At 45.2% G+C, this 1,036,704-nt stretch overlaps 9 protein-coding genes, 1 non-coding gene and 1 pseudogene across 27 annotated transcripts; 3 read left to right on the top strand and 8 right to left on the bottom strand.

The window, feature by feature from the left end:
• Nucleotides 1-103,881: 103,881 nt before the first annotated feature.
• Nucleotides 103,882-104,567, bottom strand: LOC148109751 (small ribosomal subunit protein eS27-like pseudogene; annotated as a pseudogene).
• Nucleotides 104,568-256,894: 152,327 nt separating this feature from the next.
• On the bottom strand, nt 256,895-267,413 carry TEX36 (testis expressed 36). The gene is made up of 4 exons (XM_045809354.1): nt 267,363-267,413; nt 262,432-262,563; nt 261,594-261,674; nt 256,895-257,191 (listed from the first exon to the last, which is right to left on the bottom strand). Exons 1-4 carry the CDS (start codon nt 267,411-267,413, stop codon nt 256,895-256,897), a joined length of 561 nt encoding a protein of 186 aa, XP_045665310.1.
• A 31,293-nt stretch (nt 267,414-298,706) lies between these two features.
• On the top strand, nt 298,707-340,749 carry EDRF1 (erythroid differentiation regulatory factor 1). Of its 3 annotated transcripts, none has more exons than XM_045809537.2 (25): nt 298,707-298,940; nt 299,989-300,197; nt 302,495-302,561; nt 303,228-303,353; nt 304,529-304,653; nt 304,894-305,050; nt 308,088-308,189; nt 308,463-308,584; nt 309,295-309,406; nt 312,210-312,357; nt 312,434-312,542; nt 312,837-312,948; nt 314,419-314,679; nt 317,275-317,346; nt 317,632-317,782; nt 319,813-320,001; nt 320,347-320,547; nt 322,164-322,382; nt 324,179-324,402; nt 326,630-326,788; nt 326,958-327,107; nt 328,327-328,480; nt 330,327-330,442; nt 331,301-331,452; nt 339,911-340,749. In XM_045809537.2, the coding sequence occupies exons 1-25, from the start codon at nt 298,833-298,835 to the stop codon at nt 340,062-340,064; spliced, it is 3,699 nt and encodes a 1,232-aa protein (XP_045665493.1). In that variant the 5' UTR covers nt 298,707-298,832; the 3' UTR covers nt 340,065-340,749. The 3 variants fall into 3 exon arrangements, with proteins under 3 accessions (XP_045665493.1, XP_045665494.1, XP_045665492.1); XM_045809536.2 differs by having other exon boundaries at nt 298,713-298,940; nt 339,908-340,745; XM_045809538.2 differs by lacking the exon at nt 308,088-308,189 and having other exon boundaries at nt 339,908-340,745.
• A 543-nt stretch (nt 340,750-341,292) lies between these two features.
• MMP21 (matrix metallopeptidase 21) lies at nt 341,293-351,055 on the bottom strand. Its single transcript, XM_045809546.2, has 7 exons — nt 349,567-351,055; nt 348,525-349,056; nt 347,530-347,669; nt 347,132-347,273; nt 345,842-346,099; nt 343,099-343,271; nt 341,293-342,847 (listed from the first exon to the last, which is right to left on the bottom strand). Exons 1-7 carry the CDS (start codon nt 349,726-349,728, stop codon nt 342,548-342,550), a joined length of 1,707 nt encoding a protein of 568 aa, XP_045665502.2. The 5' UTR covers nt 349,729-351,055; the 3' UTR covers nt 341,293-342,547.
• Nucleotides 351,056-354,953: 3,898 nt separating this feature from the next.
• On the bottom strand, nt 354,954-391,393 carry UROS (uroporphyrinogen III synthase). Of its 4 annotated transcripts, none has more exons than XM_045809532.2 (10): nt 391,277-391,393; nt 379,816-379,904; nt 379,545-379,628; nt 377,620-377,716; nt 375,637-375,711; nt 368,268-368,342; nt 363,112-363,192; nt 362,666-362,751; nt 361,591-361,689; nt 354,954-357,619 (listed from the first exon to the last, which is right to left on the bottom strand). In XM_045809532.2, the coding sequence occupies exons 2-10, from the start codon at nt 379,876-379,878 to the stop codon at nt 357,485-357,487; spliced, it is 795 nt and encodes a 264-aa protein (XP_045665488.1). In that variant the 5' UTR covers nt 379,879-379,904; nt 391,277-391,393; the 3' UTR covers nt 354,954-357,484. The 4 variants fall into 4 exon arrangements, with proteins under 4 accessions (XP_045665488.1, XP_045665486.1, XP_045665487.1 ...); XM_045809530.2 differs by lacking the exon at nt 391,277-391,393 and adding an exon at nt 390,898-391,159; XM_045809531.2 differs by lacking the exon at nt 391,277-391,393 and adding an exon at nt 386,212-386,521.
• TRNAK-UUU (transfer RNA lysine (anticodon UUU)) lies at nt 386,558-386,630 on the bottom strand. The gene has a single exon. It is a non-coding gene; the product is annotated as a tRNA-Lys (tRNA).
• Nucleotides 391,394-391,420: 27 nt separating the features above from the next.
• Nucleotides 391,421-412,527, top strand: BCCIP (BRCA2 and CDKN1A interacting protein). Of its 4 annotated transcripts, none has more exons than XR_015724695.1 (9): nt 391,421-391,613; nt 396,485-396,559; nt 397,222-397,302; nt 401,830-401,919; nt 403,018-403,205; nt 405,341-405,515; nt 406,953-407,182; nt 407,430-407,737; nt 407,858-412,527. XR_015724695.1 is itself a non-coding variant. In XM_045809528.2 (7 exons), exons 1-7 carry the CDS (start codon nt 391,449-391,451, stop codon nt 407,121-407,123), a joined length of 945 nt encoding a protein of 314 aa, XP_045665484.2. In that variant the 5' UTR covers nt 391,421-391,448; the 3' UTR covers nt 407,124-407,341. The 4 variants fall into 4 exon arrangements, 1 of the variants encoding a protein (XP_045665484.2); XR_015724694.1 differs by having other exon boundaries at nt 407,430-408,041; nt 408,562-412,527; XR_006781805.2 differs by having other exon boundaries at nt 407,430-412,527.
• On the bottom strand, nt 407,189-462,300 carry DHX32 (DEAH-box helicase 32 (putative)). Of its 2 annotated transcripts, none has more exons than XM_045809517.2 (12): nt 462,238-462,300; nt 443,282-443,807; nt 432,778-432,971; nt 427,576-427,948; nt 422,335-422,580; nt 420,842-420,941; nt 420,596-420,754; nt 411,602-411,793; nt 410,815-410,964; nt 409,940-410,127; nt 408,852-409,033; nt 407,189-407,720 (listed from the first exon to the last, which is right to left on the bottom strand). In XM_045809517.2, exons 2-12 carry the CDS (start codon nt 443,561-443,563, stop codon nt 407,549-407,551), a joined length of 2,238 nt encoding a protein of 745 aa, XP_045665473.1. In that variant the 5' UTR covers nt 443,564-443,807; nt 462,238-462,300; the 3' UTR covers nt 407,189-407,548. The 2 variants fall into 2 exon arrangements, with proteins under 2 accessions (XP_045665473.1, XP_045665472.1); XM_045809516.2 differs by lacking the exon at nt 462,238-462,300 and adding an exon at nt 456,708-457,038.
• On the top strand, nt 457,141-569,906 carry FANK1 (fibronectin type III and ankyrin repeat domains 1). Of its 9 annotated transcripts, none has more exons than XM_087862575.1 (15): nt 457,141-457,190; nt 504,953-505,183; nt 536,463-536,640; nt 542,373-542,497; nt 549,247-549,328; nt 550,302-550,376; nt 551,184-551,249; nt 556,783-556,948; nt 559,884-560,027; nt 560,549-560,626; nt 560,782-560,826; nt 560,922-561,970; nt 562,300-564,638; nt 567,294-567,426; nt 569,185-569,906. In XM_087862575.1, the coding sequence occupies exons 2-12, from the start codon at nt 505,153-505,155 to the stop codon at nt 560,973-560,975; spliced, it is 1,044 nt and encodes a 347-aa protein (XP_087718701.1). In that variant the 5' UTR covers nt 457,141-457,190; nt 504,953-505,152; the 3' UTR covers nt 560,976-561,970; nt 562,300-564,638; nt 567,294-567,426; nt 569,185-569,906. The 9 variants fall into 9 exon arrangements, with proteins under 9 accessions (XP_087718701.1, XP_087718700.1, XP_045665480.2 ...); XM_087862574.1 differs by having other exon boundaries at nt 567,291-567,426; XM_045809524.2 differs by lacking the exons at nt 567,294-567,426; nt 569,185-569,906 and having other exon boundaries at nt 560,922-561,725; nt 561,897-561,970; nt 562,300-566,662.
• On the bottom strand, nt 567,441-901,307 carry ADAM12 (ADAM metallopeptidase domain 12). The gene is made up of 23 exons (XM_045809515.2): nt 900,726-901,307; nt 860,451-860,587; nt 814,546-814,619; nt 699,484-699,562; nt 682,963-683,039; nt 660,923-661,109; nt 653,273-653,338; nt 652,125-652,196; nt 647,579-647,748; nt 645,111-645,195; nt 640,036-640,184; nt 622,031-622,208; nt 617,130-617,219; nt 615,465-615,660; nt 600,177-600,285; nt 599,871-600,069; nt 597,696-597,773; nt 594,893-595,001; nt 591,444-591,579; nt 590,734-590,842; nt 588,852-589,031; nt 570,617-570,747; nt 567,441-568,673 (listed from the first exon to the last, which is right to left on the bottom strand). The coding sequence occupies exons 1-23, from the start codon at nt 900,811-900,813 to the stop codon at nt 568,613-568,615; spliced, it is 2,760 nt and encodes a 919-aa protein (XP_045665471.2). The 5' UTR covers nt 900,814-901,307; the 3' UTR covers nt 567,441-568,612.
• Nucleotides 901,308-933,840: 32,533 nt separating this feature from the next.
• C6H10orf90 (chromosome 6 C10orf90 homolog) lies at nt 933,841-995,909 on the bottom strand. Its single transcript, XM_087862573.1, has 6 exons — nt 994,646-995,909; nt 953,275-953,444; nt 951,077-951,254; nt 937,975-938,038; nt 934,823-934,922; nt 933,841-934,733 (listed from the first exon to the last, which is right to left on the bottom strand). The coding sequence occupies exons 1-6, from the start codon at nt 995,745-995,747 to the stop codon at nt 934,695-934,697; spliced, it is 1,653 nt and encodes a 550-aa protein (XP_087718699.1). The 5' UTR covers nt 995,748-995,909; the 3' UTR covers nt 933,841-934,694.
• Between the last annotated feature and the right edge of the window lie 40,795 nt (nt 995,910-1,036,704).

Raw genomic sequence — 1,036,704 nt, 5'->3', positions numbered from 1 at the left:
ATATCTTTTCATACATTTATAGGCTTTGTCTTTTTCCTCCTCTAAATTTATAGGCTTATGTCTTTTTAGGTTGTTTGTTTTTGTTGTGTTGATTTGTAGGAACAAGACAAGGATGTCCACTAATGCCACTACATTCAATACTGTCCTGGAGGTCCTTGTCAAAGAATAATAAAGGCATGAAAAATAAATTAAAGACATTAGGATTGGAAAGAAATATGACTATTATTATTTTCAGACGACATTACTGAGTACATAGAAAACTCCAAATAATCTGATAATCTAAAAATTTTTGTACTTACAGGAGACCTTGGCAAGGTGGTTGGATGTGGAACCAATAGACAAAGGCCAGTGACATTCCTATATGCCATCTATAAACAGTGAGAAAATGTAATATTAAGAATTCATTATTTATAACAGCCAAACAACATTACACAATAGCTACAATTAACCCTATAAAGAGATATGCAAGGCAAAAACTTAAAAATTTAAAATTCTTTAATATGTCACATTCAGAAGACCTAGATAAATTGAGAGAAATTTTATGTTCATGGATAGGATTTCAGTTCTCTCCTGCCACTCCCCCACTTGATCTATAGAGTAAGCACAATTCTATTCTGTGGAGTTTGACAATTTAATTCTAGAATGTACATGGAGTAGGAGGGCCAGGAGTACTTAGTAACTGTTAGGACAGTTGCCCCGTCAGACCTAAGTCTTATTTTAAACATTTAATAATGAAGATAGTAGAATCAGTGCTCGGATAGGCAAGTTGTGAGTGGAACCGAGCAGAGAGAGCAGGAAGAAATCCCTGTGTGTGTGGAACTGTGAAATATAACACACGTGTCGTGATCTGCGGAGAGATGGAGAACTCAGTAAAGGAAGCCGGAAAACTGATTCTCCATATGGAAAACCGACTTGGGTCCCTATCAACTCCAAGTGGATTAAAGTCTTAATTGTCAAAAGTGACACTTTAAAATAGAGCTGAATATCATTCTCATCTTGAGCCAGGATGGAATTTTTCAAAAAAACTCAAACAAGTGAAGCACAACAGGGAAAAATGCTAATTCTGACTAGATGAAAATGAAAGGCTTCCTCCTCCTCCTCTTCCTATTCGTCTTCTTCTTTAATCAAAAACCATTGAAAAAAGAACAACCATTTTTGAAAAAGTGAAATGGAAAGCCACAAGCTGGAAGATAACTGTAGTAGGGATAAGTGACAAAGGATGAGCATCAGGAAAATATGAAAAATCCCCTAGAAGTCTTTAAAAAAAGATAATCAACCTAATAGAAACGTGTTATTTTTATATTAGTAAAACTGTACTATATGCAATAAAAATGTACATTCCAAAGACATCACAAAATTAAAAGAGAAAATGAAGAGAGAAGTTGTTTTATCCATAAACACACGTTTTCTCTCCACTTAGGTCTTCTTTAATGTCTCTCAATAAAAGCCCTTGTAATTTATGTTTAGATTTTGTTTATTTCTAATAGATTTCCCTTAAAAAATATAAAGTAAAAAGACACCAAGTGTTAAAATAATTAATATATAGTTCTCACTACCCAGTAAGAAAAATGCCCAACATGACAGAAAAATAGGCTAAGGATAAGAAATTGATGAAAGAAAAGTACAAATGGAGAATAAACATAAAAATGTTTTGCTTTACTAGCCATCAAATAAATGAAAATAAAGATAACAATCAAATTCCATGTCTTCCTTTTCCAAAGATCATAAGAATGAGTGAGATAGTCATTCTCATCTACTGAAGTTGGATGTGTAGACTGATTCCACATTTCTGGGAAGGAATTTGTTGGCATGTTTCAAGAGCCTTTAAGATGTTCATTTTTTTGACCCAGTAATTCAACTTTTAAAATCTATGCTAAAAACAATGAGAGACACAAAGTTGATAAATAACAATGTTTATCATTATTTATAGTAGCACAAGACTAGAAGAAAAAATAAAATACAAAAGGCAAAAAAAGGGGGGGCTGTATCCATTGGATGGACTATTCTAGAGACTAAAATTCTTTTCATGCCCAAAAGAGCTCATAATTAAGGTCATTTAAATAAAATAACCATGTGATACCAGTTTTTACCTATGATATTAAGAAAATTAGTAATGCTAAGTGATGGGAAAGATAATGCAAAAGTCATTATCACACACTTTGGGTGTGCATTTTAATTGGCATAGTTTTTTTGGAGGGAAATCTGGCAGCACTAATAAAAATGTTAAATGCATATGCCCAGCAATTTTACTTTTGAAAGTTTCCTGATAGATATATCTGTTTAAGAGTAGAAAGACTTTTGTAAAACAACTTCATCACATTGTAATTTGAAATACCCCACATGTCTATTCATAGATGACTAGTTAAATTACAGTAGAGTCATATGATGAAATACAACATCAGTCTCTCTCACAAAATGAGATAGAACATATGTGCTGAGATGAAAAGATACCAAAAGCATTCAATTAAGGAAAAAGCGTATGTCTTAGTGTGGGTTTTCCTGGAAGCAGAGCCTGAGACAAGGGTGTGGTGCAGGTAGTTTCTTTGGGAAGATCCCAGAAAGAAGGAGTGAGGAGGCAGAGAGAGTGAGTCAGGGAAGAGGAAACAGCAAAATCATCATATAATGGGGGAATCAAGAGCTTGATCCACTTGGAACCTCCTGAGAAGAGTATCAAAGGGCTCCAGAAGTGTCCCATGATTGTAAGACAGGACACAGAGTGTCTGGACAGAAGACAAAAAGGTGGACAGTATGTAAGAGAGGATGTGGTGCCTACACAGACCTGCCTGCCCCACTTGGGGCTGAAATCAGGGGTGGTCCAGGGATATGACCTGCATTACCAGAGGAGTCCACTATAGACTGATTCAATTTGGTTAAAAAATAGTTTACGTATATACATAGAGATATGCACAAGAAGCCCTCTTCACTGTGATAAGATTAACTGATGCCCTCCAAGCCCTTGATGAAACATGGTCCACACTTGTGTAGAAAGCACGAACTAGCAGGTTACTTCCTAGAGCAGTGGTTCTCAAATGTTGGGGAGTGTCAGAATCACTTAGAGGGCTTGTTAAGACATAGAAGTTTCTAATTCACTAGGTCTGGGTTGGGCTGGAGAATTTGCATTTTTCACACGTTCTCAGGGATGCTGATGTTGCTGGCCTAGAGATCACTTGCTCAGAACATCTATGCATTTCCCCCACCAGCTGGATTGTGTGATTACCCAGAGTCCAACGTGTTTGGTTCCCAAAACTGTTTACGTCAGTTGTCCTTGCTATTGTAACTGGGTAATCTAATTAAATGTTGAATGAACTGATGAAATGTGAGGGGGGCAAGGACAAGGACGTGTATCTATAAAATATGTAGTTGAGGGCTATTGAAAAGACACGATATAGATGAGTCATTGAAAAATTGCTATAGAATCAGGAGTGATCAAGGTAGTGGTAAAAAAATCACAAAAACTGAAAATTGAAGAGCCACAATAAGCTAGAAAATTATTTTAAAGGATTATTTGCAAACGTCCAAGTTCTTGCTCCATTATAAGGTATCTCAAAACAAAAATGTATGCCAGTGTGTTAATAGTATAAAAAATTAATATATAAACAACACATTTGAAATACACTTGAATACTTTACACTGAAAGAAGCGGTCTTGCACCTACATTAGAATATTGTCAAATCTGTATAGATTTATTTGTTTTAATTTAAATATAAAATTTATAGTACTTATGATTTTTGTTTTCTGACTTTCTGCTTGAACTATTTTGATCAATGACTGGTCCTGATCCAATTGAAGGAGAGACCTTCTTCTTCTTCTTTTTTTCTTTTCTTTTTTTTTTTTTTAAGATTTATTTCTTTATTTTAGAGAGAGAGAGACAGAGAACTTGAATGAGTGGAGGGGGTTGTGGGAGAGGGAAGAGAATCTCAAGCAGACTTCTTGCTGAGTGTGGAGCCTCACGCAGGGTTCAGTGCAGGGCTCGATCCCAGGACCCTGAGATCCTGACCTGCGCCAAAATCAAGAGTCAGATGCTTAACTGACTGAGCCACCCAGGCGCCCCTGAAGAAGAGAAATTCTATTGTCTCCACTGTTGAATCTTTCTGTCTTAAAGCAGTTTTTTCCCCCCAGGCATAAAGCTAGAAACTAGGAATTCTGATGAGGATCCCCTCAATGCCCCAAATAGTATTTTGTTATTAAAGAATGTCAATTTCACATTTAAATTGTACAAAATTGTACATTTTATTTTTATTTTTTTTTAAAGATTTTATTTATTTATTTGACAGAGATAGAGACAGCCAGCGAGAGGGGGAACACAAGCAGGGGGAGTGGGAGAGGAAGAAGCAGGCTCATAGCAGAGGAGCCTGATGTGGGGCTCGATCCCAGAACGCCAGGATCACGCCCTGAGCCGAAGGCAAACACTTAATGACTGAGCCACCCAGGCACCCCAAAATTGTACATTTTATACATTGATGCCAATCTCTTTGAGTCATGACCCTGCCCCCAAGTGCACACAGAATAAAATCTAAATCCTTGGTGTGGCATTCAGGCATCTCTCTGCCTTGATCAACAACCTCTGTCACTCCCTGTCACTTCTCACTTCTTCCCTTTGTATACCTTGAACCACACATAAATTATCATTTTTTGCAACTTGTGCCTTTTTAATGAGCTCTTGCCTTTGTTCATCTGTCTAGAGAACTCCTATTTATCCTTCAAAGGCGAGCCCAAATGTCCCACCTCTGGGAAGCCTTCTACAATTCCCTCCTTTATTCCAAAAGCGTTTTGTGTATAGTCTTTGATAGTACTTGTCAGATTGCTTTGAATTTTTTTGCTTTGGTTTCAGTGGAACCTGTGGAATCTTAGCTTTCAATGTCTAGAACATTTATAATCTTTTACCATATTTTATTTTATCACTTTACCTGAGCTTTGTTCCAGTCCTGACACTCAGTAGGAGCTCAGTAACATTGCTGGAAAATATGAGTGAATAAATGAATGAATGAATGAATGGACACTCAGGACCTCTTACATGTTTATGCTTCCTGCTCAACCACCTGTAGACATAAAAACTCACTGGAATTTAAATGACAACTTAAGTATAATACATATTGTCTTGAATTACTCACATCACTCACTTAATGCTTAGCAATTTCTTCTTGTATTCATAAATAAAACCCATCCCTGTTCTAAAAACTGTTTTAAAAACACAGCAGTGACACCCAAATTGCTGAACAGATAAATAGCTTTAGTGCATATGATAGCTTCAAATTTTACAATTCATCAGGGAAAATTCCCATCTGGGAGAACGTGGTGTTCCTCGATGTCATCAGCTGTAAAATGGGGGCAATAATAGAATGACATCTCAGGGTTATGGGCAGTAATTAGAGAGATAATTTATGTAAGGTATCTGAACACAGCGAGGAACCAAGAAATTAACCGATTACATTTAACTGTGGATTTAACTGACCACATTTTTGTTGAATTGAGTTTGCATAGCTGTAGAGACCAGAGCTAACCGTTTGCATATCTTAATGCAGGGCTCCCACACTGAGGAATTTACCCAGTAAAGCTCACATAGATCTATCAAATGACACGACAAGAATGTTGATAGCATTTGTCCTCATAATGGTCCCAAACTGGAAACAATGTGAATGTCAGCATGAGAATGGGTAAATGCATCATGTTACATTCACACAACCATACCCACAGCAACAAGAACAAAGAACTACACGTTTGAATCTCATAGGCACAATGCAAGAGAAAGAAGTCAGAGGCGAAAGAGTAAATGTGTTAAAGTGATACGCGCTTTAACAACAAGCAGACCAACCTGTGGTGACAGAAATCCTGAGCCATAACCCTTGGTGGGTGGGGGAGACCCTGGGAGGAAGTACAGAGGGACTCTGGGGTGCTGTGAAATCCTAGATCTCCAGGGGCTGGTTATCTGGGTGTGTTCACTTCGTGAGGCTTCCTAAAGCTATTTATGACCTGTGTGCCTTTCTGTATGGGTGCCATACTTCAATAAAGAGCTTACTTAAAAAGAGTAAAGGCGAAACTGGCTGGGTGACTGGAAGGAAGGACTTGACAAACACAATGACTAGGAATTCCCAGGGTTTGAATAGTGGCAGAGAGGCAGGGAAGCAGCTAAGAGAATGTCTCGGGAAGAGATCCTCAAGTCTCTCTGTGTGTGGATGAAAACCAAAATCTCTGACAATAATGACTTGTTTTCTTTTCTAGATGATGCAGCAAAAATGCTTGTCACCTGATAAGACAGGAGAGTAGCCATCCAGAGAAGTAAACATATGACCTAAACTCTACACCGTACATCAGGATAAATTCTAAATGAGTCAAAGATTTATATGCAGAACAGGAAACCATAAATTCACCAGAAGAAAAATGGGAGAATTCCGCTTTAACTTTGGAGTGGAGAAGCTCTTTCTACCAGTGACACAAAAGCAAGAACATACGGATAAATTTGACTACCCAATTATAAAAGCCTCCCATACAGCCAAACAACCACAATCACATCATACAGCACACGAATGCGAAGAAAAATCCTACGTGGCAAAGCCAAAGCACAAACGAAAACTGAGCAGATAAACTGTAGCTCACATGGGTCACATTGTAACAAAGGACTAAGGACTGACCTTCTGAATATGTAAAGAGCTCCTAGAAATTGATAAGACTAGAACCTAAAATAGGCAAATGATACAAACAGTTTACAATAAAGGAAATACGAGTTCCTCTTAAACCCATGAAAAGGTGCTTAGCTTCCCTCATAATTAGAACGATGCAAATAGAAATGGAGCCTCTATTTTTCATTTATTAGATTGGAAGAACAACACGTTTCAAAATATTCTGTTGGTGAAGGTGTGGGGGAAAAAGGTGTATGTATGTATGCATGGCTGCCAGGTGTGTGGATTGGTGCAAACTTCTGGAGGCTGTTTGGCAATATCTATCAAAATTTATCCCTGCGACCCTGAAGTTCAGTTCTGGGAACTTGTTTCTATGTGTTCAAGCCCACAGGCCAGTATGGTGTATGTGTCAGGTTATTCTTTGCAGCACTGTCATCGGGAGAGACTGGAGACAATCCAAGTCCATCGACAGATGGCTGGTTAAACGGATGATACGTCCACACAATCTCTATTTAGGTAAAGAAAGATCTCCAAGATACACCGTCGGGTGGAAAAAAGCGAGGGAGAACGGTATATATAGTATGCTACTTTTTACATAAAGGTGTGCGTGGTGGGTGGGGTCAGTAGAAGAATCTATATTAGTACTTGCTTGGTTTGTGTAAAGAAACCTGGAGGAATACGTTAAGAATCTCAAAACAGAGGTAACCTGTGTAGAGAGCTGGGGGGTGATGGCAAATTGAGTGGGGAGCAGACTTTTCCCTGATTACCTCTTCATATAAAGGATGTTTGATCTTTGTGAGCACGTTAGCCATTCAAACGATTTAAAACAAATGATCACATGTCAGCCTGCACTGGTAGAGTTTTGGGTAGAGTGCCCTGCCTCCTTCTTAAGCTGGTGACTTGGCAAAGTAAGACGAGAGAGAGAATTTGTGAATTTGTGGTCTTTCGTGGCTTTATTTTTTTAATTAATAAAAGAGTAAATACAAGCCACGTACTACTTCAGAATCATATTTTTCCAATGGCTTTTAGGGATTGTCTAAGTAAAAGGATTTAAATGTGTTGCCCACATTTTGAGATTCATCTTAAAGAACAGTGTTTTGGAAGCCTACCACAGGGCAAAGAGGCCCAACCATGGGAAATGTGTTCGAATTGCTCACTTGTAGCCTCCCAGGCAGAGACAAAGGTGAGTAAAGAGAGGGGGCTAGCTGCAGGGTTTGGTGAGAAATTGAGCACACTCCAGTTTTACTCGACTACCTGAATATTTTAAACAGAAGTAGCTTTTGGGTAAACAGTAATTCCGGACAAGTATCAGTGCTTTCTGGTTTTATTGGGTGCAGTTGGACAGAGAAGTGACTCAAAACCCACTGCCCATCCCTGCCTAAAACGCACAGACCCCATCTTAAGGGCAAGGCGTGTGCTGTAATTATCCAGGCAACGACTTCCTGAGTGAAGAGCGGGATGAAATAATTCTTTGTGTTTCTGGCGTTTGGGTGCAGCCAGCAGAGTAGGAAGGAAATTAGCATGCGCGGCGCATGTGGCCGCCGGACCCGCTTAGTGAGTGGCTCTCCATTAATTAAAGCGAACGTGAGGTGAAGTCGTTCTGTGCAAGTTACAGACTTTGAGAAATTGTCTCAATAAAGGAGAACTTCATTTGGCCCTAGGTAAAAGCCAATCAATAAATTAGTTGGCTGAGGCCAGAGACGTGAAGGGAGAAAGAATAAGGGTCAGGACAGCGATCTGTGTAAAAACAGGATGGCAGCAGGAGTCAAGGAGGTGGGGAGGGGGGCAAAGCAATTGACGAAGGGTAACAAAATAAAATGAAATGAAAAGCTGCTCCAACCCCAGCGTGCCATTTCCCCGTGATGTATACACTCGCTGATGCTTCGTTAGCGGTGGTTAGCCTTGGGAGCAGCGGAGAGGGCGCAAAGGAGGGGGCGGGCCGTGGCCACCCCCCCCCCAAGTCATCTATTTTCCCCCTGGGGGTGGTCTCCATTAGGGTAGAGGGGCGATCCATCAGAAGCCAGCGGCTCGGAGACGTCCCGGGCCCGGTAATCCCGCAGTGAGCGGCTGCGAGCCCCGCTGCGGAGAGCAGGCCGCGCGGTGCCCTCCAGCCCCGGCCGGTGCAGGTGCGGCGGCCGGGGCCCCGTTGGCCTTGCGGGCCTCGCGCACCTTGAGTCATGGCGACAGAAGTCTTCCCGTCGGCGTTTCTGCCGCACCTCCCCGGCTACACTACTGTTATTTAGCATCGGTCCGCCATCCATAAAGCACTTCATTGCCGTTTGTTTGTTATTTCTGACTCTCCTGAGGTTCGCTGTTCTCATTCCCAGTCTGGAGGGGAGAGGGAGAGGGAAGGAGGATGGGAGGGAGGGAGGGAGACGGGGGGGGGGGGCGGGGAGAAAGAGAGCGAGAAAAAGAGGGAGAGAGAGAGAGGAAACCCTGCTCCAGGCTGCTACCTGCACCCCACCCCCCCACCGGCCCCCCGCACAGGTGGGAAGCCTGGCTCCCCTCCCCAAGGGCCCTGCCCCCCTCAGCGGCAGCACCTGTCCGGTGAGGGCGGCAGGGCTGGAAATACGGGGTCTCACATCTGGCCCTCTCTCCCCACTGTTCCGTTTTATGACCGTGGGCAAATCTTTCAGTGTCTTTTGTGTGTCCTGAGCTATAAAATGGACAAATTATGGTGGCCCCTCCCCTCTCCCCCCCTCCGCGAAGTCCTGCCGGATCTTTTGTGTTTCCCTACTGTAATAAATCTGAGAGACCAAATATGATGATCAGGAAGAAAATTCACGGAGTTCTGAGGAAGGGCACGTTTCTACACTCTCCTGCTCCCCGGCGTCCTTGCTGGAAAGGCCGTCCTCTGGGGAGGAGTCCCCAAACCCTCTCCCCCTCCACTTCCTGACTTCATTTCACTTCTGTGCCTCCTCTGTTCGAAGCCCTCCCACGGCCCCCACCTCCCGGGAGTCAAAGTGGCTCCCCGGAGTGGCCTCCCGGGATTGGCCCCCTCCCCGACTCTTACCTCCAGGCCTCCCCCCTCCTCCTGCCCCGCTCGCTTGGCTCCAGCCACTCCAGCCTTGCGGCTCCCCCTGCACACCTTGCATCGCCTCTGCCTCTTCTCTGCACTGGCTGGTTCACAAAGCCCCGAGGCTGGTCCCTAACCTCCGGGTCTCCGCTCTGGTGACACCTGCTCAGGGAGGGCTTCCCTGACCATCCTTGGCACCCCCGCCTTATTTTCCTCAAAGCCCTTGCCACCAGCTGACATGTTTGGCACCCTCCCTGTGCATTTGCTCGTGTCCACCTCCCCAGACCCGAACCTCTCCAGGGCAGAGATTTTGCTGCTTTGTTCCCTTCTCTACGTTCAGTAGTTTCACTGGTGTCTGACTCGTGGTAGGCAATAAACATTTACTGAATAAGTGAATATAGCTCTACTGTAGCAATTAATAGTGATAATACCAAACATTTGCATTACAATTTGCAAAGCACTCTGAATGCAAAGCAAGACAGTATTCATGTATTTTCATATCTTGAAGGCACGTTTGTTGGTCACAAACTTGGACGTGCAAAGAGGATCACTTTATGTATACTGGGAGTGAACTTGTTTCTAAACGCCTAATTCGTGGAGGGTGGAAGAGTTCCTCCTGTCCAAAGGAGGCAACTCTACATTTTCACCCTCTCCCCTCTCCCTGGACAGGCTCTAGGGCACCAGCCTCTGCTGTGCTGGGTCCTCTCTGGCTGGCCTCGCTGGAGAACTGGCAGGCTCTGACATGCCTCTTCCCGACCCCGTTTTTCTGGGGTGCTCGTCTTGGGAAGGGCCCACATCCTCCTGCCCTGCCAGGCTGGGGAGCCCACAGGCAGCCTTGCCCTGGAGCCCCACCCGGGGAACAAGCAGAGTACAGGTCCTCTTGCACTCCACTCAGGTGCGAGGGGAGTTTTCAGTTTCTAAAGCCCTGAGGAATCATGGGTTCCTCCTTCTGCCCAGGGTGGTGCGATTGTTGTGCTTTGAGACTCTTTCCTCTCAGAGTACCCATGGGGAACAATTTTGTGTCATCTAATGATGAGTCTCCCGACCCATCCAGGGAATCTCAGATCTCACCCAGGGCACTGGGTGAGAACAGGACCGTCACCAGTGTTTAGACCCCAGCCCTCTCCCCCAGTTTGCTTAGCCTGTCCCAAGCCACCCAGGGTGCAGGAGAACCATTCTGCTGGCCCACATCCTTCTCTCTATTGTGGTTCACACCCCAGTCCACCAGATTTCGGGGTTTTGTTTTTGTTTTTAAAGATTTATTTATTTATTTTAGAGAGAAAAAGCACCAGTGGGGAGGGGCAGAGGGAGAGGGAGAGAATCTCAAAGTAGACTCCCAACTCAGGGCTTGATCTCATGACCCTGAGATCATGACCTGAGCCTGAATCATAAGCCCCACAATTAACTGACTGAGCCTCCCATGTGCCCCTACCAGATTTCAGTTTTGATGGGCCAGTCATGTTTTTAGAAATCCCCAGAGCCATGTCTCTCTCCAGCACCTGCTTGCAAACCAAAGGCAAGGATGGAGGTCAAACAATGGCAGGCATGGACTTTCAACAGTCTGTGTTGAAACTCAAATGGAAAACACAGGAATGACTCACAGGGAAAATATGCTGAAGAGTATCTCAAAATATTGTCTGCATGCAAATGCATTGCCAATTTATAGTTCACCAAACGTTTTCACCTATGTAAGTGATATAGTCCTGTTGTAGAGACAAAACAGAGGCTTCCCTGGGAATAAGGGCACTTCCATCCTGAAATCCAGGCTTTTGGTTCTAAAACTTTTTTTTTTTTTCCCTACGTTAACTTTGCCTCTCCAGGCTCTAACTGGTGGTATTTGATGACTTGTCACATTAGCCTAGAGACCATATCTGATCAAATCCCATGTCCCACACTTGAGACCTGACATGTGTCGGTTGAGAATTTCTACTCTCCAAAGGCAGCTATCCTTGAGGAGCTTATTGTAGGAATCCCTTCCCTTTATCTCTTTGTCTATTTCCCCTTTTCTGGTGTTTGCTCCTCTTTTCTATGTCTGTAGTGTTATCTTGCTAGATCATTTGTTTGGTATATTTCCTTGCCCAATGTCAGACTAACAGGTGACTTTTTTAAAAAAATGAATCTTTTAAAAATATTTCATTTATTTATTTGAGAGAGAGAGAGAGAGAGAGAGAATGAGCAGGGGGAGGAGCAGAGGTAAAGGGAGAAGCAGACTCTCCAATAAGCAGGGAGCCCAACGTGGGGCTCAATCCCAGGACCTGGAGATCATGACCTGAAACGAAGGCAGATGCTTAACCAACTGAGTCACCCAGGAGCCCCTAACAGGTGCTTTATAATACTTTCAAGTAACAGTTGGAAACAACCAAACGTTCAACAACTAGGAATGTTTTTGTTCAGTGAAATATTATCTAGGCCCTAGAAATGAAATTAATAGACATACAGGGAAAATTTTAAAAATTATCTATATGTTAAAAAAATAAATAAAAATGGTCCGACACCATGCTTACACCTATGTAAAAATGAATCCATGTTGATAAGAACTAGAAGGAAATATGTGAAAAAAAAACAACAACTTTGGTGTTATGGTGATTACGTCAGTTAAGGTGAAGCAGGTAGTTATAAAAGAGAAACTCTGAAATCTCAGTGGTTTCATGAACTAGAAGTGAATTTTTGCTCACAAGTCCAATGCAGGTATTCAGGGATCCACGGTCCTTCTAGCTCACAGTGATTCCCTCCTCTAGGGCTTTGGAATCCTCTGCATTCAGTGATGGATAAAGAGCCATGTTTTCACCTACTAGCCTGGAGGTGAGTCTATTTCCATTCACAATTGTTTGGCCTGAGGGAGTCACATGGCCCCATCTGGATGCAAGGAGGGCTGGGAAATGTAGTCCCAGTTGGGCTGCTGCTTCCTAATCACAAGTGCACACTATGGAAGGGAGCATAATACTTTAGTATACCTAAGTACTTTAGTACTTTAAATACTTTAATACTTTAGTAGTCATTTGTGTCTGTCCCAGTGATATTTTTTTTCTTTAAAGTTTTCTTTAGTTTCATTAGGTGTGTATTTTTAAATAAATATAGGTAATTAAAAGACTTCTGTATGTTCTTTTATTTCAGAACAGTGAAACAAGGACACATAAACTCAGAAAACCAAGATGACCTGGGAGTAGGAATGGGTAAGTGAAGCAGAAAGCATAAATCAAAGTCACATCTTCGTGCATGTCAGTGTTCCCTCTCATTTCCAAACTTTTGTTCAATTATTACCTGTTATGGACTGAACTGTATCCTCCCCAAATTCATCTGTTGAAGCTACAACTCCCAATGTGACTGTATTTGGAGATAGGGACTTTAAAAAATAATTGAGGTTAAATGAGGTCTTAAGAGTGGGTCCTTGATCCAAAAGAACTGGTGTTCTTAAAAGAAGAGGAAGAGACACCAGGAGTGTGTGTGTACAAAGGAAAGGCCGTGTGAGGACACAGGAAGCTGGCTGGGTGCAAGCCAGAAAGAGAGTCCTCGGAGAAACCTAGCTGCTGATACCTTGATCTTGGACTTCTAGCCTCCAGGAAAGTGAGAAAGTAAATTTGTGTTGTTTAAGCCACTGAGGCTGTGACATTTTGTTATGGCAGCCTGACCAGGCTAACACACGACCACCCCCCACCAATTCACAGCAAGACTGCTTGTCCCTTAAAGCTCAGGTAGGATGGTGCTTCTTCTGGAAAGCCTGCCTCTACCCCAAGCTTCATTGAATGTCTCTCCCTTGGACTTTCCCAGCATCCTGGTGTTACTCTACCCACATTGTTCATGAAACCCAACTATAATACCATCTCCTGATTTAGAGTGTAAGCCCCACAACAGGAGGGACTCTATCATGTATCTCCAGGTACCCAGCACAGTGTCTGGCACACAGTGAGCACTCATGAGGTGATAGATAATGGTTGGGGCCAATAATACACAAACAAAAGATTTAAAAGAAAAATCTGGGAAATCAGCTGTCCACAGGGAGCTTTGGAAATCTCTGATATATCTTAGGAATCTGGAAGGCTATGTATGTATTTAGGGATGTACACAATGTCCAGGGCTACGCATATGCTAGGAAAGACCCGAGAAGGCTCTAAGCTCTCAACTTTAAAGAACTTTGAGACTCTGCACAAGCAGGAAGTGAGGCTTAGACAGAGTTGTAAACCACCTGGCTTAGTGTTGAAGGAGTGCTCAACATGCACACAGAGGCCCTCATCAAACACTGGCAGATTTATTGGTTCCAGGCATTTAAGAAAATCTCTGTCCTGTGATTAGCTGACCACTAAACTAACCGTGCAGACTTTAGTCACACAACAAAGAATAAGACTTTACAGAATTGGTTCAGAAAAATCAATAAAAAGCCAACAGCAACCATAATAAACAGCAACCACAACAAAACCTGGGGAGGGGGGAGAATCTGACTTCTAGAGTTGGCCACATTATATTATTTTAAATGTCTAGTTTTCAGAGACAAACAAAGAAACAAAAACACAAGGCTTACAGATAAAAAAGAAAGTGTGGTCCAAATACAGGGGGACAAAAGTCAATAGAAATTATCTCCAAGAAAGCCCAGACATTGGATTCACTAGACAAAGACTTTAAATTATTTATTTAAAATATGTTAAAAAGCTATAAAAGAAAGGGGGGTCATGTATAAAGAACTAAATGAAAGTGCATGGATGATGTCTTGCCAAATAGAGAATATCAGGCAGGACAGAAATTATGAGGAAGAACCAAATAGAAGTTTTGAATTTGAAAAGTACAATAATTGAAATGAAAAATATACTAGAGGGGCTCAATTACAGATTTGAGTAGGCAGAGGGAAGAATCAGAAAATCTGAAGATAGGTCAACTGAGCTCTTCCAATCTGAGGACAGATAGATAAATAAATAAATAAATAAATAAATAAATAAATAAATAAAAGCAGAGATCTGTAGGACTCCATGCAACATACCAACATATGCATACTGAAAATCCCAGAAGGAAAGCAGAGAAAAAGGGGCAGAAAGAATATTTGAAGAAATCATGGCCAAAAACTTCCCAAATTTGATGAAAAACATTAATCTACACATTCATGAAGCTCAATGAATTTCAGATGGGAAACACTCAGGGAGTCACAGCTAACTACATCATAATCAAACAATTGAAAGCCAAAAACAGAGAAAGAATCTTAAAAGCAGCAAAAAGAAGCAACTCATCACATACAGAGGATCTTCAATAAGATTAACACCTGAGCTCTCATTAGAAACCATGAGGACAATGGGGTGACATAGTCAAATTGCCAAAGAAAAAGACTACCAAAGGGGTGCTTGGATGGCTTAGTCAGATGAGCATCTGACTCTTGGTTTCAGCTCAGGTTGTGATCTCGGGGTCATGATCTCAGGGTCAATGGGATGGAACTCTACATCTGGCTCTGTGCTGGGCATGGAGCCTGCTTGGGATTCTTTTTCTCCCTCTCCCTCTGCCCCTCCCTCCACCTGCATGCTCTCTCTCTCTCAAAAAAAAAAAAAAAAGAAAAGAAAAGAGAGAAAAACTATGTTTTAAAAAATAGACTATGAAGCAAAAATTAAATCTAGCAAGTTATCCTTTGAAATGATAGAGAAATTAAAATATTCCCAGAAAAACAAAAACTAGTCATTTTGTTTCCAACAGACCTGCCCCACAAGAAATACTGAAAGGAGTCCTCAAGTCTGAAATGAAAAGACTCTAGGCAGCAACTTGAATCCATATGAAGAAATAAAGAATACTGGCAAAGGTAACTATAAAAGAGAGTATTAATGTACTTTTAAGTCTTCTTTTCTCCTATCTGATATAAAAGACAACTGCATAAACAATAGTTATAAATGTGTGTTAATTGACATACAATGTATAAAAATGTCATTTGTGTACTAATAACAACACAAAAAATGGGGGAGAGAATGGAACTATATAAGAGCATAGGTTTTGTATATTATTGAAATTAAATTGGTATTAATCCAAATTGTTGTGATTTAAGTTGTAAACTAAGATGTTAATTATGATTCCTAGGGCAAGCAGTAAGAAAAGAACTACATTTTAAAAAATGCATAAGTAGTATGTAAATGGTATGTGAGAAAATATTAAACATACAAAAGGTGATAATGGAGGAATAGAGAAACAAAAGAGACGGAAGACATAGGTAAGGCAAATAGAAAAATGGCAGACATAAATCCTATCCTATCAGCAATTACATTAAATGTAAATAGATTAAAGCTCCAATTAAAAGGCAGATATTGGTAAAATGGATTAAAAAAGATTTCACTGCACGCTGTCTATAAGAGACATGTTTTAGGTTTAAAGACAAAAATAGGTTGAAAATCAAGGGATGGAAAAAGATATACCATGACAACAATAATCAAAAAAGAGCTGGAGTGGCTATACTAATATCAGAAAAAAATACTTTATGTCCCAAATTGTTACTAGAGACAAAGAAGGACATTTTATAATGATAAAAATTCAAGAAATCAAGAGGATATAACAGCAATAAACATTTATGGACCTAATATAGAGTTCCAAAATGCACGAAGCCAAAACTAACAGAGTTGAAGAGAGAAATAGACAATTCAACAATGATAGTTGGTGACTTCAATGCCTCACTTTCAATAACAGAGACAACCAGGCAGAAGATAACCAAGGAAAGAGAAGACTTGAACAGTGCTGTAAACCAAGTCAACCTAACAGACATCTACAGGACTTCCCACCCGGCAGCAGAACACACATTCCTCTCAAGTACAAAATGGAATAGTCCCCAAGATAGACCATGTGTAAGTCATAAAACAAGACTTGATAAATTTACAAGGCTCGAAATCATACAAAAATGGGATGAAATCGGAAATCAGTAACAGAAGAAAATTTGGGAAATTTTCACATATGTGGAAATTATACAACACACTCCAGATAACCAATGGATCAAGCCAGAAATCACAGGCAAAATCAGAAAAATCCTTTGAATGACTGAAAACAAAAACACAACATACCAAAACCGATGGCACACAGCAACAATAGTGCTTGGGTGGCACAAAATACCCATATTAGAGAAGAAAAAAATATCCTGAATCAATAACCTAAACTTCCCCCTTCAGAAACTATAAAAAGAAGAGGGGCGCCTGGGTGGCTCAGTTGTTAAGCATCTGACTTCAGCTCAGGGTGTGATCCTGAGCCCCGCATCAGGCTCCCTGCTCTGCTAGGAGCCTGCTTCTTCCTCTCCCACTCCCCCTGCTTGTGTTCCCTCTCTCCCTGGCTATCTCTCTCTCTGTCAAATAAATAAATACAATCTTAAAAAAAAAAAAAAAGAAACTATAAAAAGAAGAGCAAACTAAATCCAAAGCTAGAAGAAAGGAAATAATAAAGATTGGAGATGACATGTAGAAAAACAATTGAGAAGAGCAACGAAGACCAAAAACATAAAGAAATGGAAAAATCTTAGACTGTCCAAATTAAAAAAAAAAAAGACTCAAATTACTGAAAACAGGCTTGAAAGAGGAGACATTACCACTAGCAAAAAGGACAATATGGTGGTAGTACTATGAATAATTAATTGCACACCAAAAAGTCAGATAACCTAGGTGAAGTGGGCAAATTCCCATAAGGACAGAAATTACCAAAACTAACTTAAAAAGAAATAGAAAATCTGAATATAAGGAGATTGAATTAGTAATAAAAAACTTACACGAAGAAAAGCCCAGAACCAGGTAGCTTCACTGGTAATTTCCACCAAATCTTAAGGAAGAATTATCACTGGTTCTTTGCTAAATCTTCCAAACATAGAAGAGTGGAGAGCACTTCCTAAATCGTTCTGGACGCCAGTATTAACCTGATATCAAAACCGGACAGACATCACAAGAAAACTATAAACCAATATCCCCTATGAATATAGGTACAAAAATTTCCAACAAAATACCAGTAAACTGAATCCAGCCACATATGAAAAAGCTTATACACCATCACCAGGTAGGATTTAGCCTAGGAATGAATGCAAGGTTGGTTCAACACCTGAAAAATCAATCCATATAATGCACCATATTAATGGAATAAAGGACAAATCCCACGTGCTCATCTCAATAGACACGGAGAGACTGTGTGTCCAAATTCTGTCTCTTTCACTCACCGACTTTGTTGTCTTAAGCAAAGATGTTTGACATCTCTGAGCCTTAGTTTCCTCGGTGGTAAAGGATTAAATGAGTTACTAGAGCTAGTGTAATCAATATATGCTAGTAATTCTTAGTGGAGAACTCGAGAAATTCCGATGCAGTAGAGTAGGGCTCAGGTATGTGTATGTGCATCTACTAACAAGTTTTCATTGAAAGCAAAATATATGTGTTAATCTAAAGAAGTTGCATTGACATACATGATAAAAAGCTTCGCCCCAGTGGTGAACAGTTTCAACATTTTCTGTGGCATGTACATTTTCCCATGGTCCCCTTGGATGCGTGCCACGGGGTGCCACTGGGGTGTCACTGGGTGCCTACCTTGAGACTCACTGAATGTGTGAACCCTGTTGGCACATAGCAGGCGTTCAATGAATTTCATTTCCTCCTCTCTTCTCCTGAGACATTTCTTGTGCCTCTGGTATGATTTTTGTGGAGCTCATTCTTATTCAGTGTTACGAACTCTATGCTTTGTGTTCTGAACTAGCTCACGATTTCATTTGGCCAGGTCAGGTGTATGGCACTTGGGTAGGTTTGTTTTTGAAAAATACGTTGTTGAGAACATATTAGAATTGGTGAGCCAAATGAAATAAGTATGTATGCTTTTATTTTAATTCGTAAACTCTTTAGGGAATGTTATAAGGTAGTAATAGTGCACTAGATACAGAAAATACACTATTATTTCCTCCCTCGTAATGCTTACTTTCCCGCAGTGGCCGTGCCTGGGCGCTGCAGACTGCGGTCACAACTACCAGCATTGCACCGAGAGCAAATAGGACATACCGAAGCAACTGTTGAATTCACTGAATGGTAGTGAAATATGGGCTCGCTGTTATTGATGAGAGAACAAAGAAAAACACAGAACCTGTTTAAGACATGAAAGATGTTAGTGTCAGGATGAGCAATGAGTTCGTACCTATACCAAATGTGCAAAGCAGGTTTTTGGAGACAAAAACAAAAGGTTATTTTGAAGGCAATCAATTTTGTTTAATTTTAACATGGCCACATTTGTGCCAAGCGATTAACATTTTCTCGTTAGCTTAGCTACTGTGATATGGCTAAAATATTTGGCAAAATGTGGATTTTAGAAGTCAGGTGTTGTGCCAACCTTGCTAAATGATCTAGATAGAATTTTTAAACCACCCAACCACTTTGTGATGATTTAAATGGGCCCTAATAGCTTTTCGTCAAAAGAAAGATATTTTTCTTGGTGGAAAGAAAGATATTTAAAGTACCGAAGATAATGTTGAATATTAGAAGAAAAGGAACACATTTGAGGTGTTTGAAAGGTAGAGATATTGGGTATTAAAGAAAAATCACTCCCTGGAGGAATCTGCCGCTGCTGTTTTTACAAGGCCAAGAGCTACGGAGAGGTCCTGGTGTGCTGCTCTCCCCCTGCCCGCTCCGGGGGGTTGCAGTGAGAATGAAGGGTCTGTACTGCTCACGTTGAAATTCATTTTTATTTTGACTTTGCCTTTTCATGTCAATTAGAGACTTTTTGTTAAAATGATTACATAATTTTCACAGAACTATGTTATTGCAGACTGGAGGATATAAAGCCTCTTAAATGTGACTAATGTACTCACAAATTCCTGCCCAGAGCACCATTTCTCAAGGGGGCCTTCCGCATAGCATCTTTTTAGAGTGCAGCAGAGAGAGATGTAAATGCCCAAGAGATCCGAGCAAGGCTTTTGGCTGAGATGGGGGATAAGCTCCTTGTTCAAAGAGCCGACAGAGGTTGCCGGCAACTAGAGCGTTGTCCTTTGCCTTGGACTCGTCTCCACGCTCCCTTCCTGTCTTGTGATAAGGTTACACTGAATGGGGCTGGCATCCTTCAAGGTTACTGTTCCAGAAAATATTTGCAAATAATTTGATGTGCTGTCAGCTAGCAGGCTGCAGTGAATTCTTACAATTCAACATACTAATGTAGTTTTTCATGCCTTAAGCTATAAATAAGTTGGATATGCAAAAGTTTCTATAATGTTTATTTAATAACAATATTTAAAAAATAAATCTTGATTATTCCATCGCACGCCAGTGGAAATCTTCCACTCTGATGGTTGTCTGTGACCTCAGGCAGTTTCTTCTTGCCTTTGTCTCATTTGATATCACTGAAGAAACACGCTTGTTTTTCTTTCAGGCTTTTGGAAGTAGCACTCTGTCACCTCTGCCTACATGCTCCTCATCCAAGTCTCTGCTTGTTAAATGACTGAACTCAATTCAAGTCGAACAACCCCAGCGGGATGGCACCTCCGTGGGTGTGGGGCCCTGGGCTGGGGCCACGGGAAGATGAAGCAGGTGTTCCCAGACCCGCAGTCCCTGACTCATAAGACCAATCGTACCACAAAATGAGTGCCCTCGCCTTTAAGAGAACAAAGAAGGAATTACTGACCAGTTCCCGGAGAAGTGGCCCTGTGTGGGACCTGCAAAGAGGTATTTAAGATGCCACCAGGTGGAGGGGCAGAAGGCAGTTTGCGGGCAGGGCGAGCAGCCTGTACAGACAGGGAGGTGGAAAGAGTGTGGCTCATTAAGGCAAGGCAAATCGTAGCGGCAACTTTTCTACTGGTAAGTTTCTGGAATGAGGTCATTTAAACTATAGATCTGCCGAGGGCATCGGCATGGCCCTGGGCATGCCTGGCAGGAGGCCTCCAGGAACTTCTTGGAGCTGGGTGCAAGCCAAGAGCACCGGGGCGGGTGTTAGAAGTAACTGAATCCCCTGTACTGACAGGGATCTGTCCCTTCTGAGGTCCAGGCTCTGTGTCCTTCCTCTGGGATTGCTTTCACTGATCCCAAAGGAGCATGGTGTCTGACAATGAAAGGACACAAAATGGATGATTGTGCTTAAACCACACACCCATGCTGAGTTTGCCCCACACTTTCAACAAGGTTGGAGCGGGACCCTGGAGAGGGGGCTGGAGGGAGGAAATAGCATTTTGGCTTCACGTGGTCCCCGGGGATGTCCTCAGAACCCAGGCTGGTCCTGCCTTTGGGGAATGTAGCCATGTGCACAGTGGTGGCCAGTGTGCAGGGGACGGCTGGGAAAGAAGAGGTCAGCATCCATCCCATTGAGGGTAGGAGGTATGGCTTCTACGGTCACTCTGTATAGTTTTTTAAAAACGACTTAATTGAAATATACTCCACGCACCACACAATTCGCCCATTTAAAATGTACAATTTGGTAGGTTTATATTCACAGAGTTGTGTATCTACCACCACAATCAATTTTAAAGATTTCTTTTAAAACCCCACCTACCTTACCTGTTCCCCATCCCCCATTCCTCTCTCCTTCCACCCGTACCCACCCCCAGGCCCCCACTCATCTGCTTTCTGTCTCCATAGATTTGCCGCTCTGGACATTTCGTATGAGTGGAATCATATAATATGTGGTCTTGCCTGCTGGCTTCTTTCACTCAGCATGTCTTCCTGGTTCATCCGTGTTGAAACTAGACCATAAGCTCCTTAAGCAGCCAGCACACAGTAGGTGTTAAAATATATGTTGGATGAAGCAGTGCGCAGGTGGGAGTAGTGGTGGGGCGGCCATGACCCTGGTCTGCCACCCGAACACCTGGGTGCCTTCCTCCCAGCTTGGCCCCACCTGCCTACCTTTATTTCCACCAGGAATGTGGGCTCTGGTTCATGGAGACTTGGGCCACTCTGAAACTGTCAATGAGTTTTGGAGATCGTAATGTGTTATCTAAATTTAGGGAAATATTATGAACAGGGCAGTTAAAGAACACAATATAGGTTTAGTCTCCGGGGCAGAGCTAGCTTAGCAATGGCCAATCACTTAGCGGCACGGATAACAATTTTATGAAGACGTTTTCCCCCTCTTTCCTCCCCTAAAATAAAATATGCAGGTAAGGGTTAAGCCAGGCTTGAAAATATTTTTGTTGCTTTTCAAGCATATACAATTTTGGGGAAAAGAATTTACTCATTGTAGTTATACTCTACTGAGCAGAAATATATCTACAACTATGATGTCTTTTTATATTTTAAATAAGTAGACTGGCTTTTTTTTTCTCAAGCAAAGTCATAATTGTATTTATTTTAAATTTATATCCTGTCTGCTTCAAAAAGGAATTTGAGGCAGCCAGGAAAATCATAAGCTATAAAACGAGCAAGCTCCATTTTATACTAATAAAATAAAAGTTAGGATCTCATCAGTGAAACAACTTCTCTTTGTGCTGTACTGTGTGCAAATATTTGGATTACTAAAGTGAATTTATGAAGCAATTACTTTTAATGCTATAAGAGGAAATTAAGTACTCATTGATTCTTGATTTATAAGCTAGAGCTAAAGATCATGAAAAAGCAAATATAACTTAATTAAATGTCCCTTGGCTTTGCTACTATTGAGGTCTTCACTCATAAAGTTAGTAAAACAAACCATTCCTAGAACATAAATGTATATTGGTTCTTCCAGTTGGGAAGGCAAATAATTTACTGGTTAAATATATTCAGCAAAGTTAACCCAAGTGAGAGATTTTCCCAGTGTCCTCTGGGGCTTGAAGAGATAAAAGCTATTGTAGTTTTAGGGAAACCATTGTCCTGGGAATGATAGGCACTAACTTGCTGTAAAAAGGAGTAAACAAAAGGGCATCTCATTTTTTTTTCCTATTAGAAAATATATTTTAATATGTTCCAAAATAGACTATAGATCTGTGAAAGAAATAGAGCTTTATAGTCTATTCATTGGCTATATACTTGTGGTTATTCATTGCTGACAGTGAACGCATTAACCTGGGATAATTTAATTGAATCTTCTAGTAATGTTGCTATTTTTCTACTCTGAAGTGTAAATGATTTTTAAAAATTGGGTTCTAAAATGTAACACTTCAAGTGATGTATACAGCAAATCAAGGAGCCAGTGCAGGTCCCCTTTTGTGCTCCATGAGTTATTGATTAGAAAAGAAAGAATAAAGAAAGGAAAAATAAAAGAAAGAAAAAACACAGCAGCAAAAGGGTGGGAAATGGACATTAGACCCATCGGACAAGGAGTGTTGGGAACCTCCACCTGCATCTCTTTTCCCTGCAATTGTTGGTCCTTCGCAGAGATGAGTGGGGTCAGGGTTTGGGTCTCCTCTCTGGTTGAGTAATGGGAGGATTTATTCAAATAAGCCATAAGTGAGCATGCCCAGCCAGAGTTTCAAAGTTTCTCGTGGCTAATGTAGGTTTTGACAAATTCTCTTCTTCATCACTAGTATGGATTAGAATCTCGCCTTCAAGGGCATATCATGCTGGTTTGAGGAGGATGTAGTAAGAGAATCAGCTTTTAGATTTTAACCAGGGAGTGTTAAGATAACCATCATGAAAAACAGAATATGCTCACTTCAAGAGGATGAAATCACCATCAGTGGGATCTGGACTTCATGGACATTTTTTAGGAAGTACTGATGGGCTAGCAGACTTTCTCTTGGGTTGGCCTTGTGCTAGGCAAACATTTTTATCTAGTGGTTGCTTTGGCATTTAGGGGCATTCTGTGGTGATGGAGATGTTTTCCTCCTGTTTTCCTCCCTGTGACTGAGTCCACGACCTTGGCCTCACTGGCAATATGTTCTAATCACAGGTACTAACTGGCCCCGATTTGCAAACTGGGTAGACTAAGAGTACGCAAAGAATATAAGTGAAGAGACATATTAGTTTGCTAGGACCACCATAACAAGTACCACGGACTAGGGGCCTACACCACAGACGTTTATTCTCTTACAGCTCTGGGGTCTGGGAGTTTGAGATCAAGGTGTCTGCAGACTTGGTGTCTTCCGAGGCCTCTGTCCTTAGATTGCAGATGGTTCTTTTCTCCCTGTGTCTTCATGTGGTCCTCCTCGGTGTGTCTGTGTCTTAATTTCTTGTTCTTGTAGAACACCAGTCATGATGGCTTAGGCACTATCTAACTATCTACTGAGGTAGGTTAGTTTTCCTCTTGAAAGCAGAGAGCATTTGATGAATAGGATAACCTTGAACTTTGATTTTCATAACTCCTTGGGAATGGAAGGCAAATCTCAAGATCTATACAAGGATGGAGTCTAAAGGAGAACCCCTACTGGTACTCTAAAGCAGTAGTTCTTTCCTAACTGGGGGTGATTTGGCCTACGAGGCTACATGGGGCAATCTCTGGTGACATTTTTGATTGTCATGACTAGAGAGGTCTATTGGCATTTTCTGGATCAAGGCCAGTGATACTGCTAAACTCCCTACAATGGACAGGACAACCCCCCACAACAGAGAATTATCTGGTCCCAAATGTCAATAGTGATGAGGCTGAGAAACCCTGCTCTAACAGGTTACATCATTAGTATAAGAGTGAACTAGAAAATAAACCATTTTTCTCCCATTCCACAAAATGCAAGTAAAATTATGTTTCTAAAACATGGTGCCGGAGAAGGTGTGCCTCCATGAGAGTCTGTAAGCACAAGATTTACATCTCAAATTTATTCTGAAGCTATTTTATCTCAAGCAAATTTAAAGGGGTTCCAGGCTGATTGTCCTCCTAGGTGCTTGGCAGAAGCAAATTACCTCTCTGGGCAAATCCACCTTCAACTTGGGCCTCAACTAACCCATACCTATAAACTTCCAAGAAATACACACATGGTAAAAACCACAAGAAAATAAGCGAGAGTGAAAGCCAGCAGAGAGGAGGATCAGATTACCAAATAAATCAGTTGTTGAAATTAACACATAGAGAATATACAAAAAAGAAAGCTAAATGTTTAAAGAAATAAAATGAGTACATGAAACAACGATTAAAGAATAAGAGACTATACATAAAGACTGAGCAGATTTGAAAAATAAACAAACAGAATTTTAAAGATGAAAACCGGAATGATTACTATTGAAAACTCCATGGAAGGCAATTAGGCACAGCTGACGAGAGTCAGTAAACTAAAAGGCAGGTGCAAAAACGTTCCCAGGGAAGCACAGAGAGATTAACACATGGACAAGTAGAAGGAGTGACAAAAAGATGTGCTGGATGGAATGAGACAGTCCAGCATAAGTCTGGCTGGAGTTTCTGAAAGAGAATAGAGAGAATATGGCACACAATCACTGTCTAAAGAGATCATTGTCGGTCATTCCCTCAATGCATGAAAGATTCCCATATACAGAGTGAGAAAACCCAGGGAAGTCCAAGTGAGATGGACAAAGAAGAAGAAATCCTGCACATAGACTCATCATAGTGAAACTGAAGACCACCAGGAACAGAGACAAGCTTAAAAAATATCTGGAGGGAATTCAGTTACCTTCAAATGAATGGCCATCAGACTGACCACTGATTTCTCAGTAGAAACAACAGAAGCCCAAGCAGAATAGAATGCTATCGTCATCACCCTAAGAGAAAATAATTATCAACCTAGAGTAATGTACCCAATAAAATATCTTTCTAGAAAACTGAGAGACTTTGCTATCTGTAGACCTCTAAGCACAGGAAATTCTAAAAGAGGGACGTTAGGCAGAAGGAGTGAGATCAGGATGGAAGGTCTGAGATGTGAGAAGGAACAAAGAGTGAAGGAAGTATGCACCCAAACACACATGGGCTGAAGAAAACAATAACAGCAATTCTCTTGGTTGAAAAAAAAGAAAAAAGAACTCTTATAAAATAGCACGAATGTCTGGAGGGGGTGCTCAGAATTAAAGTGTTCTAAGGCCCTGTATTGTTTCAGAGGAAAGTAAAGATAGTCATTAGTTATACATTTTGGAAAATTCAATGCGTGTGTGAAAATCCCTGGGGTAGCTATTAAAATACTGAAAATGAGACACATAATTTCTAAACTAATAGAGGAAAAAGGGAAGGACCCATGTACAAAAGTTTGAAACCAAAACTAAAATAAATATCTTTTAGGGATACAAACATATAATAAACTACAAAGAAAAATAAGAGTGATACACACTGAAGTCAGGATCATGGTCACTTGGCAGCGGGTGGGGGGGCAGGGGGGACGGTGGTGGAAGGAATCAAAAGATGAGGGAGGGACACACAGGGCACTGACTTCAAAGGCAATTGACAATTTTTTCCTTACACTGGGTGATGTGTCCATAATCATTGACTTGTTATTATTTATACCTAAAATTTAATTCATAGTCTTTTGTGTCTAGTCAAAATTTGATTATAAAAACAACAGATTTTCAAAAGAAAAGGATAAAAAAACCTCCCATTAAACACTTTCCGTTTTCCGTAACACTCATAACACTCTTAGAGTCAGAGAGATTTCTGTAAGGGGCTCATCGCCCTCTCCTTCTAAAGCTTCTGGGGGCGGACACAATGCTTCTCAATCCTCACATCTCTGTTGGCACCTCACTTAGCATGGTGGACAGAGAAGGTTTTCAACACACGCTGTCGTGTTTAACCGAGTTTGTATAAAAGAAGCTATAACCCTCCGTAAGATGACTGTACTTAGAAATTAAAGGAACACTCTCCATTATTCGTCAAATAACTTAAATAAACATGGTGTTTCAGGGCAAAGGTTAAAATAGTGCCTTTCATCTTTTCAGGGTGCTGTCTTGATTTGGGTTCTCCTGGAAGAAGCTTCTGAGATAAGGACTCAAGGTAGTTTATTTGTAGGGGGATCCCAGGAGCTGGGACAGGTAAGGCAAGCAAGCCAAAAAAGGATGAATTATGGAGCCAGTCACTGGGGTGGGCTCCATCCGTCTGGGGCCTCCAGCAGGAAGTCAACCCAACCGCACGCTGAGGCAGCTGGGTATCTGTCACCACTTCACTGGCAGTAGGTGACACTGCCTCCCAGGCAATCCCTCTTCAAATGGCTGGCTTGTCCTGTGTCCCCAGCTGGAGAAAAAGCCCATGGGCAGAGCTGCACTGTGTGTGGTAAGGAAGCCTTCTTTGGCTCGTGGAGGCGAAAACTGGGGGACATGGGCAGGATACCTACGCGTGTGCAGGAGCCCTGGCAGCCTTCTGGGTAGAACGCTGAGATTCGTGAGCTCAGCCGGGAGGGTGGCACTTAGCCTTGAGGAAACAAGCTAGAGAAAGGAGATTTGAGATAGCAAAATGGGTTGAAAATAAAGGAGCAACCACACTGAGTGCCATGGACCCAGTGGCAGAAAGTGGGCAGATGTGCAGGAAATCCCTGGACGATGACAGCTATGACAGTAATTGGGGCTTCTCTGAACTTGGAGGTGCAGAATTAAGGGCACCACAAGCACAAGCATTCCACAGATGGCAAGGCTAAAAAGATCACCAGCCAGTGCTGAAGTTATCGTGAGAAAGGTTAATTTTTCCATGTAGAGCAGATGTAGAAAGGGGTAGTTTAGACATATCACTCATAAGGGTGAATCAATGATGCAGTTTCATTTCTAAAGGATGTAAATAGATAAACATATGGAAACATACTATATAGGATAGGCAGGGATAGGGCAAACTGAATGAGAAAAACAGATTACAGTATGAATATCAACTAAAGAAAAATTCAAGGAAAAGAGGCATTGAGTAAGACAATTGCTATGAAGGTAGTGAATGAGCATTTGTTGATTGCTTTTCCAGAACCGATTCCCACAATATTGTCCTGATTTCCCTTGAGGGGAAATCCCCTTGAGGGCTTTATCCTTCTTCCATTATTAGCCATGTGTCTTGAACTGGGGATCACCCACTTTCAGCTTTGGGATGGGACTGCAAAAGAACATAGTCCAAAAGACAAGATAGAAAGGGAAGAGAAACCAAGATCTTGGTGGCGTCAAATAGGGCTGCTGGATCAAACCTCACTTAAAGCTTATTTCGTTAGTTACAGGAACCAGTACATTCCATTTATTATCCAAGCAAGTTTCAGTTGGGGTTTCTATCATTTGCAATGTAAGGAGCTTTTACTACCACAAAGGGTATAGTACATAATCAAGATAAAATTGTCACAATCTTTATTAACTAAATAAAATCTATCACTGAAATATATAAAGAAAAAAACCTCAAGAAACGCAGGAGAAAAAAAATAGAAATAAAATTTTAATGGAAGACTTTAAAACTCCTCTGTAGGGATCAAATAGGAAACAAAAGTGAACATGTAGAAATGTGAATAACGTAATTCAACAAGGCAGATCTAATCGATGTATTAACTTTATGCAGCTTACCTTTTCAAGTGCCAGTGGTACATTTCCACATTTCCACAGTTGAACCACAACAAAAACTGAATGTGTTCCCTAAGGAAAAAAAAGTACTGCGGTCTCTGCCAAAATTCTGGGAGTAACAACAAAGGTAGAAAAGAAACAAACTCAAAAAGCTTCCAGACCAAACAATCTCCCTTTTAACCCATTTTTTAAATCAAAAAGGAAATAAAACCTCTAACTATATATAGAATACCTAGGAAATACTGAAAATAAAAATACAATTTTAAAGTCAATCAGAGAAAGACAATTATCATATGATCTCACTGATATGTGGAATTTGAGAAACAAGGCAGAGGATCAGAGGGGAAGAGGGGAAAAAAAATGAAACAAGATGAAACCAGAGAGGGAGACAAATCATAAGAGACTCTTAATTGTAGGAAATAAACTGAGGGTTGCTGGAGGGAAGGGGGGCAGGGGATAGGGTAACTGGGTGATGGACATTGGGGAGGGTATGCGTTGTAATGAGCACTGGGTGTTATATATAAGACTGATGAATCATGGACCTGTACCCCTGAAACAAATAATACATTATATGTTAATTAATTGAATTTAAATTAAAAAATATTGAAAAAATATAATTTTAAAAACTTCAAGATATAGCTGACATTGGACTCTATTGGCATTTTCTATGAAGCACTTCATTAAATAAAAAGGAAAAATATGTAACTCAAATATCCAATTCAGATAATAAAAAAGAATCTACTTTCTGCTCCATTTTGCTGTGAACCTAAAATTACTCTAAAAATTAAGATCTGTTTTAAAAGAGAGTTCACTGGGGCACCTGGATGGCTCAGTTGGTTAAACATCCCACTCTTGATTTCAGCTCAGGTTATGATCTCAGGGTTGGACCACAGAGCCCTGAGTTGGGCTCTGCACTGGGCATGGAGCCTGCTTAAGATTCTCTCCCTCTCCCTCTGCCTGCCTCAATCAATCAATCAACCAATCAAAGAGAATTCACAAATTTTAAGAAGATAGAAGTAAAAACAGACAAAATTACATATTAATAAATCAGAAAATGATATAACTGAGAAATACAAGTGAGAATTCTTTGGGAAGTTGGGGGATAATTAATGCCTTGTATTAGTTTACTAACTAGCTTAGTGAAGATCTGGGAGAGAAAGCCCAAATACACAAAACTCGGATTCACACAGGAAAACTAAGCACAGATGTTGATAAAATTCGAAGGATGCTAAGACAGTACTTTGCTCGATTCTATACTAATCAACTTAAACACAAGGATGGGGTAGATAATTTTCAAGGACAATAAGATCATAATCAACTGAAAGGTAACTAGAAAATTTAAGTGGGCTAATAACCAAGGAACGGGCTGGAGGAAGTTAAGAAGTCAGTGTATAAAGGTTTTACTCTGAGGGTTTCATGGCCAGTTCATTCAAACCTTCAAGGAACAGAAAATTCCTACGCTTTGTTAGCTCTTGGAGAGCACAGACAAATAAGTAAAGCCTCTAAAATCTTGTTTGAATGCCAGAATTTATAAAATAGAGCATGCACCAAACCAACGAACGTACTGACAGACAAAGAGCAGGACAACCTCACTCAAAACCCAGGTAAAAATTAGAATCCTCTACTGAAATATAGAGTCATGGGATATTAAAGGAATTAGACCAAGAGGTATACCAAGACTGGCAGGAGTTATTAGAAGAGAAAAGATGATTTAATAGTAAGAAATCTAATATATTCCATTATATATTATCAATAGATATAAAAAATTTATTGAATAAGCTTCAAACACCTACTTATTTTTATTTATTTATTTTAAGATTTTAAAGTAATCTCTACACCCAATGTGGGGCTCGAACTTACAACCTTGAGATCGAGAGTCACATGCTCTACTGACTGAGCCAGTCAGGTGCCCCAGAATATCTACTCCTTATTTTTAGAAAGCCCATGATAGGGGTGCCTGGGTGGCTCAGTCGTTAAGTGTCTGCCTTCGGCTCAGGGTGTGATCCCTGAGTTCTGGGATCGAGCCCCATGTCAGGCTCTTCCACTGGAAGCCTGCTTCTTCCTCTCCCACTCCCCCTGCTTGTGTTCCCTCTCTCGCTGGCTGTCTCTCTCTGTCAAATAAATAAATAAAATCTTAAAAAAAAAAAAAAGCCCATGATAAAACAGAAATAAACAGATACTTCCTAGGTATAATTTTATGTGTACGTATGGTATGTGTGTAAATTACGTTACACAAAACAATAGCCAGTTTCTGCTTAATAATAAAACACTAGCAAAATGCCCGTTAAAGTCAATAAAAGACAAGAGTGCTGGTTATTATTACTACTATCACAATCTGAGAGTTACCACCAGATTTCCCTGCTACAGGTTTTAACAATTTGTTCTCCCATCAACTGAATATGAAAGAACCTGTTACCATACACTTTTGCCTAAACTATGTCTTATCACTCATTTCAATCTCTGCCAACTTGATACAGAAAAATGATATTTATCTTTGTTTCTTTAAGCGTTAGTGAGCTGAATTTTTACACGTTTCAACACCATGTGTACTTTTGTGAGTAATGAATTCAAGTCCTGTACCCACCCAAGTGTGATATCGTTGTATTTGCAAATTAACGATGTTTACCCTTTGCCATGTATCTTGCAAATATTTTCTCAGCTTCTAGTGTGTCTTTAATCTTGATGGTATCTTTTGACATGAAGACATTTAAATGTTTTCATATAATAAAATATTCGATCTTATCTCTAAAGTTTTCTGGCCTGGGTGCTTCTATTGGGGAAGTTTCTATTGCAAAAGCGTAACAATCTTCCCCACTGTTTTATTCTAACAGTTTTAGAGTGACAGTTACAATTTTACATTGAACCCTTTGATCCAATTTATTTAGTTGTAGGGACCAAGGTGGGGATACAAATGGTACGTTTTTCCGTATCCACAACCGCTTATTAAATAATCCATTTTTCACTCATTGATTGCAGGCATCGTCCCTAAATGCTATTTCTTCTCTAAGCTCGAGTTTGCTTGTGTGCACTCTATTCTATTTCGCTTGTCTGACTGTTGCTGGGCCAGGACACACACTGTTACAGAAACCAGCATTATCGGTTCTGGTATTTGCCAGGGCAAGCACTCCATGAAGATTCTTCTCTTTCAGGATTTTTCTTGTTCTCACAAGTTAGTTCTTCCAGAGAAGCTCCAGAGTTTTTTGTCAAGTTCCAAAGCCATCTCATTAAAACAACCGTGTAAAGGTGAATTAAGGGACGCCAATTTCCCGCGTCTCCTCCCGGAGCGCTCTAAGGGTCGCACGCTGTTGTGGTCCTCTGTGCGGCCAGGACCTAAACTGACCTCACCACTATCTGTGCGGGACAAGCAAAGCTCGGCCATGGGCCTTGCTGCCACGCATCCTGACGGATGGCTCACAACGTGCTTTTAGCATATTACATCACACTCTTCGGCTTTGGGACGATTATTCGTAATAAATGAAAGGATCACATCCTCTCATGAAGAATAGACAGCAATGGTAGATCAATTTCTTAAAAAGATTTTCTCTTTATTACTGTCAAGGGGTTAGATCTAGGATAGTGTAGCATACAGATAATAAAGGTGAAATACAGGATACTTTGCAGATAACTACTATCCACTTTCTTTTTTCTGACAGTTATAGAAGGAAAAGAAAACCACAGATGTCTGATAAGACCCAGAGACGTCCTTTCATTATGTGTCTTAAGAGATAGGAGCAAGGGAGAGTAGAGTAGAGTGAGACATCAGAAAAAATTAGGAGGGGAGAGAAAAAAACAGAACAGTCCTGTATTATATGGGTGGTTTCTGATTACTGCACATCTGCGGACAATATTCGAGATTTATTTCCTCTCTCTGGGGATTCCTTTGCCGGGCTAAAGTTGGCGCCGGCAGCTCTGCAGAGATTCTGCGGAAGGGTCCCTTGGCAGATTCAATTCCACGGTTTTGTCTTCATTCATAATCCATACTTTATACATCTCTGCAAATAACCACTGGAATTTAAACTAGAAAGCGACAAAATGGTCCTGGCTGTGGGTCTCAACAAAATCAGAACATTTGACTCTTTTGAAGTCATCCCTGATCACTGTCCCTTTAACACTAGGCTAATCTTCTCCCATTGAAATGGTTCTTCCTCGCTTTTAGGATTACCAACAGTGAAGAATGAAAACAAAGACATCTAATGAATCATCGAACTTTACATCGGAAACCGGGGATGTACTGTATGGTGATTAACATAATATAATAAAAAAACATTAAAAAAAAAAAAGAAAAAAGAAAACAAAGGCATCACAGGACAATTTCTCAAAATAAGTCTCTAGGCTGGCAATGTCCCCATGAAAATAGGAAGAAAATCACCAGAAACATTTAAAAGAGAAAGAAGAAGGAAAACAATCAAACTGCTCGCCATTCCTTCTCCACACCGGCCCAGGCTTGAGAACACAGTAAATGTCCCTTTATGAGTGACCACAAGTCACCACGAGCAGCTTCCAGTTTTTAACAGAATTTATTTTGAGGTATGACCCATACATAGGTCGCTGTTAGCACGATCCCAGATCCCAGAGTAGTCCAAAGATGTTCGTTCACCCACGTGAGCAGGAGAACCCACACACAGCCTTCACTATTGGGGTCAGTGAGACACAGGTATGCCATGCTTAGGTACCGAAGGCGGGGTTCAAACTGGTCAGTCTGGAGATCTGGGAATTATCTAGATACACTTTAAGTTCAGGGAAAAATTTGTTCTTTTTCTGTATTTGTTTATAAGGGATCAATATGCTATCTGAAAGAAAGAGAAATGAGAATACAGATTACAAAGAAATTATGAAACAGAGCCCATGGAAATAAATATATGTAAATGTAACCAAGTAAATAGAAGAAGGAAAACAGGGGTCCATAATCACGCGATCCTAATACTATTATTTTTAGCATTTTAATTCTTTCCCTTCTGATCTTTTATCCTATGTGTATGTGTATGTAAACACTTTCTTTTTTAAAAATGGTCATATTCTTATTGTGATAAAATGTGTATCTTGGTTTTTTTTTAAATTAAGCATGATATCGTAAGCATTGGCAAAGTTCCTACACAATCTTAATAATCTATTTAGTGGATTTACCATCATTGATTTTTCCCTTCCGACTACGAACGCACGTGGTGTCTGAATGTTACGTGTGTGTATGTATAGGGTGCTTTTATCCTTTCTGCTTTCCCTTTTTTCTCCCTCGCTCCTGCTTTTTCATCTTTATTTCCTTTTACCCCAAATCTCCATTATTATTCTCCTCCCCGCCATCGGGAACAATTCTAATTCAATGAGTTTGTTTTCGTTTGTCAGGGTTTTTCCAGAATGAACACTGCTGCTGGTGAGTGTGCATTTGTATTTTACATAAATGATATTTGGTTACGTATCTCATTCTGTTTCTCACTTTCTTCACTGAGCACTAAGATGAAGATACATCTCCGTTGCTGAAGGTCTGTGTCCTTGCTTCCTTCTGCAGTAAACATTCCAGGAGGAGCAACCACCACATGCCTCGTAAACAGCCACCCCACCCCCCACCCCTCGCCCCATTGCTGCTGATAACTCTGTGCTTGCATATGTTCTTTTTGGGAACATATTTGTATGTGTCCCTTTTTAGATCTGCTGGGAAATTTCTTGGGGATGCATATCCAGGGTGAGATTGCCGGATCATAGGGCCCAAAATACTTGCTTTGACTAAAAAGAGCCAAAATTGTTCTCAGAATGGCTGTAACTTTTTACATTTTTACCGGTGGTTCATAAAAATTTCACATCTCTGCGTCCCTTCCAACACTTGGAGTCATCCCACTTCCTAATTTTTGCCAGTCTTATAGATGTGAAGTGTATCTCTTCACTGGTTTAATTGTCACTCTCTGATTACTAACACATTTGAGTGCTTTTTAATTTGCCCGCTAGCTTTTTGGGATTCCTTTTCTGTAAGTTGCTTGTTCCTATCTTCCCCCCATTTTTCTATTGGGGCTGTGCTTTTCTTTTGGTTTGTGGGACTTCCTTGACTATTCCAGGTTTATCTCTTGTGTATTCTCTATTTGTTGGACTTTGTCTACTTGCTCATCAATTACTGAGAGTGGAATGTTAAAATCATTAACTATGTTTTTTATCCCCAACTTCTCCCTCTAGCTAATTATTTTCTAATGTGTTTATATGCTCTGTGATTGGGTGCAAACACATTTAGAATTTTTGTCTTTCTGATTAGTGGACCCTTTTATTACTAAAAATCTCCCTCTTTATCTCTTGTAGTTCTCCTTGCCTTTAATCCTATGACTGATATTAATAGAGCCACTGCAGTTTTCCTATAATTTATACCCATAGTAAAGATTATGGTTTATTGTTTCTATCCTTTTACTTTTATCGTACCGATGCCTCTATAGCCTTTATATTTTAAGGGAAACTTTTGTGAAGAGGAAATGGGTCTTGCTGTTGTTTTTGTTTTTCAAATCCAGTGGAATTAGGCTGAGAAGGGTCAATTCAGAATAAAGAATTCATTACACCGTGATGGGTCCAGGAAACTAGCAGGAAAGTGGGAATTGTTTTAGTAACCAAGACGGTGTTGGGTTAATTTGGAAGGAAGAACATTTTAAATTTAATTATCCAGGTGGCTTGAATTTACTAAGGTTTTTCTTGACCTCCAGCATCATGTTTTCTTGACAGTCCTGATTCAAGAATATATTACAGGAGGGAGGAAGGCACTTAATTTTAACCTCTCAGGGAAAGAAACAACAAGCAAAAAATCAAACCAGAAATTTTTGATTGTTTCTCTTTAGAACTCTGCCCATTACTGAAGATGTGCTCACGGGATAATTAAGTACCCTAGTGATAATCAGGGGCGTTAAGACGCTGGAACAGAAAGAAGAGATTTCATTATTTTCCAATAACCTGTAGTCTTTAGGCTGTGATGCTCCTAAGATCAATATTTTTATCTCTGTGAGGGCAGTGTACATTCATTTTGTTACACATCCAGCATTTCCAAAGAGGCCATTGTTTCATGCGAATGGAGTCAGCCCAGTGCTCTGTTGTTATAATGAATTCTCCTCCAAGATGCATAAAGTACTTGGAAAATTGCAAACTCCTGGTTTAACCAGCATGATTTCCAGCAGTTTTAATGAATGTTTTTTTAAAGAAAAAAAAATCACCCTGACAACTAACAGTTGTGTTTATCATCTCTGCCACAAAATAGTAAAGATCTGACTGTTCTTCAGGTAATCAATTTCCGGGAATTGCTAATAACAGACTTAGTATGTTTCCCAGGCTCCGCAACTCAACAGTTGTAAGTAAGCTGTAATTTGCATTAAAAATAGTCATCTCATGACACAAATCCTGAGATCATACTAACAGCCAACTTTCATGCAAGAGATACGGTTTGTTATACACACCACATGGGCTGTCCTATAAGACACCTAACTGCACAATTAAGGTTTATCACAGAATTCTTATATATTAACCATTTTACTTTAACCTCCAAGTTTCATTTTTTAGCTCTCAAAATAACGTGGAAATAAGGTTTTAAAAATTCACGGTTGTGACACAGTGGCAGACTGACCTTTTTGAAAGAATTTGCTTAATGATTAGAAGACTACTAATTTAAAATTCAGGCTTTAAGAAACGTATTGGATCATAAGTTGAAATGCTGTTTACAAAACTTTCCCTGACTCATGTTAAGGTTTTGTAGACGAAATAGGTTCTCTGCTGTGCTGCCTTTGAAATCTGAAAGAGGAAAATGTAGTTGTGAGGGTGGCTGTCTTCTAACTGCATTTTTGCAATGCCTCTGACTTTTTTTCACTCTGTTCCATGAGTCTGAACAACGAAAAGGCTACCTTAATGTGACACTTGCTAGGACAATGGCTGAGGTCCCTCTTGGTGGCTGAAAATCTAGATCTTGAATCTTGATGGAGAAAGATGTCATTCCATAAATATGTAAGATGTCCTTAAGCCAAGAGATCTATCATTTTGGCCCTATTTGTCAGAGCTGAGGAGCCACGCCATTCTCCTGAGACTCGGGGGGGGGGGGGTCCCAGCAGGGGCCCCCTTCTGGAAAGAAGACTTTCACAGGAAGCTGGCCTGAGGACTGTTCACTTCCTGGTTATGTTGCCAAAAGGACATCCAGCAAAAATGGAAGACAAAGGACCATTATTTAAACTATACAAAGAGAAAACCCCAGCAATCAATATGGGCTACAACCCTAATCATTTTGATGGGTTAGGCCAAGAAATTCGGGTAGAAGATGGATGTAGGTAAGTGTTTAGTTTAGGAGCAAACCACACTCTTTTATCTACCATGTGTCATGCCACCTTTCGCTATTAGATATGATTACAAACTGGAAGTCAGACCCGGAAATTTGGGCTTTGAATAATTTCTCCCTTAGTCTTACGTGATGCCTGACTCCCAAACATTTAAGCACATTGAGGTAACAGGTAGGAAGCGTGTAGCCGACGTTTTTAAAGCCCGCCTTCTATGAAAATGAATGCACATGATACCAAGTAACTACAGTTTATGGTTCTCTGGGAAAACAGGAGGAATCAAACTATTCATGAAGTCAGATTTTGGATGATTATCAATGGCCTGGAGGAGACCAACTGACAGGTAAAAATGCTTTCCGTCAGCACCAAGTTAACTGTAGTGATGCGGGAGCCTCACCACGACACATGAGAGACAGTTTTATTCTTATCTTGCAGATGGGGAAACAGAGCCTCTGAGAAAATAAATGACTAGCCCAGGGTCACAGGGGTGGCTGTGTTCAGGGCCCAGCTGGCCAGGTTCCCTGTTACCCACCCAGCACTCCTGCATCCACACAAAGCCGACTCCCATTTTCTGACCCAGTAGGCTGAACCATAATCTCATTAAAACAGAATGGCTAGAGCCACATCCCAGCCTTCCCAATTAGTGGCCTAATGCTGTGTCTTCACACACAGGTGGGTTGGAAGTTTCAGAAGCGAGTTCTTTACTGCTGGTCCCAGAGGAACCAGGGGGGGGACTGAAGGGGAGCAGCAGCCTTTGCAAGGGGAGGTGGTGCTGTCCCCTAGGGGGAGGGGCCGTGCTTGACTTTCCACTTTGGGGGAGCAAGTGGCCTTCCCTGAGATTTTGCTCAGGGTCTAAGAATAGAAACTCCTTCAGAGCCCTTACACTGGGGGACAGATCATCTCTAACGGAAAACAGATGGTTTTAAGAAACCACATTTTGCCCGTGGCCCCACCGAAAAAGTGTGAGGGTGCCAGCCAGCTCCAGAGAGTGCTGCAGAGGAAAATCTCGCACGAGGAGCTGCATCAGGCCGGCCGCCAGCTGTGTGGAACTCATCTCCTGCCAGGGTTTGTTCGGCTGCAGCGATGCCCGCTCCATATTTATGCTCCCCACTCACCTTTCTGACCTTGGAAATGCATGGGAACCTTTTCCTCAGCCACCGTGCAGAGAGTCTCAGCAGTCAGGTTCATTCCCCGCAAGGAGAGAGGGCTGGCCATTCACACTTTTTGCTGGAAGGCCTTGTGGCAAATCAAATCCCCTCCCTGTCCGGGATGTGAGGCCTGGTAGGCCGGCCACAGAGTGCAAGCAAACGCCCCTGTGGGCTGCCTTCTGTGCCTTCCAAACAGCTGGAGGCAACCTGACGGGCAAGCAAGCAGGGCATGCGGCGAGCGGCTCACACAGAAACCAAACCAGTCGGGGCCTGGTGGACAGACTCAGAGGCAGTGCCATGTTGTGCCTTTTATAGGCCGGCCTGGGCCCGACCCCACCCAAGGCAGGACACTGTGCGCATGGAGGTGGGACTTGCAGTAGGAGGACAGATCTTAGTGGGTTATGGTGGCTTCCAGGACGGGGTGGTGGTCACCGCCAGGGTGTGGCCTCAGGCACGCCGCAGGTGGGACGAGTGTCGCCGGCGGCCCAATGAGCCAGCGCCAAGGCTGCTGCACACAGCACTTGCTCTGACTGCGCTTCCCTTCTGGATGCCACCTGAGGCTCACACGGTGCGCTGGGTAATCTTTCGTGTCGATGGAGTGGGCTGCGGGGGGCCTAGACTGAACATGATTTCTGGGTGTGTCTGTGAGGGTGTTTCCAGACGAGACTAGCATTTGAATAACCAGTGGACTCCATGGAAGAGATTGCCCTCCAATCCACTGAGGGCCTGAAGAGAACAAAAAGAAAGAGGAAAGGGAATTTGCCCCTTTTGCTTTCTGCCTCACTGATGGAACTGGGAGATCCATCTTCTCCTGCCCTTGGACCAGGATGGACACCATAGGCTTCTCTGGTTGTCAGGCCTTCAGACTCAGATGGAGTTCCACCATGGGTTTCCCGGTCTCCAGCTTGCAGATGGCGCACTGTGGCACTCCCCAGCCGCCATAACCTTGTAAGCCAACTCCTCATCATCAATATCTTCCTACCTACCTACCTATCTACTTATCATCCATCCGCCTATCTCCTGTTGGTTCTGTTTCTCTGGAGAACCATGACAGCACAGAAGGAGACTGCTGGAGCAGCACCTGTTCTAGAGTCAGGGCTCAGACCTGGGTCAAAGACACACAAAGCCAGCGCTCTTCTGACGGCCATGCTGCCCGAGAGCCGGTAAGATGGCGGTACTCACAGCAGGACGGTGTCCACATCTGCTCATGGGGTCCTAGAGAGGTGGCTGAGCCTCATGGGCAGAGGTACCGGGATGATTTTGGTGGCACAGGTCTAAGCAGTTGTTGCTGATGGAGTCATCCAGTGACAAAGTTATTGTGTTTCCAGTCCCCTTTGAACCATTCTGGGTCCAGCCAGGAACAAAGTCCCACTGGGCGTTCGTCTTAACACCTTTCAGACGCCAGCCCAGGCTCAGAGCCTTCTGCGGACAACAGCTTTAAGCCAGCAGTTAATAATATTGTTTTGTGTTTACTGCATTTGTTTTTCTAGTTGTTTTTTCCCCATTTGTGAAAGGGGAGACTTACTTTCCATTTTCAGAAGTGACACGAAATTTTAAAATTGATGTATTGTTTCATGAAAGGTGATCAGTTTAAAGAAAACAAATGAGAGGACAACTGGTGTACAAATTTCACAAAGTTTGGAAAGCATTAGCTCATGACCTAGGACGCAGTCTTGGCTTTGAACCTGGCTCTGCCATTCCCTAATCACGTAACCCTGTGCGGATCACTTAATTATTGCCAATTCAATGAGATAATAGGAAGGGGAATTCTCCTTCAGGTGTAGAATAAAATCAATTATTACTTATTGTGATGCTATTGAATTGTTATGTTAAAAAGTATCACATCCCAGTCCTGCCAGTAGTTGTCATTTGTTGCTATGACCACCGTGGGGGGACAGGGGTGCGCAGAGAGCCACAGTGCCCTGACACAGTAGGGTTGCCCAGTGAGGAGTTTGGATGCCCAGGAACAGGAATTGCACACTATTCATCTGATGAATGGCTTCCTAATAGTGTCACAAGGACAACAAGATATTTGTCAGCTGTGCCAGGGACACAAGCTCCTGGTCACCCAGGGAAGGGGTCGGGGGCGGGGGGTGCCCTGCCAACACAGGATTCAGAGAGGAGCTTCAGGGAGCCCCAGAGCTGGGAACCCATCTTTGTGTTACAGATGGAGGCATTCCCGCCAACAGCACTCCCTGCAGCAAAGAGGCCAGCCCTTCACTGAGGGTGACCAGGAGGCACATCCCCCTGATGCTTGGATCCCCTTCCTGAGATGGCATAGGGGGTGCTGCTGCAGGGTTCCTGATGACCCCTTATCCTGAGGGAGGCTTCCAAGAGGAAGGTCAGTGGGGTATTGGGCGGCTCCTCCCACCGTCTCGGGCCATGGCTGATACTAGTTTTCTCACTGCTTTGTTTTGCATTGTTGTTGTTGTTTTTTAAACAAGTTTATTGAGGCCGAACTGGCATATAATAAACAATACGTATTTAAAGGGTGTAGTCTGATGAGTTTTGGCTTGCGTAAGCACCCATGAGTCACCCTCCACAGACAAGACAACAAACACATTTATCTTCCCCGAAGTTTCCTGTGCCCCTTAGTAAGCTGTCCCTGAGGCTTCTGCATCCCCATCCGCAGACATATCTGCTTTATGTCATTAGAGATGAGTATGTACAGACTCATCCACGATTTATTCTTTCTCTTTTTTGCCTTGCTTCTGTTAGAATAATCATTTTGGGATCCACATGTGTTGTTGTATGTATCAATACTTCATTCTGTTCCATTGCAGAGCCCCTCATATGGATATCCAGCAACTCGATTATACGTTCACCTGGTGGTGGCCATTTGTATTTTTTCCCCAGCTCTTGACTATTATGAATAAGGCTGCTACGGATGTTTGAGCACAGTCTTTGTATGAGCAATGCCTTCATTTCTTTTGAGTAAATACCTGGGAACGGACTGGTTGGTCCTACAGCAGGTCTATGTTTAGCTTTTTAAGAGAATGCCAAAGTGTTTTCAAAAGTAGTTGTAACACTCTATATTCCAACTAACAGCATAGAAGGATTCATTCCAGTTCCCCCAAATTCTTGCCAGCACTTGGTGTGGTCAGCGCTTTTCTTTCAGTCACTGTGGTAGATGTGTAATCATATCACATCGCAGTTTTAATTTGTCTCTCCCTATTTGAGTAATGCCGCACGATTTTTCACGTGCTTATTTGTCATCTGTATATCTTCTTTGATAAAGTGTCTGTTCAAATATTTTTCCCATATTTAAATTGTATTGTCTTATTATTAAGTTAAAAAAGTTCTTTATATATTCTAGATACAAGTCCTTTATCAGATAAACTTTTACAAATATTTTGTCCGAGTCTGTGGCTTGCCTTTTGTATTCAGAACAGAAACTTTTAAAGGGCAAAAGTTTTAAATTTCAATGAAGTCAATATACTGACTTTTTTGGTGTAGTTTGTGCTTTTTTTTTCTTTTTGTTACATTTAAGAAATTTTTGACAAATCCTCATCATTAGGATTTTCACCTATGTTTTCTCTAAAATTTTAAAGATTTTATTCCCCACATTAAGATATGTGATCTATTTCATGTTAGATGTGAGATAAGGGTTGGGGTTTTTTTTTTGTTTGTTTTGTGTTTTGGGTTTTTTTTTTTGTTTTGTTTTTGTTTTTTTTTTGCATTTGGAAAGCCAATTGTTCTGGCACCATTATGCTTTTCTCATTAAATTACCTTAGCCCTTTTATTGAAAAGCAAATGATATATGCTTTAATACATATATTTGATACATGCTTTGATCTATACGTGGGTTGATTTCTGGACTCTTTTGTGTTCCATTCATCTCTACGTGGCAATACCACACTCTCCTGATGGCTACAGCTTTTGTAAATTGAGTCTTTCAATCTATATGCTCCAACTTTGTTCTCCTTCTCCAAGTTGTTTTGCATATTCTAGGTCCTTTGCATTTCGATGTACATTTTATTTTATTTTTATTTTTATTTTTTTTTTTTAAAGAGTTTTTATTTATTTATTTGACAGAGATAGAGACAGCCAGCGAGAGAGGGAACACAAGCAGGGGGAGTGGGAGAGGAAGAAGCAGGCCCATAGTGGAGGAGCCTGATGTGGGGCTCGATCCCAGAACACCGGGATCACGCCCTGAGCCGAAGGCAGACGCTTTAACCGCTGTGCCACCCAGGCGCCCCTCGATGTACATTTTAAAGTCAGTTTTCTAGTTACAACTTGCCTTTCTGCATGACGATGATTCTAGGCATTTTTGCTTTACTTGGGCCCCTGGGAAAGGTGGTGAGTGCAGCCCCTCAGTGTATGACAACAATCAGGGAAAGATGTCCTGTGTGCCTTCCTCTCTCTCTCTCTCTCTCTCCTTCCTGGTACCCCTACCCCTAAATTGCTTAATTATTCAAGGAATACTCTGGCAATTAAAATTCTTATTATATAGTCATGGTCTATGTCAAACATGTCTTCATGGTTGACTCTCTTCCTCTCATCTGGATGCCAGCAATTAGGATTCGCAGTGCAGATAAAGATGGTGGAACACTTATTTTAATAGGCTGGAAGACTTCCTGGCATGTTTTGAGTAAATCGTGCTATAGTCGTGCGGAACTGGATTAATGTCTGTTTTATAAATAGGGTCCAAATGGTATCACTTTGCAAAGTGTAGCAGCCAGAGTCACCAGGTTACATCTCTGCCTGCTGTGTTAGGGAGCATTCTTGTGCTTACTGTCTTATTTTTAACTCGGAAGTGGAGGGGATGGACATTATGGGATGGGGTGCAAGAGAGCTTCGGACAGCAGCCCAGAGTGAGCAAACATAGGATCCAAGCACATGGGCCCTACAGGACACAGGGCTGGGGTAACGATGGGAGAGCTGAAAGCACAGAACTTAACTGCCAGAGGACGGCCCTGCAAGTCGATGGCATGTGAGAGGGGGCAGCTGGGTGCCTCCTTGTCCTCACCCTTGTCCCAGCCCTGCAAGACAGCGGACCGGGGAATGCTTTGACGACTCCTTGCCATCAAGTCTTCAGCCATCAAGGACTCATTTTCAACCTGGGCTCATGCATTTCCTACATTCTTTTACATTTATTAGAAAAATGATCTTGGCCTCCCTGTGCTCCTCCAACTTCCCAAACCAAACCAAAACAATAAAATGCCTCACTTCCTGAATTGAGTTCACAGGGTGGGTTTTAATTAATTTAATTTTTCATAAATCAAACCTTTCCCTTTGAGAGGGGGATTCTTACTTTGTGTCAGGCCCTGGGCCATAATGGGAAAGGGGGGTGGGTGGCCACTGACCTCCAGGAGGGCATGGCCTCAGGCAGAGAGGGATTAACCCATAAATCATTAAAGGCAAATGGGAGTTGGGAGGGCTGCAAGGGAGGGACAGGTGCCTCCTTGGGCTGCTCTGGGCAGGGAGGGACCACTCCACTTTCAGCAAGAGCCTCAGGGAAGAGGAGGCATTTGAGCTGAGCCTGAAAAGTAGCACCCATCAGTTTTATCCATCTATTAATGGTAAACAATGACGACACCACCATATCACAGGTAGGGAGCACTTTATAAGAGCCAGGCATCCGATGAATCTGGAATGTCTCCTCTAATACCCAAAACAATTCTGTATTAATATAGGTACATATAATTATTATGTTATATATAATTAGGATTATATTATACATATTCTAATTATAATATGTGTAATGTATTCCATATGCATATCACCCCCCTTTCTCAGATAAGAAAACTAAGGCTAAGGGAGAGGCTAAGTCACTCGGCCGAGGTCTTGCAACTCATAAATGTAAGAGCCAAGGTTTGAACCCAGGCTCTCATGCCAGAGCCCAAACATTGGCAGAGAAAAATCTTTCTTTACATTAAATGGACGCGCGTTAAATGCCGAGGGAAACTATTCTGGCTCTTTTTATCTGGAATGTTTCAATATTTAAGCCTCCAGGTGCTGAAAAGGCGCAGCTCAGCACATCCTCTCCATCGTCAAGTGCACGGCCACCGACGAGTGAGAGATTCTGGGCACCACAGGCTGCAGTGGGGACCACGCGCGCCGCCCCGGTGACCCTTTGTGCATTCGTGGGGCTAAATAAGACTTTACTGGCTACAATAACATCCGTCAGTTATCTGTGCTGTAGTGTAAACAATGAAATTCTTATTATGTACTCAGAATCCACAAAGCCATTTCCATGGAAACTCTGTTTTCATGTCATATCTTTAATGAATAGGTAATGAAAAAAATGCTGCATTTACAACTTCATTACTAGTTTAAAAAAGAAAAAGAAAAGCACACACTTGCAAACACACACACCCAGCCATAAATTTGAATTACAGTCACTGTCATGTCTTAGAGTGTGGGGAACATCAGAGTTTTCAAGGCTGTCATGTTGGATTGAATGAATGGAAAAAGGACAAAAAATTTTTTGTATTGCCAAAAAATACTACCTCCCGGGCCAAAAACTTGGAGTGTGAGCCTCACTCTTGATCTCATTATGATTTTAATAATTTTGGCACCAAATAAATCCCCAGGCCTACCTCAGAAACAAGGGTGTCTGGGAATGGAGAAGAAAAACCCAACACGTGCTCCTTGTTTCCTGAAGGGGCCCCAGCTGACGTGACTCTGTTTTTGAGACGATAGGTATCTGATTTGCTGTTAGGATTGCTTTAACGTAGCATAAAAGATTGTCTAATCACGGCATCTAGTCACCAGTGGGAAGGAATCCATTCCTGCGACATCAGTGCAAGTATCTTACAAAGGACATTTATGAGAATTATTAACAAAGAACTAGGTCATCTCCATCCTGATGGTATGATCGAGACATGGGAGCAGGTATGAAGGGATGGCAGTGCAGGCACAACATGATAGGGAAGACGAAGAGGTTGTGGGGCTGTCTCCATATACATAACCACCCACCACCTTCTGGAATGTTCTCCTGCGGACAAGTGGACCAGTGCTTCCCTGCTGCTGCCCCCACCCCTCTTCGCTCCATGCCATGAATGGAATGTGCAGACGAGGTACAAAATCTCAGTGACAGTTCGATCAGCACACAAAAAAATATTTAAAACCTGATGCCCACTCCATCAATCCATCCTGTCTCCCCATCCTTGTGCAGATCAAGTGTCTGACTGGGTAGGAGATGTTGTACGCTTCCCTGCATGGTCATGAATTATCATGCCACTGAGCAGGGACATCCAGTTAATTCATGGGACAGCAGGTCCTTGTTCACCAGACCCCATCACGTGGGGTTTGTGATAATCTCAACAATAACTGGGCTGAGGCTCACCTTTGTCCATTCCTGGAGACAGTATGCTAAGAAAGCTCACAGGGAAAGAAAGATAGCAGGGAAGATATGTAGATCACTTCCAAGTGATGCCCATTTGTCTATAAAATGTAACTTACCTATTCATTAAAATTCTTTCCCTAAGAGCTTTGGACAGGTGATAATTTTTGTCAGTGTATCTCTAAGTACATGAAAATAATAAGGCTGCATTTCTTTAATAATACTCTGTGGATGAGAGGCTTCATGCTATCATGGAGATGGTCTAAGCTCCCTTATGAACTGGCTGTGTAGCCTCAGGAAAAGCACTTCCCTGGGCCTTGGCTTCTTCATGTATACGTTGAATGGGTGGGACAAGACGATCTCTGAGTGCCTTCCAGTTTTATTATTTTATGAATTCATGTGCTTTTCACCAAATCCAGGCCGACCCCCTGCCTCCATTAGGCTGACGCCTGGAGTCGCCTGTCTGATGGTCTGATGCCAACACTGCCTTTGGAAGCATCCGTGGGGCTCCTGACTTGGCACAGGTCCCTGTTTGTTGTTTCTGTCCACAGTGACACTGCAGGTCTTCATCCACACGATCCCCTGGTCAAACCTCAGCTTTGGCTTCCCTGGGGGACATTGGTCTGTCTTTGCGGACCCTTCCCGTTGTCTCTTGTGGGCTACGTTGCCAGTAGCTTACAGGAGCCCACCTTTAACATAGCCTTCAAATCCAGACACAGCACAACCAGCCATTGCTGTGCCGTGTGGTGACAAACCCAGAGATATACCTGAACGTTTAGATCTTCTGAGTTTGGGGTCCATCTGTGTGATCCTGGGCAAACCAGTCTGAGCTTCCGTCTGCAAGTGAGAACACTAATACTACCCCCTGAAAACCATTTGGGGGGGGGGTCTGAGGATCCCCCAAGATAATGAGGTGAGATTGATTTGTAAACTGTAATATGCAATACAAAAGCATCATAGGACAACCAGACTAGGCTCCGCCTCCCTCTAAGAACGCCCCAGGCTTCCCAGCTCCTTCCCCTCGATAGGAACTAGTGTAGCCTACTTATGCTATTGGGAACAAAGAAGGAGATGCTGATGATTCAGGAGACAGAGGATAAGCAAGTCCCCGAGAAGATGTTCACATTGGATCAGGACATGCAAGACGAATTAGGCAGGGATGGCTGGGCTGGTGGCACTGGTCATGGGAAGATGAGGATGACACAGGAGAGCTCTCGTGTGTGTGTGTGTGTGTGTGTGTGTGTGTGTGTGTGTGTGTGTGAGTGATTTTAGTATAGAGAACTTATGAAGTAGGGTCATGGTGGGTGCCCATTAGGATTCATGGCTGTGAGTTCTGAAGTCCCCCCACCCCCAGCACAAAAGTGAGCTTCTCTCTGGCAACATCCAGCTGCTCATGTGAGCATGGGGAAGTAATCCAGATGTGATATCACATTTCTAAAATGCCCAAACTAAGAAGATGGTGAGGAGATGCACTGAAATGTTCACGGTGGGTGTCTTTTGATGGAGATACTACGGTTGGTATTTTTTTTCCTCCTTTCAATTTTATATATCTTCTAAATTTCCTATATGGAGCTTTAATAATGGTGGAAAATATAATTATAGTTTTTAAAAGAAAAAAACATGGAAGCAAAGGTGAGGGTAATCACAGCTCCCTATATGTTGGATATTTCCATCTACCAGGCTTTCTCTGTGACATTCCAGCAAAGCATTCAAATTGGCTGCACAGTCTTTCCAATTAGCTTTTTAAAAATCAGATTTTATTTTGGGTAATTTGAGATTTCAAGAAAATTTGCAAAGGTAGTACAGAGAATTTCCATATACTATTCATCGGGATTCCATAAATTGACAATATCTTACATAGGCATGTTAAATTTGTTAGAATTAAGAAATTATCACTGGTGCCTTACTATAAACCAAGTCACAGACCGTGATTGAGTTTTTCCAGTTTTTCCATGAACATCCTTTTTTTTTCCTTCCAGGATCTAGTCTGAGATACCACATTGCATTTATCCAATGAGCTCAAAAGATTCCTTGGCCAACGTGCAAAAATTGTTAATTTCATTGACCTCGTAGGGTCACTGGGAGAATTAACTGAAATTATCTGTAGGAAAAAGCTTTGTAAGCTGAAAAATGCTGCACTGTGTTGGATGACGCTGCTGCTGCAAACTTCACACGGGGACGGCCCCAGGAGATGAAATGGAAGGGAAATGATCACAGAAACTTGCATTTGTGTACCATCTTTACTCCTTGCTTGAAAGTCTCCTCTGTATATTGTTTACTGTATATGTTGAGCTCTGTGTTAAGTGCAGATGTTAGTTTCCTAGGGGCTGCCGTAACAAAGTGCCACAAATTGGGTGGCTGAAAACAACAGAAATTTAATGTCTCGCAGTTCCGGAGGAGGGAGGTTCGAAAATGAAGTGTCAGCGGGGTTGAATCCTAGTCAGAGGCTCTCAGAGAGAATCTGTTCCAAGCCTCTCTCCCAGCTTCCAGTGGTTGTCACCATCCTTGGTGTTCCCTGGACTGTAGACACATCTCTCCAATCTCTGTCTCTGTCATCATGGGTCTTCTCCCTGTGCATGTGTGTGTGTCTGTGTCTGTGTGTCCAAACTTCCCATTTCTCATAAGGACACCGAGCCTTGGAATAAAGTGCTCTATAATCTGGTATGACCTCATCGTAACTCAATTATGTCTCCAAAGACCCTATTTCCAAACAAAATCACGTTCATAGTTTCTGGGGGAGCCTGAATTCTAGGGGGACACTCATCAACCTAGTATAGAGCTTGAATTCATTAGCTCATTTCATATGACTTAGCAACTTTACAAGGCAGATATTTTTATTAAATCTCAACTTACAGACAGAAAAACAGAGACTTAGAAATAACTTGCCCTACCTAAATCCATGGCTTAAGTGGCTGTGCACAAACACTGGTCTTAAGCTCCATACTCTTTACTACCTTGTGTTTCTCAGTAGAGTTCAAGGTCATCTTCTTGGGATGCTTCTAAGTCCTAAGAATAATATTAAAAATGTTGTTCATTTATCCTGACAATACTCTTCTAGAAATCCACGTTAGCATGTTATGGAGCCTTGCCATGTGACCCAGTGGGTCCCCAGCACGCACCCTTGCAGCTGTGGCTGGGACGGTATTTGGGTCAGGCTGGCCACAAGCACAGAGGACTGTGGATACGGACAACTCAGCTCGCCAAGCCAAGCCCAGAAGACATCACAGCGTGCCGAACGGACAGGATTCCTGCGAGTTGAACTGAGGCTCCTGTGGCAGGGAGGTGAGGATGGCGTCATCATGAGACACTGGGAGTAGGATTCGCAGAACAATCCAGACCCCGTAGGGGAGCAGCCGGGAGGAGAGCCACACTGCAGAGATTTAGTTCTGGCACAACATCATCTGCCACATTAAATCCATGCTTTTAATTGGACTTTTATAGGTTTTATGGTTTTGTTTGTATTTAATCTTTAAATTTGTTTTGGTTTTTATAGATGTATAAAAGCTATAAACATAAGGAGATTATATCTAATTTATGTTTGCACATATTTGAGTAATGTTATAATAAAAAGAATTAAGGTCAACTTGAGGAATTCATGAGATTTTTCTCTAGTTGGAGAAAAAACACCCTTTGCTCTCTCTTGCCCGCTGGCCTCTCTCTCGCTGTGGTGGGCAGAGGAGGGGAGCTGGAGGGTGTGCTCTCACTCTGCGTTAGCAGGGAGGAAACGTGGTCCTGGGAAAAGCAGGTGACTTCCCAAGTGCTGTCACACAGATGGTTCAGGGGAGAGCTGAGAAGACCCACAACCACTCAGGACTCCAACCTGTATAGGGCAGCAAACTCACTCCAAACCAGTCGAAAACTTACAGGGGATTTAGTATATGTTACTAAATCAATCAGGGGCAACACATAGTTTAGGCTGGTTTTGATTCAGATATGTGTCCAGGACTTGGGTTCTCTCTTCTTCTTAGCCGCCCCCCCCCATGACTTCTCAGGTTAGCGCTTCCCTGAAGGTCCCCAGATAGCCACAGGCAGCTCCCAGGACTTGGATGCTTCTCCCTCCAAGCCCAGCAGGGACACAATCGCCCAGAGGAAACCCCCACACATACTGTTGGCTCCAACCGGGCCACATTCCCATCTTCACAGCAGCCCTGGAGCCAGTGAGAGAGGGAGCCCGTTGGTTTACATCTAGGTCACGTCCTTGCCCAAGAGCTAGTAGTACAGCCGCCCCAGCAGGAGCACACGGGCTGGCAGGCCCTGGGATCAAGCCCCACGTCGGGCTCCCTACTCGGTGGGGAGCCAGCTTCTCCCTCTCCTCCCCTGCTCGTGCTCTCTGTCGCTATCTCTGTCTCTCTCTCTCAAATAAATAAACAAAATCTTAAAAAAAAAAGATGAAATGGATGACCAACACAAACATGACCGATCCCAACAATACCACCTTTCTTGCTATGTGTCCCCACGCAGTTTCTTAACCTCTCAGTAACGCGGGTCCTCAGCTGTCAAGTGGGGATCACGATAGCATCTACATCACAGTGTTTGGGGTTTTGTTTTGTTTGGTTTGGTAAAAAGTAAATCAGATAATACATATAAATGGACCAGCTCAGTATCTGGGACACGGAAGTTCTCACCAAAAGTTAGCTGTTATTCATAGCAGTTTTTAATTTGCTAGCAAAACACAGAGGTAAATAACGAGAATGATGTCTGGGGTGGGAGCGGGCGGGGTCTGCTCCTGGGCTTGACCAGGTGAAGAACCCGTAGCTTGCTTAGGATGAATATCCCTGGCTCATCCCTTAGTGGCAAAATCTCTTAAAAATGGGATTGGTAGCAAGGTTTCCTTAAGGGTGGAAAAGTTCAGGTTCATGGATGTCCAGTATCCACAAAGCAATGTGTGCCCCTGTGTGCATGTGTGCAGAACGTGTGTGTGAGTATATGGACGCAGGTGTCCATGTGTGTGGGAAGTGAGTGTGTATGTGTGTGTGTGTGTGTGTGTGTGTGTGTGCCTAGAGGGATTTGGAATAGTGAGTTGAGCTCCTCAGACTGAGTTAGGTTTTGGAACCATGCAGGTGAGAGGACATGAAAAGTCAGGGTGGTCTGTGGGGACAAAGGCCTTTGAGCCCTGGAAACTGCCCAAGGCCACGGCGGTATTTAAGCCCCAATCCTGGCCTTCCTAACTCCAGCGAGGCTGTGCTCTTGCTGCTGCTGATTTTGGTGCAAGAACCCGGAGGAGCCCAGGTGTAAAACTGTCCCTTAAATCAAAGCACACGGAGGGACCGTGAAAGTTCTGGCAGCCTGTGGTGGAAACCCGAGGATGAAAAGGCAAGGGACAGGCAGGCATTCCTGTATTTTCTCTGAAACTCCAGCAGGACCCAGCTGTGCCACGTGGGGAATGAGGCCAACGGGAAAGGCTGAAAAACCTCAGAAAACAAAACAAAACAAAAACAAAAAACAAACCTCCTCAAAACAAAAACAAACAACAGAAGCCTGTTGGTGCCTGTGGAGCGGCCCTGCCTCTCACCAAGTTCTGGATCCTTGGAACTCATACCAGGGCTGTGTGTGTGTGTGTGTGTGTGTGTGTGTGTGTGTGTGTGTGGATAGAGAGAGAGAGAGAGAGAGAAAGAGAGAGACCTCTTTGGCTGCCCAGCCAGTGGCTTTCCTCTCCCTCCTGTCTGGTATCATAACAACAAACAGCCCCTCCAGTGGGCGCCAGGCTGCATCGGGTGATGTGCCAATGGGGCAATATTTCTTAGGCAGGGACAGAGAACGTACTCAACCTCGTCTGTCTGCGAAGAGGAACAAATCCCGTCAATGTTCCGTCTGAGTTTGTTCCAGTGGATCAGAAATCCACCAAGGTGATTTCGATGTCCTAAACTTTCTTTCAAAAGTTTTGGTTTTCTAGATAGGGTTCTAATTCAAGCCGGTGTTGAAAATTTAATTAGAAACAGTGAAAAGGAAATACAGGGAGTAAATCAGGGAGCGTGCTGCTCACGGGACTATGTTGTTTTTCTTTTAAAATGGCAGGGGTTTCTCCCTGGTAGGCGGTTTGAGGATTTGCAGCATGAAGGATTGAGAATCAGTTTAAAAGATGAAACCGCAGAAAAAGAGATGGGTATCGATGCCTTCACAGGCCTGGCTGACGCACAGCCAGGATGAAAATAGAAGGATGTCATAAGTAAAGTGCTCCGGAATGTATGTGCAGGGAGGTTCATCACTGGGTATTCATAGCGCTGAAAACGGGGAGGCAATTTAACTTTCTAAATCAGGGGAATGGTTAAAGCACGTTACTTTCACAGTCTGGATTTTACTGTAGTTGTTAAAAATCCTATTTGAAAAATACTTAATGATAAGCAAACACCTGTGACTCAGCACCCAGTTTTAAAAAGGAGGGTTTAAAACTCTATGCTTTGTATGATGACAATATCCAGAATGTGTTAAAATGTAGACAAAAGACTAGAAGGAAATCTTCAGATATGATCAGAATGACAGGGAAGGTTATGTATTTGTGGCTCGGGGGTGAGACTGGTAGTGTATTTTACTTTCTTCTTTAGATTTTCTTTACTTTACATTTTGCAAGTGGGCGTCATCAGCCCATAGATGTCCAGAGATTAATGCGGTCACTTAGGACAAGACAACAGGAGGGCACATGTGGACCCCAGGGGCCTGAATGTTTAAGAAGCAAATAAAAAGTATAAGAGGGAATGAGCTAGAGGAGAACAATGAGAGAGACAGGTGCAGAAGCAGAAGGGCATGGTGCTCACACATGTGCACACATATGTATCCCACATATACGTATATATCACATACATCACGTGATACAAATATTTTATATATATATATATATATCTGCATTACAACTGGAGTGGGGGTGCTACCAGCATCGAGGTATCTAGAGGTTACTGCTAATCATCTTACAACACCCAGGACAGGGTTACTCAGCCCCCAGTCAGTAGTGCGGAGGCTGAGTAATGCTGGCTACGTCCTGGCTCAAAGTGTCCTCATCTCCTCTGCCTCCCAAGCAAGAACCTTCTTTTCCTTCTGAACCTCTCACACCTACATCATCCAAGTGAGTTTCCAGCACCCACCACCCTCTTCACTCCTTTGCCTCAGCTGAGGGCTTCCTCAGGTCTCCTGCTGCTGACCATTTTCCACTCCTGACCACAGACCATGCTATGGTCAGAGCTGTCTCGCTGCAATACAGATCTGATCATTTTGCTCCTCCCGATTTCAACCCCTGCGGCTTCAGGATGTCATTTCTGATAACATCACACCATGTGCTCTGGAACGACGAGCCTATATCACACTGGACGTACAAAGGACCTTATGACTCTGTTTCCACGCATGCCATCTCTTGGGCCTAGAACATCCTTCTCCCCCCGCCCACCCTTTACCTGATAAGTTCTAATTAATCTTAAAGGTACAGTTCAGATGTCACTTCCTCATGCAGCCTTCCTCACCTGACCCAGGAGGAGTCAGTTGGTCCCTCCTCCTGGCTGTCACGGCCCTTGTTCCCCTCTCTGTTCTAGACATAAACAAGACTGTCCATCTTCTTGGGCAGCCTGGACACTGGAAGCTCCTGAAAGCCAAAACCAACTTCAAAAGGCTCAAAAATCCAACAGCGGTGTTCAGCACTTAACAGACAAGTAAAGAAGGCTTGTTGAAGAAGTGCATGGCTAGGTGTGCCCCGGGGACTGATTCAGGGTACGGGTGTATCTACACACTTCCTTCTGCAGACCCAGAGCGTCCAGGTAAAAGCGGATAATCCAGAGGTGCACACATGCATTTGGGTGACTGCACATACAATGATGCTGAGTCTCGAAAACACAGGTGAGGCCAGCAAATTCTTTGGGCTGAGGACTCCTTCCCTCTTCACACTGTTTTTCTTCTTCTAAAAAACATTTTATTTTTAACTTGAAAAATGCATAAAAGGGTACATTGGAAAGAAAAATCATCACAATCTCACACTTGATATGGGAAGTAAAAAGTGACTATTTTTGCCTTTTCAGTCCCTCTGATTTCACCCCAAGAGATAACCACTGATAATAGTTTAGAGCATATCCTTCTAGTTATTTTTCTGAGACGATATGACTGTGTAGACATGTACACTTTTTAAAAACAAAATGTGATTATGCTATATATATTGTTCTGCAAATAGCTTTTCTCCCTTAAAAATATATCATTTCAGGGCGTCTGGATGGCTCAGTTAAGTGACTGACTCGGTTTTAACTCAGGTCATGATTTCAGGATCTTAAGATCCAGCCCCACATCAGGCTCCATGCAGAGCATGGAGTCTGCTTGAGATTCTCTCTCCCTCTCCCTCTGCCACACCCCATGCTGGCACTCCCTCTTTCTCTAAGTAAAATACATAAAATCTTTTTAAAAAATGTATATATATATATATATATATATATATATATATATATATATATATATATATATATATATATATCACTTCCCCAGGTGGTATATGTGCTACAGTTCTTCTTCATTCTTTTTCTTTTTTTAAAAAGATTATTTATTTCTTTATGAGACAGAGAGAGAAAGAGCATGCTCTTGAGTGGGGGGAGAGGCAGAGGGAGAGGGAGAGAGAAATCCTCAAGCAGACCCCCTGCTGAGTGTGGAGCCTGATGTGGGATGTGGGGCACCATCCTTGGACCCTGAGATTGTAACATGAGTCAAAATCAAGAGTCGGATGCTTAACCAATTGACCCACCCAGATGCCCCATCATTCTTTTTCCCAGTTCCATAACATTTCCATCATCTGGATGTACTGTTCTGCTCTTGCAATACTACAAACTTTTGCAATGTAAAATAACATATTCATGACTAATGCTAATAAATTATTTTGAAGGAACTGCACCCCCAATAAAGAACCACGGGCCTAAACTCTTAACTAAGTAAAGAAACGAAGTCAAACTGCATTGTCACTTGCAAAAAAATGCCTTGCAACTGAAAATAAAGCCTTGTCCCCTCCCCCACCCCCGCCCTGGACTTTTGTTTAAGCCTGTGTGGAGATCATGATGATGTTTTTCCACTCATCAACTAAGTTTACCAAAGCTTGGAATAAGAAATGCTCTTCCTCAGAGAGTCTGTTAAAGAGGAGGTCAGCCGCATGCACCCCAGTCCTCTCTTCCAGCCTCCTTTCACTCATTCTCGGCTTAAAAACTAAGTGTAATTCTGTCTTCAATGCACTATAGAAAAGGTCACTCCAATGCATTTGAAAAGATTTGGTGGGTGGCCTTCTGCATTGTTTGGGAATTTTTGAGTTAGGAGTTCCTGGCATAGGCAAATACTACCAGTAAATTACCAAACAAGCAAAAAGTGCTCAGAATCATTTACCTCCAGGTATATTTGTTTATAAACAGTTAAAATCAGTAGAACTATTGAACGCGACAATAAAGTTTGGTGGGATAAAGAAGTCCTTGCTTCCTATAAAAAATAACAAAAGCTCAGTGTACCACAGCAATATGTTTTTCTTAACACAATTCCTAGAATTTTATTGTTTATGATAAGAATATACTACTCTCAGTTCATTTATGAAGTCAGCTAACCAGTGGCCATGAGAAAAATAGTAGCATACACAATTTCAAGACTGAATTGTGTTTGTTGATGATATGTGGGTGTTACTGAATATCAGAGACCAAAAACATACAGTTGAGCTAGGAAATATCAGTGGAATTTGGATTTCATGGTTGAGCCTAAAGGATCTTTCACAGCAGTCTCTTCCTCCTGCCTTGGTGATCTCCTTAAACTACGCGAAAATTTAAGCAACATGCATTTGATGAGGAGTAGTCTGAAAAATGAAGTGATTAGAAGTTAGACTCTCCATCAGAAAGAAGACTGTGTGGGTCACCCCGGGTGGCTCAGTCGGTTGAGCGTCTGTCTTTGGCTTGGGTCATGATTGCATCAGGCTCTCGTTCAGGGGGGAGCCTGCTTCTCCTTCTCCCTCTGCCTGCTGCTGTGCCTACTTGTGATCTCTCTCTCTCTGTGTCAAATCAAATAAATAAATAAAATCTTAAAAAAAAAAAAAAAAAGAAAGAAGACTGTGCAGGGACAGGTTGTCTTTAAGACATCATGTGATGAATTGAGATCTTTCCTGATCCCAAGAGTGTACCTATTTATTTAGAGTTTACTTAGAACTAGAAGGATTCCTGGGGGTCACCTGGTCCTATTCCAATGCCTGGCTTTACAAATGGAAAATGTGGGGGCCAGGGTGGTAGACTGAGCAAGTTGCTTGGTGGCTCAGAGATAGAAATGAGGCTTGATGTGAGTTCTCCTGAGGCAGGTTCATCAGAGTGCAGAATCTGAACTTGGCAGAGAAAGTGGAAGTGTAGGGGACCACAAAGAGGAAGAGTTCTAAAATCTGAGTACACACTAGGCCTAAGTCCTTGGCTGAAATATGCGAGATGTTCTTCTAACACTTGAGTGCAAGGGCGCTAGGCACTGCTGTACCTCGTGCGTGCTGTCACTCATTTACTAGCTCACCTTGTGGATGGGGTGGGAAGCAGCCCAATCTGCAGCTCTGTCAGCTCCTGTCAGGTCCCTCCAGCTTCTCTAACTCCTGGTCCAAGCTTATCGTGAGATGCAGAAGCAGCAAACAGGCATAAACTGACCAATGAGCTCCCATAATTACACAGTCAGATCTCTTAGATAAATTGCATATTATCATTCCTAGTGGTTCTTATGGTTGTTTTTTAAATCACACCCTGACTGATACACCATTCAAAAGGAGGGAATAAGAAAGCTGGAATGACTATATTAATGTTAGATGAAATAAACTGTAAGTCAAAGAGAATCACTAGAGACCAGGACGGATAATTCATTATGGCAACAGGGTTATTACTACAGGATGAAACAACAATTATAAATGTGGGCTCATATCATAACAGAGTTATGAAATACACAAAACAAAATGGCAGAACTAAAAGGAGAAATGAACTACTCCACAATTATAGTTGGAGATTTCCGTACTCCCATTTAAGTATCAATAAAAAAAAAACCCCAAAACAGTAAAGATATGAAAGACTTCACTAATACTATTAACCAACTGGATCTAGTTGACATTTATTCCATCTAATATGAGTGGAATGTACATTTTTTTTCAAGGACACATGGAACACTTACTAAGATAAACCATACATTCGGCCATAAAACGTCTCAATAAAGATTATTAAAGATTGAAACAGTACATATTATGTTTTGTTTTGTATTACGTATCACAACAGAATTAAATTAGCAATCAACAGGAGAATGATCTCTGGAATATCTCCCAAATATTTAGAAATTAAACAAACACTTCCAAATAACCTACGGGTCTAGGAAACAATTTCAAGAGAAATGAGAAAATATTTTCAACAGAGTAAAAATGAAAACACAACTTTTAAAATTAGTGAGATGCAGTTAAGTCAGTGCTTAAAGGAAAATAAACACCTTTAAATGCTTATGTTAGAAAAGCAAAATGTTCTCAAATCAGTAATCTAAATTTCCACTTTTAAAAAGCTAGAAACAGATGAGCAAATTAAACCCAAAGTGAGTAGAAAGTGGGAAATAATGAAGAGTGGAAATCGAAACTGAAAACAAAAAACAAGACAAAAAAATTAAAACCAAAAGTTTGTTTTTTGAAAATATCAATAAATTTAATAAGCTTCTACCTAGACTGATCAAGAAAGGAGAAGACAAAATGTACTGATACCATGGTGAGTGAGACAAGAGGCATCACTAAAGATTCTATAGGTTTTAAGAAAACAATAAGGAATTATTATGAACGACTTTACCCCAATGAATGTGACAACTTAGATGAAATGTACAAATTCCTTGAAAGACAGATTACCAAAATGAACTCAAGAAGAAATCAAAACATGAACAAAAAAATTAAATTCTTGATTGAAATCAGTCCTGCAAATAAGATTCTAGACATTCATGACTTTACTGGTAAAGTCTACCAAAGATTTAAGGAAGAAATAATACCAATCCTACAGAAAGTCTTTCTACAAATACAGGAAGATGGAACACTTCCAAGTTATTTTATGAGGGCAGAATTACCCCGATATCAATGCCAGACTAAAACATCAGAGGAAAGAAAGAACATATGAGCCAATATCAGGAATGAACATATAAGCAAAAATCCTTAATTTGTTAAGAAAACGAAACGTTGGTTTATTATTAGAAAATTAGTCACTATGAATCATGGTATTCATGGAATAAGAAGACCATATGACCATCTCAATTGAGGCAGAAAAAGCATTTGATAAAATTTGATTCCTGAAAACTCTGAAACCAGCAAGATAATAAAACTTCCCCAAACCGATAAAGAGAATTTAGGAAAAACCTACAGCTAATATCATACTTAATGATAAAATAGTGAACACCTCCCTCTGAGATCAGGAGTGGTCAAAGGATGTCCATTCTTACTATTTCCATTCAAAATTATCCTGGAAATCCAAGCAAGTGCAGTCAGGTATACACACGTGTGTGCGTGCGTGCAGACACCCCCCCACACACAAGTATACAGATTGGAAAGGAAAAAGTAAAACCATTTTAACACTCAGAATACATGATTGTGTATATAGAAAATGATTCCTAAGGAATCTCCAAAAAGATCCCAGGACTAATCAGTGATTTTAGTAAGATCCCAAAATAAAAGGTCAGTATAAGAGTCAATGACATTTGTATTTACTAGCAATGAACAATTAGAAAATGAAATTTTAAAATATCATTTGCAGTAGTATAAAAATTATAAAGTATTTAGGGATAAATTAAATCAAACATGTGCAAGACCTGTACATTACAAAATACTGATGAGATAAATCTACAAACACAAAGAAAAGGCAAGATATAATATGTGCATGGATTGGAAGATTTAATATTGTGAGGAAGTCAGTGTTCCCCAAATTGATCAATAAGCTCAACAAAATTTTGATCAAACTCCTAGCAGGTTCTTTTTTGTAGAAACTGACAAGCTGATTCCCAAGTCTATATGGAAATTCAAAGGACCTAGAATAGCCAAAATGATAATTAATAAAAATTGGAGGATAAACACTACCTGATCTCTTTAGTATAAGGTCGTAGTAATCAAGACAGTATGGTATTGGCATAAGGGTAGACAGACAGACCAAGACTCTTATTTATATGGTTAATTGTTTTTGCATAAAGGGAACAAGGTAATTCAATGTGAACTTTTGTTCCTTTCAATACCTGGTGTTGGAACAACTGGATTGTCCTATAGAAAAAACTAACCTCAGCCCTTCTCTCTTACCATATATAAAAATTAATGTAAAATAGGCCATAGACTTAACTGGCCTTAAAACTATAAAACTTCTGTAAGTTAACATTAGAGGAAAAACTTTGTGAACTTTGGTAGAAAAAAAAAGATTTCTTAAAAAGGAAAAAGGAAAACCAAATGAAAGAAAGAAACCCTTCTGCTCTTCATCAAAATTAAGAAAATGGAAAGGTAAGCCACGGCCTGGGAAGACATATTTGTAAAACATATATCTGTCAAGGGTGTGGTGTTCAGAATACATGAAGAACTCTTCCAACTCAATAAATAAAAAAATAAAAAGACAAACCAATTTACTTTAAAAGAGAGCAAAAGATCTGAACAGACATGTCACCAAAGGAGACTTTCAGGTGGCCAACAGGCAAATGGAAAGATGCTCAGGGAAGCAAGTGAAAACCAAAACGAGATACCACTTATCAACCATTTGAATGGCTAAACAACACCTGACCATACCAAGGATTAGAAAGGACACAGAGCAAAGGGGACTTTCGTGTATCACTGGCAAAAGTAGAAAACGGTGTAGCCACTTTGGAAAACAGGCAGTTTCACTGAGGTTGAACATAGACTTGACAAATTATTCTAACACCTCTTCTGGATATCTACTCAAGAGAAATGACATATGTCTACACAATGACCTGTAGGTGAATGTTTGCAGCAGCATTATTCATGATAGCCCCAAACTAGAAACAACCCAAATGTCCATCATATAGTTAAATACATTGTGGTTTATTCATTCGATGGAGTATTACTCCGGATGAAAAGGAAGCAGCTGCTGATATACAAAACAACACGGACAAATCTCAAACACACGCTAAACAAAAGAAGCCAGACGCAGAAGACTACAGGCTGCACGGTCCTAGGGGGATGGGCTGCAGCAGAGCCCAGGGAACGTCTGGAGGGATGAAATGTTCTGTGTCGTGATGGTGGTGGAGTTTATGTGACTGTGTACATTTGCCCAAACTCATCCAACTGTGCATTTTACATGAGTGAATTTTCCTGTATGTAAGTCATACTCCCTAAATGTGTCCAGAAAAAGCAAGAATAACTTCTGTACCAATAGAAACTTTAAGCAAGATATTTGCAAAAACTGACATGCTCTCCTCCCTTGTACATACACAGTCTATCACTTGGGAAGTGATCAGCTGATTCTTGCTTAAGATGAGAGACACTCGTCAGAGTTGATTAATCCTGATGTTCTGTGGGGTCTCAGGGGGCTTTTATTGCAGACCGCCCACAGCCCTGTGCAGCCGTGGTGGCTCTCTTTTCCCTCTCTCCTCCGATTGCTGCAAACCTCTGAGACCTTGGCTTAGAATGAGTTGTACACCTGCATCCCTTCCCTCTTGTCTAGAATACCTGCAGGCAGGACCAACCAATGAGACTATTTTCTTTTAGCAGCTTACCAAGGGGCATTTGAACTTCCCCAGTACTTGATTTCACTGCCAAGTCCTCTTTGTCTGCTCAAATCCCTAATGCTTCCATTTCCACTTACTCCTTTTCTTTTCTTCCCTGAAAGGCAACGAAGCACAGCTCATAACCATCTTCTGTAAAATAACCTTTCATACCCTTGAGGAGAATCATTCAATCATACTCCATCCTTGCACACTGAGACAAGTGTTCCTAATGGTCTGTGCCTCTCGTGTTCCCTGTATCTCCCCAGAGAAGGGCCTCCTGGGCCTCTGGTTGAGAGCACGCTGGGAGAAAAGGCACTGTCTTCCAGGAGCCTAGGATCTTGTGCTCCAGGAAGTAGGGAGTAGGTTCTGCTACTCATTCATTGTGTGACTTTGCAGCAAGTGACCTCTCTGAGGTTCAGTCTCCTCATCTGATTATTGGCTGTCATAATATCTATGAAAAGCGCCAACCAAGAGCAGATGGTCACTGATTCACCCCCCTTCACCCTCGCTCTCCAATCCAGAAACCTGTTAACTTCCCTTGTCCCTTGGAAAGTACTATGACTGAGCTCTACTTATCTAGGTGATTAAGATATTGCTTAGACACTGTATTTTTGAAAATTAATGAAGCATGGTAATAATACCTAGTATTGATATAGTCTTTTATTCTGTTATCTTAATTATGCTTTATGAAGCTACTATAAAACTGTTTAGTAAGATTACTGTGAATTAATTAATATTTATTATACTCTTGGAAGCAAAGTAGAGCCTTTACATTAATCAGGTACAGGGGATGAAAGAACATTCTTCCTGAATTTGCGGGTTCCGGTGCCATGGATGCTGTTGATCTGCAGCTAAATTAACCCTCCACTTTCAGCCAGCACTGCTGAAATCTGCAGGGACCCCCTGTAGGAGAGCTGGCGTGAACTAAGAACTGAGAAGAAAGAAGTCATTGAGGACTCTAGCCCATTGCAAAGGACAGGGCTCCAGAGAATGCCTGTACAAGGACCAGAGCTGTCCTTTTTCTTTTTTGTCCCCTTACTTGGCTTTCCTTTTTGTCACCAACTGTCTGATTGGTGGTCTGTCATCAGCATATACCTGTTCTTTCAGGGGAAGGGATTGGAGGGGGCCTCAGAGGCAGGGAGGGAGGGAAAGAGGGCAAGCACTGGGCCAAATGCAGCTCCTGACTTATTGAACAAACTCTGATTTTACACTGCAGCCATATTTCGTTTGCCTGGTTGCGTTTTTTTTTAACATGTGGGCTGGTGGTTTCCCCAATTTGGTGACTTAATAAGTGACTAGAAATATTTGGTGTCAGTACATGCTTTAGTTCCTAGATGCCTTGGATAAAGCATGAACATGCTTTACATACAGCCTCCTTCCTGCTTATTATCATCACAGATTTTCTGTTCAAGTTTATTTCCGCATTGGTTCACATTTAATTGTCTAATGGAATATCTTGACCAATTGAGAGAAAGAGAGATTGGTTTTCCTACAACTGAAAGTTTACCCTGGGCCCAGAATAGACACGTGTGGGTGTGTGTGTGTACTCATGGGCACACGTAAATCATAGAGAAATATTTACATAGAACCATATGTACAAACCATATTTGTAGGATTTGTTTAGGTGTTGGAATTTACCTACAGCATGGCATTGGGAAAGGCATACAACATTTAGTAGAACAGTCCCAAAAGCAAATCCCGGATCTAGCACCTCACTGGCTGTGAGGCATCGGGTAGTGAATGTGGGCGCTCGCTGCCTCAGTTTCCCCACCTTTAAAGCGAGGACAATAACACAACAATAATAATCGCAGCCGTCCCACCAAAATTTCTTATTATATTTTCCAGGCACACAAACCAGGCATTTGAAAGTGTTTTGTAAACTGTGAAATTCTGCCCGAGGCTAGTTATTGCTTCTAGATTTTAGGGGATTTGGATATCCAGATTCTCAGACTGACATTGAATTTGGTACAACCTGAATACAAAATTTCTCTAATGATTTAAAAAAAACCAGACATCCCATACTTTTCCATGGGTTTCCACCTCATACCCATTAGAATGGCTACTATAAAACTAAAAAAAAACAACAACAAAAACCATCCTAGAAAACTACAAGAATTGGTGAGAATGTGGGCAAATCAGAACCCTTGTGCATCGGCTGGCAGGAATATAAAATGGTGCAGCCACTAGAGAAAACAGTATAGGGGTTTAAAAAAAATTGAACATAGCATTACCATAGGATCCCGCGATTCCAATTCTGGGTATTTACTCAAAGGAATTGAAAGCAAGGACTTGAACAGATATTTGTAAACCAAGGATCTTAGCAGCAGTATTCACAATGGCAGAAATGTGGAAACAACCCGTGTCCATCGGTGAGTCAATGGGTAAACAAAATGTTACCTGTCCATGTGATGGAATATTATTCAGCCTTAGGAAGGAAAGAAATTCTGACACCAGCTACAATGTGAAAGAAACTTGAGGATATTTTGCTAAGTGAAATAAGGAGACGCAAAAGGACAAAGATTGTGATTTCACTTTTTCATCAAGACGGATAGTAGACAGAGGCCACCAGGAATCGGGGAAGAGGAATACAGGGTGATTTAGTGGGTACAGAGTTTCGGCTGGGGAGAATGCAAAGGTTCTGGAAATGGATAATGTACCACAATGTGAATGTACTTAGTGCCACTGAACTGTACGATTAAAATTGGTTAAAAAGGTTTATTTTGCATTATGAGTATTTTATCACAGTAGAAAGAAATTTCCATGCTTCCCCCCCACCCCCATCTACCACTTTGATTTAACTAGTAGTCTTTTAGATATCAAATTTCAGTTACCCAGCTTAAGCTGGTTGACAAAGAACTTCCTGGAGCGTGACCTTGGCTTCTAACCCCATCCCCCAGGAAGGTGTGAAATGCTTTCGCTCAGCTGTGGTAGCTCTTCTTTTAAAGCATAACCATGGTTTCAAGTTTGCTGATATACGTATATACACCCCATTACTTAGTGTTTTCTGTACCTATTGCACACCTTTTTTAAAGGGGTTCATTTTGTTTTTGCGTTGGTGGGTTTGGTTTTGTTGGGGCGGTGGCAACTTTTGTTTTGTTTTGTTTTGTGTGTCCCCCAAGCTTCGCTTCCTCGCACAGCCTGAGCCCACACTTTGCACTTCTTGTCATGCCTTCGCGTCGTTCCCTGTACTGACTTGTACTGACTGCCGGCGCCTCTCAGCTCATTTATCATGCATCAGTGAAAACGCAACCCTTCACCTGCACCTTCAGTGCAGACAACCTCAGACCTGTCTGTTTTCCTTCCAAGGCACTTCTAACTTTGAACTCAGCGGCCGTCCCATGTCTGGGTTTTTTACCCTCCTCTCCTCTCCCACGACGGAAGGCTCTGTCTGCCGCAATCGAGACCTCTTCCGTGATATTCCACCAATAGATCCCTATCTGCCTTCGGTGACAGCATTTTCTCATTCCTGGGGACACTTCCCTCCATTTCTGCATTTGGCAAGGACTCAGTGCTCTCCTAACGCCGCTCACTCAGGGGGGGCACCTGCTACCTGTGTTCAGAGCCTCTCGGCTCCTTCCCTTGCCAAGATGTATCTCAGCCTTGCATTCCACCTGTTTCTCTAGGTCATTGTCATCTCCCCTTTTGGTGCTGACCCTTTGCATAAAATTTCTAAATAGGAAATTGGAAATTTGAGAATGTTTTCTATGTTCTTCTTTTGCAAATGACTTGGTAGCATGCAGACCATCTGACTCCAAAGAAAATCTCTGAATTTTATGATGGTTTTACTCCATTGTGGGCTAAATTCACCGTCTTTTCAACACCTTGGCATTTAATCATGGTAGCCTTACTGTCCCGTGAGATGAACTCAGTCTCCGCCTTACCTTATTGGCCCTAGTCTCCAGCAGGCTTCATGGGACAGAGGGTTTGAACGTGGCCCTGGGCAGGTGATAGCTCAGCACAGCAGTTCAAAACGTGGCTGCGAGCCAGATGTGGGAGTTTGGACCCTACATCCACTACTTGCTGGGTATTTGTTAGCTCTGTGAACTCGGGCAGGTAACTCAAATTTGTGAGCCTCTGTTTCCTTGTCTGTACCATGAAAGGTCTTTACAGTATCTCACTTGCTGTAGGAATTGATGAGCTCTCATGTGTGAGTGCTTGGTACCATGGCCCCTACCACAGCTGGCGATCATTCGATGTCTGGACTGCACGTTCCCTCTCGGGGCAGGACCTTGCCTCCCCCACTGAATCCCTGGGCCTGCACCCCACCTGGCTGGCACAAAGCCAAGCACGGATGGAGGCAGGTAGGAGGATTAAGACAAGTGAAGCTCTATGGCTCCATGCTCGCCCAGAAGACCCCAGCATGAGCGCCTAGAGCCTTCTCTAATGGCACCCTTCTTCCGGGTCGGCCGGGCCTCTCACGCCTGTGCCCACAGTGGAAACACACACGTTCTTCCCTTCCAGCCTCCTCCCTTCAGTTCTGGCATGCTCCTCATCTTCAGAGATCCTCACCTTTCTTCCACACTTGGATGGCCTCATCCTTTTCTACAGTTTCATCCAGCGAAAGCTTGCCTCGTCCTGCCCAATCCCCACTCCAGGCCAGGCTCCCCTGTGGCTTACCTCTTTTTTCGCCTTTCCTTCGTCCCTCCCCAAGAAAGGAAATCTGTGGTCTGCCTTTTCTTTTCTTTCTTCTTTTCTTCCTTCCTCCCTCTCTTCCTCCCTTCCTACCTTCCTTCCTTCTTCTTTCTCTCCTTCTTTCTTTCTCTCCCTGCCTTCCTTCTTTCCTTCCTTCCTTCCTTCTTTCCTTTTTTTTTTTTTTTAAAGTAGTGCTTGCCTTTGCTTGCATTGTTTGAGAATCACGTCAGCCTTTATAATGAAAGTCCTGTGCCTTGCACTATTGTAATCTGATTTTAATAACACAGGGGCTTCCGGTCTTGGAGGAAAGCCTTTCCCACTTTAACGTGTCTCAGCCACCACCCTTCCTATTAAAGTCAGAGCAGAGCACAGGCTCTGGTGCTGGGCAGCCTAGGTTTGAATCCAGCTCTCCTACTCTCCAGCTGTGTAACCTTGGGCAAGTTACCTAGCCTGTCTGTGTCTCGTCTGTACAGCAGGGGTCATAACAGCTTCTACATCTCATGGAGTCGTTGCGAGCATTGAACGAGATAATGCCTGTAAAATGCTTCACGTGTGGAGTGTCGTAATGTTCCCAGTATTTTTATTAGACTCCTATCACTGGTAGCCAGTCTTTCCATGTTTTCTCATTTCTGCTTTTCTCTCAGGCCGAGTCACCCAGAAACTGCAAGGAGAAGTTGGGCTGGGCGGAGCTCACTTCCAGTTCCTGCCCTGGTCTGCACCCACGTTCCTCTTGCCACTCTGCCTGTTTGCTCCCTCGGGCGCTCCTACCGGTGCCAGAAGCACTGGGTGGAGGAGAGTCTGAAGACGCTTCTCTGGGCATCGCTGGTAGGTGAAGCAACTGGTCTTAAACCTGTACTTCCTGCTTTTGGGCCTCCAACAATGATCACCTTCAGTCACCTGACAAACCCTGGGAGCCAACCACAGGGCCAGGTGACACAGAGATGCTTCCCAGAACCCTGGGAGAATGGGGTGGTGACAAATACATAGAGCCCCAAAAATCCCTCAAGAGGGACAGCACCTGGGGCAGGTGTGTGCCCGCTGGGCCGGGTGAGGTGGGGGTGGAGGCAGCAGAGGCCCTGAGGAAGTGGTGCGAGGGCCACACTTGGAATGAGGGGGTGCAGGTAAGGGCATTCCAGGCAGAGGGGACAACGTCGACTAAGGAATAGAGGCAAAAATGATCTGATGCAAGGGAAGCCTGGAACCAGATGGAGTTGACTGTTACTGGATGTGAAGGCGAGAATGTGTGGCTCAACAGAAGTAGATCAGAACACTGGCTCAAGGGTTGATAAACTCCCCCTGAGAGTATAGCTCAATCCTCAGCCACAGGCTGGCTCCCTACGCCATCCCCCTCCCAAGTAAACTTACTTCCCCAAACTGCTGGCCTCTTCCTCAGGGGCAGAGCCTGCCTAGGCATCAACCACACAGGTGAGCAGAATTGGTTTGAGTAGGAGACAGAACCAGAGGGGGACTCTCTCCGCTCCCCAGTCCCCCTCTCTGCTTCCCCACTGCCCACTGCCCAGAAGTGACTGCTGTTGGGGAACTTGTAGAGGGGAGAAGTGGGCCCCTAAAATGATGTGACCCACCAAAACCTGCTGGGCTCCGCTCTATCCTCCCCGGGTGCAAAGGGAGCCCAGGGTTTTCCCCTCTGTACAAACTCTTTCTACAGCGGGAATCTCTGACTGCTCCTGCCAACCCCGAATCTTGGCTGCCAAGGCCCGCTGTGTCTCAGGTGTAGGTATGCATGTGTAGTGCTCCCGGGACTCACTTATGAGTCAGAACTCTGTAAAGAAAGCCAAAGGATGCACTGAAATATCTTGAAGGCACCTAAGACTCACGATCCTTCTCTATAACCAGGTGTTCTCTCAGTGTTGCCTTTTATAGCAAATGTTGTGCCAGCCAAGCACGTGGGAGTCACTCTTAACATTTCCTGCCCCCCCACCTCCACTACCAAGCCCCGCCCATCTTACCTCCTAAATGTCTTCAGTTCATGTGCATCTTCCCCTCTTCCTACCACCCTCCAAGTCCCAGCCACCACTACGTCTTTCCTGGACTCCTAAGAAAGCTCCTAACCGGGCCATCCACCTCTCATCTTGAACTCTGCCAATCCATAACCCAGCCCAAGGCCAGGGTGATTGTTTTCCAACAAGAAATCTGGTCATGTCTCCAGCACTCATTCCCTTCTCCGGCTTCTGTCTGCTCCCAGGACAAAGACTCAAGTTCTCACCGCGACCAATCGTGTTTTGTGATGCCAGTCTCCTGGTTCCACCCGCCCCCGTACTGTCTTCCTCTGTCCCCCCCCCCACTCCGCCCCCAGTCCTCCCGGGCCTTTGCACATCTTTTACTGGGAGATTCTGCACCTCCATGTTCACCCCAGTTCATCCTTCAGAACTGCGCTATCCCAGCATTTCCGCAGGGAAGCCCCCCCTCGCACTCACAGTGGCCTTGGGTACCTGGTTGGTCACATGTTCTCAGGGCCCACTGTCCCTGTTGAGCCCGTACCATGCTGTGTCACACCTTGGTCTCTGCAACTGTTGCCATCATTCTGTCTCTGCCACCAGCTCAGAGTTTCCCTGAGGAATGTTTTCGCTCACTCTGGTCCCTCCAGGGTCTAGGACAATAGTAGAAACACAATATAAATTAATGAATTCCTCATTATTAATTTAGAGGCCATCAAGCAAAGACCCACCAGTGGACTCCTTAAGTGTGGAATTTAATGCCAAATTCCTATGTAATTTTAAACAGTTCTTTTACTAAAACTTGGGGAGAAACACCATAATGAGAGCCACACTGGGGGTACGTTTTACATACATGTGCACATGGGGAGATGTAAAATGACATTTTCTGCCCCAATTCCCAGACTATTAATATTAACCCAAGGTTAAAACTAAAAGCCCCTTCTTCCATGAGTGGCACTGAACTAGGAGGCAGTGCGTGAGGGTGTGGTGTCCCCTCAGAGGCCTCTGAGCTTCTTGTGACTTTGGAAGACGAGAAGAAAACTTCTCAAAGCAGGCAAGAGTGAAACAGAAATGTGTTTGCAGCAACTGCTCTGACAAATTCATCTGCAGTTCTAAGACGGTGAGGTACAGACACGGAATCGGTCGTATCTATCATTAAGGTGTTAACGAGAAAACATCATACACGTATCACCTGAAAGCTGCAATGGAAAGCGTCACTGTATCAGTGGAAGAGGCGAGAAATGGAGTAATCAACATCAACAAAATCTATTGTCCCCAGGTTGCAAAATTGAGGGATTATTTCTACTGCAAGTCAGAATGAAACCTGTTTACATTTGTCAGCAAAATGATCACATTTTACACCATTAACATTTGGCAAGACAGAGCACCCTCCATTAGCTAATCTGCAGATGCCCCAACCACGGATTCAGGAAAACAAAGAGCAGCACGATGCTGACTCGTCCCCACTGAGCCAAAACGATGAGCTAATGCTGCATCTGGATTACAACTCAGGTAAGACAGCGGCACGGTGGGGAAATGGAATGGTTCATTAAAACAATTCAGGATCTGGTGACTGCTGGGAAAAATGTCACCAGGATGCATTAAATGTCAGGAGGAACTCAGGCGGGGACCACTGGCACATTAAGATATGCATGGGGTAGCCATAAAAGACTCAGGACATAGCAGTAAATAAAATAAACACCTCTTATTAACTTACATCTCAAGGATGGTGAGCGGGCGCCATGTATTGGGCTCCAATGTCCTCTTCTGAGCACCCAGTGCTGAATGCTGGGTCCTGGGACCCCTCCTTATTTCCCAGCCTGGCTTTTTCTTGGGGATGGCCACTCAAAATGTCTTTGAGTTTCAGTCCATCTTGGTGGAATCTAGCAGATGGCTTTCCCAGCTGTCCTTCTAGACTCAAAATTCACCAGATGTCTGGGAACTAAGGTCTGGTTCACAGGTACCACCTACCCCTTGGCTGTTGGATAGTCTCTCCAGGGAGAGAAGCCCTCATAAGATGTTACAAAACAAAACTTGTGGCATGAGGCTGGATGTAGCCGAACAGTGAACAGTGAAACCCCACACGTAGAGGGTGTTCCCAATGACTTGGGGGAAATTATCCAATAGATCCATGAATGGTACCAAGACTGAATGCTAGCCATCAGTCCCCTAGTCTTCCTGGATAAATGGATTTCTTGAGCCTTATAAATATGAATCTAAGAAAATATTTTGAAATATAAACACCATAAGACTTATTAAGAGAGAACCATACTTCGGAATTGGTGCTGACACATAGTGGGTGCTCAAGACTTTATTGAATGAATGAATGAATGAATCTTGACTCCAAGAACAGACATGTTACCATGGAGTCAAGTAAAGCATTCCATCTTAATACTCAAACTGTCCTTCTTTGCAGAAATATGACAAAAGCCAATCCACACGAAGCAAATAGATGCAGGGCTCTGGGGGCAGAGCTGTCGCAAGCATTTGTTTTGTGCATGAAGATTAGTAGTTGTGGACACTGAGATTCGTCGGTGTAATGACTCTTCGTCAACAAACACCGCCATTTCATATGCACCAGTGGAACAGTTTCCAATTGCCATGACTGGGCCAAAATCCAGTTGGAGTCTTCTAGCCCAGAAGACTACTCTAACGTACTTTCCCAGTGTGGCCCCTAGTACTAGGGATAAAACGCCAGATTGACCTGAGCTCCAGCCAGTGGCAACACTAATTTTCTATTTGTACGGCACTTTGAAAAAGCACTTCTATCCTCTATTTTGTTTCCACACAAAGTATCTCTGGGAGGAGAGTGGGACAGACCTTGTCCTCTCTTGTGAAGATGGAAATCCAATACTCTAGGAAGTTCCACAGCTTGGCCTGGGAGGCCTTGGGGGGCACGGGGGAGGTGGGCAGAAGACCCCACTCTTCCTCTTGGCTCTGGCTGAACCTAGCAGGAGACCCAGTTCCCAGCTGGAACTGTCCCACCAGGACACCAAATTCTTCCCACTTTTGACCACTTGTCCAAATATTCTCTCTGCCTAGAAAATCAGCCTTCTCCCCACCCCATCCCCATATTCTGCAGATAGAGAACATCACATCTCAGCTTAAGCAAACTTTTCAGAGAGGGACCCCATTCAAATTTGTCCTACTCTTCCTGTTCTTCTCAAGCCTTAGAGAACTTTGCAATGACATATTTATCTCTGTGTATGTTTATTAAGGTCAGCCTACCTCAGTAGCCCTGAGCTGCATGTGGGACAGAGACCCTTTCTGGTCTGTTCCCTGCTATAACCTACTTTGTTGTCGGCATCATATGCACTGTGTCTGTTATTAAGTTCCATTTCTGGGCCCCAAACCCAGCCTTCTGTACTCCTCCTTCAGAGACGGGGGCTGAGTCTCTGCAAACATAAATCTCCTCTGCCAGCTGCTCCCAGTAGGGTGCGGAGAGGCAGCCTGGGCAGGCGGCAGGACCAGGGAGGAGGGATTTGCTACTTTCTTTTTGCTGGCTCTTCCTGCCAGAGTTTCCCTAGCAGTTTTCAGGGTTTTTTTCTTTCCATCTGCTCACTGTGATCCCCGTAAGCCCTCGCTCCCCAACTCAGAGGCATAGGTCCCAGCTCTTCAGGGTATCCCTGCCAAGGGCATAGGTCATATAATATCTAATATGTTGTATAGTATATAGTGTATATCATATGGTATATATTATATAATATTATATATAATTATGTATTATATAATAGTAAATGTAAACATATATAATATACAATATATAGTATGTACCATATGATGTACACTATATTATACATATATATGCTACATATATAATAATCTCAATGTTCCTCCAGTCCTGGCTGGGAGGTGGCTGCTTTTAACAGCTTCTGTTTATGTTCCCCTTTCGCTTCCGTTCTCCAGTGCTGGTTCGGACAGTTTCTCATACTAAATTCTCTCTGTTAAAATTACTGATGTCGCTTCTGTTTACTTGACTGGGTCCCTGCTGAGACAACTGCCCTAGTCATCATCATCACAGTTAGCATTTACTGAGTGTTTACGACCCACCAAACACTGTTCATAGACTTTTACATGGATCCACAGAGCTCTCCGATACCGTGAGGCGCACAGAAGTTTCCTAGAAACTTACAAACAGAAATGGAAAGACAGAGAGATGCAGTAAGTTGCCCAAGATTTCACAGCCAGTGAGAAGCTGAGCCAGCGTGCTTCTGGAGGAATGAATAAAGGATGAATGGCCCAGCCAAGGACTGCAGCCCTCCGTGTGGGCGAATGTCAGGGCACACCACTGTGCCGTGTTTGTCCTTGGGGCCACTTCCCCCGGCTCTCAGAGGCCTTTCCGTTTGCTTTGGTCTCCAGTCTGAATGTTTCCGGGCAGCGGATGTTCAGCTCATTCTTCGAGAGTGGCCTGAGCTGGACAAGGACACCGCCTTCCCTAAAGCTTATCTCACTCCCTGTCTTCGCCTGCCCTGGTCGTCAAACCCCATGGGAAGCAGTGAGCACCAGCAGGCAGTAGAAGTGTTGCCAGGACGACCCTGGCTGCTACCTGCAGGGGTGTGGGTGCCCATCAGGTAAGCCCCTATGCTGCCCTGCCTTCTGTCTCAAAGCACCCTAAAGGGCCACCGGAGAAGGCAGAGTGCTTCCTGAGGACATGCTTTGGGGAATGAAGCTTCAGAGCGTCAGAGGATGCCTAACACGGAGAGGAGTTTCCCTTCTGGCGTGGTGGTTGTTATCAGCTTCCTTGCTGCACTCCGGCGGAGGGTGCTCGGAAATAGAAGAGGCTTTCTTCCACTCTGCAGGATAATTACTTCAATTTCCCTCACTCACATGGATGTTTAATTTTATAACATTGCTATTGGGCCCAGAAAAAATCCCCCCAGAGCCCATTATTAACATCCTGAAAATGGAAAGCATAATCTCAGAACAAATAGCTAAAATAATACTGTGCCAGGGTTTTATTTTTGCCTTGTGAAGAGGGAACTCTAAGCAGTTGTTCTCTCTCTTTTTTTCTTCGGGAGTTTGGTGTGCTAGAACAAAGTGCTTTAGAAACAAAGGAAACTGAACTGAAGGGGGCAGAAGGGGGTTGGCAGTGGAGACTGCATTTCCTTCTAGCCTTTGGGTCATTATCACACCCTTCAGAGAGGGAACCCAGCCCCCTGCACCTTGCCTACGTGCTCCCGTGTGGTGGTTGGGACTGTGGATCGTCCCCCATCCCTTTTGCCTCTTGCATCTGCAAGCTCAGAACTTGGCAACTCAGCCATCCCTGCAAATAATCAACTTGTTTAGTTCACGGCACTCCCAGCCACCACCAGGCTGAGCACTTCACCCACATTAGAGAATTTTCTGGACCTTTGGGCTGGCCCATGGTTTGGGATCCATTTCTTGACACCCAGACTGAGAATTTGGATCAGCCTTACCCCAGGGCCAGAGGCAGCCCAGTTTACACACCACCCTAAAGACAATGACAGTGACTTTCCTGTCACCAGAGTCCTCTGGCTCTCTGTACTGAATGGGTACCAACGGGCTTCACACGCATTGCTTCGTGGGTCACCACGGATTTGCTGTTGGGCTTCCCGGGCCTTAGTTTGCCCTAGGAGCACGTGGGTGCTCGGCGTCCTGTCCTGCAGCCTTAGCCCCTCCATGCAGGACCCAGGGGCTTGACGCATCACTGCTCTGCTGCAACCCCGGCTGGGCAGTCATCTCAAAGTAATGCATTTATCAATTTACTGGTACAGGAAGCTCTCACTCCGAGACTTATTCAGAAACACGTCTTAAAACCATCATCCAGATATGTCATTTAAATTTTAAATAAATGCACTAAACAACGCAATGTGAGCAAGGCCATGATGTGGTGAGCTTAGGAGTTGTGCGGGGATCTTCTAAGGATGTAGAAGGCTGGGTGCAGAAGACTTTCCTTGGGAGTGGAGGCCAAGAGAAAGAGTTGGGCTGACCGTGTCACAGGACTAATGCAGATTCCCGTCATGATGGTGTCTTCCGTGCCATATACTAATATGTTAGATGCCGAGTTAAAAAGTCCCCTCCAGAGAAACCCCCCTCCCTCCCCGCCAGCTGCCCCCTCCTCCCGCTCTCCCCTCCCCAAAGCCTCTTCCACGCACGCTTCAAGCTTTATTTCATCCACTTAATGCACTCTGCTCTGTGCTCAGGTACTTAAAATCTCCCATTACTATCACTCTGGCTCTTTTACGGCTTTTTTTATTTGCTCTATCATTTCACAGTCCAGTTGTTCTTTTCGGTCAGGTGGACTATAAAATACTCCGATAACAAGTTCACACTAGGAGCCGACGCCGGGCTCCATCCATAATGACCGCAGACTCTTCTATGACTAGTGTGTCCCAAATCAGCTCCTTCAAAAAGCTGCATGTTCCCCTCCTACCCAAAGAACGCGTTGGTTTTCCACACTCTTCTGTGAGCTGCTCTGAGGATATCTCCTTTCACGTGAACAATTTTTCTTTTCAATAACCAGGCCTTTTTCACCCTTGCATTTTAATTACCTCTCTTTCTCTAAAGGTATTCGAATCTATTGCTGGGCATTTAATATTTTTCTCTCCACACTGGCATTTGTAAATATGAAATCAAATCAGTGGTGTAGCTCGCTCTGTGGAATGTCTTCATTAGCATGCTACCTTTGTACCTTGACAGGCTCCGTACACAGGTGGGGAGGGACGGTGGCCAAGAGCATCGCCCCTGGGGTCCAATGGCCTGTGGCTCCACCTCACATCATCTGTTGGGTGACACGGAGCCTCTTTGAGCCTGTTTCCCATTCCATCTGTCAAATGGGAATAATAATAGCTCCTCCTGCCAGGATTATCCTGACGATAGAAAGAGATGGCCCGTGTAAGCCCCTTGTACGCGTAGGTATTACTACCATGGGTCAGATTGAAGTGTTTCTCTCCCCCGGAGGCACATCTCATAGAACAGTCCTCGCTGATCCTCTTCTTGCCTCCATCTCAACCAGCAGTGGCCCAGCAAAACCCACCATTGCTGCTGCCTGGTCCAAGGCCAAACCTGCACCAGCCAAATGCGGCTGGTCCTTGATGGTCATCCTCCACACGAGGAAGCGTGGGCATTCACTCACTAATTCAGACCCCACATGACTTTTAGGCACGTGTCTCTTCATTTCATTAATCCAAATTTGCCGGAAGTTTATTTTCTAAAAAATCTCCGTGGTTCATAATATTAGTAGAAATCTGGGATCAACTAGACCAAATTTCAGAGTATTATTATTGCTATCTTTCTTTAACAATTTTTTAATTAAAGGAGCACCTGGGTGGCTCAGTCGGTTGGGCGTCTGCCTTCAGCTCAGGTCATAATCTCAGGGTCCTGGGATCAAGCCCCGCTTCGGGCTCCTAGGGAGTCTGCTTCTCCCGCTCCCTCTGCCCCTCCCTTCCCACTTATGTTCTCTCTCACTCGCTCTGCTCTCTCTCAAATAAATAAATAACCTTAAAAAAAATTATATACTAACTGTACACCAGGCTAAAGGCGAAGGTGAAGGGCAAGTACTCTTTACTTGTAAAACCTTGAAAGGTGGGTGTTATTTTCACCCATTCTACAGATAAGGAAATACTGAGGCCCAGAGAGACTGAAAGTCCTTGCAAGGTCACGAAGCTGGAAAGCAAGCAGCAAGATGGGATGCAGGCTTAAGCTTGCCTACAGCCTACTACCTCCTGAATCTGCCATGCAGGAGAGTTCTGCATCTCTCTCCAGCCCCGATCCCTCCTGGTTTCACTTGGGCTGGTCCCTCACTTCCCACAGCTGCCTGGAGTCCTGAGACCATGGGTCAGTATGTGCCAGAGGATCCGAGCAGAGCGTTAGAGAGACTGGAACACCAGCTCTGGGTATGAGGGGTGGAGTATTTATTATCTGCAATCATTCTTCACATCGAACTCCTGCCACACTGATTATCAGCTGGAACGTAATATGACTCTATCTAATGACAGCAGTACATTCATATCACATAAATCTCATTTTGCATAAAATTTGGGAAATCTTCCCTCTCAACTCATCCAACTAAAAATAATAACCTAAAAGGGAAATGATTCTCTCTTCCATCTTATTTTTCTCCCAGATATATAGTGTCCTTTCCTGACTAGAAAGCACCTTGAAAATAAATAATGAATGAATTTATCAGTAGGACGTGAAATCTACTTATTATCTCAGATAAGTATATTTACTTATAATGGACCCCCATCCATCTCCAAAAATTGTTTGAGGTGACTTACGGTAACAAATATACAGATGCCAAGATCATATGACAAGTAAAAAGAAATGTAAAGACTGTTGATGTGGAGAGGAACATATGATATTCAGCCAGGTGAGAGACCCCCCAAAGTTTGAGGTCTGGTGGTGATGAATCATTACGGCATTGATCATTACACCTGCCATTTGCTAGCACATACTCTGTCCCAGTTGTTTTATATATGCTGTTTCACTGAAGCCCTCCAACCAGCTTGTAGCCTAGTGCCTCAACTTCCAAATGCTCTGACTGTGGGATTGGCTCACACAAGCTTCAGAAAATCCTCTGCACGCCCTGTCCCACATCCCAGAAACTCTCCCTTTCTAGACTCTACTTCTTGGACCACTTGTTCCTTCCTCTGCCTGTTCCTTGAGGCTAACCCATCCCCTGGGATCCCTTGTTTATCTTCTGCCCACTCCTCTGGCCTTGCCATTTTGGGGTCTGCCATACTTCCTGTTCTGGCCTGGTCCATGAAGCTACCATTGCCTCCTTTGGCCACAGAGCAGATCTGTCAAGCACTTCCCATCCTTCTTCTGAGCTATCCTAATTCTCAGCACCGAGACCACCCTCCCATTGGCCCCCATCACCCCAAATAGGCCTTGGTCTAGTCCTTAACCCACCAGCCAGCCATAGTCTACTCTTATGGACTCCATGTGTCTCCCCCAAGCCCTCAATTCATATGTTGAAATACTAACCCCCTATGGGATGGTATTAGGAGGAGGGGCCTTTGGGAGGTGATTAGGTCAGGAGAGTAAAGCCCTCATGAATGGGATTAGTGCCCTTGCAAAAGAGACCCCAGAGAGATCTCTCACCCTCTCAGCCATGTGAAGATACAATGAGAAAATGGCAGCCTGAAAGTTGGAAGAGGGTCTCACCGGAACCCAACTGTGCTAGCACCCTGATCTTGGACTTCAGCCTCCAGAACTGCGAGAAATAAATTTCTGGTTTTGTCTTTGTTTTTCTCAGAGATTTGTTTATTTTATTTGAGAGGGAGAGAGAGCATAGGCGTACACAAACAAGTGGGGGGTAGGGGGCAGAGGGAGAGGGCGAGAGAGAATCTCAAGCAGATTCCCTGCTGAGCGCAGAGCCTGATGCAGGGCTCGATCCCACGACCCTGAGATCACGACCTGAGCCGAAACCAAGAGTCAGACGCTTAACCGACTGAGCCACACAGACACCCCAGACTTCTGTTGTTTATAAACCACTCAGTCTATGGTGTTCTATTACAGCAGCTCCCGCTGACATACCGGCCAACCCTCCTGCTTTCCACGAGGCCACCAGCTCTCCACCGTTGCCCCTGGGGGACTTGCTTATTGGGGAGATAAGGGAGCACAGATCGAAAAACTGAATGACTCACCAAGTGATGGAAATGCATAGATGACGGGCAGAAGCCATGGGCTCTGCCTGGGAGGTCACAGGCCAAGATCACACTCCTGAACCCAAACCCAAGTCTGCCAGTCTCTAAGGTTTGGGCTCTTTTCTCTGCACCCTGGCCCCCTCGGCATGCTGTGACCTCATGGGCTGCAGACAGACCCATGCAGCTCCAGGTGTGTTGCACGGGTCCCCATCTATCCAGGATCCCACGGGGATGATGCCTCCTAAAGCCACGCAGAGTGGCAGCGCCATCCTCCCTTTGCCACCTCCACGCTTCATAAAGGCTCCCTGGCAGCAGAAGTCTAACCCCTGCCATTCCAGAAGGCTGGGCATGCCCCAGTGCCCTAATTCCTACGCAAGGACCTATCCGCTGAGGCAAAGCCAGCTGGTCCTCTGCGGAAGGCCGCAGGGCTCAGAACAGAACCAACCATGGCTCTCTACAAGTTTCAGAGCTGTCTCTGCCGCGGAAAGTGATGGGATATTCCCTGAGAGTCACACTTGGCTTCCTTATAATGCCCATTCAATACATTGTTTTGATGGAAACATCACAAATCCATTTTGTGAAAGCCAATGATATTTGCACCCAAGAATTCAATAATAGGACATGAAACTCAGGGAAAGAAATAATCAAATTGTCCATCCAGAGTGGAGTTAAAATTGTCATAAACATTGATCCTTCGTTGCAGGGAACAGAAATAATAAACAGTTCCTGAAATTGCATAGCTGCAGAGATTTCATTCTCTAATTGTCAAAAAGCATTAAACATCAGCTATTTATTTTGCAGCAGCAGAAGCGAAAACAGACCTCAGTGCATCCCTTCACCAGAGGTTGTCCCTAATTGTCATGCATAGATTGCAACAGAGGTTACTGAGAAAAATTGTTTGCATTTATTAATCAAAAGGAGTCAAAGGCACACAAGATATCATCAAGGCTCCCTTGTGCTGGGGGGAGGCTGACAACTAACATTCCTGATGAAGTGTTTGCAGAGTGTTTGCAAGCTGTTCAGAGCCTTTTTTCTTTGCAGGTGCAAACCTTTCCATCGGAAACATCAAAGAAACAATTGAAAATTAAACATAGTAAACATCTTGAAACAGGTTTCAATCTTCCATTTTTTAAGACAATGGGAGAGGTATAATTAATTTCAAAGCAATATTTGTGTTCTTTCGATATTCATTTGTGCACATTAGCATTTCATTAGTTGCCTATGAAGCCCTGTTGCTCCTCTCTCCTCTCTTTTGCCCCTTTTGTTTTTTAAAAATAAGGAAGTTGAACTACTTGAGATGTCTTTTGCTCCCAAGCATCCATGCATAGATAATTATCTTGCTCGGCTGTTTGATCAGTAGAATAAGTCAGAACTGCTCACGTAAAGTCGGCAGTAGGAAAATAGATTAAGGGAAAAAGAATTCCTTTCTGGTAGTGGTGAGAACTTCAGAAGCAAACACAGCCTCCCTGAATTTTGCTACTGAATAATGTATTTTAATATACTCATCGTAGGTCCCTTTTAATATGTTGGTTTTCTTTAATTGCTCTCCCCGCCTCCACTCCATTTGGTTTTAAACTCATCTGCACGCAAGATAAATGAAATGAAAATACAGCCAGCACATATTATTTTGTTTGAGCTAAATGTTGGAAGTGTGTTTTTTTATATTTTGTTTTTAACCAGTATCTGGCTTTTGGACATTATATTCAACCAGTGATATTTCCTGCATCATCTGAGTTACATACTAATAACCTTTTCCCTTAAGGTCTATTAATTTTATACATCCTGGACAGGAGATCGACGGTCTCAAACAGTATGCAAGGTCACTCACATTAATAAAAATATAACCCTTTATTGTGCTCCATAAAATGGCACAATGTAACATGAGTTCTGTATTGGTACTTTTTAGTAAATAATAATGCTGAAGATTTTGATTGAAAATATTTATTGAATTACTCACTTTGTCCATTATTCAAGTATAATATGTATAATTATTTTATTTGTGTTTAAAATCCTTAATTTATGTGGCTCCAGCTGGTGGGGAATGGAATATTTGCTAGAGAAATTTCAGTAGGGACTCCTCCCTCCAAATGGGCCTTAACCTGGGGGGTTGCCTTCAGCCCCCACATCGTGGGACAGCTGTATTTGATGCTTGTTCTGTACACATCAGGTGCAACAGGACAGGTGTGGCCTGCCACTTCCACAAGTATTTATGAAATGTTCTCATGAATGCCACTCCCCTTTCTCTGCTATAGCACCCCCTTCCAAAAGTAAGTCTGGATGAGCGATAATTTATTTTAAAATCGCCACTGACCTTACAGAGTGTTTTCAAAAAGCTGTAACTGGAAATCCATAAATATTTTGAGTGACTTGAAAGCAACAATACAGAACTGCTCCTGTGTCCCCCCAGCTCAGCACTGAAATGGCAGGAGGAACCGACACAGCAAAATAAAAAGTGTCACCCAACTGAGAACCGTCCAGACAGCCCATAGATGGCCTGGACCAATAGTTGCAGCCTTGGAGACACACGGCCATGCGTATGTGGTTCCTTGGCTTCCTCTCTCGGATGTGGGGATGTGCTACTGTCTCTCCGATCACTGGATCTCAGTTACAGACGCCCTAACGACCACCAGCGGAGTTAGTGAGCAGCCCAGCGGACTTGCGGCTTAACTTCATACCCCAAGGGAAAGAGAAGAAAGGCTCAGCTAGCGACTAATCCACCTCTCCTTGCTTTAAATCTGGTTCGTTTCTTTTGGTTGAGAAAGCAGCCAAATCTGAGGGAGAATAAGCCATGGTGTTTTGGTCGTTAAGCCAGTATGAGAAGTTTCAGGCTTCTCCACCTCACTGAGACAGGCAATGACTTTGAGCCTTTTTCTTTTTGAAAACTAGCAACAGGGTTTGCATTTTCCCAAGAATGGTAGGAAAATGCCCTCCAATTCCTTTGTTGCTTCTGCTCTCCCTGGTGTGATCTTTTAACGAGAGCCCCCATGTTGTTCAAACAGCACAAGGAAAGCAGAGAAAATCAGCCATGGAACCGAAAAATCATTTTTTAAAAAAGCTTACTTTATCACTTTATTATAATGTCTGACCACGAGCAAGGTAACTTCTCAGATAAGGGAAAGCCAGGGTCCTAGAAAATCACAGGAAGACCTAAAAGAAAAATCTTCAAAAGAGTAATTTTTCATGCCTGGAGGGCTCCCTTCAGGTGTGTGTCACCCGCGTGTCACCTGCCTGACTGCTCAGGTCCTCCTCATGCTAACTCCGCGGGCTCCTCGGACTCGGGGCTGCTTACATCTTCACCCGATGTCATGTTGAAACATCTGACGAGGTCACTTGGAAGAGCACTGGTTTCTGTGCCAGCCTCTCTCAAGCAAGCAGTTGTTAAAGAACATGCTTAGTTCCCCAATAACTGGCCTGTTCAGGATGTCCTGGAGGCTGCATGCGGATGCTGGAGACAGTAAGCAGGAGGGGAGCGGCTGGAAGGGCATCTACATCCCGCGAGGCTCCCCAGACAATACGGTGCGCAGCCTCCCCGTGCCCCGTGATGAAGGTTAAGTCGCGGGTGGCTCCGTTTATGTGCTAGGTCAATCATTTCAATGACTTCTTTTCAGACTTCTTTCAGAGAGGAGAGAAGTTGTTCTGCTCAGATGTAGAGTTAAAGTGTCTTCGGTGAAAAATCCTGTGTTTTTCTTTTGAGAGCCTAAGGCTCCATTCAGACCAAAACATACAAATTCCATTTTCCATGGAGCATGGTGATTTGAACCGTGAAGAAAAGTCAAAGTGTGGAGCTTCCAAAAATGTCATATGCCTACTGAGACTTGAGAATGATTACATTCTGGAGAGATTAAAAATTCTATTCAAGTCAACTAAAAAAACACAGGATTACTCCCTTTTCATGGTTCTAAGATGATTTCCCATGTGACCAAAGGGGAAAATGTTCATCCATTCATTTTGTAGCAAATAGTTACTGAGTACCTACTGTGTGACAAGTCCCGTGCTAATTTCTAGATGTAAAGATGAAAATACATGGTCCATCTTTTCTTCTTTTTTTAAAGATTTTATTTATTTACTTGAGGTAGGGAGAGGGAAGGAGATTCTCCCTTTCCCTCTGCCCCTCCCCCTACTTGTGTGCGCACGTGCCCTCTCTGTCTCATTCACTCGCTCTCCTTCTCTAGCTCACATAAATAAATAAAATCTTAAAAAAAAAAAAAAAAAAGAATGTGAAGCTCGGCCCTGCGGATGGGCAGACTAAGATGTTCCCAGTGAAATACAAGCCATGTTTCTAACATTGTGACAATACTGCATTAATGATTTTTCTATCCATGGCCATATTTGAGTCCAGAAAAGACTTCTGTGTGATGATTCTAAGGGGGTGCTGCTCTCTTGCTAATGACAGGCCACCCCACTTTAGTCTTCCCACCTCTAAACAAGGATTAATAAGATACCAGTTGCTGAACTGCCCCCCATCTTGACCGTATCCAACTGGAGTTGGCTCCCTTTTCCCCAACCCCTCCTTTGACCATCCAGCGTGAACTCACCTCCTCCTGTTGAGATCATCCCAAAGTTCCTTGGGGATACATCCTCCCTTGCTGCATCAAGCTAAGTACACCGAGACCTAATGTTGCTGACTACAGATGTATCCTTGGTGATCTAGGGCTGCTGGTTCCCACACACTGGGTAGATGAATGCTGAGGAGCAGGACAGCGTGCGGGGCTTGGGGGGTAGCCAGTCTTGGTCCCATTCTATTATTTACCAGCTGGAGAGCTTTTGGAGAGTTATTTGATCTCTTTAAATTTCAGCCTCCTCATCCATAAAATGGGGATAATAGTACCTTCCACCTGGGGTTGTTAATGAGGAAAAAATGCTATAACACGTTTACAGAGTTCTGCACAAGGTTCGCAGCAAGGATGCTATGCTTGAGAAGTGGGACATCATGCTGGAAGCTCCTTCATACCTATTGTGGCTCTGAAATAAGGCTGTACACAACAAACAAAATTGGGGATTTTTCCAAGGGTTAATTTAGAGACTGTATGAACGGAATTTTCTGGGAGTCTAGGCAGCCTTCACCCCAAAAGACTTACCCTTTAAGACTGATACAAAAAAGAAAGGTGCATAACAGACAGAATGAGGGGTGTTCTTGTCAAGCATGGGACACAAACAGCTAAACCTTAAAGCCATGTCTTTTTTTTTTTAATGGTTGAATTCCTGAGTGATCAATTACTACTGCCTAGAAAAACCCTTCCAGATGGTACTATGTGCCTTCAAGTAAGTGGCTGTACTAATAAAAAGTTACATCCACTTTAATGCATGTGGCATGGAACAATTTATGAGAGCTCAGCTGGAGCTGACACAGGCTCAAATTCTCCACCCCCTGCTCCCCCACACCCAACCCAGAAGTCTGTGCCACTTGGGAGACTCAAGATCATTGGGTTCTACAGAATGAACTGCATTGGGCTCCCTGGATTTGGCAGGTTTCTCAGCCCATAAAAAGCTGGTATGTTCAGAAGGAGCCTGTCTCACTAATGGGAATAGTGCCCCCTCATAAGAGGGACTCCTGAGAGCCCCCTTGCCCCTTCTGCCACAGGAGGACACAGCAAAATGTCATTGATGATCCTGGGAATAAATTCTCACTAGTGAATCTGTGGGTGCCTTGATCTTGCTTGGACTTTCCAGTCTCAACAACTGTGAAAAATAAATGCCCATTGTTTATAAGCCCCCCAGTCTGTGGTACTGTGTTACAGCACAGTCTCTTCCAAAATCGAGAGCCAACAGAGGTGGTTTTATTTGTTTTTATTTATTTATTTTTATTTTTTTAAAGATTTATTTATTCCGGAGAGAGAGAGGGAGGAGGGGCAGAGGGAGAGAGAATCTTAAGCAGACTCCCTGCTGAGTGTGGAGCCCAATGTGGGGCTCAATCCCACAACCCCAAGATCAAAACCTGAGCCAAAACCAAGAGTCAGACGCTCAACTGGCTGAGCCACCCAGGTGCCCCCCGAGGTTGTTTTAAAAACAAGCTGGCATCCCATCCCTGTTTTATCCCGTATTAAGTCATAATTAAAATGCCCAGTGACATTATCCACTGAAACTCATCCACAAGGGTATCGCCTCCTTCAATAGCAACCAACCTCTTCCAGACTTTTTGCTGCACATTACCATGATGGGGAGGACGTGTTTGAGCTACTAAATATTGGAGTCCCAACTATCAAATACCATTTCAACCGAGCTCTAATGCATATGACACAGCTTTTCTGAAGTGAAGTCCTGGGCTCAAAAAGACAAGGTATAAACATCAGCGATGGAGGCAGAGAGAGAAAATGCTGGAAGATTCCTGTTGGCTAAATTCCATGGAGACTGTTTTGCAAAAGGTGCTATTGCTTCCAGATTCCCATTTATTCCTTCAGGATATATTTTTGGAATGAAATTTATGATTGCTTTTATCATGAAATAAGTCACTCATTATTAAAATTTGAAATATACAGTAAAATAGAAAACAAAGGGAAAACAGTCACATAATTACAGTTTTGAGGGTTTCCCCCACTTCCTTTTCTCGTTTTTCCTCCACAATTTATATTTTATTGTGTGTGCAGGTTTGCATTTTCAATTAACATCACAGGATATGATTTTATTCTCATTACTCTGTATTTTTCATAAATATCATTTTTTTTTTTTTACATTTCCAAACACACCTTTAAGTGGTTGCTCCATAGTTTATATGACCATTCCCCTATTGCTTTAGGCTTAGGTTGTTGACCTTTTTTTTCCCATTAAACTTACACAGCAACTTGCTTGTGCATCGAGGAGTTTTATACATATATTTTAAGTTATTTGCGCGATTCAAGTATGAGGTATAGGGTTACTGGGTTTAAAAGGGGGTGGGGGGCGCCTGGGTGGCAGAGCGGTTAAGCGTCTGCCTTCGGCTCAGGGCGTGATCCCAGCGATCTGGGATCGAGCCCCACATCAGGCTCTTCCGCTATGAGCCTGCTTCTTCCTCTCCCACTCCCCCTGCTTGTGTTCCCTCTCTCGCTGGCTGTCTCTATCTCTGTCGAATAAATAAATAAAATCTTTAAAAATAAATAAATAAAAGGGGGTGAGATTTCAGGGCTCTTGAGACTTACGGTGCATTCGCAGGAGGTGTAGCTCATGAATCCCGAACCATAGGTAGTCGAGGCAGCCAGAAGCACTTTGTCATATCGACCACCTGATGGGGTCCACCGTTCGCTGGGTCCCTCCACAGAGAGCCCTGTGCTCAACGCTGTGGGAGGAAGAGAATTGATGGCACACTTCCTGACCTCCGGCAGCACGTCGTCTACCAGCGGGGGGTCGCCGGTGGAGACTTTGTGCCTCATCTGCCTTCCCGCCCGCCCATTCTTTCCTCTGGGGCTGGTTCTCTCATGCTGCTGCCTGCCCAGCCCCACCACTTCCTGATCCGTTCTCTGTCCTTCTTTGACTGCTCTGTGGCCCAAGGGTCTGACCTCTGGGAACTGCGCTGCCTGGGGTCCCTGCCCTCTGATTTGGGGTTGGGTCCATGGACAGCATGGACAGATTAGAGAGTAGCAGAGGGAGGAGAGGTCACACCCGCCCCCCTCAGCCCCTTCACAGTTCTGGTGGCTTCTGTCCTTGCCACTGCTATTGGAGGTCCCGCTTCCAAGCTCTTGCTGGCCCAGAAAGCAGCCTTCCCCCCACCTTCACCCCGCCAGCTCCAGGGGTGGGAATGGTTTTCTGCAGCAGCTAGTCCATGGGTGCTTCACCACGAACCGTCTCTGCAAAGAGGACCTTCGCGAAGCTCTCCTCCAGGTGAATCCTCTGACTTTTTCTTCTGTTTCCTTGGGGTGGATACACCTCCTCACCCACTCAGAGTCATGGGACATTCCAATACCCACCTGCCCGGCCAGTCACAGATCCCGGTGACACCAAGCTCTCTGCTCACCCCAGGCCAGCAGCCAAGCTGCTGAAATGGAGTGAGTTCTACCCTCAGTATCAGCACATTAACACTGCATGATGATCCTTCTCAACGTCCTCAGCACGGCTCCTTTCCTCATATCAAAATAACCATTCCGTACCTTTCCTCTTCCCGCAAGCCCCTCAGCACCCCTCCCCATTCACCATCAGCATTCGCTGGTCACTATCTGCCTACTGTGTGTCTCTGGCTTCAGCCACCAACACTCTCCCTCGTGTTGACCATATGCTGGCTCCACCAATGTTCCCTCTGTTCCCTAAATGTACAAAGCTCTTGACTGGCTCCTGCCCTGAGAAGAGAGACGCCCTCCTGCATCCATCAGCCCAAGCTCCCACCTCCTTGCCCTGGTCGCTACACTCTGAGCCTCCCCTCTTACACTATGAAAGCAGTGTCCTTGCTTCTGTGCAAAGCAATGCCCCACCTTGTGTCCTGCCTTCCAGCCCCTGGTGCCTGGTCACACAATCCCCTGACTTCTGCAGCACCAGTCTCTCTCTGCACAGGCTCATCTCCGTGAGCATGGAAGTGGCTCGAACACCTGCCATGGTAAACACCGCCGCCCGAACCCCAACCCCCGGCTCTGCAGAGCCCCTGCTCTGCTCCCATCACATTCAAGCTCCTTGGACATATCGGTGTGTGTCTTCACTTCCTCCCATCCCATCCTCTTCCCAGCCATCTCCCCACCTGGGCTCTTGCCCCAGCATCCCCCTAAACTGCTCTCCTTAGAGTCATCAACAACCCTCCAAGCTGCCCCACACTATGGTCTTCCTCTGTCCTCACTTCCTTTAACCTGTTAGCAGTGTCCGAGTTAACCACTCCCTCCTTGAAAGTGTCTTTCTTCTGCTCTTGGCTTCCAGTTTGCCTCACTCACTGATAGCTTTCTTCCCAGTTTCTGCCGCTGGTCCCTCCTCCTCCACTGGAGTCTAAATGAGTGTGGAGGCCGATCTCAGCAAGCTGCGACTTTACCTTTATCTGTGTCCCCCTTTTACTAGTTTTGTCCAGTCCCATGGCTTTCAATGCTACTGGGGGGCTGATTAGACACCGGGTTTCTGGGTCCAGTTTCCGCCTTTCCCTTGGCTCATGCATCAAGCTGCTTACCCAGCATCTCCAGGCACCTTAAACTTCAGGCTGCCAAACAAAACTTGATTTTGCACCTGCCCTTCCTCAACCCAACCAATCACGTGCTGGTGAGGAGACATGTGAGCTCTTCTCCAGCCTTTCTCACTGCAGAGAATTGCTCCACCATCCACCACTGGCTCAGATTGAAGCCCCTTCACTCATTCTTGATTCCTCTTTTGTCTACCGCTACCACACAGACAGCTCCGCCTCCAAACTACTTCCTCAATCCATGCACATCGCTCCATCTCCCTGCTCTCACCTCACCCGAGATATCTTTATTTCCCACTTACATTGAGACAATTAGCCTCCTAGCCAGTCCCCCACCCCAACATATATCCACTATGACCGAGGCTCAGGGCATCTTTGAAAAACCTTCCTGTGTCATTGCCATGTGTTAAACTCTACACCAAACTAAGTCCCTGTGCACTGGGAATAAAATTCATACCTGTAGTCTGGTCTGCAAGACCCGAACTGTGCTGCCAACAACTGCCCCTGCTCCTGTAACCAGCTACCCACAATCTCCCCCTTGCTGCCCATCTTCTAGCACCATACCCGTCTTTCTTCTCTTCCTCAAGCATTAAGCTTCTTGCTGTCTCAGGGTGCCTGCACCTGTATATCCCTCTGCTGGGAATGTGCAGCCCCCAGAGCATCTCAGGGCTGGCTCCTTCCTGCTTTTCAGGTGACAGATCAGAGGTCACCTGTTCCCCGAGGTCCTCCCTGACCAACTCACCTGCTCCTGCCTCTGTTCTTCCTCCTGGTGCATTTTCTGTATGGCACTTATCATCTGACCTGACTTCATTAATTTGTTTGTTGCCTCACCTGCCCTCTCCTGCCCCACAAAACCATATGCTTCAGAGAGTGGAAATCTGTTTTGTTTATTCACAACTAGGTTTCCCACCCAGAACAGAGCATGGCAGATAGTATGTGCTCAAAACTATGTGTTCAATAACACAGGAATTCAGCAGCAATGTAAGTAACAGTAACCATAACTGAAATAACTAGAGCATGTGGAAGGTAAAATCCATGCTCTGTGTCCTGGACAGGAACTCAGATATCTTTCAGCTCTGAGCCAGTTGTCTTATACAAGGCTCTCAGTGAGTCTGGGAAGTAGAGTTTGTTATCCCTATATTACAGATGAGGAAACTGAGGCTCACAGAGCTTGAGTGACTTGCTCAGGGCCATCCAGGGAATAGGAGGGGCAGCACTGGCCTGGGCAATACTGCTGGGCTGTGGCCCATGTCCAGTTCTGACCTGGGATGCCTGTGACCTCACAACTATTAGGTGTCTATTGCCTCATGATAATTAATTTTATTGGACAAGTTGGCTGGGCCACAGTGCCCAGATATTTGGTCAAACATTATTCTGGGTGTTTTGGTGAATGTGTTTTTCAGATGAGATTGGTATGTAAATCAGAAGACTTTGAATAAAGCAGATTGTTCTCCATCATGTAGTGGGCCTCATTCCATCAGCTAAAGGCCTTAATAGAACAAAGACTGACCTGCCCTGACCAAGAAGGGATTCTCCCAGTAGACTGACTGCCTTTGGACTCGATCTGTAAGTCCTCCCCGAGTCTCCAGCTTGCTGGCCTACCCCATCTGAATGGAAATAGGATTCGAACTACTGGTTTCTAGGACTTCAAAGCCTGCATTCTTTCCACTGGGCCACAGCGCTTCCTAGACAAAAAGGAAGAAAAGGGCACATGAGCAAGAGAGATATAAACAAGTGTAGAGGTTCAAACAAAGATGAATCTGTCCTGCAGTGGTGGAAGTGATCGGGCACCAGGCTCCATCCTTCTGTGGGCCCAATATGCTGGTCAAGTTCCTCATGAGACTTTCTGGGCCCACTGAGAGCTGATGGTGTTGATTTCTGGCAGGGTTGCAAGTGGGTAAAAAAATCTTGCTAAAACCTGAATGTTTTAAAACTGAATTACGAGTTGATGACATCTGACATCCTAATGTCCTGTGATTTCCCAGCACAACCTGTGAAGTCTCCATCTGAGGACACTAACATTCAGATAAAACCTGATCCTGAGTCAGGCAACAAGGGGCTTTGAAGAGGTTGTTGTCACTCGGATTCCCACATGGTGTCTGTGAAGATATGGCCCAGAGGCACTTTGTTGAGAAGTTTGGAGTACTTAATCCAAATAGTAACTCAAGCCCTTAATGTGCTATTATGTCCAAAAATGCTTTTAAATTGCCATGTTTTTAATAGAAAGATGAAAACAGAGATATTTTATTAAATATTTATCTCATTAATAAACACGAGATAATCACTGCTTTTTATTTTGAATTAACTTTCCCATTTGGGTTCAATGCACATTTCATAGACATATTCTTTTCTCTTGATGTGAGGGAACTTAATTACAAAAGCACAATTGGACTTCTACTCTGTATGAAAATGAAGCAAACGAAATTGCTTTTTCCCCCACAAAGGTTGTTGCTATGAAGAAACACAATTGAATATGACAGTTCTCTGCTACCCAGGAATTGTTTTTGGATGAAGTTTGGGGATTATGTGCAATTATACAACAGTAAATTTTCCATGACCATTCATGTTCAAGGACTTATTTTAAAAATAAAATGAAAGCCTAAGTACAGAATAAAAAGAACCATGATAACAAGTGTTCTTTATACCTCTGTTACAGTGGTAAACAGATAAATGTTATATTTGTGTATCAGAAATCGGTATGGCAAAAAATGTGCAGCAGGGAGCAGTCTGTCAGAAAACCAGATCAGCAAGGCATGGTGTTTTTTTATCCCTCTTTCTCCATGCTCCAAATATCTGCTCTTCCTCCTTGCTACGTAGTTCCTTCTTCCTCCTTCTCTGGTGAGATAAGACAAAGTGAAAGGTGAGTGAGCATGGCATCTGGCAACTTGGCACTGCGTGGCACCTGTGGATGGATGGATGTGGCTGGCTCCTGGCTTGCTCCCCCAGTTCCCAGAAGATAAGTCTGCAGTTGGCTTCTCCCAGCAAGAACTGTGGCCCAGGAACATTGCCTAAAGTCTTGAGGGTTGTGCGCAGCACAATGGCGGCCGGTGGGTGGAGGTGAGGTGGACAAAACTCACATGGACAGCAGTAAGATCAGAGCCTTTGGGGTTGTCTGTTGTGGTGGTACATCCTATCCCCCGAACCAACCCCTCAGAGGCAGGGCTTTATCCAACCCTTCTGGCTGGCCTCTGGGACCTGGCCTTGTGGCTCCTTCTCTCCAATGACCCCAAATGTACTAGGGATCCTTTATAGCACCCAGCACTCGAGCTCTTCGCACCCTGGTTGAACTCTGTTTCCGCAACTCCTGAGCCAAGGTGCTCTTACCTCCACTGCTTTGGTTGGCTCAGGGATCTCTGACGAGTCTTCTGACTCAGTTTCCCTACTTAGTGATAGTGGGCTATCCTCCTCCACAGCCCAGTCCCTCATTCTAGGGTGGAACCCCAGCCCACTGTCTCATCTAGCTCTTGCTAAACTCTTTCCATGGGGGCTGAATCCTACCCTAATCCTACCCTGGAGCTCATTGTCAGATCTTCTGAACAATGACTACTCTGCTTGCTGGACTTCTGGTTTATCTCTGGATCCCATCATCCTGGCGAGATACACAAAGATTCCAAAATCCGGGATAAGCAGGAATGGTTGCCCTCTCAGACACACTCTTTGGGGTTGCCTGGCTATTCTCTTTATGTGTCCCCCCAAGCTCCTTCCCCCCAGTGGTGATTGGGCTCCTTTTTTTTTTTAATGTTTTTTTATTATATTATGTTAGTCACCATACAGTACATCCCTGGTTTTTTATATAAAGTTTGATGATTCATTAGTTGCGTATAACACCCAGTGCACCAAGCAATACGTGCCCTCCCCACCACCCATCACCAGCCTATCCCATTCCCCCACCCCCCTCCCCTCTGAAGCCCTCAGTTTGTTTCTCAGAGTCCATAGTCTCTCATGCTTCATTCCCCCTTCTGACTACCCCCCCCTTTCTTTATCCCTTTCTTCTCCTACCGATCTTCCTACTTATGTTTCATAGATGAAAGAATTCATATGATAATTGTCTTTCTCTGCTTGACTTATTTCACTTAGCATTATCTCCTCCAGTGCCGTCCATGTTGCAGCAAATGTTGAGAAATCGTTCTTTTTGATAGCTGAGTAATATTCCATTGTATATATGGACCAAAACTTCTTAATCCAGTCATCTGTTGAAGGGCATCTCAGCTCCTTCCACGATTTAGCTATTGTGGACAAAGCTGCTATGAACTTTGGGCCCCTTTGACCTGGGTTCTGTCTCCCTCTGGGAAGTAAGCAGGTCTCCAGCCAATCCTGTATGCTGCTCCATCTCTGACAAGTGTCCCTTGAGAAATATTTCAGGAAATAATTTTATCTGATCACTACAGGCAATGATCAAAGAAAACTAATTCCACTGTGTTTGTTACAACAACATCAGTGAAAGAAGTCACGAATATAGTCTCAGAAGGAGCATAAAGTATGCAATAAAGGCCAATACATAATTAATGAATATCATGTCTCTAACATAGTGTTCTGCAAAACTAAGCACACAATGTGTAATTATTCCTCACATCATCATAAAATAGGGAGTGGGCAGACGCTGGTTATTTCTTATAAATAAGGAAACAAGAGAAAAACCAAACAATTTTCCCAAAGGAAGCCCAACAGAAATTAGAAATGAAACCCAATAATCTTGAAACCCAGTTGTGATGCACTTAACATGTCAATATGAATCTCCATCTCAAATTTCCAGTGATCTGAGGCAGTCACTTGGTGTATCTGTATTGTGGCATCCGCTGTTGAGAATCCCCATGTAGCCACAAGTTCCAACCAGTTTGGGAGTCACACAAGAAAACCAGTCCATTTACCTACAAATGGCCACATGGTACAGTGGGTAAGAGCATGCAGTCTGTGTCATGTTGCTTCTGTGCCAATCCCACTTCTACTACTTAGACAGCTCTTTGGTAAGATTAATTAAATCAGTACATAGATAGACAGAGAGTTGATGATGTTTTGATTAATATATGTGCTTGGCATATGGTAAGCACAATATAAGCAGTAGCTCTTATTACTACAATATATTCACATTTCATTTTGACCCCAAATTGGGATGAGTTACCAATCTTGATGACCCTTGTTATTCATCACAATTGATTTGAAAGATCTCTGCTTTAAAAAAGAAAAAAAACAAAAGACCGAAATATATCCCCTGAGTTAGGTAAGTTGAATATATCCAACAGAATAATTCTACAAGTTCTAGAGGCATTAATAGAATCTTCTGAAAGGGCCACAGATTCAAATGTCTCCAGGCAGGTGGCATGAAAATGAGACATAACCAGGTGTAAGACAATAGGAAAAACTTTAAGGAATATTGGCTAAACAAAACATCCTTCAGATGAGGCTCATGATGAATTAGTTTTAATGTATTTATTTGTACCTTTTTGGTATCTTTATCAAATCACTGCCATCTCTCACACTCATAAAAGAAAGGTTTAGATATATATGTATGTGTGTGTGTGTGCGTATGTGTGTGCATATAATTACATTGTATATGCAGACCTTCTTTCATCTGTTTATTTTAAAGGAGCCTATATTTATGGAACCAGTCTCCTTTGGTTTGGATGATTCTAATTATTCCACAACTCCTCAGCCTGCAATTGGTGAAATGTATTTGCACCTATTTATGTAAATCTAATTTGTGTTCTTGGGAATTTGGGTTCTCTTTTCTTTGTTAGAATGAAAATTCCTCCAGTGTAAAAACCATATTTCTACTGAGCCTAATAATCAGACATATCTATTAAGTGCCTAATTGTATCCAATGCTGAGCTAGGCAAATACAAAGAGATTTCAGAGCTCAGCCTTGCCTCTTATTCTCATGGTTTCAGAGGTGGCTCACACTCACGGAAATGGTCTCTAGAGCCGTGATGACCTCTATGGAAAATTTGCTGAGGGGTTATACCATGTCAGATCTCTTCTGAGTGCTTTATTATTTCTTTTAATCCTTCAACAACCCTCTAAGGCCATTCCTATTATAATCCCCATTTTATAGATCAGGAGAGCTGATATATAACTGATATATCTGATATATAACTGATATATAACTGATATAGACTGAGCAGAAGAGATTAAGTACTTTACTAGGTAACATAGCAGGTGAGTGCAGACTTAGGAGAAGTCTACTCTAATCCCCAGTCTGCCTTCTCCACAGCCCACATGTGCACCGCAGACCTTCAGAGTAGGTAGCACCCCTGGAATACTTGTAGACCTCCTTGCCCCTCCAACACAAGTACTTGCTAGAATATGGAATTTGGCACACATCGAATAATCATACAAAGGCAGGGTGACTGGGTGTAGGTATCTACTCTTACTGCTGCATCCAAGCCCTAGGCAGCAGGAAAAACAAATTTTAATTTTGACATCATCACATGGGGAGAAAAAGAAATGTTAGTGGTTTCCGGGTAAAAGGAAGGACAGGGGATAGGATTCATAGAGAAATGAGAGTGCAGGAGATCACGGCACAGGAAGACCCCTCTCAGAACCTACAGATCAAATAGGCAAAAACAGAAGTGAGGCCATGGAATAGTGGAATAGCACAATTTACAAACTTGATCTAACTATATAGAATTTTTTTAAAAGATTTTATTTATTTATTTGACAGAGAGAGAGAGACAGCCAGCAAGAGAGGGAACACAAGCAGGGGGAGTGGGAGAGGAAGAAGCAGGCTCCCAGCGGAGCATGGAGCCTGATGCGGGGCTTGATCCCAGGACCCTGGGATCATGCCCTGAGCCGAAGGCAGACAGTTAACGACTGAGCCACCCAGGCGCCCCTACTATATAGAATTTTTTAAACAAAAATAGAGAATAAATATTTTCTTCAAGCATCCATAAAGCAGTCACAAAAACTAAATATGAATTCTGCTGAAATTAAATCTCAACTGTCCCCAAAGCAGGAATCTTAGAAGTCAACTTTGCTACCCGTACTGCATTAAATCTGAAACTAGTACTTGAGGATAGAAAAGAAAAAAATAAAATAAAATCTATACCTTTGGATATGAGGGTAAAAAAAGTTTTTAATTTGCTCCATATTATTTATAAATATTATTTCCAAATGGATCACAAGTGCCATGTATGTAAGTAATAGCAAAGACGCAGTGAGGGCAGTTTTCCCAGGGGTGTGGTGTGGATGGAGATGATGGTGGGTTGAGAGTGATCTAGAAACACAACCAACAGACCTCAGGAATGGATTTGACTGCCCTCATCCAACCCCGGTCCCTTACTGCCTGGGCTCCAGCCTTGCTCAGCCTGAGCAAGACCCTGTCTGACTTGTTCTGCACTGGATCCCAGGGCCAACCAAAGACCCAGACCCAAGACCCAAGTGATTCATATAGCTTTTGTGAAAAATTTTACTGAAGTCTCTCCGCACAGCACATAATCCCACACAGAGGGGACATTTAGTTATAACCCTCCCCCGTATCTCCAGCAAATACCATGCCCAGCCAAGCCCTGGGGTAAAAAGACCACCTTATATTTATATACATTTTGCAACTGACCAAACTCTTGTGTGTAAATTATCTAGTTTTGATCCTAAAACAAGATTACTATTCCCATTTTTCAGATGCTGAAACTGAAGCCCAGCTTACCCAAGGTCATGGCTGGCAAGTGGCAGAGCTAAGATTTGGACTCAGTCTGAATGAAAATTGAAGAGCCCATGAAAATAAGTAAACAAGCTAATATTTATTGATTTATGGAGTCCCTACTTTGTGCTAAGCATGGTGCTGGTGCTTTAAAAAATTATTACCTTATTCTGTCCTCACAAGGACTTTGTCAGGTATTTATAATCTACATCCATTATCTATACCAATGAGGAAATCAGAGAGAAATCTGCCAAGGTCACAAGTAGAGGAGTCAGAATTTGAACCCAGGTCATGGGTCCAAGGCTCATGCTCTTTTCCAAATGTACACTGCCCCTCATCGGACCCCTTGGTTTCAACTTAACCATCATCAGGGCATTGACAAATAAACCTTTCAATGCAATTTAATTCTGATCAAGGAGGATGCTGCTTTTGTAATACGAAAGTGATGCTTTATGAAACTAACTAAGCTTAGGAATGGTTTGAGAAAGTGAAATGCTATTGATTACTTAATAGTTACTGCATAAATCACCTTGGACACAAATCGTCTATTACTCTCTAAAGGGCAGGAACCCAATATCTGGAAAAAGCTGGACAAATGTAGCACAATGCAGAGTAGAATCTAGTTGGAAAGACCCACAATAAAGGTTTATAAATATTTCATAGGCTCACTAGTTATTTGTCCTATAGTTTTAGTTTTCATAACCATCATAATTAGTTATTTTCAAGAGAATATCTGGAAGGGAACCTTAAATTCTGATAGGTAACTACAGCAATATTATAAAAGCACAAATCATCTGGATTAATTTTATGTGAACTGTAGTCTAAAAGATATCAATTTATTGATTTAAGAAATAGGGTTGAAGACAGAAGCAATTCTTGGATACCTTCATAGAGCAAAATGAATAGCTCTAATTACTGAGTGTGACACCCACTTTGTGTTTGCTACAAATTGTAGAGCCATAAATTTTAAAGCTACTTAGTGTTCCATATTCTTTAAGTGGTCTGAAATTGGGATCAATGTCCAGCCACACAAGAAAATTGTCCTGAAAGAATAAACTATACATTCCCATTTTTCAGAGGGAAATGAAAATATTGGGGCATTTATGTTAGGACATATAACAGGTTGGTAACTGGACTAATTTATTCATTCTTTTACTCATGCACAAGTTCAAGGAACAATTTGGGATAGCTGCTAGGTGCCTGTAGGTTAATAGTTTGGGGGAAGGAGATAAGGTACAGGTAAGCTGGAGGGAGTATACTTCCTTGATCAGTATCCTTTTAAAAGAGCTTTGTTGAGATATAATTGACATACAGTAAGCTGTACAAAGGGTACAGTTTGATGCATTTTGACATGTATATACACCTATGAAATCTTCATCACAATTAAGATAATGAACATATCTATCACCCCCAAAACTGTCCTCAGGCCTCTTTGTAATCCCTTTCTCCCACCCTTCTCCGTACTCCACACCCCCCCGCCCCGATGCCCCGGGCCACCACTGATCTGCTTCTGTCACTATAGATTAGTGTGCATTTTGTAGAATTTCATATAATTGAAATCAGGCAGCATGTTCTCTTTTTCTCTCTTTCTTTCTTTTTTTTTTTTGGTTTGGTTCTTCAACTCGGTATCATTATTTTAAGATTCATCCATTTTGTTACATGTACCAGTCATTTATTCCTTTTATTTCTGAGTAGCACCTATGGTGAGGATATACCACAACCTACTTTTTCTCTTCACTTGCTGATAGATACTTAACATTGTTTTCAGCTTGGGTCTATTACAAATAAAGCTGTGCACATTTGTGTATAAGTCTTTGTGTAGCTTTAAGCTTTCACTTCTCTGGAATAAATACATAGCGGTGCAACGGCTGAGTCCTATGGTAGATGTATGTTTACCTTTGTAAGACACTGCTGAGATGTTTTCCAAACTGGTTGTACCACATCACACCCCCCCCCCCCACCCAGTCCCTTCAGCGGTGAGAGTTCCAGGTGCTCCTCATTCTCTCCAACACTCCTTGATGGTCAGTCTTCTTCATTTTAGCCATATGTGATTTGCAAATATTGTTTCCAATTCTGTAGTTCATCTTCCCATTCTCTTATTCTTGTCTTTTGAAGAGCAGAAAAACACATACGGTAAGATCTTGGTTTTTGTTTGTTTGTTTGTTTTAATCCAGTCAAGTGTCCACCTTTTAATTTGGAGCATATGTTCCTTTGACATTTCATGTAATTATTGATGTGGTTAGATTTACACCTACCGTTTTGCTCTTTGTTTTCTGTATGTCTCATAGTTTTTTGGTTCTTCTGATCCTTCTTTACTGCATTCTTTTGCAGTAAATAGATATTTCCTAGTATGCCATATTAATTCCTTTGTTGGTTTTTTAACTGTTTTGAGCTATTTTCTTGGTGGTTGCTCTAAGGATTACTATCTACATCTTAATTTATCATAATGTATTTTAGATTAATACCAACTTAATTTCATGAAAATGTAGACATTTTTCTCCAGTATGGCACCATTCCCTCCTCCCTTCTTTGAGCTGTGGTTGGCATATCTACATGTGTTATAGACTCAACAGTACAGTTTTGTAAGCTTTGCTTTTTTACAATCTTATTTTTTTTAAAGAAGTTAAGAGAAGAAAGAAGAAAATTGTATGTGTAGAGTCTTTTATATTAATCTACACATTTATCATGTCTGTACTCTTCATTTCTTCATATGGGTTGGAGTTACCATTTGGGGTCATTTCTTTGCTCCAATACACCTGCCTTCCCTACCCTCTCTGTTGTGCTATTATTGTCATGTATGTCATATATTTATATGTGATAAGCTCAATAATATGGTTTTATAATTATTGTTTATGCAACTGTCTTTTAAGCCAATTACCAGAAGAAAGCATATATTTCTACTTTTATAATTACCTACCTAATAACCTTACTGGTATGCTTTATTCTTTTATGTGGATTTGAGTTATAGCAAGTTGTCATTCCTTTTCATCCTAAAGAACTTCCTTTAGTATTTCTTAAGCATAGATTTTTTGGCAATCTACCCCGAATGAAGTCAGCCTCTTGGCCACTGCCTGGGAGAAGCATGGCACCATGGAGCTGTGGGCAGGGAAGGAAGGCAGCAGCCCTTGGCTAAAATTCCACAAGCTCCCATGGTTCCTTCCCAGTTCAGTAGTTTTTCTGAATGACCATTTCTCAATCTGTTGTCTGCCTTTGGTCAATTTCTAGAGTCCCAGAATGATTCTTTTTGACTGTTTTGTCTAGTTTTGTATTGTTTTTTAGGGAGAGGATTTGCCAAGACCCCATTCATAATTTAAAACTACTGTCTTGGGGGCGCCTGGGTGGCTCAGTTGGTCAAGCATCGGACTCCTGATTTCACTTCAGCTCATGACCTCAGGGTCATAAGATGGAGCCCTGTGTTGGGCTCCACACTCAGCAGGGAGTCTGTCTGAGATCCTCTTTTCCCCTCTGTCCCTCCCTGCCATGCATGCCTGTTGGCACTCTCTCAAATAAATAAATAAATCTTAAAAAAAAAAAAAGTATCATCCTGATGGTCTTGTTGCTGTTCCATCAGTTTTTGGTTCTCTTTTTCCTCTTTTATGCCTTCTTTGGATGAATTGTGTTTTAAAATTCTATTTTATCTACTTTGTTGGTTTATTAGCTATTATTCTTTACTTTATTATTTTACAATTTACTTTAAGGTTTATATCATACACACTTAACCCACAGTCTACTTTCAGGTGGTATTATATTGCATCACATATGTCATAGGAACCTTACAAGACTATACTATCCCTTCACTCTTCCTGGCCTTTATGCTAATGCTCTCATACATTTCACTTCTGCAAATATTATAAGCCCCATAAAACTTTCTATGTTTTTGTTTAAATAGTTGATTACCTTTTAAAGAGATTAAAATAATATTAAAAAATAAATCCTTTCTCTTCAGCTATTAGTTAATATTTCTGGTGCTCTTTGTTTCTTTGTGTAAACCCATATTTCCATCTTGTATCATTTTCCTCCTGCCTGAAAGATTTCTTTTAATATTTCTTATTGTTCAGGTCTACAGCTGATGGCTTGTTTTAGCTTTTGTATGCACATGTATGTGTTGCCTTTATTCTGAAAGATGTTTTTGCTGGGTAAAGAATTCTAGGTTGATAACGTTTTTTTCTTTTTTCTTTTTTCAGTACTTTAAAAGTAATGCTTCACTGTCTCATAGCTTGCACAATTTCCACCAAGAAATCTGCTGTCATCTGTATATTTGTTATTCCGTATGTGATAGGTCTTTTTCCCTATCTATTTCTTATTAAAATTTTCTCTTATCACTTGTTTTTAAGTGATTTGATGATGATGTGCATTGGTGTACTTTTGTTTCTTTAGCTTGTATTTGTTGAGCTTTTTCTATCTATGGACTACAGTTTTCATCAATTTGGAAAGATTCTGGTTATTTTTCCTTTCTTGTTCTTTCTTGTCCTTTAGAGACTCCAGTTGGGTAACTAGGCCACTTGAAGCTGCCCCACAGCTCACTGATGCTCTATTCATTTTCTGGTCTTTTTTTTTTTTCCTCTGCATTCTTTATTTTGGATAATTTCTACTGCTATATCTTCAAGTTTGCTATTCTCTTCTTTTGAAATGCCTGATCTGCCATTAACCTCATCCACTTTTTCTTTTTTTTAATTTTATTTTTATTTTTTATTATATTATGTTAGTCACCATACAGTACATCCCTGGTTTTTGATGTAAAGTTCCATGATTCATTAGTTGCATATAACACCCAGTGCACCATGCAATATGTGCCCTCCTTACTACCCATCACCAGCCTATCCCATTCCCCCACCCCCTCCCCTCTGAAGCCCTCAGTTTGTTTCTCAGAGTTCATAGTCTCTCATGCTTCATTCCCCCTTCTGATTACCCCCCCCCCTTTCCACTTGATTTCTAAACCTTGGTAGTTTTCAATCCGAGGAGTTTGACTTATGTCCTTTTTTATATCCTGCCCCCCATTTCTCTAACATAGTCAACTTTTTCCTAGCTTCTTGATATAGAGTATAGAATATAGTTACAGTAATTGTTTTAATGTCCTTGTCTACTAATTGTATTATTGCTGTCATTTCTTCATCAGTTTCAATTGATTGCTTTTTCTTTTCATTATAAGTTGTATTTTTCTGCTGCTTTGCATGGCTGGTAATTATTTGTTATTAATTCCTAAAAATATTCTTGAGCTTTGCTCTGGGATTCAGTTATTTGGAAACCATTTGATCTTTTTGGGTCTTGCTTTTAAGCTTTGTTAAGTGGAACCAGAAATGTGCTTAGTTTAAGGTTAATAGAGGCAAGAGCCTTCATAGCACTCTAATACTTCATGAATTATGAGGTTTTCCAGTCTAGCTACTACAAATAACCACTATTCTCTGCCCTCCATCAATTTAGGTACTATTCTCTCTAATCCTTTTGGGTGACTCTTCCCCTTGCCTTGAGTAGTTTCCTCACATGGAATACTAATCAGTACTCAATTGAATATTTAAGGGAAACCCTCGGCAGATCTCCAGAGCTCTCTCCTCCACAGTGTTCCTCCTTGTTGTCTCTCAGCTGCCCTGGTGTTCCAGGACTCTCTGCTCTACCTCCTCAACACAGGGAGTCCACTCAGCTCTGTCTGCATTTCCCCTTCCTGACCTATGGCCTGGGAACTTTTCTAGGCAGAAAGCTGGAGCAATTACAGGACACATCTCATTAGTCCCCCATCTCTCAGGAATCTCTTTCTTTTGTTGCTTGATGTGAAATGTTTTAAGAGCCATTGTTTCATATAGTTTGTCTTGCTCTTTAGTTGTTTCTGGGGCAATCTGTAAAAATCTGGTGTAAATCTGTAAAAACTGTTTCTTCATCCTGGCCAAAGCAGAAGTCTAATCAATATTCTTTTGAAGGGGCTTTTATTACAACCTTTTATTCAACATCTACTATGTACAAGGCACTACGTCTACTATTTGCATGGTTCCCTAGGGTTTTGTTTGTTCTTGAGATGTGGCATTAGGGAGGGGAAAGGAGGTAGAATGCACAAGTGGCAAGACATGATCATCCCCATCAAGGAACTCACAGTCTGTTTGGGGAAACAAGATACAGTCATAGGCCAGAGTTAAGGTAACTAACACTGCAAAGAAGAAGATTAAGGATCCAGAAACATTTATTCAACAAACATATATTAGAGCCTATTCTAGTTGCTGAGAGGTGAAGTGATGAACCAGACATTCTCCCTCCCTTCATGAAGCTTGCATTTTAGTGGGGAAACAAACTAAGGGGGAAACAAACTAACAAACTAACAAAATAAGCAGATAAGTCAATAACTATAATCTTAGAAAGTAATAAGAGCAACAAAGGAAGATTAAACAGGGTAAGGGACGGAGAATGGATGGGGTCTATTTGAAAAGCAGAAGCCTCTCTGAATCAAGGCCATTGGAGGGGAGACCTGAACTCAGTGAAGCAAGTAGTAAGAACAAGTGACCAATACATTTCAGAGGAGGTTTTCCTTCCAACTAGGGTGCTCAGTGAGGGCTCATGAAGGTTACATCTGAATTTCCACAAGATTTTCATAAAGAATGATCCATTGGTGGTGAGAGCACTGATAAGAACGGGTAAGGCATTTTGGTAGGACAGGGAATACAGATGCTTGCCTGGAGGCAAGTATTTGGCAAGGAGTAAATGAAATAAGTAGGAGAGAATCTTAGCACCCAACAGCAGAAGGCCTGAGCAGACATGCTAGGGATTTTGGTTGGCTTTGCTGGAGTTGTGCAAGAGGTGAAGCCATCCAAGCTTTGAGATGACCGCTCAAGTCCCCATGAGTATGGGAGGAATTAGAGCATGTCGCAAGAATGGAAGAACAGCAGGCTGCCTAGCAGTGGCAGTGAGGGACGGTGTGTCGGACCTAGAGTGGGGCCGGAGGAAGCATCAGCAGTGCTTGGACATTTGGTGGAATGTTGGGCAGCCAGAAGGTTAGGGGTCAACGATGCCGCCAGGGTTAAAATTCATTGTAAAGGCTTAAACTTAGGGACTACAGAGTAAGATGGTAATAGAGACTTTCCGCAACGACTCAACTTAAAAATAGGACTGTTGATTTTAAACTAGTTTTTTGTGGTGCCTTTTTTAAATCCACTGATAGGAGGGCAGTGATGCCAATGGGCTCTCCTGTTGTAACAGACTTGATTTTCAGGTGAGTAGTTCAAATCCGACATCTTTGAAAGTCTTTTCTCTGCCAACTATAGGTGTTCCATTAAAAAAGAAAGATCACCATTTTCAGAAAATCTTTCCAGTTTTCCCATCAGGACAAAGGTTTCTGAAAAGACAGAGGCGAGCTTCTTTAGATATCACATAAAGCAAACTACGCTCGAGGGACAACTGCAAATGAACTAAGGTAAGCTGCAGCCAAATGAAATGCGACAAACAACTGTCATATTCCAAACGGTCAATCAAAAGCTGGAACAGCATGAATGTAACAGAAGTCCATTATGATGAAAATAATGATCTCAGGACAAGGGATACTTAATGATTTGCAAATTTAAGTACAAGATAAATATTCATCCATGTCCAACTGGTAACTTTCAAGTTCTAACCATTTTGTATGGCTGACAGTATTACCTGCAACAGTGGGGGCACTTTTAAAGTGAAAGGGGAAACAAATAATTCATCTTCATTTTAATTTCAGTACAATTGCAGAATACCGTGGTATACTAGAAATGTGAATGATACACTGAGGGGTATCTTTTTTACATTCCAGAGTATCTCACTGTTTGGGCAGAATGGTTCTCTTACTGGAATTGTTCACAAAGCAACCTATTATATGGTGAGAGGTACCCTCCGGGCACCATTGAAATTAATATGAAAGGAACAATCAAGAATGCCAAGTGCAGTGCATAAAACGCAGGTAGGTGGTGGAAGACAGATAAGCAGCCACGAGGTTTAAGTTGCAGAATCGGGAGCTGCAGAAAGATGTGTTATACAATTTACATTACAACCAGTCACTATTTTAGAATGGGTAATGAAAAGCTCATATAGTTAAGTATTGAGTCTATAAAAAAAAAAGAAGGAAAAAAAAACCTACAAAAAGCTTTGCAGCACAAGGGAACTAAATGATGGGTAAATAGACAAAGAAGATAATCAGAGAGCTGGAGGAGAAAGCCAGACTTGCTTTCACGAAATTCCTCTGGTTTTGGCAACTTTACCTGCACATCACACGTAGCGCTCTCTCTCCAGTTGGATCATTTTAAAAGAGAGATTCTCAACCTTGGAACTAGTGACATTTGGGGCCAGAGCATTCTTTGTTGTGGTGTCGTCCTCTGTCTGCCTCATACAATGTTTAGCAGCATCCCCGACCTCTACACCTCCCCAGTCCCCCACCATAGCACCTGTTCTCTCAGCTGTGACAACCAAAAATGTCCCCAGACATTGCCAAAGTCCCTGCGGGGGAGAGGATCTGCCCCCATTTGAGAAAGCAACAATATAAACTACTCCAGTGAATTACTTCTGCTTCGAATCATATGCACTTCATCCTTTAAAGAGCATTCACTTATAATAAAATGCTAATTTTGGTTAAAAAAAATCCACACACCAAATTAATCTGGAGTGCAACCTAACAGTAGTGTAAAATAACTAATTTACGTGAGTTCTGGAAAATCTCTTTGCTGACTTCTCATTCTACCTTCAAACAACTGGGAAAAGTGTTTAGTCTCCTGTCCATTCATGTGGTGAGCAATACTTGGTCACAGTAAAACCACAGATGGTTACCCTCCTAATATTTAGCAGCAAAATAGTAGTTCAACACTTTCCCTACTTGATGAGATGTAAAAAGAAAGGCAGGTCTGTTCTGTAAATGAGGGAGAGACACTGAAGCAGCAGGAATGGTGTCATGGTCACCAGGATCTCGGAGGTGTGGAGAGGCCATTTTGATTCTTCTGTAACAAGATAACTCTTTATAATTGCATACTGGCTACAAGGTTATTGCTGTAAATTAAACTCGTGTTCACTATGTCTTTTCCTAATCTAGAAACAGGGCTAGATGATTAATTCCACGAGGGCAGAGACAATATCGTGTGCGCATTGCTCACCACTGTATCCATAACACCTAGCCCAATGCCTGACCTACTACAGGCACCCAACGGATGTTTGTTGAATGAATAAACAAACAAACGAAGACAGAAATGCTAACTTTCAAGCAAATGGATTAGGCTGTCAGTTCCTTATTCTTTTATTTCTGTGCCACAGCCAACTCTGCAGTTGGCAGCTGGCGCACAGTAGGTGGTCAACAAACGTCTATGGAACTCGTGAATGGGAGGTCTCTGCCTGTGTCTCTTGGGCAGCAAAGCCCATCTGACCGAGGCCCAGGCAGGTGTGCTGCCTGAACCTGTTGGTCATGCTCATCCATTCAGCTGTTTCCAAGTATACCACAAGGGCATATTCCACCATGAAGACCCAAATTAAGACATCTTGTGTGGAAAGATTTCAATACATGCTCCGCAAAGGGACACCGTCACCCTCTTTGATGGGTGAGAAGGTATATTTGGTCCCTCAGCATCCGGATGCTACTACCAGAGAATGTCTAAGGTGCCACAAAGCCACCCATATGCAGGATTTGACATTATTGGCCATGCTGCAGCCTAGGCAAAGGCTTCGGAATGTACTGCGCAAATTAAATCATCACAGGCATCAAGGAGTTTATCCTTATCTTAAACGGCATTATCTCTCATTTTGAAACTTTAACAACTCATCTAAAATGAAAAATCAAAAGTGTGCCAAAAGCAGAGCTGCTGGAAGAATAATGATGTGGCTCTTGGGGAAGGCACCGAGACTCTCTCTCTAAGAACAGAGGGCCCAGCAAGTAGCGCACTGGAATACGCGGGAGGCTGGTGGGATGACAGTGCCCAGAAGCTACTGTGAACGGTAATGACAGGCAATAAAATACCCCTTTAAAAATCCAGAAAAGATAAAGACAGTAGATTGTAGCAGTGCTTCAATAACCAACTGTTAGTAGATTAGCATAGGCACGGCGAGAAAACACAACTAAAAATTATTCAATCATACCAAATGCTTGCAGGGAAACTAGGCCAAGAAAGCAATCAAAATCAAATAGAAGCAAGGTGTGTTTATATAATTCAGTAGTTCAAAAACATTGAGAAACGCATTGCAAAGATATTTCAAGGGTTTCTATCTCCAGTTTAAGAGAAAAATAATTAATGAAACCTTCGTTAACGTGAAGAACGAAGAACACAGTTCTCTCTTCCCTCCCCACCCCCTCACCAGGGTTACTAGGAGACGCCATATTCCGTGTGAGAACTCCAGGACGCAGTCATAAAATACAACACACATTTATGCAATTTGCATTAAGTTTGGTTCTACAACATATGTGGCAGACCTCTTGAATTAACTGCATTCAATGTTTTCAGTTAGAGAAAGAAGATTCATGACTCATAGACGCCATAAATGAAATACGGCATACAGGTAGTAATTACTCAAATTGCATTCTTGAGTCTTTGAAGATAAATTAGCCAACAATGAGAAATTGATAGCTAATGCTGCAATTAGCTACAGGTACAACAGAATGACCTATATAACTTCCCATTTTTAAAAAATCTAAAATTTACACAGGTTAATAGCATAAAAGATTCTTCGTTGTTACTCGTGGCAGAAATGCAGTTCTATAAATGCACCAGTGTGGCCTCCTGATGCTAATTGCTTTAAGAATACAGAGGTAGCATTACTCATGTTAATTCTTTGAATAAGAAAGGCTCCGATTAAACTAACATTCACTGAGCACTACTGTGTCCTAGGCACTCAAATGAGATCTCATTTAATCTTCCCATTGGTCCCATGTGGTTAGATATGCTCTCATTTCACAAACGAGGGAATGGGGACAGGGGTGATGCTGATGTGGCCTTCCGAAGGCCACATGTATTGCCCTTCCTTCCCCTCACCTCAGTGGGCTAGGGTTGGGTGTGAGAGATGCCTGAAGCCAACTTTACCTTTTAAAATGTTTATTATTGTTGTTGTTGACTTCATTCTCTTTTCCAGTTTCATTAGTTTGCCCCTACTGTCCCTTCTCTGTTTCAGGATCCCATCTGGGATGCCAAATTACATTAGCCTTCAGGTCTCCTTAGACCTCTCTGGGCTGTGACACTTTCTCAGACTCCCCTTGTTTCTATTGGCCTTGGTAGTGTTGAGGAATACTTGTCAGGTATTTTGTAGTATGTCCCTCGTTTTTGGTCTGACCCTTTTCCTACGGTCGGACTGGGGTAATGGGCTTTGGGAGGAAGACCGCAGAGGTAGGTAAAGCACCATTCTCATAGTGTGGTATTAAGGGTACGTGATTTATCAATGACAAGCTTGTGAACATCCTTCATCAGAGACCAACAAGAACACACCTGTAGTTAAACGAGTTGTGTCCATCACCCCCTGTGGTGAGGGAGAACACACACCATGGGGAGCTGTGGGTGTGTCCACAGGAGGGTGTTGGAAACAACCTATGATAGGCTTTGGGCTTTGGCTGGTTGATTTGGAGGTGGGTCTAAGGAATTGGGGGTTTCCTTTAGATTGCTGTTGGAAATCGGGGCAGTTTTATGATTGGTATTTCAATAAATCTTATCTAGAGGAAGAGGAGCCTAGTACAAGTCCCCCCTACCCACTCCTTCCAGTAATCAAATTCTATTGAACTGATACCAAATAGATCACAGATGTATACCGTACAAAATAAAACATAATCACATGATCTGGTTATATTAACTAGAATTACGGAATGGATATGCCTCTCGGTGGCAAAACTCCCAGTCCAGGAAGGTGTGTGATGGCCAGTGCTGCTTCCCTCTAAGAGCACCTTCCCGGTTGAGCTGCGCTCGTCGCCCCGTAAGTCTGCACAGCACTGTTGAAACCCTACACAAAGCACCTCTTCTGCCCGAGCATGACTGCAAACCATGCTGATCCGGCAGCAACCCGGACACCTCACCTCCATAAAATCAGACTTTGGATCTTGAACCAGCTATTTCTTTTTATGGTCTTTCTTTTCCTCTTCCCAAGATGGACACAGTAAATCTCTAGCCAGAGGCATGTTGATCCTTATCGATATTTATCTAGCTACACATGGACAGATGTAGGTGGGCAGGTGAGGCTGGCAGGTGAGGGGGAAAGCTATCCTGGGAAAGACGGGCCGTCATTCCTTGGGGCTCAGAGGGGGAGTGTTTGCTATTCTGTCGGTGGCATAGTGACCTCGGTTCTGTCTGCACTTAGACAAAAGTATAAAGTGGCCTTGCTCTGTCTCATTTTATCATGGTCTCCGGAGAGCTTGGGTTGGATTTTCAGTGAGAGGGCAGCTCATCAGAGACTAACACGGTCTAGCTGTAAGAACCAGACCAGCCTCTGAATGTCAGGGCCATTTTCCTTCTCAGTGCTCACCGTGGTCACCCGTGCTGCCAAGTCCCTCCACCATGTGGTAACTTTCCAGCTCGTTCCATACTGTCCTCCTGGAAGGAAGTCACCAGGTGTGGCCGACGTGCTCGGGGTGGCGGTTCTGCTCCACCAACCTGAGCAGTTGTCTGTGAATGTTTACATCTTTTTCTTTTTCCACTTAGGCTGCTCCAAGTCAGGTTTTGAGGAACCCTGAACAGTTCTGACGAGTGTTCTCAGGCCTCCGGGTCCTTCTTGCTTTTAGGACTGCGGGGCTGAGTTCAGGTCCTCTTATTATTGAAACCTTTACATTGAGTCACCAGGGAGATCTCTTTGAAGATGGATTAAGGAAGATGGTATGTCTAGAGTGATTAACCAGGCTCTAGGTTTTTCCAGGTATCCTGTTGGTGATGGAAGCGGGGGTGGGCTCATGTATCAAATAAGAAATGTGCTTCTGGGAGCCTGGACTGTCCACCATGGTCCAGATAAGAACCTACTCTGAAAATTCAACCTGAACAGAAAATCAAGTGCTATGTGATGTGTCTGTCTAGAAACAATGAAGATCCACACTGTGGGGAGCAGAGTTCCTAACAAATGAATGAAGCCTCATTCTGGCCCTGAGCTGGGATGATCTAAAGAAAAGAGGTTGCTCTTTAAAAAAAAGACCAGGAGCTTTTGTTCTGCGCTAGAAAAGATAGAGTTCTTTTCCTTCAGCAGCCGGCTTCTATTCACTGCCAGCTTTTTTCTCCTGTAGAGGAAAATCAATAAAGACAATAAATAAATGGCAATCCCATTGAGGGCTGCTTACTAAGTGATTAAATGTTTCAAACCCCAAATACTTGCATGCTTCAGGGATACAAATCTGAATGAACATATGTAAATGGAATTAATGCTCAAATAATTTTCTAGTTACTTAGCACAAATGTGCAATTATTAATACTGCCATAATTTATGTTTGAATATTTATCCCCATTTTCCTAAGCATAAAACCTTTAATCTACTTTTCTGACATAATTTGAAAATAGATATGGGAATCTTTTTAATCATCTTATGCTTTTTGCAGAGAAAGGAAGACAGAAACAAACAAACAAAAAAAGCCTCAGGTAAGGTGGAATAATTTCTGATGTCTCCACTCCCCCTACCAGAAAGGGAAGCAAGTGGTCCTCCCAAATCTGTGAAAAATTTGGTATGGGGATATCAGTTTTAATTTTACTCCTTGATGCAAGGACCCTGACCATGCAAAGAAGGGTTTTTACCTCAACTTTAGAATTACCACCCAAGAGTTTTTAAAACTTTGATGCAGGACAGAAAAGCCTCCCTGCCCAACTTCTTCACCTACATTTGTCTCCTGCCATCCACACTGGGAGGGGAAAAAAAGCAGATGCTGAGGAAAGAGCCTCTTATATCTGCACCTTTTTTATAAGAAGGAAGACTAGGGTCTGAATTCCAGTTCAACCACTCCCTGGCTAGGTGATCTTGGAGAAGGAAGTTCTCTTTGAACCACATTGTCTCACCATCTGTTAAAGAAGGAGGGAGGGGTGGGAGGAGAGGGTGAAGATGGAAAGACTGAAGAGGGGAAGGCGGGGAGGAGGGCAGTCTCTAAAACTTCCTTCCAAACTTGAGTCTACAGCTCTGAAATTCCAGATTCATCCATCCTTGTGTTATGCCTTCTACTTCTCTTATGTCCTGCCAGCCTCATCTCTCCCACCTCCTGGTGGCATGATGACCACGGTCTTACTATCCAGGAAGGTCCAACAAGTGGGCAGAGTTTTCACTGTCTACAAACCTCCAAAGTCCCAGGCACCTAGGGTTTGGAGGACTGACTTGGGTTTGAATGTCAATGACATAAATGTATTTCTAGTTTAATGAAAATGAGAGCATTCAATATCAGGGAATACTGTTGACACTGATTTTAATAACAGGAAATGGAGGACGAAGTAAGAAAAGTAAAACTATAAAAAGTTGGTTTGGTTATAAAAACTAAATAATACAGTCATTTATGTGAATCCCTCATTTATATCTCATTACTACACAGAATCCTGTTATTCCTGAAATATATGGTAAATTAAATTGTATAAATTTTTAAAATATGTATTTATTATTTATTTTGAATTAAGTATTTCAATCACTTTGTTCAAAACACAAAAATTTCCAAGTGTGTACAATGGAAAGTCTTTCTCAGGCATCCAGTTCTCCACCCGAGGGGCAAACAATGTTCCTAGTTTCCTTTGTATCCTAGTTTAGAAAAGTAAACACATAGGGGTGCCTGAGTGTCACGGTCAGTTAAGCGTCTGACTCTTGGTTTTGGCTCAGGTCGTGGTCTTGGGGTTGTGGCTCCCCATCCCCTACACACCTGCTCATGTTCTCTTTCTCTCTCTCACTTAAATAAATAAATAAATAAATAAATAAATAAAGTAAATATATAGATTAAATATACAGATTATTCTTCTTCCCTTTTTATACAAATGATGACTCACCATAACTTGTATAGATTTCATATAATTAAGAAAAGATCATCAGTATTATGCTCAGCGAAATAAGTCAATCAGAGAAAGACAATTATCATATGATCTCACTGATATGTGGAATTTAAGGAACAAGGCAGAGGATCATAGGGGAAGAGAGAAAAAAATCAAACAAGACTAAACCAGAGAGGGAGATAAACCGTAAGAGACTCTTAATCTCAGGAAACAAACTGAGGGTTGCTGGAGGGGAGGGGGGTAGGGAGATGGGGTAGCTGGGTGATGGACATTGGGGAGGGTATGTGTTGGGGTGAGTACTGTGTGTTGTGTAAGACTGATGAATCACAGACCTGTACTCGTGAAACAAATAATACATTATATGTCAATAATAAAAATAAATAATTAATTAAAAAAAACAAAAGATCATCAGGTCACATAAGCTCAGCCCTCATAATTGTCTGCTCATTAACATAAAAAAAGGTGGGCATGTCTTGATTGTCACTGACTGTATTTGTTTATGTATATAATAAACACACGCACAGAGCTTACAACATGCCAAGCATTGTCCTAAACTCTTTATTAACTCACATGATGCTCATCTATCCTGGGATCTTTTAAAAGAATCCTAAAAGAAGACTCAGTTTATTTAATCAGTAGTTCTGAAGGGAGTTGTACCACCACCCCCCCAGGGGGAATTTTTGAAATTTTCAGTGGTAATTTTTGGTTGTTATAGTGACTGGTGGGCATCATTGGCAACTATTTGGTTAACACCCTGTAATGAATGAGACAGTCCTCCATGACAAAGCATCATCCTGCCTTCAGTATAACTTTGAAATGTCCCATTGCACATTATCATTCAATCCTAGAGCCTAACTCTCTTCACCATAAAAGCACAAAATACTTTTGCATGGTTTCCATGTACATTGAAATTTCCAGAAATGCAACAATGATGTAAATTGAGGGAAGACTGCATTTTGTTTCACTGGGCATTTTACCATGATTTCTTCACTATTTCAGAAAATCATATTGTTGACAGTAATTCCTCCTGTGGGATTTGAGTCTTCAATGCAACACACCTGTATCAGAGCAGACCATGCCCTTGAGAGTTCATCAGTCTACATCACCAAGAGGCTCAGACTCTCAACTATTTCTAACTATGAGAATCAAGAGACCTAGAGATGGATGTTAGGATGTCCTTTTAAACACCTGTGAAACTCTTTCAACTTGACAGACCACAATCAATACTAAAAATGAGAATCACCCGAGAACTCCAGAATCTGCGTGGCTGTTACCTTGCTTGTCTATCCTGACTTGTATCACCCCTAGGCAAGTGGGAGCCTGGGACTTGGTACAAGCAGATCTTCTGAAGTGTGTGTGTGTTGGGGCGGTGGCGGGGGTGGGGGGGACTACTTGAGTTTGTATCTTAGGCAAGAGCTGGCCCAGGAAAAAAGAAAGGCCCAAACAACCAAAGCAGGTGGGGTGGCAGAGAGGGAACAGAGACTGTGGAATCAGGAAGCAGAACCTGAAAGATTCTCAGAGAAGGTGAGGGCAGTGGGACCTTTGTGATAACCTGAGGGGAGCCAGGGAAGGAGAGGGAGCTACAAGGGCCCTGGGGTGATTTCCTTCCTAGAACCAGCCTGGAATATCAAACAACCACAAGGAATGTACACAAGGAATGCAGCCCCTCTAACTAGCTAATGCCAAGGTAAAAAACTTAAAGACTTTACAATCTGGTTTTGTAGATGCGATGGTGACTTTGTTATCTTCCTCCATGCCACGATACTGCTGCTTGAATTTGAGGAAGAAACAGAGATAAAGAAAATAAACATTTAGCATAAACAGACTCAGACAACATGTTTATTGATTCTTTAGGGATTTAAATATAGGGCAGGCCATTTAGCCAGTACTGGGTGTACACTTTTAATAGATGTAACCTAAAAACACTTAGTATAAGACTGAAGATGTGGTCAGCTTCCCTGTTTCGTGTTAGGTGGGAGGACTGGAAGAGGAGAGCACCTGTGAATGGGGAAGGATCATGAGCACAAGCATTTTAAGGAGCAACTTTGGAGTAGCTTATTATGCAGTTAGTATTTTGCTTGATGAATGTAAAAAAATAATCATGAAATTTAACTTTTGGTAAACTGTGCACACCACTGGGGTCAACAGTCAGTGTTTGCTTTTAAGACAACTGGAAACTCTTTTCAACTAAACAGGTTATACAATCCCCCATCCAACCTTCCATCTTCCCTTATTTCTTAGTTTCTCCATTTCTGTCTATCATAACATCACCTTGCCTACACCTGATTTGGTGCCAAGTTCCAAAACACCTTCCTTTGAGTCTATTCTATTTGTTTCTTCGTTGATGTCCTCACTGCTATGTTTCTAATGTAGAGCTTTGTTGCTCTTTTTCCTTTTTTGTCTTCCATCTGAACATTGTTGACATTTTTTTGGGGGGGAGGGTGGGCAAAGGGAGAGAATCTCTATTTGTCAGAGAGAGAGAGAGAGAAACTGAGCAAGGAGTGGCAGTGGCAGGTAGAAGGAGAAGCAGGCTCCCCGCTGAGCAAGGAGCCCTATGTAGGACTCTATCACAGGATCCTGGGATCATGACCTGAGCCAAAGGCAGACGTTTAACCAACTGAGCCACCCAGGTGTCCCAGGAGAAGGAGAATCTTAAGCAGGGTCCACACCCAGTGAGGCTTGATCTCACAACCCTGAGACCATGACCTGAGCCAAAAGTAAGTTGGATGCTTAACCAACTGAGCCACCCAGATGCCCCAGAACATTGTTGACATATTACTCTTCCCCAAACAGTGTTCATCAGTCGTTCTTCCAATCAAATATTTCCCCTTATCTATCAAGGTGAGACTTTCTGCTTCTTTTCAACTTCTTCTAAAATCCATTCTTACATGTTTTCTCACATTCACTTCAACCCTTTACTCCCCCATTGATCCATTACTAAGTCCTACTGATGCTGCCACTGAGATCTCTTTTGAATCCACCCACTTTCCTCCATTCCCTCTGTTATCACTCTTGTCCAACCCTCACCTGCGTCTGCGTCCCAACAAGTCCCATCATTCCTCAATGTCCCTCTCCAGTCCATCCTCAATGTTCAGTAGGAGGGAATTTTTTAAAATGTACATGAGGGGCTTCCGGTTAAGATGGCGGAGGAGTAGGAGACACCTTTTTCAGCCAGTCTCCTGAGTCGAGCTGGATAGGTACCAGACCAGCCTAAACAACCACGGAACCAGCCTGAGACGCAGGGAGATGCATCTGGATCTTTACAAATGAACATCTCCAGCGCTGAGTATTGAGGTACGAAGCGGGGAGCCATGAAACCACGCACAGATATTGGAAGATAAACGGAAGGGGGAGGGAGCCGCCGAGTTCGGGCGCCGGGAAGCGGTAGCCACTTGCACGGGGGAGCGGGCGGGGCTCGCGGACGGCACCCGCAAAACAGCAGACTGAGACCGTGAGCCGGGTGCGCGCGCCACCAGGCATCTCGAGGAACACCGGAATCCCGGTGAGCTCACTGGATCCAGACTGAGACCGGGAGCTTCCGGAGTGCGCGGGGAGGCTGGCGGCGTTAGAAACACAAAGGACAGAGACGCGCCGGCCCTGGAAGTGAGGGCTGGGACGCCGGGTGTGGGGCGCACATCCCGGGACGCTGCAGGGTTGAGCAACACCAACAGTAACAGAGTTAAAGTGGCCAGAACATTAGTAGAGAACGGGCCGCAATCCCTCTGTTCTGTGACAGAGGCTGAAATTCGGCCGCTGCTGCTCTGACTCTCAGAAGAGGCACAGCAAACCGCCAGGGAAAGCCGCCAGAGAACAAAAGCCTGGAAATACCGGCTCAGAGAGTGCCCATCCCCATCCCCCCTCGCAGGCGACACGGAGACTCTACCCAAAGAGGGTTGCCTGAGCATCGGCGCGGCAGGCCCCTCCCCCAGAAGGCAGGCTGAAAAATCAAGAAGCCCACAACCCGGGCACCTCGGTGGCGCAGTCATTGAGCGCATGTCTCCGGCTTAGGGCGTGATCCTGGCGTTCCGGAAAGGAGTCCCTCATCGGGCTCCTTCGCTGGGAGCCTGCTTCTTCCTCTCCCACTCCCCTGCTTCTGTTCCCTCTCTCGCTGGTTGGCTGTCACATAAATAAATAAATAAAATCTTTAAAGAAGAAGCCCACATCTCTAAGATCCCTATAAAACAAGGGGCACGGCCTGAGACCCAGTCAATAATGTGGGCTCTGGACAACCCCGCAACCTCTCCTCATCAGAATGACAAGAAGGAGAAGCCTCCCCCCAGCAAAGAAAAGACAGTGAGTCTGTGGCCTCTGCCACAGAAATAATGGATATGGATGTAACCAAAGTATCAGAAATGGAATTCAGAGTAACGATGGTCAAAATGATGAGTAGAATTGAAAAAACTATTAACGAAAAGGTTACTGAGAATATAGAATCCCTAAGGACAGAAATGAGAGCGAATCTGACAGAAATTAAAAATTCTATGAGCCAAATGCAGGCAAAACTAGAGGCTCTGACGGCCAGGGTCACAGAAGCAGAGGAACGGGTTAGTGAATTGGAGGATGGGTTAATAGAGGAAAAAACGAAAATAGAAGCTGCTCTTAAAAAAATCCAAGCCCACGAATGTAGGTTACAGGAGATTACTGACTCAATGAAACGATCCAATGTTAGAATCATCGGCATCCCCGAGGGGGTGGAGAAAAACAGAGGTCTAGAAGAGATATTTGAACAAATTGTAGCTGAAAACTTCCCTAATCTAGCGAGGGAAACAAACATTCGTGTCCAAGAGGCAGAGAGGACCCCTCCCAAGCTCAACCACGACAAACCTACGCCACGTCACGTCATAGTGCAATTCGCAAATATTAGATCCAAGGATACAGTATTGAAAGCGGCCAGGGCAAAGAAATTTCTCACGTACCAAGGCAAAGGCATCAGAGTTTGACCTGTCTACACAGACCTGGAATGAGAGAAAGGGTTGGGGGAGCATATTTAAAGCTCGTTCAGAGAAAAACATGCAGCCAAGGATCCTTTATCCAGCAAGGCTGTCATTCAGAATTGATGGAGAAATAAAGACATTTCAGAATCGCCAGTCACTAACCAATTTCGTAACCACAAAACCAGCCCTACAGGAGATATTACGGGGGGTTCTATAAAAGTAAAAAGGCCCCAAGAGTGATACAGAACAGAAAGTCACAGCCAATACAAACAAAGACTTTACTGGCAACATGGCATCATTAAAATCATATCTCTCAGTAATCAGTCTTAATGTAAATGGTTTAAACCATCCCATAAAACGCCACAGGGTTGCAGATTGGATAAAAAGAAACGACCCATCCATTTGCTGTCTACAAGAGACTCATTTCGAACCCAAAGATGCATTCAGACTGAGAGTAAGGGGATGGAGTACCATCTTTCACGCAAATGGACCTCAAAAGAAAGCTGGGGTAGCAATTCTCATATCAGATAAATTGGATTTTATGCTACAGACTATAGTTAGAGATGCAGAAGGGCACTATATTATTCTTAAAGGAAGTATTCAACAAGTGGATATGACAATTATAAATATATATGCCCCCAACAGGGGAGCAGCAAGATACACAAGCCAACTCTTAACCAGAATAAAGAGACATATAGATAAAAATACATTAATAGTAGGGGACCTCAACACTCCACTATCAGAAATAGACAGAACACCCTGGCAAAAACTAAGCAAAGAATCAAAGGCTTTGAATGCCATACTTGATGAGTTGGACCTCATAGATATATATAGAACACTACACCCCAGAACCAAAGAATACTCATTCTATTCTAATGCCCATGGAACATTCTCAAGAATAGACCATGTTCTGGGACACAAAACAGGTCTCAACCGATACCAAAAGATTGAAATTATCCCCTGCATATTCTCAGACCACAACGCTCTGAAATTGGAACTCAACCACAAGGAAAAATTTGGAAGAAACTCAAACACTTGGAGACTAAGAACCATCCTGCTCAGGAATGACTCGATAAACCAGGAAATCAAAAATCAAATTAAACAATTTATGGAGACCAATGAGAATGAAAATACAACAGTCCAAAACCTATGGGATACTGCAAAGGCAGTCCTAAGGGGAAAATACATAGCCATCCAAGCCTCACTCAAAAGAATAGAAAAATCTAAAATGCAGTTTTTATATTCTCACCTCAAGAAGCTGGAACAGCAATAGAGGGACAGGCCTAATCCACGCACGAGGAAGCAGTTGACCAAAATTAGAGCTGAAATCAATCAAGCAGAAACCAGAAGTACAGTAGAGCAGATCAACAGGACTAGAAGCTGGTTCTTTGAGAGAATCAATAAAATTGACAGACCACTGGCAAGACTTATCCAAAAGAAAAGAGAAAGGACTCAGATTATTAAAATTATGAATGAAAAAGGAGAGGTCACGACGAACAACATTGAAATTGGAAGAATTATTAGAAATTTTTATCAACAGCTATATGCCAATAAACTAAGCAATCTGGAAGAGATGGAATCCTTCCTGGAAACCTATAAACTACCAAGATTGAAACCGGAAGAAATTGATTCCTTAAACAGGCCAATTAATTATGAAGAAATTGAGTCAGTGATAAACAACCTTCCAAATAACAAAACTCCAGGCCCAGACGGTTTTCCTGGGGAATTCTACCAAACATTCAAAGAAGAAATAATACCTATTCTCCTAAAGCTATTTCAAAAAATAGAAACAGAAGGAAAGCTACCAAACTCATTCTATGAGGCCAATATTACCTTGATCCCCAAACCAGGCAAAGACCCCCTCAAAAAGGAGAATTACAGACCGATCTCCCTAATGAATATGGACGCCAAAATCCTCAACAAGATACTTGCTAATAGAATCCAACAGTACATTAAAAGGATTATCCATCACGGTCAAGTGGGATTCATACCTGGGATGCAAGCGTGGTTCAATATTCGCAAATCAATCAGTGTGATACATCATATCAACAAGAAAAGACTCAGGAACCATATGATCCTCTCAATCAATGCCGAAAAAGCATTTGACAAAATATAGCATCCTTTCCTGATTAAAACCCTTCAGAGTGTAGGAATAGAAGGTACATTTCTCAATCTCATAAAAGCCATCTATGAAAAGCCTACTGCAAATATTATTCTCAATGGGGAAAAGCTGGAAGCCTTTCCCTTAAGATCAGGAACGCAACAAGGATGCCCACTCTCGCCACTATTATTCAACATAGTACTAGAAGCCCTTGCAACACCAATCAGACAACAAAAAGGGATAAAAGGTATCCAAATCGGCAAAGAAGAAGTCAAACTGTCTCTCTTCGCAGATGACATGATACTCTATATGGAAAACCCAAAAGAATCCACGCCCAAACTATTAGAAGTTATAGAGCAATTCAGTAACGTGGCGGGATACGAAATCAATGCTCAGAAATCAGTTGCATTTCTATACACGAATAACGAGACCGAAGAAAGAGAAATTAGGGAATCCATCCCATTTACAATAGCACCAAAAACCATACGTTACCTTGGAATTAACTTAACCAGAGACGTAAAGGACCTATATTCTAGAAACTATAAATCACTCTTGAAAGACATTGAGGAAGACATAAAAAGATGGAAAGATATTCCATGCTCATGGATCTGAAGAATTAACATAGTTAAAATGTCCATGCTACCCAGAGCAATCTACACTTTCAATGCTATCCTGATCAAAATACCGAGGACATTTTTCAAAGAGCTGGAACAAATAGTCCTTAAATTTGTATGGAAACAGAAAAGACCCCGAATCTCCAAGGAACTGTTGAAAAGGAAAAACAAAGCTGGGGGCATCACAATGCCGGATTTCGAGCTGTACTACAAAGCTGTGATCACAAAGACAGCATGGTACTGGCACAAAAACAGACACACAGACCAATGGAACAGAATAGAGAGCCCAGAAATGGACCCTCGGCTCTTTGGGCAACTAATATTTGACAAAGCAGGAAAAAACATCCGGTGGGAAAAAGACAGTCTCTTCAATAAATGGTGCTGGGAAAATTGGACAGCTACATGCAAAAGAATGAAATTTGACCACTATCTCACACCATACACAAAAATAAACTCCAAATGGATGAAAGACCTCAATGTGAGACAGGAATCCATCAAAATCCTAGAGGAGAACATAGGCAGCAACCTCTACGACATTGGCCAAAGCAACCTTTTTCATGACACATCCCCAAAGGCAAGAGAAACAAAAGATAAAATGAATTTATGGGACTTCATCAAGATTAAAAGTTTCTGCACAGCCAAGGAAACAGTCAGAAAAACTAAGAGGCAGCCCACGGAATGGGAGAATATATTTGCAAATGACACTACAGATAAAGGACTGGTATCCAAGATCTACAAAGAACTTCTCAAACTCAATACACGAGAAACAAATAAACAAATCAAAAAAATGGGCAGAAGATATGAACAGACACTTTTCCAATGAAGACATACAAATGGCTAACAGACACATGAAAAAATGTTCAAAATCATTAGCCATCAAGGAAATTCAAATCAAAACCACATGAGATACCACCTTACGCCAGTTAGAATGGCAAAAATAGACAAGGCAAGAAACAACAATTGTTGGAGAGGATGTGGAGAAAGGGGATCCCTCCTACATTGTTGGTGGGAATGCAAGTTGGTACAGCCACTCTGGAAAACAGTGTGGAGGTCCCTTAAAAAGTTAAAAATTGAGCTACCCTATGATCCAGCCATTGCACTACTGGGTATTTACCCCAAAGATACAGACGTAGTAAAGAGAAGGGCCATATGCACCCCAATGTTCATAGCAGCAATGTCCACAATAGCTAAATCGTGGAAGGAGCTGAGATGCCCTTCAACAGATGACCGGATTAAGAAGTTGTGGTTCATATATACGATGGAATATTACTCAGCTATCAGAAAGAACGAGTTCTCAACATTTGCTACAACATGGACGGCACTGGAGGAGATAATGCTAAGTGAAATAAGTCAAGCAGAGAAAGACAACTATCATATGATTTCTCTCATCTATGGAACATAAGAACTAGGCTGATCGGTAGGGGAAGAAAGGGATAAAGAAAGGGGGGGTAATCAGAAGGGGGAATGAAACATGAGAGACTATGGACTATGAGAAACAAACTGAGGGCCTCAGAGGGGAGGGGGGTGGGGGAATGGGATAGGCTGGTGATGGGTAGTAAGGAGGGCACGTATTGCATGGTGCACTGGGTGTTATACACAACTAATGAATCATCGAGCCTTACATCGGAAACCGGGGATGTACTGTATGGTGACTAACATAATATAATAAAAAATAAAAAAATAAAAAAATAAAAAAATATATAATGTACATGAGATCACATCCCCTTGCTTAAAACTAGTGACTGTTTTTTTTATCGGACTTAAAAACAAAACAAAATGTAACTCCTTAACATGAACTATACCGCCCTGCACCATCTGTTTCCTGCTTACTTTTCAAGCCCCAAATTGTGCTACTCTGTCCCTCACTCACCATTTTCCGGTTATATAAGCAACCATCGCTCTAGCCGTATGTTCTGTTCATGTCCCAAGCTTTCTTCCACCTGAGCCTTTACCAGGCTATTTCACCTAAGCCCCTACCTTTCACCCAGAGAATGCCTTCTTATCCTATAGGTCTCAGCTTACATGATAGCATTGTTAGAAATAAACATTCTCAAGGAAATTAACTAAAACAGGATCTTCATGAAACTCAAGATCATCAGTGCTATGATAGAACACAAGAATAATATGAAAAGAGAGCTGGGAAAATAAGAAATTGTGGGCAAAATAAATCTGAATGCAGAATGAGTCAATCCATTACAAACAAGGAGAAGAAAATTTGGCTTTGTGGAAAACTGAGCCAGAAACATGGAGAAGAAATTTGAGAAAGTCAAACAAAATACAGAAAGAAACAAGATTAAAAAGATAAGAGGCATGATGATAGATATGGAGGGCAGACAGCAGAGATCGGTATTCAAATAACCAATGTCCCAAAACAGAAAACATATCAAAAGGAGTGGAAAAATACATTCAAAAGATAATAGAAAAAAATTTTTTTGATGTGAAAAAAAGAAAAAAACAACACATCTGCCTGTATTAGGGTCTCAGAGAAACAGCCAATATGTCCCATGATCTGCTGTCTGCAAGCTGGAGAACCAGGAAAGCTGGTAATAGAGTTCAGTCAGCATCCAAAGCCTTGAGAATCAGGGCACCAAGGGTGTTAAGTCCCAGTCTCAGTCTGAAGGCCCCTAAACCAAGAGCACTGATGTCCAAAGGCAGGAGAAAGTGGATGTCCCAGATCAAGCAAAGAGCGAATTTGCCCATCTTCCACATTTTTGTTCTCTTGAGTTCCTCAACGGATTGAGTGATGCCCACTGGCATTGGTAAGGGCAATCTTCTTTACCCAGTCAACCTACTTAAATGCTAATCACATCCAGAAAAACCTCACATACAAACCCAGACATAATGTTTTACCAGCTATCTGGGCATCCTTAGCTCAGAAGAGCTGACACATAAAAGTAACCATCACATTTCCCATCAAACAGGCTCACCAAATTCATCAAATGAAAAATGATCAAAACAGGAAGATGTATCTTGGCAAATTTATTGAACTTTAGAAATAAAGATCACTGCACACAGCTAAGAAGATAGGACAAGTCTCTTCGAATGGGAAAAATTAAAAGACATTCGCAAGTATGCAAGGACTAAATGGACATATTGCTCTTACATGTGAATCAGAAAAGTCTTAATGAAGCAATCTAAGGAGCTCAGAAAGGATAGAAAACATGAAAGCCATTGTTCTAAAGGATTAGAGATGAACACTGAATCCACGTAAAGGTAAAGAACAATGGTGGTTATGTTATTCAAAATAGAATGTAAATTTATATGCAAACATTTTAAAATTTTTAATGAAAAAATTAAAAAATTCAACAAAACTTGTTATTACAGAGAATGTAAATGTTTTGTGCAAAAATAAAAACATAATGATAATAGATAAGGATATTGAGATATATATATATATCTCAATTAAATATACCAGAATATACCAATTAGAATTAGGAAGAAAAAGAGTGAAGAAAGAAAAAGAAATGTAAGGGTTCTAATTTCCTCGTAATGTTTAATTTTGTAAATTGATAAATGGAGAAAGATATAAGAATATTGTTTGAAGTTGTAAAGGTAGACATTAGTTGGAAATTAAAAGAGTCTGTGTATCTTCCATTTGCCTCCCTGGACAATAAAAAATCAAAACCAAACCAAAACATATAGTGAAAGAAAGAATATAAAATCAAGAAAACAAAAATACCCATAAATTACTACATAAAATTACAAAGTTGAAATGAAATACAGCTACTACAAAAATCAGTGCAAATGGGATGAAAAACTAAAGTCACCTATTTGCTCTTAGGGACAAATTTTGAAAGTAAAAGAATGGCCCACGACACATCAGGCAGCCACAAATAAAAAGAAAGCAGCGTTTGCAATATGAATATTAGACACAGTTCAATTCAGAGGGGAAGGCATTATAATGCTAAGGTATAAAATTCATAATGAAAATGTATGTTTCATTCACCTTTATACACCAAAAAATATAACATCAAAACTGATAAAAAGTAAAAGTTGCAGGAAGTAAAAGGATAAAGTATTGGAAACCCAATAGTAAGAGGAGACTTTAACACACTTCTCTTAGTCACTAATGACTTCTATAGACTAACAGTAAGTAATAAGCAAACAGACAAAAAAAAATCCCGCTAGATCTGATAAATATAAATAGCAGTTTCTTTTCAAGTGCCCATATATTTTGCAAAAATTGGATAACAAATAAAACCTGTCGATTCTAAGAAACTATAAATGGTGCAGGTTTTCTGACAATCTAATAAAACTAAAATTAAATAGCAAAGAAGAAAAAATAAAAATAAAAAATCCTCACTAGTAGTAAATGCACAAACACCTCCTAAACTACTCTTAAGCCAAGAAAGAAATTGAAACCATAAGCCTAGAGTAGCTACAAATGATAACAAAAATACAAATTGAATCCTAAAGCTGTACTTAGATAAACATCAGTTTTAAATTCTTTCACAGTTATCATTAAAGAATGAAAGAAATGAATTCAACATCCAAATCAAGTACTTAGATAAATAACACTAAAGTAAACATACACAAAAAAAGAAGTTAATAAAGATAAATGCAGATATAAATGAATTAGCATATAAAACTGGCAGAACTGATCCATAAAATCAAGAGCTGGCTAAGGGGAAAGCAATAAAGACTCAGAGTAAAATAAACTACTTGCTCGACTAATCAAGTAAAAAGTGAGAAAGCACAAAAAACACAAAATTAGAAACAAGAATAGAAAAAAAACCTAGACACAAAGGGAGTTAAAAGAATTCAAAACAGTATTTTGTACGACTCTAGCTAATACATTTGAAAACCTGGCTGAAAAGTTGATTATTACATCTGTGTTCGCCAGCTTCCAGCCTCCCCTGTGGAAAGGGTATCCATTGGGGGGCTATTGGGAAAGTGCATTTCAGCTCAAGAACAAACATGGGTGCACCAGCTCTTCCTGAACTCCTAAAGGGGCTGCAGTCTCCTTGCAGCCATGAGGGAAAAGCTGAGACTCGCAGACACAAGCCAGGGCTGAACTGCAGAATGAACTAACACCCTCTCCCTCCAGCCTTCCTGATACTGGAGAAAAACGAATGTTTTATATAAATCTTTATCATTAAAGTTTTCTGTTATTTGCAACAAAATGTATTTCTGACTATGCATATACTTTGTTACTATGACAAAGAAAGCACCTTACATTCATTTAAAAAACAGGAACAAAGCAAGGATGCCACTGTTTCTACTCTCATTTATCATGATGCTGGAAGTGTTAGCCAATACAAATAGACAAGAGAACCAAATAAGAAATATAAATAGTAAAAAGAAGAAGGCAGGTTATCATGATTTTAGATGCTATGACTGATAGAGTACCCAAATGAATGAACTAAAAACCATTATTAAAAATATAACTTAATGAGGTGTCTGGTTACAAAATTAATATGCCAAAATAAATGGGCTTTACTATATAAATATAATGACTAATTAGAGAATATAATGGAAGAAAAAATCCCATTTATAACAGCAAAAAATTGATAAAATAACTAGGAACATATTTGGAAAAATGGGACTTAAAACTAAAAATCTACTTATTCTTCAAAGGTAATGACTAATATTATAATGTTAGTTTTTTCTCTATGAATTATAAACTCAATACAATCTTAACAAAAGAAAGCTGATGAGGCAATATTAAAGTAAACCAAATGAAAATCATGAGAAAAATACTAAATGGAACAAAGAGAGATACTTGATCTTGATAAAGAACCAATTTACTAGGACGATAAAATAGTTATAAATTTTAATGTTTTGAATTGTGTAGTATAAAAATTCTTAGAAAAATCAGAACAATATTAGAAAAAAGAAAATAATGGTGAGACAATTTAGCACAATTCTCTCAGAAATGGACAGATAAATGAAGACATGAGGATTTGAAAACATTAATGAACAATCCTGATTTAGTAAGTATATGCAGAAATGTATGTCCAATGAATGAAAAATACTCATTCTATTCAAAACTGCTTAGCATTTCAAAATGTTTACATATTTATATATATGTTTTTATATATTATGGTATATGTTTATAAGAAATCTCAGTCCCTAAAAGTAGGAATCATAAATGCCAGTTCCTTTGATTATAATTCAATTAAACTAGAAAATTAATAATTCTAAAACCTTGGGCATTTACAGATTCTCTTCTAGACAACACATATCAAAAAGAAAATAAAAATTATAGAATATTTAAAAGCTGATAAAAATTGAGGCACTACAACTCAAAGTTATTGAGATGTGGTCAAAATAAGATTTAAAAAATGTATGGCCTTACTTGTGTTTATTGGAAAAAAATGAAGACTAAAAATTAAATAATTAAGCATTCAATTCAAGAAGTTTAGAGAAGGAATAATAGCCTAAAAGGAAAAGCTGATTTATTCATATCTCAACTCCAGAATAAAAGCAGAAATTATTGCAATAGAGAGCAAAATGGTAAACCTGATCAGCATAATCAATAGTGGCTTCTTTTAAAATAGCTGATAAAATAGACAAATCTCTGGTAATTCTAACCAAGAAAAAAATGGAGAAAACATACATAAAAATATTAGAAAAGACATATGAGGTATCATCAAAGTCATGGGAAAAATTTAATAAGAGAAGACTTCCATACCATCTCTCTTCTACGAAGATGTTTCAATAAATCTTATAAATTACGTTAAGAGTAGTGTAACTCCTGCCAGGCAGAGGAGGATATTGTGGTGGCTGTCATTGCCCACGTGTGGCAGAACTTAGCTTTGCTTGGAAGCTCAGTCTGCATTCCATTTTCACCTCAATAAAGTCATTTCCACTGGTAGAAAAACCAAGCATTTGAATTTCCCACTTAAATTTAGACCCTATAGGTATGCATAAAACATTTCAAAACTGATCACATTAACATGAAACACTGAGGGTGTAGGGCCCTGCGTTCAGGACCAGCTCCTAAGTCTAAGGAAGCCAACGGCCTCCCTCCTCCACCCCACCACAGGGACTGGAAGAGGCATGCCAGGAGCAGGAAAAAGGACCCCACCTTCATTTATTTCCTGGAAGAGCCCCCTGAATAGTTGGAAAGTTCCTACTATGAAAATAACATTCTCAACATAGCCAAGGGCAGATACCAAATTAAAAGAAAACTGGAAGAGAAACAACACTCCAGTAGCAACAAACATGCAAAGTGCCCAGATTTTGGTTTCTAATTCCATTCTCCAATGAAAGGAACCAGAGCTTCTTGGAAAAATGGCTGATTCCAGGACTGGGACAGAAAATATAAAAGATGAGTCAGGAGCATCTGGTAGGGCCAAAAAGTAAGACACTGCTAAAAAATATATATATATTTAAAGCCCCCAAGAATGAGGATGTGTCAAAGAGACAGGAGCCAACTGAAAGAACTCCCAAAGACTGAAGACAGAGCAATATGAGCAATAAAATTCAAAAAGTAGTATTGGATTGGGGTGCCTGGCTGGCTCAGTCAGTAGAGCGTGCAACTCTTGATCTTGGGGTCGTGAGTTTGAGCCCCATGTTGGGTGTAGGGATTACTTTTAAAACATTTAAAAAAACATAGTATTGAATTATAACCCAAAGAGTAAGATATACCCATGAGTCTATATGATATAAGTAAATAATTGAATAGATTAATAAATGGAGGAGAAGAGACAAATCTCCTTGTAGAAATATTCCAAATAATTTATGTAGAAACTCTGTCTTCAGGGAGGGGGAGCATAACTTCCACTCCTTAGGTATGGAGACTTCCTTCCAAAATGCACAGCATGGAAAGTAGGGGGTAGCTTTACAGGGGGAATACTTGAGAAGGACTACCTCAGCCATGTGACCAAGGACAACATCCACAATCAGACATCATGTGGATAGTATGTACTCCTAATCTGTGGGATGAACAGGGCACTTCATCTCTATGATCGTCCTGACAATAACCTGTAACTCCAGTCCTATTGTGAAAAGACATCAGACAAATTTCAGTACAGGGGCATCCTACAAAATGCCTGACCAGTACTCCTCAAAATTGTTGAGATCATCAAAAACAAAGTCTGGAAAACTGCCACAGCCAAGAGGAGCCTAAGAGGACATAATGACTAAATGTCATGTGGTATCCTGGATATAATCCTGGAACAGAGAAAGGACATTAGGTAAAAACCAAAGGAATCTAAATAAACTATGATCTTTACTAATAACGTATCAGTGTTGGCTCATTAATTATCACAAAAGTACCATACTAATGTAAGATGTTAATAATAGGGGAAACTGGGTGCCTGGTACATGGAAACTATCAATTTTTCTGAAAATCTAAAACTGGAGCAAAACAGAAAGTCTATTAAAAAGAAAAAAATGGGTAATTGGTGGAGCTAGGGTATGGACAAAGCAGCCTGACTCTACAGCCCATACTGTTAATAAGAAAATAATTTTCTAGGGGCGCCTGGGTGGCACAGCGGTTGAGCATCTGCCTTCGGCTCAGGGCGTGATTCCGGCGTTATGGGATCGAGCCCCACATCAGGCTCTTCCGCTGGGAGCCTGCTTCTTCCTCTCCCACTCCCCCTGCTTGTGTTCCCTCTCTCGCTGGCTGTCTCTATCTCTATCGAATAAATAAATAAAATCTTTAAAAAAAAGAAAATAATTTTCTAGAAAAATTAAAATTATGAAAAGTTTTCTTAAGAAAGAGAATAGAAAACTAAATACAATAAGCCTAGATAAATGCAACAGGTTGCAAAATTGCATACCTCCACCTCCTCATTCCCCCTGAGCCCCAAAAGGCAGCAAGCCTAGATGGTTTCATAAACAAGTTTTTCCGAAGGAACCAACAACTCCTGTAACATTTTTTGCTGTTACAGAGAATTAAAAACAAACAAAAAACTGAAAAACTGAAAGTTTCCCAACTCATTCTATAGAACTACTATAATTCTGACACCAAACAGGACAAAAAATAATAATAATATTCACACACATGCACACATACACACACACACCCCCAATAAACCAATGCTATTTGTGAATACACATTTAAATTTGATGTAATAACAAATTTTATGCTGGAGAAAGTCAGGGTAGCCAGAGTGAGTCACCAGAGGCCAGGGAGCCACACTGTCTATCTACTAGTACAGAGCTAGTTCAATATTTAACAGCTTTCCTGGTATGTTCTGGGTGACTGTGCGCCCCAGGACAAGCCCACTGATGCTTTTTATCCGAGCATTCCTGTGTTTTCAATTCAGTAAATAAATAGATCAGGATCTGGAAGGACACAGACCACACTGCTTACAAGGGTGAAAGAACTGAAACCAGAGCCATGGTTGGTTTTAAAAAAGGGGAGATTTTACTCAATTATCTCTTATTATTTAAAAAAAATTTTTTTTTGGTTAAAATAAGGCATGCATTCAATCCAATCCAATCAAAATCCCAATGAAAAAATTTTGAAGTGATAATATGATATGATGATATGATTAAATGAGTGTAAAACTCATCTGTGGAAATAAGCATGTGCAAATGGAAAAGCACGAGGTTGGGGAGTACAAAACTTGCCCTAAACTGATAGTAAAATACGTTATAAATCTCCGTGTTTTAATAAGTGTCCTACTGAATCAGGAATAGATGGAAATGTCAACAGATTATAGTGCCCAGAAATGAACTTAAGTATATGTAAATTTAATGTATGATAAAAGTGGCATTTTAAATCAATGGGGAAATGATAGAGGGGGTACTGGGATGTCTGGCTGTTTGGAAAACATACAGTTAAATCTCTATCACATAGTTTACCCTGAAATAGACTATAGGTGCATCAAAGATTTAAATGCAAAAATCTAAAACCATGGAAGTACTAGAACAGGACATGAGTGACCTGTATAATCTCGGCAAGGGAAATCTCTGATAGAGGCAACTAGAAACCACATAAAAGCACACCATTACGCTCCCTAAGGATACTTTTGCACAATAAGGGATACTGTAGGTAAAATCAAGATAAAAGATAAGCTAGGGAAAATGTCTGTCACACGTATAGGATGAAAATTCATATCCTTTGTAGAAAAATAAGAAAATTAAAAAAATCCCAAGACGCACTGGAAAAAGGAAGCAATAAAAAGAGGAAGGAGTCCTTATTTAGTGTCACATAGCAATTCTTCCTCACACAAATTGTGCACCCTCTTTAGCCGAGATGTTCCACTCCTAGGATTCAGTTCTCTAGACTCACTCACAAAAACTGGAGCATTGTTTGCAATAAGAAAAGAAATCTAAAAAAATCCAATGTATACTAATAGAGTATTGAGTAAATGGATTCGGTGTATCTATATAATGGAATACTCTGCAACCATCAAAAATGAAAAGGTAAATCTGTATGTACTGACATGGAAGTTTCTAGAATAATTATTTGAGTAGAAAAAAGTTGCACAGCAAAGTAGTCACATTTTTGTAAAATAACTAGAATATGTATAATTGCATAATTATAGAAAAGGATCTTGTAAGAATGTACAACAATCTGTTAAAAGGATGATTGCTAAGAAATGGGAAAAAAGTGAAGTATAGACATCTCTATTCTCTTTCTTATGTTCATGTATAGTTTGTATGTTTTTAAGTTTGCATCATATAACCACTAAAAATAGGAATTAAAATTCAGAAATAATTTAAAAATTGTTAAGGTTCTTGTCTCACTTTTATATTCTGTATTTATTAGCAAAATGAAAAATTCTAGAACAACAAAAAAGGCAACCAACTTGATTGATAAGCCAGCTAAATGAGTTAAGCATCATAAGCAACCTCAGATTTTCAGCCAGAGTGCTAGTTCATTCATAAAGAACATTCAAAAATGGGAATAAGTGAAAAGCCTCACAGAAAACCATCACAATCTCTCCTACCAACTTCTCTAGTCCTTCACTCTCCTAGCAGCCTGATGGTGGCATTGGCCAGGGACAATGAGTGGTGAATAAGTAGCTTTGGATAGGAAGTTGCCATTCCAATGGGAAACTTGGCAGGAGCACTGAACAAATAGAAACTTTGTGAAGTGAAGAAAGCCCACCCGCTGTGTGGAACACTGGAGGCAACTGTGGTGTAGTGAAGGAATACTCAATTTGAGAGTTCTGAAATTTGGGTTGGGTATTTCCATCCATCGAGACTGAGTTAGAAAATTAGTGCACTTCTTTGAGCCTCATTTCAGTGGGATTGAATGATGAAAAATGGGATTAATGATACCTATCCCATAGGACTGTGGTGAAAGATCAAAATTTTTTAAAAGATTTATTTATCTATTAGAAAGAGAGAGGGTGAGAGCATGGGGGGGGAAGGGCTGAGGGAGAGGGAAACTTAAGCAGACTCCACGCTGAGTGGGGAGCCCGACATGGGGCTCAGCCTGGGCTGGATCTCACTACCTTGAGATCACAACCCTGAGATCATGACCTGGAAATGAAGAGTTGGGCGCTTAAGGGACAGCACTGCCCAGGGGTCCCTGAAAGATCAAATTTAAACATGTGTATAGAGGGGCACCTGGCTCAGTCAGTAAAGCATATGAACTTGGGGTCATGGATTCAAGCCCCGTATTGGGTGCAGAAGTTCCTTAAAAAATAAACAAAATAAACATATATATGGAACACTCAGTAAACAGTAAGACTGTGAATGTGTAAATTGTTACTATACTACTTGTGGAATGTGTTAGCCAGTAGAAAGCAGTGGAACCATAACTCTCAGCTCATGAATTCAATGCACATGACAGGGCTAGGGTTGCTGGATAAAATACAGGATGCCTAGTTAAATGTGAATTTCAGATAAGGAATGAAAATTTTTTTACCATATGTCTCATGATAACTGAGCACAAGTTAACATTTCATTTTGACTATTATCTATTGTTCTCTCATATCAAATAAATTAGGTGCATCTCCCCAACTATTTTGAAAGCTCTGTGGGAATACAGATCATATCATATATTTATCTTGGATAACAGGTATGATTACCTATTATCCAGGTATGCTCCAGGATGCTCAAACACTGTCATGCTTGTAACAGATACTAATAAATGATGATGAGAGCAAGGATTTGGTTTGGAGGTCATTAGTCCCTCTAATGCCTTCAGGGCTTGAATAAAGTTGCTAATATCTACACGGTCCTCTTGTCTGGCTGCCCTGGGAACCTAGAAGCAGCTAGGGCTCAGGAACTTAGATACTGGTCCATTTCTAGAAGTTAAGAAAAGAAGGTTCCAGAAACCTAGATGACACTAATGGAGCTAAGCTCATTGCCATTTGCTCTCATACCATATAACTCAGGTGCCTGAGTCACCCACACTTGACTTAAAACCTTAAATTCCTCCTATACTTTGCTTGAATGTTGTTACATGGTTATGATTCACTAAGAGATAAACAGAAGTCTTTAGAGTCTATTTGATTTCTTAAAAAAGAAAGACATTTTGCACTTTTAAACTTGGAAACTAACTCAGGTTTTGCTGGGTTTTAGGCTACCAGATTTTGAAAAGAAGACAGCATTTCTAAAACACTGGTCTCTGTCATTCTTTCTTACTTGGCTCATTCTTGCTAAACTTTTCAATGAGGTTTTGGATCTGCCACAAACATCCCTGAGTTAAAATAACATATTAAATCAGTGCTTGGTTAGAAGAAGGGAGAAAAACTAAAGAATGTAAGAGTCACTCTACCCATAGACAAGATGATAATCTACATGCACTATGCATAATGTGTGGTGTTTTTTTTTTTTTTTTGAGGGAAGATACAGAACTTTCTCAGAACTCTTTGATGAAATATACATTTGAATTACACAAAAAAAGAAAATGTGACAAGGAAATACTTTGCATACTGAGTTGTGACCATGGTTATGTAGGAGAGTACACCATTTCCAATTAAACAAAGAAATAGGCAGTAGAAAACACTTTTTTTTTTAAACCATGAAGTCTCTTTGAAAGAAAAGTAGAATTTGCACTCTACCTTATTCATTAAAGTTAGAAACTGCCATCCCTTTAATGAGCAGCCTGAGGGTGGAGAAAGTGTCTTGAATAGCTATATTCCAAGGAGTACTTGGCATCATCACTGAAACATAATGTGGGACTGCAATTGTGTGGGGGTTTTTCCCCAGTGAATAGGAAGTGATCAAAGATAACACTGCCTGAGAAAGAATTAAAATAGTGTAACATTGCATCAAGTTATAGCCAACGCCAATCATTATATGGATGAATGAACAAGATCCTTTAAATAATGGTATAGACGTGCTGTGGCATTCAAAATATAATGACCAACTTCAGTGGGGTTCAAATAAAAATGCAAAAGCATGTGCCCACTCATCTGGCCAGAACAGTGAAGTATAAGCACGTCGTCTCTTTAAATAGATCTGTAAGCCACATCCTTCATTTACATCATCTATAAAACACTGGACTATAGGAAGTAAATTAATTCCAAAAGGCTGCCTTAGGAATTTTATCTTAGCAATGGGAAATGCTATCTACTAGGATACTACAAAAATTAGAGGCACGATAAAAAAATAAAGTAAAAAGGACTTCTATAATTACAATGTGATCACCTTTCCCTCCGTGAAAGGACAGGAAAGGAAAGGCACAATACAGGAATTGAAGTCATCATTGTGTAGATGAGAGTTCCTGGCATATAATGCTAGACAGAGCTATTTACTGGAAAAGTGTTGGTTTATTTACATGCTAAACAGCACCACCTTCTAGCTTCAGCGGACTGACAAATAACAGCACAGCAAGGGAGAGAAAGAAAAGGCAATCTTCCTTATTCCAGAGAGAATCAGAACAAGACAGACAGGGGTTGTCACAAATCCAAACATCTTGACCCCATCATTATAAAATGGAGAGCCCAGCCTCTCCAAACATCTCCAAAGAGATAATCTTTGCTTTTTCGGTAACAAGAATCTTAGCAAGGAAACTTGACTCTGCATCCAGAAGAAGGGATGAGGGACAAGGGAAAAATAATCAATATTTGCCTTAATCTAGGAAATCTCCATAGCACAACTCTTTCAAAAGATGGGAAAAATAAAATTTAATCTTTGTCGGAGGACTCATAAACAAGGCCAAATGCATCCTTGTGCACTGGATAAAAACAAAGGTGAAAAATATCTGATTTGATGAACAAAGACTGGCCGATGAATGGAGTGAATCATTTTAATACAGTAAACAGGAGATCTGAATAAAAAGATCAAAGGAAGCCAGAGAGCGTAATGCACCCACAATTGCAAGTGCTCCCCAGGGAGTGACAAGAATAAAATTGGAAGATTTTGCTCAGAGAGATACTGCCACTGATTCTAATCTAGTTGTCTATGCTAATCAAGGCACAGCCTTTGAGCTTTCTCTAAAAGTTTTCAGTTCTTTGATTTAGAAAATAATGCTTGCACTTGCAGTTGGTATATATAAATTCTGACAGATACTAAGAGGGGAAATGAGGGCACTGAGTGGAGAAACAAATAAAATATATGCGATATTGTTCTAGTCATGCCCATTCCTCGCTGTGCAAGCTTTGGCAAATCATTTTATCCCTGGGCAACCACTTCTAGATTTTATGTGCTTACCTTATCCTAAATATTTGTATTTTACAATAAAAAATGCTACCTTCCCCTCCCCCCACCCTGCCCCATCTCTCGTTCTCTTTTTTAACCAATAAGACCGGGTCGAGTGAAAATTCACATAAGAAACAGTATTGACAGGATATCCCTATTTTTCTTTCCTCATTTGACATTTAGTTCACTGAGTGGGATGAAGTGTATCAGGAAGTTATCTGTGTACCTTCCACATATATTACTTCAAACTTTATTAACGAGACTACAGTTGGTTAAACGGAGTTGAAAAATAAATGTCTGCAGGATTCTGTTTGATTTTTAGTTTAGGTGGCCCAAGAAATGATGACAAACACACAGCGAAGCAACGCTTGAGAAGCTGGTGATGAAAATGGCGGGAAAAGGGGCGCCTGGGTGGCTTCGTCGTTAACCGTCTGCCCTCCCCTCAGGGCGTGATCCCCGAGTCCTAGGATCGAGCCCCACATCAGGCTCCTCCGCTGTGAGCCTGCTTCTTCCTCTCCCACTCCCCCTGCTTGTGTTCCCTCTCTCGCTGGCTGTCTCTCTCTCTGTCAAATAAATAAATAAAATCTAAAAAAAAAGAAAAAAGAAAAAAAGAAAAGAAAAAAAAAAGAAAATGGCGGGAAAAGAGGGGGGTCATTAGCAGCCTAGAAATTGGCCACATTTCCTTCACAGAACGAAGTGTGTCCGTGTGTTCGGTGAGGCCTTCACAGTGGTGAGTGCTCACCAAGGCCTGGATGTGCGCCACTGCCAGACGGTCATTACCCAGCAGCCGGAGGCCACCCGCCATTGCCTGGAAGGCTTTGCCCCCTGGCAGCCACTGACCCGTCCGGTTACCGGGCACCATTACGAGGAGATCGTTGCCCGCCGCCGTTATCCGGCAGCCATTTTGTGTTTCTCCTCAGCGACGCAGTTGGCCGCAGCAGCTTCGGTGCCCACGTCGCACGCCCGCGACAGGAGCGGGCGGCGGAGTTTCCCTCCCCCGCCCAGGAGTGCTCCGCAGCTTAAGGCCCCGCCACGCGCCACGGGCTCACCCCCCCCCACCCCCACTGTTTGGCTAGTCAGCCCCCGGGACTTCGGGGACAGAGGCTGGAGCTGAGCAAAGCCTGCCCACCTGGACTCTTGGGCAAGGCGCCTCAGGACATTCCAGAACCTTCTGAAATTCTACAGAGATTGGGAGGCCGTTTTCTTTACGACAGCACCTCTCGCTCTCGGGTTGGAAGACTTCTTTCCGACGCCGATTTGCGTAACATAAATTGCCTGAGTGGATTAGCTAGAAGCTTCTGCTTCGCGCAAACAGCTGTGGCCTCAGCCTGCCCACCCCTGGCCCCCGCGGCGCTGTGTCTCGCCTACCGGTAGATGCCAGAGGAACCGCGTCTAGGCTGCGCTCCGTGGAGGAGAGGACTCGGGCTTCAGCGGCAGTGGGGCTCGCCCTGCACCCCAGCCCCGGGCTCTATCACTGTGGTGTCGGAGGCGTCTGCCTGGCGGAGCTGGGAGCCGAGGAGCGCCCCGGAGCAGCGGGAGACGAGCCCCCGCAGCAACTGCAGAGGGCGGGGAGGAACGTTCCGGGGGTTAGAACCATGGCGGGCGGCGTGAGAGCGATCTGTTCTGTGACCGGCACTGTGGCTGTTTTCTCCCCGGCTGTGTGGCCTGGGAAACGTGGAAGGCTGAAGCTGCTGTGGCACCGCAGAACGTGGCCGTTTGACAGACAGCGCCGGCAGCGAGACTGCGGGCTCCGGGAGTCACTTCCTATCAGGCGCCTGCTGTGGAAGTGTGCGTGGAGAACGGGTGACTTCGGTTTCAGCACCCGGACACGACTCCAGGGCAGCACGCATTCCCAGCCCCGGCGAAGGAGGTCGCACAGTGCGCAGGGGCACGAAGACTTCCGTGAAGCAAGCAACAGAAAGTGGATTTGTTCCTATTAATGCAATTTCAGACTTCGTGCCAGAGCGCAATACAAATCATAGCCTTGGAACTACGTCCTAGAATGACATAAAAAGAGAAAAGGCTTTGGGCAGAGTATGGCAGATCCATTCTTGGAAACAAAATTTCATCTTGGAAGCTTAAAGTTCCAGGCTTTAAACATTCAAGTTACAAGCTTATCACAATATTTCCAGCACTAACTGATAATGCAAGTAAAGTGATGACTTTATTATTTCACCCTTGAAGAAAATACTTTGCATCATTTGTACACCTTGGTTGGGTAAGGTCGATTTTTCGTGTTTTGTTTTTTACATTTTTTGGAAGGTATTTAACAACAAAAAAAGATTATTTTAGAGCGAGGGAGAGACTGCGCGCCGGCATTGCAGGAGTGGGGGAGGGGCAGAGAAAGAGGGATAGGGAGAGAATCTCCAGCAGACTCCTCGCTGAGCACGGAGCCAGTTTAGGGGGCTCCAACTCATCACCCTGAGATGCCCCTAGAAGGCATTTTGGATGAAAAAGAAAATCAGGAGAACTCCATAAGCTCCAACCCTCAAGAAGTCTAGTCTGCAGGCTGCAATGATAAAACAGCAGGCCTGACAATCTTATTTCAGCGTTGTGTACGTCACATTCTTAACCCTATGTTCCCTAAAGGTGGTGATCTTCAAGTAGGAGTGACAAAACGGGGAGGGGCAATGTTGGAATTTTTAGGGTAAACCCTGGAGTGGTGTGGTAAAGAAAGACTATTCTACAGATTATTTTCATGATACAAATGAAAGAAGTTAAAACTTGACAAAATCTTTGGCTGGTGGGGGATATGCAAGGTTTAAAGAGGGGAAGTTAATTAAAGTAAGCTAATTTAAATTTAAAAAGATTGGGAAACTTTCTTAATATTGCTGGTCCAGAGAATTTATCTGTTGAGGCGCCTGGGTGGCTCAGTCAGTTAATCGACCAACTCTCGAAGTTCAGGTCATGATCTCCTGATTGTGGGATAGAACACCCCCCCACCCCCACCTGGTGCTGGGCTAGGAGTCAGCTGATGCTCTCTCTCTGAAGTAAATAAATAAATCTTCAAAAAAAAAAAAAAGAATTTATCAGAAGGGACTTAGGTAGAGACTATAGTCACATGAAAGCATAAAATACGGTATAAACTGATGGAAACTCCTAGCTGAATGATAGCTGAATTAAAAGTCAATCAACATTGCATTAGGAGACTTCAGCTTTAGGCGATGAATGATAGACTGTAGATTTACAAAACTGAGGAACTAAGATCATGAAATTCACCTTTCATTTCTATTTTTAGACCCAAATAAACTTAGATTTAAATTCGAAAGCAGATGAGTATTCAGATCCTTAATACTGTGATTTTATTCTGAATAATTGCCTTTTATTTTCAGTGCCTGTTGTGTCTTTACCTCATGTCACAATTTAATCCCTCTTTAAACTTAATTTAATGCCCAATTTAATCTCAATATGACAACTAATAATTAAGAGAACTCGTGTTGTGTAGCTTACTGTTTGGTTGTGTTGGTCATGTATATGTGTCGTGTACAATATTGTTTCGTACCATGCAATTTAATGAACAGTACACTTGATATGTTTATTAAGGAAGAACAAAAAACCAAGCTACCGTCTTTTGAGAGTTAAAACATAGTTTTCATGGTGATGGTGTGAATAGTAAAAGATTTTATATGCTACAGAGGCCTACTTTTAGAATTTGTACATTACATGTACAAATGTACAAACCTACAGATTATGTGTATCTTACATGTACAGATCTGGACAGTATATGTACAAATCTGAAATAATCATTTTGTAAGTATAGTATTATGTGGATTAATAATTTGTATTAGTGGTTTTCATCCTTTTTCCTTTTTCTCATGGGATCTTTCAAAGGAATTCTTGGAAGCCCAGTTTGCAAAACAGACACAGGTAGCTCTGCTCTGATCGAAGTGTTTGTGGGGGCTGGAGATAGGGATGAAGGGCCTAAAGGCAGCCTTTTAGGTTCACTCTCAGTGGCCCCCAAGCCCTTTCATGGAGCCTCCAGAATTTCTGGAACACAGTTTGGAAATTGTTGTCCTATGTAACGCCCTACCTTTGTGGTGGGATTTTATACGTGCGATAGTATTTCATTCCCACAATATTCAATGTTTTTTCGTTTTACAGATGAGAAAACAGGGACTCAAGTCAATTCATTTTCCCACTATCACTTCATTATTGAATGATTAGATTTAGGACTTGAGCTCAAATCTTCAAGTTTTTCCCATTAATTCATACTGTCTATAACAATAGAAAATATGCTCAGGATGTTTTCTAACATCCAAGTAGGATGAGGTAGAATTTATGTAAAGCATGAGAGTTTCTTAATGTTGTCCTTCTACAGCAGAAGTGAGTGACGATAGTCTTATGGATCACAGTCCTATGGCTCACCCAAGTCACCGATTATGGGAGCCTGGGATATGTGTGTAATCCTCACCTGTAAACCTGGCCCTTTCTTCCCTGCTTGAGAAAGCATATTGGAGTACAGGGCACAGGGTGATGTTATTATCGGAGTCAATTTTTGTTTATGAACAAGAGGAACAGTTTATTCCCTGCCTTTGGCAACTACCAGTCTGTTCTCTGTATCCATGGGTTCAGGTTTGTTTTGTTTAAAATTCCATATATAAGTGAGATCATACAGTATTTGTCTTTCTCTGTCTGATTTATTTCACTTAGCATAATTCCCTCAAGGTCCATCCATATTGCTTCAAATGGCAGGATTTCCTTCTTTTTTATGGCTGAGTAGTATTCCATTGTATATATGCATTTTCTTTATCCATTCACCCAAAGATAGACACTTAGGTTGTTTCCCTGTCTTAGCTATTGTAAATAATGCTGCAGTGAACATGGGGGTGCATATATCTTTTCCAGTTAGTATTTTCATTTCCTGTGAATAAATACCTAGAAGTGGAATTGCTGTATCATATGATAGATCAATTTTTTAAAACTTTTTGAGGAAACTCCACACTGTTTTCCATAGTGGCTTTACCAATTTACATTCCCATCAACAGTGCATGAGGGTTCCATTTTCTCCACATCTTCAACAATGCTTATTTCCTTTTTTTTTTTTTTTTTTTGATAATAGTTATTCTAACAGATGGGAGGTGATATCTCATTGTGATTTTGATTTACATTTCCCTGATAGTTGTGGCTCCTTCTTACTCCACCTTGGGATGCTCTTAGGTCCTCAGAAGGAAAGAAATGTAGAACTCAGAAAGCTCATGGGTGAACATCTGACCAGTATTGAACGTACTGGCCACGTGCGAGATTTAAGTGCTGCATCACAGATGGGTGTTGAATGTTACAATTCTGATTGTTACACTAAACACTTCCCATCTTATGCCCAGGCAGTTCATTTTTCTTTCCTAATTTTCCATTTTTTCATTGGCCCTTATTGAGTCTATTCTCCCACTAAGGTAACTTTGGATTTCAGTATTATAGTCAAGATGCTGATCACTAATTGCACTTCTTTAGACATACTATCTCTCAACTAGAAGATGAAAGACAATTGTTTCACTGATAATTAAAGTACTGAAGTTTGTGAACTGTTCTTGTTCATAAATAAAAATCGACTCAGATAATAACAGGATAAGGCTTCTCAGACCCCTTGATATGTTCATATATATTATAAAGCTGAGAGCACAAGAAAACCAGAAGCATTTTACAAACAGCTAAATAAAGAACTTTTTCCCTGCCCTTTCATACCTCCCAAAGCACTGGAATTCTGGAAAATGCCGATGAACAGCAATGTTCTTAAGCAAGTCAGAAAATTGGCAGTTACTTCCTAATTAAGAAAAAAGCTCAATATGTCTGTAACCAAGCATAGTAATTTCACACTAATCTTCCCCTACCCCACATCACAAGGAACTAGGGTTCTATGGAACACCCTAGTCCTTTGGGTGAGGCTGTTCTAGCCCAGCTGTTTTCACTTACCCAGCATGATTTACAAATACCCACCTTACTTTCTTTGTTTAATTGACTTTCTCCACTTGGAAGGTCTTGCACTAAGCACCTGTGAGACACAAAGTCGAGATCTGGTGGCAGGCAAGGAAGAAGGAACTGAAAGATCTGCCCTCCACAAGTTTCCAGATCAGCATGTAACCTCTGACCTGAAGCCCTGCCAGGGTTTCCCTGCACTGACTCTTCTGAACCTGTGGCTGTTATATTTACACCTCTCTTATAACTCTTACCATATTTTCCTTTGTATAATAATTATTTTAAATTTAATATATATTAATGTATTAATAGATATCAGTATCTGTTGAGTTTTCTTATTAATTAGGGGGTATCTGCCAATTACTGACTTGCTTAAGAACATTGATGTACATCTGCATTCTCTAGAACTCCAGTATTTTGTGAGGCATGAAGAGGTAGGGGAAAATTCTTTATTTAACTATTTGGAAGATGCTTCTGATTCCCTTGTGCTCAGAGCTTTACAGTGTACATGAACATATCAAGGGGTTTGAGAAGTCTTGTCTTAAAGACAACTGTATACCTTTTTAAAACTTCAATGGATGTTAAGTATTAAATATTACCAGGCACTGTGTTAAATGCTATTCAGGGCAAGGAAGGGAGTCTTGCCTTCAGAGCAATTAGCATCCGAGGTAAAAATTTAGATATTAGAAAAGTTAGAAAGGTAGTTAATTGATTTATTTTTTGACAAATAAACACGAATAATTGACAAAAGTTCATATATTTAAATATGTATACATTTTGAAATGACCACCATAATCAAGTTAATTAATATCTATCACATCACATAGATGTGATAATTTGCATGTCATCCTCGTGCAGGGGCCGTGCTAAATAGTCTCTGTCTCAGTCCAGATACAGAGTATCTGTACATGTGCTGCTGAAGGGACACTAGTCATTGATTGTTAGCACAAGTCTTAAATCCCCTGATTTATGAAGAAATGTGAAAATTTTCCACTAGTTGTAGACATTTAAGTACACACCCTCTAATGCTGTTTCTTCCTTTGCCATGCCCTCCCAGTCTTCAGTCTCATAGAGGAAATGAAAGACTCTGAATTTAGCTTCAAAGTCATGTTTCTTTGTACATAGAAGTGTGACCATGTCTAAGGTGCCCTGAACCTATTTTTAAACTAAACGACTGGAAGGAGAGGTAGGAAATTTAATATTAATGTATTTTTTTCTTTTAAATCTTTTAGGGTTACCCTTTATTTCTTAATTGTTTTCTTCTTCCATATTTGTTTTTCCACTTACAGCTAAATAACAAAATGAAATGAAAGTGGAACTATTAAAAAGAAAATAATTAACAATTAGGTATTTAGAATACTTAGAATTTTGCTTTATAAAAATATTGTTAAAGCTATTACTCATGTTGAAGTTTTAGCATTCATTAATGTATGTATTTTGTGCAAAATCAGCAAATTCCACATTCCCAGTTTGGCTGTTATACACACAAATTAATGAATGTACTTTAATGAATTTGATTAATATGCAGCAGTTTAAGATCCATTTTGTATTATTAGCCCATGAAATGTTCCTCATTGAATGCTGCTGAATCAGAATGCTGTATTTGCCTGGGAAGGCTGTCTCTCTCTCTCACACACACAGAGACGCTCTTCACAAATAATGTAAAGCTAAGATTTTCATAATTATCATAATTCACTCATTAAGATATTAGCAAACTGTCACAACCACAAAAGATTCTCTGTGCATGGAATTTTCCATCTTTTGCCTGCATCCAAGATATACATGCAGTGCCAGTGCCAGAGAATGTTAAATGGAAACCCTACTTCTGCATTTTATTAGCAAATTTTGCAAACTACAAACAGCTTGAGTGTTGTATAAATTTATAGTTGTACTTGCACATTTGTGACGGTGGTTTTCGGCGTGCAAGTTTTATCTAAGAGCTTTTACTTGGAACTGCACAGAGCAATTCCAAAACCTCAAAACTAAAGGAAAATAAAATTGAAGTGCCTTTACAATTGTGTGATTTATACATTAAAGTATTTATTTTAAAACAAGATTAAAAATACTGCACTCCTAGAAACATTCTCTCCTGGTAGAAGCCACTCAGATGGAAAATTTCATCTATTTCAAACTGATTTTTTGCCTGAATGACTCTCACATATTTTCCTAAAACCTAGTCATGTCAAACGATTTATTCTACCTTAATAATACTGTGCAAGTAGCCAGGAAGATTCAGTGTTGAAGTGGTAGAAGGCAGTTGGCCAATTAGGTGCTCAACTATATTTTGATTTTCTATGCTTAGACATACTTATTCTTTTCTTACCTTCTGATCCCCTACTCAGCAGTACTTCTAGATGAGAATTTCTGCATATTTCTGTCCTAGGAATACTTAGCCAAATTTGAGATATAGAATGCATTTTGGATCAAAATCCCAAATAAGGATAAGGCAGTGAAATCCATTTTCCCACTTTAGGAGGTAATAGACAGAGCTCAGTATGGCATACAAAGGGCACATGTATTTTCAATGTCCTTCCCAAGGCACCCCTTCATCCCCTTCACAGTACAGTACCATCTGTGCCATCACAATGGCCCTAGTGATAAAGATGCATTTTATTAAAGATGACTGGTCTACAACAGAGCTACCGGGTTGCAATATGAAAGTCATTTTTCAATGAAATAATTGCTGCTTTTTCTTCAGACTTTTCTCTCTTTATTAAAAAATTATTTTTTTGCTTCAACTATTATTGTCATTGACTCACCATCTTCTGGCAACATATATTATTTTCGAAAAATTGATTTTAAAGAAAATAGCATCCAAAATTTTCTTAACAGAAGCAATTGCTAGGCCAGAAAGTTAATGGGAATCTCTTCTCTGGATGAGTTCATATCATGATCTTGAAATAAAAAGATACAGGATGTGGTATACGTCTTAATTTATGATCACAAGAAGTGTGTGAGAAAGCTACAAAAGTAAATCCAGACTTTGAAATTTGGAATTTGCTTTGGAAAAAGATGACAATGGTAGCAATGATTGGAACGTTTTCTCTAGGGGTAGCTCTCAGCTATCTTGATTCTACTCAACAAATGAAAGAAACTGCCATTATTTTTCTGAATAGCGGGATTGAAAAAAAGAAAACCAACATTCTGGACTAGGTTCTTATCTTGATCCACGCACACTCATGAAGAATTCTTCGAGTGAAGGAATATGAAACTTTCCATGACAGCACTGGCCAATCCACAGAGAAAGAGGGACTTGGCCCAGTAAGCACTCCCCAAATGACCACGTAATTCATTTTCTGATGACAGAAAATTGAAAATGCATAAGTCTTGAGCTTTTCCCTTTACAACGCCCCATTTGGAATAAAGAAGTCATCAGAAAAATGGATTCTTTCTTGCTAACCTGACACATATCATCCAGGGACTAGAAAGAGATAATTTGTCAATACTGTCAGCCAAATGCTGCTGTAGCCCCCATCTATTACCTAAGGTCTATTTTCATTTTACCCAATTCCACGAAGTTTGTTTTATTAAAATGAAAAATGGGATTATGGTGCTCCCTAGAAAGTCATTTTGTCTTCTTCCAGCTGTTCAGTGACATACTTTTAACTTTGTAAAGTCACTTGTTTATAATTTAAACTAAAGTTAGTTACTGCACACCTTGTTTACCTGTACCTAGTAGCGAATTTGTAGTGATGGGAGAAAGATCACTGAGTGTTACTAAGTCTTGTGAAGAAAACACAATTAATACCATCCTGTCTCCAATTTTGGGAGAAGTATATTGTGCATATAACAGGGTTCTGTTGTAAATAATAGGAGGCATTTTCACTCTTTTAGGCAAAAAGGGTGTTTTACAGGGAATTCAGAACTTAAACATTCATTAGAAGGTTGACAAGAGCAGGCTCTCCACTGACCTCCAGGAACGACTACCAGGACAATTTTGCAGACCCTGGCTTCCAAGGCCACTGAATCTGGCAGCTGCTGCAGCAACTGCCACCCCCAGGATCACTGTAGATCTTGGACTTTAGCTGCTTTATAGGCATCAGGAGGCCACCACTGCAGTTGTTGGGTCCAGGAAGTTGCCACCGAGGCTGCAGTCTGCTGGGGAGAAATTGTAGCCCAACCTCTTCAAGGCCATACTGTGCCTGCTGACTCCACAGTGTGTCTTCTGCCTCACCGCTTCTCTCTCCCCTGAACTCAGCTCCATGTACAGGTCTTACAAGCCTGCATCTGATTGGCCAGACCTAAATGGCTTCTTGAGCTGCATGGAAGCCCAGGAAATGAAGGTTTTGTTTTAATTTTCTAGTCTTTTCGATCCAGGAAAGAATGCTAATAGGAGCTTAGAACAGAGTTGAGTATAGTTTACCAAATCTACTCCAATACCCGTAGACTCATTTTCTACTACTGGTTAGCCATGCATAAAGTCCTTCATAGTTTCCTATCTTTAAAAAACTGGTGTTACTCCTTCTTTTATCTTTTTGGAGATCTTACATTAGTTTTCTTAAAGTCATTTCAGATTGTTCTGTTACTTCCATTTGTCAGGAGTAATTAGGTCCTGATGTGGTAAGCAGAATAATGTCCTCCTGCAAAGATGTTTATGTCCTAATGCTTGGAAACTGTGAGTATGTTACATTACAGTAGAAGAAGAATTAAAGTTGCAGATAGAATTAAGATTGTTCATCAACTAACTTTAAAACAGATTATCCTGTATTATGCAGGTAGATAACAAGGGTCCTTATTATTACCCTGATGTAATAACAAGGGTCCTTAAATGTGAAAGGGGTAGGTGGAAGAAGAGTTCAGAGTGTTGCAGTGTGAGAAAGACTCACCCCACTGTTGCTGACTTTAAAGATGGAGAGGAGCCATGAGCCAAGGAATACAGGCAGCCTCTAGAAGCTGGAAGGGGCAAGGTAGTGGATTCTCCCCAGAAAAGAATCAGCCCTGTTAGCACCTAGATTTTAGCCCACTGAGAGCCAGTTCAGACTTCTGAACCACAAAACTGAAACAATAAGTTGGCATTTTAAACCACTAAGTTTGGGGAAATTTGTTAAAGCAGCAATAAGAAACTAATACAGCTGATAGTTAAGATTGCTAGTTAAGATTTCACTTTTACTCTTTTCTCATGAGCTTTGACATTTTGGCTTTGGGTTCATCTTGAGTGGGGTTTTCCCCTACTCTTTATTATTTCCTCATTTTGTCAACCTGTTTGTGGACACAGGGAAGCTCCCTGGGACCCCAGATTGTAACCTGGTAATTCCATGTCCAGTCCCACAGTGATATTTGTGCTGTCCCAGGGTTAGCCAAGGGGACTAGCGGGCAGCTTGGTCCAAGTGTTGCCACAGTAAGGGAACAGCAATTGGAACTCTTTCTGGCTCGTTTCACATGTTAGAAAGCATGATTAGCCCTAGATTGTAAGCAGGAAGTAAAGCACTGGTCCCCAGCTGGGCCCAGTATGCTCCTGTGCAGGCTATCCCACAGGAGTCAGATCTTTACCCCCACGTCTGCTTTATTGTTAAAGCTTTGTAGGCCTCTGGCTCATGACACACTTTCCTCTTTGTAGTTCTGTTTCTGGTCCATCAGGATGTTTAGCTCATTTTTTAAGCATAGCCATAGTTTTCAATTTATAATATATATTTAATATGTAATGTAATTTGTAAAATACATATGAAATGCTGGCTGCATATTTTGTCATTGCTGTGCTTAGAGCAGAGGGGAGAAGTTCCAAGCACTACTTTGACCACAGGACTGCAATATGTAGGATGTATGATTTTTTTTTTTTAAGATTTATCTGTTCATTTTAGAGAGAGACAGAGAGGGAACGAGCCAGGGGTGGGTGGTGAGGGGCAGAGGGAGAGAGAGAATCTAAAGCAGGCACCCCGCTGAGCGCAGAGGCTGACTCAGGGCTCCATCCCAGGACCCTGAGATCATGACCTGAGCCAAAATCAAGAGCTGGACACCCAGCTGACTGAGACAACTAGGCACCCAGATATAGGATTAACATTTCACAGAACACCATGTCCCAGGTTTTCACCATGTTTTAGTTGAAAAGAAAATATAGTGAGTGGTTAGATTTTTCTATTTCTATCAGTGATTTGCTTTCTGCATTCCCAGGGATGTCACTTTCTTCAACAAATAATACCCTTTGGCAAAGGCTTAGCTGGTTGAAAATTATAAGAGAAAGTTTCATTGTATTGCACTTTAAAGTGGTTGTTCCAGAAATTCATCTTAAAACTTGCTATTTCAGGAAGCTGGCTCAGCTCCTCCACTTTCTCTGGAGTCCATCAATTCCATAAATTGGCTAGGCGTTACTCGAGTATGATTGTTAGGGTCAGGAGGGGGAGGAACAGAACACCAGGTGTTACATTACAAAAGGTGGCATGAGTCCCTGGTTTAGTCATGTACTTTAAGAGTGTGGAAAATAGCTGTTCACAGTTAACACCAGAAGTGCTCATTAAACTGATTTTCTGTTGGGAATGATTCCCCCAAAATGTCTCAGGCTATCAAGTAGCTAAAATTCTATCAGGATTATGATACCCACTGAGTTACAAGTTATAAGAAATGATACTTGAAATAAAGGCTTTGCAGGCAAATTAAAATAGTAATAATTTCAGTTAATGTAATGATATCTTTTTTTAAATCCCTTAATATCATTCAGCCAAAATTACATATTTGGGAAAAAATGAGCTACTAAAGAAGATTTCCTAATTGTATGTAATATGCCTGAAGGCATATTGCGGATGTAATTCAGATGCCTGGACACAGAGGATGATGGCTCTGATGATGATATTATGCAATAGAACTACATTTTAGTCACAAACAGTCATAATGTAAAATTATTTCCCAGAGAAAGGAAGCCGGGAATATGTTACAGCTTCCACAGTAAGCTCTGTAATCCTGGCTACACTCTGGAGATCATATTTTTACGTGTGCAGGCTTCTCTGTAAACCCTCGAACCTTGCAGATCAAATTTTGACATCTAGCATCCCAGTATTTTGCAAGTGATAGTGCTTATTTTCCTGAAACTCAATTGTGAATCTCTTACCTTCTTTGTTTAGTTTACGCCAATGTGGTATTCCCTCAACCAATTCATTTTGGTTTGCCCTTGCCTCATCTGTAGGCTAACAAAGCTCCAAAGCTGTTTCTTGAGGTGAAAAGAGAATTACTTAAACCAAGCATGAATCCTTTTAACTATTTACAACTAGAAGTAGCTGGCTTAAGAAGGGTTTTTTTAAAATTTTACATTGTTGAGATACAAGTTATTGTCAAACAATTTATCCGTTAAAGCCTTTACCCTTACTGTAGTTCAATGGCCACAATATCGTGCATAGAATTTCATATCGGTGCACATGTGATCTTGACAAATGACTAAAAATCAAACTGTGTTCTGATTTGTGGTCTAACTCAGGTGAGTAAATTTGGAATTTCTATTTTTTAACACTCAGGCGGGTTTCACAAACCATACTGGCAAAGGCTCATAAAAAGTAGGTCTCATGGTGGTCTCTGCACCCCTCAACTCCCCAAATCCCATGGTTTCTTTTCTTGCCCTTCAGGGGTCAGATACCATCACTTCTGACACGCTGATTTTAGTCTTCCTGAGATGAAGGCTCAAAACCCATCTGCGCCACGCTGTTGTGAGCTCTGCTTTCTCACCACCCTTAGAGCTCATAATGGTGCCTTCTCCTTCAACAAGGTGATTCCTTTTCCATCCTTGCATGTTTCCTTTATGCTGGGCTGAATGCATTCCTCCACTGGGGCATGGATGGGACAATGGATTCCTCCATTAGTCCTGGCTGACTTCTGGGATAGCCAAAGCTCCAAACAGCCTTCTTGGCCAGTGAGTCTGGGCTCAACAGTTCAGTCTCCCTACTAGGCCTACGGTCAGTTTACGCCTGTCTCCCAGCTTTCCTTATGCCAGCTTCATGATGGTTTTTCAGTTGGATCTCAGCACTATCAAAGGACGCCTGTGGGCTTTAGCCTATCACTTGGCCAGGGTTGTCACTGGCTTGGGCTTAATATATCCAAGGGAAAGCCCAAGAATGGGAGAGCAAGAAGGGACAAGCAGTTGTTTTTCTGGCCCTGGTCAAAATTCTCTTCAACTGATTCCAGGCACTCAGCATTCAGGATCAGCTCAGGCTCAAGTCTTTTCAGAAGACAAAGGAAAATGAAGACCCATTCTTAACTTCAAGGCAGGTTTTGTAAGAAAACCTTCACCTACTGCAATGGGGCTGGGCAAGTTGCCTTCAGAACAAAAAAGGGAGGTGCCTGGGTGGCTCAGTCAGTTGAACAACTGCGTGGCAGACTCTTGATTTCGGCTCAGGTTGTGATCTCAAGGTCGTGGGATCAAGCCCCACATCAGGCTCCACACTCAGTGCAGAGTCTGCTTATCCCTCTCCCTCCCTCTCTGCCCCTCCCCTTCTGCCGCTCTCCCTGTTCCTGTGTATGCATACATGCGTGCTCTCTCTCTCAAATAAATTTTTAAAATTTTTTTAAAAGGTCCCCTGTTTTTGTTTGTTTCCTAGAAGAACCCACTGAATAATGGGACCATCCCAGTTAAGAGGAGGACATAGCTGGCACTAACTAATATAACCAACATCAGATACTGTGTGAAAACCAAGCTTTGGTTTTTCAGGTGATCATATAATACTTGAGTAAGGTCCAGAATTAGGCTAAACTGGGTTGGTACAAAGTACACGTGACCTCTTATCATTTCATGGTAACAGAGAGCTGCCTTCCTGTTTTTACCCTTTGCGTGAAATAAAGATGGTGGGTAATCCTTTCTCCCTTCATGAGAGAACGGGTCTATGTAGACATTTATTTATTCAGGTTAACTTTTTGTTTGTTGACCTGTACGTCTGTAGACGTCCATCTGCAATGGGGAAGGAGAAGGAGAGACATTCATGTCATGGAAGGACCTTTGAACTAGGACTCTGAATATCTAGGATTTGATTTGTCACTCATGAGCCAGTACTCCTTAGTTCTCAGTTGCTTTCTCTGCAACGAGAATTGACAGTAAAAAAGCTATGAGGGCTCCCCAGTTTTGTTAAGGTGGCAGATCAGAAAAGGGATGTGAAAATTCTAAGAAAAGAAGTTTACTAACATGCTTAAGAAATACCAAGTGAGCAGCAAACTATGTGCCAGACACAGCCAGTCTCTGCAGATTAGGAATGAAGATGACACCCATCCTGCCTCATGGAGACCAACACTTTCAGCCACTGAGAGGGAAAGTCACAGCCTCCAGAGATTGAAAATCATGATAAGTATTATCTTCAGTTAGGGACTTTAATTCAGTCTCCATGTTGCTGCAGGGTAGCTCACGTCCAAGTCATGATGCATATGCTGCTTTTCCTCCACCTCTACCTAATTTTTTTCCTTTTATCTTCTTCCAGCAAAACTGAAGTAGTGCTTGGGGAAGCCGGGGGCAGGTGGTACTAGGAAGTATGTCAGGGAGGCTTATTGCAGCAGGGACATCTTAGTTGAGACATGAAGTTTGAATTGGATTTGATGAGGCCAAAAGGGGGGAAGTGATGGAGGAAGAAGCCAAGGCTGAGAGAAAGAGCATGTGCAAAAGCCCAGGGATGAGCAAAAACAGTGGACAGAGAGATGAGAGTAATTTGGGGTGATTGTAATATAGAATCCAAAGGATGGAGGGAAAAGAAATAAAAAGGATGAACATTTCAAATATTGGGATGACAGGTATGTGGAAGAGGTTAGGTTTGCTTTGTGCAGCTAGCTAGCTCCAGGGGCACAACTAGAATCCAGGGGGAAAATTCCAGAGAAAAGGACATTGACTAAAAATTAAACTATAGTAACGGCCTCCACTTAGTCCTTCCAGTATTCCAGGCACCGTGGTAGGGATTTTATATCCATTATCTCACTGGTAGCTTCAAAACAACCCTGTGAGGTAAATGTCATGAGAAAACAGACTCGGAGAAGTTACATTAACTAGCTCAGGGTCACACAATGAGGACAAAGTTACATTAACTAGCTCAGGGTCACACAATGAGGACAAAGTTACATTAACTAGCTCAGGGTCACACAATGAGGACAAAGTTCCAAAATTGCCACTCTTGGTCACCACCATCAAACTGCTTTCTTATGAGGATTATGTTGTCACAGAACGAATGTATGGCTCTGAAAGTTTCCTGTCGCTGCTGGGATATTGTAGAGGATCCAGGCATCAAGAGAACCAGTAACCTTCTGAGGATCTTCCCATTGTGAGATCCAGGGATTCAATGACATGTCAACAGTTGGATTCATAAAACAACCCTGAAAGACAGCCAGCTTCTGCATTTGGGGCAGCTTTATGTCGTGTGTAATGGGCCCTCCTGGGGTACCTTTAAGGGGGGCATTCTCAGGCTTCATCACTGCAGAGAACACCGAAAGGGAGACAGAGTGAAATGGACCGAATTAGGGCAGCTCAGCCCTCCAATAAAGACATGCATCTTTCACAAACATCTGCTTTAGCTAATGCTGGCCTTGGGCAGTATTAAATTATGTATTCAGCTCTTAAACTATCACAGATTCATGTTTCAAGAACATAACCATGAGAAAATATTGCACCACTAGCAGAAACAAAACAGCTCTGCTCATTTTGCATTAAATTTTTTTTTTGGTGAATTTCTATAATAATTCTTCATTTTCTTTCAAATTAAAGGGCATTGTGGGAGACCAAATAGGTTAGAATGCATAGGAATTTTTTTTCTGTTATTGACTTATTGAAAAAAAGAATAAAAAATTGCCTCTTTTGCTCACCATTCAGTGAAGGGTATCCAAATAGCAAACAACAATAAATTACACAGTGAATTTGGGCATGTTAGAGGTAGAGAGACCTTAGAAAGCATTCCAAAGGTGTTTTCTAGAACTGCTGCTTCTTTATAATGAAGTGCTTCTCTAAGGTCAGAAATCATGATCTTCTTGAAATACACCCTGGGTAGGCCAGCTCCCACCCGTGTCCCAGCATTTTCTTAAAACTGAAATAGCCATGGACTACCACAGTATGAGGATTTTACCTGTGACTTTTTAAGAGAGAGAGAGAGAGAGAGATGTTGGGAGAAGGGAGGAGGGCTCTCTAGTGTCCTCAACCCTGACATATTTAGTGGCCGATAGTCAGAAAACAGTATATGGAGTTTATCAAAATGTGTGCTTCTCAGAAATGCTAATAAAATAAAACATTAAGAGTCTTCAACAAAGGTGTCCTTTGTGGTGGCAACCCAGGATCCTCGCACCCTGGTGGAAGACAAGTTCCACAGTGACAATGAGTGCAGGTGACCCTCTCAGGCAAAACTCTGAAATTGATTCTCCTCCCTCTATAGCTGAGGCAGAGCATTTCATTCCTTCCCCCTTTCCCCTCTGAACACATACTGATGCTCATAACTTCCAAGTACTTGCTCATTAAAACCCTGCGTTCTGGATTCTTTCTGGTTCTTTCCCTTCTTTCACGAAGGAAAAGAACCCCTCTTTCCTATGTATCAACAACATGTGCAGAGCATATACTCTTAAAATGTTGTGATAAGCCAAATTTTTATAAATTATATTCAAAGGCCTTACTTTTGCAACAATCATTTCTTCCTTTACTCCTTCCATAAATATTTAAATAAATTTTTAAATCATTCTTGTTTAAAGAAAGATACACCAACAGCCTTATATAAAAGAATTTTTCTGGCAACTTGAAAATGTAGCAAATACAATAAAAAGAGAGTAAAGATTTTGCAATAAGTACCCTGTGAGTAACGGAATATCTCAGCTGGAATAATCATGTCAAGGAGCAGGCAATTGGGCAGGTGATTTTTCTTAAATAGAATTCAATCCACTAATGCCAGCCATGGTCCAAATGAGGCAACTACTGTGGGTCAAGGTGGGGAAGACGAAGTTGTACAAAGACAGTTAGAGCTGCAGTAAACTAAAAACATCTCTGCTCATTTCCTCTCTGGTCTAAAGCACGCAGGAGAGGCATTGATCTTTGCCAGCCAGTCTTAAACACTGTCTGTAAGAGGAAGATGAATTAAACTCAGTAGAAGCATGATTGCTCTCTGGCTGCTGGAGAGGCAGGGAGGATTTGGGGTGGGGATGCCAGGGCTGACCGTATCTGCAGGTGGGCTGGTGGAGTGACGCAGGCCTGTGCCCAGAGGCCATCAGAGGTCGGGACTTCCAGACCTGACCCCAGGCAGGCCCAGCAGAGAGTGCTTCAGCATAGCGGTCCAACTGGCCGGGCCTTCCAGACACCTTAATAACTCTGTACCAGGGATTGAGTGGCCAAAGGAGGAGACGTAGAAACCAATTTGAGGTTCTCTTTGACAATGACTTTTCTCTCTAAGGTTTCAACTAGTCTAAGTGACTGTCGTTGTATGGCAGCAATTAAGTCCAGTTGTCCAGTCTCACGAGCATGTCTGTCAAACACTGTCTTCATCCAAGTCAACACAAAATTTGAGATCTATAGGATGTTTTGCCAACGATTTGTTTCCTTTTTTCTCCAACCCCATTTTTCAGTTTGCATATTTCTGTATGTGTGTTAAGACGAAAGACGTCTGTCAAAAATGTTTCATTGAGTATGGTTTTTGTGTTTGTCTTTCGTGGATAGGAAAATATTTTATTTTCTTTACTGTTTGTCTTCCTTCATCTGGCAAAGACTAAGCCGTCCCGCTGACCCCCAGTGATTTAGAACAGAGAGGAAATTAATATTAGGGTTTTGTTTAACAGCGGCACTACATCTGCCATTAGACAACTTTTACTTCCTCTCCGAGTAGCAGAGAAACTGTCTTTCCTCAACCAAAATGTCAAATGAACAGAGGCCTTAAATAAGAACACGAATTTGACCTTTACCAGATGTCTTTATTCTTTAACATTTTTCAAAGATACACACTTGGAAAAGTTAAGACTTACTGATACCTAGCACGGATGCTTTATTGTCTGTTGTTTCCAAGATGCCAGAGGCTTTCTTATGTGAACAAAATTACTATTTCCGTCATAATGGAGCACAATTATTTATTCACCTAGCAGAGCAGAGGAAATCATTTTTAAACTAAAAACACAAAATGGGTTGTCTCTACCACAAACTTCCCACAAAGGCAGGAATCTTACTTCGTAAGTAGAACCAGACCCTTACTCCATTCTCTGCCCTGCAGAAAAATTACATGGCTTTTAGGTTTAATGGCCTTTTAGGCTTGTCGCCAAAAGAAGTTCCAAAAAAACTTCTCTGGTCCCAATTTGCCCTCTCAGCCCAGTTCTTTGTAAGCAGGGAGCAGAGTCACTGGAGAGCGTCCAAAGCCGGCTCTGCGAAATGGAAGCCAGAGAACCACTCCACACAATTGGGAGGAGAGACAGGGCGCCCATGACCACAGTGAGTCAGACTGCAACAGAGCAGGTTCAGGATGGTGGGCAGCCTAAGCGACAGAGCCCCTCGTTGGTGCGTGTGTTACTGACGTTGTACAGGTTAGCACATTGGGCCAGGTAGGGCTGGAGGAGCGCCTCCGTCAGTGAGCCCGAGGCCCTCCTCTCTCGTCATTCTATTGCTTCTCATCCTGTTTCTGTCTTCCGTAAACAAATGTGGCTTTTTTTTTTCCTCATTAAAGATTTGGGCTTTTATCTGAACATTGCACATCCCAGTCCTAAGTCCAGATTGTGAAGCAGAGAACACTTCTCTAACTTTTCACGGGCATCTTCAAGCTAAAGGGATTTCAGGAGAATCAAAGAATATCCTTGCCTGCCTAGGCATTCTCCTTTCCATTAGCTCAGGCTCCTCACTCTTAAGATATGAAGGATGCGAATCAGTTGCCCATGCGATAACTCCATTGTACATAGGGTTTCCTCTCCAGAACACTGGATTCTCTCCTTCATTCATTCAACAACTGTTTATGTGCTACTGACGCACAGCAGGAGATCAGGGGCTGAATTCCATGCAGTACCTGACTTCCAAGAGCTTAGAGTTACCTAGAGAGATCAGAAGATGGCACAAAGCGCAGAGGTCGTCATCACAATTTGTTCAAATTGGTGAAGGTCACACGGAACGCACCAGAAGGGCAGCAGTTCGTCAGAAGAGGGAAGGGTTGCTTCTGGCTCTGGTGATCAGAGATGTCTTCAAGGAGCAACCCGCACCCAAGCAGATCTTGAAGGCCCTTCGAGTTGAGATATGCAGAGGCTGAGGGCAGGCATCCCAACTTGAGCTGAGAAAGCATGAAGAATCATTTTCTCTTACTTCCTCTAGTCAGGTCGGTTCCTAAGGGAGCTGGAAAACGCTTCAGCATGGCTGGTGGCTGTGCTCCAGGCACTTGCTTCCCCTCACAGCAAGCCAGGTTAAAAAAAATTGACAGCTGACACAAATAGGCAAAAATAAAACAAAAAATTTAAATGATCTGGATTTGAGGAACTTAAAAAAAAATTGTTAAACAAAGAGGGAAATGCCCTGTAGTATCAGTACATAATTTGGCTGGATTCTCAATCACACCTAGATGAACTCTGGGCCCCACCTTGGAGTTGCTAGAATGTTCTGTATATCTGAGAGATCTCAGACACATCAGGAAGACTAGAGCTCCTCCCGGGAAGCCTCTGGAGATGGAGTTTGTGTGACTGTTATCAAAATAAAAGATGATTCCTGAGAAACAGAAACCTGCAAAGACTGTGACAAACTTACACCTCATATGAACAAATCCAAACCTGTGACTGGAATGTTCTCACAGTTATTTAAGTTCCCAGAGTGTGGCAAGTTTTTCTCCTAACCATATCATTATTGTTGAAATGTAAGGAAAAGCAAACTGAGAAATGACATCCTTCTGAATAAGTGTTGGAGAGCCAAAAATGTAGTAGTCCAAGCACAGGCATTTCCAAACCTTTCAAATAGAAGACAACACACTTAAATCATTTTTATTGCAGGCATAAAATAAAAATTAGTATAAAATGTTAAATGTTTATGAGCATGACTCTGCTTTTAACAATTTCTAATTTAGATGGGATGATCTGGCAATCAAAATTGTCTCATAAATACTCTCCTAGATACATTAAGTTCACTCAGTTTCTCCTTCAGGCATTTAATGGCAAAAGACCATAGTATCTTTAGCCACATTTGAAATATTAGATCTATAGTCAAGCAAACTCTTCCATAGAGGCCTTTCCTACACTGTTCCCTAATCTCTGAATGGCACACAGTAAGACAGCAGGCAGAGTGGCGGGGGGCAGAGAGTACGGTTCCATTTCATGGCACAGATGACAGCTACACCCTGGAATTTCTGTCTTGAGCTGAACTTAAGAAAGGATGGCTTGGGGAAAGTCAGGATTTACAACGGAGAGGGTTTTAAAGGTTGCAAAGGCCCTTAGTGCAGGCTTCCCAGTGCACGGAAGCAGCCGATTCCTCATATTTACGTTGTATCTGTAGCTGGGTGACAGCTATGCCATGGACCATGGTCCAAATGAGGCAACTGCTGTGGGTCAAGGTGGGGAAGACAAAGTTGTACAAAGACCGTTAGAGCTGCAGTAAACTAAAAACACCTCTGCTCATTTGCAGATGCAGCAGGGGAATGGACTGTCTCCCACAGGCCAGAGTAGGAGGCTCCACTAGATATGCCCCCGGCCCCTTTCTGAGATTCTGAGCCCCCAGAAAGTCCATTCAGACTACAGTATCTTACTAGGGCAGTATGCACTGGTAAAGAGGTTGATGGAAATGCAGTGCAAGAGCTGGTCAGTGGGCTTGAGTGATGTAGGCGTCTGTCATGGAATAGGTGGGGCTGCAGTGGCCCAGATCAGGAGTTTGCACCTGACTGGTGTGATTACGGTGTCCATGCTTTGGGGAAGGTAGCTGTCCAGTGCAGGATTTTGGGGTGGGGAAAGAAGGGCAGCTTCATGGTGGGGAGATTGGGGGAAAGGTAAGGAGACTGATGAAGAAAGTCAGAGCCTGTGTGAATGAGGAGGGTATTGACATTGGACTCTGATTAAATAAATACTTGAGTTAAGGATAATGGGAGCTAGGTTCCTCATTGTCTAAGAAGGGAGCTACAATTATGGAATAGAAAAAGCTAAACCCCTGTGAGTACTAGTGTGAACACATGGGTTTTTTTTATATATATATTATATATATGTACATGGTTTTATATATATTATATATTGTATATATATATACACATACACATACACACACACACACACACACACATATATATGGGCCTGGAAACATGGACACCTCAATTGCATTAAGCACATGTAGCACACAGATACTGCTTCCTAAATACCATTCTTTACTAAAAGAAATCAGGGATCCTTGGAGAAATGTCTGATTCTATGGCTGGCACAGAGAAAGAACAAAATTTGAAATTTCTTTTTGTGCCCCAAAGTAAGAAAGTGCTTGAAGAATGAGGAGGACATGACAAAGGGACATAGGAACCAGAGTGAAGGGGCTCTTACTGGCCAAATCGGGTACAATTTGAGTGTTAAACTACGTAATTTTAGTAGTGAATTATAACCCATTGAATAAAATAAGAAACCATGAAGGCCACACTGATATAAGTGAATGAGTACATTGAAAATATGATGAGGACTAGGATGTTTACATAGTCTCAAAATATCTCCCCACAAAATGCTTATTAATTACAAATAGAAAAAGAGAGCTGAAACAGTGGAGAAGCCTGGCAGATTCCACCTTAAACAAAATAAGTAATATCAGTAAGGAGACAAATTGAGATTGTATGCCACCTGATAGCATCCCAAAGAAGAACACAACATCATGTCTGTGGTATTCCTGCCCCAGTTACATAGCGTGAATCTAATCCCAAGGAGAGAACAAACCCTGATAGGAGGGAAATTTCACAAAATAACTGGCCTGTAATCTTTGAAGTGTCGAGGTTGCGATCATCAGGAAAGACCAAAGAGTTTAAAGAGACACGACAACTAAGATCAACATGTGATTCTGAACTGGATCCTTCTGTTACAAAAACATTACTGGGACAATTAGAAAACCTTGAACACCGATGGAGGGTCAGGTAGTACTAGTATATCAATGTTAATTTCCTCATTTTTTGGTTGAATTTTATTTATGCTGGAGAACATCCTTGTTTGTAGGAAAACAAAATACATACTAAATATTTGGGAATGTTGGGGCATCATGTAGGCAACTTTCTCTGAAATGGTTCATAAAAACTTCTTTGTACCATAGTAGTAATTTTTCCATAGTTTGAGTTTGTTTTTTTAAAGCAGTTAATTACTTCTCTCTTCAGTGAACATTGACTCTCACAATGAAATCGGCCATGGTTAGCCTTGTCAGGATTTGCACAATCCAACATTCTCGAATACACATGTTCGGGAAAAAAATGAGTTAGGAAACATTAGGAATAATTGACCATACCAATTCAATTTCTTATTACTACAAACAGATACTTGTTTTTGTGTTTGTTTGTTTGTTTGTTTGTTTGTTTGGTGTTTTTGGTGGGCAGCAAAGCAAAGTTTGTTGAGTGATAGTACAAATCTCCCAAAGGTGAAGGGGCCCCTAGAGGGTTGCCACTAGAGTTTCTAGGTCTAGGAGTTTTAGGGGCTTGTTGGCTCTGTTTTAATCTGATTAACCCTCCGTGCGCCTGTCACCCAATCAGGTTTTTGTCATCTACCTATCACGTGGGAAAGGGTGAAGGGCTCCTTCCAGGGAAGTATAAAATCCTTTATTTTTATTTTTTTAATTCAATTAATTAACATATAATGTATTATTAGTTTCAGAGGTAGAGGTCAGTGATTCATCAGTCTTTTATGATACCCAATTCTCATTACATCACATGCCCTCCTTAATGCCCATCATGCAGTTACCCCATCCCCCACCCCCTCCCCTCCAGCAACTCTCAGTTTATTTCCTGTGATTAAGAGTCTCTTATGGTTTGTCTCCCTCTCTGATTATGTCTTGTTTTATTTTTTCCTTTCTTTCCCTATGATCCCATTTTGTTTCTTAAATTCCACATATGAAGTGAGATCATATAATTGTCTTTCTCTGATTGACTTATTTCGCTTAGCATAATACCCTCTAGTTCCATCCACATCATTGCAAATGGCAAGATTTCATTTTTTTGATGGCTGAGTAGTATTCCATATATATATACCACATCTTCTTTATCCATTCATCTGTCAATAGACATCTGGGCTCTTTCCATAGTTTGGCTATTGTGGACATTGCTGCTATAAATATTGGGGTGCAGGTGCCCCTTCAGATCATGACATTTGTATCCTGGGATAAATACCTAGTAGTGCAATTGCTGGGTCATAGGGTAGCTCTATTTTCAACTTTTTGAGGAACCTCCATACTGTTTTCCAGAGTGGCTGCACCAGCTTGCATTCCTAACACCAGTGTAAAAGGGTTCCCCTTTCTCCGAATCCTCCCCAACACCTGTCATTTCCTGACTTGTTAATTTTAGCTATTCTGACTAGCATGAGGTGGTATCCAATTGTGGTTTTGATTTGTATTTTCCTGTTGCTGAGTGATGTCGAGCATTTTTTCATATGTCTGTTGACCTTTGTATATCTTCTTTGGAGAAAAGTCTGTTCATGTCTTCTGCCCATTTCTTGATTGGATTATTTGTTCTTTGGGTGTTGAGTTTGATAAGTTCTTTATAGATTTTGGATACTAGCCCTTTATCTGATAAGATATTTGCAAATATTTTCTCACATTCTGTCGGTTGTCTTTTGATTTTGTCAACTGTTTCCTTGCTGTGCAGAAGCTTTTTATCTTGATGAAGTCCCAATAGTTCATTTTTGCCTTTGTTTCCCTTAACTTTGGAGATGTGTATAGTAGGAAGTTGCTGCAACCGAGGTCACAGAGGTTGCTGCCTGTGTTCTCCTCTAGGATTTTGGTGGATTCCTATCTCACATTTAGGTCTTTCATCCATTTTGAGTCTATTTTTGTGTATGGTATAAGGAAATGGTCCAGTGTCATTCTTCTGCATGTGGCTGTCCAATTTTCCCAACATCATTTGTTGAAGATAGCTCCTTTTGTCTTTTTTCCATTGGATATTCTTTCCTGCTTTGTCAGAGATTAGTTGACCATAGAGTTGAGGGTCCATTTCTGGGTTCTCTATTCTGTGCCATTGATCTATGTGTCTGTTTTTGTGCTAGTACCATACTGTCTTGATGATTACAGCTTTGTAGTAGACCTTGAACTCCAGACTTGTGATGGCACCAGCTTTGGTTTTCTTTTTCAACATTCTTTTGCTTTCTGAATACAGATCCTTTGCCTCTTTGGTTAGGTTTATTCCTAGGTATCTTATGGTTTTTGGTGCATGGTAAATGGGATTGACTACTTAATTTCTCTTTCTTCTGTCTCATTGTTAGTGTATAGAAATGCAACTGATTTCTGTGCATTGGTTTTATATCCTGCCACTTTGCTGAATTCCTGTATGAGTTCTAGCAATTTTGTGGTGGAATCTTTTGGGTTTTCCACATAGAGTCATGTCATCTGTGAAGAGTGAGAATTTGATTTCTTCTTTGCCAAATCAGATGCCTTTTATTTCTTTTTGTTGTCTGATTGCTGAGGCTTGGATTCTAATACTATGTTGAACAACAGTGGTGATGGTGGACATCCCTGCTGTGTACCTGACCTTAGGGGAAAAGCTCTCAGTTTTTCCCCATTGAAAATGTTGTTTGCTGTGGGCTTTTAGTATATGGCTTTTATGATATTGAGGTATATTCCCTCTATCCCTACACTGTAAGAGTTTTAATTAAGAAAGGATGCTGTACATTGTCAAATGCTTTTTCTCCATCAATTGAGAGAATCATATGGTTCTTGTCATTTCTTTTGTTAATGTGATGTATCACATTGATTGATTTGTGGATGTTGAACCACCCTTGCAGTCCAGGAATAAATCCCACTTAGTCATTGTGAATAAGCCTTTTAAGGTACTGTTGGATACTACTGGCTATTATCTTGGTGAGAATTTTGGCATCCATGTTCATCAGGGATACTGGTCTGTAATTCTTTTTGGTGGGGTCTTTGCCTGGTTTTGGGATCAAGTTAATGCTGGCTGATAGAAAGAGTTTGGAAGTTTTCCTTCCATTTTCTATTTTTTGAAACAGCTTCAGAAGAATAGGTATTAAATCTTCCTTAAATGTTTGGTGGAATTCCCCTGGGAAGCCATCGGGCCCTGGACTCTTGTTTGTTGGCAGATTTTTGATTGCTGCTTCAATTTCCTTGCTGGTTATGGGTCTGTTCAGGTTTTCTATTCCTTCTGTTTCAGTTTTGGTAGTTTATACATCTGTAGGAATGCATTCATTTCTTCCAGATTGCCTAATTTGTTGGTATATAGTTGTTCATAATATGTTCTTATAATTGTTTGTATTTCTTCAGTGTTGGTTGTGATCTCTCCTCTTTCATTCATGAGTTTATTTATTTGGATCCTTTCTCTTTTCTTTTTGATAAGTCTGACCGGGGGTTATCAATCTTATTAATTCTTTCAAAGGATCAGCTCCTAGTTTTGTTGATCTGTTCTACTGTTCTTTTGGTTTCTATTTCATTGATTTCTGCTCTTATCTTTATTAATTATCTTCTCCTGCTGGGTTTAGGTTTTATTTGCTATTCTTTCTCCAGCTCTTTTAGGTGTAAGGTTAGGTTGTGTATTTGAGACCTTTCTTGTTTCTTGAGAAAGGCTTGTATTACTATATACGTCCCTCTTAGGACCACCTTTGCTGCATCCCAAAGATTTTGAACAGTTGTGTTTTCATTTTCATTTGTTTCCATGAATTTTTAAAATTCTTCTTTAATTTCCTCTTTGACCCATTCATTCTTCAGTAGGATGCTTTTTAGCCTCCATGTATTTGAGTTCTTTCCAGATTTCCTCTTGTGATTGAGTTCCAGTTTCAAAGCATTGTGGTTCAAAAATATGCAGGGAATGATTGCAGTCTTATGGTACTGGTTGAGACCTGATTTGTGACTCGTATGTGATCTATTCTGGAGAATGTTCCATGTGCACTGGAGAAGAATGTATATTCTGTTGTTTTAGGATGGAATGCTCTGAATATATCTGTGAAGTCCATCTGGTCCAGCGTGTCATTCAAAGCCCTTGTTTCCTTATTGATCTTCTGCTTAGATGATCTGTCCACTGCAATGAGTGGGGTGTTTAAATCCCTACTATTATTGTATTATTATCAATGTATTTTTTCAATTGTGTTATTAATTGGTTTATATAATTGGCTGTTCCCATGTTAGGGGCATAAATATTTACAATTGTTAGATCTTCTTGTTGGATAGACCCTTTAATTATGATATAGTGTCCTTCCTTATCTCTTATTACAGTCTTTGGTTTAAAATCTAATTTGTCTGATATAAGGATTGCCACCCCAGCTTTCTTTTGATGTCTATTAGTATGATAAATGGTTTTCCATCCCTTCATTTTCAATCTGGAGGTGTCTTTGGGTCTAAAATGAGTCTCTTGTAGACAGCATATTGATGGGTCTTGCTTTTTTATCCAATCTGATGCCCTGTGTCTTTTGATTGGGGCATTTAGCCTGTTTACATTCAGAGTAACTATTGAAAGATATGGATTTAGTGCCATTGTATTACTTGTAAAGTCACTTTTCTGTATATTGTGTCTGTTCCTTTCTGGTCTATGTTACTTTTGGGCTCTCTTCACTTAAAGGAGTCCTTTTAATATTTCTTGCTATGATCACAAATTCTTTTACTTTCTGTTTATCCTGGAAACTTTTTATCTCTCCTTCTATATTGAATGACAGCCTACCTGGATTAAGTATTCTTGGCCCCATATTTTTTCTCATTTAGCACCCTGAATATATCATGCCAATCCTTTCTGGCCTGCCAGGTCTCTGTGGATAGGTCTGCTACCAGTCTAATGTCTCTACCCTTGTAGGTTATGGACCTCTTTGTCCCATGCTGCTTTCAGGATTTTCTCTTTGTCTCTGAGGTTTGCAAGTTTCACTATTATATGTTCAGGTGTTGGCCTATTTTTGTTGATTTTGAGGGCCATTCTCTGTGCCTCCTGGATTTGAATGCCTGTTTGCTTCCCCAGATTAAGGAAGTTCTTCACTATAATTTGCTCCAGTATACCTTCTGCCCCTCTCTCTCTTTCTTCTTCTTCTGGGATCCCAATTATTCTATATTGTTTCACTTTATGGTATCACTTATCTCTCGAATTGTCCCCTTGTGATCCAGTGGTTATTTATCTCTCTTTTTCTCAGCTTCTTTATTCTCCATCATTTTGTCTTCTATATCACTAATTCTCTCTTCTGCTCCATTTATCCTAGCAGTTAGAGCCTCCATTTTTTACTGCATCTCAATAATAGCCTTTTTGATTTTGACTTGATTAGATTTTAGTTGTTTTATTTCTCCAGAAAGGGATTCTCTAGTATCTTCAATGCTTTTTCAAGCCCAGCTTGTATCTTTATAACCATTATTCTGAACTCTAGTTCTGACATCTTACTTATATCCATACTGATTAGGTCCCTGGCAGTCAGCTCTGCCTCTTGTTCTCTTTTTTGAGGTGAGTTTTTCCATCTTGTCATTCTTGCAGAAAGTGGTCGCTTTTCAGGGCACCTGGATAGCTCAGTTGGTTAAGTGTCTGTGTTTAGCTCAGGTCATGATCCTGGGGTCCTGGGATCAAGCCCTGTGTCAGGCTCCCTGTTAGCAGAGAATTTGTTTCTCCCTCTCCCTCTGGCCCTCCCCCCAACTCCTGCTTTCTCTCTCTCTCTCAAATAAATAAATAAAATCTTAAAAAAAAAATAGAAGAAAGTAGTCGCTTTTCTATTTGTAGAGTTGCAGCTATTCTTTTCTTAGATCTCTGATTGAGTTCTCAGGTGTTCAGAATGATTTGATAGTTATCTAGCTGAATTCCTGGGACCAGAAGAGACTAAGGTCTCCTACTCTTTCACCATCTTGGACTATCTGCCCTTGATTTTCTTTATTAATTTTATATTCTTTCTATTTATTAGGGATCACTATATTGCAGAAGTTTTCAAGCTAGCAATCACATCCAAATGAATGTGTCATATGTCACTGAATATAATTCTTTAGCAGATGTATCAACATGATCTTTTTTGAAAAATGATATACTAATGATGCGAATTATTTAATTACACCATTATGAATGGGCCTATCATCTTGATTTATAGAACTTGTAGTATAAATTCTCCTGGCTCATGGAACTTGTGTACATGAGCCTTGGAGCCTGGTATGCCCAACGAGTAAAAACTTTTTGGCAAGTAGATTTGCTAGCCATTTACTATCTTCTGTTTTTTTTTTTTTTTTAAGATGTATTTATTTATTTATTTGAGAGACAGAGAGAGAAAATGAGTGGTTGAGGGGCAGAGGGAGCAGAGGGTGTCCTTGCCTTACAAAATAACAGGTCTGCAATCTAAAAACAGATTTAGATTTAGATTTGCAATCTAAAAACAGATTGAGATTTAGATTCTCAAAACAGGTCTGCTCCCCGCTGAGCAGAGTCTGATACAGAGCTCAATCCCCGGACCCCGAGATCATGACCTGAGCTGAAGTCAGACGCTTAACTGACTGAGCCACCTAGGCACCCTGGTATTTACTATCTTCTTTTTGATCCAAACTATCATTTCTCTTAAAACTATGTTATAGCTTTTATCCTCAAGAAAATCTTTGAGTCACTGAGTCACCACCACCCCTCCTCCACCACCCTGGAATTTTTTCCACACTCCTCTTGTGTTATATAATCATTGTTCTACTCTATAATAAAGTAAACAGTGTAGTTGTATGGATAATTAATGATATAATATCTCTCAAGTGAGACAATTGCTCTTATTTCTTTGGTACGTTTGCATTATTCCTTAGTGCATTGTATGTACTCATTTTATGTTGTTAACAAACTTAATATTTTAATACTAATAATTTCATTTTATTAATATTTTTAAATATACATACAAAGGATCATATTATACACATATTTCTGTATCTTCCTTTTAAAACTCAACAAAACCTCATGGAAATCCATCCAAAACAACTGGTATAACTTTAATTCATTTTAAAGTGCTGCATAATATTTCATAATGTGGATGTGCCATAATCTATTCATTCTACTGATGGGCTTAGTTTAATTTCCTTTTTCGTACAAATAATGCACACATAAATATCATCTTTGTATGTCCTATATCTTTCTGCTGTTATTTCTGTGGATTAGATCCCTAGGAATGGGAGCATAGCATCTTAGAAAAGGCTATGACAACTTACAGTGTATGCCTACCCTTTTATGCTCATTCCTAACAATACTAAGAATTAATATTGAGGTTTTTTTAAACTTGTTTCTAGGTCAGGGGGGATGATTCACTTGCTCATCTAACAAACATTTATTGAGCACCTTTTATATACCAGACACTGTTGCTGGCAGTTGTATACAGCTGTGAACAGAGAAGTCAAGTCCCTGTGCTCCTGGAGCTTCCATTCTAGGGAGGTAAATGGACAGCAAATACATGGAGAGTCAGAGGGGACCTGGAGAGAGTGGGACAAGGCTGACAGAGGCAGTGAAGCAGGCAGTGCAATTGGGACAGGGTGCTCAGGAAAGACATCTCAGAGGTGGCATTGGAGCAGAGGCTTGAAGAAGTATGGAATTGGGTCACAGGAGGAGGGGACAGCCAGTGAAGGCCCTAAGGCTGGTGCATGTTTGGCATGGCTTTCGGGAGGAACAGCAAGGTGCCAGTGCGGCTGGCGGGGATCTCCGCCTCTACACCTCAGAGCTCCAGGTAAGCCATCTGCAGAGGTAGTGCCACTGAGACTCACTGGGGGTGGCACCACTGGGTGTCGTGCACATTGCTGGCCGCTGTACATAGCAGGAGCATGCTGAGAACACACTGGAAGCAAGAAAAAAGATCCCTTTCTGCCCCAGTTTCCCTCCAGTGCCTCTATTGGCAAAACTGGCACCTAATTACATTACAAATAGTTTTACAATAGTTTTTGTAATATTTTACATTATAAATAGCTTTACAAATTTTTTTCCAAAATTCTTCATTACAAATATTTTTTTCCAAATTTATCATTTGTCTATTGACTTTGTGCAGATCCCAATTTAAGTGTTTAAAAACTGTATCTAGTCATATATGTCTCTCTCTCTTTTTTAATCTATAACTTCTAGGTTTCCAGTGGTGGTTAAGAGGGCCTTTTCAGCCCCCAGATGGTGTGTGTACAGCCCTAGATTTTCTCGAGATTTTTAGAGTTCTATTTTTTTTTGGTATTTATATCTTCAGTCCGTGTAGATTATATTTTTTAGTGTGATATAAATAAGGATCCAATTATATTTTCTTTCAGATAGTCCTTGTACTGACACCATTGATTAAATAATCTTTGTCCCACTGAAATGAAACTTTTTCATTTATTATACTTTTGTATTTACTGGGATCTGATTTTAGATTCTCAATTCAGTTTCACTGATCCATTTGTCTCTTCCTGAATCCACAATGACTTGATTGCAGACCTGTTATTTTGTAAGGCAAGAACACCCATTGCTGTGTTTCATAAGTTTCTTAGTTATCCTGAGTGGACTTATTCTTCCATATAAGTTTCAATATCATTCCATCCAATTTGGAAAAGCTCTTCGAGATTTTAATCAGAATTAAATTACTTTACACATTCATTTGGGAGAACTGACTTTTTTATGATATGTCTTCCAGTGCAAGAAGAATATTTGTTCAGAGCTGGTTTTAGACATTTAATTAGGGTCTTTGGTTTTCTTCTTTTACTGACTATACTTTTTGGTTAAAAGCATTTCTAAGTGTTTGTGGCTTTTGTTGCCATTGTGAATAGCAGTTTTTACTTCTAGGTGTTTGTGTCAATGTCCCAGCAGGAGACACATGACATACTCAAATGGGGTACGGATAAGAATTTTAAAAGAAAGTATTTGTAAAGGTGTGGACATGAGTAAGGGAAATCTACAATGGTGGAGAAGCACACCAGGGCAAACCCAGGGGGACAGCAATTGTTGGCAGGGAGCACTTTACAGCCTTGGAGGGAGAGCTGCAGCAGCAGGAAAGAACAGCTGGAAAGGAGCCTCTGGTGGGGGAGGCAGCCGTGGTCCATCCTCCGTCCAGCAGAAAGGGAGACGTCCTGTCTCTCCCGCCTCCTGCCAGTGCTGCCCAGTGGCTGAGCCCAGCTGGAAGCCAGAGGGCAGAGAGGGGCGAGAAGGGAGGATCAGGAAGGCAAACAGAGTCTGTCCAGCACCATGTTCAAATTTAGAACAGAGGAAAGCTTTTGAATTTTTGGGTCTTTGTCCTGTATTAGACCACTTTACTTATTATTTTATTAATTCTAGTAACTTAAAAAATCGAATCCCTTTGGGTTTTCTGGCTGTACTATGATACCATTCTTTAAAACAGGCGATTCTCTTCCTTTCCAATGTTTTTCTCCACCATTTCATCTTCCTGTTGTATTAGTTTTTGAGGATTGCCATGGCAAAGCATAAATCCACAGGCTTAAGCGGCAGAAATGTATTATTGTCCCATGGTTCTGGGAGCTAGAAGTCCAAGATCAACGAAGCTTCAGGGCTGGCTCTTCCTGTATATGAAGGGAGGATCTGTTCTGTGTCTTTCCCCCCCCCCCGCTTCTGGGGGTTTGCCGGCCATCTTTGGTGCATTCCTTGACTAATAGGCGAATCACCCCAATTCCTGCCTTCATCTTCACAGGGCATCCTCCCTATGTGTTCCCCCTTTTATAAAGACATCTGTCATATTGGTTTGGGGCCCACCCTAATGATCTCATTTTAACTTGATCATCTGCAAAGACCCTATTCCTCTTACAGGATATATTTCCTGTTGATTTTTGGTAAATAATCTATTAAATAGCATAGTCAAAAATAGTTTAATAAGCAAATAACATAGTTATCAAATTATTAAGTTAAATCATTTTCTCTTTTTCCGTTTGATAAAAATTTTCATTAGGATTAAGATTACCAGTACATTTCTATCAATGGTCTTTGTAGCATCTGTTGATTTGATCAAGTAACTTTGATCTTTTAATTTATTGATGTAATGGATCATGTTGATAATTGTAGAATTATTGGATCTCTCTTGCCTTCCTGTAAAAAGCTCATTTTGATAAAAATTTATTATTCGTTTGATATATTGATGGGTTCTATTTGCTAATATTTATTTAGAATGTTTACATTGATTTTTGTAAGTTAAATCAGACTATAGTTGCTTTTTGGCAACTCTTTTTCAAGTTTTGGTATTAAATTTAATTGGGAAGATTTCTTTCTTTATCTCTGGCCTAAAATAGTTTACATGATTGGAATTATTTATCCGATCTTTAAAAGTTAAATAAATTTCAGCTGTGAACCCACCTTGTTCTGTATGTTTCTTAATGACACAGCTTTAAGTAGCTTTACAGTTTCTTCTATGGTAATTGGTCGGTTCAAGGTTTACACTTTTTATTGGGTCAATCTACATAATTTAGAGTTAATTTGGGTTTTTTCCTCTTACATGTTCAAAGTGTTTGCCATAGTATTACATGTGATAGTCCCTCATGTTTTTTCTAAGTTCTCTTTTATCTGCCATTCTGTCTCTTTTCTCATTCTTAATCCTGCATATTTTTGCCCTCACTTTCCTTTCCTTTATCAAACTTGAAAGGAATTTATCTTTGTAAGTGTTATTTCCGAAGAAAGAGCTTTTGGATTAATTTATCCTTCTGTCTTTGTTGCTATGGTTTTCTATTTCATTAATTTTGTCTTTTAAATGAATAAATGCCCACTTTCCGTCTTTTTATTTATTTTATAGTTCCTTTCTAATTTCTGGTTTCTTTATTTTTAATATTTTGTCTTTCAAAAAATTTTATTTTTTTCCTTATTTTCATGTTTAATGACTACTTAAATCTATAGATGTTGTAAAGCTTTTAGGTGTGCACCCTAGGTTTTTAGAATAAAATGTTCTCATTTTTTTCTTTCTTTTAAAAAAAATTTTATTTATTTATTTGAGAGAGAGAGAGAGAGCATGAACGGGGCAGAGGGGGGCAGAGGAAGAGGGAGAGATAGAATCCCAAGCAGACTCCCCACTGAGCGCAGAACCTGACACCGGGCTCAATCTCACAATCCCGAGATCATGACCTGAGCCAAAATCAAGGGTTGGACACTTAACTGACTGAGCCACCCAGGCACCCCCCCCTTTTATTATTTTCTAAGTGGTTTGCTACTTCCCTTCAATTTTCTTTGTGTGTGTGTTCATGGTTTAGTTATTTTCTTCCATTTTTTTTATTGAGGTAAAATTGGTATGTAACATTATATAAGTTTCAGGTGTACAACATGATAATTTGACATCTGTGTGCACTACAAAGTGATCCCCCCCAAATGTCTAGTTACCATCCATCACCATACTGTTGACCCCTTTCACCCATTTTGACCAACTCTCAACCCCCTTCCCCTTTGGTAACCATCAATCTGCTCTCTGTATCTATGAGTTTGTTTTGTTTGTTAGTTTGTTTTTAGGTTCCACATACGAGTGAAATCACATAGCTTTTTCCATCTGACTTATTTCACTTGAGTGATACCTTCCGGGTCCATCCATGTTGTCACAAATGGCAAGATTTCATTCTTCCTTATGGCTAAGTAGTATTCCATTGTGTATATGTACCACATCCTCTCTATCCATGCATCTATCGATGGACATTTAGGTTCCATCCATATCTTGGGTATTGTAAATGCTGTAGTGAACATGGGGGTGCATGTATCTGTTCAAATTAGTGTTTTTGTATTCTTTGGGTAAATACTCAGAAGTGGAATCACTAGATCATATGGTAGATCTATTCTCAATGTTTTGAAGAATATTCATACTGTCTTCCGCAGTGGCTGTACCAGTTCGCATTCCCATCAGTAGTGCACAAAGGTTCCTTTTCTCCACATCTTCTCCAGTACTTTTTATTTCTTATCTTTTTGATACTAGCCATTTTGACAGGTGTGAGGTGATATCTCATTGTGGTTTTGATTTGCATTTCCCTGATAATTAGTAATTTTGAACATCTTTTCCAGCGCCTGTTGGCCATCTGCATATCTTCTTTGGTAAAAATGTCTATTCAGATATTCTGCTCATTGTTAAATTGGGTTTGTTTTTTATTGTGGAGTTGTATGAGTTCTTTATATATTTTGGTATTAACCTCTTATCAGATATATGGTTTGCAAGTATTTTCTCCCATTCAGTAGATGCCTTTTCATTTTGATGATAGTTTCCTTTGCTGGGCAAAAGCTTTTTAGTTTGATGTAGTCCCACTTGTTTATTTTTGCTTTTGTTTCCCTTGCCACTTGGTTCAGATCCGCAAATACATTACTGAGACTAATGTCAAAGAGCTAACTGCCTATGTTTTCTTATAGGAATTTTATGATTTTAGGTCTTACATTCAAGTATGTAATCCATTCTGAGTTAATCTTAGTGTACGGTGTAAGATAGTGGCCTGGTTTCATTCTTTTGCATTGTGGCTTCCCTTTAATTTTTTATTTGACCTAATGTTTAACTAGGACTGTGATTCTTAACTCACAAGATTTTTGGTCAGTGTTTAAATTTTTTTTTAATTTTGATATAAAAATATGGCCTTTACATATCTATTCTTTTATCCTTCTTTGCCCATGCTTATTTGTTTGTTTGTTTATTTATTTATTTATTTAGTGTCTAATTGGCTTTTTTTTTTTTTTGTAGTTTCAGGAGTAGAATTTAGTGATTCATCAGTTGCATAGAACACCCAGTGCTCATTACATCAAGTGCCCATAGCCCAATTACCCCATCCCTCTCCACTTCAGTAACCCTATTTCCTATAGTTAAGAGTCTCTTAAGGTTTGTCTCCCTCTCTGTTTTTATCTTATTTTATTTTTCTTTCCCTTCCCCTATGTTGATCCTGTTTTGTTTCTTAAATTCCACATAAGAGTGTAATTATATAGTATTTGTCTTTCTCTGACTGACTTATTTTGCTTGGCGTAATACCCTCTAGTTCCATGAACGTCGTTGCAAATAGCAAGATTTCATTCTTTTGAAAGGCTGAGTAATATTCCATTGTGTGTGTGTGTGTGTGTGTGTGTGTGTATACATACCATATCTTCTTTATGTATTCATCTGTTGATGGATATCTGGGCTCTTTCCATAGTTTGGCCATTGTGGACATTGTTGCTACAAACAGTGAGGTGCGTGTGCCCCTTCAAATCACTATCTTGTATCCTTTGGGTAAATACCTAGGAGTGCAATTTCTAGGTTGTAGGGTAGTTCTAGTTTTAACTTTTTGAGGAACCTCCATACTGTTTTCCAGAGTAGGCTACACCAGTTTGCATTCCCACCTACAACGTAAGAGGGGTTCCCCTTTCTCTGCATTCTTGCCAACAACTGTTGTTTCCTGAGTTGTGCATTTTAGACATTCTGACCAATATGAGGTGGTACCTCATTATGGCTTTGATTTGTATTCCCTGATGCCAAATGATGTTGAGCATTTTTTTCTTGTGTCTGTTCTGTGTCCATGCTTACTTTTGATTTTTCATTATTGTTTCCTCTTTCTCCTTTAAAAAATTTTCTTGTTTAGTCAAGTTGCTATTCATTTTATTTTCCCCTATCTAATGTAGAATTTTAACTGACCATTTCTCTTCAATAAATGCTTATTGGACTTTACCAAGAACTCTAACACAGAAACATATTTCTAAGTTTTTAATTTTCAGTCAAGATACTAAGTATTTCCCCCACCAGGATGCACTGTTTTCTTTTTTCCTCTACCTTCCCAATAATGTCAAACCATTTTCAAGATGTTCTTGGTTATCCTTGAAATTTTATTTTGGTAAATTTCAGCATTAATTTATTAAATTTTAGAAAAATTAACAAACTCAGAACTAAAAAGGAAATCGAGATTGTGATAGAAACTGCATTAAGTAGTTTTGAGGAGTAGTGGCATTTTTAAACATCAACTTTCCTGATCTGAAAACATGATCTGTCTCTATTAGTTAGGATATAATATCCTTCAGAAAAGCGTTGTCAATTTTTTATACCGAAGTTATGCACATGTCAAATTCATTTTCCAAATTTTGTACTTTTCATTGCTATTGTGAATGGGATCTCTGTTTCCATTATATTTTCTAGCTGATTATAATTATAATAAAGGAGACCAATTGAATTTTATATATTCATCTTGTATCTATTTAGAAAATCACCAGTATACTTAATGTTAAAGTTGATTATAATAGTTATTTGTTTGGTTCTTTGGATTTTCTAGATAAACAACCATATAACCTATTAATACTGATGATTTCCAATACTTGTTTCTTTAATTTACCTTTTCTTGTTCTATTGTACTAGCTAGAGGTCCCACAAAGTGTAGAATAATGGTTCTTAGAGAAGACATCCTTGTCTTAATCCTAACTTTAGCCCAAATATCTTTATTTAAACATCTTTAAATATTAATGTTTATATTCTAATATATATTCTATATCATTTTTAAAGTTTTGTTTTATAGCTATTTCCTAAGAGTTCGTTTTATTTAAACCCAGAATAAATCTGAAATTTTGTAGGATGACTTAATGTCTCCTGAGATGATCAAAAGACTTTCTCTTAATCTTTCAATGTAACAATTTACACTAATAGATTTCTTAAAAGTGAATGGCCTTTGCATTCCTAATCATTTTATATCCTGTTGTAATTTATTTGCTAATATTTTCTTTCCGTTTTGCATTTTTTTTTCATGAGCTACTGAACTTTAGTTTTCCTATCTTCAGCTGCCCTTGTCTGATCTTGATATCAGGAATATGTTAGTCACTTAAAATGGGTCTGAAAGACACACCAAATGTGTTTTTGCAAACAAATATGAATTACATCTTAATTCTATTGAAAAATGTCAGTCATCTAACCAGCTCTTGAAAAGAAAGGATTCCGGGGCGCCTGGGTGGCACAGTCGTTAAGCGTCTGCCTTCGGCTCAGGGCGTGATCCCGGCGTTCTGGGATCGAGCCCCACATCAGGCTCCTCCGCTAAGAGCCTGCTTCTTCCTCTCCTGCTCCCCCTGCTTGTGTTCGTTCTCTCACTGGCTGTCTCTCTCTGTTAAATAAATAAATAAAAATCTTTAAAAAAAAAAAAAAGAAAGAAAGGATTCCATAATCCAACAGGTCTGAGAATCATATCCCTCTGTTAGAGATTCACAGTATACCAGGTACAAAGGCTTTGGAAATTCCTGCTGGGAAGAAGCTTATTTCTTCAACCCAGGCTTTCCAAACAAATTTGAGCACAGACATTTCGTTCTTTTAAGCTTACCTATTAAAACATCCTACACGATATCTTTAAAGAGATATCAGTTTTGGAAATGCTGCTGTAAGCACAAAGCTGTTTCTTGCAAATTATTTATAACAGCAAAGATTAGAGAACAACCTAAACAAGAGGGGGGATGTTTAGGTAAATTATGGGAGAATGGAACATCATGCAGTCAGAAACTGCTGTGCGCAAAGATTTTATAAAGGCATGGAAATGCATTATTTTAATGTTAAGTGAAAAATCAGGATAAAAATATACTATGTCATCACACATACGTTAACACCAAACAAAGAAATGAAAACAAAGAAAATGATTAGGAGTAAATGAAACAAGATTCAAATAGTCATCTTGGATGGTCGGGGTTTTGTTTTTTTTTCCCTATGTTTCTATAAACATGGATTGCTTCCATATTTAGGGAAAATGGCAATATCAAAGTAATAGAAACTCCCAATTTCTTCCATAGAAGTGGAAGTTTGTTGGCAGAGGGAAGAATGTCTAGGAGAAGGCGGTGGGTGCCAGGGCCTCTGTGTAATATTCTTTACCTCCTTCCTGCCCGTGGAAGGGCTTTCTTGGTGTGGCCCTGTCCCTAGTGTGGATTTAAGTGTAAGCAGCCTCTTGTATATGCCAACACCAGGTTCTAACTTAGCAAAAAAGGCTGCGGCTGCATGTTTTCCACCTCCCTCTCCATCCTACTCCTTTTCCATCCCATCCTTGTAGTAACTATATATGACTGTCTTTCCCTTTGGGTCTTAGGCTTCTCCAAGGAGGACAGTGTCTGATAGACCTGAGTTCTCTCTGGCATTAGCACAGGGCTTTAGGCATGACACATGCCAACAAATGTTTTTTCATATTCTAAAATAATGTAAGTGGTGTCATTTTCTTACATACCCCCAAATCAGTCCTGCTCAGCCTGAAAGAGTGGAGAAGGAAGCAGAAGAATTCTATAGCTCCAGGAAGAACACGTGCTAGACGAATAGTTAACTTTGTACGCTGAGGCCACTCCCAATTCTCTCCCTCCAAATTTGTTTATTCGTAGATTTTGGACTCCCTCATTCAAAGTAGGGATTTTCTATTTTGCATAATGTAATTTTAATTGATTACATATGACCGTTACCCAATTTCAGAGTAACGATAAAATTCTGTATATTGGACAATCACCTAGTAAGGACATCTTTTTTTCATTACAGAGATAGAGAATTGGGGTAACTAGTGAGAGCTCCAACTCTTGACATATTAATGGTATTCTGATTCTAATTAATTACATGACAGTTTACATAATTCTTGACCTCTTCTAACACAGAATATTTTGCTATGCAATTTTTGAAGCCTAAAGATATAGAATCTCCTTTAAAGACTGAATACACACGCGCGCGCGCACACACACACACACGCAAAGTCAAGAGCATATTTTTCAAGGAGGAATGGAGCAGTCTTTTTCCTACTTTCAGAAATCATGTACAATCCAGAATCTATTTGGACACTACCTCACTCTATATTATTTTTAAATTCTCTGTCAGATAAAATAAAGCCTAGCTTCCCTGACATTTTAACATAGCTTTGACAATGACTTGTTAATACCAAGAGCGACACGATCCTAATAGTTTTCCTGGACTGAGCGCCTTCGCTGAGCCAGACACCAGGTGACTGTCACTCGCTTCATCCTCAGAATCCCCCTGGCTGATGGGTTCTGCAACTGCAGGTGCACAAGCTGAGGCTCAGGGCAGCGAAGTCACTGCGTAGGATGGCCCAGCTAATAAATATGCAAAAAGAACAAAAACAAAAAAAACAGGGTTTCAAGCACAGGTCTCACTCCCTCCAAAGGCAAACCATTTATTTGTAACAGCTTCATGGGAAAACTGGAAGTACCATATGAAATAGACAGTACTCATACAATATGACAATCATAGAGGGAAAACGCCCAATTGGCTAACCCCTAAGCAGCACTTAATATGCACCAGGCACTGTTCTAAGCACTTGCCAGGTATGAATTCATTGCATTCTCAGTTTGACCCCAGAAGGTAGGCACCATTATTATCTTCAGTTTAGAAGCGAAACAGGAGCCCTGATATGTGAGACAACTTGCCCAAGGCCGTGCCCCTGGCAGTAGCAGGCAGAGCTTGGACCCCAAGGAGTCAGCTCTAGATGTGAGGAAGAAGCCACTACTCTGTGCTACATGAGAACAACAGAAGCCCTTGGGACTCTCCTCTCGGCTGTTGGTCATCTCCATTAAAACTGATGAATTCAACACTTGCTCTACTGTCCTCAGCTTGAAGAGATTTTTGGATTATCTTTGGGAATCAGCAAGATGTGTTTGTTCTGGGTCAGGCAAGCTATCCCAGACTCCTTTCGACAGAACATGTATCTTCAAGCAGCCTTGGGGGAAAACAGCCATGGGAATAATCCGGCTATTGCCTCAGTGTCTGTTAAATCCGCATGTCACTGTCGTATAAATTGGGCTTTGGACAGACTTCTTGGTTTTATCAAACATCTATATCCTGGTGTGTGTAAAGGGAACATCCTTTAGGTTTTCCAGAATCCAGCAAATAATAAGGTGGTGGGGAGGAGAAAGTTCTGGAGTTCACATCTCACACTGCCTTTGAACCACATTAGTGACACCGTGAAGCCTTATTTTCCCAAGAGATTATCATCATCAGAAGAGTGTCTCAAGTTAACATTTTCCAAGAGCTTCCCATCCTCTTCATATTTACTATTTTGGCTTCAAATTACCTCAGTCAATAAAATTACCATTGTTGGTTCGCACCTTTCAGAAAATTTGCGTGCGTTAAACACTTTGGCAATATTTATTTATTCTGCCATCTGTCTCACTATCTACACATTCTCAACAGTCTGGCCTCGAAAGGGCCCAGAATCACCTGAGCATCGTAAAATTAGTCCATGGCTGTCAGAGTAACGCATGGAGAACACAGCTGCTGTCCTGCTGCCTGATTTAATGAGGTTCCGAAAGTATGTGGACAAGGATGCTTTCCCTTGGTTACCATGGAAACAGGACGGGCTCTCAGAGCAGGTGTCAGCAGCATCGAAATCAAGATGAATCAGCTGATGGTTCGTCATCTGCAGGAGGCGTTGACCAAGCCCCCATGGCTCTAGTTTGTGCATAATGGCGCCCTCCTGCTCCCTCCTTCAGACGAACTCCAGAATAGAGACCCAAACTCCACCCAGACTTTATTTCAAACATATTGTGTCACCATATAAGCTTTGTGAGTCGAAAAGGACTTACACTTTGAGAATTTCAAAATTAGAAATCCCAAGACTACTTCTGTTCTTTCAGATCCTAATTAATTGGTGATTCGTTGTTGTATTTGAAAAATAACAACAATAACACACGATCCATCCCTGAACCTCCCCTTCTATCCAATCAGCTTGAGTTTATTTGATTTTATTCAAAGTCAAACTCATTTCCATCTCAGGAGGAAACTTTTTGTTTTAATGAACAGAAGAGGATAGCCAGTGCTTCTGGCTAAACTCACCATTTCTAGGGTCTGAGGCTTTTTACACAAAGCTGGTTTTCCTCCTAAGTTATGTCGTCACAAGTGAAGCAGTGTAATTCATAAACTTTAGTGTTAGCTCCATGAGTCACTTCTCAGAGGCCACATCACTTATAAAACCATTCTTTACAATTCATTCTGTGAGTATGGAGTCTTTTCAGGTGAAAAGCTAGGAATGGAGAAGGGGGTTAGCTGAAACTCCTGGAGCACCATTCCTTAGGAAGTTCCAATTTGGCACAGAAACTTACAGCAGAAAACCTTTGGTAAATACAGATACCTCCTCTCCGAGTTGTGCAAAGAGAAGGAATCTTTAACTTCGTGGCTTCACCTTCCCAGGAGTTTTCTCCATCTTTGGACAGGGTCAAATAGAATTCATTAGTCAATTAGCTCAGAGAAAATAAGGCAGCGTATGTGCTATTTCATGTAGAAAAAGAGCAAAGTGTTCCATTTTTCTGCTTTTTCGGCTGAACTGACAGATATTCTTTGTTCTCTAGGAATGTGATGATTTAGGCCAAAATTCTGCTTCCTGAATAATTTAGATAATTGCCTCCACCCCACACTTTGCTGGAGTCGGAGAGATTTGACTTCAAAAAGCAGGTGATCAAATTAAAATCATGTTTTGACGGACCTTACTTTGAGCTCTTTTTGAGAGGAAAAGATGGATATTTACTGCTTAATTAAATGTTTCTGTGTGTTTTGAAAACATAAATGAACCATACAAATACTGAATGTTATTAGTCTAATGTTAAGTGGTGAGCAATGAAAAAGCTCTTTTGAAACGGAGCTTGGTATCCTAGACTTTGTTCCGTAAGAATCATCCAATCAGACGTTTTTGTCAAGCAGATGTTAGAGTTTCGACGTTGGAGGAGACAAAGCTTTCATCCTGGCCCTCAGGAGCTGTTGTACTAAGTGAGGCTTGTTCCTTGGCTCTGTAGCTGTCAGTCTGTGTCCCGTCACTCCGCATCAGTGTCCTGTGCTGTGAGTCTGAGGGTTAGGCCTAACTAAACATTTCCTCGGGTGCTGTTGACATCGGAGCACCCAGCACACACACATGGCAAGGGCTCCCCGAGATGAGAAATTAAATAAAAGAGTTCATTTAAAGCAGTGGGACTGCTATCTGGACTGGCCTCCCGTAGTAGAATGAGAGCTCCATTTTGGCGTCATGACGTGATTGCTTACTCACTTTGTGGACATTTTCTCCAGCCCTTGGCTACTGCTACTAACACAGACCCGCGGTCCGAGCACATGAGTGGTTTGCCTGACACGATCCACGATTTGGCCTGAGCCATCTGCATGCCTTGTCTGAGTGACCTGCTTGTGGGTTTGCTGCCTGGGGGTCCATGTGTGCGCCTGCAGCTCAGAGCAGAACACGAGACAAAGGGGTGAAGCAGAGGGAGCCGTCCGTCCCTCATGCCCACTGGCACAGGCCCGACCCTGGATGGACCCCACTGCGTGCCATGTCCCCGCCTGGCCCTCAGCTGCTCCCAGACAGGTTGGGGCCTGTACCCCGTGGGCCTCAACACTGCCCTTTCCAGCTCCTACTGAAGACCATTTTGAATCTCTGCGCCTCATCAAAAGTCTGCCCAGCTCTCCCACAGCGGCCCCTCTTCTCAGCAGATGACCTTGCTCCCCAGTTCACAGAGAAAACAGAGGCCCTCAGGCAGGACCATGACCAACCCTGTAAACCAACCTGACCTCCCCCATCCTCTCCTTATTTCTCGTTTTAATGAGTATGTTGACCACAGATAATGGTTATGTAGCGCTTACCATGGAGTCTGTACCCGGTGATCCTTTACTTAATCCTCCTAACACCCCTGTGATGTAGGCACTAGTCTCATCCCCATTTTAGAGATGAAGAAGCTGAGGTACAGAGAGGCTAACACACTTGCCCGGGGCCACTCACGTAGTCTGTGTCAGAGCCGGGATGTGACCACTATTTAGCCATTGTGCTAAGATGGAGATCAGCTACTTATCTCCAGCCAGTTCCTCAGCAGTCTCAGGGTCCTATCCCATCCCACCTTCTGAGGGATTCACTCTAACAACCCTCCTTCCCTCCGCCCCACCCCCAGAACATCAGCCTCTCCCTTCTTATTGGCCCTTTCCCAGCAACAAGGAAATACACCCAAGTTCCCCACCCATCTACCCATCTTCAAAAAGTCCTGGGTCCCTCTTCTGTTTGTTACCTTCTGTCTTCTCCCTCTCCCCCTTGCTCTTCCTCCCACCTCTCCCTCCTTCCCACTCCCCCTTCATTCTTTCTCTCACTCTTTCCTATTCTTGAGTTCAAAACCAAGCTTCATGCAAAAGCCACCATCACACATGGGCTCCATTTCCTCAACTTCCACTTACTCAGCCCATGGTGAGCTGGCTTCTGTCCCCATCACCCCATAGAAATGTCCCTCAGCTTGCCAGTGACCTCCATTGGGTCGCTTCAGTCATTGTCTTGGCACACAATTGACTTTAAAGAAATGTTTGTGTAAAATGTGTAAACAAACAAATGAATATCTAAAATCGTCTAAGAAAAACTCAGCTTATTTCTCCCCCACTCTGTTCCTCATCCCTCTAATAGCTTACCTCTGGAAATCCCCCAAATCAGCACCCCCCACACATCGCAGTTCCTCAGCCTAAGGTCCCAGGACACCTGTGTGGAAATCTCAAGCCCACCCCCTACCCCCACTCCACCTGCTAAGTAAGATTCTCCAGGTGGGGTCTGGTATCTGCAGTGTCAACAGCTACTGGAGTTGAAAGCCGGATACATGGCTTAGTGTTTGTGACTCAGGGTTCTCCTTATAAACAGATTTAAAACTATAAAAAGGGATTATGCCTTTGAAAACATTCACAGATACGAAGGAAAACTAAGTGTTCTCTTTGGCATTCAGTAATGCTTGTGGAATTTCACGGATCCTTGCTGTTTGCTTACAGCACTGACCCTTCCCACGAAGGCTGGATTAAAGGTTGCCATGGCGGAACAAGAGAAGGGGCAGTTGGGGCGCATACGTGCGCTCTGCTCAGCTTACATGGGAAGCTGGCATCTTGTAGACTCATGATCTGTGTCCTCTGCTTCCACTTTTTGGGACAAGAAAATCTTATTTAGAAGGCAGAATTGCTTCTCAGACAAATGCAGATGAGGGAATACTTTCCCCCTTATGTGAAAATGCTCGGTGATTTTCATTCCATGTAATTAATGACTCTAATACTTCCTGCTTGTATGTTGGATTGCTGCTCACACACCACTTCCTGTACTTTATTTAGCATAGTTTACTCTAACAATTGAGAGCTGGGCAGGGCATTCTAGGCATCATTCCTCCCACAGATTCCTACTCTGTGCCCGACCCCAGTCTGGGTACCATGGGAACACAGAAGAGGGTCTGACTTGGAGGCCTCTCTCTTCCCATAGCTTGCAGGCGGATGGAAGAGATACGCCATAGGCACACTATCTAATACAACCTAGAAGGTACCAGTGGCCTTGAGACTCGATTGTAAACGCCCTGAAGGCAAGAACTTGCTCTTTTGTATCAAGCACAGGGTCTAGCAAGAGCCAACATTCACTTAACGTGGGTAAAGGAATAAGCATCAAGTGCTTTGGAAATTAGGAGTTGGGTTGGAATTGGAGGGTGGATCACTTCCTGCTTGGGGTGGGTCAGTGGATTGGGGCTTCCTGGACAAGGAGATGTTGGGACAAGCAGCTTCTACCCATCTGTAGAACTTCACAAGATGTCTTTGTTCAGACCTTCACAGATTAAGCGTAAATTTATGGAAAAGATGTTAGAATGTCAACCTGCATAGCTTACCGCTTGTATTTGGGTGAAAGATGTATTTTACCCAAGTGCCCACTTGCATTCGGTGTTGTCTAACTTAGACTTAGTTTCAAAGACTTTGCTCCTGTTTTATTTTAGTGTTTGCTTGTTTTCGCTCTGTTTTCTCATAAGAAAAAAGCAATGCCATCTCATAAACAACCTGAAAAGTAGAGACAAGTTTGAAGAATTAGGGGGAAATCACCCATGATCCCATGACCTAAAGGCAACCATGGTTATTATTTTTGGCATATTTCTTTACTTCATTTATATATGAATGTGTTTTTTAACATTGATAAGCACTATTAAAAACACGAATTAGATTACTTTCCACTGTCAATAAAACTCTTCAACAGCTTTCTAAAACACTCTGGAATGAGACACTGTTGCTCATGCTATAACTTAAATTTTTGTCATGTTCCACATGTGGCTTATTCCAATTTTACATTAATATAAATAAAGCTGAAATGAAATCTTTATAAAGTGGGGCCCACGTTTTGGGTTACTTGCTTAGAATAGGCTCCTCAAAAGGAAATTACGGAATCCGTGGAAGCAAACATTTGAAGGATCCTAATTAGATATGTATTACCAGATTGCTGTCCACGCTCCTTTTCACCAGCTCTTCTAGTGACGGACTGCTGCAGAACAAACTCTCCCCAAAGTGAGCAGCTTGAAATTACAGGCTTTTCATTATTTCGCATAATTTTGTGGGTCAGGAATTCAGGCAGGACTCAGCCGGCTGGTTCTTTTGCCCCGAGCGGCACTGACTGGGGTTTCTTGAAGGGGTTCGGCTGGCAGCTGGTCTGGTCTGGAGGGTCCAGGATGGCTTATCCTCATGTCCCGCCCCCTGGCTCCATCAGATCCCTCCCCTCTCCAGGTGGTCTCGGGACCTCTTCACATGGTCTCTCCAGCAGGCTAATCAGACTTCTTACAAGGTGGTTCAGGGTGCACAAGCGAGCCAGGGTTCCCAGAGGAAGGAAGTGGAAGCTGCCAGTCTTTGAACGCACAATGTCACTTCCACCACATTTCTGTTGTCAAAGCAGTCACAGAGCCCACCCAGCCTCCAGGGAGGGGACCAAGGCATTATGTCCCAGCAGAAGGAATGTCAAACAGTAGCCATTTCTTTTTTTTTTTTTTTATCTTTTTTTTTTTAAAGATTTTATTTATTTATTCGACAGAGATAGAGACAGCCAGTGAGAGAGGGAACACAAGCAGGGGGAGTGGGAGAGGAAGAAGCAGGCTCATAGCAGAGGAGCCTGATGTGGGGCTCGATCTCACAACACAGGGATCACGCCCTGAGCCGAAGGCAGACGCCTAACCACTGTGCCACCCAGGCGCCCCAACAGTAGCCATTTCTAATTTGCCATAAGAGCATCAAGTATTGTAAGAAATATTTATTTGCTTGCCAATACGAAAGAATGGTGTTGCTTTCCTTATAATTTATTCATTCCAGTCCTCAAATTTTTCATATAATTATTGTCCCTTGAATTTTCCCACCTGTGAATTGTTTGTTCCTGCTCTTGGGGCTCTGCTAGCTCTACCACTTACAGCCTCTGGGTGGTGGGTTGGCTAGGTAAGCTCTCCAAGCCTCTACTTCTTCGTCTGCAGACTGGGGGTGGTAATGTTATCCTCCTGAGCACCTGACAAACACTCAATACACAGTAGTGGCTATTGCTAATCGTATCATTTGTTCAGAGCCTTGTCATAACACTCAGGTGCCAGATTGAGGACGTGCAGATGGAAAGACGCGGGGTTGCTGGGGGCACCAAGTGACTTCAGACAGAGGCAAAGCCAGGCATCCTCTGCGTTCTGCACGATGCCAGTGTATATCCCCAGTTCCCTGGCACCTCTGCCCAAGGGCAGGGAGCTGACGGCTTGTGAGTGGGCACAGTGCCATGCTACGAGACGGGAATGAGAACAGGCAGCCAGGGGAACATGTATGTGTCCTGCCGTGTTTGTTAAACAAACCATTCCCAGCCGGGGAGCACTAAAACAGCTGTCAATCCTGGTCTTACAAATCCTGCTAATAGGAGACATGCAATCATCAATCCAGTTCTGGGAAGAATTACCTTTCAAACTTTTTTTTTTTTTAAAGAAACAGTATAGTACACCCAGCAAATACAGAGAAGTTGATTTATGTCTCATCCATCAAACTGAAATAAATGTTATTCCATGGAAACGAGACCAGCACTTTGAGATTGAAGGTAGTAAATTCATTTGCTGAGCACTGACTGAGGGGTACTCACATTTGTCACTTCCCCCTCTTGTCTGAAGGTGACACTCAGCCCCCAGCCACTAGCGGCACCAGGTTTTCAGTGGCTTTTCCTCTCTGTTGGTGATGATGGGTTGTGTCCTGCCAGGCTCACACTCCCTTCCTGATCTGAGCCCAGTAGGGCCTGGCCACAGCTGGTAGCCTCTCGGGTGACATTCTGGACTGCGAGTAGGTCAAACCACGGCCTTGCCAGGCCTAGGCACGTCAGGAAGTTTTAGGTGGGTGATGGGCCCAGATGGAAGACAGGCAGGTGTGGGGTGCAGCAGGGAGGGGGAGGTGGGTGATGACGACTCAGAAGGCAAGGGCTCCCCCATCACCTACCAATCATGTAGCGTAGGCTTCCTGAGTCTCAGTGTTCACATCTGTTAAATGGGGATGCAAATGCCTGCCTTGCCTACTTCCCAAGAATGTGAAACCACATAAAACAAAAACCTTACTACCACACAAGATGTAAGCCTAACTAAAGCAACCATTTACATTCTTTCTGTATTGTTCTTTAAAAGGACCTTCACATCTACTGTAGATTTCATTCTCTAACAGCTTTGGAAGGGTTTAATAAATATTGTTTTTCCATTTTGTAGAGTAGAAAACTAAGGTTGTGCTTGACTTGCCAGGTCATAGAGTAGAACCCAGGTCTCCCACCTTCCACGATTCCCACCAGACCACATGGTCTTCAGGTGGGACAAGTATACTGGATATGTTTCCAGGGCCCTGTTTTTATGCACCAGTGGGTCAGTTCCAGCCGGGCTGCAGTGAGCTGGGACTGGTTGCTTAACTGGAGAAGCTCATAGACTCCCATCCTTCATCTTTCTCAGTCCACGGAATGCTGGATGGGGAGGACTGGGTCATTCGGAGGGACTCTGTCTGGCAGCAGGACATAAATCTTGGAAAGGCAAATGCCCTGCTGCAAAGAGGCCAGACTTGTCATTCAGGTAGAACTGGGTTTTCATCTCTCTACTTACTGGCTGAGTAAGTTACTCCATCTCTCTGTGTCTCGGTTGCCTCAAAAATGGGGGATGGTAAATCATGCTGTGTGTGGCTGGCAGGAGTTAAATAAATCATGTTCGGTGCACAAAGTGTCAGGCCTAGTGCCTGGCACCAAGTAGGGGGACATGTTTTCTTCCTTCTTTCCTTATCGTCTCTCTTATCGTTCACCTTTTTCTTCTTTCCCTAGGGGTCTTGGAAATATCTCAGAGATGAACCAGACATACTTGACCTTGGAGATTTCTTGGGCACGTCATGTTCTGCAGATATGCTAAGGTAATGCTAACGGGCACAGAGCTCGGAAGGAGCCAACCTAGTCTCTGAGGGTGGAGACAAAGCAAGGGGAGGTGGTCGTTTATATAGTGCAACCCATTGCATTCGAGCATTCCTTGGTACTTGGTACACAGCTCCTCACATGCTGGGGAGTAAAGTAACCGCAGAAACCCTGGAAGCTCCCCCCGAATTTTTCCAGGATAACCATGTAGGACCTGAGTACATCCCGAGGACTGGATTACAGATTCCAGTCTCCTTAGTAGAATGTCAGAGGAAACACAAATTATAATATCTAGAAACATTTCTGAAAACTCCTTTTCCTTCTTTCTTTTCTTCTCCAGTTCTTATGCAATTCCTGTAGGGACTCTCAAACTGGAGACATTTCACTCTCAAAATTCTGCTTCCGAGCAGCACAGAGGCTGCCCCTCCCCTGTGGCTTTTAAGTCCTTTCCTTCTGTTTATCCCCTTCCTCTCTTCCCCCTCCAGCCCCATGTCCCTCTAGTCATTTTCCTAGGTCCATATCTCAAAAGCCTGGCAGCGTGTTGGGAAAGGAAGCTATCTCCTTCAAGGACAGAGGAAGAAGAGAGGATGAATCCGAGAGATGGGTGTGGGGGGCGCAGGGGACAGGGTGGGGGCATCATGCATGAGTACCTCATTCCCACTGCACATGCCTGTGGACCAGTGAAGGGCCCTAGCCGTGCTGGTGGGGAAAGCCATGATGACGGAGTGCAGACAAGACAAGGAGTGCGAGCTGATGTCCCCTGGTCTTTCCTAGTGTGACGCATATAGGAATGGCATGCAAGGGTCCTGCTGAATGGTTTCTATCTCCCTGCTTCTCCCCACTCCAATCTCGCCATCAGGATCCTCCCCCGCTACTGGCCTCTCGGTAGCATCTGTCCTGAACCCAGAGGCTCCCTGGCTCCGTTGGGTCTTTGCTGCTCCTTCTCATGCCCTCTGGGGTGTCACAAGCACCCCACCCCTGTCCCATGCTATTTCCTCTGAGTACAACACCATTCCCTCCCCTGTCTTCATCCAGCCATGGCTGACTTGGCTCAGCACCGGCTTCTCTGGAAAGACTTTTTGACCACCCTCTTCCACCCCAGCCCTGCGTGGTCTTGGGGGGAGAGAGCCCCTTCTTTGTAATGACTCTCATTCAGCAGATGCCTGTTGGCTGCCTCCTGTGTGTTGGCCACGTGTGGGCACCAGGGACACAAAGACAAACAAGACACGGTCTTGGTCTTAGGAAGCTTACAGTCCCCTTCCCAGGAACAGTGTAGTTGGGGACACAGGACAGTGCCTGGAGTTCTCTTCTCCAGGGCCATTACACTCCGTTGTCTTTGTCTACTTGCCTGTGCCCCCCACTGTGCACCCTGGAGTCCTGGGAAGAGTCCTAACCGTGTTTGTATCTCCCCCGAGCAGAGGTTCTAGCACATACAGTCCTGTGTCCTCTGTGACCACACAAGCGAGTGGGTGGGTGAACGCAGGGACGCGCCATGACGGTTTGGTGTAGGTCTGTGAGGCGCCACAGCACGAGGTGCTACCTTCACACTGACTGTCGCAGTAAGAGGTTGCTGATGATCCCTTTGGGCAGATGTGTTGATGAAATGATTTGTAAGTTGGAGTTCCCTGAGCAAACACTGTGGCAGAAAAACAAAAGGCAGAGAAAGTTCTTCCTGAAGATCAGAGCATGTCCTCAGCTCTGTGAGGCAAACAGGTGGCGATTATGAATGAGAAGGTAGTCACGGAAGCCTCAGGGCTGAGCAGAGAGAGATCAGAGCAGACTTTCCTTCCTTGTCTTGAGTTTATTTCTAGAAAGCATCACTTTAAAAAACATCATTACAAGCTATATTCGTGGACGCCATGGCCACGATATTTGAGTAGCCTCAAATAGCACTAGCACCTCACTCCCTATTGTCTCCGGTTTTTAGGAGTGAAAGCATTTTCTCCAGAAAAATGAAGGCTAATGTTAGAAGTGCTTGGGGAATCACACCACTTAACTAATTTCTTAAGTGTTTCCAGCAACACAGCCTCAGTGGAAACTTTGGAGGGAAAGAGGGAGCCTTTCAAAGCCTTTATAAAAGGCAGCAGCACCCCCTCTGACACCGGGTGGAAGGGGGGACCACAAATAAAAGAGCGTCTCAAAACTCAAAAGGAGGAAAGGATCGCCGGAGGGCGTGAGGGGGGCAGAGAACACATGAAAAAAGACATTATTCCCACTTTGCTGATTATAGAGCTCCACCAAATCCTCCCACGCCAGAAAGAACAAAGTACTCATTTCTAGCAACCCCAGAACAGAAGAAGGGGATATTGGCAGAATCCCTTCATATTAAGGAGCAATTAAGGTATTAGGAGATTTCAGAGAAGTTCCAACAGAACAGAGCCGTTCGTACATTACAAACCACCTCTGAGTCCTTGACGAACTCCCGAGATACCGTGCTGCTCTGTTCCTTGTTATTTTTCTGGCTGTTACGTCCACCCATTCACTCAACAAATATTTGTCAGGTGACTTCAGTGCACAGGTCATGGAAAATGATTTTAAGGACGCGCTGACATCCTATGGAAAAAGGATTCGGATCTGGAGTTAGAAAAGCCTAGATTCAAGTCACCACTGCGCCACGCACGTGCTTTGTCACACGCCTTTCAAGCACCCGGTCTCAGGTTTCCCACCTGGAAAGTGATCTCTGATGATGCTTCACAGGGTAGGCAAAGGGCTCCGTAAAAGATAAAGTCCTTCAAAGGTAACTTGTCATTCTTTTTGTAACGTTCCCGGACAGGACGCGGCAACACATTCCCTGGTTTGCCCGGAAAGGTCCCAGGTGACACTTGTTGGCCCTGCCCCACTGCCCTGTTCCAGGTGCCCCCCTTTGGCAGACAAATGACAGGATCCCCTCCTGGGAGCATCACCTGTGCAGGAGCAAGCGCGAGAAGAGCACCAGAGCTCCAAACTGATTGTTCCATCGCAGTGCGATTCCATCCCTTGCTGGCTATTGGCAGAAGCTCCTTCCTGCCTGGCCATCCCTGCTCTCTGTGAAGGCGCAGCCAACTCAGGTGTGAACATCAGATGCGTTCACAGAAATCAGTACGCTGCTGCACATTTGCAACAGAGGGCTCTCAAAAAAAGAGAAAAATGTCGTTTATGGCACACCCGTCATGAATGCAAACTCCGGGTGTGAGGAACTGGTTTCCTGCACACAGGCCTTCTTTAGTTCGTAAACTGAAATATGATATTTCAAGGCCACAGTGCTGCTGACCTCTACAATAAGCACAAAGCACCAGCTGAGGCTGGTAACAGCGAAAACCCAGGAGATCTTGGCCTTCCCACGTGGAGTTAGACTGCAGAGTGGTGGCCGAGTGGGAGACCCTCCCGAGGGTTGGACCTTAGACTTCAACTCTCAATGCTCACGTCCTTGGCCATGTTCCTCAGTTTCACCCTGCTGCTGTTTCCTGACTGCAGCACCTACCTCCGCATGCCGTCTGGAGGAGGCAAGCTGGAGCAGGCAGAATGGTTAACACAGCCCCTGCCGCAGGGCACCTTGTCCATCAGCTGCTGGAGGGCTTCTCCTCAATTCTGCTGCTCCCCACAGACAGCTCTGCAGGGGTCAACAAGCATCTTCATGATCAACAAGTACATGGCAGGAGTAAGGGGCCAGCCCCTGCTCATACCTTCTCTCCCTTGGTCTTGTTTCCAGATCCTCTTGAGAATTGTCCAGAACACAGACTCTCAAATGTGGTCAGTGAGTTTGCATCCTGCCTGTGTGAGTTAGCCATTGCCACAATAACGCGGTGCCACAAACCACACTAAACCTCAGTGGCTTAAGACAGCAATGATTTATTCTCTCCAACGTGAAGGTCAGCTGGTGTCAACAAGTCCAGGCTGGGGCTCTGCTTCAGACAGCTCTGGTTGGGGGGATTCTGGAGGTAGTTTTGTGAGGACTCATCTCTCATCCTCCTCCTGCAACCAGGGGCCTGCCCAGAGGATGCCCTTCTCCTGGCAAGGGCAGGGGCCCCAGAGAGCCATGGGGAGCCCTCCGGGTCTCTCAATGTCTAGGCTCAAAACCCAGTCACTGCCACTTCTGCCCACGTATCCCCACCCAAAGCAAGTCACATGGCCAAGCCCAAAGTCAGTGCTCCCCCAGAAAGGCCATGGCAAGATGTGATGGGAGAGATGATAAAGAACTGGGGCAAATTCACAACATCTCCTCTTTTGCAGAAAAGGATGGAACAAACAAATTCTGAGTACCTCTTTTGGACTAGGACATGTCAGCTTCAAGAAACCCTCTGAACCCATTTTGCAGATGAAGAGACTGAGGGCTAAGATTGAACCATCAGCTTTTGCTGTATAACAAAGCACTCCCAAATAGCATTTGTATCTGAACGCCACCATTTATGTAGGTCACAACGCTGCCTGTCAGCAAATTGGGCTGGGCTAGTCGGACTCGCTCAGCTGAACTCAGCTGAGACCACTACGCATCGGTGGTCAGCTGGCAGGTCGGCTGGCGCTCGCAGGGTTTGAAATGGCTTCACCCACCTGTGTGGTGGTTGGCTGGCCATCAGCTGGGTGACAGGGATCCCGGGGCCGTGTGTCTGTCCTCACCCAGCAGCCTAGCCTAGGTTTGTTTATATCTGGATATCCTGCATCCAAGGGCAGCAGGAGAGAAGGCCCCAATGTGCAGGCACGTTTTCTGCCTTTGCTGCCTTGTTTGCTAATGTCCCAGGAGCCAAAGAAAGACAGAAGGCCAACCCAGAGCCAGCGAGGGAGGGGATGATCCAAAGGGGTAGAGAGAGCAAGTAAAATCAATGAAGGCCGTTCTGGCCATCTACCACAAGTACCTGGCTCGGGGCACACACTGACCACATGCAGACTTCCTTTTTGGAGACTTTGGGCTGACAGGCATGTGGTAAGCATAGCCTGCAAGTCATCTGTATCCCTGATGTGTTCCAGACACGCAGATCACTTCCCACAATGGCCATGTAAACTTCCTGTCCTCACTGGACTTTCTACTCATACCCATCTCAAAGCCTCATGTCTCAGGCAGTAAATAAAAATTAACAAATAAATGTATTTCATGACCTTTGGAAATCTTAGGGACCTTTGGGATCACCATTGAGGTGTATCTCTTAGTAGCAAAATTTACCTTCAGAAAAAGAAATCTTGCCTATGTGATTCTGGAGATTAGTTCCCCAAAAGCATTGTTATAAACGGTAGTGGGGGATTCTGTGGGTCTCTGCCCTCGTGCCCACAACAGGGCCCCCACCTGTCGGGCTATTTGCTGGGCCTGGTTTCTGAAGAAGTGCCTGGGTTTGCTAAGCGTGCCTAGGTCTTAGCATCTGAGCTTTTACTATGCAAATAGGCTCAAATGCTTCACCCATTTCGCATCATTTATCTGGAAAAGGGCAAAATCATTTTCCAAATTGGAGCAGACACGGAGGGGGGAAATGTGTTCGGTGTTATTGCAATTAGTCACGCTTTGGAATATCCTGAGGAAAGTCTACTCTTGAGTTATTATTGACATAGTGAAGTGGAGGAGGTTAAAAAGAAGTCTGCAGGCACCATTAATTAACCTCTCCATTATTTTTATTTCCCCGTGCATTTTTCTGACGGATAGGAGACCCCGGGGTCAAACCCTGCTAGAGCCGAGGGCATCCCGGCACTCACAAAGCCCACGCCTCCTGCTTTCCAGAGCCAGGAGGAATGGCTGGCAAATTCCACAATTGCAGCAGGCTCTCGGGTGGGCGCAGATCCTGGTCTCACATTGTTTGTGGCATGGTCCTCCTCCTCCCTGTTCTACCAGTCCTCCAGAGGTTGCTCACATGCTACTTCTCCAGAAAGCCTTCCTCAGATGGACTTCTCCTTCTGTAACTCTCAGCCCTGTCTTGGTGCCTCCCTTTCAGAGTCTGCTCTGGGGAATCTGAATTGAGACACTCCATGGCACCCTGTGTCTTATTTTGTTTGCTAACTGGGTGCTTTGGAGCTGAACTTACCATGATAGTTATTTTTTTAAAACCATGATGGCTAAAACTGAAGTTACAGATTTTAAGTTGCTCGCAGTTTCCTCCTTAGCTAGAGATGGAGGCAAACCTTGTCCCTGGGACGACTGCATGTCTGTTCATTCGGGATTGGGAAGAACATTTCAATGTTCTTGTAGTCATGCAGAGTAGAGCCCCAAACCTGTTCTGGGATGGAGAGGTTGAGGCCACAACACAATCAAACACTGTGTGCTGATGTTCAAGGCTCTCTCTCCAAGGCAAGGGGTTCTGTCTTGTCCAGGAAACCAGACAGGGAGGAGGGGTTTCTTTCCCCCTCTGGGCTGAGAGGAAGCATGGCTTTGAATTGGCTCTGGCTAGAGGGATGTGATGAAAGCTGTCCCCTGACTCCTGGGAGGAGTTGGCTGGTCCTGTCGAGGTGGCCATCTGGGATGGACATCTAGGAAGAGAGAGAGCCAGAAGGGGACCCTTTGAAGGTCATGGGCAGTGGACTCTAGGAGATGTGTATTCTGGAATCTGTTTTAAAAGTTTCCTCATTTGGGGGAGCCTGGATGGCTCAGTCAGGTGGGCGTCCGACTCTTGGTTTTGGCTCAGGTCATGATCTCAGGGTTGTAGGATCAAGCCTGTGTCATCGGGCTCCCTGCCCAGCATGGAGTCTGCTTGAGATTCCTTCCCCTTTCTTCTCCCTCCCCATCTCGTCCCACCTTGCACATGAGCTCACATGCTCTCTTTCGCTCAAAATCAATCAATCAATCAATCAATCAAACAAAAAAGTGTCCTCATTTCCACTGCAGCCCCTGATGTTATCCCGAAGCCTCCATGGCCACATAGATATAAAGGAAGGGCCTGTGTCCACACTTGGCATGTAGCAGATGAGTTCCAGCAGCCCAGACAACAAGAGTGACATAAGGGAGGGGGACTCGAGATGATAAACCACAATTCAGTCAGATTCGTGGGAAGAAAGCATTCTTGAGAGATCCAGAAACACTTGGAGTGGGGAAGGGGTTCTGAGGAAAACAGAGCTTGCTGGCTGAGTATTGAAGGGCAGAGGCTCTGGGGGAGCTGTGTCTATGGACTCTGGCTGATGGGCTGTCTCCCCACTCCCCTCTTGGGAGGAAGGAGTTAGTGGATTCCCTCAAGCCGAGAGCACACTGGTGTGCACCCAAGGGCCGGTGATTCCCGGCCCATAGTGTGTGGTAGGCAGAATTCTAAGAGGACTCCCACCCTCCTGTGACCCCTTCCCCTGTATGTGGTGAGCTGTCACTCCTGTAGTCACGGTACATGAGGTGGCAGAGGGATTTTGCAGCTGTAACTAATGTAACTAATCAGTTGACCATAAGATAGGGCTATGACCCAGGGAGGCCTAACATAATCGAGACTTTTCCTTGGCTGGAGGCAGAAAGAGAAATCAGAGAAATTTGCAGCAGAAAAAGGATTCAGTGCATCATTGTTGACTTTGAAGGTGGAGCAGACCATGTGCAAAGCCTGGAGAGTGGCCTATAGGAGCCGAGAGTGACTCTGGCCAATAGTCAACAAGGGCATGGGGACCTCAGTCCTACCACCACAGGAACTGAATGCTGCCAACAGCCTGAACGAGCAGACCCTTCCCCAGGGCCTCCAGAGAAGAGCCCAGCCAGTTGACTCCTTGATTTCAGTCTTGTGAGACCCTAAAGCAAGGCCAGCCAAGCCCGGTGGACTTCTACCGATGGAACTGTGGGAGAATGGCTGTTGTTTGAAGTCACTACGTTTGTGTTCCTTTGTTACAGAGCAATAGGAGACCGATACCGTCTTCTTTGAAAGCTCTTTGCAGATTTTGAAGGACTATGAACTGTGGATCAGTTCCTTCTTGTTCTTCTTATCAGCTGCACAACCCCTGAGCCTCAGTTTCCTGATCTATAACACAATGGATATAACGCCTAAGTTTCGGGGCCGTCTCATTCACTGGAGTCTGGGTAGGTGGCTGCTCTTGGGAGACTCCTCAGTCATTCTGCACCTCAGCTGTCTCCTTGTAAAAAGGGCCTCATTAATACTTATCTTATCGTTGTTCTAAAGACTGTATCAGACCAGACAGTGGATGCAGGGCATGACATCAACGTCTCCTGTTTACACCACCAGCCTGAGCACAAAGCACACACATCACACACCCAAAAACAGGCCATGAAGGGTGATTTCCTGCAAGCCTATCATCAAACCCTGTCATTTCTGAGTAACACGGGCACCTCTAATTAAGAAATCTATTGAATGTTTAAGAAAAATTGCCTAGATGTTATATTGTCCTTTTAAGGAGCCAAATATCTCGATGCAACATTTTATTTGCATCAGAAAACAACAAACAAAACAAAAACAAGATCCCATGAAAGTTCCCCAGAAGAGATTTTGCCAGAAGTTGTCAAATCGGAAAGTATGTTGCCATCCATCTTTTCCTTCAGATCCCCTCCCGTGTTGTCCCACCGGCAAAGCTCCTGATTGAGATAGAGGAGGCCAGTAAACGGGGAGACGGAGCCCACACATCCAGCATGAAGAAGTCACGTGGCCGGCTGAGGCGGCTGCTCCGGATGTAATTGTCTCCCACACACATGGCGCCCCATCGGAGAGCCAGTGATTCATGGGGGCCCTGATCACAGGCCCCACGTTATCTAATAGATTTCTGAAGTTTTCCACCAAGCATTTTATTTTAAGTGACAGTTATTTCTATTAATGGGTGGGCCCTGTCAGTTTCCTGACCCCGGTCGGGAAGGATATTCTTCTGTTCCAATGGCAGTCATCATTTCTGTGAAGTGATGCGTGTAAAGGAGGCAGCCAGTGCAGGGCACCTCACACGGGGCTGTCACTCAAGTTGACATCTCCATGTCGGAGCATTTTCTCAAAGTTTTCTCCATGTGACCTGCAAGTTAAAGATCAGGGGGCTCCCTTCATCCAAGCCATCCAGGTGCCAATCATCCTTACCTAAAAATGAAAGTTACAAACAAGCCGGGCTACTATTTATACTCTCCTGCCTGGCCCATCTTCTCCCTGTCAATCTCGCCCTCTCATTACGGATACAGGCGCTCTTCTCCCGCGCCTCAGCACACATTAGCCGCTCCCGCTCCCCCACTATTTGTCTTCCCTCACCTTCTGTGATGTTTTATAAAATAATCATGTCCGCCTGGCCTTCGTGCTTTTTCCACCTAATGGGAGAAGGGGACATTTTTCCTCTCCTTTGCTTTTCTTCGCCTTCTCTTCCCTCCCTCCTATCCTTCCTCTTTTCTTCCCCCTTTCCTACCCCTGGGTCCTCTTCCTCTTCCTTTTATGTTGCCCCTCCTTTATCCCCTCCGTCCCTAATGTCTTCCCACGAGGAAGTTAAGCTCTGACTCTGCCCTGCTTAGCTCCCTTCCCTTGGACCTGCTGCTGCCTGCCCGCACACCCCGCCCCAGGCCCCTTCCCAGCCACCAGCCTGAACCCCAGTCCAGTCCCACCCTGATGTCCTTCCTCCGGTCCCCACCGAGCCACCATTTCTAACCTCCTCCCTGCCCTGATAAGGAGGTGCCTCTCCCTGCCATCAGCCCCTCCTCTCCACGTGGGACCTTTGCTTCCCCTCGGCCTCCACCAAGGATCTTTCTTAGCTCCCCCTGACAGAAGCACTACTCTGAGTAAAGGCCTTGTTCATTCATTCAACAACTTCTCATCGGGCACCTTCTACCTATCAGGCTCTGTAGAATTAGGGATCCTGTGGTTACTGAGACAGTCACAGACCCAGCTTGCAAGACACTTGAAGCCCCACAGGGAAACGCGCACCTAGCCAATGTCTACCAAACGTCATCATCACCATGGCCACACATGGTACAAAAGAAGTCTGTCAGCGATCAACACACGTCCTGTGTTTTAGCTTCCCGGTAAGGACCCCAGGCACCAATGGGCACTCGCTGCTGCTGCTCCTGGAAAAACACACTGCTTTTGAGAACGTCAGGCAGGCGGACCCCTCCTCACAGACATGGCCCTCCAGTCTTCTTGCACTCTTTAGGAACTGGGATAGGGAAAACCACTGGGTTGTGGTCCTTCCCCAAGGGAGGGGGCTTGGGCCTGTGTACTGGCACATCTAAGTGTTTCAAGCGGCCTTAAGTGTGTTCTCAAGTGTTTTGCTCTCAAATGAAGCACGAGTGCATTTTCTCAGCCTTCCCTTCCACACGGGACCGCTGCCTCCTCCCAACACTTGCTCCATTTGCATCCACACGGGGCGAAGCTCAACTGTGAGCTTGAAAACGCAAGTGTGTGTACTGAGCTGTGAGAGCCCAAAGATGCCTGTATTACGACAGAATGCAGAAAAACAGCATGAGTCTTAAAAGGCACTAAAATAGTGAACGAAGAGAAAAAATTCATTAATAACATCCTCGGCCTCCATTTTCCCTTGTTTCATGTGGGATAGCTGTAGCACAGAGAGGGGTCCAAACCATCGCACACATCGTTTGCCCCAAAAATGTCCATCCACTTTCCCTGATATATGCCATTTAGAAATCCCAATTGTGGGGGCTCCTAGGGGGCGCAGTCTGTTGAGTGTCCGACTCTTGATCTCAGGGTTGTGAGATCAAGCCCCGCATTGGGCTCCACACTGGGTGTGGAGCCTGCTTGATATTCTCTCTCTCCTTCTGCACCTCCCTCCCACCCCTGCTCATGATGCATGTCCCCCTCTCTCTCTCACTCAAAAACAAAAAAACAAAAAAAACACGTAGATTTTGTGAACCCAGCACGAGCATGAACAAGTGTGGGAAACTATACAGAAATCCTCAGGATTCATGGGGATGGGCTCTAGAGGCCCCCACTGGCAGGGGGATCTGCACAGATCTCAACCTTGGAACAGGGAGGGACAAGGTGGGGAGGGCAAACACAGGGGGTCACCTGATTCTGCTTTCTGCTTCACTGTTTGATTGTCACATGAAAGGAAGGGAATGGGGGGTAAACTGAGGAACTTGGCTGAACTGAAGAGACTGGGCCCCGCTGTGGGGAACTGAGGTTTGCTCTTTGCAGACCAGCCTGGATGCCTTCTACACAGGCACTGGCAGGCGAGGAGTCGTGACAACCTCGTGAACCTTTCCACGAGATTCTCCTCGTCATCATTTCAGAAGGTTCACGTCTGCTCAGAACGGAACTGAGTCACACGCTGCTAACCTGACGAGGTGTCATTGCGAGACTGAAAACTTCACCCGGAGGACTGGCGTGAGGATAGGAAGAGTTAAAAACAAAACAAGACAAAAAACTACTTTAACTTTTCAACTAAAACAACAACTAAAAATCAGACAATTAAGCAAGGAAACCACGCACAAATGTCACACACAGAGGAGATCATAGGAAACTTCGATCTCTGATAGAGATCAAGAGGGACAACTCAGATGTTTATGGCATCTGCTGACAAATGGCTGTAGTGGGGAAAAAACACCTGGTAACTTGATTTCTCAATATGCTGCAGAGATCAAAGGCTAGCCTCAGAAGTGAAATCCACAAGAAATGGCACACCCTTTATTTTTATTATTATTTTGGGGGGTAACTTGTATTTTGGACCCATAACTCAAGGTTTGGAGACTTACGAGCCAGTGTCAGGAGAGGTCAGTCAGCTGGCTCAATGGCGAGGGATATATTGCCCTTGGAACTTGTTCTCCTACCTTCTCAGCCCACCCCCTCCCTAATGAAGAAGGTGGTTCAAGACCTCTGTAAATTATATGGCAGAATCCTCTGATGTCCCAGAACACTGCTTTTTCCAAGCTGGATACTATGTGACTCTGTGTGCATGTGTCACACATATTCCATCATTATTACTTTCTGGCACTTTATCCTCTCATAATATATCCACATCCCCCAGACTTTTCTCCCTCCAACTTGCTCTTCAACATCATCTTTACCACCTTTGAAGTCTGGTCTTCCTTGTGTTGCCTGGGGTGATATCTGTATCCACAATGCTGAAAACTATCCCCGATCTGTCCAAATGCGTGGGTATCTGACAGCAGGTAAATAAAACATCCGGCTGTGTGACTCCTTCCATTTTCATCTGGAACTTTGGCATGATGCAGAGATCGCTTGAATGAAGGCTAGCCTGTTCTTTGAATTCTCCGCATTTGCTTATCATTATATTGTTAGTTATTGTTATTTTTGTATAATTTCCCAATTCATATAGGTAGCCATCCACAGGCATAATAATGTGGTTAATATTTTACACAAACAATTATCCTTCAGATGTAAGTTAGTAAATGGATTACGAATGAATCCAAGAATATTTTGGCAAATATCCCTGGGAAGCTGCGTTGGGACTAAAGCCATGGTAACAAAGCAGCGCATTCTGTCTGAGGGATCGATGGTGTGTTTGAGAAGCTTAATAAAACATTAAGAGTGTTGATACTGCTGATTCCAAGAAGGTAGGCAGAGAAGTTTAATCAGGTATCAGGCAGGTAACTAGACAATGTAAATAAAACAGATAAGAAATACATGTCCTATAATCAGTATTATTTGTATCTCTCCAGTAGAGAATTACACACATCAGAATAATGCCCAGATTATTGTCGTGTGTTAGAGGAACCTGAGAAGCCAAAACGTGCCACCTCCTGTCGCTTAGTTCCTAGCAGACGTGGTCCAGGGTCTGACGGGCAGCTCTGAGCAATCTTCTCCCTCTTGGATGCCGGAAGTGACCTGTGTGCAAAATGGTGTGTCCACCCAAACTCATACATCCTAAGTCCCTCTGGATGTTTTAGAAATCCAGATGCCCAGTGGGTCTTCCTCAGTGTGACTTGTGCTAAAAGAGCTGTGTTCTTTTCTTAGTTATTTTATATTACGGGAAATTTCAAGCATTGACTAAAATGGAGCAGCATGATGAATCCCAGTGTACCCATCAACTTCAATGATTGGCAACCTTTCACCAATCTTACAGCTGATTTTTTCTATTGTGGCAAAAAAAAAAAAAAAACCCACATAACATAAAATTTACCATCTTTACTCTTTAGAAAGGTGCAGTTCAGTGGTAAATATATTCACATTGTCGTAGAACAGATTTCCCGAACTTTTTCATCTTGTAAATCTGAAGCCCTATATCCACTGAACAATTTCCCTTTCCCCTGGAAACCACCATTCTATTTTTTGTCTTTGAATCTTACTACTTTATATTTTTTTAAGATTTTATTTATTTATTTGACAGAGAGAGAGAGAGCACAAGCAGGGGGCTCAACAGAGGGAAAGGGAGAAGCAGGCTCCTCATTGAGCAGGAAGCCCAACTCGGGGCTCAATCCCAGGACCTTGGGATCATGACCTGAGCCAAAGGCTTAACCGACTGAGCCACCTAGGCGCCCCTGAATTTTACTACTCTGTGTACCTCATGTTAGTGGAATCAATCATACAGTATTTGTCCTTCTGTGACTAGCTTATTTCATTTAGCGTAACGGTCCTCAAGGCTTAGCCCATGCTGTAGCATGTCACAGGATTTCCATCCCCTTTAAGCCTGAGTGATATTCCATTGTGTGGATGGACCACGTTTTATCCATTCATCAGTGAACACTTGTGTTGCTTCCACCTTTTGGCAATTGTGAAGGGTGCTGCTATGAACATGGGTGCCCAAATACCTGGGTGCCCAAGATCCTGATTTCAATTCTTTTGGATATATCCCCAGAAGTGGGATTGCTGGATCACGTGGCAGTTCTGTTTTTTAACTTTTTTGTGGAATTTCCCCAGCAGGTCCATCATGTTTACCATCACGCCAACAGTGTGCAAGGGTTCTAATATCTTTACATCCCCACCAACACTTGTTATTTTGTTCTTTGGGGTTTTTGATAGTGGCCATACTGATGGGTGTGGGGTGATATCCCACTGTGGTTTTGATTCACATTTCCCTGATGATGAGTGACATTGAGCTGCTTCTCATGTGCCTCTTAGCCGTTTGTACGTCATCTTGGGAGAAGTGTCTAGTCAGGTCCTGTGCCCATTTTTTAATTGAGTTGTTTGATTTGTTGTTGTTGCTGAGTTGTGATTTCTTCTTAAGTAGAGACATAAAGAAGGTTTCACGTTTTGTTTTTAATCATAAAAACTGTAGAAGAAAAAGTGACTAAATTACAAAAATGAAGATCTGGGTAACTGTACAGAGGTGGTTTCCAATACAAGTCAGATAGTGTTAGTAGGTTACTTTGAACTCTCCACACGGCTAATGTGAGTCATCATTCAGCCATCAAACACTTACTGGCACCCTTCTGAGCCAGCTTTCCTAAATATGAGATATGAGTGTGTAAAAGGCCTGACCTCTTCTTCCAAAGAGCTCACAACAACTTGGAGAAAGGCAGATTTTTGTCTGATTTGTTTTAACAGCTTTGCTGAGATATACCTCATATACCATATAATGTATCCATTTAAAGCATAAAATTCAATGGGGGTTTGTATATTAATTTTTGAGATTATGGTAAGAGCTATGTAACATGAAATTTGCTAATTTAACTATTTTTTAAGAGATTTTATTTATTTATTTGAGAGAGAGAGCACATTAGAGAAAGAGCACGAGCAGGGTGAGGGGCAGAGGGTGAAGCAGACTCCCGGCTGAGGCTGAGACTCGATCCTGGGACTCCAGGATCATGACCTGAGCCGAAGGCAGACACTCAACCAACTGAGCCACCCAGGCCCCCTTATTTAACCATTTTTAAGTGCACATTGGGGCCTTGTGTAATGCAGTCCACAGACTGGCCAGCAATCTTCCAAGTGATCAGGTTTCTTCCATTACCTCAGGCTGGACAGTCAAGTGCTTTCCTTGAGTTGCTCATGAGAGATGGCAAATACATTAGCCCTTATTTCTGCCCAAAGTGTTCCCTTCAGTTAAAGGACAAATATTAGAGAGAAGCCTGTGGGGCATCTAAACACAGCCTTCCTCTGCTTAGCCCCTTATCACCAATCCGTGGTATGAAGGTTTCTTAAGTAAATAATTATTCGATTTTTTTTTGCCAGAATATTCATTCATATGGTTCAAACACTAAAAAAATCCCAAAATGATATTAATTTCCCATCTCTCCCAACAGGGGATCAGGATTACTAGATTTTTGTTTGTGTTTTTGTTTTTTTCCTCCGTCTAGAGACTTCAAAGCACTTACAGGCTAATACAAATATACCTTCTCCCCCTACCTTAACCATAGATGGTAGCATATACATTGTTCTGAACCTTGTATTTTTCACTTAACAACATATTTGGAGAGATCTTGTTTTTTTTTTTTTTAAGATTTTATTTATTTATTTGACAGAGATAGAGACAGCCAGAGAGAGAGGGAACACAAGCAGGGGGAGTGGGAGAGGAAGAAGCAGGCTCATAGCAGAGGAGCCTGATGTGGGGCTCGATCCCGTAACGCCGGGATCACGCCCTGAGCCGAAGGCAGACGCTCAACCGCTGTGCCACCCAGGCGCCCCTTGGAGAGATCTTGTGATGACTTTTTGAGCCTCACAAATACTAAGAGATCAAGACTTCTAATGGGAGTAATTTTGGCAAATATTTGGTTATTACTTGATGACTAGTGGGTGAGTCATCTACAATCAGCACCTACCAGAGCACACCAAAGTTCACAGCCTGAATTACCTGGCTCATCTGGGTGGCAGGAGACCCCATCTCTACCTGAATCATCCAGGCAACTGTGGTTGATTAGAGTGGGTCTAAAAATGGCCCTCCCATTTCCCATCAGGGACATACACTGTTTGTCATATTTTGATCCCAACCTATTTTAAAAATCAGCATAGCTGGGCGGTGGCTTGAATTGATTGACTGACACTTCAAATGGGAGGCAATGGCTCAGAAAGATGAGAAATGGCTATGGGGGAGCCATTTTATAGTCCCCCCGCGGAACACTCTGAAGTGTAAATGGAGAGGCACCTAAAAGGTAAAACCCGTTCACCACAACTCGAGGTTTGGCAGACCTTGAATCAGAGACCAGCTCCTCCAAGCAAAACAGCACCATTAATCAAAAGGGAAAGAGGGCCCCTTGCAAGAGCCATATGTGTTGTGGGAAACTGGACTCAACTTGAAAATTCACGTTGTCACCACGGGCGCGCTCTTCCTGAGCAGAGCTCTTGCTTATCAGCCAGAGAGCTCAGGACATACCATGAAGGTGGATGGAATGAATTGCATCAGAGGAAACAATGGGGTTAGAGAGGGGTTACTGAGTAATAAAAGGGATTAACCTTAAATAATCTCAGTTGATGAAATTTCCCTCTTGACTTTGTGGAGGGAAATAAAACAAGGTGAGAAAATGGGAAGATTTCATTCTGGCTAGAATATTGCATCTCTAGGCCTCTGTGGTAACGTTCACCATCACCCCATCAGATTATCCTCCTCTTACTAAATTATCCAGGCATCTTTCCTTCCCCCCTTCATTCATTCACTGCAAGCCCTTTGAAATAGGTACTTCCAAAAGGATCCAACTCCTTAGTTCTGATGGAACTGGCAGGCCTCATACAGGTGTGCGTGCCCCAGCCCCGCGTGGACTCCGTTCCCCAGTCTCTCTCCGTCTCTGGTGAAAGAGGACTGTTGCCTCGTTCTGCAGTCCTGCCCGCCCTTCCCTCCCTTCTTCTGGCATCTTCAAGAATTCACAGAATTTTAATATCTTCCCCAGATGTCCCATGGTGGTGCCAATACAATGTTTTAAAAATAATCTGTATTTTGTTTCATTAATTCCATCCACAGATTTATGACTTCACATTTCATCATTAGCACAAACTTGTGGGCTTTGAACCAGAGAAAGCTAGTTGAATCACTGGAAATGGTCTGTTGCAACATTTATCCTTCAACCCTGAGGGAGAGAAGCTGGTTGTGAGGTCTGGTGCCCACCCACCCCGAGGGACCATTCCTGCCACCTGCCCCACAGTCAGGGCCCCGGCTGGAGGGAGAACACTGGGGTTTGGGAGCGCATTGTTTTGGAGAAGGATAACGTGGCAGGAGGTTGCTATTTAATAACTAGCTGCCTTCTGAGCGGGAGAGTTAATCACTACCATTAAGTAGTGATCACTCCAGGTGAGGAGATGAGAGCAGCTTCACATTTCGAAAGTTTGGAAGTCAAAAAGCAAATGGCTGATGCAGTCAGAGCTTGATGAGAAAGCTGCTCTCGGTTCCAACTGTGTGCAAGCTCCGGGGCTGGGGCTGTGCTTTCGGGTTGTGGGTTTTTTGTGAGGTTTTTTTGTAATGGAAATTAAGATAAAACAACTTGATGCTGGCGCCTGGCCCTTTCTGGTTTTACCTATCATCATGTTTGAAAGTTTTTACAAGGAGCCCCGTATAATTTTTGTAATTAGAAAAAGCAATTGACGTTCTTTAAAACAAAAGAAAACAATGGGCTTTTTCACGCTCCTTTGTTGCCTTGCTCCGTCTTCCATGGATGGCAGTGGCGGCCCAGGGTTCAAGGCTGTTTTTACCCAGTCGTGGTAAACAGCAGCAGATTTTCGCTTTTGCTTTCTGACTCTGGGAAATGAGATCCACAAAGACCGTTTCCAAGGAAGACACCACGATGGAAAACAACAAAGATGGAGAGGAAAAGGGTCATCGTTTCTGTCCTGCCCGGTATGTCTTCTGCTTGTCCTTCAGCTCCCCAGAGCCACTCCCAGCCACTGTGCCTGGATCAGCTCGGACATGGGAATCAGGAGCCCCAAGTGTGACTCGGTTAAGGAAGCGTGAGTTCAGCCGCCACTGGTTCTGGGACCTGCCGCCAGACCTTGCCTGCAGTTTAAATCCCCCGGGGAGCTTTACAAACCTCTGAGCTCAGAGTCCACCCCCAAGGACTCAAAGGTGAGGGCTCTGGGTACAGGTAGATGATGCTGTTGTGCAGGCAGTCAAGAACCTTCCCTCTCCTCTCAGCTCCGCCTCCTGCTTCGGTCAAAGCCCTCCTGAGGCAAGTGTGGTCCATGGAGCAGAGCATCGGCAGCATCTGGGAGCTCAGGAGAAATGCAGAATCTCATGCCCCAACCCAGAGCTTCTAACTCAGATCCTGCATTTTAACCAGACCCCCAGATGTGTCGTGGACGTGTTAAACTGTAAGGAGCACCAACCTCGGCCTCAGTCAGGACCTCTTGCCCGGACTCCTCCTCGGTCGCCCAGGGGGCTTCTTTTCTCTATTCTCTCACATTTCGAGGCCATCTCCACACTGTTAAAGGGGTTCAGAATAAGATGCTGTAAAATCATCTTGAGCTGAAGGCATTTGTGTTCCTGAAATCTCTTATCTGCCTGAAAGCGGAGCCTCCCAAAAGAACTCAGTGGGCATACATCCCTCCCTGGCCCGCCTCTAATCTTCTCGGACCCCAATAGACTTTGGCACCCGACTATCACATCTCCCATCTGTCCCCTTAAGGGGCCATTTCTCTTTCCAAGACATCATTGGCTTTTCCATCAGTGCCCTCTCTCGCGTCTTCTGAGAAGGTATTTGTTCTCCCAGAAGTGCCCCTCCGCCCTCCCCATCCCCTATTAGATGGGACAGAAGCCCTGGATTCTAACCACCTCCTGACTCACAATCTTCACGAACTCCTGTGCACATGTGTCATTTAATCTGGTTTCCTCTCCTACTAGTCTGTCTTTTGTCAGTTTAATTTGCAGGTCCCCAGCACTGCTCCAAGAAGGCAGAGGAGAGGTTTCCCTCCCCCCATATGACCACCTGATCACATCAGGCTGATGCCTACAGGATGAAGTACCAACTCCTTCGTGGGCTACAAGGCCACTGGAAACTAGGCTTCAGACCTCTCCAGGGAGGCTGTGTGTCCCTGGCTCCCTGGAACCCTGTCCTCCAGCAGTGTCGACACCCAGACATTACAGCCCTCTGTCAATCTGCGTGTGCACAGACTATATCTTCTAAATGGTCTTTCTCCCTCTTCTCTCCCTGGTGATCTCTCGCTCTTCAAGAGCAGCTCCACTGGTGCCCCGTCCACACTCCTTTCCAGTTTTCTTCCCCCCAAGGGCTCTCAGTGCCTCCAGTCGGTGACTCCAGCACCTGGCATAAAACCTGCAACATGGGGGAGTAAACTACATTTGTAAACTTGTACATTTACTCAAATGTAGTTTAGTTTGGGGGTACCCAGCTGGCTTAGCAGGTAGAGCGTGAGACTCTTGATTTGGGGGTGGTAGGTTCAATTCCCACAGTAGGTATAGAGATTACTTAGAAATAAAATCTTTAAAAAAAAAAAGTAGTTTAGTTTGGATCAATGGATAGAAGGCCCTAGTTCTGGGTTCCGGACTTCTGAGGGTTCTGCCTGTCACAAACACACACAGCGATGTTTCAGAGAACACATGGGTACCGCTGTCCTGGGGAGATCTGACAGGTGATGCTGTAGAGCACCTCTCCAGCCCCAAACATCCACTCAGGTGAGACCAACTCAGGCCCCAGGCAAACACTTCTGTACGGCTCTTGCCCTATGTCCTCGAAACAAAATGTACCTGAGCCCAAAATGCCATGAAGGCTTGTGGGTTGTGCCTCTGGATGTCAGAAATAGACACAGCTTCAAAATAGGGGAGGATCTGAGCAGCAGAAGTGCTTAGGTAAGATAAATGACTAATTAATTCCCTTGTCAAATCCATCCTCCCAGATAGGATGAGCACAAGAGATTCTTGCATAGTGAAGCATTCTTTGTGATACTGAGAGTCCGTTTTCTTGCTTCTCTTTGTATTCCACTTTGCAGCCCAGATCTACAAAGAAACACTTAGCAGTAGTTAAATAATTCATATTGCTCTCAAATTTGCATATGTGTGGATCTAGATATGACAGGCATGAAGCATGGTACCAACTCCTGTGGTTGCAATTCGATGCACTCTGAACACTAGAACAGAAAGTAATCCTATTTTTGTAAACTACTTAATGGGATTAGCTAGACTTTCAAAATTACAGAGAAATTCATCTCTTAAAAAATGGTTTTACTTTTTATACCCATTAATGATATTTCCTATTTTTCCTTTTAAAATTTCATGGATATTAATATTTTAAAAGAAAGTAACTTTGAAAACCATGAAAAATAATGTTGATTTTTTGGGGGTCACATTTGCTTTCTTTTTTTTTTTGATATAAAAATATTGAAATTGTATTTACTTTAGACACAACTACATTCTATTTCAAATCTTTAAATCACTGAGAGGAAATATAAGGCAAGATCATAATGGGAATAAAAAATAGACTGTAGAGCTCAGAAAATAAGAAAAAATGAAAAGAAAAAAGAAATAGAATACCTTCAAATAAGTGATCTGCATAAATTTTTTAAAGCTAGAAACAAAGTGAGACATCTCTGTCAGGCACGACCCACATAAAATTTGCTAGTAAGACATTAGAAATTCTATATTTAATAAAGTTTTAATTACTGATCAAAACAATGAAAATGAGGGAGAAAATTATTCTAATCAAATTCACAACTTCAAGAGGTCAAAGGAAATCCCTGGGACCTCATATTCCCCACTACATGAAGATTTAATTACTGATCAAAGCAATGAGAATGAAAAAGAGGATTGTTCATAACAAATTCACAACTCAGAAGCAGCAAGTGCAACTCTGGCCTGTCGTTGGAAGATGAAGAAAAATCCATTCATGAAATTAGCAAATTGGATGAGAAAGAGAAATCTTTGGAGCTTCACTCATTTATTGTTGGACGATCCTAAAAATGGCGTCAAAAGTTCTTTGACAGCATGGGAATGTTTCTAGCAAAACGCAATCCGATTCAAATTAGCGAGTCCAATTTTTCATTGGGTGAGCATGAGCATGGCAAAAAACTAAGTATTTCACTTCATACCAACATTCTTTCAGATGGGGAAAACCTTTAAAAACAGGTTTTTGTATTTCAAACTGAAAGACAAAGTATTTTGTTACATGTGTTATGTAATTCACAACCGACTTCCAAGATCAGCTTTGGCCAAAGATGTTATTTGTAGCCAGAAACGTTTGAATTCTTTGTCAAAATAACACAAAATGTCATTTACACACGTAGGAAAAAAGTACACATATGCAACTACTAAAAATTTAAGAATGGGGTGAATAAAGAGCAAACCACTAACAGTATTCAACAATGACAAGTAAATGCCAGCATACAACACTATTGTGATGTTCTGAAATGATATATTCTGGGCTCAATATTTATCCAAGAGTTATGGTGCTTTTTTACAGTACCGAAACCCTAATAGTTACAGAAAGCAATAAAAATGTTCTGTGTTTAATAGAAATAATCCCAATTTTTAGGCTAGGATGGTCAAAAATGTAAGATGGATAAAAGTCATAAAACAATCACTATACAAGATGGAATAATTCAAAATGAGATGATTAATTCAGTAGGTAAGAAAGTGATAGAATCAATCCTACATACAATAAAGCCATAAGTAAACATTACTCAATGTAACTAGATGGTATCGCTGACGAAAGTCATGTTGAACAACAAACATTGGTTATATGTATTGCTGAAGAAGAAAACAAGAACGTATTGCATTGTTTTTATACCTAGTAGTTTTTTATTCAAGAGCTGGAAAAATAACTTTCAGTTTGTGGCATTGATTTAAAACCTTGTTGAGGGGCGCCTGGCTGGCTCAGCTGGTAGAGCGTGAGACCCTTGATCTCAGGGTCATGAGTTCAAGCCCCACAATGGGTGTAGAGATTACGTCTAAAAATGTTAAAAGCTTGTTGAGAATAAATCTAAGAAAATGGAATCAAACATAGTAAACAAAAAGTGTATGACCCAAAATTCTTTGGCCAGAAAGTCAGAAACATCCCATGTATAGCTCATAATTTGCCTTTGTTACTAGGACACATGGTCTCAAGTTAGCTAGTGGTGAATTCTTCAGAATAATTAAGGAAGTGTATAAAGGGTGTTTTCTAGATCTGCCCAAAAAGGGAACCGCTTGATCAAACATATATCAAATCTGACCTACAACCTCTCTAAGACTTAAAATGGAAATGCCAAGTAGATGCCACTCAAGCAATTAGATTTAACTTAACCAAGATAAGAGAAGAATTAATCAAAAGAACCGAAGATCCACCAAAAAAGTGAATGGATGGAAAATGAAATCAATTTTGGATTTGCATTATCCATTGTTGTCGAGTATATATTGTTGCTTGCTCTTAATAATATTATCAGAAGCTTGCAAAAGAAAAAAATAATTTAAGTGTAGATACTTCATTTTTTTAAAACGTTTTATTTATTCACTTGAGAGAGAGCAATACAGAGAGAGAGCAAAAGCCCATGGGGAGACAGGGGAGAGGAGGCAGAGGAAGAGGGAGAAGCAGACTCACTGCTGAGCCAGGAGCCCAATCCCAGGACCCTGAGATCATGACCTGAGCCGAAGGCAGACGTTTAACTGACTGAGCCACATAGGTGCCCCACTACTTCCTTTTTTAATTATTAAAAAGTATTTTTGAGGGGTGCCTGGGTAGCTCAGTTGGTTAAGCATTTGCCTTTGGCTCGGGTCATGATCCCAGGGTCCTGGGATCCAGCCGCGCATAAGGCTCCCCGCTCAGCAAGGGGCCAGCTTCTCCCTCTCCCTCTGCCTGCTGCTCCCCCTGCTTGTGCTCACTCTCTGTCTGTCAAATAAATAAATGAAATCTTTAGAAGAAGTGTTTTTGGAAATTTTAAAGAAAATGAGTCTTCTTCATCAAAGGAAAATACATGCAAAATATGTGGCATTCCATTAAAATGTAAAGAAATTAGAACAAAGGAATGGAACTGATTGGAGAACTATGAAGATCTATATAAAAATAATTCCCAAATTAGTTCCTAGAGCAAGTATTTTCTGGTCATTATGGATCAAGAAATACTCTCAGTTAAGATGTGAAAAAAATGATTATTTTACTGTTATTTTCAGTTCTCTTTGTAATATCCCTGCACTGAAAAATTTGAAAGAAGAAATTAAGAAATATTAACTTACTCTACACATTGCTTTAAGAGATGATAAAATTGCTAAGTAAGTGAAAGTGATTTATGTGATAAAATTATTTTATAATATTTTCTAAAATAATTTATTGTATGTGATTCCATTATAATATGTGAGCATTATATGTAAAATCACAGTCAATTTTGGAATCTAAGTTTTGCTTGAAGAAATATATTGATGACTTCAGTAGTTATTCATAGAGCAAAGTTTCTTTAATGTGAAATTAATAGAAACTAGGAATTCTGATTACTCAAAAAATGTCTAATTTTACATTATTCCATAGGATATAAAGTATGTGAAAAAATCTTTATTATAACACTATAATGAGTGATTTTGATGAAATTTAAGTAAGAAATATAAATTTTATGGAATAAGTATATAATTTATGAATTATGGATTTCACTCATCCATTACTGACCCATCAGTAAAATATGTATATACAAACACAATAATAATTAAATTTGGCCATCTTTGATATTTTGGCCAACTTGCTGTCATGTAAAAACTGTACTCAAACATATTTTTAATACATTATAATATTTATCTTAATGTGTTAATATTTAACACACATCTACATTTTTAACATATTTAAACATTTTTAACTTGTTCTTATGAAGAAGGTATAGGTCTCAAGTGACAAGGATGGGACGTATTTTATTCAAGAGCTTGTGAGATTGGCGTTATTTGGTTTTTTTGTTTTAAAGATTTTATTTTAGGGGCGCCTGGGTGACTCAGTTGTTAAGCGTCTGCCTTCAGCTAAGGGTGTGATCCCGGAGTTCTGGGATCCAGCCCCACATCAGGCTCCTCCGCTGGAAGCCTGCTTCTTCCTCTCCTCTCCTCTCCCACTCCCCCTGCTTGTGTTCCCTCTCTCTCTGGCTGTCTCTATCTCTGCCAAATAAATAAAAAATCTTTAAAAAAAATAAAGATTTTATTTTATTTTTATTTTACGTATTAATTTGAGAGAGAGTGAGCGAGAGAAAGAGCACGCACGGATGGAGGGAGAAGCAGAGGAGAGGGACAGGCAGACTCCATGCTGAGCGTGTATCCCGAGTCAGCGCTCCATCTCACGACCCCGAGATCACCACCTGAACCAAAATCAAGAGTCAGATGCTTAACTGACTGAGCCACGCAGGCTCCCCTCACCTTGACTGTTTTTAACTCAGCTGCCCATGAGATAGAAAATGGGGTGGGAGAACAATTTAGCATTGGCCTCCCGAAGACCCCAGGGGCCCAAGCTGCCAGTGGAGTGCTCAGTACCTGCCCCTGACCCTGCAGCTGACCTCCCGTGCCCTGATGCTCCCACGCAGCCAGCCCCTCTGCTCCCAGATGCCCTGTTCCTGCATGCTGGGGTTGGAAGATGGCCCACTTGTGCCATCTGGGGGGACTGCCTCTCCCCCCAGCTTCCCTTCAGTAATCCGAGGGCCCCGCGAGTACCCACAGAACTGAGATGTGTGCTTGGAGCACCATAACCGATAGCATCCACTGGCTGCAGTGGGAAAGGAGGGCTCCCCACAAGATTCTCAAGGTGGAGTTTGCAGCCAGCTTGCAGCTGTGACTTAATGTCTTTTTTTTTTTTTTTTTTTTTTTGTGGAGAGAGTAGGTGAAAGAGAGCACAGGGGAGTAGGCAGAGGGAGAGGGAGAAGCAGGCTCCCCACTGAGCAGGGAGCCTGACACGGGCTGATCTCTCTTCTTCTGTATGAATTTCTTACTGCTTGTTACTGCTTGTTGCAACAAATGACCACAAACTTAGTGCCCCAAACAACACAGGTGTATTATCTTACAGTTCTGGGGTGGAGAAGTCCCAGAGCTAAAGTCAAGGTGTTAGAGGCTCTTCAGTGAATCCATTTTCTTGCCTTTTCAGGCTTCTGGAAGTTGCCTGCATTCCTTGTTTTGCGCCCCCTCCCATCTTCAAAGCCAGCAATGGCATGTTGTGTCTTCCTCACATTGTGTCACTCTGACTCTCTGGCCTGCCTTTCTCTTCCACTTGCAAGGACCAGGGGAAGGACGTGGTATGACCTGGCTGAGTCCTATGCCCATTCCTGAGCTGGGGTCGGGGAATGGGGTAGCATTACTGACTCTATTCAGGTCATATATGTCTCCATCCCTTCAAATCAGAGGGTTGGGATGCAATGATGGGCAGCCCACAGCAGAGAAACAGGGCTGAAGCAGAGGAAGAAGTTTTCCAGTTTCTTCTGAATGGACAGAACAAGAAATATCCACTACAAATATTCATTATTTTAAATCATGGAAAATGTTAAAAATTCAGAGCAAAAACATCACCCATCATCCTGTCATCCCCAATCAACTGTAGTTAACACTGTGGAATATTTCCTCCAAGTCCTTTTTTTCTGGGCACATGTACATGTTGAATATAGTCCTACCATAGCGTATAGACAATTTTGCATCCTGCTCTTTTTATTTGAAGTTATAACAGAAGGATTTTCTCATGTTATTTCCTTTGACTCCGTGCCCTGCACAAATCCACTTCCTTTCCCACTCCAGCTCTTTGGCAGAAGAATTTGTAGGCTGTACAAGTAACTGGAAGGAGTGCGGGCTGTTTTGATTTAGGGGAATTTGAGCAAAGAGAGGAGAAAGAGGGATGAAAGACACAAACCTCTGTGACCCTTACAGAGCTGCTGAGATGAACAGATGACACATTATATGTGAAATGCTTATATCAGTTATAGTCCTTTATCACCAAATGCAATTTCCCCCCAATTTTTTAAGTAATCAGATTCGTGGGACAGTCCCAGTGCCAGTGGAGGGTTATGCTCTCCTGCTACAGAGTCCTGCAGGGAAGGGGGTGCTTTCCCAGAGAATCCATACAGTTATTGTGAGTTGTGGGCGGTAACAGGGTTTTTTGCAAACCATGTCCAGGTGAGGATGGGATGCTATTCTGAGAGGTGCTGATAATATGTGCATCCAAATCCACGGGCTCTGAAGCTGCTTAATTGAAATTCACATCCAAACTGAATTCTGGTTTAGCTCAACTTGACTACTACGGATGGTGAAAATAAATCCCTGGGTCACACAAGGATAGTGATGAAGTAGAGCTTGTTTGCTGGCACAGAAATGACATTTCAACTGGAATTAAATTGTCTTCATGTAACCAAACCAAATTTTATGTCATTCTCTGACTCAGATTTTTTTCCCCTGACAATAACACAGACAGAACCCAGGTACTGTCAGTGGCTCAGAAAACTCAGTTTGCCACACACAGCCAAGATTGGCTATGGGCCTACTTGGCAGCCAATGGGCTCAGCTTCCTTGAGCAGAACTGAGGGAAGGAGGGGTGCCATGTCCTCCATCTCCTCCCATTCTTCATCCTGTTTATCCTCTCCATCAACATGAAGTGCCTGTTCTACCTCTGGAGTCTCCTCTGCTACTACCTGCAGCTAGACCACACTCAGCTCTTACCTGCACTCCTGCAGGTTAGCCTCACAAAAGCAAGGAGGATCTTCCAATGACTGAAACCTCAAGCATCATGCCCCTGCTCACAGCTTCCTGTTGCAATGAATCAAAATTCCCACTCTTCACCATGGCCCATGGCCCTACAAATAGAATCCCTTTTTGATCCACCCCCTCTCTCCCTTTGCCCACACACTGCACCCTGGCCACTCAGGCCTCAGGTCTCCCAACACTGCAAATTGGTTCCTGCCTCTACCTGAGCTGCTTCTCCCCAGCTCATCACACCAAGGGCTCCCAACCATGCAACTCTTGACCCAAAGTCAAGATCTTGCTCAGTGAGATTTCCCGGTACTTTCCTCTTTATTGTATTTCTAACACATTCACTCTTGGAAGGATCTTCTTTTTTCATTCATGCATGCTTATCTTCTATCTCCCCAAAGCCAAGTAAACTCCTTCAAAGCAGGAATGTTGTTGATCTTAGTCAACACTACTTAGTAAGCACCTTCCGGGTACTTAATAAATATTAGTTGAATGAAAGAATGAATGAACATCCAATTCTGAAAAGACATGTTTTCTATTAGGCATTGATAATGATACGTTGGTGTGTTAGTTTCACACCAGTCAACGTCCCCCTGGTTTTTACCACTAGCTTCCTACATATTGCACTTGTCTTTGAGCAATGAAAGAATTCCCTTAACATTCATTAAGGTCAGGCAAGTGAAAGTCTTATTTCTAGTAAGGGAGAGCAAAAGCATGAATCTAAAATGTCAATTGCCCTAAGGTGTGAAAAATATTTTAAAATTCTCCATTTGCTCTTTGGTGGTAGTATTCTTTGTCAAAACCTTTTCTCTATATTATATTCATGCCTGATGAATGGAAGAAGAGAGTTTTCCTTGAACACCATAAAACACACCCAGCTAGATGGAGCTCAGGGATCCTAAGTGCCTTCCTAACTCACAGTGCCTGGTAAATTGGAAGTAAAAGCAGAGAGGGAGGAGGAAAGAAATCATTAACATATAGAGCTAGAAGATTGATAGGGAGGGAGAAGTGGGAAATTTTAAATTTAGAATCCAACAGCCTTCTGAGAGGGAAAGATCAAGACCCCAAATCCTCCTTGCCCAGGTTCAAATTGTCTGAAGCCCACCAGCTGTTTGGGTTGGTCCTGGCCAACGTCTGATGAACAAAGCCCCCTACCACTCCTTGAAGCCTTATACCCTCTCTTCTGGGAACAGACCCCATCCCTCTGATCAAGGGTGGAGAAATGACCCATTCTGGGCCAATCATAGTCCTTCAGCACCTAGACTACTGTTATTGGTCCAGGGATGTCACATGATCCAACCAGGCCAATCAGAGTCCTTCCCTGGAACTTTGTTGGCTGGAAGAGTCCTCCATGATCTAAATGGACATCAGCCTGGAGGGGATTGAGATCCAGTTCCCTGAAGAAAACCCCCTTGCTGTCAGAAAGAGCAAAACAACCAGCAGAGGCAAACAGAGGAGATACAGAGTCCCCGGGAAGCCTGGGCCCCGAGTGGAAAGCATTGGGGCCCACACTGTGGCACAAGGTCCACCTAGGTTCTCCAGCGGTGGCAGCTGGGATCTGCTTCCAGCCTCAAGTCCCAACAGCTTGCTTTTTCTCTACCTGTACTTTCTCCAGCTGGCACAACCCAAAACACAGGGAAGCTTGCCTAAACCTAAAAATCTTTTTGCCTAAACCTGTAGGATTGAATGGGGCTTCTGGCATGCACAGAGAGTCCTGGAACAGAACAGGAGGGCGCCCCATTGGTGCACATTTCACAGAGAAGAAAGCTAAAGCTCTAGGAGGAGAGGTGGCTGCCAGCTCCCCACAGCTGAGGTGTATCTCTAGAAAGAGAAAAACTTTTGCGTATCCCAGGGTGTGGCCAAGTCTCACGTGCGCCTAAGTAACTTCGTGTTCAGTTCTCCCACTCAGCTGGGTGCAGACTCAAGGATTGGCATTGGTGACCAAATGCAGTAGATTTTACTATTTGTGTGAACCTGATTATTGAACTAGTCACTTGAAAGTTAAGTTGAAGAAGTGACTCAGCTGCATACACACCTGTGGGCACAAATCCATTTGTTAATTTAGACAATCAACAGATAAACCCGAGGAATTTGCTTGGATTAAGAGCCCAAAGTCTTCTTGAGATGTCATTTTTCAGTGCTTATTTCACTTTGGGTTGCTAGGAGATAAATTGGTTTAAAAAAAAAAAAAAGCAATTTGCATACAGACCAGGAAAGCATTTTAATAATGTCAATATATAGCCAAGTGGACTAAAGTGCTAAAGTGACTATTTTTCACTGGATAATTAAGCCTCCAAATTTAAATGTTATAAAAGAAATAGACTTGTATTCCGTGGAGGTCTATTCCACTTAAGTAGCTAATTATTTCTCAAGAACAACACTGAGTCATGTTAGACATCTTCTTGCTGATCTAATAATATTAAGCTACTCAGAGATGTCTCCTCTCCTATCACATAATCAGGAATGGAAAGTGGGTAGGGTTTTAATTGCAGAATTGCGAGAAATCCATTTTTTAATCACTAGCACAAATCTGACAATCTGTCCGGCAGCCAGGAACTAAATTAAAGAAGTTTTCTTTCCCTGATACGTATGCTATAAATCTCAGTAATTCAAACCGATGGAGAGGAAGAGCCGATCTATTTTGGAAAATATATATATATCTCCACTGTAGGACTCACTTAATACTTTTTAAATTTGCCTTTCAAGTCCCATTAGAACCTTGAGTCCCGCACAAAATGATCGATATGAGAGTTACTCATGATAACTGTCTCAAAATAGGTACACAGACTAGAAGAAACTTGGAAAACGTTTTTGAAATGCTGTTTGTCAATGTCTACAAGGAGATTCTGATCATTCCCTCCATCCCTGTCTACTAGCCTCTTCACCCTGTCGCTTCACCACTTCTCCCAGCCAGAGGAGGGGTCTGTTCCCCCACCCTTGAATCTGGGCAGGCCTTGTGACTTAGCTTTGAGCAATAGATTGGGGTGTAAGTGACATTGGGTGAGCATAGAGCGTGGGCCTTAAGAGACCTCGCAGCTTCTAGATCTATGCTCTTGGAAAGCCGCTGTCACGTAATAAAGCCCCAGCTGGCACCCTGCAGATGAAAGACCGCTTGGAGGGAGAGGCCCAGCAGATGGTCAACACCAACGGCCAGACATGGTAGGCTCCTGTGGACCAAACAGGAACAGGAAAGGCACCAGAAGGACTCGGGCAAGACTAGCAGAACTACCCAGCCGAGCCCAGCCCAAACTGCTGACCCACAGAATTTTCAACAAATAGCTGTTTGAACCCACTAAGTTTGGGGGTCATTTTTAATGCAGCAATAGATAACTGGTACAAAATTTTTTTAAATGAATGTAGAAAATTCAGAAATAAAAGTCCAAAAAAAAAAAAAAAAAGGAAAGAAAGAAAGAAAGAAAGAAAGAAAGAAAGAAAGAAAGAAAGAAAAACATCCCCATAATCTTACCTCCAACGTTAACTACCATCAATATGTTGGTATTTTTCTTCCAAATGTTTTCTTGTATGTTTGTTTTCTACAAGAATGGAAGCATATTGTTTTATAAATGTTTTTTTATGCATCCAATGTGAATGTTTTTGTGTGTCATAAAATAGTCTTTGTTTAGTGTTCTCTTGGGTGATGGTCAGTCAAGTACGGTCACAAGAGGCGACACAGGAGAGGCTCAGGAAAGCCAAGTTTATTATACTACCAGGTCCTAGAAACAGGAGGCACAGCATGCCATGTGGGGTCACGTGGGGAAGCAGCAGGACGGTCAGGAGGCAAGAGGGGCCAAAGCCAAGGGAGAACTTAGACCATAGCTTTTCTTGGAGCTTCCTTGGGAAAGGGAAGACAGGACAGGACAAGCAGCTTAGATTGGCTGGTTTGAATTATTTTGTCAGGCTCTGGGCTCCAGGGGTGGCCTCCGGTTGTCTGTACCTAGCCCTGGGATAATTAGAGCAGAGGAGTATTGCCTCCTGGGGTCTGCAGAACAGAAAGAGGAGGTAAGGCTCTGGACTACTTAGTTTGCATGCGAAGAGTATACTCCAGCTGAGCCATTTGCTACTCTAAGAATTTGCTAGCCCTGGGAGGGCCAGTCTCTCTCCCCGGCCAGAAAGGTTCTTAAGATGTCAAAACCTATCATAATATAGAAAAGATGAAAAATATATATAAACAATAGAGACTTCAACCTCATTTTAAATAATGGCTTAGTATATAATGTCTTCACACGAGTCTTCTAGAAAAGACTGCCTTAGGCAAGAATTGAAGGGCTGAGACTTTATTTGGGAGGTGCAGGCCCAGGGCCTAGAGAGTAAGGAAAAGAAAGAAAAAATACAAGGAAAAACACAAAGCAATGCTCTGTGATGAGTCACCAAGCCAGCAGTGATTTCAGGACAAGCTCCAGAGACACACAGCGGGTCATTCAACAGACGTGTCCCCTTGGCATCGGGAGCTTCCCCCAGAAGGGATGCAAGGGGGAACCTTATCACCACATAGTTCCCCAAGAGGAGAAGCAAGATGTGGTGTATCCGCCCAATTTCTTGTAGGTCGAGGGTCACCCCCATTGGGAGCTAACTCTCCCACACTCACAGTGGTGCTGTGTAGTGCTTTGGTGTTCACTCGGGAAGCCCTGCCTCGTGGGACTTCGTCTAAGTTGGGGAATAGAGGGTGCCTGTGTAGGGGGGTTGTGAAGCCCAGAAGACAGATGAGCAGGCTGTCTAGGGACTCTGAAAAGGCACAGACTTTGTGTCCAATGCATGTGTGTCTAGCATAATTTATTTAACCCGTGTTTCACTCCCAACATTATACATACTGTCCATTTCCAGTGTACTACTTTACAAGCTGGGTTGTGCCAAACATTCTTGCCAGTCAACCCTTGTTTTCATCTGGGACCATTTCCTTGGTATAAACCCCTAGAAGTGAAACTGGTGGGTCAAAGGTTATGTACAATGTCGAGGATTTTGACCAATATTGTCACCAGATAGCTACCGTTATGTATCCTGTAGTTTCGGGTCCTGTGCATTTATTGTTAAAGATTTATTTTGTGTTCGTGACTGTCATGAAGAGGATCTTATTCCAATATGTCCTCCACCTCGTTAATGAGTACGATGGTTCATCAAAAAGATTTTTATTTTTGTATTATCATCTTTTGATTTAATTTTGAAATGTTGCTACATTCACGTGGCTCAAACTTTTAAAGTTGTAAAAAGTCTCTCACGGAGATCCTCACCCCCTAGAAAGACATTGTCAGTGTCTCATCCAGGCATTTGGAGGCATTTCATACAGGTGCAAACAAACACGTGGGTATCCTCCTTGTTATGTTGTAACAATGCTCTGTGCCTTGCTTTTATTCATGTCACATGTAACTTGGAGATTACCCCATGTTAGTGACTAAAGCAAAGTACCCTCCTCCTTTTTGACTAGGTTCTCCATCAGAGTATGGATACCATAACGTATTTAACCAATCCCCTGGTGATTGGCACTGAAAATGTTGCTAATCTTTTGCTATTTCCAAAAAATACAGCAGTAAAAAACTTTGTAAACATAGCATTTCGCCCACATGTGCGTTTATCTGTAGGATCAATTCCAAATATAGGATGGATTGATAGGTCGAAGGGTCTAGACATCTGGAATATTTCTAGATAGGGTAGCTTGCTCTCCATAAAGGCTGTACCAGTCTACATCCCAACAGGAAGAACAAGAGAGTCCCTTGCCCCCATCGCAGGGTGGTTTTAAACTTCTCAGTCTTTGCCAGTCTGATAGGTGAAGAGCAAAGTCTGATTACCAATAAGGCTCAAACTCTTTCCAAATGTTTAAGAGCTGTTTATATTTCCTTTTCTGAGAACTACCCATCTCTGTTCTTTACCTATTTCCATTAGATTGTGTGTTGTATGTTTAAGAATAGCAGGCTTACTGGATTCTCTTTCGAGTTCCAACAGTCAGCCAGTTGACTCTTGGTAAGAAGGTATACTACTGAGGTGCCTGGGTGGCTCAGTTGGTTAGGCATCTGTCTTTGGCTCAGGTCATGATCCCAGCGTCCTGGGATCTAGTCCCACATCAGGCTTCCTGCTCAGCGGGGAGCCTGCTTCTCTCTGCCTGTGGCTCCCCCTGTTTATGCTCTCTCTCTCTCTCTGACAAATAAAATCTTTTAAAAAATTAAAAAATAAAAATAAAGGATTTTGGCATCTCTTACATATATTCATATGAGAAGTTATTGTCTGGTTTTCTTTCTGATAATGTCTTCGTAAAGGCTGGGTATCACAATCTGTTAGGTGGTTCTTGATGAAGCTTCAGCAACTAGCATCATTTTGCTTTTTCAAATCCACGTAAGTAACCTCTCTTTTCTCACAACTACCACTCTGTCCACAGAACGTTGGCAGAGAATCCACTTACTGGCATCACATGACCTCGGGGAGTTCCCCCATATCTCTCTGTCCCATTCTCCTTTTTTATTTAAAAAGGGGAAGGGTTAATAATAATGCTATCTCGTGGTGGCAGCATTTTGTAAGGATTAAATGAAATCATGTTTGTAAGAGGCTTTAGCCCAATGTCACAGAGTAAGGGCTCCGAATGTACCAGATATGACGCCTTTCTTGATAAACAGCCTCATGTGACAGATGTCCACGTCCGTAACGTACTTGCTCAGAAAGTGTGTGCTGAACGCTCAAATAAGATGTTTGCATGTCCATGGGAAACAAAGGCCGTGTGTGATGCCAGCTACTATCCGAGCGATATTGTCTGATGAAGAAATGATTCACGCCGTGCTCATCTTTTGAGCAATGTGGTTTACAGGAAGACACTGTGATGAAGACTCTGGCACAGCACAGAGATTCAACAGACAGAAATATTAGCAATCAGGAGGTGCACTGCACAGGCGCTCAAAAAGTTGTCCTAGTGCATAGTTTCACGGTGTCTCTGCAGTTTTGTTCACATTAGTGATTTCAATGCCATTACCCTCCCATCCCCCCACAGCCCAGAGGGAGGCAGTCTCAGCAGTGTGGACCAGGTCAGGGATGAAGTCTGAGCATCCTCTCTGTCACTTCTCTGTGTAGACTCTGGCAAGTGAGTGTCTTCTCTTTGTCTGTGTTTTTACATGTAAACCACTAATGATGATGCTAGAAACCGCCTCACTTGGAAGTGTGAGAACTTAGAAATGAGTTACTGCAGGTGAAACATTTGGAATTGTGCCTGCCCCACCCCCACCCCCAGGGCCACACTCGAGGAGAGTGTGGTGTCATTCGCGTCACCTTTATTACTGCACGCCACATTCTCAACAGGAACCAAGTCAGGTGGTGGGTGATGGAAGTCTGAGAAAGTGTATACAGTTGGCTTTCATCAGCGGTCCCAGTCCCCAAATCCCCCACAACCTTGCCATTTAGCTCTACCTGTGGTGACTAGGAGGCAGCAGGACCTGGGAGCGAGAGGCCCCACGCTACACAGAATTATCGAGAAGACCTCTCCTCCAAGAGGCAGTCAGTGGCTGGCAGGGGGCCCTTGCTCTGTGAGCAGACACAGGCTGGGAAACCTCACTGATAGAACCCCTGTGTCATCCAAGGTTTTCCCCCGCCACACTCCCAGTTACTCAAGTCAACAGAACATCAGTATTCCGGTTGCAAAGCAAATCTGAGTCTTAACGTTAAAAGTGTAATTAGAATAGTCATGCGTGTACACAGAGCTGCCACGTTAGTGTGGAAAACTCCTCCAACTCAGAGGATCAATGAGCAGATGTCTTCACCATGGTCTGGTCACTCAGCTCTGGTCAGCTTCCTTTTGTTTAAACTGACCTCTCTGTGCGAGCGCGCACCTCTTGATCTCAGAGTCGTGAGTTCAAGCCCCACCCTGGGTTGAGAGCTTAAACTACAGATAAATAAATAAATAAACAAACGGACCTCCCCGCCATCAGGAGAACCATTAGTGCCCGGGGAGGACGGACCTTTGCCCATCACGGCTCCCAAGCTCTCACTTCTGAGCAGGGCCCCAGGCTCAGCAGTTTTTTCATGAAGTGACCGCAGCAAGCGAGTGTCCTTCACGATAGAGCTCTACATGTTGAATGAGCGTATTGTCTCCCTCTTGTTTGCAAACATGCACACAGTGAGATCTTGATTATTTCAGTGCTTGGAAAAACAAAATTGTCTTCCAGCCTGTTTGAGCGCTGGGTGATTTTTCTGGCTCTTGGAGAAATGCCCAACCTTTTTGGAAGAGCATATCTTGTGCATCCTAAACCCTCCCACGGGGAGGAAACCCGGATCGAGGAGGCAGGCCTGAGAAGCGTGAAGCCGGAGGCAGCAGGTGGAGACCTTTCCCACGAAGACGCATTTGCACGAGGCCCCTCCGCCCACGGCCACTCTCCACCAGTGGGCTCTGCCCCCCACCTGACAGCTCTCCCCTAACTCCATGCTCACAAATGCAACAGGAGTCTTTCTTTGCTTCTGCAAAATGTAGTTACCCAAACGTTAGGTAGGCTTTGATTCCAGAGGAAAGAAATTGTCCCAGCCTTCTGACAAGTTCCCAGACTCTCGAAAAGTTGACGGAGTCTGCAGACCCAGGCTTCTCATTGTAACTCAGCCATTTGCTGTGTGACTTTATGACATAAGATTAACTTCTCTGGCCTTCAGTCTCACGAGGGTAATAAGACCTGCGCTTGCCTCACCAAACTGTCAGGAGACTCAAACACACGGATACATTAGAAAATTCTTAGAAGGTACAAAGCATTGCACAGATGTAAGTTATAACCCTTAATCTATCATGTGAGGTTCGCTCCCATCATGGAACAGATGATGAAACAGAAAATAAAATTTAGAAAATGAGCAGATGTACAAGAGGACAAATGCTGTAGAATTCCACTCACATGAGGTACCCAGAGTGGGCAAATTCACAGACGGAGGTAGAATAGAGTCACCTGGGGGTGACAGGAGGGGGGAATGGGAAGTTAGTGTTTGATGGGGACAGGGTGTCTGGGAAGATGGAAGGGTTCTAGGGATGGATGGTGGGGACGGTTGCCTAACAATGTGAATGTACTTAATGCCACTGAACTGTACACTTAAAAATGGTTAAAACGGTTCATTTTATGTTATATATGTTTTCCAATAATACAAAAAAAACCCAACAAAAATAAAAGCAGATGATTTAGGAAGATACAGGATTATTTACAACAAGGGCTTTAACAGATCATCAGAAAGAGTTGTGTCCATGTGTTTGGTATGTTTTCTTTCAATGGCCAGACTCTATGAGAAGCCAGACCTCATCAGAAGGTATTTACTCTTTTGCCTTTTGAGTGGCACTATCCGTGTCCACTGATGACCACCCCAGGTATTATGTCCTTACCAAGAGCAGCCTGGTTATTGGACTGGTCCTGGAGCCAGAGCAACCTCTCCTTCCTTGTACAGACATGGACAGACACCGCCAATGTTGGCTCGCTCTCCCCCTTTACCTTGTGTCCAGGGCTGGCTATGTCCTCTGCACCGAAGAGGCTCCCTTCCTTAGATTGGTTGTAATCAAAGCAGGGACTGCACAAACTTCCTACGTTTGGATGACCATATAATTTATCCTCCAAAACGTGATGCTTTCAAGAAAAGGGGACCATAGACCAAAGTAAGGACAGTCCCAGGAAAGCCAGGGCATAGGATCTCACTGTATCTTTTCCGCCCCAATGAGGCTGCTCCAACAGATAAAGTCCTGGCCATTTCTTTCCCCTCACTGTCACACTGTCCTCTCTAAGGAGGGGGAGAAAACAGCATCCAGGGAGAGAAGGGAGTCATTCAGATGCAGCTCTTAGATAAACACCCTGGAGCAGAAACAACTCTTGCGAGTGGGAATGTTCTGTGGCCGATGAGGTGGAGTGTGTCTCTTCTCCTGGGAAGGGGAGGAGGAAGATGGGCACATGGGGTGAGGCCAGCAAAAAAGGCAGAAGGATGCCTGCTTGGTGGTTAGAGCACTGCAAACCCATGTGGAACGTTGGGTGACATTCCCAGAGGCATACGGTACCCGTGCATGAGGGGTGTTTGGGGAAATCAGTAAAGATGTGGGCCTTGCACACTGCAACATAAATAAACCTCAGAAACATGGTGACAGGACACCTGACTGGCTCAGATGGTTAAGCGTCTACCTTCAGCTCAGGTCATGATCACAGGGTTCTGGGATCGAGCCCCAGGTCGGGATCCCAGCTCAGCAGGGCGTCTGCTTCTCCCTCTCCCTCTGCCTCTCCCCTGCTTGTGTGCTCTCTGTCTCTCTCTCTCTTTCAAATGAATAAAATAAAATCTTAAAAAACAAAACAAAACCCACGGTGCTAAGTGCAAGAAGCCACATACAAAGGCCTCATACTGCGTGATTTCATTTATGTGAAATACCTGGAGGACGGAAATCCATAGAGTGGATTGTAAACACAGTTCAGGGTTTGCCAGGGCATCGGGGAGGGGGATGGGTGTGTGACTGGTTGATGGGTACTGGCTTTTAGTTTGGGGCGATAGAAGTAACTTGGGGCTAGAAAGATGTGATGGTTGACCACGGGATGTACTAAGCGACACAGAGCTGCTCACTTATTAAAATCATTCATTTTATGTTACGTGAATGTCACCTGAATTTTTTTTTTTTAACTGTGGTCTTCCTGGTGGGTCTGATACAGGCACGTGGCAGCAGAGGAGCACAGGATAGAGGCAGGCCCGGCTCCGGGAGCCAAGAGCCACACACAATCAGATTTCCAGGGGGCAGGAGGCCCCAGCAGCCAGCTGGGTTACCCGGGCGGGAGGGGGTGGTCACCTCCCTCGCTGTGGTCCACAGGAACTTAATTTTCCACTTCCAGTTTCCAGCGTCTGGTAGCCAACTGTCTTCTCAAATGAGTAGAGCTATAGACTGTTTGCTGATACCCATTTCAACCAGAAGAGAGTGAAAGGAAAGGTACAGAAAAAAGAGGTCCCAGCTAAGTGAGGACAAAAAGAAAGCAGAATCAGGAAAATGAATACCAGAGAAAATTGAATTCACGGTGAAAATCATTGAAGGAGGTGACAGGGGTATTTGATATTGATGAAAAGTTTAAGCTAAAGCTTGCATACACTTGACACCATCGCTTCAAAAGCTGTAAGGCATTGAACAGATCAGATGGGGGGCGCCTGGGTGGTTCAGACAGTTGAGCACGGGACTCTTGATCTCAGCTCAGGTTTTGATCTCAGGGTCATGAGTGCAAGGCCCATCTTGGGCTCCACGCTGGGTGGATAAATAAATACATAAATACATAAATAGATTGGATGGGGTTGATAAGCCCACATACCCGTGGTTTAACACACCTCTCCCTGAAATTGATCAAATAGACCAAAAATCAAATAACCCCCAAACCCACATTTTTAGAAATTTTAAAGCACAATCCAAACCAAAATATAAAAATCTGTATGTTTTGCTAAATCATTACTTAGAGGGAAAGTCAGAATCTTAAGTGTATACATTGGAAAAAGAAAGATTAAAAATTGATAAACTGACTTAACAAGTTAGCAGCACAATTACAAAGAAATGATAGAGTCAGCAAGAAATGTACAGCATAAAAGAATAGAGAGAATCCACAAAACCAACATTATTTTCCAAGAGACTAGTTTAAATAGACAAATGTCTGGCAAGGTTGAGTGAAGAAGGGATAGAAGGAGAAAAAGAGAAAGAAGGCACAGGCAAACAGCTAGGCATGCAAAAGGGAATACAGTTATAGTTGCAATTCAAAATTTTAAAAATCAGCCGAATAATTTGATGTAAACTTTACACTACAATTTTTGAAAACTTAAGTAAAAATAAGTAATCTCAAAATATGTGTTGCACTATTGTGAATTTAGAAAAAAACACAAAATCAGAATAGATCTATTAAATAAATTGAATCAGTCAAAAATCTCACACAAAAGGCTGATCTAACATGCTGACAGGTGCGTTCAAATAATAAGTAGATTGTCTTTCACTTACATAAATCATTCCCCCTGCAAAAAAATATGTATATTAGTAAATAGAGGCAAAGTTCCCCAAACTCATCTTATGAAGCTAGCCAGCATCATGTCAATATGAAAATCAGACAAGAACACCTAGAAAAAGAGAAGTATTGGCCAAGCTTCTGCAGTAGCCTCCCAGCTAATCTCACTGCTGCTATTCTTGCCCTGTTAGAGTTCATTCTACTTACAGCCTAGAGTGATCTATTTAAAGTATAAGTCAGATTATGCGAGCACCTACCACTCTGGCTCTGGCCACCACTCTGCCTTGTTCTCTGCCTCACCCCTTTGCTGTTCTTCAAGCACACCAAATACTCCTGCCTCAGGGCCTTTGCACTGTCTGTTCTTTCTGCAGAGAACACTCTTCTCCCCACATTCACATGGCTCTCTCCCCACCTTCATTCAGCCTCTGTCCAGAGTGGTTTCCTTGACCCTGATTGTTTTTCTGCACTGTGATAGCATTGCCTAGTGCTGTGGACTATACTGTGTCTCCCTGTCCCCCAAATTCCTTTTGAAGTCTTAACCCCAATGTCATGGTATTTGGAGATGAGGCCTTTGGAAGGTCATTAGGTTTAGATGAGCTTATGAGAGTGAAGCCCTCATGATGGGAGCAGTCCCCTTGTAAGACCCTAGGGAGCTTTGTAAGAAGAGATACCACAGAGCTTGCTCTCTCTCTCCCTCCCTCCCTCCCTCTGCCATGTGAGGACACAATGAGAAGACAGCTCTCTGCAATCCAGGAAGAGAACTTTCACCAGAAATCAAATCTGCCTTGATTTGGGACTTCCCAGTCCACAGAATGTTGAGGAAGAAAATGTGCATGGTTGAGGCCCCCCAGTCTGTGGTATTTTGTCTGGCCGCCTGAGCTAAGCTACCTGCTAGAGTAAATACTTCTTTATCATTGTCTTCCCCTTGGGGATGTAAGCTCCGCAAGGCAAAGCCTTTGTCCATCATAATTTCTCCTATTACTTTCCCCAGGTATAAAGAATAGTACCTGGGACGCCTGGGTGGCTCAGTTGGTTAAGCATCTGCCTTCTGCTCAGGTCACTGTCCCATCAGTGACATCCTGCCCGATCCCAAACACCTCCTGAGGCTTTGGACCACCTGCAGATGTGATTCCAGCCTCTCCTCCAGCAGGACACGCGCATTTCCTGCCCCTCCCACGTATGGTTGTTTGCCGTGTCCTCGAACCCAACTTTGACGATCCTACTGCCCGTGATAATCTAACAATGACAGTAATAATGAGCATTGGCTGAGGTCACAGTCCAGGTCAGGCCCTGCCCCTCTGTTATTTGTAAGCTCACGACAACACTGGAGTGTGGGAACAGTGGAGGAAACCAGGTCATGTGGGCTAAGCTCGTGCCCCGGTCACCTGGCGGACGCCCAGCCCGGGGCTCTTTCCACCTTCACCCCTGACCTAGAGGAAGTGGCTCCTTGAGAAAGCCCAGGCTTCGGGGATCTGGCAAAGCCACTTCCCCCCAAACCAACAGAGCCCAGTGTTGAGCATCTGTCACTGAATTGGCCTAATCTTTGTGCTGAGCAAAATGAATCCAGAAAGTGCATTCCTGCCCTTCTGCAGGCCTCTTTTAACCCCATATTTCACAAGTCAGCAGATTTTATGATTTTTGACTTGGAGGTTTTTAGAGACCCAGCAGATTGATTATAGGAAATCAAATCCTTTCAGAGAGAAGCCCAGCTCTGTTTCATCATTGGCCAGGCTCAGAATTATTTCAGCAATAACTTACTTCACCTGAATTAAATCACACCTTTTCTGTAAGAAAAGAATGACTAAAACTGAGTGGTCTTGAAACTTCCCTACCATTGTTGGAGCCCCTCGTCCAAAATTATATCCTTGGTCCTAATGACAAACCCATTCACAATAAATGTGAAGCTAAAGGTGAACTCGATCAGGTCAGCCATGGTTCCATATATGGGGAACTCCCTGCAGAGTCTTACCTTGCTAAACCAGGACCCTGCTCCCCTTCCTACACACTCTCCCTTTGCTGCTCCCCCAAATCACTCACTAAACCATTGAAAGGTATACTCATCTTGGATAGTTCTTCTTAAACAATTGGACAAAGGGGCCCCTGGCTGGCCCGGTCAGAAGAGCATGTGACTTTCGATTTCGGGGTCCTGAGTTCAAGCCCCACCTTAGGTGTAGAGATTACTTAAATTAAAAAATAATAATAATAATAAAAGGAAAAAACATTCTTTCATTATAAAATGCAAGCACAGTAAGGAACATTTGGTGAATGGAGAAAGAAAAAAAAGAAACACCCATAATCCCAGCAAACTGAAACAACTAATAGTTTATGGTGGACGTGTGGTCCTTGAGGCGTGAAGACTAAAGTACCTCTTGGTGTGTCACTGTGGGGAATCACAGGCAGAGCTTCAGGATGTCTGAGGACCACGACACAGGGACGGCCCCTGCGCCTTCCCTCAGAGGGACAGCCTTCTACTGTGTGTGTGCGCGCGCGCACGTGCATGCGTGAGAGCATGTGTGTTCTCCTCTCTGCATTGCCTGTGTTCCTTCTCATCCCTGTTCATTTTCAGTTTTGACCTTGTTTCCGCATTTTCTTCTAGGACAAGTTCTTCAAGAGATGCCTCTTTTGTTACATGTACTCTCAAGTCCCACACACTCAAGAGGACACGGAGAGACAGCAAATGGACAGTGGCCCTCTGCTCGGGGAAGACGGCCCAGCTGCGCACCAAGGTTCCTGCTCCCGGGGCCACGCCCCTCGCCGAAATTGGTAACGTGCCACTGCTTCAAGCTACTTGCTAGACAATGCTGCAATAAAATCTCCTCCACTTTGGAGCCCAATATTTCAGGATGGGGGCCGGTCAGAGGCTCCCAAAGTGTCAACAGGTCCTAGTTGTGATGTTTCATAAGTGATGAAAGATCTGGGGCACCTGGGTGGCTCAGTCAGTTAAGCGTCTGCCTTCCACTGGGGTCATGATCTCGGGGTCCTGGGATGGAGTCCCAGTCGGGCTCTCTGCTCAGCGGGGAGTCTGCTTCTCCCTCTCACTCTCCCTCTGTGCTCTCTCTCTCTCTCCCCATAAATAAATAAAATCTTTTAAAAAAAAAAGTGATAAAAGATCTGAGCCTCAGTTTCCCCATCTGTAAATCTGGGAGGTCTTTAAGGATCCCTCAGGGGGGCTTTCCCTGCTCCCTGGCCACTGCAGCCCTCCTGTAAGGGTGCTGTGATGGAGAGACCTCTCCCCCCATCCCTGGCTCCGCCCTGTCCTGAACTCCAGGACCGGTGCTGACCTGAAGCAGAAGGGACCTATAAAGTTTCAGCTCCTTGTCTGGGATTTGTCCTGTAATCCAGTCCTGACATCCCTAGCCCAGTTCAGGAAACCAGGCGTGGGTCCAATTTATTTAGGCAGCAAACACAAATGAGCCGCCACTCAGAGCTGGGCCCTGCGCCAGAGTGCACAGAGGAGTGGTACTCACCCTACCCCTGCGGCCCCCGGGGATGCACAGAACAGCACAACACAGTCCTCAGGCCTGTGCCCACCAGTGCCCAGCCCCGCGAGCACATCTGTCTGGGTCCCTGACCTTGAGCCTAGACCTGTCCTGCACCTGTGCACCTAGTATCCACCCCCATCACTCTGACCCTTGACCGTGCCCCTCTTCCTCAGATCTTCGAGTTCTACCCTGAGCTGGGTCTGGGGACACCCAGCCAGGACTTCTAAGAATTCACTCCTCCCAGCCTCCTTGACTCTGGGCTGCCCCCCCTCCTGAGCCCCAACACTCCAGGGGTAAGCATCCTGAGCACCCCGCAGGCTACAGGGCAGGGCCACGCTGGGAACACACCCACACTTTGGAGCATCTGCTTGGACCCTCTTCTCTGAGCTTTCCCTCCCACCCATGGGGACAGTGCCCCCAGCAGCCACCGTGTCCTGCCCCTTCTGCCATAACTGACTGGCCTAAGGGGGGGAACATGTGACCCAGGTCAGGAGTGCCAGGAAAATGCTGGACGCCCAGCTAAGTTTGAATTTCAGGTAAACAGTGGATCATCCTTTAGTATAAGTGTCACCATGAAATATTTAGGTGTCCTTTATTTCTATTTGCTACATCTGGCCACCTTACCCAAAGTAGACCAATCAAATTCTGTTGCAGGACTTTGAACCCGCAGCTCAGCAAGACTATGAGGTAATAACTTGGGGTGAAGTGGGGCAGCTAGATCCCACCAGGTAAGGAGAGGAGAGAGGAATTTGATCTGCAGAGCAAAGGAGGCTGACGGGGATAAGAGGCAGCCACTTTCCTCTGTGTCACGTTCTGGACTTTTCCTAGGAACTAGCCCCATCCCTGGCCTTGGTGCCCTAAGATGCCCTGATATCCTCACCATTGATTCCCCTCTTCAGGCGAGGGTCTAGCCCAGCATGTCTAAGGTGGAATCCTTCCCTGGCAACCCGAGCAGACTAGCAGACTAGCAGGTGTGAATGATGTTTTGTTTGCTTCCTTCCGCCCCAAACATCAAGATGGTCCCTAACCCCACCATAGTCCCCTCAGTGTCCCAGGCATCACGGCAAACTCCTCTCTCCCCTCACCCCCCTGCATCCAAATCCCATCAACTCCATGTTGTCTCCACACCAATGGCACCGCCCTGCTTCTACCCACCAGCACTGGGTGACTACAATGGCTTCCTAACTATTTTTCTCCAGTATTACCCATGCTCCAGCCAAAGCAATTGCCCTAAACATAAATCTGACTTGTCCCCCAGCCCCACTTCAAATCTGTCAGTGGTTTGCCCTCTAGTGGCTTAGGGGTCCCTCCATGATCTGGCTTCAGCTGAGCTGTCTAGCATCGCCTCTTCCCTTGCCGCCTACCCACCCTACTCCCGGCTTTGGCCGCGATCATGGGCCTTCATGAGGGCCTTACACCCGCTGCTCTTCCCACTCCTCTTCCCCTGGCCCCACCTTCCACCTTTGAGACTCTGCCGGGCGGGGGGGGGGGGGTAGCAGCCTGTCCTGCCTCCCTCCCCCCACTTTCTAGCAGGTGTGATAAGTGCTTCTCTTGCATCATGCTTACCTGGCTCTGGTCCCTGGACCCACAGTAGCACCTGAGAGCATGTTAGAAATGTCAATTCTCAAGTCCCCTCTGGACTGGCCGATCGGAAGCTCTGGGGGTGGCGCCCAGCAGTCAGGGCTGTAACTAGCCCTCCAGGTGGTCTGATGCTCAGCTAATGTTTGAGAACCACTGCTGTATTGTAACTGTATATTTATTTGTTTGAAATAAATAGCCTGACAGCCTTGAGAGGATTACAAAGACCACAGCATCTTCACCAGCTAATAATGGAACTGGCACATAATAGACTCTTGGTCAATGTCTGTGGGTGGAGGGAAAGGGAGGCCAGGAAAGAAACTGGAAGAAAGGGAGGGAAAAGAGGGGAGGCAGAGAGGAAAGCAGGCGGGCTGCCGCAATCCTCCTCACAGCACATTTTGTCTTTCTGACCCTCCAAGGGCTTCTAGACACAGCCACCACGTTTTGGCATTTCCCTGGCTCTCCCCTCTGCTCACTATAAGTTTGGGCACAGAGACGGTGGAGGACATGGGCACTATGCACCTGTCATTGCTGGTCCCAGAGGGTCAGCAGGACGCAGCCACCACCAGGGGGCCAAGGAGAGAGCAGGTGACAGGCTTTCTGAAGTGTCAACACCTTTCAGCATGTGGGAAGGAGGTGGGAAGCGAGAGTAGAATGGATATGAAGGCAGCACTGGTCTGTTATTTTCTAGGTGGGTTTCATACCACTTGCCCACCCAGTGGACGCTTCCCACTCCCAGGCTTGCCAAGGGCAGGGCATCCTCCCCTCCCTATCCTGGGCCACTGTTGACTGGCCCACAGGGAAGCAGTTGGTCTAAGGGGAGTATGTCCACAGGCTCTTCGGTCACTTGGACCTGTGTCGTCTGCTTGATAAGGTGAACTGGGTCAATGCAACTCCTTTCTCAAGAAGTCGACGTGAGAAACTAGGAGGGCAGTTGCTGTGGGAATCAATGTCGAGTATGTGTAGAGGAGCCAGGGGTGTGTGTGATGGACCATGTGTGGCCGATGATGGAGTGCAGACTGGGAACCCGAGGGAGGAAAGCACGAGATCTGGGCAGATGCAGAAAGAGATAGAGAGATGTTTCGGGCAAGATGGCATGGTTGTCCCACCATCGTCCCCACTCTCGTGAGAACTGCTCTACCTGGCAGCCCGGATCCCTGAGCCATCCCTGTTGTACTTACAGAGGACATTACTTAGGTTATTATGGCTGAGTTTCTATTTCGATCTGTATGATTTCGATCGGAGAAAAGGCAGCACTCCGATGTAAGCCATATTCCACAATTCTGTTTCTAAATGTAACCCCATCGAAAGACCTGAAAATCTTGCAGCATCATCTCATTGGCATTTCAAGGGTCCATTTGACACACCGTCTATGGAAAAGTAAGATTGGATTTTGTACGTGTGAGAAGCTGAACACCACGGCCTGTTTCTGTTTGGTCTGACCTCAAACTGCACTAAGAGCAGGAGACTAACTGATGACCTCAGCCAGCAAGAGCAATTGTTACAGAACGCAATATATATGCCGAGTCTAAGAGCAATTCGGTTTTAGCTTTCTCGTTTGGCCAGAGGAGTCGGCACAGGTAAGTGTTGATCCAGTTTGGCTGTCTGGTTGAAACAGAAGAGTTGGGAAAGTTAAACATATTTGTGAAATCTAAGCATACTTTTTGTCTATTAGTGCCACATTCTAATATTTGGGGTTTGATTTTTTAGTTAAGAATAGTAACTAACATTTATCGTGTGCTTACAATGGGTAAGAAAGTTTTAACCAATAATCATATTTAATCTTCATAGTAACCTACGAGACAAGTATATTGTTTTAGAAACTATAGTTATTATATGGGGACCTCCCAGGAACCTGCCCACAGTGCGAAGCCAGCAAGTGGCAACACCAGGTCTCCATCTGGGAGGCTCTCTCCCAGCCTTTCAGCCACACCACCCGGGGAAGGTGAGCTAAGGAAACGGATGATTGCTTGTTTGTTGGAGGTCCAGACAGGGAAGATAATTCAGGAATTTGTAATTGCTCATCCCTGCTGGGGGATATTAGCTAGACATTAGCCTTGACACATGCGTCATGACACTTGTGTCCGGCTGACTTATTACCTATGCACGATGGTGCTCACCAGCTTGCCGGCTTGGTTTAGAAGATGCTAGAAAAAGATGGTCCTCACTGCATCTAGGTGCTCCCACTGCCTGAGGCTTAACCAGGAATCCCGTGTTCTTCCTCCCCACTCCCCACGCCCCCCTCCCTGCCACATTGCTAGCCTGCTCTCCCTGGCCTCAATTCTACATTGTCCTGCCCCTACTCATGAGGTTCCCTCCTATCCGCTCTTCAGGAATCAGCCTGAGTCAGCCGCTGGTGAGGCCCCCATCTCTGGAAGTCCCTCTACCGGGAATTCGAGTGTCCTCCTGTGTGCTCCCCAGCAAGGCCTTACGTGGCTCTGACTCCCATTTGAATCATTCTTTCACTCCTCAAACGCGCTCTGAGTGCTTGCTCTCCCCTGGCCTGCGGATACTCCACGGAGGGACAGAGAAGAGGAGGAGGAGAGGCCCGCCCACCCGCGGAGAGATGGGGGCACAAGGCTGCCACGTTCATCCCCGGACTCCCTCCAACCCAGTTTTTTCATTCTGGTTTATATTCCCAGGCTACATAGAATTTCATTCCTTCTTTAAAAATTCACATGTGTATTCTTTCCAAGGAATACCTGTTAAAAATAGACCACTCGTATGCGGTGCCAATGAGCCCCTAGCACCCAGTGGGCTAAGTAAGGCGGAACGGAGTTTCCAGGCCTGGAGCCCCACCGCCCGACCCCGCTCAGCCCGGGGCAGCTGTGAGCGGCTCTCGTGGCCAAATGCGGCCAACCAGAGGCAGAAAGGGACCTGGGACTTCTCAACCGCAAGGACCACCAAAGGGGTAAGGCCTAGTGGGGTTCTGTTCTAAGGGTTCCACTCCTCCAACTAAGACGACTTAAAGTCCCACCCTCCCCACCGCACCCCCTCTTAGAAACTGCAGAAGAGATGGTTTCTTGGATTTCTCCAACGTCCAAGGATCCGACGCCCCCATCCCCCAAGCCAGATGCCAGGTGGGGGCGGGGTAGCACACAGGAGAGCCATTGGTCCCCTCACACCCGCGTCTCCCCATCTCCCGCCCACCCTCCCTCCTGTCTACCCCACCCGGCCCCACCCCGCCCATCCCCACGCCCTGCTACTCTGCTCTCCCCTTCTCCCCCACCTCTCTGTCCCTGAGCTCGCCCTTGCCCCCCCATTCCACTCTCCCCATCCCGTTCCATTCCCCCTCAGCTCCCCTCCTTCGTTCCTGACTCCGCTGAGTCCGCCAGTCCTGCCCCCGTACTCCCCCCTGGCTCCGGCCTCCGTTTCCCCCAGTCGTCCTCGCACCCCCAGCCCCGCGAGCCCCTCTGCCTCGCAGGGTTTTTCTCCTTTAGGACGGCCCCCAAACACGTTAACACTCAAACTGCAGACTGCACAAACAGGGCTGTGCGGTCGTTCTTGACTCTACAATGTGGGCACGGGGTTCACAGCCCGACTGGGGACCCGCTAAGCCGCAGCCGGAGCTCAGCAGCTGCGGAGGCGGCTTCCGAAGCGGGGGCGCAGGGCCACCTGCTCGGACCTCCGCTCACAGCGGGGGCGGCGCGGGCCTCTGAGCCCCGGGGCAGGCCTCCGTCTCCTCCTTCCCCTTGAAAGGACACAGTATCCACGGCTCCCCACCACATCCTAGCGTTGAAAACCACAATTCCCTCCCTCCGCCCAGCCTGGGAGACCACCCGAGAGCAGGAACCTGCGTGAAGAGTGGACGGAAAAGGGGGCGCTCCTGGGGCGCTGGGGGCGCAGGGCGCGCAGCGTGGTGAGAACTGGGGCCCGGGTGGGAAGCGCTGCGCCTGGCCGGCGTCTGGTGGCGCACCGAAAGCGCCTGGGGACCAGGGTGGTGCAGTTGGTAAGTGGGGCGGGAACCCGGGCGAGGCGGTGGATGTGGGCGGGCCAGGTCCTCGCCCAGGCCAGGCTGTGTTCCTTCCCCTCCCCTGCTCACCTCTCACTGTATTTTCTCCCAGACAGACTGGACATTCTGAGGTGGGACCAGGTCTTCCCAGCTCATCTCAGCAGCCAGCAGAAGGCAGTGACGTGTGAATGTTTAATACATTTTTTGTTGAATGAGAGAACAAACAGGTGAATGGAGGAATAAATGAAAGAAATTCTCTGGGTCCAAGAGGAGTCTATGTTTACATCCTAGTTACAAAAAAATCTCTCCATCTCTCTCCTTATCTATCAAAACCAACTTTGTGCCTTAAAAAAAAAAAGTATTCAGTTCATTCATCTACCAACCTTTTATTTAGCACCTACTGTACAGTTTTTGTACTAGGGAGTTTATTGGCCCTGAGGGAAGTTTCTATCTGAGACTATTCTTAGACTCCATCAGTGCGCTAAGACTCAATTTCCAGAATCCCAACAGTCCTCTAACTAGGAGTAAGAAAGAGACAGTCCTTCTAACTGACCGTACTTATAGGATTTTTTCCCCCTGTAATGAAATGTATTCAATGATGAGATGTCAACAGATTCCTGAGTTTTCAAACATCTCTCTGAAAATCCAAACCCTGGGCCACATCTCCCTGTCTGTCCAAACAGGTAATTATACTTTGTGTATTAAAGTCTTATATCTCTGACCTATCCAGTGCACAAAAAACAGTTTAACCTTTAAACCAAGTCATGTACACCATTTTACTCCTAGAAAGAGGAATTTATGTTATTCCGTCAAATCAGTATCAACCTGACCTTTAAACGCATCAGTGTTTCTTGGGAAAATATTATGGCTGGGATGCCTACCGAGGTAAACACTATTAGCTGCTCCTACCCAGCGCTGAGCCATGCTGCATGGAGGCCTATCAGAATAAGAGGGTGGAAGGCAGCAGGGCCCAGAGCTCTTCTGACAGACTCCACAGGATATGAAGAACAATGTAAATGCACCAGAATTGGCAGATATATTTCTATATTACTGTTCCAGAGATAACAGCTAAGGTGAATCATTTCCCACCACCTACCATTCCAAATTATTTCAAATTCTGAAGGGACCCTATTTATTTCATTGGTAGCTAGCAATTTACTTAGCTGAAGATCATTATATTTATGTGTCTGTGAAATCCTCACAATAATTACACATTTGCGCTGTCTCAGATGTGCTGTATGTAGTCTCATTAGTCATATACTTGGAAGAATATTATCACATTTTTGTAGCAACCTTCGCAACATACATATAAAGCGCCCAACTGGATGTGAACTTTGATTCTCCTGGTTTTCTTACACATCAGATTTATCAAACAGCAGGGCCGCCTGCATTCACATGCAAATGCTAACAGAATGCTGGGAAATTGTCTTAATTTCTCTTTTCTTTCCACCGCTTCTGCGTGGCAGCCCTGGAATATATTGTCTTGGGCAGCAGGGAGAACAAACCTAGCTGAGATCTAAAATTGCTTTAGAAGCTTACCAAAAAGTTCCATAATGGGAAATATTTATAAGGCAGTATGCTTCTTTCCCAATCACAAAGTCATTGATGGGAAAGTACAAGCAGGGCATTTGAAATTTCCAGTGTTCAAGCAAATGTCCCCAGGTTGAATTCTCCGGACAGCATACGTGAACCTAGTCAGTTTACCTGAAAGGTCTATTTCGTCGTTTTAAAGTCACAGATTATTAGAGGGAACAGACCAGCCGGTGGTCTTGTCTGTTTCTGCCTTCCACACGTTTATTTCAGAAGGGGCCACTATTATCATAAACAAGGTGATTCTCAGAACATGTCTAGCCTTGATAGCAAATAACCGTGATAGAAGAACGTTTTCTCCCCCCTGAGCAATAGATTCCAAGAAAACACGCATCTCATGTGCCAGAGACCATGACAGGACCACTGAGCTCAGGAAGGGACACGGGGGCTGGAGACGGAGAAGGGGGATTGTCTTACGGCTCGTACCATGGTTTACTAGAGCATATAATTTTGGGGGATCATTGCATTTACATGTGAACTCCCCTCTAGATGGGGAACTCCATGAGCACGTGCACCGTGCCTCCTTAGTTCACCTTCACATCCTTCAGCACCCAGCGCAGTGCCTGGCACACAGGTGCTCGATAAATGTTTGTTAGGCATTGAGATATGACTGAGGGAATTATCGGGACCAGCTCTGTGCCTGTCGCCTTTGGACGCAGTACTGTAACTCTACAGGCCCTCAAAGAGCTTCTCGTCTAATGGAAAACAGATGTTTAGCACCAGCTCCCAAGAAAGGAGATTCTCAGAGCAGAGAAAATAGATCTGAATGCGTACAGGATAGAGAAAGGAGAAAGTGGTTCTGATTAGTGATTGTGTGCCACAAATACCCCTCAAGTTTGGTTGCTTGAGAGGGAGCTTTGCTGGGTGATGGAAATATTCTGTATCTCGGCTGTGATGGTAGCTTCATGACTATACATTTGTCAAAGCTCAGCAAACTATACACCTAAAAAGGGTAGATTTTACCTACTCTAAGTTATCCTTTAATAAGCTGCCTTTAAAAACTGAAAATAAGGGGCGCCTGGGTGGTGCAGTCAGTTGAGCACGGAACTCTTGGCTTCTGCTTGGGTCTCCCAGTTGCATGATCGAGCCCTGTGTCAGGCTCCGTGCTGAGCATGGAGTCTGCTTGAGGTTCTCTCTCCTTCTCCCTGTTCCCCTCTCTCTCCATCTCTCTTTCTCTAAAACAAATAAATAAAAATCTTAAAAAAAAAAAAAACTAAAAACTAAACCCAAAACCTTAGAGACTGGCAACAATAATCATTAGTCCCACAGACGCCGTGGAGTGGGAACTGGGATTGGACACAGCAGGAAGTCTAGGTGTCAGCTGGGAGGACCCCAGGCTGGACAGGACCAAGCATCTGGCACCTGGACTCTGGGCTGGGGTAACTAGAAGGCCACAGTGCCCCCTGGAGCACCACCATCTCAGCCTCTCCATTCCGTATATCCTTGTTGAGTGCCTACTGTGTGCCAGACTCCATTGTGGACTCTATGGATAGAGCCGTAAGCACAATAGACCAATATCCTTGTCCTGTTGGAGATGACAGTTCAAAGATGGACGGAAGACAGTACATTAATACAGTATGTTAGAGGGAAAAAACTTTCAGCAAGATGAGGGGGACGGGGCAGTGGGGGAGGGAATCATCTTTGTGAATGGCGCCACCTGGAGTTGTGATATTTATTTTTGCCGATGTGGTGGTGTAAAATGGTGTTGGTTTTGATTGCATTTTCCCGGCTATGGGTGAGCTGAGCATCTCTTCACCTGTGTGGCAGACTGCCAGCAGGTCACCAAACACGATTCCTCTTTTCCTCAGGTACGGTTAGACTACATCTCCCAGCCTCCTGTGCACTTGGCCACAGCCTGGGATGGAATTCCAACTGATAGAATGTGAGCTGGAGTGTCTTCACCATCTCCATGCCTGGCCCATAAAAACCTTTTTTTTTTTTTTTTTCCTTTCCAGCTGCCCAGTTCCTCGGGCAACTTTGGAAGTCCCATGTTGAAGATGGTAGAGCCTCCAGCAGCCTGGAACCCTGGAGGGCTGTGAGGACCAGAGCTTTGCCCCTTCCTCTCCCCAGCCTGGTCTATATGAACAAGAGATAAAGCTTCTGCTGTGGGTCTGTATTTACGGTAGCCAGCCTGTCCTCGCTCATATGCGGTCATTGTTCATTCGATTTCTCTCTTCTGAGGATGACCTGCTCAGACCCTTTGCCAAACTTTGTAAGGGGTTGTTTATTCTTTTTTTTACTTACCTGTAGGAGTCCTTTATACCCTTGCTATTCAAAGTGTAGTCTGTGGGCCAGCAGAATAAATTTCACCTGGGACTTCGTTAGAAATGCAGAGTCTCTGGCCCCACCCAGACCTGCTGTATCGGAACAAGCATTTTAAAAGGATCTCCCTGGTGATTGTCATGCGCATGAAAGTCTAAGAAGTGCTCCTCCCATGCTCTGCAGTAATAATTCTTCGTCTTTCATGTGCGTTGAACTCATTTTCTCTGGTCAGTACCCATCTTTCCATTTATTTTGGTTCTGTCTTCTCAAGTATAGATTTTTTTTTAATTTTTAAAGATTTTATTTATTTATTGAGAAAGAGAGTGAGAGATCATGAGCAGGGGGGAGGGGTAGAGGGAGAAGCAGACTCCCCCCTGAGCCAGGAGCCCAACGCAGGACTCGATCCCAGGACCACAGGATCATGACCTGATCCAAAGGCAGACCCTGAACCGACTGAGCCACCCAGGTGCCCAGAATTTTTTTAAAAATTTTCACATTGTAGTATTTGCTAAAATCTCATTTCTTGCTTGACCCCTTTGTCTCCTAAGAAATTCTCCTCTGCCTGAGGGCATACAGATATCTCTCTGTATTTTCCTCTTAAAGTTTTAGAGTTTTCCTTTTCACACATTGTTCTTCTGCTTGGAGCGTATGCTTGTCTGTGATGTCCCATAAGGCTCTCATCTTAGTTTTGTGTGTGGGTAACAATTATCCCAGCGCCATCCGCTGAATTAATCATCCATTCCATACGGATCTGTCATGCTGCCCCAGTCACAGGCTGTAAATCAAGTTTGCATACACACGTGGTTCATGTCTCTGGTCTCCCCATTCACATTTTTCTTTTGGGTAACCAGCTTTTCCCCCCGCTTAACCGTACATTTCAAACAATTTGTCTGCATCATGAGATTCTTTGACAATGAATTTGAATGGCCGCCTCGTATTCTGCCGTATTTCATTCTGTTCGTGCCCTTGTTTTGGTTTTACTCTGTTGTAAATAACAGTGGGGTGAATATCCTTCACACAATCTTTGCACGCACGCATGTTGATTTAAGATAAATTCTCTGAACGAAATTACCAAGTAGGCACATTTTTAAAGCACTTGATAAATATTGCCAAATTGCCCTCTAGAGACATTGTACCAATTTATATTCCCACCTGTTTCCTGCTGCCTTCCTTAATATTTTAATACCTCAGCATTTCAATCCCTGCCAATATCATAAGCAAAATACTAGATATGCTATTGTGGTAGCTCACATGCCTTTGATGACAACTGAAGACCTACATTTTGTTATATGTTTATTGGCCTTTTGTATTTATTTTAACATGTCTGAGCCCATTTGTGTAGGTGTCCTTTTCTTATTGATTGATAAAGCTCTTTATATATGAAAAATGTCGACTCTTATATGTACATCGCATTTTTTTGGGCAATTTGTATTTTACCTTTTATTTTTGCTTACCATGTTTTTTTCAGTGTGCAGAAGCTTTAAATGTTGACATGGTAGGATCTAGCAATGTTTTCCTTTAGCATTATACTAAAAAAAAATTAAGTCCTATCCCCAAATGATTGCATATGGGGTTGGTTTGGTTTTTTGTTTTTCTTTTTTTTTTTTAGTTCTTTCAGATTTTGTTTTTTACGTTTTACTGTTTAATTCACTTGTTAGTTACACTCAACCCTCAGGTGGCAACTGACTTCTCCAGCCAGGTAAAATCCCCCTATTATACACTTACAGAGCACCAGGTACCTTCCTTCCCTCTGAGTACTATTCACAATGGTAATGTTTTACGGGCGTATGAGTCTGTGACTGATGTCTGTGTCCTGCTGTAGCATGCAAGCCCCATGAAGGTAGGAGTCACTTTTCCATCTTTTTATTCCCAGCACCTGTCAAAATGCCAGGCACCTGCATCTACTCATGTGTTACCCCCTCTGGCTTTGTTTAGAGTGCCTGAGGATTTCTGTGTCTGTCAGCCACACTTACTTGTGTCTATTTAGCTCAGCTAATAGGCACATGCAATTACATGCATATATACACACACATATATGTGTACATAATTTTATAACTATACAATTGGATCCTAGTCTGCCTTTTTTTTATTTTGCAGCCCTCGAGGGGCTGCCTGGGCTCATCTGACCATGGCATTCTCTTCTTTCCTGTGGTAGATCACTTGGTAATCCCCTAGGCTTTATAAACAGGCAAACATACTATCTAAAAATAATTTAGTCTGTCTTGTTTCTACCAGTCATAATTCACATCTTTGATTTGTTTATTGCATTGGCTAAAAACTTCCAGAACATGCAGTTCTTTCATATCAAGGGGGGGGGGAGAAAACTGTGTAAAACCAAAATAGAAGAAGATTGTACTTAGGTTGTAATTTTTTTCAATTATAAATTTCAAAGGATACCCAGATGGTCTCCTGATGTGCACACAAAGAAAATTTTCACCATTCTCATATCAGTGCTAAAAGCAGCCAGGATGCACAGTGTCTCCAAGCACCCACCCCCCGCCCCCGCAGTCTGCTCCACTGCAGTGAGTCCAGTGTTCCAGGGGGAAACGAGGGTCATGTCCCCTCCAGCAGCAGGGTGCAGTGTCCAGGTGTACCACCTGGGCATCAGGAAAGCTAGGACACACTCCCAGCTCTGCCTTGGGCTGGCGTCTGGTCTTGGACAAGCCACTCTCCCTCTATGGTTCTCATTTCCCCACTTCCCAATCGAGGTACCTGCCCCTCAGGTCTGCAGCCTAGGACTCCAGGCTTCTGCAGAAATGGTCCTTCAGGCCATGTGGGTCCTGCCACTTCCCAGACCTTGATCTCTGAGCAAGGCGATACCTGCCAGAGCAGAAGCAAGCCAAGTGATGATTTAAATAAGCTCTGACTTGAAAGCCTGCTACAGTGAAGGTATTAAGGAGATAAACCTTGGAGAATATCCTATATCTGCTGAGCTGAGCCTACATAGATCATGGAGAGAATAAACCCTAAAGCACTGACAACTGGTCACAGGAGCAGAGTGCCCGGGATGAGTGATGCCAGGGACAGCCAATGTTAGCAGGAAGCACTACCAGCAAGTCCAGAGGAGGCAGAGACAAGGGCTCAGATTCTTCCCAGCCATGCAAGACCCCTCTCCAGAGAGCCTCCCCTGTTCCCATCTCATCAAACCCCACACCAGCGTTCCCCAAGCATCATGACAGACATGTCCACCGCCTGGCGACCGCTCCTTGAGAATAGGGACCGTGCCTTGTCATTTTTGCCTTCCCCAAGCACTTTTCAGATGCTCAGATAGTGACAACGTTATTACTTTTTTCAAGTCACATTTTGTTTCGAGTTACAAAATATCAAATGCTTGTTTTAGAATATTTAGAAGATAAAGAAAGGTACAGGAAAATCCATGATAATCACCTCATCCATAAACCAGATTACATTTTGATGTATTTCCTCTCTGTTCTGAGGTTGGTTTGTTTTTCACAAAACCTGTCTTATTGTATGCATAACCTATATGCATATATCATTGTAAAAATTTGTTACATCATTAAATATTTTTCTAAAATATGATTTTTTCAGTAGCTATATAATTTTTCATCTTGTACCTGAGCATTCTTCATTGGCCACATATTTAGCTTTGGTCTTTGAGCTATTATTAATAACCCTGTGATGAGTATCTTTGCCTGAGTATCTTGTCCATTCCTTAGGATATATTCTTAGATGGGGGATTATTGGATCAAAAGATAGGAATTTTTATAGGGCTGTTCAAAGGTACTACTCCATTTCCTTCCAGAAATGTGCTGGTTCTGTCTGAAATTGTCCATCTTGACAAATCCTTGACAGCGTTGGGTATTTAAATTATAATAATAAATATCTTTGCTCATTTCATAGTGAGAAATGGAAACTCATTGTTGCTTTAATGGGCTTTTCTTTGATTACTAGTGAAGCTGAAAATTTTCTCATTTGGTTACTGTCCATTTGTAATTTATCTTTTGTGGATTTTCTATTCATTCCTTCTTCCCTCTCTCTCCCTCAGATATTCAGTCAAACTGTGCTGAGGCATCTGCTGGCCAGACCCTGCCAGGGGCCATGGTGGGCGTGGTCAGGAAGACACAGTCAAGGACTCAGCATCCCTGGTGTGACACACACCCCAGCAGACGACCACTGGACAGCCAGAGACAACTGCTGTGAGGAGGTGACCACACGTAATTTCTCTGAATTGTGGTAAAATACACGTAACATAAAATGTGCCATTTTAAGTGTACAGTTAAGTATTGTTAAGTATACTTACACTGTTGTGCAGCCAATCTCCAGAACTTTTCATTTTGCAAAACTGAAACTTCATACCCATTAAACAACTCCTCGGCCCCCTCCCCCAGCCCTTGACAACCACCATTCCACCTTCCGGCCCTGTGATTTTGACTACTCCGGGGACTTTATACGAGTGGAATCATACAGTATTGTCCTTTTGTGGTTGGTTTATTTCACTTAGCCTAATGTCCCCGAGGTTCATTCATGTAATAGCATGTGACAGGATTTCCTTCCTTTCAAAGCTAAATACTATTCCAACGTGTGTATGTGGATCGATCTATCTATCTATATTGTCTTTGTCAATCCACTGATGAGCACTGGGGCTGCTTCCACCGTTCGACTATTGCAAAGAATGCTGCTATGAACTGGGTGTGCAAATACCTCCCTGAGACTCTGTTGTAATTCTTTAGGGTAGATCCCCGGAAGTGGGATTGCTGGATCATAAAGTAATTCTATTTTTAGTTTTTCGAGGAACTGCCATGCTGTTCTGTGTAGCAATTGCACCATTTTGCATCCCCATTAACAGGGCACAAGGGCTCCAATTTCTTCACAACCTTGCCAACTTTTGTTACTTTCTGTTTTGTTTTGTTTTTTTAATAGTAGTCATCTTGACGGTGGGGGGTGGTATCTTCCCGTGGTTTTGATTTGCATTCCCTGATGATGAGTGATGAGCCTCTTTTCACGTGCTTGTGGGCTCTTTGCGTATCTTCGCATGGACAGGTTTTGACCCTGAGTTTGCCTCTTTGCATGGAGCACAGCAATATTGGGAGGCATTCGTCTGTCCGCATTAGTTCATTCCTTTTAGTGATATCTTTAATAGGAAGCTGACTTTGAAATCTTCCCAATGACTAGCCAATTTCTAAATGAGAGAAAAAGCCGGTGACTGTCCTGATCAACCAAATCCCCACACTCCTGACACGTGAAGGTGGGAGGCCCTATAAGGACGGACAGGTGGGTCTGAAGCGGCTTTGTAAGTACAAGAGAAGGATTCTAAGTCCCCCTCTTCACAGCCTCACCGTGAATGTTATATCAGCAAATATGTACCCAAGAAGTTAATAACAGATTAAAGAAAAGACTGGAGGTCAACTATTTTGAACGGCTATCTATGCAGTTTGAATTTACAAATAATCAGGTTCCTCTTCACTTTGGCTCTGGAGACAGGGCCCAGGGACATGTCGACGGTGGCTGTCCTATCCTCCTCGGAGTGGACACGTCAGCATCGGCTGGACTAACACATGTGTGGGCAGGCTGCGAGGTTTTCTAAGGCGTTGGTTTTTCCCCCGTGGTACCATCAGTTTCTGAGTCTCAGCTTCCAGGACTGTCTGCAGCAACTTGTTTGCCTCTGAGATGGACAAACTCTGTGGCCCTGGACCGCCTCTCCCGGTGCGAACGGTTGCAGGCTTCCGTCTAAAGTCACAGTACACGAGCGTTCGCAGACACAAAACACATTCTGACTGTGGAGTCTTCTCATCTCTTCCCAGGATTCTCTGCTGCGCTCTATCATCCTAAGAACCTCCCGAACCAGAGGAAAAGGATGTGGGAATGGAGCCAGGCGCCCATGTGCATACTGGCAGGACTATTTCCCCTGGAGCTGGGGGCGGAGCAGGGGGCAGTGCTGGGGGCGGGCAGTGACCAGACAAGAAAGTGACAAACCTAAAAGCAGGTCACAGCAAGTCCTGCAGTCCTGCGACTGTTTGGGATGGGAACTGAACCAAAGGATCTGGTTCTCAACACTGCGCTGAGGAAAGGGAAGAGGTGGGGTGAGACCTTACTGGTCAGCTGGAGCCAGGCCGAGGGTGCCACACAGGCCCTGACGTGCCCCAGCTCGCTGCCCACCTTGTTAGTGGGGCTAATCTTAGTTGAAAGTTTTAAAGGGTTGGAGTAGGGAATGAACCTCTGCAGGAAGGCCAGATATCCAGGAGATGTGCAGTCCTGCGGTTAAAAAAAAAAAAAAGGAAACAAAAGAGGCAAGAAAGCGTAGCGGACTTCCTATGAATTTAATGGAGCAGCACCCAGGGAACTCGGGCAAACAGGGTTTTGTGAGACGCGGCTCGGGTGCAGAGGATGCTGGGGAGAGCCTCTGTCCCTTCGACAAGCACAGCCATCTAAGAGCGAGCCACCTCTTTGCATAAGAAGATAAGGAGAACAGCACAAAGGTAAGAGAACAAATGCCAAAAGGCGAGAGCCTCAAGCATAGGGCCCATGACCACGAGGAGGCCAGGGTGACCTGGCCCGTGCTGCAAAACAAGCACAAGCAAAATGAGGTTTCCAGGACACACGCCAAAGTGATAGTCATCTCTCCAAATCTGGCAGGGGAGCACCTTTTCCAGAAAGTTCATGCTGATCCTTGCCCTGTGCACCCAGCTCAGCCATTGACTTAGCTCTTCTGTATGCGACAGCCTCCCACCAGATTGGGGCCCCTCACCAGTGTGGCCTGACCCCCTTGTCCCAGATGCAGTACCTGGGGGAGCAAGGGCTCCCCGAGGGCGTGGTGAGAGGAACCGAAAATGGTTTAGACCCACCTCCCCAGAAAAGTGTTTAAAACTTCTTTCGAGTGACTTGGAAGCTAATAATGAGCTAACATGGAGAATAGAGAGGTGTCCACACTTAAACTGAAAATCGGGTTTGGTCCAGAGATAATTTTGACGTTCTGGCTCAGTTCATAGTTTAGTTTTAAAATATTTGTTTCCATCTGGGGGTTGGCAGAATTGTGTGTAGTAAAACCCCACTGATGTTTTCCCTTCTAAAAGGAGAAATAGGAGGCAGACTGGAAGGTTAACCATGACACATTTGTTACACACATTTAAAATAATTTGAACAGCATTATTGAGATGTAATTTACATAATATATATAGAAAAGTCTTTGTGTCACAACAGCACAACTCAGTGTAACCCCACACCCAGAACAAGAGACAGAACATTGCCAGCACCCCAGAGGCTCTGACCCGGACTTTTGAAGGGCTTGGCACCTGGCCTAGTCCAAGAGCCAGTTTGGTGGCAGACTCTAGTGTATACACTAGGCTGTGTTTACTTAACCATAGCCCGTCTTCCTATGGGTGAAGGATTTGCCACGCCCAGCCTCCTTGGCTCTGAACATGCTCCCTTGGGTCATGGATTCCATAAGAGCCGGTATAGTGGACACTGTGGTGTGCTGCCCAGACCCCACTAGCACACACCTTCACCCAAGATCACACCCCTTCCTGGGGCAACCCACACCCAACATCTGATCAGGGCAGGCGATAAAGGCCCAGCTGTCATCGCCCAAGTCAGGGCCCGTCTAAAGGACCGTCTTAGCTCAGGGCTCCCCATGGGAACAGCCAAAATTATCATCAGGCCACCAGCATGGCAGCCGTCTTCCCCTGGCCAGTCCCACATCCTCCCATGCTTCCAGTCAGGGCCTGGAGGCTCTCTCGCGTGAGCATCCCATGCTCTGCACTCCACTTGAGTCTGCTTCCTGGGCACCCGGCCTGCAGCCATGGGCTCCCCTAGCCTTCCAGTCTTCATTTCCAGTGGCGGCCCTGAGTGCCATTTCTGTCGTGAGCAAGGCCCCTGGTGCTGGAGAATACACAGAAAAGGGTCATTAACAGGCTTCACTCTTCACACGCCGCGTTGCTGATTACAGAACTCTTCCATGCGCACTATCTCCATGCTTTCTGCTCATTCGTTCATTCACTCAGCCGGCCAATCAGTGAAGTGCCTGCCCCACGGGAGTGACCATACAGTGAAGAGTCAGGCCTTCCCCTTCCCTCCGAGAGCTCACAGTCCAGTGCAGAAAGCAGATGTCACAGCAGAATTCTCCAGATGCGAGGGCCACGACAGTACAAGCCCCAAAGCGGGGAGAAGAGTGGCGGTGGGGGGAGGGGAGGCCTCCAGGGAGGCAAGGCTGTCTGCCCCTGGGGTCCCTGCAGCTACTGAGCAACCTCAGTGAGACCACAGAGTGCGAGAGGAGACACTCAGCCAGGCTCCAACAGCCACATAGGCCGCGCGCCCACCCAGGCTCTCTGAGGTTCCCATGGACTTTACCCCAGGGTGGCTGGGAGTCGGAGAGGCCCAGTGGGCTCTGGCTTCCCCCAGTGCTAACTCCCAGAGCCTTTCACCTCACACTCACACCACTCGCTGGGGCCCAGGCAGCTGAGCGGGGAAAGAAGAAGAGGGGAGAGTGTAGGGAAGGAGGGAGTTTGGAGGCAATGAGTGGTGGGTGGTAGGATTCCAACAAAAGAAGAGCACGATCTTGGCAAGTTGCCCCAGGTCCCACTTCAAGCACTGGATTAACTGAAATCCTTCTTTGCTACTTTCCAAAGTCAACAGGATTTGTTGAGTTTTTATCTCCAGCAGGGGAAGAGCCTTAAGAGAACGAGACAAAAAAAAGCAAAAAAACAAAAAAACACATGTAAAGTGAGATGTTTTCACTGATCTGAATTTGGGGCATATTGACAATTGAAAAAGATTTAAATGCTTAATTGTGGGGTCAGACACACTCCTTTAGAACATTACTGCTTAGAACAACGAACATGAGATTATGCTTTTCAGTGTTACAAAGATGAAAATATATCTTGCCTATTTATCAAATTAATCACCCTAAAATCTAAAGACAAATGGGATTCCTAGGGCAGTATTCAGCCAGTAATTTAATACCTAAGTTCTTCTGATCAATAAACCATTGGCCTGTTAGAATATTTAAGTCATGCTTAAAGTCATTCAGAAAAAAAAAAAATCTATCAATTTAAGTTCTTTGAAAGCATGTCTTTAATTTAAAATGTCATTTTTAATTTATGCATTGCATTTTACGTAATTATTAAGCAACACCAAAAAATGTTCATAAAACTATTGAAGGGGCATCTAGCTGGCTCAGTCGGCAGAGCATGTGACTCTCAATCTCAGGGTTGTGAGTTCAAGCCCCACGCTGGGTGTAGAGATTACCTAAAAATAAAATCTTAAAAAAAATTTTTTTTAGATGTTTAAAATATCTTTGGATCAGAAATGTCATCATTTATGTGTCTGCCTGTCCCTGCCACATGAGGACCCAAGAAGATGAGGAAGGGAACTTTCACTAGGACCCAACCATGCTGACTTCCCAGCCTCCGCAACTGTGGGAAATGCAAGTTTAAGACATGCCAGTAAATTCGGTTAGAGCAGACGGAACTAAGACAGATACCACGTGATAAGACACAGCCCTTGTCCTCGGTGAGCACACAGTAGAGTGTGGAACCGACCAGTGAGGAGAGCTTCATGGGGCAGAGGCCCACGGCCCTCCAGAGCCCAGAGGAGAGCCCCAGCCTCCCCGGCCGTGGGATCAGGGAAGTGCCAGGTGTGACTCCTGCACTGGTAAAGCCACAGAGAGTCTTCAAAGATTCTCCAACAGAGAGGTTAAGAGATTTGCCCAGTGACTTTCAAACTACAGTCACAATTTACTGCTTGTCCAAACGTAGCACACTTACGATCATGCATTAAAAGTAATGCAAGTGATTGGTGCCTTAAAAAAAACCCTCATCATAAAATATATTTGAGGCCATGTAGTGATACGAAACATTTGGCGTGTTGAAGGGGAAAAAATTCAAGTGTGCCGTTGTAGAATTCTCCCCTATAAAAACATCTGACTCTGTGTGCTTGGCTGGGAGGAAGCACAGTTTGAAAGAACTCAGTGTGGAACCCGGCCACCCCGCCTGAGCGCCCCCCCACCCAGCTTAATGCAAACAGCGCATGCTCTGCCGTAAAAGATTTCCACCTCAGCACCTCGCACCCAGAAACACAGCTAAAGCCCCCACGACAGCTCATTAGTGATTGCGGCCTCCAATGTGGGCTTGTGGCAATTGTGCAAATCTTCCTCCAGCAAACCTTCAGAGGGGAGGGCAGAAGGCACCCTGCTTGAGAAGCTGCCGCCCTTGTAATAGGCCATCTCCACTAACACGGGGCAGGAAAACGGGCTGGAAAGCTTCCTTCATGGGAACTTTTCCCCGGTGATAATACCTGCATCTTCAGTGCCGTACAGAAGCATGGAAAGGAGCATTCATTCCGGAGGAAGCTTCTGGAAGATCTTAGGGAGATCATGCGTTGTACACAGCTAGTAAGGGAGACATCATGCTGTTCAGGCATCTTTGTTTTCAAAGTCATTTTTAAAGGTTGTCCTAGGACAAAAAGCAGGGCAGTAAAAAGTCATCCTAGCTAGCTGTCTGCCGAGGGTCTGCTGTCTCGGGCTGCAGGTGCACGTGCCCAGATGCGCATGATCACAGGAGCCGTGGTCCACTGTCTCCTTCAGCCCTCACAGCGTCTCCGGAGAGAAGCAGCAGTGTGGGCCCATCTCACAGATGGGAAAGCCAAGGTTCAGAGGAGCTGCTGAGCTGTCCCACGTCACACGACATACACGTTCCAACTGGCAGCTGCTGAGCCCCATGCCCCCACCCGGTGGCTCTGGATTGGGGCCCGGCACACTGACTGCCAGGGGCCCTCCATCAGCCTTTGATGACTCAGCACCGTGGGCTCCGGACAGACCCCGGAACCGCACGGAAGGGACAGGCGCTGCCCAGAGACAGGGAGCTCGTCACCCGGGGAGGGTGAGAAGCACTCCAGGCACCGGGCTACCTGGAGTTTAGACGAAACGTTTTGAGAAGATAATTTGTAATCAGAAAAACCCCAGGGTCTGAGAAGCCTGCTTCCTCATCTTTCTTGGAGAAATTGAGATGATTTTAAATTACCCGACAAATTAGTTCATTTTAATGTCAGAATGCATGGAGAGGGGAAGGGTTTCTAAGGTGAAAGACGAATAAGTGTAATTGCTTCTTTTTTCAAGATCACAATATTACTTTGTTCATTATGAAATAATGAAGCATTATTTAATCCCATTATGAAATAAATGAGATTGAGTAAATAGCACATCTGCATTCATGCAGTGATATAAAGTCAGGAAATGTTTATCCCACTGACATTTAAAAATAGCAGCTCAATTTTTCTTAGTAATGAAATTGTAGGTGTTTTCATTACAAAAATATATTTTATAAGAAATACAAATATGGCATTGTTAAATTAACTGTTAGGGACCCTCTCTGGCTCAAGGCCTTCCTGGATGGTTGGGCTTTGAAATGTGGATTCATTTCTTTGAAATGAAGCCGATCTATGGGCAGTGATCAGTGTCAAACAAAATCATCAGTGAAATGCGGAAGAAAAAAAAGTCACTATGAGTGAGGAAGGTTAAGTCCGAGAAGCCCTATTTCAGTAGGTCCACCTGCCCTCTTGTGGTCTTCATCTGTATGTTGCCTACCGGGCACTTGGAAGACGATCCTGTTTTCATTTCCTTTGGCTATCTCCATCCGGCTATTTTACTTGATTAAAACAGTCATAATTCTGCAAGCAGAATCAAAATGACACATACCCAACTAAAAAAAAGAAAAAGGCTTTTAGAGATAGGGTATCCTAACCAATATCCTACGTGGCTGTGTGTATCCCTCGCCACAGAGCCCTGTCCCCAAATTTTTCCGATTCTTTTCCAGCCAGCATGTGCTAGAGACCCCTCTGCTAGGGACTGGAACCCTCAAGGTGCACTCACATTTGGTGATAGCCATATTGGAGTAGAAGCCATTTTACTATTTCTCTTGCTCCAGCTACTAGGACTGCACCCTAAGTGACCCCAAAACATAACGATGCGAAACCGCCATTCTGTGCGTCAGGAATTCGGGCAGGGGATGGTTTGTCTGGGACTTCACGTGGAAGATTTACAGGCTCTGGGCTGGAAACATTTGAAGGCCCGTTCGTTCTCTGGGGGATGAGGCTGGCTAGAGGCTGGGGACCTCAGTTTCTCTTGTACATGGGTCCACACGAAGGCCAGTGCGGGCTTCTTCAGAGTGCGGCAGCTATGTTCCCGGGAGAGGGAATGAGAGGCAGAAGCTCTGTCTGTTTTCATGACCCAGCCTTAGCACTCAGATACGCTCAGCTCCACCATACCCTGTTGATCACAAGGGGCAGCCCTGATCCAGTGTATTAAGAAACCGAATCAGGGGATGAGCACAAGGAGGTATAGATCATCGGGTCCATCCTGAAGACGGGCTGCGTGTATTTTCATAATGAAACTATACTGTCTTCTATTTCTATTTTTCGGTGAGGTATGACTGCTTCACCTTCTGCACTTGGCCCTAGCGTGCTCTCCATCTGACTGCAGGCCAGTGTGGAGGACTGAAGCCCCCTCTCCTTCCTGCTTGAGTGTCTCTGGAAGAATGATCGAGGAAGATGTCCCAAATAGAGTGAATCGTCCCAGGGAAAAGGCGAAATCTTTGAGGGTCTAGCTCTGGAAGGAAAAAGGGAGGGCAGAGGAGGGATGCTAGCATGGATGGGTGGAGGTGGTCAGCCTTGGGCGGGTGGGGGGAATGCAGACTTCTCTCTTCTCTTTGGAGAAGTCTCCCATCTACCCCCACCTCCACCTGCATGTTAAGAGATTCCATCAAGGACATCTGGGAGAAATGAGAATGACTAATAAACATTAAAGAAAAAAACACCTCAATTTCACTAGTAACCCTGGAAACAGACATTGAAGCCACATTCAGATACCCTGAAGGGATTTTTTTAGGTAGGAAGGGTGGGGTCAGAATGCTTTCTCAATAAGTGGAACCTCATTTAATCTGAAAAATGTACTGCTACCTATAATTATCTGAGTGTAACTCAAGTCTTAGTTCAGATCTTCCATTTTTAAAAAATATAAGTGTTTTTGGTTCTGAAAAAATAGCCTCTTATTCAGGAATACCAAAGACTGGTTTCGGATCACTGCCCACAAAGCTATCTCAGGGGACAGATTTGCAACCAGAAGCTGTCAAGGTGTGCCAGTCGACTGTAGGACAGAGAATTCACAATTGATCTGGAACATTCTGCATTGTGGTCAGAAAGGAGACCGCCAACGACAAGGCTGGAGAGTATAAGGATCCTGAAAACATGACACGGGGCCTGGGCCTCAAACAACAGGTGAACAGGATCCAGGATGTCCTCTACAGGGTGTGTGGGAGAGCCTTCTAGATAGAGGGAACAGCATGAGCCAAAGGCCAGTGGTGTCAGCCACAGCCATATGCTTGGGAGATGACAGGTACCGGTGTTCTGGTTGGTGGTATGTGGAAGTTGGCACCAGAGTAGTTAACGACCATGACAGGGAGGCTGAACTCAATCAACTGATGTGAGTCTCCAGTATCTTTCAGCAAGGGCATCGGCATTTGGGTAAATTCTGGAAAAATCACTCTGCACACGGTAGCCATCGAGGAGCAAGAGGATATGCCAAAAGATAATGGCAGGAAGCTGAGTCAGGGGTGATTGCAGCAGTGGAAGTGGGAACAGAAAGAAGGAAATTATAAGAGAGACCTTTCTATGGCAGAATGGCAGGATGCAGGGGTGAGAGGCAGGGAGGCATTGGGGTGGACACCCAGGCTTTGGCCTTGGTGACGGGATAGATGGTGGTGTCTTTCACTGAACGCGGAACATGAGGAGGGGGAAGAGTCAGTCGAGAGACCTTGAGCTTACAGCTGGACTTGCCCAGGGTACGTGCTTCTGAGACCACCAGCGCCCAACTCCGGCTCTGCCTAGGAGCACACGTCTTGTTAACTCTTTCCTCCTCCCCGCAGCAACAGGCACTGCAAGAGGGACATGACTCTCTCTCGTGTTGCATCTCTGGGGCCTAGAATGGGACCTCAGGAAGATTCCACAAGTTTTGCTGAATACATGGTTCTGTACATAAGTGATTGGCCAACAAAATGCGTGCAAGAGAGAGGAGAGGGAAGAGGACAGGAGGGGAAAGGGTCCGGGGCACCTTGAGGCCCGCCATCTGAGAAATGGTTGAAAAGCTCATGCAGGTGGTGGGAAAGAGCAGGCGGGAGGGGCAAGAGAACCAGTCCAGCTGGACCGTCCCCAGCTCTCCCGTCAACAGACACAGCGACAGGCGGCAATGAGCCCCTCAGACAAGGTCCCTGGATGAAAAGCTCGTGCTGACCCTGTGGGCTGGAATGGGTCAGAACTGGTTTTGTCCATTTCCATGCAGTATCTCCTCTCTGTAGACAGTCCACAGGAATCATCCAACTGGTGCCCCCCCCCGCCGCCATTTTCTTCTTAGACATGGAATCACACACTCACTTCGTGTCTCATCTTTCTATATCATATTTACGGAAGGGAAGTTTCCTAAGTATCATTAATTACTTTGAAAAATTCAGTAAGTGAAAGACCTAATGAGGGATTACTTTTTATTAATGGTGGTAACTGGGACATCTGTTTAGGAGTCAACAGCCCTCCAGATGAAAGCTGAGATACGGAGGCCTATGGCACTTGATTGAATTTCATATTTATGTCTACAAATCCAATTTATTGTATTATATATTTGCCTATGACATACTGATATAAATTAAAATTTATCTAAATAATACTCAGAAAACTCTAAATAAATGGCAGTGTTCAAAACATGAAAAACAAAAACGTTTGCTTGACTTGGAAGCCTCACATGATGGTCTTGTTCTGAGTAACAGCATCTGGTAAACAATTAATTGTTTTGCTGACCCATTAAATTTTTTGTGGTCAGACTCGTATAGCAACAGAAAATTTAGACAACAGGGAAACCGATCTCCCCGAATCCTGCCCCTATCACAGCGGTCAGATCGCGATTGTAGGGCTCCGTTCTTAGCCCTAAGCAGATAGTTTTTTAGTTGTAAACACAGTGTGCTTTGTATCCTGTTTTTTTTCACTTAACGTTATCTGATTCTTTTTTATGAGCAATGAAATTTGATACGAGGTGGCTGCTCACACGGGTTTTTGAGAGACCATTGTTGGAAGGATTGGTGAGCATTTTCTAAGCCCCATCGACTTCAGGGAATCAGGAAATTAAACTTTTTATTTATTGGTCTTTGACTTTCCCATAAATGGACACAGTTCCACCTTGTTTGGCTGCATTGTAAAAGCAGATACTGGCTGAACAAAGGCAAGCCGGTGAGTAATGAGGCATTAGGTGGAGGCAAGACCATGCTTTATGGGGCCATTAGTACTCACGCAGCGGCCTTTAAGCTTCGAGTCTGCTCCTTGGACATTCGTTACCATTAGTTCCTTTGATTTCAAAAATCTGGGGGCTTGGGGGGGAGGGGTGTCCAAATGTTTAAAAACGATAAACTGGCCTTTTGTACAGTCTTTTAAGGGAAAGGATAAAGGGTGTTTGTTACACACGTGCTTTTTAAAAAACACGTTCTCTGAATCTGAGTTGTTTGGACACTTACAGTATAGACGGTGCGGTCAACCCTGCAGAGCCCGCAGAAGCCGGCTCCCTGCTTTTGCACCCAGCGGCGGAAGGGGGGCGCCCCCCCCCTTGCCTCCGCAAGGTTCGTGACATCCCTGAAAGGCTCTGTTCTTATCCCACATTCCTCGGCCAGCCCACCGGGCTCGTGAGTCTTGACCAGTGCTCTGGGGGAAAAGGGGTTTTTGCTGCGTGCTCTTTTCCTGGTGAAATGCACTTCCTCATATATTTAGTTCAGAGCAAAAATTATTTATCTTCTTTACCTGTGATCACAGCTATGAAATAAATAGCTAAAGGGAATCCATCGTCAGAGGGGAAGAGTTGGCGGGTTCTTTTCTACAAACATGGCCTCCGGAAGACATTGTCGTCTTTGTAGAGCCATCTGTACTCACCTGCCGTAGCTTTGTAAAGCAGAATGAACGTTGCGGCTTCTAGCACAGAACAAGCCCATTTTGTTAAGAATCGTAAGTCTTAAAAGTAAAAAACCCTCTAGTTTTAGTGGTTGGCTATCTGGAAACACTCCCTCGTTGATTAGCGCCGTATTGTCAGTGAGGGCCAGCTAGTAAACTCAGCGCTGAGCCAAGGTCAAGGTCAAAGGGATGAATGTGAGCCTGTCTTCAAGGTGCTTGCCAGCTGGGAGGGGAAGCTGATACTTCACATAACAGTGGTCTCAGGGCTGTGTGGGAGCTCAGAGGAGAAAGAAGAAATGTTACTTCCCTCTGGGGGCCAGGGTGGAATGGCCAGGTCATCGCTTCATAAGGCAGGGGTCAAGGCCACATCAGACCCACTGCCAACCCAATATATTTTGTTCTCTAAGAGCTAATGCAATCTACTGTTGTTGCAGGAGAATTATGACTAGGGACCCAATTTGGTGAAGAGTTCATGTCTCCCCAGAGCCCCTAGAAAGGAATGCAGCCCTGCCCACACCTGGATTTCTGTCCACTGAAACCCATTTTGACTCGGACCCCCAAAACTGTAATAAATGTTTTAAACAAACAAACAAAAATCCTCCTGCTGACCCTCTTCCTCCATCAAGCTAGCAAGCACCCCATCTCCTCCCTGTGTATCTAATCCTCGTCCTGAGCTGAACCCCAGCGCCTAGATACCTGCTAGAGGTTTCCTCTGCCTCCCCAGGCACGCTGCCTCCACTGCCATCACCTCTCCCCCACCCAGTGCCTCCACCATCTCCCCGCACAGCCGGCTCTATGTGAACGGGACAAGCACCGAGACGTCCTGTCCCAACCATAAGATGGGAAAGCAGACCTCATTCCAGCTGCTGAATAAGCCCACAATCCCTTACCATTATCCTACTCTTAATTTTACCTATCATTAGGCTTTCAGTAAGTAAATAAACAAAACCAAAATAACTGCTTATATCCATAAGTAATCAAAATGTATTTAGTGCTTTAGCAAATAGTTTGTTTTTCTAATTTTCCTTTAATTAGCAGGGAAAGAATTGAAATCAATTTCTCATCCAGCCGATAAAAAATTAGACTCAGCTTCTGCCCCTACGCAAATCCCAGTTCTAATGTACACAAGAAACACAAATTCGTAATTGTGCCTTAATATCATATGTATCCAATATTAAGCACATTTCTATGACATTTATCTTATCTCCCTGATCACAGCTTAATAAAATTATAGTTATGACCTTTCAAAGTATTATTGCCTGATCCACACTTAATCGGCATTCTTCGCTTGAAATCGTGAGTCTTGCCAGGGGGCTGCTGCATTCCACCAACCAAGAGAGTTTAGACTTTGCGTACTAGGCGGAAGGGTGAGTCGGTCCTTGCTCCCCCTCTTTCCCCAATGCCCAAAGCAGGGGCTTGGGAAACAGTCGTTGAATGATGAGTAAACATGAGGTGTCGGGCATGTTTTCCATGTATTCACACCGGTACACGTGAGGATGTGGCTACGCGAAGCCCAAAGGGAAGGAGGCAGTTGGGGGGAGAGTGGGGGACAGGCTGTATTAGGAATGAGCTAGAAATCAGCCCAGATTGAGTTGGCAAACGTATCTGCTTTAATCAGAGCTGTCCTGATCAGCTGAAGGCACTGAGCTCTTCAACGACTGCGTGCACACAGAGCCAAATCCTTCCTTTCAAAGATGCCGAATGTGACAGATGTCAGGCACGGGTTTGGTGAGGCTTTGGTGCCTGTCTGTTCTCGGAGGAACAATCCGATTTCTCCCATGGGATGATGTTGAGACTTGGCCGTCCTCTTCTGGGCCGGCGGTGGTGTCTGTGAAGGAGGATTGCACATGCCACTCGCGGCTGATGGGAATCACGGAAGCTTAGACCAAAGTGATAAACAGCAGGAGATGACTTAGGACAGTTTTGGGATTTCTCTTTCGGGCCGAAGGAATAGCAGTGTGTTCTTGGGCAGGGAATGCCAGATGCTACCGTGGTCACTTATAATCCCGTGAACAACGATATGACCCCGGGTGATGAGTGCACATGTTCTGTCTGCTGGGAACTCATGTCGTCCCCTACAAACGATGTGGCCAGACCGGCACCCAGGTGGAGCTGAAATAATGCTTCTTGGACCTGACCTCCTGACACTGGCTCCTATTTGGGCAGGGGGAGGGAAAGACGGGAAGAAAATGGGATGTGTGCTCTGGTGCCTGTATTGCCCAATTTGGAAACTTGCAGATCTGTTCGATTTCGACTGGGTGGGAGAATACAGCATTTGATGTGATTTTGGTTAGCCTGTGCAGAAATCACACGCTACGCCTAACAAATTCAACAATTTCATAGAGCCGTAGTCAAGCGTGTGAGTTACGATTTTATTCATTCCATTTATTCAGTGAGTCAGGCTCTGACAGGGGGTTGATTTGTTGTTTAATATTTGGGGGGGTTATTTTGGTATATTCTTAACATGTTTACTTAAATACTGCGTGTTAAATGAGATGTTTTCATTTGTTTTGATAGGTACTTATAAAGGCAACGTACAGCATTTCACACTTACACAGCGCTGAGTCCTCAACACGGCACCAGGACTCGAGAGTGACTACCCAGCGTGTTTGGGAAGTGCCAGCCTCACTTTACCCAGAGAAAAGCAGGGCTTGAGCAGTGCTGCCAAGCCCCCAGACCCAGAGCCCAGCTGAAGGGGCTCTTCCCCAATCTTGGTCTCCCACTATCACACTAGGACCAAAGATTGCGGGCAGCAGCGAAGAGCCCAGAGGAGGAAATTGATTCTTCTTGCTTGTTTTATGGTTCTTAGGGTGTTACCATAACAGCATGGATTCTTCCCTGAACTCAGCAGAACATATGGGAAACCTATACTTAGCTTGTCATTTCAAGCCCTTCCTCCCCCACACCCAGCTCTCCCCCCCAGAAGTCCTCAATATGGTACCAATTCTGTAGGTTAAAAAAAAAATGTTCAATTGGATGAAGGGTCCTTTGGTCTTGACCCATGGGACAGCAGCGATGTGTCCTGAACTTTGATTGGAGTTGCAGTCGACCACTAACGCGCCGAGCGGACATCGTCCCCGGAATGGCTATCCTATCGGCCGCGGCAGGAGCAGCACAGCCACCGCATCTGAATCCGGTGCAGAGCCACCAGAAGAGAGATGGCTTCGGCCAAAGACAGCTACAGAATGTGAAAAACAAAGAGACGGCACAAGGCGATCTAAAATAGTCATAAATGTCAAAACAGACCCAATGAGAATGTGCTCCTCTGCCTAAAAATAGGGGGTGTTTCAGAGTTGGCTTCATATAGGCAATCATCACTCTGCTCTTTTAACTCGCGTATTGAAGGGTCTTAGATCTGCATTTTTATAAATGAGAAACCCAATAGCTATGCACATGCTTACAACATGCACAGGAACTGAAGCCCCCTGGAATACTTCTAGAATGGATACCAGGCAGCGTCTCTCCAAAAGAATATTACTAAGCCATCAGCTGTTCTTTTAGTGTGGAAGTCATTTCTAGGATGGCACAAGTCCAAGTCTCATTCATTAAAACAGAAGAAATCTATAAACACCTGCACGTAATTGATTAGTAAGTTGGGGTTTCTTTAACTGGCTATTTATTCCTCTGTTCAAAACAGCACACTAAAACAAAGAGCCAACAATGGCAAGTCACTGACGTTGTGCCAAGTTATTAGAGACTTTTATTTTTGTAAAGTGGGTTATTGTATTTGGGGAGTCAACCTAAGTCCCTCAGGGCTCCCCTTCCATTCAAGGGCCGAGGTCCTTTTGTTCTTGGTCCACTGGACCAAGAAAAACGGTGAGGTGTGAGGTCGTTGGACATTGGTGTTTACTTTTTACGTAGAAAACAATTAAAGAGAGAAGGCTGGATTTAAGGGCAAGTTATCTAATTTGTGTTTGTGTCTATGGTAAACATACCCCTCACTCTTTAATCCCAAAGAGCAGAGGCTGAGCTTCCCCCATCACCTCGTCCCTCTTCACATAATTGCAGATTTAGTTCTGCACGCCTTTTTGGTAATTTTGTGAATTTCATCCCTAGGATGTTGAATTTTGAGTCATTGCTGTCGGAGATTGTTGGTGTTTGGGCAAAGATAGGTGAGACGAGGCAGAGGTGAGGCAAGTGAGAGTTTGGCCCGAGGCAGGGTGCGGTGGGAGGGTGTGGGGGAGGTGGGGTGGAGTGGGGGGCCCTGGGAACAGACAGGGAAATGGGAGGGAATACACCTCGGGAGACCCGCATTCCTGTAAGTCAGAGAGTCAGAGACTGCTTTGCAAAGAGCTCATCACATAACCTTGTGGGTGGGGGCAGGGACCTGAGAGTCATGCCCAGGGCAATCCCCAAAAGATTTCCAAGCATTCAAGTACTTGGAATGTCTGGATGAGGCAGGGGTGCCAAGAAGCAGGACTGGACACCAGAAGCAGCTCAGATGTCATCGAATCTGCTATAAGGCACTCTATTAAAACAAGCCAAAACCAAAACAAAGCATCTCTTTGAAACTGGGAACAGGAAGGAGCCTTCACACAGTCTCCCTCAGAAAAGGAAAGGTAAATAGAAACCTCCCTGAGGACTGATTTAACGTGTATAAAATGTCACTGGGTAGTCTCTCCATTTTAGTGTGTCATTTTTAGAAACTTAATGTTAGTGACTATGAAAACAGTTTGTAAAGGCTGTGATAGGGATTAATAGGACTCTACTGTCTCCTTGCAATCTTTCTCCTAGGATCTGAAGGTCCTCAACAGGGAATTCTCCCTAAGGGGGTGCTGAGGATGAACCCAGTCCCCCGAGATGGGCAGTAATGACTATACCCTCAAAACCAACACAAAGGGTTGGGAATATTTGGTTGACCAAACATTGTGTGCTCTTCAAGGTAAGAAACTGTTATTCACGCAACTGCCCAGATGTGAACGTGATTTAATATCACTCCCATTATTGTGTTATGTTATCAGAAAAAGGGGCTTGTCTAGGTGTAATTGTGGACCCAAGTCAATTGACCTTAAGATACGGAGTTGTCCTTCTGCCACATGAGCCCTCACCAAACACTAAATCTGTCCCGCCATGACCTTGGACGCCCCAGCCCTTCAGAACTGTGAGAAATAAAGGTCTGTTGTTAACAAGCAAATAAACAAACAAAAAAAGATATGGATATTAAACTGGGTGGGTCTGGGGCGCCTGGGTGGCTCAGTTGGTTAAGCGTCTGCCTTCAGCTCAGGTCATGAACCCAGGGTTCTGGGTCCTGGGATCGAGCCCCATGTTGGGCTCTCTGCTCTGTGGGGAGACTGTTTCTCCCTCTCCCTCTGTCTACTGCTCTCCCTGCTTGTGCTCTCTCTCTCCCCATCTAAATAAATAAAATCTTAAAAAAACAAATAAACTGGGTAGGTCTGATCTAATTGTGTGCTCCCATTAAAAACAACAAACAAACAGACTTTTCCTAATGAGAAAGATCACAAAATGTAAGAGAGAGTTAAACTCCATTGCTGGCTTTGAAGCTGGTTGAAGTGATACAGCGAGTTAAGCAGCAACTTCCAGGAGCTAAGAATGGCCCGTGGCTAAGAGCCAACGGGGAAACAGGCATCTAGGTCCTACAAGCACAAGGAACTGAGATCTGCCACAACCACACGTGTGCCCAAACCATGAGCTAATAGATGGGTGTTTTAAGCCTCTACGTTTATGGCAATTTGCTACAAGCAACAGAAAATGAACACACTGTTGTATTGTAACTATGCCAGAGAGTATCATTAGGGGAAACTGGGTGAAAGGGACACAGAACCTTTCTGTACTTTTTTTTTTTTTACAATTTTTTACAAATCTATAGTTCTTTCAAACTAATTTTTTTAAAGAATTTACTTATTCATTTGAGAGAGAGACAGAGAGAGCACAAGCAGGGGGAGCGGCAGGCAGAGGGAGAAGCTGACTCCCCGCTGAGCTGGCAGCCCGACGACGTGGGCGCTCTATCCCAGGACCTGGAGATCATGACCTGAGCCTAAGGCAGACGCTTAACCCTCTGAGCCACCCAGGGGCACCCAAGATAAATTTTTTTTAAAAGACTGATTACACATCCTTTTCAAATACCCGTAGAACATTTGCAATTATTGACCATGTGTTAAGCCACAATATTTTTTAAATTTTCAGTAAGCAGAAATTATAGATTTTAATCACTGACCACAATGCAAAAATTAGTCAATTAATAAGATATAGATGATGAAAACTAACAAAAGAATAAATTAAAAAATATACTTCTTAATAATTCTTGGATTAAAAAAGAAAATTAGAAGCTACTTTAATATGGATATTCTTTCCAGCTTTGTCAAAGCTTAACTGACCATATAGTTGTGGGTTCTTTTCCGGGTTTTCTATTCTGTTCCATTGATCTATGCGTCTGAGAGGGAAACCGAGAAACAGACTCTTTTTTTTTTTAAGATTTTATTTATTTATTTGAGAGAGAGAGAGAGAGATTACGAGCAGTGGAGAGGGGCAGAGGGAGAAGCAGACTCCCCATTGAACAGGGAGCCCGGGACCCTGGGATCATGACCTGAGCTGAAGGCAGACACTTAACTGACCGAGCCACCCAGGCGCCCCAAGAAACAGACTCTTAACTGTGGCGAACATACTGATGGTTACCAGGGGAGAGGTTGGGTGGGGGGACGGGTGAAATAGGTGATGGGGATTAAGGAGTGCACTTGTGATGAGCACCGGGTAATGTATGGAAGTGTTGAATCACTATATTATATGCCTGCAACTAATATTACACTACATGTGCACTAACTGGAATTTAAATAAAAACTTTTAAAAAAGAAAAAAAAAGTAAAAATTGATAAAAATAAAATGAACAGTATGTGGAGAAGCATGATGTATCTACAGAGTGGCCTTTGAAAGAAACAGCCTTACTACATTCACAAGAAAACAGGAAAGGATGCAAATAATTGAGTTATGTTTTCACCTTGAGAAGCCATAAAGAAATAAAAATAAACCCAAGAACATAATACATAAACATGAAAGCGTAAATTAGTAAGATCAAAAGCAAACAACAGCAACAAAAATGTAGATTTGGTAAGGAGAACAAAGACATGTGAACAACATTTAACACGTCAAAGGACAGGACGTAACTTTAAAGATTAAAGGAATAACTAAATGAAATACCCCGAATTCAAAAATCGATATAAAACAGATGATTTCCTCTACAAATAATAGTGACCAAAGTTAGATGGGGTGCCTGGTTGGCTCGGTAGGAAGAGTGTGCCACTCTTGATCTTGGGGTTGTGAGTTCAAGACCCATGGTGGGTGTAGAGATTACTAAAAAAATATAAATAAATTAATAAACGCCAAAAAAAAGTGACCAAAATTAGAGAAAAAGAAAAAAAGAAATAGAAAATAAAGACTAATTTTCATAAAACACATTGAGAAGATGTTCAAAGATCCGTACCTGAAAACTGCACCAGGCCCAGGAGATTTCATAAAAAATTCTATAGCTATTTGCAACTTATAACATGCCGTGTCAGAACACCGTAGAAATAGATTTTAGAGGAGCTCCTGGGTGGCTCAGTTGGTTGAGCCTTAGACTCGGTTTTGGCTCAGGTCATGGTCGCCCGCTCATGAGATCAGGCCCTGTGCATTGGGCTCCGCACTCAGCTCGAAGTCTGCTTGTCCCTCTCCCACCCCCTTGGCTCTTCCCCTTCCTCCTGTGCGCGCCCAGCACACACGCTTTCTCTCTCTCTCAAATAAATAAATAAGTAAAATATTTTTAAAAAATAGATTTTAGAGGGGCCTGGGTGGCACAGTTGGTTGACCATGCAACTCTTGGTTTCAGCTCAGGTGGTGATCTCAAGGTCATGAGATCAAGCCCCACATCTGGCTCCATGCTCGGCACGGAGTCTGCTGAAGACTCTCTCTCCCTCTCCCTCTGCCCCTTCCCCCTGTGCACTCTCTCTCTAAATAAATGAATGAATCTTTTAAAACAATTCATTTTGAAGTCCCTTAAAATTTTACATATCAAATCAAGAGAATAATACATCAAAAGACTAATATCAAAGGAATAGTACACCATATCATACCCAACTAAAGTTGGTCCCTAAGAATGTGAGTCTGGATCAACATTAGGCAATCCATTAATATATTTTACTACCTTGACAGATTAATATAGAAAATTTATATGATCATCCCAATAAGTGCCGAAACATCACGTACTAAAACGTCACCCCATATATTGACAATAAGAACTACAACAAATCTTAGATTTCATAATTCACACTAAGGGGGTCCTAAGCAAGGCATGAAGTCCAGAAGCCATAAACAGAAGATTCATACATTTTACCACATGAAAGTACACACAGAACTAAAAATATGGTGTATACCACACCTAAGACGTTAATGATAGGGGAAACTGGGGGGGGGGGGTGGTGATGAGTGGGGAGAGAGTGGATATATGGAAACTGGGTACTTCCCATTCAGTTTTCCTATAAACCTAAAACTGCTCTAAGAAATAAAGTCTATTAATTTAAAAAATCTATATGGTCACCAAGAGGGAATAACCAACATTTGATACAAAAGCCTTAATATCTTAATATATCAAGAAATCGTGCAAATAATTGAAGAGTAAGACAAATGAATCAATAGAAGAATTAGTGAAAGATACAGATAAACAGTTCACAGCAAGAGAAACACAAATGGCTTTTCAATAGCAACACGCACAATGAAAGAGATGCAAATTGAAACACACTACCATTTCTTAGCTAACAAATTGGTAAATACCCCAAAATTTGTTAATGCATGAGGGTGGGGAAAGAGAAGCACTCAGATCTCATATCTTGTTGGCGAAGTTGTAAGCTGGGGACAGCCCCTTTCAGAAAATTTGATCTTAAAATTTTTTAAATTTAATATAAACTAAAATTGAAATCCACATAGTCTTTGGTTGCACTAGTTTATTTTTATGAGTTTTACCATATAGAAATTGCTTGTAAACGGATGCAAATATTTATCTATAAAGGTGTTTATAGAAGGAAAAGACAGAAAACTGCATAAATGGCCATTAGAAGATTCCAGGACCATGGCACGTCCATGTAATGAAATACCAGGCAACCGTGTTTCCAAAAAAGAAGATTTAAAAGTACTGATAAGGAACAACTTCGAAACTTCAAAGATAACATTCATAAGTGTAGCAGCAGAAAAGCAACAGTAGAATGGTGTCTACCATTGGTGTTTGTGAAACGGGGGGTGTGTAAGAGAGAGAATGAAAGTATACAGACAACCTGGAAAAAGATGCATATAAAAAGTGTCAGTCAGTAGGGCTGGTGCTGGAGGAAAAAAGTGGGGCCTGCAGTCAGGGATATTAGGGAAACCATTTTTCACTGTTTAATCTCCTTTTCTTTTTCCCATGTGCACATGTTACATGGACTTCACAATATAACTTAGGGGGAGAAAAACAAGAAACAAAGAATAAGAGATCATTCTTAACTGGATGAAGATCACCTGTCTAAAACCCACAGCAATACTCAGACTTCAGAGCCACACATTAGAAGCAGCCCCGTTACGTTCAGAAATAAGGATATGCACCATCTGTGCCAATAATTCAAACTGTACCTGATGCAATAAAAGGAGGGTGATGTATGAATGTGAAAAATGATACAAACGATCATTTTCTCAAATGATGCAATCGTCTGCATAGAAAATCCAAAAAATCCACTGAAAAATCATTAGAACTTTATTTTTATTTTTTCGGAATATTTATTATTACAAGTTTAGCCAGATGTCAAATACTAGATTCACATACAGAAATCAATAGCTTTTTTACACGTCGGTCAAAATCAACCTAAAAGTGTAACTTAAAAAAAATTCAAAAGAGCCACGGAAATTCAAAATATGCAGGAATAAACATAAAAAAGAAACATGTTAGAACTACGTGAAGAAAACTATAAAACTTTACTGAAGTACATAAAACAATATTTGAATAAATGGTGAGATTCACTGTAGCATAAGGATATCAATTCTCCTATAAACTATTTTCTAAATTTGGGGAAACTTCTATCAAATTACTAGTGGATATACTTGACAAGCTTATTCTAAAATTCATCTTTAGGAAAAATATCCAAATACAAACAAGCAAGTGTTGACATTGAGTGCTGGTGACACTGGTGAGTTTATAGGAGTGCTGGTGACACTGGTGAGTTTATAGGAGTGCTGGTGACACTGGTGAGTTTATAGGAGTGCTGGTGACACTGGTAAGTTTATAGGAGCGGGATACAAAGGACCGTTGAGTAGGAAAAGGCACTCAAGTTCGCCAATAATCAGAGAAAGGTAAAATAAGAAAACAAGTAACAGAGGCGCCTGGGTGGCACAGCGGTTAAGCGTCTGCCTTCGGCTCAGGGCGTGATCCCGGCGCTATGGGATCGAGCCCCACATCAGGCTCCTCCGCTATGAGCCTGCTTCTTCCTCTCCCACTCCCCCTGCTTGTGTTCCCTCTCTCGCTGGCTGTCTCTATCTCTGTCAAATAAATAAATAAAATCTTTAAAAAAAAAAAAAAAAGAAAACAAGTAACATTTTTTGTCTTTACATATCCTTAAATATCTAAAAGATAATTTGAGGGGCCCCCGGATGGCTCAGTCAGTTAAGCATCCAACTCTTGATTTCAGCTCAGGTCATGATCTCAGGGTTGTGAGATCGAACCCTGCAGAGAGAGAGAGAGAACCTTAAGCAGGCTCCATGCTCAGCTTAAGATTCTCTCTCTCTCTCTCTCTCTGTCCCTCCCCACTCTCTCTAAACAAATAAACAAATAAATAAAATAAAATAAAATAAAATAAAATAAAATAAAATAAAATAAAATATAATTTGAGGGGGAGAAACTGAAATGTACAGATACCGTTGGTAGGAGTTTAACTGGCCCAGTCTCTAAGGTAATTCGGGAGTATTTATTAAAACCTGAACTGTGCATATCATCCCATCTAGCACTAAGAGGATAACTTTTCAGATTTGACTCCAGAGGCGCATATAAACATGCACCCAAAGAGGTCGAGCAAAATGTTCGTGTAGCACCAGGTCTGAGAAGCAAAAAGTCGAAGCAATTCAAATGCTCACTAATAAGGTAATTTGTAAAAACGTGGTGCATCCGTTTTAGGGAATACAGTGCAGCAGCTGAAAAAGCAAACCAGTCTATTCATACTGACATCGTAAGAACTCCCAAGATACATTGTTAGATATCAAAAGAAAGTTATAGAGCACCGTGCTGTATAACAGTTTATGTTCAAAATGCATATGGAGTTATACATATGTATGCGATTACAAGTGCACAGAATAAAAACAAACGTTAACTTACTTCTGGGGACAGGACAGGGATTAGAGACGTGATGAAATCAAGGGGAACTCCTGCTACCTCTGAATTGTTTGAACTTTCAGAATGAAAATGCAATCATATATCAATTACATAATTTTTTAAACTTCCCCCAAAGGTAGTGTGGCAATTTTAAAGTTCATTTAAATACATTTTCATTTAAAGCACTTTCGTTTAAAGTGTGTATATCTTCACATATCTTTATTTTATAAGGACTGGAATGTTTTCAACCTTATTAAAAAACAGAAATATTTTAAATGTGGGGGTGGTAACAAACTGTAGCTTTTCTAGTTTCTCAATATAAAGACTTTAATCTCTGTGTTATCACTGCAAGAATACTTCACCTCAGCACTAAGGCATATACAATGTCTAATCTCTAATTTAAACAAATCCTATGTCAACTAGTAGGGCTGAACCAGAAAACGTGTACTTTTAGAATATTCAGTGCAATACCAATATTACAAAACTCATCAATAACCTTCTGGAAGGATTAGGGCTCCAGTGAAGAACCAACCTTTTTGTCAATAGCAAACCTTACTTTTGGATTCTTTTTCAAAAACTCTGTATAGCTTCTCTGAGGAATAAATTTAAAAGAGTTCCATATCTCATTATAACGTCTTGGGAAGCGTCTGAAAATTGGGACCACCACAACTTCTTGATAGACATATGATATTTGGTTATTTGAAAAGCCATCAAGACAAGATGGAACATAGTCACACGCCCAGAGATTGAAATTTCTTGAAACATGTTGCCTTTTCTCTGGGGAGATCTTCCTACGTCCCAGGCCCTGTGGAAGAATTATAAGATTAGGAGAAAAATATTCAAGGTCACAGAGTTCTGAGGTCTTTAGTAAAACCAGCTACATGACATCCTACATCTTAATGCACAATATGGCAACCACTACAAGAGGTATCCTTTACTGACTTGCTAAAGGCTGTACATCAACACTCCGAGTATGCCGGTGGCATTTTGTTATTATTCTTGTGGTCTTCCACTTCCATCAACAGGACTGGTCTTCTAGAGACATAGAAGGTAGAACTAGAGAAACCACAGCTGGAAACAGCCTATTAGCCAGCCTGGACTCCCAGGCACCCTGGGCAGGTTCTTTGCACCTACGTGGCACCTCAGTGAATCTGCCACTGGCTGCATCCCAGCATTCAATGGGATAGACCGTTCTCCTTCTAAGAAGTCCACAGAGGCTAGATTCTTTCCTGTGAAGGAAGCAACACCTTTGGGGATCTGCCCACAGGCTTCCTCATTAACTCTCAGGACTTCACACATGAAGAATTTTGTGCTTTTGATCTGATCATAATTAGAAGACAACACTATGCTTAGACAAAAGACTAGGAGAAAAGACTACGAGATGTTAGATTACACAGACTTTACATTACAGATCGTCCTGGACGCACAATGGACTGACATCTGACAATTCCAGGGTAAGTTGAAAAAAATCGCAAGTGAGGGACTGTCTGTAGCAAAGTGACTTTGTCTTTTCATAAGAACCAGTATCATTCAGAGTGGCAGCAGGTGGCACATTCCAGTTAGAGTAATTTGAAGAGAGTTTAGTAAAGGTACTCTTTGTGGGGAACCCCGTGGGGACAGTGCAGAGGCTCCAAGTCTAAGGGGCTTGAGGAAGAATGTAGTCCCACAGATCAGCCCCTGGTGCCAAGGCAGAGAGAAAGAGGGAGACTGGCCCTGGAGGCACAAAAGGAACATGCTGCCCAAGCACCTTTCTAAAAATGTACTTGTAGATACTCCAGAAAAAAATAAAAAACCAGGTAAAAGGAAAAGACAAAATGAATAGGGAAAGAGCTACGAGGAAAGGAACAAGCAAAGCTTATAATTAAGTCTACTTACTTGCTGATAATGTGACTATGAAATATATTGAAACTTCAAGTAAGAATCCACAAAAAGAAAAGAAGGGAGGGGAGAGAGAAAGAGAGAGAGGGAAGGAGGGAGGGAGGGAGAGGGAAGAAGGGAGAGAGCGAAATCTGGAACTGAAATCCTAGCATTTCAACTTGACTGCTTTGAACCCCAGGAGGTGCCACTTAACGTTATCCAATGAAAATGGCATCTTCATGACTTGGGAAAGCATATCCTGGCCCCCAGCACAAGAACACTTAGAGAGGAAAGTGAGGGAGGTCAGTACACTGCAGGCTTGCCTTATTCTTAGGAGAAAAGCTATAGATATTAAATTGTATAGTCATAGAGTAATAGAGTGCCAATGTATTTCCTAAATATTTATATTTAAGGGTAACCACTAGTAGACAAGAGAAGTCAGAGCGAGCAAACAAATTCAAACTAGCAAAGTCAGGAGAGGGAGGGGAAAAAAGGAAACAATATGGGAGCATGGTAAATAGGAAACAAAAGGAGGTAACAGAAATAAAACCCAAAACACAAATTATCATAACAATGTGAATGGGTGAAATTCTTATACAAAGAAACAATGACTCTCGGATTTTTTTAAAACCATGCTCTATTTTATTTATGATTAAAAAAAAGAAAACCAACACAAAATGACTAAAAAGTATAAAGACAAAGGAATAAACCATAATAACAGTAATGAGTGTTATCAGAAAGAAAATAAGTGGCAAAGCTGATATTGCAATCTAAAATTCATGGCTAAAGAACACTAAAGTATGTAAAGAGAAATACTTTATTTTGATAAATAATAAAAGCCACCAAGAAAATAAAACACTCATGAATTTTTATGCAGAAAGATATAGCATTAAACTATATAAGGCAAAAAGAATTTAGAAACTCAAGAATAATCTTAGAAGGGGAAGTTGACAGATAAAGACAAAAACTAAGAAAACAATATGAAGTATTTGAATAACATAATTAAGAGCTTAATTAATAAAATAAAGAACTTTGTAATCAACAGATGGGGAATATCTGTTCTTTTTAAACACCCATGAAATACTTGTTAAAATTAATCATGTATAAGATAACAGAGATAATCTTTATTATTCAAAATCCATATTTTATAAAAATATAACCCATTGAACTAGATATTAGCGATGAAAGATAATCTCGAAAAATTCTAACCATGTAGAAAATTCAAAACATTCTTCTAAACTATTTTTACAATCAAAAATTAAATCATAGACTATTTGAAAGCAAATAACAGTGAAACTTCAGTTAGAAAAACCATTGGGATGTAGCCAAAGCAATAATCCGAGGAATATTCATAGTTTTGATAAGTTAATTAACAAAACCACTTGCAAGTATATGAACTAAACATGCAACCAAAAAAGATTATCTTTATTTTAGGAGTTGTTACACCAATAAATTTGAAAAGAAATAGATAAATTTTAGGTAAACACATATCAGCAAAATCTACACGAGAAGAAATCAATTGAATAGATTAATAATCAATGGGGAAATTAAAAGGGTAAAACAGTAAAAAAAAAAAAAAACTTAAAAAAAAATTTTTTAATCCAAATAATTCTATAGGCAGATTCTATCTAAACCTAACCTCATTAAACTGAAAGTTCACACCTTATGTAAACTATTCCTAAATGTAGAGAAAGTTGGAAATTTTCCAGTGTTTTCTATGAGACTAACGTAGCTCTGGCAAAATATTTGTGGTACAATCCTGTGTATCGCATTAACAAGATACACACTTATACGTGTATGTTTGCATGTGAATTGCAAAGACTCTCCAATCTTACCCACCACACCATTATTTGTGAGGCATCAAGGTGGCTTTGTGAGGAGGAAAAGAAAGAGTGTAATTTTTTTTTTAATTTTATTTAATTCTGTACTGTTTGAAAGTTGTAAAGGACATATGTTACTTTGATAATTTAGTAAAACGATTTTAAGCATTCCATGTAGAGAGGCAGGCAGAGTGGGTATTCTAGATCTGTATTCAACACTCTGCTAAAGGGGCAAACCAGAATTTTTATTTATTTATTTTTATTTTTTATTTTATTTATTTTTATGATGATGATGATGATGATGTTAGTCACCATACAGTACATTCTTAGTTTTTGATGTAGAGTTCCATGATTCATTGTTTGCGGATAACACCCAGTGCTCCATGCAATACGTGCCCTCCTTACGACCCATCACCGGCCGAGCCCAATCCCCCACCCCCTCCCCTCTGAAGCCCTCAGTTTGTTTCCCAGAGTCCATAGTCTCTCATGCAAACCAGAATTTTTAGGTTAAACGACTTCAATTTAGCTTAGCTGTGGTAGCCTAGAGGAAAGAGTAACTTTGGGCAAGTTGTTTAGCTTCCCTGTTATCAGGTTCCCCATCTCTAAACTGGGGACAGTAAGAGTAATTAGCCAGCAGTGTTGTCATGAGAATTAAATGAGTATGAGATGCTGGCATATGGCAAATGCTTAATAAATGGTGGGCGACACGTACGGCATCATCGTCGTCACCATGGACGTTCAGATTTGGTAAGGATTCTCAGAGATCGCCCTACCTCAGATATATTAACCCTGCCCTGTCCAGTTTGATAACCCCCGGCCACATGCACACTTCAAATGTGGGTCTTGCAAATGGAGGGGTACCACTCAGGATTTTAAAGACCTAGTTTAGGGAATGTAAACTATCTCAGAAATAATGTTTATATTGATGACATGTTGAATCGATAAACTGGGAAGCTTTCGAGTTAAACAAAATGTATTATTAAAAATTAATTTCACTCTTTTTACCTCTCATGGCTACTAGAAATTTAAAATTACGTACGCAGCTCACTACATTTCCATGGCACAGTGCTGTGTTAACCGCCACGAACAAGGGCTATCAGACTCTACTTTCTCCACTCAGGGCAACTCACCGCCTCTGGGGAAAGACAGCTCCAGTGACTGGGAAGTCCTTTGAATTATGTAAGCCCCCTTCCTCCGACCTCTCCTTGTGGGGTGTGGTTCTGCCCACCAGAAACACATAGGCAACCCCTCCTTCCCATTCTAGATCTTCACAAGAAATCTCATGAACGAGACAGTTTAGGAGAAGGAAGGCACTTTGAGAAGCAGGAAGTGCACACAAACATAGGCAGAATGACTATGCCCGCTGGTGCAGAAAGTTCCATGGAACTTTGAGAGGTTCATGCATTTTTTTTAACCTGTTATGAGGCATTCATTTTGACCTGGTTCCAGCTTTGAGGAAAGACCTCTCCCTTCACCGTGCCTCCCAGGGCCGTTCCCAGTTTGACTAGTAATGTGGAGAGAAATACTCACAGAGTCCAGATAGCATCCAGAGCTCTGAAAGCTGTGCCGATTGTCGTGCACGGAGAAGGGGAAGCTGTTATTTACTGCTTGCTGGAAAAGATCGAGGAAGGAGATGAAAAGACACACATCAGAAGCCCAACGTGCTTTCAGCACCGACATACTGTAGCATGGACGGAACACAGAGGAGGCAAAGGGGCCCCTAACTAAGAATGAAACCCATTGCCGGAAAGGAGCAAACTGCACAGGACAGCGAGGTTGTGGCCGTGCACCCCAACTCGAGGTTTTAAAACTCGACCTTACTGGGGACCTTGCAGAAAATCCTAAGAATTCTCTCTCAAAACACCTTCTTTGGAGGCAAAGAAGGAAAAGTGCATAGGTTCATGGAATTGAAAGCTGGTAAGGACTTTTGAGGCCATCAAGACCAAACTTCTTCTGACCAATAAGGATCCTGGCAGACCAGAGCCGTGGCCCAAATATGATCCTGAGTTAGCGAAGGGCGAGGTCCACACCTCCTTCTCCTTCAGCCCACTTCCTGCCCCTGCAGTTGCTCACGACTCGGAGGCAGAATGTGCCTGCAAATGATCTGGGAGCTCTGACCAAAGGTGCTGTTCCTTGTCCACAGATGAGCCTACCTTGATTGTCTGGACCACGAGCTAATTCCTTCTAGAGAGCAGGGGTGTCACAGTGACCAGGACATGCAGTGGGACGCTACCAGTATTTACGGAGCCAGGGATGACAAAAGAGCAGCTCCTCCCAAAGAAGAAGGGGCTGGCCAGAAATGCCAGGGGGGCTGCCTCCCGTGGAGAGCCACAGGGACGGGTGCCCCGGGCTGGCGCTCTGGACTCACCTTCTCCCGAGCTTTGTAGATCGGCGGTAGCTTCCCCTCCACTTGCCAAGACGAATGTGGACGGTGGGGCTCCTTTAACATGGCACTTGTGCTGGATTCTGGTGTCTTCTGTGTTAGTCCAATCTGAGGAAACTGGGAAACCAGCACACGCGTGATTAAAACCAGACCAACTGTATCTCAAAGCCAAGGATCGGGGCTTCCTCCGTAATGTGATTAAAACGCCATTTGGGTGCTTCTGGTGTGCGATGGAAATGGCATCAGTTTTATAATTTTCAAGTATTCTTTCCAAGACAAAAAACATTGTAATGGCCCCAGGCCACCCCTGCCAGCTGTTTCCAGTTACCGGGGCCACCCCCACTGCACCCGTGCCTGGAAAAGCCTGGAAACACTTCCGCCCTGGTAAGGGGGTGTGCCTGTGCTCTGAGGGGAGAGAAGTGGGTTGAGATCTTCCTTCCGGTCAGGGGGCTCCCCACAGGGTGGTTAAGGATCCTGCCCGTGTTCACAGGAGGGAGCCAGCCCCCTGCAGGAGGGAGAAGGCTCGAAAACACAGCTGAGTCTCCACCAAGACGGTAGAATGGGAGGGGGCAGAGAAAATCCATGAGGAAAAACTGGGGGATAGGACACAAAGCATAATAATAAAGATTATTTGGGGAGGCTGTTGGTATCTCCCCATGAACAGCGGGGAAGGAACTAGGCCTGGGCAGAGGGAAAGGTCCCAAGAAGGGCCTCAGCCACCCCACAGAGAGCTCTGGGCCTGGGAGGACTTCTCAGAACTGTACTGAGTGAGGTGAGGGGCCGGGGCCTTGTGCTCCCTCGTGGATCGGTCACCGGGTGTGGGTTGCTCTAGGAAGAGGGGGTGACCTCGCAGACGCCGGAGCACGGAGGCCTTCCGACTGGGGAAGAACCGTAATTCACGGGTTGGGTCACAGACCATAGATTCAAAAGTTCTGAATCCAGGCCTGGCTTTCTCTCTTGAGGTGAGCCTGGTGCAAGACACTGAACATTGCTAAGCCCCAATCTCTTTATCTGTAAAATGGGAATAATAATACTTATTCGACAGGGTCGATGTGATTCAAAGGGAAAATGCAAACACCGGGAGTGCTCTCTACCAGCTGGCAGGTTCCAGTTTTGCTCACAGCTGTCCCCTCCGCGATCCCCAAACCCACTGCCACTGCTCAGGCCACTGCTCCTTCCTTTCTGCTGGATTACAAGGAATTTGGCCCACGCTGTTTGCTCCCTCGTCCCTTCTCACGTCACCGGGTAACTGTGAACTCAGGTAGCTTCTGTCCACTTCCTGCACGGAGTCTGTTCAGTATGTTACTGTTTATGTAAAAAAGTGGGGAGGTTACATCCTACGTGTTGTACGCCTGGTGGGGTGTCCTCCGCGGCAGTGAGAATGGGCTAGGTGACACATGGCCACGTGCCATCATTTAAACACAGTGCCGAGCGGAAAGGAGAAAACCAGAATGAGATCTATACCCAAGGCCATTTCTGTATATAAAGGATCCACGCACACAAGACAATACCTGACTTGCAGAACACATCCGAATGAAAGAACTCCCAGTAAGCACTTGTGAATGACTGCAGGAATGGCGGTCAGGGCAGTGAAACCACCACAAGCCAGTGCCCGGCCAGTACCCCAGCCAGCACCCGCCCAGAACCCCAACCAGCACCCACCCAGGACCCCAACCAGCACCTGCCTGGGACCTCAACCAGCGCCTGCCTGGGACCCCAACCAGCGCCTGGCCAGTGCCCCAGCCAGTGCCGGGCCAGCACCCCAACCAGCACCCGGCCAGCACCCAACCAGCCAGGAGCCTGCAGCCCAGGCAGCACCCCAACCATCGTTTCAACTAGCCCCTAGGCTCTCCGGGGGACCTGGAGGAGGAGGGAGGGAGAAGGGAGCCAGGAAGGAGGAAGACCTTCTTCTCACCATCATGTTCCACTGTTTAATGTTTCTTAACTAAGTGCATCCATTACATTTTCTTTTTTTCCACAACAAAAATAATTTTATTTGTTTCTGATTACAGTTGTAATACATACTCATGGTTTTGAAAAATTCAAACATAAAAACAGAAGAAAGTCAAATTCCCCTGAACTCATTGGTGACCCTCTTTTTCATACAGCCCTGTGGGAATGTACACCCATGTATGTGTGTATATATATATGGTTAATTTTGCATACATAGGGTCATATTATGCATGTGGTTTCTAAACATCAAGTATGCCTATTTATTTAAGAGGAACTTTTGATTACTTTCTCCCTCCCCTTTTGTCACCCCAGATGACAATATTCACGGCTGAGTGCTCACACGCAAACACGTAGCCTGCGGAAGGGGCTTCGATTGCTTTACAAAAACTGGACCGCAGGATGCATACTGCTCTCTTTGCTTTCCCACGTAACAAGGTACTCTAGACATTTTCCCGAGCCAAACTATATATTTCCAACTCATTCTGTTATATCTTTTAATGTCCTAAAACAATTCTTTTTCCAAAGTAAATATAAAAAAGTACAAAGAGCCTCCAGATCTATAACCTTTCCTTTCTCCCTTCCTCCAGTCTGGCTGTGCCAACACTCCCATCCGGGCAGATACGAAAAGTCAGGCGGGGGTGGGAGTCATTCTAGCGTCGGGAATGATCCCTCTCCCCAGCTAAATGACAACTGACTTGAGTTCATTGGTATGCTGGAAGTCTAAGGACTAAATCACTAGGGGAAAAAAAAAGTCTCTAGCATTTTAATTTCACTCTTTTAAAATATATATTTAATGGTGATAACATGATAGCTGTGAAATAAACCCTTCTGTTGGATATTGTAACCATGAAATATAGCTTTTTAACTAGTTGGCGGTGAAATTTTTGCTGCATTCAATCACACAATGACTGCAATATTAAACAGGAGGGTGAAAGTGTATGGAAAAAGCCTGTCCTCCCCGGCAACAGCCAGATTACAACCAGCAAGGTCAACTGCAAAATGACTGTCACCTTTAATGTGGCAATTACTGTCCTCCCCAATGGGCTGCTGCTGACTCAAAGCCAACGATTTCTTTCATTTTCCCAACTGGTCTGCAAGTTACTTCGGGAAACTTCATGATCAGCATTATTCTTCTTAAGCTCTGAGGTGCTGGCAGCAGAAGGGACCCACCCCAAATGCTCAAGTCAGACTTTGGGAGGTAATGCCTCTCCACCTGAGCCCGGCCCCCCGGCACTGTCCTGGGATCACAATAGGAAAGGAAATGCTCTTTCCTCCTTTCTCCCATGGAACAGAACCCTGACTTTGTTTGAGGTGGCCATGTGGCTGCTTAAAAATATACCTCCCCAAACTCCCTGGCAGTGAAATTGGCCATGTGACCCAAAGAGATCAAAGCCGAAATCTGCAGGGCGGGGCTCCCAGGATAGCTTTGTTTTCCCCCATGAAAAGGGACTGAATTAGCCAACAGATGTCTTCTTTTTGTCCTTTGACTTCCCCCTCATTTACCCGCCTGAGTTGAACGGCTCCATACCGAGGATGACACAACAGAGGACGAAAAAGGACCTGATGAGCTCCGAGAGCATCTGTCCCAGCCCTGAACCGCCTCCTTCCAAATTTATTGTTGCTTGGGAAATACAAACCCTTATTTGGTTCACTGTAGTCAGCTTTTTATGATACTTGGTCAAACACAATCGTCGTTGATCTTGTAGGTGATAGAAAGAGGGGAAGCTACTTAATCTGAGAAACTTGCATTTTTCTCTTCAAGACTGACTTATGTTATGTAGTTCATCCTATTTCCCATTTTACTTTGGCTGCCAGGAATCTCAGAGTCAAATCCGATGATATTATATAAATAGCAGTCGTGTAAGCCATATGGCTGGTGTATGTTACATATCTTCCCCGTCTCAGCCTTTTATTCTTAAATATATTCAAACTGATTCTGAATCTTTATTTTTTTATGCTTTCCTGCTTTATTGTGAATATTTTCCATACATTACTGTAAATCTTTGAGGAATGAACAGGGTATATAAGAAAAAATGTAGATGTATAATATTAATATACAGAATAGTTAACAAGTACGGAGTGGGTACTCTGTTTGCATGCATCATACTAAGCTCTCTGGATGGTCTCATTGATCTGCACAATAGCCCCATAACCTTGGTACGCTATGCTCCCATTTAACAGACAAAGAAACTATGATTTCAGAGTAAGCTGCTAAGCCAAGATCACATCCAGAGGGTAAAGTTAGTTTGTTTGGTTTTTTTTAAGATTTTATTTATTTTTTCTGAGAGAGACAGAGAAAAAGAGACTGCACAAGCAGAGGGAGGGGCAGAGGGAGAGGGAGAGAGAGAAATTCCAGCAGACTCTGCACTGAGCATGGAGCCTGACTCGGGGATCGATCTCACCACCCCTGAGCCAAAACCAAGAGCCAGACACTTAACCAACTGAGCCACCCAGGAACCCCATAAAGTTAGTTTTTAAAAGCCTTCGGACTGAAATGTTCCAAGGTGTTTTCTATTTTTCCTTTTCTTTTTAAACAAACAAAAAGTGTTAACTCTTCCATGTAATACTGGTCTGATACAATCAGTAAATAAAAAGACAAAGATCCCAGCCCCCATGGAGTTTATATTCTAGGAGGGGAGAGAAACAGCATACATAACATAGTCGATTATAGAGTATGCTGCAAGGTAGACGTTATAAAAAAAGAAAAAGAGCACACAGCAATGACTGCCTCATGAGCACTCACAAGAGCTCTGAGTGTTTTACACACACGATTTGTTTCATTTAATCCTCCCAAGGGCGCTATGAGAGTCCCATTTCACAGGTGAAGGAACTGAGGTTAGGTAAGTGATTTGTCAAAAGAGATGCCACGGGAAGTGGCAGCAGTGGGATCTAGAGTCAGTTCTGTGACCTTGACCACACCCATGTGGCCTAAGAAAGGCCAGAGAAGCCACCGTCTTTCTCACCCATCTTCCGTCCTTGTCCAAAGCTGGGTTGAAGCGTCTCCCTTTGGCCATTTTCTGCAGGAAGCTGAAGGTGGCTGAGGTTGGCTCAATAACCTCCCCACTGCCTCGGAAACTCTGTGCATCTGCAAGACACTCCTCCTCCTTGCTCCTGACCATCAGCCTCTACCAGGAGGGAAGGTGCAGGGGGACCCACCGTTGCCATAGCATCAGAGCCGCCATCACAATGGGGGAGGACTGTGGGTCTTCTAAGCCCTCAGAGGGTTCCTGAGCAGGGTCCTTGCACCTGCTCTTCCCCAAGGTGCGATGTGGAGAGCCAGCGGGTCCCAGCTGAGGAACCCCTTTAACAGGTCAGACAAGTGGGGACAAGACAGCCTGGAGATAATGGAAAAATTTTGTACCCTCTAAATCCTTGAACTGGTGACATTTGAGTTGCATGTCCCCATGGTAACCATCTGTCCCAACTTTTAGTTTTCAGAGAAGTGAATTGAATCCGGGCAGGAGATGACCTTCTCGTCCTCGGTGGGATTGTGACACTCAGGCCCCAGGGCTTCCTCCGTGTCCCAACTCAGACTCTCTGTCCTGACGGCACCTGCTGCTGGCTCACCTTACTGCACGCCACTGAGGCCACAAGAAGCAACAATCGTGAGCAATCATGAGATGCCAGGTGCTGTGCTGAGCCAAAAACTTTCATGTGTTTTTATCTTATTTATGCTCCACGACAACCTTTAGTATTTACAAATGAGGAAACAAGGGTCACGCAGCCAATGGAGCTGGCGCTGGGTCATGGGACGGCTCCAGAGCTCACGAGCCTTCCCGAGGGCCCGCTGGCCTCCCCGGGGTGCACAGCCTGCTCCCGAGAGCTGGCCTTTCTCTCCGAGCCTGGATACCCAAATTTACCTCTTCCACTCAGCAATGTGATTTCTGCTTCTCTTGCTTTCTCGTTTTTTAAATGCTCTATCTTGACAATCCTCTTGGCTATTCTATGAAATAATAAGAGTAAATATCTATAGGAGAATCTGTCCAGCGTCATCTCATCTCCTAATCACCAAACCGGGCATTCACACAAGACTTTCCGTGTCGGTGACATGGGACCTCTCCCTCTGGCCAGCGCTGGTGGTCCAGAGAGGTGGGCTCCTGGTTGTGAGGCCTGGGGGGGGCACAGTTCTCTCATGGCCACGAGGCCAGAGTTCTGCAGTAGGGGTGGAGGGCAGCGTCCTCCTGTGCAGGGGAGCGGCTGTACCAGCTCCAGACAGACAGCCCTGCTGTGCGGGGAGAACGCAGGCTGCCGGGGTTTCTGCTACCGGCCCACCGTCCCTCAGGTGAGGTTCCCAACACTTCTCACCACTCTGCCAGCTGTCCTCCTCGTGGCCCCAAGGCAGCATCTGTGCTCCAGGCAGCAGGGTGGAGAAAGGGCGCATCCCAGAGTGGGGGACCGGACCTGTCCTGGCTCCTGGGTTCATGGCAAGCTCTCCTTGCTGGCTCGGCTGCTTCTTTCTAAGGATGGTTTCCACCTGCTGCCGTGCCACACTTCGTCCTGTGAGCCACACCTTGGTCCCGCAGTCACATCTCAGTCTAAGAGAGGCTCCAAAATAGGCTTGGTCCTGGTGGGGTCTTCTCCCGGCTAAGGTTCCATCACCATGAAAGAGACAGAGCAAACATCAAGAACAACCAGAAGCCTCCACCGCCCTGATGGGTGTGGAACGCCCTCTTATCTGTAGTCTGAATTGCCCTGACTTCTAGCAAGCTCGAGCAGAAGGCGATGAGCTGACTACTTCTCAGCATTGTGGTGATAAAGGAAGTAGACCCCAACAAAGCACTTTGTAAACTGTAAGGTACTTTGCAAAATAAGGAAGGCCACGTGTGAAAAGCACGTCAGTGTTGACTAAGTACTTTCCTAGTCACTATTCATTGTTGCCTATGACTTTCACCACACCCCCAAGAGATGTGCTGGTTATTTGCCTGCCGTATGCCTCCCCCGCGCCAAATGATTCCCCACCCAACCCCACCCCATTCTATGCCCAGCCCGGTTTGTAGGGGTGTTTGCCAATTTCCATGGTATAAGTACTTCTACTGTGGTTTTTAAGTTAACACCACTGAACATGGAATTGGGAAAACACGAACACACAGGCTCTAGGCTCCCGCTGGGTCAAAGGATTGCTCTCCCGGGCTCCCTCCCTTCCAGGCCACACTTTGGAAGGAGCTGTGTTGTTCCATCTACAGCCACCACTCCGGTCAGTCTGGCGGCCCCTCTCCCACAGCGGCCGCTCTTGCTGTCAGCAGCGACCTCACCCCACCCCTTTGGCCTGGGGGTGGGCAAGGCTTTTGGCTCTCACCGGTCTTTGTCAGCCCCTGAATCTTGGCCCCGTCTCTAGAAGGAGATCCTTGTTAGACTGTCTTTTGTCTTGGAGTGGGCCATCTGGTTCCTGCGGGGACACAGACGGGGGCCTACACAGGCATTCGCAATGACCTCCACTTACAGAAGAGGAGACTGAGTCTCAGACAAGTGGAGGGACTCCCTGCAGTCACACAGCTAATATGTGGCAGAGCCTGAACTAGACCCCGAATGTCCTGAGGCCAAGTTCAATGCCAGCATGTGCTCACTCAGCTGCTCTTCCCCGACTCCGCCAAATTATGAAGCAGTGACTTCGAGGAGGATTGCTTTAATTCCCTTTCTTTAATTTGCATAAAACAAGGCCCATCTAAATGCCTACCCTTCTGGCCACAGTCCCTCTCTCTGGTGACCTCTGGGGGTCAAGGCCAAACTATTGACAGCACGTGCTGCCTGTGGCCCAGGGCAGGGGAAGCCAAGCCAGGCAGCACTGCGCACAGGATGGAGGAAAAGGGGAGACACTAGTGCAGAATGTGCTCCTCCCACACCCCGAAACTGAAAGGAAAGCAAGAAGGACAGGGGGTCAAAGACTTCGAGTTTAAAAGCCTAGAACCAGGGCCATTTCCAGCCCTGTGTTTCACGTGCATTCACTTTGTCTCCACCAATGGAGCAGAAAATTTTTTAGAACTGAAATCTCATTTTTAAATATACTTTGCATCTCCTCCGAGTCTTCTGTCATCCGTTCTGTTAAACAAGGACTATGATCGCTGGTTAAGGTGTGTTTCAATTTTTCCCCTTTGAACGATTGCTTAAAATTCTAACAAATTTGTCCAAGGAAATCAAAACTGAATAAAGAACACCTGCCAGGAAAAATAAAATTCCATTTTTCTTCAGCTAGGATTTCTCAGTCAGAGATTGGGGGAGGGCTGCTCCTTGTCGGTGGTGGTATTATTATTTGTAGAGATTAGAATTACCGGGCTGAACTTTGTGACCCTCCCCAGTTTGTACACAAGTCCTGGAGCGTTCAGGGCGCCCAAATCACGGGGGCTGAGGTCAGTGGAGGTCCACACTCCATCCTGGCCTGTGCTCTGCCCGTGCTGGGTCCCTGCTTGGAACGCAGTGGCCAAGACAGCATGTTAGACACGGTCCATGCAGGTGTTCGTGAGCGTGTGACACTGTTTATTCCCTCAGTCAACAAAGATTTACCAGACATCCACTATATGCCCGTCCTGTTTTCAAATCGCACCAAGGCAATCACCAAAATCAGTCTTTGGAAATAGGAAATCACGAATTTACCCATTTGTCCAAGGATTAGTACCCCCGGTTACTGATTAACCAACAACTATTGTTAGTGAATTGTCCACATTTACAGCAAATTGCTTTGCCCAATGGTTGTTTTTTTTTTTTTAACTTAACAGTTGTTGTGTACTTTGACTTTTAGATCTTGCACATCTGAAGCGTTAAGGAGTTTGGGAAAGGTAGATGTGTCTCTCTCCCATGCATTTCTAGCACAGTATGCCATTCCCTGTTAATTAATGACGTGCTATCTTTTGCGGGAGAGAAAGTGGTGGGATTATGGGCGCTCTGCAAGCATGCTTTCACACACACGTGTCTGTCCGTGCCCACCTGTGACGCCCCCACAAATGCTCAGACCTGCACACACACACGTGCTTCCAGTTGTCATTCCGCCAAACGAATGTTTCATCTTCGTGTTGACGTCCACAAACCCTGGACAACTTAACTTCCATCTGCGTGTAAAATGTTGAACACTGAGAAATTCTCAGGCATCTGAATTATAAAACATATTTTCGTTGCACCCCACAAGGTAAACTATCTGGGTTCTTTCTGCAAATAGCAACCGAATCAAGGTGACTCGACTGCACTTTTTATTATGATTCATGATTCGCGTATGGTACTAATGGAAATTTTAATGGACGCGCAACACATTGGCACGCCATCTTGAAAGCTCTCTGGCATCTGTAACGGAAGCACTTTTTTTGTCGCACCCTATGTGCAAACTATCTGGAAAATGAACTGCATCTCTCTCCCTTCTGCTCAAGAAAACAATTCAGTGGATCCAGACAAGTAAGACTCATTGAAAGACAAAAAGGGTAACTTAAACCAACTGGGAAGTTGACTGAATTGAAAGGCAGACGCGAACTCACTGTAACATTTACAAAAACTCTTGACTCTGCCAACGCGCCTGATACCCCAAATTCAAATCATGGCCGTGACTGAACTTTCGGTAACCTTGCTGAAACGTGAATCGCCATAAACCTTTCCAATTGCTTCCAGAGGAGCTTTGGGGTCATGGATAATTTGGAGAGTTGGTCCCTCGGAGAAGGGCTACCGTCTGGCAAATTGTGCTGGAGACGGGGAAGGACGCAGGGAATCCCGCGCTGTCCTCATGCAGCCGACCCCCCTCTAGACAGAGACATTGCCCCCCAAACAGCTGGTCGTAAGTGAGAGAGGCAGGGGTGCCCCAGAACCGCACGACACAGGGACCTGAATGAATGTGAAAGGCCCGCAGGACGGTGCGGCAGACGTGAAGAGACACCCGAGGGCACCGGGCCAGGGAAGAGGGCCGCGCGTGCCGGGCAGATGGACGCAGCTTGGCTCGCTCCAGAAACGGAAGGGAAGCCCGGGTGGCCTCGGTGCCCGTGGGACGGCGCCGGAGCAGAGGTTGGAGGGAGGAGCAGAGGGCTCCTCGGGGCGTCCAGGCAGTTCCCGAGCTGCGCACGAGCACCTGCCCTCCCTGACCTTGACCCGACCGCCAAGGGCGGCAGGAGGCAGAGACCCACGGAACAGGTGGCGACCACCAAAAAAGCCTCTTGAGCACTTTGGCTCTTTTAAGAAAAGCACCTTAGAAATCAGACGCACCCGAAACGCAGCAGATGCGTGGAGCTTATTCTTCCTCCAAAAGCTGAGAAAGACAAGCAGGAACACGGAGTGCGGCGCCCGTGTCTCCACTCGTCGGGATTTTGTGCCTGTTTCCACTTGTGCGTGTGCGTGTTTGCAAAGGTCGACGTGGAGACGCGGCGCTTTGTTTTCGCCCCCTGGAAAGACAGCTGCTCTCGTCCTCTTGCCGCTTGAATGGGGGAGCCCTCCGAAAACACAGAAGACAAGACAGCAGTAATTACAAGTGTGCTTCAAAACGCAGAGCACTAAAATGGAAAATGCCAGCCTCCAGAATCGTGGAGCGAAACGGCAAAATAAATATCTATTTTTCAGCTGAAGAGAAAATGAGCAGTGTCTCGGAATGCGACGGAAAGTTCATCTCTACCCCAGCCGGCGGGGAAAGCAGTGGAGGCAGGGTCCCCAAACGAAGAAGAGATCTGTGAGCCTTTTAAAATCCCCTTTATCCTCTTATTTTGGACTATAAAATATAATGGAGATTTCATCAACTTGGCAGGAAATTGCGAGCTAATAAAAGAGCCTTGTTACAAAGATAATAAGAGAAAAGTCATAAAAGACAGACTTGGGCTAGGTTCTGGCCTTAGGCCCTCCTTTCCCCAGCTCGACGGGGACCTGAGGTTCATCAACTCAGTTAATGGTGTGGATGACCACCAATCTGTCCTTTCTTGCTCCTGCTCTTTCTTCACATTCTGGGACATTTCCGCCCATAGTGGGTGCCTTGCAAAGGCCAAAAGGAAATCTATACAGCATGAAGTCTTGCCGTGTCACCTTCTGCACACATGTCACCAGTTCATTCGCCCAGTAAATGACACCCTGCTGGAGGAACCAGACAGGACATGGCATTGAAGCCGGTGTCAGTACACCCCTTCACCTGAGGGAGGACCGGCTCATTCCTAGGTTCCTTCTGCTTCCCCTCTGGCTTCTGTCTTATCTTGCCACCAAAGCACCAGCTATCTCTTTTTCCCCTACTCCTCTCCAGTGTGTGAGTTGACTGTGACATAAGGAACCCTCCCATCAGGCCTTGCTGTTCCAAGTGTGGTCCTTAGACTGGCAGCCCCGGGCATCATGCTGGAGTTGATGAGAAATGCAGATTCTCAGGCCCCTGCCCAGACCTGCTGAATCAGAATGTGCACTTTCACAGGACTCCCAGGTGATTCACGTGCACATAAAAATTCGACAAGTGCCACCAGGGAGAATCAGGAGGCATGTGAGAGCCCCGTGGGCACATTTGATCTTGCACCTGCAGATAAACACCTTGGCCTAATCCTTGGACAATGACCACTGTCCTGCTGGACTTTGAAACATTCAGAAGCCAAACAGGAGGCCAAAAGAGTTCACATTTACCTAGACGGTTTTCCCTCAGGTGCCTAAACCCTTTCTAGACGGTACCATACAAACCTTCAGCATGCTTTCTCTGGAAGGAGGGAAGTGAATAATATTTTCCCCCGGAGGACTCTGAGACACATGCTGTTTCTTTGCACAGTTACATACACACACTGCAGTGTGGTTGTCTTAATGTTTAATTTAGATTGCTGCCCCATTGATTCAACTGTGGCTCAGGCAAGTGAGAGTAAACCAGAGTCATGGTTCTGCCGTGCCACGGTCCAGTCGTCCTGGCGGTAGGAGAATGACCACATCAGGGATGTGCGCCTAATTAAGCGCTTAGTCAATAACCCACTCCCTCTGGACTGAGCCATTTGCTTTATCCACTGCGGGAACGAGATCAAGCTGGGCAGTGAATGTGGGTAATTCATGCAGGAAGAACTCATTTTAGGTGAGGGCGGATTGATTGGAATTGGCTGTTTCAGAGTCAGCGCCGGAGAGAAAGCACCTTCCCTCCTCAGGTGAGTCCAGCATTCCTTCACAAAGGGGAGGTGAGGTTCGAGCCCAGCCTGCCTGGGGTGCTGAGAGCCAGCACACAGCTCGTCGGGGTGGCCACAGAGGTTTGGGGACAGACTCCATCATGGGCATGCCCACAGTGCACTGCTGTAGGACGTCTGGAATTGTTCCGTGGTGAGATAAGAACTCTGCATTTTATCCGAGGTCTTAAGACAGCTTATTGACTGCACTGTCTTACTGTACAGCACGTAATAACATTGTTAGGGGAAATGTAGCGAAGGCACCGAAGGGTGGAAAAACACGAAATCAAATTTCTCGTATGACAATGGCTTGAATATTTGTTAGGTTTTTGCTTCCACCAAATGAGGCTGCGTATTCTTTTCAGGCTCATTCGATCGGCCCCTGCACAGTGTTCATCCAGCCAGCCTACCCAGCAGTCAACACATCTTAACAAGCCATCCACTCTTCCTCCTCTCAGAGAGGGGTCTGGAACAGGCGGATGCTGTCCCAGTCTCTTCACAGAGAAATCATTTTCATAACATCACGAGCGTCCTAAGACTTCATGGTGTATTCTTTCATCAGCCATCTGCGAGGGTGGGTGCGTCCATAAGACAGCTTCCTTCGCTGGCATAATTAAAAGAGATTCTCCTCTTTCGAACGTTGTGTTACATTTACATTCAAAGTTATTTTGCTCTTTCTTTGCCCTTGCCCTCAAGGAATTGTGGGAATTCAAGTTAATAGGCTTTTAATGGCTCAGTGATAACTGTGATTATAAACTGTGAATCAGATCGGGGGAGCTTCGGAGTTCAGCGGCATCTCGTGCAAAGACACCACTGTTGCTTTTGATCCTTGGTTGAAATCTGGTATTCACTATTCAGACGCCATCATCCCTTAAAAAATAAAAAATAAAGATATCTCAGTTGTTTCACAATTGCTTTGATAACAATTTTTAAGGCTTTACACATCTTCCTTTTGATATATTAGCAGCATTTAGAAACACATCCTGTTGCTAAAAATTAAGTCTACAATTGCATTTCCTGCTTCCTTTTTGAGGAGAAGATGCTGGATTTATTTAAAACACATGCAACATGTTGGACACACACGCTCACACACACATACGCATACACCGCCTTCAACTTTTCACTGCCAAATATTTAGAAATAAATTTTTACTGTGTTCTCTGAACATATAATTACTGCTTTGAGGCTAGTTAATGAAAATATACTTTTCTTTGAAACATGTTGGCTCTACTAAATGAGCCTTTCCTTGTGCGTCCACAGATGAATTGATTGTGAGCCTCCTCGAAAAAAAAAGAAAAGGCCTTCTGATCATTGTTGCCAGATGTCTCAAGCAAGCCTGCCAAGCTGGGGCTAGAAACACAGCCTCAAAATAGTAGGCATGGGATTGTCCCATCAGCCAATTAGGGCCCTGAGAGCAAATTAGCTCTCGCTTCCCATTGGCCATAGCATCTGGGACCTGCGCGTGGACGGCCCAGGGACATTCTAGCAAGCATCCCCGACTCAGGCCGATTGCTGCTGGCATCTGAAAAGGCCACAAATAACAGTCAGTCCACAGTCTTTTAAAACGGCCTTGTTGAACACCTCAGTTCACTTCCGAGGAAAATCGCCATGGTCATTCCTGGGGAGCAGGGCTTTATCTACGGACAAAATAATCTCTGTGGTTGGAATAGTTGCACGGGGCAAAGCCCTCACCAAAGTTGGTCTCTAGAGACAAGGTCTTAGTCTCAGGTTAGGGGGCCCTTGCATACAGGCCCCCCCTGGGGGGAGAAATCAACTAGATTTGTTCAGTGGGAAATCTTCTTCTTGAAAACTGAGCAATCGAGTGGCAGACAGCAGCACTGCCTTCTTGAATAACCATCATCTCAAATTGGAGATTGCATTCGCCATCAATTCTAAAAGACACATTTCAACAAGAAGCCATGGGAGACATGGAACCTTAAAGACCAGTTCATCTGTAAGGAACAAAGCAACACTGTGGGAGGAAGTCCCATCTACAAAGCTCAGCTCTTGGCAACATATGCCCCGCTGGGCAGCCGGGAGCACTTTAGACACCAGTCAATGGTGCTGCAGGACTGGCTTCGGGACCAGATTAGGAAATTACTATTGGCAGCAAAGAGTAATTCGGTAGCAATAGCTCCCAAAAAGCCTTAAAAATATCCATATTTTATGATCCAGCAATTTTACTTCTGAGAATTTACCCTAAGAAACTACCCATACATTCGCACGAAGATTTATCCTTAAGGCATGCTTGTTATACTATTTGTTAGAGAAAAAAAAAATTGAAGCATAAAGTTGAACCCAATACAGTCATGAAAACCATAGAATGACACAGAAATGTTTACATTATATTGTTCATTAAAAAAGAAAGGTAAACGGGAGCCTGGGTGGCTCTGTCGGTTAAGCATCTGCCTTTGGCTCAGGTCATGATCTCAAGGTTTTGGGATGAGCCCCAGTCGGTCTCCCTGCTCAGTGGGAAATCTGCTTGTCCCTACCCCTATGCCCCTTCCCCTGGCTCGTGCTCTTGCTCGCTCTCAAAATCTTTAAAAAAAAGAAAGGTAAATACGTATATAGAATGATCCTCTTTTGTAAAAATATATATACATAATTATAGAAAAATGAAAGGTTATACGAAAAGTTTTAGAATTACTTGAGTTCCTTTTTTCTCTTCACTGGGTTTTCCAGATGAACATGTATTGCTATTGGGGTTAGAAACAAAATGAGAAGATTTTTTTTTAAAAGAAGGCATAGGAGGGGCGCCTGGGTGGCACAGCGGTTGGGCATCTGCCTTCGGCTCAGGGCATGATCCCGGCGTTGTGGGATCGAGCCCCACATCAGGCTCCTCCGCTATGAGCCTGCTTCTTCCTCTCCCACTCCCCCTGCCTGTGTTCCCTCTCTCGCTGGCTGTCTCTATCTCTGTCAAATAAATAAATAAATAAAATCTTTAAAAAAAAAAAAAAAGAAGGCATAGGAAAACAAGTAACATAGGATCAATGTCTTGTAACAGTTCAAGACCCAGACAAGGAGAGGGCACAAAAATTAAGTCATAAAACACAGTGATGCATGTGATGATCTACAAAGAACAAAGAAGGCCAGACTGGCTATGGTCAAATCATGACTTTGCATGTGTTCTAGAAAAAGTGTTTTAAGGGCAATGCTCCACATTGCATTAGGTGCTGAAAATACCACGGTGCATAATCAGTGGTCCCTACTCTGGAGGGCTCACCACCTGTCTGAAGAATTCATCCACATGTCCATGGGAGCACTCCCATCCCACCCTTGTGGCAGTCAGAGAAGTTCCCGGATCAGTCTCTGTGGAATCTACTTTAATAAGCCTTCGTGTGATGGAAAGTGAAATCAAATAAAGCTTAAAGTCTGCCAAAGCATGACACTTGGCCTTAACCCAGGCTTTTAAGAGCGAGACCTTGAAGTCCAACAATGAGGAATAATGAAGTTTCAAGTTTCGGCAGTATCCCTGCTGAGATCTTTAAGCAGGAAGGCTAGGACCTGCTAAAATGTCTTCGTGGGTTCCTCTGAACACAACTGTGAAACTCTCAAAGCTTCTGTTCTCGGGAATCGGTCCCAAAGAGATAGATTTTTGTCAATTTAAGATACATGTCCTCTCCATTATGGAAAAGCTTCTGGCATGAATTCTTCAATATCTGGTGTGCATTTTTACAGTAAATAGACCATCTGACAGATTCTTCCTCAAACGGGTTAAGGAAGGCCCCGAGGACACTGGCCAAGTGGTCAAGCCAGGGTTCAGTCCTAGGGAGCAGAGGTTAATTTAAAGGGGTAGTTATGGGAGACTTGGAGGCAAGAGGAACTGAGGGGATAATGGACATTTGGGGGCTTGCGTCTCTGGCGTCCATCATCACCCTTCTTCCGGCAATAACCCTGATTTCTTTTTTTTTTTTAATAGATTTTTTTTTTAAGATTTTATTTATTTATTTGACAGAGATAGAGACAGCCAGCGAGAGAGGGAATACGAGCAGGGGGAGTGGGAGAGGAAGAAGCAGGCTCCTAGCGGAGGAGCCTGATGTGGGGCTCGATCCCGTAACGCCGGGATCACGCCCTGAGCCGAAGGCAGATGCTTAACCGCTGTGCCACCCAGGCGCCCCAATAACCCTGATTTCTGCTCAGCACCGTCAGTCCGCATGGATGGGTGGAGCTGGTTCCGCCCTTCCCTCCAGCACTAGCCAATCAGAACATCACATTCCCCTCGTGCTACTGTTTGGCTCTGGGTGGGCACACGACAAAATCAGGCCAATCAAAGCAAGGTAAATTCAGTCTAAAGCAGAGAAAGAACCTTGATCTTTCCTGACGAAGTCAAACCCTAAAACATGCGGGCTGACATCTCTGCCGCCACCTTCCCTCCTTGGTCTCAAGAAGGAAGCCAACTCACAGGGACAGCCTGCCTGGAGGGGCTGAGGGAATGTGGACCCTCCCCACCCAGGCTGACCTGCACCTGAAGCCAGCCGTACCCCTGAACTGCCAGAGCATGAGCCAATAACGTTTCCTTCTGTCTGTGGAAAGGGTGCGAGGGTTGAGGGAGAAGCCGAGACAGAAGTCTTGGCCTCATAGGCAGAGGGGGTGGGGAGGACCCATGGGAAAGGAAAGTAGTGAGAAACAAAGCTCAGAATCCACTTCCTCCAGGATCAGGGAGCCCTGCCCGGGCCTCACTAACACCTTCAAAGCTCAGGAGTCTGCTGCCCAGATGGGGGCCATTCCATAGGCCTCCTCCTCCTCCCTGTTCCTGGCCAATCCCCTGCTCTCCACCACTGCCAAGCATGCCTCACACACCTGTCATCCTTATCTTCTGCAGGTTGGACCTCTTGGTATGGATTCTCCCCAGGAATGACACTGTAGGAGGCTGAGCCCCAACAGGGGAGGGGAGGGAAGGAGGAATTCCCACTCCCTGCTCCCCATGATTACTCCATGTACTTGACTCCAGTCCAGCCCACATGCACACTCCGGATTTGACCTCACCCCAAAACACCAACTGCCCCTCCCTGATTTGGCAAATCTCGGGACCTCCGTGACAGCCCCACGGTTCAACCTGTAATTTCTGCTCTTCCTGAAGAAATCCCTGCTCTTTCTGCAGCTAGTGCAGATGGCCCGAGATGCAAACCCCAAGAATTGAATGACCCCTTCTTGCCTTCAGTGTGGTTTCCTTCTTGTTAAAAAGACTTGCTCATTTGTTACCCACAGTCTGTGTTTGGGGTTATGACAGGCAGGATAAGGAAGCTATGGTGAAAACTTGAAAAGAGCAAATGGCAGAAGGCCCACTAATTCAATTTCATTGAACAGAGTTGATAAGTTCCATATTTATTTCCTTATTAACCACCATATCAATATCATGAATGTAAAGTTATATAGTTTTCTGTTAAAAATAGGCATTCTCGGGGCGCCTGGCTGGCTGAGTCTGAAGAGCATGCAACTCTTGATCTCGGGGTTGTGAGTTCAAGCCCCAGGTTTGGTGTAGAGATTACCTCAATAAATAGGCTTGGAAAAAAAAAAGGCATTCTCAGCCTACATCTTTTTTGACCATGTTTTCTGGATTATAGCGCAGTTGGACTCTTGGGTCTGAAAAAATGGCCAACCTCTGTTCTAACCCAGTCCAGGTGAGTAAAACAGAACTTTAAAAAGTACATCCAGAATGATCTGTTATCTGGGCTCTAAGTCATCCTGGAAAGCAAAAGCCACCTGAATGCTAATGCCCCAGGACGTCTCTGTGTTTCTCAATATTCTCAGTATTTCTCTGGACCACAGGAAAAAACTCCAACACTTAGAAATGTGTAGACAGCAGCAAGCACCCTGGGAAAATGGGCCTCGGGGTGGCTGCTGGCAGCAGTTTCAGGCCATGGTAAGAACACAGCTTCGGAGCAGGAGGCGGGTTTGCACCCCGGCACTGCCACTTCCTAGGTGTGTGATCTCTGGCAACTTTCTTCACCCCTTCGGGCCTCACTCATCTGCAAAACAGAGGTAATTTTTTAAGTCCCTACATCTTTAGGGGGCGCCTGGGGGGCTCAGTCGGTCAAGCATCCAACTCTTGGTTTTGGCTCAGGTCCTGATCTCGGGGTTCTGGGATGGAGCCCCGAGTCAGGCTCCACGCTCAGTGCAGAGTCTGCTTGTCCCCCTCCCTCCCCCTCTGCCTTCCCTTAAGCTCGCTTGCGCATGCACGCTCTCTCTCTCTCAAATAAATAAAGTACCTCCGTCTTTGGGCTGTTGTGAGGATCAAAGCCATTGATAACAGACGAAAAGCCCAGAAAAGTCCTGACCCATAATTAGATGTAAATAAATGCTAGCTCCTTTTACCATATATTACTGATTACTCAATTGCACAAAATTTTCAAGAAGCCCATGGGAACACGGTGGTAGCTGAGGTTGGAAGGAGAAAGGGGCCTAGGAAATCAGAGATGGGCAGGCCCTGAGCTGGGGACCCGCTCTGGGCTTCTGGAAGGCTGTCCACTGAGCCAGAGCTTTCAGAGGTAAAGGAGGCTGTGGCAGAGGCAGATAATTTCCATGCCCATCTGGGGTGCCCCCCCAAAACAATGTGCTCATTCCCAAAGACTCTCACAGGCCCTGACCTTGGATTCTGCCTCTTCCTCCGCTCTCCACTCTGACACCAGGTCCCCCGCAGCTGTATTGGCATCTGTCCTTTCTTTGGCTTGCAGATGGTGGCTTGGAGGTGGGGTGGGGGTGGGGAGGAGTCCTGTGCAAGAGAGGACCCCCAAGCACTGAATGGGAAGTCCGGAAGCTCAAAGGCAAGTATAGATTCTGTACAGCTTTGCTAATGGAGACCCCCACTTCAGTCTGAATTCAGGTTTTCCAGGAAAAATCAGCAGCAATGACAGGCTCTTCAGTGTGGGTTCCAGCCACAGGCTAAAGATCAGGCTTCACTGAACCAGAGTAAGGGGAAGAATGACAGTCAAACATCTTCTTTTTCTGCACACAGACTGTAATCAGCTCCCCACAAGGTCATCCTGGAACACCAAGGACAGTCCAGACCCCTCCTGGCTCTCCTCAGTAATGGACAGAAGCAATGGTGCAAATAATCTGGCCAAATGGTGGGTAATCCAAAAGCTATTTCCATTTGGCGTTGGGAGAAGTTTCCATGCTCATTCTGAGCGTGGGTGTATACGATCCTCCCTGCCGGCTCCGGGGTGTACAGTGGGGTCTGGGCGTACCTATCCTGAGATCAGGCTGCACAGGGGAAGGCGTCTCCAGCCAGAGTCGCACAAGTTGCAGAGGTTCTCCATGTGCCCCCAGCCCATTATCCATGCTTCTCAGCTCTGCCAGGCTGACCCTGCCAACAGCATCCCCTGGACTCCTTTGTTCTCTGGCTTCCTGGCAGGTTTGAGCGAAGGAGATGGGAGCAAGGGAAGGAGAGGAAGCCCAGGCATCCCTTCCTGCATCCTTCCTGCTCTGGCACTGTTTCTCCAGTAATCTCTGCATCCCTCCACCTATTCCGTGGTTCCAGTGTTCACTGGGCCCCAGGAACACCATTCCCTCCTCATTCTTTCAGTCCCCAGGTGGTGACAGTGTCTCACCGGCCCATGTGGGACCCTCACCTCCCCATACCTCCATGAGTGGTGCCTTCATTAAGGCATTTTCATTAAACCATCTGGGGTAAGCTGTTTCCCACTGACACCTGACGGATACAAGATGGTAGCAGAAGAGGATGAAGTTGGGACAAGCGCTAGGGACGTGGGAGAGTTTATTAGAGAGGCAGCTAAATGCCCACTCAGAGCACAGCCCCTCACTAGATCTCACGGAAGCCCACCACCCCTTTCTGTTTAGAGGCCACTTTCTCTGCTTGGCCTGCACCGCATTTCAGACAGGGGGTGTCAGATACAGCACATATGGATCTCCATCCAGTGTTGGAGGCCAATTTGTCTCTCTCTTGTGGTCATCTGTCTACCCAACTCCTGTTCATCTTCCAGATCTTAGACATTACTTCCTCTAGATCAAGTCAGTTCTCCTAGTTAAATGTAGAAACCTGAACTTTCCATCAAAGCACCTATGACAGTTTGTAATATGTCATGTGTTCATGCCTTCCCTCTAGGCTTTCATTCCATAATCCCAGGAATTATCCTTGGTTTTGCTCCCACCACTACATCCCCAGCTCCTCTTACATGACAGGTGCCCAAGAGTCTTGAATGAATGATGTCTTTTTTCTATTAAAAATGCCACAGAGGACATTTTTGAATCAACATCGGAAATTTACCAGATGCTTCTATTTCCTCTTCTTCTGGAAACCCTCCAATGAAGGAATTTTTCAAAGATATAGACCCAGAAGAACAAGAACAAAGAGAACTAAAGAGGTGACAATAACAAAAGAAAGATCTCAGCAAATTTTTGGAATGTAAAAAAAAAAAAAAGGCGGAGAAATAGTAGCTGCTGCAGCAAAGAGCAGCAACTATGACCCAGGTGCTGATAGGAAGTCAGCCAGCTGACACAGAGAGCCTGGGCCCCCAAGACCTGGAAACGAATATTGGGGGCAGGGCAAGGCAGTGGCTGAAAATGCTGGTTGAAAATCTGTAGCCAGAGGGCTAAATGCTCGCCCATTTCCCACCCCAGGGAACCAAACAATGACTTTCCCCGTCTCTACTCCGACACCACCACCAGTAGAAAAGCAGGGGCTTGTCCTCTGGACAAAATGAACCTGAGGGTCTCCACAGGGGAGGAGATGAAGCATGGAGGTAAGGGGAGCACAAGACTAAAAACGGGCAGTTTGGTGAGCATCTAATAACCTGCAGCTCCACGGCAAAACCCTCAGGCACAGAGATGCAACTTTTCACAGTTGCAAGTTGACCGTGGCACGCTGAGTGGTCTGAGGACACAGACAGAGACACACCGTGTCCACTACCATGACTAAATGCGATGTGGGAGCCTCGACTCTACCCTGGATCAGAGAAAGAAAAAAAAGCAGCTATAAAGGATAAGTTGAGAATGTTGTGGAAATTCAAATACGGACTCTATATTGGGCTTTATTATATCAGTGTTAAATATCTGGCTGTGATAATAGTATTGTGCAAAAATATAGACAAATATCCTTGTTCCTATAAGCCATGCCGAGGTATTTAGAATAGCTGCATCTTCCGAAGAGCCAACAAAGGAATTACACACATACAGATACATATGTGTGTGAATACACACACAGATAGATGGATAGATACGTACATTTATACATAGACAAATAGGTGGACGGGGTTGGGGGGGAGGAGAAATCAGATGGAGCCAGTGTGGCAAAATGCTAACCATAATGAGACTAGTGTGGAGTATTCAAGTATTCACTGTTCCATTCTTCAGTTTTTAGAGTGGGTTTGAAATCTTTCAAAATAGAGCAACAACAAAAAGAATCCTAGTAGAATAAGATCCCTTAACAGCAACACTTAAAGTGAAAGCCAGTAACAAAGATACTTTATCAGATATTGAGTAAAAGTGACTTTCAATCCAGATTCCTATTCCCAGCCAAATGATCTACCAAAATAGTGAGGGCAGGAAAAAATACTGTTAACACATGAAAGGAGTCAACGTTTTTATCTCCCATGTACCTTTTCTCCGGAAGCTAGCGAAAGACGTGCTTCAAACGACAAAGACAGGCTGCAGGAAAGAGCACTGGAAAGAAAAGTAGGCTCAGCATGGTGGGAAAGGGAAGCCCCAGGACGCAGTGCCCAAGACATCCAGGGCAGGCTGAAGCGGGAGGGTACCGTGCTTCTGGAAGAAGAGGAAAAAGAGAAAAGACCAAACAAAACAAAACTCTCCCGGGCCTGCCCAAATGGGACTCGTCATCGGTGAACATGGATCAGATCATTGAGGGAAATGTCGTGATGACACATAGCAAACCAGCAAGTATAAAATCATGCTGCCTTTAATTCTAGAAAGAAATGACGAGTATTCCAGAAAAGAGACAAGGGACTAGAGCACGTCTGCCTCAGCAGTTACCACTATTTATAACTTTATAATAAAGGAAACACTGGTTTTTGTCTTTTTTTAAATTTATTCAAAGCTGGGGGGGCACCTGGGTGGCTCAGTCAGTTAAGTGCCCAACTCTTGATTTCAGCTCAGGTCTTGATCTCAGGGTCGTGAGTTCAAGCCCGAAGTTGGGCTCCACGCTGGGCATGGAGCCGACTTAAAACAAAACTGAAACAAAAGAAAAACAAGAAACTATGTGGGAATGGTGATGGGGAGTGTGTGTATTGAAAGGCAGGGAGGTGGTTTTAATTATGTCCTCGCCTGTCTGATATACCATGTCTGGAAATCAAAAGATAATGTAAAAAATGGATACGTCAAGAAACAGCTGCCCGAAAAAATTGAATGCAGAAGTGCAAACTGATGTTTGTACGTTAGCGTTCATAGCAACATGACTCACAGTAGCCAAAAGGTGGAAACAATCCAAATGTCCACAGACAGATGGACGAATAAGCAACATGTGGCGTATACATGCAGGGGAATATTATTCAGCCTTTAAAACGGAAAGACTTTCTGACACCTGCTACATGGGAAAACCTTGAAGACATGCTGCTAAGTGACATAAGCCAGTCGCAAAACAACAGATATTAATTCTCCACTTAAAGGAGATACCTAGAGTAGACGAAGTCATAGACATGGAAATAGGGTCAAGGTTACCAGGGGCTTGGAGGGGAGAAGGATGTGCACAGTTCCTGCTTAATGGGTACAGAAACACCCTTTGGGAAGGTAAAAAAAACTTCTGGAAATGGATGGTGGTGATGGTTGCACAACATTGCAGGTGTGCTTAACGCTACTAAAAAAAAACCAGTTAAAGAGAAATAGCAGTATAAGAATATTATTCAAAGTTATGGTGTAACTAGCAGGAGAAACAGCTGAGTGGTGAGTGCTTGCCAGGAGGAGGCGATGCGGGCGGAGGGGAGGAGAGGGATGTGGCAAGAGACAGCTGCTGGTCATTAAAGTCCTTGTTGTGCTGTTTTACTTCTAAAACAACAGCGTGAACATTCACACGGTGCTGCTTCCTGTGTGCCGGGCGCGCTGTGGATGCTTCGTGTATGTTCTCTAATCCTCCTATCACCAAGAGCCAGGTGCCTTCGGAGTCCCTGTTCTCAGCCAGCCTACTGCGCGGCCCCTCAGATACATGCATTACGGTGATCAAAGTGCAAGCTAATTTTCAAAAGATGCTGCACTGAATTTCCTTGTCTACATATTTTATGTGCGGGTATGTGACTATTAGATTCCTAGGAGTAAACTACCCCTAATTTTTATAAAAAGCAAAACATGGTGTCCAGCTCATCGTATAGACGTAAAAACAAAGAATGTTGCTGATGCGGATATTAAGTTCCTCTTCTAGTAGAACTGAGCCCAGAAGCCAATGACTTTCCTTTGTATTCATAATTTTTAGCAGGTCTCCCCAGTTTTTGTAGCCCCCCCATTTCTCCTCTCACCTCTCCTGTGACGATAATCATTGTAATGGTACCAGCGGAATAAAATATAAGAAAGATGAGACCCAAAGAGTAAATCGAACTTCCTTTGGAAATAGAGGCAAATAATTTTGCAGTTGAGAAAACATGCTGAAATATTATTTTTGTAGTGAAAATAGCTACATCACAATTTTAAATTACATTTCCATTTGAAATGGAGTCGATTTGCACCACCTACTGGAATATACGGCTCTATATAGTCCAAGGTTTCAAAATTAGGAATCCACTTTTGAGAATTTAGAGTTACTTTTTTAGTTATCTTTGAGAGACCAGTCCCTTTGATATGTTGGAAATGCCAGGTGCTAATTTACTTCTGGGACCATTTTCTAAAACAAACTCTTTCGAGGCCAAATTTAATCATCTGGCGAAATTGACAAATTGTACAACTGCTTATAAAAATAAAATGATTAAGCCAAATACATCAACCAAAGAGATAAAAATGTAAATTAGAAGCAAAACTGAAATCAATACACATTATCAGTTGCTAACTCACTATTAAAAAAGAAGATTCGAGCAGACAACTGGAAAATGACAGGAAACATAAGCAAACGGGATAATAAACAGAACGTAACTCAACATTAATTAAAAAAAGAACTCGCCCAATGAAAATTTGATGGTGTTTATACCCAAAGTAATAATCATTGTCATGGCTTAACGATAGCTGAACATCAACGCACAAAGTATCTCACTTAAGCTCTTTGACGTTGTAAAGGAAACCCCAACAAAAATTTCAGTCTTCACGACAAACTACTCCAAGCAATAAATTTCTGAATATATTGTAGCAACATTCATTATCGTGTAATTGACAGAGAGTCAGAAAAAAAATACATCCACAGTATCCACTATTCTACATGAAATTGCTTTAGAATAGACGCCTAAATATATTGCATTTTAATTTCTTGAAACCTATTATACCATTTCACTTATTTTATGGGTATTTTGTCTGAAAAGTGATTTTATTTTTAGATGTCAACTAAATTAGATGTCAACTCAATTAACTGAAGCATAAACTATGCCAGCAAGATATATTTACAAATACACCCCACAACACGGTGTGCAAGTAACCACCTGATTTAAAGTCCTAAGCACAGAAAGATCCCGTGCGATGGCAACCAACTCATCCATAATCCTCTTTGTTGATGCAGGTGATTTGTGCCTGACAAGCCTGTTTACAGTGACAAATGTCATATGCAAGTTGCTGGAAGGCGTTTTTTCTCAGTTTAGTTCACCGCTGGTGTGATTTCATTCTTAAGGTTTTCATCTCCATTGGAAAGCGTGGTTATTTAATTTCTGTCAGCTGAGCTCAAAGCCTTTCACTGAGGCTACAGAGAACATTCTTAACGAGGCCACAGAGGTCAAGACACACCTGCCTTTCCAGCCCCACCTGCCACCTCGAGCTCCCCAGGCTTCTCCCTAACCTCACCGCCGTCTTCCCATGCCTTGCCCTGGCTGTGCTCCCCCCGCTACCAGGACTTTGCCTATGCTTTTCCCTCTGCCTGGAATTCTCTTTTTTCCCCACTTGGGCCTAGTTACTTCTTCCCTGACTTTCCTGGCTGGGTCAATTCATGGTGGCAAGTTTGCGTTTTGGGGGTACTTACCTGCAAGTTTCTGCATGCCCCCATTAGACTGTTTTTACTCACCTGTGAGTCCCAAGCGCCCAGCATACTACCTGCACAGAGGAAATATGGAATGACTCACTCAGATCTGGGCCAGAGAGGCACCTGCTCTGTCTCTCTTCTGGCTCTACCCATCCCCAGAGAGAGATGGACCCACCTGGAGCTCCAGGGAGCCTGCTCTCCTGGCTCCAAGCCTGCTCTGGGGCCCATGGAGGCTGCTTTCCAAGGCTGTCCCCCAATGGACCTGGTGTATCCACCCCTATGCCCACGGGGTGGCCAAGGGGCATCTCTCAGAAAGGTCAGAGGATAAAATGCATCTTAGGGGCACCTGGCTGAGTCGTTAAGCATCCAGCTCTTTATTTCAGCTCAGGTCATGATCTCAGGGTTGTTAGATCGAGCCCCGTTATCGGGCTCTGCTGGACATGGAGCCTGCTTAAGATTCTCTCTCTCCCTTTCCCTTTGCCCCTCCCCCCAAAAATTTAAAAAAATAAGTATTTTAATAGTTGCCAAGGGGTGGCTGTGATAAAGGTGTATAGTCAAGGAAGGAGGATAGAAAGTATTTTATTTAATAATTTGTTGGCTTAATATATAACTTGAGATATTTCACTATATGCTATACAGAATTCCATTTATAGTTTTCCCCAGTCCCTGCTAACCAACCCCCCCCCAAAACAGGCACAGAAGTGGTTTCATGCAAATCTGAAAATAAACTTTACCTTCCACTTAATATCAAGATGATCTCCCGTATCCCATCCGAATTCTGAGGTCAAAGGAGAATGACTCTTAAAGTCGATAGAGATGTAAATATTTAATGTCAAAACTCCTTGATAAGCACAATGAATGGGGCCAGGGGGAGAGGGGCAGGGATAAACAGTGAGAGTCATTCAGTTTGAAAACACGTTCCAAAATCATTATATGACACTAAAATGTTAAAAATTATGTTCTTTGGGTAATAGGACAATGCACTTTCTTGCCTTTTTGCATTTTACTACTCTTCGAACTTTCTAACATAACAGTGCTTACATTTGTAATGAAAATCTTATTCTTTTGAAAAATCAAGTTACTATTCTGTTTCATTTACAAAATGTGAACATTTCACCAAAGCTCACCATCTTCTTTGCTATCCTTCACATGGAATGAACAGTAGGAATTTTCTGCCTATTAATTTCAGAGGCAAAAACCGTATCTTCTCAGAGCTCAGTGGAAAAGGACTATGGCTTATCTTACATCGTATGTGTCGGGGAGTCACAAACAAGCTTCATTTCTAGGTTTAGAAAATGGGTCGCCTGGCTAGTGGACCCCAAGTCCACTCTGTTTTAGGCAGCTCCCTGAGTGTTCGTTATTCCTGCTAACTTTCATTAAGGGCACCTTGATTTCTTTTGGTTTCCTAATTATGGTCTGGAGTTTCTTTTTCATAGTCATGCTTCTAGAAATCCAGTTTTGTTTTTCCTCATTTAGAAGTAAGAATGGTCTAGGGGCGCCTCGGTGGCTCAGTCGGTTAAGCATCTGCCTTCGGCTTGGATCATTGTCATGATCCCTGAGTCCTGGGATCGAGCCCCGCATTGGGCTCCCTGCTTTGTGGGGAGTCTGCTTCTCTCTCTCTGCCCCTCCCCTGCTCATTCTCTCTCTCTCTCAAATAAAAAAATCTTAAAAAAAAAAAAAAGAAAGAAGAATGATCTAGTTGTTAACCTAGAAAGAACCAATTGCCTCCCTTCTTATGACCCATCCCTCCCACCAAGTTCCTCACACCACGTGTACCAGTCAACAGGTGATGCTCTTGTCCCCTCCCCCTTGTCTGGGCTGCTCCCACCTCCACACTTTGGCAAGTGTTTTTCCTTCACCACCCCACACCCTGCCCAACCTTCCAAATCCCCCCAACCGCCCCAAGGTCCACAGCCCTTCCTGACCACCCTCCATACTCACCCCTCCCAGCCGAGTGTAATTATCACACCTTGGAAGCTCTACCACACCCGGGACTTCTCCTTTATGATAAGTAGGACTCACCTTCACCTGTTACTACTGAGTACCTGCCCTTGTCCTCTCCCCAGAACTAAATCATAGGGCCTTGAGGTCAGGAGCCCTGTTCTGCTACCGTCTTTAACCCAGCGCTGTGCCTAGGACCCAGTAAGTGTCAGAAATGAATGAAGCATACATTGTTTGGTCAATCCCAACATTTCTGTCAGAACTGCTCAGGGCTCTCTTGACAAATGTGTCTTTTCAGTGCCAACTCAGCCGACTAAGACCGTGATTGACAGAAGAAAATGGCCAGAAAAATGCAACACGGAAGATTAAATTAAAAGCAATGAAGAATGAACTAATTTCAATAATAATTTGAGGAAGCGGAGGGTTGGGGGAGGAGCCAGACTGGATGTGTGTTGATAATTGTTCAAAGTGGGTGATGGTGACAGATACCTGGAGGTTCGTTTTCCTGTTCTCTCTACTTAGGTATATAATTTGAAAATCGTGTGATGAAAAGATCTGAAGAAGAAGGCAAAGGAGAAGCAACAGCTGCTGGTTTGCAGACTCAGAGGAGGCCCCAGGCCCAGGTATGAGAGAAAGAATCAGGGATGCAGCTCTCTCTCCCTCTGGGTACCGTCCTCCCCTGTGGCCGCACTCCTGCCATCCAAGTTCCTCTCCTCCCAAATCTGTACATGCCCCCACTCATTTACCACGCTCAGATCTTTGGCCCAAGTAATGCCATCCCAGGCTCTGCCTCTTGGGTAATGCCCCATATTCTAGGACATTCCCAGAAGGGAATATCCCAGGCTCTGCCTCTTGGGTAATGCCCCATATTCTAGGACATTCCCAGAAGGGAATGGGAGCCCCTCAGAGCCGGGCTCTACTTCAGCTACTCCGGTTGGCAAACCCTAACCCGTGTGTGATAAGTCACATACTGAGATCTTCTGGGACATAAAATCCTTCATGTTTCTTAAATCACACGAAGTAGAGTCCCCTATGGGGAAGGATTTGCCAGGAGACATCTCAGTGGAAATTTCTCCACTCTGGAAGCCTTCCTGCAGCAATGGAGGCCATTGCAGACCACCCTCTGCCCAGAAAGACCGATTCTACTCCAAATGACCCCTCTGAGGATCCTCCCCACGGCTGTGATTGTCTGGCGAGTCACCGCAATCAGATCAGAAACATTCATTGCAGCCAAGACGCACACAGCGCCATAGTACTTTCGCACTCAGGTCTTTCCTAAACAATTCACGATAGCCACACCGATTGTGTCCAACCAGCTTCAGGGAGAAACAAGCCTGAGACCCTCCGGCAGGAGAGCTCAAGTTTCTCCTCCCGCTCTTGCGCTATCTCTTTCCTACTTCCCGACCATTGGAAGAACGATATTTGTAATGTAGATGAGGCCAGTCTTTTTGCACAATGTTGACAGACAAGAGGAAGAGTCCAGAGAGAAATGCCACAGCAGCAAATGAATATAAATGATGCTTTTCCACTTTGTGCTTCTAAAATGCCTTTTGTACCAGAATCTCAAAGCTCTCCAGGAAGCAAGGCTTTGACTGGCACATTCAGTCAGGGTAAATGTGAGTGGTCAGAGCTTCTCATATGTGATAAGAAAGAACAAAAGTCCACACACTTTGCAAATGCAATATCCTTGCCTTCTGGGTAGTAAACAAAAGTATGCAGATGGATAATGACATCTGCGGATTCTGGCTCCATTTCCTAGAGAGAAAAAATGTAAATAAATATGTAAAAAATTGTCATATGTGGATAACACCCGTGGTCCACCCAGTGGTTACCATTCAGCCCAACGTTTGCATGCAATGGATTCTATTACTGGGTGCCTTGTGACTGCATGACACTGAGAAAGTAAAATATATCTTTTCCACGCCCACAGGAAGACAAATATAGAAATGTTTAGTTAAAAGGTCTGTCCAGTCAGCGACTTTGACATCTGATGCTTTGGCACTAAGTGATACCTTCCTTTTGTTCTCTCCACTGGAAGCCTCCTTGTAAATGCTTAATAGCTAAATGATTCATTAGGGTCTGCAAAGGCCAAGCCCTTAGCTAGAAAGGCAGAGGGGGACTCACAGGCAGCGCCTGACTGTGGGATTGATTTGAAGGTTCATCTGAGAATTCCTTCCTTCTCACTCTTCGCGGAAGGTGTGTGCACAGCATGAATAACCACTCAGGCTCCAGCCACCACGAGGCTGTCTGAAGAGCGGACGTTAGGGACTTTGAAACTGTTCCTAGGATTCATTTAGGGTAATAATCAGCTTCGGAGAATAAAACTCACAAAGACTAAGAACATGTCTGCTGTGAAAGTAATGCCTAGCAGAGACAACCTGCCCCTACAATCACTTGCTTTTTATTCTCAAAGTCAATGCTAATAGCTTACAAAAGAATTTGAGATCTTCCAGGATCTAGAAAAGGAACTCCGGAAAGTGCAAAAGAAATGGCTTCTGAAGAGTTTCAAAGAATTTGCTTAAATGTTATTAGTTTCGGGGCGCCTGGGTGGCACAGCGGTTAAGCATCTGCCTTCGGCTCAGGGCGTGATCCCGGCGTTACGGGATCGAGCCCCACATCAGGCTCCTCCGCTATGAGCCTGCTTCTTCCTCTCCCACTCCCCCTGCTTGTGTTCCCTCCCTTGCTGGCTGTCTCTATCTCTGTCAAATAAATAAATAAAATCTTTAAAAAAAATGTTATTAGTTTCCAGAACAGCAATTAAATAATTATCACCTAAATTAAAAAAGGTATCGTGTAGTTTTAACCAAGAGGGTCTCGCCATGACTGATAAAGTACACCTCAAAGTTTTCATTGTCTTATACTTTAAAACTTTTCTACTCTTGTCATATTAAAGTGTAAAGGAAAATATAGATCATTAACTTGATAACTGTTCTTGACTTGAAGAGTAGTGGCATGTGGTTTTTGGTACCATGGTGTGTCTAAACAGTCTTTCCAAAAACAACGGTCTACAAACTTTCTTATCACACACTATTATCCGTTTAAAAATGTTCTGAACATACGGCCCCAATGTATGTGTGTTTACTTCTTTGTAAATTACATAATAGCAGTAATACAGTAACATCAAAACACAAAAATAGAAAACAATCAATATTTATAATATTTTAATTTATTGACTGCAAACTAGTTCTGTTCCGCTAATATTCTTTAAAAGAGAGTAAAGTGGTCAAACAGGTTTGTGGCTCTTTATTGAAAACTTGGTAGCAGAACAACCGAAGTGTCCTTCTAAGTTCAGTTTGTTTTAAAACTGGGTTTTCATGGCTGTCATTACTTAAAATAGCTCAAAAGATAAGTAAACTAGGAGGAATCACATGGTCTCAGAGCTTTCCAAGTCAAACTGTGATTTCAATTGTATCCACACATGAGGCAAACATTGCAGCTGAAATTTGGTTCCATTTCCATCTTCTTTGGGTCCATCAGTCTTTCTTAACATACCAATTACACGGTTTCAAGGAATAATTCAGAGATAGTAAGTTGTTTCACATGCAATTTGTTTACTCGTTCTTGAGGAAGAAAGGTCAACAGACTGTTGTCAAGGAACACAATTAAAAACAGACCTTATGAGAGAGAGGAAAACCCCTGCTGGCAGCTGGGAACACTGTATCTTGCAGGCACATTTTGGGGGTAAACAAATCAGCTGGTGGTTGACAAAGAGATCAGTCTGGGCATTCCAAGTAGGCCAACGAGTGGTTTGAGGAAAACAATTAAGATGTGGATAGGTTTTTCCAAAGCCTTAAGAGTATGGCTGAGGAGCATGGAGGGCTTGCCGTCTCTTGCGGTGTCTGCTCTGCGGTCTCCCCTTCGTTAGACACTGCCTAAGGTAAACCAGACCCACACCCCTGTCCTGAGAATTCCTCAATATACTTAAAATAAACTCCATTTGGAAGATTTATAGAAGAGATAAGAAATTTTGGCTCTTAAGTTGACTGCAGAAATGACTGTGTAGGTCAGTTTTAGGAAGAAAAGCACACAATGTGGGAAAGATTTGCAAACCTCTATTTTCAAAAATGCTCTCTCCCTAAGCTTTTTTAAAAAAAAAAAAAACAAAGACTTTCTCACTTGTTGTTAAACCATCACCTTTCTCTCAAAGGGACAGATGAAGTCTGTTTATTTTTGTGAAGTTCTTACCTAAAGCATCTTAATGATGGCTACTTGTCGCCACAGAAAAGGTGAGGATATGTGGGACACTTTTTATAAAATATAATAACTCATTTTTTAAGCTTGACAATTCTTTTAAGTGCTTTATCACATGGTGATCTGTGAACTGTGTGTGGTACATGAGATTTTCAAGGTCACCTTTCAAACAGAATTCCGAAAAGATTCTCCTAAAGGCCTTGTTTTGTCACCAGATTTAACCACGTGGACGGCATCTAACAGCCTGTCTGAGCCACTATATACTCTGGGAGACTCAGAATGGTCCGCAGACACCCAGTGCCCCTCACTGGGAGCATTCATCTTCCCTGCCATACTGATGCTACACTTAGCCATGGGTCTCATTTTGGCCAAAAAAAAAAAAAAAAAAAGGTAAGTGACAGCGATATTTGTCACTCCCGACCAGAAGCTTTGGAAGCTGGTTTACAAATCAGCCCTCTCTTGGTTGTGCCACTCCAACAGGCAATGCTCAGGATGGTCTCATCAGTTTGGTTCACAGAGTAAAGATTATGTGGACCAGTGCAAGGATGTCCCAAATTCTGCCTGGAACACACTTCCACTAAATATTTGGGATGTTCTTACCCTTAAAAATTTGTTCACAGTTTACCTGAAATTCAAATGTTACTTAGCATCCTGAATTTCACCTGGGGACCCTAGTTGTAAGTCACTACATTTGGGGATCTTTTGTTTTGGCTGCAAAACCCAATCTTCCCTGACTGATAGACCACCTGACCATGGCCCAAGGAAGGGTGCCTGTGTCAATCTGCATATTAAGTATTCAGAAGGCTTAATTTTGCCCTTACTTTTCAGATTAAAAAAGAAGAAGTTCTGTTTCTTCCTGAAAGCCGGCAGAACGTCTGTAGAGAGATCACTGTTCTAAACTGTGGTCACCGGCCACGGTGGTCAGATCCTGGAATCTTGCTAAAAATGCAGATTCTCGGCACTCCCCTAGAATACCGATTTTGAATCTGGAGATGGCTGGAGGATCTGCTGGCTTAACAAGTTCCTGGGGTGATTCAGAGACAAATTAAAGGTCCAGTGTCCTGTGTCTGCAGATCAACTTCCTGTAAGGCTGTGTGGGAGTCAGAGGCTCATCCTGCCTTTGCTGTTAAACTAGTTTTGTGTGATGTTCAACAGGTCAACTCTATCCTCCTTTCTGGACTGCCCTGCTCATCTACAGAGGGACGGGACTGGCTCAGACCACCTCAAATCTCTCCTCCAGCTCTAAAAGTCCAGGACAAGGAGTCGACACCAGGGCCTTCCGCGGTCCCGCAGGCAAAGTAAACAAGTGAGGGTGGGCAGGTGTAAGACACTAGGTCGTAGAGGGGACCGTGGCACCTTGTAAGGCACAAACCGTATTCTAAGCGGTCCCTATATGTTCTCTGCTCTGCGGGCAGAACTCCCAGGGTCCTAGGCACATCTCCCTCACATAGAACTATAAACATATTTTTTTAAAGATTTTATTTATTTAAGAGAGAGAGAGATTGAGAGAATAAGCAGGCGAGGGGCAGAGGGAGAAGCAGACTCCAGAGCAGGGAGCCGAGGTGGGACTGGATCTCAGGACCCTGGGATCATGACCTGAGCCAAAGGCAGATGCTTAACTAACTGAGCCACCCAGGCGGCCCCAGAACTGTAAACATTTTTGACAAGATTTCTAATTGTGCTTTGAAAATACTGTGTGCTGCAAGTAACTAAGCAAATTATGATTGGCATCTCTCTGAAATCATAACATGTGCCGGGAGGATGAGATTTGTAAGTGCAGACAGTCTAACCTACAAACTGTTTTAGAATGGAACAAATTCGGCGGGAAGACTAACTTTAATAATTAATGACTGACACAGCAATAGTTTGGAGATACTTCATTAAACATTTTTAGCTTTGATTTTGCAGACTAAAAAAAAAAAATTGGAGCCAACAACATTCTTTTTATGTCTCAAACACTTTGATAAGCATTTTAAAAGCCTGTCATACTAGTTATTTTACCTACATTGCCTAAGGCCTAAAACAGTTCAATGGGCTGGTGCTGTGCCTGGTGTTGGTAAAACAGATGATCAGATGGGACGCTAGCCCTTGAGGAGCTCACAGGTGGCAAGAGAGGCAAATACAAACAAGCAATTTTTCTATAAAGTGACAAGTGCAGGATAAAACTATATACAAGCTTTGGGAACAAAGAAAAGGATCCTAAGGGGTGAGGAGGGGAAGGTGTCAGGAGAGACTTATTAGGGATGATACCTGAGATGAGTCTTGAGGAATAAGCCAGGTGAGGAAGGGAAAGGTATTCTAAGCAGAGGAAAAGCACCAGCAAATACAGACTTCTGAACAACATGCTGAAGCAGAAAACTGTAAGCAGTTCATTCATTCAAACATTTCCTAGGTGGTGGAAACATCAGGTGCTAGGGAGCCAGGTAAACACCTGAGAGTGCTGACTGGCTACAAGAACGGATACCTACCAACAAAGCCGAGCAGGTCCTAGATGATGCCTACATCCTGAACAGGGCTGGAAGCTGGGGACCGGGAAGGAGGCAGAAGGCAGACATTGATACAATACAAAAAGAAATATAAATAAGCTTCTTAAAATGTGAAATTCTGGAAGTAATGATCCATGTTACCCACAACATTAAATTCCAATCACTTACATTAGAAACAATACTCTCTCTCACACACACACACACACACACACACGCACACACACACACACACAGAGCACTTAAAAGTGTTTGAACAGAGAAAAGAAAGCAATTAACAAGCACTTCGATAGAAGAATGGATCAACTTTCTGTAACTCAGATGTGCCCAGTTTCTCTCGCCCTCAGGAATCCCCCTCCACTACTGCCTATACCTTGCTTGTTCTAGCCCTGGGAGTGGCCTCAGGAAACCCAGTCTCCCCTCGGGTCTCACTCCACAAATGGTCCTAGGAGTCACTAGTCCCTGTCCCTGCCTGAAGACCTTCTCTGCTCCCAGGACACTTTCTGCAGCTGACCTCTTTTTCTGTGATATATTTCTGACTCTCTCTGTTTCGTTCCTCTCTGCCTTTTCCTTCTTCTTCTTGTTTTTTTAATATTTATTTATTTATTTGATAGAGAGAATGTGAGCAGGGGGGAGGGGCAGAAGGAGAGAGAGAATCTCAAGCAGACACCATGCTGAATGAGGAGCCCTACGTGGGGCTTGATCTCACAACGCTGAGAACATGACCTGAACCGAAATCAAGAGTCAGACACTTAACCAACTGAGCCACCCAGGTGCCCCCGCTCTGCCTTTTCACAGGCCATTTCCAGCACATTTTGCCACTACGCAACAACACCAAGGGTTCAGGAACCTACTTCTCAAGAAGCCTGCAATATATTTGAGTCCTGAAAACAAAGAATTACCAATACCTCAGAAAATCCCTTCTTACAAAGAACTATACACTAAAACAACAGAATTTAAAGATTAGTGGAAGTTAAACTACATATGTTTAAAAGTTTAATAAAAATTCTGCTTATGATAAAATAATACATAATCAGAAAGAAAAAACTGAAAAATAAATTTTAAAGAATTAATTTTAAATCACTTTATCTCACCACTCAGAGACGTTTTTATGGACATAGACACAAGAAAAAGATATGTTTTAAAAATTAGGATAGTAATGCATATTTGCTTTCTAAAATTTTATCATTTAACATTGTATGTACAATTGAAATGTTCTTGAACATTCCTGACAGTTGCACAAGTTAATGGTATTATATACCAAAAAAGACTTAACCATCTTCCTATGCTAGATAATTTAAATTGTGCTCAATTTTCTTACTACAATAAATAACGTATTATCTTGCAAAAGAAGACCCCAAAATACAAACAAAAAACGATAAATATCCAAATCAATACACGTTGAAGTGCCTATAAGAGTACTATTACATGTAATTCAATGTTAAATATAATTCATAAGAATGTTTCGTTACGTTTGAAAACAATTTGTTAACTGAGCTTCCTCAGTCACAAGGACGTCTGAATATGCACGTGGTGAGTTACCAGAGCCAAATATAAGTTACAAGTTGAGATAGCCAAATACTGCAAGGCAAAGTTAATTTTTCAAAAAGCTCCCAATGTTTTACCACAAAACAAAGCAAGTTTTTATGAAGGATGTGGCTGCATTTAACTACGCCTTATATGACAGTAGATGCGGATTCTGAGCAGAAGAGAGCCCAGCATCGCCCAAGCTTTCACATGGCCCTGGCTATTTATTTCCTTGCTACTCAAAGCACTGGCATCATCTCCTGGAAGTCAGCTAGAAACGCAGAATCTCAGGCCCATCCCAGGCCTACTGAATCATAATCTGCATGTCAACGAGATCTCCAGGTGTTTCCTCTGCGCATTAATGCTGGAGAAGCCCCAGGACCACCCAGAAAGCCTTTTGCTAGCTCCCTGGGGCCTGACAAGCCGCAGGCTTTCCGCAGATGCTTCCCGAGTCACTAAGCAAACGCGGCACCTTGCAAAACTCTGTGGAGGTGCGACCGCCTTTGAAATGCGTTGGTTCGGTAAAGGCGGAGGGCCGCCGCTCCAACACTCGTGGCCGCGGGCCCACTCCGGCATTGTGATGCGGGGGCAGGACGCCGAGCCGGGCCCGAGTCTGCATTGCCCCTCACCTGGGCACCTGATCGCTCCCTTCCTGGGGCTGTGAGCCCGTCTATAAGCTGGTGGGGGCACTGAAGACTGGGGACCTAGGAGTGCTAACACCTCGCTACTTTATTTAACTGGAACCGCTGGTTACACGGACTGCAGCACCTCCCCCGCCCCGCGCTGCGACAACCTCGCCGAAACTGACACCCCTCAGCCCAAGTCGCCAGAACTGTTTGCCAACAAAGGCCAGAGGCGTGCAAGGGGTGGAGCCTGGGAATCAGCTACCGCGAGACGTGGTCCCCTGAAGAGGCTCCGACAGGCGCAGGCGCACTACACCTCCTGCCCCTGCCGCTAAGGTGGCTTCCACCGGGGAAGACGGGGCCGGGTCTCTGGCACAAAGATCGCGAGATTTAAGCGTGTCACCGCGACTCCTTCCGGGCAGAGACCGGAAGCGCAGTGAGCGGGGCGTCTCTGGTCTTTGCTGTGCTGTGCTGCCGCGCCGCTGGGCCCGGTTTCTGTCGCGGCTCCTCGGATCCCGTTCCGCCTCGCCTACCCTGGGCAGAGGTGATGGGGGACTCCAAGGAGGCTGGAGCGGAGTCTCCGCCGACCGGAGCCGCTGCTCGGGGAGGGCTCAGCCTCCTGTCCCAGGGAGAATCCGAGGAACCTTCTGCACAGGTGAGTCCGTCCTGGGGCGGTACCTGCTGGGCTCCGGGGGCTGCGGGCCCGCTCCTCGGGGGAGGCATGTTACGGTTCGTGGAGGCTGCTGATGCCTTCTCTGCGTCTTTCGGACAGTCCCCCAAACGGAGTGGAAGCCCCTGTGTCTGTGGTCAGGCATTCAGGTTACTTGCATCCAGGTCACTCGTATCAAAAGCAGTTCTGGCTTCCCTTTCGGTTACAACCGGCGGGCGAGTTAGGCACGATCTCGGCTCTCAAGGAGCGTACATGTGAATATGTGGTTCCAAACTGTGGCACAGTTGTGCAAAGCTGGAGGGAAAGGAGCGGGTGTCGGGGGAGCTCACCGACAGGGGATCGAGATAATCCTTGAAGGGTTCATAGTGTTTTGCGGGGCCGAAAAGGGACTGCGTGAAAGGTGAGGATAGTGAACTCGGACACTGAGCTTGCTTGGGGGTGTGCAAGTGAAGAGTGTGAGAGTCCCCCAGTGCCTTCCTGTGAAGGTAAAGGTTCAGAGTGAGTAATGAACCGTCGAATCAATTAGTGAACGTTTGCTCGAAAACAAAAAAGCCCCAGGGGCGCCTGGCTGGCTCAATCAGTGGAACACACAATTCTTGGTCTCTTGGTGAGTTCTAGCCCCACTTTGGGCGTAGAGCTTACTTAAAAAAACAAAAATGCCCCAGATATCCTACCACAAGCGACTTTCTAAATGGTATGTTACTGAAATTTAATACATCTTTAATAACGAGCAGAGGTTTTATCAAATTTTGTATTTCGTTAATATTCTATTGACTGTCCTTGGCTTTTGCTTGTCCACTGACTTAGCTGATAACCATAAACATTGTATGCTGCTTGACTCATGTTTTTCTCTGAAATTATGTGAAAAAGAGCTAAGTAAATGTAACAGTAATGCTTGCATTTATTGCTATTAGAAACGTGTAGCATGTATTCTTGTGAAGCCTGATGTGGTGGGTTTTTTTCCTCTTTTTTTAAAAGTGGGATTTTTAATTTTTAGTAGTCTTGTTAAAGTTTCGTTCAATGTGTTAATTAGGGATCAGCTTTATTTCTTGGAGGCAATGAAGTGAAGAGCCGAGCTGTGGTGAAATACTCTTCTGCCCCTCCTCGTACAGCATTTGCACGCCTTGAAGAGAAAACAGACTTGAAACTCCCACCTGCCAACTGGTTACGGGAGAGTGCCAAACTAGGACCAGCAGGAACTACCATTCTTGGCAATAGTAAGAAAAGCAAGCCATTTTCAAGGTAAATATTAATCAGTGGTATTTTTGCCTATCTCTCAACACCCCCTCTCCCCCACCAGCCCCCAGACTCTAATGTTTGCTTTTGGGTTTGGTTTGTAATAATGCTCATCATCTCATCAGAAACCTGGTGAGCTTTCTCTTTAGAATAAGGTTGTATTTGACTTTCAAACTCCCCCCCCCCCAATAGGATTGTATTTTAATAGGAAGATATCGGTTGCATATACTTCTTTCAGGTCTGCATCATGTTATTAACAAAGCTGAGTTTTGACCACTTAAATTCAGTCAGCTAGTTTATTTTAGCCAAACTACATACGTTTTGAGGATGTGACTACAAAGCCTCAGGGTGGTGCAGGAGGAGGAGGACCCTTAACACGACCTGATCTGCCCTGGAGAGTTTGTCATAAAATGGTGGTGGGTGGTTTCTTCTGAAAAAGCCTGATGTAGAAACCCAGCATGTTGGGTGACCTACACCACCCTTGACTTTGACACTTGCCGAGACAGTTGCTAGAAATTCTGCTGGTGGTATTAAGCATGAGAGAGTGGCTTGGGTTCTTATAGAGAAATATATACTAACACTCATATTCTTTTTTTTTTTTTTTTAAGATTTTATTTATTTATTTGACAGAGAGAGAGAGACAGCCAGTGAAAGAGGGAACACAGGCAGGGGGAGTGGGAGAGGAAGAAGCAGCCTCCCAGTTGAGGAGCCTGATGTGGGGCTTGATCCCAGGACTCCGGGATCACGCCCTGAGCCGAAGGCAGACGCTTAACGACTGAGCCACCCAGGCGCCCCAACACTCATATTCTTGTAGACAATTGAATGTGTAGGATACCCTTTTTTTCCCTCTCCATGACTGAACCTAAAATATGTCCACATAGGGGCGCCTGGGTGGCACAGCAGTTAAGCGTCTGCCTTCGGCTCAGGTCGTGATCCCGGCGTTATGGGATCGAGGCCCCCATCAGGCTCTTCCGCTATGAGCCTGCTTCTTCCTCTCCCACTCCCCCTGCTTGTGTTCCCTTTCTCGCTGGCTGTCTCTATCTCTGTCAAACGAATAAATAAAATCTTAAAAAATGTCCACATAACCTAGCAAGAGCCATAAATACATTAAAACCTAATGAGTTAGTAGTTTAGAAATTATCCTCATGCCTCCAAAGGTAAAAGTTATATTTGCAAAATGTTTGTATCATTATTTATACTAGCCAAAAGTTGGAAATAGTCCAAATATATTCTTTTAGAAGAATGGTTTAATCAATTATATGTCAGCACAATTAAATATTATGAAGGGATTTAAATTTTAGTTATATTGACTGTGTGCAGGCATGTGCTCAGTACTTTATATGTTTATCTCATTGAATTCTCAAAACAACCCTTTGAGTTAGGTTCTGTTAAGTAGTTTTTGCATGGGAAAACGGAGGCTTAGAAAGGTTAAGTAACTTGCGTAGCCCGCATGGTAAATCATCAGAGCGTGCTTCGAAGTGAGGCAGTCCTAGGGAAGTGTTCTGATCCTCTTCCACTTACTAACTGAAAAATGGTGACATCAGCTGCTTTTCAGGTTTAGAAACTAGACGTGCCTCACGTGGCACCTGACACATTTTTTTTCTTCTCTCCTTCGGGTTCAATTGGGGTCATGTTCTTTTTTTTTTCCCCTGAAAAAGTAGTATTGTATGTCACTACCAACACAGTCCTAGAGATGAAAATCCTGATAAATGTTTCTGCTTATATTTTTCTTATCTCTTCACCTAAAAGGTATAATATCTTGAACTGATTTCCCTTGGAGATTTTTTTGGGGATTTGTAATTACAAAAAAGAAAGTAATTGTTAATTTTTTTTTTCTAGATGTTTCCTTTTTTTTTTTTTTTTAAAGAATTTATTTATTTATTTGACAGAGATAGAGACAGCCAGTGAGAGAGAGAACACAAGCAGGGGGAGTGGGAGAGGAAGAAGCAGGCTCCCAGCGAAGGAGCCCGATGGGGGGCTCGATCCCATAACGCCGGGATCACGCCCTGAGCCGAAGGCGGAAGCTTAACCGCTGTGCCACCCAGGCGCCCCTATTCTAGATGTTTCCTATTAGTTGCTTCTAATGGTTATTACTGTATTTTCTCAAATTTAAGATGTGATTGATTTAAGTCTTTGTACCACAAAGAAGGAAAAACTAATTCTAATGGCGATAGGCATATTGATTGCAGAGATGTAAGAATGGAAAAAGGGTATCCTGGAAGTGATGGAATAGTGTATTCTCTTATAAACTCTACTTGTATCATTATGAGCATGACCTTTGTGGCCTTTGTTCCTTTCATTAGCTTTGGTATGGCATACGACTTTATTGATTCTGTGGGAAATGATGTGGACGTTGTCTCTGACTCTGAAGTAAGTGTCCTTATTGGAGAACGTAATTGGGGTGTTTATGTTAGGGATTTATAACATGCTCTGTTCTGTAGTCTTGAAAAATTGCTGATGAAATAAGATGCAACTGTTTGATTATTGAATACCTTTTTTGTTAGTAAAGTATCACTGCCACATCTCCTTTCAAAAAGGAAGGAGTGACACCCAAAACACTGGCAGTCGTAATAATTAATAATTGATGGTTGTGTTTTAATAATAGCAATTACTAGTCATGTGTGGGATGATTTATATAATGTTACCAGTTGAGAACTAGAAATGATACTTATAGCAAAATCTATTGCTCCTTAGTTGGTCAGTTATCTGATAGGCTAAAAGCCCAGGTCAGTGCAAAAGTGACCTGTACGCATTTCACTTTAGGAAATTCCATTGTGTAAAAATAAACCTTTGCGCACCATTTATATTAACATAGGATGACAGCTAAAGTGTAGGTGATTCTAGTTTTAAAGTTTTGTCTTGCCCATGTTTGTATTTAGCTCTTTGTGTACAATACAGTTTGTATAACCTTAGGAAAATACAGCTTATTATGCTGTCAAATTGAATGAAGTCAAAATTTGAAAGAGTTCAAGTCACACGAAAAAGGTCTTTTTAAAAAGGTCTTTTTAAACTACTTTTCCTCTTAATTTTTTAAAGAACATAAAAAAGCTCCTGAAGATTCCCTACAGCAAGTCCCATGTAAGCATGGCCGTACACCGCATAGGAAGGACTCTCCTCCTCGATGAGTTAGATATTCAAGAACTCTTCATGAGATCGTCTCAGGTAATAAGTTTTTGTGGAAAAACAACCATTAAAGCACTATTTTAACAACTTAAGGGCACTAGAAATATTGTTTCAAAGAAAGACCAAAGTGGAAACAGTTCACTTCAGCAACTGAGAAGTGAGAGTTGCATGGAATATAGAGTTTTAATAACACACAAATAGAAAACAGAGTCAGCAGGGAAGAAACTTACTTTGTTTATAACCAACAGCCAGGATTCTTGGAAAGAAAAGGATGAAACCAATGGAGGAAGTTGTAAAAAATTAGAAATCTAAGGGGATAGTTAAAATTTTTGAAAAATCCTTTGATGTCTCCATTAAAGAGAGTCTCATGAAACATAGCTGCCAGGAAATATGAAAAATGTTAGAAATTATTCCTATGAATATATAGTTATTAGAATTGGTTCACTTAAAGCAGAGCTTCTCAAACTGTATTTTGGTAATGACCCTCCCACCCCCCGCCAGGATGTTGATGGTGGATACTTTTTGAAAAGTGTAACAGCAGCATTTCAGTTTCTCAAGGCTTATTCTCCCTCCATTTCTGTACTCGGACTGGGGACTGTTGGCAGGTCAGTGTATGTATGCTTGCCGCTGGTAAGCTCTTGGGATGTGATAGTGAGTACATCACAGTCCTTTGATGGCAGCTTATGGTTTTGGCGTTATAAACATACACAGATAATTTTAATGTAATATGCATATCGGAACTTATTCCAGGTACTAAGGAACGTGTTAGAAAAACCACTTCTTGGGGCGCCTGGGTGGCACAGCGGTTAAGCGTCTGCCTTTGGCTCAGGGCGTGATCCCGGAGTTCTGGGATTGAGCCCCACGTCAGGCTCTTCCTCTATGAGCCTGCTTCTTCCTCTCCCACTCCCCCTGCTTGTGTTCCCTCTCTCGCTGGCTGTCTCTCTCTCTGTCGAATAAATAAATAAAATCTTTAAAAAAAAAAAAAAAAAAAAAAAAAAAAAAGAAAAACCACTTCTTTTAGCCTGGCTCAGGGAGAAGAGGAAGATAGATTCCCCAAAAGAGGTGATAGGGATTGAGTCTAGAAAGATAGTGTTTTGAGTATGTGTTTATGAAATAGAATTTTAAAAATTGAGTATTTTCTGTAAAAGAGGAGTGGGTAACAAATTGTTTTGATTACAGGTTTGTCGTATTTATCATTTTCTTTTGTTACTCAGACTGGTGATTGGACGTGGCTGAAGGAGTTTTATCAAAGACTCATCGATCAGAAGTGGCAGAGGAAGAAAAAGAGCAAAGAGCACTGGTATCAGAAGGCTATTCTTTCCAAGTTTTTATATTACAGGTACTTGGCTACTCGATTATTTTTTATCTTAAGGAACATGAAATTCTGTTCTGAAATTTAATTTTAAGCTAGTAAAAGTAATTTCAGCTTTGCAACTATTGACAGCATTTCAATGTCTTCTATTCCTTTTTTAAATAAGATTTATGATTGATTATGGAATTTAGCTTTTAAAAACCAATAGACTGTCACATAAAGTTAACATTAGTAACAATGTGATATTTTTATTTCTGATTTGGCCAGTATCAATGGCGATGGAGCCGCTCAGCCCGTCCCATCTGCTGCAGAACAGCAGGAATCATCCAGTTCAGATCAGACAAATGATTCGGACGGGGCTTCGTGGCCCGCCCCCTTTGAAATGCCTTCTTCAGTTTCTGAAGATCCCAGTGCTTCCAGTCAGGTTAGTTAGTACTTAGATGTTAATTCAATAAACTTATTTAAGAAGACAAAACCAATGATCTTGTTAATAAAAATAGAAGAACAGGAGTAAAAAATACTCTTAATTTGTGTCTTATAATTCTTTAGAAAAAATACTTTTTCAAAATTTTTGAAGTAGAATTTATAAAAAATATGAATGGCTAGATCAGATTTTTAAAATTAATTTGAAATATTTAAAGATTTTTATTAGCATTTAAAATAGCTTACCAATATGTTTATCAATACCGATTATCTCCTTGAAGTCATAAGAGTATCACGTAATACAGTGATAGAGAATATTTTAAGCTTTAGACTTAGAGTAAATGCCTATCAAATACTGAGACTCTCAGGCCTGTTTGTAATTTAATACTGACCTTCTTACTGTAATTTTTAGATTGTTATGCCTAAAATTGCCCTTAAGATTTTCTGGATGAAGTTCCTGAGACTTAACCCACATTTTAGAAAGGAAGAGAGAGTAGTATGTCTGTTTTGTTTCTTGTATTCTTGGTTTTTTCTTATTGTTTAGTTTTTATCGTTACTGTGCCTATCAAAGAGTAAAGTAACTGCATCTATGTAAATTTATGCATGTCTGTTTTTAGGAAAACATATTGACAAAGTCGAAGAAGATAAAAATAAGATCTTTGGTAAATTGTGTTTTTCCTCTTGTTATGTGTTCTCACATATTGAACATTATTTGTCCAGATTGCTGCTGTCCTCACAAACTCTAGAGTTACAGGAGGCAAATACATTTAACTTGATTTTTAGTTTTAGTAGTTTTTAAGATCGAGAAAGCTCATTAAGCTATGTAATGAATTTAAATTTTTTCCAAAGTTAGTAAAGCTACAAAGAAAAAGAAGGAAGTAATTACTGTGCAGGTTCCCATGGTGCGGATCTCCCGAAGGGTGGGGTGTTGTGCGAATGAGAAGGGGCCTGGGTGCTGGCCGCTAGCAGGGTCCAGTGCCATGACCTGGGTAATGATTACATGGATAATTTGCTTTGTAATTAGTCATTTTACTGTATGATTTATTTTATGCACTTTCTTACATGTGATTATATCGCATTAACGGAGTTTTTAAAAATTCATTTGGTATTCCTTGACTTCAAAACCCACACATTACAAAAAGACCACAGAACAGAAATACGAATCTCTTGCCATCTATCTGCTCGACTCCCAGCCATATTCTGTCCTTACGTTGTTTAGGGCTTCCTGTGAGAAATCAGGGAGGCTTTTGAGAATTTGTAGACTTGTATGTGGAGGAAGTAAACCGGCATCTATTTAATGCCTCTTATGCCACGTACTTTAGGCTGTGTATGTGCGTATGTATACATTTGTTTTCATCCTTGGGGCTGTATACGTATTAAGTGTTGATGGCATCATTTTATAAATAAGTAAACTAAAGTTCATAAAGAGTAGATGTTTGCTCATGGTCACACCGCTGGTGAAATCTGAGGGTTTAAACCCTGAGCTCTCTGACTCAGAGACCTGTCCCGACAGCAGTCCTCCGCTGCACCCGTGTGCTCCGCATATGTTCAGAAGGGCCTTGTAAACAGTAGGATTGTCATAGCAACGGCATGGTACTAAGTAGAGCTAGCCTGCCATAAAAAAAAATCATCTTTGACAGAATATTTTGTATAACATCATACTGCCTAAATTTCAGATTTAGAGATTGTTGTTCGCACTATTACCTCATGAATTCTTATTCCCAAAACTAACCTTGCTCGTTTGAGGCCTGTGTGAAGCAGTGATAGAGTTTAAATAGGTGCTGTGGTTGGCCTTGGAGCCAGACTTTTACTGAGAACATTATAACCCAGAGCCCAGACTCCACTAAAGCTACTACCTCGTAAATGCAGTTTGGGGATTTGGTTCACAGGTTGATAACTTGTCTCTACAAACAAATAAAATAAAAAAGCTTGAAGTTCTAGTGGGACTCTTTAAGGAGAATACAAGACAGAGCAAAGCACTGGAGGAGAACCCCACCCCCACCGTACCTGCAGTCGAGTGTCCTCACTTCACAGGCAGGGGCTGAGCTTGTTAGCATGCACATCGCTTGAGAAGTAAGAAATTTATGGGCCAAGCTGTGCACACGCACATACACATACTGGTCTTGGGATTAAAGGTTTAACGTGATGTTTCTGAAGGCAGCTGCCCCTAATGGTTGGAAATTTGAGTGGTGGACTGAGTTTACTCCTTGTCAAAGGTTCCCTTCCATTAAGTGTTTTCTAGAATATATTCCACAGAATGTATTAAGAATAAAATGTGTTCTGAGATGAAATAAGTTTGAGAACATTGGATTTTACAGAGGGGAAGTTGATTTTTCTACTACAGAACCTTTTAGAGGCTTTTTTAATGTAATAGGCATTGTTATTGTCCAAAAGCAAGCCTATAGCGAGCAGTGGGTTTCAAAGCTTACTCTGGAAGTTCTTCCCCGAGTACCCCAGGGACTAGTGTTCTGTGAAGCACATGTCAGACAATGGCAAACCTCAGGGCTGCTCTGATGACCGATGTCTCAAGAATAATGTGGCTGAGGGGTGCCCGGCTGGCTCAGTCAGTAGAGTGTGCGGCTCTTGAATTTGGGTTTGAAAGTTTGAGCCCCAAGTTGCATGTAGAGATTACTTTAAAATAAAATCTTTTAAAAAATATAGGAAAAATAAAAAGAATACGGCTGAGGTTTCTTAGAAATTTTTTAATTCAGCAGAGATGGGGTGGGCTGAAATAGCAGTGGTATTCAGATTTATCCAAAAAGGAAAAAAAATCAAAACTTTGAAAGCTTAAAATAATCTTTAATCCTTTTTATTTGCATAAGATCTAAATGTAATTAGCTTATTCGAATAGCTATGATAATTAAGAGCTGAAGTAAGCCACACGGTGATGAGAGTTCATGATTTGCACATTAGCTCTAAATTCACAAAAGTAGATTTGAGGTTTATGCTTTGAATGTTTAGGGGATACTCTTGAAAAGTAGGCCATTTGTGAAAAATTACGGCAGCAGAGTCACTCCTTATCCTTGCACTTTTCACAGGGAAGTGAGCCTCTTGAACCCTCATACATAGTGGGGCATGTGGCCTCAGCACCCAAAGAACAAAACCTGACTACTTTATTCAATGACGGGGAGAACAGTCAGGTATGCTTTCCGTGGTGGCCAAACTGGGACACCTGATCCCCAGTCTACTTTGTCATTTAAAAGCTAGTCTGAATTGGAATTTGTAGGGAAAAAAGTCCACTTGATCCTGAAAGTCACTTTCTAAACATCTCTATGATCTTATAGCTCTGTGACTTTAATTTACTTTGTCTTCTTTGTCTTTCCCTTTTCTAGAATTTCTGTGAATCATGGGGGGAAATTATTGTTCTCCTGTGTATTACATAATAATCTCTCCTATTTTATTTTTAATTAAAGGGTCTTAAAAATGATTTTGTTCGGAATATCTTGTGGACATTTGAAGATATACATATGTTAGTTGGCTCCAACATGCCTATATTTGGAGGAGGCAGATACCCAGCAGTCAGCTTACGTCTCAGGTAAACCAAAATGGTATTTCTTTAGAGTCGGTGTTTTATCTGCTTTCACTTCATCTATTAATCTGTTAATCATCACCTTATCTGGGTTTTCCACCTCCCTCTTCCCCCACGAATTGAAAGCCGCACAGTAAGGAAGGGGCTATTCTCAGCAGATGCTGAAAGCCCTGAGGCTGGGTTTTCATTCAAGTCCTTAATGAATGGAGTCAGAGAGCTGTTGTACTGGCTTAATCTTATGTCTGAATTCACAACGTGTGAGAGTATAATAGAATTTAATTAGTTAAGGAGATGGTTTACCAGCTTCCTATTAACTAATTGTGAGCACTTCTGTTAGTACTCTAGCTGTATGTGTTCCTATCAGCCAGCGTGAGCTACAGCGTGGCCACTATGATATGAGGTGGTCAGTCTTTCACCTCAGGGTGTATGGGGAGCATGCAGTAGGCTCACAGTAATCCGCTGTCCTATTTCCTTCTACTCTTACTGAAAACTTGTATGGATTCCACTTAGAAATGCAAGCAGAACTTATGGAAAGATGGTAAAGAACACACCACGTGAGCTGCATGCGCACATCTCATCAGAAAAGAAAGTGTGTGTGGCATTTTTCATCTAGGGAGAACAGATTAAAATGGTCAAATGGCGGAAATAAGTCTCAGATGGCTTATTATGGAACATCTTAAATTAAACTGTGTAACACTAGAAATGTGTGTTTTTAGGGACAACAACAAACCAATTAATGTGCTGACGGGAATTGACTATTGGTTGGACAACTTGATATGCAACGTACCGGAACTTGTGATGTGTTTTCACGTAAATGGAATTGTGCAGGTAAGTAAGCTACAGTGTGACTTTTCTAATTTTCTCCCAAATGTAAATCAGTGCAGGGCGTACCTCACCAAAGTTTTTGAGGCCCTTGAATACTTAAATACTGTCTCTTTAACAAGGAAGACTGCTGTGAATAAACTGAAATTGGAGTGTTTTCACATTCGAGTTGGTGATATCAGAATTCTAGATGTTATAGGAGTATAATTGTACACGTAATTTGTGGGAAGGTCATAAATATACTGCAACCTGCATTTGTAGCCAGAGAACTCTGATTTTAATGCCAGGCATTCATAGTAACTAATTACCTAAAAGTGTCTGTACAGTGGAGGTATCCCTTCAGCTTGCAAGTATCTATTCAGTATATACAGAGTCACAGGGGAAGGCTACAGCAACAGCGTGTGAAGTCGACAGCTTAAATAGCATGCTGTTATTGAGCTTGTTCTACTTAGGAGGTGTTGGGGGAAAACAGAATAAAGTTTGGTCACTACCCGGAAAGGTAAAATACTAATGGGAAATCACAGGGTGCAAAGAGAAAGATAGAAGACCATCTGTTAGAAGGGCAGGACACCCACGGAAGTCTGGGTAGTCAGGAAAGGCAAGATCACTTCTGTTTTGATCTGAAAGAGACCTTTAGAAGAAGCGGCCTCTCAACTGAATCTTGAACGGTAGCCTCTCCAAAAACAAGAGATGAATGTTAGAAGACTAGTGGAAGTAAAAGAAGGGATTGATCACAAATGCAGCTAGGGACACAGGATTCATGTAACAGAATAGCAAATAGATTAGAAAAGCCAAGGTCAGATAATGGAGAATCTAGGAGCTGAGCTAAGGAATGTGGGCTTAGTTCGGTTGGTAATCTGGAATCTGTGAAGGCTTCACATCTGGGAGGTGAAATTTGTTGTGTTGGAGTCTTAGTTTGGAGATGGCCTATAGGGCAGGCACGGAGGGCTCGGAGACAAGAAGCTTTGGGGTGGGGGGCGGTGGGGGCCTTGCTCTACTTTTGTAAGTAACTTGTTGGACTTAGACTGTAGAGGAAACACTAAGAATTGACGATCGTAAGGAGCTAGCATTTATCGAGTGCTTGTTTTGTTCCAGATACTTTGCTAAGTGCTTTACATGCATTACTTACCTGATCTTCTTAGCTGCTGGAATACCAGTATTCCCTTTTGATGAAGAGGGAAACTGGAGGATCAGGGAGCTCAAGTGAGTCGCCCAGGGCCACATTGCTCGTAAGTGGTGGTGCCAGTATTTGAACCTGGATCTGGCTGAGGCCATACTTCTAACCGTTGTACTCCAACCCAGTGATTCTAAGTCAGTGTTTATCAGAATCACTCGTGGTCTCTGAAAAACAGTTTGCTTGGCTCCCTAGTGTTTCAGGATAGGTGGGATCTGGTATGTGTCCGTGAAAGAAAGAAAAAAAAGAAAGGTTTGTAGATGATTCTGATTTGCATTCTCGGTTGAGAAACACTGTTGTACCATTACCCTAAACAGCAGTATTTAATGAGAGGCTGTGTGGGGCGCCTGGGTGGCTCAGTCATTAAGCGTCTGCCTTCGGCTGAGGGCGTGATCCCGGCGTTATGGGATCGAGCCCCACATCAGGCTCCTCTGCTAGGAGCCTGCTTCTTCCTCTCCCACTCCCCCTGCTTGTGTTCCCTCTCTCGCTGGCTGTCTCTCTCTATTAAATAAAATCTTTAAAAAATAAAAAATTAAAAAAAAAATATAATGAGAGGCTGTGGCCGGAGTGAGTGGTGGCGTTACAGGTAATTCCAGGACTCAGGGTCTAGAATAGCGGTGGTATTATCGCCTGAGATGGGGATACTGAACTGGTTTAGGCAGGGAAGGTGATCTGTCTTCATCACGTGTTCCATTTGAGGAAAGCATTGAAATGTCCATGAGCATTTTGAAGTTGCAGGCATTGGAGAAGACGGGGCTAGAGAAATAACCCAAGGTGCCATCGCCCTGGATACCTATGGACGTCATCACCGCGGGGATCTAGTCGACTTAAATGTTGGAGCCTTTACCTATGTGGGTGAAAGGGGAGGAGGACCTGAATAGTGTAGTATAAAGTCCAGGAGAGGAGTGTTTTAAGAAGGAAATTATGACTTGAGGCATTAGATGAACCAGAAGGATGAAAACCAACCTTAGGAGACTATTTGGTCTTATTTTCCAATCGATTTGGAGTTTCTTGTCTTAGAGTTTTCAGAAGACGTGGGAAGAGACATTTAGGGAAGTGTGAACAGAAGACAAACTAGAAAAAAATGCGGAGGTACCATAAAAGTAGTGGCAGTGATGTCCACGTGGCCTCTACTCTTGTTGCTGCCTCCAGTCCCCGTCTTTGTTTCTGTGAAGGAGTCGAGTCCGTAGCTCAAGGGAAGAGTAGTGTCTACTGGAGAGACTTGCCAAGTGAGTCTAGTGTCTGGGGGACAAGCAGGCTGGGCTGCCTGGGCTGGGTGAAGTCTGCCTTCGTCTACCATCCTCCCAGGTGAAAACCACCAGGTAGAACAGAAGGAAGTGTATGCTATGAGCTGTTCCACGTGAGAACAGAGGTAGGATCGTGCCTAAATTGTGGCTCCAGATGGTGGTGATTCTGTCTTGAGACTTACTCTTGTGGTAAGCCAGCAGCGTTGCTGACAGGTGGGTCAGATTCCTTTGGAATGTTGGAGCAGTAAAAAGATCGAAAGCCAGCGGTTTAAGCTCTTCCGGGCTGCATAGATCTCTGATGGCAGGATTTATGTATTTGGTTCCTTTTTAATAAGAGAAGGGTTGCTACCTAGATTTTCTCTGAAACTGCGTTTTCTATGTTTTACAGAAGTATGAAATGATAAAAACTGAAGAGATTCCCAATTTGGAAAACTCGAACTTTTCTACGAAAGTCATAAAAGACATTGCACAGAATATTTTATCGTTTCTAAAATCTAACTGTACGAAAGAAGGACATACCTATTGGCTGTTTAAAGGTACATTCCTTCTTGAATGAACGATCATAATTGATTTGAGTGACTCTGGTAAACTAAGGTTTGTTTTCCTTTTCAGCAAGTGGCAGTGATATAGTGAAGCTCTATGATCTCACTACTCTTTGTGAAGAAACTGAAGACAAGTACCAGAATCCATTCACAATGCCGGTGGCCATTCTCTTATATAAGTGAGTTCTTGAAGAAGTAGCCTTATTCAAAATTTTAAAGCGCTCAGCCACACTAGCTAGGTCAAAGCTTCTAAAATACCTTTTAGGTTTTTGTAGCTTAAGAAACAAAGTCTGTACGTATGTTTACAGGCTGTACCAAAGTCAACTTGGGGGGGAGAGTAAATACCATATTTTAAAATACAGTATTGTTTCTTAAATCCCTTATTCTATTGGAAGGTAAGAAGAGCATGCTTATACTTGAGTCTTGCAGAGAATGAGGAATGGGGTGTAAAGTTGATATACACATTTTTTTAGGGTTGCTTGCAACATGATGATGAAGAAGAATCAAAATAAGAAACACTACGGGACTATTAGAACATTGCTTCTTAATTGTGTTAAATTGTTGGACAAAAGCAGACATCCTCAAGTAAGATTAACATTTATATGCTCTTTAAAGATACTCTAGCATTCTGAAAAAGTTTTTAAAAATTAAAATATTCTAGCATCCTGAAAGATTGTTGCCTAGACTTTAAAGCCTCTTAATTCGAGGTCTGACCTGCCCTGTCCATTATGGCAGCGAGTAACCGCTTGTGGCTGTTGAGCACTACAGTGTGCTTCATCTGAATCGAGGTGCGCTTTCAGTGTAGAACGCACGTTGAATTGTGAAGGGTGGGTGTACACATTGCATGTTGAAATGATAATATTTTGTGTTATTGAACCAATGTATTAAAATTAATTTCACCACATTTTACTTTTCATAATTTAGCCACAAGATTTAGAATTTCATATGTGGCTGGCTAACATTACATTTCTCTCGGATAACACTGTTCTGTAATTTTAGAACTCTTGTAATTTTAACAGTGGTGCTGTTTTTCCCTTTACCTTAGCACTTCTAGAAGGTGGAAAACTATTTTACAGTATTTTTTAAAAGATCCATTTACACAAACGAGCCTTGTTATCACTTTGTTGTATAAATAAGGTTCACACTCTGGACTTCTTCAGTATATAAAGCATCTCTTAAAATAATCTTTCAGACATGTGCCCCACAGTTTTACACCACCCTTTCCCGCAGTTGTCTGAATCTGACAGCTACTTTTTGGTGTAATGCTAGTTGTATTCCATTTAAATTAGGAAAGACATGGATCATATGCAATGTTGTTTTAAAGATCCAAGTTAATTTTAATTGTAGCCCCATCCAGTTGGATATAAAAGTTTATCCGAGACCAGACCAAGAGAAAACTCTTTTTGAAGAAAAATGGCAAAATAATTTCTGACTTAAATATCTAATTGCTGATTGTGAGGTGGTGGTGTTTCGTGGAAATTGGATAGTTTATGTGAAAGTTAGAAAAGGGTGTTAAAACTATTGAATGTCTGTCATCAAAAATAATAACAGTAGAGTAGAATAAATAATGATAATATGTAAATGCTAATTTTAAGAGATGCCAGGATGGACTTTTCATTCCTTAAGCTAGTGGGGGTTTTCCCCCTGGAACCAAAGATCATGTAATAAATATTAGTTGCTTACCAAAGCCGTATTAATTCATAGCTTGTAAAGAGAAATTCTGGTTTCTCCGTTAATATGGAGTGTTGCCTTGCTAATATTTTAGTTAACGACACTTCCTGTGAAAACTTTTATCTCCAGTTGCCACCTTTTTTTAAGAGAGAGGGCTGGGGTTGGAATAATTGCAGGAAATAAACATATCAACCCATGAAGATTTTATAGAGAACCTTCACCGTAGTGATAACTTTGACCTGAGCCAGTTCTGCGCCTATTACAGTGTGGAAACAGCCTGTTTGCAGACCTCCTAGAATTTGTTAGTACAGTAGTAAAATGTATTCCACTTTAGAATGCTCAGTTTTGATGACAATCACACGTATTTCTTTTTTTTTTTATAAGATTATTGCTTCAGCCAATTACATGCTTTCAGAACTTTTTCAATTAGATGAACCTAAAAAAGAAGAAAGTTCAGAATCTCCTTTAAATGAGAATTCTGATGAAAGTTACAGTGAAGAGGAGGAAGAGATGCCAGACAGCGATGAAAATGGATCCTATAGCACCAGTTCTGATCCCTCAGATGATAACAAAGCAGTAGCTATTATTAAGTCTGTTGGAGAATTGTCAGTTCCAGAAAAATACAAATCCATTCATCAAATCCGAGTAAGCATGGTAAAATTGTATTTAAGTTTTATCAGTGCAAAAACAATGATTAATTGACTGCAGCTGGCCTCTCAAAAGATGGCATTCCTGGGGCACCTGGGTGGCGCAGTCGGTTAAGCATCCGACTGTTGGTTTCAGGTCAGGTCATGATCTCAGGATCTTGAGATCAAGCCCTGTGTCAGGCTCTGTGCTCGGTGCAGAGTCTGCTTCAGATTCTCTCTCCCTCTTCCTCTGCCCCCCCCACTTGTGTGTGCTTGCGTACACGTGCGCTCTTCCTCTCTCTCACACGCTCGCTTGCTCTCAGATCTTTTTTTTTTTTTTTTTGAAGATTTTCTTTATTTATTCGACAGGATAGAGACGGCCAGCTAGAGAGGGAACACAAGCAGGGGAAGTGGGAGAGGAAGAAGCAGGCTAATACTGGAGGAGCCTGATGTGGGGCTCGATCCCATAACGCCGGAATCACGCCCTGAGCCGAAGGCAGACGCTTAACCGCTGTGCCACCCAGGCGCCCCTGCTCTCTCAGATCTTAAAAAAAAAGATGGCATTACTTCAGTAGATCCTTCATGGTCCAGGGCCTAGTAATCATTAGCTTTATGAATCCTAAACCTGTTTTATAGTTGCCCCGGGGTAGCTGATCCACGTGCAGACCGATGGTAGATGATGTGTAAACCACACATCAATACGCCAGTTTTTATGTAGGAGATTTTCCTTCTGCAGTGACCAGTATATACTCCTGTCTCCTCACCAGGGTATTCACTCTCGGTTTCTGGGTTACTGCGAAACCAGATGTGTAGATTGCTTGGTGAACACAGAATAAGAGTAGACAAGGGGTGGCTTGTTGATCCACTTGTGGGGAAGTGATACCTTATCCGAGTGCTGCAGGACAGTACTTTTGCAGTGAGTGGGGCATATCAGCTAGGTTGGACACATCTCTGCCTGGTCAAGGTCAGATAGACTGACAGCTTCATGCCCTTGAAGTTCTATTGACATGGATTGTGCTGACTATTCTTCTCCCAATTGGTCTTCTTCCAGACAGTAGAATTACATTTCAGTTTGCTAAATCCTAATTACTTTCCAGTCCTACCTCCCTGTGATCAGATCCAAGTCAGCCTTAAAAGACTCTGGCTATTCCTGGAACTGAAATACCATCGTATATACAGATAATCTCTTAACGTAAGCTCTGAGTTTAACTTTCAGATGGAAACTTTATATCCAGATAGATTAACATTGCCTATCTTTTTGTCTTTTCCTTCACTTTCTGCTCCTTTACCGTAGTCACACTGCCTTTTTTCCTGCCTCAAGCTCATCATAGGTCATGTCCACGTGAGGCACCTGCTGTTGCTTATGCTCGGCGCGTCCCAGTTTTCATGACTGCCGTTTTTAGACCTTAAGTCTCGATGGAAATGTTGCTCCTTCTGAAGATCTTGCCCGACCACTCTAGCCAAAGCCTGCTATATTTTTATCTCCTTCATGGAGATCATAATCTGTCTATCTGAAGTTTGTGTTTATTTCCCTTCACAAAAACAGAAGCTCCCTGTACATATGGACGTTCTTGTATCTCCCATGTAAAGAAGATGTAATGGGCGCTCAGGAAATATTTGATTAAATGACTACAGGACAAGTTCTTAACTGTCCATCTGAGTTTTAGTGCACTTTCAGCTTGAATGCCCCCCCAGTGGAATTAAAAAAAAAAAGTTTTCTGATTATGAACAAGATTACTGATGGCAAAAGTTCTGTGTATTTGGGGACCTGCACTGTAACACAAGACCTTTGATTTGTGGGGCAAGTAGATGACAAAGATGTAGTGGTGCATTAGTTTACAGTTTTTTACAGAGATGGCAGTTTTTCTCAATATCCGAAGCACTTAGAAAATGCGGTCCTGGTATTCATGTAAACAGGTCTTTAGTTAGCTTCGCCTTATTAGCGTACTTTTGAAAGTGCAGTCGGTGTGGCTTCAGCACCTCATTTCCAGCTCAGTGACTGTGTCCACGGACAGGTTACTTAACATCTGTGCTCGGTGCACAGTGGGAACCGTCGTTCCAGCCTTGCAGGATTCATCGAAAATGAAATGCCTCGCAGAGGCCCTTACACATAAGGTCGCTTAGTAGATACAGGTTGTTAACTGGTTCTGCTCATAATTAAGCATATAAATTGTACAAATTATACAGTGAGACCATTGGTGATACTTGTTAACTTACTGCTAAGTTGATGATATTGTTAACTGTGTGTTACCGAGTACCAGTGCTAATTAGGGATTCAGCTCCTCTGTTAGATTAGGTATACATTTATCCAAAGCATTACTCACATTCTTGCTTTTTTTGTCATAATAGAATTATTTTTAATATTTTAAGAATTTAAAGTAACATACACTTTGGAAGATCTTTTTGTTAGGCAAGGTTTTGTGGATGCTTAGGTCACTTTTATCTGCAATTAAAGCAGTACATTAACCTTAGTGTCAGTTACCTCACAAAGCTGAATACACAGCAAATTTTGAAATTATTGATGTGTAGAGTTTTAGTAATTCCCAGGAGCTGAGGGCTGTGGAATTTGTTGTGTGGGCAGCATATTAATCATTTTAAATATTTGTTTCTGAAGCCCAGTTGCACGTTTCCAGTTTGCCATGACACAGAGGAGCGCTGTAGACTCGTGCTTAGCTACGTTCTGGAGGTAAGTCTCAATTTTACCTTCACTGTTGCAGTAAATTTGTACCTGGTTTGCATATAGTGCTTGTTTATTGGTGTCTAAACATTATTCTGAATGAAATTCTGCCCTGACTTTTTCCCTTTTATATGTAAAGTGAAAATTAGTTCTTCCCAACTGTTGCAAGTAAAATGTAGTCTTTTCAAGTCTGTTTTCAACATTTAAATTCTCCTAAATGTGTTCAGAGCCTTATATTTAGTTTCTGGTTGACCTTCAGTTATGTGTAGAGTGAATGTTTCTCCTTTTTTAAAGGGGTTAAAATCTGTGGATAGCAGCATTAAAAAAGAAAGCGACCTTCCTGCAGCTGACCCCAACACCCCAATCCCATTAAAATATGAAGATGAATCCACAAGGGGGGGTCCTGAGGGTCTGGAGAAGCAGATGGCCTTGTTTTTGGACAAAAGTAAGTTGAATTGATGTGCAAATAAGGACTGTTCTATAGAATAGTATACTAGTCCTTTATCAACAGCGGACTTAGGTCAATTAAGGCATTCATTGAAAGGAATTCAGGAGAAGGGTATCATGTGAATGAAAAGTAGGAGAAAATACCATTTCATTCAAAATAAAAAACAAAGGATAATTTTGACCCTTTATAGATATTCCTAATAAGTTCCGCTTCTTCCGGTCCCCTGCAGTGAGGAGCTAATGCCCTTAGCTCGGTAGGGTTCTCATAAGAAATTACTGCTTCAGTAAAAGCAGTCGAGTGTTGAAGAGCGGAATTGGGAACCAAACTGCCTAGCCTCAAATCATGGCTTTGCTAAGGCAAGTTCCACCTTTTTGAACCTTGGTTTTTTGGTGTGGTGTTTTGTTTTTTTTTTTTCCTCTCTCAAAATGAAGATAACAGTGCCTACTTTAAAGGTTTTTATATGGATTAAATGAATTAATATGTGTGAAGTACTTAGTGCACATAAGAAGCACCATAGGATTGTTGGCTTTTGTTACTGGTGGTCCTTGAATAAACTAGAAAGATCACTTACGCATTGTGTAATTTGTTCCTCAGGAAAGTCATTTCATGAAGAACATGTGGTCTGTTAAAAAATCAGTTTCAGTTGCTTTAAAAAATGTTCTGGAAGCCTGTATGTGTGAAATACCAAGTGCTTTCCTGACTTCTCTTCTCTTCACGAACATGAGTTGTGTGGGGGAGGGGGGCAGTGAAGTTAGTGCCCTCGCATTTGTGTGCTGCTTCCTGTGTGCCCGGCTTGAGCTGTGATACGGGGAGGAGAACACCAGAGCCTGACACATCTCTGCCTCTTTTTCTTTTTTTTGAAATGCCTTTTCTCTCTTCCTTCGTCCCCAACTCAGCTGTTGAAAATCCTCCTGATGTTCAAGAGATCTGTGCTCGCCTCTCTCTAGTCAGAATTGATTCTCTTACCACTTTGCCTTTCGCATTACTACAGGCTGTCTTATGTCCTGGTTAGCTGTGTTGTATGCACACATACCAATACAGTGGTGAGCAAAAACCGTCTTATTCAATTCTGGTGTTCTCACCAAGCCTCACGCACAGAGAATGCATGCGCTAGCAGGGGGAAAAGAAATAACATGCACAATTAAAACCGTAAGAGAGATTGTAAGTACCTTTCATTGCTTTGAAAGATTCGTGTTGTCACTGATCAAAAAATGAGAAATCCCAAGGCTCAGAGACTGGGGAGGGGGATTCCCACAGCATTTCGTTCTTATCTCTACAGTTGCACTTAATAATAGATTTTGCTGTGGTCTGTGTTAGCAGCCTGTCTCTGCCTCTAGTGTGCAGGATCTCAAGGATGGAGAACATAGAACTTCATGTCACGGTTTCTGGTGGCTAGCACAGTGCTTGGCACAAAAGTGATCATTCGTTAGATGAAGAAGGTAGTAGTAGGCTGGACTCTAAATAAAGCGGGTTCCTGGTGGAGGAAGCAGTCCCCTAAGGGGAGGTGGAAGAAAATAGACAACTGTGTGGGCAATAAGCAGTAACTTGACTTTGGCTGATAGGTGGTAGGGGTGGAATACCGGGGAGGAAGACAGAAATGTCACCTAGGAAGTGGGCTAAGATGCTTAGACAGGATCTAATAAGTGGTGCGAAGCCATTTTGGGGTTCTAGAACAGGGGTCCCAGCATAATTAAAGCTTGTTTTAGGAAGGGAAACTCTCTGGCAGGTTGACACATAGACTAGAGAAAGGACATGCCAGTCATGCGTTTAGATGTGTCAGTGACCCTGAAAGAGAATGACAGAGTTGACAGCAGCAGGGAGCCGAGAGCCTTCAGCAATCCCAGCGAGGGTCTGTTGAAACACTGCCATTTTACTCTGTTGTTAAGCAGTGAAAGCACAGTATTTGCCAGTCTTGTAGCCATAGTACCTAAGGTTGGACTGTTTCTATCAAGAAACATTTTTTTTTTTAATAGTGAGACTTACATTCAAATAAAATGTGCTTCCTTTCCCCTCCTTCCATGTCATAGTGGGCTCCCTTCAAAAGGGTAATTATTCCAGTCAATCTGGAATGATCCCTGGTTCTTGGCAACATAAAATGAAACTCCAGCTGATTCTCAAGTCATCAAAGGCCTATTATGTTTTGTCTGATGCTGCCATGAGTCTTCAGAAATACGGAAGAGCGTTACGATACATAAAATTAGCTTTGCAGAGCCACGGTAAGTCACTGTAAATTAATACGCTTAATAGACGTTGGGAGGGGGGGACAGAAAAGGCATCTAAATCACAGTGAAGTTTTACTCCTGTTGCTGTAGTAAAATTTAATTTTGGAATAACTTTTTCTAGTCTTGGGTGTGTTACTTCGTATTTTATTTTTTGCTCTGGGTGGTTAATGATCTTCCTTTTGAAATACATGAAGCCTATGTGATATCTGACATACCATAACCTTAGAATAGATACAGTGGTGCAAATCTTTCAGCTAGTAACAAATTCTCTTAATAGTCACCGTATTCATTAATTTTTAATACCCCGGTGTCTTTTTCTCTCTCCCCCCTCCTGCCTAGATACTTACTGCTGCCTCTGCACCAACATGCTCTCTGAAGTGCTGCTGTTTCTGTCTCAGTATCTGACGCTCTGTGGGGACATCCAGCTAATGCTGGCCCAGAACGCGAACAACAGAGCGGCGCATCTTGAGGAGTTTAATTATCAAACAAAAGAAGACCAGGAGATACTACACAGCCTCCACAGGGAGTCCAGTTGTCAAGGTATGCCAGTGAGACCCAGCACTGGAGTCCCGTGGGGGTGATTCCGCCCAGCTTATGTTTATTGGAGTTTGTCCAGGAAAGTGGAGAAAATGTTAGTGTTTTGATATTGCGGTTTTGTTTCATTGATTTCTTAATTTTAAAATTGACCATGATCCCTGGTGTATTTGTGTGTAAAATGATTTCAGAACATTTCATGAGCTACCGTTTATACAACTAGAACTAAAGATAAAATAAGCTCTAAGACAATTGTGTTGACTTTTTTACTCTTGTCTCTTCATGAGGTTAGGTTTTCTTAGGTGACCTTGTAGTCAGTGAACCAAGCCATGATTTTCTTTTGAAAAGGAATAACAGTTGGTAAAAGGGAATGAATTACCTTCTGAAAGATTTCTGGAGGCTCATATCCAGAGATCATTTTTTTAAACTTAGTTCATAACTGACTGTCTTACTAAATATATTACTTTGTTTTGGAGTCATCAGATTTTAAAACTGGGAGATAGTATTAGTCTGCAAGTGACTGTGTCCTTCGTACGGTCGTAAGCTCACTGCGGTCAGGGCAGTAAACGAGCTAGGAGACCTGTCTTTGTAAGACACCATGGCGTTGTCATATTTTGCTAAGTGTTGGTATTATTTGATATCCGCCTCACCAAAACTTTTGGACATATACCATCTAGAGAAGTACATTGGGGAGGATGTGGTATTTCCTCACTTTTGCCCTCTTTCTTTGCCTTCTCTCCTTCTGAGTTTCTCAAACGATCAGTTTCATAGACACAGGGAGAAAATCTTGAGTGTTTTTACCACTCCCATCGAATTAATTTCATTTAAAACACTTCTTGTGGGAGTGTCGTTCTCTCTTATATACCAGTGTTAGCAGCAGGAGTGCTCCCTTTTTTTCCCCCTTGAATTTTGGGCCCTGCACCTAAGTTTACTCCAGTCCCACTAGATGGCATGTTGAAGTCTTTGAGAGCTTCTGTAATAGCTTCTTCAGTGAGGTAATTGCAAACCATAATGTATGTAAGTAGCCTCTCGTAGCAATCAGAGCTTTGTTTCAAGAACTTTATCCATTGGGGCGCCTGGGTGGCTCAGTCGTTAAGCATCTGCCTTCAGCTCAGGGCGTGATCCCAGAGTCCTGGGATCGAGCCCCACGTTGGGCTCCTCTGCTGGGGGCCTGCTTCTTCCTCTCCCACTCCCCCTGCTTGTGTTCCCTCTCTCGCTGGCTGTCTCTCTCTCTCTGTCAAATAAATAAATAAAATCTTTAAAAAAAAAAAAAAAGACCTATATCCATTAATTAAAAAGAAAAAAATGTTTTACCTTGTATCACTGAACTTTAAGTCTATACCAGTGAGCAAGTGTATTTGGTAAAATCCAGGTCATGGAAATTGGTATTTTTGGTCCAGAAAATATTTCTTTATTCAAACATTAATATCCCAGGAAAATATAGTTTTCTAAATTAAAAGATCTTTACTTTAAAATTTAAAATTTTAGTTGTATGGATTGACTCATGTGGGTTTATACCATACTGGATTTATTTTATTGTCTTAAAAATAGGAGATTACATGGATACTAAGGAAGAAGGGTTCTCGGGACTCACAGTGATGTTTCCTTTTTTTCCTTTCAAGGATTTGCATGGGCAACTGATTTGTCTACAGACTTAGAGAGTCAGCTTTCAGTCAGTTGTAAATGTTACGAAGCTGCTAATGAAATCTTGCAATTTAGTGATTTAAAAAGCCAGAACCCAGAACACTATGTACAAGTATTGAAGAGAATGGGTAACGTTAGAAATGAAATCGGTGTGTTTTACATGAATCAGGCTGCGGCGCTGCAGAGCGAGCGAGTGGGTGAGTATCTCTTTGGAGTCCGCTCTTTATTGCCTCTTCTCTTAGAAAATCATTGCTGATTTTATGGTCCAAGCATAGAATTGTGGCACTTGACTTGATGTAAAAGGAGTGCTCTGTTGAAGAATCTTTTATTCTTAAGTTCTTGAGAAATAAAGATAGGAAAACACATTTCCCTTTGAGATTCATCATTTCAGCGTCCTCCGTTCTTCATCTGATCAGTTCAGAAGTGGCGTATACAGCCGGCCTGTGCGAGGCTCTGTGCTGGATGTGCAGTTGACTAAAACAGTTCTCCCTCATGTCAGGAAGCCAAAGAGAAATACAGATCTTTGGGGCGCCGGGCTGGGTCAGTTGGTAGAGTGTGCAACTCCTGATCCCGGGGTTGCTGGGTATAGAGATTACGTAAAAATAAAAAGTCTTAAAAAAAAAAATAAAAGAAATACAAATCTTTGGAAAATGCCATAAGCACATATGCAGTACAATAGAAAAGTGGGGAAAGGAGACGTTTATTGAAGTTGTGGGGTTTTTCGAGGGTTTTTGGGAAGAAGGTGTGGTTTGAGCAGATGGGTACACGACCTAGGATATCAGCAGGCAGATACGGGGAAGGGGGTGCTATCCAGACTGATTAGGCAGCATTGAGAAGGACTAGAAATGCAGCGTCCAGTGGATAGTGCGAGTAGCAGCAAGTGGTCTTTTGTGATTCAGGCAGAGGATAAGGGATTCAGCTGGGCCCGTGTCGGGTTTGAGATACATGAGGACATGCGAGTGAAGGTCTCGCTCAGTTGCTGGTTAAAACCTGGACTTAGAGCTGTTTGGGTTAGCAAGATGTAGGTTGGGGATCACTCAGATGATGTGGGAAGGGGATAGTTGGATCCATGAGAAAGCTGGGGATGTCAAGACCACCCAGTGGGAGGAAGGAACAGGGCCGCGGTAGAACGGAGGACAGCAGGTAAGTTGGGGAAGTGTGTGTGTGCCTGGTAGTCTGTGAACTTGTCTTGACACTGGACGTATGAAGGGGTCAAGCTTTTTAAAGTGTTTTGTTAATATACATGTATATATTCTTGAGAAATAAGAAGCTGTGCTTTGAAGGTGCCTCTGGAGGAGGAAGTGCGTGAAGGAGCATGCAAAGTGGTCGTCAGAAACCTAGGAGAATTCAGATACAACCCAGGTCATACCTCTTAAAACCCCATGGGACCACGTGTTTTGAATCTTTATGAAATAGGCCTTTGCTCCGATGTTTTTGTTTGTTCGTTTTCGTATCCGTCCGTTCAGAGTGAACGAGGTCCATGTTTGAGTATTATATGAGTCTGCTCAGGCTGCCATAACAAAATAACCCCAGATCGGGTGGCTTAAATGACAGAAATCATACTTCTCACAAGTTGGAAGCTGGAAGTCCAAGATCAAGGTGCCAGCAAGTTTGGGCTTTTCTGAAGCCTCTCTCCATGCTTGCGGATGGCTACCTTCTCCCTGTGCCCTTACCTGGTCTTCTGTGTGTGCGCCCTGGTGTGTTTCTCTTAGAAGACCACCAGTCATGTGGGATCCGGGCCCCATCTTATGACCTGGTATAACTTTAATTACCTCTTTAAAGGCCCTGTCTCCAAATATAGTTACTTTGGGGTTAGGGCCTTGCCATGAATTTGAAGGGGGTACAGTGAGAGCAGGTCACTGCGATGGCTGCACGTAGCTGGTTCCTTAGCCATCCTGTCCCTGTCCTCCTGCCTTCATCCTTTCCTGGGACACACGGGGGGTTGACATTGAAGTCTGCTTACAGGTGGTTTTCTTCCTCTTTTTTTGTGCAGTGAGCAAAAGTGTGTCTACTGCGGAGCAACAGTTGTGGAAAAAAAGCTTTTCTTGTTTTGAAAAAGGAATTCACAACTTTGAGTCAATTGATGATGCCACAAATGCTGCCCTTCTGTTGTGTAACACGGGGAGACTCATGCGGATTTGTGCGCAGGCGCACTGTGGTGCCGGCGATGAATTTAAGCGGGAATTCTCACCGGAAGAAGGCTTGTATTACAATAAGGTAACACATTTGCTTGCATGTCAGACCTCACCCATTACACCTAATTGTCATTTACCTTTGCTATTGCTCCATGAAAATATTCTAAAACTAGAGCTGTGGTGATGGCACAGGAGACAGACAAAACACTTAAGAGACCGGCCCGAGAATGTGAGAATTTTGTGTTGAAGGTGGCATATTGAAAAGATGATTATTCACTGACTTGTGTCGGCGTAAGCAGAGAAGACGTCAGGTGGATTAAAAGCTGACGTGGAGAAGGGTAACTGAGAAAGTGGAGGAGGAGCTTCGTGTGATGAGACGGGACAGGACTTTCCCAGCATGACACAATGGGCAGGGATCACAGTAAACCATGGATACATTTAAATGTGTAAAAATAATGATTTCTAAATGCACAACAGAAAGCAAAATTGAAAAGCAAATCCTAATGTAGTGAAAAAATTGATAACATGGGACAGATCAGAGGTTGATAAATCCTTCATATATAAAGAAGAGTTAAGAACCATTGAAGGGGGGGGCGCCTGGGTGGCACAGCGGTTAAGCGTCTGCCTTCGGCTCAGGGCGTGATCCCGGCATTGTGGGATCGAGCCCCACATCGGGCTCCTCTGCTGTGAGCCTGCTTCTCCCTCTCCCACTCCCCCTGCTTGTGTTCCCTCTCTCGCTGGCTGTCTCTATCTCTGTCGAATAAATAAATAAAATCTTTAAAAAAAAAAAAAAAAAAGAACCATTGAAGGGGCGCCTGGCTGGCTCAGTTGGTAGAGCACATGACTCTTGGTCTTGGGGTTGTAGTTCAAGCCCCACGTTGGGTGTAGTGCTTATTTTAAAAATAAATAAAATAATCACTGAAAATAAACTGTCCAAATAGAAAAAAAGGGCAAATAATCTTTTAAATTTTTTTTTAATTAACATATAGTGTATTATTGGTTTCAGAGGTACAGGTCTGTGATTCATCAGTCTTATATAATACCTGGTGCTCATTAAGGGGCAAATAATCCTGAACAAAAAAATTCATACATGTTAAAAATAGTTAATATGTAAGAAATTTCAAATTTTAAACTTTTATGAAATTTAAAAATTGAGTTTCTTTTGTCTATCCAGTCTCCAGGTATTTCTGCAAGTGGTAACATCCAGTGTTGGAGATGGTGCAAGGAATAAGAGCTCTCCTTTTTTTTTTTTTAAGATTTTATTTATTCGAGGGCGGGGCAGAGGGGGAGGGAGAAGGACAAGCAGACTCCATTAAGTGTGCAGACCCAACAGTGGGGCTCCATGTCAGGACCCTGAGATCATGACCTGAGCCAAAACCAAGAGTCAGGTGCTTAACCGACTGAGCCCCCCAGGTGCCATAAGAGCTCTCCTTTAACAAGTACTTCACAGCTATTTGAGTACTAGTGAAGAATGTTCATGGTGTGGGAGATTTTTTTTTTTTTTTTTTTTTAATTTACTAGAGCCCGAGTATGGGAGGAGGAGGCAGAGGCAGGGAGAGGGAGAGAGAGAGACAAGCAGACTACCTGCTGAGCACAGAGCCAGACGCAGGGCTCGATCTCACAACCCTGAGATTACCACCTGAGCCAAAACCAGGAGTCAGATACTTAACCAATTGCACCACCCAGGTGCCCCATGGCATGGGAGATTTTAAAATAAAAGTGACCTTTTTATAGTTTTTTTTAAGTTTATAGATACACAGAAAGTAGATAGATACAAGAAACGTAGAAATTATTGCTAGGTGATGGACTTAAATGTGATTTTATATGCTTAAATATAATGACCATGTTCTTCAGGCTGGGGGTGGTAAAGGGTGGCGGGAGTTGCTGCTTTTTACAGTCAGATCCAGCTCATCAAGTGATTTTTTTCTAGCTTTCTAGTTACATAAACAAATCTTCATTTAGACGAGATCGGCCGCATTCAGGGTGGTATGGCCGTAGACCAAATCTTCATTTAGAAAGGAAAAAACCAAAGGAAGGAAAGGCATCCCCGAGCATGAGTCAGAAAGCACTAAGGCTAATGCTGGACTCGCTGTGGAAATGTGGCGTGGCGTGCAGTCCCCTTGAAATGGCTTGCCTCTTTGAAACAGGTTCTTTGATAAGGTTTTTTCCTTTCCTCATAATACTGCCCTTCTGTAAATTGTTCCCACATTAAATTAACATCTGGGGGATTTTAAAGTATGTTTTATTTTCATATGTTGTTGGCATAGGTTTAGACTGAGTCAGAACTGTATCTTTCCCTGTCTCACCAGGCTGTTGATTACTATTTGAAAGCTCTGAGGTCACTGGGAACACGAGACATACACCCGGCTGTTTGGGATTCAGTGAATTGGGAATTGTCCACTACTTACTTCACGATGGCAACTCTACAGCAAGATTATGCTCCATTGTCTAGGAAAGCTCAGGAGCAGGTAATAATATTTGTAGTGCTATAAAAGAGCTCTTCAGCTCTGTTTTTGCCTTTAACAGATATTGAGCATATTTTCTGTAACAAGCAGTATTTAAATATTTTTATTTAAGATTATAGACTTGTCATTTTTTTTCTCCTCCTCCTTAAAAAAAAAAACAAAAACAAAACAGATTGAAAAAGAAGTCAGCGAGGCTATGATGAAGTCCCTGAAATACTGTGATGTGGACTCAGCGTCTGCTCGACAGCCTCTTTGTCAGTATCGAGCCGCGACCATCCATCACAGGCTGGCGTCCATGTACCACAGTTGTCTGAGAAATCAGGTATTGCCGTTCCAACTTAAGTTCAATGCCAAGTCCATTTAAAAGTGTTCTGGGTGTTTTTCTTATATTTCAGTATCTATTTAAATGCCATCTATTCTATTAGCTGCTTTAGAAAAACTTGCAGTGTAGGTCAGTTTCCCCTCTCGCCTGTGCTGCCTGTTTTTCTCTACTGTAATTGATTGGGTGTTAGTCTGCAAAATTAGCCTCTGTGCACCGCCCCCTGCCCACCAAGTCTCCCTCCAGACCTACCCAGAGTAACTGGTTTCCTGGATTTTCCAGTATGTCCACACCCTTTCTGTTTTACCACTTAAACAGTGTGTTTACATTTTACTGGGTGGTGAGCTTTGTAGGACAGATCATACTGTACATATTCCGTGGTTTACTGCCTTTCACTAGGCACAGTGTTTCTGAGGTTCCTCCTGGTTGGTGCATTTTCTCGGTTCACGAGTATTCATTCAATGAATATATCACAGTGTATTTGTCCGTTTTGTGATTCCTGAACTTCTGGGTGCTTTCAGTGTGAGGTTATTAGAAGTAATCGGCTGTGAACGGCCTTGTACATGAGTCCTGGCACTCAGATGCATGTGTGTCTACGAATAAATAGAGGCCCAGGTTGAAGGTACCTTCCTCCAGAGCGGTGGCATGGCTTCTGCCAAGGAGTCTTGTGTTTGAAGTTTCTCAGGAATGTTTTTTTGTTTGTGGTGGTGTTTCCCTTTTCTTAGCTCAGGACCAAGACAGCTTACCTTGCAGTCCCTAGGGCATGGGCCGCCTTCTAGGTGCCCTTGTTCTGAGAATATTGTCCTGTGAGGTCCAGCTTGATAATCAGAGAGGATTTCTTTCACTTTAAATTGGCCCTGGACTCTCTTCCCCTTGCCCCAGGAGGTCCTAACCAAAATTCAGGCTGCCCAGATGGCCTAATATCCTCGAGGCAGAAGCAAGCTTGAGCATTCAATGGGGAAAGCACAACGGGGAAAGCATTGTCGTTTCAGCAGGTAGTGCCAGGACAGCTGGAAGTCCACATGCAAGGCAATGGAGTTGGACTCCTGCGGCACCTGATAGACAACAATTAACCAAAAGTGGATTAAATATCTAACTGTAAGACTTCTAGAAAAATAACGCCACTACAGAACATTTAGTGATCCAGTCAGAGACTTGGTGAAGTAGTTACTGTGAAACCCAAGCTTTAAGATTTGTCTTTTTATTTTCTGTTTGACTCTAGGTTGGTGACGAACATCTTAGGAAGCAGCACCGGGTGCTGGCCGATCTTCACTATAGCAAAGCTGTTAAGCTTTTTCAGCTTCTCAAAGACGCTCCCTGTGAGCTGCTTAGAGTACAGCTGGAAAGGGTGGCGTTTGCAGAATTCCAAATGACCAGTAAGTCTCCACTTCCTCATTTCACAGATTTGTGTGCGTTGACTTCCTGCTGGACCGTCTTAGCATGAGGCAGACCTGGGGATCTCTCTTGAATGTAAATAAGATTGTTTTCTTTTTAATTTGCCCATAGTTAATGGCTTTGGGTAGGGGCTACTTTTTTGAAGTTTAGAAAATGGATTTGATTATGTTCTGTGACCTATTTATGTTCAAAGAAATACTGAAATATAGCCCATGCTTTCTTATTTGGAAAAAAAAAATGTGACGAGTCAGTTGAGACCATTAGAGATGTAAGTCATCAGGAGCAGCATAGGAAGGGAGAAGCAGTGGTCCCACTGAATTCTGTTAAACTACAGTGGGTACGGGCAGCTGTGGAATAGGGAACTAGAACGTAGATCCCATGCGAGGTAGAGCTCTGCCGGAAGGGGAGGGAGGAGGCAGGCAGGCCGAAGAGCGGGCTCCATTAGGGTAGAGGCCACAGCGGGGAGGGAGTTGCCGCTCCGCACTGAATGTGTGTCCTGAGTTCTCTCGCTCTTGCCCACCTGGTCCCCTTCTGCAGAAGCGGTCCTTGCAGAAATAGCGCTCGTGTGGCAAAGAAACAAGAAGCGTTTCTTTGAAGTACAGCTGTTCATTAGATTTTACTTCAGTTGTTCCTTTGTATAAAATTTAAATAAATAAAATAACCAGGTAGATGACTCTTTCAGTAGCGTATCCCTGACAGATGCACAGGAAAGTGATAGCGTTGCTGCCTCTGGGGTCGGCACCTGGGGGCCCAGGAGGAAGGCTTTCGCTGGTTTCTGATTCAGACTTTATACATTTTGAGAATGTATTACCTGAAACAGTTTTTTGTTGTTTTTTTGTTTTTTTTTTAAAGGTTTTATTTACTTATTTGACAGAGAGAGAGACAGCCAGCGAGAGAGGGAACACAGGCAGGGGGAGTGGGAGAGGAAGAAGCAGGCTCCCAGTGGAGCAGGGGGCCCGATGCGGGGCTCGATCCCAGGACTCCAGGATCACACCCTGAGCCGAAGGCAGACGCTTAACAACTGAGCCACCCAGGCGCCCTTACCTGAAACAGTTTTTTAAAAATATTTTTTACTATGACACCTGCGTGGCACAGTTAAGTGTCCGACTCTTGATTTCGGCTGAGGTTGTGATCTCAGGGTCATGAGATCGAGTCCCACGTCACACTCCACACTCAGTGTGAAGTCTGCGTGAGACTTTCTCTCCCTCTCCTTCTGTCCTTCCCTCCCCCCACCCCTCCTAAAAAAAAAAGTTTTTTTTTACTAAAAGTATTTTTAACTTTTTGCCAGTGTATACTAGATGGCAGGATAAACTTTCTGGGGGGTGGGTTTTGGACGACCTTTTTCATTTGCATCTTTGAATTTTCTGCCATGTTTGAATTCCTTCAAGAGAACAGGCATCATTTTCATAAAAACAGAGACTGGGAACAAATTTGCTAAGATGATAAGTATGGTTAATTTTCCTTCTAAAAACTTTAAAAATTGAGTACCTGAGTAAAGTAATGTAAACAGCTGGGGGCCTTTGGACCAGACTTGTCCCAGCTGCTTTCTTTGACCTAACACTCGGGTCTTATTTCAGATCGGTTATGTTCCCACCCTGACAGAACCAAATGGTGAGGCAGGGAGACAATTGTTATTTATTGTTTTGTCTAGACTTAATATTTTTACCTAGGGATAATTACTAAAAGTTGGATTTTAGAAAATTTGTTTAGATTCTCATGAGCTACTTTAACAGCATTTGAAAATCAGTTTTTATTAATACATTGACATTGGATGGGTTTCTAGATTTATATTCAAAGGAATGATCATTTTTGTGTTTAACACTCTAGGTCAGAATAGCAATGTTGGAAAATTAAAAACACTATCTGGGGCTCTTGATATAATGGTGAGAACTAAGCATGCATTCCAGCTCATCAGAAAGGAACTTGTAGAGGAATTTGACCAGGTAAATGGAGAAAATATTTATCTTTGTTTTTTGTGTGTCTTAAGCTAAAGGGTGAACGTATAACGTGAGCATATGTGTGTGTATGTGTGTTATGTGTGTATATGTATATATGGACACATATATGTGCTTTGCATAAAACACATTAACAGTGATCTGTTGTGTTTTCTTGGTGGAATTATTAAACTCTTTAAGTTGGAATTATATCTTTTATATTAAAATTTTTTTCTTTAACCACATAGAGCTTACTAAGACCCCAGTAGCATAACGTCTCTGTTGTGTTTTCCTTTTGCTTTTTTTGTTCTTTTTTATTGTTATTCTGTTTGTTTTTAAGAAAGAAAGAGGTACATAGCTCTTTTATAATTTCTACTAAACTGCCAGGGAGCATTTGAACAATGAATGGGCTTAAGCTCCTTGGAAAGCATTTCTGGTTTGCCTGGCATTCCAGCGTTCTTGCTGCCTCCTGCTGTTGCTGAAAACTTCCCTGAGTCCCCCGTGGTCCACCAGCCTGTTACCTTCTCCACCCCTGGTTTGTCCAGCCCTGCACCGTGCCCGTTTCCATCTTGCTCCTTTACTGTGCAGTGTTACAAAGTAGGAGATTGCTGTTTGGGATTAATTTCTTCTCCATAAGTCTCTGTTAGGTGTGAGACATTTTTCACAGGTTTTAGTTTGTCAGAGTGATCTCCGGGCTTCTGCCACCAACAGGCTGTGCCTGGAGGAAAATAAATGACCTGGGGTTTCCTTTTTGTTTTGTTTTTGGCTAAAAAGTTTACTGGGTGAATGAAACTGTGGTCCCTTCACTTCACTATGAAGCTGTCACTGTCGGGTAGCTTAGGTGAAGTCACTTCTTGTTGTTTTCAGCCTAAGAGTGATGAGTCCACTCCAGCTGCTGATTCCTCTCCTAGTCTCAATCGAGAAGAAGTGATCAAGCTCCTCAGTATATTTGAATCTCGGTTGTCGTTCCTTCTCCTTCAGTCCATCAAGCTGCTGTCTTCAACTAAGAAGAAAACAAGGTAAAGCCAGTGGTTCTTTGTGGAAATTTCTTTTCCAGCGCCTTACCTGTAGAAAGGTAGTCTCTACTGACCATACAAAAAGATAGGTTGTATTCATTCTGTCTTTCATGTGGGTGATCGGGGATTTTAAGTGGTGCTCTTGCCTGACTTGGTAAATCAGATGAGACTCCTCTCCGTGTGGCCTACTACATATTGGAACTATAGACACAGATCTTGCTTCCTAAGAATAAATACTCTACTGGTTATAATGTTTTCCCTGAGACCGGTAACTGACCCTGGAATGAAGACCTCAACTGTTTTTAGTAACTCTCCGTTGTCTTTAATGGGAAGTCAGGACTACAGTTTTGATAGCACCAAATGCACTAGTAGGAAGGAGACAACAGAGCATCGAAATCTCTGTAAAGCCCAAAAACTTAGAAGTGTGAGCGTCTCAGCACAAGGTTCTCATACACCTATGTCAGTTTCTACAATTCTTTTGTTTGCCAGAGTTCATATGGTGGCATTATTAATTTAATTTGAAGTTCTAATAGTAAGTACTAGATCAGGAAGACATAAATAATATGTCATTCTTTTTTTAAAATATAAGTATAATCTGGCCATATTACAAAACTTGGAAAATAGGAAAAAAAAATCACCCTACACATACATTGTTACCAGTTATTCTATGTGTGTTTTATCAGTTTATAATCTTCAGGTGCTTTGTCTCTGTGTTTTAGTTTACATAGAGTAAAATTTACTTTTGGTGGTATGTAGTCCTTCAAGCTTGGACAAACACATACAGACATGTCTCTCCTGCGGAATCATGACACAGAGCAGTGCCCTCACTCCGTCTTGCTGCTACTGCCCCCGCCCCGCCCCTTCCTTAGAGCTCAGGGGGAAAGCTGGCTGTAGTAAAGTGTAACATCAGCCGTGGGGTTTGTAGGTGCCTTTATCAAGCTGAGAATGTTCCCTCTGTTCCTAGTTTTTATCACGAATGGATGTGGAATTTTGGTCAGACGTTTAATGGTACACACGTTGAAATGACCACATGGTTTTCCTTCTTTAGTCTCTCGATGTGCTGGAGCTCATGGAGTTTTTTTGAATGTTAAACCAGCTTTGCGTTCCTGAGATAAACTCGACTTTGTTGGCATGTGTCATTCTTAGGATCCCTGGGATTCTGCGTCCTTACACTGTGTTGAGGACTTTTGTGTCTGTCTGTGAGGATGGTCCCCTCCTGTAGTGTGATCGCAGTTCTGGTCTTGTAGCGGTTTTGTCTGCTTTCAGCACGAGAGCAGCGCTGGCCTTATGAAATCGATTTGCAAGTGTTTCCTCTTCTAGTTTTTAGAAGCATAGAGTTATTGTTTCTTCCCTAAAGGTTTGTTAGAATTTGCTAGTGAAATTATCTTAACGTAGAGTTGGCTTTATTGAAAGTTTTTCACAATGAGCTTCATTTCTTTTCATAGATAAAATACTATTCAGGTTGACTTCTTGAGGGATGAATGTCTGTTTTAGCCGTTGTCTGATGTATAGGTTCACAGTATTTCCATATATCCTCTTAATGTCTTACGGTGTTTGTAGTGATAGCCCTCTTTTCATTCCTGATATTGCCAACTTTTGTCTTTTTTTTCCTTGGTTAGTCTGATGAGGAGTTCATCAATTTTATTGATCTTTCTGAAGAACTGGCATATTCGATTGAATTTTTTTTTCCCCGTTGTTTTTCTGTTCTCAGTGTCGTTGATTTATACATTTATCTATATACCTTTTCTGCTTATTGTGAGTTTAATTTGCTCTTATACTTATTTCTTAAAGTGGAAGTGTAGATTATTGACTTGAGATCCTTTCTCTTTTCTAATATAAGCATCTACTATAAATTTTACTCTGCTTTTGCTACATCTCACAACTGTATTTTCTTTTTCTTCCGGTTTAATACTAATTTTTGATAGCCCCTGAAACTTCCTCTTTGACCCCTGTGTTATTTAGAAGCATGCTGCTTAGTTTCTAGATAGTGGGACTTTCCAGATAATATTTATTATGGATTACTAGTAATTCCATTATGTGATGAGACCTTAACTTCGTATGGCTTCTCTTCTTTCACATTAGTGTACGTTTGTGTTGCCTAGGATATGGTTTGTCTTTCCATGTGCACTTGAAGTATATGGGTATCCTGCTGTCTTGGATAGAGTGTCCTGGAAATTTCAATTAAGTTGGTTTATAGTATTATTCAGGTCTTCTGTATTCTTACTGACTTTCTAGTTGCTTGTTTTATCAATTACTAAGGACTGGAATTCTCCAAGTATAGTTGTGGATTCATCTGTTTTTCTTTTTGGTTCTGTCAGTTTTGTTTCCTCTGTTTTGATGTGGACCCAGATGTATACACATTTAGGATTGTTCTGTCTTAGAGAATTGACCCCTTATCATGTGATACCCACTTTTTATCTTAATATAGCTACTCAGCTTTCTTTTGGTTAATGTTTTTTTCTTTCTTTTAACCTAACTATGCCATTTTTAGTAAAAGTGAGATTCTTATAAATGACATATATAATTGGGTCTTGCTTTTTTTAATCCAAAGTTATAATTGGTGTCCTCAGACCATTCACATTTAAGGTGATTATAAATATAGTTAGATAAAATCTATCATCTTGCTAGCTGTTTTGTCTTTTCCGTCTTCTCGAGTTAATTGAGCATTTTCTATGATTGCATTTTATTTTACTATTGATTTACTATTTATACAGTTTTTTAAATGTTTTCGTGTTTGACCTGGGGTTTAGATTTACATCTTTACGCAGAGGCCACTTTCATGTGATATTCTGTGGCCTCACATGTTGTATGAAGACCTTCAGATAGTCACTCCCGGTTCTTCCCTCTCATCAGTTGTGTTGCCATTCATTTCACTTTTACATATGTTACAAATAGTACAGTACTTCTGTTTCTGCTTTAGATAGTTACCCCTTAGAGCAGTTAAGAATAAGAGAACAACTTATTTTTATACGAATTTATCGTACCTTCATTTATTCCATATCTAGTGCTCTTCTTGGTACAGATACCATTTTCTGTCTGATGTCCTATTCCTTCTGCATGAAGAACTTCCTTTAACCAGTACCAGCAAAGAATTCATCCATTTTGATTGTCTGAGAAAGTCTTTGTTCCTCCGTCAGCTTTGGGAGATGTTTTAGCTGGGTATGGAGTTCTAGGTTGACAGACCTTTTTGTCCCACACTTGAAGGATGTCCCTCCCTTGCCTTCTGGCTTGCGTGTCCTCTGACAAGGAGCCTGCTCTGATTCTTACCTTTGTTCTTAGGTATATAATGTGCCCTTTTTTCCTCCAGCTGCTTTCAAGATTTTTCTCCCCCCTACCCCCCCAGCAGTTTGAACATGATATTCTTGGGTGTGTTGTGATGTCTCCTTCCCTCCTTGGTATTTTTATTTCTTCTGTTCCATTCTCTCTTCTTTCTCTGTGGTGCCAGTTGTACCTGTGCTAACCTGTCTTCAAGTTCACGGATTCTTACTTTTGTGTCATGTACAGTTGAACTTGTCAAAGGTATTCTCTGTCTCTCTTCATTGTGTTCCTCATTTCTGGTATTCCCATTGGGTTTTTTGTAGGTTCCGTCTCTGCTGAAGTGACCATTCTGATCCTGCACATTGTCCACATTTTCTGCTTGAGCCTTTTAATATATTAATCATCGTCATTTTAAATCACCTATCGGGTAGTTCCAACATCTGTGTCATATCTGAGTCTGGTTCTGTTGAGTCTTCGTCTCTTGGCATGTGTTGTTTCCTTATCTTTCTACATCTCATAGTTATGAAACTGGACATCTCAGCCTGAGGTAAATAATTTTCATGCCTGGAAGGTTCTTACACCTGTCCCATGCTAGGCCTTTAGTATGGGGGGTTGAATTCATTTTTCTAGCCTGGAGCTGAGCTGTGGTTGAGATTTTTTTGTTGCTGTGGTTACTTTTCATGTCCAGCAGCCTTCAAGTTCCGCCAGCAGTGCCTGTGGTTAGTGTGGAGCACGTCTGCAGAGGGCTTTTCTGAATGTCTCCTCCACCTTTAGTTTCAGGATTTTCCTAAGGAAGGTGTGTGGTAGCTCAGAGAGGGTCTCTTCCCTCTCTTCCAGCTCTCTCAGCTATATTCCACTCCTGCTTGTCCTTCAATGCTTCTAGCCTGCTAGGGAGGGGAGGAGGGTGGGCCAGGCCTTCTCAGTTGTTTTGGGTAAGCCTCAGTCTTAGGCAGAAGCTGGGTCCCTGAGTCCCAGGTGTGTGGCCTCACACAGCTCCTGCCCCACCCCCGGGGTAGGGTGGTTTTTTCTGTTCACGGCTTTATCTGCATTGACTTTGACCAGTGCGGTAAGGCTGCCATTACTTGTTGCCTTCCTCTCCCTTGACGAGTCCCTGCAGATGAAGGCTTTCATTCCTTGGAGAAAAGGGTCTGCGTGGAGCTGCCTGCCCTCCTGTAGCCCTAGCTGGCCCCCTTGCCCAGCCTGCAGGGAGGTCGCTTTCTTAGGGCTCTCACCAGTTTTTTATGTGAGCCATCTGGTAGGGTCCTTGAAAAAAAGCCTACCAGACAAGGTGAACTCATCCGGTATCTGCAGCCCCCAGGGGCCCCGCACTCCTTCACCAGCCCTCACTCAGCCTCTCCTAGCTCATTAACTATTTTAGCTAAATCCTTAGCAGTATCTGGGTATCTGGCCGCATCTGCCCCAGGCGAGGAAGTACTTCCCTGTCTCCCTGTCCGTCCCTAGTTTTCAGAGTCTTTGCTTGCCCAGCGACCCCAGCTCTTCGATAGATTCATGCAAAGTCACGCACTTGTAGTTTGTTCTGCTTTGTGTTGCTGTGTTTGTCAGAAGGATGGGAATGATACTTTTTCCTGCCATCTACATTCTGAGAAGAAACCCTTTCCAGTAAATGCTTTCAGATACTTCTCTGTGGCCCGAGGAGACTTTCTTTGGGGAGGAGCACTCAGTCTTAGGTGCAGTGCCGTCCCAGTACCCTGTCCATCCTGGGCGGCCGCTGGATGTGCTGTCCCTGGACCCCGCAGGGAGTACTGATACGTGCACTGTGGTTCAGCAGGTATGCCCGTCTCTGAAGAACCAAAGAACTAAAAGGCAGAGGAGACAGTGCAAGTAGTGACAGACAGTTGAAAAACTTAGGGCTTTTCCTGTTTAACAACAGCGGGTAAATTTTATTTTTTCTTGGTTTCCACAAGGTGGCAATATAAACATAGGATATGTGAGAAACAGTGATTCACTGATTTTCACAAATTGATGATTTGAGTAGTTAGCTAACAGGTGATAGTTCAGTCTTACAGTATCTTTTATAAACATAACTGTCGGGGTGCCTGGGTGGCTCAGTCGGTTACGTGTTCAGCTCTTGGTTTCAGCTCAGATTGTGGTCTCAGGGTCGTGAGATCGAGCCGCCAGTCCTGTTCTGCACTGGGCCCGGAGCCTGTTAAGGTTCTTTCTCCCCCATCCCCACACACTCGCGCACACTCTAAGAAATAAATTAAATCTTAAACAAAACTGTCCTGTGGGTATGGCTTCAGTAATTTTTATTTTAGTGAAGGGTCTTCTAACCTGTTTTTGAGGTTATTAATATCCTGTTGAAAAAAATGCAATCTGAAGTTTTCATGTATGATGCATAAAGTCCTGTTTAGCTAATTTGTGTTTTTTTCAAGGTTTATTAAATAAAAGACTATTAAATGTGATATTTATGTTTATACAGTTTATATTTTGATAGGCTTCAAAACACAGAGAAATTGGTTACCAGGTCAGTGACTGGTGTCTCTCCTGTGTCACTGATCGCACATGAAAACATGGGAGCTTATTGTAAGGAGGGAGGCCTCTGGTGCTGAGGCCCTTCTGTCACCACGATCCGTGAGTGTTCCTGTGTGGAGTAAAGGGAGATCAGAACTTTTTGTTTTTGTTTAATTATGTGAAAGAGAGCACTAGTGGGGGGAGAAGGGGCAGCAGGAGAGGGAGAAGCAGATTCAGGGCTCCATCCCAGGACCCTGGGTTCATGACCTGAGAAAAGGCAGATGCTTAATTGACTCAGCCACCCAGGTGCCCCAGAACTAGACTTTAAAAGAAAGTCCCAGAACTAGACTTTAAAAGAAAGGACATCATATGCTTGTCTTTTGTTTTGATTATTCTCTATCCACCACAACCTGCTTTAAAAAAAAAAAAAAAACTTAGTGATTAAAAATCTTAATTTTCTTAGAATGCTCTTATCACAACTTCCTCTTAAGACAACCATTGTTGTCCTGCTAGAAATGCTTGTTTAGTCTGTTGGGTTGTGTTTTCTTTTTGAATGAAGAAATATAGTACTCTTGTACTGTATTTTAATATTCATCGCATTAGCAGATTGGAGCCTCTTGACCTTTTTTCGATGGCTTTGGGGTTTCATAGAATGAGAAACTATGAAAAATAGAAGTAATCACTGAGGGTTTGGAAAGCCCTTGACCATGGTACAAAGAGCAGATCTTTTAGCTTTATGGGCTGTTCCTGGCCATTAATATGTACATTTAATATTTGGTTAAGATTATTAAAAGGAAAATAAAGGAATGTTAGTTGCCTTTGGAAAAATAAACCAATGAAATGTTGGGACCTGTCTTGTTAGAGTTCATGGTTCAGTGAGACTATTGATGAGAGTTGATTAAGGATGGGAATCATTTGTAGAAATTGGAAGATGGGGGCACCTGGGTGCCTCAATCGGTGAAGCACCTACCTTCGGCTCAGGTCATGATGCCAGGGCCCAGTCGAGCTCCCTGCTCAGAAGGAAACCAGGTTCTCTCCCTCTGCCTGCCACTCCCCCTGCTTGTGCGCTCTCTTTCTCTCAAATGAATAAAATCTTTTTAAAAAAAGAAAAATTGGACGATTAAGATTTAAGAGTCAGAATTAGGATCAGAACAAATCTGAAAGGGTTTTAAATTTATAATCCCAGCAGTCATCCGTGATCTTTAGGCCCCCAGCTAAAATGTGGTATCACTGTCCATGAAGAAAAATTCATTTTTGGAGCACTGGTTCTGATTGTTAAGTACTACTGCCTTGATTTGTCAGGAGTTTAAATTTCTTATAAGGTTATCAGAGGTTTTATAAATGTCAGCCCCACCCAGAAATTAAAACATAGCCCTCTTAGGCCCAAACTGTAGATAGTGAATGCATTTTGAACTATCACTTTTACTGTGCCATGGGTGGTTTGAAAGGAAGAGAGATTTGCCTGATAAAAGAAGTAGGACTAAGAGAAACGGGTTTCTAGAGAGCGGTGTGTGGGACCCACACTCTTTCAGCCTGGCCTGTGGTCAGCCCCAGTCTGGACAGGTGGGTCCCGTTGAGGAGGAGTGAGTGGAGCCATGAAGAAGAGGAGTCGTCGTCCTAGCCCGAGCCTTGATGTGCACCAGAGGGAGGTTCTAGACCGCTGGTTTGCTCTCTGGCCAGCCTGATGGGCACTCGGCAAAAGCAGAACATTTGCTTGTTGGTGAATGGAAAGAACATAGCATTTGCAGTCAGAGAATATAATGTTTTGATCTCAGTCCAAATTAGTTAGCCCTCCTGGGCCTTGGTTTTTACATCTGTAGGGTAGGAATGTTCCAAGTCCTTGCCCTTCTGAGGCAGTGGTTATCACGTGCTTCTGATGCAGACGTGCACACGTGAGGAGACGAGCCCCTGGGAGCAGGAGCTAGTCACGTGTGGCCAGAGGGTCTGTACTGCATCTGGACTCGGTTAGAAAAGGGTGTTGGAGATGAACTGCCATGCAATTAGTAGTCTTTTCTACTAGTAACATAAATATAACCCACTCATCTGTCCTATGGGGGACCTGTTTTCAGGCCAAACAACTAAGTCTTCACTGAAATACTTTCTAAGTGGAGTCCTCTGGGAGCCTGCCCCTGGGGGGCGTTCTTCCCAGGAAGTGGCCCCGGGCAGCGAGGTGCAGCTGCTCCCGAGTCTGGAGCCTGGGCTTCAGTCCGGCACAATTCTAGCCCCACGGAGAGTAGTCCCACATTCAGGCTGGTTGATCTGAGGGGTGTCGGGCTCAGCACAGAGGAGGGAGAAAATATCGGAGAGCTTTCCATGCCCTCCTCAGCCTGTCTCCGTTGGATTTTCTTCACAGCGTCTCATCTGACACGCTGTTTTTTTCTCGGCCAATGCACGTCTCTCCCCCCCCCCCACCCCCGCCCCACTCCTGCCTCAGTGGAACACAGGTGCTGAGAGGGAGGGGACTCTTGGCCTGGCCTCTGCCAGAAGCCGTTCCCACTACACGGGAGGCACTCAGACACTTGTAAAGAGAAGGAACGTTGGTTCTAAGTAAATGTCCACAGACAGGCCTCTAAGCAGCGGATGCAAGAAGGTGAGTATGGACTGAACGTGAATAGAGCACCTGCTTCCCTGTGCAGAGTGAAGGGCTGTTGCTGTTTACTGTTTGGATTTCTTCTTGAATTGTTGGTGGGCACCGCCGTGCACTTCCCTTCTTTTTGTTTGAACGCAGCAGTAATACTGAAGAAGATGTAGTCCTCAAAACCAACAAGCAGATTTACTCGCAGCTTTTGAGAGCTACTGCTAACAAAAATGCCACCCTTCTGGAAAGAATCGACGTTCTCATCCATTTGCTGGATCAGCTTGCTCGCGGCGGCGGCGTGCAGTGACTCGCGCCCGAGGCTCCGGCCGCGGAGATGCTCAGTGCCTTCTGCTCTCGGGGGCTGGTATGTCCATTCGGTGCTTCGTGTCATTAAATCCGAGGGAAGTAGCCACTCCCAGCGGGCCCGGCAGTGGAAACGCAGAGTTCTCTTTTCCCGTGGCAGACAAGTCATGGTCGAGGTCTTTGACTTCTTCATCGAAGTGCTAAAATCAGTCGGACTCGGAGCTCCCAGCGTGTGTTTCTTTGAGACGTACGTGGTGCCTCCGCGTTAGACTTGCTGTGGCGCCGGTACACTTGTAGACAGTTTGAAGTATGTTAAGCTACGTGGGTTTAAGGTAGTACTTACTTTGGATGATGTTACTTTGGTCAAGGGGACTTATCCCAATGATTTTAGTGGTTCACGTGGGTTCGAGAAACGCCGTGTGCACCTGCAGGGTCTCCGCAGTCGCACAGGAGGAAGCCCGTCCTTCGCTTCGGGGCGGGTTTGGTGGAGACTGGCCATTGTGCGGGTGTCTGTATTTAGTGCATGTTCTGAAAGGATCCGCTTTTCTTTGACTTCGTATGACAGTTGATTAAGAATAGGTACTACTCCCCCCCAGCCTTTTTTTTTTTTTTTTTTTTTCATTTTAAACTTGAAACTGTGAATAAGGTAAGAAAACTATTTTGAATAAATAAATTATTTATTTAAAATGTCTTTGTGTTTTTCCATTTCACCTTTTCACTTTGAGTTTTGATTTGAACTGGTTTAATGAATGACTTTTACAAAGGAAATATTAAGACACTAAAAATAAAATTGTGCCACTCACTAAGTTCTCACTAGAACGTCACACTCGTCGTTCACCACTGCTGCTGCGCGGCTCCTGTCCAGTCTCGGACGAACAGCCTCTCTTTTTTTCCAGGCCCACAGCGTGTGACGCTGTGCTTGTCCTGTCCTACTGAAATCTGTTTCAAGGAAATGGAACAGAAATAAAGCATATGCTTTCCTGTCGGGTGGATGGTTGGGACTTGGGTGCATGAGGCCTTTGTAGACAAGCGCCTGCCCTGCCTCCGAGTCCGCGGGCCTGGCCCTGAGGGGCACCCTGACATCCTTCATGCCATCCGCAGACCCCTTTCCCTGTAGATCCTACGGATGCCCTCCGCTCAGCAGCCACACTTCGCCGGAGGAATCTGAAGTATCCGGAAAGGTGTCTGGAATAACCTTGTTTTAAGCTGAATGCTTACAGAGTGCTTTCTCACGCACCAGGACTTGGAGGTGTTTTCCCTGGCGGTGCGTGGACACCTGTCCTGGCTTGGCAGAGCTCCTGCAGGCCGTGCTGGTCGTTTGTCCACTTCCTTGTTACTCGGTTTGCATTTCCTTGGGACAGATTTGCATCCATTTTCAAAAATCACTGAAGCATTTGTAGTTTTGACGAAGTTGTGAAGCTGATGCACAGGACAGCTGTCACTCCACGCCCCCCGTCGACAAGTGCTGTCTCCACTAGGTAAGTCTGCACGCTTCCGTGGAGAAATTCTTTTAAAGTAAGCTGGCGTCAGGGATGTTGCGTTCCCTGTCTTGTTTTCTGGCCTCTCCGTGGCTGAACAGCCTTTTCGTCCAGAGGAGTATTTGTTCTGAAGCAAGAAGATACCAATTCTAAGCTGTCTTCCCTTGTCAAAGCAAGACTATGAACATCCCCATGGGGGACAGATGTCTTTTTCAATGTTTTTGTAATCTGCCAATTCTAAATTCATACTGCTTCAAGTGCTTGTGTCTTAGCTGTTACTTGAGAAGGATTGTGCTGTCCATGACCTGATCATTGAGATGACTTGTTTTGCAGTTAACTTCAGGGCAGGGATGGAGAGAAGGTTGCCAGGGCACTGGGCTGGAGCAAGGAGGCAGGGGTCGCCAGCAACCGCCATGTCTGACTCTGGGAAGGACACAAGTGTGAACTTCAGTTTCCTTGACTAGAAATGTGCACAGTAGTAGGTCCCCTGGCACTCTGCCAGACTTGCGAAGATCAGGAGAGAAATACATGGGAAATCTCTACACTGTCACGTATTAGAAAAATATAAATTATTATGACAGGAATTGTGGACTGTAGTCGATTTGAAATCTGTAATCTTTTCCACTGAATGCTCCCAGGGAGCTGCATTTCCTTCCATAACTGGATCCTATGGCTATAGCTGTGTTTCTGTCCACCCATGAAGTCGGGGTACAAGGGGGAACAGGTGGTGGAGAGACAGGGATACTCTGGGATTCTTTTTTTTTTAACCTTTCCTAAGGTTAAAATGGGCAATTATTCGGTGGATTATTTTTTTGTTTGAGAAATTCACTTTTAAATCAAGTATTTTAAAAGTTCAAGTAATGCTTTTTCCATTGGGTTTTAGCCCTACTGCTTTGGCTACTGGCCCTATTGCTTTGGCTACTAAAAATCTGGTTGGTTTTCTTTGTAAAAGAAATCAGACTTTCTCTTAGAAGAGAAATCCTTTGACTGCATTTGCCCATTTTTCTCATTACATGTTCAGGGTGGAGGTATGGACGTCACAAATGTCAAACCACCGCTCTGAAATTGATTGCTTCGGAAATAAGCCATTTGAAGGAAGCCAAGGATGCTGTTGTTTGTCCTTGTCGTTAACTACTTTCCAATACGCATTGCCTTTGAAAAAGAAAATGGAGTTGTGTGCGTAGGAGTAATAGGCTGAGTCTATATTCCTGAAGGGATGGTTCTGTGGCTCTATTCCCGGGAACACTTCAGTGATCTTCATCGGATAAGAATCAAGTACTCGATTTCTGTTGACATCAAATGCAAACACCTGCAAAGCAAGTTGGAAAGTAAGACTGGCTTCTCGGAAACCATTGATTTTTAGGTTAATTTATAGGAATGAGATAAGTAAATCTGAGGCTTTGCACCAAATTCTCTGGGCTTGAAGTTCTTCATTTTCCATGTGATGGGATCTGCCATGGCCATGGAGGTCTGAGGCAACTGAGAACAACTTTTAACTAAGAACCTGAATTTCAAGTAGGGGTGAAGAAGCAACAGCAGGCTGGAAAGCCTCCTACTTACGAGGGACTCTTTGAAGAAGTAAATTAACTGCTTTCTTCGGTCATAAAAGGCAGTGTCCAGGGGACTTGGCACACCAGGAAATCCTTCTGAAATCAATTTGGGGTAGCTTCTTCCTTGTTCATCTTCTGTGTGGGCCTGATCCTTCTCACTGTCATATCTCCAGTACTGATTTCCTGAGGGCCAAACAAAAAAATGCTAATATGGTTTATTACCATTTAATTATAGCAAACGATGAAGAGGGACCGCTTTCAACATAGGTCTCAGCCAACCGTGATGTTCTGCCATGATCCCAGGACAAGGCAGGACCTCAGCATCCAAGTGAAGCCTCCATTCAGATGAATGAGTCCCCAGGTCTTGAATTACTTCTAGATTGATCTGGCAGTCACTGCTGCTATTAAAATGTTGGTGGTCAGGGGCGCCTGGGTGGCTCAGTCGGCTAAGCATCTGCCTTCGGATCAGGTCCTGATCCTAGAGTCCCGGGTTCGAGCCCGACGTTGGGCTCTCTACTCAGCAGGGAGTCTGCTTCTACCCCTGACCCTAACCCTCTCATGCGCTCTCACTCTCTCAAACAAACAAAAGCTTTAAAAAAAATGAAAGAAAATGTTGGTTGTCTTTTGCAGGACACACCAGCCCGCCGGCGCTAATCAAAAACAAAAGGACAGAAGTCGTGTGATTTTTTCACATAAGCATCTTCTTTCTATATGATCTTATGATCTCCCTTTTACACGTTAGGGACCCATGGGTTGTCCGAGTCCTTTTCCTACCATAATTAACATAAGCCCTTTTTTTACAGAAAACCATCATGCTTATGATGGGGTTTTACTTTTTTTCAGGGTTTTAGAATCATGTAGTTCCACTACCAACTCCATGGTACAAATGAAACTGGAGGAAAGAGCTGAAGTGGTCCATCCAGATTCACAGCCCAGGAGGACCAGTGCAGCCCGTGCCTCCCACGTTCCACCCACGTGACTCCACCCACGTGACTCCGCCCACTGTCCTCGGCAGCTTGTCATTTTGTTCCGTTTCATTTCAAGATCCAAATGATAATTTCATGCTCTGAAACAGCACAGGATTATTCTGAGATCTCCGTATTAGTTCCTAATCCTGATTATTGGCATATTGTCAGCAGAAAATAGAACAAATCCACGGGGTTAGATATTTTTATGTTCACAACTTACACTGCATCACAACCAGTTACAGTCCTTAGCCACCAACCACGTGAGCTCCTCTCCCTCATTCCCTCCCCCTCCCTGCCCCCCCCACAAGGTTTGCCATCGAGAAAGAACAGTGAATGATGCGAGTCTAGCTGGGGGTGCAATTCAGTCTAACTGGAATACTTTTTTGAATTCAAAGTACTCAAAGCAAGTTAACTTTAAGATGTTTTTAAAGCTCCAAGAATAAAATACAGCTGTATGATACCAATCCCCCATGATGACCTAATTCTATAATTAAGAGTCTTGGAGTGTTGCCACTATAAATTCTAGTCTAGGACTTCCTAAAGCACTGAATGCTGTGCTTCCAACTCTGAAAGATCTAAACCAGAAAAGTCCACCCTGGGCAATTTCTTGATGTAATGGAACCAAAATAATTCTTCCTTTGTGTGATTTAAGGAAAATTAAGGCCAAATTCATGCGCAGGTTTCTTCCAGCCAGATTTGCATGCGGCATCCTTTTGGTTGGGCTCTTGCCTCACGGGGTCAGTTTCAGGCAATTGGGTCATATTACTGAGAGCCGGGCAAAGAGGGCGCACAGCTTACCTCTAGGGCATAGCTTTGGGGAAGGGAAAGAAAAAGCAGCGCCCACAGAATCTTGTTTGGGGTTAGACTCCACATATTTGGTTTGCCAAGGCAGCCGGCCTCGGTGACGGGCACAGAGGCTCTGAGCAAGGCGGCCTGTGTGTGATGGGAAGCAGCAGCAAGAGAGCCTTGGTCTGCCTGCTCTGTGCGTCCCCCCTACCACTGGGGCCCCCCACCTCAGTCTCTGCCTTCCAGCAAAACACGGGTCCTCCCTGCTTGGAAACACCACCGATTCCTTACTGCCTGCTGGATGAAATCCGGCCCCTGAGCATGGAGGCTCCCGGTGCTCAGGCCGACCCTGTCTTTCCAACCTAATGTCATCCCCTGTGAGTGCCTTGTCACACCTCCACGGGCTCAGCTGTCTCACCCGTCTGCGTTTTCACCCTTGTTCACTCTAAAGCTTGGCTTCTGCCTCCTGTGTCTCACCTCCCTCACCCCCCTACCCCACCCCCCCATCTGCACCTCCCCCATCACACTATTCCCGGTGTCCCTTCCGGGGCACCCGGGGTCCTTCGCATCCTCCGAGGCTGGGGCAAGCCCTGAGTTCTGGGTGGCTCCAGCATGTTGTCCGCTCAGCCTCTCCTTCACCACATAGTTGTAGTGGTCAGCTTCTAAGGTCTTTTCTCTCCAGAACTAGTTAAAACTTCTGTAGGGAGGGCCCTTTCTTACGGGTCTTTGGCAGCCACTCCAGGGCCTGGCACAGTTGGTCCACTCATTCACTGACTCGTTCATTTGTTCCTTTGATGCACTGGGTGCATTCTTACAGAGATCAGGGCTACAACACAGTCCCTGTGCTCACAGAGCCCACAGTCTGACGGAACAGACAGAAATTAGGTGAGTAATGGCAAGGGCATTATACTAAGATGTCCTGGTATGGGGCTCAAAACATTTGTTCTGAATGCATCTGTGTAAAAAAAGAAATAGAACTGTGTCCATAAGAACCTCTACCTTTAAAAAAGTAACGTTCGTCTCTCCTCCATGTCCAGAGGTGGACAAAAGCGTCGATGTTTTGGGTGGGGATGCCGTGCCAGCCACTGAGGATTTGGAGAGGGTCCCCATAGCGCGTCCGGTTGTTCCGATTTTCGTAAAGCCAGTACCAGCCGTTGCGGAAGAAGTATGTGCTGAACCTCCTCGTCACGGCTCCATGCTGGTCTCGCTCTTTGCGAATCCAGTCAAACGCAGTATCAAAGGATCCTTCACAGGAACCTGAGGGTGAAAAAAGTCCAGCCACTTGTCACCTGGTGCACAAACCAACCGTCACTACTTTCATGTGTGACTCGAACGGAGACAACGGCGAAGCTGGAGTTTTCTCTTAAGCTGCCTCAAAGCAAGACGGCACACGAGACCAAAGTAGGCCCATCCAGCCGAGCCCGGGGAGCTGCAGGGGCCCCAGGGGCTGCAGCCGTGCCCGCTCACACGGGCCCTTCGGGCTAATCTGTTCAGAAGAGTACGCTCCGAAGTGTCTCGATTTTGGATGCTGGGTATGTGGTCACCTGAATTTAGCTGCTGCCCCCTGATGGCTCGTCTGACGTTGTTAGAGGCAAGGAGTTTGGTTCTGGGTGCACCCAAGTGAGATTTCCTCTGAAGGAACGAAATTCATCCTGGCACCTGTCACTCTCCAAACGTGCTGAGAGCATCTTTGCACAGGATGGTGGGAGTGGAACGGAAATGGCGGTGCTCTCGTTTTAAATGGAAAAGGGAGGGTAGCTTGCTTTCCCTTCAGCCTCAACCTCAGTCATTAATCACTTCCATTAAATAATGAACCATTAACACTTTGGCCTGAGCAATTAAAGAGAGATTAAAGAGAGATTAAAGGTGATTCTGGCAAGGCTCCCGCTGTTCTTTGCCGTGGGACAGCAGGAAAATTCTCCCAAGGGCCTCCAAGTGCCTGCAGCGGACACGGGAGGCCACCGCCTGCCTGGGTGGCTCACTGCTCTTTAGGAAACCCCCGTGTTCTCCTCCTTCCTCCCAGAGACAGAAGCTGGCACATGAAGGACGGAACGTCTGCGGGAGTGCTTTGCCCGCATCAGTGGCACCGTCGGCGCATGGCCACCTTGAAGGAGGAGAATTCGCGTCACAGAGCTAGAGGGCAGCTCCTGTCGGGTGCCGTTGGGACTTGTACTATTTGTGCTCTTTGGGGGCCAGCCTCCCCATAAGGAGTGAGTGGGGTCCTGTCATGCTTCGAAATACTGAGTGTGCTCTGTGAGCTCTGCAGATGATCTTCCAGAACAGTCTTACCGTACAGCTTTTGAATTGCTTTTCTGTCTGACCAGTCCAACTCAAACACAGGCTCCTGGGGGATGTAATTTGGCTGCATTATGGATCCTGTCCTGTAGGTGTGAGGCAGGCCGAGGACGTGGCCAATTTCATGGACGGCCACCTAGAAGGGAATGCAAACCATGGGCGGGGTGCCAACCCTGGGTGTCTGAGAGTCATGGGGACCCCGCCCCCCACTCCGGAGCCGGCCTGTGCTTTGGGGGAGCGGCACTTGTTAAGGAGAAGGGGAGCGATGGGGAGAATCAGGGAGCTTTCTCAGGAAGCTGTGGACACTTCCCCCGAGAAGCCCTGGCGTTCTGCACTCCGGCCCGTGCTGCATGCCCTCTGCCTGGTCACTCTGAGCAGCTGGAGACGCTTACTTTGAGAAGGCTGATGCCCGCGTCACTGGTGGGAGGCGTGAAGTGTTCATCATCGTCAAAGTGGATGTCGCCCAGGCGCCAGGCATGTGCGAACTCCTGCCCGCTGCCATCAAAAACCCGAGGACAGCCCAGGTGCCGGCCTGGCAAGGGGAAAGGGAACACGGACACAGACACAGGAGGGTTTGCGGCCTCCAGGGGCTCGCAGTCCAGGAGCGGAAGCAACAACTCCTGGCTTGTGCAACAGCATGGTGTCAAGTCTAAACACTTAGAAACAGCTGCATAGCAAACCTGTGGGAGCCCAGAGGAGGGTGGCAGAGGGGGTGCCCACCAGAGACTTAGGGAGGAGACAAGATCTGAGCTGGATCCTAACAGCTGACTGGTCAGGTCATGAAGGAGGTGCTGCCCAATGGTCACATGTCTCCCCTGTGTACAGTTTTCAGCAAGCCTCCTGTGTCCGGCTCACAGCAGGACATCAATCCAGTTAGACCAGCAGGGTAGCTGCAAGCATCCCTAGCTCCCAGAGGGGGCTGCAGACCAGTTACTTTCTCTAAACCCACCCAGCTAGGACGTGGTGGGGCCTGCAGGTGGAGGCCAGCTAACCGCCAGGGGCTAGTTCTCCCCAGGAGTGGCAGGGAGGGGTCAGCCATGCCTGGCTCGTGCCCTGCTGGGTACGCCAAGCTCTGCAGCAGCGCTTATTGGGCTGACCTGCTCAGAGACAAGCAGAGGGAGCTACACCAATGTCCCCATGTGACTGTTACCCCATCGCGCCCGTGTCCTTCCCAGTGACTTGTAATAAAGCAGCATCTACAGAGGGCTTGCCATCCGCCCATACCCCTGGCAAGTGCCACCTGGGACAAGCCAGGAGGCTCAGCAGGTGACCCGAGCGGGGTTCCCCAGGCGGCCTGTTGGCCCCGTGGGCTCCCTGTGCGAACTGGGCCGGCCGGGGGGTAAGACAGCGGGGCGCAGCCTGCTGGCAGAGTCTCCGCCCTTCTCACCTCGTCCGAAACCCAGCTTTATGTCCACGGCGGCTCCGGGCGCGGCGAGGTCCTCCCGGAAGTCCAGCGGCATCACCTCGCTCCACATCCGGAAGGCCAGTCTGAGGATGTGCCTCTGCTCGTCCACGGCCAGCTGCCCGCTGGCGCCCTCCCCCAGCAGCCGCCAGGTCAGCGTCCTCTTGGTGAAGGCCCGGGTCCCCCCGCGGGGCGCAGCGACGTCGGGCGGCGGGTCCCCGGGCGGCGACAGCGCCCGCAGGAAGCGCTTGGGCCGGCCGCGGGGCAGCGGGCGCGGCGGGGACCCCAGGGCGGGGGGCGGCAGGGGCCTCGTGTCGGGGACGCCGCAGCGCGGCCTGTTCATGGCCGCCAGCGTGGCCGCGTCCAGCCGCCCGCTCGCCGGCAGCGCATTGACCTTCTGGAACCTGCGCACGGCCTCGGCCAGGGCGGTGGCCCGGGGGCCCGCGGGCGGCGCGTCGGGGCTGGAACTCCGGAGCCCGGAAGGCGCGTCGGCCCAGCCGTACTTGGACAGGAATCGCTGCGGAAGAGAGGTACCGACCCGCGGGGCGGGGGGCGCGGACTGAGCGGCTAGGACGCGGGCGTGTGTTTCTGTCACCTAGTGGGTGTCTGGAGGGGACGGGACGCGCAAGGCTTGTACGTCCTCATACGGATCTGCGTACGCAGTGCGTGGTTACCTGTGCGGTGCAGCATTTCTAGTCCGTGGTCATCGGTTCTTTCTGGGAGGCCCCTCACGTGAGGCGGTGTGGCTGCCACGTGCCTGTGGATGCGCTTGCGCACGTGTCGGTCTGTGCACGTGCCGGTCTGTGCACGTGCCTGCGTGTGCATGTGTGCCCCTGTGCACGTGCCTGCGTGTGCCCGTGTCCACATCTGCCCATGCCTGCACGGGCGCGTGTCCGTGTGCGTACGTAGGTACATGCGTGCCTGCCGTGTGCACCAGTCTGCGCGTGCATGTGTCTGTGCGCGTGCGCCTGGTGTGCACGCGCCCGCGGGTGCCCGTGAGTGTGGCGGTTGCCGGGGCTGCTCCTACCTGCGCAGCGAGAAGGTCCGCGATGGGCTGGGCCCGGCGCAGCGGGGCGGGCTCCAGGTCCGAGCGGTCCCGGCTGTGGAAGAGTGGCTCGGGCCGTGCTGGCCGGGGCGCAGCGAGCCAGCAGAGCAGCAGGGTCCGGCGGACGACGGAGGCGGCCAGCATGGCCCCGGCGGAGCCCTGCCCTCCCGCCTTAGCGCTGTCGCCCCGTCTCCCTCCCGAGGCGCAGGCCCCGGGTGCTTTTATAAGCAGCCCCGGCGACACGCGCGTTTCCAAGGCCTTCTCACCCAGGCCTGAAGTGTGCCCACCAGGAGGCCCGGCCGCTCCTGGCCGCGCTGCCCTTTGAAGACCCCAGGAGCACGCTTCTTGTTGGGGTGAGAATGTTCGCGGCGTCCTCGGGTAATTACATTCCGACCTGGCAGCCGCCTGCCGATTTCGTGTCTGTGGTGACAGGCTCGTGGGCAGGCTGCTGCCTGAATGGGCTGTGCACTGGCCCCCAAGTCCACCGGCCCTGGTGGCAGAGGCTTAAAGCGTCGCCCCTCACAGCCCACTGGGGCCCACTGCGCCTGCGGCTTTACCGCCTGCCCACCGTTTTCTTTCTTAGTCAGCTGGGTCGGGGATGTTTTGTTTCTCTGATCTCTTCTTGTTGTTTTTGCTTCTTTTAATAAAAGGAATACTTAGTATAGGAAAATGTAAATTTTGGAGGAAATCCAGTGATTCAGATGGTAATGTTTTAGTGAATGTTCTTGTAGGTACACATATTGGGTACATGCACAGGGAAGGACTTGTGTATGGATGATTTTGTATAAATCATATTCTCTATTACCTAAAACTCAGTGGAAGGTCATGGGCACCTTTCTGTGTTCGTCAGTGTAGGTATTCACCATCCTAGTTAATGGCCGTGTGGTGTCCTAGTCTGTGGGCCAAGGGATTTTTACATAAGGATAAACCAGAATCACCTGACGTTCTAGAACTGCCCCCCTCCATTTCCCCTCATGAAGGATTCTATTAGAGGAGGGAAAGGGGGAGAAAAAATGAGCTCAGCTGCCTGGAATTTGTAACTGGTCCCGTCCAGAAAGCTTGAGAAGGGAGTCAGGCCCTCCAGGCACTATGGCTGCAGGTGAGAGCTTGGAATGCCAGCATCACAGGTCTGCTAACAGCCAGTGTGCAGGTATGGGGGCTGCCTTTAGCTACTCATTCATTCTTCAAATACTCCTTACTATTCTAGGGACAGGGAATACAGAAATGAACATGATGGACTCATTCTTTGCCCTCATGGAACTTATATTTTAAGTGGAGGAGACAGACAATAAACAACAATGAATGAAAAATTCTAATAGTGATAGGGACTAAGGAAAATGAGGAAAGTGAGTGCCTTGGAGGTGGGGAGGCAATATTACGGTGGCCAGGAAAGACCTCTTGCAAAGATGAAATGTAAGCAATGAAAGAAAAGTAAGAGGGACAGTGCCACATGTGATTGGGGATTCGTGGGTGGTGTGGGCAAAGGAAAGGACAAGTGCAAAGGCCCTGAGGCAGGACCCAGCACCTGCAGAATAACAGAGGGCAGTGTGGTAGATGTCAGTGAGGAGGGGGAGGAGGGAGGTGAGGATGGAAAAGAGGGTGGATGGGAAGATGATGAAGAACCTGGAGGCTAGATAATCTGGATTCTACCCTAAGTTCAGTGGGGATCCTTTGAGCAGGAGAGTGACTTTATTGATTCATTATTTAAAGAATCCATCTGGGACACCTGGCTGGCTCAGTCAGAGGAGCAGGCGACTCTTGATCTCGGGGTTGTGAGTTCAAGCCCCATGGGGAGTGTAGAGATTACTTAAATAGATACATAAACTTAAAAGAATTTTCCCAGCTGTTCTATGGAACACAGATAAAAAGGGGTGCAGCCCAGAGGCAGGTGTAGACTGCGTCCTCTGGCCTGGCAGTCCCTCCGGGGTGTCCCAGCAGTGCTTCTGTGCCAGGTTGGTCTAACGGCCCTGTAGCCTGAGACCCCTCATGGGGCTTCAGGATATTGGGGTTTCTAGACAGGGCATAGTACTAGAACTGTGACCCAGGGGATCTGCTCCTAGTGAGGTCCCTAGAGCAGGGGTTTGGCCTCACACCAATGCTTCAGTGGCAAGGCCAGCCCTGGTGGCATCAGGGCGTTGTGCTGAGAGGGAGCTGGGATACCCGTCAAGCTACCTGCACAGCCCCACTCAGTTCCTGTCAGCTCAGAGACATCTGGGACCGGCCACGTACCAGGTGGGGACACAAGAGTGAGTGGGGGTGGAGGGCATGACTATGGAGTGGGGGCCTGTTTGTTCACAACCCTCCCAGAACTACCCAGGTGTAATGAGTCCCTGTACCCACCTGCCAGATCTTGAAAGTTTATCAAGAGGCCCTACCTGGGCTCAGTCATATGTTTTCAACGTCACATCACCTTTCAAGGCTGTGTCCTTGAAACAGCCTCTGGGAGCAGGAAAGGCAAGCAGAACAGAACCCACATTCCAAGGACTGGGAGGGGGTGAGGAGTGTCAGCATGCCCTGGGTCCAGCTCTCGGGTCAGTCAGCAGTCATGTCGTTTAGATGACTTTCCCCAGCAGGGCCCTTCTGATTACGAAGGGCTACTCATGCTCAGCTGTGTCCACAGACCCCCACTTCTACCCTGTCTCCCATAGAGGTGCTCTCCTAGCTCCCCGAACCAGCACCACTGGCTGTGAGCGCTCCGTGGTCACTCCTGTGGTGGGGGCGGGCACCTGGGCCAGCCGTCAGGAGACAGATGTGGCTCAGGGTGTGGAATTTCTCAGCATTCCCCTCACACCCACTTTGCACTTTCTATATTCAGAAGCAAGCCCCAGGCATCCTATATAATCTTGTGCATAAATATGTTCGCATGGGTCTGTATAGGATAGACTACTGGGGAAAAAAAGCAAAGCATACCACCATCATCACGCCTTTAAACTAAGCAACAGCCCTCTGATCGTATCACGTGGACCCAGGCAGTGTTCACATTTTCAACCCCAGCCTCTTTCATTACATTTTAAATTAGCTTTTGATTGGAAAGTACATTCTGAATACTTTCTGTAAAACCAAGCGAAGAAGATGAAAAGCTCAACAGAGTGACTCCCAGTGGTATGCAGGCACCTTGTACTTCCCGTGTGACTGTGGCACATGACATTTACGTAGAGCCAGAGAGGGGCTGGCCCCAGCGCCCTTGGGCTGCAGGTCCCCCGCCCGTGCTCACTGGGGATGCTCGGCTCTGCCCCTGTACCTGGACTCCCGTGAGAGGCCCCGGGAAGCTCATCCCCTCATCTCACAGAGCTGGCCTGGCAGGCTCTCTGCACCGTGTGACCGGAGACGCCTGGCCACAACCAGTGCCCTACCCTAGTTTCTTCCTGCTGTGCCCTGTGTCCTACCTGTCACATATGTGTCATTTACATGTATTATACATATAAACATATACATAACTGTGGCACGTGTCAATCATGCGTCCGTGTCTACATATGTCAGCTGTATTTATCAACGTACTTCACGTATCCACATATGTCAGTGAACACGTACATGTGAATAAATGGTTACACAGAATTACTGCACTGTGCGGCCAAAGCCAAGTGCAACCGTCAGATGTAGGGGCAGTGTTCACCTTCCCACGTGACCAGGTTTTCTGTTATTTTTTTTAAAGTGAAATCTAAAACTGTTGTGTTTTTTTAAAATATTTATTTGAGAGAAAGAGAGAGAGAGAGCACAAGCAGGGGGAGCAGCAGGCAGAAGAGAGGGAGAAGTGGACTCCCCTCTGAGCAGGGAGCCCGACACGGGGGCTCAATCCCAGAACCCTGAGATCATGACCTCAGTCGAAGGCAGATGCTTCACGGACTGGGCCACCAGGCGCCCCTCAAACTGTGTTTTGATTAGAAGATAATCCTAAACGTTTTCTCTTGGGGACACAGAAACCTGCACAGGCACACGATTACAACAAAAATACTCAAGGTACCATCCAGACACTATATTTCCTGGGAGGCTAACATTCCGAACATGGAACAGAATTGAGAACTCTGTGGTCGAGCGCTGGTGTCCCGAGGGCTGATGTCACACAGCCTGAGTTCTGCCGGGTCTGAAAGCCCAGTTGGTGCCTGTCCACCCTGCAAGATCTGGCCGAAGACGGCGCTTCTGAAAGTCAGGTCTTTAAACGTGCACGGCAGCTCTCCATAAAGACGGAGGGGGACCTGCTGGGGCTTTACGACGGAAGGGTCCTAACACAGTTCTTTTCTCCTGTGTTGTGCGGTGAGCCTCTTGCGGCTCGGGGCAGCCGGACTCAGGGATTGTCTACCCCCTCTCGGAGCATTCTTCTCCCCAGTTATTTCAAAGCCTCTGAGTAGCCCAACTGGTGTCACAGTGTTCCCACTCTTTGATTAACTAAATTGCCTATTTCAGGTAAATTGGATCTTAAGGACATCAGATTTAGGAGGACAAATGGCAGAGAAAAGCGTGTGATCTACAACACAGACAGGAGCGACAGGGGCTCCTACAGAAGCTGGTTCCTGGTCTGTGCAGGGCACTCCTCATCTCTGAGCTTGGGGAAGGGTTTGGCTGGAAGCTTCCACGCTGTCCTTAAATGCGGAGATGGCATGATCCAGTTGTCAGTGGGAGGACTGAAAACTTTTCTTCCCCTGAAGTATATGTCCTTTACAAAAATGAGTTTGCATATTCTCAGCACCGCACAGCATGACCTTTTGAAAAAGCCTTTCCCTTAATTATTCCCACGGGACATTTTCGAGCCTGATGCGCAGTGAGGGGTCAGTTCTGACTCTGAACATGGGCGGATCTCAGGTGGGAAACACCTGTGCGAGGGCAGGCCTGGGCGTCACAGCCGCACACTGCTGCCCCTGGAAGGGAGAAGAAAAGATTCTTCCCACTCCCTGACCCTCTGATTTCCTTCTCTCTGGACTTCCCATTTCAGTCGCTTTCCACCCACAAAGAAACCCTTTGCCCCCTGCGGCCAGCCTCAGCTCCTAGGCCTCCCCGGGAGCTCTCACACATGCTTACACATGGAAGGCTCTGCGGTTTGGGGCTCCTGGTTCCCCCTCTGCAGGAAGCGTGCTGAGGCGGCGAGGTGGCTGGGTGGGGAGGGAGGCCACACTCACTGCTTCCCTGCACTTCTCTGCACAGGTGTGTGTGAGACCCTTCGAGATTCTGATGGCTATTGACGTGGAGATTATGATTGCCATTGGCTGCTGCTTACTGCTTGTCGCATGGTTGCTGATTTGCTGTGTGCTCTGTCTTTGCTGCAAAGTGTTCCGAACATTGAAGTGAGTGGGAAAAGGAGGAGGACAGAGAGGTTTGTGTAATCAGTAGTGTGATTTGCCCAAGTGAGAACCTCCAGGCAGTTGTAACAAATGGGCTTAAAAAAAAAAAAAGAAATCTGGGGGCACCCAGGTGGCTCATTCAGTGAAGTGTCCAACTCTTGATCTTAGCTCAGGTCTTGATCTAGGGTTGTGGGTTCTAGCCCGTGCTGGGCTCCATGCTGGGCATGGAGCCTACCTAAAAAAGGAAATCGACTCTAATGCTTATTATAAAATCTCCAAAGGGACATATGACAATCAATGGCATCGACACAAAAGGCAGGTGATTTGGTTTGGAAGAAGGCCATCCTGAGACTCTGCTGTCTCCAGCTCCCGGCTGTCAGGCTCCCGGTGACAGAACCTCAGAGAGCAGTGCTCTGGCAGCTGTCGTCCAAAGAGAGGTGGCCTCCCCCACTGTCTCCTGGCCACAGTCCTGTTGTGTGAAATACAGGCTCCTTATTCTGAGCTCAGCTGCCTCCTGACTTTGTTCTTTCAAGGTGTTCGCAGGCCCCTTTGGGGCAGGTGCTGTGCTGTCTCTGATCCCCAGGTACCTTGAACTCATTAGGTGTCAGGCCATGAGCCTGATATCACCTTTGCCATTCTGGCAACACTTTCCACCAGATACACCTCTAAACTCAGAGCAGTAAATGCTGAGCAGTATTGTTTATTTATGAGAATATGCGACACTGCGTATTACCCACCAACACAAGCTCTCCATCCAGATCCGAGGTGGCTTCAGGGAGTTCTAGACGTAGTTTTCTGAGTTGCAGTGCACAAATCCAGGAGGCAGTAGCTCATCCCTTCTTGACAAATGGGCAAATTGCAACTCAGAATGCAGGAGTGACTCTCCAGGCGTCAGGAAGACTGGGGCTCTGAGAGTTTCACTGCAACCCCTCCTGGCCGCCATGCTCCCCCAACCCAAGCTTCCTGAACCCTCGGGACCATTCACTTGCTCCCCATCCCTGCCAAGAAGCCCAGGCATCGTCCATTATGGAAGGGCTGGTTCCTGTCCTCACCCAGTGATACCTCAGTGGCCACTTGGCAGGAGTGTGGGGATGACAGCAGCCAGAGGCCATGTGCACACAGGACAGCGGGCAGCCATGGGTCAGAGGCAGAGTGGTAGTTTGGGGGATATAATCTGTAGCAATCCAGCAGGGCTCTGACCTGCAGGCACACGGTCAGGGGACCGCCTTGGCCAGCGCAGGTCCTGTCGGCCCCCCACGACAGCCCAGGGTGGCACAGCTGCAGGCTCTTCCTTACACAGCAGCACCCGCTGAGGCTCGTGTAGCCATCTCTGGCCCCGGGGGGCGACATTGTGTCCCGAGGCCGGCCTCAGATGCTGTTGCAGCAGCCCTGGCGTGGTGGCTGTGGGGGCCCACACGGGCATGGGGGGGCGGGAGGGCACCGACCACCTTGGCGTGGGCTGCTTGGGGTGAGGCTCCTCCCCAGGCTCAGAAATGGTAACTCTGGCGGAAAAGGGCTCCTTGGCAATGGCAGGGGTTCTAAACGCACCTCGTCAATCTGGACTTGACTTTCAGATCAGAAAGCGGCAGTGGGATGGATTCTCCTGTATTCAGAAACGTGACTACAGACAAAAAATACAGGGCCATCACAGTACCCGCAGAATTTCCAGTGCGGTCACAGCACTATTACCGGGTCCTTACACTTCTCCCGAGGTCACCGGAGGCGAGGTGGCTCAGCAGCACCATCAGTCTGGGCCTCTGCGCTTATGTTCTCAAGTCCCTTTCAGAGCGTCCGGGCTGGTCACTCGCTGGGTGAGCCTGAGCAAGGCGTTTAATGCCCCGAGTCTCAGGTTCTTCCCCAGAGAAACGGGCATCACGGTGGCGTCCACTGCTCAGGGCGTCAAGGGGACGGGAGAGCCAGCGCACTGCGTGCAGGGGCTGCCGACGTGACACACCTCCCGGGGATCCCACTCGTGCTGGTCAGACAGCCCTCCTTCCTGCCTCCAGCTCACGTGCCCGAACGACGGACACGGGTTCACTCCACCCAGCCCAGGTTCCAGGCCAAGATTTCTAAAGCGGAAATCACATTTGGGGGCAGACTCCCAGCCCGTGTGCGGGGCACTGCATCGCGCCCACAGAGCCCTTCTGCAAACCAGCCTCCCGCCTCTCAGACGCCCTGCCTGGCCTCGGCGTTTCATTTCTGAAGGAAGGAAAGTCTCTCCTTATTTGAATGCCAATTGTCCACAGCTCAAAAGCAAGAACGTGAAGGTCCTTTTTATAAAATGAATAACACTACTTCCTACACAGCAGATGTTATCGTTCCTACCGGGTCTGGCAGTTCTCAGGACGTGGGCACGTCTGTTTCCTCCACAAACACAGCTCTGCGTGGGTAACGACACACAGCAAGTGACAGCACAGTCAGCGGAAGAGCCAGCTGGTTTATTTGGTTTTCTTCCTGCTGCCAGAGGAGCTCTCGCTGGGCCTGGGAGCCGGGGGAACCAGGGGTCCCACAGAGGCACGAGGCAGAAGCGTGGGGAGCCCCACGACGCCTCCCCTTCCTGCAGCAGCAGCAGCAGCCCCACGTTGCCCTGGGCCCGGGACAGCAGTGTGGCGGAAAGGGCCACTGAGTCAGCAGCGGGGGCCCTGAAGTGCCAACTGGAGGCCCTTGGCGAGGGCCAGCGGCGTGGGACTCTCGGCCATGCAGCTCACAGGCAGGCCCTGGGTGGTCAGCGCACGGGCTGTGCTGGGGCCGATGGCGGCAAACTGCAGGGGGAGAGAGAGGGAGCTTCAACGCACCTGTAGGGCCGGGTGGGCAGAGGGGCAGGGCCTGGGGCCTGTCAGGTCATCGCGGCTCATGCGTGAGCTCATGGCACATGTGGTCACCCCTCCCGATGTGAACCCAGCCCTACACCCGCAAAACGCCTTTGTCTGCATGACCTCATTACAGCCTCCCTGCCAGCCCGAGGCTCGTTTGCAGGGCAGGGGCGCCAGAACCCCCGCCCCTGTGCCGCCGTCTTGGCTGCCTCTCCATGAGCCTTAGCGGCCCAGGGTTCTGCCCTGGGTGGAGGGCCAAGTGGAGCACAGAGAAAGTCTGAAAGGTGCTCTGGGTGTGTCAGGGGCCCCGGTTGCACCCCCCAGGAAAATGGAGCAGCTGAGACCAGGACCTGGAAGCCAGAGGGCCCCAGTTGCACCCCCCAGGAAAATGGAGCAGCTGAGACCAGGACCTGGAAGCCAGAGGGCCAGGTTCCCCTCCCAGCTCCACAGGACAGTGGCCCTAGCAAGTGACCGTCCCTCTCTGGGCCTCCTTCATCTGTAAAACAGAAAGGGTAACAGCCTTCCCCGTTGGGCTGCTGTGAGGATCACATGAGGGCAATGTGAGGAACGATCTGGCCGGGGGCCCGGCTCAGAGAAGTGCTCGGTGGCCGCCAGTGGCTGCCACTGAGGGGAACACGGTTACTCTAAACCAGAAACTCCAGCAGCCTGAGCCTCGTCAGCAGGATGCCTCTCTCTGAACATCGCATGTTTGATGGTCACGTGCAGAACCTCGCTTGGGGCGGAATGTGGTTTTTTGCTGTGGTGACCCTGGGCCTTGCTAGGTGTCCTTACAAGTCACTTAGCCCCTCTAGTCCTGTTTCTCATCTGTAGAAGGGGTACAATTACCCTTGCATGGCAGGGCTAGCATGGGGGGTAAATAAGATCTGTCACTCTGGCAGGGAGAGCACTCATGTCACCCCCACCCCAACACTGGGGTGCACGCACCCCTGCCTGGGAGTAGGTCTGTGAGGATGGCGGCCCTTACCCAGCACCCCCTCTGCCTTCCCTCCCCGGGCCAGGTGTGGCATAGGGAACAATCTCAGGGCACTGCAGCTTGAAGCCCCCCCTTCCGGGGCACGTCAGAGCCACAGGACAGAGGCTGCTGCCCCCCGGAAGCCCAAGCTCCTGTAGCCCCTGCCCTATTCCACCCTGTGACACAGCCATTCCTTGAGAAACTCCCTGAGAAAAGGATGGTGCTGGACCCCTACCTCACAGCAGACACAAACGTGAACTCAAAGTGGATCACATTTAAGCTCTTCTTAAATGTAAGAGCTGAGACTAGAAACACAGAAGAAACACAGAGGTGAGTCTTCATGCCCTGGGATTAGGCAGTGGTTTCTGAGATACACCGCTCACGGCACAAGTCGCAAAGGAAAGGATAGGTAAGTGGGTCTTTACCAAAATGGAAAAACTGTCATGCTTCTAAGGACACCATCATAGAAGTGAAAAGACAACTCACGGGATGGAGGAAATTTCTACAAATTGTACATCTGATGGGGAACTTGTATCCAGGAACAAAGAACTCGTACAACCCAGCGACAACAGCAACAAGACACACGGCAAGGATGGGAACAGATGCTTCTCAGAAGAAGATACAGAGGGGCGCCTGGGTGGCACAGCGGTTAAGCGTCTGCCTTCGGCTCAGGGCGTGATCCCGGCGGTCTGGGATCGAGCCCCACATCAGGCTCCTCCACTATGAGCCTGCTTCTTCCTCTCCCACTCCCCCTGCTTGTGTTCCCTCTCTTGCTGGCTGTCTCTATCTCTGTCGAATAAATAAATAAAATCTTTAAAAAAAAAAAAAAAAGAAGATACAGAAACGGCCAACACACACAGGGAAAGATGCTCAGCGTCATCGGTCATCAGGGAAATTCATATCAGAACTACCCCACAGCCACTGGCACGGCTGTGATCCTGAAGTCAAAAATTACAAATATGGCTAAGGTTGTGGAGCCACCCTCCTACGTGGCTGGTGGGGATGCAAAGTGCTAATTACCAAAGTTAAACATAAAGTGACCACACGACCCAGCAATTCCCCTCCTTAGTTTACGCCCAGGAGAAATGAAAATACGTGCCCGCATAAAAACTGCAGCCAGGTGCTCAGCATTATTCCTGATGGCCCCAGAGCGGACCCAAGCCCAATGCCCATCAGCCGAGGGACAGATAAGGAAACGGTGCTGTAGTCACAGAATGGACTCTTCTACGGCAGTAAGAGGGAACGGAGTCATGACAGGCCACGGCACGGGTGAGCCTTGAAAGCACCACGTTAAGCAAAAGAAGGCAGTCCTGAGACCCCAGAGTAGCAGATCCGTAGAGACAGGAAGTAGACTTATGGTTACCAGGCTGCCGGGCGCGTCACACCTGTCATGTCCAGAGAGGCGGCGCAGCAGAGGGACGAGAACCGGGGGCAGCCCCAGCACCACGGCTTCTCCCGCCCTCCAACGTGGGGAGTGCTGACTGTGTGCTGGTCACCAGCTACGTCACGGTCTAATCGCCTTAATCCTCCAACCCTGAGTGTTAGAGACCATTCTCCTTCCCCAGATGACTCTGGCAAGTCATTTAACCTCTCTGGGCCTCAGTTTGTTCACCTGTAGTCAGGACAGTAGTCCCAATTTTGCTTGATTCCTATGCCTGGACTGGTGGGCAAATTCTACAAGATATTGCCTGGAAATGTTCTATCAACTGCCACGGCTCAGGTATCACCACGGCTAACAACATGGACTCCGTCTTCCTGGGTAAGATACACAACTTCTCTGAGCCCAGTACTCCACCTGCAGCGCTGGGAACCGGTGCCGACTCTGCAGGTGAGACACACCTGTAAGAAAAGCTAAGAGCGCTCACTCTGTGTGAGTGTGCACGGTGTGGGCGGCCTCTGTCCTGGGGACGCACCAGCTCCTCGGTCCCCCTGGAGCCAGTTCAAGAGCTTCCTGTTGCAGGCCCCATCAGCCTTGTCGTTACCTGTAGACTCCTAGCAAATGTAGTCCCTCCCCAGTGGGAATGTCAAGCCTTTGAATTAAAAGACATGAAAAAGGAGAATGGCTTTTAGAATAGATAATGCCAAGATGTTTCGATGGGAAAACAGGGAAAGGATGCTAGGACGCATGCCAGGTTCTGATCCAAGGACTGACCCAAATTCTCATCCAGCCCTGAGACTCCTCTATCAGAGAAGACCATAGACAGCAGCCCCCCTCGTCCGTGGCTTCTTGTGCAGCCCCTGTCCCCTTATTTGCGGTTTCACTGTCCATGGTTTCAGTTTTCTGCGGTCAGCCACAGTCCAGACCCAGATGCCTCTCCTCCTCACATATGGTCAGAAGGTCAGAAGCAGCTTCCTGCTGCATCACTGGCCTACATCACTCCCCTCCCGTCGTCTCTTCACAGAGGCATGTTATCATCTCACATCCTCTTGAGAAGGGTGAGTGCAGTACAGTAAGATATCTTGAGAGAGTTCATGTCACTGTTACCACAGGATATTGTTATAACTTTTATCATTAGTTATTGTTGTTAGTCTCTTACTGTGTCTAATTTAGAAATTAAACTTTATCACAGGGAGGTATGCATAGGAAAAAACATACTGTATCAGGATTGGGTAGTAGCCACGGTTTCAGACATCCGCTTGAGGGTCTGGGAATGTATCCCCCACAAATAAGGGGTGACTACGTGTCTATAAAGGCCACAGAGGGATAATCATCCTCATGTTACAAATGAGGAAACAGGTTCAGAGAGGTTAAGTAACTTGTCTAAGAACACCAGCCAGGAAGTGGTGCTGGTGCTGGAGAATTCTAGAGCCTGGCCTTTCCAGGGCTATGAGCTGACATCAGGGTATCTGCTAGGTCAGGAGTCCTTTGACTTTACGTGGAACTCTAAGATAATTAGTAAGAATTTTTAAAAATCTTAAAAGACCAAAAACCCACTGAATACCTCACCTTAATTTGATCAATCTTGTCACCAGATAACTCTTGAATATGCTTGAGGCTGTAGGTAAGGCCAGAGGGACTGAAAAATGTGATGCTGGCCGGAACGCCCTGCAGGGAGAGCATGAGATCAGTCTGTCGCCACAGGCCAAGGAGAGAGAATGTTCCCTTGGTTCCCCCAGCCGGGCACCATCAGCCCTGGAGCCCCAGGAGGCAGCCCCCAGGCAACCCCATGGATTCACAGCAGGAGGGTTCCTGGTGGACGTGGCCTCTGCTCCCTCAAGGCCAAGGCTGAGTTCAGGTGGGGCACCGTTTAGAGGGCAGGGTGCCACTGGGGAGGCTGGATGCTCCTCATCGCTCTGCCGCCCACAGGTCTGTGTCTGCCTAGGCAGGACAGGGGCGCCGCGGACCCGCGTGCTCAGCCGAGTGGACGATGCCACTAGCTCACATGGCCAACGTAGCCCTGATCAGTGAGGCAGCAGTCCAGGCCGGCTTCCTGTCAACTCTGCATTCTTTCTCAGGAGACAGAAGACAGACTGGCTGCGTAGGCTCTCTGTTTTGGTTTGCACTATCGGCAAGTCCAGAACCAGCAAGGCATTCAGAAGCCTGTCCCAGGAGAGGGAGGGGAAGCGTCCCACTGAATAGAGACGTGGACCTTCACTCAAACAGGCACCATCCACCCTCCTGCCTGAAGCCTCCAGAGGTCCCTGTGGCCTCCCAAATTCAACATAGACTCCTCAGTGGGCACTGTGGCCCTCCCCAGTGTGGGCCCAGCCTCCCTTCCCAACCTCTGCCCCTGTGGCTCCCCCAGGGCCCCACACAATGAAGGACAGTCACGTCATGGCCCCTGGCTGCCCAGGCTCACTCTGGGGTGCTCTCCATGGCTTCGTGCATTTTATCTCCTTTCATCTTTATAAAAACCTTACGAGAGAGGTCTGTTCCCATTTCACAGATACGGAGATGGAGCCTTGGGAAGTCGCGTGGCTGGGGATGGTGGAACCACACACAGGGTTTGGGCCTCTCGCCCCCCAAGCCTCCACCACTCGGTGCCCGCCCCGCCGGAGCTCTCCCTGCAAGTACCACCCACCTGCTTAGAATAGTAGCTGTTGAGGTTAACTTGGATTCCTGGGTGCGGGACCTTCTGATAGACAGTTATGCTTTCCATGGGAATCCCTGGACACAATCAAGAGCAGGAAACAGGCTTTATCCCACTGGGAACACCGGGCTCCATCCTGATTTTCCTGTGCACGGGGACCTGCCCCGGGGTCCGTCCACACCAGCACCACCCGTACTCTTGGCGAAGGCTGTGACACTCTGCGGGCTCCTAGCTGGAGCCGAGCGGGCAGAGCAGCGCAGGGCTACGGTCAGCGCAGCAGACTGTACCCCACACCGAACATGACCGTGAGGGGCGGCCCACCCTCCCCTGGGGGCTCTGCACGGCCCCGACCCCCAACGCGGACCACGAAGGCTCCCAGCAGACCCGCGGAGGCGGACCAGGGTGGCCGTGCCCATGAGCCAATGCACTGTCGTCACCTCTGTCCTTGAGCATTTTCGGCAGGATTTCTCCTTTGACGGTTCCACAGGGAAACAGAAGAGGCAACGCTGGCGACTCCCCTGTGGATAAATAACCAGACCTTGTCAATGCGTTCAAGAAGGGGGTGCATGTGCCCGGGGCACGGGGAGCAGCAGCTCCGGCCACCCAGCAGCTGTGAGTGGGAGGGAAGAAGCTGACCTTGCTGTACGAAGATCACAGGGGATTCGGCCACGGCGCTCAGAAAACAGGCATCCCCACAAGCCGGGGCCGCCGTCCCCCAGGCCTTCCAGCCCCTCTGGTCCTGATGCAGCCCCTGGGCGGCAGGCACGAGCTAGCATGCAGCTCTGCGCTGGGCTGGAGTCGGAAGGCACTGCAGCAGCCACTTTCCGCTCGGGAGGAGCCCTGGAGGCCACGAGACGTGGCTGGAGCCAGGGCCCACGCTCGCTCACGAGGCGGCAGGAAGACGGCAGCCACAACAGAGACCAGCTGCATGCCTACAGTCCCCTCAGGACGGTGGCCACCCAGCCAAGTGCCCACAGGGCGGATGGGTGGCACGTAGGGCCCGGGCTGCTGAGCATGGCCCTGCCTCCCACCCCGCTCCCCGTCTCCACTCTGGGAAGGCCTAAGGGTGCGTTCAGCTCCAAGCTCTCTGCAGAATGAGGATGGCATGCAGGAACACGGACCTGAGACACCACCATCCAGCAACATCGATGGGCGAGTCCTCCCCAAATGTGAACATTTGGTAGAACGAACCATCTCCCCGACATCCGTCCATCAGTTGAAGAAGTCTTAACGGCTGTTGCTTATGCACAAACACATTTTTCTGTACTCGTCATATCTCCCCGAACACCTCTCTGGGGATTGTAGTCAGAGGAAGGAACAAAGCAAGCTCTTCCCGTCCAGCACCATCTCCCCAAAGGCCCAACCTGACCACAGGAGTAACTTCCTTTTTCCACGTAATTCGAGAACTACGTACTGGTGTTCTTTATTTACGCTGCTCTGTAACTACCAGCACCGACATAAGAGAACACAAGGAATCGGGGAGCTTCAAACGTAGACAATAGATGCCCACCGATTTCTCTTTTCCAGTGGGAGGAAATGTTTCATGCGCAGTAGATGCCGTCCTTGGAGACTATTTTCAAAGCCATGTTCAGGTGCAATTTTCTTGCCCAGAGCCCAGGTGTCCCTCCATCTGTGTGTGTTAGGTGCTGGGTGTGCAGGATTCTGGGGACCAAAGCTGCTCCCACAGACCCTCCCAGCCACCTGCTCTGGGGCAGCTTGGAGAATCCAGCAGGAAAACCAAGGGCCAGCCTTTCCAGCAAGCCCAGCCCTAGAGATGTGCACGGGGCCTTTGGAAGATTCCAGAATCTGCCCTTCAAAGCATCTTTTCAGAAGGTCTAGCCCAGTACTGAGTGAGTGCTCACGCTTATTCTCGGACTGCTGGCTACTAACTCCGGAGATGAGAGCTTAGTATGTGTGTCCTGGTACAGGACAGATGACTGTCTTTTCTCACGGCACCACCAGTGCCTGAAGAGCCAGGTCACACATGCAGGCCCACTCAGCCCAGCCGACTCCCATGGAATCCCGTGACACTCTCAGCAAAGGGAGGAAAACCTGAAAATGTCCCAGTAGAATCCTCTTCTGCCGAGTGGAGATCTACCACAGCTATCCTTCCTGGGACCTAACCCCCCTCAAGAAGCCAGAGGCAAAGAACTCATCCTTTTTTTGGGATAAGTTTACTGCCTGCAGATTTTTAACCCAAACAGGCCAACACTAAATAGGTCAGCGCTAAAGCTGGCTGATTCTGCAGAGGTGCGAGAGGTTTCCTGGGACAAGCGGGAGAGATGGGGGCCTGGCGGGGGCCTCACTCGACAGAGAAGACACAGAATGGGGACTCACAGGGCTCAGAGGCTGCCCATACCTTTAACAGGAAGGAGGCCTGGCCTGCTGGGCTGTGGGAGCTGAGGCCAGCAAGGGTGCTGAAAATCCCAGGGAAGGGTTATGCTGAGGGGCTGGGGACTCCTTAAGTAGCCACTGTAATAATTAAGGCAACAGGGCTGATTTTTTTTAAAAAGTGTCATTTCACTGGAGGACACGTGCATGGCTGAAAAGCTCCGACAACTGCCAGGTTCTGCACTGATTTTGGCCTCCCAGGCGGGCTGGGAGAAGTGGCCCTGCGGACAGAGATTCTCATGGTGGAGAATCCAGACAATGGGGCTCATGGCGAGGGAAGGAAGGGTTGAGCAAGTCTGCGAGGCTGCAGGAGTGGCCGTCGACAGCCCCCAGTCCAGGGGACATTTCAAATAACTGCACTCCCCTCTGTCTGACTCAGGTGGACCCCCTCTCTTGCAGAATGATGTAATGCCCCCTTTTGCCATTTATTTGCTGCTTTCTTTTTTTTTTTTTAAGATTTTATTTATTTATTCGACAGAGATAGAGACAGCCAGCGAGAGAGGGAACACAAGCAGGGGGAGTGGGAGAGGAAGAAGCAGGCTCATAGCAGAGGAGCCCGATGTGGGGCTCGATCCCAGAACGCCGGGATCACGCCCTGAGCCGAAGGCAGACGCTAAACCGCTGTGCCACCCAGGCGCCCCTATTTGCTGCTTTCTTTTCCATTAGAGCAGATGTCCTGGAAGGGGAGAATTTTCTATCAGAACAATGAGCTATCAGTTAAATAAGCGAATAGTTTTAAGTGCCCACAATGGTATCTGTCACGTAGTAAAAAGTGTTAAGTAAAAGAAATAAGCAGTAACTACAAATTGGCCTGTTGATTCCAAACACTAGAAGTAGATTCTCAGCTTTTAAAATCCAGTTTCAGAAAATCATTAATGCCTTGGTAAAACCAAGGTGAAAGTCCTTATTAGCAGTCAAGAAGGATTCTTACTTGGATATTCTAATTATGAATTAAAGATTTATTAGGACACACAGGCATGCTGGTAACAAAGCCTTTACAAAGAATGCAGCCCAGTCTCCGCGGAGATAAGGCAGAGTATGTTCCTATCTCCCCTCCAAACCTTGAGTCAGTTAATTGAACACCAGTGTGACATCTCAGAAGTGACACGGATCCTTCCTGCCTTGTGTATGCAGAGCAAGGAACCAGTCATTCGTCTTCGTAAACCAAGGCACTTAATCCCACGGCGAATGCCAAGTTCTACCATTTACATTGATTTCTACATTAAAACAGAAGGGCTTTGTTACCGTTTAATGGTGACCATTATCCCCTAAAAACATTAGGAATAAAGAGCCTGGAGTTGGATCATTCTGGAACATATGCATCCCATGCCATGAACCGCTGGGGAAAAACCCAATCACATGACGTTACTCTCGCCACGGAAGAGGTGAGGCTCAATAATCCTCAAAACAGTCCCATGGGCCTGAGGACCCTGAGGCACCCAGGACAGTGTTCACCCCAGACCACGGGCATAACTGCCCTTGGCTTCTCAGCAGCTTTCAGCACTTGGCCGCACAGTAGCGTGCACTGGCATGCCCGTGCTGATGCTGAAGCAAATGGCCTCTCAGCTTGGCCAGGCCTGTTGGCATGGACCGACCCCTCCCCCTTGCCTCGCCCCCCATAGGCCCTCCTGTCATGCCAGACCAGTTCAGCAACGCTCAGCAAACACTACGTGGGAACAACGGTGTGCCGGGCCACAAAGCAGGAGTGGGTTAAGCGACCAGACGAGACATAAACAGCATGTATGTGGTGGGGTGGCCAGAGGAGGGCCAAGGTCTCCAGGACAGTGGACGTGGAAGGAACACAGCCTGTGGCGTCCCTGTCACAGAGGAGCCTACGTGAAGGACAGGGCCTCCACAGGCGGCAGTGATGGGAGGGATGAGCAGAGACGGTTGTGCAGGGGGCGGGAGGTGAGGATGTGCTAGGAGCAGTGGGTGGCCAGCCGGAGAGCCATGGAGCTGGCCACTAGAGTCGTGGGCCGGGCGACTATCGTGTTGCAGAGCCCCTGAGCCCTGCAGTTCGGGGAAAGTGGTGGAGACGAGCCGGGGCAGGAGGCCCAGCGGTGTTGCCCTGGGACAGGGACACAGTGTTGGGTGTCTGCTCCTCCCAGGCCGGCACCTGCTTCAGCTAGGACTGGACCCAGAGAGTCACCGGATTAGGGCTCATCTCCTTCGTCCCTGGGGCTTTTGGAGGGTCTCCAAAACACATCACCTTAGTAAGAAGAGCATTTTTCAGAACTTAGAGACATCAGCAAACTAAAGCGAAGAGCCGGGCTGGGACGCAGTGGCGGATATGACCCGAGAGGCAGGGAGCGCCTTCCCTCCAGCTGCCCTGCTCCGCCGCCCGCCGGGAGCCTCCACCCTGGCCCTGGAGACTCTGCAGGGGGCAGAAGCAGCAGTGGGAAGACACGTCTGTTGAGTGTTGCCGGGACGGGGGGCCCATCTGGAGCCCAGCAGACGCCGGCACCTTGCACGTGTTGTCTCTGAGTATCTCATACCTCGTTGTGCCGAGTCCGTATCAGGGGGATCATTTGACTCACTTTTACCGATGGACGGGGGGTGACACAAGAGCGAGTGTCTGCAGCTGGGTGGCCGGGGGGAGGGGGGAGAGGATGGGAGGCACAAGCAAGGAGGACTGCCCTGCCAGAACCCCTCTGGCCCTCCTGCACTTCTCACTCCAAAAGTTCCCCCAAATCTTTGCTTCCATCAAGGCTGAACCCCCACTGAAAGGCAAACACGTCTACAACCAGTGTCATTTCAGGTCTGGGTCCACACGCTGCCCAGGGAAGCACTCCCAGGGGGTGGGCCAGCTCTGAGAGAGGGCGCTCGGAGAAGGAGGCGGCCCCCTGAGAGGAGGGGGAGACACAGACTCAGGGAAGGTGCCAGCTGCAGCAGCCCGCCTCCCCTCCCGTTAGCATCACCACAGACGGTCTCCCTGGATTTGTCTCCAGACGGTTCGTTTGTGTCCTGTTCGAGTTGTCTCAAGTCCTCTGGTGGAGGGGGCGAGAGAGGCAGGCCATCTCAAACAAGCACAGACACACACGTACAAGGCGCCTGCGGTCCCACGAGTGGCCTGCACGTTGCGCGCCAACCAGTGTCACCACGGAGCACACACCCACGAAATGCTCCTCTCTCGGGAGGCAGGGGTGAGGCCAACAAACAAAAAGTAAATGGGCTTCAGTTGGAGTGACCTTTTTCTACTTACGGGAACAAATATATTCTGCGAGCTTTTCTGCATTTCCACAGTTCGCTCCTTCTGTATCCAGGCCAATTTTATTCACTGGAAAACAACAAAAGAAATGTGCTTTCATGTGGCTATTTAAGACCTGTGTTCCTGGTTGTTTGCTAATGTGCAAATACAGTCACGTGCTTTACAAATCACAGGGAACGTCTCCTCCTTAAGGCCGGTACAGGACGGCAGGCACTGCGTTGGATGTTAGGGTGCTGGGCCCTGGGCCCACCCTTCCTAGACGTGTGGCTTTGGGTCACACACCGATTTCTCTGAGCCCCGCTGAGCTCATCTACATGAGGGGAAGACGCCACCGTAGGGGACTGCTTTAAGGATTACAGGAGATGATGAGAGCAAACCACTGGCCATCTCGGGGGAGCTGGAGAAAGACGGTTTTCCTACAGCCAGAGCGGAGGTGGTGAGCATTCAGGATTAACCACCTCTCACAAGGCACAAGAGAGCCTTCGTTCTGTCCGGGGCCAGCCCGCATCCAGAAGGGTGTTGAGGACAGACATGGCCAGACTGAAATGGAAGGGAGGACAGGAGACACTCCACGGGAACCTGCCAACAGAGACCCCAGCACCAGGACCACGGGTCACCTGGGGGGAGGGGCAGAGCAGCTGCTCGGAGAGACTCCCATCACGAAGTGAGGCAGGAGCAGCCCCCCCAGGACCCCTGCACTCTTCCACACAGGACACACCAGCCCCTCTGCAGAGGACCTGGGGGAGGAAGGGCCACAAGCCCCGCGCCGTCTGCGCTCACGACCCGTTCACGGGGTGTGGCACCTCCCTGACGGAGGAGGAGCCGCGGGCATTCCATTTAGGGTTCACGGGAGACCGGCAGCTTTCACAGAAACCCCATCAGCTTTTCCCTCGCAGGTCCTGTCAAGTGTCCTGAGCCCAAGAGACAAAAGTCACATGCAGCTGTGAACTTTGTTCTGGAACAAAGCCCTTGCTTACACGGCGCGGCCAGCGCAGGCCAGGCCACCCCTCCTCTGATTGAACTGGGAAGCTCTCGGTACACCGAAACCCTGAAGACTTCCCGGGAACGGAGCTGGGACGTACGGACTGCAGTGATGTTGGTAGTTCAGGTCGCGGTCATCCGCATCGCTCCTGCGTTAACTAGACTCTCACGGCCTCGTGTTCCGAGCGAGCACTGGCGCGTTATTTCATCCTCGCACGACCCTGGGACGAGCAAGGCCCGGAGCCGCCCAGCACCTGTCAGCTCTGTCTGCGAGCGCAGGGACTGGGCCATGTGGCCCGCCTGCGGCCCGCAGAGCTCTCAGTAGAGATGAGGGGAATGGATGTGTGCTGGAAGGTCTCGACCCCTGTGGCGGCGAGGCTGGCTCTGCTCTAAGTGGGTGCAAGCATTTCAGGCAGCCCTCGGGCCCAGGCGAGCCCGCCCTCGGGGCCTCCCCAGGCCATGGTGACAGGGGAACGTCAAGGGACTCACAGCTGCGTGAAACAAACCAATCTGATCCCAGACAAACCTGCATCATGTTCTTTACATTTAAGACGTTAAGGCGAGGACTGGCATGGTGGACCCAGTCGGGGGGCTCGTGTGAACCTGGGGTGAGCTCCCCTGCTGGCAGATGCCCATGCTTGAAGGCACCGTGTCGTTGTCTGAAGGTGAGACAAAATTCTTAGTGCAGGTCCCTGGATGGCTCAGTCGGTGAAGCCTCTGCCTTTGGCTCAGGTCATGATCCCAAGATCCTGGGATCAAGTCCCGCACCGGGCTCCCTGCTCAGCGGGGAGCCTGCTTCTCCCTCTCCCTGCTGTTCCCCCTGCTTGTGCCCTCCCCCCTCTCTCTCTTTCTGACAAATAAATAAAATCTTTAAAAAAAATGCTTAGTGCGAAAGCAAATCAGTAAGAATCAACAAATGGGATGTGAAGACATATTGACAAGGTTATAGATAGAAATGCTCTCAGTATTCTCCCAGAATTAATGGGAAAACAAAGCACTGAAAAATACTAAAACAAATAGATACGGTTTGGGGCACCTGAGTGGCTCAGCTGGTTGGGCATCCAGCTCTTGGTTTTGGCTCCTGTGTCCTGGGATCAAACCCTGGGCACTCTCAGTGGGGAGCCTGCTTGAGGATTCTCTCCCTCCGCCCCTCCCTCCACTCGCTCGCTCTCGTGCTCTCTAAAATAAATTAAGTCTTGATGGACTTCGACGTCAAGACCACTTGCTTGGGACCTGCAGCTTCCGGGGGAGCCAGAGGAGCTCTCATGCTCAGGCTGCCCAGAGGGCTCCTGTAAACCGGCTCCCAGTGATCGTGGCGCTCACAGCACTGGGACATCCCCTCCCCCTGAGTGCAGCCTGGACTGACTCAATTCAAACAAAAAGAAGATGGCAGGAGTGATGGGATGTCACTCCCAAGGTTACATTATGAAAAGACTGGCTTCTGGCCTGGATGCTCTCTTTCGCTGGCTCTTGGATTGTCTTGCAATAGGTGAATCCTGCTGCCGTGTCATAAGGTAGCCCTTAGAGAGGGCCGCAGGAGGGCTGGGAAGTGGAGCCACGTGCGTGATCCTGGAGGCAGAACCCCCCCACGTCAAGCCTTGACATATCTGCAGCCTGGTAAGAGACCCCGAGCCAGACGGACCCAACTCAGCCATTCCCACATTTCAGACTCACAGAAACTGTGAGAAATTAAACGCTTATTGTTTCTAGCCACTAAGTTTTGGCGCAATTTGTTACGCAGCGAAAGATGACTAACACATGGGCCTGGTCTCCTCCGGCTGTCGGTGTTCAACTTCCTCTAACTCTCCAGGCTCTTGCTGAGACCCCGGATGAACGCAAGCGTCCAGCAGTCCACGACAGAGAGCTCCTCTGGGGCATCATGTCTGGGAAGCGGAACTAAGATAGAAGGTTCCAAAGTTGGGTGACTGACTTTCATGTTAAGATAGAATGTGGTTTCTCCTAAGAGATTTTTTTCTTTTTTTTTTTAAAGTAATCTCTACACCCAGTGGGGGGGGGGGGCCGGCGGAGCCAGCCAGGTGCGCCTCTCCCAAATTTTTTTAAAGCTGCAAAATCCCTAATTTCATCTCTCCTTTGATCATGTGCTTCCAGCCTTTAGAACATGTCCTTTTCCTTCACAGCAGAACAAACAGGGAGCAGGCTGGGGCAGCAGGTCCCATGGGACCAGGCTCTGCTGTCTGTGCCACAGGGGGTGCTGGCCCATGCGAGTCGGCTCAGTCTCAGGCTTCTCATCCCACATCACCACTTTTTCCCAGGTTTTCCTCTCATTTGACAGAACAATGAGATGCAGAACATGCAGCGGGGCCCCTGAGGTCAGACTGCAGGTAGCATGAGAATCAGAGCAGGACAATTTACAAACACACGGTATTTGACAGCTGAAGTGTTGATGGGTAAGGAGGAAGTTGCCTCTAGAATTTTCTTTCCTCTTCTACTTCACAAAAAAAGAAACAGTGAAAGAAGGTGCAAGCAAATTCTTAACTGATTTGGGGGGATGGGAGAGTGGGGGCGGTTTCCTTGGCAACAAAGGCCTGGTTCCCTCTTCACTGATCTGCAGAGCTCCAAGGTGCGTTGAAAAGCGATGCACGGCTCTTAATTAGTCAGGCAACTCACAGCTGGTGAACTCCTTGACGTCATTTTGTTCTCTGGAAAGAGGGCTTTTCATACTTTAAACTACTTTCACTCACACTGGGGCGCCTGGGTGGCTCAGTCGGTGAAGTGTCTGCCTTCGGCTCAGGTCATGAACCCAGTCCTGGGATGGAGTCCTGTGTCAGGCTCTCCGCTCAGCAGGGAGCCTGCTTCTCCCTCTGCCTCTGCCTCTCCCCCTGCTTGTGAGCTCTCTCAAATAAATAAGTACAATCTTAAAAAAAAAAAAAACAACCCTACTTTCACTCATACTGCATCTTCCCCCGATATTTTAAAATTCATTTGGACAAAACTGTTTTGAAACAAAACTGCACATTGATTGACTCACAATTGCTAAGCACTGTTTCACGCTTAATTTTTATGTTCATTTGTAAGGTTGATTTTTAATGATTCACTGTTTACCTTTGTGCTTTAAAGATAACATACAAATTCAAGACTGGAAAACGTAGAAAATATTAAGAAAATTGTAAAAACAACTATAATAACACCATCTGCAGATAAGTACCTTTCATAGGGTTATTTCCTTTCAGGTTTTGTTCTTGTTGCAGTAAAAACACATACCATAAAATTTACCTTTTTAACTATTTTTAAGTGTATAACTCAGTGGCATTTGGTACAATCACCAGCATCCACTTCCAGAACTTTTTCATCATCCCAAACCAAAATTCTACACCAGATTAAATCAGAACTTCCCATCGCCCCCAACCATAGACCCTGCACACCTCTCCCATACCTCAGTCTCTGACTCTGGCTGCTCTGGGAGCCTCGGGTAAGTGGAATTACACAGTATTCATCTCTTTGCATCTGGCTCATTTCACTTTGTGTAATGTGTTCAAGATTCTTCCATGTTGTAGCCTGTGTCAGAATTTCCCTGCCTCTTACGTTGCATGATACTGTATTGCATGTGTATACATTCTACTGATCCATTTATCTGTCCATGGGTATTTAGGTGGTTTCCACCTTTTGCCTATTGTGACTGATGCTGTTATGAACACTACATACTCCAACAAGTATCTCTGTGACCCCTGCTCCTCTCAGGGTCCTTTGGGGGTAAGGAGGGCTCTCTATCTAGTACAGTGCCTATATTTTTAAATTAATTTGAAATTGTATCATATATCTATATTGCATCCTTTTTAAAAAAAGATTTGAGAGAGAGAGAGCACGCACACATGGGAGCAGTGGCAGGGGGAGGGGGAGAAGGAGAGAAGCTGACTCCCCACTGATCACGGAGTCCTACGAGGGGCTTGATACCACAACCCTGAGACCACAACCCAAGCCGAAATCAAGAGTCAGACGCCCAACCGACTGAGCAACACAGGCGCCCCCATCCTGCTTTTTTTTCTTAATGTTACGTTGTATCTTTCCGATGCTATAAATTATAGAACCTTCAAAATCATTTAAACAGACCACCTAGCCTCTCCCGTCCCCCTTTTCCTTTTGAACATTTCAGACCAAAGGCCCTTAGGTGGGGCAGAGTAACATGAATGTCTTTATGGGGGAGTGGCCAGTGTTGGTTGTCAGAAACCACATGGACTGAAGAGGGCATCTCTGTGGGGGCAGAGCCAGGGGAGACTGGCTCCTTATAGGGGCATTGACCAAATAAGTAAATGTATTACCTGGGAGCCAGGTTTCTCCCCACCGGAGATGGGAGTCACAAATACAGAAATGAAAGCTCTAGAGAAACTCTGTTGTGTTGAACTCTAACTAGAGGTGGTGGAATGAACCCATGGTTTTCAAACACGTAGATACAAATAGAGATGTGCGTGTGTGCGTGTGTGTGTGAGTGTGTGTGTGTGTATTCCCTGTGTCTGTGTACTGAAAAGGGCCATGAGCAGTCAAGTCCAAGGGCAATGAACACGCTGAGCACGCACATCATGGCTCCTCAATACCCCTCTCCACTAAAAGGAACCAGGCCTTCTTAAGGAAAATGACTGATTTCAGGGCTGGGATAGGGAAAGGACAGGACAAACCTACAACATCTTTTTGTACCAGAAAAGAAGGACGTACTCAAAGAATGATGGAGCCACGTCAAAGGACACAGAAGTCACCTTAGAGGGGTTACCACTGGCCACAGCAGGGATAATTTGGGCAATAAAATAAATAGACTTGGTAATGGATTGTACCCTATTAAGTAAAAGAGGAAACTATGAATCCATACTGATGTAAATAAATAATTGAATAAATTGAAAGTGTGATGAACACATTATCAGGGGCACCTGACTGGCTCAGTAGGTAGAGCACATGACTCTTGATCTGGGGGATTATAAATTCAAGCCCCACACTGGGTGTAGAGATTACTTAAAAAAATAAAATCTAAAAAAAAAAAAAAAAAAAGATCTGTTATCATATAGTCTTAAAGTACCTCCCCATAAAGTACTTATTAATTTCAAGGAGGAAAAACAATCGCTTCACTGTGAAGCCTCATATCACCTAAATCAAGGGATTATAAGGAACATTATCAATAATAGGGCAAATCAGAATGATGCCCTGCTGGGTAAGAGGCAAGGGGAAAAGCAGCATCGCTTGTGATATTCCTGCCAGGCGTATATAACATGAAGCAGTGTAATCAGGGAAAAAATCAGACACACCTAAATTGGGGGACCATCTACAAAACAACTGGCCTATACTCTGAAAGTGTCGAGGTCACAAAGCCAAAGACAGACGGAGGCTCCTTTCCAGCCTTCAGGAAAAGAGACAGGACAACTAGATGCAAGGCGGGATTCTGAACTCAATCCTTTTGCTACAGTAGACATTATTGAGAATTAAGAGCTACTAATATGCATGTTAATTTCTTGAATTTGATAGTTGCGGCTGTACAGAAAAATGTGCTTGTTCGTAGGGAACCTACATTCAACTATTTAGGGGTGATGGGACATCACGTTGGCAACTTACTCTCCAGGGGTCCAGGAAAGATTGAGTTCTTTGTATTATAACTCTAAGTTTTCTGCAAATTTCCTTCACGATAAGAAGTATGTAAAAGAAGCAACTATATAATCGTCATATAGATGTACCATAATTTATTTCACTATTCCCCTATTGGGGGCTTTCCTTTTTCCATGATTATAAATAATGCTATGATATACATTCTCATATAAAAACTACTTCTTTTCTCCTATTTTGGATTATTACCTTTGGCTAGATTATCAGGAAAGGGATTAGTGGGCCAAAGGGTACAAAGCTTGTAATAGAGCTTTATTTTTTATTTTTCTATTTTTTAAAGATTTTATTTATTTATTTATTTTAAGTAATCTCTTTGCCGAACGTAGGGCTTGAACTCACAACCCTGAGATCAGAGTTGCATGCTCTACTGACCGGAGCCAGCCAGGCACCAATGCGATAGAACTTTTGCATATATACTAGGTCATAGTAGAGACTACAGGAGAGAAGAAACCAGTTTTTCATTCCCCAGTGACTTAACCTTTTTTTTTTTTTAAAGAACACTGTAGTTTAAAATATTTTTTTGCTTATTAAATTTACAAATAATTAGTTAAGTATATAATGCTGTTGCTAAGGGTACAGTGAAAGCTGTCTCTCTCGCTCTCAAATAAATAAATAAATCTTTAAAAAAAAGGCAACTTTACCTTTCTTATCACTTAGCAAATACCAAAGGTTTTAGGAGCTCTGTCCCAGGAACAGGGACGAAGACAAACACGTATTTCTTATGATAAATCATAACATCACAGTCATGTTTTGGCATCTTATCTTTACCTCGATTGCTTACCTAGAGAAGCAGTAGCCTTGCCGACCACGTACACTGACTTGGCATTCCATTTTTCTCTCAGAGAATGTTTCCAGGCTGTAAAACATGAAATTACACGTGAGCTGCGGACACCACAGTGGCCATCTGGACTGTTGTCCAAAGCTCCTTGTTCATCCTACAACACTTGTGAACAAGGCAGACTATTAATAACCACGTATAAAGAACAGCATCTCAAACTAAAATTCCGTTTTTATTCTGTTCATATTCAGCAGGCAAATTTTTAAAAGTCACTTCATAGGGGCGCCTGGGTTAGGCGTTTGCCTTCGGCTCAGGGCGTGATCCCGGTGTTGTGGGATCGAGCCCCACATCAGGCTCCTCTGCTATGAGCCTGCTTCTTCCTCTCCCACTCCCCCTGCTTGTATTCCCCCTCTCTCTGGCTGTCTCTCTCTCTCTGTCAAATAAATAAATAAAATCTTTAAAAAAAAAAAAAGTCACTTCATAAATGTTTCAACATGCCTTGCTTAGAATATTAACTCTTTTCCACAGTTGGCACTAGAAGCATTTTTAGTGTGTATCAGAAAACAAACATAACTTGAAGAATGAATTTGCAGGGTGACATTAGCGTTTAAAAATCCAGACTTTAATTTATTAAAAATTTTATTTTTTTTTTTAGTAATCTCTACACCCAGCATGGGGCTCAAACTCATGACCCCAAGATTAGGAGTTGCACGCTCAGGGCACCTGGGTGGCTCGGTCGGTTAAGTGTCCGACTCTTGGTTTTGGCTCGGGTCATGATCTCGGGGTCGTGGGGTCGAGCCCCGCATGGGCCTCCATGGGCAGTCTGCTTGCGATTTTCTGTCTCCCTCTCCCTCCGCCCCTTAGTGTCTAATAAAGCAATACAACTGGTTTTATTTGGGACCTAAATCTGAAAGCAGTCAAGAAACTATAATCGCAGATGTATCCATTAAATCAAAGTAAAGATCATAACTTTCAGGTTCATGAGGAAACACAATTTATTTAATAGAGAACATTACCATCTTAAGACAAAAACAAATACCTTTAAATGTGGATGAAAGAAATACAAAGAGAAAACAGGGTGCATAAATATATAATAGGGCCACCGGGTGCTCAATACTTTTTGAGAAGATAAGGAAACATGAATTCTTCCTTCCTAAAATCCGATTTGGAGCATAACTCTCCCTTACATTTAAGTGTTATGCTACCCTTTACACTCCCGTGGGACATTCCCTTTTATTTATTTATTTATTTACTTGTTTTTAAAGATTTTTATTTTTTTAAGTAATCTCTACACCCAACGTAATGAGGACCACAGCACGAGTGCCTCTGGCCAGCAGTCCAGGAATAAATGAGATGACGAATGTAAAGTATTTAACAGATTCTGGTATACATTAGGCACCCCATAAATGTTAGCTACGAAGCTATCTGATTGAAACACTAAGGTGGTTGTTCAGTCTGAAGCCTGGGCTCTGTCCCTGTGTGTTGATGGCGAGCGAAGCAGGTAGGAAGAAGGGGCTGAGAGATGGTCATGTCATTAAGTGCCTGGCACGGCACCGGCCACTTTTTCCCACGTGGTTGGATTTTCTCATCATCCCTTTGAGGAAAGAGACTGACACCAATATATTCTGAGGAGAGAGATGACCACCCGGCAGGTGAACCCCACGGGGTCTGGGGGTTTGGGGGGCCACCCTGTCTCCTGTTTCCCAAGGCAGTACCTGTGACATGACACCACCAGGTGCCCGCTCCCGTCAGAGAGCACCTGTCATTCTGTGGGACATTAAGAGTCAGCTTATAAGGAGAAGGGTCATTTTCTGCTTCCTCCAAAGGTTACACAAACTAAAGTAACTTGGTACATAAACAGTTTTTTGAGCTAAAAGTCATTGAGATGTTTCAAACCTGAAAAATCTACTTCTGGAATCTGGTATCCCCAGTGGGAAGAATCAGAGTAAAGAAAGTCCAGTGGAAGTCACAACAGAGGCCCCTCACCTTCTGTTTTACTGTCTTTCTCCAAACACAGCTCCACGGCTTCCACTGCTCTGGGGCTGGTAAAAATGAGTCCCCCATAGCCTTCAGGATGAGACAGCTGTGCACCAAACAGCAACAAAGACATTTTACATGATGGCCAAGTTCAACATTTCCCCGATTTCCAAATGCTTCACAAAACTAATTCCTTCCATCCATCCGTCCATTTATCCATCCATCTGTCCTTCCACTCTTCCACTCAACACCTACTGGGAGTTTACTGTATGCCTGGAACTATTCTAGGCCTTTTGGGATACGTAGGTGAATTCACTATTCGTGGCATTTCCCTCAAGCAGCTCCCAGTCAAGGGGAGAGCCAGGAAAGAGCACTGTAGGGTGGGAGTTGTAGCAGGAGCAGAACGGGCCACCCGACCCAGTCTGGGCTTGGGTGGGGCACAGGTAGGAGGGCAGACTAGACCTGCACCTGTAATAAAACTGGCATCTTCAAGGGGTGCCTGGGTGGTTCAGTCGGGTTAAGCGGCCAGCTCTTGATTTTGGCTTAGGTCATGATCCCAGGGTCCTGGGATCGAGCCTGAAGTCGGGCTCTGCGCTCAGAAGGGAGTCTGCTTGGAGGTTCTCTCTGTCCCTCTGCCCGCCCCCCGCCTTCGTGTTTTCTCTCTCTAGGGTAAATAAATACATCTTTTCAAAGAACACTGGAATCTTCCAGGGGCGATATCCATGTAGAAACCTTGATTTTCAAAGCTAGTAATAGTGATAAAATCTACCGAACATTGCTGTTTTTATATATTGTGTCCCTCTCTCTGTGAAAGTTCCCTGGGGAGTGGGTGGGGTTCCTGTCATCTCAGATGGAAGACTCGGGCTTGGAGAGGCAGAAGAACTGGCCCACGATGAATGGCAGGGCCAGGACTCGAGCATGCACCTTGTGCCCCAACTCCCTGCAGCATAGGGAGCTAGACGAAGGGTCCAGAAGAGCCCTCAGGGGGCACGCTGTCTGGCAGTGACAGGACAGGCTTCTGTGGAGACTCTACTACCTGTGTGGCCACGAGGTCCAAGAAGTGATCTCGAGTGATGAGACCCCGGTGCCTTTCAAGGCTGCTTCTGGAAGGGCATGCTGGTCTGGGTCCTTCTTACCTCGTTTCCCGGCACACAGCCCAGCGCACAGGGGCGTGACAGATGCCAGATCAGTGTCCGTCGGGTACATTACTGAATGAATCATGCAATATTGGGCCCAAATCGAAGGAAAACACAGGCTTTCCATGAAGAGCAGGAGGGGTACCTGGCACTGAGGCGTGGGGACCGGGAGCAGAGCTGGGCACCCTAGTCCATGAAACCAGCCTGGATCTTCCCCCCATGTCTATAAAGGAGCTCCAGGGGAGACACCCCGATGGCGCTCCCCTCCTGGGACTGGGTGCACGCTGGTGAGGGCTGCCTGAGCACTGAAGCTTTGATCTGAATCATCTGGAAGACTTTACTGAGATTGTGTCTGGTGAGATCAATCCCGGTTACACCTGGCAGCAGACCTGATGCTGTGGGGGAGCAATGCTCCTACTTGCTGGAGATCTCGGCTCCGTGGCCCAACCTGGGGCCTATCGCCAAAGTAACACCTGTGCAGTGCATGGTCAGGGCGGCTGGGTAAACGGGAGGATGAACAGAAAGGGCCCGCATGGCTGAGAGCCCTCTCTGTAATCCGCTCTTCTGGGGAGGGGGGCCCTCAGACCCCACCTCCAGGTCAGGGGGGCTTTCTGGAGAAGCTGGTGGAAGCCCAGGGACAGTCTCATCGCCGCGTCCACTGGAGCCAGGTGAGGCTGAGCTGCCCTTGTCTTCAAGTTTGGTAGTAAAATGAGGGGGCAGTGAAGAAATCCTTCTAGCTTGGGTTGGCAAGGATTCTACAAAGACTCAGAAATTACGGTACTCAGACACTGACCTTACCTTCTCAGAAAAACTGGGAAGAGACAAAAACTCAAATGATAAAACAGGGATCAGAGTGGCTTCAAGTCCGTATAATCCTAATTCCTGCAAATACAAGAATATAGTTCTGGATTGGCCAGGGTTGTTTGGAAAATAAGGAAAGGGTCACAGTGACAACTTTTACTCTGTGTCAACGCCTCAGAGGGTTCGCGGACCCCCCACCCCCTACCCCCTTAGGTTCCGTAGTAAGACAGTGTTATGCTGGGTGGGACCAGGAGCCTCAGGCACTTACCCTGATGTATGGATCTTGGCCACAGTCGTCCTCCTTAGCGTCTTTCAGTAAAAGAACCTTCATTATCTCCTAGCAGTCCTTACAGGGCCCTGTGACAGAGCAGGGAAACGAAATGGATGGATCTTAATTAGATCTCAAGGACTCTTCCTAAGCAATGTCGGATGGGACAGGAGCATGGGAAGAAGGTAATCAACTGCTCGCTGAGGTGACCGACCTATCCCTCACCCACAATGACTTAGCATTAATGGGCTTGTTCCTTCTGAAGACACTGTCACTGATAAGGCCAAGGGACAGCATGGTGGCACTTGATATCACTTGGAAAGGCAGATGAAAGTCATTAGGGAAAGCCAGTCTCCTGGCCACACATTTAAGGCTTCTAAAGAGGAGTGATACAAATTTGGGGTTGTATCATTAACAAGTAGACAAATTATTTTAAGGAAATAAAGAACTCCTTCCATCTCAAGATATATGTACTAAGTAGCTCATAAGCTCTTTAGGAAATAATTATATTGACCCTTCTACTTCTCAAATGATGTTTTATAAATGGTGTCAAACATGAGATCTCTCAAAAGTTTTCTAACGACCTGGAAAAGAATTTGTTGGTATGTTTCAAAAGCCTCATATACTTCATGCTTTTTCTTCCTATAATTTCACTTCTAAGAATAAATACTAATACTCCTGAGGGAATACTCATAAATGTGTGCAAAGACTAACATAAAAATGTTCATCCTGGATCTTGGTATTCTTTTTTTTTTTTAATCGAGGTGTATTTGACATACAGCACTGTGTAAGTTTCAGCTGTTCAGCTGATATTTCTGTACTGCAGTATGACTACTACAGTAGTGGCTTAGCTAACCTCGACCATGCCTCCTCACAATTATTTCTTTTTTGCGGTGAGAACAATTAAGATCAACTCTCCTAGGAACTTGGAAGTTTGTACTAGAGTACTGTTGACTGTATTCACTATGTTGTGTGTTAGGTCTCCAAGACTTACTCCTCTTCTAATTGCAAGATTGTATCCTGGTATTTATAGTGGGAAACAAAGTAAATGTCCAACAGTGAGAGAACAGTAGTTATACGAAATCATTAAAATATTAATAACTTAATTACATGGATTTAATCACAAAATGTGAAGTCAAAAAAGTAGGATGCACGAATAGTATGATTTTGTAAATATAATAAATGCATATATATGAAAGAATATGCATCAGAATACCACTAATAATTATTTCTGGGTGGCAGGTTAGGGTGATTATTTTCTTCTTTACCTCCTTCTGTATTATCCACATTTCTTTTTTTTTATAATAAATTCTTTTGTATCAAGGGGGGAGGAATTTAATATTACCACCCCAAAAGCTTCAAAATAAATGTTGCTAGAGACCTGTAGGATAAACTCTGCCTGAAACATGGATTACTATCCTGTAAGTAGCATTAGGCCCACCAGCTAGTTACTTACTAAATATTATACAGTGGGTAATAATAGTCAAAAGGCGTGTATTGTTTGGAGCAGAAATGTGTTAACTCTGGGAGCCATTACTTGTGAGTTATTACTGAATAGGTTTCTGGAACATTATAATATCTATGGGACGTCTTAGGAAAATTTGGCTCAAAATGAATTGCTTTGTATCTAAGCAACCAACCCTGGGTGAACAAATAATCATCATGAAATCAAGTTCTAATTACTGCTGCTGTCGAGCTGTAAGCTAGAGAGACAGGGGATTTGGGGACATGGGCAGTATTGTTCCTATCATTTCCTGAAGTTACTTGGAATGTGTCTCATGCAGAAATTAGGAACCAGCCTTTCTGAGATGGGCACGTGCAGGTGTCAACCCGGTGAGGCTCGAGTCCCCATTTATTCAAAAATGCTAACGTAGGTGATGCTGTGAAAGTATTTTGGAGAGAGGATAAAGTCTATTATCGGGTGGCTTTTCGCAGGGAGATTATCCTAGATAATCTGGGGGGGCCTCTTCTGGTCAGTGGCTTTCAGAGCAGAGCCGAGGTTCTGAGGAAGAAATTCCAGCTGTGGACACAGCTTCCTTTGCTGCCCGGGCCAGCCTACCCTTCTCGGCGGCGGGCACTCAGCTTGCACTCAGGGTCTCAGACTTGCCCGGCAGCCCCCACAGTGGCACGAGGCAGTGCCTTGCAGCAGGTCCTAATCTATACCCCCCATCAGCTCTGTTTCTCTGATTGAAGCGTGGCTGATCCTGACAGCCCCTTCTGGGGCTCCAGGAATCTGTATGGCACTGAGTGGCAGGTAAAACTTAGCATTTTCTGTTAACACATACATGTTTCCAGGCCCACAAAACAAGCAACGATTGGGAAGATTAACAGGTGGAAGCATGATGCCGTTGGAAGCAGTCAGTCCTGGGCTGCAGACCTCAGCCCCACCACGTCCCCGCCATGGCTTGAGGCTCTGGGACGTGTATCCCCAAGATTTCAAAGGATACGTTAGTGGTGCTTTCAAATCCCGGAAGCTAATCTCTCCCAAGTGTTTCTATACTGTTCTCAGGCAGTGACACCTGGAATCTGCCTCAGAGAGATTAGGTCTGCATTATGTGTTGGGGGCGGGGTACAAGTTCAAGTCCTACCAAGTGCTAGGAGGTGATGTGGGAGAGATAACTGGTGGATGCTGATAGTTGGTTGCCAGTCCGGGGCCACCTCTCTGAGAAGGTGGCATCTTAGTTGAGATCTGAATGACAACAGCAGCGAGGAGAAATGTTCAAATGTCAGGAAGGGTCTGGGTGCGTTCCCAGGAAAGAAGGATACCCATGGTTCCACTGGGAAGGACAGGTGGACTTGGACACCATGAGAAATGGGAATCCACGACAGGTGTAAGCAGGACTGGCAGCGATGGATGAGGATGGCCACCCAGTAGAGCGGGCAGTGGAGCCATTAGGAAGGTGCTGAATCGGGGATTCGTACTGAAGACAGAGTTAACAGGACACAGTGGTGTAATTTAGGGTGAAACCATCTGTCCACAGCCTGATGGTTGGGACTAGGTGCAAATGTCTTTCTTCTTCGAATCCCACCTAAATTTTGGGTTTGTTCAGTGTAATCCTGTCAGTGAGTTAACAAGTATTTCTAGACAGTTACTACATCCTAGGCATTGGGGATGATATGATTCCTGCCTCGTATTTACGGGAAGGTAAAATAGACACTCTACAAATAAGTAAAAATGATGACAGAGTCGGTGTGATAAGTGCTATTAAAACAAGTCAGGATGCTCTGGAAGCATAACTGGCAAGTCTTACCTGGACTGGGAGTGTGGCAGAGGTTGCCAGGTGTCCCCAAATGCCCACCCTTCCTTTCTCACTCACAGAAATGGAATCCCTCGTTAGTAACAGGGCATACTCTTGCCCAAAATAAAAGCATGCTCCTGGATGTGGCCAGGGGACTAGCTTCTGGCCTACAGGATGGAAGCGGGAGTGATGTTTGTGGGTCCCGCCCCGCGAGGGAAGTGCCATGCCCCTACTCTTTCCCCCCTGCCTTCCTGCTAGCTGGGATGTGGATGGGAATATTCTGGACCTTTCCTTGGTCTGTGAGAAGCTGCAGTAATGCCACTGTCTAAACCCCTGTGATTGGAGAAGGCCATCTGGACGGAAGTCAGGGATTCCAGGCACAGAAGTCATTCCTCACTCAGAGGGCAGCGGCCTGATGCCATCCACATCTGTGCCTTTAGAAACACATGTCCCTTGGCTGTGCCATGAGCCAGTCCTCTCCTGGGAGTATTTCCTCTGCTAAGGGCAGTGTCTCTCACCTAGTCCCTGGCCCTTTGCTGCAAACCCTTTGGCTCTGCAGAACCTGTTGGGACTTCCCCTCCCACCCCCCCCACCCCCATCACCCGCAGGCCTTTCTCTGAGCCCTTGGATTCTGCTCTGAGCTGAATGTGCTACTAGTATGGTGAATGGTTCCTGTCACTTGGGGGGAATCAATTCTCAAAACATTATCAACTTTAAATCTTCAATTACTAAGAAAATTAGTAATGTGTGAGCAAGACTATCTTTGTGCACTTATCAGGTGATTTCTTTCTCCCTGAACGTGATGACATGGGATTCTGGCAGGGCAAAGACTCACCAGCAATGGTTCCTCTTAATTTTGCATCCGAGGTGCTTTGAGCAATGGCAGAGAAGGAATAGGGTAGATATCTGATTTTTATTTGTCAAGTCCAGCAGCACATCTTATGGAATCTCTTTACAGTTATTATCCAGAAGCCATCAATTTTATTGCCTAAGACAACCACAGAGTAGAACCCAGAGGAAACATTTTCTCTATTTGCAGTGGGTAGATGGGTTTTGCTTTCCAGTATTTGCATTATTAAACTAAGCCCTTCGTACCAGAGTGGTACTTTTTATCTTCACGCCTGTCTTCCCAAACACTGGGCTGTGCGAAGTGTGCGAGAGGCAGCGCAGTGGGGGGTCAGGGGCACGCTCTTCAGAGCCCCACTGCCTGAGTGGGGACCCCGGCTCTGCCACTGACCGGTCCTGGGACTTTGGGGGAGTTTTGTTCTCTAGGTCTGTTTCCTCACCTATTGAAACAGGACAAACCTTGGAGATTAATGCAAGTAAAGCATTAGATCAGTCTCTGGTGCATAGTAAGCACTCAGGAACTGTGCTAGCTGTCATTGTGATGTCCTTTGAGTCACTCAGCGGCCCTATGACTCGCTAGGGCAGAGGTTATTCCCACTTAACAGGGAGAAAAGAAGATGACATCGTGCGCAATAAAGCCAGTAACAGATCCCTTGACCTTCAGTCCTGTGCTGGTTCCGTGACACCACACTTCCCTCCTGTTACCCCAAAGAGAAAAGGGCAAGCAGAAATGAGAACAGGAGAAATAAATCTATAAACAAGAAGCTTTCCATTGCTGTTAAGATCAGATTCAATCTCCCGATACAAGCTGCGAAAGCCCAGCGCGTTCCAGCCCCACGTCTCCGCTCTCCCCGGTCCATTCCAGCCGCCCCAGACTTCTCTGCATCCCTCAAGCTTGCCCCGCTCAGAGCTTCTAGTGCAAACTCCTACTCAGCCCGCAGAGCTGGTGTAGACATCACTTCCTCAGGGACAGTTAGGACGTGGGTTTGGCGGCGCTCAGAGATCCAAAGGAACAATGGTTGAAACGGGATAGAACTTTTCTTCTGATGGAAAAGTCCTGGCTGACTGGTGGCCCTGTCATACAAAGGGGACGTGCTCGTTCTGCCTTGTTCTTCCACCATCCCCAGGGAGGAGAGGAGCTCAGAGCTGGGCACCAGACCACACAGGCTGTTCAGGCCATGAGAAGGACTTCGCTGTTTATCCTGAATGACAGGTGATGCCACTGGGGAATGAGCACAGGGTTATGTGCTCTGCCTTACAGTCCAGTAAGGTCACTTGCAGGTGTGAGGAGAAAAGACTCAAACTAGAAAGGAGAAGAACTGGGAGGCTCTTAGGACAGACTAGGTGAGGGGCGCCTGTGTGGCTCAGTCCGTTAAGCATCTGACTCTTGATTTTGGCTCAGCTCATGATCTCAGGGTTGTGAAATCAAGTCCCGGGTTGGGCTCTGCACCGAGTGTGGAGCCTGCTTAAGATTCTCTCTCTCCCTCTGCACACCTCCCCCCCCCCACTTGTGTGCTCTCTCTTTTAAAAATAAATAAATAAAATTTTAAAAAGAACAGTCTTGGTGAAAGCTGGTACAGGTTTGGACTAGGCTGGCAAAGTGGGAGGAGCGTACTTGGATGTGTTCTGAAGGTGGAGCCGATAGCATTTGCTTGGGCTGGACACAGGGTAGAGGAAAGGGGAGTCAGGTTTAGAACCTGAACAACAGGGCGAGTGGGAGCACTGTCAGGAGATGGGGAATGGATGGGGACAAAGATTCACTTGGGACATATGATGTTTGAAGACGCCTATTCCCCACCAAGGTGCCCCAGCGCATTTGTGCACTGTGAACGGCTTACAGTCATGCCTGCAGGCTTGATCCTCTCAGCCCCTGGGGCAGCTGGTAGGGTCCAGGTCCCCCAGAACCACTGGGCCACTCCTCCCACGCCCACACTGGCCAAGGCTGGCTGTCTTCACCTGTAAACTGCACACCTCATCTATTTACCATAATGTGCTATATGAATATTAGCATTTACTTGGTATGCTATAATGTTAAAAAAGTTGAAGAGTACTGGCATTCGATGTCCAAATGAAGAAACTGGGTAGGCAATTTGGGCTCAGCAGGGAGTCAGGTCAGAAGACAAAGATTTGGGAGCTGTCAGTGTATAGAAAGTATTTGAAGTCAGAGGACCTGGTGAGACCACAGTGAGAAAAGGAGGAGGCCCAGGACGGAGCCCTACAGCACCCACGCAATGCCAGAGCAAGTCTGGGCAGAGGGCCGGGAGACCCTAGCGAAGGAGAAGGAACAGAGACTGGAGTGAGTCTTACTCACGCCATAACAGAAGTCCACAGACTGGGGCTCCCACAGTAGACGTTTATTTTCTCACAGTTCTGGGGGCTGAAGTCCAAGATCAAGGCGCCATCATGGTTGGTTCCTGCTAAGAGCTCTCTTCCTGGCTTCCAGACTACTGTCTTCTTGCTGTGTGCTCACGTGGCCTTTCCTCTGTGTTTGCGCAGAGACCTCTGTGTCTTCCTCTTCTTCTAAGGACACCAGACCTAAAGGACTAGGGCTCCACCTAATGGGTATACTGGTAGGGCTTGACCTTGCAATGACCTCATTTAATCTTTATGACGTCTTTTTTCTCCTTTTACCTTTTTTTTTTTTTGAGTAGGCGCCACACCCAACATGAGGCTTGAACTCATGACCCTGAGATTAAAAGTCACATGCTCTACCAACTGAGCCAGCCAGGCGCCACTCTTCATTACCTCTTCAAAGGCTCTATATCCAAAGAAAGTTCACATCGGGGATTAGGGCTTCAGCATATGAATTTGTGTGTGGGGGGGGCACAATTCAGTCCATAACAGGGTAAGTTACAGAATGAAGTGGGGGTAAAGATGTAGGTACAAGATGTGAAAATAACTCAGTTTTGCTATGAAGAGGAGAAATGAGGCCATAACTGGCAAGGAAGGTAGTGGAGTCAAGAGAGGTTCCAGAAGTACCTCGCCACTCCCCAGTACACACATACGGGAGATACCAGAGCCAAGGCAGGCACTGAGAGGTGAGTTCTGGACGATCAGCAAGTCAAAGAATGCCATGCAGTGCACTTGGGGAGCAACTGAGCAAGGTCCTTTGGCATGACTTACTCTTGAAGCTCCAGGTGTACCTTGCTCTGCCTTGCCCACCTTGCAGGAGCTCCTGAATTTTAGCAACAAGGAGAACTAAGAAAGCACCAGGTGGCCTTCTAGGCCAGAAAGTTGGCTCTCAATTAGGCAGTAAGGGTTTCCACAATCCTGCTTTCATTGACCCTAGAAACACAGTCTTCCTTGTGATGCTGGGTACTGGGTGCTGGGCAATGGGCAAATAGCATTCAGCACCCGCTCTCAAGATGCCCCAAGACTGGCTGGGGGAGACTGACAACCACGGAGCTGTGAGCTAAGCGTTGAGACAGAGAGACAAACTACTGTTACTGCAAACTGCCACGATTCAGAAGAAGGGCTGTAAAAGTCTGCATCTGGGCCTGGGGCTCTTCTGATTCAGAATGCATATTCTGCTATGGGACATGATTCAGGGTGACATGTGCACATCCCAGCTGCTATGGAGACAAGGTCTGGCAAGATTAATAAATGAGTTCAGCAGCTGATTTATGACAGATTGGTTGAAGATGAGGAATGCAGCTGAGATGTTTTTGTTGACTAGAACCCAGAGTATTCTAGGGATTGGGGCAGGCAAGAGGGTTCTCAAAAAGTGAACAACCCCCTTCTCAGCAATGTGGCTTTGTCCAATGTTCACCTCCACCCACAACTCCTTTAGTTGTTCCCAACAAGAAGTTCAAATACAATCATCCCTCCACTTGCTATGAAGAGCAAGCAGTGAAATGGCAGACTCCTGCACTTGGCCTGTTATGGACTGAATCCTAAATGTATGTGTTGAAGTCCTAAGCCGCAGTCCCTCAGAATGTGACCTTATTTGGAAACAGGGTCTTTGCAGATGTAGTCAAGTTAAAATGAGGTCACTACGGTGGGCCCTAATCAGTATGACTGGCGTCCTTATAAAAAGGGGAAATGTGGACACACACACACACACACACTCAGGGAAAACATGTGAAGATGGAGGCAGAGATCCGGGCGATGTGTTAACAAGCCAAGGGACAGCACAGATGGCCAGCGAACCACCAGAAGCTGGGGGAGAGGCACGGAACGGATTTCCCCTCACAGCCCTCAGAAGGAACCACCTTACTGACATCTTGATCCTGGAATTCTAGCCCGCGAGACAATCGATTTCTGCTGTGAACAGCACCCAGTTTGCGGCACTTGGATCTGGCGGCCTGGGGAACTAATACAGCCTCATTCCAGCAGAACCCCCCAAGCATGGTGTAAACAGATCTAACCCTGCATTTCTCCGGGACCACGTTGAAAGATCCCTGCCTGAAGAAACTCCTATTACCTGCCTTGCAGCAAGAATGGGAGGAAACCAGGAACAGGAGACAGGCAGGGGTACGGAAGATTGTACATGGGCCACTTTGGACTCCGGGAAGAGGTGTGGTGGAGGGGAAGAAGCCGGCACGACAGGGCAGAGACCTGTGTTCTGGTCTAGACTGCTCTTCTCTTGTCTCAGTCCCTGCAATTGTGAAATAGGCTGGTCCTCTGCACTCCTGGCTGTTTTGAGGGACTTTCTTCTGCATAGTAGATCCTCAGTAAATATCTGCTTACGCTGAGGGAAAACACCACTTTAGATGTACCCAGCACCTCTGGAACAGGGGAAATGACTTGAAGCCCACTTCACTGGGAAGTTAGAGCCAGGCCTCAAACTCACACTTGCCAGCTATGTCCTGTTGCTCTCCCAGCAGTAACAACAGCTGCCCTTTTAGGGAGCGCTTACTCTGTGTTATTTACGGGGCTAAGCATTTTACATGGCAGGATCTCAATCCTCATTTAAACCAGCAAGCGTAGGTATTATTATCCTTATTTCACAGAAGTGGAAACCAAAACTCCGAAGGGTTGAACAACGTGCCCAAGGTCACACAGCACAGTGAGTGGCAGGGGTGGGATTTAATCCCGGTCTGAAGCCCGTGCCCATGCCCTAAGCACTCCCACCACTTCTCAGCTCCTATAAAATACTCTATGCTACTTCACACTCTGACCATTCGCTCGACACTGGGAGCTAGTCTGAGGACACAAAGTAGGGCTTCCCCCCCCCCCCCGATCTCTTATCAAAGCAATACCTGCTCCCTGGAAAATCTGCAAACTACAACAAAGTAGAGTTCTTTAAAAAACAGTAAACACAGAATTACCATATGATCCAACAGTTCCACTTCTGGGTATACACACCCAAAAATTTAAAAGCAGAGACTTAAACAAGTATTTGTACATCCAAGTTCACAGCAGTGTTATTCATAATAGTCAAAAGGTGGAAGCGACGCAAGTGTCCACCAATGGACGAATGGATAGATAAAATGTGATATATAAGTCAACGGAATATCATTCAGCCTTAAAAAGTAAATTCTGACACATGCTACAACATGGATGAAACTTGAGAACTTTCTGCTAAGTGAAATAAGCAATCACAGAACAAATATTATAGGATTCCCCTAGAGTAGTCAAATTCATAGAGACAGAGACCAGAATTATAGTTTCCAGGGCCTGGGCTAGGGGGAAATGGGGAGTTACTGTTTAATGGATAGAGTTTTAGTTTTGCAAGATGATGAAGATCTGGGGACGGGTGATGGTGATCGTTGCACAACAAAGTGAACATACTTGATGCCACTAAACTGTATACTTAGAAAGGATTAAAATGGTAAATTTTGTTATGTATATTTTACTGCAAGAAAGTATAAAGAAACAGAAAAAATTATCCATGATGTCTAAGTGCGACTCTGTTGATAAGTTGGCACTGTGCCTTTGAGTCTTTTTTCTAATTTTAGCCTTGTGATAGATTTTTTTCCCTTTTTTTTTTTTTACAGCTTCCTGTCTTGTACATTACAGGAAGATGTTTTTACATAGTTGTGGGACCCAAAGGGGTCATTTTAAGCTACCCCATCAGTTGTGAATCCCTGATATGCATGTCTATCAATATCCAGGCTGTGGCCTGGTAGCGGAGAATTTCAGGAAGGATGGAACCCGCAGAACACAATCATGGGGGTTCCGGGGACCCTTACATTACCCTGACTCCATTTTCTGCTGCTGTAGAATCACTGAGAAGAGGTTATCTATCACGCTTCTGCTTAAACCTCTGGGCAGCAGCCACCTCACTACAAGGGGCAGCTCCTTCCATTTTTAGAATCAGAGGTATCCAACCCACTTTTCTCATTTTACAGAGGAAAAAAAAGTTAAACCATAGACGACCTCCTCAGATAGCTGATGTCTTTCTTTAATTAAGGACTTTCTTTCCAAATAGTCTTTACGATGAATGGCTGCATACTGGTAGCCCGTGGGATAAACCTGACTGGGGACTGAATTTGATTTGGCACAGGTGTTAAAAATCAGGATCGATCCTGTGGAACTCCAGGTTCTCCTGAAATGTAACGATCTGACGGCACTGGGCCAGCAAGTCCCCTTGGCCACAACTGGCCGCAGCAGCAGAGTATACACTCTCTGACTGACCACAGTCCCCTCCACTCTATTCTCTCAAAGTACGCTCTGCTCTGTAGTTCAGATTTCCCCAATGGACCTGAAGCATTTAAAGTTAATATCTATCTTAAAAGAAACTTTCCGGTCAAGAAATGACCTTAAAGAGCGTCGGTTGGGGGCAGGGCTTCGGATGAGATTCATTCAACCGCTGACCAGGCCATGCCACCGACGGTGCCGGGGGGCCTGAGCCCGGCCGTGCAGGCACCTGCGCGGGCCCGGGGACCTTCCATTCGGGGTCGATCGGTGCCCCCGGGCCACGGCCCCCGACCAGACCAGCAGCGGCCTCGGGGTTCCGCTCCCCACTCGTCATATTCTGGCTAGCGCCGCAGGCCGGCGTTGCGCGTCCGCGAGCCTCGGTGTCATCGTCTGCACCGTGGACGGCGACACCTACCTCGCCGGGCTGCAGAGGCCCGAAAGGCTAGGCGCTGGCCGGGTGCCCAGCACTCGGAGGTCGCCCTGTCGGGGGCAGTATCTCGCGGTGCCAACAAGCCTGAGGTGCAGCGACCCGAGACAGGAGTTGGGTGGGCGGCCCCCTCACCACGTGGCCTCTGCTGCCATGGAAACAGCCAGCGCGTGGCCGCACGCCACGAGCACTCGAGCCCGGGGTCCCCGGGGCCGGAGTCGCTCACAGGTGGAGCTCGCGCATGCGCACAGACGCCCAGGTCCGGGGAGGGCGGGCCGAGATGGGTCGAACTACTGAGCGCAGGGGGAGGGAGCGTTGGAGGGAGTGAGGGAGGATGGAGAAGGGGAAGAAAATGCAAAAACAGGACCTCAGAGTTGACTTGACTGTAGGGATCACGGCCCTGGAATCCATCAGCGGCCTGGGATTGATGCCGACTCAGCGCCGAGGATGTCCACCGTCCCTCACCCACCTCGGCTTGTGTGGGTGGGTCCGGAAGGGCGGGCTGGTGGGAGCTGCGCAGGCGCAGTGAGAGCGGCAACATGGCGTCCAGGCCCAAGCGGCGAGCAGTGGGTAGTGGGGCTCCGCAGCCCCCCGGTGTCCCGGTCCAGCGCGACGAGGAAGGAGAGGAAGATGAAGTGGAGGATGAGGACGAAGACGATGAAGACAGTGACGAAGAGGAGGATGAAGACGAGGGCGTCGACGAGGTGAGAAGCACACGCGACCCCAGTTTGGTTTGTGTCTGGGAAAAAACTTTCTGGCCGCCAAAGCCGTGTGACTGTGTGAGCTGCTCGGAGTAGCGCCTGCCAGTACCTGAGGGTCTGTAAGCAGAAACTGGGGATGGTAAAAGTGCCCAGCTCGGGTTCCACTTGAGTCTTTTACACATTACAGCCACAGAGATGATTTTCAGAAGTCCTACGCCGCGGGTTCGGCCCCCTTCCATCTTTCCAGGAGACCCACCACAACACTTTCCTCAGTGGCTTTCTGTAGTTCTTCGGCTAAAGCCCCAAATCCATACAAGAGCCTGCAGTTTATTCTCTGCCCACCCTGCAGCCACATGTTCTTGTTGCTCGCCTCACTCCGCGGCCCTCTTTCCGTTTCTCGAAGGCCTGTCCGTTTTATCGAGAGCCTTTTCCGATGCTCTTCTTCATCTTGCAGTGTTTTCCCGTCCTTGTTTAGATCTCGACTAAGCTGTATCTTCTTCCTCCGGGGCATCTGACCCTGCCCCACTCACCGGGTCCTGGTGGTGGGTTCTCATAGAACCTGTTCCTTTTTTCCAGAATATCTCCTGCCATACTGCTTGGCATTATAGGTACTTAATATTTGTTGAATGAATAATTAGGACTGAATGATCCTTAAGGGCACTAAATGCCCAGTAGGGACCTAAAACTTAGTGGGTGCAAAGCAGAATTTGTAATTCATGCTCCAGCTCCCAGTCTTTGCTATTTTTGTAAGTGGTTCTGGTATTCGCCAAGTTGCTCAAACCCAAAACCTGGTAACTTTAATTCCTCCCTTTTTGCATCCCACATCCAGTCTATCAATAAATCCTGTTAGCTCTACCTTCATACCCAGACACTTTTCATCATTGATTTACAGTCTTAGTCCACGCTTCCATCATCGCCTGACTGGACTCCTGTCGTAATCTCAGTAGCTTGCTTTCTTCCATTCTTGTTCCCGTACTGTTTCTACACCTGGAGCCAGAGGGTGCATTTTATTTTATTTTATTTTTTACACGATATTAGGGATGCTAAATACCATACTTTGAAGTTTATTTATTTATTGTTTAGTAATCTCTGAGGCCAATGTGGGGCTCCAACTCACAACCAAGAGTCATATGCTCTTCCTACTGAGCCAGCCAGGCACCTCCAGAGAGATCTTTTTAAAATGTAGGTCTGTTCTCTTTTTCCTGTTCAGAACACTCCACTGACTTTCCATTTTATTTATAGGAAAATCCGAAGACCTCCTGGTAGATGGACAGAAAGGTAGCTAGTGTGGCCACAACAGAATAAGCAAGAGAGACTGATGGGAAATCAAGTCAGAGATAAACATGAGTCAGGATTAAGGCTGAGACTGGCGTGGGTATTTGGTAAATTTCCAGTGAACAGAGCTTTCCCTTAGAAATCAGCTCTTTACTTTAGTCCCTTGTCTTGAATGTGGTCTCACCTTTTTTTACTTAGAACTTTAATTGGCTGTTTTGCTCACTTTGGGTTATAGAAATCAGTGCTTCTTGCATTGACATAGATAGTCTGTCATCCTCCAGTGATTAAAAATTAGTGTGAGAATGATCGTTGACTGTAGTGTAAGAAAACAGATACTTATATATACTGTTGGTGGGAGTATAATTTGTTGCAGTGTCTTTGGAGGGCAATTTGACAGTATCTGTCAAACTTTAAAATGTATACATCCCCTGATAACAGTAGTTGGACTGGAAAGAATTTATTCTCCAGTCATAATAATAATCATGCTGTTCCAGGCTCCGTGCACCTTGTAGTAACTCATTTAATATTTACATCAACCCTCTGAAGTTAGCAGTTACCACCATTTAAGACGGCGGATACACAGCAAGTTAAGTGTAGACAGCCTGTGCAGTGCAGTCTATGTAGGGGAAGGAAGAAACAGGAAATAAATTTGATTATGTGTCAAAAACCTCTTGAAAGATGAACTTACTGATAGTAACCTTTGAAGAGTAGAAGTTGGGGGGTGGGTAATAAGACTTCCAACTCTGTAACCTCCATGCTCTCTTGTAGTGTTTACCACTGGACTGTATTACTTTTTTGACTGAAGAAATTCTTAGAGCTTTCAGGGCGATGCCCTACACTTGGTGGATCTTGAGTCCTTTATTTATTTGGAGGGGGCTTTTAGTTGCTTAGAAGTTTGCTCATCCACAGCTCATTACCGTGATGAATAAATCCATGAGAATTATATTTGAAATTCAGAATCCCTCTCAGATCTGCTTTGTATATAAGGAAGGAAATGCGTGCATGTGTGTTTTAAGCCTGATTTAAAAAGAAGGGTGACTGGCTTTGAGGCAGCTAGCAGAGAAGTGAGAGCAAATGGGAGAGAGAACTTCAAGAAACAGGTCAGGGTACTGAAAAGATGAGAAGAAAAGCACTAGGCATGTTAAGTTCTTTTGGCCATGTGGTTAAGACTCTTGCTTCTGCTTAACGGAGACTGTTGGAGGGGAGCTTCAGAGGAAGGGGAGTTTATGGTAAGGATGCAAGGAAGGGTACCTTAGACCTCCAAGGGCAGGAGATTGGCGGGGCCTCAGGAAGGGCCTGGGTCCCCGAGCCTGGAATGCTGCGGAGAACCTGAGACTTCATTACATTTTTCTTCTCTACTTTGCAGCTCTTTGTTACATTCAAAATATTTGGTTATTTTTCTGTTTCTTCTCCACGTAGCGGAGAATAGAAAATACCAACAGCTTCCGAGATTTGTCACTCAAAAGAGCAAGCAGGTGAGATGCCACATTTAGTTTTAATTCTAAATTCTGTCACTTGGGAGTGAGTGGCAGGGCTCTGTTTCACAAAGATGGCTGTTTCCCCTGAAACCACGTGGATGGGGAGTCCATTCCCAGGGAAAGGGGTGCTGGGCAGTAAGCCCATTTGGTACTTGCTGCAGTGGCGGTGCCATCATAGCCTGGGATAGAGGTCGGAGACATCTGTCTAGAAGAGCATTGTTTAAAGAACTTATTTCTTTTTAAGGAATACATTCAATACCTGAATAGCGACAATTTGTTACCTGGTTTAGTTTGACCCAGTTTGGAACACGGTCTCTCACCCTACCCCCTGCGCTGTGTTGCTCACATAATCTGGCTGAGCCTACTTCCGGGAGGGAGTCAGGATTTGAAGTTTATAAACTGGCCTTGATATCCAGCCCCTGGCAAATTTTCACAGCTCAGGAATGCTTAAATGTATGCACAGTCAGGATGACAAGGCACAAGTAGGTGTGATTGACCTCTATGGCCTTCCTCAGCCGCAGCGCAAGTTCCAGAACCTACTAAACTTGCAAGTATGTGTGAATACTCTATTTTATTAGAACACTAAAATAAGTGTGTCACTTACCAAGGTATGATTTAGGACTGATCTTGGGTAGTGCTTATAAACCTCTTAGGTTTTGTTTTTGGTGTAAAGCAATCCTTTCATTTATTTATGGGACACTTAAGTGGCATCGCAGGCTAGATTCTGTTACTGTTTTGCAGAGAGATCAAGGAGCCCAGCCACACACAGCTTCATAGAGTCTCATGTACTCACTCACCATATTTCATCCTGCCTCAGGGCCTTAGTATGTGCTGTTCTCTGTGCCAGGAACTCATCCTCACTCCCAGCTCGTGTCACTTCTCTAAGGGAAGACTTTCCTGACTTACCTATTTTTCAAGCTGTTGTAGCACTGTGTACCTGTGTTTCTAGCATGTATAGTTGAAACTTTACATTTAGTCTATGTTCCCCCCTAAACTGTATAAGCTCCATTAGGGCAGGACCATTCATGTCTGCTCTGCTTACCTTTTCATTGCGAGTGCCTGGCACAGTGCTTGGTACGTGGTGGTTCTCAGCATTTGTCAAGTGAATGAGGCGTAGCCTCGGGTGCATGGGCTGAATCAAGCGCTCGGCAGTGCCAGGACTTTGGAAGTGATTTTGCTCTTTGCTCATCCTTACTGCAGTCAGGTAAATAATTTCTTCGTGTGGCTGCTGTGACTGTTTTATCCAGAGCAGACTTTCTCTACATTGAAACTAGATCATTCTGAGTTTTTTGTTCTTCTCAGGCTTTTGTGTCAAATCAGGAGAAGGCTTGAAGATGCTTTATAACCTGTGCAGATGGCAATCTTGGCAATATTTTTGCCTATTTGAAGCCTAGACAGTTCTTTAGATAACATTTTCTTCGTGTCCTTTTTCTGGCATGTTCTGTAGATAGAGGTAGAGGGAAAAGAAGAATCTGCAAAGTAGAAAATAATGCCTGAATTATGTTAGGAAGTTATGTGTGATGACCAATTTTGTGTATGATTTGGTGTAGGAAAGACGTTAGGGTTCGAAGCTGACAGCCAAGAAAGAATTCTGGAGATATCTTTGGTGCAAAAAGGTGGTTTTATTAAAGCATGAGGACAGGACCTGTGGGCAGAAAGAGCTGCACTGGGGTCATGAGCATTGGCCCTTTATATACCTCCAAGTTGGGGGGGGGTTAGGGATAGTGTAAGTCTCTAAGGAATTTTGGAAGCAAGGTTTCCAGGACCTTGAGGGGGCTAGCTGTTGTTGGGAAAGGGCCATTTATTACTGTCTAATAAAACCTGAGTCATGAGACCCTTCAGATGTCTATTGGTGGGTCATATGCTTGGGATGATTGCCAACATGTATCTTGGGGGGGGGTAGAGGTGAAGTTTCCAAAGGAATTTTTATATGTTAAAGTAGACTTGCAGGATCCTGAGGGTTGGGCTAAGATGGCTTGTTGCCCTCAGTATTAAGGAGGCAGTTGAGTCCCTAGAGGAAGGACACTCTGCCTGTTTCAAGGACTTGTCAGTGGGCTGTAGGTAGTAAGGAGATTTAATAATTTTTTTTTCTGCCTTTGTTTCCCGCGTCATTATTCACAGGAAGTGAATGTTGAATTTGAAGCTTATTCCATCTCCGATAAGGATTATGACGGAATTAAGAAATTACTGCAGCAGGTATGGTCTTTAACGCCCTACACACCGATTTGCTCCTCTGAGAAAATCCTGGCCATTCAACACAAGCTAGGTCAAATTTCATCCTTTATTTTAGAATTCCCATTCCTCTTTTCTACCCTGCAGAGAAGAAAGGATTGTTTCTCTTCTCTTCCAAGGCTTACTCCCCTTTGAGCTTCTGATTAATGTGTTAATCAACACCCTGTGTCCTAAAATACCTTCCTTTTCATGTGCTAATTCTTTGAGCTACTCTACTGTTTTTCTCTTACATCCAGACTTTGTGGGGCAGAAGAATTAATCCCTAATAGTCCTGTGGGCTGAGTGCACCGGCCTGTCCTGCGAATCCCTGCTTGCTGCTTTTACACTGGCCTTACCCCATGTAACTGGCTTTGGTTTTGCTCTGCATAGCCTCCAGTTCCCCTCACCAAATTCTTTGGCCTTTTGTCCATCCTTCTCCTTCTCTCCCCCACACCTCCTGTAATACCACTGACTGCCTCCTCAACTTCAGTGCCTTTAGCTTTGATTCTCCTGGGCTTTTCCTTTCCTCCTGGGATTGCTCTTCTGAGTTGTCATTGATATTTCATTATTTGAGTATGGATATTAGACGTCTTATTAAAAATTGTGCTTTGATTTTCATTTAAAATGAGTTTTTTTTCTCTTCTTAGCTTTTCTTAAAGGCTCCTGTGAACACTGCAGAACTAACTGATCTCTTAATTCAACAGAACCATATTGGGAGCGTGATAAAGGTAAGCAGGACAGTCATGTTCTGATTAAATTATTTTTTTGTCCTGTTAAGATTCTCCTGATGTTTAACTGGTGGGCCAGGAGCTCAAACTGGGAAGAGGTGTTACTGGAGGAAGGAAGACTGGTTAGAAAGCCATTCCAGTAATTTCCAAGATTACTGAACTCAGGAATCCCGAGACTGGCAATGGCTAGTAAGAGAAGGGGGCGATTCGGCAGATATTTGGGAATTGAGATATGATGGGGCTTAGTGGGTGACTGGTCGGAGTGAGGTGAAAGGACTCAAGGGTGGCTCCCAGGTGTCTGGCTCCAGCCACCAGCATTGCAAACATGGAGGAGGAGGTGGTCGGGGGAACGTGAGTCGGGGTGTGCACATGCTGAGTTGGATTTGCCTGTGATGCATGCCCGGGAGGTGTGAGCAGTGGCTGGAGACGTGGGCGTTCTTAGCAGCTGGATGTTACCCGGTGGGGGGGGGGGGGGGCGGGCGGACGCTGCTGACACCACCGTTACTGGGAGGAGTAAGTCAGTGCCAGAGTCCTCAGAGGAGCCCCGGTGGGGGTCCTGGTTGGGGTGGGGGTGACCTGGAAGGGAGTGGCGTCAAGCACTGGAGGGAGATTTTGGAGGAGACACAGCAGGAGGGTGAGTCCTGCCGCTGCTGCTCCCGATGGTGCTTTCGGTTTGCTTAACAAACTGCCCACGGTTTAGTGTCATAGAATAGCAGCGGTCATCGGTTTGGCTCATTTGCACAGAGCTCAGTGAGGACAACTCCTGTCTGCTCTGTGTCGCATTAGGTACAGAGGGTCAGCGGGGGGCCAGAGGATTCACTTTCAAGATGGCTCACCCACGTGACCGGCATGTTGGTGCTGCTGTCCACGGGGAGCCCTGCCGGGACTGTGGGCCAGGGGCCTTTGTTCCCCTGCAGTGCGGGCCCCTCCACAGTGGCTGCGTTCCAGGATTGAGCAGCCCCGAAGAACCAGGCACAAGTGCACAGCACTGTATTTCCGCTGTCCTCTTAATCAGATGTGAAGGTCTGCACAGGTTCAAGGGGAGAGTGTGTGGACCCCACCACTTGGAGGGAGGAGGGGCGAGGTGCCTTTGTCAGAAGAGAACGTGGGACTGGAGCTGTGGCAGCAATCGTGGAAAATAGAATCTGCCACGGTGACCTTGGTTCGTTTGCATCTCTGAAAACGAGGATGGTCCTGGTCCCTACTCCGCACGGTGGTGCGGAAGCAGCAGGAGTTGCTGAGCACATGGTGCTTGGCGCCGCGGCGCATGGCGAGCGCTGGAGTGGCGGCGCCCACGGTCGGTGTCTCCTCCCATCCCGGCACGTGCCGTCTGGGTCGTGGTACAAAAGCAGCGGCCCTTCAGTCTGGTGCTCACACCCACCGCCTCACCTTTAGCCATTTCCCTTTGTTGTCAAAGCTGAAGGTCTTGAAAAAGTTGGCATTTGCAGCCTCTGCCTCCTCTCCTAAACACCCTGATCCGGTTTTTCCCACCAGTACTCCACTGAAGTTCTGGAACTGTCGGATAGGGTCACCAACATCCCTGTTACTAAACCTCATGGCACGAAATGTAAAGAAAGTGAAGGGACTAGCACTGCCAGTCGCTTCCTTCTATTAGAGCAATGGGAAGGGCAGGCCTCTTTCACCAAAACGTGTCCCCTCCAGCCATCAGTGTCTGTAGACGTGCTGACAACACTGACTCCCATCTTGTTCGTGCTTGCCGTGACCTCCTGTGGGGCAGTGCTCTGGGCCCCGGGGAAGTTAACGCATGCCCTGACCAGAATGCGGAAGTCTTGTTCTGAACTTCCATAAAGAGGTGCACTGAAGGCCCCACCTTAGACAACTACCCTGTGACCTTCCCACCAGGCCCCTGGCTCCGTCGGAGCTGTGGGTTGAGGTCCGGGCTGCGTGAGAACAGCTGCCTGGTGCCAGGATCGTCCACCACCTGATCCCTTTGTCGGTAATAGACCCTGAGTAAGACCTAGTGGTGTGGAGTGGCTTGCTTCAGTTTTCCGTCCTTGGTGCCTTGTCAGTGCGGAGGAGACGTTACTGGCCCTTCTCCGCCTTCTAACTGTGTCCTAAGACCGTCCAGCAAGAAACTGTCACTTTTATCCTTGCAAGAGCTTGCTGTCAGCGGGGGATTCAGCCTTCGCCGGGATGGTTACACAAATAACTTCACAGCGACAGTTATGGCTTTTGGCTTCCACAGAGGTACTTGAGGTGTCCCAGCGAGAGACTTCTGTCCCTAGTGGTGGTCTTTTATAGCCTGGCTCAGCACTTTCACTGTAGCCTCTGGCCCGGGGGGGGGGGGGTTGGACTCTTGTAGAGAAGGCAGATCCTAGGGCTGTGGAGGGGAAAGGGCAGGGGGAGGGCCATGAACTGCACCTGCGGGTTGTGTGGAGAGAGATTCCAGGGTCAGGTGTTAGGTGGGGTTGCTCGGGACTTAGGTCCTAGGAATTGTGTTGAACCACGAGGCTGGAGGGATGAGAGGAGATGTGGGAAGGGGCGGTGAATGGGTCAAGCAGACAGGGCTCTTGCTGAGGGGAAGCAGGTGGTCATGGATGAGGCTGATGGGATATTGACCCCGGCTCCATGGAGAGGCAGCTGCCGTGTGGTGTTGCCTTGATGGCTGACGACCGGTCAAGGACCATGGAGCGTGCTTCAGGGCATGCTAACTGCTTGTGAGCCCAGTGGCCATTTGGGGGATCTCTTTTCTTTTCTTTTCTTTTTTTAATTTCTTTTCTTTTTTTATTTATTTTTTAAGATTTTATTTATTTATTTGAGAGAGCACAAGCAGGGGGAACGGGGAGCAGTAGAGGGAGAGGGAGAAGCAGGCTCTCCACCAAGCAGGGAACCCAATGCGGGGCTCAGTCGCAGGACCCTGAGATCATGACCTGAGCTGAAGGCAGACACTTAACCATCTGAGCCACCCAGGTGCCCCCCCCCCTTTTTAAGGTAAGTTCTCTGCCCAACCGAACTCACAACCTTGAGATCAAGAGTTATGTGCCCCTCCGACAGCCAGCCAGGTGCCCCAGTTTGGGGGATTGCTTAGGATTCGACACTGAGGGTCCCTTTTCCTCCCCCTGGCCCTGTCGGTACTGCATGGGTTCTGCTGCAGTAGGTGGGAGACTGTGATGTGCAAGACCTCTGTCTCCTGTTGATTTTTTTTTTTTTTAAAGATTTTATTATTTATTTGGCAGAGGTAGAGACAGCCAGCGAGAGAGGGAACACAAGCAGGGGGAGTGGGAGAGGAAGAAGCAGGCTCATAGCGGAGGAGCCCGATGTGGGGCTCGATCGCACAAGCCGGGATCATGCCCTGAGCCGAAGGCAGACGCCTAACCGCTATGCCACCCAGGCTCCCCTTGTCTCCTGTTGATCTTGAGGGACTGGGGCTGGTGGACATGTTCTCTTCTTTCCATCCCCTCTCCCTTCACGGCCCTCTCACAGGTGGTGTTTGTGTCGTCCTGAGTTACTGCCCTGCTCTGTTAGTCCAGCCTCTTGATTCGTAGAGCTCGAAACGGCTCTCATGTTGGCACAGTCTTATTTCCTCGGCCACCCCCTGCCCCCAGTTCCCACAAGAAGAAACTGGTGGTCTTTTATAGCCTGGCTCAGCAGAGATGCTGGTTTTGAAGCCTGGCAGCCCCTTTGCCCGAATCCCCCTTCAGTGGCCATGCCAGCTTAGATCCGGGAGCCACTTCCTCAGCTCTCTTCCGTGTGGCCAGGCCCCTTCAGTCACTGGTCTGACGTCCTGGCCCCACAGAGGCACCTGCCGCCCGAAACGCCCCTGCTGCTTCAGCCGTACCCCAGTGAGCCAGTGGTGCTGCTGCGGGCAGCGGAGCTGTCAGTGCCTTCCCACAGAATAGTATCAGGGACACACGTGGGACAGTCGTGGGTCCCTGCCAGCCTAGGTGCTGGGGACGCTGTGAGAGCGCACAGCCTGAATAAGCACGTGTGTGCCACGTGGAAGACGTGGAGGGAGCACGAGGGCCCAGGGGCGGGGCTGTCAGTAGAGTCAGCAAGTTCACGTTGGAGTCAAGCATTTCAGTCTTTCTTCTTTGTGCCTAGTTCATTTCCTTTCTTGCCCTCTTTTTCTTTCCTGCTCATGTGGTAGGAGTAAGTGGCTCTCACGTGTTGTTCTCCCTCCCCAGTGCTCCAGACTGGCCTGTGCTGTGGAGGCGTGTGGGTGGGGGGGACCCTCGAGGAACGAGCAGGGCTGGCTACAGCCAGATCACTTAGAAGACAGACTGAAGTGGTTGATTTCAGGGGGTTTTATCTGGTCTGGATTTGTAATACATTGAGAGTCTGTTGTAAAGAAAATTTGGAGCAGGAAGCAGTCGTCCGCAGTGTATAAAGGGGAAGCAGAAGCAAGGGAGGTGAGCTGATAGGGTGAGGCCCACGGTCCTCAGCGTGCGATGCTTCCCCACGGCGACAGTAGCCATGGAAAGTGTGTTTGAAAACTGAAACGTGACTTGGTATTCTACTTCCTCCCAACCAAACGTACAATTTTAATTCTTTTTCTTTTTAAAATAGCAAATGGATGTTTCAGAAGACAGCGATGACGATGTGGATGAAGATGAGATTTTTGGGTTCATAAGTCTTTTAAATTTAACTGAAAGAAAGGTTGGTTTCACTGAGTGGCATCTGAGTGCCTGTTCCTTAGACCCAAATCACTTTTATTTAATGCATGACGACTGTTTTTAGATTAGACGATGAAATTAACAATAAGGATATGTGCTTTTGTGAAATCCTACTGTAATCTTTCTTCTTTAAGATTTTATTTATTTGAGAGAGGGAGAGCACAGAGGGAGAATGACAGGGAGAAGGTGACTCCCCGCTGAGCAGGGACCCCAACTTAGGGCTCGATCCCAGGACCCTGGGATCATGACCTTAGCCAAAGGCAGACACTTAACTGGCTGAGCCCCCCAGGCGCCCCCACTGTAATCTTTCTTTAACGTGAGTGTGTTTTTGTGCTGCATGATCTCTGTGGTGAAAGTCATGGCTCCTGGTGGTGTAGAGAACCATCCGGAACTGGGGTCCTGGTGTTGGTATTGACTCCGGAGCTGGTGGTGCTGCCGTCCGTGCGGCTCTTGCTTTGATGGTGAGGCTTCGTTGCCTCCTACGGCGGTGGGCACGTACTGACTTTCGCTCGCGTTTCCATGCATCTCTTTATTGACTCGCCGAGTTTTAATAAAAAAGGAAAACCAGCTGTTTACCCTCTTCAGAATAAGATGCAGGTCAGACTTCATCTTCAGGTTTTATGTGAACTTTCCAGTTACTTCCATCTGCCTTTACAAGAGGGGCTGGAATTGCTATACTAGTGTGTGGGTGTTGGTGTACAACTGTCAGCACTGCTCACGGGATTGTAAATAACCAGGTGTTTAAGCAGTCAACACTGAGGACGGTGCGATTTTGTTCTTATTTAAGATTTTATTTATTTATATATTAGAGAGTACAAGCAGGGGAAGCGGGGGTGGGGGAGAAGCAGGCGCCCCACTCAACAGGGAGCCTGATGTGGGACTCGATCCCATGGCCCTGGGATCATGACCTGAGCGGAAGGCAAACGCTTAACTGACTGAGCCACCCAGGCGCCCTGACAGGTGGGATTTTAAAGGCGGTGGCAGGAGACTGCCCTTACTGTAAGAAAGAGACAGCTCACACTTTGTGTTGTGCTCCACGTGTGGCCTGTAGTGAACAGCGAGCCTTGTCTTTGCTTCCTAGGGTACCCAGTGTGCTGAGCAAATTAAAGAGCTGATCCTGAGCTCCTGTGAGAAGAACTGTGGCAAGACCTTGGTGGAACAGCTGGACACACATTTGAACGACACGTCCAGGCCTGTGGGCTTTCTCCTCAGCGAGAGGTTCATCAACGTCCCTCCTCAGATTGCGCTGCCCATGCATCAGCAGCTCCAGTAAGAGCCCGGGCCACGTGCATCTGAACAGTCGCTGTTCCCGAGTGGGCTCAGCAGGGGCATTTCGACAGCCAGCTGCAGTGGGAAGCGCTCCGCGCGCCCCCTCGGCAGCCTGTGGCTCCGGGGGTTGGAGGATACCTCCTGCCAGAGGCGTGTCCCTTCTTTTCTTTTTCTTTTTTTTTTTTAAAGATTTTATTTATTTATTTGAGAGAGACAGATAGTGACAGAGAGCACAAGCAGGGAGGAGAGGGAGAAGTAGGATCCCCGCTGAGCAGGGAGCCCAATGTGGGACTCGATCCCAGGACCCCAGGATGGTGACCTGAGCCAAAGGTGGACGCTTCACCGACAGCCATTGAGGCGCCCGGCGTGTCCCTTCTTAACAGTGGGCTTCTTAATGACTTGTGACAGAAGTCTGAACAGTCTTACAAGATGTACGGGGTATAAACACAGATGAGTTTACATAGGCTTTTTAGTCCCTACTGGACTGAAGTTTTTGTCCTCTTCCCAGATTTCTGTGACATGGATACAATGCTGAACAATTATTCCAGTAATCAAAACTGGGTACAATTCGTCAGTTCCACTGGGATGTTTTGTAACTGAGGAAGCCATGGTCCTGCTACTTTGTCTCTGGCTTTTTGGGGTTTGCTGTTGGGTTTTTTTTTGTGTTTTGTTTCTTTCTTTTTTTTTTTTCTTTTTTTAAGATTTTATTTATGTGACAGAGAGACAGCCAACCAGAGAGGGAACACAGCAGGGGAGTGGGAGAGGAAGAAGCAGACTCCCAGCGGAGGAGCCCGATGTGGGACTCAATCCCGGAATGCCGGGATCATGCCCTGAGCCGAAGGCAGACGCTTTTTTTTTTTTTTTAAGATTTTTTTTATTTATTCGACAGAGATAGAGACAGCCAGTGAGAGAGGGACACAAGCAGGGAGAGTGGGAGAGGAAGAAGCAGGCTCATAGCGGAGGAGCCCGATGTGGGGTCGATCCCATAATGCCGGGATCACGCCCTGAGCCGAAGGCAGACGCTTAACCGCTGTGCCACACAGGCGCCCCCGAAGGCAGACGCTTAACGACTGCGCTACCCAGGTGCCCCTGTTTCGTTTTGTTTTAAAACGACCGTGAGCTCACAACTTGAGCCGAAACCAAGAGTCGGAAGCTCAACCGACTGAGCCACCCAGGTGTCCCTGTTGTACTTTTTTGATGCAGGGGTTTTGGGTTTACAACATTTTAATTGTTAAGAAGAGCTAAGAATTGGGATTGCTGTGCTTTGAGGTGGAGCAGGGTGGAAATGCAGACCGGCCCCCGGGCTGCACGGACACTGTTGCTCCGCGGTCGCGGTGCTTGTGTTTGCCCGCTAGTAGTTGGTGGGGATGTGAGGACAGGCTGAACCTTCAGGTGTCCCGCTTAACTTCATTGCTTTTTAGTTTTACTCTCATCCCCACCCTCCCAGTGCCCAGCTGCATTCATCGGACTTCTGCTGCGTGTTGTCTTCCTTTGTTTTTTTCTGCTCAGCGGGAGCTCACTTTTATTTGGTTTCACAGGAGCCTGATGTGCTCTCTCCTGCTCTATTAAAGCTGAAGTCTTTACATCTTTGATTAGCCAGATGCATAGGGACCACCATTCCCCTGTCTCTTGTAGAATCCAGGGGATCTGTGTCCTGCCACGCCTTTCTGCGGTATGTCAGGACTCTAGTCGCTGTGCCGGCCTCTAGTGCTTGGAGACTAGTCGTCACATGCTCTCATGGCATTGGTTGCGGCTCTGTGCCTTCGTGGCTCTGTTAAACACTGGTTTTAGAAACCCAGATTCTTACCCGTTTGTAACTTCGGCAGAGGCAGAGCAGTGACGTGGACGGAATTTTAGACTCCTGTCACTTGCCGTGTGTCCACAGCTCAGCATCGTCTGAGGGATTCGTCCTGCTGCTCGCTGTCAGACACGGCCACAGCCCATCACAGGTGCAGCTGGCTACATAAGTAAAACTCCGGGCTGTAGAAGTGTCCAGATCTGATGTCTGTCCGTCACGCCTGTGCCGGAGACGGCAGAACCCCCTGCAGAGGCCTCACTGGCTTTCCCTGTGCTCTGGTTTGTTGACGGATTCACCGGGCTCAGCAAGCAGACCTTCTCTGTGTTATGCTTTGTAGGAAAGAACTAGCAGAGGCGCACAAAACCAACAAGCCATGTGGGAAGTGTTACTTCTACCTTCTGATTAGCAAGACGTTTGTGGAAGCTGGAAAAAACCACTCCAGAAAGAAAGGGAACAACCAGGAGAAAGAGGAGTTAATGTTTGCAAATGCAGAGGAAGAGTTTTTCTATGAGGTAAGACTGTCCTGTTTTCTTCTATTTGTTTGAACGTAGACGAGGATTTTCTTGACAACAGGCAGGATTGACTGCTGTCCCGTTTATGGCAGATGTGAGGGCGGCTGCTCTTTCTCCGGACTGCTAGCAGCTGGTGCGCAGTGCCGTGCCCACACCCAGTGCCTTCCCGGCAGGTTCGTCACCGGCCCCAGCCCCAGGGTGGAGGTGGGGAGGAGAGAAGCTGTGAATGTTGAATGGTGATCGGGCACTCCCGATACACTTACTCTCGAAGATCAGTAATTCTGGAACCACTTCACGAGGTAGATGTCAGTCCTGGTTTACCAGTGAGGACATTGAGTCTGAGGGAGATTAGAGCCGTTATCTGAGGTCATGCTGGTGGTTGATGGGAAAGCTGGGGCAGCCCCTGCTCCCCAGTGATGGCTTATTTGCTTCTCTGTGCCTTTGGTCCTGGATGTCCTTCCACTTGTGGGATTTCTAGCACTTTCCTGCAGAAAGGTGGCTTGTGCCATCATGGATAACCAGACATGAGAGAATATGCTTTCTCACCCTGATCTCTTCTCAAAAATGTTAAATAAATCTGAGGGGTAACTTATTTTCCTGGATTAGAGGACATCTGTCACTACTTTTTTTTTTTTTTTAAGATTTTATTTATTTATTTAAGAAGGAGAGAGACAGCCAGCACAAGCAGGGGGAGCTGCAGTGGGAGAGGGAGAAGCAGGGTCCCCCTGAGCAGGGAGCTGGACACGGGCTCAATCCCAGGAACCTGGGATCATGACTGAGCCAAAGTCAGATGCTTAACCTGCTGAGCCACCCACGTGCCCCCCCATCTGTCACTACTTTTAAAAAGCTCTCGACTAAATACTAAAATACCACAGATTCAGCTCTGCCCTGGTTTTTCAGGAAGTAGTGAAAATTTAATTTTTATGCCTGAGCACCTTAGGCAGGTAGTTTCAGGGAAGGCTGGATGGGTTTTAAGATGGCCTGGGACAGCTTGATGCCAAGGGAGCAGCCAGGACAATGAGGAAAACCAGTGTTGGAAGACCATTCTTCTCATTAATTGTCAAATGTTACAAGTCTTCATTTCACTTTTCTGTTGGCAAGATTGAGAGTCACATGAGAATGAATATGAATGGGTATGAGTGACTTCAGAATTACAAACACTTATGAATGGTGGTAGCATTGCGTCTGTTAGCTGCTGCTCACCTCTTAGGACTGGGACACTGCTCCATGCTTCTCTGTGGGTTAGAAGTCTGGTGAGCATTTTGTAACTTCTGCCTGAATATCCTGTTTGAGCCTTTTTTTTTTTTTTTTTTTTTTTTTTTGCGCTTCTGTTCAGATTTTTAAACACATGTCAAACAGTATTCCTTGCTGCCATGTAAATAAGTTTTGCCTTTAGGTTGTCTCAATTTTTAACTTAAGATTATATATTTGGTTCAGAAGGCAATCCTGAAGTTCAACTACTCGGTGCAGGAAGAGAGTGACACTCGTCTGGGAGGCAGGTGGTCCTTTGATGACGTCCCGATGAAGCCCTTGCGAACCGTGATGCTGATCCCAGGGGACAGGATGAACGAGATCATGGATAAACTGAAAGAGCACCTCTCTGTCTGACCCATTGACCGTGGACAGCAGTGCCGTGGTTTTGTGTTTGTAAAATTACCAGAAAACAGGTCAGATTTACTCAGAAACTCATGACTTTATTCAGAATAAGGTCCTCTACAAAAAAGTAGGGCTCTGTCACCTGTGTCTGTGACACATTTACAAAATAGCTTTTTTAAAAAAAATTTGGTCAAATTATGAATGGTTGATTAAAAGCTTTTCCAATAAGAAGGAAAACTTGGAGTCGTAATTTAAAGAACTCAATAAAAACTTCTATTTTTTATTTTTAAATAATATACAAAGTGTTATTTTTTCCAGACTCTGGTGTGGGGTGCGCTGTCCCTGTTCAAGCTGGGCGCACTCAGCCGGCGGAGCGCCGCGCAGGCCAGCGGGGGCACTTACTGCGCGTCTGGCTTCCTGCGGAAGATTCTGAAGAGTCACTGGATGGTGCATCTCTGCTCAGTAGTCTCAGGGCACTTCTCACACATTTTCTGTTCCTTTTTCGTCGTTGACAGAGGTGAAAGGTGATCCATTACCTGGTGGAGAATATCCTTACTTTCGCTGGGAGGCAGGTTGCTGAAATAGTACGGCGGCGCCAGCTGCATGAATCTGTTGAAAACAGAGAGGTGATTTTTTTCTTTTTTGGTGAGAAATACCAAACCGTGTGGGGACTTCCCGCCCCTGGAGAATCTACTTGTAGACCTGGTATTGAATTTGAACTCTTCTGTCTCTGTCTGCCTTTGCAGAATAAATACTTCCAGTGGTTTTCATGGAACCGGTCCAACTGCATTTCTAGAATAAGCTGGCTTCTCTCATGTTATGCTACACAGTGGGTGATGCCCACCACGCCCCACGAGGGGAAACCGACCTGTCCCCGAAGGCCCAGCACAACATGGGAAAGATTAGATGAGGTGTTCTGGAGAACTGTGGGTGGGTAAGACAGGGAGCATCTTTGCCTCTGTCTCTTACTAACTAACTACCACTCCCCGTCCAGCTACTAGTTCCTTTTGGTTGCTGCCCTGAACATCACTCTCCGGGTAAGAGTGTACATTCCCGTGGACCCGCGTCTGCAGTGGCACCAAAAGACTCGTTCTTCATTCTCACCACTGCCCCTGCGGTTCACTCGTGTAGCAGCCGAGTCCTCTTTAAAAGTATACGGAGAGGACGTTACTCCTGCTTAAAACTCTCAAGTCGTTTCGTACTGCGCTTAGGATAAATTCCAGACCCTCACGTGGCCCACAAGCCCTACACCTCCGGTACCCGCCCGTCTCCCACCTCCCCTTCACCCCTTCCGCACCGGCTCTGGTCATGGTGGCGCGTCTGTTCTGAGGGGGCTGAGCTCATTGCTCAAGGTCCGCACCTGCAAACTTCTTTGCAGCCTTTTGTTCCTTTTAAGAGGCATTATGCTCTGTTACATATTTCCACACTGTATTTTTTTTTTTTTTTTAAGTAATTGCTACACCCAGCGTGGGGCTCGAAGCCGTGACCCCGAGATCAAGCGTCACGTGCTCCACGGACCGAGACAGCCAGGAGCCCCTTTGCATGGTATATAATTCGTGTTGCGATCCCAAAGAGAGGAACATTTAGATCCTCATCCAGAGAGACCTGCTGTAAGTAGTTCCGCTCAGTACACGTTTAGGTTGGTGCCAGTGTAACCTGACTGAAAATGTAATAAAAGCCAAACGTGTCCTTTACTCAAGCGGGAGTTGAAAAGACCTCCCTTTTTTTCATTAAACTTACAGTTCAGGAGAGATTTCTGAGGTAATCCTGACGTAGTTGTTCTCAGATATGCTGAACTTGTGGAAGAGTACCCACTCTGGCATCTTCTTGGAGATGGAGTAGCCGGACAGGGGGTGCAGCTGAGCAACCTGCTTGTGCGTCAGCATCAAGTAGTTCCCCGATCCGTCCACATCCCGAGCGATCTACGAGCAGAGTGTTTAAGAAGAAGGATTTTGTGCTAACATGGAGATATACAGACAAAAATGTTCTAAAAAATTCCAAAGTATTTTGTTCAAAATAGTAAAAATTACAAGTCTGCCACCCATGTTTCCTATTTTCAGATCTAGAAAATAAGCCAAAAACAGGTTTTGCCCACAACTTTGAGGCAGGGATGATGTTATTAACATCAGTCATTCCAGGGCAGCGGGTGAAAAGCGCACAGCTCAAAGGCTGCTGTTGGGGTCGTTGAGAGCCAGCGTCGTAGCTGCCACGTTACGGGCAATACACTCAAATGTCAGGTGCTTTACGCTGGACGTTTTAGCCCAATACAGTAACACTGTGATGCAGGAACCTTCCTTTTCCATACATGAGGAGGAAGTTCATGTTAAAACGTCATTTTTTTCCCTATTAAGACCGCTTTAGAGTTTGAGCTGAAATACCATAATTTCTCTTACCGCGACGTGAAGAACGTGCTTATTTCTGCAATGTGCTTTAATTTAGGGGAGCTGCGTTAGGCAGCCGTCACTGGGGGGATGAAACAAATGAGACATTATCTGTATTTCCTTGTGTTGGGTATTAGTGTCACCGGTGAACGGTGAGATGAGGGACTGTATCCGATGCTCGGGCAAAGAGCGTGTTTTCCTAACTTCCCCCCTGTGATGAGAAAGGCCTTTGTCCTTTTGGACAAAGTGAACATACTCCGGCTTAGCCCTTCAGTTCCCTTGAGAGGAAGTATGTTTAAATACTAAATCTTTAGTAACATAGAAGGGTTTCCATTATTTAAAGTTAACACCAATAAAAGACTCCTAGGTGAGAGCTTCCTGACCGACTCTCCTGAACGTGTGAGATTTTGGAAAGGCCACACCGAAGGCCGCCATCCCCACTCTCACCTGCATGAAGTGACCCGACAGCAGAGCCTTCTTTATGTTCAGAGCGTTTTCCTTTGAGCCAAACGCTGGTTCTGCACAGGGAAGCTCGATTCGCTTGACGATTTCTAAGAGCTCGGCTCGGATAACGTCCGCCATCCTGAGAGCACAGCAGTTGAGGAAGTAATCATGACACCACTTTTCAACACAGTCTGGGAGGGAAGAAGAAGAAAAGATGATTTGTCATGAGCCCAGGCCAGGAAGGAGGTGAGACCTCGGTGTCTTCCCGTGAGCGGGTGGGGGGAGGCTGCAGGGATGCGTGCTCGCTGGCAAGGGCTCCAGCGGCCGTGGGGCTTCTGGAAGCGCACCCAGCTGTGGGAGCAGCGTGTTCCAGTGCCAGCCAATGCATCACCTTCACCGGCAGCTCCGAAGGGCGGCACAGGAGGCTGTCTCCCCAGCACACCCAAACTCGTTCCTAGTGTGTGGGGCCCGGGTTGGTTTGGTTTGGTTCCGAAGGTCTGTATTCTCTCTCACCGCCTAGTAGTGACTGTGGCTGTTCGGGAAAGCACAAAGCCCAGCTCTGACCCCAGGGCACTTAATACTTTTTAAATGGCAGTTCCTTTCTTCCCCTAACTCTGCAGGGTGGGAGCTGTGCTGTGCATGTCTCTGTGTCCCCGTGTCATCCGTGCCCATGCTAGCTCCCTGAGGGCTGGCCGACCCAAGTGGAGGAGTTCCACACGCACAGACAGATGCACAGCAACGAGCGTGGTCAGGGCCTCACGTGCCATTCCACTCGAGTGACTGACAAGGCTAGAGAAGGGTGAAGAACAACTCGGCTTTCTTTGGGGAAGGAAAGGGGGAAATCAGTCAATTTCTCAGAATCACACGCATTCACTTACGTTCACTGGTGGAATTCAGAGCTACGTCTTGGTAGGCCTTGTAAATGTTGATGAGGGTAAAGTGGTCTCCTTCGGGATGTAAAAATGTCTTCCAACAAGTCAAGGCAGCCTCCTCAGCTCCGTGTGGCAGATTAGAGAAGCAGCTGGGAGCTTTAAGATGCAAAAGTCACAAGGTCAGCAAGACTGGAGACCTGTGACCTGAGCACAAGACGCAGAGGGAGGGGCTCCCTGCTGTGCGTGCAGAACCGCTCCTGTCTACTCTGAATACATGTTATTCTTGCTTACTTAGAAATCCGAGAGATCTAGGGTGAGTTATCCTGTTTTTGTCCCTGTTTATGTTTGCCTCTGTCAGGTAGAGTGAGTCCCCTGCTGGTACCACAGTCAGAGCAGGGGACCCCTGGGGACCGGAGCCTCTCGGAGGCCCAGCCACAGCTTCTGGCCTGTGCTGCCAGTAAAAGGATACATTAAAACACAGAAAGCAAGAAGAATGAAGGAGGTAGGAAATAAAAACAGACACATAACTCTTTGGGGAAGAACACTTGTAGTGACACATTTTTCTTTCAATGTCTGATTAAGAAATTTACTGGATTTTGATTTTTTTCATACTAAGATAATTCGTCTAACTTTCTACTTTTTAAATCTATTCAAGTATTTCATTATCTCTTCAAAAGGTTAAGTGAATTGGTCAGTGTCTCTGTTAGGTTCTTAAATTTTTCAAAGGGCTCTCACTTAAATCTAGACGGGGACAGACTGACAACACGGAAAAGCAGCGCTCCCGGGGGAGTACCTGTCACCATGGCAGCGATCGTCAGCATCTCTTCCACACAGTCAAATTCACAAGAGGCGAGGATAGACTTCGAGAGCTGGGGGTCAAGAGGAAACTCTGACATGATGATCCCAAACTCCGAGAGATTCCCATCATTGTCCAGTGCTGCCAGGTAATCCAAGTCTTCCAGAGCCTGCATCAGACTTTCTGGGGCTAGCAGAGAAAAAAAATCACCACCTGTCTCCTAGAACCAAGATGGAGTGACAAGTCCTGGACCTCCCTCCTCCCCCCGCATGAAACAACCAAATAGTGGGCAAAACCCGTGAAATGACAGTTTGCAAGACAAAGAACGGCAGGCAGTGAAGGACAGTGATTGCTGAGAGGGGGACGCTAACAAGGTGAGCGCCACGACCACCCAGCGTAAGTGGAAGAGTTTCTCGGCTGCAGGGCCAGAAGGGGGCCTGGGTGGGGCCTGCTGGACTCCCTGAGCTACGAAGATAGTGCGCAGCGTCCAGGGAGGCTGAGGTGGCCAGAGCTCGCAGGTGGGACTACCTGACAGGACAGAGCCACACAGAGACAGGACTTGAAGATCCATGAAAGGTCTCCTCGATTGGTCAGCAGAACATGCAGAAGAAACGACGTCGGGTCACAGAACCATCCAGAGGATTAGAGGGAAAGTGCTGGGTGCTCACGTGGGATCTAGGACACTGACCATTTCTACCCACCAGACTGGGAAGTCGTGCAGTTCATGGGGTCCTGGGTAGGAGATGCAGACGGGAAGAACGGCCCCCACCCCGCCCCACGTGCACTCTCCAGTGCTCCCGAACGAATCCTAAAACCAGGACCTGAAAGGATCGTCCTGCAACCCAGGATAAAGGCCAAGAGTATTTATAGGAATACAAAATATCCAATACCCCAAAGAGCAAAATGTACAATGTCTAGCACCCCCCAAAAAAATTATGAGGCATGAAGAGCAGGAAAATACAGTCCCATAAATAAAGAGATAAATTAATCATCTGAAACTGACCCAGAAGCTGGAGAGACGACAGAAACAGCAGGCAAGGATGTTCAAGAGTTACCTGCCAGTGCAAATAAGGGCAGAAGGCTGATTTTCTCCAGACCTGCATTTCTTAAGTTTACAGAACATCAGTAATGGTGTGGTGTTCATCTTACACGCTTAATTCCCACCAAAAAAGATAATCCATTTATTCAACGCAACGTATTCCCCTTGCCCTTGCAGAAAAAGATGAGATGAATAAATGCATGTGGTTTTCACCTGTCCGGCAGGCGGTATAGCAATAAAGGCCAAAGAAGCAAACCACACAGCGTGAAGCTGCTGTCGTGTTCTGCCCCAGACACTGAAGGACTTCCGAGCACCCCCAGATCGCTTTCACCTGTCTCGGCTCCAGCAGGTGCATCGTGAGCAGGAGATGAACACCACGGGGACCCAAGAAGCAGTTTCACCGACTCCCATCTGGGAGCTCAATGTAACAAATAGTAAAAATTTCCTTATTTGATGTTCAAACACTGACTGCTAAGCTACTTATCAAAATTTCAGGCAAACTGAATAACTCAAAAGCCAGACACCAACTCAAATTTGCTACAATCCCCTCGTCACTAACAAGACGCCATGAAAACAGGAGGAGAAACCACTGCTGTGGGTCGAGAAATGGCTCACTGATGCCGACATGGAGTTGGTCAAGTCTCTAGTCCTGTCACTGAAGAAGAGCAGAGCAGGTGACAGGCCTGATCTCAACCTGTGACACATTAGTCACAAACAAAAGATCAGTTCTAGAAAAGCAGGTGTCAGGGCGGCAGGGGCTCTAAGAAGTAGCCCCCGGCGAACCTGCTCGGCCCTCAGACACCCACCGAAAGACCTGGAGCAGAGCTCTAATCCCCAGCTGGGAGAGAAGAACTTTAACTTCTCTGTTGCTTTTGAATTCTCTGAGATCTAACACGGAGCAGGGCAGGCTCCTGGGAGATTCCTGCCTTTCTCCGGGCTCTGCGCCCTCGGTCCCCCTGGGTGCTGGCACGGAGCACCGGTGCGCTCCTCGTTCCTCCTTGGACCCCCCTGGGCAACGATGAGACCTTGAGAAGCCACAGTCCCGGGAAGGAGACAGATGGGCTATTTAGGAAAAAAGTCCGAGAGTTCTCTCAGTGAGCCATCCAATGAAAGAACAGCTGACCTGCTGGAGAAGGTGCGAGACGCAGTCATGGAAACACGCGTCTCGGGTGAAACGCAGCAGGAGGGGGCTGGGAGCACAAACTTAATTACTGAAAACTGTTTGGAAACCGATTTCTATAAATCAGCAAAGCCGCTGCATTATAACTTACAGGGTCTTTGGCAATTGTCCCCGTAAGCATCTGGCTTTGCAGCCAGGCTCTGTCCCCAAAGGGCACCTACTCCGCGTTTTTATGCCCCGCACCTGACTGGCTGCACACAGGATTACGAAGAGAAGTAGCTTCCTAATTCTGCTCCCATCCTAACACCAGAAAAAAAAAGGATGTTCTTGGGGTTTTATTCCATCAGAAGGGACAACTTAATGAATTACACAGGTGAGGGAACAATCCTAAATAACCGAACAGGATTTGCTACTGTTACGTTCCACACTTGAACGCATCTCCCCAGTGTGGCTCATACAATTGTCCCAGCTAAAACGCGGAAGGTGTAGACGAGGCTCGTCACAGCAGTTACGTGCGACCCCTGGGAAGCAGTGCTAACAAATGTCTCGCAGGAGCAGAACAGGGCGGGGGTCTCTCTAGGTAAGCAGTCCCCAAAGGCACGGGTGATTCCTCTCCTCCCCAGTACTCCTTAACCTGCTCTCTAACCAATAAGGACACAGGATAAAGGTTCAACCTGAGTCGCTAGAGTTGGAAAGGATTTGAGAGAGAGGGTGGCCTTCACCAGTAAACGGAAGAGACACGTTTTCCACGCCAGGCCCACGGCCAGGGCACATTCCTTACGGGTAGGAGCGGAGCCTTTCGTGCCCAGCCTTGCCGTGGACGCGGCTCTCAGGCAACAGCACCGTTCCCACTGCCTGCCCAGCACCAGCTGCAGCGTGAGCAGGGGCGGCCCGGGTCCTCTGAGCTTACCCGGCTGTGCCCTCGGACCTCTGGCACACCAGCTCTGCTCTGTGCCGTGCCCTGGAAGGACACTCTCGCCAAACAGAGAGGCATGGGTGCCTCACGTCACTCCCATCCAGCCCAGGCCTAGGGAAGGACTAAGAGGGGAAGAAAGGAGCGGAGCCCGTCTCCAGGGGCTGCCTTGTTGGCTGCTTGCTGACTTATTTCCTTCTAAGGATAACACTCAACTCATTCACTCACTTCCCCTCAAGCCACTTACGAGTGTCTTGTGCTCTTGGCATTTGCAAGGCCTCGGGGGCAGGGACACACGCAGATGGGCCCAATCTTGGCTCTTCTGGAGTTGGAGGTCTTAGGAGGGAGCCCCACATATAAACCAACAACCAACTGCCAATGTACAGAGATACAGTTTTACCTCACTGGCCTCTTTTCCAGGAAGTGCACCCCCACTCCCAGACAAGCATGATTTTGTAGCATGTGACCACCTTCCAGACTACTGCTAACCTCCAGACACGGCTGACGGGTTCAAGGTGGGCCCCTGCTCGAACTAAGCCAATGACGCTCTATGTTGGGGGTTTTAGAGTTTGGACCAAGAGAAGCTGAGGAGTTTCCAGGGGCTGACTCAGGACATCATAAGGCTTGGAGCAGAACACAGCCGAGATTCTGCCATGAGGCCTGATGAGAGAGAGCAAAGGAGAAGAACCAAGAGACATGGAGATGAGGCACTGAGCTGAGGTTCTTCAAGTCTGTTTTTTCTTACATGTTCCTGAGGCTCGACTTCTTACCCTGGATTTCACGGGACACCCCAATTTCCTTATCATCCTCCACTTGTGTTTACGCTAGTGTGAACTGCGTTGCTAGCACTTGCTTCCAGAAGAATTCTAACTAACACACCACAGCATAATAATTCTGTGTCAAAGGAACAGTGTCTCCACGTGCCGCTGGAGCTTAGAAAAGGTAGGGGCCAAGTTGGCCTATGGAAGGAAAAAGAACAGCCACCTCAGAGCTCTCAGTGTGCCAGGTACTTGCATTCATTACCCACATACACACACACACACACACACACACACACACACACACACACAGAAATGAAGCCACAGCTTAAGAGGACTAAAGAAAAAAAGTTTCTTGTCCCAACTGGTTTTAGGACCAGGACTTGGGCATCACGCAGGGCGCAGAGACCGGAGAGGGGAGAGAATGAGGAATCAGATGACTCTGGGCTGACGGTGTAGACTTCAAAGTCTTGGGACTTCTAGGAAACGGGTTGAAGAGTTTGGTTCTGAAGAGGATAGAACAGACGGGCTTCTGTTTCCCTGAATTTCAAAGGACACGCTCATAAAGCCGGACATTTGCGTCACCTCTCCCCCACACACTACACACAGCACTTCTGGTTAAGCTCCTGTGAAGCTCTTCGGAGCCCCGACACGAGAGGCATGCCTGTACCCGCACGCCACGAGGAGGAAAAGGTAAGTGACGTTCCGGAGGCTCTGGCCTCGGCAGCCTGTCTCCGCGGCTGCACGACCGGGACGAGGGCCCGGCCTCTGCACCTGCCGTGCGTCTGCTGGCTCCAAGTCCGACGCTCTGCTGGGATCGACGGTGGCTCCCCAGGGGCAGCCCGCTGCTGCCTCCCAATGCCTGTGGCCCCGTATCTGCTTCTCACACGGTGAAGACCGCCCTTCGTAGGGACCTCTGCAGCTCAGGGCCCACAGGCCTGTTTCCGAGCTCAGGGAGCAGTCGCGCAGGTGGGGACAGCCACAGTCTTCACTATATGCCAGTCACGTGAACGGAGTTATCCTGACAACTCCAAGAGCCAATTACTTTGATTATACTCGCATTCAGATGAAGAAACTGAGGCCCAAGGGGGTGACACAATGCCGGGGGTGACACAGCGAGTGGGGGGCCGGGACTGGAGCCCTGGCAGTCGGCTCGGGAGCCTGAGCTCCCTGGTGCGGCCCCTCATCCGGGGCCCCCTGCCCCAGCCGGCCGAGCACGGCCCGTTCCCACGGCTCACCCTGGCTTAATTATGAACAACGCCCCCTCTCACCCCCCAGCGTCCTGGCCTGGCCAATAAGTCACGTGCTCACGGGACCCACGAAGAGCCTAATGAGAGAATCAAAAGCTGAAAATGCTTCCGTTCTGTGCCTTCTAAAATCTCTGCCGTTGTCATCTTCACTTTCTGAAAAGTTACTTTGTTGCTTCCAAGACCCTCCAGGCTCCTCACTCGGCAGCTCTGCGGTTGTTCTAGCATATCCGTGCCTCTTTTTCCTACTCCTGCCCGCCACCCGAACACAGCACTCCACTCTGCGAGTGTGACCGTCACTGATGCAGACATCTAGGCAGGGGCTTCCCGCCCGTGTGGCGTCAGACTGTCTGCTCACGTCCGGGGCTGCTGGGGGGCGGCCGGCAGCCGGTGCGGGGGTCTGCGGCGAGGCTGTCTGTGAGCGCCGGCCGTGCACGTGGCGTCTGCGGCCCCTTCTGTCTCCGCTCTCCTCTGGAGTACAGACTGTCACGTTTCCAGTGACGCAGAGACAAGCGGAGGCGCTTCGCCAGTGCGCACACGAATGAGGCTTTCCTGCGGCAGACGGGATTCTAGAAGATGCTGACTCCTGACTCTGGTGAACTTCCTGCAGGATGACCGCAGATCAAGCGCCTGCAGCATCTCTAATCCCTCCTCCGCTGACCAGTGCTGGCCTCTGCGGCCACGACGTGATTCTGGCCCTGCGTTCTCGCCCGTCTCCTCGAGCGCTCGGTCTCGTCCTGCCCGCCACGTCTGGCAAGCCTGTGTGCGGGTTCATTCCTCCCGGATGATTCCAAAGCCAGTCGTCCGGCCACCACCCCCACGAGCTCCGCCTCCAGACACAAAGACGACATCCGGTGCAGGCTGGTATGTTTCTGCTTGTTTGTGCCCAGTTTCGGTGTCCGTGCCGGTGCCCTCCCTGGGGAGACGTGCTCAGCTGACCCTGGGCCTCCTGATCAGATCAACGGTGACGGCGTCGCTCACGACAGAGGTCAATCTTCAGGGAAGAAAAAACAACGGACTCTTTTTTTTTTTTTTTTGAAGAGATCTATATCAAGGGAGTTCAATGAATAGCCTGTAGCCCAGTTATGCCAAATTCATTTTCACACGGCTCGTGAATCCCGACAAGGGAACGGGTTTGCTGCACCGGCGAACTCCAGTGGTAAGCTGAGCTAAATGCATCAGCTGCAAGCGTCATCTTTTTTTCCCTCTAAAATGATGAGTCAGAGTGAATCCACGGTTAGCTTTTCCCCAGCACAGCAGAACGCAGTTAGGTGCGCATTGTCCGGAGACAATAAACCGCTGAGCTAATAACCCTCTGCCCCCCATTACTGGCTCTGGGCCCAAGCCGCACAGGGGGGCCACCGGAGAGCGAGGGATTCTTCTGCACCGCTGTGCTTCGTGGTTTGCTTTTGACAAAGGCTGTGTCTCCTCCCTTCACGGAAAGTTCACCAAACATCTGTCTGGAACCAAGAAGATGCCTGGGGAGTAACACGTGGTGATTCTGGGCCTGAGAGATGAGCGGTGGCGCTGGAGCTGGAAGAGCAAAGTTCCAAAATGAAGCGTGTTTCTGCAGAGCACGGTCTCTGCAAGGTCTCTCGGGGTCACCATGGCCGACTGGCCTCCCACAAAGGCCGCGCTGTCTGAAACTCTGAGGTCACTGAGGAGAAACCCGAGAAATGGGGGCACATGGCAGAGACCCTCACTATCTTCCTCAGCGGCCAGAAGGACCGTCAAAAGGAGAAGGGGGATGGCAGCTGGACAGTTACGGGACAGAGGCCACAGGAACGATGCCAGCAGCCCTGCTGGCCTGCCTGGGCCCCCTGCCCCGTCTAGCTCACGACAGTCCCCATCACTCCTACCCCCCTGACAATGAACCCACCCAGCTGAGGCTGCCGCATGCACGCTCCAACTCTGGGTCCTATTCTCGGGCCGCTGCTGTCCCCGAGCTGCTCCTTCCCAGATCGGTGTGTCCACCGCAGCGGATGCTCTCCGCCGTCCATTCTCCTTTGCACCTTTTCACTTCAAAGGCTGGCATCTTTGGAGGGATCTTCCTCTTACTTAACCTACTCCAAATCCTACCACTTTCAGAAATACTTGAGCAAGGGTAAAGAAAATAACGTACTTCTCAAGCGCTCGTAAATCCTACTGGCACCGCTGGATGAAACAACTGAAAAATACAGGAACTGAGAGAAAACATTGTAGAAAAGCAGCAATTACACTGTTTCCAGGCATGCTCTCCGCTTACGAGGCCTTTTGGCTCACGGCTCTCTTGTGCACATTTGACAAATAACACCCAGATCAGTAGGCTGTCGTTTACCCTCTTCCAGAAATGTACTGAAAGTTTCAACAACTGGTCTAAAGTGTGAAAAAAAGGAAGGGATTCCTTTGTATTAAAGCACGAGTGAAACTAGAACACCACCAAGGGGCAATCAACACTTGAAATCAGGAAGCTTTACGGGGGGTCAAATACCCACTCAGGTTTGGCGAAGCTAGGCTGTGGGCCAGGGCGCAAAGCGGCCGTGCCCGCGGTGACAACCACCTGGACGCGGGTGGTGAGAAGGGGCTGCCTGAGGAAGGGGCAGGGGACTGAGGACTAGCGCTAGCCTTGCGGGGGGCGGCGGCGGGCAGGGGGAGCCCAGTGGAAGGTGCCCCTTTCTGCTCAAGCCCCGGCAGGCCACGCTCAGCAAGCCGCATCTGACCCGCCCCTGCCGGCTCCAGGGTGGGGTGCTGGAGGTCTGAGGGTGCGGTGGAGAAGCACCAGAGAACCTTCCTAAGGAAAAGGGCACAGACGACTAGGAGAGTTGTTTAGGCCCACGGGGTTCCGGTGTGTTTAAGGAGACACTAGCAGAGCGTTCGCCTTCTCTGTGTACGTGACCTAATTTCTGTGACTCCGTTTCCTCATCTGTAAAATGGAGCGGATCAGAGCATTTGCCTCAGAGGGCTGTTGCGGCATTGAATGACTATGTCTGCACGGGCCACACAGACGGTACTGCTGTTCTCCCTGGGAGGACAGGAGGATGTTTAAATGGACAAGAACAAGGAGAGCATTTGCTGCTTTCAACCCTTCTTTGCCGGCTGACTGCTGACATTTTAAACTCCATAGCCAGCGTCACCCCCTCGACACTGAAAGCAGAGCGGAAGCAGCGTTCACCCACCGGGTAGGAGAAGCCAACTGGGAATGTGCGAGAAGGTGCAAGGCTAAGAAGAGAAGGTCCCGGCTTCTCTTCCCGAGCTAAGCATGCGGCATGGCTGCCCCGCATACCGCTGAAGCCGCCTGCCCCATGCTTTCTCGGCCTTTCTGCAGCACTCTGCTGGTGTTCCACAGAGCAACCATGGTCCCAGCAAGGGAGGGGCGGTACTGGAGGGGAGAACGCCAGCACCTCCTGGGTGACGGGACCCACCAGAGGAGAGATCCCTGGAGAACCATGGCTGGCTTGTAACTACGGAGTCTCGGTCCTAGGCTTAAGAGCCTTACCCCTTCACAGAAAAGCTGGCCCTTAATTACAAAGGAGGGAACTTCTAGGGGAGCTCCCCTGTGTGACAGTATGGTACAGGAGGAAGGACTGTTGGCTGACCCATGTCCCACCAGGAAACCCGAAGGCCACCAGAAGTCCCCTGCCCTCGGCTGCAGGCAGCCTCAGAGGCCACACTCAGACCCCGCTGGGTCTCTCAGGCCTAGCCTCCTGGGCTCCAGGGGTCAGTGGCTGACGATTCTCCACTGTCAAGGCAGATACTTCTAGAGGCTTGTTAAAAAATTCCTTCAGAAAGTGTTTACCTCTAAAGGGAAAAATGCTTGTACAAGCCAAACCTCCATGCCGGCTTGCACTGCCGAGGGCCACCTGCTCTTCGGACTGGGCCGGGCAGGAGGAAAGGGGGCCCGTCACGAGCCCCGCGAGCTCCGAGCACAAAGCTACCTGGTCTGTTCATGAAGTCGCAGTGGCCCAAGCCCGCGATGTCTATTCTCTTCAGGAAGAGAACCATGCTGGTGAGGTTGGCCTCCTGCATCTCCGCTGGCTTAAGGGGCCGCATGTCTTTGCGGGCAAATTCCTCAGAGTACAGACAGAAGAGTTTCCCTGGAAGAAACCGAGGAGAGTGGTTTTAACGTCTCTAGGTCCCCTTCGTACAGGAATTTACAGCAGTTTTCGTGACCGTGGTGCTACCTGAAGACGACGAACCGAGAATCTGCTTGCGCATGTCTGCTTGGCTCTGGCTGATGGGCTGCGTGACGAGTGAGTTCGCTCTTATTCTGGGGTTGTACACCTGCAAACGGAAAGACAGCACCCTTACCATCAGATCACTCTAGAGCTCGCAGGCTCGCCGGACCGGGGGAGCGTGTGGTCTGTAGCACTTCACTGCGTGAAATGCTCTGCTGTGGACTCATTCTCTCTGGATCCTATTGGTTTTTCACTTGCCTTGAGACAGAAACTGCCAGCACCTTAACAAACGGGTTTCAAGTTGTCTGCTTTCATTGTAGGTTCCACAAATAGGGGACCTCTGTACCATCTCCTGAAATGCTAGCAGTGTCACCTCTCAAAGCACAACCGTGAGGACGGCAGATCGGAAAGCTTATCTCTGCCGGTGCTGCTCTTCCAGGTTCTAGTCAAACTGGGATCGCAGCGGGCTGGCCTGGGTAACAGCTGAGCATTTCCAGTCAGATCAGCTCAGACTAAAGCTGCATATGGGGGCGCCTGGGGGGCTCAGGTGTTAAGCTTCTGCCTTCAGCTCAGGGCGTGATCCCAGTGCTCTGGGATCGAGCCCCGCATCACGCTCCTCCACTGGGGGCCTGCTTCTTCCTCTCCCACTCCCCCTGCTTGTGTTCCCTCTCTTGCTGGCTGTCTCTGTGTCAAATAAATAAAATCTTTAAAAAAAAAGAGAGAGAGGGTTGAATGCTAAAAAAAAAAAAAAAAAAAAAAAAGCTGCATATGGCACCAACAGTGACTTCTTAGCCCAGACAGGTTCCAAGGGAGCCTTCGGAATGGCTGGAGCTGCTGTCGCGGTAGGACAGTAAGATACTAGGAGACCCAGTTTCCTCGAGGGATAAAAGCTACGTCATCTCTACCAACGTGAAACGGATCAATACTTGGGTAGGTTCTTTCAGTTCTTAAATGCTAGGATTTCTCAAGTTCCAGTGTCTTTGAGAGTTTGAGATATCCTACTTCCATGTTTCCTAATTTTTTTCTTTAAAGGTAGTTGTAAAAAATATTTTTAAAAGTTTAGGATAGAATTTTTATCATATCAACGTTAAAGCTAAAATTGGGTGAAATTAAAGTCCGTGTACTTGAAACTAATTTCTGGTAAGTCGCCTCAGGGAAGATGCTAATTATTTTGGTCAGGGGGCTCTCAAAAATACTCCGGAGTGTACACAGGGAAAGGCCGGCGTAGGCGTCCGACAACTGGCCTTGCCAGCCCCTGAGCTGGAGGCGAGCCGCTGACGAGGAGAACCCCACCTCCGTGCTTTAGCACCTGTCTTCCTGCGGCACCTCCACCAGCTCGGTTTGCGGATCACCGACGTGCTAAGGAAAGGCAGTGACGCGTGAGCAAGCCCTTCCCTCTGCCCCAGCTCACGTGCTCCGGCCGCGCTCCCCAGTGGATCCAGCGGCAGGAGCCCAAGGACAGTCAGCAGCAGCTGGCCCACCTACATGACAACAATCACCTTTCTCCTTTCCACGCCCACATCGATGACAAATTTGACAGAGTTGCTCCAGATCAAAGACTCTCCGGAGCTGGCGGTTAGCACCACTCTCCTCTGATAAACTTGGCATCTTTTCTCCGTTTCATCACTTGGCTTGAACAATGCACATTTCTCTTCTGGATACAAAGGAACGACCACCAGCTCTCCAAGATCTGGGTTTAAGTTAGATCCTTCTTGACAGACGATTTCATAGGCTTTCTCAATATCCTACAGTAAAAAATAACGACGTCATCCATGAGAACGGACATGTCACAAACTTAACTACTTTAAAAAAACGTCTAATTAAAACTATAGGCAAAACCTGCATAATGTGTACAAGGAAAGAGATGCCTGCATCGTCTGTGTGAATCGTTACATGAAAAGAAGATGTAACTGGACGAGAACATTTCTTTGGGGAAGTTAAATATGATTTATAAACAATTTTATTGCTTTTAGTCCGAGATGGTTTTCCTCTCGTGAAGTGCACTACCTTGCCTTCATGCATTAGCCTGTTTCTAGCTTGATGCATCACTGTCTCTAACGGTGGCAGGGTTAAGAATTATAAAACGATCTCCAGATTTCCAACGAAAGCACAGACACAGACACGTTCTGTAATCAGGGTCTCTGGGTCACTCTGAAAGTTGTCCTGACCCATGAGCAATTTAAGACAGCATACGTGCAATGAGGGAGGCAGGAAATAGTCGCTGCTAATTTATACACCTTGGCGTGATTTAGGCATTTAGAAATATCCTTTTAAATTGTTTCACTGCCAAATGTATTGGAAAAAAAGTAAATTATTTCCCCTAAAACTATACATAAGTAAGTAACTGCTGTGAAATGCTCAAAAAAGCAAGGCATTTTAGATAGTATTTTTCTATTTCTCAAATACGACTTGTTTTTTAGAGCCTCGTGTAAAAAAGTTGTCAGTTTAATTCTTATACTTTTTAAATATATATTTCTAAAATTTCTGCTTTCTTAAAGAGCCCAACTAACAAACTACCCAATGGAAGAAGCCTCATTTCATTCATTAGATTTCACTAAAATTCTAAAAAAAAGATGACTTTCTGTGACCCTTCAAGTTTTAAGCCCTATTCCGTTTTCCAGTGCAGTAGCTCACTCATTCTCCTTCCTTCAGTTCATTTGCAGAAGGGTTTTGTAGGACAGATCTGCCTGGAAAAATGGCATCACAGGTGAGCTGCCTGAAAGTTATTCCTGAGCTGTGGGGAGGCCCCAGGAAGCAGAGCAGAGACCTCCATGCAAGCAGGTGTCCAGTTATGTTCTCCTGTGTACGTGTCCCACAGAGGTGGCTTCCTGGGGCAGAGGTCTACCAAGCAGAGAGTGTAACTGTGGATCGTAATGAATGAAAACTTACCGATTGGGACAATCAGAACAAACTTATAATTCTGACCACACCATCATCATATGTGAGAACAGCCTGTTAGAAATTACAGGGGGAGCAGGAACATGGGCTGTGCGTCCCTGCCAGTGGCCGCTGCTAGGCCCCCCAGGATGCCCCCCGTTCCTCCCGGATGACCCCCCTCAAGCAGGCTGTCCACAGGCGCTGCTGGAGTTGGAGAAGAAGACGGATCCCAGCAGCCCGCTCGTGAGCAATTATTTTTCAAAATAAACCTTCAAATTGCACTGAAACGTTTCTCTTACTCTCTCAGAATACTGCTTAAAAGGTAATCTGGGCCACTGATTTTTTATTTGCTTCTACTTGCTAAACCTTCTTGGTTATATGTGGGTTCTAAGCTTGAGGTTTGTTCCAAATGGAGAAAGAAAAAAGCATAAAAGAAGTCTTCAAAAGGAAACAAGCAGAGCTAAACAGAAATCCACGCTCTACGTGGTTTAGACCCTGCAGGCTCAGCCGGCACAGGGCTTTGAGGCCATAACCTTCAGAATTTGAAAAAAAAATGCTCAATGTATGTATCTGCTTCCAACCGTTTACACTTCCTTCTTACCCAGTGGGTACAGTGCACTGACCTACGTGGGGCCTTCCCAGGATCCCCTGCAAAGCCATGGAAAGCACAAGACACACTGAAGGGGGGTCCCCAACCTCCCAAATGAAAGGCGCACAACTGCACAGAGCATTTCCCAGAAAACCTTCAAACCGACAGTGCCTTTTTGGGACAGTTTAGAGGGGCACTGTAATTGGGCCCTTGGGACCATAAATCTCAACTTCGTTCTCTACTTAACATATTTCACTTTTCCAAGTTAAAAGACAGTTAAGTAATGAGGAACTAGACACACTGAGGGCTCAAAGTCTCGATTACGTGTCAAGACGCGGGGCAGCATGGGGCCGTGGGGATCAATCCAGAGCCGGTGAGGGGCTAGGCCAGCGCTGACAGCACGCGTGAGGGACCCTAATGCTCGCCAACCCAAAATGGAGAGTATTTCTACGATTATAAATGTAGCTCTTAAAATAAAAAATGACAAGCAGTACATTTCTGTTCACGTACTTGACTGCTTGCATTCCTAGGACATTTAACTGCCATGGCAGATTTTAAAGTTTTATATAGAAATTAAGAAAGCTTCAAATAGTACGGGAGGAAATGAGCAACAGTGGTTCATGTGGCTTTCAGAGCAAGGCGGATTTTTCAGAGACAAACTGCAAGATCACAGGAAAGGAGTATTTTTTTTTTTTTTTTTTTTTTTAGAGAGAGAGTGCACGCAGGGGTGGGGGGCGGAAAGAGGGAGAGGGAGAACTTTAAGCCGACTCCATACTCCGCACACAGCCTGATATCCCACGACCCTGAGATCATGATCTGAGCCGAAACCAGGAGCCAGATGCTTCACAGACTGAGCCACCCAGGCGCCCCAGGAGAGGAATATCTGAATGGTGACGCCGATGTCCGCCGTAAAGAAGAAAAGAGGAATGTCCGGCAGGAGATGAAGCGTGTCCGGTTAGTTAGGCGAGAGGCGGGGAGAAGCAACGCCAGCTGCGGTGCAGAGCTGAACTGGGAGGGAAAGCTGGTCCGGCAGAGCTGTGCTGAGGCCAGCACGATGCCGCCGACCCAGGCCTCTGCCGTGAGCCTGCGGACACCAGGGAGCCTCCCTCAGAGATCCCAGGACGGGATCAGACCTGCAGCCCCCCATCACGGCACACCCTCCGAGGTTGGAATCGCAGAATCCGGCCTGCAGCCTGCGTCACACGGTCACTTGCTGGGTTTTCAGGCTCTACGCTACACTTTCGGCACAGGAAACGTCTTTCTGGTCCCACTTCATAAAAGAGTATATGCCTTTGTAAGCCCTGGGGTTTTCCAGTTTCTACTACCGGCCCGGGTAAAAACGCATCTCCTAAGGTCTGACATTTCAAAAGTCACCACGTCATTAATTATAGCTTATATTAAACTTATAAGAATCAAATACCTTTCTTAAGACCATCCACTATCCCCAATTCTGTCATGAACGTTATTTTTCAAAAATCCATTTTGCGGGGCACCTGGTTGGCTCAGTTAAGCGCCAACTCTTGATTTCAGCTCAGGTCATAGGATGCAGCCCTGTGGCAGGATCTGCATTCAGCATGGAGTCTGCTTGTCTCTCTCCCTCTGCTCCTCCCCCTGCTCTCTAAAATAAAATCTTTAAAAAAATCCATTTGGAAATTTTTGCTTACTCTGACTTGAAGGAGGACTATTCATTCAATCAGTCTTAATTATACCTTTCTGCCCGCCCGCCCCAAAACTTCTGTCTTCTTTTTCTCCTGGTGATTGACTGCTAATTCTGCCATTCTTCCCTTCCTAAGGCTTCTCTGGGTTACACTGAGAACCTCTAATTATCTTCATCAATCCTTCTCCTGGCTGCCTAATCATTTTATTACTTTCCTCAGGACTTTCTAGAGTATCTTGAATCATGCAGGATTAGGAAATGATAATAGATCAGTGTAATAGGCAGATCTCCTATTGAAGAAACCATATAGTCTATATATGAAAAACAGATAAATATGCTACAGTTACCATATATTTGAGATTCTAAATTACTTTCTTTATGGAAGCAGGTAAAATCTGCCTAAGGTTCCTGAAGCTAGGAGGGTCAGTCATCCTTTATGTTCTGAACGTAAAACAGAATAAATACTTCTGTAAGTATTTCTGAAAACATGTGAAATTTAAGACTCTGATGAGGGCCGATACTTTGTTCAGCTGGTGGCTCAGCCAATATCAAACCATTTCCTTTTTGGTTTCTGCTTAATCCCTGGAATCACTACATATTTGGGTCATGGTCTACTAGAAACCAGTACTTTTACTAAGATGATGGGTAGGAAAAAAAAAAAAAGACCAGAAAATTAGTCTGTAAGAAGAAAGATATAGTTCTTGAGATTCTGGAAGCTTCTAGATTCGGCCAACAGAGTACTAGAGGGGAAATAGGGCCACTGAATAGATGCAATTAAAAACAAAAACAAAATCCAATGCAACCCTGAATGGCACCTTGACCATGTAAAAGCACTAACAGATGTTCAGTTCTACATTTCTAATTGTTCTTTTGAAAACGTATTTTTCTGAATCCAAGTCAGATTTTTCTCATTCGTGTTTTTTAAAAAAGATGTTATTTATTTGAGAGAGAGCAAGAGAGAGAGAGAACGAGCAAGGCAGAGGGAGAAGCAGACTCCCGCTCAGCGGGGAGGCTGACGTGGGTGGGACTCGATCCCAGGACCCCGGGATCATGACCCCAGCCGAAGGCAGATGCCCAACCGTCTCCCTCATTCATCTTTTAAGAAAAGGAGCCCCTGTGTAGGGAGAAAGCCTTCTGGGTACGCTAGAAATTTTCTCTTTCTGCCTCACTCCACTGACTATTGTAGGAACATCGGTGGGAACTTTTTTTTTCCTTCGCCCTCTGTCAGGTGCTTAGGGGACGGTCCTCCTCTGCGGCAAACGCTCCTGGTCGTGCGGGAGGCAGCCGAGAGTGTGACGGGAGTCCGTGCGCACCTTCCCTCTGCGACCACCCGAGCAGGCGGGCGCAGCAGCGGCGGGGCATCCGGGGCGGCCCGGGGACTCAGCCCGAGGGCACCGGGGCGACCTCTGCGGCGGGCCCGAGCGCCTCCCCTGCCCTCCGCCCGGGGCGCGTCTTGTTGACCCTGCTGGCCCGGCTTCCCGAGCACTCCACAGAAGGGCCGTGCTGGAACCAGATGTTTAAACAGTGAGTCAGCAAACGGACACCTGCGTGTTAATTATTAAAAGTTCCCCCCGAGGAACCCGATGACTCTGCTGGGCCAGATTCTTACTTACTTACTTGTTCACAGGCCAGAAAGACTACAATGTCCCCCTTCTCACCGGACTGGTGGATTTCAAAGATGAGGCGTAGGACAGACTCCAAGGGCTCCGTCTGAGCCCCGCTCAGGTGCACGACCTCCACCGGGTGCTGCTTTTTCACTTCTATGAGAGGCACGTTGCCGTAATAAGAGCTAAGCTTGCTGATCAGGTGCGGGGAGGAGTTAATTATGAGCTTCAGTTCCGGTCGTGCCAGTAAAACATCCTTCAGAAGCCCCAGTAACACGTCGGTGGCCATGCTTCTCTCATGGACGTCATCCAAGATGATGACCCCATAGCTGCCCAGGAAAGGGCTGGACATCATCTCTCTCTGCAGCATGTCATCCGTGCAGTACCTACGAAGAAGCCACAGGAAAGTCAGAGGCCCTTAGGAAAAGCCAGAGACTCCAAAGACCACCACAAACGCTTCGGCTACACCCGCTCTCTAACTGAGGAGTTAGCGTGACACCATCACACGCTACTACCGACTCGGGTCTAAAAACAAATCGTTCAAATCTATGCTACTTCCTTCACGTTAGAAATTGCACCTATTCCCTTCTCAGCAAAAACTCCTCTACGCACTGATCTTATAGGGAGGAATGTTCTCTGCCAGGAGGAGGCGGTGTGTTATGGAAATACATCAAGGCTTCATTAGAAAGAGGAAGATGGTGACTTATTTAAAACTCTGCTAGACTCGGCAAGGCCTGGGGCTTCCAGATGATTGTGTAACGCTAAGGGAATACTAAGGCTCAATCCTAAAACTACACGAAGCTTCAGTTTTCTCCATAACACAGAGATCTACTTCCTACCTTTGTGTTAATAAGATCATGTGTACAGTGCTTTAAAAAGTGCTGCTCCTGATAACTATAAAAAAAAAAAAATACAGATTGTTAAGGTTTCAGGAAATGTAGTTTATATTTCAAATTCCTAAAACAGAATTTCTGAAAGCTAAAAATAAAATATAGGATAGTTTTATTAATATTTTCCAAAATTAAATGTACTGAATTTGACCTTGAATGAAAATATGAGTAATTCTTTTAAAATCTATGTTCTAGGGGGTCCATATTTGCAATTTATGTATCACTTCTACAAGTCTGGACACCTGGTTCAGAAAGACTATTTTAGCTATATAGTATTTAGATATTCACGGTTTCAAAAAAAGCCACGAAAAAGCTTATAGAAGAACTAAAAGTTGTTAAATACAACATCCTAAAAAATGGTACTAGACATAAAGATTGTATTTACTAAGGGTCTATTATGTGCCTGATAAATTAGATACTAACAGGTTACAAAGAAAATGAAAAAGACAATAGCAAGTATAGAACTCTGCCCTCCAAGTCAACAGGTCACTTTAAAGCCTCTCGTTTAAATAGCTATTCAATCTGAGCTTTTTAAAAAGTATGGTTAGCACAGATCTCTAGAAACAGAATCTGGTTCCGATTTATCTTTATAATGAAAATTTAGTTAACATGTACAAGGCGCTCACACGTGTCAGTCCCACGGATTGGCTCGTTTTGTCCTCACAGCAACCCTGTGAGCAGGCAGAGTAAGCACCCCATCTTACAGGTGACGAAGCCTGAGCCCGGAGAGGTCGGGTGGCTTATGCGGGGAGCAGGGGAGCAAGTGGCGGGGACACTCCTCTTCAGAGCACAGACTACCAGGAGGGAGATGGGGGGCTGCTCTCTTTTATCACAGGGGGCTTTTCACTAGTTTGAGCCTCTTTGCTGTGACTCAAACTCTGTTAGCAACAAATCAGACTGCGATGGCCGGGCGATTTCAGGCTGGAGAAGAAAGAACAGTCTCCCAGCAACGAGAATAATGGCAAAGTGCAGATACAAAAGACAGTGTGAGGGCCAGACCCCCCCAGCCAAGGCAGCAGGAAGCAGAACCCGCTGGGGCCAAGGCAGGCCACCGAGTACATCGCCTCCAGAGGTGTCCCTGCGCCTCAGCAGCCCCACAGCGGAAAGCTGTTGTCCGAACTAAGAGAGAATGCTCCATGCAGATAAGAACTAAAAAACATGTCAACACAAATTGTAGCCCTTCCTTTGGCTGTCATAACTGAATGCTTGGGGTGGGGGTGGGGGGGTGACCGCCATAAAATAATCACATGGAACCCAAGGCCCAGCAAGAGATGTGTCTTTGACCTACTCTGAAAACATTGTTAGATTTGTCCACAATTACTTGCCTCTGTGGCTTTCTAAAAAAAAAAATTAAATATACACTCGATCCACATTAATTAACAATACCGTAATACTTCATTTTATAAGTGACTACATCCAAGAGTTCCTGCCAAAAGGTCTCCAAAGTCCAGATGGCATTACAGATATAAAAATACCTATATTAACTTTAGACTATAGTCAGAGCTGTCCCTCAATTTATCCCATGACCATTTGAAAGGCCACTTCAAAATGTAAAGGATAAAGAATGAGCCTGTCCAGCTTGAGGACAGGTTTTTACCTAGTTCTTCGGCCTCATTCATAGATCATTTGCATAATAGAGTTTATGCATATATACTAATCTGATGACTCAGGGACACCGTGGCTATAAAAGCAGAAGGTGACAGATCTTCAAGAAGTTCAAGTCCTCTCGCTGTTGATGAAAAGATTCCCTATGGTTTAACGCTAGCCTGAAAACCTGTGTCTTCCATTTTTTAAGATAAATATTTGCGGGAAAGCAGCTTAGTAGAAACCAAATGAGTCACATGGCCTTTCTGAATGGGAAAAACCTCCACAGACTTTTCCATGGGACGCTCTAGGCTCTCTAGCTGGCTAGGAGAGGGCACTATTTCTTCCTTCCACTAGCAAATTTGCTTTATGTTCTCTATGAAACAAGCTTGTGAGATGCTGGGGATATGAGGGCGCAAAAGCCAGCACCAGTGTACTACACCATACCATACCACACCACACCACCCTGTACCACACCGCACCGTACCACACCACACCGTACCACACCACACCGTACCACACCACCCACCATACCATACCACACCACACCATACCACCCCGTACCACACCACACCGTACCACACCACCCAGCATACCATACCACACCACACCATATCATACCACACCACCCCGTACCACACCACACTGTACCACACCACCCAGCATACCATACCATACCACACCGTACCATACCATACCACCCCGTACCACACCACACTGTACCACACCACCCAGCATACCATACCATACCACACCGTACCATACCATACCACCCCGTACCACACCACACCGTACCATACCATACCACCCCGTACCACACCACACCGTACCACACCACCCACCATACCATACCACACCGTACCATACCATACCACCCCGTACCACACCACACCGTACCACACCACCCACCATACCATACCACACCACCCCGTACCACACCACACTGTACCACACCACCCACCATACCATACCACACCACCCCGTACCACACCACACTGTACCACACCACCCACCATACCATACCACACCACCCTGTACCACACCACACTGTACCACACCACCCACCATACCATACCACACCACCCCGTACCACACCACACTGTACCACACCACCCAGCATACCATACCACACCACACACCATACCATACCACCCCGTACCACACCACACTGTACCACACCACCCAGCATACCATACCATACCACACCGTACCACACCACACTGTACCACACCACACACCATACCATACCACCCCATACCACACCACACTGTACCACACCACCCAGCATACCATACCACACCACCCAGCATACCATACCACACCACACCGTACCAGACCATACCATCCCATACCACACCACACTGTACCACACCACACCATACCCCACCCTATCATACCATACCATAGCACACACCATATCATACAATACCACACTACACCGTACCACACCGCGCTGTACCACACCACATCATACCATACCATACACCATACCATACAAGACCACACCACACCGTACCACACTGCACTGTAGCACACATCATACCATACCACACCACACTGGACCACATTGCACCATAACACACCACACCACACCATACCAGGCCACACCACACTGTACCATAACAGACCATACTACACCACACCACACCACACCAGGCCACACTGTACCATAACATACCACACCATAACATACCACACCACACCACACCAGGCCACACTATACCATATACCACACCACACACACCACACCACACCATATATACCACTCCTGTTACACTACAGCAGAGCTTCCCCAATGGTGTGTCACACAAAGGGGTTCTGGATGTGCAGACATACTGTTCCCAAGACACTTGTCTCCTCAGCCCTTGGAGTGGGCAGGCAGTGCCTGGGGCAGCTGAAGCCCTTGGGATGGCCAAGCAGCTCTGACCACGTCCTCGAGGTGCTGCTGGATAGGCCCGCTCTCTATGTGGGCTACGATATAAAACTTCTTGAGAAACACTGGCCCGGAGCACTGCTGGCGATAATTTTTCCCATTATCTTTTTTCTTTCCTCTGTTCCTCTGTGTGTTAAGCTCTCGGAACCCTCTGTGTAAAGGAAATCTCACAGCGAAGGTAAAAACAGAGATAAAAAGATGCCCTTTTCCCTCACCTTGTGGTAGCTACTAAAAAGGATCCTTGGAACCTGTAAGACTCTGCAAAGTAGACTTAGACAAACACTGATGGAACCTGCCACGTGGAGGCTGGTACCAAGTTCCACAGAGGTCCGGCAGTGTTTTCCATCGCACAGTACAGGAGGGTGAGGGGAGCCTCCCTGGAGTCGTGACCCCCGCCCGGGGTCTTGCATGCCTAGAAGGAATCAGCCACACCCAGAGGAGGCATCGGCATTCCAGGCAGAGGGCACGGGGGCACGAGAGAACCACACACACGTGTCAACCTGGCTGCCGCACAGGTAACTTGGATGGACCCATCATGAGGAGCTCGAGAAGCACAAGCTTGATGGCCTTGGGTCCCACCTAACAAGTCGTACCTTTTCCCTGAGGATTACGGGGAGCTGGGGAAGACGTTTAGACAAGAAATCCCCGATGATGCCAGGGTAGGAAAACCACCAGCGCATGTCTGGCGGGTGACGGGCCGACCAGTTCCAGACGTGTAAAAGGTAGATTACGAGAACACGCTCCTCTCGGATCGTAGAACACAAGCCGAGTGCCATCGGGCCCTGCAGACCCAACCCCCCAGACCAACCTCAGGATGGTTTCGCTGGTGCAGCAGTTCTCAAAGGGGATCACGTAGCCAACTTCGTGGCCAATGTTCACATCCATCTCGTCTGCCACGCGGAGGGCGAGCTGCACCGCCGTGGGCTTGTGGACCTGCGTGCACACCACGCCGCCGTGCTGGTAGTGGATGGAGAGGCAATACTCGGCACACCACTGAGGAACCTTTCACAGGGAGAAATGAGACAGGATCAGCTTCCTCTGGGAGAACCACCAAGAAAACAAGGGTTCATCTTATAAATAATTCTTTCTTCCACCAGCTCTGAACGATCTGTGTTCTGCATAGACTCATTCCTATTAAAAGCTTAGAACAAACAGGGGTCAGCAGGAACTGTGAAAGTTTGACTTCCTCCAGATGAAAAAAAAATGCAGATTAAAAATAAAAGCAAAATAAAAAAAATACTTTTTAACCTCAGCTGTGTTTCTGAAAAGACTTACGTATTTACAGGCTGCTATTTTCTTCCTGGTTACAAGAGAGCTCCATCAAAAATATGGCTTCCGTTACACTATATGTTAACTACGTTGAATTTAAATAAAATCTAAAAAAAATATGGCTTCTAGTATCAACGACTGTATTTTAAAGAATGTAAATATTAAATAGCCTGTCGATGAAAAATTGGGACTCCAAATTAAAGCACGCACATTTAAACCTAAATGAGCGTAACAAAATAACTGGATAAGCCTACTCAACATTTCCCTGGTAATAGAAGCTAAAATACACCGGCATTTATCATCTAAATACAATGTTAAATAAGCCCAGTGAGCTAGTCAACCAATCCATCCAGATTTGGAAAGAGTCGATTCCAAGGCTGCTGTTGAGTCATTTATATTAAAAATCCTTTTACTGAAAATGTATTATAGAGCAATCGGCTTTATCGAGTTCATCTGCGCCAGAATGAGTATAGTGGAAAGTACTTGTTCCATCTCTATGCTATAACCGTAGGTACTGTCAGTAAATCATGCTTTGCTACGTGTGTGGCTTTAAAATAAATCATTCCAAGAGGTTTTTAAATAGATCTAAGGTACTTAAAGGTTTTAACATGTTTAATTATTTTGAGATTTGCTATTTAGTAGACCCATCATAGAACTCTTAGATTTTAATCCTCACTATAGTTTGAAAAATAAACATAACAACTCCAAAATGAACTGCTATAGAATGCTAATCCCTAATAATTAACAGTGCAAATGTAGTTCCCTCACTTTCAGATAGGTGTCAGCCTTGTCAACAGGTTGAAAACTAATCAATAATTAATTTATTCAGCACCCACTTTGTTCTCTGAAAGATGAAGGTTTCAGGTACTGCACCCAGGAAATGTGGAATCCGGGCACAGCAGGAAACGACAAGGCACTCCAGGGACCAAAGTCCAGACTTCCAGGCCTGGCTTGCTACAAGTTCGTTTATTTGGTTGGTTGGTTTGTTTAGTAATCTCTTCACCCAACACGGGGCTCGAACACACGACCCCGAGATCAAGAGCCGCATGCTCTTCTGACTGAGCCAGCCAGGCGCCCGACTAGTTTATTTGTAAATCACAGTTCCTCTAAGCTTCAGTTTCTTCTCCATAAAATGGGTTGAACAGAAGAGTTACCCTTCGAGTCTAAGCTCCTGAGACATTTGCTCCACAAGGCTTACTGCGACCCCCTAGGCAGGAGATCCCGTAGGGCCCTACCCAACGACCATGCATGGACCACCCTTCCTGCAGCTGCTGGTCTGTTCCGGGGGTCCACCTGCCCCACTATTGTATGAGCTCTGGGAGACCAGAGACCTATCTTGGCCACCAAATAATCTCAAGTAATTTTACTCAATAAATATTTGATGAATGAACAAATTCCTTTTACTTTCCAAAAATATCTTAAAAGCCTATGATTCTATACACTCTACCTTGAATTGCTTCCTTGTCGCCAGATCACCTAAGTGGGAATTGACATAAATTTTTTTTTCACATAAAATGTTCTGTCTCCCTCATTCCCTAGCAAGTCATTTTTTAATTCCTGCCAAACCCTTACTTTTTAACCTGATTCCCTTCAAATCAGGGTTCAGTCTCTAGGTGTCTAGCTGAGACTTTAAACATCATTATTCTGAAAACTGTTTTCAAACCGTTTGTTTGAGGGGCTCCTGGGTGGCTCAGTAGGCTAAGCATCTGCCTTCGGCTCAGGTTATGATGCCGGAGTCTCGGGATCAAGGCCCGCTTCAGGCTCCCTGCGCAGCGGGGAGTCTGGCTTCTCCAGCTGCCCCTCGCCCCGCTCAGGCTCGCGCTCTCTCTCTCTCAAATAAATTTAAAAAACTAAAAAAATAAAACCATTTGTTTGAATTTTTGTCTCCCTACTAGACTGGAGAGTCCTTAAGCTGGACGTGTGTGGTTCATATTCTCCCCAGTACTTAACAGGGGACCTGACACATAACCGGGATAATAAATATTTGGATGGATGGAAGCTTAAGGCTATCATAGTAATGATCAAAAGAAGGAAAGGGAAAGGCCTGGACACAACTTAGAAGTAATAAAACCGAGGGACATGAACTGCAAAGGAGCGTCAGCAGTACTCACTAGCACAGCATGCTTAAGAAACAAATATACTATGCTTTCTAACTAAAAACAGTAGGGTCATGCTATCACCAACCATCAGGAAGAGAAAACTGGAAAGTAGAATAAAATGAATGAAGCTGAACAGCAGGAGGTGCTTCTGCGGGTGAGTGAGGAGCTGGGGGGGGGGGAGAGACGACCTTCGGGAGGGAGGAGAGTGTTGGGTCGGTGTTGTTAAGGGAGCACATCCAGGTGTGGCTAACCTGAGAGCAACGGTCAAACAGGCCAGGAGGAGGGAGGGGCCGGAGCTCGAGGCAGGCATAGGAGTCACACGATTTCAGAGCTGGAGGAAATCTCTCGAAGGCATGTCGGCCACACACTCATTTTACAGACGAGCAAAGTCTGAGAAGGGTGCCTTGCCCGAGTCCTACTGCAGTGAGCAGCCCAGCCAGAACTGGCCTAAATCCTCCCACTCCTCGTCTAGTGTCATTTCCACCACATGGCAGGTGTTTCCAAGCCTCTTTATACAAAGGTGGCAACGGGAGCCGTGAGATTCTCAGCTGTTAACATTTCTAATCACTCTTCCCAGCCTAACGGCAGCGTCTGAACCCAATGATGACGGCCTGCACCGTTTTACACAGGTAGACTTGTTGCTGAAATTACGCCATCCAGTTTCCCTAGAACACCTGAATATATTTGGCATGGTTATTACTCTAAGATCCAGGACAGCTGCTTTCAAAGTCTGGAACGTTACCTGATTCAAACAATTACGGGCCACGTTCCCAAGCTACTGATGGGGATTTTGACTGCATTTTTCTTTCTATCCACTCCTATAAACGAATGCTGCAAGAATAGATTATTACAGTGCCTCTATAATGGTATAAACATCATATAGGTCTGGCAATGCAATAAATATAACAATCCAACAGTCTTCATTGTCCTTTTCTGCCCCCCTCCACAACTGAGCGAATTATTTCACCTACGAGGCAAAAAAATTAATTCAGAAGTAGGAACAGCTCTTCTAAATTATATCCGTTAAAATAACCAGTGAAAGACGGACCACGTGCATACTGTGCTTAACGTGCGGATGTTTGCTGACACAGCCAAACGACAAGTGGAGCCCAAGTCACGGCTAACTGCAGAGAGCGCACTCAAGCGTGGCTCTGGCTGCCCACGACCCCCAGCCCCTGCGGGGACAGGTACACACGGACGGCGGCGGTGAGTGACGCACACGCCAAGCGAAGGGAAACACGAACTCATCTGTCCTACTCGGTACAATTGCTCTGGCTTTAGGCACCCTCTGAATGCTCTAAGCCCGCTGAGGCCCACTGTCCAGTGCGATGCCTTAGCAAACTCAAAGTAGTGGCTGAAAAAAGTACGATTCAGCAACTGCTAGGAATGCGGACATTTCATCATTTCCAGGGACCCGGACTACAGCGTCACAGGGCACGCCTGCATTCTCTGTGCCAACAATGAACCCCGTGGCCTTCTGTGCCCTGATTCTGATTTGCCCCTGGGAGTGGCTTTTTCTTTGTCCCAATGCGCCTTAGCCTCTCACCACTGAGTGACCCGCCTGTTCGAGAGTTCATTCCGCCCTCCGTGGTTTCTCTGCGAAGATGGGCCCGCTCCCTCCAGCATCCAGAATGTATATAAGTTGGCACCACAAGAACCTGGAGAGCTTCAATACCTCCATCTTTCTCTCAATCATCTGGCTTTACTCTTCCCAGAGAGAAACACTGAGTTCTAGGCCACTTTGTGCCTTCACACTTCAGAACTTAGCAAGAGTTGTGCAATCTGGTGAACAAAACAGGAAACTGCTCTTTTAACACACACACAAAAATAAACCTATTTACACATTTATCTGGGAGTCTGGGCAACAGACAACCCCTAAATTTGTACGTTTGGTCTACCAGAAATCATGACTGCAAATATTTTCATTCTGAATTCACCTCACAATTGTTTCAAACTCCCTCAACCCATTTTTTCTTTTTTAAAAGATTTTATTTATTTATTTGAGAGAGCAAGAGAGAGAGAGAGCATGAGCGGGGTGCGGGGAGGGGTAGAGGGAGACAGACAAGCAGACTCCCTGCTGAGCAGGAAGCCCAACGCAGGGCTCGATCCCAGGACCCTGAGATCACGACCTGAGCCGAAGGCACCCGCTTCATTGACTGAGCCACCCAGGCGCCCCTCCCTCAACCCATTTTTTTTTTAAAGATTTTATTTATTTATTTGACAGAGATAGAGACAGTCAGCGAGAGAGGGAACACAAGCAGGGGGAGTGGGAGAGGAAGAAGCAGGCTCATAGCAGAGGAGCCTGATGTGGGGCTCGACCCCATAACGCCAGGATCACGCCCTGAGCCAAAGGCAGACGCTTAACCGCTGTACCACCCAGGCGCCCCTCTCAACCCATTTTTTAAATGCCATTTCCTGGACTATGGGATGTGCCAAATGTGTTAAAGCCTGAAGCATGCCTCCGCTCTGTCCCAAAGCGCAGCTCGGCTGCCTCTGGGTGTGCAAGGCAATCAGTGTTAGAGTGCACAGTGAGAACGTGCGTCCCGGGCTCTTATCTCCTGCCTGAAAGCAGATCACCAGGACTCTGGCCCATCTGCGGCATGCGAGTAGGTAAGATGAGTCCTCTGAGGAACCAGAATCTCATCTACATCAAGGCTTCATCGACTTAAATTAGTGGCTGGAGTTCACAAGTTGTACAAATTCAGATGAAGCAAAGGTGCTCCATTCTCCAGACAACAGGCCCGGAGGCCAGGGGCTCGGCCTGGGAGAGCTGGGGCCCAGGGTCCTCAGGAGGGCCTGATCTGGGACAGCAATAGGGGTCCGTGTGCGGGCCCACGGCTGCCACTGGGGCGAGAGGACAGCCATGTGAGTTACATCCGTGTCGAACTTCCAGTCCTTGCACCCACTGCCAGAGATGGTCTCGGCTCACTGAATGGATACGTGCACAAATGAAATGAGACAAAAAGTCATCTGTGAGACACAATGCTACTCCTGTTAATACATCCTAGTCCCAAAGGCCCCCGAGCCCTCGTTCTCCATCATTCATCTGTCCATGACAGCCTGGTTTCTCTTCTGCTTTCTAGGGCCACAGGGGCTGCAGCCAGTGCCAAGGCTCTGATCTCTCACTCTTATTCCAGTACCAGAATCATGGAATCCAAAAGTTGATAGGAACCTTCAGGACCACTGATTCACCCAAAGGTATGAATCCTTGCAAAAACATCCCTGCAAAGGGCCTGTGCCCAAGTGTGCTCCTGAGGCCACCCGAGGTGAACGACTATGTCAGGACACGTTACTGAGGAGTGGGTCCCCTTCTGAATTCTATGTCCCACGTCCCTGGATATCGTTATTTGTACATATCTTGACATGGAGTGAACACAGGTAGAATCCACCAGCAGAAAATGGTGGGCATGTTTACTCAATAAACAGAGTGCAGACGTTCTATACCATATAGTTTCCTAATTTCGGTTAAGTCTCAGGTACACTGTGCTTATCCACCTCCCTAACCCATCCACTTCCTGGGAAATTTCAGGACAAAAGCTAGAGAAGGAAAGGCAAATAAAATAGATAGTTCTAAAAATATTTCATTCTCTTTCAGGCTTTTTTTTTTTAATAAAGCTGCCCCCCCCAAAGGCAATAGGAAAAGGCTCTATAAATATATGAAAGCTTGTCCTATTTTCCCTGATGCAGTCACAAAATGCCAGCTGGACCACAGAGAGATGAAATTTTTAGGATCCTGCAAAATGTTTGTGGTCCTCTTTATAAGGCTTGGGTCTAAAGATGAATTCTTGGGGCGCCTGGGTGGCACAGCGGTTAAGCGTCTGCCTTCGGCTCAGGGCGTGATCCCGGCGTTCTGGGATTTAGCCCCACATCGGGCTCCTCTGCTATGAGCCTGCTTCTTCCTCTCCCACTCCCCCTGCTTGTGTTCCCTCTCTCGCTGGCTGTCTCTATCTCTGTTAAATAAATAAATAAAATCTTTAAAAAAAAATAAAATAAAGAGGAATTCTTGTTTGAAAGACTTAAAACTCTGAGGAATAAAACACTCTTGGAAGCGCTGTAGAAAATAGCCAGGTTGTTTCCAGAATTGAGAAAACCACCAGTGCTCCCAATATTTAAATTAGTTCAGAACTGGCCCATTCTCCCATCATTTGAGTACCATTTTGATTTCTGCCACCCGGTAGACATACACTAACTTCCCAATTAACAGAAAACAAGCATTATTTGTGAAAATGGTTGAGAAGTCAAAGATGACAGGAGAAAGCACTGCTAGGTATTAACGTATTACAAATGTATGATAATTCTTGCCCTTGAAGATCATAAATTCTAAAAGAAAACTCTCAGGCAGTATAAATCCACTTTTTTTTTTTAAACCAAAAGTGTGGGCCAGCAATTCTGAAACGACATTATGAGCATGTATTCTAAGACTCAGTAAGTAAAGCTATCGCGGATAACGAGCGGCAGGTTTCCCACCGTTAGAGAAGGGAGTTACACATGGGAAACGGGCAAAAACAATGAACCGTGTGGTATGAAACTGGAACCAGAGGCATCCACGTGAATTTGTGGTTTTTAAGACACACAGAAAAATAAAAACAAATATACATTTAGAGAGAGAGAGAGAGAAAGAGAGAGAGAAATACACACAGAGAAACAGAAAGAGCGAGAGACAGAGAAGCACAGTCAGAAGAAGCAAGGGGGGTAGCCACCCCCCCCACACACACATTTACTTCCTTGCTCTGTTAACTGACATGGCCTGGAAGCAATGACAAGCCCACGGCAATGCCACTTAGTGTCCTGATCTTGGTTTGTAAGTACAGTTCTCCACTAAAAGCAAGCAGGGCTCCTTGAGAAAAATGGCTGTTTCTAAGACTGGAACAGAGACACCAGTGGAGCCTGTAACGTGTCACTGGGAAAGAGCAAAGAAGTGCTTAAGAACCAGGGACATGTCAGAAGGACACAGGAGTCATCCTGAAGGGGTTCCCACAGGCCACATCAGGGACAATTTGAGTAACAAAATAAACGGGCTTAGTAATGAACTATAATCCATAGAATAAAGAAAGAATTTATGAGCCCACATTGAAATAAATAAACGAACAAATAAGAGGAAGTTTAGCTTTTCAGAAGAATTCCAAATAATAAATGTAGACGGAATGTCAGAACTGGAAAAGCCACCAGTTTGGTTACCACCAGGGTACCCGTGTCGAAGCACGATCCAAGGATGCTGAACCAGCCGGCCAATGCATGATGGGAAGCATACTTTACACAGTCCCAAAGTATCTCCCCACAGCTTTCATTCTACATTTTTTTTAAAGTGAAACACTGTTTTTTTACTCCATTGTGTAAAAACTCTTGAAAATATTTAACAGACTTATACAAAAATGCTCATCATGGGGCGCCTGGGTGGCTCAGCCGGTTAAGCACGGACTCTTGATTTCAGCTCAGGTCTTGATCTCGGGGCTGTGAGCTCAAGCCTTGCGCTGGGCTCTACACTGGGCGTGGAGCCTACTTAAAAAAAAACAAAACAAAAACAAAAACAAAAAATGCTCATCACAACACTGCCGGAATAGCAAAACACTGGGAGCGACCCAAGTGCCCACGATCAGAACGGATGTAAGAACTGGTATATTCACACGATGGAGTGCCATAAAAAGGACAAGCAAAGGAAGCCCAGCTATAAAGCGTCAGGATCATCCGTGGTTCTCGAAGCATGGTTTCCGGACCACCAGCACTAGCATCACCTGCAGGTGAACTACGCAAGCGCTCCTCCCCACACCTCCTGGATTAGAAACTGAGGCAGGGTGGGGGGTGGGGCGGCAAGTCAGTTCTGGAAGGCCTCCAGGTGAGCCTGATACACTCAAGTCAGAGAGTCACTATTATGGCAGAATGTCAGTAACACCCGGGCAAGACAAGCTGGTCTCAGAACACAGTATGTTCCTTTAACGGTGAAAAACTGGCTAACCAAAACAACAGCGTTTTAACCAAAACACACAGTAAAGCCATAAAGAAAAGCAAGAAATGATTAATACAAGTTACTTCGTGGAGGAAAGAGGGTACAGTATGGGGAAAGGCCACACAGACAGCGTCTGAGAATAACAGCGTCTTATTTCTTCAAGCAGGCAGTGGGTACGAGAATCGTCCCCACATCTTTTAACCGACAGGGGAAGACAGTCACCAGCTCACCAAGTTATCAAATTTAATTAATGCCGGGGGAGAAATCTTCTTATGCCTCCTGATAGGAGGCACCGAGGACACGACAGCACTTGCGTGGTCTTCTGCCGCCACTGCGCAACTGGAATCTAATCGTAAGGAAACATCAGACAGGCTCACACTGAGGGACGTCGTACAAAACACCGAGCGGTACTCCTCAGAAATGTCAAGGTCATGAAGGACCAAGAAAAACTGAGCTGCTGTTTCAGACGAGAGGTGATGAAAAAGAAACGGCAATTACATGCAATGTAATTTGGATTGGTTCTAGACCAGCAAAATACTTTTTTTTTATTATAAAGGACACTAGTAGGGAAAGTGATGAAATTGGAATGTCTGTACATTAGGTAATCATGAAATGTCAACTCTACATTCCTGACTTTGATAATTACAGTTGGCTGTGTCCTGTTTTTAGTAAATACTTGAAGTATTTGGAGGCAAAGGGCATCATATCGTTAACTTGAAAAGGGTTCGGAATAAAAAGTGTGCGTGTCTGTGGGTCTGTGTGCGCATGTGTGTGCGGAAGGAGAACGATAAAGCAAATGTGAAATATTAACATCTGGGAAAGCTGGGTGAACAACGTACAGAAAATCTTTGTCCTACTTTTGCAACTTTTCGTTAAGTCTCAATTATTGCAAAATAGCAACTTCCAATAATTTTTTAACTTGTCATTTGTCCACAGAAACCAGGAATATTATACCCATTCAGTTTTCAACAGTAGCCTCTTGCTGACAAACCAAAAGCATTCGTTGTAACAATAACTCACTGTAACAAATAACAATTCATAGCAAACCCTCCACATCCGGCAGCTCTAAGTTAAAGAAAAACCACCTATTGTCCATCCGTCTGCTCGTCAAGTTAGAACAAGTAAGCCTCAGAGGTAACAAACAACCCGGAAGTGGCAATGTACAGCAGAAAGTATTCTTATAATTGCAGCTCAGGAAGTTGTGACATTAGACAAATTATCAAATCCCTCTGGGCCAGTTTCATCATCTGAAAGATGAAGGGGTTCTGCCAGATTATCTTTACGGTCTATTCTAATTCTTACATTATAAGAATCCATATGTGAATTTTGTAATAAAAATACTGCTTGCTTTAGAATTTAAAAGCAAAATACAGATAATACTAAATCAAATCGAGAAGTTCAGGCCTAAGAACAGCCTGGACAACATGTTTTCATCAACTATCTATCCTAATTCTATTCTCCATACGAGATGTAGTGTGGGTCCTACAAAATGTAGGACCTTGGGCCAGGATGATAGTTGGCCACTCACTTATTTCTTACAGTCTGGAAAATAAAAATGTTCTGTGCTGTTGCATCTTAGTAGCTTAACCAGCTTCGCCGAGAAGCATGACGAAACACCTGTGCCCTGTGTGCTGGGCACGGATACATGACCATTAACCCCCAAACCTGGGGCAGGCAGTTAATAACATCTATCACATCTTTTCAATGTAATATGAGCCATGAAATAATTTGAATGGATTTTTATCTACTATTCTAGAGAAAATGTACTGGTACACCAAACACAAGAACCACATGGGTATAATTGTTATTGAGCTTTAATAAATAAAACTAGGTAAGTAACTTAATTGTTGTGCCTGAATTGCTAATGCTCTTTTTTGTGTTTTGTTTTGTTTTTGGTTTCGATGACATTGTTATTAAAACTGAACAGTATGCTCTGACCCTGCACTTAGTTTAGTAATCACATCACGTAAAGCAAACTGTATTTCGCGGCGGCGACTCACCTGAGAGCTCTTGCCACATTTAGCATCTCCTGAAACGATCACAATTTGATTCTGAAGCAGATTCTCCATAAAGGAGTATTTTTCTTTCCATATTGGAAGATCTTCCCTCTCTTTTAGAAGTTTGTAATAACGGGAGGAATACGGCAACCCATCGAAAGGGTTAAGTTCCAAATCCTCACACGCCAAAATCCCCTCCTCATCCCCATCGCTGGAGTCCAGGGATTCGGGGAAATAGCGTTTCTCGGAGGCAGAGTTTGGGCATTCCAGTTCCTCCTCTTCCATCTTGTCCGAGAGCGAGCTCAAACAGCAGGCATCCTACGGCCACGTCGCTGCTACAATAACACACCGCGAACAGGGCTGAGAGGCTACGGATACAAACTCGGATGTCTCAATCGCCAAGACTTCAGATCAAAGCCTTAGCGAGCTGAATCCCTCAAATCTGCACCGGGTCTTCTTCGCGGTGTCACCTGCGGGGCCGGCTCACGTAGGCGCTCTTCTGCACGTTAAATGACTGTCCATACACACCCTACAAACACGCAAAGAAGGAAAATCAGGTGCACATACGAGATGCTCAAAAGAAAAAGCCCAGGCCTTCAAAACAAAAGCGCTGGTTTGTTTCTGGGAGCTGGTTACTGCCTGTCATTTCTGCTGCCTCTTGGAAAGCCTAGGGATAACTCAGGCTAGCTCTTCAAGTCTGGTCAGCTGCAATTTTCTCCTGGCCAGCTTGGGGACGGTTCCACACTGGGCCTGGTGCACTCGGCCTGACCTCCAGCACAGGTCCCGACAGCCCGCCGGGGGATGTGGCGGCTGTGAGGCTCACGTGGTCTCTAACCCACTTACGAAAGGGATACTGGATCCTGGAACGGGGAAAACTGAGGGCCCAGTGAGTGTTTCCCTCACACTGGTTACAAGACAGTCTATTTTGTTTTAATTAAGAAATCTAGCTTAAAAGAGTATTTTTAAAAACTTTTAGATTTGCTTACGCCAGTCTATAATGACAGGTGTGGGAAGTGGATTTATTTACTTTTTTCCCTCAGGCTATAGCTAGCTTTTATTAATAAGGTCTTTTGTTTGTTTAATCAAACAAGAAGCCTCAAGCATATTTCTTGAGATTCCAGGGTCTTGATCCTAAAATATCTGATTGAAGCAGCAATAGAAGAAAACATTTATTTATTTATTTAAAGATTTGATTTATCTATTTATTTGAGAGAGAGAACGAGTGGGGGGGAGAGGGCAGAAGGAGAGGAAGAAGCAGACTCCCCGCTGAACAGGGGGCCCAACATGGGGCTTGATCCCAGGACCCCGAAATCATGACCTGAGTTGAAGGCACATGCTTAACGGACTGAGCCACCCAGGTGTCCTGAAAACATTTATTTTAAATGAAGAGGATAAATTACTCAAGCAAGGGCAAATTTACACCAGTAACTTATTTCCTACATGTCAGGTAAGTGATCTTTCATGTCTGAGTGATTTTTAAAAATCCAATGAATATTGCTGGAAATAAGCCCTTTTTCACACTAACCAGGTGAAAACTTAAAATACAGAGAAACTCAAGTAAAGAAGAACAAAGCGTAATCTGTAATTCATGATATAGTCAAATTACTCTTTTTACAGCACCCCATTTATTGTAACCATTGCTTTAGGTGGTTAGTGGGCTCAGAGGGCTGCCTCCTCGGCCTACGTAATACAAAAAAAGGCTCCTTCGCTGTTCAAGCCAGGTTCCAGGGAGACACTCAGACACTCAAGAAGCACTTGCTGAGTGCGCTCTCAGGGCTCCAGTTAATAACACACATAAGGATACTTTGAGGTCAGGACCAAGAATTTTACAAACTCACACGCAAATAGGCCAAAAGAGGGAGAAACTAATAACCAGAGGGAGGGAGAAAGGATGTTTTAGCTCCTCAAAGGTAGAGTTCTTCAAAATTCATTCTGAAAGATGTTGTTTCAAAATGAAAATGATGTAATAACCCAAATGTAATATGGTTAATGTCACCGCTCTTTGCTGCTCCTATGGGTGAGACCAGATCCACAGAATAGCTCCAAGAAACACGCTGGCTTGAGATCACAGGACAAGCTGACTTTGAGAAGGTGGCTAAGAATCAGAAAATTCCATTGCTTTAGAGAAGTTAACATTTGGTTTTATATTCAATTTTTCCTTTAAACTAACTAGAATCCCTTCTAGAGATTCTCATTCTACATGTAAATTAAATTGCTGTTATTATGATCAATGATTGCCATAGGTACTATTTCTGAACTGTTTAACCTAAAAAACACAGCTATTATTTTTACCAAAAAAAACACCCTTGAAATGTTTCTCTTAGTTTTATATTGTACCCTAATGGTGCAATAATCTTGAAATTAAAGTAAAATCTTATTTATAAAGTATCGACCACTTTGAACCCTCAGGGAAGAATTGAGTTTTCTGAAGTCATTTTTTCTAGAGATGGAAGGGTCCCCTGGCCCCTTCACCACACACACACACACACACACACACACACACACACACACACACACGAACATCCAGTACAGCTCCATCACCCACTTCTCTGTTACAGCGGATTAAAGATGGCCGCACATGCTCTGTCACTGCTCCCCTGGAGAAGTGGAGTCTCCTTCCTCTCCCCTTCCTCTGAGCTGGCCCTGTGAATCACTACGATCAAAAGAATGCAGTGAAGTGATGCTGAACCACTTCCAAGGCATTCACATGCCTGAAACACTCCCTCTTGGAGCCAGCTGTCATCCTGTGAGATGCTCGAGCCACATGGAGAGGTCACTGGGAAGAGACCAAAGCTGGGCTTCCGCTGGCAGAAAGCACAGACATGCCACGTGGGTAAGCCATGGAAGATGGTTCCAGCCAGGTCAAGTCTCCAGATGACCACAGGCCCAGCCAACACAACACCCAGCAAAAGCAGCGCCCACAGTCACCCAGACAACCCAAAGAACTGTGAGAGGGAACACACGGTCACCGCCTCTGTAAGCTACTTCATGCCAGGGTGTTGGTCTTGGCAGCAGCAGGTAACCAGACCTCTGCCTACTAAAACAACCTAACTTCTCTTCATGACTCAGGGTCACCATTACATCAGTGCCTGAACAGAACGATGTCCTCAGACTTCCCTGAAGTGTCCAGGGATCAAAGGCCAGACTGGTCTGGAGCCCCGCTTTTCTGCAGGGACTCGATACGCATGTCACACTGTCGTCAGCGTGCTTCCCTAGTGGGGCCCTTCTCTGCTTTTCTGACCTGCTCTCCTACCCAGCATGTTAGAAACCAGTTAGGCTTGTTGGACAGAAATACTTGTAAAGGTTGAGTCCTTAAAGGGTTCTATGTTGAATCCAGCAAGCCTGAGGGGCAGTGCTACGAAGTTTGTGACAATCGATTTTCACTACTCAGAGGGACTTTCTGTTGCTCGATGGTTCGAGTCCCAGATTTAGAGGGGGCAGTGGTGTAGTTTTCATGATATACAGCACCTCTCCGCATTTATTCTGCTGCTGCTATGAGCCATGGTAGTGTTTTCTTAGAGGTAATTAAATACATACAAGAGATCCATGTTTTGACCTTTGGCAAATTTAGTAGTACCAGTAAGGGAAAACAAATATGGCAGGGTACATGCCACTCAAAATAAAATTTAATAAGAACTGTTGTGTTAGCAGTATCAGCTATATTCCACTACAAGAATCTGAAAGATTGGCATCTGTTCCTTTTCAAAGCTTTCTTACATATAAATTGTAGACTGCATGATTTGTCAAGGACTGCCCTTTCAAGTGAGTCTATTATGACTTTTAAACAAACATTTATGAAAAATAATACAGATCTAACGTAACATGAAACCACCTTAACAAGAAAAATCAGAAGTTGATGTAAGATGAGCTATGCCTTAGTCACTGAGATCCTTGGTTCTGGTGCAGTCAATTCTAGAAACGCAGTTCACAGAAAAGGTAAAGTTTGCAAGGGATTAAGTAAAACAAGATTGTGAAATTTGTCCTGAGAAACTTTGGATTGGGTTTCGCTGTTCAATGTTCTTCTTCTGCATTTTTCTCTGTGTTTAATTTACTAAAAACAATCTTCACACCTACCAAATTCTCAAGCGTACGTTAGGACTTTGCAGAGATCGAACGGGGTGTGGGTGGTCTCCTGCAGTCTCACGGCTTCGATGCCACCCGTATGAGGAGGACTCCCACATGAATGCCCTGTCAATCCTTGCTCCTAAACTTTAGTCTCATGTGTTCCACTATCGACTCATCACGACCAACTTGGATATATAACAGGCATTTCAAACCTAATAAGTCCTAAACTGAGCTCCCGAGATTTACCGCAAAGCCACAAACCTGGTCCTCCCACGTCAATGACTTCCTACCTTTCAATTGCTCAGACCAAAAATTTGAAATTATTCTTGATTTTTCTTGATCTCAAATTCCACATCTGATCCTGCAATGGACGTAGTAGGCAGAATAAGAGCCTACAGAGATGTGCACGTCCTCATCCCCAGAACCTGGGAATGTGTACTTTGATTTGCCAAAAGGGACTGAGGACGTCACCAAGTTAAAGCCCTCCAGCTAGGGAGACATCGTGGTGAGTCCAATCTAAACCTGAGAGCCCTAAAAGCAGACGACCTTTCCCAGTTATAGTCGGAGGGATGCAGCGCTGTTGGCTTTGAAGATGGAGGGAGGGCCAGGAGCCAAGGAATGATGTGGGCAGCCTCTAAAAGCTGAAAAGACAAGGAAATGGATTCTCTCCTAGAGTCTCCAGAAAGGAACACAGCCCTGCCAAGCCCTCGATCTTAATCCGGTGAGAACCTTGATGGACTCGTAACCTCCAAAACTGTAAGAGAATAACCACTCCCCTTGCAGGGATTCATTGCAGGAGCAACAGAAAACAACCTGATCGTGTCAGTTCTACTTTCAAAATACATCGAGCACCACTGGGAGCAGCCGGTCCCCGGGATCACGGCAGCAGCCTGCTGACTGGCCTTCTGGTTTCACTCTTAGCCCTACGGTCACTTCCCAACCCAGCCGCAGTGACTCTGTTAAAGTCAGCTCATGTTTCCTCCCCTCACAAGTCTCTACTGGCTTCCCATCTCATCTTACTCCAAGGAAAACCCCAAACACTTAACAGGATCGACAAGCTTGGAGGCTCTGGACCCCGCACGGCTCTGGCCCCTTTTCCAACCACTCCCTTGGCTCCTCACACTTCTAGCCACGTGGGCCCCTGGATATTCCTTTCAAACTCCTTAGGATTCCGTTTTTCCCCTTTCCCTAGTTCTTCGCTTCATGCTGAGATGCCGGTGATGGCCTACGGTCACTATGCTTCTGGATTTCTGTGACTTTGTGTCCCCTTTCATTAATGATAGGACTGACTCCTGCTGTTCCTAAAGGCTCTGGCCTGAAATTCTGGTGAATTCCCAGATTCCAAAACCAAAATATTTGTACGCGTTCTTGGTTTTCCCTTGAATCATACACCCAAACTGCAGTTCACGCTTTTTTCAACATTAAAGCTGTTTTCTCCTTTCAGAGGAGTTACGATGCAGAAACCACCAGAGCTGCACTGAGATCTGTCTGACGCGCGGACCACACTTGCTCCAGGCCGCCGACCTTCCCAGCGGCCTGGAAAGAACCGATGTGGACAAAGCAACGTCCTCACATACCAGGGAACTGCTCAACTATCTGTACTACCCATTCTCCTCTCCCCGAGCTGTTGCTCTCTCTCCTTAGACTGTTATCAGGGCGATACTCTCTTTGGTAATTGCCACAGTCTGAGCCCGAATATCGTGGGTGCTTAGCAATTAGAGGCAGAGGAGCTAATGACTGAATCACTTTCTGTTCTTTAGGGATTTTCCACTGTTAAGACTAACTTAATCTGTCTCTTTTATGATGGGTATTATTCATGATCGAATAGGTTTTCTCTGGCCTCAAGTGTTCTCACCTTCCATGCCTACGCTGCTGCTCTTCCATTTACTTATTCAGCCAGTACCTGAGCGCCCGCTGAGTGTCTACCCTACAAACAGGCCAGTGCCCGGAGAGAACAGCCAGGTCCGGGTCCTGTCCTCACGGAGCTTACTGGCCAGTGAGGCAGAGCAGGGCAGGGAGGAGGGGTGTGGAACAGAGATCGTCTACGACACATGGACTTAGTCTCATGGTCAAATAACTACAAGAAGGAAGATGTGATGTGGCCAGTACATAAAAGGGCAGAGAAAGGCTCTGGTACAGACGAGCTCACAGAGCAGACGGGGCCAGGTCACCAAAGACGGTATGCTAAAGAGACGGGTTTATTTTAAGCGCCATGGGTCTTACTTGCCCAGTCATTTCTTGATCAAAATTCTTATTTTTTACTCTTCTGCCTTCTTTTTACACTTCTCCTCTTAGAGTTGATGTGTTATGGTATTTTTTTTAATACTAAATATTATAATGTTAAGTCCTTAGTGAAACAAGTTCTAGGAGAGCTGGTAACATTTTAAGGCAAAAGGCAGGATGAAGCATATAGTGGGGTTATGAGCTGGCTTACCAAGCCGGGCAAAAAATCATTTTCATGTACAAAAGTTCTTAAGATTTACAAAAACTAAATAACATTTCTTGACTGGAGCATTTTAAATCATTTTCCAATAGGTCCATGGAAATAATCTGTTCTATGATCTAATTCACGGCCAATCCCTTTTTAGCTCCACTCTTCAGGGTAAGGGTTCTGGGGGTAAAGGGAACACACACACATACACATATCTTGCCTTTTAAAAAAATTACTTTTTTATAGGACTCCCAAATCTGTGTTGATACTATTTGACCAATGAATTTCTCCAGAAGAATCAGTGCTAATTGAAACTTTACAAATATTTTAGTATCTACTTAATGTCGCCTCATATTCTGCACAGCCGTAAATGATTTATTATTAAGTATTTGTATACGGGTTCAAACAGAATCAGTAATCTAAAAACAAAAACAAAAACCTAAGGATGAATCTTCTGTAAATACTAACCTGAAAAAGTTGTACTTTCATCATTTGTGTCCCCAAACTTAGTTATTCCCTAGTGTCGCAGATTTTTCAATCTCTTGGGAGAAACGCTACCCTCGAGATAAAGTGAACTCTGATCTCTATTATGATAGCGTAAGTCCAGAAGTTCTGGCCATTTATGGAAGCAGCTTAGCGGAAGGAGACATCTGTCTACGTGGAGCCTTCGGAACCACACTATAGGACTAATGCAAACACCTGCTACGTGTACTCAACACATTTATTCGGATTTTCACTTTGTCCTCTTGCTCTAGGTTCAGCACAGATTTCCTAAAATCAAGATCCATTTCTGAGCCAACTTTACAACTTCTACAAAATAAGATACAGGGTTTTGCACAGACCACGTGATCAATAAATATTTGCTCAACTAATAAACAATACCCCTGTAACCCATAATTATAATGTTTAGAACAGAGAAGGTTAAGGAGGCGTCACAAGTGAATAATAACCGTCTTCAGGATAAAGGGCTATTATTTTTGAGAGAACAGGATCACTGATCCAACATTCCATGCCAATTCCATTCAAAATGCTTATTTGTGGCAACATAAAGAGCTTACACCGAATGGAAATCAACTCATTGCTTCCCTCATTGAAGAAGTCTTGCTATTAAAATATCCGCTCAGTCTAACAGTATGATCAGTGCCACAGTCTGTTTACATTCTGGCACAAGCTCCTTATCTCACCGCCAACCAGTAACAGTCAGTGGACTGGAACTGGTCTGCGGATCCCACTTCGAGAAGCATGGTTCTCCACTGCTACTAAAGTTGGACTGATAACAATAACGGTAATGATGATAATTCCCCCAATTAGCCTTTACAGAGTGTGCTTATTGGGTGCCAGATGCTCTATGTACTTAAACACTCTGTATGGATTATTTCATTTAAACTCTTAAAGACCCCATGAGGGTTGACTTTATTATTTCCATTTTTCAAATGAGGAAATTTAAGCCTTCGGAGGTTTAATTTATCCCGCTTCTATCAGCTCATCTGTGGGAGAGCAGGTGCTTGAAGTCAGGCAGCCTGATCTCAGCTTAACCCCAGTTGAGCGTACGGTGTATGCCTAACCACACCGTACCACGCCGCTTCCTGACCGCATCAAAGAACACGGGCTTGCGCTGAAACACTGTGGGCTGAAGGAATACTTGATGCTGTGGGAGATGTCAGGCAGGGGTGGTCTGGAAGAAATACCATTAAACAGAACAAGTGTGTCTCTCTTATAAAGAAAGACATTTGAGAATTTTTTGAAAAACATGGTAGTAATCACCCACGTGGCCTTACAGTCAAATATTTAATATGTAAACTTTATCTCCCAGGCATGTTACATGCTAACTGAAACAATGGGCTTATCATTACCAGGACTTTTTGAAGGTTACCCTGTAGTTCGCCTTTAACTGGCCCACAGCTCCCCAAAGCACATCCTATTTGGCTTCTAGTATCTACTTAAAATCTTTCTTGAGTAAGATAGAAGTTCAGAATTTATTAAAAAAAAAAAATCTTATCTCCAGACTTCTAACAAGAGGACTTTGTTTTGATTTTCAAGTAAGCAAATTACATTGGCTTTTTAAAAACACTCAAATTAAAAAATGATTCACTTTTAACTCAGTATCAGTTCATGCCAAATATGGCTGGAATAACCAATCCTGCACAATTAATTTAAGAATCCTATATTCCACTGGTAATTTCAATTTTTGTAGACTTACATACAGGAAGATCTCCCAAGTTCAATTAATACTTACGTATCATGATAATCTATCACTCCCCATATATATGTTTGCAAATCGAGGGTTTTATTAGAATTTCAAATGACTGGGCCATTCGGTGCTTTTCAATATTGTTTTGTTTTGTTTTACCGAAGAATATTGAATAAGAGCAAAGTTAATAAAGTTTGCTAAAATATTACCTTGGCTTATTTATGCGGTCTAGTTAGATATCTGAGCAAACGTTTGGGATCCAGCAAAAGCTGAAATCTAAAGAAGAGGTCATTGCCAGTCTTCCCTAGGAAGACAATATAGTTCTCTTACCTCCGACATTTACAAAGTGAACTTTCACCCACCTTTTTGTCAAGACAGCATTTATCTGAGGCACCATCATAACCCCCGAAGCTGCATTTCACCTGAATTATTGTTCCAAATGGAGATGGTGAAAAACCACAAGTATCAGGAAATTTTCTTTCTTAAGAAAGTAATGGGTAGTCATTTTGCAGCAACTTTAATAAAACAGTAACAGATTGATAAACTACGCCGTGTGTTTGATGGCAAGTGGAAGAAAATATAACTTCAGGGAATGCCGGTGCGGGAACCCCTCCAGAGCAGGGACTCTGCTGTACTAATCTTTCCAGATCTTGAGCTTACCTTTCCGGCCACTCCTCCTCAGTCTCCCTGGGTTCTCCTACCACACCCACCTCCTCATGTCAAATAGCTGTGCACCCCAGGGTCCTAGCCTTGACTCTCTTCTCATTCCACCTTATCGCCCTGGAAAAAATCATTCATATTTTAACTCAATTTCTGAATGCTTACTCTAAATTTCTCCCTTCATCTCAGACTTCTTTCTTTAGTTCCTGACCCACATGTCCAACTCCTACTTAAGGGAAATCCAAATTTAGATGACAGGCATTTCAAATGAAGTGAACTCATCATGGATGCATGTCTCACACTCCCTAAAAAGAAAAAGACTTCTCTCCTTCTCTGGCGTTCTGGATTTTGATAACAGAACAACTCCCCCATCACCTGGGCGTCATCCCTGGCTTCTCCCTCTTTTTCACCCCCTACAACACCAAGACCTGCCGCCTGGACCCTCTCAGAGGCCCCTCCTCCCTGTTCACCGCCCTCCCGACCATCACACTTATCTTATTATTTCTTCATGGAATTACTACAAAATCTCCAGTTTGGTTTTCCCGCCTCGAGTTTTGGCTCTCCACCAATCCGTCATTCACATGCTGCCAGCGATCCCTTTCAAATGGAGAACCAATCACGTCACTGACCCAAATCCTTCTCATTACCTTCAAGATACAAATCTCACTCCTTTGGTTCTTTCTCATTTAATGCATATCTGCCTCCCAGCCTCACTTCCTTCTATGCTCTTCTATTAAGTTCCCTCTGCTCCAGCCACAATGGACTCCTGCTTAGAGTTGTTCTCTTGTGCCTCGGTGCCTTTGCCCGGGAGGCCTTCACACACAATCCATCTGGTCATTTTCTATTCCCTTTATGAAGAGCAATCCCCCCGAGAAGTACCTGACACATAATAAATGTTCAATATTTGCTCAATAAATGTTCACTGTATGCCTGTAATAACAACCAACCGCATTTAAAAAGGTCTTTACAATATACAAGATATTTTCACTCCTATCTATAATCACATTTCACTGATTTCCATTTTCACAACTTGACTGTTAGACAATCATTGCAGATCTTGTTATATTCCCAGTTACCAATGAAGAAATAATAGCTCCTTTCTGAAGTGCCATAGCTAGAAATTACTGCCATCATCCCTGTCCTCCTATTGTTATCCTACTTAAATGATCAGGTATACGCTGAAAGCCCACTACGCGCTAAAAGGAGGACTGGACTTAGCTCCTAAAATATTTAATCTAATCAGAAGCACAGGCCCATGCACATAAAATGGGCGAAAGCTCTACAAGGAAGTGGAGTACAGGGCGAGGTGCTCAACTGGGTAGTGCATCCAGTAGGAGAGAGAAGTGCATTTTGTGGGCATCAACCTAATTCTGGGAGACTTTCCAGATGCGGGGGCAGCAGCATGGTCCTGCAGCCCAATTACGCTAAGAATGAGTAAAACGCTGAAAGAGCGTCCCTGAAGTCCACCTGTATGAGTGCAGACCATTACGGATCTGGAGGACAAAGGCGAAATGGAAATTCGTTTCTACCTTCTACCTTGACTGAACTCCTTTTAAGTGTCAGAAAGTAGAGGAGAAAAAGAGAGAAAAAAGTACCCTCACTCTGGCAAAGCAAAAAGCAAAAAAAAAAAAAAAAAAAAAATCCAGCAACAGGAACAAAAACTCCCTGACTTAGGATAGTAAGGCTAGGAAACAACAGTCATTTGCTTGTCTGTCTGTCTGTCTTTCTTTCTTTTTTTAATCATCCTACTTGCATTAAATACTGTTAACTTTCTACTACAAGTATTTTTACTTTGAATTCTGATGTGGCTAAGAGATGTAAGTAAGAAAAAGAAAGGCTATGTCTGTCCCTTCATTGCTACCTTACTCCCTGGTGATAATGCTTTAGTTTGCTACTTTAGTTAGCCATCAGCAAAGTAAATAAGGTAATTATTCTATCTAATTTGAGGAGCTTGGAGCCTTTTTAAAAAATCGGGACTTTGTTTTTTACCTGACCACCAGTGACATCCTGAACATGACAATGAAAAGAAAAAGAAAACACATGGTAGGAAATCCCCAAAAGGAGCAACCGATACCTCTGCCATTCATCTCAACCCCTATCCCATCAGCAACTGTCTGTCCTCAGGCTAGTTCCTCCAATAAGAAAGCATATCCCTTTATCTAAAGCACTTTCTCTAATGCTCTTCTCACTCAATAGACAAGTGCAGGTACACCGTACCGGCCGGTGGAGACAGAAAGAGAAACTGAATGTGGTCCTTAAACATTTTAGTACCTTTCCCTTCCCCGTTTGCACCCCCAACCAGTCATTTCTTCCATAGACACACTATCCCCTAAAATCAAATGTTGCTTTTCACAGTTGCCAGTTATCTATTACCTGGAATATTTCAATGCAAGAGTTCCTCAATGTCAAGTTCATAGCTACTGATAAAATCATTCTTCTACACTACTAAGAATAAAGTACCAACACATACTTCCACTTTTCAAACCTTAAACTCTGCATGCAACAACCAAACTCTTGAGTCCTTGTTACTTCAGCGTGGAGATCGACAATGTTGTTTCGTTGTTGAATCCTTTACTGTTTGAGAAAAATATAACCCCCTTTTATCTGCTAATAAAGGCCAGGTTTTTATCACTAACTTGTCACTTTGATTGTGATATTACTAATGAGCACCACTATGTTTCTTGGATGGAAAGACCAATTCATGATTTTGCTAATGACACGAAAACTCGAGTTTGAAAACACTGTTCTACAGAAGTGCTGGTGATCTTAGATGCTGTCTAAAAATGCACCCCCTGTCCCTAAGTTTCAGGAACAGGTAATTAAGGTGCCATGAAGTGTTTACTTTCCAACATGAATTTATTACTTCAATATTTTAGCTTATGAATTAGGGGTTCAGTATATATCACACTGCTTGTCAATATCCACACATAAACCTTCTTGCTTTGACAATTAATCTGAAAAAGGCTCTATACAGTCTGAGAAGGGAAGCCCAGTTTGGTGGAACATAATAAATGTCCATTTCCATCACAGAATATATGCTTCTCAGGTTCAATTAACCTCTGAACGATTCTCTTTCTAAGAGGAAAGTAATTTTCCTTGGTGTCCTTGTCATCTATGGAGTGGAAATCTCTCTAGAGGCAAAGAATGAGTAATCGCTTACATGACCCAAAAAGGGCTCTTCTCTTCATTTCCCTCAAGTGCTGTCCAGAGCAGCGGGAGGAACTGCTAGAGGGGCTATAATCTCCAGACATGAGTCGTAAATCAATCATGCAGTTTCCACCCGCCTGCTCTTTCCTTCTCAATCTTTTTCTTCTCTCTCCTCCATTTTTCTTTCCTCCTTAAGGCTCGTTTTTCTTAATCTCTGACTGTGTCCTGATTGTTGGCCTTTTTACAACCTACCAGGCACAATCTCTTGTGATCCTCAAAGCTTCCTTAAAGCACAACAGGCACCAGTATTTCAAAACACAATTATTATGATACTATTGTGTGGGATAATGTTACATTCGTTTAACCGCCCTACAAAGTTTTGGTACAAAATATGTGGGCTGACTCCATGGCTCAACTGAAAACGGGGAGGATGGAAATAAACAAAACACACAAAAACCCCCAATCCAACCGGAAAGATCCAACCCAGGCCCACTGCCTGAAATGGGATACTCGGGATGACAGTGCAATGTGGGGCAACGGAATTCTCCTGGGTTTCAGGATTCAACACACATTTGGCCCACTGCCGCCGACGACAGAAGAGGCTCTCTCGTTTGCTTTATGCTTTCCATAAATGCGGCACGAGTGACCACCCTCCCCGGGCCTGGCCGACGCCCCGGCTGCCGAGGGATCGCCCCGCTAGGAGGGCCGGCGTGCAATGGGTCGCTCCTGCCGCTGACACGCGGACTCCGGGAGGTAGAGGCGGGGAGGCGGCCTCCGCCCCGGCCGTTTCGGGAGTCGGGGTGGGGTCGTCCGGGGTCAACTGGCGGGCAGGGGGGCCCTCCCCCGAGGCTGCGGGGGCGCGCCGAGCCGGGGCGGCCGCAACAGGTGCGCCGCGGCCGCCCACCCGCCCCTCCCGCCGCCCGGCCGGACTTTACCTGCAGCGGCGGCTCCCGAGTCCGCGGAGGGAGGCCCGGGCCCGGCCGCCCTTCCCCGCCGGGCAGGCCGAGCTCGCCGGACGCACGGACTGACGGACCGACGGACGCCTCGGGACGGCGACTGGGGGGGTCCCCGCCCCGAAGGCCCGAGCACAGGGCCCGCCGGGGGCGCGAGGGCTGCCGGGGAGGGCGCGACCGCCCGACCGGGCCTTAGGGGCAGAGTCTTCAGCCGACGACCGGGCCGCCACCCTCGCTCGGTGCCCCCGGCGACGCGCGGGCCCTCACGGTCGCCCGCGTTTCTTCGCGGCTTTTGGTCCCTCCCTCTCGCCGTCCTTCTGGCCCCTCCTCCCCGCGCTCCGGGTTGTCAAGGCAACCCGAGCGACGCCTGCCGCGGACCAGAGGCGTTAGGAGGGGCGGCGGCGGCGGCGGCGCCGCGGGCTCGGCCCTTGGGGGCCCGGGAGCAGCTGACCATGGAGCCCCACAGTAAGGGGGCCGGGCCGGGCGGGCCGGGGCCTCCCGGGAACGAGGGTGGGCGCCCCGCGCGCGGTCCGCGGGCTTTAACACTTATGACACGGAAACACGGTTCTCCCACTCGTTCTTTTCTCTCCTGGAGGGAGGAGAGGGGCCTAACCTGCCCTGTGCGTCCGGTTGGGTCACGAGCGCCGAGGGAGTCCGCTGGGAGCCGGAGGGGCGCGAGAGCTCGGGAGTGTGGACAGGAGGAGGCAGCGCCCCCGCTGTGTTCTTTCCTGAAATTACTCCAAGCAAATCCGTGTATTATTACTATCACTCTCATTATTGTCGTTTTAGTTTGGTTCATTCATTGTGAAGAGCCATCCTGCTTCTAAAACGTCAGCAACTGAACAAGCTACGAGGCTGGGTCTTGCATTTCTGAGAGAGACCCCGTCCAACCCCCACTCCACAGTCTGTGATATAAAGGAGAAAAAAAAATTGAGCTTTGTCCAAGCGTATTTGATTCATTTCTAGAGGTTGTACGAGCTAGGACACTACCAAAAAAAAAAAAATCATTTCCCTGTTTCCCACGTTGTTTGGCAAAACGTGGGAAGTCTGGAGTTAAGAGATCAAATACGAGCTCTAACTTAACTGGGCTCCCCGGCTCTCAAACCTCTCTAGGGCTGTAGCGCCCTGTCCCTTCTTTTCCAAGCTAATGTCTTATTGCTCCTTTTGTTCTTAAAATGAGAACAGTGTTTTCTATGGAGATTTAGAAGACCTTAACCCTTTATAGAAGGATGCAGTTTGACTCTCAAAACCAAGTCGGCTTTTCTTGGACAATTTGAGCAATGGAAGTACTCAGATCAAATCCATTCTCTGGGGGAAATGCTGGCATTTTAAAAGGTCGTTAGTTTTGGGCAAGAAGGCTTTAAAGGTTTTTTTCCTTTAACTCATTTGCTGATGAAAAACTTACAAGTTGTGAGTTATAGTTGCTCGAGTTGAATTTATACACTATCCTGCCATTTGCATTTATAACTCTCTGGATTCTACATCTTATCAAACTTGTTGAAAGAAACTGAACATACAACAATATTAAAATTTTTGTCTTGTGTCGAACTGATGCTGGGCTGTGTATGTTCTCTGTTAACGGAAGAATGAGGTGAAATACATCTTTTAGAAACAGCAACTTTATTCCTTCAGATTTGTTATTGTTTAAATGTGTTAAGTATAAATTTCAATGAATTCAGTGCTCACTGTCTTTATCCACTCACTCATTCATAGTCTCTACTGTGTGCCAGACACTGCTGTAGAGATTGGGGTGGCACAATGAATAGGGTAGTGTTAGTCTGGGCCATCCCAGGAAAACCCTGCAGAGAATTGCCCAAGAACAGCCCATACCTCCCTCAGGTCTGAGATTGGGAGAGAGGAGATGGACAGAAGGCTTCTGGGAGGAAGTAATAGGAGGCCTGCAGAATGACCCAGCAAAGATAAGGGAAACAGGTTCCAGGCAGAGGGAACCCCTGGTTCACAGGCCCTGAGACCTGAAGAACAGTGGGTTTGAGCCCCAAAGTAGGAAAATTATTAAAGTTGTAGCTAAGAAGACTTGGGGGTAGAGACGGGTAGAAAATAGACAAGTCTGGAAAAGTCAACAAGAGCCAGATCATGAAGGCTTTATAAAACCATGTAAGAAATGTATTACGGGGCATCTGGGTGGTTCAGTCAGTTAATCGTCCAACTCTTGATTTTGGCTCAGGTCATCATCTCAGGATTGTGAGATCGAGCCCCACAATGGGCTCCACTCTGGGCGTGAATTCTGCTTAAGATTCTCTCTCTCCCTCTGCTCCTCCCCTCCCTGCTCCCTCTCTAAAAAAAAAAAAAAATTATGTATATGAATTATATGTATATATCCCATTGCACTGGGTTTTGAGGTGGAAATTTTTCAATAATCCATGCCTAGGGGACAACTGTACAGTTATTCCTCTCCGCATAGTCTTAAGTGCTTTTATCAATTTAATTTCAGGTAATCCAAACAATCACCAGTTATTTTAGAAAAAAAATTTTTTAAGATTTTATTTTTAAGTATCTCTATGTCCAATGTGGGGCTCCAACTCACACCCCCAAGATCAAGAGTCTCATGGTCTACCAACTGAGCCAGCCAGGTGCCCCGGGAAATTCTTTCACAGTCCAATAAGCACCATTTTGGATAAATATTTACTAAATCATTCACAGTTGGTAAATATTTAAAGGACACCATTAAGTGATTTTTAAGGTCCCTTTTAACTTTAAAATTCATATCCAACCTTCAAAATTCAGATTTTACCTGAAACTCACATTATTTCATTCTCTCAAAAATTTTGGAGAGCACTATAGATATGGGATTAACAAGTATTATAATTATCTGTAACTACTGTTATCATTATATTAACGATATATTGTGATGCCAATATTATCTAACACATCGTAAGCCTGGTGTTTCCATGGCACCTTTTGTCAGTGACGGGTTTCAAAGAACATTTTACAACTGTAGTTGCACACAGCATCAGTGAATTGATTGAAAGGAAGGATCCTTCTTAATTGCTTTAAGGATTAGACAAATACCCAAGGAAAACACCAAGGAACAGCTAGAGTCAGTCTTATTCATTCTGTTTCCACACACTTAGGTTTCTATTACTTTTAGGAATGACCTTTATTAATGGAGTCATTAAAATCCAATAAACATAAACTCTTCAGACCCACAGTGGGATCATACTCTGGTTATAGGCAGAGGAAAACAGGGGCTTCCACTATTTTACAGAATAATAATAAATCAATGAGCCAAGAAATGACTCCCGAGGGAAAAGGCAAATTAAGTAAGTTCACAACCTTGAGCTGTTCAGAGTGGTTTTGGGCTCTCGGCTTAGACATGTAAATCTTTAATTATTTTCTTCCTAAACTAACTGCACTATTGGAAGGATAACCCATGTATGAAATACCATGGAAAATATACATCAAATTCTTCTTCTTCTTCTTCTTCTTCTTCTTCTTCCTCTTCTTCTTCTTCTTCTTCTTCTTCTTCTTCTTCTTCTTCTTCTTCTTCTGGTTTTGGTTTTAGAAAATATTTAAGTTCAACAGTACTGTCTCTTCCCTAATTTTTTAGTGAATGACAATGGCAAGGGGTAGCTTTGGGGGCCTTTACCCTCTCTCTCATGATCTTTCCTAGCCCACCAAATCACGCTAAGCAAACACAATCTGGATATAAAATTGTGTGTGTGTTTATCAAATGTAACATCAAGAGAAGCCCCCAGCTCCCACTTAGAACCCTATTGCTGCCTACTCTCTCTATAAAAAATCTAGATCTAGTTTAGGCCAGGCAACCATTGACTGCTACACACCTGCCCTTAGAAAGAGATGCTAACTGGGGATCTAAGTTATTCCAATGACTAAGAGAGTGAGGCGTTCACTTAAAGGGCTGAAGCCTTTGTCCAAACCTGTTTTTCTACTAGTTTTCCCATCTTTGATAGGATTACACCATCTCCCCGGTTATTCCAGCTAGAAATCAAAGAGTCATCCTTCCCTCCTCTCTGCCATTCCCTGCCCTTTGCACCACCCCACCCACCGGCATGCCTGTTTATTCCACCTTCAAATAATTCCCCGAATGTGCACCTTCCTCTTCCTACTGTCATCACACAGACTCCAAGCCACCATCTTGCTCAAGCCATGATTGAATGCTCTGCTGATTTCTGCTGATTTCCGCGCCCCTGCCTCATCTGTGCTCCACCTGGAAGCCATAGTGACCTTTTCAAAATAACATATTACATCATGTTACTCTTCTGCCAAAAGCCCTCCAGAGTTCTTATAATGATCTAGTTGCCTCTTCAAACTTATCAGGTATGTGATCTTAGATAATTATGCTTCAAGTGTATGGGTCTTTTTTTTTTTTTTTAGATTTTATTTATTTATTTGAGACAGAGCACAAACAGGGAGGAGGATCAGAGAGAGTGGGAGAAGCCGACTCCCTGCTGAGCAGAGAGTCCAACTTGGGCTCCATCCCAGGACCCTGAGATCATGACTTGAGCTGAAGACAGACCCTTAAGCAACTGAGCCACCCAGGCGTCCCAAGTGTATGGGTCTTTTAGTCCCTTAAACATATCAAGCTCGTTAAGGACAGTGAGTCTTTGCACCAGCTTTTTCCCTCTTGTTCCGACGGATCTGACTCAGTATCCTCTGGTCTTAGCTTTAACGTCCCCTGCTCACTGAATCCTTCCCTTGGACCCTAAAGTAGGTAGTGCCCCCCCCCCTTCCTCACGTTATTCAGACCTGCATTTTTCTCTTCCTAGCGATGATCACAACTCAAACTTTTGTTATTTAATAAAATCTGTTTTTGCCACCAGATTGTAGTGTTGTGGAAAAGGGCCCTGAATGCCCTTCTAGCCCCTAGTGCCTGACGTGAAGTAAGCCCTGCACAAGCATTTACTGAGTGGATGGCACCACTGTTAACGGCTGAATGCCTCATCTAATGTTATTTCCTTAAGAATGTGGTGTCCTTGAACCCAAAAGTCATTTCATTCTACAACAGGAAGGGCTGCGCTCCAGTGAAATCTGAAGTGTCTCTTGTGGAGGATGCTTCAGGTCAAGTTCATTGAACTCAGGTGCTTACACCTGTTAGCGGGATTGCAAACATGGCATTGCTTTTTACTAGCCTAAATGAGATGTTTTAAGAATCTCATTTTATCCAATAAAACTAAGGAAGTAGGCAAGTAGTCTTATTTTTGAGACCAAAGGCTCACCAGGTCATAGCTCCAGTAAAATCTCTGCACCGCCATGGGATACTTCCACGTTAGTTCCCTGAGAGACTGGCAAGAGTTTAAGAGTAATTATGTAAGCCCAAGAATGTTTTTAAAAATCTGTTTCACAGTTTTTTCTCAAGTAGTCTTAGCCCCTAAAGAATATTAATTCTATCAATTAGGCTATAATTGAAATAGTACCATTAAGAAATAAATGCTTATATGAATCAAGTTCAAAACTTAAATTCAAAGCAACATCTTTTAAACAGGTAGTTTTAAATCCCCATCACAATACTAAAATTCATTGCAATGCTGACCTCCGGATGCTCCGCCCACCCCACAAAGGGGCAACAGGACTCGATGGTTGCCGCTGTGTCTCACCAGAAGCTCACGGTCACCTCAGCATTATTCCTAGACCAAGTGTATTCCTGGTAACTTGGATTTTACCTCTTGATGGGAAAAGGAAGCCCTGTTATGACCTGCCTTCTCTGGAGGATCTGCCCAGTCACCCCCAGGAGCTGAGCTAGCCAACCAGATTAAAGGAGGGGTCTGTGCATACCAGCAGCATCCAAGACTGGCCTGAATGACTCAGTAAGTACAGAAGGCGGTGTGAACTCGTTAACAAGTAAACAACTCACAGCGCAAGAACTGTTCCTGCATTTCTGTGCTCACAGGGCTGGCTGGCAAGCCTGGGGCAAAGATGCTTATCTTTGGGATTCTCCAGCCTGAGTTCTCTCCTGCGAGGCAGAAAGAAGGGAAGAGGCATTCCTTTCTCTTAGATCTTAGGTGCCAGCTCCTTTAGCTGTGCCCTTCCTCCTTCCAGGTTGTCAGGGACCGTTCTCTGGCCTTACCTTCTTGGGAGTGTTCTCTTGTCCTCAGACTCTCCTGCCTCCGTGTCTCGGTCCAGAATGCACTCACTGTCTATCCACCTGTCTATCCTTTAAAACAAGTTTGGACATCACTGTCTCATAGGAACTTTGCGTGTTTACCATGCCCCAACCCAAATCAGAGTTACTTTCTCCCTCCAAGGTAATGTTTGAATTTTATTAATAGTTTATTATTCTAACACGTTGTAATCTATCTATCTATCTATCTATCTATCTATCTATCTATCTATCTATCTATATGTTTATCTGTTCAACTCTCCCATTAAAAGTTAACTTGAAATGGATTAAGAGTTTAAACATAAGATCTGAAAATTTAAAACCCCTGGAAGAAAAACATAGGATAAAAGCTCCTTAACATTGGTTTTGGCCACAGTTTCTTGGATATGACACTAAAAACACAAGTAACAAAAGCAAAATCAACAAGTGGGACTACATCAAACTAGAAAGCTTCTGTACAGTGAAAGAAAATAAAAAGGCAAACTACAGATGACAAAATATTTACAAACCATCTATCTGAAAAGGGGTTAATATCCAAAATATATAAGGAACTCATACTACTCAATAGCAATCCTCCTCATCATCATTATCATCATCTAATTAAAACCAGGCAGAGGACCTGAACAGACATTTTCCCAAAGAAGTCACAGATATACCTTGCTTTTCAAAAGTTTACATTACCCCACTTGGCTTTTATGACAGACCTATATTAGTACCTGTTTTTTCTAATCAAAAATAGAGCTGGGGCGCCTGGGTGGCTCAGTCTGTTAAGCCCCCAACTCTTGGTTTTGGCTCAAGTCACCATCTTGGGGTCTTGAAATCAAGCCCTGTGTTGGGCTCCATGCTCAGTGGGGGTCTGCTTGTCCCTCTGCTCCTCCCCCTGCGTCCTCTCTCTCTCTCAAATAAATGAAATAAAATCTTAAAAAAAAAAAAAAAGCGTTCAATGGTTTTGCAGCGAGCCCTTAGAGAGGTAGTGTGTACCCCAAGCAGGGAGAGTGGCGCCCCCAAGCGCCGTACTCGGGAACCACACTCAGCATCTCTGCATCCAGCTGCCAGAGCTCTGAGCAGTCTGTGAGCATCTGTGTCTCGTCTTGATTTATTTTGTGCATCTGTTAGCAAGATGTGTCCTTAGGTACCAGAAAAGCCTAAGAGAGTTTATTTTTTGGATCTGAGAATGCTGAAAAAAAGTTCTCCGTGTAAATTAATGGTAATTGCTGCTTCTCTACACCATTTCAGCTTGTGAAAGTTTTCATAGGAATAGTCTACATCCAGATAGCTGGGGAAACCTGTGTATGAGTGGCCAAAGGCACACAAAAAGATGCTTAATATCATAATCATCAGGGAAACGCAGATCAAAACCCCAGTGAGCTAACACGTCAGACCTGGTAGAATGGCTATTATCAAAGTGATAAGAGATAACAAGAGTTGGCAAGGGTGTGGAGGAAAGGGGATCCTGGTGCACTGTCAGTGGGAATGTAAATTAGTACAGCTGCTATAGAAAACAGTATGGAGTTTCCTCTAAAAATTAAAAAATAAGACTACCATATGATCCACCAGTCTCACTTTGGGGTATATATCTAAAGGAAATGAAATCAAGATCTTGAAGAGATATCTGCACTCTCTCATTGCAGCATTATTCACAATAGCCGAGATATAGATAGATAAATAGATAGATAGATAGAGACATAGATATAATGTATATATAACCTATATATATATCTATATAACATATAACATACCTATATATAATATACCTGTTTATATATATATATATATATATATATATATATATATATATAATGGAATATTATTCAGCCATGAGAAAGAAGGAAATCTTACCCTTTGTGGCAAATTGGATGTACGCTTGAGGACATTATGCTAAGTGAAATAAGCCAAAGAGAGAAAGACAAACACTGTGTGATTATGCACTCTCTTCTATGTGGAATCTAAACAAGTGGAACTTACAGAAACAGTAAGTGGAATGGTGGCTGCCAGGGGCTGGGTGTTGAGGGAAATGGGGAAACGTCAGAGAAAACAAACTTTGAGAAGATGAGTTCTGGGGATCTAATGTACATGGTGACTACAGTCAACAATACAGTATCTCATATTTGAAAGTTGCTAAGAGGATAAATCTTAAATGTTCTCACCGTTCATGTAAAAAAAGTTAATTATGTGAAACGATACAGGTGTTAACCAACCTGTTGTAATCATTTTGCAGTACGTAAGTGTATCAGATCATTAGGCTGTACACCTTAAATCTACACAATGTGTCAATTATATCTTAATAAAGCTGGGGGTGAGGGTGGGAAGCCATGAGCTCATTGTTTTCTTAAGCTCTCCGGAGCACTTGGAAGCAACCTACTACCAACCCTATTATACTACTTACTTTTACTAAAGAGTTCTAAGACAGCAATGAGTGGTCATTCCTTGCCTTGTATAGGTTTTGATGATAGGGATCTAGTTTATATTTTAAGTAAGTTTTTGCCACTGTAAGCAATGGGCTAGCAGTGTCCCTTTTACCACTGGGGGTCAGTAATATCTTTAATCAGACTGGAGAAACAGTTCCAGATAACTCAGTAGCAATTCAGAAAACTCGTCCTCAAGAATCTGTTCTGTGGATCTGATTCTGTATTGATATTTCTATCAATTAGGGTTTAATTAGAAAAGCAGAACCACTGTGAGTGTTACAGTATGTGTTTTCTTAAAATGTTCATTTGTGGTCGTTTGTTATGCAGCAAGAGAAAACAAATACGTTGCTTCATATAGTTTCTGTGGGTCAAGATTTCAGGAATAATTTAGCTAGTGGTTTTGTTTTTGGTTGTAGTCAACACGTTGGCCAGAGCTTCAGTCACCTAAAGGCTTGACTGAGGCTGGAGGATCTGATTTCAAGATGGCGCACTCAAAATGGTGGCAAGTTTGGTACTGGATGTTAGTAGGAGACCTCATAACTCAGCATATTAATTTATCTATAGGGTTGCTTGCGTGTCCTTACAACTTAGTAATCGGTTTTACCCAGAGTGATTGATCTCAGAGAAAGAAGGGTAGAAGCTGCAGTGTCTTTTATAATTTGGCCTTGGATGTCACACTCTGTCATTTGCCTTAATAACACAGGCCAGCCCTATTCACGAGAAGGGAGCCTGTGAGGGCTATGCAAGGGCGTGAATAGCAGGTGAGAATTGTTGCAGGCTAGACATTACAGCACTTGCTCATGGTATCATTCAAAGAACCAGTTTTTGGATTTTTTTATTTTCTCCATTATGCATTTGTTTTCTATTTCACTGATTTCTGCTTTTATCTTCTGTTTCCATCTTTTAAGTTTTCTGTGTTTTTTTTTTTTTTTTAAAGTCTTTGAGAGGGGCGCCTGGGTGGCTTTCGGTTAAGCATCTGCTTTCTGCTCAGGTCATGATCCCAGGGTCCTGGAATAGAGCCCCATGTCAGGCTCCCAACTCAGTGGAGAGTCTGCTTGTCCCTCTCCCTCTGCTGCTACCCGTGCTTCTCCCCCTGCTTGTGCTCGCTCTTTCTCTCTCAGATAAATGAATAAAATCTTTTTAAAAAAGTCTTTGAGATAGATAATAACATAGTTCTTTTTCAGCCTACTTTTTCACATATGTGCATTCAAGACTATGAATTTCTGGGATGCCTGCGTGCCTCAGTCGGTTAAGCGTCTGCCTTCAGCTCAGGTCATGATCCCAGGGTCCTGGGATCGAGTTCCGCATCGGGCTCCCTGCTCAGTGGAGAGCCTGCTTCTCCCTCTGCCTACCGCTCCCCCTACTCCTGTTCCCTCTCTCTCTGACAAATCAATAAATAAAATCTTTTTAAAAGACGACTATGAATTTCCTTCTAAGCCCAGTTTTAACTGCATTCCACAAGTTTTTTTGGTAGAGTTATATTAAAGTATGACATATGCCCCAGAAAGTACATAGTATTAAATATACAGGTTGATGAATTAACTCAAAGTAAGCACACCCATAACTAGCACCCAGATCAAGGGACAGATGACTATTTGTTATTTCAAAGCCTGAGTCTCATAATATTGCCAGTTACTTTAAAGTTCATATCTGATCGTTCCAACACCTGAATCACTTACAGATTTGTCTCTCTTTTCTGTTTTTTGGTCATTTGATCACATATCCTGGCATTCCTGGTAATTTTTTATTGGATGCTCGACATTCTTTGTGAAAATCATAGGGGTTTTGGTAAATATTATCCATAGAGGATTTTATTTACTTTTGGTTGGCAATTAGGTACAAACAAATCACCTTAATTTAGCTGAGGGTGGTCTATTTTCAGTTTGCTTTTATTCTTAGGATGTAGCTATTTCAGGGATCATAGCTGAAAACTTGGGGTCTTTGCTAGTGCCCCTTCCTTCCTTCCTTCCTTCCTTTTTTTTTTTTTTTTTTTTTTGAGAGAGCACAAGTGGCAGGGGGCGGGGGGGGGGCAGGGTCGGCAGGGACAGAGGGAGAGAGAGTCTCAAACAGACTTCATGCTGAGCGTGGAGCCCAATGCAGGGCTCGATCCCATGACCCTGAGATCATGATCTGATCTGAAATTAAGAGTCTGATGCTTAACTGAGCACACCAGACGCCCTGCCCTTCTCTTTCAGCAGGACTAACATTGCATTTTGATCCCCAGTACGGTGACACTACCAAAACCTCTGCTCATCTGTGGTTAGCACGTTTCTCAGCAGGTCTCATTGGGCTTAATGTCTGTGCTCCCTTTTCTCTAAGATCTTGGACCCTTAAGCCTTGGTTGTTTTCCTCTTTGTTTTGTTTTTGTTGTTGTTTTTGTGGAGTATTAGTGTGATACCTGCTGGAAGCAGAAATTGACAATTAACATTTCAATAGAAGACCCTTAAAGGCCCTTAATTCAAAAGAACTAGCAACTTTCATAGCATTCTGGCTTTTTTAAACATCTGAAAACATATATAAAATATTTAATTTAATAATCCAACAGCATTTGCCTTTGTTTTAACAATACAATATGTAGTTAGTAAGTAAACAAATGAATAAATTTTATACATAATATCTGTGTCTTACAGTTTTTGATCAGATTGTGTATATCCTAGTTAATAAAGATAACCTGAAACTTCAGTAGATATTTTTGTACTAATTCCTTGAAGATTAAAAGAAACTTTTATAACTACTTTATGTACATTGCTTAGAAAGCACTTTTGAGTAAATTATAATGTCAAAAATAAAATGAGACCAAAGATAACTCATGGAATCATTTCTCCAGGGGAAAATAGCCTGCACTCTTTACTATTCTGTTCATTTGGTTTAGAACGTGTCCAGGATAATCTTCAAGTTAGCTAGAGGTGTCGCTTGAGCCTTCCTGAATCTGCTCAGAGAGACTGCTCGCGTGGCGATGCTCTGTTCTCTCCCTGTTGACGGGCTTCCTCTACTCTGCCCACATACTTCTCCAGCTCCCAACCATATGTCGTCACTCCCAACCACTCAAGGAGAGACTGAACTTTCTTAATTCTAATTCTAAAATTCAGGGGAAGGACTCTTATTAAAGCAGCTGTGTCGGATGTCCCCTCCATGGTGGAAGGATGGAAGGGAGGTGTGTCCACGACAGCTCATGCGGAGGGAAAGCTGAAAAGATCGGGGGCAATGTCAGACCTTTGCCAAACAAGGTGATCGTGTAAAAACACAACAGCTCCATGCTGTGTCCGGAGGTTCTTCTACTTGTCTCTCTGGTCTGTGAGAGGCAGGGCTGTTCCTCATTAGTCCATCTCCTCCGAAGCTGTCACAAGCAGGGCCTGACTTTTCATTGAGTTAGCGGTCCGATCCATTCAGAGAAGCAGGGACCTACTTTTTATGACCCAACTGCTTTATCTTGCTTAAGGTGACAGAGCTGAGTCCTGCTAAAGATCAAAGTATTCTTGCAGCCAGGTCTTGCTGATCTATATAAAGTCGCTTCCTATTCTGGTATTTGGAGCATTCCAGACCCGAGCATACTCAATAGCAAAACCAGAATTTATTCGTGGGGCTCCTTTCTTCCCATTTCTCAGAGAAAAATAATCATGGCAGTATTCGGTAGGAAATTCCACGTACCTGAACCTGCTTTCTTGTCCTCCGAGGTGAGATGATCATTAACTGATCTTTAAGAAATCTTATTTTAAGATCGCTTTTAAGTTTTATTTATCTATTGAGAGAGCGCACACACACGTGCAGGGGTAGGGGGGTAGGGGTGGGAGAGGGACAAAGGGTAGGGGAGGGAGAGAATCTTAAGCATACTTCACGCTGAGTGCAGAGCCTGACGATCTCAGGATCCTGAGATCATGACCTGAGCCAAATTCAAGAATCAGATGCTTAACCAACCAAGCCGCCCAGGCGCCTCTTTAAGAAATCTTTTATACAGATTAATATGAACAATTGACACGAAGTAGCTACAGAAGTCTCACTTCGTAGTCTGCAAAGGGGGAATAGCTTGCGGTTCAGTGTACTGTAGAATTCTGAGAAAGGGGCTGATGCAGGAATCTGAACAGTGGCCTCACAGCGTGCAGCCCGGGAAACGTCCATTCCGTCCCAGCGCTCTGAGCAGTGCTCTGCGGCCTCCCTCCCAAGCCACCTCTGCTCTTTCACCACTGAAGACCCAGTATGACAAAGTTCAGGACAAAACTTCCCAGTTCATTTCAGGAATGAAGTTGAGAATGGCTGAGCTCAGGAACCGCATGACTCAGGTGAACGTCGGACTTGGAACGCTTGGATCCTTTCTACTTCACAGACGATGGTCCATCACCTGTTCCGTTGGTATGAGAAATGAAAAGATCTACGTCCTGCCTTCTGTGGCTCAGCTACTTGGAATGCCAGGACATCTTAGGGTTAGTTTGTCCCCGCTGTGAATTGTGAGGTGGGCTTTTCGGATCTTTAAAAGAATAACAGTTCTGTTCAAGATCAGAGGTAGCGCCCTTGGGCACTATAGTTACATAAACACGCAGCTTGGCTTCTGTTTATGCTCTGTTGTATATATGTGCGCACATGCGTGTAGAACAGACGTATATACAGAAAACAGACCTATGTACTCTTTACTCTGAAAATCTTCGGAGCTGTAGAGTAGTTCAGAGTCATACGGTAAACACTTCCATCCCGTTCACATAGATGTGATTGTACACAGTTTGCCACACTTGGTTTCTGTCTCTCTTTCCCCATCCACACTCACTCGCACACATACAGAAATGTACACACATTTTTTTGCTGAACCATTTGAAAGTGACACACCATGACACCATGGTCCTAAAGAGTTCAGCATGTTTTTCCTCTAAGAACAGGACACTTTCTTCTGTAACCACAATATTACTAATACACCCCAATATTTAATATTGATGTAGTAATATTATCTAATACGTAGTCGTATTTTCCCAATTATCTTGATGTCCTTTATGGTTTTTTCTTTCATTTTAAATGATTGGGACCCTCTTCAGGATTACACACGGCAATGAACTGTCATAGTCCTTCAGCCTCCTTTAATGTAGAATAGTCTGTATTTTTTTTCTTTCATGACACTGATTATTTCCGAAGTGGCCAGGCCAGTTGCCTTATAGAAGATTCCACGCTGGATTTGTCTGATTGTTGCCTCCTGGTGTTTTAAGTCAAATATTTTTACAGGGAGTGTCATATTACACAGATGATGCTGTGTCTCTTTCGTTCCGTCTTATCAGGAGGCACGTGATGTCCATTCTGTATTTTGATACAGTGTCACTGCTGCCACTGAAAAAGAAGAGACGAATGTTCTGGAATGAAATGTAATTAAGAGTTGAGGGAATCTGTTAAGATGAAGACTGGTTTCTCAAGGCTGTCAGGACTGGTGCTACAGGAGCCGTCAGTTTGTATGGCTTAGGCTGCAGTGTCATGCTTCCTTTTACTGGTAGAGGGTGGCAGGGGTATGAACATGAATCTTCTCGAAGACATTTCCTCCTAGCTGAAGAGAGAAGCTAACATATGAAAGAATCTTCCAGTGTGATGAGAGAGAATATTTTTCTGCTTAGGACTGGAACAGAGATGTGAGCATGGCAAGAATAGTGAATCAGGGGCTTGGTAATCAGGGCAAACCCTACTCTCCATATTTTTGTTTTCACTGATTCCCAGGATGTATTTATGATTCTACTTAGGCCTATTTCCTTCTTGCCTTCCACATTCACTATAGTCATTTATGTTTTTATTGCCTCCCGCATGTTTACTCACAGAGCCCTGCCCTTCGCTGCTCTGTACTTTTTGTGGTAGTCTGCTTCCAAGATGGCTCCCCACAAGCCCTCTGCCTCCTGGTGTTCTCACCTGAACCCTGCCTCATTGTACCAAGGTTGGTCTGTGTGACCAGTGACATATGGCAGAAGTGACATGTTACTTCCAAGACTAGATTATAAAAGATTGCGGCTTCTGCCTTGGGCTGGTCTTCAATCTCTCTGTCCCCCTTCCCCCCTTGCTCCCTCCCTTCATCGGATTACACATCAATTGCCACGTCATCAACACACTCAAGCATCCTAGGGAACGGCCTATATAGCAAGGGACAGAAGCCAAGTACCAGCTTGCAGGCAGATTCTCCAGCCTCAGCCAAGCCTTGAGATGACAGCAGCCCCAGCTGTCGACCTGACCGCAACCTCTAAAGAGACGGACCCGCCCAGATACGCCATTCCCAGATTCCTGACCTCAAAAGCTGTGAGACAATTGTTGGGTACTTGTTGTTTTAAGCCACTCAGTTTTGGGGTCATTTGTTATGTAGCCTTGGAATCAGACACCATTTTGTATCTGTTGCTGTGAAACCTGGCCTTTCTGACCCCAAGCCACATGGATCTCCCCCTCCTATAACTCCTTTTGAGCTTCTTTTCCCTCTTTCTAGACTTTATTATTTTGTCTTTCTGGATAAATAATATAGTTACAAATTTCAAAAATAAAAAATTATAGCAATATATGGTGATGGTGAAAAGTCTCATTCTTGTAATACTGCCGCCCAGTTCCTGCCTTGGAGGCAACTACCTTCTTCGCTTCTGCTAGATCATTCCAGGGATGGTTTAAATATTATATATACAAGCAAATATATATAACATTTCTGTCTCTGTTCTGCACTTTGCTTTCTTCACCTAACATTATATTTTGCTTTCTTTTTATTATATGAGTTTTCTCGTATTTAAACAACTGTGTAATAGTCCACGATAGAAATTTGCTGTAACTAATTTAACCAGTCCACAACTGATAGGCAGCTTGTTTTCAGGCTCTTGCTACTGTGGTAGGGTGAGTATGAGATGTCTGACATCCGAATCCCCAGCACCTGTGAGTCTGTCGCCTTCCATGGCAAAAAGGGCTTTGCAGCTGTGATTAAGTTAAGGGTCGTGAAAAGGGCCGTTTAACCTGTATTATCCAGGTGGCGCCCGTGTAATCAATCACGAGTCCTTTTTAAGAGGGAGGCAGGCGCATCAGAAGGGGCTGTGAGCAGAGTTTGGAGTGTTGGAAGCTTGGGATCAAAGAATGTGGGAAGACTTTAGATGGTGGTATAAGGCTCGGAAATGCACTCTCCCTTAGAACCTCCAGAAAGAACAAGCTTTCGATTTTAGCTGGGCAAGACCTCTTGTGAACTTCTAGACCTCCAGAACTGTAAGATAATGAATTTTGTGTTGTTTTAAGCTGCTGTGTTTATGGGAATTGGTTACAACAGCCATAGGAAACCAGAATCGCTGTTATTACAGACAATTATAAACAAAGTTGCATTACATTATCTTCTATGTTGGACATTTTGCATTTTGTGCAAGCGTATTTGCAGAATAAATGCCTAGACGTGGAATGGCCCCAAGGCAGCGTTGGGTTTGTCTAATCCTCGCTTCCAATAGTAATATTTGTGAGAATAACTTCCGCAGCCTCTCCAACGAGTGTGTAATCAAAACTTCGGATTTTCACTGTTCAGCAATTGAAAAACCCTAATTTCTTTGAACCAGCTAATTATCACTAAATATTCCTTACTGCACACCATGTTTAGAATCTCCTTCGGAGTTGGGACTAAGTCCTTATTTCTATTTATTCCACCTCGTTTGCGTCCCTCCTACCACCTTAAGTAGAGTGGGTTCTCCCCACAGAGTGATAAGAGACTATGTAGCCAAAGGCATTCATTCTACAATAGTGGGTAAGAAATGTTATGTGGGATCCATTTTATCCATGTATAGATCCGTCAAATTTTATTTATAAAAACAAAATGCTTCATTTTGGGCAAAAACATCTTTAATTGCAATCATTGGTAAGAGTTAAGGAATGGTTACTTGGTGTGCTTGTCCTGCCTTCCCCCCTCCCCCAATGTTTGATGGATCTAAGGTGGGATCAAGAAAGAACACTTGGCCTCGCCTTGCTTCTGTGCCCCAGGCAGCTCTTCAGACCTTTCCCATTAAGGGCAACACAATCCAGGCTCCTGGAGGTAGCCAATCCCTATTGATTATTTGCTCGTGAGCAAAAACTTGTTTGTGTCCTATTTAAGCACTAACAGCCGTATCACAAACTATAAACTCGTGCTTTTCCAGCAAAGAATGAAACCTACATAGAACCTTCTATTGCCTTCCTTCTCTTTGGGGATGGTTACCCCTCTATTCCTTAGGTTTTTCCCTTCTTTGTTAGCATTGCCAACATCTTTACTTTAAGATCTTTAAACTTCAGGGCAAAGAAAAAGCTATCACATTCCTGAAAACATGGGAGACTTCTAATTTTTTAAAATTGGTTTCTTTTGTTTATAATGTAGCCTGGTGGGTTTGAAATTTAATTTAAAAAAATTGGTAAAAGTCCTGACCAGAGAAATATCCTGGTTAATCACTTGAACTGTTAGCTAAAGTTAGTTATTTAACACATAATGTTCATCTTCTGTGCCAACCAGTGTCAGAGTGCACATTCAGAATTTTCAAACCTTCCAAGAAACCCCAAAATTTAAGTATAATATGTCATGGAAATACAAAATCTATTGCCCATGGGCCCAATTATAAAACTTCTTTGGTTACTAACAAGGGTACAAAACGATGAAGGCTTTTAAGAAAAACATGTGACTTCTGTTCTCTTGCTGTTTGAAGTTGGTGATAACAGATACCCAACCAATAACTTTAAAGATAGACTCGTGGGGCTCCATCCTTTTCTGATCCTGTGTCCTCATTTCGATTGTCCCTCATTCTACACGACCCCTAAACTTGAGCCCTTTAGCCGTCTGCCAAAAGGAGGGATGTTTGTGTGAGGCCCACGGTGCGAAGGCCTAGCCCTCGGTGTGCTTCACTCACTCATCAGCTGTGGGATGGTAACTTGATGACCCAGGAGTAATGAGTCAGGCTGGTTTGTCCCAGCTGTTTCTGCCAAAGCTGTCCCTCTGGTAGTGGTCCTTGTCACCACTGCTTCCAAAGGGCCTCTGTTTACTTGGAGTTTTAGATAAAATTGATAAAAGCGAGCCAATTTACAAAAACGTGATCGTGCTAACAACACTTAAATTCCCATTAGAGCTAGTAGTTTGAAACTTCCCACATACCCCTTACAGTGTGGGACACTACTCTTTTCCCTCAGGAAAACAACTTCCTACGGTCAGTGTTGGTTTTTTCCCCTCCAACACTGAGTATGTAGCAGTCCTCATTCTTTTGTGATATAACAATCTACACTTACATGACTTCTTGCATTTTGCAAAGCTCCCTTGTGCATCTTTTTAGGCTTTAAAAAAAAAAAAAAAACCTCCATAATCTCTTCTGTGGTGATTCCCACCCCCCACCCTCTGCCTCAGCTGGTGTTAAACCCCACGGGGATAGGAACCACACCTGCCTGTCCACCATGTCACCAACGCTTAGGGCCTCAAGTAATGGAAGACCTGAAAATGTGGGCAGAATTGAAAACTTCACGATTAGGGGAACCCTATAGTGTTATGGATAAAGAAACGTTGACCCAAGGCAGTGTCTTTGTTTTGTTTTTACCATATTATTTTTCCCCAAGGAGAAAATTTTAAATTATCCCTAAGAAAAATTAAATACTCCGAAGAGAAATGAAATACATAAGTACGGCTGAGTTTGAAAGGCCACTGTAATAACTAAGATTCCATCCACCCTCCATTCCCTGCTCCAGGAACTAATTTGGGGGCATGTTACCCCCATGGAAGGTCCATGATCCGGGGCCTGCCTCTCTTTGCGAGCTTACTTTTACTTCCTGAAGATCTGCTCGCCACCGGTAGAAGGAGAGGGAAGAGGGTGGTTGTGATCAAAGGTGTGGTCTATGAATTCCTGTGTTGGGTGAGGCACGAAGGGGAAATTAGAGAATTTCTGGCAAAGAACTTGCATCCCATCTGAGGGAGGTTTGGGGAGAGAAAGCCAGGAAGGCTGAAAGTTGTTGGCAAAACCCTGGGAAAGGTTGGGAAAGACTGGTAAATCCAGTTCTACCAGGAATGCATCCAAGAATATTGAACTTGAAAATGATACAAAGTGGCTTTGCCATGTGGGGGGAGAATGTCCCCTCCAGGGGACAGCTTCATTTGCATATGCACAGACCAGAATCCTCTGTTGCCACGGGTTCTTTTCAACTTACTTTGACCTTGGCTGTGTAAGGCAAGACGGGAAAACCCGAAAGTGGAGGAGGTGGACAATGCATACATTTCCAGGGAAGCACAGATATTTTCCTACAATTTGTAAGTGGTTGGCATTTTCAAATTTTAGATTGCTCTGTATTGACCTCACAGTTTGTAACAACTGTGATTAGCAGTTTGTTTCTTTCTTCATAGTTGAACTATTTTTTCCTCTGGGTGTGAAAAAGTACAGAGAGGTTTTAGAGAGGATTTCTGTCAGTAGAAAGTAGGAGCTGTCTGTATTTCCCTCATATAGGGTCATGAAGAAGATAGTCTAAAAAGACAACTTTGGGGGCCCGGGGCAAATTATTTTGACTGCTTAATGTGTATATTTGGTATAAAAAAAAATCTATAGTTATAAAAAAAAAAAAAAACTTGCCACGGGCATTAATTATAATAGCCAAAAGGTGAAAACAACCCCGGTCTCCATTAACAGATGAACAGATAAGCAAACGAAATATGGTCTATATGTACAATGGGATACCACTCCGCCTTAAAAAGGCAAGGATTCTGACCCCGGCTACAACATGGATAAATCTGGAAGACCCCACGTCAAGTGGGATAAGCCAGTCACAGAAGGACAAACACTGTATGATTTTACTGTCAGAGGACAAAAATAAATCAGTGATGCTTGTCCTTTATGTAAGAGAAAATAAGCCATGCACGGGGGAATACGGTGTCTCCCTAGCAATGGAACACTCTTCCTGAGGGATATGGGGCCAGAAGGAGTTACGTAGAGCTTTAGAAGAGCCATGCAGAGACCGAGCATTTGACGGTCTGGGGGTGCCTACATGACCTTATTTAGAACAAGGAAGGAGGAGCTAAGTAGAGCCCAGAGTTGGCTCAGTATTTGGGGATTGGCTGGCTGGAGAGACGGCGTTCCCGGTCAAGATGGAGCAGTTAGGGAACAGGAAAGTTTGCTTTGCTGGTGTGGCGCCTGTGGTTGGAGTGCCTCCAGCGTGGGCCTAGAAATTTCGTTCACCACTTACCTAGAGCAGTCAAATCCACAGAGACAGAAAGTGGAATAGAGCTTGCCAGCAGCTGGAGAAAAGGGAGACTTGTTTAATGGACGGCTGTAGGATTTTAGCTTAAGATGAAACCAGTTCTGGAGATGGGTAGTACTGACCGTTGTACCACAGTGTGAGGGTCCGTAATGCCACTAAGTTGTACACACAGGGGCGCCTGGGGGGCTCAGTCCGTTAAGCGCCTGTCTTCAGCTTCAGCTCAAGTCATGATCCTAGGGTCCTGGGATCGATTCCCACATTGGGGGGTCTGCTCAGTGGGGAATCTGCTTCTCCCTCTGCCTCTGCCACTCCCTCCTGCTTGTGCGCTCTCTCTCTCTCTCTAATAAGTGGATAAAATATTTTTTTAAAGATTTTATTTATTTGACAGAGATAGAGACAGTCAGCGAGAGAGGGAACACAAGCAGGGGGAGTGGGAGAGGAAGAAGCAGGCTCAGCGGAGGAGCCTGATGTGGGGCTCGATCCCATAACGCTGGGATCACGCCCTGAGCCGAAGGCAGACACTTAACCGCTGTGCCACCCAGGCGCCCCAAATAAGTGGATAAAATCTTAAAAAATAAAAGGTACACATAAAAAAGGTAAAAATTGTACATCTTGTTAAATATTTTGCCACAGTAAAGATTTTTCGAACACCCGACCTTCGAGCACCTGCTAAATGCTAACTGCTTTAGGTGCATCTCCACTAATCCTTAAAACTGCCTCGCACCCTGAATGCGGTCCCTAGCTCGCAGATGACCAGACTGCTTCTGAGGCCCTGGTTCTACATCCAGGGTCTCACAGCTGGTAAATGTGACGTGGGCTTGTATAAGGTTCACTCATGCCCTCTTTCTGCCCTGCCACACTCCTCTCTAAATGGCTGGAGAAATATCGGTGGAGAATCTCAAAAATAACTAGTAGAATTGAAAGCGTAAGAAACACATGCATATTGTTTGAACAGAGGCCAGCTAAAGATAGCTGGGCCTGGTTAAGTCTAAATATACTTGCAAGGTGAATTAATAGGAAAGGGAAGGAGTTTCTAGGTTTCAAGATGAACTAGAAGTCCTGAGAGTTACGTGGTTTGAAATCCTAGTTCACTAGAGAGAACTAGGAGTCGGCTGCTGTTAGCTAGGAAGAATATTCGGTAGAGCCAACTTCTAACGTCATTAGCCTGCACTTGTTTGATGTCCTGCAGAAATCCACACTAGGAAACACTGGAGGTAGGAAAGCCCCCTTAGAATCTCCTGTGAGGACCTGGGAGACCTTCAGGATGGAGAGAAGTCCTTCCTTTGGAGTCGGGTGGAATGTTAGAGACTAGCCAGCCCCTCAGGCTAATGGTGGTTGCTGCTATTCTAATTGTTGGACCTGACCCATAACCTTGAGAAACCCAGCTGACCCTCACTGACCTTTGCCGGTGGAGGTTGTCCGATTCTGCCGGGGCTCTGTGTGTTCACTGCTTTTCTCCTTTGGTGACCCTGGGGTACACCTTCTGCCCACAGCTGCTGCAAAATCCTTACCCTGGGTATGTAATGAAAATGCCCTGAGGTTGACCATAAACCTGCAAATGAGTTTTTCCACTGAATTTGGTTATTTTCTAGTTTCTTCTTTCTGGTTGATTTTTTTTTTTTTTTAACCGCCCCCAAAGTTACTTTACTTTTGTAATTGTGTGAATTCTTTTGGGAATGCTTGGTGCTGATTCTTTGCGTCACCACATAGCAGGTGTATGACCTTTTTGTTTCTGCCCCTACTGCTTCTGGAATTTTACCTTTATTGTGACTTTTCATGACGACTTTAGATTTTAGATTTTAGTTTAGATTTTGCAACTGCTCCGGTCAACAGTGCTTCCTTCCAGCTCAGATGACCCTGAGACCAGGTCTCAAAGTGCAGGGGAAGAATATGGATGTAGGTGGTAACTGCTGCCTCTCACACATCACTATGCTTTTAAAAATGTTAACTCCCAGGGGCCCCTGGGTGGCTCAGTCGGTTAAGCATCTGTCTTCAGCTCAGGTCAGGGTCCTGGAGTCTCAGGATCAAGCCCCATATCGGGCTCCCTGCTCAGCGGGGAGTCTGCTTCTCCCTCTGTCCCTCACCCTGCTCCTGTTCTCACTCTCTCTGTCTCTCAAATAAATAAATAAAATCGTAAAAAAAATTTTTTTTAAACTCCCAGGGCACCTGGGTGGCTCAGCAGGTTAAGCATCCAACTCTTGGTTTTGGTTCAGGTGATGATCTCAGGGTCCTGGATCGAGCCCTGAGTGGGGCTCTGTGCTCAACAGGGAGTCTGCTTGAGATTCTTTCCTTCCCCATCTGCCGCCTCACCCCCAGTCACGTGTGCACGTGTGTGTGCGTGCTCGCTCTCTAAAATCTTAAAAAATATGTTAACTCCCTTTACCTTTTTTATATAACAATCATGAAAACGTGTAAAAACTTTTCCCGCTTAATGGGGGAAATTGGAACTAATGTTTAGTAATCTTCATTCTTATCCGAAAATGTTATTTAAAAATCTCTAAGGTTACTATTTCATAATTGATCAAATGGTACAGAATTATTACAACTCGCAACATTCAAAAACTTTTTTTAAACTCCCTATATTTTCTCCCCTTGCTGAGGGGCACTGGCAAACATAAAAAGTAACTTGAGACTATTGTGAACAAACAAGACCCAGGATGCAGGAAAAGAAAGCTGCAATCATTTGGCCTATACATTGTGCTTTTTTTTTTTTTTTTTTAAGATTTTATTTACTTATTAGAGGGAGTGCAAGTGAGTGAGGGGAGAGGGAGAGAGAGGAACCCAGGCCCACTCAGCCCTTCACACAGAGACCAATGTGGGGCTCGATCCCACGACCCTGAGATCATGACCTGAGCCAAAATGAAGAGTCGGTCCCTCAACGGACTGAGCCACCCAGGCACCTCTGTACATTTTGCTTCTTGTTTTTCTGGATTTCAGATGTAGACTGAACCTTGAAATCTCTGGCCTCTGAGACTTCCAGCCCTGCGGTGGGGCATTAGCCCAGTTGTGGAAGTTAGATGTGACCTTGGACCTAATGTTTCCTTACGGCTGTTTTCGTAAGGTGTCCAGATAAATATGTTGGTCCTCATAATACACTAGATTTATTTATGAAAAAACTTTTAAAATTTTATTTTTAATCTCTACACCCATCGTAGGGCTCAAACACCCCAGAACACAAGAGTTGCACATTCTACTGCCTGAGCCAGCTGGGTGCACCAATACGCTAGATTTGTTAAGTAGAAAATTTCAGGAAGATTTTTTTTTTTTTTTTTTTTTGTGGTGGTGGTGGTGGTGGTTTTTTTGTGGGGTTTTTTGTGTGTGAAAATGTTTTTTTGGGTAAAGAAACAAAAGACTTTTTTTTTTTCCTGTCTCCTGGAGTGGTCTTAGTAATAAATGCAGATACTGTGGCATGATTGTTTTTTTTTGCCAGAAGGCCACGTAAACACTTCTGTTTTTCTGCATTATTTATGAGTACGGTCAACACCATTACAACGATGAGCCTAAATGGCGAATGTGTCCGAGTTGGGCTCAGCCGCGGTGGTTGCTGTTGGCCCAGAGCGAGCATGGGGCAGCTGATACAGCAGCCGCAGCACGAAACCGCATAGCAATGGTTTTGCAAACTGCTGGTCAGAACTCCAGTCTATCAGCAGACCAGGGCTCTGATACTCTGGGTTTTTAGTGAAGGTTTCTGTGGGTTTGTATCCATTTAAAAATCAGCTTTCAATGTATTAAAAAACCCTGTTTATTTTAAAGTGAATTTGGGAGATACCTATTTATGCCTACTATTGTCCTCCCATGGTGCTACATGTTTATTTTGCTGGCCATCTAATCACTTCATTAATAGGAAAATATTTGTGTCCATCTCCCTGCTTCCTCTCCCTTGATCTTGGCTGTTCTTGGCCTTTTGCACTTATCTGGTAAGTCAGTGCTAAAATTTATATTTTTCACAGAAGTTGTTGGGATTTCCAGGGGAATTCCATCAATAGCTCATTCTGGGGAGAACTTGATCGAATTTACTGATCCATGAGCTTCATTTGTCTTCCCATGTCTTATGTCTTTGGAACATTCTAAAATATGATTTTCTCCATTAAGGTCCTACACATTTCATAGGTTGATTACTAGGTTCCTTGCATTTTCAGTGCTATTTAAATTATCCCATTTATTATTCAATTCAATATACCAAGAAAATTTAATTGTTGGGTGTATGACGAGCCAACTTGCTCATTACTTACATAGATTCTTTTTGAAAGTTCAATATAGTTAACCAAATCATCTGTAAATAAGTTTTTTCTCTCTTGCCAATTCTTCTGCTTTTTCTTATTTTCCTTATTGTACTGACTAGGACCTACAGTAAAATTTCGACCAGAAATGCTGACAGTGGTCATCTTTGTTGTCTTTCCAATTCTAGAGAAAGCTTTGAGTATTTCCTATTGAGAACATTTTTTGTGTTAGGTCTCCTGTGTCAGGATAAAGAAGTTCCCTTCCATTCCTAATTATTTTTTGAAAATGAAATGGGTTTTGAATGTTATCAGATACTATTTATGCCTCTGAGATGATTGTGTTTTTCTCCTTTAATCTGTTGATGTGTTCAGATTTTTTTCGTGTTAGAATCAAGCATTCCTGGAATAAAACAAAACTTATCCTTTTAATATATTGCTGGCTTTAGTTTGCAAATACATCTGTAGACTTTGTAAATCTGCATACGGTACACTTCATTCTTGTTGGTGCCCAGCTCTGTGATGTAGACAAACAGTCGTGTAGCTACGACCTCAGTGAAGATCCGTAACCTTCCGTCACTCTAAAAATTGCCTTGCTGCGCTACGCCTTTGTAGTAACTCCTCCCCTTTAGCCCTCGGCACCCACTAGTGCCCACTAGTGTTCTGCGCCCTCTAGTGTTGCCTTTTCAGAATGTCATTAACATAATGCATTTGAGATTGACCCACGTGGTCCAAATCAACAGTTTATTCTTTATTTATACTTAGTATTTCATTGTATGGATCTAGCATGGTCTTCTGTTCACCACTGGGGGATTGGAATCTTTTCACTTATTAGTGCATTATAAATTTGCTGTGTATGTTTACAAACTGGCTTTTGAACATAGGTTTTTTTGAGTAAATACCTAGGAGTAGGATTGCTGAATCACATTGTTAGTGTATGTTTGACTTTATAAGAAACTGCCAATTTGTTTTTCAAAGTAGCTGGACCCTTTCAGTTTCTTCGATAGATACAGGAGTATTTGAACTATTTCTTCTTGAGTTTGCTGGTGTATGGGAGGCAAAACTTTACCTGACCCATCTTATGTTTTTGGCTGGGGCTCTGTAACAAAAAGAGTAATAAGCAAAAAATAACTAACCCGTGTGGGGGCACATCACACAGGGGATACCTCGGTGAAAAGGGACTCGGCCTGGTGGCTTAGAAGAGCCTGCTTTGTAACATCTTCAGGAAAGGGCAGTATGTTTGTAAAGAAATGTGGGGGGGTGAGGGAGGAAAGCAGTTTTAGGCTTCCAAGGACAACAAACTGGGGAGGTAAAAATACAGATACAACGAGGAAACTAATGGAATAAAATTTGGTGGCAGATTCCTCTGGTGCCATCTCTGGGTTGAGAAGTCTTTTTCCAGTAAAAGAATTGACATCCTGCCTTCAGGCATAAAAGAGGGAGGGCAAAGCTTTTCCTGTGTTTGCTGGGGCTTAAGTGCCTTCTGCTCAAAATAATTTTTATGTAAAAGAGGCATATTTTGAGGTGACATATTCTGGTTTTCTTCAGTAATTTGTCTTTCAAGGGGTTGATCTATATAATCTAATTTGTAGAATTTCTAAACAAAGGTCGTCTTTGTAGTACCCTTTCTTAATCCAACGTCTGTAGGGTTTGGAATGGTGCTCCCTTTCTTTATTCCTGGTACTGATTTGTGTTTCTCCCTTTTTCTTAGTCTGCCTAGAGCTTTATTAATTTTATTTTTTTTCCCCAAAGAACCACTGACTTCTCTATTTTAAATTTTATTGATTTAGTCTCTTCTGTTGACTCTTCTGCTTGACTTGGCTGTACTCTGCTTTTCTTTAAGGAGATTCTTAGATGATTGACTTGAGGCTTTTCTGATACAGTAACTTAGCACCATAAATCTTCCTCTTGGCACAAATTTTGATAAATCGATATGTTCAGTTCAAGATATTTTCTAGTTGCCCTTGACCCACACATCATTTAGAAGGACATTAATTTCCACATACTTGGCAACGCTCCAGAAATGTTTGTTGATTTCTGACTTAATTCTGTTATCAGAAAACTTACTTGATTTGATTTCAATTCTTTAACATTGTTGGAGTTACTTTTTTGACCCAGAATATAGTCTATTGTATTCTGCCATATTGATCATTCTTCCAAGTTTTGACTTTGTCTCAATCCGCTTGCCATTTACTTTCAGAGTCCTCGAGTCATTGCAGTTTATATTTTGTCCAGAGTTTTTCACTGTAATCAGAGAGAATGACTGGCTACAACACGAATACTGCATCTTGGCCAGCACTATACACTGTCACACATTTTAAAAATACCTTTTCATCCACATTGAATAACATTGCCCTAGAAATATCCTTTCTTGCCATTGCCTTGTTGGCTTTTAGTATCAAGGTTATTTTTATTTCATCCACATAAAATGAACTGCGGAGTGTTTCTTCTTTTTCTGTTCTCCGAGAGAGTTTGTGTTAGGTTTTTTTTTTTTTTTTTTTTTTAAGACTTATTTTAGAGAGCACAAGTGGGAGGGGCAGAGGCAAAGGGAGGGAGAATCTCAAGCAGACTCCGCGCTGAGTGCGGAGCCTGACTTCGAGCTCAATCCCAGTACCTGGGATCATGATCTGAACAGAAACCAAGAGTTGGACGCTTAGCCAACTGTGCCAATCGGGTGCCCCAGACTTTTTTTTTGTTTTTTTAAACTTGTATGTCTCATGGAACGTTTTGGTGAAGCCACAGGAGCCTAGAAATTTTAAGGGAAGATCTTTTTTTTTTTTAATTTTTTTTATTATATTATGTTAGTCACCATACAGTATATCTCTGGTTTCTGATGTAAAGTTCGATGATTCATTAGTTGCGTATAACACCCAGTGCACCATGCAAGACGTGCCCTCCTTACTACCCATCACCGGCCTATCCCATTCCCCCACCCCCTCCCCTCTAAGGCCCTCAGTTTGTTTCTCAGAGTCCATGGTCTCTCATGCTTCATTCCCTTAAGGGAAGATCTTGACTAGTGATTCAATGTGTTTGATATGTAGAAGATGTCTCAGTTTTTCTACTTTTTGAGTCCGTTTTGATGTTGCATTTTTCCAGAAAACTGTTGTCTGTCTATACTTCAAAGTCTATTGGCATAAAGTTATAATTGCAAGTCATCTTTTCAAAGTCTTCAGGACTAAAGTACAGTCCTCATTTTGTGCTATCTGTTGTTAATTTTTGGCTTTTTTTCCCCTTGCTAACTCTTGCTAAAGGCTTGTGAATTTTATTATGCTTTTTAAAGAACCAAGTTTCAGCTTGACTGATTCTATTGTGTGTTTCTTGTTCATTTCTGTTATGTCCTTCCTGTTTCTTTGAGTTTATCTTGTTCTTTTTTTAATTTATTGACTGACGCTTAGTTCATTGATTTTATTTTTCAATGTTTTTCTACAGTACTCATTTAAGATTATAAATATACCTTTAAGAATGGATTCAGCTGTATCTCACAGTTTTTGATATGTAAAACTGATGACAATGGATTTTCCTTATAGTTTTATCTTTGATCTATGGGTTATTTGGAAGTATGTGTCCCAATTTCTAAAATGTCGATTTTCTCATTATCCTTTGTTTCTCACTCCCAGCTTAATTATGTTATTCTTAGAGATTGTGATCTGTATTCCACTTCCTTAAAATTTGTTGCTTGCTTTAACACTCAAATATATGGTTGATTTTTTGAAATTGTTTCACGTTTACTTGAAGTCTGTTTCCGCAGTTAAGATACTGTGTTCTAGACATGTCCATTGAGTCTTTTTTCATAATTTTGTTAAAATCTACAATATCCTAATTTTTTTTCACTTTTTCTATTGCCCGAGAAATGTTAAATATGCCATTATGACTGTGCATTTGTCTATCTCCTTACATTCTGTTAACTTTTGCTTTCAATTTTGAGGCTATATTGGGGCATATGATTTCAAAAAATATGTTATCTTCTTTGTAATTTGAATTTCTATTGAAATGCTTTCCTCATTTATGTATGCTCTCAACTGTATAGATGACTGATACAGCTACAGTAACTTTGGCCGCCCTCTGCTGTGTGTATGTGTGTTACATGTATGTTATATCTTTCAAACTTCTGTATCTTTATACTTTTTTAAAAATTTATTTATTAGAGAGCAAGAGGAGCACAAGCAGGGGGACCAGCAGGCAGAGGGAGAGGGAGAAGCAGACTCCCCGCTGAGCAGGGAGCCCAATGGTGGGCTCGATCCCAGGCCTCTGGGATCATGACCTGAGCCAAAGGCAGACACTTAACCGACTGAGCCGTCCAGGTGCCCCTGTATCTTTCTATTTTAGATAGGACTCTTGTAAACAGCATGGGTTTGGATTGAACAATTTAACAGTTTCTAACTGAATCATTTAGTCTCTGCATTTATTATATATCCTGATGATTTTGGATTCTCTCTATATGGTTGTGTGTCTGATATGTATATGTTCGATCATCTTAATTTATATTTTCTACTTGTCTCCCACACTCTCCGCTTTCCTGTCCTCTTTGGACCAGTGGGATATTTTTTCTTCTCTAGTTGTTTGGAAGTCTTTGTTTATATTCTTTCAGTGACTATCATACTAACCTAAACATGCATATTTAAGTTATGAAAGTCTAAAGTTTACCTCCTGGGTGATACAAGAACTTTAGAATATTTTAATTGCTTTAATTCCTCTTGAGTTATGCTATTAGAGTGTATCTGAATTTATTCATTTTCATCTCTTTGTTTTGAGATGATGGTAGCTTCACCTTCAGTTGTAAGAAATAATACAAATATACTCTACTCCGTTTCTTCCAATGGTAACCTCTTTCAAAACTATAATATAGTGGGGCGCCTGGGTAGCGCAGTCGTTAAGCGTCTGCCTTCGGCTCAGGGCGTGATCCTGGCGTTCTGGGATCGAGTCCCATGTCGGGCTCCTCTGCTGGGAGCCTGCTTCTTCCTCTCCCACTCCCCCTGCTGTGTTCCCTCTCTCGCTGGCTGTCTCTCTGTCACATAAATAAACAAAATCTTAAAAAAAAAAAAAACCCCAACTATAATATAGTACCACAACCAGGAAATGGACATTAATGCAATGTACTGTACTGATTTCATTCAGATTTTACCAATTTTTATGTGCATGCATGTGTGGGTGTATTTAGTCCTATGCTCTCCTGTCACATATAGGACTATTATTGCCCAGATACAGAACAGTTCTGTAAGAAAGATCCTTCGTGCTGCCCTTGTTCACCACAGGCACTTGCTTCTCTCCCTAAGCCCTGACAACCACTAACCTGTTTTCATTTCTATAATTTTGTCATTTCAAGAACATTATATAAATGAAACCATATAGTATCTACTCTTTTGAAATTGACTTTTTATTCAGCTTGATTATCTTGAGATTCATTCAAGTTATTTTGATCTATTTTAATTTTACCATTTTTGTTTTTCTGTTTCATGGGAAGTTATTTTTATTGTTTTATACACTTAATATTTCTTTAGTTTTAGCCATAAATTCACTATCTTCCCCCCGTTCTTCATTTCTTCTCGTATCACTCAGGATCGCTTTCTTCCTGCCCGATTTACATCTTTTAGGATTTGGTTTAGTAACGGTCTCCTGGGGCAAACTCCCTAAGTCTCTGTGTCTTATACGCTGTCTTTATTTCATTCTTATACTTTTTTAAAAAAGGAACTTTCTAATCGGTACATAAGCTACATATAGGCAAGTGTATATAGGTATAAGAAACCTACAAATAAGATTATAAAAATACAACTGAATGAATATTTACATAGTTAATATAAAAGAAATGGAATATTACCAGCACCCCCATAAACCTTCTTTATACACCCTTCCAGTTGCTACCTTCCCCTCCTCCCCAGAGAAATTTCCCATCCCGACTTTTTACACTGTAGACGAGTTTTGCCCGTTTTTGCACTTAACAAATGGAACTTCTTTGTCTGCTTTCCATCAGCATTAGCTGTGTGAGACGCATTCACGGCCTTGCTCCTACAATGGTTAGTTTGTTTCCATTGTTGTATACATTCTGTTTTACTAATATTCCATAATAGAATTACTCTGCTGGTGGTAGAAATTCGGTTTCCAGTCTGGGTCTATTAGAAGTGGCACTGCTGTGAGCTTTCCTCTGCATCTCTCTTGGCACACATGTGTCTATTTCTGTTGGCTCCACCTGGGAGCGGAAGTGGTGTTTTGTAGAGCGTTTAGGCTTTAGGAGATACTGCTAAATTTTTTCCACCGGTTATGTCCGTTTATACCACAACTCGTGTATGAAGGTACCAAGTGTATCCCATCCTTCCCAATACTTACTATTTGTCAGTTTGAAATGCATTTTTAATTTAGTCCTTCTGTAGGGTATGCAGTAGTATCTCATTGAATTTGAATTTCCACGACGCCTCAGAGAGGTTGAGCATTTTTCATATATTTTAAGATCGGCCACGTGGATATTCTCTTTGGGGAAAGAGTCTGCTCAAGTCTCTTGCCTCATTTTCTCTTGAGTTGTTGGTCTTCTTTTTAAAATTGATGTGAGGGAATTCTTTTTTTTTTTTTTTTTAAGATTTTATTTATTTATTCGACAGAGATAGAGACAGCCAGCGAGAGAGGGAACACAAGCAGGGACAGTGGAAGAGGAAGAAGCAGGCTCATAGCGGAGGAGCCTGATGTGGGGCTCGATCCCATAATGCTGGGATCACGCCCTGAGCCAAAGGCAGACGCTTAACCGCTGTGCCACCCAGGCACCCCATGTGAGGGAATTCTTAAATCTATTCTAAATTGGCATCAACTGGTTAGATTTTAATACTTTTTCATCCTCTTAACTGTTTCTTTTGATAAATAGAAATAATTCTAATATAGTCTAATTTGTCAATCTTTATGGTTAATGTTTTCAGTGTTCTTTATAAATTTCTTTTGCCTAATCTAAGTTCATAAATATATTGTTATCTTTTAGAAATATTTTCAGGCTTATATCTATCACGTATCTGGATTTTTATGCATGGTATAGATTGTTTTTTCATCTGGTTATTCAGTTGACTTAGCACTGTTATATTAAGATGATGTTTTTTCCGGGGCACCTGGCTGGCTCGGGCAGCAGAATGTGTGACTCTTGATCTTGGGCTTGTGAATTCAAGTCCCACTTTGGGTGTAGAGATTACTTAAGACGACATCCTTTCCTCACTATTCTGCAACGTCCCCTTTATTATAAATCAAACACTCTAGAGCTATATGGACGCTTTTCTGGCCTCTTAGCTACTTAGTTGATGTGTCTGTAATTGTTCTGGGAATAAAAAGCATAAAACACAGCCCCTGCTCTTAGAAGTACTTACAATCTAATGTAGGGATCCATTAAGTAGCTTATTCAACACAATGCGGTGTGGAAGAAAACGATGTTAAAACTGTGCTCGTGTTGAAGTTTTCAGAACTGATCTGTTAAGAGTCACTTTAGTAAAGAAATTCGGTAGGAAGACTGTTCATGACAAAGGTATTTTGTGTTTCATTGCTTGGATTTTCTTTCTGGTTTACCGTGTGTGACTGTATCCGTAAACTTACATTGTGTAGTTTTACCTGTTTGACTTTGCCAGAAAATGGCATTTATGCCACATGTGTTCTGTACTGTTTTTGTTATCGTTCAACTTAAGCTTTTAAGACCAATTATGTTTTAGGGCTACGATTTCTAGCAGTAGGAAAAATTTCATGCCAGGTGGTTTCCATTAAATTGGTCGTTCCTCGGATCTGGTATACAGCAGCGCCTTAGGTGGTATTAAGACACACATTTTTAAATGATCACTTTACATTTTAATAGTTTCTATTGGTTAAAAACACAGCATTGGTTTTTCATTTACTTATAGCATAAGACTTCAAGTCAACATTTAGGTCGATTTCACAGGTGGTAGATACTTTGTTCTTCTTGTTAGCATGGCAGACACTTGAAGTGGGATGGGGATGGCCCGTGTGGATGACCTGGCCTTAGATAGTGCCTTTGCTGGCCCAGGGAATGAGTGAAGAGGATTTATCACCGCCTCCTTCTGGTCAGGGCTACTCTGCAGTCAAGGCCAAGTTGCTCCCTGAGAAAGTTACCATTGGCTGGGGTAGGAGTGGCAACTACACGAAACTGTGAGAAAGATGAAATCCTTCTCTGTTTGCCACTCTTCTGCCATGAGTGCCCACTCACCACGCAGCATATGAGGAATGCCCATAATTCAATGTCAACAAAGTTATGATTTCTCCGGTTAGAAGATGGAGTACCACCCACATCTGGTCTTCTCTGACAGGTAGAAAGGTGGAGGGTGGTATCAGGGTGCTTGTGAAGGTTTTGGATTGAGAAGCTGGTGAGTAAATCCTATGAGCTGTATCTTGAGGAGGGCTTCAGTTCCAGAAAGAGTATGAAGCTAGGAGGGTGGGTATCTAAGGACAGGACAGAAGCCAAAGACCAGGCATAGAGCCAGAGTTGGGGTGGAGGAGAGTGAACTTTGGGGGGAAATATTCCTCATCCAGAGTGAAAGCATCAGGCCACAGTACATTTTATGGTGGTAAATGGAGCAGATTTTGTCATTTAATGTTCAGGTCACACAGTCATCGGTCTCTGGGGAAGAAGCAGGAATCCACAAGTCCTGACCATGCATGTGGGGGAAGAAGCAGCACAAATAGTCCAGGGGAGTTAGACAAGAATTCAAGTATGGGAGGGTAGGAGGAGACTGAGCTATCCATGACAGCCAAGAACCAGGCTGGTAGGGGAGTTGATCTGGAGGAAAAGATAAGTTCATTTTTTCACCTGTTAAAGGTTTGAGATTCCTGGGACCTGTGCAGGCCTGTACAGGAGGCTGGGATGAACAACAACGGAAAAGCTAAGCAAGAGTGCCAGGGGTGGGGTCTTACCAGGCTGGCAACAACAACCCAGAACTGTCGGGGCAGCATGGGAGAGAGACAGAATGGCTGACTGCATGTAGCTAAGGAGAAGAGTAAAGGCCACAGCTAGTGAAGATGTCCAGTACAATGGCTTGTATGTAGCATCTCATATATCGAAATATTTTTGAAATACCTGTGCAGACATTTGATGGCAGAAATTAAAAGATGTAGTGAGATTTTAACTTTTGGAGGGGGAGCTTCTGGCAAGCTTAACCTTTGGATGTAGTTTTATACGTGGAGGTAAAAGAAAACGAACTAAGAGGCAACCCATGGAATAGGAGAAGATACTTGTAAATGACATTACAGATAAAGGGCTGGTATCCAAGATCTATAAAGAACTTCTCAAACTCCACACCCAAACAACAAATAATCAAATCAAAAAATGGGCAGAAGACATGAACAGACACTTCTCCAAAGAAGACATACGAATGGCTAACGGACACATGAAAAAATGTTCAACATCATTAGCCATCAGGGAAATTCAAATCAAAACCACATTGAGATACCACCTTACGCCAGTTAGAATGGCAAAAATTAACAAGACTGCAAACAACAAATACTGGGGAGAATGTGGAGAAAGGGAACCCTCTTACACTGTTGGTGGGAATACAAGCTGGTACAGCCACTCTGGAAAACAGTGGAGTTTCCTCAAAAAGTTAAACATAGAGCTACCCTATGACCCGGCAATTGCACTACTGGGTATTTACCCCAAAGATACAGACGTAGTGAAGAGAAGGGGCACATGCACCCCAATGTTCATAGCAGCAATGTCCACAAGAGCTAAACTGTGGAAGGAGCCGAGATGCCCTTTAACAGACAAATGGATAAAGAAGATGTGGTCCATATATACAATGGAATATTACTCAGCCATCAGAAAGGACGATTACCCAACATTTGCAACAACATGGATGGGACTGGAGGAGATTATGCTAAGTGAAATAAGCAGAGAAAGACAATTATCATACGATTTCACTCATTTATGGAACATAAGGAATAGCAGGGAGGACCTTAGGAGAAGGAAGGGAAGACTGAAGGGGGTGGAAATCAGAGGGGGAGATGAACAATGAAAACTGGACTCCAGGAAACAATCTGAGGGTTTCATAGGGGAGGGTGGTGGGGGGATGGTGTAGCCCAGTGGTGGGTATTAAGGAAGGCACATGTTGTAATGAGCACTGAGTGTTATATGCAACTAATGAATCCTTGAACACTACATCAAAAACTAATGATGTACTATATGGTGACTAACATAATAATAATAATTGAAAAAAAAAAAAAAGTTCAAGTTCTTGCACTGGTCAGTTTACCTGAACCAGAGCCCAATGCTTTCCTTCTCAGCTTCCTACCTTGTCTGGCTGCTGTTTAATATATAATTTGTAATAAGTATGACTTGAATTCCCTCTTCCACTGAAAATTAGAAGTCTGTAATGGGGGTTAAAGGCTTATCAATGCAACTGGAGGCAACAGGTGGCAACCTGGCTTGGAGGGAGGAGACCAGAAACTAAGATTGTGCCCCATTACCGTATATCACTAAAGAAACGGGCATCTTTCAGAGGTGGGACAGGTTGCGTGGTAAACAGACGCAGTGGGACAGGATGAACACAGGCTAGGTCATGGGTGGCCACAGCCTCTCTCGGACAGAGCACTGGGTAGGGGCTGAGAGGAGCCCGGCTCTGAGGGAATCTACCCATAGGTAGGAAGTGGGGCCGTGCGGGGCAGGCAGATGTCTGGCTATTCATAGGGACGGAGTTGTGGGTGGAATTCCAGTCTTGGATGAATTAAGGCTGATGCTAGAATTCAGTGGAAGGAACAAACTGACTGGAGGGAGGAGGAGGAGGGCCCAGGAGGGCAGCTACTACTTATTCGGCACTGTGGACTAAGCTCCGTGCAGAGCACCCAATAGCTGGAATGTGCCAGAACCAGGATTCCATCCCAGTCTGGCTTCACAGCTCCTGCTCTTCACCGCCAGGCCACAGCAGTCTGTTGCTGGAACTGCCTGCTCTTGCAGCTTGGGTATAGGGAGTGCTGGCCCTGCCGGCCTGCTGTCACGGGTCTCCCTGAGCTGTAGGTCCCAGCACTGTGCCGTGTCCCCCTCCAGGTTAGCTCAGGGCTGGAGTCCAGCTGGGTTGACCATGTTTTCCCAGCATGCCAGGTCTCTGCTGGGGGTGTGTGTGGGCTGAGTTTCTCCCTTCCTGCTTCACCAAAGACAACCCTCTATTCTGATGGAGATACCCTACCGTGGGGCATCCTCGCCCCACCTACCCCCTTCATTCCTTTGCTGAAAAGTCCTCCTGTTTTACTCTGATTATCTTCTGAGTAATCTTCGTTCATTGCATTTGTCATAGTCGGTAACTGGGGGATTTTCCAATTCTTAGCTCACTGCTCCATAGAACTTGAAGCTTCACGAAGGCAGAGGCCATGTCTCTTTGCTCACCATTGTATCCTCGTAGCTTCACACAGTTCCTGACCCCCAGAACATCTTTAATGCTATTTGATGATGGAACAGAAGAGCTCAGAAATATACCTGTGCATATATGGTTAATTAATTTACAGCAAAGGAGTCAAGAATATATAATGGGGATGGTCCCTTCAATAGTATTGGGAAAACAGGACCCATCTCACACCATACATAAAAATCCACTCAAGATGGATTAAAGGCTTGAATGTAAAACCTGAAACCAAGAAAGAAAACATAAGCCCCTAACACCGGCCTTGGCCGCGAGGACTTGAACTTGACACAAACGCAGGAGGAAACAAGTGGGACTGTATCCAAAGAAAACGCTGCGTAGCACTGGAAATGAACAAATGAAAAGGCAACTTGGAGGGTGGGAGAAAATACTTGCAAGTCCAAATTATAAGAAGAACAGATACCACTCCATAGCAAAACAAAACAAAACAACACAAAAAAACGGGCATTGGACCTGAATAGACATTTTCTCAAAGAAAATACGAGCGGCCAATAGGTGCAGGCCTGCCTCAGAGCTACTGTGCGTTTGGTTTCAGACCACTACAGTGGAGCAAACATCGCAATAGGACAAGTCAGAATAACTTGGGGGGTTTCCAGTACATATAAGAGCTATGTTTACACTGTACTGTAGTCTATTAATTGCAATAGCATCATATCTAACCCCCCCAATGTACATTAATTTAAAAATGATGGATAAAAAAAAAAAAAGCCCCCTGACCATCATCCGAACTTTCAGTGAGTCATAATCTTTCTGCTGGTGGAAGGTGTCACCCCAGTGTTTCGGCTGCTGACTAACTGAAGGTTGGGGTGGCCGTGGCCATTTCTGAAAATAAGATGTGACGTTTGCTGCAGTGGTTGACTCTTCTCCCTTTGACACACGAATTCTCAATCACATGCGATGCTGTTTGACAGCACTTTACCCACAGTAGAACTTCTTTCAGCGTCGGAGTCCGGCCTCTCAAACCCTGACGCTGCTTTGTCAGCTAAGTGTATGCGACAGCCTCCATCCTTTGTCAGTTCGAGGTCTTCACAGCATCTTCACCAGTAGATTCCGTGGCAAAAAACTGCTCTCTGCTTGTCCATCCCAAGCATGTCCTCATCTGTTCAAGTTGTGTCGTGAGATCTCATCCATCTCCGTCCGAGCTCTTGGGTGATAAGGTCCATTGTCCGTGAGCAGTGATGTTTTGAAAGGAATCGTTTTTTTCCTGAGCGGTAGGTCTCAAGAGTGGGCCTAAAATATTCAGTAAACCGTGTTGTAAACATATGCTGTCATCCAGGCCTCGTTCCATTTCTAGAGCACGGGAAAGGAGATTTAGCATAACTCTTAGGGGCCCTAAGAGTTTTGGAACAGTTAATGAGCATTGGCTTCAACTTAAAGTCACCACTGCGTTAGCCCTTAACAAGAGCGTCAGCCTGTCCTTCGAAGTCGGGCACTGACATCTCTCTGGCCGTAACAGCCCTAGATGGCAGCATCTTCCCACAGAACGCTGTGTTGTCTACACTGAAAATGTGCTTAGCGTAGCCACCTTCGTTCTCTCAGCCAGATCCTTGGGTAACTCGCTGTAGCAAGAGCCACACCAGCCCTGGCTTCTTCACCTTGGGCTTTGATGTTGCGGAGACGGCTTTTTTCTTAAGGCTTCTCTTCGGCAGCTGCCTGAAGCTGTCAGTCCTCACAGAACTGGAGAAGCAGGGCCTTGCTCTGGCTTTGGCTTTGGCTTAGAGGAATGTTGTGGCTGGTTTGATCTTCTGTCTACTGCTAAAACTTTCCATACGGGCCGTAAGGCTGTTTTGTTTTATTACTCATGTGTTAATTGGAGTAGCACTTGTCCTTTCCTTCGAGAATCTTACCTTTGCATTCACAACTTGGCTGTTAGGCCGAAAGCTAGGCCTCTCGGGTCAATCTTGGCTTTCAACGTGCCTTCCTCACCAAGCTTAATCATTTCATTTTTTGATCTAAAGTGAGAGATGTGTGGCTTTTCTTTCACTGGAACATTTAGACGTCATTGTAAGGTTATTAATTAGCCTAATTTCAATATTATAGGATCTCTGGGACTAGGGAGGACTAAGGAGAATGAGCGCGACGGGATCGGCCAGTGGGGCAGTCAGAACACACACAACAGCAAATTAACCTCCAGTAAGTATGCAGCCTTCTATGGGCGTGCGTGGTGGCCCGAACGCAATCACAGTAGTAATGCCAACGGTCACTGCGCACAGGTTACCAGAACAAATGTAATAATAAAAAGTTTTATACATTGAAAGAATTACTAAAATGTGACATGGAGCATGAAAAAAGCAAATGCTGTTGGAAAAATAACACCGATAGACTAGCTTCAGGCGGGGTTGCCACAAACCTTCAGTTTGGAAAAATAATCACCTCCCCTCACCCCCCTCCCCAAAAAACCCTCAATATCTGCAGAGTGCAATAAAAGGAGATCTGCCTCTACTTGGAAAGGTGCTCAAAGTCCCAACTTATCAGGGGAATGCACATCAAAACCACAGTGAGCCAGCAGCGCACACCCGTGGGGACGGCTGTTGTCAAAGACCAGCGAGACCCTGCCACCGCGAGTGGGTGGAGCGTAGGGAACCGCGTGCGCAGTGGGTGAGGACGTAAACTGGTGTGGCAACTATGGAAAACGGTATGGAGTTCCTCAAATTAAAAACAAAAATACCAGGGCACCTGACTGACTGAGTGGGTGGAGCCTGTGACTCTTGATCTTGAGGTTGTGAGTTTGAGCCCCACGTTGGCGGTAGAATTAAAAAAAAAAAAAAAAAAGTTCTACGATGTGATCCAGCAATCTCACTGTTGCGTACATATACCAGAAGGAAACCAAATCACTCTCTGAAAGAACTCTCTGCACCCCATGTTCAATACAGCATTACAGTAGCCAAGACGTGAAACAACGTAAATGCCCATCAACCAGCTGAGGGGGTGAAGAAAATGTGCTCTATTTTTACACACAATGGAATACTCAGCCATGAGAAAGAAGGAAATCCTGCCGTTTGTGACAACATGAATGGACCTTGAGGGTGTTATGCTAAGTGAAATAAGTCCGAGAAAGACAAATACTCCATGATCCCATGTATAAGTGGAATTTTTTTTTTTAAGATTTTATTTATTTGTCCTGTCCCCGGGCGGGGGTGGGGGGGAGCGAGAGAGAGCACACAAGCAGGGGAAGCAGCAGGCAGAGGGAGAAGGAGAAGGAGAAGCAGACTCTCCACCGAGCAGGAAACCCAATGTGAGACTCAATCCTAGGACCCTGGGATCATGACCTGAGCTGAAGGCAGATGCTTAACCAATTGGGCCACCCAGGCGCCCCTTATAGGCGGAATCTAAAACTAAACTCACAGAAACTGAACAGACTGTTGGTTGCCAGAGGCACGGGGGTTGGGGAAATGGATGAAGGTGGTCAAAAGGTGCAAAGTTTAAGTTATAAGCCCTGGGGATGTGATACACAGCATAATGACTGCAGCGAACACTACCGTGTTGTATATTTGGAAGTTGCGAGGAGAGTAGATCTAAGAAGTTCTTGCAATATGAAACATTAGAACAATGGGAGAGGATGAATGTTAATGATATATTCGTTATACTACTGAAGCTAATGCGTTATGTCCGTTATAGGCCAATGAAACTAGAAAACAATGCAATCTAATGACTGAATCCATGAGACCGCCTTAACTTAACTTTTGTTTCTTCGTTCTTAGTTGTCATGTGGGTTATTAGATCACAGCCCTGTTTTCCGAACTGCATTGAGCATGTGGTAAGAAACTGCAGGCTTGCTGCGAGCTTAAATCCCATTCAGAGGCAGACCTAGGTCTTGTGAGTTCTGAAGCAATTTAGGGAGCCCCCTTGAAGAAAAAGAATGGAAATTAGAGTCTATGTGCTGCCAGAGAAATCACGAACCTAAAATTGGTTAGGAAGGTGTATACTTACTTAGAATGACAGAAAACACAATTAAAAACATAAAAAGCTGCCCAAATAAACAAAAATGCCACCGAAATCTGGAAAGAATAACATTTTTATTAACTGTGATTTTTGTTAGGTTTTTTTCCCCCCATGTGTTCCAGCTGCATGCTATGACACCTTTTGTGTCACAAGTGACCTTAGGATTTTGTGGCCAGAATAGAACGATAATTTAGTCTTTCCATTAAGGTAGCTATGAAACTTCTTACTCTAAAATTTTTAGACTTTTTGCTTAATATTCTTGCTATCACTGCAGTTTTGTTTTATTTTAAACGTAGTGAGGGCCACAGCGGGAGAAAGGTTCAAATCCTCTCTGCGGGGGGTCGCTAGCGCTGGTTGGTTGATGGTAGGTTTTTCCAACTCCAGGAAACCCTGGCGCTTCTTCCTGGAGCATCAGTTTTTAGTGTATACGTTGAAACATTTGTATACTAAAATAAAAACCAGCATATCCTAGAGTAGAATGAAAAATCCATTAATTTTTAAAGCTCAAACACCAGACTTCATAAAGGCTATAATTTTGAGTTAACATCTCAACATTTTAGAATCTAAGATCGTCATCTGGTTTCTATTCTAGTGCTTCCATTTCTGTTTAATGAACTTGGTGATTTTGTACTTTTACTTCATTACTTAAAACCTACTCTAATTGCCATACACCGTAGACGCAGACATTCAGGTTGTAACCAACTGAATTTTCACGAAGTAAACCTACGTGTACATCCAGAACTGGCAGCAAGAAACAGAGCTTGACCCCCAGCCCAGATCTCTGTACAGTCCCTTCCACACACTACCTCTGCTCCACAGCCCTGATTTCTAAGTGTAGCTTAGTTTTGCCTGATTTTTTTTTTTAAGATTTATTTTAAAAAGAGAGACTGTGAGGGAGTGGGTGGGGTAGAAGGGGCAGAGGGAGAGGGAGAGACAGAATCTCAAGCAGAATCCCTGCTGACCGAGAAGCCTGACGTGGGGCTCCATCTCATGACCTTGAGATCATGACCTGAGCCCAAATCAAGAGTTGGATGCTTAACCGACGGAGCCACCCAGGAGCCCCTAGTTTTGCCTGGTTTTGAACTCTAAGTGGAACCATCCAGTCTGTACTTGCTTGGGTCTGGCTTATTGACGCCAACATTCTGACTCATTTGTATTGCTGTGCAGAGTAGCAGATCCTTCACTCTTCTTGCTATTCCCTTGTCTGAATATACCACAACTTATTATGTGTTTCATTGTTGGGCATCTGGATAGTTTTTATATTTTGGCTATGTGAATAAATACTATGATCATTCTAGGACCTGTCTTTTTGGGAACGTGTATATGCATTTGTGTTGTTTATATAACTAAGAGTGGTTGTTGGGTCCTAGGGCATGCATGGGATCGGGTTTGGTCAGACATAGCAGTTGACACACTCACCAACAGTATGACAGTCCTGATTACTCTGCCTCTTCGCTAGCCCTTGGTCTTGCTTTCTGTCTCTTCAATCTTAGATCTCCGGGCACCTGCGTAGTGGTGTTTCGTAATGGTTTCAATCTGCACTGCAACTTTTATGGACAGCTTAGAAAAGATTGTGCTTTGTAACTTGTTTTTGGTGTTGTGTGAATTTGCAGAATTGTCAAATTTGGGCAGACCTCTAAATTTTATTCATGAAACTTATTATTGCAGGAAATTTCCCATACACAGAAGTCTGGGTGAATAAACCATGATACATCCACACAATAGAGTACTATGTGACTATCTTCTTTTAAGAAGAGTGATCTCTATGAACTGATATGGGGTGATTTATTTATTTATTTTTGGCAAATGTTACGATTATCTGCCAGAGTAGCATTATATCATACCTTATAGAAATTGAAGACAAATTATCCTAGTCTCATAAGGTGGCGACTAGAAGATCAACTTGCAAACATCAATTACTACATTTCTCTATACTAATAAATTGTTAGGAAGCATAATTTTAAAATATCATTATTATATAACATTCAAAGGACCCTAGGAATACATCTAACAAAATATGTGAGTCCTGAATGTAGAAACTTACACCACTTCATTGAAAGACATTACTAAGGCTCAAAAGTATAAAGACTTACAGGTAGCTAGACTGAGAATTGTAAATTTATTAATTTCTAATCAAAATGGTGCTGGAGTGGGATGCCTGAGTGGCTCAGTAGGTTAACGGTCTGCCTTCAGCTCAGGTCATGAGGCCAGATCCTGGGATCGAGTCCTGCATAAGGCTCCTTGCTCAGTGGAGAGGCTGCTTCTCCCTCTCCCTCTGCCTGCTGCTTCCCCTGCTTGTGCTCGCTCACTCTCTCTCTCAAATAAAATCTTTAAAAATAAAACAAAATAGTGCTGGGGCAATTGTATCAATATGGGAGGGGGAATCCTATGAAATTGGGTTGCTATTGAGATAGCAATGTATGTAAAATCAGTGCCAAATGAATTGTTTAAATGTAAAAGGTAAATCTTTAAAACACTTGGAAGAATTTATAGGAAAGTACATTTCTAAGCTTGGAATAGAAAATAACTTGTTTCTTCACTTTATGATCTACTTTTATGAAAAAAGACAAAATCTTGCAGAAATTCCACAATTGCAACATCAAAGGATTAGCCTCCAGAATATGTAATGAATTTCTACAAATGCATTAGATATAAACAACCAATGGAAAAATAAGCAATGTATAGAAAATGAACATTTTGCAGCAGAGGGAATATTTTTGGCAAATAAAATCTCATGAAGGCAGTTAATCTCTTCGGTAAATAAGGAAATAAAAATTAAAACCACAGTGAAATACCATTTTGCATCTACAGGATTGATGATAAGTATGATAATGCATTGGATAGATTAGGGATCAACAGTTTTTATACTTCTGGTAAGAGCAAAAATTGGTATCATTAGATTGAGAAACGATGTGGCATTATATAAAGGGTGAACATTTGTATACCTACAGCTAAGTAGACTTTATTCCAACTTCTAAACTCCAGAGAAGCTTTTGTGTGTGAATACCAGGAGACCAAGAATGTTCATAGCTGGACGGTTTACAGTAGCAAAAACCTGGAAAAAAACCATGTGTCCATTGTCAGAATGGCTGAATAAATTATGGCCTGTTCACCTGATAGAGTATAATACAGCAGTGAAAAGCTATTCACGACTTGATAAATGATAGTAACAAAATTTCATGAAAAATCAAGATCTCAGAAGATAATAGAGTTTAATATCCTTCTATAAAGTTAATATACCAGCAAAACTAAACAATAAGTAGGGACTCATACATACAACGTTAAGCCACTTTTACAAATCACAGGAATGACAAACACAAACTGGTGGTGTTGTCTCTGGAGGATTAACAGCATGAGGATGGCACCCACGTCTAGGCTCTGGTCTTCATCCTCTTCTAGGTCTTTAGCTAATGTCTGCTTTGCAGACTTGACGATTATGTTTATATACTTTACATACTCTAGTGATATCAAGTGTCATAATGAAAATGATAAAATTACTAAGAAGTAGCCTGTATTCATTTCGTTTATATATACTGTTTATACCGTATATACAACATACACAATATAGATATATACACAATAACCAATTAGATATAATACAGGAAGGGAACTTCCTACATGGCATTCTAGGAATAAATCTCACAGGAAATCTGCAGGATCTATACAAAGACAATTTTGAAAGTCTACTGAGAGCCATAAAAGGAGACTTGAAAGTAGAAAGACCTATTTTTATCCTAGGAAACTTACTTCATAAAGATGTCAATTCTCCTCGAGTCTATAAGTTTAACATTTTATTAAATTTCTGAAGGTTTTTTTCAGCCTAGATAATTGTAGAATTCATATATGGAAAATATGTGGGTACATGCAAAGAAATCATGAAACGAAAATAAAAGTGACTAGAACCTAGAAAGCTTTAGTAAACCTGCCTGGTACAGGTAGGTGAATGGACATAAAGGCCAATGAGGGAAACAAAAGTACAGAAATAGACCCTTTATTAAAGAGACAATTCATATGTGATCAAGATAACATTTCAAATCAGGGGTGAACTTGGGATTTCTCAGTACGTGTTGGGAGAAACAGCCATATTTTAAAACCTAATTTCCGAAGGATCGAAGATTTAAGTGTTGAAAAAGTAAATCTAGAAAAAAGAAAATATTTCAAAATAACCTTGGAGTGGGGAAGATCTTTCGAAGCATGACTCAAACTGTTGAAGCCGTAGAAGATGAAGCTGTATGAGGAGGAGGAATATGAAAGTAAAAATGTGATGGTGGAAGAATGTTCGTTCATTTTAAAAATAACGTCTTTACTATGTAAAGAATTCTACAATTAATAAGACCAACTATACAATAGTACAATAGGCAGAAGTTTCAAACAGACATTTCACATGTTTTCTAAAAGCAAATGAAAATGGGTTTTAAATATCAAGAAAAAGTTCAATCTTAAAAGTTCAATCTTAGAGAAATGTTAATTAAAACGACAAGAACGCAAACATTAGCAAATGAACAACTCAGTTAAATAATGGGCAGAAGATCTGACCAGACTCCTCACCGAAGAAGATACTCAGATGGAGAATAAGCATGTGAAGAGATGCTCAAGGTCTAGGATGTTAGGCAACTGCATATTAAAATAAAAAATAAATGAAAACAAACCACTTCATACCCTTAGAATGATGAAAATCCAAAACCCCAATGATACCAAGTGCTGGTAAGAGTGTGGAGCAGAGAAACTCTCGTTCATTACTGGTGGGAAAGAAAAATGGTGTAGCTACTTTGGAAGACGTTTTGGCAGTTTCTTATGTAATTAAACATGCTCTTACACAGTCCAGCAGCCACACTCCTTCGTACTTAAAGGAGTCGAGAACTTAGGGCTACAGACAAATCTGCTCATGGATGTTTATGGCAGTTTTGTTTATAATTGCTAGATTTGGAGGCAGGGGGATGTCCTCCAGTAACAGAATGGGTAAATAAGCTGTGGCATATCCGGACTATGGGATATTACTCGGCACTAAAAAGAAATGAGCTACTAAGCCATGAAAAGACATGGAGCAAACTTAAGAGCATGGTACTAAGTGGAAGAAGCCAATCGGAGAAGGCAAAGCTACGGAGACTGGTTGCCAGGGGGCTCGGGGGAAGGAGGGATGAGGAGGCAGAGCACAGAGGATTTTTAGGGCCGTAAAACCAGTAAATCTGCTCTGTGTGCTACTGTAACGGTGGAAACACATCATTACACATTTGTTCAAATCCACAGAATGTGCAGTGTCGAGAGTGAGTCCTCATGTAAACTATGGCTCTGGTGATGATAGATCAATGCAGGCCCACCAGTTAGAACAAATGTACCCCTGGCACGGGGTGTTAATATGGGGAAGGTTGTGCATGTGCGGGGTCCGGGGTGCGTGGGAACTCTGTACTTCCTGCTCAGTTTTGCTGTGAACTTAAAAGTGTTCTAAAAAACTAGCGTATTTTAAAAATGGCAAAGAGATACCATTTCATAATCATCTAAATATTTGACACACTGTATTCTTGAGGGTGGGGGAGTAGGCATGATTTTTGCTGGGGCATGGAAGGGGCATATCTTCTTAATCCAACTTAATAATAATAATAGTCTGACTTAGCTATTATACTTCTAGGAATTTATCCTACAGATACATTCTTATGTGAGTGAAAATGTCTACGAACCCAGGATATACATTGCATCATTATTTATAATAGGTAAAAGACTGGAAATATTCTAAATGTCCTAAAAAGGGAATGGGTTAAATATAGTACATTCATAAAATCGCATACTTGTAGGTATCAGAAGGAAAAGTACAAGATAATTCAGTCTTTGCATTAAAAACAATGTTTGGCAGAGTGTTAGCTCTGCAACTCGTTATTGGTAATGTCAGTTACTTTTTTTTTTAGATTTTTGCTATCAAATTTGCTGTGATTTCCATTAGGTTTCTTTCTTGTATAGTCCACATTTTCATGGACCAGGGTAATCATAAATACTCAGTGTTAAACAGTTTGTCATTGAGGTCTTCGTAATAGTAGCAATTATGAGTTTCATTTATCTTTAAATTATTTTTAATGAGCATTCAGCAAAATATTGAGTATTTTCCTAATGTTCATATGATCCACTTTCTTCATTAATTGGGTTGTCAGAAATCTAGAGCCTGTTCACTTTATTTGAAATTGATTCCTACCATTTAATTACTACTTTTATTGAGATCTGAAAATTTTCCTCTTACCATTGGCTTCCTGATGTCAGAATAATTTCTATTAAATTCATTGCTCCTTTTTAATCACTTGTTTTATATTCCAATAATTTTATACTTCTGTATTTAATAGATTGAATCCTTCCTATATGTCCAAATCTGAAATTTTTCAGTGAACTCGTCTAAAAGGATTTTTTCCGAATTGTAGTTAAGATGGCATAGTCAACATTTCTTAATTTTTAAAGCATTAAAATATTTATTTATTTATTTATTAAAAGATTTTCTTTATTTATTTGACAGAGACAGCCAGCAAGAGAGGGAACACAAGCAGGGGGAGTGGGAGAGGAAGAGGTAGGCTCATAGCAGAGGACCCTGATGTGGGGCTCGATCCCAGAGCACCAGGATCACGCCCTGAGCCGAAGGCAGACGCTTAACGACTGCGCCACCCAGGCGCCCCTAAAGCATTAAAATATTTAAAAATAATCCACGTATCATAAAGTATGCCTTCTAAAAAATTGTACAATCCAGTGTTTTTTAGTGGTGATACTCCACTTTAAGAACATACTATCTAATTTCACTTATCACTCCCCAACGACCCCCCATCCCCATCAGCAGTCACTCCCATTGTTCCCAAGCCTCTGGCACCCACAACCTACTTTCTGTCTCTACGGATTTGCCTATTCTGGACAACTCCTATCAACAGAATTCTACAATATGTGGCTTTTTGTGCAACCTTTATTAGCTTTTTGAATAAACTTGTGTCTTATGTTCCAAGTTTTGCTTGTCATAGGAAACATATTTCAGAGCAGTTCAAATTGTCATTGTACTTCAAAATGTTGTGCTTCGGGGCGGCTGGCTCAGTTGGTGGAGTATGCAAGTCTTGATCTTGGGGTCGTGAGTTTGAGCCCCACATTGGGCATAGAGCCTACTTTAAAAAAAAAGTTATAAAATGTTGTGCTGTAAGTTCTCACTGATTTGTTTGTAATGGGCAAACTATTTCACTATCCTTAGACTCTTAAAAAAAATCAATTTGGCATGGGTGTTTTTAAAAAAATATTTACTTGAGAGAGAAGGAGAGAGGGAAAAAGCACACACAGAGGGAAAGGGAGAAGCAGACTTCCTGCAGAGCAGGGAGCCCAATGTGGGGTTCAATCCCAGGACCCTGGGATCATGACCTGAGCCAAAGGCAAATGCTTAACTGACTGAGCCACCCAGATGCCCCTGGCATGTGTTTAAAATACTATATCTAATACAAGAAAGAATAACTGTTGCAAAATCCCGAAGTAGTCTGCAACTTCAGGAATTGGGAGGAGCTCGTCTTGTGATTTAGGGATGAGTTGCGTCCAGAATGTGTTTTAACTGCTTACTAATGTTTTCAAAGAGTGCCTGAAACTTTGTCATCTCTCCTAACAGTGTCTTCGTTGACCGATTGCAAATGGGCAGGGTGGGTTATGGTCGTCCAAAACTTCATTCGTTCTGTGGAATTGCCAAAACTCCATTTGAATGATTCTTGTGTGTGCCTTAATTGCAGATGAATTTTGGCAAAAAGTTAAAAATTGGTTTCCTGCATACCCAAGTGTGTTTTTTTGTTTGTTTTTTGTTTTATCTTAGAGTTGCACACATCACATCCGAAGCAATTCAGTAGAGCAAAATCTGAAACAGTAGAGGCTGTTTTGATTTCTCACTTCATTTTGCTCAAGTTTTCCCTTAGTTTGATTAATTTTTACTGAGTTGTTTTGGATAAGTAAGTCAATGCTGTCTTTTCATTTTGACAGTTTTCCAAGCACTCATGTAGAAAGGGATCAAATCTAGAAGTTAGTCTGATGATTTTCTGACGTTCTGAAGAACATTGCTTTTTATCGTCTGATGGGTAATCCTTTCACTTAACAATTTAAAGCCTTCGACCACTCCTTTTAGTACTTCAAAATAATATTGTATGCTGTTTCTTGTCTGTTCTTCAGGCCAGGGTAAAGTACATTTTAATTTATGTGTCATCCAAGTAAACATAGCCTTTTTTGTTCTGTGACACCTGATTTCTGAGAGTTCTTAATATATTTAATTCTGCCTGAAAACTTACATGGTATCGGTAATGTGTGTCTTGTTAAAGACGTTTAATATTGATTAAAAAAAAATCCCCACAACCCCAATATGTGTATTCATCAGTTGTGGAACAGACTAGCCAAAATCTTATAACAATTTCATATTTAATTGTGTTTTATAATACCTGTTTGAGAAGCATTTTAACAGATTCTCATTTTGGTTCTCTGTGAATCGAGATCACGATTTTGCAGGTGAAAAACTCGCGCACACAGTGTGTAACAGACCAGGATGAGTGTTCACGCTACTTAAGAAAATCAACACATTCGTTAAAAGGAGGCTGGGCTGACAAATTGTTTTCTCTTTGGAAATTATTTTGTGTTTGATTCTCGTAATCTTATTCTCTTGTCATTTTTATTATCCGTGTCTTCTTGACTATTATGATTCTTTTTGAAGTGGTTCTGCATACCATTTCAACCATGAGAGTTTTTAATTTCATTGTTAACTGCGAGAGTTGTTTCCCGCCCCCCACCCCAACATTTTGAAGGTCCTGCCAATTTATTCTTTCAGTTTCCTCTTTAGTTTCCAGTAGGGTCCTTACTTTCCAGTATATTTGAGTTTTGGAATGATCAATAATTGTAGAAAATAGAAAATTTATCTGAAATTAAGGCAAACACAAGAGCCATTTGAATGCATTTAAAAATTGCCACTGTGTTTGATCGAACCCCATAATTGTGTAATTAAATTATTCTCAGGCTACGCATAATGAATTATTGATGGGCTCTGTGTAGGAGTTTTTCACTGGAACATTTGTTTCTTCAGGCTACTTGGCTGTGTTGGCGGCAATTCTGCATGCTGTTTTATCTGGAACTGTCAGACTTTCTGAGGATGGGACGCCTTGGCTAAGTTAAGGCGTGCCTGGAACGCGGAAATCACGCGGACTCCTGATCAGTTACATTTGCTGTTTGAAGTAAGGCTTTGTGTCTGTGTCCTACAAACCAAGAGTTTTGACATCGTATTTCATGCGACTTACTGCAAAAGGAGAAAAGGAGGGTATGTTTCTAATTGCATATGCTGCCTATTGAGTATAATTCTGACAGGTGAAAACTTCCGTTTTAATTCGTTATCAATGAGATCCCCATCCTCTGCTTCAGATTTTAAATATTTGATGGTTGGGACAATTTTCAACAGACTAGCTTCTGGCTCTCTGCATCTCACTGTCTCTCCCTGAAGGGCATGTTCGTGGGGCAGTAGATCCGCTCACTCTGAACCTGTGTGATGGGGAGTGAGCCCAGGAGGTAGTGGGAGCATCCTGGGAAGCCTCTGTTTCCAGAAGGAGCGCTTAGGAGTACCTCAGTGATACACACAAGTGACTTCGAGCTGCATCAATACCTTACCAAGGCAAATGTGTTTCTAACTCAATGCCCCTTTGATTGTAGGAATACCCGTGGAGGGTGATGGCCCTGCGGGATGACGGGCAGCTTTTCCTGCACAGAGATGTCTCTAGAAAAAGCTGGGTTCTTCTCCTCTTAGCTGCCGATTCCAGGGCACAGCTTACTGTCTATTTCTAAGGTGGTTCTCAGGCTTGGGTGTGTACTGGAATCACCGGGAAGTGCGTACAAACACTGAATGAGGCTGAGCCCCAGCCTCAAAAGTTTCTGATGTAGTCGGTCCTGGTCAGAGCTGAGAATTTGCATTTCTGACAAGTTCCCAGTGATGAGCTGGGAACCACACTTTGAGAACCACTTGGCCAGTGGCCGCCAGAGCTCGCTGTCCCAGGAGGGCTGCTAAGTCCCGCCTCTGCCAGCGCAGGCTCAGGGTTTGCCTCAGGCTCTGGGCTGAGGTGGAATCTCCAAGAGGCCCCTGGACCCAGGGGACTGGTCTGGGCTGAGCTGGTCTAGTGATCTGCAAACTGCTCTCCATGCCTCTTAAGTGGAAAGGAGCTGCCTCGGGGCACCCTCTGCGGTCTGGGAGGCTGTGTGGACGGTCTTCAGATCCCTCATTGCCTGCTCTTTTCCGCCAGCTCAGCTTTGTTCTTATGTCCAGGGTATTGGGACCATACAGATGAATGTGTTTGAAGAATGGGTTCCACTGCAGGGAAAGAGATCTATGGTAACGACCTGGATTCTGGGCTCTGGAAGAGGAGCAGCCTTGTTGAAGTTCTAGATTTCCTTGGAGGTCCACATCCCAGGGAGCCTGTGGGCCCGGATGCCTCTTGGTTGCTGATTTGTATGTGCTTTTCTATTTCATGGGGAGTCGCACCTCCAGACCCAACGCAGCTTTGTGGTTAAGAACGCGAGTCAGGCAGAGGAGAGTTCAGCCCCTCCTGTCGGGTGACCCCTACCTCTGGGAGGTCTCTGTGTTCGAGTCTCACTTTGGGGTGAGGATTCTGTCGTCCTCCACGGGTGTTGGCGAGCCTGAATGAGGTGGTCCCTCTGTAGCAGTCAGCACAGCATCCGGCACAATGTCCTCGCTCACGTAAATACGAGGATTGCCATGATGGTTTTGCTATGTGGTGAACGCGTAAGATTGTTCTCCTAGAATCAAATGATTCCAAATGAAATCAATATGGATTCGATATCACAGAAGAATTTCAGTAGTTAATGGCCCCCCCCCATATCGGGCAAAGTGGATTTTCAGTTAAAAAAAAATAGGAAAACTAATTAATAGAGCATTTATTTAAAAATAAAAAATAGTTTCAAAGGAACACTTGCCTAAAATTATAACATCAGCAGAAATCACTGGTACTTTTTGTCCATTGCTTTGCTTGACAAAGAATTTCTGTGAAACACTTTTTATACTCCTATTTGATGTAAGTATCTTATTTTTTTTAAAGATTTATTTATTTTAGAGACATTGTGTGAATGGGGGGAGGGGCAGAGGGAGAGAATCTTCAACTGGACTCCCTTCTGAGTGCGGAACCCAACCCAGGGCTCGATCTCATCCCCCATGAGATCATGACCTGAGCTGAAACAAGAGCCACCCGAGCACCCCTAAGTATCTTAGTTTTTAAATTATGTTATAATAAAAACTCAGTTACGTGCTTCATCTCAAGTGACTATTTAGCTCCCCAACAAAACCAGGTTCCTTCCAAGTAAGAAAGAATGTGTGCTCTACAGCAATGCCAAGGCAGGCAGGTAGGGGCGCGGCAATCACTCAAGGAATGTTCAAGGAATTTAAGATTTTCAAAGTTTTTTATTTCAATGAACTATGATCACTAATCCTGGCTATGGCAGAATGCTGTGTGAGGCCATGTTCTTATTTCTTCACATTTTAAAGTTCAAATCAGGGGGAAAATGGAGATCTTAAGAAACTTGTGCAACACTTTGGCTACAAGGTGTTTGGTTTACCTACCAAGGATGCAAATATTTCATGCATGACGCAGAATATCAGCTCTTGAAGCGAAACCAGTACTTCTTTTTGGAATGAAGGGGGGACGACAGCCAGGAGGAGGATTGCAAATATTTGAAAGGGGATTCAAAGTGACATTTTATTGAGGATTTCACTCTAGAAAAGCAAAAAAAGTCAAGGGCTCTCTCAAAGATTGTACAGAAAATAAAATTTATTGGCGCTATCCCTTGCCTGCCTGCTCTACCATTAAGCCCCCATATATAATGCAAGTTATTCAAGCATAGAAAATGGGAAGGCACAGCAGATTTACTGCCATGTATGAGCATGAGTAATCTTTGCTTTTATTGCTTTCCCACTTCAAGGTGAAATTTTTTGCTTTTGACCAAAGGCGTTCGTTGGGTTTGCAGAAAATACAGCACAGGTACATGGGATAGAATATATTTATTATATGTGCTTGTAGGGGTATAAAGTGATTATGGTTCAAAGCTTCAAAGTTATGGTTAGGCACTTTAAATAAACTTAAAGTGAAAATTTAATAATTACAAGAGTTAAATAATCATCTGTAGGTATGTTCATTTAGCAATTCTAATGGCCAAGAAGGGACTTGCTCAATTTCCTTAACATAAAGTAGAGGGAAGATAGTAAACAGTTAAAAAGGAGAAATGGTAACTCATTATGAATTTGTATACCTGGGTGGTCTAGCACTCATCAAAGTCTTTACTATTGCACCCTTGACATGATGCGTGAGAGTGCTGTGACCGTGCACTTGTCCCCCCGTCCTCTGTGCTATCGGGAGATGTTTCTTCTTCTAGTAACCTCATGATACATTCTTGTTTACTTTAGGCAGATGATCTATTTACCCACGTATGTGCTGTTTTTAGCACTCTGTATTCCTTTGTGTAGGTCTGGATTTTCATCGCCTAGGGTTTTTCTTCTACCTAAGAAATTTCCTTTAACATTTTATATAGTTCAGGTTGCTGGTGATGAATTCTTTCAGCTTTTGTGTGTCTAAAATAGCCTTTATTTTGCTTTTATTTTTTTTTAAAAGCGCTTGCCCACTGGGTAAAGTGTTTAGGTAGACCCTTTTTCCCTGGGTTCTTTAAAGATGTTTCTATATTGTGTTTGCTTACATAATTTCGGAAGCAAAGTCCACTGTTTTCTTTGTCCTTCTGGTTCCCCCAGCCCCCACCTAGGGCTGCTTTCAAGATTTTTCACAGAATTTCAACAATTACGTTAAAATCTACTTGGCATGGTTTTTTTTAAAGTTTATTCTGCTAGGGGTTCTTAAAGTTCTGAATCTGCAAGTTTATACTTTGTATCAAATTTGCGAAATTTTTGGCTATTATTTCTTCGAACAATTTTCTGCCTTCTTCCCCCCCCCGCTTGAACTGCAGTTGCATGTAAGTCTGCTTCATATTTTCCTGCAGTTCACCGATGCTCTCTTAATTCTCAAGTTTTTTTTTCTCTCTGTGCTTCATTGTCCCATTTAAAAAAAAAATTTTTTTTTTAATGTAAGTAATCTCTACACCCAATGTGGGGCTCGAACTCACGACCCCAAGATCAAGATCACATGCTCTTCCAACGGAGCCAGCCAGGTGCCACCATTTTACCATTTTTTAAAACTGCTATGTCTCCTAATTTATTGACATTTTTCTGCCATGTACAAACTGCTATCAATTCTATTCAGTTTATTTTTCATTTCCTATTTTCTGGACCTTTCAAACAGGTCCAATTAGACATTTTTTATGTCTTCTGTCCTCCTCATGCTGGTGTTTATCTTCTTGAACACCTTGAGCATACGTTTACTAGGTTAACGTGCTTGTCTATGAATTTATCATCTATGGCATTTCTGAGTTCATTCCTATTGATTGATTTTTCCCCCTCACTATAGGTAATATTTTCTGCTTCATATTGGTGATGCTTTCTTTTTCTAAGAAGTTTTTCTTTTTATAATAGTTTAAGATTTACCAAAAAATCACTAAGAGAGTACATGGTTTCTCTATAACCCACACCCAGTTTCTGCTGCTAACTAAAGTCTACACTTTATATTTCCTCAGTTTTTACCAAATGCCTTTCTTTTTTCTTCCATGATTCTATCCAGAATACCCTGTTATATTTAGTTGTCGGGTCTCCTTATGCCTCTTGGAGGTGGCCGTTTTCCCAGACTTGTCTTGTTTCGATGACCTTGGCAATTTTGAGAAAGACCGGTTCAGGTGTTCTGTAGAATGCCTCTCAGAGGGATTTCTCTGATGTTTTTCTCAAGATTAGGTTGAGTTCATGGGTTTTTTGGCAAAAGACCACAGAGGTAAATGATTGATAATTTTAACCACCTGGGTGGGACAGTTTGTCACATTTCTCCATTCAAAGTCCCTTTCCCCCTCCTGGTCCCGCTGAACTCAATGTGTAGCCCACGCTGGAGGAGAGAGAAGCTGTTCTACCCCCTTGAGGGCAGATCAACCACATACACTATCTGAAGTCCTCCTGCATGGGACATGGGAGATTCGTTGCTGCTTTCACATTTGTTCATTCATTCATTCAAATCAGTGTGGACTCATGGATATATACCTTATACTTTGGGGGTATAGTCCAATACTAACTTCATTTTGTTGCTCCAATGTTCCAGCTCGAGTCATTGGGAGTTTTTCAGTTGGTGCCTTTGTCTCTTGGGTACTGTGGGCTTTACTTATTTATTTATTTTTTAAAAGATTTTATTTATTTATTCGACAGAGATAGAGACAGCCAGCGAGAGAGGGAACACAAGCAGGGGGAGTGGGAGAGGAAGAAGCAGGCTCATAGCGGAGGAGCCTGATGTGGGGCTCGATCCCAGAACACCGGGATCACGCCCTAAGCCGAAGGCAGATGCTTAACTGCTGCGCCACCCAGGCGCCCCTATTTTTTTAACTATAACTTTCTGGCACTAGAAGATGCTGCAGACTCATCTTGTATGCTTCCTGCCCCATTTCTAGAATCAGCCTTTTCTCTAAGGGCTGGCTTTCTTCTTAACTGAAGAATGACTTTAGAAACCGAGGTCTGGGGGCTGACTCTGCTTGTCGCTATTTATTGGGCTATCAATGCTTTTAGGACTTCTCAGGTGACAGAGCAAAGAGACACGGGAGTGTGGACACACATGTAAATATATGTGTCTGTAAGGTAAGCTACACGTGAGTTCATACTGATGTCTCCAACTGTCATTTAACACGTGGGTCATTCTAGCTGCTTCTCCTTGCTTATCTGTGAAGTCCCCCTCCAACGGGGACATACTTGGTTCTCACCTTCTGCTATTCATTTACTTAATTGTTCAGCCCCAGCAGCCACGCACAACAAGTAACAACTGTTAACCTGTACTCCCGTGGGAAACGGTGTTATCAGCTGGAGAGAGTGCTTGTGGGTGGTTTTCCCTTGATTTGAGTCTCAGCATAGTTCAAAGTTACCGAGGGTGGCATCCTTTCCCCTACCAGCATCAATGAGGTGGTTTCATACCTTTGTGCGTTCCGCCTTGGGATTCCCCAACCACCTAAATAATTTTAAAAAGTTGTACACGTTAAGCTTCACTGCTTGTGCTGTGAAGTTCCATGGTTTTTGACAAATGCATAGTATCACGTATCCGCCTTTAGAGATCTGTAAAGAATAGTTTCACTATCCTAAAAATCTTTTGCGTTTCACCTGTTCATCCCTCCTTCCCTACCCTGAAGCCTCTGGCAACGACTGATTTTCTTCTCTCCACAGTTTTGCCTTTGCTACATAGCCTATAATTGGAATGGTATGGATGTCTCCTTTTTGAACTGACTTCTTTCACTTAGCAGTACACACGTAAGATCCTTCTCGTGGCTTGCCGGGTCGTTTCTTTCATTGCCGAATAACATTCCGCTGTTGGGATGCACCATAGGGCCTCTGTCCCTTCACCTCCTGAAGGACCTGTTGCTTCCCGTTGGGGACAACGATGAATATAACTGTCGTATAAACATTGTCACACGAGTTTTTGTGTTGACGTAAGTTTTCAAATCAACTGGGTGATTACTTGGGCTCTTGATTGGTGTGTCATAGGATTAAGACCATGTTCAATTTTGTAACAAAACAAAAGCCAACCGAACAAAAACCCTGCCAAGTTGTCTTCCAAAGCGCCTGGACCAACAGCCGTGAGCGAGAGTTCCTGTAGCTCGGCGTCTCGGCTAGCATTTGGTACCGTCGGGTTTGGGGATATCATCTATTCTTATAGGTGTAGGTGGCATCCTGCTGTTTTAATTTGCAAGTCCCTATTGGTGTGTGATGTTGCGCGTCTTTTCATATGCTTACTTGCCATCTGTGTGTCACTTTGGCGAGGTATCGATTTAGATCTTTTGCCAATTTCTTCATTGTTTTCTTAACGTTGAATTTTGAGAAGCCTGTTTATGTTTTGGATTCAGGTCCTTTATCCTGACAGGTTTTGCAAATATTTGCAAAATGCCTTCATTTTTGTTTATTTTTTTGGAAGTACCTGAGTGGCGTAGTTGGTTGAACGTCCGACGCTTGGATTCGGCTCAGGTCATGAGCTCAGGGTTGTGGGATCGAGCCCCATGTCGGGCTCCTTGCTCAGGGCAGAGTCTGCTTGAGATTCTCTCTTTCCCTCGCCCTCTGACCCTCCCCTTCTCTAAAGTAAATAAATAAATTTTTAAAAAAATGCCTGCCTTTTTTATTGATAAAAGCATTTATTTCATTCTTGTTCCTGAAGGGAATTTTCACTGAATGTGCGGTTCTAGGCTGACAGCTATTTTTTCTCTTCTCTCTGAAGATATTCCTGTGATGTCATTGCGAATTCTTGTCTCCTCCTGACCTTCCTTTGTGAGGGGATGTGTTTTCTCTCTAGTTGCTTTTGGGATCTTGCCATTGTCTTTGGTGTCCTGTTGTTTCGTGCTTGTGTCTAGACATGTTTTTCTTTATCCTGCTTGGGACATGTTTTTCCTCCTGAAGTTGTGAATTTGTTTTTTTAATTAGTTATGGTCCATTTTCAGTGGTTAGTCTTTAAATGTTGCCTCTTCTCCACTCTCTTTATTCTTCCTTTCTTGCACTCTGAGGGACTATATGTTGATCTTCTCATTCTATTTTCTTAACCTCTATTTTATATATTCTGTATTTGCTTTATCCTGGGTAAATTCTTCAAATGTAGAATTATCTTTTCATTTCTGCTTACTTTGCCTCTTAATCCACTGCTTAGTTTTTTATTTCAACACTTATATTTGCATTTCTAGGATTTCCATATGCTTTTTTTGGTCAGATATTTCTGGGCATTCCTAATAGTTTTTTGTTATATGTTCAACTTTGTAAATCTTTTATTTCTTTAAAACTTATGTACATAATTCTTGGATCATCTGAATCTGACCCTTCCAACCTCTTTAGTTCTTGGAGGGTATTTTTAAATGTAGGTTTATTATTCAGGTATGGTGAGGTACACAGATCAGGAGACTGCCATCAGAAAGATAGTTGGTGACTCAGTTTGCAGGAGCAGGGGGCGTGCTGTGCCCTGTGGAGATAAGGACACACAGGGAAGTACCAGGTCACTCAGGAGGCAGTGGGAGCATAGGAGGGCTGTGGGCAAGACTCTTTATTGCGGTTTCTGTGGGAAAGAAAGGCAGAATAAGTAGGCTTAAGATTGGCTACTTTGAATGATTCCCACAGGCTCTGGGCATAGGGGCTGTCCCTAGTTGGTTTGGTATCTGACAGGTGGTTGGGGCAGGTGGATATTGGCCTAGAGTTTAAGAGCTTAGAGGAGATGGGAGGAAGCGTGTGCTCTGGATTGGCTAGTTTTCATATGAAAGGTTCACTGCAAGGCAAATTTACGGTCTCTAGGAATTGGCTAGCCCTGGGAGGGACAGTCTCCCCAGGGTCACTAAGGCCCCAGATGTCAAAGCGTCAGAATAAAAGAGGCATGCTTAAGACAAGGGTCTATATCCCTCACTGCAGTAGCTTGCCTTCCTTTGTGTTTGGTAATCTTTATCTGATCTTTTTTTTTTTTAAGATTTTATTTATTTATTTGTCAGAGAGCGCATGCAGGGGGAGCAGCAGGCAGAGGGAGAAGCAGGCTCCCTGCTGAGCGAGCAGCCTAATGCAGGGCTCGATCCCAGGACCCTGGGATCATGACCTGAGCTGAAGGCAGACGCTCAACTGACTGAGCCACCCAGGTGCCCCTCTTTATTTGATCTTAAACTGTGTGGCTAATAACTTGGGAATCTTCTCGTCAACGAGCATTTGCTTCTGCCCTAGAGGTAGCTGAGGGGCTTAATGGAACCATAGCCGCTTCGGGTCCGCACTTAGAGCAGGAAAGCCCGGCTCCGCTGCTGCTTGCCAAGTCCCGTGGGCAGCAGCGTGCTTGCCGTATTTCTCTGGCCTCGTGCTAACTTGAGGCCCCGCTGCCTGCAGATGAGGCCGGCTCTGGTTCTCCCAACGTCTGACCCCTGCTTCTCTGGCCCGGTTCTCTGCCTCTGCACGTCCCTGCCTGCCTGATTTCTGGTCGTTCTGGGACAATGAAGCCCACGTTTCTGTGCCCATTGCTTCCTGATGGATCTGAACCCTGCTCACATTTTACAGTCTTTTTTAAACTGGGGTGGAGAGGTGGGCTGTCTCTTCTACCTTTTGTGAGACCAGAGGTGCCTCAAGGAGTGCGTCCCATCCCAGCTCTAATTCCTTGGCGTGGAGGGTCCTTCAGAGAGGCAGACAGGTTTTGTTGCCTGTATCTGATCGCTCTGTGACCTGGCCTCCGACCTCCCAGGCCCTCACCACCATCCTATTTCCACCTGGATCACTGCAGGGGCCTCCCGACTGGTCTCTCTACTCCTGCCCTCACCACACTTTGGTCTATTTCCGATAAGGTAGCCAGAGGGACCCTGCTAAAACCTAAATCAGATTGTGTCACTCCTATACTCAGAACGCTCGAATGACTTTCCATCTCCTGCAGTACCAAAGTCAAAGATTCTGCAGTGACCAAGATACCCTGGATGACATTCTCCTGTCCATGCCCTTGCCCTAATAAACTTCCTTCCCCTCATCCTCTCCCAGTCTTGCTCATGATCCTATAATATACGGGCCTCCTTGCAGTTCAGGAAACATGCTGGCCTTGCGCCTGCCTGGAAATTGTGTTAGCTGTGCCCGCTGCTTGGAGTGCCCTTCCTCCAGCTACCTCCATGACTTTGCTCTCGGCCCTATCAGTTCTTGATCCGTCTCTTGATTTCAGCTCAGGTCATAATCTCAGGGTCCTGAGATCGAGCCCTGCATTGGGCTCCGCACTGAGTGTGGAACCTGCTTGAGATTCTCTCTCTCCTGCTCTCTTGGCCCCTTGCCCCCATTTGTGCTTTCTTAAAAAAAAAAAAAAAGTCGTATCCCCAGTGGAGCCTGCCTTGGCTCCCCCAGTCTCACACCGCAACTGACCCCACCCTCTCTAGTCCCATTCCCTGCTTTATGTTTTCCCTTAGCACTTAAGATCATTTTACATACTATATATTGTTTCTTTTAAAAATCAACTCTACTGAGATAAGGTTTACATATAATAAAGTGTACCCATTTTAAGTATATAGTAAGTGGAGTTCTGACAAATGTATTCACCTGTGTAACCACCACTTCAGTCCAAATAGAGAGCATTTCTATCACCAGAAAATCCCCCTAGGTCCCTGTGCTGCCTTGCAGGCACGTTTCTAGGCAATCACTGCTCTGATTCGTGTCACTAGGGATCTTTGCCTCTTCTAGAACTCCATGTAAGTGGAGTCACGCACTATGAGCACTTCTCTCTGGCTTCTGTGACTCAACATAATGGTTTTGAGTTTTATCTGCTACTACATGTATCAATAGTACAGTAACTATTCATTGGTTATTGTGAATTAACTCTGCGTCCCTTTGTATTGCTGAGTGCTATTTCAGTGTAAGGATATACCACAGTGTCTCAGTTTTACCCACTAATGGGCATCCACTATGTTTTCAGGTTTTGTTGGTTATGAATAAAGCTACTCAACATTCTTGTACAAGTCTGAAGATATGTTTCATTCACTCTGGATAGATACGTCAGGGTGGAGTTGCTGTTTAATTGCATGGTTTCTCTATTTAACTCGATTAGAAACTGCCCGTTATCCAAAGTGATTGTGCAGTTTTAGATTTCCACCAATAATGTACGAGCTGCAGATCTGCATCCTTGCCAAGGCTTAGGCTCCTCAGGCTTTTTTACTTTAGTCTTTCTAGGCATTTTGTTGTTTTACCAAATAGCCAAAGCAATCTTGAAAAACAAAATAGGAGGTAACACAGTTCCAGACTTTGTTATATTACAAAGCGGTAGTCATCAAAACAGTATGGCACTGGCATAAAAATAGACACATCTATAGAACAGAATAGAAAACCCGGAAATAAACCCACAGTTATATGACCAATTAATCTTCGACAAAGGAGGAAAGACTATCCAATGGGGAAAAAGTCTCTTCAACAAATGGTGTTGGGAAAACATGCAAAAAAGTAAATTTTTTTAAAAAAGTTTTTATTATGTTAGTCACCATACAGTACATCCTTAGTTTTTGATGTAAAGTTCCATGATTCATTGTTTGCATATAACGCCCAGTGCTCCATGCAATATGTGCCCTCCTTACTACCCATCACTGGCCTAACCCAATCCCCCATCCCCCTCCCCTCTGAAACCCTCAGTTTCCCAGGTTCCATAGTCTCTCGTGGTTCATTCCCCCTTCTGTTTACCCCCCCCCTTCATTCTTCCCTTCCTTCTCCTACTGATCTCCCTGCTTTTTCTTATGTTCCATAAATGAGTGAAACCTTATGATAATTGTCTTTCTCTGCTTGACTTATTTCACTTAGCATAATCTCCTCCAGTCCCGTCCATGTTGCTGCAAATGTTGGGTAATCATTCTTTCTGATGGCTGAGTAATATTCCATTGTATATATGGGCCACATCTTCTTTATCCATTCGTCTGTTGAAGGGCATCTCGGCTCCTTCCACAGTTTAGCTATTGTGGACAATGCTGCTATGAACATTGGAGTGCATATGGCCCTTCTCTTCACTACGTCCGTGTCTTTGGGGTAAATACCCAGTAGTGCAATGGCTGGATTATAGGGTAGCTCTATCTTTAACTTTTTGAGGGACCTCCACACTGTTTTCCAAAGTGGCTGTACCAACTTGCATTCCCACCAACAGTGTAAGAGGGTTCCCCTTTCTCCACATCCTCTCCAACATTTGTTATTTCTTGCCTTGTCAATTTTTACCATCCTAACTGGCGTAAGGTGGTATCTCAATGTGGTTTTAATTTGAATTTCTCTGATGGCTAATGATTTTGAACATTTTTTCATGTGTCTGTTAGCCATTTGTATGTCTTCATTGGAAAAGTGTTCATCTGCCCATTTTTTGATTTGATTATTTGTTTCTCGTGTATTGAGTTTGAGAAGTTCTTTGTAGATCTTGGATACCAGCCTTTTATCTGTAGTGTCATTTGCAAATATCTTCTCCCATTCTGTGGGCTGCCTCTTTGTTTTGATGATTGTTTCCTTTGCTGAGCAGAAACTTTTTATCTTGATGAAGTCCCACAAGTTCATTTTTTCTTTTGTTTCTCTTGCCTTTGGAGAAGTGTCATGAAAGAAGTTGCTGTGGCTGATGTCGTAGAGGTTACAGTCTATGTTCCCCTCTATGATTTTGATGGATTCCTGTCTCACGTTGAGGTCTTTCATCCATTTGGAGTTTATTTTTGTGTATGGTGTGAGAGAGTGGTCAAGTTTCAATCTTTTGCATATAGCTGTCCAATTTTCCCAGCACCATTTTTTGAAGAGACTGTCTTTTTTCCACTGGATGCTTTTTCCTTCTTTGTCAAAGATTAGTTGACCATAGAGATGAGGGTCCATTTCTGGAGTGTCTATTCTGTTCCATTGGTCTATGTGTCTGTTTTTGTGCCAGTACTGTGCTGTCTTGGTGATCAGAGCTTTGTGGTATAGCTTGAAATCAAGCAACGTGATGCCCCCAGCTTTGTTTTTCTTTTTTGACATTTCCTTGGCGATTCGGGGTCTTTTCTGGTTCCACACAAATTTTAGGATTGTTTGTTCCAGCTCTTTGAAAAATGTCATTGGTGTTTTGATCGGGATGGCATTGAAAGTGTAGATTGCTCTGGGTAGCATAGACATTTTAACTATGTTTATTCTTCCGATCCATGAGCATGGAATGTTTTTCCATCTTTTTGTGTTGTCTTCAATGTCTTTGATCAGTGTTCTGTAGTTTCTAGAGTATAGATGCTTTACCTCTCTGGTTAATTCCTAGATTTCTTATGATTTTTTTTTTCTGTTTTCCTATCTTTGCTATTTATTCCTTTTTTTTTTTTAAATGATTTTTTATTATATTATGTTAGTCACCATACAGTACATCCCCGGTTTCCGATGTAAGGCTCGATGATTCATTAGTTGTGTATAACACCCAGTGCACCATGCAATACGTGCCCTCCTTACTACCCATCACCGGTCTATCCCATTCCCCCACCCCCCTCCCCTCTGAAGTCCTCAGTTTGTTTCTCATAGTCCATAGTCTCTCATGTTTCATTCCCCCTTCTGATTACCCCCCCTTTCTTTATCCCTTTCTTCCCCTACCGATCATCCTAGTTCTTATGTTCCATAGATGAGAGAAATCATATGATAGTTGTCTTTCTCTGCTTGACTTATTTCACTTAGCATTATCTCCTCCAGTGCTGTCCATGTTGTAGCAAATGTTGAGAACTCGTTCTTTCTGATAGCTGAGTAATATTCCATTGTATATATGGACCACAACTTCTTAATCCAGTCATCTGTTGAAGGGCATCTCAGCTCCTTCCACAATTTAGCTATTGTGGACATTGCTGCTATGAACATTGGGGTGCATATGGCCCTTCTCTTCACTACGTCTGTATCTTTGGGGTAAATACCCAGTAGTGCAATGGCTGGATCATAGGGTAGCTCAATTTTTAACTTTTTAAGGGACCTCCACACTGTTTTCCAGAGTGGCTGTACCAACTTGCATTCCCACCAACAATGTAGAAGGGATCCCCTTTCTCCACATCCTCTCCAACAATTGTTGTTTCTTGCCTTGTCTATTTTTGCCATTCTAACTGGCGTAAGGTGGTATCTCAGTGTGGTTTTGATTTGAATTTCCTTGATGGCTAATGATTTTGAACATTTTTTCATGTGTCTGTTAGCCATTTGTATGTCTTCATTGGAAAAGTGTCTGTTCATATCTTCTGCCCATTTTTTGATTTGTTTATTTGTTTCTCGTGTATTGAGTTTGAGAAGTTCTTTGTAGATCTTGGATACCAGTCCTTTATCTGTAGTGTCATTTGCAAATATATTTTCCCATTCTGTGGGCTGCCTCTTAGTTTTTCTGACTGTTTCCTTGGATGTGCAGAAACTTTTAATCTTGATGAAGTCCCATAAATTCATTTTATCTTTTGTTTCTCTTGCCTTTGGGGATGTGTCATGAAAAAGGTTGCTTTGGCTGATGTCGTAGAGGTTGCTGCCTATGTTCTCCTCTAGAATTTTGATGGATTCCTGTCTCACATCGAGGTCTTTCATCCATTTGGAGTTTATTTTTGTGTATGGTGTGAGATAGTGGTCAAGTTTCATTCTCTTGCATGTAGCTGTCCAATTTTCCCAGCACCATTTATTGAAGAGACTGTCTTTTTCCCACCGGATGTTTTTTCCTGCTTTATCAAATATTAGTTGCCCAAAGAGCCGAGGGTCCATTTCTGGGCTCTCTATTCTGTTCCATTGGTCTATGTGTCTGTTTTTGTGCCAGTACCATGCTGTCTTTGTGATCACAGCTTTGTAGTACAGCTCGAAATCTGGCATTGTGATGCCCCCAGCTTTGTTTTTCCTTTTCAACAGTTCCTTGGAGATTCGGGGCCTTTTCTGTTTCCATACAAATTTAAGGACTGTTTGTTCCAGTTCTTTGAAAAATGTCCTTGGTATTTTGATCGGGATAGCATTGAAAGTGTAGATTGCTCTGGGTAGCATGGACATTTTAACTATGTTAATTCTTCCGATCCATGAGCATGGAATATCTTTCCATCTTTTTATGTCTTCCTCAATGTCTTTTAAGAGTAAATGGAATGGATTCCCTAATTTCTCTTTCTTCAGTCTCATTGTTTGTGTATAGAAATGCAACTGATTTCTGAGCATTGGTTTTGTATCCTGCCACATTGCTGAATTGTTCTATGAGTTCTAGTACTTTGGGGGTGGAATCTTGTGGGTTTTCCATATAAAGTATCATGTCATCTGCGAAGAGAGAGAGTTTGACTTCTTTGCCAATTTGAATACCTTTTATTCTTTTTTGTTGTCTTATTGCTGTTGCTAGGACTTCTAGTACTATGCTGAACAATAATGGCGAGAGTGGGCATCCTTGTTGTGTTCCTGATCTTAAGGGAAAGGCTTCCAGCTTTTCCCCATTGAGAATGATATTCACTGTAGGCTTTTCATAGATGGTTTTTATGAGATTGAGGAATGTACCCTCTATCCCTACACTCTGATGGTTTTTTTTTTTTTTAAGATTTTATTTATTTATTCAACAGAGATAGAGACAGCCAGCGAGACAGGGAACACAAGCAGGGGGAGTGGGAGAGGAAGAAGCAGGCTCATAGCGGAGGAGCCTGATGTGGGGCTCGATCCCAGAACGCCGGGATCACGCCCTGAGCCGAAGGCAGAAGCTGAACCACTGTGCCACCCAGGCGCCCCTCTCTGATGGGTTTTAATCAGGAAAGGATGCTGTATTTTGTCAAATGCTTTTTCTGCACCAGTTGAAAGGATCACATGGTTCTTTTCTCTTATTAATGGGATCTATCACACTGATCGATTTGCAAACGTTGAACTACCCTTGCGTCCCAAGGATGAATCCCACTTGGTCGTGATGGATAATCCTTTTAATGTACTGTTGGATCCTATTAGCTAGGATCTTGTTGAGAATTTTGGCGTCCATATTCATCAGGGATATTAGTCTGTAATTCTCCTTGATGGGGTCTTTGCCTGGTTTTGGAATCAAGGTAATCCTGGCCTTGTAGAATGAGTTTGGTAGTTTTCCTTCTGTTTCTATTTTTGGAAACAGCTTCAGGAGAATAGGTATTATTTCTTCTTTGAATGTTTGGTAGTAAATGTTTTTTTGATATATTCTGGACGCACGTCTTTTGTTAGATGTATGTATCACTAACATTTTCTCCTGTTCTCTGTATACCTTTTTATTTTCTTCGTGGTGAGTTTCAAAGAGCAGAAGTTTTTAATTTTATTGTAACTCAGTTTATCAGTTTTTTTTCTTTTGTGGTTAATGCTTTTCATGTCCTGTATAAGAAATCTTTGCATTATATGTGGTTGTAAAATTTTGTCCTGATGCGCCCTGTGTTTTGTTTATTCATTTTGTTTATCTTTCCCTCACCTGCTAAACATAAACTCCATGAGGTAGAGATTTGTGTTGAATTTATTGTGAAATCCCCAGTATTGGATCAGTGCATAGTTCATAGTAGGCTCTCAGTTAAATATTTGCTGAATAAATGTTTTTATAATTCTCATAGATGTATATATCTATAAATGACACATTAGATCATTTTGCATACTTGATAAGGTAATTGACTATGAGCTGAAGTAAGCACAGTAGCCTCTAAGTAGCAGATACCCTTACTTTTCTAAAAGAGCAACAAAAATATATAGTATTCTGGGGCGCCTGGGTGGCGCAGTCATTGAGCGTCTGCCTTCGGCTCGGGACATGATCCCAGCGTTCTGGGATCGAGCCCCACATCAGGCTCCTCCGCTGGGAGGCTGCTTCTTCCTCTCCCACTCCCCATGCTTGTGTTCTCTCTCTCACTAGCTGTCTCTCTCTCTGTCTGTCAAATAAATAAATATAATCTTTAAAAAAATATATAGTATTCTGTAAACAAATAAACCTCAATTTATCCATTTTCTTGTTAAGGGTATTTCCAGTTTTTCATTGCATCATTAATAACATGACCATGGTCTTACCAGGTCTTCTTGTCCATGTGTGTGAATATATGTCTCACTTTAAACCTGATTTTTGGGGTGGGGGGTTATAATAGCCTTATTTGTCTGGATACAAGAAAACTAGTCTTTTGCATACTCTTGGTACATTGATATATGTACCGTTTAAAGGGTAATTTGGCAACATATATCAAAATGAAACCTATACATATTCAAAGACTCGACAATTTTACCTCTACGAAAGTCTTTTAAGAATATTTGCATCACTGGGGCGCCTGGGTGGCACAGCGGTTAAGCGTCTGCCTTCAGCTCAGGGCGTGATCCCGGTGTTACGGGATCGAGTCCCACGTCAGGCTCTTCTGCTGTGAGCCTGCTTCTTCTTCTCCCACTCCCCCTGCTTGTGTTCCCTCTCTCGCTGACTGTCTCTCTCTGTCGAATAAATAAATAAAAAATCTTTAAAAAAAAAAAAGAATATTTGCATCACTATGTAAAGTTAAATGCACCCCAATTTTTACTGAAGTGTTGTCTGTACAAGATTATCATATACAGAGAGTAGTTTGTTTTCAAAAACTGAGTTAAAGCCACATATGTTAACATGCAAGAATATCAGTAGCCTGTTAATTTAAAATGGCAAGCTGCAAAACAGTACCTTGACTATGATGCCATTTTTGGAAAATCCTCTATATCCATGCTCAAGAAGTCTTTGAATCTTTGTTGAATTGCTAGTGGTCATCATTTTGGGGGGGCGGGGAGATGTGTTTAATCCAGACAATTCTTTTTAAAAATTTCCAATATCTGAATGACTTTCTTTCTTTTTGAAGACAGTACAGCATACTTTTTAGAACTCATCTGATTGGACAATAATGACTTTGCCTTTTAATTGCGGTTATGCCTGAATGCTTATGTGTGCCAATTTTCATTTGTAGGATTAATTTTATAGTCTCCGTTTAGAAAGCAATATACATTTCCATACGACAGTAAGATCATGGGAGTAAAAACAAAAGCTTGTGGTTTAAGGATAATTTTAAGTCAACATTTCCTATGCATTTTCCAGAAATTTAAGGGACGAGTTGGGGAGGATGTAAGTGTGTAAAGAGGGAAAGACGTGGAGGAAGGGAGCTGGCGAGGGTGGGAGGGAGGGGAAGCAAGCTGGCTCAGAGGATGCAAGAAATGTATTTGCCTTCAAGCCAAGATCAAAGCTGTACATTTGTAACAGGTGCAGAGAGGGGGAAGGAAGTCTATTTCAAACCGTTTCATACACACTGGAGGAGAGGGACTTTTTGGAAGGACAACTGTAGCATAGTAGCTGCCTCTGCACTTTGTTTGTGGAACGGGTTTAGTTACTATGTACAGCAAAGGGTCCGATCGTGAATCTTGGCCGCCAAGACCTGATGGGAGCCAAGAAACAGATGAATATGAAAACAATCCCATAATAGAGCAGGGGATTTCTTATTCAGGACATTATTCTGATACATGCGAAGAACAATGGCCATTATTTATAATTAATGCCCTCATTTATGATCCTGTTTTTTTCCATACTGGCTACCAAAGTACAATGTATTTTCCTGTGTATACCCTGGTAACTTATTTAGAATGAGTGAGTTTGGAGAGATTTATGGTTAAAAAAAATTAAGTTCAGTCATCCGTCTGTTCATTCTTTTTTTTTTTTTTTTTTTTTGCAAACCAATTGCAGAAAGCAATGTTGGAGAAGCAGGGATGTGGTTATGTTATAAAGGAATCTCATTTGGAAGAGCCCCAGTATGTGGGAAATATGTATTGATGTATAACAGAAAATCACGATGTTTTCATTGATCACCACTCTTTAAGATTCCTATTTATCAATACGGGCATCCCCTGCTTTTCAAACGTCCATGTTAGGGTACTTCACTTTTACAAAGACCTACATTGGTACCGGTTTTTGCTAACTGAAAGAGATCTGAAGAAGATTTTCACTTTAAGACAAAGGCAAAATAAAAGAAGACAAAGTTAGAGAGGGAGACAAACCATCAGAGACTCTTAACTCTAGGAAACAAACTGAGGGCTGCTGGAGGGGAGGCGGGGATGGGGTAACTGGGGGATGGGCATTCAGGAGGGCACTTGCCGTAATGAGCACGGGGTGTTTTCTGCAGCTGATGAATCGCTCAACTACGTCTCTGAAACTAACAACACACGCTATTAATTGAATTTAAATTTTTAAAAAAGATAAAGAGGGAAAACAGCGTTCAGCCTTTGTTTTTTCGGTGAAGTCATGCTAGAGGCGGAGCATACAGAGCAATGGGAGTGGCACTGCCAAGGTCCTTGGTTTGAGGGGGCGGGGGGGACTCCACTCAGCATCTCTGCCTCCAGCTGCCAGAGCTTTGACCTGTGTCTCTGAGCATCTGTGTTTCATCTCCGTTTATTTTGTGCACCTGTTAACAAGATGTGTCCCAAGGTACCAGAAAAGCCTATGAGAGGTGATCTTTTGGGTCTGAGAACACTAACAATTTTTTCCATATAAATTAATGATAATTGCTAATTTGTTTTATGCCATTTTGGCTTATAAAAAGTTTCACAGGAACATTCTATTTTTGGATAGCAAGAGTCCACGATGAGGGTTGAATTTTTCTCTAGAGGTCTTCATATTAGACTACTCAGTTGCTATTAAAATGATCCAGTTCATTTTTTGGTTTGGATTTTGCATGGGGGCAGGGTTGCACCTCATGTTACCATCAACTTAAGTGGGGGTGATCATCCGTTTTTCTTGCTATAAGGTCTTCATTGCCCTTTCTGGGCTGCCCCCTTGACACGTGAGATCGAAGACCTCTTAGCACCTTGGTCTGTATCTCGTACAGCAACGATCATAATTGTGATTTTGGGGGGGGGGCTGTCTCTGTGTAATGTTTCTATCCGCTGTAAGACTGTGGACTCAGAGCTAGAAGTGTCTCCCTTGTCCTATCTTACTCCCAATCCTTAGCAGAGTGCCTACCACACAGTAACATTCAAAAAAAGATCCTGAAAAGTAAAGATCAGAGAACAGGTAGAAGAACAGAGCGGCTGGATAGAGAACAGAGCAGGAAAAGAGCAGTTTTGAGAGAAATTTAAGACGATGATCCCTGATATAATCACTTTACACTGCAAAATGTCTTAAAAAGCTGTAGGATTGCAAAGATTTTTGTTGGTATGCATCATTTCCCTATATTCCTGTGAATAAGAGGGGTTCAAACAATATAGTTATTTATGTTACAAACTGGATTGAGTCAGTTTTTATAGGGCTCTCTGGAAGACAACTGACAAACGTCTGCATCAGGAGACAAAGTATCGCATCCTCTGGGATGATAGGCGTGAACTGGAAGATGGGCAGCGTAATGATTTGAACTGCGACACAAGCACTGGAAACCTCTCTGCTTATCTGGACCAGTACATCTGGACCATGTACTGGTCCAGAACATGCAGCCTGAGCATTGATAAGCATTGACAGCTGCAGAATAAAACAGGGTATATAGATACTGTGTTAAGACACTACTTATCTTGGGGCGCCTGGGTGGCACAGCGGTTAAGCGTCTGCCTTCGGCTCAAGGCGTGATCCCGGCGTTATGGGATCGAGCCCCACATCAGGCTCCTCTGCTATGAGCCTGCTTCTTCCTCTCCCACTCCCCCTGCTTGTGTTCCCTCTCTCGCTGGCTGTCTCTATCCTGTTGAATAAATAAAATCTTAAAAAAAAAAAAAGACACTACTTATCTTTCATGGTTGAATTAATTGCAACCTATTTTAAGGAGTTAAAAGACAGTCCCCTGAATATTTGAATAATATCAGCTCAAATCAAGCATTTATGAACTGGTGTTGGAGATGAGGAGCTTGGTCTCTAGTTGGATTGAATGTATCATTGGAATGTAGAAAATATTGAAGACCCATGACTCCTGTGGGTGTCTGAATCTGAAATGGAACCACCTTCGTGTAACACTGTAAGGTGACTGGAGTACGGGTTATCTGGATACCCATTTCCCGGGGCAGTGAGTAAGACCAGAATAAGGACAGAAGTACATCTGTGTGTGCAGTACCTTGTTCTGTTCTTTTGTTAAGTAGTTTAGGCATAAAAAGTTATCACATGCTGCCACCCAGCTTAGGAAACCAAGCATTGCCAATGAAATTATTCCGCCATTCCATTCCTTTCCTTTCCTTTTCCTTTCCTCTTTCTTTCTTTTTTTTCTTTCTTTCTATTATGTAATGTTAGTCACCATACAGTACATCATTCTCTTGATACAGTTTTGCTTTCTCAAACTTTATGGAAATTGTGTCCTTATGTACACATCCTTTTACAACTTTTGTAATTCAACTACCCCCCCAGAGTTATCCACGTAGATGAATTTAGACCCAATTAATTGCAACTTTAATCTTAGCTCCCATACAGTATTCCAGTATCTGATTATTCATAATTTGTCCAGTCTCCTCATGCTGGCAATTTAGGTTGTTTCAAGTGTTTTCCACATGCAGTGTTGCCGTGAACATTCCTGCCACGTCAGGGACTGTAGCTGGGAGCGGAATGGCTGGATGGTGGGGAATGCACTTTACTTCACTTTGACACCTTGCTCACCAAAGAGAGTTCCCAGTTTGTGCTTCCACTGGCAGTCTGGGAACGTTCCAACCGTTTCTCTTCTCTGCGATCAGCAGATTTCCATGTTCATAAATCTGATTATTGTGAAATCTCCTCTGGATGCCTTTTCTGATGACCGGTGAGGGGGAGCGTACTTGACTGGGGATCCGCTTCTGCTGAATTGCTTGGTCGTATTCTTCGGTGCAGTTTTCTTCACGTATGTAAGCTAAGCAGCTGCGTGTGAACGTCTTTCTATTGCTACTATTAAAATATCCGACCATTTTCACTCTAAGTATATTTTAAACTTCAGTGACCTGCTCTGTGCCAAAAGCATATACATAGCAAGGTGACTTTTCATATTTGGTTTGGAAAGATTGTCATTTTTACCCGGATTCGTTACTCCTTTCCATTGAGAAGCTCTGAGGAGCCACGCCAGGCTGCTGGTGGGGAAGCGCGGGCTCTGGAGTTAGAGACCTGGGCTGCAATTCCTGCTCCCCACTTTCTGGTTTTGTAGCCTTGACCAAGCTGCGCTGCCTGTCTGAGCCTGTCTCTTCCTCTCTGTCCCTTGTCTCTACAAGAAGAGCATCGGCTCATCGGGAGGTTTAGACACACTGTCGTTTGTCCAGTGCAGGGCCGTGCTCCAGGCAAGAAATAGTTTGGAAATACGTCTTCTATCTTGTCTATTACCTGTTACCCGTATGGAATTCCAAGTAGGGGTTCCACGGAGCGAGAAGGGCAAAGTAAGTGAACATTTTCAAAAGCATTACCTCTCTCTTCTGTGGAAGCTCCTTATACATTTCAAATCACTTTTCAATATTTTGTTATTTTTTCTTTGTGGGAAATCTGGGTGGGAGGGAGGGAGAGAGAGAGGCAAGCGGTCCTCCTTAATTATCTTCTTTTTCCTGAGGAGGGAGACTTGTGGTGGAACCAGGACAAGAGACTACGGTTCCTAATTCTAACTCTGGGAGGTTTTGTCTTTTGTTTTTTGTTAGCTGAGTTTTGCTTTGTGTGTGGTTTCTGTTTTCCTCTTAAAGCTTTCTAGCAAAGTAGAGAGAAGCAGCTTGAAGCCGTTTGCATTTTATATTATTTTCTCCTAGAAGATAAGCGTGATTGGCAATAAAAATAAAAGGAAATTTTCTAAAAGAAAAATAAACTTTTTATAAAATTTTTAAAAAGATTTATTTATTTCTGCAAAAAAGAGAGTTGGGGGGGGAGAGGGAGTCACAGGCAGACTCCCTACTGAGCATGGAGCCCAACACGTGGCAAGACCCCCAACCCTGAGATCACGACCCGAGCCGAAACCAAGAGTCAGACGCTTAACTGACTGTGCCACCCAGCGCCCCAAAGAAAATGAAAATGTTTTTAATAGAAGGTGTCCCCTCTGCCCACTGGCTCTGCTAGACTTATCCCTTTGACCCTTCACACCTCAATAGAGAGCATCTCACCACGCCTCCTAGCCCACCTCTCCCCACCCGAGATACACCTTCTGCCTCTCCTTTCCCCAGGGGGGAATGCCTCTGGTTTGTTTTTGTTTGGTGTCAGGTCTCAGTGCCCTCCCCCTCTCCGTCTTGGTTATGCTTGTGCCATGGGGACATGGGAGGCGTCCCACAGACATGCCGAATGAAAGCATGTAAAGTAAACTTACTCCTTGGAAGTAGGTGTGATGCGGAACTGCTTGGCACTAAAATGGTCAATAAATTGAGCCAGAGTGTAAATGAGACGTCTCAGGCTATGCAGCAGCCACACTGCCTTATTGGTTTATTTTCATCAGACCTGTTTCTTCATGTACATGTAAGCTCAGGGAGAGAGAATCTGGGCTGATAGTTGATCTTACCTGAATTTTGTTTCCATTAAGAATACGTGAAAATGTGCAATAACATTTTGGGGTTTTTTTTCCCCATATCCAATGCTGTAATGACAGCACTTACCCCGAATCAGCCATAAATTCTGCTCTCATTGTCTTTCATTTTTTTTTTCTGTATACACATCTGTATATTTTATACCATTATAATCAGTGTCTGTGCAAATTTGTGTTCTTCCCTTAGCATATCAAACGTACTGACATTAGTATATATTCTCCCATGTGGCTTTTTGGTGGCTAAGTATTCTTGCATATAAAAGATGTACCACAGTGTCTACGACAAATTCCATATTCTTGAACGTTTAGACTGCTTGCAGTTTTTATTGCTGTCAGTGACGCTAAGGTGATTCTCTTGGTTCTTCTGTTATCATTTATGGGTGTGCGTAGTTAAATGTAGGGAGGTAGCAGGTGGTCTACAGAGAGGTGGAGGGCATGGCTGTGGTGTCGTGTTGCCTGCGTGTAAAGCCTTGCTCTGCTGCTTCCTGGGTGCCCTCCCTGGCAAGTTATGTGACCTCCATCTACAGTCCATGTGTAAAATGGAGGAAATGCTAGGATTTCCTCGGGTTGTTATAAAGATTAAATGATACATAATATCTGATATAGGAGTGCAATATAGGAGATGTGATATACAAATTGCTTATAGCACAGTCTGGTATGAAGTGAAGGCTCATTAAAATTTAGCTATGAAGTATTCCGGTTTGGGGGAGCGAGGGGGTAGGTGGAAGCATAGATGACATAAGATGGGCCATGATCATGCTGATAATTGATGAAGCTGGGTGCCGGGTTCGAGGACACTATGCTATTCTTTCTACTTTTTTATGCTTGAATTTATTTATTATTATTATTTTACACTATGAAGTAAAAGTATATACACACACTATGGAAACCCTTTAGGTTTTATATTTATTTTTTGATTTTGAATTCTTTTCCTTGGACACATTTCTAGGAGAGGAGTCACCAGGTGATCAGATGTAGAATCCTTGTTGAATGTGGCCAAACAGCTTTAGTAAAGAGTAACAGTTACAGGACTTCCCACAATCTGCAAGTAAACCAGCTTTGTCACAGTCTTAGACATGAAATGGTAATACCCTCTGCTATTTTTCATCAAATTTTATAAATCAAATGGCACCTCGGTTATTTTAACGTCCCCCCACCCCCCTACCCCCCTTCTTTTTCACTGAAGTATAGTTGACACGTAATGTGACATGGGTTTCGGGTGTAGAGCATGGCGATTATGCTGTGCTCACCACGGGTGGAGCGCCCATCTGTCACCATAAATGCTGTTGCAGGATCACGGGCTGTCTCCCCTATGCCGTGCCTTTTATTCCCGTGACTTACTCATCGCATAACTGTAAGCCTGGATCTCCCGCTCCCCTTCACCCACTTTGTCCGTTCCCCGCCCCGCGCCCCCACCCCGCAGCCACCAGTTTGTTCTCTTGTCCCTGGATCTGTTTTTGCTTTCTTAACCCTCCCTTTTTTGATTAGTAGTTACTTTGAACACTTTCTTAATTGTATTTCCTGGTGGTTATAATTTTTCCAGCTCGTCTACCTCTGTCCTTGGTCCTTTCATCTCTCAGGGTTTTAGAGGATTTCATTTTATGAAAGCAATAGGGTAGCTTGGTGGAGCTAAGCCCATTTTGGCAGTCACATTTCATTTTTAAGTTAAAGGTGAAGCTGTCCCCACTATGTGGCTGTTGTGATATTTGATTGAAAATTCCTTCTTCGGTATGAATTCATGGCAAACATTTTTTGATAAAAAATCCAGGGTGTAGGAACGATTATGATCTCCTTGTCATATTGACTTGGAATATGGTTTTGATTTATGGTTGCTATAAATATATGGCCAGGCCATGACAAATTGCTTCGAGGTGACAGCCACCACTGTCCTTTATGTGGTGTCCCCTCAGTGTGCTGTCATCTTCATTACAAACCATCTGCTACTCGAGGCCAGGTTGCAGATGTCCGTTGTCAATGAAATTTGACCTCAGTAAATTGGCAGGTGTCTTTGGAAGGACAGGGAAATGGCCATTCTGCTTTTATTGTATTCTATATTTACAGTGACGAGACTCCTGTTTGCTTCTCCAGCATTTTCTGCTTTCTGTGACAGTAATCACGACTAATTTCAATGTGGACTGTGATCTCGAGTTCTCTCTGTAGCTTTTAAAATACTGTCACGTGCCTATCACCAGGTCAATCTGATGTTGTTACTAATATATCTTTTGGGTCTCCTTTTGTAGGGCTGGCACATTTCTGTTGTATTATATTATTACAACCTGTATTTTAAAGAAAAATTAGGATACTGAGGCCTAATATTATACAGTGGTTTACTTACACTTTATAGTATTCGTGTTTAAACCTCTAATTCGTAAATGATAGTTTTTTAAAAAATGGATTTCTCATGGGCTTAAGAGCCATATTTTTTACCATCTTTGTAACCATTGGGACTGAATGGTGACAGTGTATGAAGGCCTCTATATTTTATGTTCGTATTATTTATTACTTGACAAATGGCAAGAGGGGCATAAAACTGTTTTATTTGTCAGATTTGCATAAGAACTTTCTTACAAAGAGCATTTATGGTGCACAACACGTACAGAAATCTTCATGCAATCATCCTTTTGCAGTCTGCCCTGTAGTATTTCCTTTTTCATAATTTGGAAAACATTTTTTTGGTATTTATTTTATTGAGGTATAATTGACCTATAACATTAGTTTCTGGTGTACGACAGCGTGATTCAATATTCGTGTATGTGGCACTGTGGTCCCACAGGGAGTCTAGTTACCATCGGTTCCCACACTTAGTTACAAAACATTTTTCTTTTCTTCCTGTGATGAGGACTTTTTAAGATCTACTCTTACCAGCTTGCAAAGATGCAGAATGGTGGTGTTTACCATGGCCACCCTGCGGTGCGTTATATTTTCCTGACTCAAAGCTGGAAGCTCGTACCTTTCCACACTTTACTCCCCCGCCCTCTCCCCCGACCTCAGCCACCACCAACCTGTTTCCTGTTGGAAAACTTTTAAGATAAGTTTGCTACAATGAAAGGAACCCGCCAACTGTTTAAAGGAACCACACAAAATTGAAGGTTAGGTTTTTTCTTCCCTCTTGTTGGTATCTTTGGGAAAGTTAAATTTTAAGCCAAAGCTCGTGACATGAGAGTACGTGCTTGTCTAAATTTTGACACTGGTTATCAGACTCAAGCAAAAGCATCTTTTAAAAGGTCTGATGCTCACAGGAAAAAGAGAGTTCTAAAAGTTCTATATAAAAAGGAGCCTCTGACACTGTATACTGACTATACTGGGATTAAAATAACGAAGTAACATCTAACTTGTGTTTATTAGTGTGTGTGTGTGTGTGTGTGTGTGGTGTGTGGTGTGTTGTACATTCCTTTTATAAAACTTATAAAAGACAATTCCCCAAATAGTGTTCCTTATGATATAAGATTAATACAAATATGGATATAAACATCTTGGTTAAATAAGCAGCAAAAAGATGAGCTTCTGAGTCTTTTAAAAAAAATCTTGATTTTAGTCACCTTAAGAAAGACGTTATTACTTGTCATACAGCCAATCCGAGAGTAGAGTGGGCCACGGCTGGGGTTCTAGATACACTTACCTCCCCTCGTTGCAATTCTAGCTTCTGTAAAGTGGGGCGGGGGGTGACAAAATTCAAAAATAGAGGAATTTGTGCGTGTATTGGTAGTACACTCCATGAAGTCTATTTTTCCAGTATAATGTGTATTCCCTGGCCTGGTATAAATATTTGTCTCAGATTTCTCTAGGGGTTATCTCACTAATTATTTACCCCACATGCTATAACCTTTTCTCGACCCATTACTGCCATTTTTCCTTCCACATCCCATGCTGGACATAAGGAGGCAGCTGGCTGGCTTCCTACCCACGTTCAGTGTCAAGGTGGATGGCAGCCTAACCTGTCTTCTTGGCCCCCACTTGGGGTTCTGTGCTCTTCTCAGACCATGTTCTTTTTTGTGGACTGGGTTCCCGAAGAGGAGCACAGTGCCGTGAGGGACTCACCCTCCCTTCTCCTTCCTGTACGTAACATCCCTGGCCTTCAAACAATGATGGTTTCCCTTTTTCTTGTCAACTTCTCATGCTCATTTGTCAATTTCCTGGGGGTTCAAGCTGGTTAACAAGTTAAACCTTATTTAACACGAATGGTATGACCAAAAACCCGACTCTTAACTCTAGTTGCCAGAGGGGAGGTGGCTGGGGGGCTGGGGGAAATAGGGGAAGGGGATGGAGAGACACTTACCTTGATGAGCGCTGAGTAATATACAGAACTGCTCAGCCATTACATTGCACACCCGGAACTAACAGAACACTATGTTAATTACACTGCAATTAAAATAAAAAGAAAACGAATGGTTTGAAGAAATCTTTAGATCTCATGAGTAAAAATTTCACCCAGGTCTACCTTTTAGATCTCTGCTCCTAAGAGACTGTATGGTACAGGGTTAAAGAGAGGCGCTCCTGAGTCCGATTGCCTGGTTCTGCCTATGACTATGGCCTGACCTTGGGGAAGTTCTTTAACGTCTCTGATATTTTATGACGGTAGGAGGATTTTTCTGATTCCATGTATAGTTGTAGCGAAGGTTACCTGGATTAAGTAGATGTTAAGTATCGACGACAGTGCCCTGCACCGAGTAGATCCATATAATTTTTGTTCCCCTCCCAGCCGCTAAGGTCGATCGCCTGCCGTTTGCCCTCTCTCGTGGAGGCTCAGTGCTGGCCCTGGGCGCTGTTCCCTTGGCATCCTGACGTTGGCACTTTGACTAGTAACCAGTCGATGCATATATTCTAGAATCCTAAAGCCAACATCCTAAAATTTGCATAATAGCAGGTCATGACAAAAATACCAGGATTTTTATCAAAGAAAATACAAACTAAGTACAGTGTTGTAAGGATGAAAACACACTGTCAAATGGCTGTAGTTTGGCCAAAGACCAAAACAAGTTTGGTCTCATCCGCTGTTTGTTTTTTTGGCCACCTGAAAAACCCTCAGCTCTTCCCTGATGAGAATGTCATTCGTGTCCTGACCGTGTGACCATTCATGTCCTGTAGTTCTTGCCCAGGTGGAGATGTGCGTCGTGGGAAGTTTGTCGTTCAGTAAGGAAGACTTAGAGTGTATCCTCGCTGCTCTGTGCACAAAACTTCTGTGTGCGGGTGTGAAAGCAGTGCGGAATGGAGTCTCGGCTACAGCCAGTCTGCAGCTACCACGGCGTGCGCTCGGCGAGGCTTCACACACGAGTGCTAGACCATGGTGTGGCCATCAGGCATGGGATTTGGATCGCTCTTTAAAAAAAAAAAAAAGTGAGGGACAACAACAAATCTGCTTTCCAAACACCACACCTTTCCCAGCGTGCCAGATCAGGCGGAGGGGTGATGAATAGCGGGGGGACCCTGACCGTCCTGAGAATGCAGCTGGATGTGGGCACATTGCCACGTCTGGTGGCACTGGTGCCAAGTTCACGGATAGAGGTCTGACCATCTGTGGCCAGTGCCAAGCTCACAGAGAGAGGTCTCTTGCTAATTTTCTGTATCAGTGATTAGTAAAGAGCAAGGCATGAGAAATGCTTGCATAACTGGGTATTTTTTTAATTTAAATTCAATTAATTGGACATATACTGTATTATTAGTTTCAGAGGTAAAGGTCAGTGATTCATCAGTCTTACATAACGCCCAGTGCTCATTACATCTCGTGCCTTCCTTAATGTCCATCACCCAGCATAACTGGGAATATTTTTATTCCTCACATAAATTCATGGTGGGCTGTTTGACTTGTCCATTTCAAAATTTGGCATTAATTTAGAGTTTCTTGCCTATCTTGATTTTGACTGGATTCTAAGCCAGGTGTCTTTGGATTGGAAGTGTTACTTGGCTTCTAATTATATTGGGGGAATCCATAACAGTCTGTTAGTCCTGGTCTTTGGATGGTTTTAGAGGGCTCTGGAAAGAAAAGGAGAAAGGGTTGCTCAGCAATGGTATCATAACGTCAGGGTGTGAATCTCCGATTCGTGCCAGGAAGCGTTGTTGGGATTAAAGGAGAGGCTGATACTGAAAGGTCAGTGTCCGGTAGGTGGGAGATGCTCCTGTGTTCTTTCCCCACAGATATTAATTAGTATGGAGAACGTTGAAATAGGTTTCTCTAAGGAAACCAACAGCCCTGTAAGAGTCATGTGAATCATTTTTATAGTTCTTAATATTTCAAGTATACCAAAGCTATTGAAAATCATACGGCTCCATGTACCATCTGGGTTTAAAATGCAAGCGTTTTGCCAGATAGGTTTTAAATTCTTAAAGAACTGAAATCCTACAAATACAGTGGCAAGTCTCCTTCCCCATGACCTCCCCATCCCCTCCCTGAGTTCTTCGAGATAACTCTGTCCTGGTGGTGTGCATTCTTCCCATCCAGGTATGTAACTCTTACTGCGTCCTCGTGGATTCACAAACAGTATCTAGTGTTGTAAAAGCTTTCATATGACGTATGACGTAGCCGATCCTTCACTCTTAGAGATTTACCTCTGTTGTGTGTAGATCTAGCTCCTTCTAGCTGCTGTGCAGGATTTCACTGTATGAAGCGCACCGTAATTAGCGACTTCATAGGTTACTGAGTTATCACAAAACACTTTGCATATTTTGGACTCTGTTTCAGAGCATGAATTTCAACCCAGGTTTATCCAATTCCATCACGCCATGCTTTCCAGAAATACTAGGAAAATGAAGTTGAGAAAAATGAGCTTGCAGGCTGCCCCCTAGTGTATCTGTGGGAAGTAAAGGAAAGGGGTGGCTGGCTGTCCTCCGGGGCTGGAGCAGGCAAGATCAGGGCACCCTGCCTTCCTCAAGGACGGCTACCCTGCAGGATGCCCCCCGGGGTCTGTGGGGGTAGTGGGTCCGCTACCTGAGACGGGGCTTCAGGGAAGTACAACAGCTTTAGTGAATAGCAAGTGTGGTAAATCACTGATACTCCTGAGCCCTGAGGGGCCCTGTGGGATACGGAGAGTTTTTAAAAGAAGTGTCGGACATCAGGGGCGCCTGGGTGGCTCAGCGTCCGACTCTTGATTTGGGCTTAGGTCACGATCCCAGGGTTGTGAGAGCGAGCCCTGCGTCGGGCTCTGCGCTGGGCGTGGAGCCTGCTTAAGGTTCTTTCTCTCCTTCTCCCTCTGCCCCTCTGCTTGCTTGCACTCTCTCCCAATAAATAAAATCTTAAAAAAAAAAAAAAGTGTAAGACATGGACCCATCCCTCAAGGAGCTTAAAAATCCAGCAGGGGAGGTGAAACTAACGTGAAGCACAACGACCGAATGCTGACCAGCTTGGTGTGTGCCGTGCTGTGTCCCCCGTCCTCTTTCACAGCAGGAGAGCCTGTATTTTTCTCTGTATCTTTCTCGGCATCTCATTCAATAATACCTTCTGGAAATCCTTTCGAGGCATCTAGTATAGAACTAGTTCATTTTTAAAAGGCTTTGTAATAGTCCATGCTATGGACATGTCATCATTTATTTGGCCGTTCCCTTCTTAATTGGTCATCTCTTGTTTGCTGCAACCTGCTAAAAACTGTAGCACTTAATGGCCTTGGAGAGGTGTCCCTCTGCGCTTTGGTGCTCTGATTGCTGCAGGCATGGGATGGCTGGAGAGACGGCTCTATGTTCAACTTTTTTTTAAAAGATTTTATTTATTTATTCGACAGAGACAGCCAGCGAGAGAAGGAACACAAGCAGGGGGAGTGGGAGAGGAAGAAGCAGGCTCATAGCGGAAGAGCCTGATGTGGGGCTCGATCCCATAACGCCGGGATCACGCCCTGAGCCGAAGGCAGATGTTTAACCGCTGTGCCACCTAGGCGCCCCTCTATGTTCAATTTTAACACATGCTGCCATATGGCTTCCTAAAACAGCTAGAATTCCTGTTTCCCCACCAGCAATGTTTGAGAATGTCCTCTCCCTATACTGTCACCTCTGATAGTTACGATATCTCGTCTTGAGTGTCCGACTGGATATAAAGTTATATACCATTATCAATTTCTGTGGCCAGCAGGGAATATCGATGTCTGTCTGCATGTTATACTGGCTGTTTGTCTTTGATGTTTTGTGCCCTGTCATCTTTTGCCTGGTTGGTTATCAGCCTCTGGGTTTTTCCCTTGGTTAGTTCCCTTCCTTGGTTAGTCTGTTAGAGCTGTTTGTATAGAATAGATATCAATCCTTTGTCATCTGTGTTACAAATATTCGGACCAGCCCTGTTTGTCTGTTGGCTTTGTTTACCAGCCAGTTCACTGAAGGATTGTAGCAGCGTACTGAGTTTCATTAACTCAGAAACAACCTAATTAGTCTGATATGTTAACCATCATTTTGGAGAGGTCCGTAGGTGAAATATGGTAGTGATGGGTTTTGATACCATCTACTTGTGGAAGTATGTGGTAGCTCATTATATCAGCCGAATTTTCTCTCACTTATGCTTTTCAGATGTTCTTCAAGCAGCAGGAAGGAATATTCACATCTGGAAACAGTCTGATCTCTGAGCAGCTATAATGCACTCGGCTGATCTCGGGTCCTTACGGAAATGGAATCCTGAAAGTCTTATCATTCTTTTTTAGAAATCACACCATCCGCAAAGCCTCATCCACCTGTTGTGGGCAAAGTGACTCATCACAGCATCGAATTATACTGGGATCTGGAAAAGAGAGCGAAACGGCAAGGACCTCAGGAGCAGTGGTTTAGGTTCTCGATCGAAGAAGAAGACCCCAAAATGCACACTTACGGTATCATTTATACGTAGGTGCAATGTTGAATTGCTTAACATTTTGCATTGATTTCCTGATGAGCTGGGATGGTTTCTATTGTCTCTAAAAAGACTCGTTCTGCAATGAAAGAATAGAATGAGTCGGCATCATCTGCATGCATGCTTCTTATGAATTAGAATTTTTGGAAAATCAGCATTTAGCAGTCACTTTGAAATGCAGTGTCCTCTACCTTTGCAAGTTTCTTGGGCTCCTGCAGTATTCTCCCGGTATATTTTAAAACTCTAAGACGTAGAGACAGAATCAAGAGGTTTTGAAATTAGAGGAGGCTGCTGTGTTTGGAGATGTGGGCAGGCGGGGGCCCCCATGTCTACCCAGGATGCCTCTGGCCCTCCTGTCACACTGCTGCTCTTGGTTAGCTGTTCCCAGGCCGCGCTGGTTCCCAGGGCCAGGCTTTTCTTGTTAGGTTACCTTGAGTGTGTTTCCTCCTGTTTTCACATGGCTGGTTCCTTCACACCATGCAAAGATCAGGTCGAACATCCCCTCCTCTAAAGGCCTTCTGAAGTGGCTGTCCTCCCCCAGGCATCCTCTCTGTCCTGACTTTTTTATGTGCTCCTCACATTCGGCTCTGCTGGAATTCTCTGTCCCGTTGGCATGTTCACCTTGTCTTCCCACTAGTATTTAAACTCCGTGAGAGGCAGAAAGGATTCCTGCTTACATGCCACCTGATGGCCCCCTCCTTGGCAGTGTTGGCACCCAGCGGGCCCTCTGAATCCTTGTCACACGAATTAATAAATGAACGTAACTGGGGTCATCAAAAAGTCATTTTTTTCTTAGTCTTCATTTCAACTCTTATTTCTTCCCTTTGATTGCTTTACCACTTGCAAAATGACTGTCTTAGGGATACCAAAGACACGATACAAGTATGGCTGTGAACTAAAATTAATTTTGAGATAATTGTAGATTCATGTCAGGTTGTAAGAAATAATAGAGATCTTGTGTACCTTTTGCGCATGTCCCCCCCATGCTAACATCACGGGACGCTGTGGGGCAGCCTCACAGCCGGGAGACTTGTGCTGATGGGGTCGAGGCACAGAGCATTTCCAGCATTTTGCTAGCCTTTTCTCAAGGTGGCATTGCGATGATGTTGAGGGTATTAACAGAGGCTTTCACTGTTCCCTGAATGATAATATCCCGGGGATTTAATGAACAGTTGGTTGGTTGGTGGTTTTGTTTTGTTTTGTTTTTTAAAAGTTTTTTTTAGATACAAACAAAAAAACCCAAGACAACAACAAAACCAAATGCATTTTTCTGAAATGTAGTTACCATCTGCAAATAATTCTGGCCCCATGACTCGAAAATGGTATTTTAATGAGGTCATGCCATGGTATTCTCTATTAGGTAATTTCTATCTGAAATCTGAGAGCATGAATTATGATATTAGAAGTTTGAGTATGGAGAAGGGAAGAAACATCCTTTCTTTCCACGGCTCCCCTGGCACACACGCTGCTCTCGGGCGCGTCAGGTGGGGTTGTGCTGGATGCTTCTGCCTCTTTCCTTCTCTGCCCGCAGCCAGGCGGACCGCCTCCCCCTGTTGGAGCGCAGCCACTCACTGGCCTCCAGCCTGGGACATCTGTCGGGGGTGTTGCATGTTCCCTAGAGACCTGAGTGCTGTCTGCCTGGGGGGGGGATCTGCCCCGGGGGAGGGCCTGGCATCGCAGAGCTGGCGGCAAGACGTGCCCACCCACGTCCAACCCCAAGCTTGCCTGCGCTCGGAGACTTGATGGCAAAAGTGTGCCACTAGGTGGCAGAATGAGACTGTGTTAATCTTCACTCTTCTGCTTCCTTCCGTTACTTTCTGTAGGTTTCCTTAACACCAGCAACGCCTCTGAAAACGCGGTTTAGAATATCTGACCTTGGAATTACGGATTTAAGAACTTCCTTTTGACTTGCCCGATTTTGTCCGTGTTCACCGCCAGCCGATCCTGAATCAGTGGTGTCCTCACAGCCACTTACCCGGTTTTGTGAGTTCTCCCTTTGCAAATGTCTCCTCTGCTTCCCCTCATGAGCTGGTGGCATTTCCACCTGACCAGGGTGCGAGCTCCATCTTCTGAATGGTTCCTTGAAGCGTCTCCCGGCCCTGGGAGCTGAGTAGCGCCCTTGCCGAATGAATGGGCCTTGTTCGTCTTCTCTGACCTTCTAGCCTTCCATCCTGTCTTGCTAGGTTGCCTTCCTACTAATCGCCCTTTTGTCAGATTCTCTCCAGGAGTCTCCGTTTCTGGAAGTATAAAGGTCAAACTGCACAGACGATGCCCTTCCCAGTTTGCCCGCAACCTGCCTCCTTGTCGTCTCTCATTGCTGAGCATGAATCATCCCACGAATCTGTTTACCGTCCTTTGAAACTGCCTTGACTTTGCCTGCGTGTGTGTTCCGTTGTTGTCCCTGTTCAGACCAACGTCCCCCTGCCCCATCCTTTCGTCCACACGGTCAGATTCTACCTCGACTGAGAATCTCATTCCTAACCTATTCTCTGTGCCTCTAAATTCCTATGACAACTGTGCATTTCATTCATGGGTCATTCACACACGATTTCCTTGTTTCGTTCACTCAACCAGCACGTGTTAATGGAACCTACTAGGTGCCAGACCCCGCCCTGGGTGCAGGGGATGCGCACTGAACAGACGAAAGTTCCTCCCTCGTGATGAGAAAAACGGTAACTAAGAGACGTAAACGAAAGTACAGGGTAGGTAAATACAGATGGTGAGAAGTGCGAAGGAGAAAAAGCAGAGGAGAAGTTGGGGGTTTAGAGCAGAGGTAAAGATGGCGTCCCTGAGAAGGGCACAGCTGGGGAAAGAAGCTAGGAGCCTGGAGGTATCTGAAAGAAGAACGTTCCAGGTAGAAGACACGGCAAGTGAAGTCTCTTTGTGGGACCGGCCTGGTATGTTCCAGGACCACTGAGGAGTCGAGAGAGTGAGGAGAGCCGCAGGGGGTGAGGTCAGCGAGGCAGCCGGAGGCTGTCCTGGGGCCTGTGGGTGGGACGGCCCTGCGGCGGGAAAGCCGGCCGGACTCGGCTGAGAGGGGCAGGGCCTGGCTGATACTCCTGTTCTCTGACGATCTGGCTGCCGAGGTGAGAACGGCTCCAGGGAGGCGCGAGGCAGCCCGTGCTTGGCGGTAAGGGAGCTGGGAGACGATGGAACAGGGCGAGCCGTAGTCAAAGTTGGGATGGTTTTAAAGGCCGACTTGGCCTTTGCTGGTGGCTCAGATACGAGATGGGAGGAGCACCAGGGGTAGGCCTGGATGAATGGGCCAGTTAGGCTGCATTAAACCTCAGCTTCAGAATCGCCGTGCGTTAGGACAACAGTTTACTTCCCACACGACGTACCCGATGTGTCGGCCTCGGCTCCCTTCCACGGTGTCCTCTTCCACAGCCATCTGGGCTGATAGAGCAGCCTCGGCCTGAGGTTGCCTGTCACTGTGGCCGTGGGAAGAGGGCAGGGTGCACTGTTTCTGGAAACTTCCATCCAGAATGACACAGTTCTCTCCTGCTTCTGCTTCCTTGCTCAAAGCAAGTCCTATGGCCACATCTGAGTTCAACAGGGCAGGGGTAACAGGACCCTTGGGGGAGGGCACCAAATATTTGAGAACAATAACCTAGTCTCCGGCAGGTGGCACCAGGGGATTGGGCCTGAGCATCTCCAATAACAAAGGCGGGAATATGGGGGGTGGGGAGAGGAGCAGAAGCTCACTTGGGGCATCAGCTGGCAGCCGAGTGGAGAGGTCAAGGAGCAGCAGCTGGGGAAGACCGGCCTAGGGGAGAGTCACTGACAGCTACAGAAGTGAATTTTGGAGTCCCCAGCAGGAGACTGGAGCGGAACTGGGGGCGGGGGTTGCGGAGCATAGAGGGAGAGGGCAAGTCTGGCGACGGAATCCTTAGGCGTTCCAAGATTGGGTTTCTTATTGACTGATAACAAAACGCAGGCATGCGCTTCACTTTCATATGCTCTCCTCTATTACGGAAAAGTCCTAAGATTGTTTCAGTCATTTAGGTATCATGCCGGGGCCGTGGGAAGTGGCACTTCTTCCACGAGCTTGCTGATGGGCTTCTGTGTGTCCCCCTGCGACTGGGCTGGGATCAATGTGGAGTACTGCAGCGGGCAGCTGTGTCCTGGGTCCCTGTGTGTGTCTGGTGCCCTCCTCAGGGTCCTCTCGATTGAAGGGAGAGTCTCCAGCCTTCTCTAAATGTGCCCAGTGACTTCTGTTTTCTAAAAAGTTGTGTAAGTCCTTTTCCCGTGGTGGTGAACGGGCTGCTTGCTTCAGGCTGACCGGACGATATTTAGCAACATTAGATTTTATTGGGGGCACTTTTGGTTTTATTTTGGCCTGAAGCTATGTTAAGTCTTTGACAGCTGACACTGAAATCCATTGAAGCTTGGATATTATATTCAATTTTCTCTCCTAAAGATCTTCTCAGAGGCCACAAATTCAGGGCTTGGTTTCCAGGCTTCCCATATCCACAGTTACAGATGTACGCTCACATAACGATGAAATCCAGCTACTCTTCTTTTTTTAAAGATTTTATTTATTTGAAAGAGCGAGCGAGCACAAGCAGGGGTAGCTGCAGAGGGAGAGGGAGAAGCAGGCTCCCGCACAGCAGAGGGCCTGATGCGAGACTCGATCCCAGGACCCTGGGATTATGACCTGAGCTGAGGGCAGATGCTTAACTGATTGAGCCCCCCAGGCGCCCCAAAATCCACCTCCTCCTGAGACTGCTTTGTGCCAGGTGGATATATGATGGTGATGATAATGATTTTTATTTTTTTATTATTTTAGAAGATTTTATGTATTTGAGAGAGAGGGAGAGAGAGTATGAGCGAGCAGGGTGGGGAGAAGCAGACTCCCCACTGATCAGGGAGCCTGATGCAGGGCTCGATCCCAGGACCCTGGGATCATGACCTGAGCCAAAGGCAGCCGCTTAACTGACTGAGCCCCCCAGGCGCCCCAATGATAATGATGTTTAAAACCATGCAGTTTTTCTGAATATTTATCTTGGTTTTAGAGCTTTCACTTTTATGGTAAATATATTTATATTGACTTTTAACCCTTCTGTTTTTTTGGTTTTTTAATTCAGATTTTTCTTGGTTTCTTTTTTTTTTTTTTTTAAGATTTTATTTATTTATTCGGCAGAGACAGAGACAGCCAGCGAGAGAGGGAACACAAGCAGGGGGAGTGGGAGAGGAAGAAGCAGGCTCATAGCGGAGGAGCCTGATGTGGGGCTCGATCCCATAACGCCGGGATCACGCCCTGAGCCGAAGGCAGACGCTTAACTGCTGTGCCACCCAGGCGCCCCTGATTTTTCTTGGTTTCTTAATTCAGATGTTTTTCTTAATGCTGATGGTATCATTTCTTCATTGTCTTTGTTATAGTGTCTTCTTTGTTGATGACGTGATGTATCAGTTATCTCTTGCTGCATAACAAGCTACCCCAAACTTAAGTTTTGCTTAAAGCAAAAAAAAAAAAAAAAAAAAAAAAATCCTGTGTTTGCTGATGATTCTGCAATTTGGGAAGGGTGGGAAGGAATGGATGTGTGACTTGTCCTTTGCGCTCAGCGCATGCCCTGTCTAGTGTGGGAGACTGACAACAACCAAGATGGGATCATACTGGAAGTAGACAGCACTCACTCATTGCTTCCACCTGCTCTTAGTGACGTTCAGGGCACACAGATTTGATCACCTGGAGTCCTCATCACGTGTGTCTCCTCCCACCCAGGGGATATGCAACAAAGCATGTTGTGGAAGGTCTGGAACCACGAACGCTGTACAGATTCCGACTGAAGGTCACCAGCCCCTCTGGAGAATATGAGTACAGCCCAGCGGTCTCCGTATCCACAACCAGTGAGTATAGGAACACTACATTCCTTTATCTAAAGATACGTGAAGCAACAAGCTGTATATCCTGCCTTTTGCTCGGCCTTACTGGAAGCAGAAACTCTTCTTTTTTTTTTTTTTTTTTTTTTTAAGATTTTATTTATTTACTTGAGAGAGGAAGAGAGGGCATGCATGAGCCGGGAGGAGAGGGAGAAGCAGGCTCCCTGCTGAGCACAGAGCCTGACGTGGGGCTCGATCCCAGGACCCTGAGATCATGACCGGAGCTGAAGGCAGATGCGTAACAGAGGGAGCCCCTCAGGTGCCCCGAAACTCCTCCGTTTTTAAAGGCTGTGCTGATATCGTTCACTGGCTGGGCCAGGCCATAGCAGGAGGGAAGTCTGTGCTTTAACCAATGGGGACGGGGGGGAGCGGCTCTGGGGCCAGCACCGCCCTGGGAGTGCACACGCGGGACTGAAAGTACGAAAGGGTGGAGTCGCCTTTCTTAGGAAGTGGGCCGGGGGTGTGGGCTGGGAACTAGTCTGCCTGCTGGGGTGCGCCTCAGGTGACGAGGTCTACGAAGCATTTTGTCCCTTTTGAACAACCTCAGTTTTATGTCCTGACACACAAATCGGATGCCGGGGGAGGCTGTGAGTGAGGAAGAATGAACCCGGTGTCTGTCTGTCTGTCTGTCTGTCTCTCTCTCTCTCACACACACACACACACACACACACACACACACACACACACACACAGGTGGGGCGAGGTGAGGCTGTGCTGCCTCTGACCCACGTGTCCTTCTCCCAGGTCCCATCCGAGGGTGCAAATATTTTCTGTGATCGCTATTTTAAAATGTTTTAAAGATGTGTACGTGTATCTAGAATGTGGTAAAGATAAAATGGTCAGACATGTTCTTCATGGCCCACTTGCTGAAAACACACACATCTTTTTTTCAGTTGCGCAACGAAAATCTTCCTCTTGTGAGTACGTTGTTTTCAAGTTTTAGTCCGTATTGCATTTGGAGTGTATGGGTGTGCACACACATATACATATATAAATAAAACATGGTTTTCCTCCTGCGGCTTTCAATTGTGTCCTTTATGCATTTACTTGGAGAGTTTTTTAATTTAAGTTCAATTATCCAACTTATACACATCGTTCATTTCAGATGCAGTGTTCAATAATTGATCAGTTGCGTATAACGCCCAGCGCTCATCCCATCACGTGCCCTCCTTAACGCCCATCCCCCGGTTACCCCACCCCCCAGCCACCTCCCCTCCAGCAGCCCTCAGCTTGTTTCCTCGAGTTAAGAGTCTCTCAAGGGTTTACTTATTTGGAGAGAGATTTGTGCAGATTGAAGATGGCTGAGGTTGTGCGTTGGCCTATCATCTCTTCATTTGCAAACAAGGCACCAGGGAGCTGGGTCTTAGTTTGGCGCACTGAGAATTTAGTGACAGCTGAGAGTGGTGTACTGTCCCCAAGGTGCTCCGCTCGCAGCAAAGATACGTAATTTCAGAGACTTTCCAAGTGGAACGGTCAGTTGCAGAGACGCAGGTCAGGAGAGAGGGCTTGTCCTTCATGCGGTGACTGTGAAAGCATTTCCTTCCTGGGGGAGATCGGGAGCTCTGGAGGGGCAAGAAGAGGCAGAGTGAGCTGGTTTCCTCTGTGTCGACGGCAGGCACAGAGAAAGGGGGAGCGGGGGCAGGAGAAAAGTTGGCAAAGGGGAACCTATTGTTTGAATAGAGACTCTCTAGGGGACGCTGGGCCAGTGGGCTCCGTCCTGTCCTGCTGTCCCTGGCCAGCCACAGGCCACTCCCGCACTCCTCTGCCTTTGCCCCTTCTCTCTGGAGCACCCCCACCTGGGAGCCCCCCCCCGGGAGCCCCCCCTTCCCGGTGCCTCTTCCACTCGTCTGCCTGCTGAGCCACTCCCCAGGGGCGGTTCCTCGTGTTTCCCCGGTCCCTGGCTGGCTGTCACCCCCTCCGATAATACCCAGTGCATCTTATTTTACGTATTTTTCATCTTCTTCGTCTCGCACCAACCTGTGTGTTTCCAAAGCGGAGGATGTGATGGGTCAGTCACGTCTGATGTAGGAGATCGAGGTAAATGGATGGACAGAAGGTGAATGGAAGGGCCTAGAGGCAGAATTAGGATGGGGAGAGAGACACTGATTTTCTCAGCTCATACTCCTGTCTGTGGGGAGATGGACGCGTGTCTCAGGGGCTGGGGAGAGCCCCCCTGCACCTGCATGGTGAAGGCGAGTAGGACGCGGAAGCAGGCGTAGTGAGCCCCGCTTGCCACTGGCGTCTTTCCTCCTGCCCCATCCACGCCAGGACGGGCTTCGGGACCTTCTGGCCAGGTCTGACCTGGGGTTCGCCTACCATTTGGAGCTCTTCGGGAAGGCAGACACCGTGGTAGCTTCCTGTCCGCCGACAGGGATTGTGCTGCCTTCTGGCTGAGCGGGCTTCCGAGAGGCAGCCACGGAGAGCTGGTCGGGGGGTCAGGGCATTTGTCACTGCAGTCCGTGGCTTCCGTGGGAAACTGAGACCAGACCTCCTGCAGGGACCAGGGAGTGGTGGAGATGTGGCTCCTGGTGATGACCCGGGTACCGGGCTTCTTGCCCCTTTCGAGGTCTGGTCACAGCGCAGCGCTGCAGCTGAGACACACTCCCCGCCTGGGGGGGGCTGTCCTGGGTGGCAGGGGTCCCATGTACCCTCTTCCTGCTGGCCGCTGCTCCCTTGGGCTGTTATCCTATTATAATATCCCAAGCGGCTCCCTTGAGGAGGTAGATCACGCCAAACAAAGAATTAAAAATGTGCATAGTTTCCAAAACAAGTAAAAATGCTTCTGTGGGTTGATCATTTGCATTCAGTTTGAAAGTGTTTTTAATGAATCACGAAAGCATGTACTTTGAATAAAGGATGCTCAGCTTTTTTTTTTTTTTTTTTTAATTCCAGGTAAAGTACACGAGACTCTTGCTTAAATGAGGCATGCAATTTTAATCAGTGGGGCCCTTAAAAAGAGAAAAGCAGCTGCTGCTTGTTAATTGGCAAATCTCTCCTCCAATGAGCTCATCATTTATTCACTGCCTCTAACAGAGACCTGAATTCCACTCAGAAATGTGTTACCGCCACCTTATAATATCTGCTGGCACATCTGCGGTAAATGACCCTCTCACAGAACAGGGGGATGGCTTTCCCCTCCTCCTGAGTGTCCCCTCCCCGGCCCTGCCTGATGAGTTCCATCCAGCGGGGGCGGGCGGGTGAGCCGTGGAGCACTCCCGGACATCCTCCCCATGGGCAGCATCCATTCCTGTCTGTTGTTGCAACACTCACGGTAAACATGAGCCAAACAAGCCCACAGAGGCAAAGCCTGCCTTTTTTGTGTTCAGTCGCACTTACTGAAGGCAATCCCCTGGGCCAGGCCCACCACGTCTTCGAGGATTCAGGGGTAGGAGGAGTGGAACGTCTGGCTCACCCTGGAATTTCCTCTCTCTGGGACTCCTGCCGATAGTGGGAGGGAGAAAGACCTGCTCTGCTCTGCTCTGCAAACAGGAGGCTTTTCATGTGTTCCTCTGTCTGATTCACATAAACGGAGACTTCTGCGTGCCTTTGTGATCCATGTCTGGTCTGGTGCGAATCCTCAGTACCTCTTTGCCTTCCTGGCACTGGTCTGAGAGGCACTGGTCGGAGTTAATGCTGAGAAAGAGCATTGATGCCCTGATGATACTTATTGTTTCCTTTTGCTGAAACTCCGCAAACAAAGAATGCCTAACCATCCTGCTGTGTTCCCTCCCTTCCATGAGACGTCCTTTTGTTTTCAGATTCAGTTATGAGGGCAGTGATCACCTCTTGCAGAAGCTGGAATAGGGCAATACATTCATTTAAATTATGTCCTACTCTCAAAATAACCCTGGTCTTTGCTGCCCATGGTCCTTAAGCCTCTAAGCACAAAACGAACTTATTTCATTTTCCGATATTTGCATGCCGCAGAGCTCCCTGGGTAGGATGCTGCAGGAAGTGCCCCCACTGGGAGAGCTGGACTGGTCCCGTAAGCTAGACCATGTGGCTTGGAGGTGGGTCGGTGCAGAAATTCGCAGGGATGATGCACGTGCTTTTAGAACTTTCTTTAAAATCTTAAGAAGTTAGCAGTTTTCTGAAGCTTTTTAAGCGTTAGCACCCCCTTTCATGTAACACTTTGTGCAGGGGGATCATATTTATTTAAGAAGTCTGCTTATTCTCAGAGTTTAATAAGGTTGGAAGCATATCATGAGCGGGTCAGCTACCTCAGCATGTATTAAAACACCCAAGGAAGGAGCGTGGGCGTACGGAAGACTCCTTGTGAGCTCTGACATTGCCCACGTCTACCTGCTTGACCACGAACGACTCACTCAGCCTTCCCGGCTCTCGGTTTTGTGGTCTGAAGAAGAATCGAAAGAGCATTGCGTCAAGCCCTAGATAGAGCTTGATCAACAGGACTTGAGTTAGGATGCCATATTCTAAAATTTAGTAGGGATAGGATGAGCTTCCTATGTTCTTCTAGATGATTCTATGCAAATTAGTTGTTTTTGTATTTTTAGTGGCAGTTGTGGTTTGAGAGTCACAAGAGGGGGCTGTTTGGTGGGAAATACCACCACCATCCCACTCTTGCCCTCCTTTCTGGGAAGTGAGAAGGGAGGGAATCTTGCCATGGGTTAATTTGTCCACTAAAGTAGGGATGCGTCGCCCAACAGATCACTTTAAGTCTGTACTACTCTAGCCCAGGGTTTCTCAACCTTGGCACCGTTGACATTCGGGGGCTGGGTAATTCTCATCGTGTATACTCTAGGACGTTTATCGGCACCCCTGGCCTCTACCCACCAGACACCAGTAGCACCAACCCTTAAGGCATGACAACCAAAAATGTCTCCAGTCTTTACCAAATGTCCTCTTGGTGGTGATGGTATTGGGGCGGGGGGTGTACAAAACCCTGCTCCCTTCCATAGCCCCCCAGTGGAACCCCCAAGCTAGGCATGATCTTCCTTAGAAGGCCAGGGACAGCGGTGGGCCTTGCCCTTTGAGAGTTTATCATGATACTTTCATTTGAAGCTTTTGGTCTAAAAATATGTGTGGAATCATGAAAAGGAAGTACAGTGTGGCTAAAAAGTCTTTAGGAGATTGGCAAGCGCTGGCAGACACAATTGTTATTTCAAAAACGGTTTTCACTTGGCTTAAATTTATTTTTTTACCAGAAGAAAAAGGGTATCAGCTAGAGGTCTTTTGCTGGTGATCGGTACATTCTTCTGCCCGCCCAGTTTCCCAGTTTATAATTTGCCTGGCTGAAATCCTCCAAGGAAATGAGTAGAAAAGTGGCTCCAGGACCCAGGAGTTTTTCCAGCATAGCTAGCTGACCCGGCTGGGTACTGAGTCTATAACCCCAGCTCCAGTCGGCGCCACGGTCTCGTCCCAGAGAGTTTTTCTTTCATAGGTGCAGGAACAGGGGCTTTTAGTTCATACCTAGTGGAGCTGGCCAGGGGATCTCCAGAGGCCAGCCTGGAAGAGGGCGGTGAGGTAGTGGGTGAGCCCCAGGAAGCAGTCTGGGGGGCAATGTGGGAGGACAGGGTAGGAGATGGTGTTTTCTTTCAGGGTGTAAGATGAAGATGGGTGGGAAGCAGGAGCTGCGGTGTAAAAGGCAAAGGCGAGGAGCGCGCTTGTCTTGTTCTCTCCGGGACCCTCGGCGTCAGGACTGGGCATGTGAGTTAAACATTTGTCCAGTGAATGGAACAGACCGTGGAGCTGACGGGAACTGGGGATTATAGACTCAGTATCCATCCGGGTCAGGTAGGTACGTTCCCCGTGTGAGGGGCTGGGCGTGAGAACGGTGGGGACAGGGACAGCGGCCACTGCCCTTCCCACCAGCTCCACAGCAGACACATGCTGTGTATTTAGGACATGCCAGGTGCTCTGCTAAGCGCTTCATGCTGCATGTGCGTTCTGTTTACATTGAATCATTCAAACAGAAACTTCCAGAATGTGAAGCAAGCCCTGACAGACGGGCTTCCCTCACTTGGTGTGTTGTGGTCACACACGGCTCCTTTCTCACTTCCTCATTTCCTGTTCTCCTCCCCGAGGAGCTAATGTTCCCCCTGCACGAAGGGACGCCCTCCCTTCTGCCCCACTTCCCCCTGTTCCTGGAGTATTTTGCACGTTCCTCCTCCTTGCTCTTCTGGGCCTGGCAGGCTCTCCCCCATAATCGGGTTTCTCACGGTGTCCCCCTCTGTGAATGAGCCCCTTCTGTCCCCCCGCCCCCTGCCAGAAGCTCCAGGGAGACAAGGCCAAGGTGAATGTTATATTCCTGGGAAGAACTGAAATTTTGGATGTCAAATGTTAAAGCAATTGATTTTTGTCGCTTGTTCAGGTAGTTTAGTGACTCTTTGGCAAACAAAACCAGCGTGTTGTGACGAGTGTGGGGCTTTTCCTTGCTCGTAAGAGACATTTAGTAAGTCTTAGGAAATCTGGAAGGATTATTTTCACCTATCAAAATACCATTCACAAAACAGCCCTTTTATAACTTGAGAATGGCCCAAGTCCTTAGGACAATCTAAATGTTCTTAATATATGGAAACAAGGTCTTTCTCAGTGAGAGAAGTGGAATAGGAAATGTAAGCTACACTCACAGGAATAGCCAAGTGCCTCCTCGGAGGGGAACGTGAACACCCACTCCAGGCCGCGGGAGGCGCGTAGCTGGAAGGAATCTTCTTTCATAGGACTTTGGATGACTGTCTTGCATCTTCTTTCTTCAGGAGAACCCATAAGTAGTGAGCACTTTCACCGAGCTGTCAATGTGAATGATGAAGATTTGCTGGTTCGAATACTTCAAGGAGGGTGAGAGAGCTCTGTCTGAAAGTTTAAAAATTCTTAATGCCGAGCAAATGCATAGAATTGCGCTTTATTCCCCCCCCCCATTTTTCATGCCTTTGAAATTGTTCCAAAATAGATCTCCAGTGACTGGTGTGAGTTCAGCATCGTCAATAAAGATGAACTTTTAGCCTCGTGTAAATGCTGTATTTTATAATTATCTAATGAAAATTGAAAATGAATATTAGAAGTCTGGGTATCCTATTGTCTTCCCAGAAATAGTTTCTGACTCTAGCTTCTATACCATAGCATTTAGGCAAATTTCTCCTCCAAGTGCCCACATCTATCTAATGGATCATGAAATCAGTGGTTTCTGATTCAAAAGGTTGTTGAAACACTAGAAGAATGGTAGCAAATCCATTTGCTGCCATGGGATATTGGAAGCTGCCTCCTGATGAAGAGTGAACAATGTTACTTAGATTCTTTTTGAATCAGTAGTTTTGAATTTTGCGAATAAGGCTCGTAGGTTGGAGAAGAGAAGGATCCCACAAAAAACCAAGGCTCTCAAGCTGGTAGTTAAGAGCTCTGCTTTCCTCCTCCAGTGGCAGCACCGCAGGTGAGATGGGAGTCAAGGGCGAAATGCAGGCCTGCCCCGGTCCAGGCTCGTGGTGGAGTCGAGTGTCTGCACTCCTGTGTCCTCTGCTCTGGAAGGGGCTGGTGCTCGTCCCAGTGTTCTAGCTGCCGCATCACGGTTTTGAGTTGAAGGGAGTGCCCGTTTCAAGTGAAATGACAGCAATTTCTCTTCTTGTGAATTTGAATCCTTGAAAAATATTAGGCAGGGCAGCTTAAGACAACAGAAACTTAATGGCCTAGAAGAAATTGGAATTTTGGGGAAAATGAATCATTTTAGCCACCTGTGTCCTGCAAGACCCCTCATCTGTGAATCTACGGGGAGCCATGCCAAGCATGGTAATCTCTTTTCTCTGTGTTTTTCCCCAAGAAATATTAAGGTTGATGTTCCCAATAAGTTTGGCTTTACTGCTCTGATGGTCGCTGCCCAGAAAGGCTACACCAGGTAGGCCGCCTCCTTTCTTGTCTCTGGGTGGCTGAACATTTCACTTCTCCCAAAGGCTCCGGCCAGAGCTCAGATAGGACGGAGAAGGTGTGTGCAGGAGAGCCTCCTTTTCGCTTTCCAACGCCGTACCACGTGCGGGCTGCACAAAAACTCGGCTGCTTGAATCCCGAAGTTGTATAACATATGGCCGAGAATGTAAAAATGTATGATCCCATGGTGAGGAAGAGGGGGCCGCTTCATTATATTTTGCGATATATTTTATATGTCCCAGGAAAACTGGTTATTGGAATTTGAATGTCTTGAAAGAAAGAAAGAAAGGGGGAAGGATATTAATTCTAGAAAACAAACTTCCCTGAGAGGTCGCTAAGATATAATTTTCACTGACACCCTCCACTGTCTCTATGCCACACAGCAGCACACACTAATGGCTTATTTTACAATCCTATTTATATTTAACTACTAAAGTGCCATTTTGAAAACGAGACCTATATTTTATTAAATGCTGCCATTTGGAAATATATTTACAATGGTCATAAAGGCTACAGTGAATTAGTTTGACAGAACAATGTGTTTTACGTGGTATACTTTGTTTTCAATGAATAATTCATGTGACGGAGAAGCCCCCACCCCCTTTTCTTGTGGTGTTGAAAAGGTAGTCCTATCTTGGAAGCCAGCTGGCCTCTGAAGGTAGAAAAGAAAGTGTGGAGATGTGTCTTAAATATAGTTCTGTGCCTTGTTCCTGCATTATCGCAGGTCCCTACCCGTCAAAGCTGTGTACCCAGTTACCTTCCCATTTGTTTCCTTCAGGCTTGTGAAAATCCTCGTTTCTAATGGCACAGATGTGAATCTGAAGAACGGAAGTGGCAAGGACAGGTGGGTGGTGGGATATGCCCCGAAATGTTCCCATACCTCGGTTGCCAGGTTTGTGCCCAGACGGTTTTTGATTTCACCCAATTATTGGCGGCAGCTTCTTTTGGCAGGACTGTGTCCCAAAGGAAAGATGTCGATGAACAAAGCCTGGCTTGTTCATTTGTTCACTTATTCCTTCACTCAACACGAATGAAGTGGGCTATACTTTCTACAACATCCCCCTGCCCTGGCTCCGTGCCCAGCGCACGCTAAGGGCTCAGTGACTGGTAGCCATGACCGTGGGACACTTGGGGTCCCCGCCAGGGCTCTCCTTACACTTCACCTTACTCTCTTCGCTAAGGCTCTTAGGTTTTCCCAAAGAAGCGCAAAGCAGTCACAGTCAAGGCTATGACCCCAAGAACTCCCCTGCGGTGAGAGCGCGGAGTGTAGCGCGGGAGAAGTTGACAGAAGAGAATGATACTTGGAAACCCATATTCAGACAGATGAAAGACTGCTCTACGAAGACTTACGTATAATCAGTATTCTAGTAATTAGGTTTAATTAACTGATTCATTCTAATCCACCAGGATTTGTCGAATGGCTACCGCATGCCAGGCTGTGTCTGGCGCTTGGGTAGAAAGCGCAGAAGATGCAGGGGCTTTGCTCCAGGAGCTTAGAATCACATGGTGCATGCAGCTCAAAGGTGTGCGCCCTGCAAACGTGTATCTAACAAAAACCCAGGTCACCTGGGCCACAAGGAAAGCGTCAGTTTCTGAGCTCAGAAAGCCTACCGGCTACACTCTCTGAACACATGCAGTAATAGATTTTAAATAACATTATAAAAAATCACTTAAAAGTTTGGGGCACCTGGGTGGCTCAGTCAGTTAAGTGTCTGCTTTCGGCTCAGGTCATGATCCTAGCGTCCCGGAATCAAGCCCTGAACGCACTGGGGCTCCCGGCTCATGCTCTCTCTCACTCTCAAACAAACAAAAATCTTTAAAAGAAATCATTTAACAATTTAAAAAGTTTTCCGTCTAATTCTTAGGTTAATTTGGAGTTAAGGCATCAACTCAAGAAGTTTGAAAAAGAATAATACCACCTTAAAAAGGACAAATAAAATAAAGACCTTGAGGGGTAGCAAAGAGGAAAGCATTAAAAGAAATTGGTTAGAAAATAGGAAGATTGTTGAAACATAAGAGCAAAAGATGTAAGAGTTGCTTCTTAAAAAAAAAAGCCTATACAATAAAATGGACCAATTTCTTATAAATCTAAGGAAAAAAATCAGAATTTAGAAGTGGTACAGGGCCATGGTTATAGAGAAAAGCTTTTGGAAATTTAAGAAGAAAAAACCAGAATTTTGGAAGGATACATAACAGTGGTGATAGAGGAAATCTAAATGTAAAAAGAAAATGGTGTGCTGTGTCTATGCTAGGAGATGTGATAATTTCATTGAAATTATCTTTTCGATGGTACGTTTTCTGGGAAAATGTAAATCCCCCAAACCAACGCAAGACGCAGAAACTCTGAAACAACCAATATCCATGCAAGTTATTGGTGGGATTACCTGTGAAATAGACTCTGTGGCTTGACTCTTGTGCCCATGAGCTTGTGAGGTTTGTGTGTTAGGATTGTAGATAACTTAGCAGAGGGTATAGTTGGAACATTCCAGAGGATAGCTTTACTGCTGATGCCTGAGAAAGAAATCTCTTCATATGTTTATATGTGTACAGATATTTTTGTCTCTTCCATCCTAACTCAGAGGACCATGCAGGACGGTAAGGATGTCTAGACAAGGAAATTTCTTAATGCCTCCCTTTAGTAGACCAAAGGTGAAAACCTATGTATGTGTAGATACAAAACAAAAATTTGGGGTAACTCAGCACCTTTTACTAGTTAAAATATCTTACTCTTCTAGAGTGCGGGATGCTTTCAGTCCAGGTAACAGCTTCTGGTGCATAGGAGGACCAGCCTCTGCTGATGGGGTGAATTCTTTGATTGCATCGTAAAAGCTTATCATCTCAGACGATCAGCCAGTATCATTCTTAGTGTTGACAGATTCCTTTTAAAAGCTAGTAGTGAAGCCCGTAGGAGTGGTTGAGAGCCGGTAGCTCGATGTCAAATCCAGATTCCCCTGTGGTCAGGGTGTATGACCTTGGGCAGCTCACTTAACCTCTATGTGCCTCAATTTCCCCAACTGCAAGATGGGGATAATAAAAGTACTTAGAGAATTGTGAGTGTTTAACGAGTTAATACAAGGAGAGTGAGTAAAACACTGCTTGGCATTTGGTAACTCCACGTTCTATTTTGTTATTTCACGATTGGTATTCTGGAGCGCTGGTCAACCTGGTGAGAGATGGAATGGGAGTAAGAGTCCTGGCTCCTTTTGTGCAGGGCCCAAGAGAATCAGCTTTCAAATACTTGGACTTAATAAGGAGGTTTAGTCAAGTGGCCACGTACTATATAGCAAAAAAAAATTTGTTTTCTTAAATAACAGTAATAAGTAGTTAATAAATATAAAAAGGGAAATAAAATAGAATAAATATATAACGGAAGTGAGCAGTTTGTATCGAAACCTATACAAATTAGGTTAAAAGGTTTAAAAGGGACCTCTACCATATGCCAGAATGGCAGATTGAAGACTGTAAAATTTTCAGTTTTTCCTAAATGACTATATAGACCCAGGGTAGCCTCAAATGGAATTATTCTTGGGAGCCTGTCAAAAGGATTTTGTAATTTACCTGGAAGAACAAATGGATGACACCAGCTATTAACTTTGTTGGAGAGAAATGTGGAAAGACCTTTGACAGCTATTAAGATGCCTTATAAAGTTATAGTAATTAACGTAGTATGAGACCGGTACAAATAATTGAAAAAAAGATGTATAGAATGAACTGGAATAGGTCTCTATGTACGTTAGAACTTAGTACGCGACGATGGGAGCAACACAAACTGATGAGGAAGGTGTTAGGAAAAAAGGCTTTTTGAAGAAAAAAAAGTTAAATTCTGGCCTTCCATCGCACGCATTGAAATAAATTCCAGATGAATTAAGAATTAAATGTAAGAGACAGAACCATAGAAACCACAGCATATGTCTATCTGATCTAATGAGAAAGGCAAAATCATTGAAATAAATCACTAAGGAGAAGATTAGAAGTACAGAACACATTTTAAAAAATTAATTACAAAGTTAAGGGTAGTCTGGGGAGAGATTTGCAAATATATTATAGTCAAATGACTGGCATATTTAATATAGAGAAGATACCATACTCACCCCCGCAAGATACACAGTAGAAAAGAGCAGTTTATACAAAGACAATTCATAGCAGAATAGATTAAAAAGTTAATATGCAAAAGTGCTAGTCATAAAAAAATTAAAAACTTACTGTCCTATTGTTAATTATAAGATGATAGTAGTGCTGGTATAGGTGAGTGAAATGGACACTTTTAGGTACGATCGATAAAATTGTAAGGTGACATAACCTCTCTAGAAAGCAATGTATCTAAAGGGAGCCTTAAACATTTGCCTTAAGCATTTGGCAATATGCATCAGGAGCAAACACCGCAAACCCAGGGCAGGTGAAGGGCCATGTTTGCTCTCTTCTGGGAGTGTCCAAGAAATGAAGGCCTGTGTAAGGATACAGAGATGTGGACATCAGTTTCCATTCCAGCCCCGCGCAGGTTTAGGCCTCAGAGCTGGACATTCTATTTATCACTCAGAGACTTAGTAGAATTTCCCTATTGGGAATACTTCCTTTGGCGCCCCGCACTGCGCCCACCCCACTCAACTCTTTATTTTGAGAAGTTCAAACATTTAGAAAAGTTGGCAGAATAGTGCAGGAAATTTCTATATACTCACCACTTAGGTTTGGCAGCTGTCGACGTTTTGCCCTATTAGCTTCTCTTTCTACATTTTTATTAGCTTTTTCTCCCTACTTACCCATTTCAAGGTTAACAGGCATCATATTCCTCAATATTTCATTCAATATTTCAGTGTGTTATCTCCTAAAAACAGGGACGTCGACCTGCATAACCACCATATCGTCGTCACACCTAAGACACTTCACATTAATTTCCTGACATCATCGATGCCCTAATCACTCGTCAAGTCTCCCCACTTGTCCTCCAGAAGGTCTTCATGGCTCTCTTTGGGGGGATGGGGCAAGACCATGATCCAGCTAAGGCTCACACATTGTATCTGGTGGTTTTGTTTAGTCTCTTTTATTCTAGACTCGTCCTCCATCCATTATTTTGGTTTAAATATTTTTTTCTCCCAGAATTGACTTCTTTTTGAGGAGACCAGACCAATTATCCTATAGAATGCCCTCTGTTCTTGAGTTGCCTAATTGTCTCCTAGTTGTGGAGGCGGTGTTTCACTTGGTCATTTGTCCCTTTATTGCCAAGAAAGTAACGATTAGGTCTAAAGGCTTGATTCGAAGCAAGCTAACATTTTTAGCAAGAACACTTCCGAGCTGGTGGTATGGCTCCAGGCTGGATCCAGCAGGAATGCATGTTGTCCCACAGTTGGTGAGTCTAGGTTTGATCATTTGGTTGGAGTGTGGCCGCTAAATGTCTCCTTCGTAAAGATACAGTTTCCCACTGAAATTAGCAAATAACTATGGGGTGATCATGGTGTGAATATCCTGTTCTCCGTTAACCTTTTGCCCAATAATTTTAGCATCCACTGATGGTCCTTGCCTGGATCAGTTATTTAATTGGGAATTGCAGAAGTGTGATTTTCTAATTCCATAGTTTCTTCCATATTGATTAGTTGGCAGGCTCCGATGAAAAGGGCTTTCCCTCATCCATTAAGGATGGACTACATTTTATTCCATAAAGGCAGAGTAAATGTTTAATCATTTTCTTTAAATACTAAGAGTATGGAATTGGCTTAATAGCCATCTATAATAATGTCAAGTGAGAATTTTTCTCCCCTCCATCTTCTTTGAATATCTTCATAGACTCATGGATGTTTTCAAATCCAATATTTTACTCAGTTACAGTGATTCCTTTTTTAAATCGAGATATAATTCACATACTCCTTTAAAATTCGGCACTTAAAGAATATATTAACAATGTCGTGCAACTGACACTGCTGTCGAATTCCAGAACGTTGTTAATCAGCCCAGAAAGAAGCCCTGCGCTCACCGGCGGGCCCTCCCCGTTTCTTCTCCCCCAGCCCCTGGAAACCGCTAACCTGCCAGTTCTGTTGCCATGGATTTGCCTGTTCTGGGCATTTCACGTAAGCGGAATCCTGCAACATGTAGCCTTTTGTGTCCAGCTTCTTTTATTTAGCGTGATGTTTTAAGGTTCATTCATGTTGTGGCATAATATCAGTATTTCTTTTTCCTTTTTATGGCCAAAGAATATTCCTTCATATGGATATGCCACATTTTGGTTATCCGTCCGTCCGTTGATGGCCACAGCATTTCATATGAATGATTTTCGTGACTTTCCCACTCCCGTTAGGATTTCTTGGTTTCAACCAGGCAGGGTGAGACAGGGACCTGAGTTTGGTGACTGTTCTTAGAGCTATTGTTGCTGCTTCCCTATGTTGCAGTCTGATGCTTGCATGCTACGCGGGACACCTAGACGTTGTGAAATATCTCCGAAAACACGGCGCTTCCTGGGAGACCCGAGACCTAGGAGGCTGCACGGCTCTGCACTGGGCTGCAGATGGAGGCCACTGCAATGTGATTGAGTGGATGATAAAAGACGGCTGTGAGGTACGGGATCTTCCTTCTCAGCCCCACGCGTCATTAAAACCTTGCAGTGCCATTCCACGGGGTTTAGGAGAAGCAGAGTCTTACGTGGATGCCTTTGATTAGCTGAACTTAGGAATGCTGCAGAAAGTTCTCTGACTTACCAGTAAGAAAGTTCCTGAAGTCCTGGGAAAAAAGGTCATTATAGAATTGATATGATAGTGAGGCTTCAGACTGTCATGGAGCTTTATCTTGTGTAGGAAAAAAAAATTGCTGAATCCAGAGCCGGACCTGATGGTGCTTGTACTTTGTTTATTCCTGTGTTCATTCACTCATTGTCTCTTTGGTCAATCTGTCCACAAAGCTTTCCTGAGCACTTGCCATGTACCGGACACTAGCTTAGGTCTTGGAGACACAAGACGTCAAGAACTCTTAGAACCATAGTGCTTCTTACTGCTCTTAGAATAAGACTGTTTTATTCATGGTTTGCTTTAAAGATTAGCCATTACAAAACCTTTCCCAAGAGCAAACTGACCATATCACAAACAGAGCATTTCAGCTCCTTGTGCCTTTACCTTGAAGCAGGCGTGTGGGTTCCCTTCTGGTCTCGTGTTATCAGACAGTACAGATTTGATTTTGCAAATAGAACTGGCGTTGTTTGGACTTTGGTAGCTGTTTGAAGATGAGTAAACAGAATTAGCTCAATTATGGTAATGGCTGATAACTTTGAGAACTTTAGTTCAAGACTCGAAAGAAGTTAAATAAAAATTTCAAGGCATGGAAATAAGGAATGGTAAACAAAATGCTATCCTAATTGAGATTGCCAGATGGTGTAGAGTATGGAGAAATTAAACTGATGACCTGGAAAATAAACTCAAATTAAGAGTCGTGTCTCCTGGAAGATGTTAGCAGATTTGTTCTAGCTTGTCTCTGAAGCGTGACTGAGGGAAAGCAAGGCTTTCCCTCAATGAATCGTGGGGTCTCCCTGGTTCCCGCTGCTGCCTACAGAGGGCTGAAGGAAGGGCCCTTTGAAGGAAAAACCTCAGTGGTTAAGATAATTCCCTTTTACTACATTTCTTGTTTTCTTTCTTTTAGAAAACACGCGCAAGAGGTCGGAAGGGTTAGCATGTGGGCCTCGGTGTAGGGCGGGGGTGCCACCTGCCTGTGTGATGGTGACAGCCCCAGTCGTCGTCTTTGGTGTAGGATGAACTCTGCTCATGCTTTGGTCCCAGTAAAAGTCCATAGTTAAAAATGAAGGTTGACCTTTGCTGAAAGAAGGGCAGGTCTCTGCCATGAACTTAATAAATACTGTAATTTTGGAAACAGACTTTCTGGGCTTCAGATAGGAGCACATTTATTTGTGGGTAAATTCTATCTCCTTCTGTAGCACTGGAGCTACGTGGATGTTGCCACTGAAGATTCCGGTGTGGGTGGTCGGCTGGTGGCCGGCAGAGGATGTCAACAGGAGGGCCTCCATGCTCTTGGCACAGGGGCCACCCCATGTTTGGGTGACGATAGTTGGGATCTGGGAGCCAAGCAGGGCATTGTGGTCACCATTCTTGAATGTAATGATTTCCTACTTTCATGGGGGGACCGTCTCTACATTTAACGAGCCGCGTGACCTCAGGAAAGGCATTTGACTTCTCTGAGATTTGGTTTAATCACCTGTAGACCAGTAATAAAAGCATCAACCCCATTTAACCCTCAGACCCAAAAGAGAAAATGGGGGTGAAAGTTTACCAAAGATGGCATAAAGCGCCATGTAAAACAAGGCGATGATTTTATCATTTAAACATGATGGAATCTGCTGCTCAGAGCTTTGTTGTTATTTGCATGGGAAAGAACTGCAAATCCTAACAACATTGCGTGGATAATCTCATACATATAAATAACCCGAAACATCCCAGGGACTTTCTGGCAGTTCCTGGTTTGTTCCTCCAGTCTGGTGTTTTACTAAGATGTCTGAGTAATTCTTCCGTAACAGAATTAGGTGTGTGGTGTGTGTGTGTGTGTGTGTGTGTGTGTGTGTGTGTGTGTACGCACATATATTAACTTTGGTTTCACTCTTCGTGGATTGGCGAGGCTTCACCGGAACTGGGGGAGGTAACGCTTACATATTCTTATCTAGAATGTGGCTTTTAAAACATGACCTTGAGAGCTCTCAATCACTGGATTCTGGGGAAATGGCCATCTTATTACTAGTCGGATTAAGTCTGGAGAAGGTATTAGGTTGGCTAACTTTTCAGATTGGAATTTATGTAGTAAATCTGGTTGCTTTGTGTTGTTTCTACCTGTAGTTCTCCTGCTTAAAATTAACCCGTATTGATAAGTGTAAGGGTGTGTCTATGTATTACTGTCTTATTCCAGAAAGCTGCTTACAGAGATACTTCCAGGTAAACAAAGTAAACTTAAAAAAAAAAAAAAGGCGAGGAAAGTCAGTCAAGAGAAAATAAGGTCAGGACTTCACATGGAGCTAAGAGTAGAGTGGTTACTTCTCTATCCCATTTTTCAACCATTTTTTTTTAAAAAAGATTTTATTTATTAGAGAGAAAGAGAGAGAGAGCAAGAGTGGTGGGAGGGGCAGAGGGCCAGACTCCCCGCTGAGCAGGGACCCCAATGCAGGACCCTGGGATCATGATCTGAGCCAAAGGCAGATGCTTCCCTGACTGAGCCCCCCAGGCGCCCCCATCTTTCAACCAGTTTGAACAAAGTGTTCATGAAGATGTCAGCGGGCTGTCCTGGGGCCTCTCAGCACCCCGTAAAGTCCTACCACAGCTTCTCACTGCACGTGAACGTGAGTTACGTTAGCACAGTTCCCTCGGTCCTTACCGAGTCTCAGTCCTCACGGGCTCTCCAGCTCAGGGGCGTTCGGGCAAGTAAACGTTCCTTTGTAAGTTTCTGTGACTACTTTCAAGGAAAAAGACACTGGACTAAGAGCAGCTCTTCCTCTGGCATAAAGGTAGACACTGTGGACACGGGCTCAGGATGGACCCCACTCATGAGAGTCTCTGCAGTCTCAGGAAACCAGAGCGTAGCCTCCGTGCTGATCGAAGCTGGCGCGGATGTGAACATGAAAGATAAAGACGGAAAGACCCCGCTCATGGTATGCGTCTCTGCAGAGCACGGCCTGGCTTTGCGTGTGGAATTAAGGTCAGGCTGTTCTGCAATTAGGCAGTTCTCGGGAATTCGGCTGTGTAGGAGGCCTGTTCCCCACTGGCCTGTTAATAAAGGCGTGACAATGTCACTACAATATTTTTGTCCTTTTTACAACTATTTCTTTAAGGATTACCAGCCCCAGTCCCCTGGGCCACTGCAGCATCCTAAACAGATCTGTTCAAACAAAGCATGCACTGCTTTCTTGTGCTGGTCTGGCCTGGCGCTTCTCACGTCACCGTAGTGCGGAGGAGGGCAGACTCTACTTCCCTTTTCGTTGCACTCGGCACTGCTGCAGAACAGAGCACGCATCTGTCCTGCAAAGCCACAGTGGCCTGGCCGGCTGTGCCTTCTGGAGAAAGCCTCTGGCCGATTACCCAGGCCCACCTGCACGGGGTCCACCCTGGTCAACGGCCACCGCTCTCTGGGGAGGGTAGACTCGCTCACACCCCACTGTCTTCTGTTTCTTAGGTGGCCGTGTTAAATAATCACGAGGAGTTAGTCCAGTTACTTCTTGACAAAGGGGCAGATGCAAGTGTAAAAAATGAGGTAAGGAACTCAATCTTTATCTAAAGCCTTCCCTGGAGGAGAAAGAATATATATATTGTATATTGTATATAATTATATATTGTGTTAATTGTATATAATTGTGTGTGTGTATGTATATACAATATACATATAATTTTTGTTGTTTTCACTTTCAGTTCGGCAAAGGTGTCCTAGAAATGGCCAGAGTTTTTGACAGACAGGTGGGGATGTTCTTTCTGATTTTCAAGGCTAATTTTGTGGTACTTTAAAATAACCTCAAACCTTGGATGACATTCACCTGTTTCTGTTTATCTAGCATGTGGTCTCCTTATTAGAAGAAAGGAGAAGAACCCAAATGGCAAAGAAGTAGTCTGCCCGCTGACCAGGGCGCTAGTGACTTCAAAAGCCCAAGCGACCAAAGTCAAAACCCGACCATTGAGCTAGAGATGAAATTCCGCATCTTCGAGGCTATACGTTAGATTATTTATTTAGTTGAAGATTCACGGTGACTTTTGTAACGTACAACTGTTCCCGCTTTGAAATACATCTTTTTTTTACCTAAGCGCGTGCGCCTGCGGTGTCGTCATTGGGCGTCCACCGCGTGGGGATGTTTTCTTGCACTTGTGCCTTTGGAGTTGGACACGAGAGCAAACATTTCTGCACAGGAGCTGCACAGACGGACGGATCCCCCCCTTCCCGCTCCTGCCCCCCGAGCTGTCCTCCGAGCCACTCCGGGACCTGGTGGAAAGTCTTCCCCGCATGTGTTTTCAGTTATGACCTCCCCTCCCCACTCCAGGCCTTCCAGGCCTTCCAGGCCGTGTTGTCAGCCTGGTGTTCCCTTCTGGAGCGACGCTCCTGAAAGCCCAGGAGGCCACGTGAGAAGTTTTCTCCTCAGCTGTTGGCCTCACATCAAAGTATATATAAAAAAAAGTAATACATATTTCCAGACTCTGATTCTGCTCTATTAGCGGTGTCTGGTGGAGGGTCAGTCTTCCTAGAACAGACCTGTCTGAGGACGTGTCTGCGCGTCCTCGCGCCCTGACAACGCAAGACCTCGCCTGCTGGCACGTTGGCGACTGTGCCTAAGAGAAGCGTGTGGAAGTCGGCCTCCAGAGCAGGGGTTTGTGATGCCGATCGCGCAGTGGGAAGACACGTGGGCATTAAGCACAGCTAGGCCTGCCGGGGGTGGGGGGGGGCGCTTACACACATGTGTGCGGGAGCCTGAACTCGGCAGACACACGCGAACATGAGCCAAGCGAGCGAGCAGACCGTGAGCATTTTGTGTCTCCAGAGACAAGCGGGTTAATGCGGCCCCAGGAGAAGACCAGCTACAAAGGTCCGATTAAAGGAAAACCCAATTAAAAGGTAATTAAAGCTCCAAAGTTTTTTTTTTTTGGGGGGGGGAGAAGGGCACAGAGACAAAAGTGCAGTCGATTTTATTGATGTTGGCAATTCTCAGCTTTATTCTGTACAGTTTCTAGAACACCCATCTCAGGACTTGGATCTGTGGGTCATAGATGGTCCCCTCTTCACCCTTTTCATGAGTGTTTTGCCCTTTGTACAAACGCATATTCCTTTAAATTTGCTAGATTAACTTTTTAAATCTCTCTCAAAATCAGAGTGTAGTCCTAACTTGCCACAGCCCTTTCCCTCCCATGATCAACGTTGACCTTCACCTTAATTTCATTCCTCAGTCCGTTGTAGATCCCATTCACAGGCCCCCTCTGTGGCGAGAGTACATGTCCCTTCTCATCGACAAAATCCTGGCGACGTCATCCCATCCTCCTGATGGAAGCCTTGGCCATGTAATGGGGTGACTTTGGTCAATGAAATGGTAACGGAAATGGCTCCTGCCCTTCTGAGTGAAAGTTTTAAGAATCCCCACATCTCTCTTCCTTCTGCCCCAAGACCAGGAGGAGGCTCTCCATCAGCCTGGGGCCCCACGAAGAGCCAGAGCTCCCCCCGGACCGATGTGACGTGTGAGTAAGAAAGAACCCTCTCGTGGTGTAAGCTATTGCAGTGCAACTTAGCCAACAAGGACTGCTCAGAAGGTCTTGCCATGGGTTTGTGAGTTTAATTTTCCACAAATGACATTCGCATCTCTCGAGTCCTGTGGTTTCTGGCCTTCTTCAGATCTTTAAAAACTCAGGAATAGATACAGAATTTTCTCAAATGTCTTTTCAGTGTGTCTGGTAAACCTCATATGGCATATCTCCTGAAAATCTGTCAATTTGGTGACCTGAATGAGTAGATTTTAAAATATCGAACCATCCTCACATTCCTGAGCCACCTCACGGGGTTACCGTGGACCCCTGGACTCGGTAGGGTCACACACTTTGTGTTCGTGCTTTTCATCTTTTTTCCTTAGTGAGATTAGTGATTTGACTTGTGTGTGAATTTTCCCAAAGACACAACCCATGGTTTATTGTACCATTTGGAATTTTACTTTGTGGCTTAATATAGACAATTATAGATATAGTTCTCTTTTTCAGAGGCACTTTGAAAGGAGGCATATTCTGTATGTTTTAAGTATCTCAAATTGATACATATCCATTTTGATGGTTATTTTATTACGTTCCTTTAGCCAGCATGTAGTATGTTATGACTGGGGTCTTCCAGGTACTTATTTTTTGCCTACTTGCTTTAACATGGGTTGAAGGTGGTAAGAATAAAGACCCTTTGTTACCATTCTATATATCTATTTTTCTTTGTATTTTCTGTAGTTCTTTATGAAGTTGGATTCTGTTTTTCAAAAATCTGTATAACTTTCCACTACACTCAAGATTTTCATTCTGGAGAAATCTGATATCCATGTTTCTACCCCTGCATGCTTGCTTTTTTGAATTTCTCTCTCGTCAATAAGGTGAGTTTTCAAAAAAATGATTTGGATAGGTTATACATTTACATTGTTCAAAACAAGTATCTGGTCTCCCCCTCCCCCCTTTCTGCCCCCTCCTTTGCATATGTTAAAAGGCACCTTCTTTCCTGTGCCATCATCTGACTGGTTCGAGTGGACTGGCAGCACCTGGCCCCTGACCACCACTCTTTTTAGTTTCTTATGGACTGTTCCAGATCTTCCTTGTGCCTCTATAAATGGGTGAGATACAGATAAGAGGTTTCCTTTTTCCCATTTTTGTAACATCGTCAGTAATGAATGAGACACGTCTGTATGTTTTCCTGTATACCATTTATTGGATATAATATTCTTAACAATGGCTTTCTCTACGGAAATAGCAGGTTGTTACCTGTAGAACCCCAATATGAGAATTGTGTACAGAAGTAACAGGCTGTAACATAAAAGGTATGTGGAAAAAAACCTTAGCAAACTGAAGCATAAGTGGACGAAGCATGATGAACTGAAGGAACTGGTCTGTTTGGTAGCTGTAACTGCACTGTGCTGAGTGGCTTGAAGCCAAGTGTCCAAGAGATTTACGTAACAGTTGCCACACACGCTCAAACCATGGGTCTTCCCTAAAACCTCCCAATTCGATAGAAAGTAAAAGAGAACCACTAGCTCTGCCATTCCTCGTCCTGCCTTGGACTCTTAGAGGAGTTTCTGTCTTTCTAATTTGAAATATTTCTTTTTCTTTCACTGCCCTACTTACGTGCTTGCTTATAGGCCACGCACATCGATGTCTTTCCACTTCTTTGTGAAACTAAAAAGATCACCAGCTATCTATTGTTTTGTCTGGATTTAAACTGTGCTTAAATTGAGGCCTGAATAAATTATTTTCTGGAAGGAGACTCACAGGGGGAGCCTAAGACATGTTTTTTTTGTTTTATTTTGCAGATGATGTGGAAAATCAGGATGGGTTCCAGAATATTCGACCTGGAAAAGCTGAATCCCACTGAGAATTCCTTTCACTGTGTGGTAAATCTCCAGGCTATCACTACCCATTATTGAATGTTATAACAATTTTATATGCAGTGTTTTGTCTCCTAGTTTTTCTCCCATGAAACAGGCTCTTATGGCTGGGCTGTCAGCGGCCACTGCTGTCCCAAGAGTAAAGAGGGGATTTCCATCTGTGTCTAGGTAAATAAATGGCTTCTGGAAGCAACCTCACTGCACAGAAATGGTTCTTAGCCTGGGGCTCACGAATCTTTCTTAGCGTGTAACTTATATCACTATCAGAGTTTCCAAATAGGTTTTAAAGGAAGACATGTCAACCGGACCTGTAGAGTGAGTCGAGACTTGTGCCATCGTGGATAAACTGATTTTCTAGGGGGTGATGTGCCTGTGGGAGGGACGCTGCTGGAGTCAAAGCAGGGGTGTAGCGGGTGGGCCTGCTCCGAGCCGCCACTCTGGACAAGGGTGGGCTTTGGGCGTCCAGTGGCTGGGCTGGTGGGGGTAGAAACAAACACCCTGCCGCAGCCCCGCCTTGGGCCGACCTGTAGTTGCTCTGAAGGCAGACTGGTCACACGGGAGGGGCATCAGCACTGGGTTTGTGCGGAGACGGGACTGCCCTCTGGGCGAGAAGAGGCAAACAGACGTGGTAGCCTCAGCTGCCCGAGTCCAGACGTGTGTATGGGCCTGATCCTGAGTCGTGGGGGTAGTAACTGTAGTGGCCTGGGGCAGGCCTCTAGGGTGGTGGGCAGGAGAAAAGATGGCAGCCGCAGCGTCCCCCACCTGCTAGCCCTTGTGTATGATGTCACACCCGGGGCTCAGCACGGGCACGGTGACACTTCTGGGGAAGGTCATTATCCTGTTTGGGTCACTTGTGGTTAGCTGGGGTCCTATTGATAGGGAGGAAGGAGCTCCAGAGCGAGTCTGCCCTGGGCTTGCTGCTTCCAGAAGCAAAGGGAGCCCTCCACTGCAGAAGTTTTCAATGAACTCAGCCTCACCAGGGGTCAGCTTGCGTGAGAAAGATCCAGCCCAGCTGCCCAGGCATCTCACCCTTTTAGGTGTCGGGGTCACATCGGCTCAGAATGCTCAGTAAACGTCAACGGAGAGATGGCCGGAGGGTGCCCGGGCGATCTAGCTGGCCCCGCACCGGGCTCACTGCAGCACCAGGGGCGATCGCAGACGCCTAGGAGCAGCTTGACGCTGATCCGAGTTTTCGCTGTTTTTCTTCGAGGGGATACAGTGATGTGTTGTACTGATTTGCCAGAGAACAATGGCCTATGGTTTTAGCCTGAGAATTCGTAATAAGAAGGCATAAAAATGTCCCCTCGGAGACCAGTCAGGAGTATTTATTCTCATGTAGCTTAATTTGTTGCTTTTGTGGTTTCTGTGATGTCATCCCACGTGTGTAAGCTGGAAAAATTCACACTGGGAAGTGTGACCTCTGTATGCATATTTTGACAATGGAAAATGTTATGCATTGTTTCTCTTGGTTGCTACACATCTGATTCCATGTGTCAGGAAAACAAACTGTTACCAAAAAAATTCAGGAGATAAACTTTTAAAGAGAATGCCTGGAAGGTTAGCCCTATACTTCCCAGTAAGTGGGGTCATGTAACCTACAACTCTAACAAGACAGGGGGAAGGAAAGTGACTACCCTCAGGACCTACTTTGAGTCTAGACACGTTCAATTTCTCAGTGATGGCCTTATAAACTCAAACCAACCCTTATTCATGCCTATAAAACTTTAAAAAATATAGACGGCTATGGAAATATAAGTACTGATTTTTGTTTCTATCTATAAGGATATAAAAAGGGAGAGGTACAGCTCCCTGCCCCCCCCTCAAAAAACCCCTGGCTCTTGGTTCTTTTCCTAAGTTAGATTAAAATGGAACTTATTGCTAAAATGCCTCACTTGATAGGTTCTGCATCTTGGAAGTATTGTTCCCTTAATATCTGTATATTTGTCAGTCAGGGGACGTTAGGTTTAAACATGTTCTCATCCAGAAATAACTTGTATGGCTCTACAAAAGCAGTTCGTACTGTAGAGAGAGGAACGGGTCATCAGCTGCAGCCCTACGTGGCCACTGCTGACATCGTGTAAGATCACGGCGTTAACCTTTTTTAATACCAAACTATTCCTGGTTCTCTGAAACGGAAGCACAGCAATTCTAACTAAGGACAGACAAAAAAAAAAAAAAAAAAAAGACACAAACTTCACATCCTCCTCCTCACAATAGGAGGAGGGGCTAAAATGACAGATCTAAGGATTTGGGCATCTGTAAAGACAATACCCACATAATGCACCATAAAAATTCTGTAAACTTTTCAACAGCATGTGTTTTGGCCTTGATACAGTTACCAAATGTGCTATCAGTTTCAGTAATTCTGTAGGTTTTCGTCAGCAGTAATACTTTCTAACATGGCTTTGCCTTTTGAAGAAATTAAGGGGTGTGTGATACACAGATGCATGCTATCGACTTGGAATGTAGTAGAACTGGGCTCCCTTTTGTGTATTTGACATGGATTCGTTTAGTTTATCCGCGATCGTGAGTACTACGTTGCCTGGATACAGTGGGGAACACGGGGAGAGTTAAATGCAGTCTTGTTTTCTGGAAGGCAAACCGATTCTTGGTATATTTTGTGTGTCTCTGCTTCAAGGTGTAGAAAAACCGGTGAACTGACCCCAGCTAAAGTCTTTATCATAAAACACAGCGTGAATTACGGAACTGTTGTCATCTGCCTTCTAATGGGAAAACGAGTCACATATGACCCCACCAGAAGACAGAGGCGTAATGGCATTTTACCTTGTCTGAGTATTTTTGTAATTTTCGTGCTGTTAGTAGATATCCTTGTGAAAACGGCTCCCCAGACATTTGAAGAGTAAAAGGTTGAAGGGGCTGCTGCCCAAGACCGCATTTCATGAATATTTCGGATTAGGAAATGGATTTCCTTATCACATTCTGGGACACACAACAGGTAGGTTGCAAGTGTTTAAAAAAAAAAAAAAAGAATTCAGACCTTACGCTAAAAATATCTTTTAGAGATTCCCACAGCCAAGCTGGAAAAATAGAATCCCCCCCCCCCCGAATAACTGAGTAGTAACTTGATGGCAGACACAGCCTGTCACATAACATTCCATTTGACTGTAGTTTTTGTGGGCACAGGGAATCTGCCTAATTTTTAGTAAGTTGAACTTTGCAATAATACGAGATTTTTATCTACAGCCTTGATTCACTAGCTCTGGTTACTGGATAACATCTGAAAATAGTTACGGTCCCACGGAAAGCCGCCTCTATCTGTCTGAACACAGAACCGTTGTACTATAGTTGAGGAGACAAGGTGGTAATTTGCTTAGCTCCAAACAGTACAGAGGGATGCAGGTCTGCAGCGCCTGGGCAGTAGCCTGCTTGGACAAACACCACCCTTCCCCATCGCAGTAAGGTGCTGATGTCAGCGGCGTGCGAAGGGCAGTGTTTCTGTAAAGCAAGGGTCTTTGCCTGCTCTCTCATGTGCTCACGGCCTAGGAGCTCAAGGTCAAGTTTCTGCCTGGCCTTGTGTTCGAGCCTTCCCTGCTACCCTGGAGCTTCACGGTGTGGCCGGGGGCGGGCTGGCCTGTGAGCTGCCACAAGGCCCAGGGTCTCACTGAAAGCCAGCCCAGCCTGGACGGGAAGCCCCTGGCTCTGGGCTGAGATCAGGGGTCCCAGAGAATCACTCAAGGTTCTACTTGGGGTCTCCTGAGCTGGGTCCGTGCCGTAATCACAGCCGTGGATAGTTGGGGAACCGTTCTTCCAATAAAGCCTTGATCAAAAAGTAAACCTCCTGTCCAGAATCCCATAAAGCATGATATTTCAAGTTCACTAACTATTGAAAGCACACAAGCCTTCCTTCCATGGAAAACTCAGTGATGGTAAAAATGCCTCCCACAGCGCACCGCACTGGGGCCAGCATTCCGCATAAATTAATAATTTACAAATACCTGAGCAAGTATACAGAGCACCACAGCACAGCACCGACGGCAGTAGCTCGAAGTTCCGAGAATAATGGTGTTTTAAACATTTCAAAAAAAAATTAAAGTTGGTACAAAAAAACGAACTCCCACTGGAGTCGAACGATAGTGCAAACTTCTGTCTTCACTGTCGAAAAAAAGGTGTCGACTTGCTTCTCACTTCGTGTAGGCGGTGTGGGGGGGTCTGGGCACTTGGTGTGGGTGTTTGGGGACGGGTCTGCGGCAAGAGAAGAGAAAACAAAATTGTAGACGGAGCCCCTGAAAGCGGTTTCTGCAGGTATGGACGTCCGCGGTCGGTGTCGTCTCCTGCCCCGCCGGGCCTTCAGGATCAGACCAGCCCCGCTGCTGAGGGCTGGAGACGGCTCTGGCGTGTGGCAGGGTTGTGTGTCCCCTAGGGGACTGCCGGCCGCTCAGGCCAGCTGGCCGCTGGAGGAGCCCTCGCCAGAGCTCTGCCTCCTCTCTGCAAGCTGATTCTAGAACCCTGCCCACTCACTAGAAAAAAAATGGGAGCCACGTAGGTCATCGAACATTTTCTAGGAGCCACGCGGAAAATAGAGGAGACAAATTTTAGTGATGAGTTTCACTGCCCTCCATACATCCGTCGTGGCCGTACGTGTCCGTATGGATGCCTCAATGGGAAAAGGCCCTGGGCTGCTTGGCATTTGGGGCTCTAAGTGGTCCCCATCCCGAGTGCGTCTACACTGACAGCATGTGTCGTTTCTCCACAGTGTGCCTGCGGTGACCGGATTAGCCTGTGCTCATCCAAGGAGCAGAGCCGGCACGGGGGATCCCTCAAAAACGAGTTCTTCGAGAGCAAGACCACCAGCTTGCACTGGTGTCAGCGGCCGGCAGGGGGAACGACCGGCCATGGCTTGATGGCACTTCAAAAGGGCCTTCCCCTCATCGTGTCCAGCTTTTCAACAAGGAAAGCAACTTTCAGACTGCCATATGAACCCCGGTGACATAATTAGGATGCTCTGTAATCTTTCTGTGTTTATGCAGTCGGGAACGAAACCACTGTTCTGCCCCTTGCCCGGCGTTATCTCTGGGATTTATGAGGCCGCTCGCTCTCTCGCAGGCCAAACATTTTTCCCAAAAGCTGTAATGACATCACGAATGTGTGTCTTCCCCGTTGGAGACACTGAATTATTGAACCCAGGGCCTGGCCGACCCTCTACCTTTGGTTCTTTGAAACTCCTACAGCAAGCTTCCTGCCAAGGGGGTATGCGTGTCAGAAGGGTGTTTTGGCTTCGGGCTTAACCTACCCATTGCGGGGAGGGAGGGGGGGCGACCTGTAGCCTTTGTCTGGTTCCAGGGTGTAAATCTTCTGGCTGCACGAGCAGGGAGGCGCTGGCCCCCGGCCACGGCCTTTCCCACCTACAGAAATAGCTGCGTGTAACCTCCAGAGCATAGGTAACAGTAACACGTAAAAAAGGAGTTTTGAGTATTTTATGTTTTGCACATAACTTGTCTCATTAGGAGTTTATATAATAGTGGCTCGGTTTAACACCTAGCTCGCAAAATCCCTGGAAAGTGAATAGCTCTCAAACCCAGTGTGGGCCAGCCCCGGCACACGGCCGGCGAACCCCCCGTGTCAGGAGTCCGCCTTCCTCGTCCTCCGGGACAGGGTAAGCGATGACCACAGCTGGGGGACAGTCTCAAAAGGGGATTCCTTTTGTCAGTTTGAGGGAGAAGCTCCCCATTGTACCACCTCCCTCAGTCATCTGGGACCCCGGGCCTGGGGCAGAGCTTCTGAAGACTTCCGGTGGTGCTGGAGGTACGTTCAGCCCTGACAGGATGACACCACTTGGCGGCCGTTTGTCTCCCCCTCTTTGGGGGACAGGGCCTGGCCCCGCTCAAGAGCCACAGCTTTTCCCAGACTCATGATCTAGTGCTACTTGATCTTGGTTTCTCTTGGGGACACTGGGGCTCCTGCCAAGAGCCACCGGGGGATCCTGGGGATTACAGGCATGTGACCACCTCCTGCTGAGGCTCCTGTCTGCTTCGGCAACCTCTGTATGCCGGTCCCAGGAACCGGGCTACAGGAGGCCTGGCCTTAGCCCATCGGCCCATGTCCTGACAGGCCCGGAAAGCACAGGTCTGTGCGGCTGCCCCACGTGGTTCTGGGGAGAAGGAGAGGGGCTCGGCGGTTACACTAACCTGAGGGGCACCAGGCGGAGCCCGGACTCCTGCTGCCCCAGGGTCCTGGCTGAGGCGCTGGCCAGCCGGCTTGTCTTGCTCAAAGGATCCGCAGGCAGAGGCTTCTGAGGGGGGTTTGGCTTACGAGTTCCCTGCAACAAACCACAAGATTACGTGGGATCGCCCATCTCTGTGGGCTGTGGCTAGACCCTCACCTCAGGGGCCACCAGCATCCCCTGCAAAGTGGCGGGAACTGGAGACTGGGGTCAGGTGCTAGGCTACACGCGTTGCACGTCCAGAGTAAGCTTTCTGGACGCATCCTCTCCCCCTACAAGCTGTTGACCTTTGTTAATCGTCTTGCCGACCTTTTCTCTAACATTTAAAAGCTGTATCAATAGCACCCATGGTTACAGACACTCAAGGGCCACACTGGTCACAGGCCTTGGGGTACAGTGGATACTGGTGTTGCCGGGCTGGTGCCACCTGGAGGATGTAAGCTCTCCCGTGCTCTTAAGTTTCCTTTTGATTCGTAAAGGCCTAAAATTGAGAAGTTGGTAAAAATCTTAAATTTCCAGAATTGTGTAACAGAATTCCTTCAACCGCGAATGAATTTGCGAACACAAGTGATCTTTCCCCCACCACGGTGGTGTCCGTATAGCCGGTGATAATCCGGACTGCTGGGTGAAATGCACTGAAAACCTACCCACATACTTAGTTCAAAGAATCACAGACTCACATAGGTTTTCCTCCTAGTGGTCATTTTCTAAGAACCTGTGTTGAGGGACAAGCATAACTCTAAGGAAGCTAATGGAAACGTGTCACATTGACCAGAGCGTGAACTTGGGAGTGAGTCTACACTGGGCTTTAGATCAAGACCAATGCTCTGGGACTGTGCTGCTTACTTGATATGCTTAAACCTCAATTTCTCCCTCTGTAGAATGGGAGGAAAAAAGGGCCACCTCAGAGCATTGCTATGCAGACTACCTAAAATGATGCACGTGGGGGCGCCTGGGTGGCTCAGTCAGTTAAGGATCTGCCTTCAGCTCAGGTCATGATCCCAGCGTCCTGAGATCCAGCCCCACATCGGGCTCCCTGCTCAGCGGGGAGTCTGCTTCTCCCTTTCCCTCTGCTGCTCTGTCTCAAATAAAGTCTTTAAAGAAAATTATTGATACCATCAGCATTTCCTCATGCCACGAATTTTAAAATGCTTAATGGAAATATAAGAAAAGCAACAAACAGAAGAGTAAAACCCCAAGTCACTTGTTTTCAGGGGCCCCTTTCCCTGGCTACCCTGAGAAGAGGGGGTACAGAGGGGGACCTGGGGTGGGAAGTCATTTAAGTGTTGACCGTGTTCTCCTCTTGGCCCACGGTGAACACAGGTGCCAAGACACTTTCTTCTCTGGTGCCTGGAGCCTAGAGGCACTCGCGACTGCATGGCAAGTGTACAGGGAATCGTGCTAGAACCTTCAGGGAGACAGCAGGTCCTAATAAGCGGAAGATCTACTTCACTGGTACAGGACTCGCTCTCCCATACTTCCAAGACCACTCAAGAGGATTCTGAAACACTTGACTTGAATTTCTCACAGTACTGACCCCACTAAAATTACATTTCCGCTGCAAATGGAACTCAGTTGAAAGAATGCAAACGTGTATAATCACCATCGAACATATCTTTGTAAGCAAAGGAAGCAAGCCTGGAAACCACAGCTGGATGGAAAAGATGCCAAGTTGAAACAACGAGCAACGGGCCACTGACCGAGGGACAGACTTCAAAGAGACGTTTCTGTACCAGTTCTTATTAAAGGAAACAAAATAAAGCAACTGCCCTAAGTAGGCATAGAGACCATCTAACGTGCCTATGAGGCTGCGGACTGAGGACAGGCTGTTTGGACATTCAACCAGGCTCTGCAAACACAGGGGTTACTTAGCCTCTAAGTTGTAGAGGGGGGATGCTAACAGGACCTTCCTCAGGAAGTTGATGTGAGGACAGAGCTAATACCCGGAAAGCTCTCCGCACAGGTCCCGGCACACGGTGTCCGACGAGTATGTGCCCGCTGCTACGGCTGTCCCACAGCTATTCGTGAGGGAGCGAGTTTACCGTCTAAAGGGACCGCAATCCTACCAGCAAACGGCGGGTAATAAACCAGGGGAATAACTCAAGCTCCATTTCCTAGAAGATGGCGGAGAACTATGAGCAAGGTATTAGCGTGTGACGTAAAAATGAACGCGTGCACCTATCAAGCTGAAAGGCTTTGAGGTTTAAATGATTCATTACTAAATGATACTAGTTTTGCTGCTAAGAATGAGTAAGTATCTGCCCTTGGTAATAAAGATAACGTCGGGTTTTTATTGCAGTGCTGGAGAAAAAGTGAGGTCCCGGTTATAATGTGTCACAGTACATGGCAATTTATTACGGAAACTCAGGAGATAGTTAGCTTGGCCGTTCATTCTGGTTTGTCTGGGACATCCACAATTTATGTTTATGGCCCTGTTTAATTATTAATCCCCACTCGCTCAGCTATGTCCTGGTTTAAAGGATAAATTGTACGGTCACCATAGTGACCAAAGCCCAAACAGTGGAAATGTGGATCGAAAGTTCTGACCTCAGACCCTGGGATCTTCTGTGAAACGGGTCACACTCACAGGTGCTGCCTAGGTGAGACGTCTACTTCCTGCCATGCCCAAACGGGCCCTGTACGACAGTGGAGTTAGTGACAGATGGTGCAGCCTCCCTTCTGAGACATCAGGCATGGTGACGGGGAGCCTATAACCAGGTGGGAGGAAGCCCTAGCTGCACAGGTCGTGACCTTGCAGGAAGGGGTGGGACACACCCTGTCAGGCATTGCTTTTCATGCTGCCTTTGCAAACCTGAACCTCGGTTTCCCAGGAAAGTCCAGCCTGGCCACAAAGAGTCATCAGAATGGAGTGGAGAATGGACTCCAGGCCAGATGGTTCACACTCAATAAATCTTCCTGTAGACCTACTAAAATCAAGAATTCACACCCCCGTCTCTCTCCCTTTTCAACTTCCAGATATTGGAGGACAATCGGGAGATGCTATTAAGTAGAACTGTCCCATTTGTCCATGTCCTGCTCACGTTTTAGCAGCAGCTACATATTTTTAGAGGGTTGAGAATAAAATTTTAAATCCAAGTAGTATCCTCTACCTTGACCATCATCAACCGTTATCTACCTCTTTGTAAGCGAGAGTAAATGCAGCCTGCTTATCAGAGAGCTCTCCACAGGAAGGTCAGATGTTACCACAGGAAAATGCCAGGGATGCCGCGGATATCCCTGACGAGCTCGCGCAGGGCCAGGGGCGCCATCAGCCCCACCATCCACACTCAGCCTCTCTCTGCCTCTGCGAGGAATACTCTTCAAGAGAACTCCAAGGATAACCAGTTCTCAGGGAAATGCTGCAATTTTTATTCTTTTATTCTTCCTTCAAAAAAGCAGAGGTCTCCACGAATCTCTTAAAAGAACACACTTGCACCTGTAAGATGACCTTGACCCTTCTGAGACTACCTGAAAACAGCACAGAAAATACACATAAAGGAGCAATATTGCATCTTTGAGGAAAACTTACAACCCCAAACAAACATACATAAAAAGGAGGCAAAGTGTCCAGCAGGCTAGGGTGAAGAAAGGTCAGGAGAAGGGACAGGATGCCTGCCATGCCAGCCTGACAGTGGAGAGGGGAAAACCCAGCCCCCCTTGCTTGAAACAGGCATGAGGAGTAAGCAGACACCATGACATGTCCGGGCTGAACAAGCAGCAGTGTAGACAGATCTAGCCATCTGTGCTGGCCTGGAGCAGGGCCGGGGCCCGCAGAGTCCATGCTGGCAGCAGGGGAGGCCAGACCCCTCTTCCCTCAGAGCCCTGAGCACCAGCCTGGCCTTTCCCTCAGCTGTCTTGTGACTGGTTTTCCCGGAAGAACTGCCCACCTTGAAGGAGGAATTGGCCACCCTGGGAAAAAGAAGGCAAACAAAGAACCCACCCTGTAAAAATGTCTATCCACAGAAATGAAAGAGGGAGGCAGCAAAACTCAAAACCATGAAAACCAAGGATGGAAACAGTACCGAACACAGGGCTGTGAGGGTCCTAGCTGGGGGAGATGACAAGTTCCACAGTAAAACAAAGACCACAGCAAAGGTGACACAACATATATAAAAATGGTGTCACTTAAGGGATCTGATAGAAGATAGAAGAAATACCCACATTTATTTCATAAAAACTTTCCTGAAACAGAGAGTGTCAAATCTATGGATTAGAAGGGCACCCTGTCTCCCTGGGAGAAATGAAATCAACTCGATAGTAAGACACAACCAACTGAAGTTACTGGACAGCATGGAGACCAAATCATATCACTTCAGAAGGCAGAAAAAAACCAGCTTCTGATCTGTTCCAGGGCAGACAGAGGAAGCCCAGGTGTAAGAGTTTTGGGAAAACGAAGTGTAATCTATTATTTTTATATACACACTGTGGCTGAGAAGTGAAAGCAACTGCCAAATGTCTTTGAATACGCAAAGCTTCAGGGAGTATACCTCTGTGGCGCTCTTGTGGAAGGATGTACAATAGAGTGATGTCAGCTAGCGAGGCAAGGAAGGAATACGTGGCAAAAAGATTGTCTGTGAGCATTGAATCTTTTCGGTGTAGACCTGCGTCTATCCAAACTGTGGCATTTATGTCTATAGAACAGAATGTTACAAAGCATGATAATGGAGACACTACTACAGAACTAACCAGCTGGGAGGTGAATCTCCCATTTCTGGTCATATGGCAGGCTGGTTATTTTGACCTATTTTCTCTCTAAAACCGCTGAAATTGTTGGAAAACACACACACACACTTTTTTTTTCCTTTAAAGCAGCAAAGAGCTGCAAGATAGCAAGATATACCAGGTCAACATCTCACTGCAAGCAGCATCTGGCAGAGGTGGGTAGTACACTGAAGCTGAGAAGACATTTGGCAAATTAGGGAAACCTAAGTTTTGGTTTTGATACCCTTTCATGGTAAGGGAGACAGGGGTCCAAGGTCAGCACCAGCCCAAGTTTAATAGATTGTTCCCTTCCCAACCTCTCTCCAATAAAGCTGGACTCCACAACAAACTATACCTCAGGTAAGAATGTTCTAGAAGTGCCAGGAGACTGTAAGGAGAGTTCCCTTGGGGCTAGGCAGACCAATGTAGGAAAATGAACTGCTAACCACAAATTGCCCTTGAGGACCTGAAGCTGAGATCACATCACCTTAGTGGCTCAATCAGCACAAGCCATTTTGAAGGGTCTCAAACTGGTACTGCCTCCAGGCACCAGGCAGAGGCAAAATACGTCCTCTCTGGAGGGTCGCACCATCATCCTAGAGCTCAAAGAACTTCCAGATGGTTTTCTAGATAATTTTCCAGAAAAATGAGCAGCTCACAGGACAAAATTACCAAGCACACAAAGGAGCAAGGAACTGTGAAAGAAACCTCAGGAGTAACATACCCAAAGTCTTCAGATTGCGGAATTATATGAACACATTTTCTGTGTTTACGGAAACAGAAGACAAGCCAGCATGTCTGAATAACGAAAATTTCTAGAAACAAAAAGTAAATAAAACATAATTGTATCAGAAAGAATAAAATACCTAAGAATATGCTTAACCAAAGGGGTGCAAGACCTGTACTCTGAAAACTATAAAACACTGATGAAAGAAATTGAAGATGACACAAACATATCAAAAGACATTCCATGCTCATGGATTGGAAGAGCTAATATTAAAAAGTCCATACTACCCAAAGCAATCTACAGATTCAATGCAATTCCTATCAAAATACCAACAGCACTTTTCACAAACTAGAACAGATAACACTAAAATTTGTATGGAACCACAGAAGGCCCCATGAGCCAAAGCAATTTTGAGAAAGAAGAACAAAGCTGGAAGTATCACAAGCCCAGGTTTTAAGATATACTACCAAGGTATAATAATCAAAACAGTATGGTACTGGTACAAAATGGACACAATGGTCAATGGAACAGGACTGAGAGCCCAGAAACAAACCCATGTTTATCTGGTCAATCAATGACAAAGGAGGCAAGAATATACGATGAGGAAACGAGTGTCCTTAGTAAATGGTGCTGCGAAAACTGGACCACTTTCTTGCACTACACACAAAAATAAACTCAAAATAGGTTATAGACCTGAACGTGAGACCTGAGATCATGAAACTCCTAGAAGAGACCACAGGCAGTAATCCTTTTGACTTCGGCTTTAGCAACATTTTTCTAGATATGTCTTCGTAGGCAAGGGAAACAAGAGCCGAATCAAAAATCTTTGCACAGCAAAGGAATGAACAAAACGAAAAGGCAACCTACTGAATGGGAGAAGATATTTGCAAATGACAGATCCAATAATGAGTGAGTTATAACCAAAATATACAAAGAACTTGCAGAACTCAACACCAAAAAAATCCAATTAAAACATGGGCAGAGGACTTGAACAGACATTTTCCCAAAGAAGACCTATCGATGACCAACAGACACATGAAAAGATGCTCAACATCTCTGATCATCAGGGAAACGCAAATCAAAACCACAGTGAGGTACACGTCACACGTCAGAATGGCTAGTATCCAAAAGATAAGCAATAACAAGTGTTCGCGAGGAGGTGGAGAAAATGGAGCCCTCGTGCTCTGCGGGTGAGGATGTAAGTGGGTGCAGTCACCGTGGAACAGTATGGAGGTTCCTCAAAACATGAGAATAGAAATATCATACGATTCAGTAATTCTCCTACTGGGTATTTACCTAAAGAAAATGAGAACACTAATTTGCAAAGCTCTAGGCACCCCGTGTTTATTGCCGCGGTATTTACAATAGCCAAGACACAGAAGCAGCCCAGTGGCCAACAGATGGACCGATAAAGAAGACCTGGTGTAGCTGCACGATGGAATATTACTCAGCCATTAAAATGAATGAGATCCTAGAGGGTATTACGCTAAGCGAAATAAGACAGAGAAAGACAAATAACCCTATGATTTCACCTGTGGAATCTAAACGTGTAACCTAACAAACCAAGCAAATGAACAAATAAAGAAAGCAGATCTTATACGCAAGTAATGAATCAGGGAACATTACATCAAAAACTAGGGATGTACTGTATGGTGACTAACATAACATAATACAAAATTATAAAAAAACACGAAAGCAAGCAGAAACCAATCCATCAATACAGAGAGCAAAACTGGTGGTTGCAGTGGGGGAGTGGTAGGAGGATGGGTGAGAAGAGGTGAAGGGGAGTGGCGGGTACAGGCTTCCAGTTAGGGAATGAATAAAGCATGGGGATGGAAGGCGCAGCACAGGGAAGACAGTCAATGCTGTTGTCATGGCGGGGTGTGGTGACAGACGGAGTGACACCTGCGAGCACAGCCTCACGTATGGAGTTGTCAGAGCCCCGTGTTGTGCACCCGGCACTGATCTAGCGTTCTGTGTTAGCTGTCCTTCAATAAAAAAAAGTAAAACACAGTTGAATGTAAGTGCAAACTGTGTGAAGCCAGTTGTAGTTTGATATTATTTATGTAAATTGAAAAACACGGCATACTGTATATTCATTGAATATAGATCTACGTGAAAATATTGAAAAAGTTCTTATAGAAAAATCCACACCAAGCTACAAAAGTGATCGCATCTGAGGTCATCACAGTGACTTTGTCTGGACTGCTTGGTTTTTCCTTTTTTTTCAAAAAAGGAAACTCTGCATGTCACATATCTGAGATTTAAATAGACACATGCATAGAAAAACATGGAGATAACAATGGGTTGTTTCTGTGTAGTGTAAATGTGGGTGAGTTCTAGATTATTTTCACTCTTCTGTGTTTAAAATGTCTTAAGAACTCATGTCACCACCACTCATGTTTGTACTGTATGCTGACTAACATAATAAAAAAAAAATATATCATTTTCAAGACTAAGGTAAAAAAAAAAAGAACTCATGTCAACAAAAAGGAAGATAATTTCAACCTTTGGGCCAAATAAAAAAAAAAGTGTAGGTTATTTTAAAAATGTAAATACTGAGAACAGTAGAAATCAGAACCAGTGAGCACAGATAATGCAGTGTTCGGAGGGAAATTCCTAGACTCCTGTGCTTATTTGGTAATGTAGGCATAAAATAATGAAGTATGAACAGAAAGGAAGTAAGGGTCTAAGAAGTTAGAGAAATAAACCTAAGGATGGAGGGAGATGATAAAAGGGAAAAGAAGACATTAGAAAGACGAATAGCTATCATTTAGCAGAGACTCATTCCACAGCAGGCTAGTGATATGAGATATTCTCATGTAATGACCATGAAGCCCAACGAGGCAGGTGCGCTGTCCGGCATCTGCTGGGGGGACTAAGGTAGCGCTTCTGCGGCCAAAGAGCAGGGACCAGGAGGCCGCGTCACATGTAAGGCCCCCAGCCAGCTCCTGTGGGTGGGCTGGGGCTGCCGAGCAGCCAGAGAATGCTAATAAAACACAGGCTGGGAAGGGACAAAACAGCGTACAGACTCAAGAAACGGGACTGAGGATTACTCAGGTGGCCTTCTAGAAAAAGGGAGTCAGATTCCTACTTCATTTTATGCACCAATCACTGGCAGATGGATCAAATGTTTCAGTGTAAAAAAAAAAAAAAGATCATGAAAAGAATGAGACTAAAACGTTTGTATTCTTTGGGTAGGCAGGCTTTTGTACAAGGACAATGAGATGGCAGAGGAGACGAAAAGACAGTTAATAAAAAAAGACGAAAAGACAGCTAATAAAAAAGACAAATGGATCTTAAACCTTTGAAAAGAGGTTCTGGCTCATTTTTGGGAAGAGAAATGTAGATACCATTTATTTTTTTACCTATCCTATTGGCAAAGATAAGCAAAATCTCTGAACACCGTGTTGGTGGGGAGCTGGGAAGTAGAAATCAGCAAGACTCCTTTCCAGAATGTTCCACCTAATCAGACAGCCATCGTGTTGCCAGGACATTACCCCCAGACGTCCTCTGCACAGCCCCGAGGTCCCCGGCCAAGGACATGCCTGTTTGATGCAGCAAATGATTGGAAACAACCCACGTGGCCCTCAGTAAAGGACAGGTTAAATTATTTATGGGATGGCTCCACGGTGAAACACAAGTAGCCAAAAGAACGAGGTGGACCCCCTGTTATCACCTACTGGGGATAACCAGAGTGCCAGAGACGGCAGGGTGGGCTGCCATTTGAGTTCCGAACAAGAATCCAAGAGGAAACGGGAGTGCCAGCAAGCTGGCAGGTGCTGAAGGCGGGTGTCGGGCAGACGGTGTTTCATGTACTCTTTTCTCCGATTTTGCATGTTCCAAAATTTCCAAATTTTCGATAATTTCTCTCTACAGAGAGAGACAAGGTGGAAATGAGGCTTTTGCCTGTACTCCAAGTTGTAGTTTACCACGCTTGCTTCTGGCAAAGGAAGGCTGGTGGCAGAGGTGGGAGGGAGACCAACTGTTTTCTAAGTAACCCTCTGTACTGTTGGAATGTGTAATTACGGGCATACATGACCTATTAAAAAACACAAAGGGTAAAATAGGCATCATTTTTTCATGTACAGCTTGCTTGCTTCTCCTAACTTTCTAAATGAGTGGAAAGCAAACACCCCTTAGAATACTGTTATCATTTGAATGGCTTCCCTCTGCAGTTACTTCTCTCCAGAGAGATCAGATGCTTCCACAGGTAGCAGGTGCTTTTAAAGACATCACATGGGTTTGTCACATGAATAACTTCTACAGGATCTGAAACCAAAGAAAGTGCAGTGAAGGTTTCTGGAAGTACTGGGCAGGTGGCAGGGAGAGGTCAGCAGCAGCTACATTTCAGATTTACAGGAGGAAGGGACTCACATTTTTATGAACTCATGACTCACGGTGTGTGACGGCCCCAGGGGAATAACCAATACTATGACAAGGCTTATTTGTTACTACTAAAAATTCTCATCCATTCAGCACAGTCCCCTCACATCTGTTATGCACACCGGGACCGGACGTGGGTGTGCCTGGATATGCATGACCCAGTCGGTGCCTCCTGACATGGGGCAGAACATGTCTCAAGGTTACTCCCGGGCCGAGGCAGCAGGTGAGCGTGGAGGTCACGGGAGGACTGCGGAAACGTTCAGACGGAGGCAGTCTCAGACAGCATCTGGGCAAAAGGGGAACATTTGGAAAGCAGTGAGCAGGCATGGGCGGGGGACAGGGGAGGGGAACACTATCCAGCACTTGTGCTCAGCTATGAGCTTTCGGGTTGCCTGGCCTAATGAAGGCTTTTAGAAAGATCGGTTTCATCGTATTTCATCTCACTTCCTTGGGAGAACATCTTGACAAATGGATTTCCTTTTCTCATTACATATTGGCATTTCTGATGAGAAAGGACCTAAATCATCAGATTTCCAGCCCCCTGTGAGCACTGGTTTAAATACCAGACACCCACACAGGCCAGAAGGGTACAAGTCCTTATTCATTCGAATGCTGAGTTCATTCTGTTGAAGAGGATTTGGAAAGTCAGGGCTCAGCCTCAGAGTCCAAATTAATTTGTTTTGCTCACATCTATATTCTAAGGCATTTAGGAAGGAGTAGCTGTTGCTTACCAATCACAGCCAGGATGGGGGGGGGTGGAATTGTTCAGCACCCTGTCTATGGGGTGGGGAGGGAAGGGAGTTTGGAGCTTCTAGAAACAGGCATCCCCCCCAGCCCGCCCCAGGCCACGGAAGCAAAGCTGGGTCGCTCTACGGCCTTGGTCAGTAGAGACTGCACAGGATGAGCCGGACTCATTTTACAAAACATGGTTTGTAGTGTGTTCTGCAGCACAGACAAGGTGTTGATTAGGAGAAATGTCCGGTCAGAAACGCGGAACCAAACATCTCCTGCTCTGCAAAAACGCACGTAGCCTTCTTTGTACACAAAGCGCAGCTCCAGGACCGCTCTGGGTCTGAGCAAGGGCTGGCTCCGGGAGAGAGCACTTAGGACGAGGAGGACTGGAGCGTGCTCAGGTTGCAAGCAAAAGAAGAGAGAAACGCGGGATTCTCTTGTTACAGACGGAAGCCTGTACACGATGCCAGAAGGTCTGCCCCCGCACTCCCCTGTCACCTTGTATCTCTGTAAAATGAATTCAATGTGGCTGAGGTGGTCAGTGCTCTGAACTATGCTAACCATAACCGTCTTCACTATTAACCAGAACAGTCTCTGCCTCCCTCCTCTCCAGCTACCCACCTGTCCCGGACTGCACCAAACGTGGCTTTGAGCTCTGGCGTTCCCACCTCTGGGAGCCTTCCTGCACAAGCTGTTTGGCCTCACTGTGCCTCGTTTCATCCTCTGCAAAATGGGGCCAAGGGGGGCATCAGCTCCCAGGCTCCGGGAGATGGTCAGAAATGGCTGTAAAATGCTTGGCTCAGGGCTACCAGCCGTGTAATTGGTGTTCAATAAACGTCTGCTATTTTACAACAATTCAAAATAGAACTAGAAAGCTCCTTATACCAAACCAATTAGCAAAATATCACATTCAAACACATACATGCGCACAAAAATACACTTCTACACCATTTGGTTATAAGAATAAAAATAGAAATGAATCCTGTCATTGCCGTTTTGAGGACATTTCTGCAGTGCGGACGAGCAGTGCCAGAAATAGGGTTGGCAAATACTCTCCTGGGTCTACCGGCTCTTTTAGGAAAAGACTTTGATTCAGCAAAAATCAGTCTGAAGACATGGATCCACTTGTCCTTTTTTGGTTCTTACTTTCCTAAAGAAGCTAATCTGATTGGAAAAGCAATCTCAGCCAGTGAGTTCAGTGTTATAATTCACTGATAAGATTGCAGAGAGGAAAAGCACTGCCTAGCATTTTCTAGGAAACTAAAGGCTTAAAAAAATAAACAAAAACGGCCTAAGCCAAATATGCCCGCACATCAGCACGTATAGTTCAAATACCATTTTATGGGGCAAACCTTAAAAAAAAATACAGTTACAGGCTAAGAGAGTGACGCTTGCGTGAAGTTTTCGCTCTTTAGAAGAACGGCCCGGCTACGAATTGAAGGTGCCTCTCATGCTCCCTTTAGAATCCTGGCACATTTCAGTTTGACAGCAGAAAATTGCATTTCAATCTGCTGCTACTTAGCGCAGCCCTCTCTAGACATAATTTTCTGTGAGCAGTAATGTTTTTTTTTTTTTTTGGCAGAAATATCTATTTCTTAGATGTGACACTGAACACGTTTTTATTTAAACTTTAAATGAATGCATTAAGCTAATTAATCGGAATAAACTGCATGAAGGAATTCAGGGGGCTATGTCCTAGAAATCTAATGAAAAATCACAAGAGTTTGCTCCTATCTCGGCCTCTTCTCTTCTAGGAGCAAAATCATACACACCGATGTTTGGCAGTGAAGATCATGAGTGGTCTCATATCTTCCAGTCTTTTGAGGGTCACACCTAATTGTTCAGTTCAGGCTTCATGGCTGGAGGCCCTCTCTTACGGGACCGGAGGGCGTTCCCTCGGGGCCCAGACTCTCGTCAGTTTCCCCGCATGTCGTCTGGGTACCGGGCCTGCCTCTTCCCCCGGACTCCTCCTCCCGACTCCGGTTCAGATCCTCTCCTGGCATCTCAGACCTGACTCTGCAGGGTGCTGTCCTCTCCCTGGACATCAGCTTCTCCTTCCTTCTCCAACCTACCGGGAGTGGCTCGAGGCCACCGTGGTGACGGTCTGCATGCTTCCCTGTAAGTTTGAGCATGTCATATGGGACCAGCCCACAGATGTTTCCCCTCCAGCGGTCCCTAGCTCACCCAATGTTTCTGCGGCCTCCCTCCCTCCCTCCTGGAAGTCAGGTCAGTTGACTTCACCAACCAAGTCTTTGGTCAAGAAAGTGATCCTCCCGCTGGATTCTGTGCAGCTCTTCCACTGCCAGGTGCCCATCCCTCCTCTCCCGGGCCCTGGTGTCGGGCTGGCACCTGCTGCCTCAATGGTTTCTTCCCAAGAAGGTCCTTTCAGACTTCTGCTCAAGACCCACACTTGCTAGGTGCTATATCTTCTCCCCTTGGGACACGTTATTCTATTTAAAAAATGACCATAATGGTAGAATTGACTTTTTTTGGGGGGGACGTGAAAAGTTGAACGAATTTTAATACTTTTGAGTCAGAGAAAAACAACATAAAACACCTTCAGAACCACCATCCTCAGAAGGGCTCTCAGAGCCTTCTGGAATCCATGCCCAGACTTCCTTTCCTTCCTCCTCACTCCCTGCCAGACCCTGAGGTGAACTACCTGGCAGCAGGACGCCCAGAAAAAGGCACCTGGTGCTTCCAAGTGGCCTGAATGACGCAACATCTGCTGACTGGTCCCCCCCCCCAAGTGCACGTTCCCTCAGGGCGGGGCAGAGTCAATGCCACGCAGAGTGTGGCATTCTGCGATGCTCCCTGCCGACACGAGCACACAACTGTAGGTGGTCACACGGGTCTGTGACCCCCCGTCCTCCTTCTGCTATCCCGTTCCCAAGCCCGCCTTCTGCCTTTCATGCTCTGGGGGAACTTGGCAGCAGTCAGCTCATAGCCAGAGGAATACAGTGCATTAAGTTTCCTCTAAAATAGCTGGCAGGATGAAAAGGAAATGACAGTTTGTTTCCTTGATCGAGGCTGAGGACTTAGGTTGAGAAGCTTGCATTCCAAGGGCCATTTCGCCGCAAAGGAAATGGTACCCGGGAAGGAGACATTCGTGGACAAGAGAGGGAGTAGATTCAAGTGTCCTCGATTTGTATAAATCAAATAGAACATTTGATGGAAAGAGCAAATGTTTTCTATAAAGAACTTTTACCCTTTCTATGTGAGGTATATATCGTGGTTACAATAACGTTTTCCTTCTGGAAGGTTCAGATGGTAAGTCTGCAGGACCGAAGCACGGCTAGCCACGTAGCTGTGTGTTTGTCAGGTTGCGGGGGCAGGGCATGGGGACTCGAGAGTACACAGTGTCAGTCAGCGGATCCAATCTGTGCGGCCAAGTATAAGCCACCTCCAAAAATTCGCCACACCTGCACGGAATTAATCTCCGTTCTCTATGTGTGATGGGAGAGAAAGCGTGAGCCTAATCTCTATCATATGTCTCGGAAAAGCTCCAGACAGACACCAGCCTGGAGTGAGAAATGTGGATTTTTCAGTTCCTAATGTTTAAAGGGTAACATTTCCTTCGTTTCATAAAACAGAATGAAGGCCTTCTTCGGGGCCTGTTTTTAAAGGAAATCTTGAGGGAGTGACTTCCGTAGGCATTTGCTGCTGTCAGGAAAAAAGATACCAGCAAGTGGAAATACTTTGCCTCAGATCCCATGGTCTGTTAAAGACAGTCCCAGTTTGACATGGTGCATAGGCAAGCTGCTTCAAGAGAGACATAAAAGGCCTCAGCATGAGGGACTCCATGGGGAAGGGGCTGGCAGGCTCTGCAAATATCTGAATTTGTGTGCAAAGTATTGAATATTAGTGCATTTTCTGAGGGTTCCTAGCTTTCATCAGATTCTTGAATAAGTTCATCGCCCAGAAAAGTTTAGGATATGCCTACTGCCTTCCCCCAGTGTAAATCCAAGACAGGTTAGAAAAACAATGGTAAAAGAACTCTCAACAACCAATAAAATAAACAGAAGAAACTAGAGGTAGATCTTGACTGAGAGTGAAATGGATGGGGGCTTTGTGAGCACAAAGAAATGGGAGAATTCACACAAAAGGTGAATAAATTTAATATGCAAAACTGGAATTCCTTTTACACCCCAAAATATGAATAAAATTAAAAGGTAAATTAAGGAAATGTTTACAACAAATTACCAGAAAAAGGTAAATACTCTTAATAAGAAAATGAACTCTTAGTAATTGGGAAGAAAAACTCTCTCTCAAAGAGAAAAACATAGACCAAGGGTATGAACAATTCATAGAAAAAATACAGTTAATAACAGCTATATGCTAGAGATGGTACTAGCTCACGTCAGCCAATTCTCTACTCCTCGTTTAGTGACATTACGTCGATAGCCTGAAATTGGCCATGCCGGGATTTTTTTGCAGCAGAAAAATCACTGACGAATCAGGCTTTTTTTTGTTTGTTTTTTGTTTTGTTTTTTGATGGCCGATTTAATGTCACACCATTGGTTAATAGATATGTAAAAAGCAGTTCAAGTGTACCAGTAATCAGAGAAATATAAAAAGAAATGAGGTCTGGCCAAGACGGAATAAGCACATGTCACCCTATGCCTCCTGCAAATTACAACAAAAACGTCTGGAGAAAATCCGTACAGCAACCGAGACTCTGAAAGTCAGAGAAAAATAAATGGACTGGCTGTGGACCTCAGAACTCAAGGAACTACCCAATAGTGAGTTCTTGTTTTTGTTTTTGCCATTTTTATATCTTTGCCTGTGCTCTGGAGAGGCTCCCGCTCTGCAAATGCCAATGGCATCAGAGCAAAAGGAGGCCCGAGAAGAGCCTTCTGTCTCCAGACAGCAGATGGGGAACAGGGTGACTCGGTAAGAGAGAAACATTTTGACCAGACCTGACCTTACTCCAGCTCCAGGCGGGCACCAGAAAAAGCCATCCCCTCCACCCCCAACTGGTCACCGCATCCTGGAGGCAGCAGAGCCCTGCTTCCCAATCCTGCTTACAATAACAGGCTACATCTCTTCCCTGGAACAGAGACTGTGGGCTGAATGTTCAGTGGATTTCTCATCGCCACAGAGGCCAGAAGGAAGTGGAACAACATTTTTCAAACGTTGAAAGAATAGTCAACCCAGAATTCTATATCCAGTGAAGATATCCTCCAGGAACGAAGGCAAAATCGACAGTTTTGGATGAAAGGAAACCAAGAGAACTTGTCACCAGTGGACCTGCTTTAACAGAATAGCTAAAGTTTCTCAGACAGAAAGGAAACGGTAACAGAAAGAAACTCGGAATTTCGGGAATAAAGGAAGATGAGAAATGCGGGTACGGGAGCGGGCGTAGTAGGACCACACTGAAGCTTGAAAACTTGCTTTCGAACAAGTTTTGCTTCACGGTTGAAGGCAAAATTACAGCATCTGAAGTGGTTCTCAACACACATAAAGGTAACACTTAAGACATCTATGTGGTGAAGAGACCTCAAAGGTGGCAGTGGTTTTACATTCCACTTGAGGTGATAATGTACTGATACTAGTAGACTGTGATCAATTACGCACATATGGGGTAATCTTTAGAGCAGCAGGTTTTCGGTTAGGTGATTTTGGCCCCCTGGGGACATCTGGCAATGTTTGGAGACATGGTTCCATGTGCTACTGCTGTCTAGCTGGTAGAAACCAAGACGCTGCTAAGCAGTGTACAATGCACAGGACAGTCCCATACAACAAAGCATTACCCAGCCCCAAATGCCGACCGTGCTGATGTTGAGAACCCTGCTCGAGAGCAAAATAAACAATGACATATCTAAACACGAATCAAAAGAAAACTGAGGTGGATATATGAGCATGAGATAAAGTAGACTTTAGAACAAAGGTAATTACCAGAACTAAAGAGGGCCAGGACATAATGATAGAAGGGTCCATTCACCAAGAAAACACAACAATTCTAACTCTGTGTACCGCAAACACCAGAGCTTCAAAATACATGAAGGGAAAACTGATGGATTGAAAAGAGACACAGTCATCATTGAAAACATCAACACCTCCTTTGAGCAAGTGACAGAACCACTAGAAAGAAAAAAATGAGATTTTTTTATATCAAATTGGCAAAGCTCTGACATGGTAATACTTAGAACTAGCAAAGGCATGGAGAGACAGATGCTCTGTAATGATGTGGAAACAAAAATATACATGGGAGTCCTGAAAAAATATTTAATTTATATATTAAGAGGCTTAAAAGGGCTATAGCACTTTTCAACCCAATGCTTTCACTTTTAGGAATATCTCCTAAGGGAATAATTTAAGTGTTTCAAAATTTATCTGTCTAGACCTTCACAACAGAGCTATTTATAATGGCAGAACTCAGAGACGCCCAAACTTGCCCACTAACTGGCAAGTGCTTAATAAAGTATTCTACATACATACATAGTGCTATTGTTTTTATTATAATATTTTTTTATTATATTATGTTAGTCACCATACGGTACATCCCCGGTTTCTGATGTAAAGCTCGATGATTCATTAGTTGCGTATAACACCCAGTGCACCATGCAATACGTGCCCTCCTTACTACCCATCACCGGTCTATCCCATTCCCCCACCCCCTCCCCTCTGAAGTCCTCAGTTTGTTTCTCATAGTCCATAGTCTCTCATGCTTCTTTTGTTAGAGTGACCCGTTTAAGAATTTTCAGTGCTGTGGTAAATAGGAATAATTTTAAGGCAAAAAAGTAGTATATTAAGCAATGTGCGCACAGAATAATCTAAATTATGTTAAAAATATACAGATCACTAGAAGTCTGACCATGATAGCAGTGAAAATGTACCAGGGATTACTTCTCTGTGTTTTGCATGTGCTTGTTTTTACTGCCTGCCCACCTCAAGTTTCTTATCATGAAATGATATCTTATCCATCGTCTAACAAACAGGAAACATTCACTTCCAAAACAGCATAAAAACAAGACAGGTGATAGATACAGAGGATCTCATACTTGCTGCATCTGGCATGGAGAGACTCAATGGATGGTAAAATTCTTGTGAATAATTTTGAAAATGAAAAAAAAGACAGTATGTCCACTAATATTTCTGAGGTGACCATCTTTTTTTGTTTTTAAAGATTTTATTTATTTGAGAGGGTGAGAGAGAGCGAGCGAGCACACAAGCAGGGGCAGAGGGAGAGGGAGAAGCAGACTCCCCGCTGAGCAGGGAGCCTGACGCAGGGCTCAAATCCCAGGACCCCAGCAGCATGACCTGAGCCGATCCTGGGATCATGACCTGAGCGGAAGGCAGATGCTTAACCGACTGAGCCCCCCAGGCGCCCCCCTGAGGTGACCATCTTTGATTTCTTGTCCAGGCCTCACTATCAGAGTGCCCTGTCATTCTCAAGAGTGTCATGGTTCAGGTGGTAAGTTGGGCGGGTGCCCGGGCTATTCCGAATGCAAAAATATTCCTGATAAAACACCTATCATTGTCTATCCACCGAGCACTGTACTAAATGCTTTACATGGCTTATCTCATTTAACCATCTGAGGACCTGAGTTATCTGCACTGAACAGTGGCCCAGGAAGTGGACCAACTAGACGTCAGCACGTGGCAGTCTGGACTTGAACGACATCCATCACATTCACCGTGGAGGGCTTACCTGGGCCTGCCGGAGCACAGGGTTGGCCGGCAGGGGTCTGGCGGGGACGAGGGGCGCACGAGGAGCCTTCTGGAGGGGTGGGAGCACTCGCTGAGGCGAACTGGGCGGAGAAGCATCAGGGGCTCGGAGGGGCCCGCTGATGTCAATGTTCTGACACGGTGGCCACCTCCTGGTATTGTCCTGCAGGGGCAGAGCAAAAGCCATGGTGTCGCGGGTCTCACCACTCCCTGGGAGGGGGCGGTGCTGACTCCTCATGCATTTCCACGAGAGGGAGTGTCTCGTTACTTGCCTAAACTTCAGAACTGGAGCAGAAGCGCCCCTCCAACCCAATCTGGAATAGCGGGTTTGATTTCTACGGGAATTTTAAACACTTTAATTAATTCATCCATAAATAGGCACAGGGCACCTGGGCAGGTGCCAACGAGTATGACGACACAGACCAGATCTTAAGGAAAGGATGGAGGAGTTGTGAACTGAGGCGGCGGGTAATGCCCGCCAGGCTCAGTGAGAACGAGGAAACCCCTGGCAAGGAGGATGGAAGTTTCTGGAAGCCAGCCGAGGGGAGGGGGCTGCACCTGGAGGGTCACCTCCTACCCGGTGCCCCTGCTTTTAGGGAAGATCAGAACAGATGCCTCATGCCCCAGACCCTCCCTCTTTTCTTCCTTTCGCTCTTTCTAAAAACAGCGTTACTGAGGTTCCACGGACAGACGGCTGATTGCACGTTCCGAAACCGGACGGAGTGGACAATTTGGACATGTGTCCACACCAGTGAAAGCATCACAACAAGCAAGATAATGAACATATATCCACCGTCACCTGCCCTCCCACTCCTCCCCACCTCCCCTTCCGTGCAACCACTGATCTGCCTTCTGTCACTACAAAGTAGTTTGCATTTTCTAGAATTTCATACAAATGGAATCATAGAGTATGGACTTTTTTTTTTTTTTTGGTCTGGCTTAACTTGGCGTAATTATCTTGAGATTCATCCATGATGTATATATTAGTAGTTCATTCTCTCTTATCGCCGAATAGCATTCCGTTGTGTAAATATACCAAAGTTTGTTTATCCTTTTACCTGTTGATGGAAATTTGGGTCATTTCCCATTTTTTGTCGCTTCGAAATAAAGCTGTGTTTTTGGCTCTCACAAATAAAGCTAGCTGTTCTTGCTAAATAGCCCCATGTTTGGGGCTGAGAGGTGGCAAAGCTTATTAGAAATCCAATCCTCTATACTTTCTATGTCAAGAGAGATAAAATAGTTTATGGCTTAGTAAATATGTGATAGTCATTTTAAAAATCATTTGTCATTTCTTGACACCAGCGCTGTCACTGTTATAATTTGGACTCTTGTTGAATGAGTCCAGTATTAAAAAATTCTCATGCAAACAGCAGAAACACTTGATGGGGGGAAACTAAATATTAGAGTGGACTCTGGTGATAATTCACGAGGAAGCAGGAAAGTTCAGAGCCAGGAGGGAGCCAGCAGGTACTCTGGGTTAAAGATCTGGCTCTTGGAAACCCTAGGGGAGGGGAGACGGAACTTCCACAGCCCAGCGGTGGAGCAAAAGGGGCCCATCCAGGGGTTCGGTGTAACTCTTAGAAATGCACTGGGAGGTACAGGGCCCGAGAAGGTGATTCAAACCCTGCTGGTGGCATCCGAAACCACAGGAGGGGCCCAGAGCCAGGAACCTGTGCGGGAGGTAGACCCAGTGAGCCTCCAGCCCGACCGTCCCCTCCTGAAGTGGGTGGACTTCCTATTTCAGGGATCCCTCCCTACCACAAACTACCTAGAGATCTCCAGGATCTATTCCTACTCAAGTTCTTGTTGAAAAACCCACGTGGCAGTGCACACACAGGAACTTCCCCCAGTCGTCGACAACTTACCTTCGACATGTGGGAATGCGGCGGCTTCCTCATCAGGCCTTTGCCGAGGTGGCTGAGGTGAGCCTGACCGGGGTGGGAGCCACGGGACGGCCGCGAAGGGCGCACACACCTGCAACACAATCCCGTTACACGGAAACAAGCGCGTTTCCCCTCCGGTTGACTTAACTTTTCCTGTTTTGTTCACAATCACGCTCAAAAAATAATTGACTTGTTTTAACTCAATACGGTAAACATGCAAAGGAAAAATTATCTAACATTCTTAAGAGATTAAAAAATAAATATTGATTTTTTCCCCCCAAAGCCACTATTCTGTGAAATTAGTTCTTGCAATCCATGGACATGTGGCTCTGAGACACCTGGGAGACATTTTGTAGAAAGCTGGCATTTCAGGAATAATGTCTTTGAATACATTTGGATCAAAAGCTACCCCATCTGATGAAAATATTTTAACATCTAAAAAACACCTACTAATATAAGGGTGGGAACAAATACATCAGTGGGACTCATCTTAATTTATATAATAAGCAGCCAACAGTTTGAAGGGAAAGGAAAGGACGCAGCTGGTCCGGCAGAGATTTTAAAAAACCAGAACAGCAGTTTTATCTAAAAATCTGACCTCTTTCTTTGCTAAGGGAAAAGAAGCGAGAAGCAGTTGGCTGTGCGTTCTTTCAAACGCCATTTCTGGAAAAGATGCCCCAAACCCAGGGTACCTTAGCTTTTCAATGGTGGTTTTTTTATCTGTAAACAGCAGGCGTATTAACGTCTTCCTTTTGAGATAAACTACAAATCCAGCAGCAAGAAGACACAGGATGGTCACCAGAATTCCTATGGTTAAACCCTGGTTATCTGAAACAAAACGCATTTCGCTCAGGCTAAGAGGCAGTTACAGTGAAATACGGGAAGCATGAGATCGTGACATTTACGGCAACGCAAGCTTTGAAGGAAGGCCCAGAAACGAAGTGAGTAAATCCCTGAATGATGTACTGATGAATTAGTCTTACTTCAAAGGTCATGCCTGAAGTTCAGTCTGTGTCGCCATCAGGCACTTCTGACAACTCTTGATGAACAGGAAGGTCGTCTGGCGGGCGGGACCGTAGCCCTGACCACACACCGCCCCCACCCCCCGACCCCCACAGGGATGGTGGCCACAACAGGGTGGCAGGGGGCTGGCACGTCCCCGCTCTGTGACCTATTCAGCCCCCATCAGAAATACGTTCCTCCCCGCGCCCTCCTCCTCTCATTCTTTGGCACTCGGGTCTGTGTTTGTTTTGTTTTCTTGTATTTTTTTAGACCAAGACTTTACTTCTGGACATTGTCAAAAGAGAACAAAACTCAGAGCTAAAAGGAAAGGCCCCCAGGTTTGGTTTTGTTAGATTTCGTTATGTTTGTTATGTTAGGGACTCAAAATACAGACTTTGGGGGGCAAACCCCTTTCTCTGGGAGGGTGCTGTTTATTTTCTCCAGAGGAACATCCCCTTTTCTGTGATTGGCTCCCACTTCGTTCAGTACAAAGACACTGAGACCCCCTCAAGGGTGTGGAAAAGACGGGAAAACCGAAGCTCCAGGCTGGGTTCTGACCACAGAAAGAGTCCCAGAGAGGTTCCTGCCAGGCTGGACCCGGGCTTGATTTGCACCCAATGTTCTGCGAAGTCCTTGAGGGCACGGCTGTGGGTTCGCGGGTCTCTGCATCCTCACCAGCAACAAGCAGGGTGTGCCTCCCCTGGCAGGCGAGCCACAGTCCCCTCAGGCTGCAGGGGATGGCTGCGCAGGTGCCGGCCCCCCTCCCCCAGACCCTCACACCCTGCGGGGGGCCAGGATGCTCAGCGGGCCGCCCGCCAGGCCAGGGCGGCAGCGCTCCCACTCTGGGAAAGAACGCCTCACACCCGCTCTGTTTCTGGACTTTGTCCCCAACTGACAAGTCCTATCGGGATGTGTCTCAGGCGAAGTAAGACAATCAACATATGACAGTCTTGATTCCCTTGTTAGTGTTACTGGAAAAGCCCTGCTTCTGGGTTCCTGGCCAAAACGTCACTCTTGTCGAACAAACAGGGAGCCGGTAGTCACTGGGGTTCTGGCTACAGTTCTGTTGGTTCTTAACAAAGCCAGTGAAAAAAAGGGAGCAGCTAGCGGCCTGAACCACAATTTCTGGCTCCTTGCAATCAATCCACAAGTCTTAAGCTGATTGAAGTAGCCGATTGAACATCTCCCAGGCCTCCAGAACGAACTTGGCTTTACCTCCCAGGCCACCTGCCTTCATCCGTTGCAGTGCATGCCATCAAGCGGCTCAAGCCAGCAAACTGGGGTCCCCTGGTCCCCTCATCCGGTGCAAACACTGTGTCCTGTGTGGCTCCCCACATTGGCCCGTCTCCCCAAGTCCCACGGTCACCCCTCCCCTGGCAGCGCTTTTGCTGGGCCACGCTGCCTGCCCCGTGTCTCTGGAACCTGGCGCGTGGCAGATGCTTGAGAAGTCAGGTCAGGCTGGTGGGTGGTGGGGGCAGGGAGGCCCAGGACACAGCTCCCCACGCCTGCCTCTTCGGTGTGTGCTTAAACGCACTTTCATGCGGTAATGGTAGCAGTGGACAGAGTCACTACTCACTTGCTTTCATTGCTGTAGACGTTCTCACCTGCTACGGTGAAGAGCTGGCTAACTGCAGATTCCCTGGCTTGTGAAGCCCCCAAAGCTGGGTACAACGGCCAGTACCACAGCGCACTGGCCAATCCTCTCCGACCCCTTCCAGGCGCCAGCCAGCTGACTTGCTGCGGGGGGGAATGGGTAGCAGCATCCCTGTCCGCGCAGAAACTAGAATCCTGCTAGTTTTGCATGACACACGCCTCACGCCATACCTGAACGTTAACTGCAGGGCAGTGAGAGCGCCGTGGTCAGGGCGGAGAGGTCAGTGAGGTAAGGGGACACTGGGCCAGGCCTTGCTTTCCTACCTCGGGAAGGAACGCTCACTAGACAGCAAGACTTTCTGGTCCTTTTTGTATTTGCTGCGCGGCCTGGACCCGAGGGAGGGGCGGCCTGGAGTCTCTGAGAGCGGTCGGAGACCCGTCCCTATTTAAGCAGAAGGATGGTCAGGAACTCACGACACTATGTCTACAGATGTGCCCTCGGGGCAGGTCCTCCCCCCCGGCGCTGTCCTCACCACCTGGCCCCGCAGAGCCGTGTTATGTCTGCCGTCTTGGAGACGTGGTGATGCCACTGCCAGTCACGGCGGGACGCGAGGACGCGTGATGTCCTCCGAAGCCACATGAGCCACCGTCTGGCCATCCGAGCCTCATGGGGCTCAGGTGAGCCCGAGGTGTCAGCACAAGTGGGCTCGGTGCTGGCCCTCTGCACCTTTTTGGTTTGTTTCTTTCCCTTTACAAGGACCTCCTTCAGACTTGCCTCTTCACGGCCTGACAAGTGCTCAGAGAAAACAGCAATGCACCAGGAGACATTCCTCAAGGTCATCCGGGGGGGAAAGAAGTGGGGGTCAAGCACAGCTGCTATGAGGAGTCTTTTTAGGGGGAGATGGACTTGGTCTCAATCTTAGCTGTGTGGCTTTGGGTAAGTTACTTGGCTTCCCTGAGCCCCAGGTCCTTCATATGTAAAGAAGGAAGAATAACACTGACTTGGGAGTTAGGCAAGGGTCCGTTGAGATCATGCAAAAGAAAGGCCCAGCATGTGACTGCGCAGGACAGCTACTCAGTAAACAGGAATGGCTGCTTTTACCACTGCTGCTGTCGGGCCATTAACCTTGACCAGGAGGAGGTGTCTTTCTAGTAAGCGTTTTAAAGGACATCCGGCGTCACACCTCTTGGTCCCCAGTGCACCGAGGCTGGGCTTTACAAAGTCCTTCCATCCCACACCGAAGTTCATACCCATTTGGCAGCCTGCCATCGAAATGACCTTAGCTAAGCAAAGTGTCACGGGTGAACAAGCGACAGAGTCGGCCTCTCAGCCAGAGCAGAGTGAGGAGTCTCGGCAAAGGTCAGGACGGGACAGTGCCTGCAAACAGGCCTCAGGCTGTGTCAGGCCCTAGTGGGGGTGCACTGGGTTTCCCACTGGGGGGTTACCCCTGCATTCCCACTGGCAGTGGGTGAGCCCTCCGTCTCGCCTCCCACGGCCCCCCAGTTGCTCAGCGCCCACTCCCGGGGACGTGCTGTCCCCACTCACCTGCTCGCCGGATGGGGCCGCTGTCTGTGCTTCCCCCGAAGCCAAACTTGTCACAGAAGGGAGGTGCCCAGTGGGCCTCACAGTGGCAGTTCTTCCGGTTGTTACACACCTGTCCGGGCCACGGGGGAGGGGGACACCGAAAGAGAGAATCAGAACGTGAGAGCCCACCCTTCATGTGAGGCTGCGGTAAATCCTTGAGCTCTAATTGGCTGCCACAGCAAAGCAAAGTCCCTGTGGTCAGAGTCCCCATCAGCACGGACCCAGCCAGATGCAGACAAACCGCTGGGAGCGTAAACCCGAAACACAGCACTGCACAAGCGAGCCCAGAGCCCGAGGCTGCCGATGTAACACAGTCCACCTATCAGCAGCTGCTAGGGGAGCGACGGAGATTTCGGGGGGTCGCCTGCTACCTCTCACCCCTTTTTTTCTCCATCAACTGCTGTGTCCTCCATTTCAATTCAGGAATCCACACCCTGACCCAGCCCCGCCATCTGACCACAATGAGAAGCCCTGTCCACGGTGAGGAGTGACCCCCACTTCAGGGCTGCAGAATCTGAGCCCTCGGCCATCACGGGCTTGACCACCTCTGTGCACAGCCCTGCCTCCTGCACACACGAAACTCAGAGAGCCTGGCAGACCTGCTCCGACATCTCATGCCTGAAACACCCACCTCCCCGGGCAGTCTCCCAGCAGCGCCTCCTGGCTCCCGCCCGCACGCTGGACATGGCCTACCACACCCTGGTGTCCTCGTGACATGAGGGAGTGGCCCTCTCAGGTCAGGAAAGGGGTGCTGAGAAAGCAGGAGGATGGGCTTCACTCTGGGGGGCCCTGAACAAGTAGCCGAGCTTGGAGACCACAGCCCTCCAGGGTGAGCGGTGGAGGCCGCCCCCAGCCTGAGTTGGCTGGTGGACTGGCTGTTATTATCTATGGAACTTACAGAGCTTGGGCATGAACCAGTGGAACATGAACATGAAAACAAGAGGGTACTATTTCTCTGAAAATTGGGGGACATGCTTTGGGAACACTGGATACAGACCAGTCGCTAAAAAGAATTTCTGACCCGTTTGGAATGGGTGGGACCCCTGCGGGTGACTGGGAAGAGCTGCACAGGCCGGGAAGGGTTCTGTGCTCGGGTCACTTCGGAGTGTCCGAGTTTCCACTTAGAGAAGCAAACTATACATCGTACATGACGTGCTTTGTGTGGTTTATATAAGGGTCGGTGCGGAGCTACGGTCCGGACACCCACCCCAAAGGCCTCACCCCTGCATCTGACTATTGCTGGATGGGGCCAAATATGTACTTTCGTATTTTAAGGCAAAAATAACATGTTTGAAGCAGATGTCTCATTTGTGATGTTTTCCTGCTTTCTCTGATTTGTGTGTGTGTGTGTGTGTGATTCAACCACGAAAAGCCCTAATTGCTTAAAATAAGATTGACAGTCCAGATAACCTGTGATAAGTTGGAAAGTATATTCCCATAAAGCTAAAGCCATGCAGAATTAATCAAGGGGCACAGCCGGTGCCGAATCTGAGCGTCTTGCCTGTTTCTCGAAGACGCTGCTGCTGACATGCCACCCGCCAGGCACCTGCGAGGATTCGGGCACAAGGCTGCCCACACCGTTTTGCAGTCTCCCGATGCAAACCAGAGTCATGTGCCCTTCTGGCAGCTGGCAGCAGAGAGACTGCAGCCCCGCCACTCCCTTTGGGGGCACTGCTGGTGAGCCTGGGCTTCCTCGGGGAAGGACTGTGGTCAAATGACTCGTTACCAAGTCACGGCAGCTGTTCCGCCTACCCAGACAACGTGGGCCTTTCCTCTCCAACACGTGGATGGGAGCCTAGGGGTGTTTCAAAGTGAGGAATCCGGAGTCCCCGCCCCAGCATTACCACTAACTGGTCACATAACCTTGGACAGGCACTACCGCCTCTTGGTCCTGGGCTCCTTCATAATAAGGTTGCACCGGACCGCCTCTTACAGCCGTTAGAAAGAAATCTATGATACAATGAAGACATAAAGCGATTTCCTTATATACTGACAGCTACACTTGCGGTCAACAAACCCGTCGGAGATGGCATCGCAATCCTTCACGGTTACGGCGCAAGAGTCGTTTTATGAAAACGCCCATAATTCTATGTTAGACTTGTTGGCGAGTGCCTGCGAGTTTTAAAAATAGAGTTGGGAGCATGATTTCTGCAGAAAAGGTTTCAGAAAAACAAATGAACCACTGGCATGGCTAATCAAGATTAATAGGATTCCATTGGAAATAATTAAGCCCATCAGGAAAAATAAATTATGTTTTAAACAATTAGAGTCCTCTCCTAAAAAAGTTCTCTGGACTAAAAACACAGCCTTCTTCAGCTGAAATGCATCGTATGTGATTTCAAGGACATGTGGTCAGTGTGTTCTGTCTCCTTTGTTTTAATTCCCTTTGGAAGTATTTCAGTTTAGACACATATTCTGAATCTTGGTTGAAAGAGGGACACAGCTCTGAAACGTTAGTGCAAAATCCTTTATGCAGGAAGCTTAGTTTCAAAATTACTTTGAAGATGACAAAGTCCCTTTGTAAAAATCACAGGATGTTAATTTGAAAGATAAATTACTGCTCCATCTGATTTTCTTTGTTAAATAAAAGTCCCATTTCTCATGCTATGTAAAGGTCAAAGAAAATTAGTGTCTTTAGAAGAAAACACTGAGGCGACTGCATTATGTTTAAAAAGTTACGGATTGCGGAAGCCTTTACAAATGACTGACTCAGCGTCTAGCTTGCTAAGGGCCTGGCGGTAGACAGGCGGCTCGGCCGGCTTACCCCTCTCTGGTGGCACTGCATCACACATTCGTGAACGCCGAAGACGCTTGTGTTTTGACACCTACGATTGAGGCAGACCTGCAGGAGGAGGAAAACACTGTAAATTTCTCAGCCCCTTTCCAGCCACATGCACAGCATTTGTGATTTAAAAAGGGAAAGCAAAGAATAGTTTGAGGAAGACTGTCTTCTTTCAGCCCCTTTGGAAGCAGCACAATGATGCACCTTCCATGTGACTGCAACCAGGATCCTGAGCCCTGCCTCCAGACATGGCACATTTCAAGGCTCAGGTCAATGTGACTCAGGTCAACGTGGCGCTTCATCTGGTTTCTGTCAATTACGAGATTGCGATAACTGATTTGTGTTTAGAGCTTGCAAGAAACTTGTGAATTGCAGCATCTCCCCCCCAACCCCCACTGGACCCCACCTGCCCCTTGCATGAAAAGTCACAGGAGAGGAGAAATGCACCAGCCCTTAGCCTGGGGCCTGTGCAGACTCAGAGACTCCAAGAATCCAAGGTCCAGGAACCTTCTAAGGGAGATATTGAAATATGGGAACTTTTCCAAATTACTGACTGACAAGTACTATCATTGATGACACAAACCACCAACCGAAATGCTCAGCAGAGGAAAACAGACAGCTCCCTTGTGTTTATCAAGTCTTTGCAGAGGCAGTAATTTGCTAAATGATACTGGGCTGCTTGCAAGAGTTTAGTCTCATTGTAAAGGTGCCTAATACGCTCCAGACTCAAAGGATCAGGCCCTTTATCTCCCATAGATGTTACAAATTAGTGGAGTCAGGGGAAGAGAAGTCTAATTTTTAGATTGCAGAAGCATTTCTAATCGAGTAGAACCTTCCTATGGAAAGTTCACACGAGTGACACACTTTGAAAAAAGTGTCAGTTGCCCAGGACAACTCCCAGGGCTGCCGGGAATTTTGGCCAAGGGGACTGTCCCATTCCAGCTGACAAAAGAAACTGAGGTTACAGAGAGCACAGCAGGGCCCCGGTCAGAATCCCAGCGAACGGGGGCTGCTCTCCTCCCAACCCACGAGCAACGCCAAGGACAGCTTTCAAAGAACCGTGTTCTGCAGGAATGGAGATCAAAGCGCATTTAATCTTACACCCGGAGGAAAAAAACTCACTGATAAATTGAGCCCGTGGAATTTCAGGGTTCAGATGCACCTGGTTCTGGCTTCTGGCTGTTCAGACTACAGTTTAAAAAATGAGTGTCATTGTAATGTCAAGGCCTGAAGAGATGCTAACATGTGCGGTTAAGGAGGCCCCTGGAATGTATATCGTGTTTCACGTACCATCATCCCATTTCCTTTGGGATGAGGCACTTGTGGCTCAGAGTGTATGGGGGAACGGGGGTGAGGGTACAGAAGTCTTGCCCTCGGGACTCTGCTCAAGGAGCTGAATCTGTATCTTTCTATTCTACTCCGTGACCTCCATGTTAGCGAATGATTTCATAATCATTTTGAAGGTGGAGTCCTAAAAAAAGCATGTGGGGGTTGATTAATCCTCTTTCCTAAAATGTTTTATTAACTTCTTGTCATTTAGCCTGATGAGAAAGTTTGGTGGGAAAATCAATGTGGCAGAATGTTAAAAAAAAAAAAAAAATCTCAATTTTTTCCCCCCTCATTTTTGGCTTTCTTTCTAAACCCCCAAATATCCACCTTTCCCCCTGGTCTCCAAAAGAACCCCCTTTGGCTTCAAGCTGATCCTCTCTCTTCCCCTCTTCTATTCTCTCTATGGGGGTCTCTGAAAATACATCTGACTTCCCGTTCTGTCCAGGTGAGAACAAGCCGTCACCGTGCCAGAAACAAAGACCACGTTTCCAAAAACAATATAATACGCTACTGTGTTTCCTTCCAAAGTAATTTCCTGGCTGGAAACAATCATGACACCCAGAGTGTAGAAATGACTTATTAACACTTAGAGTCTGAGAAACGAAGCTTGATTTCCCCAAATCTGCATCTCAGTGGTCAGGCCAGGATCTAGGATTTATTAACTTTGCCTTGTAGGTGCAAAGAACTGGATTCCAGAGACAAAGTTCTAGGAAGGAGTGGATGTAGGAAAACAAACCAACCTCCTACATCAGTTCTTGGACAGGACGTTTCTCAGCGGGCCCCCTTCCAGACTTACATTTATGATGCGAGAGAACATTTGGGTCTTACTTTTCCATCTGCACACTTGGTGCCGGCAAGCACAAGCCCGGGGTCCGGCAGGTCATCGCCCAAGTACACATGGGTCCCGCGGCACAGAATCCGACCTCCTTCCTGCAGTGGGATGTTCGTTTCTATAGAAACGGCATTGGTACCAATGACGGGCCGGCTGGCACCTCCTTGACACTGGATTTTTCCGCATTTAGCATCTCTGGAAGGGCGAAAACAAACAGTCCCCAAAGAGGAAAAGTTTGGAACCGGCCCTGAGTCACGTAGGAAGTTCAAAGCGCTGGCGCGCTCAGGCCCTGGATTCCATACCTCATCTCGCATTTGGCAAAGGAACTCTTAGAGTCTTTGCCACAGTTGCCGTAAGGGTCACCTGCAGAGTTGACTCTCTCAAAGCAGATCCCAGGGGCAGGTTTAGCACCTGGAACAGAAGCAAAGCAGCATTTTCACCTCCTGCAAATATTTTTAATATTTGTCTTTGAACAGCACTGGGATTTCAGGTGAAGAGGAGATGGGTTTGGTGTGCAGAGGAATCATGTCTGCGTCTTGGCTGACTCCTGATGTGAGCTGGCCAGTGGAAGCCTAGCCTCCTGTCTCAGCTTTGCTCATAGGAAAGCCTGCATTTCATAGCTCACTCTTCTCCTGGGCTGCTGTCTGGGCCCAGGGCACGTGGAGCCTCTCAGGAGATGCAGCCCGCCTGTGGGACCAGACCTGACCCAGCACAGAAAGGAGGGGGCCAGCCGGCCGCAGGGACAGGGGAGCTTTCTCTCTTTAACAGCAGCCCACACAATTCCGGTGAGAAAATGCAAGCCAGAGCAGGCTCCAAGGAATAAAGATGACTATGTGGGGATGCAGAGAGAAAGAGAGAGAACAAGCAACACGGAGATCTTACACAACATGTCAGTCCTATAAAGCTCTGAGAGCAAGCACTAGCTTCAGTTAGTGCCTTTGTTAGCAAGGCAGGCAGTGCTCGCAGAGGCCAGGGAGGCATAAACCCCAATAGTCATTTTGCACAGAATGACAGTGCCCGGTAGAGAGGACGGTGGGAGCCAGAGAGCTCAGGACGTGGCCATTCTTAGCCCATCTTTCGGCCAGGGAAAGAGAGAACGTAGGCTTTGGGGTTCCCACGGCCAAAGCTGTGGAGGGTTCCTAGAGCCTATGCATAGTGACACCTGTTGAAGATGAAATGAGAAATTCAGGAAACCGGTCCATACTCTTCGGAATAAACTATGCCTTATGGTGAGATCTTGGCCTACCTTCTTTCCTGTACTGGTGGCCAGGTACTCATTCTGATATCACTTCCAACTGCCAGGATGCCCACTTCCTAGAGCTCTCTCTGAGCCTCGCCCTTCTCTGCACCCAACTCTGGGGAAGCTCCATTCGCTTTCCGAGGTGACAACTGACTTACTAAGATACCAATCTAACGAGGGGCAAGGGAAAAGATGTTCTTATTTCTAAAAACTTCTCTTTAATCTGTCCCTGATTCCTCTTCATCAGCCAGGAGCAGGCATGATTAGCATCTCATTTAAAAACAACAACAGACAAAACAAACCAAACCAAACCCTTGCAACAGTTGGGATGGGCAGTGGGTTCAGCCATTGACCTCTGCAGTGAGCTACCCGAGTCCTGAACTTCTCATTTTCCCGTTCTGTTTGTTTAAAAACCATATTGAGAGGGCTCTCCAAACTCCTTTTAAAGGGCATTACCGCACACTGGACACAATTCTCTGTCATGGGAAAAGACGCGGTCTCTGGCTCAGCAGCATCGCGTTCCCTTCCTGGCGCCCAGATGCCCATTTCTGCTCACAGCGCGATGACACCACGGACACACTTAGCTCCTGCCCACTACAGATCCATTTCTTCCACGTTCCTCCTTCTTATTCTTGTTCACCCAACCACTGGAGGCAGGAGGCTGGGGAGGGTGAGTCTCAGTGTTGAACCTCTACTTTGTACTTAAATCAGTCCTGTTTGATGGTGCTTTCATCAAAATACCTGGATCCAATTGATCAGTTTTAGAAAAACTGGCATCTAGACTATCAACAACTCCATGCTTGTTTGTGTAGTCGCCGGACTCTATGTGCTCAGTACCTGCCTGTCCCTTCCTTCCTTCCTTCCTTCCTTCCTTCCTTCCTTCCTTCCTTCCTTCCTCCCTCCCTCCCTCCCTCCCCTCCCCTCCCCTCCCTCCATCCACCCGTCCTCCCATAACACTGCAGATTTCAATCACACACAGATTTATCTGGCACTTACTATCTGCCAGGCGCTGGGGGTAGAGTGGTCGACCACTGTGGACAAAGCGTCCTGCTTGCTTTAAAGTTGCAAGGAAAAATAAAAAGCAAACAAATGAGTATACTCCTCTCAAGTGCAGGGGTGGGGAGTGTTATGAAGGAATCAGCAGGGTAGGAGGGTCCGGGGGCTGCTGTGTTAAGCACTGGTCAGGAAAGACCTCTTAGAGGAGGGAGGCTGAGTTCCATCACTCAATCCTACCAGGGATCCTAAGACGTAGGTCTCATTATCCCATTTTATGGACAAGAAAACTAGAACCTAAGAGGTTGAATATGTGGCTTAAAGCCAGATAGCGGGGCCACCTGAAGGTGGAGCTCAGCCTGTCCCCTCTGGTGTTCTGAGGTATATCAAGGCCCACCTGTGCTGGGTGCTGCCTGGGCCTTGGGGACAGAGAGCAGAAGACCCGACCTGCATCTGCCCCCCATCGCGGAGTGGAGAGCCAGGCAGGTGCGCGTGGGCCACAGGGCAAGAGCCATGATATTTATTTGCATGCTGCCCAAGTGATCCCAGATTTAGGTGGCTATGGGATATGGAGCTCCTGCTGCATGCTGTAAGGCTGATAAAATGGCTTCCTCCCCTCTTTCTCTGCCTCAGAAGACCAGGATAAAGGAGCGCCAGCAGCTTCTGGTGGATGCTAAGCTCCTGGAACTGGGGAGGCAGAGCTGATATCACTCGCTGTTGATGCTACACGGGTCTGTCACGCTCACTCTTATCAAGTCATTTATCTTCTGGGAAATGTGGCCACTTAAAAAACGAACAAACAAAAAACCGTGCTGCAATGTGAATGTGTTCATTGATAAATTTGTTTTCCTTATAGGTAAAACAAGAGATAAAAGAGATTCTATCTACATGCACGTGTGTGCACGCACACAGTTTGTGTGTATGGAGATTTCCCAGCCGCTTCAGACCCATGAGCTCGCAAACAGCTGGAAGGTAGGATTGGTTGAGGGTTGGACTGGGGTGTGCAGAAGGGTAAGACCAGGAGGGAGGAAGAGGGAAAGAGACTGGTCTCCATAGTGATTTAAAACAAAGGGGCAAGTTTGATGTATGAATACCGCAGAAAATGGCTAAAACAGGACAGGAAACCAAGCAAAGGGGTACAAACAGTATTGAAGCAAGTATAAAACATTGTAGAAGAGAAAACCAATGCTAGGTCACTGCTTGGGAATCTGGACCTGGAACTTTGACAAAACTGGGTGTTCTAGGGCAGGGGCTTAGCTTTTGAGGCCCCAAATGCCAACGGGCTGCATGGCTTAGAAAACCAGGTGTACGTGTGATACAGTGACTATAAAATCCCTAGAGGCTCTAGAACAGTGTTAGTGTTTCCTGATAACTGTGAAGTGCTGTGCGTCCCAAGCAGAAGGCCACCACACACTTGAGGAGAGGTGCCATTTTCCCACAGAGGAAATCACACAGAAATGCTGATGGCCAATTTGAATATGTGGATTTTTAGCAACATGGATGACAGAGTCCAGAGTCTTACAACACATTGTCAATTAGCTTGATGAGAAATATTGAAGAGCCCCATTTTAATGAAGAAATATTACCTTTTCTTTTATTCTCCTATATCGTGAAACGGTGCTACTCAGCATCTTTACATTTCTCTTTGGTCTCTTTACAAGGTCTTTGGTCAACTGATCTTTGACAAAGGTTCCAAGAAAGCCCAATGGGGAAAGGATAATCTCTTTAATAAATGGTGCTGGGAAAACTGGATATCCACATGCAAAAGAATAAACTGGACCCTTATCTTCTACCACTATAAAAATTAACTCAAAAATGGAGCAACAACTTAAATGTAAGACTTGAGACTATAAAACTGTAAGAAGAAAACATAGGGGAAAAACTCCTTGATATTGGACTTGGCAAAGATTTCTTGGACATGACACCAAAGGCACAGGCAACAAAAGCAAAAATAAACAAGTGGGAATACATTGAACTAAAAAGCTTCCTTACAGTAAAGGAAAATAATCAACCAAAGGAAAGGCAACCTACTGAATGGGAGGAAATATTTGCAAACCATCTATCTGACAAAGAGTTAATACGGAAAATACATAGGGAACTCCTACAACTCAACAGAAAAAGAAAAATCCCAAATAACCAGATTAAGGAATGGGCAGAGGAACTGAACAGACACTTCTTCCAAGAAGACATACAAATGGCCAACAGGTATGCAAAAAGATGCTCACCATCACTGATGACCAAGGACATGCAGATCCAAAGCACTATGAGCTGTCACTTCACACCAGTTTGAATGGCTAGTATTAAAAAAAAGCAGAAGATAACAAGTAGTGGCAAGGGTGCTGGGAAAAGGAAGCACTTGTACCCTTGTACCATACATTGTGGGGATGCCAATGAGATGGCCTTTGCAGACAACAGTATGGAAATCCCTCAAAAAATTAAAAATAGAACTATCATATCATCAGTAGCCCTACTTCTAGGTATATATCCAAAGGAACTGAAATCAAGATCTTGAAGAGATATCTAAACTCCCACGTTCACTGCAACATTACTCACAATGCCCAAGGCAAAAAAAACGGAACCAAACCGTGTCCGTTGATGGACGAATGGATAAAGAAATGTAGTATGTACACAGAGCTGAAGATTATTCAGCCTTAACAAAGAAGGAAATCCTGCCACTTGAGACAACATGGATAAACCTGGATGACATTACGCTAAGTGAAATAAGTCAGACACAGAAAGACAAATATGGCACAATCTCACTCGTATGTGGAGTCTGAAAAAGTCCAACTGATAAAAGCAGAGGGTAGAATGGTGGTTGCCAGGCGCTGGGGGGTGGGGGAATGTGGGGAGGCATTACTCAAAGAGTACGAAGTTTCAGTTATGCAAAGTAAGCCCTAGAAATCTACTTGGGCGCCTGGGTGGCTCAGTCCTTAAGCGTCTGCCTTCAGCTCAGGGCCTGATCCCAGGGTCCTGGGATTGAGCCCTGCATCGGGCTCCTCTGCTGGGAGCCTCCTTCTTCCTATCCCACTCCCCCTGCTTGTGTTCCCTCTCTCGCTGGCTGTCTCTCTCTGTCAAACAAATAAATAAATAAATAAAATCTTAAAAAAAAAGAAGTCCTAGAAATCTACTGTACAACAGAGTCTATAGGTAATAATACTATATTGTATACTTAAAATTTTGCCAAGGGGGTAGATCTTATGCTAAGTGTTCTCTCTCTCTCTCTCTCTCTCACACACACACACACACACACACACACACACGAAGAAGTTGGAAAGAATCTTTTGGAGGTGATGGATATGTTTACGGCATCGATCATGGTGACAGTTTCATGGATGTACGCTTATCTCCAAACTCATCGAGGTGTATACGTGAAACACGCACAGCTTCTTGCATGTCAATCATACTGTGGTAAAGTGGCTAAAAACCAGTCTGTTCCACGGCACATCCTCTGTACATCTAGCTCATATGGATGCTGACCTTTTTATTCTGTTGTGATGCTGTCACTGGAAATCTTAGTTTTAGGTACAAGCACCCATTCCTCCAACGGTGATTTTGCTTTTTCCTATTTGCTCAGCAGGTGTATATTCATGGTTTCTATAACCTAATCATTCATCCTGTTGCTTGTCAAAGTGATCTTTTAAAAGCTCTTTTACTAGAGTAAAAAAAAAAGTGGAGGCATGAAGTCACACCCCACGCATAATTAAACAGGTGATAAATGTCCTTGTCTTTTCTTAAACCCAACTTTGTCAATCAACCTCAATGAACCTTCTAAATACACTGACAGACATTCATGAGGCCCAATGTGCCTTTCCAACAGGACTGTGATAGTCAAAAGACAAGACGGAGAGATTAAGAGGCCGGTAGTAAACCATTCTTTCTGAAGGACAGCTTTTTGGGGGTTTCCGTGCTTTGTATCTGGGCACGTATGGGATCTAAGGAACCGATGAATGTTTATCAAATTTCCATTGCTTTTCGAAGACCCTTTGGTCTCTATAATCAGCCCTGCTGCAAAGTTGGAGGAGCGAGAGTTCAGGACTGAGAATGACGTAGGCTGATCTGGGGCCAACCCTCCATACCGAGGACGCTGGTAAAGTTACACGTGCTCTAGAGACTCTGTTCCCTCATTTGTAAAATGACTGTGAGACTCTCAGTAAACCTGAATTATAATAAGGACAACCATCGATCATGGGGAAAAGGAAGTCTGGCTCCTGGGCATTAAGAATGGGAGGATGCATGAGGGAGAAGAGAGCTCCTGTGCCTGCTCGTGTTTACGACACGTACCATGTTTGTAATAGTTCACGATTATTTCCATTAGGGTTTTACATCTGTCTCCTTCACAGATGATTGTCCCCCGTGCCTAGCATATCACAGGAAACCAGTGAAGAGTGCTGAATGGCTGGATAAGTAATTGCTGAACCCTGGGACACGAGGGGGAAGAGAATCTCCTTTTCTGAAACCCTGGGAGGTTTTGTACATACTTTATATGTTAAATAAAAACTATAGTCATAGCTCAAGGACTTCAACTTCCCTACACCTCTCCCCTCCTTAGTCATTTCAGGGAGTGAGGTTCCCCACTGCCCCAGGCCCTGTGCTTATTCTGCACACCCTCCCAGCCTGCTCTGGGCTGGGCCTCCAGAACCCCATCTCACTGCACAGGCACATGGCACCACCTTGGAAGAGGCAGTAGATCTCAAGTAAAGACCCGTTAGTCTGAGTCCTTTATATATTCCGGGGACAAAGGTCACCTTCCCTGTAATTCCTTTCCTCTCCCTTAAACAAGCCAGCACACACACCTGAAATGAATGAGCATATTTAGGTCACCACCATGCCATCTGTTGGGTACTCCCACTATTAGGTTTGTGCTGGGCCTGGCATGCATTTTTTTTTTAAAGATTTTATTTATTTATTCGACAGACATAGAGACAGCCAGCGAGAGAGGGAACACAGCAGGGGGAGTGGGAGAGGAAGAAGCAGGATCATAGCGGAGGAGCCCGATGTGGGGCTCGATCCCATAACGCCGGGATCACGCCCTGAGCCGAAGGCAGACGCTTAACCGCTGTGCCACCCAGGTGCCCCGGCATGCAGTATCTTTAATCCTTCTGACCACCTTACAAAGTCCACATATCCCATTTCACAGACTTAAACACCAAGGCTCAGTGTTCTGGCAACTTGCTCAAAATGGTAATGTTGAGTAAGGGGTAAAGCTGGACTTGACTCACGACCTAAGCCGAAGTCCATGATCTTTCTATTCAGCTGCCTCCCTCTTAGAAACCACCTAATTAGCGACAGACTCCTGTCCCTGCTGGTCCTTTCTCACCAGAACCACCAGTCAACTCCTGTAAGCTACCTGTTCTCGGGCGCAGCTCTATCTCCGCCAAATCTTTTTCCGAGGATACCTTGACAGGCTGCGATGCTGGCCACCCCGTGCTTATTTCTCAGGTAATGGTAATGAACGGAACTGGGTGACATGCCCTTGTGCCTGAGAACACTCAATGGGGGTCTTCCTCCAAGGGGGGGCAATCGAGAGAGGCAGTAAACATTTTTATGCCTCTCTGTCGAATCTCTACTGACTCGGGAAAAGAAATGAAAAACCTGGAATATAATTCCTTGAAAACTTCTGTGGGCCAAAGTCAGTCCATAAAGAAACAAAGCCGGGTCGGGTTGACCAGTAAAATTTACTCCACTTTGGTAGAAATCTGCCCAGTGGTTTGAACATTGCAGCCTTCTAAAGGTCGACTTTCTGTCCCCCCCAGGAAACCAGTAACTGTCTGTATACAAGACTTTTATTCATTTCAGTTCTCACCCAAAACTCCAGGGTGGGAACAGGAGAAGCCACGTCACGCTGATGCAGCAGCAAGATGTGTCATCGGTGGGACGTGGTGACGACACGCTTGCTATAACATGGCAAAAAAAAAAAAAAAAACCCTCACGTTTGGACAAAGAATAGGTCATGCTTTCGTCAGCTACGTAAACTTGGGGGTGGGAGAGAGCTCTCTCTGTGAAGTCAGAGACCCGAACGCACACTCAATCCCTGTCACGTGCAGTCTTCCTTTATCCGGGGAATTCACGGAAAGCACGCTATACGTGTAATTCACTGTCCACCCTGACGGAAAAGATCTTTGCCTTCCCCATCCTCAGGCACTGAGGGACGGACAACTTTCGTCCATGCCCAGACATGGCTGGCTGATGTGGGTGGGGGACGGTGAGTGCGGCAGGCAGGAGGAGGCTGGGGCAGAACCCCGTTTACAATGCTTGTTCTCAGCCGGCTGGGCTTGCCTTTCCTACCCTGGAGTCTCCATGCTGGGATGAGAAATCTTGGTGCGAAAAACATGGATCTTTAAAAGCCACGAGGTTTAAAATGAATGGAACTGACTTTAGAAATATATAAGCAGTTGAGACTTGATTCAGACCACAACACTCCCTGCTGCTTCCCCACCCCCAACTTCAGGCTGGAGAAAGGTGCCACGCAGGGTTCCGGGCCACGTCTTGGGACCAGCTGGCTTGCGGCTAGAGGCTGGGCACTGCTGGGCTCCAGCCCCGCCAGCACAAGCCACTGCACTTGGGCCAGACCCCTCCTGCGGGGTCATCTCTCTCCCAGGAGAGCCTGTGCAGTGGGAGCGGCTTCCTTGCCAGAGGGCTCTGTGTCACAGGTCATCAATTGGGTCCATGATAGGTACGTGACCAAAGCCAGGTAAACTAGCATTTTCCTTGGAACCTGACTGCTGGAGCCGGTTGGCTGAGGGTCCTGGGCTGCTGGGTTGCTTGCCATTGCTGACCTTGTCCTTCAGGGCCGTCCTCCATCACCCCTATCCCATGAGGCTGGGGTCTACCCTCCTTCTCTTGTCCAGGCTGTAGGGGCTGCCCCCTCCTTATATTTACTGGCTTTGTTTTGTTTTGGCCTCTTGTGATATCCTGAGGCTCCTGCCTCACTGTAAAAACCCAGAGCAGACAGCGGTGGTGCCTCAGGCCTGCACAAAGCAGGTGTGTGCCAAGAACGAATGAGCGAAGAGCCACAGGGAAGGCAGTTTGGGGAAAGCACGTCATGTCTCAACTGCCCTCCCCAGAGGAAGTCAATTGTGATTTCTGCAGAACAAAGCATCTTGGGTAAATGAATGCTGTCCCCTGGCTCATCTTTCCTGTGGCTCTGGATTTTCACTTACTCCTTTACATCAAAGGAAATATTACCACACTGTCTGATGAGGAAAGAAGATATAAGGTCATCAGGAGACAGAGTTTTTACAGAGGCAAAGTAAGAAACCGTATGGGCAGGACAACCAGAAAGGGGACTCGGCGCTGACCTTGGGAACAGATACAGCTCTTGCGTTCAAAGAACACATCATTAAGGAAGGAGAGTAGGAACCATGAAGCCCAGAAACAAGTTTTGAGCAGCCCTGGCTGTGCAGAACTTACTGAGGCCGGTTCTGAGAGCAGAGCAGGGCTCGGCCAAGTGTTTCACGGGGCTGTCGCTTAGAGACAGGATGGTCAATAATTTTAGAAGTGTAAATGACTTCTACCCCTGGTGTGGTTATGAAGGCACAGAAATTTGGGTGCAAAGTTGCCACACTTAAAAATGTCTGTCTTCACGTTTTCACGAAGACACTTCAAGTCTGTCTCTTGGAAGAAACGACAACCGTGTTCTCATCGCTACGATAGTGCATCAATTCAGAGCCTTTGAGTTCTTAATAACAGAACACTTGGATGCTTTGCCATTATCCAAAGATAAAATTTAGCCTTTCAGAGGGAATTCTGACATCACACTGTACTTTACAATTACACAGAAAGTGATGGATTTTAATTACCAGTTTTATCTTCAGAGGGATAAAACTTATATTTGTAATTGTAGTTTGGAAGTTCCAATGTCATTATGTCTTTTGAAAGAGAGATGATGACATCTTGCATTAAGCCCACAATTTACTTGATCTAATCTTTTCCTTAAAATGACTCTATTATGCAAATACACTTCTCACGTTTGGGCAGATGGGCTCCTGCCTCCCTGTCACTAACTGTCCCGCTCCGGCCACTCATACCCACAGACAAAGGCCCTCTTTCAAACAACTGAAGGCTGGCCCGTTGTCCTCGTATTCCTCCCTCTCTCTCCTCCAAGCTGACCTTTGCATTCCATGGAAAATGGAGCCCAAATGAACAAGTTTTATCACTTCCTTCTCACGCAGTGGGACAAAGGGAGCCTCTCCTGCCTCTAGACAATAGGACTCTTGGCAAAAGTATCTTCTCTTCCCATCGCTCGTCACCAGAGTTGTAGAGGGTTAGTAAATATACTGCCCCAGGTGCATCATAATAACGCAAACTCATTTAAACCAGCCTTGCAGATAAACACTGAATATTTACCAGCCCATAAAAATTGTCTGGCCAGCTCACACTGCATAAATCAAGTGACACTATTTTCTGGTGAGTGATAAAATAGATAAAACTAACATATTTCAGGACTTCCCTGATGCAAATTGTTTGTGGCTCTAGACATGTAGTTATCTGTAAGATTAATTTCCAAGTAACGCTTTCAGTAACCATGGTTCAGATAAACAACGTTGGCAAAAGTAAATTTTCTGCCTGAAGAAAAATATCCAGCTTGCATTTCAGAAGGAATAAAGGTCATATCACATGGACAGAAAATCTTTGTGGCTATTAAGACTAAACTGGACTAAGGGAGCTAAGCACAAGTTACAGTTTGAACCGCAGATAACATTTCCGTGCCTGACATCAACATATAAAGCCTTGAGAGACAACATGTGGGGAAGAAGAAGGGGGTAGAATTTAAACTCCTCGCCAACAAGAACATTACCAACACTAATTAGGAAAAGAAACAAATGAACGAAAACCCCGAAAGGTATTCTAAAAGGGTATTACTTTGCTAGTGAGGAGCTGTTGCAGGCATATGTTTTGAATTTTCTATCATTCTATTTGTAGAAAGATTTGGAAGCAGGATTATTTTATTGAAATATAACGCCGGATTGAGAAAAGTCCATTTCAAAAGGGAATAGCGAGCTGGAAGGAAGGGCTTTATCCGGCCAGTGTTTGGGCAGCCAGGTCTGGAGACTGACGGATGTCCTGAGCGTAACCGGATGCTTCCGGATGACTCGACAGTTGGGTCGGGTCACTGGGGTGCACGTGGCACAGACCAGCAGAGCAGGAGCCCAATGACCCTGGAGCTCTGAGTCCCTGGGCCTCACAGGGGAACTAAAACGACCCTCCAGCAAATGTGGTCCGAGCATTTGCGAACCATGGGGAAATGAAATAGTGCAGATGTGTTCCTGACCATAAGTTTTCCCTCTCTGAATCATGGAAAGCTAATTTAAACCAAGCACCGTAACACAACATTCGAATGCTCTCAGCCCGGTGCGTCTCGCTGGCCAGCGGCCTGGCTGAGGAAGTCACCCCCGCCCCCGGGATTGTGAGGGTCACATCCTGACTCTACTCCGGGTCCAGGCGAGAGCGCAGAGGGACTGTGGGAAGTATGTCACTATGGCAGAATCAGGGCTCCTGAGTCAGCATCTTATGATAGCTGGACACCGATGAATATTTAATAAACGAGAGAACGGGGTGACAAATGAGCATCTATGCTCTCCAGGTCATGGTCCAAGCTCTGGACAAGCAGAACTGCCCGCAGTTCCCTGGAATGGCCCTGTGTTTCTGCGCGCCTTGAGCCCTGCTAGTCCGTGTGCAGGAAATACCCTTCCCCACCCACCCCTGCCAAACGACGTCTCCAGGGCCACCTCGTCTAGAACACCTTCCGGGTTGGCTCCACACCCCACTCCAGGCTGAGCCCTCTCTCTTCCATGGCCCACCACGTCAGCGTGCTCCCTACAGCCCCAGGACGTGGGCATCTTGCTCCCCGGTCCGTGAGCTCCCCGGTCCGTGAGCTCCCCGTGAGCTCAGTCTTCTTTCTAGAGCTCAGACTTACTAGGCACCACGCGCCTAGCCTGCGACCGCACCTGGTGTATTACCCACGCTAGGTCGTAGGCTGTGTTAGAGGACATCCGTACACCCTCGGGGTGGGCATAGTACAATCCCCATTTTACAGACAGGTCCAAGGATGGCTAGTCTGTTGAGGGTCACCTCGTTAGTAAGTGAGTGATCTATTCAACGCCCATGGGAGGCAGAAAAGCCCCCCCCCCCCCCAAAGAGGCCCACGTCCTAATCCTCGCAACCTGGGAATATGTCACCTCACACGGCAAAAGGAACTTGGAGGATGTGATTAAAGATTTGGGGCGGGGCGATTCTCCTGAATGGTCTGGGGAGGTGTAATGTGGTCACAGGGCCCTTATCCGAGGGTGACAGGAGGGTCGGACACAGAGAAGATGTGACGACAGAAGGAGAAGCCAGAGAGAGACAGAGACTGGCAGATGCAGCTGCTGGCCTTGAAGATGGAGGGGGGCCGTGAGCCCAGGAACGCAGGTGCCCCGGGAAGCTGGACGACACAGAGAAAGTCCTCTCCCCAGAGCCTGCAAGAGGGACGCTGCCCTGCCAACAGCTTCGTTTTTGGGCTCCTACCCTGCAGAACCATAAGGTGACAGATTCGCGTTGTCGTAAGCCACTACATTGGCGACGATTCCGGACAGCAGCCGCGGGACACTCAGTGCCCGTGAACTAGACAACAGGGCAGCCGCATGGAAGGAAAGGAAAGGAGCGCACTGCGTTCGCAAGGAGCTGGTGAAAGGCCCTTCTGAGGAGGAGCGGAGGGCCGCAGCTGGCCCTGGCCCGCCCGAGCAGGTACGGCCATCTGAAGGGCCGAGAAAGGATTGGCTGAGGTCCACTGAACCCTGGGAAGTCACGAGCCTGAGATGGGTCCCCGAGCTCGTCATTTCCAGGCACCCTGAGCACCCCTGACGCCAGGGAGGCTTAGTCCCCGCACAGTGACCCTCTCACAGCAGACGTGCCATGGCCCAGGCAGAGGCCTCCTCAGTCCTCACGCGGGGCACAGGGAGAGGAGAGGCGGGCTGGGGGCTCGGGAGCAGCAGTCCTGCCCAGGAGGTGGAGCCGGCCCCCGGGCAGTCAGGCCGCCAGCCGCAGGGATGTAGAGAATTCACAGAAGGGAACTTCCTCCTGCTCTTGCTTTTGAAAAGCTCAGCGCATGAGTCAGGTTGTCAGTTTGCCTGCCTGGCTGTCTCTCGCTCGCTCACTCGTGCGCGCTCTCGCTCTGGTCAGGCAGCTTGAGAAGGACTCATCTGATGAGATAATAAATACCAGCCTTGGTCACCAGGAATCCGAGGCGTGCAGCCAGCTGAGTCACACAGTGGCGGTGGCTCAGAGCGAGCCGTGGAGCTCCGTCTGACCTCACTGTGGAAACGGGGCCAGACGCTGTAATGGAGCAGGGCACCAAAGAGCATTCTACTCCGAAAGCTCCCAAGTGCTGTGTGTGCTCTGGCCACAGAATGCTTTTTTGGAACGGAGCATTAGAACATCTCCTGTAACTCGAGAAGGGGGAGATTACGGAGTCCGGAGAAAGGCTGGGAAGGAACGGCCACTGGGGATGCCTTAGGCCACGAGGAGTTGGCCTGCAGCAGTAGCCGCTGTCCCAAAGTGACCTCACTTGGCTGAAAGGTGTCTGAAGTCACAAAACCATTCAGAGCCCATCCAACCCCCTGACACATGTATAGTGAGTGCCTTCTTTGTGCTTGTCATCGCAAGGCATTTCCCTAGCTGGAGAGCGAGAGACCCCTCACCCTGACCTGGGGGTCCCTCTGGCCCAGCCAGCGAGGAGGCCACGGTGGAGGGCTGGTCAGGGTCCAGAGATGAAGCACAAGGCCCCAGATACCGCAGGCCTCCTCCTTCTGTGCCCAAGTGGATCCACGAAGCCTTGGGGAGCACCGGGAGAGCTCCTCACAGATACAGCGAGGCCCGAGTACGGAGGGGCATCTTTGGCCGGTGGGGCAGAGGGCTCCATGACAGGACCCAACCCTCAGAAACTTCTGTGCCTGTTCTTCCTGATTGCTCGTGGCTTTCACATCACACTGAAAACCCAAGCTCTGAGGATCAGTCATCGTTTTCTGCCCTAGTTTACTGTCCTCATCGCTCCTGAAACCAAAAACCTCACAATGAAAGTCTGACAAGGGCCCGTATCGGATTTCCCTCCCCCTGGAACTTGCCTGGCTCTCTGCTTGGCTGACCACAGTGGCCTTGCCATGGCTGGCGTCTCTGGCCAGCACTGAGGTCACCTCTGCAAGGCGGCGGGAGGAGGGAGAATGACAGGACTGGGTGGGGACCGCACTCTTAGAAAGTGCTCTCCATGGGATTTACTGCTGGAATCCTGGAGCCGGACAGAGGCAGCAAACCCTGGGGTGGGGAGTCCACTGGGCCCTGGCTGTCCCCCAGGGCCCTGGACCTCTGGCCCCAGATGGGTCAACAGAGGACATGCCCAGGGGACTGATTATCACTCTTTTGCCTCCAAGCGTCTGTTCGACTGCGGAGCTTCCGTGGAACTGGTTCTTTGGTGCGACTGTATGTGTACACTATATATGGCCCTTGGGCCAGCTGGCCTGGGTTCAAATCCCAACCTCACAACCTCACGACACTGACTCCAGTCTGTGAATTCGAGCTTCACTTTCTCTACGCTGTAGTCCTTGTCCCTACCTCTAATGCTGGGAGTTAGAAGGGACAAGTCATACCGAGCACCTGGCCCAGCATACTCTACACAGGAAGCAGGGAGCAGACAGCCTCTAATTGCCCCAGCAGCTGCTTCCTGGCTACCTGCCCATCTGGGCACCTTTCTTGGAACACACAAGTCTATCACTCTGCTTTTAGAACCAAAATGGCTTTCAAGGCTCTTAAACACCTGTGTCCATGTTCTTGCTCTGAGCTCTGGTATCCAGGCCTCCCATTCCAGCAGTCCCGTCGTGTGCCTTCCCGGCCGAGCCAGCTTGCTTCTCCTTGCGTCAGGAACAACCTCTCCCTGTCCTTCCTGGTCACACGCTACTCAAGCATCAAGTCTGCAGTGACTTTCTCTTTGGCACCCCAGCTTTTGGTTAGGGTCCTTGTTTGAGCACCAAGGAGCACTTACATAATCAGAGTGGATGGAAGGTTCTGTCTGTAAGCCCGACTACCTGCTAAGCTATCTGAGGCCAGGGGTCACGGCTGATTCTTCTCTGTCACTCCCTAGGACACACAGTAGGGGCTCACACTTCTCTCCTCATTGGACCACATTGAGCCCTCAGGACAGGCTCTGGGGCAGCACCCGTTTTTTCCTGCCCAGTGCCTGGCCCGGCCCCAGACCTACCAGGAAGCCAGTCACTGCAGCTGAACAGAGGGAAGCTTTGGAGATGGCGCACTGCAGGAGTGATGCTTGTGGAAACAGAGCGAGCTCCCCAGCCCCACTGCTCTGCGCCCACTGGTGGCAGCCACCTACCTGGTCCCCAGAGCGTGACGCACTGCTGCTCGTGGGTCTGACAGATGCCGTTGTAACAGTAGCCGTCCACCCCCTGACACGCGTGCCCGTCGTGCAGGTACACGTTGGCCGGGCAGTGCGGGCTGGCCCCTGTGCAGAACTCTGGGAGGTCGCAGGAATTGCTGGAGTCCCTGCACGCTGTTCCCGCAGGCTTCAGCTGGAAAGAGAGGCTGTTTATAGCACGTGCACTGCGGGAAAGGGGGAGCAGCTTCCCGGCAGCACCCCTGGGGCAGAACGGAGCAAAGCCGTCCTCATGAAGCCTCACATACAAGGGCAAGGACTCCAAAGCAAGAGAGACACAGAGAGTCATTAAATAAATAGAATCTTGCTCTGGGGTTCACCTTTCCACTATGGGGGGTGGGTGCAATCAAGAGCAGCTTAATTCCATGCAATATTAGGGTTTTCTGCCCAGCGGACAAGCTGGCTGCTGGCACCTGTCCCCAGGAGGCGTGGGCAGGGAGTGCTGGCTGATGGGCTTCTTCCTTCTGAAGATCTCTGGGGGCCAACACCGTCTCGTGTTTTATGACATGTGCGCTCACAGTGTTCCCGCTGTGGCCCAGATGACAAAAATCATCCCGAGGGCTTAGTCACAATATTATTTCACTTTGTCATCAAATCATGGAGTTGGGAACCTGTCTGTAGGACTTCACGGGGAGAAGGAGCAATGAGGCGAAGCAAGGGAGCTACAGAAGATGCTCGGAGCCATTGGCCAACACCTCATCCTTTCGTGGTTGAAGACACGAAGGCTCAGAGTGGCTGGTCAGAGGCCGCACAGCCAGCGACCTTCCCCCTGCTTGTCCCGGACACCCTCCCCCACCAGCAGCTGTGTGCCAGGGGCGCCAGCTTCCCTGAACGCTTCCCCAGAAGTTAATCAGAAGAAGAAAGGGCAGGAGGGGTGTTTCAAGCCGGACGTAAGATGGTGTAATGCACTTCGGAGTCACAGGGCTCTAGTGGGGGAGCCAAGAGGGAGTTTCCTGCGAGCAGCAGGCCAAAATCAATTGCTTAATTAAAAAAGGAATAAAGTCTACCCTTGGAATCTTTGAATCAAAAGCTCGGGCTTCCAGTCTGTCAGATCTCAGCTCTGAAAAACGAGACAAACAGTGGAATTGCCAAAACAAACCTAGTTATGGCGGCAGGAACGGCCCAAGTAGGAAACTGCCCGGTGGGCCCGGCCGGGCCGGCCAGCACCTTGTGTTAGGAGGACGTCAAGATCGAGATGTGGACAGAAGACCCCTGGAGCAGCCCCGATGGCTTCTCAGGCCCGGCCGGCAGATGTTCCCAGGATCAAGCAGAGGTAGAGTGACGGGGGGTGGGGGTGGCTCTCCAGGTGTTCCCACTGTGGTGAGGGGACCTCATGCGTCTCCAAAGGCGCAATGGGCACATTTAACACTGAGCCGGAGTTTTTTGGCACCGTTGCTTCCAACTCACGAATAAATAACTTATCACATGTGAGTTAGCACTAAAGTGTGCATTTCACACGAAGGTCGGGCGACAGGAAGAACAGGTGGTGGGGACACCGGCTTGTGTGGTAAGGGGCTACAGTTCCCACAGCACAGGGGTCGTGTGTCCTGTCTCAGAGTGGAACCCGCCGAAGCAGGGGGTGGCCTCGGGGCCAAGAGAACTCACCTGACAGTCTTCGCAGCACAGCCCGTGGGCACACACGGCGTCTGGCTTCAGGGTGCACGTGGTGGCGTTGCAACAGAGATTCAGACATTCCTGCAGAGGGGAGTGGGGTTCGTGGGACACGGTCATAGGGGGCAACTACTCATGGCAGGCGGGGGCCATAAAAGGAAGCAAGAACCAGAAGGCCTGGCCCTTGGACTAAAAACTAGCCTGACCGAGAGGATCTTCATCTGTGAGAAAGCCAAGCCTTGGGTAAGCGCTTTTGAACGGAGGGGGTGAGTCCCCGGGAAGAGTTTGAAACCCCAGTGCCTTTCGCGGAGGGCAAGGGAGCCTGCCCAGGAAGGGTGGCCGCCGAGCCCAGCCAAGTGGGCCGCGGGCGGGGCTCTGCAGGGAGCTCTCGGGTGCGTGCGGGTCTTCCTGCAGCAAACTCTATCAGGATCACTGGCATACTTCGAAGTTATTATTTAAAATACACAGAGATGCGCACCGACGCAACTCTTCCAATACTGACCCTTTCCACCTGGAGTGTGCCGGCAGGCAATGAAGTCACATCAGCTGTGTTTGGACCACAGTTCCCTGCAATCCTACCAAACGCTGAAGCCAAGACTCCTACTCAGCACAGGTGGGCTGCCTCACCTGACGAGGCACCTCTCCGGTCGGAAAGGCACAGTACAACGACCAAGGTCACTGGAAGGCTGTGCTCGCTGATTTGCAAGGGATTTAAACGGATAGATCAAATATCAGGTGCACTGTTCTCTCTGAAATGAGAGAAAATGACCTCCTTTGTTAACCTGTGCTTCACAAGTACCTGCTTTTTTCTAACAAAAAACCCTACAAGAGACGGACACCTTTGCTTTGCTGTCCACAGAAGGTCTATGCATATTAGTGTATTCGTGAAGTCCTTGTACTTTAGGACATCCCAGTGACTTGGAGTTTACACATTTTAGAAGAAACTGAATTATCAGAAGGAAGAGTTCATGGGGTCTTTAGTATTAATTTATTGATGTCCTTTTATTTAGTGTATGACATGAGCAAAAGAATATATATATTAGCTAGAGTGAAGCCAGCCATGTACTCTTTTAAGAGTATAGTCATTTACTCCTGAAAACCATTTTCTGCACATGAATTTATCCTTGGTATTATAAATGCAATTCACAACATTTTGTTGATAATCCAGAAGGTTCAGGACTATCCTAGGTCTCTGACCTGTACCCTACGGAAGACTGTGGATTATGTTCTCGTTTGGTGTTTACCATTTGCCCCTATTATACATACATCCAAAGTTATTAAATTTTAAATTTGTTCTAGGACTTTATAAACATCCGGAGTGTATAATATATACAATAAGATAAAAGTGCCAACCAGAAGTCATAGCTGTAACTTTCATGACAGTAAGGGTTTCTAACTCAGGGACTTACAATCTCATAAAGTTTAGGAACTTGATCTTTTTCTTTTAAAGGAGCCCATTGACTGCATTCCTGACCGGTGCCATCAAATATACAGCAATGTCATCCTGCTCATTAAGGTCTAAATGGCTCTACTAATGACACACTAACCAAATTACGGATCTCCCTGAGCTTCTAAATTAAATCAGCCCTCTGAAAACTGGTCCTAAGATTCTTTGAGAACTACCTCCCCCCCACCCTGACCAAATCACCAAATAATATAAGCAGCCGCTCAAATGGAAAGGCAGCCAAGCAGAATGGCTTTGACTTCAAAGGGGATTGATAATGTGAGAAAGATAACTAAGTTTAAAAGATATTTGCAGGCTACTGGCATTCTATTGACTTTAAACAAGGAGATAAGGCTGCTTTCCCAACCCTGTTAGCTGGATGAATGAGTGAGTTGTCAGGATATCCTTATGGTGGATGTAAATCCCATGCCCTGTATGGAAGGCTTCAGCAGCCACTTGCCTTTGGAACTACCCAGGATCTGTTTCTTCCGCAGTACTGTATTTATCAGAAGAGACAAATTCCTCATCTGCTGATACATTTATTATTTTAGGACTCAATAGAAAAGTTCAACAGAGCCAATGAACACTAAGTCTCCAAATGGAAAAAAAAAAAAGAATAATGAAGCCATTAGAGAACTTTCTGCAAGAGCCTCGTCATTCTTGGGTTGTGGGCGGCAGACCCAGATTCCTCGTCTCAGTGTACCGAAATGTCTACCGTAGACATCCCGGTGCACCTCCTTGCAAACAGTGATTACTTCTGGGAGCAAGGGGGCGGAAGCTGGGTCCAGTTGTGAGCAGGGGAAGCTGTTCTGATCCCATTCGCTCGTTGATGTGGTGATACACCAAGTGCCTCTGTGGGCCAGGGGTGCATGGGCCAATATGAAGCACATGGGTAACGAGTATTTCCAGGGCCTGAGCACTGGGTAGGAGGATACAGGGCCCAGGTGAACTGAGCCCAGGTCTGACTAAAAGTTTTGGTTAAAGCAGTCTGGAAACTGGATATGGGGTGTTACACTGTTAGATGCAGTTTGAAAAGCGAAAACTAAAGAACTGCAAATTGAAGCAAGAGCCTTGCCTATGACTTCGAAAGATTTCTTGGACAGAAGGATTTTGGATGAGAACAACAGTTCTCTTCAAATGTCAAGAAATTATCCTGTGAAGAAGGACCCTAACCACAGACATACACAGTTGGGAACTACGTTCAGGAAGAATATGGCTCTCTGTAAGGAAGGAGTAGGATTTAATCAGTGCTGTCCTGCAATACAGTATCCAGCCTGGAGAGATAGGAAGCACCCTGCCAAAGCCATATGCCTCCTTGATGGAGGCGAAGTTGAGGGTCACATCAGTGGCTGGGAAGTTTCAGGCACTCAAACATTTGCTGACGTGATGGTGGTGTTGGGGTGCTGGTGGAATGGTAGTGATGATGGTGGTAGGGATGGTGGTGGTGACGGTGGTGGCAGTGATGATGGTGGTAGGGATGATAGTGTTAGGGATGGTGGTGGTGGTGATGGGGATGGTGGTGGTGGTGATGGGGATGGTGGTGGTGATGCAGATGGTGATAATGGTGGTAGGGATGGTGGTGGTGATGACTGTAGTGGTGGCAGTGGTGACAGTGGTAGGGATGGTGGTGGTGATGACTGTAGTGGTGGCAGTGGTGACAGTGGTAGGGATGGTGGTGGTGATGGGGATGGTGGTGGTGGTGATGGTGGTGGTGGCAGTGATGGTGGTAGGGATGGTGGTGGTGGTGATGACTGTAGTGGTGGCAGTGGTGACAGTGGTAGGGATGGTGGTCGTAGGGATGGTGGTGGTGATGGGGATGGTGGTGATGGGGATGACAGTGGTTATGGTAGGGTGACAATGGGGTGGTGGTGATGGCAGGGGTGGCAGCAGTGCCGGTAGTGGTACTACAGCATGGAGCAAGTGACTACTGGCGGTCATTCTAAACCTGAGAGTTCATGACTCTATGAAGAACTGTCAAATTCATTTAGATTAAATAAACAACTACAGGAGTTCAAATCAAAGAAACCTTTTTAAGTCCACATGGCCTCTCCTGAGAACTACAGGTGATTTTAACTAATTTTGTTTTTCTTCTTCAAGTAATTAACAAAATCTCTAAGGAAATTCCCCTTTGCATATCCTATCCCATGCCAGTTCCAAGTTTTCCTCTACTAATCTTAAGAGTTTCTATAGCCCCATGCGTGAGGACCTGCAATCCCCGTACAACAATCACCCCCAGCACACTGTGAGCACAATTCCTGCTGCTCTGGACAGTGCTGCTATCACAGGTGACTTCTGGGTTTGGAAAGGACACGCAGACATTTGATGGGACCACCCCTACAAGCCCCATCCCCTAGTACATTCTTGCGGAAATGGCCAGACTGAGCCCAAGATGGGTCCAGTATGGGAAACCACAGAGACCTGGAGATGAAACAGATGAAAAAGGTTCTACAGTCAGTTGCCTGTCTGATAAGCACAGGAATGGCAGGGATAGCCCAGGGTCTCTGCACATTTCCTTCCACTCCAGAACCCCCTTTCAGAGCAGCTCGTCAGAACATGCTCTTCCGAAGCCCTCGCCAAGCCTATCTCTGCATCCAGCTAAGCCCGCCTTGAACCGTCTGCCATTCCAGCTGACATCAGCTCTCGCGGAGGGAATCCCACATGCAGACGGCTTGCTAGACAAACTGCTTGCTTTGATTTATTCTAAACACAACCTCCTCCAAGCTTCCAGGAGGCATTTGTTTTTACCAGAAGATCTCACAGCATCCTGTCTTTCTCTTCCCTTCTCAAGATCATCCAGAGATTAAAAAGTGGCTTTTATAAATTTTAGGTTGATTAACTTTATCTTGGGTCCTACGGAAAGAAGAAATTTTCCTAACATGGGCTGGGAAACAGGGTTAAGTAAGCCCTTTGCTGGATAAAAATGTTCCCTGCTTTTGCTTATTGCTTCTGAAAGCTAATGAGTGCGGAGGCAGAAGCCCAGAGCCTCGAGTTGTGCATACAGACGAGGCTCAGCATCGAGCAGAATTGCAACGTGGGCGGGAGCTCTCAGTTCAGAATGTATGTTGCTTATTCAAATTCCCCTCTGGTCGCTCGCCTCACAAAGAGAAAGAAACGATGCTTATTAGCCATCTGAAGCTAGCATTCCGAAGCTTTCTTCTCTGTTAAACTCCAAGCTAAATGCTTTTTTATTGTTCTTGTCCTCATCTCACCTCACCTACACCTGTCCTTCAATACAGAAGATCCTTTGTTGTTTCAAACCAGTGCTACAACTTATCTGTGCCATCGTTACAGCTCAGGGGGGCCACCTTGGCTCGTGCCGCTATTCGAGGTGGCCGTTTAGGACTTTCCATCTGAGTTTCTAGCACTTCCATCCTGCTGCGTCATTCTTGCAAGTGCAGGTTCCTTTGCCAGCCGTGGACGTGAGGCAACAGTCCTGGGACGTGTCTCTTACCTCAGGCTCCCCACAGTCGCACTCCTCTCCTTGTTCCACGTAGCCGTTCCCACACTTCTGGCCCCCGAAAGACTGCTTCACTTCCGGCAGGTTAAAGAGGCACATCCCCACACCTTTCTCCAGACTGATCTCCAGGTCCTTCTTGCTACAGCTGCTGAACACCATGGGGAATGGGAACCTGTGGGGGAGAGCTGGCATAGTCAGTTGTCCAGGCACAGGATGGGCAGGTTCATGGCACCTGCTGATGACACCTGCCACGTGTCCGCTGTTCGTCCCCGTGAACAAAGGCTTAACTACCTCGCACAGAACGAGGCACGTTCAGCTACCTCCCGAGATCCATTCCCGTACGTGCCCACCCTACTGAGGAGGAGCTCTATCAGAGAGGAAGTGACCTTGACAGTTTTCAAATCAACATTTTTAGCCAGAATGTCATTATGGACAATTATTAATGGTTCTGTATGAAATGATACAATGAAAAATGAATTCTTGGGACCTGCAGCTTCCAGTCTGAACGCATACCGATGTCTGTACTGGAAAGTACAAAGAAGATACAAGTACAAATGACTGTGTTTATCAGTTCCACTGTGCCACGGACGCAACCCCACTGTAGGTCAGGGCCGGCTGATACTGGCCTGCGGGTCTACGAAGGGCGAATCCCTGCTTCCCAAAGCATAGCTGTGAGAAAATGGAGGCGGCCAGAAATGCAGGTCCTGCTCTTGCCTCGCAATCCCAGGGCTACAAAGGGATGTAGCAAAGCTGGCCAACTGCCCTGCAAAGTTCATGCTCCCCCTTCCATGGTCTAGAGGGGCTGTCCCGTTCCCTCACTCCAGGGTGGGTTCTATGACTAATTCTTGGCAATGGGACATGAGCAGAGGTGAAGTGACATGGAGCGCTTCTGGCTGAAGGTAGTTAAGTGAGTGGTCTTCTTCAGGTCCTTTCTTTCCCCGCTGCCAGCTGAGCTCAGGGTATTCCAATGTCCTAGGAGGTGAAGGAGCCAGACACGGCACCTGGTCCTGACTCAGTGCTGGGAGGGAAGTCACCTGCAGCTTAGAGCTCTGGGCTGTCATATGGAAGGAAAACACCTCTACTACGGTAAGCCACTGAAAATTAGGGGCTTGTTTCCTACAGCAGCTGTTACCCAACACAAGTAGAGTATCTTGCTCTCTCTTCTCCTATCTTGAGGCAGCAATGATCATAAGGGACAAGCATGCCAGAAACCCAGAAGGTTTTACTACTGAGGGAACAGGGACCTGCTGACCAGTAAAGCCTAAACACCTTCTTTCCATGCGGACATTGAGGATGAGATTTTAACTGGACCCTGATCAACTGGCCAAACCAATGCAAGCAGCTCCATCTTCCTGAAGACGGCAGACTGGCCACCATTTGATACAGTTTGGCAATATTTCGGGATCAGGATAATTTACTCGTAATAAACAGGTAACACTGTCTTATCCCCCACAAGTGTTTTCTACCAATCTCAGGTTATTAACTCTGGAGTAGAATTCTAATCTATAAATAAATTGGTATGTGCAAATCTTGCTCTTGGATGGAAAGGCAGTAATTAACCAGGACTTATTTATAGTGCTGTCACAAAGTTCCTTTGGAGATCTTAACTTTCCTCGGCAGGCAGATTGATTATTCTTGATATCAAAATGGTGCTGAATAGCTTCAAATGATGATCACAAGAAAAGTCTAATTTTATCAATTTAGAAGTGCTTTGTATTGAAAAGACAGTGGTACATTACTCAGGGAATTGAGAGTAGTTCTTCACTTTGCAAAGAAATAAGTTTCATCAAGGCAAGGATCAGACTTTCTTCGATGTTCAGAGTCCTAGGACACGTACATATGTCAGGGCCGGATCCAGGAGACCAAACATCATTCCCATGTGCTATGCAACCAGGTGTTGTGATGAATTCTTATCAGTTCATTCTGGAAAGGAACTGATTTCTAGACTGTTTTAACAGTTCATTAGGAAAGATACTAGGATCACCTGTAAATCCCAGGAAGGATTTAGAGCAAGAGTAACAGTGATTGAGAAAAGCCCAGGGAGAGAGTGGTATGAATCACCGTTTCACAAGGGGGGCAGAGAATGTCCACTAATGTCCAGAGGCTAGAGGGCGAAGGCCAGCTCCAGTCCCAGCTCACACAAGTCCTCCTATCTCAATTGTCTTGCAAAATAACAAATAGCTATTGGGCTTTGGGGAGATGACGTTAAAGAAAAGGGATAGATAGTAATAAGGTGAATGAGATCAGTTTAAATCCAGGATTTAAACTTCAGAGTGTTTGGGAGAGGAGAAGAGATCCTTGTTGGCAAAACCACATCTGCGTGTCTGAGCTAGATGCTGTCAGAAGTAGAGTCATCTGTGTAATAATAAATTTCTATTTCTCTTAGAAATAGGGGGATGAACAAAACATAGAAAAATCCTGACTGTCGTGGAGCTTGTATTCCAGTGGGGCAGGAAGGTAATGCGTAAGGGGGGCTAGTAAATGTGCTAGAAAGGAATGTCAAAGAGAAAAATAAAACAGGCAAGAAGGAGAGGTTGTGTGCGGGAAGAACAGAATTTTTAGGAAGGCTGGTAGGGAAAGACATCACCAGGGGTGGGGGTGGCATTTGAAGCTCTCGCCAGAAGGGTGTGAGGGACCAAGCTGTGGGCACATCTAGAGGGGGAACGCTCCAGGCACAGGGGAGAGCTGGTGCAAAGATCCGTGGAGAGATGTGACGGGACTAGAGGAATTTGCTCAGTAGATGGCCCCTAGGCCACCTGAGTTCATGCCGACTGCAAGGAGACGACCAGGGAGTATCATTAGGTGGTGGCAGTGGCGGGGGGACTCTGCCCTACATGGACCAGGTACTGATAATGGCTGAAGGCATTTTTCATAAGAACTTCAAATTTTCTTATTTTCTCCCTTTTAAGCAACTTTAAAAAAAATTATTTGAGAAAGAGAGAGCTCGCATGCACGCACAGGAGAAAGGGGCTGAGGGAGAGGAAGAAAGAGTCTGAAGCCGACTCCGTGCTGAGCCCTACACGAGGCTCGATCTCACAACCCTGAGATCATGACCTGAGCCGAAACCAAGAGTTGGCTGTTCAACCAACTGAGCCCCCCAGGCGCCCCGAGCAAACTATTTTTGAATGACAAGCAAATAGAGAATATCGAAAAATTATATTTAACCCAATAGCCCTTCCTCCAATAAACAGAATTTAGTGAGGTAAAATAATTTCATATCTGCAAAGGGAATTTGAAAGGCGCCAAATATTAGATTCCTCTAATACGATACAATCCTCATCGACACATATTTGAAAATGTTTGACATCCACATAACCACTGGTGGCACAATGCCTAGTGAACAGGTGAGGTCTTGGCTTATGGAGTCAAAGAACAGTTCATTCACCTTGATGAAAATTTGCCAACGGACCACGAACAAGGTATAGAAGCTACTGCCCGGGACGGTGTCAGAAATCCGTGGACAGGACCTGCCAGCCCAGTGATTATTAAGATGACTATTTCTTCAGTTCAGTCACCAGGGAGATGCTTGGCATGGCCAAGCTCATCACCCCACTTCCTAGGTGCCAACTCTGCCTCTGAGCTTTGGATGACAGCAGAATTAAACCTTTTGGGTAGTATGTTCACTACTCTTTCATGGAATCACTTACCCACTTATTTACTCAAGAAGGAATCTTCAAGAGTCTATTATATTCAAAGCTCTGAGGCAGATCCCAAATATGGCTGGAGCCCTTCCCACTGCCCCTTGTAGGACCTTTGCCAAGGGAACTACCATACACACCCATGCCCCACACCGCCTCTCCATCCATAGAAACAAAAGATGGACATATATTTACATATATATAAATGTACCATGCATGTTTAGCCATATAACATAGAATTTATATAAAAAATAAAATTATATATAATTATAGTGCATATAATTATATTTAGTTAGTATATACATATATATTTTAAAATAACTATGTATTGAGAAACTTCTTTAAGCTGGGTGGCATGGTAGGTGCTTTCTCATAGTAATATTTCTTTTTTAAATACATTTTTGCTTTTAGACTTAAAATTTCAAAGCAATCCAGCGAGACAGGTATTACCATTCTCATTTTGCCAATAAGAAGAAGGATTGGTTTAAGAGTTTGCAGTTAGGGGATGGCAGACGCTGGATTTGATTCCAAGTTCAGTTATTTAAAAACCCCCTTTTCTTCACGACTAAGGTCAGTGCACACCGCTTTACCTGTAGGAAACTGCCAGAACGCGGACAGTGATCAATAAACCCTCGACGTACTGATATAAACAGGAAGGACACATTCTCCCGTTGCCCCACATACGCCTGGATCAGCGGTTCTCAAAGTGCGGCCCCTGCATCAGCATCACGTGGCAAGCTACTCCACATGCCAATGCCCAGGCCCCACCCAGGCCTACTGAGTTAGAGAAACTCAGAGGTGGGGCCCAGCAACCTGTGTTTTAATAAGCCCTCCAGGTGATTTTTTAAAAAATGGAGGTACAATTCACATAAAGTCCACCTTTTAGAAGTATGCAATGTGGTAGCGGTTAGAACATTCATAATGTTGTGCCACTGTCCCCACTAGTAATTCCAGAACGTTTGTTTTCCCTACCCCGCAAGCAAACCCCACACCCATTAAGCAGTCACTCCTCATCCCTCCTCCCCGCAGCCCCTGTCAACCACTAACCTGCTTTCTGTCTCTGGATTTGCCTGTTCCGGGCATTTCATAGAAATGCCATCGTGCATTAGGTGACCTTTTATGTCTGGCTTTTTTCACTTAGCGTAATGTTTTCAAGGTTCATCCACGCTGTGACACTATTTATCAGAATTAAGCTTTAGGAACAACTGACCTAGATTTAAAATTCAGAGGTCATGAAGGTCATAGGGATAAACCATACCTACTTAGGTCAGAAAGTAAGAAATACAATCTAGGCGCATCAAAGGTCACCTTTCATGCACTCAAATTAGAAATAGTTCTGTTTTACGCTGTGGTTCCATTTTCTAAGGAAAAAAGCCCAATGCACAGCATTTTGAAAACATGATGTGATTTTTAGGCAGGTGCTAAAAATTCCCTGAGTATCTGTCTTTCAAAGCCACATTCAAATTATGAATAAATCTTCAAATATCTTTCAGTGATACACCAGAATGACCAACTAATCATCACACTACACGCTAATTAAGGTACCACGGAAGTTTCTGGTCGCAAAACACAGGGTTTCTGTTCTGAAGCAAGTTCCTTCCTCTTGCTTCCAACTCCATTGTGTGGAAATTCTGCCTTCCTTTAGTTGGCACTGTTCCTGCCTCAAGGTAGACTCTGTTCCCTGTAGCAATGATGAAAAGAACCCTGCCTTGGGCCACATAGTTGCCCATAACATGGGAGATCTTCTGCAGCCCAGGGTCAGTAGTTTAGAAAGACAAGACTCAGTCCCTTCTAGAGCTTTCGGGAAGCTCATCACAATGTGCTTTTTAACCCTTCTCGTAGTAAATTATCCCAAACAGGTCAGAACAGCCGCTCATTGAACTGACAGATGGCAATGAAAGACTGGTGCGAAGCAGTAAAATGGCAGCAGTATCTAGAAAAGAAGCCATTCTGCAACATACTCGCTTTCAAATGATTCTACCTAGGACCCAGAAAAAGTGCTGCTTTCCGCTCACGGGCAGACGCCACGCCGGAGTGACTGGCTCCTGCCCAGACGTGACCCCTTCTGTTACATACATCCGCTTCTGCCTCTAGTTTTTAACTACCAAGGACATGTGGGGGCAAATTTACCATGCAGAGTGCAAGGTCAGAAATAAAATGTGGACAAAACAGCTGGGTGACACGGGGGGAAAAAAAAAAAAAAGCAAAACACAAAACCCACTTTTCGAAAGAGGAACGCCACTTACGGCTTCTCACTGTAAAAGCAGCCCCGGATTAATATTTTAGCCGTCACAAAGCTGCCAAGTAAAACATTATTAGGGGTTACTTTTACTTTGACAAATCTGCAGTCAGAAAATTCTTTGCTTGCAGGCACCTATCGTGCACTCCCGGCTATATTCTTGGGGTGAACCACACTAAGCCAATTTGTCAGCCCAGACAGAAGTCAGGAGTGGTCTGCCTTGTAAAAGCTCTCCGGGTATTATCTGGAGACAGTGACCTTTCTTGTTGGAAGCGAGGCAGCCGGGGAAAGCAGGTGTGACCAGGCTGGATGCAGGGTGCCTGTAGGTGACCGTGCGCCAGGTTTCCCGAGACGCCCTCGCCTCTAATAAATGTGTGTTGGGTCCCAGAGTCTGGGTTCCCGGCTCCGAGTTCTGGGGGTGACATCAGTCTGTGTGCTGACTGTGGGAAAGACACGGAAGTGACCCGAGGAAGGAGGGGAAGTGGCCTGCGCAGCTGCTGAGAGCACCTTGGGGCTGACACAAACGTGTGACAGGAAAAGCCAGCGTTGCAGGAAGCCGGGGTGGATGGGAAGCCTTCCAGATTAGCTTAAAACGATTGGAAAAGAAAAACCACCACCACCACTGCCTCGCTTCTCCCACAGCTGATAAATGATTAAGGCATAGCTAGTTTTAGAAAATAGGTTTCCGACTTCTGCTTCCCACTGATTTCTTTTGCAGACTCAAGTGGAGTTTTATTTCCTCCTGACGGCAGAAGTGACAGATTCAGCAGGCCTGGAGGGGGGAGGGGAGCTCTTTACCTGCACGAGTTGCACGGAGCAGGTGGAAAAGGGGAAGACGGTGTCTGAGCACCCCATCTATCAAAACTAAAGCCACGTTTTAAAACCGAGCCTCAGTTTTCACATCTACAGAATGGGATAACAACGACTACCTCACATGCCATGGGTCAGGATCAGTGAGCCTCCGACAAAAATGGGGCGAGTCTCCGGTGAATTTCCAAGCACCGTGAGATGCCAGCTGCCGGTATTTATAAGAAGCAGCTGTGTATTTCTTTTTAGAGTTGCTGCTTTGGCTACTTCCAATTACTGACCGCGAGTGCCTCGTACATTCAAGGCCTTAAAAACATTTCGATAGGATGCGGGATTTATCATAATTGTGGCCCCAACGTAGCAATCTTTAAACTTGAAACTGTAAAACCACAAGTCCATGTCGGCTTGAGAGGAAGATGATCTAGGAGGCCAAGGGACCACCAGGCAGCTAAGAGCGATCGCTCAGTTGAACACGCATACGGTGTGAAAGGAGCAGAAAGACCGAGGTCCAGAATGGAAGGGTCCGGGTTTCTCTCGCTCCACCGGAACAGGGACTTGGGAGCAGAAACAACCAACCCACACAACCAAAAACACATTTGGGCGCCTCTTACCTGCCACGCAGACGCGTTGTCAGCAGACCCCGGCAGCTCTTTCCCAGTCCTTCCCAAAGTTTGGGTCACGTGAGCACCCTCCCCGTCGGCCTCCAGCCCCATCCTCCACAGCTGAGGCCAGGCCCGGAGCTCCGGGTGGAGCGTGACCCCAAACCCAGCACACCTGGCCCCCGTGCTCCGAGAACACCACCTCGTGACTCACTCTATCATTCGCTCCACAACTCGCCCCAACACCTTTTTCAAAAACAACTCCTTAGTTTACAGTTCGGAGCGGCTTCTACGTGTCCCTCCTCCCTCCAGGAGCACAAACTCCACGTGATCGTCATCTTCTTTTCCTGGTGGAGCCGGAAGCCAGTTTAGAGTGAGAGGGTACAGGATGTCACTGTTGGGATGGACCTTATGTGGTCAAGATTCCAATCAACCACTCTAGGGCCATCTTCAAAAAAATCTTTAGGTTTCCCACAGCCGGGCCCAGGACTGAACACTCTCAACCAGCATCGCGGAATGGAGGTGCAAGCAGGAAGGCGGGGCTGTTGGGACCGGCCTGGTCTCCGGCACCTGGCACGGTGGAGGTGCCGCTCGAGGAGGCCGTCCCCTGGCAGGTGCTTCTTGCCCGCACGTCAGGGAAAATGGGCATAGATATTAACAGCAGTTAGCATTGGTCAGCGAGCCCCTGCTGTGGGCCAGGAGCTGCGGGGCCCTGGTCACTCACCCATACTGCCGTGAGTCAGATTACATCGTCCCTATTTTGCAGGTGGGGATCCTGAGGCTCCAAGAGGTTATGTATCCGGCACAGTTATCTCAGGTCTCAAACAGCTCTCTGACCTGAAGTCCCATGTTCTGCGCCTGCAGCCACGTTGCTTCCACGGCAGTCAGGAGGCCTCTTGGAGCAGCTTCCAGAAGTTACTCCCAGGGCGGGGGCCTCAGGGCAGTCCCAGGCATGACCTGGCACAGACGACTGAGCCGGGAGAATCAGCATCCGTGAATGGGCAGCTGTCCAGATGCCTGGGCTCCTGGGAGTCAGGTAGAGGCAGGGCAAACCCCGAGACCACGCACATTACCCCAAGCATACCTTCAAATAGCTCTCTGAATATCTCTGGTTTTATGGGAAACAAAGGCCGGGTCTTGGGATTTATCCAGCACACCTGAGGTCAAGCCCGGGCCAGAATGCACGCACCTGGGGGAGGTTGTGAGCCTGTTCCGGCCCCAAGCAGTTGAGGGCGGAGGAAGGGGACTTTCACCTGGAAAGCGGCGTGACTCTGCTGGGAGGTTGGCGGGGGGGCGGGTGGCAGAAGTGGACCTGAGTCTGCAGCCTGCCGTGGGGGCACAGGGCACGACCCCGAGAACACTGGTTCACACACCAGAACGAAACGCAGGGTGACCGAAAGGAATTCCTGCTGTCAGCTCCAAGAACGGAAAGTGACTGCATTAGGGCCAAACGCGGACCCAGTGGGCCTACCAGATGGGCCGCAGAAGGCGAAGGAAAGCACCAGGCCAGGAGCAGATGATCAAAAAAACGGCCGCAGTAGGACGTGTCCACTGTTAATAGCAAACACCTGGGATTCAGAATGAAGCCATCTGTGGCACATTATAATTCATGTTTTTACATGTGAACTTTGACCTCTGCTCCTCCTCCCTGGAAACCAATTAAAGCACAAATGTAATTTCCTAGATTTTGTAATAAAGAAAGATACTAACTGAGCTCCGCCGGTCAGTGGAGAGGTACACGGGAGGTCTCTGGATGTTACCAGAAATTAGACCTCTCACTTCAGTGTGCTGACGGCTATTTCCTCTTGAACCCAGGCCTGAAGGGCAGGGGGCTCAAGGGCGCGGGGGCGGCCCATCAGAGGCTGGGTCTTAGATGAGTTTCTCAGCTTCATTATAAGAAAAGGCCCCTGTGTCTGCATGGGGCTCCTCAGGGACCGGGCTCTGGCCGATGCAGACAGATCCAGAGGAGAGTAAGGGACGGTTTGCATGCCCAAGGTAACCCTGTTCTCGCCCCCCTGCCCCAGCAGACAGGCCTGCATAGATTATGCCAGTTGCTTCTGTTGGCTCTGAGAGTCTGTAACAGGGAAAACGCTTTTAATCAAATATGATAGAGGAAGTAGTCATGCTAGATACCTCCAAGCTGCCCACCAGGACTGAAGTTTCCAAGTTCTTGTTCTGTTTTTGTCTCACTGAGCTCCTGACACTGGGGTTGCCATTGGGGTGCTGAAGGGCTCGCCCCTGGCTCCAACCTCCACCCCTGCGCCCAATGATTCGGAACCAAAAGCTCCCCTGCTCAGACACACGTGGGGAGGCATGGAGGAATGGGCCAAGAACCAGAAGCTGTGCGCTGACATCTAGAGTCTGATCCCAATTAGCTATGGGGCCGCTAGGCTCCCCAAACCTCAGTTTGGAGGTGATTGTGTTTGCCCTCTTCTCGTAGGCACAATTAAATGAGAAAGGATATATGAAAGTTCTTTGCAGACTGGAGAGTGGTCTATGAAGTCTACAGGGCCTTACCCTTACCATTATTTTTAGATTTTTTATTTTTGAGCCCTTTCCTCCCACTTCAGCTAAATTAAGCAAAGGTTTCAGGAGAAGCCACTTCAGGAAGGATTCTACTTCTTGAAAGCCAATTGCTCCTGTCACCCTGATCTCCAGAGTCTGTATGAAAAAAGTAATGGACTCAGCCTCCTATTTACCACCTACTTCCCTGGGATTTCTCGCTTTTATTATAAAAGACAACAGTCTCCGAGTCTTCTCTCCATAGATTTAGTCATTATACAAAAGGTGGCCTCACTCTGCACACATCTGATTGTGCTGCAATCACCATCCATCCATCCATCGGTCCATCCACCATTCCACCCATTATCTACTCATCCACTGACCGATCCTTCCTTTCTTCCAGCCATTGTCTGTCTGTCCATCCTTCCACTCACAATTATCCATTCATCCACTGTTTCTTCCATCTCTCCATCCATCCGTCATTCCATTCATCATTATCCACTCATCCACCAGCCCATCCTTCTATCCATCCATCCTTTCATTCAAGTGTTTATTTTCCTATGTGCCAGGCACTGTTTTAGGTGCTGGGGACTCAGCAAGGACAAGACACACAAAATTTCTGACCTAGTGGAGCCTGAAGTGGGTTCTGCTGGATATTGTTGGTTGCAGAGAGGCCTAAAAGTTTACCCTTGACCTCACGCTGGAGCCTCCGTGCCATATGTCCTGGGGAGAGGAAGAAGCCATGGGTGTGTGTATGTGTGTGTGGGAGGGGGAGGGAAGCACTGGCAGAATTTCAGCTATAATGTTTTCACACATGTTCTACCACAAATAAAATGCTGGATTAACGAGCAATGACAGGAAATAATTCTCTGCTGTTGTAACAGAAGTTGAAGGAAGTTTGCAGAACTAAATGGTTTAAAATTGGGGCAGCTTGCCTGCCTCCCAGAAGTCGTCCAGGGACACTGCTCTGTGCCGAGAAGGCTTCAGTCCCCACACGAAACCCCAACACGGCTGGGGCCACGGCCATGTGGAAAACACAGAGGTAGGCTGAATGACACAGCTCCCCACAACTCATCCCTAGCCTTGATGCATCAGCCCGGCTGCAAGGAGCTCCCCGGAAGCCTCCAGCTGGAAGCTGAGCACAGTTTTCTCTGACCATTACCCCAGGACAGATGCCGGTGACTCAGCCTTATGTCCTGGGACTTCCGGTTGGGTAGTTTTGAAAATGCTGGCCGTTCATTTAACTTTCTGAGCTCCAGCTCTTTTCTCTTTAAAACAGGCATCGTCATACCCACCTCACAAGGTTTACTGTTGAACTAGGATATTGGAATGCAATCCCCTTGGGTCAAAGTCAAGTTTTCCTATGGGCATTTCCCCCAAATTGGATATTTAAGAAGTAGGGGCCATGCCGACCCATCTGCCCAGCTTGACCTCTCTGTTTTGTGTCCAGCTTAAGAGAGGAGGAGGATTCTACTGTGCCCTTGGCAATGACTTGAGGCAGTACTGAGGCTCTGCGCTAATTGCAGACAAGCTCCCGTATTTTACAGCGAGCAACAGCTAATGACACAGAGAGGGACAACAACATTCTCCATATTGGTGCGCCCTCTTGAACTCTTTTCAAGAATCTCTCCTGCCAGTTCATTTCCCCCTTATGATAATGTCGGGATGTAGCCAACGAAATTACTCTGGCTGGATAATTAAACTGATCCTGAGCAGCAGTGTTTTAATGTTACTGGAGCTCCTCATTTTGTCCCCTCCTTGAATAAAGATTTCCATTTCCCCCCCCTACACTTTGAAGAATGAAGTGAAGCGTTTCTTAAACCTTTCATTGAGAAAAAAAATTAATCACCTTTAAATGAAGAGATAATACGTGAAAATGATCTCCCACAAACGGGTTCTTATAAAATCCCCTTATGATAAACGTATTTCATGATCTCAGTTCCTCAGAGTTCAAAGGGGGCTGAGTTAAAATTATGTGTATTTTTGCTCTGTTCTCCAAGAATGCAAGTTCTACGAAGAGTACTGACTTCCAAATACATCCAATTTCTATCAATTCCCAACCACATCCCAAACTCTGGGGAATCTTTCACTGAAAAGTTCACTTTAGTTCCTTGAAACACATTTTCAGATAGAGGTCTCCTCAAACAGAAATCCAGTTGTCCAGTAATGTGAGCTAGGAATTCTTGGGGAGAGCCTGCCTAACCTCATTCAATTCTTTAGGGTTCAGACTGGACGAATGCCTTCCCTGCCCACCATCCCTTCCAATCTTTTGCTCCTCATTCACAATGAATTATCGTTGTTATTGTTTTTAACTGTGAAATGGTACAACGGTTACGTTTAAAATGGTCTCCTCTTGCAGCGGCATACACTTAGAGGGGAGATGCTATGAAATCCAGGACGTTGTAGAGACTAGATTAGGTGCCCCTGCAGGGAGCCTCATGGCACCAAAAATGTCCCCAGTGTCCTGAGGTTGTACTTTGTAATCAGCACAGTTTACTTGCCTGTCGTCCCACTACAGTATGAGTTCCCAGAAGGTTCCTGCCTTCTGTGTCTGTGCCCGCTCTCTGCTCCCTAGGACCTGGCACACAGGCGCACAGAAAATACTGGCTGAGTCAATGAGTGGTTTTGCGATGCTTGGTTGCCTAACCCGATTTCCTGCAGCGGGCTAGTCCTGAGTCAGAGGCAGGCCTGATGTCTTCTTAGTTTTCATCAGAGAAGGCTGAACCTGGGTGGAGGCCATCCAGACGTGCTCCACGTCCAGACAGCCGTGTAGCAAGTAGGTATGCAATGACTGTTTCCTGAATTGAATTAAATGGAATCGAATGAGCCAATTATGCAAACTTTTGAGGACGTAGCATGGCAATGCTTTCTGCTTAAACATGGTTATTTGATCCAGTAGTAGATGTTATTCCTGAACGTCCAACCTCAGCTTAATGTAAATTATTTACACCACTGGAGAGCAAGGGGTCACCCTCATTCGATTTCCTTAGCCTACGTTATCCTGGGCATGCAACATGCTGCTCTCCACTCTCCGTTGGCAGCCACAGAGCATTCTTTGCTCAGGAGCTGTTTGCCAGTCTGGACTAAACAAAACCCAAACAGCTCCAAACCCCTAATCTTAGCATCAGCATGAAAACTATGCAGTAATTCCTTTCAGACACACACACAGACACACACACACACACACACAGGGAGTGTGAAAGGGCTCTTCCATGGCCCTTTGAAGTCGAGTCCTTGAAGGACGCTTACTGTAAGAACAGCAGAGTGAAACCCTAAACAGAATAGCACTTTGTACATCAAGTGTGCAAGTCCGGAGAGGCAAGGGTGTGTGTGTGGGGGGTGGGACGTGCCGCCTGGCGTGCTGAAGCAGGACCCTTCTCCTTGAATTCCAAATGCCTATTAATCACACGAAAATAAAACTAGAATTTAGAGTCCATTGCTTTGACTTTTTTTTTTTTTTTTTTTTTTTTTTTTTTACAAGAAGCACACCCTGCCTTTTTAAAATTGACAAAACCCCCTTAGCTTGGCAAGCTATCCTAACTCAGATGCTGGTGATCTTAGAAGGGAAGAAAGCTTGAAAGGTTAAGTCAGATCAGATTACTGCCCTGCCTAAACCCTCCAAGGACTTCTCACTGCGCCGGGGACAAAACTGCGTTCCTACTTGGTGGACTGGGCTTTGCGTGGTCTGGCTCCTCCCAACCCCCTTTCTCTCCAGTAGCACCAGCACCCTGTGCTTCCAGGCCCCACCCCTATGCTGGCGCAGCCCTGACAAACCTCTGGCCTCCCATCAGCACAGCCATGTCCCTTCCGCCCAAGCCCCCGGCCTCCCCCATTCCTGCAGGCTCTCCGACCAGCCCCTCCTTTTGGTCTTCACTTAAAGGTCACCTCCAAGAGAGCTCCTCCCTAAAGCCCTAATTAAGGTGGGGCCCCTCGCCCATCGTCTTTCCTTTCCATCCTCTTCCTCTGTGTCCTTCAAAGCACTCCTCTTTAACCTGCGATTTTCTTTTTTTTTTTTTTTTAAAGATTTTATTTATTTATGTGACAGAGAGACAGCCAGCGAGAGAGGGAACACAGCAGGGGGAGTGGGAGAGGAAGAAGCAGGCTCATAGCGGAAGAGCCTGATGTGGGACTCGATCCCAGATCGCCAGGATCACGCCCTGAGCCGAAGGCAGACGCTTTAACGACTGCGCTACCCAGGCGCCCCTAACCTGCGATTTTCAAAGTACTGTTTTTCAAGTCTGTCTTCCCCCAGAAAGTGCAAGTTCCCGGAGGCAAGAAGAATGTCTGTCCTGTTCCTGGCTGTCACCCTGACATCTATGAGAGCACGTGAGATCTTGCGGCAGCTGGGTTAGCGTGTGTCCCAGACTCTGGTGCATTCCCCCCCACCCCATGGAGATTCCTTTCCTCCAGCTCTAACAGAAAATTTCTCGCAAAAAATAAAGGAAGCCCCGAGAGTACTTTTTGAATGCCAATACTGCTTTTTTTCGGGTCCACTCTGGGAAGTGACATTTATAATTATGCTGAATATCCTTTTCCAAACGTGTTCAAACTATTCACATTTTTCTTACTCCCATAAATGTGGCACGCTTCGTCCTCAACCCTTTCAGCCCACATGCTCCACGCAGCTCATTAACGAGTGGACTCACGGAGGCTAAACTCCCGCACCAATCCCCAGATACCGCTTTTGCTAAAGACCGATTTCCAAGGCAGGTCTTGGTGTGAACTATGCGAAGACGGAAAACACGCGCTCTCCCGCGCCCCGGGCCTTGCGGTAACTAACGGTACGACCTATAGGGAGCGCCCTCCGACCGTTCCTGCCAGCTGCCGCTGACGTCACGACGCCGCGTTTAAGCGGGAGCGCACGCTGGCACGTTCTCCCCAGGTTTTGAGTCCCGTTTGTCAATGACCGGCAGGTGGTGAATGTCGCGGAGTTAGGAGTATGGAAAGTCTTGATAAAGAGAACACAAGGCATACTACGGGCTGTGCTTTCCCCCTTGCCACCATTCGCAATTTTGGTTCTTTTGACTCGGGGAGACCTGAATATCATGAAAGCAGTCATGATTCACCTCTTTGGGAGTCCCATTTGAGGCCAGGCTTGAGTAACCCTTTGCACGTCTGCGGCTCGTTCCCGCATCAGGAGTGCGGAGGGAGTCAGGAGGGAGGCTGGCGTTGGGCCGACGGCCAGCCTACTACTAGCCGTTCACGCAGAGGCTGTGGGCGCGTTGCTCGGTGACTGTTTCGTGGCGCTTGAGGTGCTTTCCAGCAACTCCGAGCAGGGATTCTGGAAGAGGCCCTCAACGATTTAGGCCCCGCCAGCTAAATAATAACAGTAATCGTGCTGCCGTGTATTTGCGGAGTGATTTACAATTTACAAAGACATGTGATCTCATTTAATCCACTCTGCCGCTCTCGAGGGGACCCTATGAAGTAAGAGGGAGACCACGTGGGGATAATACTGCAGATTAAAAGCAGCCTGGAAGTTCTACAATGGGTGATGGATGGCTGAGGGTTGCCTGGGCGGCCTGACCTCCCCTTCACTGTGGGCCTTTGTGATTAATTCACCCACTTGCTTAGGAAGTTTCTTTCCATCTGAGAAAATTAAAAACACCACTCTCTGGACAGGAATGTGGGATCATAAATGAGAACCAAATAGAAAAGATTTACGCAAAAGCACAAGCTCAGCAAAAGAGAAAACTTAGAAATTGCTAATAAGGTATAAATCAAGTAAAGGCTATTAGCAAACCCCTGGTAAGGGGAAAAAAAAAAAACCACCTTTGAAATGATTTGCTGAGCTCGTAACAATACCACTTCTACCTATGATTTTCAAATATCTCCAGGGTAATTTGGCTCATATCCTTAAACACTGCCATGAAGACTTTCCAATTCGAAGGGCTTTACACAAAATTATGGGGAGTGTCAGGAAGTAGGTCTTGCTGTTGTACCTTGAGAATCACGTAATTCCTAGAGCTGTGGGGTCTCCCGCATCTGTGTGCTCCCGAAATAAGCACAGGGCTCAAAAAAATGTGTTGACCGTGTGAACAAATAAGTCGCAGGATGGGTGGATGTATAGATGATCTGATGAAAGGATGGGTAGATGGATGGATGACAGGAATGATCAATGAATAAATAGATGGATAGATGGATGGGTAGATAGAATGAATATGATTCAGTGGACGGATAGATGGACGGAAGGAAGGAAGGAAAAAGACAAACTCACTCATTTTCTTGACGAAGAATGGTTAAGACCAGAGGGGTTACTCCTTTGCCTGTATTACCCAAAACAATTGGTGTCAGAATAGGGGCTCCCAGGGCTCTTCAACCCTACTCTAGTGCTCCCAATCTTGTCTTCCATTTGCCAATTTTATCAAGAGTTCCAAAACATTCACGATGTTAGTCATTGGGAACCACTTCCAGAGGCATGCAAGCTGATGTGTTTGTGTCTATTTGATAGGCAGGGAAATTAAGAAGTGAATTTTCTGTAGCCACTTTGAGTTCCTCAAGAATGAGAAAGCATGAACACTGCTCAGTTGTGTGTTAACTTCCTACCAGCCTCATATTCTGAGATTCACACGGCATGCTGGCCGGTGATGCTGGGCTCTGTCTGGCCTGGTAGGATATTGGAAAAAGAAGACACCTACAGGCCCCTGGCCCAACCTCATACCCTCAGAAGGAATTCTTTGCCCCCAATGCCTCCCAAATAGTTATCTTGCTTCTGCCTGGATAGTTTAAATGACAAGGAGCACACACTTTCTCAGAGTAGCCTGCCTCCCTTTGGGGAGCTCCCTGGTTAGTATCTAGAGTTTTATACTATTTCTTTTCCTGTTGGTGTTGGCCTAAGATACTCTCACTTTGGGCTCCGGTTCCTGGCTTCAGTAATCACAGACTCAGAGCAAATCCCTCTACTAGGTCTTTGTCACTCCTACGAATCGTGCTTAAGACAGAATTAGGAGCAAAAAAAAGATGCCCTCCAAAGGCTCTGTGCTAATGGTGGCAAGGAAGACAAGCAGTCACTTGCCAATAAAGGGACAATGAGGTGCCTCGAGAACAGCTCTCAGGCATGACAACGTCTAGGATGCGAGCTGTGCCCCTCTGCCCAGTCTTTGTTTCAAAGACAACGTGATGCCCTAGGAGCCATTTGAGAGGAGCCCCCCAATGCTATTCCTTGCAAAAGTATAGCCACATTTTGTAACAATCCATCGCTTTACACCTCCAGCAGGTGCCCCCGCCCCCCCAGGACTGGCCCCTTGCCAGCAGGTCTTCACAGAGGCCGGTCTTTGGGCTGCAGCCAGTACTTGCCTCCTGCTCCAACATTTCCTTCCAGCAAACCCAGAGAGCAGGCCTCACCTGGGAAGTGCCATGAAGAGAAGTGTTGGGAAGGTCTCACTCAGGTATAAAAAAGAAGACTGTAACAAGTGAGTGTTCTTCTTTCCTAATGAGAGTCTCCCCACATTAGCACAGCGCTCTGGTTTGGGATGGGCCCTGGGAGGCATCAGGATCTCATCAGAACCTGTACGCAGTCACTCCTCGTGGCATCTCTTTCCACCTCATTTGAATGCTCCCTTAATGAACCTGTCTTCCTTTTCCCCTGGGCGAACCGAGTCTAGAGTTTCAGAAAGGCGTTCCAAAGGGAAGAACAGCGTGATTTACTGACACAGAGAAGTCACTTCATTTAAACCTCTCAGATCCGATAAGGTGGTGCTTCAGAGGAGGGGACGCTGCAGAACACCCCTCCCCCCACTACTGATGCATTTCAGATACACAGGCCGTCAGGTCAACCCCGAGGGAAGAAACACTCCCCAGCCAGCACCCTCTGAAGGCCATGTGACCCATCTAACCCTGCCCCTTTGCCCAGTGAGTTTTCCTGGCCCTTGGCTGGAGGGGGGGCACTCTGGAGCTGTAGGCTCAAATAGAAAACAGGTGCTCAAATTGTAGGATAATTTGCAATTTCTAAACAAAGACAGCGTCTACCCCTCCCCACCCGCCACTTCTCAGGGAAGAGGTCAGTCCTCCTGCCCTGAGGCATTGCAGTCTGGTTGCCTATGACCCACCCTTCAGAGGAGTGCAGTCCACTCTGGCTACTTGGAAAGGGTTTTCCTTCTGGAAGTTTCCATGGGTGGTCTGGCCAAAAAACCAGGGAGATTTTTGCTTAGCAGTTTCCCAACATGCAATTCAACCTGTGGCAATTCTGAAAACGGCTGGAATGTGGGTACTTGCCCGGTGGAAGGGTTCATGATGCAGCCTCCTTTGTCGGCAGCCACGCTACAGCCACAGCCTCGCTCCAGTGTGTCGTGGTTCATCCCGAAGTTGTGGCCCAGCTCATGTGCCAGGGTCACAGCGGCACCAAGGGGGCTGTCTGAATGGTCCTCAAAGCAAGCACAAGAGCACAATGTATAGTTCACCTCTCCTTGGCCTTTTCCCCAGCCCCTGTCCACCTCTGTCTCCCACCATTGACCGAATCCAATCCCCTATAAGGAACAAATATAGAGCCCCGTTATTTGGTTCAAACGTAAATAAGAGATGTGACCTATTTTATGAAACCGGCTCAGGGTGTCTTCTACAGAGGAGCGCATTCATCATGAACACACGCAGGACTCCTTATGTCTTTCCGTGAAATGCTCAAGGCAATCATCTCCATTCTTTCCTGCAATTGCTTATAAAACATCTTTCTTGGGGCGCCTGGGTGGGTCAAAAAAAGTACCATTTTATCCTGGATGGAGATGGGGCTGATGAAAATTTGGGAGGGGGAAGCGTACTTTGTGAGATTCTAAATAAGACCTGACCAGGGCCTACCGAGCACGCCCCTCCTGTCTACTTGGTAGAGAAGGATACTTGGAAAATTCACAATAATTTACCAAAAAAGCTAGCCACCTTGAGTAATCTGTTTGAAGACTCAGTGAATTAAGGTCGTAGTCCAGTTATGCTTCACTCTTGCTGGCTCCTTGTTTTGTCAAGTGGTTTTGGAGATGCGTAGAAGCACCCTGATTCTCTGATTGTTGCTGCTGGGGGTTCCCTCAACGCTTTCATGGGTTTCGGAAGGTGGTCTCTCCATTCAGCGAGCATTGCGTGGCCACCCCTAACTTAATAAACTGCATGGATGGTTTGGCTAAATAGACATTAGAGATTATTGTTATTTAAAATGTTATTACTTAATTATTAAATACTAATTATTAAAATATTGTTACTTAACTTTAACAAACTAAAATTAATTACTCAATGTGATTGGAAGGGATTGTGCCCATCAGTGTTTTGTTTTTTTTTTCTTGGTTTCAGGAGAATTTAGTGATTCATCACTTACACATAACATGCAGTGTTCATTACATCAAGTGCCCGCCTTAATGCCCATCACCTGTTTAGCCCTTCTCCCCACCCACCTCCCCTCCAGCAGCCCTCAGTTTGTTCCCTACAGTGAAGAGTCTCTCTTTTGATCTTATTTTATTTTTCCTTCCTTTCTCCTTTGTTCATCTGTTTTGTTTCTTAAATTCTACATATGAGTGAGATCATCTGATATTTGTCTTTCTCTGACTGACTTATTTCACTTAGCATAGTACACTCTAGTTCCATCCATGTCATTGCAAATGGCAAGATTTCATTCTTTCTGATGGCCGAGTAATATCCCATTGTGTGTGTGTGTGTGTGTGTGTGTGTGTCTGTGTCTGTCTCTCTCTCTCTCTCTATATATATATACCACTTCTTTTTCTGTTCATTAGTTGATGGACGTTTGGGCTCTTTGCATAACTTGGCTAGTGTTGATAGTACTGCTATAAACATTGGGGTGCATGTGCCACTTCGAATCACTGTTTTTGTATCCTTTGGATAAATACCTAGTAGTAAATTGCTGGTCATAGGGTAGCTCTATTTTAACTTTTTGAGGAACCTCCATAGTGTTTGCCAGAGTGGCGGTACCAGCTTGCATTCCCACCAACAGTGTAAGAGGGTTCCCCTGTCTCCGCATCCTCACCAACACCTGTTCTGACAGGTGTGAGGCAGTATCTCATTGTGGTTTTGATTTGTATCTTCCTGATGATGAGTGATGCTAAGCTTTTTTTTCAAGTGTCTGTTAGCCATTTGTATGTTTTCTTTGGAGAAATGTCTGTTCATGTCTTCTCTCCATCTCTTAACTGGATTATTTGTTTTGGGAATGTTGAGTTTGGTTAGTTCTTAACAGATTTTGGATACTAGCCCTCTATCTGATAGGTCATTTGCATATATATAGGTTGCCTTTCAGTTTTGTTGATTGTTTCCTTCGTTGTGTGGAAGGTTTTCATCCTGGTGAAGTCCCAGTAGTTCATTTTTGCTTTTGTTTCCCTTGCTTCTGGAGGTGTGTTGAGTAAGACATTGTGACGGCTGAGGTCACAGAGGTTGCTGTCTGTGTTCTCTAGGATTTTGATGGATTCCTATCTCCCATTTAGGTCTTTCATCCATTCTGAGTCTATTTTTGTGTATGGTGTAAGAAAGTGGTCCGGTTTCATTCTTCTGCATGTTGCTGTCCAGTTTTCCCAACACCATTTGTTGAGGAGACTGTCTTTTTTTCCATTGGATATTCTTTCCTGCTTTGTCAAAGATTAGCTGACCATAGAGTTGCGGCCATCGGTGATATTTCTGAAAAGGCCTGCCCACTATAGAGCAATGAAGGTACCTTATTCAAATACTGCTTTGTGCTACACAGGAAAGAGATAAGAGGTTTTCCAAGAAACTTCCAGGAAACAGTGACACTGGGTTTTGGAGAAAGCATCATTCCTGACACAGATAATCTTTGTGGGGCCTCTTCTAAAGGCACGTTCATAAAAGAGTATATAGGCTGTTCCTAGGTATAGATGTAGCTGACTCTCTCTCTAGCCCTAAGTCTCAGAAGAGAACAGCACATCAAGGGACCAAGTTATTCTTAGAATAGATGAAATTCCTAATAAATTACTTTGTTTAGATTTTACAGTTTCCTGTTGTAGGAAGCTTCACAAATATGTTTCAGGAAATCAATTCTCAAGAATAACACAGGTTGGCAAAGAGAATGTAGCCAACCTAAGAATGTGGAGGGCTGAAGTTAGCATGCTTTGGCACATAATTCAAGGACTTTGTCCTTTAAAAGTTATTCTTTGATTTTTTTGTATCACTGAATATCTTGGGTTTGTTTTTAATTGCCAAGTTGTTTTACATTCTTTCACGGATAGGTGATTACGAACAGACTATCTTTCAAGAGACCCTGATAAACAGTTTACATTTGTAATAAGAAAAGAAAACCCTACTTCTTTATTTATGGCATTATCCCCAAACCAAGGTTGTTCTAGTCCAGTTAGATACAAGGGCGTGGCTTTCAGTTACGAAAGCAAAGACTTGCTCCATCTTAAAAAAAAACAGAGAACCAGGAGCGGAACTCATCTTTTCAATTTGATTGGGATTCCTGCTTCCTTGCTACATGATTTCCTTCCTCTTAGACCTGTGAGTCCTTCAGTGGGACATGGTCACGAGGAACACCCATGAATTTAATTGTAGGGACACAATAGGAGAAAGTTCGTTTAGAAGTTGTCAGGATATTGATCTCATTTATCTCATGAATTTTATAGAATTAAAGGGGCTGTAGACTTTTGTCCTGCTAGATGCTTCTCTCCTATGTGGAGTAGACAAAGGATGTGTCTAACTGCTGCCAAGTTGGTCAAACATATTTCCTGCTGATGAACTTTGGACTTGACTTGATTACCACGCAGTACACGTATTTCCTTACCTTTCCCACATTCATTTTCATCCATTTAAAAAAATAGCCTTTTCTCTATGCTTTTAAAGACGGAATCTTGATCAAGTGCGTGTATGGAAACAGAATGAGGGATACGAACTGAAGAAAGCCCACTTAATATGATCAGAATGGTTATAAAAATGTTTAAACACCCCAAACAGAAGAACCTGCCATATTTATGAAGATTTCAGTCTTAGCTCTTAAAAATATTTACATCCATTTTAAGTGGCAAAGCCAGTAGCAACTGACCATGGAACCATGAAACAGAAAATTATTCCCTCTTAAAATTTTACAGGCTGTTCTGTAAAAATACAGTCAGGATCTGACTTGAAATTAACCTGGCACCAACAAAAACCAGTTTTTCCAATGACTTCCATAGCGGGGATCACGTGCAGGGCTTGTAAGTTCAAAGGAAACCAGAGGGTAGCTCGTTCAAGCCAGAAATCCAGAGGGGGTAGGATCCGCCCAAACGGCCACTCCAGCTTGTATGTTTTAGTGCATGTTTATGTGAGTTACCAACACTAATCAGAGAAGAGGAAAACATTTGTTGCGTATACGCACTAGGAAGATTAGGTCAGGCACTATGTGGAGGGAAAATAATAGTCAGCAGAACATTACTCCTTCTGCTCCTTAATACAACGGGGTATTCAGAAATGTTCTGTTTGGAAAAAAATGTGGAGGAAATCCTGGTTTCCTAGAAGGGCGACGTTCTATTTGTTTAATGGAGATGTCAGAGTGGTCTCTGAGAATACTCCCTGTCTGAGGGCTGGTGCAAAAGGGACACTGCATTTGCAGAGCAGGGACGGTGCCAGCATGTGGTGAAACCTTTTCTTTAACTGATGGAATGGAGCTGGAGTCCCTGGTTGGGCAGTGTATCAAAGCTATTCCCCTCTTAAATTCATAAGAAACAAGTCCCAACTATTCTTCCAGTTTTGTTCCCTCTACACATATGTAGAGCCCATAATGACAAAATTATCCTTATAAAGCAATAGGCCTAGGTAACCGCCTTCCAAGATTAATGCTATTATGAAGACAAATTGGACCCCGGCTAGGAACTAGATCAGCATCTGCAGGGGTAAATAGTTACAAACCTCAGACTTTCGGCTGTTGGGCTTGGAGGCAGAACCATCAGAAAATCATTCTGGTAGTCATGTCTGGTGAGACCACAGTCCATCTAAGAAACTGAGTGACGAGGACAACCCCAGTGCCTGGCTCATCTCAAGGCTGGAGGGCATCCTGGCTTGGAATGCTTTGACCAACACCCCGGTTGAAACTTTTTCTCCTTAAAAGGGGCAGTTAGGCTTCCACTGAGCTTTTTTGACACGCTCACCTTGCCTGGGATGACTTGATGTGTGTGCGTGTGTGTGTTTTAAATAAACAGTACCTAAAATATTATGGGGTATAGAAGACTAGAAATAGGGCTAGAAAAAGGTAGAATTACATATAAGAAGCATGAAAGAAAATGGCCTAATTTTACAAAGTCCAGTAAAAGTAGAAGCTGTCTGGAGAAACGCGGGGAAATGGGTGGGACGTTGCCATCGGCTCCTTGGTGCCCCTGACTTACCATGACGATCCCTCCCGACTGCTCTGCCGTGCACATGCTCATGATTGGTGCCATGCCGATGGTGGTCCCTTGGAAATACACCCCACTGGGAAATGAAAAAAAAAAGCTTTCTTAAATTCATATAGAATGAGGACATTTCCAAACATTTGAAATTCGTCGCATTCCAACAAGGGCAAGGGCACGTGCAAAAATGAACACAGCCACGTGGGGCCTGTTTACAGGCGATTTGTATCCTTAGTTCCTTTCAAATGTATTTTGCATGTGGCCCCATAATCCTTTCAGATTTTTGTTTGCAAGACTCAGACCGTGATCAGTCATGACCTTTGTACTTATGAGTTGTATCCTGCCTATTTTCTACAGATTGGAGGGAGCTGCTCTTTTGAGACACCATCTGCTGATGGAAGTGCTGAGAAGAGTCACAGAGAATCACTAGTAACTAAATGAAATGCACGTGGCGGTTTACTAGACCTTCTGTTGTAGCTGAATTTTGCTTGCCTGTGTAACATTACAATCAGGCCAGAAACCCAAACTCTTCAAAGTGTCTTGCTAACGTAGCTGGCAAAAATGAGGTCGGCAGAAAAATGATTGCTCCTCTGGGGCCAGTGTAGAATAAGCACCCACCCCGGGAGGAAGGTTCCAGTAGGGGAGGTTGTGGCTGAGATGCAGGCTTTTCCCTTTGTGGATTCTTGACCTGATCAATGAGTCTAATGACGTGAAGCCCTGTTTAATTGAAGTGCTGTAAATTCGACCCTCATGCATTAAAAATTAAACATTGTTCATATTCGTTGAATCTCCTTTAAGGGAATCTCTCTTAAATGACTTACTCATGTTATCTTGGCTATGTACATACATAGATTAGGCAGACACTGAGAAGTTATTCTGACAGTGTTCAACTGGACAAAAGGGAGTAAGTATATATGGAACCTTATCTGTGTATGTATGCATGCATCCATCCATCCTGTCATACTCATATGTATAGTACTTGGGGTTACAGATTTTAGTTTTACATCTATATAGACCACTTTAACAGATACAGTTATATATGTATATAGATAATAACTTTATATAAGAGGCTAATTTATTTCCAGATGTTCAAGTTGGACAGACTCCATTTGGGAAAAAAAATTAAAAGAAAATACTCTGACTCGAAATATCTAAAATGTGCTCTGAGTAGTTCAGAATTAATCAATGCATAAAATAGGAGGCAACCACAAATATCCCAGGCGGGGAAAAAAAACAAACAACCCTCTGAAAACGGCCAAAGTAAATTATCAGGGATTGCTAATAGCCTTAGTTCATAGGTAGGCATTTTCTAAAGTGAGGGTGGAATTAGAATGGTTTTTAACTTTCTGTAATTTTTTAAAAGATTTTATTTATTTGAGAGAGAGAGAGAGAGCACACAAGCAGGGGGAGGGGCAGAGGGAGAAGGAGAAGCAGACTCCCCCCTGAGCAGGGAGCACGGCTTCATCCCAGGACCCTGAGATCATGACCTGAGCCGAAGGCAGATGCTTGACAGACTGAGCCACCAGGCGCCCCATATTTCTATAAATTTTTAAGAAACTAAATATAATTTGCCAAAGAAAAAAGTCTCCGACCCCAGAGCTTTCAATTCAGTGAAATGAAGCTGCGTGAGAACATAATAACAGCATAAACTGTTCAAGTGTCTTAATAAAAATGTTGTCACTTTGAGAAAAATCTACTCCTTACCCATTAAGATTATGATAAGAATTTTTTTTCTTTTAAATATAAAGGTGTCTGAATATCTTCCCACTCTATTGTTATGTTATAGCTGTGCTCTCCCTCATTTCATTATCTGCAGGACACTTAGTGCTACTGTTGCATTCTCCCAGCGACGGGGGACCCCTGAGAGCGGGGAGGCTTATAGTGCTGGTCATCGCTATGTTCGAAGCACCTAAACCCTACTTGCTTCCTGACTGGTGCTCAGTACACACCGACTGAAAGAATGCAGACCGCCAGGGTCCTCTGATCTAGAAAACCGGAGTCATAGCGACACAGGAGGAAGAATGAATATTTCCTTTCTCCAGGCATCTGGTAATAATCATCCTAATGCATCATTGTCACATCTTGCATAAACATTTTTCACTAATAATGAAAGAAAATGAGCTTTTTTTTTTAAATAGCCTACTGAGGACAATTTTATATCAAGACGAAGATTAGGAAAATTTGCATAGAGGAAAACATCCAGGTGATGGAGAAAGAAAATAAGACATCTCTTAGAGGGATAGGTTTCCTCAGGGGTTCAAAGGGAGACTTTCCCAATAGGCTCCCAATTCGCTCAGGATGGCGCATGTCCCACTGATGTGGGCTGGGAAACACCCCTGTACAAGTCAGTGTGCAGCTTTGGGGAATGCCTGATGAAGCTGAGAGGAGAGGGGGCTGCTGAGGTCGCTGTTTCTTTAAGCAAAGGAGAGACAAAGACCCCCCCTCCCACGCCCCCCCCTCCGTACCTGATAAGCTGGGCATTGTCATGAGATTTGCGAGGTAGAAGCTTCATCTTTCTCCAATCCAGAAATTCATGGAGGCTTGTGAACGGGTCCTGACTTATAGAGCATTTGTCGATGTCATTCCACACCTCCACGCCCACCAGCACTATCCGAATGTTCAGTGGTCTGTAAAACTGAGGAAGACAGGCACCCTCTGGGGACCACATTCACGAGAGCTTAAAATGCAGGGTAGAACATATTTGCGTGCTTTGAACTTCACTGACATTGGTGAGAAAAATATCTCTGTGCTCCCTTGTTCCTGTGGCGTTAGAATTTAAGAAATATTTTCAGGGTCGGACGCAAAGTGATATGTTAACTGGGTTTTCAATGTTGTTGACGGGTTAGATGCCAAAGTTAATAGGCTTTCTGATGTCTGCCCTTATTTGTATGGAAGCACACATTTCACATGGTTCACTGGTGATCTGAAATGTGCGTAGAGATGTGTACTCTCGCTAAAGAAGTTACGTTACGCCTAAAGACTGCCCGTTCATAACTACGCAGGGAAAACAATGAGGGCATTAGGATCTTTCAGACACTCTGCCGAAGACAATAATTTGTTCCTTTTAAGCAAAATGTTCTACCTATGAGTTACTGAAAATGAATCTGTGTTAATTTTTCAGCAAAGACTCAGACTTGGCTGACGCTATCACGTTCTGTCACTTACAATCAACCTAGAAGGTTTTAATTCAATGCAGAAGTCCATATCTTTCAGAATAATACAGGCATATGCAGAACCCTTCTTCTGGAACATTAATGACCATCTTCCTCACAGCCAGAAGTTAGCTCACCAGCAGCATCACAGGAAGGATCTGCTAAAGGAAGTTCCTTTTTTATAGGCTTGTGAAATCAAGCCTCAGGTATACTACCAAAGCTTCTTCTCATTGCCATTCTGTCTCCTGTCTTTATATAATCCTGACTTCAACCTACAACCCTTTCTCCACAAGCAGATCATCCTGGGGCAGAGGTAGGAAGAGCAGCTCTTCTAATGGCTAAGGGATAGTCTGGTCCGGGACATGATGACTGGTCAGGGCAGAGGGAGGAACCACCCATTGCCTCTAACTACCTTGCTGCCCGCCATGTGAGCTACGACAAGGAGAAGGCTCTGTGCTCAGGGCCCGGAGGGTGAGGACATGGGGTCACCTGGCTGGCTGTAAAATCTTCCAGTGCCCATGGTGTGTGAGGGGGTACACAATGGAAAGTCCTCATTTTCTGATACTCCAGGTAGCCCAGGAGAAAGATGTGGCTGATGGTAGCAGCCAAAGTCAAGCTCCAGATGTGAGCAGGTCCCATTTTTATGCTACATGCATCTGGGGCTAACAAGTCACAAAAGTCACAGAGGCTCTGCATTGGATGGTTAAGCCCCATTCCCATGTGGTGACCTAGCGGGTGGTACATTCTGCAAGTCGGAGCATCTGAGCCCCGTTCTGAGCCACAGGAGGCAGGCTCATTACTTCCCCAGCGCAACCAGCGGAAGAGCCTGATGTGGGGCTCGATCCCAGAACTCCAGGATTACGCCCTGAGCAGAAGGCAGATGCTTAACGACTGAGCCACCCAGGTGCCCCGCAAACGCTTCTTTTAAATCAAGAATTGCTTGGTCTGTGGTATGGACTTGCAAGCTCCTAGCTCCGGCTTCCCAGGCAGAATGAAGTTCCTGGACTCTTCGGGAACTCTGACTGCCTGTGTCTGGCTGCTGCCCTTTGACCCGGAGACCACACTTTCCACTGTGTAGGCACAGAGGTGACATTGATCAGGAGACAGAAGCGTCGGAGCTCCAGTACTGACGTCCACACCAGCTTGCTAAGCCCTAACCTCAGAGCCACATGCCCCGTGTAGGCTTCGGGGGGGGGGTCATCCGTGAAGGGGACACCGTGTCTGCCTCCGACAGGGGCTCTGTGGAAGGGGTAACTCAGGTCTGTAAAGCACTGCCACGGTTCCTCAGAGCTAGCTCTGGTGCTTGCCAGCCAAGGAGCTTTTCCTATAATGATGGGTCATAATTGCCGTCTTTTAGTTCTCTCGGGTCACATCCTCACAACAGACTTCACACGACCTATGTAACACACGGTCCTTCCTCTCCCAACTGGCGCCCCTGAGCACCGGTCAGGCCAGCTACCCCCGCCGAGTCATCAGGCACAATCCCTGTCCTGCTCGTTGGTGGTGTTCTTCCCAGGCTGCTGATGGCTGATAACAATAACCTCAGCAAACACTCAGTGAGCGTTTCCTACGTCCGAGGCACAGTGCTGAGGACTTTCCAGTCTGCAGCCCTGTTCGTCTGCACCACAGCTCAATGAGGCCAAGAACTAGCATGATCCCCACTTCACCGTCAGGGACGTTGAGCTATGGAGGGATCGGGGAGCCTCTCGAGGTGTCACTGGCGTGGCTGGGATGTGGACGCAGGCAGCCTGGCCCTGGCACCCAGGTCTTAAACCACCAAGTAGCACAGCCACTCCTGGGGAAGTGCTCAGACTCCCTTCCAAGAGGACCTGCTGTGACCCCAGGCCCAGAGAGAAACTGGATGGGAGCCTGGCAGCTGCCAGCCTGGCCCATGCACCCCAGAATGTGGGCGGGTGCAGTCCGAGAGAGGTGGCCTCGACTGACCCATGAACACGGCAGCGAACAGGCATTTGCTCGACTCTTGTTGTATGCTAGGCTTGGCATGGCACCGAGAACAAGGATTAGGATGCCCTTGCCCTTGGTTCCCAAATGCTCAGAGGTCAGCAAGAGGCTCAAAGCTGGGGACACTTAGCCATTGGGACAGTTCATTCCAACAGAGTGAACTACCAAGAAAGGGTGCAAACAGGAAGTTCACAGGGTGCTGTGCCAAGGGCTCAAGGAAGCCTTCTGGAAGAAGTGGATCTGAAAAAATGGGTGGGGTGAAAGAGCAGACCCCGTGGGGTCTGACATGAGAACCTGCACCCTTCGGGCAACCAGCTCAGGAGAGGAGGAACGAAGACTCCCACAGGCGGCAAAATACTCGAAGAAATTAAATGTGTGGAAGATGAGCCCTTTCAGAAGTAGGTCACAGGTCTGTGGCGGCGGATCTGCCCCTGGTGCTAACTTCTTCATGGATACGAAGTGGGAGACAGGTAGGAGGTGAAAGGTTAAAGAGGCAAAACTTGGGCGATCACACACCTCCAGTGCTCCGTCCTGCAGGTGAATCAGGACCTGGGGAGGGCTCCTCAGTTCCAGGGCACAGGCTTAGCCTCCAGCTATGAGCGTCAGACATGCTTTCTGTGTTTTACTTGCAGGGGGCATTTCTTGGACGCTTCAGAATGTCACCTTTGTACTCAATGACTTCCTGGTCTTTCAGTCTGGGATGTTCTTCTCCCTCTCCCCTTCAGGCCAACCCAGCCAGCCAAGCGGTTATTCATTTAGAATGGCCAAGGAGAGCCAAGATTTCTTCAAATGAGGAAGTTGCCACTGGAAGTCATTGTCTTGGGGCGGAGACATTTCCCCTTGGAGAGATGCAAAGCTGAACTTCTGAACACCTGCCAGGGCCTGGGGCTCATCAGTTACTGGACTTGGATGCACAGAGCATCTGGAGGGGCCTGGGTACCCCCAGCACGGTCTTCAGGGTCTACTGGGGGTGGCCGCATATGCGTGCTCGGGGATTCAGCTCTCTCCTGGCCGGAAACACAAAAACAGCCAGGCGGGCAAACTCTGCGGAGTCCGTCAGGTCTCTTCTGAGGTTTACAGTTCTTTAATTACCAGTGCGAGTTATTAACAGCCCCCCGATTGCCAGGACACCTGGGCAGCAATGCCTTTGAAAGCTTCTAGGCAACACCAACGCACGGGCAGGTGTGAGAAGCCCTGTTTGAGATGGACAGCCGTCAGCCCCAGACAGCTTGATGGCTCCGTTGTGCAGGTGTGCTGCACTCGGGCAGGTGTTCAGACAGGTTCACCCTCTCCTTGTGAACAGTAGTGTAAAGAGTGTTGCTGGGCTCCTACCCCCAGGATGAGACCAGACTTCTGGGGTTTCCTCCAGGTCTGGACCACCTTTGCCAGGGGTGAGCTCCCAACCTCCTCATTCTCGGTGAGCCATTTTCCAACAGCTGATTGAACTGAAAGCCAATTCCTGTGTCTCAGGACCGTGGAGCCCGTGTGTTACTTATAAATGGCAGCCTGCCGTCAGGGGGACTGGGGACACAACCCAGGGAGACCTGGCAAAAAGCCCCCTTGGGAGTTCTCCAGGGGGTCAGGTGCATCCTATTGGGGTTCTGGCTCTAACTGGGGAGCCTGAGACCCCCTCACACTGGGACTCCGGCCAGAAGAGAGCCTGGAGGGAGATCCACCCCAAGGCCACCGCGGTCCAGACAGCGTGCGTGGGTTCGCATCTCCCGGAGCTGTTCCAGGCCGCGAATTCTGCACTCAGAGGAAGGAGAAGTCGGAGTTCCAGCCCAGCACCAGAACCGGGTCTCCCTGCCAAGTCAGACGAGGTGTGCTTCATGCCCTCCACCTCGTTTCTAAACATTTACATGCTTTGAGTGGTTTAATTACCCGAAAAAGAACTTACCTTGTCAACGTGATTAGCGATCTCTATTAATCGCTGCTTAACTTTTTCCAGATCTTTTCCTTGCCTCTGAAACTGAATAAATTTAAACGTCAGCATTAATAACAGCAAGGGTATCAATCAAATCTCATCTTCCCAGCTCCTGGGAACGTGACGTCTTGGGCTTCACAAACCACCTGGGACCCTGCACGGTTTACAGTGAAACGAGTTCCCATCCTGACGAGTACTTTCCCCGTCTGGGGACTTTCTGAAACTCCCTGAAATTTGCCCAAGCCAAGTGCTCATAAGACAGTAACTTCTGCAATTTTTCCAGCCTCATAAATGATGGAGGCCGTGACATGTTTTGGCAGAGAAAACAGACAACGAGAAGGCAGTCCAAAGCCATTTTTCATATCATCAACTTGATTTTAACTTCCTCAGAAATTTCCTTTATATTTGTTTTTAAAAATTAAACAGTAAAAGTAATAGAAGCTCATGGCACCAAGTCAAACAGTGCAGAGGAGAAGGGAGAAAAGTTAATGAGCTCCCCTTCTCCCCTCTTATCTGACCTTCCTGCTTGGGAACGGTTCTCTGAGCAACTGTCAAGCTGGTTTCATTCATAGGTGTCGGGTGAGTTCACGAGTGAAAGTCGCCTCATTCATAACTTGGAGTGGAGGCAAGGAATGAATGCAGAGAAGATCGTCTAAAAACAGCAACTGGAAACTAATTGAAGAGAAAACTAACGTAGCATCAAAGCAGATTTCAGAAGGTACGGTTTGTCTGCTGTGTCCCTGCAGCCTGGATTCTTCCACTCATTTTGGGTCGGGACGTATCGGACAATTCTAAACCAAACTTTTCCCCCAAATATGTTTGAATACATTCTAAAACCGTCTGCCATTTCCTCCAAATAACTCCTTTTGGAGAGCTTAGCTAGTGAGTAGCTCTGCTTTTCCTGCAGTCCTGGCTTTTATTTTGTAATATCAGATACATTTGCAACATTTTATGCTCATTAATGCCAGAAAACCACTTTTCTCAATGGGTTGTTTGCAATGCTTTTAAGGGCTCATAGAAAATGAAGTTAATCAGAGCAAGTAATAACGTGCTAAATATTTTCTTTTCCCTGTATTTTTTTTTTTAACCAAGTATAGCGAGAAGTTTGGAAACGTTCTTACCTCCCGGTTGTCCGCTACGATAACCAGCTCTACGTACTTGGTCATCTTGAGGGTCTCTCTTTTATGCTGCCAAAAGTAAACACGGATTTAATTTCCCTTCACACTTTGCCAGGGATCCCAGAACATTGCCTATATCTCTGCACCTAAGCACTTGGCCTAAGGGGAGCCTAGCCTCACCACCACCACCAGCAGCATCACCTCTGTTCCCTCTACCCCAACGACCTCTGTTAAACCTACTCCACATGGGTGACTGGTTTCCATTTCCATATGGGAAATCCTTAAAAAGGAGTCCAGCCTGCCTGTTGAATCACGGACGGTGGGATCAGAATGAGTCAAGATCGTTATTAAATGAAACAGGCACATAAACAAAACCAAAGCACTCTCTGGAACAGGAGCCGGCTGACGGCTGTGCGTTTGTGGCTACGCGTAGCACAGATGAAGATCCCTATAGAAGATGACGGGGCTCAAGTGTTTCCTGTGTGTTGCTTTCACCTTTACGGTCCAGTGCTGGGATCTGAGAAGAGTGAAAGAGAAGATATTTTGAGCAGCCACTGCATGACTGTTCTGGGGAAACGTTAAATAGTCCTCCTCAGGCAGCTTATTTCTTGGGGCTGGTCACATAAAAATCTAGTTAGAAGCAAAGGACAGCAGTGGTCTGGAGAACAGGGAACAGCCAAACTGATAAATGGAACAGAGTCGGGTGAAGAGAAGGTGCTAGGAGTAAAACCAGAAAGGAACAAACGAGACAGACTCGAAAGAAAGAGTGTTGAGAAAAAACAAAAAGACTGAACTATATGCTGTGGTGCACGGCACTGGGGGGTGGGGAGTGAAACAGTTGAGAAGAATAAGGAAACTACATCAAGGGGTAGGGAGGGAGAAGATGCAGAAGGGCCTCTGAAATAAAGTCTCAAGTGGGTCACATTTTAATCAAGTTTCCTCAGAAACCATTTGCACTCTTCCATGAATTACTAGGGGAATCCCCAGGGCGTTTTTTAGGAGAAAAAGGGCAATTCATGGAGGGTGGTCTCAAAAAGCAAACATTAAAAACAAAAAACAAAGCCGCCTGTTTCTGCAATAAAATGCGGTGGGAGGACCCGGGGGCTGAGGTGGGCTTGGTCCTTGCAGCCGAGGGGCTGGTGCCTGCCTTAAGGACGCGGCTCCACGTTTGAAACTCTCGTGCTCTAACCACGCGTTCAGACAAAGGCGAAAACGACCAAGGCGCGCCTTGAATCAGCCTTCCCGTCACATAATCCTGAGGGAAACATCTTTTATAAAACAAATCCCCATCAGTCCGGGATCTTCCAAATAGATTTTTACAAGAAAAGTGTTTGTATCATAGCAGTGTTCCTGCTCGCCGCCCAGCTGTGCTGATTCATGAATTTAGGGATCCCTCAAGAAATCTGGAAACCTTATGGAGAAGGGAAAAACAAAGCACCAGGAAAGGTATGATTTCTCATACTTTTACGTTATGAGAAAAAAAAGAAGTCAAGCTTGGCGACTACGTGCTACAGGCGTGTTTCCTGGTGATAACAATGTGCTCATAAAGGAAAAAAGATGAACCCCAGTGTACTCACGGGTATCCCCAGAGTGAGCCACCTTTGGGAGGGGTGAAGGTCTTGCCCCTTTTCCTTTTTGAGGTGCGAAAGGAGCAGATGTCTCTCTGTTTCCCGCCCCCTCCAACTTTCCGATTAACCACGAACAGATTCAGCTGATCACACAAAAGAATATACAGCTCTGGGGCAGAAAAAACCCTAATTAATCTCCCCTTGCAAAACCCGCAGAAAGGGCCCTGGCTGTTTAGACGTTTACACCTTTCAGACCACGAAGGGGTGGAGTAAATGACCGGGGGATGTTTCCAAGTGGCCCTGGATCATCCTTTAGAAAATACACAATTCCAGATAATGAAAACAAACACATGAACACAATTTTCCTGTCTCTGCAGTTTTCAGAGAAGTCCAAATTTTCTCATGAATTCAAAGAAATGCAAGCTCAGAGAGAAGCCTAACCACATAATAATAAAAAGCCATGGGGGAGGGGCCAGCTCATGGCCGCGAACTTTCATTCTTCCATCAGCAGTACACAGAGAGGCTTAAATTACCTCCACATGACTTCGACCTATCTGGGCTATCCGGTTAAAAAAAAAAATCATATTTAAAATTTTTGATATGCAAAGCAACATTTGAAACTGGTGGCTTGATTGAATTTTCATTTTTGGGGTTATGAGCAAAAGCCCTTCCCCAAACAGATAGGAACATTAGCCTCTGAGAATGGCCCAGCAGGGTCCATTCCAAGGTGGAGACTGGGGCATTCTGTGAGTCTTGCTCAAGAGGGAACCAGTTCCCGGGCCTCTCAAAGACATCACAGCCAAGTTCCCAGAGACAGAATATCCCCTGACAAGCTGCAGCAAGAACTCTGGCACGGGGGAATTAACCCAATCCAACCCAAGTCAGAAAAGCAAGCTGAGATCAGGGTTTCAATAAATGCTCATCATACCTCCTCCCTCATCCAGGCCAGACTATGTCTATCATTTACTCACCCCACAAATACCTACTGTCGCTGTCTCTGCTCGGCACTGGGTCAGGGGCTGGGGAGAGAGGGATGGACAAGAAAGCCAAGGTCCCGGGTTCATGAGGCTCGCATTTTGGGAGGGGTGAGGAGACAGCGTAACAATAAAGAATTAACAAAAATAAAGCTTAGTCTGTAGAAGGGGTGATAATAGTAATAATAATAGCAATAAACAGTTCTGCAAGGTGGATAAAGATGGGGCCACGTGACAAAGGCCGCTGCGACCTGAGGATGAGAAGTCGGTATATGTGCAGGGAACAGTGTTCAGATAGATGGAATAGCAGCAGCAGGAGTTCTGAGGCTGGGAGACCGTGGAGGGTTCCGGCAACAGGCAGGATGGCTACCCGGTCTAGAGCGGGAGGGAGGGCCGTGGATGAGCTGTGCACAGGGCAGGGGCCATGGCAAAGAGGCTGACGGATCATCTAGTGACCTAAGGACAACAGGAAGCCCCTGCATGGGAGGTTTTAAAAACAGCACTCTGGCTGCTGGGAGAACGGATCACGGGAAGACAGTAGTGGAAGCCAGGAGTGCAGGTGATGGTTGGTGACAGTTTGGGACAGGAACCATGGAGATGGGCAAATGGAATCCAGTTGGGTGTGATACAACCAACAATAAAAGAACAATAACAATGAAGCCAGGGCCCATGTTTCCGTGGGTGGCAAGATCAGCAGACTGAATAAATCCAAAGTTTGGTTTGATCTTCTCTGAGTAAAAAAGGGTTGTTGTTGGCTCATAGGACGCTCAGTGTCTGGACTCCGAGGCCGCTTTATGAATATTTATGAGCTGAGCCCTGGTCCCTGCTGTGCCAGGTCTTCTCCACCATCCTGACACTGGCTTGTTTGGCGGTGAAGCACACTGATCACACCTGCGTGGGATACACAGCCCCGGGGCCCGGCTGCCACGCGGGCTGCACAAGCAACCCGCAGGAGATGCAATTAGTTGGAGGAAGAGGCTCCGTCTGACGGACTGAATGTTAATAGGCACAAATGCGAAATACTGACGTTGAGTCCACAGAGCCAGTGGCACCAGAGAGATCTGTTATTTATTTACCCAGAGTTCTAATGGATTTAAGTCTCAATAGGAATCCACACTGGGAAATTTTGGAGCCTCAGTTCCCATGGAGGGAGGCTCAGAATTCAGGGTCAAAGAGGCCATCCCACTGCCTCTGTTATCTGCCAGCAAGATGGGGCAACCAAGGCAGCAAGAGGCGTCAGTAGGGTCTCAGAGAAGGTGTGGACGTGCAGACGTTATGTCAGAGAGGCGTTAGGCATGCCTGCTGTGCTCAATGAGGTCACACGATTCTGGCCCGTTCCTGATGTTCAGCTATGCTCGGCCTCTGCACAGGCCACATATTCCTAACGCTTCTCCTCCCCCCACCACTACTGTGTCTTCTACCAAACAAACAGGAGAGGCCGTCTAGAAATCGAAAGCCATAGCACTGGCCCATTTCAGAGCGGCTACGTTTGAGGACACACAACGGTGTCTGCCTGACCAGCTCAGCAGCCTGGGCGAACACGGCTTCCTACAGGAAGTACTGCCTTTTATATCTGACTCATAATTACCCACACTAATGGAGGGGAACGACAGCACAGAGAATCCCCAAAGAAAGGATAATTCAAACATAATTTACATCTGCCTTTGGGATGCATTATGTGCTTTTTCTCCCGTGGCGATTTCCCAAGCTTTCGCCTATATTGGCTCAGGCCAGTGTTAGAATTTGTCTGCGTTCTGGCCTGGCTCGTTGATGGAGAGGGAAGGAGTGTGGGAGTCGCAGGACAGCGGAGTGGCCAGGGCTCTGCGGGCTGGACTCAGCGAACCTGCAGAGGCCAGATCGGACTCCAAGGCCACGTGACTGCAGGTGCCCTTCCAGGCGTGACTTGGGTTCTCACTAAAATCTAACGTAGAGCCTTGTAAAAATGACAAACAATAGCTCAAGTCTCTATTATCGCCGGTGCACACCCTGAGTGCTGATTTATTCCTGCTGCTCTGTGAAGGGAAACGCAAATATCTGCAGAAAAATCTCAGCCTGCAAACCAATCTTTGCGCTGGTTAACGTTCAGCGGGGGCAGAAGATGCTGGCGGATGGCAGGTACGGTTGCCGCATTGCGGAAACAAGAGGAGCTAGCTGCAGCTACGTTGATTTTTTTTGAGTCTAAAATCAGGCGGTGGGAGTGAGGCAGGTACGGGCGACGCTACCCCAAACCACGTGGTCTCCAATTCCAATCCCCAAGTCGTCCCCTTACTCGAAAATTATGTTTCGTATCGTTTTCATTATGTAGATGTACTTTATGTCATATTTTCTCTTCCACTAAAACAATCACAACTATTTCTAGAGAAAAATGTTGAGGACGGAGCTGTTGCCTTCCCTTTTCAACGGAAAGGTTCATTTGCACCCAATGTGCATTATTAACAAAGCAACGTTGTTATTCAGGCTTTGCGCTTCCCTGAGTCAGAATGACTGGAAATTACGGTGCCAGGCACAATTCTAGACAGCCAGCAGCTTAGTTAAAGAACTGAAATATGGTTGGCAAGCAGACGCCGAGCTCGCGCTTCTACATGCAACGGCAAACGTATTCGGGTGTCATTGAAACTGTCAAGTTATAAATCTCACAACGTGGGCAACGTGCATTCAACAAGGTGCTCAAAGCAAAGCGCCTTGAAAACAAAATGCAAATGTTCTCCTTGTTTATGACTGGAAGAGCTACAGCTTAATCCCCTCTTCTCCCAGGTCCGGAATCGAAGGCGAGCATGTTTGAAGAGTAAAATACATGTCCTGGGACCATCGAGGCGGGTCTTTGTGATTTCAACTCTTCAATCTGTCCCTCTAAACTGGGTGGGGGAAGGGTGAAAGGCAGGATGAAAACTCTCTTGAGCTGCTGTTCACATACGCGGGAGGATGTTTCAAGCTCTGCTCCCTGGGGTTCATTTCAGTCTCCACTACTGAGTATCAGTGCCAAGGTGGGTCACTGTCCCAGATGGGGGTTCTTCCCCTTCTGTGTGATGGGGAAGAAAGGACAAAGAGGTGGCAAGCCCCCACCATAGAAAATCCTGTGAGCATATTAAGAAAGAGGACAAAAGGGTCACTTAGGCAGAACACCAGAACAGGAAGAATGCACCCCAATGTTCATAGCAGCATTGTCCACAATAGCTAAACTGTGGAAGGAGCTGAGATGCCCTTCAATAGATAAATGGATTAAGAAGATGTGGTCCATATATACAATGGAATATTACTCAGCCATCAGAAAGGATGATTACCCAACATTTGCAGCAACATGGACGGGACTGGAGGAGATTATGCCAAGTGAAATAAGTCAAGCAGGGAAAGACAATTATCATATGGTTTCACTCATATGTGGGACATAAGAAATAGCAGGAAGATTGGTAGGAGAAGGAGGGGAATAATGAAGGGGGGGTAAACAGAGGGGGAATGAACCACGAGAGACTATGGACTCTGGGAAACAAACTGAGGGTTTCAGAGGGTAGGAGGATGGGGGATTGAGTTAGGCCGGTGATGGGTATTAAGGAGGGCACGTATTGCATGGAGCACTGGGTGTTATACACAAACAATGAATCATGGAACACCACAACAAAAACTAAGGATGTACTGTACGGTGACATAACATAATAAAATAAAAATGAAAATGAAGGTTAGGAGAACACAATTCACAGATGTGAGGGAAATTTTACAAATGAGAAGAAATCATTTAGGATCATGTTTCCTGTTTGAACTCAGAAAAAAATGATGAGGAATGAACTAAGAGGAATAACATAGAGGCAATGTTGAATGTTAAGCGGCAGAACATTCCAAGTCAGGACAGAGAAAATGTGTTGTCTTTTAAGTGGAACCTTGAAGAACGTGTCCTTAAACCACCCAATGTTAGCACATTTGACATCATGTCTCTGAAATGATGAAATTTCTTGTCAACAGAGGAACAGGAAAGCCAGAGATGAAAATCAGGAAATTGTTGGGAATTTCGTATCTGGTTGTACTCACTGAAATTCAGGGCCCCCAGCCAAATTTGGTTGCCCTTCCTCCTTTTTAAGAGCGTTCTGCTGCTGGGGCACCTGGGTGGCTCAGTCGGCTCAGCCTTCAGCTCAGGTCATGATCCCAGGGTCCTGGGATGGAGTCCCACATCGGGCTCCCTGCTCAGTGGGGAGCCTGCGTCTTTTGCTCTATCTGCCCCTCCCCCCACTCATGCATGAGCATGCACACGCGCGCACTCTCTCTCTCTCCTAAATAAATAAATAAATAAATAAATAAATAAAAATCTTGAAAAAAACCCAAAAGAGTGTTCTGCTGAGGCCTATGGCACCCACATAATACTGGATTGCACCAAAGGGTACTGGGGGCCCTGTGTCTCTGTCTGCTTAGCAGGGAGAGAGATCTGTGGCCCAGACTCCATCAGGTAATGACTCTTCCCACTTCTACAGCAGCGGGAGAGACCTCTGATGAGCAGAGCCAGGAGCAGGTGGCCAGCAAACCCAGTGCTTGGACCGTCTCGGGAAGGAAGGAAGGACAGGCATGGGCAGCACGGACCGGGGGAAGCAACACTCCTTAGCCACACTGCGTGGCTAACGCTCTGTTCACCGCTGCACAGGCACGCAGGCAAAGACTGGGGATGTTACGCAAATCACAACAAAGACCCTAACTGTAAAACAGACTTGCCAATGACGAGGCCTCCATATTGTCCTTCTCCTCCTGAGGAAGGAGAGCTGCCGAATGAACGGCAGGTAAGGGTCCCTTCTCGTCTTGTTTATCATCATGCGTGCAATGGTGGGGCACAACCCTGGGCCCACAGTAGCTTCTCACTGATGACGTAACGAATGGAAATGTTGTCGGTTTGTGAGCCAGACTTTCCCCAGCATAGGTTAATGAGTCTGAGGCCAACATTTGCAAAGCAATGGTGGAGGTTTTAGTATTTGGTGATGCTCTGGACACCTGGTATCAACGACTCCAGATAAACTGGGTGGCTCCATCCCCCAGACCCAACATCCAGACAGCAAATCTCCTCCAGATGTCCTAGCCCTGGGTGCGCCTAGCTAGAGCCCCCGCTCCCCAGAAGCATGACCTTGATGCCCCCCTACCCTTCTTGCCCATGTCTGGGAGGGTGGCGGGAGCCTGTTCTCTGCAGCGAGCGCAGACGTGCTGTGATGTGAGCCACAGGGTCCCCAGGTGCCCTTCAGGTTCTCCACCGGGAAGAGCTTGTACGTGTTCGTTTCATTTGTCATTGGTTCCAAGATAAAGGTGTTATTTTCAAACGTAATAAGTCCCCTGTTGAAAAAGAAATAAGAAAAAAAATATAATTTTTAAGGGTAGTTTCTTGTTTGCGGCCAAGGCTCTGTTCTTAACAAGAGAAGAGATAAAAGGAGAAAGGCCAATTTATTTATATTCTCAGGTTTTAATTGGGAAGGATATTTCTGAGCCATATGTTTGCATGGATTCATCTTGCAAATGTTTTGAAAACAAGTCTGGGAAATGTTTTGTCTCAAATATTTTACGGTAAAGAATAGACTGTGTTTAGCCTCAATGTTTTTTAAAAATTTTGATTTATAATTTTTTACTTCTCGAAGATATATTTCTGGGAAAAAGAGTTGAGAGATGTTTCATCTGCTTAGAAAGTAACTCTATGTGAATTAGCAGATGTGATTCAGAAGGGAAATCTTTTTTTTTTAAAGGAAAATTCTTGCATGTACATTATTCAGCCCAATCAACTACGTTTCCTAAATATTTGAAAGGATTCTGATATCAGGTTGAGTATAAACCTACACCTATTTATGGGAGCTGTGAAGAAAGGAGACAATGTAGGTGCACAGAGCATTAGAACTGCTTCTTGAAGGCTGAGCTCTGCCCCCTGCTCTAACTTGGTTAAAGGTGACTCGCTCCTCATAGGGGCCAAGACCACTGGGACACATCCCAGCCCTGAGGCTGGTGAGGTGGCCTTCAGAGTCTGGCAGTCTGGGTGTAAGTTCCAGCTTTGCGACCTTGACCTGTTTGAACCTTGGTTTCCTTACCTGGAAAATGGGATAATAGTACTTCTTTCTCAGGGCTGCTATGTCATCTAATTAAAACTTTCAGCCCTGTGGAGGCCATAAATCAGTGCTCAAATGCTAGTTGTCCTTTTTGTTATTAACAAGGGCAGGCCCATGGATTAGGCTTCTCTTTGCATGTCATTCCAAAGACTGACAATTTCAGGAAGGTCCTGTGCTTTGATGACACATCTGCCCACATACTGGCCATTCGTGACTCCCTGATATGAAATGGAGCAGTAATGTAATAAATATACTTCTGGGAATGACAATAAGAGAGAAAGAAACTTTTGTTTTTAACTTTTAGGTCTGGGAATGAAAGTACAAATTCTTTTAAAAAGCAGACAAATTTGCTAAACATTCCCCCTTGCAGAGACAGATGGTGGCATCAGGCCGCAGACCACAATGCGTGTCTGACCTTCTGGAGCAGGACAGAGCCCAGGCCAGGTTCCACTTCCCGAAGTGAGCAGCACTAACCTAGGGGTGTCAGCTTCCTTCAAGTGATAGGGAACATTGGCTTACATGATGGTTTTTCTTTCTCTCTTTTCTAGTGTGGGACAGTAAAGCACTTTAATTTAAAAGGCTCTTCTTGATATTGAAGGAAGGATTTTTTTTGGAGAAACGGCAATTTGAGTAATAGTAAACTGGCAGCTTTAAGACTTCCCACACAATAATGGACGCTTCTAGTGACCTCCATTCTTTAGCAAGGCAACCACAATCTCTCCACTAGAGAAATGCATCACATTTTCATGTGAGATTCATTGCACTGTAAGCGGACTTGTCTAACATAGTGAACCTTAACCTTTTTTGAGACATGAGCCCTTTTACACTCTCCTCTTAAAAATTCACATGTATGTATATCCACAATATTCTGCAGATAATGTCGGAAGATTCAGGACTATGGATGAGGTCCATGGGCTCCAGGTTTAGGGCAGTAGTTCTAACACATAACTTATATTGCATCAACCCAAGGATTTGAGTCTGCCTTCGTCCTTAAGAAGTAGCTGAAAAAGCTGGTTGCTCCATTGGTTTTCTTCAGAAAATCTGAACCTTCTTCCAAAAGGCGAACCTTGCGAAATGTCCCTTTGTCATTCATTATTGCTTATTTCAGCCACCCGCTCACGCCATGCTTATCGTTCCAAATTTAGCATATGTGCTGCGGAAGCAAGCACCATCCTGTTATCGATGGCCCACTTATAGGTGAGTACGTAGTCATTCTTAGATTTTAACAGTATGATGGAATTTCAGTACTCAAATAGTATGGAAGGAAGAGGTTTGAATGAGTCAAATGTGCATTTTGAACACAACTGGTGAGCAAATACTCACTACTCAACTCATTGCTGTTCAACTGGTTTACTCCACTAGTCCTTGTAATGAAGTTATAGACAAAGGGAAAGAGAAAGGTCAGGCCCGGGATACCTGCGCCTCAACTAACGTCTTCGCGTGTTTCCAGTAGATCGCACAGACACGACTTTGCCATCAACCCTGTCGGGGTGGCTTGTGTCTCTCTTCTTAAAAAGTTCTTTATGAAACAAAACTTAGATTTCTAAGTTTGGAATGGGTGACGGGATTTTTGTTTATTAAAGTTGATTTTAAATAACCTAAATTAAGAAAGGGTACTTAAAAATGACAGGCCAAGGGAATGTGAAAGACAAACGCACTTGAAGGGAAAATAAAGATTTGCTAAAAAACTGACTTTCCTGCCCTAAAACAAAGATGATACCGACATTTCATTTGATACCACAACATTTTCTATTTTGCATTAGAGTTAAGTAAGCTGGACACTCACGATAAAACATATCACCAAGTTCTAATCATGAGAAACAAATTACTGAAAAAGTTTTTCCACTTAATGGAAAATTTTTAGAAATTGTTACTTAGTCATAAAAATGTTCTCATATCTCCTTTTATCTTTTAAGTCATCCAAAGGCCAGATGTTGAGAAACTGGGGTGAAGGCTTTCCCTTTGCTCTAAACAATTGGCAGCCTGTAATACAGCTTAATTAAATAATTGCTTTGGACTGTCGTGGGTATAATTAATCATTTAGCCCTAGAGATTGCTGGAAACAACAGTGGACACAAAATTCAAGGATTCAGGGTTTCTGAGATGTACAATTTTGATGTTCTCACAGCCCTTGCTGGCCCCAAGCTAGATAAGCGAGTGTAATTTAAGCTGAATGTCCAAGATTTTTAGTTGTAAACTTGGAGTTGGAAGTATCTCGGAGTACGGAATTTAAACCCAGCAGACTTTGAAGCTGGGGTTCTTGCCTCTTGCCAGAGTGGGGCAGAAAAATGAAGACCCCGGGTACCTTCTCTAGGGGGAGGTTAGGAGGATTGGGGGGATACTGGAGAATACTGGACCGGCCATCATGGAAGGTAGTAAATGGAGTATAGTGAATGGAGGAAGCAGAAGAGAAAGGGCTGGTTGGGGGTGATGAGGGCCACCCCTGATGGTGCTCTGCCTGGGCTGTGTCCCTTGTATTTGTCACCCGGTAGATCTCTACATGGTTGTAGCCCTGGCCATTTTCCCTGCTGTCAAGGGCACATGGGCACCTGGAGGCAGAGCGGGAACCTGGGTGCCCAAGCCCTGTACCTTTCAACCCTCCTGCTCTCCCGTTTCCCTCTAAGGCCCTTTTGAGAGGCGGCTGGGGCCCTGGACAAGGATAAGCATGATGGAGGAGAAAAAAACCAGAGACAATAGGCAGCCTTCCTTTAAATTTTAAAATCCTGTTATTTTTCCTTCAATAGAAACTTAGAGGAATCTATTAAAATTCTAAATTGACTTTGTTAGCTTTCAAAGTGAGAGCTCAGGAGGCCTGTGTTTCCTCGAGATAAATTTTTGTTTTCCTCAAAATTCAGTTTTTAATCTCCAAAGCCACGGTGCATCAGGCAATAACACGGCTTAATGCTGTTGTTCTTATTACAATTCTTCTTACTACTCCCGGGCAAGCAAGAGAGTAGCACATGGTTTTTGACTACCTGTAATAAGGTAATGATTAGAACATATGAATTATCCCGACTAGCTCCATGTTCAATTGCTAATTGAATTTTCTTGGAAAAAAAGACTTTTGGTCTCAATATCAGGCTGACAATCATAAGTGAGAAATGCGGTTGGCATGAAATTTAATTTCAGCTCTTTCCTGGGGGAGCCCATGGGTAAAAGCAATATCCCACCTCACCTACGCTGGATACGGCGATCGCAGTGATATTAGTGAACACGCGAGCACTGGAGGGCTTACTTTCAACAAGTAATTTCCATGGGAACTGCTCATGTATGATCAAGACAAATTTGCATTATCCCCTACTACATGCAAAGCCCTGGGCGGGCTCCAGTAGAGCCCGCAAAGTCATCTCACCCATGGTTCCTGTTTCAAAAGTAATTCATACCCGGGTTTGGGAGGCATATGCCAAAAGAGGTAAGATGTTGAACTCTTATAAAAGATTTTAATAGTAGTTGTGACTGGCATATCAATAATAATAATAATAATAATAATAATAATAATAATAATAATGGCAGCTAGGATTTATGAAGACACCGCTCCCTGAACCAGGCTCCTTTTTCAAAGGAACATTTTATCGAGAAATGATTCAACATACCATTAAGTTCACTCTTAGAGCATGTAATTCAATTATTTTTAGTACAATGAGCTGCTCAAACATCACCACTGACTCTAGAACATTTTCATCACCCCCCAAAAACCACATCCCCATTATCAGTCACTCTGTAGGCTCTCCTATCCCATGAACCCGGTTTCTGAATCCTCTATTTTCTCTAATATTTACAGTGATCCTTTTAGAGCAGGTATCTTGAGCCGCTTTTACGAACAGGAAGCCAATGCTAAGAGCCCAGTGTCACTGTGGTGGGTGGAATAGTGTTGTGCAAAAGGATATGTCTGAGTCCCAGTCCTGGTACCTGTGAATGGAACCCTTTGAAAAAGGGTCTTTGCAGATGGGGTTTTGTTAAGGATCTCAACAGGAGCTCCTCCTGGATTGACGGTGGGCCCTAAATTCAATGACACGTGCCCTTAGAGAAAGAAGAGAACACAGAGACCTAGTGGGGAGGCCACGTGAAAGTGGCTGCAGAAACCAGTGATGGGCCGACCAGCCAGGGCAGAGCCAATAGTGGCCAGTAGCCGCCAGGAGTCAGGAGCGAGGCATGGGGTGGATCCTCTCTCCAACACTACGGACCCCTCGACTTTAGGCTCCCAGCCCCGAGAACTGTGCAAGAACACATTTCTGTGGCTCTCAGCCCAAGTGTGTGGTGGCTTGTTTTGGTGGCCCTAGGACATTCACACAGTCACCCAGCTGGTCAGCGGCACAGCCAGGACACCCCACGTGGACCTGGCCCCTGACCCGTGGGGGGCCTCGTCCGTGGCCATGCTGGGCAGTCAGCCCTCTCTCCTTGGTCACCGCTGAGTCCCGAATGCAAAGGCTGCCCACAGGCTGGGCGGTCAGCCTGGTGCTGACCGAGGGGGGTCATCCATGGCCTGTGTGAAATGGGGGGCCTCGAGGGGAGTTTTAGAGGATGAAAGGAACCTGAAGGGTGGGGAGCATGAAGCCCAGCTGAGTGGCCTTGAAGAAGCAAGAGCTGAGGAGAGAGGAAGGTCCAAGGGTGCAGACACACACACGTACACACACACACACACACACACACACACGCACACACACGAGGGTGTGGGCGGATGGACGGTGGGGGCCGCAGAAGGAAGGCGGGGCACAGGACTGGGGCTGTGTTCTCTGCCTTCATCCTTCACCTTGGCTTTGGCTTTGGCTTTGGCTGCACTGTGTCCTCACACACTCCATTCCACACCCTCGTGCAGACTAAAAGTGCATCTTGTTCACACTTCAAACTCCCAGCCGCCGCGACTCGCTCTTGCTGTCTCCTCTTCCCTTGGCCTTTCCCCACTCCCATCCCGGGAGCCTCCACAAATCCACAGGCTCCTTTAGTGTGACCGTGGGCCCCCAGCCCCCTGGCTTGTGGGATGCAAGCTGCTGGCAGGCCACGGCCGTGTTCTGTTCCTCGGTGTTTCCACCCAAAGGCCTTCACCGTCCCTGCCGCAGCCCCCTGGCTGGAATGACCTTCCGGGCCGATGCATAACCTGCAACGTTCCGCTCAGCCAACCTCCAGGATTGCCCGGCATCCGGGTCCCGTCCCTGGTTCCTCTGGAGGTTTTGTGCACGCCCACGTCACAGCACTCGCCACATGGTACCGACATGGCATCTGCTTTACACACCCAGGACGTATTTTCCTCATTTGGTGTGGTTTTCCTGGCCCGGCACTAGGACTGGCATGATCAGTGGGCGATCAGTACGTGAGTAGGTGGCCAGTGAGCAGCTGCGGGAACAATGGAACAAGCGTGTGAGGGAGTGAGAGGCTCTGACTTGCAAGCCGTAGGGAGCCATGTGGTTTTGCGTGCGGAGGGGTGGCAAGACTTCTGTTATGATCAAGCAGTGTTTTTGAAACACGACCTTCTGGAATGTGCAAGATGGCTGTGAAGGGAAGGGTGGAGGCAGGAAGCATGGGTGGGAGGCAATTAAAAAATCTTGGAGCAAAGGTTTGATCCAGGGTGGTGACAGGGAAATATGAACAAGAGACCTTTTACATGGAAGCACGAGAGGGGTCATCAAAGGTCACCAGACGCCAAGGTTAGGAGCCAGAGATGGGCCAGACCTTTCATGGAAAAGAGGTAGGAGGGGAGCCCATCGGGGGACCAAGGAGTTTAGATTTGGACATTTTGGCGTTTTGAGGGAGAGCAAAGCAGGGGAGAGTTGACACTTGACCTTGGGCGACCTTCAGGATAGACACCAGTGCAGCCCTGCAGAGGGCGCAGATGAGCTATGATCCCTGCACGGCCCACAGATGTTCCCACAGGACAACGGGATGAACGTCTCCACGGGAGGAGGAGGCCGGGACAAGGAGAACCCTGGCCCGAGGTGGCAGGTGCAGCCAGAGGGCTGGAGGGCAGGCAGCGTAGGCCAGCTCCTAGAAGCTGAGGGAGCAGAGGGTTTCCATGCAGAGCTCAAGGTCGAATTGACTTTACCTCATCTCTATGCCAATTTCTTCTTTAATATGACCTACTACACTTTAGAGATGTCTTAAAAATTTGGGCTGCCCAAGGGGCACCTGGGTGGCTCATTCGGTGAAGCATCTGACTCTTGATTTCAGCTCAGGTCATGATCTCAGGGTTGTGAGATCCAGACCCACATCTGGCTCTGCATTCAGCACAGAGTCTGCTTGTCCCTCTCCCTCTGTTCCTCCCCCTGTTCTCTCTCTCTCAAATAAATAAATAAACTCTAAAAAACTTGGATTGGCAAAGATGGTCGTTGACCACTTGATGCCTTGGGGAGAGCATGCTGACTCCGCCGAGGTTGACTGAGCACCTGTAACATTCCAGGTTCTAGGTTGAGCCCAGCACCACGCTGCCTGGAACTCATGGTCCAGCAGACAGGAAAGTGAATGCAGGGTCACCTCTGTGCGCCTGACTTTCTGGCCCATTAGACCACTTGGCGGCAGGCCATTTAGGTTGAGCTGTGAGATCTGAAAAAACCACATCCAGGGGGCAGAGTTAAGATGGTGGAGGAGTAGGGGACACCTTTTTCAGCCGGTCCCCTGAGTCGAGTTGGATAGGTACCAGACCAGCCTGAACATCCACGGAATCAGCCTGAGACGCAGGAAGATACATCTGGATCTCTACAAATGAACATCTCCAGCGCTGAGTATTGAGGTACGAAGCGGGGAGCCGTGAAACCGCACACAGATATGGGAAGATAAACGGAAGGGGGAGGGAGCCGCCGCGTTCGGGCACCAGGAAGCGGTAGCCACCTGCACGGGGGAGCGGGCGGACTCGTGGACCGGCACCCGCGAGAGAGCAGACTGAGACCGTGAGCCGGGAGTGCGCGCCACCAGACTGAAACGGAGCTACAGTGTGCTCACTGGAACCAGACTGAGACCGGGGAGCTCCAGGAGCGCACGGGGGCTGCTGGTGGCTGGCAGTGTTAGAAACACAAAGGACAGAGACGCGCCGGCCCTGGAAATGAGGGCTGGGATGCCGGGTGTGGGGCGCACAACCCGGGACGCTGTAGGGTTGAGCAGCACCAACAGAAACAGAGTTAAAGTGGCCAGAACATCAGTGGAGAACGGGCCGTAATCCCTCTGTTCTGAGACAGAGGCTGAGATTCGGCTGCTGCTGCTCTGACTCTCAGAAAAGGCACAGCAAACCGCCAGGGAAAGCCGCCAGAGAACAAAAGCCTGGAAATACCGGCTCAGGGAGTGCCCATCCCCATCCCCCCTCGCAGGGGACGCGGAGACTCTACCCAAACAGGGCTGCCTGAGTATCGGCGCGGCAGGCCCCTCCCCCAGAAGGCAGGCTGAAAAATCAAGAAGCCCACATCCCTAAGATCCCTATAAAACAAGGGCGCACGGCCTGGGTCCCGGTCAATAATTTGGGCTCTGGACAACCCCGCACCCTCTCCTCATCAGAATGACAAGAAGGAGAAGTCCCCCCCCCCAGCAAAGAAAAGACAATGAGCCTGTGGCCTCTGCCACAGAACTAATGGATATGGATATAACCAAATTATCAGAAATGGAATTCAGAGTAACAATGGTCAAGATGATGTGTAGACTTGAAAAAAGTATTAATGAAAATGTTAATGAGAATATAGAATCTCTAAGGGCGGAAATGAGAGTGAATCTGGCAGAAATTAAAAATTCTATGAGCCAAATGCAGTCAAAACTAGAGGCTCTGACGGCCAGGGTGAATGAGGCAGAAGAACAGATCAGCAAATTGGAGGATGGGTTAGTAGAAGAAAAAGCTAAAATAGAATCTGGACTCAAAAAAATCCACGCTCAGGAATGTAGGTTACGGGAGATTACTGACTCAATGAAACGTTCCAATGTCAGAATCATCAGCATCCCCAAGGGGGTGGAGAAAAACAGTGGTCTAGAAGAGATATTTGAACAAATTGTAGCTGAAACTTCCCTAATCTAGCGAGGGAAACAAACATTCGTGTCCAAGAGGCAGAGAGGACCCCTCCCAAGCTCAACCATGACAAACCTACGCCACGTCACGTCATAGTGCATTTCGCAAATATTAGATCCAAGGATACAGTATTGAAAGCGGCCAGGGCAAAGAAATTTCTCACGTACCAAGGCAAAGGCATCAGAATTACGTCAGACCTGTCTACACAGACCTGGAATGATAGAAAGGGTTGGGGGGGGGGCATTTTTAAAGCTCTTTCAGAGAAAAACATGCAGCCAAGGATCCTTTATTCAGCAAGGCTGTCATTCAGAATTGATGGAGAAATAAAGACCTTCCAGAATCGTCAGTCATTGACCAATTTCGTAACCACAAAACCAGCCCTACAGGCGATATTAAGGGGGTTCTATAAAAGTAAAAAGGCCCCAAGAGTGATACAGAACAGAAAGTCACAATCTATAGAAACAAAGACTTTACTGGCAACATGGCATCATTAAAATCATATCTCTCAATAATCAGTCTCAATGTAAATGGCCTAAATGCTCCCATAAAAAACCACAGGGTTGCAGATTGGATAAAAAGACATGACCCATCCATTTGCTGTCTACAAGAGACTCATTTTGAACCTAAAGATACATTCAGACTGAAAGTAAAGGGATGGAATACCATCTTTCACGCCAATGGACCTCAAAAGAAACCTGGGGTAGCAATTCTCATATCAGACAGATTGGATTTTAAACTAAAGGCTATAGTTAGAGACACAGAAGGGCACTATATTATTCTTAAAGGATGTATCCAACAAGTGGATATGACAATTATAAATATATATGCCCACAACAGGGGAGCAGCAAGATACACAAGCCAACTCTTAACCACAATAAAGAGACTATAGATAAAAATACACTAATAGTAGGAGACCTCAACATTCCACTATCAGCAATAGACAGATCACCTAAGTAAGAAATCAGCAAAGAAACAAGAGCTTTGAATGCCATACTCGACGAGTTGGACCTCATAGATATATATAGAACACTACACCCCAGAACCAAAGAATACTCATTCTATTCTAATGCCCATGGAACATTCTCAAGAATAGACCATGTTCTGGGATACAAAACAGGTATCAACCGATACCAAAAGACTGAAATTATTCCTTGCATATTCTCAGACCACAAAGCTCTGAAATTGGAACTCAACCACAAGGTAAAATTTGGAAGAAACTCAAACACTTGGAGCCTAAGAACCATCTTGCTCAGGAATGACTCGATAAACCAGGAAATCAAAAATCAAATTAAACAATTTATGGAGACCAACGAGAATGAAAACACAATGGTCCAAAACCTATGGGATACTGCAAAGGCAGTCCTAAGGGGGAAATACATAGCCATCCAAGCCTCACTCAAAAGAATAGAAAAATCTAAAATGCAGTTTTTATATTCTCACCTCAAGAAACTGGAGCAGCAACAGAGGGACAGGCCTAATCCACTCACGAGGAAGCAGGTGACCAAGATTAGAGCAGAAATCAATGAATTAGAAACCAGGAGTACAGTAGAGCAGATCAACAGGACTAGAAGCTGGTTCTTTGAGAGAATCAATAAAATTGACAGACCACTGGCAAGACGTATCCAAAAGAATAGAGAAAGGACCCAGATTAATAAAATTATGAATGAAAAAGGAGAGGTCACAACCAACACCAATGAAATTGGAAGAATTATTAGAAACTTTTATCAACAGCTATATGCCAATAAATTAAGCAATCTGGAAGAGATGGAGGCCTTCCTGGAAACCTATAAACTACCAAGACTGAAACAGGAAGAAATTGATTTTTTAAACAGGCCAATTAATTATGAAGAGATTGAGCCAGTGATAAACAACCTTCCAAATAACAAAACTCCAGGCCCAGATGGTTTTCCTGGGGAATTCTACCAAACATTCAAAGAAGAAATAATACCTATTCTCCTAAAGCTATTTCAAAAAATAGAAACTGAAGAAAAGCTACCAAACTCATTCTATGAGGCCAATACTACCTTGATCCCCAAACCAGGCAAAGACCCCCTCAAAAAGGAGAATTACAGACCGATTTCCCTAATGAATATGGACGCCAAAATCCTCAACAAGATCCTGGCTAATAGAATCCAACAGTACATTAAAAGGATTATCCATCATGACCAAGTGGGATTCATACCTGGGATGCAAGCGTGGTTCAACATTCGCGAATCGATCAGCGTGATACATCATATCAACAAGAAAAGACTCAGGAACCATATGATCCTCTCAATTGATGCAGAAAAAGCATTTGACAAAATACAGCATCCTTTCCTGATTAAAACCCTTCAGAGTGTAGGGATAGAGGGCTCATTCCTCAATCTCATAAAAACCATCTATGAAAAGCCTACAGCAAATATCATGCTCAATGGGGAAAAGCTGGAGCCTTTCCCTTAAGATCAGGAACATGACAAGGATGCCCACTCTCGCCACTATTATTCAACATAGTACTAGAAGCCCTTGCAACAGCAATCAGACAACAAAAAGGGATAAAAGGTATCCAAATCGGCAAAGAATAAGTCAAACTGTCTCTCTTCGCAGATGACATGATACTCTATATGGAAAACCCAAAAGAATCCACGCCCAAACTATTAGAAGTTATAGAGCAATTCAGTAACGTGGCGGGATACAAAATCAATGCTCAGAAATCAGTTGCATTTCTATACACGAATAATGAGACTGAAGAAAGAGAAATTAGAGAATCCATCCCATTTACAATAGCACCAAAAACCATACGTTACCTTGGAATTAACTTAACCAGAGATGTAAAGGACCTATATTCTAGACACTATAAATCACTCTTGAAAGACATTGAGGAAGACACAAAAAGATGGAAAAATATTCCATGCTCATGGGTCGGAAGAATTAACATAGTTAAAATGTCCATGCTACCCAGAGCAATATACTTTCAATGCTATCCCGATCAAAATACCGATGACATTTTTCAAAGAGCTGGAACAAATAGTCCTTAAATTTGTATGGAACCAGAAAAGGCCCCGAATCGCCAAGGAACTGTTGAAAAGGAAAAACAAAGCTGGGGGCATCACAATGCCAGATTTCAAGCTATACTACAAAGCTGTGATCACAAAGACAGCATGGTACTGGCACAAAAACAGACACATAGATCAATGGAACAGAATAGAGAACCCAGAAATGGACCCTCGGCTCTTTGGGCAACTAATCTTTGATAAAGCAGGAAAAAACATCCGGTGGAAAAAAGACAGTCCCTTCAATAAATGGTGCTGGGAAAACTGGACAGCTACATGCAAAAGAATGAAACTTGACCACTCTCTCACACCATACACAAAGATAAACTCCAAATGGATGAAAGACCTCGATGTGAGACAGGAATCCATCAAAATCCTAGAGGAGAGCATAGGCAGCAACCTCTACGACATTGGCCAAAGCAACCTTTTTCATGACACATCTCCAAAGGCAAGAGAAACAAAAGATAAAATGAACTTGTGGGACGTCATCAAGATAAAAAGCTTCTGCACAGCCAAGGAAACAGTCAAAAAAACTAAGAGGCAGCCCACGGAATGGGAGAAGATATTTGCAAATGACACTACAGATAAAGGACTGGTATCCAAGATCTACAAAGAACTTCTCAAACTCAATACACGAGAAACAAATAAACAAATCTTAAAATGGGCAGAAGATATGAACAGACACTTTTCCAATGATGACATACAAATGGCTAACAGACACATGAAAAAATGTTCAACATCATTAGCCATCAGGGAAATTCAAATCAAAACCACACTAAGATACCACTTTATGCCAGTTAGAATGGCAAAAATTGACAAGGCAGGAAACCACAATTGCTGGAGAGGATGTGGAGAAAGGGGATCCCTCCTACATTGTTGGTGGGAATGCAAGTTGGTACAGCCACTCTGGAAAACAGTGTGGAGGTCCCTTAAAAAGTTAAAAATTGAGCTATCCTGTGACCCAGCCATTGCACTACTGGGTATTTACCCCAAAGAGACAGACGTAGTGAAGAGAAGGGCCATATGCACCCTAATCTTCATAGCAGCATTGTCCACAATAGCTAAATCATGCAAGGAACCAAGATGCCCTTCAACAGATGACTGGATTAAGAAGTTGTGGTCCATATATACAATGGAATATTACTCAGCTATCAGAAAGAATGAGTTCTCAACATTTGCTGCAACATGGACGGCACTGGAGGAGATAATGCTAAGTGAAATAAGTCAAGCAGAGAAAGACGATTATCATATGGTTTCTCTCATCTATGGAACATAAGAACTAGGAAGATCAGTAGGGGAAGAAAGGGGGGTGATCAGAAGGGGGAATGAAGCATGAGAGACTATGGGCTCTGAGAAACAAACTGAGGGCTTCGGAGGGGAGGGAGGTGGGGGAATGGGATAGGCTGGTGATGGGTGGTAAGGAGGGCACGTATTGCATGGTGCACTGGGTGTTATACGCAACTAATGAATCATCGAACTTACATCAGAAACCAGGGATGTACTGTATGGTGACTAACATAATATAATAAAAAAACATAAAAAAAAAATCCATCCAGGTGAGCGACCTGGACTTAAGCTGTGAGGCGCCAGGAAGGTGGGGAGCGCCTGGCATCAGACGGGTGGGCTCCCTCCATCTGCTCTGCCCCCTGAGATTCCTTTCTCCTGTTGCTTTAACAGCCGAGATTTCTGGTCGATTTTTTCAAATGGGTCCATTCAACTTGTCTGTTAAGTTGTAAATAATAAAATAATGATGCTGTATAAAAGCAGAACTTTTTAAAAAATTTTTACAATGGTTGTCTTTGCCTTAAATTGCAAATAATTACTTTCATTATAATGGTAATTTCTGATTTCATGGACCATAAGACTGGTCAATTCCACCCTTTGAAAAATAAGTTGATGGACTCTTTTTCAATAGTATGGGGCAAGAAGTATTTCTGCATTTTGTGCTATATTTGATTTCATTATATAAAATTTAGTGCAGCAAACTTTATATTATACGGTTTAAAAGAACATGATAATTATGTACTTATTGGGGTAACAATAGACTTGCATCTGAATACTTTAATGCAATTGAATTTTTAAAAGAATTCTGTGCTATCTCCCACATCGAAGGCCAGTGCTAAGAGCTCTGGGGGCTACAAGCAATGTATCAGAAATGCTCCCCATACAGAAGGTCCTTACGACAAGTGATGGGATTGTACGGCAAGGTATGCCAGCCAACTATCAACGGAGTAAGGAAGGACAGGGGCCCTCACACAGGGGATGTGAGCAGGTTTTATAAATCACCCGCTCCGCGCTGGGAAAGGGCCGTCTGATGGTACCTGCGAGGCGGGGTTGCTCTGCACCGAGAAGAATGTTTGGGGGCGGGGCTTCCTGCAGGCGGCACCATGTGATTCGGTGAAGCTTCTAAAGCCAAATGGTTGGTGGGGAGAGAAGCCCGTTCCGGGCAGAGGGACAGCAGAGACAAAGACGGTGAGATGCGTGAGGCATGTTCTGGAAACAGCTGGAAAACAGTGCGGCTGGAATTGGGCTGGGGGCTTCCTCATGGTAGAGCCGTCCCTGCCCGTGGCTCTGGTGAGCATCACAGGAGATCACGCAGACGTGCCTAAATGCGGGGGACACCTCTCTCTCGAGACAGAAGCTGTGCTCGGGATGGGGCGACTGTGTTGTTTGGTGTGGGGGTCTGTGGCTCCGAGCTGCGGCATCAGGATGGGGCCCCTGATGGTGGGGCCTCGGTTAGGTGCTCGGCACACCGGTGGCAATAACGCTGCGCCTACCCTCAGGAAGCAGAGACTGTAGTGATGATGAAGAAGAAAGTCCGGCAGCCCCTGCGTGTCATCACCACCCCAAGGGACATGTGTGCATGCACGTGTGTGTATATGCATCTGAGCATGTGTTAGTATGTGCGTGTAAGCACACAAGTGCGAGTGTGCAAGTGGACGGGATGACAGTGTACGACGGTGTGTGTGTGCGAGAACACAGGTGCAAACATGAGTAAGTGTGAGTGCACGTATGCGTTGTTCTCAACTAGCCTAAACCCCATTTAAAAGTAAAATCAGTATTATGACCCCTACTAGTTTACAGCCCTAGATACCAGCTTCCTCGTCTAGGACGTGAACGGTGGGCTTCAGTCTGTTAGACCACAGGTGGTTCCTTCAGAAATGAAGCCTCATTTCGACCACCGTGCCTGCAGGTGATGGGAGAACTCGTGGCTTGTCCCAAAACCGTGAGCCCCCGAGACTTGTGTCAGACACGGGTAGGAGCTGAGAAGGTGGAGCAAGAGAACGAGAAGAAATGGTGAGAGACAGTGTCTTCCCTCAAGGAGCTCATGCTCCAGCCAGAGAGCTGAATGGGGATGGGAAGGTGGCATTTGTGAATAAAATCAGGACCCAGGGACACACTGTTCCAATGCTCCAGCAGGAGAGTGCCAGGGCTGGACGTCTGCCCTATGACGGAATACAGCAGGTGCACCCCTAGGGCGGGAGCAGACTTCTGTCCTCAGCTGGGTCCCTGTGCAGAGCGGTGTGGAGGAGTCCCTGATGCCCACGGGGATGCTGTGGGTTAGGTACTTACAGGCAGGGGGCGCGAAGCATGAAGCAGGGAGAGCAAATGAGAGTCCAGCATGTCGCAGGAGAATCATGCACTGGAACCGTGCCAACGAGGACTGAGCATTTTGGGGACACACAGGCTAACAAGGACTGAGCATTTTGGGGAGACATAGGATATAGCAGAAAATTAACTTATACCTGAACTTTGCCTTTGACTTGGAGTCCTTTCAAAGTAAGAATAGACTCCACGGCTGCACTCATTTTTATGACCTATTTTCCACGTTGCACTCTATCCCCTCTATTAAAAAGCTGTTCCCTCTTTAATCCTGCTTTCTACTGGGATCTTCATGCTTTTCTCTCTCCTTATCTTTCCCCCCTCAAGCTTCAGATGAAGAGGCTGTCTTGCTTGCTTCCCTCCTCTCTTCTCTCTTTCAGGGCTGAGGTTTTTTTTTTTTTTTTTTTTTTTTTTTTTTTGCTCCCCATCTTTGATCCAGCCTTTTTGAAGCAGTGCAGAACATTCCTTCTCTGCTTTTTTTCTGCAAAGCTGTAATCTGCTGGGCTCTAATTAATGTGTCCCTTAGGACATTTGAGTTTCCCTCCACATTCCTAGATCTGAATGTGTTTTTGGGTCACACCATACTGAACATAATTTTTAATGCCTATTATTTTTTCTCTAAATCCACCGGGCTGGTGCCACGATGGCTGCATTCCCCCTTTATCTCCAGTCTCCATCGATTCTTCTTCCAGTGGGCAGTTGATCCAGGAGAGCTTTTTCCCTGGTCTGATTCTCTACTTGCAAGATACAAGGTTGACTCCATGACTCCGGAATTTCTCTGTGGGTGCACGGTCTGCTGCTTTTGTAACAACAGCACAAAGAGCTGGAAAGTCCAAATTCTCAGGAGTGCCACCCACACTCAGTGTCCCCCATCATCGTCCCCACCCCTCTTGGTGATCGACACCAGACGATGCAGCACCCACTCTTCTGACTTCTCCTGAAACCCCAGCCACCGGTAATTTCACGGCACTCCTCTTTGCCAGATTATGGTCTATGCCAAGTACCGCGGAGGGAACATCGTCCAGGTGCTGGAGACGAGAGGTAGAGGCTGAGAAGCAGATGCTGCTCAAACTCGGCAGAGAGGTTGACCTCTCTGTGTGGGAGGACAGGTACCTGCACCTTTGGTGGACAGCCCTCGGAAGAAGGACGGGAATTGTGACCGAGGGGTGTGGCCAAGCACAGAAGGCAGATTTACCGTATTTGAATATTACTCTGGGAATACTCTATCCAATTGTTCCTCTTCATTTTTTATTTTTTAAATTTATTTTTTAAAGATTTATTTATTCATTTTAGAGGGAGGGAGAGCACAAGCGGGAGGGGCAGAAGGAGAGGGAGAGAGACTCTCCAGCAGACCCCATGCTGAGCTCGGAGCCTGACCCGGGGCTGGATCCCACGACCCTGGGATCACGACCTGAGCCAAAACCAAGAGTCAGATGCTTAACTGACTGAGCCACCCAGGCTTCCTCTTCATTTTTTTTTTTTTTTTGAGAGAGAGAGAGATTGAGAGAGAGTATGAGCAGGGGAGAGGCAGAGCGACAAGCAGATTCCTCGCTGAGCAGGGAGCCTGATCTGGGACTTGATACCAGGGCCCTGGGATCATGACCTGAGCTGAAGTCAGATGCTTAACCAACTGAGCCACAGAGGTGCCCTCCTCATTTTTTAAAACTAATTGATTAGTGTCACTGGTTTGTAAATAGTTTTACTTATTATAAAAAGGAGCTTTTAGGAATACTGTGGAGATACCCCTTTCTCTACCCATCAAGAGTTTGATATGCCTATGAAAATCACCTGAAAATTACCAGACCAATCCTGATGCTTCTGTTAATGCCTGTTCTCGGTTTTGATGGTCTAAAACTTCTTCATAGATGTATGGAAGCCATTGTTGGAAGGGGACTGTTTGTTTCTTCCTGTCCCAGCCCTCATTTGTCCTTTCTCTGGCAAAAGCTCACTGGTTTTCCTTGGTGCACTCACCCTCCCCACTGCCTATCCTAGGGTTTGGGTGTTGTTCACCCCCAGCCTGACCCAGAGAGTTAAACCAGAGCATCAGCCCACCACTGGCCACTGTGGTTGTCTCAGGGATGGGCCCATGACCCAGTCAGGGCCAATCAGATGTGTTTTGGGGAACTCTGCTGAACTTGAAAGAGGAGCCCTCATTCTTCTACTTGCCCTCTGAGGATATAAGCCTGGGGCTGCCTACAACTCCTCTGTCACCACAAAGAATAAGCCATATGTGAAAATAAAACCAACACAGAAGAAAGTAAAGGCTAGAGTGGAGAGATAATGGACTCTGATAGCATTAGTTAGACCCTGGATCCAGCCATGCCTGTAGCCATCTCTGGCCTTTTAAGCAGCATGAGTCTACCTCTAAGTTTTGTTTGTTTTTTTTTTGTCAGTTCGAATTATCTTTTTCTGTTATTTGCACACATTGACCTTTAGGTTAACTTAGAGGCTAGAAATACTTAGCCTTCAATAAATGGCCTTTGAACAAACAGGTCCATCTTTTAGGCTCTGGAGAGGTGCAACATAAAGTGTGGATTTGTGGATTTTCCTTTTCCAGGTGTGTATTAGAAACTCTCTACTTTTAAGCATGTTGGATGCCACACAGGGTAGGTGTGATTTCCACGTATGATCTTTGCCACCATGGTCTTGCGTGCATCTGCCATGTTTCCCTTAGGAGGAGTACAGCTTTGCATCGAATTAGCCCAGAAGTACTGCACCTCCCGACTGGCCCAACCCCAGAATCAAAGAACTTGAGACAGTCTCAAGAGTCTGATGGTTCTTCCTTTGGCTGCTCACTCAGGGTCAGGCACGGGACCAGCTTTCCTATATGGCATGGCATTAATTTTCAATACCACCACTTTAGCTGGACACTTCTTTCTATTTTAACATAAGAAAACTGGGGCTCAGAGAGGTCCGGCCACTCGTCCACTGTCACATAGCTAGTTCACTGCCTGGGCTGTTGTGCTCCAGGGCGGAAAAATCTGCTGTTGGCCCCAGATTATCCATCTTGAACTGCTCACTCCCCTCCCTCCCAGGTGCCCTCAGGTCTGACCCCGTCCTGTTCTTCATCTCTGTTCACTTCTGTCTCCCCCAGGAGCCTGAGCTCTGGTTTTTCCATCAAGACGGGGCTGTGTCTCCACATAGCTCCTTAATCCTCTAAATGACCCCGTTCTCACTCCTCCCTTTATCCCTCTCACCTTCCCACTGTGCTCCTGGCACTCATGGTCCATCCTCAAACTACCCTCCCCCCTGACCTTCCCTCCTCACCCCATCTGAAACCTGGCTGACCCTGTTGACCCCAGCTCGCGGACAGCCTTTTGAGAAGACACTACATTGTTCCAAGTCCCTCCCTCGTGCACATCGGTCCACGGGGAGCAGCCATCCTCGCTCCGCATATCATCACTTGCAAATGCTATCCTCCTCCCCTTCCTCCTCCTCCGGAGCACCCAGCACGCCTGTTGGGCCTGCACGTGTCTGGGAGGCCCTGCCTCGTGAGGCGCTCTCCCATGGCTCGCTCAGTCATCACCCAGTCAGTAGCAGGAGAGTGGTCCCTTCGTGTATTCGTGTCCCACGCTACCTCGGGGGAGCGAGTCTCAGACACAGAGCACTTTCGGTGGAGAAGGCAATGGTCAGGAGCTTATCAGATGCCAGAGGCAGCAGCCTCTCTAAACCCCGAAAGAAGTTTCTGGACTCTTGCTTGTCTGCAGGTGCCACTTCTGCCGGGCTCCCGTCACTCGGCAGGATTCCTGGGAAGGTGTCTAGCTGAGCTCTGCTCCTTGGCATCCTCTCCCTACAGCCTGTTTCCCGCCCTGCAGCCAGAGTGACCTGTGTGAACGTTAAGTCAGACCTCAGCACAAAGTTCCCGTGACCCCGTCAGAGAGAGGGGAGAGGCCAAGGGCCTTCTCCTCCTCTGACCTCAGCTTCCCCTGCCTCCTCTCCCCGCCTGGCCGCAGCCACACCGGCCGCCCTGAGGCGCTGCCAATCCCGGGCATTTTCCTGTATCAGGGGCTTTGCACACGCTGTTTCCTCGGCCAGGAATGTGCTTCCTGCAGACCCCGCACGGCCTACCTCACCTCCCTCCCTCAGCGCCAGCACCGAGGAAGGCCTCGAGGAACATCTGCCGAAGGGACGACTAACAACAGGAGAGCAGCAAATCCAGCAGCAACGAGATAACTCTGCTCACATATCAGATTAGCAGACGTTTCAAAGTTCAATAGCGTGCTATAAATGGGATATCAAAAACGCTGTCCAAACGCAAGAGCGTGCAGAAATACGTGTGCGTACACACTCGGTGGAGTGAACCAAAGAGACTCTGTCTCCTGACTTGCAGAGATGGAAGGATCAGGGTAGAGTGACGTGTATGATGGGACTCTGTTTTTATAAAAATAGAGAGACACACACATGCACGGGGGCTTTGCCTGCACAGGATGAGGAGAAAGCTGGGAGGGGCACCCCCGGCTGCTGCCATGTTTTACCTGAGTGGAGTGGAAGCAGGGTGAATGGGGGAGGGTTAGCTTTTTGTACATTTTGTTGGGTTCCAGTGGTAAACACTGGAATAAACTGGGTGTGTCAGGGATTGGGGAGGGTGTGAGGAGAGAGAACACTCAGCTCTGACGGCCAGCGTGGGAACTAGGACAGGCACTTGGAAGAAGGTGGCGGGACTGTTGCTGGCACAAGTGAAGGCCCTTCTGCCTCCACACGGCACCTGCTCTTTGTGCCCACGACCGCCCCCCCTCCGGCCCCCAGGCCCTGAACACTGAGGCACAGACCGCCTGCGGCCCCTGGTGCAACCAGTGCGGTCTGTGATTGAGAAAAGCTGGAAACCACCTAAATGCACATCACGGAGGCTGTGAAGAGATAAGATGTGGCAAATTCAAGCATATTTGTCAAAGGAAGGAGCCAGTCCCACATGCGCCAAGGAGGACGGATATCAAAACAATGCTGAAGACAAGAGCAAATTGCAGTGTGAGACAGGATGCCCTCTTTTGACATCTGTAAATTGTGCAGGAGCCCTGGGTCATGAAGAACAGGCCGCAGCTTGGAAGGATGCGTGTTCCACGTTAATAGAGGGTGTCCGGGGGCAGGGAACCGGATCAGGGTGGGAGATGGAGGGGGCGGTGGCACGGCTGATGGACTGCTCTGCTCTGGGCCCCTGACACGCAAGTGAGGAGAGAGGGGCGGACAGGAGGGACAGGAGCGAGAGCGGCAGGGCCTGAGCAGTGGGTGCTGGCAGGAGAGCCCCACGCCTGGGGCGCCGGCCCCACGCAGGATGGGCTCCCCGCAGCCCGAGCGCACCTGCCCGCACTTCCCCGGCCGGGTGCCCCCCACAGCCGGGAGGGGGCTTCCCGGGCTCCGCGGGCCGGGTTACACGGGGGCTTATTCACCAGGGCTGTCGATGAGGCGCGGGCCACAGTGATTCGTTGTTAACTGAAGAGTATTTGTTGACCGGCTGCTGTGTGTCAGGACGAGCCCGAGAGAGCGCCCATCTCCTGCTGAGGCTCAGGGGGGCTTCTGGCTTCATCTGCAGCTGCTCACACCCTGATGAGGGCCAGGGTAGCCACCCCTTCCCTCACCCTTGCAGAGCCTGACTGACCCGTGTGTGTGTGTGTGTGTGTGTGTGTGTGTGTGTGTGGTAGCGCATGAGGCATGTCGTGTCTGTGTGTGGTGCTGTGTGTTGGGAGTGTAGAGTGTCCCACGTAGGACTCCCAGAGGTGTGGGGTTCCTGCTGACCCAGAGGGCAGCCCTGGTCTCACTCAAGCTTGGCATGCCCTCCCAGGCCCTCGTTCCCCCCGCTATGGAACCCGAGGCCCAAGCAAAACAGGACTTGGGGGAAACAAGCTGTTGGGTCACAAACCCAATGAATGAATCCAGGCCGAGGCGGCTGGAAGTTTGTCAGACAAACCAGTTTTCGAGGGGAGCACGTGAGAGCCAACTGCTGGTGAATGAGTGTGATCTGGAAGGATGAGCCCGGAAGGCTGGCTCGTCCAGCTACAGAAGGGGGCTGTTTCCTGACACATGCCGCAGCCTCGTAGCAAAAGCCCCTACAAACCATGCCTGGTTCAACTCACCTTGATCTCTGTTCAACTGGTTGCTCTGCTCTGCCTCTTACGGAGGGGGGGCCTTCGTGTGTCTACCAAGCAAGCAGCCTGAACGCCAATACCTGAGCTCCTACCTTTTAACACCGGGAATCATTAAGCACAAGAGCCACATAAGTGAAAGATCGTCACAGAATCCTTGGATGTAGAAACTCAGTCAGTTCAATGGTTCTCAACCCACCAGGCCCAAGAACATTCTAGAAAGAGTTGCCGTAGCAGAGAAACTAAGATCCTGGGCACGCTGTGCTCCTGCGAGGTGTCCGGCGGGGCTTCTCTGTCTCACCGGGTAGAGGCTCAGGCCCCATCATTTACTCTTGCTCCTTGAGAGCAAATGGGAGAAGAGGGGGTGGCAGTCATGCTCAAAACGGGAGCCGGCCTGTGAGGGCCACTTACCTGAGGCTAGAGCAAGTGCTGAGGCTGGCTGTGGAACCAGAGTACCCTTGCACGTGTCCGTGGTAGTAACAGTGACCCTACAAGGAGGAGAAAGTCGGTTCAGTCATGTAGTTTCGCGCCCGCTCACGATAAGCCAACTGCCCCCAGTCACCTGCTCCTGCTTTCAGCTACGGGATTCCCTTTTGGCATAAATTATCGAACCAGTGGTCTTAATATTTAATGCTAAGCCCAGCGTGACCCGGCCAGGATCTCTGGAGGGAAGGTCTGATTTACTTAGAGATGATCCATGGGGTGTTAAGCTGCATCCCGGTCCCACCCTTATCTCTCTGACACCCTTCAGGGAAGTTCTGATGCTGAGTATTTGACAAAACCCAGCGGCAGAACAGATCTCACAGACATCACTGTCGTACCCTCCTGTAAACTGTCCTCCATAACACATGAGGGCCCGTGCGGCAGACTCGAGCACTCTGGGAAGTGTAACAAAACGAGGCCTTAATCTATGGCTTCTGGACCAGAAAAGCAGGTGAGACGGCAGCTGGAGGGGACTGCCCTGAATTGCCCCATCAAGAGCTGACGGTCTCTCTCAGCAGGAAAAGAAAAATAGGAAGGTGTTCTGGGTCTACGACAGAAGTCCCCGTGTGACGCCTGCAGAATTCCCCTTCTTGAATAAGGTCACTGCTTGCAACAAGACACCACAGCACAGACACTTCCTTACTGAGACAGAGATCTGTCCAGAATCCACCTAACTGATGTGGCCGCCCCACTAAGTGGCTGACAGGCAACAAAAGCTAAGCGTGCTCCGCTCGTCTTGTCTGTGGCCTCTGCACACCGGCCGCGTGGTCCTGCAGCAGAGGCCACGTGGAAGGAGCGGGGTCGGGGGTGTTGGGCTTCAGCCCGTCCACGCTGTGTCTGCGGCAGCACACGGCTCCCTTACTCATGGTGCTTTAATTCACTCTTCCCGGGGCAGGGCTTGTGTGCAGCTGTTGTGCCCAACGAAACTGAAATCCCAAGACCAGCTTGACTTTGCTAAGAAAGAGGGCTGGATGGGACTGAGTGGCCAATGACATCCAGTGACACCTCGATAAAGGAGTCCAGGTTTTCTGCCACCAAGGAGAGGACAGACTTCTGGGACCATCCGAAAGGCAACTCAAGGAGGGAGATGAGAGTGCTGGACACTTGTTAGTTTGACTTTTCTTACCGATTCTAGGAGTTCTCCAAAAATTCAAGGTATCAATACTTTGCCTACTATGTGAGAAATGATTTTTTAAACTTACTTATAATATCTTTGGTTGTACAGTTTCCAATTCTTATAAAGTCATATTTTCCATCTTTTTATGAATTTTATGTACTGTGGCTTTCCTCAAGGTCACATGTATGTCCTTCTTGATTTTCCTCTATTTCCATAGTCATATACTTAGCCCTTTAGTCTACCTGAAATTTATTCTTTGAGGGGTGTGACGTTAGAATCAGTTCCCCACAAATGGAGACCCAGTTGTTCCCTGCCACCATTTTCCCTTTTCTGGTGATCGGGGGTGCTACGTGTCACATGTGGGGTGCCCGCGGTGCTGCTCTGTACTCTACCACCTGTCCCACTTGAGACCAACCTCCATTTGTCCATTTCCGTGCCAAGACCGCCACACTGTTTAGTTCCTATTGTTCCATTACACATTTGGATGTCAGACAGAGCAAGTTCTCTGTTTTTTTTTTTAATGTTTTTTTTTATTATATTATGTTAGTCACCATACAGTACATCCCTGGTTTCTGATGTAAAGTTCGATGATTCATTAGTTGCATATAACACCCAGTGCACCATGCAATATGTGCCCTCCTTACTACCCATCACCAGCCTATCCCATTCCCCCACCCCCCTCCCCTCTGAAGCCCTCAGTTTGTTTCTCAGAGTCCATAGTCTCTCATGCTTCATCCCCCCTTCTGATCACCCCCCCTTTCTTTATCCCTTTCTTCCCCTACCGATCTTCCTAGTTCTTATGTTCCAAGTTCTCTGTTTTGATTAAGATTAAGTTCACATACCACAGGATTCCCCTTTTAAAAGCATACGGCTAGCAGGTTCACAATGTCGCATAGCTGTCACCACTGTCTAACTGCAAAACGTTTTCGTCACTCCGAAGACAAACCTCATCCCCATTAGCCCTCACGTCCCTGGACCCGCCCCTCCTGCCTCAGCCGCTGGCAACCCCTCACCTACTTCCTGTCTCTACGGATTTGCTCATTCATTCATTTCGTGGCCCTGGATTCATACAACACGTGGCCCCTTGTGTCTGGCTTCTTTCAGCATAATGTCATTCCTTTCTACTGCAGAATAATATTACGCGGTCTGGAAATGCCAAATTTTGTTTATCCATTCATCAGGTGATGGGAACTTGGGTTGTTTCCACTTCTTGGCGATTGTGAACAGTGCCCCCCTGAACATCCGCACACAACTTCCCGCGTGGCTGCAGAGTTTGGTTCTCTCGGGTGTAGACTATGATACATGATTTGCAAATATCTTCCTCCACTTTGTGGGTTGTCCTTTCATTTTCTCGAGCATCTCTTTTGAAGCACAGAAGTTGATCGTTTTGAGGAGGTCTATTCTTCTCTTTGGGTGCTTATGTTTTTGGCGCCATATGTAAGTAAGAAACCATTATTTCAAGGTACTGAAGATTTCCACCTGGGTTTTCTTTTAGGAGTTCTACAAGTTTAGCTCTTATAGTCACACCTTTCATCTACCTTGAATTAATTTTTGGATATGTCCAGTTTCATTCCCCTGCATATGCCGATGCATGTGATCCAGAGCTGTTTGCTAAAGGGCTGTCCTGGCAACCTTGTCCAGGGCAGGTTTTCTTTGGTTCTGTTCCTCTCTTCAGATGTTTCTAGGATATTATTGCCTATCTTCTCTTCCAGGTGAATTTTGGAATCAAATTTTAAGCTCTGCAATAAGCCACTGAGATTATATTATTAGTATATTAATAACGTGGTTAATAATCCATTGTAATAGGGGCACCGGGGTGGCTCAGTCAGTTAAGCATCTGCCTTCGGTTCAGGTTATGATCCTGGGGTCCTGGGATTGAGCCCCACGTTGGGTGCTCTGCTCAGCTGGGAGCCTGCTTCTCCCTTTCCCTCTGCCCCTCTCCCCCTGCTTGTGCTCTCTCTCTCAAATAAATAAAATATTAAAAAAATAATCCAGTGTTATAATCCATGAAGATCCATTTTTCTATTCATGTACATGGTATGTTTCCATTAATAAGGTTAGTTTTTTGTCCTTCAGTCTAGTCTTGTTTTTTTTTTTTTTTTCATATTGCCATTGAAAAGTTTTCATCAGGCTTATTCCTAGGTATTGGGTGGGTTTGTTGACACCACAAATAGGATCTTTTTTCCTATTACATCTTATACATGGTTATTTTTAATGTAAAGGAAAACCTTTTTTTTTTTTTAAGTTATATCAGACCATCTTATCAGCTTTGTTTATAGTTTGTATAAACTTAGTAGCCTATCTCGGATTTTTTTAATGTTGTTGATTACATCGGCTGCAAACAACGACAGTCTGTGGCTCTTTTTTGGCCTAAGTCATGTTGAGGAGTGTGGTGGCTAGGGGCGAAGGCAGGGGAAGGGAGTCACTCACAGAGGGAAAGCACGTGCAGAGATGCGAGGCAATGGAGGAGGGGTTGGCAGTTCAGGGACGAGGGTTAGTGCTGCTTGACTGGAAGCTTCCAGGCAGGAGCAGGGCACTCACAGCCATGGTGAGGCTGACCTCTCCAGTGAGCATGCGGTTCAGGGAGGAAGGCATCGGGACGGTGGCGGGAGGTGGGGGGAGAGGGGTGGGACGAAGGCGTCCAGACGGTGGTGGGGGACACCTGTTCAGTGTGCCATATTACATATCCACCCAGACCTTGCTGTCAGCTTGCCTTTTTAGCTTCCACATGAAATTACTTTCGAAAGGCTCCATGGCCCCCTCTCTCTGGATAAGTGGGCCCGTGTACTTAAGGGAGTTGTGATGACAATTCTCTAATTACGAGGAGGTTATGTAACTGGATCGTCATGCCTCAGGGCACCAGAGGGATCCCAGCGTGGGGATTTCAGTCCTGGGTGCTCAGCAGGCACATCATAGCGGAGAGGATCCAGAAAGCGAAAGAGCAGGAGACGACCAGTTCCGGCTGCCCAGGGCACCTGGGATCACGGTTTCTGTCTGCTACCCATCATACGCCACAGATTTGCCTCATTTTAGAGAAATACGAAATGTTGCATTGGCAGCTGAGTTAAACAACGAAAAACCAAGTGGTGACAATAATCTTAATTACTGACCTCTGAAATTTCAAACTCCTCTATTCTCAGTCTCAATTTATTTTTTAATAGATTATTTATCAAAACGTACATTCAAATTAAATACCCAGAAATAAAAGCTCATTAAAGCATGAGCCGAGAACAAATTAGTATAAAATTAATTTCCAGTTCAGCAACTAGGTTGAAGGAGTGCTGACAACAGAGGCGGGGCTGGGCCTTCGCTCTCATGAGCTGGTCCGGAAACCGTCCCGTCTCTCTCAGTCACGGCCAGAGCGCATAACGTGCTTCCTAGCACTAAAACGACTTCCAATTCGTCTTAGACAGCTAACAAGCCCACCGCTCACTCCTTAACTTCTTAGAGTACCAGGCGTAACTACTAGAACTCCAAATTCCAGATTCTCCGGGACAATTCCAACGTCATGAAGTTTTAATTTTTTCAGTATGATGTGCCACATGCTGACACAAATGTGATTTCATTCTTAGGACGCAGGAAGTCATATGGATAAACTCAAACTCAGAAAGACGTACTCATCACACCATGTGCCCCATACATGGTTGTGAATTTGATTACGAGGACTGGAAGAGACGAAGCCTCCCACTCTCTGGGAGGTTTCGCCCCCTGCGGTGGTGGCGGAGGCAGGGGGAGCAGCGCCTGCTCTGGGGCCTCCCTGTCGTCTCCCATCGACTGATGCTAAGAGGCAGGAATCCACCAGGCCTTGTGGATTTGCAAACAACTGGACTATTGGATGTGGGGGTGACCATGCCAGTGAGAGACATAGCAGGCATTCCTTACGTACAGGGAGGTCGTGCACCCAGGGCGCACTGCAGCCACTGATCCCAACACTTCCCCTTGCAAACACTCCCAAAGCATCCCCTTCCACAGCCTCCAGACTGTCAACTACCGTCTCTTTTTATCCCACTCTTGTCCGTAGAGGCGTCGCTGAACAAGACACTGTCCCGTTAGCACGTCGATGCTGCCTGTTCTGCTGATCCAATACATTCTATTTCTACCAACAAAACATAAGCTAGAAAACAGCCCCAAACATGCATAACCACAAAATTACATCTTTTCCTTTACAAAACCTCTAACCATGTATTTTATATACTTATTACTTAACCTAATGCATTTCCCCACTCCAGTAAAATAAATTTTCCTTCTGTTTAATACTATCAATCAAATGTAATGGTGGGGAAGAGGGAGAGGGAATGAGAAGCCTCGAGCTCGGGAAGAGGAGCCCTCCACCCTCCGCCATATGGGAAGTAAAATACAAATTCTGTTACCCAACTCCCAGGGGACTAGGAAGAAAGGAATTTTATCTTCTAAATTGCTAACAAAAACGGCCCGACCTTGTGATTCAAAAGGACTGGGAGCAGACAAAGTCCATTAGGGAATATGCTGAGTGAAAATTATTTTCAATGCCTCTTTTCCTCGGGAAGTTTATAGACCACCCCCCCCCAACACCATATGCGACGTGCCAAATGGCCTTGATTTAGTATTTGAATCACACAGTGTTCTAGCTGGAAGGAAGCTTCGGGCCATCCAAGGCCAACCTTCCTCCTTCAGGCAACCCCCTTCCCGAGCAGATACAGAAACTGAGGCCCTGACTGGCTGAGTGGCTGTCGATGGCCACAGGGTGGGTCAGTGGCACAGCCGGGACTAACACGAAGGCCTCCTGACTCCGGGCCAGACGGCTTCCCTCTGTGTCTTGCTGCTGTGAACACGTGACCTCATGGGTCTCTCTTCTCTGAAAGAAAAGCTATCACCTAAAATCCAAACTTGGATGGGACGCCTTCCCAAGTACAACAGAGCCTATGGCAATGGCACTCGGGGACCGTGGGAAAGTGATTTCCAAACCTGCAGAAAGCCCTGCAGATGGAAGGGGTATAGGGTGAGTGAGTGTGTGTGGGCACGTGGAAGCGTGTGCACGTGTGTGGGAGCGTATGTGTGTGTGCATGTGTGCACCTGCATGTGTCTGTGTGAGCTACTGGCCCACATGCGTATTTCGGCGTGATCGTGGTCTAGGCCGTGTTCCCCTGTACGGAACTTCGGGCCCCACATACCACATGTTTGCTTGAGGCTAAAACCCGGTGGCGGTGCGTTCGAGCAAAGGAAAAAGTGATTTTGCAGCCCCGTGTGTTTCTCTGGCTGGGCTACATCACGCTCAGCCTCGAGAGTGTGTAGGACGGGATGGCTGAGAAATAAGGCACTATACCCATGCTCCCAGGGCTATCTTTGCTCTCGGCTCTAACAAGAACCATGTCTGGTTAAACGACTATAAAGGACGAACCTCAGGGGCCATTCACATTATTTCGCTCTGCTGGAATTCTGCATCAGGGAACACATGCTTAAGAAATCATGTTCACATTCCTCAAGACCTCCCAGAGAACTGGGCCTGGAAACAGGATGTCTGCAAGAGTGAGAGCGCTCAATGGATCCCGAGTCAAAAGTCTTGGAATTTGAGACCTAGAGTCTCAGTTTTTAATCTGTAAAATGGGAGTGACACCGACTGCCCAGGGTTTCAGGGATCAAATAAACATTACACGTGGAAGCAGTCTGTGAAATGTAAGGCACCGCCATAGACCTCGAATATGAAAATAGATATTGTAGACACACCGTGCCATAAACTCAACTTCACTCCATGCTAAACCCTTTGCTGAATGAATGAATGTGTGAGAGCAATAGACACACTGGAGAGAAGGGGGCTGATTTTCTTATACTCCTGCGTGGGTTCCTAACTCCCAGCTCCAAATCCCCTTGCATGTTGTGTGGAACTCTGTAGAACAGTGAACACAAGCTGGAGGGGCCCGGCGGGAGCTGGGTCAGAAGAGCAGAAGGGCTGGTTGCCATTTCACGGGGACACAAGCTCCTGAAGTTGCCATTTCACGGGGACATCACCCCCTCTCCTGGCTGCGGCCCCTTTTCTCATCCTGCTATCCTGATATGGAGGGACTTCCAAAGCGACATACAGTCCAGGGTGGCTATGAATTGTTGTAGGCAGTGGCTACAGCTGGCTCGCTTTCCTAAAGGCCTGACTGTGTGTCAGCTTCAAGTGTCTGTTCCATGTTCACATTCATGGCTGGTTACGTGCTTCGGCTGGAGTTTGAAGGCCTCCAGACAGGAGGCCTCACTCAGAGCCTTCCCTCTCCGACAACTTTGGGAAAGGGAAGTCACCCAAACCTGGGGTTCCTCTGGGAACTCATTCCAGATTCCACATGGGTTTGGCACTTCCATTGTTTGGCCCCTGGAGTATCCTTGCCATGGGCCCGTCCTGTCATCTGCCCGGACTGCGAGCTCCCTGAGGACGGGGGCTGTGCCCTGCTCCCTTCTGTAAACCGCCACAAAGCACGGGGCCACTACTGATCTGCATTCCGTTGGGCTTCAGAGCGACGCGCATAGCAAACTCCCAGAGGGCCGTTCGGGCGTCCTCGCCCACGCTCCCCTCCAGGACTGCAGTGCAGCGGAACACCTTCCGTGCACCCCCAGAAGCATGTGCTGGGTGTCCCCTTGCCGATGAGTGCCAGTGCATTCCCTGATGCAGCCTGCTCCAGTTTTCTAGACTAATTCCATTACAATGGACACCACAGCAGGAACACGTAACAGAGACCCTTCTGTGCTCTGTTCCAAGTGAATCAGAGGCAGGAGCACAGTGGCCAGGAGCTCCGCTCAAGATCTGATGACATGGGCTTGAATCCTTTTCAGCTGTGGGTTTGATCTAGTTCTTTAACCCCTGTACATCTCAGATTCCCATCTGGGTATAAAAATAGCAAACACTGATTTATTAGGAGGATCAAACAATGAAATGTCTGAAAAGCACTTTACATCATGCCTTGCATATGGCTGATGCTGACCGAATGCTAGCTGGTGTACTGGGCACTCAGCACACATTTGCTGTTGGGTGAGCATCTGAATGAAGGACGCACGCACGAGGAGAACGGTGTGTCACCACGGAGAATGCACATCCTGGTCTAAGAAGTTTGGACTTGAGTGAAGGGGCACTGAGGAAGCTACTGAGGACTTAGGAGGGTCAGAATAAGTACCACAGGGAATGGCACACCTAGAAAGATGTTCTGGAAGGACCACTGAGGCAGGAATAGGGGCTGGATTGAACCTAGGTGAGACTGTGAATGGGAAGCAAAGGTCAGGTGGCTGTGACGTCTTCTGGCTGGGCAGAAGGCAGGCCCACGCCCAAACCGAGACGGGTCCACAGGCAAGGAAAGGGTGGGAGACGCAGTGAGGCAGGGTCACCGTGGGTTACGGTCAGTGCCTCAGTTGGCGGAAGAATAGGGCAGTCTTCTGGGAAGGGTGCATGGATTGGATGGGTGTGAAGCACAGCGAAGGCAAGGAAATTCCATCCATTTCAAAGCATTTCCTAGGAGTCCGAGAACTAGCCTTGCTCACACCTGCTACACTTATCCAGAGTCATCTTTTCATCCGTTTCTGATGCTCTCTGTCGAGAAATGAAGTTGACTTCCTAATATCCACTTGCCCTGACATGTTTAGTCCAAGCCAACTGCAGAGATTCGACTCCTAATTTTTTTTTTTTTTTTAGAAAGGGAGAGAGAGAGTCGGGCATGGGGGGACAGAGGAAGAGGGAGAGAGAATCTCAAGCAGACTCTGTGCTGAGCACGGAGCCTGATGCTGGGCTCAATCCCACAACCTGAGATCATGACCTGAGCCGAAATCAAGAGTCAGACACTAACTGACTGAGCCACCCAGGCGCCCCTCGACTCCTTTTTGATAGGAAGCATTTGCCCTGGAAATGGATAGGATGTCAAATAATACTTTTGATCAAAATATTGGATTCCATGCCGATCTGGTGTCCAGCCTCAGTTAACACTGACTGGTCTCCTATTGGCACCCACCAAGCAAATGTTTTCACAAATTTTTCTAAGAGAAACACACACAACAAATGGGACCTTTCTGGCCATGGCTCATGCGTCTAAGGTCAGACATTCCCCTTCTCTGTCTCCATGGCCCTGGCCTCAGCAGCTATGTCCCCTCCCCTGGGCTTTAGGCTTTTCCAGAAGAGCCAGCTGCCTGATCTTGCCGTATCCCTGCTCTTGCTTTCTCCAATTACCTCTTGGTGTTGCCACCAGTGGGTCTTTCCGAGCCTATTCTGGTCATGACACCCCCGGGGTTGAGACCTCTTATGCCTTCCCAGTGTTCCTCCCCGACAACCAAATGTATCACCGTGGCCTCCAAGGCCTCCACACTCCGGCCCCTGTCAACTTTGAAACACTCCCCTGCCTGCAAGTAAAGCTCAGCTGAGCCCGGAATGTCCTTCCCTCACGCGTCCCCTGGTTCATGCCTCCTCAACCTTCAGATCTCAGTTCACAGGCTCCTTCCTCCATGAAGACTTCCATGATCCCTTAGACCAGATTAGGCCCCTCAACCTTCCCTTCAGCGCACTTATCAGAGATTTTTGATTAGGTGTGATATTCTTGGAAAAATGTCGGTCTCCTCCTTCTGGCCCCACATGGGCCTCCTTGTCTACATTCAACCCTCAGTGGCAGCCACAGGGTCAGGCAGAGCGGAGGTGCTCAGTGCCTGGGTAACAGATGGGCGCCTTCCCACCGGGGCACGGACAACACGCGGGATGCGTTCTGGAGCGTTATTCCGGCCTCTCCCAGAGTTGTCTTCTGAGATGCAAATAGCACAAATGTCACGTGTGTTGTCTCCCACAGGCCTTATTAAAAGTAACAATATAAAACATAATCTTCCCTCAGATGTGGCCAGCAAAGGATAAAGCCACAAATATTTCAGCCTGTCAGGACAATAGAGAGATAAAAGACAAGCGATTAATTCCAAAATTAAAATCAGCCACTACCGAGTCTGTCAACCAGCTTATACTGATGGTTGAGAGATGAAATTTTAAAAAAGAGGGTACTATAGCCAAAAGTGGTTCTTATTTTTATATTATCTTAAATTTAGGAAAATTCATTGTGTGCTGACTTCAGGGGATAAGAGGATGAGTCAGCACATTTCTTTTTTGTTCTCCAGCCTGATTCAATAAAAACAAAACCCCAAAAGCTGCGTCTGTCTCCTCACCATGAAAGACAAGACGAGGTCATGGACTCTGCTCAAGGGGTTTCTGCTGGAAGGACCTGCTGTCTAGGGCTGTGGGTTCTCGTTAGTGGGGAAGACTGTTCATTCCTCATCTTTACAGTAACATGGCTGAAGGCTGAGAATGGGAGCAAAGGAAGGGGACAAAGTCGATGCTGGATTACAAGACAAGTCGTTCTCTTTCTAATTGTACGAGCGACATGTGCTTGCTGTTTCTGGAGTTTTGGGGTTTGGGGGTGCCAGTTAACCTATCCTCCAGTTGCTTCACCTGTGGGAGCTAGATTCAAAGAGTCAGATGAAGATCCAAATACACTTTCAGTTTAATTACCTTAAAAAAAAAAAAACAACAGGGGGGCTTCTGGTATATTCAGTTAGGCCTAGGTGGAACTGAGGCACCGTGCAATTTCCAACCTTCATCCCACCCACTCCATTCTTGCTGGCCAAGCCTTGGGGCTCATGTCAGGGAGACAAGGGCTGCAGATCACTGTTGCTGACAATACTCCATGGAGGGAGTGGGCAAGCCTCAACCACCATTGACCGAGGGAAGACAGCAAGGCTAGACTCATGGCCCTTCCAAGCCCAGGCCCTCCCTGCTCTCCAATGAGCAGGGACCAAGGTTGTCAGGCCTGCTTGCTCCCACCCTCTTCTCCCTATAAAAGACATTTCCATGCAGAGAAGCAAGGGACGAGTAGAGGGACGGAGTAGACATTTGCCTGTCTATACAGTGACCTTGTAGAAAAACAAGAAGAAAGAACAACATAATCCTCCCACCTGCCGTATACACACAACAATCACAGGAAATAGAAAAATCCAGAGTCTCCCCACACAGAGACGGCCGCTGTTAGCGCTCTGGCGCGCTACCGTCTGGCTAGTCTCTCAGATGGCTACCTTTGCAGCCTACAGCCTGCACCGTCCAAGGCCCTAACAGACCCAGCTGCTGTCTGTTTTACCTAATCCTCTGTCTCTTCTTCTCTCTTATCATACTTGTCTTCCCAAACGAGAAAAAAGACAAAAATTGCCTAAGAAAAGGAAAATTAGTAAGGGAGCTTGAAACCAAACCCACATAACTGGTAGAATAACTCTGGGAGCCAATCTTACACGTTTTGGGTGTGTCCATGCTAGAAGAGTGCCACTCACCCTCACGTATGACAGGGAAGCAGAGGACTCAAGCTTACTGTCACAGCCCTGCTCAGATCTCTTTTTTCTGCTTCTATTTGGAACAGCAATTACACTGTGATAACTATAAAGCATATATTTAATGAGAGCATCCCAGGAGAAAAAACGAGAAAAAACTAGGAAGCCAAGTGTGAGGTGATGGTGCCAAGGACCAGATCTAAGGTCAACCCTCAGATCTCATTTTTGACCTCCATCTTTCTCCTGGGCTCCAGATTCATATACCCAGCTGCCTATTGAACACCTTTATTTGGCTGTCCCACTGCGGACTCAACAGGGACAAACCTGTCCTCACTGTCCCTTCTGCCTTCCCAAACCAACAACCGCTCTTTAATGGTGCCAGTGAGAAGACATGGCCCGCTGACTGTCTAAGCAGAAGGGACTGAGTACTTTTGGTGACATCCCCGTCATCCACTGTCACCAGATCTTGTCTCTTCTGCCTCTTCAAGTTTTCTTGACTCTGGCCAGTTCCATCCATTGCAAGGCTACTTCTGTGGGCAAAACCTTCGTCAACTACATTAGGTCCCTAACAGATTTTCTTGCCTCTGGTCCATCAGCGATTCTGCCGATCTTCCTTCCACTCTGCCATCAGTGACCCTTTCTAAAGTACAGGACTGAACATGCCATTTCTCTGCACGAAAACCTTGGAGAGCTTCCAATTTTCCATAAGATCAAGTCAAAACTCTTTAGTACTAAAGGGTTTCATACCAACTTTTCTCTTCTGTACTCATTTTTAGAGACTTAGATTAAATATCATTTCCTTAGTGAAGTGGCCTCCAATGAGCTAAACTTAACCACGGCCTCAACAATGTTCCAGGGTATTCTGTACACACCTTCAATGGTAGCAACTATATTAAAACATAAGTATTTTCAAGTTTTTAAAACACCCTACCCTATGACTAGAATTTATATGCTGAAAAATATGTTTTATTCAAACTATATCCCCATAGCCTAACAGTGTCAGCACACAGCAGGTGGTTAATAAATGTTTGCAGAATGAAGGAGTAAATGAATGAACTGACTCTGGGTGGCATCAACCAAGATGCTGTAGGAGCCACCTCAGTTCTGGAAAGTCTAGTCTATGCAAGGTGCTGCGTCAGGCTCTAAGGGGACGGAAAGGAGATACAAAAAAACATTTCTCGCCCATAAGAGCTCTTATAATCTACATTATAAATACTATGGATTATATTTGAAGAAATAATAACAGTTAAAATAATACTTTTCATCTACAGATATTAATACATTAAATTATATGATTAGATACACTGATGTTGAACTATCTTTGCATTCCTCAGATAAGTACCATTTGTTCACAAAGTAGTTTTAAAAAACATGTGCTGGATATGATCTGTAAATATTTTATTTAGAATTTTTGCAATTATGTTCGTAATTGAAACTAGTCTATAATATTCATGTTGTGGATGTTCTTTTTCTGATTTTTGTGGCTCCTCTCTCCTCCCTTAAAAAATTAAAAAAAAAATTCTCAGGGACTATTTGTTCTTCATAGGCTTGGTAGAAGTTACCTGATAAAATATCTGGGTTTGACATTATTTTGGGGGGATTTAAAAAACACTATTTTTGATTTAATTTATTTATATAGTTATATTTAAATTTTTTTTTCACCTTGAACAGCATTAAGAATTTACATTTTTAAGAAAATGGTTAGTCATGTTGATAGCATTCCTGTGATTCTCAAAATCTCTGTATGGCAATAGTTAGTCCCATCTTTGTGTTCTTAATACCATTACCTGGGAATTCTTCTTTCTTCTTGATTAGATTTGTGTTTTATTCATTTTATGAATATTTTCAAAGAACCAGCTTTTGGGTTAATTGATTCTCTCAATTTTTTTTGGTCTTTTCATTAATTTCTGCTCATCTTTTAAAATCTTCATTTCTGAGAGGTATATTTGAATCTCCCTCTCTGGTTGTGGATTTGTCATTTTATTGTAATTCCTTTGATTATCGCTTCACAGGTTTTGAGGCTATTTTACTGGTACATATAGGTTCATAGTTATTACCATTCTTTTGAATTGTTCCTTTTATCATTAAGTAATCAACCTCTTTACCTATAATGATGCTTTTTTTTTTTTGCCTTAAGATCTAGCTTGTCCGATATTAATGCTATGACAGCAGCTTTCTTTGGGTTACTATTTGTCTACTATATATTTTCTACTCCTTTCACAACCATCTTGTATTTTGAGTGTGAATCTTGTAAAAATTATATAGCTGGATTTTAAGTTCTAAGCAGATAATCTGTTTTTACTTTAACAAACAGATTCAATCTATTTACATATAATTAGATTAATATGTTGACTCATTTTTATGTAATTATCTTGTGCTTTATATTTACTCTGCTTTTCAAATCCTTTTCCTTCTTTCCTGCCCTCTATTGAGCTGAAACACTATTTTTGCTCACCGTCTATTATTTGGAATTACACATCTGCTTCTCTATTCTTTTAAGGGTTATACTTACATTTGCAAAATATTTATCAAAATCTAAGGTTAATATGTATCTGTATTATTCTCAAGTACAATACAAATTCTTAAATTGTTTTAAATCTATTTGCTCATCTTGTCTTAAAACATCCGAATTTAGTCATTATTGTGGTAATTATTATTTTCAACAGCTTACTTTGATTTACTCACATGCAATTATGTTGCTTACTGTTGCCTCTGACATCCTACCCTTGCCTCTCATTCCATTTCTTTCTTCCTGCAATAGCCTTTGGTAGGTACTCTGTTAGAATTTGAGAGTAGTAAATTCTCTTTGTGTGCAAATGTATTTTACTATTATTTTTGTAATTTTCTGCTGGCTTTCTGAAATTTTAATTTTGTAGTTGCTGACGAGAAGTCTGTGGTTGGTTTGATTGTCATTTCGCACAAATGTCTCTTTTCTCTCAGGTGGTTTTACAATTTCATTTTTGGTGGTCTGCAGTTTTACTACAAGCCTTCCTGGAGGGAATTTATGTTTATTCTTCCTGCCTGGGATGCATGCCTTTCTTCAATTCCGGGACATTCTCATCACACTCTGTTTAAACATTGCTTCTTTCCTATTTTCTTTCTTTCTACATCTTTACTCTGGAATTTCTTTTTTTAAAGAATAGATTTTATTTATTTATTTATTTATTTATTTATTTATTTATTTATTTATTTATTTATTTATTTGAGAGAGAGAGAGAGAACGCGCATGAGTGGGGGGTGGGGCAGAGGGAGAGGGAGAATCTCAAGCAGACTGCCCAGCTGAGCATGGAGCCGGACGCAGGGCTCGATCTCATGACCCTGAGATCATGGCCTGAGCCAAAATCAAGAGTCGGATGTTCCACTGACTGAGCTACCCAGGTGCCCCTTCACTCTGGAATTTCTATTAGGCCTATTCTGTTGTCTTAAAAATATTTACAATTTTCTCCGATTTTTCTATTATCTTGCATTGCAGAAGTGCTGATTCTCTTGTTACTCTTGTCCGCCAATGCTCACTTATGGCGGCTTTTCTCACTGTGTTTTGTAATTTTGCTTTGGGTTCATCATTATTCTTTGTTTTCGGCATGGGCATCTCATGATCTGAGTTGTAGAAATAGCCCTACAGAACTATTTTGGGTTGGCTTCAGCCCAGGGGACCCAGGATTGCTGATTTGGGACCAATCAGGCTATGACTGGTCCCAATATATTTTTGAGGTCAATATATTGACTGGGAATTACTTTTCTATGCAGGTATTAGAAATTTAAACACCAGTCCGCCCCACTGCAAACATAGACTTATAAGGCTAGCTGGGGTTTTGACTTCTCTATATTTTATGCTGGGGTTTTGACTTCTCTATTTTTTATCGAGGAGCCCGATGCGGGGCTCGATCCTGGAACGCCGGGATCACGCCCTGAGCCAAAGGCAGATGCTTAATGACTGCGCCACCCAGGCGCCCCACCAGCCTACTCTTCTGAGCTTACATCCCCTCTTTGTTTCTGCCTCTGGGGATTTCTTGGACTCTCTTTCAAGCTTGACCAAGTATTAACAAAAGTTCATAGATGGTTATATTTTATCCAGGACTTCTATGTGCTTTCTTCAGCCTGGAAATCAGTATCAGGTCATTCCACCAAATTGCTATGAGTCTGAAGGTATCACTTTGTATTTGCCACGTGCCAAACACATGATAAATAAAACAAGCGTTGGCAGAGTTCACAGAAGGGAGAAATCCCTGCCGACACTCATAGGTGCTTGACAACACTTCGACTGCAAATGTAAGGCCTTCCTCTAAGCTAATTCTTTTTAAAACAAATATCCACAGCTTTTTTTTTTTTTTAAGTAATTTTCCTAGTCCTCAGAGGGCAGCAACTCTCTTTAAATCCCTATATTCACACACACAGGCTGAGCACAGAGGGTATCCAGGAAGCACTTGTTAAAGGATCAAATAAAATAAGCATCTTGTCCAAGTTATATATAAAACTTCAAATACCAGGAAAGCTAAAAGGTGATAAAGGTCGTGTTATAGTAACAATCATGATATAGAACCATATTATTTATGGTGGATTTATCGTTTATACAAATAAATGCCTTAGGCATTATGTATGGCAGATACACTTATAATAGGTAGATTACACTTCTAGTAAGTGGGGTACATTTATAGGTTAAGAGAGTCAGTTCTCCTTTGAATTTCTTCAAGATACTTAAAGTGTCACACAGCTAAATTCAGCCCAGGGATGACTGTTTTCCAAGCCATCTCAAACTCTGGCTAGGTTTCCTAGAAAGGATTTGCCTAACCAAACATCCCCTGGTGATTAGAAGGTGGTTTCAAGGTCAGCCTTACCTCCAAGGCCTGTCCTGGCACAAAGCTGGCCAGAGCCGCGTTTTCCTGGAGCTAGGCTGCAATGCCCAAATCCTGTGTGTTGCCCAGGGATCACATGCACAGGGGGTCTAAGTGAAGAACCTGGGCGTGCAATTTTGCTAGGACAAAACAGCCGCAAAGCGCAAGCCCAGATTTGATAGCACAGGGTCAAGGGGTTCTTGTAGGACTTACCGTGTGATTTCGACTGAGGGAGATATCAGTGCCATCTTGCAGATAATGAGTTTCTGTGAAACTGCTAGCAATGAGACCTCTGTGGAAAAACAGAAACAACACAAGAAGATGAGTGTAGCATCGTATTGATAGGTTGCTTGTGAGTTTCTAGGCCACAAGGCGACCAGCATCTGATCCATCCTTATTTTACAGATGACCCAATGAGGCTCCCAAAGGGCCTTCCACCGGCTCACGCAGCCACACATGCACACGTGTGCACGTGCTGGAAATGCACAGAGCACACACTCTTCCTCAAACTGCATGTGCAGGCTTCCAGGCTGGAGAATTACCTGCCCGGCAGTCACCAGGCCCTCCCATCTAGAATCAATGGCGCCGCCACCTGTTGGGAAAATAATTCTGAGTCCACAATATCGCCCCTGCTGATACTTCCTCGGGTGGGAGAAACAGCTATCGATATGAAAATGTCAAAGAAGAGTTCAGAACAACAATGAAATGTTCAAAGCAGTGCTCCGGGGGGTGAGGAAAAATGATTTGGGACACGCCGAAATATTGAATTTTCAAGATAAATTGAAAGGGGGAGAAAGAGCCCTCTCTGTCCCAACTAAAGCTGTATGTGGGTTAGCAGATCCTCACTGATGAGAGCAAAGCATGAGTTTCTTTAGGTTTTAAATTATCTAGCCGTTTCTTTGGTAATATGCGCTATTTTGTGCTTTTTCAACAGAACTATGACAAACAGTTCCTGTGCACCTCCTAGATGTCGGGTGCTGTACTTGCTGCTAGGGTACATGGGTAAATAAGGACACTGTGGCCTGGTGGGTGACAGAGGAAACACCGCCCCGTGCGGGGAGGGGGTGCCACAGAGGTGGGCACGGTCTCACTGGGTGAACGGAACATGGTAGGTGGGATGTTGCGAAAGGAGAAGGCTTCACACAGGAAGCCTGCAGCTGGAGCAGCTGTTGGCCAGACAAAGGAGGGGTGGGAGGAGAAGGGAATTCCAGGCGGAGGATGGCAAGGCCAGGAGACCTAAGGTCTGAAATCTGGGGAGCCGGGTTGGTGCGAGATGGGGAGGGGTCCCTGTACATGGAGCCTGGGTTGTATCTGCCTGGGCGATAAGGAGTTGACAGCTGTCTTAAATACCAGACCTGCCAATGCGGCTGTCCGTCCCCCGCCCCCCACCCCCACCCCCCAGCCTTCAGAGAACGGGCTTCACACTGTTGGGCGTGCTGGGGGTCACTCCACTTCCAGTCCACAGATGAACCTGGGGCGCAAGCGAGCCCATCAGAAATCTTCCCTGCAGCATGGTGTGAGCTGGGGCCTCCAGGAAGAGGTCTTGCCTCCTTGTCAAAGCTCCAAAAATATGCTCACTGGGCTTCCTTCAGCCCAGTCCCTTATTTTCCAAGGACGCTGCCCCGGGGGCCAAGCCATCACTTGACTATGGCAAAGGGGAGAAAGGGGGAGGCTTTCCAGGTGTGCGGGGGACCCACTCTGCCTCTCCTCTTCCCCAATAAACCCCCCTCCTTGGCTTCAGTTGGCTTGAGTTGGGTTTTGCAACCAGAGTGCTGACAAACAGGGAAGAGACAGAAGTGGGAAATTATAGATGCAACAGATTGGGAATATTTTCCTTACAGTCCATCTCTCCAGCTTCTCTCCCAACTCCATCCAGAACTGAAAGCAGTCTCCCTATTTTACATGGATTTCAATATATTTCAGATCTGCCTGGCTTAAACCAGTTAGAACCATACAGTGGTCTGACTTGTGCTCTATTTACCAGCGAATGTTGGAGAAGCGTGTGCCAAAATAAAACAGACGATCCCTCACACTCACTGACAAAGGTACATGGATCCTCCTGCAACCCCCCCCCCCCGCCCCACCTTCACTCTGCACAGATCATGCTGGGGGAGGTTAACCTCCCTGTTGCTTTTGGTCTCAAATCCTCATCTTCTAAGTGTCCCTCCTGCAAGCTGTCAGCGGGCCCTCTGGACAGGCTCACTGCCAGGAAGACTGCAGCCCTGCTGGGATGGGCAGGGGCAGGTGGGAGAGGTGTGGGAGGCTGGTGACCTTGACCGGGACAGCTACAGGGGAGGCCAAGGCGATGGGGACAGAAAAGGTCAATGAATCTTTCCAGAGTGTGGTTCTGAAGGGAAGCAGAGAGATGGAGTGTGAAGTCAAGAGGCAGGGGCTTGAGGGGAGAGGGTCATCTAAAGGGACAGGCTGGAGAAATGGGGGCGGGGCAAAGCAGTAGGAGCCTGCAGGAAGTTGCAGGGAGCACAGGGGACGGTGAGGAGGGGCGCTATGGCCTAAGTGACACAGGGCCTCTAACAGCCTCACTGCTCCTGGTGAGGGAGGGGTTGGTTGGCTCCAAGATCAGAGAGAGGAGAAAAAGAAAAATGTAATATAATTCCAATTATATTATTTTTACTTAAATTATTTACTGTTTGTTCATAATTTTATAATTTTGCTTACATTTTTAAAATACTCTGGTAATTCCACTCTTGACAGCTCTAGATCCTTATTTCGAATGAACCTAATGCTAAGAGGAGTAACACACACAAGAATTGGTAGAGAGATAATTTATAACACAAAGAGATAGCATTTTAAGGCTTTCTAACCGAAAGCTAGTTTGAATGGATGTCCAAGGAGAAGACTCACTTCATGTATGAGAGACGTGGAAAATCTGCCAGGAAGGCCAGGGAATTGGAGAAGATGAGATTTGTTAGACAACGTCAGCAAACTTGTGGACGAGGAATTTTGGGGTACACCGGCAGAAAGATTAATGGTAAGGTTTTTTTTTTTTAAAGATTTTATTTATTCGACAGAGATAGAGACAGCCAGCGAGAGAGGGAACACAAGCAGGGGGAGTGGGAGAGGAAGAAGCAGGCTCATAGCAGAGGAGCCTGATGCGGGGCTTGATCCCATAATGCCGGGATCACGCCCTGAGCTGAAGGCAGACGCTTAACCTCTGTGCCACCCAGGCGCCCCAATGGTAAGGTTTTAAAACGTGCCTCTGTACAGTAATACAAAGACCTATGGATACTTCTGCCTTTAAAAACCTACGGCTTCAATGCACTACTAGGTATTTCTCTAAAGGATATAAATGTAGGGATCTGAAGGGGCCCCTGCACCCTGATGTTTATAGCGATAATGTCCACAATAGCCAAACAATGGAGAGAGCCCAGACGTCCACTGACAGATGACTGGATGAAGAAGATGTGGTCTATATATACAATGGAATACTACTCAGCCATCAGAAAGAATGAAATCTTGCCATTTGCAACAATGTGGATGGAACTAGGGGGTATTATACTAAGGGAAATAAGTCAGAGAAAAGCAAATACCATGCCGTTTCACTCATATGTGGAATTTAAGAAACAAAACAGAAGAACATAAAGGAAGGGAAGGAAAAATAAAATAGGATGTAAACAGAGAGGGAGGCAAACCATAAGGGACACTGAACTCTAGGGAACAAACTGCAGGTGGCTGCAGGGAACATGGGTGGGGGTGGGGTAAGTGGGTGATGGGCGCTAAGGAGGGCACTGGATGCAATGAGCACTGGGTGTTACATGCAACTGAGGAGTTGTACTCCTGAACCTACTATATTAACTATATTGAATTTAAATAATTAAAAAAAAAAAAACCTTCTGCTTTTCCTTGTTGTCCTAATGTCACTTAAACAGAAATACAATGTCAGTCATACTCCGGGCTCTGAAGCGTTCCTAAGCATCACTGCAGTTTCCTCTGTTGAAAGAGGGGGAGGCTGGCTGAGCAGTGCCCGAGAGTGTCCCCTGAAGCTAAGACACGGATGACACTCCTTTTTGAGTTTTTCTCATAGAATCTGGGAAAGAAATGGCTTTGATGCAGGCGCAGGGACAGCACTGTGGGCGTTAACCTTCTCAAAGGGAGGGAGGCAGGCAGTCAGAACAGATGCCCAGGCGCCACGGGCGTGGCCGGCACCCTGAGCTCAGAGGGGCTGGACCAGCTCCTGCCTCAGTTTCCCAGGAGGGACTGGGATTAGGAGATGTAGGGTGGCCAGCTGGCATGGCCTCTGGGGCCCCTCGGCAACGCTCAAGCCACAGGTCTATGCTTCTGCACGGGGCTCCAGGAATTGGATGTCCATGGGCCCCACGCTGCACAACAGGACCCATCCCACTCTCTGCCCTGACCTCCTCTCAGCACCAGATGGTCCACCTCATGTTTCTCTCTGGCTGCAACGAGCTGAGGGCAGTGATGGACCTGTCCAGGCCCCACTTTGGGGTCATGCACTCCCCTGCTTAAAGCCCCGAATGCCTTCCCACCGCACTTGAAATGAATTCCCGATGCCCTCCATGCTCTCCAGGTGCTCACAATTTTACCCCCCCCAACATGCCATGACTGCTTTCCTGTGACTCAGTCTACCCCAGCCAACACTGCCTCCTGGCACATTCTAGAACATTTCATACCCTAGCCCACTTAGACTCTTTGCATTTGTCCTGCCCTGTGCCTGGAAAGTCCTCTACATGGTTTTTTGTGGGGCTGGCTCCCTTTTGTCTTTCAGGTATTAGTTTAAATGTCTTTGCAGAGGGGGTGCCTGGGTGGCTCAGTTGTTAAACGTCTGCCTTCAGCTCTGGGTCTGATCCTGGCGTTCTGGGATCGAGCCCCGCATCAGGCTCCTCCACTGGGAGCCTGCTTCTTCTTCTCCCACTCCCCCTGCTTGTGTTCCCTCTCTCGCTGGCTGTCTCTCTCTCTGTCAAATAAATAAATAAAATCTAGAAAAAAAAATGTCTTTGCAGAGGGTCCTTTCCTGATCATCTTCCTGGAAGTGGCCTCCATCACCGCCACTCCCCACGTTATAGAACCCCTTTGGTTTTCTTATTGTCTGCATCCCCCTAAGATTCTAAGCCGCAGGGGGGCTCTTTGCTCATCAGTGTGGCCCTATGCCCAGTCCAGACCCTGTGCCAAACCCTTTATAGCATCTCATTGAATCCTGATAGTGCTAGTATCTGGCTCTGTGGGTTAGATCCCATTTTTATCCCCATTTAAACAAGGAAACTGAGATACGGGGCGGGGGGGGGGGGTTAAGTGACGCACCCAGGATCACAGCATCTGGGCGGCAGGTGAGCGGTTTGGCGTAGGACCCACGCTCTTCACCACTGTGTGGCGCTGTCTTTACAGGCTGCTCAGGAGCTGTGGCAGAGTGTCCCCAGCAGGTGCTGTGTGGACGGTGGGATAAGCATGCATCAAAGGGAAAAAGATGGACAAATGGATGGGTGGACGGATGGGCGGATGAATGACTGAATTTCAGGGGGATGCCACAGGCATAGTCTTTTTGTCTAGGGCTATCCCCTCCCAACCCAGGTATCCCGTGTCTCATGTCTTTCTTAGGGACCATGACTTGCTGAGGAACTACAGTTGAAACTGAAAATGTGCTCACTCGAGGCTTTCTAAGATGTGTGTCTAATTTAAAAGGGCTAGAAGTCAAAGTTCCCTTGAGAAAACAGAGAGGCAGTCGGACGACGGCCATATTGGAAATGCAAGAGCAATGGGCCCACTTCCTTTAGATTTCCCCAAGGAGAAAATCCAATTAGATGGATTCTCTGTGTCAGCAAATGAAAACAGAAGGTGAATGCATAATTTCATGAGAACGTTCTTTTTCTCTGCTTATTAGATGAGCTAATCTAACATGGAATTCTGTTCCTCTCTACACCAGAAAATAAAATGCCAGGAGTTGATTTTGCTATTTTCCATATATTTTGCTATTATAAGTGATACCTCAATATTCTCTCATTTAGTATGTATGCTGCTGGACATCAGGAATAAGACACCCCACAAACTCACCATCTGGTGAAGGACAGACCCAAAGAGTGAAGAGAGCTCCACGATGGAGATATGCCCAAAGCAGTGGGGGAGTTCAAGGAAAGGCTTCTAACCCAGAAACCAGCCTGAGGGAGGTGGTACCCAAGTAAGTCACAAAAGGTGGGGAAGAAGAAATCAAGTTGAAAGGGGATAGTGACATGGGATGTGGAGAGGAATGAGGAAGAGAATATTCCAGATAGGGGTAACCACATTCTCAGAAGCATGGAGAGTACAGGAGGAGCATGCTAGTGGGGGATGGGCACAGGAAATGGGAAGCTACGTGGAGTTCCAGGTGTTGGGGTGTAAAGTTTGAAGTAGGGAGACATACTGTTGCTCAGATAGGCAGGCTGGGTACTAATCCGACAAGTTGCAAGTGTTGCTGACCTTATTCCATATAATGGGGAGCCATTAAATGTGGCAGTGACCTGAGCAGACACAAGCTTTGGAGCTAAAGGCCACTACGACAGCCATGTAGATAAGACTTTGGGGGAAAGAAACAGGGGCACCTGGGTGGCTCAGTCAGTTAAGCGTCTGACTCATGATTTCAGCTCAGGTCTTGATCTCAGAGTTGTGATTTCAAGCCCCACATTGGGCTCCATGCTGGGCATGGGGGAAAAAAATAAAGAAACGCAGCAGGAAGCTGGTATGAGCAACCAAACAAATAGCCAGACCAAGATACGAGCCTTCGGGATGGGAAATTCAGACAAGGGCACAGAATTAGGAACCTCAGTTGACAAGTGAGAGGGTGAGTTCATACAGGAGGGAACAGAGACAGTGAGTTCAGTCGTGTTGGGTGTCAGGTACCTGGCAGACATGCTCGTGGATGTCCAGCAAGCAGCTGACTCGCTTGAGTGTAAAGTTTAGGGAATGGCTTGGGGTGAAGACAGAGTCAGAGACACTTAGACAGCATATGCTCTGTTTACAGGAGAACAGATACAATCTCGTCCTTTCCATCGAGCACTGTATTTTCTGATTTCAGTCTTTGGGTTTATCGGGCTAGAAACCATCATTTATGATTTACATTAAAACACAGTGATGTAGATAATGTTTTTCCTTATAAAGTTTCTTACCTTTCTGAAATGATTTGTGTATTGAAATTAAAAAAATTACCCCCAAATTGCCTTTTTAAAGTTAATATTGAAATGATCCCACTCTAAATGCACTATTATATTATTTAGTTCTATAGTTTGAATGAGATGGATTTCATCAAAATGACATATTTTGTTCCCCAAAGCATAGGAAAGCAGGAAGAAACACCTACTTATTTTTACTTGTGGTATCGCTTTCTCTGTCCTCCTGCCATTAACATCTCTCCTGTGTTCTGTCAGGACTCTGTTAGAGTCCTGTGTCTTGGTGACTTGTCTTCTCCCACATTGGGTAAGGGGCAGAAACTACATCCCTAAGCTGGCATAATGCCAAGCACACCGTAAGTGCTTAATAAATAAATGGATGACAAACGCAGAATCATTAGTATAGAAAAGCAACCCAATTTGGACAGAATGTGTTCAAACTAATTGGATCAATTAAAAAGAAAAGAAATATGGCTCCAAACTGTGGTCACTGATCCTGGAGGGGGTCTGGGGTGGAGGACAGTCACGTTCACTCCCTTGTTATTTCAAGAATTCTAAATGCTGTCAGGTCATCAAGACCAACCCTGACAACTTGTCACCAATTCCAATTTCAGAACTGCTTAAATGAGAGAAAAGAATGCTAAGAGATTGGCATCAATTATTTAGAATATGAAAAACTCATTGATGACATGTCAACTTTTTTCTATTATTTCTTTGAAGACTATACATATGGTTTAAGGGTTTAATTATTCTGTGCAGCATATTCATGCAAAAGCATCACAAGACAGCTCTTGTTTGTCAAGGGCACTAGCAGGGACCACGGATACTCTGCAATTAAACCGCACACGCACTCGTGATCTCTCTAGCAAACCCATTTGGTATTCAAAGCATCCAACCCATTTTTTTTGCTGAAGATTTACTTCGCTACAAGTTATTATTCCACAAATTACCAAATCATTCATATATAAATTTGGGTAATGGTTTTCTTTACAAGAATTTGGAATACAGCTCTGAATACGTTCTTATGAGAGGGGTAAGCCATCTGGAGCTTCAACAAAATAAAACACATAATAAAAACCATAATTAAAAATCATGATCAGGATTTTCCCAGTTACTAAAATGAATATCCTTTATTGAAAATGATCTATTCCTCAACCAGAGCTAAATAAATATAGAGAAAAGATCGAGAGGAAAACCAATGAGTACCCAGACTGGATGCTTCGTACACTGAAAGAACTCCTTCTAGTTTTCAGTGAAAACTCTACAGTGGCCAGAGTCACGGGACTCCTCATGCTCATATCATTGGTTCTTAGGGACTCTTTTATGGAGAGATCAGACAACTGAATAATTCTCTATAAAGACAGTGCATTGAGGTATGAAATAAGAGAAAGAAAATGAAAAGAAAAAGAATCCAAGACCTGCCATTTTCTATGTCTCAGCTTTGCTTGAACTTCCTTCAGAGCCTAGTCTTGCAAATACTTATGCTTTTTGTTTTCCTTGCAGGGAAAGTCACCCTGGTAAATAAATGAAGCTCTGGGTTCTTGGTTTGGGGAGTGAAAGCAAAGCCCCATCACCATGACCATTTACGACTCTCGTCCTCACCAGCAGTGCCACCTCCCTGCTGATGTTTGCTCATGGGATGTCAGGCCCTGGGACAACTGCTTTTCAAGTGCGCTTGAGAACTTTATGTTGGCAGAGACCCTGTGGTGTAGGGACTGTTACCATCTGCCCGGCAAAGAAGAGGGAAACACACAGAGAGGTTAAAGGACGTGTCCAAAGCCACATAGCCAAACCAGTGGAGACTGAACTTGGCTCTATTTGGCTCCAAAGTCCACCTTATCCTAACCACTGGTCAAGAGTGCTTTTCCAGGAAGAAATGTCAGCACGTGGTTCTTAAGGTTTGAAAAATAAGTAGCAGCAAATCACATTGTATCTCTTCCTGAAATAACTGTTTCCACCCTACAAAATGGGGCTTATGCTGTTTCTCATGGCACTCTACTCAATTTAGCTACAAAATTCAAATTATTTTTGGTTATAATTTCGGTATTTGGGGTCCTAACTATTTCGAGCTGTACAACTGTAAGAACAATGAAGCATTTATATCCGATGTTCTTTTGTTATTCTCTATTTGCTAAAATACTCTAAATGATTAAGCAACTCCCCCCCCCAGAATAAAAAAAAAGTTCCCTTTCCCCAGCTCTTTCTCATTTAGTTTCAATAACTATAATAAATAAAACCGTTGAGACAGCATTTTGGAAACTGTAGGGGACAATTAAGTTCCTTGCAAAATACTTTCTTAATGTACTGCTTTCATTTTGTCACAAATACACAGAATTTTGGATCAAATCATGGGGCAGTTACACTGAAGTCTGTGATTCCCATCCCTTGGGGTGCTTCAGACGACCCCATCCATCTGCAGGGTGAACGCATGACACGTGCCACCAGGGACGGCTGTAGACTCTGTAGAGATGTGTGTGTGGACAGTGGGGCCGTATTTGCCCACTGCCTTTTCCAGGTGAGATATAAGAGCAGGTGAACGATGAAGGGTTCCTGCTACTGCCCTCAGCTTCATTCTACGTAGGACTGAAGCGTCGTCGGGCTACTCTCTCCCCTTTTACGTGGCTACTTGCGGTTCCAGTGGTTTTTTGTTTTGTTTTTTTTTTTTAAAGATTTATTTATTTGGGATAGAGAGAGTGAGGGGGAGGGGCAGAGGGAAAGAGAAAGACAGAATCTCAAGCAGACTCCTCGCTGAGCACGGAGCCTGACACGGGGCTCGATCCCAGGACCCTGAGATCATGACCTGAGACGAAGTCAAGAATCAGATGTTTAACCACCTGAGCTGCCCAGGCGCCCCTCAAAATCTTTTGAATGTGGGCTTATTAACTGCTCTGGGTGGTTCTTGAGGGGCTATGACTGTCTTCATAGCATGAGATTTATCAAGTTTAATTAACATATTTTTTTAAAGATTTTATTTATTCATTTGACACAGAGAGAGAGAGCACAAGTGGGCAGAGCACAGGCAGAGGGAGAAGCAGGCTCCCCGTTGAGCAGGGAGCCCGATGCGGGACTTGATCCCAGGGCCCTAGAATCACCACCTGAGCCGAAGGCTTAACCGCTTAACCGACAGAGCCACTGGGGTGCCCCCAGTTTAATTAGCATATTTTTTAGAAAAATAGGGCTCTGAGATAGGAAAAGTTGGAAACCCATTCATTCTGAAGTAAATAAAGCCCCCTAGCTACTTTTTGCAGATGGGGTTGCAAGAATAGATTTTATAGGTCAGCTTACATGGTCCTCTTCAAACATTTCTGCCAACATAGGTAAAAAAGCTTTTTTTTTTTAAGCTTCAAAATTTTCTTCCTTCTTTTGAAAAATAAGTTGGCCGTAATAGCAGCAGCAGTAGCTAACATTCATTTGAACTCCTACTAAGAAAAAGCACTCTATATGCATGATTTTATTTGATTTTTACAACAACCTTAGTGGGCTGATTCCTGTTTTGAGATGAGGAAACCAGGATCCTATAGGGTTCAGTGACTTGTCTAGGGTCGCACAGCTGGAACCGGGCAGACGGCCTGACTTCAGAGCCCAAGATCTTATTGCTGTGCTTGCATTTGCCTTTATTGCCCATCTTTCTTTCAAGGGACACTATTTAATATGCCAATTCCTGACTTTGAAAACAATTTGAAAGAAATTGTAGTCTGGGTTGGGTGGGTCTATTTACCATTTATTGCTAGAGGTTTGAAATGAAAAGGAGCAATTAGGGGCAGTATGAATCAGGGTTCTGTTCACCTCTCATCTGAAGAATCATTACCTATGAGGAGCTGTTTTATGTGTATTGGCATAGAAAAGGTTGCCACTATTCCGTACAGAAAGGTGAAAAGTTCAGTAAGGTAAGTGAATGAAGAATGAAGCCCATTTATATTTTTTCGTTGGTGCTAAACATTATCTGGAAACAGTCGAGTAGGTTCGACACCAGAAGTAAAGTCAACCTTGACTCATGTTCTCGTTGCCCGTCGTGCCCTACAAGGCAAGTGGTATTTATAGCTGTAGCTCACTAAGCATCCCCACGGTCTATGATGGGGCAGGACACGTTCTAACTAGGGGTTCTGTAAATCTTTACCGTGACCATTTCATAAACGTAGAAACTGAGGCTCGGAGGTGTGAAGAAGTTTGCCCAAGGTCGCAAGGGATCGAGCGGCAGTAGCGTGAGGCTGTTAGATGCTGTCACACCGTGCACTCAGCCTTTGGCCATCACCTGTACATGGAAAAACCATGCATGCTTCCATTCCCTCCAGCCCGACGACATTCTTGGTGGATTATTTTAAGGAAGGCAGGACCCAGTGGAACAACTGAATATGGCGTGCTAGGGGATGGAAGCCAAGGGAAGTGCCTCCAAGGGCTGCAAGCGTTGGGGTGGGTCTTCCTTATTCACTTTGGAGGCCCCGTCTCCTGCCTAGTTCCTGGCTCCCAAAAGGCTTCCAGTCAGTATTTGCAGGATACTTTGGCTAATATATTTCCAAGTAATACAAATTCAGACAAGGAGACACATCAACCTTCAAAATACATGGCTGGCAGCAGCAGAGCTGGTGGTTGACAGCAAACCCGGTTCCACCTTTTTCTTCTTTGTGACCTTGGGCATAAAATTTGACCTTTGTTGTATTAGAGTTCCCTCATCTAAAATGGGGATGATAGGACCTACTTCATGAAGTTCTTATGAAGATAATATATGTTAAATGCTTTGACACATGCCTGGCCCAGATTATCTGCTCAGTAAATGGGAGCAATTATTAGGATTCAAAACCCACCAGCTTCTGTCCCACTCACCCCCAACTCCCGGTTCCAAGTCACACCATCTTCTCTGGCCCGACCTTCTGCGACAGCCTCCCCACCAGACTCCAATTTGCACTCTTGTTCCATCCCCACCCCTTTCCCACACAACAGCCAGAGTCAAATTTTTAAAACAAATATCAGATCATGTCATTCTTCCACTTAAAACCCTACACGCCCTACTGACAGAGCCTGGAGGGCAGTTAAAATCCTGGCACATGGCCGTGCCCCGCCTCCCTGTCCATAGGCCCAGCTCACCTCACTAAGGCTCTGAGGCCTCCCTTTAATTTCTCAAGGCCTCCACCCTTCTTATCTTGCTCTGGAACATTCTTCCCTCTTTCTCTGCCTGGCCAGCTAATAGTCACCCTCACCCTAAATGACATTTTCTGGAGCAGCTTTCTCTGCCTGCCCCTTTCCACCTCTGATTCTTCTTGTAGCCCCTCTTACAGGGACCAGCCCTGTTCCCACAGTGCTCACTGCCCTTCATTGCTCATCGGCTCTGCGACTTGTTTGAGGTTATATGCCCTCTATCTGGGCAGAAGCTCATCTGATTCCCTCTGTGTCTTCAGCTCTTATACTAGGGCCTGCGACCTAATAGGTATTCAATAAACATTTTTTAAAGTATTTTATTTATGTATTTGAGAGAGCAAGAGAGAGCACCAGCGGGAGGAAGAGGGAAAAGCAGGCTCCTTGCTGAGCAGGGAGCCCGACGTGGGGCTCGATCCCAGGACCCCGGCCAGGATCATGACCTGAGCCAAAGGCAGTCGCTTTACCGACTGAGCCCCCCAGGTGCCCCTCAATAAACATTTTTGAAGGAACCTAATAATCAAGAATGAGAAAACTACATCAAAGGCACTCACAGACAATACCGTCACTACTGATTTGCTGCTGTTTTAGGGTATGAGGTGTTTCTCCCTACTCCCCAAAACAAAACCCACCACCACCAAAAACACACAAAACCTGACAGATAAAAGATACTTAAAGGTTCCATCACCTAGAACGGATCTGGCCTTTTGTTCATACTGTGGAGTAAATAAATTGCCTTTTCTTTTTAATCTTCAAAGAGCAGTTTCTCAGTTTTTAGCATTAAAAAAAGGCTAGCCAGATTTGGAACCACCAAATCAAAATACCTTTTAATCCATGGACCTAGAGCTTTAAATGAAAAATGAAATGACCCTGGTATGCACGAACCCTCCCCACACCTGCTGGTGTCTGAAAGGCTGCTGGTGTGAACGGGCACCTTCCACGGAACCCCACACTGGGAGTCCGGCCACACCGCAGGTCTGATGACCGGGTAAGCTGTTTCACAGAAAGCTGGATGCGGCTCAGCCCGTTTTCCTCACCCACACCGCTCGATGAAGAACTTTTATTAATTGGTGCTCTGAGGCAAAAGAGGGGATTTTCTTAGCCCCAGAGGAAGCCAGCCAGCCAGCTCCCAGGCAGACTCGCAGACTGGCCAGCTGGGCTCTCTTAAAAATTGACCTACATTGAACCAAACTCATAGAATGAGTGTTAGATCAAATTTGTTCCCTCCTGCTTACTCAAAGACAGTTCTGCTCTGCAAATTTCCATCCCATCACTGCCAGGAGATAGATGCCAGGAGTGACCTATGGCAGGGTAAAAAGACCCTAGCTTTCTCAAGTTTTCTCCACCAGCCCCTGAACTCCTCAGACCTTCTTGCTGACACTACCAAGCAACAGGCTGAGCTTGTGAAATGAATGTCTTGTTCCTTTTTTCAAAAAGGGCCTACTGGCTGTGAACCCGGGTATTCAGAGCCACGGTCAGGGAAAGCACACCCTCGTTCCCGTGATGGCCCACTGCCGTTGCCTGCTCACGTCCCTGAGGCTGAGTCACAGAGATCCCAAAAAAGCCACAGAGTTCTGCCAGCACCAACAGGCACCGATGTCTGTAAGAGATCCGGTTGAAAAGAACGGATCTTTGGGGCAAGGAAGGGCTGTAAAATGTAAAATTGTAAAATGAAACCGTAAGTCCCATCTGAATTCTGGTTGCTGTGTTCTTCATAGGAAGTATTCTTTTTTTCTTTTTAAAAGAAACCACAATAAGAAGTCCTTGTAATACCCAAGGTGAATATTTCTGATTCCCAGGAGCTATTCTCTCAAAGCTTACCTGATTAGCAATGGGGCTTTTCTTTTCTTCTTTTCTTTTTTTTTTTTTCTTAATACCTGGAAGGGTTTTGCATTTTGACCTAATGCCTTTGAGAACCCCCAGGGAAGAACCAAAGAGCGGACCCCAGTGACAATGGGCCATTGATGGATTTCTCTCCAGGATAAAGGCCAAGCCGATCAATATTCCCACAGCTGGGCCTCTGAACTACTTGCCTCGTCCACGTGGGCTCTCCTGGGGTAAATGAGCACTTTTCCTATTCAATTCCAGCCCCGAGGTTTATAAAGACTTTGGCTAATTCTAACAGCTAATTTTCCACGAGCGTGCTCGAGTCAGAATGTGGCTGGGGATATTGGTTCCTGCCATTGTTCTTCTGACAGGGTCACAGGAACTACCTTGTTGATTTCGTTAACTAACACCATACAGGGCCAACTATCACCCTAGGTCATGACCCACAGAGATCTTTACTGAGCATCCCAGACTCAAACCGTAAAACTGGTTAAAAACCACGACAAGGGTGCTGAGTTGGTTCATATCTGGTTGAAGCAGGGACACACTACATTTATGAAAACCTCGGGGCTCATCAGCCATCAGCATTCCCAGTGTATGACTTGCTTCGTGCTCTTTTAAAAAGCTGCCAGCATCACAGCCGTGACAACACGTATCGCGCTCAGCTAAGACAGCCTCTCCCCCCCCTTCGCCCCCCCTCAAAATGTTCCTTCTCTAACCACGGAGTCTCCAAGCTGTCCTGGGTACAGGGCAAAGATGGATACCTACTGCATGCACCCGGCCTAGACCATTACTTCACTTCTCTGGACAGACTTTGGGCAGAAAAAAGACAAACATGCTTCCAACATTTCTGGCTGCCCAGTCACGGATCTGTTTCTCAGATGACAATATTGTGGTTTCTTTAAAAAAAGGAACACAGAGGAATACTTCCTATAAAGAACCCAGCAACTAGAATTCAGATGGGATTTATGGTTTCATTTTTACCCAACAATCTTGCACGCAAAGTTGGGGATTGGGATTACATCATATGTGCTACTAAACTCATATTCTAAAAACATGCTCCAGAAAGGAGTTCTTCATTAAAAGCTGAAATCTTTCCATGTGTCTGGGGAAAGAAACAGCGAACTATATTGAGGAGGAGGAAGGCACAACTTAATGATTAAAAAATGTAATTTACGGCGCTCTGCTTCGGTAATCTTTCCTAAATAGTTTCACGGAAAAAAAACCCAAAACTATAATCACCTGCAAGCTTATTGAATTAATCAACACTTCTCAGGGTCAGAAATCAGCGATGTATCCTGCGTGTCAGAAAGACACAGATCAAAGTAGGAAACGTGTAAAATGTCAAGTCGGTGCTCTTGACTTGTCCGCATGAGACTGGGCGTTTCCGGAGGGAAGCAATCCCACCTCAGCTCCGGGGGGTCACTGGTCGGCCCAGGACCAGCCGTTATCTGTACTAGTCCTGGGGAATTACTCATTCTGCTGGGTGTGACAGTGGCACTGTGGTCTCATAAGAAAATTCCACGTTATTTCAGAAATGCATATTGACATGTGGAGGGACGAAATGACATGCTATCTGGTGTCGGTTTAAAATGACCTCTGAGAAGGGGGGTTAGCGATAGAAGAAACAGGTGTGGCCGTGTCTTTACACGGACTGACTCTGGGTCACGGCGGTGTGGGCAGGGGGCACCGGGGAACTCTGGGCCTCCACAGGACGGTAACCCCGCCCAGCTGCCTCCAGCCACTGCCCCACCTGCCCTGCGGGGCCGGACGCCCTCAGTCCAGACCACTGTGATGTGGGCACATTCGTATACTATTTTCTCTTCTCTTGAATACATTTAAAAGGCTTTAAAGTTAATGGAGGAGGAATAGGAATGTGAAGAATCATGGTGCCGGGTGAGTCTCCTGGGCTGTTGGGAGAACACTCCTGAGAAATGTGGCCACGTTAGTCTGGGGCCTAGACACCAGGGGAATTTCTGACTCTGGTCCTGAACACACAGGAGGGGGGTGTGTGGACCCGTTTCAGGCCAGGGATTCAGCCCCTCGAGGGACTTGGGCCTAGGAAGGTACAGTTAAAAAAAGCAGCATTCGCCTGTTATGTTCTATTCTATTTGCTTTGTCCTTCGTGTTGGCATGGGCTCGCTGGGGCTCACTAGCTCTCTCCCCACTCCCCCCCATTTTTTTTCTAAACCAAGTGAGGCTAAGTGTCACACATCATGGCCCTTCCCCCACGTACTCTGTGGCGTATTTCCTGAGAGGCATGCTCCCCCACGGATCACGGTGGGGCTCCCCCACATGAGGAACGACACCGATGCGGGGATACCCTCGTCCACTCTTGCGTTCATATCCTCACGTCCACCGTGGACTCAGCGATGCTCTTTGCAGAGTTAGCCCCCTCCAGCACGGGAACCGGTCTAGGATCAGGTATGGCTCTAGGCGGTCATGTCCCTTTGCCTCTTTTTACTTTTTATTAGCAATTCTGAGAAATAATTCACATCCCGTACGATCTACCCACTCAGAACGGGAGTTTGAGTCTATTCGCAGAGTTGTGCAACCATCCACCACAATCTGGTTCCAGGACGTTTTCGTTCTCCTTTTGCCCTTGACCCTGTACTCGGCACCCTTAGCCTCCTTGAATTTAGAACACTTCTACTGCTTTCCTTTTACTTTTATGATGTTTAGTAAAAGGCTCCTCCTGTGGGGTTTGTCTGCTATTCCTTGTGATTCATCCTCAAACACACCACTTCCTACTTGATGCTATGTCTCTCTCGGGGTACCCAGGGGGAGACACGTGGTGTCCATCTGTCCCTCCGGGCCGGCCGCCTGGCCACGGTGCTGTGTGACGGCCGCACTATACAATTACACCGTGGGTGCCGATCTAGGGGGAAATCCGGATGAGGAGCGAGGTACTTGCATGATCTCTGAGTGTCTCCTCACAGACAGCTGAGACTTGGAAGGAGAGAAACCCGAGCAGGTCCCGCGGGGCCACCTGCCTCTCTGCTCGCAGGCACAGCCCCTGAAAGGTGCTCTCTCGGAACTGGGCAGGAAGCCCGGCGTCCCTCCAGGACCTAGGAGAGGAAAAGAACCCACTTCTGGGAGGAAGAAGGCTGTCCTGAACTTCCCCAGAGGCGCCTCACGCGTGGGAACGAGGACCTTGCATGGCACCTGCTCTCAGCTCAGGTGGCCTCACGATCCACGTCCCTGAAACACTCGGCTCACCTGTGCTGAGCCCCAGGTCCCCCAGCAGCCTCCACTTCCCGCGTGCCCGGTTTCAGGCCCTTCTCCCCGTTCCTGCAACGTCCACAGGACGTGGAGGCCGCGCCGGGGCAACTGCCTGTCTTCTCCTCCAGAGTGGCAAGGTGGCACGGGATCAGCCTCGGACAGACTCCCAGGGAGCAGGAAATTCACGGTGGGTGAAGAACAACAGATGCTTCACATGGAGTCGCTTTCTCTCGGGGCCAAGGCGAGCCTGTCCTCAGTTGGCTGGGTTTGACTCAGCTGAGCAGCACAGACGCGGGGCCCGGCCCAGGCGAGCGGGGCATCCCTGCCCAAGACGTGTGGGTGAGGGGGGACCAGGCAGAGCCACAGGGAGAGGTGCAGACCACCTGCGGAGCCAGAGTCCTGCAAGAGCGGTCAGACACACAACGGCACGGCCTCCGCCGTCTCCTCACAGGGAACCCCACGGAGGAAACAGAACGGCACACGCAAGCGCATGGTGTATTCACAGATGGGAAAGGACGCCACTGAGGAACAAATGCCACCTTCAGGAGACCATTTTACCCAGAGGCCATCAGGCCACACAACCAGGTGCTTAGAATTTCAACTGGCCTTGGCCTTGGCCGGCCTGCTTGTGGGGCAACGTTAAAAAATATTATTATTATTTAATTGTAGCAATAACAATTGCTCAGCAAATAAAAACCAAAACAGGCAAACCATTGGAACACCAAGCAGAGATTTCTAAGGGTTTTTATTTTAAACATATGTTCCTAAAACAGCCCGTGAAGAGTGCCAAAGACACAGCGTTGAGTCTGTTTTCCTTTTTCCTTGTACAGGATTTGCTTTGGAAACTGCCTATAAATGCCCTGAAACTTCTTCTCTTCATCAAAAACAATTGAGGAACAGGACAAGGAGTTCCGAGGCATAATCTACTGATTTCGTTCGAGGGGAACGAGAGGGAAGTGATGTTTGTGTGACACGGACTGAAGCTATGGCGGGGAGCTGTCAGGAGAAGGGTTTGCTCATCCCATCGGATTGCACAGAAGAGGCATCGCATTGTACAGTATTCTGGAAAACCAGCCCAGCCACTTGGCTGCCCTGCATGTTGGTGGCAGAGGGAGGAGAAAGGCTCTCCCTTCCCATTCTGGAATTCCATGGGGGCCATGGCATCATGCAAGGGACCCAGATGGCATTCGATCCCCAGAGGCGGGCAAGAGATTCTATTCCCTTCTTTTTGGCATATGGGCCCTGGAAGGTCTCTCCCCAAAGCTGTGTGATGGAAATCCACACTTCCCGTGTGCGAGCTCAGCATAAAGAAATGGCTGTCCTCACCCTCACCCCACACACCACAGAGAGCTTCTCCGAGGGAGTTAGTTCACTGTGGTCCTCAGGCCGAGGGTCAAGGAACTGGGTGGCTAATAAAATAAAACAGACCACGCACCGAGTTAACTCACTGATGTCACTTAAGCACACATAACAACTGCAGAGCAATCCCAAGAAAGCTACGAATGTTCTTGGGGACTCTGTCTGAAAGAGCATCGTGAGTTAATGTGCATTCAAGGCCTCCGTGGGCCCCACTGCCCTTTGCTTCAAAGATTCACAACTCAAGTGAGAAGTGTAAACAGTGCTCTCTCCCCAAAGCTATGATTCAAAATTCTGGCTTTGTTATCCTTCAGCGTGGGATTAATTATCACAAGGCCTCGTAGGGGATTCATTTATATATGATATAAAGTAGAGTTTACTGTCATTTTAAATAAAGACACTGGATGAAATTTAAGGCACATGAAGGGTAGAAAGAATGTAAAACCAGAAATGGCAAGACATCACAATTCTGAGGAGAATTCTGAATCACGATCTGGGGCATATTCTCTCTGGCATTCAGAATAAGTAAATAGCTGAATTAAGTACATCCCATATTATTTTATTTTAGAGTAATATGATTCTTTTGTTTCTATTGTGTAGGAAGTAGTAGTGTAACTAAAATACAATCATCATCTTTTGGTCCAAAAATAATTAACAAAATCTCTCATTGTCTCCTGAAGTTTGGAGGTTTAGATGGTTGAATGTAAGGTGACTCTTCAACATGATATCAGTGGACACAGGATCTTTCCTCCAAGTGTTTATCACCAAAGCCCCAGAAAGAAGAAAGTAAAGAAAGAAATCTGCAGTCATGGCTCCTAATCCTTCAGGAAAGGGCTCCTTTCATTTAAAAAAGAGCCACCCTATTTGTATAATGTTATAGTGAATGTGTCATTGTATCATATTTTTAGAGCAGGGGTGTGCTAAGCAGAGAGAGAGGGAGAGAGAGAAAGAGAAGGACAGAGAGAGGGAGAGAGAGAAGGAGAGAGGGAGATAGAGGGAGGGAAGAAAAGACAGAGGGAGAAAGTGAGGAGAGAGGGGGAGGAGAGAGTACAAGTAAGAGGGAGAAGGAGAGAGAGAAGGAGGGGGAGGAAGAGTGAGGGAGAGAGAAGATAGCCTGGTTGAATAATTTGGCTATTCATTTAAGGCTGTATATTGCTGCCACTGCATTACGGGAGATGCTTATGAGAGCCTTTTATGAAAGCATGGGGCAGGTTGTCAAGAAACATGTAAAACTACCTGGGAGGAAAATTTTTAAAATAACATCAGATTGTAAATACAAAAGAAAAAAAAAGTAAAAGATCTGAAGATAGAAGATTTGATGCTGGTGAGGTGTGGACCATCGGTAATTACTGATTACTAACATATTAATTGTATAATGATGCCGGTCACTTTTCATTGAACCCCTACTATGTGTCATGAAGGGTGCTAAGCACACTCTCATTTACTACTTAAAAAGACTCATAAGGTCCCATAATTCTGTCTATTTTACAGAAGAGACAACTAAGGAACAGAGATTACTAGTTTGTTTGTAGTAAACAGAAGACACAGGATTGGGACCAAAATCAGCCTGACCCCAGACCCTGTTTCGAGATTTCCTATGAAGATATGAGTCTCTGATAGGAATAGTTTTTTTCAACTGCTTATTTAAAAGACAAAAGTAAACAACATCTTGCTTAAGAATGTGGGAAGCCTGGGGAGAACCTAGATACAAATCTGTGAACAAACAAAACATAAATACAATACAATGAATGAAATAAAATATCAAAATCAAAAGTTACCTCATGCTTGATTATATTGTAACAGAGGGTGGGATTCAGTTGCTGAAGAATTCCTTCATTACCAGGCTTTTGGCAACAAGGAAGAAAGGTTTGCACTTAACTGGAAGTACTCGGATACAAGCAATGTGCCAAGACAGTCTTTGGCATCTTAATGCAGATTCATTAAATAAGAATCTCTATGTGTTCATTCAATTTAACTTGTTCACCTTAATTTGAATAAAATTTTAGTCTCTAATCTTGGAAATTTTTTTGCTAACAGTAATTGGGTAAGCTTTTGTGTCTTATTTATGACTATCACTGACATGAAGAATGGCTTTGTTAGTATATCAGCATTTACATTAGACAAAGTCAAACATTACAGACATTTCAAAAATCTTTTCTATATAAATGGGATGTACTCTCTTATGTAGAGAATAAACATAGTTTCAAGCAATCGAGGAAAAAAAAAAACACTGTAGTTATGAAGCTCCATATCAGTGGATTTTTGTTCATGAGAACATGGTACTGTGACCAATTCATATTTTCACGGATTTTAAAGATTTTTAAATCTAAAATTCAAATCAATCAAAGATGTTAGAAAACCTGAGAAATACTCATTATGCTTCTCTTTTGGCTCATGTCAGTCCTTATTGAAAGACCATTTTTTCCCCTATAAACATCTTTAAGATGTTTCTGTAAACAGCAATTGAAAACTTACACAAGTGTCAGTCTCTTTTATGTACAAGAGCAATATACAAAAAGCAACACATTTCTTTGTATGCTCATAAAAATAATTATTTATTTCTTACTCTTCTCTTATGGTATCAAAAGTACTAGAACACAACAAAACCAGGCTGCAGACAGAAAAAAGAAATTAAAGGAGATGAAAAGATGAATTCAGAACACTTTACAAAGAATGTTCCTGTGGGTACCTTGTAGAAAAGTAAAAGAGAAAAATGTCTCCATTGCATGTGGAAAACACTACATTCAACCGTCAATATCTACTTAGGCAGCACCCAATCAACACAATTGTATCATGTATCTCATGAATATAAGTGGAGTGTGTGGGACTCTTCCATCGTTCATGCCAAAAATTGTCATAAATATCTATTAAAAATGCAGCAGTTCTGAGAGGGAAGTTAATAGTGATAAATGCATATACTAAGAAAATAGATCTAAAATAAACAACTGAACTTTACACCTCAAGGAACCAGAAAAAGAACAAATCAAGCTCAAAGTCAGCAGAAGGAATAACAAAAATCAGAGTGGAAATAAATAAAATAGAGACCACAAAAACAATAGAAAAGATTAACAAAACTAAGACTAGTTTTCGAAAAGACAAACAAAACTGACAAAACTTGAGCTAGACTAAGAAAAAAAGAGAGAAGCCTCAAATAAGTAAAGTCAGAGATGAAAGAGGAGACATTACAACTGACACTACAGAAATAACAGAAGCATAAGACACTGCTATGAACAATTCCATGCCAACAAATTAGACAACCCAGAAGAAATAGATACATTTCTAGAAACAGACAAGCTACCAAGACCGAAGAAAGGAGAAAACAGAAATTCTGAACAGACCAAGAATGAGTAAAAAGATTAGGTCACAAATAAAAAAAAAAAAAAATCTCCCAACACAGAAAAGCCTAGGACCAGATAATTTCACTGGTGAATTCAACCAAACATTTAAAGAAAAATGAACACACATTGTTCTCAAACTCTTCCAAAAAACTGAAGAGGAGGGTACACTTCCAAACTTACTTTACAAAACCAGCATCACCCTGATACCAAAACCAAAGCCAAATACCAGATAAGAACCCTACAAGAAAAGAAAACTATAGACCATATAACAACAAGTAACGAATCATGGAACTTTACATCAAAAACTAGGGATGTACTGTATGGTGACTAACATAATATAATAAAAAAATATTATTAAAAAAAATAAAGCCAAACAGTATAGGGTTTAAAAAAAAAAAAAAGAAAACTATAGACCAAAATCCCTGAGGAATACAGAAACAAAAATTCTCAACAGAATATTAACAAACTGAATTCAGCAACATATTAAAAGGATTATATACCATGACCAAGTGGGATTTATCCCTGGAATGCAAGGATTTATTGATCCAAATCAATAAATATGATACACCTCATTGCTATAATAAAAGATAAAAAAACCATATGGTCATCTCAATAGAGGCAAAAAGCATTTGACAAAATACAACATCTTTTCATGATAAAAACCCTCAACAAACTGGGTATAAAAGAACATCTCTCAACATAATAAAGGTCAAATACAACAAGCCCACAGCTAATATCACACTCAATGGTGAAAGACCGAAAGCTTTTCCCTTACAGAACAAGATAATGGTGCCCAGTCTGACTACTTTTATCAAACATAGAACTGGCAGTCCCAGCTAGAGCAATCCAGCAAGACAAAGAAATAAAAGGCATCCAAATCAGAAAGGGAGAAGTAAAATTTATAGAGGATATGATCTTATATGTAGAAAATCCTAAAGAATCAACCAAATTAAAAAAAAAAACTGTTGGAACTAATCAATGAGTCCAATAAAGTTGCAGGATATAAAATCAACACTTGGAAGTCAGTGATGTTTCTATATACTAACAATGAAATACCTGAAAAAAATTAAGAAAACTATCCCATTTACACTTTCATCAAAAACACTAAAATACTTGGCCATAAATTTAACCAAGGAAGTGAAAGATCTGTACAATGAAAGCTATAAGACTTTGATGAAAGATATTTAAGAAGTCACAAACAAATGGAAAGATACTCTGTTGTCATGGATTAGAAGAATTAGTATTGTTAAAATATCCATACTGCCCAAATCCATCTATAGATTTGAGGCAATCCCTATCAAAATTCCAACGGGATTTTCCACAGAAATAGAAAAAGTGATCCTAAAATTTGTATGGAACCACAATACACCAAAAACCAATAGCCAAAGCAGTCCTGAGAAAGAACAAAGCCAAAGGTATCACACTTTCTGATTTCAAACTATACTGCAAAGCTGTCCTAATTAAAACACTATAGTACTGGCATAAAAAGAGACACATGGACCAATGGAACAGAATAGGCACCCAGAAATAAACCCTCATATACAGTCAACTAGTATTTGACAAGGGAGCCAAGAACACTCAAAGGGGAAAACAAAGTCTCTTCAAAAAACTGTGGTGGGAAAACTAGACAAGCACATGCAGAAAAATGAAGTTGGACTCTTATAACACTCACAAAAATTAACTAGAAATGGATTCAAGACTTAAATATAAGGCGTGATACCATAAAACTCTTAGAAGAAAACAGGGAAAAGACTCCTTGACATCGTGGACTTGGTAATGAATTTTTTTTTTTTTGCATATGATGCCAAAAGCACAAGAAACAAGCAGAAATCAACCTGTGGGACTAAAACAAAGTAAGAAGCTTCTAGATGGCAAAAGGAACAATCAACAAAATGAGAGGGCAACCTGCAGAATGGAAGAAAATATTTGCAAACCATATATCAAAAAAGAGGTTAATACCTCAAAGTATATAAAGAATTCATACCACTCAAAAACCAATATAATTTTGTTTTTATTTATTTTTTATTTTTTTTAAGATTTTTTATTTATTTATTCGACAGAGACAGAGACAGCCAGCGAGACAGGGAACACAGGCAGGGGGAGTGGGAGAGGAAGAAGCAGGCTCATAGCGGCGGAGCCTGATGTGGGGCTCGATCCCATAACGCTGGGATCATGCCCTGAGCCGAAGGCAGACACGTAACCGCTATGCCACCCAGGCGCCCCAAAAACCAATCTAGTTTTAAAATGGCAGAGTAACTAAATAGACATTTGTCCAAAGGAGACATCCAAATGGCCAACAGGCACACAAAAAGCTGCTCAACATCACTCATCATCAGGGAAATGCAGATCAAACCCCAATGAGACACTGTTTCCTACATATTAGAATGTCTACCATTTAGAAGATAATGTGTTCACAGGATGTGGAGAAAAGGGAACACTTGTGAACCACTGGTGGGAATGTAAGTTGGTGTAGCCACTATGGAAAATAGCATGGGCATTCCTCAAAAAGTTAAAAATAGAAATACCATATGATCCAGCAACTCCACTTCTGGGTATGTGTCTCAAGGAAATGAAACAGAATATACAAGAGACATCTGCACTCGCAGGTTCCCTGCAGTATTATCCTCAATAATAATATACAGAAACAACCTAAGTGTCTGTCAGTAAGCAAATGGATGAAGAAGATATGATGCGCATGTGCGTGTGTGCACACACGCGTACACACACACACACACACACACACCCTGGAATATCATTTGGCCATGAGAAAGCCAGGGGAAAGAAGGAAGTCCTGCCAATTGTGACAACATGCCTTGAGGGCTTTATACTAAACAAACTAAGTCAGAGAGAGAAAGACAAATACCATACGATCTCATTTATATGTGGAATCTGAAAAAGCTGAACTCATAAAAACAGAGCGATGGGGGGTGGGATCGGGGAGATGCTGTTTAAGGGCAGGACTTGCGACTAGTCCATGAGTAAGTCCTGGCAATCTCATGCACAGCATAATGATTATAGCCAACCATATTGTGTGGTGAACTTCAAAGTTGCTAAGAGACTAGACTAGAAAAAGAAATTATAATGATGTGACATGTTGGACTATGGAGGTAATTGTATTGCATTATGTAAATGTATCAAATCAAAAGGCTGAACACCTTGAACTTACACAATGTTGTATGCCCAATTATATCTCGGTAACAAATGTCATGGGTTTAGCAGTTCTTCCTCCCTCTTTGCTGCTTCCTTCGGCACTATGGTACTTATTCCAGGGGCCACAGTAAGTAACTCTGCCTTCAATCTGCCATTTCCCAAACTGTTTCTCTTCTGGCTTCTTTTCTATAATCAAGTCATTCCACAAGATACAATCAATCAGCACTGCTTTCTTTATCCATTGGACTCAAAATGAGCTGGTGGAATTGGTCAGAATCAAATTAAATCTCTAAGTCTTCCATCTATCAAGAGTGGCAAGGATGGTGGGATAGAACAAACAAAACCAATCCTAGAGAGAAAGTTGACCTTGTGGGAAAACATAGGTCATAATTTGAATGCTAGAAAATGTCAAGTCACACATACTCTGTCTTTTGACCATGTTCAACATTAGGTATCAATTCCATAAACATGGAGTGCCTCCAAATGCCAACCTGGGGATGCTAGGAACACAAAGATGAATTAGACAAGTTCGCGTACTCAAGGATGTTTCTAGTCTACACGAACAAAGTGTTGTGGAAGCTGGGCTAGCAATTTATCTGCAGGGCACAGCGCGGTTTGGAAGAGGAAGGAGTCACCTGTGACCGGGTAGGACAGGGGTAGGGATAGGGAGGCAAGCTTGACCCTGATGTTCCTCCTGCCTTACTGTTTGCCTTCAGAAAGTTCTTCCAGGATATTCTACAACCCCCGTGTAGAAGTTATTCTTCAAAGAGAAATATTCTTTAGGCCCTAGTGTCCATATAATACCCATCTAAATGACACAGATGTGATATAGAGAGTATTACCATAAATAACATAAATTATTTGGGCTGATTTCCATGTCCTGGGTACTATATTAAGCATTTTTTTTATCCTTACAATAACCCTGGGCACTATTCTTATCCTAATTCACATGTGAAAACTTATGCTTGGAAAGATGAAGAACGTTCTAAAGGTCATACTTCTAGCAAGAAGCTGAAATAAGATGAGACTCTGAATGTACTGACTCCAGGGTTTAAGGTCTAAGCCATAGCAAGGCTTATAGTAAGGAAAACCTTTCTGAGTGTTCTGCATTCAAGAACCAGGCTTTTTGATGCTGGGGGGAGACAGCAGCAACCTGGGGTGTATGCATGCCTGTACATGGGTGATGTGTAGGGCTGATTACCATACTCAGGAAAAAGCAAAGGTACAGCACCGAAATGTTAAACAGAAAAAATATGGCAAATCTGAATGTAAAAGGTAAGCTTAACAGTTCTGACAATATGTGTCTTAGTCTATTTGGGCAGCTATAACAGGATACCATAGACTGGGTGGCTTATAAATAGAAATTTATAGATATCATAGTTTTAGAGGCTCCAAGTCCAAATCAGGCTGACAGCACGGTCGAATGAGGGCCTTCTTCCTGGTTCATAGCTGGTGTCTTTTCACTGTGTCCTCACTTGGTGGAAGGATCTACAGGGCTCTGGGGTCTCCTTTATAAGAACACTAATCCCATTTATGATGAAGTTTCTACCCTCATGACCACATCACCTCCTAAATCCCCCACCTCCTAACCCCATCACCTTTGGGGGTTAGGATTTAAACAAGAACTTGGTGAGGATACAAATATCCATAGCAATTTGTATCAATCTTTTTTTCAAAAAAAGATTAGCCCTTGTCTGTCTAGCACCTGGTCCAAAACAATTTAAAGCAAAGTAGCAAAGTTCCTCATATTCCTCATATAAATATTTATGAAGTTTTAATTTGCTTTTGCATTGGAAGCTATCGATCCTTTTCCCGATTCAATTGTAAAACCTTATCATGTACAAAGAAGCTTCTCAGAAAGAAAGTTAATGGAGAGTAAGTTTGTTATTTTGTTGGTTTTCATTCCCCAGTGTGGCATTGTAGCTCTGGAGAGAGGGCCATCGTTATTGTAATTATACTTAGCATGCTTGCATTATTGAATAATTAGCCAAAAACATTCTGGAAGGGGAAGAAGCACAAATACAGCTTGAATGAGGAAATTTTAGAGGTTACTTTTAGCCTGCTAATTTAAATCATGAATACTACTTCATGGACAAAGCTATAGTAGCTTATTAACATAAGAACAAATGAAGTATCTGATAAACATCAAAGCAGATTACGCTATATTGGGATTGTGGTCGTGGTCTCATTAATTCCTCAAAGTAATTCCAAGAGTAATACTGATTACTATTGCCTATTCCTCCTGTTTCATCAGTACGTTTGGTATTGGTATGTCTGTCCATCCATTCGTTTATTTATTCAAGAAAATTTATGTAAGTGCCATTGGGTATCAGGCACTGGCCTGGGGAGTGAAAGACCAGTGAGTCTGAGAAGAAACAGTCAAAAGTAGAGGAGATCCAGGAGAGAGATACATTGTGGAGTTTTTATCTGCATTTCTTATTTGGTTAGAATTGCAGCTTTGTGTTTGCCCTAACTGACATTATACTAATTCACCAAGAAGTGAGCCAGAAGCTTTTGACAGTCAAAAGCTATCAGGCCTTGAGTGGCAGTCCTTCTGGTTTCCTGAGGTGTTGCAAGAACCTTTGCTGGGTTGGAAGGCACTGAGATCTGCTGGGGAGGTTTAGTTGCATTGCCTGGTCCGTGACCATAAGTCCGCTGAGTACGGCATGACTTCCTGAGAGCAGCAGCAGGGCATAATCCTTCTGAAGGCATTTAACGAACTTAATAAGGGAAAGAAATCAAGGTTGAAACTCAGCCTCACAAGGCGCTGGCAATGCGACTCATCCCATGAAGGCGATGGCTGGATATGGATGGCGCATGTATAATATGGCGGCCATGCTGGGACTTACTGATCTGCCTGCTGACTAGCGAGTTTCCTTGGATATGGCTTGTCAGGGACATTTCTATTCAAAAACACAAATATGGGGAAGTAAAGTGCTTGAGACCATCATAAATCTGATAGTTAAGTTTGGAGTAATATTACAGCAGAGAGTACTTATCGACAGTGTCTAGAACATAACAGACAACTCGTAAAAAAAAAAAAAATCCAAAGGGACTGAAGACACTTTCATATATTCTGGTATAGATGGAAGATCTTTAAAGGGACCTAGATTTGTCCAGTAACATAACAAAAAATGCTCACTACAAATTATTCATCTGCATGTATTCACTAATTTCATGAAGACTGACTGAATTCTCCACCTTTTCAAAGTGTACTTTCCAAAGGGACGGGGAGGCTCCAAAAGATGTTAAAAAGGGGGAAAATACCAGATTTTGTCTATGGGAGGTTTAAAATTTCAATGGAGTTGTAAGACTTATCATCACACATGAGACAAAGAGAGATCCTAAGCAAGGATATGAAGAGCCCAAACTTTATGCAAGCTGTTGAGCGGACTCAAGGTCGATATTAACCATGAAGGGGCAGAAACCCTGGGAGGCCGCTACAGGGGTTTGGGCAAGTGCAACAGAGGGGCCTTGCTCACATGGCATCTCCTCTATCAGTCTGATTTCTCAGGACATCATGGATTTAGGTAACCTTGGGGCAATTCAATCTACCACCAGCGCTCCGACCTTCGTATCACGTATGTGCGTGATGTCAGAACACCACCGAGTGCAGTCAGGCTTTACATTTTCTCTTCAGCTTCCCTGAGGTAGAACTGACAAAACTGCAAGAGATTTAAAGTACATGATGATTTGATATCCATATACACTGGGAAGGGATTCCTCCCATTGGTTTAATTAATGTGACCATCACTTCACAAACATGTACTTTCTTTGCAAATTTCAGTTCATGATATGGTGTTCTCAATTAGAGTTAACATGCTATATATTAGATCCTCCAATCTTATTTATTTTATAACTGAAAGCTTGTATCCTTTTACCAACCTCTCCCTAGTTCTCTGGCCTCCCCACCCCCCAGCCCCTGGAAACCGCTTTTCCACTCTCTGTTTCGGAGTTTGACCTCTTATTTGTTTGTTTTTAGATTCCACATATGAGCGATACCGTGCGGTATTTGTCTCTCTCTGTCTGGTTTATTTCACTTAGCATAATTTTCTCCAGGTTCATCCATGTTGTTGCAAATGACAGGAATTTCTTTTTCTTTTTAAGACTGAAAAATATTTATTTTGTACACACACCACATTTTCTTGATCCATCTATTCACTGAGGGACACTCACGTTGTTCTGTATTTTGGCTGTTGGGCATAATGCCGGAAGGAGAATGGGAGTGCAGAGATCTTGTTTCATTGAGAAGAGCCATCCTAACAGGTGTGAGGTAACACAATATTGTGGTTTTGATTTGACTTTACATTTCAAAACACCTCACCCCAGTCCCAGGACGATGACTTCAAACAGGTTAGTTTGGCTTCTTGCCTTGCCATTTAAACACCCTGTTAGCAAAGCAAAACAGAGGTGAAAAAGGCATTTGGGGGCAAACAGTAAAGCACAGGTTTTTTGAAGATGTGTCTGACAAGTACGTGCTAGTCCCTACATTTACACATTTATTCCATACTTTCAAGAAGTCTATTTTTATTAACATACTCAACTATTTCTTGGATGTCTCCTCTGTTCCCACATACTATCCTAAGTGCTGAGGACATGACAAAGATAAAGAATAAGATGTGGTTTCATCTTCCCCCAAGTGGCAGAAACAACAGCTGTTCTCCCAGAACCCACACGACAGGCACCCAACAAAAGTTCAGTGAATGGATGGATGGGGAAGGATAAATGAGAGCATGTTTTGAAATCCAAACACAGAGATGTTATTTACATCTACAATTTACATGTAACTGTAGAGGAATCTAGTACTGAGCCCTGGGTAACACTCAAAACCTTGGCATCACAGAATGTTCCTAAATCCACATTTAAGAAATGACTGTAGAGCATAATGAATTATCTAATATTCTTACATTATTGCTATCCTTATAGGATGCTTGCTTTTCTCCAAAAAGGCCATGAAATCTTTATTTAACGCCATAACTCACGAGCCAGGGCATGTGGGCTTAGTCCTACCAAATCTGTCTCAGAACCAGAACTCTGTCCCAGGGAAGGGACACATCTCAGCTCTAAGATTTATTCTCTGTGTTTTCTCCCCAGTGCCGCCTTGATCCAGGAACAGCAAAATCGAACTACCAGATAAAGTGAAACTGCCCAATTATATTTCTTTTTTTTTTTTAAAGATTTTATTTATTTATTCAACAGAGATAGAGACAGCCAGCGAGAGAGGGAACACAAGCAGGGGGAGTGGGAGAGGAAGAAGCAGGCTCCCAGCGGAGGAGCCTGATGTGGGGCTCGATCCCATAACACCGGGATCACGCCCTGAGCCGAAGGCAGACGCTTAACCGCTGTGCCACCCAGGCGCCCCTGCCCAATTATATTTCTGTGCCATTAAACTGTTTTGATACATCAGCAACATTATTTAGATAATACCAACAAATTAACCTACCACAGGCTTTATTATTTTTTCTAAATATTGAACGTATTCTCTACAGAAAACCCACAGCTCTCAAATGTTACATAAAAGTGGTCTCAAATTTTTAATATGACACAAAGCTTATTAATCCTGCTCAGATTTCATGCTTAAACATTCATTATTACATTAGTCTTCCAAATATGATTTGTTTAGACTTAAGTACACCCAGTTTTTATGAAGAAATGGAAAATACTGTATCATATTTCACGAATTAGGAATGACATTTTCTAGATTAGAATGAGGGGATTCAGCACGGGACTTCAATTTTGTAGCGTGTGGTTTTGTAAAAAATACAGTATCCAGGGGTGCCTGGGTGGCTCAGTTGGTTAAGCATCTGCGTTTGGCTCAGGTCATGATCTCAGGGTCTTGGGATCGAGCATTGTGTTGGGCTCCCTGCTTGGTGGGGAGTCTGCTTCTCCCTCTCCCTCTGCCCCCCACTCATGTTCTCTCTTGCTATCTCTCTCTCTCCCAAACAAATAAATAAAATCTTAAAGACAAAGTATAGTATCCAAAACTCAGTGACCTTTCTGTTGGCCACCACTCGTCAGTGGCGTCTTTCCAATATTTGTACTTTGTGTGTTGACAACTATCCTGCAGGAAAAACCAACCCCAGGGCAGTACTGACAGCAGAAAGTACAGGAGATCCATCTGGGAAGACAAGGTTCAAGCCCTGCCCAGCCACCTCCTCTTCCCTCTGTGCAGGCACAACACAGATAACAAAACAGCGTCATCCTGCCATCCCTCCAGGACCACGAGAGGGTCAAAACCTACACGTCAGCGACCAACACCATCCTACCTGCTGGGACGTGAGCAAGGAGGCAAGCCTCCTGAAAGATTCACAGACAAAAGCCAACATTGCAGCCTGACCATAATCTTCTATTGCATTAAATCCCCTTATCTAATAAAGCAGATCTGGATTCTCCTCTTCTTTTCTCCTTCTGAGCCTTCCATCTTACTCAGGACTGCCTGACACAATGGTCTGGGTTTGACAATGCAGAGCTGAGTCCCAGCTCACACTCTGGGTAATGACGGAGGACGGCTGTGGGGTTGTTGGCGTATCCGTCCTCTACATCAGAAAATGCTACTTATTCTGATGTCCATGAGGAAAGAAAGATGTTGCAAGTATCGCATTCTCAAACATACTGCATTTCCAAACAATGGTGCAAAATGAAGAAAGTCTGAACTTACTCCTGGGCTTTCATTTTTGGATTTTCTTTTCTTCTTCTTTTTTTTAATAATGATTTTTTTATTTTTGGATTTTCTATTTGCCAGCCAGGGCTGTATCCTTCGGTCTAAATGAAATGACTTTGATGGAGAAGCAAACGACAGCACCTTTCTCTGAACACAGCGCTCCCGCTTGGCAAGAGCCAAAGGCTGCTAGAGCATCTAGGTTCTAGTCCCATGTGTGTTTCGGGATGGAGGAAAGTAATCTTTAGAAAATATATAATGGAGGGGCGCCTGGGTGGCTCAGTCATTAAGCGTCTGCCTAAGGCTCAGGGCATGATCCCAGCGTTCTGGGATCGAGCCCCACATCAGGCTCCTCCGCTGGGAGCCTGCTTCTTCCTCTTCCACTCCCCCTGCTTGTGTTCCCTCTCTCGCTGGCTGTCTCTATCTCTGTCAAATATATAAATAAAATCTTAAAAAAAAAAAGAAAATATATAACGGAGCCAGCGGTGCTCTATTATATGCTTAAGGTAAGGACCGCAAGGGGAAGTTATGGGGAAAGCCCTCCCAAATGATCACACTGACACACGGGAACACATGGCGGGAGAGTATCTAGGAGGGTGGAGGGATCAGGCGCCATCCCATGAGGGACAATGAGAGAAACACGGACAATGTGAGTGACAAAGAGCAGCCCGAGTTCCAGGGGGTGGGAACTACACCAGCCCCATCAATTCATCTTAAGTGATTATTTTATGGGCATTGTTGGTGTCTCCTGAAAGACGCCATCTCAAGCAAGAGCAAGCTCCCCTGTCTCCGGGATGAATGAACCCTTGGGGGGAATGTTTCCGAAGATGTCCAAAGATTAGCCAGGGGAACAAACTGGGTGACTGTCAATGTCCCTTGTAATTCTGAAGTTCGATGATGTTGTGTTTAAGTGTTCTGTCAGGATTTGCTCTGTAATGGCGAGTCGCTGACCTCCATCTGGACTGTCCCTGCTCAGGCCCCACCAGGGACAAGGAGCCTGGAGAGAGCTGCTGCTTCTGCCCTGCACTCCCACGGATTCTGGCAGGAACGAGAGTCTGTTAGTGGACGCCGGCCAGGCCTCTATCAGGAAACTCATCTCTGCAACTTTGTTTGACTTCTCCCTCCCAACTGTCAGTACGCAACGTGTGGCTGCTGGGTCCTCATGCTGCAGTCCTCTCGGGACAGCAAAACTCTGGTAACGTGTTTAAGCAACCATTACCTTTGGGGAATCGTCTGTCCAGTAATGAACAAACGAGCATCTGTGACTGGACAACAGTGACATGGTGCTTTGTCAAAGGAAAAGTTCAAGTGACGTGTCTGGCTGGGCAGCCATCCAAAAGAAGGAGAGTTTATTTCCCTGGAACAATCCCTCAGGCTCTTCAAACACAGTTGCGTTAAGTGAGCTGACATTTCGATAGGACCAACCGCGTATATACACTTTCAGCCTTGTCCTAGCTTCCCTTCATGTGTGAGATAGCCCTGAGACACAGCTTCCACCATCTTTGTTTTATAGATGGGGAAACTGAGGCTCAGTGGGCAAACATGCTTACTGAAGGCCACAGCTGTGGGCAGATCAATCCACACCTGACTTGAGATGCCAAACTGTGTGGTTTCTCTCGGTACCAGCACCTTCCCTGTCTTGGTGGTTTCACCCTGTGCTGTTTTTAAGCTAATGAGGTGAGAGATGTAATAATTAATTACTCCATTCATCCTAATGTTTAGGTGCTGTTTACATTTGCAAATCTTTTGCATCATGGGAATTGCTACTTTGGTAAACTTTTTCTATTTCGTCTCAAATTACAGATACAACAAAGGAGAGGCATCCCCTGAGAAATGGCCCTCTTTGGTGAGATAGTCTCCGCATGATTTTATTGTTCTCATTCCTTCTCTTTTTTAAGCTCTCCCCAACTGTGAAGGAAATGAAATATCAAGTGTCTTTTTGCTGCTGGGGGCATTTTAGTAAATGACTTTGACCTTCCTTCTAGCTCCTTTTGAGAGCCAAGAAACCAGAATGCTGACACACAGGCATTTGGGGGCTCAGCAGGCGGCTGTGTCCCACAACTGTACGCAGAGCCGGGTCAGGTGCCCAAGGGGTCTCCCACCGGAGGCTCCTGGCCAGAAACTCCACCCCCGAGGCCACACTCTTCCTGCCTCTGGGGACAGTGGTAAACCAACCGGCCCTCAGCCACTAGAAAGTGACTTCAAAGAGACCGTCTGCAGGAGGAGGGAGCTGACGCATGCACACAGAAGAGGGCAGCAGGCGGGAGTAAGCCAGACCCCACACACCTACCATGGTCATGGGTTTTAAGTTCTTGCTGGAGCTAAAGCCAAAGGGGCTTTGAAGACCCCTCACTTCTGTTCCTCGAGGTCAGAGTCCATGTGCATTTGGTGCCATGCTGTACCTGGGTCTCCCGTGATACTGCCCTCAAAGCTCAAAGCCTGCTAACGGCTGGGGCAGCCAGGGAAGCAGGTGAAGATCCAAGGAGAGGCATCATCTCCTTTAGCTCAGACACTGCTCAGATCAGATCAGGCACCTAAGAAAGGTGGTTCGGGTCTCCGCAGAGGAGGCTTAAAGTTTTGAGACTGATGTCATTGAAAAAGCCAGACTTAAGGGACCAGGGTGTCCCGCTGGCGCTGCCCGATGAATCAAGAGCTCCTTGAGGAACACTGTGATCTGCTCTCAGTGTTCTCTGTCCTCTTCCTCCTCCTCCTCCCCACCCAAGCCTCATATCGCACACCACTCGGTTTCCTTCCCCCAACCAGGCTGGCTCATAAGGAAAAATATGTCAGAAGCAGATTCTGAGAACCAAAAGTTGAATGCCATTCTAAGTTTACAATCCAAATCCAAGCCCTCTTCTCTGGACCTTTATTAGACACCATATGTACCACTGAGCATGCCCTAATTTTCTTGATCACATCACTGTTGAAAAAGTCTTCAGGATTCAGGGTGGTCTTGTATTACTGCCCACAACAAAATGCATATTGAAAACCCTTCTCATCCAAACTCACTGAATGGGACATCAACCTAACAGTCTGTCCATCCACCCATCATTTAGGCTTACTTTAGACCTATGATGTATCAGGCATTCTTCAGGGAAGAAGCACACAGGACTTAACCTGTGTGTGACCTTACAGTTTGGAGCTAAAGAACACTTTGTTTCCTAACTTCTATTTCAGGGAGCTTAGGCAGTCATAAGCATCTTCTGTGTATGCAAGCATTTCTCTTGTATTTGATCCCATGACATCTCTTTATATACCTCTTAACCTCTCATTTCATCTTTGGGATCCTTTTTCCAACAACATTTGAGTTGTTATCTCTATTACCATTGATCATCCATCCATCATCCATCCATCATCCATCCATCCATCATCCATCCATCCATCCATTCATCCATCATTCATCCATCCACCCATCCATCATCCATTCATCCATCATCCATCCATCCATCATCCATCATTCACCATTTATCCATCCATCCATCATCCATCCATCATCCATCCATTAATCCATCATTCATCCATCCACCCATCCATCATCTACCCATCCCTCATCCACCTATCCATACATACATATGTTCTGTGTGCCAGGTGCAGTGTGAGCTCAGGTTGCATGAAGGTCCCTGTCCTCAAGAAGCCTGCAGCCTAGAGCAGGGACACACACACGAAAATGCAGGGAGTGCTTCTGGAGCACTAATGTGGGAGCCCTGGACTTACTCAAGAACTTAGGGAAGGCTCAACAGTCTAGAAGAGTGAGCAGGAGCAGCACACAGTAAGGACATGAGGCAGGAAAGAGCACGGAGCATTCATGAAATGGGATTAACATGTCTTAGGTTTGCAGGGGACCCCAGCAACGGGAAGCTGGTGTGGAAGGATTGATCTAGAAGGGGTGGGGTGTGGGCGCGGGTTCTGTGGTGGTGTGGCCTGCAATGCTTTAAAATCATCTCTTCCTGGAGAATTCACATTTGGTTTTTTGTTGTTGTTGTTTTGTTTTAATTTTATTACGTTAGTCACCATACGGTACATCATTAGTGAGAACTTATATTTGTGAAAGGAGAAGAATATGGCTAATAAGCATGTTAGGCGCTTATCAGGAGAAGATTAAAAAAAAAACTGGTTCTGAATCTGGAGCGTTATGGGAACAAATGTTAAATCGAACTTCAGAGTGACCCAGTTTCCAACCAGAAAGTATCCTCGGTGCTTCTGTCTCTGCCAAAAGTTGCAGACACCTAATAAGCTCATACACTCGGGAAAAAAAAAAAAAAGGCTTTCTGGAGGCTGTCAGCCCATCTGTGTGAATACTGGAGACGAATGCTTTAAGTTTTCGGGGACAAATCAAAGGCAAAGGGGAGAAAACGAAGTCTACACCTGGCCGTTTACTGGGAAGCAGACTCAGGTACTTGTGCCGAGCCAGTGACAGGTGAGACACGCGGTCGAATGCAGCATTTCTCACACGGGGACAAACTCTCCCAATTTGGAGAGCCCCCGGATGTTGACTCAAATTATCTTTATTCTAATACTTTTTCAATGTATACAAGATAAAACAAGATATCAACGTTTGCTTATAACTCTTCTCCCAACCAAAGCAGGTGTGTAAGTATCGGACTGCCAACCCGAGCATACTCAATTGAACAGTATTAATTCAACCTAACGGGGAATGCGGTTTTGTTGAAACAAAATTGCTCCCATCGAGTTTCAGAAAAATGTGACCCTGGTTCTGGTTCTACGTGTAATGTTTCTACATTTGATTCCAATAATAGCCTTGCACACAGCAGTCATTTACATGCTTACGGGATACAGCGTGGTATGAAAATCTTGAGCCCTTCGTTTGTCTGAAAAGGATAATCAGACCTCATCCGTCTCTGAAATGCTGCCAGTAAGCAGTCCTTGGACACCTGTGTCCCTGAGGTGGAATCTGACCCCTTTGTTATTTGAAGCTAAGGCCGCAGGACCGTCGTATGGAAAATCCGCATCAAACATGGACCAATCTTAAATATTATTGCCCTCCTAGGAAACATTATTTTTTTACTACTCTACTGACAAATGATAAACGTCTGGGAACTGGTATCTAAAAGACGGGGGTCCATGAAATTGTTAAGAAAAATGACCTAAAACTTGGGAATAAGGCACAAAGCTTGCTGTGTGCACTTTCCAAGTCAAACCAGAGCACCGCCTGACAAGGCCACTAGGATCGGGCGGCTAACGAGGGCAGGGGTCAGCAATCTGCCACTCGGGGCCTGTTTTTGGCTTTAGAGGAGCACAGTCATTGACAAGTTCCCGATGGCAGCTCTGTATTACGCCGGTTGAGGCATCATGACGGGGCAAACGGCCTGCAAAACCTAAGATATTTACTCCGTGGCCCTTCGCAGAAGGCATCTGCTGACCCTCATTCTAGGGGTTGCTATTGGGTTGGTTTACCATTTGTTCTCGATTAAGGACCAGATTCTGTCAAGTTAGATGCTAACATGTAGAAGACTCATAAATTACAAGCAATTTCATCTGGTAGAAAAGATAACCCCCTAAAGCCAGGGTCTCACCTCCCTGCAGGATGCACATTGTGTTTTGTTGTTGTTGCTGTTTTATCTAAGCCAGCGCTCTGATCTGCCTTCCCGCTGCCCTGAGGCATCTCTGCCGCCCTCCCTCTTCCCTCCCTGAGCTGCTCACACCTCTCACGGATGCTCGGATGCTCGCTGTACCCGTTTCCTCTGAGTCACATCTTTAACTTTCTGAAGTGTGTACTCGGACATCCCTTACTTGTTTACACGTGCTCAGTGAGCGCACCTGACTGACCCAGTCAGACCGGTTCAACGACCAACAGAGCCCTTTCTAGGCAGAAGTGTTATGTGGGATACAAAAGTGAATGGGGGTTGGAGTTGATGGAACAGTGTGAAAAATAACTCACCATTTCCCATAACTAGTATACATTAGTCATGTGGGCTCAGAAAAGAATGTGTGTAGTGAGTCTAGTTAATTGCAATTGCTTGGTTATAATTAGTTACTGGAGGGTAAGATTATAAATAAAGTTCTTCTGTAGGTTTCTGTAGGTTCTATAAAGAGCACCCGTTGCTTCTTGTAGAATTTTTTAAAGTGGAGGGGAGAAGAGGAGTTTAATTTTACCAAAATTTCAGTTCAAGGTAAAAACACAAGATGAAAGTACTGGCAAAAGCTCAAAGCCTTGGCTTAGTTTTAATGGGGAGAGGTGACTTCTCTCCCGAGAAAATCATGGAAGGTTGAGGAGTCTCAGTGGGAGATGAGGAGGCAGAGAGGAGGGAGCCAGGTCAACCAGGGGTCTGAAGAAGAGCATCAGGAAGATCAGACGGGGACCAGGGGAGTGTGGGAACGGGGTCTGCCTTGAGAAAGGCTGGTCTGCTGAACGCCCCAGGACAGAGATGAGCCAGAGCAAGGCCCCTGGCTGGCACGGGAACCTGCCTGGCTGCATTTGGCATTTACACACCTTTGGTGCCCAACGCATACTCAGTCAACGAGCTAGAGGTACAAGCCGGGAACGGAATGAGGTCATGGGGCAGTGAGGGTGCAGACCAGAAGGATGGGCCTGCAGACCGAGGCTGGGTGCCTGCGCCTCAGAGGTCTGGGAGGCCAGGAGGAACAAGCAGGTGCACTACGGAGGGTGATGTTTCTGAGTCGTGGTTATAAAAGGTCAGGACTGAGCACTGACTACTCACAGGTCAGCAGTGACCCAGGAAGAGCTGATTTGGTAGCATGACTGGGACAGAAGAGAAGAGGAGGCAAGGAATCGACAGGGATTGAGACAAATCAGGAGGTAGGCTCTAAGTGGGGGCAACTGCTGGGGTGGAGGGGAAGTGAAGGGAGGTTTCCTTTCTAAGAAGATGGACTTCAGAGCATTCGGAGCTGTCCAGGACAGAACCGACACCCAAGGCTGCTGGAGGGAGTTGGGGGTGGGGAGGACTGTCCTGTAGGGGGGAGTGGAAGGGACCCAGCCCAGGCAGCCTGGCCTCGCACTGTTGCACAGACCGTGCACAGTGCCACAAACCAAGGCAGCCCGGCTTCCAGAACAAGAGACAAGCAGTGCTGGACAAGGAGATGGCGCTTGTGGAAGCCTGCGGACAGGGTGAGGAACTAGGAAATACAGCAGGCGCTCACTGGTGTGTGGGCACTGAGGCCACATGAAGGAGCAGCGGCTTCCAGAGAGCGGAGAGCCGAGGGGCAGCTGGGTGGCCAGGGGACAGGGCGATACGTGCACACGGGGAGGTGGGAGATACAGAGCCGTGTTGGCAGGAACGTCTTTGGGGAGGCGGGGAGGATACAAACGGAGAAGACAATTCCTCGTGAGCCTGAGCGCCCCAGGAAGAGGGGACACCTAGAAGACCCCGAAGATGTCTGCCAAGCATGAGGCGAGGTCACCTCCATGAGCTACTGGAGGAGGTGGAGAAGGGACAGGGGCCTCAGTGCGCAGGTGCAGCTCACACGTGACATGACCGGTTCATGAAAAATGTGAAGATACAGAGGAAGCATCCGGGCCGCGTCAGCTTGAAAGAGAGCGGTCAGCCTGTGAGAACAGTGGGCTCCGCTCGGTGGCTCGCAGCCCTCCCCGGCGCACCCCTGCTCGTGGAACCCACGAGGGGACGGGATAGGGCTGGGCCACATGCCACATGGTGTCCAGCAGCAGACACGCTTTCAAGATTTGACCTCACCCCTGCCGTGGCTGAGAAGTCACACCATCTGGAGCGAGGTCTAATGAAGTGTCAGATGACAGAATCTACAGGACCGGGATGAGGACCAGAAGGGCCCTGGGGAGCTCCGTGTCCCACATGCCTATCTGTTCCCAGCCCCTGCAAGGGAGCCGCCGAGGGGCCAGATGTTCTGGGTTTCACTGGCTCTGGCAGCCAAAGATGTGCCATCTGGTTCGTCCAGGCAAGGGCGGCCTCCTCACCGGATGTTACTGCCGTCGCTTGGGTTTCCGGGCCTGAAGACCAGGGTACCCCCGATCCAGGCCCCAGGCTGCATGTGCCCCCACGGCAGGGCCCCCGTGCCTGGCATCCAGCCTTGCAAAGCAAATGAACAACCCATTAGAAACAAACTTTTTTTTTTGTCTCAAGGTACGTCTGGGCTTCCACCTGACAATATGTTCTTTCAATCCTATTTTTCTTTAAACCCCACCAAAATTCATGTATATTTATGAATATACGGTTACTGCCAAATTCCTGGCGATTTATTCACATTCAAAACTCCCAGCTGTGGTGAGAAAAGAGGAGCACATTTTTCAGGAGGGGAAGAAATGACTTTTCCCAGTATATCAAAAATATGTCCCATTTGATTACCATCTATCTGATATCAGAGTAAAGGAGGCAGGCTTGAGGAGATAGGGTACAGATTCCAGAGTTTTCCTTCAGGGGAGGCCGCCCCTCTGCACAAAGCTGTTGTGCTTTGCTGCCCTAGGAAGAGATGCAGTCCTGCCTCACCCGTGAAACCACCTACTTGCCAGGCCGAGGACCCCACGGTGCTCAGACTGACCCCATGAAGGCTCGGTGTGGGCCAGTTAGCTGGATGATTCAGTCGAATGTAAGAACAAGTGACTTCAAGGACCCGGATGATGTCAGTGAGGTGAGGCAACCCAGCGACACTGGTAAAGTGACCTACTCACCACTGCCGGCCAGATAAGCAGAAATAAGTCTGCTGGCGGAGATGACCCACGTCAGAGTCTCACCACCCACTGGGTCAGCTCAAGGGGAGTCGTAGGTAAGAGGGCGGCCAGCCAATCTCCTTAACGACCACTTAACGTGCTGTCCAGTTCACAGCCGGTCCTAGCTGCCAGCGAACACACTGGCTCACCGCTGGAGGCCAGGGAGGGTGCGTTTAAATCCTGCTCACGCCTACTCCCACCATCTGCCCCAGGGCTCCCTCATTCACCACAGAAAACCTCTGCTCCCCAGGCTGTTAGCAGCAACACGAGTCTCAAGTGTCCCTTGGTCGATGTGAAGTTACTAGTGTTTCATAAATGTACAAGAGTAGAGCACGTTTCATGCAGCTGTGTGTCTGATGGATTTCAACCAACTCGTTTCATTTTTAGACTTCTAGGGGTTATTTTCCATTAAATCAGAGGAAACCAAATATTTTAAATTATAAATGAAATACAAAAAAATTTACATAAAGTTTCTCTACATGCCACTAATATTTCCTGATAATGAAACAATGAGAATGCATTCTTATACTTGTTAAAAAATTTTTGAAGATTTTATTTATTCATTTGAGAGAGAGAGAGAGAGCACAAGCAGGGAGGAGGAGCAGAGGGAGAGGGAGAAGCAGACTCCCCGCTGAGCAGGGGGCCTGACCAGGGATTCGATCCCAGGACCCTAAGATCATGATCTGAGCCGAAGGTAGTCGCTTAACCAACTGAGCCACCCAGGCGCCCCAGAGGATGCATTCTTTTAAAATAAATTATGCTCCTCTCACTCTAGCGAATGGGGATTATACATGATCTTGAAACAAGAATTAAGGTTTGTTCCGTCAACAAATGTAGGCAGTGACTATCTGATCAAGGGAAGCTTTGTGGTCAAGCAATTGACTAATAAAAACAGAAGTCCCACTACCTGATCCTCGCACTAAATGCAGGCACTTGGGGCCACAAATGATACACGGATCAGGTCTTCCACACCCATCACGTCCCATTCCATCCATCAACAGTCGTACTGACGCACTGGTAACTGGAACACTATCGCCTTTAAGACACGCCTTAATTTCACTGTTCTATTAATTAAAAGATTCTGCTAATTGGCATTTCCACGAGGGGTCCAACCTGAGCCACGGTGAGGTGCAACAGGTGTGAGGTGTTGGCTGGAGGGAAGTACAGCTCCCTGGGACTGGGGGCGCTGGAGGGTGGGAAGAGCCCGGAAAGGACACCGGACCTCCTGGGGCTTCGGTTAACCCAAAGTTGCTCTCTTTGAAAAGTCTGAGCAACTTATTTATAGCCAGAATGTTGACCCTTCAACAGCATCAGATGCCTCCTGAATCACCAAAGACTTCTGGGGTAGTATCCACACTCAAAAGTTTATGCTCTAATTGCGGAAATTAAACCCAGCCCACGGAAAAGTCACTGAGACCCATGGAAGCAGTGGAGTGTGGAGGTTAAGAGCGAGGCTTTTGGAGTCAGAAAAATTGGGTGGGACTCCTAGCTCCACCTATCACGGGTTTGTAAGATCTTGGGTAAGGTGTTCACTTCTCTAAGCTGCCATGTCTTGATCCACAAGGCAGGGACGTAAACCTACTTTGCGGAACTGTTGTGGGACTTACATAAGACAATGTGTGTGAGGTGTTCAGTATATGCCGAGTGAGGTCTCCGAGAACATCAGCTCTTCACAGCAAGAGCAATACCAGCACCAGGGAAGCACTGCATGAGAAGTTCTAAATGGTTCAGAAAATTCAGAGGAGAGATGGGTCTCCCAGTGGCTTGGAGTCCTGAAGACTCCAGAGAAAGAGACCCCAGGGTGTGGCTTTGAGACAGACCTTGGAGAGTCACTAGGACTTAGATGTGGGAAGGGGAGGACACATATGCAAAGTTCTGGAGACAATAAGTAGATCATTCTGGGCAGGGCATAGGGCTCTTGAATGGGGGTGATGGGAAGGAAGACTGGAAAAGTAGGCTTGGCCAAGCTGGGAAAAGCATGAGCACCCAGCTAAACTAGTCAGACTTTCTCCCACAGGCAAGAAGGTTTCTGAGCAATGGAGTGATAAGAAAAGGGGTATTTGAGAGGGAACAGCATTGTAGATGCTGTGGGTTCAACTGTGTCCCTCCCCCAAAAGATATGTGGAAGCCCCCAGCCCCCGTATCCATGATTGTGATCTTTTTTGGAAACAGAGTCTTAGCAGATGGACTCAAGGGAAGCTGAAGTCATTTTGGAGTAGGGGGGGCCCTCATCCAATGACTGGTGTCCTTCTAAGGAGACAGAGGCAAACACGGATTCTGCCTAGAGCCTTCGGAGGGAGCGCGGTCCTACCGGAAATCAGAAGACCTTGATTTTAGAATTCTGGCTACCAGAACGATGAGAGAATACATTTCTGTTATTTTAAGCAAAGTACCAATTTGTGGTCCTTTGTCATGCTAGCCCCAGGAAATGAATAACCATAGGGCCGTGCGTGTTAGAGCAGAACGAGGCCTTGAGCATAATCACCAGATAGGATGGTGGTGGTGACAACGAACAGAGCTGAAGGGAAATCAACAAGACTTGGAGACTTAACAGCTATGTGGAGAGAAGGAGAGGGAAACAGTAAAGATACAGAGGGCCAAGGGGGCCTCTGTCAATGTCAAGAAAGACCAGAGTGAGGACACTGCTCCTGGGAGCTGGACGGGGCCATGGATAGAGACCTGTTAGGTGCAGTGGTGTGACACTGGTTTAGCGAGTATGGAATTAACCTGAAGGACATCTGGGAGAGGAGGGACGGTCCTCTGTATTTGTAATGGCAGAACTCATCCCGTCCGGTGGACAAGTAAACAAACCATATGATGTCTGAGCATCTCCTGGCCCCACATCTGTCCCCTTGACATGCTCCGTTGGTAAATCACAACCGCCAAACATCTGGGTGGAGCTATTCTCTCACTGCGCCTAGAGATCTGCCCCGTGTGGAGAGATTCAGCTCCAGAATCACTCACGTGGGTTTACAGCTATTAGTACCTGTGGAGAACTTTTGCTTTGTTTCAAGATTTTTAGCAAAATAACCAGGGCATACCATAATTGTTGGTTAATTTGTTTTCAGTTAAGCGATTCCAGATTTGAGCTTTCTGACTATTGCCACTTTTACCCCTTTTGGCCCACCCTTAAGTTCACTGAACTGTAATTTTGGGTAAATTTAATGACGATCCAATGACATTACCAAGTCTGAAAATCTTCCTTTTTCATTTTGAGGTGTCCCACCCTGTAATCCAAGGGCTTGAAAAACCCTAAAGTGCTCTATTTCTTCTTCTCCTTTTCTCTCTCTTTTCTAACCAGAAAAAATAAAGGTCATTCTCCAGTCAGAATAATTGCTAGAGTGGAGAGAAGATATTTTTAAAAACTTTCTCTCAAAATTACAGATTTAAGACGACAATGAAAGTAAAATTGCAGTTGAACTCCAAAGCAAAACCTTCAACTAAAAATACAAGCCACTCACACCATGCAATTTGGCTGGGGCCAAGAGGCAAAAAGCACTTTGCTTCAACAGAATTCTCATCATCTCCAAGTGTCTGCCGAATTCAAGTGGCTTCAAGTTGTATAAAGTTCCCAAATGACTGGAGGTTCGTATACCTAGGTGTCTCTGAAATGCCTTTCTAACATTTTTCCGAAGGTCAAATTGACTCTCAATCTTCAAACCACTGAAAAGAAAAACATGTCTCCGTGCAAGACACTTTTATTTCACATTGTTGCAGAGGGTCGAATGCAAGGGAATTATGTACAAACTTTTGTCCTGACTCCTTTTAAATGTGCCATGGTAAATCACAACTTTCAAACCTCGTAGCCCAACAGTTCTTCCCCCGTGACATCTCTAACTAGACATCTTTTGTGAAAGCTCAGGTGTTAAGAAAGCCTCAGTTTTAATCAGGTAAGAGGCAAGCAAAGAGAATGGGTGCATGGGGAAACGGACAGGCACATCGTTAATGTGGTTAAAAAAAACAAAAGACATGCAGAACATTCATTTCTAAATGTAAAGTTTCTTGCCTTAATACCTAACGACAGAATGCATCTGCCTTATCTGGAGGAATCACAGTAGTGCTTTTCTACAAGGAGCAGGTAAGCACTCTTTTTTTGATATGTACATTAATGGTCTGTGCCATCCTCCAACCTCTATTCAAAAGAACTACAGTTGGAGGGAGGAAAAATACCTCGGTTCGATTGTAACTAAAATCATATTTAAGGTAAATACTGCAACAGACGTTTTAACTTTACTTTATAAAAAGCAAGTATAGTGGAATTCCTGTGTGGAATGTAGGTGCTACAGCCAAGAAAAATTATGTTTTACAGATTTCAGACGTTCTTTTTTGAACAAATATAGAAACATAAACATGCGGAAACAGAAGTCAGTAAGAAAAATGATTTAGGCATAAACTCTATCAAAGCATCAAATACCATTTTACTGAAGAGCCATTCAATTTTTAGATAAGAAATCATTTTTCACAAACATACGCTGACTATCCTTGACTCCTCTGACAGGATCTGACCAAATATCTTTCCAGGTATAATTTTCCTTCCCACTCCCACAAATTCCTCAGAAAGTATTCGGAAGTGCTTTAAAAAGTTTCATAATTTGGGCAACGGGACGGTATGACCCACCCTGCTATGCCCCAGCCCTCCCTTGGGATTCTGGCTATTCCTGGTGGGCCTTCTTTTCTGTGGTAGATGTGTTCCTGGAAAAACTGAGCAAATCATACTTTTATTTTTATTATTATTGTTGTTTTTTTGTGAACCAAGTCATCTTCTCAGTGCCCTCAGGAGTTTGCTAAGGGAATGAAGGGATTTCACAACGAACTCTTTGAGACTGAAGCAGCCGCTATAGTTTGGCCTGTGACGGGTGGCTGGGCTGGGCTGTGAGCTACCAGCTGCGAGTGTCTGTCTGTCCTCCTCATGGTGGAGCTCCCTCCAGCCATTGAGGCTGGAAATGGCGGTCTCCCTGCCCCTTTGATCCACCCCTGGTCAGTGGTGTGCTGTGAGGATTTTTGGAAATGTTTTCTCCCCTACTGGAAAGAGCAGTGCAAGGGAGGAAACGTGGCTTCCTTTTCTTTTTTAACCATTAGACACTGCTCGGTGAAGGTGTGATGTTTGCAGCTGCAGTGTCAGCTCTAACTACAGGGAGAAAGCTCAGGGAAGCACCGAGTAGCTGCCCCAGGGGGTGGTGGTGCTCCATGGCTGACCCAACTGAGCCCGAAGGGCCGTCTCTGCCTGTTTACATGAGATCATAAACTCCTCACTGCTGAAGCCACTTTGGGTTGGGTACTCCATGACTCATCGGAAAGCAAATCCCTGCTTCGTGTCCTGCCTTCACAGGCAGGGCCCCCCAGAAATCCCTCTTGTCCCTCCAGGCTTAGTCAACGATCAGCTCGAGGGAGCCTCGTCTGACCTGCTGAGACCAGGCTAGTCACTCCTTCCCTGGCACCCTACGCACGCACGTGGCTTGGGCTCACGAGGCTAATACGACTTTTTGCTTACCAGTAGGACTAGCTCAGAACTTGTGGTTCTCAGTGCAAAGGAAAATGTGGTGTCCCTTGTCTACAGTTTATTAAGAATTTCAAGACAACAACAGCAGAGCATTAAACCAGGGTGGGGTCTGGAGGGACTCCTCAGTTTACACACCCGTGAAACTGGCTCTGCTTACGAACAAATCTTTTCTGGAAATGTCCAGATAGCAGGTATTTTAGGCTTTGCAGGCCACACAGTCTTTGTCACAACTGCCCCTGGTGGTATCAAAGCAGCCACAGAAAATACATAACTGAATGGACCTGGCTGTGTTTCAATAAAACTTTATTTATTGGAAGTTGTCCGAGGGGTCCTTGCTGGCTCACCTCGCTCTAGATCAGAGGCTTCTCAACCTTGGTGTGTATCTGAGGATCACCTAACGGGCCACCTGAGGATCTTGTTGTGAGGATGGATTCAGCAGTACACTGTGTTAGTGGAGCCTGATCTGCATTCACAAGCTCCCAGGCAGTGTAGACGCTGCCAGCCCTGGCACCACATTCTGGGATGCACTTTCATGTCTGAGAAACACTGGCTTAGTCTGGAGGCTGAGACCATGTGATTTCTCTCTGTGATCAGTACCCCGAGAAGAACACCCCTCCCCCCCGCGGAGTCCCAGTTCCATGAAGGCAGGAACGGGACCTGCTCTGCTCCCTAGCACTGTGTAAGCAGCACCCAGCACAGAGCCTGGCACAGGGAAATATATGTCCAGAAATGCAAATCAATTACAGGAGCTCCAAAAACATTTGCTGAATGCAGTCACTAGGATGCAAGTTTTCAAGAGGCAGGAATGACTCTGTATACTTCTAGTATCTTCTAGACTTCTGTCTTCCTAGGAAAGAGCCTTCTGTATTACAGATTTTAAAAAAGTGTTGAAGATTTTCTAAATGTATCTTATCCAGATTCTGTTTTCACACAACCACCATTGCTGTTCCTGTCAGCCTTCCCTCACCCACTCCTGCTCCATCCATCAACTCTTCCCCCTTTGGCTGGTACCATAACCCCCACTCTTGGGGACAGCCTATTCTAAGTGGATTGGTAGGACATCACCTATAGGCATGGGGATGTGCATGAAAACAGAGTTCCTACAGGAACCCCCATTTCGTAGCCACGGCGACTGGCGCTAGGGACAGGCGCATCATGAGAGCCAGGCCAAGAGGAGACCACTGCAGGATTTGGCAGGTTCCTGAGAGAGATGGTCTCTTTCACCTGCAATTCCAAAGCTAAGAGTGTATGAGTCTGGGGATGCTGATGACCTTCACTGACCGAGAGACAGCCAGGGAGACAGGACCCTGATGACATTCTGAGCCCTTGGCTCCAGCCATGCCTGAAGCATTTGTACCTTGCTTCCAGTTACGTGATGCAAAAGCTTCTTTATATTTTCATCAAGCAATCTGAGCTGGCTTTCTGTCACTTACAAGCAGAAGAATCCTAACTATATAGAAACAAACTCCCTCTGTATTTTGGGCCAACCTCATTCCTCTTATGTTAAATTAGTTTAATCACAAGAACCCACTTTACATAGGATAGCTAAAGATTTGATTTAATGTTAGTAATAACTATAAAACTGGAAATGAATGGGACCACCCACATCCACTGACCGGTTACCCCATTTCTTAAAACCCAGGTCATTCCGTACCAATTCAAGATCAGTATATTTGTTAAACATGACCTGTCCTTCACATAGAAAGTCCTTTGGAAAGAGGCTTTCACAGGTCAAGTGGACATCTGGCGTCAGGTAGGTGAGAAGCAAACTCATGCTGTATTACCTAGAGGTGAAGATAAAACCCAGGCTGAGACACCTTGCTTCAGACTTTGCAAACTCCTTGTATCTCTGCCCCTCCCATCAATTTATGACTCTCTTTGGCGGTCCTAGAATATGCATAAATGTTACCCCTTGGGAAATGCTGTTCAGAATGTGGTGGTGATATTTCTTATTGTTGATACTTTAAAAAATTTGAAATATTCTGGTTACCAGATGATCAGTTTTATGAGTAAAAACATCACTGGTATCTGGGTGAGTTCCAATAACACACACTAATACGTACACTCATCTACACTTAAAAAAATGCATCATAGTCCAAAAATTTTGGTGGGAAGGCTATAATCTCGCCTTCCCAGCAAGATTTCATGTGTCTAGAGAAATGTCTGTTTTTTTTTTTCCAACAGCATCTAAACAAATTACCTTGAGTAGAGCAAAACAGGATCACACTTGAACTTAACTGACCCTCTGAAACCTCTGGCATTGTGTTGTTGTTAAACTTTCTTTATTGGGGGAAAATAGAATGTAAAAACAAGGTTGTCCTGCAATCTTCCCCTAGTCTATAGAACGAGTACATGGATCTTGAATTTCTTTTCTACGCTCTCAAAAAGTACTTGCCATACATACCAGAAATGCTGACCCCAAGAGACTTCAAGACCCTAAATCCCAAAACTGCAATGGGCCATTAAATTACACTCAGTTGGGACACTCTCCCACCAGTCTAGGGAGACAGACTAATCCAATTTTGAAAACAGTTTCAAATGCAAGCATTAAAGTAAAAGAGTTGACTCAACACTCAGCCAGGGAACTAAGTTAATCATAACATCTCGTGAATCAACAGAAACACAGCCTCCTGCTTCCAGAACATATGTATTCATATCTAATGTTGACAAACAAGCTAATTGTCTGCTGTCCAAAAAAAAATGTATCTTTTTCTATTAGGGGATGTTTGTCTGTATCTGCTGAGACCCGATAGTGGGCAATTATGAGACTGTCTGATGAACACCAATATTTAAAGAAACAAACATGCAGGAATCATGCTCTAATTTAGCGTGCTGTAGTACACGGGTTTTCTTTCTCCCGAAGGGTTTGCAATTCTTGGCGGACACAGAAGAAGGAAAACAGGGATTGAGAATATAAACCGAAAGTCACTTCAGATGGATATTCTGTGATCTTGGATCAGAAAGCTTGGGGAAAAGGAGGAACGGGGAGAAGGCACAGAAGAAAAGGGGGAGGGTTTATGACGCCTCTTTGTCCGCAGAAAGCTGCTGGTGGTGCCAAAAATCTGAGCAGAGTTGACATACTTTTGATTTCGTAAGTAAGAAATAATGATGCAGGGGCGCCTGGGTGGCTCAATCGTTAAGCGTCTGCCTTCAGCTCAGGGCGTGATCCTGGAGTCCTGGGATCGAGCCCCACGTCAGGCTCCTCTGCTGGGAGCCTGCTTCTTCCTCTCCCACTCCCCCTGCTTGTGTTCCCTCTCTCGCTGGCTGTCTCTCTGTCAAATAAATAAAATCTCAAAAAAAAAAAAAAAGAAATAATGATGCAATAGGATCTTTCCTTGCAGTCTAAGTCGCGTCACAGTAGATTATTTAAATTATTATAACTCAGTTCGAGGTTAGATAGCGCACATGAAACGGCATTAAAATGATAATTCAAGAAACAGTTCTCAAAGAGATCGACATGCATCTGTGTACTTCCAGCATCGTTTTACTGGATTTGAAATGCCGTTGGCATTGAGGACTTGGTCTCGGCTCTTGTCTGCCAGTAACAGACCCGATACAAACTACGATTGCTTCCACGCTAATTACACTGACTCACATGGCAACTGGTTACTAACATATAATTCCTTTTGTGGTTCTCTAACATTGTTGTAAACCTTTCAAAGTTTATACTAGTCTAGATTATTTACTGATGCTAAGAGCTGCTGTTATTTAAATAGTTTCTCAAATACCAATAGTCTTGTCCCACTCATCTCCTTATCATCATCCCTCAGGAATTAGAGATAAAATCCCAGAGTCTATCGTTAGATAAGATTACAAAAATATACTAAGACCCTTACATATTTTATCAGGAATAACACTAAAGGAAAAACAATGGACAACAAGACTTCCACGTAAGCTAACAGATTTCAATGGTCCCTGTCCATTTTTTTTCTGATATTGTATGTTTCACATGAAGAGGGTTATTACACACAGAACTGCATCCTGGGTGTGGATTATGGAGGCCTGCACGCACTGTGTTTCTTGACATGGGCTTTCTTTTCTATTTCTAATGAAGAAATACTTTTAGCTGATGACTGAGACCAGGAAAGGAAACCCATGGAGGATGTGAAGAAACTGCTCTCAAATTCCTTATTTGAAATCAGTGGTTCTCAGTTGGGGTGACTTTGCCCCACATGGGACATTGGTAATCCGTGAAGACATTTTTGGCTGTCACAATTGAGGGGCCAGATTGTGGGCAGAGGCCAGGGATGCTGCTACCCGCCCTCCAATGCATAGGACAGGCTCCCTCAACAGAGAATGGATCCCCTCGTCTGCACAGGTCACTAGTGCTGAGGTTCAGGACCTGTCCTAGCTTCATCAGGCTCTAGCTCTTGGTCAGCTGGATGGCTCTCAGAGCTCCTAAGCCATCATAGGGGCGCCTGGGTGGCTCAGTTGGTTAAGCATCTGACTTGATTTTGGCTCAGGTCATGATCTCGGGGTCGTGGAATTGAGCCCCGTGTCAGGCTCTGCACTCAGTGTGGAGTCCGCTTGTCCCTCTCCCTCGGCTACTCCTCATTGCATGCACTCTCTCTCTCTCTCTTTCTCAAATAAATAAAATCTTTAAAAAAAAGAATCATGTGTAGTTGTGCACAAGAACAGATAGATATGGGAGGTACAGGAGAGGCACACCGCACACAGAGTTCTCAACAAGGTTACGGTAAAGAGAAAGAAATCAAATACCATTTCTCTTTGCTTTTCAATGAGAGGTGATCGGCCAACAGGAAATATAATAAATGTTTACTGGGGGATAAAATCAACGCCTCAAATGCAGATAAAAGAAACCAGCAGCTCACAGCACAGGAAGACTGAGCAGAAAAAGAGAAGGGTCTGAGCAATCTCACTAAAACGATCGTTTGACTGTTGCAAGAAAAGTCTACGAGGCCCAGTGGGATGAGTCAAATTCTCTGAACCTCTTCCATCAGAAATCCCGGCACTGCAGCTTAGAAAGAAGAGAAAGGGGAAGAGATTTTCTCCCTGCTCCCTCCCACAGCTTTCCCGGTGATCACGTCCCCTTGCCCCTACAAAGTGAGCTTTTCCTCAATTATGCGCCAACTCCTTGTCATAAGGATATTCTCCGAGAAATGTCAAATGACAGAACGTTTCTTTTCAAGAAATAATGAAACTTTTCTATTACTCATTTACTGTTGTCAAAAGTGAGACCAGCAAGACAGCAATGAAAGCTGGAGTTCCAAAGGCAAGAACACTCTCAGTCCCGAGTCGGGAATTCTGGCAAGGAACCCGAGTCCTATCAACAGAGGAGGCACATTTTTCATTCTTTAATTGTTTTTCATGGCTACTTCTAGAAAATGCAGGCTGTTCCCACCTTGATGAAGAGAGTGGGAAAAAAAGCAGCTTTTGAAATCTTTATTATGGTAGCAGTCCTGGGTAAAAATTGTTCCAAACTGATAGAAGTGAATAGAAATGACCCAATGGACAGTGCTCTTCCTTTCTTGTCTTGGCATAAAAGATAAAACTGCCTTTAGCTGTGACTACTCTTTAGAATCCATAAGAACAATTGGTGGTGATAAGATAAATACTAGGGTGTCCTATATTCATGCAGAGCTCATTAGGATTTGACGTCATGCATTGACAATTTGTCACGCCTTTGATTGTGACAAATGAAACAGTCAGATGTTACAACTGTAGATTTTGAGACAGTGGTCATATTATTTTCAAAATCATCCAGATAGTTCAGTTGCATTCCTGCCAAGATCTATTCAAGTAGTTTTCAGGACGAGGATGACAAAGCAAAGACTGTCTTGTTACACCAGATGCAGGCTTTCAGCCAGAGAGGATCCAAAACACAGATTTTCTAAAACAAGAAGCTCTTTACACTTCCTTTACTATAGCTTCCGGTCCAATTAGCACTGAGCTCAATAGCAGAACACATGATTGAACAGATTGAGGGGTCTGGATCCATGAAAGTTCAAAATACAGCTGGTTGTCCCACTAAGCACCCAACTTCACTGCTGGATATTCTATTCAAAATAACGCTTATTCAACTTACTCCTTGATGCTGTTATTAATGCATAACTACATCTTGGGGTTCTCCAGACACTGACTTGATTCAAAGGACTGATTCTCAGCCTTCTCTGGCTATAACAGAAATGTTTTATCTTCTCCCTGCCTGCCAGGTGCACCCATGCCTGCTAGCTTCCTCCTGGCCTGACCCACTATGGGGAAGATCCTTCCCTTCATCTGTGTCTGGTGAACTCCATCTCATCCTTCCAGAAGCAGGACATGACAAAGCTGACGTAACAGCAATGGACACTGACTGATACTTCCTCTGTATCAGGGCTGTGCTGGGTGCTTTACAAACAGTATTGCCTTTTTACCCTCAAGTTCTCAAGAGAGGGAGCTAGTTCCTTCCTCTCACTCCTGGTTGCCAGCCCCACTGAGTCACCTAGCACCTGGCCCCAGCAGGTCCCAGTCTAGTACTGAGGAAATGACCACACGGCATGTGGCAGGCTAGAGGGGAAAGAACAAAGCATGATGGGGGAGGGTGGGGTACAAGGCAGAACATCCTGGAAGATGTTCTGGTGACAGGATGTGTGGGTGAGTCTCTCTTAAAGGCTGAGTAAAGGAGTCCAATGAAGAGGATGGTAGGAGGAGGCATACGTTTGAAATGACTGGGATGGGAAATGATGACTAGGACAGGAAGGTCACCAGGGACGAGATGGTATATAGGGAGGAGAGATTTCTCTCCACTGGTGCTCTGCACTTTGGGAAGCAGAGGAAAAGAGCAGAAGATGAGGTTGATCCATTGTAAGAGCTTTTCTGAACACCAGGAATAGGATGATGGGGAGGGAGGAAAGTCATGAGAGGTCGGACAGTCTGGGAGCTCATGGAAAGGTTGCAGTGGGCATTTGTGGATGGCCTCCAGGCACGTGGAACTCTGGTCCGTTTTCTGCCAGCAGCCCAATATTTTCCTTCGGCTAACTTCCCTTTTCCCACTCTCAGTCTTTTCGGTTTGGTGGAATCAACTCCACCAACGGGGGATCTTGGTTTTACTCTGACATGAGGTACTTCTTCCCTGCTGGGTGGCTGTGGTATCACAACGGACACAAAGCTGCTGCTGCCATTTACAACCACATGGGGCTGCCCAAGAAGAGGTTCTGGAGAGAATGGAGATGGAGAGCCTTCTAGAAGGCACACTGGCCCGATGGAGGGAACTCATCACCATGACATCACATAAGTGCATGCAAACCCACCCAAGGTACGTTTCCTCTTGAGCTCCTTGCACAGATGGGGGAGGGGGTCCATTGTTGTGCTCTTGCTTCCTCTCCACCACTGTTCGCTTGGTGAGATGGGGCGGTTAACTTATCTTCCAGCCAATGGTTGAGGGACCACATGGGGCTACATGCACACCTAACCCAGGGCATGTGTCCCAGGCTAGACCTGCGAACACCCTACTCTCCCGGACACAGTGAGTGGTCTTTAAGGGATGGGTGCCTTATTTACGCTCTTTTTCCTTCACAGATTGTCACAGAGACTGCAGAAGAGAGTTGACGTACTCTCAAAGGGGAAGGAACCTAAGACCCCGTGATTCTGGACCAGCCAACAGCCTCCATGCTTCCTGTGGTCAGGTGCAGACTGATGAAGCCCGCAAAGAGCAAAGTACAGAACGAGGGAGACCACGTGAGCTGATGAACACCCTTCGTGCATAAGCTATTTTGAGTTAGGTCTTCTGTTATTTGAAACAAATTAGACCAAATAATACTCTCAGGCTGGAGCAGTTATGAAGCCCAATGTGGAATGCAGAATTTAGGAGACAGGAAAGGAACAGGAGTTATCTGGGGCTTAATTACTGTCCTAGGAGATGGAAGTTGGCCCCCACGTGCTCCCAGCCTCACTGCCATGCAGCTCAGGAGCCCGGCTGTGCGTTGCGATGGGCAGGCACCGTACTGATGAGGATTTGGGCTCAGATTCCTATCTTCCAAATGAGGATTTTCTCTTCTTTGATGTGCGCTCATCCACAGACTTGAAAAGTTTCTCACGCAGATGTGAAAATTCATTCGGAGAATATGGTGTCGGTATTAATGTAACACAGCTTGGGCTCATTAACCAGAATTTCAAAAAAATAATTTGTTCTGATAATGATTAGGATGCTGCATTTCCCAAGTGACTAAATTCTACCAACTTCACCTTGAACTGAGGAATAAAAGGTATATTCTGGGTGCACATGTGCCCCACCCCCCAGTCTTAGGAAAGATTAAGATTGCCTTAATTACGCATTAGTTTATCTTTTGGTAACAATCTTCAAAAAAAAAAAATGAGAGAAAGTGAAGTGGCAGTTCTTCTCTCTCTCTTTCTCTCTCTCTGTTTTTTTTTGGCTAATCCATCTCTTCCTGTATATACAAAGAAAACCAGGCTGCCTGGGTGTCTCGTACTGCGAGATCTCAGACTAGCTCTGCTGATCTAATTGTAGCCAGCTCAGGCACTGAGCGAGTATCTCCTAAACATAGCATTTGGGGGCTTCTGAACTAAAGAGCAGTCTTGATTATGGAGAGACTGATTCTTTTCAATTTTATTGCAATAGTAGGCAAATACTTTGGTCATGATCAAATACTTATAAATGCATGTGGACCTCTGAGGTCAGTCCAACCATCTGCTTCCTGTGTATTTTCCCATATGAATCCAGAGGGATTTTTAAAAATAACATGATTAATTCACACGCCGTAAAATTCACCCTCTTTAAAGCATACAGGTGAGTGGTATTTTAGTATGTTTGTAGAGTTGTGGGAGGGACTCTTTTTTACAACACATGTCAGCTCTCATCCCCAACCTCAAAGCCCCACAAAGCTCTATGAGATTCACATTCCCCTTACCCTTTTTTCCCTGCAGTGTCCAGCACATTGGCAGATAATAGGTGCCCAATAAGTACTTGTGGAAGGAATACATCCATGATTCTAGAGGCACGCTAAGCTCAAATATCAACTACATACAGACACTTTTGTGTCCTGACAATGGTATTATAAATCAGAATTTTACAAACAACAAAACACTATAGGTTATCTTTGCTGTTTGACAGTACTATCTTAGACTGTATATGATGTGCTGTGTACATGTTTTGTTCTTTAAAAAGAACACACACCCTTATCTAATTTCAGCCTAGGACACTTCAGAGATGATGCCCAGGTGAAGTGGCGAGAGGGAATTAGTCAAATATTATCGATTCTTAAGTGAGTGCTTCAGACAGACAGGCAGGAAAAAACCAACCAATAATTAATCAGGTATTTGTTTCAACAGGACTTTGTGAAAGAATATGCTGGGTTTTACCAAATAAATAAGTAAACCGCCCGCTAATTACACTCAAACGTTTTCTCTGTGTTGCAGAGTAATTGCTAAGTATAAAAGTAAGCACAGGCTAAATTACCTGCCAACACAAAACTGAATATTTATTCCTAATATTAAATCTCTATGTGACTAACACTAATGGTCATTGTGATTGGTAATCCATAGTTTGAAAAGCTCTCAGGATGCCGACAGCACTGTGCCTCAACCATGTTCTTAAAAGGTTCACTGCCAAAACACTAGAATGAACTCTTGCTGGCTTACCGCTTAAAGCACAGACCATCTGTTGCCTCTCCTTTCCATGCGTAGAGTAAAAGCAAATTAAAGCAAGTTCCTTCTCCTAAAAACCAGCTTTCTGAACTGAGGTGAATTCTAGGTTCAGTGATAAGCAGCTTAACAAATGTCTCGTTATGAGTCTTAAGAAAATAACACAGTGACTACAAAAGTCCAAATTTATGACTTGACCCAATGAATCACTTCACAAGTATGATGAAATCAGAGGAATGGAAACAACCTAAATGCCCATCACTAAGAAGAAGCTGGTTAGGTGAATTTGAGTTCATCCAGCCCGTGGCACTCCGTGCAGCATTAGAACCACGAGGAGAAGCACGGTCACAGAGTGACCGCCAGCAGGTGAGTGCTGCGGGACCAGCATCGGGCAGCCACATCTCCGCTCTACCCTGTGACAGCAACATGACTCAGGAAGTCATTCCCTCCTCTGTTCCCCCACCAAGAAAATGGGGGGACAGCTACAGTTCCTACCTAGGGGGTTGCTAAGAGCAGTTCCTATGAGACGACATTTGCAAAGCACTTAGGATGGTGCCGGATGGTGCCTGGCATACAGTAAACACCATGCAAGTATTTGCTACTCTCCTTGTCCCAAACGCAGATGTGTTAGCATGCACATGGATTGTCCCTGGAAACATACACGAAGGACTGGAAATAGGAGTTGCCTGTGAGAGAAGGTTCTGGAGGGACATTTTCTTTTCACTGTGTGCATCTGTGACTTACACAGAAAGCCTTACGTTTTTAAAAAATGAAGAAATAGGGCCCCTGACAGGAGCAAATGTTTTTGAGATGAGTGTCTATGACGTTAGTAATGACTCAACTTGGACTCCTAGTTGAATGCAGGTGGCCATGCATAGGCCATTTTTGGCCCTGGAAGAGCCAACTCCGGGGAGGGGGCCTCAGCCCCACCATGGGCCATGAGCCCACTTTCCATGGCTGCTCATGGGTGAGGCCACCGCTCTTCAGCAGGCCTCCCACTTCCCATCCTTTCTCCTTGCCAACTCCCGTCTGGCTCAGCAGCTTGTCCTGAAACCCTCACTGGGGCATTTTCCCATTCAGAACTCTTGTCTATACCCCCTGTCCCATGGTGCTAGGTCCAAACTCCTAGACCCGGCCATGGAGGTCTCCCAGCATGTCTGACCACTCTCTGTCTGTCCAGCCTGATGTGCCCTGCCCTCTGACACAGGCCAGTGCAGGCCAGCCTCCCCTGTGCCCTGACCCCACCATTCCTGCCTGCCCCTTCGGTGAGGGGTCACACGGCTCCTAGCTTGGGTTCAGGGCACCTGTATCTGACGGTCACTCTGTCGCCGCCAGTTTTGGCTGTCCAACCTGGGTAGTGCCTTCCCCTCCCTGGACCTCAGCCTCCCCAGGGGGACACAGGGATGACACCATCTCTGGGCACCACTGGCTGGAGTGTGAACAGAGCCGTTGTAGCTTTGGCCCAGGGACAATCCCACAGGACTTCTCTTTCCTCTTGCCCCTTCCGTGGCTCTGGCTGCCTCCCCCTCTTCTCCTTCCATCAACTCTGGGTTTCAGTCTGTGTCACATACGTGGGGGAGATCCCAGGACAGGGCCTTCCCCTGGGGGGGGGCACAGTTCAGTTCAGGGTCACCTGAAATCACAGCACATAGTGAAGGGGACTGCGTGGCAATCACTGGGGAGAAAGGGGACTAAGGCTTGGCTGCTAGGGCAGGCTTCACTAGCAGCTGACACACATGAGGGCTGAGTAGGACAGGATCCCACGGAAGGGGATTAGGACGGGATCCCATGGAAGGTGCGCCCCTCCGCAGGCCCAGGCTTGAACTGCCCACGGCAGGGACAGGACTCAGAGGGCAAGGAGAGGACTCCCCTCGGGTGTGAAACTGAAGCTCATGATGAAAACGAGGCCATTCTTCAAGAACAGAGTGTGTGTCCGTGAAAGCAAATTGCCTACTGGTCACCCCCCAGCAAAGCCATGGCCTAAAGGGCTAGTGTAAAAAGTACAGGGCAGGTGTGTCAGCCAAGGGTCACAGTATCTGTGAACACATCGATCTTCCGACCAGTGAGAGCTCACGAGCTGCCCTGCTTTTCTGGCTAGCGTCCTCCTGCTCACATTCCCTTGGGACATCTGTGGCCTTGTCCAGACGGGACCCCACCTGGAGACGACAGCAGCGACCGCTCTCCCCAAGTCATTCAATTTCAGCCTTTCGCTGTCCCCTTTCCATGCTTGCTGTGTTGTTCGGCGCTAAAAATCTTTGCTCACAGCTTGTTCTTTTAAATAGCCTGAGTGATGAGAGAGAAGATAGCGTCACCGCTCAGTCACACACTGAGGTCTCCCGGGCGGACACATCTTCATCGTCCCGCCGAGCCTCCCAGTCCTCTGCACAGAGCCCGGAGTTCCGGCCCCATCTCTGTGGGAGACGTCGGGTGGGACTTGGGGGGGCAGGGGGCCGAGGCTGGGCTCCACCCAGTGAGGACAAGACGGCCTTTTCTGAAGCGGTAAATCCCACTCAGAAGTTAAAAAGGATTCCCATAAAGATGAAAACACAAACTCCACGCAAGCACCAGTCAGCCCGATGAGGCTGACCCATTTGTTTTCCAGCTGTTAGCGCACTTGCGAGCTCCCAGCTTCGCCTCTGACAAGATGTGTTCCATCAGCGCCTGCTTCATAAATCACAGCTTGTGGTAGGCCTTTTGTTTCAGCCTCAAGAAACCGTGAGGCCTGCGAGTCCAGGAAAGGGGCCGATCCTCCAGGATTATAAATCTCTTTCTACGGTAATGTGAAAGGTATCACACCGCTTCAAATGTTACTTTGAACCCGTCCTTTATTAACAATGCCTTTCGTGTCAACCGTTTGGAATGCCTAACATGTATCAAAAAACCAGAGGGCTCAGTAGGTTGGGGAGGCAGCCTCCCACCCTTCCTGGAACCCAGCTGGGCCGCCAGGATGACCCTGGCAGAAGGCCAGAGGACACTGCCTTGGGCCAAAGAGAGAATTCCAGATTTTGAAAGATGATCCTCGAGATGCCTCCAAAGGGGTTCCAGGTCCTTATCCACATCCACACCCTGGATCTTCAAGCCTGGTGCCTTTTCCCTCTAAGTTCCCATATACTGTTTTCTCCTGAAATCCCATGTAACAATTAAGGAGAAGATTTTTGTTTCTCCCTTCTCTCTTGGTGCTGTATTTTCACTCTGAGCTCAAGAATCAGAGATGCTAGCAAACACACCTTTGTACAGGAGGAGCGTAATTAATAAAATAATGACAGTAAGTAAAAATACCTTTTACGATAGAGAAGACTGAATAAGATGAATGCACATTTAAAATAATGACTACAAAAGACTATTCTTCCTTACCTAATGAATGCCCTAAATGAATGTGATCTTTGAAAAGATGGACTAAAGTTTATCCAGAAGACAGCATAGCTTACTGAGAAAAAATAATCAGTCCTATAGGTCTCTACGGGAAGGAAACCAAATACCCCCCATCTATGAAGCTATCATAGGAAAATAGCAAAAGCTTATGATGTATTTGGCATATTTTTTGATCCAAGTAAATCACATTTTCTAATAATAAAAAATTAGAAGTTCTTAATTCCATGGAAGCATAATATAAAAGGTTTTTTTTTTTGATTTAGTGACATTATCATAATCATCAGTCATTACCAAGAGTCAGAACAGAATCAATTGTTGGGTATCTGTATATTTAGGGTGACCATCATCCAATTTGAGACACCTATAAGAGTGAAAACTATCAGTAAACACGATCTGATGATAGGCATAAACTGGACTGTTCCAGGCAAGCCTGGACATGTAGTCCCCTTAACTACGTCATCCTCTTAACTCCACATCTACTCGTCAAAGTAGGAATTACTATCACCGTTTTACAGATAGGAACACCAAGGCTTGCTCAAGGTCACGCAGCTAGTAAGTAGCAGAGCTGGGTTTAGAAGTAATTTCAAGGCACCAGCTCTTCTGAACAGACTCCCAGACAATAAGAGACACACTATGGGTATTACGGTGCTTTGTGTCTGGTGGAAGGGCCAAAGCAGAACACCGAGAAAACTCTCAGGCTCTGTGAAGGGTGCCAAGAACAGATGCAACAGGCAGGGGGCATGAAGGCCCCTGGACACACAGGCCGCCTTCTTGTAGCCTTTGCTCATTCACCCCATAGCACTGATCTGTATCTGCTTTGTTTTTCCTCTGTTCAAACAATACCTTCATCCAACATTCAACTGAACACAAAAGGCAACCCCAGAAATAAATCCTTCAAAGGGAGTACGTACTGCTCTATTCCATTTCTCATGTGTCACTAGAATGGCATCTGCCGAATTAGAATCCGCAGAAATATTGGGGGTGATGAATAAAAGCAAGGAGTTCAGATATTTGCCATAAATGTTGATATCAACACCTTCCGTCAAATGCACACCTGCTCCAGGCCTGGCCTTGTGCCTGATGCTTTACAGACATTACATCCAATCCTCCCAGTCCTGCATGGAAATGTTATCAGAAATTCGTAGGTGAGGAAAATGAGATGTAGAGGTCTCAGGTAGTAAGTTATGGGGCTAGGATGTGGTAGCGAGGTATGGAAAACTCCAGAACCCATGTAGTTTTCTCTACAACTGAGCAACCCAAAGGGGCCAGCCTGTTTGGGGTTGCCCTTGAACGGAAAATGACAAAGGCAAAACCAAACCCATTGCCACCAGCCTCAGAAGGATTTATCACTCCAGATGTGATGCTGGGACAATGTTGTATCTTTGACATCTGGGCCTGCTGCTGTCCCTTGTGCCTTCCATGGCTGTACTGGAGACCTCTTCATGGAGGCTCTGCTCTGGCTGAACCATCGTCAAAATAGCCACACCACCCTGGAACCCATGCCTCTGTCCCTGTGGGCAGGCCGGAAGCCTCTGCTAATCTGGACATATGTTCACCTCTTTGCACTGTGGGATGCAAATAGGTCCTTTCCTTTCTCTTTCTCTAAGATTGGAGAGCTGTAAAATGTCCACGTTTTATAGAGAAAAGGAATGTCCATAAATCCAATTGTAAGTGTTACTATGATATTATATTTTAACAACTCAGAGGAGTCTGGTGAAAATCCTTACAGCTGAATGGCCTTAGTCAAACATAATAAATAGCTCAGGATAGAGACAGACACATCGCAGTTTCTCAAAGTCACCTTTTCTCACGTAATGAGATAATCAATAAATTTTGTTAGTTAAACCATCAATTTAATAGGTTTGATACATTAACTCCACCTATTAATTTTTTTTTCCTTATAGACTCTCCTTCCTGTTGCTATTACCAGACAACCCTGGGTGACTGAAAAATTTTTATTGGTTTATAGGGAAAATCAGAAATTGGGGTTTGGCACTGAATTGGATATTCAATGGGAATTGACCTGGATCAGAGTTGTCAAAGCTAGGCCATGGGGAACTGGAAATAAGGTGAACAAATGGAGAGGCAGGAGCTCGATAACTCTGGAATTTGCCATGGTAATAAAGAGCACCTTGCTGTACCAAGTAGGAAGTCTGCAAACCTCAGTGGAGACCAAGCCTAGGACTTACATACACGGTGATGCAACATGCTTCTATGTAAGCTCTGAGAGGGACATGTAAAATAACAATTACTATGCTTACGTTATTGGATTATGGGTGATTTTAATATGTGCCAGTTTCCACTCTTTTTATAATGTTACAACATGTGGACAAGGTTAAAATACCTAAAATAAACTCTTCACCATCTGTCTTTTCTCTCTCACTTAAGGAAAAGGAATTTGGCTACAAGTGGCTATTCGTCGTTCACATCCAACATGAGGAGAGAGAGGTGTCGAAATCCATCTGGGCGTGGGGGGAACGGGAGGCGGGTCTGAAATTCAAAGACCTGGAACCTCCCCTTTGCGAGGGAGATTGGATCTTTCTCATTCTCCCCAAAGAGCAAGTGGGCTGACCCAGGAGCTATGAAACTCTATCATATTAAAGAGACACCCAGTCACCAGAGTTGTCACAAATCACACATGTGATGTAATTCTTCACTCTTCTTGATGCCAGTGTTGATCTTGGAATCACTGAACACACACAGACCCTCAGAACCAGAAAGCCACACTGGGTCTCAAGAGGTCATCTTGTCCTGGGCGACCCAGTGGATGTCCCCCTGTCCTTCGGAAGTCCCCTCGGAAGAGGGCTTCTCTCTCAAGATCCTCAGCAGATGGGCTCATTTGAGCCGTGATGGGGGCTCATCCAGCACATGCAAGCATACCCGTGACATGGAACTGTGGGTTGCGCTATTCTTTAAACAAAGGGGTGGCACTCCATTACAGGGACAGCTCACAGGCTCCTCACCCCCAGGATTACTGACTGTGTATTCCGGGTTTCTGCACAAAGCCTCAGCTTGGAGAGACGATGCCGGGTCCGACGATCCCCACAGCGTGGCTGTCTCCCTCATAACGAGCACTGTGTTCAAGGCGATTTGCCTCTGAAGACTTACAAGAAATTGAATTGGCAGGTTCCTAAGGCATGGCCCCAGTCCTGCAGCGTGTCCTTGCGCAAATCCCGTAAGCCTCCGTGAGTCTATTTCCTCACGTGGAAATGGGGAAAAGGCTGGCATTTGTCTCACTGGGTTTTTGGGGGACAGCTGAGCACAGCCCCACTCACAGTAAGTGCTCAGCCCACAGGCTTGTGAAGTCTGTTCTTGAAAGTGCTGTTCCCAGGGTCTGGGCCACAGAATGGGGCTGTCGGGCATGCCGATCTAGACGCTCCCCTACAACTTCCATTTTGGAGCTCTTGCCTTGCATTTTTGGGTTGTTTTCTAACCATAAAGAAAATAGGCATCATGGTAGTGACTTCAGTTTTCAGGAACAGACAGTGGAAGCAGATGTTGCGAAACTGTCATCCCTCACTGTCAGGGTGTCCGAGAAGAACCAGCCCACTCTTCCCGTTTTCATGCGTTCACCCTCACAAGGATTTCTGACTCTCCTGAGAGACCTCAGCCTTCATTCCATACATACTCCAACTTCTTGGGAAATTAGACAGGCAATAGGAAATTTTCCATCATTTCACACGGGGCCAAGGGAAAAAAGCCATTGTCAGCTGATTCGTCATGCTTGCTAATTGTCCCTCTGCTTCCTACAGATTCAGGGTCTGCTCTGCCGAATCGACCGCAAATGCTTTATTCAAATAAAATAATTTTCATTTTGCCTCTGTCACTTTTCTTACCAATTCACAGTTTGTAAGTTTTCACAAGCCCATTTATTTATCTGTTTTTTGAGGTGTGACTGACACACAATATTATATTAGTTTCAGGTGTACGATGTGACAATTTCATATTTGCATACATTGTGAAATGATCACAATACATCACCAAAGTTAATATATTATTGATTACATTCCCCATGCTCTACTTTTTGCCCCCATGATTTATTTATTTTATAACTGGAAGTCTGTATTTCTTGATCCCCTTCATTCATTTCACACCCTCCCCCAAACCCCACTTATCCTCTGGCAACCAGCAATCTGTTCTCTGCATCTATGAGTCTGGGTTTTGTTTTCTTTGTTTTGTTTTTTAGATTCTACATATAAGTGAAATCATGTGGTATTTGTCTTTCTCTGGGTGACTTATTTCATTTACTTCAAGGTCTGTCCATGTTATTGCAAATGGCAAGATTTTATTCTTTTTTTTTAAAATAACTGAATAATATTCCATTGAATATATAAGCCGCATCTTATCCATTTGTCTGTTGATGGACACTTAGGTCGTGTCCATGTCTTGGCTATTATAAATAATGCTGCAATGGACATAGAGGTGAATATATCTTTTCACATTAGTGTTCTTGTTCTCTTCAGATAGATACCCAGGAGTGGGATTGCTGGGTCATATGGTAGTTCTATTTTTAATTTTTTAAGGAATCTCCATACTGTTTTCCATAGCAACTGAGCCAGTTTCCATCCCCACCAACAGGGCATGAGGATTCCCTTCTCTCCCATCCTCACCAACACTTAATATTTCTTGTGTTTTTGATAATAGTCACTGAGCTGATCATATGCTTTTTATCTTTTACTTTGTTAATGTGGTATATCACATTGATTTGCAGATGTTGAACCATCCTTGCATCCCTGGGACAAATCCCACTTGGTCATGACGTGTGATCCTTTTAAAGTATCGTTGAATCTAGTTTGGCAACATTTTAGTGAGTATTTTTGCATCTTTGTTCATCAGGTATACTGGCCTATAATTTTTTTGATGTTATTCTTGTCTGGTTTTGGTTTTGGATAATGGTGGCCTTGTACAATGAGTTTGGAAGCATTACCTCCTCCTTGATTGGAAGAGTTTGAGAAGGATAAGTATTAAATCTTCCTTGAATGTTTCAAAGAATTTACCAGTGAAGCCATCTGGTCCTGGACTGTAGTTTGTTGGGAAGTTTTTGATGACTGATTCAATCTCCTTACTAGTAATTGGTCTACTCATATTTTCTATTTCTTCATGTTTCAATTTTGGAAGATTGTAAGTTTATAAGGAATTTATCTGTTTCTTCTGGGTTGTTCAGTGTTGGCATATAATTCCTCATAGTATTCTCTTATGATTCTTTGTGTTTCTGTGGTATCAGCTCTCTTTCATTCTCTCCTTAATTTCTGATTTTATTTATGTGGGCACTGTCTCTTTTTTCTTGGTGAGTCCAGCTAAAGATTTGTCAATTTTATCTTTTCAAAGTACCAGGTCTAGTTTCATTGACTTTTAGATTGTCTTTTTAGTTCTTTCATTTATTTCCACACTGATCTTTATTATTTACTTCCTTCTACTAACTTTGGGCTTCATTTGGTCTTCTTTTTCTAGCCCCTTTATGTGTAAAGTTAAATAGTTTATTTGGGATTTCTCTCATTTCTTATGATAGGTCTATATTGCTATGAGCTTCTCTCTTACAACTGTTTTTGCGGCATCCCATAGATTTTGATATGCCATATTTCTGTTATCATTTGCCTCTGGGTGCTTTTTGATTTTTTTCTATGACCCAGTAGTATTCTCAGTAACATGTCGCTTAATCTCTACATATTTGTAGTTTTTCATTTTCTTCTTATAGTTGACTTCTAGTTTCATATCATTGTCATTGGAAAAGATACTTGGCATGATTTCAAACTTCTTGAATTTTCTGAGATTTGTTTGGTGGCCTAACATGTGCTCTGTTCTGAAGAATGTTCCATGAGCATTTGAGAAGAATGTGTATTCTGCTGCTTTTGGATGGAATGTTCTGCATATAACTATTAAGTCCATGTGGTCTAATGTGTCATTTAAGGCCAATGTTTTCTTATTGATTTTCTGTTCTGGATGATCTGTCCAATGTTATAAGTGGGGTGTTAAAGTCCCCTACTATTATTGTATCACTGTCACTTTCTCCCTTTAGGTCTGTTAACATTTGATATATTTATTTTGGTGCTTCTATGTTGGATGCATTTATATTTACAAATGTTATATCTTCTTGTTGGATTGACCCCTTTATCATTATGTAATATTTATCTTTGTCTTTTATTACAGTCTTCATTTTAAAGTCTATTTTGTCTGATACAAGTGTAGCTACACCAGCTTTCTTTTTGTTTCCATTTGCATGACACATCTTTTTCCACCCCTTCACTTTTAGTGTCTGTGTGTCCTTACATCTGAGATGAGTCTTTTATAGGCCATATACAGATGTGTCTTGTCCCTTTATCCATTCAGTCACTCTGTCTTTTGATTGAGGAATCTAGTCCATTTACATTTAAAGTAATATTGATAGGTATGTACTCTTTGCCATCTTGTTAAATGTTTCTGGATGCTTTTGTAATTCCTCTCTATTCCTTCCTCCTTCTCTTTTGCTCTTCCTTTGTGGTTTGATTATTTTCTTTCGTATTACATTTACATTCCTTTCTCATTTTTTTGTGTATTTACTGTAAGTTTTTACTTTGTGGTTACTGTGAGGTTCATATATATCATCTATGTATACAACAGCTTATTTTAAATTAATAACAACTTAAATTTGAACATGTTCCAAAACTCTATGTTTTTCTCCCCCTCCATTTTATGTTTTTGATGTTACATTTTACATCTTTTTATTTATGTATCCCTCAACTAATTATTATGGTTTTGGTTAATTTTAGTACTTTTGTCTTTTCACCATCATAGCTTTATAAGTGATTAATCCACTACCTTTACAATATATTTACCTTTTCCAGAGAGATTTTTACTTTTGTGTGTTTTCTTGCCAATTCTTTTCTGCTTAAACAAGTCCCTTTAATATTTCGTTTAAGAGTGGTTTAGTAGTGATGAACTCCTTTAGCTTTTGCTGGCATAGAAAACTCTTCATCTCTCCTTTGATTTTGAATGATAACCTGCGAAGTTTCTGCTGAGAAATCTGCCGATAGTCGTATGGGGCTTCCCTTGTACATAACAATTTGTTTTTCTCTCCCTATTTTTAATATTCTTTGACTTCAGACATTTTAATTATAATGTGTCTTGGTGTGGATCTCTTTTGCGTTCATCTTCTTTGGAACGCTCTGGGCTTCCTGGATCTGGATATGTTTCTTTCCCTAGGTTAGGGAAGTTTTCAGCCATTATTTCTTCAAATAAGTTTTCTGCTTCTTTCTCTCTCTCTCCTCCTTCTGGGATCCCTAAAACACAAATGTTATTCTGCTTGGTGTTGTCCCGTAGTTCTTTGAAGTTATATTCATTTTTTAAAAAATTCTTCTTGTTTTCTTTTTGCTTCTTTTGTCTGGGTGAATTCCATTGCTTTGTCTTCCAGCTTACTGATCTGTTCTTCTCCTTCATCCAATCTGTTGTTGAACCTTGTAGTGTATTTTCAGTTCATTATTGTATTCTTTAGCTCTGTGACTTCTGTTCGACAGTTTCTTTAGTCTTCCATCTCTTTGTTGAAGTTCTCACTGTGTTAATCTACTCTCCTAAATTTAATGAGCATCTTTAGGACCATTACTTTGAATTATTTTTCAAGTAGATTACTTATCTTCATACCATTAAGGTCTTTTACTGAGGTCTTATCTTGTTCTTTAACTTGGAACATGTTTCTGTTTCTTCATTTAGCTTGACTTTCTATGTTTTGTTTCTAATAGGTAAAACAGCCACCTCTCTCACTCTTGAAAGAGTGAAACTACAATCTGGCAATTATAGAGTTTCAAAGCTGAATGATCTCTGCACGGTTTTCCAGTTAAATGCTTTCATTTTATAGGTGAGGAAACAAGCCCAGAGAGGTGAAGAGACCTTTGCAAGGTCACACAGCAAGATATAACATTTGTAAATATAAATGTAGGTCATGAACCTTCTCGTTAGACCTTTCCCTAGTTCTTGGTTTTTCTCTAACCTTTGTGATTATCTAAACTTATTCTTGATAGGTCCCCATTGTTGAGGATGTGCCAAGACCCGTCCATGTTCCAAGGGGAGGAATCTCATTTAGCACCTAGTTTCAGGCTGATTGGAAGCCAGACCTTCAGGCAGCAGCTTTTAACATAGGCAGATATATACAGTACTGTGAGGCCACAATCACAATCCCTGCCGGCCTATATACCAGGAGATCTAGAGGTGTCCACTGAGTGATAGTTGTAAAAATTGGGGCTCCAGATGAGTGTATAAGCTCCTTTCTGGGAGGTCTTGTAGAGCTGTAGCAAGACCAAGGCAGTGAGAGGATGGTGTCTCTGTTTACGTCCTCTGGGAGAGCCTCCTAAGCCTGTAGATGTGTGGGAAACCTGAAGCCTGACCCTTAGGCAGAAGCTCCAGGCTAAGAAAATATGTTTTTTTCACAGGAAGAATGGGGTTGTGTTTCAGTCTGTTGTCTGTGCAGTATCCTGGGGTGGTGGTCTGTCAAGAACTATCTTTCCAACTGTTACTTTCCCAGAGGAGCTCAGGAATGCCAGCCTTCTTGACCACCAGGGCCAGGTGATCCAGGGCCATCCCCTGTGTGGACTGCATACACACGCTGGCTTTAGCTAGGCAGCTATAGTATCCTTACTATAGAAGGGGGAAAACATTCACTGGCTTCAGAAAGGCAGTGGGCAAATAAATGCCTTGATTGCATGCATACCTCTGGGCTTTAGGAATGCAGTGGGAGAGTGCCTTGTCTGTAAGATGAGACAGGGAGGATGCCACCACTGCTTGCACTCGTCAGCCCGAGCCAGGGAGCAGGGGAAGTGTCACAACTGTCCAAGCTAAAAGACTTTAGCTAGCCAATGGGAAATTGCAGCAACTCTTTGTACTAACCTGCCCCACTCAGGGAGCAAAGAAGTGTCACAATTGCTTGTGCTCTCTGACTTCAGAAAGGTGGTGGGATAGTGCTACAACCACTTGCCCATGCTTATCTCAGCAAGGTGGTGGGAGGGTGCATCTTCCAAGCTCACCAGCTCCTCCATCTCCAGGGAGAGTTTCAACCGCTGCCTGACCCTCCAGCAGATACTTTTGGATTAGCAAAAGACGTTTCCTTCACACATAGTCTTAGGTGCTCTTCAATTTATTATATTTTTGCTGGGTTTTTGGAAGTGAGACCACATGTAAGCAAGGGGAATCTTGGTTTCTTACAGTTTTGGGTCCCTTGAACATAAGTCCCACTGGTTTTGTAAGCCAGATGTTTTAGGGGCCCATCTGTCTGATGCTGATCCCAGGGGTTGGAGATGTGGGGCACCCACCCCTTGCTCTGCTTCTCCAGGACAGACACCTCTAGATCTCCTGGTCTGTGAGATCCCTTCCTATTGCGTGTCTCTGTGCTGGGGGCGGGGTTTTGGTGAGACCATGTCCCTGCCTCTTCCACCTGTCTTGATGTGGTCTTTTTATCCTTTGTTATGGGAAAATAGCTCATTTTGTTTTCAGACCTCTTTCAGAGGGGAATGATCCATGCATAGCTGTAGGTTTGGTGCGTCCATGGGAGGAGGTGAATTCAGAATCTTCCTAGGCCGCCATCTTGGGAAATCCCTCAAGCCCTTCCATTTAGACAGGATACAGTTTAAGGGGGAGGTATCTGGCCTTTAATAAGCACAATTCTAAATAACCTTGTATAATTTAATCCAGTGGCTCTTGCTTCCTTAATAAGCCTAAAGTATAACACTCTGATGTAGATGAAATTTAATTTCAAAGAAGTTGAAATTCTCACATTTCAGCTTCTGCCTGCCACATTCTTCTGCTCTCTCAAATCAGTCAAGGCTCTAAGTACCAAGAATATGAACACTAATTGAGGATGGGCGTTATTTCTCCATGGAAATCACCCTGTTGTCTATCTTTGCCATACATATCCCATGGAATACAATGAAGAACAGCCTTCCACTTTCAATATCCTTGAATGTATGAGTTGAGAACATATTGGGTATGTATATAAAATTTTTAAAGGGCCACAACTCAAATTTGAGAAAGAATAATAAAAACAATCAATTTTAGAAGAATTTACCCAGCAGCACCAGAAAACCTGCACCCCACACATACAAGAAAACCAGCCCACATGCTCCCATCTTAACTCTGTTATGGTGTAGGAGAGTAGCCATGTCAGGCCCAGACGAAGGTACATGCCGAGCAGGTCCCAAGCAGGCTGCTGCAGCAGGAGATAAGGAAGCAATTGCTCAGGGGAGCCAGACATCAGGGAAGCACCAAAGCCAAGCCAGCCCCCACCAGCTTCCCTCTTCACAAGGATGGCTTTTGTTTGGGGGCACAGTAGGCTCCTGCCCCCTGTGAGTCAGGTTTGGGGATGAGAAGCAGCTCTTTAGAAAAGAAGTACCCCCAGGCAATGGACGCAGCATCTCATCTCACGTCCCTGTTCTCCCTGGCTGAGGCAGAATGCTTCCCTGGGGATGTAGCAAGCTCCTAGCCATTCACATCTCCATGCATTGGCCCAAGCCCCTTGGTAAGGGAGGAAGAGAGCTGGCTACATTTGTTAAAGCACAATTTCCTTGTTATAGGTCCCATTCCAAGGTTACGAAACATGGATGTGGAGGTGAAATAATAAGAAAGGAATTACTTAAAAATATGTCACACACTCGAGGACTACAACCTGGCAGTTATAGAGTTTCAAAGCTGAATGATCTCTGCACGGTTTTCCAGTTAAATGCTTTCATTTTATAGGTGAGGAAACAAGCCCAGAGAGGGGAAGAGACCTTTGCGAGGTCACACAGCAAATTAGTGTTAAGGTCAGCATGAGAACTTCCTTGATCCTTTTATTATCTTGCCTGATCATTTGGAAAATCAGTGGGCTTTTACTTTTCGCCTAGGAGCCAGACTTCTCTGAATTACTGGGTGGAGGCCTGAGTGTTTAACACATGGGACTGGAAAATGAACATGCATTCAGGATGCAAAATGAGGGTGAAGAAGCTCCCCTTCACCAAGCAGGCTGGTCTTGTCTGCCAGTCTGATAGTCAGCTGAAATTTCAGTACACATCATTTTCAGCTTTTAGAACCAAAATAAGCAGGGACTTCAATATGAACCACAGTTCACAGAAATACAGCTGGGAACATCACTCCTCTCTGAGCTCTCTGGAATTGCAACTGGGAGTTCCCAGGGTCCCAAAGCAACTGTTACAATAACCTTACTACAGGATGTAAGAGTCCACTGCACAAGAATTCTAGCTACCTCCCAAATGGAATGATGTTGAAGCTTTTCATAACTTTAACAGAAATGGGGGTGTAAAGTTCCCCTCAAAACCTGAAATGGTCACCTGGGGTGTGGCCCTAGCACCCCCCGAGGGCAGCATCTTGCTGTGGACCAGCTGTAGACCCAGGACGCCCGGCATTGAGAGTCCATGCGAGCCAAGATCATGCTCTGTGCACATGTACAGATGGGTTAGAGAGGATAGCTGGACAATGGAACAATAAGCTCTGTGTGATTCCCGGGGGTCTGAGGCTGTTATTTCAGCCCCTGGATGTCTGCCTGAACACAGCTCTCCAGGACACAATCAGAACCATGTGGGAAGGAAGGATGAGTTCAAGGACAGGAGCAAGAGGAGGACAGGGAGCACGTGGACATGGCTGGTGAGCACTGTGGTTGGTAGATTCCATGTGGAGGGGGAAGGCTTCCTGCCTGTTGACCACATGGGCAAAGGTTCCAAGGGCCTCTCGAGCAAGGCTGATGCACACATGGTAACAGCTCTGCTCCAAAATCCTTATGTTTTCACAGCAGGACCAGGATGGCCTGGGGGATAGAGTTTGGGCTGCGGAATCTGATGGACCTGAGTTTGAATTCTGCCTTTGCCCCAACATGCTGAGTGACCTTGGAAACAAGACTTAGTTTCCACATCTGTAAAATGGAATTAATAATTACACCCTCCCAAGTTTGGTCACACCAAAATGCATGCAGAGCGCTCGGCATATACTAAGTGCTCGGTAAGTGAAGAGAGTAGCCAACATTTAATGAAGGATTACTATGTGCCAGGCATTTTTGCCAGGTGCTAGGACACAGGGTTAACAGAGACTGATTCAGTTTCTACCTCTAGAACTTACAATCTGAAGAACTAGGGCTGGTTTGCAAACTGTACAAAATGCCTGGGTGTAAATATGAGCACATATTTATTACCCAACATGAATGAATTCCTGTGCTCTGTTTTCTTTGATGTTTGCTCTCTGAAAATAACTGCTTATCCTATGGCAGAGTCAACAATGTTATTTCCATTAAAATAAATGTTTCCTATCATTACTACCACCATCATCACCACCATCATCATCACCATCACCACCACCACCATCATCATCACCATCACTGCCTACACCATCACCACCATCACCATCATTACTACCACCATCACCACCATCACCATCATCATCACCATCACCACCACCATCATTACTACCACCATCACCACCACCATCACCATCATCATCACCATCACTGCCAACACCATCACCACCATCACCATCATCACCACCATCACCACCACCATCACCATCATTACTACCACCATCATCACCACCATCACCATCATCATCACCATCACCATCTTCTTCATCATCTTCAAGCTCATTATTAAGCACTTACTACATATGAGGCCCTTTGCTCAGCCCCTTACATGGATTCTTGCATTGATTTTCAAGTAAAGCATCCTTTCCAAGTAGCACTGTTGCGACTCAAGCATGAGCCAGCGCCTGTGCATCACCTGGGAGCTTGTCAGAAACAAATTCTCAGGCCCCACCCCAGCCCTACTGATTCAGAATCTGCATTCCAACAGCCTCCCCAGTGATTCACAGGCATATCCAGGTTTGAAAAGCACTGACTCATGAAGGCCGCCATCTCTTGGCAAAATGTGAGTCTCAGCTCTTCCCTCGTAGGAACCCCACCATATAATCCTGACGATCTCACAAGGCTAAGAGAAAAACCAAAGGGACAGGAAAACAAAAATCACAATATTTTTGTGAGGCCAAAAGAAAGCTGGAAGCAGGGAGGAGAGTGAGAAGGAAGAGTCCTGGGCAGAGGGCTGGCAGCCCCCCAGAGCCCCACCCTCAGCACTTCCCCGAAGCCTTGAGGTCCCTGGAGGAGGTGTGGGTGGGCGCCTTCCTGTGGTGACATCCCTGAGTCAGGGCCTGTGTTCCGGGAGGAGAGAAGCCTCCACAGGCCAGGGGAGGGAGGGCCAAGGACCGCCCTAGCAGTCCTAGTCCTCACTCCAAACACAGAGAGAAGGATGCCTAATAGGGGGATGCCCACCAGCTGGCCACTCAGGGGCCCTGTGCACCCCAACACTGCCCAGACCCTCTTGGTAAAGGCAAATCAACATTTCCTGAAAGTTCCAAAGTCTTAAGAATGCCCCAGTGTGCTAGCAAATAATTGCTATTAATAAAAGCTTAACACTTAGAATGGGAGAGTTTTTGATACATTAAAGCACACCCTAGGGTTTCTCCTTCATTCAACTTCTATTAAAGGCATGATTCCCAGAGATCATTTCATTGAAGCCCAGGAACTGGCAGCTGAAGGAACAGAAGCGAAACAGATTTTCAAAAAGTAACTTCAAATGTACAATGTTGGGCTCAGATAGAAGGATTTAATTTTTATAAAACCCTAAGAAGGTTTAGTTAAATTTTTTTAGACACATGTTTCTTAGAAATACTTGAATGGAGACCATCCTACTCCTGTCTATTTCATACTAGAATGAAACCAGATAATTAGAAGTCATGTTTCTGGTAGGTATTTTTACACTCTAGAAATGTGGGACAATTCCATACTAAATGAAATACTTATACATATTTGCCCTTCCCCAGAGCACTTTCAAGTTCTGGTTATCAAGAGGAAGGGTGAACTTCATATTTGTTTCTCCGTCCATAAATCATGATCTTCAGTAAAGGCAGGTTCCACCCATGCTCCATCTATTCTGCTCTGTCTAAGCCTCCTCTGTTCTTTAAATGAAAAACGCTGTTTCACTTGCAAGTACATAATAAATCTATTTGTAAATCCAGTGATTATGTGGAGTGAGATTTTATAGAATATTTTTAGGATAAAAAGAAATCGTCTTGGCAGTGCATACAACAGTTGTCAGAAGCAATAGCAAATCGATGGGTGCAGAAGGAAAGAAAATCCAAAATCTTTTTGTGATTACCCCATTTGCCCAGAAAACAACAACAACAACAACCACCACCAAACACAAAAAACAACTAGGATGACCATATACATGGAAACACGGGGCCCAGTGGTGGCCTTATTCAAGTGATCACACGTGCTGATGTCTTTGGCCCATCCCCCGGGCCCCTGGAGGTAGGTAGAGACTGAGGTTGGAAAGAAAAACATGGTATTGCTATTAATTGATTCATAGGCTCTTACTTTTCCTTTTAAGCAAAAGTCTGTAGAAACCAAATCCAAGTCTTGTTTGGTTTCTGTGCCTTCGTGGCCTCAATTTTGGGTTTGTCAGGTGCCTCTTAATGGCACAGAAGGTTGAAGGATAAATTACGTTAGATGCATTAAAAGTGTTACTCATTTTAATGAATTCATAAGCAGCATTCTTTAAAAAAATTTTTTTGGATTAGAAAAGCAATATACATTAACTACAAAAAATTATAAAAAACACACTTCAAGTGCCCAACAATACACTCTGGAGAACACTATTTAGCATTTTTATGCATATCTTTCCTTCCATTCTTTTTCTATATATGTGCATATTCTTCCTTCCTCCCTCCCCACCCCCACCCCCAACTTCCCTACCCACCACTCACTCTCTCTCCTTCCCATTCCCAAGCTCACATTTTCCTTTGGGAGCCACACCCTTTCTCACGCTCAAACCTATGGGTTGGGGTGGAGTTTTGCCTTCTAGCCTAGTAAATGTGCTGAGATATGATTTTTAATCTTTTACTGGTTTCATTCTTTTGCTCTTATTGCTGAAGGGTAAAACAGACTTTCCAGAGCCCTCCTGATGGCTCCAGGTGGACCCCTATATTTCAAGTACACAGTGCCCCAGCAATTGTGTTTTTCTGCAGCACCATTTTTATCCCCAACATGCTGGCCTACATCCTCGGACCTGGCCAATTCCTACCTGTCCTTTCTATGTGGTTAATTCTTCCTGATCCTTCTCATCTTGACTGAGATGTCACTTCCTCCAGCCTTCTCTGGACACTGCCGGCTCCCGTCCCTCCAAGCGCAGAGCAGCTGTGTGTAAGCTCTTCCAGCCCTCAAAGCACTTGCGGCATTGGGCTGTCATGGCTGATTGACTTCTCTCTACCTCAGATACCAGGCACAGAGGGAGCACGGGCAGGGGCTGAGTCTGTTTCAAACCACCCCCCCCATTAGCTCCCCTGCACCTAACACTGCTCCTGCCTCTTAGTTGATATGCAATAAATGTATCCTCAGTGACTCTCATAACCAGTCTGCAATGACTATATTAGCTACTTTCCTTAGAATGAATCCTGATGTGAAATTGCTCAAAGGGTACGAATACGTTTCGTATTTATTGCCAAACCACTCTACCTCACGGTGCACGACGTTCCATTCTTCTGGACTGTATCAGAGTCTACCCACTTTCCGGAAACCGCATCAACACTGAATAGTACTCGTTTTTATTTTTGCCAATCTGGTAAATGAAAAATAGTCCCTCATTTGAATATTCATTGTAGTGCACACGCATTTAAGTGTCTTCCCTCATATTCATTCATCGTTTGTGTTTTGTGATGGTTTTAAGCCAATTTTTCTTAGTGTGAACATCTTTTGCTTCTTGATTTATAAAAGTTCTTTATATATTGACTATTTATATTGATAATACTTTTTCCAGTGTATCATTTGCTCTTTGTCCTTGGTTTTTATATCTTAATATCTTTAAGTTTCAAATTTTTATTTCATTTAATAATACACTCTTACCCTTTAGAGTTGTTTTTTTCCTTTACTGTTAAGTTGAGGAAGGACATTCATAAAATGTTAGGGGATTTTGTCCTATGTAAGTTGCAAAACATTACATTTTAAAAGATTGCAAGTTGAGTTTTAGCAACGAAAATCATGATATTAAAAACATAAGACATCAATTTAAAAGGGATTCTTTGGTGCATTGTTCTGTAAATGGAAGCATTCTTCTGTGAGTCTCTAGTGACTTTTGCCTGCCATGTACAGTAAATCTGCATATTCTTGTATCTTAATAGCTTTAGCTCAAAAAATAATTTCTTCAATCTACTAGAGACGGAGGTTTGCTGGAAAAGCACGTTCTGCTCCACCAAACTGCGGCCACTGAATGTCTGCAGGAGACTTAATCACCACACTTGCTTTTCTTTGTGTTAGAAATCTTGACCGCTTTCTCCCAGGATTTTATAACAGTAATGCTTTTACGGAAACTTAAAAATCTTAAGAGGGAGGAAACAGGGGAACAGAAATAGGAGATTAGAAGGAAAAAACCCAGCTCACACTAACAGGTCTTTCCCATGATGCAAATGCGCCTTCGTAACACCCATGTTCTAGACAAAACTGCCCTGTCTGCAGTTCCAGCTCCCGCTCCATTCCCAGAGACTCCACCCCAATTGCTGTGTCTACTTCCTCACTTTCCATTCTCTCCTCACCTGCTGCAATGGAGCTCCTGCCTCCACTAAAAGGGCACCGAGGTCACCAATCAGCCCCCCAGCCAAATCTGAGGAGCAAATCTCCTCCTCCTCCTTGTACCGCTGCCTTCAATCTGCATTGCCTTCCTACCTCGCTGGCTGCTTCTTTTCCTTCTTTGTGGGGTCTTCCTCTTCCCAACCTCGACATGTTGGACCCAGGGATCCGGGGCTCAGTCCTTGACCTGCTTCCCCTCTGTATCTCTCTCCTTAAGTGCCTCAATCTGGCCTTAATTTCTATTCTCTTGATTTCCAACTGTTTTTTTCCGGCTCTGAATTCTAGAAGTATATCCAATCGTCTTTCAACATCCACTCGAATGTCTAGCAGACACTGCAGGCTTCGTGGGGATAAAAGAGCCTCTTGGTATTAGTATCGCCTCCCCCCATTAGGCCCTGTCACAAGCTGACTAAAGCCCCCTCAAAGATGTCCTGATTCCTGGGACCTGTGGATATGTTGCTTCTCCTGACACAGGGTCTCTGCTGATGTGATTAAATTAAGAGCTGTGAGGTGGGTGAGACGATCCTGCATCACCTGGCTGCGCCCAGAGCAATCACAAAGGGTCCTTGCAAGAGAGATGGCAGGAGGGTCAGAGTCAGAGAGGTTAGAAGAGCCTCACTGCTGGCTTCGAAGGTGGAGAAGGGACCAGGCGCCAAGGAACACAGGCGGCCTCCACAAGCCAGAAAAAGCAAGGAAAAGGATTCTCCCCTACCGCCTCCAGAACACTAAGGTAAACTGTGTTGTTTTAAGCCACTAAATGTACAGCAATTTGTTCAAGTTGCGGTAAGAAACTAATGTGTCCACCTCCACCACAGGCAAAATGAAACATAAATGTGCCCCGTCCTTGGTCTCAACCAGCACCTGCAGATTCCCTCAGCCACACAGGCCAACAGCTCTGGGGTCACCTCTCCACGGCTTTTTCTCTCTGTGCTGTATGTCCAGCAGGTCATCCGCGTGTGCTGTATGTCCAGCAGGTCATCCGCGGACACGCTTAGCGCAAAATCGGTCAGTCATGGGAGAACTGCCCACTCCATGGGTACACAGCTATTACTGTGGCCCCAGCAGACACTGACCAAGGTCAGAACCAGGAAAATTACAGGAGGACAGAGAAGAAGGGAAAAGAACATAAAAGTTACTGAGGATGTGGAATCCATGGGACGTCAGGAAATGAAGGGGTCAGAGGGCCAAGCGGGTGGGTGGGGGCTGGGCCCCCCGGTGGAGACATAGAACACAGGCGAGGAGGTCTGCAGAGCAAAGCTGTGGAGTCTGGATATTTCCTGTGCATCTGATCTGCTTGTGGACAGCACCCAGGCCGAGACCTCCAAGATTCCCCTTCTGAGGCCCAGGGCCGAGCTGCCAGGACAAACAGGGGTTGTGGATAGAGACTTGGGCTCCAACAGCAAAGAGGTGGGAGTTCAAATCATGCCACGGGATGGGTCTCCCACAGGCCATCACTTTAGACCTGAGAGGAAGAGGAGCAGCTGAGGAACAGGCAGAAAAGGAGCCCCAAGGGTGGCCAGACGACACTAGGAAAGCCCAGGGTCATGGAATCAGGTAAGGAGGGTGCTAAAGAAGGAGAAACTGAGGAACCGTGCCAAACACAGTTCACGTGGTCAGCACCGGAAAAGGTCAGGGGGGCGGTCAAGGGAACGGAAGTAGCAAAAGTGGGAGATCAGGGCTGGTGTGGACGAGAAGGGCTGAGGGAGGGGTGGAACGACAGAGGCAGGTGAACATGCGAAGGGACACTGCAGGACGCATGTGGCTGGGATGGGTGGTGGAGAAAGGGGGCGTATTTTCGAGGCTGGTGTATTTTCCCAGGAGCTGGGAAGGAGGGAAAGTGTGGAGAAGCAGGCGCGAGACCCAGCGTGCAAGGGGTATCAGCACAAGAAGCCCGGCCCCCAACAGTCTCCGAGGTCTAGCAGAAAGGGGAGCATTCTGCAGTTGTTCAACATTTGTGAGTTGGATGCTTCCAACAGGGGGGCTCCCTTCACTAGCATATTGTATGTTGAGCCCACCTGTGTGAGAACCGCACTTACACTGCAGTAAAGCGGTCTTTGATTTACGATCACAGATAAAGAGGCAAGTGGCAACTGTATTTATACATTGCACTTGGTATTTTATGTCTTCTGTATACATAATTCTGTATCCCAAGGGTTCCATAAAGGAAATGAGACGTGATTAAGCAGGGGGCAATATATCATTGTTGTCTTTGCATGCATCAGATGAGAAAATAAACACACTCCAATTTCACAGTCAAGAAAGTAGAAGCTGCTGTAGCCAGCCCTCCTGCGGAAAGTAACGACGGGGTTGGTGACACACAGCCCGCTCAATAGAGCAGAGAGTCCCCCGCTAACCGGCACGGGCGCCGCGCCTCCCCAAGGAAAACCATGAGTCATAAAATCACGCATGTCACTGGAAGGAAAAAGACTGGAAGGAAATAACCAGAGTGATGACGTTATGTGTCGTTTCTTTCCTTTTTCTTTTTGCTTATCTGTGTTTTCTATATTTTATATAATTCTCATGAATTGCGTTTGTAATAAAAGATAGTCGCAGTTGTGATAAAATGTACATGTCAATAGAAACTCAAAACTGTTCCTTAAGCAGACATTCAAGTAGCCTGGTGATTTTTGCTGGTCAGGTTGCTGTTGCCAAGCGTCAAATATACAGACGTGGAGGACACTTTGCGACGGCGATCATCTTGACAGGTATTTGCATGTATGAGAGAAAAATACACTCCTGTTTCTTGCTTACCCTCCCACGACTACCACACTCACAACACTTCTGATGCGAGGTATGCGGGTTCCTTCCCCACACTTCGAGCAACCAGCTGCGTGTCCTAGGATTCAGTTCAATCCTGACAGTGACCAGAGGGAGAGCAGACCCCACAGCTGATGGGCTCAGGCCCACAAGACTACCGCCCACCTCAGATGCCGATCGTGAGCAGTCGGTCCCCAGCTTACCCACAACTTCCGTCCAACGTGGCAGATCAGAGGTTCCCACAGGCCCCCCACCCTCGGATTCATCTGCTAGAACAGCTCACAGAACTCAAGGGAACACTTACGTACATTTACCAGTTATCGTAATAAAGGGTGCTGAGGAGCAGCCAGCTGAACAGATACGGAGGGTGAGGTCCATAGGGTCCCGAGTACAGGAGCTTCTCCTACGTACTTGGGGCACATCACCCTCCCAGTATGTGGACGTGATCACCAACCCAGAAGCGCTGTGAACCCCACACCGCTGGGATTTTTACGGAGGTTTCATCATGTACTCATGATCGATCCATCAGCAACCCCAGCTCTAGCACCTCTTCCCCGAGGGGGTGCGGCTAAAAGTTCCAAGCTTCTAATCATGGCTTGGTCTTTCTAGTGACCAGCCCTGACCCAGGAGTCTGCCAACAGGCTCCTCATTAGAACAAAAGACATTCAGACACAGGAAATTGGAAGGGATTTGGGAGCTCTGCGTCAGGAACCAGAGCCAAAGACCAAGTATTACAGGGGCGCCTGGGTGGCTCAATTGGTTAAACGTCCAACTCTTGATTTCCACTCAGGTCATAATCTCAGGGTCCTGGGATCGAGCCCTGCATTGGGCTCTGCAGTCAATATGGAGTCTACTTGTCCCTCTCCACCTGCTCCTCTTCACACTCAAGCTCTCTCTCTCTCACAAATAAATAAATAAATAAAATCTTAAAAAAAAAAAAAGACCAAATGTTATAACAAAAGATGCTTCTGGTGCTCTTATCACTTAGGAAATTACAAAGCATTTAAGAGCCCTGTGTGAGGGACTGGGGCAAAGACCAATATAAATATTTTCTATTATTACACATCATATAAGCCATGTGATCCCGCATACAAACACAGGCTCAGAAAACAGATCAAATGACAAAATTTATAGTTCCACGATATGGTTCTTTCACTGCTTATGGAGTAGCTTAGTCAGGGCCAAATCATGAGCAGAGTGCCATAAAGGATATCAAAACCTGGCAGAGTATCGAAACTGAAGACACGCCTGGCTGGGGGGAAACAGAAACACACTTAGGGAACCAGGCTTCTGTTGGCCCCTTTGGATGCTTAGTCCAACGTCAAGATTTGTATTTGCCTCCATCCGTGTAAATAAGGACAGAGATCCAAGACTGGTGGTGAGCCAGCTAGCCCTGGAAACCAGGAATAATTTCAAAAAGAGGGAGGGGTGATGACACCAATGTCCACGCCGGCAAACAACCAGGGACAGTCTGACCACAGGTTATCCAGGAGGAAGCCCCCCAACTCGGGGGTACAGAAGCATGCGGCCGGCCCACTAACTGTAGTGGGACATTAATAAGGCATCAGGCTGTGTGTGGGAAATTAGGGCAGGGCTCCTGTGAGTAAGGCCAGAAGGATGGGGGAGAAGGAGGAAGGGTCATCAAGGAGCTGGAGGGGACGGGAAGCGCCGGACACTGAGCCCGTGCCCCACAGGTCACTGAGTCCAGGCTGGGCCACCACTGGCCAGTGGGTGACCGGCCGACGGCAAGCTGGGGGAGGCTGTCATCTCAAGGGAGTGATGCAACAGCAGCGCAGACACAGTCAAAGGCAGGCGAAACACACCTGGGGGGAGACGGGACAAGCTCGGAAGCGAGAAGCATCAGACAAGGCGGAGAGACACAGTCCACAGAGACCCAGCCGTGGCACTCTTCTGCCCTTCCTCGGGTTCTGTAGGCTCCCACATGGCGTGTCCTCCCCCGGGAGGTGGGCTCTGCTGCCTCACGGGGCAGGGGGGCCGGAAGGGCCTCGGCCCAGAGCCCAACAGCACAACGGCAAGCTGAGCTCACGCTCAGTAACCATTCAGCGATCGATGGTTTAGTTCCTCCTCCTCCAGCCTCTTCCTGCGATTCTGCCCCTTCCCCGCTTTCTGTTCTGCGTTTCATTGGAAGGAAAATACTCTATTGTTTTAAAACTGTTTAAAAGCAACTGGTTTACATGGAAAATAATGGAGATGTTCAAAGAGGGCGGTGACCCCAGGAACGAGAGGGTGGAACCCAGGACTGGACCGCCTGTGAGACAGGAGGAGGTACAATGCGGATGAGTGGAATCTGGGGGAGGTGAGCAAGGTCAGGGAGGTGGCAGCCCACCTGCACGTCGGCAGGACTTGGCCAGAGGGCGGGCCTTGGGGAGTGAGGTGCAAGCTGCCCAGAGGACGTCCCCAGCTCAGGGTCAGGCAGGGAAGGGAGGGCTGGGGTGCAGGGGCTCAGGCAGGCACTGAACACCACGCTGGGAGTGGAGTAGGTCTCATCCTAAGAGCGGCAAGGCCTCCACGAGGGAGGAGGAAGAACACATTTGTGATCCGGAGAGAACGTTTTTACTCTAGGGTGGAGATGACCTGCTGGCGGCTGTCTAGCTCCCTGAGAGAGAGCGTGCAGCTGGGTGAAGCGAGAGGCAGTGGAGGCGAGAAAATCAAGGGGATCAGGAGATGTGCCAAAGCCAGCATCATCAGCAGGCCCTGGTGCCCGGATGTAATGCACCAGGTGGTTCCAGGGACTCTCCAGGGTCCAACTCCAGCCGCTGGGTGGGTGCACACACAGAAGCCTGAGATGGGGAGCCCCAGGGACAATGGGGGTGAAGGAGAACAAGACTACGGCTTAGTTTTGGATTTACTGAGTCTGAGATCCTCTGGGACGGCTGGGCATGGACAATCTGGTTTCTAGAAGTTACCAAACTGACCTGCAACTCCAGAGCAATCAGAGCTGGAGACACCAGTCTGTGTGTTGGGTGGAAGCGTGTCGAGGAGGAGGAGCACCAGCAAGGAGAAGCCCGGGAAAGGGTCTCAGGAGTGATCAGGTCTCAGGAGACAGACAAGAGCCCCGGAGGTGGCATCACCCAGGCTAAGGGGCTGGCCCCTTGAAGTGGCGGTGGGAGTGGTCCTCCCGGGGTAGGCAAGGCATGGCCTCCTCTGTAGAGAATCTAAAACAACACGAAACTGACCAGATCCGGTCTGCTTTTTATCACCCGCGTGTGGGCAAGTATAAGCAGATCCAGGGACAGCACATTCCTCCCTCCTGAGCTGGCCTCTGCCACTTGCCCCTGCCTTTATTAACACACTTCCCAGAGATTTGGAGATTTTCTTTAAAACTGTTATGCATCCTTTTCCGGACACTGAGAGATACGTAACCCACTATCTTATTCTTAGTTCTAATAGGAACACTAATCAAGAAATTTTCATCGGGTTGTTTGCTGGTCTGCAAGGATAGCAGCCGGCTATGCAGAAGAATCATCCAAAACATTCCTTTAAAAAAGTCACTAAAAGGGTTTTTATTTGTAAGAATTCTTTCATTCTCTTTGACAATTACGTGTGTTGTGTAAAATGAGGTCCCCTGAGCTCTTGCTACTGTGGTATTTTAAGTTACTTCCTGAGAGTTTAAGTGATAAGTCTAAAACTACGTAGAACATTCTAGAAATTAACACAAGAAGGTGGAATTTAATCTCTGGAATAGGAATTTATGTGGTATTATGCTTAAGTATCTATTCATTATTACCTCCAGTCAATAGCTCATAAAAAAAAAATCTATAGTTCTGTGCCCGCTAAAGAGGCATGGGAACCAGAAACTAATTTTCTCTCTCAAAATCTTAGCTTGGTTTCCAAGGACAAACCTGAAATTTCACTTATTCTGCTCTATTACACTTTCCCCCCTTTTCTTTTATAAAGAGGATCTGCTTCAGAGGCTATGCAGACAAATGAATTATTCATTGACAAAGAGATAAAAGAGAAGGTTTCAGGGACTAAAATATTTAGGCCTCTGGTTCTATGAGTTTGATCACATTGACTAAGTGGGCACCAAGGGAGCTGAAATAAACCAAAATTAAGAAGTAAAAACTGTGTCAACATTTTATTATTTTTTGTGGGAGGAAGGGAGAACCATCTCCAGCAATAATGTCGGTGTTAAAGATTAATTTTTGAGGCTGAACTAATTGAAAGAGCATTACATGGACATATCATTTATCAATGTATTCTAGAGGTAGGGTATGAAAACTGCAGAAATAAAAGGTGTGTAGGAAAAAAAAAACCAGTGTTTCCATGGAGCTCAGATGTAATCACCGGGGCCCTATGGGGAAGGCGGGTGCGGAGTCAACCCTTTCTACGAGACGTGACCTAACAGCGACTCTGCTGGAAATGTCACCACTGCAGGGTCAGCACGCTCTCTCCTTGTTGCTTTTTGCAAAAAGTCTCTTTGGGCTTCTAACCATCAACCTTCTGAGCAATTGGGGATGTCTAGACCAACGGCTAGCTCAAGGCTTTGGTTCACAGGGAACAGATCCCACCTTTCTAAAATAAACAGCTGTACGGGGTGACATGCTCTTTTTGGAAATCAGTTTAAAGCACACGATATTTACTTAGCTCTGCATTTTCTCTATGAGGAAAAAGAGGTCATCTAAAAAGAAATACAGCAGAATTCTTCACTGCTGGTTCCAAGGAGTGATGTAGTGATGGCCACAACTTTTTGATTACAAATCTCAATATTAGGTTCCAGAAAGTTGGGAGTTGAAGAGAACCATTCCCTTCATCGGGAACTACGTGATTCTGTATTAACGGTCCTCTGATGGGAATGAGTACCAGGGACGTCACGAATAACACGACGTCGCCTAACCTGGCTAGATGACGTATAGGGGCATCGTTAAGAGAGTAAATCCTAGGAGTTCTTATCACAAGAACATTTTTTTGCCTTTATTCTTTTTTTCTTGTTGTATCTGTACGAGAGGATGGGTGTCAGTAAACCCGTTGGTGATCATTTCACAGTAGGTGGAAACCAAACCATCACGCTGTATGCCTTAAACTTATACAGTGATGTGTATCAATCATTTCTCGATAAAATTGGACAAAAATAGATTTAAAAATGGTAACTCTGTGAGGTGCTGGATGGACTCATTAGCTTGATTGGAATAATCCTTTCACAACGTATACACATACTAAATCATCCTGTTGTACACCTTTTTAAAAAAATCACATAGTATAACCAGAATATATATGCTTTTTTGGCGGGTCAATCACCTTAGTAAAGCTGGAAAAATAGAATAAAATAAAGGAAGCTCTCCATAACCTTGTACTCAAAGTGTGGTCCATGGGCCAGCAGCATTAGCTTCAGCTGGGTACTTATTATCAGGCCCATCCCACATCTACTGATTCAGAATCTGCATTTTAACAAAATCCCGTGATGAGTCATATACACAATAAAATCTAGATGCAATACACATGAAACTGTTAACCACAGTCTTTCTTTGGGAAAAGACCACAATTAAGGATAGTGGCCAACCTCACACCAGGTTCATCTATAACATCTGCATTTTTACAATGAATATTTCTTAATGTAATACTTCTGAAATTCAAATGATTATGTTTATAATTAAAAAATGATTCATTGGCAAAAAAAACAAAGGAAGCTCTATGTATAATGAAAAATTTTTAATTTGGTCCCTTTCTAAATAAAGGCCAGATCATCTCCCATGGTGAGCAGGTGAATACACTGCGCATGTCATGGTAGGAGTCCTGGGGGGTCTGGTTAGAGCGGTTTCCAAGTCAGGATTTTACACTTAGTGGCTGGGTGCCCACTGCTATGCCGGGTGCCCCCTTCCTCTGTCCTCCTGAGCCAGCACACCTCCGTAACCCCTGCCCCAGCTTCTGCCCCAAGGCCACAAAGACTCCCCAGCTGGGCCTGCTCTACCATGTGTCTATGCTGCCATCGGCACGTGCAATGCTCGGTGGCCCGGTGGACACCCCAGGGCAGAGACCGGCTTAACCTTTTCCTTGCCTCCCACTCAGGCCTAAGCCCGGAGTGGGCACTTCTAAGGACTCCTCACTAGCTGAAGAAAAGCTCCTGGCCAAGTCACCTACACTTTGTAAAAACTCATTCAAGTGCACTTACTAAGCAGTGGGGCCCTTGGGCGGATGATGCTCAGTGGGGTATCTCTGGTCTTACTTATGGGGTTCAAGGGGCTTAACCGCGCCTAGTTAAGAAGAGCAAATTTGGAGCTATTTCCTACATCGGGTGCTTTTCAAACCTAGTGAGCACCAGCAGTCTGTAAGGACTGAGACTGCTGACTCCCATCCCCAGGGTTTCGGATTCGGGAGGTCTTGGGTGGGGCCCAGAAACTGGCATTTCTAACTCATCCCCGGGTGCTGCTGCTGCTGGTCTGGGGAGCTCACCTAGGGTAGCTCTCTCCTAGATGCGAGGTAAGCACCTGGACATTGACTGAGTCCACATATAGGACCCAGAGAGACAGCAACACAAAACCAAAGGCAGCCTGTCAATGGTGATTGGGGATGATGGAGGAGACCGGCATGAAATGTGTGGACACACAATAAATACACAGTTACAGGTAAGAAATGTACTTTCAACAGAAGGGAAGGGAGCGCGAGGAAAGAATAAGGGGTAGCTGGTCAGCTGTGTTCTCTCCATATTGAGGCTGAGGCCTGAAGCCAAGCAAGTGGCAGCCAGGTAGGTAGGTCTAGGAGGCAGAACCTTCCAAGCAAAGGACAGAACTAGTGAAGACTCTCCGGCAGAAAGGACACCTGCTTGAGCCCTGAAAGAGCCAGACCCCTCAGAGAGTACGAGGCTGACAGGAGGACACCCTGAATGGGAAGGTCTCAGTCTGGAGTTTCCATGTTATTTCTTGAGTGACAAAAAGCCGCTGGAGGCCTGGCTAGACTGCCATCAGGCCTGTATTTGACAGGGGCAGACGTGACCTTGCTGGTTTGCTAGGACTTACACCTAATTCTGGAATGAAATTTCAAGTGGCATCAAGATATCATTCAGAAACTGATGAATGGATAAGCAAAGTGTGGCATAGCCATTACAGTGGAATACTATTCAGCCATAAAAAGGAACAGGGTGTCGGCCCACACTGCAGTGTGGATGAACCCTGAAAACATGACGCCAAGGGAACAAAGCCAGAGATGAAAGAACACACATCACGAAATTCCATTTGTAGGAAATGTCCAGAATAGGCAAATCCATAGAGACGGGAGGGTCAGTACTTGCCAGGGGGTCGGGGTCAGGGAACATGGACGCAAGGTGGTGACTTTATCAGGTATGGGGTTTCTTTCTGGGGATGATGGAAATGTTTAGGAATTATATTGTGGTAATGGCTGCATGACATTGTGAATATACTAAAAACCACGGCAATTATACACTGTAAAACGGTTTTATGTTACGTGAATTACACCTCAATTAAAAAATCATAACTAGCAAATAAAACTGACTTCTTAAAAAATGGCATTCGGTAAATTGTTTTCTCCAATCTCTTAGAACATGTGACTTTACTCTGACCTGCAGAATCTCTATCCTGGGCAACAGCTCGTCCTCCCGACAAGCGTAAGGCATACGTCAGGCTAAGGTTTGGGCGACTGTGTCAGACACGTTGAGCTAATGACACGAAGTTGCTCCTTCCTGCCCCTCATTTGGCTGGGGGGTGGGGGACACTGGGAAGTTGTGGAAAAGCAGGTGTGTGTCAGACCAGGGTAAAGTGAGTGAACCTTGACTTGGTCCCTCATTGGCTACATATGTGGCCTGGGCTAACCTGTGTAAACACTCTGAAGAGTGTCCCCATCTCTAAAATGGGGAAAGAGCTCTTGTAAGATTATTGTAAGGAGTAGAGGTAACATGTCCACGGAATACACAGAAGCAGCAGATACCTAGTAAATCATGTTATTAATAGTCTTACTGACACACTCCACAGCCTCTTGGCAGTTACTGCATTTTATAAACGCTCTTTGGAATCCCCCATAGCAAAGAAAGAGCTGGTGGGGTACACTTTGAAAAACAGAGCATTTTTTTTTTCAAACCCAATAATCATCTCCTGACATACATGTTTGGAATCTTAGACTGATTTTTCCCCCATTATGTGAGTCAGGCTGTTTGCTTCAGTTTACGCTTGCAAAGCTATGTTTCTGAGAAGTTGCATGCAAATCGCATTTTTACAATTCTGATAATATTTTCCCATTGTTCCACATTATATGCTCAGGGGTGATTTATCTTCATTTGTGATTCATTTTCAATTGGCAGCAGCTCCTAACACTTCAGTTTGAAGCCTCTTTTCTCCCCAGACTCTGTCAAGTTGTAAAAACACACTTTAAAATACCCCTGACATTGGAAAGAACCCCCACTCACCTACTTTAGAAAATCAGACTTTCAGTGCTAAGGCTTTTCTACAAGCAGGGGATAGAGCCGTAGTTCCGGCTCGGCGGTAAATACCGACCAGGATCGTTTACTTTCCATGGGATCCCCCAAAGGCTTTCCAAATCAGGCACAGTGATGCAAAGTGAAGTGCAACGTAGGCAGCCTGGCGTTGTGTGGGAGAGGGGAGAGGGTGAGGCTGTGGGAACGTGGCAGGGGGCAAGTCGTGGGCTCCCCCCGTCTGTCCGCAGCGGGTCCCTGCAAGCCCGCTCATAACACGCCCAGCAAACCCGTGTCGTGGGGATCAGCTCGGCTTTGCTTGAGTGGAAATAGGGGCTGGCTCTCTGCCTGCTGGGCATGCATCGAGCAAAGCCACGGCTGGGGTCCCACGTGCCTCGGGATGCCCACACTTGGGACAAGACGAGCAGATGCGGTTTGTCTCAGCTTCGGCCTTAGACTTGCGGAGGAGCTCCCGTGGGCTCCTTCTCATGCCTCGTTTGGACACCCAGCCCCGAGTGCTGTGGACTGTTATGATCTCACGGGAGGGCACCTTCCTCCCTGAGGCTGTCCCCTGAAAGGGATGTGGTCCAGCCAAGGCTGTGACCCACAGAGATGGACAGGCGAGCCCAAGCCGTGGCCACACTCATCCACCCGTGTGGGCCTGGGGATGACTTCATCCTCTTCCTTTTCCCCTTAGACACTCATCCCGTCTGCACCTCAGAGCAGCTGTGACGGCTGCAAAATGTCCCAGGAGGAGGCCAGGTGACCACGTCACTCAGCGCGCAGCTGCCGAGCCGGCAGCGTCCCAGCCACCCTCTGCCACGGGAGAGCCCGGGCGTGGGGTTCGTGCCCCGTGGAGCTGCTGCCACCGTCCACCAAACCCTCGGCAGCAGACTCGCGCCCGGCTCTTGGATGCGCAAGCGACACAGAAGGACGACTGGTGGTAGTTATGGATGGCGATCCCCAGTGTGTAATTATAACCCTCTGAAGCTGTACTGACTTCTTACCATGTGCCCTACACGGCGCTGAGCTCTGTTTGGGCCTCATGTCATGCAATTCCCTTGGCTCCTTCTGAGGCAGAGACTAATATCAGCCTCAGTGGGGACCGGTGGGGAGTAACTCTGTGTGTGTGTGTTGGGGGGGAGGTCATCAGGCCAAGTTAAAACATTTATGGGATGTGTTTTTTACTTTCAGGGTGAATATATTTTTATTGACTTCTTTTTTGGGGGAATAAAAGTGGTCTTCTTATAGATACCTGCTTTATGAACAGAAGAATGCTAATTTTAAAAACACTCTGCTCTTTAGAGAAAAATGGAGGCATTTCTGAGAGGTAGCCAAGTGAAAGCAGCTTCTAACACCTTCCGTCCTGGCGTCAGACACTGGCTGCTCTGCAGAGCTCCGAGGGCTTCGGACTGGCCCCGGGTGGTGCAGAACCTGCCGATCCATAATGTAAGGCTCAGTGTCGTGACTGTCCTCTACATTCCAGCTCTTTTAAATTCTAGAGCAAACTAGTTGAGAAGAGATTTGTAGCTCCGTTAAAGTCTAGGGAAGGGCACAGTACCAACTGGATCAGGCTGGGGGCAGGAGGTTTCTATTGCTCAAATTCTAGTCATTTCCAGACTCCTACTCATGTTTTGGCAGCTCTGTGATTAGAGCGTAAGGGTTCAGCCTTTACACTGTGGCTCTGATGGTCTTGAATACTTGGAAATGAAGTATAAGATAGCTGAACGACTCATCAAGTGTCTGACGTACAGCTATGCACGTACCACGAAGCCAGGTTTGGTGGTGTTCAAGACTGCCCCGTGTGGCCTTTGTCTTCGCTCCGCTTACACACAGTTCTGGGAGATAAGACAAATTTGGCGAAAGACAGCTGGAGAACACGCTCAAGTACTTAACCATGCGGGGTACCGGTTGCAGATGAACGGTAACTGTAGAAAGCGTGGAAGAGAGGAGGAGGACAGATGGTGAGGGAGAAGGACAAGCTCCGGAGGCAGAGAGAAGACAGGGCACAAGGAACACACACCTCATGTGTGAATGGGCCCATCATTTTCTGGAGAACTTGAGCCGACTGTGTGTGGGAGAATCACGGTAAGAATGGTGGAATGTCTGCCCTGGATGAGCCAAGTCATAGGGACCCAACCCTGTTTCTCAGCAGGACAGTGTCATTTAACACTTCATTCAATCCATATTTATTGACATCTATTAACGTATAGGTCTTGTGCTGGGGATTCAAAGATACCATATATGAGATCCCAAGTAGCTCCTACTCCATAAATATAAGCAGACTGATGAACAGATTTCATGGAATGCACATACTATGACCAAGTTGTAAGGGGCTGAAGAGGAAGAAAACTTCCAGCTGAGGTGGGGGAGCAGTAAATTGAACAGGAAGAGCTTTGAAAAGATGACACTGGAGTTGTACGTTAGAACATGAGTGGATGCGGGGCGCCTGGGGGGCTCAGTCGGTGAAGCATCTACCTTCAGCTCAGGTCATGATTTTGGAGTCCCAGGATCGAGCCCCAGGTCAAGCTCCCTACTCAGTGAGGAGTCTGCTTCTCCCTGTCCCTCTGCTGCTCTCCCCACTCACATTTTCTCTCTCTCTCTCACTCACTCTCTGTCTCAAATAAATAAATAAGATCTTAAAAAAAAAAGAAGAAGAACACGAGCACATGCTAAGTCACCAAGCAAAGGTGATGACCACATGCTAGATGACAGAACTGTACGAGCAGGGATGTGGGGACGTCAGTGTCCAGGGGTGTTGGAAATGAGGGACAATTACATGATCTGGGAGGGGGTTGCACGAAGGAGGAGGGTGGAAAGCAGCAACAAATACAGACAGAAAGCTGGAGTCATGACACAGGGACTTGCAAGCTATCCTAAGGAACCAGGGCTTCCCATTTTCTGAGGAGGGAAACCATGTAAGATGAGAGAGCAGGAGGGACATGCCCCAGCCTCAGCCGACAGACAGAGGGACATGACACGTCTGGTATTTGAGTCTAGCATCTTTATAAGATAATTTGGTGACAGGAAGTTTCTGGAAGGTAATCTAGGAGACCTGAAATCCCCTAAATGTACACTGATGCAAACCTGGAGCAGGGCAGAGAAGAGGAAGGACATACCCAAGAGGGACTCTGAAGGAAGACACAAGAACTTAGACTAGATCTAGACCGTGAGAGCGGAACGAGTTCCTGTCAGCCTGAGAAGAAGGAATGAAGCTGGGAATTAAAGCCAAGGAGGGCAAGGGGGGAACCAGGAAGTCACATTTGGAGAGTCTGGCTTTGGGGGATGATGGGACATTCCGGAAGGACTGGCTGATGGGTGACAGATCAGGGCTGGAGGCACTCATTTTGGAACCTGAGGCAGTGGGAGGTAGGCCTCAGAGAAAGCCAAACGAATGAAGACCCGAGGGGCTGAGGCCTGCGTGCCCTGGCATCCGTCCACACTTAGAGGCCCAAGGAGGAAGGACATTAGTAGTGAGACAGTTTGGGGACACTATGATCACCATGGAAGTCAGAGAGGCGGGTCCTGGAAGGAGAAGATGACAACAGGGCCAGAAAACAAGAAGGAAGTGGACTGAGGAAAAAGCTTTGGAGCTGAAAAGAACGTGGCCCTTCCTCTGGGGTCTCTGGAAGAAGACAGGAAGGAGCCAGATGGAGGGAGAAGAGGTGGGTGGCAGGGCCTACAGTTATATGCCGTGTGCCTGCAAGATGAAAGAGAAAAATCTGACTGGATGGGTGGACCGATGGATGAATGGATGGGGAGATGGACACAGACTCTTCTTTAACTATGGAGAGATCAGAGCGTATTCAGAGAGGGAAGGGAGGGAATGAATGGGGAGGGCCTAGGAAAGATGGTAAAGGCAGAGAAGATAAAACAGGACACAAAATTCTGGACTTCTGGAGGAGATCACAGGCAAAAAACAAAACAAAATTAAATTAAATTAAAATAAAATGGCTCAGGGAACAAACTGTTACCCCTGTTTCTCAGAAAGAGGGAGAAGGATGAAAAGCCATCCGAAGGCAGTTGATCTACTGATGTAAAGCTGAGAGTAATTGCTTAACTCGTCCCTTCATTTTGAAGCTGTCATGAAACATCCCAGATGTCACAGTTCTGTCCTCAAGGAAATGCCCGTGGACAACCCTAGGTAAACTCTGCTGACATCCAGCCATCCAGGCAGGTACATACGTAAGCTTTTCTTTTTCTACGACAAAGAGGAAATGCCACTTAATATTTCAGTGAAAAGGGTTTCAAAATTGTGTAAGATCATTTCTCTTTGGAAAATAATTCCAATTATCCTTTAAAAGATCTGAAAGCGGTTCCTAAGAAAACCCTTTTTGTGTTGGACCTCACGCTGTCCATCTCAAATCAGCTGTGCTACATAAGGAGTCGGAATGCCGGGGAGCTTAAGAAGAATCAAGTGCGCGCTCGCTCTAAGCCCTACCGTCTTTGGAAATGGTTTTAAAATACCATTGCATAAAAGGCTCGCGTATCACATTAACTCTTGTCGCCATTTCTCCTAGACACAATAGCTTTGATTCCACTCAAGTACAGTGTCAACAACGCCAGCAACGAGAAAAATTTCGCTAACCAAATTTCACTCACGGATCGCAGCAGAAACAGGAACTTGGAAGCCATGGTCCGCTTGCCCATCAGTGCAAGATACTGAGGAGGGAGCCTGTCATCAGTGACGCACGGGCAATCCCACCGTCTGGATGGGGCCTGAGAAACTCATGTGCTTCCAGGCCCCGAGTCATAAGGAACTGATGGCGTTCCACGGCCCAGGAAGAAAGGGAATTACTGAAGACAAGGCTGGACGCCGACCCTGAGAATAAGTCATCAAGCAGGAATTCTTTGCTGTTATCTGGTTTTTGGTACTCGTAAAAACATCAGCCATAAATAATGAACGCGTGACTCTAAAAATACCACTCAAATCAGCCTGGTGGCAACGAAGCGATAATACAGTCAGCACACAGGGGCTATAACTTCACCTCCTTCTCTGTCTGGTCGTTCACTAAAATTCCAAGAAATAAAAACGAGGCTCACTTCCTGAGCTCCCACAGTGACCCAGTGACTCAGCGACGGGCTCTTGGAACTTGGTAATCTCTTCAAACCAAAGACTTGAGAATCAGAAGGGTCTCTGAGGGCCATGACAACGGCAGCAGGCCCTGGTGGAGGGCTGCAGGAGAAAGCGTCTGATGCGGGTTCGAGTCCCAGGCCCTACCCTCTGGTGGCTCCAGAGCTCATCACTGAAATTTCTTGGGCAATGTATCGTATTCCTCTAGGCTTCACATCCTCATCCGCAAAATGAGGATGGCAATCATAGATTCTACACATCACCGGGTTATGGAAAGAATCAAAGGCCAGAATTCATGTGCTCTTTTCAAAATAAGGCCTAGTCTACGTGCGAGGTGCTCACCTAAGCACCGGATGCAGATGAACAGGACGAGCCGAGCTCCCCACATGAGGGCACTCACACAGAGCCTAGCGCATCGGGGAAGACCATTTCTGTTCTTCGTTGTGCTTTCCACTCTCACCTAGGCACACACATGCCACTGTGTCCCCACTGGGCTCTCCTGGATGCTTCCCTTTGTTTCCCCACCTGTATTTCATCTCTTCCACTCACTGGTCCATGGCTGTCCTTCGTGGGCAACCAGCAGACAGTGTCCTCCGACCGGCTTACCAACAGTTGAGACATTTCAGTGTTTGGGACCGTCACTGAGTATGTTCCCCAAGCTAGGTCTCACCATAAGTGCCTCTCAGGTGTTTACCTAGTTTATTCCCAGAACCATCCACTGAGTACAATTAACTATCACTCGTTTACAGTTTAAAGAAACTGAGACACAGAACAGTTAAGTAATCTGCCTGAGACCACAGAGCTTCTGTGTCTGAGTCCTGCCTCCTTGCCGCCTCTCTTTCTAGTTAGCTCTGGAAGACATTTTTTATTCTATCATCAACTTTCTCTCCTAAAACGTAGCCACACCTGATGGTTAGTAGAGTCAAATTCAAACACTCTGGTCTCCACCACCTCTAAACCACAAAGAGGGTGCTCTAGGTGGGGGTTAGTGGTGGTGGGGGTTGAGGGCATACTGTGTTTGTCTGCAAGGGGAAACAGCTTATGAGGGTTGAGGGCATACTGTGTTTGTCTGCAAGGGGAAACAGCTTATGAGTCTGTAGGAGTGCTCTGGAAAACCATTATCAGTATGTGTAGCCTTTCCCTATAACAGAATTTAAACTGCAGGAGCTCTAAATGTTTCCATGGCTGTATTAGCTTTTCTCCTCTTGAATTCATCTGGCACTTTATTACATGTCCAGGACATACAGACCCACTGCCTTGACTGGTCATGCTGGACCATTTATCATGGTCCTCTATCAGGCTGTAAATTTCTTAAAGTTGGGACCTGGGTCTTGGTGTCCATTCTGCTTAGCACAGGGGCTCATGCACAGTAAATCACTGATAAACGTCGGATGGAGGAACCAGAAAGAGAATGAATGAATGAGCAAGAATGTGGTGCATGGCCAGATTCCATCCTGATCAGGGCAAGGGCTCCAATCCATCCAGGATGACTGCAGAAAGCAGGAAGCCAAACATATGAACTGCAGGGCTCTTCCAAGGCCCCGCTGAAGTTCCTTCACGTGGCATAACCTCAGAATGTGTAAACAGGGGTTCAAGGAGTCAACAGACCTACCAACCATCCCTCATGAGCTGACACCCACTGTAAGTGAAGGGGCCCACCTTTACTAACATAAACTAACATTTAGGAGATAAGATTTGAGAATGAACAGCCCTAAGATAAACCAGTGGGGACAACCCAAGCTGACATTTTGTTCACATATTTATTGGGAGGGCTGTGTGTGTGTGTGTGTTCATCAAATGTCCAATGAGGATTTTTAGAAAGGGAATGTTCTGCCCTGGCCTTGTACTTTTATTGTATCATATGTTTTACTCAAATGTTTAAAAATAATTTTTAATCTGTCAAGACTCTTATATTTAAACAGCATTTTGTTGTTGTTGTTGTTATTTTGGTGGCTGGAGGTGGTGTATGGATGGGGAATTAGAAGAATAAACTCCAATAGGGACAAACAACTTCTTAGGAGTTTGAAGTCATTAGTTTTCTCCCTCCCCCGCCCCTCCCCATCTCCTCCCCCTGGTTCTTCTTCTCTACAATTTTTATTGTGACTGCTGTAGAATTACACGCAGTTGTCAAAAAGTAATACAAAGAGATTCTCTGTGCAGTTTGCCAAGTTCTCCCAATGGTGACATTTTTGCAAAACTCTAGTATAATAACATCACAACCAAGATGCTGACATTGATGCAATCCATGGTCTTTTTTTTTTTTTAAAGATTTTATTCATCTATTCGACAGAGATAGAGACAGCCAGCGAGAGAGAGAACACAAGCAGGGGGAGCGGGAGAGGAAGAAGCAGGCTCATAGCGGAGGAGCCTGATGTGGGGCTCGATCCCATAATGCCGGGATCACGCCCTGAGCCGAAGGCAGACGCCTAACCGCTGTGCCACCCAGGCGCCCCGCAATCCACTGTCTTATTCAGATTTCCCATGTTAATTGTGCCCATTATGTGTGTGCATCATTAGCGTTTTACTTGGAATAGCTTATATTATTGATCTGCTATCAAATCTACCAATTTATAATTCATACTCTTCTGATTTTTTAGCTCTTACCACGTAGCAGGCATGGCACCAAGAACTTTACATTCACGATGTCAATGAATCCCCGTAACATTCTTGCCTCCCCCACTGGCCAAAGGAAGTGCCTTATTTTCCTCCAGCCAAGAGGTGGGAACATGTCTAAATGGACCACCTCTCTGGAATGTGACCCTGACAGGGGGTTATAAGGAATGTGCTTATCAGATCCTGATGAGCCTGTCCACTGGCTTTTCCAACAAGACCTGAATGGCCCTGGTCCCCATCTGACTGAGACCTTGTTCTTCATACTTACTTCTAACTCTGTCAGCTATTCCGCATCTTTCCTGTAGAGCCCCTTTCTGAAGAGGGCAGGGTCTGCTCTGTTGCCTGCAGTCAAGCCTGTCAACGGAGTGGGTGCTGGGATTCTGAGTCTCTCTTTAGGGCAAGAAGCAGGGCAAAGAAGTTAGGGAGCTTGCCCAGGCCACGTGGCTAAGAAGCGGCAGAGCGTGGACACCGAGCAGCCCGCCTGTGGGCTGAGCTGATGCCTTAGCTGCTGGACTTGCTGCCTCCTACTGGCTGGAGGGCTGGACAGAGATGGCATCTTTGACTCCACGGTCCCTTCTTTGGGATATTTCTAGATGGTAAGTTCAGAGTGGATACTCGGTTAGGGCTCTTTTCTCAGCACAGAACAAGCCTCCCTAGGACTGATTCCTGTTTCCAATGCCATTACATAAGTCCTCTGCCAAATGACATCTCACGTTCACTGATTAAACGTATCCCTTCAAGTCTGTCCTTCCCTGAACCTTTCTCCCCAGGGTCTAAGCACAGGAAATGTTGTTCTACCACTCTTGACATTTACTACAAAAATTTCTTACAAATAAAGAGAGAGAGCGAGCCAGAGAAGGGGGGAAATGCATACATTAAACTTTTGAGTCACCATGATGCATTTCTTTGGCATTACTCATGCTTTTACAACTGGTCTTCATCAAAGGGTTTTCATCTGCTCGCCAGTGTGTCATCTGTCCTAATGACTCACGATGAGGGCTCATTCCTTTCAGCATGATTTATACTAGCTTATCATTCCCTTGTTCTCCAGGGGGAGGCTGCGGTACAAGCGAGATCAGCCCATGGAGGAATCATCAGGAACCAGCCAACTCCTCATGTTAAGGAAACCAGCTAATGTGCTGTCCACATATGAACCCACTGGAAGACTAGAAGGACACACGCGCTTACTGTCACAGGGTAGACCGGATAAGGAGGGGACCACCCACCCCCAAGAGAGAACTCTGGGTCTTCTGATAGCCTATGGACTCACTTTCCATTAGAACATCTTTGGGGGAAGGATGGTGGGAGTCTTCATAACTACCCAGGTCACCCTCGCGGAGGGGCTCCTGGGTGCAGGCACCATATGGGGGTGGGATAAGCCGTGTGCAGCCGTGGTTCCTGCATGGCCTGAGCTTGCCCAGGTGTGGTGAGAGAAGCTTCACACATGAATAGGTAGGTCCCAAGCCGTCCCCGTTTCCTTCCCCCCGCAGGTCCACCAGCCCTCGGTGTCATGCTAACCACCCAGCCTGAAGCTCAAAGAGAGGTCTGCACACAGGCAGAGGGTGTCTGGGAGTGCACAAGCCTGGGCATGGCGGCACTGTCTCTGCCACCTCGGCCAGGAGCCAAACCCACGTAGTGTGGGCTGCCCGAGGGCCTCCCGAGTCCAGGGCAGGGCAGGGGAGGTGGGCCCTGGCAGGCTCTACCAGGCACTTAGCACCCTGCCCAAGAGCAGCCCCTGCATGGTCAGTATCTCCTAGAGACTGTCTGCTTACACCAGCTTGGCCTCCACAGTGGCCCTCGGCCCTGCTGCCTGATTAGCTCACCTGGGACACTGAGCAAAAAAACACGGATGCACAGAGAGAGGTAAATCCATTCAGCCTCTGACCTAGGGACTCCTTTTTTTTTTTTTCTTTTTAAAGCTCTCCACGTGTTCTAATGTGCAAGCAGGATGGATAGCCATTGGTCTGGCATATAACAATCATATTTTCTGAATGAATGAAAGGATAGGCGTTAAGCACTGAGTCCCATGACCCTGTCACAGTGGAATAGAAAGTCCACTGTATTAGGAAGCAACACCAGCTCCGGGTTTGTCACCTGGAGTTTTGAGTCAATTTCCAACTCCACCACCATGTGACCTAGGTGAACCTGGGCGTGTGCCTCTCTGCTCTTCAGGTCTGTGTCTGTAAAATGGGTCACCTGGACGAGATGACCTTGAGGTGCCTTCATTCGCTGTGCGCTCAAGCATGGAACACCATGAGCATCCCGTGTGTGTGGCTGTGTTCCGGGTGCCGGGGGTTCAGCCAGAGACCACCCAGCACCGGCCCCTCCAGGAGACATTCTCCTTCCGCTTTGGACGCTCTCCAAATCTAGACGTCTACTTCATTTATCTGGATAACGGCCTGGTTCAGAGGAGCAGAGATCATACCAAATAAGAGTAGCTGGAGGCAAGTGTCCCCTTGAGTCCCTGGAGGGCTGATGGAGATGAGGTAAAGTAGGAGCCACAGGGTGGATCTCTCCAGAAATCTCTTTCCTATTAATATCAACACAGCAAAGGCCAGTTCTAAAGGTCCATTTTAGCATATTTATTCCTAACAAGTAGCTTTCCTGTGGCTTTGAGGTGGGAATGACAATGATGACAATAAAGGGACTTCTGCAGCTTTGCACTTCCCACGTTTTGCGGAGCACTCGCTAACCCACTCTTGGCAGCTGCCTACTGGCTGCCCCATGCTCCCCAACCTGCTTGTGTGTCCCTGTCCCACGTCCACAGCTCCCATGCTGCCCCTTCTTCCCCCAACATTCCACGTCCTGCAAACACGCTGCCAGAAGGGATTCTCCTGCCCCTGAGAGCAGCCACCTAACCCTACAACGAGCCTGCAAAATGCAATGACAGGCAGCGGGCAGCGTCCACAGACAGACCAGGAAGGACAGACGTGACACAACATTGTCCTCAAGCCAGGATGCCAGTTACGTCCATTCCAGTCTTCCCACCAAAACCTCCTGAGTAAGAAACCCCAGACCATCCTCCCCACCCGCAGCTCTGGGGCCGAGATGGGCCGCTTGAATGGAGATGGCCTCTTCACTGCCGCGAGAAAGCAGGAGCGGCACCGATGTTAGCGAAGTAATTCTTTCTGACCCAAATAAAACTTAGAAGCAAGAAGGGCTTCCTCAGGCACACGAGAATCCATTACTTTCTCCAAGTTTCTCAGGCGCACAGAAGCGGTAACATACTGCTATGCTGCATTAAAAAAATTTTTTTTATTGACTCTTTAAATAAAACTCTATGCACAATAATAAAAGAAAAATGGGGAAATATGACCTGTCATTAGGAATTACATCTTGTATAAAATACCAGAACCGCTTCACGAAATAACTTTCATCCATCAACTGTGGAGATGGGCAGGGAAATATAACTGTCCTCATTTCATAGAGGTGAGAACAAAGATAAAAATATATAAATGCAGAGGTTAGAACAAAAATCGGTCCTTCCATGGATTCAGGAAAGACTCAGCCGAGCAAATGATGCCGGACATTTGTAAGCAGGGGATTCTTTAACCAGAAGTCATGGATTTCTGGGCAAAGGGAAGTGTCCTTTCGAGTACCGTGCCCGAGACCGCTAGGAAGTGAGATATCTGTCGTGTCTGCCCAAGATAAAGGCTCTCCCAAACTCCCACAGAGAAAATGCCGTCTCGGTTTTCACAATGACGAGATACCAGAAGGGTCTTTGCTCATAGGACTACTGATACACAATGTGTAGAGATATCTACACCCGCTGCGGAACGAGTCAACTGTTCCCTTGCAGCATTTGCTAGTTTGGTTACATACCTAAGAGGTATTGCATTAGTTACTTTATTAATAGTGCTTTTCCCCATCCTTACATCTCACAAAGCACTTTTATTTCAAGTCTTTGCTGATCTTACAAAGCACTTTTATTTGAAATCTTTGGATCTTTCTCCAACCCTCATCTCTCTGAGTCACTTCACAGTTTTCTAGCCTTGGCGGCTTCACCTGCATCTGAATAGTTCAGGTTCGGCAACTGTCCCCAACCACTTCTTAAACTCCCCTACCTCCGCAGCCATGGTGTGCCCGCTGAGCGCCACCAGCTTGCACGTGAGCCTCGGTCACGTCCCTTGGGGCCTCTGACGCCCACTCTTGACGTCCTCCATGTCACTCTCTGGGCAGTGCTCAGGGTGTCATTTTTTAAAACACAAATTTCACTCTGTCGTTTCCCACGGTGTGCAGGACAGAGCCCGAAACCCATCCAAGCTTGGTGGCTGTGCTCTATGTGGGCCTTCAGTTCCTGCCACATCAACCTTCAAGCCTCCGCGTGGCCCTCTGCCAGCACTGCCTCGCCGCTGTCCCTGCGGGCCGCCCACTGCTCCCCAAAGCCTTGGCACCCCTGCACCTGGCTCTTCCTGCAGCTGACCTGGCAGAGACCCACCCCTGCCTTCCCCTCGCTCACACTCTCTTAGGCACATCCAATGCTCATAACCACAGAATTCATTGTTCGTAGCCTGTCCTCTTTGCCATCTCACTGCCCCGCTCGGCTGCTAGCTTTCTGGGGGCAGGGCGCCTTCTCCTCCATCCCTCACTGTACCCCGTGTTGGCACCGTGCTTCTGGTATGGTAGCAGGTCAAAGACACTGAATGAGGAGCAGCTAACATTTGAGGGATGCTTATTATGCCTCAGGCTCAACACTGGCTCCGTCCGTGGCTTACTGATTTCATTCTAAAAACAACAGGATAGTCTTGGTGGTCCCCATTTTGCAGACACCAAGCCAAGGCTTCGAGAAGTTAATTCCTAAATTCACACAGCACAGCCTGGGCTTCATCAGGATGATCACATCCCAGCCCAATGCTTCCAATTTATCTAGTAAGATAAATAACCTTCTAGGATATCTGAGCAAATAGGACACAGAAGAAAAATATTTTTTAAAAAGTTCTCAGAAGATCTAGGAGGACAAATCAAGCTCTGCAGAGTCGAATAGTAAGTTTATAAAATGAGCTGTCGCCCTACTGTCTCCAAAAACCCCGTCGTCAAGAGTTTTGTAAAGTCTGTTTATCGAAAGAGGTATCACATGCTTTCCTTAATAATAAAAGTGGCAAATAACTCATATTTTGTTGCTGTTGTTCACTTAAAAATTCTCAGGCACATGATCTGGTCTGAAATAGCTAAATATTTCACTATGGGAAAATGCAATTCAATACTTGTCTTTTACACATAAGTGTGACATCCTGATTTCATCCGTTCTCCATTGCAATGGCCCCAAGCACTCACTGGGCACTGTCTACACCAGGGTGGGGGGGAGTGGCACCTCTTTCCCAGCCTCTGTGGGAATGATGTCACCTTCTGGGGAGTAAGCCAGTACAAGTGACCCAGCTGGCTGATGTCTACCTGTAGAAAAGTTTTCGAAACCTTCATAGTGTTGCTTGGTGGGCCAAACACCTAATACTGAATATTTTTTTTGAAAAGAAAACTGAACTGGCCCATCAGCGGTGGCAGGAAGCGGGGAAACGCCACCATGAAGGGTCCCTGTAAGAACACAGAAATAAAAGAAACAGACATTTACTCTGCAGGTTAAACTAGTCACGTCAATGAAAAACAGAGGCATTTTGGTAGACACTGCAGTCTCCCTTACACACCATACTGCCTCGGGGGTCTGGAACTAGAAGGTGAGCCGGGAGACCTTGGAGGCTTGGCTGAAATCACGGGCCAGGGGCGCCTGGGTGGCTCAGTAGGTTGGATGTCTGCTTTCGGCTCAGGTCATGATCCCGGAGTCCCAGGATCGAGCCCCGCATTGGACTCCCTGCTTAGCAAGGAGTCTGCTTCTCTCTCTGCCCCTCACCCAACTCGTGTTCTCTCTTCTTTCTCTGTCTCTCTCTCAAATAAATAAATAAATAAAATCTTAAAAAAAAAAATCACGGGCCATCAGGAGTCCGATGGGCATGACCACCGTGGCCCAGGGAGCAGCTGGGACTAGAAAGGTCTCCTCCACATGGAATATGGAAGTGAGATGTCCAATGAAACAGACAAGGAGTAAGGGGGTTCATCCAACATGGCTGTGGAGAGAAAAACACAGGGTGTGGAGCCCACCAGGTTTCTGATCCCCAGAACAGGGCCCGCTGTGGGCAGGAATGGCTTGTCGGCGCCCTTCTGCCTGGCACTGAGTAAAGCTCATACGCTGAGCATTGTCGTAGGCCCAGCACTGGGGAAAATTCAATCCACTCAACTCTAGGAGGTGTTATCCCCATTTTATAGATGAGGTGGCTGAGGTGTGGGGAAATTCCGTGTTGCACTAGCGTCCCACAAAGCATAAGGACTGTGGGACCGCCAATCTGATCTTCTCACCCCGTGGTTCCTTGCCTAGTCACTGCCTGTGTCCCTTACCTCCCTCTGGACAGGTCGTCCTGGCCCTTCCTTCTGGTCCTGATCGTGGACATGGCTGTCCAGGGCTGCTGAGAATAAATTCTGGATTCAATGTCCATCACCAGTGAGTTTGGTCATAGCGATTCAGGCCTCTGAATAATTTCAGATGTGCAATTTCCAGATGACCTCCCAGAGGTGATGGCCCTGCCTCTGAGACCAGCCGCCACCCAAGGTGACTGGGTGATATCCAGAATCCCACCATCTACAATGGCAGAGATCTGCCACACGCACCTTGTCTCCACACCACCCCCCAGATCTGTCCGGGAAAGCAGGACAGGTCGCTGGCAGCCAGCGCTTCAAGGGGCCGGCTGAACTCTCTGTACTCACAGGCAAACCTGGATGCAAATTTGCATTTGAAAAGTTGATCTCTGTCCTGCCTGGGATTCTCATAAATCAAAAATGGTCAGTGTTTACAGCAGAGTCCACAGGGAGAGCTGCTGGGAGAGCCCCAAACACTTAAAAATTCTATATGGGAACCAAGAAAACTTCATCTGAAGACAGGAGATTGGAAGAACTAACAGGCCCCGCTTTTCATCTGCTTCTCATTTAGAAAAATTGGACTACTGGGGAAAAGGGTAAAAATAAAAATTGGAAGCAAAAAAAAAAAAATCTTTAAAGGCAAGCAGATCACCCATTCTGAAACACGTCAAGGTGATCCAATCCTACCCTTTCCCAAAGGCCAGTTAGCTGTTCGGATAACCTGTCAGGCTGTGGGGAGGGGGCCACAGAAAGCTGACAGAGGGTTAGTGATTACGGCCCCAGTACCCACGAGAAGGGCTGCCATTCAAAGCAGGGATCATCAGTCTTAAGCCAGATTGAGTCCGCGTGGCAGAAACAGGAACAATATTTGCCTCTGTGAGGCCACCCCAAAGGCACTATGGCGGAAGAAGACCATCCCCAGATCACGCTGGGAAACAGCTGACTGTGCAACATGTCGTGTGTACTTAGTTATATATTCATGGGGATATATACACACACGCGTATACACATATATACACAAATGCGCTGGTGAGTTTAAAGCAATTAGATTATACTTAGAAAAAGGCAAAAAAGTAATTATTTGGAGAAGATGGCAGGGCAAAAATGGAAAGAGGAAGAGAAGTATAACATTTACCTAATTTTCCCTGTACATTAATCAGAAATCTGAATTTATCCATACCCCTTAGTGAGTATTTGTTTTAAATCAATTCAGACACCTGTCCTTTGCTATTCTATAGAATGGGGCTGGGTTCAAGCAATGCAAGGAACAGGGAGCCCGTAGGACTTCTCTCCGCATCCCACCCCCAGCACGGTGTCCGAAACAGTCTGTTCAACGGATGCCCAGACGAACAAATACGAATGGAAGAGCAGAATGGGTGACGTGGAAATCAAGCACTTTAATATCAAAATACGAAGAATAAAAATGGCAAAACATACCTCAGATTAAGTTATTTTCTCCGTTAATAAAAAGGATCATCAATGCTATTTAATACTCCACTTAGAAAAATTTGAAGGAACCGACATTCCAATCTTATCTTCTAAGAAGCCCTAATTTCTGTGTTTAGATCAAAAGCTATAGATGATTTTCAGCACATAAATCAAGTTTGCACTGCTGTAGAATTTTTTTTTTTTTACTAAGTCAATGAAAAAATAGCCTGAACTAATAGGGTTTTCTAAACGTAGCTTATTGGTTACTAGCTTATTGGTTACTAGTTCCACCTAACAAAATGAACAAAATGAACAAAATGAACAACTGTGTCTATAATGACTGATATTTATGTAATATTATAACTGTATAATAGGAGATATACTTATATTAGGAGATATAAGTATATTTCTCTATGTTCATGTCAGTATGGAAATTGAATGACAAATATATTCTGAGAAATCCCACTCTTCAGATAATATTTGTGTTTGTATTTCAACTCATAGGAATACTATGCCAACGATTATTTTAAAAATGATGTCAATTCATTGAAATATTTATCCAGTTCCTTTCATTGGCAACAAAAGGTGCTCACTTTCCTTAAACTCATTCCAATGACAGTGTCCTCTGCAAATCAATCAGGATTTCTATCCAAGGAGGTCAGAGGGAAAGAAGGAAACACACAATGGGGTTCAAAAGGATTAGTACAATCGTTCCTTGTGGACAAAAAAAACCCAGAAACCAAAAAACAACTGTTAGGTTTTGCCACAAAAAAGATGGTGTTTTACTTCTGTGACCTATAGTGTATGTATAAAAGAATGTGAAAAAAGGAACACTCATGTACCCATCACTGGGTTTAAGAAATAGATCAAACTAGCATCCTGGAGGCATCTCAGTGCCTCTTCCGTCACCATGTTTGTTTTAAAAATTATTGTCAAAGACTTGAAGGGGATTAAGGTGACGGTCATGTATCATCATGTCATGAAGGCTCTGCAACTTTTCAAAAAAATTCTTTACTTAAATTCAACTTAGTTACCATATAATGTATTATTAGTTGTTGGGGTAGAATTCAGTGACTCATCAGTTGCATATAACACCCAGTGCTCATTCCATCATGTACCCTCCTTAATGCCCATCCCCCGGTTACCCTATCCCCCCACTCACCTTCCCTCTAGCAACCCTCAGTTTGTTTCCCATAGTTAAGAGTCTCTTATGGTTTGTCTTCCTCTCTGTTTTCATCTTATTATATTTTTCCCTTCCTTCCCCTATTTTTCTGTTTTGTTTCTTTCTTTTTTTTCCCCTTCCAGTGCTTATTCTTTTTTTTAATTTTTTTTATTGTATTATGTTAGTCACCATACAGTACATCTCTGGTTTCTGATGTTTTGTTTCTGAAAGTCCACATATCAGTGAGATCATGTGATAATTGTCTTTCTCTGACTGACTTATTTCACTTAGCCTCATACCCTCTAGTTCCATCCACATCATTGCAAATGGCAAGATTTCATTCTTTTTGATGGCCCAGTAATATTCCATTATATATATATATATATATATATATGTATATATATATACACACACGCACACACACACACACACACACGCACACCACACCTTCTTTATCCATTCATCTGTTGATGGACATCTGGGTTCTTTCCATGGTTTGGCTATTGTGGACACTGCTGCTATAAACACTGGGGTGCAAAAGCAAAAATGAACTATTGGGACTTCATCAAGGTTCTCCAACTTCTAACAAATGCCATCTATGCCTCAGGCCAAGAGTTGATACTTCCTGCCATGACTCTCTCCCACAGAGTGGTATCCCATGTTTGCTTTACTTTGTTGGCCATAAGCTTCCCCTGAGCACACACATCTCCCTTAGATACATAATCTCACAAATTTAAATCTCCCAACAGAACAGAATTCTTAGGTCTCCAGGGAGAAGAGCTCAGAGCCACATGGAAGGAGTTACTCAGGGTTTCCTGGTTCACTAAAATACAGCTAAAAACAAAATCTTGGCTCTCACAGGAATTGTCTAATTGGTCTCGATGCTGAAATACAATGTGTTATACATGATTTCTCATCTAGTATTGTAAGTACAATTCCTCCCAGTATGACCAGTTCAAGAATTCCTCTGGGACTAGTGAGAATGTATTCTAATTCAGGAAATTACTGAGGCCATACATCTTAGGGGGGAAATGTGGCCCTTGACAACCATCCAACCCAGTTCCTAAGTTGATAAGCCATTGTTTTCTTTTTTTTTTTAATTTGGGAAATATCTTGTTTTTAATTTATTAATTCAAGTGTAGTTGACATATATTAAATTCATTTCAACACAGTGATTCAACAATTATACACATCATGAAATGCTTGCCACAATAAATATATTACAATATTATCAACTATATTCCCTACGCTGTATTTTTTATCCCTGTGACTTATTTAGTTTAAAACTAGAAGTCTGTACGTTTTTATTCCCTTCATTCATTTCAGATTACAAATGAGAGAAATCAGGACTAGAGAGGTTAATTACTTTGCTGAAAGTCACAAAGCTTTACAAAGACCACAAATTTCGTGTTTCCTTCTTCTTGATTCAATGCTTCATCCCTATACTACACTAACCTCTTTGCTCTTGGGGGAAAAAAAAGGAGAGCAATGACCGGCATACATCATACTTCCCTAAATGGTCATCCTCATGACTTCTATCAATATGGATTAGAATTGTTGCTCTGAAAATGGAAGAAAATATAGAAGCATTAGTTGGTTGGTGGTGGGGATATTCTCTACATCTGGAGGAAATCCATTAATTTGTGTGTCTTTTTTAGCAAATGAAGCATTTCTGGGATATGATAGAGCATAAACTAATTAATTAACAAATTAACAATATATGGCCATCTGCATCAATATTACGTTTAGGTTCTATACACAAAAGTTACTTTGGAAAAAACAAATTTCGAATAAATAACTTTCTAAATGAAAAGAGATTTGTGTAATGCCCATGCAGGTAATTTATGGTCCAATGTGAAAATAAGGACTTCTGAATGGAGAAGTATTTATAGAGCATAAGAAGTAATGTAATCAACTTATAAGTATGATCATATTTGGTACAATAATAAATTTGATCCAAAATTTAGGTATATTTTAAACATGTTTATTAAATTGTAGGGACAGTACTTTCAGTAAGTTTTTAATGTCATTTTTTCATATATATATATGAAATTTTTATATATGTCTTTTTCCACTTAACCAACCTCCTAATATTCTATATATTTTATTAATATGAATATACACTACCACTAGGACTTTACTAAAAATGTTAGTAATTCTTTACTTTGTGAAAACCACATATAAAAACCATACCCCACAACTCCTAAAGGAACTTCTGTGTCATTGAGATTTGTCACCTGGGTGTTGCTTGGTCACTAACATAGCACAGAGGGAATCTCCACGGGAGTCTGTCAGATTTAAAAAAAAAACCAAGAAACTGATCAACAAAGCCCTCTAGGCCAGTTAAGACTGAAGGGGTAGCCTTGGAAGTGCTGTGAAAATAACTCTATGCATAAATAAAGTGTCTCCCATAATAATTCTCCTGCTGTGGGGTTGCTTACATCATCGTCTGTCTGCCCACATGGTTTTCATAAGAAAGAAAATCTTTAAAAAATAAAGAAATTCTGTTCTCCACTTATGTTTAGCCCATTCAACCCACAGTGAAATCCACCAGCACATTTAAAGGAGTGACTATTTCATACCATTTTTAGATAAACGCCCTTCTTCTATTTTTGTCAGGGGTCCTTGCACAAGTGTGGCTAGCCTCTACGTCTTTTCAGGCTGTGAGTCTTTGAAGAATTTACTGCCTCTTTCCTTGAGTCTGACTAAGTCTGCTTATCAGTGAAAGAGTTGCCTTAACTTGCCATTGTCATTGGCATGGAAACAGCCCTTGAGGGACAGGTGATGTCCAATTCAGAGCCCTGGTTTTCGTGTCAGCAAGGCTGGAACCAGTTCCTGCCTTTCTATTCTGACCCCTGAGTATCTGCCTCCAGGCGGGATGCAGGGACATGTTTGCTTTTAAAAGAACAAGAAAATTAGGCTCTCTATAGAGAGGTTTCAGAGTCAGGCTTGTACTCTGTGCTCTAGCAGCTGCTCAGGGACTGGTTCAGGCACACCTCCGCATCCCCATGGAACCTGTCGTGAATGTGGGTGCTCAACAGGGGAACATGGAGTGAAGCCCCAAATGTGAGGTGCTAAATTTGAGGAATAGAGAAGCCACCAATAAGCAAAGGCAGAGCAATGATTAGAGGTGTTCCTGCCTTTTTTTCAAACTTCGGGGTAACCAACAGCTGAAGAAGGAAAGTTCTTCCCTGTAGAAGAATTCTAGCTAACCAGTGAAAAAGGAATGATAGAATTAGAACATCACCACTTTGCAAGATACAAAGAAAGAACTGATCTAAACATTCATTGTTAATGGCCACTGACCCTGGCAGGTAAAGGCTCACATGGGGCTTTATGACAGAAGCCTCAGGATGATCCCTGAACCCAGTGATCAGCCCAACATCACGAAATGTGATGTAGTCCTACCAAAAAACCAGAACTTGAACTGCTCAAGGCTGTAGATCTAACCACTGGTTAACACAAAACACAGGGGCCAGAAGAATGGGCTAGATGACACCGGGGGGATGCAATCAGCAAACTAGCATATGAAACATTGTCCTGGGCACCAACCTGGTTTCACCCCCAGGGACTGCAAGATTTCGAAGGCAAGAATTAAAAAGAGGGACCATTTAAAAAGACTTAGCTGTAGCAACCAAATGTAACGTGGGAGCTGTGTTTATACCTGGCTTCAAACAATCTAACTGCCAAAAAGTGTTCCAAGCTTTCTGGAGAGTTAGTCTTAAGTCTTACCAGATAAAGGAAGAGTCACGATGTCCCACAGACAGAAGTCCTATGGCCTTTCTGTCAAGGATGAGACAACTGGAAAAAGGCAAAGGACTTGCCATACGTACCCCAGCCTGCACAGCATCCGAATGTCACCATGCCAGTCACACACAGGGAAGGGGTGGTCAGATGACAGCCACAATGACAACACCAGCTTGGCCCCAGGCACCGGAGACCACCCGCACGTAGCCAGGACCACCATTATTATCGATTTAGGACACAGTGTTCTGGGGAGGAGCCCTGAGGATGCACAGGATTTTCATCAAAAAATCAGAAACCCAAGGCACAGGAAGTGAAGGATTGGAAGTGACGTAATTTGACTTGGAAATCCACTTCCATATCAAAGACCTTGTCAAACCCTTTAAACTTTAAAGAAGTCCATTCAAGGACACCATACTCTTAAACTGGAATGCAGATGGACACTGTTTTGGAAAGGTCGATTTTAACCAGTTAAGGCACTTTAAAGTTAAGTCAGGTTGGGGAACAAAAAACTCTAAAAATGGTGTTCTGACCTCTTCCAATGTCTGTATAACTTCAAAGACTGAAATGAGGAGGGAAGCTCAAAGGAACGCAGTTCTTATTCAGCAAACAAAATTTAGCCCAATTAGAGAGAACTTAAATGTTAAGAGACTTTAACTGAATTCAGAAGGGGTTCGGTCTGGTTAGAAGATGCCTGAAGTCCATCATCTGCGTGAGTCTACAGTCATGCTCGGAGAATTTTCTACTGTCCTTTCCCTATTTCATTGAAGTGCAGAGGTGACCCCTCTGATACAGCCCAATGCCCTAAAGTAAGGGATAGAGCTGACCATGCTGCAGAAATCGGACAACCTGAAAAGGTGTGGTCACTTCCTGTAGGAAAGACCATTCCCGTGGGCAATGCATCAGCTAAGACAGGAACCCCAAACTAGAAGGATCTGGTGGGCTGGCATTTCCCTGTCAGTCCCAGCACCATCCAGCACAACTTTTTGCCATAATGGAAATGTTTATATAGCCATACATGGCAATAAGCATGTGAACTATGGCTAGTGTAACGAAGTAACTAAAGTTTTAATTTTATTTAAATTGATGTAAATAGCTTCATGTGGCCAGTTATGAATGTAACTCCTTACGGAATGTGTCAAAAATATAACCCTCAGGCCCTATAACTGGGGATTCTGGTTCAATAGAGAGACATGGAACTAGGTATCTGCCTTTGGAACAAGCTCCTCAGGTGATCCTGGTGCTGGTCGTCCCAAAATAATGCGCCAGACTTGAAGGAGGAGAGGACTCTCTGTATGCTCTCCCGGCAGAGGGAGCACCCACTCCGTGGAGACAGACTACAGGAAGAACGTGGAATAGGGCCTAGAACAAGCCTGGAGGTCACAGTCTCACCCCACTGTGTTCCCACCCAGAGACCACTTGAAATACTGACATTGCCTTGAGTTGTAACAGCTATCTAGACGTTCTCAGGGTCATGGCCAGGGCCTCAAAATGTCCTATCCCACCATAGGCTGGTGTTCTTCAGCTCATAGCCCCCAGCCACTGCTATTTTTAGGCCCCAAACATCCACGGATCCTAAAGAAATGTCATGCCCGGTTCCACATGATAACCTTCCACATGTCACCTCCTGAGAGGATTCTGTTAGGCCCAAAAGTCGACCCTCCTGCAAGGCTCTGAGGACCACGCCAACTACGATCTACATCTTGGTGTCCCCAACCATCACTCAAAGGGCAAGTCCTTCATCCTTTGTTAGGGTTCTCTATTCTGACCAAAGATCATCAATCCTCCAGCATTTCATGTATAAGAATTATCCTTTCCATGACCCCACACATTCAATCGCTCATCAGTTTCTGCCCATTCTTCCCCCTGAACATCCTTCGTCTATTCCTTTCTGTGGATTCTCTATTACTTGGAGCCATTTCCAGCTCTTCCCTGTGCACCAGCGATAAATAGCCTCTTATCCAATCCACTCTTCACCTCCCCCAATCTCGTCTTCACATGTAACCAAAATGCTATTTTAAAAACTGACTTTCATCACGTCATTGCCCTGCTTTATAGGCCTTGCTCCCATGGGATACCATGTCCCTATGAGAAAATACTTAGGTCCTTATCATGGAGCATGAGGTCCCACATGGGCCGGTTTCCACTTCTCTCTCACTACCCCCCTCTTACACACTAGCACATCGACTTCCTCAGTGTTTGAAACACTTCGGGTCTCCTTCCCCCTCTCCCAGGACTTTTATGCCTGCTCCTCCTTCTCTGGGAACCCCCACCCTTTGCCCTCCTTTACCTGGCTCACTCTGATTCATGTGTAGCTCAAATGCTGCTTAAGCTCACAGCTTCCTTCCCTAGCCAGGCTGGGTCTCATAGTTGTCTTCCTCAGCTGTTAGCCTCGCTGTCTTTTACTAGACTTTAGTGATGGCTTGTTTAGCATTGGGCTCCCTGACTGACCTCCAAGAGGACAAGGATTTGACCTTGTTTTCTCTATTTCCAGTGCCGACCACAAGAATCTGGTATTAAGTAAATATGTGTGAACAAATGACTAAGTGAATAAAGAATAAAGAATTATTACTGATTAATTTATTACTAATCATTTGAATTAACATGGATGGTAGGAGAGAAGCTGAGAGACAAAACCATGAAATAGACGGCGTTTCTGAGCTGTGGCTTTTTTCCTTGCTAGTTCAGTCAATAATTAGAACCACTTGACAGATTAAAGCTGGAAATTCTAATAGGCAGGCTGGACTTCCTCTGCAAGAGTAGAAATGAAAAAAAAAATAGCACTCTATACACAAAAACTTAAAAATGTTTAATCCCTGAAGATGTCAATATTGTGAAATTAAGACTGTTGCAGCAACAGGAACCCAAAGGACTGCTAATCCTTTCCAGCTCTTGACAGAATCGGGCTCTTTGGCCATTTTCAAGACTCATGGGCAAAGATTATGCATAATCTGATCTCCACTAATTTAGGAAGTTTGAAACAGGACATAGTTCCAGTGAAGCCAAGCGTGTGCTTCGGTGAAATAACAAATATCACTGGGACCATAGGAATAGGTCACTGGGTCATTCAAACCTGATCATCAAAAATAACACCAGCTCGAATCTTTCAGCACTGACTATACACAGACTTTTATTCCTTCCTGCAGATGAGAAAACAGAGAATGTAAGCAGCTTATTGTTGGAAGCAAAGCTGGGTTTCAAAGCCTGATTTCTTGACTCCAAACCCTGTGTCTTTTCCAGAAGCTTTCTCCTTGAATAATTGTATGACACCACTCAAGACAGACTTTCAGCCTCCTGGTGACTCACTTCTGGCTTGGTCCAGGCTGTCCACATTCCATCATTCTCTCATGTGGTAAGTGCTCATTGAGTGCCTACTACCAGCCAGACCCCGTGGAAGTGGGTGGAGGGAAAGTTGAGACCCTGGCCCTGGCCTTAAGGACATCTTTGGTTGGTGGGGGAGGGAAGGGAAGTTCAACAGTGGGAAGGAGAACTGTGACAAGATGCTCTCCAAGATTGTGTGTGGAGCAGCACAGGGGGGACATTCTGGATATGGCCCGATGGGGTCACTGCACAGCAGGACGACAGCCACTCCGGTTTAGGACCATGGGCACCCGTGCACACATGCTGGTGGCAGTCACCTTAGCAGAAAAACTGCCTCAAGGGCTCATGTTGAGTCTGTGGGTTCCATTCATGAGAACTACGAGGAAATTTCCTTCTGAACTGACAACGTTTATTTTTGTTAACCCAAGCGTAGGACTTTACATTTATCCCCATTAAACCTCGTCTTGTTAGTTTTGGCCCATTGATCCACACTGCTGAAATCTCTATAATCCAGATCCTGTCGTGCAGAGCAGTTACCCCCCTCCAGATCTGCGCTGCCAAGAAGTGTGATCAATGCACCTTTTACATCTTCACAGAGATGACTCTGGAAACTGCGGGCCATGACGAGGCCTTGTACACAGCCCCAGGGCCACGGAGTACATCTCAACCTAGCTCTCCAGCACGGTTTGGGTCAACACGAACAATAGATCCATATCCTCTGGGTAGTTATTCGGCTGACTACTAACCTATCCAACGCTCTCTCTGCACCAGCTACCTTTCGTCCTCCTGCGTCATGATGCTCTGAGAGATGGTGTCGAATAACACCTTCCCAGATATTTACACCCACGTCTGACCAATTTAAAATGTCCTTTCTGCTACTGTTTGAATATTAATTAGATCTGTCCCTTCAGAGATGTCTGGAATTATTCCAGCCGGAATAAAAGCCAATGCCAGAGTTCTTCTAGTACAGAGACGGGGCAAATATAAATTCCGTGAGCCATGGACTTCCCCCGGCACCTGCCTTCTGTCAGGGATGGGCCAAGGCTCAAAAACAGAAAGCTCGGTAGGTCTGGGAGATGAAGGGAGTGTGATCTACTGCCATCACTTCTAATTATCCTAAACTGGAAAAACGGATGTCTAAGCTGGCCAGCCTGTCCAATAAAGCATTTTGATCAAAGATGCAGTTGCAGAGAGCACCTGTTTGAGGGATGGCCTGAGAGCCCACGGGGACCCAGGAGAGTTATGGAAGTCATAAAGTGGTCCCTGCAGTTCCGTAGGCAGACAGCAACCCTGTGAAAAATGCTTCTCCAGGGAAGCTTTGAGTTTCTTTAAACATTCAATTATGGCTATACAAACACAGGTTTTAAGTGAACAGCATCCGATCTTTGCACAAATTAGGGATGCTAGGAGGCAAACAGAAGAGATTCCCTGAAACAACTGTTTAACACAAACTCCATCCTTCTTCATGAAGAATTGGTGTATGTGATGAGTTTTTGAGCAGGGTTAATTAGGTGACCCTCTTTCAGCATTAGCTTTGGATTATGGCTCTTATGATTTAAGGCACTGACGCCACCTTTATTTTACATATGATTTCCAAGCAAGTTTTTAATTAAAATAGATTTCTGGATATTTAAAGACCCAATATTCAATGTGCAGAGCTTTTTAGCCCTTTGAATGTTGCTGGAAGTCCTTCTAAAACACAATTCCTTTTTATGAATAATAAATACTCCAATATCGTTCTTTGACAATTTTTAAGTTTTTACAGATTTTTTCCTCCAGGGTAAAAAGTTTTCCTAATATTAATAGTAATATTTTCTTGTTGTAAAACATGAATAAAGTAAATGTCTTCCATAATCTTACTAGTCAGAGATACAGGTACGTGTGGTATTTTAAAATCAAAACTGAATACCATGTACAATATTATCTGATATGCTGTTTACATGGATTATATCATGAATGCTTTTTACAACAATGAAGATCCCCCTCATTGCCTTTAATTGCTACATAGAGCTCTATTTCGTGGCTAGGTCATAATTTAATCAATCTCCTATCGATTTCGGTAAACTACCCCGTAGTGAACATCCCTGAAGGCAGGGCTGATACGCAGCCCATAGGTATGATGCAGGGCACTGACAGGTTACCTTCCGGTTGGCCAGACTCTCTACTCTGCTGGTTACATAGTCACATTTACCTTGCTTGAACATTTGAGTTCTTAGAGCTCCATTTGGATAAATTCTCTAATTGGATCTATTGGGCCAAAGGCTATAGGAATTAAAAATTCTACTTTCTACAGGACAATGGATTATATTTTGTGTCCAACAGCATCAAGAGCTGGTGGCATACAAGCATTTCACTCTACCTACAAAATTACAGATTTTTGGTAGTCACGGTCTCAAAAGTGAAGTCCATTTGGAACAGACAGGTAATTTTTTTTTCAAAAAAATACTATGCTGAAGTATTTGGAGGGAGTACAACATTAAAATAGTAATATTGGCATGCTCTAAGTATGAAAATGTCATTTTTATCAGGGCAGAATCTCTATAACTGTTATAACTAGTATAATTAAAATAAAGCCATAGAATGTCATAGGGTCATATCAAACACTCTCCATTTAATTTCTAACATGTAGGCTGACAGTGAGGTTGGGAAGAGAGATACAATTCAAGAAGAGATAGTTTTATGTTTTCAACTTTTCTGATTTTGAGATTATTTTGTGAAAAGCCCAGAATTGGAAGTGAGCAAATTAAGGCGCCTTTTTAAATGATCTTTTATACAAATCAGCCACTGTCGAACAGCCATTGTGTGTTATACTATCTGCCTTAGTAGACAGGAAACCATTCTCAGAAAGAACCATGAATGAGGCTACTGAACCACTTCACAGACTCCGAGAACCAGAAGGGCACTAAGAGCTGCATTTCTCTATGGAAAAGTATGTCCATTAAAAAGCTAAAGGAAGAAGCAGGTTATCAAATTGCACACAGACCACAATACCCACCAGGAAGACAAAAAAATCCAAGCATATTTATAAGGAAAACATATCTTTGGACAACCACTAAAATATTCATCAGGATTGTGTTTGGTAATAGAAGTATTTTCTTTTGGCTCTTTGATCTTTTTTTCCCCCTACAATTTTCAATTTTCTGCATTGGACATGTATTCCTTTCAGAGTAAAAACAAATAGATTAAGTTTTTTATTAAGTTGATTTCCACTTCTCTACCTGACGTCCTACCACCACCTGGGGGTCTGGAATGGACACCACTCCTGCTGTTCACCACATCCCCCAACACTCTGACGAAAGGACCAGTTGCCCAAATCCAGCAGCAATCCTAAAACCCCATTAAGGACATGTAGCTCCATCAGAAGCCTCATTCCCTTCTGATCTTTCAGGGAATACCTAAGTTTCATCCACTGAGATATTTCAAAACCACATACAAACAGCAATTTACAAAAATTAAAATGTCCCACCATATTCTCACATGAAAAAAAAAAAATAAAGCACGAACATATTTGCTTGGCTAAAAGAGACATACCAAAGGCAACATAGAGGTTTCTGTTCAGCTCCCTGTTCATTCAAGATGTATGCCCGAACCTCTACTTTAAGACCATCAAGTCATGAGGAAGGCTAAAAACACATCATTTATTGCTTACAAATGTTTTTAATCCATTTAATGGTGACAGCTAAACCTACAAGATATATGAAGAGGCAGGTTGCTATCCCGTTTTACATATATTCATGTTGTGTATTTGTTTTTAAATGTAAATATTTATAAATTTATATGGATCTGTTTTGTTTTTTTTTTTTTTAATTGCTGTTGGCCGTGATGTTAGATACTGAATGTGAGAATTGGCCATGACGATCTCATTGATCTGACTTGCTTGGGACCCTCAAATCAAAGCACTGGGACCATAAGTGATCTGACTTGTTCACATGGAGACAGAGTCAGGTTTTTACGACATCTGTCTCGGGCAGAACTCAGTTCAGGGAAGCTCTCTTATCTACATGATCACATCAGCAAAAAGTCAGCCTTTCACTGATGGGTGAGGAACAGGAACCAGTAGTTCTAGAAGATAAAAACTCCCGTTTTGAATCAAGCAGGACGTGGTAACTTCGTTTACATCTTTAAATACGTATTATTTATTACAAGCACGCAGGTCTTTGCTGGTACGAATCAATTAGAATAGTATGGTATCCTCTGGGTCTAAGGAGCCCGGGGGCTAGCCAGGATATAAAGGATAACAAGAACAGGGCTTGTGTTACTTATGCCTTGAAGCAGACAGTTTTCTACTGGGAAGTCATACAAAATATGTAATAATACCCATCTGCTCCAGGAAAAAAATATAATACCATTTTTGGAAATTTATATAATTTTGCAAAAAAAAAAAAGGTCAAATTTTTAAATGAAAAGATAAAATAAATACTTTGTACCACTGGAGACAAGCTCTGAAAGATAAATAAACCATTGGTATTTTTCAAGGAAAAAAGAGGTTCTATTCATTTGACGCTATTTCTTCTTATATAAGCCAGGAATTGCCAAAAGTCAACTAATTATGGAACACTATTATTTGAACAGAAGATGCTTAAAATCTATCCTTGACAAATCAGGCTCTGAAAAAGAGAAACATCAGAACTATGAGAAAAACCTGCTGATTTACAAAGCTTTTTTTTAGAGTGATAAAATTCTTCATTTTTCCACTTCATTTTTTCAAGTTAATTCCAGCCTCAGATCCAAATTGGGATTATGAATCCATGCATTTCTTTCTGTTTCTCTAAATGCCAACATAAATTACACAGCACTTTGAACCCACAGCTCCTAAATTTCTCCCATGGCACAGCACACTAGAATTAATGTGACTTACTCGTTTCTTTCCAGATGTATGATCAGTTCTTTGCTTTCCAGTTGTATTCGAAAATTCAACACTTCTGGATGATTCTGAAAGATAAATAAGAGAAATCAGCTGAAACACATTTCACATTGACTTGCCAACATTTGAATGTTCTGAAGGCATATTCAACAGAGGGAGAGAAAAATACATTTTCTTCTTGGGACCATTCTGAGATCCCAAGTAGAGGAGACCAGGTCAACCAGGACTAGAGTCTGGAATATGTACTGCCACCGTTCGATGATACAAATGTGGCCTGTGCCCCTTTCCTTTGGCCACATACCCCTGAGATCCTTCTTGACACTGCCCCCTCCCACGGTGAACTCCTTCCTCAGTTTCCTTGTCTCTATAAAGGGCACCTTCACTTCCCCAACTGCTCATGTCAGAAATGTGAAGTCTGGCCTGAAACCTTCTCCCTCTCCAGCTCCTCTAAATCCATAAAAAGGTCTCGCAGTGCCGTTCTCCAAAACACAGCTCCTGTTACATATCACAGCCCTCCACCTCACTCCAGTTCAAAGCTCAGTCACCTTGGATCGGGATTACTGCAAAGCCCTTCTACCTGGGTCCCTCCATCTCTACCTTTCCTTTCCTCCCATTCGTTCTTCAATGGCAGCAGAAGCTTATCTTCAAAAATAGCTCCTCATCAACCCAACTCCGCTTCCAAGGAGCTTGCACTGGCATCCAGTGCTACGATGCCAACTCTTCAACATGGCCGGCGGTACCAGTATGGCTCTCCTCCTCACTCACACTGGCCTCCGGGCTCTTCAAACGCACTGAGCTCCTCTGTAGCGCTGATCTTTGTACAGGCTGTTCCCTCTGCCTGGAATGCTTCCCCTCCAGCTCCTCCACTCAGTACCAGCTTTAATGTCAGTAAGTCAAGGAAACCTTACCTTGCTGCTCAATCTCACTGAGTGCCCCTCTTCCCAGACACGTTGTCTTTCAGTCCCCTGTCCTTGCCTTCCTTGTAGAAGGAAGAACTCCCTTTCTACTTGTAGTAACTCAGTTATGTTGATTTGTGGGCCGCTTGCTTATTATGTCCACAAAGGTGCCAGACAAATAATAGAAGCCCAATTAATATTTGGTGAATGAAGGAATTAATGAATAGGGCAAATGTCTCTACCAATCTCTTCTCCTTCTCACGAGGCAGACATCCTCCTCTTCCTCTGGGCTCCAGGGAACCCAGCTCACGTATGCCCGCCTGTCAGCGGGGAGCAGGCGACTATACTGTTCTGCCCCGGAAATCCCAATGAGCTTCTTGCCCTGCCCTGAGAATGCACCTGTGTGCCAGTGTCCCTTAACTCACACCCTTACCCCAGGTTCCCTCCCAGCTAACCCCGGGTGGTCATGTGCACCACACTCCTACCTTTGAGCCCAATCAGAGTCCTTACCCAAGTCAAAATCTACTTGCCAACTCAAAGGTATTCTGTGAAGCCTCCCTCTGCCCCCTTCCCTGCTGTGTAACCCTAGTGACTCTGGAACAGTCACTTCCAGCCCCTCCTTATCCAGACCAGCATGTGTCAAACGGGGGTTCTATGTATTCACGGGACAGTTCTCACTAGGAGAATTTAAAATTTTCGATGTTGATTTTTAGTAGTTATTTACTTATTTAGTAATTATGAAAAACGAATGCTGCATTTGCATTCTGATGACCTGCTAAGACAGTCCCCCAGCACTCAAGTGGGAGCCCGGCAGTGCTGCCTGACACTCCGGGCGACACGTGAAGGGCAAAAGAGGGGTTAATGCAAAATGATGCAGTCTACCTAAAGCAGGGCCAAATGCCATCAAAGCCCAGGGCAGGAACTGAGGTTTCTTAGGGGCTTAAAAGGAGCAAAGCAGAGGAGAGCTGGTCATCACGTGGAGTGGGCACCACAAACGCAAGGGCGCCCCGCTCCCAGTGGTCGGCGCTGCGGCAGAGTTTCACGTGGCGGCTCAGCCCTGCTCAAACGTCATCGCCGCAGGAGATCAGTGCTGCCGACTTCACTGGTGGCTTTGCCCACCTTTGCCCTGGAAGTTCTTGCAGTTTTACGCTTATGTAATGAAAATAAGACGTTTGTACGTAGTGTTCTAATATTCTGGTGTTAACAGGCACTGTCACAACTCCAGAGTTCAGGAGACTTTTCTTACAACCCAGCATTTCACCTATTCTAGGGCTCAACTAACCATACGTTACCATGTTGTAAGAGAAGATGGACTGTAAGTTCCAACATTCAACATTAGTTCAAATGAAACAGAATTTAAACAAAAACCCTAACAACAGAAGGTCATGCGAGCGTTGGGAAAAGGTTAAAACGTGCATGCACTCGTGCCATGGGGCTGGGACAGCATCATCAAGGGCGAAACGCTACTTATTTTCAGGGCTGTCCTTCACCCATCTGGATAAGTTTCTGATGTTGAATATGGTAGCCAGTAGCCACATATGAATTTACACTTACATGAACTGAAATAAAATTTAAAAATCAGTTCATCAGTCTCACTGGATGCATTTCAGCCTCGATAGCTAGATGTGGCTAGTTGTGGCCCCCGTTGGACAGAGCACAGTGACAATGTTCCTACCTTCCCAGAAAGTTCACAGACAATTCCATCTTCATTGAGCATCTCTGAGTCAGTAATAAAGACCTAAAATTTGCATCACCCAATTGCTGTCTGAGTAATAGACTATTTTAAATATTGGTGCCTTCAGGGGATATAATTAGGTGAAAACCCAAGTGGTTTTTTTAAGTGCACATTAAGAAAGCTCTTCTCAATTTTAATTGATGAGCGATATTGTTTTTTAAGGAGTTACTTAAGCTTGAGAGTGAAACTGGTAAATTTCATATAAATGAAATGCTTATCTATATTTTCTGGGTTTAAACAGATCTTGTTTTGTACAGACTTATTCTAGCAAATGACGACACAAACATCTAGCGATCTTGTAAAAACCACACACCGTAATTGACATATTTTGACACTATCCGATGTTTATAAGAATTTTATGGGTTTCTGAGTGCTTGCTGAACTTTTAAAATTAATATTACTATTCCCATCCTATGCAACATTAAACACACATTATGTCTTTAAATTTTAAAATAGTGCATAAAAGTGCTTATATGTCCTGGATTGGCTTTTGAGTCTGTCACAGGGACTTTTGCCTAAATTTGCCTATATTTTCTGACACTGAGATTTAATCACAAATACACATAGAATGTTCTCTCCAGGGTTTGCCACTTGTACTTATTGATTTCTTAGAAAAATGGGATTATTAATTAAGTTTAAATAAAATATTAGAACAAAAATATGTTTCAATATTTCGTCAAGATGTGCCCAATGTATATGTATGTATATTTGAATGTGTTTTATATATGTGTATGTGTAAATAACTTACTTTAATTATAAGTTGTCTTTGCCTAAGATATTGAAACATGTATCACATTTTAAAGATGAATCCTGACAGTTATATTTGTGAATAAAAATAAAATATTTGCAGTACCCCCCCCCGGTTTAGCTAGTTTAAACATTACCATTTGTACTAATGTCAGAGGAAGTCCCTAAAGGACCTGTTATAACATTCCAGTGTCAACATCTTTCAAATGAATACATTTTTCCCTAGGGAGGCAAAAAAGATTTTATCTGTATATTTTAGTTGGGATTTAATGGTACAGGAGAAATCAATGGGGAAAAAGAACAGAGAGCTATTTTCATTCAAAACCACTAATTGCATTAGATTGCTCAGGTTAAAAGCATGTATTCATTCCATTTTCTTTTGATTTTTATACATTGGAGATAATGAACTAGTGCTGGTTAAATATAGCATTCCTTTTCTTAAACATGATATATTGATTAGCTTAATGGAATGGTGTCTTTTAGTGAGTGCTTAAAGAACTGCACTTGCTGAATGAATCCATTCAATGCTAATCAATAGGAATGTTGTGGCATCATTATAATTCTACTTTTTTAATTGGGAAAAGTATACCCAAAAAAGAGTATACAAAATGTATCAGTACAATTTTATTTTTAATTTTTTTAAAGATTTATTTTATTTATTATTGGGGGAGAGGGTCAGAGGGAGAAAGAGAGAGACTCTCAAGCAAACTCCCCGCTGAACACAGAGCCCAACGACGTGGGGCTCAATCTCAAGACCCCGAGATTATGACCTGAGCTGAAATCAAAAGTGGGACGCTTAAGGTACCTACCACTCAGCTGAGAAATCAAAATATTACCAGAATCTTAGAAGCCCTGGTATTAGTTTGCTAGGGCTGCCATAACCAAGTACTACAGGCTGGGTAGCCTAACCAACAGAAATTTATTTTTGCACAGTTCTGGAAGCTAGAAGTTGAAGATCAAGGTGTCAGCAGGGTTGGTTTCTTCTGAGTCCTCTCTCCTAGTAAATTCCTCACGGAAACTATGCAGGCAGCCTCCCCCAGAGGGTGTGCTCAGGCAGTTCTGCAAAGGCTCCAGCCAGGACCCCACCCCCCATCTCTGCGACCCTCAATTGCCCTGTGCTCCCTGAGGTCAACCACAGTGCATCTGCCCAGCACATTCTACTTAACTGGAAGTATGAACAGATGTTTAAAGGCGATTTATTAATTAGCTAGAGTTTCTTCCACATGGTGCTGCCTTGCTTTAATCTGTGTCATTGGGAGCTCCCCCAAACTTGAATTTAAATTAGTTCACCCACGGTGGTACAAACTATCTCTAGTCAACACATGTAGCTTTTCATGGAGGCAGGGATGCCCCCAAGGGCTCGCTGATGGATGGAATGATACAAAGTATCATCTCCTTGGTGTTTCCCTGTCCTTAAAAAACAGCCAATTTTCAGCAACTTAGAAAAAATCGGAACCAGATCCTGAAGTTGAAATATGGTGGCAGCGAGCCATCAGAAGGAAGGCAACTACAGGAAAGAAAATACGGTGTAGGGTCAATAACCAAGTTCACTCCCATCCTGGCTTCTAGGGTCACCCTTTCAAAGATGATGGTCAGTTCTGACCCAAACTCACTCATCTCAACCGTTGATACTGGAAGCTCAGAGGGATCTAATTTTTCAAACAGAACAACAATATTAAAATACTGCATTTGAGGGACTCTGAAATAACTAGATCCCTCTCCAGCACTAAATAAATGCTTCCGACTACAGCCTTGGCATTCATGGGGCACAAGGGAGTCGTTTATTGCTATGAATATTTAGAGGCAATCTTGATTACCACTTTCATATTAGTGGGCTAGTTCCACAGCCAGGAAGATATGCACACCGTGGAACTGAGAGAGGGCACAATTGAATTAACTGCAGGATAGCACAGGGAGGAGTGAAGGCATTGCAGTGCCGTAATGGGGTGGCCCTGGCTTGGGGTCTCTTACTACATAAATGATAATAATGTTTATTCATGAGTCATCGATAATTTTTTTTTCTGATGGAAACTGACCTTAACAAACACCTTGTTAAAATATGCAGAATGGCACGTATTAATCTCAGGTAAAAACGGCTTTTGAAATATAGGTAATGTCATTTTTAAGGTTTCTGTGGGTTAAAATGTTGGATTATCTTTAGTACAGACTCTCCTTAAGGAATTTGTGTGACATGACGGGTTGACAGATTTTCAGCCTGCTTCTCCATTCCCACGACAAAACTCACCAACCTCACCGCCACCGGCGTGCGTGATGCTTGCAGTTCAAGTTCTTTATCCTGAGGCTGCTGGAGTGATCACTAATGCTTAAATTTGCAGCAGACATTTTTGATTTTCATTTTAGATTACTGTAGCTATAGCCAAAACATCTTAAAAGCCTTATTTATTCATTGAAATGTTGCCAGTCTCCCCCGTGTGCCTCTGCATGTGACGGGTTCGTAGTCCCCCATGCACTGTGTTCTCTGGCTGAGGACCGTGGCTGATTCTGAAGGAGACACGGTCATCTGTCCCTTCCTGCAGCTCACTACTGGGTTGTAAGAGGACAGTGACAACATGACTTAACAGAAAGCAATCTGGAAAACCCTACGATGCAGGTTTCTCAAACTTAACGCATCTAAAATTCATTTTTTACTTTACGGCCCCTCCATCCGTTCCAAAGAGGAAGCTGGGGAAAATCAATGCTAGCTCTCCCCCAGAGCGAGCCCAGCGACAATGCTCTCTCTTAAAACCCTTCAATGGTGGCCCATTGTACTTAGAATAAAACCATGGCCTTCATACCATAAAGGGTCTGGCCTCTGCTCACCAGGCTTCTAGAACACCATTGAGCTGGCCAGGCTCCAGCCAGCTTCCAGGCCTCTCCACCTGCTGACCCTCCACACGGAGGTCCTCCCTGGGCTCCACCGCCAGGTCTTAGGCTGGACATCGCTGCCTCAGAGAACCGGGGACCGTCTCGGTGGGGCTCTGTTCCCCCACACCCAGTTCCCATCCTTCCTGGATTTCCTCATTTGTGATCATTTATTGGTGTGTTTACTTCACTTGTTGACTGTGTATCGCCTAGTAAAATAGAAACTTTGCAGGGGAGGGGAATTTTTCAGCCTTGTTCCACATTCTGCTTCCAACACCCAGAACAGGAGCACCTGGAAACAGGGACAGAGGCTGTCAGAGGTGGCGGAAGGAACGCGGTCCGAGGGGTAGCGAAGAAACCCCAAAGCCATTAACGTCAAGTTAGAAGGTATAAAAGGGACATCTGGACTGTCCTCCCCAGTTGGAGCTGTCCCCAGGCAGAAGCCTACGGTCTGTTCTTCTGACCCCGATGGGCTGCCTGCCTCGCCCCTGGAGGCTGATGTCCCTCACGGACCCAAGTGCCATACAGAGGATCCCTTTACACTGAACAAGGAACTGGGCCTTTGACTATGACTTGTATTCTGTTCCTTTAAGGAGGGTGCGTGGGCTTGCTGGAAGCTAAATTCTTTACATTTATACTTGGGACTGATAAAAATGTCTAGTTCCTAGTACTCTCCTGCTCCTCGTGCTCAGTTTCTTTGGACCTTAGTGATAAAGAATCCAAATCAGGGCAGAGGGGTACAGAGCGGGTGGCAGGAGGAGGAGGGCAGGTGATAAAGTATAAATCAATGTGAAACAGACAGCAGACTGACAGGGTGGCGGGTAGGGAGAATCAGAAATCAGAGCCATGTCAAGATGAGGGTGGGTGCTGAGCAAAGTCAGGGTAGGAGGGATTTGAGGAAGACTTGTTTGCTGGTAATAACTTACTCGTTATTAACTGTCCCAGGCGTGGGGACCGTACCCTGGATGCATGGTGACATGGTGGCTCAGGGGACAAGACTGGGTGGTGACATGGTGCCGAGATCAGGCTGCTGAAATTCACCTTTGACCACTCTGCTGGGCCTCAGTTTCTTCACTGGGAAAACAGGGATCATTGTACTGTTCTGTCTATCAGTGTGGTCAGCAGAATAATGGGGCCTCAAAGAGGTCCTCATCCCTGGAACCTGCAAACGTGTGACCTTACTTGGAAAAAGGGACTTTACTCGTACGACTAAGGGCAGGACTTTGAAAAAGTAAGATTATCCTGGATGATTCGGAGGGACCCAAGGTAATGATGAGGCTCCTTAAAAGCACAGAACCTTTCAGGGCTGGGGTCATTGAGAAGCAACACACAGTGGCCTCTAGAAGCTGGCGATGGCCGTCAGATTACAGCCAGTGGGGACGCTGGGACCCGGCCCCACGGCCTCACGGCCTCAAAGAGCAGGATTCCGTCAGCACCTCAGATGAGCCAGTAACAGAGCCTCCCCCATGTCTCCACCAAAAACAGCAGTCCATGAACACCTTATGCTAGCCTGGTGAGCTCCGAAGCAGAGAACACAACCAACCCACCGGACTTTGGTCTTCAGAACTGACAGCGAGCCAGTGGGGACTGTTCTGAGCCCCTCAAGCTGTGGTCCTTTGTCACAGCAGCAACAGGGAACTGACATAATCAGGAGAGATGGCTATGAGATTCAAATGGGAAATTGTCTGTTGGGAAACCATCATGTGCGACAAACGGAAAATGCAGGTCTGTTCTAGAAATCCAATCACAAGTGAGACTGCTCCTTCACAGAGCGACCATGACAAATGCTCCATCGCTTACTATTTAATGCCATTTACCCAAAATGCAACCTTTTAGGTCTTTTGTACTTAGATCTAAATAAGGTTTTTTGGTGTTTCTTTTTTTTAGATTTTATTTATGTACTTGACAGAGAAAGAGAGAGAGAGAACACAAGCAGGGGGCGCTGGAGAGGGAGAAGCAGGCTCTCTGCTGAGCAAAGAGCCTGATGTGGGACTCGATCCCAGGACCCTGGGATCATGACCTGAGCCGAAGGCTGACGCTTAACTGACTGAGCCACCCAGGCACCCTAAATAAGGTTTTTTAAGCTAACAAGTTTTCAAAAAGAACTATCATACAGTCATTAATTGGGGGCCTAATTACGAGCCAGGTACTGTGCCAGTTCCATGTGGGAAGATCTTATACCTGTATGATCAGTACCACAGAAGGGATGGAAGATTCTGCAAGACCCACGGTGATACTGCACAAGACAGTGAATGCCCTTCATTTTGATGTGAAATATTCTAAAGGAAGTACTTTCTAAGATTTGCTTACTGATGTCAGGGACATAATATTGGAAAGCAACACAGAGCATTGCTTTTCAGAATGACTTGTGTCTTCTTGAAAGACACAGCCGTAAAATAACATGCACGGTGTTTATTAACTGGAAAGCTTGGTTTTCAATTCAAAGTTCATTTATCTAACTAATTTGATGTCTGGAAACAGTCATGTACCATATTTTTCTACAACACCATTTCAAAACTGTCAGTCAGAGGAAGTTAATAGCTTAAGTTGCTAGTTTGTTTGCCGCAAGCTGTCTTCCAGAGAGAATACCCCATTCACGTGTTGACTGAGGGCCATTTATAAAGCATCGCTGTAATCTCTTTCAAATAGCATTAGCAGAATATAATAAGCCCTTTAAAAAGTAATCCTGCTATCGATCAGAGGCACTGCCAAGTCATTGTGTACTAAAGAAAGCCCAACGCAAACAAGTTTTTCTATTACAAACAGAATTATAGCTAACTGCTAATTTTTTAAATAAAACGCGCTCTAAGTGCCCCATGAAAAATCACCCTAGAAGCCACACAGAGATCCAGGAGAACTCGCATTTCACAACCTCAGAGAGAAACTGGAGTGTGACTCTCACCAGCTTTGCCTATCGCTTGTCCGTCTCGCTGGTTCCTGGGGTGTTTGGGCGTCAGGATCAGGAGGAAATGGGAGCAGCAGAAGCTTCTCCCAGTCAGGAGAAGGACAGCGGAGCACGGGCTGTGGGCCAGGATGGTCCAGCGGGCAACTGAGACTCAAGAAGAGCAACCCAGGGACTCAAGTGGCCCCGGCAGCCACCACATGAACCTCCCTTCCCTGGGCTGGAAGGACTTCACACCTCTGGGGGATAGAATTTTCCATCTTCAACCCAGCTCCATTCTGGGACAGAGGTCCTCAACTGGTACACTTTGCTGAAGGAAAATTCGAGTCCAACTCTCTTCCTGTTAAAATATTACTGAAACCGACCAGTCATAAATCTAGTAACACTTATGGCCAACTTTGTCCTCTACGTTGAAGATTCCCGATTCCAAATCCCTAGCTCCGACCTCTCTCTTAAGCCCAAATGGGTTGCAAATGCCCCACAAGCCACGTCCAACAGAGATCTTACCAGTAAGTCTAACATGCAGGTTAAAACCCACTCACGTCTCACCTCCCCCCTGCCAAGTGCATTCTCCCAAGTGCATTCCTCAGCCTGTTGATGGGGTTGTGGGATACAGGTGAGGTTCGGTAGGGTGGAGTCCGGAGCCAATGACCAAGAAAGAATTCTTGAGACGTCTTTGGTGCAAAATGGTGGTTTATTAGAGCTCGGGGACAGGACCCATAGGCAGAAAGAGCTGCTGCCCCAGGTTGTGAGGGGTGGCTGATTATATGCTATGGGGTTGGGGGAGGTAAGGAAAAAGGGAGGTTGAGAAAGTACTTTCATATGTCAAAGAAGACTCACAGGATACCAGAGGCCTCGCTATTGTCAAGTTAAGGTTGTTTACCCCTCTAGTAAGGCATTAACATGAAGATAGTTGGGAACTTCCTGGAGGCTGCAGATTATAAAGACATTTAATTGTATTTACATTTCCTTCTGGAAGCTAGGTTATTGATAGAAATGCTTTGTTCTTGTAGATTGCTAAAACATTTGTAAACTGAGGGAGACTCAAGTCTTGCAGGATTGTGGTATCTATAGGTTAACTGTTTCTTTGTCCTTTAGGGCAGCCAGGCATGCCTGAGGAATGTCACGTACATACATACATCCCATGGGGGGGGGTGCAGGCCATCAGTTTCTGCTTTGTCCTCAGCTTGCCTTCTGTTCCCTCATCACTGTGATGCCCCCCCCTTCTTACCCCTGCTGTCATCATCCTCCTCAAAAGGCCACATGCACACCACCCTCTGACTCCCTTCCTCTTGGTCCTACGTTGAACTACTGGCCCAGCTCTGGGCTTCTCCCCCTGCCCCCCACGCATCTCTGTGCCTACTGCGTGGTCCCCAACCACCTTTGCTCTGGCCACTCTCTCAACAGCCCGTGGTCCACATTATTCTCTGGCTTCTCTATGGCTGCAGGACTCAATTATACTTCTCTCCTCCATCCTGAGTATGACATCCTGGGTTCCTCAGCATCCCCGACTCCCGAGTCCGCCCACCCTCCCTCTGATGAGGGAACAGAAGGCAAGCTGAGGACAAAGCAGAAGTTGACACCCCACAACACATCCCCCCCCCATATATGTGACATTCCTCAGGCACTCCTGGCTGCCCTAAAGCAAAGGAAAGAAAAAACACATACTTAACCTATAGAGACCACAATCCTGTAAGACCTGAGTCTCCCACAGTTTACAAATTAAGCAATCTATAAGAACAAAGCATTTCTATCAATAACCTAGCTTCCAGAAGGGAATGTAAATACAATTAAATGTCCTTATAACCTGCGGCCCATCCACAGATAACAGAAGTGGGCAGAGTGTAATGTTCCTGCTGGAATCTCCCATCTTCATGTGAATGCCTTACTAGAGGGGTAAACAACCTTAACTTGACAATGGCAAGGCCTCTGGTATCCCGTGCGTCTTCTTTAATAAATGAAAATTCTTTCTCAAAACCTCCCTTTTTCCTTACCTCTCTCAACCCCATGGTATATAATCAGCCACCCCTCACAACCCCGGGGCAGCAGCTCTTTCTGCCCACGGGTCCTGTGTCCATGCTTTCATAAACCACCATTTTGCACCAAAAACATGTCAAGAATTCTCTCTTGGTCCTCAGCTCTGGACTCCACCCCACGGAACCTCACCTGAATTCCAAAGCTGCATCACCTCCACCCCTACTCACTGAGCCGGAGCAGGCTGACAAACATTTTCCAGAAAGGGCCAGAAAATAAAGAATCCGTATTTTAAAGAAAGACTTTAAACTCGATGGGCCGTATGGTCCCCGCCATGACGCCTCGACTCTGCTGTTGCAGCACAGACATGGCCAGAAACAAAAGGTACGTGAACGAGCGTGGCCATGTGCCAGTAAAACCTTATTGATGGAAACTAAAATTTGAACTTCATATAATTTTATGTATCATAAAATATTATTCTTCTATTGATTTTTTTTCCAGCCAATAAAAAATGTAGAAAAACATTCTCGAACCTGAGTGAGCCCCAAAACCACCTGGAGGGCTCACTGAAACCGACTGTCGAGCCCGTCCCAGAGTTTCTTACTCAGCAGATCTGGGATGAAGCCCGGGCTTTTGCAATTCTAGCAAGTTCCCAGGTGATGCCGACTCTGCCCATGTGGGCACCACGTCTGCAACCCCACTGTGCTAGAAAAGTGTGGTTTCACAGGGGGGCCATTCGTGAGGTCCCCTCACCCTGCAACTCTCGATGGTTTGGCCCCAAGTGCTGTCAATTTGATTTAGTTGCTAACATCTAACAGGAGAATTCACAGACAAATCTGGACGTGAAGCTTCTCGAAGGGGGAACAATAGGGGGGAAAATGGCAACCCTGGGCTTCCACATCAGGTGGTGACAACCGGCTCAAACAGAAGAGACTGTGCCCGTTCTCCCAGCTCCACCATGCCCTAGTGTGTCTGTCCACAGAGGCCGCAGGGCAGAGGTAATCTACCATCTTATGCCTGGCCAGCCTCATTCGTTCGTAACACCTGCCTGGCCCCTGGTGGCATTCGAGTTCACCTGAATCTCTGGTCTAAAGTTAGATAGGATGAGCACAGAAGTAGGATGATTGTGAGAACGCATGGGAGGACTGGATGAGCCCACCTTTTCTTCTCTAGCCTTCCCTTCTACTTCCTGAACTCCGCCCCGTCCCCTAGGGTCCCTGAGGTGCTCCTGACCTTCCAAGCTCTCCCCAGAGGCTCCGGTAGAACCCTCTTCGCTACCCTTTAGACTACACATCCGCATTCTGCCTGGGGTACAGGTGTTTCTGTCCATGGCTTTATGCTCACCGAGCTGTAAGCTCCTTGAAGCCTGAGCCAACTCTGAGAACCCATCAAGATGCCTCGAGCGCTGCCTTCCTGAACATACAAAGGACGAAACTAATGCTTATTTGATTACCTTGATTAATACATTAAAAAATATTGCTTACTCCTTCCTTCATCAGATATTTATGCGCCTTCAGTACAGGCTGTCTACCCTGCTAACCAATCTTGACCTTTCTACAAAGCCTAAGTTTATTAAAATATCATATTTTGCTGAACAAATGAGTATATTGGCTATTTTGTTGTTGATGCTGTGTTGACAGAGTGAGGTATTTAAATTCAACCTTGATACACACTATTTTCGCACCAGAATAGAAAACCTGGTCCTTGACGGGAATGAGGCTGGAAGCATCGCACATGCATGATCACCAAATCCTTAGCCTATTTTGGGCCTCCTGTAGCCCATCTTAAACCAAACCATAAGAGTGTAAACAAGGCAGCATTGAAAGGGTCCCTGTGGAAACTGTACCAGGACAATACTGGCTGCCTTCAAATGAATATGAAAAATGGAGTTCACCGTCAGTGCTGTCATTTGCATCACTGGGGTTGGCCATGGCTTTGCGTTTGGGAGGACAGCTAGGAGCGCGCTGGGCTCCCTCCGGTCCTGTGGGAAGAGGAAAGAGTGGCTACATTCTTATCAACAACCTTATAATGACTATGCAAAACTGGACCAATAATCAACTTAACTGGACGTTAAAACTAAGTAATGTTGACCTGACAAAAGTGAAAGAGAAAAAAGGAGACAAGTCAGCTAGACGGACGTAGCACATAGGTATGAATAATTTATGACTGACCCTCAAGATTTTTAGCCCAGGAAAGCCAAAATCCCCCTATTTTCTAGAGACAGATTGTCATACAGAGATATCTGAAGTCCTGCTGAAAAATCTCTTATTTGTAATAATTGTAAAGAAAATAGTTCAGAAAAGATTTCAGATGAGTTACTAGTTAGAAGAAATTTTGTATAAACAAAATTGTGTATGTCTATATATTTCTTAATTATAAAACAAGATCTTAGGCATAGGTGCACTGAAATGGGGAGATGTAAATTGCTGCATGGTCGTCAGGTTTAAGTTAAAGGTTTCCCTGCTCATTTTTATAAATAGAAAATCTGTGTGTAGTGGAAGATAAGAGGAAGTAGCCAGGTAAGCCCACCAACAGCTTCCCCTTGAACTAGAACTCACTTTTTCATTATAGTCTCCTCACCTCCCCAGGTAAACTAGGATCACACAGACCTGAGGTCAAATCCAAGACCCATGACTGACCACCTCTGTGACTTAGTCATAGTTAGCCTCTCTGAGCTTGTTTCCTTGCTTGTAAATCATAATAATACCAGCTGGGAGGATTAAGTGGCATGGTTTATGTCCATAGCTGGACAGGGTCAGCACACGGGAAAACACTTAATGTGATTGACCATAAGGATTACACCACACTGCCATTCGTACTGCTCGTACCTCTGTTTCTTTTGTCTAAAAATATATTTTTGCCTTCCAGTGCAGCAAAACATCCCCATTCTTACAATGTAGTTTCCATTTTGTTACAAACCATAACATCTTACCACAAAAATACAAATACAGACATATTTATTTTCGTTCTTTCACTGGAATTGTTGAAAAAGAGAATTATTCTCAAGAATCTTATCCAAATGATCAATCACAGCTACCTACTAAGAAGAGAAAGGTTAATGAGTCCCTTCTCCATAATTCCAGGAGACTCTTGCCCTCCTCACAAACACATACACAAGCTCCCACCTTCATTCCACCGATACTTTTTTTTTTTTTGCCTTTCCAGAAAGGTGTTGTTTGTAAAGAAAAACCAAACCAAACCATGGAATGTGGAGTGGACAGAAGGCAAGCCAGTCTCTTTTCATCTAACAATAAAAGCCAAAAAGAAACCAGAGTGGTAAGGCACTGGACAACAGGGGAACACGCACGCTCTGTGGTTAAATCATGCATCTGCACCTTGCGTCTACTATAAACAATTCAAAGTCCTGGCAGGTAGGTCTCACAAACAGCGGCTGGAGAGAACAGCAGGCTCATAGCCATTCCTGTTTGTGGGAACCCTCAGGAAATATGTGCCAAAACATTTTTGAAAATAAAATGCTTGGCAGGTAACTTCTTCTTCCTTAATTTTGAATACCCTATTGAAAAGAACTACATTTTCAAAGTCGTGCAAAGTTATCAGCCCCTCCCCCAAATACATCTTTTGCAGGAACTACATACCCCTGCTCCTTCCACTGTTTTCTACCTCGTTTGGTTCTAGACCAGTCACCATTGTGGGACTTTATTCTGGAATCATGTCAAGTGAACTGGGTTCTTAAAATGCAGCCATGGTTGTAATAGATTAGATATAAGTGACCTAATTAGGAGTTCAGTGAGATTCCTTATCCTCCTTGATCTTTACCTGCAAGGTCTATAAATTTGATCCAGGACTGCATTAGCTTTTCATTTACTTTGATCCCCACTCTCTTTGTCCTATCAACTGCTCTTGCACTAGATCCCTCATCCTAGAAGTGTTAATTTTTTTTAATTGCAGTCCTTGTTATTTTACTTATTGATTTATTTTATGAGTTTTGATCCATAGTTCAAATTATTGAGAACTTTAGAAGCCATAACTCTTTTGTCTAACCTGGTAGCTACTTGGTGCTCTGCCAGGCTTATTAAAGTTTGATATTCCAGTGTTGGTGAAGTGCCAAGAAATGGGCACTTTCATGCACAGCTGGTACAAGTGTAAATTGGTACAGCCTTCCATGGAGCAATCTGGAAATAGTTATAATACTCCTTTAAATGTACATTTATTTAATTCAATAATTCTACTCTTAAGAATTAACCTAAAGGAAATAACCAGAAAAGTATGCACAGATAAAAGCAGAAAGACACTTAGCATAGTTCATATTGAAAAGTCAGAAAATACTTATATGTTTACCCCAGGGGAATATTACAAAAGCAGCACAGGAACCACAGGACACGATATTATGAAGTCATTAAGTTGCTGGAACGAGAATGGGGAAATTCTGCTTCTGGTGATGATGTTCTGAATAATTTGGACACATCATCCCACTGAAAACAACTAGACAAGGTGGACAAAATATATAAAAGTTCTATTTAAAGACAACACAGAGTTTCCAAAATATGTAAGAATTACAGGACCATGACTCAGGTGGAAAAGGAAACCCATAGTGTGATACCAGAAGTGGAGGTTAACTTTTCTATTTATGACATCTGCAGCATTTAAAGAGGCAGCTGAGGGTCTGAAACTTGAGCAGAACTTCCACCGGATTCACAGGGTGAAGGGGACAAAAACTGAAAATCAGAGTCTACTAAAAGGTGATACTGATAAACCCCTCTGACTCTGGACTTTGGGTTGGGATTTTGAAATGCTACAGTCTAGGAGAAAGGGTGAATGAGAGGTAGACTAGTCCTCACAGAAACTGAAACCAGCCCAGTCCCTGATCTTGAGTGCCCCAGCTTAGACATGAACCATATACAGTGTCTCAAACTATTTTTACACATCTCATACACAATGTCTGACACTCAAAAAATAACCAGGTGTAAGTGGACACCAAGAAGAGGACACTGAAAATCAGGAGAAACAACAGACAATAGAAACTGATCTATAGGAGAGTCAGTTGATAGAGCCAACGGAAACAGACATTAAAATGATTATGCTTAATATGTTCAGGAAGTTAAAAGACAAAACGTTCAGGAGAGAACTAGAACTTCCTGGATATTCTAGAACTGGAAAATACAATTCAGTGAAAAAGTTCCATAGCAGTTTTAACACAGCTGAAGAGAGAAATGGTAGAGTGGAAAATAGGTCAGAAGAAAATATGCAGGACGAAAGCATAGAGACAAAAGGATGAAGAATTGAGAAAAGAGCTAAGGAGACCTATAGGATCTGGTGAATGGTCCATGCATGTGTAATCAGAGGCACAGAAAATGAGACAGGAGAAAACACAGTGGAAGCAATATTTGAATAAATTATAAGGAGGCATTTTTCAAAATTGGCAAAAGACATCAAGACCCACATTTTAAAAAAACACCATGCCTCCCAAGCACTATATAAAAGGAAAAACCACATCTTGACCTAACATAATAAAATTTCTGAAAAACAGAGATGAAGAGAAAATATAGTATCTTAAAAGGAACAACAATAATTGGCAGATGGCGTCACAGAAAACAATGGAATATATTATAGTGCTTAAAGGGAATAGTTCCTACCTAGACTTTTACATCCCATGAAATACCCTTCAAAAATTGAAAGTGAAATAAAGACATTTTCAGACAGATAAAAATTGAGAGAATTCAAAGGCAACAGACTGCATTAAAGGAATACTAAGGGCTTTCCTTCCTGCAAAAGGCAAATTACCCTTGACAGTTGCTTAGAGATGCAGAAAGAAATTAAGAGATAATATTTAACGCGTGGGAATCTTTAAACGAAAATTAAAGGCTGGGTGTTATATGCAACTAATGAATCATTAAAAACTATATCAAAACATATGGTGGCTAACTGAACATAAAAAAAAAGAAGAAGAAAATTAAAGGCAGGTTACAACAATAACAAGAGAGATGGGGAGCAAATATAGCCCAATGAATGAGTTTACAGGAGTTTACACAGTTTCAATGACTTCATTTCCAGAGACATATTGTTCAACTGGAAGAAGCAGCTTTCAGGACCCCAGGTCTTGGTGTCTCTATCTGGAACTTCGGTCACTAGAGATATAGTCCAGATTTCTTCTGGCTACACCTATCTCTTTGTTGTCATGCATTTATCCAACAAATCTATTAAGCATCTACTACATGCCTTGTACTGTGTAGGGGACTGGGACTGCAGAGGTAAAGACACCCACTTTATCAATGGAGAAGAAAACCTCAGGGAGATTAAGCAACTTGCTCAAGGTCACCAGGCTCACAAGGGGCAAAGCTGAAATCTGGTTCTATTTCTCTGCCATAAATTTTTTACTAAGCAGCCCTGACTCTTAATAAAAAATACCACATATATGAATGCTAACTGGTTTGATGCATGTTATTCTTTCTCTCTCATGTTTTGTTGCCATTAACACTCTGCTTTTTTCTCTCCTATTCCTATATCACTATCACTCTCTCTACGATCTTCAGATTAATCCCCTTAATGCTCTTTCCTATTCCCTATGCCTTTGTTGAATAAAATATTTTGAATTTATTTGTGAAATGGGCGATCTTCTATTTAAGATGTCAACATGCAACACTCTGTAACTGGAAGACTGTCACTGGGATTTCTAACCATCTAATGCTATCAATCATACACAGCTGCTGTCCTCTCTCCCTGGCAGAGACCTGAGGTCAGGGTCGAAGGTGGCCTAGAAAGGAAGGCAGGAGACTGCTTCTTCCTTCCACCTGCCTGACCCCATCCCATCTGATTAATCTTGGCACTGGCGCCCTGGTGATACACAAAGGTGAGAAGGCCAGTGCTGAGGCTATCAGTGGGGCTCCTTCCTGCTTCTCAATTACCCAGTTCAGAACCTTGGAGCTAAGAGTTATTCCTCTTGACTCAGGCAATAACTTCTGCACATATCTCTATCACAATTTAACAACTTCGTGGGAAAGATTATTTTCACAGAGCAATGATCAATCACGTTTATATATAATGTATGGTCAAGATACAGGTTTATAAGACTGAAATACTGCTTCGATGATTTAATCTGAACCCCTATCTTATAGAAAGATAGTCTGTAGGCTGGAGGCCGAACTTTCCAAGTTTGGCACAGGAACAAACATGGCGAAGCAGCCTGAAGAGTTTGGAATGAGGAAAGCGTGTGGGGGTGGGTCTGAGGAACAATAAAAGAACGATGCCAAGTGATTATTTGATTTAAGCATCAGAACTGGATGACCCTGAGAATCCCTCTGGAGAACATATTACAGATTGTGGCTTCTCCAGAGAATGCTGAAACTTTAGATAAGGCCAGGATGTTTTTGTACACTATTTGTATGGTAGACCCTGAGTTTAGTTACTACCGGTACTGTTATTTTATTAGTAGTTAAGACAAAAAAAAAAAAAAAAAACTGACCTGACTAGAGAATAAAATTCTGAACAGAAAAATAAAAATAACTTTTCAAACCCGGATGTAAAAGTCTCTACAGGGTGAGTGTGTGCTTCTTTTCACGTGTCCACAGATTAAGTGTTGCTCACGTACACACACGGCCAGTATATTTCATGAGCGTCCACAACCATATCTTGATGAAAAAGACCAACTTCTGAGAAGCCCAGAGGTTTCCGTCAACAAGTCTTTCCCTTTTCATCTGCTGAACAAAAAACAAGTATTCAAAACAAGTGACTCTTTCAATAGGTAGGCTGAAATCACCGGTTATCAACCTGGGTGATTTTGCCCCCAGGCAACATGTGGCAATGTGTCCAGACATTTTTGGTTCTCATGACTAGGTAAGGGGTGCTCCTGGCATCTAGTGGGTAGAGACCATGGATGCTGTTGAACATCCTACAAAGCACAGGATAGCAGAGCCCCCAGCAAAGAACTGTCCCATCCGAAATGTTACTAGTGCCACAGTTGAGAAACTCCGCTATTAAAGTCTTCTTCATGAAGAGCTGTATTTAGCCAGATGGTCTATAACTTAATAAATACTAATCACCTATTGGATTACACAGCCGTCTTTCTCTTTTTTATTTTTATTTATGTATGCAAACAGATGTGTTATGTATTTTTAAGATCACCGTTGAATGGGAGAAAACTTGCCAAAATACAGCTACATTCAATCTATATCAGTGCGAATGCAGTTTCACTCAGCCCTAGAAATGACGGTACACTGGAAAAGAGATTAATGTGTATTTAATCTGGGGAGGTTTTCTGTAAGAGATAGTCTTCAGTTCTCATTTAAAGGAAGATTAGAGCATGCTGGGGAGGGTGGAAGGAAAACTTTCATGTTTCTGAGTCAGATGTGCAAAAAATTGGAGACAGGCAAAAGGAACATGGGGGTGAGGAGTGGAGTGGTTGATATACTTGGAACAGTGAATTTTTGGAGGGGGAGGTGTATTTATTTCAGATCAAGACTTGTAGGGTGTGACCATTTGGCAGGAAGATTTGAGGACAATCATCAAAAGTCTGTGTTTAATCCTGAGCAACAGAAAGCCAGGGACCATCATGGGTCCACTGAGAAATACTCAGAAAATAAAAATACACTGGTTCACTCTCCTCTTGTCCAAGTGGACAATATTGCCCTTTGTAAACACTCTTGTCTTTCCCAATTTCAAGGCACAGTTAATAATCTGCCTCTTTAATCCTAGTTTATACTCTGTGACTAGGGCTTAATCACTTAATCTATTTCAAATTTAAGGAACATACATGGATACCATGTATCATGACCATGGGACAGCTTGAGCCACTTAAGAAAAATTTCAAGTACAAATAGTGTGCAAAAACATCCTGGCCTTATCTAAAATTTCAACATTCTCTGGAGAAGCCACAATCTGTAGTATGTTCTCCAGAGGGATTCTCAGGGTCATCCAATTCTGATGCTTAAATCAAATAATCACTTGGCATCATTCTTTTATTGTTCCTCAGACCCACCCCCACACGCTTTCCTCATTCCAGACTCCTCAGGCTGCTTCGCCATGTTTGTTTCTGTGCCAAACTTGGAAAGTTCGGCCTCCAGCCTGCAGACTATCTTTCTATAAGATGGGGGCTCAGATTAAATCCTCACTAACTTGTTATTGTGATCACAGATGTGTTTCTGGACCCATCTTCCTTTCGCATGCAATCTCATGGAGTTTGGGCTAAAGATGGAAAGTCAGCAATTTTTAGAAAATAATTGGTCTTATGATATTTGGAGAATGACAAATGAGTTTTAGCAAAAACAGAAATTATTTTGATAAAACAGAATGCAGATAGATGGGAAGAATTCACCCCTTGCATGAGGACACTTAGGATAATGAGTAGAGGCCCAAGGCACAGGAGGACAGAAGAGGTCTGAAGAGTTTGAAATGATCTCTATAAATTTAAGTAAAAGCACAGTTGTCTCCTATCTAAAGTCAGTTTGTATTCAGTTGTTTTTTAAAAAGGAAACCACCAATGAAGAAGATACTGTTATGTTCAATTATAAATCACCACTGAAAAATAACTTTTAGAAAAAAAAGACAAAGATTTTTAAATAGGCAATATACAGCACACCACTACCAAAGAATGCATCTTTTCAGAATTATAAATGTCGAAACTGTATTTTGACTCTTAAGGCAATGAAACCCTCATGACTTCCAATTTCTACTGTTGACACATGGGCTATAATGCTAGGGAAAATGTGATCTATACAAGAGAGGAGCAAGAGGAGAGGTGGAACACCTGTGGAATGGGCTGGACATTAGGGTAAGAGGAGAACATAAGCCCAGGGAGGGACAAAGTGGAAAGCTGAGTGCCTGGACACTGATGTGTGGGCAGAAATAGGGGAGTGGGGGGGGTGGTCTGATCATTTCTTATATTTAATGTGCGAAGTATTTTTACATACATGAAATTAATGTTTCTTTAAGTACAATGGGACCCATTGCTGCTTCAGGCAACATAGATATTCCTTTTCACATGTCGCTCGATAAAACCCCCATTCATCACAGTGTGCTTTTCATCGTTTTGGTATTTCCAGTTGCTCATACTAACCTATATATGTCCCTAATATAACAGCAGCTGTTGTCACTGTTTTTGGAAAAATACAAGCATCTTTGGACAGCTTTTCCAAGCAAAACTCTCATTTTCCTTTTTACTAAATTGGTCTTGATTCGTGGCAAGAGTTAAATAACTGCAGAAATCTGATTAGGAAGAATAATGTACAGATTACATAAGGGTCCCAGGTCATTTCCCAAGACAGGTCATTAGATTACTCCCTAAGAAGAGAAAATTCACACACAGCACTTTCTCAAGATACTCAGGGCAATTAAGAAGGTCTTACCCTATTCCTAGCTCTTGGGAACTTTCTGAGGCAAGGTATAATGGTTTGAGCAAAACCAGGGACAATGGTAAAGGGAGATTATTCTATACAGCAGAACACGGAAACAGGCAGTATGGTTCAATACTGCTCCCCACACACACACACGCACACATGCAGCTTGAGACAGACTAACTGTACATAACAAAGCCTCTTTACCCCGGGTAGCTGAGGTTCCTCCATTAACTGCAAGGTAATAGCTCACCTTGCTTCTCCTAATTGTGAGACCACCATCATATTATACCTCAAATTGGTTTGTTCATAGAAGGGTAAATATCCTAGGCCAAAGGTATGTTTAAATTCTCCCACCACAGTATAATATTACTTGACAGAGAACTACAAATAAGTTAAAGAAGTGTATTGGTATTTCCTTCAGCTTTTCTCAATCAGATTTCCTCCGGAGATTAAGCTGTAATGCCTTAAGATATCCATTATACATGATGAATTCATTTCTGTCCTATGAACTGAGAATGGTGCCGGCTCTGTACCATTCTTGGGAGAACTGAGAAAACAGCTACTGAAATCATCTTTTGTCTTCTGTGGTTCAGAACTCTGGTTATGCTGCACATAAACATCCAAATATAAATAAACAAGGCAATAAACCAATGAAGACAACTAAGAAACCAACAGTGTAGGAAAAAAATGGAATACTAAAACAAAACAAAACAAAAAACAAGCCCCAAACAAAACTTTACATTAAAACAAAGTAGGAAAAATAAGCATAAAAACAAATGGAAAAGTAGAAAATAAAAAACAACCCCTACAATAAGAGGCAGAGGTGGTCAAACTGAAAAAGCAAGACCTAACTATATGCTGTCAGCAAGAAATGGACTTTAAATATAAAGATGTAGATAGGTTAAAAGTCAAAGGATGGAAAATGACAGACCATAGGAAGTGAAATACTAGTATTTGATAAACTGGATTTCGAATTTAAAAAATTCTGCTCCTTAAAAAACATCATTAAGAAAATACAGAGTTAAGCCACAGTGTGAGAGAAAATACTTGCAATACAAAGATTTTGTATCCAGAATACATGAAGAACGTTACCACCCAAGAAGAAAAGCATAAACAACCCAATTAAAAATGGGCAAAACATTTTGAATATTTGCCCCACCAACCTCCCAAAAAATATTTGAATGGCCAATAAGTACCTGTAAAAATGGCCAATCTCATTAGATATTAAGGAACCAAAACCACAATGGGTACAAATATTCGACCACTAGAACAGCCGTAATTAAAATGACTGAGAATACCAAGTGCCAGCGAGAGTTGGATCAATCGAATGCACGTACACCACTGGTGGGAAAGCAAAATGGTGTAACTACTTTGGGAAACAATGCGACAACTTCCTGGAAATCTAAACATGTATTTACCATTTGAAATGAGAATTTCACTCCTAAATATTTTCCAAAGAAAAATAAAAACATATGTCCACACAACAATTTACACAGGGATAATCATAACAGCCTTACTCTTAATAGCTCGAAACTTGAGTCAATCCAAATGTCCATCAACAAACTGTGGCATATCCAACAATGAGCTCCTATTCAGCAAAAAGGAATGGACTAATGACACCAATGACATCACAGACACGTCTCAAAAACATTATGTTAATCAAAAGAAGACACAAAAGGGTACACATTGTATGGCTCTATGTATATGAATTTCTAGAAAAGAAATATATAAACTTCAGGAATCAAAGAATAGATTGGGGCCAGGGTTAATGGAGAGGACCGACTACGAAGTAAATTTTGGGGATGGTAGGTGCACACATTTGTCAAAATTCATTAAACTATATACTTAAAATAGGTACATTCTATTGTTTAATTGTTTTATTTCAAAGTTTATTTTTTAAAAAAATCTCCACTCTTGATATGGTTTTATCTATCTCCCCTTTAAGTTCTACTTATTTTTATGTTATATATTTTGAATAAATTCTAATAAAATTTTTGGGATTGAAGGGAAATGATTCCAAATAAAATTATGGCAGGGTAATTGACACTTTTTTCATTATGAATACTTCTCTTTATTTCTAATTATGCTTCTTGTCTTAAATCTAGTATATTTGATATTATTACAATTCGCAAGCTTTATTTTGAATAGTGCTTGGATAGCATATACATTTTTTCATCCTTTTCCTTTATTTCTATAGAAATTTCTATATTTCTATATGTATTGATACTTAAAGAGTGTGTCTTGTAAATCACACATAGAGAGTTTGGTTTCTTAACTCCATCTGGCAATCTTTGTTTTTTAATTTGCCAATTTAATTTTAATATAATTACTGACACAGCTGAGTTCTCCCATCCTTCTATTTATTTTCTTGTCCCATTAGCACTTTGTTCCTTTATTTCTCCTTTCCTTTAAAAAAATAAATCATGTATTTTTCCTATTCTATTTTCTCCTCTAATAGCTTGTTATATTTTTTGTATATTTATTTTAGTGGTTAGAGATTAAAATCTGCACCCCAGTCTTACTACACCATATCCTAAATTAGAATCTTTACTTCTTTCAGAGCAATGCAAAAACATTATGGCAGTTTAATTTCATTTGTTATTCCCTTTGTACTACTGGTGTCATATATTCTACTTCTACATATGTTGCAAATCCTCAAACATCTTGTTACTGTTGTTTAACAATCAATACTTTTTACCAACATATTTACTTTATCTCTTTGCTCTTTTTTGCAGATCTGTGCTTCCATCTGGGTTCATTTTCTTTCAACCTGAAGCACATCCTTTCATAGTTCTTGGAGTCTGCGTCTGTTGCAGATGAGTTTCATTACCTCTATTTGGTCTTTAAACATTTTTATTTCTCATTCATTTTTGAAGAATATTTTCATTGGGCTGGATTGTAGGTTGCAGTTTTTCCTTCTGCCCTTTCAAGATATCTTCTCATTTTCTTACTGCTAATGTATTTCCATTGCAAAGTCAGCTGTAAGTCTTAATTTTGCTCCTTTGAAAGTCTTTCTCTAGATGTTTAAAGATTTTCTTGCACTTTAATTTTCAATAGTTTGATAGGATTTTCTATTTATCCTAATTGGGATTCATTGAGCTCCTTGAAAGTATGAGCTGACTGCTTCTCATCACTTCTGAAAAATTCTCAGGCATGATTTCCTTAGAGGATGCTTCTGCTCCAATCTCTCTCCTTCCCTTATGGGATTCCAAGAATGTGTAAGTTAGACTTCTGACTGTTCCATATGCTTACGTATATTATTTCCATTTATTTTTATCTGTGTTTTATTTTTTACTATTGCTCTGTCTTCAAGTTCACTTTTCCTAACTTCTTTTTACATTCTGCCCTTAAACTTTCCAATGACTACTTAACATTAGATATAGCTTTATTCAGTTAAAGGATGTCCACTTAATTTATTTTGTAGATTCCAAGCTACTGTTGAAATTCTACATATATTTCTCAATTTTTAGCTTTTCTTTTCTTTTTCTTTTTAAAGATTTTATTTATTTATGTGACAGAGAGACAGCCAGCGAGAGAGGGAACACAGCAGGGAGAGTGCGAGAGGAAGAAGCAGGCTCCCAGCAGAGGAGCCCGATGTGGGACTGGATCCCGGAACGCCAGGATCACACCCTGAGCCGAAGGCAGACGCTTTAACGACTGCGCTACCCAGGCGCCCCCTAGCTTTTCTTAAAACCATACCAATCCTAATTAAGTCCTTCTCAACTAATTCCAATGTCTGGATCATTTGTTACACTGCTTTTATTATTATTTTTTTGTTTGTTTCCTGATTGCTAGTCACAATTTCTGGCTTCTTTTTGCATGTCTAGTCAATTTTTATTTCATGACAGCCATTGTGTATGAAAGTACCATGGAGGCTCCAGATGGTATTTACACCAGGGTGGGGGCAGCCTTTCCTCTATGGCAAGATTCAATCAATGTAATCGGTCCCTCACCTGTCAGGAATTGAGTTGGGTCAAGGATGGGTTGCAGTCCTAACAAGACTCAGCCTACCTCCAGTTAGTGCCTATGCCTTGAGAGTGATCCTCCCAGGCTTCTGATGGAGTCTGGAGGATCCCTGTTCTCTCAAGCCCAAAAGACTGCAGAAGAGGTTCAGTTCTACATTTTGGAGGTTTGAAGCTTACTCTTTAGCTTCCTTACCCATGAAAATTTAAAATCTGGCATGAGAGGGAAAAGTCACGTGACTGTTGCAAGCCTTGTTCCCCTTGCTGGATCTTGTCTTCCAAGCACCATGAGTATGTGGAAGATTTCACCCTGCCTTTCCAACCCATCACCCAAGCCTCCTAAACTATACTGGAACTTATATGTAAATTTATATTACTGAAGTTAAGGAAAATTTCAACAACACAAACCTTTTACTACTTTAAGCATCCCCAGAGAAATCTTACTTTCACTACTGATTTACTCAGCATTTTTTTAAAAGATTTTGTTTATTTATTTGACAGAGATAGAGACAGCCAGCAAGAGAGGGAACACAAGCAGGGGGAGTGGGAAAGGAAGAAGCAGGCTCACAGCAGAGGAGCCTGATGTGGGGCTCGATCCCATAATGCCACGATCACGCCCTGAGCCGAAGGCAGACACTTAACAACTGAGCCACCCAGGCGCCCCTACTCAGCATTTTTAAAAAATTAATTAATTTTATTATGTTCAGTTAGCCAACACATACTACATCATTAGTTTTGATGTGGCGTTCAATGATTCATTAGTTGTGTATAACACCCAGTGCTCATCACAACACGTGCCCTCCTTAATATCCATTACCTGGTTACCCTCTCCCCCACCCCCCTTCCCTTCTGTAACCTCAGTTTTGTTCCTGGAGTCCAGAGTCTCTTGTGGTCTGTCTCCCCTCTGATTTCTTACCATTCAGTTTTCCCTCCCTTCTCTTGTGGTCCTCCACACTATTTCTTATGTTTCACATATGAGAGAAACCATATAGTAATTGTCTTTCTCTGCTTAACTTATTTCACTTAGCATAATCCCCTCCACTTCCATCCATGAAGATGCAAATGGTAGGTATTCATCCCTTCTGATGGCTGAGTAATATTCCATTGTATATATGAACCACATCTTCTTTAACCATTCATCTGTTGAAGGACATCTCAGCTCTTTCTACAGTTTGGCCATTGTGGACATGGTTGCTATGAACATTGGAGTGCATGTGGCCCTTCTTTTCACTACATCTATATCTTTGGGATAAACACCTAGTAGTGCAATTGCTGGGTCATAGGGTTTTCTTTAAAAAAAAAATTTTTTAGAGAAAGAGAGAGAGAGCGCAAGTGCAAGTGCAAGTGCATGCCAGTGAAGGGGGAGGGGCAGAGGGAGAGAGAGAATTTTAGCAGGCTCTATGCCCAACATGGAGCCTGACACGGGGCTCAATCTCATGATCCTGAGATAACCTGAGCTGAAATCAAGAGTCAGACGCTTAACTAACTGAGCTGTCCAGGGGTCCCCTACTTAGCATTTTTAACAGTACAAAAGTGAACTTCTATACAGTCACTATTTAAAATTAATTCAAGTTTTGAGTAAGTGATATTTTGACTACTTTTTTCAAATCTTGATTTTCTATGTGAAGAAGTGCCCTCAGACCATATCCTAGAAGTTTAAAAATATTCTCTGCAAATTGACTGATGCCTGGTGTGCTTTGTAGTGGAGGATACTGGAACATCTCTCTTTAGATAAGAAGCATTATCATCTCATAGTTAGCAACTGCAAATAACAGCTGTGACATGTTGAAGTTCTTTTAATATTATATCCATAGCTGAAGGTCAGACCTTATCACTTACCAGTCCAGGAATGATGCATGTGTCAGCTGTCATGAAGCCTCTTCTGGAATAATTGCAGAGATGCATTTGTACAGTTGAGTAGACATTTTTTCCTGCTTGCCTTCCATTCTCCTTGTATACAGTCCCAAAACCCAGAGTTCTTTTGGGGAATCACCAGTCTCCCACTTGGTCCTTCTTATTATGGTTAACTATCTCCTCATCCCCATGCCAAAGGTGGGCATATGGTTACACTGACCATTTCAAATGTTGACACATAACACAAAATTAGTTCTTAGAGACTCAGTTTGAGGACTCTTGTTTGCATTGCAGAGGATAAGAATGTCTGTAGCTGGGGTTGCAGAGAAGGTACAAGATAGGAGCTGTTGGCAGCCATCTTTCTGCTACTAATTTAAGGCCTCTCTCAACACAGAGCTAACAGGGAGGAACTAAGAGATGTAGAGAATAAATGCCAGTCTTGAGGACATTGGTTGAGTCCCTGGATGGAGCCTATCATGTCTAAACCAGGAAGTGCCCCAGGACTTTTCAGTTTTGTGAACAGAAAACAAAAATCCCTGTTTAACATAAGTGGGTTTTGGTTGGTTTTCTGTCACTGATAACGAAGAGTCTCTTCATCGGGTGATTTGCAACAATGGATCATCATTCTAGCTAGAGTCCATTCTAAGACAGAGGCTACGTGGTGATCTGGGTGTATCAGGTGGAAAGTTAAAGCGCTCCTACTGCATTACACAAGGTGGGAATCCACGCTCAGGAACTGGCTGTGTCACATGCCAAATACGGACTTCAATAAGCCACTCAGCTTTCAAAGAGGAGCAAAGAAAATCAGTTTTAAGGACTAGCAGCTGGAGAGAATGGCATAATGTCCACACAGAAATGATCTAAGACAGTTGGAAATATGGACCTGAATCTTGCAAAAGATCAGGGTTGATGGTGAGGATTTTGTCATATTCATAGAGGTGAAGGCATCTAGAGAGAGAATGCTGTAAGAGGAAGTAGCCAGAAGAAAGAACCTTGTGAGCTGCAGAGATTTAGAAGGCTGGTGGGGGAGAATAGGAACAGGGGGAAAAGTGAGTGGAACAGTCAGGGAGGTAGGAAGAGAATCAGGGAAAACCTGGACCAAGAAATCAGGGGCAGCAGGTGAATGAGAAAGAGATCACCAACTACAAATACCAGGATGCTGAAAATCCCACAGACTGAGGGAAGGGCAAGGAATTCACCAAGGTCATTACTGCCCTTGCCAAAAGCTGTTCCAGGCAAGTGGTAGGGTAGAACCAGGCTGCAATAGTTACCCAGAAAATCCACAGTGAAAAAGCAGACCCTAGGAGCCATCAGCTGCCTCTGTGATAGCCAGTGGAGAAAGCAGAGGCAGAAAGATAGAACTGGGGGCTTAACTCCAAAAAAATATAAATGCCATGATAATGTCTTTGATTGTATATCACCATTTGGGATGCTCGTTTTCAATAGGAAACTATAAAAAAACAGACTCTGTAATTAAAGGTGTAAGGCTATGATGCAAAGTAGCCCACGCTCAGGAAATTTATCAAGAACTGAATTATGTCTGTTTGGTGAGAAGGGACTGAAATATGAAACTGTGTGCTATGAATGGAAAACTACTACAGTTTAGCCCAGCATCTACTGTATAAGGTGGACAGCAGATCCTAAAAAGACGAAGTTCGTGCCTTTAGGTGGTGCCAGTCCACGCTGAGGGGCAGTGCAAGATAAAACCTCCAGGAAGCGTCCTCTGAGCTATGCCTTTGAAGTACTGAGATCCACCCGCACTGGGTTTGGGGCCCTTCTTCTTGTCCCCATGCTGGCTGTGGTTCCAGCATGCCTCTAAGAAGTGCTTTCTCTACACAGGTGTTTGTCTCTTCCACTGGGCTGACAACTCCCAGGGGGGCAGGGGTTATGTTTATTCATCTTTATATCACACAGTCTGGCACAGAGTCGGCCATTAGGATTACCAGATTTAGGAAAAAAAAGAAAATCTAGTTAAATTTGGATTGCAAATTCAAATACTGCATGGGACATACTTTTTACTCAAAGCCATTTGTTGCTTATCTGAAACTCAAATTTCACTGGGCATCCTGTGCTTTATGGGGCAACCCTACACATTCCATCCATGTTACCTTAATGAATGCAGAAGTGTAACTGGGGGAGGAGATGGGGAGAGGACAATTAACTCCTCCTGAACCCATTCTCTAAAAATGTTAATTTAAAAAACAGCACGATGCTAGAGATAAGACACTGGTGGTGCAGTTAAGACCATTAGAAGAAGACATGAGAGAAGATTTGAGAAACCTGTAGCAGGAACACCAGCCGGGGGACCCCATGTAGTTGGATATACCTGCCCCCCCCCACCCCAGGATCACAACTCCTGATGTTAGAACCTGGCTACGCCTCTGGATGAATGTGGCTGGATTTAGGTCATTGTCTCTCCTCAACACACAAAAACTAAAGGAGAAATACTATGTGCAGCTGGGTGGTCTTGACCACATAGTTGAGGGATTCAGAGACTGTGGGGTCAGTGGAGTCTGGGTGGTCAGGGAAGGCTTCAGGGAGGAGGCGTGCCTGTGGTAAGGCCCTCAAGGAGGAGGAAAACACAAACAGGCAGCAATCTCTTCTTAAGTTCTAACTCTGAATTCTTTGTAATTAAGCCTAAAAAATAAGCCAAACATGAGACCAAGATCGTGGCTGTCTTCCTTAAACACTTGGTTTATTTGTTACTTTAGCCTTTTCTCTGCTTCAGTAACAAGTGACTTTCGTCTCTTCTCCCAGCAGACAAGAGTTTCAGCAACCCTGGGACCAGCACAACTTAGTTTCTGACAAATCGTGGACTAGGTCCTGTCATTTCAGGCCACGTTCACATGCATGCATACACGTGTGTGGAAAGGTACTACTGGGTAACGGGCACTTGCAGTCAAGTCTTTGGACTTTGTGTTGCCTTCTTCCCTTTACTTTTAGTTGATATTTTATTAGTTACTTACCTCTGTTTTATGTGGGAGGCAACTACTTTTGTTCAACTGAAGACAGCATTTTAGCTTGCCATTATGCTTATAGTTTCTGTGGGTAGGAACTTGGATCAGCTTAGCTGAGAGGTTCTCTCTTGGGGTGTCTCATGAGGGTGCAGTCAGACATCAGCGAGGGTGGCCATCCCCTGAGGGCTGGACTGAGACTTGAGACTGGAGGACCCACTGTAAGATGGCGCACTCACACACCTGGCAGTTGGTGCTGCCTGTCACCCAGACAACCCAACTCTCCACATGCCCTTCTCCCCAAGACTGCTTAAATATTTTCAGGGCTTGTTAGCTGGCCCCTCCAACGTGAGAGATCCATGAGATCAAGGTGAAAAGTGTAGTCACATGCTGTCTCTACTGCCTTATTCTATTGGTGACACAGACTAACCCTGACTCAGTGTGGGAGGGGGCTTTAGAAGGGTGAGGGTAATATGGGAAGTTGGCTATCACAAAACCAGTTTAGGAAACTCAACTTAGAAAATTCAAAATATACTAACTGGGGGCAATGTCTCCCATCCTGGAAACAGAAGGACATTAGGATCTTATTAGGAATGGCCAGATGCCCAAGAAGAGAAGACTACACAAAAGGGAATCAGAGAACGCAGAGGCCTCATCAACACCACCTGCTTCGAGGGCTTGGCCCTTATCCACCCCATCTAGTCACCCTCCATCCGTCCATCCCCCACCCCTCATCTACCCACCCAGATATCACTGATATTTACCACACAAACTTCTGTGGTAGACTCTGGGGAATAGTGTTGAGCCAAAGAGATAGGTCTCCAACCCTTTGTAACAGACAGTCCAGTTGGGGAGGCAAACATACAAGCAGATACATAAAATGGCGAGACACAGTGTGAAAGAAACAGAGCAGAATTATAGCAACCGACAGAGTAGGTACCTGCCTAAATGAGATGGCCAGGGAAGGCTTCCCTGAGGAGGTGGTTTTAAGACACAGTTAAGCAAAGGCTCTTCCAGCAGTGATCAGAAGGGCAATGAAGGGACTCATGGATGGAGGTCAGGAATGGGCACAGGAGCGTTCCCCAGGCTCTTCTGGATAGAATCCCAGAGGAGAAGCCAAGTGTGGAAGATGAGACCACCAACTCTGTCCTAAACTGCTTTCAATAGAGGGGCTGCACTTGTGGCATTGCCTTGGGGCCACGAGCGGAGCTACAGGTGGGGAAGGAGTCAAGCCTGGGAGGAGGGGTGGGAATAGAAGTCCCAGGAATATGGGGGGAAAGCCAGTCTGATTTCTAGAGAGGAGACCAAATGTCCCAGGTGAGGCAAAACAGAAACCAGGCAAGGGTGGTGTGAGGGCAGGATATGGTGGGAGGTGGGTACGTTAAAGGACGTTTTAACGCAGATAGAGCAGAGCAGGGATAAGCTATGGGCTGCAGGCCGAAGTCTGGCTTCTGTTTACAGCATCGTCTCAGTGGGGCTACACATTGAAAGGTTCCACTCTTCATTTTGGACGAACTGGGACACACCTGAATCAATCAAGAGATAGGACATATATATTTCTGGGAAAAAAGATCTAAGACCCCACTGTTTACAGTAACATTTTTAATAATCTGAAATGCAAGTACCTGAGGGAAATGCTTGCTTGTGAAACAATTTATGAAAATGACTTTTTTATTTTTTGTAGCATTCATCAAATCTAAATGAAAAAGCAGCAGACCAAAACAAAAGCCAAGATAAAAGTAAATGAAATGAAATAATTGAAAAATGAAGGACTCTTATATTAACTCAAACATCTTTGGGGACCTACTATGTATCGACTACCAGTAGACTCTGAGGATACTGACATGAGCAATATATACATAGCATCTGCCCTTCAAGATTTCAGCTCGCAGAAGAAACCAGTAAGAAAATCAACTGTTATGTGTGGATAACACATGCCATGATGGAGGTACTGACCGGGTGCTTAGGTAACATGCTCCATGTTGGAAGTACTGAACTGGGTGCTTAGGTAACATGCTCCATGCTGGAAGTACTGAACTAAGTGCTCAGGTAACATGCCCCACACTGGAGGTACTGACTGGGTGCTCGGGTAACACGCTCCATGCTGGAAGTACTGAACTGGGTGCTCAGGTAACATGCCCCACACTGGAGGTACTGACTGGGTGCTCATGTAACACGCTCCATGCTGGAAGTACTGAACTAAGTGCTCGGGTAACATGCCCCACACTGGAGGTACTGACTGGGTGCTCGGGTAACACACTCCATGCTGGATGTACTGAACTGGGTGCTCAGGTAACATGCCCCACACTGGAGGTACTGACTGGGTGCTCGGGTAACATGCTCCATGCTGGAAGTACTGAGCTAAGTGCTCAGGTAACATGCCCCACACTGGAGGTACTGACTGGGTACCTGGCAGCTAACCAGATGTTGACAATGGGTGGTGTATGTGAGGAGTTTGGGAAAAACACTGCTTAGTCTGCTTACAGACAGGAGGGCTTAAACAACGGACATGTGTTCCCCATAGTTCTGGAGGCTGAAGTCCAAGACGAGGGTGCCAGTGTGGTTGGGGTCTTGGGGAGGGCTCTCCCCCTAGCTTGCAGACGGTCGCATTGACACTGCATTCTCGCACGACAGAGAGAGAGCTCTGCTCCCACCCTGGGGGCCCCACCCTCATGACCTCATCTGACCTTAATCACCTCCCGAAGGCTCCACCTCCAAATGCCATCACGATGGGGCTTAGGGCCCCAGCATGCAAATTTTGGGGAAACACAAACATCCAGTCTGTCACGCCAACCAAGAAAGGTGACTTCTGAGGTGAGTCCAGGAAAATGGAGACAAGACGTGCAAGGTGAGGGGGGTCTAGGGCAGGGAAGGTAGGAGCGGGGCTGGGCCTCTGGGGGCCGGCAAGAAGGGGCACTGGAGGCACAGCATGAGGAAGGCGGGGGGGCTCAGATCACAGGCGGATGCCCAGGCCCCACACTAAAGGTCTGGGTCTTATTCTGAGAGAAAAAGGGAGTCACTGATGGTCTTTAATGGTTCTAAGACACGGTCAGATGTGTGTTGAAGAAAGACTCATTCTGTGCAGTAAGGGTGGATCTGAGGGGCAGACAGTGAAGGATCCGCTAAGACACCATTAAAAACTGGGTTTCCAAGAACGCTTCATGGCACGGGAAGTATAAATAACAACAATAATAAACACAGTGAATCTTAGCATGTTTCATATGCTTAAACACCATCTTTGCAACAACACTCTGAAATAGGTACTTTTTTGGGGTTCCCGTTTTTAATGGGGAAGCAGAGGTTCAGAGAGCTCGTGTAACTTGCCGAAGGTCACACAGCAAGGGTGTGGCATGCTAGCCCTGCCCCCTGTGAGCAGTCAGTCAGCTTAGCCAGCCTCAGTGCTGGGGAGGGGTCTGCAGAGAACAAGCGTCCCTCACCAGCTCTGTTCTGTTCTCTTCACAGGCCTGGCGCCCGCGATCCGTCTCTGACATAACCCATCTACCGCCTTGCCACCACTTTCCTTCCTAAAACGGATGCTCTATCTCAAATGGCTTCTAAAACCACCACCCCAAACGTCACTTGACTTCTCAAAACCTTCCATGGCTTTCCACTGCCTTCAGAATGGGATTCTAACCTCTTAGCGTGACATTCAAGGCCTCGCTTCACCGGAAAACTCCAATCCTGATGGTGCCTTTTCCGTCCTAGGTGTTTGTCACCTGTGAACTCAAGCAGACAACACTACAACTTGCCACCCTGGGCACAGACCGTGCAGAGCAGGGCTCCAGATCTCAGCGAGGATCCTTTGTACAGAAGGAGACTGAGGCGGGGAGGCTTTCAAGGGGCTGCCTCCGTTTGCAGAGAAGCTAGAACTCATCCCTTCCTGTTTCTTCCCATCAGATTCAGCAACACAGCCAGGAAATCCGAAGGCGAGCTCCTCCAGCCTCAGCTGCTTCAAATAAAATAGCTAAATTAATTTGCTGTCACGGCCGTAGGAATTTCTTGAGAGGAGGTGCCTCCGAGGTTAATGAGTATAATAGGCCAATTCTGTGTGTGCTCGGATTCCTGGAATCTGCAAACACGGGCAGTTGTAACTGGTAATGTTTCACTGAAAAATGTACATGTGTTGTCTTTGGGGGTATTTACTTAACTAAAGACATACATTTCCACAGCTTCTGGACATTTATTTTATAGGAAAAGATCTTTAAAGTCTCTCCAACTCATTTCCCCACCTGCCAACTCCTCTGGCTGGCTCTCCGCTAGTAACGCTGGCCGGGGCCAGGGGGACGGCTCCATGTTCCTGCCCGTTTATAACCAACAAAAATGCACTCAATGTTTTGTATTTGACTTCAGGACGCTGTTGCTGTCCTTCCTGCCTGACGGCTGCTTCTCCCCCTGTCTGGGCAGCTGAAGTATGTGAGATGGAGATCGGAATCCTCGGCTGTCAGAGGCCGTCGGAGGACGCCGGGTTTGTGTTATGCCCATTACAGGCGTTTCCCATGGCAGCTGCATTCCCAGAAACACTTCCAGACTGAACCAGACGAGGCCCGGTACCTGCCAATGCAACAGCAGGCTGGAAAAACTCAGCTCCGGGACTCCACCGAGACTGCTCTGGAGATGGACCTGAAAACGCTCCCTTCTCCCCTTACTGAGGCCGCGAGGCCAGGGGGTCGACAGAACCGGAATTCCTCACTTGCCCAACGCGGTCCAGACATGAAAAGTGCAAGACCGCACACCCTGCTCTCTGGGCTCCAGAGGAGCAGAGACGCGGATGGAGGAGGCCAGCGCCGGGCCAACCAACAGCTCCCGGAGATCTGACGCATTCCCACGTATCCCACTTAAGACACTAAAACCAGCGAGAACTTCTGGCAAGGCAGACACATTCCTATTAGCTGAATAGGCACAACCCGAGATTATATGCCCAGTGGTCTTGTTTCGAACTATAAAAGGAGGGACTAGATTTCAAAGGAGCCATGATAGAATTCTCTACCCCTCGTGGGTTCTCAGCTCTTCCTTATGTTTGGACTGCAGGAGCTGACATTTCCTAGAGCTCTGTTTGAGCAAGCTTCAAAGTAGTTCTGAAAGGAAATTGCTGGTTTTTATGCATTTTTTAAAAAGGGCAAACTATCTCTAGCATCCAGCACAGGGCCTGGAACATGAGGGGCTCACAATAACGGTCTGCTGATTTAATGGGTATACAGAAAGAAAGAAGTCAAAAGAGAAGAAGGATAATGTTGAGTTGGTAAAATTTTTCCCCTCAAAAGAGATACCGTCGCAACTCTTAGATGGAGCTCTACAAGATGGTGCTTGTTTCCGGTTGCCCCCCGCCCCATGCTCAGCAGCAGATCGGGTTGTCACAGCTCATCTCTGGGGATCCAACCGACCCTGCCCCCCACGGGATGCCCGGCTTAATTTGCATAGCTGTACATGGCACCCCTGGAGGGGTACTCAATGAGGACCTATTGGATGGAAAAAAGAAAGAAACCGTGAAAGGTCCTGGGCTGTTTTTAAATGATATAATATCTTCGCAATGACAGATGCATTTAGAGAGGTATACATCCTATTTCATTTCAATCATTTATATTCCTTTTATGTGTTGGAGAAAAAAATCAGTATGTCAAGCACGTTTAAACTATTAAGTGTGGCTGCTTCTATAATTAGGCTGAAATCATTCATGTGCATCCTGGGTGACTGATGTTTGGGAAGCACGGATGTGAACTCTGTCGCCTGCATATACACACGGAGCCCCGCTAAGCCAGCGGTGGTGGGGATAGTGCACACAGCATGTTTCCGAATTTGGGCTGTCTGCCCTCATCCGTTCAGGGGTGTCCCCTGTGAGATGCTCTGGGGCTAAGACATGCCGGGGAAGGCCAGGGAATGGAGCCAAGCTAATGGCTCCCAGGGGAATGGGGAATCCTAACAGGGACATAATCCGCAACCCTGGTCTCATTAGCTCTGTGCTCTCACCAACTCTGTTTTGGGTTTATGACCATGTCTTTAAATTACATGCTTGGAAAATGAGTCGGTTCAAGCAAAAGACCCTTAGTACCCTCGGTGAGTAAAAATGGCGTATGAAATGATTATACCAGCTGAATAAAATCTTTCCGTGTGCCACTTTTAGGAAAAAGGTCAGATTAATTTCCAGTAATTAGCAGAAAGGCCGCCTGGAGGCATGGATCAACTCGGGGAATCTGAAAAGCCAGAGTTAGGTCAAATGCTGGGAAGTTGGGCGTTAATTTTTTAAAATAACATTTTAGGGAAAGGAACTAAACGATTAGGTTTGATTCCCAAGAACTGATTTAGGTTACTGAAAATTGCCATTCTTCATTTTTGCCTGAATAGGTATAGCCATAAAAAGTCAAATTACTGGTATATTTTCTCTTAATAGAATTTTGAGAATTAAAAATATTGTGTGAAAAGGAATGGTGTGACTCGGTCATGACCCGTCATTTGAAGTTTGTTCCTCTCAAATCTAGCAAGAACACACACATCTATTTCCTTACTCTCCCAGCTGAAGAGACCAGGAAGTGTCGCTGTGGTATGGTGAGCACACCCAGCACCCAGACCTTGAGGTCTAATACCATCATCCACTGAACCAGGGCTCCCTGGAGAAATGGCTGATTTTAGGGCTGGGGCAGGAAATATATAAGATGGACCTGGTGTTTTTGTAGTGACAATGTAAGGAAGTGATAACACACGCACACAATGGGGGTATGTCAAAGGGACACAAAGCCAACTGAAAGAGCTCCCAATGGCCAACTGAAACAATAATATAAATCAAATAGTACTGGGGGTACCTCTGTGGTTCAGTCAGTTAAGTGTCTGCTTTCACATGAGGTCATGATCTCAAGGTCCCGGGATCGAGCCCCGCATCAGGTTCCCTGCTATTGCCTCTGCCCCTTTCCCCCTTTCTCATGCTCTCTCTCACGCTCTCTAATAAATAAATAAAATCTTTAAAAACTGAATAAAACAAAATAGTATTGGATTACAACCCAAAACATTAATATCCATGAGTCTATCCTGATATGGATAAATAATTGAATAAATAAGTACATAGGGAGAGTAGATAAATCTCACTTGCAGGAGAATTATAAATCATTTATGTAGCTGCTTCACCCTTTAGGAAGTGGAGAATAACTCTTTTGAGCATGAGATGTGCACAGTGACTTCCTTCCCAAGAATCCAGTATGGAAAGGAGATGAACCTGGCAAACATGACCTCGGCCAGACGAACAAGGTCAACATCAACAGTGATAAGTTCTGTCGATAATACTTGCTATGGTGTAACAAGAATGGTACTTTACCTCTGGGGTCTTCTCCCCAACATAGATAAGTCCAGGTCAACCATGAGAAAAATATCAGACAAATCCCAAATGAGGAACGTTCTACAAACTCCCTGATGAGTACATCTCAAAATCATCAATATCACCAAAAATGTAAAGTCTAAGGAATTGTCAGAACCAAGTGGCAAGATATGATGACTACATGTAATGTGGGATCCTGGATGGGATCTTCGAGAAAGGACATAAAGTAAACACTAAGAAAATGTAAATAAGGTATGGGCTTCGGTTAGTAATAATGTACCAACATTGGTTCCTTAATTGTGACAAATGCACCATAATGTAAATCAGTAACAGGGGAGACATTGTGTGAGGTATATGGGAACTCCGTACTAGCTTTACAATTTTTCTGTAAATCTTAAACTGTTCTCACATAAAATACATGCTTTAAAAAATCTAGCAAGGACAGACTTTGAGAGAGGAAGAAATCAACTTCTCTTCATACCTGCCCCAAATCTCCAGTGGGCAGATTTCTGCACATACATGTAGTCCTGGAAGACATACATTTCCTTTTGCCCATTTACATGTGGTGCCCATCAGACATTCTCAGAAGGTGGATATTGCCCTTAACGGGGCAAAAAGTGGTACTTGGGGAGGGGTTGAAAATTCCTAGATATTGCAATGATTTGTATTCCTCTAGAGCTTAACTCTAGCTAAAAATCTTATTTCTTAGTATTTAATTTCTCCCTGAAGAGAAATATAATTTAAAGTAATTTAAATTTAATTAAAATTAATTAAAATTAAATTTTCTCTTTAGGCAGGCAATAATGAAAAAATGGTTATAAAATACTGGTATATACCACTCAAAAACACATCCCTTATGCTTACAAGGAAGTGTGCAAGGAATGGAGGAGTCCAGAGCAGGTTAATACAAGAGGAAAGTCTCACACAAGCTCTCTCTATACAGGAGTTACCCTACAGTCACATAATGGCTCTATATTCGACTGGTTTTAACATGATTTTACATACTTGATTGCTGGCACTCTTGTTATAGATTTAAAAAGATTTCCTACTTTTTAAAGAAAAATAAAACTTAAAAAAAATCTGAACTTTGAACTTTGGTTGAATGAAACCTCATCACCAACATGACTGTTTGCTGAACAACCAGGAAGGGACCCATCTCACTGGTTATGTTGTGACTCATGAGAAATTCCAGAGTAAATGCATAGGTGAGGGCTTCCTCAGCCTTCACATGATGCGAAATTATTAAATGCAACACTGATACATATTAAGTCTCTCTTGGGAAGGTATGCCCTTTTCCTCTAAACTATAATTTAAAAATCATTAGCCTTTCTAGAAATTTTATAGTCTTCTAAATGTCCCCCAATCCCCTGAACCTTTTCCTTTTAGTGCAGAAGTTCAGATTAAAATATAAAAACACCATATATCATTAATTGTTACAAATGTGCCATATATTGTAAATGTGGGGAAAGCTGAGTGTGGAGTATATGGGGCTTTCTGTACTATCTCTGCGTTGTATCAGTAAATCTAAAACTACTCCAAAGTCACTTATTTTAAAAAGCACAGATCTCTTATGAAGGACTTATTTAAGATTATTACAATCATTAGTTCACTAAACTGTGAGCTTCTCAAGGGCTGATGGAGCCCCACCCATTCCGTGCCACAGGAACTTGACCTAGGACCTGGAATGCAGCAGGTACTCACATGTGCTTAGATGAATGCAAACATATGCTCTACCTCTCAAACGTGGAGAGTCTTACCTAAGAATTATAAAGAAGAAAAAATTGTAACTCTGTTTAAACAATACAAACCACTCAATCTCCTAGCATTACCTAAATTTGTTATTTAAAAAATATATATTTTTAAAAGTCCCAGTTCCATGATGATGTTAGAGGTCTGGCGGGGCAGGGGCGTGGGGAGGGCGTTGCAGAAACTGTAGGGAGACTTGATTCGATAGCCAATTTTAAAATAAATGACATTAGGGTCTTGGTAAGAAATCACAAGCAATAAATGAGTGCGCAGTGAGCCACGTGGAAATGTAGTGCCAGAGCCCCTCCTTGATGGAGAGGCATGCTCCCAAAGCGGGGGTCACAGCTGAACCAAGCACAATATCTTGGCTTGCGTTGTCCTTCTTGTGTGTTGGCCAAAGGGGAGGAATGAACAGAAAGGCCGTGGAGGGACGGGAGCAGCACTCACATCTTGCTTAAGAAAGTCAGAACTCTTGGCGGCCTGACTGACAGCGGGATAATGTGCCTGCCCTCCGAGCCACGCCTCCGGAGTCTGGATTTATGAACCCGTCCTGATACAACGCACAAGGGGAGAAAAGATGAAGGTTTTCCTGGGAAGCAGCAGAGCGGTATGGAAAGAACATAGGACTTCAGGATGTGATGGACCTGGGCTCAGCTGCTGGACTTGCCTCGTCGCGTTCCCACTTGGCGCTTCCGTACCCTGGCCTGCGCATGCGCACCACACGGACCCTGCAGGGCCGCTGGGGGTCCCCGGGGGAGGGGGGTAAATCTCTACAGTAGGATCATCTAGTGCAGGGGCTACAAACCACAGCCTGCCCTCAGGCCAAGTCCGGCCCACTACCTGTGAGCTAAGAGTGGTTTTACGTTTTTAAAAGATTAAAAAAAATTATTTCATGACACATGAAAATCATATTAAATTCAAATTTTGACGCCCATAGGGAAGTTTTATTAGAACAGGGCCATGCCCAATTGTTCGGGTATTGTCTATGGCTGCCTTTCTGCCACAAGGGGCAGAGCCGTGCAGCAGAGGCGGACAGCCTAGGACTGCCACCGCTGAATCACTGCTGAGCTCTCCACAGAAAACGTTTACTAGCCTTTGGTCTGGCTCCATCCAAAGTCAAGAGAAGGTTCTCAGTGGCTGTCCTTAGCCTTCTTAGTCTTTCCCCCAGTGCAAAGGCTCTTGAGGGGCAAGTTTTCAGGCTCCCCCTCCCTGGGAAACATATGGAGTTGACACGACTGCAGGGGAGGGCACTCCTGGCATCTGGGGGGCAGAGGCCGGGGTGCTGAGCACCTTGCATCACACAGGACGGCCCTTGCCTGCACACACACAACAAAGGACCAGCCAGCCTCACGGGCAGCAGTGCCGAGGTTGAGCAGCCCTGCCAAGAGGCCCAGAGTAAGTTAAGAGAAAGGAAAAGAGGCTGACAATTCACGGGGCGTGCTGGGGGTGCGGGGTTAGGCAGCCAGGCGACCGCTACCAGCTCCTTTACAGAGGAGGACACAGAGGCTCAGCCAAGGCTCGTCTCCAGCCCAACAGTACCCAGCAAGGCAGAGGACATGCAGGAGTCGGAATCCATCTCGGCGTGTTCCAACACCTTTCTCCTTCCACTGTACCTTCAAGCACTGATGCTTGAAGACGGGTGGGTTCCTGAAGATACACGGTGCCAGCTCTTCCCATTCTCATCTCACTCTCTCAGAAGGGTGGGCGTGCTCTTGGCTGGGTGGGTTATGTGAGGCCGAAGCAGGAGCCATCTGTGTGTCAGTGGGACCCTCCTGTGTGCCCACATAGCCTCATGGGGATTATCAAGCAAGGCGTGGGGCTAAGTGGTTGGGGGCCGGGGGTACAGAACTTCCTAGGAGACTGTACGGTCTGGAAATCATACATTTCTCAGGAAAAGCTTCACAATGGGTATTTTAGTAATTATATTCTTACAAGGAAGCACTACTGGCCAGCTTGAAAGGTAATGTAAGCTCAATGCTGCATGAAGTCGGACGGGCTAACTGTTGAGCTTACTCAGCCAAGAAGCAGACACCACGAGCTGGCCTGCAGCAACTCCTGCAATTATCAGAATAATCTCTTAGAGAAGGGGAAAGTCATTCTGCAGAGGGCTGGCCATGTAAACCCACCCAGAGTAACAGGACCCCTCCTGGAACAGACAGGCAATGTGGGGAGTTATTCCAGATAAGACATTAGTAACCACAAAAGTGAAAAATGCAGCATTCTACCAAGCTATAAAAGACCCCTACGTGATTTAAAAGCCCCTGTAGTTGCTAAAGGGAGGTCAGCAACATCTAAAAAGGTACGGTAGTTGGAGAGTGGTGTGCAGACTCTGCAGAAATGGAGAGGCTCCCGAGGCGCCCTCCGGCACTTGAGTAGAGCGCACACGCTGACTTTCATCTGCTCGACCTGCTGCAGTAGCAGCCGCCATCCTCACCCCAGGGAGTGACCTGGGCTCCAGGCACAGAGGAAAACTCAGAGCCAGTCCACAAAGGGGGTTCCCTTGTTCCACTAGATGCCAAGCACCGCAGGAAGGGATGAGAGCATAACGCCAGTGCCCCCAGGGAGGGCACAGGTTGGGGGGGGGAACTAGAAGTACGACGTAGTAATGAAAGCACCATACGGTCTGTGCCAAAGAGCTGAGATCCACGTCATGTGAAGGTGGGGTCCAAAGCCAACACAGAAGGCAGCAGTACCTCGGGCAGAATCTAAATTAATCTTTGAAATGCCTTACGGTTTTCATGCTTTTTAAAGTATTTATGTATTTATTTAATTGAGAGAGTGAGTGAGAGAGAGAGAGTTTGTGTGTGTGTGTGTGTGTGTGTGTGTGTGCGCAGGAGGAGGGGCAGAGGGGGAGCGAGAGGGACAAGGAGACTCTGTACTGAGTTTGGAGCCCAACGTGGGGCTAATCTCATGACCCCGAGATCATGACCTGAGCGGAGACCAAGAGTCAGATGCTTAACCAACTGAGTCACCCAGGCGCCCCGGTTTTCATGCTTTTATACAAGGTTGACATGGCCCCTTCTTCTCTCTAGAACGTTGTTTCTTGTGTTGAGCATAGTTGAGCCCTGCTATAAAATGGTATCCAACTGAAAGACTGGGCATTGCTCTCAGGCTGAAAGCAGCTTGTGCTGCAAGAGGCGGAAGGACCTAAGGAAGCGGCAGATGCAGCCGCCCCCCACGCCCACCCCTCGTGCTCCGTGGGAAGATCAGGGAATGTACGTCTGATCTAGCTTTGCACCTGCAGCATCTGTCTATGCCATGCACACGGGCTCCGTCTGCATGAGTCAAGTGCGTGGCATGACTGCACATCACAGAGACGCGTGTGACTATGAGGACAAAGACACAGGAAGGGCCGATTTGTCTGGGGGAGCTCAAGATGAGCTTCACAAGAGAAGGTACCATTAAGCCGGGGCTTCAGGTATCAGGGACACAGCATATGGCAGTAAAGAACATGGCATATTGGCAGTAAGCTGACCAGGATGAGCTCGATGGCTGGGGGGTAGGAGTGGGGCCTTCAGCATCAAGACAACCCAGCCTATAAAGCATTGTGGGCATCATGCAAGGAACCTGGCTATGAAGTCAGACATGATGGGTAGGAAGCGAGGAAATGGAGAGGAGGCTGCTCCTGGGGTGGGAACACAGAGGGAAGCGAGCACTGGATGGGGAGCCCCAGGGAGGTCTCCCTGGAAGGGCCAAAGGGGACGGTCCTTCGAAGGAAATGCAGGGCTTCTTTCAGTGCGTGCAGCGGCATCTCCTTCTGCCATTTTGATGAGCTGCTACCTGATATTTGATATTTGAGATCCACAGTATGCTAAGGGAAGCTTTGGGTTCATGTTCTCATCCATCTGCCTTTTTACTTTCCATTTTGCACACTGTTTCCATATAGTCATTCCCATGTAAGAAAGCTGGAAGTTGGAAATTTCCTGGAGCATTCAAAGGCTGGGCTCGATGGAGATCATCTCCTGGTCGAGTCATACCCTGGCATGTCTTCCTCAGGTCCAGTGTTGAGTTTTTTCAAGACATGTAATTGGAGAGGGGTCCCTACAACACTTTAAACTTGCAATATCACCTTACATTTGTGTAGTTGGGTTTTAGTTCCTGACGTATTTTTACAGCCATTATTTCATCTCATTCTTACAATGACCCTAAGAGGGAGGAAAGCAGAGAAGCTTATCCTCATGTTTATAGACCAAAACAACAGCAAGCAAGCAAACAAAATCCTGGAAGCTACAATGTATGCAAGGTCACATTCTTTCCCATCCCCCACTCTTTCAAGTGAATTATCAGTGGCAATGATAGCTTGCTTCTTGATTTGTAAAAGGCCTAATAACATCCCATCCAGATATATTTCAATCACAGAGCAGGGAGAGAGAGAATGAGAGAGAGAGACCTTGTGACAGTACTTTTTTTTTTTTTTTTGGTGATCAGCTCTGTCAGGTTGACCAGTACTCCAGCAGTTTCCAACAGTGCCATGGTTCTAATCTTGTGTGCTCATTAGAATCCCTTGGGGGCACTTTATAAAAAGGAAGATGCCTGGGCCTTCCCCAAAACTGAATCAAACTCTCAAAGACTGGTTGACTAGAATGATACAGGAGAGCAAAGAATAAAAGAGCAGAGCAGAAAAGCAAGAATGTATAACTATATTCTAAGGTACAGCAGGCATAGTTGTGGGAAAAAATGGTCATTAATGTGTATTTTGCATACTTGAGGATGTACCCTGTTAATGCAGCTTAAAATGTTGACTGTTCAATTTGAAAACAAGACACACACATACCCACCATAAGTCAGAATCCCCATTCTCACAACAGGTGCCCACCTCTACCTCATAGAGGATTATGGCACACATGTACAAGCATGTTAACAGACTTTTACATGTACCCTTTTTCATGTTGGCTCTTAGTGGTTAACCAGCACATATGGGTACACATCATGACTACAGAGCCATAATGCTGATTCCACGAGCACCATGGCATTACGACACAATGCTCTTCCCCAAATCACCTAAGTCCCTATTCTCTTAAATAATGTCAGTAACCTGGAGTTATTTTAGCGTACTAGGTATGTGCCTGCTACCTGCATGGCTCTAGTCAGGAGGTAGAATCACAGAGGAGCTAAGACAGTCATCAAATAATAATAGTTTTCTCAGTTTTCTATAAAGATGGTGCTGGCAGCCCATAGTCATCTGGTGGTAAGCTTGGTGAGAAGCAGATGTGCCAGCATGCTTCCTGATGTCTACGAGATGGCTGGCCGGCAGGAAGGATGAAGCTAGAGGTCAGAAACCAGAGCCCACCTGAACTGGTCCATTCCAGGAGCATGCCGAGAACCCTCATCAGGTTGGTGCTCTGTTACACTTCCCAGGGATGGTTGCCAGATAAAATACAGGATACCAGTTAAATGTGCATTTTGATAAATAACAATGTCCCAAATACTGCATGGGACAGATTTACAAACAAAATTCTGAAGTCAGAAGTCCAAGTTTAAAGGGGCATTCTGTACTTTTATTTACTAAATTTGGCAACCCTCCTATCAGGGAAAGCCCCCATAATGGTTTCCACCACCCAAGAAACTTCAGATTGTTCCATATTTTTGTATTATTAATTAGCACCTATAAATATTTTAGAGACACACTTTCTGAAATAGTGTTCTTCCCTTTTCTGCATCTGTCATATCATTTCTAATTTTTCAGATTAAGGGCACGATGAACTATTCTTTAATGTCTTAAGTCTTTCTTCCAGAAAACACCATCAATACCACCATGAGTGACTTATACTTGGTATATTAAATTTGCAACAGTCTCCATGAAACAGAAATATTCAAAAAGTGCAGATTTAGTATTTGGATCCTTTAACCAAACCTCCAACCTTTCTGAATGCTCACTTTCAACCGAAAGCCTCTCTAGAAAATAAGGGTATAAATCGTATTATCATTACTCACATAAAGGTGGCCCACTGCAGCCCTTCCAGAAAGCTACAGAGGATTTTCACAATCTCAACAGCTCTTTAAAAAAAAATCTGTTTTCTATTATGAAAAAAATCTAAAAATAGTTCCACATAACACAAGGACAAAGCCATCTGTATGATCTCTCCAAAGAGCTCATATTTCTATAGATTTTTATCACTTTCCAACTGTTCCAACAAGTTCTGAAATTTAAGAAAGTCATGTAGATTTGGCAGCTAAAACTCATCAAAATACTACATTTAATCACTAATGTTGCAATTATTTTATATTATTCTTTTACATCATAGAAGGCTCAAATCAAATATGTATCAAAGCAAACAAAGCACAAAACCACATTAAAACTCATTTTACAAACTTTTAAAAGAGTCACATTAACCTGTTTCAACCAATAATCGATCAATGAAACCAAAATGTTGATGCAACAGAAAAATACCCAGCACTCCAGTAAAACACACAGAGAAATTGTGTATCTGGAAATGTCAGCCCCAGTGTGTTTGAAAAATAACTTTCAACAGATGTAAATAATGCTGGGCCACTCATCAGGACTGTCCCATCAAAACTGGTGTGTATTTTCTCTTAAGAATCAAGATTTCACTCGAGAAGAATAAAGTCAGCGCTAAACGACAAAGCTTGAACAGAAGAATATGAATGCAGTTAACGTGATTTTTCAACTTCAGCCATTGAAAAATCCAGAAAACGAGAGAAAACGAAACAACTGACCTTTGTGCGGATGCTCTCCATTGGGTCCCAGAGGTCTCCATTCAAGAGAGAGACACGGGCCACTTCATAAGCTCCTCCCCGGCCCCTTCTTCCGGCCGGCTGCATGGAAGGTGCTGATTTGCTCCCCAGGTTCACCCCTGCATCAAAAAGAAAACGGCCCTGTTCTTCATTCTTGTCAGGAAGAGTCTGGCATCAGGCACTTACGTCATAAATGACTCAGTGAAAATATTTGGAAGTCACAGGAAGCCAGGGAAACAGCATTATCTACGAAGTCACAGTCAGGGTTGGAAGTGATGAATTCTCTGTCAATCCACCCAAACAATTTTGTGATTTAAACAAAAGCTAATTTTTCCCTTCAAGTCCTATGGCATGTGCTGGGTGACGATCGAAGTCCAAGTATATACTTCCGTCCTTCAACAAGCAACAAACACAGTGGTGACTTTTTAAATGATGAATTAATGCTTTGCTTCAGATCAGCTCTCTATTAAACATCTCCAGGCTTTAGCTGTATTAAGACTAAATCCATTTACTTACGTCCCGGTGAATCAGCTCAACACAATGCCAGTTCTCCTCTCTGTACTTACGGAGGCTAATTTTATATGCTTCACTGAGTGATTCTATAGACAAAATTAATTTGCCAGTTCAGACTGACTAGACTGGTTTATGTAAAAAAAATTAAGTCATTCAATAAACTATTATATGATCTTGTTTCGTGGGGTCCTGTCGAACCAGTTAATGTCCCGACACAGGTTCAATTTAGCCCCATTTCCATAAACAATCCTAATGGAAAATATAACATTTTTTTCTCTTCTGGAGAGTGTATCACTTTCTTAACAAGTCGGGTAATTTCTCTGGGCTTGCTCTCCTATGAGGTCACGTTCCTGCTATTTGGTGCAACCACAGTATATCCCTCAAGGTAAAAGATGGGAGCAGATTCCCTCACATGTTATTCCCATTTCTTCAACCAGGACTCATAATTTTCAGACCTGAGTCATAATAGCACAGTTTTAAGTTACTAAGGAGTTCACATTTATTGGGCACAAATGGTATTGAAATTTTAATCCTAGACATTTTACAGTTCCCCAAATACTTTTAAATCCACACCATTTTATCATCCTCGATGTGGAAGTCTGCAGTTATATTCAGGTTACAAAAGGATTACTACTTGAGTATTAACTGTCTGACACAGCGCTCCGGAAAATTCTCAAGCTGGTCACAAAGCATTTAAAATCCCAGTTGTTGAGGGACCATGGGAACGGGGATGAGCAGAGAGTTAGGGATATGGTCAGTGGCAGAGGAGGTGAGTGGGCCCATTGGCCATGAGGGGTCGGGGTGGGAGGTCGTGGGGGGAGAGGACCATGAGCCACGTGAACAAGCAGAGGAGAGTGTGTGGGGCTCAGGCCTGGGATGAGCTGAGTCTTCTGGAATGGACCTGCATTCAAGTGATGAGCGTTCCAGCCATGTAACCAGAGGGGATGGTTCTAGGTGATGACATCTGTGGACACTGGTGGATGGAAGTGGAAAGAACTGCTGTCCAGATGGAAGATGCCAGAAGCCCTTCTCCTGGCTGCAGAGGGGCAGCCACTGGCAGTGTAGAGATCATGCTTAAATGACCCTTGTCCACCGGCTTGATTTCATACCCTTCATTGTGCTGCCCGGTAGTGTGACATCACTACAAGTAGGGGCTTGGGGTAAGACATCCCCCAGCACCAGTACCAACTCTTCCACGGATCAGCTGTGGGTCTCTGGTCCAGCTGTTTGCCCTCTTATTGGTTCATTCACTCAATTACTCGTTCAGCAACTATTTATTCCCTGTCTACCTTCTGACGGACACTCTGATGTCTTCCATTCTAAAAGCCCATTGTTCCTGCTTCAGGCCAGTGTGTGCTGATGTCACCTGGGTGGAGACAGCCCCTCTGCCTACAGTGCCGGGACCCTCATCTTGTATATGCAGCTTAACCCCAGAAGACTCCATTCTCTCCATCCTGTGCATCTAAGAGGACAGAGATAAGGCTGCCCTCATGACTTGTGTTCTCATATTAGAAGAAAGATGATCGGCAAGACCATTTCAGACAGCAGTCAGGACGATGAAAGAACAGGCTACAGGGGCTCTGTGTTATCCTTGCACCGCTTCTGTAGATCTGCAATGGCTTCCAAATAAAAGATAATAAGAAAAACGAGGTGACGATAGAATCATGGAGAGGGATACTCTTGATGGGCAGGCCAGGAAAGACCTTTACTTATTGGGAGGGGGTGCACATAAGCTCAGACACGAAGATGAGAACCTTCCAGCCCCACACAGAGCCACAGGAAGAACAAGTCAGCAGAGGGATAGCAAGTGCTTTCTTTTTCCATAAAATGAGGTAGAGTATGGGGAGGTCAGGAGAAAACATGCGTGAAGCATAGAGAACAACGCCCACTGGTTTCACCGGCATCATTCTCGCCCAGACCCGATCTCTTGCTCAGGACTCTCAGGGGGATTCCCATGTTGGAATTTACCAGAAGTTCACGCTGATCCAGTTATACAGCTCCTGCAGAGCCAGACGAAGGGTGCAATTAGCTGAAGGTATCTTAACAGAGAGCAGGTGTGTTATTTGAATTTGACTAAGAAGGCTTTGAAATACCAGCAATTACAGAATAAGAATTGGAGATCTGAACTTTCCCCTAAACCAGTAAAAACCATGCCACGCGCCAAGAGTCACCATGGCCAGTATTTTAATCTTTTGAAAAGTCAGGTATAACTGTTAAGAAAGTGATTGCAAGCATTTAGAAATTTTCTCTACAAAAACAAACCAATTTGATTATAAGCTATTCCTGGCATTTCTGGCAGTTAAAATTTTCAACACAAGTGGATTGCTAACTTTAGTCACAAATCCAGTTGTCCAAGGGCTTATTAAATCCAAAACAGCAGTTGCATCACCCATCACCCAGCCACTATGAGGAAGACAGGATGCTTTGCAGGGGTATTCCAGACCACGCTGCTCAAAGACCAGGATCTTCACTTAGCCTCAGACCCTTGGAGAACAGCCTTGGCATGCAACCAAACTCGCCTGAGAAGCCATATGTCTTAGAAGGAAGGCGATGGCACCATGAGGTCCAGGTCTTGCGGGTGAATCATTAGCATGACTCTGCCAGCAGGGGCGCTAGGAGGGGTAGCAAGCCCACATTCTTGATTTGGGGGAAGCTGGGGAACCTCTGTCGGGCCTCCTATATGGCAATCAGGCTGAAGCTGCACAAATCAAATGCAAGGAACATTCTTAGTCCTCTGGACATTTTTCCTCCAAGACTCTTTGGTAGCAGAGCAAGAGCGCTATTTACTCTTCTGAAGGCAAAATGTTCCAAGCAATGAACACTTCCCTTTTCACCTACATATTCCATCATCTTCATCCAAAAGAAGTCCTTTTTGGCTGAATTCTTTTTGTCTAAGAGGCTTTATTTCTAAATATTCCAAGGAGAATTTCGAGGCCGACTGTGCCAGCAGAGAATGTTGTGCAACCTTCTTAAGAAACTGAGTAACTGCACCGTTTGCTGAGTACAGAATTTAGTATCTATGTACGTTGATAACGAAGCCGTCCCTCAGCTTTTTAATTGGTTGCACAGTATGCCCCCAGCAGTATCTGTAGTCAGAAGACCATTTCTTATGAGCTTTGCTTATGTATTTATACACTGGTATTTCTTTTAGATGATGCAAATAAAAATTTTATTTGTGCTGCATGGATAGACAGAATAAATTATACACAGCTGTGAGATATCAGAATGTATTTTATGGAGTGATCTTGTTGACAAACCATAAAAGCAGGTCCTGAATGATGCATACATCCAAGCCCTTAGAAGCCCAGGGAAAAAATATGACCTTATAAAATACACAGTTTGCATACATTTTGTTTTTCCTAATATTTGGGCTTCAACAAAACTCAGTTGCCTAAATAAAAAATGTGAATACTTATATTGGGGAGGAAGTTCTGGCTTTTTTTCTGTTGGGTAACCAGAAACACTGCTTGCCATTTTGATAAAATTTTTCCCCCCATAGTGGGGGGAAAAAAGCATATTAGATAGTTTGGTTTCTAACACAATTATCGTCTGTAATAACGAACTTTACTTTTCCAAGGGAAATGTGTATGTCTATTTTTGCTTTTGTCCTCGTCTGAGCTTTTCATCTTCGGACTTGATTGTGGCCGGCCAGTAGGGAAGGTATAAGACCCAACTCAGCAAGCAAAAAAGAATCTTTGCAGCCATCGCTTTTAAGGTCTTAGAAAAGCCACTGATGAAGACACCTGACCAAAAGTGACTTAAGATCCCCCATGTGAGTCACCCAGAGCCCGGCTGCCTTTGGAAGTCCTGCCCATCCCTGCTCTGGCCAACCCTTCTTCGCCTGCCTTACAAGAACAACCAACTGATGCCCATCGATGGGCTTCAGTTACGCACAGGTAGAGACGGACGTGGAGTTCTGGGACAGTGAACATCTTGGAGCCACAAGGCCTGGCCCTCACCTTGAGTCCTCTGATCTATACTCGAAGCCCACCCCTGAGGTTCTGCCCTCCACAGGACAGGAAGCATGTTCTCTCCCTTCCTAATTCTTACACGGTGGAGGAAGCGCAATGCAGTCAAAAGGCTTCTGAAAAGCTTTAATGCATGAGATTAGTTTAGGATCTCCGAATCCATGTTTCCAGACTTCTACACAGTGTTTGTCTGACCAAACCATACTAACGGCGTGAAAATGACCACTGCCTATCAATCCTTAGAAAATGTCGGGCTTAGGTACAGGTGGGTATCCACTCGAGCCACCCAATGGGCCACTGGAGAAGCAAACTCTGATGAGATTACTACTCAAGATAGAACTTAAACATCACATCTGGAGTTCTGGCTTTAAAGGGAAACCAGTATCAACACCTGCATGGACCTAAGAGAGGAGACTCAATCTGAGGCACTAAAAGTAGGATTAAGATAAATATTCTTTTGAAAATCTAGCTGGGGAAAAAAAAATTGAGGTAGCCATTATGAACTGCAGACCAATCTGGAAACTCATACAGCATTTTCCTTAGCCCCAAGTATGTGAAAGCTACAGAAAATTTTATAGAACTGAGCCACTCCTTATTTCAGGGAAATATGGTGGCAATGCTCCCATAAAGGACTAATGTATTTCCTTGGTTCAGATTCCTATTTGCAGTCTTACCAAATAACACTGTCACTCTTTCATTTCATCTGCAGACTCCCCAGATGGAAATCAGGAATGTGATTTTAAAATGACGTAGCTCAGGGATGCTCAAAAGAACCATGGCAAAAGTTAATCTGAAAAAGAGTAATCTCAGAGTGGAAAAACCTGAAACACTACTTTGGCCAAACAATGAAGGGCAACGTAAACAGCGATGTCATATTGTCAGTATGTACCTGTCAAAGGATACGGTAAAAATGATGCTTTACTTCGGGAGTCTTACTCCCCAAACCCATGGCCCCAGTGTAACCTGAGACGAACGCCAACAGAGGTGCATCCTATAATACCCGTAACCAGCACACCTCAAAAGGTTAAGGTTGTGAAAAACAAGGGTGCTCTAAGAAACCCTCACAGCCAAGAGGAGTCCAAAGAGGCAGGACGATGGTCCTGTGGGGTCGCATGCTGGATGGGATGGAGAAACAGAAAAGGGAGAGGAGATAAAAAGTAAGGAAATCTGAGTAAAGTGTGAACTTCAGTTGAAAAGAGGTTAATTTTGGTTCATAAGTTATGATAAAGGTACAATATTAATGTCAGACGTTAATAACAGGGGAAAGTGGTTATGGGGAATATGGAAACGATCTTTGCAATTTTCCTTTACATCTATAACTGTCCTTTAAAATGAAGTCTCTTCATCATCACTTTTAAAACTTAATCTGAACCTTGGAGGAATAACGTCATTCTGGAGCAATTCAGTATCCAAAGCTCAGAGATGACTGGTGACCACGGACGGCTCCAAATAGCAGCAAGCTGGACTGCTTGTCTCTGTCCTCATGCTGCTCTTCATTCAGGTGGAAGAAAAGACACAGCAACTGCAGTCAAGTGAAAAGCATCAAGAAACTGATGAGATTTTCTAGAGTAGGAAAAGGCAGAGGTCTGTGAAAATAGTTGATCCTCAAGCAACGGAAAGGCCCCCCACGTGCCCCCAGATACTCTAGAGAACAAAGAAATAACAAGTTGCTGTGAACACTTCAACGTTTTTGGGTGATTGGCTACAAGGCTCTGGGGGAGTACAGAAGTAAAAAGTTGGTCTAGGAAGGTGACTCCGAGTGAGAGTTACATAAAGGCTTCGAGAAAAGGATGTTGAAACAGAACCAGATTCTCTCAGAGCCTGAGATTGTACTTATCCACACTGGCAGGCTCAACTGTCAAGATGAAACCCAGTGTAAAGGAAGGAGCCATAGTGTCCTGAGTCGGAAGGCACATCTGCACCCATCGCAGGTCATATATGGACGACCTTGGGCAAGTTCCTCCTCCTTGACACTCAGCTTCTTTCTGTGTCCAGGAGGCTATGGGAACATCATCCACTACACCAGGCTGGCAAGAGGACCAAGTGAGATCATGGATGTAAAATGTACATGCGTGTCATTTAGCTTAGTTTTCTGTTTGTTTTAAAATTAGAGTTTGGAAAGAAATACACTAAAATGCTCTTCCAGGTTTCTTCTGAGTGTTGGGGCTATGAATTCATTGTTTTTCTTCTTTATGTTTGTATTTATCTCTGATTTTTCTATAATCAGTACATATTACTTTTATGATGGGTAAACTTTAATGATGAATAAAAAATAAACTTAAAAAAAATCAATCACTTGGACTCGTGACAACAAACCAACTGCTTGAATGTTTTCCTTTCTTACCGGCTTTCCTGGCATCACAGATATACAGACTTGGGCATGCCAGAGGACAGAGCCCATTTGGAAATAAAAGCAATCAAGCACTATGGAACAATTACAATTTTGAAAAGATACTTTATATGTCATTTCCAAACTCAAAGAAAGCTGGTTATAGCTTCCCATAAATGTTTCAAATGGATTCATATCCCAAGCATTCATTGTCTCTACTACAAAGAAAAATAATTCTCCATGCCCATAGTGTATACTGTTTGCAGAGAGCAAAATCATTTACAACATTAACTTATTTTTATACCCTTTGCTGGTCAGTGTAATGCAAGGACCATTTTACAAATGGTCAGACTGAATTACGTGATTATATGGATTATTCCTAATGTTGCCTAAAGACAAATGGCAGAATTAATGGCAAAAGCCAAACCCTTCGCATTTCAAAAACATTCATCCACTTTGCCCTTCATAACAGGGACCAAGACATGCTGCAGGAATTCATTTGATTACTTTTGGGGATTGGAGTGGGGTCAGAATTTTCCAAAATTTACTTTGCAAAAAATAACAAAAGGGGAAAAAAGAACCAATGATTAGAATCTATACTCCAGGAGCCATTATTGATAGTTAACAGCAAAAGGACAAGAATAAAAACTAGTTTATTCCACTCACTATTATAAATTTAGCAAATGGAAGTACACAACAGTGAGGGAGCGGTCACTTTCCATCTACACTAGAAGCTCAGTTCCATCTGAGGGCAGTCGCTAACATCCTTAGTGTGCCATGTCTCACCACCGACCCACTTCTGCTAGAATATACACTGATCTGGCAGCACCTGACCATTCTCTGGCCAGGCCTTGCCTTGTTCCGCTCAGCCTCCTTTCTCTGGCAGCCTTCTCTCCCTGAGAGACTTGAACCACCCCCCAAGTCCCAGCTCTGGGCCGTCTTCCCTCTCTACTCTGACTGTCCCCCACAGAACTCATTAACTGTTAAGTTGAGGTTGCCCAAATGGATGTTTCCCCATCTGGCCAACTCATGCAAGTGCAGTCTGTCTTACAATACCTACTGGGCACTTTAATTCCTATGTCTTGTCACCCTCATCACCTCAGACTCAGCATGTTTAAAAAATCAGTGTTTTCATTCCATTCCCTAGACAACAGAGCATTCTGTATCACACATGTCTTGCCAATGCCACCATCATTCACTGCTCCTTAAGTCACGTGGTCACATGGCTGGGTGATCTGACGCAGTCCTCGTCTTATGGCCCATAGTCAACAGCTCCAGCAAGCTTTTTTGTGCTTTGTTTTGGTCTCTTTTGTTTTCTGAAAACTCTCCTACTTCTTAATTGAATCCTTCTAGATAGACTCATCACCTGTGGGTTCTCCCTCTTCCAGTCTTAAAGGAGAGGTCCATTTGAGAAGAGCAAAAACCTACAGCATTTGGGATGGAGAGAGACGTGAGCAGAAGCAAAGGGGTAAACAAGGCTGGATCATGGTGGGCCTTCCAAGGCAGAGTTTGGATGCTATTCGTGTGCAATGGGAAGACATTCTGGAGTAGAGTAGTAAGCAGAGTAAATTATCCCTATTGGAAACATTCTCTACATGAGAATGGAGAATATGAAAGCTGGAGAAGAATGGATAATCGAGAACCATTCATTGGCCAAAGATGCAGTGTTGAGCATAGGTGACATAATCAATCAGCACTTATCGATCCCGATGGTGAACCCTAACTGAACAACTGCTACACACCAAGGTCCACTCTAACTCTTTAAAAGTTTAACTTGTTTAAACTGCACTACACCCTACGAAGTTTATCTTCATTTAAGACATGAGAAAATAGGCACAGAGAAATTAGCCCATGGTCAAACAAATCACGAAGCTGGGAGGCCCATCTACACAGCCAAGTTCTAGATCTGTGCTCCAGCCATACTGCACGATATATGAACAATCACTCTGGCCTGGAAACACTTGAACAAGATTCAATTCTTTCCTGTGTCCTAAAGTCCTAGACCCCCAATCCCTGATCACTTCATCTTGCTCGCTCTGTTGTGACCACACCAAGCACCCGTCTGACACCTTACTACACCCAGCTGTGTCCTACCTCATGTTCTTTGCATTTACTGCTCCCTCTGCTGAAGACTGCCAGCTCTCAAACCTCTGCATGACCCCAAATCTCATTTGTCATGTCTGAGCTCCAATGTTACCACTTGAGAGAAGCTTCCTCCCAACCCAAGATCCTCACCTGCCCATCATCCCATGCTGTTCCTTTCACAGCTACTGTGAGTACCCGAACGTGTTTTATTTATTTATCCATTGGTCTGTCCCTACCTCCCTACCCCCTAATCTAAAATCACAAGAGGTAGGGACTTTGTCTGTCAAATTCACTGTTATACCCTCATGTGCAGACATGACTTTATTTAATGGGTTATTACCAAACAAAATCATAAGTTCCCACAGCCTTGTTGTGATCATAATGACCTGGGGAGGGGGCTGGGGCTTGGAGGTTCTGACAGGTGATTTTTAGCTTACCCAGCAATGTCTGGTCCCTTGTAGGTCAATGCACAGAACCAAACCCACATGTGTCTTATTTATAAGCCAGGATTCCAATTTACTTATTTTTAATGAGAAAGAACTGGCAAGTCAACCTGAATCCTCATCTAAGGCATTTTGCTCATTATCTTACCAGCAGGAAATCTTCCTTGAAAAGCCAAATTAAGATCAGAACAGAGAACTGAGGGACCATAATAGAAATTGTGATCATGAAAGCCCAATATTTCCTTCTCTACTCAAGAGTATGTACCTGCCATGCTAACCAAGGGAGAGCTGAATCTTAGCAAGTGTGCAGCGCACCAAAAGGAAGCAAGCACAGGCTGATTACTTGAACTTGACTCTAGACTCTAGGAGCTCTCGAAGGCTAGCTCCCAAATACTCATTAACTCATAATGTAGAGGTCTCTCCTACCGCCATTTGGACACTTCATCTTCTTTATGAGAAAAACGCACTTTGAGTTTTAACTCAGATAACAGTTCATGGACCTGAAACCCCATGTGTGTTTATGAGAAAATATATTCAGAATTCCAAAATGCAACACCCCGGGCATATCCTCTGCCTCATGCCCCTACTATAGGAACATTTCCTCCCCCTTCTCTACCTGCTGGACACTCAACTGTAGGGACTCCTTTGGCTCAGGCAGTTTGGGGGTGGGAACATGGCAAGATTGGGAGTCCTGGCTTCAAGGCGGTACCTGGAGGAAGTAAGGATGGGGGATTATGGGAATTAGCAAGGACTACCTGCCCACATCCTAACGACCAAAGGAAAAGTGTGGCTGTCTGGAGGCAGGGGCAGATAGTATTTCACAACTGTTAACGTTCTAGTTGTTGACTTTGCCGGTTGAATTGGAGGGACCCAAACAGGAATCCTAACAAATAGTCCAACAGGATTAAAAAAACTATTACAACACAGGGTTAGAATCTTAAGTTCAGGGGTGCCTGGGTGGCTCAGTCATTAAGCGTCTGCCTTCAGCTCAGGGCATGATCCTGGAGTCTTGGGATGGAGCCCCACATCAGGCTCCTCTGCTGGGAGCCTGCTTCTTCCTCTCCCACCCCCACCCCACCCCACCCCCCGCCTATGTTCCCTCTCTCGCTGGCTGTCTCTCTCTTTCAAATAAATAAATAAATAAATAAATAAATAAATAAATAAATAAATAAATAAAATCTTTAAAAAAAAAAGAATCTTAAGTTCAGAGAAGTTTTAGTTCTCTGAGATTTGCTATTTATTAGGCATATAGAATGACTTAGGAGCATTTTTAATAATTTCAATTAGGAATACTGTCATTCTCAGTTTTCGTCAAGTTTAGGAACTTTTAAACTACTTCCTCTCAATACTACAAATCTTTATTCTGATCTGTCTCCATGAGACAACAGAACTGGCCAAGCCCATATAGCCAACAAGCATCTTACCAGAGCAAATGCATTCGTGGGCCGAGCATCATTGCCCTGGTTTAAAACTCATACTAATGCTGCATTAATTGTTTTAAATGGATTCTCAATCCTCGATAAAATTAGCGCTGATATGCCATCCAAGTGTCACCACTGTGAGGGGACCACAGTCACAACCCAGAGCTTGCCTTGTCTTTCCCTCTCCCAGCTGGCCACACAGGGAGCTCACCGGCATCCACAAGAGGAGACACAAGGTTCCGTGGAAGGAATGCTGGGGTCAGGGGAGACGGGGAGGAGAGTGGGCAGGGCTCTCTCTTGCCCTTTGCTGGATGTGAAGCATGACTGTTTTCTGTCTAGTCAGCAAGGACCGGGTCCTGGCAGGTCGACAACTCAGTAGCCAATCACAGCCAAAAGTTCTCAGTAGCCAAAAGGTCTGAAACAAGCCCTCTCAAAACTAGCTGAGCAGTTGTGGCATGCCTGTGTGGCTCAGTTGATTAAGCATCCAACTCGATTCCAGCTCAGGTCATGATCTCAGGCTCCTGGGATCAAGCCCCACGCTGGGATCCCTGCTGAGCGGGGAGTCTGCTTGTCCCTCTCCATCTGCTCCACACTCCCCCCCCCCACTTACTCACTCTCTTTCATAAATAAGTAAGTAAATAAATAAATAAATAAAATTTGAGCATTTGTAAAGGGGAAAAACCCCACATTTCTTTGTTTTAATGTGCATTTGTTCCTGAAGTTAAACTTTTTCATATTTTTATCAGTTATTTTCATTTCTTAATTTGGGGATTATGTTTTCCTAACTCTTGCCCATTTTTAATTGTTTGAATTTATTTCTATGAAATGTTATGTGCTAAGAATATTAAACAGGCTTATTTCCAAAATGAACAAGCAAACAACTCCCGAGTCAACCAGCATCTTCTCCCAGAGTGGAGGTGGCTGTCACCTCCAGTGGGGATCCCCCTTCTGCTGTTCAGGAGCAGCAGGGAGGAGGCGTCGGGGCACCGCCAACAGCACCATGGGGTTCCACGTGAATTGAGACCACATGCAGCCTCTGACTTTCTGGGACCCTTCTAATGTACATAACAGTACACAATACCTAACCCCCGTGAGAGCGGAGGAAATTACAGGAGATGACTTGCGGAAAGAAAGCCTTGGGCTTAACACCTAGCCTGTGGCAGAGCTCAAGCTTAAATAGCCATTTGGGAGGGAAGGAAGGAAGGAAAGCAAGTTTTCTGAGTGTCGGTTTCCTGCCAGCTTCCAAGCTTCCTTCAATTGGACTTGCTTCTGCCCTTGGAGAGCACAAGGTCGAGTGAAGAAGTCTAGGAAGCTGAGCTCCTTTAAGAGCAATCTGAGTTGAAGTGGGTAACGGACTGCAGTTGACATGGTCCAGGATGCCAACTGCACCAGGCTTCGGGCAGGTGCGCTCTGGGCATCACATGAGCGGGAAGAAGGGCCCAGAAGGGGAGGGAGGGAGGGAAGGACCAGGTCCCAGGTCCGCCCGCATAGTCTGCACACACACAGCAAGGAGGGGACCCGTGAGGAAGTGGAGGTCTCTAAGGAGAAAAAGATGTTACCCCGGCATGTGCTATCGGTCTGCTCTCAGACTTTGTTCTAACAGACATTTGTGTTTATTCTACGGACTGACAGACACTTCCTCCATCTCTATTCCCCCACGGAATTGCAAACTCACAAAACCTTCATCACTGAGGAATTTTCTTTGACAGTCATTGTTTATGAGAACAGACCGTAAATCAGGGTCTGTGTGGGGTTGCCAGACATAGGAAACAAAATTATGATGTCCAGCTCAATCTGAATCTCAGATAAACAACAAACGAGTTTTTTTTTAGTAGAAATATGTCCCCCACACTATGACGAGACCCTGATCTGAAATTCAGACTGAGCTGGGCGTCTGCTGTTTTATCTGGCAGCCTCAGATCCAGGCTCCTTGAATAGCTCGCTGGCCCACAGAGCCAAACAAGTTCGATCAATTCTTAGGAGCACATTCTAGCTTCGGAATTTGAAATGAACGCGAGCATGCCCGAAACGTAATTATTCTCAATCAATTCAGAGTGGGTGACAATATTTACTGTGGCACAGAATTTGAGACCAAATAACCCAGGTGACATATTTCAAAGGGGAAAGAGAGATGGTAAGCTCACTCGAAAGCACACCTCTTAAGTAACTGGATCCTCTTAATCTCGCAGCTTGTGTAACCCAGCTGCTGGAAGACAAAATCTATACACAATAAAGAGTTTCATTCAGGGGTCCACATGACTCCGTCCGTCACTGAAGCACATGTTTGGCACGGATTGAAAGCCAAAAGCAGTCTAACAAATATTTCAAAACTGAATTTATATCTTTCTAACACATGGTTTATATACAGATGTAATACCTAGAGAGCTTTTCAGTTCTCAAATAATATCCTGGCTAAACTACAAATGATGTCTGCAGCAGACCACAATACCAAAATTATTTGCTTTTTAAATACGTTAAAGAAAGCTAAGTTTATGAGGGGCGGCTGCCAGAGATGCCTGCTCTCGTATGCAATTGTTATAAGGGGGCAGAATCCAAATACATCCACTGGAAGCTAAATATTTGCATAATTCCTTATACAAAGAGGGAGCTCCTCTCTGAAGATCCAGCTTCGGGATGAAACTACCAAGGATGCTTAGAGCTCACGCTTGAAAAGTTCTGAGTATGCCCTCCGTCTAGGAAACTGCTTGAAGGTCACCTCGGTAACAGGGCAGGTAGAAGGTTTGCGCCTGCTGTTGGGGGGGGGCAGAGTGAGTTAGCATAATGGCTTTCCCCAGCATGACAGTGCGCTCAGGCATCCTGGCCTGTCCTAAGTGGCTTTCCCCCAAGACAAATTTCTAGATGAGAACTGAAAACTACAAATATTTTGTCTTCAGCGTCAAAAAGCCGCGTGTTTGTAGACTTTATCTTCATCGTTTTCAGTTTTCCTCCACCTATCCGAGAGCTGGGGACACAGCTTCCATCCATCAGGGAGCAGACGGTATTTGCCACTGGCTGCCCAGTGCATCCTTGTAAATACTCCAACATCTCCCAGGAGCTCACAAAGTGCTTTACCCAACCCAAACTGTCACGATAGGTTGTATGCACGCCATTCTCCTCACGTGCAAGAATGGGGAGAGGACGGGTGGGAAGTGAGCTTCGGGGAGGCCAAGGGCCTTGCAGACCTCACACCGCTGGCAGGTGGCAGAGGACTGGCTCAAATCCGGGGCTCCACCTGTCACGGTCTCCTCAGACTCAGGCTCCCTTGACACCACACCCCCCTCCGCAGTGGTATGCCTGAATTAGGGGCTTCAGTTAGCCGAAGGGGGCTGGGAGGCAGGCTGTGGCCAGGCTTTCAGCAGAAGCTAGGCTGTGGCAAGGTGCATCCTGAGGTCCAGGCCCCACTCTCAGCTGAGGCTGGTACCAAGCAACCTGGGCCCCCTGACCCTTCAGTCGGTCCCCTGGACTCCCCTCCAGTTTCAGGTTTCCTGAATGACCTGGGCCTTGCCAGATGCAGCCCAGTTGTGACCAGTGGTCCTGCTGGCTCTGCCCTCCACCAGCCCCATCCAAGTCAACAGACTCTCCAACCTGATGCCCAGGCCAGTTCTCTGCCTCTCTGGAAGCCACACTGCACCCTCAAGGTACAACAGATCCCTGTCCCACTGGAGAGCTGCCCAAAGCCTCCCATGAGGCCCTGCAGGCACCGTGCACAGTCTTCCTGATGTGGAGCCTCATGCCACAGCACGTGGTCATCGCCTGGCCACCTGGGAGTTGGCTTCTTAACAGAAGCTTTTACTTTGAGCCCCAACCCCCAACACCTGGGACCTACCACATGCCAAATAAGTGTGTTGAACAGATATGATAGAGGGCATGGGGTCCAGAAGTTGTCAAGTGAGATGCATGAAAATGCCCTGGCTGACAGTTTGGGTCCAGAGAGAAAATGCCAACCTCCTCATCAATGAAACAACACCTCCATCTGTGCACTGCTTTCCCGGCATCCTCTTCTCCGATGAGGGCACTGAGCCCCCAGGGGCCCTAGTTGGTTTCAGGTGTCATCCAAATGTCCCATGATTCAGGCCTTAACTCTCACCTGGTCTTTGGACTCACACCTAGGAGTGGACAGTTGAAAGCACTTGCAGGTCACAGGAAGGCTCTGGTCTTTCTCCCCTCTCCTCTAGATAAAGGATCACCAAATTATTCTGGGATCTTCACTGAAGGAACCCAGGCCTTGGGTGTCTCAGGACCCAGGCACACTAGCACCACGGCTGGCTGGGTGTAAGATGCTCTCAGACAGGGCACTGATCACAGGGGATACATTATTCCCTTCCTAGACCCCTTCCAAGTCTTTTAATTAGGGCAACATCTGTTTGGTGTAATAGACTTAACACTGCCCCAGCCACTGGCTGACCACCCTTTTTCACAAACGAAGCAGGGCTCTCGCTCCGGGACATCAACAGGCACCACTGTCTGGCTGAAATGTAATAACCCTGCTGTGTTTTCTTTCCATTTATTTTTACACTCTTTGTGACAAGTGATACTGGCCTTCCATTTATAATATGGAAGTACAATTTCCTCCTTAAATAAATTGAAGTAGAATGTGTATATGTTGACTTAAAGGAAAATGTAAGATAAATAAAGAAAAGATGTTATTTGAGTAAATAATAGCACAGGTGATATCCACATTTGAAAAAGTCATGAAGTTCTCAATGCCAAGTTGGGAAACTTGGTAGTGCACGGACTGCTTAGACCACAGCTGGTCCACACTGCGATGTGCTGAATTACTGAAGCTCCTCAATAAATAAGAAGGCCCCCACCCCAGCAGAGATGAGATCCTGATTCAGGGTACAGTACCAAGTGGGGTATGAATCTACTTCATACCAAGCTCTATGGATGATTCCAATGCAGACCATCTGGTAGACCAGTGGTCTCAGAGACCTTGGCCTTTGAATCAACAATTCTTGACCACCACTCTAAAATCAAAGCACAAAGGCTGCTCTTACGATAGGCACATCCCTGTGTGATGATTTCTACTATGATCAAAGCAGGCTTTGCTCTACTACTCCAGAACATCTATCTTTTCATCCATGAGACATTCAAGCATATCCTACACACAAAATACAGCCCATAGATTGAAAGAGAATTACCACTCACTCCCTATGTTCAAATGGGCGCAACACCTAATGAGTGGAGATGTATGAGACATAAACTCTGATAGCAATGAGCTCACAACATCATGAGGTCATTATTGAACTCGCCAGCCTTTACTGAGCACCTGCTATGTCACAAGCCCTTGGGGCTGAGAGTCAAAGGTCACAAGCCCAACTCTGAAAGATTTCACAGTATGAAGTGGAGCAGACAGAGGTGTCAGACCAAGATGGTGGAGCACCCAGGGAGAATGCCTACCACAACTTGGAGAAAAGAACTGGGGGTAGAGGTGGGAGGGCAGTCAAGGAGGTGTCCCAAGGGACAGAGAGGTTCACAGGCACAAAGGGGAGATATGCAGAACAGCATCCCGGGCCAAGAAAGCAACATATATTTTAAGTAGCCACGTGGATGGTAAAACAGCGCGACACTGTGGTTACATTAGCATGTCACTCTTTCCTTTTCATTTGTAGAGGATCTCGACCTGTTCATTACAGAGCTAAGTTCTGGGAGGGCCTCTGATAGCTATATGAACTCAATAGGAGATGCATGAGCCCTAAAGCTAACCACTGCTTTTGAGTGCACAAAGGTAATGGAACCTAGCTCTAGCCCAGCCCTGCTCATTTACCTTTCGGGAGATTTCATAATGAGCCCAGAGTCCCTGGTTGGCTAATTCAAAAAGAAAGCTCTGTGGGAGGAGTCTCGCAGGGAGAAAAAGTACTCAGACACACCCAAGTCTTCCAACGTGTTCATTTGTAAAGTGAGTACCATGGAACTGACAGAGGCAAGATCTCCCGTCACAGCTGCTAAGCCATTTTTATTTTTAACGGAATACTCAAAAAAGATAGTCAATCAGTGAAATTCCAACTCTACACTCTGCATTTTGCAGTGGGGGCACCATAAGGACATGGAAGTTTTTCGCTTTTTTATATTGAAACTTGCACTGGTCTGGGCAGCTGGGTGGCTCAGTTGGTGAAGCGTCTGCCTTCAGCTCAGATCATGATCTCAGGGTTCTGGGATCGAGCCCCAAGTCGGGCTCCCCTCTCAGTGGGGAGTCTGCTTCTCCTTCTCCCTCTGCACCTCCCCCCTGCTTGTGCACACTCACGCTCTCACTCTGTTAAATAAATAAATAAAGTTAAAAAAAAAACTTGCACTAGTCTTGGAATTCACAGTCATTCACAGAAAATATGCCCCCCAGAGATCTGACGTCAATCTTCAAACAGCAATTCTCTGCAGAAAAAGGAACCATTTTTTTAAAAGCAGAAAATGTTTTAAATTCTATCTAATGAATACTAACCATCAAAATAGATGGCAGGAAGCCAAAAATTTCCTAAAAGGAAAATGTATGGTTTCAAATGTATTTATTATCAGGAGATAGGAACATAAATGAACTAGCAAAAAAACAAAGCCAACAACAAAAAATAAGAGCAAGGAGTTAAAAAAAAAATACAAGCAGAAATCACTAAATTAGAAGCCATAAATAAAAGCAATAGAGTCAATTACTAAAACCAAGACTTCATTCTTCAGACAGACCACATCTATATCCAAAACTCTGATAAGTCCAAACAAGGAGAAAGATCAATTGTAAAGAAAGAGAAATATGTATATTTATAGGTACAAAATTTAAATTACAATCAAGTACTACACATTCTTTATACTAATAAGTCTGAAAACATGGATAGAAGGTTTTTCAGGAAAAGAGGTTACTAAAATTGGCTCAATAAATAGCAAAACCAATGGTCAGTAGCTGAAAAATCTGTAAGAGATTTATGTTCCATAGAGATTCTGGGCCCAGATAGTGGTAAGGGAAAGTTTTAAAAGCCCAAAAGACAGATTATTCTTGTATTATTTTTACTGCCCCCAAACACACACACACACACACACACACACACACACAGAGTCAAAGGCAGGACAAAGGAAACTTGAGGATTATGGCCGGTTGTTGGAATGGCCCTAATACTTCAGTCTCCCCCCATCTGAGCCCCAGTGAGCCCCTTGCTTCGGGGCTGGGATTTAGCATCGCAGCTCCCCTTGCCAACCCCACATGCCTTCATTCCGGGTTTGGCTACCTGACATGGTAATGAACACTAGCGGGTCAGACCCAAGCAGAGGCTAGGAATGGGCTTGAGCATTAGAACTTGTAAGTTCTTGTGCCTCTGCCTGTCCCACAAGAAGGTGCCTGGGCCAGGCTGCTGGAGGAATGGGAGAGACTTGGTGCAAAGCCCAATCACCAGATCAACAGTCAGTGGGCCCACAAGCATATGAACAGGCCTCACCATGACCAGAACCGCCCGTGTAAATCCCTGACTCACAGACTCAATACATGCTTTCTGGTTTCAAGCCACTGAATTTGGGGCCAGTTTATTGAGCAGGATGATTGTATCCATAAACAAGTAAAGACCACTTTGCCTTCTTCATTTAGAGGTGAAAAATCTTAATTAGAACACTAGGAAATTAAATTCAGCAGCATATTAAAAATATGATACACCTTGAAAGAGTCAGATATGTCCCCCAAATGTAAGGATGTTTTGATACTGGGAAATTCCTCAATGAATAATTATGTCAAAAAGTCAATGATATTTGTATCAGTAGATCAAAGGATTCAAAGAGGAAAAAAAAGGAAAACATATGGTGTCTCGGTGTCTAAAAAGCAGTTAATAAAATTCAATATCCAATGCTGATTTTTAAAAATTCCTATTTGAAAACTAGAAATAGATTCTTCCTTAAAATAATGAACTTGCATCTTAAATCTACAGTCAATATCATAATCAATGTGAAAACAACAGGGGCCTTTCCATTAAAGCCCAAAACATAAGAGGGATTCCTACTATTTGCACAAGTTTTTAAAACTTCTTTGACACTGTAAGAAAGCAATAAAAAAAATTCAGAGAAATAAATGTAAGAGAAATTATTTAAAGGTGATATGATCAGTTACCTAGGAAACCCAAGGAAACCAACTGAGCCTCTACTAAAAACAGCAAGATATTTTATTTTATTTTTTTTAAAGATTTTATTTATTTATTTGACAGAGAAGAGACAGCCAGCAAGAGAGGGAACACAAGCGGGGGGAGTGGGAGAGGAAGAGGCTCTCCCAGCAGATCCCAGATCCCAGAACGCCGGGATCCCGCCCTGAGCCGAAGGCAGACGCTTAACCGCTGTGCCACCCAGGTGCCCCCAGCAAGATATTTTAATAAATAGGCCAGTCCCAGAATGTATATATATAAATCAATACAAAAATACTATTACTGAAATAAAATTGAAAATCGGATCCCATTTATAATGATAAGAAAAGAAAAATAACCAAGGGCGGAAAAAAGCCTAAAAAATTCTGTGTGAGAAATGGATGACAATGCTGTCCATCCAAAATTATGGCTCACAACAGGGTAGTGTCATAACATACAAGCAGCTCATAACAGCTCAGTAAGAGAGGACAAACACCTCAATAGCAAAGTGACCCAAGGATATGAATGGACAGTGTAAAAAAGGAATCGTAAGTTGTTGCTCAAGTAAGGGGGAGAAATTCAACTGCATTAGTAGGTGTTTAAAGAGAGTCTCCTTCCCCAGCTCCTCCACCTGCCCCTCGCCCTTGCTTCTGTGAGCAGGAACTTACTCCTGGCCTCCTCCCTGCCCAGCTCCCCCAGGGAAGGGACAGTGACATCTACGATCCAAGAGACTGAGAGGAGGACCAGCCAGCTGTGACTCCGTTCCCTCCGGGCTCTCCCTCTCTTCTTGGGTCTGCCTACAGCACATTCATTCTGGCCCGCCCTCTGCCCTGTGTGAAGGGTTAGTGACCCCTCATGGAGGTGACACAGAGCAAGCCCACCCAGCCACAGGCCGAGAGCCAAATTCTCCCACGAGCTTCCTCGTAACAGCTGATAGTCTGATCCCCAACGTTCAGCTCCTGAGCAATCAATGTGCTCCGAATCTGAGAAGGGAAGAGTGTGCTGTTCGTTAGACTCCCAAACCCTGACGAGCATTAAAAATGTGAGTCAAGGGGTGTCTGGGGGGCTCAGTCAGTTAAGCATCTGACTCTTGATTTTGGCTCAGGTCATGATCTCAGAGTCGTGGGATCAAGCCCATGTCAGGCCCCATGCTGACTGCGGAGCCTGCTTGAGATTCTCGCTCTCCCTCTCCCTCTGCCTCCCACCCCCATGCATGCATATACGCACGTGCGGTCTCTCATAAATTAATCAATTAATTACATCTACGCTATCCAAAAGAAAAAGAGGAAAAGGAAATATACATACATATATATGTATATTCTTTTATACACATCACATATATATACACACATATATGTATATTCTTTTATACACGTTCTATATATATATATATGAGAAATAGAAAGATAATGAATTTAACTCCCATGTGAATAATGAGTTTAAACGTTAATTAGATAAAATGGTCCATTTTAAAGAACAGACCCTCAGAATGGATTAAAATGCAAGACCAACTAGTTACTGTTTACAAGAAATGAACTTTGAGTATAACTTCGATAGACAGGTTGAAATAAATAAATAAATAAATAAATAAATAAATAAATAAATAAATAAATAAATAAAAATGGAAAAAGATGCTCCATGCATACACATGTATCACTAAGCATAAGAAAGCTGAGGTGGCTGAATGAATATCAAAGTGGACCTAAAAGAATTACTACGTGAGATATGGAGGAAATTTTGTGACGATAAAAGGACATAAGCAGACATTAACAAGGTGTAAAACCTACTAAGAGTTTCAAAATACGTGAGAAAAAAATGGATAGAAACAGACAAATTGACATTGCTAGTTAAGATTATACTACTCTCCCAGCAACTGAGAGTAAGCTTCTAGAAGATTCAGTTGCACTGGCCACCAACTCTGCCACGTGTAGAGCACTGCTCATCCAACAGCTGCAGAAACCAGTTTCCCTCTCACCGCTCGTGGGACACTCGTAATACAGACCACGTGCTGGGGTGTAAAACTAATCTCGACAGAGGTAAAGATCAAAATTATAACCGATATATTATCTGATCACAAAATGAAATTAGAAGTTAAAAACAAAATGATATCTTCTTAAATTCTCAAATATGTGGAAATAAAGCAATGCATTTCTACATAAGCCATAGGTCAAGGAAAAATTACAGGGGAAAATTTTAAATATTTTTAGCTACATGATAATACAAACTCAGTCCTTAAAAATTTGCAATATGCAGCTAAAGATGTGCTTCCGGGGATATTTCTATTTCTAGATGGTTCTGTGGGAAAAGAAGAAAGGTTTTGTGCCAGTAGCCAAGGACCCACCACAAGAAGCTAAAAGAAGAGCAAAATCAAAGACAAAGCAGAGAGAAATACAAAAAGGTAGAAGGCTGGAAATAGAAGACAAAAGAGAAAATCTTTGAAACCAACATTGCTTGTGGTACTAATAAAACTGTTAAACCCTTAACAAGGTAAAAAAAAAAAAGTGAAAGAACACACAATTTACCAATTTCAGGAATGAAAGAGAGTGACATTATTACAGAGAATAAGGGCATTACAATAAGAAAATACTATGAAAAATTTTACAGCAATAAATTGAACTCAGATGACATGGGTATGTTCTTTGGAAGTCACAGATGACCAAACTGACACAAGAATGAGAATTATCTGTCTGGCCCTATATCTGTTAAAGAAATTGAATTCACAACTAATGCCCTCCTCCCAACACGTGTGCACACGCACCCCTCTCAGTGGCCAGATGACCACACTGATGGACATTGTCAGACATTTAAGAGAGAAATAGTAACAATCCTACACTAATTCTTTCACAAAATACAGGAGGAAGGAAAACCTCCCTAACCCTCATTATGAGGCCAACATAACCCTTACGCCAAAACCAGACAAGAATATAATGAGAAAAATATTATAAACCAATATCTCTTGACCATAGACTTAAAATCCTTAATAAAACATTAGGAACTCAAACCCAGTACTCTCTCTTTACACACACACACACACACACACACACACACACGAATAGAATGGGCAGTTTTTTGTGGATCTAAATTGTCCATATTCCCAGGACGAACCTAATTAGGCCACCCTGTTCTTATTTATTTAAAACTCTTCAGCCACATGGATTTCACTATTCCTTTGATAACCTACTTCAATATTTCGTGATCTGGGCTTAGTTTTTAGGCTATTTCTACAAAGGACTGATGGTAAACCACCAAGAGAAAAATGTATTACAAAAATAAATAGGGCACAACCTTAAGAAATGTACTTTTAAAATTACTGGGAGTTTATCAACAATGAACTCTGATGTTCTCAAACAGTTGTATATAAAAATGTTTTTCACCCAAACCACTGAAATCATACAGTGTGGACATAAATAAAAGGATAACCAAGGTCAACGTAAGGAAACAATATGAAACAAAGTAAAATTTGTGAACTGCAAATTAGCCTGATGTGAGGTTTTATGTTTTTTGTTGTTGCTTTTGTAGTTGGCTGCACTTAAGTTCTGTTTTCAGAGTCATTTTATCCCCCAGTTGAATTTTCACTTCAAAGGTTTAACATGGAGTAAAGAGGGAATGAAAAGAAACAATGTGAATATACATCTGAGTTTATCTTCACCTGGTCACTAGGTGCTGGCGAGAAAAAACCCACCCCAAGGCTCCGTCCAGTTATTCGAACCCATCTTTCCACCCGCTGCTTCTCGGGGAGGTCGTGGGAACAGGCTAAACCTGGTAGAGACCTCTTCTGATTTTTTATTAAATTATCAGCTCATATCCTCTACCCAATATAAAAATAATATTCCAAGTAGAATTTCATATATTTCCCAGAGATGTTTCTTTTGGATCACTCAAGATACTAACCACCGGGTGCCGGGGTGGCTCAGTCAGTTAAGCGACAGACCCTTGATTTCAGCTCAGGTCACGATCTGGGGGTCGTGGGATTGAGCCCCAGACGGGCTCTGTGCTTAGCACCGAGTCTGCTTGTCCCTGTCTCTCTGTTCCTCCCCCTGCTCTCTCTCTCTTCCTCTAATAAATAAATAAAATCTTTTTTTAAAAAGGATATGAACTACCCTTTCCACACCAAATATTAGGACACATGGTCTTTTTAAAGAAGATTGTCCAAATATGCTGATGCATTTACATGAGAAGTTGCACACAGCAAGTCTGAGTAGAGAGCTTTAGGGAAACACGTTGGTTGAAAGAAAAAGCATCACACACAGCGGGGCAGCTGGCTCGCTGTGCCAGCATTGACGGAGCAGCTGTGACGCGCCGCGTATGGGGGACAGTGGTGAGTACCACGCACATGGCCTCTGTCACCCTGGCACTTCAGTGCTAACCAGGCGGACAAACAGGGTCCCACATGATGAGCACTCGCATGCGCAGTGGTACTTTGAGCGCACGTGCCTGGGGGGTGGCAAGGACCGAGACCTGCTGCCCGGAAGGAGTGACATTTCGGCGGGAGCCCGCGGCGCAGGAAGAGCTGTCCCGCCAAGGCGGAGAGCCCCGCGGTGAAAGGGGCGTGGACGGCTCAGGAACGCAAAGGCAGCCCCCACAGAACCGCCTTCCCTAGCAAGACGCTGCCACCCATTCTGCTGCCCGACACCTCTGGCCACCGGCTGCCAGCTGCCAGGGCCACACCGGGTTCTAACAAAGCTCGTTAGCTACTTAACACGCCGTGGTGGACAGACGTGAAGACGGCTCCCGATGACCTCTGCAGCCTGGTACTCACGTCCTTGTGCCAACTCGTCCCATGGAGAGGGGGCTGACCCGCTCACTTGCTTCTCACCAACACAATATGGCGATACTTCCATGATTAGATCACAAAACTCGTGGCTTATGTCTTTCCAGCAGACGCTCTCTGCCGCCTTCTGCGCTTGCTTGCTTGGCTGCGGCCGGCCGCCATGTTGGACGGGGACGTGAGGGAGGCCTCCTGCCACCGGCCAGCTCGCAACGGACACCCTCCGTCCAACAGCTCTCAGGGAACGAAATTCTGCCTGTAAGCAGGGGAGCCGGGAAGCAGAGCCCTTCCCAGTGCGACCTTCAGGTGGGCGCCTGGCCCAGGGGTTGCCTTGACGACGGCCTGCCGCGGACTAAAGCGGAAGACCCAGCTGAGCCCGCATTCCTGACCCACAGAAACCGCGAGGTCATAAGGCTGTGCTACTTTCGACCGCTGAGTGTGGTCACTTGGTCCACAGCATTCGTGTACATGCATTCATAATGTAAATATTTCCTACAGCCATCATGGATAAAAGTGATCAGGGTGAGTCCTACATTTTATTCCTGAGAGGAAACAGAGGACAGGTAATTATTAATCCATCAGCTTCCCTGGCAGAGAAAACCTATCTTAGCTGAGTCCACCCAGGTCCCTTTAATGCAGAACCAAAGGGTCAAGACTGTTGGCCCCTGCACTGGAGGAGATAACGCTAAGTGAAATAAGTCAAGCAGAGAAAGACAACTATCATATGATTTCTCTCATCTATGGAACATAAGAACTAGAATGATCAGTAGGGGAAGAAAGGGATAAAGAAAGGGGGGTAATCAGAAGGGGGAATGAAACATGAGAGACTATGGACTATGAGAAACAAACTGAGGGCTACAGAGGGGAGGGGGGTGGGGGAATGGGATAGGCTGGTGATGGGTAGTAAAGAGGGCACGTATTGCATGGTGCACTGGGTGTTATACACAACTAATGAATCATCGAGCCTTACATCGGAAACCGGGGATGTACTGTATGGTGACTAACATAATAAAAAATCATTATAAAAACAAACAAACAAACAAACAAAAAAAGACTGTTGGCCCCTGAAAACGGTCCCTAGCCCTATCCTTCCTGTGAGTCCCTGAGAGTCAGGACCCACCTCAGGAAAAATCCCCAGGATCTACACAGTGAGCATCTCAAGGATCTTCCTGGAAAGTTGCGCGGCTCTCTCCTCCAGCCTCAAACCCCAAGATCGACACAAGATGGGACAGCTGGGAAGGGTTCCAAATCTGGAAGGGCACTTGGGAGTTATGGTTCCTTCCAGGGTACCCACACGGTAAGCCGCCGGGGGCTCTGAAATCCACCACCTAGTTTGGTTGTGGCTCAGCCTCATACAAGATGGAGCTGAAGCAAAATGCAAGTGCTCTATGCCTCAGTCCTCTTCTCTGTAAAACGGAAATAATTGTAGCACATCCCTCCCAGTACTGAAGTGGGATTTTAATGAGAGGATTGGTGTAGAGTCCATTGCGGGGTGAATGTCAGGTTCCATGCCAGCGTTTTCACGATGACTGGTATTAGTATATCCATTTATACTGCCTACTTGTCTATTTGGACAGTATTTCTTACACATAATCTTGCTGTGCCACCTGCCTATTCGTGTGTACTTGTACAACTTGAACTTCCTAACCCTGGCTTTCAAAGAGAGCGGTCATAGTATCTCCTGGCCAGACCCATGCCCTAAAGATGCCTGTAAGCCCTTGGATGAGCGCTGGTACACATTTATGAAAGCAAACTCTCCTTTATGGAATTCCTTCACTCTGTCCTCAAAGTAAGAGCAAGGACCCTCAGGAAATATGACTGTTGTCCAGGTACACAGGTAAAACTGTAAAAACGAGGAGCTAAGTATGGTCTCATTATGTGTTGAACTAAGACTGAATGGACATTTTTTTAAAAATTCATTTGCTTCTTTGCAACTCAAGGGAAAAGGTAGCCAGAACCAATAGTTTAAGATTCAAGAGATAAACAATCTTGGCAGTGAGGGAAAAAATATCTTTCCATTTCCTTATCTTTTTTTCTACAAATTAGGAAAAATAACATCCACATTCAGTCTTAGAGTGGAACATTTTTGTCAGAGTCTGGAATGTTCTAAATTTTACTGACTAGAAGCACAAGGATGCAGAGCCTTTAAATGGCCATACCATTGCAATCCCATACTCTAATTGCTAGTTAGCACAAAAGAGCTTATATATATATGCTCCTCCACAAAATGTGAAAGATTCCTATTTTTACAGAAATCCTACAAACACCTACCCAGCACCTTGATAAGCATTTTGTATTTTGCATTTTATTTTCCTTGTAAATCTACTCTCAGTCCTCTACCCAAACCCCTTTCTCAACAAGCCAGCGGAAGGTGAAGGCTGGGAAAATCAGGCCCCTGGCCTGGGTCTCTGCCATCACTCATGCTCTCTCCAGCCCAATGCTGAGCCCCCGCATGTCCCATAATTGGAGAAGGAGGAAACTAATAATCATTTTGTTTGGTATAACCAAATATATCTGAAAGTAATAGGACAATCTCAAATGGTGCCCCAGCCCGAAGATGCCCCAGCCCAAGACCAATAAAAACGAAGACTGAAACACGAGATTAAAGGCTAGAAGAAAAGAAACAGAGGCATCCTGCTCTCCCAAACCTGTTGCCCCTGTCTTAACCTCCGGGATTAACCTGCCCACCCATCTTCCAACAGCAGGAGGGACGGTGGCTCATGGAAGCTGAGAACTTTGGGCTTCCCAAGGCATGAGCCCAAACCTACATCACTGAACCAACAGTGGCACCTCCTGTGTGTTCGCTAACTGGAAGAACTCGAATTACAAAACGCTCTGCCCGACATGCCCCTGCTTCAGTGCTTACAACAACCCAGCAAGGCAGGCTGTATACTTCTTCTCTCCTTTTTTTTTTAATTAGAAAAAAAATTTTAAGTAGGCTCGATGCCCAGCATGAAGCCCAATGCAGGGCTTAAACTCACAACCCTGAGATCAAGACCTGAGCCGCGGAGATCAAGAGTCGGATGCTTGACTGAGCCATCTAGGCACCCCTGTATCCTTATTCTTCGACAAATAAAGAAACTGAGGTTCAGAAAGATTTAGTAGTTTCCTTAGGCCACACAGCTGTCAAGAGGCCAAGCCAAGGCTTCTGAGTCCAAGTCCGAGTTCTGGCATGCCCCCTGGCATCCCTCAATGTCATCACTGCAGCGCGAGAGCACACAGCACCCTCGACTCACTAACTCCACGTGGAAGTGACATCAGGGGAGAGAAGGTAAAGAATTCTCCTTGTGTGATGTCATGTATGCCCATAAGAGGGGCAGAAGCTTCTATTAGGGATTTGTTCACGCTTTAAACAGTTGTCGTGACTTGGCCTTTCAAACTGTCCTATCTAGTCCCTTCTGCCACTCCTTTGAAATCACTTTCCTGCTGAACCTGTCACCAACACCATGGCTCTTAGCTGTGCCGAGGAAGAACGAAGGTTGAAAAGCACTTTCTCAGGGTGAGCTGAGGGACAAAGGAAGAGGAGAGATGCTGAACCATGCAGAAGTGGGACAGGAAGTTTCCAGGGGACCATCTACTCCAGTTGAGTAAATTATGCTCCAAGGAACAGACTTCCCCTGCTAAGAAATTGGAAGTAAAACTTCATGCATTGAGTATACTAAATCCAAATTTCAGCGACAAATCAGGCATCTGATTTTTTGAGATAAATCAGTAGAGAAATCATTCCGTATGGGATCATGTTATTCATTCCAAGAGTTACAAAGATACACAGATGAGTGTTTCAATCACCGGCTTGCCCCATTATACAATCTGCTCTCTATATTAGAACTTTAAAGTATGGGACAAATTCAATATACGTCCTGGAAGGCTCACAGGAATGGAATTCTGTTGACACCTCCGCTGGCAGAGGAGCAGCTTCTGGGAGTGTATTCCAGCCTTGTTTCCCAGCTGTTCACATTCTGCCTCAGCCAGAGGAAGATGGGAACAGCTGACGGCCTCACCCCCAAAGCTCAGCTTGGCCCCATCATTAGCACATCTCACCCCGGCAGCTGCCAAGGCAAAGACTAACATGCCAGCAGGAAAGCAGCTGACTCGCTTTTCTGACCAAGGTTTGGCGTATTGGAAACTGAGAACCAGGGTGCCAGGTGGGTTCAACTTATTTTCTGTACATCTGTACGATCTACTCACTCTACGTGCCAGGAGGTGAGCAGCTGTGTCTGTTTTTCTCACCATCATATGCCCAGTTCCTGGCACAAATCTGAGATTGCTGTAGGCAAATAAATTTGTTGACTAAGGTAACCCAGTTTGGGGACTCCCAGTTCTGAAAACATGGTGGACTGAGCTGATTCAGATAGAAAATGTCCTCAAGACAAACACATAAAAATGTTAAATTAAGTGTGGGGTTTTTATAGTATATACACAACTAAACCGGAAAAGAAAGAAAGGAAAGGAAATTACCAGGATCCATAGACTAAAAAAAGAATTCATAGCTAGTGCATTCAAACACTGCCAATGTCATCCATGCCATAAGGACCCAGCAGATATAGGTCCGCAGTCTAAGAACTGTCAGTTTAATGACAGGCAGTATGACTGCAAACCTAGGAGATGGGGATCTAGAGCCAGGACCCCTGCAGGATCCAAGTTCACAGGGCTAGGAAAACTCTACCAAATGCCCCAGGGAAACTGCAAAGTGACACATCTACCCAGAGAGCTCATGAGGGTTAGGGGGTCTCCCAGCAGAAATCAAAACCTCAAGCCTTCATCACATGGGTGTAGACACCAAGATTACAATAATCATATGGTACACAATTCCCAAAATGAGAAATTAACATAAAAATTGAGCTCAGATGAGTGAAATCCTTGAAATACCCATCATAAGTAAATGAGTGGCTCCACTAGACCTTTCATAATCCCAGGTGCATAAGACTCTCATGGAAGCAGCAGTAGTGGAGGGAAAAAACTGAAAATGAGTTCACAACTCAAAACTGCAAGAAGAGATAACCCATGACAATATAGATACAGCACCCTAAGAAGTAGTGATAATAGAATAATCTAAAAGATATCTATATCTATATATCTATATATATTTTCCTCCATCCTCCATCTTGCCAAAAGTTTTGAAGACATAAAATACATAGAAACCATAATGGAAGATAATTAAAAAAAACATTATTTGTAAATGATCTAGCAGGTTTAAGAAAGAACAAAATAAAGCTTCTATAAATGAAAAGTAAAAGGCAATGGAAATGCAAAGTAAGTCCATAGACAGTTTGAACAGCAATATAGACATTGCTTGAAAGAGAACTAGGCAATGAGCTTTAGGCCTAGAGATATCACCCAGAGTATAAAGCAGAGTGATAGGAACAAAGAGAAATTAAAAGCAGTATGACTGAATGATAAGGCCTTGTTACATATAATAAAAGTCCAAAGAAGGTAATGGAGAAAATAAAGACAAGAGAGTAATTAAAGAGATTATGATGAATAGTTTTTAACAATTTATTGGATTCAAGACATGTGTCAAGAGCGGATATACACAAATTAAGAATAAATCCATATCAAAAAACATGATAAAAACTTCAGAACCACAAAACAAAAAAACAAAGAACAATCCTAAGAGCAACCAAAGAAAAAGGCAGGTTTAGTGCAAAGGAATCATTAAACGAAAGGCTCCTCAACAGTGATAGTAGAGACCAGGATATAATAGGTAATATCTGCTAGGGGATAATAACTATCAACCAGGAATTCTATACATAGGTAACCTAACGTTCAAGAAAAAGAGAAAACAAACATTTTTCAGGCAAATGCAGAGATTTGCTACTCATAGATCTTCAATGAAAGTCAACTTTGATAAAAAGCAAACTGACTCCAGGAGGCAGAAGTGGTTTACAAGAAGCCATGATGGAAGAGAAGAACTGGTTACACTGGACTCATCCAAATAATCCAAGACTATAAAAAACAAAAACAGGGGCGCCTGGGTGACTCAGTCAGTTAAGCATCTGCTTTCAGCTCAGGTCATGACGCCAGGGTTCTGGAATCGAGTCCTGCATCAGGCTCCCTGCTCAACAGAGAGTCTGCTTCTCCCTCTGCTTCTGCCTGCCCCCCCTTTCTCTGTCAAATGAATAAAGTCTTAAAAAACAAAAAACAAAGCCTACCACCACCCTATAACATTTTTTGATAATGTGTTTCAAACTGATCGAATAAAATGCTAGATAACAACAGTCAGTGGGAGAAGAGATGAAAAGCATTAAGCATTCTTAGCCTGCAGTACAGTTTGAGAGGAGGCCAGAGTTACTGACCACCTTTACACTTTAGTGCCTGAGGTGCAAATGTTAAAAATTTAGCAATATTACTAAAACTGTAGAAACAGACTATATAACCTTCAAATTAATAAAACTGGACAGAAGTAGGTATAAATAATCCTTCAGTAATAGGAGAAAGAAAAGGGAAAATATTTAAAAATAGCAATGGTAAATAGAGTTCAAAATTTTCAAAAGTCACAATAAATGTAAATGGATAAAACCAGTTGGTTAATAGGCAGCAATTACAAAGTTTTAAAAATCCAGCATATTTTTTCTATGATGGGCACTTGTGAAATATAACATGGAAAATTTTAAAATAAAGATAGAGGAAAATATATGCCAGAAAATTTTTTTTTAAAGAATTCTTTTTTTTTTTTAAGATTTTTTATTTATCCATCTGACAGAGAGAGAGACAGCCAGCGAGAGAGGGAACACAAGCAGGAGGAGTGGGAGAGGAAGAAGCAGGCTCATAGTGGAGGAGCCTGATGTGGGGCTCGATCCCATAACCATGGGATCACGCCCTGAGCCAAAGGCAGACGCTTAACTGCTGCGCCACCCAGGCGCCCCCAGAAAATTTTTAACCGAAATAAAACGGATATAGTAATTTTGTCTTAGACAAATCTGAAGCTGTACACAGTTGAATGGACCCAACAAGCTAACCTCAAAATGTATCATGCAAAAACTGACAGAATTACAAGGAGACATGGAAAACCCACGATTCCATTAGATTCTTAAAACCTCTGTTAGCAACAGAAATACTGAACACAAACTATTTGTCATAACATGATGTCACATCAATTAATAAGTTTAATCTAATTGGCATATCTAGAACACTACACCCAATACACTATTTTCAAACACATATGTGATTTTTACAAAAATTCACCATGCATGGGTTCATAAAGAAAACTTCAAATAGATGAGCATCAATAGGACACAGATAGCTTTTTCTGACACCAGTGCAATAAAATCAGATATCGAGAAGAAACTATCCTTTCTCAAGCATTTGGAAAGTAAAACACACACACACACACACACACACACACACACACACACCAATCAAAACATATGTCTAAATAACTTAGTAATAAAAAACCTCATAACGCAAATTATGGACTATTTTGGATAGGATGATAACGCAAAACTGGAAGCAAATTGTGTGCAGCAGTGAAAGCAGTAATCAGAGGGGAACTTTCCACCCTTTGTGACTATAACAGAAGAGGATGACTGAAGGAGGCAGAGTTAAGGTTTCAACAGAAGAAACAGAACGGTGTGAGCTCCAAGGAAGTAGAAGAAAAGGATGAGGATTTCATGAAGTGGAAAAATAAATAAATAAAAGAGATCTACAAAAGAAAAATGCAACAAAATTATTGAAGACGGAGAAAATATGAATAGCACTACAACCATTGAGGAGATTAAGTCAACTGTCAAATTTCTCATGAAAAAGCCCCACACCCTGGTATGAGGTGCCAACAACTATTAGGAAAAAAAAATCACCTGTATACCTAAGCTGTCCTAGGAATCACAAACGCAGCAAAGCACCCTAGCTCTCTTTCTGAGGCTAACAGTACAGCTTCGAAATGAAAACTAAACAGACATTTAGAGAAAGGAAAACTAGAGACAAGTCGGTTATGAACATTGCCCTAGAGTGGATAAAGTCTTAAATAAAATATTAATAAATGGAATCCAACATTATATTTTAAAAACATTCGATTCATGGAGGATTTATCCTAACCATTCAAAGATGGTTTAACAGTATAAAATCTATTAATGCAATGCATTACACTAATAACAGAAGAAAGGGGGAAATCAACAACACCCGAACAAGGGATCTATCCAGAAATGTTTAGGAAAAGCTTGAAAAAATCAAACCACCATTTATATATGTTAAAAGGAAGACATTTTAGCAAACTAGCAGTATAGGGAAATGTTAACCTGATAAAACATATCTAATAAAATTTTACAATAAACATCTTAACGGTGAAAGCTAGTTATTCTCACTGAAGTTGAGAAAAAAACCCAGGGATATATGGAGTCACCATTTTTATTTATCATTATAATGGAAGTGCTAGCCAATGAAAGAAGAAAAATAAAAGATAGAATGCACAAGAACTGTAAAGAAAAAACAAAATTTACCATCATTTTCTGGTGGTAATTCTTTTAGAATTTCTATGAAATCAATTTACAAACTATCAGAATAAAAATCAAGCAAAAATCACAGAATTCAAAAGCAAAACACAAAAATCAGTAACATTCATTTATACTGAAAGGAAAACAGCCACAAGAACTTTTTTTAAAAAAAGAAATGATTCCACAAATAAAACAAGAATAGGGGCAGCTGGGTGGCTCAGTTGGTTAAGCGCCTGCCTTTGGGTCAGGTAATGATTCCAGGGTGCTGGGATTGAGTCCCACATTGGGCTTCTCCCTCTCCCTCTACCTGCCACTCTGCCTACTTGTGATCTCTCTCTCTCTCTCCCTCTCTCGCTCTCTCTCAAATAAATAAATAAAATCGTTTTAAAAAATAAAAACAAGAATAGCTGGTATTCATAGAAGCTGAGAAATAGACATGTGTTCATTACACCGTCTATTTTTGTATGTATTTAAAATTTTCCATATTGAAAAGTGAAAACCTAAAAATAAAATAACCAGGTACCCAGGGTACCTCAAAATATATCTTACAGAGATGTGCAAGAACTTAAAAGAGAAAATTATTTAAAATTTATTGAACAACATTAAAGAACATATGAATAAAGAAGTGACCATATTCATGAAACAAAGCTTTGATGCTGTGAGGTAGTCAATTCTCCCCCAAATTAATCTATAAGTCCCCATAGGGTATTTTGCAGAACTTATCAAGATTATTCTAAAGTTCATATGAAATACTAATGTTTCAGGAATAGTTCAGAGAATTTTAAAGGAGAGTAGGGAGAAGAAGAGGGGAAATTAATGTTCTTTGAGCATTTAGCATGAGCTGTCCAAAGCACTTTCCATGTATTATCTCATTTACTCCTCCCTGTACCCCTGTGGGGGCAGATACTATTATTATCACCATTTCATGGAGAGAGAAACTGGGGGAAAAAGCTTGAACAATTTTTGTGAGGTTTAGGGTGACCAATCTTCATGGTTTGCCCGGCACCAAGGGTTTCCTGCAACATTGGACTCTCAGTGCTAAAACTGGGAAATTCCCAACAACAAGGGATATTGACCACCTTCCTAAGGTCACGTGTCAGTAACGGCAGGGCGGAACTGATATGTAAACACTGGCAAGCTGACCTCAGGGTCTGCTCTCTACACCACTACATGCCAATCACTCTAAACACTTAGGGCTGATTACAAAGTACAGAAACCTGAACACAGAAGGATGCTGGAGATGTGATAAATAAATGTCCAACAGAACAAGGAACACAGAAGCATATCTGTCTATACTTGGTATTTATCAGAAGGGAGAAAGGATTCAATAAATGTTAACCAGGATGATTGGTTATCCTCTCTATATGTGAAAAAAATAGATGCTGACTTCATAGGATAAATAAAAAATAAAGTCCAGTTATATAAAAGTAAACATCAGAAAGTTAAAATTTAAAAGAAATTATTATAATTATATTATATTATAATAATATAATAAATAATATTTTATATATAACATAATTATATATAACATATAAATATATAATATAATAAATATTATTATTTTAAGTGGGCTCTACAATTTATGGCTCATTCAATTAAAAGGAATGAAGAAAGCACATGTACCAACATGAATAAGTCTTTAAAGCTATTGATTTAAAAACAGCAAGCTGGGGCGCCTGGGTGGCACAGTGGTTAAGCATCTGCCTTTGGCTCAGGGCATGATCCCAGCGTTCTGGGATCGAGCCCCACATCAGGCTCCTCCGCTATGAGCCTGCTTCTTCCTCTCCCACTCCCCCTGCTTGTGTTCCCTCTTTCGCTGCCTGTCTCTATCTCTGTCAAATAAATAAATAAAATCTTTAAAAAAAAATAAAATAAAAATAAAAACAGCAAGCTGCAGAAGGCTGTTGTATACAGTAGGGTACTGTTCGCATAATATTTAAATACAAAAAATACTGAATATATTTAGGAGATGAGGCTGCCCAATTTTTTAAGTAGTTGTCTGGAAGCTGAGCTCTTAATATAGCCTTGGGAGGACATGAAAGCTTAAAAAATATAAAATGTCAATATGATGGTGAATTATTCAGGTTCTCCACCCCATCTATCAGTTGGAGGCAAGGTATATTGGACATTAACACACAAGGATGCAGAATGAAAAATGAGCTGGAGGAAGGATGAAGATCGAAATAGCAGCCTGTCGGACAGCGTGACGTTCAATGCGCACATTTCAATTGGCAAATAAAGTGTGTTTGAACTGCATTGCCATTCTGCTTAAAACTAAGCTAAATTATAATCTCATTGCTATAGATGGGATAAATTACACCAAAGACAGAGAGCAGAATTCATAGTCTACAAAATGCTCCCCAGGGCTAGGTGAAGACCTTGTCCCCACCACGAGGCAGCCTAGAGACACCCTACATCTGTAACTGAGCAGATACCCTTTGAAGCTGTGGTTTCCTCCTCCATAGTGTGAGGGTAATAGCAGGACCTGCTTCAAGACTTTCACACGCGGATGGTATGAGATGGTGTGTGCAAAGATCTTAGAACTGCCCCTGGCACCAAAGCACTCAGTAAATGCCTATTAAAGTAGCTATGTGCTGGTATAAACACTTTGGGTTTAATAAAATACTAAACAAACCCATAAAGAAATAGCTACTCAAAATGCATAGAAACTATTTCTTGAAACATTCTGTCTAGATCATATCAACTTCACTTTGTCAATCCCAAGGAGCTGATAATTACAGAATTGTACATACCACAGAGCTGTTTAATACAGTTCCCAGTGGGTACACAGCCAAAGGGCTACAGGGCTAGCCACTTGGTATAGAAGAAACATCTGAAAATGTTTCTCACACCTGTCTTTATAAATCATAGATACCACGGGAACAGTTCAGCTTAAAAAGATTCTTGGAACACAAAACAAAAAAAATTTTTTTTTTTTTTGCAACTGTAATGAGTTCATTACAGCATCATCTACACCCGGAAGAAATATGTTTAGCATCTTTACGTGATGCAGTTGCATTGCTTTAAAAAAAATCTTCGGAGTTTCCACAGCTGCAACATCTATCTAATTAGGTATATATTGACTTTCAGCATTTATAGATTTTAAAAGAAAGTTTTAAAACATTTAAAAATGGATGTAATTTTTGTTTCCACAAGGAAGGAACAGAAAGAGCCAAATGACAATTAAGAGAAAGAAAGCGTGTCTATATGTAGGGAGTGGTAACAGAAGCATGGGCTGACTCCTGAATGTACATGGCAGACCCACAGATGTTCACCTGCCCTCCCTCCTGAAACCCCACAATAGGGAATGATAACAATAATTTTAAAAACAATGCATTGGAGAGAAGATAACAAGTAAGAGAGAGCAACAAAGCTTTCAAAGATGAAGGATAGATGAGAGGTTCCTTACTTAGTGGAGAAGAAAGGGCTGGCACCCTGCTGCTTAGGGAGGAGGGAAGCCATCGAGAAGGTGAGATGGATGTGCAGAACCTGAAAATGCTTGGGAACGGGAGGCATGAGGACCTGTGACGACCAACACAGGCTGGGCTGAAGTATCGTCCGAGGAGAAGTTAGAGCCCTAGATCCCTTGCAAAGCCACCATGGTGAGGGCATGGCCCCTTCTTCTCTGACAGATGAGGAGATGTATTTTCTGGAGACACTGAAGCAGAGAAATCCTCTGCTCAAGAACCTCAGGCATAGCTGAGGGAGGGAGGGGAAGCAAGGTGCCAAGTTGAAAACAAAAGGATGAATTAAAAAAAAAAGTAAAGCACACTTAAGAGTGAGACATTCACTTTAACCCTGTTCCCCTTTGCTCAGCTCACAGACTGTCTAGTCAGGCTTCAGCAGGAGGATGCATGGTTCTCCTTTGGGAAAACGGACAAGCCTAAGAAAGAGGACATACATAGTCAGTGATGCATGAAGGTCCCCGCAACAAAGTGGTGCTTTGGAAGCACACAGAACTTTCAGTCAGCCTCTTAGTGTCTTAGTTAAATATAAACAACCAAAATTCAGACATCTGAAGAAATTCAAAGATTACAACAAATGGGGGTGGGGAAGAATCTCAGAGCTAATGATGAGAATGAAGTGAGCAAAAAAAAAAAAATGCTCAAAAAATAAAAATACGGTCCAAGAGTTCACTGAAATTGTACATTTTTTACAAAAGAAAAAGAAAGAAACAAAGAAAGAAAGAAAGTAAGGGAACATTCGTAGAACAAAAAACATCTCCTGGAAAGTTACTATCTGGTAGAAGTAAATAACTCAAAAGTAATGTTGGAAAATGAAACTAAACTCTCCCAGAAAATAGAACAAAAATACAGACATGAAAAATAAATAAGGAAGTTAGACAATGTTTCCAGGAGATTGGGACAGACATCCAGCTAATAGCAGTTTCATAAAAAGCATGACAAAAAACAGCAAGGAAGAAATAATTGAAGAAACAGTACAAGAAAGTGGACTAGAATTTCATAGCACGAATTTTCAAACTGAAAGGGGTCACAGAGTTCCCAGGATAATAACTCATAAGAACTTGAAGTAAATCATCATGAAATGTAAAAATACTAGGGGTAAAATGATAATAGCTTCCGGGGGGGGGGATAGGCTACATTTAAAGGACTGACAGAGTGCTATCAAGTTCTCAAGCATCTATGGGTATACAGACAGTTAAGAAATATCTAATCGAACACTGAGGAAATAGGCCTTCCATCTTGGAATTTTATAACTAAACAAACTAGCAGTCAAGGGTGGAATATAGACACATATTTTTATGCAAGGTATGGCAGGCACACATTCTGACCTCTCTTACAGAATCTGTTTTGTTAAAATACCAATGTGCACAGCTAAAAATAGGTACTTTTCTATTGTCCCATGCAGTTAGCAATGGCCCTGTGTCACAGGCTGATCAAGAGAAAATCTGCTACAAAGGTTTGTGGAAGTATTCATATTTTCCTGCTAAAAGAGATAAGGCTGGCTCTGCTTTTTGCCTCTTCTGTCCTATTACTGCCTAGAATTCAGATAGAATGCTAAAAGGCAGAGCAGCTATCATGAGACCAGGAGGCAGAAACATAAAGATAAAGTCAACATGTAAGGATGTCAGTTACAAACAAAAGTAAAAGCTTGGCTTCCTGATAGTCTCAGGGACCCATCACACCAGCTACTATACTGCTTACTTCACAACTGCGTGTCATAGAAAGAAAAAAAAAAACTAAAAAAAAAAAAATTCTGTAGTCAGGTTTTCCGTTATTTTCTGCTGTATTCCTAACAAGTTATCAAGTGGTTTTACCTCCCATGCACCCTTCCTCAGGAAGTTACTACAAGATGTTCTCCACAAAAATAAGGAATAAACTAAGAAAGAGAAAGTTATGGTGCTCAGAAAACTGGTGATCCCAGAGAGGAAGGATTGCAAGGATCTTAGTAATAAGGGTAGTCTTGAGACAACAGCTGTACTGTATCCTAAAGAGTAACCAGTTTATATTGGAATGAAAGAATAAAGGGCTCCAGGAGAGAGAACATTAAATGAAAATAAATAATGGATAGATTACCTGATGTGTTTGATCATGTTGAAAGGAATTTAATAGTTCTCCCAGAAAGTCGGAAGGTAGAGATTGGTACACAGGAAATAAAATAAAAACAGGTTTTTGTTTTTGTTTTTTTTTTAAAGCAACTATTAACTCTAGGAAAAACAAAAAGTTGCAAGAGGTATGAAATGGAATCATAGAACACTGTATGGCTCGACTGTGAACAATATTTGCAAAGTCTTTATAGTGCAAACATTGAATTTTGTTTTTTAAAAATTATGGCAACACTATACTGGAAAGTTGGAAAGAAGAGATGCCAGTGTGGCTGGAGTAGAATGAGCAAGGGGGGGAAATGGTAAGAAAGGAGATCATAGAGGAAAACAGGGATTAGGTTATCCAGAGGTTTGAATTTTCTTTCCTAAGTGCTGTGGAAAGCCACTGGAGAGTTTTAAACAGGAAACCAGCATGATCCAACTCATGATTGAAAATGATGACTTTGGCTGTAGTATTGGGAAGAATACACTGTTCAGGGGCAGGAGGGAGAGCCAGCAGACCAGTCAGGAGGCTACTCTAGCAGGGATATGAGGCTTCTGCGGAAGAGAGAAAAAGAAAAAAGGAGAGCTGGGTTGAAGAAGGCATACTTTGAAATGGTGGAAAGAGGGCAGATGGGAATACATCTTGGGGGCTGGTGGCTTTTAGAGAGAAAGGGATGACTTTCTATGTGCTAGCATTAGACATCTGGAGAAGGCAGAGAGTGTTATTACTGAGTTGGGAGGACTGGAGGAGGAACAGCTTTAAGAGTAGAGGTTTTGGGGTCTAGGTTTCTGTTTTGGACCTGTTGGGTACCAAGCAGGCAACTGTTCTGGGTCATGGGGTAACACGCAGGGAGACAACCCCCAGGATATACTCTGCCTTCGACAAGTAGTAATTCCTCCTTTTCCCTTGCCAACACAAAGACATGTTTTATTATATGCTTGGATTTTTAAGCAACCGCAATGCTATGATTTGGGGCACTGATTGATTTAAGAATTGATACTGAGAATCCAAAGATAAACAAGCAGTGAATGCTGGGATATCACAACCTATGCCCCATTCAAAATGTTTAGGTCTAACTGCTTTTCTATTTGAGTCAGATCTACCCCAAGGAAAATCGGTCTCCACCAAAGCTGCTGTCATAAAATAAAAGTCCCCCACTCCGTGAATAATTTCCCATTACTAGTTTGATTTAGTAAACATTCTCTTCTAAAACAAAGAATTAATATTCTCCTTGCTCAGAGGACTATGCGTACAGAGCATGTGCCAAGTTAGGGACCACCTCAGGCACACTTTGAGATTCTGTTTGAGTTTTAAAAAGTTCCTTCTCAATAAATATTCAAAAGGACCAATTTGTACAAAAGTCTTTCAAAAACACTTTTGACTACTATTATTTTCATTTGCAGGTCACAGAGCTCTTTAAAAATGGTCAGCAGTATTCTTTCTTGGCTTCCCCATTGTTTTTCATTGCTTTGTGCAATCCTTTTATGTAATCATTAATTCCCCAATTGGTCTTCATTGCTGTGTGGATTTTAACGAGCGCTGGGTTTTAGCCACATTACAGTAGATGTGGTGGAGGTGGAGGGTAGCAGTGGCAATTGCAAAATAAAACGTACCATAAAGTGGTAACGGCTCATGATTGAGGCCAGTTGTTGAAAAATAAATGCCTGTTACTTAAGAACCATAGAAATTTGGAGTTAGAGGCCAAGGCAAGCCATTCATTGGTAGGCCGACAGCGCCTCTAGCGGCAGAAAGACCGCGTTGGCGGCGTCCAGGAGAAGCTTCTGAATTTTTAAAAAGGCACCTGCTGGGTGAGTCCCTCATTATGCAAAAACAAAGGCTCCACAGGTGCCCAATTTTAAGAGGATAGGACTCGAGGAAATCTAGATCCATAAAAACAGCCATAATACCTACATTTTAGTTTAACTTCGAAATGAGTTGTCGCTTTACACAGGTTGATTTAAAGATTATTTATAGCCGAAAAACTGACGAAGTGGCGGGAGGCGAAAAAATTCTGCTCAAGTTTGGCCGTCACTGACAACGAGGGAGCGATCCGGAATAAAAAAGTGGGAAAGAAAACTAAAGAAGTAGGTGGAGAGTCAATTTTTTAAAAATGGAGACCGCTGTGAAACGCAGCAGGCACACCTGTGGAGAAGGGGAATGGCTCACCTGTGTGATTATCTTGCCTTCCCCAAGCGTATCCGTGGGGGAGGCGGGGTGGAAAGGAAACTTCATGGAGGGCTGACCCAGAACCTGGGGAGTGGGGAGTGGATTCGCTATGGGACGCTCCGTGTCAGGAAGAGGACCCGACGCACATCATCCCGAGCGACACGTGTAACTGTCAAGTCTTGGACACCTTGGCAAAGTGCAGCCGAAAGGGGAGGGGAGCGGCACCAGCCCCGAGGCTGTGCCGTCCGGGCTACCCGCTGGCGTCTTGCGGGCCCCGAGCCAAGTGTTCCCTCCTCCCCCCCGGGAATTGGCACCTTAGGGAGGAGGGGCTCCCCTGGACGCGCCCCCGCTCGCCGCCACGCGGCTCGGCGTCCCCCCCCTCCCGCCCACTACCGCGCGAGGTGCCCCCGGGGGACGCTCGGCAGCCCGCGGACGGCCCCGGGCGGCGGGCGGGAGAGGAGGGCCGGGGCGCGGCGGGGGGGACCGCCGGGGCTGGGCGACTTACCTCGGGCCGCGGGGGGCGCCAGCAGAGCCCCGGCCAGGGCGAGCAGGAGGGCGCGGGCGGGGGGCGCGGGCGGCGGGCGCGCTGCCATGGTCGCCGGCCTTCAGTGCAGCAGCTCTCGGGGCCGGGCGGCGAGCGCTGCACCATCCCACGCGGGCGCCGAGCGGGGGCCGGGCGGCGCGACCCGAGGGATTTCCTGCAGCAGGGAGTCAGCCCCGAAGCCCTCGCGCAGCGCCCGCGCCGCCGAGGAGCGAGTCTAGGCTTTCATTTTTTTAAAAAAGTTTTCCCCCGGTGTGTGCGTGTGCGCGCGCGCGCGGCTCTGGCACGAGCCAGCCTTGACCGTTGCAGTAAATGAGCAAACTGTCCGAGTTGGCCCGGGGACGAGGAAGATCGTTAGTGAGAGAAGGCAGGCCTGTGAAATGGATCCACGGCCAACAGTCACCGTTCTCATTACCACGGAACAAATTATCGTCTCCCCCGCACCCCCGCCCGCCGGCGGCGTCCCGCGGGTCCTAGAGACCGCTCAGAGGGCCCGCCAGGGGCCCGCCCAGAGCCGCAGATCGCCCACCCCTGGGGGGGCGGCTCGGTGCCGGGCGCCTCGCGGGCCGCGCGCCCCGGCGGCACAGACGTGGCTCGGTGGCGGCGCGGGCGCCCGGAGCGCACACATCCCCGCCCCGGGATGATGTGGCCGCGGGGCCCCGGGCGCCCGGCTGCCAAGAGCACACGCGGCTGCACGGTCCAGCTTTCCAGGCTGAGGCTGGAAATGATGACTCGGCTGCTCGCTCCCCGTCTCGCCGGGAACCCGCGGAACGCGGGTAGCAGGTCTGGAAAGCTGTCCAGCGCCCGGGCGGGCGTCCCCGGGCCTGTGCCCTCAGCTCCCACAGGGACACCTCGGGCCTGAGAATCATCTTGGACTCGCAGGCACGCGACGACGTCTGGGCATTACGTTTTTCATGGACTGCTTTAGGTTTTACGTTGATAGGTTGGCTCCGGTTACTTTCCCTATGGCATGGGACCCGGAAGAGGGTGTACCCCGTCCTTTCCCAAACTTTCCCGATCATGAGAAGCATCTGTATCTGTTAGAAATACAGATTCCTGGGCATCCTTCCCCGCCTGTGGCTGCAGACTCTGCAGGCCACGGAGCCAGGGGAACGCCAGGTGTCTGGGAAACCCCCTGGCGAAGTCAATGGGGGGGGCCTTGCCTTGAGGTGAGTCCTAGTTCTTGGCGGTCTCTGCCCTTTCCACCAGAGAGCCTCGCAGAGCCATGGTGTCCGTTTTGATAACAGGACTTGTTGCCCTCTCCAAGACCTTGGGGTCAGGATGGACAGCGATGCAGCTAAGCTCACTGAAGGAGCGGGATGTATTAAGGATGGTGGCCACCACCCACCTAAGACCGAATTCTGACTGTCACAGTCCGCGTTCCAAGGGCCAGTTAGACCCTGTTAGAGGAAACTGCCCTTACCGTCTTTTACTATGTACAGGAAAGTCGCTTTCCTATCTCCCACCCACTCCCAGGGTTTTGCAGCGTTCTCAAGAACCTTGTCAACCCTCTCAACAAAGAACAGGCCTTTAAAACAAACAAACAAACAAACAAACAAACAAACAAACAAACACCCTGAAAGCCAGAGGCACTGGCCAAAGGGCCCACCTTCTTTGTGCCAGGGCACTCCAACACTCCATCCGGAATCAAGGCCTGGGTGTGAGCCCCAGTTTAAATCCAGCCCTACTTACTCCTGCCCCTGAGTGTGGCCTTTCTCTGTTCATTCATTCCCTCAATCAACAATTAGCCGTGCTATGTTAGGGACTTGGGAAACCAAACGAAGGAGAAATGCTTTTTGCCTTCAAAGCCTTTTCGGTCTCATAGGACAAACTGATAAATCAGGACTCCTGACAGTGTGACTGGTTACTTAACCTACTTAATAATCACTGGGTTGCTTGTTCACTACATTATTTACTAACGGACTTCAGAGGATCGCAGTATTGTGCTAAAGTAATGCAGCCGGTACATTATTTCCATTTAAAATCCTGAATCTACAGATGAAGCAACTGCAGTATTTAAAAGTTAAGAGCCTCCCCCACGGTCACAGGGCTAAGGAGTAGGTCAGAGCCCACCCCAGATCTGTTAGCAAATACAGCCTGTGTCTTTAACTCTGACTTCTAAGCTTTGGGTTCTGCATCTGTTAAGTGAAAGTAAAAGACAAACCTCCCAGATGGTAGAGAGCATTAAATAAACTAATACTGTGCCCCGCCCCCCACCCACGGATTCCTGAAGTTTGTCAAGAATTCACATCCCCTGGTATTTGCACTGGACATTATGACTCGGAAGGTCTGGGAAGTTTTAGCACGTACTCAAGTGGTTCTGATACTTTGGTTCCCAGAACGTTCAGAAACACTGGGCGAGGGAATTAAAAATTGTTTCCTTTGAAGCCAGTGGGACAGACTAGTTTGGGGATGAGTCTAGCTGCTGGCCTCTTGAATCTTTCTTCTTACTGGGCAAATTTTTTATTCATAATGGACCTCGTATGTGCTGCAAACCGGACTGGGGGCTTTCTATACTTTCTCTTCTAATCCATTTCTTTTTTGTTCTTCTATATTCAGCTGTTAGTCTTGACTGTGGAAGTCCAGTTTTGTTCTGTTTTCTTAACCTGGAAGTTGCAAGGCTCTTTCCAAAGGGTTAAATGTACCCCAAGACAGTCCTTGGTTTGTTTTGACCGAATGAAAAAAATAGTCAATGCAAGGGGGGGAAAGTAAGACAGGAAAGAAAATCCTAGCCACAGCCCCGGTGTCTCAACCATTTAGTTCCCCATCTCTGTGAAGCAAGGAGTCTGGACTGACACTCCATCCATAAAGACTTCATGCTCATCCGTAACAGCCGGCGAGGCAGAGGGAATCTTCCGTCCGGCAGATGGCTGGCCTTTGGATGGGAACTCTGCCTCCTCATTCACAGGAAATGGAAGCCGACATGGCATTCAATACTGGATTGTTAGGTCATGGTATGGGGTCAGAGGCCAGGATCTGCTCATTAAAATTTCAGATAGATGGCTCGTTGTCCCTTCCTTTCCAGAAGAACTGACCTTTGCGATACCGTTTCCTGTGTGCAATTTTTGCTGAATAGCCTGGGCCTTCATGAGCAGGGCACTTACTGCTCACCCAAGCTCACATTTAGCTCAGTCCACTCTGAGTACGAGCCGATGAGAAATGGAGGCAGATTTTCCTAAGCCAGGGTTTTACAGGTAGCCACTCCCGACTTCGGTAACGGGTCAGCCTCCCTGTAGTCCGACCCGCTGATGGAGCTTTACACAGAGGCTCACAGAACAGCTTTTATCTACGCAAGCACGGTGCCCAAGGCTTGCTGTGAACGTAGACAAACACAATCGCCCCGTGATGAAGATTCTTGGAAATCTTTTTAATTCCATCTCTTGGGGGCTTGAAACTCATAACCCTCTCAGTCCGTGATAACATGGAGTCCATTTTCTTCTCATAGATCTCACTTCGAGAATCTGTGCCTCACTTCCAGAGGCTTCTCAGTTCTCACTTTAAGAGCACCCAAGAAAGAAGAATGCTTTGGGGGACTCAGGGGCTCATGGGTGCTCCGGGTCAGAAGGGACATGGAAGATCATTTAAGCTAGCTCCCTCCAACCCATCTATACTCACCTGTGGCGCCCTGTCAGCTGACCATCCAATATCTCCTTGTATACCTACGGTGATGGGGAACTCACTACTCATTACTCGAGAGAGCCGATTTTTAAGGACCCCAAGTGACTGACAACACCCAGGAGGAACAGAAAGCCACCCCCTGGCCAGAATGCTCGCCACGGAGATAGCCCCCTGGCTGCACTTGCCTGTCCTTCCCCACTGTCACTGCGGCAGGCTGAACAAACAGGCAGTACTCAGAAAAAGGTGAACTGGGAATCTCAAAAACAAACATGAACTCACCAGAATGACCAAATATTTGAAGATCCTCCTTCATTCAAGAAATAAAGCTTAATCTCCCTCCCTTTCCATGTCGGTTGGGATGGGAGGCTCGTTCTAATGAATAAAATATGGCCGAACTGACCGTGCATGAGCTCTGAGACTAAATCATGATGGCAGGAGTGACTCAGGTCACTCACTCTTGAAGAAAACCAGCTGCCATGAGGACACTCTGGCAGTCCAACCGGGAAGAACTGAGGTAGGACACGGAGGTCTCCTGCCATTAGCCATGTGAGTGAGCAATCTTGGAAGTAGAGCTTCTAGCCCAGTCAAGATTGGGCAGCCAGGGCAGTATCTGAGAGACCCCATGGCCAACCCACCCAGCGAGACTGCTCCCAAATTCCTCACCTACAGAAACTGCATGAGATAATTTTTATTGTTTTGAGCCACTAATCTGGGGGATAATTTGTTACACAGCATGAGACAACTAATCCATACTTAACAAGGCAAACATTTCTTTTCCATGAGAAAGTTTGCAAGAATTTTCATATCAAGGGTACCTCCCTTCTTGTCTGAGCTTTGAATATAAGTTATAGATGGGTGTGGGGCACCTGGGGGGCTCAGTCGTGTGAGCGTCTGACTCTTGGTTTCGGCTCAGGTCATGATCTCAGGGTCGTGGGATCCAGCTCTACAGAGATTCTCTCTCTCTTCCTCTCCCTCTGCCCCTCCCCTGATCCTTCTCTCTCTCCCAAATCAATCAATAAATTAAATCTTTAAAAATTAAAAAAATACATAGATGGATGGCCACAGGCCTCAGCTCTGTGTCAGCATAATTATTCACAGTACCCTCCATTCACTGTCATAAGCATCACGGTTTGCAAACAAATTGTACCGCTAGACGATCTGCAGATTACCGTCTTTTACGTGGTGTGTGCGGCAGGAGGCAAAGGCAGGCCCAGAGCTTGGTTCTACATCTTGACTCAGTTCCTCCTATGAATACGGCAGAACGTGGGACCGAACTCACCATGCTGGAGAGTATACCTACGAGTCAAGCCATGGCCACCAAAGCAAGCTGTGAAGGGGTGTGGACCTCCACAAGCTTTCTGTGAGTCTTTTCACTCCCCAGTGAGCCAGTCACTCAGTGATCTGATCTAAAAGGCTACTTTCGGACGTGGTGATACATTTTTTACCGGCTGCCAAGGAACCCGCAGGCATTTGCTGTTGACTGTATCTTGAACACATCAAAGCAAAAACGTGATTAAAGGCCATGCTCGCTCTTGGATGGAGGGACCCACCCGGAGAAGCAGAGATGCTCCCACCGGGCAAGGCTAGCCACTCCCTCGTAGGGTTTCTGCTCTGAAAAGAGGCGCAGGCTCCCAGCAGCCAGGAGAGCTCGGATGGGCGGGGCCTCTGGAGCCGAGCCAGCCCCTCCCTATCTACTGGCCTAGGCCCCAGCCGCTTTCCTCCTGGGGAGGGGCCAGCCCTATTTGACAATAACCCCAGGGAAGGCCATTCCAAGAGGTCCATGTGTTTCTGAAACTCCCTCTTTACCTAATCTCTCTGGTGGCAAATTGGGCCATTTGCCTGTCTTCTGTGCTCTTGAAATTGGAAAATAACTGGACACCGGCCCCTCTCCTATGTATTTGAATGCAGTCCCCATTTCGTCTTTACTGTTTTAGGCAATCAACCCCAATTTCTTTAACTTGTCTCTTGGGTCCTATTCTTGCTCTCTTTAATCATGCTTTTTGCTCTCTTTTGGACCGTCTCCAGTTTCCTGATTTCTCTTAAACTGTGGAAGCACAATGTGGCTGGGGAGATCCAAGAAGGGCCCGCATGAGGCCATGGGGAGCAGAGGCCGCCTTACTGCCTTGGCTTCAAGGGCGGTGGGATCTCTCCGCAGCTGAGACTCATAACTCCTCTTGGGAGCCTCACTGCTTCCTCCTCTGGGGGTGAGGGACAATTCTGGGTGGTTGTGGGGAGGCGGGCTGCCCTGGTCTGGGTGCGTCTGGCCCTCCAGCCCATCGCTGCATGGCCTTGCCTGGGGCACACGCAGCCCTCCCTCACTGTGCTTACCTCCGCCCGCTCCCTGGATCTCAGTTTCTCTGCTTCTTTGATGGACACTTTTACGCAGGCCTGCTTCTCCCCTTAACTACTCCTCACAGGACTCAGACAGAAAAGCCAACTGAGATTTCGAGGGCCTGGGGTCCCTTGCTCTTCCTCCTGCGCCAAGCTCTGGTCTAGGATGTGATGGAGCTTTGATTTTGGATGTGATGGAGCTTTGATTTTGTAGCAGTGACCAAACATTGGACATTTTGCATCATTACCATGTCCTGGCCCAGCAGCGCCCCGGCTGCCGTAAGCCTACCAACACCTATCAGTGGGAACCCCCCCCGCCCCCCCCTCCCCGCCCGCAACCGTCTCCCTGGGTAGAAACACTTCCAGCGTTCTTTTCCCCATGTAGTCTTAGGCAATATTCCCCAGGGAGTTCTCAGCTTGCTTTGTTCTAGGCTGAGCTGGAAAATAAGAAGTTGAGCGCTCATCCCCAGAGCCCCTTCCGTGCCCTGTGCTGGAGGTGAAGAAGACAGACAACCACCCCTGTGCTCCTGCCCCCCGGTGTGAGACAGAGCCAGAGCGTTACTCTGAGCCTACCTAAAATAACCCTGATGCAAGCCTCTGTCCCCAATCTGTCTGCTCCGCGCAGGCCCCCAGGATCTCATCAACCCCAGCGAGTCCTGTACATTCCCCTTCTCTTGAAGGAGGACACGGAAGGTCTGAGGAGTGACTTGATCCCAGACTTGACAGTGGGTGCAGCTGGGATTGGAAGCTGAGTGTGTCTGACTCCAACGACCCCCCATCTCACTCCCTCCCTGCCGACCCCTTCCTCTCTCTCTCCCTTGACCACACTCTTGCAATTCATAAAGTCCTGTCTCCTCGGCCTCAGGCATGGCTCCTGAGTCTGCCTCCTCCCCCACTGCTCCAGCCCCAGGGCTGGGTCACCATGGCGCCGCCCCTCAATGACAGTCACAGGCCCCTGGAGCTCCTGTTGCTATCATTCCAGCTACTGCTATTGCAAAAGCACTTTTAAAATGAAAACCTGACAAAACTTTCTAAATCCTCTTGGACTTTAGTAATACATCGAACCTCCTTCATGGGAAACACAAGGCCATTTGGGATTCAACCACAACCAGAGTTCCCGACCTCATCTCTCTCCTACTCCGCCCCATACACAGCTCCATCCTTGAGCCACATGGGACTGTTCAACATTTGCAAAGTGTCTACCACTTCATGGTTTTCCATGCTACTCAATGTCAGAATACCCTTCTCCTTTCTGATCCACCCTTCAAAACCCAGAATGACGCCCTTTCCTCCGCATTGTTTTTTCTACGACTCCAGGCAAAATGGAGACTTCCTCTCTTTGCTTGCACAGTTCTGCGCACCCAGTGCTGGCATCGGCTTTACCACTTTGTACTATAATGATTGTTGTGTGAGCCTGCCTGCCTTACTTGACTGGGAGCCCCTTGGAGGTCGGGCTTCTTGACCTATGATATCTGATATGCCCGTGCCTAGCCCAGAGCCTGGCAAAAAGAAGGCACAGCAATTTCTGGTTCAGTGGATAAATGAACCAATGTGTGACTATTCCCACTTGGGTCTTTAAGACTTTTCCTCTCCACACAGCCTTCCAATCCAGGCTCAAGGATAGTGATTCCATGCAAGCATATTTATTGCTGAGGTCCAAGAAGATAAGTAGGCAATATTTCATTTCTCTCCCAAACCATTCCCCCAATAACCTCTGTAATTATGCCAGTGAAGGCCCATTACCGTTGCAAATCAAGTTAGGACTGATTTCCACAGTACTAGCAATCTGTACCAGGACATGTTTTATTTTCTAAAATCTTCCATTTTTAACCAAGTCTGTGAGTTCTGGTACTATGTTTAAGTTTAATAGAAACGAAATCAAACTCTTTCAAAACTCCAAACAACTGTGTTTTGTTCTGGTAATCAGACAATGGATGAAGATTGTGGTTACTTGGAGATATTGCCAACAATGGAAAAAATAAATAAGAGCATGAGTCAGAATAATTTGAAACCAGAAATGTGTGTTGGTAATAACTCAGAAAGTCACATGGAAGAGACTTGGTCACAAAACGAAATTTGAAGGTTTTTTTCAAAAAAAATTGTCATCTATTAGACAGCCCCTTCTGCCTGGTAGAGTGCCAAGAAACCTTACAAAATCTAGTATTGGGAAATCAGAATTCTGCACCATCAGGAAAATGCTGTCTCTCTGGGGGGCAGGATGCAGACAGTCTTGAGTGCCGTATGGAAAAATGACCCACAGCGGTGCGGAAGCAATGTATCACTGGAGAGGGGACTGTTAAAGCAGCGTAAAAGCCATCGCTCCAGCCTAATCCTGTTAGGCACGTTTCCAGCAGCACCCTGGGTGGGGGTGATGTGCAACGGGAGTCCATGTCCAACTGCATCAAATTGGAATACCAGAAGCATTACCCAAAGCGCGGTTTTGCTATTCAAAACCAGCTGTGTCCACCTCTCCACGGAGGCAGGAAAGTACCCCACTTATTCATCCCCCAACAGACCGCTGTCCCCAGTCCTGTGTTGGGGACTTACATCTGCCAGCTCGGTCCCCAGGCCCAACAACCATGATCTCCATCCTAGAGGTGGCCATCCTAGAGAAGGAAAACGCAGGCAGTCAGCAACGGTACAAGAGAGCATCTGTGTCACTCTCCTCCCCCCCAAAAAGAATGGTCCTTTAGGTCTTCAGAGAACAGGGTTTAGACCGAAGGTCTAAGCATGAGATCTCTCCGGAGCTGAACCCCACCCCTTTCCTCTGCTTAGATTTGTGGCAATTGACCTACTTTACCACTCTTGCACCGACCTACTTTGGAGTTCTATTTTGGAAAGTGGCACAAAGTCTCTTGTACCCCACGCAGAAGCGGACCACGTGCCCAGGTGCACAGGTGCACACACCCCAGAAATCAAGGCTGTGGCAGGTTCCCACGCAGGAGCTTTTTTTTTTCTGTCACAAAACAAAACACAAACCAAAACCCTTGCCGGCACTTTAAAAAAGTGTCAACAGTCCTTTCGGAAGTAAAACTAAATACATGTTAATTTACTAGATGCTTATTTTCTGGTAAAATACCTGCAAGGTGATGTCAATGCGTGTGGGTGCAAAGCCTCCTCTTCCAGAAGCCGGCAGCTGGTGTACGAGCCGTGGCCAACCTCGAGGCGAACGCCCTCAAGACACGCCCCCCGCTTCGTGTCGCTTTCATATGAGTTGTGTCCCCACCGTAACCGGTGGGCTAATATTACGTATCTGTTTTATAAGAGACAACGATAGTCTGGGTAGCAGATGACCACCATGCGGCTCCCAAGTGCTGGGTCTGGGTCTGCCAACAGCCATAGGCTATGTTAACAATGATCGCCATCTGCTGAGCGCTTATTATGGTCCAAACACCTCCCATATATAATCTATAAACTTCTCTATTACCCTGTGAGGTGTATTTATTTAGTTTCCCATTCTAAGGATGAAACACTAAGACCCAATGACACTAAATTATTCAAGACCTCCTCCCTACTAAATAACAAACCCAAACGAGGGCTCCCACCCAGATCTGCCCAATATCAGCAACGTGGTATCCTGGATCAGATTTTGGAACAGAAAAAGTGCATTAGGGGAAAAACTAGTGAAATCTGAATAAAGTCATGTACCAGTGTTGGTTTCCTGGTTTTGACAAATGTACCATGATATTTTAGATGTTTTCAGTAGGGAACACTGGATGAAGAGTATGTGAGAACTCTCTGTACTATCTCTGCAACTTTTCTGTAAGTCTGAAATTATTCCAAAATTTAAGCGTTTATTTATTTTTATTTTTTTTTTTTTAAAGATTTTATTTATTTATTCGACAGAGGGAGACAGCCAGCGAGAGAGGGAACACAAGCAGGGGGAGTGGGAGAGGAAGAAGCAGGCTCCCAGCAGAAGAGCCTGATGTGGGGCTCGATCCCAGAACGCCGGGATCACGCCCTGAGCCGAAGGCAGACGATTAACCGCTGTGCCACCCAGGCGCCCCTAAGCGTTTATTTTTTTAGAAAGAGACATCTAAATAAATAAAAGGAAAGGAATGGAAAAATAGTAGTTCTCTTCCTGTGGTTTCTGATCGTCGAGATTTGAACCAAGTATTTACTGCAGGCTGGACAGAGATGCGGACTGATATTTTCAATTATACATCCGTGCATTAGGACGAACACGTTTATTTAAATACGTTTATTTAAAAGTGCTACCAAATGCATTGCAGTTCTTTTGTCCTTGTATATTTTCTTAATAAATTCCCAAAGTGGATCTATTTAATGTAAACATTTTTGACATTACAAAGTGGTCTCAAAGCTAAGTGGAGAAAAGTGCAGACAGCATGCTACCATTTATCCAAGAAGGTGTGATATGAAAATATGTGTATGTGTATAATATTATGCTATTATTATATTGCTTTTTTAAACAAAAGGATAGACCATAAATTTTTAAAATTATTCCTTATAAGGGGAGGAAAGGATCATGACAGGGAAGAGTAGGTTAGACTCCTCCGAATATACTTTGGTTTGTACATTTGATTTTGAAACCATGAAAACATTTACACAGTTATAAGACAAATTAAAATATTTAAAAAAATCAGCCCCCCAGTCAAGAGCAACATGAAACAAACAGCTATATATTGATTTGTGGCATGATCACAAAGATAGAAACTAACCCATGTGACTTCAAAACACTAATTTGACTGTATACCCTTAGTTAGACACATGCTAAGAACAAAAAGAAGATACGAAAGGAAAAACAAAGGGTTTTTAATGATTATATTATGGACTAGAGCGCTAGAGCTGTTTTTCTGAGATTTCAGAGTGACAGAATCAAGTAAATGCCCCCTAAATTCTGACTGAAAGTATTCTTACAAACTCATTATACATTTCATTTTAAAAAACATGTTTTCTAGCTTTAGGTGCTGAAAAGTTCTGGAACAATGACCAACCACTAATGAACGTGGCCAGTGGGGAGACTGTGGTCTCCAAGGGCCATTTGCATTAAATGCAACCAGGACTCCTTGGAGAAATGGTTGACTCCGGGTCTGGGAGACAGAATGCATAAGGGGAACCTGGAAAATCTTGTTATATCAGAGGAAAGGAAGCTGTGGAGGACTACTGGAGTCAAGCCAAAAGGACCCAGGAGCTAAACTGACCAGGCCCCCATTTGTCAAAGATAAAATAATTTGAGCATCAGAAATAATAGCTTAGTGAACTGAGCACAAAAAATACATTTGTATTCATGAATTCACTAGGCTAGATAAAAACAAACAAAAACCATCTCTGTTGGCTCAGGATGCTAGGGAACAAACTCATTAGTTTAAAAATGGGTTAGGGGCTCCTGGGTGGTTCCGTTGGTGAAGCACTTGCCCTCAGCTCAGGTCAAGATCCCAGGGTCCTGGGTTCGAGCCCTGCATCGGGCTCCCTGCTCAGCGGGGAGCCTGCTTCTCCCTCTCTGCTGCCCCCCCTCCCACTGTCACTCTCTCTCTATTGCTCTCTTGCGCGCGCTCTCTCTCAAATAAATAAACAAACCCTTTAAAGAATAGAAAGAAAATGGGTTAGTGAAGAGAAAGATTACCCTGACTGCCGTGTGAACTCTAGCTTTGGGTGTTTGAATAGTTGATACAGGGAAGTCCATCTATAGAGAAGTAGAGAAGGTATTCAACGCAGAAGGAACAATACAATGAGAGCACCACCAGTTTGGCAAACCCCCAGCGAAACAACAAATCTAGGAGTGACCACTTGTGGCTGTTAACGTTTCCAAGAGAGATGACCAGATGTTCTGCCTCCTAATGAAAGTATATACGGTACTTTGTCCAAATCCAGCTAAGTGGATTTTAAAAACTATAATGAGCAGAGAAAAATATTCAGAGACATCCCGGGGATGCAGCTAGCTAACTGGCCTATGGGCCACCAGAACAGCATGGACGGGTCCACAGCCCGGCATCAGCATCACCAGGGACCTGGCTAGAAATGCACATTCTCAGGCCCTACCCCAGACCTACTGAATCAGGAATCTTGGGGGTGGTGGCCCAGGGACCTGTATTTTATCAAGCTCTCTGGGTGATTTCTTTCGCATGGAAAGTGTGAGAAGCACAGATATGCAGGACAAGCAACCTGGTTACTTCAATGAATGCCCAGCAAGAAAAATAAGAAAGGAAATTTACGAATTAGTAAAGAATTTTTTAAAAATCGGCAATATGCAGTATGTGAATTTTGTGTGGCTCCTGATTTGAACAATCTGTAAAAATCTTTATGAGGAAAATGGGGAAATTTGAACTGATTTGCTATTTGATATTAAGAAGTTACTGTTCATTTTTGAAGGGATGATAGTGGTCTCGTGGTTGTATTTTGAAGGGTCCTTTCTTTAAGCAAACAAGTACTCAGACATTGCGCGTGAAATGATGTCAGTATTTGAGATTTGTGTCTACATAATTCTGGGGTAGGAGGTGGGGAACCGGTGAGGATATGGCAGAAACAAGATTAGCCATGACTTCGTAATTATTGAGGCTGCGTGTTGTGTGCATGGGAGCTCCTCACACTACTCTCTTTTTTTTCTTCTTTTAAGATTTTATTTATTTATTTAATAGAGAGAGACAGCCAGCGAGAGAGGGAACACAAGCAGGGGGAGTGGGAGAGGAAGAAGCAGGCTCATAGCAGAGGAGCCTGATGTGGGGCTCGATCCCACAACGCCGGGATCACGCCCTGAGCCGAAGGCAGACGCTTAACCGCTGTGCCACCCAGGCGCCCCTTTTTTTTCTTTTGTCAATATTTCAAACTTTCTATAGTAAGATGGTTTTTTTAAAAAAAGACTAATGCAAGAAAATAATATAGCAAATATAACAAAATGTTACAAATGTTCATACGTAAAAACAAAAAACTTCATTGGAAAGAGTTCGAAGTAGGTTCTCATGCTTAAAAAGTGGGCATCCCTGTAGGAAACTCACGGATTTCCTTCAACCATTATTGATCACTTTTGCGTGCAGACGCTGTCTTAACACGAGGTTATGTGTGACACAATCTCAGATGTTACCAAGTGTCACTAGCATCAGTTACAATTGCAGGAAGGGAGCCCAGGGCGGCGGTGCCCGGGGTCACCATGCTGAGCGTGAGGACAGGTTCTACTTCCTCTCTACCCAGTTCTGGGCTCTTCTCACTCCTCTTCCTGCTAGAACTGAGAACAAAATCTTTTCCCCAGTGTGTCTGTTTATAATTCCTACAAGCTTGGGGGTCCTTTACATTTCCTGGGATGTTAAGTGATAGCATTGTTTTGTGTATTTGTTAGTTGATTTTTTTACTTAAAAATGTATACTGTGTTAGAACGTACACAGCGTGTGAAAATTAAGTATACTGTTTCATGAGATTCACTTAGGTGTGTAATCCTGGTACTGCAGCCCGGATCAAGATCTAGAATATTCCAGCACCCCCACCACCTGTGCCCCTTTCGAATCAAGACCCTCCCCCCAGGTAAGGACCCTGCTGACTTCCACCACCAGGAACACAAATAGGTTGCCCGTGGGTGGTCTTTGTGTCTGGCTGCTTTCATTGGCCGCCATGTCCCTGAGATTCACACCTGTTGCTGCAGGGAGCAGATTACCCTTTTAGTGCCACGTACCTTTCCCTCGTATGGATCTACCTCAAATTATTGAACCCGTCCTATTTGATGGAAATGTGAGTTGTTTCCAGTTTTTAACTACTGTAAGTAAACCGTCAATGAACATTCTCATAAATGTCATCTGGCGGACATGTGCACACACACTGATCTTGGGTGTAAACTCAGGAGTGGAATTGCTGGGTCATGGGAATATTATGACTATTTTGCTTCAGCAGGTAACTGGTAAAGCCATTTATAAGGTCGTACCCACTGTCCCTCCCACCAGCAACATACGAAAGTTCCAGCTGATTCCCACTCACAGTGATGCCAATGCCACCAGTTTTGCCATTCTGATATGACCCTGTTTGGGAAGCCCCCCCCCCCCAGGAATGGTCCTGTGTCTTCTGCAGAATTTGCACCCCTCATCTGGTTCATGCAGCATCTTCTCCCTCTGTTGCAACTCCTGCCACCTCTGTGGGACCATTTGTTTCTTGGGTGTCACCTGACATCAGAATTGAGATCCTTCAAGGGCAGGGCAGTGACATATTCTTCTTGGTAACCCAAGACGATGTCGGCCTGGAGCACAGTCATTGCTCAATGTTTGAGTCAATGAGCAAATGAATGAATGGATGAATGAATCAACCAATCCATCAATATTCCTAAAAGCCTAAAACTTACTTACCTGGCAGGACCCTTTGGACCATGTGAACCTATTTAAATAGCTGTGACACACAGAGAAAATTTGTTTGGCTTGAAATTCAGAGAAGTCTCGGGGATTAGAAAATGTTTTCCATCTCCAAGGCCTCATGGGCAGCAGGACCGGAGGCACAAAGAAGCAGGACTCGGCTGCCAGAGAGGAGCTGCCTTGGTTGGCACCCCGCTCAGACAGGGTAGATCTGTTTTTGAAAAGTCCATCTCTTCCCCACTGGCCACCATATTGCCACGAGCACAGAAAATAGCATTTACACACTCACGTTTTCAATCCTTGCCGAGACCAGCCATCGTCTTTTTCATGGGGGTTTCATGAGATGCAAACGCTAGCCCTGCCCTGACCCCATCTCTGAGTTCAAGAATTCTCCGAAGTGACCTCACGGTCCAGATGCACATGCCAAGAGGAGAACGATGGCAGAGATGCTATTTGGGTCAGCTTGGACAGACATGGCTATGTAAAGGTTGCCGTTAGGGTGGATGGGGGATTGAGAATCCCCTGCTGGGGGAACACCCTGTGTAGATAATTGTAACCACCAGCAATTAAAGGAAATTAGAGGGAAAAGGCCATCTTTTAGGCAAATATTTGGCTTTCGTTGAACTTCTGCAAAATGATTACATCAGTGGACTGACATCTGCAACTTCAGTTGTGAGCACTTCAGGAGCATTTCTCGGTGTCAAAGGTGCTACAGAATGAAAACAGAAATCACAGAGGCTGAGCGCTGACAGAAGCAGAGCTATGAGGAAGACTGAGGAGATTGGAACGGACGTGTATGCTTTCCTTCAAGTCACCCCAGCCTGGAGGTGAGGATGAGGCTGCATTTTGTTGCATTTATCCGGGTCTCCACTGCATTTTCGACACTAGCTCACGTGCCCACCAAGGCACAAGGCTCAGCCCTTTACTTCCAGGTTGCCCGCGGGACTGTCGCATGTGTAAGGTGAGCAAGTGCCCTTGGCCTCCACTGCCCCGCCCCCAACCAAGACATGGCCCTCAGCCCCATCTTCCCGAAGCTGCGCACAAGGAAACAGCGCAAGGACCAGACGACCTGCGCTGGCCTCCAGCGGCACGGTGACATGTGACCCCAGTCAGGCCGCCTTGCTGGCACATGCCCCCTGGGAATTTTAGTGAGATAGCTCTTGTCAGTTCAGGCTGAGAAAAGACATGTTGGGGGAGTCTTCTCATACCTCCCCTGTTCACCAAGGAAAGAAAGCCCTGTATGGATGGCCCTCATTTCTCCAGCCTCCTGAGGATGGTTGACTTCTGCTGGGCCGACTCCTGGGTTTTGTGATCCAGGAGGAGAGGATGGGCGGCGGAGAACCCGAGAAAGGCCAGCAAGAGAGGTGAGGACTTCACCTGAAGCCCAGGATGGCGACATTAGGGAACATTTACACAAGAAAGCTGAGAAATAGGGCAGAGCTAAGGACTTGGGGAAGGTGCTTGATCTGGGGGCAGAGGACAGCTGAAGTAGGGAGAACCGAAAGTGAGGACTCCATATAATGGGGTGTAAGCTCCTAAGTGTTTTGACTTGGAGCCCCCCAAAGGACTGGACTTCCTATGAATTTGTGTGTGGCTTTTGAACCACGCTCCTTGAGAGTGAGCCCAGCTGTGACCTGAGTAGGTCACATGCACAAAACCCCTCTGTTTCTAGGACTCAGAGGTGAGCCAATCTAAAAATGGGGCCGCTTGCTTACTCAGAATGGCCCACCCTCTTCAGGAGAAGCCAGGCCCTCCGAGTCGACCTGCAGCCAGAAGGGCTCTCTCTTCCCCCAGGACGAGTTCTGCTCAGGAGGCTGCCTCAGGGTCCCCTCAGTGAGTAAGGCTGGGGGGTGAAGCTGGAACAGAAATAAACACTCACGAAGGGCTTCAGCCAGCAGCCAGCAGCTCTTCCCGTCCACCCCGGCTGGGCCCTGCAGCCCTGGAAACAGTACATTTCACAAGAACCGCATCCTGTCCCCAGTGACAAATCCAGTGCAATCAAAGCCCAAGCCCTCGTCAATCATTCGGGTAAATTTGAACAACATCTGATGGGCAGTTAGGCTTGTTTCATTTTAGCCCAACTTGGCCCCATTGTTACACAGGTTGATGAAGGAAGCTGTATGCATAACTGGCTAAGAGCGAGACTGTGGTGTTTGAAAGATGCTTCCAAGTCAACAAACATCCTATTTTCCAGAAATAGCCGTTGATGCAAAATAATGCTAGTTCGTAGTGATGGGGGAGAAAGCAAGATTTAAGCTCCATATCATATAAATTCTGTGTGTTTCTTTCTCTTTAAAAAAAAATTTTTTTTGGTGTTATACCTTATTTTTTTGTTTATTTAAATTCAATTCTGTGTGTTTCTATCATCATTCTATTTCCCTCTCTTTCCTGCTCTATAGCCATGTAACTAAATGTAAAAATTGATAGAAAATACACCAAAATATTCACAATGGTTACTTCCGGAATTGTGGGTGACTTCTGTTGCCCAGCTAAAATGTTTTGCAGTTTCAAATTTTTCTTAAATTATATTTTTAGCCTTTGTCAGGTAAGAAACTATTCCAAAATGGAGCTGTTTCAAACAAGAGACAAGAAACACTATTCCTCACCATCCTGTGGGTCAGTGGGCTGTTCACGGGGTCCGGGCTGGCTTGATGGGTCTCTGCAGTCAGCTGACAGCGAGCTGGGTCAGGATGACCTCGTGTGACCAAATTCGAATTTCTGGTGACTGGCAGGTTGGTTGGTTTCAAGGCTGGGCATCTCCACACGGAGCTGTCTCTCATTTTCTGTGGGCCAGCAGGGGCTCATCACGTGGTAGTCTCAGGGGTAGAAAAGCATGAGGAAAGGTCAAGTCCTACCGCTAATGCTCTTTCCAACCTTCTGCCTGGGTCAGTCTTGCTCCTGTCCATTGGCTAAAGCAAATGACAGACCCACCCAGGATGGCAGGATGGAAGAGACTCTGTCCCACGTGGCAAAGGCCAGGCACCCAGGGAGGGGACCGTGGCCATGTGGGAGGACACACATTAACATTTGAAATCAGGAAGAAAGAGGCTTATTGTTAAAGAAAGGATAGAAGAAGATTTTGTCAAGAGATTTGGAATTTTGGTTGAGAGTTCAAGAAAGCAGAGGTTTCTAAGAAAATGAGATACTCACAGAACTCGTGAGTCATTTGTGGCCAAGATCAGTTATTATTTATTTTAAAAAGAGATGGTGGACATTCCTTCACCTCATTTCAAATGGTTCCTTTTTCAAGGATTTTTTCTTCATCCGTTAAAAATAAATGTTTGTGGGAGGCAGGATTTTGGTCCCCCAGCATTTATGCCTGTGACTACGTTAAGTCACGAGGCAGAAGAGAGGTAAGCTTGCAGATGGGATTAAGGTCGCTCATCAGCTGACCGTTAACTAGGGAGGTCATCCTGGATTTTCTGGGTGGGCAGGAGAGTCAGAGAGATGCATGGGGTGAAGAGGCAGGAGAGATTAGAGGTTTCACGGAGATCTGACTCACTGCTGCTGGTCCTGAAGACGGAGAAGTGGCCCTGGGCCAAGGAGCGTGAGTGCGCTCTGGAGGGAGAGGACGGCCCTCAGCCGACAGCCAGCAAGGACACGGGGACCCCAAGGAACCCACACACAAGCAACGGACTTCTGCCAGCAGCCTGGATGAGCTTGGAAGTGGATTCATCCCTAGAGCCCCCAGAAAGGAACCCAACCTTACAGACACCTTGATTTTCTCCTGGTGAGACCCCTACCAGACTTCCGACCCACAGAACCGTAAAATAAAATATTTGTGTTGCTTTAAGTTTGTGGCAATTTGTCATAAAGGCAATAGAAAACCAGTGCAAGGTTCATGATAAAATTTTTAGAAACTATGTAAAAGCACAAAGAAAAAAAAAAAGCAAAAATCATATATACGATTATTATTTCTGGATAACCACATTTTACTTGAGATATATTTTTATCTATTTAACTATCTTAATCCAATCTGACAGCATACTGGACAGATATTTTATAATTCATTTTTAACAGATATTGATAGTATCCTATGTCATTGAATTTTCTCCATCCCTGAAAACAGAATTTTTTAAAAAGATTTATTTATTTTAGAGGGAGGAGAGAGAGTGCAAGCAAAGGGAGGTGCAGAGCGAGAGGGAGACGAGCAGACTCCCGGCTGATCGTGGAACCGGACTCAGGGCTTGATCCCAGGACCCTGAGATCATGACCTGAGACAAAATCAAGAGTTGGACGCTTAACTGACTGAACCACCCAGACGCCCCCTGAAAATAGAATTTTAATCAGATCTTAGAAGCGTTCGTGGAGAGGTCACACAGGATGTGGGCACTTAGTAGTGGCCAGAAGCCACTTCCTGGAAGAGAGGGAGTCTTGAAGAGTGAGTAGGAGTTTGGTGGGGGAAGACATCTAGGGTGACTTTCCCAGCAGGAGGAAGAAGCAGACAGAGATGCAGAGGCACGAGCCCAGAGCACACCGCAGCTTGCCCTTCCAGTCTGGAGGGTAGAGCGGGGGTGGGGGGGGCAGGAGGAAGGCTAGGGGCAGACCCCCGGAGACCCTCAACACTGCTGTGCTTAAGCTCTGGGAAAGCTTCCTCCGAAAGACCATCCTCTTATCTGGGTCCTGTCGCTGTTTCTTTCAGGAGATGCCTTGTGGACGACTGACTCGGGACTTGGCCGGCAAAAGAGCCGCGGCCAGGTAAGATCCGCGCAAACCAGCTTTTCCTACAACAATGCTCCAACACCAGAAAACCGCATTCGATGACAGCGGCTTCAACAGTCATTACCTTGAAAGCTTTATGGAAAATGGAGATCACTCTAATCTCTTGACAACGACCCACTGCAAAACTGAAATGGCCCACAGAGAATTAAACACATTGAGTTACTAGCAACGTACGAGCGCGTCTTGGCAGAAAGACCTCATCAGGTACCATGTGCCCACCTCACGTTCTGGAACCCTGTGTTCTGGTCTGGGTTTTCTCGTAAAAACTCTTGACTTCCAAACAGCTGCTTAAATGGGCAGCAGACAGTTGTGTGGGGAGTCCGTTTTCCTCCCGGGGGGCACAGGGAAGACAGTCAAGGACCCTCGGCAAACACTCCCTCCGTCCCCGGCCAGATTGGTCCATCCTCGGCAAGAGCTTCAGCACTGGGGTTCACTCAGTCTTGCTTCCTCCCAAGCAAAAGATGGGAACAGCAGGGTCTGCTCACAAAAGTTCCAAGTCTTTCTATCCTGGAATAATGAAGTAATTCCCACTCTTGTCTCCAGACTGGAGGGCATGAGTCATGCGGAACAACACCGTCCTCTTTTTCCCCAGCAATGCATCTTCCCAAGCAGGGGAGATAGCCGACAGTTGCCACGACCCTGGCTTTCTCTGGGGCCCGAGAGTTTTGTGTCCACGTGTTGCACCGTCTGCAGACCAAAGCCTGAAACTGTAGAACGCCTTCTCCCAGCCTCTTCCCTCCACTCGCCTGCCTCCTAATCCAGCCCTAATTCCACCTGGGCGCTCTGTCTGCTGCCCTTTAAAACATCAAAGCACAGCTGCTCGCTTGGACATAATGCTTGTCTTTGTTACCCTGGAGGACTGAAACCTTTAAAATGTCACTTCCTCGCAGATTTCATTTGGTCTAAATGAAACTGATTTTAAAGTTAAAACTTGCACTTGGAGGTTTAATTCCTGGGGATTGTGTCTCTTTCTGCCTTTCAGCTGGCTCACCCTTTGGGTCTGACATCCTGACATAGATGTATAGGGCTCTCTTGCAAATCCTGAAACTCTTGCAGTTTCTAAATCTTTCCTATCTGAACTTGAAGAGGCATCCCCGAGGATGCACTGCTGCTGTGACCGTGCACCTTGGCTTTGAGTAGATTGCTATTTTTTAATGATTTGCTTGTCTCTTTAAGCAGCAATTACGGTTGTGTTCATCTCAGAAATGATTGTTTTTGTAGGAGTGGACGGATCATAGTAGAGAATGACCAATCCCTTCCTGTCCTGGATTGGCATTCCCTAGACGTATGCCAGCAAGTCTTCCTGCTCCTTGGGGCAATCAGTTCAATCTGTCCTCTGCTCAGAAGGTAGAGCCTGCATTTATCCTGGATGCCGGCGAGAAGGCTGGCAAAGAACGGCATCCTGCTATTCAAAGTCAATGCTAGGTCCCGCCATGTTCACACAGAGCGAGACTTCCACCAAGCAAACTGGAGGCCTATGCTCAGGACGTTGGAAGACAGTCACCCCTGGCCCAGAGGCACTAGGGTGCAGGGCTACATGGCCTCGAATGATATGAAAATGAAAATGACCAGTCACCCAATGTCAACATGAACACTTTTCCCCAGGTCAGGGGCCACTGTTTCTGAAAGTTGACCTTTTTAGAGATAAGTCTTCATTATCAGGTGATGGTTGCTCCAACTGTGGCAAAGTCACCCGTTCTTTGTCCCCCAACCTGCCCCACCCCAAGCTTAATGGCCCATGCATCTCCATTTGTATTTTTTTTACCCCCAAGGCTTGGCTCAGGGGGTGCAGATAGGTTTACTCATAGGGTCACTTCCAGGTGATGCAGGAGCTTCCAGAATGATTCGTAGGCTGCATGTGGGTTTAGGAGGAGAGAAGGCAGCCATTGGCTATGGAATGGCCTTGCGCATGGAATGGGAAGTTAAGTCCTCTTTGCAGTACTCCTGGGGAGTCTCTCTGTGTTCACTGTCCCTGTTAGTGGGGTCCTCTGGCAAGTGGTGTTTGAGACTCCAGGCTCCATCTTCCCAGCAGGAGAGGTCAGGTTAGCCCGCAGACCGGATGGCTTCCCCACTTAGTGGGGCTTCATTAGAGCCTTCTCAGGATCATCTCCCCTCCCCAGGCACATCCCACCCACACAGACCTTCAGTCTGTAACATTGCTATCTGTTTCCCAGTGGTAATAAGTACTTCATACTTGACCTTTTAATGGGTGTGTAAGGTTTCTTCAGATGGGTATATGAGTTTTTGTAACCATCTCTCTGTTGTTGGACGTTTGGCTTATTCACATTTTCCCCTTTTTTTCCTTAAATATTTTATTTATTTATTTGAGAGATAGAGAGAGAGTGTGCGCAAGCCAGGGTGGGGCAGAGAGAGAGAGAGAATCTCACGTAGACTCCCCACTGAGCATAGAGCCCAACATGGGGCTCAATCTCACAACCCTGAGATCATGACCTGAGCTGAAACGGAGTTAGACGGTTAACCAACTGAGCCACGAGGCACCCCTCACATATTTTTCCTCTTAAAAAGAATACTGTAATTTAACTTCTTACATAATGCACTTTCAAAACTTGAGAAGTTTCTAGAATGCTAGCAGTAGGATTGTTAGTTCAAAAGAAATGTACATTTTACAGCTCAGATATGTATTTCTAAGTTGATTTCAAAAGAGTTGTATCAATATATTGTCCAGACAGCAATTTTTAAAATTACTTTAAAAATTTGAGAGGTAAACAGTTGTGATTTATGTCTTAACATTAATTGTTTTTATCTAATTACAAAGGTAGAAAATTTGGAAAATATAAAAGAAAGAAGATAAAAATAAAGTGTGAAGATCACTATTTCCTGGTAGAAGGAGATGATTTCTGCAACTTAATATCAAATAGTTCAGAAAAATAATATATACAGTTTTACATAACATGTGTAGTATGACACACATATATGTACATGTATATGGCTGTATATATGTACGTTGTCATGCATGTCATATATATACACATGCATGTATATAACATGTGTATGTTATGTCATACATATCACACATTACATATACACACATATACACATATATAGATTATATAATGTACTTACATATATATATTACATATATATTATTTTATAGAGAGAGTCACAATATGTATTGTGTGTGTGTGCATCTGGTCAAAGAGGGAAAGAACAGTAAAGCAAATGTGGTCAAATGTTCACACAGTTGGTGAGCCTGGGGGAAGGTCTGTGAAGCTATGTGAGCGTGCTTTGCACTACTCTTGGAACTTACCTATAAATGTGATACTATTTGAAAATAAAACATCCATTGATTTGGGATAATACGCTTTCTGGATTTTTTTCCCTATGCATAAAAACCCTGTTTTCTGCCAGTTTGAGGGTTCATAGCATTTTGCTCTGTTAGCGGCAGCTGCAGAGCATTACACTCTGCCGTAAATATGCTGCCCTGACCTTGGTACGTCCTCTTACGGAGGTAAGCAATTGCCTTCCTGTGGAACCTTTAAGTTGCTTCCAATTTGCCACTATTAAAAATAATACTTCAGTAAGTGTCCCAGGGCACAAATCCTTCATCATGTCTTCGGTAAATTTCTTCCCTGGGAAGGGCTGTTAATGCAAACTGCCAAATGCCGCGGGACGGGTTCCGCTACCTGGCTCTGCCCCTCACCACGCAGGAGGACCGCTCTCTCAGGGTCCAGAAACAGAACCCTGCTCAACGCCGCTCGGCAGGGGTGGGGGGGGGGGGCGGTAAGCAGGCTCTACCGCAGGCTGGTGGCGGGTTTCAGGGGCTCCAGCTGCAGGAAGCACAGCCTGGCATTTCGGACCTGGAGTGTCTCCTTTGGGCAGCATTTCCCCTGCCCCAACCACCTCTCCACAGGCTGGGAGCTTCTTTGCAAAGCTCTGTGTTCTCCCCCCTCCTTCACTCCCACTCCAGGGAGCCTCTGATTCCCTGTGGCGTCCGCTCTGGCTCCCGCTTCAGGCCCTTGCAGTTGACCAGCTCGCCGTGGTTCGTGCAGGTGGGATAGCGTGTGTGTTGGGCGTGGGGTGCACAGAGCACAGGTGTCTTATAACAGAGCAGGAACAGAGAGGCAACGGCCTGCACCCCGAACTCACACGGTTCCCTGTGCATTGTACTATAGTTGTCGTTCACTCTTAAAAAACAAACAAACAAACAAACCAAAAAACAGAAAATTTGTAGTTTGAAACATTTCATTATTCTAATTGCATTTCTTTGGATGCTAGTGCTGTTTAGCATTTGTGCAAGATTGTTGACCATTTCTCTTTCTTCTGTGAAAGGCTTGTGCATGTCCTTCCACCATATTTGTGCTGAGCGTTGTGTTTCCTTCATTGATCTGTGTGAAGCCTTTATAAAGGACACCACCCTTTGTCATATAGTTCAATATCTGTTACTCAACTTTTTACAGCATTTACAGTGCCTTTTGACATTCGGCACCTTCTCATCTTTGTATAATCCAATCTAAGTGGGTTTGTTTTGTTTTTTACCACAGCTCACCATGTACAGGTATGCTTTTCCTTTGCTTTCGCTAGAAAGGTCTGCCTTCTGCGTGCTCAGGCACTGGGGCTCTGAGCCACATCCCCTCTCGCTCCGCCCATGTGGCACCTACCACAGCACCCCACGTAGGCGTTCGATCCATACGTGGTTGCTGTTGACTCGAGTGAAGAAAACTCTTTACGGTCTAATGGCTCTGAACCTTATTTGCAAGGCTGCAAGTGAGAATTCAGGAAGCAATGTCCTAAATGGCACCCTAGTGCCTCTCAGAGGATCTGGCTAATGGAATTCAAACCATATGTACCATATGTGGGGCTCTTTCCCAGGACAATATGCTCAGAAGGCAGCGGAGATGAGCTGCCTTTCTGGAGCCTGGGAGTCCTGTAACAGGACCAAACGAAGGCTGAAGTCAACATCTTCCTTCTCTTCCTTCTGAGATGTGGAGTGTGAGGTGTACCTTCTAGCATTAAGGATTTCTGAAAAAACATAGAGCTGGTAATAATACAGGGCTCATCTGCAAAGAGCAACACAAATGCCCTGTTTTAAAGCGGAAAGTGGTGTCCACAAGCCCGAGGCAATGAGTTGACGGTTACCACAAATCTTTTCACGATGTCTTTAAGCACATACATGGCGACAACAACAAAGTCATTGTGCTGGGCCTCCTTATGGCTCCAGGACTTTGGATCTCATTTTAGAAAGTGCCCACAGAAACCAAAACCAAAACCAAAACCATCACCATGTAGGACATTTCTAAAGACACACTCCTCCCATGGTGCTCCTGTGCCTTTTCAACTTTGGGGGTGGGGGCAATCTCTTGTTTGAAATCTTGCACGTTTTTTGACAGAATTATTGATTCTGTGTCGCCTCCTTGACTACAAGATCATGAACTTTCTTGGTCAGTACAAATCAACCTCCGTAGAATTGTCTCTTTCACCCACATCCAGAGAAAGGGAACTTGGGTTTTCTAAATAAAGTGTCTGGAGAAAACCAATGTGTGTACTGCACAGATTATGTCGTTAATAATGCATTTTTAGAGGAAGTTAATATTTTATGGGCTATTAATAATATATGTGTTTGGGGAAATGCATATATTCCATAGAAGGAAGGGAAAGTTCTAAACCCGGAATTTCACATCTCTGTAGCACAGTGCAGTTGTGACCCATATTTGACGAAAACTTGCCATTATTTTGTATCGAGAATAAAGTTTCTTCGTTGGTGTAACCTGGAAGGCTCAGAATTCAGGACTTTGTTTCTGCTTCCGGCTGAGATCGCTGCTGACAGCAGCCCCGCCCCTCCTTACGCATCATGCACTTCAGCCAGACTCTGAGCTCCGCCAAGGCCAAAACGTGGGCTTCGCAGCATCAAGCTGGGGCTTGTGAAAGGCACTTACTATGTGTCTACGTAAGACGTCTTCTCACCTCAGAATATGATTTCAACTTAACGGCAATTTTTGTTCAGACTTGGAAAGGGTCTGTCTCTCCCATTACCTTTGAGTCTGAAGAGACGAGTTACGCAACATTCACTTTCCCAGATGGAGCGAGACACAGAAGGAAGACAAGTGAGGAGCAGCTGGTGTGGCCCAGATGTAACGAAAACCTGGCTGGTGACATTGAAATGAGAACATCTTGACACCCAGGGGTGCCAGGCTCCCTGCCAGTTGCTCAGGAGGAGAAGCGGGGCATAAGCCCTTCCCCCTGGGGGGCTGTCAGTCTAGCTGAACCATCACAGGACTCCTTAATCATTACTCTCCTGTCATGATGAACCTACTTAATTCCTCCTTATTCTGCAGCCCTGACATCTCGCTGCTAAGGATGCAAGGATGCAAGGATCCAAGGAAATATTTTCTAATTTTATTTCCCTGAAGCTTTGAGGTATCCTATTCCATATGTTAAGTCTGATGGAGTTCAGAACACGCAGTCCCAAAATATGGCATCTTACCATCTTTTAAACACATGTGAAGCTGAAGGAATTTGAGAAATTCAGGTGCAGGGAGACTCCCTGACCTCCCCTCTCCCCTCTCCCTGAAACAGTTGTAAGACCTCGTGTGAGAGGTGCTTCCCTGTGCTCGGGGGAAGGGGCCTCCTTATCTCAGGAGCTGAGGGACACCAAGAGGACTCTGGGTGAGCAGGCCTTGCTAAGTTTCCTGCCCTTTGCTCGCACCCTTGGTCCTACCATGTTTTCCCATGACTGTCCACTCCTCACCCGACCTAGTATAAAAATACATTAACCATTTCTTCAAGTGTTCATTTCTCTTTCTCTTTTTAAAGATTTTATTTATTGATTTGTCAGAGAGAGAGAGAGGGAGAGAGCACACAAGCAGAGGGAACCACAAGCAGAGAGAGAAGCAGGCTCCCCGCTGAGCAGGGAGCCCGGGACGGTACTCGATCCCAGGACCCCGAGATCATGGCCTGAGCCAAAGGTAGACGCTTCACCGACTGAGCCACCCAGGCACCCCGTCAAGTGTTCATTTCTTCACGACGGCTCCCGTGTCACAGAAAATTTACATGCAACCGGTGAGCCTGCCTGTCTCCTGTGAATCTATTTTTGTTGATTTTCAGGCCCAGCCAGGGACCCTAAGAGGGTCGAGGACCAGTTTTTCCTCCAGGGGGCACGAGTCTCTTCTGTGTCAGTAAAATGACCTAAAATGTTAGTGAAATCTGAACGCGTGTCTTCATTCTTCCGCACACTCACACCTGTGCAGCATAGGAGCTTGGGGTTCTGGAGGGCGACAGGCATGGCTCCCACCTCAGTCCCAACCACCCAACACAGAATAACCTGGGCAGGTAACACCCATCCCCACTGGGACTACCCTCCCTCGTGCCGAACAGAGCCGACTCCGCGGGTCCTGGCGCACTGGCGCACTCCTCTCAATTCAGAGACCAGCTCTGGGGGTGGGGGGCAGCAATTTTTTAAAATATTTTTTTTTATTATTTATTTGAGAGAGAGAGAGCGAGCGAGCAGAGCAGTGGGGGAGGGAGAGGCAGAGGGAGAAGCGGACTCCCCACTGAGCAGGGAGCCTGATGCGGGGCTCGATCCCAGGACCCTGAGATCATGACCTCATGCAAAGGCAGACGCTCAACCGACTGAGCCACCCGGGCACCCTGGGGCGGGGGGTGGGGGGTGCAGGGAAGCAGCAATTTAACCAGCACTCGGGGACGCTCCTCTTTTTCCTCGAGCCCCTGCCCTGCAGGAGGACCAGATGGGTGATAGGGTCTATGGTCCCCTGCTTCTCAAAGTACAACCTTCTCACTGTGCTGAGTGGGATTCTAGGACTTTAAAGGAAGCTTTTTTTTGCGCACATCAAGTCCCCTAAACATGCCAATTTCTTCATCTGATGCTCAGTCGATCTGTTTCAGAGCGGGAGGAAACACTGACAGGTTGCAGACCTTTACTGAGAGATGTTCGTCTGTCTCAAGATGGTACCAAAGCGGTTTTCAAGAGTGATTCTGAAATCATACTATTCTAATCTTATCTTAGAAGCTCTAACACCCCCCTCTCATGCTCACACACCACAGTTTCAGCTCCTATTAAAAGGAAGTCAGTCCGAAGCATACCGACCTTCTATCCGCTAGCACTATTCTGAGGGTAATGAATGTGAGGTGGACGTGACTTGCAAACGTGTAGACTTTTTGACTCGGACACAAACAAAAGGGAGTATCTCAGAAAATGAAAGAGGCCACTGAACAACTCTGAGCCCTAAAGCTCACTCTCTTGACATCTTTCATGAAACAATGGTCTTGAAGCCAAGTTTTGTCGGGGAAGAGAAAGTAACTTTCTAAATTCCTTGAGTTTCATGGACATATCAAGCACTCTGCCTAAGGGACTAGATCCTGGGGATTATATGCCAGGGACAGAGGGAATCCAGGATATGACCCAGAGGAGAAACCCACTTCCTCTAGGTGGGACAGAGGAAGGGCTTTAATTTGCTTCTTCAGCATGTTTCCAGGCCTTTCCACAAGGCATGCAGGAAGGCAGCAGGAAGTGCCTGATACACTGTGTCTGAGAATGCGAAAGTGGAGCCCAGTCAGCACGGAGAACCAGCAGGCTCAAGTCAGAGGGCACATGGGTGTAGACTGGAGTAGCAGGTGCAATGGGGTGGGCAAGGACTGGTGTGGGCTGCAAGGATGGCAAGGGTCCTGTCTTAAGCTACTTGGGCTGCCACAAGTACCACAGGCTGGGAGACTTACACAACAGAAAGGTCTCACGGTCCAGAGGCCAGGAAGTCCAAGATTGAGGTGTGAGCAATCTACGTTTCATTCTGAGATCTCTGCTCTTGGCTTGTAGGCAGCGACCCCCTTTGTTGTGTGCTCACGTGACCTCTTTATGCATTCTGAGGGTCAGAATGCAAGCTTTCCAGCGTCTCGTCTCAGAAGGACGCTAGTCCTGCTGGATCAGAGCCGTATCCTCATGACCTCGCTTCACGTTAATTACATCCTTAGAGGCCAAACACAGCCATACAGGGGGTTAGGGCTTCAACATGTGAATTTGGGGGGAACACAAACATCTAGTCCACAACGGGACCCTTGCTGTCCGAGGACCCTGGAAGCAGGTGTGAGACTGTGTCTTACTCCTCCCTGATCTTGTCTCATGTCCACAGATGACACGAGATGCACATATCAATAAACTTCTGTTCGTCTCTTATCAATTTGTCCTCTGTTACAAGCCTCAGCTCAGAGCCTAGGACGGGGAGAGGAAAAGTTTCTCCTCCCCTATAAGCGTGTGGCATGTGCTTAGCACTCAAGAGAAAAACAACGTCTTAATCTATTATTTTTAGAGACATTTGAACTGGGCCCCAGGTTCAGCAGGTTTCTGTCCAGGTTTCTCTTCTGTTCTGTTCCTAACCCATCGATCAGAAACCACTTCCTGCGTTCTAGGGGCTGGGAAGTGGGGGAATCTCACTCAATTGCCAACTGAGAATTAGGGTCAAAACACCCCAATCTGGGAAAAAAAAAAAGCCTTCATCATATTTCCCCAATCTAAGCCAATTTCACGTCTAGAAATAACCAATGTCCGCACATCCTAGTTCTACCCATGCGACAGTACTCGCTATCCAATGGAAAGATGCCGGCATCACCTTGCTAATAAAACGTCACAGGCTACCGAAGTCCCAGAAAACTAACCTGAATCATTTTGTCATTTTGATTTAACAAACGTTTCAGCCGAGCAAGCAAGACTTGGAATTATAATTATGTCAGCATATAATAATTAAATCTGCCTAACCAGCCTTCGCTGTATACTTTTCAACAAAAACCAGCACAAAGAATTCTGTACGTGCGCTCAATAGATTTCAGTGTTAAGGACATAACTGGCAACACATCACCGTTCAGCGGATCGTCATCACAAATTCCTCTGGTGCCCGTGTCATAACATCAGTCACAAGCAACCACAGTGGATACAACACATAACTGTGGGTTCACTTCCTTACAGATCGGCAGCAGTGAAAAGATTTATAATTTCCCTGTCCCTGACATCAGTGGGCAAGCAAGCAGGCAGCCTCGTTGGCTTTGACGGAAGGATATTACGCGTCGCATGTACCTGACACGGGTGGCAGTTGTAATATCTTCTCCCTGATGTCAGTTCCAGCTGTTGTCCTACTTCAGGCAGGTCAGCAAGGGAAAGACACCGAACAAAGGAAGCATGCTCTGCACGTCGTTGACAGGATGCTTTTCCTATGGCTCACTCTTTCGGTGCTGCTTCGTAAAAAAGATCGAAGAAAATTCATGATTGTTTTTCTCAGCTGCAGTTTAGACCATCAACTGCATTCTCGTCTTCTGTAGGCTGGGATAAGAATAAACCAGCACTTCTGGAGCTCCTAGAGGCAAGTAAGGCCTCTCCCCTCCCTCCCCCATTTCGAGGTCCTGAAGGGGCTAAGATCTGAGAGAGAGGCCACCACTTGAAGGCCCGGTTTGGCTACAGCCTGGTGGGTTCCAGCAGCATCCAGCAAGTGGACATGAGAAGCTTCCTAGACAAGTGAGAAAAAATGGACGTTTTTCAATGCCTCCTCCCCGACTCACACCCCAGACAACTACCTCAGACAGTCTCTTGGGCCTCAGGATCAGAACTGTGCCTGAGGCAGCTGACGGACTTGAAAAAAAAGTCTCCCTCGAATCTCAGGGAGACTTGCCAAAGTTGTTGCTAGGTTCCATGTGGAGAAAACATTTGCATGAGGGAGCCCGCCACTCCCGACTGCAAAGAGAAAGGGGGCCCCCCGTGGAATCCCACGGAGTTTTCTGACGGCCGGCTCTCCCAATGAGTGAGGGAGATGTCCTGGCAGCTTGGGACCGACAGAGAAGGAGAAAAATCTGGAGAGATGGCCAGAGCGTGCCGGTCCCTGATGTGGGCCAGTTCAGCTCAGGGCCAGCCCCTGCCCCAAGGCTGCCATCCAGCCCGACACTCGCGGGCACCTCTCAAGTAGCCGTGAGAGGGCACCTAACGTACAAGCATCTGCTGATAGACTCGCCTTAATCACTTCACAGATCATTTCCTTTGCTTTCAACGTGCATGCCGACACTCTCACACAAAACCACCGCGAGTCATTTCTGAACCTCGTTCTTCCTCCCTTAACCCAAAAGGCCCGGGGCCCCACTGTCGGATAGCCTCCCGCTGGCCCATCGTATCGTCTTGTCCTTCTGCATCTGGCCTGCCCCCTACTCAGACCGTTGGTCATCTGAGACGGTCAGAGACCAGGTCCGTAGCCTGCAACTTGTACACCGAGTGTTGAAATGGGACAACTTCCTAAGTAATAGCATTTTCAACTAGCCTTCAGCAACTGGGGTTTCAGAAATAGTTCTTTCAAAGAGCCTCGTTTCATGTGAGCAAGCATTTGCTGACTCACTCAGGGAGCACACAGCTTCCAGGAAGTTTGGTTGGCAATGCATGCTGGCTAAAGAAACCAAGGCAATTGTTTTTCCATTATTCCATTACCAGCTGGCAGAGAGGATAAATACCAAAATAGGAATTTCTCCTTCGACATGAAGTCATGGAGACCACAGTGAGACAGGCTGATCCGTCCTGTTCCCGGGTGCCCATCTCAAATTATTTCAAATGTTGCTGGGTTCGAGCTCCTGAGCTGTCAGCTGCGAATCTTCAACTCCTGCTACCTGATTGTGTCGCTGAAGAATCGTTCCGATGGCAGCACCCGAACATGCTCACGTGTAAAGAAATCAGCTCCCGAACGAATCTGATTATTGACGTTACAAAGGTAGATTCTACTTAGAATTTCAATATCATTAAAGTCTTTCCTACAGTCTGATTTGAAGAAGAGAATCGAGCAACTGAACCATCAGCTTCTGAGAGAAATACAAGGGATGGCTGTCGTGTTTCAAGCCTTGACTTCCATATTGATTATAACACTATTGTATTTCTGTTATAACCTTACTAAAACACAAAGGAAATGCTGGGCATCCAAATTTGCTCATCAGCATTATAAAACAAACAATAATAGGGGAAGAAATGCAGTTTAGCAGAAACCAGAACTTTCCTTTGCAGCCCTGTCCTGAGCTGGCCGCCCAGAGCACAGACCGGCTCAAGCCTGACATCACAAACTCCTACCCGAGTTCCACCTCGGGGGCCTTAGTTACGAAACATCCTCAGAAATACATCATTCAAGGGCATTCGATCCCAAGTCGACTTTTACTTATTGTTTAGATTTTAAGACCTGGCATCCGCCTTGCAGGGGGGGTAAACTTTTCATGCGCAACTTTTGGAAGTTGGCTGCATGCAGGAATTCTGAGGTATTTAGTTGCTAGGTGACATAAACCCCCTACTTAGAAAGTGTCACAGAACAGTCTAGAAGTGGTTGGGCCCTGAATGTAAATTATTGGTTAGGAAAAGCTCTGAAACTGTATGAAGATAGTAAAGAAAAATAAGAAAAGGTGTGGCAGGATCTTTACCTGAGAAAGATGGGCCTGAACTAATATCATAGATTTGGCTTAAACAATTTAAGACAGCGTGAAAAATCTGAATAGAAATTCAGTGTGCCATCGCGGAAGTCCAAGAGAGCTGGAATTAACCTTAAGGATAAGCATAAACCACGCCGTTGAGATTGTTTCTAAGAAGAAGAGCTTGGAGCAAAAGTTTGCAAAGCATCCTGTTTGTAGGACTGACCTTTGCTGTGGCCACACTCACGAAGTCAATGGTCTTTTTGGCGCCTCTTCTCAGTGCCCAGCTGAGGGATGATGGGAACGGACAACTCACGGCCCCTGGGCCCAAAGTTTCCCAAAGACACTCCAGCCTCCACTTCTGCGTCTGTGTGACAGGAAACACTCTGGTGTGCTTGCTTCGGGCCAGGCACCCTTTGGAGCACCCAATTCACACTGATGATTCCATTCCCATGACAGCCTGTGGGGAGGTGCTGAAGCTGTCTCCGTTTCATAGGTGAGGGGACGGAGGCAAGGCTAAGCAGCTGGCTGGGCCAGTGCTGGGTGGTGTGATTTCGCCCTTGCAAAGCTGCCCTTCTTGCCTCCTCCGTTGAAATGATCCAGGTCCCCTAAATGTGATCCCTCTGCTTGTGGGCTCAAGGCTAAGCTTTGTTGGTCAAGGAGAGAGAGACCCTGCGGGGCAGACGGGTGCTGCTTCCTAGGTCTGGACGGTCTGCTCAGGGGGCTCCCGTGAGTCAGGTGGCAGTGGCGGTGGCTTCCCCGGTGCCCCCTCAGGTGGTACTGAAGCAGAGTAACATGCCCCCCACCCCGCGCATCCTAGAGAGCTGGCTTCCAGCAAATTCCAGAGGGTGAGTTTTCAACAAGATCCATCAGCAGGGCACCACAGGAACACCTGTCCCCCGCTGAGCCACAACGGGTCCCTCTCCATCCTGTCTGGACCTCAGCTCGGGGCAGGAAGGGACGCTCCTTACGGACAGTGCTGCTCGGTGCTGTTCCCACGGCATGCTTTCGAGTTCCCTCTACTCGTCACTAAGCAATCCCTTGTTCCTGCACTCCCGTTAGGGTAAATAATTATATACATTACACTTCCCTGGCCAAGTTACTGTGCGGTTTCTCTCTCCTGATTGGATCCAGACCGATACCCTTGCCTAAGGGCCCAGACGGGGAGCAATGCAGCCAAGACCTGAATCTGGAGTCTGCTCCGGACCATGCTGTCACCATCTCTGGCTGGCAGGGTCTGACACCATGTGCCCAAAGCGCACAGCACCGATTCATCCTGGAGGGCAGGGCAGCGGGGAAGGTGTCAGGGGAGAACCCACAGGCTGAGTTTTTAACCAGTTTTCCGGTAGATACATAAATGAAAGGCATTCCAGAAAAGGGACGGCCTATGAAGCGCTGAGAGGACTGACAGACTCAGGATGGGGATGGAGGTGTCAGCAGGGCTCCTGCTTAATCCCCCAAACCTCCTTCACATTCTGGGGCAATTTCTAGTGAGATGGGAGGCCTTCAGGATCCTAAACCTTGCTCTTCCATTTCCCTGCTTCTCTGGGGACAGCCTTGCTCTCCGGGGCATCGAGGAGCACGGGGCTCCTGACCTGGGTGTCGTGGTGGTGAGAAGGTGGCAGAGGAGGGGTCAGAGGCCGCCGCGGGGCCATGACGGCATTCCCACCAAGCATCACCCACAAGGGCCGCTCAGTTCATAACACGGCATACAGAGCAGAGCGATACTTGCATTTTTGTAATAATTTCATTTATTTCCATTTTTGATAAAAACTAGTTAGTTCTTAACTCCCCAAACACACACTGATAAACAATGAACAGCATCAGCGTTGGAAGAGCAAATGGCAGAGCGGGAGCCACCAGGTCATTTCTAGCAGCACAGCTTTGGTTTTGGGAGGAGGGGGCTTGGCGGAAAACACTGAAGTTATCTATAATTTTTTTCCCACCAATTCTGCTCTCATAGCTTTTGTGGAAATAGACTCTTTGTCTAAATGAGAAGAAGCACTCAGAGTGGGATGGGGTCGTGAGGACGGCTCTGCCCACCCCGCTCGCAGACACCAGACCGCGCACTCCCTCGTCCCCGCTTCCTTCCAAGGTCGGCTTCCAGCACGGCGTGGCCCACGCATCCAGAGAGTATTTAAACATACTGGGTGCTGACCCAAAGTCTGGATTGTTGGCAAAAGTTGGGATTTATACTTAAAAAGTGATAGATGTGGGTCCCAAAACTTTGAACAAAAATAACCCCCTGGGATCTAGGCCCATGTGAATGTATAAGGCCCTTTTCTGCCTCAATGGCAATGGTGGGGGGGGGGGGCATCAGAAGCAAAAGGTAAATTCCAAAGCAGAAAACTGAAGGGACTGTAGCTGGTGGTTTACATTGCGTTGGTCACCCCTCCACGGTCTGCGGGCCTATTTTCTCAAGGGTTACTGTTTCTCTGTGGTTTGGGCAAGGAATTCAGGAAGCTATGTATTATGGAAAAAAAAAAAAGCAAAGTAAGTGTTTCATATCATGAAGATAATGCTAAGTTTAATGGTGGAACCAGCGTTTGAAGTCATCCAGGTCCGGGGAGCGGGTCAGCAGCGCAGCCTACGGTTACACCGCGTTCCTTTGAAGGAGCTGGTCCAGTAATTGCTAGGGAAGCAGGAGACAAAGACGTCAAGGCCAGGTTCACCATCTGCGGGCCACACACACGTCACACCAGGTGGCGGCCAGGCCATTACCTTTTTGAAGACTTCAGCACGGAGTCTGTTACTCTGTAAGATCACTCTTTTCTTTTGTTCTTCTTTTTTCTTTTTCACTTCCGGCAAGTTATCATAGATTCTGAAACAGATTCAGAAAACACGCGGAACGGTAGCGAGCCAGCGTGTGCCTGGGGTGGCTCTGCGTCCTGTCTTGTCAGCAGGCTCTTCCATTTCAAAGACAAGACCAGCTGCAGACGGGCCATCCCGGATCCCCGAGATGCCGGGACCCAGGGCTACCCTGACAGTCTCTAGAACGGGCCGCCGAGGCCGGGACGGCGCCAACAGGCAGAGTCCCCCTCCGGGGCAAAGCTCAGAGAGCAGGCCCTTCTCTGCCCCTCCATTCTCAGACATAATCAATGACTTGATTGCATCAAGTGGGAAATTCCAAACCTACTGGTTTGCCACTCTGTGCAACCTTACCCCACATACCTTTTTGCTACACATTTTCTTAAACCTTCCTATGACTTAGAAAAGGAGCAGCAAATAAATGGAGGAAGTAGCAGGAACTATACTAGAATTCCACACACGTCAGTGTGCGTTTACCTCTTAATCTGTGCCTTCCCAATTAAACTGCTTCCAGATACATCTCAGGCATTATGTTCTTGTCCTGGTGTAAACTTAGGAGTTTCCAAGTTACAAGCAGGACCCAAGAGACCTTCTTCTGGACGCTTCTTTCCTACCTCTTACTAGAAACTGTTTGTGTCCGGATGCCAAATGATATTTCTGCGAGAATCCGCAGACACAGCGGAAGGACGGTAGCCTGAGCTTTGAGGTTGCTGTATACATGGCATGTGGGTACACACCTTTTCTCATTTTCTCTCACATCTGAAAGCCAGATAAAATTTGCTTAATAGGTTCTACCTTTAAAATAATAACTAACAAAGTATAAAAATATTAATGAGGACGATATTATCGGGTGACATTACCTTGGTTATTGAGCACGAGGCTAGTCCCCTGGCATAAATGTTCTCAATCCGCACAAGAGTTGAAAGAGGCCTGTACCGTCCTCTGCAGCATGACTGAGGAACGCGAGCCCCAGTGAGCTCAGGAGACTCTCGTAAAGTCCCTCAACTGCCTAGTGATGGGCTGGGATTCGAACCTTGGACTCTCACTCTGTGTAACACTGCCCCCCAACCACGTAGTATAAAGTGTCTGGGAAATGCTTATTCCATTGATATGGCTTGAACGAATCAATGAACACACAGTTGCCATATCCAGGAACTATTCGAGAAAGGACCAGGGACAGGACTGGAAGGAATCAGTAGGAAAGCTGAACGTCCCACAGCTCCACAGTGGAAACCCCTCAGATGCACAGAGACCGTCTTCCTGATACCGACCATCTGAATCATGTGGACAGTTGAAGATAAAAATTCCTAGGTCTCCCTCCTGCAGCTTCTGATGCCGTATTTTGTTAAAGGGGCTTCCTAAATAAATGATGGTCTATCCATGCGATGCACCACTCAGCAGACAGATGAAACCAATGAGGAAAATCATCTATATCTGTATCTTTTGACACAGAAACACCTCACAGACATATTATAAAATGAAGAAAGCTACAGAAAAATAATACGTAGACTATGATCCCCTTTTCAAAAATTAGATAACTGTTGATGTCCAAATAAAAGTCTATTTTCAGGCAAAGAGAAAGGCCAGGAAGGATACAGAGAAGGCTGATAACTGCGGGTCTCTGGAGAAAGGACTGGGCCCAGGGAGGTGTGGTGGGAGGGAAGACAGTCAGCCATTAGGGACTTCAGCTTTATCTCTACTGTCTGAGTTTTTAAAATGAAAATGTGATTCAACAATACAACTAATAACAAAGAATACAGAAGAAAAGAAGCTCCGGTGTGATTGTGGGTGAGTGAGGTCTGAGAGCCGGGGGAGCCCACCCAGGAAGCAGAGTGAAAACCCAAGTACGGACTTCATCTGTAACCTAGCTCCTGCATCCCCCCCGAGCCTTTGTTTCCTCTTCCAGAAAGCCACAGGGCCATCCTGTCGACCCTGAACGCTGCTTTGAGATCTAGTATTTTAATTTAAGTCTCCATAAGAGCAGCTTTGGGTTTGGGGACAGGGAGGGGAAGATTCAGCTGAATTTTTTCACTAAACTGAAAAAGGAATACTTTGGGCAAGAGTTACACCGACTCTGCACGGCTCAAACAAGCCAGTCTGAAAACCCAGCGGCCCCTCAGAACCCCCAGTTAGAATGCCGTCAATCAGGTCGCTAATGGGATGCTCCCCTTCTCCTCACTTCCACTCTGATACAAACAGGCTCCCTGCAGACGATCCAAGTTGGCCAATTATCATGGAAACGATGCTGAAAGCAGAGAGTTTGTGCCTGGACTGTGGAGAAACACCTTCTTCCGATGTCAGTGGTCTCTCTAAGCACACTATCAATGGGGTCTAATTATTGCAGTTCCTCCCAGTGCTAGATACTTTATTATAAACTAATGACATTTTCTTGCAAGAACTTCGCCAACATTGCTGAGTTATTACCCTCTGGTTGGGAGGCCAGGGCTCAGAAAGAATGGCCGCCTTTGTATGCACCAGGTGGGTGAGAATTAGTGAGGGTCCAGAATAGCAACCAGCCAAGCAGAACAGGGACAGCGTGGGGCAGCAGGGCCACCAAGCTGCCAGGGGTGGAGCGTCAGGAAGGCCAGCGTGTGGCCCTCTGTGGCTTTGCTGGCTCCCACACGCCACGGGCTTCCAAGTTTGGATTCTTCCCTGCAGGCTCTGCCACTGGCAAGGTCCTCAGGAGAAACCTCCTCTCTCCTCCTCATAATATCTCCTTCAAAGGTTCACAGTGACAAACAGCACCTGCCCACAGAGACGACGGGAGTGTGCAGAAGCATTTCCATTATGAGTCTGGGGATCTCTTAGAGACCAATTACCAGGTCGCTTCAGAATCCAAGACCCGCCACTTTCCTAAGGCTTTTCCAAGAACGGCATTAACATTTGGAGGTGCAGCGGGACAACTACACTTCTTTTAGCCAGCGTTTCAGATTCACGGCCAAGAAGACCTCAGACATTAAAGGTGGACCTGGAAATAGTGACCCCTCTGGACAGCGCCTGGACGCATCAGCCGCCCCTCCCCTATCTCCCCCCACATTTTTCGACTTCACACAATAAGCAAGTACCTTTTAGATCGCATGTGCATTTCCTTCTCTGAAATGTATCTTTCTTTGGGTTTGAACAAGTTATCTGGAATGAAATAGACAGAGGATTAATTTCAGAAGGTATGGCTATTGCACATTTCTAGAGAAATATTATAGTGCACTTAGTACCCACTTTTTTATCGATCCTTAGGCTAAGCCCCAACCTGCTACAGATACTGAAGGTTTTTTTTTTTTTTTTAGATTTTATTTATTTGAGAGAGAGACAGCACAGGCAGGGGGAGCAGCAGAGAGAGAAGGAGAAGCAGACTCCCCACTGAACAAGGAGCCGAATGTGGGGCTTGATCCCAGGACCCTGGGTTCATGACCTGAGCTGAAGGCAGACGCTTCACTGATTGGGGTGCAGACACCCCAGATACTGCAGGTCTTAGTAGACACTCATACACCGGAAACCCTTATGCTGAAGTGGGCAACCGATAGATTGGTCTTGATAATAAACACAGGCAAGAAGTACAAGGCTGGCATCTAACACACTTTGTGGACGGTGACCCTTCTATGTGCTTCAGGTAGCCACAGGCCCGGTGTGCAGAGGACAGGGCCAAGCGTCACTGAACTGTTCAGGGTCACGCTGGGTGTGGGGCCCTGGCTGTCAGGTGGAAAATCTCCACACTAGGCTCCTGGTGTCTCTGAGGACAAGGAAGTCTCCGAACTACCACCAGAGCGTTTGAGAGCAGGAGTTGACACGTACAACTGGGACCCTTCATCAGGACACTCAATCTCCACGTCCATTCTCACGGAGGACTAACTCTTTCCAAACCAGAAAATGCAACGGGCAGCAACACAGGAGTGATGTCTGTCTAGCGTCCCTCGAGGAAGTACGCTGTCGCTGAAAATCACAGTGAGTCTGGAATGTTTTCCAATGTGAGTGCATATTACTAATCACGGTGATGTTTACAGATGGCACACTTAGAATTAGTACGTATTTTTTAAAAATAGTGTATACCCTTTTGTAGTAACTCAAATTCCCACAAGGCTCTCAGCCCTATAGACTGGCCAAGAGTCTGTCACACAAAAATGCTCCCGGGGTACATGTTGCATGGAGAGCATCTGAGAAGCTGCCACACTTTCGGGAACACCTGGACAGTGACCAGTTCACCTCCACTGCGCATAGCAGACAGACAACTCGGCATCCTAGCTAAGTGTCACAGCGTTGACATGGGCTCCCTGTCATCCCCGGCGAAGACCCTATGTGTTTCCATGAATCTCTCCACGTCGGCCTGTCCCCTCACTCGGCGCTCCAGCCGAGCCACATAAGACTTCTCGGGCTTACAAATTACACGAGTATACACGAAGGTGGGGTAGAGACAGGGATAAAACAAATGTCTCCCCTCTGGAGAAACAAAACACAGCTACCGATTTACAAACTGGAAACCACACAGTGGCTGAGCTTGGATTCTGTCTAGTTATTTAACGTAAGAGAAAGTGGGACCACTACTTAACTTCAAAGACAAGATTCAAAGGAGAAATAGGAGAGGGGACCAAAAAAAAAAAAAAAATCCATAGAATTTTCCCAGCTAAGGGAAAAAAAAGTCCTCCGTGTTTGGAAAGGCATGAGGAAAAGCAGCAGTCCACACCACCGTGAACATTTCCGAGATGCCCCCAGGGCCCACCCCTGGCTCTCACTCCCGCTAGGACCAGCCCAGAGGGGAGAGCCTCAGAGGCACCCTGATGACTTTCCCAAAGAAATGGGGTGCGCCCTGAAGACAGCCAGCTCTTGGGAAAGCAGGCAAGGAGAAGGGACCTCTACGAAAACACCAGACCCAAGTCCGATTAGCACGCCTCAGGAGCTGCTCGAGAGGACGGGCGGCCCACCCAGACGGACGGCGGGGCTGCAAGGGAATAAAAATGTTACAAACTCTATTTGCAACATTTTCAAAAATCTGATGTATGTGGTCTACTTTGGGAAATTAGATTTTTATTTTTAAGTTTGTTTCTTTAGAACACCTGATACCACAAGGAAGCTTTGGTTTTATTTCCAGGAGGAAACAAAAGCATGCGAGCTCCTTGACACCCCCACGGTCTTGTGTTCTGAACTCCCCGTGGCCGGCTGTGCCTCAGCAGAAATTTAAATTCGGGGCGCAGCAGCCCATAGCAGGTGCCGAACAAGCAGGTCCTCGTCCAAGACGGCCAGCCCCTCCCCCCCCCCAGCTGGTGGGCTCCACCCACGCTCCGGGAAAGTGCTTGCTCCTTGGTTGCTGACTCAAGTTTTCCTAACAACACCTATCAGATGAGTAGTGTGACCTTTCTGGAGAGGAGGAAAGAGAGAAGCAGCAGTTCTACCCTCCCGGAGGAAATTTTTGAAGTAAAGCAAGTGCCTTACTAATGGCTCCCAACCTCACCAGAGCAAACGGAACCCTATCTGGCACTTGGAGGAGGCAATGGGACAGGACAGGGGAGGGAACGGTGCGGCAGACCTGAGGGGTCTGCGTTATTATTTATCATAATCCTCCTAGCATTTATTGGCTGCTTCCGTGATCTTCATACCAACCCTGCGACATGCTCCTGAGTTTTTATAGTTTAGGACTGGGGAAACCTGAGTTCAAAGGGCTCTTTCCTGTTCAGCCTCATGAAGTGAAGGAGTGAGTGGCAGAGCTGGGCTTCAGCCTCAGTTAGCTCAGCCCTGTCCACACACGCTCTAAACCTCAGAACACGGCCACCCACTCGCACTGCAGAATCCATAGTTTGGGGGCCCTGCTTGACGAGCGCCAGTCCACTTCCCAGGAGACCAACCCCAAATTTATTTCTTCTATACTCCTTCCTCCTACATCCAACGAGCAACTCCTTTATCACCAGGGGATGCTCAGAAGAAGAAAAAATAGGTAAGATTCTGCTACCGTGAACTTCATTTTTGGGGGGGGGGCAAGTCAGATAATTAACAAACTGGCTACAAAGTAACAAGCAAGAGCTCTGAAGGAATCGAAACACGGCCACACCGTAAAGGGGGACTGGGTGGGCCAAGAGGGCCCATAGGGGGAGGTGATATTTAAACCACAACCCAAATGACCATGGGACCAGCTGTGGGAGGATCTAAGAGGAGGAGGAGGGTAGGGGGAACCAACGAGGGCCACGATGGATGCAGCGTGAGGGAGCGAGGGCACGAGGCGCGAGGCGAAGTCGGGCCAGCAGGTGACACGAGATCAAAGACAGTAGCATTCTCCACGCAGGTACGCTTAACAACCACCTGGGGACTTCGACCTCCATGCACGTGTGTGGGCGGTGGAAACGTGAACCAGAATTATCAGACTACGCCACCGTGCACCAAGAGTGGGAACCATCCGAACTGGGTTTTCTAAGCCTGTTTAAGGTGCTTTGCAAGCTTGTTAAGGAGTTTTCCTTCAGAGTGAGAGAGATGGAGATGACTCGTGGGGTTTTGTTTTTAATTTTTATTATTTTTTAAAGATTTTATCTTTTTTTCTTGAAGATTTTATTTACTTGACAGAGGTTGAGAGCACAAGCAGCAGGAGCAACAGGCAGAGGAAGAGGAAGAAGCGGGAGCCTGAGCAGGGAGCCTGAAGCAGGATTCGATCCCAGGACTCCAGGATCATGACCTGAGCCCAAGGCAGACACTTCACCGACTGAACCACCCAGGTGCCCCCACGTGGGGTTTTAAACAGGAGGGCTGATCTATGTTGCTAGAAGATGACCAGCGACTGTTTGTACACAAACTTGGGTCAAGGAGCTACACACAGGCCACGAAGGGCAGATCAGGCATGGGGGGGGGGGAGACTAGAGATGGCAGTGCTCAGAGGGCAAAGTGGGGGGGACTCCAGCCTCCCCGACACCGCCCGTGTGCTAAGTGAGTTGTGGGCTGGGAGAGAAGGATCGGGAGGACTTCTAGACTGCGGGCTGGAGTGACCATTCATTTGATGACTGTTACGCTTTCGCCTCGTCGGTGCTCTGCCGTAGGCACACAAAGGTAACTAAGACCAAGGACTCAAAGCCCAGGGCGAGAGTCAGATAAGGGAGGCCTTGGGATGCCAGGACCGATGGTCTGCACGGGGCAGAGGGCTCCTGGGGGAGTGCTCAGCCGTCCTGGGGAAGAGCTGTGCTGGGGAGACTTTGCAGCAGGAGACAGACAGGGGGCTGGAGGAAGGGTGACCCAGGGGAGAAATGCAGCAGGGCCCCTGGGACCTGCCCGCAGCAGGGATCTCCAAGCACACACACACGCGGCAGGACCCATCGGGGCCTCATTTCATGGAATAGAAACCATCCTGCCTGTGCTTGTGCAAAAATACAGCAAAATCGCATCTATCAATTCTCTTTGAAGGAAATTCTGCCTTTATGAAATTAAAGTGACTGGTGGAACAATAGTCAGCCTGCTTATTGGTCTTTTATGGATTTTCCTTGAAGTGTTTTTACTCCAATTCACTGATAGAGAGCAAGGAGAACCATGGTTGTATTTACCTCTCATTAACATTCGAATAGAGGAGGTTTGGGGTTTGTTTTCAGTTTTTTCAATAAAATTACTAAAGTAAATTGCCCATTTCTGTATTCCTGAAAATCCCTTTTTCCCCCTGAATCTGTTGTCTGGCTCCTGATGGTATCCCAGGCACAGGGCCTGTTGATAATTTAATTTGGCAGGCCAGGCATGCTGAAGGCCTTGCCTGTTTCAGAGTCAGCCGATACCCAGCTACCAAGATTTTGGTGCCTGCGAGGCTCTGGGCGAGGAGCTGAGCAACAGCTGAGTCCCGATACCCCATCGATCTCTGTAAACACACGTGAGTGTTTATTAACAACCTTCACCTCCTACGTGTGTGAACACACACACACCTATACACACCCATACGCAGAGACAGGTGGCCTTCGCATTCGGTGTCGCCAGGAGGCAGCAAGGGCCACCCAGACGCCAGCATGATTGCTTGTTTACGGGGCTGGGGCTCTTCCCCCTCCGCACAGAGCCCTCTCTGCAGCTCGGATTGCTAAGCTTCGTTCTCCCTACTGTCAAGAATCTAGATGGTAATCAAGGGCACACCGGACTTATTACTACAACGCCCCCCCCGAGGCTCATTCCCTGCCGTCACCCTGGGCGCTTTGAAGAATCCTTCAGGTACCTGCTTCCCCCACCTTAGAAACACCAAAACCAAGAGATGCCTGTTGGACAGAATCCAGCAGGGAGACAACGAACCACTTTGGAGTGTAGGTACCAAAAGTCTACACCTCTCAGCATCTTCTATGAAAGACTGGGCCTCCCAAAAGGAGTACAGATGGGGTGTGGATTTGGGGGGGGAATCTCTGAAGGTTTTCCCCTTAAAAAAGACCCCAACATCTGCGCATCCTGAGATCACAAGGCCTTTCACTATGCCAGTCCCTGAGCAGCTGAACATCCTGCCGCTGCAGTCATTTCATCACGGTTTTCCAGAGTTAAATCCAGTTCCTTGCAGATCATTTCTGTTCAGCTCACTTCGATGGGACCTCTCACTTGCTGGACATAGGCAACAGCAGAGTAGTCTACTTGGACTAACTGGCCTTCCAGAAATTAAAGGGTACACATTGCACCGTCCAAGGCGAATGGAGAGACTCTTAGGTTGTCTGCCTCCGAAGTGCTCTTGTGATGCTAAAATCTTGTGCTGGGTAAACACTCATTTTTCTCAGATCGCTTCTAGCTTTCTGTGGAATCCTGCTCTGAATGACGGTTCCACCGGGTCGGCAGCCTGCTCCGGGGGTCTGGAAGGTGGCGGACACGGCAGAGATGCTGACACCGATCTGAAAATGATGCGCCTGTCAATTACCACCCAGCTACACGAGAAACATGCTGATGTCAAAGTTTCGGAAATATAGCGAGGCTCTCGGATCCTTCAGGTGAAGGCATGCACCATTAAAAAATGAAGAATAAACCAGAGGTCTGCTGGGATATCTATTTCTCTCTTCGCAGGCTCAGTGTGAGAAGCAAGGTATGAAGTCTCCTGGTTAAAGAAGTGACTCGGTCTCTTCATGGAGAGCTCAGCTCCTGCTCAGAGACTCATCCTGGAGTTTAGAGCTGGGGGAGGGGTGGTGGTGGTGAGAACAGCCGCCAAGAACACCAGCAGCCTGTGGGACTCCCCACAGTTCTCCATAATGGGAGAGCCCTTGATGCGCATAGGCAGATGGGGCGGGGACTGCAGCTTCAGCTCCCCCAGCGAGAGGAACAAGATCCCCAAGCCCAACACGTCCATGAAGAACATTTTTGGAGAGAAATGGAGTCTTTATGCAATCCCTGGTTCTACCCTGCTCTCAGATCAATAGCAGCAGCCCAAGCCCCTCCTTCCCCACTTCCTCAGGGTCTTTTCCTATGTGATTCTAGACTTGGTTTTCAGCTGTCTGCCAGACCAGCTCTCTTCCCAAGTGGCACTGAACCCCTAGAGGACAAGGGTGTGGGAGGGAATTTCTTCTACTCCCTTTGCTTCCTCATCGCCCCCCCAAGACCCCTGGCTCCTTTCCATCTGCACTCCATCCCTATGGCCAAAGACAACAAATGTTAATATTTCTGTGTATTATCTGGTTACTCCTCAAAGACCCAGCAAAGGACAAAGAGGTCCAAGGCTCTCTGCTAGCTCTCGTAAAAGCCACAGGGACTGCAAAGGAAGGCGAGCCTGTATCAGTGACCCCTCTCCTCTGCATCGCTCCTACCTAAGTGCTTGGCATAGGCAAGCACTCTCCTTCCCCCATTATTTCACGCTGTCACATTTGTGACGTACTTTTCAAAGGGAATGTGACTGGCTCCTTTCCTCTGATGGACTTTGTGCTGGGTACCAGCATAATGGCATTGTTACAGATGCCAGGGGAACCTACAGGTTAGTCAGGGCCTATCAATGGACAAGCTTCCAATGAGGCAAAGTCAACCACAGACTGTGAAGTTGGCACCAATCTCTAATGCCCAGAGGTCCCCAGGGCCCTCAACCCTTGCTTCCTGGCACTGCTAGACCAAAGGCATACGAGGAAGGAGTAACACCTCTGTTCCACAATCCCAGGTTTCTGTGGGAAATGGCAGACTTAAACTACAGTTGGGGTTTCCTTAGCAAAGCATGGTAGATATTTCCATTAGCAAAGATTCTTAGAGCAATATTTCCAAAGTGGACTCTCAAGAATTGGATAAAAGCATTCCAAGGTCAAAAAAGTTTAGGGGAAACAAGGTCAAACAAATGTAAGCAGTCTTCATGGTTGCACAACTTATCAGTGCCTTTAACAGTTATAATCATCAGTTTTCAAAGTTATTTGTAGTTATAGAATATGATTTAATCTATCCTAAAAAGAAAACCTGGTGGACTTACCTCACATTTTTAAAAAATGGGTTTGTGTTAAATGGCAAGTTTAAATTACTCATTTAAAGGAACTTTAACAATGGCTCAAATCACCTACTTCACCATTAAACAGTTAGTGAAAGTCCAAAAGATTAACTGCTGATATGAGAGTCATTGTTTGCTCCAATTCCAGGGTTTGCCAGCATTTTTTAGAGAACCACAAAATATGGTGATTTATAGATGATGAATAAACTTTCCTTCTCATTGCCAAGTAGATTTATATCTTCAGTGTCCCTGCAAGGTTTACTACTGAGCTGCATTGTGAGATAAAAGGGAAATCGTTTGGAAAATAAAATCTAGGCAATTGGGAAAAGGAATCTCCCATAAAGTTATTTTTCCCTACCACTTTGTAATTCTGGTTTCCATCTTGAATGATTTTAATTGGAAATAACACTGTCCTTCTAATCAACAGATGTAAATTGGTCTTTTCTTTCCATGTTTCTCAGAAAAAACACAACACCCTTATCATCGGTCTGTGAAGGACACCATAATCGTGTGCATATAAATATCTTTGAATCAGGGAAATGGTCTTTTAGCTAAATCATGCTGCTGTTTTCTTTGCAGGCTGATGAAGTAACAATTATTTTTATCTGATAAGCACATTAAAAAATTCCTTTGTGAGTAATACTGGGAGAACTACCTCCCAATATTTATTCAGATGTTTTATGGGAAAACATTCACAACATGAGACCAGGCAATAATAGGGACAATGCGGCCGGGGCTCAGCCTGCTGCACGATGAACAGCACATTTTTATTACTGCGATGACTTCCCCGCTGTCTCATATCTGCTGGGTCACTTCTCCAGCTCGATGCTCTGCGAATGCAAATTCATGTTAATAGTCGCTCCAGCCAAGATCGTGGGTCTGAAGGCAGATCTGCTGGAGGAGGAATTCTGCAGTGCCTTCCGGAGAATTCCGTTCCTCTACTGGTCCGTGATCTGAATGGCTCTGACTTGGATCACCTTGGGAAGTGTGGCTAATGCAATTCAGATGAATTCAGTCTGTTCTGCTACGTGCAGCAGGGCTGCCCGGAGTGGCTTAGTGCGGCACGCGCCCATCGGCGCTTACCAACGAGGGAGACTTTACTAGCATCCCCACCTGACCATAATCCAAAGTGCAGAAGCTAAGAAGTTTGGGCATCCAGAGAGATACAAGCGCCGTGAGCGTTCAAATGGAAGAAGGAGGGGGCAGGGGACGGGATGGGAGTATCACGGAGAGCTTCATGGAAGAAGGGGCTATTCCTCATGGGTTTTCTACACATTCGCAGGTTAGGGGGACCACCCGGGAGGGCCACGAGGAGGATCCCATCAAGCAGAGAAGCCAGAGCGGAGGCAGAAGCGCAGCGTGGGCTGGATCTGAGCATTGCTGGGTTCCCAACGGGCTGCAGGGAGCGACCGCGACTCATAAAGAGCCAAGCCCTCCACACCACACAGTCCAGGTCACGCATCACAGGAAGCAGAAGAACAGCCTTGGGGGTAAGAGATTAAGGAAGAGGCTGGACTTGGGCTGGACCAGTGAGCTAAGGTGGGATTCTGTGGGGCAGAGGCAAGGAGAGACAGACGAGGCTTCTATCAGGTGGTTTAGGGACCCTGACTTAAGGAAGGACAGCTAAGACCAGCGGGGGAGGGTAGGGGCAGGCAGAATCATGCTGGGAGGGGTCCAGGTCACAGGGTGGGGATGAAATATCCAGGGGGGCTATGGGCTGGACTCCCAGCCCAGACAGCGATGAGGAGGGCGAGACCGGGGAGCTGCAGCGGGAACAGCCTGGAACCACACACTGGTCAGCAGAGGACAGTGTGGTGCTGCCTACACCTGCGGGGACCAAGCCACCTGTTCCTGGCAGGTGCCGAAGCACCTACACCCGAGGGAAGCAAGGACTCGTTCTGAAACATTCCAATTCCCAGGCGAGGGTCGGCCGTGGGACACGACCAGCCCCCGGCACTCTGTGAGCTGTGTAGTGATAATGGGGAAGGCTTGTCACCGCGGTGGCATGAGCAGGAAGAGCCCTCACGTGGGAAGGTGAGGAAGGTTCCAGACAGCACGGGCCACAACCTCAGAGACCGTGAGCAAAGCCTGCCTCCTGCCTTCCTCCTAACGCTTCCCTGGCTCTCAGCTTCTCCCCTCCACAATTCAGTAGTCAGCACATTCTATCGATTCTGCCACCTCAAAACCTGTCACCTCTGTCCCTGTCCTGTATCCCACTGCCCTGCCCGAGGCTGCCCATCCTGTCCGGGCTGGAGCCACTCTTGCCTCAGCTCTCGACCTCAGAATAAGGTTAAATTCGGACACAGCGTTTACAATCCCTGTTAGACCTCCTGGGCTCATCTGTGGCCCCTCTGTCTCGCCCTCTGCCCCTCACTCTGCAGTTCAGTCCGAGCTGAACGGACACCCTCATGCCCCCCTCATCCCGTTCCCCCCACCCTGTACCACGATGCGCCGGCATGGCCTCAACCCAGTGTGCTTTGTGGGTCTCCCCAGCAGAACCTTCCACCAGCCCCAAGTGCTGCTTCTACCCGTGTGCTTTCCCCACGAGGTAGGGAGGCCCCTGAGACCAGGGACTATACCTCACAGCGACTTCTCAAGAAAGGCTTGCCAGGTGATGGACGAGAAAGCTCCTGGGTCACTGCTGCGGGCACACAAATGTGGCCCAGGTGGCTCTGGGCCAGGAAAGAGACATACCCGTGTACGGACCCGGAATTCAAGCTACAGCCGGCGAGACAGTAAAGACAGGCGGGGCAGTAGACATGACCTTTATCAGGCTACTTCCTAAGCTCTCTGTAGTCTCGGTTGTTCGTGCAAAACCCCATCTACAAACAGGGAGCCCAGTGAACTCACACACATGTGCATGCATGCACGCACACGTGTGTCCCTGCCCGGAGCCTTGAAAACTCAGAATTCACAAAGTCAACAGGAAGCAGTGTTGGCCCCCTGGTCCTCGCTGTCATCGTCCCTGCAGGTCAGGTGCCCACTGTCCTGGCAGCCCCTGCCTGACGAGGCATTTGTCAGCCACCGGAGCGCCCACCTGAGCCGAAGACGAGACTGCTGGGCGGACCCCGAGGATGGGAGGGAGCAAGCCCAGCTTGGAGAGCAAACCCGTCTTCCTCTCTAACCGACGTCTTGACGCTGTAGCCAGAGCTCGTTCACGCATATGATTTATTAACTAATTTAGCATGTAAGAAAAACATCTGCATTTCTCTTTTATCATCTTAGCAGACAGGCTGAAGACAAGATGTGTACTGTAGACTTGTTTAATGGGGCCCTAAACACTCCCTTCTCCCTTGCCCCAGCTCACACGAGGCTCCGGTTTGAGAAGTTGTCTGATTTAACTGAGCTAACACAAACACACAGGAGCGTAAAGCTCTCAGCGACACATAAATACCGCAGGGATGGCAGAGTGGCCATAAAGTCCCTGCCCCAAAGTCCTGCCCACACATCCTAGTTGCCGGGGCTACCTCGGAACTGGGGGGACTTTTGCCCTCAGTTATTTAAAGCTACGGACTGGGTCTGATCACCCTCTATTACAGACAGTTGAAGATTTTCATTTAAAGTGAACTTCATTGAAAGATTTCATCGAACGCGAACTTGTAAGGAGATCTGTTTAGGGAAAATGCCACAATTGGAAACATAGAGGGTAGAATTATGTCTCCCCCAAAAGACACGTTCAAGTCCTCACCCCCAACCCAACCTGTGACTGTGAATTAACTTGGAAACAGGGTCTTTGCAAATGCGTGTGCGTTAGAACAGTTCATAGGAGGGGCGTAGACCCTGATTCCGTGACTGGTGTCCCCTAAGATGAGGAAATTTGAACATACAGACACACAGACAAGGGGAGGCGGCCAGTGAGGATAGAGGCGGAGAACACGGGGAGGCATCTATAAGCCAAGGAACGCCAAGGATTGCCAGAAGCCACCAGAAGCCACCAGAAGCAAGGACGCAGGCAGAGCACGAATTCTCCCTCTGAGCCTCCAAAATAAACCAACCACGCAGACACCTTCATTTTGGATTTCTGGCCTCTGGACTCCAAGAGAATACACTTCTATTATTTTAGCCTCCCTGCCTGTGGCCCCTTGTTAAAGCAGCTCTCCGGAGGACCAACGGGCATCCCTCTGATACTGGCTCCAGGTAAGCCTGGAGCACCGGCACCCACCGTGGGCACAGCTGGAAGGCAGCTGGCCCAGGGGAGGGAGCACCCAGCGCTGCCGCTGAGGAAGGGCCCCACGCAGAAGATGCTCCCAAGTGTCTCCGGGTCCCCATTTCTTCCCACACAAAGTAAAGGGACCCGACTAAAAGGGAAGCTAATCAGATGCCATTGTTCCTACGTGACTCTGCTGAGCTCTGTAGTGGCTTTGTTTTATGTTTGTTGACAACACATTTGTTAACCATTTTTTAACAGGCAGGATCTTCAAAAACGTCAAGGCCAAGTAGCCCACACATCATGAGCGCCCCTGTAGCCCGTCCTGGGACAAGCGCAGACATCCAAGTGCCGGGGAGGGGGGCTCCCACTCGTGGCTGACCATTGGTTCCTTGTAGTGACTTGAAAAGTCTGCCCCTGAACCCGGACTGCTCTTGGTTGAACCAGAGATTTTAGTCCCCAGGAGAACACACCCAAACCGAGCCTGGATCTGCCAACAGCTTGAAGCGCTTGGCGAGACGCATTTTCAAAGAGGGGAAGTCTTCGCAGGTTTTTTGTTGATTTCCTTTTTTTTTTAAATTTTTTTTAAGCATCCTGGAAATTGTCACTGGGAGGGAGCAGCAGGTGTTCTGCCAAATCCTCTGCCATGAGAAGGAGGCGCCCTTGCCGGGGTCTGAGGAGCTGCAGCGCCAGGGGCGGATAAAGGAGACAGCCTGCCCGAGGGCCGAGGAGGTGAGCAGGAATTCTGGAACAACACCCTTTGCCCTCTGTCGCCCAGGCTCCCGTACAATGTCTGTGATGTTTGCTAAGCTGCATTTTATTGAATGTGGTTATTTCCCTAGAGGACTTTTACCCAGATTTGTACCCATGATTTCACCTCCTGGGGGCCAGAACATTTTCCTAGGAAGAAAGACCTTGTTCCTCTATCCAAAGGAATAAAAGGGAGGCTCCCCCAGGCCTCCAGATTTTCAGATTTGAGTTGGCAGGCCATCCGTGTGTGCTCCGATGTCCCCATTTTTGCTCTCGTCTCTTCTTGTTATTCTTGCTGGTTTAATAGTCTGTTTATAAGCTCCAGGAAGAAAGCACCAAGGCCAGTCTGGCTCACGGTGCTATCTCCAGCTCCCAGCATGGTGCCTGGCCCAGGGAAGATTCCTGAGTACTCCCTGTCTAATGAGTGCATGCGTGCCGCCCCTGACGGGGTCAGCTCAACACTGGCTCTGCAGCGTCTGGAAAGCTGGCCATCCACACTCTGAGCTCACAGCAGGAAAGGGGTTTGATGTAGACAAGCTGGAGTCAACCTCTCACCCTGAGATCTGTTTTGCAATCTATAAAGGGCAAAGGGGATCTCTTGCAAATGTCTGTTAGGAGCCAAGAATTTGAACTTGCTACCCTGGCCGCTACAGTTGCGTGGCTTCCTTCCCAGCTCTAGTGGTAAATGTGCGTCTCAAGTTAGTTCTGCCGAATCCAGTGCCCCGTACGAGCTCCCACACCGGGCTGGCTTCCGGAGCAGGCTTTACGATACTGAGGGTTAGATGCCGGGAGCAAACCTGAGTCCGGTGCATGTCACGGGTATCATTTGGACCATCGCCGCGGATGATGGTCCCGGCCCCTCGCACCCCCCCATCTCACCTGCCCTCCCAAGGCCCCTGTAGCTTACCGCTAAGAGGGTGGGGAACCGTGAACTGCTTCTTGTTGGCGCGGACAGGGAAGAGGCTCTGCTTCTGGCCCAGGTTCTCCTTCCGTTGGGCTTTTCTCTGCTGTACCATGTGTTCTAGCTTCTTCAGCCGCTCTTGGGAGCGAGAAATGAACTGGGGTTTACGGACTTCCAGCGCTTCCTAATAGCAGCAAGAAAATAATTTTTAATACAAGTGATGTGGGCAAGAAATTCATCCCTCTGATTTGGTCAAGAAGCTGATCAAAAGCACAACATGCAAAGACCAACAGCCACTCCGTGTCCGCACACACGATTTTCTGCTGCGGCCTCGTGTGAAGACCAACAGACATGTTGACGACGCAGGTCCTGCTGGCCAGTCCCAGCCAGCGCCGAGGGCCCCACCGCAGCACGACTGCCTGGCACACTTCTACCCACCCCTTCTTCCCCGCCAAGCCTGAGGGCCCTCAACTGCGTATTCCAGAGACATGGGTGGGGAAGGAGCGAAGGCGTGGTGAGTCACTTGCTTCTGCTGGGGGCTGGAAGCCTCACGCTCTGACCAAGCTCATCCACCCAGGGAGAAATACGTGCTTCTCAGGAGAAACAGTCATCCTGGCTAACGGGAATGTCTATTCCCAGGAAGAAAAATTTGGCAAAGTATCTTTGCCTCTGCGAACTGGTTCTGCCAGCTTCTTAGGGGACGTCTGCATGGCCATGTTTCCACTTCGACCACAGCCTTCAGCACACGCCCCCCTCCATGCATGCACGAAGCCACGTACTCAGGTCCACTGAAAAAGAGAGACCACCACTGATGTGTTCCGCTCCTTGTCAGACACTGGGCTACATACTTTATGTGGACTCGTTGTCTCTGGGGATCCCCACATTGATTCTGAACAGCAGATATATTTATCCCCATTTGAAGGACGCAAACCCTGAGGCTCATTGCAGTTTCGTGGATCCGAGGGACCCCCACGTGTTTTCCACACTGTCTTTCGTCGACCTCCGTTCAGGTTGTTCCACTGCCTGGAGGCATACCCGTCAGTTAGCATTCCAGCTCTCCCAATAAGCTCTGTCTGGCCTCCCCATTCAGCCTGAGCCTCGTGGTACCTCACAGACCACCTCGTACAACAGATTCATACACATCAATGGCCATGCTGGGCTGTGAGCTCCTGGACGGCATGGGCCATGTCTCACCCACCCTGTATCCCTCCCACCACTGCCCTGAGCCCCGCGCATAGTAGGACACGGATATGCTGCCGTGGCAGACGTGTTCCTCTGCCTCGCTCCTCTCCCAGCCCTTTGGGAGCTCAGCGTTCCCACGGGGAGGGCAGCTCAGGGTCCATCTGTGTCCCGGAAGTGGCCTCGGCAGCTGTGCCAGGAAAGGAGTCTTCTTGGCCACTTGGTCTCCACGGCACCGTCCCTCGGTCTCAGGCACACTGAGGCTGTACAGATAGCCCCTGGCACAGCCTATAGGCCCAGCGTGGCTGTTTCGGGGGTGTCGTGAGTCTCTTACCATGGACCTACTGAGGTGCAGTAGGGGTGCAGGGGCCGGCCAACGGCACCGCCTGCACATCTGCAGGGACGTTTACAACCTATCATCAAGTACTTTCCTAGACAGTGCGCCTGATGATACGACATGCTGCTAGCGGGAGCTTTCTCGGAGTTGTCTGCCCTTGTGAGTTCTCTCTCTCTGTAATTCTGAACTTTAAGAAATGTGTACATATTACTTCTACAACCAGGAACAGACACCGAATGAAAGCTCTCATATCCTTGAGCTCATGGCCATGTGATTTAGGGCAACCTTCTTAATCTTTCCAAAGTTTAATATCCTTACATGAGGATGGGATCACAGGGACCCGTGCCCTACAGGGGGCGGTGCGGATGGAAGGCTCTGAAGCTTATGAAGTGATCCGCCCAGGGTCACCCATAACTTGTCAAGAAATGCCGTCGCTGCTGTGACCATTGTCACTACGGATATTATGCGATCCTCATTCTAACCCAGCAGTAGACATCGTTTCTCCATCGCTCACACGGTCAAACGGGCCCAGAAGGTTGGGGGACCTGCCCAGAGTCACACAGCCATTACAAAGGGGAGTCAAGCTTCCAATTTCAGAGGCGAAAGTGAGATCGTGCCCCCCACTGCAGACTCTCCGGGAGGGGTCTCCCTTCAGTGAGGATCAAGCCAAGTGCAGAGAGGGCCTTACCTGCAAGGTCAAGGAGCCTACAGGTGTTCGTTGACCCTCAGAACAGTCTTCAGACAGGTCAGGGGTCTCTGGTGGCTCCGGGGTCGCTGGCTCCGGGGTCGCTGGCTCGGCCTCCTCACTCTTCCTACATTCCTTTATTTTTACAACCAAGTCACAGCACTTGTAATCCCCTGGGAGAGAAGATTAAGAATTCCACTCAGAGGGGCAGTAGGATTTTCTCCTGGTTCCTCAGCGCCATGAGACACAGAAGACAATTTGGAAAATAGAAACACCAGTGGGTTATTAATGGGCCTCGTTAAGCCGATGAGATCCTGCTTCAACAGACTCCAACCCCCCCCCCCCAGCTGCCCTGGTCACAGGGAGGAATGTCTGTGGGCAGCCAGACTTCGCGACTGGCTAATTACACCATGGAGGTATTCCCTCAGCTTCCAGGGTTCAAAATGCCTTTGTTTGCAATGAAAAGAAACTTTTCTATTCTGAGCTTCATATTAAGTGCGTCCTGTACAATTATTACAGCTCAGTTGTTTGGGGACAGTGTATTAATTTATCTTCTGTTTGCTACACTAATGATGTAAGACAGAAAAACGGTGTTCAATTATTTATCTCTCCCCTTCATTTGCCAATGACTACCACTGGCTTTACATGTATAATTGGAATGATCTCTCTCTCTCTCTCTCTCTCTCGATGCTGAATCTGGCCACTTCCTGGGACCATTTTGACGTTCCCTTGAGGAAAAGGTCAGGGAACACATCGATTCAACAGCACTTTGGGCAGGGCAGCCTCCGGGGTGTGGAAGGAGGGATTAATACATATTCACCAACCACTTACTGACCAACTGCTCCGCCAGGAACACACTGTCCCTTCCGTCCGTGCTAGCCCACTCTTCCTGTGTGAGATCCCCTGCCCCCCCGCACCGTGCCCCCAACACAGCCTCCCCAGGCCTCCCCAGCTCTGAAACCCAATAGCATCTTACCTCACCCATATGCCCTTCTATTGCCACAAAGCCCCTTTGATTCCTGTAGCCAGTGACCTCCAACCTGCTGAGCCCCAATCCTTTAGGAAGTGCCCCCCCTTCCCAAAGCAGGCTGCATCCCGCCAGCTGTGTGCTCCCACAGCAGAACACACTTCACACACCTAGTGGCACTGGTTATGGGGTAGGGTCATAGCAGGATGTTTTCACCCCACAAGCCTGACTCTCCCTCGAGGGCTGGACCATGTCAGATTCACCTGGCATCTCTCCATGGGAGCGGCCCAGGAGCCTGCCAGGAGCTGGTACTGTTGGGAGTGGAGAGGTGGCCAGTAGGAGGCTCGCGGGGCCACAGGAGGCTTCGCCATGGTCCCCTGAATCTCTTACCTGAAACCCCTGCTAGGACATCCAGTATTCATGCCTGGATCCTCTCTGGCCTGAACCAGCTGTCCTCTCTCTACGCAAAATCCACCCACATTCCTTAAGACCTACAGGTCCCGCAGGCAGCCCAGCGTTTTGCATCTTATTCGTGGTGACTGTTCCATTCCAACTATTGCGTTCCATTCTGCACCAACAACATACTACTTAGAGGTTCTCAAATCATTATCCTTCATTCCTTTGGGCATTTACTCTTGTTCTTTCTGGAGGATTTCCCCGTTGCTCCCCTACTCCTGCTTCCGGCCCAAACAACCGGCCCAGATAGCGATCTCCCAAGCCCCCTGCAGCTAGAGTTAATCACACTTGCCATCACGCTGTCCCCATTTCTCGCTGTGAACTTTCTTCTGGCTCACCTCACCCACAGGGATGCAACAGTGCCTTACAGCCCTTCCCACCTGCACCCCACCACCAGACCCCGCAACCCAAGGGCGGTGTAGGCATGTCTGTCTTCGTCAGTGCTCACATCCGTGCTCCCTTGTATCTTCAAAGTCTCACTACTATGGCCTCTCCTCACCAGTGTGTGCTCCTTGGCAGGGCCTCAGCCCCCAGGCTCACCCTCTCCCTTCCATCCCCACCATCGTCCAGGAGACAGTCTCCTTCAGAACATGCCTAATTAGATCTCTGCCCCTCAAGGGCTTGGCCTTGCCTTCAGTCCAAACCCCAAGTGGGTTTTAAGGACTTTCCAACTTGACCGCATGACCTCAGACTGCCACTAAGCCCCCTCCGCCCCCCTAGCACTCTGGCCCACCGGATCCCAAATCAACCATATTTTTCCATCAGTTCCATGCTTTGTGCGTGCCCTTCCTCCAGTCTGCAATGCTCTTCACTCTCAGGTCTGATTTGTAAGCTTCTAGTCAGCTTTCAAGTCCCTGCCCAGAATCGTTTCCTTGAGGAGGAGATCTCTGTCCAGCCCCTCCTTGGGGCACCTGTGGCCACCTACAGCTTCCTGACAGGTATGATCCTGGTGTCTCCGGCCCTGGAGGGCAGGGAGCACTGAGCACAGTCACTGGCACACAGTAGGTATGCATATAGTAGGTGTTTAATAAATGCTTCTTTAATGTATAAATGGATGAAGAGCTAGGGATGAACTTGGCTCCCCAGTGAAATTAGTTTTATCAACTACCATAGCCATTTTAACCTTTATATCCCAAACCTATATAAGCTGGTGGGTTTCTTTCTGTCCTCATCCATAGCTGTTCGGGGAAATCTTTAGAGTGATAGGAAATCTAAATTTTCTCACTGAAAACTGAGCACCACAGATCTCTTTTCTATTCTATCTTTATGTTCTTTTAATATTGGTGATCACTGCAGTATTAACAGGGGGTCAGCTGCTTGGCCTCAGAGAAGGGATGGCTGGGCTGGAATTCTTGGTGCCCTCATCGGTGTGAGGCTCAGATTGGGACCTAGCTGGAGGACACTGTGGGGCCTGCACCCCTCAGCCACGATCCTTGCTAGTCAGGCACAGAGGACCACGGGCCGCCTGGTGGGCCTCAGAGCAGCCACATCAGCATCTCAAACCTTCCTTAGCTAAGCCTGGGAGCCTGCCATGCACCCGGGAGTGGCCTTCTTCTCGGCCTCGGTGGATACTGCCCTGGCACACAGCAGGGCTGGAATCCCTGACCCACACGGGGTTGTCTTCTCCATGCTTGGGAGGGAGAATTCACCTGCCATGGAAACCTGCATGTCCTGCTTGCTCTCAGCTCACACAGTCCCGAAAGGACAGCTTGATGAGGTGAGATTGTGTGAACCAGGGCTCAGGAAGACATCATACCATTTTCCATATGAATATCAAGGAGGAATCACCTCAACCCTACCTCCCTTGCTCCTTACCTTTGGGAAACTCTCTTTCTATCTGAACTTCACTGTCTTCCTGCAGAGATGTGCATAAATCTTGTAAGGGGCAAAGAAACCCAGATAAAGGGATTCCAGATTTCAGGAAGCTTTGCTGTTGACTCTCTGAGGGCTCAGAGAAGTTGCTAGACTGACAGCTGTTGCTTGGAGAGCTACACCCATTGGGAAGGAACTCTTTAACCAGCTCCTGTTCCACTGAGGGAGCAGACAAAGTCACACGTGCTTCTCCTTCTTGCTTCTCGCTGCTTCCAGAAAATACCTTTGCTTCTACTAAAAATAAAACAAGAGTTGTGCTCAAAACATCTGACGAGTGCACATCAAATGTACTGACTTCTCCAAATCCTGCTCGTCTGGAGATGGGGACACAGGTGGCAGTACTGCCCCCAGAGAGCTGGAGCCACTGGGGCCAGTGCGCAGATGCTCTGGTGGCATTCAGCACGTGATCACCGGACTGGGTAGGACTCCCCCAGCTCCCTGAGGAGCTTGGCTGTATAGACTACTCTCGTGCATCTGGTCTAAAGATTTGTGCTCGCCAGTACCCTTAGAAACGCAAATGACTTTCTCAACTCTAGGTAATAGAGTGGGTGGTTCAGCCAGAGTACCTGGGTTCAAATCCCACCTCTACCACTTCTAAGGTGTCCGGCCCCATCTATAAAATCGAGGTAATCACATTAAATATTACTTACTATTATATCTGTTTTCATACAAAGTTCATATATGTATGTAATAACACATTTATAGACATATAATTTTTATAGAATAACATTAACTAAAATCAAGGTAATATGAAAAAATACTGATCCGTGTAAGGTGTTTAACACAGTACCTGACACAGGGTAAGCACCTAATAAACATGACCTGTCATGATTAACACAGAAACATTGACGGAGGCTCTGTACTATGGCCGGGACAGAGGTGGGAGGTAATTTACGAGGTCACAGTGCAGACTTCTCGTAAAGCACCAGAATGTGTACGACATGCTGCTTGTCGCCACACCGTAACACCAAAAGTCTAGAAAGCACCGGCTGCCGGTCCACAGGGGACTACTGGATGCCGGTGCACCCACGCTTTGCAGCAAAGGAGCAGCATAGGGCAAATGCTCTAGTGCAGATGTGGAATAATCTCGGAGATGTGTTGGCAAGTGGACGAAGCAAAATGCGGGACCGTGCACAGGTGTGCTTCCACTGGTAAGTGCTTATACACTCGGGACATCCCTGGAAGCACCCAGAAGGTGCTGGACACCTCGGGACCTGGAGGGCGGCGCAGGACCAGGAACTAGGAGTGCGGGAGAGACTTTCTTTTCACTGTTGGCCTCTTTTATACTCTTGGTGTTTCTTTTTTCCCTTTTGGAATACTCTATAAATGTTTACAAGTTATTCATTTTAAATAAGGCAGTGGCTCTTCACCAGGCACCAGCTCCTGTGTTAATGACCCCCGAGGGGCAGGGTCCCGCCTGGGGGAGAGAGCCCCCACTGCCAGGGGCACGTGTCCCAACCTCCTTGGGCACCGAGGAGAAAAGGAGTCCTAGGAACTGCTGGAGTAATAAGGACTCTTAGAAGCTTCTTGCAATATTTTCTCAAATGTCTGTGCAAAAAGGAAATGCGCCTGTGACCACCTGGCATTGATTAGAATGGGAACCTCTGTTAGAACATCTCCGTTGTCTGCACTTTGTTCCAGCCCCTCTGTCCCTGAGCCTTGGTGTCCCCGACAATGAGCACAGGTTGGGTGTGGCGATGCAGGAAGAAGGGAGGACACAGAGGGTCCTCCCAGTGTGCTCCCTGGTTCTGGGATCTGGGGCAAGTGAACCCACAGGGGGTAAAGCCGGCTTTCCACGTTCTTACAAACAATCAGGCAAAATGAAGGAAAGCACCTAGTGGGTCCCAGCACATTGGGGGTACTAAGAAGATGGCAGTTATGTTTGGCCCTGTCATTTGGAGAGGACATAGGGCCTCCTCCGGAAAAGGTTGGGCTTTGCTCATTTATACAGAAAATACCTTTCTAAACTTTTATTTCAAAAGCTGCCAATTCTGTTTAAGTATGAAATGCCATAAGCAAAAAGTCTCAACATAGTTATTCCTTCCTATGTTGCTTCCTTTTACGAGAAGCTCTCTTAAAAGAATCAAACGAAATCAGCGGTCAGTGGCGCAGTCCCTATCTGCTCCTTTCCTACTGGTGTCGGGCTCTTTAAGGGAGACCAAGCTACCTCCCTCCCTGTCAGTTACCTGTCGATCTGGTTTACTGTAAATTCTTACGTGAACCATTCTGTGCAAGTCAGGTGGTCCACTTGTGCCCTGGAAGAGTTAAAACAACTCCCAGAAAGTACAGTGTAATTGGTGTGCTGGAGAAGAGAAAAACATGCAGTCCAAGAAGGGCTCTTCTGACAACTCACTGATCAGATCTCTTTTTGTGGATCCTGAAGTACAACCATCAGCCATGAAATTGTCCTCGGACGGGCCTTCACAAAGCACGCGTGCACGCGTTGTTTCTCCCCGTTAACCCTGCACGTGGATTGGACTGAGAGTTCTCGATTCATGCCCCCAATTTCAAACCCTATCACCCCAGTGATGGCCCATTGCACTGCTGACTCTGCCTGTCTTGAGAGTCTTAAGAGAGCGTGAGTAAATCAGCAGCCTCTGACTGGCATTTCTATTTCTTGGACTCAAACTCAAAGCCTCCTTCCTGAGCTGGAATTCGGAAGAGCTCGAGCACTGCAGGGTTTCCTTGAAATAGTAATCTTCCCTCTGTTGCCTCTTCTCAAATGCATTAACCGGGGGCTCCTGGGGGGCTGAGTCAGTTAAGTGTCTGCCTTCGGCTCAGGTCATGATCCCAGGGTGCTGGGATCGAGCCCCACGTCCCGCTCCCTGTGCAGCGGGGAGTCTGTTTCTCTCTCTCCCTCTGCTCACCACCCCCCACTTGCGTGCTCGCTCTCTCTAATACATAAATAAAATCTTAAACAAAATATAATAAAATAAAATGCATTACCCTATGGGTTGATCTTCTACAGCTCAAGTACCCAGAGAACTCACCTATCCAGAACTGTGCCATGCTCTGGGAGATGAACAGAAAGCAACCAAAGGTCCTGCCCAGCAGTCACGATTATCTTGTGTATAATTTTCCCACCTACGTCAGTATCCATAAACAATATATTTCCAATACCACAGCAAGCTCAAAGCTAGTTGTTCTCAGGTGAGGATGTCATTGCACCTGTTATTCAAAAACTTCCGGGAGGAGAGAGGTCAGCAGGCTGGCTCGGCCACAGCTTCCCTGAGGGTTGATGGGGCGTGATTCTGGGAAGACAGAGGTAAGCCACAAATGAGTCTGGAAGACAAGGGGTTGCCCACAGTCTGGGCAGCAGGCAGGGCTGGCCAGCAGGAAGAGAGCCAGGGGAGTGGGCTGCTCTGGACTTGGTTTCTGCCCTCTCTGCGTGTAGCTGTAGGCCTAGGGGTAAGCTGCAGGGGTACGCTTCTCTGCGGTGAGATGTGGGCCTGAGCTGACCTAAGCACAGGGCAGGGAAGGGAGTGGGGACCTCAGGGACACACATAGCATCACGGCCAACCATAGGCAAGGCTACCGCTAGGTCCTCAGCACAACATGAGGAAAAGGCGCCCCTTCCCCAAGACACTCTCCCTCCATTGACCAGAAAAGAGCATAATGAACCAGTCTGATAGAAAAAGATACTTCACTGATTCTTTCCAAATATTAAGGCAATGCATAATCTTTTCTGTTCTTTTTGTTGTTGTTGTTGTTGTTGAAGAGAGAGTGAAGGAGAATGTGTGCAAGTGTCAGGGGGAGGCAGGGGAGAGGCAGAAGGAGAGAGAGAATCTTAAGCAGGCTCCACACCCAGCACAGAGCCTGACGCAGGACTCGATCCCAGGACCCTGAGATCATGACCTGAGCCAGAATCAAGAGTCGACGTTTAACCAACTGAGCCACCCGGGTGCCACTTTAATCTTTCATGTTCTTAGAAGAGCCTCTATCGAGCCATTAGCCCCCACCGGCCTACGATCCCGCCTGTGACAACCTGGCTCAGAGCAGAAGCTAGACAATGGGCAGTGGTTGCTAAGGAGAAGGACCAGCACAGCAGCCAGATTCTGTCAGTGAATCGCCAATGAAGAGTGAAAAAAACAGGAAAACACACACATGAGCAGAGAGGATAGCTGTCTGGGGATGAAGAGCCCATGGCAGGTAAGTCCCATACAGAATACACTTTAGAGTCATTTATCTCTGAATTAGTTTAGATTTTGTTTTAGATGTTTTGGCGTTGAAGATAGAACTCAGCTCCTAGCAAGGTCCTCTCTAAGGGTTTGGGCTACGTCTGCACACCTTCCTGCCTTCTTCCAACACGCTGAACCCAGCCAATTAGTCGAAGAGACATTTCTGAACAAAGCCGGCTTCCTTGCATCCAAGGCATACACTCCTCCCGTATTTCAATATTACCGGTGGGCATATTTCTCCCCTCAAAAGTTGGACCATCTTACAAAGCACTGGGTCTTAGAAATAGAGTAACTGAAGCTTCTGTCATTTTTTTCCGGGTCATCGATACGAACATCAGTTTCTAAACTACAAGGCGAGCCTGAGGATCTCCTGAAGGACGATGTGATTTGCACTGTAGCCCCGACTGCCCTCCCGGGTCACCACCTTATTAAAGCTCTCACATCTGCATTTTCTGTACAGTTTACTGAGCTCCTCCAGCAAACCCCGTAAGCACCGCATCTCACTGGCAACCAAAGAAGTGAGCCTGACCGACTGCGTGTCAATCGGAAAGCCACTCTGCGTGGCACCTTGGGGTCAATCGCACTCTCCTCGCTTTCGGCAGGACTTTGCTGTCCCCAGTTTTGGCACAGGGACCCAGGAGGCTGCCGCCGAGGGGAAAGATAGGGCATACTCTGCACCAGGCATGCTGATTTTTGGACCCAGAGGCTGTTGTGGGGAGAGGGGAGGCAGCACCACGGAGGCTCAATACCACACAACTTCTTCAGCAAGGGCTTTGCTCCTTTCACCGAAGAGACAGAAAACCTCCAATTACAATGTGCACAAGGTGAAATTAAAGTCAAGTCAACTAGTGATCCACCGAGAAACTACCAAGAGAGAAAATAAAGAAGAGCATTTTGCAGTGAGCAAGGCTGTTGGATGTTTTGTCTTTTTTACACGTCAAGGCTTCATCTTCGGGCTGCAGGTGAAAGCTCACGTGGAAATGGGTCTCCGTGTGGGACCCCGCATCCCACCCAATCCAGCCTTCTGTTTAAAGTCAGCCGGTAATTGTTTCAGCATATTTCTGCTCCGCTTCCATGTGGAGCTGCTGCAGCCGAGGAAGGGAGTCTGAAGAGAGGAGGGGGCGGGCAGCAAATGGGATAAACAGCTCCCAGCAGAGAGGATGGGAGCAGCAGACCCCAGAGCCGAGCCACACGGCAGGAGCCGAGCTAGAGCTGCTGCCCTGGGGAAGAGAAAAGAGAGAAATGGGAGAGCCCAGGGGAATAGACAGGCAACCTAAGAAACAGAGGGTAAGGATGAAAGGGCGTCCCAAGGCGGCTGGGCCGGAGGAAACACAGGAGGAACGAGCTCTTTCCTTCTCCGGAAATGAGATTTCCTGCCCATGCCAGCCCTTCCTAGACAGTAAACAGGTCTCTTCTGCTATATGCATCAAACATCAGAACCCCGTCTCTCCCTAAAGAAGTAGACTTAACGGGGGAGGGGGGCCACCAAGAAATACAGCTGACTTGTAAGTGGGGGCAGCAGCTATCATCTGCGAAAAGGGCCTTCCCTTTCGGAATATCGGCACGCAGTGGGGGAGGGGAGAGTGGTTATTAGGATGTCTATATGGTGTCAGGACACAAACATGCCCAGGCAGGGATCGGAAGACCTCTGTATTCAGAGAGCAAGGGGGAAAACACAGCATGTTCACTGCTATTGTTCTGGGGTCAAGTTGCAAAATACCATGTGGGAAGCAGTGCACGCAAGTCTCATTTACAGCGAAGGCTCATAGATGGGATTCCTGCGAAGAGAGATGAGTAATACCCCTCCGTTCCCAGAGACTATCTAGAAAGGACACTGGATAAGTAGAGCTGCTTTTCCAATTATGTCATAATCCTAGCGGTCTTCAGGCTGATGAACAGAAGTCTCAGAACATACAAAAAGTATTTGGAAGGCAGAAGTGTGCACGCACACACATATATGCCTGTTTCCTGTCATGTGATTACCTTGAACACGTTGCAAGGGAAGATCAAGAACAGGTTCCGGGGAGTGACTGGATCACACCTTTCCACCTTACACTCCGGGAAGACAGCCCCGGTGACTGGACTGTCCATAATCTTTTCTCCCAAAACCTGACTCCTATTCCTGAAGCAGGGAAAAGCACATTTTAAGCCTTTTCATAAAACTTGATGGTAGGGGTGCCTGGGTAGCACAGTGGGTTGGACATTGGACCCTTGGTTTTGGCTCAGGTCGTGAGATGGATCGAGCCCCGCGTCGGGCTCTGTGTGGAGTCTGCTTGGGACCCTCTCTCCCTCCTCTCCCCCTGCCCCTCCCACGTGCGCTCTCGCTCTCTAAAATAATGAATAAATAAATCTGGAAAAAAAAAAAACAACTTGATGCTAAAGTTCCCCACAGCAACCATTCGGGAAGATAATTTTCCCATTAAGGCACACTTCCTTTAAAAGCCTTTTTTCAAGCTACAAAGGCAAGAAATGATCAAATTTGAAATGTAGTAGGAAAGCATATAGAAAATTAAAATCACCGACAAGCTGTCACTCAAAAATGTTCACAGTGATTTTTCTCTGGGAAGTGGGGCACATTTCCTGTGGAATAATCCACTTTTCCCTTTATTTCTTTCATTTCCATTACGGATATCACTTATAACTAGACAGGATCACCTGCTTCCACATCAGGGATACAGAAAAGCACAGGTTCATTAACATACTATTGTTTGGAGAGGTTTATGGCTGTTGATGGCCGCTCTTGCCATTTTGCTTGGTAATTCTGGCAGGCTTTCATCTCACCTCCTCCTCTTGCTTTTCCTGGGTGCTCTGACAATCACCAAGCAGGTAAAGTCGCACGTTAAAAATTGATTAAAAAAAAAAAATCAAGCCGATCTGCCAGGTGTCAAAGGGAGCAGCAGAGGAGAATCTTAGTCAAGGCTCCTGCAAAGCGAAATGCCTGCTGGGAATGCGTGTGTGTGTGTGTGTGTGTGTGTGTTAGTGTCTGTGTGCATGCGCTCCTGTGTGTGCACGTGTATGTGCGTGCATGCACGTGTGCACGTGCTCATGTGTGCATGTGTGCACATGTGCTCCTGTGTGTGCCCATGTATGTGCATGTGCTCGTGTGTGCATGTGTTAGTGTGTGTGCGTGCGTAACTGCATGTGCGCATGATCTCTGTGCACGTGTGTTAGTGTGCTATGTGTGCATGTGCGTGGGTTGGTGTGTGTTAGTGTGTGCATGTGCACATGCACTTGTGTGTGCATATGTGTGTGTTCGCATGTGTGTGTGTTAGTGTATACCTCTGTGCACATATGCTCATGTGTGTATGCACTCGTGTGTGTGTTAGTGTGCGTGCGTGTGTATTGGTGTGTGTTAGTGTGTGCATGCACTCTGTGCACGTTAATGTGTGTGTGTTAGTGCGTGTGTGCGCAGGCGCTCATGTGTGTGTGTGTGTGTGTGTGTGTGTGTGTGTGTGTGTGTCGTGCGGCCAGGGGCTTCCAGGTCTTACCCCATCACCTTCATCTGAGGTTTCAGTGCTCCAGAGAGGGAGAAAGCAAGGCTTGTTTTTGGTCTCTCTTGCGCTCTCAAAGAAAATGCCTGACCTCTTGATCAACAGCCCTTTACTGAGCACTTACTATGTGCCGGACACTGTCACAGGGCACTTGGGATACGGCAGCGAAAACAACAAAATTCCTGCCCTCATGCCAAGGACCGTCCATGTCAGCTCCCCTCCTCCAGCCGATGACCACGACCTCCACTTCCATGGCCGGTGACATCACTCCTGCTCCTTCAACCAATGAAGTCACCTCCACGCCTATATGCAGCGCCATCACTGCCACTACAGCCCACCACTTCTACAGCCAATGACCATCACCTCCACTCCTACAGCCAGTGGCCACTAACTCCACTCCAATAACCAATGCCATCACTTCCTCTACCTTTACAGCCCACCACTCCTGCAACTAATGACCATCACCTCCACTCCCATTCCTACCACCAATGACATCACTTCCACTGGGCCCTCCACTCCTGTAACCAATGGTATCACCTCAACACCCCTCTTACAATCGTGACTATCACCTCCATTGCAATGTCCTTCCTACAGCCAATGACCATCACCTCCACTCCAGCTCCCACTCCTACAACCACATTCCGTAGTTGGAAGGTATCTGCACCCAGAGCTGCTGCTCCTCCGAATGAGGAAATGGAAACGTCCTGCTGACTACATCCGCGAACTCTTCCAGCTCACAGAATGCTACTTTCTCCAGGCCTTTCATTCTTCATTGCTGAGACCTCAAGTCCTCACCAACCCTGTGGCAGACATGACTGGCTTCCTACCCAAACTCCACTTGTCTTTTTTCTGAGAGAATCCTCATTGTGTTCAAGATGGCCATGAGCCCAGCTAAAACCAAAATTTTGGTGTCATAGGCTACTGATCTGGCCAGTGACATCTTAGCAGAGCTCCTTTAGGAGAACTTCTGTAAGGTCTCAAGAAGGACTATTCAGCTGGCATTTACTGGGGATGTGGATGTGATGGCTGGAGTCCTGGCAACTATCCCATGAGCTTAAGAGGAGTCAGATCGGAAGGAAAGGAGAGTAGGAAACGAGAGACCTGGGCTCCTGATGACATTGTCGGCCTGCTGTATCTGTCCCAGACTGTCCATCTCTGGATTTCTTTTACGACTAAAATAAATTCTTACATTTTTAAGCCACAGCTTTATGGATATCTAGTTACTCAAAGCTACACAAAAGTCCTAACTGATACAACCCCCATCTATCAAGGCATGGGTCTGGAGACGCTGGGTTAGTGGCAGCACGTATCTGAATCACATCGAAGTCTTGTTAAAACCCAGAATCTGGGGCACAGCTCCGGGGTTTCCTCCTCACTAACTCCAGAGTGGGGCCCAGATGTGCATTTCTGAGTTCCCAGGTCATACTGAGGCTGCTGTTCCAGGAACCACATTTTGAGAGCAACGAGATTAGGTTCTATGGAAGTTAAACAGAAAACAAAGACAAAGTTTTATGGCTCAGCGCCTTGGTACTAAAAATGTGGTCAGTGAACCCCATCATTGACAACACCTGGGAATTTTAAAGATATACAACCTCAGACCCTGTCTCTGACCTACTGACTCAGAATCTGCATTTGAACCAATTCCCAGGCAGGTACAGCACACGTTACATGCCCAGTCTCAGCATATCACTGTCCTCAGGACCTTGTCACATGCTTCATGACCACTGAGGCAGATAGTCTGCACTGGCCCATCAGGGCATCTACTCACAAGCCCTCCAATCACTCAGATTTTCATCAACCAAAGTGTAATGTCAAAGTGGAGAGACATGCAGTCCTGCCATGTGCCCATAAGAACAAGAATGTGAAAGAACATCTTAAAGATGAAACCATGGAAAGCCTCCCGGTTTCCCAGATTTTCCTACCCGCCTCCAACTATTGTCAGACTAGGGACCTAGGAAATTTTAAAAGGTATAAGTACAAATGTAACCATAAGAACAAAGATACAAACCTTCTTAAGTACCCCCCAAAAATTACAAATAAAAAAGCAAAGAGTATATCTTAGAAAAAATACAGCAAACATAACAAAATACAAATAATTATAAAATTATGATGAAGAGGGCATCGAACATCAGTCACATCAATAAATGCAAATGGTTTAACTCATCTATTAAAAAAAAAAGACTTTCAACACAAAGACTTGCAAAATGGGAACCTTGGTAATACACAACGGAACCACATATGAGCCCACCTTCCAGCCTAGAAATCTCCCTATTAGGAGACCACTCTAGTGGGCTCATGAGATGGTCTGGCCAGACCTTGCCGGTATCATCGACCCATTTGCTCTTGTCAGACAGAGGTGAGAAAGCAAGCCCAGGGCAAGGGGGATAGCTCTCAGTCCTGTGGGGAGTAAAGGCCCTGCTGCAGGATGTGCCGATGATGGGTCGACCCCCAGTCAGTTCTGATGCCAGCGCTGAACTGAGCACCTGTTCTGAGTGGTCCAACCACCCAGTGAACGAATCTGACATGTGGGAATGGCTGGCAGAGCCCAGCAGGGTCTTCTAGCTAATGAATGTGTTCAAAGTGATGTAGAAAAAAACACCTGAAAGCCAACGGCAGCAAAACACAGAACATCTCTAATGATACTAACACTTGCAGGCAGTTCAGGGGCTGTGGGGGGATGCCAGCTAAATCAGCGAGTGAGGGCTCATCGGACTGGGTTAGACCTTAACCCCTTCCAAGGGATCTGGTGTTAGTCCCTGGGCAGTCCTCATATAGGCCGATCTTGACGTACATACGTTCGTTCCTCCCTCCCTCCTTGCCTCCCTTCCAAGATGTGCTTATTTGAGAGAGAAAGAGAGAGGGTGGGGGAGGGGCAGAGGGAGAGAGAGTGAGAGAATCTCAAGCAGACTCCCTGATGAGCGTGGAGCCCGACACGGGGCTGGATCCCAGGACTCTGAGATCACGACCTGAGCCAAAACCAAGTGTCGGACCCTTAACTGACTGCACCACCCAGGCTCCCCGATGTTCCTACATTTTAGAGCACCCCACAACAGAACGTTGGCACCACAGCAAACAGACCCCCCGCAGGGTTAATGCTGCTTTCAGCATTAGCACGATAGCCACTGTGGTTTGGACGGCTGGTTTCTGGCCATAATTTGAATATATACCACATTTTCCCTACTTTACAAAAAGGGAGTAGAAAACAGTCGTCTGACCATGCTTAGGACTCACTGACAACTATGGTAATGAACATGGGAACCACTGGGTCCTGGAAGCAGCAAATCGTTAATCTTCACTCTGCGGTCACTGGACTCAAGCCAGAAACAGATTGATTTCGTGCTGAGTTGTGAAGTAAATAAACACAATTAAAGAGCCAATTTGAAGTGCTCGATATAGATATGCTAAAAGCCTGGGCCCAAAGTGTAGGGTATGAAGTTAGAGGTCCACCAACACGGCTCAGGGCTCTGCCTGCAGTATCCCCTTTCTCAGGATGCGTTCCAGCTCTCCCAGGCAACGGTCACTGGTGCCCTCGGGGCCCTGGCTGTAAGGAGTCCCTGTTCTGCTGCTCAGTGGGCTTGGGGTCAGGAAGGAGACAGTCTTGCCTGATACACAATACCTCCACTTCCTGCCTCTCCCACTCGGTCCTGTTCCTCCCTCCAACCCCAGTCAGACACTCGTTTCCATTACAAGATCTGGAAACATCATTTGGGGAAGATATAAATACCTCCAAGGGTTCCATGTCAGGAAAGGAAGTGAATTCCAAGGCTGGAGGATTCCCGTGGAAAAGGCTCCGGGTTCTACTTCTCAGTGCTGCTGGGACTGCTGGAAGCACTTCCTTGCCTGGCTGACATCATTTTTCTGGTTTTCTCAGACACTTTGTACAAACCTCAATCATGTCAAACCAGACTCAGTTGGAAACACATGGTCCTGTATGCATCTTCTTCTAAGAATGCTGTGCCCTTTGAAGAACTATTTTTGAAAATCAGAATTGGAGAGACTCCCCAGGGCCTCTGAAGAGAAGCACATGCCACCCGAAAATAGTAACGAAGAATAAATCCAGCAACACAAGGAGCCTGAATCAGGGCTGGCCAGACTGCAGTCAACATGCAGAGCGACCCTGATGGGGGCTGGCTTTCTCTGCCTTCATCTCCTAGGTGCGAGGCTGATGCACGTCCCATCCTCTCAGCCCCTGTTCCCCCCTGAACGACCATCATCGCCCAATGAAAGAAACAGGTGGTGTCACACCAGACAAATGCTGTTTTCCCATTACTCCCATTGAATGTGGGTTTCCTGAGTTATTTCTCGTCTCTGAGAATAATTCATAAGAAACAAAACATATTTAGTTAATGGGCTTGCCCCGAGAGATCACTTAGGTACAGAAAAATGGAAATATGTTTAACTGTTTCTCAAAAGTCACAGTGAGTATTTGCAGCTAGTCAGCATTTTCCTTATGCCCAAAGAGGGGAGGGAATATTTTTTTTGTTTGAAAATAAACTTATCATTGTCTTATTAAAACTTGGCATTTTAGAGCAATGTGGGAAAGGCAAAATTGTTACAAATTACCAGCTTTTTCTGAACTGCTGTCTAATATATGAGCCTGGGGAGAGGAGAGAGACCCCAAGTACTTTTATTCTTTCTAGCCGTCTCATGTTGGCTAGGAGGGTAAATACCTTCCTTCTGACAATTTCAAATGTCCAGCTAATGCAGTTGGGCATTGTTTTATAGAAACTTGCGCCACTGGCAGTGAATTATACTGAATTAGTGTGGGATGGTTTTTTTCCCCCCATGCCACTGTCCCACCCTTTTTTTTGGTTAGGAGATTCAACTTATTCTTGATTTCAAAATGGTAGGGAAAAAATGATAAAGATGGTTGATTGGTTTTCATTGGGCTTTTAAACCTCTAAAAACCCCAATTAGGCTTTCCAAAGCTCTTCTTAGGAAGGGAAGTCACATTTCCCACTGTTTCTATCCAGCGACAAACTCTGAGCCATCTTTGTGTCTCATCTTGACAACTTTCAAAGAAGCCTCTTGGGTCAAGCTGTAGAGTAACTAGCAGACCCTTTAAAAACTGGGTTTTTAAGCAATGGGTCTATAGGTTGCACTGGTGCTTGATTTAAGACATTTTTTTTTTTAATGGTCATTGTCAATGTCTTACTTGTTAGCATTAGGGGAAGCAGGGTGAGGGGTGCAAAAAATCCACACCATTCCTATAAGCCTAGAATTAGTTTAAACTTGAATATTAAAAAAAAAAAAAAGGTCATTTGTGAGAGGTTAAAAAACCCTCCCTGAGTTGCAGTTTTTCATGTAGTTGAAAGTCGCTCTCAGTAACTCCGTAACGTGACTCCCTATCTTGTATTTGTTGATGTACCAGAAATGGCATTAGCATGTTTGTAAAACCCTGCCCTGTATTTATTAAGACATCCTGATGCATCTCAGCTTGGTTTCCAGTTTCCGGCAATCTGCTGGCAAGTGGAGATGGGTCATCAGCTACGAGAATCCCACCAAAGTCAGCTCTCTTAACAAGGCAGCTGCATGGTCCCTCAGAGAGAGCATGGCGTAAGTTCTCCCAGCACGGCCAAGTTTGCAACATGGCATCATTTCAGAGATGGAAGGCATTTGGAATACGAATGACAGGGAGAATTCGGAATGCACACCAGAGATCTGTGATCTGCTCCAGCCTGGGCTTGCCTCCCATGAACTGTGTGACTATGCCACAGACCACCCAGCCCATCTGGCCTTAAGTCACTCATCTATACAATGGGATGATAACCATCCTGCCGTGAGGACGAGATGGGACAATAGGCACACTCGAAGAGAATAATGCACTGTGCAAGGGTGAGGCTTTGAATAGTGGCCCCCACCCTAAGGTGGCCCATATCTAAGGCACAAGCTTAAAAGTGATACGGATGGATTTTATTTCAAATCTGGGAGAAAAAAGTATATACCCAAGGACACACACAGAGGCAGGAAGACAGCTCAATCTTTGACCCATGTCTCACCCCGGTGCCCAGACTGCTATTTCCTGCCTATTGTGCCAAATTCACTAAAGGGCCCGTGAAGGTCAATGTGGGTTATGCTTTGTGGTCCCTTTATATGGCAGGATAATTGCTGACCTTTGGATGGGGCAAACGGAGCCATTTTCTTGGGCCTGCAGGGGCTCTGGGGGAGGGGACTCTGCTCTCCAGCCCCATTGGCCTTGGTCTGTCCCTTAAATGTGTCTCTCCCTCCTTATGCCATGTCCAGAACTTTTCTGCTAGGGAATCAGGTGAGAGAAAAGAATGTGGAACCACCTGCTGGGGCTGGAAAAGATCTGAGACCCTCAGGAGAGCTTCAAATGAAAAGCAGGTGGAAGCCCCTGACCCTTCTATACCTTTTCCTTTTCCTTCTCACTTGCAGAGATGCCCTGACCACTTCAGCCAGATTCAGCTGGATACAAAATCTTCACTGGGGTGGGGAATGGGGAGAGGAACACGCAGCGAGATCCATGCCCAAACCTCCCCCCGACCCAGGCACTGAGGGGCCACAGACAGTCTTTCATGGTCAACCCATGCATAAAAATATTTGGAATTTTTCAGAAAAGGCTAGTCACAAGGGGACTTGCTCTAGGGTCACATAGGTATGCACTGGAAATGAGGAAGAGAAAGCACTGAGAATCAGCGATGCAAGGGGTTTCCCAACAAGCATGGCGGATCCCACCCTGCCCACATCTGGAGCGTCTGAGTGCTGAGCTCCCGAGGGACCCCGATGGTTCAATCCTAACTCATCCCAAGCAGGGTCGGACTTGGACGAGACCTGCCCCTAAGGACACAGCTGATGTGTGCTGTAGTGAGGGCCTCTCTGTGGTCACGGGCTGGCTGTTATTTATACACTCTGGGATGATTCTTTTCCTTCATGAAGATGCCTTTCTCCCATTAAAGCTAATGGGAGTCATGTGGCTGAACTGAAGGCATTTCATTCTCCAGCTTTTCTAAAAATAAAATGGGGAAAAGGGAAACATATGTATTGTTTCTATTTGGGACTGTAAAAACACAAACAAAAAGGGACCAGAGAGATTCACCATCCAAGAGATCCAGTTCCTTCTCGATTATAATAGTGGGGAGGTTGCTTGTCATTAAACAGGTTTAGATGTGAGATAATCTGAAATCCCGCTCAATGTATTCTGTGAGCACAGTTTAATGAATGCTCTTTTTATCCCTTGAAAACGACATCCCATCTTCACTTTGACCAGTACACTGAAAGATCTTTATTAGCTAGTGGGCCATGGAACAGTCCTGTATTATGGCTCAAAGTAAGAAGAGCGATAGTCCAGAAAAGTTTGCTGTAAAGAAAATTACTAAAAAGGCAATTTTGTTTTCCTAATGAGTTTCATTATTCACTTGTAATTACGTACGGCAAGGATGGAAAAAAAATACCTCTTGGATAGAATAAAGTTATACTTAAAAACACAAACATCCTTTTAAAGTTACGTGTTTAAAGAGAAGATGATAATATAATGATAATACCAGCCCACCAGGGTCCAATCTCAAAATGCCACAAAATAGCAGTATGAAAATGATCTTCCGGTCTGCCTTGTCTCACGTAAGTGTAGTATTATCTAAAATTGGCTACCTCTGCTCAGTCTTCTATTGGCGTGGACATTTCTGATTTTCCATCTAGGACCCTTTCTGTTTGTTTTGCTTTTCCCAGCACTGGTTTGCAGGCATCCTGAAACACGGCCACACCTCCACACACAATTTGGTCTAGTGCGTGGGAACCCACAAACACATCCAGTCTCTGTCTGGCCATGAGGGTCTCCCCCCAAGGAGCAGTGAATGGACGGCAGTCAGCTGTCTCATGAATTTGAAGAGTTAAGTGGGCCCTGAGCCAGCCATCCTGCCCCTTAATTCAGTGAGTTATTTACTCCCAAACCTAGGCATTTCCTTCCTTCCTTCCCTCCATTCCACAAGGAGTCCATCAGCAAGGCCTGTTAACTCTCAACCACCTCAAACTGGTCGACCCCCCCTCCGCTGGTACCCCTCACTTGTTGACTCCTGCTCTCCGGACTGTCCTGCTTCCACCTGACATCTTGGAAAAACGTGAGTCACATCATGACAATCCTCTGCTTAGATCTCTCCAGTAGCTTTGAACCCACCTGAAACAATCACCATGCTCTGTCTTCTGCCCACCCCCCCGAGCTCAAGTGGCCGCCCCTGCCCCCTCCGCACTCCCACCGGCCTTGGTCTTGTCTCTCAGAGGTACCCGCTCCGTTCTTGATCACGTCAGGGGCTCCCGACCAGCTCTTCCTTCCGTCTGAAGTGCTCGTCCTCTCCACCTTCACAAAGGACACTCCTCCCTGTGCAGATCCTGACTGAAACATCGCTTACTCAGAGACGCCTGCGGCGACCACCCCATCTGAGGAAGCCAGCAAGTAGCCCGCGCGATCACACCACCCGACCCCAGAGCTCTGCTGGAGCCCTTGTCGCCACTTGGAATTTCTCGTGTTGATGAATGGTCTACACGTGCCCATCTCTAACCACTCACTAGAGTAACCTCCCTGGAGGCAGGGACGTTGCACTGCTTACCGCAATACCTGATGCGCCCAGATGATACCTGGCACCTTCCATAACCCTTTACCAAGTGACTCACACCATTTAAGTGACGGCTCATGTCTTCAGCAAGGGCTTATAGCCCATGAGGAGTCCAGTAAGATCCTGAAGGCTCACTTGCCTACCAAATAGGAGATGATGACGAGACACAGGATGTGAGCCCAAAAGTATCATCGGGGGAATTCTGACAGTTTCTTAAGGGGGAATATTAATTCAATAATTCAATAGTATTTTTAGGTACCTCCTATATTCAAGATTCCTCCTATGAATGACGGATAGAATGTGGACAGAGGGGCACCCGGGTGGCTCAGTCGTTAAGCGTCTCCCTTCAGCTCAGGGAGTGATCCCAGGGTCCTGGGATCAAGCCCCGCATTGGGCTCCCTGCTTTGCTGGGAAGTCTGCTTCTTCCTCTCCCACTCCCCCTGCTTGTGTTCCCTCTCTCGCTGGCTGTCTCTCTCTCTGTCAAATAAATAAATAAAATCTTAAAAAAAAAAAAAAAAGAATGTGGACAGAGACCTAGCTCTTGGTCCCACAGAGAGGCCAAATTGGGGTATTTGCGACAAAAGGATAGATGAGGATAGTTAATTCCATCCTCACTCTTACGGTAACAAAAACAGGTAATTCTAGAGGAACTTGGGTTCTTTCCATTTCCATGGCCTCACGGAAAGGAAAACTGTTTTGAGACTAAGCCTAATTCCTGAATGATAGAGCCATTTCTGCACGCTTACAACTTTTTCTTTTTCTGGAATCATTCACTCCACTCAGGAAGGTGTTGGAAGCCTTGCTTGTCTTAACTGGACAACTATATTGGCAGGCACTGCAAATCCATTTGGTTGAAAGGGACGGGGAGAGTGGAGAATGTGGTGTGTGCATCCCTGTCTGACGGGAACTGGGCATTAGCTAACATTCAGATGTACAGATCTCATTATAACCATGTCATCATGGACAACAGTTCCTGCCCCTGTCTAGTCCAAAGCTTTTATAAACCAAGTGGCAAACTTCACCAATTCCAATTCACAGTCTCTGCACACGACCTTAGCAGAAGCATGGATGGACAGAACATCAGACAAAAGCCAGGTGCATGGAGTAGTGGAGACAGAGAAGCAAAGAGCTCCGTTACACTTTGAGTGAGATCATTTACTTCCTAAATGGCTACTAGTTGTCACTCTGGCTTTCCCCAGAATGTGGAATTACATGTTCCCCATTTCTGACACGAACACCAGTCTAACCATATGAGGGCAATTTTCAGGAAGGAAGCAGCTGATCAGCTTTATGGGCCATGTAGAGCAGACAGTAAACGCTGGTGTGTCCCTCGGGAGAACGAGATGGTCAGGTTCTGTCTGAGATGGGCAGGGGGTGAGAATTTCCTTACAGGAAAAACAGTTCAAATTGTAAAGGGAAGTTTCTCTTTTGGAAAAGGAGTTAAGGAACAACTTTGGTTTTGGTGGCCCCTTAATTTTTAGTTCTCCGCACCTGTTACATTAGGTATTCTTGCTGAATAATATCTACCAATATGCAGTATTCAGAAATCCACTGCATTTTAAGTTCCTGTCTGGAATATATCGCTAGCTGAGACAACACAATGCAGGACAGTTATGGTATGTGGATTCTACCTCTATGCAGCGGTTATTAAATCACTCTTTTTAAAAAAGCAGGACCATTCACCAAGCTGATAGGCCAGTGGCTGGCCGGTCGTGAACAAGGTGGGGACAGCTGGGGGTTGCCCCGTAAGAAACAAAGAGCATTTCATGCCTGGTAGGTGGAGCCCACGTGAAATATTCTGTTGTACACTTAGCATTCTGGTCTTTGCTAGTCTTTTGACTCGTAGTCTAATTTCTTTTGGTTGAGTAACTAATTCAACTCAGCTGCAGAGACTCTGCTTTTTGTGCCTTAAGTTTCGTGATGTAATTAACGATTCACATCCAATTACATCATGCTAAAAATCCCCTTCCAATCCTTTCTCTACTAATCCTGGACTCAGTGCCTGCGTGTTGACTTGATCAAAGCTCAGGGGGAAAGCAGAAAGCTCATTTGCAAGCACAGAGTGAGCCTGCGATGATCTTTAGCGATACTTTGGTCAAACACATGCATGCTTTCAGTTTGTGAGTTGAGATTGGACTTATTTTTATAACAAAATCAAAAGGAAATAGGCCATCTTCAGAATAAGACTTCCATGTTAGCTCCGCAAACATGGCTTCCCTACCAACTGGATGTAGGTATTGCCACTTGACTCCCTGTGGCCCGGGAGACCTTCACGGTGCCTCCAGGCTCAGGCTGGAAATCTCTGCTGTGGATTGCCCCCCACACGGGGTCCTGGACTTCTTTCCCATTTCCATATCCTGTTTGCAACCCATCAAGTCCCCAGGGATCTAAGTACATAATCTATTTGTCATTCTCCTAGATCTTCTGAATTTCTGTGTCTGCCGTGTGCTGCTTCCAGCCCCTGGGATGTCTTCCTCCCTCCCACTAATGCCAGGTTCTCCCTGCAACTTTGCTAGTTCTCTTGTTGGAAATCACCGCCCCCCCCACTCTGCCAGCTCAGCACAGGGTGTGGCTCATGGCATGGGCCTGACTTTGACTCGTCTTGCATTTCTCTATTTCCCACTAGCCTGTGAGTATCTTGAGACAGAGAAAGTTCTCTTTCTCTTCACCATACCACCAACAGCACCAAGCTCAGTAATTCATCTGTACTCTGTTCTCAATAAAACTTTGAAATGTGTTCCTTTTGCGTCCAGGTCTATTCATGTGCATGCCGATTCTCTGAAAATCCGTCATTATTTGTATTGTTACAATAATCTCAATTCTCTAAAGACAAAGAAGTCAGAATACAACAGCGGAACTGTAAAATGGAAGTTCAGAATGACTTAGGGGTGACTATACACTGACCCAAATGATACAGGCTAACCATCGTGGTCCCTGATGACATAAAACAGTTGGTACCTTTAAAGACCCCTAGGAAAACCCTAATGCTCAAGGAGCTGAAGGGGAGATTGAATATAAGACAGTTTTCAAAGCAGGAAATATACATAGCCAATACACATTTCTATCTCATTTGAAATTAAACATGACTAAGATATGCTCTTTCACCTATCAAATTAGCAAAGCATAAATATATAGGCACTTGATTTTATAGAGAACATAAGGAGACCAGTTCTGCAATGCCAATGGGCACATGCTGCGGCAACAATTTTGTAAAGCAATTGGTCATATGGTCTCAAAAGCCTTAAAAATGTACAAATATTTTATCCAACAATCCTCCTTCCAGGAATATTGCCAAAGAACACAAGCGAAGTGTGGCCAAAGATGTACACACAAAGATATACAGGAAGTGTGATTTATAGGGGTGAAAAATTAAGAAACAAGCAAAATGCCCAACATGAGAAATATGGTTAAACATTTTATATCACTATATGATCTGAATATTAAACTAACACGTTTATAGAGAATTTTTAATAACATGGAAAACAAGTCACTGTGATTCATAGCTTGAGAAAAACTGTAATGATGTTAGATAAAGCCTAATCGGGTCATGAAAAAAAAAACCTTAAAATAAGCGCCACTTAAGTTTCCTTGTGTAAATGAAGAGGCATATAATATACAGGCTTTAAAAATTAGTATTGTGACAATGACCATTAGTCTATAAATTTAGTTTTTAAAAATATCCCCAAAATCCTAACATTTTTTTAATGGGTGGCCAACTTAAGAAAATTCTACTGAAAAAAAAAAATCAATACGATATTTTACTTCCTGAAACATGGTGAACTAGATACTCAAAACACTCTTATGCTAAAAATCAACTAAAAACCTTGGAAATAAGCATAAGTACATATTTTATATATAGGACTCAGCTTGCGGGAAAGTAAGGAAACCCTTCAGAGCTCCAGAAGAAAACTGGAGACCAACCCACCCTCCTAAGGGCAACTGCTGATTTCTGGTCACCTCGAGCTTCGGATTTAAGGACAAACAGGCTAGCAGACCAAACCTGGCAACTGCGACTGCGGGAAGTCAGGCTGGAAACCCCTGCATGAAACACCAAGTCATAATCACAAGTCGATCTCCTCTCAGGCTTGGGGCCAAAATTCACACAACGTGCTCCGTGTGAACGACCACAGGTTGGAATTTTAGCATAATGTGAACCTACCTCAGAGAGGCCGGAAAATCTCTGGAGGAACTTATCCCCAATCTAGGACCTAGAATTTCCACAGATAAAGTTCCAATGAACATGTGCTCAGAATCACAGCAACCAAAGAGGAGCCATATACGGTGACTGGTTACCACAGTACATATATGAACCCAAAATCACAATATATGCAAGACACAACCACCATTAGCAAAAGTCAGCAGGTAAAAGCGAAATTGTAGAATCTGACTCACATATGCCTCGGATAGTAGAAATAGTGGGCAGGGACTATGAAATAACTAACATGTTCGAAGGAATAAAAGAATTCATCAAAATTACCAGTGAGGAATAAAAGACTGTAAAACTGACCAGAGCAATTAAAAACAAAAACAAAAACCTTAAAAGCACCCCCCATCATGAAAAAAAAGTATTAATTGAAATTTAAAACTTAGATGAATTTAGATAGAGCTGAAAATAGAATTAGTGAAGTAGAATACTAACCCCAACACAGTTTAATGAATGTATCATAGAGAGTCGAATAAATGGAAACTGAAAGGCAGGCCAGGAGGAGAGAGGATGCAATGAGTACAAAATACATCCGAGCAGAACTGAAAGGAGATAATAGAGGAAACGAAGAAGAAATAAAAAAAATGGCTGAGAAACTTCCAGAACTAATCAAAAGAATCATCAGATTCATGAAGCACAACAAATCATGCAAATGACAAAAAAGAAATCCACATCTAAGGCTGTCCTGGTGAAGCATGATCCCAAACACAAACAGAAGATCTTAAAAAACAGTACAAGGAAAAGATACAGAGGTCAACAATTAGACCTGCAGCTGCCCTTCTGCAACTGGAAGCCCACGGCGCTGGGATAACCTTTGCAAAGGGCTGAGAGAAGATAATTGTCCACAGAGAAGCCTATACCTTGCAAAGTTTTCGTTCAAGAATACGATGAAATAAAGATGTTTTTAGAATTCCCACCTTCCCCAATCCCAAACAAATTCGGAGAGTTTATCACCAGTTTCTCTCCAGTCTGATGTACCTCCAAAAGGGACATCTCAAATATGTATTTGAGGAGGATGAAAATTGATATCAGCAGCAAAGATCTGACGGACATAAAGAAAAGGGGAGCCCAGGCAGTGGTAACCATGAGGTAAATTAACCACTGATTGTGTAAAACAACATTAGATTTGTAGGAGTCACAAAACAAAATAAGATAGAATTATAATATATAATAGAACTAAAACATAATGATCAATCGGACGGGGGGGGATGGGAGTTAAGATTTTAAAATGTTTGAGAGGGGATTAAAAATATTAGTTTTCGGCTTTGTTAAATTCACATGTTACAATTTCCAGCTGGTCAATGAAATAATAGAAATAAAGAGTATAACTTCCAAATAGTAGAGAAAAAAATAGAATAGAAAAAATTAATTCATTACAAGGTTATGAAAGAGATTTAAAAAAAAAAAAGGATAGGACAAAGAGAAAGCCTAAGTAACATTATGGAGATAAATCCGCATATACCAGTAATCAAAATAAGTGTAAGTGGTCTACATTTTCTATTTAAGTAAGAATAGCTAATAACATTTTGGGGGGAAAAAAAGGAGTAGTGATTGTGTTCTTGCCTTATCAGTATTAAATCTCATTATGAAGATACATAAATCAAAGTGATATTAGTGGAGCATATGCAGAAAAGATTTTGAACAGAGTTGAAGTGAAAAACGGATGTCAAAATTAGAAGGAAATTCATATCTTGAAATAATTATGTGAAAATATTTGACATGAACATTTGATCTAAGCCCCCCCGCCCCCGGGCTAAAAAAGTGAACAGGAAAAGAGCAAACTTAGGACAAAGTTAATACACACACAGAAATAATAAAGCTAAAAGCAGAAATCAGTGTAACAGAAAATCAACAAGCAATAAAAAGAACCAATGGAACAAAACCTAGATTCTTGGAAAAATTTCAATAAAATGGATAAACCTCTAGCTAGACTGATAAGGGCAAAAGAGAAGACACAAATTATGAGTACCAGAAAAAAAAATGAGGAAACATCATTACAGATCCAAGGATAGTAACAAAATATTATGAACAACTTGGTGGCAATAATTTCAACCACTTTGATGAAATGGCAAATTCCTCAAAGGATACAAATTACCAAACAGAGTCCAGAAGTAGTAGAAACACTGACTAGTGCTATAATGATTAAAGAAATTGAACTCATAATTAAAGCTTTCTCACAAAGAAAGCTTCAGGCCAAGATGACCTCACTGGTGATTTCTACCAAACACTTCAAGGAAGAAATAATAACAACTCTCCAAAGTCTCTTCCTGAAATAAAGAGAACACTTCCCAGTTCTTTGTATAAAACTAGTATTTTCCTGATACCAAAACATTTCAAAAAAGGACATACCACTGTTCCTTAAGAATAAAAAAAAAAAAGATTCCTAAAAAATTAGCAAATAGAATGCAGCAATATATTTATTTTTAAAAGTATAATGCATCATGACTAGAGTTTCACCTAGAAACATACAATTTATCATGAAAATTTATATAATTCCCCCTATTACAAAATAAAGAAGAGAAACCCTATTATTATCTCAATTGGTACATACAAAGCATGTAAGTATTCAACAATAATAAAAGCTTTCATTAAATTAGGAAGAGAAACAATGAAACAAGCAGAATAAAAATTGGGCAAAAGACTTGAATAGACATTTCTCCAAAGAAGACGTACAAACAGCTGACAGGCATATGAGAAGATGCACAACACCACTTAGGGAATCATTAAGGAAATGCACATCGAAACCACAATGGGGGTGCCGGGGGGGAGGGGGCTCAGTCCGTTAAGCGTCTGCCTTCGGCTCAGGTCATGATCCCACAGTCTTGGGACTGACCCCACGTCGGGCTCTCCACTGGGCGGGATGCCTGCTTCTCCCTCTCCCTCTGCCTGAATTACACTCCCCCTGCTTGTGCTCTTCCTCTCTGTCAAATAAATAAAATCTTAAAAAAACAAATGCAATGAGATACTGCTGCACACCCACTAGGATTGCTATTACCAAAAACTCAGAAAATGACGACTACAGACAAGGATCTGGAGAAATTGGAAGCCTCGTGCTTTGCTAGTGGAAATGTAAAGTGGTTCAGCTGCGGTGGAAAATGGTATGGTGGTTTCTTAGAAAATTAAACATGGAACTATATATGACTCAGCAATTCTACTTCTTGGTATATACCCAAAAGAATTAAAAGCAAGAGACTCAAAGAAATATTTGTACATCTATGTCCACAGCAGCGTAATTAACAATAGCCAAAAGGTGGGTCCATTGACAACCAAGTGTTCATTGACAGATGAGTAAACAAAATGTGGTCCATCCATACAGTGGACTATTATCCAGCATTAACAAAGAAGGAAATCTTGACACAGGCTATAATATAGATGAACTTTGGACGTTGTGCTATGTGAAATAGGCCAGTCACAAGAGGACAAATACTATTATAATATATATAAGTTTAATTCCATTTATATGAGGTGCCTAGAATAGTCAAATTCCTACAGAAAGTAGAATGGTGGTTTCCAGAGACTGGGGGAGAGGGAATGGGAATCAGAGTTTCAGTTTCGCAAGATGAAAAATGTTCTGTGGATACATGGTAGTAATGGTTGCAAAGCAATGTGACTATATGTAATGTCACAAAACTGTGGAGACAAAAATGGTTAAAATAGCAAATTTTATGTTATATCTTTTATTAGAATAAGAAAAGAAAAAATCAGAATAGAACGAATCTTTCTCAAACTGGCAGATGGAACCTATCTACCTACCTACCTACCTATCTATATTTTTAAATCCCTATAGCTAACAAGGGAGTAAGTCAGGACGCTCACCTCATTACTGCTGTTCCACATTTTACTGGTAAGTCTTATCTAGTGCAATAAGGCAAGAAAAAAGAAAGTAAAGGCATCAAGGTGGGAAAATAATAAGTAAAATTTTAATCATACATAATATTACCGTGTACACAGAAAATCCTGGGGAATCTACAAAAAACACTACTGTAATTATTAAACGCTTCCAGAAACACTGCAGGAGTCAAGGTCACTACACAGAGATCAATTGTATATGTCTATGTGTAAGCAGAAAAAAAAAAGGAAATGAAATGTTTAAAAATCACTATCATTCATTTTAGGGAGCATTCAGAATGTGAAATAAGCAGGGATGCATTTAACAAAATACACGAAAGAGCTTTATCATGAAAGCTACAAAACATCATGGAGAGAAATTCAAGAAAGACGTTGTGATATCGAATTTCAAAAGCACTAGTCTGAGTGGAAGAAACCTTCCACAGAGAAAGCCCAAACTGCTTCCATTTATACAGATTCTAGGATAGAGACAAAAAGAAGATGGGCAGTGTTTTGGTACGGGGGCAGGAGGAAGACTGAACTGGGAAGGAGGCAACTATTTTTCTGAAATATTCTGTATCCCACTGTGGTGCTGGACACATGGGCACATAGGTTAAAGGTGTGTACTTTAAGGTAAGTAAGTTAAACCTCCATAGAGCTGATTAAAAGCAAACAACAGAGTATGGGATCGAGCTGCGAGGGCTTTTTTAAAATATAAAATTAAAATTTGAAAAAGGATGATGGCATCCAGAGCCTCTCCGCACCCGACTCCCGCAGTGATGGGACACATCAGATGCCAAAAGGACTTGACACTTAGGAGTATCTAAAAAGATTCCCCACCTCTCAAATCCCTATGTGGTAACAGAGCAGCTTCTGAGAGTCACATAATATTTAAAAGGCATGGAAATTTCTAGAAGGAAACTGCATGAGTCAGGGAAATCCTCATATAAACATAAATCCGATACAGGATTGGCATTTCCAGCCAGTAGAGAAATAACGGATTAGCTCATCAATAGTCCACAGACGATTGGCAAACCATTTAGGGAAAAGATGCCAAACTTCTACCATCTGAGGACACTCATCCGGAGGAATTACAGATTTACAGAGAGGAGCTGGAGAACTGGCTGAGGAAACTGCCAAAAATCAAACAGACATGGTGACTAGATGTTACATGGTGCCCTGGATGAGATCCTGGAACAGATAAAGGACATCAGTGGAAAAACTGGTGAAATCACAATGCCGTCTGGAGTTTAGTTAATCACTCTGCAGCAATACTGATCGCCTAGTTTAGGACCGGGATGCTCACGGTGGGTGATTTTGCTCCTGGGGGAACACGTAGTAACGTCTGGAGACATTTTTGCTTGTACAGCTAGGGAGAGAGGGGGACTTGCTTCTAGCGTCTTGGATAGAGGCCGGGGATGGAGCTAAGCATCCCACAACACACAGGACAGCCCCACAGCCAAGAACCTCCCAGTCCCAGAATGCCAGTAGTGCCGAGGTTGAGAACCTTTGTCTTGGAGAAAAGTGCTGTGATCATGTAAGATGGTAACAGAAGGAGAAGCTAGACATATGGGCTCTACAGGAATGCTCTGTACCACCTTTGAAACTCTTCTGTTCATTTAAATCCTTTCAAAAGTCAAAGTTTAAAAAGTTGTGATAAACAACATTAAAATACAAAAGTATGTTCTAAAATAAAAATTCAAAAGGAAAAAGACTGAAGTGGGCAACGAAAATACATGGGCAACTTACAAAAGCAGAAACATATCACTTGGGGAAAGTTCGACATCAAAAAATATGCACTAACATATCATAAACATCATTTTTCACTTATCAAAATGGCACGGAAATTTTTGTAACGCCAACCCTGAATGTTTGTGCTTGTTCAGGGCAGCTGGTGTTTATGTAGCGACAGTGTAACTTCATATGCCTGTTGCAGAAGATCTTTTGGAAATCTCGATTTAAAAGCCTTAGGGGCGCCTGGGTGGCACAGCGGTTAAGCATCTGCCTTCGGCTCAGGGCGTGATCCTGGCGTTATGGGATCGAGCCCCACATCAGGCTCCTCCGCTACGAGCCTGCTTCTTCCTCTCCCACTCCACCTGCTTGTGTTCCCTCTCTTGCTGGCTGTCTCTATCTCTGTCGAATAAATAAATAAAATCTTAAAAAAAAATAAAAAATAAAAGCCTTAAAATTCTGCCTATCCTTTGACCCAGAAATTCTTACTAATCTAGGTTAAGGAAATCATATGAAATGCCCGCAAAGATTTCTGTACAAGGACACCTACCCACACGTTGTTACAAAGATGTAAAAATGGAAACAATCTACTCAACAAAAAGGTTTTAAAAACAAACAACAACAACAAACCCAGGTAAATCCATGCAATGAAAGCCCGCGTAGCCATTACAGGGTTAATGGGAATATTGTAGGACACGTAAATGAACTTCACAGTCCACTGCTGAGAACGAGCAGCCTTCTAGAATGATGTCTTACATGACCCCCTTTCTGTTAAGAAAAGACTGGAGAGACAGAATAAAGGAAAAAGATGTTTGTTGCATCCAAGTTACCTATTTGGAAAGATCTACGGATTCATCCGCAGTGACATTCCCCGTGGGTAGTAGGGTTATGGTTGCTTTCTGTCCTCCTCTTTTTGCTTGTCTACATTGTAACTTTTACAATGCACGTTTTGTTTTGTTTTTAAACAAGAGGGAAAGAAAACATTACAACAATAGAACTGAAGGAGAAACATTACATTTACAGCCTTTTCTAAGCGTTTACATGGATTCTGTGAGATCTGGAGAGAAACCACAGAGCTCCCAGGGGTCCCGACAGCCAAGGACGGCTTGGGGCTGAGACAATGAGGTCAGACTTTCCTACACCAGTTACATCAGCACAAATTCTCCCTGATGTCTAGGTAAGCGACATCTTCCAAATGTATGACCCTGGGACATTTGATGTGTTTTAAGGACCACCCCTCCCAAACTCTGCTGGCTGGGGTCCGATGCACCGCTCTTCATGGCTCCTTTGCTATCACATCTGAACTGAAGCAGATTACTCAATCTTACACGTGTATATATGGGGGTGCAGGACAGGATGCCACTGGAACTCAAGGTCAGTGTCACCATCTACACGGGCCACCCGATCAAAACCACCACAATACAAGCCACATTTATGCAAAAATGGATAAGCCTCTCTCTTCTTAAAACACCAAAGCTTCTCATCTGCTGAATGGACACGAACCTTGCCATGCACGCCCGGGCCTTCAATTTAGTCTCCTGCCCAAAGAGGGAGAAGATTTTAAGTAAAACTATACAATTTTTCCCTTCGTTCCAGCCAACGCAAATATTTGTACCTGGGCAAGATAAGACAAAGCCAGAACACCAAATATTGCCATAAGATTCTGCGTATTTACCAAAGATGGGCGTCGACGTTGTCTGGATTTTCTGGTAATGTCGAAGGGGAAACATCAGGAGCTGTGTGGACCAAATGCCCTGAGAGGTTAAGAGTCGCTCAGAAGACACACAGCTCTGGGAAAGGGAATGTAGAGGTGTTATTCCTTGTGGGGCCCACATAAATGGCATCATCTAATATGAATGATCCGCACCCTTCATGTAGGCTCATGACCCAACACACTGAAGCATCGTGAAGACAAAGGCAGTTCTACAGAAGATCAGAATGATGCAGTCCTTGTACCCCAATGTCTCAACTAATTAGGAAACCTGGATTTCGGTAGCTTTTGTCTCCAACTTCTGATCTATAGAAAACCACCACCTAACAGGTCAATTTACATAGTCCTCGCCCAGACTCTGAGTTGTACTGTGAGTTCCTACATTTATCACAAGAATGGGAGTGGACGAGGGCAGGCATTTGGGGGAGCAGACTCTCACCGCACGAGGCATGACAAAGGCTCCGTTCCTGCAAAGAGAACACCTGTCCCATGCACCTGCCCTTCAGGACCTCTCGGGGAACCTCAACCTTGAAGAGTTTGTTCATTAGCCCTAGAGAGCAGAGAATCGAGATGCATAGTGGAAGAGATATGCTGTCCTCCAGACAGAACTGTCCCTGAAGGGTAGAAGCATATGGCACCCCAAAATAGGTCACTTTGCATGAGGAGTATTTTGAGCTGAAAGCAACTGAGAAAAGGCAGAGAGAAGAAAAGCCCTAAAAGCATGACATAAATTTACAAATGTGTCCCTCCTCCACTCTCCACCTCTCTCCAAGGACAGAAGTTAATCACCAGAGACAAGTGTAGACCCATCAACCAGGAGACAGCGCCAGTGCGACGGACATAACAAACATCAGCCTTTATCTGCGATTGGTTTCCTCCCTGCGTTCCTGACCCTGGAAGCCTGAAACTGCTTGCTTTCTTTTTCCTGTCACTTCTGCACAGAACCGTTGTTCCTGTTGAAGATCTATATATAAGTTGGGACACTAAAGCCGCTGTTCCAGATCCGATTTCCCATGCATGCATTTTCCCATGTACACATGTCAATGAACTGATCTGCTTTTCTCTTGTTAATCTGCCTTTTTTCTATAGGGGCCCCAGAGAGCACTTAGGAGGGTGGAGGGAAAATTATTTTCCCCAGCCTTCAGAAAAGGGCTCTTAACAGGGGAGACACAGCATTCCAGCACACAGTCCAGTGCAGGCATTTTGAAGAAGCATCCCTGGTGTGTCTGATGTCCTCCCCTGGTTGAGAACACATTTTCCCCACTCCGATGGTAGCCCCTAAGCCACATAAGGTCACCAGAATGTCCCCTGTGTGCCCGTGGTGCTTCATTCACAGTGATGCCTCACGGGGCTCTCACCTAATCCAGGATATAAATGACCCCATGTAACAATGTGGGAACAATTTCTGCATTTAGCAACAAGCTACTGGGGCAACATGGCTTAAGATGACTTTCCAGGCTAGTCCTACCATCTTCATTCATCTCTCCTCCCAAAGTTAGTCGGTAGCCCGGAAAATAAATTTATATTTTTTGGAAAGACCTTATCTTCTACTTTAAGATAATGGGGAAAAGAGCAAAACTCATGAAGCCAAGGGAGTGAAACACACCACCTATTTCTCACATTTTTCTTCCCCTTTTTTCAGGGTCATCCATATCTGGATATCTGGACCACGTTTCCTTACAGAATTCACCGTTATGACCATCCTTTTTTCCAAGATCACGTCTACATGAATTTCCCACAGACAGCTCAGGTGGCACAGAGGTCTAAAGATAACTAGTTCCCGCTGCACACCCACCATGCTCAGTGCTCCTCGTGACGCAAGGTCCGCAGCTAGCAGAGCCTGAACTGAAACTCAGATGGGTCTCTTCACCCCACCCACCGTCTTTCTTCCACTAAGTCCCCCGATGATCACCGTTTCTCAGGCAGATACAGATGGCAGTTCTGCAGTTGCCTAATTTAAAAGATCAGACCGTGTATCCCATCAGCCCGCCTCAGCCCTTGAAACCAGGTCTCTTAATCTTATCCTTGGCAAACCCAAGCAAATGGCCCATTAGAACAATCATTTCCTAAACTACATGAGGACACAAGCCACCCATACAACTAAGGGAATGACTCAGGAAAAAAAGGGGGGGGGAAGCCCCTCTTTCCATAAAGACAGTTGGGGTAGCTGACATGAACAACTTTTAGAGATCGTAGACACTCTGCGAGATGATCTGAACATCATAGTCAATATTATGGGGAAAACAACACAATTCCATCAAGATTGACCAAGAGCTAAATGAAAAAACACACATTAAAAAAAACCCACAAACCTTCAAAATGTTTTTGCAACACTGTCCATATGTTTTCTCTTTTAGCATTAAATTCGACCATCTAAAGGGTAATAAAGAAGTTGTCCCATGGCAATACTTACTCTCATTGAGTTCTTGGAGGGAAACAATAGTTGGAAACTTTTTCCCGCTAAATTTTAAAACCAAGTGGGAATACTTTAGTTTTCACTTCACTTTTTTACAACCTACCTCTGGACAGTGAATCTTACATGGCTCTCCACCCTTTCCCGGCCAGAGAGGTTTTAGAAATTGCCACGGGGAGAAGTGGTTTGAGGAAAGACAAGGCAGCTGGCTTTTAAGTGACCCTGACATCAGCAAGGCTTTGTTGGGTCATCAAAATGGCCTGCCCTCCACCCAGCGTACAGGTCCTGTGCCAGGGCTCTGGGCTCTGTGGCTCTCTGCCGGCCTTGGAAAGGCCAATGCCAACGCTCAGACCTGGATCCTGACCTCAAGGGCCATGCAATCTAGAGGAAGAAAATGGCCCTCGCAATATAGCAAATGCATCATATGAAGAGGCCATGAAGTCCTGGGAGTGAAGACGTGAGACCTGCAGCTGCACTGCGTGCTGAGGCCACATCTCAATCTGTGAGCAATGAGGACAGCTGAGCGGCTGGCCCACAATCCCCACGGGCTGTAAGGACGTTTGGGCTTAGTGTGGTCCACGGTTCTCAACCACCAGGGATTCTGATGTGCTCCTGACCAAGCAATGTCTGGAGATACTGACTTGGTCACCACTGGGAGGGAAGACTATTGGCACCTAGGGGGCAGAGGCCAGGGGTGCTGCGAAACGCGCTCTGGTGTGCAGACAGCCCCACAACAGAGAACGATCTGGCCCCAGATGTCCAGCTGCTGAGGCCGAAAGGAGGAGGACATGAGGGGTGGGGTCACCGGGACAGCCACAGCCAAGGTCAAGGTGAGAAGCAGGAACCATGAACACTCACCAGCAATCACAGAAATGCCAGCTCAAACCATAAGACTAGATTTTTCATCTTGGAATTTGCAAAACTTAGCAGATTGGTATCTAATCTTGGCCAAGCACATACAGAAAGCGCCTTCACAGCCCTGAGAAAAGAAGCCTCCACCTAGACTTCTCCTGGAGTTGAACTTGGCACTGTGCCCCAAGAACCTTAAAAAGGCTGATACTCTCTGTTCTAGACATGCCAGTTAAAGGATGTTTTCCAAAAGGAAATAATCTAGCAAAGCCTTACACACCAAGTGTCCGCATTAATTTATTCCAAAAAGTGAAAAATGAGCAACAATTTTAAGCGCCAAGAATGAAGAAATAGTTAAATAGACTATAATATGTCCAGAAAACACACCATTTCAGTCAATAAAATGTTCTTTGTAAAGTACTGTTAATATCAGGAAATATTTATGACACAGTGCTAAGTGGCAGAGACCCAGAGGGAAATGACATACGTAGCAGGATCTCGACTATTTAAAAGAAAAAACATATATGCATAAAAAACAATGGAACAAATACACCAAAATATCAACAATGATTATTAAGCTTTTTATTCTGTGTTTTATTATTCTCAGTTGCCTAGAATGTATTCGTTTTATAGTCAGGAAAATAAATCTATCTGGGCATAGAAGTTCATGGAGGCATTAAAGGCTTGGGTGGGGGTAGTGGGTGTGGACGTGGAGGATGGGGGACGGCTGTGGGAGACTGTGGCTTTGCCAGTGACTGAATAGGGAAGCGAGGGACAGGGAAGGAGTTCAAAGAGGACCCAGACTTCTGAGCCTGGGGAGATGGTCAATACCAAGAACAGGAGCAAATGAGTCCGAGTGCAAAGGTGACAATGGTGGCCTGGGATGTGCCATCAGGAGGCCTGGGGAACACGGCCAGATGGGTGAGCATGAAGCCTGCCCTTCTCCCCACAACTAGCGGTGGCTCAGGGCAAGTCTGTTTACCTATTGTACCTGTTTACCTGGAACCTGGAGATAAAGTGTTCCTACCTCATGGCCTTTGAGGGAGCGGTAGAGAGATGAAAGCCGAGAAGCACGTGGCACAGCTCAGGCGACACTAAGACTCCAGCACGGAGAAGTGGGGTGGTCTGAGTGCTACTGCTGAGTGGGAGACAGCTACTGCTCCTGCCAGACCTCAAATATTTGCATCCCGACCCTTTTCAGTCCCTGTCCCTCTCTTTCCCTGGGCGTCCTCAAACTTTTTGCCGCATGAAACATCGACTCTAGGAAGAAGCCTCCCAACCACACCTGTAGCCTAGAACATTCTCCTGAGCTGTAGATTCACGGGCCCAACCCCCAGCTTGCCGACCACGCTGGAACGTCCTGCTGACACTTCAAACACATCCTGACCTAGCGGTGCTCGGGATCTTCTCTGCTCCTCCTCACGTCCTCCCCATCTGGATAAAAACCTCCTCCCCTGTTATCCAAAACACACAAACAACTCTTAAAACTTGACAAGAAGAAAACAAACAACTCCATTAAGAAATGGGCCAAGACCTTAACAGGCACCTCACCAAAGGAGATACACGGATGGCAAAAAAGTACACGGAAGAATGCTCCACGTCCTAGGTCACCAGGGAACTGCAAATTACAACAACAGTGAGAGACCACTCCACACCCATTAGAATGGCCCAAATCCAGCAGGCTGACCACACCAAATGCTGGTGAGCACTGGAGCAATAGAAGCTCCCCTTCATTGCTGGTGGGAAAGCAAAACGGTACAGCCACTCTGGAAGACAGTTTGGCAGCTTCTTACAGAACTAAACATACTCTGGGAAAGCTTTCTGTAAAAGTAAACAAACAAACCAACAAAAGCTAAACATACTCTGACCACGTGATCTAGCAATCACACTCCTTGGTATTTCCCCAAAGGAGCTGAAAACTTACGTCCATACAAAAACCTGGGCACAGATGTTTACAGCAGCTTTATTCATAACTGCCAAAACTTAGAAGCAACCGGAATGTTCTTCAGCAGATGAGCGGAGAAACTGTGGTCCATCCAAACAACGGAGTATTATTCAGTGCTAAAAACAAATGAGCTATCAAGTCATGAAAAGACATAGAGGAATCTTAAATGCATATTGCTAAGTGAAAGGAGCCTATCTGAAAAGACCACATACTGTATGATTCCAACTACAGGACATTCCAGAAGTGGCAAAACTATGGAGACAGTAAAATGATCAGTGGTTTCCAGGGGTTAGTGGGAGGGAGAGATGAATAAGCTTTTTAGAGCAGTGAAACTATTCTCTATGATACTATAATGGTGGACACATGTCATTATACATTTGTCCCAACCCGTAGAACGTACAGCACCAAGAGTAAACCCCAACATAAACTACAGACTTTGGGTGATTATAACATATCAACGTAGGTTCATTGATTGTGACAAGTGTACCACTCAGGTGGGGATGTTAATAGTAGGGGAGGTTGTGCATGTGTGGGATGTGGGATATGCAGGAAATCTCTGTGCCTTTCTCTCAAATTTGCTGTGAACCTAAAACTGCTCTAAGATATAGTCTATACACAAAAACAGCAGCGCCTTCTCTAGATCCATAAGGCAGCAATCTGGAGTCCACCTTGCCACGTCTCCGGCTCCCTCCTCCCGAGCTCACCGGTACTCAAGGCTTGTGAATTCCGGCATCAGACTTCTCCCACCTCCCCAGCTCCAGTACGGCCCTCACACGCCCCACAGCAGCGGCCTCACCTGCTTCTGTCTCTCACCAGCAGGTGCACTGACCTTCTCAGCAACTCCAAGGTGCCACAATTCAAAGCTCTGGCACACGACGGCCCCTCTACTTATGCTTCAAGAATCGATTTAAAAGCCTTTCCCTCAAAAAGTTCTTGCTAACCCCTGCCTGCATCACAAAGGGACTTCTCCCTCTGCCCATTCCTGCCTTTTTTCCCTTCCCATCCACAGATGCCAAGACCACTCCCTAATAAATGCCCATTGACCCCCACTTCAGATTTGGCTTTCCAGAGAATCCAATGTGCAAGACTGGCAAACAGGGTAAAGTTTGTTTTGGAAGATTCAGAGTCAACAAATTTCAGCCAGTAGGCCAAATCAGTCCACTGCCTGTTTTTGTAAATAAAGTTTTATTAGAACATGTCCGTGCTCATTTATTTACGCATTGTCTATGGCTGCTTGAGTTGAGTGGTTGCTATGGAAACCATCTAATCCTCCACCAAAAAGTTTGTAGACCCCAGTTTTAGATCATTAAAGAAAAATCATATTTGTAAAATAAGGGCTCCTCTAGTAAGAAGCTCTCACGGGACTGAAGGAGCGGAGCCTAATGCAGATTTTCTCTGGTGGGCTTGACACGTATGCATATAGTCTGTCACTTTCCCTGAAGGGACGGAAGTACTTTCTTCACGAAATAAACCTGCCTCACTACACATGTGTTAGATTATAGCGTCAGAACACGAGTAGACACAGTAGACACTTCGTGATCCAGCAAGGATCCGGTCATTCCTCTCCAGTGAATCCTCTGCAGCCAGTCACATGTTTATGTACAGTGACGCTAAGCTCCACCGAGGACTCCTCTGACCAAGGCCACGAGCAGCCTGGGCGCTGGCCGAGGCATACGGAAAGTCCACCACAGAACATCAATGCTTGGGGCAAACAAAAAATGCATTCATAAGTTTCTTCTCCAAAAGCATCTAACCAGCTTCCATGGATGTCTTGGGAACAGGGAAAAGGTTCAGCTCTAGGCCACAGATGCAAAATGAAGCTGGCAATAGGTACTGTTCTAGGCACGTAATACCCAGCAAAGACAGAACTGTTCAGATCAATACTGCATATCCCATAGAACACTACAAAGAATAGTCCGGAAAGGATTTCAGTCTGGGAAGGATTTCTGTGCCAGTAAATTCTAACGGTACCAAATGACATGGCTTATTACATTTAATTAGAAATTAACCATGTAACTCCCTCTCCCAATAAATTCTAGCCACCAGATACTAATATTACTCCATGTGTCCATGAGTGGTCTTCAAACATTCCCATCATGGGGATAGTGGAGACGGGGCCCACCACTAAGTGAGTCCCCCACCAATCAAACTGCCCTGCTTAGGGCTGTCACTGAGAGGGTATAGCCGGCACCAAGTGCACAGGACGGTTCTCGGCTCTGGCACTTCATGGCCATGTGGACCTGGGCAAATCATTTCATCTTCAAGCTTCATTTGTCTTAGCTGCAAAATAGGGATAATGACACTGTCTTTACAGAATGGTTTGAAGGATTCCAAGTAATGGACACAACCAACGTCAGCCAGGGCCTGGCATCCAGGATCTGCGTGGTCTATGCTGTGGTCATTGCTAGGAAGAGTGCTGAAGCCGAGGTAACCCTCCTTAGAGCACGGCAGGGAGCTTAACAGTGCCCATCTTGCGGGTGCTGGCAGGAGACCACCAAGAGTGGAGATACAAAGAATGAACACACAGGGGCTGAGGAGAAGGGCAAAGCAGGAAGCAATTCCTAAGCCCTCAGCCTCTAGAAAGAAAACAGGTTCCCATGTGTCTGTCAGAATGCGATGTCCCAATAGACCTGGTTTATCTATACCATGCCAAATTTTTCAAGTCTCCCATTTCCCAAATCTTAGTGACCTTTCTCCGTGCGTGTCCTGGAGGCTCATTCTAGAACACAATGTATAGGACTTCCTGTCTGGTGACCTAACGACTAGAACTGAAACTGCCTTTCCTCTGTTTGTAGAATTTTCCAGACTGCACCTCCCTTGCTGAATGTCGGCAAGGTGGCTGGAGAGGGTGCTGCTCACGCAGGATTCGGGGATCCTCCAGATAAAAAGAAATCGGATTCAGTGTGTATGAAATATGAAGACTGCTAATAGCACGTGTAACCACAGGAGGCTGTCAAGAATGCCTCCGATGAGGTCCCAGCTCCAGACAGGAAACACCAACGGCTCCTTGGAGTTTTAATGAGCACTGCCCCTATCAGAAGGCATTTGCAATAAGGCTAGAACGGTCTGTCAAGACTGAAGGTCAGCAAGCTCCCGCTCGGAGCGCTATGTAGGTTGGCCCAGGACAGACTGAGGGAGTTAGAGCCCGCGAGTCGTGCTTATAAATCTCAGGCAAGAATTCAGTGATGTGGACAAGAAGTGCGTTCTTGTCACCTGGGAAGAAATACATCCCGTTGCAAATGAGTGTCTGAGTGAGAAAGCATGGAAGTCCGGGGAGGGTTGTGTGAGCGAGCGTGCCTACGTACGCCTCTGAGGCGTGTGCCCAAATGGTGAGTGACTGAGGGACCCAGAGTCACATGGACACTCTCCCTCACAGATTCACCTCAGGCAAACAGAGCAGAGCTTTTTTTAAGCTAGAGAGGACCTTTGAGAACACCAAACGCACCCCTTCTCTAGCTACCCAGATGAGAAAATAGGCTCAGAGAGTGAGGGTGGCTTGTCCATATTCACTGTGCAAGAAAGTAATAGATGAGCAACTCGCAGAAAAGGTGACCTGACCTCTGTGACTATCTTTCCTCAAATGGTAGAATGAAGCCACACAATTCAGAGCCACTCAAATCCTCTAGATGGAGTCCTTGGGATCTAGAGTTATTCTGAGGGAAGTTGGCCCATGGGAAGTAGAATTAATCCGATACTCTTTGCCTAAGAACATCAGTTACACGAGCAGTCAAAATCAAAATCAAATATCTTCTCTGCACCAAAGCCAAAATAAGGTGGGGTGGGGGGTTTTCTCTGCTCATGCTTCTCTCCCCTGAAATCAATGTCTGCGACCTGGCTCTAGTGATTTTTAAAGACCCTTTGCTGAAAGTACCATAAATCCAGATGATTGTTTCGCACCCCGAGACACGACATAAAGACAAGGATGAGCTTCAGTGGGGGTGGGGGTGGCAGACATATAACAATGTAGGTTGCACGTTTCTGGAATCTTGATCACCGAGGAAGAGGAAGTGGTTGACTTGAGCGATTTCTTAAAAATACTAAATTGAGGCCCATCTTTGCCACACTGATAAGGGCTTACGTCTTCCTTTTTGCAGTAAGTCTTGTAAGACTCAGAGGCATTTCGATGGTCTAATCAACCTGAAAGCCATGTCAAATTGCCTTAAGAATCTCTGTGCATTCAATATACACACATTTGTTAAAATTAATTACATCATTTACCATTTCTACACACATTATAGCTTAAAATGTTTTACAGTCATTTTTATTAATTAATAAAGCCTTAATGGACAAAAATTACACTATAAAATTAACGTACGTATGCTGCATTTCTAATTTTACTGCTATTATCTTTAAATATTTTCCCCAAATGGAAAGTCACTAATTCATAAATCAGAGTCTCTCCTAGAAAGTAAAACTGAAAATTGGAAGTTTATCAGAGAAAGAAATCTGGTGTTGGGCTAAGGCCTGTTTTCCTCTCCCTGGTCTCCTAAGAAAGGTAAAGTGTGCCCAGGGCTGCTGACATTGGGAATTCTGCCTTGCCCTGGCAATGGCAGAAATAGCAACAAATTCTAGCTAAGTTGCCCCAGAAAACTGCTGCTTTTGCTCGTTAGCAAGGAGAGTCCCCAATTTGCCTCTTCTTGAAAATGTCCCATAATTACTAATCTCCCCCCCCCACATACACCTCATTCTAGACGATATTCCTAAGAGCAATCCATAAAGACCAACTGTTGGATTGAAAGGTAAAGAAGAGCAGGACTGTAAGCCCTTCCAGATAACCCAAATGTTCAGACCAGAGAGACAAAACCTCTGGGCGGGGACAGCACTTTGTTCTCTCCTCCTGCTTTGGAGCGATATGGGCCTAAAAGAACTTCATCTGGGGGCTACAGTTTCCTGCTCGTGACATTACAGGGTCTGGAGCTATTGCTGTAAACAGAACTTTGAGGGAAGGTCCTTAGAATCCATAACAGTATCCGTGAAAATCTACGGCAGACATCAACACTGAGCTACCAATTGCCAACTTAGTGCAGAGAACGTAAAGCGATGCTTCTGAGAACCACTTCTTGAAATAAGTCCGGTAGAAGCAACCCCTACCCACCCTGGGGGGGACTACCTGCACAGATTACCTGCCGGCCCCACCTGCCGAGGCCGGGAGTGTCACTCACCTGCTGTGTAACTCCAGCCAGGGATGTGAATGGACAGTTGGTTGGTACCGCCAGCCGTGTGCCCAGTCGTGTCGTCCTCTTGCCCTTTTCTTACAGTGACCTGGTGAACTCCTACACCCGAGAATGCTTCATTTTCCAACAGACGGGAGCCCCTCCAAGGACAGGTGCCAGGCCCCAAATGCACATGCTCCAAGGACGGGTTTTCCTTCGAGAAGCTTCCTTGCAAACCTGGGTTCCAGCGGGGGCCTAGGAGGTTCGGGTTTCCCTCCGGGAGCTCCTGCTTCAAAGCGCGGCTTATTGGCCCTCCCTTAGCTGTGCCGTCTGCTCCATCTGGTGTCAACCCGTGCGAACTGCAGTTTAGGCTCAGCGACAGGACCGACCTGTGCATTTTAGGGCCAGCAAGCTGAGGTTGCTCAATGGGGACGGAGAGGGACCGGTCTAGATAGTAAATGGAATTCGGGCACTGCTGAGACACCCTGACATGGACGCAGGAGCTGAACACCAGCGGCCCCTTTCCCGACCGCGGGGCGCCTGGCGGAAAACTGTTCTCTCGGTTGTCCACATCGGTGATCCAGTACTCTCGACCCTCGCACAGGCGGGGGTCCGTGTCGGGCGCCTTCAGCCTCACCACAGAGCAGTTTCTGGAGAACTCCGCGCAGGGGAACGGTCCCTGGTGCCGACGGGGATCGGCAGCCCCAACCGGGGCAAAGGGGTCCCGGAGCAGAGCGCCCTGGGCCCGGCACTCGGTGCACCGCGGGTCCCCCACGGCCTCCCACGCCAGGGTGCTGGCTGGGGGGCCCACGCGCCTGGCCGTGATGGTGATGGACGCAAAGCCCCTTTGGGGGCCGCTGCACGGCTTCTCCTCGTTGGGTCGCAGCTCCGTGTCAGGTCCTGGCTCCTCCGCCGCCGGCGTCTGAGTGCCCAGCCTGCCCCCGGGAAGGAGGGCGAACGCCCGGCTGATGGAGACCCCGCTGCGGTTCACCTGCGACGGCCTGGCCGGATGCGCGTGCAGAGCCGGCGCGCAGGGCGCGGACAGAGCGGCCCGGTTTGCCTTTGATTTATTCTCATCAATCAGCTGTGAAATGACTAGGGATGAAATCATTTTTGTGTTTTGCGATGCCAGAGTCTCCTGCAAATGGGAAAATATGGCAATTATTCAAAGGGCCTACTGTAACGCAGGCGGTAACCTCGCTTTCAAGGACCAAGAGGACAGCCCAGAAACCTGTTTTCGGTCAAGGCCTTCTGCCCCACACCTGACACCACCCCTGTGTGCTCGCAAGGGCAGGAAACCCGGATCCGTCTGTGAAACGCTTATATATTCTGGAACATTCTTCTGACCTCTGACCCGGGAATTGGTTTTCTCTGCTGGGCGTCTATTCTTAGTTTATTGAATGATGTTTGTGTCCATGGGGATCATCAGATCTCAATAATCACCTCCACCGGGCCCAGGAGCACCTGAAGGCAGGTTCACAGCCTCAATGGGGAGGGAAGACGAAATTCTGGAGCGGGGCTGGGACTTGGGGCCCAGGTTTATGTGGGAGATGAGTTAGTACCCCTCCAGGGCGGGGGTTGGGGGGGCCTTCTCTCTGCCTGAGTCCCCAAACCCCTAACACAACCCTCTACCTTCTCTGATTCACTCTGGGATTCAGCGGCTCCCCATGCTTGCCATGGTGGGGGTCAAATCCCAGACAGTGGAACATAGGCAACCAAAAACCCAAGCTGGACAGTTACCTAGACTAACACGGCAACCCTGAGAATCACGTATCAGAAAGGAGGGGAGGGGTGTTGGACAAGACAGATGTGGTCCGTCTGCATTTCCGCGCTCAGGGGTATAGGCACACTTTCTGTCCAGGAGAGGGATCAAGGTGTTCGTGCTTCCTATCAGCAGATCTGCGTCCTAACGGTAAACTGCTAGTGTGTCCAAAAACAATGTGCTGAGATTTTTAATAAAGCATCTAACCAGGTCAACACCAGGAGGAAGAATCTCTTCTGTCCTGGTTTTGTTTTTAATAGGTGTATGTGTAAAACACTGCAGAAAGCAACGCCGGCAACTGAATAGTGAATGCTCACAGGACGCCCCATTCTGATGCTCAACATTTTACGTGCTTAAAATGAACCCATGCGTGGAACAGCACAGGACCCAAAACAATCCCGTAACCACTCAACTCCCACTGGGAGCGAGCCTTCACGAGGAGCCTGGAGGCTTAATTGGTGCTCAGCAAGGAAGCAGCAGTTCCAACGCTGTAAGGGGCCTGAGAATCACCTGGAATGTTAACAACTAAAGGTTCCCCAGGCTCCAGAGATTTTGATTCTGTAGGCCTGGGGGGGGGGGCATCTGCATTTTAACCGACATCCCCGATGTAGGTGATCCAGGGAGCACGCTCAGAAAAGCACGAACGGGTCTTTTGAAGGAGGGGAATGGCTTGTGTTTGAGAAGAGACCACTGTTCTCTTTTCCTTAAATGTGATAAGAAAGCACAAAATTTTATTTTCTTCAGAGCTGGATTAACACTCATTTATGCCACTAACGTAATGCTTTCGTCCACCTGGACTTCTGGCAGGAGGGCTGGCCCATGAGATCTTAGCATCCGAGGCTCGCTGCATTCTGTTAGCCACGGTGGTCAGCTTCTCAGTTTTTCCTTTTTTTCCCGTTTTTCATTGCAATCCCTATTACCCGACACATGGTTAGATTTTAAAGGTACATGGGAAGTTGCAAATTCAAAAGATAACCAGAGACAGGTGAAGAAGAAACAGAGTCGTCTTAAACTTCATCTTTTTATTTTTTATTATGATAGGTTAGTCACCATACAGTACATCCTTAGTTTTGGATGTAGTGTTCCATGAGTCATTGTTTGCCTATAACACCCACTGCTCCATGTGATACGTGCCCTCCTTAATACCCTTCACCGGGCTAGTCCATCCCCCCACCCCCTCCCCTCTAAAACCCCCCGTTTGTTTCCCAGAGTCCATAGTCTCTCGTGGTTCATTTCCCCCTCTGTTCGCCCCCTTCATTTTTCCCTTCCTTCTCCTACCGATCTCCCTGCTGTTCCTTATGTTCCACAAATGAGTGAAACCGTATGATAATTGTATTTCTCTGCTTGCCTTATTTCACTTAGCATTATCTCCTCCAGTTCCATCCATGTTGATGCAAAAGTTGGGTAATCGTTCTTTCTGATGGCTGAGTAATATTCCATTGTATATATGGACCACATCTTCTTAATCCATTCGTCTGTTGAAGGGCATCTCAGCTCCTTCCACAGTTTAGCTATTGTGGACAATGCTGCTATGAACATTGGGGTGCATGTGCCCCTTCTTTTCACTACATCTGTATCTTTGAGGTAAATACCACTAGTGCAATTGCTGGGTTGTAGGGTAGCTCTATTTTTAATTTTTTGAGGGACCTCCACACTGTTTTCCAAAGTGGCTGTACCAGCTTGCATTCCCACCAATAGTGTAAGAGGGATCCCCTTTCTCCACATCCTCTCCAACATTTGTTGATTCCTGCCTTGTCAATTTTTGCCATTCTAACTGGTGTAAGGTGGTATTTCAATGTGGTTTTGATTTGATTTTCTCTGATGGCTAATGATTTTGAACATTTTTTCATGTGTTTGTTAGCCATTCGTATGTCTTCACTGGAAAAGTCTGTTCATAACTTCTGCCCATTTTTTTTTTATTTATTTGTTTCTTGGGTATTGAGTTTGAGAAGTTCTTTATAGATCTTGGATACCAGCCTTTTATCTGTACTGTCATTTGCAAATATCTTCTCCCATTCCGTGGGCTGCCTCTTTGTTTTGTTGACTGTTTCCTTTGCTGTGCAGAAGCTTTTTATCTTGAAGAAGTCCCAAAAGTTCATTTTTGCTTTTGTTTTCTTGTCTTTGGAGACGTGTCATGAAAAAGGTTGCTGTGGCCGATGTCGTAGAGGTTGCTGCCTATGCTCTCCTCTACGATTTTGATGGATTCCTGTCTCACATCGAAGTCTTTCATCCATTTGGAGTTTATCTTTGTGTATGGTGTGAGACAGTGGTCAAGTTTCATTCTTCTGTATATAGCTGTCATATCATCTTTTTAAAAATCTAAATATCACTGGCTACCTTTTCCCAGATAGCTAACGAGCGCCAGGCCCTGCTTGACACCTCTTTCAAGGTGGGGGTCTCCTCTTCAGTGCATCTCATAACACATGAGAACCTGGGAGCTTATATAAGCCTCAGCCCCGAACAGTGGCTTCAGAATCACGAGGGGTGGGGCCAGGCATCTGTGTTTCTCGTTTCCAGTGTGATTCCAGCAGGCTGGTGATGCTGAGAAGCACCTCCCTCTCCTTTCTGCGCTGCCCTCTCCACGGCTGTGGTTTACCTACAAGAACAGTGAAATGCACCTGGCACCTACCCCAGGCAGTTTGACTTGGTACGCGGTCCCTCCCTAGTTAAATTTAGTTCTGATAATCATTGGGCCCGTGCATCCTCCCAGGTGCATAATCGTTCCTGGTAGGAATTCCTCTGACACAGGTCTCTGAAAAAGCAAATATTCATCTTGGAAAGTGGGCTGTGTTGGTCTTATTTTATACTTTATAACAATGTTTCCCAAAGTTTGAGCCAGTGACCACTGCATAGAAAACACCTGGTATGGGGAGGGTTAAAAATGCAGATTTCTAGACCCCTCCCTCCCCCTCTCCAGACCTAGGGTGAATCAGGATCTCTGGGGATAAGGCCAAGAAGCTGTGTTTTTAACCAGCTGCCAGGTGATTCTTCTGCACAGAGAGGGAAGAAGGAATTCCAGGCCAGGACTCAGACCTCCTGGGGTCCCTCCTGAGCGCACACTGGAGGGACGTCCTGGGGCGACACTGGGGGTTGCAGGTACCAACGTAGAAGGTCCTAGAGGCCCAGAAGGATGGGATAGAGAATCACCCACCATCTCATTACCTTGGGTCTGGCAAGTACAACTGACTCTGAGTCCATCAAATGCAAATGATAAAGGAAGAGCAACAATGAATGACATGAATTTGAAATTAATTCTGAAGCTGGGGAATCACGTGGTATGTCAGGGTGACACTGTTCCTGAGCGGGGAGATGCTGATAGAAGCCCAGTCCCAAAGAAAAGTCTGTTTGCCTTCTCTACCTTACCAGTTTTGGAGATCAAAAACAACGAAGGACGTGAAAGTACCTCTCAAAATATGAACATGATATGTAACTGCAGGGTCTGACTTTTTCTGTGATTTAGCAGAAATCGGAGGATATATGATGGACTCAAACATCTGGGTAAGTGAAGGAGTATTTGTAATGAATGCATTTGTGTTTATTTGAATTACACAAATGGAAATACCTATTACATACCCAATACATTGAAATTTTGTCAACGTGAATGCAGAATGAGTGAAACCTTTCTAGATGTAAATTCTATCATTCTAACATACAGTCATGATCAACCCATTTATTCATTAACTCCTCAGACAGATCTATTGAGCTCCTACTCCAGGAAACTGAGGAAACTTCTTAGCCCCATAGGGTTAACAAATGGGAGAGAACACCAAGCAGGTAATCAAATGCTCAGGACTGGGATTATTGGTTAAATTTCACTGTGTTTTTTTCCTGAGGTGTTTACTCTCAGCTTTGACAAAAGCCCCAACCGAGAGACTGAGAGAAATTAAAAAGGAAACACTATACTCTTTGCTTGTCAAAACACGAATCCTACTCTTGTACGGGAAGTTCTATTTATCAGATCCTATTTCTCATTAAGATCCACTAAATCATTAAAGATAAGGTCCAACCTCTTAAAATTCCGGGCTGTCCTAACACAGCACCCCAGTCCGGGTGGCTTAAAAAGAGAAATTTTATTTTGTCACAGTTCTGGAGGCTGGACGTTGGAGATCAAGGAGTCAACAGGATTGGTTCCTTCTCAATCTTCTCCCCGTGTCTCCACATTTTCTTCCCTGAGTGTGTGACTGTGTTCTAACGTCCGTCCTCCTCTTGTAAGGGTATTGGTCATAATGGATAAGGCCCACCCTAATGACCTCATTTACCCTAAATTACCTCTTTAAAGAGTCTGTCTCCAAACACAGTCACACTCTGAGGTGCTGGGAGGTAGGACTTCCACACGTGCATTTGGAGGGGGGGAGACAGTCCATGACGGACTACAACATAGCACTTTGTGTCCAGCTCCTCTTCCGGGGCCGGGAAGCCAAGAAAGAGAGGAGACAGAGGAGCTATTATGATGTTCCTAACTTGGCCCACTACTTTGAAAACTTTTTAAAAAAGTGATCACATCTTCACATCAAGTATCTTTCCCAACGAAGCTATTTCAGGGTGCCCCTCTGTTCTTTATATTGGGTTAACTGAACACGGCTTTGGGGAAAAAAGGTATCTTTTATCTAGAATAAGATTAACTGACGGAAGATTTGATTTGAAAAGAAAATAATCTTGCATTTAAAGTAGAACATTCAAGGTCAGAGGAAGGTCAAACGAATAGTGGGATTTCGTGTCTCGCTCTGGCAATAAATCACCCATTTCCTGACCATCGTCATGCAACACTCGCCTGTGTCCATTTTCTTTCTCATAAACGCTGCTTTCAGATATTGATTTCTTTTAAATGTTTCAAACATGATTGTGTGGGGCTGGTAACTGCTTTCCTAGTTTTATGCATTTTATTGACTGTTTTTAACTTTATATTTATGCCTGAAGGCATATTACTATAAAGGCACCATTTCATAAATTGAAGGCAGAAAGAGATAAGCGGCGGATGGTCAGAGAAATCAGATCCTGAGCCACTGGGATGAGGATGCTTCCATTTCTGTAGCAATTTATTTCTCCAAAGGATAAGCATCTAATTCAACCTGTGGCTTTGAAATCTATATTTTTCTCCACTTGACAATTCTTCCCTTTTCCATGGTTGCTCTGCAGCCTACAACGATGTTTGCCAGATGGATTCCTTGGCCCCGTGTCTGCACAGATCCTCTCTATGGTCCCCTCCATGCTGGCTGCAAGCATGCTTCCTCCTTTTCAGCCCATCCAGCATCATCACCACCAAGCAATCTGTCACCCTAGTGTCATTTCATCATGCATGCAAGAGTGTTTTCAAATGTATGCCTTCACGCTGGTATGTCGCACTAGGGGAAGACCGTTTTGAGACAAATGGAAGAATTGGAGCTTTTCTCCATCTCCGTCCTAAAACTTTTGTCTCTTTCCATGCACTTACAAGAAACCAAAGGACTTGGTGCAGTGTAATGTATAACAGTGGAAAGCTGGAAAGAATCCAAATGCATTTTAAAAGGGGATCGGTTGAGTAAATCATGGCAGGCACCACGGCATCATGTTCCGTAGAAATTAAAAATAAAGATTACAAAGAATTTAAATGCCGTGAGGAATTGCTTGTGATGGAACGTTATGTAATAAAAGAGAGCTATAAAAGTTGATATACACTGTAACTTTATGTAAAAAAATTACATGGGAAAAATAAGAGAATGAAATATATATAAATATTTTCTTACTTATATATTTCTATATTTTCCTAAGTGTCTACATGGAGCTGCCATTACTTTTGTTATCAGGAAAATTTAAACGTTGTTTTTTCAAAGACGGAAACTCTGTTCCATATTTCATTCCTTTTAAATAATCACTTGGTTGAAGAAGTCCCTGCATATCATTTCTACAGCTTCGACGAATTTTGAAAGGAAAAGTGATCAATCTTGCACAGGCTCCGGAGGAGAGGTGGGGATTTATGGCAGTTACAAAGGAAGGGCATCCGTGCGGAGTGTTTCATCATCTTGCAGCACCCTTATAACAAACACACAGGGACAAGCTTTAAAAGCTCAAAGTTGGGAGGGAAATTTGAAAGTCACACGACTGATACGATCAAAGTAGATGGTCCAGACCATTCCAAAGCAGATGTTTAGAAGGTGTGATTTCTGGGAGTTATTTAATTCAGCCACAGAAAATGACCGTGTGTGTGTGTGTGTGTGTGTGTGTGTGTGTGTGTGTGTGTGTTCTGGAGAACCAGCCGCATGGCCCCAAAGATCTATATCACTAATATCCAAACTGATTAATTTTAATATCAACAGGAAAATACTGGAATCTGTCAGCTCAGTGTGAAAAACAGGTGGGAAAGATCTTCAGCTGGTATCTTTCTTAAAAAGAGTAGCACTCGGGGCACCTGGGTGGCTCAGTCGGTCAAGTGTCTGCCTTCGGCTGGGATCGTGATCCCAGGGTCCTGGAATCAAGCCCCGAGTTGGGCTCCCTGCTCAGTGGGGAATCTGCTTCTCGCTTTCCCCCTGCTTGCTCTCTCTTGCTCTCTCGCTCTCTCTCTCAAATAAATAAATAAAATCTTAAAAAAAAAAAAGAGTAACAATCGACTTCATCATTACCCTGCCCTTCTTAACTAGGTAACTCCTTCCAGGGACAGTTCTCAACGGTCCACTGTTCCTGCTGCTCATTTCCCTCCCTGCAGCCTGACAATCCTGCTCCTGCTCCCCGGGAACAGATGAGTCATAGCCGGGCATCTTTACCTCTTCAGACAGTGAGCTCGGTGCTTCCACATAGAAAGGGCTTGATGGGGGTATTGTAAGGACCGATGACTAGATCTCACACCCAGAATAGCATCCTTTCTCCATCACGTGGGAGTTCAGGCCTGGGGTCCCTGAGCTTCATTAAAAGCAGAGCTAAATCAAAGGCTAAGACAAGCATGGGGGGGGGGGAGGGGGTTACAGATACCCTTTGCCACTTTAATCTGCCATGAGACATCAATTCTTCTAGTCCCACGATCTCTTAGAATTACAAAAGGTGGTGGCAGATTATCCACTTGTGAAAGACAACAGAGGTCTTGTAAACTAATACCCTGGATGATTCTTTCAGGCAGGGAAGTCCACATTTTAAGATCTGTTAACTGGAATGAGCTTTCCTCTATGCCAGCCCTTTAGAGCAAGGTAAGAACAGAAGCTCTGGGGTGCCTGGGTGGCTCAGTCGGTTAAGTGTCTGACTTTGGCTCCGGTCATGATCTCAGGGTCCTGGGATCCAGTCCCGCACTGGACTCCCTGCTCAGCGGGGAGCCTGCTTCTCCCTCTGACCCTCCCTCTCTCTCACGCTCTCTCAAATAAATAAATAAAATCTTTATTTAAAATAAATTTTTTTAAAAAAGAAGAACAGAAGCTCTGGAGCCAGACAGCTTATGAACTGGGAGCTTTAGGGCAATTCAAATACCGGAGCTACTAGAGATTTATTTTCTCACCTGCAAAATGGGTATAATAATAATACCTCCCTCCTGGGATTGTGGGAAGGATGCAATGAGTCAGTCAATTAGCCAGAACCTGGTATGTGATACATTGGCAATATTAACAACCCTGTACAGAGTGCTTTGTTCTCTGGAACCAGAAACATTTCATTTTATAAATATGACCTCTAATTTTCTCCCTATTTCAGACAACTGACACTTTTTGCAGTTATAACAATGTACACTAGCTTGTTAGATTTCCAATTATCTCTTCTCCACCTTAGAAATGCTGCATGGCATCATTCTGTCTCTCTCCGGCAGATTACTTTTGGTTGAAAATTGAGATTCAATCACCATACTCTCCTATGATACTGCAAATTCACAAATTGTTGGTGAAGATTATAAAATAATTAAATATATCGGGCCTACTTTAATGTAACAAGTCTTCGTCATCGATGGCTAGATGTTCTGCGGCTTTAATTCAGTTTTGACTAAACAAAATAAAATGCAAACACATCATAAGTCGGCCAATGATCCTGTTTTATACTTGGCTGCATGTTGCTGACGACTCGAGAAGTTAGAAACATGTTACCTCGGTGAAGTCAGATTTCTTCTCTGTAACATCAGGCTGAAGATTTTTAAGGGCAATTTGATCATTTGTACGGTACCGGTTGTTCCGTAATCCTAGGCAAAAGGAGAAAATATTGCTACGTTTTAGTATATGAAAGGATAAGATGGAATCTCTTACTCTACTATGAAGTTTCATGTCACCTAGTCAGGTGTCATACCAGCCAAGGGTGAATCCGGTATATTCTGACCCATGATAAAACCTTGTACATTTCCCTCATTCACGCCATCCCGATTTAGGCTCCCTGAGTTTATTATTCTATAGTTTACAATTAGGTTGCAAGATTCCTTCTTCCATGCAGTTCATGTTCCTAGATTCAGTAATGGTTGAACAAGTTTGGATGGCTCGCATTCTCCCTCATCCCGAGTTTACACCCAGCAGGAGAGAAAATCACATCGAAGAGGTTCCCAACACCACTAGAATTAAGGAAGGCTGAAACATAAGACCAACTTTCATCCAATCTCTTAACACAACAGTGCTTGAAGAAGCCACGAGTGACCCGGACGTGGATACTGAAGATGCTTTGGCCTAGCTGGGGATAATTTTGTGATAATACTGCAGGGAGAAGTGAGACGCTGTGGACAGCCCTCCACAGACACACCGGCCTCCCTGATGGCCCAGGATATCATCAGATCCAAGTGCACAGAGCAGGCGGCCAAGAATTATGACCCTGGATTCCAGTTCCGGCCCCACCACCCACAAGCGTGGTAACAATGGATGAGGTGGAATTTCCGGATCCACCACACCCACCCTGCTCTCCTCACGGAGCACTGAATCATGGAGCACTGAATCATGGAGCACTGAATAGAATCCATAGCCCGGCAGCCTTACGATCCGCCTGGGCACTTGTTGCTAATGCAGGAACATCTACAAACACAGGAAGGGAGAGTAAAAAGGAGAGTCTGTGTGGCCCGGTCCCTGGAGCCGGATAACAATGCTGCCTTCGCGATGCAGATATTTTGGGGAGAGTGATTTTTCCAGAGCCTACAAAGAATGGTTCCCCAACAGCTGGTGCTGGTGATGAGAAAAAGGAGATTTAAGAAGCACCTCCCTAAGTTAAGAGTCCTGTCTTCATCAACTCATGAGAAGGGTTCAGTAAAAATTTACATATAATTCAAATAATTCCATTTAAAGCATTTTAAAATAATTCAAAGCATTTTATGGAGCAAATGATATTTTTCTGTTTGGCAGGTTTGCTAAGGGGTCAGGACATGGCTTGCAGGAATTTCAAGGGCCCCTACTGACCCGTCCAAAGCCTGCTCATGTCTCACCTCGTCCTTGGGTGACGACAGAGGCCCCATCAGCTCCACCCCAGACGTGTGGTTGAGCCTCCATCACTGCCCATTTTTGAGTGACAGAGATTGTCATCCAAGATGATGTGCACAGATCACTTTCCACGAAGCACAAATATAAGGCCTGAAAGATCTCATGGATTTCTGTGCAGAGTCGATACTTCGTGATGAGCTGACAATAAAGCAGATGAAGATGGAAATCTCCCGGCTCTAGTCAGGCGGCATCGAAGTCGGCGTGGGCTTGGGGGCCAGCGAGGCCCAGGCTGCAGCCCAGCCCAGCCCCAAGTTCACATGCGGCAGGTGCATGACTCACCCCCTCGGAGTTCCTTCAGCCACTAAATGCGGAGAAGAACACCTCCTGCCCAGCCTTGTCACCGATGCACGGGGGCTCGCGTGTGTCAAGTACATGGCCTGGGTGTGATCTGGGGTTAATGCCTGATGAGCCACACTGCTTGTGACTGTCTGTGAGCGGCACCAAAGCAGCACCACCTCCCACCCTGGGCCACGAGGTCACTAGCACCAAGATGGTCACTAGCGTTAGACCACACTCAGTCCCAGAGTCTCTAGCTACTTGTGTGGCTTTGGGCAAATCACTCAGCATCCCTGGGCTCCTTGCTATGAAGTGGAGGTGACAAGGGAGCCGACTTCATAGAGGGACTGGGAAAGATGAACTGGCCTAACTAGCCCTCTGCACAATGCCCAGAACACGATGACATGTGATGAACATCAGCTCCAGGGAAGTGGCCTCACCCCCCTGGGGAGGAGAGACGGCACTGGGGCCAGACAAGCAGGGACTGTGCAGTTAGTGGCCTGTGGCTGCTGCATCAACAGCCACCAACTTCGAGGCTTCAACAACAGATGTGATATCTTACAGCCCTGGAGGTCAGGTGTCCAATGCAAGTGTCACGGGGCTCAAGCCAAGGTCTCAGCTGGCAGCACTCTTTGGGAGACTCGAGAGAAGATCTGTTTCTTGGCCTTTTCCAGCTGCAAGAGGTTGCCGGCTTTCCTTGGCTCCCGGCTCTGCGTCCCTCAAACTCTGCCTCCATCATCTCTTCTCCTTCTCTCTCTGACCCTCCCGCTTCCCTCTTACCAGGACCCTAGAGATGAGACTGGGCCCATGGATCATCCAGCAGAGTTGTCCCGTCTCAAGGTTCTTCAATCTGCAAAGTCCCTTTTGCCATGAATGGTAAGATGTCCACCGATTCTGGGGACATGGACATATTTGGGAGCACCACAGACTAGTTGGGGAGACTGAGATAGAAGCGTGGGATGAAATGTAGGGCCTTTAAAACAACAACTATAAAGTCTTTGTAGCAAACAAGGGTAAGCACTTACAATGTGCTGTTTATTGAAAGAAAGGAAACCAAAACTTATGAGCCACATGATTGCAACATTAAAAGAAAAATTTCAATATGTGCGAGAATTCCCCAAACCAGTAAACTTGTAACTTAGAGCCACGAACCTAGTTTTGAGTGAAAATGAGGTAGGACGAAAGCCACACAGCAGGATGCCTGACATAATGACCTCAAAGGACATGAGGAGGTGAGTTACCAGAGTGGTTAAAAGCATAGAATTTGGGAAAGAAAGACCCTGATTCAAATCCGTCTCCGCCACTAACCACTTGGTCAATTTAAGTAATTTTGGGTAAGCCGCTTAATTGTCAGGGTCTTATTTTCCTGTGTCAGAGGAAACAAGACCCCTCTCTTCGAGGGTGGTCATAAGAAATAATGAGACGCTGAGTATCAAGACCTGAGCAGAGTGCCCAGCATGTGGTGATGACACAACCTCCGCCCCACCCAGTGCCTTCCCACCTGACCGCATAACTGTCACCACCAGTAAAGGCTCCCAACATTGGGCGACCTGCACTGGTGTCTCTGAGGAAGGCAAAGCTGGGGGGACACTTGGGGCAGGGTAGCAAGAACAAGACTAATACTTCTAGCTTTCCCAGTAGCTGGGATCCATCAGTTTCACGGGAAAAGGGTTCATGTCTCCAATACAGAAAACGCATTAGCCAGACGGATTGCACCTGGCCTTGGTCTTGCTCCTGGTGCAAGGCTGGGGGGGGGGGGGTCCAGACCAGTCCACTCCTTCTCTCCACTGTGGGAGCTGGTCTGGCCTGGACCTCTCACAGGGGCAGGGGAAGTCCACTCTGCATCAAGAAACTGTCCTTGTTACAAGGAAACTGGCCGAGGGCGGGCAGGCCCTGAGCACCTGCAGATGTAGGTCATCAGAGAAACCCAGCAGCCCGGGGCCAAATTCTAGTTGTGTCGCTTTGTGTACTTTACATAATCTCATTGATTCCGGTTTCCCCTCTATGAAATTAGAACCTGGAGCTGTCTCTGCTCATGCCCTGCTGTGGGGGGTGTCCCATCCCCCAGCTGACTCACAGCTTTACTCTCCTCTGAGGACCGTCCTCTGGAGGCTATGCCTTTCTCTGTGTTGGCCCACAGACCAGGACGGGGCACAAAATGGGTACAAAAGCCAGAGAAGTTCTGCTATTTATGCTCTGAGCATAACCCAAGGGCCAGAGTGTAGCTGAGACCCCATCAGGGCTCCTTAACTCTCTCACAATCCTTTCCTGGATCCTCTCCCACATGCCCCTCGATCCCTGCCTCAGGCTCTGCTTCTTGGAAACCCAAGGGGGTCCTACCTCACGGTGCTGTTTAACAGTGAGGGCTTTCCGAGACCACCAGCCGCTGCATCATGGGTGAGCTTGTTAGAAATAACCTTCTTGGGCCCCACCTGCTGACCTACAGATATACTGAATAGAAACTCAGGTGGGGCTTAGCCATCAACGTTTTAGCAAGCCCTGCAGAACATTCGATGCAACTCAGGTCCAGGAACACTGCTGGTCTTCGCCCAACAAGCTCTTCTACAAATGATGACTTTGAGGCCCCGGGAGGAAACCACATGCCTTTGATGCAAAACCACCCCATGGCTTTTAGAAAACCATTATCTAGGGGATCTAAATGGACTTCCAACCAATGGCTTCAATGAAAAGGAAGCCATCAAGAACGCCAGCATGTTGACTTTTATTTTGAAATGAATTTAAAAATCAGCACAATTAGCCAATAATTCATTGCTAGTTTATGAACCAGGTGTGTTTGGTGCCCAGTGCTCTGGTCCTCTGGCCCCAGGGAGTGTGTCAGCGCACGGGCATGTCTGGAGGGTTTTTCTCTGCTGAGATGGTTGGAAGGACTGTACGTGCTTCCGTCTCCATCCGCCTGAACACTCATCCAAAGCCACCCAGCCCCAACTGTGAGCCCCTTCCCAGAGGCCACAAGCATCATGTCGCTCATGGAATCCAGATTTCCTCTCTGGAGGAAGATGTGCTTCAGCATGGAACCCAGAGCAGGAACTGATGGAGCCCCCAGGGTGTTGGGGGCCCTGGTGAGCAGCTCTCCCACCCACGGCTCTGCTACCCCAGCCTCAGTGAGCCACAGAGAGAGCCCTGCCCGCCAAGAGACCCCGGCGGGGGTTTGGGAGGGGGACACTTGTAACGGCCCTGTAGGATGGGGGGAATTTGGGCAATTGTGGAAGTGGGGTGGAAAGAAGGTCACACAGCCCGAGCAGAGGCCAGCAAGAAAAGTGGGAATGGCTTAAGGTAAAGTATAAGAGCAGAAAAATGTGGCATATTTGGAGACTGACCAGTGGCACTTCGGGGGAAGCACAGGGTAGGAGCGAGGAATCCCCCACAGTTCCCGCACAGCAGCCTACAATGCTTGTGTTGTTGCTGCACAGACAGCACACGAGCACTGTCACGCTGTCACATGGTGCCCAGCGAACCGCCCGTCAAAGTCCTGTGCACCTGAGGGGCGCCCAGCCCTCAGTCAGCTTGGTAAGCACCCTGCATGTCAGGGACAGAGAAGGCCGTCCGGACGCCCGCTTCTGGGACTGGAAATGCCTTTCCTCGTTTCCAGTCTTAACAGGAGCCACGGTTTGCTCGGAGCTGTCACCAGGCTTTAACAATACCTTCTGAAAATGTTTTAAAATAGATGTTTCTCCGAATCACTTATCAAATCTAAATTAAACTAGTCACTTCTGTGGGATCTGAGCCTGTTAGCTACCCAATGTCTCTGGAAGATCTTTTCCATCTTTGACTTCTGGAACAATGGGTCTTCTGTCTTCCTCCCTCCTGGCTACTGCATCTTGCTTTCCTTTGTGGGTTCTCTCCTTGACACCCCTGTTCTCCCTCTGGGCTCTTGTGCCAAATCTCAGACACAGCATGGACTTTGCTTGCTTTATAAACCAACGCCAAGGAAGGACCCAGATATCATCTGCAAGCACCAGCTAGAACCAGCCTCAAGCTCGGCTAGCTTGAAAGGGAACCGGCCAACTCGCCCCAAGTCGCTGCCACCACCGGCCTCCTCTGTCTCTCCTCCCCCTGCCAACCCTGCATCCTGTTATCTTGGCGAGCAGCCCCAATCCTCCTATCACCCACAATAGAAACTGAGGTGTCCCCTTCCACACCCCTCCTTTCTCTCACCTCCAATGTCCAGCGCAAAGCCAAGGCCTGTTTTCTTTTATGAAATAGGCTCTGCTCCATCCCATCTGTTTAATCTCCCCTGTACTGCCTGGTCTCGGCAAGGTCACAGTCAAGCTGGTGACCCCCACCTGCCTCGTGTCTTGTCTGGCTCCCCCAAATCCCCTTGACATCACCAGTTTGTGACCTTGTGCCTCCTTTGAAAAATCTAATGAAAGGATGCTCCCTTTGCCCTCCTCACCCTGATCCCTGAACAGGGCCTGGGAAACATACACATAAAAACCTGAGCTTGTGTGCACGGGCTCCTGGGGCTCCAGGAAACCAGGCTAAACATCCTTAAAACACGCCTGCTGCTATTTCCCAGATGTGGCGGCTTCCACGCCTCTTTCATCTCAGGTGCCACCTTTCTGCTCTTCCCGCCCAGCTCACGCCTCACCCTCAGATACAGCTTGGGGGCATCTCCTCTGAGAAGGCTGCTTGGGCTGCCCTTCCCGTGCATTGCCCTCTGGTCTGTGCTAATGCCTGTCTTCATCTCCTAGGACTGCCATAACTAATGATCACTAATGAGGTGGCGATAGGAATTTATTCTCTCGCAGTTCTGGAAGCCAGAAATCTGAAATCGAGGTGTTGGCAGGGTTGTGCTGTCTCTGAAGGACCCAGGTGAGTCCTTGCCTCTTGCTAGCTGCTGGTGCTTGCCAGCCATCCTTAATGTCCCTTAGCTTATGGCAACAGAACTCTCATGTTTGTATCCATTGTCACATGGCCATCCTTCCTGTGTCTCCATGTCTGCAAATCTCTCTCTTTACAAGGGCACCAGCCACTGAATTTAACGCCCACCCTAATCCAGTCTGACCTCATCCTGATTATACCTGCAAGGACTCTATTTCCAAATTAGGTGACATTCACATGGACTGGGGGTTAGGACTCCCACATATCTTTTGGGGGAACACAATTCAACCCATGTCCATGCCCCTGACAGGCTGTCACTACTGTCCATCCCTACTACACTGTTCTGTAACTAACTGTTCATGAGGCTGTTTCCCCAAGTGGACCAAGGTCTTTAGCGGCCGTCCTATGCATCTCCTTCCTCCCCCACCTAGTCTAGCACCCGGCCAACCAAGGACGCTCACAGAATGTTGACCAAATGAACCAATTATTTTATATTTTGATAAGAGTTACATCTGTGGGGGAAAAAAACCACAACATACCTTCCTCGGAGAGTTTTATCATATTCCACTGGCGTTTCAAAGACATTTGACTCAGTTTCAAAGGTCTGTTAATGACAAGGATGTTTTTGGCTAAAAAAAAAAAAAGAAGAAGAAGAAAGAAAAGAAAAATCAGGCACAGTTTACATCTGTAACTACTCTTGGAATGAGTCAGGCTCCCACCGTCCGCCCTGGGCTGAAGAACCTCAGAACGTTCTGCCTGTGATGAAGTCACCAGAATGTTCACGAGGCAACCGGGGGCAGGGGCACGGAGTCCACCTGGGCTCCGTTTCTCGTTAGCAACGACACCATCATCACTTTGATGTTTCCGAGGCTTCTCTGATAAGTAAGAAAAGCTCACATGACCATTATTTAAGTTTTCTGCAGTTGTACTGAGATGTGAGACAAGGAGCTATTCTCTCTCCTGCCTACAGTCAGATACCAACTTCTCTTCCTCCCCAACGTCTCAGAACTTCATTCTTTGCCTGGTTTTGATGATGGTGGTTCTCTTGCCAAGCAGCATTTGTACTGTTTTAAAGTTCCCTGAGTATGAAAATACATTCAGAAAACATCACAATGCTCATTTGTTTAACCCACTTTTAATATGTTACCAAATTCTGCAAACCGGGTGACCCAGAATATTGGGCAATGTGACGGTCCGTTTACCAGGCAAGCTATTATAAGAACAGTCGGTGTTCATACAATTTAATTATAATGAACACTGTTTTATAATTTATGCCCGACCACATTTGGGGTAGCTTATAATTAGCAAGAAGGATTTTTTTTTAAAAAGGTAAAGCTGTGATAAAGGAAACAAGTGGTGAGCTGGAGAAATCGCTGACCCATGACACCTGGACGAAAGACGACACTGGCACAGATGAATCACAACCTAAGGGCACGTGTGCAACAGCCGAGGCCAAAGGGAGACACGGTAAATTGCATAACTCATTGCCCTCAAATGAAATACGCCGTTTCGTAAGGAGAGTAGTTTCATCCCCTGGGATAAGACCCTGAAAGCACGGGTCATTACAGAGGTGGACAGCACCGCTGTCAGCCTCTGCATAAACACCAAACCAGGGTAAACCTCCCTGGATAATCCCAAAGTGCTTTGAGTCTGGTCAGTGTCGCTAATACATCTTAATGGCTGAAATTTCTTTTTACCTCTCTGCAAGACAATCGACGTCGGATTCAGTGTGCTCTCCTTCAATGCTCAAAATGGCCTTATGAGGAGGGCGCTATTATTACCCCCATTTTACAGGTGAGGAAGCTGAGCCTCATTGAAGTAACCTTCAAGGGTCACCCATCTGGTGAGCCTCAAGCTAAGACTTTGCCATATGAACGGTCATTGTACCTGCAGGACAGGTAGAAACGGGACAGAATCTGTAGATCTGGTGACATCTCTGAGGCCTGAGAAAGCTCCTGGGCTTTGGTGGCAGGGCTGAGCTGAGACCCGGTTCCACCACATTCTAATGCTATGACCTTGGACAAGACAACATTTCCCTCCAAGCCTGTGTTTGCTCCTCAGACAGAGCGGCACCCTGACAGGCACAGAGGGCCGGGAACTATGAAATGGGGTAAGGAAAGGTCTCCGTGGGCTCAGCACAGTGCCTGGCACACAAGGGGCTCTAGGGAAAAGGGAATCTATTGTCAGCCACAATTGTACACAGAATTTTCATCTCAGAAAATAAAGATGTTTTAAAAGTCTCTCCACTAGTTTTGTAGCCTTTCTGTACCTGATTTCTGAGATGCCCGGAATCTGAAGCACTGTGTCTCTGGCCCTTGGTGTCCGGGCTGGCTCCCTGGGGGACAGCACAAGGGCTGTGTGCCACATGTGATCATGCGTTTGCCCCCGTCCGCAAGGCCTGACGCCCGCTCCTGTGTGCAGGATTCATGTAATCACACCACGACATCTTTGAGGACCTGAGTCAGGTGCTGGAGTAACAAAGATGAATAGGGCACTGGAGTCCCCATCTTTGAAAAGCTCATAGCCTGATGGAGGAGGAAGGAGACACAAAACTAGACCTCTTTCAATGCCATGTGGATTGGATCATTTCCTCTTACGGACTGTCTTCTTTCTTCCCCTTCAACTGTGGTGAAATGCACATAATATAAAGTTACCACCTTAGTGTCCAGCTCAATGGCATCCAGTACATTCCCACTGTTGTACAACCACCCCCACCGTCCACCTCCAGAATTCTTTCATCTTGTATGACTGAGACACTGTCCCATAAAAACGAACTCCCCATCCCCCACACCCCAGGCCCTGGAATCCACCATTCTACTCTCTGTCTCTATAAATTTGACTACTCAGGAATCATACAGCATTTGCCCTTTTGCGCTGGCTTGTTGTGCTGAGCGTGTCCTCAGAGCTCCTGCGAGCTGTAGTTGGCGTGAGCATTTCCCTCCTCTTCGAGGCTGAGTAATATTTCCCTCCTCTTCGAGGCTGAGTAATATTTCCTTCCTCTTCGAGGCTGAGTAATATTTCCTTCCTCTTCGAGGCTGAGTAATATTTCCTTCCTCTTCGAGGCTGAGTAATATTCCACTGTATGTTGGGGTACGTTTTGTTTCTCTGTTCACATATCAGTGGACATGGGGTTGCTCGCACCCCTCGGCTACTGTGAGTAATGCTGCCATGAACAAGGCCATATAATATATTACTTTGAGTTCCTGCTTCCAATTCTTTCTGCAGGTCGCCTTCTGCCTTTCATTCTGATTTCCTGCTGGTCTTAGTACCTAATCTTTTCTTAGCAAACACTAGAGTTCTTTTTTGAAGGGGAGGTAGGGCAAAGAGACGCATAGAGAGATCATTTCAGTAGTCGTCCTAAAAGCATCTTTGAAAAATTATCATTTCTCCCCCTTTGTACCCACATGCACAGGGGGAGGCGAACAGGGAGGGGATCTTGGTTTAAGTGCTTGACGGAGGTAAGCAAGCAAGCACAGGTGGCCTCTGTCATGTGACCCAAATACCTTCAATGTGGGCTCCAGTGTGAAAGGGAGAGAACACACCTTCCCTCTCAAAAAAAACTCCATGAGTGAGGGAGGGGGTGCAGCCCAGGTCAGAGAAAACCATGCCCTGGCAAGGAGTGGGCAGGGGTTCTGCTGGGCTCCCAGCGAATGTGCAGGCTCACCTAAGCAGGGTCCTGGGTCTGGGCAGCATGAAGGAACAGTGGAAGAGGTCGAAACAATGCAGTGTTCCCTCCTTTCTTTTGACTTTAAAAGGGACACAGCCTGACATGGTGGTCAGAGTCCAGACGGGCAGCAAGGACACTGGGCTCAGATCCCACCTGGCCACGGAACGGTGACCTTGAGGCAGGTCAGCCCATCTTCCAGGCTCAGCTTCCCCGTCTGTGACATGTGGAGTGGCCGGAGGCTGCATGACCTCAGGGACACCGTCTAGCTCTGCCGTGTGGCCCTGTCCCGAGATGGCTGGCCGGCCACAGGGTGCTGGGGACATTTGAGGGTATGCATGTGGGAACACGGCATCTCCACTCCAGCGTGCTGCTTTCACCAAGCGGAAAACAACATCATGACGCACCCTCTCCTTCGAGGAGTTTTGAGCCGCTGAACAAGAGTCATCATTACTAGTATTGAACATCACAGGGTGGTTTGACTCCAGAGGGGCCCTTCTGCCTTCACAGGTGGTGAAAGAAGCCTGGGACCCTGGTATGGACAACAGGGGCCAGAAGGAGACCCCCACCCCTGCTCCCCCAGTGTGACCCAGGCTGCCATAGGACCTGCTCCGCGGACCCACCACCACCGAAGCAGCTTTCTGCCCGATGAGCGAGGATGAATTGTTTGCTTTGAGTTCAGGCCTGGATGGCAACCAACGGGCAAGGAAGAAAGATGGGCTGTCTCGGAAACCGCCTGCCAGGGAACCTGGGGCTGCCTCGGGCCCAGCTGCAAAGCCACACGCTCCAGAGACACCAAGAGAACCTGTCAGCTCCGGGTTCGTGATGTAAACAAGCTGCAGGAGTATTTTCATAAGATGTCAGCGTGGATTTCCTCTCCTTCCCGACGGGCAGTGTGACTCTGGTTTGGGGGTCTGTGTAGCTGCTGCTTCCTCACTGCTACCCGCCTGTCTCGGCCAGGGCCCGTCTGGAGGCTGGAGCAGCAGCCGGCGGAGAGGAAACCAGGCTGCCCCCTGAGCTGGCCACAGGAGGGTGGTGCCAACCCCGAGGGTGCCTGGTTGCCCATCTCTCATTTATGCAAACCTCTCGCGTAAGAGCCTAGGTAGCACTGGGGACAGAGCCGCTGGCCCTGACCCAGATCCGAGAGCCCAGCCCTGGAGGAAACCCCCGCTGTGAGATGTTCACACACACACACACACACTCTCTCTCTCTCTCACACACACACACACACACACCCTCTCTCTCTCTCTCACACGCATGTGCACGCTGCTGGGGGGTCTGCGCAGGAAGCCGAGTGGCCTCCCTCCGCAGCTCTCCTCCCCGCCAGCTTCGCAGCTGTGCCGGCAGGTGGACGAGGTTGCCCCGCTCGTGGTGGGTGCTTCGGCTTTTGAGTCGTGCGAGTTTCCCATCTTCACCGCTCTCCCTGTTGCTCTTGTTTAATGGAACGAAGATCCAGAGTTCTGAGTTCCCTACTCGTCCCTCCTGCTCTAACAGACCCTGAACGCAGGCAAGAGCCAAGAAAACCGCCCCCTGAAACGTGGAGGCACCTAAGGATCGAAGGATACCGGCTTGTCCACACCGGCCACTTTGCAGAAACAGGAAACCGAGGCTGGGGCGGGGCGGGGCTTGCCGGAGCAGCTTAGGACTGGCGGAGTCAGGCTCGCTCCTGGGAAAGAGCCTGATCCCCGCTCTCCCTCACCCTGTCTTCCACTGCAGCCTTCCCGGCTGGGCTGACCTTCCCTTTTCTGTAGCTGATGTTTTTAAATAACAGCTTTATTGAGCTATAACTCACATACCATCAAGTTTACCCTTTACAGTGTACGGTTCGATGGTTTTGTATATCGACAAAGACGTGTAACCATCACCACTATCTGATTCCAGGACATTCTCATCGCCCTCCAGAGAGGCCCCCTACCCGTGACTCCCCATCACCCCTTCACCCCAGTCTCTGGCAACCACTAATCTTCCTTCTCTGGATTTGCTTATTCTGCACATTTCCTATAAATGGAATCATACCACATGTGGCCTTATGTGTTTGGTAACATCATGTTTCTAGGGTTCATCCCTGCTATAGGACGTGTGAGGCTCCCATTCCTTTCTGCGGCCGAATAACGTCCCGTTGCAACGACAGGCCACATACGGTGCATCTGTTCATCAGCTGATGGGCATCTGAATTGTTTCCACTATTTGGTTTTAATGGGTAATGCTACTACGAACATTTGTGTACAAGGTATTATGTGGATACACGTTTTCCGTCCCATGGTTGTATCCCTAGGAGCGCAATTGCTGGGTCCTAAGGTAACTCCATGTTTAACTTCTTGAGGAAATGTCAAATGGTTTTCCAAAGGGACAGCACCATTTTAAATTCCCACTAGCAATGTATGAGGGTTCCACTATTTCCTCATCTTTGCCAAGACTTGCTCCTCTCCACCTTTTTTTTTTAAGATTTTATTTATTTATTTGAGAGAGAGAGAGAGCACGAGCAGGGGGAGGAGCACAGGGAGAAGCAGACTCCCTGCTGAACAGGGAGCTGGATGCAGGGCTCGATCCCAGGACCCTGAGATCATGACCTGAGGAAAGTCAGATGCTCAACCGAATGAACCAGCCAGGCCCCCTCCATCTTTTTGACTACAGCCGTCCCAGTGGGGGTGCGGTGCTATCTCACTGTAGTTTTGATTTGCATTTTCCTAATGACTAAAATGTTTTATACCTTTTCATGTGATTATTGGCTGTTTGTATATCTTCTTCGGAGAAAGGTCTATTTTTAAATTGGGTTACTTGTCTTTTTGTAGCAACTCTAGGGAAAGGATGCTTAATGATGCCTCCCTTTCCCCCACCCCCATAAATGAGTGAATGGAAAACAGTGATTCGCAGACCTCCATAAGACAGCATCTTAGAGAATGTTCTCTGGCATCCTACAGAAAAGAGCTTGAATTTAGCCTGACCACGTAAAAACTTTGTGACTTCGAGAGACAAACAAAAAAACAGGCACTTAAATGCAGAAAACAAGTGGTTCCCAGAGAGGAAGTGGGAGAGCAGGTGGGGGGTGAAATAGATAAAGGGGATTAAGAGTATACTTATCATGATGAGCACTGAGTAATGTATAGACATGTTGAATCACCTGAAACTAAGGTGGAATTTAAATAAAAACTTAAAATTATATGTTAACTAGGTGAAATTTAAATAAAAACTTAAAAAAAAGAAATGTTAAATCATATGTACACCTGAAACTAATAGAGCACTGTGTATTAATTATACTTCAATAGAAAATAAATAACAAAAAAAGTTTGTGACTTAGACAAGTCACCTAATGCTCTCTGCCTCAGTTTTCCCATCTGTAAAACAGGGATCATGATGTCTATTTCACTGAAATGTTACCTGCAATAAGAGAGAAGACACACTGAAAACCCTTTGCATGTGGCTGGGTGCATAGGAAGCATCCAATACAGTTCGCTTATTTATTTATTCAGCGAATATATACACAGCATCAACCATTGGCCAGTGTCGGCCCTGAAGTCACAGCAATTGAGCAAAATAGAAAATCTCTGCCTGTGTGGAGCTTACATGCGGCTTAACATTTTAGCAAAAGTTAATGATTCTAGTTATTATTATAATTCAACATTTTTACTCTTGATTGCAAAATAAGTACCAGCTCATCAGAAACCAGAAACTAGAATGACAAGATAAAGTTTCCCTAATGAACTTGAACTTTAGAGAGAGATGAAGCATTAGTTTCAGTAATTACAGCTCTTCTGCCGGCTCCCCAGAAAGGCCTTTCCTTCCTCTATACTTGCACAGAGACATGAAGGAGAGGAGCCTAAGAAGACACCCAGCAGTGGGTCCACCAGGTCTTAGGAACATGAAAAAAGGAGCAAACAGCAAGATTTAGCACTTCCAGGTATCTGAGCAAAGAGAACAAAGATTACATATTTACTAATCTAAGGGAGTTTTAAAAGCTTAAGGACAGGTAACTTTTTTAAAAAATAGGCTAAAGAAGAAAATGAGAAGCATACTTGGGTAGAAGGAGCAACCAGAACAGCTCTTGCTTCTTGAAAAACAGGTGGGGTAGGGCTAGGTGGGGCTGAACCTGAAACTGAATGAAGGGTAACACTTGAGAGCTCATCTGGGCATGCGGAGCAAAACCTGCCTGAGAAAATAAGGGTGCAGGGTCACAGGAAACCCTGCTCTGTTGGGAGGTCAGTGGAAACATGCAAAACTGACCTGCACACAAGGCCAGATTCACCGTGGACTAGCTACGTGAACCAAACAAGTTGCTTGCCTTGTTTTGACTTCCTCATCTACAAAATGGTTCATCAATTCCAACCTCAGCCAGAGGTTAGGCTCTCAAGTCCTTCTAAGAGAACATTCCCACCACCTGGGATGGGAGGCTTTCAGCATAACCTAGTTGTTGACACCCAGCTTACAGTGGGATTCTTTGGGATGCCCAGATGACCGTAGCCTCTGTGCGTGTGTGAGGGGATATGTCAAACCTAGGAGGACAGAAATATCAATAGGGGCTCCTGGGTGGCACAGCAGTTAAGCGTCTGCCTTTGGCTCAGGGCGTGATCCCGGCGTTCTGGGATCGAGCCCCACATCAGGCTCCTCTGCTATGAGTCTGCTTCTTCCTCTCCCACTCCCCCTGCTTGTGTTCGCTCTCTCGCTGGCTGTCTCTATCTCTGTCGAATAAATAAATAAAATCTTTAAAAAAAAAAGAAATATCAATAGCCTGCTTTTTGGAGAAAGTCAGACACACAAATAGGGCAGAGGATTTTGCCCTATCAGATATCAAAATTTAAAGATGTAGAGAAAACGTCAGTGCATTGCTATGGGAATAAACAAAAAACGACTAGTGGAAGAGAGTAAGGAAGCCAGAAAGAGACACTCCCATACATGAAATGTGACAGATAATGAGGTGGAATGGATGAAAACAAACCATGATAAATGATGCTGGGACAATTAGTTGTCATTACTTTAGAAAACCAAAATCTGTTCGCTACTCCTTACCATACCCACAAATCAACCCCAGATAATCTAAAAACTTTAATCTGAAAGATAAAGCTTTAAGACTATTAAGAGGGGTGCCTGGATGGCTCAGGCAGTTAAGCGTCTGCCTTCGGCTCAGGGTCCTAGGGTGGAGCCCCACATCAAGCTCCCTGAGCAGGGAACCTGCTTCTCCCTCCCCCTCTGCCTGCCACACCCCTAACTTGTTTTTGCTCTCTCTGACAAATAAACAAATAAAATCTTTTAAAAAAAAATTTTTAAAAGACTGTTAAGAGATAAAATAGTTAATATCTTCATGATTTTAGGTCAGAAATTATATCTTAAAAATGTTCCCAAAGCAAACACTACCAAATAAAAAGTTTGATTAATTCAAGTATTTTTAATTTAAGAATTTCTGACCATTAATAGTGTGATAAAAAGAGAAAGCAAGCTACAAATTAGAAAAATATATTTGTAACCCCCAAAACAGTATCAAAACTAATAAATTCTACATCTGAAACTAATGATACACTATACATTAACCAATTGAATTTAAGTTATAAAAAAGCTTCTATAAATTAATTTGAGGAAAACTAGCAACTCAATGGAAAAATAGGCAAAGACAGAACACACATTTCTTGGTAGAGAATGTTCACTAAGCAACTGAAGAAATATATATATATGGCTGAATAACCTCATTAGTAAATAGAGAAATGAAAATAAAATAATAAGAGACCATTTCCTATCTACCCAACTGGTAAAAAAATAACACTACTAGTTATTGGTAAAGATGTGGGGCAACAGTGACTCCCATGCGTGGCTGGTGAGCACAAACAGCTGATACAACCACCGTGAAAGTAACCTAGTGAAGGTGAACATGAGCAATTTAGCTCTTATGTACAGTATTTCACCAAAATCTAACACTTCATCGATTATAAGATGTACCACTACTTTCTGTATCACCAAGAAAGAAAAAATGCTTCCAATTATGCTCTAAGATACCACTAATTTTAAGACACATTCTAATTCTAATTTCAGATGTATTAAAATATTAAAAATATTTTTAAAAAATACATTTTAGGATAAATGAAATATGGTGTGTATATAAAATAAACCTGTTTACTCACACTAGGATTTACAAGACCGTCCATACCATCATTGCTTTCAATGCCAAAACCTGAAAATAACCAAAATGTACTTTGATAGAGCTTATAAATAGCGAGATATTCAACAATCCAGCAGTGAAAATAAACTACAGGTGCACACATCAACATGGTGACAAAAAAAAATCAAAATAAGAGCAGAAATTAATGAAACAGCAGAAAAAATGAAAAAAAAAATTAACACAGCCAAAATTGAGGTTTTTGAGGGTAAACAATAAAATCAATCAAGAGGAACATTAAAAACTCATACAAGTAGGGGCGCCTGGGTGGCACAGCGGTTAAGCGTCTGCCTTCGGCTCAGGGTGTGATCCCGGCGTTGTGGGATCGAGCCCCACATCAGGCTCCTCCGCTAGGAGCCTGCTTCTTCCTCTCCCACTCCCCCTGCTTGTGTTCCCCCTCTCGCTGGCTGTCTCTATCTCTGTCAAATAAATAAAATCTAAAAAAAAAAAACAAAAACTCATACAAGTAGCCACTGTCAGGAATGGAAGTGGTGTTGAGACAACTGGCATGAAAAGGATAATGAGCAGATATTACGAATTTATTTTATGGGAATAAATTCAACAACATAGAAAAGATCATGAATTCCTTAAGAAATATACAACTTACCAAAATTGACACAAGATAAAACAAAAAATCGTAAGAGTCCTATAGCTAGTAAAGGAATGAAGTCATTATGAAAAACCTTTTTATAAGGAAAACTCCAGGCATAGATGGCTTCACTGGAAACATGGAATAGAATGAGATGGAAGAAAACCAAGTCTTAGCTCAGGCAGCCTGTAGGCATATATGGGAAAGATGAACTTTAAGGGAAAAAAATAATGCCAATACTACCAGACTCCTGAGAAATTAGCGGCAGCCAGCACAACCTACCACAGACTAACAGCAATGCCTGACAAAGACATTACAAAACAGAGAGAGAGAGGGAAGCAGGGTTATAGATAAAAGTCCCTCATGAACACGGATCAGTGGTTCTTAGCTAGGGTAATCTGCCTCCCAAGGGGCCTCTGGCACTATCTGGAGAAGTTTCTGGTTGTCACCGCTGGAGGAGCAGGTACTCCTAACAACTGCAGATGTTCCTTTCCAAGAAGCCACGGAAGCTGGGCTCTGAGACACCCCCCCCCCCAGTGGGTGGCATCACAACTACATCTTTGTCCCATGCCGCAGCACTTCCTTTGGACCCAGGAACTCTCAGACCTTGGGCCTGGAGCCCTTACTGGGCTCCACCAAGGCAGGGTCACCCCAGATCAACCCCTAATAAGTGGAGCCATGACTCATATGCAGAGTGAGCAAAAAGCAAGCATTCTTAAAAAAAAGGGGGGGGGGAGGCTTGCCACTATACTGGTAAACCCCATTCATATAAACCCAGGTGGTTCCCAATTGTGCCATTTTGGAGTAAGTCATTTTCAACTCAGGGAAAATCTGTCTTACCATTTAAGGCCCAGCTCAAACTATTTCCCTCTGGAAGCTTTTGCCCCCAGGGGGAAAAAAAAATCAGTTGCTCTTCTGTGTTTCCAGGCACTTCTCCCCAACACATGGTAGCGGTCAGCAGTTGCTTGTCTGGGTGGAATGGCTCTTGTAGGAACAGGAGCGTCCACCTTGGCACCCCACTCCTAATCTGGTATTTGGGGAGTAGAGTAATGAAAAATGAACTCAGACACTGGACGACCTGACACCAACTTTGACTTTAGTGAAGTTAGCTTCTCACAGCCCATTTCCCATCTGTAAGATGAGAATAAGCACCCCACTCACTTTAGGGAACTGCTTACTGCAGGGAGAGCTCCCAGCCCAAGTGCCCAGCACGTGGCAGAAGCTAAGGAATGGCAGCTGTCAAGGAGTATGAGAGTGAGTGAAAAGTTTGCTCAACTGGGCTGAATTACAAGTGCTGGCTCTCCAAGGGTGGGCCCAGTTCAGTGCGTCCACTGACACCCTTCCTGGGAGCTGAGAGCCCCATGAGAGCCGGGACTGGATTAGACCAGCAGCCCCAAGATGCATCTGCAAATAAAGAAGAGGGAGAAGGAAATGCACTGATCCACTGAGAGCAGGAGGTATCTGCTATTTCTCCCTCCCTACACCCTTACTTAGTGGTACCAGCCACGTGGCCCCTCTGGCTGAGAGTGTCTGTCTTAGCCCCATGAGATCAGCTTCCCTGGGGAAGACCTGTGCACTGTACAGGGTGCAAGTCCTGCCCCACCGAGCCCCCTACCATCCATGTGAGTAGGTCTACCTGCTTGTACAAAACCCAGCTCTGTTTGGAACGTGATAATCTGTGCTTTCCACGCAGGCCTCCGAGCTCCTCCCTTCAGTACCCAAACTACTCTGGTTTTGTTGCTGGAGAATTTCTGAGCCTCTCCTCCCTGGCACTTCATTTTTCTTTGGTATCACATTTGCCATTCCCCACTGCCCCTGCTCTTAGAGTCGTAGCAGGGCGTTTTCCTCTCCCAATCTCCCAGTCCTTTGGATCTGGCTGGAAGGTGTCCTACCAACCAGAAGCAGTGTTTGGGATACATGGTCCTCCTTTCATGGGAGTATCACTGGTGTCATGAACCAAGAACCAAGAGGCATATCCAGCTCTTTTATGACACCTACAGAGATAGCTTTCCTGCATCTCTTGCTCACTCCCCAGGGGAGAAAAGATAATGCGACGGGGTCCATACAACCTTCATTTTTTTACTAAGAAATATCAAAATCCCTAGAATGAATTTCTAGTTTATCTGTTGCTGTTGTTTTCCTATTCTGCTTCCCTCCTCCCTCAGCAAACTGACAGAAATGGGGCATAATTGGTGAACCTGGAAACTCCCATTCACCGGGCACGCATACTGTGGGGACACGGCACTATCCTTCTACACCCTGGCAGGGTCTGCACAGGGTTGTTTCCCTCGGCAAGTCTCTGTGGGGTCACAGTCACTCCCATCAGCTCCACGCTTCCCGCGGAGCAGACGCCAGCCACTCCCACCTCGCCGAGAAGGAGCTGATGCCCAGGTGGCCTGTTCGCAGCATCTGCAGTCACGCTCCCAGGAAGAGCCATGTGTTTTCATTTCAGGCCCAGGAAATTTTTAAACAGATCTCCAAATACATCACTGTATTCTTAATAGATTCCTGCTATGAGATCGCAAAACATGACGGTGTGCTTTACAGACTGCTACAAATAAAGTGTACTGTTTGAAATCCATGGATGCAAAGGAAACAGGGAGAAAAATATTTACAATGGAAACCCACCGCACCAGGGATTCTAACTCCATAGACAATATTTTTTTCATTTTCCTTTAATATGTCTTGGATTGAATCTTGCCATTAGAATAAAAAGTGTGGCTTTTTAAAATTTTTTATTTTATTTTAATTTTTTTAAGGCAATGGACAAGTGTGCTCCACTTTCTGCCCACTCAGTCAGGCCTTTCCCCTCAGAACCTCTGTGTTAGGGAGCATGGCATGGAAAATGAACAGCCGTAACAACCCCAGAGTGCAGCATCGCTGACCTTGAACCTCCAGGGCACACAGCTGACGCCCACGTGAGGTGTGAATGCTGTAATCCCTGCCCGTCGCTCCTCTTCACCATGGACAATCCAAGCTGTCACTCCAGGGACCACGATTAGGCGACAGGTGGAGCAGAATCTTGATCCCTCCTCTTTTTCCTATTGGTGTGGAAGAGCCATCTGGGGTACAGGAGGGACATGGTTAGGGGAGAAGCCTACCCTCTGCATGATACGGGTTCTGGAAGGGGCCTCTTCAGTGGTGCTGCCCTGGGAATCAGTGGGCACCGACATGGGAACCAGGTCTTCAGTCTGGGATGAGGGGTCCCGCTGTCGCACACAGAACATCTTCCATCTGTGGATGGGCGGGAGGGCTTGATACGACTTTGAACTTGGGAGAGGGGGAGCTGGGGTGGTGGTGGTTTGAGGCAGTGTTCAGTAAGCGCTCTTTGGCAAACACGTCGAAGACCCTCTCATTGCCCTCGTCCTGATTCCGTCCAAGCTCCGGAAAGAGTGAAGACTGCTCACGTTTCCTGAGTAAGGCAGGGGCACAAACCCAGTCCTGCCGACACCAAGCCAAAGTGTCCCCACCAAGCTGCACTGGCCGCAAGGAAAGAGTTTCCACCTGTGCTCTCAATACTGAGACCATCCACCACAAAACAACGCATCAAGCCATATTTGTGTTCTTACAGACAAAAATGCCCTTGAACTCTTTCAGAGCCCTGCCTGAGTCTGATAAAAATGTCTGCCATTCAAAAGCAGCCCTGAAAATCCCACAGCAGGAAGTCTGGCCAGGTAAGGGGGCTCGGGGTCCTTGATCACCGGCTTTGTGTTACCCCTAAAGCAAAGCTTCCAAGGGCCGCATCTGGCAAGTCAACCATTCCCCTGCCAAGTCCTCAGAAGCTGGGACACAAACGCCCAAGATTAAACAAACACGGGGACGTAAAAATAAAGAGAAATGTAAGTGGGTTTGGTGCTTATCTTTTTTCCCAACAAAAGATAACAGGTAATTGCTTTTTTATCACTAGCACTTGAAATTTGAAAGTAAAGAAGGAGCGAGGCTTGATATCACACCTAAACTTGGCCGTCCATTGATCCTTAACTTCCACTTCTGCTGAGGACCAACAGTCAAACAACTCTGATGTCCGTATATAATTCACTAAAAAAAAAAAAAAAAAAAAAAGCCAAAAAAGCAGCAAAGGAAATGTCAACTATGTCATTTCCAACAGGAGGGCTTTCTGTGTACATTGTGTTAACTGATTACATATATACCAACCCTCCCCCTTCACCACCACCCCCAAAAAGTTTTAAAATGTCATTGATTCTCTAAATGCAGCCTTCCCCAAAGAAGAGACATCTGGACGAGGGGAATGAGATGCTTCATGGCCTCCCCGGGATAGGAGAAAGCTGTTGCCTAGCAACCTGACCCCCCAGAACTCCTGCCAGTTACCTGGCTCTTCCGAGAACTGACCATCTTTAGCCAACACAGCTATGCCTACAGCTGTCAGAGCAAAGCACTTCACAGGGGGCCACCCTCTCTTTCCTCCCCAGGGGCTTTCCCATGCAGGGACGCAAAAGGAGCCAAAGAGCCCTGTGTCTGAGCTTTCCGGGTTGTTGCCCTCTGAGATAAAGATCCTCAGTTTCTCCCCCACTTAAGTTCTCCTGCAACTCAGCTCAACAGAATTTACTTTTTTCTGTCTAAAGAATTCTCTGGATGCTCAAGAAATTGCATGCCCCAGCAGAGAACCTGTGATCTCTCTCATCCGGGGGTAATTCTCCAGTTTTCGATTTGTTATTGAAAATCTTGAAATCGAAGTAATTTATTGAATATTGTCATGGGCTAAATTGTGTCGCCACAAAATTCATATGTTGAAGTCCTAACGCAATCAGGCTGAAATGAGGTCATTAGGGTGGGCCCTGATCCAATATGGCGGGTATCCTTATAAAAGGGAGAGTTTGGACACAAAGAGAAGGCCATGTGCAGACAAAGGCAGAGAGGAGGGTGATGCACGAACAAGCCAAGGAATGTCAGAGAGGGCCAGCAACCCATCAGAAGCAGGGGCGAGAAGGATGGAACAGATTCAGAAGGAACCAGCCCTGCTGAGGACATCTTGATTTTGGACTTCAGGCCTCCAGAGCTGTGAAGCAATATGTTCCTGCTGTCTGAGCCTCCCAATGTGCAGTCCTTTGTTTGGGTGGCCCAGAAAACCCATACTGCCATTCCCCATGTGTCATATGCTGCTACAGCTGTCACTCCCTTTCTCCTGGAGCCCCCCCCCCCCCCCGGCTCCCCAGGTATGATTCACCACGGTCAGCAACTAAGGACGCGTGGCTTAGCGAAATGGTGTGACTTGTCTGACAGCCCACAGCTCCCAAGTACAGGAACTGGAAGTCACAGTCAAGTCGGGGGCTTCTGAGACCACGCTCCTAACCCCCTTGCTGTTCTCCCTCTGCTCATTCTAGATGTGGCTTCCTTCACCCCGCAGCGAGGGGCTTCCCCCAGAAGTAACTAACAGCAAAGCTAACTGCTAACCAGGGCGGGGAAACCCGAAAAGCCAAGGCGCTATGAAATATTGAACATGATGATGGGAGGCATAGTGCCAGCTGAGCTCAAGCCAGGAACTGGTCCTTGGCTGACGGGCAAGAGATTTCTGCTGCAGCAAGCTGAGCCTGGAGCAAAGTTAGCTCTGAAGTTTATTAAACCTCTGTGTCTCTAGGGCCACGGGGAGAAAGAGCCTGGAGGGGGCCCTACAGTCCCAGCGCTGGGCAAGGCAGTGCAGAGGGACCTTCCCACCGCGGTGGCAGAGCGGACCATTTAGGAAGGTATTTTTCACATTTGCAACACTGGACAATTCTATTGTCGTTTGGATTCAGCATTTAGCAGGGAAGGCAAACTTCCATGAATAGAGTAAAAATCCATGGAAGGCTCCGCTCCACAAGAGAGAGGTTGAAATTACCACCGGCAAATGAAGCTGAATTGGTACATAAACAAGGTCACCGTGTTCAGAAAACTAAACCCACGGTGAAGGGAGGTGTGGAAATATCTTTATTGTTAGTGGGAGTCTCTGCAGTAGCATTTTATGACCTGATGAAGGTTCCCCACCAAAGAAGCCACATCAACCTACCACATTATTTAAGGGGTCAGATCACACAAATAAATGCATTTTAGTGGTTCTTCAATAACACAAACCTTCAGCCAAATGCTATAGAAATAAATTCATTCCATAAATACAGCATACATGAAACGATCACATATTAAAATCTGGTTAAAATGTTTTAAGGAAGCAAAAGAAATATAATGCTTATTTTGTGATTTTTATACAATGGGCAAAATTACTAAGACCACTATGTTTGGAAAAGCTTATCAATTAAATTTTCCCAGCAGGTACTTACTAAACAACATCATATGACTTCTTGATTTTTTGCAATTTAAAAAAAATGATGAGACTTCTCGGGATAAAATATGAAGCCCCAAACAAGGAAACCTTGGTTGCTGGTAACAAAGCAAGCATTCCCAAGATCACAGGGGTGCTGCCGACACAGTAAGATAAGGAGGGAAGAGACAAGTTGGACTGGAAGAGACAAAACTCTCATGACTTCAGACAATGTGATTGTCTACCTGGGAACCCTAGGGTCTAAGCCGTAAATGATTAGAACCACTGGCAGAGCTGAGTGGTTAAATCACCATCAAAAACTACTTCCCAGAGCAACTACTTTCACAAAGAGCAGCAATAACCAATTACAAATCATCAGAAGAAAAAAATTGACAATGGCAAGAAAATTATGAAAAATCCAAGAATGCATATAACAAGAAATACACTTCACCTATGTCAAGAAAATCATAAAGTTATATTGGAGGAGACAAAAGAAAGGCTAAGTGGATGGGGGAGCATGTCATGTTTCTCGATGAAGTCAAAATTGTAAAGTCAGTTCTGCCCAAATTAATTTATATATTCCAAATTTAATTTTAAAAACTGACCATAGATCTTGGATACCAGTCTTTTATCTGTAGTATCACTTCTCAAACTCAATACATGAGAAACAAATAAACAAATCAAAAAATGGGCAGAAGATATGAACAGACACTTTTCCAATGAAGACATACAAATGGCTAACACACACATGAAAAAATGTTCAAAATCATTAGCCATCAGGGAAATTCAAATCAAAACCACACTAAGATACCACCTTACGCCAGTTAGAATGGCAAAAATTGACAAGGCAAGAAACAAGAATTGTTGGAGAGGATGTGGAGAAAGGGGATCCCTCCTACATTGTTGGTGGGAATGCAAGTTGGTACAGCCACTCTGGAAAACAGTGTGGCGGTGCCTTAAAAAGTTAAAAATTGGGGGCACCTAGGTAGAGCAGTCATTAAGCGTCTGCCTTCGGCTCAGGGCATGATCCCGGCGTTCCGGGATCGAGTCCCACATCGGGCTCCTCCGCTGGGAGCCTGCTTCTTCCTCTCCCACTCTCCCTGCTTGTGTTCCCTCTCTCGCTGGCTGCTTCTCTGTCACATAAATAAATAAAATTTAAAAAAAAATGTAAAAATTGAGCTACCCTATGACCCAGCCATTGCACTACTGGGTATTTACCCCAAAGATACAGACGTAGTGAAGAGAAGAGCCATATGCACCCCAATGTTCATAGCAGCATTGTCCACAATAGCTAAGTCGTGGAAGGAGCCGAGATGCCCTTCAACAGATGACTGGATTAAGAAGTTGTGGTCCATATATACAATGGAATATTATTCAGCTGTCAAAAAGAACGATTTTTCAACATTTGCTGCAACATGGACGGCACTGGAGGAGATAATGCTAAGTGAAATAAGTCAAGCAGAGAAAGACAATTGTCATGTGGTTTCTCTCTCATCTATGGAACATAAGAACTAGGAAGATCGGTAGGAGAAGAAAGGGATAAAGAAAGGCGGGGTAATCAGAAGGGGGGGAAGCATGAGAGACTATGGACTCTGAGAAACAAACTGAGGGCTTCAGAGGGGAGGGGGGTGGGGGAATGGGATAGGCTGGTGATGGGTGATAGGGAGGGCACGTATTGCTTGGTGCACTGGGTGTTATATGCAACTAATGAATCATTGAACTTTACATCAAAAACCAGGGATGTACTGTATGGTGACTAACATAATATAATAAAAAATATTAATAAATAAATAAATAAATAAATAAATAAATAAATAATGAGATAAAAAATTGAAAATGTGATTCCTAAATGTATGTGGAAGAGAGAATACATAAGCAAACTCAAGTCAATTTTGAGAATATATAGTAAGAGGGCAATATTGCCATAATACATATCAAAACTTATAACTCAAACAGTGTGGTTCCAGTTAAGGAAAAGATGGATAGAGCAATGAAATAAAACTGAGAGTAAGACACCCATGCACACTGGGGAATTTACTACCAACAAGATGTTACCAATCAAAGGGAATAGGATTGGTATTGGTAATCCATTTAAGGATAAGATAATCCTATGGCTCTATTTAAAGCCATTCACAAAACTAAATTTAAAATGGATTAAAAGTGTAAATGTAAGAAACGAAATAAAAAGAATAAAAGAATATTTTTTTATAATGCTGGAAGTCTTCTTAAAGAGGACAAAATATCCAGAGGCCATAAAAGATTAACAATTGAAGTATAAAACGATGAGTAATTTTATATGACAAATGCTGTTACACACAAAATTAAATGTAACAAGCAACAGACTGGAAGAAAACATTAAAAGGAAAAACACGCAGAATATAAAATTAACTTCGATGATGATATTAGAAGAGCATACTTCATAAAAGTAAGCAAATGATTTGAACATGGATTTCACAGAAAAATAAATGCAATGGATAATATTCAATTTAAAAAGAATCTGGAGCTTTTTAGCAATTGGAAAATATAAATTAAAAAAACATTTAAATAAAATAGAATAATACCTTATCCATTAAAGGATATCATCAAGAAAGTGAAAAGACAATCTACAGAAAGGAACAACATGGTTGCAGATCATATATCTGATAAGGATCCAGAATCCTGCATATATAAAGTACTCCACAACTCAACAACAAAAAGACAAACAACCCAATTTAAAATGGCCAAAGAACTTGAATGGATATTTCTCCAGAGAAGCTGTACCACGGCCAAAAAGCACATGAGAAGCACATCATCAGTCATGAGGGAAATGCAAATCAAAACCACAATAAGACACCACTTTACACACACAAGGACGGCTATAATTCAATCTAAAACAAAACAAAACAAGATAAACATACCCCCAAAAAACCAGAAAATAACAAGTACTGGTGAGGATGGGAAGAAACAGAAACCTTCAGACATGGCTGGTGGGAATGTAAAATGCTACAGCTGCTGTGGAAAACAGTTTACTAGTTCCTTAAAAAGTCCAAGATAATCACTTTATGATCATATTGTCATGTATGTGGACATGCATGTGTATATCCATGTATACATGTATACACAAAAGAATTGAAAACAGCTACTCAAATACTTGTACACAAACATTTGTATCAATACTATTCACAATGCTCAAAAGGTGGAGACAACCCAAATGTCCATCAACAAAGGAATGCATAAACAAGTGGTTGTACGTCATACATGGATTACATCTACACGCACGTGTATACGATGGAAAATATTCAGCCGTGAAAAGAAGTGAAGCAATGACACAAGCTACCACACGGATGAACATGCTAGGCACACGAAGCCAGACACCAAAGATCATGTATTATATGATTCCCTTCATGGGAAATGTCCAGAATAGGCCGGTCCAGAAAGATGAAGAGCGGATTAGCAATTGCTGGGAACTGGCGGGAGGCATGGAGAGAAGTGGCCGAGGGTCCAGGGTGTTCATTCGCGGTGATGAAATGTTTTGGAACTGGACAGAGGTGCTGGTTGCATAAGATCGTGAAGGTACCAAATGCCACTGCCATGTACACTTTAAAATGGTTACATTTTTTGTCATGTGAATTTCACCTCAATAAAACAAGATACCTTACCTTTTTCTTAGTTTGGCAAACACGCCCATACACACACATCCACGCACCTATAAAAATCCAGAGTTAGGGTGTGGGAAAGTGGGTTCTGTCTACACTTTGGGCTCAAATGTAAACCAGTAGAGCATTTTGGGGAGGGAAATTTGGCAATATCTGTCAAAATTTAAAATGGATATACGTTGTGACCCATCAGTTTCACTAGTGAAATTCAATTCCACACAGGCCCCAAGATAGATGCACATGTTCACCCGTGCTTAGTTGTTTAAAAAATGAAACAAAAAATCTGGCAAATGGGTGCTGTTGGTTTTGTGGAGAACCTCCAAGTAAAAACTGAAGCACCATTTGATCTCAAATCGCCCCTGAACATCCCTTAAATCCCCCATAAATTACATATATGTGGTTCGCGTAAACAGCTCTGTGCAGCAATAAAAATGTACAGATATGTAATTTACACTGTAACGTATCCTATGTAGTTCCATAAAGTAGTTGTAATAAAAATTAAATCGTTCAAGTGCTACACGCCTCAGACACACTTCAACAAATTTGTAAATATTCAGACTTGCCAGGTCTGCCTGTTGGTGAATAATGAAGCGTCCCCGCATTTTGGGTCTTTCATCTGGAAAATGGGGATGCTACACACAGCTGTCTCAGAGGGTCACTGAGAAGCCACGCAGAGTGAATTCACATAAAGTGCCCAGTGCTGTAGCCGGCATGTCTTCAGCATGCAGTAATGTGGGATGTTACTGGACAGTCAAGGGGTTGACATTCTGGAAGAAGAGCTAGATCATTCGCAGGGCTCTGGTGCTGAGGGCACAGGTAGAGCGGGGAGTAGAGCAGGGGCGCTGTGGGCAGGCTGACCATACAGAGGGGCCCTCCCGCCCTCTCTCAGTCCATTGGAAAGCTGGCTATGAACCCGTTTCCTGAGACTGACCAACACTAACATGCTTCTCCCCGGCGGTCACGGATTTCGTTTCTCCGCATCTGTGCTATCTACCATTAGCCCAGGTGTTTAAGAATTCCCTGTGTTTGTTCTCTGGAAAATAAGCTGTTGGAAAGGAAAATCAATTTTCATTAGCAGTGCTATTACTTTCAAGAAAATCCTTTCTCAAATCAAAGTGGTAGAGGACACTTCAAAAGCTGGTGTCGCTCTGACCTTTCCTACAGGACTGAGTGAGTTGCTGACTTGAGGCTCAATGCTGTCTTCTCCCCTCCAGCCTGTGCCCACATCCCAAGATGACAGGCCAAGAGAAGCCAGCAGGTGGGGTGGGGCAGGGCTAACCCAAACGCCTCTCTTCGGGCGCGGAGTGCCCCTCACTTCAGCTGATGGAAGCATAGGACTAGTGTTGCCCGATCCAGTTTTTAAAGAGAAACTCAATGCCTGGATATTTATTTAAAGTCTCCCAATTGTTTTAATATTCAAAGTAAACAACAAGACGCTCTTGAGCCCAGCCAAATCTGTGGGAGGAACCTGGCCCAAGGGCCCCAGTTGGTGACTTCTGTGACACACCCTCGCTCATGCAAGTTTGAAACCGTGCGTCTGAAGGTGCTCACAGACAGTCACTGTGGATGTCGTAGGGAAACAATTGGCTGTGCTCTTTGGGTCCAGCAAAACCCATCACTGGATGTGAGTCAATTTCCCATCCCCAGCCTGCCAATCATCTGCCTCCAGGATTCGGCCCCCATCTCCTTTCCACGTCCCCCTGCTGGGGGTCATCATTTCAAATAACACCTGCCACTCTGTGCAGGGCTTCACATACACCTCACTTAACAAAAATAAACCACAAGACACATCTCCACCAAGAAAGCACACTGAGTTTTATTTTCATTTCCTCTTAAAAAGTCAACAGAATTTGTGACATTTGGCACCTCCCCTTTGTCAGTGGAGCTTTCAGAAAGATTATCTTAAATGAATGTAAAGAGAATGATGGAATCAGGGAAGGGAAAATACAGAGCCACCAGGCAATGCTAGAGCAGAATGGATTTTTCCTGACCAAGGGGAGTGAATAATCGCATAAAGCACGGCCTGGGAGAGCTACTCTGAAACCCATTCTTTCCCAGACGGTGGACTGCCCCTGCCTTGCCCTATTGATCCCATAGCATGCACGGCCAGAAGAGTGGAGGACCTTTGATTATCTGGTGATTTCAGTATCTTTCCCTCCTTCCTGATCAGCACTGGCAGGGTGATGGATTTCGAAGACAATTTCTAGGCTAGATTTCTCATATCTGACAAGGGCAAATGACTTCTAAACACTACAGTCCTTTCTAGAAGAGATAAATGTCGACCCATTATTTAAAAGACGTAGTGCCTGCTATCCTGTGTCTGAAAGTGACTCATAGGCTAGCTGAGGTCAAGCATAATACGCCTGCACCTCCGCCCTCCTGCCATGTCATGGAGGATGGGGCTACACTGCTACCTTCATCCACGTAGTCACACCCAGCCCTCCTCTGATCTCTCTCATCCAGAGCCAGCTCCCCATCCCCCAGGGACCCATGGGACCTATGGGACCTGAGATGACATTGAGCATAGTAAAAATCTCCCACAATCTACCATTTGGGTACAAAATGCACAAACTATGGTTGGTTCTCCACTGACCTAACTCCTCTTGGTTAAGGAGTCTCCGTGGTCTTAATTCCTTGCCCCTTACTTTCTATTATGTAAAGGAAGACATCCTGACCTGTATACCTGGCCAAGCGAATGACACTAACGCCTTACTCTTTTTGGTCACTGATAAAGAAACCTTTAGAATTATCCACTTGCTCTTCTCAATATGCTATGACTGTTTCATGCTGAATTCTCTCCATTGCCTGTGATCCCAAGGTGACTGAGGAACCCGGAGGCAGAAATTTCTCACAGTATTTAAATAGCACTTTCTCTCTCTTTTTTTCTCCCTTTGGCAAATACATTTACAATAATTCCTGAAACCACGGAGGCCAGAAGGAAGTGACACAATATTTCTCAAGTACTTAAAAAAAAAATTTCAATCCAGAATCCTATACCTTGGGAAAATATCATTTAGAAATGAAGGGGAAATCAGATGGAAAAAAGAAAAAAACTAAGAAAATCTGTGGCCAGCAGACGTACCTGAAGAGAATGCCAGAGGCAATTCTCTCTAAACAGAAAGAAGAGATAAAAGAAAGATACTGGAACATCAGGAAGAAAGAAAGAACACAGTGAGCAAAAGTATGGATAAGTACAACAGGTTTACTTCCCCTCCTGAGTTTTGTGAGTTATGTTTAATGGCTGAAGCAAAAATCACAACACTGTCTGATGTGGTTTTAAATGCATTATACGCAACTAATGAATCACGGAACTTTACATCAAAAACCAGGGATGTACTGTATGGTGACTAACATAATATAATAAAAAAATATTATTAAAAAAATAAATAAATGCATGTAGAGGAATTATTTTAAACCACTGTATTATGTACAGGGAGGTAGAGTTTCTGTACGTCACTCGAACTGGCAAAATGGTGACAAGAAACTGTGAATACACAGCAACTTAATATAGCTATTTCTGCTTTCCTTCGATTGATGTTTGTATATCTGTTTCCATTACCTGCCTCAATTACTGTATTTATTTTTTTTTAAGATTTTATTTATTTGAGAGAGACGGACATAGCGATAGAGAGCACGAGCAGGGGAGGAGAGGGAGAAGCAGGCTCCCTGCTGTAGGGCTCAATCCCAGGACCCTGGATCATGACCTGAGCCCAAGGCAGATGCTTAACTGACTAAGCCACCGAGGCTCCCCCGATTACTGTATTTAAAGTGAGTTTCTCATATGAGAAACAAACTGAGGACCTCAGATGGGAGGGGGGTGGGGGAATGGGATAGTTCGGTGATGGGTAGTAAGGAGGGCACGTATTGCATGGCGCACTGGGTGTTATACGCAACTAATGAATCATCGAGCCTTACATTGAAAACCGGGGATGTACTGTATGGTGACTAACATAATATAATAAAAAATCATTATAAAAAAAAAAATAAAAAAAAAAATAAAGTGAGTTTCATGTAGACAGGAAATGGCTGGGTCATATTTTGTAGTTTAATCCACAGACTTCTGTCTTTTAATCTGTGTACTTGCATTACATACATACATGAGATGTAGAAGTACATAAGAACACACATAAATATATGATATGTTCTATGTATCATGTACAGATAGTATGACATATAACTTTATCTCATGTGCATTTATACAAATAGTATATATACATGTCATACATGCACGAGATATATTTATATTATGTGTGTATATATCATGTATGTATATAATGTGATGCCTAGAGTTTACATCTAATGCCTCACCCCTAGAATAGCCATTAAAAAAGCTATACACAGACATACTAAATAGATGTGAAAGCTTTGAAAATGAAAATCATCTATAAAACCAACTGTTACTATGGCTAAGGAATAAATTTCAAGGAGAAACTGGAAATGTTCACTACAGAAAATAACTGAATCGAACAAAAGAAAAAAGCAAGTGACTATGTGATCATTGCACACAGTACTTGTTATTAATGATGGCCTGTTGGAACGCTGAAACAAAATTCCATTGCACTGCTCACTGATTTCATTAATGATAGTAAAAAGAAATATTTTGAGGGGCGCCTGGGTGGCGCAGTCGTTAAGCATCTGCCTTCAGCTCAGGGCATGATCCCGGCGTTGTGGGATCGAGCCCCGCATCAGGCTCCTCCGCTATGAGCCTGCTTCTTCCTCTCCCACTCCCCCTGCTTGTGTTCCCTCTCTCACTGGCTGTCTCTCTCTCTGTCGAATAAATAAATAAATAATTTAAAAAAAAGAAATATTTTGAAATAACTCAAGTTTATAAAAATTAAGAGTGTGTAAAATCATCTGGAATCTCCACCATCTTTGATAGGTGCAGGAATATTTTTTAACGTATTCTTATTTATTGTTTAATATGTTTGTTATACCAATAAAATACTATAGAAATAGAAAAAAAGGCATACTAAAAAACATTATAGTTAAATCATAATGAAATTATAAGAAATGTTCAAGTAACTCATGGGAAGGCAGGAAAAGAAAACAGAGAACAGAGAAATGAAAAACAGAAAAAGCAGAACACAACAAATAAAAGGGTTGACTTCAGCCCTAACGTATCTATAATTACATTAAATGCAGGTGGTCTCAATACACGAAGTAAAAGACAAATGTTCATGGAGTGGTTTATACAATATGACCCGACCATTTGCTATCCATAAAAAACTCACTTTAAATATAGCCATATAGACAGGTTGAAAGTAAAAGAATGGAAACATTAATCAAAGGAAAGCAAGAGTAGCTATATTAGTATCAGACAAAGTAGACTTCAGAGCAAAGAAAATAATCAGAGTAAGAGAGGGACAATGCAAAATGATAAAAGAGTCAATCTACCAAGGAGCCATGGGAATCATAACTAAGCATGTCTCACACAACAGAGCTGCAAACATGTGACGCAAAGGCTGACAGAACTGAAAGGATTAACAGACAAATCTGAAATTAGAGAATTTTAA

The sequence above is a fragment of the Ursus americanus genome, chromosome 6, assembly GCF_024610735.1.
Source record: "Ursus americanus isolate L20-20 chromosome 6, mUrsAme1.1.p, whole genome shotgun sequence".
Taxonomy (NCBI): domain Eukaryota; kingdom Metazoa; phylum Chordata; class Mammalia; order Carnivora; family Ursidae; genus Ursus; species Ursus americanus.
This window is presented reverse-complemented; position numbering and strand designations above follow the sequence as displayed.

Excerpts from the sequence above, each read along its gene's own strand:
- TEX36 (XM_045809354.1), bottom strand. The coding sequence starts at position 267,413 with ATGGCCAAAGGGAGACGCTTCAACCCAGCTTTGGACAAGGACGGAAGA. Across the intron at positions 262,564-267,362 it reads TGGACAAGGACGGAAGATGG|TTTCCTCAGATTGGACTAAC; the intron begins GTGAGAAAGACG and ends CTGGTTTCCCAG. Across the intron at positions 257,192-261,593 it reads CTGGATGCTATCTGGACTCT|GGCCTGGGACGTAGGAAGAT; the intron begins GTGAGTATTTCT and ends ATTCTTCCACAG.
- EDRF1 (XM_045809536.2), top strand. The coding sequence starts at position 298,833 with ATGGGGGACTCCAAGGAGGCTGGAGCGGAGTCTCCGCCGACCGGAGCC. Across the intron at positions 320,548-322,163 it reads CAGGGAGTCCAGTTGTCAAG|GATTTGCATGGGCAACTGAT; the intron begins GTATGCCAGTGA and ends TTTCCTTTCAAG. Across the intron at positions 330,443-331,300 it reads TTGTAGAGGAATTTGACCAG|CCTAAGAGTGATGAGTCCAC; the intron begins GTAAATGGAGAA and ends TGTTGTTTTCAG.
- MMP21 (XM_045809546.2), bottom strand. The coding sequence starts at position 349,728 with ATGCTGGCCGCCTCCGTCGTCCGCCGGACCCTGCTGCTCTGCTGGCTC. Across the intron at positions 347,670-348,524 it reads AAAGCTGGGTTTCGGACGAG|GCCGGCACCTGGGCTGTCCT; the intron begins GTGAGAAGGGCG and ends TCCCCTTGCCAG. Across the intron at positions 343,272-345,841 it reads CGAACGTTACTTTTTTAAAG|GAAATCAGTACTGGAGATAT; the intron begins GTAGAGGTTCTT and ends TTTGGCCCTCAG.
- UROS (XM_045809532.2), bottom strand. The coding sequence starts at position 379,878 with ATGAAGGTTCTTTTACTGAAAGACGCTAAGGAGGACGACTGTGGCCAA. Across the intron at positions 361,690-362,665 it reads ACAGCTACTATTCTAAGCAG|GGCGTTCCGGCCAGCATCAC; the intron begins GTGGGTGGTACT and ends CTCTCCCTGCAG. Across the intron at positions 357,620-361,590 it reads ACAAGATTGATCAAATTAAG|TTTGCCGCCATCGGCCCCAG; the intron begins GTGAGGTATTCA and ends CTCCCCCTGCAG.
- BCCIP (XM_045809528.2), top strand. The coding sequence starts at position 391,449 with ATGGCGTCCAGGCCCAAGCGGCGAGCAGTGGGTAGTGGGGCTCCGCAG. Across the intron at positions 391,614-396,484 it reads AAGACGAGGGCGTCGACGAG|GAAGTGAATGTTGAATTTGA; the intron begins GTGAGAAGCACA and ends CATTATTCACAG. Across the intron at positions 405,516-406,952 it reads AGGAAGAGTTTTTCTATGAG|AAGGCAATCCTGAAGTTCAA; the intron begins GTAAGACTGTCC and ends TATTTGGTTCAG.
- DHX32 (XM_045809517.2), bottom strand. The coding sequence starts at position 443,563 with ATGGAAGAGGAGGAACTGGAATGCCCAAACTCTGCCTCCGAGAAACGC. Across the intron at positions 411,794-420,595 it reads CGACTTCATGAACAGACCAG|CCCCAGAAAGTCTGATGCAG; the intron begins GTAGCTTTGTGC and ends TTTCTCTGCTAG. Across the intron at positions 407,721-408,851 it reads TCAGAAATCTCTCCTGAACT|ATTCATGCAGCTGGCGCCGC; the intron begins GTAAGTTTAATG and ends TGTTTTCAACAG.
- FANK1 (XM_087862575.1), top strand. The coding sequence starts at position 505,153 with ATGCGACTTACTGCAAAAGGAGAAAAGGAGG. Across the intron at positions 551,250-556,782 it reads AACGGAAGTGGCAAGGACAG|TCTGATGCTTGCATGCTACG; the intron begins GTGGGTGGTGGG and ends CCTATGTTGCAG. Across the intron at positions 560,827-560,921 it reads CCAGAGTTTTTGACAGACAG|CATGTGGTCTCCTTATTAGA; the intron begins GTGGGGATGTTC and ends CTGTTTATCTAG.
- ADAM12 (XM_045809515.2), bottom strand. The coding sequence starts at position 900,813 with ATGGCAGCGCGCCCGCCGCCCGCGCCCCCCGCCCGCGCCCTCCTGCTC. Across the intron at positions 597,774-599,870 it reads CCAAGTGTGCAGATGGAAAA|GTCTGCCTCAATCGTAGGTG; the intron begins GTAAGACCCAAA and ends CTCCTCCTGCAG. Across the intron at positions 591,580-594,892 it reads CGGCCCCATCCGGCGAGCAG|ATAACCAGGGTTTAACCATA; the intron begins GTGAGTGGGGAC and ends GTTTTGTTTCAG.
- C6H10orf90 (XM_087862573.1), bottom strand. The coding sequence starts at position 995,747 with ATGATTTCATCCCTAGTCATTTCACAGCTGATTGATGAGAATAAATCA. Across the intron at positions 953,445-994,645 it reads TGGCTGGAGTTACACAGCAG|GGGATTACAAGTGCTGTGAC; the intron begins GTGAGTGACACT and ends CTTCTCTCCCAG. Across the intron at positions 934,923-937,974 it reads ATGCACATGCGATCTAAAAG|AATCTATGATAACTTGCCGG; the intron begins GTACTTGCTTAT and ends AATCTGTTTCAG.